The sequence below is a fragment of the Dermacentor albipictus genome, chromosome 6, assembly GCF_038994185.2.
Source record: "Dermacentor albipictus isolate Rhodes 1998 colony chromosome 6, USDA_Dalb.pri_finalv2, whole genome shotgun sequence".
NCBI lineage: Eukaryota > Metazoa > Arthropoda > Arachnida > Ixodida > Ixodidae > Dermacentor > Dermacentor albipictus.
The window spans coordinates 50,943,045-51,888,265 of NC_091826.1; the positions used below are offsets into that span (position 1 = coordinate 50,943,045).

Sequence of the window (945,221 nt, forward strand, 5' to 3'; positions counted from 1 at the left end):
TTTCTCCGGATATATCAGTTCTCCAGCATGCGCAGATGCCGTCTAACGGGATAAATAACGGTTTGGCAAAGAATAATTTTTCCCCGAAAATTGAAAAAATGCCAAGCCTATAGCCCATGAAAATATCGTTTTTCCGATGAAAAATAAAGTGCCTCGAAAGCGCCATTTCTCCACATATATCAGTTCTCCAGCATGCGCAGGTGCCGTCTAAAGGGATAACTAAACGGTTTGGCAAAGAATAATTTTCCCCCGAAAATTGAAAAAATGCCAAGCCTATAGCCCATGAAAATATCGTTTTTTCTAAGGAAAATAAAGTGCCTCGAAAGCGCCATTTCTCCGGATATATCAGTTCTCCAGCATACGCAGATGCCGTCTAACGGGATAACTAAACGGTTTGGCAAAGAATAATTTTCCCCCCGTAAATTGAAAAAATGCCAAGCCTATAGCCCATGAAAATATCGTTTTTTCGAAGGAAAATAAAGTGCCTCGAAAGCGCCATTTCTCCGGATATATCAGTTCTCGAGCATGCGCAGATGCCGTCTAACGGGATAACTAAACGGTTTGGCAAAGAATAATTTTCCCCCGAAAATTCAAAAAATGCCAAGCCTATAGCCCATGAAAATATCGTTTTTTCGAAGGAAAATAAAGTGCCTCGAAAGCGCCATTTCTCCGGATATATCAGTTCTCCAGCATGCGCAGATGCCGTCTAACGGGATAAATAACGGTTTGGCAAAGAATAATTTTTCCCCGAAAATTGAAAAAATGCCAAGCCTATAGCCCATGAAAATATCGTTTTTCCGATGAAAAATAAAGTGCCTCGAAAGCGCCATTTCTCCACATATATCAGTTCTCCAGCATGCGCAGGTGCCGTCTAAAGGGATAACTAAACGGTTTGGCAAAGAATAATTTTCCCCCGAAAATTGAAAAAATGCCAAGCCTATAGCCCATGAAAATATCGTTTTTTCGAAGGAAAATAAAGTGCCTCGAAAGCGCCATTTCTCCGGATATATCAGTTCTCCAGCATGCGCAGATGCCGTCTAACGGGATAACTAAACGGTTTGGCAAAGAATAATTTTCCCCCGAAAATTGAAAAAATGCCAAGCCTATAGCCCATGAAAATATCGTTTTTTCTAAGGAAAATAAAGTGCCTCGAAAGCGCCATTTCTCCGGATATATCAGTTCTCCAGCATACGCAGATGCCGTCTAACGGGATAACTAAACGGTTTGGCAAAGAATAATTTTCCCCCCGTAAATTGAAAAAATGCCAAGCCTATAGCCCATGAAAATATCGTTTTTTCGAAGGAAAATAAAGTGCCTCGAAAGCGCCATTTCTCCGGATATACCAGTTCTCCATCATGCGCAGATGCCGTCTAACGGGATAACTAAACGGTTTGGCAAAGAATAATTTTCCCCCGTAAATTGAAAAAATGCCAAGCCTATAGCCCATGAAAATATCGTTTTTCCGATGAAAAATAGGGTGCCTCGAAAGCGCCATTTCTCCGCATATATCAGTTCTCCAGCATGCGCAGATGCCGTCTAACGGGATAACTAAACGGTTTGGCAAAGAATAATTTTTCCCCGAAAACTGAGAAGTTCCAAGCCCATGACAATATCGTTTTTCTGGGGAAAATTAAAGTGCCTCAAAAGCCCCATTTCTCCGCATATATCAGTTCTGCAGCATGCGCAGATGCCGTCTAAAGGGATAACTAAACGGTTTGGCAAAGAATAATTTTCCCCCGTAAATTGAAAAAATGCCAAGGCTATCCCATGAAAATATCGTTTTTTCGAAAAAAAAAATAAAGTGCCTCGAAAGCCCCATTTCCCCGCATATATCAGTTCGGCAGCATGCGCAGATGCCGTCTAAAGGGATAACTAAACGGTTTGGCAAAGAATAATTTTCCCCCGTAAATTGAAAAAATGCCAAGGCTGCAGCCCATGAAAATATCGTTTTTTCGAAAAAAAATAAAGTGCCTCGAAACCGCCATTTCTCCGCATATATCAGTTCTCCAGCATGTGCAGGTGCCGTCTACAGGGATAACTAAACGGTTTGCCAAAGAATAATTTCCCCCGTAAATTGAAAAAAATGCCAAGCCTATAGCCCATGAAAATATAGTTTTTTCGAAGAAAAATAAAGTGCCTCGAAAGCGCCATTTCTCCGCATATATCAGTTCTCCAGCATGCGCAGATGCCGTCTAACGGGATAACTAAACGGTCAGGCAAAGAATAATTTTTCCCCGAAAATTGAAAAAATGCCAAGCCTATAGCCCATGAAAATATCGTTTTTCCGATGAAAAATAGGGTGCCTCGAAAGCGCCATTTCTCCGCATATATCAGTTCTCCAGCATGCGCAGATACCGTCTAACGGGATAACTAAACGGTTTGGCAAAGAATAATTTTTCCCCGAAAACAGAAAAAATGCCAAGGCTATAGCCCATGAAAATATCGTTTTTCCGATGAAAAATAGGGTGCCTCGAAAGCGCGATTTCTCCGCATATATCAGTTCTCCAGCATGCGCAGATGCCGTCTAACGGGATAACTAAACGGTTTGGCAAAGAATAATTTTTCCCCGAAAACTGAAAAAATGCGAAGCCTATAGCCCATGAAAATATTGTTTTTTCGAAGAAAAATAAAGTGCCTCGAAAGCGCCATTTCTCCGCATATATCAGTTCTCCAGCATGCGCAGATGCCGTCTAACGGGATAACTAAACGGTTTGGCAAAGAATAATTTTTCCCGAAAATTGAAAAATGCCAAGCCTATATGAAAATATCGTTTTTTTGAAGAAAAATAAAGTGCCTCGAAAGCGCCATTTCTCCGCATATATCAGTTCTCCAGCATGCGCAGATGCCGTCTAACGGGATAACTAAACGGTTTGGCAAAGAATAATTTTTCCCCGAAAATTGAAAAAACGCCAAGCCTATAGCCCATGACAAAATATCGTTTTTCCGATGAAAAAGAGGGTGCCTCGAAAGCGCCATTTCTCCGCACATATCAGTTCTCCAGCATGCGCAGATGCCGTCTAACGGGATAACTAAACGGTTTGGCAAAGAATAATTTTCCCCCGAAAATTGAAAAAATGCCAAGCCTATAGGCCATGAAAATATCGTTTTTCCGATGAAAAATAAAGTGCCTCGATAGCGCCATTTCTCCGCATATATCAGTTCTCCAGCATGCGCAGGTGCGGTCTAACGGGATAACTAAACGGTTTGGCAAAGAATAATTTTTCCCCGAAAATTGAAAAAATGCCAAGCCTATAGCCCATGAAAATATCGTTTTTCCGAAGAAAAATAAAGTGCCTCGAAAGCGCCATTTCTCCGGATATATCAGTTCTCCATCATGCGCAGATGCCGTCTAAAGGGATAACTAAACGGTTTGGCAAAGAATAATTTTCCCCCGAAAATTGAAAAAATGCCAAGCCTATAGCCCACGAAAATATCGTTTTTTCGAAGGAAAATAAAGTGCCTCGAAAGCGCCATTTCTCCGGATATATCAGTTCTCCAGCATGCGCAGATGCCGTCTAACGGGATAACTAAACGGTTTGGCAAAGAATAATTTTTCCCCGAAAATTGAAAAAATGCCAAGCCTATAGCCCATGAAAATATCGTTTTTTCGAAGGAAAATAAAGTGCCTCGAAAGCGCCATTTCTCCGGATATATCAGTTCTCCAGCATGCGCAGATGCCGTCTAACGGGATAACTAAACGGTTTGGCAAAGAATAATTTTCCCCCGTAAATTGAAAAAATGCCAAGCCTATAGCCCATGAAAATATCGTTTTTTCGAAGGAAAATAAAGTGCCTCGAAAGCGCCATTTCTCCGGATATATCAGTTCTCCAGCATGCGCAGATGCCGTCTAACGGGATAACTAAACGGTTCGGCAAAGAATAATTTTTCTCCGAAAATTGAAAAAATGCCAAGCCTATAGCCCATGAAAATATCGTTTTTTCGAAGGAAAATAAAGTGCCTCGAAAGCGACATTTCTCCGCATATATCAGTTCTCCAGCATGCGCAGATGCCGTCTAACGGGATAACTAAACGGTTTGGCAAAGAATAATTTTCCCCCGTAAATTGAAAAAATGCCAAGCCTATAGCCCATGAAAATATCGTTTCTCCGATGAAAAATAGGGTGCCTCGGAAGCGCCATTTCTCCGGATATATCAGTTCTCCAGCATGCGCAGATGCCGTCTAACGGGATAAATAACGGTTTGGCAAAGAATAATTTTCCCCCGAAAATTGAAAAAATGCGAAGCCTATAGCCCATGAAAATATCGTTTTTTCGAAGGAAAATAAAGTGCCTCGAAAGCGCCATTTCTCCGGATATATCAGTTCTCCAGCATGCGCAGATGCCGTCTAACGGGATAAATAACGGTTTGGCAAAGAATAATTTTCCCCCGAAAATTGAAAAAATGCCAAGCCTATCACCCATGAAAATATCGTTTTTTCGAAGGAAAATAAAGTGCCTCGAAAGCGCCATTTCTCCGGATATATCAGTTCTCCAGCATGCGCAGATGCCGTCTAACGGGATAACTAAACGGTTTGGCAAAGAATAATTTTCCCCCGAAAATTGAAAAAATGCCGAGCCTATAGCCCATGAAAATATCGTTTTTTCGAAGGAAAATTAAGTGCCTCGAAAGCGCCATTTCTCCGGATATATCAGTTCTCCAGCATGCGCAGATGCCGTCTAACGGGATAACTAAACGGTTTGGCAAAGAATAATTTTCCCCCGTAAATTGAAAAAATGCCAAGCCAATAGCCCATGAAAATATCGTTTTTTCGAAGGAAAATAAAGTGCCTCGAAAGCGCCATTTCTCCGGATATATCAGTTCTCCAGCATGCGCAGATGCGGTCTAACGGGATAACTAAACGGTTTGGCAAAGAATAATTTTCCCCCGAAAATTGAAAAAATGCCAAGCCTATAGCCCATGAAAATATCGTTTTTCCGAGGAAAAATAAAGTGCCTCGAAAGCGCCATTTCTCCACATATATCAGTTCTCCAGCATGCGCAGGTGCCGTCTAAAGGGATAACTAAACGGTTTGGCAAAGAATAATTTTCCCCCGAAAATTGAAAAAATGCCAAGCCTATAGCCCATGAAAATATCGTTTTTTCGAAGGAAAATAAAGTGCCTCGAAACGCCATTTCTCCGGATATATCAGTTCTCCAGCATGCGCAGATGCCGTCTAACGGGATAACTAAACGGTTTGGCAAAGAATAATTTTTCCCCGAAAATTGAAAAAATGCCAAGCCTATAGCCCATGAAAATATCGTTTTTTCGAAGGAAAATAAAGTGCCTCGAAACGCCATTTCTCCGGATATATCAGTTCTCCAGCATGCGCAGATGCCGTCTAACGGGATAACTAAACGGTTTGGCAAAGAATAATTTTCCCCCGAAAATTGAAAAAATGCCAAGCCTATAGCCCATGAAAATATCGTTTTTTCGAAGGAAAATAAAGTGCCTCGAAAGCGCCATTTCTCCGGATATATCAGTTCTCCAGCATGCGCAGATGCCGTCTAACGGGATAACTAAACGGTTTGGCAAAGAATAATTTTCCCCCGAAAATTGAAAAAATGCCAAGCCTATAGCCCATGAAAATATCGTTTTTTCGAAGGAAAATGAAGTGCCTCGAAAGCGCCATTTCTCCGGATATATCAGTTCTCCAGCATGCGCAGATGCCGTCTAACGGGATAACTAAACGGTTTGGCAAAGAATAATTTTCCCCCGAAAATTGAAAAAATGCCAAGCCTATAGCCCATGAAAATATCGTTTTTTCGAAGGAAAATAAAGTGCCTCGAAAGCGCCATTTCTCCGGATATATCAGTTCTCCAGCATGCGCAGATGCCGTCTAACGGGATAACTAAACGGTTTGGCAAAGAATAATTTTTCCCCGAAAATTGAAAAAATGCCAAGCCTATAGCCCATGAAAATATCGTTTTTTCGAAGGAAAATAAAGTGCCTCGAAAGCGCCATTTCTCCGGATATATCAGTTCTCCAGCATGCGCAGATGCCGTCTAACGGGATAACTAAACGGTTTGGCAAAGAATAATTTTCCCCCGAAAATTGAAAAAATGCCAAGCCTATAGCCCATGAAAATATCGTTTTTTCGAAGGAAAATAAAGTGCCTCGAAACGCCATTTCTCCGGATATATCAGTTCTCCAGCATGCGCAGATGCCGTCTAACGGGATAACTAAACGGTTTGGCAAAGAATAATTTTCCCCCGAAAATTGAAAAAATGCCAAGCCTATAGCCCATGAAAATATCGTTTTTTCGAAGGAAAATAAAGTGCCTCGAAACGCCATTTCTCCGGATATATCAGTTCTCCAGCATGCGCAGATGCCGTCTAACGGGATAACTAAACGGTTTGGCAAAGAATAATTTTCCCCCGTAAATTGAAAAAATGCCAAGCCTATAGCCCATGAAAATATCGTTTTTTCGAAGGAAAATAAAGTGCCTCGAAACGCCATTTCTCCGGATATATCAGTTCTCCAGCATGCGCAGATGCCGTCTAACGGGATAACTAAACGGTTTGGCAAAGAATAATTTTTCCCCGAAAATTGAAAAAATGCCAAGCCTATAGCCCATGAAAATATCGTTTTTTCGAAGGAAAATAAAGTGCCTCGAAACGCCATTTCTCCGGATATATCAGTTCTCCAGCATGCGCAGATGCCGTCTAACGGGATAACTAAACGGTTTGGCAAAGAATAATTTTCCCCCGAAAATTGAAAAAATGCCAAGCCTATAGCCCATGAAAATATCGTTTTTTCGAAGGAAAATAAAGTGCCTCGAAACGCCATTTCTCCGGATATATCAGTTCTCCAGCATGCGCAGATGCCGTCTAACGGGATAACTAAACGGTTTGGCAAAGAATAATTTTCCCCCGAAAATTGAAAAAATGCCAAGCCTATAGCCCATGAAAATATCGTTTTTTCGAAGGAAAATAAAGTGCCTCGAAACGCCATTTCTCCGGATATATCAGTTCTCCAGCATGCGCAGATGCCGTCTAACGGGATAACTAAACGGTTTGGCAAAGAATAATTTTCCCCCGAAAATTGAAAAAACGCCAAGCCTATAGCCCATGAAAATATCGTTTTTTCGAAGGAAAATAAAGTGCCTCGAAAGCGCCATTTCTCCGGATATATCAGTTCTCCAGCATGCGCAGATGCCGTCTAACGGGATAACTAAACGGTTTGGCAAAGAATAATTTTCCCCCGTAAATTGAAAAAATGCCAAGCCTATAGCCCATGAAAATATAGTTTTTCCGATGAAAAATAGGGTGCCTCGAAAGCGCCATTTCTCCGGATATATCAGTTCTCCAGCATGCGCAGATGCCGTCTAACGGGATAAATAACGGTTTGGCAAAGAATAATTTTCCCCCGAAAATTGAAAAAATGCCAAGCCTATAGCCCATGAAAATATCATTTTTTCGAAGGAAAATAAAGTGCCTCGAAAGCGCCATTTCTCCGGATATATCAGTTCTCCAGCATGCGCAGATGCGGTCTAACGGGATAACTAAACGGTTTGGCAAAGAATAATTTTCCCCCGTAAATTGAAAAAATGCCAAGCCTATAGCCCATGAAAATATTGTTTTTCCGATGAAAAATAGGGTGCCTCGAAAGCGCCATTTCTCCGGATATATCAGTTCTCCAGCATGCGCAGATGCCGTCTAACGGGATAAATAACGGTTTGGCAAGGAATAATTTTCCCCCGAAAATTGAAAAAATGCCAAGCCTATAATAGCCCATGAAAATATCGTTATTTCGAAGGAAAATAAAGTGCCTCGAAACGCCATTTCTCCGGATATATCAGTTCTCCAGCATGCGCAGATGCCGTCTAACGGGATAACTAAACGGTTTGGCAAAGAATAATTTTTCCCCGAAAATTGAAAAAATGCCAAGCCTATAGCCCATGACAAAATATCGTTTTTCCGATGAAAAAGAGGGTGCCTCGAAAGCGCCATTTCTCCGCACATATCAGTTCTCCAGCATGCGCAGATGCCGTCTAACGGGATAACTAAACGGTTTGGCAAAGAATAATTTTTCCCCGAAAATTGAAAAAATGCCAAGCCTATAGCCCATGACAAAATATCGTTTTTCCGATGAAAAAGAGGGTGCCTCGAAAGCGCCATTTCTCCGCACATATCATTTCTGCAGCATGCGCAGATGCCGTCTAACGGGATAACTAAACGGTTTGGCAAAGAATAATTTTCCCCCGAAAATTGAAAAAATGCCAAGCCTATAGCCCATGAAAATATCGTTTTTCCGAAGAAAAATAAAGTGCCTCGAAAGCGCCATTTCTCCGGATATATCAGTTCTCCATCATGCGCAGATGCCGTCTAAAGGGATAACTAAACGGTTTGGCAAAGAATAATTTTCCCCCGAAAATTGAAAAAATGCCAAGCCTATAGCCCACGAAAATATCGTTTTTTCGAAGGAAAATAAAGTGCCTCGAAAGCGCCATTTCTCCGGATATATCAGTTCTCCAGCATGCGCAGATGCCGTCTAACGGGATAACTAAACTGTTTGGCAAAGAATAATTTTTCCCCGAAAATTGAAAAAATGCCAAGCCTATAGCCCATGAAAATATCGTTTTTTCGAAGGAAAATAAAGTGCCTCGAAAGCGCCATTTCTCCGGATATATCAGTTCTCCAGCATGCGCAGATGCCGTCTAACGGGATAACTAAACGGTTTGGCAAAGAATAATTTTCCCCCGTAAATTGAAAAAATGCCAAGCCTATAGCCCATGAAAATGTCGTTTTTTCGAAGGAAAATAAAGTGCCTCGAAAGCGCCATTTCTCCGGATATATCAGTTCTCCAGCATGCGCAGATGCCGTCTAACGGGATAACTAAACGGTTCGGCAAAGAATAATTTTTCTCCGAAAATTGAAAAAATGCCAAGCCTATAGCCCATGAAAATATCGTTTTTTCGAAGGAAAATAAAGTGCCTCGAAAGCGACATTTCTCCGCATATATCAGTTCTCCAGCATGCGCAGATGCCGTCTAACGGGATAACTAAACGGTTTGGCAAAGAATAATTTTCCCCCGTAAATTGACAAAATGCCAAGCCTATAGCCCATGAAAATATCGTTTCTCCGATGAAAAATAGGGTGCCTCGGAAGCGCCATTTCTCCGGATATATCAGTTCTCCAGCATGCGCAGATGCCGTCTAACGGGATAAATAACGGTTTGGCAAAGAATAATTTTCCCCCGAAAATTGAAAAAATGCGAAGCCTATAGCCCATGAAAATATCGTTTTTTCGAAGGAAAATAAAGTGCCTCGAAAGCGCCATTTCTCCGGATATATCAGTTCTCCAGCATGCGCAGATGCCGTCTAACGGGATAAATAACGGTTTGGCAAAGAATAATTTTCCCCCGAAAATTGAAAAAATGCCAAGCCTATCACCCATGAAAATATCGTTTTTTCGAAGGAAAATAAAGTGCCTCGAAAGCGCCATTTCTCCGGATATATCAGTTCTCCAGCATGCGCAGATGCCGTCTAACGGGATAACTAAACGGTTTGGCAAAGAATAATTTTCCCCCGAAAATTGAAAAAATGCCGAGCCTATAGCCCATGAAAATATCGTTTTTTCGAAGGAAAATTAAGTGCCTCGAAAGCGCCATTTCTCCGGATATATCAGTTCTCCAGCATGCGCAGATGCCGTCTAACGGGATAACTAAACGGTTTGGCAAAGAATAATTTTCCCCCGTAAATTGAAAAAATGCCAAGCCTATAGCCCATGAAAATATCGTTTTTTCGAAGGAAAATAAAGTGCCTCGAAAGCGCCATTTCTCCGGATATATCAGTTCTCCAGCATGCGCAGATGCGGTCTAACGGGATAACTAAACGGTTTGGCAAAGAATAATTTTCCCCCGAAAATTGAAAAAATGCCAAGCCTATAGCCCATGAAAATATCGTTTTTCCGAGGAAAAATAAAGTGCCTCGAAAGCGCCATTTCTCCACATATATCAGTTCTCCAGCATGCGCAGGTGCCGTCTAAAGGGATAACTTAACGGTTTGGCAAAGAATAATTTTCCCCCGAAAATTGAAAAAATGCCAAGCCTATAGCCCATGAAAATATCGTTTTTTCGAAGGAAAATAAAGTGCCTCGAAACGCCATTTCTCCGGATATATCAGTTCTCCAGCATGCGCAGATGCCGTCTAACGGGATAACTAAACGGTTTGGCAAAGAATAATTTTTCCCCGAAAATTGAAAAAATGCCAAGCCTATAGCCCATGAAAATATCGTTTTTTCGAAGGAAAATAAAGTGCCTCGAAACGCCATTTCTCCGGATATATCAGTTCTCCAGCATGCGCAGATGCCGTCTAACGGGATAACTAAACGGTTTGGCAAAGAATAATTTTCCCCCGAAAATTGAAAAAATGCCAAGCCTATAGCCCATGAAAATATCGTTTTTTCGAAGGAAAATAAAGTGCCTCGAAAGCGCCATTTCTCCGGATATATCAGTTCTCCAGCATGCGCAGATGCCGTCTAACGGGATAACTAAACGGTTTGGCAAAGAATAATTTTCCCCCGAAAATTGAAAAAATGCCAAGCCTATAGCCCATGAAAATATCGTTTTTTCGAAGGAAAATAAAGTGCCTCGAAACGCCATTTCTCCGGATATATCAGTTCTCCAGCATGCGCAGATGCCGTCTAACGGGATAACGAAACGGTTTGGCAAAGAATAATTTTCCCCCGTAAATTGAAAAAATGCCAAGCCTATAGCCCATGAAAATATCGTTTTTTCGAAGGAAAATAAAGTGCCTCGAAACGCCATTTCTCCGGATATATCAGTTCTCCAGCATGCGCAGATGCCGTCTAACGGGATAACTAAACGGTTTGGCAAAGAATAATTTTTCCCCGAAAATTGAAAAAATGCCAAGCCTATAGCCCATGAAAATATCGTTTTTTCGAAGGAAAATAAAGTGCCTCGAAACGCCATTTCTCCGGATATATCAGTTCTCCAGCATGCGCAGATGCCGTCTAACGGGATAACTAAACGGTTTGGCAAAGAATAATTTTCCCCCGAAAATTGAAAAAATGCCAAGCCTATAGCCCATGAAAATATCGTTTTTTCGAAGGAAAATAAAGTGCCTCGAAACGCCATTTCTCCGGATATATCAGTTCTCCAGCATGCGCAGATGCCGTCTAACGGGATAACTAAACGGTTTGGCAAAGAATAATTTTCCCCCGAAAATTGAAAAAATGCCAAGCCTATAGCCCATGAAAATATCGTTTTTTCGAAGGAAAATAAAGTGCCTCGAAACGCCATTTCTCCGGATATATCAGTTCTCCAGCATGCGCAGATGCCGTCTAACGGGATAACTAAACGGTTTGGCAAAGAATAATTTTCCCCCGAAAATTGAAAAAACGCCAAGCCTATAGCCCATGAAAATATCGTTTTTTCGAAGGAAAATAAAGTGCCTCGAAAGCGCCATTTCTCCGGATATATCAGTTCTCCAGCATGCGCAGATGCCGTCTAACGGGATAACTAAACGGTTTGGCAAAGAATAATTTTCCCCCGTAAATTGAAAAAATGCCAAGCCTATAGCCCATGAAAATATAGTTTTTCCGATGAAAAATAGGGTGCCTCGAAAGCGCCATTTCTCCGGATATATCAGTTCTCCAGCATGCGCAGATGCCGTCTAACGGGATAAATAACGGTTTGGCAAAGAATAATTTTCCCCCGAAAATTGAAAAAATGCCAAGCCTATAGCCCATGAAAATATCATTTTTTCGAAGGAAAATAAAGTGCCTCGAAAGCGCCATTTCTCCGGATATATCAGTTCTCCAGCATGCGCAGATGCGGTCTAACGGGATAACTAAACGGTTTGGCAAAGAATAATTTTCCCCCGTAAATTGAAAAAATGCCAAGCCTATAGCCCATGAAAATATTGTTTTTCCGATGAAAAATAGGGTGCCTCGAAAGCGCCATTTCTCCGGATATATCAGTTCTCCAGCATGCGCAGATGCCGTCTAACGGGATAAATAACGGTTTGGCAAGGAATAATTTTCCCCCGAAAATTGAAAAAATGCCAAGCCTATAATAGCCCATGAAAATATCGTTATTTCGAAGGAAAATAAAGTGCCTCGAAACGCCATTTCTCCGGATATATCAGTTCTCCAGCATGCGCAGATGCCGTCTAACGGGATAACTAAACGGTTTGGCAAAGAATAATTTTCCCCCGTAAATTGAAAAAATGCCAAGCCTATAGCCCATGAAAATATCGTTTTTCCGATGAAAAATAGGGTGCCTCGAAAGCGCCATTTCTCCAGATATATCAGTTCTCCAGCATGCGCAGATGCCGTCTAACGGGATAAATAACGGTTTGGCAAAGAATAATTTTCCCCCGAAAATTGAAAAAATGCCAAGCCTACAGCCCATGAAAATATCGTTTTTTCGAAGGAAAATAAAGTGCCTCGAAAGCGCCATTTCTCCGGATATATCAGTTCTCCAGCATGCGCAGATGCCGTCTAACGGGATAAATAACAGTTTGGCAAAGAATAATTTTCCCCCGAAAATTGAAAAAATGCCAAGCCTACAGCCCATGAAAATATCGTTTTTTCGAAGGAAAATAAAGTGCCTCGAAAGCGCCATTTCTCCGGATATATCAGTTCTCCAGCATGCGCAGATGCCGTCTAACGGGATAAATAACGGTTTGGCAAAGAATAATTTTCCCCCGAAAATTGAAAAAATGCCAAGCCTATAGCCCATGAAAATATCATTTTTTCGAAGGAAAATAAAGTGCCTCGAAAGCGCCATTTCTCCGGATATATCAGTTCTCCAGCATGCGCAGATGCCGTCTAACGGGATAACTAAACGGTTTGGCAAAGAATAATTTTCCCCCGTAAATTGAAAAAATGCCAAGCCTATAGCCCATGAAAATATCGTTTTTTCGAAGAAAAATAAAGTGCCTCGAAAGCGCCATTTCTCCGCATATATCAGTTCTCCAGCATGCGCAGATGCGGTCTAACGGGATAACTAAACGGTTTGGCAAAGAATAATTTTCCCCCGAAAATTGAAAAAATGCCAAGCCTATAGCCCATGAAAATATCGTTTTTTCGAAGAAAAATAAAGTGCCTCGAAAGCGCCATTTCTCCGGATATATCAGTTCTCCAGCATGCGCAGATGCCGTCTAACCGGATAACTAAACGGTTTGGCAAAGAATAATTTTCCCCCGAAAATTGAAAAAATGCCAAGCCTATAGCCCATGAAAATATCGTTTTTTCGAAGGAAAATAAAGTGCCTCGAAAGCGCCATTTCTCCGGATATATCAGTTCTCCAGCATACGCAGATGCCGTCTAACGGGATAACTAAACGGTTTGGCAAAGAATAATTTTCCCCCGTAAATTGAAAAAATGCCAAGCCTATAGCCCATGAAAATATCGTTTTTTCGAAGGAAAATAAAGTGCCTCGAAAGCGCCATTTCTCCGGATATATCAGTTCTCCAGCATGCGCAGATGCGGTCTAACGGGATAACTAAACGGTTTGGCAAAGAATAATTTTCCCCCGAAAATTGAAAAAATGCCAAGCCTATAGCCCATGAAAATATCGTTTTTTCGAAGAAAAATAAAGTGCCTCGAAAGCGCCATTTCTCCGCATATATCAGTTCTCCAGCATGCGCAGGTGCCGTCTAAAGGGATAACTAAACGGTTTGGCAAAGAATAATTTTCCCCCGATAATTGAAAAAATGCCAAGCCTATAGCCCATGAAAATATCGTTTTTTCGAAGGAAAATAAAGTGCCTCGAAAGCGCCATTTCTCCGGATATATCAGTTCTCCAGCATGCGCAGATGCCGTCTAACGGGATAACTAAACGGTTTGGCAAAGAATAATTTTTCCCCGAAAATTGAAAAAATGCGAAGCCTATAGCCCATGAAAATATCGTTTTTTCGAAGGAAAATAAAGTGCCTCGAAAGCGCCATTTCTCCGGATATATCAGTTCTCGAGCATGCGCAGATGCCATCTAACGGGATAACTAAACGGTTTGGCAAAGAATAATTTTCCCCCGTAAATTGAAAAAAGGCCAAGCCTATATATAGCCCATGAAAATATCGTTTTTCCGATGAAAAATAGGGTGCCTCGAAAGCGCCATTTCTCCGGGTATATCAGTGCTCCAGCATGCGCAGATGCCGTCTAACGGGATAACTAAACGGTTTGGCAAAGAATAATTTTCCCCCGTAAATTGAAAAAATGCCAAGCCTATAGCCCATGAAAATATCGTTTTTCCGATGAAAAATAGGGTGCCTCGAAAGCGCCATTTCTCCGGATATATCAGTTCTCCAGCATGCGCAGATGCCGTCTAACGGGATAAATAACGGTTTGGCAAGGAATAATTTCCCCCGAAAATTGAAAAAATGCCAAGCCTATAGCCCATGAAAATATCGTTTTTTCGAAGGAGAATAAAGTGCCTCGAAAGCGCCATTTCTCCGGATATATCAGTTCTCCAGCATGCGCAGATGCCGTCTAACGGGATAAATAACGGTTTGGCAAAGAATAATTTTCCCCCGAAAATTGAAAAAATGCCAAGCCTATAGCCCATGAAAATATCGTTTTTTCGAAGGAAAATAAAGTGCCTCGAAAGCGCCATTTCTCCGGATATATCAGTTCTCCAGCATGCGCAGATGCCGTCTAACGGGATAACTAAACGGTTTGGCAAAGAATAATTTTCCCCCGAAAATTCAAAAAATGCCAAGCCTATAGCCCATGAAAATATCGTTTTTTCGAAGGAAAATAAAGTGCCTCGAAAGCGCCATTTCTCCGGATATATCAGTTCTCCAGCATGCGCAGATGCCGTCTAACGGGATAAATAACGGTTTGGCAAAGAATAATTTTTCCCCGAAAATTGAAAAAATGCCAAGCCTATAGCCCATGAAAATATCGTTTTTCCGATGAAAAATAAAGTGCCTCGAAAGCGCCATTTCTCCACATATATCAGTTCTCCAGCATGCGCAGGTGCCGTCTAAAGGGATAACTAAACGGTTTGGCAAAGAATAATTTTCCCCCGAAAATTGAAAAAATGCCAAGCCTATAGCCCATGAAAATATCGTTTTTTCGAAGGAAAATAAAGTGCCTCGAAAGCGCCATTTCTCCGGATATATCAGTTCTCCAACATGCCCAGATGCCGTCTAACGGGATAACTAAACGGTTTGGCAAAGAATAATTTTTCCCCGAAAATTGAAAAAATGCCAAGCCTATAGCCCATGAAAATATCGTTTTTTCGAAGGAAAATAAAGTGCCTCGAAAGCGCCATTTCTCCGGATATATCAGTTCTCCAGCATGCGCAGATGCCGTCTAACGGGATAACTAAACCGTTTGGCAAAGAATAATTTTCCCCCGTAAATTGAAAACATGCCAAGCCTATAGCCCATGAAAATATCGTTTTTCCGATGAAAAATAGGGTGCCTCGAAAGCGCCATTTCTCCGGATATATCAGTTCTCCAGCATGCGCAGATGCCGTCTAACGGGATAAATAACGGTTTGGCAAAGAATAATTTTCCCCCGAAAATTGAAAAAATGCCAAGCCTATAGCCCATGAAAATATCGTTTTTTCGAAGGAAAATAAAGTGCCTCGAAAGCGCCATTTCTCCGGATATATCAGTTCTCCAGCATGCGCAGATGCCGTCTAACGGGATAAATAACGGTTTGGCAAAGAATAATTTTCCCCCGAAAATTGAAAAAATGCCAAGCCTATAACCCATGAAAATATCGTTTTTTCGAAGGAAAATAAAGTGCCTCGAAAGCGCCATTTCTCCGGATATATCAGTTCTCCAGCATGCGCAGATGCCGTCTAACGGGATAACTAAACGGTTTGGCAAAGAATAATTTTCCCCCCGTAAATTGAAAAAATGCCAAGCCTATAGCCCATGAAAATATCGTTTTTTCGAAGGAAAATAAAGTGCCTCGAAAGCGCCATTTCTCCGGATATATCAGTTCTCCATCATGCGCAGATGCCGTCTAACGGGATAACTAAACGGTTTGGCAAAGAATAATTTTCCCCCGTAAATTGAAAAAATGCCTAGCCTATAGCCCATGAAAATATCGTTTTTCCGATGAAAAATAGGGTGCCTCGAAAGCGCCATTTCTCCGCATATATCAGTTCTCCAGCATGTGCAGGTGCCGTCTAAAGGGATAACTAAACTGTTTGGCAAAGAATAATTTTTCCCCGAAAACTGAAAAATTCCAAGCCCATGACAATATCGTTTTTCTGGGGAAAATTAAAGTGCCTCAAAAGCCCCATTTCTCCGCATATATCAGTTCTGCAGCATGCGCAGATGCCGTCTAAAGGGATAACTAAACGGTTTGGCAAATAATAATTTTCCCCCGTAAATTGAAAAAATGCCAAGGCTATCCCATGAAAATATCGTTTTTTCGAAAAAAAAATAAAGTGCCTCGAAAGCCCCATTTCCCCGCATATATCAGTTCGGCAGCATGCGCAGATGCCGTCTAAAGGGATAACTAAACGGTTTGGCAAAGAATAATTTTCCCCCGTAAATTGAAAAAATGCCAAGGCTATAGCCCATGAAAATATCGTTTTTTCGAAAAAAAATAAAGTGCCTCGAAATCCCCATTTCTCCGCATATATCAGTTCTCCAGCATGCGCAGATGCCGTCTAAAGGGATAACTAAACGGTTTGGCAAAGAATAATTTTCCCCCGTAAATTGAAAAAATGCCAAGGCTCTAGCCCATGAAAATATCGTTTTTTCGAAAAAAAATAAAGTGCCTCGAAACCGCCATTTCTCCGCATATATCAGTTCTCCAGCATGTGCAGGTGCCGTCTAAAGGGATAACTAAACGGTTTGCCAAAGAATAATTTCCCCCGTAAATTGAAAAAAATGCCAAGCCTATTCGCAACTCAAATCAACATTAGGGGGCGCTGCGAAGCCTGACCCGGTCTGGCTACACTGTGCAGTATGGCGGCTTTACGGAGGTCCCCGCGTACGCTTTCCTTGGTGAAAACTTTAAGTTTGTTGCACTGCGATGTTAATTCGCGCTGTTTTGTGGGGGGAGAACGGGTAGTGGACGCCGAGCACCTCATTTTAGTCGGTACCAGTGGTACGAAGAGTAATTAAGTAGAAGTGGTCGCGCGTGTGTGCAAACCTCCGGCGTGACAGCGGACCCGCACGAGATTGTGGTGAGAATCGCCGACGCATTCCGGGACCCATCGATCGTGGAGGCAAAGTGTTCGTGCACTGCTGGATTGTCGCAAAAGTGCAAGCACATCTCGGCTGTTTCTCCTGGCACCTTATCCTGGAACATTTGGTGTAGTTGTCAGTCCCTTTAATGTTTCGACGACCGGCTTTATTAATAATAAAGCCGGTCGTGAATGTTTCATCTCTACATTGCGTTTCAATGCTGTTCATATTGCAAAGATCGTAGTAAAGTGAAATGTTCATGTGCGTGCACCGTTGTAAGCAGAAGAGATCCTATTATGTGCCGAACTGCAACTTAGCTTCACCTTGTGCTGTGGCGCTTGGGGTTACCTATCGCAATACATATCCTGCTTTTTTTCTTTTTGCCGACATGACTGTTCGTTTCCTATGGCTCATACGTTATTGTTTCACAATTTGTGCTCGAGCAACTGCGTGATATCAGTGGCGACTCAGGCAGAACTCATGAAACCAACTTTTGTTGTCTTTGTTAGTGCCCTTCTTAAAGGGGCCCTGAAACTGGCATGCCGCATAATATATATACCACGACCACCACAAGCTCTGTTCGCAGGACGATCAGACAGCCGTGTGTATTTATTGGTCTCTGTAAGTGATGTAGCTCCAGGCGTCCATCTCGCGTTTAGAGAGTGCCACACATGCCTGAACCACAAGTAGCAATGTGTAAAAAAAAAAAACTTGACCAGGACCTTGCTACCTTGCCATGCACCGTGTAGCTTCCAGCACACTAGCTGAGGCGAAAGGAGAAAGCAATGCATCAGTGCAATAACTACTAATTCCGCTTACAGTTCAATGATTCGAAAAATTTTTGCAGCAGGCGGTGTCCTTTTGTAGTGAGGTAACTATGATCAGTCGGAAGTGTTTCAGTGCCCCTTTACCTGTTTGTTAAGTGCTTTAAGTGCATGTTAAACTTTTATGTCACTTACTTTCCATTTATTGATATGTTGATAGTAAGGACAGCTCTATATGCTCTCTGGAGGTCAATAATTATCATTCACTGATGTTAAGTCTGCACAAGTGTCTCCCCATGTTGTATTACCAGTGGTTTAGTTATGCTTCCCAGGACAGCCATTTGCACTGTATTCAACAAACGGGGAAGAAGCATAAATTATGGTACATATACCAGCTGGGGTCATTTGAATCAAACCATTCTTTCAGAGTACTCAACTCTGGTGGCCAAACTTTTTAAATACTCATCGTATGCAGGTTTGACACTGTTCCATGTTACTTCTCATGTTCTGTTTGGCCAGATATACCCTCATATGCTAAAAAGTGCAACAAAAATGGGCTTGAGTAAAACGTATGAGGCAAGTACAGTGAACAAAATATTGAGTGCATGTGGCTTACTTTGTGAAAAAATACAAGTAAGGAAAGGGACAACAAACAGCCATTGATGAATAACCACAACTCTATGCACACAGATCATAAGTGAACTGCAAATATCTCGGAATACCATAAGATGAAAACTTGCATCAGAATGCGTAGTGTAAATCAGCACTTCAATGAAGAATACAAGTTGCAAAAGAATGTGCATTTTTTTTAATTGCTAATTTACAAAAAGTGTGTTGAAGTTGAAGTCTGCAGGTTTGGCCAATGCAAACAAGTGCAGCATGTAGATCACATGGCAACGACCGTGTCTGAAAAGTATGAAGTGGCTGAGTGGCATAAAAAATGCTGGATTTCCAAACAGAAGACCGCACTTACTCTCAAGGCCGCCACGCTCTGATGGAGCCACGGTCACACGCACAAATGCCTCTATGCAATACAGGCTACTTGCAATATCGCCAGCCATGGCATGACTTCAGGTGAATCACCTGATGCCGAATATGCAAACGTGCCACTGGAATTCATCTTTTTGTGGCACAGCCACAGTTACTTTTAAAATTTCACACATCAACTGAGCAGTCTCTGCAATTATGTTGCTACATGTAGTTAGAGAACAGTTAAAAAGGTGACTCAAGAATGCAGTGGAAATATGCTTCAATTTCACCAATGTCAATGCAATTGTTTTTACACATAACTGGTGCCGTCCTGAAAGTGGATGAATTTTTGTGTAGCACGTCACACGAGCATTCAGAACATCTAATGATGGCAGGCCTGTGAATGTATTTACGTTGCTACTATTTATCGTGTTCACAAACTTCTGTGGAAAAGTACCCGATGTCACTTGGGCAGCCTTGCTTTCTGTAAGCCTTGTCCGTGAAGCCATTTCTAGTAGGAAATTTGCCACGTCTTTTTCTTCTCTTGAGTACTCCGCCATTAATGTCCGGAGGCCAGGTTGGCAAGCACATTCCTGTCACAAAACAAAAGCAAGAGTTGTAATGTCTGACATATCTGACGCGAAATGCAGCTTCTTTTTGTCATTCCAATAATGCACGTCAATGTATTAAATTCAATGTTGGAAGTAGGAAAGCCAGGCTTTTTGCATCAGTTAATTTGCACCCATCACACACCACAATCCTTTCACGAAGTTAATCCAGAAAACATGCTGCCGGCTAGGTAAAGACAGCTACCACATCACAAATATACAGAAAAAATAAATTGCCATATTTGCTATGTCCTTGTCCCTTATGGTGTTTGCAAGGCTTTGGTCCATGCTGTTAGGGGATGGGAAATCGTCCTGCAATGTCAGATAGAGCTCAGTTCAAGAAACCAGTGGTTAAGCAATGTGTGCACAAGTTGCAATTAATGTGCACCCATCACACACCACGTGCTACAATGCTTTTACGATGTAAATCCAGAAAGCATGCCACCGTCTAGGTAAAGACAGCTACCACAACACATACATATACAAAAAGAAATTACCATATTTCCTTTGTCACTTATTTGGTCCATGCTGTTGCGGTCAGGGGATGGGAGATCGTCCTACAATGTCAGAGTTTAATCCCAAGGAATTAGTGGTGAAGCAATGTGTGCACAAGTTGCAGGCAGCCAATTTACTATGGTGGTCGTGCTGACAGGTGCATGGGGCAACACCTTTGCTTCTAATGGGGAGGCAACAGTTTCTTTCCTTGATTCATTCTGTAATGCATTAAAAGGTGTTGACATCTATTGCATGCTGGTAGACATGGTGTATGTACCATAAGCATTTAAGTGCTGCACCATGTAGTCAAATTAACTTACTCTGGCTGACCGATACACACGTCGGCGAAGTCTTGCCAGTGAAAGCTCTTTCATATGAGCATCCTTGTTCTCATCATAACATGACGTCCTTGGCAGGTTTTCAGATGGTACTGCATTTTTTTCAGCCGCTGTCTTTGACATGCTACATCTGAAAAAATAAATGAATTGTTTATGCTTTATTGTGCCTCAATATGGGCTGCACCCAGAATTTTTTTCTTTTTACCTCAGAAACAAGGCCACAATATTTATAAAAAAACATTTGCAAGGAAATGAAGCACGGTTTGAGTGTGCAAGGCTATGCAACGTTGTACACCGAATGTAGTATCTGCAAAACGTAGTTGAAAGCTGCTCATAACGCAAAGTACACAGGTGCAAACACCACCACATGACCGGAGTAGTTTTGCCACTGACTTGGGGATGATTTAATAACACCGATAAAGCTAGCTTAGGTACTAATACTGCACATACATATGCGACACGTCAGTAGACGGCGGACGCCGTAAATTTTCCTCGAAACTAGCAAACGCGTGTAAAATTGACATGTGGCTGTCGCGTAAGTGGCAAACTTCTGCAATGAACGTGATAGGCTCGCCGTCGGTGCGAAATACCAGTGTCATATGGCCACTCTTGAGCACGTCGGAGATTCTCAAGTGCAAGTGGCAAATTCGTAACCAGTCGCGCTGGGAAGTGGCCGCGTGCAGTGCGCCTGTGCTGCAAGTTCATCCGCACCACGCATGATATTTATTCCGCTTTAGCATGCCACATACGTGGCACATTTACACTCAACACTTCCCGAACTTGCTAGTACATCATTCGTAAACATTTGAATCTCCGACGCCCGTATAAGTTGCGCGAGACGTGCTGGGCATCAAAAGCCTCCCGAGTTACAGCCGGGTGTAGCCAACGAGCGCAGAGGTGACGTTGCTCGCAGAAACCGCTGTGAAGCGTCGAACATGAGCTCTAATTACAGCCAATGTGGTTAACGAGTGCAGAAGAGACGTTCCTCGGAGAAACCGCTGTGACAGGTCTCGAACCTGTGCTCGAATTTCGCGTTGCGGCTAACATATGCAGCAAATAATGCATAGCCCAATCGCCAGTGCCCGCAATGCGAAACGTGTTTACATAAGGTGACACAGTGGCATGTATAATGGCCACGCACAATGGTCATGCATTAGGGTCGAGTTCACAAGTTCACAATAGTGTCTCACCTGGTAAGGAGAAATTATCCCGTGCAAAATGCCGTGAGCAAACAGTCACTGTAAGCGTCACAGCCTTGCCGATGCGGAGGTTAGCGATCCACCTGGTTCTGCGGCTTCAGCCTTTCCACTCGGAGGGAAGTGCGCGAACGGAAATATCGCTGTCCTTCCATCTCGCTGACACGCACCGAGGAACACAGCAGAACTGCTTGGCCGTTCGTTTTTTCTTTGCTAGCAGCTTCATTCTTCCGTCCGCGACAGCAGCCTCTACGGCACACACGGCGACTGGACCTCCGTATTTCGTTTCTCCCTACTGCCGCTAGGTGTCGCATGAATTGCTGGAGTTGCGAATAGCCCATGAAAATATAGTTTTTTCGAAGAAAAATAAAGTGCCTCGAAAGCGCCATTTCTCCGCATATATCAGTTCTCCAGCATGCGCAGATGCCGTCTAACGGGATAACTAAACGGTTTGGCAAAGAATAATTTTTCCCCAAAAATTGAAAAAATGCCAAGCCTATAGCCCATGACAAAATATCGTTTTTCCGATGAAAAATAGGGTGCCTCGAAAGCGCCATTTCTCCGCACATATCAGTTCTCCATCATGCGCAGATGCCGTCTAAAGGGATAACTAAACGGTTTGGCAAACAATAATTTTCCCCCGAAAATTGAAAAAATGCCAAGCCTATAGCCCACGAAAATATCGTTTTTTCGAAGGAAAATAAAGTGCCTCGAAAGCGCCATTTCTCCGGATATATCAGTTCTCCAGCATGCGCAGATGCCGTCTAACGGGATAACTAAACGGTTTGGCAAAGAATAATTTTTCCCCGAAAATTGAAAAAATGCCAAGCCTATAGCCCATGAAAATATCGTTTTTTCGAAGGAAAATAAAGTGCCTCGAAAGCGCCATTTCTCCGGATATATCAGTTCTCCAGCATGCGCAGATGCCGTCCAACGGGATAACTAAACGGTTTGGCAAAGAATAATTTTCCCCCGTAAATTGAAAAAATGCCAAGCCTATAGCCCATGAAAATATCGTTTTTTCGAAGGAAAATAAAGTGCCTCGAAAGCGCCATTTCTCCGGATATATCAGTTCTCCAGCATGCGCAGATGCCGTCTAACGGGATAAATAACGGTTTGGCAAAGAATAATTTTCCCCCGAAAATTGAAAAAATGCCAAGCCTATAGCCCATGAAAATATCATTTTTTCGAAGGAAAATAAAGTGCCTCGAAAGCGCCATTTCTCCGGATATATCAGTTCTCCAGCATGCGCAGATGCCGTCTAACGGGATAACTAAACGGTTTGGCAAAGAATAATTTTCCCCCGTAAATTGAAAAAATGCCAAGCCTATAGCCCATGAAAATATCGTTTTTTCGAAGAAAAATAAAGTGCCTCGAAAGCGCCATTTCTCCGCATATATCAGTTCTCCAGCATGCGCAGATGCGGTCTAACGGGATAACTAAACGGTTTGGCAAAGAATAATTTTCCCCCGAAAATTGAAAAAATGCCAAGCCTATAGCCCATGAAAATATCGTTTTTTCGAAGAAAAATAAAGTGCCTCGAAAGCGCCATTTCTCCGGATATATCAGTTCTCCAGCATGCGCAGATGCCGTCTAACCGGATAACTAAACGGTTTGGCAAAGAATAATTTTCCCCCGAAAATTGAAAAAATGCCAAGCCTATAGCCCATGAAAATATCGTTTTTTCGAAGGAAAATAAAGTGCCTCGAAAGCGCCATTTCTCCGGATATATCAGTTCTCCAGCATACGCAGATGCCGTCTAACGGGATAACTAAACGGTTTGGCAAAGAATAATTTTCCCCCGTAAATTGAAAAAATGCCAAGCCTATAGCCCATGAAAATATCGTTTTTTCGAAGGAAAATAAAGTGCCTCGAAAGCGCCATTTCTCCGGATATATCAGTTCTCCAGCATGCGCAGATGCGGTCTAACGGGATAACTAAACGGTTTGGCAAAGAATAATTTTCCCCCGAAAATTGAAAAAATGCCAAGCCTATAGCCCATGAAAATATCGTTTTTTCGAAGAAAAATAAAGTGCCTCGAAAGCGCCATTTCTCCGCATATATCAGTTCTCCAGCATGCGCAGGTGCCGTCTAAAGGGATAACTAAACGGTTTGGCAAAGAATAATTTTCCCCCGATAATTGAAAAAATGCCAAGCCTATAGCCCATGAAAATATCGTTTTTTCGAAGGAAAATAAAGTGCCTCGAAAGCGCCATTTCTCCGGATATATCAGTTCTCCAGCATGCGCAGATGCCGTCTAACGGGATAACTAAACGGTTTGGCAAAGAATAATTTTCCCCCGTAAATTGAAAAAATGCCAAGCCTATAGCCCATGAAAATATCGTTTTTCCGATGAAAAATAGGGTGCCTCGAAAGCGCCATTTCTCCGGATATATCAGTTCTCCAGCATGCGCAGATGCCGTCTAACGGGATAAATAACGGTTTGGCAAAGAATAATTTTCCCCCGAAAATTGAAAAAATGCCAAGCCTATAGCCCATGAAAATATCGTTTTTTCGAAGAAAAATAAAGTGCCTCGAAAGCGCCATTTCTCCGCATATATCAGTTGTCCAGCATGCGCAGATGCGGTCTAACGGGATAACTAAACGGTTTGGCAAAGAATAATTTTTCCCCGAAAATTGAAAAAATGCCAAGCCTATAGCCCATGAAAATATCGTTTTTTCGAAGAAAAATAAAGTGCCTCGAAAGCGCCATTTCTCCGGATATATCAGTTCTCCAGCATGCGCAGATGCCGTCTAACGGGATAACTAAACGGTTTGGCAAAGAATAATTTTCCCCCGAAAATTGAAAAAATGCCAAGCCTATAGCCCATGAAAATATCGTTTTTTCGAAGGAAAATAAAGTGCCTCGAAAGCGCCATTTCTCCGGATATATCAGTTCTCCAACATGCGCAGATGCCGTCTAACGGGATAACTAAACGGTTTGGCAAAGAATAATTTTTCCCCGAAAATTGAAAAAATGCCAAGCCTATATATAGCCCATGAAAATATCGTTTTTCCGATGAAAAATAAAGTGCCTCGAAAGCGCCATTTCTCCGCATATATCAGTTCTCCAGCATGCGCAGATGCCGTCTAACGGGATAAATAACGGTTTGGCAAAGAATAATTTTCCCCCGAAAATTGAAAAAATGCCAAGCCTATAGCCCATGAAAATATCATTTTTTCGAAGGAAAATAAAGTGCCTCGAAAGCGCCATTTCTCCGGATATATCAGTTCTCCAGCATGCGCAGATGCCGTCTAACGGGATAACTAAACGGTTTGGCAAAGAATAATTTTCCCCCGTAAATTGAAAAAATGCCAAGCCTATAGCCCATGAAAATATCGTTTTTTCGAAGAAAAATAAAGTGCCTCGAAAGCGCCATTTCTCCGCATATATCAGTTCTCCAGCATGCGCAGATGCGGTCTAACGGGATAACTAAACGGTTTGGCAAAGAATAATTTTCCCCCGAAAATTGAAAAAATGCCAAGCCTATAGCCCATGAAAATATCGTTTTTTCGAAGAAAAATAAAGTGCCTCGAAAGCGCCATTTCTCCGGATATATCAGTTCTCCAGCATGCGCAGATGCCGTCTAACGGGATAACTAAACGGTTTGGCAAAGAATAATTTTCCCCCGAAAATTGAAAAAATGCCAAGCCTATAGCCCATGAAAATATCGTTTTTTCGAAGGAAAATAAAGTGCCTCGAAAGCGCCATTTCTCCGGATATATCAGTTCTCCAGCATACGCAGATGCCGTCTAACGGGATAACTAAACGGTTTGGCAAAGAATAATTTTCCCCCGTAAATTGAAAAAATGCCAAGCCTATAGCCCATGAAAATATCGTTTTTTCGAAGGAAAATAAAGTGCCTCGAAAGCGCCATTTCTCCGGATATATCAGTTCTCCAGCATGCGCAGATGCGGTCTAACGGGATAACTAAACGGTTTGGCAAAGAATAATTTTCCCCCGAAAATTGAAAAAATGCCAAGCCTATAGCCCATGAAAATATCGTTTTTTCGAAGAAAAATAAAGTGCCTCGAAAGCGCCATTTCTCCGCATATATCAGTTCTCCAGCATGCGCAGGTGCCGTCTAAAGGGATAACTAAACGGTTTGGCAAAGAATAATTTTCCCCCGATAATTGAAAAAATGCCAAGCCTATAGCCCATGAAAATATCGTTTTTTCGAAGCAAAATAAAGTGCCTCGAAAGCGCCATTTCTCCGGATATATCAGTTCTCCAGCATGCGCAGATGCCGTCTAACGGGATAACTAAACGGTTTGGCAAAGAATAATTTTTCCCCGAAAATTGAAAAAATGCGAAGCCTATAGCCCATGAAAATATCGTTTTTTCGAAGGAAAATAAAGTGCCTCGAAAGCGCCATTTCTCCGGATATATCAGTTCTCCAGCATGCGCAGATGCCGTCTAACGGGATAACTAAACGGTTTGGCAAAGAATAATTTTCCCCCGTAAATTGAAAAAATGCCAAGCCTATAGCCCATGAAAATATCGTTTTTCCGATGAAAAATAGGGTGCCTCGAAAGCGCCATTTCTCCGGATATATCAGTTCTCCAGCATGCGCAGATGCCGTCTAACGGGATAAATAACGGTTTGGCAAAGAATAATTTTCCCCCGAAAATTGAAAAAATGCCAAGCCTATAGCCCATGAAAATATCGTTTTTTCGAAGAAAAATAAAGTGCCTCGAAAGCGCCATTTCTCCGCATATATCAGTTGTCCAGCATGCGCAGATGCGGTCTAACGGGATAACTAAACGGTTTGGCAAAGAATAATTTTTCCCCGAAAATTGAAAAAATGCCAAGCCTATAGCCCATGAAAATATCGTTTTTTCGAAGAAAAATAAAGTGCCTCGAAAGCGCCATTTCTCCGGATATATCAGTTCTCCAGCATGCGCAGATGCCGTCTAACGGGATAACTAAACGGTTTGGCAAAGAATAATTTTCCCCCGAAAATTGAACAAATGCCAAGCCTATAGCCCATGAAAATATCGTTTTTTCGAAGGAAAATAAAGTGCCTCGAAAGCGCCATTTCTCCGGATATATCAGTTCTCCAACATGCGCAGATGCCGTCTAACGGGATAACTAAACGGTTTGGCAAAGAATAATTTTTCCCCGAAAATTGAAAAAATGCCAAGCCTATATATAGCCCATGTAAATATCGTTTTTCCGATGAAAAATAAAGTGCCTCGAAAGCGCCATTTCTCCGCATATATCAGTTCTCCAGCATGCGCAGATGCGGTCTAACGGGATAACTAAACGGTTTGGCAAAGAATAATTTTTCCCCGAAAATTGAAAAAATGCCAAGCCTATAGCCCATGAAAATATCGTTTTTTCGAAGAAAAATAAAGTGCCTCGAAAGCGCCATTTCTCCGCATATATCAGTTCTCCAGCATGCGCAGATGCGGTCTAACGGGATAACTAAACGGTTTGGCAAAGAATAATTTTTCCCCGAAAATTGAAAAAATGCCAAGCCTATAGCCCATGAAAATATCGTTTTTTCGAAGAAAAATAAAGTGCCTCGAAAGCGCCATTTCTCCGGATATATCAGTTCTCCAGCATGCGCAGATGCCGTCTAACGGGATAACTAAACGGTTTGGCAAAGAATAATTTTTCCCCGAAAATTGAAAAAATGCCAAGCCTATAGCCCATGAAAATATCGTTTTTTCGAAGAAAAATAATGTGCCTCGAAAGCGCCATTTCTCCGGATATATCAGTTCTCCAGCATGCGCAGATGCCGTCTAACGGGATAACTAAACGGTTTGGCAAAGAATAATTTTCCCCCGAAAATTGAAAAAATGCCAAGCCTATAGCCCATGAAAATATCGTTTTTTCGAAGGAAAATAAAGTGCCTCGAAAGCGCCGTTTCTCCGGATATATCAGTTCTCCAGCATGCGCAGATGCCGTCTAACGGGATAACTAAACGGTTTGGCAAAGAATAATTTTTCCCCGAAAATTGAAAAAAATGCCAAGCCTATAGCCCATGAAAATATCGTTTTTCCGATGAAAAATAAAGTGCCTCGAAAGCGCCATTTCTCCGCATATATCAGTTCTCCAGCATGCGCAGATGCGGTCTAACGGGATAACTAAACGGTTTGGCAAAGAATAATTTTTCCCCGAAAATTGAAAAAATGCCAAGCCTATAGCCCATGAAAATATCGTTTTTTCGAAGAAAAATAAAGTGCCTCGAAAGCGCCATTTCTCCGCATATATCAGTTCTCCAGCATGCGCAGATGCGGTCTAACGGGATAACTAAACGGTTTGGCAAAGAATAATTTTTCCCCGAAAATTGAAAAAATGCCAAGCCTATAGCCCATGAAAATATCGTTTTTTCGAAGAAAAATAAAGTGCCTCGAAAGCGCCATTTCTCCGCATATATCAGTTCTCCAGCATGCGCAGATGCGGTCTAACGGGATAACTAAACGGTTTGGCAAAGAATAATTTTTCCCCAAAAATTGAAAAAATGCCAAGCCTATAGCCCATGAAAATATCGTTTTTTCGAAGAAAAATAAAGTGCCTCGAAAGCGCCATTTCTCCGGATATATCAGTTCTCCAGCATGCGCAGATGCCGTCTAACGGGCTAACTAAACGTTTTGGCAAAGAATAATTTTCCCCCGAATATTGAAAAAATGCCAAGCCTATAGCCCATGAAAATATCGTTTTTTCGAAGGAAAATAAAGTGCCTCGAAAGCGCCATTTCTCCGGATATATCAGTTCTCCAGCATGCGCAGATGCCGTCTAATGGGATAACTAAACGGTTTGGCAAAGAACAATTTTTCCCCGAAAATTGAAAAAATGCCAAGCCTATAGCCCATGAAAATATCGTTTTTCCGATGAAAAATAAAGTGCCTCGAAAGCGCCATTTCTCCGCATATATCAGTTCTCCAGCATGCGCAGATGCGGTCTAACGGGATAACTTAACGGTTTGGCAAAGAATAATTTTTCCCCGAAAATTGAAAAAATGCCAAGCCTATAGCCCATGAAAATATCGTTTTTTCGAAGAAAAATAAAGTGCCTCGAAAGCGCCATTTCTCCGCATATATCAGTTCTCCAGCATGCGCAGATGCGGTCTAACGGGATAACTAAACGGTTTGGCAAAGAATAATTTTTCCCCGAAAATTGAAAAAATGCCAAGCCTATAGCCCATGAAAATATCGTTTTTTCGAAGAAAAATAAAGTGCCTCGAAAGCGCCCTTTCTCCGGATATATCAGTTCTCCAGCATGCGCAGATGCCGTCTAAAGGGATAACTAAACGGTTTGGCAAAGAATAATTTTCCCCTGTAAATTGAAAAAATGCCAAGGCTATAGCCCATGAAAATATCGTTTTTTCGAAAAAAAATAAAGTGCCTCGAAAGCGCCATTTCTCCGGATATATCAGTTCTCCAGCATGCGCAGATGCCGTCTAACGGGATAACTAAACGGTTTGGCAAAGAATAATTTTCCCCCGTAAATTGAAAAAATGCCAAGCCTATAGCCCATGAAAATATCGTTTTTCCGATGAATAATAGGGTGCCTCGAAAGCGCCATTTCTCCGGATATATCAGTTCTCCAGCATGCGCAGATGCCGTCTAACGGGATAAATAACGGTTTGGCAAAGAATAATTTTCCCCCGAAAATTGAAAAAATGCCAAGCCTATAGCCCATGAAAATATCGTTTTTTCGAAGGAAAATAAAGTGCCTCGAAAGCGCCATTTCTCCGGATATATCAGTTCTCCAGCATGCGCAGATGCCGTCTAACGGGATAAATAACGGTTTGGCAAAGAATAATTTTCCCCCGAAAATTGAAAAAATGCCAAGCCTATAGCCCATGAAAATATCGTTTTTTCGAAGGAAAATAAAGTGCCTCGAAAGCGCCATTTCTCCGGATATATCAGTTCTCCAGCATGCGCAGATGCCGTCTAACGGGATAACTAAACGGTTTGGCAAAGAATAATTTTCCCCCGTAAATTGAAAAAATGCCAAGCCTATAGCCCATGAAAATATCATTTTTTCGAAGAAAAATAAAGTGCCTCGAAAGCGCCATTTCTCCGCATATATCAGTTGTCCAGCATGCGCAGATGCGGTCTAACGGGATAACTAAACGGTTTGGCAAAGAATAATTTTTCCCCGAAAATTGAAAAAATGCCAAGCCTATAGCCCATGAAAATATCGTTTTTTCGAAGAAAAATAAAGTGCCTCGAAAGCGCCATTTCTCCGGATATATCAGTTCTCCAGCATGCGCAGATGCCGTCTAACGGGATAACTAAACGGTTTGGCAAAGAATAATTTTCCCCCGAAAATTGAAAAAATGCCAAGCCTATAGCCCATGAAAATATCGTTTTTTCGAAGGAAAATAAAGTGCCTCGAAAGCGCCATTTCTCCGGATATATCAGTTCTCCAGCATGCGCAGATGCCGTCTAACGGGATAACTAAACGGTTTGGCAAAGAATAATTTTTCCCCGAAAATTGAAAAAATGCCAAGCCTATAGCCCATGAAAATATCGTTTTTCCGATGAAAAATAAAGTGCCTCGAAAGCGCCATTTATCCGCATATATCAGTTCTCAAGCATGCGCAGATGCGGTCTAACGGGATAACTAAACGGTTTGGCAAAGAATAATTTTTCCCCGAAAATTGAAAAAATGCCAAGCCTATAGCCCATGAAAATATCGTTTTTTCGAAGAAAAATAAAGTGCCTCGAAAGCGCCATTTCTCCGGATATATCAGTTCTCCAGCATGCGCAGATGCCGTCTAATGGGATAACTAAACGGTTTGGCAAAGAACAATTTTTCCCCGAAAATTGAAAAAATGCCAAGCCTATAGCCCATGAAAATATCGTTTTTCCGATGAAAAATAAAGTGCCTCGAAAGCGCCATTTCTCCGCATATATCAGTTCTCCAGCATGCGCAGATGCGGTCTAACGGGATAACTAAACGGTTTGGCAAAGAATAATTTTTCCCCGAAAATTGAAAAAATGGCAAGCCTATAGCCCATGAAAATATCGTTTTTTCGAAGAAAAATAAAGTGCCTCGAAAGCGCCATTTCTCCGCATATATCAGTTCTCCAGCATGCGCAGATGCGGTCTAACGGGATAACTAAACGGTTTGGCAAAGAATAATTTTTCCCCGAAAATTGAAAAAATGCCAAGCCTATAGCCCATGAAAATATCGTTTTTTCGAAGAAAAATAAAGTGCCTCGAAAGCGCCCTTTCTCCGGATATATCAGTTCTCCAGCATGCGCAGATGCCGTCTAAAGGGATAACTAAACGGTTTGGCAAAGAATAATTTTCCCCTCTAAATTGAAAAAATGCCAAGGCTATAGCCCATGAAAATATCGTTTTTTCGAAAAAAAATAAAGTGCCTCGAAAGCGCCATTTCTCCGGATATATCAGTTCTCCAGCATGCGCAGATGCCGTCTAACGGGATAACTAAACGGTTTGGCAAAGAATAATTTTCCCCCGTAAATTGAAAAAATGCCAAGCCTATAGCCCATGAAAATATCATTTTTTCGAAGAAAAATAAAGTGCCTCGAAAGCGCCATTTCTCCGCATATATCAGTTGTCCAGCATGCGCAGATGCGGGCTAACGGGATAACTAAACGGTTTGGCAAAGAATAATTTTTCCCCGAAAATTGAAAAAATGCCAAGCCTATAGCCCATGAAAATATCGTTTTTTCGAAGAAAAATAAAGTGCCTCGAAAGCGCCATTTCTCCGGATATATCAGTTCTCCAGCATGCGCAGATGCCGTCTAACGGGATAACTAAACGGTTTGGCAAAGAATAATTTTCCCCCGAAAATTGAAAAAATGCCAAGCCTATAGCCCATGAAAATATCGTTTTTTCGAAGGAAAATAAAGTGCCTCGAAAGCGCCATTTCTCCGGATATATCAGTTCTCCAGCATGCGCAGATGCCGTCTAACGGGATAACTAAACGGTTTGGCAAAGAATAATTTTTCCCCGAAAATTGAAAAAATGCCAAGCCTATAGCCCATGAAAATATCGTTTTTCCGATGAAAAATAAAGTGCCTCGAAAGCGCCATTTCTCCGCATATATCAGTTCTCCAGCATGCGCAGATGCGGTCTAACGGGATAACTAAACGGTTTGGCAAAGAATAATTTTTCCCCGAAAATTGAAAAAATGCCAAGCCTATAGCCCATGAAAATATCGTTTTTTCGAAGAAAAATAAAGTGCCTCGAAAGCGCCATTTCTCCGCATATATCAGTTCTCCAGCATGCGCAGATGCGGTCTAACGGGATAACTAAACGGTTTGGCAAAGAATAATTTTTCCCCGAAAATTGAAAAAATGCCAAGCCTATAGCGAATGAAAATATCGTTTTTTCGAAGAAAAATAAAGTGCCTCGAAAGCGCCATTTCTCCGCATATATCAGTTCTCCAGCATGCGCAGATGCGGTCTAACGGGATAACTAAACGGTTTGGCAAAGAATAATTTTTCCCCGAAAATTGAAAAAATGCCAAGCCTATAGCGCATGAAAATATCGTTTTTTCGAAGAAAAATAAAGTGCCTCGAAAGCGCCATTTCTCCGCATATATCAGTTCTCCAGCATGCGCAGATGCGGTCTAACGGGATAACTAAACGGTTTGGCACAGAATAATTTTTCCCCGAAAATTGAAAAAATGCCAAGCCTATGGCCCATGAAAATATCGTTTTTTCGAAGAAAAATAAAGTGCCTCGAAAGCGCCCTTTCTCCGGATATATCAGTTCTCCAGCATGCGCAGATGCCGTCTAAGGGGATAACTAAACGGTTTGGCAAAGAATAATTTTCCCCCGAAAATTGAAAAAATGCCAAGCCTATGGCCCATGAAAATATCGTTTTTTCGAAGGAAAATAAAGTGCCTCGAAAGCGCCATTTCTCCGGATATATCAGTTCTCCAGCATGCGCAGGTGCCGTCTAACGGGATAACTAAACGGTTTGGCAAAGAATAATTTTCCCCCGAAAATTGAAAAAATGCCAAGCCTATGGCCCATGAAAATATCGTTTTTTCGAAGAAAAATAAAGTGCCTCGAAAGCGCCATTTCTCCGCATATATCAGTTCTCCAGCATGCGCAGATGCGGTCTAACGGGATAACTAAACGGTTTGGCAAAGAATAATTTTTCCCCGAAAATTGAAAAAATGCCAAGCCTATAGCCCATGAAAATATCGTTTTTTTCGAAGAAAAATAAAGTGCCTCGAAAGCGCCCTTTCTCCGGATATATCAGTTCTCCAGCATGCGCAGATGCCGTCTAACGGGATAACTAAACGGTTTGGCAAAGAATAATTTTCCCCCGAAAATTGAAAAAATGCCAAGCCTATGGCCCATGAAAATATCGTTTTTTTCGAAGGAAAATAAAGTGCCTCGAAAGCGCCATTTCTCCGGATATATCAGTTCTCCAGCATGCGCAGGTGCCGTCTAACGGGATAACTAAACGGTTTGGCAAAGAATAATTTTCCCTCGTAAATTGAAAAAATGCCAAGGCTATAGCCCATGAAAATATCGTTTTTTCGAAAAAAAAATAAAGTGCCTCGAAAGCGCCATTTCTCCGGATATATCAGTTCTCCAGCATGCGCAGATGCCGTCTAACGGGATAACTAAACGGTTTGGCAAAGAATAATTTTCCCCCGTAAATTGAAAAAATGCCAAGCCTATAGCCCATGAAAATATCGTTTTTCCGATGAAAAATAGGGTGCCTCGAAAGCGCCATTTCTCCGGATATATCAGTTCTCCAGCATGCGCAGATGCCGTCTAACGGGATAAATAACGGTTTGGCAAAGAATAATTTTCCCCCGAAAATTGAAAAAACGCCAAGCCTATAGCCCATGAAAATATCGTTTTTTCGAAGGAAAATAAAGTGCCTCGAAAGCGCCATTTCTCCGGATATATCAGTTCTCCAGCATGCGCAGATGCCGTCTAACGGGATAACTAAACGGTATGGCAAAGAATAATTTTCCCCCGTAAATTGAAAAAATGCCAAGCCTATAGCCCATGAAAATATCGTTTTTCCGATGAAAAATAGGGTGCCTCGAAAGCGCCATTTCTGCGGATATATCAGTTCTCCAGCATGCGCAGATGCCGTCTAACGGGATAAATAACGGTTTGGCAAAGAATAATTTTCCCCCAAAATTGAAAAAACGCCAAGCCTATAGCCCATGAAAATATCGTTTTTTCGAAAAAAAAATAAAGTGCCTCGAAAGCGCCATTTCTCCGGATATATCAGTTCTCCAGCATGCGCAGATGCCGTCTAACGGGATAACTAAACGGTTTGGCATAGAATAATTTTCCCCCGTAAATTGAAAAAATGCCAAGCCTATAGCCCATGAAAATATCGTTTTTCCGATGAAAAATAGGGTGCCTCGAAAGCGCCATTTCTCCGGATATATCAGTTCTCCAGCATGCGCAGATGCCGTCTAACGGGATAAATAACGGTTTGGCAAAGAATAATTTTCCCCCGAAAATTGAAAAAACGCCAAGCCTATAGCCCATGAAAATATCGTTTTTTCGAAGAAAAATAAAGTGCCTCGAAGGCGCCCTTTCTCCGGATATATCAGTTCTCCAGCATGCGCAGATGCCGTCTAACGGGATAACTAAACGGTTTGGCAAAGAATAATTTTCCCCCGAAAATTGAAAAAATGCCAAGCCTATGGCCCATGAAAATATCGTTTTTTTCGAAGGAAAATAAAGTGCCTCGAAAGCGCCATTTCTCCGGATATATCAGTTCTCCAGCATGCGCAGATGCCGTCTAACGGGATAAATAACGGTTTGGCAAAGAATAATTTTCCCCCGAAAATTGAAAAAATGCCAAGCCTATAGCCCATGAAAATATCGTTTTTTCGAAGGAAAATAAAGTGCCTCGAAAGCGCCATTTCTCCGGATATATCAGTTCTCCAACATGCGCAGATACCGTCTAACGGGATAAATAACGGTTTGGCAAAGAATAATTTTCCCCCGAAAATTGAAAAAATGCCAAGCCTATAGCCCATGAAAATATCGTTTTTTCGAAGGAAAATAAAGTGCCTCGAAAGCGCCATTTCTCCGGATATATCAGTTCTCCAGCATGCGCAGATGCCGTCTAACGGGATGACTAAACGGTTTGGCAAAGAATAATTTTCCCCCGTAAATTGAAAAAATGCCAAGCCTATAGCCCATGAAAATATCGTTTTTTCGAAGAAAAATAAAGTGCCTCGAAAGCGCCATTTCTCCGCATACATCAGTTGTCCAGCATGCGCAGATGCGGTCTAACGGGATAACTAAATGGTTTGGCAAAGAATAATTTTTCCCCGAAAATTGAAAAAATGCCAAGCCTATAGCCCATGAAAATATCGTTTTTTCGAAGAAAAATAAAGTGCCTCGAAAGCGCCATTTCTCCGCATATATCAGTTCTCCAGCATGCGCAGATGCGGTCTAACGGGATAACTAAACGGTTTGGCAAAGAATAATTTTTCCCCGAAAATTGAAAAAATGCCAAGCCTATAGCCCATGAAAATATCGTTTTTTCGAAGAAAAATAAAGTGCCTCGAAAGCGCCATTTCTCCGGATTTATCAGTTCTCCAGCATGCGCAGATGCCGTCTAACGGGATAACTAAACGGTTTGGCAAAGAATAATTTTTCCCCGAAAATTGAAAAAATGCCAAGCCTATATCCCATGAAAATATCGTTTTTTCGAAGAAAAATAAAGTGCCTCGAAAGCGCCCTTTCTCCGGATATATCAGTTCTCCAGCATGCGCAGATGCCGTCTAACGGGATAACTAAACGGTTTGGCGAAGAATAATTTTCCCCCGAAAATTGAAAAAATGCCAAGCCTATGGCCCATGAAAATATCGTTTTTTTCGAAGGAAAATAAACTGCCTCGAAAGCGCCATTTCTCCGGATATATCAGTTCTCCAGCATGCGCAGATGCCGTCTAACGGGATAACTAAACGGTTTGGCAAAGAATAATTTTTCCCCGAAAATTGAAAAAATGCCAAGCCTATAGCCCATGAAAATATCGTTTTTCCGATGAAAAATAAAGTGCCTCGAAAGCGCCATTTCTCCGCATATATCAGTTCTCCAGCATGCGCAGATGCGGTCTAACGGGATAACTAAACGGTTTGGCAAAGAATAATTTTTCCCCGAAAATTGAAAAAATGCCAAGCCTATAGCCCATGAAAATATCGTTTTTTCGAAGAAAAATAAAGTGCCTCGAAAGCGCCATTTCTCTTGATATATCAGTTCTCCAGCATGCGCAGATGCCGTCTAACGGGATAACTTAACGGTTTGGCAAAGAATAATTTTCCCCCGAAAATTGAAAAAATGCCAAGCCTATAGCCCATGAAAATATCGTTTTTTCGAAGAAAAATAAAGTGCCTCGAAAGCGCCATTTCTCCGCATATATCAGTTCTCCAGCATGCGCAGATGCGGTCTAACGGGATAACTAAACGGTTTGGCAAAGAATAATTTTTCCCCGAAAATTGAAAAAATGCCAAGCCTATAGCCCATGAAAATATCGTTTTTTCGAAGAAAAATAAAGTGCCTCGAAAGCGCCATTTCTCCGCATATATCAGTTCTCCAGCATGCGCAGATGCGGTCTAACGGGATAACTAAACGGTTTGGCAAAGAATAATTTTTCCCCAAAAATTGAAAAAATGCCAAGCCTATAGCCCATGAAAATATCGTTTTTTCGAAGAAAAATAAAGTGCCTCGAAAGCGCCATTTCTCCGGATATATCAGTTCTCCAGCATGCGCAGATGCCGTCTAACGGGCTAACTAAACGTTTTGGCAAAGAATAATTTTCCCCCGAATATTGAAAAAATGCCAAGCCTATAGCCCATGAAAATATCGTTTTTTCGAAGGAAAATAAAGTGCCTCGAAAGCGCCATTTCTCCGGATATATCAGTTCTCCAGCATGCGCAGATGCCGTCTAATGGGATAACTAAACGGTTTGGCAAAGAACAATTTTTCCCCGAAAATTGAAAAAATGCCAAGCCTATAGTCCATGAAAATATCGTTTTTCCGATGAAAAATAAAGTGCCTCGAAAGCGCCATTTCTCCGCATATATCAGTTCTCCAGCATGCGCAGATGCGGTCTAACGGGATAACTAAACGGTTTGGCAAAGAATAATTTTTCCCCGAAAATTGAAAAAATGCCAAGCCTATAGCCCATGAAAATATCGTTTTTTCGAAGAAAAATAAAGTGCCTCGAAAGCGCCATTTCTCCGCATATATCAGTTCTCCAGCATGCGCAGATGCGGTCTAACGGGATAACTAAACGGTTTGGCAAAGAATAATTTTTCCCCGAAAATTGAAAAAATGCCAAGCCTATAGCCCATGAAAATATCGTTTTTTCGAAGAAAAATAAAGTGCCTCGAAAGCGCCCTTTCTCCGGATATATCAGTTCTCCAGCATGCGCAGATGCCGTCTAAAGGGATAACTAAACGGTTTGGCAAAGAATAATTTTCCCCTGTAAATTGAAAAAATGCCAAGGCTATAGCCCATGAAAATATCGTTTTTTCGAAAAAAAATAAAGTGCCTCGAAAGCGCCATTTCTCCGGATATATCAGTTCTCCAGCATGCGCAGATGCCGTCTAACGGGATAACTAAACGGTTTGGCAAAGAATAATTTTCCCCCGTAAATTGAAAAAATGCCAAGCCTATAGCCCATGAAAATATCGTTTTTCCGATGAATAATAGGGTGCCTCGAAAGCGCCATTTCTCCGGATATATCAGTTCTCCAGCATGCGCAGATGCCGTCTAACGGGATAAATAACGGTTTGGCAAAGAATAATTTTCCCCCGAAAATTGAAAAAATGCCAAGCCTATAGCCCATGAAAATATCGTTTTTTCTAAGGAAAATAAAGTGCCTCGAAAGCGCCATTTCTCCGGATATATCAGTTCTCCAGCATGCGCAGATGCCGTCTAACGGGATAAATAACGGTTTGGCAAAGAATAATTTTCCCCCGAAAATTGAAAAAATGCCAAGCCTATAGCCCATGAAAATATCGTTTTTTCGAAGGAAAATAAAGTGCCTCGAAAGCGCCATTTCTCCGGATATATCAGTTCTCCAGCATGCGCAGATGCCGTATAACGGGATAACTAAACGGTTTGGCAAAGAATAATTTTCCCCCGTAAATTGAAAAAATGCCAAGCCTATAGCCCATGAAAATATCATTTTTTCGAAGAAAAATAAAGTGCCTCGAAAGCGCCATTTCTCCGCATATATCAGTTGTCCAGCATGCGCAGATGCGGTCTAACGGGATAACTAAACGGTTTGGCAAAGAATAATTTTTCCCCGAAAATTGAAAAAATGCCAAGCCTATAGCCCATGAAAATATCGTTTTTTCGAAGAAAAATAAAGTGCCTCGAAAGCGCCATTTCTCCGGATATATCAGTTCTCCAGCATGCGCAGATGCCGTCTAACGGGATAACTAAACGGTTTGGCAAAGAATAATTTTCCCCCAAAAATTCAAAAAATGCCAAGCCTATAGCCCATGAAAATATCGTTTTTTCGAAGGAAAATAAAGTGCCTCGAAAGCGCCATTTCTCCGGATATATCAGTTCTCCAGCATGCGCAGATGCCGTCTAACGGGATAACTAAACGGTTTGGCAAAGAATAATTTTTCCCCGAAAATTGAAAAAATGCCAAGCCTATAGCCCATGAAAATATCGTTTTTCCGATGAAAAATAAGGTGCCTCGAAAGCGCCATTTATCCGCATATATCAGTTCTCAAGCATGCGCAGATGCGGTCTAACGGGATAACTAAACGGTTTGGCAAAGAATAATTTTTCCCCGAAAATTGAAAAATTGCAAGCCTATAGCCCATGAAAATATCGTTTTTTCGAAGAAAAATAAAGTGCCTCGAAAGCGCCATTTCTCCGAATGTATCAGTTCTCCAGCATGCGCAGATGCCGTCTAATGGGATAACTAAACGGTTTGGCAAAGAACAATTTTTCCCCGAAAATTGAAAAAATGCCAAGCCTATAGCCCATGAAAATATCGTTTTTCCGATGAAAAATAAAGTGCCTCGAAAGCGCCATTTCTCCGCATATATCAGTTCTCCAGCATGCGCAGATGCGGTCTAACGGGATAACTAAACGGTTTGGCATAGAATAATTTTTCCCCGAAAATTGAAAAAATGGCAAGCCTATAGCCCATGAAAATATCGTTTTTTCGAAGAAAAATAAAGTGCCTCGAAAGCGCCATTTCTCCGCATATATCAGTTCTCCAGCATGCGCAGATGCGGTCTAACGGGATAACTAAACGGTTTGGCAAAGAATAATTTTTCCCCGAAAATTGAAAAAATGCCAAGCCTATAGCCCATGAAAATATCGTTTTTTCGAAGAAAAATAAAGTGCCTCGAAAGTGCCATTTCTCCGGATATATCAGTTCTCCAGCATGCGCAGATGCGGTCTAACGCGATAACTAAACGGTTTGGCAAAGAATAATTTTTCCCCGAAAATTGAAAAAATGCCAAGCCTATAGCCCATGAAAATATCGTTTTTTCGAAGAAAAATAAAGTGCCTCGAAAGCGCCATTTCTCCGGATATATCAGTTCTCCAGCATGCGCAGATGCCGTCTAACGGGATAACTAAACGGTTTGGCAAAGAATAATTTTCCCCCGAAAATTGAAAAAATGCCAAGCCTATAGCCCATGAAAATATCGTTTTTTCGAAGGAAAATAAAGTGCCTCGAAAGCGCCATTTCTCCGGATATATCAGTTCTCCAGCATGCGCAGATGCCGTCTAACGGGATAACTAAACGGTTTGGCAAAGAATAATTTTTCCCCGAAAATTGAAAAAATGCCAAGCCTATAGCCCATGAAAATATCGTTTTTCCGATGAAAAATAAAGTGCCTCGAAAGCGCCATTTCTCCGCATATATCAGTTCTCCAGCATGCGCAGATGCGGTCTAACGGGATAACTAAACGGTTTGGCAAAGAATAATTTTTCCCCGAAAATTGAAAAAATGCCAAGCCTATAGCCCATGAAAATATCGTTTTTTCGAAGAAAAATAAAGTGCCTCGAAAGCGCCATTTCTCCGCATATATCAGTTCTCCAGCATGCGCAGATGCGGTCTAACGGGATAACTAAACGGTTTGGCAAAGAATAATTTTTCCCCGAAAATTGAAAAAATGCCAAGCCTATAGCGAATGAAAATATCGTTTTTTCGAAGAAAAACAAAGTGCCTCGAAAGCGCCATTTCTCCCCATATATCAGTTCTCCAGCATGCGCAGATGCGGTCTAACGGGATAACTAAACGGTTTGGCAAAGAATAATTTTTCCCCGAAAATTGAAAAAATGCCAAGCCTATAGCGCATGAAAATATCGTTTTTTCGAAGAAAAATAAAGTGCCTCGAAAGCGCCATTTCTCCGCATATATCAGTTCTCCAGCATGCGCAGATGCGGTCTAACGGGATAACTAAACGGTTTGGCAAAGAATAATTTTTCCCCGAAAATTGAAAAAATGCCAAGCCTATGGCCCATGAAAATATCGTTTTTTCGAAGAAAAATAAAGTGCCTCGAAAGCGCCCTTTCTCCGGATATATCAGTTCTCCAGCATGCGCAGATGCCGTCTAAGGGGATAACTAAACGGTTTGGCAAAGAATAATTTTCCCCCGAAAATTGAAAAAATGCCAAGCCTATGGCCCATGAAAATATCGTTTTTTCGAAGGAAAATAAAGTGCCTCGAAAGCGCCATTTCTCCGGATATATCAGTTCTCCAGCATGCGCAGGTGCCGTCTAACGGGATAACTAAACGGTTTGGCAAAGAATAATTTTCCCCCGAAAATTGAAAAAATGCCAAGCCTATGGCCCATGAAAATATCGTTTTTTCGAAGAAAAATAAAGTGCCTCGAAAGCGCCATTTCTCCGCATATATCAGTTCTCCAGCATGCGCAGATGCGGTCTAACGGGATAACTAAACGGTTTGGCAAAGAATAATTTTTCCCCGAAAATTGAAAAAATGCCAAGCCTATGGCCCATGAAAATATCGTTTTTTCGAAGAAAAATAAAGTGCCTCGAAAGCGCCCTTTCTCCGGATATATCAGTTCTCCAGCATGCGCAGATGCCGTCTAAGGGGATAACTAAACGGTTTGGCAAAGAATAATTTTCCCCCGAAAATTGAAAAAATGCCAAGCCTATGGCCCATGAAAATATCGTTTTTTCGAAGGAAAATAAAGTGCCTCGAAAGCGCCATTTCTCCGGATATATCAGTTCTCCAGCATGCGCAGGTGCCGTCTAACGGGATAACTAAACGGTTTGGCAAAGAATAATTTTCCCCCGAAAATTGAAAAAATGCCAAGCCTATGGCCCATGAAAATATCGTTTTTTCGAAGAAAAATAAAGTGCCTCGAAAGCGCCATTTCTCCGCATATATCAGTTCTCCAGCATGCGCAGATGCCGTCTAACGGGATAACTAAACGGTTTGGCAAAGAATAATTTTCCCCCGAAAATTGAAAAAATGCCAAGCCTATGGCCCATGAAAATATCGTTTTTTTCGAAGGAAAATAAAGTGCCTCGAAAGCGCCATTTCTCCGGATATATCAGTTCTCCAGCATGCGCAGGTGCCGTCTAACGGGATAACTAAACGGTTTGGCAAAGAATAATTTTCCCTCGTAAATTGAAAAAATGCCAAGGCTATAGCCCATGAAAATATCGTTTTTTCGAAAAAAAAATAAAGTGCCTCGAAAGCGCCATTTCTCCGGATATATCAGTTCTCCAGCATGCGCAGATGCCGTCTAACGGGATAACTAAACGGTTTGGCAAAGAATAATTTTCCCCCGTAAATTGAAAAAATGCCAAGCCTATAGCCCATGAAAATATCGTTTTTCCGATGAAAAATAGGGTGCCTCGAAAGCGCCATTTCTCCGGATATATCAGTTCTCCAGCATGCGCAGATGCCGTCTAACGGGATAAATAACGGTTTGGCAAAGAATAATTTTCCCCCGAAAATTGAAAAAACGCCAAGCCTATAGCCCATGAAAATATCGTTTTTTCGAAGGAAAATAAAGTGCCTCGAAAGCGCCATTTCTCCGGATATATCAGTTCTCCAGCATGCGCAGATGCCGTCTAACGGGATAACTAAACGGTTTGGCAAAGAATAATTTTCCCCCGTAAATTGAAAAAATGCCAAGCCTATAGCCCATGAAAATATCGTTTTTCCGATGAAAAATAGGGTGCCTCGAAAGCGCCATTTCTGCGGATATATCAGTTCTCCAGCATGCGCAGATGCCGTCTAACGGGATAAATAACGGTTTGGCAAAGAATAATTTTCCCCCGAAAATTGAAAAAACGCCAAGCCTATAGCCCATGAAAATATCGTTTTTTCGAAAAAAAAATAAAGTGCCTCGAAAGCGCCATTTCTCCGGATATATCAGTTCTCCAGCATGCGCAGATGCCGTCTAACGGGATAACTAAACGGTTTGGCAAAGAATAATTTTCCCCCGTAAATTGAAAAAATGCCAAGCCTATAGCCCATGAAAATATCGTTTTTCCGATGAAAAATAGGGTGCCTCGAAAGCGCCATTTCTCCGGATATATCAGTTCTCCAGCATGCGCAGATGCCGTCTAACGGGATAAATAACGGTTTGGCAAAGAATAATTTTCCCCCGAAAATTGAAAAAACGCCAAGCCTATAGCCCATGAAAATATCGTTTTTTCGAAGAAAAATAAAGTGCCTCGAAGGCGCCCTTTCTCCGGATATATCAGTTCTCCAGCATGCGCAGATGCCGTCTAACGGGATAACTAAACGGTTTGGCAAAGAATAATTTTCCCCCGAAAATTGAAAAAATGCCAAGCCTATGGCCCATGAAAATATCGTTTTTTTCGAAGGAAAATAAAGTGCCTCGAAAGCGCCATTTCTCCGGATATATCAGTTCTCCAGCATGCGCAGGTGCCGTCTAACGGGATAACTAAACGGTTTGGCAAAGAATAATTTTCCCCCGTAAATTGAAAAAATGCCAAGGCTATAGCCCATGAAAATATCGTTTTTTCGAAAAAAAATAAAGTGCCTCGAAAGCGCCATTTCTCCGGATATATCAGTTCTCCAGCATGCGCAGATGCCGTCTAACGGGATAACTAAACGGTTTGGCAAAGAATAATTTTCCCCCGTAAATTGAAAAAATGCCAAGCCTATAGCCCATGAAAATATCGTTTTTCCGATGAAAAATAGGGTGCCTCGAAAGCGCCATTTCTCCGGATATATCAGTTCTCCAGCATGCGCAGATGCCGTCTAACGGGATAAATAACGGTTTGGCAAAGAATAATTTTCCCCCGAAAATTGAAAAAATGCCAAGCCTATAGCCCATGAAAATATCGTTTTTTCGAAGGAAAATAAAGTGCCTCGAAAGCGCCATTTCTCCGGATATATCAGTTCTCCAACATGCGCAGATACCGTCTAACGGGATAAATAACGGTTTGGCAAAGAATAATTTTCCCCCGAAAATTGAAAAAATGCCAAGCCTATAGCCCATGAAAATATCGTTTTTTCGAAGGAAAATAAAGTGCCTCGAAAGCGCCATTTCTCCGGATATATCAGTTCTCCAGCATGCGCAGATGCCGTCTAACGGGATGACTAAACGGTTTGGCAAAGAATAATTTTCCCCCGTAAATTGACAAAATGCCAAGCCTATAGCCCATGAAAATATCGTTTTTTCGAAGAAAAATAAAGTGCCTCGAAAGCGCCATTTCTCCGCATACATCAGTTGTCCAGCATGCGCAGATGCGGTCTAACGGGATAACTAAATGGTTTGGCAAAGAATAATTTTTCCCCGAAAATTGAAAAAATGCCAAGCCTATAGCCCATGAAAATATCGTTTTTTCGAAGAAAAATAAAGTGCCTCGAAAGCGCCATTTCTCCGCATATATCAGTTCTCCAGCATGCGCAGATGCGGTCTAACGGGATAACTAAACGGTTTGGCAAAGAATAATTTTTCCCCGAAAATTGAAAAAATGCCAAGCCTATAGCCCATGAAAATATCGTTTTTTCGAAGAAAAATTAAGTGCCTCGAAAGCGCCATTTCTCCGGATATATCAGTTCTCCAGCATGCGCAGATGCCGTCTAACGGGATAACTAAACGGTTTGGCAAAGAATAATTTTTCCCCGAAAATTGAAAAAATGCCAAGCCTATAGCCCATGAAAATATCGTTTTTTCGAAGAAAAATAAAGTGCCTCGAAAGCGCCATTTCTCCGGATATATCAGTTCTCCAGCATGCGCAGATGCCGTCTAACGGGATAACTAAACGGTTTGGCAAAGAATAATTTTCCCCCGAAAATTGAAAAAATGCCAAGCCTATAGCCCATGAAAATATCGTTTTTTCGAAGGAAAATAAAGTGCCTCGAAAGCGCCATTTCTCCGGATATATCAGTTCTCCAGCATGCGCAGATGCCGTCTAACGGGATAACTAAACGGTTTGGCAAAGAATAATTTTTCCCCGAAAATTGAAAAAATGCCAAGCCTATAGCCCATGAAAATATCGTTTTTCCGATGAAAAATAAAGTGCCTCGAAAGCGCCATTTCTCCGCATATATCAGTTCTCCAGCATGCGCAGATGCGGTCTAACGGGATAACTAAACGGTTTGGCAAAGAATAATTTTTCCCCGAAAATTGAAAAAATGCCAAGCCTATAGCCCATGAAAATATCGTTTTTTCGAAGAAAAATAACGTGCCTCGAAAGCGCCATTTCTCCGCATATATCAGTTCTCCAGCATGCGCAGATGCGGTCTAACGGGATAACTAAACGGTTTGGCAAAGAATAATTTTTCCCCGAAAATTGAAAAAATGCCAAGCCTATAGCCCATGAAAATATCGTTTTTTCGAAGAAAAATAAAGTGCCTCGAAAGCGCCATTTCTCCGCATATGTCAGTTCTCCAGCATGCGCAGATGCGGTCTAACGGGATAACTAAACGGTTTGGCAAAGAATAATTTTTCCCCGAAAATTGAAAAAATGCCAAGCCTATGGCCCATGAAAATATCGTTTTTTCGAAGAAAAATAAAGTGCCTCGAAAGCGCCCTTTCTCCGGATATATCAGTTCTCCAGCATGCGCAGATGCCGTCTAACGGGATAACTAAACGGTTTGGCAAAGAATAATTTTCCCCCGAAAATTGAAAAAATGCCAAGCCTATGGCCCATGAAAATATCGTTTTTTCGAAGGAAAATAAAGTGCCTCGAAAGCGCCATTTCTCCGGATATATCAGTTCTCCAACATGCGCAGATGCCGTCTAACGGGATAAATAACGGTTTGGCAAAGAATAATTTTCCCCCGAAAATTGAAAAAATGCCAAGCCTATAGCCCATGAAAATATCGTTTTTTCGAAGGAAAATAAAGTGCCTCGAAAGCGCCATTTCTCCGGATATATCAGTTCTCCAGCATGCGCAGATGCCGTCTAACGGGATAACTAAACGGTTTGGCAAAGAATAATTTTTCCCCGAAAATTGAAAAAATGCCAAGCCTATAGCCCATGAAAATATCGTTTTTCCGATGAAAAATAAAGTGCCTCGAAAGCGCCATTTCTCCGCATATATCAGTTCTCCAGCATGCGCAGATGCGGTCTAACGGGATAACTAAACGGTTTGGCAAAGAATAATTTTTCCCCGAAAATTGAAAAAATGCCAAGCCTATAGCCCATGAAAATATCGTTTTTTCGAAGAAAAATAAAGTGCCTCGAAAGCGCCATTTCTCCGCATATATCAGTTCTCCAGCATGCGCAGATGCGGTCTAACGGGATAACTAAACGGTTTGGCAAAGAATAATTTTTCCCCGAAAATTGAAAAAATGCCAAGCCTATAGCCCATGAAAATATCGTTTTTTCGAAGAAAAATAAAGTGCCTCGAAAGCGCCATTTCTCCGCATATATCAGTTCTCCAGCATGCGCAGATGCGGTCTAACGGGATAACTAAACGGTTTGGCAAAGAATAATTTTTCCCCGAAAATTGAAAAAATGCCAAGCCTATAGCCCATGAAAATATCGTTTTTTCGAAGAAAAATAAAGTCCCTCGAAAGCGCTATTTCTCCGCATATATCAGTTCTCCAGTATGCGCATATGCGGTCTAACGGGATAACTAAACGGTTTGGCAAAGAATAATTTTTCCCCGAAAATTGAAAAAATGCCAAGCCTATGGCCCATGAAAATATCGTTTTTTCGAAGAAAAATAAAGTGCCTCGAAAGCGCCCTTTCTCCGTATATATCAGTTCTCCAGCATGCGCAGATGCCGTCTAACGGGATAACTAAACGGTTTGGCAAAGAATAATTTTCCCCCGAAAATTGAAAAAATGCCAAGCCTATGGCCCATGAAAATATCGTTTTTTCGAAGGAAAATAAAGTGCCTCGAAAGCGCCATTTCTCCGGATATATCAGTTCTCCAGCATGCGCAGGTGCCGTCTAACGGGATAACTAAACGGTTTGGCAAAGAATAATTTTCCCCCGAAAATTGAAAAAATGCCAAGCCTATGGCCCATGAAAATATAGTTTTTTCGAAGAAAAATAAAGTGCCTCGAAAGCGCCATTTCTCCGCATATATCAGTTCTCCAGCATGCGCAGATGCGGTCTAACGGGATAACTAAACGGTTTGGCAAAGAATAATTTTTCCCCGAAAATTGAAAAAATGCCAAGCCTATATCCCATGAAAATATCGTTTTTTCGAAGAAAAATAAAGTGCCTCGAAAGCGCCCTTTCTCCGGATATATCAGTTCTCCAGCATGCGCAGATGCCGTCTAACGGGATAACTAAACGGTTTGGCGAAGAATAATTTTCGCCCGAAAATTGAAAAAATGCCAAGCCTATGGCCCATGAAAATATCGTTTTTTTCGAAGGAAAATAAACTGCCTCGAAAGCGCCATTTCTCCGGATATATCAGTTCTCCAGCATGCGCAGGTGCCGTCTAACGGGATAACTAAACGGTTTGGCAAAGAATAATTTTCCCCCGTAAATTGAAAAAATTCCAAGGCTATAGCCCATGAAAATATCGTTTTTTCGAAAAAAAATAAAGTGCCTCGAAAACGCCATTTCTACGGATATATCAGTTCTCCAGCATGCGCAGATGCCGTCTAACGGGATAACTAAACGGTTTGGCAAAGAATAATTTTCCCCCGTAAATTGAAAAAATGCCAAGCCTATAGCCCATGAAAATATCGTTTTTCCGATGAAAAATAGGGTGCCTCGAAAGCGCCATTTCTCCGGATATATCAGTTCTCCAGCATGCGCAGATGCCGTCTAACGGGATAAATAACGGTTTGGCAAAGAATAATATTCCCCCGAAAATTGAAAAAATGCCAAGCCTATAGCCCATGAAACTATCGTTTTTTCGAAGGAAAATAAAGTGCCTCGAAAGCGCCATTTCTCCGGATATATCAGTTCTCCAGCATGCGCAGATGCGGTCTAACGGGATAACTAAACGGTTTGGCAAAGAATAATTTTCCCCCGAAAATTGAAAAAATGCCAAGCCTATAGCCCATGAAAATATCGTTTTTTCGAAGGAAAATAAAGTGCCTCGAAAGCGCCATTTCTCCGGATATATCAGTTCTCCAGCATGCGCAGATGCCGTCTAACGGGATAACTAAACGGTTTGGCAAAGAATAATTTTCCCCCGTAAATTGAAAAAATGCCAAGCCTATAGCCCATGAAAATATCGTTTTTTTGAAGAAAAATAAAGTGCCTCTAAAGCGCCATTTCTCCGGATATATCAGTTCTGCAGCATGCGCAGATGCCGTCTAAAGGGATAACTAAACGGTTTGCCAAAGAATAATTTTCCCCCGTAAATTGAAAAAATGCCAAGCCTATAGCCCATGAAAATATCGTTTTTTTCGCAGAAAAATAAAGTGCCTCAAAAGCGCCATTTCTCCGGATATATCAGTTCTCCAGCATGCGCAGATGTCGTCCAACGGGATAACTAAACGGTTTGGCAAAGAATAATTTTTCGCCGAACACTAAAAAAATGCCAAGGTATAGCCCATGAAAATATCGTTTTCCCGGCGAAAAATAAGGTGCCCCGAAAGCGCCATTTCTCCGCATCTATCAGTTCTCCTGCATGCGCAGATGCCGTCTAACGGGATAACTAAACGGTTTGGCAAAGAATAATTTTTTCCCGAAAACTGAAAAAATTCCAAGGCTATAGCTTATGAATATATCGTTTTCCCGGCGAAAAATAGGGTGCCTCGAAAGCGCCATTTCTCCGCATATATCAGTTCTCCAGCATGCGCAGATGCCGTCTAACGGGATAACTAAACGGTTTGGCAAAGAATTATTTTTCCCCGAAAATTGAAAAAATGCCAAGGCTATAGCCCATGAAAATATCGTTTTTCCGATGAAAAATAGGGTGCCTCGAAAGCGCCATTTCTCCGCATATATCAGTTCTCCAGCATGCGCAGATGCCGTCTAACGGGATAACTAAACGGTTTGGCAAAGAATTATTTTTACCCGAAAACAGAAAAAATGCCAAGGCTATAGCCCGTGAAAATATCGTTTTCCCGGCGAAAAACAAGGTGCCTCGAAAGGGCGATTTCTCCGCATATATCAGTTCTCCAGCATGCGCAGATGCCGTCTAACGGGATAACTAAACGGTTTGGCAAAGAATTATTTTTCCCCGAAAACTAAAAAAATGCCAAGGCTATAGCCCGTGAAAATATCGTTTTCCCGGCGAAAAACAAGGTGCCTCGAAAGGGCGATTTCTCCGAATATATCAGTTGTCCAGCATGCGCAGATGCGGTCTAACGGGATAACTAAACGGTTTGGCAAAGAATAATTTTTCCCCGAAAATTGAAAAAATGCCAAGCCTATAGCCCGTGAAAATATCGTTTTTTCGAAGAAAAATAAAGTGCCTCGAAAGGGCGATTTCTCCGCATATATCAGTTGTCCAGCATGCGCAGATGCGGTCTAACGGGATAACTAAACGGTTTGGCAAAGAATAATTTTTCCCCGAAAATTGAAAAAATGCCAAGCCTATAGCCCATGAAAATATCGTTTTTTCGAAGAAAAATAAAGTGCCTCAAAAGCGCCATTTCTCCGGATATATCAGTTCTCCAGCATGCGCAGATGCCGTCTAACGGGATAACTAAACGGTTTGGCAAAGAATAATTTTCCCCCGAAAATTGAAAAAATGCCAAGCCTATAGCCCATGAAAATATCATTTTTTCGAAGGAAAATAAAGTGCCTCGAAAGCGCCATTTCTCCGGATATATCAGTTCTCCAGCATGCGCAGATGCCGTCTAACGGGATAACCAAACGGTTTGGCAAAGAATAATTTTTCCCCGAAAATTGAAAAAATGCCAAGCCTATAGCCCATGAAAATATCGTTTTTCCGATGAAAAATAAAGTGCCTCGAAAGCGCCATTTCTCCGCATATATCAGTTCTCCAGCATGCGCAGATGCGGTCTAACGGGATAACTAAACGGTTTGGCAAAGAATAATTTTTCCCCGAAAATTGAAAAAATGCCAAGCCTATAGCCCATGAAAATATCGTTTTTTCGAAGAAAAATAAAGTGCCTGGAAAGCGCCATTTCTCCGGATATATCAGTTCTCCAGCATGCGCAGATGCCGTCTAACGGGATAACTAAACGGTTTGGCAAAGAATAATTTTCCCCCGAAAATTGAAAAAATGCCAAGCCTATAGCCCATGAAAATATCGTTTTTTCGAAGGAAAATAAAGTGCCTCGAAAGCGCCATTTCTCCGGATATATCAGTTCTCCAGCATGCGCAGATGCCGTCTAACGGGATAACTAAACGGTTTGGCAAAGAATAATTTTTCCCCGAAAATTGAAAAAATGCCAAGCCTATAGCCCATGAAAATATCGTTTTTCCGATGAAAAATAAAGTGCCTCGAAAGCGCCATTTCTCCGCATATATCAGTTCTCCAGCATGCGCAGATGCGGTCTAACGGGATAACTAAACGGTTTGGCAAAGAATAATTTTTCCCCGAAAATTGAAAAAATGCCAAGCCTATAGCCCATGAAAATATCGTTTTTTCGAAGAAAAATAAAGTGCCTCGAAAGCGCCATTTCTCTGGATATATCAGTTCTCCAGCATGCGCAGATGCCGTCTAACGGGATAACTTAACGGTTTGGCAAAGAATAATTTTCCCCCGAAAATTGAAAAAATGCCAAGCCTATAACCCATGAAAATATCGTTTTTTTCGAAGGAAAATAAAGTGCCTCGAAAGTGCCATTTCTCCGGATATATCAGTTTTCCAGCATGCGCAGATGCCGTCTAAAGGGATAACTAAACGGTTTAGCAAAGAATAATTTTCCCCTGTAAATTGAAAAAATGCCAAGGATATAGCCCATGAAAATATCGTTTTTTCGAAAAAAAATAAAGTGCCTCGAAAGCGCCATTTCTCCGCATATATCAGTTCTCCAGCATGCGCAGGTGCCGTCTAAAGGGATAACTGAACGGTTTGCCAAAGAATAATTTTCCCCGGTAAATTGAAAAAATGCCAAGCCTATAGCCCATGAAAATATAGTTTTTTCGAAGAAAAATAAAGTGCCTCAAAAGCGCCATTTCTCCGGATATATCAGTTCTCCAGCATGCCCAGATGTCGTCCAACGGGATAACTAAACGGTTTGGCAAAGAATAATTTTTCGCCGAAAACTAAAAAAATGCCAAGGTATAGCCCATGAAAATATCGTTTTCCCGGCGAAAAATAAGGTGCCCCGAAAGCGCCATTTCTCCGCATCTATCAGTTCTCCTGCATGCGCAGATGCCGTCTAACGGGATAACTAAACGGTTTGGCAAAGAATAATTTTTTCCCGAAAACTGAAAAAATTCCAAGGCTATAGCTTATGAAAATATCGTTTTCCCGGCGAAAAATAGGGTGCCTCGAAAGCGCCATTTCTCCGCATATATCAGTTCTCCAGCATGCGCAGATGCCGTCTAACGGGATAACTAAACGGTTTGGCAAAGAATTATTTTTCCCCGAAAATTGAAAAAATGCCAAGGCTATAGCCCATGAAAATATCGTTTTTCCGATGAAAAATAGGGTGCCTCGAAAGCGCCATTTCTCCGCATATATCAGTTCTCCAGCATGCGCAGATGCCGTCTAACGGGATAACTAAACGGTTTGGCAAAGAATAATTTTTACCCGAAAACAGAAAAAATGCCAAGGCTATAGCCCGTGAAAATATCGTTTTCCCGGCGAAAAACAAGGTGCCTCGAAAGGGCGATTTCTCCGCATATATCAGTTCTCCAGCATGCGCAGATGCCGTCTAACGGGATAACTAAACGGTTTGGCAAAGAATTATTTTTCCCCGAAAACTAAAAAAATGCCAAGGCTATAGCCCATGAAAATATCGTTTTCCCGGCGAAAAATAAGGCGCCTCGAAAGCGCCATTTCTTCGCATATATCAGTTCTCCAGCATGAGGAGGTGCCGTCTAACGGGATAACTAAACGGTTTGGCAAAGAATAATTTTTCCCCGAAAACTAAAAAAATGCCTTGCCAATACCTCATGAAAATATCGTTTTTTTTCGAAGAAAAATAAAGTGCCTCAAAAGCGCCATTTCTCCGGATATATCAGTTCTCCAGCATGCGCAGATGCCGTCTACAGGGATAACTAAACGGTTTGGCAAAGAATAATGTTTCCCCGAAAACTGAAAAAATGCCAAGGCTATAGCCCATGAAAATATCGTTTTCCCGGCGAAAAATAGGGTGCCTCGAAAGCGCCATTTCTCCGGATATATCAGTTCTCCAGCATCAGGAGGTGCTGTCTAACGGGATAACTAAACGGTTTGGCAAAGAATAATGTTTCCCCGAAAACTGAAAAAATGCCAAGGCTATAGCCCATGAAAATATTGTTTTCCCGGCGAAAAATAGGGTGCCTCGAAAGCGCCATTTCTTCGCATATATCAGTTCTCCAGCATGCGCAGGTGCCGTCTAACGGGATAACTAAACGGTTTGGCAAAGAATAATGTTTCCCCGAAAACTGAAAAAATGCCAATGCTATAGCCCATGAAAATATCGTTTTCCCGGCGAAAAATAGGGTGCCTCGAAAGCGCCATTTCTTGGCATATATCAGTTCTCCAGCATGCGCTGGTGCCGTCTAACGGGATAACTAAACGGTTTGGCAAAGAATAATGTTTCCCCGAAAACTGAAAAAATGCCAAGGCTATAGCCCATGAAAATATCGTTTTCCCGGCGAAAAATAGGGTGCCTCGAAAGCGCCATTTCTCCGGATATATCAGTTCTCCAGCATGAGGAGGTGCCGTCTAACGGGATAACTAAACGGTTTGGCAAAGAATACTGTTTCCCCGAAAACTGAAAAAATGCCAAGGCTATAGCCCATGAAAATATCGTTTTCCCGGCGAAAAATAGGGTGCCTCGAAAGCGCCATTTCTTCGCATATATCAGTTCTCCAGCATGCGCAGGTGCCGTCTAACGGGATAACTAAACGGTTTGGCAAAGAATAATGTTTCCCCGAAAACTGAAAAAATGCCAAGGCTATAGCCCATGAAAATATCGTTTTCCCGGCGAAAAATAGGGTGCCTCGAAAGCGCCATTTCTCTGGATATATCAGTTCTCCAGCATGAGGAGGTGCCGTCTAACGGGATAACTAAACGCCTTGGCAAATAATAATGTTTCCCCGAAAACTGAAAAAATGCCAAGGCTATAGCCCATGAAAATATCGTTTTCCCGGCGAAAAATAGGGTGCCTCGAAAGCGCCATTTCTCCGGATATATCAGTTCTCCAGCATGCGCAGGTGCCGTCTAACGGGATAACTAAACGGTTTGGCAAAGAATAATGTTTCCCCGAAAACTGAAAAAATGCCAAGGCTATAGCCCATGAAAATATCGTTTTCCCGGCGAAAAATAGGGTGCCTCGAAAGCGCCATTTCTTCGCATATATCAGTTCTCCAGCATGAGGAGGTGCCGTCTAACGGGATAACTAAACGGTTTAGCAAAGAATAATTTTTCTCCGAAAACTAAAAAAATGCCATGGCTATAGCCCATGAAAATATCGTTTTTTTTCGAAGAAAAATAAAGTGCCTCAAAAGCGCCATTTCTCCGGATATATCAGTTCTCCAGCATGCGCAGATGCCGTCTACAGGGATGACTAAACGGTTTGGCAAAGAATAATGTTTCCCCGAAAACTAAAAAAATGCCAAGGCTATAGCCCATGAAAATATCGTTTTCGCGGCGAAAAATAAGGCGCCTCAAAAGCGCCATTTCTCCGGATATATCAGTTCTCCAGCATGCGCAGATGCCGTCTACAGGGATGACTAAACGGTTTGGCAAAGAATAATGTTTCCCCGAAAACTAAAAAAATGCCATGGCTATAGCCCATGAAAATATCATTTTTTCGAAGAAAAATAAAGCGCCTCGAAAGCGCCATTTTTCCGCATATATCAGTTCTCCAGCATGCGCAGATGCCGTCTAAAGGGATAACTAAACGGTTTGGCAAAGAATAATTTTTCCCCGAAAACAGAAAAAATGCCAAGGCTATAGCCCATGAAAATATCGTTTTCCCGGCGAAAAATAAGGTGCCTCGAAAGCGCCATTTCTCCGGATGTATCAGTTCTCCAGCATGCGCAGATGCCGTCTAACGGGATAACTAAACGGTTTGGCAAAGCATAGTTTTTCCCCGAAAACTGAAAAAATGCCAAGGCTATAGCCCATGAAAATATCGTTTTCCCGCCGAAAAATAGGGTGCCTCGAAAGCGCCATTTCTCCGGATATATCAGTTCTCCAGCATGCGCAGATGCCGTCTAACGGGATAACTAAACGGTTTGGCAAAGAGTAATTTTCCCCCGAAAACCGAAAAATGCCAAGCCTATAGCCCATGAAAATATCGTTTTTTCGAAGAAAAATAAAGTGCCCCGAAAGCGCCATTTCTCCGCATATATCAGTTCTGCAGCATGAAGTGCAGTGTGAAGGTTGAATGGTGAAGGGTGAATGGGTGAAGGTTGGAGCTGCGGGGGCCACGTTGCCCAACCGAGGGTCGGCAAGTCCTTACTTAGTGATTTGACGCTTGCCGCGTTCGGTCTGTGCCTTGGGAGCTGGCACTGTCTTTTTGTTAGCAGAGCGTGGCACCTCCGCACTGGCAGGCTGCGCCGCATCGGAACCGCGATCGCCTCTTTGGAGATGGCGGTGAGGCTGACTCAGATTATGTATTCTTGACTGGTTGGCCCGAGTGAAGTTTACGGCGCAACCAGCCGTTGTTCGGCATTGGCTTGTGGGACGTGCAGTTGGCGTACTTAATTGGATGGTCTCCACCTCAGGACTGACACTGTGCCTTGAAAACGTGTCCCGATGTTGGGCTGGCAGCGCCCCAGGTCTCACAGTGGCGAGTTTCAGGTGTCGGACGTATGTCGGCTCCATGGCCCTGCTGTAGCAATACCGTGTACACGTGCTCTCTACCTGGTAAATGTCGCAGTAGTATCCGTTCCATAGTATCGGACGTAGTGCGGGACCCGTAGTCCAGCAAAAGTAACCAAGGATGTATTCGCCCGCTCCATCATTTGCGACTGGAGGATCGTGTGACTGGGCGCGACGAGGGGGTCGAGCAGCTCCGTAGTGGTGGTGTCCTGATGCGGCGCGGTTATGATTCCATCGCAAGAGTTATCGGGGGCGGGGATATACGCACACAGAGAAATCCTGCAGTCCTATGCGAAGGTGAACGATTTTCTAGATGGAGAGCGCAATACGTTACCTGAATTTGCTAACCCGCCCCCCCCCCCCCGATACTTTGGTGCTAAGGGAGGCTTAAGGTGAGTTGGTCCGTCTCGATCGGGGGCAGTCCGGCGGGCTGGCCTACAGCCCTAGGTGCAGGCTGGACAGGGGTCTGTGGGAATCCTTGGCGGCCGTGACAGGGCAACATCTAGTGGCGTCGTGTGGCGTGGGATCGGGGGTGTGCGAAGGCTGGTCGAGGAGAAATGAGCTTTATCGAGAAGAGCTGATTCCTATGGCCGCCGTTCATATTGTGCGGTAACCCAGGAGCAGTCTTCCGGATGAGATGGATAAGCAGAGGACGCTACCATGTCATCACGTGCCAGCGCCGTTTTCATGTTGGGAGGGCGTGGTGCAGCTAGTGAGCCGTCAACGCTCACTACTGCTGTCGTACCTAAAGGGGAGAGCAAAGCACGATCAAAAATATAACAATCACCGTTCCGTCCAGTCCCTGAAGGTGGCCGAACAGCGAAGCTGTGTTACACCTAGTGTTACACCATGCAAGTGAAACTTCGCAAGCGGTCTATATTGTAAATCCTTTGTTTCATCATTCTTTCACCTCATTTTCGCTTTTGCGTGCTTCATGAGGTGCGCATGCTTTAGGAGTGCTATTTTAAGGCGCGGGAGGCAGGCTCTACGAAGACGAGCCCATTCACGAACCAACTCTCACTCACGCTTGCGGTAGGCAACTTCTTCAGGAGTAGGAACTACTCGGGGTCTTAGCATAGTTATAACTCGAATGGAATGTGCGGAACCACTAATTCAAAGCTCCGTATATTGGGAAAGAGGCCCAACACTGGGGATGCGGGCATTGCAATCGTTTTGGCAGTTGGTTGGATTCAGTTGACGTCTTCGTGTTTCTTTATGAGGTTACACGCATTTTCGGCTGCGATGGCGAGAAGAACATCAGTGACTGTACGCCCGCAGTCAGAGTTTGGTCGGAGGCGCGGTTAGCATCATCTGCTCGGCATTGCCGCTTGCGATTCTTCTAAATGAAATTGCTTCAAAATTAAATTTGTCCATTACGTAAGACAATGAATGGTTCATACTCACTTAAGCAATGGCTAATTATCATGAGCCTATTTTATGTCCACTGCAGGACGAAGGCCTCCCCTTGCGATCACCAATAACCTGTCCTGCACTAACCGATTCCAATTAGCGCCTGCGAATTTCCTCATTTCATAGCTTCAACTAGTCTTCTGCCGTCCTCGACTGCGCTTCTCTTATCCCGACACTCAGGCCCAAACAATGAAACGTTCCTTTCCTTCGAGCGCTTCCTAACCTTACGTGAGGCCTCCTTACAGCGAAGGACCGATGGAGGAAGCAAGCATACTCTGAAAGCTCCCTTCACCCGTCCTCACGTAAGGAGCGGTTGCCGCCATGCCTGGGTTCGAGATTATCTCTTAAAAGCTTTAGGCGAACACCAGAACACCACTATTCAATAAAAAAGGTTGTATCGTCACACAATCTTTAAGTTGATGAGCTAATATAGAGAAGCGTGGACGCTATTTTCTAGTTTTGTTTATTAAACCTGAAGAAGTAGCGTATTACGGTGCAAAACTTGATGTGATCCAGCAACGCTGGTACGCCGGCGTCGTGCAACGCCTAGCAACGCTTCCATGCCGCACGCGTGACTGAAACGAACGTGCCTGGCCAAACGTACCGTGCTCGCGCTTCTCCGAAGGTGGGCGACAGCACGCACGCGCAAGCAAACGTCACGTGGTTAAGCAGTGAGGCGAAGCGCTCGTTCAGGGCCAGGAGCGGCGTAAGGACGCATGAAGGTAGCTTGGTCCAAACAATAAAACGTTCCTTTTAGGTGTGTGCGAATATTGAAATTTTCGATTACGAATCGAATACGAATAAGGCGAAGAACTCTCTTCGAATATCGAATCGAATATCGAATACATGTGTAGTATTAAAAAATTGCAAGAGAGGTAACAATAGCTTTATTACCCTTTTAAAAATTAGATTGCATTCTACAAGGTTGCTTCAAATTAAAGAGGTACTCAATTATAGATAATGGACTCAGGTAATGCCCTCAGTCAGGTAAAACGCTTGTTACAGATTGTAGTGAAGGAAAATTAACTGCTCAATATGGCCAGAAAGTAAACGCTCTCTATGCACTGTCACATTTCTACCGGTAGAAAAGACTCACTAGGAACTGAAGTGGCAGGGATCGCCAAGTACTTCCGGGCGAGTGCACTTAAAAGCGGGTACCTGAAGCGGCCAATGGACTGCCACCACTCACAAGGATTCATGCCCCTTTCCAGAAGAGGCTTTTGCGCGTAGTCTGTAACTTCCCCCTCAGGGGCAGATGCCAAATGTGTCTTCTCTTTGTTCATCACTAGATCGTCAAAAGCATTCCATACACTCGATGCCACCAGTGGACACGAAGTCGACGATGGCATGGCGGTGTCCCCACGGTGTTCCACGACGGCTTCCTGGAGCTCCCTTGTCACAAGGTTTTTCAGCCAGATAATCTGAACAGATGCCTGATGAACTGTGGCCATAAAGCGCGGATCAAGAAACATGCCTAGGCTGGCCACTTCATCAAATTTCCACTCCGCACAAAGAGCCTTGATACATTTTGAATCAATGTTAGCAAACCCTGAGTTGCCTTTGCAACCTTCAAGGCAATGGGGCATTCCAAAATAATTGGAATTATAAAGCTTGGTGAAAAAGAAACCGAAACTGATCATGTCTCAAATGCCTGAAGCAGATAGACTGAAACAGAGCATACAGATAATGAGCGGATCATGCGAAATTCTCAGTTAATAAACATGTTCTTAGGAGAATGCGGAGCAAGCATACAATTGGTTAATTGCTCAATTATTCGCAGTCTATCCGAATATTCGCCGTTTCCACCGTTATTCGGCCGTCCTCGGATATTCGTGAATTTCCGAACATGCATTTCTCGAATGGAATACGCTTCGAATATGGAAAATATTCGATTCGTATTCGAAATTCCGAATATTCGCACACCCCTAGTTCCTTTCCTTCGAGCGCTTCCTAACCTTACGTGAGGCCTCCTTACAGCGAAGGACCGATGGAGGAAGCAAGCATACTCTGAAAGCTCCCTTCACCCGTCCTCACCTAAGGAGCGGTTGCCGCGTGCCTGGGTTCGAGATTATCTCTTCAAATCTTTCCGCGAACACCATTAATCTATTAAAAAATGTTGTATCGTCGCACAATCTTTAAATTGAATAGCTAATATAGAGAAGCGTGGACGCTTTCTTCTAGTTTCGTTTGCTAAAGTTAAAAAAAAGTTGCGCATTACAGTGCAAAACTTGATGTGCTCCAGCAACGCTGGCACGCCGGCGTCTTGCAACGCCTAGCAACGCCTAGCAATGCTTGCATGCCGCACGCGTGACTGAAACGAACATGCCTGGCAAGACGTACCGTGCTCGCGCTTCTCCGCAGGTGGGCGACAGTGCGCATGCGCAAGCGAATGCCATGTGGTTAAGCAGTGAGGTGAAGCGCTCGTTCAGGGCCAGGAGCGGCGTAAGGACGCATGAAGGTAGCTTTGGAGCTACCTTATGCTGAGGAAGCACCAAGGAAGCCTTCACCGAGGGCCCCTCAGTAAGGAAGCTTTCAGAGTGACATAAGGTAGCCTCACCCCAATGAAGGCTTCCTTAGTGAGGTAAGGTAGGTTTCATTGTTTGGCTTCTTATGCTGAGGAAGTACCAAGGAAGCACCAAGGAAGCCTTCACCGAGGGCGCCTCAGTAAGGAACCTTTCAGAGTGACATAAGGTAGCCTCACTGCAATGAAGGCTTCCTTACTGAGGTAAGGAAGATTTCATTGTCTGGCCCTCATTCTGTAACTACAATGGTCCACCAGTTATCTAACCTATGCATTACTTGACCGGCCCAGCTCCGTTTTTTTATGCGAAGCATATTACCAGGGCTCAACCCAGCTCCTCAGGCGCGGCGGTGTCGCCTTGAATACCACGTGACACCGTGACGTCACGACAGAGGAGAAGTGGCTTTGGCTGAACTCTTGCAAGATGGGCTGGGTGGGAATCGAACCAGGGTCTCCGGAGTGTGAGACGGAGACGCTACCACTGAGCCACGAGTACGATGCTTCAAAGCGGTACAAAAGCGCCTCTAGTGAACGCGGTGTTGCCTTAGAAACGCTCAGGCGTGCGTCGCTTGCTCAGGCGCACATTTCGTTGCCGCGCCGAACGCTGCGTTGCTCGACGCTCACCGCGTCCAATGCGGGACGTCCAAGGCGAAGCAGAGTAACGCATGAGTTGTTTCTTCGTCTAGCCGAACCAAATATAGCCAAGCAACAGCAGTTCACCAAGCTAAACAGTGGTTCAACAACAAAAATAAAGGCTAGTATGCTTCGCATCCTGGGCTTAACCTTACCTAAGCCACAGCCATTTTTTTTCTCTTCGTGTCAATTAGAATATCGGCTATTCCGGTTTGATCTCTGATCCACATCACTCTCTTTCTGTCTCTTAACTTTATGCCTAACTTTCTTCGTTCCATCGCTATTCGTGCGGTCCTTAACATGTTCTCGACCTCCTTTGTCAGTCTCCAAGTTTCTGCCCCTTATGTTAGAACCTGTAGAATGCACTGATTGTACACTTTTCTTTTCAACGATAATATTAAGCTTCCAGTGACGATCTGATAATGTCTGCCGTATGTGCTCCACCATCATCATCATCATCATCATGAGCCTGGCTACGCCCACTGCAGGGCAAAGGCCTCTCCCATACTTCAACTACCTCGGTCATGTGTAAATTGTGGCCATGTTCTACCTGCGAACTTCTTAATCTCATCCGTCCTTCTAATTTTCTACCGCCCCCTGCTGCTCGTCCCTTCTCTTGGAATGCAGTCCGTAACCCTTAATTACCATCGGTGATCTTCTTTCCTCATTACATGTCCTACCTATTCCCATTTCTTTTGCTTGATTTCAACTAAGATGTCTTTAACTCGCGTTTGTTCTTTCACCATATTTACTGTCTTCTTATCCCTTAACGTTACACCCACTATTCTTCTTTCCATAGCTCGTTGCGTCGCCCTCCATTTAAGTAGAACCCTTCTCGTGAGCCTCCAGGTTTCTGCCCCGTAGGTGAGTGCTGGTAAGACACAGCCATTTTACACTTCTCTCTTGAGGGATGGTGGCAACCTGCTGTTCATGATCTGAGAATGCCTGCCAAACGCACCCCAGCCCATTCTTATTCTTCTGATAATATCAGTCTTATGATTGGGATCCGCGGTCACTACCTGCCCTAAGTAAATGTATTCTCTTAGCACTTCCACTGCATAGCTACCTATCGTAAACTGCTGTTCTCCGAGAATGTTAAACATTACTTCCGATTTTCGCTGATTAATTTTTAAACCCGCCCTTCTGCTTTGACAGTCCAGGTCAGCGAGCATGCATCGCAATTCGTGCCCTGAGTTACTAAGCAAGGCAATATCATCAGCAAATCGAAAGTTACTAAGGTATTGTCCATTAACTCTTATCCCCAATTCTTCCCAATCCAGGTCTCTGAATACCTCCCGTGAACACGCTGTGAATAGCATTGGAGAGATCGTATCTCCCTGCCTGATGTCATTCTTTATTGGGATTTTGTTGCTTTCTTTATGGAGGACTACGGTGGCTGTGGAGCCATGTAGCATTTAGCATTTCCACGGCACAAGGCCCGAACAGTTACGAGGCACAGACCGCTCGAACATAGACCTTTATTTAGGGGCGTGTGATAGCTTTTATCCACTGATGTGGGAAGGGAAGTGGGAGCGGAAAGAAGGAACAGAAGTACACTGCGCATGCGCAGAACTAGCATGACGAAGACACAACACTGCCCTCTCCTCAAAAATGGAACCGTTGCACTGGCTTGCGCTGGCTTGTTGACCGGCGCAGGACTTGCTGCGGAGCTTCGGCCGCACTCAAGGTAGTTGGGAGAGGAGGGGTGCGAGGTCGAATGCTGTCATCCGCAATTGGGGCTGCATCTGGAGAATTAACCGGGGCGGCCGCTTCCAAGGAAGTGGTTGCATTGGTGGCCGTGCTGGGACCTGGCGTCCGGTTGGACCCTGGACCACGAGCAGTCGTATCCGGAAACCTTGGTGATGAATCCGAGCGGCGACGCACCTGATCGGAGTGGCGCTTGACAATGGCAGTGGGAGTCTCTACGATTACCATTCGTGCTCCGGTCGCCGAATTGACACGACGAGGAATCCACTTCTCTCACTGTCCGTAATTGCGGACGTATACGCTGCTGTCTGGCGGCAGTGTCCAGTCGTGGCTCCCCTCAGTTGGACCTGCAACAGTCAAAGGGAAGCAGCTGTCTAGACGCGATCTTATTTGATACCCGACGAGCATCTCTGAAGGCGATTTCCCAGTCTTCAGAGGTGTTCGTCTATAATTGAACAGTATAGCTGTACCACTTTCTCGTCGAGATCGCCTCCCTTCATTTTCTTAACAACCTCCTTTATAGTTCGCACTGCCCTTTCACCAGCTCCGTTTGATGTGTATGAAAAGGTGCCGTGCACCGATGCGCGATATTTTTTGCTGTAAAAGTGGCAAATTCCTTACTCGTGAACTGTGTGTCGTTGTCCGATGCTGTTGTACGTGGCACACCAAAATGGGCAAATATGCTCCTCAGAGCCCTTATTGTGCTTTCCACATTTGCATGCTTCATAGGAATCGCTTCGATCCATTTGGAGTGTGCGTCCACTACAACTAGGACCATCTTCCCGGTTACGGGCCCTGCGAAGTCGATATGAATCCGCGACCACCGTTCTTCCGTCTTCGGCCAGTTTAGGAGAGGTGCGGCCGGTGGCATGGGTAAATTTTCTATGAAATTCCCGCAGTTGGCCGCACGCTGCTCTATGTCGCGGTCAAGTCCTGGCCACCAAAATAGGGAGCGTGCCACAGCTTTCATAGCCGATGATCCTTGGTGGGTTTCGTGAAGAAGTTGTAGAAAACGCTCTCTGGCGTCACTTGATATGACGACGCGATTTCCCCAGTACACGAGGTCGTGTGCCAAGGACAATTCTAGCCTACGCTCATAATACGGTGCTAAATCGGGCTTTATGTTTGTCTTGCTTTTTGGCCAACCGGGTAACACGTGTTCTTGAATCTTACGCAATGTCGAGTCGATGGCCGTTAAGTCCTTCAGTTCGCGCGTTGAGACCACCCCTTCATCTAAGCTTTTGAGTGCGAGTACGTACTCCGGGGGCTCACCTTCAACTACGTCTCCGGTGGTCTGCTGTGGTAGTCTGCTGAGGGCATCCGAGTTCAGTAGTTGTTTCCCAGGAACATACTGAAGCTTGTATTTATAGCCTCCGAGGTACAGCGCCCAGCGTTGAATTCGCGCAGCCGCCATAGTCGGTGTCTGGCGGTCGGTGTCTAACGAGTGATTGATGATCCGTAACCAACGTAAATTCACGACCTAGAAGATAGTCCCGGAATTTTGTTACACCGAAAACCAAAGCCAACGCTTCGCGTTCTAACTGGGAGTAGTTCCGCTCCGCTTGAGTCAGTGCTCTTCAGTGAAAACCTATCGGTCTATTTACGTTGTTGATAGAGTGAAACAGAACTGCTCCGACACCCAGTGAAGACGCATCGCTCTCTAGCTTGAGAGCCTTTGCAGGGTTGAAATGTAGAAGAATTGGCGCATTTTTCAGACTTTCTTTCGCTGCATCGTAGGCGGCCTTTTGCGGTACGTTCAATAGCCACCGTGCGTTCTTTTCCAATAGTTCAAACAGCGGTGCCAGGTACGTTGACATGTCTGGCAAAAATTTTGTCGTAGAAAGTCAACATTCCGATATATTCCCGTAGTTCGGTCACGTTCCGTGGATAAGGTGTGCGCATGATAGCTTCCACGTTTTTTTCTATTGGATGAAAGCCCTGGCCATCAATGCGATGTCCGAGGTATATAGCTGCCGGTGGCCGAAATATACATTTGTCATGGCGTAACTTAACCCCATGATTCCGAAAACGCTCTAAGACGGCTTTCAGTCACTCGACATTATCACGTTATTCTCGGAGAGGATTACATTATCAAGATAGGCTTGAACTCCGGGTAAGCCACTGATAATCGTGTAGATTTTTCTCTGGAAGGTCGACGGTGCAGACGATATTCCGAATGGAAGCCGGTTAGAGCAAAATAAGCCTTTGTGCATATTGATTACATAAAGTTTTCGTGCGGCTTCGTCTAGAGGCACCTGACTGTAAGCGTCGCGCAAGTCGAGGGTGCTGAAACATTCACCGCCACTTAAAGCTGCGAAGATATCCTCGATTACAGGAATAGGATACTGTTCGATTGCGCAAACCGGGTTCAATGTAACTTTAAAATCGCCACAAATCCGCACCGAGCCACCTTTCTTTAACACCGGTACTATGGGCGTTGCCCAATCCGAATGGCTGACTGGCGATAAGATGCCAAGGGAAACGAATCGGTCCAGCTCAAAAGCTACCTTGTCGCGTAAAGCAGAAGGAAGAGATCTTGCCTTACAAAACTTTGGAATTGCTCAATCTTTGAGGTGCAGGCTTGCTGGAGGACCCTTCATTAGACCGAGTTCCGTGGTAAAGATGTCCTGGCAGTCTGTGAAAATGGCCTTAACCTTGAAGGTGTCCATTTCGCTCGTTTCTGTGGCTCGGCAGGCCGGTGTCACATGTAGCACCGGTGCACCAACGTTGTCCAGCAGCGTCAGCAGGCCCCTTCCGCAAAGGCTTGGCCCTTCGCAGTCGAGCACTGCGAGGGGACAGTCCACGAGCATGTCTTTGAAGCTCACACGTAATGTCAGGTCGCCCAGCACCGGTAACCGCCCTGCGTAGCAAGACAACTTCACACGTGGCGGCTTCAGGGCAGGCCAATGGTTTCGATGCTTCATGTACAGTTCCCGAGAAATTACACATACTGGCGACCCGGTGTCGACGTCCATGGCTACTTGAACGCCGCACCATGTAATTGAGCGGCGGATTGGCGGCTCGATAAAATTTTTACGTTCCGAAACCAATTTCCAAAGGTGGACTTCGTCACTGCTCTCATCCATTGGCGTTGTTTCCGTTATAGCCAGTGTATTTGCGTGCATCGCTCTGGTAGCTAACCTTCCGCGGTTAGGGTGACATTGACATTTCTTAGCAAGGTGTCCCCGCCGCCCACAGCGATAGCAACGTGCATTTGCCCATCCGCAACTGACATTATCGTGTTTTGAGCTGCCGCACCTTCCGCATTCTAGATGTTTTTCAGCGTTTCTGTTTTCCCCGGAGGGCGTGTTTCGAGCCGCCTGCAATTTCAATAAAGCCTTTGGCTCGGATGAGATTTTCATAGCATCATTCTCGGCAGTTTCAGCTGAAATTGCGAGCGCTTCAGCGTCCGCTATTGTGAGGTCGGCCTTTGCCAGTAATTGCTTCTGTAGGGCCTTTGACCGCACACCGCATACAATACGATCCCTGAGCATCCGCTCCAGGGGGTTGCCAAAATTGAAGTTATTGGCTATGCGGCGTATTTCCACCAGAAAGTGCGTGACAGATTCTTCTTCCATCTGGCAGCTGTTAAAAAACTTGAAACTTTCCGTTATTTCATGTCGCTTCGGAGCATAGTACTCGTTTAGCACCTCGACAACTTGCTCAAAGCTCAACGCGTTTGGGGTTCGCGGTGCGACCTTGCACGGTTTGCGTGCTCAATGCTCCCACGAGAAGCGCTCTCTTTTTGGCTGAATCGGTGATTCCGTTAGCTTCAAAGTAGGCATCTGCCCTAATGAGATACGGCTTCCACTTATCTGTATCTTCGTTGAATGCAGGGAGCATATGATGAGCCATGCTTGTCGTCGGCGAGGCTGCCTTCGCGGTTGCCGATTCCGGGTCTTCTTTCACCGAATGGGGGTATCCTGGCTCGTCGCCACTGTAGCATTTCCACGGCACGCGGCCTTAACAGTTACGAGGCACAGACCGCTCGAACATAGAAGACGTTTATTTAGGGGCGTGTGATAGCTTTTATCCACTGAAGTGGGAAGGGAAGTGGGATTGGAAAGAAGGAACAGAAGTATACTGCGCATGCGCAGAACTAGCATGACGAAGACACAACAAGACACTATAGATATCTTTCAGTATTTTTAGATACGGTTCATCTACACCCTGATTCCGTAATGCCTGCACGACTGCTGAGATTTCGACTGTAATGCTTTCTCATAATCAATGAAAGCTATATATAAGGGTTGGTTATATTCCGCACATTTCTCTATCATATGATTGATAATGTGAATATGGTCGATTGTTGAGAAGCCTCTATGAAATCCTGCATGGTCCTTCGGTTTACAGAAGTCTAAGGGGTTCCTGATTCTATTTTTTGATTACCTTAGCAAATACTTTGTAGGCAACGGAAAGTAAGCTGTTCGGTCTATAATTTTTTAAGTCCTTGGCGTCCCCTTTCTTATGAATTAAGATTATGTTGGCGTTCTTCCAAGATTCCGGTACGTTCGAGGTCATGAGGCATAGCGTGTACAGGGTGGCCAGTTTTTCAAGAACAGTTTGCCCACCATACATCAACAAATCGGCTGTTACCTGATCCTCCCCGGCTGCCTTCCCAGTTTGCATATCTCCCAAGGCTTTCTTTGCTTCTTCAGGCGTTTCATCTGGAATGTCAAATTCCTCTTGACTATTCTATCCATTATCGTCGTGGGTGCCACTGGTGCTGTATAAATCTCTATACAACCCCTCAGCCACTTGAACTATCTCATCCATATTAGTAATGACACTGCCGGCTTTGTCTCTTAACGCATTCATCTGATTCTCTCCTTTTCCTAGTTTCTTCTTCACTGTTTTTAGGCTTCCTCCGTTCCTCAGAGCACGCTAAATCATATCCATATTATTTTTCCTTATGTCAGCTATCTTACGCTTGTTGATTAGCTTGGAAAGTTCTGCCAGTTCTGTTCTAGCTGTAGGGTTAGAGAGTTTCCCACATTGGCGTTTATTAATCATATCTTTCGTCTCCTGTGATAGCTTACTGGTATACTGTCTGGCGAAGTTACCACCGACTGCCGTTGTACACTCCTTAGTGGTGTCCATAAGGTTGTAGTTCGTTGCTTGAAAACTAAGGTCTTCCTGGGCTTAAGCCGAATACCTGTTTTGTAGCTTGATCCGGAATTCCTCTATTTTGCCTCTTACCGCTAACTCATTGATCGGCTTCTTATGTACCAATTTCATCCGTTCCTCCTCAAGTCTCAGCTAACTCGATATCTTACCACCCTATGGCCACTGCAGCGCACCTTGCCGAGCATGAACACATCTTGTATGATGCCAGGGTTAGCGCAGAGTATGAGGTCTATTTCATTTCTAGTCGCGCCATTCGGGCTCCTGCACGTCCACTTTCGGTTATCCTGCTTGCGGTAGAAGGTGTTCGTTATCCGCAAATTATTCCGTTCTGCAAACTCAACTAATAACTCTCCACTGCTATTCCTATAACCTATGCCATATTCCCCCACTGACTTGCCTCCAGCCTGCTTATTGCCCAACCTGGCATTGAAGTCTCCAATCAGTATAGTGTACTTCGTTTTGACTTTACTCATCGCCGATTCCACGTCTTCATAGAAGCTTTCGACTTCCTGGTCACCATGACAGGATGTAGGCGCGAAGACTTATATGACATTCAATTTGTACCTCTTATTAAGTTTCACAACAAGACCTGCCACCTTCTCGTGAATGCTATAGAATTCCTCTATGTTACCAGCCATATCCTTATTAATCATGAACCTGACTCCTAGTTCTCGTCTCTCCGGTAAGCCCCGGTAGCACAGGAAGTGCCCGCTTTTTGTCACTGTATATGCTTTATTGGTCCTTCTAACCTCACTGAGCCCTATTACACCACATTTATTGCCCGTTAGTTTCTCCAATAGCACTGCTAGACTCGCTTTACTAGATAACGTTCTAGCGTTAAACTTTGCCAGGTTCAGATTCCAATGGTGGCCTGTCCTGATCCAGAGATCTTTCGGTGCATATATCTTAGTTTGTCCTATGCCAAGTTTCTTTCTCACTGATTTCAGGCTGTGACCATTTTTCACGGTTTCCTCAGTCTTTCCCGCGTTATAATTTCGAATATTCCTTATTTTGCCCTTGTTGATCAGTTTTCACAGTTCCCCGCATTCGATCTGTTCACTTGAGCTTACACTTTCCTTCTTTGTCGTTTCTTTATTAGGTGCTTTGTTAGTTTGGGAGAGCTTACCTACTGTTCGCTTGGTGTCATGCCTCCCACTTCAATTGCTGCCTCTGAAGCCAGCCTTACGGTTTAATTCATCACCACTATGACATCTTCATCTCTCTGCTTTAAGGCTGCATATTTGTTTGCGAGTACGAGACTGAATTGGTCTACTTTTACTCTTACTGCGTCTAGGTTGGCTTGTTTCCTCCTGACCAATTTCACTCTTTCTCCCTTCAAATTGAGGTGAATCCTAGACCTCACTGACCTGTGATTACTGCACTTTACTCTACCTTGTACTTCTTCATTCTGCACTATGCTGGGATTGACTGAAAGTATGAAATCTATTTGAATTATCTTTTTAACCTGTGGGGCTTTTCCAGGTCAACTTTCTGTTGCTACGCTTCCTGAAGAAGGCGTTCATTATTCGCAGCTTATTCCTTTGCGCGCATTCTACCAGCATCTCTCCTCTAGTGTTCCTAGAATTGACGCCGTACTTACCAATTGCTTGCCCACCAGCCTGCTTTTTCCCCACTTGCATTGAAGTCACCCATGACTATAGTATACTCATACACTATACTCATATCCCCGTAAACGCGACCTCCCCATTTCTACCACAGAAGTGAAATTCTGCCCTGGATTCACGAGCGGCAACTGAACCAGCTGTGGAAGAAGTCGACGACGACGGTGACGAACGTGGGAGCAGTGGTACGAGCGCGTTCGTGCGCTAGCGCTGAGGTGCGCCAGCGAGGCAGCTGTGGAAGACCACGACGATGATAGAGTCATTGCTGCTGCTGCTGCTGCTGCTGCTGCTGATGATGATGATGATAGCTTTAGCGAAGTCCGACAACGACGTCACATGGTCCGCATACACAGCTTCGCCGTGAACTGGACGGGGGTCTGTAATTTCTTCGCTTGGAGATTAGCGCATGGTGTCGGTGATGTGAAGCTTTGAGTCGATCAGTGAGCCCGACGAAACGCGGCCGTCTGCGGGGTTCCCACCGCGCCTACGCTTAGCGTGTAGGCCGAGAACCTATGGCGCCGGCTATGCGCCTTTAGGGCTGGGCCCGCCGTGTTGCCTGGGATGTTGGATGGTCCGTACGTTGGCCAAGAATGTCCTTACAGGGTATGTAGTGGTTTCAATCGATCCAACGAAACTTGCCGAGTCGTGACAGGCAGTTAGCCGAGACGTGCGATGAATTGGACACCCTGAAATGTGTCAAAAGCGGGAGCCAATATAAAGCACGTCTGCTTGCTTCGGACCTCTAGTGGGGACCCGTCTGAGTCGTTCTACTAAAATACCACAGTAACAATACCAAACAATCACACTCGCAAGAATACGCTGTCCATCAGCTATGGCGGCTTCGCTGTACAACAAGCCGCTTTTCTTCAAACGAAGATTTCTTAGCTTTTGCTCTCAATTTGCATGCTTATCTAAGCTACCCGGTCAAGCTGACTACTGGGGCGCCGCCGCCCGGAAGGAAGGGAAAGCACACTGTGCAGAATACCTTGCAGGCAGGTTTGTACCTTGGGAATCAGCCGCCGTATGGATATGCCCTTTACATGCAACGCTAATATTGCTAGGAGCTCGTTTGCTATCCTAGCCGGAGAAAAAAAAAAACATACCGGCATGCGCAGGCCTCAGGAGACCACCTTAGATTATGATAGTGTGGGCGGCGCAGGATCTCCAGGGCCCCGAAAGGGCAGCGCGAGATCAAAGCTAGAACTAAAGGGCCGACCGCCCTGGTTATAGCTTTCATCTTCCCATGGGTTGCGGGCCCGTGGGGTCCAGAGCACACCGGAGTGTGTTCCCACACAAGATCGAGCGGCTGTACGTGACGGCGGACAACCGGTGTTATTCACTCCAGGCACGTGGGGGCCATGTTAGAAAAAACTGGCACAGCGAAAACATGTGTGATTTCTTCGCAACATTACCAATACTCGCGCAGAGGGCATCGTGAAGGAGCTATGTTTGCTGTTCGCCTTTTCCCTTTGCTATAGGGGTTTTCATGCGTCATTCAAAAGTCGTTCACTTCTTTAAGCAAGAAAAGTGTACGGCAATGCAATCTTTAAGAATATTTCAATTTATTGCCGCTGCCTTGATTTCCGCCGCACACATCATTTACCCTTTACCCATGTGAACAAACAGCATCTTCGTTTGTCATTTGCGTAAAATAATTGGTGAACTGATTGACTGACTGACGGTTAGGTCAACTGGTTGACTAATTGATTCACGGTGTTTAAGGTCCCAAAGAAACTCTGGGGATATGAGAAAAGCCGGAGTGGACGGCTCTGGAATAATTTTGAGCCCTTGGGGTTCTTTAAAGCGCACCTAGTCCTACGTACACGAGTGTTATTGCAATTTTCCCCCATCCCCCCGCTAACTGCAGCCACCGCGATTGGGAATCGCACCAGCGACCTTGATATCAAGAACCAAAACCTCATATCTACTCAGCTAGTGTGGTGGTTTCCCTCGATATAAGAAATCACACGCAAAGCAATGATGATTTTCGAATTTAGTTGTGCACCATCTGACCTCCTGGCTCTTTCGATATTTATGTCTTTTAGGAGTAAGACACTCTGTTTCTAGCCCTTCCATGATATGACACGTTTCCATGTTCACTAACCAAGAGAAATGAGCACGTGAGCTCTCTAATAAATTGTCATAAGTTCGTAGGGTTCTCAATTGTTAGCACAAGAATGAAAAGGAAACATTGATGGAAAGCCAGCGCTGTACCAAATAAAAACTTGGGAAGAGCATACCAAACATGGTATGCTTTTCCCAGTATCACCAGTGTTCTAACAAACCATTTAATGCAAAGCGAGAATGTTGCTCCGTCACAAAGCTTGCCATACGCGTTGACACGTTGTCACAAGAAACGTTGCATTACTATTAACAAAGCGAAACTTGTCATTGTTATCTGAGAATATTGAGCAGATCCCCTGCAGATGCTGGCACAGGCCTTGTGTGCTGGGCATTCACCCTCCATATTGCGCAGCAAGGTTTGGCACTCCAAAGCCCAGGAATTCCGAGTTAAATATAATGCACTACGGCGAAGTGGGCAGCGACGTTATTGCCGTCTGTACCGGCGCATTGCGTGGGTTGAAAGAGAGATGCTATATATAGCGCCTGGTGCCAGAAACTCAAATGCCCCGAGGTGCCTCGTGCGAAAAGTTACGCAACATCCTTTCATTCGAATCGTGAGTTCCACGTGATCTGGGTAGCTCATGGAGCCAGAGCACTACCATCGTTCCATTTCTCACCACAGCCTTTGACGCAATAATTCTGGGAATCTACTGCTAGCTCTGGCTAGCTATAAAGCAGCGTTTCTCATTGCATAATTTCTATGAAGATGAACTAAAGAGGCAGGGTTAAGCATCTACGCTCGGCCGGACCACTTGAAACTGAGCCAGGCCCGCTGAATATATTGCACGAATTCGCTATCGATTCTGAGAAAGCTTATACGCGAAAGAAAACTTCAAGGAACTTGCAGAGCTGCAAATCGCAAGGCATCTCATTAAAAGCGTCGGCGGCAGCACTCCCGTCAAATCACTTCTCATGTTTCGGCGCAATTATTCTTTGTCAAAGATACTTCGGGTTTCACGAATCGTTGTTTCAGGATCTTCTCAGAACAAAAAGAATGAAAGGGGAAAGAAAACTATCTACAGACAGGGTGAAGGGCGGGTAAGTGGAGAACGATCTTGATCTTACCCTTCTTCATCCCAAAGCACGTTTGTGAGAATGTGAGAGCCACCATCCCTTGCTTTAGAGCGTTTCCACGCCTCTGGGATGCAACCTGCTCGCCAGCATTTGTTGATGCTGGCGTGCATGCTCCAGCTCTACCACCAGATTATCAATGACCCAACTAGTGGCAACCGGGCCATCCTCGGTCTAGATTTGGGAAAGGCATTTGACAATGTAGCACATGCAGCAATCCTGAGCCGCATAAACAAGCTCAACTTGGGTGAGCGAAGCTACAACTACGTCAGAGACTTCCTGTCGCGCCGCACAGTCACCCTCGCGGTCGGCAGCATGACATCCGACGAACATACACTAGGAAGCACCGGCACTCCTCAAGGATCGGTCATATCCCCGCTCCTTTTCAACCTCGTGATGCTGGGTCTCCCGGCCTACCTCGACGAGATCGATGGCCTCCATCACGCCTTGTACGCAGATGACATCACCCTGTGGGTCAACAAGGGCAGTGATGGTCAGATAGAATGCACCTTACAAGCAGCGGTCTCTGCAGTCGAAACCTACCTCCAAGACACAGGTCTCCGACAATCCCCACTGAAATCGGAGCTGCTCGTCTACCGCTCGCGCCGCCGGCCCAAGCCTACAGCCGAATTGCGCCAATGTGACGACATAATCCTCTATACGCAAGACGGCTCCTGCATTCCCCGAGTCCCGAAGATACGCATCCTAGGCATGCATATAACAGCCAACGGGTCAAACATAGAAGCTATTCGCAAAATCGAAGGCAAGGTTACAGCGGCTACCCGCCTGATCAAACGCATTACAAACAAGCACACGGGCATGAAGGAGGACAGTGTCATGCGCCTCATACACTCTTTCGCAATCAGTCACATCACTTATGTGGCTGCCTTCCACAACTGGAATGTCACTGAAAAGGAGAAAATCAACACCCTTATACGCAAGACTTACAAGATCGCCCTTGGCCTACCGGAGTCCACAAGCACTGCTCGTCTGCTACAGCTGGGGGTATACAACACGCTTGAGGAAATTGTGGATGCGCAAAGAACCTCTCAACTCGAACGCATGTCTCAGACAGCCACGGGCCGCTACATCCTGCAGAAACTCGGCTTCAACTACCACGTCCAACACGGTCAGAAACAGGCCATTCCACCTGACCTCAGCGACACGCTGATTGTCGCCCCTATACCTCGAAACATGCACCCCGAATTTAATCGGGGCCGACGTCAGGCCCGTGCCAAGGCACTGCTGCGCTCCTTGGGTGGAAAGAGGACTACGCGCTTTGTAGACGCCGCAGAATACACACGAGAACACCGGTTCACGGCGGTAGTCGTAGACGTTAGCTCCCGGCTTACGCACGCGTGTAGTGTCGCAACAGAATACCCCGAAACAGCAGAAGAGGTAGCAATTGCGCTTGCGCTTACCGACCCCCTCTGCGAGGTAGTTTTTAGCGACTCACAATCCGCAGTTCGCAACTACGCGCGGGGGCGCATTTCCTCCGAAGCTCTCCAGATTCTAAGGAAAGCTGGTCGACAGCACTTACATAACACCGCCATCATATGGTTTCCAGCGCACGTCGCCACCCCCACCGATGAGGGCCTCATTAACTTGAACGAGGTAGCACACCGCTCTGCGCGAGAACTGACCCGCCGCGCAGAATCGAAGACCGCCTCTTCGAGTTCAGAACTGCTGGCTCAAAACACGCGAGAACGCCTGGTCAGGTACAATGACATCACCAAGCACTACCAGCTAGGCAGGCGGTTGCTGCCCCCACCTCACCCCATGCTGAAACGTCGCCAGGCAGTCATCTGGCGACAATTGCAAACACAAACCTTCCCCAGTCCGGTTCGATTGCAGCACATTTTCCCCGCGCAATACCCGACTGCTCTTTGCAAATTATGTCAGGCAACTAGAGCGACGCTGTCACACATGTTGTGGGAGTGTCGGGTTACATCAGCTACAATGGCAGTAGCTCCGGAGGCTCTTGCGTCGAAGTGGGCCGCCGCTCTGCGCAGCTCCAACCTCAAGACACAAGAGTGGGCTGTCCAGCAAGCCCGAGAGGCGGCGACGAGGCAAGGCCTCGAAATCCCCTCATGGGAGACCTGAGCCCGGGTCGTCAAATTTGCCGGATTCAGAATAAAGTTGTTTCCATCCATCCATCCCTTGCTTTCACTTTCCAGTGGCCTGTATCCGACGGTTATTGCGCTATTGTGAGATAGATCTGTGGGGTATAACTTCGAAAATTACTCTCAGTAAGGACTATTATACATGGAAAAATGGTGTAACGTTTGCTTAGGATGCGGTGACAGAATATTTGATAAAGTATTTTTTTTTGTAAACGAATGCAGCATACGGGCGAAAGAAGACGTCCACTGCTTCAGTGCATGCAGGGACAAAGCTTCTCGAACATAATCTGAACTACTTTGCTTCTTCCATCCACTTCACCTTCATTAATCGTCTAACGGAGCTTAATGATAAAATTGGGAGGACAGTGTGCCTGTACATGAACTTCAAGATTCTCGAAGTGACATGTTCTTCGTCTATTTCTTTGAGTTTCCAGTGCTGCTAACGCTGCTCTGACTGCCTTGCACGCCTTGTCGGGATGCGGCTGAGCCCACACGGTAACAGTGCGGGCAAACAGCCGAGCGTGAGAGGCATGCTTTGTGTGGGGAGAGCGTAGCCGCAACACCCTGTGGAGCTCTCCGGGAGTCGCCAGAATCTCCCCGCAAAAGCATCGCGGAAGTAGCATCGCTTGCAGTTGGGCTCACGCGCAACAGTCTGGAGATGGAGTAGAGAGAGGCGGCAGGTAATGCATAGAACCGGATACCCTGCCCATTCAGTCACCGAACCCGCCGTGGTTGCTCAGTGGCTATGGTGTTGGGCTGCTGAGCACGAGGTCGCGGGATCGAATCCCGGCCACGGCGGCCGCATTTCGATGGAGGCGAAATGCGAAAACACCCGTGTACTTAGATTTAGGTGCACGTTAAAGAACCCCAGGTGGTCGAAATTTCCGGAGTCCTCCACTACGGCGTGCCTCATAATCAGAAAGTGGTTTTGGCACGTAAAACCCCATAATTTAATTTTTAATTCAGTCACCGACGCAGCAGCGAATCGAGTGAACAACTTTCCAGTTCTTTTTTTTCTCTTGCGGCAGCTTGCCTACATAGCGGGGGGGGGGGGGGGGCGAGGAGAGGCATGCGTCGCTTTAGGCCTCTTCAGTAAAGGAAACGTTACTATACTGCATGTGGCAACAGATGAGGAACACAGGTGGACTGAGTCTATAAAATGCAGTTCAAGGTGCGGCATCTGAAAAATGAACATCGGGCAAGCTTGTCCAGCGTACAACTGACGCAGGGCGTGCAGAGGCATAGCCGCAGAAAGCACTGCGGCATCAAGACGACACGACCAAAGCGGCCGCCCAATAAAACGACAATTCTATACTCGACGCCGTATCGTAGTGATTACGTTGTTTCTCTAGGTCACGGGTTCGAGCCCGACCGCGGGGGCCGCATTTAGACGGAGGCAAAATGTATATAAAAAAGATCGTGTATTTAGATACGGGTGCGCGTTACAGAACTCGGGTACGAATTAATCCGGAGTCCCCCACTAGGGCACGTAAAGCACCATGTGTAAATCGAAGTTTAACCTTTCTGCCAGGATGCGATGTCCATTGTAAGGCAATGACGGTGCTCCACCACTTGCAGGCTATGGGAACAATGGCCCACAACACGGTTTCGAGCAAACACGTCTCGCTCTGTGTTCTGTGTACCACGTGGAAAAAGAACCACAAGTGGTGCACGCAAGGGGCACCTCACCTCACCGCTCTCGCATTGCACCAAACGCTCAATGACTCAAACATTCACCGTCAACATCACCGCTCCCACCACCAATTACCGCCACTTACCGTCAAATAACGCATGCAGTAGAGCAAGCTTTGTTTACAAGGATTCCCGCAAGTCTTCGGATCTGCATAATATATTCATTTTCTGTTTCACTGGTCTTCTTTAACGTAATTACGAGTTGCGACCAGCAGGGACGATTGCGCCGGACAAGCGACGACGAGGGAACGCGACACGATGGAGTCCAAAGAGGAAGAAGTTCTTGTGGTGGTGCCCGGCGACACGGCGTGCGAGTTGAGCGCGCGACAAGGTTGGATCGGCGGAAAATGAGGCACAATGGTTTCGGTCAGAACAAGCCTCGCGCCAACTCGGTCCTGCGGCTGGCCACGGGCGCCTACCACTCCGATCGGGCGCCCGTCCTTGCTGCTTCAGTTCGGGCCTAGGTTGGTTTGAGCGAACGGATACGTGGTCCACTTGTCCGCAGCCTGTGGGTTGCAGTGCCAGTTACCGGTGCTGCGGGCGAGCGTGGGCGACTACCTCGTCTTCCCAGGCGCCTTTCCCAGGGACGTCAGACTGGACAAACTCACGTGTTCGGGCTGCTACCTAGTCCGGTGGGTAACCTACCTGGTCCGCGGTGCCACCGGGTCAAACTCCTGGCGGGGCTGTGCAGGTTATGGCGGCCAAATCCACGTGACGACCGGCCATAGGGCACCAAACTAGCAGCGCTGAGCTGCTGTTTTCGCGGTGACGGTGATACAGTGCCACGATCCGATTCGTTTTTTCTTGTTTTTTTGTGTGTGTTCTATAATGCGAAAGACCAAGCTGTTACTTCTAACTTATCAGAAGTTTCGGTACTCGGCTTTCTGTATACGTCATCTGGTAAAGAGGGAGCCTGTCAAGTCAAGCTTGACTGCTTTATGCTCTATTTTCTTACACTATGTGCATTTTGTGTGTAGAATGTTGTCTTTGTGATGTGAAGTTATATTAATGCTGGCGATTCAATGAATTGCCCATAAATTATTTAAAGACAAACAACTCACAGTGAACAGGAGACAAAATTAGTTGAAGAAGAGGCATTTATTAGCGCTTTTTACAGGAAAATGTTTTGTACTGAAAAAAAAACGCAGCAAACATATATAAGAGGAAAGTGTATGTCCATTGAGGGATTGTTGACTTCTCACCTACACCAAGATTGTGCTTCTCATAAAAATAGAGATATTCTTATTGTGCGCTTGGTTCATACCTTCAATAAATACCTCAGCAGCACGCAAACGTACGCTGTCTTCACTGTCTAAGGTATTGCTGACACCATTAAATATATTTTGATGCGCACAGCCATTTCTACGTAGTGTGTCACTAAATAGAAGATTATAAAGTGAATAACCTGAAAGGACTATTTCTGAGGCTTAAGGCATGTTTAGGTTGATGAGATTCAAGGGAGGTAAGAAAGGATACAATGTGCAGGGGAAAAAAAGAAAGGCAATTACCGTTCTTGCTGTTATTGAGTACGTCATGAAAATCTACTTGGTGAAATTTCGATGCAGGGAGTTTATTATTGAAAGTTAAACACGGACGAAAGAACAGCGGTGCCCGCCACGAGATATAGCATTGTTTTACGAAGGAATTGATGCTATTGCGTTTAGGCGTATTTGTATTCATTTTGAGAATTTAACTAGGTATGTAATTGTAGGCGAATTCACTATATCATGTGACTGTGCGGTAATGAGCATCGAAGCCACATAAGTCCAGTTCTAAAGAAGGCTACAGATTAGCTGATGCAAGGAAGAAGGAAAATTGTCATTCCCACTGCTTTCTTGGAAATAATAACAAAATTTCAAAGATTTCATATGGCACGATGGTGAAAAGTAAGTTACTATATCATCCTGTAAACTGACTACATATACAAGAAAACAGTGGCGTAACCTACTAAGAAACTCCGTGATAAATATTGGATATACTGTGCACAAGCGAAAAATATTCAATGACTGATAACATATAAGGCACCCCGAAGTATTCGTACTTCCAATGTTTCCTGCAGCACCGTTCACCATACACAACCTCTGAACAGAAATGTTATGGTTGCGCAGTAAGTAAATTTGTGGTATAGTCTGCAAATGAACATTCAGCCTATAATGTGACAGCCCTGCAGAACAGCTATGGTCTAAGCGCTTTGTATATAGTTTTATTTCCGATTTTGAAATGAGAATTTCCTCATTGCTCACCCCTTAATAACAAGCGTATTCAGTTCTCAATCACTGCTTCCTTCTATTCAGAAACATATTTTATTGTCTGGCAGCACTAAGAAGCTACATTATAGAAATTAATTTAAAATATCTAGGGCTCGAGTCATAAACAAATGAATACTGCATATGTATCCTCCTAAATACACTAGTAACGAGATGTGCTTTTACGAGCGGCATCGGGGATACTGTTGCTTGAACTTTCAACCATTGGTGCCAAAAGAACACAGAGGTGAAGTTTGTGAACCGTAATCAACAATATTCACACATTTGCTTGGCCACGACTCCTCTGACTCGTGCAGATAACAATAAGTCTGAGAACATTTCACCACTTACTTTTCTTTAGAAAAGCATGCACCAAACCTTGTTTCCTACTCTCAAGTTTGCTGGCATTCTCCTAGCATAACCATGTACCAACTAGCCCAACAAGCCACTCTCATGAGCTTGTTTCTTACCATATAAGGTGTAATATTCATGCATGGTAGGTGCTTGCTGAAGGAAGAGCGACACACTCAGAAGAATATCGAGTCATTCACCACTTCATGCAGTTAACATTTCAGCGCCAAATCTCAGGACGTACTTTAGACGATTCCTTTATCGCGTATATCTCTCCTCGACATCCTGAGTAGCACTAGAGCAATCCTATCCCTGGGACTACGAGTTCATATCTTGCTCACACCCTAGTAATTCCGAATACTGTCACGACACACCTTCAGAGCCAGCCTCGACGATGCGCAAGCATTGTGAGGCATTTTCGAGACGAATCCGCCCCTTCCTTTCTAGCAGCATGACACATCTCAGCTGTCTTCACCGTCGCCAAGCTGATGTGATAGACTATGCCTCCGCTTTGTCAGACCCAATTAACTTTCGTATCTTAGGTAGAGTCACCACTGCTCTAACAAAGACAAGCTGACTAGAGCGCGATAGTTGAACGCCTCATTCGGTGTTGTAGTCAGTGCCACCGCGTGTAAAAACCTGCGCACTAGCTCTCCACGCACGGCAGACTTGCTCACTGTGGCATCGGGTGTGACATCACCGTCAAGGCGAATGAGCTCCTACGAGAGTAACGGAGTACTCCTTGATTCACTGAAACGCCGACATGGCTTGATGACTCGTTACTGCTTATCACAGTAGACCGGATTGAAGTTTAGCCACGCCAACACTTCTATATATCATCATCGTTTACACTCGTAGTTATTCCCACATGAGAAATACTCAGCAACATCATTAATTTAGTCGTCATTCAGGATATTAAAACAAAATAGTTCAACACGTGCTCAGAGGCGTGAACACGCAAAAGCCACGAGGGCGTGTGACGAAGTACATTTTCTTGCTCCAAAGAACTGGGCAGAATTTCTATAGACTAACTACTCGTGAAATGTCATAATGTACGTGCTCCTGATTTCTGTATCACCGACTTCATAAAGAAAAACTACAGAAACGAGAGAGCGTGTTTCTGTCCGTGCTTCAGTGCTGTTTCTGAGGAAGGCCCCCTAAAGGCCACCAAAAAGCCATCGCAAAGTATCTTTAAATGTGTATGTCAACATGCAGCCACTTTCCTGACCACTTTAGCACATCCAGCGTATGAATTCTCTCCCTAGTTATCAGTTTCTCGGCGTCATCTCTATACATAGGGCAACAAAACCCGAAGTCTAGGCAAGCTGACTTCTGTATCGGGCCAGCGGAAGATGTGTGATGTTCGACACAAGTGTTTTGAAGGTCAACCGAGCATCTAGAATAAGGATGCACGCTGTTGGTCGTTAGCATTTCAAAATGAATCGAAAAGTGCCATATTGACAGCCTATAAGCTAAAAGAAATGCAATTTGAAAGCGCTCTATCCCTGACTGTGGCACAGTTGGAGAAAGAAACAGCCGTCTGGTCATGAAGAATAAATATTGATTTTACTGTAAAATTTAAATTTTATCAAGGAGGAATTTTCTTTTGACGAGCCTTAACTGCAAATCTTGTCGACATTTGCTGCAGCGATGCGTACAGCAATAAAACACCTGATGGTCAAGCGAAGCAGCGATGTTCCGTTGTCGCTGTAATGCAGGAACTTGCAAAGCAAGCAGAATGAGTGAGCACAACCTGAGTAATTATTCTTACGGCAACACGCAAACGTTGAGGTAGAAAGAAGAGCGCCAGAGATTGGTGCACTTCTCATGTAAACAAATATGTGGAGGGAAATGTGCGCGGAAATGGGGACCCAGTAGACCCACAAAAGCTGAAGTAAAGGGAAAGTTCGTACCCACGTTAATAACAACGGTAGCTGGCGCCATTCCAGCTTGCACGGCGGACATCAAATGCCGCCTGGGTCCTCATACGTAGCCCAACCAGCGTTTTAGTTTACATGAGTCTGCTGCACTTGTTTTAAGTTAAATGACACTGCATTGGATTCTTAGCAGCACGAATAATATTCACACACCGTTAACAGGTCAGCCAGAGCGCGCAGTTAACTATGCGTTAGAGGACGAAGGACATGTTCACATTGTTGCACTTTCACAAAAACACTACATTACGTAAGACACACAGCTCGAGACGAACACGAAGGACAGAAAACGCTGAAATAAATAAAAAATATTCGTCTCCTTCGATGAGGTTTGGCTCTGGGGAGTCATCTAATGATGAGCCGAGAAGAATGCGTGCACATGTTGTTTAAAAGGGGAGATGTTTCTTAATGGTATTACTGTTGGGAGCGAAGGTTATTTATGCTGCTCCGAGAGCTGAGGCTCAAGTTGTGCACTTATTCGACGTCTCACAACAAAACACTTTGCTCTACAAGGTAAGTTCCACTTATACAGTGCTGAAAACTGTATCGCTGACATTACTGTAAGCCGCAAATAGCAAGGCGTGTGTAACAGAACATACCGGCACATTTTCACAGCGGTCGCAGAAGAGATGTAAGCAAAGCTGGCCGTCGAAGAGCTTCTTTCCTCAATGACGAATCCAAAGAATGACATGTCTTCTCGTTCACCGAAAAATCCCATCACCGAGCCGTCCACGAGCACCATGAACAAAGTTTCTCAGTCAGGGAGGCACGCGTATTTAACACTTTCACATCAGCATAAGGCGATTACCGCATTCATTTTGCTATGTACAATTTGCGGGAAAATATCGAGAACAGGATGGCGAAATACGCTCTGTTGCTGTGGCTGAAAACAGCTACGAACAGGCATACAGATATCTCGTGGCAATCTCCTACGAGTGGTTCCGCGGTTTCATCCGTTATTTCAGCGCGGTCCAACGGCACCGGGATCTGCCCGGATGTGATCGGTTGGTGTCAAGAGATGGATGCCATTGTGAAGCGGCGCGACCACGACGACTCTGTGGCTGGAGCGCGCTCCTCAGGAGTCGATGTACAGGGACCAATAGACGCAGTTCAGCAGGACGAACGATGTCGGGAACACGATGCGACTTATCTTGTCGACAAGCATTGCCCTCTGCCGGCACTCTCCGGCGATTGTTTCGGGCGGCTTCGGAACTTTGGTTCCGTTGGGCAGAGCGTTGTTCTCCTGCAAATGAGAATGCATTCAGTTGTATCGTTTGTAGACCGTAGTGGTGCGTAGTGTTATTCTTCGCTTCGTAACTCTTGCATCATTAACGCTGAATTGAATTGTTCTGAGGCCACACCAAATGTAGCAATGTCCCACGCGCTCGTTATATCATACTACCATTGGCTGGCTGACTAAAGGTATTATTGCTTGACAGGGCTTCACGTTTCAATTGTACACGAAAGAGAAAAAGTACGAGGAATGAACCAAGACGGCCTTGAGATAAATTCCCATCACCTCGAATTACTTAAAGGGAAACTGAAACGATTTTGACGATTTTGTACAAACGTACAGAGTCATTAGAATAATCATTAATTTAGAATAATCATTAGCGTAATCATTAATTGACGCATATAAGTGCTCCGCGTAAAGCGTTTAGTTTATTACAAGGTTTTAGAAATGTACATCGCTGCCCATCGTAGCACACTGCTCGGCGGAATTTTCAGCCGCCCTTACCCCTATGGCGTAAATCACCCAATTGACATCAGAAAGGCCAACTATCTGATTGGCTTTCCAGGGTGCGTCATCGATAACTTTTCGACCTTTATGGTGAACAAATGATGTTCGTAATAGTTAGAATGTTAGTTAATTTGTTTCTATGAAGAGAAAGTAACAGAAAGACAATGCACAAGAACAATTTCTCACTGCACTCAAGCACTTCCGGCACACAGCAAGCGTCACCTGCTTGTGTTAAAACACGCTCCATTTCGACGAGAGCTCCATGGTCAGAGTCGGTCTCAGACTTTTCGGGAGCCCTATTATTCGACATTGCTGCATTGTGGACTGCAAAGTAGCGACTGAAAATATGTCAAGCTGCGACATCATGTCCCTCTGCAAGGCAGCAGACGAGCGGAGTGGCTGCAGCGCATCTGACTATAGCTATCCGATCGGTGCAAGAATTTGCGCGTTGACGGCCGTCAATTTACACCAGAAGATTACTAACACCATAGCGTTTCGCGAGTCTGGTATTAGGGCAAACGCAAGCGCAAGGGAACAGGGCCTGGCCGTTTGACCGGGTCGTTCACGGGATGAACAGAAGCGTAAATATGAATGGTCTGCACAGTGCAGCCACCTGGTGGCACAGAGTTCAACCACACACAGTAACAGCAACGAAATGTATTCTTCGCTGCTGCTGGTGTAAATTTTTCGCAAGAGTGTAGTCGTTAACACGTTGTTTTTGTATATGTTTAAGGTGTTTTAAACTTGGTTTGAGCGAATAGCTCTTTGTTTGACTGGTTAAGTTCTGCGCCAACGGTTGGCTGGACCGCGTAGACCGACGTCTCCGCTAAAGTTCCTTTATCAGCTTGAGTTTATGTCTCCACCGTTCTGTCGAAATTCCCAGCTCGCCTGTGGTTACCGGAATACCAGACTCGCTCGGCGCTGCGACATAATGCTCGCAGCGCACGCTGCTTCGATAGCTCTCGGTTGGGGTCGACTGCCAAGCAGCTGCCGGAGAGGTTGGAGATGCTTCGCGCGCTCGCTCCTTGAGAACCGGAAGTAGACGACACGACGTGCCATCATGACGCAGAACCAGTGAAGGCGGAGCTTAGCCCAGATCACTCGGCGAACGAGTTGAGGAGAAAATGCGTGACTATGGAGGAGGGTAACTTGTAATTGTCCGTAGCTCTCTTAATACGACACGTTGCACACAAACTGTGGTGCGAATGATTAACTTTAGCTGTATCTTAAGCGCCTACAAAATTTGTCCGAACCATTTCAGGGCCCCTTTAAAAGTTGCTGAAATATTATTAGAATTTTGTTGCATGATGTGAGCTTCCAGTAATACTACTCGCGTTCTTGCAAACGTGCGCTGAAAGCCACGGAAAATCGAAGAAAAAAAATCGCAAAGCACGCCAAAAAAACATCCCGCTCCGTAGTTTCAGGAAATTTACGCAGTGATGTACCAAGAATAAAATGGTGAAAATCAGCAGCAAAAAAGTAAAAGTGGACGTGATACGTGGCAAGAAGTCTAATGCGTAGAATAATGCGAGAAAAAGACAACAATGTAAGCGTGTCATTATAATAACATCGCGTAGCGGAATTAAGCAAGGCAATAACAAAATCATCATTGTATGGGTGTCACATCGTGACACTCAAACATGATCGAGTCTAATCGAGATGGACTGTAATTCAAAGTGTTTGTGTGACACCTGCATAAGAACTAAAGCCATGAAAGAACCGTAGCCTTTAAAGATACGAGAAAATAAAAGCAAGCGTACACGTTCTCTCCAAGGGCTACTGCCTTGGCCCTCGTATAAGATGTTGCACAGTAGTATATATATATATATATATATATATATATATATATATATATATATATATATATATATATATATATATATATAAACGAGAAGAGAGGGGGTTAACCGAGGGTCCCGATATTTATTAGTCATATAATGAGAAGCCAACAAACACTGACACCAAGTACAACATAGGGGAAATTGCATGTGCTTAATAAATGAAATAAAGTAATGATAAATCAATGGAAATTAAAGTGGATGAAAAAACAACTTGCCGCAGGTGGGAAACGAACCCACAGCCTTCACATGTCGCGTGCGATGCTCTACCAACTGAGCTACCGCGGCGGCGTTTCCCCGTCCACTTTCTTGGGTATTTATGTGTACTAGTAGAACCCTGGTAGTGTTAGCCAGCGCCCCCACTCACAGACCTTGGCGGCGGACGTGGAACGTCTTTTTTGCCGCAGGCGTCACGAGAACGTGATCTTTTAGGGTGAAGGCAACTGGTCAATAAACCCACATATGCTACCTGAAGACGTCAATGTTGCCGGATTCGAGACCCTCGTTAAATTATAAACGAGAAGAAAGGGGGTTAACCGAGGGACCCGATATTTATTAGTCATATAATGAGAAGCCAACAAACACTGACACCAAGTACAACATAGGGGAAATTGCATGTGCTTAATAAATGAAATAAAGTAATAATAACTCAATGGAAATTAAAGTATATAATATATAATATATGTATATATATATATATATATATATATATATATATATATATATGTATATATACAGTTTCTTCATACACCAAAGCTAACAATACAAGACTGAGATTTAAAGAGATAAAACCATGCGAACAAAGCCATCGACAGTGGCCGATCAAGGAATCTGTTGCTGGAGCCACGTGCTGGCTAAGAAATTTGCCGTTGTCACGGCGACAACTGAAACGCAGTTTAGCAAAGTCATTTGCTTGCCCAACGAAGACACCCCCGCTGAAACGTTTGCGCCGACTCTAGTCGTCGGGCATTTTGCTCTCTTACATCTATTGCTCGTGACACTCACCGACATTCGCGGGGAGATGACGACGTTCCGGATGCTCCTGCGACGCGCCCCTTCGTCACCCTCCGTCTCGCCCATCAGGATGTTGACGAGCGCGTACTCCATGAGCGAGGCGAACACGAACACTGTACAGGACGACATGAAGATGTCGATGGCCTTGATGTAGGACACCGGCGGAAGGGACTTCTGCGACTGGGCGTGCTGCGTGGACAGCGTGAGCAGGCTGGTGACACACAGGGTGACCCTGGCCGGCACAGCCTCGGGCTTGATCCAGAAGGAGATCCACGACATGATGACAATGAGGCAGGTCGGAATGTACGTGTGGAACATGTAGTAACCCAGCCGCCGCTTGAGCGTGAACACTAACTGGATGCAGGTGAAGTTGCCTGTGCGAAGCGGAGAGGAGGGCCGTAAGAGGAGGTCGATGCAATGCAAGCATTGTATTTTGATGTGAACGTGGCAACCCTCTAACACGTACCGCCGGACGAGTAATGAAAGGATCAGTAAGTGGACAATGCAAAGTATGTTTTCTTTACTTTGTTCTAGTATTTCACATCAACTAATCAACACTAGTGATCATTCCTTCACGCTTTAAAGAGCAGCTCTGGCGTTTTTTTTTAACCATATTAGGCTATGGTCAGTTTCGAATGGCCATGACAGTCCTGGCACCGGTAGGGTGGTTCAGCTTGCTTAGAAACTAATCAATAATTTCAAATGACCAATAAAGGAGATACCAAAAGCAAAACGGGTAGCTGCTTCGTGTGACGTCACAATGAGTCGATAACGTCAGATCCTACACTACCCTAATATAAACATGCAGAACGCGAGCTAAACACGCAGTACACATGGTGCTAACACCATAGAAGCGAAGCTGATGATGTCTGCTGACAACACAGGGAGCTTTTGCGGATTTTCCGAACTAGACAGCGGCGATTTCAGCGACCATTTCAGCGACAGCGGCGGTGTAGTCTCTGACGTCACACACACTGGGTGGCCAGTAAAAAGCCATGAGTCGGGAAGGCAACCAATGTTTAAAATTCATTTTCACGAAAACTAAATGACTTACAGCCTTAGTGTTTGGCACAGATAACCAGGATGAAAAAGAGAACATATGTTAAAAATTTTGTTAAGATCAGTGGACATAGAGATATCGTCGGAGTTGCCCTTTAACTGGCAGTTCAACAATATTGTTGAGCATACAAAAAATGTCTGAACACACTATAAAAAACCAAATAATAAATTTACCTTAATTTATGTACCTTCTCAACAGTGATAGTAACAAAAATTTTGACCGTGAGCAGCAGCAGAGATTTCGGTGACAAAACTCGAAGACCACATCGCTATTATTTTAGCGGATGTGGTGGTCCTAATATCGCGAATGTGATTATTTTTTTATTTTGTTCAAAAAAGCTGTTAGCTGTTAGTTTTTTCTCTATTGAAGTGCACCTCAAGAAAACACATTTACCTTGTCAAAGCAAGTATCAAACGTAAGTTTTGGACCATACATTTGCGTCTAACCAGCTTGTCAACAATATTTTCGACCCGCTGTATCTCACTAAGCTTTCAGAGAAACCCTTTCATATTTCATTTGATATGTAATATGAACAATATCAAGAAATAAAACAATAAATCGGTCAAGGTCAGGTGCTTCCTGTCGTTCCAGTTAAAGGGTTAACATCAGTCATTCGCGAATGATACGAATTATTATTTTTTTGGGCGTCAGTTACCCCATTCTAACAGTGATCCTTCGGAAGGTTATATTCACTGCTTCATCTATCGTACACTTCAACTTCAGATATCGTAGAGAACTTGCGTTAAAAAACCATGCAGTCCTGCGATAAACGCTTTGATATATGCAGGTTTATTCATCTTGTAGAAAAATATGTTTTTTTTTAAGAACCAGTAGAACCTGATTTGTTCTCAACGTGTGTGCAAAATTGCTGGATCTCTTTACTCTTTAAGCCCGAGATGTTTGGAAGGCATAAAGCAAAAACATAACCTCTAACTGTAAGCATTGACAACAAAAACAACTGAATAAATAATCGGTTTCGTTTTACCATCCAAGGATAAATCGATGCATTAGCCCAAATTAAAAAGAAAGATGCAGCATGAGCGGCCGCCTCTGGACAACCCGCCAAAACCTCAGCGGATTAGCGACGTTTAAAAAAAGAATAAGAGCATACCGGTCGAGTACAGCTGCGTGCAGTCGCCCATTGTTGTCGAGACCAAGTTATGCTGTGGCAGCTCGATGGATTCGTCCACAACGAGGGGCACTTCGTCCTCCCATGCAAACACCAGGTCGTCGGTCGTGTACGAGACTGCGAAGTGTTGGTCAGCGAGCAAAAAGAATAAGCCTCGCAGTTTGAATCAGGCCGCGACATGAATGACTCCACTGCACTTAGCACCTTCTTCTGCTTTCTATTCCGCACATAAAGTGCGCTACTCATAGGACAGCGGCCGCGACATAAATCGTTACCGCTCTATATACATTTACCGCTCACAATACCGGCTGTCGCTGATGACGTGTACGCAGGGGTTTCGATGCGAAGCTCAACGCAAGTGTATCTCAACGGAAGTGTAATGGAAGGCCGTATGTCAATATACTATAATGACTGGACAATAAAAAAAAACAAGATTTAACTATCGTTTTGTCCTACCGGCACTTATGTATTTTTGTTCGTCGTCCTTTTATCGGCTCTAAATGCGTGATTAATTTTTCGCGAGCACGTTTTTTAAACACTCATGGGGTATTGTCGTTCTTAGTATGACCAATGGATCAAATGCTCTTGACAGATAAAACAACTTGCAGAGGCTGATTCTTTTCGACAGGATGAAGCTCGCTGAAGTAAGCGCTCCTATGTCAAACCTATTTGCTCTATATACTTCTAGACTACTGGTAGCCTTTTGAAGAAAACTGTCAACTGGAGTGGGAGACATAACTGAGCAAGGAAATAAAGCACCTTTGACACAGTGATCTTAAAACATACTTTCCGATGCGAAGAGCCCCATAGGACCATACGACATCGAAGATGATACAAAAATGTAGCAGATAAATGTACACAACCTGAGCTCATTAAAGCGCATAATTGTGGCAAGAATAATCTATTATTAAACTGCAAATCAACATAGGAGAAAAGTAGGTAAAAATCTGGGAAGTAAATACGCGTATAGCGGTATTAGTATGATGGCACATGAGTTTTACGTCAAGTTGCAAAAGATCAGGTACAGGTACCATGCAGTAACACAATCATGGGTGCTGTGTTCGTTAAAGCTGTAGATGTGTTCGTCTCGACCCTTATTTAACTCTGGCGACGTTGTGAAAGTAGATCAATAATGTACGGCTGAATTTCCAGCATGTGAATTGCATCGATAAACTCGGATCAGTATATATTCGATGGCCACGGCATGGACAATCACAGGTACTGCACCCCCATAACAATTATCTACAGTGTAGGGACTAATGGCTTAACACGCACGCTTAACACAGGCCGCTGATAAAAGATATCCTAATGTTACGCTCGTATTTTAAAACGTTTCTCTACTCAATAGTTGACCTCGACTCAGAAATGTAGATGGCATCATCACCTCGCAATTGAAGTGATCCCTGCACTTCATTGACATCCCATTGCGATTACTGGGCAACTTTAAACACTCCTTAGGCGCTCCAATAGTGCAGTGTAGCTAACAAGAACTATACTTCTGGTCAACCTCCTTATATTAACTAGCATTAATTTCCTGCCACTCTCCCTCCCCGTTAGAAAATGCTCTGACCCAGTGCTATCAGCGTCGGTACGTAAGCACTGGAGTGAAGGCGTATTTGTTTATTACATTAAATGGATGCAAGGAGATGTTGCCACCTCGTAATGGCGCCGGTTACTAATCTGCTTTGACGTGCAAAAGAAATAGAAACGCCCCGAGAAGGCGAAAGCCCTAGCGATGCAGAAAGCACTCAAGAACGCGAATAGTCGCGCCAATAGTTCACCCGTCGTAAAAGTAGAGCCACAATTTCACAATCCCAGTTCGCAAGCCGCAACGCAAGCCCAAAGCAGTGCCTGTGAAAGAAGGTAAAAAAAGAAGGTGAAGAAAAGGAAATACACAGACTGCCGCCGCACGCTATACACACAAATATAAGAACTCACAATAAACGCTGAACCTACAAGAACACATCGATGTGTATAATTACGGACTCAGCGGAGCCTCAGATGTATAGCAAACATAAATCCACATGTCTGAATAAGTGTCCATAAATGTCATAAGAAGTCCAACGCCTGCCAAATTATTTTCGACCTCTTTCGTTTCTTAGAAAAACGACAGAGGTCTTCTAAGACTTTCAAAGTCCCAAGACTTCTAAGATTCCTTCTAAGACTGTCGTTTCTTAGAGAAACTCTGCAAACGCATGCGTTGCCAGCCTGATGTTTCTGTTGGCACCGCACCCGAAAGTTCTTTTGTTTGTCTACAACAGCAGTCTCTCATCAGGGATCTGCAATTTTCTTGATAGCATTTCACGGCAGCCTGAACGTTCGCCTACAGTTTAACATCGGGCGCTTCACAGGAAGAAATTGTGTTACTCAACCAACGTCTTCTAGTGTAGGAACCACCACTTTCGAGGCACGCTATCTTTTCGAATCGAGAGGCGCCGCTCCATTTTACTTCTTGATAGGGCTAGTGTGTATGCTTCCCATACTGCAACTCTACTGTAAATGAAATCAGAGTGTATTTTCGAGCCAATCGTTGTATGTGATCGCCAGGGTTTAGCCTCGCTTCACGAGTAGGCGCAATTTCGGATTCCGCATTTCCAGGTTGGGTTCGCGAGCGAATGCAGCATATGCATTTGACAGCCACTTGTACGAAGACCTTCCTGCCGAAAAAAAAATTCATCTACTTCTATTACTTGTCCAATTATCGAATGGCAACTACATTCCAGTATACTGGGTATGATCTGTCGGCGTTTACCTGTAATCCACCAATGCTCCCTTGCCAAATCCTCATTCATTTTGCGTGGGCTTACTTGGAGGCCAAACCTCTGCAACCGTCGTCCTTCTGCAACTAGGACTAATTGAGAAAGCCCAGCTAATGGAGCTCTGAAACCAGAGATATTTCCAGTGCTTCAGAGGAGAAATAAACACCTTTGATGAATAGACAAAAGTCCTCTCCTAGAATTCTTTTCTGAACAAGAGTGCTACGTTCAGCTGGCTTGTTGAACATCAACTTACTAGACAAAAGAGCACAGGCAACAGCACCACGGTAAGACGATGCCACGGGCGCTTTTGTTTTCTTTCTTCATCTATTAGGTGTGCTTTCTTTTTTTGCTGGAGCCTTGGAAATATCTCGCATGGGAAAGGGCTAAGACGGCCACCTACCGGTCTCCCACCATAAGCTCAAGGCGTACCTGTTTCAAACCAATGGTACAGCAAATTCGCAAAGCGCGAGCACACGCACCTAGTATGCCACGACAAGCTAGCCTAAGGAAACCTATGAAAGACATCGGGTATGCGGCGCTAGCGTGCTCCGAAATGTGCCACAGTGGAAATCTTTAACAATGCTCACATGTCGTGTAACACTGCCGCTGACCATTGTATAGCTGAACAGCTCGGCATTTCTTGACACTTAGTCGGTTGAGTAAAACATATCGCGCTATGCTGTCAAACGTATACTTACTGCTCTCAATCTTCATCGTACATATCTGGGTGTCGTGAGGGTAGGTCTCGAACTTCATTGCGCATGACAGCAACAGGGTCAACCTGCGCAAGGCAAAGAGGTCTTTGTTCATAATGAAAAGGGCACGCGGGGTGTTTCGCAATTCAAAAGAAAAAAGAATAAATAGGATCGGCCGAAGTGAAATTGAGTTCACTTGTAGAATGCTGTGATGTTAGCGCGATATTTTATGAAGTGATCGTGCCGTCGTGGAGGAACACATGAAAGACGACATCTTAGCGTCATAAGAGGGTGATGAACATCAGGAATAAACGCAGCGAAAACTCGGGGATCGGAAAGCACAACACTTTTTTGTTCCCAAGTGACGTTTGCCATTGGCCGAGCCGTTAACATCAGGATTGGCTCGAATTCGCTCTTCTAGCGTAAGGATTATTTTGTAAGTGTGTTTCCGGGAATACGGGCGCAGGCATGTTTTCTTCAACTGAGGGATATCTATGTGTATTACGATTCGCTAAACGCCTTTATGAGCAATAGGAAAAAGAGAGTCGAGGATGGGGGGGGGGGGTGAGGGAAGGATGTTTTGTACTACAAAAGCCACGCGTAGTGCCCATGCACCAAATTTCATGATGATGAAAAGAAAAAAAAAACTATAAACGAGACCAAACAAGTCACAAGAAGATACTAATGCAACTAATTCTCATATCACGTAGCTTAGGGTATAGCGAGACAAAAACAAATGTGGAGAAAAAAAAATGCATTGGAAACGAAGGATACAGTTACGATGAGTTACGCAAGCAGTTTAGCTCAGTAAGCAGTTCTGGACTGACATGTCAAGTAAATGTGGCGGAGCTTCTGGTGGTGTCTTACATATGTATTACTACGCTTTAAGATGTAATATCGGGAAAATAACCAAAAGGGAAGTCAGGGCTAGAACTCTTTGACATATAATTAAGGGTCTAGAGTAGAAGAAGCCTGATGCAACAAGGCTAAGTGCTGGAGAGTTGGTACATTTTCAACTAAGCCAAAACCATCCAAAGAAACACATACAGAAGAACGAAATGTTTCAAGAAAGAGGACCTGGAGCGCATGTGTTGCGAAGATCTTAAAAGAAGTGCTCACTCTTCTGACGCAAATGTATCATTAGGAAAGCACATGTTTTGTTCCGCGACGAAGTGAGACAAATCAATAGTTAGTCCAGTAGGAGCTCATTTGCGTCTTTCTTGAGTTCTTTTGAGTTTTAACTGAAGTGTATTTTACCGCAACGATGCACGCCAACATTGTACATGACTGAAAAGAGTAGCGGGAAAAAAGCTGAATTACAGTAGGCAGCAAACGTGATGATAGACTACGGATATGTATTGGGACATGGAAAGACTACTAGGCTAATTTTGTTGTGCGGATGGAAAAAAATGAGAGTGATAGCTGTGTGTTCCTTTTTTATTTTTAGATGTACTGCCTGTACCCAACACGCCTTCGTGACTTGACTCCGAATCTCCGGTTTAGGAGAGTTTGCACAAACATGCAGCTCGAACATAACAGGCGCAAAGCATCAGACCTTCCTAAATGTTTGGGTAATGTTGAGCTCCACGCTGCTGGCCTAGGTTAATATTGACTCAGTCACAGTGATAGGTGACCGCGTTCGCAATAATTTTTCGGAAACGTTTCAAACGTGCGCGTATCGGGGTTGTGGAGCTTGACTGGCAGTGGAAATTGCGGTACGGTGTGGATCAGTGGGGAAAGGCCTTGCGTAAACAATTCAAGTTCTTAGCAACCGTTATGTGGTTTGCCGACGCAGTGTGCTCGTTGTATTAGCAGGCACAAAATAATGGCAGACAATGAAACGCAGATGAAGAGGAAATTTTATTAAACTTTTGTAGCTCTAAACAAGCATGTCATACACAAGAAACTTCTTTGTGCGCCACTGGGAATACTCTTGCTTACGGCGTTCATTCGATGTGCAGCAGTGCGAGCGTCGCCCCCAAAGTAGGCGAAGAAAAAGGCGTGCTCACGTGCACGTAGCACGAGAACAGAACGCGCTAGCACTCTTGACCTGAGCGGCCGCGGGGTCGGTCGTTCTTGAGTTTCTCCTGCACCGTGGCTGGTTGCCGGAATAAACCGTGGCTACGGTGACTTCGTCTTCGCGCTGCCTCCCACAAATTGGTGACACAGAATGACACAGCCCAGCCATGCCAGCATCAGCGCATCGACTCTCCCAAGCCAAGTAGTGGCGTGGCTTCGGGTGGTTCCGGCAGACGTCCTGTGATTCTAGGCTGCCCGGCAAAACCGCATCGACATGCCGGACATCTGGTTCATCCAGCTGGACAGTCAGTTCCTTCTCAACAAGGTTCCAGGCTCCGGCAGCGTTCCAGGCTCCGGCTGTCAACCCCCGGCCCCGACTTTTACGAGCCCTTGTGGGAAGCCGTCCTTGCTCACTATAATCGCGCACAACATTCTGTGGCAATGAAAGGAAAGCGCGGCTGCTGCACATGTGTTACGGCGCCAGGTAGTCCGGCAACGTTGACGGTGCTTTTAGTTGCTCGAACAGACGCTCAATCGATGCAACTTCCACGTGCAACGGTTTCGCGCTTGCGCAGACGCGGAAGGGCAAAGCCGCAAAATAATCAAACTTTTCGACTAGAAGGTGTGTTCTATCTTATCTAACCGTTTCTAATAAGGTGTTTATGTTTTTTCTTCCCCATCTTGAACTAACGCGGAGGAAAACATGGGACTCTTTTCAGAAGCGCTCTCACTTGTGCACGCTTTGCATCAGTAGCTTTCCCTTCACTGCCACAAAATGTTGTCCGCAAGTATAGGTCACTTCGAGCACTGAAGGTATAGGTCACTTCGAGCACTGAAGTCTCCTCCAGCTGGCGCTCAGTCACAACCACTCTCGCCACGTGAACCATTGCGCCATTCCGCGTCTTATCATCCCCCATCGCCTGCGTCCATCCGTCCCGATTCAGCCCCCGCCGGCCCCGGCAACCGACCTCTACTCGGTTCGTTAGCCTCCTCCTCAGCTTAAAGGCAGTTGCGCGACGGCACTTCCCGAGCAATTCACTGGGCCAAACGTAAGAACCTTTGGCTATTCTACGGCCCACCACTTTCCTTCCTTGGACGCTTTGCAAGCTGTCCGCTTTCCGTTCGGAGCCACCTCACTCATGGCCGATACACAGGCTCTCCCACCGGCTCCACTATACGCAAATTTCACTCTCGCAGGCACAGCGACGCCACAAGCACAAGCTTAAAATTAAATTATGGATTTTGCCTGCCAAAACCACTTTCTGATTATGAGGCACGCCGTAGGGGAGGACTCCGGAAATATCGACCACCTGGGGTTCTTTAACGAGCGCTTAAATCTAAGTACACGAGTGTTTTCTCATTTCGCCCCCGTCGAAACGCGGCCGTCATGGGCGGGATTCGATCCCGCGACCTCGTGCTCAGCAGCCCAACACCATAGCCACTGAGCAACTACGGCGGGTGAGCACAACCTTCGCGATGGCTTCAGCGACCACCGTATCCTTGATGCTATCGGGATTCGAGATTTCGCCTCAAGTGGCAGCAGGCGAGCATTTCGATGGTCTGTGCTCACACCTTGCGCGGATACATGGCCTACCGAAGTTTCGCAGGAGCAGCTCTGCCATATGGTTTCTTTAGCTCGAGAGTCACTTCTAAGTGAACAGTGTGGGCGACCAACACTTTCGCTATCTCCACTCAAGTTCCGATCTGCCAGACGGTCTACTTTTGAAGCTCCGACTTCTACAAGCCCGGGCACCTACGGGAACATGCGGTGAGTCACGATTTCACACTACGGTGTCATCGTGGCTGCGCCTCGCTCACAACCTACGCTGCCAGTGCTGCCTAGTACATCTCTCTCGGAGTGCGTGAACCCGACACTACAAACGACGAGACAGTGTGCACACTTTACTTGGATATTACCATTGTGCCTTATTTCAATCGCGCTTTGAACTATGGGGGGGGGGGGGGGGGCAAGTAGCGGCGCGACTACCACCTCCAAAGCAGGCGAAGATAATGGGCTCACGTGCGGGTAACGCGAGAACACAACACACTAGCGCGCTCAACTTGGGCGGCCACCGTGACGGTTGCTCCTGTGATCCTGCTGGACCATAGCTGGCCGCGCTAAAGAAACCGTGGCTGCGGCGACTACCCCTTCGCGCCGCCTCCCACAGATGAATGTGTCTCCATTTGCGTAATCTACAGAAAAGCAACACTACGAATAGACGCTTAATGAACAAATAAATTATATTCTGGGGCTTTTACGTGCGAAGACTACTGGCTGATTATGAGGCATGCAGCAGTGCGTGCGAGTCAAGAATAAGTTTTACCACCGGGAGTACTTAACAGGCCGCCATATCTAAGTATACACAAAGGTTTTTTTTTGGCATTTAGCTCCCATCAATATGCGATCTCCCCGGCCAGGATTGAACCAGTGACCTCACATTCAGACGTGTTATGAATAATTCTGCGCAAGTTTAACCAAAATGCACTACCGATGCTTATTTCATAGGTGTATATGCTATAAAAATCACCAAAAGGTATTTTAAACGACGAAAAGAGAAGAGGAAAGTCCCTTGGATGTCAGTGTATACTTTGATAATTCAAACAGTTTAAGTCATTTTTGATCACATGTTACGAAATTTCTTTTAGCGCCGTGAGGTCCCGGCCTGGGCGGTCCCATGCATTCTGATGACGGCGGAATGCAAGAAACGCTCCCGTACCATGCAATAGGTGCACATTAAAGAACCCCAGTTGGTTAGGAATTACCCGGAGTCTCCCACTACCGCGTGCCTCATAAACATAACGCGGTTCTGGCACGTAAAACCCCCAAATTCATTTATTTTCTTGCCTTCCTGAAAAGAAGATCTGTAATGTGTTGTTGCGAGTGAAACTTTGAACGTTACAGCGGCCACCTGAATATTCATATAACACACGTTCACCGGTTAAAAAAACAATGTCCATGCGCGGTTGAACTGGCCCGTTTCATCACTGTCCGCTCGCATGTCAACGTGGCAAAGACGTTAGTACCTGCGGATCACGAAGAGAATATGGAAGGGTTGATAATATTATATGGGGTTTTACGTGCGAAAACCACTTTCTGATTATGAGGCACGCCGTAGTGGGGGACTCCGGAAATTTTGACCACCTGGGGTTCTTTAACATGGAAGAGTTGCGGCTGCGTCTATTTGTACATATGCATTTATCTTTCATTTCGTGTTGGCTGTGATAATATGCCCGGCTTCTCGTGCCCTCCATGTGGTGAAGGCTCGAAGCACCGTTCGCATAACACTCAGTGAATGCTGGTTTGAAGAGTGTGCAAAACAAAAGAACAAAAGAAAATTACAAAAAAATGAGACCTCTTGTATATTTTCAGCTATTGTGCTCGGGCGTGTAAGCATTTGCGTGGCGAACCGGCGGCACTGCGAATTCTCGGTGCGAAAACAGAGCAATTACTGCTCCCCTGACAGGTCTCTATGGGCATTCCTCGACAACTAAATCCCCGCTGCAATGGCGCTGAGCAATATCGTGCTCGCACAACATACACCTGCCTTTCGCTTCCTCCGTCGCGACAGTAGTATGCTTGTCGGAGCGTCCCCGCACGCTTTTCAGCCGGGCGAATTCCTCAGCATTGCGAGAACGTATAAAACCAACGCACTCGCTTTCTGGAATGCCAGTCTCGCAACAATGTCCTCACTATGGTGCGCCAGAAGCAAGCCGCAGAATGCCGTCCACCATAGGTTTTCCCCGTGGAAGCAGCTATCGTGGTCGGCTAAGCCAACTAATGTTTCGCGGCTAATGTAGTGCTCACGCAGGACGAGACTTTCTAACAATGCCCCCCACCTCTCAGCGCCGCAAGAGTGCTGCCATACTGGGCCCCCATCTTTTCTACTTTTGTACAAAACTGTCTCTGCGGCAGAAAGTATTGGCGCGACTCCACGGAGCCGAAGGAGACACTAAAGCAAAAAAAAAAAAATTCTTTGTAATGTCGGCTAACAAAACCCGTCGAGTTGGTTGGTCTAGCCGAGACGATGATGGAGCAACCAAAAATCACAAAAGACAGACCGCTTGCTTCAGTCGACCTGTGAAGTGACCACAGAAGGAAAAAAAAAACTCCATCCTTTGAAGATGATAGGCCAAAGAGTGCCAAGGCAGTAGAGCACTCAATGGAATAATGGCTCATGTGACGTGGCTGTAGAGAGGTCTAAAACGGAGAGCTGTAAATTGCTTAAAATATGCAAGAAATAAAGATATGAAAATTGCTGAAGTGGGATATACTATGACTATAGTATGTGCAACCAGGTTGTGATAGCGTTACATGTATAAAAATGGACAAGTGGTTGTTGATGACGTGCAGCACAACAGCCTCAGCGGGTCCCTTGAGTACAAGGGCCCGGAGACATGCGCTATAAGAAAGGCTGACACCGCAACTATTGCCTGTCAAAAGAGGCTGTGTCACGAATTGTTGGACAGAAAACGTGAAGCCTATCAACATCCTTTAGAAAGGCTAACATATATTCCATGTCGAATAGCGGCTTTCTGCCTTGAAACTGTGCCAAGTGAAGTGGTATACGCTGCATATATGTTAAAGGCAAATGTATTTTCCTCTCGACTTGTGTTTCGCGACATTCCAGGAATACATGCTGAACACCGAGTGTCTGCTCACATTTACTACACAGTAGATGTTCGCCGCCAGTCAACAAAAAACTATGCGTAGCATAAGCGTCCTCTATTTTGAGACGACAATATTGGACATCAGTTCATCTCGACTTGGTCATTGATAGCCAGCATCCTAAAAATGGCTTAACTACGTGAAGTTTATTAAGGATTTCAGCGTCCCACTTATGCTGCCAGTAGGTGCTCAGTTATTTCCCGTAAGTATGGCTATAGGTCTTAGACCGGAACAGCTACGGATATGTTGGAAGCTTTCGTGTATAAGGAGGTAGCAATTCGATCTACCAGGACGTTACTCTCAATACCTCTGTGTCCAGGCACCCAGCATACCGTTACATGTTGGCCAGGGCAATAAATAGTACAGAGGAAAGAGAAAAGTTCGCCAATTAGTGGATTTGCAGCATGAAATCAATGTTTTCAGAACGCTTAAGGGGTCTGTGTATATAACCGCCTTACGCAATTGTCACAACTTGATGTGTTTAGCAGGCAACCACAGTGCATACGCCTCTGCTCTAAAGATGCTTGTGTGTGGGTGAAGAACATTGGACTCCGAAAAGGATGGGCCGACGGCTGCCTCCGACACGCCAGCATGCGATTTAGACGCATCTGTGTAATATTCTGGACACGAGTATTTAAATCGCAATTCTAGAAAATGCACATGAATGTGATCCTCTGGAGCGTTCGTCGTTACCTCCACAAATGACCTATCGCAGTCAATGATGTCCCATAACCACGGCGGAAACGGCTTAGCAGAAGCCATTAGACGATTTTCATGAGTAAGAACATCCATATCCTCGCTCAGCTTTCTCACACGGAGCGATAATGGTTCTCTCGCCGTAGGTTTGTTACGAGAGAGCATTGCAGAGGTCGTATCGTTAATGGTGGTATAACAAGGATGGTTTTTGTTAGCACGTAGTTTCAGAAAATAATTAAAAGTATAAAATGACCTCTGTAGATCAAGGGATCAATCATTTTGTTCAACATAGAAGCCTTCAATCAGATTTGTCCTAAAGGCACCGGTGGCGAGGCGTATACCAAGATGATGCACAGGGCCCAGCATCTTGAGAGCACTGGGTGTAGCAGTGATACACTATGCCACCGTAGTCTAACCGCGATCGTACAAGGCTCCTGCTGAGGTTCATGAAGCAAGTCCTATCACGTCCCCATGTTATGTGTGACAGTATTTTCACGATGATCATTGTTTTCATGTATTTAGCTTCAAGGTTCTTGATATGAGGCATGGAGGTTAGTATTGAGTCGAGTATAATGCCTCAAAATTTATGTCCAGTGTTGAGTGGTATGTGTTGTCCGTGCAGCATATCAGGATCTTGTACAAGGTCTCTCTTTCTAGAAGAAAGTACACAGAAGCTTTTGAGGGGGTTTAGCTTAAAGTCATTTTCATTTGCCCATTCGTAGACATTGTTCAGTCCGAGTTGGACATGGCACTCGCAGACTTCAAGGTTACAAGACTTAAATCCTAACTGCACGTCATCCACATATATTGAATAAAACATTGAAAATGGAATGGCTCAGTGAAGGCAGTTCATTTTCACAATGAAGAGGGTGCAACTAAGCACGCCCCCTTGTGGCGCGCCAACCTCCTGAGTGAAGCGCCTGGATAGGGCATTGCCCACTCTAACGCGGAACGTGCGGTTAGAAAAGCAGTTTTCTATCAAGTTTAAGGTGTTGCCACGTACGCCCATCGCAGATATGTCTTGGAGGATTCCGAATCGCCATGTTGTGTTATAGGCTTTCTCCAAGTCGAGAAATACAGAGAGAAAGAATTGTTTGATCATGTAAGCATCTCTAATGCTTGCCTTGATGCAAACAAAGTGGTCTATTGTTGACCTACTTTCCTTGAAACCACACTCAAGGGGGTCAAGCAGATGGTTGCCTTCCAGGAAATAGGTTAGGCGCCACTTTACCATTTTTTCATATAACTTGCACATAGAGCTTGTTAGTGCTATTGACCTATAACTGCTGGCCAATGCGGGGTCTTTGCCTTTTTTATGAATTGGGATGACAATCGCTTCTTTCCATGAGGACAAAATATGCCCAGATACCCACATGGTATTGTAAAGAGACAGAAGTGTGTTCGATGTTTCTGGGTGCATATTCTTGATCATTATGCGATCACCACCTGGTGCTGAGGTGCAGCAAGAGAAGCCATGAGTTCAGCGAGACTAAACGGATGGTTGTAACGTTCATCTGTTGCGCACTTTCGTTCAGGCCACTCTCCCTCTATGTGTTCTTTCAACTTTAGGAAATTTGGCGCATAGTGTGATGCACTAAAACTACTTTGAAAACGCTAGCCCAGGAAGTCTGCCTGATCCTTCATTGTGTCCACTTGAGCGTTTGCTAAAGGAATCGGTTGTGTTTCCCTGCCTTCTAACTTGTTCACCCTGTTTCACACCTTATCCTCATTCTTAAAAGAATTGAAACTACACATGTACCTTTCCTGAATTGCTCGCTTAGCGAGTCGACTTGTTTTCCTGCCCTGTGATTCTACCCACTTGAAATTAATGACGCTCTCCGCAGTTGGAGATTTATGTAGCAGGCCCCAAGCTTTATTTTGTTTTTCCGTGCCTCTTTACATTCGTCGTTCCACCAAGGTTCACGACGCTTATTAGCAAGTCAGTTAGATTGGTTTATGGATTTTTCGGTGGTGTCAATAATCAAATCTCTTAAATATACCACAGCATCATCCATGCTTAAGGAAACCAAACCATCCGACTGTAGATACCTAATGTTTTGAAACAGTGCCCAGTTCGACGAGTCGGTTTTTCATTGGGGAAATGTGGAGGGCAATCAACTCGTTTTGTTAAATTTAAGAGAATAGGGAAGTGTCCACTTACGTAAAGATTTTTTAAAGACCTTCCAATCACGGTACGGCATTACAGATGGAGATGTTATGGTTAAGTCTATTGAATAATATGACATGTGTGGCGCTATGGAAGGTGGGTTTCTTTTTATTCAGCGAAACCGCACCGGAGCATAAAAGGAAGTCTCCTACAGTGCGCCCTCTCGCAATGCAGCGCGAGTTGCCCCACTGCGTATTATGGGTGTTTGCATCACCGGTTAAAATGAATGCCTCAGGGAGCTGATTGACAAGTATATCAATTTCCCTAAGTTGCAAACGATGTTCAGGTAGTACGTAGAGTGAACAGATCGTAACCAGCCTATCCAATAGAATTACCCGACCTGCTACTGCCTCTAAATTAGTTTGAAGGGGATGGTGTTGGCAAAGAACTGGCCTCTGAGCTATAATGGCCACGCAGCCAGACGCAGCATATCCATCATCGCGATGTTCGCGGAATAGTGTGTAGTGTGTTAGGAAATTTGCATTTAATGTTTTCATGTGTTTTTCCTGAATGCAGAGCAACCTAGGGTTAAATTCGTGTCTTTATTTCATCGATGTCATCTAAGTTGTTTAGAGTGCCACCGGCATTCCAATGAATAATTTGTACCGCTATTTTGTTGGAATGCGAAGTGTTCTTTGTTCAGATGTGCAGACCCCGCTATGGCGTTTTTGTTTGTTTGAGAGCGATCGAGTGAGCCACGCCGGTTTTTCGGCACCAAAGGTGCCGGTGTGGTGTCCATTGCCTTCTGGGAGGCACTGGATGCCGGCGCTTGTAGGCTGCTAGTTCGTTTGTCAGACATCGCCTTGTGAGGCATGGTCTTGAGGCCCGACGTACCTGGGCTAGCCGCTCTCTGTGTCTTGGTAGGTGGGACAGATTTCACTGCTGCCACCAGGGGAGCGAGAGGCGCCGCAGCCAACGGCTCGCTGTGCGCGGGCCGGGCAGGGGGCGCAAGCCGGTACGGCGCTGCCCCCTGACAAGTCGCATCGGCATACGCCGTGGTATGGAATGATGAGCGCCTTTTAGGTGCTTCCTTGAAAGAGATGTTCTCATGTACTTTTAGGGTGATAATTTCCTTTTCTTTTTTTCCAATTGGGACAAGATTGGGAGTATGCTGGATGTTCACCATCACAGTTTACAGAGCGAGGTGTCACTTCACACTTGTCTGAGGCGTGACCTTGGATTTCACATTTCACACACGTGAGTCTACCACGGCAGCTCTGCGGACCGTGGCGAAATCTTTGACATTGGGAGCATTCTCTGAGATTAGGGATGTATGGTCTGACAGCTATCTTTGTAACTACCAGTTTTTATGGTTTGTGGCAGATCGCAAGTGGCAAAGGTCAGGATCAGGTGCTTTGTAGGAATTTCTTCATTTTCTCGTCTGATAATGATGCGCTGTGCGTTGGTTACATTTTTCTCTTTCCAGCCCTCCACTAGTTCAGTCTCGGAGAAATCGATCAGATCTGCATCAGACAATATTCCGCGTGCTGCATCCATAGACCGATGAGGTGCAACGGTAACAGGAATATATCCAAATGCCACACGTTTGTTTAGTTTATTCTGCTGTTCTTTATCACGGATTTCAAGCAGGGGGTCCCCGCTCGCCATTTTGGCGGACCTATAACGTGGGCCAAGGGCATCAGTCAAGCCTTTTGTAACAAGAAATGGGGATACGGTTCTAGCTGGCTTTTCAGTGTTTTCGCTGCGTACAATTTCAAATTGGGCGAAAATTTCTTTCGCTTAGAATTTCATCGGTGCGTCCCATCTTTTCAAGGTTACGATCAAGTAAACGTGGAAATGCAGGTGTTCCCATTATAGTTCGAGCCATTTCGGCAGCAATGGCGGCCACCAACCTTGGAACCCAACTATGGGATGCTCTAGCACTTAAAGTGTAAGGCTGCAGACGTCAGCCGTGCATTGCTGCTATAACCTAATATAACATACCCAAGAGTGGGCGCATACGCAAGGTTAACCAAAGCCGGCTACACAAATGTAGCAGTAACAGAAGAGAAAAAAAAAGGCAGGACAGCTGAGAAAGCATACAGGAAAGAAAAAGTTCGGGGATGGGGGGGCGGGGGAGGAAAAGTCGACCAGCCGATTTCCCCTGAGTGTGTCAGCCCAGAGGCGCCGCCTACGTGAAGCGGAGGCCAAAGAGGTGTGTTGCCTCCATTGGGGGCCCTCAAAGGCCCGAGCACTCGGCATCGGCTCAACCCCCAGGATCCACTTTTCCCCAGACACGGTTAAGCCGCGCACGGTTAGACGCGGGAGAGTCTAAACCTCGTGTGCTCGGATACGTGGTGTCGCAACACACCAAACGCGTGTTCACCCAGACGCCCCTGCGGGGCTGTCCTTTCGATTGCTCATTTCTGCAAGGGACTCAACGAAACAGTCGCGGAAAGTATACCATATATACATTCGCAGAACGAATGGCTTTGTGTGGTTCCCCTTTTGTGTGTTTTCTTCTTCATTCGCCTGAGAACGACGTAGAAAGTTTGTACTCCCTGTGTAAAACGTTCGCGCGGCCACGCAAGCCCAAGAAAAGCTTTATAATCGATGACTAGCACAAATACATTGATGACTGTCTAATCGATAGCATAATACGGCTCCACTCAGCACCATCGTTGCTGCGTTATCGTGGTGGAGTGTTTTCCATCATCGTGGTAATGACATAGGTCTTTATGCACTCACTTGACCATGTACAGGATGCGCCTGTCCGCGTAGAGCCATATGTAGTGGTTGGGGATGGTCATCTCTTGAAAAGTGACACCCTTGGCGTTCTTGAAGAACGTGTCGGGCCTCCACATTCGCTGCAACCAGCTGACGGGGAGCAGGCGGTACTTGGCCGTCATGTTCCGTGGCAGCCGCAGCCGGTGGTCGCGCCATGTCTGTGACATGAAGATGTCCGCCACGTACGTCTGCGTGGTAATCAGGATAGGAGAAAGGATCATTTAACGTGGAGCAACACAGAATCGAACCACAGAAGCCGCCACGGTGTCCAAGCTCCACATCGTTACGTCAGCGTGACGTACGCGACTTACACTCGAAAAAAGATTACAGATTTCCTTTTGTTTCCTTTTGTCGCCCCGCCACAACGATACACACAGTAAAGCGTCATGTATAGATAACGCAAAATTTTCGTTCAGCGATTTGTTATTCGGTGTACTTGTTTCCTTTTATTCTTTTGCTGATGAGGATACAAGAAAGATTTGCATTGTTACTCTGTTCCTTTTATTGATTAATGAATCATCTTCGGTACCACAAAAAATTAAGAAGTTGCAATTTAGCCCGAAGGGTGAGACATTGATAGCAATATTATACAACTACACGTAGCGTTATATGCCGTATAAATTGCAGGTAATATCTGCCTAATAAATCAATTAAGAGCCATGGTGTTACGCATGTACAGGTAGACATGAATACAGCTTACGCGAAGACCACGAACACTCCTTGTCCCAACGCTGGCACCAGGAGGAGCACCGCCAGCAGGGAGTGAACGCTTCGGGCTGCCCCTTGCTTCAACGCTTCCCTAAGACTAATGCTCTCGCGGGGGAATGTCAGCACTTAACAAACAAGCCGGGCAGTGCCGAGCCCTCCGTCTCTTCTACCGCCAGCCTCCGCTCGCGCTGGAAGACCGCACTGCTCAGCTCGAACCTGACAGCACAACTCCAGGCCGTCGAGCGAGCCGAGGAAGCCGCTTCGAGAGAAGGTCTCGGAACCACGTCCGCACAACCCCCGTGGCGGGTGGTCAGAGCCACTAAAAAGACGCAAGACTCAAATCTTATTGATTTGAAAATAAAGCTTGCGCTCTCTCTCTATCGCGGGGGCACGCCAAACCGTGCCATGCACTGCAAAGAACTGCCCCCTTCTTCCCTCTTTACTCCACTATAGTGTGCAATTTATGACGTTACCGTGCGCTGATCTCCCCCCCCCCCCTCCTTCGCCACCCTTTCCTTGTGCGCGCAACATTGAGCGAGCGGGAAGACGCAGCACATCAACGCGTCATCCTTCTCTGCTCGCCCCCTCGCGCGTTCCCTAATACCTACAGCATCCGGGGCACCGATCGCGTAGGGTCTTATCGCAATTTTTTCGCAGGGGAAAAAGAATTATACGAAATCAGTGGTGACGCCGACGACGATGAAGATGGCGGGTCTGGACCTGTCATTGCTATCGTAATAAAAATAGGTGACAGGCATGGATGTTATGCAGTGCTGCAGGTTATGAGATGTCTGATGGAGGACGACAAGCTAATCTAATTCGTCCGTTGTGCCCGCTCCGATTGAGCTGTGCACCATGCAGGGATTCCTGAGCTACATCGGGCACACCCGCGAAAGCAGTTTGGCAATAAAGTGTATGCTGGTTCGATTTTCCAAACTTAGCACCTATTTGCTTTCTCTTTGTCTTTGTAACGAAGCAGATGTATTGCGTTGATAGGTCTAACAAAGGGATCAACATCGCCATGTCAGCACGGCTTTTCAATGTTGCGTCTTATCTCCTTCAGTTAGGAATCGTGCTTACCTGCTGACAAATGTCTCAACGTTACGTTATTCCAAAGCGCTGCCGGCTTCCTCGAAGTAAAGTCAAGGCAGTAAGATGACGCTTTGCGCATTCTCTATTCAGGACTCATAAAGCACAGAGTAAATAAGTTTTGATTTGGTGCACATTTCTTCATGTCCAGTTCTCTTTTATTAAGGTGAGCTAAGTGACTCGGTAAAGGCGTCTAAATGTTTTAATTATTGTTTGGAAGCGCTACGCGAGACGAGAAACCATTCTTTTGCAATCGCTTTGTTGACCACTTTCTCGCCCGTCAGAGACATTGTACTGAGCGTAGCATTTTGCAACAATTATTTATCTCGCATTGGGCGCACCACTAAAACCTACTGTTATAAGTGTGGCAGCTTACAGACCATAGAGCACAAGTATATACACTTGAGTGCCCCACTCACTGTAACGAGATATATCATATTTTGTACCAAATGGACATGATTTACCATAGTCCGCTAACATTACCTAGTATCTTAGGTTCATCTTAGCGCCCCTATTCTGGATTTCTTTGATTCCTTTCCCCATCCCTATGAAGAGTAGCATGTCAGCATGTCAATGTTCTCGTTGAAAATATTGGATACGTAGTCCTCTAAAAGGTGCAAAAAGAAAGGATGCTTCTTGTTTTCAAGAAAGGCACCAGCCTGAAGCCAGCGTTTTCACTTAGGCTTTTTGCGCTTAGGAGTCGCACTTGGGAGGAGAGTGCGCGGCATAAGCGTTTCGAAGCAAAGTAGTTGCAGGCCTAACGAACGTCTTGTCAATATGTTGGCTCCAGGTTGATGTCTCTCTTGTTCTTTCACTGTCCGCCACACCGTGTCGATCGTCCTGTGCGCCCTTAGCAACAAGTGACTCACCATTGATCCTTCGTCGATGGAATCCAAGCTGAGCACCGTCACGTGGAAGCTGACTACAGTAGGCTTTCCTGCGCATGGGAGAAACAGAGTCATGCCGAGAGTGGCAATGTGGAAAACGCAAAAGGTGCGTAAAAATTGACGTTGACATAATTGGTCAAAACCGTGTCGGGAAATCGTGTACTTGTCAAGCAGTCTCGGCAGAGCAAATAAAGAAGAGACAATCACTTCTGCCATGCAAATGTGGGATTGTGAAGTATCTTTCTTTTTTTCGTCGAAAACCTGCGATAAACTTAGTAATATTGTCATCGCTTGGAAAATCTCCCACTTTTTTTAGTAAAGCTGTGAGACAGGCGGACTTGTGACCATGACAAAAATTCGATTTCGCATTCCCCAAACACTGAAATGGAGGAAAACCGCGAGAGCATTTGAGAAGAGAATAAAAAGAGTTGTCCATCGTTTCATCAGCTCTGAGCGTGGAAACATTGTTCTTTATAACTTCGTAGTAACTTCTACTTTTTTGTTGTTTGTAATCTATTGCAGAAGCACGTGGTTCACCGCCATCACCGTGAAAACCATCAGCACTAATCACCTTTGTGCCAAAGGAAAAATTGTGCTCGCATTACGGGACACAACGCTGTTGTGCATGTGAGATGTTGTACTGTGGCAACCAAATTTGCGTCTTACAGAGATAAATGTAATTACCGTGTTGGAATTTCGCATTCCCACAGTAAAGTTCAAGCAAGCACCAAAGATGAAAATCGATCAAAGTGGATAGAAGCGAACGAACAAGCAGAGATACACAAGGGAGGGGACTAAATTCCAAGCTGGCAAGGAATTGTTTTTTGTAAATTTCTTGGATATGACTATTATTCCTTTTTTTGATTAAGATTCGATTGTACACCAAGCAAAAGGAGAATAAAATGGAACATAAGCATTCGCGAAGCAATCTCATGGTTGAGAATACCTCTCAACGAAAGCTTGTTTTTATTAATGCAGCAGCAGTCGTAGTTTCGAGCTATTGTGCGGGCTATTTCCCTAGTCGCAAGATAGTGAGAAACACTTTTACGAAGACAGAATTATTGCACCCCAATACTCTGCAATAACGTGTTCGCGGTTTCGGTGGGCCGTACATATCTATATACAACGAGCAACTAAATACAGTGCCACGCAAGCGTATGAAATGCTATGAATTCAATATCATGCAAACGGCGACATCAAATCACAGCTATTCACGATTGGAGTTGCTGAAGTGGCGAAGGAGGCGCCCAACTTTCATTCTCGTCTGGCTGCTTGAGCTACCTCTGCCACGCCCACTATAGGCGCGGTAAGAAATCGCGGCAGAGGCACCAAATGCCCCATGAACCAACACCACCCAGATAGCACAAGGATCACTCCGATCCATGACTCCGATCCGATCCGATTCACTCCGATCCATGACATCATGCTAGTGGCCTGAAATTTTCATTGCCAAGGCTGGCCTAACGAAAGCGCTGACGTCAAAATCACTGTTGCTTCTTCGGGAGCATCCCCATTAGATTCCATGGAAGTCGGGCCACTAGCATGACGTCATGGATCGGAGTGAACAGGGCTTGGGCTATCTAGGTGGTGTTGCATAAACAAACAGCAGCGTGAAGCCGCCGATCCTAGAAGCGGTTGTTAAGAACAGAGTTCTAAGATGCATTCGCCGATTCTTAGGAACAAGTGCGACACTAAACCGACACACTAAAACATTTTTTTATCAAATTACGAAGTGAACAAATGTTTTATGTTGCTGGTTGATCTGTATAAATTCTTTTGTGATGCTTTTTAATAAGGTTTCACTGTTTACCATTGTTTCCTGTGCATATCTAAAGGTGGAAGAGCGTTTCTATCGCCATAGGGCCTTCCTATACACAACATTAGCGCTACGTGGGACAATTCCAGAGGCAATTGAATTTGCGTTACATAACAGCAACACCGCGATCCTCCCACATACGCTTAGGCTCCGCCAATACTGAAAGCCTAAGATTTGAACTTCTTATCCTTTTACTACGATGAGCAAAACGAGAACAAGGTGAAAGCTCCTGCTTTCACCTTGTTTTCGTTTTGCTCATCGCCTTGAATTTCCATCTCCCGCGTTCCCCGTGCTTTCCCTTATCTTTTTGCTAGTTACGCAGTTGTCAGAGGGAATCGCGTTTTTCTTATGGAAGTTGGAGTACCGTGTGAATATTGCTAAATGGAGTAAATATAACAGCACTAAGCCTCACCGTCTTCCTTTGGAGGATCAAGGCTGTCGTACTCGGTTGGATTCTCGGGCAGAATTGATTCGAAGTCTAAAGGTTCTTGCCTGCAATGAAACAAGCCACGGTTATGGCAGGTGGATAATACCGTCAGTGAAAAAAAGAAAGATACTGCAGCTAGCAGACGAAGCGCTCCTCTATTTCTTTAGGCCGTCTTTTAAATATGACAATACCATGTCAGTTCGCCACATAATACACGATTCAAAAATATTGGCCCATTGTAAATGTGAAACTAAAAACATTTCCGCGCTTTCGAAACATAAAACAATCTTGTACAACGATTCGTGATAAGGAAGCTTTTGCACGTTTCAATACTTTTTTTTTATTGGAAAGCGCTTTGAGACGCATTGCTCTATGCTTAAAGAATTGACCGCGAAAGGGAAACCAGACAAAACGTTAACAGGAGGACCGATACATGAAGTCACCTGTTCCCACCCCAAATGTCTCCTGCCGTACGCGCGTTGTTCTGTCGCGATTCTACTCTTCAGACGGAATCAAAATGACACCGTGTAGAACAGCCTTCACTATTATCTATGACATCCGAGGTAGTTCGCCGTGCGGCTAATTATGCGATGCACAAAGGAACGCGAAGTACATAAGCACGTAATCACGGTTTCACCGGTAGTCGGTTGACAAGGTACACCACAAGGGGTTTGAACTCACCCCTTTGCAGCTTCGGATATATCAAGTCATCAGCAATGGGTGAGCATAGGAAGGCTAAACGTGAGACCAACGTTTGGAGAAGGGGCACTGACCAACATATTTCCCTTTGTCCATAGGTACCATCGAGACTGACCCTTCCCTCGATTCTCGCTTCCCCGGCAATAAGATCGCAAAGGTAGTATTCTTTTGCTAAGGCTAGAGCCGGAAATATTGCGGGGGTAAAGCTAAGAAGGTCGAGACATGAGTAGACAAATTGTTCTGCACTCATTAAAACGACAGAATTGAATTTAACCTTCACACAACGGCTAGGATGGCTGCAAGGGAGGCTTTCTCCAGAGCATCCAAGTAGATGAAGGAATTCAAGGGTTCCTGGTGTAAGTGTCCATCTCTACTAGATCTTTCTTTATTGCTTCTTGCATTTAATTTTGGTAAACTTTTTTTAGCCCACTGAAACGAGGTAAATAGGTAATCCTACGTCACCTTAGCCCCATCGTCACTGTTTGTAATTTCAGTTGTTATGGTTGGATGAAATATAATAGTCTATTATTTCTTACGGCACTCAACAATCATAACGGCGAGGCGGATATGGTTTACTATGGTCTAGTTTCTAGCCAAACTAATAACCGAACAATTGGCTGTAAGGTAAAGCTAATCCAAGTTTGTCTAATCCAATTCTAGCTGCAATCAGCCATGCACCATTGATCAAAATATTTCAGGTCATTCCCCGCTTCGCCTGTCTGTCAAGTGACGTCACAAAAGCCGTGATAACGCACTATCTGATGTATGTGCACACTGATTATGCGTGATTAGACCAAACAAAACAAATTTGTGGTTAGACACCGTTTTCCCCATTATCCCTCTGCTGTTGGTCAAACATTTTTGGGTTGCGCCTTCTCCTGTCTTTCACGCGACGTCACTAAACCGCGAAAACTGACTGAGTGAAAGCGCCGAGTACGCGTTAAAAACACATTAATATGCCGAAGACAGTCGAATTTTTTTTCTGAGTAGCCGGAGCCTGCCCCGTTCCGAAAAGAATAGAAGGTAGCTGCCCGCTGATCGCTCTGGAACTGGCTACTCGGAGATGCCGGGTAGTATGGCTTTATTTGCTTATAATGAAAATGCTTGCGTGGCAGTATAACCTTATCGGGGCCTTTCGGTACCTATACAATATCGCAATACCAATTCTTTTTCGCTGAGGATCCGTTCTGTCGGCGTTTTTTAGCCTTGCATTGCACGCCGCCATGATTTTCAACATAACCGCAAGCTAAGGGGAAGGAGAGCAATCGCAGACGCCGGCACCACACTAGTCCACCGGTTATCTACTTTCACTCTGCTGGCTCGGCCCCAACGAAGCCCTCTCTACTTCAGCATGCTTCTCAACTCTAGCCAGGCAATTAGATAAAAAGGGTCAATGTAGGCGATGCTACTTGCCTTAAAAGAAAACAAGTTACCTCCAATAAATGAAGAGCGTTTTTCAGACAACACTGCGGTTTAGTGCCCGATGCATGCGTCGGCGGCTGCGTAAATGTGACGTTAGGAGTCTGTTATGAAAACCGATTGGAATAGCTTCACGTTAAAGGCCAATGTGTCCCACTCTATTGTCACATTAGATTTTGTTTTCATGTTTTGCAACAATCTGTTCTCTTTGCAACAACCCTCACAGACTCTGATGTGCCTTAATTCAGCGAAGACTTTGTAATTATTAGTTGTCACTAATCATTCAATGATAAGTGAGATATTTATGACGCAGCAGGCCAATTCGAATGTAGTGCGCTAGACCCGGGGTCTTAAAAGCTAACAGATCCGTGGTAAAGGGCCAGCTATAGCGACAATGACAAGAACCAAACAATAACGGCGGTAGCAACATAATTTATTCACTGATCTTCGGCAAACGCTGAAAGCAGTATGCAGCGAGGCTCGATGCATGAAGCCTGAAGCGTGAAGTATGCATTTAATTCCTAACAAAGAGGCATAGAAAAAAACAACGAGAGCGAAACCCACCTGGTTAGTTCCATGCTGAGGCAGAGCATACAGTGGAGCAGGGTGGCACGCAAGCATCTCATAGCGATGCTAACCGCTGACCGGTTCCATTGGCCCCACAACTGCGGCGCTCTGGACACACAAGGTGTGAAGCATAATGATAAGAATCTTTTAACTCGTGCGATAAAAACAATTTGCACTCTAAAGAGTGCTCTGTCTAAACCCACACCATTAAACTCATTACGGACGCCAGGATGTAAGCTATAGATCAAATGTTCTTGCATTACGAAGCCTTAATGGCGAAAATTCGTTTACAGTGCAATAATTCGTGAACAAAACAAGATCATTTGCTCTCATTTTTAATCAGAATGGATAGCAGCAAAGCCTGTTTTATTATCGCCTTAGCCCTGCCAAATAATGCTGCAATAAAGAAAATATACATTGGGGCTTTTTACTTTCGAAAACTCCGATCCAATTATGAGGTATGTCGTGTAGTGGCGCACTCAGGAATAATTTCGAACACGTTGGGTTTTTTTAAAGTGCAAATAAATTTTCTGCGCCAGACGAGGCCGGGGCTGAACCCACGACCTCGAGGTCAGCATAGCAACGGAATAGCCACTAAGCGGCTGGTACGGTGCACTTTCGACAAATGTGTCAAAGTTAAAACATTTTATTCCAACATGCTTCCCACTACCACGAAAGAAGCAAAGATGGAGGGAAGAACAGTTTTTTTGCATTTCATAGTGAGTCCTCTTAATTACATAGTAATTTAAATTTGGACATGCAGTACAGTCAAATATGTCGCATTTCCTTAAAATAAAAATATGTAAATCACCGGCAGCCCAAACCACACGTAAAAGGTCAATTGTGCGCGGAAGGCGTTACGAGGATCGAAAAAGAAAAGCAACGACCCCTTCACCGTTACTTATGGCATGCGGCACGTCAAACAACTCGTAAAACATAGCATCGTGTCTTTATTAAAGTGGTCATGTGAAGCAGCTCTCAGACGTCTGTAGTGAACTAGAGTCACATTGGGTAAGCAGTGGGTTCAAGAGTCCCCCTGCTCAGTTTGCATTCTTATTTGCTAGCCGCTACTGGACACAACTGGCTAAAAAATATTAGTACCCACAAATGTGGACCTCATGGCTGAAAGACTAAATAATATTATCTGGCTTGATAACACATACAAATTTTAACGAAACAAAAAAGCGAGAAAGGATGAGGTTACAAAGGCAGAACTCGTGTGCCTATTTTTCAAGGAGGCGATGGTGTTAGTGTAGCAGTGACGCAATTACTAGTAAGTTCTAGCTTGTCCGTAAAAGTATGACACTTTTGCGGAACGCCAGGTTACCGGTTACCAGAGACCACACAAAGCTAATCCTGCCAGTGGCTCACTATATTCTACTTAACTGATAGTGTAAAGGTAGTATAGGTTTATAACACGCATGCCTTTACGACACCGCTGAATATATTAAAAGGAGGCACAGCCGCCCATATGGCGTCACGACATGTCCGTGGAAAAGAAAAAGACCACGATTTAAAGCCGTAGAAAATAGGGACGTTACCGTGCCATCGTTTTATTATTTTCCTTCGCTGAGAACATTCGCGCAACACGAAAACATTTCAAACGCATTGTAGCTTCACAGAGTGTGATAAGATGTCCCTACCAGAGGCGCCACTACTGTCCACGGCTCCGTAAACCGGTATTCCGCTAAGAGTAATGAGCTTACGGACAAGCTTAAAACTCTTCGCTATCGTGTATCTGGCTACATTGGACTCTCACCGTTGATTAGATTACCACCGATGACATTTGCTGGTATACTATAAAAGCACATTGTCTACTATATGAGCTTAAATTGAAATGCAAGCTAGTCGAAAACGACTACCATGCCATGTTGCGTTTGCATGATCGCCTGTGTTTGCAACATTGGTCAAGTGCAGGCTACGATTTGAATACGTTTAAGGCTACGCTACGCCTAGAACCACGGAGGGATTACCTGCTGCAGTTCATTGCAGTAAAGCGTAGCAGGTGGCCCGATGTGTAGTTTCCTGTTCTTGTTTGAACTTGTGCTGACCGTACATGGTTAAAAACATGAAAGGAAACACCTCTTAGATCGCGTCTATATATTGTCTCTTACCAATTCATTGTATTTAAAGAATAAGAAACTGAAATTCAAACTGAAAGCCTGTTTTGTCGTAATTTCGAACGCAAAGCCATTGCTATGGCAGAAACTTCTGTTGTATAAAGTGACACAAATTTCTGTAGTGGCTTCCTGCCTGCCGGTCGTCTCAACAAGGCCAATTCCACATGTCGCAGCAGAGTTCTTGCCCTCGTAAACATAATATATTGGTGCTACGGCAAGAGCAGTCCCTTCGCGTCAACAAAAAAATTTCGTTCCTTCTGCGAGAGGACAAGCATTCCACACAAATAAACTCAACAAGGACTCACATCTTGTTCGTGAAGTTTAATGGTTTATAAAACGCATGCCTTTACGACACCGCTGAATATATTAAAAGGAGGCAAAGCCACCCATATGGCGTCACGACATATCCGTGGAAAAGGAAAAGACCACGATTTAAAGCCGTACAAAAGGGCGTGCTGTTGGCAGTTTAAAGGGGAATTGGACTTTTAAATTGCCACGGAAAGTCGCAAAAGGCAAAAAAAAAAGAGTCTCGCGAAATGGCAGTGAAATATTGGTACACGGAAACTGGTGAAATGAGAACGCTGTACACGTAAGGTCGGCTGTTATCAAGTGCCGCATAGTTACCGCTTAAAATCCTAGTCCTCGTATTACATATGGGGTTGCGCTTTATTTTGTGCGTATTGTTAAGTAAGAAAATGTGATCGCCAATGAGCAGCGCCGTGTTCGCGGCATGGAGTGGATGATGATAATGATGAAAAACGTTCATTTGCTCTATTTTGCAGTGATTTTTGCGGCTTCAGATGGAGTCTTGCAGCTTCTCTCCAGGGTCGGTTCCCCTAGTCCAGGGCTCCGCTGAGGGTAGCTACCCTGCGTGCACGCCTTACTAGTCCTTGTTGGACTTTCAAGATGTTGCTGGATAGCATCCTCTCCCACTGTTCCACACTCGGGTTTTTTATTATGGCATGGAGTGGAGCGGCAAAGCCGTGGCATCTCTCACTGCATGGCGGCGCAGATGAGCGCTTTTGTACACGCGCGCCAATTTAGGAGCGAGTACTCCGAGATCTGTGGTCCCTCTGCGAGAAACTAAATGCCATTGGTGTAACTGTGCCATAGATAGGGGGGAACAGTACTAATAGGTTTGTTGGATAAAGAAAACCTGCATAACACAAACGAAAAAAAAAGTGTGGCAGGTGCCGTTTGTGGTGCGCCGAGCGGCACCCACTTGGTGCAAGGTTCAAGGGTGCACTGCCCCGGGGTGACACCTTCCCTTGCAACCCTCGCAATTGAGGAGAAGAGTGCAGGGTGCACTGCTGTATACCTCGGGCAATCGAGAGCCTAGGTGCAGAGCGTAAGGTGCACTACTATAGGGCGTGGCTAAAAAAAATAAAGGAAGAAAAAGAAAAGCTTTGGCTTGTATATATGACCAAAGAAGTTCGACACGAAACCAGGTAATCACGTAGTTAATATTACAGAAATACTTCAGCAAAAAAATATACACATAAAACCGCCAAACATCGGGCTTGATAAACCAAATACTTCTTTCTTATAGCTAGACCCGCACTTCTCGCGTGTTTTCCATAAATAATGGCATATATAATCGTTATCGCGCTGAGGTATCACTGCTGCCAATGCGTTTCAGCGTACGACTATATTTCCTCACAGCATATCGAAAAAAATTCTGATAGCAATTTTCTACATTTCTACTGCGTTTTCCGCGTTACCACTGTATGATTGGATACTTACCGCTAAGCTTTTCATTGCACTGAAGAAAAGGAAGAACAAAGCATTCGGTACCATAACAATTTATTGTTTAACATGGAAAAGACGCTCAAAAAAAAACAGTCGGGAGCACGTTCACCTGTATTCATAAATAAGCTTTCACGATTTATCAGAGCGTATACGAACAGATATCGGCCAATCACAATGTCGAAATAATTTAGGGGAGGCCGCCAGCCAATGGCTGCCGAACAAGTAATTTTCTGCATTTAACACTTGTATTGCTGCTATCGAAAATAGGAAAGAAAAATTTATTGGATTGGTTCAATGGGTAAACAGCGTGACACAGCCGTGCTCTGCATATTGCGAGTCATCAGTTTAGGGGCGGCGACATGATTTTCCTATATATGCGCATCAGACAACAAACAACTCTGCTCTGTACTGATCTTTTTTAAAACTTGAAGCGTGTGCTATATGTGGAAGAACAATGAGGCGTCTTAGTTCTAGACTAATTGAATACAGAAAATTTTATAGTGCACAATCGAAAGACACCAGGCTGAAATCGTTAGCGTGACAAGAACGGGCAGGAGAAAAAAGAAAAAGAAAAAAAGAAATAAATGGAAATGGACGAACAGGCCTAAACAAGCACCAGAAACTGGTACAGCAACATAGCGGCGCGCTCCTTCCTCTTTTCATCACAGACAGGCAAGCACGCCCCCACACACCCATGCAAATAAAGACACACATATGAGCACATACAAACGCACACACAACGCACACATATAGAGACACGAAAATTAAAAAAAAACTATCCATTGAAACAGCGTAAGGCAAGCTACAGTAGAGAAGGGTTTCTTCACAAATACTGCAAAGCCATACACGTGTACAAGACGAGTAATCGATTCTGAAATGTACAATACAAAAAGGTCTACGTGCATGGTGCAGGACGCAAACAATCCATGGGCGTGCTGTTGCCAAAAAGAACTAGTGTATGCATGGCGTGTGAGTCAGGATCTCCGTAGAAATTTTCCAGTACGGAAAGGACGTTTGTGGAGCGGCCGTATTTGTTGAACAACTGTATTTCGTGCTACGCGTTAGCGTAAAGCTTTACAACTTTTTGTTGCAAGCGCAATAACGTAGGCATCCCTCCAAAGTCGTTTGTTAAGCGCTAGCGAGGGCGCCTGATCGAGTCGCTTCGACTACATTACTTGTGCCATTGCGGTGACGCGAATGGGAGTTCCGTCGTTAAGGATCTCACGTGTCTTACTTTTTTTTTTTCGCAGCATTGTTAATCTCGTGCTTGGATTGGGCGAAGCCGGTTATCCACGCCACTGTTACTGCCGTACTCGAAACGTGCACATTGGAATGTTTATACGCTTGAGGTCATCGCGCGGCTCCTGGTGGTGGCGTGGTCGAGCTTGGCCTCCCGCAAGATCGGGTATTTCTCTGTGCGACAATACTTGACAAACGAACAGAGAGAGGGAGAAAAAGGAAAGGTGCGGAGTTGGAACAGATGAGCGCCCAGTTTGCTACGCTATGCAGGGGAACGGGATTAAAGGAGAAAAACACCTTCTACCCTGGCCGTGGCATTGCGAACACGTGGTACTGACACTGTCCACAAAAGTCAGCTTCACAAGCTGCCCACGTTGCGATTAAAGCCTGCGGTGCAGAGGACCCATAGTTCAAGCATTTTGGACCTGGAAAACGGTGTACCAATCGAGCCTGTTTACATAGTCAAAATAAGAAAGTATATATATATATATATATATATATATATATTGCTACGGCATGAGCCGGGCGAGGAGAAGAAGAAGAAGACGTTAGCGTGTGCATGCGTGTGCAGCCTCGGGACGCCATCTTTACTTCGCCATCAATCTCGGTCCTTAAATAAAGCCTGTTTAACTTTAACCGTAACAGTTTTGTGGTGGAGGTGCGGGGTACTTCGACCAAGACGACGGAGCTGCTGCAGCAAGTACCACGCCGGAGCCGACGCCTCGCTCGACTGCCCCCAACACCACTTGAGATCCCGATGTCCCACAGCGGTGACCAACAACCTTCTCTGGCAGCTCCAGTGCGAACAACCGGCGCCTGGATGCATCAGATGGAGCCCCGCCCTTTCTCAGGAAAATTCGGCGAGGACGTGGAGGAATGGCTCACCCACTACAAGCGTGTGAGCAAGTACAACGGCTGGAATTCCACGGCTCAGCTCGACAATGTGGTTCTGTTCCTCACAGACACTGCGCTAGTGTGGTTCGAGAACCATGAAGATATCTGCACAACGTGGGACAGCTTCGTGACTCACCTTACCGAATGCTTCGGCGATTCCACCACGAAGAGGAAGCGGGCGGAGCAGACATTGCTGCAGCGCGCTCAAGTCCCAGGTGAGACCTGTACCACGTACATTGAAGCAATCCTGAAGCTTTGCAGAACGGTCAATCCTCGAATGTCCGAAGAGGACAAGGTTGGACACCTTCTCAAAGGCATAGCCGAGGATGTGTACAATTATTTAATCGGCAAGGAGAGTCTCGCCTCGGTCGCCGACCTCATCAAGCATTGCCGCACATTTGAGGCCTTGAAGCTGCGCCGTATCACGCCTAAGTTCGGCAGGTTAGCAAATGTCGCAACGGTGGCAAGCGTTGAAGACAATGACTACAGTTTTCAATTTGACCTTGCGGCAACGATAAGGCAAATTGTTCGCGAAGAACTTGAAAGACACAACAAAGGGGCGGATGTCGAACAGCTTGGGTGGGCTCCCAACCAACCTCAAGAACATGCATCTGCTGTGTCCGCATTGTCTGCCATGCCAGGCGTTGCAGAGTGTCGAGTCGATCAGCTGCGACAGCACCGGCGTACCTTTCCCGACGACGTGACGCACGATCAACGAACTCGTCGAGCTACCACCACGAATCGGAATTCGGAAGATCGCATTTATTATTCGCAGCGTCCCAGGGTTGACCCCGAGGCTTACAACGTCGGTCGCGCATCGCCTGTGTGTTACAGCTGTGGCGCCTCAGGGCACATTGCTCGTTTTTGTCGCCGGCGCCGACAGACAAGATATGGCCCACCACCAACTTGGCCTAATTTTGAACGTGACAGTTATGACGACCGTTGGCCGACAGACCCTGATGGTGCAAACACCACAGGCGCGCCACCCCGGAATACCTTCCGCCAATATAGTAGAAGGAGTGGCTCGCCAGCTTCGGACCGCAGCCTGACGCCCCCAACCAGTCGCCCACGCCGTTCACCGTCACCACGGCGACGTGCTGCGTCACCTCCGCCGTCGGGAAACTAGCCGGCGCGACCGATGGAGGTAAGGTCGCCGGACCGTCTGCGTCTCTGCGAAATACTCCTCTGCCTATTGTGATGGTGAAGAACAAAGTGCGTGTGTTAATTGATAGTATACCTGCAACAGCATTAGTGGATACTGGTGCTACCGTTTCCGTCATGAGTGTGACTTTCAAGGAGAGGCTGGGTCGGAAAGTTATGTTCCCGTGGAATGGTGATGTGACGTTTCGTGGTGTCAGTGGAGAGTGCCTAGTGCCCCTTGGTATCTGTGTTGCAAGTGTTTTGTTCGGAGGAGAAGACCTTAAAACAGAATTCCTCGTATTACCGCGGTGCACTCATGACGTAATTCTCGGGATTGACTTTCTTCAGGATTGTGGTGCATCTGTTAACTGTGGCACAGGCGAAATTACTTTGAATAGCGCACTTCTCGCCACCCTTGCCGACACATCCTTACCAGTGAAAAACTATTGTGTTGTTTCGAAGAATTTGCTGGTACCGCCTTGGTCGCTGTCACGTGTCCCTGTCAACTTCACTGCTGCCGACCTTTCATCGTTTGACGCGCAAGTCCAGCCACTTACGTCGAGCTGCGCAAAGAAAGATGTACTCGTGCCACGCTCTGTCGTGAGAGTAGTGAATGGCGTCTCAAATTTGTGGGCTTTCAATTGTTCTTGCGTCCCTGCCGTTCTCCCGCGTGATATGAAGCTTGCTGAATTTGACAAGATTACTTATAGCTCCATTACAGTTCTAAGCGAGGAGGAGCAGTCTCATACTAGCGATCCCCAACGAAACATTTCTGAAGAGCAGATCCTACGAATGATCAACAAGGCACTGCCCTCACATGAGCGCCGCGCTCTCGCACAAGTATTGTGGGCACATCTTTCTGTGTTCGATTTCACACAAGGCGACAAGCAGGCTTCACTCCCGCGTTCTCGTGCTCGCCACAGAATTGACACCGGATCTGCGCACCCCATTCGGCAAAAGCCTTACCGCGTTTCTTCAACCGAGAGGACAGTTATTGCTGAACAGGTGAAAGACATGCTGCGGAATAACGTCGTTCAAGAGTCTTCTAGTCCGTGGGCAGCACCAGTGATCTTAGTAAAGAAGAAGGATGGATCGTGGCGGTTTTGCGTCGATTACAGGAAACTGAATGCGGTCACCAAAAAGGATGTGTATCCACTTCCTAGAATTGATGATGTCATCGATTGTTTACATTCCGCTGCCTACTTTTCATCACTGGATTTGCGATCAGGGTATTGGCAGATACCCATGCACCCAGACGATAAGGAGAAAACGGCCTTCGTGACACCAGACGGTCTTTATGAATTTAACGTTATGCCGTTCGGCCTTTGTAACGCGCCAGCAACATTCGAACGATTCATGGATACTATCCTCCGAGGACTTAAATGGGAAATTTGTTTGTGCTACCTCGACGATGTGGTGATTTTTGGCAGCACATTGAGTGAGCATAACAGCCGTCTCAGTCTTGTTCTGGATTGTGTCAAACAAGCCGGCTTGATCCTAAATTCCAAGAAATGTCGTTTCGGGGAAACCGAGACGTTAGTACTTGGGCATCTGGTCGACAAAAACGGTGTGAGGCCAGATCCACGGAAGATTGAGGCAGTCAGCTCCTTCGAAGCACCGAAGTCAGTGCGGGAGTTGAGAAGTTTCTTGGGCCTGTGCTCGTATTTTCGTCGCTTCGTCCCAAGATTCGCCGACGTGGTGTACCCCCTAACATGTCTTCTCCAAAAAGCCGTCCCTTTCAACTGGACATCGGCTTGCGACGACGCGTTCCGCCAGCTAAAATTTCTGCTAACGTCAGGGCCCATATTGCGTCACTTCGATGCATCCGCACCTACGGAAGTGCACGCTGATGCCAGTGGCATCGGCATCGGTGCCGTACTTGTGCAACGTCATCAAGGAGCTGAACACGTTGTGGCTTATGCTAGTCGCTCTTTGACTAAGGCGGAACGCAATTACACTGTGACTGAACAAGAATGCTTGGCAGCTGTTTTCGCTGTCCACAAATTTCGACCCTATATCTATGGACGCCCGTTCACTGTCATTACTGACCACCACGCGTTGTGCTGGTTGGTGAATCTCCGTGACCCGAGTGGACGACTGGCACGTTGGGCTCTTCGACTGCAGGAGTACGACTTCGTTATTTCCTACAAGTCCGGGCGTCGCCACGCAGATGCGGACTGTCTCTCCCGCCTTCCTCTGACGACGACGGAGTGTGACGAAGACAATTTTGATGACTGTTTTGCTCCCATTTCTTCTACATTCCCAGATTCGATGACTTTCAAAGCAGAGCAGGAAAATGATATTAGTTTGGAACCTCTATTTGTAGCCGCATCGCGTCCTGGAGCCACCGGTCGATTTTGTGTCCGTGACGGCCTGCTTTACAAGACCAATTATGCTGTTAAAGGAGCACGCTTCCTTCTGGTGGCGCCGCAAAGTCTGCGAACGGACATACTGAGAGCCATGCACAACGATGTAACCTCTGGTCATCTAGGATTCGTAAGAACTTTGAACCGGACACAGGAGCGTTTTTACTGGCCCAAAATGCGGGCCACAGTCAAGCACTACGTCGCCAGTTGCGAACAATGTCAACGCTACAAGCGCCCTACGACCGCTCCGCCAGGTCTTCTCCAACCTCTGCCGCCACCTTGCCTGCCATTTGAACAAGTGGGTATCGATCTTCTGGGCCCATTTCCCCGATCATCTAACGACAACCGATGGGTGATCGTATGTGTCGACCATCTGACCCGTTACGCGGAAACGGCGGCCGTACCATCTTCAACAGCTGCGTCCGTTGCGACGTTTTTGCTTCGATTCATTATTCTTCGACATGGTCCCCCCCGTGTCATCATTAGCGATCGCGGTCGTCAGTTCGTTGCGGACGCCGTAGAAGAACTGCTTCGTCTCTGCAGTTCGCAGTTCCGTCATTCAACGCCTTATCACCCTCAGACAAATGGGCTCGTGGAACGTACGAACAGAACTCTAACTAACATGCTGGCCATGTACGTATCTTCCGATCACAAGGACTGGGATGACGTACTCCCTTTCATCACCTATGCTTATAATACTGCAAAGCATGAGACGACCGATTACAGTCCTTTTTATCTCCTTTACGCACGTTCACCGCTAAGCTGCATTGACACTATACTACCGTTTGACTTTCACAGCGAGTACTCTGTTGCCAAGACGCTTTGTCTTGCCGAAGAAGCCAGGCGTATCGCTCGTCTTCGCACTGTGGCATCGCAAGACCGATCGAAAGAGCGCTATGACAGCCGACATCAGTTTGTCTCGTACGCCAAAGGAGACTTTGTGTGGTTGTGGACTCCGCAACGTAAACGTGGCTTATGCGAAAAGTTTTTACCCCAGTACACGGGCCCATTCGTCATTGTAGATCGCTTGAGTGACTTGACGTACGTGGTGGCACGCTTGACGTCGGCTGGTCGTCGGTCTAGCCGGACCCAGTTAGTACATGTTGCCCGTCTTAAGCGGTTTCACCCTACGCTTTCCGAGTGATTTGGACTTGCCCAGCGGGCTTCGTCTGGCAACCGGGGATTGCTACGGCATGAGCCGGGCGAGGAGAAGAAGAAGAAGACGTTAGCGTGTGCATGCGTGTGCAGCCTCGGGACGCCATCTTTACTTCGCCATCAATCTCGTAACAATATATATATATATATATATATATATCGCGTTCGACGGTATAACGACGACAATAGCAATAAACGTACTCGACTGTCTCTTTACAGTTGCAAGCGTCATCCATGGTAGGCTGCACCATTCCGATAAGGGAGGAGCAGGCCTTCGTAAAAGCCACCGCTATGCAGAGGCAGGGCAGTAAGCCTGCACCACAGCGGGAAAGCCGCAATGGCCTTTGCGGCTTCAAGTGGGCCTCGAGAATGAGGCGACAGTTCGAGAAGGATCGGTGCGCTCGAAGAAATTTGCGCCTTGGTATTAGCAAGCAAACTAATGCCCTTCGCAGCGCTTGTTCTCGACAAGGGCATGAGAACTGTCTGGGTTGTATCAAACATGTCAATATCTTGCTTTGAAACTTTCTCAATGCGATGCCCGTAAGCGCGGTTTTGTGCGCAGTGTGCTAAAAGCGCTCTTAGACATACTAAGAAGGTTGCTGACTAACACATGCCTTCGTCCTCTCTCTTATGGTCGTCCACTAACCTTCTAATTGGTTTGTTTCGTTATACTGGCGAGTACGTTCCACTTCACTCCCGCGTACGCGCTTAAAGCAGCGCGCGTTATATCAAACCGTGTCATGGTTAATGCTTTATAAAAATGCCGCCCGCTGCATCTAGAACCGTTCGCGTTTACGAAGTCATTAATATTGATTGCGGAGAGGAGGCAGAAAGACGCTCGCAGTGGATCGCGCTTGTGCTTTAAATATACATATGACACGTTACGAGACTGGTTATGCTATAATCGATACTGCTGCACGTACCATACTCCTGCGCTGCTCATACTAGATTTGATGTATAGCTGGATATTGTTCATGTCCTTAATCAAGTAAAAAAAAATCATTTGGGGAGGCAAACAAAACTTGATCCAAGTGTAAGAATAAAAAATAAAGTCGCCTTTTCACCCGGTATGCAAATAATTTATAGAGATCGCAAAGTATTTGGCTCTTACACGAAGTATGTTTAGGAGTTTTGCATGCGGTGAACATTCCCTTACTAAAAAAATGGCTGTGGCTTAGCTAAGGTTAAGCCCAGGATGCGAAGCATACTAGCCTTTATTTTAACGCGACAGCGTTAAGGAGCTCGTGTCGCAGAAAGGCCGGTGTCGTCGGCGTCGGCTCAGGCGTGCGGCGCTTGCTCAGGCGCACATTTCGTTGTCGCGCCGAACGCTGCGTTGCTCGACGCTCACTGCGTCCGATGTGGGGCGCGTAGTCGCTGCGCCGTAGCAAAGCCACCTAGAAACAGTCTCTGTAGCATGCCGCAACCTTCGCTTCTCATTCCAACCAGCAGCTCTCTCTCCAGGAGGCATCTCACCTCGTGAGTGTCTAGCAGAGGCAAGCGCAGCTGCTTATATACCGCCGCGAGCGACGGCGCGAGTCGAGCCCCGTTTCTCATCTGTCGTGACGTCAGGGTGTCACGTGGTGAGCCTTGAAGGCGACGACGCGAACGACGGCGCGAGTTGGAGCCCCGTTTCTCCTCTGTCGTGACGTCACGGTGTCACGTGGTATTGAAGGCGACACCGCCGCGCCTGAGGAGCTGGGTTGAGCTCTAGTAAAATGCTTCGCATAAAAACAAGTGGGGTGTCTCGCGCACAATCGCACACGTGAACGCGTTTCGCTCGATGACCACGAGCACTAGCAATCAGAGCGCTGGCGTTATGACGAACGCCGACAGAGTGGAGGGAGGGTGCTGCTGCTGTCTTTGTCATCCCAATTGTTCTGCGCCTCCTGCACCGAGCACACCACGTGACCTCCAACACCGGGCGTGGTGGAAGAACAGTGTGCATTGTGTCGATACAGGGCTTTGGGCTTGCAACCTCACATGCTCGCCCTTCGCCCTGGCACCCGCAGTGGCGCTGCTTCGCGATCACGTGACCGCAAATCCTGCCAGTCTCTGCGACTGCCACGACGAGAAGCCACGGAGCGCATGAGAGCCCTCGACGCTGAAGGAGAGCAATCCGAGCGAACAAGCCGAACGCAAGGCACTCTCTCTTTCAACGAACCGAAGGAAACGTTTCTCGCGAGAACTGTCTAGAGCACTCCAAAACGACCAGCCGAAGATGCCATAAAAATACACGTATGTGAACGTACCAGGGTGCAACATAGTTTACACAAGCCTAGCTTTTACTGCTAGGAGGTTCGCGCTTTGTAGACATTTTTTTAGTGCCTGAGAAATTTACAATGTCAAGAACGCCGGCCGTTCTCGCATCAGGGATATTGACAGAGTGTAGGTTGGCTTTCTTGATTGCGACGAGACCATACCGCATGGCTTCGTCTATTTCGCACCGTTTTATGTTGAAAAACAGACCATGACTGCTGCTACATGCCGAGTGGACTAAAGAAGGTTCACAGGAGAAAACATGTTGAGTCCTTGGACTTGGCCGTCATCTGCACAGACAGCCAGCGGAGCCCTGCGGCAGTTTCGTAAAGACGGCTGGGCAATGTGACTTCCTTTGAATGTACGGAGAATGCTGTTGCGGGCGTGCGCATAACGTTTGATTCCGTTACATGCACTTCTTGTTTTTCTTTTCTGCCATCTTTCTCCTTTATGATCGCATACTGGGTACAACCCAAATAACATTCCCGCCTTTCCTTTACATTCTTTCACTTCCCAGTTGAAAATGACAACAGAGGTTGTGTTCAGTACTACAGAAATTTCTGTTGTACAACAGGATTTTTCTGTAGTAACTACAGATTCCTGATGGAGCGACAGACTTTTCTGATGTACAACAGACATTTGTTGTTGCTACTACAGAAGTACAGTCTGTCGTATGTCTGTTGTTACAACAGAAAGCTGAAGCTCTACAACAGATTTTTGTCGTACTACAGAAATTTCTGTTGTACAACAGGATTTTTCTGTAGTAACTACAGATTCCTGATGGAGCGACAAACTTTTCTGATGTACAACAGACATTTGTTGTTGCTACTACAGAAGTACAGTCTGTCGTATGTCTGTTGTTACAACAGAAAGCTGAAGCTCTACAACAGATTTTTGTAGTACTACAGAAAAAAATTGTCATCACTACAGGCACCCTGTTGTCCCAACAGAAATGTTCCTGAAGTAACCCGAAAAACTTCTGTAGTGCTACAGAGAGCTGTTGAAATACTACAGAAACCTATTGTGGCAACAGGCCCCCAATTGTCACAACAGAAATGTTCCTGAAGTAATGCGACCAACTTCTGTTGTACTACAGAAAAATGTTGTACGACAGAAGCCTATCATTGCAACAGGCCCCCAGTTTTCATAACAGAAGTGTTCCTGAAGTAATGGACAAACTTCTGTTGTACTACAGAGAACTGTTCCACAACGGAAACCTATCGCCCCAACATGTACCCAATGATGACAACAGAAGTGCACTGAAATTGTGTGATGCGACAAGCTTATGTAGTGCCCGGTTGAAAAGGACAAAAGGAATTCCTGTCGCAACTACAGAAATTCTGTTGTACGACAGAAGTTGTTGACATTTCTTAATTGGGAGACATTTATGACATTACGACAGAAATTCTGATTTCGCAACAGAAGCATTCTGTCGCGACAACAAGAGTTCTGAAGTCGGAACAACAGCTTTATATCCTGACAGCGACTCCGACGTTACGACACCAATTCTGACGTCGCAGCAGAAACATTCGTTCGCGACGGCCAAGAGTTCCGAAGTCGCAACAGAAGCGCTTTCCGTCGCGGTCTTTTAAAATTGTATGTTTTCGCATCGGTGGTGTACACTGTACTTTTCACTTGCGCGGTATTCAATCGCGCTTCTCTGAAGCCGGCAATGCTGATGGCACCGACACCGGTAATAAAGTCGACGTGGCGAATAGTTATAATTGTGCCGTGACGACGCAGCACCAGCAACGCCCTACCGGCCTCCTCAAAATCGACCGCTGATCAAAATCATACCATCTGCGGGAATGGCTGCGTATCCGTTTCTTTTCGTAAGATGTGGCACACAGGCCTGTGGACTTACAAGTGCTGTTACACTGACACATTAGTTAATTTCCCAGGAATATTTCACAAGCTTATGCGAAGCGGAAAAGAAGATTTGGGTTGTTCCACAAAGTTGCGTGAAAAGCTGTCTCGCTCGGGTCTCATTAATCTGGTACAGTGCTGCCGTGAGAAGCCAGTATGCTGTCAGAAAGAACTCTCATCCACGAATGTTCATGTAGCTATTTTGCATTGAACACACGAATTATATGCGCGCTCAAAAGTGTAAAGAACGAGAGACAACTGTCGAAACTAGCAGTAATAACCCTAAAAGGCAACGTTGTCTATTTCTGAATTGCTTATTTAATAAGGATATCGTACATCAAAATCGATGTTCTAGCACTGCAAGATGTACCTGTCGATGGTACGAACACTCTTGCTCTTCTAGAGATGCGGCACTTGACGCGGTGGAGTGATAGCGGATCTTGGCTCTCAACATGCAAATGTAAACATCAGCGCATCGGCACGTCGTACTGTTCACATGGCCAAAACGTACACTCGAAAAGCATGTCAGGGGTGTTGCAGTGGTAAGATGCCGGGCTCGGAATCGTGAGGTCGCATGTTCGTTCCTAGGCGACGACGTTTTTTTTCAATTTTTTTAACTTTTATGTTTTTCTTTTTTGTACTAACAAATTTACATAACCTTACGGACGTCTCTGTCAATTTTTTATTAAATATTGATCAAGAACTACACAACTTTCTACTACAGGACGTCACACTACCGACAACAGAACTACAGACATCAGAACTACAGACAACAGAACTACAGGCAACAGAACTACAGACAACAGAACTACAGGCAACAGAACTACAGGCAACAGAACTACAGGCAACAGAACTACAGAAACAACGTCCCAAAATACGACAGACTCTTAAAATTTCCTGTTGTGTTTTTCAACTGGGTTTCCTTGGAAAATTGTTGACATGCAGGTTAAAGTATCAACATTCCCCGCAGATTTAAAAAAAAAAGTTAGTGGGGTTCTACGTTCGAAAATCACCACCCCTTCCGGTCCGTGAAGATGGTCGAACAGCGAAGCTGTGTTAGATACACCGAGTATCGGGCGCGCACTTGGGATCGGCCTCCCGGCCGTGCCGTTTAAACTCGGTATCTCTGGTGCGCAGCTTGGGGTCGGCTCTATGAAGACGAGCCGGTTCACGAGCCAACTTTCCATGACGCCCGCGGTAGGCAGCTTCTTCCCCAAGAGTACGAACTACACGTGGCCTTCCCAAGTTGTAGCTGGGTCGGAATGGGCGGGACCACTAATCCTGAGCTTCGTATAGTAGGCGCAAGGCTAACCACATTATATGCGGGTGCTGCAATCGTTTAGACGATTGGTTGCATTGGTTTGACGATTGACGTGGCTGCCAGCACTTCTTGCGCCAGCCGGAAGTGTCGGCACCAACGCGCTCCTAGTATCGCCTTTCAATCGCTGGGCACTGTTCGTTGGCCGCCAACCGCCAGCATGCCATTTGTTTCTTTCGCGGTGGAATCAATCATCGTGAAATTGCATGCCGTTCTAGCTCAGTCGCCCAACATGCACCGTGTGACGACTGTATAAGATTCGCGTAGGGAGAAAGGCGTCGCCCAACTCCTTTCCGCCTGTTGAAGTCTTCTTTCTCTTTCCCGCTGAGTCAAGTGGCCCCTTTTAGCGAAGTCCGACAACTACGGCTCAGGGTCAGCATAAGAAGCTTCGCTGTAAAACACACACACACACACACACACACACACACACACACACACACACACACACACACACACACACACACACACACACACACACACACACACACACACGCACACACACACACACACAAACACACACACAAACACACACACACAAACACACACACACACACACATGCAGGCGCACAGACACGCACACGCGCACACACGCAGACACATTCTGCTTATGAGGCACGCCGTAGTGCGGAGATGCCGAATTAATTTTGACCGCCAGATGTTCTGCAATGTACACCTAAATGTAAGTAAACGAGGGCTTTTGCATTTAGTCCCAATCGAAATACGGCCGCCATGACTGGGATCGAACCGGCCACATCGAGTTCAGCAGCGAAACGTCGTAGTCACGAGGCTACCGCGCCCGCAGATAAACACAAGTGCTTGCACTTTGCAAGAGCCAAAGAAAATAAATATTTCCTACACGTTAGGCCACTCGGAAACTTACTACATGGACGCCATAAAGTACGGTAAAGGCAGCCGCATGAACACAAGGTTTGGTGCAACAGCCGATAAAAAAAACAGAGAATCTCATTGTTCGCTGAGAACCAGCAGATTGGAATATATGCCAGACCTGAGCGGTGATTTCTCTGCTCGAAGGTGACGATAATAGACATATATAGGTGCTGGCAAAATGTGCAGCTGTAGTTTCAGCCACACACACCCGAACGCAACTGAGCGGGGCGCCATCCGTTGATCTTGTGTGTAACTGAATTAACTTTTCTTGCTCGTTCAGCTGCGAAGTTTTTTTTTTCTTCTCCTTTGACTTTCGTAAGGACGGCTACCATCTCGCTAGAATGTCGGAGGTTCTTTCTTGCAGATAGTTTGTTCGTGCGATTGCTGTGATCATCGATATACATTCGGGGCACCGGTGAACCTAGCACGCGAAAAAGCGATCATTTGGCACAGGCGCAGGCACTCGTCATAGTCACCAGATGCTTCATTATTCGTCTCTAAAGATGAACGCCCCCACATAAGGATGTCGTCGGACCGAGAGACGGAGTCCTATCGTGAAATGTTCGAAACCTATATGTCAAACAACGTCAACAGGCGCAAAATACTTTTTATTTCTTTTATTTTTTGCTCAAACAGAAAACTTTTCGGGGAACCAAGCAAGCGTATTGAACTTCAGGAGTCCCCCCAACATGGTTACAGGAATAGCGATAAATAAAATCACCCATGAAACCACTCGACTCTTTCAATGCGCTGTAAAACGCCGCCGATCAATTTCTAAGCATAGTACCTTCGAGGCACCCTTAAAGTTTTCCTGTTGAGTCTGCGGACGTACGCAAAACGAATTACGGGCTCTCTATGCCATGTACGATATATAGTTATGTTTTCTGTTACGTCGAACGTCCCACTCGGAAAATACAAGTTATCCGCTGAGGGTTTCAGCGATACAAACTGGAAACTGGAGGCAAAACGGGGAAAGACATTTGTCGGTAAGGGCAGTCTCCCATTGGCTGGTCGTTTTCGCTAGTAATGTATGTGACACCACGATTAGTTGGTAAGTGTTTTCAGGAAGAGTTCTATATATATCGTAATGCTGTTTTGGCAATATTGAACTTGGCCTTCAGTAAGTAATAGGACGATTCATTTCTCTTACTATGAGCCTTAAGCATTTCAGTGGCGTATAGTAATTTGGTATTGCCAGAACTTTTCGTCGTGGTAGTTAAGAGTAATAGGTGACCACATCCGCGTCTTGCACGCGTAACGTTATCGTTAGGAAAGGGTTCAACTAAAGCAAGATAACTGGCGCAGACATGGAGTTCATTTCGGTTTTTTTTTACATTTGGTGCCAGGACTCGTGTCTGTGACTGCGGTGGGACTGCAGCTGAGACTGAGGCTAGAACTGCTAGTCCATGCATTGACATAGTCACCAGGCAGGCGTTATCTGGGGGTACGCTAGGTAGGAGCATCTTCCATTAACTTGTGCTCCGTTCAGACATTTCCCTTCAGCACGATAGCACAAGGTTGCTCGCAAGGCTGGAATGTCCACAGAGCCACAGAGCTTCGCGAGGAACACCCTGTCAGCGCTGCCCTAGGAGCAGCCAATGGTACCGTACTTGCACGATTTTAAAGCGCAGGTTTTTTACAGCGAAGCTCTTAAGTGCTACTTTCCCCACTGCACGTCTGCGTGTACAAAAAAATTCCCGAAGATAGTGCAATGCCGGGCCGACCCACGGCGGAGGTGCAGTTCACCTTTAAAGGGCCCACATACACAGCTTCGCTGGTCATCCTCCTTCACAGAATGGAAGGGCACTTAACTTTCGAATAAAAATTGCGTTCAAATTCACGTACACTTTACAATCATAACTATTTCCACTGAAAATAAAAAAAGAGTACAGATACTCACTAAAAAAGACCTCACTGCAAGGTAGCTAGCCACACTGCCATCGAACAGACGTTGTTGTTTTACGCCTTGATTTGCGCTCGCCATTTTCCACGTTGCTGTACGCCCGTTGCAGCGCTTATGCTCAACAGCCTTATGTGGATGTAGAGCACTGGCAGAATGAAAAAAAAGAAGACGTTGTCGTTACGACGCACTCTTCAAACGTAAGGCAATCCTTCTGGCAGAAGAAGAAGCTAAGCAGGCAGGGTTAAAAATTAAAATAAATTATGGAGTTTTACGTGCCAAAACCACTTTCTGATTATGACGCACGCCGAAGTGGAGGGCTACGGAAATTTCAAACACCTCGTTTTTTTTTTAACATGCACCTAAATCTAAGCACACGGGTGTTTTCGACCCCATCGCAATGCGGCCGCCGTGGCCAGGATTCGATCCCGCGACCTCGTGCTCAGTAGCTCAATACCCTAGCTACTGAGCAACCACGGCGGGCACCAGGCAGGGTCGCGTGTGTTAGGCGTTCCCGAGACATGAGTCTGCAATTGGCAGCAACAAAGGAATTTGTAATCTATTATATAGAACTGAAACTGACTTTCTGTGATCGGCAGACCGCGAAAAGGAGGTGTGTTGTCGCACTTCTACAGTGACTAGCCGTTATGATTTAGCCATGTGCATGCCTGTGTGCTTTTGTGTTACGTAAGACTGTTTCAACACTTTACACGACGACTCAATTTTCGTTACTCGATGTGCACGGTAGAATCGGCACCAAGTTACTTTTTGTTGGATATTTGAGGGGTAAAATATCTGCGCGTTACAATCGAGGGCGTGGTAGAAACGTGCAGATAAGGTGTGCCCAATTACCCACGAGATTTTCACTTCGGTGATAACTTTAGGGCTCGCAAGTTCACGACGAAGAAGTTCTGCCACGACATCTGCGCTGTAGGTCTCGCCATCGTAGTGACTAGGACATTGAATCTGGGTGTGTAACAACACAGTAAAAATGACGATTTCCAGGATTGCAAGTCTGGAATGAGGAGATTTGTGACAAGTACCCCTCAAAAGGAACGATGATGGAATATGCCTGCGTTATGCCTACAGATACACGGTGGAATTCACTACACGTAGACATTGATGACTGCAAAGGACTTTCCACAGCGCTTGATTCAAATTTTACCGTTGATGTGGCCGCTAAAGGAACCGAAGATCATGATATCAAAACTCTACATTGCTCTAGCGGAATATTACGCATAGAGACTCCAAGGTTGATTATGAAGACCAATCACCATCCCCTAAATTATCTGCACTCAACAACGTGCAACCAGCTCTAAAGTCAGAAGAGGCCGCTCTTATCTGCATAGACAAACGGACTTGGTATGAGCCAGATATCGACCTACTCGAGATCGATATAGAAAAACCCAATAAGTTCAGGCTGGAGATTTGTTACGCAAAAGCTGGATTGGAAATGTGGATGAAAGATATGCCGTGCACTACAGCAGTTGTCTCTAGGAGTCCCTCAATGTGCGTTAATACTTACAAAACGGCGGCGAACGTAACTGAATTCAAAAGCAACAGCACTCCTACGGAGATCATGGCGGCTCCGTCAGATGAGGTGACTTCAGCGCCCGCAATCAGAAAGGACCTGATTGCAAGTGCTACGGACACACTGTGATCAGATTAGCGTAATTTGAGGGAGCGCGCGAAACAAGAGTTATTTCTATGTTCATGGACCCACGACTGCGTTGAATGCTGTGAAGATATTTACGGTGGTTCTCTGACGGTCATCGAGGAACTAGTTATTCCTGCGAATTCACCGAATAGTCCATGTAACGGAGAAAGAAAAGGGAATCGAAAAAGAAGAAAAACAAATGGGACGCCTCTGGAAGAAGCCGACAAGATAAAAATGACTTACGTTTTTCCAGCCACTAGCGAAGAAGCTCCAGAAAGTATCCAAGCTCATGCGCGCGAGAACGAGAGTAACAATGCCCCAACGAATATTCGAGATCAATCGTTTCGGATAGCTAGGCGCGAAAGCTGTGCGTTAGGCGTCGAGAATGTTTTCCCGAAGAAACGAAGAAAATCCTGACCGAATCGACAACAGAACATGGATGCCCAAGAGAAAGAACGCTTGAATTGAATTGACACGAGAGGACCCTTATTAGGTGAAAAAGAAAACAACACCCAAAAGAAGACAAGACCTCGGAAGAAATTCTTAGCTCTGTGATAGCGGGCCGAGAATGATGGTACACCGGTAGACCACCTCCCTTAAAGAGGTCATATAATTTCATCAGAAAGATCGGAAACACAGCTGAAAGAGAAAGCAACATCCTGCAACATCTCGGCAACATACGGACAGCTTCGAGATGGACAGTGTTGACTGCACTAGGACTATCTTCAACGTTCATGGAGGAGGCCCAGTAGAAGCGCACAAAGAAGTCGACGATTGCATGTGCGTCACTGATTCACGAACCTGGAGCGGTAGGCCGGCAGGGTTTGAAGGTACAGGGTCGTCATGAACCGACATGCCTGTGGCTTGTAAACGAGACAACAACCTCGCCCACCTACTTCTACATGGATGTCCTTGTATAACAGCAGAGAAACGGTAGTGCATACAGTAAGAGAGAAACCCGTCTGACTCCTGCAATTCAACAGCAGAGATGAAGCGTCACGAGGAGAGGCTCCGCAACAAACGATCGCTGATTGACCGCAACGTGGCCGACTCAGTAACTTGATGGCAACGTTATATTTTCTAGGCACTATAGCAATGTTGAGGTTGCCGTCGGCCAGTCTGATCTACTTACATCGCTTGTTTAGCAGCTCCCGCCAGGTACGTCAATACATATTAGAATTTTTTCTATTGGTGGCAACTCGAGGTTTTGGTGAATCGTCGCACTGCGTGTAGTGATACCAAAATTTTAGGCACCTGAAGCCACGGAAGTATTACTGACCGGTGACCCGGCTCTCTACGCTGCAAAATAATTTACACATATACACAAAATAAGTGTGTAAATAAGTCTATAAACAGCACATTTACACCCTTTCTGAATGCAAGGGTGTGAATTGTCTACAAATTTATACCCCTATTAACTTTTAAGAGTGTAAGTTATATTACAGTGTAACCTGGCCTTGAGACACCAGAAAGCTGCTCGTTACTACTCTGGCCAGTAGTAGTCGAACTGTCCCTGGCTGTTTGACTGTTCCCTAATATACGGTTCGCTGAGCTTGGCTGACTACTGCCACCCGTTCCAAGACGAACTGGTCATCAGAGATAACATAAAGCTTCTCTTCGTTGTAGTCGGCAGCAACCACAAGTTTGTTTTCTACAGCGTCGTTTTCAATTATAACGAGGATCTCGAGTTGGCGGAGCTCAGGTTCCTTGCATTTTCGAAAATCGACGTGCCTGTTTACTTCGCACGCTTCAGAATCGGGTTGCTGCGGCAGTTCTGTCTGGAGCGTAAGATCTTGAGAGACGCTAGCCCTGATTGTTGCACTCACTTTCTGAAGACGCTTGGTCGAAGTCATCGTATTCGCGGAAGGGTGATTACTGGCTTTCACCGCGCCAAAAATACAACAAACGAAGGCCCTAGCTTCCGAACAAGTCTTTGCTCGCCAAAGGCTGAACAATCATTCTACTTCGTCCTCAATATGCATCGCGCTCCCCTCAAACTCGGGCCTCGTTTATCAATTTTCAACAGTGTTGGTATAATAAATTATGGGGTTTTGCGTGCCAAAACCACCTTCTGATTATGAGGCACGCCGTAGAGGAGGACTCCGGAAATTGCGACCACCTGGGGTTCTTTAACGTGCACCTAAATCTAAGTACACGGGTGTGTTCGCATTTCGCCCCCATCGAGATGCGGCCGCCGTGGCCAGGATTCGATCCCGCGACCTCGTGCTCAGCAGCCCAACACTATAGCCACTGAGCAACCACGGCGGGTGTTGTTATAATATAAATGTATAATACCAAATGTAAATATAGATTACTGCAATGCAGTGCCAAACTCTATTGTAATGGGATATGATAATACACTGATAAAAATGGACGGTATCATTATTACTTATTATGCCATTATTTGCCACCTTGGTATAAGTGCACTCGGTAACAGTATAGTTAGCAACATTACTGAATAAGCAGTCGCTAGTAAGGATCAGCTAGCAATTTGAAACGCAGTTAGCACAAACGGATGCTAAGTTTCTAGCCTCTAACGCATATATCGAACCAGCTCTGATGTATTTCTTAGCTAATACTTACTAGTAACAGTTATTAACTGTACTATTACAAAGTGCAGCTATATCTAGATAAGATAATGGAGTGAATATATGTAGGAGCAACAATGACCTTTTTTAAGAGTGTATAATAAAATGCACGATGTATGCCACATGCTATAGGTGTTATAAGGCATACATATTCCTCCTGTGAAGCCTGTATATAGATAATGCATCTTTTTACGCACACATGCGAAATATACGTAACATGTTCAACGCAGAAGGGACGGTTCGTACCATCTCTGATAGTCTCCGCCTTTTTTTTTTGCACAGCATACCATGAATATATAATAGTGCACAGAAGGGTCTGATATTACGGTTTCCGGTGAAAAATTCATCACCCATGCTACTAAGCTATTAGTTGCTGTATGCTATTATTTTTTATAACGTCGAACAGGGTGTGCGCTGTTGTAGCCAAAGCGACTGAGATAGACTCAATTTTCTTTATTGACTGTGGCATGAAGCTCCAGTAACCACTTCATTCGTTTCACGGTGCTGACTGATGCCTACATTTCCAAGTTTGTGCGTCATTAAACGTGTGTGCGTTTTTTTCAATCTCCTTCTTTGATCTCTGGGGATATATGAAACCTGCAGCACCACGCCAACCGTTTTACTCGGCTGACATCTACAGTTAAAATTTTTCTCACCAGCGCACACAAACTTTCACAAACTCGTTGACGTATACAATTTCCTCGGGACACGTTCTTGGAATACGCGTTTTCTTTTAATTTTTTTTGCGTGGTGAGTGGGGTGTGTTGTGTGAATAACGTAACGCGGCATTGCGTATTCAAGAGACTATTCCACAGGCTAGAGGAGTGGCATAATGCAGTACAAACTTTCTGCTTAGGAGTCAAAGTTATGCTCGAAGGAGTCAAAATTCGAAATGTCATATCTTTTTGTTCACTACTGTAGTTTTGTCAGTAAGAGTTATGTTGAAACCCGAGGCTTAAGGTCAGTATCAAAGAGGGCTTCAACAAATGCCACTGTAGCTTAAGCTATGCCACGAAGCGGTTTCCGCCTTTTTTTTTCTTTTTTTTTAATATCAGCTAAATTTAGCTAGAAAGAACATGGAAATTCTCGCGACACACAAGAGGTGCTGCTGTGCTTCTATTGATTCACCGCTAAAGCTAGGACCGATAAAGTCGCGGCTCATTTAGTAATTTTCGTATCCAGAATTCTTAGTGCTTTGGCGTTTGTGTAAATATATATTTATCGGGTACTCGTAGGTCCTGCAACGTATTCGTAACCCAGATGAATTGGGCGCTGATGGCGTGACATGTGTAAAATAAATTAAATAAAGAAAGTAAAATAAATTAAAGCGCACTAGTACACTAGCGCATTGCCGAGTCTAGTGTGGGCTGCGGGCATTTACTATGACCCGCCGTTCAGCGACTAAGGAGCTCTGCGGCTAAACACGAGGTCGCCGGTTCGAATACCGGCCACGGCAGCCAAATTCGATGACGAGGAATGCGAGAACGCCATAGTGTACATAGACTAAGGTGCACGTTAAGGAACTGCCAGTAATGAAAATCAATCCGGAGCATTCTTCCACTACAACGTCTCTCATGTAGCCTGGGTTTTGGTTAGGGACATCAAAACTAGCGGTTTGATTCGGGCTTATGATGGGCAATCGACCGTTTTGACCATAACTGTAATAATGTCAGCAGGCACTTTCATGAAAACACTTCCTGCCTTCTCTCACGCTTAGGTGTCGTTGCTTTTAACGACTGTGCGGTGCAATGTGTGCAAATCGAAAATGAATATGCCTGCATAGGAAATATCTGCTGAATATATCCCTTTGTCCGATGTACGTGGGTAAATGCTTAGCAGGCACGCCTTAATGCAGCGGTGACCTTCCTCCCGATTCTATGCTATTCATGCACTGTTCACGGTGAGCTGATCTCATTGATAATGTGGCCGGAGCGTCGAACCATGTACCGACGATGCGCGGAAAGTACGAAAAGCAAAGTGCATCAAGAAAGGCATCGCTACGAAATGGCAGAGGTCGGTCTTGGTTCCTATCTTTGATGACGCCTTCTCGGGCATCGCGTCCAGTCGGGCACACAATCTTTATAATGGCTCTGACTTTTAACAAGGTCCCCGAGAACCGCTGTGCGACCCGAATAACGCATTTTTTCGGGGCTCACAATGCGTGAGGCCTGCGCTTCGTCAGAATGCGTCGCTGAAGTAAGACTCGCTAATCTGGACACGTCCGTACCAACCAGTTCCCTTGCTCGGGCTTTATCCAAGTTTGCAGGGGAGAGAAGTCGGCAGCAGCCGCAGTGTCCAGTCCGCTTTAGAGATAAAACCGCGGACATCCAATTTTCGCGCGTGTCTGCGAAGCGTCGACAACGGTAACTAAACGGAGAAATGGCGTTGCCAATACGACGGCCACAAAGAACGTGATGACCGGCAGAGATTTCTGGTGGCGCCTCATTATGCTGCAAATGGCGCCCAATTTAGCTGGACGCAGGCAGTGACTACGGAACGAGTTCGTTTAATCGAATTAGACTTTCTTTCGAGTTAGATTGACTTTATATACTGCGTATGTTTTCTTGCGAAAAGCAATGAAAATGGTATATAACTTGGAACTGGCTCTATAAGCCGCATGCCCTCAAGGCCGGCGCTCGCAAATTCTAAGTGGCGTTATCAAAAAAACAAAAAAAAGGCTGGAGAAACGACATATTATTAAACGCGTTTGCTTACGCAGAACGCGCAAGCTCGCAATTTAAAACGTAAATGGCCTCGGCAGGACATGCGTTTGTTTCGATTTAAGGGACCCCCGACAGAGAGCGTCACGTTTACACAGACGACGCGCGAAATGGCTGAAAGACAAACTCTAGGAAAGCACCGAGATTACATTATAAGTTACTAGGCGCGCATGCACGTCATCCTTTTCCATTTTGCGGCTTTGGTCCGGTTCTGTTCAAATCCCACATTCGCGGCCGATTTGCGCAGTGAAAGAAGCTACCTACGTAATGAGAGCGATGGGTCGCGCGATTGGCATGATAATCACGGTGGCACGAGCGACGCTTATTGGTGAGATCGCGAGAATACGCCTCGGTCGGAGAGGGCGCGCAATGCCCGCGCCAGTGCAATATGAAATTAAGCTTCACGCCACGGTTCGCAGTTTAACAATATGCGTCAGAGAGAATTCCCACGCCACATTGGATCATTTGGAATGTGCAAAAGGTAACAAGCTGCTGTCGTATGTAAGCTCTCTCCTTCCCTACTGCCATGTTACACTTTGCTGCAATAATTGAAGGAGAGAAAAAAAAAACGAGTGTGCGCAAGATTGGATTTGGCACGTCAGCAGGGCGTATTCGTTAAGTTTATGGCAGGCTGTAAACGTCCCAGCGGTGGCAAAGAATAAGTTTGTACTGAAGGAATGAGGCGCAAATTCCTTTCCGTTGCCGGCGTAGCCATGAAGATCCTGAATTATGAATGAATCTTGTTAGTGCTGCTGTTACTGCTGCCGTTAGGAAAAGGTTGTCTTGGTTTTCAAGATTAGCAAGTCTAAACTTGCGCTTCAGGATGGGCACTGGCTGTCTCCCTGTAAGTACTTTTCTCTATTCTTTTTCTCAATCGTGTTGTGTAGCCGTGACTTAAATAGGTAGATAGGACAAAATAAATACGTTAACTGCACTAATCTACCATAACACCTCAAAGAACCACTTTTTTTTATTACTATACGTATGGTTTGAGCCCACAAGCATGGTGGTTTCCCTTGCAGTTTTCTCGCCAGCGGCGGCACACAAGCGACCCAACTGTGATTCGCAGAACAACACGTTAATACCTAATGAGTGGCAGTTGGTGGAGTGTCATCGTTTCTGCCCAAGCAATTTCTCCGCACGTAGATAATATCACCCGATTTAACGTCTGAGAAGGTATATAAGTGCGGAGTACGTACATTTTGTAGACTAATTCCACAGGAAGCAAATATTCACTTAAGCTTTGGCGTATACCATGACCATTTATGAGTGTTGGTGCAGCTAAGCTTATCGCTGACAACCTTTGTACTACTCCGTCTTTCTTGCACTTACTACAGTTCCATCTACATTTGTAAAAACCGTTATGAAAATAATCATCCTACAGGGTACAGATGATCAACCCGCATTCACCTCACTGTTGATAAAGTTTAACCTTCAAGCGAGAACATCGCTAAAAGCGCTAAAATTGGTTTGGATAAGTCGAAATTTCGAGAGTACAGCATAAATTGTTATTTCATTGCATGCCTACAGGGTTAACTGTGACTTCTGCTATTCGAATGAGTTTAAAGCCCTGAAGTATTATCACTACAAAACGCCTGAACTGATCGAAATGAAATTTGTTGCGTTTAAGCAAAAAAAAGCGTAGTTTTACCGAATACATCAACATAATTTGATTTAATATCCCTTGCGGTGGATCCCTTGCGGTGGAATATCCGGTGGCATATCCGGTGGAATTTAATATCCCTTGCGGTGGAATATCCCGGTGGATCCCTTGCGAAAATTCGCCGACGCTAACTCGAAATTCGAACGCAGGTCTATAGGTGTTTTCATTTCGGGATATATTGCCTGTCACGGACAATCTGTCTCATGCGGCACGTTGCAAACAGAGCGAAGTGCGGCGCTACTGCCTCGTAGATTGCGAGAGGCAGCGTGTGGGTGACGCGTGGGCTCCAGTAACAGCAGTCGCCTCCGATAAACATCCTAGAACGACGCGCGCTACTACTGCGGCGCCATCTCGTAGCCATCGTCGCCTCAATACGCTTTTCTTCCCACGCTTTCGCCATACCATCTTCCTCCGCTTTCCTCCTCGCGTCTTTCATCTACCGCTGCGTCCCGCGTTCGCTCTTTCCGAGACCTACGCCGATGCTCACCACAGGCACGGGCGCCTAAGAGCTGCGCTCTAAACATTGTCGTACATAGGCGAAAAAGAAATGGAACCCTATGATTGCTAATTCATGACTCAGCACAAGTGAAGGATCGCGCATATCTGAAAACTGTATCTGCTAAAGCGTCTAAAGCGGATCACTTTGATATAGAAGTTACCAGATTCATTGAACATGCAAGTGCTTACGGCGGTTTCGGACAGGCTCCACTTAAGATTAGTGGTGTATTACAGAGTTGCGTAACCTATATAAAGTGTGCTCACTTGAGGAGGACTAATTGAACTGCGATATCGTTTTTAATTTCTCAGGGACGTAGTTGCAACTCGCTACTTGATTTTCTTGAGATTTTGCTATTTGGTGACTTTTTGATGAGCAAATAATGATATAAATAAATTCTCTACTCTGTACAGTTGGTAATTTTCACTTTCACTCTACACCATACGAACGTTCACATTACTTTGCCTGTACAGCCTTTGGAGCAGTCAAATATGCGACAGGCACGCTGAAACAAAATTTGAGGACGACTATTAGTGTAATTACTATTAGCACACACGCGTCAGCGAACTCATCGCTAATTTCCTTCTTTCCTTCCCTCCTCTCTCTCCCTGTCACCTTTGTTTTCCTCTTTCCCATTCCCTCGGGGTAGGGTGGCCAACCGGACGTTAATCTGGTCAACCTCCCTGCCTTCTGCTTTTCTCTTTCCTGGTAACGATAAAATTCAAACAGCGCTAGACGGCAGGACCAGAAAGAGGAGGAGACAAACACGGCGCAGAACTTGCAGCTCTTTCTGGTCCTGTCGTCTAGCGCTGTTTGAATTTTATTGTTATCATGGAACACCAACTCGCCCAATCCGCTGCCCTCATACAGTTCATTTCTCTTTCCTTCCTTCCTTCACGCTGAAACACCGCGAAGCACTCCGTTGTTCTTTCCGCAATCAGCTGCTTACGTTCGCAGTGTGTGCGCCACTCAAGGATCAGCGCTGCACTCGATTTATGAAGAGTACGCTTGCATTTGCTTGCGTGAATTTCTGATTGCGTGTTCTTTGGAGCCACCTTCAATTTCAGCAGTCCCTTGTTTTTTCTATTGGATATTTCACTCGCACGTAATAAACAAAAAGAAGTTGAGCGATAGCTCAATGCTTCGCGCGCTCAACTCCCAACTCCCAAATGCACATTGGTTCACAAGCGTGGGTTCAAATCTCAGTGGACGCGCTTCCGTTTCACTTCGTTTCCGTTCTATGAAGACACACACCCACAGTGGGGGATTGGCGGAAATTCGGTTGGCATTGGGAAATTTCAATCACAACTAACAAGTCGATTCAAAGATGCATCGAAACTAATCGAGACAAGTTTATTCAACTTTGAATTGACTTGCTCAGCGCAATAGACAACACGGACAACCGAGAAGCGACCTAGGACAGCGCTGACTCTCAAGTGAATATATTGAACACGATGTAAACGCGAACGAGAATACGCATGCGCTACAAAAATTGTCAGCGTGTGTTTCTCTGTGGTCCGTGTTGTTTCTTGCGATGAACAAGTCGATTCAGAAGAATTGCTACTAAAATATGTCAATTTTTTTTTAATTTAAAGGAAGAAATCAGTGAAAAATAACAGATCAAGAACTTAGGTTCTCTGAAAGAACTAAAAATTTCTGTTCTTGAGGATAATTTTTTTTTCTGCACGCTGCGGAAAGGGCCAAGCTGTGGAGGACGGGGTGGCCTGTTGACGACGAAATTATCGTTATGTATCGCTGATGACGACGTCAGTATAACGTATTTGGACGCACGGATGAAACAGACGGACGGGCAAGGCAAACACAATTTCGGCCACTTAACTGCTGTCGCACTAAAACAATTAGACTAAACATTAAGAGCGGGGACAAGTCACTTCATGAAGCCGTCATTATAGCATTTCGAGCACATGTCCATACTTGAAGCTACAGGCTTATTGGCGTATTGCAGATTGGCACTCCGAGAAGAATCTACCTTCACACGCGTGTCAACCATTTAAAGAAATGCGGCTTGAATTGGCCAAGAAAATCCTATATTACGTTCTCTGATAATGCAAACTGAAAGAACAGTCACACATTAAATCGTACCTTGTGTCATTAAAAGCACTGAAATGCGCGTTAAGCATGCTGCGGCTTGCCTAATGTACAGCGGTGTACTATCAGATTAGAACTGGAAAAAAATTACGGCAGCATTCTGGAAAGCGATAAGGGGGCAGAGTATTCAAATTACCGATCGCGAACAAACTTATACCGTGAAACGAAGATAACATAAAAAAAATCGAGGTATATCCACCCTATTTTTTTCTAGAGACACCTTTCCCTTCAGCTTCGCTCCCCCCCCCCCTTTTTTTTGTACTCCTGCTCGACTTCCTACGAAATAGTGTTGGTCACACGAATCACTGTTGTTCTGTAAGTTTGATGCCCTCTCGCAATTATAGCAACAGGTCAATGGTGGGTTTTGGCTTTGGTCACTTACGTAATCCGGCAGCGCTGGACCAAGTCTGTGCGCGACAGATTACAAAAGAATAGCCGATAAACCTTGAAAACTATTGCAGATATTCTTTAAACTGTTAATGCCTCGTTTTCGTTCAAGGGCTATGGAGACTCGCAACCTAACCAACGACAATGGAACATTCAATATTAAAGCTTCCGCTCGCTCTACCCTCTCAATGCAAATACGAGTGCTCGTATCGCGACCTTAAGTGCATCACAGCTGCTCGGATGAAATAGAGCGTATTCCGCAAACGCCTCTGCTCGTTTGCCGTAAGGATGTCGCAGGCGTTAATGCTGATCTCTATAACGGCCCCCATTCAGTTCAATGTATGTCGCTAGCTCGCAGTCGGCCAGTGAGTGAGCAACTGCCAGAATTTTCTCAAATGACGCCTGAACGTACAGGGTTCCTCCCCGACTTCGTTGATTAAGCTCCGCAACCATACTGCGGAAGAACAGGAGCCGAGCTGTGGTAATTAGGCAAATATGGATCTGTGTTCGCCTGTTAGGTAGAGTCACGAATATATATATATATATATATATATATATATATATATATATATATATATATATATATATATATAGTCTCCGCATCATGCGTGCCGTGCTCGTGGCCGCCAGTCGTAATGTAAAATTTCGACAGCGTGGAAGCGTAGTGTGAGCAGCGTATCGATAGCGTCACTAAATGGATGCTTCTTTTAATAACGCCTATTAGCACTAACTGAGGTTAGGACGCTCTACCCAAGTGTTGTACACGACGAAACTATTTTGGGTCGTAGCAGTATTAGAAACACTGTTAATGAGAGAGAGAGAAGGAGGAAGAAATTGAGCGAGGCCAACAAAACGCACGTTTTGTTGGCTAATCTACGCAGGGAGAAGAGTAAGAGACCGACAGACCGACTGGAGACCACTGAGGGCGCGTTCACACGGAGTCGCACGCAGTGACTGTACGGCAGGTCACTGAGGTCGATGGATTTCAGCAAGTGAAGCAATGCACGTTGTCGGTTTCTGAGCTTGAGGACAAGGTTGTCGAGGTCCAAGGAATTTTTTTTTTCACGGAGAATCCTCTTGAGCCGTTTTTGGCACAACGAGCGTTTCTTCAATAAGTTTTGGCTATAGAACGCGCTGTCTCCCTAGCTACAGAGGTTGGCTTGAATTCTCCGACTGCTCGTTCTACAGGATGAATGCTGTTTCAATAACGGATCCTCAACCTCGAGAATCTCGTGCATGACGTCCAACGCAACGTTGCGAAGGAAATGAACTTTGTGGTGCTCTCAGCGGCGAAGGAGCAACATCCATCTTTGGTCCAATGTAGAGACGCTCAATTTATTGAGGCGGACTTGCACGAGCTTTCTCACGAGACGCATAGCTTATAGCGTAGGAACGAAGCACCAGTTTGGCTTGCAGCCAGAGGGAGCTGTATTCGGGTCGCTGTCAAGCTGGTTCCCGCTTCATCTAATTATACGTGGCGCACCATCCATCATCTCGGTCGCTTGCGGTTAATGAATCGCTAAGAGAGCGCTGCCTTGAACTGTGTCGAAGACGCCCTCTATAGGTCAGCCTTGCATATTACGCTTGCCACTATGTATACATATTTCGGGCGCTGTATGCACGACATTGGGCATCTAAAGAAGTTTTCAAAATCACGCGCACTCACGAAAATAATTAAAACTGTAACACATTAAACACGCTTAATGCGTCTTGAGAGCGTTGAGATTACACCGGTCCTCTGAGGTATATTAACGTAAGCCAAATGTCTTTGATGATGATTGACGTCTCTCAACGGAGCAAGCGCAATCGCTGCCCAAAAAGCGCCTCAGCTTATGTTGACGGTTTTCGCATGATTTTGGGACAGTTTCCGGTCAAAAGTATGAATATGCTAATAGTTATACGACAGTCCTGTGAAGGGCACTAAAGAAGAAGGGGGTATATGGCTGAGGTAATTATATATTATTCATAAATGTGTGACATAGGATGACAGCTGGATTGCTTATATGAAAACTTATGACAGGTGGTGATACCCGCCATGGTGGCTTAGCGGCTGTGATGTCGCGCTGCAAATTACGAGGTCGCGGGATGAATTCTGGCCGCGGCAATCGCATTTACATGGGGGCGAAGTACAAAAAACGCACACAACTCGTGCATTGGGGGCTTGCAGAAGACCCGTGGTGTTCAAAATGAACCCAGAGTCCCGACTATAGCGTGCGTCATGATCACAGCGTGCTTGCGGCAGGTAAAACCTCACAATTTGTTGCAATTCTGGTGGTGATGATCACATCAGCCTTGGTTTAGTGTGCTTGTGGGAGAATTCACAAAACAGACGTCTGCATGCTTGTTGACATCGGCAGCGTCTTCATGTATGGTGGGTTCTTCTCAGATACTCTTTTTTGAAAGTATTCGTTTGTAACTAGGAAGACTTCTGCGGTGGCTCGCTATTTTCCAAGCACAGTGCAAGCGAATTTAGTGGTTTTAATTGCCGCACGGGAAGTATCTGTCAGAATCGAAGCGCAGAGTGCGTATTCGGAGGCATGACTGTACTCACCAAAGTCTTAGATTGATAACCCATTCTGCCTGCTGCATGTCGTTCTTTTTCATTAGGTTTCAGAAGGAGCAGAAAAATTTGGGAAAGCTGTATTTTCAGTAAACAGAAGTAAATGGCACCTGCTGGGGATTTTGAAAACTTATGAAGCACGCTGGTGACACCATGCACAGCAGACAATTGACTTCTTTCACATTGCAACTGAGGCGGAGACTGCGTGACGTATTTCCACGTGCAGCCGTGTATGAGCTTACATATATGTGACAAGCTAGCTCAATTCAACAGACTGCATTAGTGTGATGCGTCTGATTTTTTGTACACACAGTTTATTTTTAAATAAATTTCTTGGATTCGGGCGCTGGCACGTCTGTGTGCGATTGCTGTGTTGCATAGGGCAAGCATGCAGAATTGTTGTATATAGGAGCAGAAGACATCATCAGGCTATAAAACCTTTAGTTTTTCTTCCATTCTGCATGAAAATAGGAAAATGAGTTCATTAATTCAGTCGGTAATATTCGCGGGCGCCTAAATTCTGCTTTTCCGCCAGAACGTAGTGGTACGTTTAATATGTTGCGATAGAAGGAACCAGTTCCTGCGAGCAGTTCGCCTTGAGTCATTTTTTTACAGTATTCCAGAAACTGAAGAAGGAACTAGCTAATTACAGCTTCAATAATTGAGCGTGCCAATAAAGGGAAACTGTTCGTCAAGAAAGGACAATATGTTCCAACAAAGGTCTGTCTTCAGGTTAAACAGAAAGGAAAACCTTCATCCGCCCTCCGAAAAAAAAAAATTTCTTCTCTTCGTGACCTCTCGTTTTTTCTGACAGTTAAAAACGCGTGAAGGTTCTTTAGCCATCCTCTCTTTATCAAGCTGTGAATAAAACCACATTCTCAGCCGCTACAATTGCTAGAAGAGTTCAGACCGGTAAACTTGTGGACGTCATCGAGTCCTTTCACATAATTCACACAGTAACAGATCGTGTTGCGTGGAACGGCTCCCTTGGCATTCAAATAGAGCATATATGCGAGAGCTTGCAGCCAAAGTCGATCACTTCAATGCACTTGCTGCTCGGGAGAAGATGATGCCGACGCCTTGTTGCCTCGACCCTGTCTGAGTTCCTCGCTATTTTCAAAGCATCACATGGAGAACAGAATCACTGCGGTCACAAATGAAATGAAAGACGCTAACTCAACCTACTTTAGGCAACCATTTTCGGCACCCCGCAAATCAGAATCCATAGCTAGTCCGGGCAGCGAATTCGGTGCCTTATTCAAACTTATACCTCTTACAGTATGTCGGCGTGCTGTTCGGATAAGTCTGGTTCGGTATGAATATATGCCGTGTGGAACTACTACTTTCCACGGATCAGCAAACTATATTAGTGCGCCTTCGGTTTGTGCTGCGCAGTTTCATGGAGTCAGCTGTACGACCTTAAGCTGCTCACGTTCGCAAACTGCTTCCTTCAGAGTCGAAGCCTTAGGAAGGGTGTCGAATGAGAGTGAAGCGTTCCCCACAGCTAGATGAATAGATGCGCATAATATTCGCGGCAATAGATGGAACGCATCTCAAAAGACTGCGCGCATGTATGGGGATTCTCCACCAGCGGGCCTGAACATAACCGGTACGTCGGGGCATATTTTGAGTTGTCCTCGTAACATGAGCAGCCTACAATAAGAACATGCCGTGCCATAGAATCAGCTAGATGGCTTAGAGATGCAGGCAAAGGCAAGAATACGAGAGTCTTGCTGAGAACATTTTCGAATGGGAGCATTAACCAGTACTGGTAACTTCTACTGCAGAAAGGCGCCAGATCAGGGCCCGGAATAATCAACACTTTCGCGAAAACTCGCTAAATAGTGATTACGATCTTAATCATGATGACTTGCTGTGTTTTTCTTCTTTATACTGTATTTGCTCTTAGCTTTCCTTTTATTAACAGAAATGGGAAAACAACTATGATTTTCCATAACGGCATCCTACCCTAAAACTGTGCTGTGCCATGAAATACGTCCTTCCTTTAATGCACCTATACACGGCTCAGTAATAAGCTCTTCACTATGTCTTCAGTAATAGCTTCCGACGGAGGGGCGCATAGCAATTTGATGTGCGCTGCCTGGCTAATCTTCAATCTTTATGCTTGAAACACCGTGGAAATTTCCGTTCACATTTACTCCACATTTTCCACATTGTTTCCCTCCCGTTTTCGCGCTGTTTTAAGCTGAAAATGGGAATCCGTAATTAGCTATTAGAATTAGCTATTCCTTCGTAAGTTAGCTACAATATATCCAGCATTGCGATTGATTGGCGTTTCTTCTTACGAACAATTTTGTCTTAAGTGCTTATCGCGGATAGGGACCCGGAGGCTTACGTGTAACCCTTAGCATATACAATGACGGGGAAGCATTGAACCTAGACGAGGTCTCTTGAATAATTTTACCGTAGGTATTTGCGTCGCTAAAGAACGTCGCTAAGGTAGAAAAGAGGCAAAGTTGTCGTCAAAGTGGGAAAACACAATAAATTTAGCCACTTTCTCAGTAAGGGACCAACACTGGCAGAAATAGTGGGAACGAATGAATGAATCAGCCAGTCAGTTCAATTTTATTCATAAGTAAATTACTACATAAATAAATAAATTATGGGGTTTTACGTGCCAAAACCACTTTCTGATTATGAGGCACGCAGTAGTGGAGGACTCCGGAAATTTCGACCACCTGGGGTTCTTTAACGTGCACCTAAATCTGAGTACACGGGTGTTTTGGCATTTCACCCCCATCGAAATGCGGCCGCCGTGGCCGGGATTCGTGCTACAGAAATAGTTGTGTACAAGTTAAATGAGCTTACCGAGAAAAATAATGTATCAGAAACGAACGACAACTTTTATAATGCGTCTGGGGCTGAAATCGATGTGCAGACTCACATAAACTCCCATTTTCATTCATGAAAGTCATCCTACAAGATGATATAAAATGTAAAAAAAAAAATAAAGAAGGAAGGAACGAAACAAGAAACTTGCCACCAGTGAGATCCACGTGTCCGCAAAAAATAGTGTCATCTTGCTCCATGAGCCCGCTATCAGTAGCGACTCCGTCAGAATCACTTTCAAAATGTGTCAGTCCTGACCCGGGGTTTAAATCCTGTGAGCCACTAAATCATGGTTTTCGGTTTCTCCGGCGATCGACTTCATCGCGTGAAAGCAGCGATGCTTTTTTCTTTTTTTTCAGCGTCTTTCTGCAGAAACTCATCAGTTCACTCGGCACTTCAGATTTTTTTAGACTTGGCTCATGCTGCACGATTGATTTGTAAAGCAGTCTATTTCGCCAATTTTTTGGTCTAAGCAATAGACCTGACCTAGAGACCTTCATAACATGTTGGACAGCTCTGGGTGTTTCTATTTTCAGGAGGGGTTCGTTGCCTTAGTTCCTGCCACTTTCATCAGCACCCTCTCCTCCATTGTGCACGTCGTACACAACGGTGTTGAAATGGCGCTGTAAAGGATGTTTCATTTTGAGACTGCTACGAAATAAAAAAAAACTTCTGAGCAGATACCACAATTCCAATCCTTGAGCTAGATCTTCTCAAGATGCGTACAAGAAATCGAAAATCACTAATCTATAAATTCATAGGATTTCTCTTCCTTTATGTTTTAGCTAATTACGACATGTATTCTGTGGTGTAGAGGATATAATCGGGGATAATGTGCCTCAGAAAGGCTGCCCAACGTTTCGGTAAGAACACCTATCTTCGTAAAGAAAGGCTTGCCGATTGCTATCGCCAGCAAACGACCTTACACAACCCGAGTATGCTCACCGATGAACTAGTGCCAGTAGGCTCGCCTCCTGTTCAGCGTGATAGCGGAAGCGAATGCGGCCCGTGTGCGTGAGCTTTTCAGAGTCAATCTTGAAGTTTCCGTGCTTTCCCACGCCGTGATTTTCTCCCACACCAACGTGGCAGTGCTTTAGGGTTGGCGTCGAACGCACAGAAACTCCGTTCACAAAGCACTCTGCGACGAAGAACTGTATGCTTTTTTCTAAAACTTGTACAGCGCAACATACAAAGGAAGAAACAAGCCGAGCCGGCCAGATAAAGGGACAGAGCGCTGACTTCCCACTGTCGACTTTGTATGTTGCGCTCTACCAGTTTTAGAATGCAATACCAACTCGCCCAATCGTCAACCCTAGTATATGCTTTATTGCATTCAAGCTAATGAGGTTCTGTCTCGTTGGAGAGCGACGAAGGTAACACCAAGCCGATGATTGGAGTCGTCTACGCCCTGCGTTCTGTTTAGACCGGTGTCGTACTTCTAGCGCACACCTTTCATCCCTACTTTTCCCTCAACAGGCATCACACATCGCCGTCGTCCTGGTGTCTTCGCTCCATTGAAGTCTACACTGGCCATCCACGTGATATGATGTTCGCATTTTTGGCATACCTCGTGAGCCGTGCAGCGGATAAAACGAACATCGCGTGAACATACGCGTTGCATACAGCGGAAAAATAAACAAAGCTGGATGCATTGTATCTATTTGTGTAGCACTTTGTTAACCACGTCGCCAGAGCCTCGCTTTACATGTAGTTCAAAAGGTGCGTTGGATTTGAATAAGTTTTCTTCCCAAACACAGGGTACCACAGCTGGGACACCGTGTATGCTGTACACTAGTAGTCCAGAAAAGAGACTGAATAAAAATGTTCATCTTACCTGCCAAATAATTTCTTTCTATCACTCTATGCAGTTTTACACCTTTATGGGTGTATAAAGGGCGTTTCGTTGTTTCATGGCTAACACCCCCATGTTTAAGTGGCAAGGTCAAATTGTTGCTGGGAACTAATGATGGAATCTTGTTTTCCGACTTTTCCTTGCAAGTAAAATTGATGAGAGCTGTTACAGGCGACATAAAAGTACATTAAGTGAAGTTTCATATCTATCTATCCCAGTGAAATTTTCTTGTCGGATATTTATCTGCGCCCAAGGCTGTCAGAATGATTACAGTTTTCAACTACGTCTTTTGTCATCGTACGTTTAGTTAGAGCTCCGTTGTCCTCTATAAAATTTTGTAAGGCCCTAACGGTAGGCGTGTTACCCGTGTCATAAGCAAGCAGCCTTAAGGGTGTAAGCATTATTACAGTGTATCAGTTATCATTATGGTGACGTATGGTCCCACAAAATATAGGGCTCGATTTCAAAAAGTGATGCTATATAATTTGGACAAAACGACAGAAAAGCGAATTCCACTCGAGGTGGACTGTGCCTGTAGACAAGTACCGGAATATTCGTATTCACTTAGAAATTAATTGATTTACAGCAAACAGAGAATTTAAAAGCATGCAAGAATTCACAAGAAAATAAAGAAAAATACAATTGACTATTAAGAGAGCTGGGCATATATTGCTTGTTCAAGTCCCTCAGTGAGTTTCCCTGACTATGTATTTAAGATCCTGCTCAACTACGTAAAATACACTTCTCTATTCCGAACCTTAAATGCAGTATGTTTATGTATCTTCTTACGCATATTTTGGCATTGTTCGCCCGTAGTGACTACCAATCTCGAAAGCGCAGAGGCCCTACATATTCGTCTCCCATGTGACCAGGATGAGTGCAATACCGTGGTCATTATTACAAAAACCATGTTCTATCTCAGTACATTTGGAAGATGGTGTAGACATTACCAAGCAAACGCGTTGGAGCTCCGCAACGACCCTTTAAACGCTATAGCGGGAACTCGCCAGAAGCTGCCAGATAATTCGAGCCTTTCCATACTGCACCTGCTTGCAACAGCCCAAAGCGCACCCGCCTTGACGCTCGATACAGAGGTAGGACACGTGAGTCCCCTGCACACACGCCACATTGCAGAGCAAGGGGACCGACACAGTTACTTCATCTGCTGAACCCGAAGATACGCCATGGGGATCACCCCTTTTTTGCCTACCATGCACGCCGATCGATGGAAGCATTGAAAGAAGCCATAAGCAAAATAACACAGCAGCGCTGGCACAGGCTACTGTAGAGCACGCAGCCACCTTGCTCATGCGGCTTGGGGAAATACGCCTTCGCCGTAAATGCAAATCCCTGAGCTATTCTAGAAGAGCTCCTTCATATTTTGCGCAAACTACCGTGACGTCTGCGAAGGTTCAACTCTCAGAAACTGCACGTTCGATACGGATGAAGATATGTTTTAGGGTGCAGTAAGCATTTCAGTAAGGCACCAGTCAGAGAGCTTCGCGCAATGCTACATTCCACGCAGTCGAGGTAGCGAGATCTAATCCCAGCCACGGCGGCCCCATTTCGATGGGGGCAAAATGCGAAAACACCCATGTGCTTACATTTAGATGCCCGTTAAGGCACCCCAGATGGTGGAAATTTCCGGAGTCCTCCACTACAGCGCGCCTCATAATCAGAAAGTGGTTTTGGCACGTAAAAACCCATATATCATTTTTTTTTACATTCTACAGAAGGCTTACATTCTACATTCTACAGCGATGCTACGGTTAATACAATGTTCAATAATATTTCTGAATAAGAATAAGAACTGTGGCATACGTGGCAACGAACCAGCGGAGGCAGCTGTCTGATCTGCCCATCTGCTCATGAGGGCATCAGCTGCATTGTCACTCCTCTTTCGCGAGCCGACGCAGCGAAACAACTTTCTGCAGTTGCGCGTGACCTAACATTAGCTCAGTGGAATTCATCCGAATTCACAAGTGCACGCCTTCATAGCCTGGACCATAATTTACAGCTCCGTATTCCACCCCACCTTCCACGACGTAACTACACCCTTCAAGTCCGTCTATGGCTTGGAGTATCATTTTCAAATGCGTACGCCTTTCTCATCGGAACGGCCAGCAGCCCACTTTGTGACTTCAGTGGGTGCAATGAAACAGCCTCGCACCTTCTTTGTGGGTGCCCTCGTTCCAACCCGCAAAGAGCAGTCCTTTCAGTCACCCTAGACAAACTGGATAAGCGCCCAACAACGCAAAACAACATGCTTGGAAACTGCCCTACGCGAGCATCAGCGTGATCCGCTATGAATGCGTTGCTGCGGTACTTAAAAGACACGGGACTTTGTGACTAATTGTGACAGTACACTGTGTGGCGTAGGATTGACACTGCGTAGCACTAGGAACGCCTTTGCAGACTGCATGGCAGTGCCCACAGATTCAGTTCTGTATCGTGTGTATGTGTGTGTGTGTGTGCGTGTGTGTATGATTTTTTTAAATTCTTTTTCTCTCGCACCTATCGCGTCCCTTTGCACATGAACCCGGTACATGGTAGCCAACCGAAGATAATCTCTGCTTAACCTCCCCGTCTTTCTTTTGCTTTTCTTTCTCTGTCACTCTCTCAATAAGATTTCTGAGATTGTTACAACTGCAATTTGCGTACGTTCAAGTTTACAATGCAAGGCGCGTACCCACAGAAAGCGCTGAAAAGTAATGCTCTATTCTGTCGGTGGATAATAATTGAGTTGCTTATCTATCGGGACTAAAAACAAAAGAACACGCACTACCCTGATTCTAGCGACATCTTCAGCATTTCTTACAAGGGAATGTGACTTGCAATTTTACCTGCTACAGATCCCAAAACTGCAGTACGTGCAATAAGGTAATTCATTTAAAATGTAAATAATGAAAGTTTATTAATTTGTCGAATATACATTTCACTTTTGCGTGCAAAACTAAACTGTCAGTCTCTTAGAGTAATCAAGCTAAAGAAGATAGAATTTTTGCTACATGTCACTGGTGTTTTTTTTAGATCTGTTAACTATAAAAAATAACGCCTTGATTCAGCCATATTGCACTGACGAAATTCAAGTTGGCTGACCGGAGCTGTTTGCAGCACTGTAGTTTATGCGTTTCTTTTTATGACACGCGGGAACAAGGTAAGCCGTGGCTAAATTTTTTGTCTCGGAGTTTGAGCAATAGCCAAGTGCAATGACCAGTCCTTCCGACACTTATTGACATGTGACACGCGGTGGCGCACGGTGGGTTTATGAATTTGCGCGCCAGCTAAAAAGAAAAAAAGAAAACATCCACGCGTTGTAATAAAGGACTGCACCGACGCGTCAATACATGGCGCTCTAGTGATTTCATAATTACATTTACTGGCGAGGAGGACTCCAGAACCATTTCAAAGTACGCGAATGACGTACTTGTCCATGCATGTCAAGTAATATGGCTAATCTAACTTTGAACACAAACGCACGTTTGTCGCATCCCTGGACCATATTAACAAAATGTTCTTACGCAAAAAATTGTTCATAAGAACAGATACAAGTGCCAAGCACCATGTCGAAGATGATATTACCGAAGGCAGCCGGCTAATATTAAGGAGCACTTACGATGCAATAGCTTTGTGAAATCGGGCACTTATTATTTCTTTCACAGGCATTAATAAAAGTACCTTCTTACGTTGTGTTCTGCAGTCAATGACAATTTAATTACGAAGCATTCCACAGTGTTCACATCAAGTAATGATCCGTGGAAGTGCCCGCACAAATATACCGAAGCAAGATCCGTTTTACTCAGTTGGATCTATGTTAAAAAAAAATGTTACCCTAGAACAGTTCGTAAGAGCCGATGTAAGCCGATCGTGATAGGGAACACATTATTACTATGCAGAGGCGGCAGAACAATGAAAAACAGTACTTACGAAGCAAAAGCTTTGCGAATCCGGCTCCTAGGTGCGTGTTCCCAAAAAGAAAGCTTTGCGTTAGAATTGTTCGCAACAGAAAATGTGAGCCTATCCTGATGCTGGACTTATTGAAAAGAGATATTTTGAAAATAATACCTCGACAATATGATTAGCGAAGCCGGTACATCATTGGCAAAGAGCACTTAAGAAAAAAAGTACTTCGTGAACTCTGCTCCTTAGTCCCCACTCTGAAAAAGCGCTTACGCTCGAATTCTTCGTAAATGAAAATTTCAGCAAATCCTGATGCTGGAAAGATTATTAGCAAAGGCCGCTGCCAAATGGTGAATAACACTTACGGGAGAAAACCTTTGTGAATGTCGACCACGGTCAGCGTTACTCCTCTACCGGCATTGCTTTGTGCGATTTATAAAGCATTCATGTGAACGGTCAATGACCCAGTTCGTCCTCCGGTAGAAATCAATCCATCACGGCAATTTATGCGCCATTGTTTCGGCGCAGACATCGCTTGTGCGTATGCAAGTGTGCACGAAAAACTTACGCATTCTCATTTCATTGGAACCCCAAAACGGCGCTATCTTCTAGCTTGCGCTCGGCTGTGAAAAAAAGCAACAACGGCTAAACGCAAACAAGAGGAGCAACAGATGTGATTGCTCAAGAAATGCTACGTGTTAGCAACGCCAAAGTCCAGCCGAACAAGACGTGACAACGTCCCGCGGAAGGTCAGTTTCGCTACACGTCCTTCTCGCGTTATTAACCCTTTACTGCACAATTTTTTGTTTCCTCAAAATATTATTCATGGCGTTGTAGGGAAGCATAATAGTACCTGTACTCCCATAGAAACTTACTTTAGCGAATGTCTGCGGTTTCAATTTGCAGAAAAAGGGTATGTTGCATATTTGCAACAATGTGCAAATAAAGAAGAAGTTGAAAGTAAAAGATAGATTTAGTGCGATTCATACTCAGATGCTTATTTGCACAAGACAATCATTGGTACACCTATGATTTAGTGTGGAACAAAAAGAAGCACTTGTACATGTTTGTGCAGCACAGGTGGTTCCCACACTTCGTGCAGTACGTCATGCAGATTCCCGTCCAGCCAGGAAACAATGCAGTGTTTTCGGGTTATTGACAAAATGTAGAGCATCGAAGCACAGACGTAAAGCTGTGCCCGTGACGACGTGACACGGCAACGTGCGGAGGCACAGCGTACTTTTGAAAAGAAAAAAGGAAATTTGATCAGAGAACATCTTGTCCACATATTGAATCGAAACGTACTTACACTCGTGGCTGTCGTGACTAATTGAATAGTCACTGCCTTCACTGCCAGGAGGAATTTCTAGGCCATACCAGCGTTTCGAAGCCATTTCATTATTCCGAAGAAAATAAACCATGTACACGTTGTTGCATTTGTGCAACATAGCAACCTTCTGTCGCCAGCAACAAACTATTCCGAAATTACAATGTTTTTTTTGAACCTACAGAGTCAGAAGGATGTGGAGCATAGCGTAACAATTTTTTTGCGCTTTGTCTTCTGGAGAAATACATTTACAATTTGTAAAACTTACCTATATCACTGCTCCTGGGCGCGCGCAGCCTCCGCCACATTTGTTTTGGTAGAAGATGCAAAGAATTAGCACAGATTGCAGCACAAGGTGCCGCGTTTTACAGACCAATGTTGCGGATATGCAACAACATGTACAGGAAGCTCGAAACTGACTTTGCTTCGGTTTTTAACGCCGTTAATCAGAATGTTGCGTAAATGCAACAAGGTGCAGTAAAGGGTTAACGTGACATCGTTAAGGACCCCGCGTCACGAAAAATCCAATGTAGGCGTCGGACGTCACCTGGCGAATGAATGAATGAATAAAGCCTTTATTTTAAGGAAGGGGACGGCTCGAGGCCGCTGATGGGGATTAGGAGGGGAAGGAATGTGGGTACCCAGAGTGTTGGCTGAAACACTTCATCGCAGTCTGGGATCTTCCGCTTTATGGAGGCTCAGGTGCATGTTCAGTTCCGCCGCTCTCGCATGGGCTGATCGACCCCTTCTACGCTACTCGAAACAGGCCACTTTGTCTGCCATATGTCGCAATGGCTTTCTGTGTTTCAGGGTTAGTTTGTATTGCAATTCATAATGTTCTAATGTCTCCGTGTAGTAGATCCTGAATGTTGGATCTCCCTTGTGAAAAAGCTGCACAGCTCCAAATGAGGTGTTGCAAGTCTGCTCTGCATGACTCCTGGCAATGACCACCTGGTGAAAAATCACTCCGAACCACAACCACGCAGGCCCTCCGCGTGGCGCAGATGCGTTACTAGAGTAATTGTGAACTCCTCAAAGTACGTCGGAAAAATCGCAGAGTACGGCCTAAACACAACCTACAGACACGATAGCATTTGAGTTTAATTTGAATATACGATACGGAATTCTGTTATACGCAGAAATTCAAACACAAACCCCTTCTGCGAGTGCCACAATCCGCTCGGTTTTTCGCAACATCATCATCGAGCTCGCCTGCGCGTAACCGCAAGAAAACTGCGGTTGTCGGGACGCGTGAAAACAGTCCGGGATCTTTGAAATCCATCGCGTTGCACTCTTAAAGCTGAAGCTTAAGCGTCCCGCAAATGTTTTGTTATTTTCTTTTCTAGAATCTTTTCCGAGATAGTGCCTACGTAATGAACAGCAAGATAAATACGTAGTATGAAAAGAGGACTCAAGGATCCCTTGCTCATCAAGAGTGTGCATAGTTGAGAGATAGAAAGCGCAATTTCGCTCCAATCCGTATAATGATGTTCTAATGAAGTTATGTATTCTCGTTATTGATCTTTGCTAATACTGTTTCACTGATCTGCAACACCACTGCCTGTCCCTATGTGTTTTGTACATAGCACAGGAGGTCCCATCGGCAGTTTAAACTCGGGGACCTCCTTCTGTGCTAAGATTTACCATATGCTTTCCTGTATTCAAATATTTTTCAATAAAACCTTCAAACCTTCAAACATATTTTGTTTTTCACGAGGTGGCAAATCCGGCGTTGTCGGCGGGAACAAACGATGGTCTTCAAGGGCTATGAACTCTTGAGCTTCGGTGGGAGTCGAACGCCCGACCTTTCTGGTTAATTAAGGCTACGAAGCCTCGAACCTTGATGGGAGTCGAACTCGTGGAACTTGATGTTAATTAAACCAACATTAAATAAGGCATAGCTAATTAAGATACAGTTAATTAAGGCAGTCGAACCGATGACCTGTTGGAGGAGTCGGACCCGCGATTTTTGGCGGGAGTCAAGTCCTCGAACTTTGCTGGAAGACGAACCAACGACCTTTGGCGTTAATTAAGGCGAAGTTAATTAAGACACAGTGAATTAGGGTAGTGTTAATTGAGTCACTTCAACCAACCACCTTTTTTTTATGGGACTCGAACCGTCGACTTTCGGTGGGCGTCGCACCCACGACCTTGCGTTCTGGCAAAAGGTCTAAGCACAGCGCGGTGGTGGCATTGCTATCGCAATCATCCACGTAGGGATAACTATATGCCCCTTGAATTATAACAAGTGGAAAATATGAGAAATTGAGCATGAGATAGGGCCTCCTATCCCAAAATCGCAGGCTAAAGAAACAATATACAACAATGATAATGAAATACGAAACACTTCCAGAAGTCTAGTATAACATCGCTATATACTTTCAAATGTATATACCTTTAGATATAGACATTCATATATAAAGCCCAGATTTTGCAACTTGCATATTTTTTTTCTCTCCTCCTGCTCATTATTTTCCGGTCCGTCGCGTCAAGCGACCGATACTAGCGATAAGGCCGGTGGAGCATCGTGCGATAAACTGTGCAACTAAAAGCAAAAAGAATGTCTTATTTTTTTTTCAATATCCTAAGAAAATACGACTCAATGTTAGGAATTTAGGATGAGTGGCGAAAAACAAATAAAGCAACTTTGCACACGAGTAAGTCACTGACGCATTATACGTTTGCTCTTTTTTTTTGCCCCCTGTCCAAACCTTTCGATTGAATGAAAACACGCGAGTGCTTAGGAAGGCATTGCCTCTTTCGAAACAAGGCAAGTTTACGACACATTGTCGAGCTGGCGACAAACAAACCTGTATCTTGCCGGGTGTTCCTGCTCTGCTTCTCCGGATCAAAAAAGGTTGCCACGGCAACCGATTTATTTGGAGGCCCTGTAGGTGCCTATTGAACAAGTGAGAATACGTTTATACTAAATGTGACGTAATACTGGCCGAACTGCACTTGACGGCATTTAATTAAATATGCGCGGGAGGCATCGGTGCCACTCTAGCGTAGAGGCACAGTTATCTACAAGGTGGTTTCAGATAAGTACGGCTGGTCGACCTTTTTGGTTTGTTCAATAGTTTTATACGTCCTTACCGAATGACCGATATTAACCAAGTCGAAATTCATTTGGCCATGAACGATTTCATCGAATTGCAAGTAGTCAAAGTGAGAGAACGTGGAGAAGAGAGCTTGCATACGCTGTCGTTGCAGTCAAATTTGATAGTGCAGGTGATAGGTGATATCTTGGTGATGTTTCTAATGGTTAGAAATATTAGTATCTACTTAGGAAAGGAAAAGTATTGTTGGCTACTTAATACTTATTTTTCCGATTAACATCGATTACAAAACAACATTCTGCCAACTTCGCGAAACAGGCATCTTCTAACGGAAGCTATGGTTAGAGATGTGACATTTTCCTTCTACATTCAAAATAAGGGTTCCAATCACGTCGTTGTAAATTGGAATTGCCTTTGTTATGACTGTAATAAGCAACGAGCGTTCAAACTTGAATACATAAGGTGAAAGCCCAACACCTTGCAAGCTTATAAAAACAAATTTTCTTACAACATCATTCGGGCGCTGTAAATATTCATGATCGTCACAAACATGCTGCATAATGAAGCAGGGGCGGATGATAGCTAACGTCAAATACGGCGTTCTTGAAAGACATATCGCGACGATGTGGAGGGACGATGGCGCGCTTCCCACGCGCCAATACAGTTCGTTGTAATGTTTGGATAAGTTTTACGTAGTGAATAGCTCAAGCGGCAACTAACAACCTTGCAACGCCAAAATAAACTTGTATATAAGCAGCGCGCGCGATCAAAAGCATCCGGACGCAATGGCAAGGTTTATCGCGTGGCCCTGCCTGTCGAGAGCAGAATTCACGAATTCTTTCGTTCCTAAGTGCTCTTTACTATTGGCTGGTAGCGTTCCAGAGTGATACACCCACTATCTCGATTGGTTGGAATTTTCCCTTACGGACAGGTCTAGCATGAGAACATATAAATGCGTAAGCATTTCTATGCCTATCCAACGAGAAAGTTGTCCGTCACGTAAGTCAACGAGTGGCTCATACCCGCTTAAGCGACGACTCATATGGCCGTAAGGAAGCGAAAAATGCAATTGCGCAATCCGGGCGGGTCATGCGCCCGGCCGGTCTGCTGTGTCTTGAAAGCCATCCGCGACGTGTACAGAGCCCGCCAGGCGCAAGAGGAACAGACGATCGCGGTTCGATTTCGCGCGCCATATGTGGAACAAAGCGGGTAGGCAGCGCGAGAGGGAGCGGGGGCAGGGGGGGGGCAGCTTCGACTCCGCCAACAAGTGCGTAAGTTGCACAGCCGCGCGCACCGTATCTTGAAAGGGATCTGCAAACGGCTCATACCTTTGTGCTCGCTGTGTTCTCGCCGCTCTCGCGTTGAATCGAAAGAGCGCACGAAGGTGACTTCGCTCGCTATTGATGCCGCGCTTGCTCACGCCAGCGTTCTGACAGAGACTGTACGCGCTCGTTGAGTGTGACGTGTGCATGTTCGCTCGTGCACGCGTGACACTATGCTGGATAATTGAATTAGTGAGCGAATGTTTCCAAATTTGTACACCACCGGTAAAACTGCCATGCTTACTTCGTATAGCTGTGTACTAATTTGCTAGCGCAACCGATGCTTCACCTTTCGGGTGAAACTGCGACTTTCTTTTTCTTTATTGGCTCATTTTCACAAATCAGAAACTAAATAACGTATGCAAGAGTGTTTGCTAATAAAGACAAAATAATATACACCTCAGAGAAATTATACCTAAAGCCCATATGACATCGAGACTGAAATAGTCATTAAAAGAATGTTAAGGTTACCAGTAGTTCCACGCTTGCCAGCTATATCGGAGGACAACAGTGCGCTTCAGTTACGTCTATGAAACTACTAATGTGCTCTCAGAAATACATATGAGCTGGGCATCCACCTGATACCTGATATCCTGGGAGCTTGAAAGGAATTCGTCCGCCATTGTGTGCTGTAATGCGTTCCAGGAATAAACCCCTAGGCGCACATGTTTCCACCGTTCCATAGCCAGCCAGCTCTTTCAAACGCTCGGCTCGTGCGCCTCGGTCCACTTCGCCGTATTCTTTCCTTGTGGCAGCTCGCACCCTAAAAGCCCAGCGTTAGAGTGCGCTATAGGAAGGCGATCCTTCTCCAGCGGTCCACCACTGCATATAAAGCACCACAGCACGACGAGATCCCGAAAGCATGTTTTGAATGGAAGCAAGCTGAACCTTCGCATCGTCGTCCATTGAGTATCTTCAAGACCTCCGGAAGAGCCCTTCGTGTGCAATAAAACATGACCAAAGATTTATTCTGTGTTTTGCAAATGGCGTACACAGAACTCGTGAGGTCGTGAACACTATACGTTCGCATCGAAGGTCATTTCACCTTATATATTTATTGTTGGGAACGACCATGCTGCTCAAGTCTGTAAGCTGGAACAGGAGTCCCTTCCGGTGGAATTCCGACCACCAGCCACGAAAACGGGGCAAGGAGTCAAAGAAAAGCATTAAATGTACGATGGTTAGTACCGCACCCGGTTGCTCCAGTGCAGTAGTACGATCCTCTGACCATTATAGGCCACGAACGCACGCTTTAAAAGGCGCAATAAAACGGAGAAGGAGAGAGAGAGAGAGAGAGAGAGAGAGGGGGGGGGTGCAAGGAGGTCAACCCGATGGGCATCCGGCTGCTACCCTCCACGGGGAGAGGGGATCAGGGATTAAAAGAAGCAATGAAACACCCTTACGAATTTCCGTTGTGAAAGCCAGCGCAATAACACGCTTGGTGATTTAGCAGCAGCACTTAGCAACAATTTACTTAGGAAACGTGAGCACGCGCACTTTCCAGCTGACGATTAATATAGAAGTTGGCTAACGCGCCATCGCCAGAATTCGCAGCGCTTAATTATCTGATCGTAATGCGGCGCTGTGGCGAATTGCCACAACACAGAGTGCGTCTTGTGATTCAAAACCGTTTTAATGCTGAATAAAAGTTCCAATTGCTCTGCAAGGTCCATCATGTTGACTGAGGGACGTATGCGTCACTGAATTCTGCGGCCCAATTTTTAGTCGCAATGCGCCGTTTCGACTTCTTCACTCATCATGAGAACATCTCTGTGCCGCCTGTGGTCTATTGCTTCCGAATTGGAATGGCCGACCGCCCTACTTGCGATGCCTGCGCCTGCGAGGGGACGATCGAGCACCTTCTTTGGGACTGTCCCCGTTACAATGTGCCAAGAAAAGTGCTCGCCACCTCGCTCGGAAAACTGGACGGTCGCCCCTTCACAAATGAAAAAAGCTTTTAAGGGATTGCGAATTGTGCGACCGTCCTTGAATGTTGCAGCGCTTAGCAGCACATTACTGTGTGAATTTTTCTAAATACCTTTCGATCCTTTGTAATTTTATTCCCTTTACCCCCTTCCCCAGCACAAAGTACCCAGCCGGTACTTACACTGGCTAACCTCCCTGTCTTTCCTCTCGTTTCATCTATCTCTCCCTCTCAAACCAATTCCCATGTGCTTGTGATCGTAATCTTCTTTACACACACGAACTACACTTCAATGAGAACATCTTGCATAGGTAAATGAACGGAGGCATTCCGGCTAGTCCGTATTCAATTCGACACTTTAGATATTATTGCAAGACAATTTAAATCTTTTCAACTTGCAATGGTCTTCACCGAATCTTACTAAAATATGCGCAGGTGTTCTAGGGGTTGCTTAGATTTCTGGTGTGCTATTCAGGAGCTTTAAGAGTGCAGGTGGAAAGCAGGAATTAAATGCATCATTTACTGGTAATGGAGTCTTTCCTTAGATGTGATAGTATATTTTAGTAGTGGTCCTAGGGAACTGCGGCTGCGCTTCAAAAGCCGTGGAAGACAGGAGTTCCGTATACAACTATGTGCGACCCTGGCACTAGACACACACCGAAGCACACCACTTACTGTGGAGTCCCCCAGGCGCACCACGTGTCCGAGAGCACTTGCTCAGACGGTCTGGCCTCCGCTGTGACTATCCTGCAGGATTCAACTGCAATCTGCTGCATTCTGACTAGCACATGGATTCAAGATGACTCTTGTTGCAAAGACTTATTGGCTTCCTGCCCTATGCAGCGTCACGACGATTTGTATAAGTTCTTTTTAACGCTCTACATTAAAGCAGCTCACCTCAAACGAAAACAAAGGACAAAGACTAAAACCTTTTGCGGGCAAAAGCGTGCATCTAGGGGGATAATTATTATCACATTTAGAGATTTATTTTTCCGAATATACCTTTAAAACTGTCTTGAACAACCGGTGTAGCACTGAGCGAAGCAAAGGAGGAGGACTGTTGCTTGCTGCAAGCAAACCCGCAGCCTTGCAAAAAGCTCTCAATAATAGCTCCATCGGAGCGCCTCTTATCAAGCGAGGTTGAGCCTAATGCACGTCAAAACAGGTATGGGGCATTAAGAACAACAGTGAGTACGGATTTGATCCGGCACGGCAACACGCTATCTATTCCCCTTCACCCTGCTTCCTGGCCCACATTGCTCATCGTTAAGACTCCATAACTCTGTCCAACATATCTCGCATAAATGTCCAATGTCTTCGCCAGATTGCTTTCAAGGGACGAGTGTAACACGCCGCAATGACGAACAAATCAGCCACAACTCTACCTGCACTAAAACTTTTGCACGGTGGCTACGCGGTATCCAAACTAATGATAGATTTGTACTCGTTCCGATACCGCCGCGGGTTGGAGTGTTGACACAGAGACGTGACGGATAAAAAACTAAAAGGACGGAGCCCGAAAGCGCCGACTGGGCGAAATGGCTGAATCCGCATAATGGCGGAAGTACTGCCGATACTCAGACCAAAAGGCAAGCGACGGGACAAAGGTCTGGCCCAAATGTATTTCTGATTGCAACGACATCCTTGCTCTTTTCATTTATTTTAAGTTTTTTACGTTGTTTATTTCTTTGTTTTGTTGTACACCATCAGCTCAAGTTATCACTGAAGTGGCTTCTTCCTTTCGGCTCTTGTTCTACCATAGAAACCCCGTAATGCACGGCCTCGACACATAGTGCTTCATGTAGATGCATCCCAAACGCAGTAATCTGTCTTCACCAAACTTTACTTCCCTCCCAATGCTTGTCGTTTGTCTGCTGACAAAGCTCTATCTCTCTTGTTAAGAAAGGAGATCTAATGACACATTTTGCTTTTTCTTACATATGTGTTAAATGATACCTTCTGAAAGGTCAAATGATCAACGCTCACTTTTACATAGGAGCCACCAAAAGTTCTTATCGCACTTCTCGTAATGATGGTGGGTAGGTTTTCATGGCGCAAGGGCCAATGATGGCCAAATAGCCCCTACAGATGGTGTGATGTAGTCGATAGTGTGGTCAATCGAAAACAGTATTTGTGACATGGCTGTTATAATGGCCTAAAATGTTCGCGCTAAATAGCGTAAAATATGACATACCTGATTAAAACTATGACGATGACATATGAGGTGCGTTATGAGCATAAAATGTAAGCTATAAAAGACGATGTACTAAAATATGAGCGCCAATAGCACTACTGCCTGCCACCCTCAAACGCAAGGGCGTGGATGCACGCGCTATATCAAGTAGTATTGTCATAGCAGCAGCCTGTAGCGGGATGTCGAGCTGTGATCGCCTCAGCTGATGACCTGCAACGTGCTAACGTCATGTAAAAAGCTTAAAACTGATTTAATGTCAAAAATTGGGACTCTACCAATAAACACTGCTGGATCAAGAGGACGGTGATGTCTATAGGCTAAGGAAATTACTTTCTACGTTGAGGTTCTGTTTCCTGACCTTCTATCAAAACAAGGAGGGCCGCCAACTTCTCAGCAAAACTACACGTAGGAGGATCACCACCAGTCAGCAAAAAATTTAGCGCCATATGTCTGCCCAATCTTGTGTCGACAGAACAGTCCATCGGTTTAGGACATCGGAGAATGGAGAAGCGCGGGCCCATATCTGAAAAGCGATTTGCGAAAGGGGCAAGATGCGGCATGTGCTGAGACTTTCGTGAGCGCCGTGTCGTTGCCGCTTCATTCGCGTCGAAGCGACAGGCAACACGAAGGTAAAGTCGCTCAGTAGTGCGGGCGCCATCTTGAAAGCGATCGTCTTACGGGACGGACGGTTCTCTAGTTGGGTAAAGGTAAAAAAGCCAACGCATTTAAGAGCCACCGGCCGTCTCCGTAAAGCTTGTCTTGCGTTAGTGAGCTTCTTTTTCAGCCGGTGCTTGGGCGCCCGCCACTCACGATAACGATAAGCCTGACAGCGAGAGCACCTCAGCGGCGATAGCCATGCCGCGGCACATGCCATTTTCGGAAGTTCTTTTGAATGTGGGCCCACATTTCGCATTTGTTGCCAAGCTTTGTTTGCGAAACTTCTCGGATATTCCTGCTTAGAGCAATACTATTCCTGACCATGGCTGCTAGCTGCTGCAGTACTGACGAATAACTCGCTCGCGGGACAGCATTACAACATTTAGTACCATTCTAGGTGTCCAGGCTGCTAGCCCTGTTTTCTACAAAATACTGAGTACTAAAGATAAAAAATAACCAAGTATTCTCCTTGCGACAAATACTCGACATCGAGAGCCCAAGTCCTGCAATAAATCAAGCATTTGAATCTGTCTGTGCCAACTTCTATTAGGCCACGATCGCACGTACTTATTTATCGTGCTAACGCCAACTACCGCTTTGATAAGATCGCAGCAGGCCGTCGTCGTCGTCGTCGTTGTTGTCGTCGTCGTTGTCGTTGTTGTTGTTGTTGTTCTTGATGATGATGATGTTGATGATGATGATGATGATTATTAATATTATTATTCCCCTTTTATGGAATATAAACTCGCGACCTGAGATTGTCCATGAGCGGTTGGTACAGTTACAATAAATAAGAAATGAAGAAATACCAGCCAATATAGGAGTTGTCACATTGAACATGACACGTGTGCGCGACAGTTTCCCTCAAGCCGGAGAAGCAGGAATGAAATGGTCAAATTTATATAATTTGATTATTCGCTTCAAGGGCGCTTCATTTTACGTTGATTCAAAAATACGCATTGCATCTGCATTTTTTTTTTGCTTTTATGAGCTAAACAGTTATCAGATATGTATTAGGACATTCTTATTTTCTTATTATTTATACACATAACTCACAGGCTCCAGGAGGAGTATTGCGGGAGGATGGTTGTACAGGTAACAACATTCGTGGAGCACACTACATGTTACGTTAATACATAATGTTAATACATAATACAGCCTACAGAAATATGAACGAAACGAGAACCAAAGAATAAACAGAGAACGTGAAATAAAGCTGATCAGTATACGTAAAGGAACAAACTTAGCACAATTACATAAACACATAATAACTAATGAACTACGCAAATAAAATGAATGCTAGTTGTTATGACAGTGGACATTTCTCTTCGACTGACCCTGTCAATGATTGACTCTGCATTATTTTTCTTCCCTCTGATTATTGCCCATTCTTCCCTTTTCCCCCTCGCCAAGTACGAGGTAGCCAACTGGGCCCATCCTTGGTAGTGTTTGATAGGCAATCTTTCTGGTGAGGTAAGGAGCACTGCGAAGGTTACGTTTTAGATATCAGAGAGTGCACGTTGTTTGAGCCTTTATTTTTTTAATGTGTGATCACCATGAAAGGCTCGCTGCTAGAAGAATGCTAAGTTACTTGTATGAAGATGCGAAAGCGACGATACTGTTCAGAAGAGTATAGGCTTGGGGTGGTCAGTAATACATGGTTACACAGGAAGCATAGCGCGGAAAGAACGATTGACTATCCTGCATGATCTATCTAGTCTTTGTCGATCGCCCTTTCCGCGCTATGCTTCCAGGGTAACCAGATGCTATTCAAGTGGGTAACTGAAAATGTATTGGGAATGTTTGCGAGTAAAATTTCATTAGTTTGCATTTCTTAGTGTTCAGGGTCATTAGCTAATCTAAGCACCAGTTAGCGACACATTGAAGGTCGTATTGAAGAGCGATCTGACCAGCAAGGGAGATGATTTGATGGTCGATAACGCAGTCATTCGCGAACATTCGAACACTGGATGTAATGTTTGATAGCCAGTCATTAACGAAAAGCAGAAAGAGTAAGGGCCCAAGGACGCTTCCTTGCGGTACGCCTGATGTTACGTTACAGAAAGGGGAAGAGCACTGGTCAAGAACAAGGGATTGCTTTCGGAATGATAAATGTTTCTTTTCCAACAAATTGCTTATTCATCAAGGTTTAAGCATGAGATTCTAGAAATGAGGCGACAATTTGCAACGTGGTGAAATTCTTCAGACAAATTCATGAATATTGAGTCAGTCTGAGCATTGTCGTCCATAGTTTGAAAAAAGAATTGATAGTGAATTCGAATACTTTTGACTCACAAGAACGGCCTTTCCTTAATCCATGCTGGTGTTTAAAAAAGAAGTTGCTTTCTAAGTGATGAACTACATTAGTAAACATGATGTGTTCGAGTAACTTGCAGGAAACGCTAGTTAGTGAAATGGGACACTCATTACTCACATCACTTTTGTCACCTGACTTGAAGATTCGTATGATTTTGACAATTTCCTATCATTAGGTAGCTCCCCTGTTGGCAGTGATTGCTGAAACATATGACTAAGGATAGTACTGGAAAGGACTACTCTATGTTTTAGGATTTTGATGTTAATGGCATCCAATTCAGAACTAGTCGATAACTTGAGATTGTTAATCAAAGCAGCGATTGCAGCGGTTGTTACAGTGAAAGGAGCGTTATACCGGTAATCAAAGTCTGGCATCTGTGGCATATTGGAATGGTCTCCCTTTGCGAACGTGCATATGAAGTAGTCGTTAAATATAGCTGAGCAGTAATTTCGTGGTATGGGAAAACCAGCGTTATCCACAAGTGCGGGGGTGTCATTGCTGTTTGAAGGAGAGATGTTTTTGCAGAACTTAGCATTATCTTATACGAATGACTGGAGGTCATCGGAAAAGAATAAAGCTATCCATAAAGCTATCGCGTTGGCACTCTTGGCTGCCCTGAATAAACTTTTCGTTTTGTTTTTTAACCCACTGAAAGCTTTATTAAACCATGGTTTGTAGCAGTTTGTGCAAAATGAGATGGGAGGCACGTATTTATTTATTAGACCTAGTAGTTTTTCTTTAAAAAGGCACAATTTTCGTTGATTGATCGCTGAGAAAATGTTGCGATAAATCTAGATGCTGCTTTGTAAATCACGGTTAATGGTATTATATCCCTCTTTGCTTCAGATGATCACCATGATTAGTTTATATAATCAGGGATGCCAACGAAGAGTAAATTACAACGCCGAAGTCTATGTTCGGCATTTTCACAACGTATCTATTTTGTTCTGGCTGTCTACAGATATCATGGGATTTTTCAGGAGAGTCGGGTGACGGGCTACTCACAGAACTTCTAATCGATACAAGATCGCCCTCAACTGCCCTCAATGCAAGGCCTAACATAAAACGGCTTCAGCTAATCATCGACAGATGCCTGCCAACTTTTCAGTGCTCGCAGGTCCTTTAGAATTTTCTCATGACTGGTTCTGATACGTCACAACAATTTCAAAATTGTAGCTAGGTCCCTGGGACCAGGATTTATTTAAACATCTTTAGAATGAAGTAAGCGTACACGGCATACGAACAATTCCAACAAGTGCTTACAGCGTTTGATAGCAAGTGGCAGCTCGCTGGGGCACGACACCGCAGAGTGACAGCGGTTCCTCCTCTTCAGGCAAGAAGAACGATTCAGGTAACTAACCTGGACCAGAAGCAGCAGTGAACACTAAATTTTTGAAACGGTGCCATCCCAAAGCGGGCTGGCGCCTAACGATTCACGCTGTTCATTTCCTGGTTGTAGAATAGCCGGGGCCGTCGGGAAACAGGCCAGAAGTTCTTTACCTTTTTTTTTTTGGCACACAGTGAGTGGATATGTGTTAATAGAGAACGAGTGTTTGCTCCTGGTGGACTGAAAGCGAATGCTGCACGTTCGCTAGACAGTTGAAGTACGACGTCTTGGGGAACAAACGCTTGCTAAGAAAAAAAAATGTTCAGGGCCAGCGTTTACTAAACTTTTCTTTTTTTCTATGAAAAAAATTACCGACGATTACGTTACTTCCTAATGCGAAATTTGAGCGCAGCAAATAAGCTGTTTCACCTTTTCGATAGATTGAGGCAAAGAAATCGAGCAACACATGTATGCGCTATCACAGAATTTTTTTTATTTTTCACACGTATTCCTTTAACAAAGACTCCACTAACAGTTCTTGACAGTCATGAAGGAAGCTTTGTGGTCGGAGAAATAGACTGATATATGTTCGACTTGGTACACCAATGCTTGATTCTCAAAGACGAGATCTATACAAGTGCCTCGCGAGGTTGTCACAGCCGTGGGACGCGTTACGAGCGAGAGGAACGGGATGTTCTCCCGCATAAGTGTTAGAAAATTCCTGTTTGTCTTTATGTCAACATTAAAGTCCCCCACTACTAACATCGGTGTGGATCGATGGACGGTTAATGCGAGTTGCAGGAAGTGCACGACGTCTTTCGTGAGTGCGGTAGCGGACTCACGAAAGCGGTATCAGTCGGTCGCTGCTAGCGCTGGGGGGATGAAAGGGGGGCGGAGCTGGTTATGAGGCCGACGATAACGCCGACGACGACGCGAAACCCAGGAACGGATGCCAAAGAGCCATTTGTGTAGCCAGCCCTCCTCCACAGTCTCTCCTCCTCCCTTCCATCATCCTCCCTCGCCCGGAGAGCCGACAGCGCGCATGCGCGGCGGCGGAGCAGATTCGTCGGCGAGCTGGTTACGAGGCCGACGACAACGCCGACGACGACGCCGACGACGACGCGAAACCCAGGAACGGACGCCAAAGAGCCATTTGTGTAGCCAGCCCTCCTCCACAGTCTCTCCTCCTCCCTTCCATCATCCTCACTCGCCCGGAGAGCCGACAGCGCGCATGCGCGGCGGCGGAGCAGCAGATTCGTCGGCGAGCTGGTTACGAGGCCGACGACAACGCCGACAACGCCGACGACGACGACGACGACGACGCGAAACCCAGGAACGGACGCCAAAGAGCTGCGCTCTAAAACGTTTCCTCCTTGGCGGGCGCGCGGTCTTTCCCACTCGTTGTAACGATCGAAGTGATAATGGTGTAGCTTCGCCGCGGAGAAAGCGAATCGCAGACAACACTTGCGTTAGTTTTTATGAAGATGGAACCACGCACATACTTGTTCTTATTGCACTGAGCCGCTAATGATTCTGCATGCGGCGCCGATAATTGATAAGGCAGAGCATGGTTTTTCCATACTGTGTACACAACCGCGTAGATGCGTACTTGGGAAGCAAGGCGTACGCTGAAAGGCTTTCGAACGCAAAGATGCAAACTGTTATTTCCAGGAGAAGAAATTTAATGACTGGTTTAGCTAGCTAACCGGCGCACGTGAGTATAGAAGAGAGACACGTAAGTGATTTCCCACTTGTTTAGCCGCCACCGCTACCGGTTACGAGCTTTCAAACGATATTACTTGGGCCTTAACTACGCCCTTAACTACGCCCTTCTCTCACGACGCCAATAAAAGCATTTGATGCCATGGTGCACCGATAAATTGGGAGATGTATTGTCGTATTAATCAACGGTGTTCTGCAGAGCTCAGTGGATTGGAGAAGATTGTCATATATTGTCATCCGCTTTTTTTTAACTGCATATTATTTAAGCTGCATTCATGCGGTGAAAAAATTTCATATCGAACAATTACTTCTGGTGTTCCGTGTGCCATTGTTATAGTTTGTCGTTTTTGGCGGTGCTGTGGTCAATATAAAAAAAAAGATTCTGCAGCATTCCCTACAAACAATATGATGCTGAGAAGCTTCACAAGCTATGTTTTGAAAATCTACAACGCAATCCATTCTGAAAAGAAAAGAGTTTTTCACTTAATTCATTGACGCATGTACTGGCAGCTCAACGCTGCGTCGGAGTCTGCTGGCCAGTTTTAAACACATGCAATACAGGATGTTATGTTAGCAACTTTTCTGCAAATACATGAAGAAACTTTTAACTTACATCGGCTGCAATGCAATTCTTTTTTTTTTTGCTTCAGAGCAATTACACGATTCATCGACAATAAAAATGAACTGGCATAGGTTGGCGAACAAACTTCTCAGAGGCATGGGAGTAGTACGCTGCGAAGTCGGTTCGAACCACAGGTCAAAAGGAGGGCAGTAGAACAAGGGCGTTCCTTGTCATCATGTCAGCTGCCGGCAGTTATACCCACAGAAACTTCCTCGACAATGTTTCGCGCAGCTCACTGACCACAGTTAGCATTTAAAATTTTTTTCTTACACTTTTATGGGTACATGTTTGTCCAGTTGCTGACACCTTTACCCTTAAGACCATAAATAAATATACGTATTTGTGCGCAACAGCAACCTCTAACTATACCTGAGGTGACAGATGGCATAGACCGAAATGGCGCAATAATTCTGGCCGCGTGGTAGGCACTGAAAGATCTGGCATGAGGGCTTGACAACAACAAAATATAGAAGTTCATGCTATGCACCTATCGTGTCTTCTGTTGCTGGTGTCATCCCGTTCACTGGGCCACAAAGTTAAGCCCAATAATTAATTTTACCCCGTCGACGATTCCAATTTCATACTAAAAGGTGAGGGCGTTAGCCATTAGAAACATTAGGCACCCTTTATGCGCCCACAACTGCGTTAAAATGTTTAGTGTGTGGTCAATACGAGTGAAGCTCACACTAAGCCATAGCTCGCTCGGTGCCTCACATTGCAACTCCTTATTAACGTCGACAAGCTGGTGCAGCAGGGAAGGCATTGCTTCGAGGCAGAACTCGCGCCCTTAAGCAATGACTGCGCCCTACTCCCTACAATCTACAGCTGTCACCAAAAGTAGAGCTGCAGTCATATTTTTTAAGGATTATTTTTTCCAGTCCGTTTACCTATTGTCATATGCCAAGCCGCTTTCACTGGGATCGGGTATTCGGTGACGCGGCTGATTGGAACTAAATAGAATTGACCAAGTGTATCCGTATGCAAAATATGGCTCGCGAAATATATTTGCCATTACCGAACACTGCGTAGTAATTTGTAGGCCCGCCTAAGATATTCTAAGCGAATGACTGGCATGGCCCCCCTAATCGGCGACGGCGTGACAATCTAGTCGAGCCACTGCAGAAGCCAATGAGTAATGGTTTCCGCAGCCCCCCACTGTCAGTGAATGTGCCCTCTGAAAGTGCCAGTCACCGGGCACTGCGTTGCAGGGTTCCCTGCTATCGACTGCTGGCTCGAGGAGTTTATCACTCCCCCCCACCACTCTCCACCACATCGACAACTCCTCCCGAATATGCACGCAAGCCATCACGTCCGTCAAGCAGTGGTTTCTGCAGCTCGGCATCATCTACCACTCGAGTGGCCTTCAGGCAAGCCGGTCAACAGGGAGTGCGTTGCACAGTTCCCCTGCTATCAATGCCTGCATCAAGGAGTGGCTCACATACTCCCGCCCCCTCTATATTCCATCGACAAATCCACGCAAATTAGTAGGCAAGCCGTAGCGCAAGTCAAGCAGCGGTTCTCAAAGATCGGCATTTTCAAAGACTCGGGTCTCCAACAGACAGGCCGGTCACCAGTCAGTGGGTTGTACTCCTCGCTTTGATCAAGGACCTTTATCGAAAACTGAAACGGTGCCGCTGAGTAATCGCTAAGGAGTGGGTGCCAGCGCTCCTCCCTAATATAAGTGAGCCTCGGCCCATGAAGAGTCGCGAAGCAAAGCAGTGCCTTATTGTGCACGTGTAACCTCTCGGTCAGCGCCAAGGCCAACATCTTCACGCAGCAGCAAAATCGCTATATCCTGTTTTATACATAGCTGACAACGCTACGAGTGCTAAATACTGCTCGCACTGCTTGCATTTGACAAAAACACATAGTGCGACAAAATAAAAAAATAAATGTATAGGTAAGCGCCGTGTAATTTGACGCAGTATGAAGTCTGAAGTGTCGTATATAGCGCTAAAAGAGCGTAGTCAATACATGTAATGCATCGCACATCTCAAGCCATTCATCACCGAATTAGCGGAGTGACATAGTTCCGCGACTAACAACCACATTGCACCGCTTGAGCTGGCGGCCAGAACAAAGAACGCCGCAGACCGGAAGCAGAAATGGACACAAATAGCGCGTAATTTGATGTAACCTTACGTGCGCATGCAAGTCGTAGTTGTAATATGAGTCTACGTCACGCACTACAGGCCGAAAAGCTCTCCCAGCGACTTTAAATTACTCCTGCCTTGAGCCAGCTGATTATATTGTCGTGAACCAAATGGTCACAGTGGAGCGCCAGAACCAGAGGACCATCGTAGCAGGCTCTCAGAACAGACTAGTGCGTGCCGTGCTTGCGCCGCGAGCAACGCCGACCAACTTCGTTTTCAACATCTTTTGTACTGCCGACCGAGAGCGCAGACCTTTAGCGGCTGCGCGTAGCGGCGTCGGTAGGCGCTACAGGGCCCTCCGCCCAGACGGAATGGAGAAATGTACTCGTTGATGAAATGGAGACGGTGGTGCCTTGGTTACATGCAGATCCCCGAATACGCCAGCGAGTTCCGCGGGGAGCTCCCCGGCAGGCGCCTAAAGATAGGCCGGTTAGATGCGGTGTAATGAGACTACCTCTTCGCGACTATTGAATAGGATGGTGGCCGACTTCGGCGTCTTGTGGGAGACACGGTACGGCCCATCGTGGGAGGGTGTTAGAGGTGCCCTTACAGCGTCTCGTCTGGGAAAACATGGGTCGAAGACGCAAGGTCTGGATGCACAGAGATGCTGTTGTTCTAAGATAGAGGCGGGACGGGGCGCAGTTGCTGAATGCAGTCCTGTAGGCATTGAAGGTACTGCAGCGGCTGGGGCGAGGGATCGAAAGAACGAAGTCTCCGGGAAGGTGCAAGGGTGCGCCATAGACGAGTTCCGCTTGAGAACAGCATAGGTCGCGGTGAAGGACAGCGCGTAGGCGGAGGATCACCATTGGAAAGTGGTCGACCTAGTGCTCCCAATCCATGCACACAGTGAGGGCAGCCTTGAGCTGGTGGTGCAGCCGCTCAACGATGCCTTTGGCAAAGGGATGATATGCAGTGGTACGGTAGCGTAGCACCAAGAAGGCGGTTGAGGCAGGTGAATAAGGTACAGTGAAATTGCCGGCTGCGATCAGTGGTCACGATGCTGGGGCAGCCGAAGAGGGAAACACATGCTGAAACGAAGGCGTCGGCGACCATCTGCGCAGTGATGTCAGTAATGGGCACGGCTTCGGGCCGACGGGTGAAGCGGTCAATCAATGTTAGACTGTACCGGCAGTCGTGAAAGGGAAGACGTGGTGCATTCAAATGAAGATGGGCGTGGTCAAAGCGACAGCCAGGTGGCAAGAAAGGCTGCGTGGGAGTCTTCGTGTGGCGGGTCAATTTGGTGGTGTGGCACGCGAGGCACAAACGTGCCCAGTGGCGAACACCGTTGTTAATGCTCGGCCTGACGTAGCGCTGTGTAACGAGGCACTGCGTGGCTTGGATGCTGGGATGGGAGATTTCGTGATGAGATTGGAACACCGCACTACGGAGGCAGCCGGAATAAAAGGGTGAGGTGTAGCCCCTGACATGTCATACCGGAGTGAGCCAGGAAAAAACGGGTGAGGAACGAGAGCGCCGAATTTTAGCGTCCGCGCGTAGCGGCGTTGGTGGGCGCTACGATATATTGCGCCTGCAGGCTTCCTAGTTTCATCCTACCATCTAATTCTCTGCCGCCCTCGACTACACCTCCCTCCACTTGGTAACCATTTTGTAACTGTAATAGAATACCGGTTTTCTGCCCTGTTACTTGACCTGTCCAGCTCAATTTTTTTCTTCTAATCTCAACTAGGATGTCGCCTACCCTCAGAGGTTGACTAAAACTACCCTCAGAAGCTGACTAAAAAGCAAAGGCGCTATCGAAGTGAATAAATAAACATGCTAAATTTGTAGGCGGCCTAACAAATTGTAGCTTTTTTGTACCTCTCAATACCGCCCTGATGGAAGGGAACACTATACGTCAACGACAACAATAAATTTAAAAAAATAAACACCTATTGCCGGCATTCCGTTGCGGCAGTGATAGTATCCTTGTCTGCTTTCACCAGAAGAGTATTCTCCCCAGAACACACACCGACAAAGATGCCGACAAAGCTCCCTTTGATGGCAAACCAGATGCGCGTTTGGGAGAAGACGCAGAATCACAGTGATAAATAGCGCCAGCAGAACATGACGTATACAGCAGAGCGTCGGCTGCAGCCAATGGTGAATACAATTTCTAACATCGACGATGAAGACATCGGCGCCAACAGCATATTCAGCGTCTGCATACACATGTAGATGCTACCGCAATCAGCAGCTGGTGATGGGATGGTTTATAAATGTTTTTTAATGATTACTGAGAAACTGCCAAATCGTTGGCACGTACACTAAAACCTACTGAAGCACGTTCATAAATTTATTTTTTCCTAAACACATCCCATATACATCTGCGTACGAGAGTAGACATAATTGCGAAGCTACCGAACAATCCGCCGTTGCAGCCCGACCTAATTTGCCTCCACGCCTGAGCAGAAAGCAGCTTCTGCACAACTTACTTCTGGGACCGCGTTGACAAAAAAAATTACCGACGATTACGTTACTTCCTAATGCGAAATTTGAGCGCAGCAAATAAGCTGTTTCACCTTTTCGATAGATTGAGGCAAAGAAATCGAGCAACACATGTATGCGCTATCACAGAATTTTTTTTTATTTTTCACACGTATTCCTTTAACAAAGACTCCACTAACAGTTCTTGACAGTCATGAAGGAAGCTTTGTGGTCGGAGAAATAGACTGATATATGTTCGACTTGGTACACCAATGCTTGATTCTCAAAGACGAGATCTATACAAGTGCCTCGCGAGGTTGTCACAGCCGTGGGACGCGTTACGAGCGAGAGGAACGGGATGTTCTCCCGCATAAGTGTTAGAAAATTGCTGTTTGTCTTTATGTCAACATTAAAGTCCCCCACTACTAACATCGGTGTGGATCGATGGACGGTTAATGCGAGTTGCAGGAAGTGCACGACGTCTTTCGTGAGTGCGGTAGCGGACTCACGAAAGCGGTATCAGTCGGTCGCTGCTAGCGCTGGGGGGATGAAAGGGTGGCGGAGCTGGTTATGAGGCCGACGATAACGCCGACGACGACGCGAAACCCAGGAACGGATGCCAAAGAGCCATTTGTGTAGCCAGCCCTCCTCCACAGTCTCTCCTCCTCCCTTCCATCATCCTCCCTCGCCCGGAGAGCCGACAGCGCGCATGCGCGGCGGCGGAGCAGATTCGTCGGCGAGCTGGTTACGAGGCCGACGACAACGCCGACGACGACGCCGACGACGACGCGAAACCCAGGCACGGACGCCAAAGAGCCATTTGTGTAGCCAGCCCTCCTCCACAGTCTCTCCTCCTCCCTTCCATCATCCTCACTCGCCCGGAGAGCCGACAGCGCGCATGCGCGGCGGCGGAGCAGCAGATTCGTCGGCGAGCTGGTTACGAGGCCGACGACAACGCCGACAACGACGACGACGACGACGCGAAACCCAGGAACGGACGCCAAAGAGCTGCGCTCTAAAAAAGGTTCTTACGCTAAAACGTTTCGTAAGAACAGCAGCCTGCCAGTCAAGACATCGAACATGTTGTTAGCGAACCCAGGCGGCCAACAGGAGTAATTACGAACGAGAAAACTCCGTGAATTCAGCCCGAGTCCGCATTGCCCTGGCTCAGACGGAGTCGCTGCAGCATTCTCGCTTTCACTGCTGGAATGAGCTTTCCGCACACAGTCTACATTAGTGTTCCTGCTGCGGAGCAGGGACAGTATCTTATCATGCTGCATAACACAGGTCCGAGCAGAACGAATAGTAAACGTCAAGCTAAATCTGCCTAATCATATCAGTGGGCGGTGATAAACGCCGACAATTTTCCGTCAGTATTAGCTCGTGCAGTGTCGAGATGCGCCAGCGTTGTGAGAAGCCTGGTGTACTGCCAAGGCGCTGTTCCTGCCTGCGCCTCCTCGGATGTCGAGCCTGCTGCTTCGCGCCCTGTCGGCACGCTGTGTCGATAAAACACCGTGACAGAAGCTCGCGTGCAATGCCAAACCTTGCGATCGCTTCGAGTGGATACGCTACGGCTACGCCTTCGGGTAAAACTGCCAGTTTTAAGTAGGAAATGCTTTTAGGTACCAGTGTTGGCGACAATCGAATGACCTTGAGGCAAAAGTCAGCATCAAGTTGCAAGAAGAAAACGAGATCATTCGGGCCGCCAACCAAACTTTATAAAAATGCGATCTCTTGCCCCCAACCCTCTTTACAAGACCGCAATACATACGCTAGTTGCTGCCCAAACAAGGTAAAAAAAAAACATTTCTGTAGAGTTCTTCCTAATGTTTGTTAACAATACCACTGAAGCTGTAACTTCTAGTACGCTAAAGTTTTATTTCTTTTTTCTAATAGCGACGTTTAAAACGCAGATACAGAGCACCATACACTTCACTGTCATCTTTAGGCGCTGAGACTGGGTTGCCTGTGCTCTTTTGAACGCCAGTGGTCCGTTAATTCCGTGGCGTGGGTTTCACATCGCCTCCAGAGATGACGCCGCGCAACTTCAGGCGCTTTCCTACTTCTAGCTGGGCAGCGTCCATATTGACGAGTGCAAAGTATGGCGTGGTGTGGTGTGCTCCGGTGGGGTGTACCCTTGCGAACGTGCACTACACCCATTCTATGATTGTGGCTAGTATCCCCCCAAACCAATCTATTTTGCCAGTTGCCATTTCATGCCTACATATACTCTCAATTACGGGGGACCCAGGAATTTTTCTTTAAACATTTATAAGTTTCAAAGCAGCCATAGTTCTATAAACATGGTACAGCGATAAGTCTCTGCGCCCAGGCATAAACATTGGGATTTACGCCCCTCAGAACGCGAATATTTGTTGAAAATTATCCGCTTCCAAAGTCGCAATGCCGTTTGAAGCTGGAAGGACGAAGTCACGGCAAACCCAAGTGTTCTCCTTCATTCCCATGCTGGCTCAAACCTCCCTGCTTGCAGCGCCCGTTTCAAACTAGCGCCGCATTTTCTTCTAGTTATTTTTGTAAGAAACTCTATGGCACAAAACGAGGGTGCTTTGAACGTTCTAAATTATATTCCAGTAGTGCTGAGAACTTCCATGATAAAGTTCTAATTAGTATGTCAAAAAGACAAGCCGAGATGCAGAACACAAATTGAACGCTTACAACAAATGTAAAGTTATGATAGACCTAGCCTAACCACGGAATGAAATTGCTAATCAAGAAGTAAACGCGGATTGATGTTAATCCTCAACGTATATCAAAACAAAACCACTAGCAAGTGGCACCGCAAGCAGTAGCTGCTGTAAGCACAGTGATTGGCATTGTTGCCGCGGGTGTCTATATTTGAAGCACCAATCGACTCTTGAGTGTAATAATCGAGCAAAATCTCTCGTCCGGTCCTCATTGCGCGTGCCCGACGAAAAAAGAAATTGTCGTTGGTTGCCGATGCACTGAGATTCATGTGCGGGAAAACAAAGGGCACATCTGTACGTTTTATGTTTCAGCTGCACAGAGCTCTATTTGTAGGATTTCTACGCTACATTTCATATACGTGTCGCATTGATACGCACCCACTTAGGACAGTTTGGTACGAGAGACGACTCACAGTCGTAAAGCTGACACGTCACCCGAAGCATAACTTTACCATTGCACTGTATGCATGCCTCGTAGCCTATCGACGAAATGTGACGAAATTCCCTCGTATATCGAGAGATATTTCCGGCTCTCTCGCGTATGTTTCTCGACCGAGGCATAAACTGTCATTCGCACGCTTCTTTCGACACCGATGGCAGGGGTGCGAATTCCCCCTCTCTCCCTGTCTCTGCCCTTCTGTAACTTCTTGAATTCTTGCTTTGCTTACTTACACGCCCCATGTCGCACCTCAGTATTGCCGCCACGTGTATTGAGCGGCGTGTAAAATGTGAGGCATACCGGAACGAAAAGGAAAGCGAACAAGCTTCTGCTTCAGAGCTCGGGGAAAAGAAAACTAATAAGTTGGTCGTGTAGTATTCGTTGCCGGTTCTTCGGAAGATACTACTCGACAATATCGAGCGCATCATTGAAGCGTTCTTTTAGGCACCAGTAAGAAACGGTCTTCGAAAGCTTACGGTACATACCACAAAAGCTGTTTACCGACTGACTGTTGTTTGCAACCACAGCGAAATGTCGTTAACAGCGAGAATTGAACTTTCGAAATGTCGGTGCATTGACGACGGGCTAGCGAAACATAGAACCAGTGCCTGCCGCCTATCGCACCTTCTTTGTTTAGTGCACGCTTTACTGCCAGGATGCTTCTCCCCCCACCCCTCAATTCCAGTACATGCAGTGCAGCTTTATACTTTGCATTTATTTCAAGAGGGAATTCTCTTTATATTTTTCAGGATAAGGTGCGTATCATTTCCTTTTATTGTACGCGCGCATCGCTAAAGATTGAAATTGCCCTTCGGAAACATAAATTCATTACACCATACACTACGCCAGTTCACGACACATCAGAACCTAAGGGAATGCACAGTCAATCTAAGCGTCTAACGTAGATGCATTTTACTCAACTGCCCAATTTCTTAGCCTACCCAACGGAAGCTGGTTTAGCAAAGGTGTGCTAGGGCGTGGTGCTAGGTATACACCAAATGAAATTATTTCGTGACGCTTTCAATACCCAGGCGCCAAGAGGGAGGGGGGGGGGGGGGGGCGTGACTAGCGTTGTCCTTTTTCGCACGTCTCGAAGTAAATCAGGATCACTGTCAATTGCTTAGCACAAAAGCATTTCGCAAAATGAAAGGGCAACATCCTATAGGGAGCGAAAACGACGACTGTTTCTCGATGAAAAAGAAAAGAAACGAAAATGACGAATTAACAGCGCACCATCTTATCTTCTTGGGTATACTGGCTGGCTACAACTGTATTTTTCTTCTTCATAAGAGTCTGCCACTCCCGGGAATAACAGTTATTTATTTCGCTCGCCCTCAGGCTATTTCGCTCTGTTGGCTCCTAGTGCATAGCTTGTGAACAAGAGCAGACAGCATAAGCTGCGGCCAGATTCCTCTCACTGGAGGCCAAGGTACGTATAGCAGGATTTTACCCGCAAACTCCACCTAACCTAATGCAGTTTGCCGTGGGTAGAGCTTTGTGTAAACGCACAGCTCCCGCTTCGCGCTTTATTGGACATATATATGTAGCCCCGCCGCGACCAACAACTGGATCCGTGGTTGAAGGTGTTTCTCGCGCAGCTCAGCTGCACGTATGCCAACAGGGTGGGCAGGTGCCTGGCCATCTCCAGTAGGCTTAGCCGTGTCCTCTTGGCTTAGAGTGCCGTCAAAGCGGCGCAGCTATGTAGGCTTAAAAGAGAAAGGAAGGGAAGACACTGCGGCTTGCGCGAGCTGCGTTCAGGGATTTAAAAGCTAAAGAAAGTTAACTTCATAAAGCCCTGAACTGCGCCAGCACAAACTAGACGTTGGGCATGCTTTGCGCCTACCACTACTGCGGAAACTGAGAATGGTCTAAAAAAAAAAAAAACACTGTGCTTTGAACGGACGTGAAGTATGTGAAGTGCGGCGAAAGCAGGGTGACAGCAGTGGTTTAAAACGCCTTTTTTTACCCTAAAGTTACCAGCCAGCTCCCTTCGTCTGTGCAATTGTTCCTATGTGTGCAAACCAAATAAAAATAAATAAGCCAACACCCTTGGTGTAGAAGCAATGCTGTCTCTTTTTTTCCTGCAACATAATAAATGTTAGCCTGCATTCGCGTGGCCGTCGTAGGTCGTACTGAGCTCTACACACATTATCTTTCAAGGAAGTGCAATCATTTAAGTTTATAGGCAGTCGACGCTCTTTGCTTTAAACTGCGGTTATATGCTGTACATTGCAGTGGTTGACCTAAACGGTGCTAGTACGAGGCCTAAAGTAATGAAATACGTAGAGTTTAGATCACCCCAAGTAAAATTTTCGGGAGCCAACAACGCGTAACTCCGCCGCCAGCTATCATGTAACAGCATTTGAAAACATGATGCCTGGTCCTGAACTTGTCTTGGTGTTGTCCCAGCAAATTTTCATGACATCGTTGTTACCCCGGTCCATGCTACGTCGTGGCGAAACAAAAAATAACCATTACATGCACCTTCACCAACGTTACACTCTTCGTACATTCAGAGGTAAAAAGCAGTGGTCATAATCGTGCGGTTATGAAGTCCAAAGGAAGTATTTATGAAACATTAACAAAAAGAAGGCACTTTTAGCGCTCTTGTACGTGACAGCGCTCCTAGAATGCCAAGGAACAAAAAAAAAATAAACAAAAAAGAGGTGAGGTTCTAACCTCCTGCGCCATCACAACACCGAGATGAGTCAGTAAACCGCCAATAATGGCTCACCACCAGCAAGTGTTCCGTCAATCATGCAGGCTTTAGTAAACGAGGTAACCATAACCAGCGCCAAGTTGAAGGTTACCGCCGTATGGACGCTAAGAAACAGCAATAAACGCTAGTTGCCTTCGCAGCTTTCTGAGCGCCAGACGTTGGCGTAAAAATAAACGTTTTTTTCTCTCTCTTTTACAATCTTCCGTCAAGTAACGCAGTTCCCGAACTTCTGTACCAGCCTGAAAAGAAAAAACTGGAGGTACAATGTAGTCTTGTCAGCTTTGACAAGAGGTAATCCAAGTCAACGTAAACACAATGGTCTCTGGTGTCGGTTTCGAAGCTTCATATTTCACAATTCTTTTCTCTACTCACTCCAAGGTGCCTTTTCCATATTTCATCCTGGTGTCGGTCAGCTATCGAAGCTTGAAGCAGACCACATGAAAAGAAATACTGCTTTGAAGAAAGTTCATGGAAGCGTTTAACCTCTAGCCATAGCGATGTCGGAAAGGTTGACAGAATTGTCTAGTGCGAGCACGGAGCAGCCATTTATCTTCGAAGTTCTTGTGCTAAAGAGCGACAAAACTTACTCTTTTTTGTCAACCAAATGTAGAAACGTGGGATGGGCTAGTAATGTTACCACTGACGTTGCCAAGGCGATTTTCCTAAAAAAATACACAATAAGCAAGAAATGTTTAGAAGTTTTCTTGTCTTCTGTTCATTGTAGTTCTCCGGTGGCGTCAATAGGAGGCCATTTTGGTTTAAAATAATAAATAGCCGGGCGCTATGAAATTACAGTGATTATAGCGTTCTACTGTTTTTTACTGTTTCAGAAGCTACGAATATATAGGAAGATAATGCTGAACTCGGGAGAAAAAATACTGCCAGAAGCTGAGACAAACTGGCAAAGAAGATGACGGCTGAAGGATCGACTTCGGGTCGGCTACGCCTTCGTGATGACCACACAGACATTGCTTCTAGAAGGTAATCTGTAGCACCAAACTTACTCTTCAGTAGTAGAGCTAAACATAAAATAAATACACATCTGAATTACGGAAAAATCTAGCATAAACCGCGATTGTTGTTGTTGGTGTCTCATACCGAAAGCTAGAAGCGTAATTTTCGGCTCGCATTCAGCGCCGGCTGATAATCGAAGACACGTCGAAACTCTAGCGCTAGAAAATATAACACAAGCTGCTTTTACACTGAACGCAGTTGTTGAAAGTTATTGTTAATTCATGGACATGCACAAGATCTAAATACAGAAGCACGGAAACAGCAGCAACTAGCCCTTCTGTCATGAACAAGGAAAAAAAGGAAAGCAGGTAAAGGATGACGAGGAAGACGAAGCACAATCGTAGCTTATGTGCTTGTTGCTGATGGCGATCATTATTTATCATCATTATCAACCCAAGCAGACAGAAAAGGAACACTACAGACGAATATTGAGTGTAGAAGCAGAAATTATTCTGCAACTACACAGATGAGAACGCAGGTACAAACCTCGTTTAAACACTCGCAAAAGTGTCTCGTTCGCATTTGAGAATAACTGTGTTCGCATATAATTCAGTAGCAATACCGCTTCACATGCTGTTAGTTAAATGTTCAACGTTACAAGTGCTACTAGTTCCATGCTGCTAGTTCACTGCGCATTGGTCAGGAGCGTCTATAGCTAAAATTGTACGAATCCGACGTTATGCTTTAAGATTTTTAGGTCTAAGAAGATAAACCTTCTAGTCGAGCGTCCCACGCGATGAAGTTTGCTGCTGAGCTTTAGCGGTAAGAACATGACTTTCAAATTCTTTCTGCGGTTTCAGCGTACCAAAACTACTATCTGAGCATGAGTTACGCTGTTTGACGGGGGATGGAGGGCTCATTTTTTCACCCCCTGTGCGGTTTTTTATCCTGCACCCAATACATGGTATTTGAGCGTTTTTGCATTCCACCCCCCTCGGAATATGGCAGCTGCAGCCGGGATCGAACTGCCGACCTCGACCTTCAGCAGCACCACGCCATAGTCACTGGGTTGTCGTGGTGGGCACACAATAACTTTTCTACATCTTTGCTCTTTCAGTGATCACAAAAACTACGAGTGTTGTTCCGTGGTGTGTTCTCACTTATCCAGTTGCCTAGTTTTGGTTTGATCATGTGTAACTTATTCAATACTTGGGTATCCAACTACCCTAGCCAATGGTTCATCAGTCTAGAGCGTAGAAAAGATTTTAGGTCTGTCTCATGCATGGAAATATTTCTGGCTTTGAGCAAAAATTTACTGACGTAGCTTTTCCATCAGCAGCTACGTTGCCTTTTATGCCATTGTGGCCAAGCACCCAGCAAAAGGCAATCACTTGTTTACACATACATGCAAAGCACTACAAGCTGGACAGTTCATTAAAAACGAAGTTGTGTTTTCGTAGACTTGTTAGGGCTCTGACTACACTTAGTGAATCTGTGAACACAGTTCCCTTAGCAATATTTGTGAGCCTTATGTGTCGAATAGCGAAGAGTATAGCGTGTTTTTCTGCTGTAAAGATACTGTGTGTGGGTTTAGTGCCTCAGATGTCAAAAATGTCAGTCCGAGAGCTGCGTAAGCAACACCAGCAGTATGCTTCGAAGCATCTGCCTAAAATTCAGAACAGGAATACTTTTCCTGAACTTCAAGGAAATGTGAATATATATGTGCCTCAGGCGCTCGTTTAGATACTTTTATGACAGATATGTCATAATGAAAAGTCCGCTACTCCCAAGGTGGTGGAAGCCGAGTAGGAGCCGCTAGGGCAGTCTAGAGCAGGAATCCCTATTCTTTCTGACAATGCTTCCAACAGGATGGACAGGAGGCTGAATAGCTGGGTGGTTACGGAACAGCCTGATAGTGGATATGTTGCAAGTAGCAGAATGACATGGATCCTGAATATCTTATTTAACTTTCAGGGCGTAGTAGAAATTTGAGCACGTCTTTTGGAGATAGAGGCCATTCGTTGGATTCAACGAACATGCTTTGCAGAGGACTATTCCTGAAAGCACCTGTAGCAAGACGGATTCCCAAGTTGGGAATCGAATCTAGCGTCTTCAAGGCACTAGGCGTAGCACAGTTATACACTGTCCCTCCGTAGTCAAGGCACGACGGTATCAGACTTTGTACGAACTATGCCTCCAATGGATCGCTTGATATTGCGGATTTAATATGGCCCTCTCTATTCGAGTGTACACGACACGTTTTTCACATTACTAAGAAAATGAGCTTTATTTACGACGCCTGTTCTGGAGGCACTATCATTTAAAAGCGAAGCTGTGTACGTCTACTCCCCATGCTTTTGTGGAGTCCGCGGGCAAAAACTCAACCAATCATCGCGGGAGGGAGCGCGCCGTGTTCCGCTGGGTTCCCTGCGGCACCACCAGATGACGCTCGGTTCCGCGCATCCACGGTGGCGGCAACGCAGGCCGTGCGGGGACCACACAATAAAATGAAGCATAAAGCTCGCCTTCACGCGCAGTGTTCGCCGCAAGCGTTTCCGGCTGTATATTACGGCTGCATAAGCATCAGTTACCAGGAATTAAGCGGCAACTGTAGCGTACGAAGCAGGAAGTAACGTAACTACACTTTCGTAGCTAAAAGACGAACCTGCCTAGCAACTGAGTTCATTTGTGTTCTCATAGGACTATGAAATGGCCACGCAGAGTTAGGACTGCCGAAGAGCAGCGTAAACATGATGAGTGGCAAGGGGAACAGCAGCGTGCGTATGCACAATAGGGCCGTGCTCAGGCTAGGCAGTATGCAGTGGTTCCTGTCCAAAGCAAGCCACGCACACTTCGGATGCCTGGAGAGCAGCGCGACATGGCAATGCTTTCAACGTCGGCTTCAAGCAAGCGGAACAGCCGAGATGACACCACCAGTGAGAGCACTGAAGTGTACACGGTGAGTAGCGATGATAGCGATGGTGACTTCGTCGCTGTGGCGAAGCGCAAGGCAAAGACGTGGATTCCCGGCGAGTCTTCGCCAGGAAGCACATCAAGAGCGAAGGCTTCCTGTGGCCCACCGCACCACACTATACTATTTGTTCCAGTTGATTCTTCAGACAACCTGAGAAGCATGAATCAACAAGTCATCTCGGCACGACTTGACTCTCTCGTGCCGAGTGAGATAAAAAAGCATTTGAATTAACTCCTGTAAGAACATCCTGGCCATAGACGTCGAGCACGTGGCCACTTGCGTACATTTCGAACTGTTACGGCGCTTGGCGACATCAGAGTGAGATCTTAGATTCCGCAGAACAGGGGCACGGCAACGAGCGTCATATATGATGTCGACGTCTCTATACTGAAAGCTGACCTACCTGTCCTGATTAAACCAGCTACTGACGCTACGGACATACTGCAAGTTTGCCGAATAGGCGACTCCCGTTGTGTCAAGGTGATCTTCAAGGGCGACTGCCTTCCATCCCATGTGAAGGTTGGTATTCTTCGTCACGTCGTTCGAGCCTGTATTCCGAGGTCCCTTCAACGCCACAAGTGTCTGAGAATGGGCCACGTGAGTAACATGTGTAACAACGAGCCAGCTAGCCCGCGCTGCGCCGAACCCCACACAGCAGCATCTTGCAAGGCGACTACCCTGAAATGCAGGAACTGCAATGGAAATCATGATCCCTCAAAGAACTGCCCACTAATCAAGAAGGAGAAAATAATCTTCAGACAAATGGTGAAAGACGGCTCGTCACAGAAGGAAGCTATAACGACTATTAAAAGACGCCGTTCCCGTTGACGGCGCGCTTCCAAGAAAGAAAAAAGTGTTGTTTTGCCTTCAGAGCGTTTCCTCACGCCGCCAACACCACCAACACCGCCAAGCACCCTACAGCTTCATGACAAGAGGAACGTCGGGACTCAGAAGAAAGAATCTGACGCTGCTTGGCTTGCAATACCACAGACACACCTCTCCGCAGAGCGACAGCATTGGCTACCAGGGAGCGCTATTTCGACAGAAGATAATAAAGCTGCGCAAGATGTGTGGGTCATTGCTATGCTGGGTCACTCGTGAGTGTTATCCGAGCACTCCGCAATACTATGCAAACGCCATCAGCTAAATGCGCACTGCTAGTTCAGGATTCCCTTGAGCCAGTACTTGCGGGTCTACCGTAACAAGATGTCTTGCAATCCACAACCACTGAGGCATTTCCGGGACCAAGTCAAGTGCGTTTCCATGCTTCGATGGAACGCCAGAGGTCTGCAGTCACGGAGGTCAGAATTTCGGCACTTTGTTTTTGAGAACAAGTTCTTCATTATCATAATTTGTGAGCCTCATTATTCAAACACAGTTAAACTGTCGGGCTCGGAATCATTTGTTTCTTCATTGTGCATTTAACGTAGTGAAGTTGTGTGAAGGCGCAAGGATATCATGTATGTTCACCAAATAGTGCAGCCTCACTATAATAATTAATGCGTGTCTCCGTGTTAAAAAGAAGAAAGCTTAATTCACACACATGGGCTCCTACATATCCCCATCGCGTTGGCTTGATCGACACAGACTAAATGATATAGTCACAAAAACTCCAGGCACTTGGATAATCATAGGTGTCTTTAACGTTCACCATCTACAGTGGGAAAGCCTCAGAACAAATCAACGAGGCACGAGCCTCGTTGATCTCGCTGGCGAGCCTGGACTAAGAGTTCTGAACGATGGCAGCACAACGTATCTCGGAGGAGTGACTTACAGGAGCTGCTTGGACATGACACTAGTGCCGCATAGTTTAAGTTCCAAAGTTCAATGGTTTAGAGACATTGAAACTCATGGTAGTGGCCGTATTCATACGTACATGACTATCAGAGGCATTGACAGTTCTCCTTACTCTGTGCTCTCAAGACAGATAGACTGGCAAGCGTACCAAATTTGATCGCGGAAAAGTGCAGACATTCCAAGCCCCTCGAAGACATGATCGTACAAGCTCGTGCAACATCTTCAAGACACACAGATTTCGAACAAGAATTGGAGAGGCGTCGGATGATCCGCCGGCGGACCTTGAGACGATGATATTAGCGTACTAAGTCCATTATTGACCTGCGAGAAACCCGACGCATTCAGAAGAAAGTTCAGCTTGAGATGAACAAACTCCAGGACAAATGATGGAAGAGCTCCTGCGAATCGCTGAACGCTCGCAAACCATTATCCCCCATGTGGAGAACTCTTCAGGGTCTTCGCTCACCTCCACAACAATTCCGTTCCTTCACAGCGCTGGCTCTACATCGAAGTCGTTCAGAGCTTGAGGACGCGGGAAAATTCTGTTCGAACTGATGCTGCGCGACTATATCAATCACTTTCTCGCCACATCACACTTCTACGATGCAATTAATCGGATTTCACCAGCTCACGCTTGCACTCTCTCGACCTTGACTTGGGACTTTGCCTGCACTATCCTGTATCGAAACAACTTTGCTGCGTCGGATGTGGTTGAGCGTCGCATTTACAAATTCCTATTCGTTCCCGATAGGAATGCCAACAGTGCGGCGTGCAATTCGTGCGGATGCGATGAGACTCTAGAGCATCTTCTGTGTCACTACCCATCCTCTGACACTCAGCGACGTTCTTTGCAAGTGAAACTCAACCTGCCAGACAACATATCGCTCTCAGAAGAAAAGATCCTCTGGCCATGGCCTTGTGTTCTTGCCTGCAAAAGGTCACAGGAGCCCTTCTGCGTTTCTTGAAGGACACTGGATTGCATGAACGCTTGTGATAGTGGAGATTTTTTGCGACTTACAGTGAGTGCCTATTATATTTCTTTTCTCTCGTTATCCGCTCTTCCCTTTCCGCCTCCCCAAGCATAGGGTAGCCAACCGAGCACGTCTTTGGTTAACCTCTCTACCTTTCCCTCTTCGTTACTCCCTGGCTCTTAGGAAAGCTTGAAACGGGCATTCCCGTTATATATGCAGCCCTTCACATCGTACACTTAACGGACCAAGGCCCGAGAAATAGATCAGCTGCCCAGTAATAACTATTCAGCAATGCCATGGCCGCCATATTTCGCTCGAATTTGCGTTACAAAAAAGCCAGCTTTTTACTTTTTTTTAAAGTATGCCAACGAGACAGGCACCGCATTGCCGTGCCTCATTTGTTTTGGACAATTTGTTATGAAAACTAAGCCAACAACAACAGCTTTTCAACTGTGTGCGCTGTTATATATAATAGATGTATAGGTAGGTGCGCCCACTGTCCGTGGTTGGCTACTGAACAGCGTCTTAATGAAGAATGCGGTCTAATCAATAGCCTTAGCGCATATAATAGATGTCATGCTTGATTATGATCCCCATATTCAATTTCTTTCATTATGGCTTCTATAGAGCTTCAGGAGAGCACATTCCTTTAAATCAGAAATCGAGACAAAGTTTAACTGCCGCACATACGAGTATATCGAAATGCGCTAACATCCGACGTTCGTTGGCTAAACAGTATTCTTAACGAAGAGAAACAAAAAGCGGAACATCATGTAAGAAAGAATCCGCAGTATACAAGAAAACAAGAGGAACGAATAACAAAGCTACTGCATTGATTAGCCTAGATTTTACCACATACTAAAGGTGCGAAATTTTTAGAACAAGACATAAACCCTAATTTGGGTATACGAAAAAACAGTCTTACATTTTTTTTAGGATTTTCTGGAAAGAACTGGATATAAAATAAGAGTGTGCCCATTCAAACATGTGAACGAACTAAAATACTAATAAAGACGGCTTATGAATAACTGCTTCAACGCGCGTGAAACTGCGCGGGCACATACTACGATTCTCTTTCTGTGAAGGAATGCAATATCTAAACAGAGAGAAAAAATATACAGCACGTCAGTTCTGCGGAGCCCGGAAAATAAGAAGAAGGGTTTATGACAAAAACAAATGTCCGTTGAGGGTGTTGATTGCAGGTTTTATTCGCAGACCAGGAATATGTTTTTTTTTTTCAACACGAACTTTTATTTCTCAGAAAATTATAAGGGTTTCCTTTGTGGCATCGTGCTAGAGTAGGCTGGATGATTTTTTCTTTAACGAAAAATGATCCTTGCTTCTGTTATATATGAGTTTTCTTGAAGTCTAACAAAAACAAGGCCTTTCTGAAAAAGTTTTGCATAATTTGCATTATAGAGCCCCACGAACTTTTCGGCACACATGTGTAAAATAACAAAAAAAAAACATTACGGATCTGTAAGCATGGCTGCAGGGTGTGTTCCGACTATTCAGGGTCGAATGGCAAAATGCGCTTCGTTTCTAACAGTTGTTTATCATTGCCGCGCCGTTTTCAGTAACAAATTGTTCGCTGTCACATTTCGCAGGTGTTCAGTTGTTCTTACGAAATGACGTAGCCTAGGACGTGTTCCATGCCAACGAACTACGGTTGAAATTAGGTGCACACGGGTCATCCTCTCCCCCCTCCCACCCAGCCTTCTTTCAGCACTCGTAGCTTCTGTTCACTTTTATCTGCGCGCACGTGGCTATAAATCTGCCTCCCACTGCCGGACTCTTTAAAGCAGAGAATGTCTGTACAGCATAAATCCTCTTAGTGACGTCGAATGAGCATTAGTTAATTCTTTCCTTTGGTAATCCTTGTTCTCGAACTACATGTTTTCCATGAGCCGTGTGAACGTGTTATTGCGAAGCGAATTTATTGACTTTAGATTTGAGGTGCATCGGGCAGAGCTCTCAACGCAACTCCGACCAATTAACTTGGTTACTGAAAATAGTCTTGCGTATTGATGAGGATAATCAACTTTCATCGCTTTCACGGAGTACGCGTGATGTGACGCATAAGTGAGCAGTTAGGTAAAAAAAAGGAAAATAAAAAACGTAACGCAAAAGTGGGAACGCGTGCTCTTTGTCTGTGTACTATGAGGATAGTGCTTACGTGAAAAAGTATTCTTCACAGCACACGATGTACTTTTCGCAATGTCCAAAGGAGTTCACAGTTCAAGAATAGGAGTCTTTAAAAAACGCGCATGATTCCCCAGTACCTTAAGCATGATGCACGGCAATCGCCTTTGCTGGTGGACACAACCCTACCAAGTTATGGGCACATGCGACACATTCGCGCCGTGGTCGTAGTGCGAAAGTTTTTTTACAACTCGTTTTTGCGAAAGTAAGGGTCCGTGAATCGATAACAAGCTTTATTTGAGCTGGTTTCTAAATAGCGGTCGCACTTTATTTCCTGCTCTACGCTTTTTTTATTTCTTTATTTGTAATAGACAGCCGATCGGTGAAGCGAAAGATGCTGCTGATACGCGCAACCATTTCCATACACAAAATTCATCAAACAAACAACCTAATTCTCCAAGAACCTTACAATAAAGGAAATCAAATGCGTCTCCCGCTTATATTATCCATCATCTATAAACATGCATGCGAACGAGCGCATAGAGATATTAAACAAATTTTTTATCATACTTCTTGTAAATCAGTTTGCTGGAACGTAACGGCTCCTATACGCCCCTAGATAGTGGCCATCTCATATGGGCCTCTGGATCTCATATGCAGGACATTCAAACAACGCTGAACGAGTGTCTCGATATTATCGACACCCTCTCAAAAGAAAGAGGCACCGGCTCTTTCGTGCGCAGACAGCCGTACTTCCTTTCACTAGAAGACGGCTGAATAATTTCAATCTTACGCTTGAAGGGCAAGCTTTGATTTCCCGAAGGAGCACAAATTTCTCGTCGTTATTCTTCACCGCCAGTTGGCATGGGCCTCACACATCCGCGCAATTGAAAAAGTGGACCAATACTGTTATAAATGCACTTCGCCGACTAGCTGGCATAATGTGGCGTGGGAGGGGGAGAGGGGTTCACTCTCTTTACTATTACGAGTTTATACCGTGCTTGTAAAACAAAACAAAAAGATAATTTGGCACCTATTCCCCTTGGTTTATCGCAAACTTCTGAGGAATGTCTTCAACGTTTACTGGCAAGGGGGCTGTGAGTGTGTCTTGGGGTACCGTAGGCTACCTCGAGTTCTCTGGTAATTGCTGAAGCTCGTCAATCCACCATTTTCAGTCATACGAACGGTTGAAAACTGGCGACCTTTTGATCGCATCTGAACACGAAGAACAGCCATTAAACCTTGCGCTTAGTGAAAGAAATAAAAGCAGTATTCACGATGTTGTTCAAGAACATAACGCATCGTAATCGAATTATGCAAAGTCAATTTTAGTTACCCTCCTTGGATGTTAACAAGCGATAAAATTGAATTATTGGTCGACGGGGTTATATCTAAGAGAGGCGTGTTCATGGCAGCCGCACAGCAATTGGCACTATCCAAAATTTACTCATTATATTAGCAGCACAACCACGTGTATACAGACGGTTCATATGATGAAAATTCCTCGGCTTCAGCATTCGTGATTCACATTTCACGCGAGAGCAAAATTTTAAATTATCCCGTGAGACATCTTCCACCATGGTAGAGCTATGTGTCATCTTGTATGCTTTGCGTTTCACACCATCATCAAGGATTCGCAAAAACGGGTTACCTTTAGCGATTCACAAGCCGCTCTCGCATTACTACAAGGCAATAATAAAAATTCTTTGACCATTAGGCTCTTCTATGAGACACTCAAAAAACAAGCAAAAGCAAAGGTAACAAATTGCGTAATTGCATTTCAATGGATACCCGGACACTGTAATATTCCTGGTAGCACTGCGGTAGACACAGCTGCGAATCGGGTGCACAATAACGCAGAGGCAAATAATCTTCCTCTTTCGCGCAATGAAACCCGTCTGCTTTTGATACAGATATCCTGTCGTCTCAAGAAAATACCTGGTTTGATCAGCAGTCTAAGAACTCAGATATATATCTTGAGGACCCATGTATAAACCAATCAATTACTTCAAATCTGAGAAAGAAAACAGAAAGTTCGATACATTAGTGCACCGCCTACGGCTTGGCACTGCATCTACGCGACACTTTTTGTACAGGTCAAAACTTGTCTCAATTCCGCAGTGTTCTTGTGGCCATCCAGACGAACATGTGCACCATATCCACCTCAAGCGCATAAAATATGATTCACCACGAAGGGTATCGCAAGCAAACTTGCTCCTTTTAGGCAGAAGATCATCAAAAAAGGCATACTAGTTGCACGGCCAACAGCGGTCCCTTGGGAAAGAGCACTTCTTGCTTTGCAAAAGCTTTTAGAAGACACAAACATTTTGGCGAAGTATGAAATTTCACTTTATCCTAATAAGGTAAGTGAGTGATTTAAATGTTGTTCTATGTTCAAAATTGATTTATATGGTGTTCGCCTTTTTTGCGCTATGTGTAATTACTTGTGTTCTGTGTTTTGGCCATTCAATACATTTAACTTTACGTATGCACATGTGTACGGAACTCACGTAGAATACTTTCTGATACATGTACTGTTGAACTGGATTGTGTTTATACATCCGATGTTCTACTGCGTGCCATTTTCTGTGGTGTCATTCGCTCTTTTTGCGCATATTTGTTTCCTTTGCTAAGTGACAAGTAGCCGGTGCCTCCAGATAAAGGCATCAACTTCTCCTATATATCATTTAAATAGAAAAAGATGGCCTTTAACTGAGGGCTAAACTCTTCATTGAAACTACTGCGGTGACATAAATACACGAGATGAAGCACGCATACCGAGGGTTTATTTCTATTTTTTTACTACACAGACTTTTTAAAAGTCGCCCATCGCCGAAAACACGATTTCATTCCTAGGCCCAAATTACTCTAAGACTAAGGGGCAGACAAAACTTCCAGGAGAAGTCGAAATGCATAGGCAACTAATCAACAAACCTTCGCAAATTCACTTTTTAAGTGATTGCTTATCGACACTTACTGCAATTAACCAATTGTTGCTGGCGAGTTGTCAGGGAGTATCCACTTGGAAAAAATTAAACGAACGACACAAGTTTGCATTCTTTAAATGCTTAAGTTCGAGACGACAAACACTGGTGGTCTAATTTCTCTTGCGTTTCAACGCATACAACTGCGTATTGCTAAAAGAATAAGGGGAACATTGTACATTTACCGCTAGTTTGACGGCGCATAAATAAGAACTGGTGCCGTCTTTAGATTTTATATACACTGGCAGCGCCTTACAAACTCAGAGGCTACAATTAGTAAGTTGCAGTATACTTGCAATGAAATAATTAGTGAATATTTCAATTTGTGAAGTGTTCTTATTTAGTTGATTATGCATTTCGATTTCTCCTGAAAGTAATGGCCTTCTTTAGCGATCCAGTTTAATGATTAGAATTGTGCTATCCAACACAGGCCATTGTTTTTAAAAAGTTGTACAATCTAAAAACAAATACCCGAACTGTATTAGTTATACAGCAGACATGCGGCACTACATGGCTACAAGATACAGATCTACCCTACAAAAGTGCAACATGAGTTTGTTAGCAGCTGCTAATGCAATGTACCAATTTTCGCTACACGGGTCTTTCGAGCCACCGCCTATTCTGGCATGAAAAGTTCAACGCGTTAACTCATGCCAATGGTATATTGAAAGATAACATTACGTCACAAAAGGATCACAATCTGAATGAACAGCCGCACAACAGTGATTGGAAATAATAATGGAAATATGAGAGGCTCACCTTTTTAAAGGAGACAACAGGAGCAATGCAAATTTCTTGGGTAAACTTCTTCCCGAGCTTCTTATTTTATCCAGTGCTCACCGAGGTCCAAATTAGCGATTGGCACACAGTCCTCGAGCACCGTTCATCGGGCGTCCGACAGCACGTCAAATGCTTCGATAAGGTTCCGCGGTGGTGTGGTGTTGAATCTTACAGGTGAGTTTAGCCTGCCGATTGAGGGTCGGCGATTGCTCCGCCTGAGCGTCTCTCGCAGTGTCAATAGGGTACTTGTCCACAAAAATCAGGGCCTCTTCGAAACGTGAGAAGACGGCGTGAAGCTTCTTTTGTGGGCTGCAGCAGACCTTTTTTGGAAACACGAGGTTTTCCAGGTGGTCCCCTAAACGCAAGCTCAGCAGACCTCCTAGGGAACAGCGGTCACGAAAGCACGAAAGAAACGAGACCCTATATCGTAACCGCACGTGTCAATGGCGTTGTCAAAGTTGAGATGCAGCAGAACGGCCTTTCGCGGGCGCCGGAGAGGACGCCGAGGGAGAGCCACGTGAGAACGCTTCCCGACGCTCCCTTAAGCACAGCGCGCGCGCTTAAGTGAGACCGCGATCCGGGATGGGGCGAAGTCACCGACCACGCTCCCCGCATTCGAACACTTCCTGCGGGAGACTGAGCGTCGGCGCGAAGTGATGCGAGTTCGGGCAAGAAGATTCGCCACCGTGCCGCTCTCCCTCCTCGGTCGGAGCCACCAGTGCCGTCTTGGGGAGAGAGAAAAGAAGGACAGCTTCCAGCCGCCTTCACTCTCTCTCTCTCTCTCCTCCAGCGTTCCCTTCCACATGCTCCCGAAACACCCCGAATTTCCTTCCCGCTTCGTACACGATTCGGCCACCAGAGGCCGCCAGGCGCTCTGCGCGTGGAGAGAAAAAAAAAGAAAGGGAAGTGCACACACTGCTGTGCATGCAAGCTCGGAGCGGAACCGAGAGAGAAAAACGAGGTTAGAAAAAACTGAAAATTTTGATCACAGAATAGGATCTGATTGCGTACCTCACTGAAAGAAAACGGAATTATAGGGAAGATTTGAATAAAAAAGCATCGGACGCCTCGTTCACCCCGTCGACTGTTTTGGAGTTGGAACGAAGTCTAGGCTGAGTAATTACGGTTTCAGATTCGCTCATAGCCCGGCGCAGAGTTCGGATTCCATCGCTTTGGCCCCCTCTACGCAGAAAATAATAAAACGGGTGCCAGCTCCTCGGAAGATATCGCGACGTTCCGTTCTTAAGTTCGCGGCAGGCGCTATACAGTGATTGGGAAGTCTCCCCATTGTTTTAAATTTAGACTTGAGAAAGTCACCTTCTTGGATCTACACCCTCTTTCGCCTGCGGCCATGGTTAAGCGCTTCTCATATCTTGTTTTAATTACGCATCGCTCGGGCACTCCCGGGAAGCCATCATCGCCAGGGGAACTAAGTCGTATTCCTACTCACGATATTAAACGAATGACGTAGCATATATCGCGAAAGAATCGCCGAGTGATATTTTCTGCAAAGCCCGAGTTATTCTATGTCCCTTCTCCGACACACACACACACACGCACACACACACAAAAAAACGCTTAGTTTTATGCTTACACTTGCCAGCTTTCCTTCATCTTGGTTGTTGCAGTGTTGGAGGCGGGCAACCAGTTTAACGCAGAACGTACCCGCCCTGGAGAAGAATGGAAGGGAAATAGTACTGAAACCGAGGCAATGAGGTTATGCTTCACAGCCCAGCTTTTTGTAGGCAACGTTTAAACAAACAGCCGCCAGTGGACGGGGTGTTTAGCGAACGTCAGACAAGGCCTGTTGCACTTTCCACTCACGTTGCGCAAGAACCTGCCGGTATAAGGGACGTCGTAGAAAGTGCTAGGTGCAGGCTGCTCCTCACGGGTTATAGTGCAAGTCACTGTGACCGATCGCCACGCCTTTCAAGAGCGCTTCCATTGCACCTATCCGAGTGAAAGCGGCTTTCGGTTACAGAATACGAACGGGATAAAGGCTTACACTGCACCTTGAGCATTCAAACGTGGCCGATATTCCTCTACACGCTATGCACATAATGCAAGGAAATCGGTGATGAGCAGCAACTATTCAGGCCCTGCCTGCGCTTTAATGTCGAGGGGGAGAGTTGGTTTGACTGTATGGAAAAAAGCGTTCCAAGATGTGCGTAACGTGCAACGCAATCTGTGCTAAAAATGGGGCTCTCCACGCATGCGTGTGCGCAGCATATCCCCGAAGTCATAGACAATAATGCGAAAGAATATGCCGCACCCTCTGCTCGCCTGTTTACGGGACACAGATATGATGGCGACGTTATTTGTCTAAGAATGGTGGAAAGAGACGTTCCTGTGGCACAGCTGCCGACACAGCCTCTGGCAGGCTAGTCCCACCAGCAGCAAGAACCTCGAAGACACCACTCACCCAACCAGTCATCCAAACCTTGAAATACAGGCCGCTCAGAAAAAAATATTCAGGCGGACACTAAAGGGCAATATAAAAGGTTGAGCCGGAATACCACTTCTGAAATAGCTCGCAGACCAGTCGAACCATCGACAGTGACTTGGTAAGCCAGAAAGGCGCAAGCAAAACACGTCTGTCTATACGCCACGCTGACGTATCAGCGCCTACTCGCCTAGACGTCACAAATTTCCACAGAGTCTACTTGAGTTTGCGCATTCAAAAAGAACCAAAGATTGAACCTACCAGCTTTCGAGAAATTTTCCTAAGCCAAAAGATTCCGAAAACAAGAAAATACTTTTGAAATCTCTGATGTCAGACCGACGTGAAGGCGCTCAAACTTTGGCTAGCCGCGTAAAGAAGGGAAATGTGGCGTTTTGTTTTTTGAGCAATAACAAATATTTTCCTAGATATTGACAGCGGTCACAATGCTCACCGCATAACATTCAATATGGCCTGGAAGAGCCACGGAAAAGGTTGAGTTGCATATGAGTCTATGTAGTGAATAAACTATAAATATTGTAGTCATATAAATGAAGAAGATAGCTATGAAAAACGACAAGAGATGATGGCACTAGGCATCAGATCATCACAGCTATTCCTCGTCACATAAGAAAAACGAGCTATAACATGCCGCAGAATAGCAAGCACAATATAAACAGGTCCCAAAGTAACAGAAACCCAAGATATGCGAGAATTACGGAGGCTCAATTCAACTGCTGACTTATTTTATATATTGCAATTACCTACGTTCACGCTGTCTGCCCTCATTTTACGAAGAGTCCTGTGAACTGACACCCATTCTGAGAATGATGCAATGAATCTCCTGCACTTCGCAATGCGGTTTGTTAAAAGCACAATCTTTCGAGGATCACTGCTTTAATTAAAATGCGGCGAATGGCGGGCAGAATGAAAACCAGAAAGAACGATTAAGTATGCTTCATTACTCCAAAATCTATTGAAGTTAAGTATTAGCGTAAATAAGAACACAGATATATAAAATAAAGAAATCAGTAATGTTGCAGAGGACTCGAAAACCAAGATAACAAGAACAAGAAAAAAAAATCAAGAAATGAAGCAGCGAGCGACCACCGAATTTTAACGGGGGCGTTTCCGAGAAAAGCAAAACGCAACACCGAACGATACTGCAATGGCAAAAGTAAACGAACGTTCCCGTTCAAAAGACGATGGCGCAACCGAAAAGTATCGAAGGCTCGGCGCGGCAATCTTGGAAAGCCTCAGTCGATTTTAGGCGCGTCGCAGGTACCGTTCCATCGTGTTGCTGCCAGAAAAACTCGGACACTCCCGTAGGGACTTAGCATGAACGCCACGTCGGCCTTTCGGTGGATCCTGCCCCCGGCTCCCCGCAAGCAGCCCCATAGCGACCTATGTCTCACAGAAAAGCGGGTCACGGCGTCTGTGGGCGGTGACCTGCGCTGCAGTTCGCAGTATTTTGTCTAACGTTATTATTATTCTTTACATTAGCGAGGTGAGCTTACTGGTTATTCCCATGGGCTAGCTAGGTCGCAGCAACCTAGAATGTTAGTCCAGGAACGCCGTTTTCTTTTTCTTTTTAACGAACATGAAGCTCCTGGTGCTGACCTGTTTCTCGTTCTTCGGCCTTAGCTTACGACTACTTGTTTTCTCGAATAGCAACAGGCACACTGGCTATGGAAAATACGATGCGGAGAAGTTCACTCACAATATCCCGATGTCAATATACGAGTGTTTTTTTCTTTGTTTCCTGTGGAAAGGAATACAGCGATCTTACGAGATTAATTTTTTAGAGCAGATGTATCACTGCTCCAAGAAAAACACGGCATACTCCTTAAGCACCTAATTACAATTTGAGGTCAACAGCACAACTATAAACAAAAAATGGGGCCAATTACGAACCATCAGGTGCAAACTGAAGCTCTCGCCTTTTTTTCTTGTAAAATCTACTTATTAATCTCCGCCAACACGTCCCATGCAGCCATGCTGTTGTTTTGAAGCCAAGCTATCTGTTCGGCCGCATCTGCATCTGTCGTCTGGACTTTATGGATTTTAAGGCCCGTAAACAAGAAAACACAAAGCCACCACTTCAATTTCAGCAGCACTTCATTACTGGTAGCACGCATCTTCAAGTATACGGTACAAAAACTTAGTTAAATATTTCAGAGAGAGTAACTACCATTTTTGATTATTGCTTTTTATTGATGTACATTTATGCAATGCGAAATTAAAATTAGTCACCCACTAGGCATTCATTTTGGTAGCGCTCCCCAACAGTCACGCCAGCTTCAAAATATGCCCCTTGAAAATGTCAACCAGGACCGTGTAGCCACCGTGGTGACGGGCAAGCGTGCCCGTGTCGGACACCGGACGTCCCAGTTCGATTTCCGCCCACACCGAAATGCCCCAGTCTTTCTTTTCAATGTAATTAATTTACTTTGTTTACGGTAACCTCCCTGAGAAATTTGACGTCTATGTCAGCACTTTATTTTACGTGTTATTACTCTTTGTGCCGTCGTCCGTTTTTTTGGTGCCATCGTTAGACCGCGCCGCCGACTTCGGCGGGTTTTCACGTAGTGGGGCTTACAATGCTTTCGCGGTAAAATACGGTTATAAGTACTGAATATGAAGTAAAATTTGGGCTAGTTGGCACAAATTCGTTTTGATTCGTTCTCTAACCTTGAGCACGCATCAGGTCTGCTATGACATATTTATTTGCGTAATTTTAATAAAGTCTTTCGGTTGCTAGTAGCACCTTTGGGTGCTCTCTACTCTTCTATGTTCTGTTCAAGGAAGTTTAAAGCTAAGTGGGTAATTCTAAATGGGTAGCCGCAGCCGAAAGCACATCAAGCTACTCGGCTTGTCAACACTGCATGGTCACGATGAAGCGTTGTTTACCTCCCTGCACTGTCAAACGAGTAGAAGATGTACCCGAGTGCGGAACTCTTCGCGCCATTCAGGCTTACATAATAACCCGTGTCACACGGGCAATTTTAATGTCACTTTGATCACTTGAACGCAGCGAGCGTCTCTTTGGTGGCGCGCTGCTGCACGAGGAAGGAAAATGGCCTTTGGAATCGATCGCACTGGCAATGGCTGAATGAGGAGACATAACTTATTATTTTCTTTGCTATTTTAGGTATTGTTTCCATAATAACGGCGCGTTGTAGTTAAAAACAGCATTTAGAATAAAGTTGGCACGAATGGAGTAATTCCTCGCAACCGCAATAACATTATCGATCATCACGATCCAAGACAAAGGAGGTAGAATTAAAGGTGAGCGAGGAAATATGCCGGATTCTGTTACACGTGCCACTAACACGGTTTGTGAGAACTGGGAGCACGTTATGGCAGCACTTACATATCGTTCAAGGACCAACGTCTAGCTGCCACTCACTTATCAAGCGCTAATGAAATAGAGAATTGCGTTGATTTTGCATCTTCAGTAGCGCGCGTCTGCCAAAGATCCGAGCGACGCGCGGCAAGCTTAGCTGTACAACGACAAAAAACACCAACACGATCTTGGACTGTAGCGCGAAGTGTCATGTTACCGTACCAACTCGCCCAACTTTCCATCCTTTTGAAAAAAAAAGCACCAAATCAAGGAGGAAAGAAAAATGTTGGAGTGAGCATTACGTCACGCAGCCAGCCTTGGCAAGCGAAGGCTCCGTGAAGCCACAGTGGTGATCAGACACGTGACTTCATGCATTGAAAATAACGGAGCAAGAATCGAGATTCGCTGAAATGCTCGGTTCCCTGTAGCTACGCCAGTAACTTTTATTCTGCGCGCGTTTGTTCAGCTGCCCTGCCGTGGCTATGCCTGCAGAGAGGGAACATTAAAACCAACCGCTCGCTTTGACGTGCGATCACGTGTTGGCCTGGCAGGTTTGGCTTCAATAGCTATGCGGTATGCTCCCTCCTCTCTTTCCTTCCTCCACGCGCCATGTGGACGCATCTTCCCGCTCTATCAGGTTTGTTCGGCAGGTGAGCAAGAGGAGCACTCCATCTTTGCACGCACTCGATGAAACATTGAGCCGTTTGAGCGTGCCGTGAACGGTAATACCAGCCGACTCCAACTGCCAGCAACAGCGCGACTATGTGTTGCGTTTGTACCACAACGACGAACGCGTCACCAGTCCTAAACGGCAAGAAGCGGCACTGTCGAGACACCCTACGTATGAGCACACTCTTCTCGTCTTCCGACAAAGTCTCCATCGATGCACTACTACCGTCCCTTGAACTCGTAACAAATGACGTGGCCGGCACAGGCAGGTTGCACAACCGCATTGCCATTACACGTAAACAGCCTGAAAGCAAGAATAGTAAATTCGCTTTTTTCTTGCAATACATCAGGTTATACTGGGTTATAACTTTCCCACTAAAGCAAAGTGGTTCTGCTTCCAATATGTCTTATGCTACCAATTCTATTTTTAATATTTGTTCATTTATCCTTTAAAGATTACTACCAGTGCTACGCACTTCAACGCAGCGAAATGTGTTCTCCGAACACAGGCGCTGGCAAGTGCTTTCTGCAGCGAGTGTAACTAGGCGCTCCCGCGCTGCACCCTTTCAAAATGACGTGCACTCTTCCAAAATGACGCTAGATTTGCCAGTGCGACAGATATATAATCTAGTCTGTGAAGGCAGTTCATAGCGTGCTTTCGCGCATTAATGCTCCCATTAAAAGTAGCCTAGATCTTGCCGTTATTCAAATTAACCGAATAATGTTATCTTCCCTCTGTACAATTGACCAATATAGGATACATTTACGGGGTAGCCAGAATGAATAAGTAAATGCGGTGTAGTTTGCAAAAAACGTTTTCTGACGTAAGAGCCGTAAAAGTGTCGAACAGGAATTGCAGCGAAGGACGGGGAATAATAAACAGCGAGATGCACACTTGGGCGCTGAGCAAACGCCGGCGCACATCAGTGCTGCTCGGCGTGTTTTGATATGCTCCCTTCTCCGAGATTTCCTGCTCTTAATGCAATATCTTCGGCTGTCCCAGTCTTCGGTCCCAATACAGTCAAGGTGTCGCTTCTGTTACCGCCTGCTAGCAGAAATGCACGCGTTCACACTGTCATATATATGGTAGACAAAACCGGCCAGCTATCTTGCAAGTACGATTGCGAGCGCGTTTTCGCGCGCACTCATTTGCTGAATCTTTTTATGTTTCCGGTTCCATAAGTAAGGTACCAGACGCCTCCGAGATAGGCTCGCATTGTGTAGCGATCCTTTTCATTTTCCCGCTCTTTTTGCCACTCATAAACGGTTCGCACAAAACGGCGCATCCCAACAACACCCAACCATGGCGATAATGCGAAAATAATAATTCAGTCTCGGAGGACGTATCTTATTGAATAATTGGAGCCTCATCGACACGAATATGACGTCGGTGGGAGGAGCATATAATTACCGCGAAGATTATGAAACTCACCAATGCAATGCTTTCCGCAAAGGTGCTGCCTCCATCACACTTAACCCTGACGCGGTAGCCAGCGGCACGCATGACCATCATGCAGCGCCACGAAAACTCACCGACTGGAAACAACACGAGAGTGTGGTCGGGAACGCAGTGCCTGTCGACAGTATATGTAACCATTTGTCGGGCCACTTACCTGGAGTGAAGCGGCGGGTGGAGACCCGCTGTTTCGCATTGCGACGCTTCTATGCGCGCCATCCTTATTTTGGCGAGTCGCTCCGCTTGCGACCCTCTGGCAGGAATGGTCCGTGCGTTCCAAATTGCAGGCGCCTGCTAAACTGATTGCGTGGTTACCCTTTCAAGCAAGACTCAGTGTTATAGCACCGACGTCTAATCATCGGCCATTATTTTGTGTCGTCGCGATGGCCACTGGGCCCACTATGGCCGCGCAGCACGAATGCGCTGACGGAGCGTGTTCGTATCGCCTCTTCGAGAGACCACGCGGCCACCCGGCAAATGTCGCCGAAATGGAAATGCGCACCAGCCATCTATCTCTATATCATCGAGTTTCATACAATCGCTACAGACAACTATGGCGCTAGCGTCTACGAGAGCGGCAAGCAGGGCGGCTCAGCTAACACGGCAATGATGGTAGGTACTCAGATAAGCTGAAACTTCGTCATCCTGGCTTTTAACGACTTCATGGCTTCGCTAGCTCATCATTTTCAAGAAATTACTGCGAGGTGAATAATTAAACAAACATAATTAAAGTTGTCCGAAGGCAATATTGCAAAGCAAAACCGCCAGCATAGAAACTAGATATTGAAACGCCGCGAATTCACTGACAACTGGAGTCACTGCAATCAGCAGCGATTACGCGTGTCCGCAGAATCTCATTGCTTTCTGCAATAAAAGAAGTGCACACTGCGTTCAGATTTGGGCCAATGAAGGCACATAAAGTATAATAAAGGAAGCCGCAAGAACGTCGCAAACCACAAGCATGAAGAACAGAGAAATTAACGCACAAACCGTCATTTCCATGGTGGCTGAACGATCATAGTGACATAATTCCCTCTAATGAATGTTACAGGAAAATCCACGCTCTGGGTCAGCAGAGCGACAACCGGTTACATACACTGTCGACAGCTATCCCATTCGAGCCGGTGCCGATTGGAGCCGGTGCCGATTCGTAGCACTTACGGTCACGCAAGTCACTCGCTTCCGCATTGGGGCTAAGCGTAATGGCTGAAGTACATGCTTCAAATGGGAGGCGGATATCTCCAGCTAAATCAAAGGTGCACAAGACCATGAAAAAAGTGCAAAACAGTGCAGGACGCAGATGAGTGCATTTTAGTGAAGAACCAGGAAGGTTTAAACGTTACTAAATCCTGATACTCTAACTGTGATCACGTAACTTAGCAGAGGATAGTGCCACCTCTGCCGGCGCCCTAAATTATATTGGTATACTGAAAGTGCACCTGAACATGTGCTGTGTCAAACCAACATTTAAGCGTGATTGCATGCCCGAATAAGTCTATGTAAAGGCAACCCACGTTCCAAGTATACAGTTTGCCGTGTATTCCGAATGGGCTTCACTGACCCAGGTGCCTGAAACTTGCAAATGTGCATGCCGTGTGTGCCACGGTGGCGGTTTCCTCCAAGGTAGTTTGTGCAAGCTTAACGGCGTGTGCCTGGTGTGTGCGACAAATCACGCAAAACACACCTGCCGTGCAACCGTGTTCAGGTATTCGGATTCCAACGGTTGTATTGACGTCGCATCCAAAGATTGACCTTTAAATAAAAACGAGCGTGCTATATTCAAAGACATGGGAAGGGAAAATCCGACCCACAAAGAAACCACAAAAAAGAGAGAGAATGAAGAGGAAAGGCAGGGAGGTTAACCAGATATGAGTCTCCGGTTTGCTACCCTACACTGGGGATGGGGGATAGGGGTTAGAAAGATGACAGAGAGGAAAAGGCAAAAAAAAAACGAACGCGCACACATGGAGACACGCACACAAAAGTCGTTCCAGTTAAAGTCGTTCACACAGGCCGGTAGATCGCAAGAAGCGCAAAAGCGATTGCACGGCCTTCTTCTGTGACGGTAGGTCCTTTCGATGTTGCAGAATTCTTTTTTCGGACAGCGGTTGGTCGTCCAGTTGGTCAAGTTCGTGGCTAAGGCATGCCCTCTGTGGACTGTACTGCGGGCAGGTGCACAAAATATGGCCAATTGATTCTTCTTGGCCGCAGTGGTCACAGGTTGGGGTGTCGGTCATCCCTATGCGGAAGGCATAGGCTTTAGTAAAGGCAACGCCCAACCAAAGTCGATATAAAAGCGTGGCGTCTCTACGGCGAAGCTGTGATGGCGCTCGAAGACTTAATGTTGGATCAAGTGAGTACAGTCGTGGATTTCTTAAATGTGGCTCATTCCATTGCGACGCGATGCACTGCCGAGCAAGTAGGCGGAGCTTCCGTGCCGCGTCAGTTCTAGAAAGAGGAATCGGGACGTGGCGCTCCTCACTATGGGCTGAGCGGGCAGCGTGGTCCGCCCGTTCATTGCCGATAATCCCGCAGTGACTTGGAAGCCACTGAAAGGTTATTTCGTGGCCTGCATCACTTATATGGTGTAATGTCTCTGTAATTTGGAAAATTAGTTGTTCATGCGGTCCACGTCGTAAAGGTGACAGTAGAGACTGCAGTGCCGCAAGAAACCACAAAATTTGTCCAGTCACCAACATCACCACCTACAGTCTTTCGACAGTCTATACGGCTACCTTGAAAGAGACGTCTATATCCTTCGTATCACCACAGTGGTGCACACAGCCAAAGTTTAGGGCACATTGCAGACAGATGCCGACTAGCCTAACTGTTAAGAAGAATGGTCTGCACTATCGTACGCACCAATTATCGGGAGTCGCAATGTACTTCCCTTACATTGACGCGCAGTACACGTGCTGATAAGGTGCCAGTTGTAGATACACTATCGAAATCTGTACCGTACTGGACGTCAATCATGAAGTTGTAGACAACTTGCACGCTACCTCCGCTCAAAGTGCAACGCATACCTTCAGTACACTGACTGCAGTGCTAGCATCTTTTGAGTAAAGAAATACTCCACATGCTATGCAATCTTATCGTGCGCTAAAAATGGAAATGCGGCCTCGCAAACTGTTAACGCGGTAGTTTGGGGACTTCTCTGTGCCGACTACTTGTGCGAACGACTACGCAATTCAGCGTGTTTTAACGCGATAGCGTTAAGGAGCTCGTGTCGCAGAAAAGCCGGTGTCGTCGGCGTCGGGTGTCGGCGTCGGCGGCGTTGACCGTGAGCGATAAATCACGGCAGGCGCTTCATAAATAAAAAGCAACTTCCAAGATTGGCCCGGTGGGAATCGAACCCAGGTCTCCGGAGTGTGAGACGGAGACGCTACCACTCAGCCACGAGTTCGATGCTTCCAAGCGGTGCAAACGCGCCTCTAGTGAATGCGGTGTTGCCTTCGAAACGAGCCGTGGAAAGTTATACTGCGGTGTATATCGGTAATTATGAACATGTAACGTACAGAAGTCACAATTACACGAGTTGCGAAGTGCGTTTCCGCTGCATTTCTTCTGCGCTTTCCGCACACGCAGAGCCATCTTGCGGCAAACACAGAAGACCCCCTCCTCTCAATGTACGGCGCTGCCCCGACAGGAGGAGCGCCGCGCGCGCATTGGGACCGCTGCCAGGCGCGTCGCGGGACTCCCTCTCCCCTGACGACGCTTCGCCGTGCTTCCGGTTTAGATTACTATCTATCTCTCTGCCCGTGCCGATCAGATCGTTTCCCCTCCGAGACACCGAGTTCTTTGGTTCGTTTCGTTCGCTCAGGCGCACGTTTCGTCGCCGCGCCGAACGCTGCGTTGCTTGACGCTCACCGCGTGATAGGTGGGCGCTAAGTCCGATGCGGGGCGCATCGTAAGTGATTGCTGTGCCGTAGCGCATTGTCTTATACCCCTTGGCGGGTCGACGGGAACGCTGTCGCGTCCCACTCTTGAAGGCGAAGCTTAAGCGTCCTCCAATTTTTTTTATTTTAATTTGACACATCTGATGATGATGATAATAAAGCCTCAATTAATGGCACAAACCCACTATGGGGGATAGGCCACGAATCGGGTGCTGATATGATTGAAAAATAAAATAAATTGGTTAATAAATAGCATCACAAAAAAGGAAAATAAATGTATAACCCAAGATTAAAAATAAACTGTTAATACACGAGCTAAAGTAGTGATCAATAGGATAGTCAACCTTGCATTGATAGGAATACTAACAAAAACGTTTTACTGAAATACATACAGTAAAGGATATACTTAAAAAAGAGCAAGTGAAATTTTCACTAATAATATTAATAAGAATTTCTGCTTTCAATTTTTGAATTTCCTAAGTTGAAGTAGAAGTAAATCAATTGTGAAAACTACGCTGCATAAGATGTGTAGATTTTTCTAATGACAGGGCTTTTTGTCGTCGGTAAAAGAAAACTGCCTATATCTGGCTGCAGTTATGTGCGCAGTAGCTGGCACCAGAAACATCACCAGACCTGTTAAAGAAGCTCCTGGAAAGCAATCGGCTGTTTCATTAATATGAACGTCTCGGTGGCTTGGGACCCATACTAAATGAACCAAACTTGAGCGAGGTGAAGCTAATGTATAAAACATGTTCACTGCTGTCGACTTTTTTGACGCAATAAGTGCTCGGCCGACAGATAGAGAATCTGTGACAATAATAGCTTTTGTAGTATGACGAGGTAATTACCACAAGGCAAGAACTTTTGGCGGATTTCGGCCTGTGTAATTCATGTGTAATATGGTAGGCGAAGTGAAATGACCAATCGAGCGATGGTGAGTAGACTCTCACGCTGGCCTTCTCTTCACACGAAGAAGCATCAGTCGCCATTACATTTATTGGGAAGCGGGCCAAATATTCTTGTAAACGGTCATTCCAATATGTTGGGGGCACGTATATCAATTTTTGGGGGAAATGTCTGCAAATTAAATTTTGAGCGACCGTGGAGACCTATGAAGAGGAATTATTTCCCTAAGCCGAACATTTGAAAGTGCTAATTGTGCTTGCATAAATACAACCTTCGTTGCAATATTTCCTACGTGATAACTCCAGTTAACCATGACCACGTGCTCTCAAAAATGAATTTGGTTCACTAATAAATGCATATTGTGCACGTCGTAGCGAAGATTCATAAGGTCTGAAGTAGGTTTGAACCGTAAGCATGCGGAATCGCGTGTGAAGAGTAGGTAGGCGCGCTGACTGGTATAATACTGTCACGTGGTAGTGACGTTAAAGAACACAGTAGCAGTACTGTGAAAGACAAAACTAGCTTTTATTGGGCGAACCTGTGCCCACAAAACAGGCTACACGTAAAGCGCAACGATGGCGGCGAACACGCTCGGCGATCGTCGAAAATCTGATCAGCGGGTCAAGCGCGTCGGCTTTTATAGATCAGTCGTCGAATGTTCCAGATTAACTGATGGGACCCGCGTGTCTTCCACAAAGTTCTACACCATTCGTGTCACGCGATGAAATCTGATAACACAAGGTTCGGCGACAACAGACACGCGGATAGAAGCGTCGATAACTTTCCAGAAACGTCGGATACATGCAGGCGCGTCCCTCGCTCTGCGATTACGGTTGTTAAGCGGCGAAACGTGGTTGCCCGATAAAGATAAGTACACGTGTCATTACCCCCCTCTTAAAAAGCATCGACCCGATGCTTCAAACAAACGAAAGTAACGAAGAAAAGCACTCGTAGCAAAGAAAACAACAAACTAAGGAAGTTCATCAGCGTCCGTAAAATGGTTTAAGGCGCACCACGTGGACCACTTCAGATCGTGCGCGGCGCCGCTGTGAGTGCGAAATGCCGTCTGGCACGACCTCATAGTCTAGTGCGCCAATACGTCGGATGACCTTGTAGGGTCCGAAATAGCGTCGCAGCAGCTTCTCACTGAGTCCTCGCCGGCGTATCGGGGTCCATACCCAAACACGGTCGCCGGGCTGGTACTCGACGAAGCGTCGTCGGAGGTTGTAGTATCGGCTGTCGGTCCTCTGTTGGTCCTTGATCCGCAGGCGGGCGAGCTGTCGGGCTTCTTCGGCGCGCTGGAGATAGCTATCGACGTCAACATTCTCTTCGTCAATGACGTGGGGCAGCATGGCGTCGAGCGTCGTCGTCGGGTTCCTGCCGTAAACCAGCTTAAACGGCGTGATCTGTGTTGTTTCTTGCACCGCCGTGTTGTAAGCGAAGGTTACATACGGCAGGACCGCGTCCCACGTCTTGTGCTCAACGTCGACGTACATCGCTAGCATGTCGGCGAGGGTCTTATTCAGGCGCTCCGTGAGACCATTCGTTTGCGGATGGTAGGCAGTTGTCCTCCTGTGGCTTGTCTGGCTATATTGCAGAATGGCTTGGGTGAGCTCTGCTGTAAAACCGTTCCTCTGTCGGTAATGAGGACTTTTGGGGCGCCATGTCGCAGCAGGATGTTCTCGACGAAAAATTTCGCCACCTCGGCTGCGCTGCCTTTCGGTAGAGCTTTTGTTTCAGCGAAGCGGGTGAGATAGTCCGTCGCCACGACGATCCACTTATTCCCGGATGTTGACGTCGGAAACGGCCCCAACAAATCCATCCCAATCTGCTCGAATGGTCGACGAGGAGGTTCGATCGGTTGTAGTAACCCTGCTGACCTTGTCGGTGGTGTCTTGCGTCGTTGACAGTCTCGGCATGTCTTAACGTAACGGGCGACGTCGGCGGTCAGACGCGGCCAGTAATACCTTTCCTGTATTCTCGACAGCGTCCGGGAGAATCCGAGCTGCCCAGCGGTTGGATCGTCGTGTAAGGCGTGCAGTACTTCTGGACGCAGCGCCGACGGAACAACAAGAAGGTAGTTGGCGCGGACTGGTGAAAAGTTTTTCTTCACGAGTAGGTTGTTTTGAAGCGTGAACGAAGACAGTCCACGCTTAAATGCCCTAGGGACAACGTCGGTGTGCCCTTCCAAATACTCGACAAGGGCTTTTAGCTCCGGGTCCCCTCGTTGTTGATCAGCGAAGTCTTCCGCGCTTATTATTCCAAGGAAGGCGTCGTCATCCTCGTTATCTTGCGGCGGCGGGTCAATGGGGGCGCGTGAGAGGCAATCGGCATCTGAGTGTTTTCGTCCGGACTTGTATGTTACAGTAATGTCGTATTCTTGTAGTCTGAGGCTCCACCGTGCCAGCCGTCCTGAAGGGTCCTTTAAGTTAGCTAGCCAACACAACGCGTGATGGTCGCTGACCACTCTGAATAGCCTGCCATATAGGTAGGGGCGAAATTTCGCTGTAGCCCAAACGATGGCGAGGCATTCCTTTTCCGTTGTGGAATAATTACCTTCCGCTTTTGACAACGACCGGCTAGCGTAAGCTATCACGTGTTCATGTCCATCTTTTCTCTGGACTAGGACGGCACCGAGGCCTAGGCTAATGGCGTCAGTGTGAATTTCGGTATCGCCGTGCTCGTCGAAGTGCGCAAGTACGGGCGGAGTCTGCATGCGTCGTTTGAGTTCTTCAAATGCGTCGGCCTGCGGCGTTTCCCACTTGAACTCAATGTCACATTTAGTTAGCTGTGTCAGCGGCTCAGCGATGCGTGAAAAGTCCTTGACAAATCGCCTGTAGTAAGCACACATGCCAAGAAATCTACGCACTGCCTTCTTGTCGGTGGGCTGCGGGAACTTTGCGATGGCAGCTGTCTTCTGCGGGTCGGGGCGGACTCCAGACTTGCTGATGACGTGGCTAGGAACAGAAGCTCATCGTAGGCGAAGCGGCACTTTTCTGGCTTCAGAGTGAGCCCTGATGACTTGATGGCCTCGAGTACTGTTGCAAGCCGCCTAAGGTGATCGTTGAAATTTTCGGCGAAGACAACGACGTCATCCAAGTAAACGAGACAGGTCTGCCACTTCCATCCTGCTAAAACCGTGTCCATGACGCGCTGGAACGTTGCAGGTGCCGAGCACAGTCCAAATGGCATAACCTTGAACTCGTAGAGGCCGTCTGGGGTGATGAAGGCGGTCTTTTCGCGATCTCTTTCGTCGACTTCTATTTGCCAATAGCCAGACTTGAGGTCCATCGACGAGAAGTATTTAGCGTTGCAGAAGCGATCCAATGCGTCGTCTATCCGTGGGAGGGGGTATACATCCTTCTTCGTGATCTTGTTCAGTCGACGATAATCGACACAGAAACGTAGGCTTCCGTCCTTTTTCTTTACCAGGACAACAGGGGATGCCCACGGGCTTTTCGACGGCTGGATGATGTCGTCGCGCAGCATTTCGTCGACTTGTTTTCTTATAGCTTCACGTTCCCGCGTCGAAACTCGGTAAGGGCTCTGGCGTAGTGGTCGAGCGCATTCTTCGGTTATTATGCGATGCTTTGCGACTGGTGTTTGTCGAATCCTCGATGACGTCGAAAAGCAGCTTTTGTATCGTCGAAGCAGACTTCTGAGCTGTTGCTGCTTAATCACGGGGAGACTTGGACTTATGTCGAAGTCTGGCTCGAGAACTACAGTCGTCGGGGTAGATGCGACAGAATCCGAGAGGACAAAGGCATCGCTGGTTTCCACAATTTCCTCGATGTATGCGATGGTCGTGCCCTTGTTGATGTCCTTGAACTCCTTGCTGAAGTTTGTCAGCAACACTTTCGTGTTTCCTCCGTGCAGTCGAGCGATCCCTCTTGCGACGCAAATTTCACGGTCGAGCAGAAGACGTTGGTCACCTTCGATGACGCCTTCTACGTCAGCGGGTGTTTCGGTGCCGACCAAAATAACAATGCTGGAGTGAGGCGGGATGCTCACTTGATCTTCGAGCACACTCAAGGCATGGTGACTACGAGGGCTCTCCGGCGGTATCGCTTTATCTTCCTACAGCGTTATTGACTGTGACTTCAGGTCGATGATTGCGCCGTGTTGGTTCAGGAAGTCCATACCGAGAATGACGTCTCGTGAACACTGTTGGAGGATAACGAAAGTGGCAGGGTAAGTTCGGTCATGAATGGTTATTCTTGCCGTGCAGATTCCAGTCGGCGTGATGAGGTGTCCTCCTGCGGTGCGAATTTGACGGCCTTCCCATGCAGTCTTAACCTTCTTCAGCTGGGCGGCGATGTGTCCACTCATGACGGAGTAATCAGCCCCTGTGTGCACTAAGGCGGTAACCGCGTGTCCGTCGAGAAGCACGTCGAGGTCGGTGGTTCTTTGTCTGGCGTTGCAGTTGGGTCTTGGCGTCGGATCACGGCTGCGTCGTGTTAAACTGAATCTTGAACGTCGCGTCGTCAAGTCGTATTTCGTCGGTGTAGTTTTGGCTTCCTGACTTCGTCGGGACGGCGGCGTGTCGTCATTAGGTGGTCGAGATGGTTGCTTCGTCGTCTTCGTCGGCGGCGGAGGATCTTCGTCAGTTCGACGAACAGCAACCGTACCTCCATCGGTTGCTGCTTTTAGTTTTCCGGATATGGGCTGACGGACCGGCCGCGGGCTGGGCCAGTGTATGGTCGGCGCTGCGGTGACAGGTAGCGGCCTGGTGACGGCGAACGGGAAGCTCGTCGATGGCTCCACTGAGTGGCGGCGAGGTAGTCGGCGATATCGCGAGGTCGTTCGCCAATCTGTGGCCGCGGCGCGTTAACGGCGAAACCTCGCAGTCCCATCTCCCGGTATGGGCATCGGCGGTACACATGGCCGGCCTCCCCGCAGTGGTAGCAGAGCGGGCGGTGGTCAGGAGCGCGCCAAACGTCTGTCTTCCTCGGGTAGGTGCGCTGGGCGACGGGTGGTCGTGCTGGCGGCGGCGGCGGACGACGAAACTGCGGCGTGACAGGGCCCTGGCGCGGTCGCGGAGGGGGGCCTTGACGGCGTGCGACGGTGGCGTAGGTCATTGCTTGCGGCTCGGGCTGCGGCGATTCAGGGCCTACTCCAAGTTGTTGTTGGAGTTCCTCACGCACGACATCGGCAATCGAAGCCACCTGAGGCTGTGATGATGGGAACAGCTTTTGTAGCTCCTCCCGCACGACAGCTCGGATAGTCTCGCGCAGGTCGTCGGTGGCCAGTGACTGAAGTCCGGCGTAGTTTGTCGCGTTCGTGCGGCGGTCGAATTGCCGGTTTCGCATCTCGAGTGTCTTCTCGATGCTGGTTGCCTCGCGAAGGAACTCTTCTACGGTCTTCGGTGGGATTCGTACCATTGCGCCGAAAAGTTCTTCCTTCACACCACGCATGAGAAGGCGGACTTTCTTCTCCTCGGGCATATCCGGGTCGGCGTGGCGGAAGAGACGCTTCATTTCCTCCGTGAAGATGGCAACGTTCTCGTTCGGTAGTTGCACTCGGGCGTCCAGCATGGCTTCGGCCCTTTCCTTGCGCACGACGCTTGTAAAGGTGCGCATGAAGCCGGTACGGAACAGGTCCCATGTTGTCAATGTCGACTCCCTGTTCTCGAACCACGTTCTGGCGGCGTCTTCTAGGGCGAAGTATACGTGCCGCAACTTGTCGTCGGAGTCCCAGTTGTTGAAAGTCGCGATTCGCTCGTACGTCTCCAGCCAGTATTCCGGGTCCTCAGTTGCTGCTCCATGGAAAGTTGGTGGGTCCCGAGGCTGCTGTAGGATAACGGGGGACACTGGGGCAGCCATTTGGGTTGTCTTGATCACTATCTTCTTTGTCGTTTCAGGCAGAACTCCGTGCTCTGGGGGCAGTCTTTGCAGTCTGCGGCTAGCACGCTGGCCTTCGGCGATTTTAGTTTTGTCCTCGGGCTTTGGGCTTGGATCGCGACTTTGCGGGGGCGTTCGGTACATGAACGCACTAGCACCTCCACCAGATGTCACGTGGTAGTGACGTTAAAGAACACAGTAGCAGTACTGTGAAAGACAAAACTAGCTTTTATTGGGCGAACCTGTGCCCACAAAACAGGCTACACGTAAAGCGCAACGATGGCGGCGAACACGCTCGGCGATCGTCGAAAATCTGATCAGCGGGTCAAGCGCGTCGGCTTTTATAGATCAGTCGTCGAATGTTCCAGATTAACTGATGGGACCCGCGTGTCTTCCACAAAGTTCTACACCACTCGTGTCACGCGATGAAATCTGATAACACAAGGTTCGGCGACAACAGACACGCGGATAGAAGCGTCGATAACTTTCCAGAAACGTCGGATACATGCAGGCGCATCCCTCGCTCTGCGATTACGGTTGTTAAGCGGCGAAACGTGGTTGCCCAATAAAGATAAGTACACGTGTCAATACATTGTTAGCAACGAATTTAGGAAGACATAAACATAGCCGAAGACCTTCTCCTTCTAAAAGAACAAGTGGTCTTACTTCATATTTGGCAATTCCGGAGAACGAAACACAGCCAAATTCTACAACTGGTCTTACATGCATACGATAAATCATAATTAGTGCGTCACTTCGCATCCCAAAATGCCGGTTGCTGATTCTACGTAGTAAACCTACGGCTCATGTCCCCTTCCTTGGAATATTTTCTGCGTGAGAATGCCAGTTAAGTTTTCCGTCCTATGTGATACCGAAGTGCTTGAGCGATTCGACCTCTGGAATGTTTCTCTGATCATATGCTAATGATAACTGTATCGGCTTGGAAAGCGGAAAAACAAGGACTGCACTTTTGTTTACGTTTAGTGGCGGATGCAGATTGTGAAGCCACGTCTCTAGAGTACAGAGGTACGTTTGAAAAGACAGGCGCAGGGAATTGATGTCTCTTGCTGTCGCTAAAAATGCGATGTCGTCTGCATAGACATACAGATTCACATTCTGGTGTAGTGGTACTGAACTCATCAATATGTTAAATAGGACAGGAGACAGAACAGCCGCCTGGGGCGCCCCCCTCTTGTCTGATGAAACTTACTTGAACTTTCTGTTGTGCTCTTCCAGATCGTTGATACTGCCTTTATTTCTTCATCCTCTATTTCCCCATTCTTAGTGCACGGTAGGAAACCGGACATTTCCTCACTGTATGGCCCTCCCTGCATTTCGCTTCATCCCCCTCTCTTTCTCTCTGAATAATATGAATGCATTGCATACACATTTTTCTTTCTTCTTCTTCATTTCTTTGAGAACATGGGCGCATATTTCTGTTCAGGCAACCACTTCTCTCTTTTTCCTCGTTTGCTACGTGGCTCTTGTGTGCGCGTTCACGAATGGAGCGCGTGCCACCAACAAAGCATGTAATTTTTTCCCCAACACACATTTAAATTCTGTTTACTCCTCAAGGGCATTTGTTTTTATGCATTCATGTTGTATATTTTGTATGTCTAGTGCTGTTGTTATTCGTACATTTTCATTATTTTTTTCTTTGAAACCTTACATCGTTTGCGGCATACAATATTTAACTGGGGCGGTCTACATTTAGCAACAACTCACTAAACACAGGTAATAAATAAAATGGTAACTGCGTCGTCAGGCCAAAAAAAAAAGAGAAACTACTCGGTTGCATTTTTAGTTACATTCTTGCTAGCAAATCTAATCGGCGTACTTAGGCAAACTACTAAACATTACCGGAAATTTATCGTAACGAAGTAGGAAGGTTAGCGAAATGGCCAGGCGCGCCTGCAGCGTGTTCCTCGGCTAACAGGGCTGGTGCACAGTTTCTGACGCTGCTGTCATATATCACGGCGCAGGGTTACGCGCAATTTAGTGTGCGACCGTACTAGGCAACCTTAACCTGTTCATGTTCGGTCACCTGCCATGCTTGCGTAAATTGCCTTCATTCGCTCAGGAACGCTCAGTTAAGCTAATGTTTTGGTAAAGGATTTGGAAACTTCTCCGTGCATAACATTTTTTTAAACGTAACTTATTACTTGGAAGGTGAAAAAAATTGCTGAAAATTTCAGTTTCACTGGTTCAGAGGAAATAACTCGGAAGAGACGAAATTTTAGTCGATTTTGGAGATTTCCGGTCATTATTCGGCAAACCATAAGAGCGCACAGAAGTGTTCGGTTTCTGACTTTGTAATCGAGCTTCGAGGTACTTCAGGACGCAGTTGACCTTAACTTCTGAAGGTTGAACTTTGCCGTACTCAAGAAAATTCTTATGATGCCTAACTTTTTTTTGTTATTTATCATCAAGTTGCAGGAGGCCTCGGCACACAAAAACAGGGATGGATCCTTCAGGGGTGGGTGATTAGACATAGATAGAACTGGAGGAGTAGAATTCCTTACACAATACGGCAGCAAAACAGGAATCGCACGCCGCGACTTCGAGATCATGGTTGAAATAAAAATCTCAAGAAGTTAAGTTGCAGACACCAAAGCCTCCAATACGTTCCCTGGGACAACTGCAGAGCACTGACGCGCTTTACACACCACGAGCGTAAGGCATTGCTAACGTAGTACATGCTGCTCGGTATTGTGGAGCGAGCCGTCATTTTATCCGACATCGTCCGTCGTACGAGGCATGAGAACATTGTTCGAGAAACGCGGCGACGGAGTGCGAAGGATCGTGCAGTCATCGCAATGTGTTGGGGTCTGACTGTCTTGATATGTAACACACTTCGGAGGTTGTGGTCCCGTGGTATCGCACAAAGCCATTGAGCCGCACGCCACGCAGTTCGATGCAGTAGTCGAAGACCACCGAACGAGCGTATCGTCGACAGCTGGCCGGACGCCGGCTAATAAGTCGTCTCCTTCTTGAGAAGTATAGTGAAGCAAGCAAGTTTACTAATGACTCAGAAATTCGTTGTTCATTAGGCGGCCTAAAGAATCATACTCGATTTCTGTTCAGATTGTCGCAATTTTGCCCAATTTTTCAGAATAAATTTTCAATTTATAGACACTCATCCTCCCATGTTCTGCACTAGCCACTCTCGAATGTTTACCCGCTGATAACAACGGATCAATTCTGTACTTTATTCTGACCATCTCGGGGCATTCGACGTGGGTTTAGCCTGGTCTTCTGATGTCGCTTTTGTTCTCACAGGGACCATCGATCCACATCACCTTCTCTCTTCTTTTATCCCTTCGGCTGATTAGTGCACTCGGGCAAAATCCTGTGATGCGTGGGTGTCACGTGACCACCACCTGCGCCTTCTCGAATGCATGCAGCCTCCAGCGTCCCGTCCTAAGCCGCGCTGCAATCGGGGCGCTTATTGAACATGGTTCCATCCAGAGGAGGTGTACTATATATTTTTCTCACTCTCCGGGAATTGGGGGCTTCCTATATAATAACGGGGACAAGTCCATCAGATAAAAGAAAAGATAAAGGACCAAAATGCTATGCCGGTACTCCTTCAACTTCATAACGCTTCATAGGTACGCGTAGGATTAAAGAGGAACTTGTTAGTAATAAAATAACTCACCGATAGCCACCTAATGACCCAGCAATTTAAAAAAAAATACGTTAACGAAGGTTTCAAGGCTCTGTGATTTTATATTAGAAGTCACGGTGCTCAAATTGTGCTCGAGTACCACAACAACAAATCATATGACACCTGGGGCGATTCCTCCGCGATAAAAACGAGAAACAACCGCAAGAATGATAATGGTTTCATAAGTACTCACTGAGAGACCGGAAGCCGTCCTCAAATCCTACATCAGATTTGCAAGAACTTAAGACAGCAAACTTTGATAAAGTTCAACCAGAACAATTGTAATGGAAAAGTACGATCACCAAAATTCTGACTGATTACTGCATGAACATACAAAGGCAGCGTGCCCACTGTTCTCCACCTGAGAAGCTTTGTGCGACGTATAAATGAGCTGAATAGGCCAGTTTTGTATTCCAAACCCACCGAGAATGCACCTGTATGTCTGATTAACGAACGTCTTAGGCATGATTCTCTTTGTGGAACCATAAATGAAGCCACAGTGAATCGCTTTCTGGTGATGTCTACATGGAGGCTGCGTGCTCATTCACTTTCTGAATACTTCCAATCCCACCAGCATTATCTGGAAATTGCATGGCGAAGTTGTACATCCTAAGCATCCCTTACCCACGTTCTTCAGGAGAAAATCATAATGAAACCCGCAAAAATTAGCCACTCCTCCCGGCGCCGAATAATCTGCTTCATATTCGAAGCTATCAGATTCCGGAAACTCCCACACCGCTAATTGGCGTTTCAGTCTTCCATCAAGATGAAAAATAGGCACCCGCTCCGCTAAGCACCAATGTCGTTACCATTCTCGTCGTTACTCTTCAGAATTGTGTTTATATCTCTAGGGTGTGCAAATGTATATTACAGCCAACACCTTCCAAACGAGTCAGAGAATGGCTCCGCGAAATATGCCGAAAAGACTGTCCGAACATGATGTGTTTTCGGGAACGTGTTTCAGTGGAACGCTTTTGAGGTTAAGCTTTCCCGACCTATGAGTCGGCACGAGGCGGCAATTACACTTTCGCGTGAGATCTCGATTCGGCTCAGAAATGAGCCACGTGTTAGCAATTTTAACACAGATGCGCGTCAAAACGCAAATGTTTGCCATGAACTACACGGCCACTCAGTTCATCCTACAGAATTTGCCGAGTGGAACAGCCGAATTTGCTTTGGAGTGAACAGACCCTTTCTCAAACCGCGTCAATGCTTAAATGTTTCAGTGCGGATGCCATTTTCACGAGGCCTTACGAGGCCGCTTGAAACGAGCCAAAATGAATGTGCCCATTGCTTGCGCATGTGACCGTTGCTTCTATTTGCAGAGTCATTGCTGTCACTTACAGCAAGCACCCAAAAAGAAAGCCGCGTATTAAAGTTTCACTCTTTGATATTACAGGAACGGGAAGTGGTTCCATAGCTCTGAACAGGCCCGCAGGCATAGAATTGCTTCTGTACGAGAAAGGAAGTTGTGCCTTGCACGCGCAAAAGTCAAATAGAGTTATCGTAAGAAGCGCATATTGTGCGCCGACTTATGATGGACCCCGTATGGCTGAACTAAAATATACCTAGACCTCTAAGGTCGAAGCCAAATTACCTGTCGTTAGGCTGCTAGATTGCAGCTATATAGACTGTCAGTTAAGGGAAATGGCTCTAGTGCGACATATAAGTTTCTAATTTGCAATGCGTTAAGCTCGGTCGTCCATTTTCTTTTTCTTTTGCCGTTCGTCCTTAGTCTTAGCTATTCAGCGCAATCATTGTCAGACTACGTACATTGTACCCGCCCACCTCCTGAAGTTTTGGGTGGAGCGCATCGTTATCAAGTGCGCAGAGTAACATTATTATGGGAATATACTTCGTGGTCGTCGTGACATCTCGCGTATCTGCATTATCTCATTATCCGCAAAGAAAAAAATCGGACCCTAGTCTTGTGCCTATAAACGACGAGATGCTGTAAGCGCATGTAAACAATTTTCTTGTAGATCGGGATCTAATTAGTTCGTTGTGAATAGTGCTGTACTATAGCTTCCGGAACATTATTTTATCACACAGTAACGTTGTGACGACTCTCCCGTGTCATTGATATTTTCTCTGTTTTCGTGTGATTCATCTAATCTCAGTTTTATGACATTACTTTTCAACGTCAGTAATTTCGATGCTATTTCTAGTAAACTGAACTATTTCATTATAAGTAGAGACTACTTGGTTGTCATGGTTGTCTCAGGCCATGCATACGCTGACTCTGCATTATGCACGATTAGTATGGACTTTTATGTCAACCTGGTTTCTTTTACTCTAAAGGGTTATGAAGGTTTCAGATTTCAGAAATATTACGATCTCTTTCAGTGTTTCTTTTTTACATATTCACCTACAGTTTTATGATAGCTGGCCATTCAGTAGCCCATAGTGTCACAGTTAAGAACAACAAGCACAATATGGTTGCTTGAGTAACGAATTTGACATTTGGGGATAGGCGGCTCATACACAGCCTACCTTCTCAAGTTTCTAGATCATATTAAGTAAGAAATCAGTGTGGCAAGGCTTAATAAAATATTTCATTTTCCATTGTTCTTGAATCCACTGACTCTGATTCTGGAATAAAATTATAGTTCTTAAGCATTATATTTATGCTATTTTCTCTTTTGCACAGAGAGAGGTGTTGATTATATTTTTTGCAAGCCAGCGAGTCTCAAAAAGGTACTAATCGGTAGAGCCCAGGCATGTGTGCAATGCAGTGTTAAGCGAAAGCTTCCTTTGATGTTTACTGCAAGCTCTGCACGTCACTTCAGCTTCGTCCCTTACCTGTGTCTCAAAGCTCTTTGGTAAATGTAAATACATGCCCAGGTTCAATTCCTTTCTTCTTTTTTTAGCTTTGGTGGCCACGCGGCGTAACGTCAGTATGGAACTAACTATAAGCATGCATGCCCGTTTCTTAGAGATGCTGCAATAGTGACTTCTAAAGTGTGTTGTCCATGATCTATCTTTCATTCTCATCAGCTTGATCACCGGTCAATTCCACATCTTTAAGTGCAGACGACGCAGAAGCTGGCACTTCGAACACTGTACAATTCCTTCGTATGGTTGACCCTAAACAGCAAGCGATGGCTGGTGTAACGGCGGCCCCAGCCCGAAGTCGACACGAGATCCTTCTCCACCCGAGCAAGATTGGAGGAAAGGGTGGAGGAACCCCGGGGAATGAGGGCACACTTGTCCCTACGGAGAATGGATTTTCGGGCAATGAAAACAGAGCGGTGGCACAGAGGGAATGGAAAGAGGTGGAGCTAGAGGTGTCGAGAAAGACTAATGCGGTCTACTAGGTCCTTTTGGAGATCATGTCCATGTACCTGCACTCTGCGGGCAGGAATGTTCACACGTGTAGAATCGTGAATTTTGTGTATCTACTTCCTAAAACTCCATTTTGTTCGTTGCTTGTTTCAGATGCTTAACCACGCCTAGGCTGTCAGTATAGATGCGGGCTTCGTTGATGTTAGGCAAGTTTACATTGGTTCTCGTCGCATCGTTTATAGCCTGCAGCTCCAATAATAGGGTGTCTGAATTCAAACTACCTTGCATAGCTGCGAGTGGCGTCGATCTCGGGACATGTAGGGCTTGAAAAAGCTATTTCTGCTGCTTTTCAGTTAGCCGCAGCGTCTGTGCACGTCACACAGCGTCCCATAGGTACGGTCGTTTTAGTTGTTGCAATAGGTTGAACTCTTCGGCGGAGCTTTCTCGTGTTGTTATTGGTTGCTGATTTATAATTCCACGGTAGACAATTGCAAGATTTCGTGGTAATGGTACAATCACCATAAAAATAGGAGTGGAGCGCGACGAGTGTCGGCGCATGGCATCTTTTAGGAGGAAGCTTTAGCTCGGGCCCAACTCCGACGCGGCCTATTCAAATACGTGGAAAACACAAAAATGTTTTTGTGAGATAACCCCTGGACCGATTTTAATGACATTTGTAGCATTTGAAAGACAAAGTTAAATTGTAGTGGCTGTTGGAAGCGCAATTTAGATTTAGGGCTTTAATATTCTGAAAACGATTTTCAAATATTTGACCGTTTGAAAAAAATAGAAGCATGAAGTTTACAAATTTATAGCTCTGCATCGAGAACTGATATCGCGGTTCTATAAACGGCATCCATTAGATCATACGAAGCGGACAAATTCAATATGTCATTTTACGTCTTACGTGAATTTGTTACGTTGTTTAGAAGGGTACCGCAAACGTTTTCCTTCCCTATTATTAATTTTTTTATATTCAGGTGTAACGTATCAATTTTGTCCGCTTTAGTTGTACTACTAGATGCAATTCAGATAATTGTATCATCATTTTCAGTTGTTGAGTTACATAGTTGTAAACTTGGTGGTTTCGTTTCCTGAAAATTTTCGATTTTTGCCAATTTTTTAATAAAAAATTGACGACGCGAACTCAATTATTAGAAACCAACCGTCACTAGATTTTAAGTTTTTCTTTTAAATGCAACAAACCTCGTAAAGCTTGGTGCAGTGGTTGCCGAGAAAAAACGAATTCTCCTTTTACATGTATTTAGATAGGAGCACTCGAGCTAAAGCTTCCTCTTAAGCTTTCTTGCTTGCTGTCGCTGTTGAACCATATCGGAAATAGTTAAGCTGTGCGTGCTCTTGAAGCTTTGGTATAGGTGCGCGTGATATATGATGCGGGGCGGCAGGACGGAGCGCACAAAGCCACGAGCCACGGCATTGGGCAGCCCGCTTTCCGTGGCACAATCCTGAGAAGCAGGTGAAGCGTTTCTGCGAATGTTTTACTTATCTTCTTGATCCGCTCTCGCGTTAGACCTCGACAGATGAGCTTTCAGGCCAAGAACCTGGAGCTCTTGAGTCTCGGGAATCAGTGGTGAGCCAGACTTGAGATGGAAGTCGCTACCGCAAACAGATTTCCTGCCCGGTTTGTTGGCAACGCGTACGCAACGAGATTTCTGTGCCAGGTATCAATATCTGGAGTCTTGCGGTCTGCGATTTTGTGTAACGCATCAAGACCTTTCCGCAGTTGTTTGCATTGTATGCCAAAGCCTCTGTGAGTGGACCACAGTGTGACGGCGTTGGCATAAATGAGAAATTTCATAATATCTTAGTTTATATACGCCAGAAGCGCGAACGCAATAAATAATAACGGTGCCAGAACGGAGCCTTGTGATACCCCCCCATACCACAAATAAAAAAGATATATATAAAAAGCAGATAGATTAGCCAGTTGGCTACCTCGCACTGGAGAAAGAGGAAATGCAAGAAAACATGAGCAGAAAAGAAGATACGAAAATCTGCCTGCACAAACACAATGAAGGCAACTGACAACGACTACAGTTTTTCAATCAGTCCTGAGCCTACGGGAAAAAAGTGCGCACTTTCACATTAACTAAAGCTGACATCGGCTGGGGCCACGGTCCAAAAATTCTGCTTTCCGTAAAGAGAGTATACCACGCACGTGTAGCTTGACAGGCTGAGTGTTTTCCATGGTGCACTGATACGACACATGGGACACACGTAGAGACAGTGTATGGCAATCCCAGCATATCATTCTTCAACAACAGAGAAGCTGTACAAATCAGTTCTCACAGTGTCTTTTTTTTTTGGGGGGGGGGGGGGGGGGAATTGAAGCATGTTTAGGTTTTGCTAAGGCAGAGATGCAGCTACTGAACACAGCAAACGCTTCGGTATATATGGCCTTATATAACTTCTGTACTCTTCCCTTCAGGGTGCGTATATTTTTTTTAACTGCACAAATTAAAGAAATAAATTGCCTCTGGCAGATAGCACAGCTGCAACCCTCGAGCCGAACTTCTCGATGAGGCAGTCAATGCTTCGACGAGCATTCAAAACGCTTTACTGAATCATTACAATAATTACAATAATTAATCTAATTAATCTTCTTTAATTATTATTTTGGCGCAAATATGTCAATCTAGGAATTGTAGGAAGTGAGCTTGCGAAGCATATCGATTCGGTATGAATTCTGAGGATGGCACGCGATCTGAGATAGGTGCCTCAAACTTGCGGTAATATTGCACTGTAGTACCAATTATTTAAGAAAATCCTTATGCTGTTTCATGCATCGAAGCACAAAAGTATCTGGGATGCCAATGCATCTCATCGGACAAATTAGCAATGAATATCTAGTAAGTGGCCCAGTCCTGAGAATTTGTTCTATGTGGTTACGCCTTGCGAAATAACCGGCTACAATTCGTAAATAGGAATATGTGCCTTGACGTAATTAATTAGAAAGCTAAAATTGTAATTATGGTAATTATTCTAAGATACATTCTTATTTCTAATAGAAGTAATGGGCTGCATCATCGAGTAATTTAGCTGAAAGGTTAGAATTCTGCTGTCTGCAAGAGACAATTTTATAAATGTGGTTCAGCTAAAAGAAACATGCGACATATCCGGTGAATCCTGTTTGTACCCACATACAGCGAAGCTTTCCGTGAATGCATAAGGAGTGCTGAAGCACGTGTTTGTGTTCGTTCAATGTGAGGGCCAAAGTCTTGTAAACGAAACACATATGTGTTATATAACGGTTAGTCACATGTGTCCGGGGTGGTCCCTTTGGTGTTTCGGCGCTGAAGTCGGAGCACGCCTTTCGGCGCCATTTGTTTGGGGTACCCGACCTCCCCTTAAAGGCGCAGATGCGACCGCCCACGCAGTAGCCACGCGGTGCAACGCATGCGTAACGTGAGGTCATCTTCTCCGGTGCCCTCTCTCGCGTCTCATCGCGACTCCCCGCGTCACCGCTCCCTCGCCCTCTGCACCAGTGGCTAACGACCCACATGCGCAGGTCGGCTTCCCTACCATCCAACCTTTTGGCAGCGACCCCTGGGCGCTGCCATGTTTGATCCCGTGGAGACGCGTCCATTGCTTGCCTCAGCTGCCACTGATGCGTCCGTGTTTACGACGGATGTCTATGACGCCGGTGCGGCTTAGCAAACCCCTGTTTCGGGAGAGATCGTAGACGGTGATTAGGTGGACGACACGAAGCTTTGGCCACAGCTAGAGAGAACATGTAAAAACGCTTTCGGAGCTTATTAAGCTATGTCCAAACGCCACAAGCCGCGTATATGGTGCTTGTTCTAAAAACGGGGCTAAATATGTACTCCAAGCAATTCAAACTTTCCGCTCATGATTAAGGATTAGGGCGTTTTTATCTTCGTTCTTTATTTGGCAAATATTTTTAAGCAGGAGCATGTCACGTTTCTAACTCAGTAAAGTTCGTCGCTGTGGTCACTATTTGATCGGTAACTGCCTAATCTCTCGCGGGAGTGCTCATTTCCGATAGATTTGTGCTTTCTAATTACAAGCATTGAAACGTAGCCCCTTTTAGCATTTTAATACATTATAGCAAAGATGTATTATCGCAAATGACTCGCTTATTCTTGTGAACCGTGAAGAAACATTCAGCTTCCACCATTTGTGCGCTGTCGATGTAGTCGACCATTAATTGTGTGTATATAGCGCGCATATATTCAACTGTGCGCCCATTTACATATTCTTGACGCATTGGCGATATAATTGGTGTAAGTTTCCGTACCATTTCCGTGCCAATTTCCTGTCCTCGAGCAAAGCCGTACATCTCGAAGTACCTGCAACACGTACGGTCAGTTCCAGGAGAGGACTGCGAACTTGGCCAAGCAGATTCGAGTCATTCGAAGGGTCAATACCATTCAATGCTGCCGGAAAAGCATCGCTGCTAGATGGTGCCACCGTCTCGCAGCCGAGTGTGAGCTATTCGGCGAGAATGTACGAGCAGCAGGCGGCAGCCACTGTCAGCAAAAGAAGCGCCGGGGCACTCGCAAAGAGAGCCTTTTTTTTTAGGGAAACCACCTGGTTTGAGAGCGGCTCTGCAAATAGAGGCGCGTGGCTTCGCGTTCCGATAACCTACATGAACCGATTCCGAATTGCGATGCACGAACGATTCGGAGCTGCAACGCACAGCACTGCAGCCGCACGCCGAATCCCGCATACAAAAGACGTTGTAGTACTCCCCTTAGAAGCCTTGTTTAAAAATGGAAGAAACTTGAAATGCATTTTTACGATTGCTAGCATGGAACTGTGAAGCGTTTATACTCGGTTGCACCGCAATATTTGGGTAGAAGATAAACACCCTTGTTAAAACATCATATTCAGAGGGTACATCCTTTAAGAAGCACTCAGGTATATTGGTCCCTCAAGTATGAACGAAGCATTCAACTACTAATTGTAAGAACGATGGGGCAGTACAGCTTTTTTTTATTCCTTTTCATTTTGTCTTTCGTAGACTGCAATAAACGAACCGCGTTCAGATATGACATCAGCTAAGGGGACATGATAATAATACTCATGGCCAGATACTACAAACATTTAGTGTAGCGCTTTGAATCGAATGATCTGTGCTCATGCAGTTAAGATACGGAAATTCTGTACACGCTCTACGCTAAAATGCTATGGCAAGAATATCCGACAAGACATCTCTTCGTGTTCTTGTGCTTCGCCATCCACCGGAATATGGCTTAGCGTGGGTCACAGAAAAAATGCTCAATGACCACTTCGACAAGCAAGGCCAAAAATTTCGTTGCCTGATAAACTTAGTGCGACCATAATGTAATCATTCGTGCTGCCTTTCGCCCGTCATTTATCGCTAAACATTTCAATATCTCACAAGAAGCACCGAAATATTACAGAGGGGGGAACTGATGCATTGCTGCGCATCCTACAAGCTATTATTTAAAATAGACAGAAATGATAATTTAAGCCCGCAATCAAAGTCTGCAAGGCAAGCGACATTTTCTGCTCTTTGGTTAAACGGCAAGCGATGCGAAAATTTATTGACTTCGCAAGCACAAAAGCGCGAGAGGACGTCTTCCCAGGCACAGGGAAAGTTCTACGCTCAGGCGTAATAAAAGGAACGAAAGCGCAGATTTCAGAAAATTAGTTTTGGATAGATGGGCACCCACATTTATTCAAGGCACGCTCCAAAGAGACAAATGTAAGGATATGTTCCTACGACAACAAATACAAATGAAATGTTGCCGTGCCAAAGACAAGGACGTTTAGTAAATTCTCCCTCGAATAGACGCATCGCCAGCAAGTTTTATACCGAGCACAAACAGGACAAGAATTCTTCGCTGGCACCGGGGATGCGAACTCGAAAACACTAGCAAAGTCCAACCAGGGTAATGCAACGAGCAGAAACTGCTTAAGGTACCATGACCAAAATGTGAGTCTGGTTACTAGACCCGTGAGATTTGTCTGTCTTCTCTTACGTTCGCGCATATCACCGCAAGATAAGCATTGCTAACATGCGTGTAACAAACAGAATGGGGGCTCTTGCGTGCGCAGCACTTACTGAAGCCTCTGAACTTCATAAATGTAGACGCCACGTTGATGCTAAATTATGAGCGAAACCAAACTCCCAACTCCCACCCAGGAATGTGCTCTTACCAAGGAGTGTTTGTGCTTGCAACTTTCTTCGCCTCTACTGAGGCGTTGCGCATACTGAATACAACTTTTCGAGTTCCTGGCATATAGCGCTTAGCGCTAACCCCGACCTAGTTTTTGCCGGAAGAGTTTAGAGGATGCGTGACTGCGTGAATTCACCATATTTTTTTCGTCCTAGCCCTGTTTCTGGTCGAGGTGTCTCACAGCCACAATCGATAGAAAATGGTTTGCGGCTTCTTCTGTCGTAAAAGTACTCTCAGAGCGGAACGTAACGTCAGCCCTCATTGAACTGGTGTGAATGCATGGTGCATTACGTTGCTAAATTTAAAGTTCAGTGCTGTGTCTTTGTGACCAGGCAAGTTGTCATCAACGGAGGGATGCCACATGTCTTTTGAGCACTGTGAACCTAATTATTCATCTAAAGGTTGCAACAGTGTTTTCAGTAAAAGCTAGTGATAAGCTGCTTAATCGTAATGGACCCCTTCCGGAAAGCAGAGAGAGATTTAATGGATCCGCGAGAAGTTTGCCAGGTGGCGTGCCTAGCACAACACTCCAGATGGGTATGTTGAAAAATGAAATCATGTGCGCAGTTCACGATAAAGATACACTATTCACAAAACACAGTGCTCAATACTCAACTACCATGTCTCACTGAGACCAGTGCTTCTAAGAAAACATAAAAGTGGCTTTGTTGCCCGAGGTGCACAGACAGCGCTAGTTCATGGGTCACGGAGGTGTCTTGGGTCAAAGGATGCCAAACGCGGAACGTCGAGCTCCGACATTAAAACCACGCTAAACGGCCTACACACAACTTGTAGCGTGTATAGCCTGCAAGCGCAGATTAGATGGGCTATATGTTCCTGCCCACTTCGCACGTGCGGCATAATGGCGACCTTCGTACATTTGATGTCAAGTAGGAAATGCTTTGTGTTTTCCATGCTTTGACGAACTCGCTGTAGACATGCGCTGTCACGTTTGTTAAGGTGACGTGGCACGCGAAACTCACACGGAGGATGATAAGTGCGAATGGGCGTGCGCTGTTTTTCCTGTATCAGTTCAGACCCCACGCTGCGCGCGCGATGCAATATCTGGCACTAGAGCTTAATCATCACTCCCAGAGAAAGCTATCGGGAATGCCTCCATGGTGTTGTGTGCTGCGCCAGTGGCGCAGTCTGCGTGCACATTGCCTGCTGCACCACAGTAAGACGGCAGCATGAATTCGTCGCAGCTTGAGATGTGTTCTAGCGTGAAGTACTTTAACGCGCTAGCACAGAGTCTTTTGCTTGCATTTTATCCTTCTTACGGTTGTATAATAGACCAGGCAACGAACATCCAAGGAGGCCGTTAAAGCACAGAAGGACACTGGTAGAGAGGCGGAAGCAGGTCGATGACTCCAGAAAGATACGTGTCGGCAAGAAGGTGTCAGCGACTCTGGCAAGATATCGCACACAAGCGCGATTTAACTCCTGCGTTTGTAAAATTAGTAGTGATGAGACTGTTAATGTGCCCATTGTCGACATATTCTTCGGGAGCCGAATACTTATCGTTACTAATCTCGCTTGCGTTTCTTGCAAGATTCTCAGGTTCGGTCGAGGAAGGTCTTGCAAGGCAGGAAAGCTGTATCGAAGGAGAACTTCGCTAAGTGCTGCGTACTGTGTAAGCAAGGATTCACCTGAGCACCTGCTAACGTTTGTGGAATGCATGCTGAAGGTGCAAGGTAACGAGGCAAGCTTCTCCTTCAGATATCGTACACGGGGCGACCGATGTGGCTGTATGTGAAAAAACAAGCCCAGGAATGTGTGCCTTCTGCTTTTAGGCCGTGGCGCTGGATGTCTCTCCTCGAAAATGTTTTCGCAGCGCACTTTTCTGGCGACATTTTGCGCTTTCTACTACACGGGAACTTTTCGATACAGGTAATGGCATTTGGAGCCTTGCACGCAAAACACGCGTTCTGTGTCAAGAACTCCAAGTGCAAAAGAAAGAGAGGGCGAAATCTGCACGCAGGGTTGTGCACCCATTTCTCTAAACCAACTAAAAAGATATTGAATTGCATGAGGCTTAAAACTCCGCCTTGCGGTACTCCACGCGTAACCTTGCGCAGTGCAATGTCGACGTCTTTAGTTCCCATGTAAGGACTAGTTACGTATAGTCGCAAATCAAGGAGCACGTGTGGATTTTCCGAGATACCACGCGGTGAACCCGTAGCGTTCCCTGACTGCACTTTCGCACGGTCATGCTGCAAGAAAAGAAAAACAAATAATTTACTGAGAAATTGCGTTTCAAGCGAAGTTTACAAGTTATATAAAAAATAATAATGAAAGAGTTCGTTGGGGTTTGTGTGGCACCAAATATAGGCAATATTCATTCGCACATAATACTTACTCTGTTACTGAAGCTTAACCGGGAAACACAAGTGCCTTCCTGTTGGCGTTTCTCCGTCTTGCTCAACGATTTTGAGGTAGTCTAAGGCAAGTGCGGGCGTTTTGTGCAACTTTGCCAATAACGGCTGCGTCGAACGTATTCAGGGCAGCAGTCGCCCACCAGATACTTTCAGTGTGTCACATACATGGCCACACATAAATGCTACGAACGCCTGAAGCGCTTTGCCGTGCCGGGCTGCACGGTGTCGCGCATTCTGCTCGTCTTCTGGAGTGGCGCCGAAATCCCAACGTGCCGCGTACGAATAAACAGACATTTATATTGCACTATCCACTAGTGCGGAAATCGTAAATTCGTTTCAGGCTGTCATATTGCTTTCCAAGAAATGCGTGCATTTTACGAAGCGATATGTGCGTAACACAACCAGAGTAATAAAGCTGGCTGCGCGGGCATTGTCGTGCCGCCTGACTGAGTTCTTCTGCAGCACAACAGCGCGATGCAAAGGCCTGCATTAGTACAGATGCGTCCTATTGTCAATTACATTTGGTTTGAGAACCTAGAGTGGACAGAGAGGAAAATAAGGCAGCAAGCAGGCTCGCAACTGCCACCAAATGAGACACAATGCCTGCCTCTTCTCTTTAGAAAGGAGGAACTAGAAACATAGAAATGGTAGGTGTAAAAAGCGGATATCAAGGAATAAGAAAGAACAACATGACAACTCACAAATACCAAAGCCAAACAAAATAAACCTTGTCCAAATAGAGTAAAATCAGTATAAATTCTGCATTTGCCTATTACAGAGGCAGCTGATACTGCAGGAGGCTGTGAAATACACACCTGTACCAAAAAGCTCCTAAATTCGCCGACGATAATAGGGTTAGAAGCTTTACTGTATTTTACTTGATCATAGACATCTGTTTAGAAAACAAATCTTTTTAAAACGTTTTACACTTACTACATCATGTATGTAATACCGCATAAAAGCGACGATGCCTAATGTGCCTTACCACTTGTTCCAATACCTTGCATTCAGATTTGATAATTGCGACTGGGTTATTTCACACTGCGTTTACAGAAATGAGTAGCAAATACTGACCGTACGCTTGTTTCCCTTCTGTAGGAGCTGGCAACGTTGTTATTGATGTTAGTAGAAGTAACCGTAGTAGCAAGAACCAGCTACCTTTGTTTTGTGATTTCTCTTAGGAGCATCTTGAACGCAAAAGTTTTTCTGTCAGTTTGTTGCGGCCCGAACTGAACACTGAAACTGGAAAGACCATGATGAGACAATGTTCATGCATGCTGCAGAACGAGTTGTTTCTATGCGGAGAGATTCATACAAACACCTCGGTTTTCTTTCTGAACGTTGTTTCGAATGTTCCTTCAATTCAAGTAGTGTTTTGTTTTAACCCCTCCCCCCCTTTTTACGTTCCGAAATGAGATGGCACCAAACAGAATTTATGCTAATGCTTGATCAACTCTGAGTCGCGTTTATGACCATCCTAACCAAACAGTAACTCTAGCCAGTTCTAAACGTTAAGTAAAAGGTTTTGCAGAGCCTCATTGATTCTTGCTAGATGAAGCCACGTTAGTTTACCAAGGCGCACCTATACCTACCTTTCTCTCCCCTGCCCCCTCACCCCCGTCACTCCGCTCACTAACACAGAGGCTACAGAATAAGCGCACCTGCAAGCAATGGGATAGTATGCATCGCTTTTGTGCTGTACAGGATGCAGGATGCATGCTTGTCACCGCAATGTGTTGCGAACAAAATTGCAGAATCCTCTCCTCCCTGACCCCTCCTTGACTTCACGCACTCTAAACATCCAAGTCCTTCGTGAGCATCGGCGCTTGTTTTTCGGCCACTGTGAAGAGGTTTATTGAAGCGCAGGCACAAGGGGTAGACACCATTCGAATATATGCATGTTTTCCCGTTTCTTTTTGCTGAAGAAGAGAGAAGCAGGAAATGTCAACACGCCACCTAGATTAGCCGTCTCGAATACTGCGTGAAATTACTTTCTCCAGAAGACGATCTATAGTAAGTTTTACGTGACAGTACACAAGAGCATCGCCATCCAGCTGACAGTTCGCCTCTCCTCTAAACCTAACTATGTGCCTCCCAAGGCGGCGAATTTCGGTCTACCGAAATTTGACTTGGTGATTTTCCATGCAACCGCCACGGGACCAGTTACTCCCCGTCATTTGCGTGGGCCTACAAGGCGCGCAGACGTTTATCAGCGAGCTAGCCATCAGGGGCCTCTGGTGGTGAAGAGAGATCCCTAGAGAATTGAGGGGCTGGCTGTCTTACGTCGGTTTGCGCTACAAGTTCTCCGCAAACATAGTCGGACTGCCCTCGACTGATCGCGGATGAAGAACTACATAGCAAAAGCTGCGTTAGGGCAGATGACAGGTGTCACAGTGAAGCCGCGTCGAAGTAACCGCAATATGAAGTCAACCCCAAGAGATTAAAAGTGCGCAAAGACAGTCCACCGTAGAGCTGCATCTATCAACGTGTGAACATCTGCCATTGAAAAAAAAAGAAGCTATTCCTGCCATGTTCGTTTCTTGAAATTCTTAAGAGATTGCCAGTACTCCTCTTAAGAAGGAAATATTGAAAGCAACCCGAAGCTGTGTGAAACAGAGGAAGCTTGTCGTTACAGTGCAAGACTTATGCTGTACGTAATAACATTAAAGACGTGAGATCCCGCACGAACTGAAATAACATCGAGTAACGCAAGAAAATCAAACATAACGTTGACACGGCACTTGTTCGCTAAAAAAAAAGAAAAACTGACTCGGGGCAAAGCTGTCACAGTGTTTGTCGTCGGCCAGAGAAGTTTTGATCAGGGACAAATAGAATGAGATATATAGATCGCGACTTCTGGAAGCAATTTTTGATCAATGCTGACTTGGTTTTTTGGAGACTATAAGCCATATGAGAATTTTAAACAATAAGGAGGCACTATGCATGGGATGTATAACTCAAACAAAGATTTGTTACAAACAGAGCAGCAGAATAATCATTTCTGTTATTGTCCAGAAAATATATGCAAAATATGACACAGTGGCAGTTTCACTATAAAGAACCATTTTTTTTTGTGTGTGTGCTAGAAAATGTACCTCTAAGGGAATCAGAGACTCTCTTCATTCAATTCTCATTCGATAAAGTGGAGAAGTTAGAAGCCTTTTTGTTGTCGGCAGAAAAGCCCCCGCTGGAGCGTGTTTCCCGTCTGGGTTATCGGCAAAGCCAAGCCGTGAAAGACGCGCATCGGTTAGTCTAATCACGCTGTTTTATTAGGCACTTAAGTGAAACGCATAATTGCATCACTTTGTAGACAGTTTCCTCGAAAGGGAGTCGATACCAGTGCTTGAGCTGGTAGAACGAAAACGTGTGCAGTTGATAGATACACTTAGCTGGGGGATCGGGTGGACAGCTCAGAAGCTTGCTGTTACTGGTACTCGGTTTCAGTTCTCCATGGGTTAAGGAGCAACGGGTGCTGAAAATCCCTCGAGAAGGAAACGCCGATTACACAAGACTAAAAAAAATGAAAATGATACAAATGATGGAAGAGGTAATGACAAACGGTATAGCGCGGATACGAAGACATTAAATAAAGTTTGAACGTGCGCACACTGCAAGAACTTTAGGATTGTAGGTTGCACGAAATAAAAAGAAAGAAAAAGTAAACAGATACCATCTATTGTTAATGTGAGCGAAGAGCCGCGCTTCTAGAAAGCTGCTCTCTTCGTTAAAAGAATGATGCGCTTGAAAGTGTATACTTCTTGCAGTGAAGACATTTAGGCAGGATTTGTTGTTTCGTTGCGTAATTCTGTCGAGAAGAGATCCGTTAAGCTACTTCATCTGCATCCGTGTCTGAGCCCTCTCCTGCAACCGCCACACGGGAGAAGACAGCAGAAGAAGGAAAGGGCATTGCATTACGAGGGCTCCCTTACAGAATCAGAGCATTTCTGCTTGCCTAAACCTTCAGATACGCGACAGCTCTCGTGCTATCCGCTATTGCCTCAATGCGAACAAATTCGTGGGTAGTGTTACGAAGGCGTGTCTACAAACGGAGCGAAGTTGTATCTTCGCATTGTCGCGCCCCATTGCCGATTTTTCCCAACCCCTGCAACAGCCCTAGTTCTTCAATTAACTTTGACGACTCATTTATTTTTACCGATGCAAATGCCTCGTCGCGTAGGATCCAGGTTGCCCGAGAGGAGCGTCCATTTGCGTCGGCGCATTTGTATCGGCAATGTCAGTTCGACCACCAACGGCGAAAATAACGCGAAAGTGCCAAAGTTGTTCGCCTTACAGAAAAAAAAAATGAATTATTCGCAGCCACATAATGCTCTCCCCGCAATCTCTGGTTAAGGCCTCAGCCCGAAAGTGTTTCACATAGTAATGCTTGCCGCCAAGTTCCGGCCTTCGCTTCTGCCGCTCACGGGCATCTTGATTGACAAAAATGATCAAAGCATCGCGTTCGGTGGTGGCTCTCTTATTACGTCCTGCTCCAGCATGAAGTAGCGGTTTCAGTTCCACAGCGCGGCGGACGCATCAAGATGGTATAGGAATGCCGAAGTGTTCGTGTATACCATGCCGCTTTGGATGAACGTTTGGAAGTTTCAGGGGATCAGAATTAATGCGGAGCACTTCACTGTAGGGTCAAACACAACATCTGTGTTGCCTTTTGATGTTGAGCACCCTCAATTACTTAATCAGCACTCACAGTTAGCGTTTTACTTCGCAACATTTGGGTAGTTAGCCTCACAAACAAAAAGTCGCAGTTTCGAAAAGCGAAGTATCGATTGCGATAGGAAACTAGCAGGCAGCTATACGGAGTAAGGATAGTAGATTCAGCGATTCAGCACCCGTATAAACTTGTAAACAGTCGCTTAGTCACTAAATTAACAAGCACAGCGTCACGCACGAACTAGCGAACAAGAACACGTCTCACTCGATAACCGCGGAAACTTGCTATGTAAACGCTGGAGTGAGGAAGCGCGGCAGCATCAGCGAGCGAATTGACCTTAGCGCAGTCTCAAGCTTCAACGCGAACTAAGCATCGAGAACACCGCGCACGCGAAGGTTTGAGCCACCTGCGCACCTAGACTGTGTACTCATCGCAATACGCAGCAGCCACAGAAGCACAGCGCCCCTCTCCCAATCTCTCCCCTCGTCCTGGCGCCTCGCACGCAACCGAACATCGCTTTCAATATGGAGCCCACGCAGCCGCGCCATACGCAGCAGCCGCCGGAGTACAACACTCCCCTCCGTTCCCCTCCCTGTGCCTCTTCGCGACGGAAGACGGCATGCTTCTTCCTTGTTCTCCTACTTTGCAGGCGAGAGATTGAGCCACCATCGCCGGCTAACTTTTGCACACTGTCACTCCCACATACCGCCTACTGCGTGCGGCGACGATGTAAGGAATTTTGGACTTTATGTGGAAAACCGCGGTGACGGCGACGAGAGGAATGCTCTTGGATTGTGTTTATAATTGCTATTGCACTGATAACAAACAATGCACCTCCTGGCAGTGAAAGTATTCGTCACGATAACTCAGCGGCAATGGCCTAGCGCTGGTAAGCACGATGTCGCCGGTTCGATTCCGACTACGGTGGCTGCATTCCGATAGGGGCGGAATGCCAAAACACTCGCGTACCACGCATTGGCTGCACGTCCGGAGTCCGCCTCACTACGGCGTGCCCCAAAAACAGATTGTCTTTCTGGCACACGTTATACCACTGAATCGAATTTTAATTAACCGTGAAAGTAACACGTCCGTTTGTTAAGCACACTTGCGAATACAGCACGTAACACTATTTTATACCACACCGCCGCCGGACCCTCCCCTGTCGTACGAAAGGCTCATTCGAAACTCATCATAAATCAGATTAACACGGGGGTTTTAACTTGCCAAAGCAACATACGAGTATTGAGGTCACGGCGTATAGTAGATGGTTCTTGGGGTTAATTTCGACCACCTTGAGTTCTTTATCGTGCACCTGGGCACTAAGCACATGAGCATTTTTTTTTATATCACCTCGCTTCCATCTATATGCGGGTATACGGCGGCCGGGCATCGAATCCGCGACCTGGTGTTCGGCAGCAGAACTCCACAGCCATGGAGCCACCACATCAAGTTGGCTCATCCTAAAGAAGGCAGGCTGATGGCAAAAGCGGAGTGCTATTTTTTTGTGCTTACTTTACTCTTATTCTCGTTTTATTCGATCGACCGTTGAAATCTCCCGGTATCTCGCAAACGCTCAGAGTGAATGTAGCGGAAAAAAAGGGTAAAAATACGTCGAAATTGAAAGGAGAGGTACAGAAACACAATAAACGCTTTGATCACTGCCGCGGGAGGCGTAATACACAACGAACAAATACTGGCGAGAGTCCTGCACGTGGTGCAGCGAACGGTATGGTGAGAAAGAAAATGTACAACGGTAACAATGAGAAGACATCTATTACGCGCGAGTTTAGATACTTTGGCTCATTGCACCACTGTATTTACTGTATCGCAAAAAAAGCATCCTCACAGAAAAATAAATAACCTTGTCATTCAGCCTAGACTTGCCTGCGCGAAAACACAATTAACTCCATACCTTTTTTTTTCTCTTCGTGATTTTATTCCTCTCCGGCAGTATATGCCCATTGTATCAGAATAGGCGCACGGCTATAGGGGTTCTTTCTCCATTCCCCTTCGTCGCATTCTAGAGATGTTGTTGCTGCTATTGCCTCGAACCCCACTACGAGAAAACAGCAATACCACAACTTCTTCGCCTTTCCGAGTTGGAATGTGGCATCTGCCCTGTACCTCACGGGAAGGTACGACGTTTATTACGATAGCAATTATACGGACACTCCAAAGGCATTTATTCAGTCGGCGTCGCTGTGAGGTTCCGCATAAGTGCAAGGGTGATAACACTGTCTCGGCGCGTCCTACGTTGTATGTGCGAGTGATAGCGTGCTATGGGAGCCGACGATCCCAGCTCAGTCTTGCCAGCGCGAGGCACCCAACGTTGCGAGGCGTCGGGGGAAGGGGAGGCCGGTAAGGGTGGCGTTCTACTCTGGTTGCAACTGCGCATGTGGCGAGTGTACGTGATCGCGCGGGCTGCGTCGGCGGCTCGTAGCTTTGTGCGTGCTGTGTATCCTCGGCGCGCGCTTCGCGTTGAAGCGATAGACAGCACGAACGTCACTGCGCTCGCTGCTGCTGCCGCGTTTCCTCACGCCAGCGTTTTGACAAAAGAAAAATGCGTGCAGTCATCCAGTGTGATGTATTCATGTTTGCAGTGGGCGCTGGCACCATACTTATTAACTTAGTGAGTAAGCAAATATTTGCAAGTATATACTGCCGACAAAAGTGCTATCCTTAGTTCGTATGGCTGTTTGTTAATTTTCTATCCCAAACGATGCTTCACCTTTCTGACGAAACCGTCAATAGACTGCTCGAGCAGTTACGAAGTATTTCGCGGGAAGAGATTGGAATACTTCGGGTGAAAATGACATTCCTGCAGTTCACTGCAGTTCCTAGGTTAATGGGGGGTTGCTGGTTGCCAGTTGAACATTGCTAGCTTTATCTAAAATTGAGAACACTGGTAACGGGTGAGCCTCTGTGCGATAGAGGAGAAGGTGGAGACATCTGGATTTAGCGCGATGTCGAAGGTTCAAGGTGGGAAGGACATTTAGCATCATGCAGTATAGCACGGCAGTAATGAACTCGATTCGTTCGTGATTTATGCGTCTATAGAAACGAAATAGCAGACCACAAACGAAGAATAGCGGTTGTGTGCCCTGGAACTCAGTGTCTACAATAGCGGCGTTTTCGTGCTATAACTTCCTGATTATTGTAGTTAATAAGTTCCTCCTATAAGAGGAAGTTCTTCATTTCTCAGTGTGATAACACTTGCGTGTTTCAAGTACGTGTTATGCGTAGCCAAATACGCCAAAATCTCTGGGAAGGAATAGAATTCGTTCTTCCGGGCAATAGGGATCTGCCGTCGTCGTCATTGTCGTCTTCAGAATCTCACTATCATCCTCAGTCTAGTTGCGTTAACTGTAGGATGAAGGCATCTCCGACCAACGTCAAATGACCTGCCTTGTGCCAGCCGACACCCGTTTATGCCTGGCTAATTTTGTAATTTCATCATAAAAGGGCTACATTTATTTATTTCCCATTTATTTAAATATAAGTACCCAGAGAACCATCAGCAGTGTGTAAGTACACAGATACACGGTACACGGTAAGTACACAGTACACACGGTACACGGTAGTACACGGTAAGTACACAGATAAAGATTAAAATACAGTTACACCTTAACAAAGTAACGTATCAATTAATGTAAAAATATGCGAACGAGTGCAAGAACTTAACCAGATACACTATAAGATCAAGGGAGTACCAAGAATATTCAAAGCTGAAAAAACGGAAATAAAAACACAACAATGAGCGATAAAGTAATATTTAACTCAGTGGCAACAGTAGTACAGAGTAAAAAAACAATTGAGAAACGAACATTTTGTCTGAAGAAAACAAGGCAAGAAAAAAGACAGACATCGGCAACAGTACTGTAGGCAACGGCAATGGTGAAACTGGCAAATGGGAAACCTCACATTTTGGACCATACATATATATTTGTTTAAGATTATCGCAAAGCCTTGCATGATCTCGCTCTGATAGGAGGCTATCCAGAAGGTCATTCCCCAAACTAATAGCTCGTGAGTAGATAAGTTAAATCCGTCAGTATAGTTGTACATTTATGCAAAACGATAAAAGCAGCCATGGTTGTCCAGGAGATTGGCCACGATGCTTTCACAGAAACAGGAGTGTATGTTCAAGCTGAGCCTTCATAACTGAATGTGTTTTTTTTTTTGCCATCAATTACTACTCTGCCGAGTAATTAGAGAAGTTAGCGACTATCCTGACGGACCACATAACCTGTGTAATCGAAGTGTGTACCTTTACACGCATGCTGGTGCATGTACCCTATATCAGTTCGTAAGACACCTAGGTCTGTGAGTGAATGCATCCACGCTCCATATGCGTCTAGCGCCCAAATGAGGACTTCAGGGAGTTTGCGCCACCATGTCATCACTTACGCAAACACTCCCACGTGAACCTCACTTACGTCACAAATAGGCAGAGCACCAGCTACACTATTCTAGCCTATCCACGGTCGAACTGCTCAAGCTCACATCGCCACGTAATGAGCACTGTCGCAGAGACACCGCAAAGCCTTCACGTTGCTAACGAGGCCACGTCAACGGTTAGAAAACCACTGTGGAGGTAATTATGGCAGCTTCGTAAGCGTTCAGTAACACAGGCACTGGATTACGAAACCCAAAGCCATCGACCTCCACCACCGAGGCCACGCGCGTTAATTAGAATACGGTGCACTGCTGAAATTTTCGCGAAATGACATTTTCGCGCTGTTGCCATTTTAAAGAAATAACTGGAAAACATGGTGATAGGTAGCGCATCAGTTTTTCGCCCCATTCTGGCGTTGGTTAGAGCGATAAAGGCTGCTGACGCGACGCTTTTGCAGATGCAGTTCCCCATAGAAGAGAATGGACGTAACATGGTATGTACTGGAATAGAGAACGGCGCGAAACGTAATCTTTTTTTGAGAGTTTGGAAGACACAGCTGAATGCCCATCAGTCTGAAAGTTCGACGAGCCGAATCACAGAGTTAGGGCGTTGAGGTTGAGCGCTAACTACAGAGTTCAGGGAACCCTCGCCGAAGACAGCGCGGCAGGTCCGCGACAGAAAGCAGTGCTTTCGCAACACTAATACAGCAAGGACGCGAGGAAATGGAACTCTTAAAACGTGCAGAGAAGAACGCGAAACTTGGGATCCGAAGGTTAAACGGACCATCGCGTAATGATACCGCGAAGAGATGATCAATATGTACACCTGTTGTAGGCGTGCAGCATGAAAGCTATCAATACAAAATAATAAAAATAACGAAAAGAAGGGGAGGGGGGATGCTGATGGTTAAGCAAGAATAATTGTCGGCAGCTGCTGCGATACGCGGTTTCCATCTTCTAAGAGTGGATAGGAGAGAGCCAGGAAACTTCGAATGTACGATAATGACACGTTCAAAGCAGCGTGATTGCTTATAGTATTCCTTTTTCTTTATGTTGAAAGAAAAACCAGAAACTTTCTTGCCTGTCTGTAAGTTCTTTAGTGATTTCTTTACGTTGCCTTCGCATCAGTGAAACTGTGGGCAGATGTCCTTGTTTTATGATTACGTGCTGCGAAGTGATCGAATAGTGCGCCGTTTCTCATTCCGTTCTTACGTGTAACGAGGTTCTTTACCTGGCGCAACGCGCATGGAAGGCTTCACATTTCTCTCTTTTGGGGCAGGGTCGCTGCGCCAGCATTCTCGTGGTATTACACCGATGATATATGGAAAAATTACATCGGCGAAGTGTGACAAATGAGCGAGACGAAACGCAGCAATAACGATTACATAAGCATGAGAACACTCTTCACAGAGATATAGAATCCACCGGAGAGTCTGCTTTATTATTCACCCTGCGCTGACTACAGCTCGTTTACGTTGCGCGTGCCCATTAGAGGGAGACGATAATCTACGCACGCGGGGACCACAGGTCAGCGAACTCTAGATACGTTGCGAATGTGTCATCGAGAACTGCAAACATTTATTCCGTTTTCGTTTCTTGTATGTATCACCACCGAAGCGATATGTGAGCTTTAATGAATAATAACCCTATAGGCATTTGGCTTTCCGACTTTCCACAGTGGATTTCGTAAAGCGGTTCAGCTGAAGACAGCGAATCAGCTTTCACCACGGCCAGTTGATTCGCCTCCCCCCCCCCCCTTGCCCCCTTCTACTCTTCTCTACCATAGTTGGGACGCTTGGGTAGTATTATATCTCCGGGCAACGCGCTCATTAGCGTTTTTTTTTTCTTTCCGAACGTAAGTTGGCCAATGCTAACTCGTTAAGTTGACGAAAACACGTATCTGTAATTTTTAATTGTCCCCACGTTTATATAAACGCCAACAAAAGAACTGTTTCATGTTTTATGCATGCAGGGCAGACGACATCAGCTTATTGCTTCGTAAATGGCCTCGAAAAACACGTGACATGGGATCAGCAGTTAGAAACTCAACTTGGAATTTCACATTTACGAGTCGAGGGGTCGCTCCACTAAGTGAAATCCACATTTATTTAATCTCGCTTGTTCACTGAGTAAATTTACTGCTAATGCCTCTAGCGTATCCCTCGGTAGAGTGACACTCAGGCATCACTTCGGACACAAAGTTAATGCTAAGAACTGAAGGTATAAAATATTGTTCGTTTGGGCTACGATTCCTTCTGTAGGTGAAATATAGCGCACTAACAATAATAATGTTTAGATGCAAACATGAAATCGCACATAAAAGGAAAAGTTGCACGCAAGTAAGACAAACGAAGCAAATCTCTAGCTGCAGCGCTACTATTGACAGAAACGCAATCTTTATCTGCACCGAAGCGGGTATGACTTAAACAGCTGCAACTAAACCAATGCAAGGCAAGAGCTCGAAATTTTTTTTCTTGGTATAATATACAAAAATTGTAAGCAATATATGTGTGTGTTCTTTTATTTCTTGATTACCTACCTGTATATTCTTTTTAGGTTACTCACCTGTAATCTTGAGTTTATGAATCATGATGTATCATCAAGATCTGCTCACTTTCATGATGCATCATGTTCTTCGCGCTTACTGGGGAAAACTATGTGAAAACTATGTCAAAACTCTGTTTTGTTTCCTTTATCCCATTTCTTGATTTAACAGACTGCGAAGGGTCTGTGAACCCTTCAAAAATGATTTTCTACGAGATATGGGATTTATGTAATTTATTTATTTATTTGTTTAATTTATTATTTACTTTTATACCAACTAACTGCCCCGTGTGGGTCTGCGAACTGCTAAACAACGGAAATGTCTTGCTTTACCAATTCTAACTCTTCATTGAATTACAAATTTATAGTAGTTAAAAAGCCGGCAGCATATTCTGCCTGTCGACAACACTTCAACTCCACAATAAGTTGTGAGGAGACAACGTAAAGGTGAGAAGAACAAGGAACACACGCTTCGCGAAATGCGAGCAATCCAATTTTAGTGCGCTTTTTCTACTCGGAATAATATTTCACGTGCGGCAGCCAAACCGATGACATGTCGAGAAACGCGGCATTCACACAAGACAGAGCTACAAAAAAAAAAAAAGACCGCGACGAAGTGACCATTGTAGGTCGGATGAGGCAAGTCTCTGGAGCGAACGTTTTCGACAATGGAACTTGTCTTCATTAGGCCCGTCCTCATTAAGGCAAACCCCTTTGTCGAAACGTTGGCCTCAGTGGCTTCACTCGTTCGATCAATGTTCCCCACAAAACAAAAAAGTCATGACAAGAAAAAAAATCAGCAACACTTCTCTAACAAGCGATGCGTCTAATAGTTCCCTTCACTATTTCATTTCCGCTTTCCCGGCCCCTTCCATTCTAAACAAGAACGTGATATGGGTTTGTAATCCTTGCGCGTGTCTCCAGGCAAAGTTTCCTATCCGTGTTCTTGACTTCTTTTGGAGCGCATCCAAGGTCAGAAGCTTCTTGAAAACTAAAGGCATGCCCAAAAGGAAGCAGCGATATGGAAATACTTGGCGAGAAGGTTACGGCAGCATTCTCCGTAGAACAGCATGCGTGGCTTCTTTGGCAGTTAGCATGAAAATAACGGTTGCAAAGCGGAAAGGCTTCCACTGCCTGGACCGTACTCCCAAAATCCACGGAAAAGGGCCTCAGCTGCACCTCAATAGCAAACAAAAGTTTGCCAGAAGCTCAAGCTTGGAAAAACCACTGCTCGTATATTTACTTTTATCTGGGCCAAACTTTCACGTGATTCATTTTGCTATAGCTTTTTTTTGTTTTTTCAAAGCATGCAGCAGTGAGTCAAATTGTAAGCAATACCTCAAGGAAACATTTTTTTTTCTCGAGAAATTGAGCGAGAACCGTATGCAGCTAGTGGTCGGCGTGCCCGAGTGGCCGTCAAATACCGGAGGCCGACTTTCAAACACCCGTTCCGGTGAGCTCGGGATGGACTCTCAAAATATGGCGAGACCCACATAAACGTCCTTTGAAGTGAGCCTGGCATAAACCGTAAAAAAAAAGAAAAATGAAAAACAAGAGCAAACGCGCACGCGTGTGGGCTCTCTTGAGCGAAATGTATGCACACTTGAGGAGCCGAAGATTAGCTACCTGCGCATTCGCCGCGTGGTATTATTCGCGAGCTCGCACCAAGCGGCTGTCAAATAAACCTTGACGATAGCGAAATATCCGGAAAGCTGCATTTCAAGGCGCCCCATAAAAGTAGCACCCGCATTTAAAGTAGAAGCTTTCAAGTATATCGGCATAACCCTTCACCATACAACACACACACATACGCATATATATATATATATATATATATATATATATATATATATATATATATATATATATATAGACAGAGAGAGAGAGAGAGAGAGAGAGCAATATACTGTGCTCATTCAACGTACGTCGTACTCTTCTTCATTTGACTACCGGGACCAGCGTGATATCCTCAGCCATAACCATATATATAGGCACTTTGTGCTCGATTTTGGGTAACTGATATTCGGGTGGTATGTAAATGGCACAGGTAGTTGCTTTCTTATTGAAGAGACTTGCTCGCGCGGACACTGCCTCGAGAGACGTCTGAAGGGCTATACCTAGGCAAGCGACAGACCTATCGAATTGCCACCCCACCGGACGAGGCAACAGCATTGTCCGGTGGGGATTGCAAAAATTGGAAACTGCCAGAGGAAATTTGGTTGTTTAGTATTTCAATGTGCCTCCTGGACACAAAAGCACCTTCGGCTCATATTCGGATAGGATTTCAGTTACGTCGCCGAGATTGCGAATGAGCTCCCTGGAATTCCGATAGCTCACCTGTGTAGCGATAGTAGTGATAATAGAGAAGTGTTCTGTGTATGAAGGAGAAAATTTCTAATAACGCTCGGGCATTCTTGTCCGGACTTCTGATCTTTTGTTTTTCGTTTCTACCGTGGTCAGCCGAGCCGCGCTCCTCCTTCGGCACCAAATGCGCCGACGTTGCGACGATTGCCTCCTAGGAGGCGCTGCAGATGCCTGCCCTTGGAGGCAGGCTCTTTATGCTTCATGCCTAGGCTGCCGAATAGAGGTCTCTTAGCTCAACGGACCGGGGGTCGTCGAGTTCTGCGGCAGTGTGAGCGTTGTGGGTTTAACTACTACTGCCCCGGGCCAGGCGCCACAGCCGACAGCCCACTCCATGTGTGCCGGGCGGATGGCACAGAACGATTTGGCGCAGCCCCCTCACATGCCACATCAGGACAAGTGTTTGTTCGGCCAATGGAGAGTTGTTTCCATGCTTCGGATTACGAGATGGTCTGTGTGACTTTAAGGGTTATGATTTGGTTTCCCTTTCTCCAGGTTGGACATGATTCAGATACGTCAGGTTTCCAACATTGCAGTTGATGCAATGAGGGTTACCTGTGCGGTTGTCTGTTCCATGATCACTCGCACCGCACTCAGCACATGTGAGACGAACGCGGCATTACTGGGACACATGACCGAATGTTTGGCACTTGAAGCATCGACGAGGGTTTGGCACAATTGGTCTCGCCCAGAGCTTCATATATCCTGCCTCTATGGTGTCTGGTAGGTAGTTTACAGAAAATGTTAGCATTAGGTGCTTAGTGAGTATCTCCTTGTCATAACGTCTTATCTTAATCATCTCTACTATAATGACACTCGGTTCCTCCTATTGCTCGAGGAGCTCTGTCTCACTGAGTTCCTACAGATCCCGCTTTGAAACTGCGCCACGGAGTGCGTCCATTGAAAGACGACTAATAATTCTAACTAGAGTGTCTGCACAGGCCACAAGGTTTGGAGGCTTACTATGTTGCACTTTATGGCACGGCTCAAGTAAGAAGTCGCCGCTAGTCATTTTGCTTGCTTTACAGCCTAGGGCATTCGTTTAGGTGAGACACTCTGGTACAAGGAAATGTGACAACCTGCGAACAGATTTTTCAGGTTTGTCACTATGTATCACATAATAGATTTCTTTGCTCTGGACAGAAGATATGAAAGTTGCTTCATTTGGTGCCCTTTTCAGGGAGCGATCGGTAAGTGTTCGAAATTGTGTCGCCATAACTAAACGCGTGCGTTCCGTAGGGAAGGGTCCCACCCAACCACACTTGAGCCCAACAAGAGGACGCAACAGGACCGTTTGCCCTGCATGCGCCAGTTTGACATCCATGCAATAACCCAATATGTATAGCCAAGGTTAGATATCAAAAACAAGGTTAACCCTTGCCGCTCAGAAACTCGGAACTCAGACAAAGTGAAGCGAGGACAGGTAGGATGGAAAAGTGGAAGAGAAAGACAAAACATCGAAGAGGGGGAAAGGAAAAGGCGACCGCCGATTTCCTCCAGGCGGGTTGGTATAGAGGCACCGTCTATGTGAATCATAGGCCAAAAAGTGTGTTTGTCCAGCCGCGAGGCCTTAAAGCTCCAAACACCCGGCATCGGCTCCCAACCCCAGGACCCACTGTTTCCGGGACACGGCTAGGCGCGTGAGGCTCCAACCTTTATTTCCTTAGGTCCGTGATGTCGCCACACACCGAACACCTGCCGACACGGACACCCCGGCGCGGTGCCCTCAATCATGTTACCAACGAATGATCGGTGCTGAACGCAGACCGAAGGCACCAACAGGTCGTATGCAGCGGGGATGGATCGAATACAATAATCCTTGTTTCCACTTTTGCCGAGATACGTTGTCTACAAAAGCAATCGAGCAAATGGAACCCTCAGATATGTAATAAATACCGATGGTCATTTTTGTATCGAAGATTTTGCCTTTAGAGTAATACTTGAAAAGTTGGTTCATTATTCGTTGTTAATTATTTACCTAGGCTCAAACCGAAAGTACTTTGAGTTGGCCAAGAGGGCAGTGAACAATACTAAGTTAGTTTCATTCTCGTAACGGGCACGTCACGTGGCATTTTTAAGTCCTGATACAAGTTTGCTGAAACGCCTTGTTTAAAGGCGTATGGTGCATGGTTCGACAACCAGACCTTTACAAAATGTGAAATACTGCGACGACATGAATTTATTTATTTTATGAGCCACTTTCTTCTTCTTTTGTTCTGTGTATCTAGAATGCAAAAACTCCTTCTCGGGGGACTAAGTTCCCGCACACCACACACCGCAGAGTTTTCTGAAAATAAGAAATACAGAACCCATTAAACACCCGACGTCATGTAGCCTTTCAAGTCACGAAAACAAGATAAATAGCACAGGTAGCGCGATCTTAATTTTCGTCGTTAAACAGCATCGCACAAATGACACAGTCAAGTTAATAAACACGTTATTTTCCTTAACTCGTCATTGTCCGTATTTTGCCCACTCTGTATGATTAATCAATCAGCTCGAACTCACTCATCATTACGTTCTACAGTACTTAATACTTAAACTCGACAAAGCAAGCCCATTTACAAAAACCTAAAATCAGTGGGCGTAGCACTCAAATGTAGACTCTCACATATGCATTCATAATTATTGTTATTATTTTTTCCTGGCACGACGAAGATTTTACACCCCCCCCCTCCACCACCACCACAATATTCGCTGTCATTGATATATACACGCTGTTCCAGCTAACTTTAGGCAGAGTTTTAAAATATACTAAAGTCACGTAGCTAGACAGAACCAAGAATTATTTTCTTCATTCCGCCTAATTAGATACGTAGTCTTGGTTAACTAAATCATCTCAAATATTCTAATTAGATTAAAAGTGTCAATGACAAAATTTCCCAACAACATGGAAAACTCCCGATACAGCTTTCTGTTGCTCGATATGTGCTACGTCAAAGTGTTCTTCCGAGCACGAAAGAAGCCCGCGAATACACGCAAAGTGCTTCGAGCGGCCAGTCACGGGGCAATTTTGCGTGCATTTGCAACTACATGGCATTCGCATATTTCTAAACTCTGGCTAAAGTTAGCTGGGACACCCTGTTTATGTATACACGTTATACACGTTGATGCAGTCTAGTATCTCATACTCAACTCAAAACTTAATAATAAGGCTGTATTGTATTCGTGCATAGTTTTACAATATTCTCAAACGCAGCATGTCATTTCGTTTACAATTCATGGTTCTAAATTCATTTTAATATGGCGCTTTTATATGTTGCTCCCTCAAGTATCCGTCATTTCTATGCCGCATTCTCATACGTTTTGTTCAAATGATGCCTCTCTCTCACCATTTGCAGTATTATTCATGTTCTTCATAGATACAACCCCATGTGCACGAGCCTCGCAAAACGCATCATGAGGGTTACTTTGTTTTGTTTTGTTTTTCGATGTGTAAACTTTAACCGAGTTTATGTTATACAGAACTGGTAGATCAATCATGATTTTGGGAAAGTTATCATAGAATAATAATGTTTTTACCTTTTACATTATAGCACGTAATTTGCAAAGTAGACAAGTATACACTGACTACGAGCTATTGAAAACGCTTACTGAATTCTGCAGCATAATCGGTACGGGCGACGCAGAGGACACTTCCATATTTTCACAGCCTCGGTAGCTTTGGTGACCCCCGCAAGGAAGAAAGTTTTTCAGTGGGCCTAAGAAAAAAGCCTAAAATAAAGCACCAGCTGTTGCGCACAACGTCGACAGAAAATTGATAAGGGTGTGCTACATTTCCAACCTTTATCGCAACTGTGTTGCTTCACCTTCAGTATTCTCTTTTCTTTTCCTGCGATTTATGTTGTTGATGGTTTTCTGTGCACACTAAGGCCACAAGATTCAGCGTTGGGTTCAATGCGGACCTGGAGGAACTTGTACGTGGGAAGTTCGTTATTTGCGACTCTGAAAGCAAAGGTCATAGCAAAACAGTAAATAACCGCTGCAGTATTCGCACACTACCAGATATGCCCCTGGCGATAAAAACGCCATAACAGCCTTTCGAGAGACGCATGAAATATCGAACCTGAAAACTTACCGGAAGAAGGCAAGGCCAACAATATTTGCAGTCTCACGCACGACCGCGTTTCTGCGTGCATGCATTTGCGTTTGCGGGTGAAAAGAAGCAATGCCGTTCTAATGGGAAAAACATGTTTACCGCCGCGGTACTCGGAGCGGCCGAAGCGAGATGCCCCTACGGCTGACCCAGGAAGGCGAATTTCGGATGCCGATGCTTGGAATGGAAACAAATGCACTATTGATTCTCGCTTCACTTTTGGCTTCTGTTTCCAGGTTAGGCCTACGTACGAGTGCGCTGTTGTTGCGACCTCTCTCGTCTATCCGGCTTGTTTACTTTCTCCGTTGGACGCCAATTTCAGGAAGCTCTCTCCTACAGCTTGTGGTTTTGCAGTATATGTTCTAACTATCGTTTCACATAGGCTCGACTACGAAAGTGTCACATCTTTTTTTTTTCTTTTTGCAGATAGGCTACTTTTTCACTTACTCATTGAAAGTTTGTTGAAACGATAATAAGAGTTGAATACAGAACCACTGGAAAGAGGCTGGGCCGTAGGAAGAGGTGACGCTCAAACACACTTGTCCCAGACAAGTTCCACTTCCTACGGGAAGCCATTTAGTAAACACGTTCCAATTAGTGGAACCTAAGGCAAACGATATCAAGGACGTAGTCATGCATTGGGCAAGCAACACAATCGTGTACTCGCATCCCAATATTGAGGGCTTATGTGAGGCTTACAGGATTGCGTGCCTTCATCAACATAGCGTTTATCCGAATGTTTGCTAGGCTGTGCCGAATATCTTTTCAGGCTCATTTTGACGCTTCTGTGAATAACGGTGTATGTACGGTTACATTAACATGTGTCGCTGTCCAGTTCATCAGGTGCCATTACAAGTGACCTTTAAAAGGCACTACTCGTACAACAGAAGGTATAATACACCTTTTTTGTTTCTTTAGATATACAATAGCTTCCTTTCCAGTTATATCTAACATAATTTTGATCAGGCGCCGAAAATAGAAAACACAGTTATAAGGACGTGTAAGAAAAACACAATGCAGTCTTCTTGTGTCATTAAAGCAGCATCAACATTAAACAAAGCTTCGCTTCAGAAACATTCCAGCACAGCGTTCGATCTGCCCAATTTTATACACGTGTATGAAAGCAGTCGATGGCACAAAACATGCCTTCTGAAAGCAAGCTCACAATGTACTTGCAATCTTTTTTTTCTTCATTTTCTAAGACAGAGAAAAGATGTATAGAAATGGCGGGAGGTTAACCAGAGGGGATTCCGGCTGGATACCCTGCACGGGCGGAAGGAGAAGGCAGATAAAAAAGAGAAGGAGAGTGAAAGTGGGAGAGAGATAGAAAGAGAGAGGAGCGCAAAGAAACCACATACGCTATAGAGCGGTAGGTGGCGGCGTTCTTAAAGTTTATCGTGAAGGGCGAAGGAATACTGAAGGACAACCAGGGGCACACTGCCGAAAAATTCGCTGTCGACGCTTTGACTGACACGTCAAGAAATTAACCTGATGGTGCTAATAGCTTTCTACTTTAAGGTAATGCATTCACAGGACTCGTAAAAAGAACCATTCACCTTGATCTGTGGCTCGTTTTCAAAGTGTCCATGCACATCTTGGGAAGCTTTCGAATATAAGCTATCAACAACTATACGGAAGTGTTATACCTGTTACGCATAAGGTGATTGTGCCTTTGCTTCCTCTATGCGCATTTCGCACAACGAACCTTTCTAAAGCAATACACAGATATTTGACTTACTTTGCGAGAGCTTTTCACGGGGGCAAAAAAGGCAGCACGAAATTAAGACATAAACAAAAGAAAACCTACAGTACAACATGACGGGGGAAATGTACGGCAATATGTACAACGAGTCAATGTTATACTTTTGGTGTCCTGTTATATCTGTGTCTATGTGATTCTATGTCCCGTTATAACTACCCACATTGTACTGTTTCTTCGTGCCCGGTACACATTTCTTATCGCTTCAAGTGTGCTGAAGCTATGTTATTGTCATGGTGCTTGTATGTGGTGCGTATGTTCGCGCTTGTTCATTTCTTCATAATTATTTCTGCATATTTATTTGACAATTAATGTTGCGTTAAAAGCAGGCAGCGAAGCTTCCTGGCATTCCCATTGTGGTCAAATAAATTAAATGCTTGAATTCTTCTAGTACGTGTTTTTTTTTTCATGCTGATGGTCGATCTACTGACTCACATTTGCATGCAAATTGTTGCGGCGCTACTTCTACATCAAAAGATCCTTGCCGCCAAGCAGGCACTGCATTCGTGTCATCCCCCTTCTGCGTGCAATCTTCACGCTCGTTTTCAAGGTATTCCTGAGATGTGGAAATACCTTTCCAAAATGTATTCAGGTACAGCCCCTTCGGGCAGCCCTGTTAATGTTGTGCACGTCAAGAGAGTGCATGAGAAACGGTAGCATTGGTGGCAATAATGATATTTAAAACTCGTAACATGCATCTTGAAACACTTCTGATTGGATCTATGCTGCAAGTTTGAATACGTGTGAAGGGGTTCAGTAAAGCAACCTGGAAGGTTATATTGCGGCGTGTTTGCTCTCGATGGCAACATGTTATCACGTATCAGGTTCACTTGTTTCTGTGTTTTGCGCGATGTTTTACATCTGCCCCATTTTCCACGTGACTGTATAGGTGTGTTCCAAGTGACGGAACATAAAATAGTTTGAGGTTCGCACATCTTATGACCCTGTAGAATATGTTCACATCGAGCCCACGGGGCGCTTACAGGCGCTGTCGCAGCTCAAACCCTGCACTTAGGAATTTCGGTTTCCGTCTCATAAAACAGAATGCAGCTGTTTTCAATTATTTATGAAACTCTAACCCGTAATGCGACTGGCCAACGATCGTCGGGTTTTGGGCACTACATTCGATGGCCTCCACGGAGTACACGTAGTTTCGGACAAGTTATTTCCGGAAGCGTATTTTCGAGTTTTTCGGTTGTAGGCGCATATGATCATGTGACACATCGTCCTAAAAAGCGACCGTGTCCTCGGTACATGCCTATTTCTCTGACGAATCGTACCAATGTCTCAAGTGAGCAATTAGCCAAATGTCATATTTTGTTACACAATCAGCGACAGAAGTTTACGAGACGCCTAGATTTGCGAAAAAAAATTGATTCCTATTAAGTATTGTGCTGCAAGGATATAGCCTGTCGGTTTTGATATGGTAATAAGGGGGCTAGGTTGCGTTAAGCGGTCGAGAAAATACCCGCGCGTTAGACCTACATAATTTTTGTTCTTTTCGAAAGGAATTAGCTGGCTTTCTTCTGCGAATGCTTATTCCAACCAATGCTTTATGAATTTATTTAATGACACTTTGCCTACCAGGCACATTTAGTTGAGTAAGTACACGGCATAAGATAATAATAAGTTTTCTTACATAAACAATCTTCAATCAATAACAAAATAAACGCGTGCTAGGCCCTCTTCGCAGAGATGCTGCGGTAATGGCGTATGGAGCTTATTATCCAACAACTAACAACAACAAACTTAGGCTGTGGGTTTAGCATGCCAAACTGACACTGTGGGTTGTCACCAACCATCTAGAGGAGGGCTCTAGAGAGAGAACAAATGATAAATCAAAGGTAAGGAGGTGAACCAGGACTGAGCCCGGTTGGCTACCCTACACTGGGGAAAGGGAGAAGGGGACGGAAAGATTAAAAGAAGAAGAGAAAGTCTACTGGGGATATCATTCGGTCACTCAGTCCGAATCACTCAGTCCGACTCAATCCGCTAGCTCTCAAAAATTGCAGCAACGCTTTTGTGGCTTTCTGTAGCTGCGATATGCGAAGCCATAGCCCTAATATCTTGTTCAAGGGGAACGGTGTTCCATCTATCTGATTGAGAGCTGCGCAGAGGTTGTCTTTCAGGAGGGCTCTAGATTATTCTTATACCATATAGACTTCCATGCACATTAACCCTTCGTAGCCTGTAGGCTACTCAGCAAAACAACCACCGCTTTTTTTTTTTTTTTACAATTGTACATCTACATAAACTTTGTAATATTTCGTGCAGTCTTCGGAAATGAATCTGAATCTGAAACTCGGGTGACCTACAGCGCATAACATTGCGCCAGCTATTACTTCACGTGATTTACACTATCGGCGAGATTGCCATTTTCGATTTCAGAGAGCTGCGTTGTTTTCGGATAGAGGTGTGCAATTAAGGCCTTTTGTATCCTTTTGTATAAGTCGTCAACAATGGAATGATCAGTGAAAGGTACTCTTTCATCACTCAGCTTAGAGCAACCTCCGAAAGTGAGTCCGTTCTTTTCGCGGAAGTTCCACTACATTGTCGTCCCCCAACTAACGTACATCCGCGCCAAAGTTTTTTTTATTTGTGTGACGCGCTTCTTTGACTGCCCTTCCGAGAAGCCATTACAACGGCGTCCGTCGACTCACAATGACACGAGGTAGAAGTGCTCGCTCAGAAAACCCCTGCCCGCCGCCCGGACAAAGTGGACTGCACGTCACAAACTGCCTTCCCCGGACGGAATAAATTAAACCGGAAAAAAAAGAGTAAAGCCACCAGGAGAGGTTTCCCAGGCGGTGGTTGTTATCGTGGAGGTCGCGATACATGTTTTTTTTTGTTTTTTAGGACAGTCTCCGAGAGGGCGAGTTAGAGTGTTTTACATGACTCGTAAGTTTGGAAGACAGCTGCGAGGCAGCCAAGCGTCGCTCATCCCGTCTGGGCCTCTCCGACATTTATAAAGGAGCCGCCAGATTGAATGAAGAACTTTCCTGCGGCTACGAGGATACACAAAGAGTAGGGAAATGCGAGCAAAGTAAGGTTTGGGATCTTAATTAAGCCGTTTCCTAGGCACATCTCTCTTAGTGCCACGCGGCGTAACTTATAAAAAGAAATGTATGACTCACTAGAATCCTCATTTCTAGTTCGTTTTACAAGTTCACCCATCTTGAAGTGAGTGCAGAATGTGGCAGAGAGACGGAAGCTGAATGCGTTCGCAACTCACGCATGCAGCGACATCTTCGGTTGTCGCGCACATTTGCGAAGACGGGCATGCGCAGCCTACGGCTTCCTCTTGGGCTGGCAAAAATGTAACCAAAAATTTCTATGCATTTTCGCTACTTTCAGTTTGCATACACTTGGACGCAAACTTTATGAGAGTTAAGTTGATAGTTACGAAGACGTCATCCTTTCACTAAAAAGTAAGTGTGGGAGCGAAGCTACTTGAGAATGCTTTGTTTCGACACTAAATATACTACTAAAACATATAAAGGAAAACAGCATCGAAGGTGGGAAGAGTTGGAGCGCAAAATTTTTGAACTTGCCCCTGCCCCCGAAAAGCGGTAAATGAACACAAATTTCGGCGTCCTTACGGACACGAAGAACATTGGCGGCCGAGGAACGAACATCCAAATACTGAATATCCGATGGAGTGATTCAGACTAGATGTGACGTAGATTCCGGTTCTTTCTGCAGCTGTTATTTGTAGTCGACTGAGTAATCCAGGACTCCAGATGTAGCCGAGAAGACAGGTTTTGTTCCACTGCCAAGATTTATATGTTAACCGAATCACCTAGTGCCTGCTTTTCGCTTCCCAAAGGCAACCTCCCGTGTGTGTGCCCACCTATCAATCCAGGCATAAGTGTACAATCACATAACACCAGCAGAGCAACGCGCGCAAGAACACTGTTGCGTGGTAGGCTGCGACATGTCATAAATGATAAATGTGGCCGCGTAATTTAGGTTTACGTTTGCCAGGCTGCGCTCTACAAGCACGCCGGCAAAACCTAGATGCAAACTTAAGAACAATCCTATACTTAAGGATAACCTCAATAATAAAGGGCCTCGCACATGGAAAGACATCTACTTGTTAGCGTCCGGCGATATCCTTGCCCCTGCCTTCGCTTGTCCGAACGTGAAATCATTACCCTCATTTCGTTCCCAAGCACGAACTGTCGGAATCGGAAGTTTACGTACCGAGGGAGCTGAAAGAACGTTGAATTTTCAGAGGCTTGTGACCGCGATCAGTAAAACTATATACGCAGCACACGGGACGCTCCAACGCTCTCACAGCCTCAGAATTTGCATACCAGGCTGTCTGCACAGGATGCGGACACAACCCTTCTCTCAGATCACGTGGCCCACAAACTCTTGACGCCGGGGGCAGCGGCTACCCAGCTCTGCTCTACGTCCAGCCTCTTCCCGTTTTGCTTCGAAATACTTCTTCATTCCGGGCTTCTCGGACATTATGCGAGCGCTGATGTGCCCATACATTGCATTTGCCAGGCTCTATGGGAACACTATACGTGCACGGAAGTGCGCCCAAGAACGCTGCGGAAGTGCGGAATGGCTGGACGGGGACGAACAGATGGGAAACACGGTGAGCAGCATGGTGTGAAACTAATGTTCGGTTCGCGCCCTATAACCACATACGTTTGCGTTTAGGCTGTCAGGTAAGCGGACCCACGGTGCACATTCCAGTGACGAATAGTTATTTTTGGGTTAAGTGAAGAGAACGGTCGTTGTGTGTGACGTACGAAAGCAGCCCACGCGCCTGTGACAGACACCGTAATGAAAGTCAAGGAATAATTTCGACCGCTTGGGCAAACTTGCTTCTAACGCACGATACGCAGGCGCATTGGTATTCTGGCCGTATGGGGATGCTGCCGCGGAGGCAGGGAGCCGAAAGTCAGGGCCTCGCACTGAGCAACAAAACGCCATTTCAACTTAGTCACAGTGGTTGGTCGGGAAAATTAACCTGTGCTCAGAGGAGAGGTGCAGAATTCGTTCATTGCGCACTTGTCAGTAGAAAGAAGGGGCTCTGAAACATGTCTTTTCGTGGCTTTCATTTTTGGTGAACTTAACTATAAGATAATCAAGAAATTTTGACAAGCCGATCTCAGTGAAAAATTATTGAATTGTATGATGGTAGATAAAAGAAAATTAGGTGTCCTTCATGTTTGAAATTCGTCACACGTGGACCAAAGGTAAAAACGCTCATTCTTATGGAGATAAAAGTGTCGTGGAACGTTCTTAATGTGAGTGTTGGTGTTTTATTTCCCCTATGCAACAGTCGTATTGTAAAAAAAAAAGAAAACGAAGGAAACGTCGTAGCGCCGAGCTGAAAGTTAGTCTCAAGCAACTGCGCTGCTGTTTGTCATGGGCATACATCTTGGCAAACAGCGCCTTTTTTTTTTTCGTGTTCTGCCCCCATCACTGTGCAGCCACACAGCTCCGAATTAAACCATGGCTTTGCGCTCACCGCAGGACGCCATACTCCCATGAGACCTTTTGTAGGCTTCGTCAAATTTGCCTAAAGTCGCGACCAGCGTTTCCTAAATATACTGTCGCCGAGAAGCTATTCCAGATATTATAGCCGATAGGCGTCATATTCTATCATGCCCCAATCAGAAAATGAAACGTTATGACATTGGCGGGTAAGAAAACGACCGTTGGAAGTCTAGGAGTAAAATTTTAATCCTGCACCGGGTTAAGAGTATGTAAACAAGTGTTCTTCCATAATATTCAAGTCGGGTTTCTGTTGAAAATGCACCGAGACGCCCTTGAATTAAGCAAAAGTTATCAAACTTTTCGGATGCCTTTAATATAAAGTAGTTATATATGCGCATATGCGCATATCTTTGCACACTTGGTTTATTCATCCAAATTTAAGTACAAACCTCTGCCCATTCAGGGAACGCAGAATGTTCGAGTGGTACTTAAGCGGATTGCCTGAGTGGCAGCACGCTTAGGATAATGACGAACTAACCTGGGGAACTTGCACTATCGCAAACCGGCTTTCGCAATATAACAGGCCGTAGTTCAGTACCTGATCGAAGACAAACCTGGTGTAATCAATTTTCAGGATCTTCAGAATCATTTCTTTCTTACCGTTGTTTCAAATTTATTGATCCTGCGCACACGTAATGCCGACAGATTTTTCAATAGTTTAGTTCGCCGCTGGAAGTTCAGTATCACATTAAACAAGCACGCTATGCACCAAAAGCCGGCAGACAACTGCAGCCTGCTATGCAAATACTTTTTTCACTCAGCAACTACTTAATATTCTGGAATACTTAAAGTTACAAAATCAGATGTGCCATGCATAAAAAAAAAATAAAAGTCGCCCTCACGTACCTGTAGCCATCCTGGCTCCAAACAGTGTAGGCCATGCTTTGTTTGATAAAATAGAATACAGAGAGAGAATCGATATTTCCTCCGAATGAGGAAGTATTTCGGCGACGCTAAAGGAATCGGACCACAGGAAACGCAATCTCGCCAACTTCATTCACTGGCGTGCGTATATTGCTGTCGATGCTTCTTATTTTTGCGAAGGCAAATGCTATGTACTGCTTCAAATGCAGACTCTTACTTCGCTTTCAGTAGTGCACGTCTAAGATGGTTTTGCACATAGTCTAGATACTTGGTGAGGAGAAAGCACCAAACCACAAGTTCGCTGCGATAACCGGCAAGAAGGGTAGCAGAATGTACTGTATAACATAGAGGTCCACAGCCATCTAACATTAGCTGGTGTCAGGTTTCATGAAAAGGGTAAATGGTAGCCATTCTATCTTTTAAAAAGCACGGAAACCGTAGACACCGAAACAGAGAGAGAGAGAGAGAGCTTGTACAAAGCAAACGAAAGGAAGCGGAGAAAAAATCAATATCTATACAATTCGGATCTGACACCCATATTTGCTTTTTCAATTTGATTCAAAAGTACATGGAAATATCAGACTCGACAAAAGGCCGGACTGGCAAACTGTACATCATTTCTCCCTAGAGCATCGTCATACAGCGAGGAATTTCTTCCAAGAATAAATAATTGCGACCCGATTTCACACCAATGCCGATGTGTCAGTCGCGCTCGGAGATCTTTTAATCGATATTGAAACAACGCCCGGACTTAGCGGATGTGTTTTTCACCTTATGTTTACTCTACGTCAAAAGGAGACATGATGGCAATGTGACTTGTACGTTCCTTCTTTTTAGGTGTTTTGCAAGAAATTCACACAAGGCTACGCCCAAATCTCAATTTTCTTTGCGTAAAGGTGTCAGGCGTGCAAGCGACTACAACACTCCCTCTATATGAATTGTATAAATAATGCTGACTGACTTACGAGGGTCGTTCGCAGCTGGGCAGCGCTGATACACATACACAGCAAACTAAGAACCGTTACACACGCCCACATGCGTGCAGGCGCGAGGCACACAGATCACATATGTTTGCAACTGCATGTTCTTGAACGTTTAAACCTAACTCACAATCGCTAACTGGCTTAGTGAGTGTCCTTCCAGCGTATGTTTGCATGACATGCAGCGCTGTTTGTGGTGTTCTTGGTATGCTGCACCGCCCTATATATTAATTTTAATGGGATTAGAATATTTTGCCTACTTCAGGCGTTTTGAGCATGCCTGCCTGCCTGCCTGCCTGCCTGCCTGCCTGCCTGCCTGTCTGCTTGCTTATCCATCTAATTCACCTATCCATCCAATCCAGCTATCCATAAAATAAATATCTCCATCCAATACAATACAACCAGCCACCCAATTCATCTAAGCCAATCTAATCCATCCATCCTCTTACGCCAACACAGTGACCGAAGTTGCCTAGTAGCTTGGTCCATTAGGTATGGGGACAATAGTAGCGGTGACGGTGACGTCGTCGTGGTTGTTCCATAGTTGACGTTGCAGCTTCGTGATCTGACTCTGGTCATTCCGTCGTCGTCACGCTTCGTACGCCGACCTAGTGGTCCAAGCTATATGCTCGTGATGCCGTCATGCTTGTTCGAAGAGTCGTCATTGCAGCTTCATCACCCGACTCTCGTCATGCCGTCGACATACATTTGTTATCACATCGTCATTGTGATGCCATCGGGGTCAGTTCATCATCATCACTCGAGCTTCGTCCCCGGCTCTCTTCATTCCGTGGACGTCGCATCATCGTCGTCACGCATTCGTTGTCATACCATCGGCGGGCTGCCGTGCTGGTCATTCCATCGTCGTCACTTTAACTTCATCATCCAAATCTCCTCCTGCCGTCGGCGTCATGTTATCCACATCACACAGTCGTCGTCCCGCCAGTGCCTTCATGTCCTTGTTACGCTGCCGTTTTACTATCGTCATCGCTTCAGTAACGCCATCACATCGTCGTCATACCTTCGTCGGCCTAAGTCGTTACATCGAGATCAATCGTTTGTCTTGAAACCATGATCATGCTGTCGTTATTCAAACGTCTTATGTAGCTGTTGCCTTGCTATTGACTACATTACATCGTCATCAAACAGTCGCTATCACGCAAATCTTATCACACCGTCATCCACATGCCGGCTTCGTCGTGTCATCGTCGTAATATGCTCGTCGTTATCCAATTGCCTTCATGTCGGCGTCTTTGGACTGTCGTCGTTGTTCCCTAATCACCATTTAAAGAATGGTAATCTCATTGTTATCGTGCCATTTTCGTCTTACTGCATTGGTCCTTCCATCTACGTCCATTGCTTCATTGTCCTTTCATAGTCGGTAGCACGTCGGCGTCGCACAGTCGTCGTCATGCTCCCCCCCCCCCACCATACTGATCCGTTACTATGACAAGTGAGTGCAATAGCAACACAAGAAGATACTGTATTAGGCCACATATAACCAACGCGATGGAAGTCACAGAAATGAATGAATGAATGAATTATGGGGTTTTACGTGCCAAAACCACTTTTGATTATGAGGCACGCCGTAATGAAGGACTCCGGAAATTTCGACCACCTGGGGTTCTTTAACGTGCACCTAAATCTAAGTACACGGGTGTTTTCGCATTTCGCCCCCATCGAAATGCGGCCGACGTGGCCGGGATTCAATCCCGCGACCTCGTGCTCAGCAGCCTAACGCCATGGCCACTGAGCAACCACGGCGGGTGAAGTCGCAGAAAGACCACTACAGATGTTAAACAAACTTGACATCATAGATAAGGTGCGTCGCTACACTGCTCGAATGCAAATCCCATTAACATCGACAGACATCGTGAGAGGAGTTCTGCCGATTTTTTTTTTGGGGGGGGGGGATTGTAGTTTCTCTTAGTAGAATACAAAGGGGGGAAAATAACCCTAGATTACGATACTACCTGCTTCGAAGCTTGAGCTCAGCTCTATATGTGTTTTCATTTCGCTGTATATTAGCTGGTGTGCACAATATGTCTCGAGCGACACGTTACAAAAGAAGCGAAGTGCGGCGCGACTGCCTCGCTAATCTGGAGATCACGAGAGCCGGCGCCCGGGGGCGATGCGTGGGCCGGATTCACAGCAGCCGCTGCCATACCTCCCGGACGATGCGAGCTCCTACTCTGGCGCCATCTTGTAGCCTCTGTCGCCGCGTCGCGCTTTTGTTCTCAAGCTTTCGCCCTACCCTTCTCCGCTTTCCGCCTCATGGTTCCGCTGCACCCTCTTCTGCGCTTTCCTCCTCACGTTTTAGAGCGCAGCTCTTTGGCGTCCGTTCCTGGGTTTCGCGTCGTCGTCGGCCTCGTAACCAGCTCGCCGACGAATCTGCTCCGCCGCCGCGCATGCGCGCTGTCTGCTCTCCGGGCGAGGGAGGATGATGGAAGGGAGGAGGAGAGACTGTGGAGGAGGGCTGGCTACACAAATGGCTCTTTGCGTCCGTTCCTGGGTTTCGCATCGTCGTCGGCGTTGTCGTCGGCCTCGTAACCAGCTCCGCCCCCCTTTCATCCCCCCAGCGCTAGCAGCGACCGACTGATACCGCTTTCGTGAGTCCGCTACCGCACTCACGAAAGACGTCGTGCACTTCCTGCAAATCGCATTAACCGTCCATCGATCCACACCGATGTTAGTAGTGGGGGACTTTAATGTTGACATAAAGACAAACAGCAATTTCCTAACACTTATGCGGGAGAACATCCCGTTCCTCTCGCTCGTAACGCGTCCCACGGCTGTGACAACCTCGCGAGGCACTTGTATAGATCTCGTCTTTGAGAATCAAGCATTGGTGTACCAAGTCGAACATATATCAGTCTATTTCTCCGACCACAAAGCTTCCTTCATGACTGTCAAGAACTGTTAGTGGAGTCTTTGTTAAAGGAATACGTGTGAAAAATAAAAAAAAATTCTGTGATAGCGCATACATGTGTTGCTCGATTTCTTTGCCTCAATCTATCGAAAAGGTGAAACAGCTTATTTGCTGCGCTCAAATTTCGCATTAGGAAGTAACGTAATCGTCGGTAATTTTTTCATCTCCCGCTGCACTCCGCGCTCGCTCTCACCTTTCGCTGTGCTCGTTTGCTCGGTTACGGCGAGGTACGACGCCGAGGCACGCCGACACTGGCCTCACGAACGGGTGCCTGAGAGTTACGCTCTAAAAAGCTGAAGAAAAACTGTCAAGGCGAGTCAATTTTTTTTGCAGCACACTAGCTTTGGCAGTCTGCGCTAGTACGCCAAAAGAAAGTACAAAAAATGTAAACTTTAGACGCGTGCCAAACGCAACCGCAGCAATGCGGGAACGTCAATTTTGCATGAGAAGAAACAGGAACTATTCCCGCTGAACACAAGGAGCCTAAGGGGCATACACGGGCACTCTTTAGCGCACGTAAAACGCGCACGAAGAAATGCGCCGTTGTGCGCTCTTTAAGTTTTCCGTAATGTTATTGCGTGGTTTATTTCCCTACTTGTGCATTTATCCGTTTCTTTTGGCATTCTTTCTGTTTTTCGAAGTTGGTCGGCGTAAATCGCGTAAGAAAATGCGGGGGCACGCACTGTAGCGTCAGACCGTATATTCAGCTTGTCAGAAACGGAAACATTTCAGCAGCTTCTGCATTTTGAACCATCAGCCGCTGCTTTAGAGCCATAGTCGTTATGGAAGTGGCACATATATGCAAAACAAGTCGCATTCGGCTGTATTGTAAATCTTTCTCGCCCGAGTGCGGCGCAAGTGGTGGTTTGCCCGAATCGCTAGGGATGCACCTGAAGTCTTCGTTCCGACGGCTAGGAGGTGGCCACAAAAGAGATGTTATAAAACCATTAAAAGAAAACTTCAGCAATGCAAAGGTAGCTTTTATATTTCCGGGACGTACAGCTCCACGTGGCATCAGTGCTATAGGCGCCCGTGAAAGTACTCCTGGCTTCCAATATTTCTTTGAAGTTCTGCAGTACAAAGGCGAGGTTAGGCACCCACTGACCCGAGCTGGCTTTCAGGTGTAAATTGGCACAGAACATTGCGAACGCGAACAAAGGCCATTGGGGGGGGCATTTTCGCGTGATAAAAATGGAAATGGATGTGGCCCCTTTTTGAAGTTGCCTTCCCTCCGTCGCATACCCCTCGCTTCCGCTATGTTATATTCCCCGCCGTCGCTGATGCGAACCAGTTTCCTCGGAAAACATAAACAGTCACAGAAACTTCGACAGAAAAAAGACTGAAAGGTTGACTGTGTTCAAGAAGAGTACAATTCGCACGGCGCCATAACCTACCTCGCCTTGAAGACTCGCTAGCGGAAACAGTTATTCAAACTTCGGCCACTCTTGGAATGACAAGCGGGAAGTGGGTTTTGTGGCACGGGAGCAACATTTTTGGCTGGTTGGTAACGAATGACTTTAGACTTGCGCGGTGAATTGACGACGATGGACAGAAGGGAAACAAATGCAGCACTGCGGCCGTCTTAGCAAGTAAAGTGGATTTATCACTGAGTTAGCAGTAGGAGTATAAAACTGGAAAAAAAGTGTGTCATTGTGAAGTGTGCGGAGTCGATCACGTGGTAGAGGTATATATATACATATATATACGCACACACACACACACACACACACACACACACACACACAAACACACACACACACACACACTCATATATATATATATAACCTCACAGTGGACTTCTTGCCAGCGTTAGTTACACTTCATTCCTCGAAGAGGCAGGACGTTCAATCATCCCCGAATTTTTATTTCAATGGCAACGCTTATGCAAATGCCGTCTATTCGCAACCGCCGCTTGCATCAACGCAATAACACATACGCAAATACGCGCAAATCTATACAAATAGCGACACACACGCACACATGCAGATAGGCATACAAGTACATACACACGAGCATTAACTCACACGCGGACACGCATATAGCACGCAGCACACACACCCGCTACAACGCTAACGTTGAAACACGCGCAAAGAAGCGAGCTCTGCCGATTATCGTCTCGCGAATACAAGTAATACACCTCTCAGACGCCCCGTGTAACGACGTTCGCCGCGAATGAGATTACGTCTTAATGTCACTTTTCTTGCGGCTACACGGGCGACGTCAACGACATTCGCAACTGGTGGCATTCGACCATTGAATGAGTTTCCCGAGCTCATGCAAGCGCGACTTGTTTAATATCGACGACAGGGGCTCGGCAAAAAATCACAAAATCGATGAGTTAAAACGATATTTAATTAGAGGAAAAACTGTCGCAATTGCTGTTACGAACTTTTTAAATAATTGTATAACGTACAGCACGATAGTTGAAGCAGTTTGTGCAGCTATATTCATGTTCCCAGTCTCCGACTGGACGCTATAGCTCCTCTTTTCGGCCATGCTTACAAACACTCGTCCGTTTTTCTTGTTTTCTCTTTACATTTCTGCATGGGGTTTTTAAATTGGTACCTCGCTAAAGTCCATCCATCAACAACGGAAGCCCGCTATGCAGCTTCGTCAGCTAAAAATGAGAAGCGAAAAGCGCACCGGACCGCCAACCAAACGCGTGCGCTGCTGAAAGCGTGAGAGGACCACCTGACATATTTACGCAGGGCGAAGCGCAACTTGAAAGTCTACGTGTCAATTGCCGAATGCCTGCATGCGCATGGTGCCGATAAACATCGCCATCAATTGCGAATGCCATTTTGTATACCCATGTAGACAGGGAACGCAAAAATGTCATTTACTGTGAATCACATTACACGTGCCGTGTGGCATAGGTATAAGAGCGCAGAGAAAACGTAAAGCAAGAGCAATTTGACATCCTTTTAGGTAAAAGTGGCTCGCAACCTTGTGTTCCTTGCACCCTGTAGTGGAAACAATTAAGAAGGGCCGTGCTTTAACAAGTCAATGAATTGTCGTGTTGACATGGTCACGCGAACGTGAATACAAACGCAGCCTGAGCACGCCATGAGTAGAATCGAAAAAAAAACGGCGAGCCCCGAAGTGTCTCTTAATCACAATGGAAGCAGCCGGAAGATTTATTCACTTGAGGACCACACCAGGCGCCTTTCTTTAGAATAAGCCGTCATTTTAAATATTCGCTTAAGTAAATGGCATAATTCTAATCCTTGAACTGGAATGCTCGAAGAGACGAAACTTGCATGTAAAATAATTTCAATTGCGTAAAGCAGCAATTTTTTTAAAAGATGGCCAATTAGGTTTAAAACTAATAAAGTATGGCACATATTGCAATTTACAAATTATGGCCGGTGAGGTCAAGGCTTTGAACTTGGAACGAATTCGGAGGATGGCACCGATTTCCAGATATGCGCCGTCAAATGCGCGGTAGACGCGCACTCTTGTTTCGCTTACTTTCTTTTAGTCATCATGTCGTTTTATACACACACACAAAAAAAACTTGAATGCCACTTTATTTTGTCGTGCACTTTGCGAATGTATATATAAAAACTAGTGTAATACTGAGAATTACCTCCAAGTGCACATGCACTGAGCTACAGTTCGCAAATTGCAATGTCTACATTAAAATATTGAGTTAAGAAACCTTGTTAGACAAGGTGTGATGATTCATCGATCATGCATCTCGACCTCTCGTGTAAGCAATGCCTGCATCTTCAAGTGATCCAGCTCGCAAACTAGAATTGCGCTCTTTGACGCATGTGATCTTTATAGACTCTGTATATTCTAGAAAAAAAAAAAGAAAAGTTCGAAAGAAAGCACCAAATACTGATCCGGCTTTTTCTTTCCTCGTAGTTTTAACATCACTTCGGCAAGGGCGTCGAATTCAAGTATAGTGGCAAGCAAAATGCAAGTAAATATAATGAGGCCCCGAACGGAGAGACAGTGAGAGCCGCGTGTCCAGTATTGAAGGTGTCCTCATCAATTAAGGTGCTGGCTCTTACGACGGAGATGTACCGGCAGCACAATGCGATGCGCGAATGCCAAGACATGTCCACAACAAATCACAAAGGTCTGAGTTAGAGCGCGGCACGGGCCACCGCTTGCATGAACAGTCTCGGCCCGGGCCCGTGGGACAAACTCAGGGTACATGCGTTAAATATACATTGCTGCAGATCCGACGAGCTGGAATCTATATACAGCGAAGCTTTGTGTGAGCGCATAAAAAGTCGAAACACGAGTACGTGCATGCATGCACGCACACACACGCGCACGCATGCACAAGCGCAGGCGCACACGAATCAAACCGAGCCTCTTCTTAGGCGGAGTTGCTGACAACTGCTAAGTACGACGGGCGCCTTGAACGCACCATAGTTTCAGGGGGCAGCATGCGCAATTCGAATCCATTCTATCCTCAAGAAGCACTTGCTTCCTCATACCGTACGGCTGCGGATCTACGAAAGCCAGCTTCGTATTTCGTTGTTTTTTTTGCTGCATGGCTGGCGCCGCCGCTGCCGCGGAGGCGCCGAGGCGAGCGCCATCTGGTGGTGGTGCAAGGAACCGAGTGGTGTGCGCGACATGCGTGCTGCGCTGTGAGTGGTTGGCCTATTCGGCAAGGGAACAGCCAGGCCACAGGCACAGTCGCAAAACTTGGCGATGTTCTCGAAGTTTTGCTTTTAGTCCACCTGCATAGTGATCTATCCAAAGACATTACACTTGAACTGCAGGAAAAATGAAGCGTTGCAAAAACAACTTTTTCCCCCAGAGCAAGTGTACAGCTAACATGAAAAGACCGACAGAAGTAAAGGCCGCATTAAAGGCTTCTGACCGGGTGTTACATTTAGAACTCTCGAGTTACACTCCATGTTGCAAACGCCAAGAATTATATACACTTGTAAAGAGAGTGACATTTTCGTGAATGCAAAGCATTGACAGCGATGATATCGTCTAGCGTTGTTCTGGGGATCCTCTCAGGGTGTTCCAACAATACGCAGAGATGACGTGGCACGAGAAACAACTTCTGCTGCGCAAAAAGAACAGCGCGTCAGTACACAGAAGGTGTGTCACAATGCTGGCATGATTGAGAAACATCGGCAACGACGTTGCTGGCATTGCACCTCGATGGATGCACCTTGACTGTGCAGTTTGATGATACTCCTTGATCCTATTCTTCGATGGTAACTTCTGATATGTGTAAATGCAAAGCGCTACAATTAGGCAATTGCCATAAAATGTTTGAATCAAGAGTGATAAAATGCCGCAATAGAAGATGCGATAATGGTCAGACTCTATCAAGATGCCTTTTAGCAATTTCTTTTTTCTTTTTTCAAAACGAACCTTTATTTTTTGTAGAACCAAAATAATTAAAATACGTTTTGCCAAGCGAAACCTAAGCAAAAAATATGTTACAACTTTTTTCTTCTTTTATTTTGTTTGCTAAGGCCATTAGGCGCCAGGTTTGCTAACTTGTCAGTTGCACTTCATGCACAATGCCTTTGATATATAAAGTTCACCCGCGCATGTCTTCGAAGTCGCCCACCCAGGTGAACGGGCCCATGCCCGGACCGTCTCCGCGGCTTCAAGCCCTAGCCTGCCGGCCCAGCCCAAGAGGAACCAGACCTGTGCCCGGCCAGGGCTCGCCAAAAATTGCTTTACCCGGATCAGCACGGTCCTTGGCCGGGCCAGGCCCCGTTTTTCGGCGAGGCCCGGGTGCGTGCGGCGCTCTGATCTGAATACGCAGCTCACATTTGGAAGAATCGATAGCGGTTGAAGCTCTTAGTACATTTCCGTGATGCTGAGAAGATATTCGACGTGATAGCCGCATTCACTCGAATGTTCAACCAAGACACCTACCTAGAAAAATAGGGCTACGGGACTAGCAATAATCCCGCCGAGGAGTGAGTGCTAGCGTGATGTGCTGAAGGACAGCATGGAGAATGACTGTTAGCATTGAGCCGCCGCTATACTATATAGCATATTTCCGTACAATGTAGGAGGTCACTGGCATCTACAGCAGAAGTACTTTACAAGATGTCACTCCTGAGAGATGATCGTTAAAGGGCCACCTGATCGCAAGAAAAATGAGATTTAGTATTTATTGGCACTCTAGCACAACGAAACATCAAACTCCAATCCCTCACTTGCAACGCGCGCATGACTCGCACTTATTGTAGCTCCCAGTTGATTTATGCCAGTAACATCCTTTGACGGCAAGAGTGAATGACGCAGACATCGGCGAGAAGTAATGCCCGAAAAGTCATTCTCCCGTGCACTGCCCAGCGACCATGTCCTCGACTGTGCGCGTCGTGGAAGCTGCTCCCGCAGAAAGACCCACATTCCGACGCAGTGCGGCCTTCGCTGTTGAGCCAATGGTGTTGGCGCACACTTAATTATGCACGAAAGTGCCGGGAACACCACGAGATGCATTCCTCCTACTCGATAACGCACTACCGCGCAAGCGTTCACGCCTCACCGATAACAAGAAAAGCCCCGCAATCGGCAAGGCAGAGTCCATGCTGTGAACATGAGCCCAGAGCGAACCCCATTCTTCGCACGTCATCAGAATCAGATGATTGTGGGAACGTAGCCAGCCTGTGTTTATTAAGGCTTCCACCAGTAAACGAAGCGGAGATGCTCGCGCCTGTCGCGAAGAGCATGGAGAAGGAAAATCGGGAGCCGCTTCACTTCGGCGCACAGCTTATTCGGGACCGGTGCGGTGATAATTGACACGTACACGCAACGAACTGATAACGGACCAGCAGCGCGCCTGCATGCTCTTTTTGGCGTCTTCCTGCACCTAATTACATCCACGTCACTTACTTCTCCCACCACGGCTGATTCTGTGAATTTTCATCCTTTCGTTCCGCTCTGAACTTTTCTGATGGAAACTGATCGCAAGGACATACAATAATATTGTAGTGTTGTGTGTTAAATATCGTATGTGCTACGTGTATAATTTCATTTGTTGTCGAATTGACCTTATGCAGCATGCTTGGCGTGCCGCTAGATAAATTTAATCATTTTGTTAAAGAGCTACTCGCTCTTTTTCTCTCTGATTATATATATCTCTCTCTTCGTTGTGTTCTGTCTTTCTAGCGCCCGCTATCTGGCTATATATGCTACTGGGAGCCATTCTTTTCCATGATTCCTTCATCGTAGTTGCTGCCATCAAATTATGTTGGGTGCTAATGACACTACGACGAGGAAGCTCGTGAAAAGGCATCGTTAAGAATAGAAAAGCAAAGCGCAAACACACTGAAAGCATAATCACGTCATCCACGAATACACTGTGGCGGCTATGAGGTCCAGACGCCCGACCGTTCGTTAGAGAACTCTCGCATTCTGCGCGCATTTCTTTGTTAGGCACTATGAAGCACCATTTCCAATTGCAAGAAGTCTCTATCGCGCTCCAAAGGTATGAACTAGGGATTTATTGGCCATCCTTCTCGGTTGGCACGAAACCTCCCGGGCATTGAATAAGCGGTGGAGTGCAAGGAAAATAATTATCCTTGTGTAATGGTTTAAAATATGAGTTTAAAATCGGCCTCTTCTGGAGCTCAAACGTACAATACCTTTGCCAGAGACCTTCAATAGGCGAAGCCATATGTGGCCCCACCTGTTGAAAAAGCCACTACAACTTGGCCTCACAGGAAGCAATCACGTAAAAATATTGCAATAAAGAAATCAGTTCCTTAACTTCACGTGCTTTCACAAGCTGCATTCGTTGCATACCCTCGTCGGTACGCTGTCGAGGTCGTTTCATCGCCATCATTGTTACTTCTACCTTCGATTCTCGTCATAGCATCGACGTCATACCGTTATCTTCATGCCATCGTTGTCACGCTCACGTTTCATCAACGTCATCACTTCCGCATCAACGTCATCCATTGTTCGTCGTTCTGTCGTAATATGCTGACGTCATTCACTCGAGATTATGCCGCCATTGTCTCGCCATCGTCGTTATTGTGTCGTCACACTAATGTTCCTCTGCAACCGTTGCAACCATGGCATCGTCATCGTGCCACCTTGGTAGTGCCATTGTCCTCATACAGTGATCACATTGTTCTCTAAACGTCGTCGTTATACGCCTTTGCCGTTCGATCGATATGATTCCTTCGTCGTTTCTTGGTCACTTCGTCGGCGTCATACAGTCGTCCTTATGCCCCCGTGCTCGTGGGAGACCTTTGGAAGGGACTGCCGTGTCAAAGTGGGACGATATCCGAGTACCTGTCACATAGCCGAAACAACGAAAGTTTCATAATTACCACTACACGTGTTAAACAAACGTGAATTTAGAAATATGCTCTGTCACTTCAAAGCTCCATTGGTATTCGAGTTACCATTGACAGTCATCGTCAGATTAGTTCTGCGTAATTTTTTAGCTACAACGTTAAGATGGACTACAGCAGTTGTAATGACTTCATTGGAATCGGACATATGCTGGTGGGGTGTCCCGCCACTCTCCTCAACCTCGTCGAAGAATGGACGCACAGAAAAAAAAAGGATTCAACGCCCATTGTTCCAATACCAATTGAGGGCACTCTAGAGCGCCCATGAAGTCGCTGAAGAACGTGGCCTGACAGTGCCAAAGTGGGATCGGCCCGCCTTGATTTAAAGAGTCGAGCCTCCGAACCTCATTTAAATAAATGTTTTCGTACACGCACACAGCTTTATGTTGCCTCCTTCAAGGGCGATTCAACAGTAAGAGAATAGAAATCCCCTGACTTTCTAAAATGTCATCAGGTAACCAACGTGGTGCTGCCTACAAAACCAGGTTTGATGTACCCATAAGGCTCACTAACAATCTATTTGATTTACCTTTAGAAGTAGACACAAATACAGGCGCGCACATCTCCCTTCAGATAAGAGGAGTGGGGGCATGAAGCTTAGCGAATGCCCGGTAAGGAAGATTACCGGGATAACTTACTTGATACATAAAGCAGTGAAAAAAAATTAGATTTTTAATTTGGGCGTTGTTGGCGCTGCGTTACGCCAGACCGCTAGCATAGGGCAATAGTCTTTTGAACACACACCGACATCATTAGTTATTCAAACCGCATAATCCACCCACCCTGCACGCAAGTTGCGTATTCCAAGAGTTTATTGCAATACAACCGTATTTATCAACCAATATGTCAAAATAGGTGCGTTCCAGTGAGTTAAATTTCAATCACCGGTGAAAAGGCTATCCTAACGTGTTGTTTGCTGATGGTGCCGTAAATCTCCACTTTCCACTTAGTTCATTTCATAGGGCTCATCGCTGCCTCTTCTGAGTAATTATGCAAGTGGATGCGTGTGTGTGTGTTTCTTTTTTTCTGTTCTCTGAGCCTTTCATATCTTGTTATATATTAAAGGTGTGGTAGCATGCCGATCCTTTTGCTCGGCTACCGCCTGCGCCTAACATTAAAATTTACCTGACAAGCACGTATGTTTTTTTTTTTTTCACATACCGGTTGATAGATTCTTGGAACATGCAAGTTGGGTGCAGAGAGCGTAGGCTATGTGATGTGAATGACGCAAGATGGCAGGGCTTGTTAAAGGGGCTATTGCGCTTGGCTAGTGGTTTAGCTCACAAGACCCAAATTAAAGATGACATATCTTTTTTGTTTACTACTGTGAGTCACTGAAACAAAAAAGCTATAAGTCACGATAGTTGTAAAATGGCAGATGTCTCGTGAAGGCGACAAAAAACTCGCTAAATTTAACCCTTTTCTCGCAGAATTACGAAATCCTGAATTGATGTACTGAAGTAAGCCATTTTAGTGCCGAGCCATAGTTGATTGGAAGAGGCTTTAACTTCATTTGCAGGCACACTTGAAGAAGTAGTGCAATAGCTTTTGTTTTAACTTTATGCTGTTTTAGCGACCCTGTTACAGCCTGAGAAGGCTAACAGTGTTGCCAGCAAATGAGTAAACATAAATATATAAGCATGAACTTCTTGCGACTGTTACCAGAGGATGTTGCCAACTACAAATACTGACATTTTTTTTCTAAGCGTTGCCGGTGATACAAGGGAAAGGGAGAAGCGCTTTATACCAGGTTCTGTGGAAGGTATTGACCGGCCATTCGCTGGAAGGGGCTTTTGACGTTGTTATCCTTCGAAAATGTGGCGCGCGATTCAGCGCAGTTCTGGCTTGGTTTATATCGGCACTGCATTACCGTCAAACTTTGACTTTGTTTGAATATCACGTCGAGGCAAACTTAAACGTGACACAGTTTGCTCTAGGCCTTCCCAGATTGATTCATCGGATTTACCGTATCAAAGCAACACTGGAGCTAAGAGAAAATAGGGTGTGGGGGGGGAGGGGGGGTCTCAGCATTAAGTGACGATCCCGGGGCGGCTTGCAGGGACATTTGCTGACGAAAACAATAACGAATTTAAGAACGCGTTCTTGTGTGGACTAGGCATTGTCTATGGAACATTTAGGAACTGGTTCTTAAATCCTTTATTATTTTCGTTATTAAATGTTCGTGCAAGCCGCCCCCGGTTTCCTTAAGGCGCATCAAATCCAAAACCTTGCGACTGCGAGAGCCCTATTCAAAGGTGCCTTAGTTTTAGGCAGCCGATCATTCGAGCTGTACCGCATTCACCTTGGAGCAACGCTGCTCATGCTTTTCACGCAACGAAACCGCTATTTATCTTCATCCGGGACACCGGTCTTAATGGGACATAGTGGGGCACTTATGGCATTTTAGGCTGGTCGTTTCTGAGCTCTCTAGAGAGCTCTCGCGAGCGGCAGTGTCTTCAGCTGGTTGAAAGATGGTGCGCGCCCTGCCGTTTGACTGGTTCTTCTCAATTGCTCTCCTCCATCTTCGAGCGCTCTCAGGCGCTCCGAGCCTTATCGTCGGAGCAGTCGACGCGATTCGAGCGTTTCCCGCAACTTCAGTGCCGTTGGCGACGGTCCACCGTAACCTAGGCAACCTAGGCCGCTGCATACTGGCGTGTACAATATACAACACAGAAAAAAAGTTAGTGGCGCCCTGTTCAAAGCGCGGTGGCGCCACCTGTTGCTCTAACAACCCCGAGCTGCCATACGAGGCGACCGCAGGTAGACGCAGTGCTTGCGCTTTGCCATTTCTTTGAAGTTCTCACGAAGGACGGGATGGTGAATTTTAGCCAACGAATTTAGTTAGTGAACTTTAGCTTCTCGGCAAGATTGTGCTCCAAATCCGAATGGCTGTGGCAAGCGCAACGTCCGTAGGTGGAGCGGATCGTTCGGATAAGTCCGCGCTACCTTTGCATGCGGAAACATTGGCTCTGCGGCTATTCGACTTTCATTTGCACGTCTGGCAATACGTCATGAAGTAGTAAAAGCCTTGCAGTACACGATATACTTTACTTCTGCGTTGTAGTGCCTGGAAAAATCTCGCGGCCCGCACTTTGACAACACTCAGCATGCTGTAGGTTCGAGTACGCGTAGCGGATGCGCGCGGATGCCCAGATGTGTCCGCTTTTTTGTCTCAGGACGGCGGAAGAATGAATTTACATTAGTTCAACCGTGTCGGATCTACTGTGCAATGTAGGCATACTTTTTAACAAACATCGCCGCTCTTGTCATCTGGCCAGCAGTTGCGATAAGCAACACAAACCAGCTTTCAGACGTAAAGGTTTCGAATAGTTGCTGAAAGGTATTGCGAAATTACGTCGCCACTAACGCCAGTGCACGGAATTCAATGTGTTATGCATGAGTTCGACTGTCATGAGCGTCAGAACTTTGTAGCGGTGCGAACACTTTCGCTGCATTTACTTGTGAATCAGGTGCAAAGTTGTATGGCGGGAGCCGTTGTACGAAGCCCACCTCAGGCCTTTGTGTAATCGATGCCCGTAGACAGATACATACACATAGAAAGACACGCACAGATACACACATACAGAGACAAAAGGAAATGCAGTGCTGAATATGCCATAGTGGCACAGCTCTCGACGTACCTCGTGTTCGTCGCAAACGGCGCTCTGCAATCTGCTTCGTTTTCACTGGTTATTTTCGCATCCATATATGACGCAGTGATGACCCGATTATGTTCTGTACTTGAATTTTGCGGGCACAGACATATTTACACTTGAGCACCCCGTTACACCCACTCGCTACATGCACACGAACTCGTCTTGGCAGCTCAGGGTAGGTGGCGGCCGGTCGCTGGGTTCCGGGGTATGCGCCCAACCCATCCGGTTCGAGACTATCCTGTTGTGGTCTATAGACGAAAGCTCGTGCCACGGCGCATCCGCCGCTTTTCCCGGCAGCGGCGGGAGCTTTGTGCAGGCGAATCATCGGACGTTGGCAGTAGTCACGTGGTTTGGCATCTGCCATTTCCTCCTCCGAGAGCAAGACACACGTTTGGCTTGCGCGTTTGTCGTCTACCTCTGAGCTCGGGGAACGCTGGATCTGCCCGACTCTGCTTCGTGAGATGGTGGCGACCAGTCGAAGATACCATGAGGTTGTCTGTGACCGTGCGTGCTCGTCACTTGTGTATGGCGAGTTCGTGTATTATTCGTGTATTAGTAGTAATCTCAAGGCTCGGAAAAAAGAAAGAAAACAAAAAATGTAGGGTGAAGAATAACCAGTTTTCCCCGAAGGCGAAGACTTGAAATCGTGTCAGAACGGCATGGCGTGATGAGGAACGCTGGTAGCGTCGTTCTAAGCGTCGCACCAAGATGTTCCACGCGATCAGGGCTGCGGAAAGCTGCCGGTATTCGTAACGCCCGAATAAAAGAGTGTACATAGACTGACCTCGACATTTACTGTAAGATCGGCGTAGACCAGGATGTGCGAACGGCTGCTCTGCGGGAAAGCCATCCTGCGTGCCATCGGTGGAAGCCAGAATGCTGCCATGGTTTCAGCAAAGAGGATTCAAGAGAGTGCGATGGTGTATCCACTCTGCCATGTTGCTTTTGCAATCACAAGCACCCCGCGTCTTTTGAGGACAGCATGGCGGCACCAATAGCGACAGCGCGAATACGCCTTGAGCGCCCCTATAATTGCTATCGCAATGATAAAAACCCTTTGGCCCGTATTCATGATAATTTTTTAATGCTGAAATTGTTCGTAAGGAAATTTTCCAACTAATCTTGATGTGGGACCATCTAATCAGCGTACGTGGCCATCCAGTAGCAAACAGCATTTGCGAAGGAAATAGCTTTGTAGATGCGTCCCTTGGCTCGTACACCCGACAAAAAAAAAGTTGTCAGAAAGGCAGCGCCACATGTTTTTATAATTTCCAGCCAACAGATCGCACAATGCTACGCAACGTATATTGAATTTTGTTCAGATGCATCCAGCCTTACTCGTATAAAGGTTGCACCTCACTGTTAGAATCACATATTGCTATGATTAGTTGAAGCATTGTTCAAGCATGTCCATAGTTGAAGTCTGGGCAAATATGCGCTTCTGATGAACTCCTAAAGTGAAATTAGTTAAGAAACGCTAAATGCATGCAACTATATAAGCGTTTTATTTTTCGCTGTATCCTACCCAAGTTTACTTGTGTTGGGAAGCAGCTCAGAAAACATCTTGTAAACTTTACTGCAAACTGATTTAGTTACGTACAAGCAACCAATCCTTTTTGATCACTACATTTCATTACTGCATATCTAAGGGGTGCAATGCTCAGTAACATGTGCCTCTGTAGTTGTAGGAACGAAGTACTTTAGTCAATGTATAACCACTCTCCCTCGTGAACTTATGTTGCGTCACTAATGATTACAGCACACTGTACGTTGGGACTATAGCATATCTCGTTGCTGAGTGTCCATCAATAACATCAGATACCCCACGGTGACGTACACACGCATGCCAGCATTACACACGGGAAATATCATGAGATAACTTCTCATCTGCCTGAAAAAGGATTGACCTTCACGTTCAAGTTTCTTTAGGCGCAGCTGTGAAGACAGGAGGGTTGCAACATGAAAAGTAATCCATATTTTCGGCACTTTGAAGCGTACAACTACCATACGATAATCTATTGGCTCGTTGCCAATACTGACGGCCACTAAATACAGGCGGAAGGACCAAATAATGCTACTGGCCTTAAAATTCCCACAACCTGAAAATTGCAAGGTCATGTTAAGCTGTCCAACTAATACAGAAATTGCATAGATGCGCCATTTAAATAGTTTCACTTATTTGTATAACGTCAAGCGTTCTCGCGAGTTCAAAACAACAATTTTTTTGGTCTTTTTTCTTCCTGCAGCATCTGTCTTTCTGTCGCTGGTTTAAGAATAAAACCTGAACATCTAGGGCAAATTGTATGGGTGATCTTGGTGTCGCTCTCAATACAAAGCTAACGCTTTACTTTGAAACAACTAGGTTTTGTTTTCAAATTCGTATAGCATTTACATTAGCTGAGCAAAGTCTTTCAGCTACGAGCCGACTCCAGATGACTGTGGTATAATGAAGGGCAGGTACACTGACTTTTTGTGGGTGAAGCTTGTTTGTGATTCTTAGGTTGCCACTGAATATGGTCGTGGATACCTCAGCAAACTTACAGAAGTACCTTCATTCCGTCAGCGCTGTGCACTATATATAGGCGAAATGTCAGCTTGATACACCATCCTTTCTATCTGTATACAGATAGAAAGGATGGTGTAGCAAGCTAATCGTACTTGAAATGGTTGCTATAGCAACCATTTCAAGTACGATTAGCTAGTTCTGCCGGCTCTGCAAAAGGAGCCGAGCGCGCGGCCTTGACATATGTAGCAATAACCTAGTGGAGGTCAACAATTCGTGACAGTGCCGTGAGAGCGTAAGTCTTTTAACTCCTATCTCTAGAATTCTGATATGGTAATCAAGAAGGCATTATTCATATTCTCACAAAACGTATGGTTCAATTCATTTGCGGGGTCTAACATGCCGAAAAATACGATGATTAGTGGCGTCGTAGTGAAACGCTGCGGATCAACGTTGAATCGCAAGTTTTTTTTATGTTTGCAAGCAGAGTTCTCAAGAACGAAAGACTGAGAGAAAGGGTCGCTGACATACCACTGACGTACAGCTTTAAGCAAGCTCTCTGAAACGGAAGTTGCAATAGCCTATGAACATATACAACTCGCCAGTTGGCACAAGCTTTGCAGTAGAGTTTGAAATGTTTTAAATGTAAATTGTTACCCTTAATTATAAAGAGAAAGCTACACGCAGAAGCACGACGCGCGGTACACGTTCGTTTTATCTGAACACGTCACGATCAAGCGCTAAGATGGCTTGCAATGACGTCATCGTAGCCGCCATGCTGGTGCACCGGCACGGTGAAAAGCTGGGTCTGTGACGTCGTAGGAAAACTATCAATAGATACCTAGGCACAAAATACTTCTTTCTGCTTGGCTAACTTGACTGTCAACCACTGCATGACAGGGAGCTTCCGAGTGTCATAAACGCACTGCTCCCACAGCGAGGCCCCGAGCACTAGGAAGTTCCAGCGATCGTCACAGAGGGCGAAAAAATCAACCGCAGTGCGTCCCAGCAAGAAACGCGCAGGTGGGATCGCTGTCGTTTGGTCGCACACTTTGATTCCTCTGTTTTGTGCTAGGGGCGCTGAACGCGGCTAAATATTTGGTCTGTAAACGTACCTGTAATAAGTGACAAACATAGCTAACATGTCATGTTATATAAAATAATTAGGCTATTGTGTTTATTGTACTTTCGTTAATAACTTCTACGTTTTATTAGTTGAGTAAAGGTATTGAGGCCTCACTGATGTGCGAAAAGTAGCAGCCAGGTGGTGTCGATTGCTGTCCGGGCCATTTATTGATTGAAATTGCATGGCGTTAATATTTGCTAATAGGGTGGTCGTTTCTTTTCAGCAGCATCACGCCGGTTAGTTTTAAAGCAGTTTTCTTTTGATAACAATAACATCTCGGGGAGCTTTTCAATAGCTGCCACTAAGCGAACATGTTTGAAGGCGGGAACTTTTATTAGCTGCCGCGTTTAACTGGCCTAACAGCTGCACGCCTTCTATCGTCATAGAGGGTGACCCAGCTAACGTTGGCCAGAGTTTAAAAATAGGCGACTGCCACGTAGGTGGACAGAACCAGGGTAACGTTGTTTGCCGTCGCTTTGATATATTCAAATTATTTTTTTTGTTCCTCCTGATTTCATAATTAGTCCTAATTATTTATTCAGCTTCTGAAATAGTATAATCAGATGAAATGTGTCAATGAGAAAACTACAGAGCAACATGAAGAGCTCCCGACACAGCTTTCTCTTGCTCACTACATGCTACATAAAAGTGTTTTTCAGAGTGCTAAAAAAAGCCCTGCAAATGCACGTAAAACTGGCGCGTCGATGGCGGATCAAGGCACTTTGCGGGCATTCACAAACTGCCTCGTGTTTCCCAGTTGCAGTATGTACCACTGTTGTTTGAGATATTCTGTATTGTTTTTCGGTTTTATGTTCTTTATGTTACAGAAGTGTACCTATATTAAGGCGCAAAGCTGTTCTTGAGAACTTTAAGAAAATAAATACATAAATAACAACAAAAAATAAAACTAGGTTGCAACGTGTGCATTGGATACGCGCATATAATTTTTTTAATAGGTGGAATAGAAGTGCGCTCATTGGCCCTGATTTTCTGGGCGTACGCTGATTGGCCCTGCTTCGTCACCCAATAAACCGTTGTATAGTAAAGGCTGCTTTGCAGTGTCCTACTCGTGGAGACAGTACTGGAACACGCGAAAGCCGGAATGGTATAGGCGAAGAAAGGTGAGCTTTAAAAGGTAAAAATAGATCACACGAGGGCGTGACAAGGGAAATCCAGTTAGATAAGTTTTCCCTGCACAAATGCGGCGAAAACGTGCCAGCACTGAGAAGAATACCGGATGACCGTCCAACTGTCAGCTCGATTGTATGTGCACATGTAAGCTATACGCGTATATAGACGGTGTACAGAGGAAGTGACAGTTCTCACGGCTCAGGTTTTGGCGTCTGCAGGGTCTGTCAACATACATTCGCAGAACTCCCGCAGGCTTTCAGCAAGGGATGCTGAACAAAAACAACAATGACAGAGACGGCTCTGCCATCGTCTCTAACGACTGCACTTGTCCGAAAACGAGATAACGCTGTCTACATCCGTGCAAGCAAGACGGCCGCTGAGAGCCGGCCTTAGAAGTTCTACAAGCACTTCGAGAACCTGTCAATTGCGAGCCGCGCTTCGAAGGCTTGTGTGCTCGCCGACTCTTATTTCATAGGCTTGTCACTCCAATTTCTTTCCAATTTCACTCCAATTCCAAAAGCCCTACCAGCATTACTCCTGACAAACTTTCCTTCTATCAAATGAAGTAGTCACGAATATTTTGAGCCCTCATTTTGGTTGTTATTGTCGTCATCGTCGTGGTTGTTGTTGCTGCTGCGACCATGTAATCTAAGCTTCTTACAAAAGATAGGATCAACCGCGTTCCTTCTTATTGTTGTCGTTAGCGCACTGCTGTATTCTGTTCATAGCCCTTTCTGTTACGACCAACTTCTTGTGTTCATGTGAAAGAGAAAGATAACAATAGCTTGCTACTTTCGCTGTCTCGTGGTAACAATCATTCCGACAAATACCCCCAGAGTTAGCTTTTGGAGTGACGTTCCGGTTTCTTATGCATGCAACAAAAGGCTAACCTAATTGAATCTATCTTCAGTGTGGGAAGCTATCAAGGTCTACTTCACTTTTGCATGACCTGATTGTATTCCTATCTACTCAGAAAAAAAAAGAAGAAAAGCAGAAGCGGTGCGACATTGTGGAATAGCTCATTTCTGTGAGGCAAACAGTCGTTGAGGTCACCGTAATCAAAAGGTATTGCTCACAGTTACGTTTTTTTAGATGTCACGGTGTTTTGTTTTTATTTTGCGGAGGAGATTGTTTTAGTAATGTATCTTGGAGCCGATACATTATAGCTGTTTTCTGTATTTTCAGGTAATTATGTGGAGGAAGCCAAACTTACCTCAATGAGAAATCTGAACGTCAAGTTCACTAATCACTCATCCCCAATCGCCTCAGTGAGTGAAACTCATCTGTCGCTATTATTTCATGCATTCTTTTCACGCTGCCGGTTGTGCGTGTGTGCATACAAGGGTGGCTTGGTTGTGGAAAGTTGGCTTGGCTGTTAAAGTTGGCTTCCATTTTTGAAGAGGCAGCTGGATTGCAAAAAGAAATTGAAATTGTTCACTATTTTATTCATTTTGGTAAGTAATAGCTAAGCAAGAGGATATAGAGTTTGAAAACTGCGAATTTTCATTATTTTATTGTCAATTACTCATAGGCTGCTCATGAGTTATTGACAATAAAATAATGAAAACGTTATTGGGAACACACGATTGGTGAGAGATAATAGAGGAAAACTTAGGAATAATTCAGAACACGAAGCGTCTACTGGATATGAAATGCGAGAGTAAGAGGAAAAAATAATTTATGCCTAAAACACATACAGGAGTTCTACACTTCCTAAAATGAAAAAAAAAATTGACAACGGAAGAGAAGTAATCACAAAGAATAGTTCACTAATAAATTTTCAAACTATTCCCTTTGGGACACCATCTTAACGTCTAATACTGTAGTCAAGCATCAATAAAATAATGTTGTTAGCGGATTTTTTAGAGTAGCACTACTTTCGAGATATACATGTTTAAAAGTTTCCTTAAAATGTGCTACGAAACAGTTAAAGAATCAGCGCTGTTTTACAAGACAGAGTCCCAGTTAATGTTTCCCGAAAAGCACCTTTTTGGAAGTTCGGGACGATCGCAAGCGGAAGGCCAATGAATTTTGTTTCAGCCAATTTCGAGGACAAATTTCACAATAACGGAAAAGTCTCGTAATATTTGCTAAGCACGCATATTCCCAGTACTGTTCAAAAACAGTTTCGCAGTCGCAAAATGGGCCACTAAGCGATGAACATAAAGGTTAATTAGTTGGTGCGCTTAATTATACGTACATTGTGATTTGTCTGGAAAGTATAATGTCCGCCCCTTCAGATTATCTATCTGCCGAACAGACTGAATTGCGTAACATGCTCCCCGCAATTGCTTTGAAAATACCTCTGTTCGATGTGAAAATAAAGATAACTACGAGTATACCAGGAAGATAATCCGTGTTCAAGTTTAGCATGTAGTGCGTAACACTACATGACGCCTACTCCAGACGCCTATCGACTCAATGACAAACAAAGGCACTCTAGAAGCGTTCTCGTGCTGCAAGACGCTTCTCCTAAAAAAAAATGTGTACATACGGATACGTGCCTACATTTCTCAAGACCGTAAGAAAGAAACGTTTGGCGCTTGTCATTGCTTTGTTCTCGCTCACATTTTTCAGAGAGACCACATTTTATGGCCAAAGTCATTTAATATAACATTTAGCACTCTTACTTGCCGGGGTTGTAAAAAAATAAATAAAAATAGAACAAAATAAATTAAAATAAATTAAAATAAAAAATATATACCTGCCAATTTGAGAGCACCGCACCGATGCGACGCGCTGCCATCTTTAATAGAGGTAGCGTCAATGACAGCAGTAACATATGAACAAACATGGTGGCAGCGGTGGCCACGAGAGCATCGTGAAATGCCTTTATAGGGAAAGCGATTTGCGTCATATGGCTCCTCATACACTAAAGCTAGCGCGTCGGAACTAACTAATGTGCGAGGTCTAGCATCCTGAAATCGATAAGGAGGAAAGCAAGAAACAAAGGGAGAAGGTAGGCACTACCAAGGGAGAGAGACATAATGCTTTATTAGGAACGGCACTCCTGCCTAATCCTGCCTAATATTGACTAAATTCCCGCCACCATCATTCGCCGTCAGGAACCGAACTCAACGCCTCCTGCTCAGCAGAATGCCATGTCCACTGAGACCCCATGGCGTAGCTTGGCGTGTGTGATAATAGGCGGCGCTTAAGACATGGCGGCCTTGACGTGTTTCTGGTTGCGAAAGTACTTCCGGCGCATACGGTCTGCAAAAGCATGGACTTCGAGATCCGTTTTCCGTTATGCAGCAGAAACCGTCGCTGTATCGTGAATTTCGACACTACCCATGAAGCAAATGTGAAAGTGGAAGGTCAAAAACATATCACGCTCACACGAGTCTTATTTCGCTGCAAAGAGAAGCCGAAAAAAAGCTTAACCCTTTAAGGCGCCTTGTACACAATTGTGTACATTGTCCTTCTGGTGTTTTTTTCGCGTTTAGGGCACGCAATTTTCTATTAGGTTGGCTTTAGCACATTCCCAAACTTTAAACTGACAACCATGTGCATTTTGGGCACCATCTGTCGCATTTCGGTGAAGATGTTCATATCAAAACAAGAAATGGCGGCCACGGAGCCGCAAAGAGCGGTGAGTCAAGTTCTTATTTTTTTTAGAGCCACTTTTTTTTATTGTGGCAAGCGAAAAAACATTAGACGCGCTTGTGCATCATATGAAGTACCGAGGAGTGATAATTTTATCCTTTCTGAGGAGATGACCGAACGCTAACGCTCGCACGCGCATGTGTACACGATTGTGTACAAAGCGCCGTGGTCGCTGCAGATATGAAGAACGCTAAGAGTTCCTTTGATTTTCTTTCCAGGTTTTTTGGCCATTCGTCGTTATTTCTACAATGCAAACAAGTATAAGAAAACCCAAAAGACAGCTGAAAGGCTTTTGGAGCTCATTGCTCATAAATGTTTCAGACGTTGGTGAAAGTGACGAAGAAGAAGCCACGTGCGAAGCGACCGACGCCTGCGTTGCAGCTGCGTTCACCAACCTCACAGAAGAGGAAGACGCTGCTGCAGGGGAAACGCAAGCTGAAGAAGTGGACACAGAGTGTTTTTTTCCTTTTGTGAACCTGGGTATCTGCAATTCTTGGCTGGACTACCACCGTGACAATCAAACGCTGCCTGGAGCTAAACTCCTATATTTGATGAATTTTCGCTTGCTTGCAAGCTGCCGAAGCATTAATTAAATCGGTACTACCCGAGAAAAAGCGTGGAAGGCCTTCTCTTGCAGAGATCCAAGCACCACAACCAAAGATATGGCAAAAAAGCAAGAATATCGCGTCCTTGCACCGACGCGCACTACGACTCCTTTGACCATTGGTCCGAATCCCGCGACCAGAACGTGCGAATTAGGTGCAAGCTCGAGAAGTGCACATGAGGCACCCGGATATTCTGCATGAAATGCGCCGTGCAACTGTGCCTGACGAAAGAGAGCAATTGCTTCCTCGCATTCCACAAGTGAATTTTGTGACCACCGAGGCGCTGTGTACACAATTGTGTACGATGTTGCAAATAATAAAGTTTCATAATAACTTTCAAGAATTCGATGGTTTTGTGTTTCTTAGGTCCCAAAATGAATGTTTATAAATAAAAAGATTTTTTTCTATGCATAATTGCAAGTGGCGCCTGAAAGGGTTAAGAGTATTAGGAAACAAAGTGGCGCTTGGATTATCCGATGCTTCGTTGAATCTGTTCCAAGAAAACGTCAGAAACACTTGGTTTGCAGACATACTTTCGCCGCAGGCGGATAGCTTAAGCCCGCAGACAAGCGTGCTTTACGAAACATTGTCGTGTCAACGAACTATAATCCGGTCGAGCTGAAAGCACTTTTTTGTATTTTGGTAAATCAACGTAAAGAGACGTTGGCGCCTCGCCGAGGCGCCGGCTACTTCGTTGCTCCGACGTGCAACAAAATAATGCACATTCCTGGAATAACATAACCACAGGAATAGAAGAGCACTCGAAAACGAGTTATTGCGAATTATTGCAAGTAATCTAATAGTTCATGATTGAAGTCCACAAGCTAAACACAACAAGAAAACAACTTCCATGAAAAAAAAAAGAAATAAAAATTGACACTAAGAGAACATATGAAAGAAAAGGAAACCTACCCCAAACAATGAACATACAACGTCACATCTCCTTAATCTATGTTGTCACAAGTGTTGTAAATGTCGGTGCGCATGTTTGAGATAATGTCTATGAGTAAAAGAGTGGGGTTGAAGAATGATATGCACAAGACAAAGATAATGTTCAATAGTCTGGCAAGGGAACAAGAATTCGGGATTGCCAGTCAACCTCTATAGTCTGCACAGGTGTACGACGTTTATCTACGTAAATTACTCACAGGGGAACCTGATCACCAGGAGAAAACTTGGAGAAGAATAAAAAAATGTGTCGGAGTGCATACGGCAGGCATTAACAAATCCTTGCTGGGAGCTTGACGCTGTCATTGAAAAGAAAAGCCTGCACTCATTGCATTCTATGGGTGCTAGCATATGGGGCAGAAACATGGAGGTTAACAAAGGAGCTCGAGAGCAGTTTAAGGACCGCACAAAAAGTTATGGTATGCAAATTCTTAACCATAACGCCAAGAGGCAGGAACAGAGTCATGTGGATCAGACGGCAAATGGGGCGTGCTGATATTCTAGTTGACAGTGAGAGAAAAGAAATTGAGCTTGGCAGGCCGTGTAGCGCGTAGGGTAGATAACCGTTGGACCATTAGACTTACAGAATGGGTGCCAAGGGAAGGGAAGTGCCATCGATGACGGCAGAAAACAAGATGGGGTGATGCAATTAGTAAATTCGCCGGCGCATATTCAAATCAGGTATCGCAACACAGGGGGGATTGGAGATCGCAGGGAGAGGCCTTCGTCCTGCAGGGGACACAAAAATAGGGTGGTGATGATGAAGATATCAGACTCTTGAGAAGTCCTAAATCTCCAAAACTTTTCAAACTACAGAAAACAGACGCTACGCTACTTAATGTCTCACCATCTAAACTGCGTTTCTTAGTCTGCGTACCTGTGTACCTGTGTACCTTAGCAGCTAGTAAGCTGCTTGCATTGTATGCATACATGTAAGTATATGTATAGCTACATAGGTGCATCGAATTGGTACACCTGTAACGAGAGCCTATCGAGAATCACATTTGAGCCTTATGATTGTCTGCTACATCTTGTTTGATCTGAAATTGCTATTATCTGCTATATTCCTTTTTTCTTGTATTTTTTACTATGTTGCTGCGGTAAGCAATGTTTCAGCTCTGTGCTTTACCATCCGTCTGTGTCATTTTAAAGGAACCGTATGCATTGTCAAGCAGTTTTCTGGCTTTTAGTCCACGGTCCTCAACATATGTATTCTTCTGATCAAGATGCAAGAATAAAGTGGATTTTGCGTGATTTGATTTGATAATTTTCCACGATTCTCGCGCCATCAAGAAACTCTACAAGTGCACGTACTGCCCGTATTTGGGATGTTTATGTTGGCTGCGCACCCAAGAGGCCAACAGTTTCTGCAACTAGAGTGGCCTTCGAACAAGATTGTGTAATTTTCTTTACAAATTTTGGGTGGCAGGTTGAGTATTTATTGTAATTTGAGAGATGGTGTTCGACATCTGCACAGGACTGTTCACAGGAACAAATTGGGCTATTCGATTTTTCCAATTTTGTATAGAAGCGATACGCGTGTAGGCTGTGTCGAGCCGTAATCTATATCTCATTGCTTCTATAGCGTGTTTGACCTTGATAGGCATGGCGAACTTCATAAGCGGATCTATCCTGAATAATGCTAAACATTCTGGGCCACCTTTAAACCAACTGTAACTTGGAATATCAGGCGCGAATTTTGTTAACAGTGCTACGCACATACCACTTTCGAAAAATGGAAGGAGCGTTTCATCGTTTGTAAGAGTTCTGCGTGCTGAAGCATATATCGCATCACTTCGCGAAATTACACAATCGCTATGTACCCACTGCAGTACTATATCACGCTGTGCTTCTTGCAAACCTACGAAATGTGCGGCGGTGAACTTTTCCATCCCGATTCCTTACCCATCATAGTTAAAAATGTACAAGCATCTTAAAGCTTGGCTTAACCAGTCACGTGGTCAGAGTGCTGCCGAGAATTTTGCTGCCTCAGCAATGTTGGCTGACCTAACAGCGTCACTCAAGGTTACCACCCATTTCTAGTTCAAGAGTCATCAGTCAGGAATATACCTGCACCATTCTGCGTTTCACAGGTAGCAGTGGATGCTACAAAAGAACGGTGCGTCATACTTGAAAGAGACATGCAGGTATGCATCATGTAACATGGTCTCATATTTTCATGTTGCAGAATATGACGTGTTTATGAGGCGGAATGGTTAGCAGATCTGAAACTAATGGCCTCGAACGAGTGGTACAGCCTGATTCTGCGATCAGCCGTCGCAGCGACCACCTCGGACTGGTGAACAAAACACGGTACGTCGCAATATAGACGCGCCCGAAGGTGCATGAATAAGAGATTACTTGACGTAGCCTTACGGCCACAAATTGTTGCTGTCACACCGGAAGTAGTTATTTCGTAAAAAGCATTGCACATACGAAAATGATGGCACGGCGAAACGCGCGGAGAAAGACTTCTATGACAGCAATATGCACGTGTTATACAATCCGCGGCTTTCACCGCTAAGCACGGATACATCAAATGGTGTGTAAGATGCATCTGGCAACACGTGCGGGAAAACGGACACTTTCTATCTCATTTCACTGCAGGCTCGTAACGGTGTCCTCGACTGTTTCAGAAAAAAAACGGAGATATACTAAGCAACTACAACACAAAGCTATCTGAGCACATACGCATTGGCTGAGGAAACATTTCAAAGTACCGAGTACGGAACTTAGCGACATAAAAGCAACGGCTCGCTCCAGGATGGGAAATTTACGACCGATCTTCCTTCGCAATTTCTTCCTTGCTTTGTGCTTTTGAACGGAACAACAAAAGAGGGTTCACAGAGAAAAAGAAAAGAAAAGGATCCACATTCAGATTGCTTTTATATGGGTGACAAGGGAACTCAGGACACCACAACAACAACAACAACAAAATAGAAAGATGCACAAACTTTCGACTGCTGCTCTGGAATGTGCGAAACACTCGAGACGTCATTCGTGCTCCACTGTCGCCTCAAACGCCTGCGCATTTTGGTTGTCAGAACGTAAGGAAAAAGAAGAAAGCTAATGGCAACGACGGCATCGCCTCTTTCGAAAACAAGGCGAGTTTACGACGCAGCGACAATCATGCAGAGGCGGACTCTGAAGTCAGAAAAGCCGTGAGAGTACTTTGTCTTACCTTACATAGGCTCAAGAAAGCCAACTGCCCGAAGTATTCGTGCGAAGCACTGCTTATTCACTTGTACGAGTGACGTGGCACGAAGCAATGCCGCACTGCAGAAGCTACCCTGCAGTAAACAGGATTGAGCGGACGCTTGAAGCCAATGACTGAATAGAAAAGCGATGTGGTACTTGACTGTATACGAACACGATAGCGACGAGAAAATACGCCTGTATACGTTCGACTACAAATACAATGCGAGTCGTAAAAGATAACCAATATTTGTGCTGTGGTATTTTCGTATTTGATTCTGCGCAAAGACGAATATAGAATAGGAAGAAGAAAAATGCAGCAGATCCAACGAGTCGGAATGTATATACACCGGAGCTCTGTGTGAGTGCATGAAAGAGTCGAAACAGGAGTTTGTATTTATTGATTGTCCGCGCACAATCACAGAACACCTATACAAACTTAGAGAAGGGAAAGTGCACCTTCCACAGTGCAACGGAAATAAGCGTAGCCGTGGCATTGTGAACTAAAATATGCGACCACAGGTGGCGCTGTACAACAGGAAATGGAAACGGGGCTTTGCACAGTATGGCGTATGGCCGCTTTACTGGGTTTCTGGCTGCTGCGCCTCGATAGTGCTCCCGCCAGCTTGGTTGCTGTGTGGCCCACACAGCAACCAAACTGACATATATCAATATATGTAGCGCTGAGTCATATCGGGTTAAGGCACACTCTGAACTGATTTTTAAGGGCATCCCGAGCGGTTTTTCATTTATTACGCCGCCGTTACCCCGAGTTGTGCCGCTGCGCTCCGGCTGTTGCATTTCGTGTAGGACTACTGACAGAATGCGGTTTCCAGGTGGCACGACGGCCTCGACTGGAATAAACGCACACGACACCAAAGATTGAGTAAGCTTGAAAATATTTTATTGGCATTTTACAAGTACAACAAAAAGCACACGTCTACGCATCCACGCAAGCAAACACAGTTATATAGTCAAGAACATAGTCAAGAAATGGCTCATTAATAAGGGTAGCACAAACGCACAAGAAGGAAGACCTGAGCTACAAAACGTACGGTCGGCTGCTAAGTATAATAATTTCCCTGTCACCACGTGTCACTTTTATACAGCATCTTTACAGCAATACCAGGCCGGGTAGTTTGGCAGAAAGAACGCTATAGCTTACGGCCGTCAGCAGCCTCTTCTTTACGGATGTCATACGGCGCACTTTTGATCGTGATCGAGCCCGATCGGGATCGAATTTCTCGGCCGTGGTTGGCTCCTTTGCGCAAACTTTGCTACCATGTACGTCTGCACTCGTAATTATCCTAATCTCTGTATCAACGTCGTGCAAGTCCGCATACAGGTATCTGTATCTGAACCATATGCGCCAGCTTAATGCATGTGTAGTGAAATTATGATAACCACGGCGTCTTATCAAACATGCATTGGTTTTGCAAATGCGCATTACAGCTGACGGAACGGCATAGTGTAAGTGAAGCACAAGAGAACAAGGACAAAAGGAGGATACAACACTTGAAGAAGAAATGAAGAATTAGTAGGCGTACAGCAAACAAGCGATGACGGAGAACACACAATTATGCATCGGGTGTTTGGTGACATCGGTTTGCGTACTTACGCTGTTATGGAGAACAACGGCATAAAAACGTACCTTCAAGCGTACTCCGTCAACCTCCGCCGCACTCATTATGATAATCAACGCCTAAACAAAATGAGGCACTATTTTTTGCCAAGAGTAATGTAATGTAATGACTCGCAGACGAAACCAGCTTGCTTGTCGAAAATGTTTTACCGCCGTAGTATTCGAACGCCAACGGCCAGGAAACACATCGATACCTATAGGCTGTCGGCTGTCGGTGGTTAATTAAATACAAAAACCTTGACGCTATAACTAAAAAGTAGCTTCAACAATCAAATTAAAAAAAATGAACTGCCTATTTGCCTGAGGTAAGAAAAAAACATCCTTAGACACCTCGATTGTTTATTTTAATGATTCGCGTAAAGTAAAAGAATTGAGCATGTTCAGTGCCCCTAGCAGAGAAAGCACAAATTAAAGTATGCGACCAAATTACAGTAGCTCCACTTGCGCGCTTACGCTGAAACGCACCTGGATTGATTTTTTGCCCTCTGTGGCCATTTGTTGAACTTGAGAGTGTGCGGGGCCTGGCACAATGACACGGAAGATTTTATTCAGGCATTGCAAAGAGGCGTATGCAATGCCGCCGCTGCCACGGATGCGAGCGCTATCTGGTAGTGGGGTAAGGAACCCAGCGGCACACGTGACGGGCGTACTCCGCTGTGATTGGTTGACCTATTCGGCAGGAGAACATCCAGGCTGCACCACGCACGGTTACGAAACACGGCGAGGCTAGCAAAGAAAAGCTTTGCTTTCAAAAGGAGACGAGAAGGAAGCGTTCCTTGCCCGAGACCTAGCCGCGTGTAGTCGCGTTTCTCGACTGTTACAAAATTTGCTTGTCCTTCTGAAATTGATAAGATCACTCATCGCATTATCTAGACCTTCAGTAATGCCCAAATGTTTTTATTTTTTTCATTTCACACAACATAAATACTTCTGAAAAAAAGTTATTCGTGCCCTTTGGTGTCACATAGCGTGCATCATATGTTCCAAATGGTATAAACCGAATCAACAGCCGTCTTGTACGTACATATATACAGACTAAAATTATGTTACGAAGATTATGCGGCATACGGAAAACCTCCTTTTCAAGCAACGTTGTTGGTGACCTTCCATATTCTTCAAAATTTGGGACAAATGCCCTGAGCGTGCCTGGAAGCCTTCATACTACACTAAAAGGTCTACTACTGGGCATCCCACATAAAACACATATTTACGACGCCTGCAATGGGCCGCCTAACTTAAACACTCATTCCATATATGTTAAGCTAAGCTATGAATATGCTAAGCCATCGACATACCTGAGGTGTAATTGTTGCATATTACAGTGTTCTAAAACACCAGAATAAATGTCAGCAATTTCACTGGCTTACACATGAAGCCACACGTTATCTTCTCAAGAAAGACATCGAACAAAAAAAAAACAGAAAAAAAACAGAGCCCATTTGTGCGCCGTAGAACACAGGCACAACTGTTACATTAGTTCCACATTGCGTATTAGGATGTTGTGTGTTGCACATTACCATAATGCATAGCTGGCAACAGCCCTGGCTCCCTGACGCAATTTGAATTTTCTAGAAACACTTTTTATCGTGGGATGAAAAGGCCTGAAGTCGTTATAGCAGACTCTTCCTTGCATAGCACGCAGCGTACGTCCTTTGATGTCTTTCAGTAATTAATGACTTAAAGGAAGACGCGTACGTACCATATGGAACAGCCCTACTTCCTGCTCATCTACATGTACGTAGGCGCGCAGCGTTAGGAGTTGTAGCCTGTGAACTTAGGTAAATATACGAAAGCAGAAACGCCTCGGATAGTTTGTTGGACCCACTCGCTAGGTCGGCCTTTAAGGAAACCGTCACGAAAAGTTGGGGTGTGGGAAGTTTTCACCGTAAGACTGGAAAGTGCCAGGGGAAATGCTTGCACGCTTGCCGCTGACCGAGAAAAGGACAGAACAAACGCTCTAATTTGAATACGTGGCTCATGGGAGCGACCGCTTGGTTCCTTTTTTTATTTAAAAGTACAGCAGAAGGAATTTGCTTGTTCAGGGTAAGTACCTTAGGGAAATGCTGTGCGCAGGCCATCCTCTGTACGGTGGCTTTTTTGACTTCGCGGTGACCGAACGATGTGTAAATGACCGACCAAGGAAGCACTGCCTAAAAACTATAGACCCTTTCGTTGTTTACAAACGTAGGCCCTGGACGGCTTCAGGTTGCTCACTGACGTAGTCCGCTAAATCTAGCGAGCAAGGGAAGCATGGACGGCTACATCGAGTAGCAGGAGTGCGTCAAAATTTAAGCCCGCAAATGTTCAACACTTTTCCTCTGTACATAACGACAACTTTACAAGTCAAGGTTGCGGTAAGTTATACGAAAGTTTTTGTGTAATAATCTTAAGGCACAATGCGTATATCTTTTATCTCAGTACTTAAAAATATGCTTTTCGCACAGTGGAGGAACTCAAAATCACGCTCTGTGTTCCGGCGCAGCAAGGGCCGCTCTCTCGCTGCTGTTATGGCGCGAGTTAAACCGTCTATTGACACGTGGACTTATTCACCCTTTTCGGGTGAGCGCTTTTCACCGCCTAACAAATGTCGTCGCTCAGCTGGGGACGCGCTTGCATGTATCGGAAGTTTCTCGAGTCTGCCGGAGGAAGACCGCAGACTACATGCACATCTTGTGGGACTGCGTCAAATAGCCAAAAGAAGCAAAATCGAGAACGCTCCCACCGCGGCTCGAGGCAGCCGCGAAGAGCTACGACCGAGACGATCAGCTCTAAGCCGTCCAGAAGGTCCTCGAGGCGCTCGAAAGGCACGGACCCAGCGAGCCGGCAACGGCGAACTGAGAAATTTACCAAAAAGGTAGTACGGGAAGAAACCAGCTACTATTTTTATTTATAAAACTCGGACGTCCATATTTTTTAATGTTCCCCGTTGAAGTGTGCATCATTGGTGGCCAGATGTAGTCGGCAAATCTTCACATTATTCTGTAAATAGTTCAGCGTTCTATATTCGACGGACAAGGCGAGAAAAACGCCATCCCATCCGATCATAGCCAACCAAATTTAAAAGAACCGCACCCTCTGCGAGAATGAAATAGAAGGATTAAGTAGCCGTAATTAACAGCACAATTGTTTTTTTTTTCCAGAAGGATTAGAACTATTCCATTCCTGGCGCTTTCTTTTTTCTTTTTTGTGGCATAGCAGCGAGCTCAAGGAGTTCTTGGAAGAGCTGCTGCGATTAGACTGTACCGCCAGACTGTTCATCATCATCATCAACTTCTTCTTCTTCTTCATCATCATCATCATCAGCAGCAGCAGCAAGTTAGGCGACTATAAGTACTTCCTTCCACTTAAGGCGGAGTGTGTTTTACGCACGTTTCGTTACTTCTCCGTATGCAGCTTTAAAACCAACAAATCCTGGAACTTTACATCCCAGAATGACGACCTGATACTAACGCACGCCGTTGCGGGTTACGGTGCTTTCGAAATAGTTTTGACCTGCCGACAGTTCTTTACTGCTTAACCAGCGCACTGCACACGGGCGCTATTTGCATACCGGCCCCCATCGGAATACAGTTGTCATGGACGGGATTGACCTTGACTTGACCTTGACTTTGAGCTTATCAGCGCAACTCCATATCCGCTGGGTGGCCGTCGCTGGTTACATGCACCTTGCCTGCTTAGACTTCACTTCAGGCGCGAATTAGCGCAGTTTTTCTGCCTGCCTCTTTTTTTTCGTCTTGGTGGAAAGTGCGCGCCTGCGTAATAACACTTGACAACAAAATGTTGTGAACTACAGGTTCCCCTTAACGTGCTACACATGGACAAATTGACAACCTAGAGCAACATTCCAGTGCGAGCGTCTATATTTGGTAACAACTTCCAATCTCCCTCTACGTTCGAGGAAGCGCTTAGCTCGTTCAGAGATCCTAGAAGGCGCAATTCCCTCGCACTCTGTAACCGGGCGGCGACAAACTTCCTTCGCGACATTTATAGTGACACAAACGCAACGCACGCAACTCCCACCCGTCTATTGATTCGGGCTTGCGCGTTCACTGCGACGTGCGTCAGCGGTAAAAATGGCGCGGAGAGAAGGCTCTCGTTTTGCCAACGACCACCCGACTGATGCTACTTAGCGCAAAAACTCGAAAGAAAGAAAACGAAGAAAGAGGAGGAAAAACGAAGAAAGAGGAGGATGAAAGAGGAGCGCTATATTTACAACTGCTTATTCCGAAAACAGAACATCCTATACATACACATGAGCAAACCCATAAAACACGCAAAGAACGCCAGTCAGCCGAAGGCCTTGTTATCGCTTTTTTGTTTATTTATTAAGTGCTTAGCAATCTCAATTCCGAATCATAAAGCGTAACAGTTGTTTGATTGACGCAGGGTAGACCAGCGGTTTAGATATGATAGGCCTCTAACAGTCCAACCACTGGTCTATAGCCTGCGTGAGTCAACCAACTGTTACGGAATTCGGCATTGCGATTGCTAAGCGTTTAAAAGTTATTAAAAAAATAAAAAAGTGATAATGCCTTCGGCTGACCGGTGTTCTTCGCGTGTTTTATGCGTTTGTGCACGTGTATGTTTGTGTATATATAGGATGCTTTGTTTTCGGAATAAGCAGTTGTAAGTATAGCACTCGTCTTTGCTTTTGCCTCTCTTTGTTTTCTTCCTTTCGTGCTTTTGCGCTAAAAAGCATTTTGTTAAGTAAACACCAACTTGCCCAAGAAGAAGTCATCGACGACTAGAGGTCTGCGCTGCAATTCAAGCAATGAAAGGTTTCGCCACAGTGAGGTTTTCGCGGTAGCTCCGAAAACAGTGGGGTTCACCTAGCATTGAGATGAAAAAAACGGCACATTGTTTATTTTTCTCATTATGTACAAATACGATCAATACACGTCTTTTTTGCTCCCATCGTCGCGAATCCAACATTGACCCTCTGCAACCTTCTGATGAAGAAGAGATATGCAGCTTTACGGCGCAAGATAACCTGCGGACACACTTTGAACATGATAATAAATGTGGTGATCCACATGTCCGGCGTGGTATTAGGAAGAGAAGAAGACGACGAGGTCAGCTGGAAAAATGTTGGAATAAATCGTTCGGAGCGTCTGTGCTTGGGCATTCACACGGGAATCTGTGCATCACCTTAGAAAAATTCATTATTGAATCAAACCGATTTCATTGTTGACCATATTAATTTTTTTATTCCTCTTTGTTGACTCATTTTTATTGTAGACAATTTTTCTCTTGATTTAATGACAGTCTACCGAACCATCTTGAACTTTCCTCGCTTCAATTTATGCAACAAAACAATAGATTTTTAAATTCATTACCTCAACACATAAGCAAAGTCTGCCCGACTCTTGGCCAATCCCCGTGAGTGGGTATGCGCTAAACTTATCAAAGTCATCATCATCATCATCATCATCATTATCATCAATACCCGCAGTGCCCTAGTGAAATCTACACTGGCGCAGTCGAAAGCAGGAACCTGTGGAGAAGATGAACGCCGCGTTAACGAGGGATGAACCACCATCGCGGAATACAAACAAGTGACAAACAATATGTCGGGCCACTGGAGGATGTCACCACGCCTTGTGCTCTATCGAGCATTCCAAGTGCCTCCAGGTTTGCGGGTGACGACCCGGTCGCTAAAGGTACCACTCCTGCCTGCAATGAACAAGAAGTGCTTGAAACTTGCTTTAAAGGGCCCATCTAGGCTCGTGAAACACAACCAACTGTAGTGCCGCGAGGCAATGATATACCCGCTGCGAACGCTTTGCTTCACCTTCATAAATGCCAGATGAAGCAACAGCAGCAGCTGGTAGATCTTGTTGCGCTATCAAGATATGGAAGCAACAGGGAACAGCCTTTCTTGAAACCAGATATAGTTGATGGAAATTAATTTGTCCATTGTACATACCTGGCTTCATTTTTATGAGTACGCTTGCTGCTGGACGCAATGGTTTAGCAACGAAGATGGTATACAGAACATACGGGCCTTTCTGCGTCGCAACAGGCGGAAATGGTAGGATCTTGGGGTACGTTCACAGCTGAATGAATCGTGGAATGAATGGTAAGAGTGTTTCTCTCCAGCATTTAAAAGGAATCCCGCGGAACTTTGGACTAACGCCATATTCTACAGACAGGAAGCAATAAACATCAAAAAGTGTGTGTTGGAAAAGTGGCATTTAAATTGTACAGACGAGCCGCAACATCAGAATCGTCTGTTATCGCCCTCATTATCGACGGCTTGACGAGAGAACACCAGAAAACAAGTTCTAGCTATGTCGCGAAGCACAATGCACCAATTGCTTCAGTTACTGGCGTACGTTAGGACTCCATATTTTAATGTGCCATGAAAAGAGACAAGGGTCGCAACTCTTGACCAAGCGACAACTACACGCGAGGCTCGGTGCTCCATAACCAGCCATACCGTTCCTGTTCTTCTTACAGTGCTGACCGATTGTTCCTATGACCTGATCCTCGGACTAGATTTCCTTAATGCGCATTACGCTCTGATCGATTATTCTGCCGGTACCCTTTGCCTCTACTTCCTCTTCTCTCGCATACTCATGCCGAACTCTCGAACAGGTTCAGTACAATTTCCTTCGTCTGCCTGCCGTCTGAAGCATCGACTTTCGTTCATTACCTGTAATCTTTCCCAGTGCCCGATGGTGATTACGTCGGCACACCTGTTCTTGATTCACTTTCCAGACGCAATATCACTGTGCCCCACTCCGTCGTATCCGTGGCCGATAACCGGACCTGCCTCCCGTCATCAATATTGGCTTGACAAAGCAAGTTCTACCCTAAGGAATATCGGTTACTCTTCTGCATGTTATAGCAGGTGGCCACGTCACGAGTTTTTCAGTAGACGTCTGCGCCGATACTTCAGCACGTCCATAGGATGCAAGATGCCTGATTTACATTCAGTGCCATGATTGATGCGGACCCATTTGCCTGAACACGTGGGAGCTCTATGGCGCCTTTTGGTTTCCCTACCGCGACACCTTCGACCTCAACAATCGACAACTGGGGCAAAGTTCGCTTGTTAAGCGTCACATAAATACTGCTGATGCTAGTCCCATTCATCACTACATCCAGTAATGATATTATTAAAACGTTCATAAGAGCAGAACAAAGAAGTGATGTGGGAACGAAGAGCCAAGGCTTGACCCCTTCTCCTGCGAATGATGGCTTCCGGGTTAGCAGCGGAGCGCCTGTCAAAACACAGGATCCGTGCTTATTCCTGAAAAATTCCCTGCTAAAGCAATGAAGAATTTCCAATATTTTAGTGAAGAAGTTATCCACGTGTCTAAACTGACTACAGTTCTGAAAAAAACACTAAGATGTTGGCAGTTATAAAGAAAAACAATTTTTTTTGGCTTAGTGACTTATAGGGCAATCTTGATGCCCTTGTAACAAGCAGCATCCATGTGCACTTTTATATGTGTGGTCTGGTATCGATTATTGTTCACTCTGGCGACTGTTGGTTATCGTGCGTTCCATAAATAGCGGAAAAGAATAGAAAACAAGAAATGAGCGACTGCTTTATGATTTATAACAAGCAAGGGATTACGATGTCACGGCAACAGGCAAAAGGATATTGTTTTCGTAAAGCCATCTCAGAAACGGATTAGGGATTAGTCTCGTAAAAAGGCCCCTCGTAAAGATTCTCATGTCTATTGCCAGTTTTTTTTGTTTTAGTTTTTTTTTTCAATCTGATGTCGGTGCAGGTCTTCAAAAAATTTTGTGATTTGATAGATTTCCCGATAGAGTTTTCATGAGTCTTGTGGGGCTGAACTTTCTGTACCTATGATCCCAAGCGAAAAGAGTGGATGAAAAACAAAATATTGATTTTGTCGAAAAAATCAAGCAACTCATTTTTGGCGACCTATGTTTCACGGCAATTCTGCAAGGTTTTCAAAAAAGTTATGGTATATTCATGAAGATCTGATGAAATGTAATGCAACTTAGTTTTTTTTAACGTAAAAGAGACCAACTTTCCTAAAAAGTGATTGTCTTAAATATTTATTCCAGTGCATCTCTACAGTTCGGAGAAAAGTCCACCACATATTATTCACATTCAGGTTCACTTATTTCCCATAAAGACTATGCTCAGGGGGTATTACTTAATGCGCCAGGAAAGTTACGTCAAATGGACGATCTCTTTGCAATGTAAAATGTATAACATATTGTATAATTCAAAGGTATTTCAAGTCAGTGCTGCAGCCAAGTGGTATGAAAGGCCGTTTTATTTAAAAAAAGAACAATGTGTGTGTAAGAGAGGTTAGCATCATGGGTGTTGTCCGATACTCCGCCTCGCTTAGGCCAACAGTACTTAAGAATAGGACTGAACAAGCTATCAAACAAGCAAGCAAGACTGAATAATTAAATGTAAATGAATGTTCGAACGCACTTACAAAGAGTGCGTTCAAATTAGCACATCTTACGGCAGAACACACACGATTTGCACAGCAAGGAACTTCAAGTGTTATAAACATGTAATCCAAAAATTGAAATGTAGCACAGTCACTTCCGATTTACAATTAGTTCAAGCAATCCGTTTCAGTTTACAACTGTACTCTAAAAAAAGTAAGGCAAAGCAGTGGAAGTATGGGCATGAGGTCAAGCGTTGTAAAGCGGAAACCCTGTAATGTCGTGATGTCCGTACAGGTGGCAAGATGTAAGACTCTCGATTCAGAGAACTGTAAAATATCTTGCAGAATGGTAATGAGATGGCGGTGGCGACGATGAGAAGAAAGCCTCAGCAAACCGGAATCAGCTTTTAATGATAGTATGCCTCAATTATACGCCTAAAGTGGGCGAATGAACTTCGGACGCAATTTTCTACGGGTTAGGGTAGAAAATTGTCCTTGTTCGTGCGACATTCTTAAAGTAAAGCGCGAAAAAGTCCACGGACAGAGGTAGTGTATCTCATGTTAGGGCATGCGTCATGTACTTCCTCTGCCGATGTACGTTCTCGCATTTCACCTTTAGTTTGTGAGAACGTGACTGCTCAGAAATTTTCGGTAAGCTTGACGACGCTCGTCTGTTGATTCATCAATCACTGTTCAAGCAGCACCGAGGCCTGGGTATTGCTAATGGATTATTTCATCACCGCGTTCGCACTCGAGGCTTGCCTCGTTGCTCTAGAACACTGTTACTCAAGTTGATAGTTGACTCTGCCCTGGTCTGTGAACTCTTATACCGCCATGGACGTGTGAACATTGTGTAGTGTGCGTCTTGGCGATCCTGTAAGACGCTTTAGCACATTGTATGAGAGTGTCCATGCGTAGCGAACTTGGTACTAAATGACTTCGGTCTACTTGGCCTGCAGTGTAAGACTGTCGATGAGTGCCTATATGTGAGTGGTTCTGCCTCTTGACATGACCAGGGACCCCATCACGTTCTACTTAAACTTACCTGCAAAAAAAAAAGTCTTTCGCTTCCCGTTTGTAAAGCCTTTCTTTCTTCTGAGGGACGAACATATTTTTCTACCTTTTTTTATGATATTTTCTAATTGGTGCATCCTGTGTATTTTTGTTTTTCTTTTTCTTTTCTCTTTCAGTATTTGTTGTTTTCCACTATTCTCTGAAATTGCTTGGCTTTACTTCTTGTGGCTTGTCATTCATATTTTTTCTGTATTTATTTGCCTTCTTCACTTCTTCAAATAATTTTTCTATCACGTCCTTCCTAAAAACAGGGCAGGCTTTGTGCCCCTTTCGGCGGCAATTGCCCCCCGCCTGCTCCCTCCCAGTTTCCCATTCTGTATGTTGTAGGTCTGTGTTTTAACATCAAGTAATAAATAATTGTACAGACTTTAGTGCTTTTACTTAGGTTTGATCTAGTCAAGTTTCTTGATAGAAGAATCATGTAAACAAGTCCAAGCAAATACAAGGCTGCACAGAGGAGCGACAGGCGTTTCTGCACTGAAAACTGGCGTCCAGTAGACAGGAGCAAGTAAACATTACCATATCTTGACTTTCTATCACGGTCCTGATGCAACAGTAGTTCTGTGTCGACATCAGAGATATTGTGGTCCCTGAAAAATATCAGGTGAGGTAAAGATGTTTGTGTCGTAATTTAGGGTCATTTCCGCCAAATATTAAAAACAAAAGCCTAGGTAAATGACGCATTGACAATTTCACGTTATACGGACATTGCTATAATACAAAGACAGCTATTAGAATTGCTTGGTTGATTCATTGCTTTTCATCTTCTGCCTATCCTATGCAATATTTTAATGCGATTAGATTCCTTGAAAACTTCACCCAGTTTGCGGTATGTATGCATGTATGCATGCATGTATACATCCATGTATATATGTATACATGCATGTATGTATGTATGTATGCATGTATGTATGTATGTATGTATGTATGTATGTATGTATGTATGTATGTATGTATGTATGTATGTATGTATGTATGTATGTATGTATGTATGTATGTATGTATGTATGTATGTATGTATGTATGTATGTATGTGGTACCTCCATATCTAACACCTTCACGCCGCGCTTCACGGATAACAACCTTAAATGTTTATCTGGTGCTGGTTCAATCAAACTTTCGTCGCACAAGCTCTTCAAGCACTGCAACCCGACGCTTTAGCAAGGCGCCGCGAACGCGCGCGGACAGCAAGAGAACAAGTTTCATCATTCGCACCCGCCAGCACGCCCCGCATCTCGAAGGCCACGCGAGGACTTCGTGACGGCGCCGCTAGATGGCCCAGCAAACCCAGAGGGAAGCACTAGCGAGGAGCTCCTGCCGCATGGACGCCTCATACGTGGCACGTCTCTGCATTGGCACAACTTTAGAATCACGTCATCTCCACTGTCATCAAACGGTATAGTCTTTCGATTCCGAAGTCAGAGAACTCGAGAGAGACACGGTGCTACAGCACGCCCATACATTTACGCAACCCATACATAGCGAGTTTCTCGGGATTCGCAAGCACTGCGAACCATGAATACCGGAGTCCACGAGCGCAATTCGAGTCAGCGTCACCAGATGGCGTAATGCCTCCTGAGGCAAGCGCGAGAGCGCAGCCCGACGACTGTACACTCCTCATGCATGACGCGCTTCGACGGTGCTATTACGGTTTGTCGCTGCGTTGCTTCGAGGCTAGTCGCGTTAACATCGACATTCGTCATGACATTAATACTCTCCGATTTTTCCCTGCTTTTAAAAGAATACATAGTTCTGGAACAAAGAGCGTCAAGCACCACGCAAACAAGACGTAAATATTATTTCTAAGATGATCACGGAGTAGCTGAATAACATGAATCGATTTGCGCCGACAGAAAACGTTTGGAAGGTACGTGAAGTAGTGATTATGTAGTAGTTCATTAATCAGCTAAGCCCAAAGGCCACCGAGAGGGTAACTTGATATCGCGGCAGCGCACGGAAGACAATATGTAACGGCACAAAAAGGTATTTGTCAGTGCTTGACAGACATTGAACCGGAGGAACGCAATATTAGGACCGATAGGGTGTTATTGGAAACACGTGAAAACAATTTTAAGGTTAGAAAATAAGAAAATAAACGTGTGTCTGGCTTCTACGCAATTCAACGTCAGCTCAGATGAATGATCGAGATTGAATTGGAAGAAAGGCTTAGGTCTTCTCTACTCTATTCGAATGCAGGTGAGGGAAAGATATTTTGTCATTAGCAAAGCGCGGAACAAGTATTGCTGAAATTTCTTTCACTTAGTGAAAAGAAGCTGGATATGCTTTATACACATATTCTTAACGCTAGCTTATAACAGCATTTAGTAAGCCCGACAGAACCACGGTGCTACCATTAACAGAAAACGCTTCCCCGCAGAAACTAAGGCTGCGCATAAGGTTGCCATAGCAAGAAGGCAATGATAACGACCTGTCAAGGCAGCGGGCCATAAAAACGTGGCACCAAAAACGCCACGTGGGGGACAGCTGCCACATTTAATGCTTGTACTCTGGTTGAGCTTCAGAAAACTTTTGATTGTTTTTCTTTTTTTTACGCTGCTTTCTAGCGTCGGGCTCTGCACTGAACGAAACTTTGATATAATAACGTGTCCGACATAAATGATTGCCACCTCTCGCGCGCAGCCCGGTTACTTCTGCATCCCGACAAGGCCTTCGTTTCACGCGCAGGAAGTGGGGAAAATTACCCGGAATTCGGGAGACAGGGATAGTTCCCAGATAATGCCCGACGCTTTCCGCAATTATCGTCCTTCCTCTCGTACCCGGTGCCTGAGCGTGGTGCACCAGCGTGCCTGCCTCCTTTCCCTTGGTCCACGTGACGGACCCTCCCGCTGTTCGCTCTCCCAGTGATCACATGATCTACCACGTGGCAACCACTGTACTTTCCTGATGGCCGCAGCACGTAATGAGGACGCCGAGCGATGTGCTGTTCGAGATGTAATATATCCTTCTTGCTTAAAGACGGCCAAAGTAGTGCCAATATTAAAAGGCGGAGATTACTCGAGTGTGTCCAGTTCCAGACCAATATCTTTCCTTAGCATTCTTAATACCATCTTTGAAAAAAATTGTTGCCACTGGTGTACAAACATTTTTGGATAAATATAAAATATTATGATGAACGGATGCTGTTCTTATCATTGCCATTGCATGAAGCACATAGAATGAATTTAGCAAATGCAATGGAACAGGGGTATGCGAGCGTAAGCTACATCCCTCCACCTGTAGTAAAGTGTTCATGAATAGCTGTATCGCAAAACTTATATATAGCAGGGCTATATGCGCATCCATTAGCCTTCCTAAATCTAATGAAATGAAATAGAGTGAAATATATTGAACACCATGAGTACGTGAAGGGGCATGCACGATCAAAAAGACCATTCTTAAAGGCTTTACTATAAATCTGCGCCCCTCGTACGAGGCTCCAATTGCACATTATTTGCCACTCGGCTCCTGGAATAACGACTTTCCTGTGATTTATTTGTCTTTTTATATTACGAAGCCGGCAGAAGCGTTATGGCATAATAAATGGCTACAAAAAAAGGAAAAAGAAAGACAGAGGAAAAAAAAGAGAGGACGAGAAACAGAAAGGAACGGACTGAAATGCTCGTAAAGCCTTGTCTGCTTTCATGCAACTAACAAAACCCAACATCTGAAGTGATTGAGAAGAATTAAACCTCTAGCATCGTGAAAACTGCATGCATGCTTATAGCCTTCACATCGGCCTACGCACATCACCTTCGACTGACTGGTGCTGTGAATAGTCTAGACACCGTGCTTATACACATGCGTTCTGAATCGCTAAAGCAGCTTAACATTCATGCTCGTGTGGTTTCACTTACAAGCATCACTCCATTTCAGTTTAACCAGTGCAAGGTTACACCGCATTATGGTGCGTTCTTTTTCTTTCGTTTTGATTTGTATGCATGGCATTTTTGTTGTAAAAAAAAATTCTTGCTTTGTTTAACCACGTTAGCGTGCAGTTCAAATAAAATGGAGGGACTGTTTGGAAAACTTTAGGGTTGTGTAACCATAGGTGTTATCTCTCAACCTCCCAACTCCAGTCTAACTTCATATCCTGATAAACTTGAAAACATCTTGTTCACTTTAACTGAAAACCACGCAGAACCCATTGCGATTGCCATTGATTTCGATATAGACACTACGAACACAATTAATGACGAATACACAAACCTGCTACACTGATTTAATTGCGAAAATGCCATTACCAACTAAGCACGAGTAACTAGTACCTCAGCGACGTTACTAGGTCACGCTTTAAGCAATATAGCACACAACATAAGCGCATATGTTCGTGGGCAACCTCTTTCTAATGGCCAACCGATTCTTGTCGCTATACACAATTTGCCTAAACACACGCGACTTAGAGTTACAAAACCAAGTAGGATAGACTACAAGGCATTGCACAATTATGTTCTGCAATTTGAAACAAATAAAATGTACAACGATGATGTTAACACACATTTTAGCAATTTACTTTAAGTTCTTATCTCCGTAATCGAACGTGGTCGAACATATAATAAATAGCATATTTATGAAAAACACGTATATCCATGAATGACTAATTAAATACTTTTATTACTAAAAGAGGAAGATAAGTGGCTCCAGAAGTGGAAAATGTATGAATATAATGAGTATTATGAAATCAAGAGTTTGAAGAAATCTCGTCTGGTGGAGAAGAAACGGCATATTAGGGATAAAAACAGAACGTCCACCACAACGGGGTAGTCTTAAAAATTTTTTTCAACGTTTCGGCTTCCACAAGGATGATGATGATGATATGTGGTGTTTTGTGGCGCAAGGGCCAGGCTTGGCCAAAGAGCGCCATGACAAGTGGTGATGTTGACGATGTATTGTGGAAGATGTAACTTGGCTGTAAAGTGGCCTAAAACTAGTCGCTGTAGAGTGCGTAAAATCTACTTGCTATAAAATTATGGCGATGACAGATGACGAATACTATGAACATTAAAATCCATCGTAAAAGAATGATGCAGAATAGAAAATAGATGGTAAAAATGTCTGGAGCACTGTTGCCTCGCCAGAGCCCTTGTAACACAAGGGCCTAGAGGCACGTGCTACACGAAAGAACTATCACAGCGCCATCCTCTGAAAAGAGGAGACGCTACGAACATGTGGGGCTAATAACATGCAACACAACATCTTTCAGATAACTTAGGACTGCGTTAGTGTCGAAGAGCGGTTCTGGGCCGAGTAACATTACAGGATGAAGGGGAATATGCTGCCGGTATGCTAACGGAAAATGTTTCTTTCTGTCAGATTCGGCTTTCCGACACTCCAGGAGGACATGGAGGACGGTCAGCCTCTCTCCGCATCTCCCACAGGCTGGAGGCTCACTTCCGGTGAGTAGGAAATTGTGGGTGCCAAACGTGTGTCCTATTCTGAGACGACAGAATAGGACATCTGTTCGGCGCGATCTTGTAGTAGACGGCCAAAATCCTAACTGTGGTTTTATCAGGTGGAGCTTATTATCCGTTTCCGCATCCCACATGTGTTGCCAGTGATCTCGCAGCCTCCTTCGCAAGAAAGGCCTCAGATCTGTGACAGGCACTGCAGCGGTAGGGTTAACAGCTTGCAATGTGATTGACGTGGCCATCTCGTCCGCCAGAACGTTACCTTTGATTCCCCTATGGCCAGGGACCCAGCATATTATGATATTCTGGTTAGATGAGTACGCTTTGCACAAGACCGAATAATGTTCATTAAATAGGGGATTTTTATGTTTTCTGAGTGACATTAAGGCCTTCACGACGCTGAGAGAGTCTGTATAGATCGCTGCTTTTGGAAGTTTCGATTTTCTTATGTGCTTTACAGCAGAGAGTAATGCGTAGGCCTCGGCCGTAAAGATACTTGTTTCCGAATACAGTACATCGGATTCCGAAAACGATGGGCCGACGGCTGCATAAGATACCCCGGCATTTGACTTCGAAGCATCTGTGTAAAACTCTGCGCAGGAGTGCTTGTGCTGGAGCTCTAGGAAATGCATTCGGATTTCGGACTCAGGAGCGTGCTTTGTAACTTTTATAAGGGATATGTCACACTGTATCATCTGCCACTCCCAAGGAGGTAAGAGCTTGGTTAGGTGCATTAATCGATGCTCGAGGAGTGGGACATGCATTTCATCGCTAAGCTCCTTCACACGCAGCGAGAAAGGCTGTCTTATGGAGGGACGATTGCTGAAAAGTGTAGCGCACGTCATATCGGTAACGTTATGAAAACATGGATGTTCAGGATTGGAGCGTATTTTAAGGAAATATGTAAAGCTGATGTATGATCTCTGTAGGTGGAGAGACCATTCATTTGATTCTACATACAGACTTTGTATGGGACTCGTTCTGAAAGCGCCAGTGGCCAGTCGGGTTCCTAGATGGTGCACTGGGTCTAGCATCTTTAGTGCGCTCGGGGCGGCAGAGTGATAAATCACAGCACCATAGTCTAGTCGCGATCGAATGAGGCTTTTATATAGATTCATTAAACACTTTCTGTCACTACCCCACGTAGTCTGGGATAGAAGTTTCATTATATTCATTGTTTTCAGACATTTTTCTCTAAGATGTTTAATGTGGGAGACGAAAGTGAGTCTGTAGTCAAGTATGATACCTAGGAATTTGTGCTCTTTGCTGATAGGTATTCGTTGTCCGCACAGTTCTAAGGAAGGATCCGGAACCAGGCCTCTCTTTCTTGTAAAAAGAACGCAAGAGCTTTTGTTAGGATTGATCTTAAATCCATTCTTGTCTGCCCACACTGAGACTTTGTTCAGGCCATGCTGTACCTGTCTCTCGCAGACTGCGAGGTTACAAGATTTGAAAGCTATTTGAATGTCGTCGACGTAGACAGAGTAAAAGATGGCGGGTGGTAATGAAGCACGAAGCGTGTTCATCTTCACTATAAAGAGCGTGCAGCTGAGCACGCCTCCTTGGGGTACGCCCGTTTCTTGCGTAAAAGGGCGTGAGAGTGCATTGCCGATTTTTACACGGAAGGTACGATTTGACAGATAGCTTTCTATTATATTATGCATATTACCGTGGATGCCCATTTCTGACAAGTCCGTTAAGATTCCGTAACGCCACGTCGTATCGTACGCCTTCTCCATATCGAGGAATATGGATAAGAATTGTTTGTGTACAAATGCGTCCCGGATATTTGCTTCTACACGTACAAGGTGGTCAGTTGTGGAGCGTCCTTCTCGGAAGCCGCACTGATAGGGATCAAGCATTTTGCTCTGTTCAAGGAAAAAGATGAGTCGCCGATTTATCATTTTTTCGAACACCTTACAAATGCAACTTGTGAGGGCTATCGGGCGGTAACTTGCCACTGAGGAAGGGTCCTTGCCTTGTTTCAAAACAGGGATCACAATGGCTTCCTTCCATGCAGCTGGAAGGTACCCTGCATCCCAAATGGTGTTGAAAAGTGTGAGTAGTGTAACTTGCGTGTCATTGTGTAAGTGTTTGAGCATTTCATACATGATTCTATCAGATCCTGGTGCGGAGCTGTTGCATGCGCTCAAGGCAGCTCTCAATTCGGCAACACAAAAAGGACGGTTGTAAGGCTCATTCTCTCGACCTTTTCTTGTTAATGGCTTACGTTCTTCTGTTTGTTTGTATTTGAGAAAGGATTGTGTATAGTTTGTTTGACTTGACACGCTCTCAAAATATTCCCCAAGTGAGTCTGCCTGGTCTTGCAGTGTATCACCCTGTGTGTTTACCAGGGGGAGTGAATGTGTTTCCCGCCCTCTAATCCTATTAACTCTGTTCCAGGCTTTGGCCTCATCCCTAAACGAGTTAATGCTCGATAAAAACTTGTGCCAGCTTTCTCTTCTGGCTTGTCGGCGGGTTCGCCTGCCTTGGGATTTTACTTTTTTAAAATTGATAAGATTCTCCGCAGTGGGGGAGGCGCGCAGCAACCCCCACGCCTTGTTCTGATTCTTACGAGCGATCCTACATTCGCTGTTCCACCACGGTACACGTCGTTTGCATGCCAAACCACTTACTTCGGACATGCATTTTGATGCGACATCTATTATGAAGGCTGTAAAGAACTCGACTGCAGCATCAATTCCTAACGAAAAGAGCTCAGCCCATGAGATGTTAGTGAGAGTTCGAAATTTTTCCCAGTCGGCTGTGTCTATCTTCCACCTAGGAGCTTGTGGAGGATATTCGTATTCATTAGATGTTCTTATCATTATCGGGAAGTGGTCGCTCCCGTAAGGATTGGCCGTAACTTCCCATTCGAGTTCGGGCAGTATAGACGGGGAAACTATGCTCAGATCAATTGAAGAAAAGGTATTGTTTGCAACACAGTGATAAGTGGGTTTCTTCTTATTCAGCAAGCATGCACCTGAAGAAAAAAGGAACTGCTCAACAAGACGTCCTCGCGCGTCTGTACGAGAGTCGCCCCACAGGGAGCTGTGCGCATTGAAATCGCCAAGAAGAACATAAGGTTCTGGCAATTGATCTATAAAAGATTGGAATTCGTGTTTCGTTAACTTGTAGTGTGGGGGCACGTAAAGAGAGCTAATGGTGATGAGTTTGTTTAGGAAAACAGCTCGAACCGCCAATGCCTCAAGGGGGGTTTGTAGCTGTAAACGCTGACAGGAAATACCTTTATGAATACAAATGGCAACACCGCCTGATGATACGACAGCATCATCGCGATCTTTGCGGAACTTGACATACTGTCGGAGAAAGTTTGTGTGTTGTGGGTTTAAATGTGTTTCCTGTAGACACAGCACTTTTGGATTGTGTTTTTGTATAAGCTCTTGCACGTCATCGAGCTTCCTAAAAAGACCTCTGACGTTCCATTGAATAATTTGTGTCGCCATTTTGAAGGTAAATAAGTGCTGTGTGTATGGAAACGGAGGTGATGCCTTAAGTTACAGAGCTCTTTCGAGGCCCTGTAACGGGCGTTCTACTCTTTCTGGAGCGTTCGAGGGAGCCTCGCCGCTCCTTAGGCGCTGGGTGCGCCTTGAGGATACGTGTAGTGTCCATTGCCTCTTGTGAGGCGCCGGACACGTGCTCTTGCGAGCGAGAATTTACCAGCGAGGGCCCTGCCTTGGAGGGCAAGACCCCTGCACCCACCAGCCCGGAGGTCGATGGGGCTCCGTGGGGGATTTGGCTGCGCTGGCTGTTGCCAGCGCTGGAAGGGGCCGCGGAGGTTGGGGCAGCCTCAGCTGCGCCCACCTTCGGGGTCGGTGGCCCCGTCTGGTGGGTTGACGGAGCAGCGCTGGCTGCAACCGCCGCGGGGGCAGATGGCGTGACTGCCGACTCGCTGGTTGTGGGTCGGACAGCCGCCGGTGGCCGTTGTGTCGCTGCCCCCTGACGCGTCACATCGGCAAAACTTTTCTTGGGCAGGTATGAAACCCGCCTGCGTGCCTCTTTGAAGGATATATTCTCTTTTACTTTTATCGTTACAATTTCTGTTTCCTTCTTCCATGAGGGGCACGACCGCGAGTACGCGGCGTGATCCCCGTCACAGTTTACACAGTGGAAAGCGTTCTCACAAGCTTCAGAGGTGTGTTCTTGGGCACTACATTTAGCACAAGTCTGGCGGCCTCGGCAGCTCTGCGAGCTGTGGCCGAAGCGCTGGCATTTGAAACAACGGAGTGGGTTTGGCAAGTACGGCTTGACACGGAGCTTGATATACCCGCCCTCGATTGACTCGGGCAAGATACTTGATCCAAAAGTAATTATAAGGTGCTTAGTCTGAATCTCTTTACCGTCCCGCCTCATCTTAATTCTTCTGACGTTGATCACATTTTGTTCGCTGAAGCCCTCCAGGAGCTCCGCCTCAGTCAGGTCAATCAAATCATCATCTGACACAACACCACGGGTGGTGTTCATTGTACGGTGTGGGGTTACTGTTATGGGGGTCTCCCCAAATGACACTAGTTTCTGTATATTCTCATATTGTTTCAGATCGCGGAGCTCCAAGAGGAGGTCACCGCTTCCCATTCTCGACACCTTGTAACCTGGACCAAAAACATCAGTCAAGGACTTTGAGACAAGGAATGGTGAAATATTTCGAAATGCTTTCTTTGGCTTTTCAGAGTGGATAACGTGAAACCGCGGAAAATTCTGGATTTGGTGTCCAAAAAACGTGAAGACATCTTCGGTGCGCCCTCGTTTCTGAGGGCGATCAACAAGGGAGGGGAAGGAAGTTTCCATGAAAATATGTGTACATTCGGCAACAGCGCCGACCGCCCACCACGGAGCCCAACGAGGGGACGCGGCAGAGCTTGCATGCAAGTCTGCACGACGCCAGTCGTACGCCATCACTATAACCGAATATGGTGTACCCAAGGTTGGATAGCCACACAGGGTTAACCCTTGCCGCCAAGGAGAAAGGAAGTAAATAGAAGAGAGAAGAAGACAGGAAAGATGTAAAGTAAGAGATAAAGACGAAGGTTTGAGAAGAGAGAGACAGGAAAAGGCGACTACCGATTTCCCCCGGGTGGGTCAGTCCGGGGGTGCCGTCTACGTGAAGCAGAGGCCAAAGAGGTGTGTTGCCGCCGCCGAGGGGCCGTAGAGGTCCAAACACCCGGCATTGGCTCAACCCCCAGGATCCCCTTTTCCCCGGACACGGCTAAGCCGCGCACGGCTACACGCGGGCGGATCCAACCCTCGTGTGCTCGGGTACGTGGTGTCGCAACACACCAAACGCCTGCTTACGCAGGCGCCCCTGCGGGGATTCCACAAGGAAGGCTTGCGTATGAATGCCGAAACCTTTAGGAAGTTTTTAGACAACCCCATTTTATTCAGTGTTCTGTTTTTATTCCTGTGATGCTGATTATTTACGTCATTTTAATATGCTACGAAATCAATCTCATCGAGCAAGCTAACGGAAATACAAAGAAAATTTGGGAAATTGCAAAAGAAGTTGTAGGTGAATCCAGATATCCGTGATTTCTACCAGATATCATTGGTGAAAAGATTTCAGATAACTTCAATACTTGTTTCACTAGTATAGGCGCGCGTTTAGCAGCGCAGTTTGAAGAATCCGATCCACAAATGCACCTTTCCGGTTCCACTCACAACTATTCTGTAGCTTATGATATTGAACTAGAAGATATATTAACCGTTGTTGCCAACATGTCACTGAATAAGGCAGTTGGGCCAGGTCGCATCACGACGCGCATGATAAAAATGATTTTGATATCCTCGGACCTACTTTATGCTGCATTTTCAATCACTCACTGGAAAAATCAATATATCCTTCTTGCTTAAAGACGTCCAAAGTAGTGCCAATATTTAAACATGGAGATCCCTCGAGCGCGTCTAGCTACATACCAATTTCGATCTTTAGTACAGTTCTAGACCGATTTCTTTCCTTATCATTCTTAATACTATCTTTGAAAAAAATATTGCCACTCGTGTACAGACATTTCTGGATAAATATAACATATTATGCCCACAGCAGCATGGATTCCGTACGCATCGCTCAACAAGACCTGCAGCGTTATCATTAATGCAGAAAATTAATGTGGCATTGCATCAAAAGCTTTTAGTAGCAGTGGTGTTTTTTGATCTGCAGAAAGCATTAGATACAGTCGACCACCTTATTATTTATTGAAACTGCAGCATTATGGTTTCCGTGGGAAAGTTGGAGACCTTTTTTCTTCTTACATTATTGGTCGTCAACGGAAAGTAACGATAATCGACAGATCATTGTGCATCCAACCTCAACGCATAGATGTACCTCAACATTCAGTTATCGGCTGATTATTTGTTGTGTTTACATAATTGACTTTCCCAATGCTTTGCAGGCATCTGATGTACTCATGTACGCAGATGACGCAGCAATGGTAGTTTTGGCTGATAATCCCATTCATCATGACAAACAAAACTAATTCAGAAATAAGACGCACATGAAAATGATGCCGTACTAAATAATTCAATATATATAAACAGAAAACAAAATACACAACATTCCACACACGCAGCCGAAATCTATATCATCACTTTTGTCTTAAAATTAGTTCCTGTTCACTCGAGAGGACCGCTGTATTCAGGTATCTCGGAGTGTCGTTGGACTGCCTTTACATTGGCGGGATCAAATTATTCATGTGTGCGCGAAACTGGCATCCGAATGCTTTATTTTTTTTACAAGCTCGAAATTACTTTGATGTCGATACATTGCGCAGCCTGCAGTTTGCATTTGTGCGCAATGTTTTGTCCTACTGCGTCGAACCCTGGTGACGTACAAGTCATATATCGACCACGTAATAAAACTGCAAAAAACGAACACTCACAATAATTACAAACTAAAAGCATGACCATCCCAGTAAGCCACTCTTTGATAGCTTAAAGATACTGAGATTTTATCTCTTACGCCAAATAAAGACAGTTTCAGTCTTGACCTCTATTGCACATTATAACCAGTCATTTGATATGTAAATATTTCACACCTCAGATCGCATCACCAGGAGTGTTATATCTAGAAATTTTAACTTACCAGTAGCAAAGAATGTATATTGAGAACGGCTAATACAGGTTCTCGGAGCCAAACTTTGGAATGAACTTCCGCTTCATATAAAAAAGGGTCTCACTTTCCGTCTGTCATAAGCGACATTTTGTAACAAAATATTTGATTAGATTCTCTTTTATAACATGTATACTCGGATTGTGACAAAGTAGATCTATTCGTCTCTAACATTAGCATGTCAAGAAAAGCCCATTATATGTATTATGTTGTCAATTTTGCTTACAGGTGTGTTTCTTTCTGTATTTTACGTACATTACCAAATCACACGGTAAGTGTATGATACTATCTGTTATTTGTACTAGCGTTTCTTTACTATGTCAATCTAACTTGTAAAAACATGTTTTTTCTTACTTGCACTAAGACAACTTTTACGTACTTGACCCCTTACTAGCCTCTGGCTATGGGTCAAGACAGTATTGGGGTATTTTTCTGGGACATAAAAAGAAGCAATAAATTGTAATTGAAACACTGAAACAAAGTGCAAAGCTACAACGTCTTATACCATTGATAACACGATATTAGTTGCAGTACAGTGTGATATCCCAGCCAGGCATCAATCGCACACACGTCAAAACGTAGGCCTAGGCTGCCTTCATCATCACCATCATCATCATCATCACCATCCTATTTAGGTCCACTGCAGCCCGAAGCCCGTTCCAGCGAACTACAATAGCCCCTACGTTGCGCCGTGAGAGCCCGTCTCGCAGCTACCAGTTCGATCACTTTATCCCACTCCCAAATTTTCGGTTGTCTTCAACTGCAGGCACTTCCCTTGTCCTCGCACCCATCCTGCAATTCTAACAGACCACCGGATGCCCACCCTACACATTATATAGACCACCCAGCTCATTTCCCCCCCTCTTAATGTCGACTATAAACTCCCTGTCTTTCCGTCTATTGCTGTTTCCTTCCTTAATGTCAACTGCAATGTGGGCCACCCCCGTTCGCTATCTAATCCATGCCGCTGTCATCCTGTCGCTTGACGTTACGCCTAGCATTTTCAGTTCCATCGCTCGCTGCTCCGTCCAAAGCTTTTTTTTCAAGCAGCTTTGTTAACATACAAGTATCTTCCCGCTGTTAGAAGCCCGAATTAGACTGGGCGCATACTTGAGAAGCGGGGAATTCTAAAGAATTCTCGCCTTACTCTTTTCTCGCTGTCGGCGTTCTCGCCACGATATGAGAGATGATACCCTGAGCCGACTGCGGCGCTTCTCAAGCCTAGAGGCATCAGTGACAAAGAACGTGGGATGCTGAAAGGTAAAGAGAAATTGTATGGTCTGAGCGCGGTGCGTCTTCCTCAGTTTACCCGGGTGTTACGCAACCCGGGCGACAAATTCCCTCTTTGGCATAATTTTTCCCTCGCATGCGGGGCTTTCCAACACCAGAGTGGAATTCATAGAATACGCCCGCGATAATTCAGGGTTTGTCAAAATTCCAGGAGTTCGTGTGACTTTGATCATATTTATTCTTCTTTTTTCTACATGTGGAGGTCGCAATAATCCCCAATTTTCACTCCGCTCAGCAATCTATTACTGGAAGTGTTGCGTAAGAAGTTAAGGATGACAGGCACATATAAGGCTTCAGTAGCAAAGCCTTCCAAGTCACTCGCCACTGGCTAGCCAAAAAGAAAAAAAGAGAAAAAAACGCAGCAAGGGATTAGGGGCTCTATGCTCGCGATTCTACTTGGCAGAATGTTTCCTAGAAGTATCACCAGAGGGAACTATGGCGCTAGCTGTTGTATGTCACCGCTAGCTGTGAGCATGGTGGTATGGAAATTCTGGCAGAATGTAAATCATGTTTAGTGCATGAATTTGCCTGAGCTTTGTACTTCTAGCTTGAAACGCTTTTGTGATTTTGCAAACAGATAATTCTCAAAATTTGGAGGACGCTTAGACTTCGCCTTTAAGAATGGAACGCGATAGCTTTCAAAGACCCCTTAGTGTTTTTCATACTTCCCGCCAACTGCCGCTTATGCAACCGTAACGTTTGCCGGGAAACGCTGGCTGCGTACGCTAAGCACGAAGGCGAGTTTTCTTGCGTGGGTCGATCTCCTGTTATTGTTTCGCACTTTAATATTTCAGTCCGACACGAGTTAACATAAAGGACATGCGCTGTCGGTGCTTTTTTCCATCAGATTTGTTTTTGGGCTGTTGTTCTCAAAATTCTGAGGAATAACTTTGTAAAGAACAAAAGACAAGGGATGAGATATTTGGTGGTAGAGAAGTAGTTGGGTATGCGGTGGTTCTGAATATGGACATTTTGGTTTGTAAAACTTTATTTATCCAAGAGATGTTAGGGAAGGCTTGAAGTCTTCCCACCTAGACGACGGCCAGGAGTCCTTGGACCCCAGCGGCGATTTCGGCCAGTTGGACGGTCTTCAGTTGAATCTCCGGATCGGAGCGGAGTAGTAAGGTCTCCCATTGTTCTAAATACTTTATTCTTCCCTCAGAGGGAGCCTGTGGGCATACATACAGAATGTGATTAAGATTAGCCCTGGCTTTACATAGCTTACACTGGCTAGAGTACTGACCCGGGTAGTAGAGGCTGCACGACACCGGGCTTGGAAACGAGTTGGTTTGCAGGCGACGCCAAGTGGAGGCCTGGCTCTTGTTTAAGGATGCATCAGCCGGAGGACATTTAACCCGCCCTAGTCTGTAGTGTTGTGTGATCTCTCTGTAGCACACTAAGCGGTCTCGCCCCGTGAAGCCTTCGGCTAGCCCACCAGCTCGGTATGTGAGTCCTCGAGCTAATTCGTGGGCCGCCTCATTCCCAGCGAGGGAGGCGTGCGCAGGTGCCCAGATTATTTCAATTTTCCTGCTACCTCTGCATGTCTGCAGGATTCTGTTCGCCTCGGGAGAAATTCTGCCTCTGGCAAAGTTCATCACCGCAACCTTAGAGTCGTTGACTATAATTTTGGCTGAAGTGCTTGCAATTGCAAGTGCTATGGCAGATTCTTCTCCAATTTGAGAGCAATCCGTTGGAACTGTGCCACTGGCTATCAATCTAGTTTCAGCGCTCGCTACAGCTAGGGCCATGCGGCCGTTGCCATAGTCTGCAGCATCAACGTAGAGCACGTCCTTCGAGTTTTTGAAACGCTTCTCAAGAGCCTCGGCCCGTTTCTCTCTGCGTTCCTTGTGATGGATTGGGTGCATGTTTTGAGGTAGTGGTGGGATTATTAGTCGGTTCCGCACGCTTCGCGGCAGGTCTACTTTGATGCCTTCCTGGCCCTCATAGTTTATGTCTAGCCTAGCTAGGATTTTCCTGCCCGTAGGGCTTCCCGCTAGTCTCTCATACTGCGAGATCCTCACTGCTTCAATAATCTCCTCCAGCGTGTTGTGGAGCCCTAGAGCTAAAAGCTTTTCATTTGCAGTGCGGATGGGAAGCCCCAGCGCCTGTTTTATACTTCTACGTATGATGCCATCAATCTTCTTCTTCTCGAATGACCTAAAACTGAGGAAGGGAGCAACATAAGCTATTCTACCTATAATAAAGGCCTGGACTAGCCTAACTAGATTCGCTTCTCTCATCCCGGACCGCCTGTTGGCGATCCTGCGGATCAGCCTCATGGTCTGCAGTGCGCAGCCGTCTAGTTTCCTTATTGTTTCACCATTAAAACCGTTGGCCTGAATCAAAAGTCCCAGAACTCTGATTCTGTCCACTTTTGGAATGGGGATCCCCCCAGCTGTGAGAGAGATTTGCGGTTCCTCCTTAGTGGCCCTGCCTTTCGGCTGGTATAGAAGCAGTTCCAATTTTTGCGGTGAACATTTAAGTCCCCTAGGCCCGACGTAACCTTCAACTGCCTGGATAGCCCTTTGGAGGGTTTCCTCTATTTGGGCATCGCTGCCCCTAGCTATCCACAACGTAATGTCATCAGCGTATATGCTGTGATGTAGTCCTTCAATAGCCTCCAGTCTTTCAGGGAGTTTGATCATGGCCACATTGAAAAGAAACGGCGAGAGCACAGAGCCCTGTGGGGTCCCTTTGCTGCCTAATTTAATGTCATCCGACTGGCATTCTCCAATCTGGATTTTTGCTTCTCGGTCTGACAAGAAGTCACTAATGTAATTGTAGGTTCGCACGCCTACTCCCAAGTCCTGAAGGTTCTCAAGAATGGCTTTATGTGTGACGTTATCAAAAGCCTTCGCTAGGTCAAGCCCTAGAATTGCCTTTGCGTCCCCCGTTTCCGCATCGATGATTTGGTGTTTTAGTTGCAGCATCACGTCCTGGGTGGAGAGCCTGGGCCTAAAACCCACCATCGAATGCGGATAGAGGTCATTATCCTCCATGTATTTATTGAGCCGCGTTTGAATAACGTGCTCCAAAAGCTTGCCTGCACAAGAGGTTAGAGAGATAGGTCTTAAGTTCTCTATCTGGAGTTTCTTGCCTGGTTTTGGGATCTTCACCACCTTTGCGGTTTTCCACTGATTTGGTAGTTTACCCTCTTCCCAGCACTTCTGCATAAAATTAGTTAATGCAGTTATAGAGTTATCGTCTAGATTGCGTAGCATTTTATTGCTATCGCCATCCGGGCTTGAAGCTGATTTGGTTTTGACCTTGGCAATCTGCGCCCGGACCTCCGCCTCGCTGATGGGTTCGTCTAGGCTGGAGTTGCCTACGCCTTCATAGTTAGGTAGGGGTTCCTTGCTAGTGTCCCCTATGTATCTCTCCTATATGTCCTTCATTAGATCTACCTCCGTACCTTCGTACAAGTGAAGAATTTTTTTAAGGTTCTGTCGCTGCGCTGTTTTGCAGCCCTGTGGATCCAGCAGGTAGCGGAGTATTCCATGTCCTAGCTAGGCCTATATTTCCGTCCATCCTATCGCAGGTGGACTCCCCGTTCTGCCTGGTTAGTTTGAGCGCGTAATCTTCTATATCTTTATTGAGCCTAGTGATCCGACTCCTGAGATTGCGGTTCCACCTTTGCCTCCTGAGCCGTTTTTCCATGCTGAGCTTAGCCTCCCACATATGGAGGAGGTGGCTGTCCACTATCTCCAGTGCAGAGTCCTCCGTTATCTCCTTGGTTGCGTTTTTAACGTCCTGACCCAGTTTCTTAGCCCATTCATCAATATCCCTTATCTCACTCCCTGCGGTCTCCCGTCTTATTTCGCGAAAGGCATCCCATTAAACAATTAGCTGGTTTCTGCCTTTTCTCCTGGCAGGGCCTGCGCTCACCACTGTTTCGAGAATAAAGTGATCGCTACCTAGGTTTTCCTGGGTATTAACCCAGGTTGCATCTCCCACGTTTTTGACGAATGTGAAGTCGGGTGAGGTGTCTATGCTGACACTATTCCCCGCTCTAGTGGGGGTTTGGGGGTCGGTAATTAAGGTGAGCCCCTCTTGCTGTGCATCCAGCCAGAGTTCCCTTCCCTTAACTCCTTCTTTTCTGTACCCCCAGGCAGCATGTTGGGCGTTAAAGTCTCCCACCACAACCAAAGCTAACCTGTTGGCAATACGCAGAGATTTTTGGAGAAGAGATCCAAATCGGGCCTTCCTTTGTTTTGGGCTGCTATAGATATTGAGAACAAAGAGGCTGCCTTCTTTCTTTTTTGCTGGAATGGGTTCAACAAGGACGTGGTCTATGTTGATAACCTCCGTGTCGTGCTTAACGACTGCCAAGTTTCTCCTGACCAGGGTGGTTACCCCGGATCTTCCATCATCTGTACTAAATGATATGTAGTCCGATAATTTTGCCATCCCCGCAGTTTCTTGTAAAGCGATTACGTCCGGATTGTCTTTGCCAAGAAGGAGCTGCTGTAGGACCGCCCTTTTGCGACGGTATCCGCGGCAATTCCACTGCCAAATCGTGTGTTTATTGTGACTGGCCAGGATTAAATTGTGGATTATCACCCAGTGGTATTAGGGTTGCAGCCGTCTGAGAACCACCATGTACCTTCTGCTCTGTTTCCCTCTGCCAGTTATTAGTGCTCACCAACGCGGCCCTGTGTTTCTGGCTTTCTTCCGATAGCGCCTGGATGGCTTGGATGACTGATGCGAACTTTGCCTCCCAGCTCGCCTGGAAGTCGTCCATTTTCTTGCACAGATCTGCCATTGTGGGTTCTTGTGGCGCGTTCGCGCCTGGTTTCCTTTTCAGAGGTGGGGAGCGGGTGTCATCTACCTGCATCGCCACAGTGCTTTCAACGGTTGGGTGGGTTCCAATCGTGTTAGCTGTTTTGACTGCGTTAGCTACTTTCTTCTCCCTATTTAGCATAGCGTTTTCCTTTTCGAGGTCATCTACTCTTTTAATGAGTTTCTCTACCTTGATTCTCATCTTGGCGAGTTCCTCGGACTCCGTATTTTTTGGGGAGACCTTATCTACCCAGCTCACCTCCCTTTGCTTGTTGGCTTCATTCCTCGGCCTTGACGACGATCTTGCCCTGGATCCGGAGTGGACCCCGGAGCCGGAACGATCCCTGGAGCTGGAGCAGCCCCTGGAGCTGGAACGGCCCGGGTGATCGAGGCGAGGGAAGGAGCGGGAGCGGCTCCGGAAGCCCTCCCGGCTTCTTGATCGGCTTTTTCGCCCAGACGAGGGTGTTTTCTTCGCCTCCTATTCTTGGAGCTTCCGCTCCCACCGGCGTTTCCTGACGATGTACGGAGTTCGGTAGATCTCGCGACACTTCTTGTCGCCCAGTTCATGTCCCTTTCCACAAATAGCACATTTGGGATCGCACACGTGTCCATCCGGTGGCTTCACCGTACCGCAGCCGCGGCACTTGACGTCGTCCGGGTCCGGAAACACATCAGAGCGGTGCCCAAGATGTCCGCATGCGTTGCACACCTCAAACTTCTTTTTGTAGAGGAAGCACTTGAGGAGCCCGCCTCCATAATAAATCCAAAACGGCACATTATCGTTTACGAAGAGTATCAGAACTGAGGTCGATGTCTTCCCCATTCTTCTGACCCCTCTGATTTTGGGGTTCCTTGAACAATCCAGGTTGTCCAGAATCTGTGCTTCCGTGTGTTCCACCGGGATCCCATGAATAACTCCTTTGCCACTGCCATCGGGGGCTGACTGGTAGGCGTTTACTTCGTATTTTGCCTGATCAACCTGAAGTATTTTTATCTTCAGGTACCGATGCATTATTTCTTCACCCATGGTGCCCACCAAAATGGTGTTTTGCTTGGTGTTAAGTTGAATAATGTCTTCCTAAGCCTCCTTCAAATTCACGCCCGCAGTGGCTCGAACAATCTCATATATCTTCACGTCTCCACCCAAAAATAGAGATTTCAATCCTCCGCTCGGTCGGATTATCACCTTATGCAGGCCAGTAGGTAGGCGTGGTTGCTGTGACGCCACGGGGCGCAGCGCCAATTTCCTCCCCGCCATCTTGATTGATTTGGTGCTCACGTGGCCGTGGCCGCCATCTTGTCTCTCTCTTCGATCCGAGCCGACACCTTGGCTTCCTCCTTCGCGGCCGCCATCTTGGCTGCCGCGTTGCCGGCTTGTGTTGATCGTGAACCAACCCACCTTCTCGGAAAATTCTTCAGGAGAAATATCCTCCCCCTGAACAACAACCTCCATTTTCGCCGAAAATATCCAGCCGTGCTAAGCCCCAGGGGTCGGCAGTGCGACGCACCGACGCTTGGCCGGCGGGCAGTGGTCGGAGTCGACACTAGGTCGAACGCAGCTGCCGGGACGACGCGTCAGAGTCCAAAAATAGCCGAAAATTGGGTCCACGTGCCGCAATTTCGGTGTCCAAGTGATCCTGGTGACCTCCGCTAATGATTCCAATCGAAGTTGACTTGAGCACAAGCATAAATCTGCCAGGAACATCGAAAAACCTGGGAGCGCACGCAAGACACATCCGCACGCCTCCTCGTCTTCTTCTTCCTGAATGTGGGCAGAAATTATTCCTAGCGTTGCGACGTCCGACGCTGGATGCTGACGCAGGACGCCGCCGGACTTTCTGCGACATGGGCTCATTCAGGCTATCACGTTAATAATCGCAATCGGTATGCACGCGCACAGAGACTTGCTGCCTTGCCAAGCTTTGCAAACCGATTGCTGGTCAGAAATTAGGAAGGTAAAGCATGGAAAATAACGCCGCAGTACGTCTGAACCCGCGAGCACAACGAATAAACAAATCTATGTCCTTGAAGTTAAATTCTGGGGTTACCTACCGAAACCGCAATCACATTACGAAACCTATGAGACACGCCGCAGGGGGGTCACCCAGCATTGCTTTAGTCTACCTGGGGTTCTTTAAATTGCCCACAATACATGATTAGCGAGCCCTTTCACATTTCGTCCCATATAATGCGGCCACCGTTGTCCGGGCCGAACTCGCGACCTCTTGTTCAACAGCGCAATGCCATAGGCGTTGAAGTAGAGCGGTGGGTATCCTTGTGCTAGTGATCGTTCCCGAGGTAGATGAAGCAACACTTCGCTAGTGTTACCTCGAGTAATTTTTGCAGGAAACTTCACGACATGCGATACTCAAGTTGAGGAGCCTGTTCTTTTCATCATTAATACGTAAGATTCTGACTGGTGTTTTTAAGCTGAGCACACCGATAGACCAATAAACCGCTACTAGCTCGTGATCTGCTACTATGCGCGGTGTTGCGCTAGGCACAGTGCAATAACACCACCCAAACGTGATGGACGTTTCGTCTTCAAGTGTGCGGTCAGCAAAATGTAGTTTAGAACCCCATATAAGGTGTCCCAGCTAACGTTAGTGAAGCTGATAAAATTATGAAAAAAACACATTATGGCTCTGCCATAATCTAGTGTAGATGTAAGCATGAAATGGCTGCCGGCAAAAGAGTTTCGTTTGAGATGATACTAGCCACAATCTTAAAATGGCTATAGTGCATGTTCGAAACGGCACACCACACCACACAAACCTGTTTTGAACTAAACCTCATTGCAAGGGTAGGCTCCGCTAAACAGCTAAGAAACAAACATGTGAACAAACATTAGGAAGAACTCATCAGTACTATTTTTTTGCAACTTGTTTGGCCAGTAACTAGGGCATCTAACGTGGTCTTGTACAGAGGGTTGGGGGCCAGAAACTGCATTTTCTTAAGTTCTCACTGGCTGCCCAGGTGATCTATTTCAACTTACCGGGATAACGGCTTGGGCTTTTGGCTTAAGCTCACTTGAAGGCTGCCGGCAGCGGGAGCTAAAAGCGCTTCGTCCTTAAATATAGCATGGTGCAAGATACGTCTGTAAGACCTACTGTGGTCGATCTTCAAACATCTGACAACCAAACACCGTTTCTCTTATAAAGCTATCTTGCACCGTGTATTTCTTTTTCTTCTTTTTTCCGTTTGAACAGCTTGGCAGTATAGCCGCTGGCATATATGACATTTATCCTCAATGAGTAGGCACAGTTATCTGAGAGAAAGTTAGGCAAGCAAAAGCACGATACCGGTATTCACTGTGAGAGAATGCTGGTGTCGCAGTGAAAGAGCTAAGAGCCGAAGGAATCAACAAAGTCTGCTGTCCTTATTTATTTAAATTAAAACGGATTTTAGTTATGACCTATGACAGATAGAAATGTACCGCCTTCCCAAGTGCATTTCACAAAAGGAGTAAATTATCTGCTTGAGAAATCGCCACGTCGAGGTGGCGAATAAAAAAAAAAGAAACATTATTGCCTTGTTAATTATTCATATTACGAAGCACGTTAATATAGAAAAATTGAAACCAAGCTCGATAGTAATGTAACATTTTGCAGCAGAAATCGACTAGCACTGTTCTAAATGTCATCATCATAATCATCACCATTATAATCACCATCGTCGTCGTCGTCATCATCATCCTGTTTTTATGCACACTGCAGGATGAAGGCCTTTCCCAGCAACTTCAAATAACTCTCAATATATTGGGCCTTAAATTCTGCTACCATATGCAATGGCGTTTGATCTAACACTTCAACAAAAGCGTCCACACCTGCAATTAAGAACAGCGCTAACTGGAACGCCAATGCATTTTTTTACCCAATTTTCCGGACGTAAATATCCAAAGTTGTGCTACGTTTAGGATTCTTGTTATGCCGGCATGACTTTGTGGTTAGCCCACCGACATTTTGCGAATGCACTTATGTGCCCTAATGTGAATTATAAACAAGTGGAGTGGTAAACATTTTTGCTTAGCCACCTGGACTTATAAATATTAATCAGAGTTGTCGATTATGTCGGAAATGTCAAGCATGGAAAACAACGTGATGACTTTTCATCTCTTGTGTACCTTTCATGAAACATAATTTCCGGGCAGTTCGTGCAATCTATCAGAACGAGTGTCTCTTGATTACTCCACTGAAAAAATGAGTTCTACCAGCAGGTTAATTTCTTCAGCGACGAGATGAAATAGTAATGGAAAGATTGGAGCTTAAATCAGCGAAGTTACGTCTTTCCTTGTCACAAAACGACATCGGCGGCAGTAAAATTGATAGACCACTCCTTGGGCGGTAACTTTGTGACAGCAGCAGTTCAGTATTTTTATGCTTGGATTACATATTGTGGCTGCACAATGAAAAAAATTATTTTAAAACCAATTTTATTCACTTTACAGACAGAACATATAGAGGAAATGAAAGCCAAGAGGATCAACTACATATGCTCAAGAGTAATTTCCAATGCAAACACAGTTTTGTTGGCCAACTGTTTTTTGTTGCTGAAAATTTAACATTTCAAAATTCCCACAGTTTAACAATCGCTTGTTCAAATATATTCAGCCTGTTAAAGAAAGTACTATGGATTAGTCTAACCCAGTATGCTACTGTATGCATGATGTCAAGCTAGGCATGAAATCTGATTTGCAGACTGCTTTTCAATCCGCGATCTCTCGCAATAGATAATTGCGAGCGAAAAAACTACACTTCAGCGCCTGTTTGCCGTTGGTGGCTGCTGGAATATTTTCACCTCAACCACAATTTGTCCCCCCATATCCCTGCGAACGATCTCCACTCTGATCTGCTCTGTTTGTGTAATAGGTCTACCTCACGAAAATAATTATGGCGCAGTATCAACAAAAAAACTGTAAACCTGTCTTCGAACAAGATTTGCTCCAGTCGTTTCTTCAGCTTGCCCTAAGCCCGCCGAGCCGCACTGAAGCTTGGCAGCTCGTTCCTCGGCCAAGACGGCGAGGAAGTGGGCAATAATCTTAGGGAACTGAACTCCTCGCCCCGGATCTTGTGCCAACGCAATTAACCCACGAAGAGCCCACAAGCCCTGCAGCCAAGCTGGCAGTAAGATTGGGAAAGACGCTTGCGGTTTGGCCACCGTCTTCTCGCTATTAGAGACGCCTCGTTTCCTGCAGTCCGTTAAGCTCCCTGCTTGATGCCGGAGTCAAATCTCTGAAAATTCCTTGAATTGCTTCGGAGAAGAAGATAATTAGCCACAATGATTGACATACCGCTCTCTTAACGCTGGATGTTCTGAGCCCTGTTTGGAAGCGCACGTCGCAGAAGTGACATAAATTAGTGCCGTGGGAACGGTGATATAGTGAGCTTTAGCTTCGAGCAGCCTTACAATGAAATGAAAAAAAAATACACGAATTATCCCAATTTCTCCTCAAGCGCCTGCGTGTTATCAAAATGCGTGCGGAGCGTGCTCGGAAAGTAAACTATACTTATCTAGAGATGTTACAACGTAGTCTGGAGAGCACGAAGTCTCAGTTGCTAGCCACAAGTATGTCAGTTGCTGCCTAATTAGAAGCCTACGTGATATGTAAATGCTAGTAGACTGTCCCGGTAAAGCAATGTCACTGTGAATGGTAGATGGTACAGCGTCATGTGCAGAGCATGAAGTCATTTTCAAGTAAAGGCTGAAAGTAGACGTTGGGTAAACCATGATGTCATGTATTTCTCTAACACAGAATGTTCGCAAGCGCATTCGAACGAATCGATCCTTTTGCTTCTTTATTCTTTTCCTTGTGCTCGAGAGCAAACTTTCATCTATATGAATCAGAGCACAGCAAGGTGCAACGTTTATATATCTAATCACTCCTCGAATAAGCGCAAGCTTTACCGATACTACAAAAACTCTAGCTTGCTGCCTAGCTTCATTAGTTTGCCGGACCATGTACCGCAAAATTTTCCTTTCCCAAGCAGCAGTTGCCTAAACCAAAGCATTGTCAATCAATTCATGCGCTTAGTGCCAATAAGAACAAAACGCAATCTCGCAATGAAGCTTTTAACCCTTCCCTGCCTGTGCACAAACAACCGGATAGGTGGCATTTTTTTTCCTGCGATTATTTCTTTGTGTGGGCCTCTGAACTAACCTCCATCGTCAAAGAATGAAAATATTTACTTCGTTATGTTCAAAATAAATCCACACATATGTGTGGGCTGGGCTTTTGTGAGTATGCCTTCCAGTACAATAAAAGAAATGAGTGCATGTGAATTTGCACCCCTTAAACGCCGGTATGGAAAGCTTTAAAGCAATTCCTATCCCTTTTCAGAGAGAGGTAGACGTCACACTTTGTACAGCGCTTGCGACTTCTTGACAAGCGTCCTGACAGCCTGTAACAGCTAGCATTCTTGATAGAGTCGACCATAGGAAAATGGTCAAAAGCACCTGTACGTTTGTCAACACCAGAAATTCTTGCTACCCTGATGGCTTTGTCGGCGTGCGCGTCATCAAGGCAATCTCCATCACCACTATCAGACCTGCACCGTTTTGGTGATGCCCAAAGTGCTTCACCGATTGCGAGGCGAAAATCCACTAGCTCCATTACTTCACTTCGTTGGCCATTGTTACTGCTACAGTCCCCTCGGTACTCCATCCAGGTGTTCCTAAAGGCCAAGTCCAGCATGTGCAGATTGACTTTCAGAGTCTGTTTCTTTGTCTTGATTGAGATGCGGTAACATTCTAATAGCTGGTCACAGGCATCAACCCCTCCCATGAATGAATTGTACCGGCGGGCAACTGCCGGTGAAGGAACGTCAATATATTCTTTCATTTTCTTGGACCAGCGATTCACGGTTTCTACCGGACTTGCCCCTGTGCATGTAGAATCAATAGCAAACGACTGACTATCTTTCCATTTCACAACAACAACCTTTCCATCGGCTCTTGTAGATTCTTGAAAGTCACCTTGGTTCAACGCCAAGTCAATTTTAAAATGTACATTTCTCACATGGTTTAACGTGATAGTACCAGTTCCGTCAATGCCCTTGTCGATTAGTGCATCCAAAAGTGCAATGGTGATAAATATCTATCGAAGTACACAGATAACTCCTTTGGAAGTGTTTGCATGAGCCTGAGGACAACGTTTGGACCAAGTCCAAGAGCAGTGCCTGCAAGTGGGGTTGATTTTCTTTAGTAGCTTCAAAGTCCCTCACCAATCTAGCAGAAGTAGTTAAAACAAAGTTTTTCAAGCCAAGTGGCCTTGGCTTTTCCTTTACATACTGTCGAAAAGAGCGCCTACTGGTGAACAGAATGATCCGTTCATCAATGGTGTAACTGGCAGGTGCTCTCTGTAGCTTCTAGCAGCGCTTACGTACACCATCAATGATTGGCTGCACCTTCCACAGTCGGTTCACTGATGGATTCTCCGGAGGCGTTTCGGTATCCACAAAATGTAGGCAGGATCGCAGGGTTTTGAATTCCTCACGCGGCATCATGTTGGTCACATGCTCGACTTGGAACCCCCTGCGCTAATATAATAATAATAATAATAAGCTTTATATCCTTCATAACGATGGAGGGGCCGTGGGTAAAAGCTGCTGAACAGCTTGACTAGAGCCCACGGTCCCCTCTACAAGGCAGTACAGGAGCATACATGAAACGTAGAGGAATCTAACAAAAGACAAACGCAAAATTGATTCGATTTAATCTATCACAAGGAAATCAAATATTAGAATTGTTCAAAAACATAACATATCACGTGGCGCAGTTCGCGAACTGTAGTGCGACCTAAATCAATTCCACATTTATTCAGATCATTAAGAAGTTTAGGCAAATTATACGATAGTGTACCCATAGAATAGTTAGCACGGGGAGTGACCACCTTCCAGTATTCAGACTGACGTATAGTATAGGATGCAGGCTTTATTTCTAGCTTGGCTAGGTTGCGAAAGAAATTTCGAGTTTCTTTTATGTCGCACTTAAAGGCAACAATTAGTCGATAGCTAAACAATTTCCAGACAGGCATTATATCTGCTTTAATGAACAGAGTATGTGTATGAGAATTGTAGGGGACATCAAAAAGAAGCCTAATTATCTTTTTTGTAGGACGTACACCTTTGTTAAATTAGTTACTGAGGTAGATCCCCATACTAAAAAGCAGTAAGAGAGGTAAGAGTAAAAAAGGAGAATTATACATCAGCTTTTTTACGCTGAAAGGTAATATCGACCTACATCTGGATAAAATACCAACGGCACTTGACAGTTTAGTGTAAACAGAATCTACATGAATATCCCATAGCATATTTTGCGAAAACGTGACCCCAAAAATTTTAATACTACTTACTATTTCTATTTTTCCGGTGCTATAGATAAGATCTACGTTCATATTTACCTGCTTTGGTTGCGGTCTAAACAGCACAGCCTTAGTTTTGTTGGTGTTAACCTCTAACTGATTTGCTACAGACCAGTCCAGAAGTTTTACAATGGCGGAGTTTGCTATATCGCTGATTTGCTCACAGCCTGTAGCGGAAAAAAATATGCTGGCATCGTCGGCGTACAATATATATTTGGCTTCAGCGCATGTATTTACCAAATCATGTATATAGATATTAAAAAGAAAAGGTCCAAGAATGCTGCCTTGAGGCACTCCTCTTGCAATCGGTTTTTGGTCGGAACAGTGCTCACCTATTTGAGCATACTGCCGCCAATAGCCAAGGTAAGATTTTATAAGACTCCAGCAATGGCTACGCACTCCATACAATTCATGTTTTTTGAGTAAAATGGAATGAAAAATGCAGCCAAATGCTTTCGTGAAGTCAATGTGCAGGCCCAGTACAACCGTCTTATTTGAAAACTGTGATAAAATAAACTCTTTTTGTTCTATCAAGGCTAGTTCCGTAGACCTAGGTTTTCTAAATCCAAATTGAGCTGGGGTGAAAGGTCATATTTCTGAAAAAAAATTTAAAGGTGGTTATGAATAATCTTTTCTAAACCCTTTTAAAATATTAGCAACACTGAGATAGGGCGATAATTCTTGATATCATTTCGATCACCTTTCTTGTACAATACCGTAACCTTAGCCACCTGCATTCTTTGTGGGAAAACGGCCTTTGAAAAACAAACGTTAAATATATGGGTAAGAATCGGTGTGATAAGATCCATAATATGTTTAAGAGGTCGAATTTGCATACCTTCAACGTCACAACTGGAGCTGTTTTGAAGAGACACAAAAACAGACCGAACTTGTTCTTCGCTAATGGCCTCAAGAAAGAAAGTAGATTGGTTACTAGGGGGAATGAATTCATACACTGGAAAATAATGAACACACTGCACAAAATAGTTATTAAATAAATTTGCCAGGGCGCGACCGGATATCTCGACTTCACCGATATTAAGTTTATCTGTTTTGTGGGATGAGTTACTGCGATTTAAAACAGCGTTCAACTTTTTCCACAAAAGATCAGGCTTACTAGCGCAGGCGTCAAGTTCCGCATGAAAATAGTTTTGTCCAGCTTTATTTCTTTATTTAGCTGATTTCGGTACATCTTAAACTCCTTGAGTTTTGGGGGATTTTTAGTTTTTATAAACTGATGGTACATAGTATTCTTCTCATTGATCTTTTTAATGAGCTCTGGCGTGATCCAAGGCTTGCGTATTTTCCTACCAAGTTTCAGTTGCTTAAGCGGAAAATGCCGTTTATATATTTCAGCGATGTGATCAACGAACATGTTATACGCCTTGTCAGCGCAATTAATCGCAAGAAGATATTCGAAACCAGAATTTAGCACGTCATTCCTGAAGGCATCTAGGCGAGTAGGATTTAATATTTGAACATTTATAAATTGTTTTTTACTATGATGATTGTGTCTATCTAATATTATGAAGGTAGGAAGGTGGTCACTCAAATCACAGGTCATCACACCCGCAACGTTATTTTTAATTAGGTCTAACAAAGTTTCGCTATGTTCTGTGATCCTAGTAGGCAAACTGATTTGGTTTGAGCCCCCGTTTGAAGTAATGAGCATATTCATAGTGGTTTCTGCTGCTGAATCTCCTAACAAATCAATATTAAAGTCGCCAGCAGATAGAACAAAGTAACCAGCCTCAGAAATAAACGTTGAGAACTCTTCGTAGAATGCAAAAAAGTTTTCAACATTTCCATCGGGTGGGCGATAACATACAGAGAAAACAGAATTGTTCACTTTCACCGTCAAAACCTCGTAATCATAGCAAGAAACAGAGAAACGAGAAAGCAGTTCGCGTTGTATCCCTTCCTTTAGTAGCATCATTACGCCGCCGCCACGATGATTTGGGCAATTTAAGGAGAATGACTCATAAGGTATAAACCCGAAGTGACAATGATCATTTTTACACCACGTTTCAGTGAGCATTATCGCATCAAACTGAAATGAAAAACTCGAAATAAAATGCTCGATAGAATGTGCTTTGTTACAAAGGGAACGAACATTTATGTGAAGGCATTTCAAAGCGCTTATTTGATAGCCCGAGACAACAGCATTCACTTCATGTGGCAAGAGAAAGTTGTGACGTGTGGATTCACACATAAAATAATAAAACAAGCAATATGATCAAGATTGACTGTACAGATAGATCACGTCGGAAGGTCACGCTCACTGCGCACAATGACAGAAGAATCGCCGTCCATCTTACGCAGATAAATCTTGCCATTTCGGAACCAGACATACTTGTAACCCTTTTTCTTTGCCAACTCTTTTGCTGTTAGAAACAGTTGCCGACATCGGGTTGTCATATTCTCTAGTATAAAAGTACCGCTCTCATTGTCTCTAAGTTTCCGCTTGTTTTCCATCCATTTATCCCTGGTGGCTTGTCGGGCATATCGAACGACTATTCCTGGGACCTTGCCTGCTTTCGCCGGAAGGCGATGAATAGCATCAACATCCAGTTTGCTCAGTTCTGGGACTTCTAACAAACTTGCCACGCTGTTCACTTTCATCCACAAGTCTTTGTTCGGAGTAACCTGAATTTCATGAAATTCCAAGTTTAACCGACGGTTTCTCCATTCAAGTTCATTGATTTCAGTGACCAGCTTTTCACTCTCCATCTCGCTATATCGGGCCTTTTGCTCAAGCTTCTCTACCCTTGCTTTCACATTTTTTGTGTCGCTTTCTTGTACAGAAAGACGTTTCAGCAGTTCATCATACTTGTCAGACATTACTTCAATACTTTTTTCGATGTTAGAAACCGTCTCCTTTAGAGGCACCAGCCCATCGAGCTTTTCATTCATGCTGATCATTAGGGACCGTAATCCAGCGAGCTCTTCCCGACTTATTCTATCACTCTGATTTTCTTCCTTCTGCTTAGCTGCTTTACAACTGGGGCATGTCCGTTTTTGCTTTGATGACGCGCTTCGGCTTTCAAATTGCTTTTCTGCGAGACCAGCACAGTTTCCAATATGGTAAGATTGGGTACATTCCACACAAGACATAAACGCCTCTTTCGCGTCGACAGCATCATTACAGGAAAGGCAAGTATTGTTTCCCGACATTAGGACTTCAAAAAGCAGCAACAACCAATTCAAGAAGCAAGCAACAACCAAAATACACAGATTTTGAAGTGGATATATGTGGATGTTTAGAAGGCAGACGCATCCCATGATAACATGAATACCAAAGAGCTGGCGGATCTTCTGTGGGGTCACCTTCAGTATTTTTCCGGTGGTTGAAACGGACTACATATTAATTTCCTCAGAAGCGTTTTCAAACAAAGACTCATCAAAGTACTGTGGAAAGTACTCAAGCGACGTACGCACGTTCGGCGGGACATTATTCTGATCGTCATCGCAGGGAGGGCTCAACTTCTCCTGAAAGGACTCCTCCTTCCAATCGTCCTTGCCTGGCGGCTGACTTTATGGTGCAGATGAGGAACCCAGCATGTTCGCGACTCTAACATCATCAAGGAATTCCGCACTTTGCTGATCATATTCATCAGTGCTTGCAACATTGCGCTAGGGTTACTACCAGTCTGTGGCATCATCGTCACTGATGCATTCAATATCGGAAGATTGTAACATGTTCAAAATTTATTCCCTGTCATCTTCATTTTCTGCATTAGAGATCCCCGCTGAACAAATTTTTAAATAATATTAGCAAGCGCCAACATTCCTCTTCCCCCCCCCCCCCAAAAAAAACGACGTCAAAGCGCTAGCGGCTTGCCTTCGATGGCTGCGTTCGAGAGCTACCATGCAGCTTGCGTTCCTAGTCACATCTGCCGAACCCACAGGCATGCGTTGGTGGTTCTTGCCGCGTATTCCGTGCAAGGGATGCTGGCAGCAAAGTGAGAAAAATTTCGTTACAAAAGTTAATCAGGCTTTCTTCACTTTGAAATCCCAGTTCAGACAGCAACTTCTAGCACACATCACGGTGTTGTTGTCACTGATAGGTTTATGACGCTTCGTATTGTAAAGCAATCTTGTTCTGCTTGAAAAAGCAGCCGCCATCCACCTTACAAAGCCTTTACGAAATATATTCTATTGAAAATGACCCTTTCTTAGTGTATTTGCAATAGTACTCTTCTCATTAAATCACGGAGAGAAAAGGCGCCATGGCTTCGTTTCTTCAGATTCCCTTAATTTTGGCTGCTTCTACTGGTATTTCCAAGTACAAGAAATGGATATGGCTTTGCTTGCGTGTTTTTCAAACGAACATGTCAGACGCGTTTTTAATGGGCTACGAGCCCTTCAGTCACCGTAACTTTACCTTCGTGTAATACAAGGCTTTGCAGTACGGTAGCCGCCTTATCGCATTAGTGCCGATAATGATGCTCTGCTCGGGGATTCACGTTCTCCTTTGATATCACATATATGAGGAACATGGGTTCCATATTTTAGTCAAATTTCTAATGTGCTTTGCTTCAACATCCCTTTCGGCAGGTTATATGGTAGACGTCATTGAAAAAGCGCTCGTGTACGAAAAACAAGAACTTCTCTTATGTGCTAATGAACCGGCATGATTAATGATGTAAATGAGGGGGGACCTCTGTCAGGACATTTACAAGCACCTTTCAATGAAGGCAAACGCCTTGCGGGCGTTTGCTAATTAACAGCGCTGCCTTTTCTATTGGGATAGGATTAACGCTGTCTACACAAGCCTTGAATACGCAAAATTTCGACGACACGCAAACTTTCCCATTCGCACTTATTGCTCTCGTTTTGCAGATTCTGACATTTCTTTATCACGGTTACACTTATATTTTTCTTTTCGCTCTCTAATTTTCTGCATTCGGAACAACGAAGGATATATATCTTCTCTCTCTTCCCCTACTCCCTTCCCCCAGCGTGGGGTAGCCAACAAGGCTCTTGACTGGTTAACATCCCTACCTTCCTTATACGCTCTCTTTCTCTTGACTATAACAGTTGTAGTGGCATTCCTGAAAAAAAAACGAACTTGTGCTCGTGCTCACTTAGCGCGTAGAAGATATTGACCGGCTTTGGTACTACGTTTGTTTGCAGGAACGAATAGGAAATATTGGTCGAACGTCAATGACTTATAAGGAACAAATTGTTTTGCAAAAGTGGTCCAAGTTTATCTTATGGCACCTCGAGGAATGAAAAAGGTTGTATTGCAGAGCGGCTAGCATGGTACCAGGCATAAATTATTTGGCGTGCATTGGCTGTCTTTTACGAAGCAGTCAATCACACAGGTTGTCTTCTTTGCACTGCTGTTCTGGGCGTATATTTATAGTGCCGCTGTCGTCGATTTCAGTCGGAAAGAGAAACATTATCTATCACATTTCGACGCCTGCACGATCAGCCACTGTCTGTGCAGGCACTACCAGAAGATCATCCCCCATCGCTCGTCGGCGCACAAAGCTGTGAAGGCACTCTTGTCTTTCTTTGGGGCGACTGGCCTATGTGAACGCCTTTGACTCACTCAGGCCCTACACGTGCGTGCGCGAGCTCACCGCGTCTTTCCTTCCTCCTCCTCCTCCCTTCCTCTGTCTATCGATTCTTGCTAGTCCTTTTTTCCCGTGTCCCAGAGTACGGTAGACAACCAGACGCATTTCTGATTAACATCGCTGCCTTCTCTCTTTCTATCCTCCTCCTCCTACTAGGCAGAAAAATCTAACTTTCAAGGAGCCGAACAAAAGTGTGAATTCTGACAGGACATAAAAAGCAGTGACAGCTGGGCGAGTTGGCACGGGCTCATCTATTTTTTCTTTAACATACTGCGAGGTAAGACAGGACAAAAGAAAAGAAGCAATACAGACGAGCGCATTAAGTTCTCATTTCCTTCCTTTCTTGTGTCCTGTCCTACCTGGCAGTTTCTCAAAAAAAGAAAAAGAGCTGACAGGGCATTACGCCGTAACGCAAGTATAGGTCGATTATGCAGGAGCAATTGCTTAAACAGCACTAAATTATGGCGTCGCCAGGTTCCAGCTCACGTCGGGAATGTTGACGGTGCTTATGTTTCCAGGTGTCGTGGTCCATTACTGATTGTAAGCACTAGGAAGCACAAGGAACATGCGTTTACGTGTTCCTACACACGCGCAGGCGCATAACCCGCACACACTCATCAGCTGGAATGTATACTTAAGTGTACAGGGAGTGGACGTGCATGTCTACTGCCTTAACACAGTCCATTTCATTAAAAGCCAGTAAAGTTGCTTCTCTCTCTCTCTCTCTCTACTAACTCTGCGTGTCCTCACTGAGAAAAACAAATGTCGCTCAGATTCATGAGTGCGTGAAATTAGTGGCAACTTGAAGTACTCAAAGTACTCGGTGCTAAACTACACCTGTATGCAACAGCGTTCTGCAAGTGTACGTGGAGATGCCGCATCGCTGCTTATATAATGCTTGAAAAAAACCTTGAATTTGCTTGCAAGTGTCCTCGCACGGTCCCTGAACATTTTTTTTTCGAAATATAAGGAGCTCTTGTCACAAATAAAGACGACTATATAAAAGCTACTTTCTCTCATTTTTTTTTGTCCTTGAAGTTCTAGTCTAGTCCTTGTAGCAATGCGTTCATCACTCACCAATATCGCATGTGTAGAACGGAGTGTCCGAGTAGGAAAAGTCGGTGGTTGACGCGTGGCGTCTCGCACAGACTTGTTCTTTTTTTTTTTGCTAAATGGAGCGACTAGCGGTGACTTCCGGCCTGTTGATCTGTGATTTTCGCATTCGGGGTGTGAAAAACTCTAATAATTCGCTGAAAGCTCACTTTCTTTGAAAAGCGCTTCAGCTGCCCTTTCATGCTAGTAACGTGCACTACAGTAGCCCAAGAATGTGAATACATGCGAATAGCAAGGCATCGAACTCTCGAAATGGAAGGAACACAAACAAAGGAGCTACGTACGTACCTTGTCACCTGACGGCATTGTCAGAAGGTTAAAAAACAAGGTAGAACTCGTATCTCATTTCAACTGCATAGAGAGAAACTCATAATTTGGCCACCTTCGTGCACACCTAGGGATTTGTAAGCATTTTGCTTGTATATATATATATATAATGTCTGTGTGTGTGTATGTGTTCTTTCCTCTACAGTGCACATAGCCATATATTGGCAGGAATTCTCCCCTCTTTTTTATATGCAGGAGGCTAACCGTCAAACGCGCCCACGTGAAAGACTGTGGCGTCTCCAGTGATTATTTTTAAGAGCGGCCGCTTCACTCAACCGGCGCCCGCCACGATTTGCGCCACTCGAAAACGTGCCCTTGAACGGAAGCTACAGCTCGAGAGCGCCTGTCTATTAATACATGTGGGTAGGGGGGGGAGGATTCGCCGTGTTCGACATTCACCGCACAAATTTTGATGAGGTTGAACGCATTTATCAGAAGAAGCGAAGATCTTGTAAAGCGCATTTCTATAAGGGCCACCACGTTAATATTTAGGAATCGTTGAAAAGATTCAAAAATCGGAAAAATCTCAAGTATCAAATTTACGACCTCGGACCTCATCAATAATAGAAAACGATATCCTGCTTCAGGAAACTGTACCTAATAATACATTTCAAGCAGTCAATGTTCATGTACCATACACAACTCTTCCGTTTACCACTAGCATGTGAACAGGATTTTTTAAAATCTTCTACTACATACTGTAACAATTAACCGTTTGCAGTAAATTCATACTAGATTTGTTCGACTTATATACTCTAACGCATGCGTTTTGTAGAACTTCGATGTCTTTTTCTTTCTGCAACGTTACAGGGATGTAAGCCTCCTGCTGCAATTTTTCTAATACATCCGAATTTGCTTCAATTTCTGTAAACAATAAAAATTCTGCGTCCTGCGGTTGTCAGAATTTGCCTTTCCCTATCAAACGTAAGCAATTTCATTCAAATTTGTCTAACGGTTGCTTAACGAAAGAATTTACGCTTGTTACATGCATTTGAATTGATAAAACTGAATGGGCCCTAAGCTAACACTTAATAAGTTCATTCGAAAGGAGACAATATGCCAGAGAATAAGGCGGCTGAGCTGATATGGCTGTTCCAGCGATGTCTCACGCCCTAGAAAGTCATGCACCTTGTCGCTCACAACTCCCACATTTGTACATATGTAAACAGTGTGGACCTGTTCGTCATCGTTGCCTTTATTTTAGGTCATCCCCTAGGTACATCTTGTTTCTTATCGTGGAGCAGCTTGCGCCCTTTTGAAGGCGGCGCCTTTTACATCGCGCGACGCATCGGCTCGATCATTTACATTGTTTGGCCGATTTATTCAATAATATAAGAACAAAACAAATGTTGACGATTCCGGCCGCTGGCTTTTCAACCGCCTTTGATTGTCCAATAGACAGACAGAAATGACATGAATAAATGAGAATGCGGTGGCGTGAAATAGAGGTAGGACACTGGGTTGGCGATTCTGACGCGATGAAAGGCCGAGTTCACAAGACTTCTCGTATCCAAGCGCCACATTCAATTCGCCATCAACGCGATTGTCGCATTGTTGCGACAATGACTGTTATTACGTGTACTGAGCGGCAGAACAATGGCCAGTGATAAAAAGAACGGCTCTTGCTAAAAGAAATCATCATGCACTCGTCGTGGTTCCTGTGATTGCACAACGGCTTTTCTCGGTGTAATTGAGTGCGAGACATGAGTGCCTGTAAGAAAAGCTGTTTTCTATACAAGTGTTCAGCGTTGGGCCCCGAAACGTTACAGTTTCGAATTCATGCATCGTTATTTTATCAATAATTTCGGTGAGTGATCCTGTGCAGGACTTCAACGTATGAACAATCTTAAGCAGTCTGGTTAACATAAAGACAGCATATTCGACTCACGCAGCTATGAGGCGTATAAACTAATACTTTTCTTACAGTATGGAACGCATATACACCCGGCCACAAAATTTTACGCAACGTGAAATCTGAAAAACAGCTGAATATCTGCGCGGCCTCACAACGCAGCCTATAGTATAGTCACATTTACAACCTCTTCTAGTAATGTAAACAACACTGCGATGTTCGGTTTTACTGACTACTGTCGTAGGCTGCGCTCAAATTTAACGTTTCACGAGATCCCGTGGTGTGTAAACATTTGTGGCCGAGTATACGTTAACCATAACACTCACTTATACCGCTGTACATGCAAAACGAGTTAAGTACTCGTGAGTAAACTACCAAGTACGAAGCGAGCCAAGGTGCTCTTAACATTGACTACAGAACGTGTTCAAAATAAATGCAGGGCAAACTCTCTATACCTCGAGTGAATTTTTCGAAATGAAGGCACTTGATTGAAGGCTGCGAGGGGAAAAGGAAGTCAAAAAGGTTTGATTCTCGCTCAACTTTATGGCTACTTGTGATTGTCAGGTGTTTGCGTTGCCCCTTTACATTTCACTAGATGATCTACACAAAATTGACCTGTCATTTGCCATAAATTTGTTTCATTACGGTAGTTTCTTTCTTCTCGTCTTTTTTTCGATAAGAGTGCCTTTTTGCGCAACAATAGTTCATTGCTTGTAATAAAGTAATGACTCAACGTACAACACATGCCGCGTTTCTTCTTTATTTTTAATGACGTAGCACCGATTGCTCTTTCTATGCCAATTGGGCCGAAGCGCATCAACTTCCACAACCACAACCAATTAAATTACCTGCTTTATTGCACCCAACTACAGCAAAAAAGATTCATACTTTCGAAACCAACGGTGATCCGTTCAATATTAAAAGAAACATTGCGCCTTTCCTAAGAGTTCAACGGCACCATGCCTTGTAACACTTGCGTGCCATCTGTGAGTTTTTACGCCAGAGCGACCACCACTGTAGACGTGTAATGTGCGGCAATAGACAATTAACTTTAACGACGCGATACTCTCGAACGCAGCCCCAAGTCTCAGAGCACCCCGCGTGGCTCTTGATGCACTTCCCTGGCCTTTATCCACGTGTTGCAGCTGATTAACTCGAGCGTTCGGTGGCGCTGCAGGTACATTTGCAGTCGGGAGAGAAAATCTGCAGGATAACACAAAGGGCAGTGCCTCGTTATTTTAGGGCCCAGGCGGCTGGCTGCCTGAGAAGGAAAACATACCGGACCAAATATTCGCAACACTGGAACACATGTGCTGGCTGCAGCAGAAGTCGGAAATCGACTGAGCACGTCGTAATTGCATACCAGCATATTCACTCAGCCAGACCCGCAAGAAACTTACTTTCCCGAAGCGCCTGGATTCGAACCAGGATAAAGCATTAGCTGGTTAGCAGTCCAGATAAACAAGCGACGTTCCGAGTATTAATGTAAACGAAGCAGAGAAGAGATTGACAGACCCGGAATCGTTACAGACATAGGTGACTCCAGAGTGTAGAGATACAACTTTCCATGAGGAAAAAAAAAAGATCAAGGAAAGCCAGGCAAAATGCTTGGCGGCGATAAGTGACGTAAAACCTGGTTAGATCAAACAGGCTAGAAAACGTTTTCTCCGCAGTCCCATTTCTAATGCAATGTCCATATAAATAATTATCATCTACACCGGCTAGATGATGTATAAGACATTCCCTCCCCCCTTCCCCCTTCCCCTTATAATGTACCATTTGTAAGAAATAAACGGCTGCGCATTACAGCTACATTTTCACCAATAGTGGTGGACTCCTATAATCAGAAAAATGTTCTAATCATCAAGTGGAAGCGCAATTGGCAGGCACTTCCTTTATGAAAATTTATTTAGCTGTAGACACTAGTCGTAATGTGCTATATACCACTTCTGCAGATTAGTTTATAGACGCTTTATAGAATTCCGGCGTTACACGTCTTGTAGACTATCGTAGTCTGCATGCCTCTAAACAAATCTTATATGTTGGTAGATAAATGGTCTGCTGACTGTCTGAAATCTATTTTTGTAAAGGCCAAACAAGCATCATTGGCAGCTTGTATATTTGATTCTTCATCTAGCAGCCATCCTCCTCGTCCGCCTTTTATATATGGCGTGCTCTGGCGCGTACGTCTGGTGCTGCGAGGTACGATGTCAGGAGAAGAAGAATAAAAAGATGGCCGGAGTCAAAATAAAACGATGGCAGTTGCTATCGAATCCATGGCTCCATCGGTTCGAATGGTTCTCAGGCCTTCCGCTCACCGCGTCAAACATTGTTGTAGTAGACCCAACCTTAGTCCCTATACCTTGTAAAAAAAAAAGCCCGAGTGATTTATACAGCCACTAAGAACGAGTGGTGCTAATACTTGGAAGAAAGCCTGAACAAAGAGGCCATCAAGAGAAGAGAGAAGGCAGGGCTGTTAAAGTCAGAAAGGCATCTGGTTCGCTAGCCTACCCTTGGGGAGAGGAACGACGGAGTAAAAAAAATGAGAGACAAGAGGTGAATGGAAAGCTAGATAACAAGGAAACTGCCAAAGAAACTACGGACCGCTATACAAGTAATTTGGAGTAAAATAATCTGCCTTATGGTAGAATTGTGACTGTAAGGATTAGAGATGCGAAACCGATACATAATATTCTGTTTGATATAAGGAGGAAAAACATTGAGCAGGACTGGTCGCGCAGTGCGTGAACGAGATAATTGGCAATCTGTTGAAGAAAGAGAATTGGCGATACAGGGAGCAAAATGTAATGTGTAGTACAAGTTAAGGCGGTGAAATAACTCCCGTATTGAGAAATGCACCTTAACTTGAAGCTCATGCTTGACTTGATATAAATGACGCCTGGTCTGAACGCACCCAAGACGCTCAATGCGTTTATCTTAGTGCCTGGCACTGCCTGCACGGCAGGCGTCATTTAAAACAAGTCAAGCATGGGCTTCAAGTTAAGATGCCTTTCTGAATACGGGGCTAAGTTTAAGAAACTTCTAAGCACATAGGATGGCTTTGTTTGACGCAGTTCAGCTGTAATTGGAGATCTCCGGGGGTGGGGGCAAGGGAGGGGGGTCTCATTGTTCTGAGCTGCGCTTAGCTTGCAATGATGGCAATAATTTTGTGCGTTCTACCTGTTCTACCTGTGCGTTCTATCTTATTACCCCGTGTTCTCAAACGCATTTCTCTCTAGTCTACGATACAATTACAAGGAGAAGTGAAAAAGGTTACTTTCTTGAGGGAGCGTGTCGTGCACTTGAACATCACATTTTGGCGATTCCCGCAATGCGGAATTCACTGACAAGCGTGCCTACATGCAACCAAAATACTAGGCGTCCATGTTTCTTCAGTCATCCTCTGCCGGTGATGCGATTACAGCGTCCAAAGCAGCTTAGAATTTGTACAGCTTAGTAAATAACACATCCTGCATCGTGGCACGCTGATTTAAATTATGTTCTCCTTATCAGAGCGCGCTTTTCGGCACCAGAAGCAGTCCTCGAGTGTGCTTGAAGCTTACGTGACAGCTCCTTAAAGCTGCAATATAATCGTGGACTTTGAAACAGCGCTAGTAGGTAGATCGCGAGCAGCGAAAAGGCTATTGGCGTTCCTGTTATGAAGTGTTAGCTATTATAGTGCTTTATCCTGCGCTGTCAAAGGCGGCAGTGATTGTGTGTGTGCGTGCGTGCTCTGTTTCTCTCTCTGTATTTTGTTGTTATCTTTCCTCGTCCATCCTTCTCTCCTGCCCACGACGCCCTCTCCCACGGCCGCCACGGGGCCAAAGGGCGGGGAGCGAAGAAGAGTGCTCTCCTTCCAGAGCGCCCCACTAGGGCACACAAACCCTCTCACGCGCTAGCACGCGAGTCTCGAATAACTATGGTAGCTCACAGTTCGGCAACTGAACACACCCCGTAATTCGCGCGAGCCCGCACCCTGTTTCCGAAAACCAGCGCGCACGACGAAAACGGGTGAAACCTCTAAACTAACCTATTCGCTTTAAGCGTTTTGCTTTAAAGGGACACAGTGCTCCGTAGCCTGAAAATTTCCGTGATGCTTCCCGGAACAATTTTGAAGCGAAGTCAAATTTATGTAGAGGGAGTCACAACGATGTGCACTGAATGAGCTAGAATCAGTACGGCTACTGTATTTCAATTGTAGAAAAAACAAAAATTTCCATCACGGAATAGTTAATTCTAATAAAACGTATATTTGCAGCCTTCATACGCCCAACAACTAACACATGACAGGGTTTACAAGGCAAAAGAACTAAAGCGACCCATTTTAGATGAAAATGTCTTTCATATTTTGAGCATGTGCTCGTACAAATAGAAGATACGTTGATTGCATTGAAAGCTGCCACTTTAAGGTCACTAACAGACCGTTGTTCAAGTATATTTCTAAGAGATAATGAATGTTTGCCCAGCACGCTAAATTTTTAGCAGTGCAGTTGCGCGTCGTTCGGCAATAAATATTGGGTGGTCTGGCAACGCGTGGGCTACGTCCTCGTTGGTGCTCTGCCGTCACACTACACATGCCTTAGACACAGGATTATAAAGAATAATGTAGGCAACAAAAGGACTAGACTGCTAAAACAATGTTCCGTAAATTTGCGCTAACCTCAGATTTACGAGGTACGTGCCAAACGTTCGTGCACTGAGTCAAAAAAAGTGGGAGAGGATGTAGTGGGGCCGCACACCCGCATGCCAAAATAATTGCTGTTTCTGTTTTCTTCTAATTCACAATTTGTCGCGAGTACGTATTTTGTTTGTACAGGGTATGTATCACTTTTCAAATGTGCCGTTTGTTATCACGTTGAATTGTCGTTGCATGATGTACCTCGCCCGTTATGTAACACCCCTGATAAAGAGGCCCTTAAGGAAATAAACTGACCTGACCTGACAGCTGTACGAGACGCCATGATTTTATGCACGCACTTTTCTGGGAAACCAATTTTTATATTGTCGAAACGGACACTGACGAACAGACGAAAGATAGGATCAATATCAAAGTTGTTGACAAATTGCGCAAGAAGGGGAAAAAAATCATAAAGAGAGAGAGAGAGGAAATGCAGGGAGGTTAACCAGAGGCAAGTTTCCGTTTGCTACCCTGCACGGGGGGGGGTGGAGAGAGGGGTTGTAAAGACGACATAGAGCGAGGAGAAGAAAACGGAACAAGAATGCAGAAAGAAAGAAAAGGATGAAGGAAGAAAAGAAAACGGGTCACAGAAAAGGCGTTCCAATCACAGGCTTTCCCACCGGCCGGTCAATCTCAAGAAGTGCAGTAGCGCTTGCACGGCCTTCTTATGCGATGTTAAGTCGCTTCGATGTTTCGTTACTTAAGTGATATTGCGCGACACTAAAAAACGACACGGACGTGAGAGAAGACGACACACAAAGCGCAATGTGGTGTCATGTGGTGGTCATGTGGTGGTCTTGTGGTGGCAATGTGGTGGCATAGTGGTGGGCATGTGGTGTGCCGTCTTCTCTCACGTCCGTGTCGTTTTTTAGTGTCGCGCAATATCATTTAAGTAAGGGAATACCAACTTGCCCGGAATGCTGCTCTCGATGTTTCGATATTCCTTCTTTCGACAGAGGCTGGTCGTCCAACTGGTACAGCACGACGGAAAGCGATTGTCGCTGCACGCTGTACACCGGACACTTGCAAAGAATGCGAAGAATCGTTTCCTCGTCGCCGCAGTCACTACATGCTGCGGTGTCGGCCATTCCTATTCGGAACACGCAGGCATTGGTATTCGCGGCGCCCAACCATAACCTATACAAAAGGGTCGCGTCTCTTCGGCAAATTCTTGGTGGAAGTCGGAGGCTTAAGGCTGGTTCCAGAGTGTACAAACGAACGAAAAAACAAGACAAGAGACAAGACAAGGCAAGGCAAGAAACAAGACAAGGACAAGTGGAGAGGCTCACACCACAACGACTGGACTATCAACTGAGGTTTATTAGAATCGGTGTAGTCCCAGCAAGGCCAGCAGAGCATGTATGTATGTTCAAGTATATATGTTCAAGTATGTATGTATGTTCAAGTATGCACAAACTGGCCCAGATGTCAAACCTTTTGTACAAATGAGCCTGCATAAAATGTGGTTCATTGCATTCAAATGTAATGCACTGGCGTGCAAGTAGGCGGAGCATCCGTGCAGCATCCGTCCATGACAGCGGAATCGATGGGCGGTTGTCTTCTGCATGAGCTGAACGAGCAGCTTGGTCGGCACGTTCATTGTCGATGATATCACAGTGACTTGGCAGTCTCTGAAAAATTATTTCGTGTCCTTTCTCAGTCAAGTGGTGAATGGCCTCTGTGATTTCAAATGGCAACTGCTCATGCGGACCGCGCAGTAAGGCTGACAATAGACACTGTAGTGCTGCTTCGAGTCACAGAAAATCGACCATTTGTGTGTTCGTTCGTCATTAATGAAGTGCAGTGTGACTCGAAGCGCTGCAAGTTCTGCTGCAGTCGACATTGTCAAGTGAGATGTTTTCAACTTGATAGTGGTGGCTTTTGCTGGAATGACGACAGCTGCGGTAGAGCTCCTCGGAAGTACGGAGCAGTCGGTGTATATGGGGGTGTAATGCCGATACGTTTCATGTAATAATAGCAAGGTAAGCTGTTTAAGAGCCGGCGATGGCATAACTGCTTCTTTCCGAACGCCAGGTATTGACAGGTTGATCTTTGGTTGAATGAGGCACCAAGGAGGAGTCGAAGGTCTCACGGAAGTTATGAAGCAAGATGGTATAACCGCACGATATGCGAATACTGTCCGGCAGAACGAGGCACGCGGTCTCGCCGCAAGTAGACAACCTAGGGGGGCGGCAAGGAATGCGGGCAAGGTGCCTTACGTGCGCTCTTAGTGCTGAAATAAATAAATGTAGCACTCATCCTGTGGAACGGATGCTCTCAAGGGAAGAACTGTGTCCATGTTGGTCCAGTGTTGTCCTAAAGGCAGTGAAGACCCCAAAGACGATGCGAGTTCAGGACACCCCTTCACCTTAGGCAAACATCAATCGGGCGCGTTCTGTAGTGCCCAGTGACCGCCAAATTACTGTTAGGTGGATATCAAAAGCATTTGGTTTGGAAAAGTCGTTCGTTCGAAGGTTTTTCGCCAAAATTTTAGAAATGAAAAAAAAAAACGTTTGCGCCGAGGCTATGCCAAAACGCCTGACTACAGAACAAAGTTGCGACAAAAGGCATCTTGCAGTGATAGGCAAACTTCACACGACAGTGACAAATTCACCGGTGTCGAAAATGGGTGTACCAATGCGCCATCGACGGTAAGTGAATAGGCAAGGGCTGAAAAAAGAGAAAAGGTGAGCTAAGGCAAAGAACGGCTTGGAAGAACAACGAAAAAAAAAGTAATTTTGATCGTATTTTTTTTACTACCATCCAATTGCGCTCCAAGAATTTGCACTTGAATTTCAAACTGGCAGCGCAGATTTATACGTAGAGTATCTTAAAGGTTGTTTGCGTCGCGCGCGATAAAGCCTATCGAAATATGAGCGTTGTATTCTGCACCACGACAATGTCTCTAGTCACTCTGTATTGATAGCGCGTGAGTTTTTGGTACGCAATTCCTTCACTGTACGGAAACATCCTTCCTGTTCACTAAATTCTTACTCGAACGACATTTCGTTTTCCCCTGAATCGCAAATGAATTCAACAGGGTGGTATTTTTGGGAGGCGAGGATAATTCAAAAGGAAACGACATCGTCGCTGAAGCGCTTAACGAAAGAGGACTTCTATGGGTGCTTGCAGCAGTAGAAGCACCACTTATACACTGGAACCACTGTAGTGTGTCTAATGGGGAGAATTTCGAAGGTGACCACATCGATGGAGCTGAAAACTTGCGAAACAAATTTCTTTTTGACGTACTGCACCGGCTTTTGGGACGGACATTGTGTATACAGGAAACTTCAGTCCGGGACCTACGGTTTACAAATAGACCTGACTTTTCTCATCAAGCGCTTGTTAAAGCATTCCCGTGGGGTTCTGCCTGTCTGCAGCATTGCACGAGCAAGAAACATACTTCTTCCCATGATTTTGTGCGTAGAGGAGGCGTGTCATCACACAATGCGCCTTTGATAACAGTTGCCGTCGTGTGTATGCACCCAAATAGAGCAGGACAAAGTGTGCGCGACCCGCATTCGCAGGCCTTATTTCTACGCACCGGAATTCCCGGACATGTAAGCGTAACGATCTCGGATAGTTACGCGTGGCCCCTTCGCACAAGCCTATCGCACTCCGCAATCTTTACTGAATCAGCGCCCTTGAGTTAGCTAGCTTCCAGGCCCGAAAGCCGTGCTAGACAGCAGCACAGACCCAATCAGCACTTCGATCTCAGGCAGTGTTCTCGCAAACAGAAATAATCAGTAAAATAAGATCATCTCAATCACATACAGAACATTACTAGACAATATAAGAAATTTTTTTTTTCCTTGCCATGCGAGAATGTCAGAGTGCGAGCGGAAAGCTGCAGTCTTGATTGCATTGATCAACGTTACGAGTTTGTGGCGCCATCGGTGACTGCGCTGAATGCATTGCGAATAGCCGGCGGAAGAAGCAGGGAAGCCTGGAAACCAGGACAATAGCCGGGGTTGGTTTTCACACTGTCTATGAAAACATTAAGAGAGGAATATTCCCACCTCGCACACTATAGCTGTTTACGAAGCAACGGCTGGGAGACTTGCGCTGTGAATCCGGCTCCGGCGTAAATGGATGCCCCCCGAGTTTCGTCTCACGCGCATTGGCGGTGATCTTTCTCGTACTTCGGCTGTCGTCTTCCTCGGCTCTTTTCCCGGTGTCTAGACAACCTAGCTTTATTTCTGACCATTTGCATCGCTAGCAACGTGGCATAAAAACAGAAAGTATTCGACAATGCAATGAATAATATTAATAACAATAAAGAATCGGTAGCCGTCATCGTTTCCGCCATGGCTCTGACAGCATCTACTGCGACAGCTGCAGGCTGGCACAACATGCACCCCTATCTTCTTCTGTCACATCATTTGTTAATCATTTGGGTGTTTTGTTGTTTTACTCCTTCTTATGTTTTCTTTTCTCTTGTGCGTAAATACTTGAACTCTCCATGTGAACTAAATTGGCTAAAGTGAAGCAGCAAGCCCTGTATTTAGTGTAGGCGTGCGCAAGTGTTAATTTTTGAGACCGCATCAAATACGAATGAAATAGTGCCAGACGGGAGTAAAATGAAATACACCTTTAGAATACTTATCGAGAATGAACAGCTGATTTCACTATTATTTTAGAGCAACGTTTACATACTAACAACAATAACGTTAGCAAATTTTCGTCGTCACATCGCACGCTACGAAGCTATGCTCATTAAAAGAGCAAGTAGAGCATTCCAAACAATTATATAGTTCGTCCGCATACCCAGGACTCTTGGGAGAATACGAACGATCGTGGTTTAGCCGGTAAGGTGTAGCTCTCTCTGAGTGAGGTAGCCTGCTCTACTGCGCAACTTCTAGCGTTTTTATGCCTACGTTATAGCCATGTCAATTAGGTTTACCGTACATTTACTCAAATTTTGTGTTTTACAGAGCACAAGTGACGACTAGGAACTATACAAACTACTCAGAACATATTGTCACTGACGAATAGTGACTAGTAGATTCGAAGGCAAAATCGAATAGGACAGTATTTGATTTGATATCCGATAGTTTCGAATATTCGCACGCTTCCAGTATTATGATGATGATGATAATGATATAATGACGATGACGACGGGCTGAACCCAGAGTTGGTGTAGTTAAAACTGGTACAACCAACGACACTGTGTGTTTCGCGGTAGCGTGGTGAGGGTCTTCGCGGTCGGGTGGTAGCTTGAGGAAGATGGGGGGTGACGTTGAGGGTAAGGTTGAGCATACAAAATCGTGCATTGCGTAAAAGTGGCATCGGCACTCTTGTCATGGGATTGATGCGCAGTCTCCGAGCCAAGAAGACGCGTCTTGTCTTGGAAGCCACGTACTGGCTATGCTGCAACGTACAGGCGCCCAAATCTTTAACTGGCGTGCGGGAGCGACGACTTTTCCGTGCGTCAGCGCCGTTTGACGGGGCGAGGCTGGAAACAGTCCGAGGCTAAGCGCATGCGGACAAAGCGGGCTCAGCTGGGCCCATCGTCTGCTAGGCTGTTTCCAGCCTCGCCCCGTCATACGGCGCTGACGCCCGGAAAAGTCGCCGCTCCCGCACGCCAGTTAAAGATTTGGGCACCTGTACGTTGCTGGGTGCGAGCAGTAACATATGAGTTGTCACAACGCTAAACAGCAAAAAGACTTATGCGGTGGGATGGAGGTAGGTGAACAGTTAAAAACGAAGTTGAGATCGAAATAAATTCGCACGTATAATGCGTTTCCTTGCAGAGGGTTGATTTAATATCCGCGTTCACAACCGCCTGCGTTGCACTTTTTCTCAAGTAGGTCCGAACTGAGGGGTGGGCCTCCTTGTTCAGCATTAACCACCTGGCGATGGCTAGGGTGACAGCGAGAAATAGAGAGAGAAAGGAAGAGAAGGAAGGAAACGCCACGAGGTAAGCAAATATGGCGGTCTGTTTTTTACACTCGGCGCAGAGTCTAATGAGCGAGCTCATCACCACCACTCCGTTGTAACGCTGTGGTGGCCACTGGAGCGGCAGCGCGTACAATCTGACACCGAGGACGACACCAGAAATAGCTGAAATCAGGCGTGCCAACGCCTAGTCACCTAACAGCGCATTGGTTATACTATGCGGAGCCGGGAGCCGGGAGACGCTCATAGTAAATAAAAAAAAATATGGCAGATTCTACCTTTGGTAGGAATCGATGATATGCGAAGCAGTGCGCGGGGAGCCTACCAAGTTAAGGAAACGACCATCAGAGCACCAATACGTAGGCTGCGGTTTCATGACTTACATAACACGCATTTCATGACCTATCATTCACGTCCGTCATACACTCTTGTCATACTATACCGATTTCGGTACATACCAAGTTAACGAAACGACGATGAGAGCACCAAGACAAAGACGGCTACATAGACACTCTGAAAGGGGCAAATGTTCGCCAAAAAATGCTCCGCATTTAATACGCGGATGCATGGCACCCGACACATCGCCTATCATATCACTCCTACTCTTTTTTGGTAACCGAAGCCTTATTTTCCTTTTGCCGCGCTTTGCTTGAGGTGCCTGCTGATCACTGGTTACTGTCCGCAAAGTAGAGCCAAGCCTATTATACGCACGCAACCAACACACCGCCAGTCTAACTGACTGCTCGCGTTGTGTGCGGCCAGTCAGAGGCAAGACGAGAAGAAGTCAACAACCCAAACGGTAACAAAAGCCGATGGAAAAAGAGGCCCATACTTACCTCGGTGAGTTGACTTGTCAAAACATCACTTGCTCGTGAACAGTATGATTAAAGCCTGAGACTTCTGTAGAGTCGGTTCACGTAGAGTTAAAAAGCCGCCTTCGACTAGCGAAAGTGGCAGAGGAGATTTCATTGCTAGAAACTTGAGGGATTTCAGGAGTCTACGACAGTTTTTAACGTGGATTTGTAATTTCTAGATTAGCAAGTTGTGCTATGCCAGAGTGTGTATATATATATATACATATATATATATATATATATATATATATATATATATATATATATATATATATATATATATATATGCGTGTGTGTGTGTTTGGGTACAGTAATTGAATTTAAATTATGTTTGAGGTTTTGTGTACTATAACTACGCTCTAGTTATGAAACAAGTCGTCGTCGGGGGCTCCGGCTTAGTTTTGACCACCTGGAGTTCATTACGTTGACTCCTATTGAAATGCAGCCGCCGCAATAGGAATCGAACCCACTACATCGAGCTCAGCAGCGCAGCGCGATAGCTACCGGACTGAATTCTTCTCTTGTAGGGAAACATTTTGCTTCCAGGATGGAACTACCTCTGGTTCGCATGCAGAGACTATGGGCGTGCCGCAGGATTCCTTCAGTTCTTTCTGAAGTTTCTTTAAAATAAATTTGTCAGCTTTTTTCTCAGTTCAAGATATAAAATTATATCTCTCTGCCGATGACGTCGTCTATTTCTGCTAATCACGGGACAACAATACCACAGATGTATCTAAGTGTGCAGTGTTACTTGTATACTCGCGAGTACTTCTTAACGGACTGTTAACATTAAGTATGCCCGCTTCCTGTTTTCCATTGTCTAATCGAGTTCTTTCTTTGCTTCACTATCGGCATGAGCTCGTTCTTGAAATCATGCAATTGAAGGACTCGGGAATTACTTGTGACGCTAATTTGAACTCGCAGTAACAGATCGAGGCAAATTCTTGCAAAGAAGAACGTGCAATATGGTTGTTACGCCACCTTAGTAATAGAAAGTAATGTATGCGTAGCGATATATGCTTGGAGTCTTGCGAACTTCGTGTTCGTACTACGCTCGAATTCCGCCTTGTTATTTTTTTTTTCTGAACGTGCAGCTTACAAGCGAATCCTTTTATTTGTACTGGAAAGAGAGGCCCTACGGCTGCGACTGAGCCTGCCGGTCCGCGTGTATAACAATGTGCTTTATCTGTAGGCTCAAGTTAATCCGCTAGGTTCCACATTTAAGCAGCTTACTGAGCAGAACGTCTTTTGCAAGCTGTAATGTTCAGCTTTTTCCCGTTCGCAAACCGATTTCACCGCTTCTCCATATTCGTCTTTTTTTTTTCTTTTCACATCGTGTGCGGCGCTTTGTCGACGCCCCAGGTCAGTAATCGTCCCCCAGTCGCTGATCTCCACAGATCAAGCTAGCATGCCGCATTGATGCGATGTACATTCTTGACGAGTTAAACCCAGTTTGAAACTCGTATCTGGCCTCTGTCAGGAAACATCAAAATGCTCGACACGTGCGGCTGATTGCCAATGACATGAAATCTACGCGCAGAGATTTTAATCTTGAATAAAATATGCGCACTCACAAATCGCCTCTGTCGGTTGGTTAAAGAAGTTTATTAATTTCAGAATGCATATTCGTTGATCCACTTCTAGAAGAAAATACAGCTGAATTTGTAATAGCGTCAGAGTCCGCTCCAGTGTGGCCCCGCTCTGCTGTAGTTACTTGCGAAACACTATAGAGATGCGCATTGCACCCAGCCCGCTCTTGGCGCCTGCGGATTCATAGGAACGCACGTACCAATGGCTGTGGGGCATGTCCATATACATATGTTTCATATACATATATATCATATACAAGGTGCTCCTTTTTTGTGTGGAATTTGCTACATGTCCAATTTTGCAGTTCCTGTTCCTAGCCATTTTTTTTTTCTTAATAACTTGTACCTGGCCTCCTAACTTGTTTATTTCTGTCTTCAGCCCTTTATAACCTGTGTTGTATATTTATAAGTTTTCTTTGATGAATCCCCCCCTATGTAATGCCCGCATTGGGCCTTTATGGTATTGAAATTAATAAATAAATATCTATGCAACATATACAGATCCATAGGATGCACACGTCGCAAAATGATCAACCGTTCCCTGCAAAACACTTACATGATTCGTAACAACCATTGTCTACCACACCAAGCATGGTTCGCACTACGTACACACGGGAGGAAAAGTATACGGACCCGGGATTGTACGCTAAAGCCGATTTTTTCCTCTGCCTCTGAACGCAAATTGAAATTGAGGACCACAGACCAAATCTGGAATTGCGAATTTCGCAGCGTGCCCGACAATTTCAGTTCATGCTTGTTAACAACTAAGAAATTTTCCGGCGACCCTGTGGTCCGTATACTTTTTTGCTCGTGGGTGAACATGTCAGCTGAAGATGAGTATGCTTAACCTTCCTTTTCTTTTCATGTGAAAACGTCAAATAACCCATTGAGCGAAAAAATTAAAAAAAAAAGACAGGCGGTGTCTGAAGCTGCGAAACGGCACCTAAATTCCCATTGGCTACGAAGCCTAGACCTGAGAAGGGAACGGAAGAAACTGATACATAAGAAGCCGATCAATGAGTTAGCGGTAAGAGGGAAAATAGAGCAATTCCAGATCAAGCTACAGAACAGGTATTCGGCTTTAACTCAGGAAGAGGACCTTAGTGTTGAAGCAATGAACGACAATCTTGTGGATATCATTAAGGAGTGTGCAATGGAAGTCGGTGGTTACGCCGGTAGGCAGGATACCAGTAAACTATCGCAGGAGACGAAAGACCTGATCAAGAAACGCCAATGTATGAAAGCCTCTAACCCTACAGCTAGAATAGAACAGGCAGAACTTTCGAAGTTAATCAACAAGCGTAAGACAGCTGACCTAAGGAAGTATAATATGGATAGAATTGAACATGCTCTCAGGAACGGAGGAAGCCTAAAAACAGTAAAGAAGAAACTAGGAATTGGCAAGAATCAGATGTATGAGTTAAGAGACAAAGCCGGCAATATCATTACTAATATGGATGAGATAGTACTAGTGGCTGAGGAGTTCTATAGAGATTTGTACAGTACCAGTGCCACCCACGACGATAATGGAAGAGAAAGTAGTCTAGAGGAATTCGAAATCCCACAGGTAACGCCGGAAGAAGTAAAGAAAGCCTTGGGAGATATGCAAAGGGGGAAGGCAGCTGGGGAGGATCAGGTAACAGCAGATTTGTTGAAGGATGGTGGGCAGATTGTTCTAGAGAAACTGGCCACCCTGTATACGCAATACCTCATAACGTCGAGCGTACCGGAATCTTGGAAAAACGCTAACATAATCCTAATCCATAAGAAAGGGGACGCCAAAGACTTGAAAAATTATAGACCAATCAGCTTACTGTCCGTCGCCTACAAACTATTTACTAAGGTAATCGCAAACAGAATCAGCAACACCTTAGACTTCTCTCAACCAAAGGACCAGGCAGGATTCCGTAAAGGCTACTCAACAATAGATCATATTCACACTATCAATCAGGTGATAGAAAAATGTGCGGAATATACCCAACCCTTATGTATAGCTTTCATTGATTACGAGAAAGCATTTGATTCTGTCGAAACCTCAGCAGTCATGGAAGCATTACGGAATCAGGGTGTGAACGAGCCATATGTAAAAATACTGAAAAATATCTATAGCGGCTCCACAGCCACCGTAGTCCTCCATAAAGAAAGCAACAAAATCCCAATAAAGAAAGGCGTCAGGCAGGGAGATACGATCTCTCCAATGCTATTCACAGCGTGTTTACAGGAGGTATTCAGAGACCTGGATTGGGAAGAAATGGGGATAAAAGTTAATGGAGAATACCTTAGTAACTTGCGATTCGCTGATGATATTGCCTTGCTTAGTAACTCAGGGGACCAACTGCAATGCATGCTCACTGACCTGGAGAGGCAAAGTAGAAGAGTGGGTCTAAAAATTAATCTGCAGAAAACTAAAGCAATGTTTAACAGTTTCGGAAGAGAACAGCAGTTTACAATAGGCAGCGAGGCACTGGAAGTCGTAAGGGAATACATCTACTTAGGGCAGGTAGTGACTGCGGATCCGGATCATGAGACAGAAATAATCAGAAGAATAAGAATGGGCTGGGGTGCGTTTGGCAGGCATTCTCAGATCATGAACAGCAGGTTGCCATTATCGCTCAAGAGAAAAGTGTATAATAGCTGTGTCTTACCAGTACTCACATACGGGGCAGAAACCTGGAGGCTTACGAAAAGGGTTCTACTCAAATTGAGGACGACGCAACGAGCTATGGAACGAAGAATGATAGGTGTAACGTTAAGGGATAAGAAAAGAGCAGATGGGGTGAGGGAACAAACGCGAGTTAATGACATCTTAGTTGAAATCAAGAAAAGGAAATGGGCATGGGCAGGACATGTAATGAGGAGGGAAGATAACCGGTGGTCATTAAGGGTTACGGACTGGATTCCAAGGGAAGGGAAGCGTAGCAGGGGACGGCAGAAAGTTAGGTGGGCGGATGAAATTAAGAAGTTTGCAGGGACGGCATGGCCACAATTAGTACATGACAGGGGTTGTTGGAGAAATATGGGAGAGGCCTTTGCCCTGCAGTGGGCGTAACCAGGCTGATGATGATGATGATGACGAGGCCACGTCACGCTCTTGACTCCGGCTGCCGGTTGCTGGCTCTAGCGCGACGTAGCAGAGCGGGCGAAATGGAACGCCGTTTGCCCACGATAGCGCGCCAGGTGTCGCGTGAGGGGAGAGGGCGTCACCGCGACGCCACGTCACAGGCGCTCCTCGACGGAGCCAATACAGCGATGCGACGCCGCGGGGCGTCGCGTCGATGCCCCTTTGGTGGTTGCCGCTGCTTCCTCGGTCTCGCATGGCGCAGAACATCAGTTGCATGTGGTGCCCTTGATTTTTCGGCAATTCCGTCCAAATTATTGCGCTCTACAGCCAACATGCTAAAGTAGAAACTGTGCGCACGAAACAATAGGACACAACCCGTGCGAATTTAACCGCAAACATACTTGACAACAAACTCCGCAGCAAAACTCGAAAACATCACTCGTACTGCGAAACCCGAAGAACCGCCCAGCACGTTCAATTCGACATTAATGGTTTCGCATTCTAAGCACATAAGAAGTGCTTAGATGGCCTCGGATTTCTTTCCTTGTTGTTGTTGTTCTGGTTATTTCTTGCAGTTCAAGTTTGACTCAGATTGACTTGTCTCATGCGTGCTTCGAAACAACGCCAAACATTTGCCTTGAAGTGTTCTCAAAGACCTCCTTTAAGATCACTTGATTCGATAGATTTTTCTTATTTCCAGTGACACGCCCTACAGTTGAGAAAACGTCGGATTTCGCATCTCTTCTACTCTACTGAACTACTCTTTTGCTCTACGTCAGCCTGTCTGCACACCGATCATTCTCGTAGTGCGTCAAGGAATTAACTTGGCCATCAGAAAGCTCGATCCTGAGCAATTATAACAATTGCAGACGCTTTTCCAGTATGAGCTCATTTAACCTTTACTAACCGGCCGCCTCAGCATCGTATGTTTTCGGTGCTTCTGCCGAACAGCTTGAGGAAAAACGTTTTTCTTTTTCTTTTTTTAGGTACTTCTAAATGAGCTCGCTGATTTTCTCGCATCGCAGCCCTTCAACGGCCCAGTGTTAAGTGTTATTCGCGATGTTACTAGTAATAGGAGATCGAAATAAAGAAACGACTTGAATTTTCAGGAGCACTGAATCGCCATTCCTCGTTTTCATCCCGATGATTTCCGGCACCGATATTTTTTCGTTGAACAAGGGCGCATGTGTTTCACGACAATGCGAGGTGATGTTATCAAGTTGAGCTCCGCGTACCAACGTTTATTGTCATAGATTGGGTCTCTTTGCGATTAACCTAATTTCTCTTAATAACAAACCAGAAACACGTGATTTTTTATTATTATTTCTTGCCACCACTGGCACTCCCTGTGCAGAATGTCCCTCGCATTTCAGACTAGTAATATAGATTAAACTTTATTAACACAAAACCGACTGTAAGTTGGTTCTAACCAGTTGGGTACCAGATGCAGTGCAACAATACAGCACCTCTCCGAATGTTTATGTACCCGAAAGGCTACACTGCCACGAGTACCAATCACGGAATCACGTTATGCAGGAAACTAACATAATCATGCTTCCGGGAATGTGGAGACCAGATCCGAGGCAGTTTTACAGGTTTCCGGCACATGCGTGACAACAATCGGGACTGCGCCAGGTGTGCTGGCGTATTAATTTACAAAAGGCGACACTGCTAAGCACCTCGCGCAGGGTCCGGTCCAGTTATGATGATGATGACAGAAGTTTATTGGCGCAAGGGCATCTAAGGCCAAAGAGCGCCAGGACATGTGTTTTGGTATAGTGAAAATTTGAGTTTAGGACGATGACTTAAAATAAAGGCTGCATATTGGCCTACGCGAAAGATAGATCTATAAATACTAGTGCATCAATTATAAACTTAGTAATAAGATAAATATAACGCCTTAAATACATTGGCTACAGGCACACGTGTTAAATTATTGTGGATTGTCTGAGTCCCTTCCTGTACAATTCTTGCTTACGCAAGAAGTGCGAGAGCTCAGACATACTTTGTGCATGAGATTGTACCTCACCTGTGAGGCACAATCTGGTGGTTAAGATGGTGGTTAGGTTGGGTCAAGTTCTCGCTAGCAGCTGACAGAGAGAGCAAGTGCATTCTCGCATACCGTGCGTGCCATTAATCTTACGTTTGTATAAGCATCGTAGTGCACTGAGCTACAAGGTAAGGGAAGCACAGTCGAGCACAGTAGAAAACTACGGGGGGGGGGGGGGGGGCACGCGCAAGAGGGAGGTAACTACAAATAGCTGGGAGGCGTTTGTCCTGCAGCGGCCATCAAAGTACGCTGGTGAAGATAATGTAGATGATGATGATGATTTACTGGATTTACGTCGTTCACGCTAAGTTCGCGTGACCATGGGTGCTATGCAGGATGCGCCGAGTTTCTCGTTCACCCGAGTTTTGCCCGAGTTTGCTCGACGGCAGTCAGTGAACGGAGATAGCGTGGAACGGGCCGAAGGTGCAGGCAAAAAAATATGTAGACAAGAAGTCGCGTATGACAACATGAGCGCACCCTGCGCGGCACGCTGCTTCCACGTTTCAAGCGCAGAAGGCTGCACAACGAAACGCGCCAGCGCCGCGTATTGTTATCAACGGATTATCGCAACTTAGCGATACCGTGACTGCCCCGCTGTCTGTCAGCACACTTGCCGTGAGCCGTTTGCCACGCCTTTCCCGGGCGCGTCAAGGGCGTGCCTCATCTTTCGGGCGCTATCTATCTATCCCCCATCGAATGCGAACGGGGTACATGCGGCGCATTCTTGCACCTACACTTTCACTCAAACGAATACGTTAAAATACGACAAATAAAATAACGCACATTTTTATTTCTTTAGGTATCTGTTTTTCGTTTTCAACGCTAGAAATTTGTGATGACAAACGGAGATCAAGCAAATTATTAAATTTTGCACTTCTTGCCGTGAGTGGCGAGAGGGAGGCGAAAGCTTAGAAGCGGTACATTGAAGCAGGTCGCACGCACGAGGGCGTTCATACGGTGATAAGTCGCCTAGGGGCGCTGCAGTGCTATTCTCAATAAAGTCGGTCATGATCCATGGAGGGTCATGGCTACTCTTTCTCTATTAGGGGAATAGAAACGCAGCGCCGCGGTACGGCTGTTCATCGCAGGCGCTTCACTAGGCTATTAAGGCCCCCGCTTTACCAACTAAAAACGACACAACAGCTGTCGCTGGAAAATGGCGGTATGTTATTTCAGAGTGCGTAGTGACGCAGTTCAGTGAAAATGTACCAGTTTATCTTTGTGCGCGAAGCCTCTGCGATACATTGCGAAACGTGCGTGCTTCCCCAGCGACAGAATTCATCGCTTGTCATCGCTTGCCCAGTGAAGGCGCCTCTGAGCGCATGTACGCAGTATATGAGTGTGTTGTGCAGTCGAAGGTGCTTGCGGATTACCTCTGCTGGAGCCAGCAGCGATCGCAGATGGATATCGTAACGACACCGCAGCACTCGCATTTTGGCAGGTGAGGGCTCTTGCGTGCAGTTATGAAATCAGATTTCGAACGGAGAGAGGTGTTGGAACTGTTGAGTACGCAGTGCGTTTGATGAAGAAATGCCATTGCACTGGGCCTAGAAGAGCGAGCGATTCTCGGACGCTGATCGTGTTTACGACGTTGTGGCTCCGTTTCATCACCGATGACAGAGCAGCCATCTGAAGCGACTGCTGCAATAAGCACTCCTCAGCATCGTCGTCCCCCCCGACGCCTCGACGCCTTGCAACCACCTACAGTGACGTGCCGATAATTATTTACTGTGCGCTACGCGCCGCAATGCAGGCAATGAAACCATGTTGTGCGGCCATCTCAGCCCGAGAAGATGTATGCCAGCGACAGTCAACGCTTTGTTTTTGATAGTGGTGCTCAGTACATCACCGATGACAGTGCGTTGTGCGTGTTTTATGTCGGCGGTCAAGATTGTTGATGCCTCTCAGCTCGACACCGCGTCGCTGTTGCCGGAAGATAAGTTGGGCGTGGCCCAACTGTAGTGGGTGCGCGCGCAATAGTTACATGCCTCGCGCGGGGCGTGACCTCTGGTTTTGATTGACAGGCGAACTCGTGCTAAACTCGTACATCGCGAAACCCCCTCCGAGTTCAACTCGGGAACATGGCGGCGGCAGCAGCAGCCTGTTTCATTGCATCCAGCGGCAGCAAGCGTCAGTATAACCGTCCGGACCCGTTCACCTGCATGACCGACGGGGAGTTTCAGCGTCATTTTCGCCTGTCGAAGACATCAGTGTGCTGGCTGTGTGACGAGCTAGGCGAAGACTCTCGTCTGCGGAGACAGCATGGCGGGCTTCATTCGCTCACCGTCCTAGAGCAAGTCATCTGTGCCCTCCGTTTCTACGGGTCTGGGAGTTTTCAGGGAAGCGTCGGCGCCGAGCGTTACATCGGTCGCTATCAAACTACTGTTAGCAACTGTGTCAGAGATGTGTCTGACGCGCTTATCGATGCGGCAGTGCGTAAGCGGTGGCTAGCTTTCCAGAATACTGCGGCGGAGCGGGCATATATAAAAGAATGCTTCCCACTTCGTGGGAACATTACGAACGTAGTCGGGTGTGTCGATGGAAAGTACGTAGGAATTAAGGCGCCTTCAATGTCAGCGTTACTGTGATTAACAGACTTTTTCGCTGGTTGATCACTTTTTGTCGATTGTTCTACTTATCTGTCAGGGTCCCTTCCAAATGGATCACTTTCTTGGGAAAGGGGTTAAGTATAAATAGATAAATGGATATCACTAATTGTGTGAAGTAACCTATGAATCCTAATCTCACAAAAAACTTGGGGTTCTTCATTGGTGAAGTTACTAAGTATGCACAATGCTGAATTTTGGTAATGCGTAATCTATCAGCCGCACTATGAAACAGCGAGGCATTGCACAATTTGTTGCAGCGCGAGATGTGGATGTTGCGCCAAGCCGGTTGTGCCTATGCATTTGTGGCGAAATGAAAATGCATTGAGAATCTTAGTGTGTGGGCTTGCATGAAGAAAATACTTCAGATTGTTTGCTCTGTTCACTGTCGATGCATGTGCCAGAGGTTCAGTGCATCTTCTTTTTTTTTGGGGGGGGGCGTCATTCTGGATGGATAAATTGTATATTTTCGTCTCATAATGGGGCTCTAATTCTTAAGCATTAGAACAATGCACATCCGATACTCTGCAGAACTCTCTGTACGTGAAGATGTCATGAACCACCAAGGCATTATTACATATCGGGAGAAATGTGGTGCAGATGCCAATGAAAAGTGAGTCTTCAACCTACCATGATAAAAATAAAACTTGCAGAGCAAATAGACCATTTGTACAGCTTTAGAGCAATGATTACACAAAACGTGATATGCCCAAACGAGTAAACACTCGCCGCATTGCCAAAGTAGGCTGAGCGACATGCAGCATATATTGGCATCGAACATGTCTCGCAACTGTTATTTTTATTGTAAGCCCTCGCTGTCACACCTTTCCCTCCAGCACTCCCTTTACTGAAACGTGGCACTGTCTTTCCATTGGTGTCATGATGATAATGGTAACGGCAGCAGCAAGGCTGGTTAATGCTTGCCTCTGATTCCTGTGAGTTTAGTGGTGAAGAATATGGCACGTTCATACATACAGCTGTGCTGCAAAATTTAACATTTGTGATTTTTCGGAGAGCTAATTTTTGTTGGGAAATTTCAAAGATGTGCACCATTGTGGCCTAATAACTAGAGCATTGGTGAGGTTGAAGACGGTGTATTGGTATAGAAGCTTGAAGTTTATTTGCACAACAATTCGACGGGACACAAAGAGAAATACACACAGCAGAATGCTTTGCTGTGTGTGTTACACTTCTTTGTGTGCCGTTGAATTGTTGTGCGATCCAACTTAAAATAGAGCATTGGGCTTCTTTGGTGCAGGACCGAGGAAGTGTGAGCTATTCGACAACATGCCAGTGCCTTGCCACACACTTATGGAAGTCGGAAGGTTTGCAAACAAAGCTTTGCTTTCAAATCCACCTGCTCATGTAATACAAGCGCTGATTGAAAGAACCATCACGCAAAAATAATGGTGAAATCAATGGCCTGTGAAAAGTGTAATTTGTATATAGACACTGTTGACATAATAGGTGCCATACCGGTGCCATAATAGGTGCCATACCGGCCTCAAAATTTTACTGGACAGAGCAGTTTGTTTCCTATGTGAAGCTCAACCTCCCATTACATGCTGTGCAAATAACTAAGCTCAGTTTGTTTCGACGTGATACACAACATTCAGTGTAATCTGTTTTTGATTCTTAAGAAGTGCCAAACACCACCTCTTTTTCAAGGACATCATGGGAATATTTGGCGAAACCTTTTTCAGCCCCTCATAATGGAAGTGTGGCCAGCCAGCTTTGCTTGGATGCCTTTATAGATTTCTGCTCCTGATCATTGTGTGCTATCAAATTGCAGAAGTCTATGCAACTGGTGCAAGGCATTACGTGTTTCTATAGTCGGATACAACTTTAGGAGGTTGCGGAATCTGCACTTTAAGGCAGGTGAACACAAGCCTGCACCAATGGGCACGCACTCGAGACTGATATCGTGCCGCCAGACAGACTAATACCTGCTGGTTCGAGAGGAACTATTTCTTTAGACATGTAGGCAATCGGCTGCTGCGCTTTGGTCATCTGGATGGGGCCTCTCCTGTCTTCTGAAGTTTTATCCGACTGTAAAGGATGCTGCTTTTCATACAACACAAAAGGACAAAGTGTACAATTATTTGGCCTATGAAATGGATACATCAGAAGTGTGCTATGCAAGGGCTTAAGATGTGTGAAATATGGTACATGCAATTATAAGACAATGTTAAAGAATATGTGGTATCGAACATGCATGTAATGGCACATTTGAATCGGGGAGTGTTGCAGTCATATGCACAGTCTATAGGTGATAGCATTATTAAGCTCCTGCTGTTTCCTTTCTTCATTGTGAATTACACACACCGTTCATCTTGTGGCTAATGAACACGCACTGTATTCTTGCACATAGAAAGAACAAACAGCATGATGATGTGTATGCTGCATTAGTGTATTTTTTATTTACATGGTCCAAGAGTGGCACAGGTTGTCTTACGTTTTTGCCTATTTTGAAGGGACACAAAGTGCATGTTACAAGTCTCCTAATATGCACAGCACAATGTTTACTGCAATAATTTTATTCATGTTCTTGAATAATAAACAAAATATTAAACTGAAAGCTCCTTTATAAGGTGCCTTCTGTGGGCTCGACAGGAGAGCAGTGAGGGCACCGATACTACTGTTGCGGAGGAGCCCTCTGGACCTTTGCCACACTCTCAAGAGCACGTGCCTGGCGCTCGCCTACTGCCACCAGGCGGTTGAGTGGCTCCAGCAGCAGAATGTTTTGCTGCAAAAAAGTGTATTGGAATGAATCAGCCACGTACAAACCATTATTTACAAAGAAAAATGCTCGTTGCACTATTAGTACTAAGTGCCCTTAAATGTGGAAGCCTCTAGTGTAGTATGCATAGTAAAACAATGCGTTGGGACAACGTTGCTTTATTTTTCAAAACTGGTGTTTTCTTTTTCAGAGCCAATTGTCATGTTGATTAGTGTGCCAGCAGATGAGGTGGCCCCGCACCTTCACGAGTCTACTGTCAGCACCACAAACCTATTTTTGTTCGCTGTAAAACAAATGCCTCGCCCTACAATCCCGTCTTATACGAGCTAATTGCATCCTATGCCTACAAACATCATATTCTTGTCCCATTACGCAATTTTCTACCATCCTTGGCTGTAGTTCTCTCTCCTTGACATTCATTCTGTAATGCTTATGTAATCACCTGATATGAATTGGCAACAAGTGATCGAATACGTGCATGGCCTGCCTGCCGATTCCTTTCTTTTTTAATCTCAACTAGCATATGAGTTGCCACGGTTTACTACGCCACTGTCTTCCTGCCTTAATGCTATCTGCAACAATTTTTGTTACTTCGCTTTCTACACAGTCCTTCACATCTCAAGTTTCTTTGTTAACCTCCAGGTTTATGTCCCATATTGCATAACCGGTGGAATGCAATGATTCTAGACTTTTTTCAAGGATATCGGTAACGTGGCGATCACGATTCGGTAATGCCTTCCATGTGCTGTTCAACCCATGAAATTTTTGTATAAGTTTCCTGCTTTATATCAGTACTTGCTATTGATATTTCACTTGGATAAAGATACTCTTCCATAAATTTGGCTAGCTTAATGTCACTCATGAATTTCTGTTGCCTCACCAAGTTAGTGAAGGTTACCTTCATCTATACCATATTTTCGCGGGCCCACTTGCACGTAAAAGCACGAACACTCATTGGTTCTCACTGCCTTCTTTAAACTGCTGGACATTCAGTTCGTTACTACGAAAGTGACTTAATCCGTGCACTCTTATTATGCTAAATATGAAACAGTAGAAATATACTTATCTGCAGTTTGTCGATGTCTCCTTCACTGTGTTGGTAGCGTGATCCATCGTCGGTACCACCTCCTTGTCGCATCGTAGCTATATAGGATGTCTGCCTTTTGCCCACACTATGTAATGTTCGTGACGCTCGCAGTCACGCAGAGTGGAGGAACTCAGCGCACTCACAGAAGCAGCACCGGACAAGTTGTTTCTCCAGCACTTCGCCGTGAACAGTAGGTGCGCGTTGCGATCTGTAAAATCGCCGAAGCTATTGGCAGTCTTACCGTGTGCACGGGAAGATTGCCCACGGAGGAACAGAACTATCCAAGAAATAGTGGCCTTCGTCGAGCCTGATCACTACGTCGCGCACTGCAAGCTCGTTGTACGGGTTTGTTTACACTGGGCCTCTCTGATGCTTAGCCGCCATGCTTGCCCGGTGAATGGATGTGGATGGATGGATGGATGGATGTTATGAGCGTCCCCTTTGGAACGGGGCGGTGGGTTGCGCCACCAAGCTCTTGCTACTATGCTGCCTAATATCCTACCTAGGTTAACCAATGAAAAAAGAAAAGAAAAAAAAACACTATGAACTACCACGTCCAAATTTGCTGATCCCCTATTGCGAACTGTGTTTTTGTACGTCTCCGTCTTTTGTCGTTTCCCTAATTTTCTTCCACCAATCCTCCAATCGCCTCTTACTAATGTCTATTGCGGACCTGTTTGCTTTACCACTGCTCCCGCTGAACCCAAGGGCTTCAAGGAGGCCAGTGGTGCCTAAATCGACCGCTGGGTAGACGTCTTCACATTCTAATAAAATATGCTCCGTCGTTTCCCTAGCTGACGCCACTACAGCGCTCCCTCGTGGTATAATGCGAAGCGTACTAAATTACAAATTAGTCTAAGACGCATTCAGTGCACATCTCGTAAGCTTCAAAATGCTTCTAAACCACGTTAAAGTAACTAATAATATTGTACTAAATGCATTTGTTTTACAACTTGCGTCTGCATGTAATGCACTCGGTGGAACGACAAACAAGTGAAAGAAGGCACGACCATGCGCCGACGGTATGATCACGTGAGCCCCTGTTTGTCGACCGCCCAGAAGGCAACGCCCAAGGAATGATAGCCAGCCAGAGTGAATCTAGATAAACCAATGAAACTGGAGGCTTGTCGAAAGATAAACTGTGTTTCGGTACCATTCGTGCTTTCATCTTGGGGTGTCGCCAGAGCTCGTGAAGATCCCGAGTTTCGCCAAACTCGGCGCATCCTGCATAGCACCCCATGTCTCAGATACATGCTCTGACCCTAAAGAAGCGTTCCCCCAACACCCATTCACCAATATGCCTGGGATCCACCCACCTCTTTATTTTTTCATATTTCTCCCCCTTTATATCGCGCTCGATTGATATGTTTCGCTTTCTTTTATCCCCAGACTACAGCAAAATTGGCTACGACCTCTAACAGCAAAGTCATTTTCAACAATTCGAAATGATATTACAGTTTCGCACTTTTTTCTACGCCAACTTCCTTGCGTTCACAGATAAGGAATCCAATATATACGCATACATTTATGCAGATCTCGAAATTTTTCTCCCAGTACAACTTCCCATATACGAACGAATTCTCAAAGCGTTCCCTAATATTCACTTTTGTGTGGTGCGCGATTTGCATATCGGCTGGCGCAATTTTTAATCAGCGGCGTTAATTCCATGGTCATTTCCAACGCTACCGCATCAAAGGCTATCTCAGCGGTTTCAGTTTCCAAGCTCCCGCCTGCGGTTTGGAAATGCGCTGCGAGGAATTCCTTGGGGGAATTCCCCTTAAAGTGCGGCAGTGGATTGGAACGCAAGCGACACCACACGGCGACAACGACGAGCTCTATTCGAGCGCTGCATGCGCCTTGCCAAATTCAAATCTTGATACGATCATCGTCGTCGTCGTCATCGTCGTCATCATCATCATCATCATCACCCCCACCACCCCCACCACCTTTTTCTGTGTCCGCCGCACGACGAAAGGTGAGCTCGAAATACCCCTGACCTGCGGCAACCGACTGCAACTTGTGCCTGCGAAATTCCTGATTTCGCCGCTAGTTTTCTGCCGTCCTCGACTGCGCCTCCCTTGTCTTGGCACCCATCGTGTATCTCTAATAGTTCACCGGTTATCTGTCCTATGCATTACGTGGCCTACCGAGCTCCTTTTATCTTTTCTCTTAGTGTCAATTAGAATATCTGCTATCCCTGTTTGCTCTCCCATCCGCACCGTTTTCTTCCGGTCTCTTAACGTTACGCCTAACATTATTCATTCCATCGCTCTTTGCGCGTTCCTAAACTTGTTCTAGAGTTTCTTTGTGAACTTCCACCTTTCTGCCCCGTATGTACGCGCCGGCAGAATGCAGTATTTGTACATCTTTCTTTTCAGTGACAGTAAAAGCTCCCAATCAGGACCTGGGATGCCTGCAGTAAGCATTGAAACCCAGTTTTATTCTTCTGTAAATTTTTTTCTCATGATCAGGGTCTACTGTGAGTAATAGACCTAGGTAAACTTACGTCTTCGCAGACTCTAAAGGCTGATTGGCGACCCTGAATTCCTATTCTCTTGTCAGGCTATTCATTATCTTTGGCTTCTGCATTTTAATCTTCAATCCCACTCTTATACTCTCTCTGTTAAGGTGCTCAGACATTCGTTGTAACTCGTCCCCAGTGTTGCTGAACAGGGCAATGTCATCTGCAAACCAAAGGTTGCTGAGATATTCGCTGTTCATCCTCACTCATAAGCCTTCTCAGTTTAACAGCTTGAATACTTCTTCCATGTACGCGGTGAATAGGATTGGAGAGATGGTATGTACTTGCCTGACCCCTTTCTCGGTAGGTATATTTCTACTTTTCTTGTGAAGAATCAAGGTAGCTGTGAAATCTTTGTAAATATTTTCCAAGATACTCACGTATGGGGAACGTAAAAGAGGTTCCAGAAAGTACGGTCGCGATAGAACCCCTTTTACGTTCACCGTGCACCACCTGGCCCAGCAAACCACATTGCTAAATATTCAGGTATGCCTCCTGTACTTCCTAAATACCTAATGCTTCTATGTGGGCTTGTATTTGTCCCGAATCAAATGCCTTTCCATAAACTCTGAATGCTATATACAGAGGTTGATTGTACTCCGCAGATTTATCGATTACCTAACTGATGACATGGATGTGATCCATTGCAGAGTATCCCTTCCTGAAGTCTGCCTGTGCTCTTGGTTCGCCGAAGTCAAGTGTTGAGCTTATTCTATTGGAAATTATCTTGGTGAATATTGTATACAATACTAGAAGTAAGCTAATGCGCCTATAATTTCCCAATTCTCTAACGCCTCCCTTTTTGTGCATTAGTATAATTTTGGCATTCTCCCAGTTCTCTGGAACCCTCGAAGTCGTGAGAGATTTCGTATAAAGGGCCGCAAGCTTTTCATGCACGATATTTCTACTATGTTAGATTAAATTCACTGTTATTCCATCTTCTGCTGCCAATTTTTCCCGGTTCATGCCTTGAAAGACCTTTCTAATGTCATGGCTAGCGATAGAAGGGACGTCGGTATTTTGTTCATTACTACTTCTAATGGATGTAGTGTGGCTTGGCTGCTCTAGGTAATCTACGGGTCAGTAAAGAACTCTTGTGCAGCTTGTAGTATTTAATCGAAATTGCTAATATTATCCTGCTTATCTTTCAGTACACACATCTTGGCTTGCCCTATGCCAAATCTCCTTCTGATTGTTTTACTCTTGCTCTCTTCATATTGAGAGAAATCCTAAACCTCACTAACCTATGATCACTGAACTTGGTACTTCCTAATATTTCTATATCCTGCACTATGCTGTGATCGGCAGAAAGTATTCAATCTATTTCATTCCTTGTTTCTACCTTAAGGCTTTTCCACGTCCACTTTCTGTTGCTACGCTTCCTGAAAAAGGCATTCAATATTCGGAGCTTATTCCTTTCCGCGTATTCTACCAGCCTCTCTCCTCTAGTATTCTTGGAATTGATGCCGTAGTTGCCAACTGCTTAATCACCAGCGTGCCTTTTGCCCCCTTTTAAGCATTAAAGTAGCCCATGTCTAGACTACACTGAGTTAGCACTTTTCTCGTCGCTATTTCGACATCTGCATAAAAGTCTTCTATTTCTTCATTGTTGTGAGTGGAGGTGGGAGCTTAGGCTTGTACTACTTTTATTCTATACCTCCTATTAATCGTCATTACCACTACTGCCGCCCTCTCATTAGTGCTGTACATTTCGTCGTTACCCGCTTTGTCCTTATGGAATAGGGATCTACCCCGTATTGCTTCTTATCTGGGAGACTTCTATAGCAGAGGAGGTGGCCGTTATTCAGCACGTATAAACCTCACCAGTTCTAACCTCACTAAGGCCAATAACATCCCACAGAACGCTCGATAATTAAGGGGAAATGAGACATCCACCCAATCGTAGCATGTGGTACAAAGAAAACCCATATGGGTTCCTCGAAATGAAAGCCTCGCAGTTGAAGGAAACTTCGTCTTGGTCCGGGACTCGAACACGGGACCACCGTCTTTCCAGCGCAGCCGCTCTCCCATCTGAGCGAGCCAGGCGGCTCGCAGATAGCAGGAAGCAGTCGAATTTGTCAACAACTCAAAGCAAGGGCAAGCGTTTGACGTAATAGTTCCTCTGAAGTACGTAAGGTGGAGAGAAGTAAATAATTAAGCGAAAATGAGACATCCACCCAATCGTAGCAATTGGTACAAAGCAAGCACATACGGGTTCCTCAAAAGAATAGCCTCGCTGTAAAAGAAAAATTACTTCTCTCCACCTTTCGGGTTTCTGCAGAACTCTTACGTCATAATTCCAGAGAGTTCCTCAAAGAGTTCTGCTGAGCTGGCTAACTTAGCAGGAGTCACGGTATACGGCACTCACGGTAAGCGATGCTCACGGTATTTCGACTCAGTGCCGAGGCTATCTTTCTGGGGTTTCGAAACCGAATTTAACGTTGTCTCGGCACGCGTCAGTTCTGTGCACCACTGTTCAAATTTAGAGTTTTTCAGTGTGGACAAGTTGATCCCGACGAGTCGTAAGTATACGCAACAGCTGATAACAGGTGAACAACGTAGCACCAAAACTAAGTTGTCAACTTTACTGCCGCTATAGACACCCTTACACGGAAGGCCTTGTTTCTTGATGTAAGCCAGTATACAGCGGTGTCGAACGTGCGACAAGCATGAACTGCATAGAAATAATTCACGCAAGCGAGATTGCGGAGGTAGTTTCGCTAAGCAGTGCTGTGCATCACTCCACATTTACTGAAGGAGAAACTGTATGGGCCGTACTGCACAGAAATCCTTGGATCGAGGGATAAGCTAAGTGCCATAAAATTTCCGCGCGTGTTTCTCTTATCATGGAGAGCGAAGAGCGCATAGAACGACTCGAAACGTGCACTACGACACCCGACAGGAACAGCCCACTTATGAGCGAGTATCTATAGTAAGTTGCGATGACATCTTTATCTTTTTTTTAATAGAAGGTACTCATTGTCTCGCTCCGATTCGAAGACTTCGAGCGTCCACCACTTGTTGAACGTGAATGTAAGCTCGCTCTTTAAAATTATTTCTCCTCACTGCCAAATAAGGGCTGACCCAGAGGTCCTTAGAGTTCCATTTGCTGACAAAGGCCTGCACTCACAATCTTATTGTAGCCTCTAGAATACGATCCGTTTCTGCTGCTTGATATGCTCAAAAACAGCAGTGCTGGATATTTGAATAAAAAAAAAAAATAAACAGCTAAGATCATACGCATGAACGTAGCGCAAATTGAGGAATGTCTTAGTATGAACGGAAAATATATTTACGATGCACAGATACTTATAAGAAATGAGAAGCAAGAAAAAAAATTGAATGAATGAAAAACATAACACCAGTGCAACTAACGAGAACGCAAGATATCTGCTCGACCTACGTCGCGAGCTAAATATAGCCATGCGCACTCACTGCGATAAATTTATGCTAATGCCACTTGATAATCCCCTGACCGTCGCAAACGCGCCGGCTTGCAGTCATTTCAACGTCGAGAAAGCAATGGAGCTCACTCGTGGTATTTAGGCCACGGATTAATAAAAGGAAAGTGACTATAACGAGAGTGCTTATCGCGATTTCCTAATAAGCATACTAACTCTGGCGTTCTTTCTTCTCTGAATAAGGAAGAAAGCATGGGAGTCGTTACGTTGCCTGAATATTGCAGAGTCACTTTACAGCATCAAAATCTGGTTGCGCTTTTTTAAATAGGTACAGTAACGAGAAGCCACCCAGGCCGGGCGACAGTCACATCGTAGAATAACTTTACCAACGGGTTCGCCTTAATTTTTGATCATTTGCAATTTGCACGACAAAGGAATGTAATTATTTGACATATAACCTAATTACCATAATAACAAATTCTCCAGGAATCTCTTTCGCAAGCTATCCACAAATTAACTTTGGTACATTGTGTAAAAAAAAAAAACATCACTATACGCTGTGCGTTATGTTTCTTGCGCTGAAATTATAAATTTTGGTGTATCGCTATCAGTGGACCAAGGATAATACGATAGACATTACAGAGTTAAGTCGGCCAGAAAATGGGCATCCGGTAAGATAATCCCAGGCAAGACACTCCTTCTGGAGAAGGCGCAATGTCACTTTGACTGCAACGACATGAGAACAATGGGCCGACGACAAGTTTATGATGATTATGATGACAGTTGTCTCCTATCCAAATACATATACTATTATTGCATTATTCTTCCACCTCCTCCTCCTCTTCATCATCTTCATCCTCCTCCTCTTCTTCATCATCTTCCTTTTCATCTTCATCTTCCTCTTCCTCTTCATCTTGTTGTTGTTGTTGTTCTTCTTCTTCTTTGTCTTCTTGTTGTTGTTGTTGTTCTTCGTCTTGTTGATGGAGCATCCCCTTTAGGGAAATGTCATGGAAGCACATTCCACTAATCCCACTCTCAGAACCGTTCAACTGTATCTGTGTAAATCTTTTTACACGCTAACCTATCTTATACCATGTAAACAGAACGCACCCTTCCTGCGCAGCAACTATAGAATATTAAGTTGAAAACGGCCCACGAGATTACCCCAGCAAAAGTAAGTAACTCTAACTTTGTTGTTGATTAGACTGCAGCGAACAAAGTTTTCAAACTAAATCGTTGGCATATTAACGAGCTGTAGAATCTGTGAGCATTTTCGGTAGGGCCTGCTAAATAACCCAGAAAACGGGAGAGAGATTCGAGGCTGCCGCGGCAGGGTTATAATATGGCTAAGCCTATTTTATCGTGAAAACGGCTGCGCTTTCAGGTTCGAAGAATGCTTCGCGTGAATCCGTTTATCGTCGAGTCGTTTCTCAAGAACAAAAGGACTTGCTCGACAACGCTAACTACGCGTGGCAAGCACATCTGTACACACAGGTACACGAGGTGCGCGCTCAAAGTGCGCAGCTAAGTTTCTAAGCCGAGGATAAAGCGTCTAGTTCGTGCCTTCTTCGAAAAGTGCCCGCTTAACGGCTATAAGTGTGAGCCCACTTCAGATACATCTGAGCTTAGGAACGAGCCAGTGAGCTTATTTTGGCAAGTACGTGAGCGCTACTCGAAAGTTTGCGTAGCCTTAGAATTTCTCAACACCTGTAGGTTGTCTTCAATAGGGAGAAAGAACACTTAGATTAAGCAATATAGTTTTTCTTGCTGGAAGCTTTAGATTTGTGAAACGTGCCATATCTGTCCTTCTGCACTTATCATCTGTGGATTATCGTTGGTATTATGCGCTGAGCTACAACAATTCTTTACATACCTTCATTTAGCATCGTCGATATAACAGCTACTGTGTTTCAGTCGCAAGTGTCTACTGTTGCATCATATGCGTATATGCAGCGGACGCTTGGAGAAATTGGCGGCCCGTTTTCTTCGTTTCAGATTAAAGAGACCTCGGATTCCGTATTCCATTTAGAATTATTTCATAACGTGTGGGTGACTTTTTCTGTTCACATTGCCACATTCTATGCTTTTTTTGCTTTACATTAGTCTTTGTAATATGTCATCGTGTTCGTTCTTTCCTTTATTTTTTCCCTAAAGTTCTATGCTTGTGCGCCCCCCCCCCTGCCCCTCCTCTCCCATCTGTCTCACATACTAGTTGCTTTTGAAATGCAGGCAGGCATCGTGCTCCTTCTGGTGGCAGTTGCCCGTCTCTTTCTACCTCGACTTTGCTGTTCGTCAATTGTATATACGTTCCTGTACCAAATCTATCAACAATAACTGCACAACTTTAAGCCTGTTTCAGTAGCACACTTGGATTCGGTGGGCAGCCGCTTGCGATAGGCGCCGGAGGTAGGACGATGTCGGTCTTTCCTGACCCCTAGAGTTTATCAAATTCGTGGGCTTTGGCATACAAAGTCTAAACTCATAAATTGCTTTGAAATCCCAAGTTCAAAGAAGACGCCTGTTTTCAATATACAAACCCCAAATTTACGGGCGTGTCGACCTTCTTTCCCCTCTCTGGAATGACACTCTGGGTAGAACAAAAATGTGGACAGAATAACACATTAGAAAAGATACATTGATCCAATACTGAGATGACTGTGCATGCAGATGACTGTGCAAGAAGTGTATGCATGGTATTCCAACAAGTAAAATATCAACAAGCAAACAGACTAGCTTTTCCCAACCTGAGATCCTTCACTGCACTTCCAAACGTGACACACGCGCGCGTTTGCGTTCAGCTTTCATTAGAATGCGGCTGCTGCGGCTGGGAACCGAACCTTCAACCATGGTGCTCAACAGCAGAACACCAGTTCTACAAGTACCGATTATTGCTCAGTTACAATATGAGTTTCAAGTATTACAACACATCATTTACGTCATGTTGCAACCTAAGGAGCGCTTCATAAAACGCGGTCAGTTTCCGGAGAAAGACATCCTGGCTAGTACCTTTATGTAAGACAAACCATGGCTCTAACAGCACAGAACACAATTAAGCAGACTTTTGAATGGAATAATTTCTTTTGGTATAACTGTCCTCGAGATGAGGCAAGGTGATTTCAAATTTTACTTTCAAATCAATTTCGGGTAGTTTTGTTAAAACATTATCATGTACACGTACTGATTTCTTCTTTATTTGTTTAATGTGATGTGTCTTTCTTTCTTTTGTACTTTACTATATGTATGTTCTTTACATGCTCACTTTTTTGCATTCCACAAGCGATGGTTTGTTTTCGCATTCTCGCTAGTATCCAAATTTTCGTGATTGTGCATCGTATAATGTTCTAATATTCATAACAACCGCTGTCGCGCTGCCGGTGATTGTCTGTAAGAGTTCAGGGATTCCGTACAGATAGTCAACTGACAGAGTATTTTGTCCGGGCTTCCAGAATTTCTTTTATATTAAGTTCAGAAATTTAAAAAAATTGAATTGAATTGAATCAGCCAATGTGGCGGATCGACTGGCAAACAAAGAATATGGGCTGGTAGAACTACGGGGTGTTTTGAAATGTAGAAATTAGCAGGAATAAGGTGAGGTCAGCTGGCGCTAGACGTTGGTAATTGCAGATCGCCGGTAGAGATATTCGTCCTGCAGCGAATATTAGGTAGCCCAATAATGATGATGACGACGACAATGATGACGACGAACAACTAATCCCCTCGCGTAGTGCGGCTAACTGGATGCGCGCCTGGTTAAGCTACCTCTGCCTTTTATTATTTATGTGTTCTCTCGGCAGTACTGTGGAAGTTAATAAAGCAAACGTTTCACATCGGGGTCCGACAGCAGCGTAGTTAACTTTTCTCCCCGCACAGCGAAGAATTACACGCTCCGAATAACGAGCAGGTGACGCAGCAAAAAATAAATTAGAAGCATAGCCAGGCTAACCACCATAGTTCTTACTCCTCTATATATGCCTCAAGCATTTGCATAATAGACCGGTCCCAGAGGTGCGTTATGTCTAGCGTGTACGTCCCTTTGCGTAGGCGTGTGGATGTGTCAGTGGCTTTAGTAGGCACACGTATAAGAGCCCCGTCTAGAGAACATTAGCTAAAGCGACGCACCTTGACTACCACAGCTTGCTTTAGATACAGTTGGCGCTGAAGTCGAGTTGACTGCGGCCTTGCATGTCCTTGCGCTCGGTTTCACACACGGAGGTTTGGCCATTGAGTTGAGACTAAAGCTCCCGAGCTTTGCAGAATGTGGCTAGGCGTTCACGGGTGCAGGCTCGCCGTTTACTGTGGCTTAGCGCAGGAGCACCTGCGTGAATTAATGAGAACCTTGCTTACGAGGCAACCTCTATCGTTTTCGGTATTCGCGTCGCAAAATGACCACTCGTTTCTCCGTTATCCGCACTAAAGAAAAAACACTTGCAACATTACCTGAACAGAGTTGCTTCGCAGAGGTTATTTGTTTGACACTAAACTAACCGGATTCATCCATGACTTATAATCACCACTAGACGTCGGTAGTCAAGTTGAAACAGTCTTCCTTGACTAGTCGAAGGCTTTCGACCATGTTCCTTACCACAGGATTCTTTCATAAACTTACAGAACTAAATGCTGAAATGAATTATATCTATCTTGAGGCGCAATAGAAGAACACACAGCACCCAAGAAAAGACAACGGCACTTGCGCGCTATGTGTTGTTCTTTTGCGCCTTAAAATAGTTATTCCGAATTGATGCCAACTTGCCCAACAAAAAAGTTCTGTTAAGCCATATTAACCTCAATATTGTTCTGCAGATTAAAAATGTTCTTTCTTTCTTTCATTATTAGAGTTTCTCTTTAAGCCTCTACCTGTCCCCCGTCCCCCCCATGTCCCGTGAAGCAATCCAATGGTATCTTAATAAACTGCCTACGATATCACTGTCCACCAAAGATGCCCTCTTAGAGCATTAGAACGCTTTCGTTTTTCTGAGATTATTTACTAGTGACGTGCCCAGCACTTCGATTACCACAAGCGTCCAATTGCGCCTCATTTGTTTCAACACCAGTCCGCCTCTCGCTTCACCACGTGTGCCGCAGTCAGTACGAGACGTCTATCAGCATATGGTAAAGCGCCTGCAAGCCTAAAGCGAACAGCATGCGCAGCTGGGCGTTTAAGCTCGCCTCTAGTAATAGTGCCACCGAACGTGCACTTAGGACTACACGATGCTTCAAATGAGTCACATGTGAAGTTACATATGTCCCATGTGTCACATGTGAAGTCACATGGGTCGCATTCCCGAGTGACTCATGTGAAGTCACATGAGTCACATGGGACTGCGAAGCATTCCCATGTGACTGCACGTAATCGTCCTGATAACTCCTTTTTCTACTGGTCTGTGAATTTATGTCTTGCCCTCTCCCCATCGGTAGTGTTGAATTCGAAATCAGTGTTTCCTGGAGATCCACTCACTCTGAATTTTGATCCACATAGGCTCAATGAAGTAATACGAACATATTTCTAATTTATGTTGTACATGTCAGGTGAAACATCTGTGGAACGAATGCTCTTCGAGCATCCGCCCTTCCTTTGTGCGAGCTCTGTGCCAAAGTTACTGCTTATGACTCTTATTACCGTTCCACATCAGCGTCACTAAGGAGAACAGCTCAACCTCGTTCTCCTCCATCGTTTAACGGCAACATGTTTTCAAGAAACTTACCTTATAGAACTTATGCGAAACGAAATTAAGAGTGTTGTAATGAAAAACGTCTTTTGCAGGCAATACTGGATCGCAGGCGATGAATAGTTATTACTTTTGCCGCCATGTTGCAAAGTTTCAAAACTGTCTCGAGAAGTAACAACAGACAGTTCTACTCCCATATATCTAGGCTACATTCAAGATACGTTTTTTCAATGTAGTCACAATCAAGTACCAATCCTGGCGTGAAATTAAGAGCCAATGTACTGCCCGCCTTTCTGTTCTTATGGCGTTTTGAAAAAAAAGAAATACGAGCTGTTGTGTACGCAGGCAACGATATTACGAAGAGGACGGCTAACTATGGGAAAAGCATATTTTTTTATTTATTACCAGAAAGCTGAGCAGAAGTCACTAACTAAATGAAAACATTGGCAATAACACGATGGCCCGCAAGCGAGCTGAAAGAAGATGTATGAAAGAAGCTTTACGAGAAACGACACACGCGAAAGAAAAGGCCCAAAATTTCAAGCAACCCAAGAAGAATTAACAAGGAGCGGCCACAAAAGTGATCAAGAGAACGATGAGAATTCCAACTAGAGAAGTAAAAAAAAATAAAACAGTAGGAATGAAACACGAAATGCATCGCCCAATGAGTGAGTAGAGAGTATTGATTACGTTCTAGAGAACAAGGCAGAAGCTCATGCGACTCCCGAGGCACTCTGAGAATGCAGCATTCTGGAGAGGGAACAAAAAAATAGAAGGAGGGGGGGAGCCACGCGTTGCGGGCGGTTAAGATGTGGACATTCCCAGACCAACTTGGATGCCGACAAAAAAAAAAGAGACGGCTCTTGCCTCTTGCAATAATCTTTTGCGTCTCTTGTTGCAAGAGGCATCGACGAATCCCTCCTCTCGAAAAAAAAATAATCATAACAAAGACTTGCGGCATCGAAAGGGCTACGCTATTCATCGGGCTTCGCACTGATGGATGAGAAAACGGTTCGCAATTATCCATTGTTGCCTGACATGTCCCGGAATTTGCTGATTGTGTTGAAAATGCCGAAGTATTGTAGCCCTACGCGACGAAAATGAAGAGAGCTGTGCCTCTTCAACCCTCCGAAGTATTTCTTCCGGGTCTAGCCTCCTATGTTCGGGACGCTGTCGCTATGTCTTCCTGGATTTTTCTTTTCGATGTGCAGAAAGGCAGACGTAATGTGCATGGGATAACTGAGATTTGTTCCAGGAAATATTATGATTGGTCCTGGTGCGCTCCTTTCAACAATGCATTAGTTCCTATAGCGTATGACATAAAGATGAGAGATGCCCATTACTCCTTACAAATGAACAGTTCCATCTTCAAGGCTGAATGTACTAGCAAGAAACACAACTTACGTGCAGTATGGGCGAAATATTAAATTAGACGAAGAAGGAAAGAGAATAAATCAGTGATGAAAAAATTAGGAAAATAAGTGAGTGAGTGAGGAAAGGAAGGAAGGAAGGAAGGAAGGAAGGAAGGAAGGAAGGAAGGAAGGAAGGAAAGAAAGAAGACACGAAGGAAACAGCGACAAAGTTGCAGGTGTTAAACTGAATGACGCATTTTATATCTTAAACTTGTGTGGTCGCCTTTACACATTTCAAGGTCAAGAGGTAATTGTCACAGCGGCTTTCTGCTAAACTTCCACGTACCTGCTGACTGCATAGTGCAGGCGTTTGTACAGACACACTAAAGAATAATTGAGATGGCAGTCACATCGTGACCCCTCAGCCCAATTGCTCAGACACACACGCACACGAACACACGCACACACACGCACACCACACGCGCGCGCGCGCGCGCGCGCGCGCACACACACGCACACGCACACACACACACACACACACACACACACACACACACACACTAGATGGAGAGCGTCAACTCGAGGCAGAGAGAACGTCTCCGTAATTATCCAGACGGCACAAGGCGGTGACAACACGCTAGCAGGTGGGAGATCGAATGACTTATAGCTAAGAACCTCTACACTTACTTCATGGAAACTATCACAAAGCTCGGATGTTGAGGTAATTGTCGCAGCAACTTGCTTCATAACTTACGTATGCTAGTGGAGTGAGGTAAAACGTTAGGTTATAGAAAAATTTGGATTTTTTCGGGGGATTTGCATGATTGAGTCTTCAGGGAAAAAGAAAATAATCAGGGACAACTTCAGGGCCTTATCCCCGAAGGTATGGGGAGAATTCTAATGCGACTGTCTAAAGAAAGCCTCCGCATATACTAGCGGACCTATAGCTGTCTAACAGACGTGCTTGCCAGGCTACAGAAAACTTCATTTATCGGCGCAGTGGTGCGCGACTTGTTTTGGCCTTGTCTTCCTAACATTATTTAGCGGTGCTTGGCACAGCGTCGTGGACACCTCACTCTCTCTCTCTCTTTGTCTATTTCTACTCGACAAACAAAATCATCATTAGCACATATTTATTCCCACTGGTGGAAAGTTTTTCCAGGGACCTCCAGTTTTACGCCAGCCAAGTTCCCACTATGCCTGCAAATCACTATAGCTATCGCCGCGGAATACTTTGTCTTCCTCTGCCCATTACTCTTATTCCTTACGGCTCAGGAATTTCATGTATTACGTGACGTGCATCCGCTCCATTTCTTTCTCTTCTTCGCAACTGCACTAGCATCCAAACACGCTTCTTCTCAAAATGATAGTGTCGTCGCTGATCTGGCGCCACTTTGACGAAAGTTGTGCAATCCGCGTGTTGTAATCGTGTATGACATCGCGTAATACTCTCGCGCTAATGGACTTCTCTGGTATCTTTTGTGACAGCTACCCGCATTGCCATGCAGAAAATAGCACTGTGCGGAAAGTACGTCATATTTGGGTCGAGGACACGTGGGCTGCCAGAAGAACTATAGATCAGGAAAGCACAGAGCGGAGTCTCATAGGCAAGCTGCGAAGCGAGCCTTCTTGTTTTCATTCCCGCTTTCCTTTCTCTTCCTAAATGAAGGCAGCCCCCGAGATCCGGAAACTAGCGTGCCTCGTGGCCGTAAGTACTCTTTATCTTTCTTCTTTTTTTTCTGTGCAGGGCTATAACATGATAGGGCAGAATGGCGTAAATGCTGATTACATTGATGAATAAACGGACTTCATTGTCTAGCGCATCAATATCTCCTTATAGTCTATGTCCGCGATCAGAACGCGTTCAGTTGTCATATCCACGTCCGAATTCTTGCTCAAAAGAGTACAAAATTTTTACACGTACGTATATTGTAAAAGAATTTTTGTACAATGATATTACAAGGATATTAGTTCGGATGCACGCGGAACTTCGTGGAAGTTCATGGTTTGAGAATATTCTTGCCATAAGCTTTCGTGACCATTCACACCGCTTTGATCTATACTACCTATACTAGTGGCGAACGATGAAAAAAAAAACACCCCTGAAGTTCGTTTTAAATAGGCGATGTCTAAAATATGGCGGCCATGACGTGTTTCCGGCTCTACAGCCATTCCTTCGAGATCTGTTTGTGTTACTCGGAGGGAACCATCGCTGGAGCGTGAATTTAGATGCATGCCCTATTAACGAGTTGGCATGAAAATCCAGAATGAAAGGTCAACACGCCAACCAACCTCGCGATCTTGCCACTTCCTTTCCATGTTTTGGCCAAGAAGAGCGGTTTTTAGGACAAGGACTGTTAGGAGACGGTGACTTTCAACCGCATAGACAGAGGTGCCGTTTTCTGCATGTACGACATAAAAACGGGTTACTTACCTGAGGAACATGCCAGTCCGTAATGAGAAGTGACCTAAGAAGAGATGAGAGAGCATTTGGGTGTACGGAACAGCGCTTGCGGATTACTGGATAAGCGAACGCATACACCTGAGTGTCTGTACTGCTAGTGACACCTACTGGCGCATAGCTCAACCAGACCATAACAGAGACATTACTGCAATAACCAAGGCAATTCCACTTCACCGCTTGTGTAAATTTACGGCAGTGGTGTAACCGTGAACGCGCTGCCTTTTTAAAAGTTTTTTTTTGTTTGCATTTCCTCAAGAACACTGACGGAACTCCAAAACCTGTCTATAAAGCATTGTGCTTAGGCGAAGCATGACAAGGTGTCGCTTCTAACATTCGGTAACACCATCTTACGCAAACGCCATTGCGTGTACGAAAATACCGGACACGCTAGGCTTCATGTCCCCCGAGTTGTCTTCGGGTCTGAGAAGGTGGTAGGAAGCCTAGGATAATAAAGTAACACATTGGCTAGTATTTTTGCAGTGAAATGAACGTTGCAAGAGAGCACTAGTCAGGCCGAACGTCAGGAATTTGTTTCTTACGCAGTATATTACGCCGCAAAATCAACAAGTGACGAATGCGTAGAGGTGCAGCGGTGGCGTAGAGGTAGAACACCCGCCTTGCGTGCAAGAGGTCCATGGTTCGAATTCCGGTGCCTCGCAATTTTCCACCGGATTAAAAAAAATCCGCATGTTGATCAAATTGCATAAACAGGCCTGGAGTGCGGCCTGGTCCCGGTGACGAGAATCGGTAACGCACTCCCACACCGGAGCAGGATTGGCCATCCTGGTGTAGTACTTGGCCGCAACCTCCTATATGAACAAAACTAAATGGGCAGGGCATGTAATGAGGAGGGAAGATAACCGATGGTCATTAAGGGTTACGGACTGGATTCCAAGGGAAGGGAAGCGCAGCAGGGGGCGGCAGAAAGTTAGGTGGGCGGATGAGATTAAGCAGTTTGCAGGAACGACATGGCCACAATCAGTACATGACCGGGGTTGTTGGAGAAGTATGGGAGAGGCCTAACCAGAGGCGTAACCAGGATGATGATGATGAATGCGTAGTGGTGCTAGCAGCGGACGCTCCACTCCCCACGACCGGGAACTATCAACGTGACTGCACATAATGCACGTAGTACTGGCGTGTCCATAGCGCTACGCGTGCCAAGTTCTGCTCTTTCTATATCGCGCTGTGTCCAAGAGGGGAGCGCCTCCCGACGATCAGCTACGCTCGAACGCCTTCTACTAACGCCGCTACAAATGAATTATTGAAATCTTGTTTTTTCTTCTGAATCAGTCTGAGCATGCATTCTAGGGAAATAGCTGCAGGGAAGCGGCTTGAGGAAATTTAGGGCCTACGAACAGACATCATAAAGGCAGTGCCTGGCCACAATCCCTAGCTAGCTACCTCAGTTTACGTTGTCCAAACAACATTGCAACCATCAAGGACTGCAAGGAGAAATGTAGCCATTTGGGGTACGAAAGATCTTCAAGAAAAGCGCAAACGATTAAAAAGTGAAAGAAATATGTTTCTGTCAATGATTTTACGAGATACATGAAAATAATGTTATTGAATAGTTTCGATCAAACGTAGCATAAAGGAAGCTGGAGGCAAAGCGTTACCATGCTAGGAAGCATCATACTTATTTAACGTAGTAGGTCATATGGACGCCTCTGCTAACCATCTTTCACGTAAAACTATATTTTTTAAATGTGAGACACATCAAAACACACTGAGATGCCACACAAATATATCAAGACTGACTGAAATAGATCGAGACCGATTGAAATACATTGATGGTTTTAGCACAATACTGTACGAACGAGATTCTCCCGAATGCTTTTTGTGCCCGCATGTGCCCGAATGTTTCTGTGCCCGCAACAAGAAAACAGTCCAGCTTGCCGTTGCCGAGGCATTTGTGAGGAAAGTGCATGCGGTAGGCGTTAATATTGACAGGTGAATTGTTTATATGTCTCCGGTGACCGCTTTTCACCGTCTAACAAAGGTAAAACGCTATTGCTCAGCGCTGGACGCACTTGCATGTATCCGAACTTTTTGGAACGTTATCGATTGGTCTCACCACTGTCCGCTGTCACCAGAGGGTTGCGCAACCTACAGCGTTGTATAACAGTTGTATAAAGATGTTCTTGCGTTTTAGCGATCGGCACTAACAGTCAACAAGCGTTGTATAATCATGTTACACAAGCTCCTGCCTTTGCCCCTATCTTCGTAATCCCACGCCCCTACCACAATTCTCTGATGCTTCGAGCCTGTGAGGTGACTTGAATAAATCGATAAATCCAGATTGTGTGCAGTAACAAGAGCTGTGCAGTACTTTCTCTACACCCGCCGTGGTTGCTCAGTGGCTATGGTGTTAGGCTGCTGAGCACGAGGTCGCGGGATCGAATCCCGGCCACAGCGGCCGCATTTCGATGGGGGCGAAATGCGAAAACACCCGTGTACTTATATTTCGGTGCACGTTAAAGAACCCCAGGTGGTCGAAATTTCCGGAGTCCTCCACTACGGCGTGCTTCATAATCAGAAAGTGGTTTTAGCCCGTAAAATTCGATAATTTTTTTTACTTTCTTTAAAGCACGCGGGCACCATCAATTACGCTGCAACGTACGAAGAGTCGTTTATAAAAAAACCCACGTGCTCGACCCGCAGATCACATTTTCCACGATCGCGGACTGGGTTCGCCACTATCGTTGTCCTTTGAATGTCACTTGCTTTTAGGGGCGCGAGTTGGCCCAGTAAATAGTTGGTATTGTCATTCACAGTTTTGCTGCCGTTATTGTAGTGTCACTACAATCTGACAATGACAGCTTCGTCGTTTATGTAACAGTGCGAAAGCAGACACGCCGACTCGTGTATGTCTCGCACGAGAGCGTCGCGGATATTTTCGGGGAAACTCGATAAGCGACAGTCTTCTTGAAAAAAGCGCTAAAGACGACGACGACGAAGTCGAAGGAACACATACGACAGGACTGGCGCTACGAATGTGTTCCTCCGACTTCGTCTTCGTCTTTAGCTCTTCTTTTTATGAAAACTGTCAAGATGAACCAACTCGCCCGAATCAGGGTATCGTTGCGATAAGCGAGTTGTCGAGTGCTCGGAGGAGAAAGCTTCAAACTTTGCCTTTGCCGGCCCGGCGATGAGATTGCGTCGGACAGCTGCTTCGAGCGCGAAATGGTGGAAAGCGCACCCAACACTGGTCCGTCTGGGTTAAGTTAGCAGCAAAATAGGCACGGTACGAAGACTCAGTTATTGTCCTCCGAAATGTCAGGCGGAGAACGTCGGACAGTGCTCGCCAAAGGTATGCGGGGAAAGAAAACAGAAAAATATCAGCCTTCATGGAAGCTTCGAATTTTGAGATGTCCAAAACTGTCCATCCTGCTGAACGCCCGTAATTTCAACTTGTCATGCCCTTTGTGTTTCTGAAAAATGTCACGTGATGCTCCCCCGTAGCACTCGAAGTTGTTTTATGTTCGCGGAACAAACGAAAGCCATCATTAAATCTGGCACTTGCGGGGCGCGAGGTTATGAAAGAGAGGCCGTGGGGTGCAAACTCCAAAGCTTTGTACATTGCCATTTATTGATTTAGTTTGTACTCAGAACTACATATTGCAACACGTTTTACCTTATAACAGACAACCGATGCCAGGAAATAACCATGGGGAAATTAAGGGAAATCGGGGGAAATCGGAGATAATCATTTCCTTTTTTTTATAATTCGCGCGCCAGAACTTTCATGTTTCCGAGGTTTCGCAGTATTTCGAATTTTTCTGCCAAAATTACTAATAACGCTATGTAAGAGAGTCCAAACACACTTTTCTGTGTGTTTAACGTTTGGCATAGCATGGCAAGACAAAAGTGCTCTGTGGGAAACCATGTTATACAAAGCAGTGTGCGGAGAGCCTACCATGTTAACGAAACGACCATGACAGGACCAAAACGAAGGCGGCTATATCGTGACCTACATGACACGCATGATATGACATTCATGTCATGACCTATCATTTATGTTCGCAATACCCGCTTCTCATACAATGAAAACTTTTGTAGACGCCAAGTTAACGAAATGACCATGATAGCACCAAGACGTAGGCGGCTAGATAGATACACATATAGATACTCTCAAAGTGGCGCATGTTCGCTATAAATGCTTTTCATTTAATGAGCTCGGTAGTGACATGTGGACAGATTTTCCTGTACCACGTGAAAAAAATTTAGTTGAAATAAAAAAAAATTAACGGCAACCACTCTGACTTTCCTGTAAGCACTCGCTCTTCTATGGTTACTCACAGAGATGAAGTGACGGTCATTTACTATAGCTTTAGCTCCACCTAAGAGTATTAGTCAGTCACATCAAACTGTATGTTGAAAGAAAGCATGCCGTGAAGTCCAGAATGCTTTGAATTATGCGATTTCATTGGGCTGCGGTGGTCTGGGTTCAATTTAAACGCAGCTGTCGCTCGTAGCAACGCATCTCATGCTGGAAAATAAATATCGATAGGGTTTCCGGCGTAGTTCTCTGCTAAACGCAACGTTAACGAAAGGATGCAACAATTTTCCCACTGACATTTATGCTTGTCTCGTTAGATGAGTGACTAAGCTCACCAACCGTAAATTACCGCCGCACTGCGACAGCTTAACATTTCGAAAGCGAAGGTTACAGCTGCAATGGGTAGTACCTGCCCCTTGTTCGTGCTTTTCCCTACACAGACGGCTAACATGTCGTCCTCGGCAACAGCATGGCGTAATGTTGAAGGTGGCTGGTGTCGTTACTTTAATGAGCGACATCCTTGTGCTGCTCCTTCCATGGATGCGGGCTCCGGTACGCAAAGTGCTCCGGACTGTTTTAAAACGCGCTCGGAAGACCGCTCTCTCATTCTAATTTTTCCTAAATATTGTATGCACGCCGGTTTTAAAGTGCCAGTTTCAAAGTCGGCAACATGGGTTTTTCAAACGATCTCTGGGAAATATAGCGCTGTACAAGTATAGTGAATTTAAAAAAGAGGACAATTTTTCGTTTCACGGGGGTTTGGGAGGGCAAGACCCTCACAGCTGCGCAGAGTGGCGTGCCCAACGTTCGCGTTTCTTTCTGAAAACTTGAGTAGGGTTCTCTGTTCCTTAGGTCAATTACATCAATCACAGTTAAATTTCGTGCAAGCCTCCTAAATATCACCGCTCGGCTAACGCGTAATAATAGCGAACAAGCTGTTGCATAGCTTCCGTACTAGAACCCTAAGGACCTGAAAATCTTGAAAACCTTAAGGACTTAGCAACTTAAGATTTATGACCATATTAGGAGAGCTTAGGAGTAACTACAAGGTGAGAGAAAAGGAATCGGAGGAGGAGGACATCGTTCGTTGCAGGCGTATCCGTAGCCTGGCAAGAATTGCAGGAAATTCTTTCACCCAAGTACCGCCTTTAGGTTGAGATTAAGGAAAAGAATGTAAAAAAAAAGACATTTTTGGGGCTTTGCGCATCCAGACTACGATATGACGACGAGGCACGCCCTGGTGTCCGACTTTGGGTTGATTTCGACAACGTGGGGTTCTTTATCGTGCACCTAAATCTACGCAAAGAATTTTTTTTTATTTTATCCCCGCCGAAATGCAGCCGCCGCGGTGGCGGGAAATCGAACCCTCGACCTCACGCTCGGCAGTGGAACCCAACATCTGTTAAGACAGGTGAGAGTTTAGGGCAGAAGAAGCCTGCGAGCACGCCTGAAAGTTCAGAGACACTGGACAGAGAGGCAAACAGAGGGAAAGGCAGGATAGGCTAACCAGGGCTGCTATTTTGTAGCGATGCTTTATGCCTTATTCTATGCTATTCTTATCATCCACCACTTAGAACGACAGAAAGCTGAGCTAGTTGGTAAGGATTCATAATGCAAAATAGAAGTGAGGCGTGCAGACAGGACACAAGAGTAGAGAAGTGGACAACACGAACGCCGACTATCAACTGAAGGGAGCACAGAGGAGAAAAATGAAAGAAGACACAAAACTCATCTGCGCATGCTCAGGAATGGTAACACCACGTGTCAATCGGGTACACGTGCTGGTCTACGTGAGAGATAACTGTTAAGGCACTTAATCTCTTCCTTATGTAAAGTAATCGAAGGCTGACTCACGCACGCACTTCCACCATTATAGATATGCCATGCCTCTACCATAAGACGCGTACCTTCATTCTTATGCCTGTACAGTATCGCGCATTCATCTAACTCTGGCTTGCAGTTACAATCTCGGCAATGTAGCGAAAGATTAGAAGGCGATCCACCGGTTAACGACCTTTTATGCTCCATTAGCTTCTGATTGATACACCGTCCCGTTTGCCCTACGTAGAACTGGCCACAGCTAAGGGGAATTTGATAAACCACACCCATACGACATTCAGTAAAACTGTTGTTCTTATTGTGCTTCACTGGACAAATATCTGTTCGTTTTTTGCCTTTAACCCGCTCCTTTTTATTCTGTACGGCAGCGCATATCTTACCTAGCTTATTGGGAGCAGTGAAAGCAACGTTAACATCATATCTACTAGCAACTTTTTTAAGCCTGTGCGACACTGAATGAATATACGGAATAGCCACTACTCTTTTTTTGCGATTACTGCTCTCTGTAATTACGTCCTTCAGGACACAAGAGTTAGAATTAGATCTTCGAAGCCGTTGCTAAACTTTCAATCCAAGCATTCTAAATTAGTAAAAAACGGAATCGCCATGTCGTGCCTTAAGTCTTCCCTCACAAGATCTTGCTTGCACAAAATGAGCGCCAGTTTTAATGCACAGGTCCGGCGCCTATTAGAAGCAGGTTATCCTAGTGGAGCGGTGGCCACTGTAGCTGAGCGCCTAAAGAAGTCGGTTTCGAGAGGGACGGACGTAATTACAGAGAGCAGTAATCGCAAAAAAAGAGTAGTGGCTATTCCGTATATTCATTCAGTGTCGCACAGGCTTAAAAAAGTTGCTAGTAGATATGATGTTAACGTTGCTTTCACTGCTCCCAATAAGCTAGTTAAGATATGCGCTGCCGTACAGAATAAAAAGGAGCGGGTTAAAGGCAAAAAACGAACAGATATTTGTCCAGTGAAGCACAATAAGAACAACAGTTTTACTGAATGTCGTATGGGTGTGGTTTATCAAATTCCCCTTAGCTGTGGCCAGTTCTACGTAGGGCAAACGGGACGGTGTATCAATCAGAGGCTAATGGAGCATAAAAGGTCGTTAACCGGTGGATCGCCTTCTAATCTTTCGCTACATTGCCGAGATTGTAACTGCAAGCCAGAGTTAGATGAATGCGCGATACTGTACAGGCATAAGAATGAAGATACGCGTCTTATGGTAGAGGCATGGCATATCTATAATGGTGGAAGTGCGTGCGTGAGTCAGCCTTCGATTACTTTACATAAGGAAGAGATTAAGTTCCTTAACAGTTATCTCTCACGTAGACCAGCACGTGTACCCGATTGACACGTGGTGTTACCATTCCTGAGCATGCGCAGATGAGTTTTGTGTCTTCTTTCATTTTTCGCCTCTGTGCTCCCTTCAGTTGATAGTCGGCGTTCGTGTTGTCCACTTCTCTACTCTTGTTTCCTGTCTGCACGCCTCACTTCTATTTTGCATTATCATCCACCACACACGGCCGCCTGATCCCGTTGATAATGTGGGCAGACCGTCGCTCTGACCACTGGCCAAGCGCGAAAAGCCTGAAAAAGCATAGAATCGGAATAGGCATCGCTACAATATACCGGCCCAGGTCGCAAAATTTGGTTTGCTACCCTGGTCCGGGGGAAAGAAAAAGAAGGAAGGAAAAAATATAGCAGATGAGAGAGAGAGAGAGAAAGCAACACCAGTGGGAAGTGCAGAACAGATGCGCGAAAAAAACTCCAAAAAAAACCAAAGCTGAAAAAAAAAACTCAAAAAAAATACTCAAGCTGAAGAGGGTAGTCATTCGTACAGCCAGTTGGTCGAAGGAGGCGCATCGACTTCTACATGTGCTGACAATCAGCGTGACCACTTTCTTTGGTATTTTCAATGCACCAAGTGATAAGAGGCTTTCTAATCATTCCTCTACTCAAAAGATGCTAGCACGTGCATTTCGCTTTCAGCTGACGTGGAGCAGCGGTTGTAATGGGTTTATAACATGCATTTATCAATCTTAACCCATTAGGGACCGGTTTCTTTTTTTTCTTGCTATCTTGAAATAAATCTAATATATTAACTTACCTTTATACTAATAATTCACATGTAAAAAATTATTACTCTTGCCTAATTAGTTTTTGAAATATAGCCCGTGACCATATGGTCACGCTGGGCCCTTACGCTGCAGCAAAATGCGCGAAGTGAAAAACATTTATTTCAAGCCATGAAACGCCACAAAAAACATACATAGCGAATAGTCGAGCACTTATTTAGTGTGATATGGTTAAAATGATGGAATACACATGCCGACGTCATACTTTGTGCGTTTTGGGTGCACCGCGTTGTTGCAATTATCTCATGCACACCTCCACCTCTTGCCATTAGGTATTGGCGCAACAAAGTGGGCCACTTCGTCATACCCTGTACCAGTCAGGACATCACCAGTCTTTGGGATTATGCATTGACCAGGCCCTCTAGGCTTATTGCCCCATCGCATCAGGTAGCTTTGTGCAATTAGCCTGCGGAACTCCACGTGCGTGAGGGTGAGCCCTGTGCTACGAATTAACGTCCAAGTGTTGCTGATAAATTATGCCTTAAGGGCAAGCCTTCATCGCAATAAAAAAAAAAAAAAAAAAAAAAAAAGTGTTGCTGATAGATACATCACAAAGTCAAGTGAAAATCGGCCACCACCACTTTTTGCCACGGATTGCAAACCTGTAGGCACCTACATTTGCATCCATCTGGTCCGTACCTCCCATAAATCTTGTACTGAGCAACAGTGTTTGGACGGGCCTCCTTGATTCGATTCTTTTGAATAGGAGAGTACCTGTCTGCATATGACATTGACTCTACGCCTTGAATGGTGCTTACGATCGTTACTACAGAATTGTCCATCCAGCAAACAACAATTAACCCATTGTTGCTCAGCACGGGTTCTTCGTGCTTGCCAGGTTGGCGCTTGACGAGTTCTGGTCCAGCGATAGGGCACTCTTTGGGAACACGGTTCTGCTTCACTGTGCCCGTGCCTTCGTAGCCCTGTGCCTTGAGATGCCTGAGTTGCTGCATGCTTGTGAATAAATTATCAAAATAGAAAAAAAAAGGAAGGTTGTGCGTCTCTGCTGCGAGCTCACCCCGCATTTGAAGAAGTGGCGCCACTGCTTTTCCGAAGTTCTTTTCATATTTTTAGATGTTGCGAGATCCCCTGCTTGCCTTGATACCCTTTGAGGTTTACAAGGTATCCGTTCTTGGCATTTAGCCGCCCTACTATATGCCCGAAGCGGATAGGCTTTCCGCGTATGAACTGTTTCCAGTCATGACGACCATAATACTCAATCATACTTTCGTCATAGCTCAGGTGACGCACAGGTTGAAAGTGCTCCAGAAATATTGTTTTAAATAGTGCCATCAATGGGCGCACCTTTGCCAAATTGTCACTTAGGGTTAGGCTTGCATTTCGCTCCGTGCAGGAATCACATTATCTGTATGAAGCGATTTCTTCGCATAGCATTCTAGGTCATCGTGTTGCACATATCCGTGCCGCTGTCCCGATAGCACATTTTCTCTGGCAAGCGGTTATAGCCTGAAAAAACAAGTACTCCAAGAAAACTTATCTTAATTCTTCTTCGGTAACCTTTGGATCAGGCATATTCAATATAACGTTTCTTGTTTGTTCGACTAACAGCTCCACGACGGCTTCGTCAAAAAAGAGTTCGAACAACTCAACAGCTGAAAAGTCCCTTTAAGAAGCAAAGTTTGGGTCGGGAAATATGCCAAGGCTTTTCTGGAGATCACCCTTCGTCCACTTAGAAGCAGTGGATAATTTCGCAGGAATGGCCGCATGAGCTGCAGCAGAAGACACCTCTGATGTTCCGTCACTTTGCCCACCGGGGTCATTCTGGTCAGACTCGCATCCACCAATGCTGTGTCCGTCGGAGAAAACAGCTTCAGCGCCGGCTCATAGCTGCGGCCCGCTTAGATTGTCAATGAGCCTGTCTTAGTCTTCATCGGCCGAGTGTTCATCCAAACAGGTGCTACCCTATATCGAGCTGCCAGATCTGGCAGCTCGATATAAATCACTGACACATCGTCATCTTCCTCTTCGAGTATCTTCGCTATTTCTTCCAACGTCTACCTATTCAGACAATAAAATAACAAATAACCACTGTGGGAACGCGCCAGGAGCCGTGCAAGAGATGAGAATGCAGTTTGAAAAAAAAAACAAAAAGTTCGGTATCCTAAAGGCCTAGCGTGACCATATGGCAACGCACAATATAACGTACTCGTTCATGGACAAATCAAACATAATTCTTTCCCAAATGATCATCGGAGGTCACATATTCAAAGAGCAATATGGAGGTAACGATATCCAACAATTGCTTAAGCAAGTAGTGAAGAAAAAAAACACTTAACCTTTGGAGCGATGCATCGCGACGCTACTCGCATAGCAATACTTATTCCCGCCTCTGCGAGGGGCTCCCACAAAACGACTGACAGCTGCTGACACTTGGTATCCATAAAGGGGACTCTAATCTGTCAATCGGCATGTCAAAGGCGATTTTGGTGCCGGTTTGTTAACCTTAATCATTTGAAATCCACTGTGCAGACTAACGTGACCATATGGCCACGCTGGTCCTTAATGGGTTAAAGATTTCCCCATTTCCAACCGGGACGTTATCAGGAGGTGCAGGACCCGCCGCAGCATAGCGGTAGTATGCAGTGTTTCCCCGAAAATTTGTGCGGACGATACTGCCAGCCATTCCTTGCAACAGTCAAGCCTGCCGGCTCCCGTCCCTGACGCGCCCTCAACTTCAACCTAACTTTATATGCAAACAGCCACCTTCTGAGCGACGCTTAACTGTGACATGCCACAGGAGCGGTAGCAATTTCAACTTGAATCTAATGCGTTAAGCTCATTCGTTTTGCTTTGACGCTTGCGTGCGTACAAAGGTTATATTCGCTTTTCCATTAGTTTTCTTTCTTCTTTTAGCCGTGCTCGCTTCCAGTGATGCACGCAAATAGCACGCGAGCACAGCGTGGTGGCAAGTTCCAGCCATAATTATTAGGTGCTCTATCTTCCTATGCATTCTTTCTCTCTTACCCACACGGTGACGTCGTGGCTACGGCATTCTGTGGCTGAGTGCTAAGTCGTGGGTTCGGTTACCAGCAGCGCAGGTGGCATTTCGAAGGGGGTCGAAATGCGACAACGCTCGCGTACTTAGATTCGGGTGCATGCAAAGAAACCTTAGGTGGTGAAAGTTAACCGGGAACCCTCTATACCGTAAACGTACCTAAATCACCCAATCCTTGTTTTCCTTTTTTTTTTGCGCTGCGTGCAACAAAAATGCCGCGACTCGTCTCCCGTCAAAAAAAAATACGAATACTTAGCGAAAGCGTTGTCAGCAAACAGTGACATGCATAGGCTCAGAAAGTACATTGCACGGAGAGAGACGCTGTACTTACCCCACCACTGAAGATGCGTCATGCTTTCGGGCCTCGGTGCTTTCTGAAGGCGCGCAAATAACGTTGCTCCGAGAACCACCGCGAAACACGCCGAACGTTGCCGATGAAACCGGGAGTCGCTGATGGTGCTCGAGTACTCTTGCAGACCTGCCGGCGCGGAGCCGAGATCGGTAAAGCCATTAGGGCTGCCGACGAGAGTGCTGGCGTGCGAAGGACGCGCAATAAAATCTGCATGCGCAGTATGCCTATTTGAACAGTAGAGTGCGCGCGCGATACGCAAACCAAATAAACGAAAGTTCGAGATATAACGCTTCGGAAAGCCTCCTGAAAGAAACAACGAATGTTAGCAAAAGCTCGATAATCACGCTGCAAATGGAGCCCGAAGTACTGCGCGCTCATAAGAGAAACGAAATCGCGGACAGCATGTTAACTTAGCCAGCTTAATTGGACCCAAACGTGTTGTCTTGGATTAAGGAGTTTCTTTCTAATCGGACTCAATATGTCACAACCAATAACTATTCACCTGCTCTGTCAACAGTTGCATCCAGAGTGCCACAATGGGCCGGGGCTTTTACTCTTCTTGATTTAGATTATTCATCTCCCCGACTGTGTAACGTCATCATCAATTATTCTGTTCGCGGACGAATATGTAATACACAGAAATATCCCTAGCCCTGATGACTGAGATAAACTTCAAGGAGAACTTTACAATGTATCACTCTGGTCTAATAAATGGCTCATGAAACTTAACGCTAGCAAGTATAAATCGACGCACATATCACGGACGTCCAGCAATGGCAATCAGTGCAGATATGTACTGAATGACACTTTATTGGCGTGCGTTGATGCTCAGAAATAACTTGGTCTTCACATAGCTAATGATCTCTCATGGAATATGCATACTAATTATTGTACGGCTAATGATAATGGAGTATTCAGATATCTTCGTCGTAACTATTCTATCGTTCCTACTTCGGTAAAAGTGGCACTCTACCAAACCCTAGTTCACGAAAAATTAGAATATGCATCTGCCATTTGGGATAACAATCAAGCATCACTAACCGTAAACCTTGAAGTGGTTCAAATTCAAGCAGGTTGCTTTGTCTTATTTGACCATTCCCGTAATACCGGTGTAACATCTAGGAAAAAATATTTTATTTACACCGCAAATGTGCTCGCCTTTGTTTATTCTACAAGGTTCCTCACTCTAACCACGCGCTCAAGAATCAACTCATCACCCCACCCCACGTTTCATCCCATTCTGACCAGAGATATAAAGTTACCGTCCCAACCTGCTGAACGAGAATGTATCATGATTCGTTTTTTACTCCGCACAAGAGTCGACTGGAACCACCTTCCTGCTTCCCTCATTCAGATCGCTGATACATATTCGTTCAAAGCAGCAGTCTACCATGCTATCGCTTAACGTTTTCTTTGACATCGTTGTCTGTATATTACTTTGCTTTGTTATGTACAACTCCTTTCTGTAGTGCCTTAGGGCCTTGAAGATATGCATAATAAATAAATAAATAAATAAATAAATAAATAAATAAATAAATAAATAAATAAATAAATAAGCGCTATTAGTTGATGGTCAGTAATGCACTCTCCCTTCATGAACAATTTCGGCGCTCTTTTACAGCCATTCGCGTGCTCCGGAGCCGCACGGGAGTCACAGGAGCCGTGACAGCGGTGTTGGGTACCACTGTTCGCGACACTTCAATGAGCCACATTTCTCGACGTTGTCACCTCGCGCTATTTGCACTGTTCCCGTAAAAGTGCGCGTAGACGCCTAGCCATCGACGTCATGCGACCGCGTCGCAAAGCCTCTAGTGGGCCTTGAGGTGCCGACCAAAGAAGGCCTTCGCTTCAAAGCGAAGCTTTCCAGACGAGCCCTACCGGACTTTGCTGACCATTGCTGCTGTTTCTCCTTTGCCGAACAGATCACGCCTAAGACAGCGCTCATGTAACCAACTGACTTGCATGTAGCACGATTTGTGCTACCGTCACAAAAGCGCCGGTGGCTGGGTCTGTCCTCCATGGAATGACGCAGCAAAACAACTACCTAAATATCGTCTGTGCCACACATATCCGTCTGCGAGCACATATTTTCTTTAACAGAACAGAACCTTATGTACCTTCTTTCAAGCTGTTTTACGCGTCTGCTTGAGCGGGCTCTTCCCGAGTAAGGTGGACACGGTCCATTATATTGCGCAATCTTAAAGCGAGTGTATGCCGGAGATTAAAGGTACCTACGTCTGCAGTACAGTGCTAGTCCGTGTCCCCACGCAAATCTTTCCAAAATTCATCAAAGAACCTTTCCCTTTCCCTTCTTTTTCCCGGAGATGGCTTGATTAAAGGTGAGCCACTCCTGGAGACAGTGTAATCCACAATTCTGTAGATCACGTCGGTCTCATGGATCCTGTGGGTCGTGCGGTGGAGGGCTTCCGCAAAAGTCGAACAGTTCTACAACAATCTTTAACCGCTTCACCAAAACTTCGATTCACGTAGGTACAAAAAATATGCGTTAGAGCTGCATTTCTTTTTAAATGGTATGCTACAGCGTTATTAAAAGAGGAATGGCCCATCGGCAAAATTAGGGTAGTGGAGTTGAGGAGTCGGGAGATGACGACAGGGCCAGCCACCGAGAAATGCTTCCCCGCACGGTTACATCATTACATCATGCGGGTAGAGTCCGATTACGCAGCAAAGGCGAGTAGCCCTCGCAGGTTACTGTCGGCCTCCGCTGAGGGACCGATTCACTCCTCGAAGCTGGCCACTTGGGCCGCTTGGTTGGCTTCATGGTTGGCTTCACTGCTTCACTTTTAGACACGCTTGATAGCAAGGATAGGTTAGCTCAAACAAAAGAACGAGCTACGAAGACAGAGACAGTGCATAGCCACGATAGGCCGGCGCAAATGAACACACACAAAGAAAAGGGTATGTTTGTGATTTTATTTCTGTACAATTATATTGTTGCAAGATGTTGTCCTTTCATCACTGTGTCCACGTGCATGTCACATATCGTGCTCGCGTACCTCGTGCGGTAAAGTTGTTGTGTCTCGCGCGTCTCCTCTCTGTGGCCGAGTTCAGTCAGAATGCATGACTACGCAGCTAGCGGAGTGACAGCATTCTCGAGCACAGTGTTGTCGTCTGCTGTAGCGTCGAGACCACGCGAAACAGTGCTGCACTATTTCATCATCGCTTGTCACAACACGCATTATTGGAGAGATTGCAATTTACGAGACGGTGAGGAGGATTTGACTAAGAAACTTTTAAGATTACGAGCGATTCTTTCCTCGGCAGGCCGTTATTTATCGCGTGAACGATATTCCGACTCCAGACGATTCGGACGCGCTATCTGATATTAGAAACCAGCAACTGGATCTCGTCTCCACAGTTTCGAATGCTACTCGCCAAAGTCAGAACATGTGGTCAACGTTTATCGTAGATTACATCTCGAGAGAGAAATGTTGCTAAAGAGGGTAAACTTTCGCTGCCCTGCCCGGACATCGCAGCTGCTACCTGCACAATGTTAAGCAGCCAATTTGTCTAAGAGAGTATTCTGTACCCGAAAGTCTTTGCTGATAACCGATTTTGAAGCAGCCCTACCTCTGCAACAGTACACTTCTCATTAGAAATAGGGTGGGTACACCAGTACCACCCCTTCCTGGCGCAAATTCTAAGCTACAACGATAAACAAAACCTATCGAGATTACGAAGGATGTTGCAGCATTCTACGTCGAGCATATCATGGCTCTTTCCGCTGTGGTGGTCTCGAAGAGTAAATTAAGGTCCTATACTTGTGCAACGAGTTTCCATCAGAATGAGACAAAGATGCTATCAGCAGGGTTCGTTCCCCACCAGCCTTCTTGCTTTAGACAATTTCTCCAGAGGGCAAAAACCTTCGCAGAAAAGAAAAGATAAGAAGGGTAACTGCATCTATAAAGTAGAAGCCCTATCCTAATTAGGTGCTGCCGTGCAGCATCGGCGACGCCTCCGAATCATAAATCAAGCTATCATTCCCCACTTGAGATGCAGTCGAATGGCCGGGTTGCTCTAGTCAGCAGCCACTTTGCGCATTAATTCAAACCACCCAGAAAACAATTACCAGTTTGCAACACGATCTGCCGAAACATTTTGCAATAAGAGTTCTTTCTTCTTTACGAGGAAAAGCTGTGCTCCCGGCTTACGCCGGCAGCTTGTTTGTAAGACTTCCATTTCCTAGCGGTTCGTGCTTTACTGTGTAATACTGTCACTTGGATGTTCGAGAATAAATAGAACGTTCCTAACTTTACAAACAAGACATTGACTGCTTCGGGAAGACGGGCGTCGACTGCCACTTTATTCTACCCAAAACTGGACCTTCGTCTTCGTTTTCCCCGCAGCCCGCTAATTCTTCTTCTGCACGTAACTCATATTCAGCATCGATAAATATGCTTATAGGATGATATAGAGTACGGCAGAAAAAAAAGGAAGAGTGGTTAACCAAGTTATAGTTTCCGGTTTGCTACCAAGCGCTGAGGTGGGGCACACGCCGGTGAGAAAGATGGCAGAAGGAGAGAAATGTATATTTCACAAAAAGTACAAGAAAGGCTTTCCCATTTAAGGCAATCGCAGAAACCGGTTTATCGCAAGAAGCGAAAGAGCGCGACAAGGTTTCTGAGAAATAAATTGTGTCGTTTCGCTTTGGACCATCAAAGTAGGAGACAAATGCGTTAGGACAGCGTCGCTCAGTCTAGCAAAGCATGAGATATATTTTTTTAGGTAAGCAGCCATACTTGTACGCAGAACGATTCCTTATGAACCTTTTGGTTATTGGTGTTTTTTTGACATGTTATAAAACCTGTGCGATCTTTTAATAAATTTTCCAGTCAATGACGATATTTCGGTAGCGTTTGTTTCTTGACTACGTCATTCCATCGAGAACAGAGCCCGTCGCCAGCACATCTAAAGCGGTAGTACAGATGTGACTACATTTAGACCAATTCATTACGTGCGTGTTGTCCTACGTGTGTCAGCTACTTGCAAGAGAACAGCTGCAGCAGGCAGAAAGAAAATTCTCTATGCTGCGCGTCTCCATGCTTGCATATAGTTTCCATCGCTGTATCCGCGCTTTGAAGTTTCGGCAACACTAAGTATTTCTCCTTAGACGAGCCGACAATTTTCGTTAGTCGCGGAAAACTCGGTATCATCATTAAACCGCATGAGTGAACTGCCACGAGAAAAAAAAAAACACATGCCAACATTCTGATTCCCCTCTTTGCGCAAGCGCGGTTATTAATCGAACTGGGTACTTTCTTGGGGAACGTTATGGTTAAGTGCGGAATGCGATGGATCGATCGAGAACCTGCGCCTGACCTCTTCTGCGCAGCTAGACGAGTGATACCCTCCCCGCTGCCTTAGTCCGCAACCTGTCAGTTATTACACGAGCCTCGTTTGTGTGGCTCTCAAAACCTAGCCCGCTTACGGCAGCTGAAAAAAAAATAAAGAGAATATAAGAGCGTGGCACTTCGTAAACACGCATATACACGATGTTTTGTATGCCTTAGAGGTTAAAATTGCATGGAGAATGGAAGACCTGGGAGCATAAATCAAATTACCGAACAATCTACTATGCTGCGCATAGTCAAGCGAGTGGACCCGAAAAACAAAAATTAAGTGAGCACGTTGTTTTACGCAGTTTAGCTCCGCCGTTACGCCGGCGAGTGTGCACATGATGGCGTTGTTTATCTCGTCGATGGTCGCGCATAACGCACTCTTTATTCGTAAGGTACTGCGTTCGCCTCGTTTCAGGGCACTCGAATAAACCTTTGGAGAACGACCAGAACCGTGCCCCATTACTCGCGCGTGCGAACTATCAGACGCAACACGGTCGTGATATACAAGGTGCTTACCAGATGCAAAAAGCCGAAAAGCTTTTGAATCACTTAGCCTGGAAACACCTTTACTACATGTATTAAAAGAACAATCAGTGCAGTTCGCGTGTTTTGGGCAAGGAAGCGAAGTGCTCAACCTAATGGCTCATTTAGCGTTCCGAAAGGCAATAAATGTAAGGTTTTGCTTTTATGCTTCGTTCATTGATGTTGCTTCTTTGATGCTTTCTCGTTACGCGCCAGAACATGAGGCTATGGCAAGGCTGCTAAATGGATGCATCATGTGCAAGCCCAACCTCCCCTCTCCGTTCCCCGTACACCTCAGTATTCTTTATTCATTTATTTATTTATTTATTTATTTATTTGCGCCATCTCTTTGTTCCTACATTGCATGCTTTAAGGCGGTACAAATCTCGCCATTTGTCTTTGGTGGGGAAATCCGTTGAAAACAAATGTCCTCGGCATGTCCTTACAAGTACAGGTCCATTAACGGAAAACATGCACTTCACCAGAACGTGCTGCACACTAAGCTTGATCTTCGTTCGAGTATTCCGGATTAACCGGCTTCGAAGCGATAATTTATCAAATACGGGCTCTTCAACGTTCAACACATTTCATCAAAACCGCGATGATTGCTACGTAACGTCTGCTTCAACAAGCGGTACGTGCACTTTGGGAGACGCAAGTTTCAAGAGAAATTAGAGCCTCTAAGCACATGATTAACAAAAAAAAAACTTCTTAAATGATTTCCTTGGTATCGCTGTTGTTGTATAAAGGGCGTCCCAGCTAACGTTAACCAGGGTCTTCACTGGAAAAAAAATCTGATTACACGGTGCAAGACACGATTTTAAGACCTATGGCCGAAATAAAGAAATCTTTGAATCTTGATACGGTGTTGGGTCGTCAGACGTCTGACGACAAAACACCGTAGGTCTTAAAATCGTATCCTGCACCGTGCTTTTTTCATATTTTTGTGTGCGCGTGTGTCTGTTGGTATTGGACAGCTTGGCTAAAATTAGCTGGGGCACACTGTATATCTCTATCTGAAACTTTAAGACAATCCCACATAAATTAAGACTCCCAAGATATTCCTGGGGCGCCTCTGTATCGAAATATGAATGATCAAATCTGATACTCCAGCTAATTATCTGCATGTATGTGTCGAGCATGTATCTCGACACATCAAGCCCCCATTATGATGTAGCTTACTGAGCGTGGTATATCGTTTTCAAGCTGTCCGAAGCTGATAACAGCTATACTCTTGCTATCAGCTGGCGAGGACAAGCAACGACTGACTTTTTTTTGTTCCCTCACGTTAACATTCCCTCATGGCTTCCACGCCTATGAACGCGATATCAGATGACTTGGTGTCCTGTTCGATGAGGAATTTCTCGGATCAGATCTAATCCGCTTGGATAAAACAAAAAGGAGTTGTCTTTAAATACGATAGCATTGAGGTTTTAATACATGAACGTATACCGTAATCGTAATAACAAGGAAAGTAAATTATGTAACTGCTGACTTTCTCGAAAGTTATGTCCGCTAAAGCGCATAAAGCACCCGCGCCAGCAGATTTTTCAGTAGATCGCGTTCCTAATAAAATTACTGGCATAGTTTTAACTTTGACTACCTTGTATATATATATATATATATATATATATATATATATATATATATATATATATATATATATATATATATATATATATATATATATATATATATATATATATATATATACTCACATGCTTTATGCGCACAGCGCGAGCATTCCGGTGGTATAGACATTGTGGGATATCTTGAATGCTTACCGACCTACGGTGGCCGCCATAGAAGAACCGAGTCCACACAACGGTTGCTATCCACGAATCACCCGCGATACGCACTTCTTTGTGTGAAAAATGAACACACCGTAAATTTTGCTTATAGAGAACGAGCATTTGCTGATGCTTGAGGCTTCGTATATAGTACAACCTTGCGTGCACGCGGGCTAGTTTGGTGACAGCCTGATGAGTCTTTCTCGTGGGAATGTCTGCCCAGTGGATTCCCACAAAGCAACGGGTCCATTTGAGAGGTGCCAATGTACGTGCAGAGTAAAACAAAGTGACGGTGTTAGAGGCGCCTTTGCACGACACCCTCACGGTGGCATACGATAGTAATTACTTAATGTAGGAGGGTAACGCTACATAGTGCAGCTGCTCAAACTCGCAATAATCTCCCGCGAATTGGGCCCTCAGGGTCGCCGCCTAATGGGATACACATGTCCTGTCACTAGCTAAGGGCGTGAGCATTTATCGCGTGCAGCGCGATGTTCCTGATGGCCACTCATCCGGTCCAGCTGCGTGACATGTGCCTGCACTCGCCTCCGAAATCGCACTCGTTATAAGTGCAGGCACGCCACGCAGCTTACTCTCGGAACACAGTGCTGTGCTTGGTTTTTTTTTTTATTTAGCAGGCATGCACTGACGTCATCGAGGTCACCATAGTATTGTACGGCTGCACGCAGGCAGCTCGGTGAGAAGCTACAGGTTATCTCGACCCAGCAGCGCGCTTGCAGCTTTCTGAATATGCCAATAACATGACGTGCGTGACGTCACGTGTATACTCGCTGCCAGTGCCTCCTAAATAGCAGGCCTGTGCACTCCGATTTGTGACGTCATGCTACTTGCACCGAAATTTCCATTGCCAAGCCCAGCGTGACGAATACGATGACGCCAAAACCACCGCGGCTCGATCGGGAGCGTCCCCATTAGATACTATGGCAGTCGGGCAAGGTAGCATGACGTCACGGATCGAAGTGCACCGGCCTTGTGTTATCTAGGAGGCGTTGTCTCTGCACGTATCCGCAGTCTCACACACTGACACCTTCTGATCTTGTTACCCTATTGCGAAACCCAGCATCCAGTGCGCTGCCGGATGATGGGCCCAATGTCGCGCGATGGATGCTGGGGCGCTGGGTAGGCGCGGCATACTGGGAGACGCTGGGTACTGGTGCTAAAAGCAGTTCCAGCGTGAAATAGAGCTGTGCCTGACCACCACATATATTTTTCTGAATATAGGAAGCAATAGAGAGCATTTTCATGCAACAAAAAATGAGAATGAAATTGTTACCACCAGGATTCGAACGTCTGAGTTACAGGCCCCGAGCTCGGTACTTTACCACTACGCAAAGCCAGCCCATACGAAGGCGTAAATAATTTGTCATATCAAGAAGCAAGCGCAGCTTTAGTTTCGCAGACGGGTCTCCCACAAACATGGCAGATACGTTATCTCCCCGCAACTAGAAGTTACGCCTGAACCATTTGTTGTCCGTATTCAGTAACATGCTTCGAAGCGCCACAATGCTGTTTTTTTGTGTGTGTGTGTGTGATTGGTATCTTAACATCGATCAAGTTTTACATAAACCGGCGACCCGGGACGCTGTATGGGATGTTGCTGCCGAATTCAACAGCCGTTTCTTGTTCTTCGCGGAAGGGATATGCAACATTTTCTCTTAGTTCAACCATCAGTTTCAATCGACAAGTCTGCCTAGTCACATGTCTTCGTCAGAGAAACGTAGGCTATAGTGCTGGCAGCCTCCGGTGACAGCACATATACGTATGTTTACAACGTGTCAGAGCGGCTTTCATCGCTTCTTGTGGTGACACTGTAGACACAAAAAATGGTTTAGTTAAGAACACCGATGCGAAAGCTGAAATATAGAAAGGTTTATCTTCGTTAGACTTGTTGATTCCTGAGCCCAGACGGGCCGATAGCGTGTAGACGGACTCGGCGGGTACGCGAGGCCTGAGCTTCGGTGCAAGAGAACGATCTTGGCGCGGGTACAGAGCGATTGCTAAAATGTATGCATTTGAGTTTCAGAGGTTCTTAGCTATTAATTTTAATATACTAGGAAAAGCGGAAGCGCATGAACTGCCTCAGCTTTGTTGTCGATGCGATAATATCGATCGGCGGCGGGCTTCCCGAGAGTCCGCTCAAATATACGCGTCGGAACAACTTCTGGGTTTCGTATCGACTGCGACCACAGCGACAACTCGCAGTCATCGGTTGCGTACAAGCTATTAAAAAAAAGCGAGGCGTCATCTACGTTTGCACGATTTCATTCAAGGATACAGCTATGCACCCAGTCAAAAAGGAAACGCAAAAAAAAAACGAGAATGGGCTTCAGTGTCAAATATGCAAGCATAAACAGCAATGCAAGTTGCGTGATCACGCGCATTTATTGTAAGCTGCGACACGAAATAAAATTTCACGACCCCAAGATATAGCGTTATTTAGCACAAGATGCTACTATCTATGGCGATAAAATTGTGTAAAACATTTAAACATTTCATATTCAACAGGGCCTATACTCCGTGCGTACCTGAACCAGTACGGCACAAACGCAACCAGCGCCGTTTCCAGTGCGAGCCAGCGAACTGCAGTGAGAACCAGCGTGGGTAGCCGCATTTCCACAGTGGTGAAATACAGAAAAGCCCGTGTACTCAAGCTTTGATGCTTGTTAGAGAACATCAGCGGTCGAAATATTTCCAACAGCCTACCACAACTGCGTGCCTCATAATCCGATTCGATGAGCAAAACGAGAACAAGGTGAAAGCAGGAGCCAACATTTCGAGTCTTCTCTTCTTCAAGCAACATGCCACAGTTTTATCATAATCGAAGTATGGTTCTGGCCTGTAGAGTTCCATGATTGAAGTAAAGTTTAACACTTCTGTCACGACGTGATGTGCCATGTGAGGCAATGACAATACTAACCTTTCCGCCGGTTATGAACAATGGAGCACAACAACGCATCAAGCAAGCACGTCTCGCAGTGTGTTCTGTGAACTACCCAGAGAAGCAGCAGTGGTGCATTCACGTTAACATTTGCCATCAACTGACCACTGTCGTATTGCGCTAAACAGAGAAGAAATTAAACATTACCCGCAAACACCGCCGCTAATTATCGTAAACAAAGTAAACAGCACAAAAACCTCCCCTCACGTCAATTCCCCCAATATGTGGGTTCCGCATATGTTTTTTTTTTCCTTTCTTTCTCACGTCCGTACGCGGGAAAGCAATTAGAACATTGCAACATCCCATGCTGTGGGAATTAACTAGCCAAACATAAGGCTAGCACGTTTTGCAACCGCACAATGGGATGTCTGATTTATCGCTCTCGGTGATATTTTTTTTCTCAAGGTTTTACTTCGTACTGATTACGTCTCTGTTGTATAAACGATTAACTGACATGGTATGCTAATGAAGTGAAGACGACGACATGGAGCTCTATTAGACATTGAGAATTACCAACATGATTACGAAAGCCTAAGTGATGCTGCGTACTGATAGCTAATTGGAGGTTATAGTTCAGTCAAGTCGTTCGACCTTTAAACATAGGCTAGATTGAAGACATATAGTGCGATTGCGTCAATCGGATACTTGACACAAGCAGCCCCTCAGTTACACTTACAAAATCAGCGCAAAGGGCAGCGCGTGAGGAGAAGGCGACCGCCCCTTCCCTATTATGCTTCGCAAAGCTCGGACATTAAATGGCGGTGAAACTGCCGCTCTTGCGGCAAGACTCAGTGATGACATGGCTATCAAGTAAAGGGCATCAGAAAAACAGGGATCCCGTGGGGATTTAGCGGCACACGCAAGCTGCCACCTCGCTGCCATCTGTGGATCAATGAATCACACGATAAATCCCTTTTGGACCTAATCGTACTCGACACATTGTGCATATACTACATATACGACGCGTGCTTTACAAGTTCTAAGCAGCCGGGGAAGCTTTCGAATTTAAAAAGAAAAAAAAAGAGAAGGAGAGAGCGAAGCGGGGAGGTCATCATGCGCGTGTTCAGCGGAAAACCACATCGCTGCGAGAGGAAAGAGCGAGAGGAGTCAAATAAGAACGAGCGGCTTTTTTACTGAAGCAGCAACAGAAAAACTAACGTCATTCACGTCATCTTCTGCAGATCCCAGCACTTCGAAAATGGGCGCCTGGTGCGATCACGGTGATGGTGGGTCAAGCATTTAAAACACACTTAGCACTAAAATCTCCGAAGAAGGAGATTTTAGGAAACACGTGTCTCACCCGCTTCGGTGACGTAGTGGCTCTGGCGTTGCGCTGCTAAGCACTATGGCGCGGGGTCGAATCCCAGCCGCAGTGGCCGAATTTCAACTTGTGCGAAATTCAAAGAAAAATAAATTAAAAGAACGGCCGTTTACCAGGCATTGAGGGCACTTCAGACAACCACAAGGAGTCGAAATTATACCGGAGTCCCCCTATAAGGCGTGTCTCATATTCATATCATAGTTCTGCCACTTAGAACCTCAGAATTCGTTTACCTAACTTTATTTACATGTGTCTCGAGAAAAAACCGAAAGAAGCTAATATCTTCTGCAGGAAACCATCCTTCGAATTACCGCGTATATAACCCCTGCGTTTGGCATGGGGAGTCTGCGTGTTTCATTTGGCGCATCAGAAGTTAAGCAGCCACCGTTTTAGGGGTAATTAAGCGTTAGCGAAGTGGTTAGTCATAAGCAGTCGCCGTTTTACCGGTAATTAAGCGTAAACGCAGTCGCAAGGCCGACTCCGCCATCCTCAAGGTTGCTTAAACGTGCGGCGCGCAGTTGAAAAATTCAAGACGCGCTTGAACACGTTCACCGTGGTATCTCTAACATAAAAAGCTTGAACTGGCTGCTTAACTTAAATGACCCGTCCCCAGGCTTTATCTGAGATTTCAATTGTACGCTGAAAGTTCTAACGCGACATCTTGGAATTGTTCCACCGCAATTATTTTCTAATCGTTTCAATATTACAGGTTATAGGAGAAATTGAAATGTTGCGTGCCCCATGCGGCCAGGTGGCGACCTTCACTGCCAACACAGAGACACACTCTCTCTCTCTCTCTCTCTCTCTCTCTCTCTCTCTCTCTCTAGGCCTCTCCTAGCGACCACAAATTGCATTTATTCCCGACTTAATGCCATATATTGAAGTCGGCGAACCACCTGACTTTCCCGTCACGGGCCCCCCTCCCTTACTTTCTGTTCCCTTCCATCTCTTCCTCCTTTTTTCCTGTACGGCGCACTTCCAGGGCGCTACTTGGGCGTTCTCAGTTTGGATATTTATCACATTTACGTGCCATCAATGGTGACGTCACAGGCAGTGCGTCTGACGTAGGAGGCGTTTACCCTCGTAACATTGACTGTCGGGCCAATGAGCGAAGTTCCTTCGAAGGGAAGTGCGCGCGGTCAGCCTTTGACTCTTTAATTGGTTAAACTGTATTCAGTGCGTTCAGCGGTTTGATAACTTGCATACACGATCGTCAGCGCGGGATGTACACGACAATCTTGTGTGTTTTGGATGCCCAAACCTCGTGAGAGGACTTTCAAACGAAGCCGAACACGTGCATAGGGAGCTGCGAGAAAATTTGTTGAGACGAATTTTTCAACGGCCAACAATGGTCGGCCTCGGAACAGTTGAATGTAGTCGGAGAAGAAGTGCCCCAATTCGTGTAAACAAACGCGCGGCTATGGTTATTGTCCGAATTAAAGTAGTCGCTTTTAATAAGGGCAGTCCGCCCTTCCATTTTTATGGCTACGTAGCTCTCTTCTATTTTGTTTTTTCTCTTTTATCAGCCTTCAATAAACTTGTAACTGTGGCCTCCACAAATGTGCGAAGCTTGGACGCTTGCCCATCCTGCCCATGCAGTGTCTGCCGCTGGCTCTTTGCGTTATTCTCAAGCTTATTAATTACAGACTAACTATAACTACAAGCTACACGGTTATAATTAGAAACCATGAAAGAGACCGACTTCGCTCGGCACGGCAGGCTCGTTTCCGAAAGCTGAGTACCATTTGGAAGGCCGCACAAGAGGAACTGAGCACCAGAATTATGGGAGAAACTCTTCGAAAAGGAATTCGAAGAACGCAGATATTAAATAAAAAGTTGCGCGCTTATGATTCGATTTCGCACTTGCTAATGAGCCTGCTTAATTAGAACAAGCCCGGCGGCAAATATACCGCGTCATTTCGTTGTTGCGAAAGCACTTTCCTATGTTTGGTGGAACCGTATTTAGAGTGGGGCGTGTTTAAGTAAGTATTAAATTGAGCTGCAGCCGATGTCTGTTAGTTTTCTTTTCGTAAGGGATGTTTGGAAAGAGACTCCAGCTTCCTGACTTTTAAGTTTGCGCTTCTATAAATATAGGCGTCCATGGGCAAACAAAATCGCAGTTCCGCCCGAAAGCCGAAGCAGCGATTGCGATAGAAATTTGTACGTAGCTGTACGAAGTAAGGATAGTAGTTTTATCGGCTGCATGAACTTACAAACGTTCGCTTGCTAACTTAATGACGGAAGCTTGACTCAACGAGGACGGAGACAGAAACAGACACACAGAGGACAGCGCTGTCTTTGCGCGTCTGCTTCCTTCTACGTCCTTGTTCAGTCGCGCTTGCCCATTCTATCACGGATTGAAACCAACTAGCTCGTCAGCGTGTTTTAACCAGCACGGTGTCACCCTCGCACAGGTAAACATGAACACGTCTCCCTCGATGAAAGCGGAAACTTTCTGTGAAAAGGATGGAGTCGGGAATGGCGGCGTCAGCCGCGAGCCAATCGACCTCCATGCATTTGTCGCATCAACGCGAACGAAACGTCGAATGCACGGTGTATGCGAAGCTCCCTGGCACACACTATGCGCACTCTGCAAACATCGCAGATCGCTTTGAAGATGAGGCATTTAGCCCACGTCACAGATTGCTTTCAAGACTCACGAGCGCCGGCTACGCGTCCCTACGGCGCCCCGGCCGCGACTCGCATGGCCACGCGTGGATTCGCGAGGGCGCAATAGACAGTTTCAGTTACACGTACGTAGAGGCTTTGCGTACGTAGAGCTTCTACGTGTCAGCAGTGCGCATGCGTAGAACGTAGCGGGCGCGCGCGCGTCTCACGGACGTACGTGAGATTCAGTTCTTTGCGTGCGTTTCTTGCGCACGTAGACAGCTTCGCGCGGGAGTTCCGCAAGATCACGAACAAGCGATAGCGGCCTGCGCGCGCGCAGACGGCTCGCATCAAAACACGGCGACAGGATTGAATTGGCTACGGCCGTGTTCAAATTTCCCGATAGATGGGGCTACGGGGTCCCTCTTGGCGTGCGTCGCGTACGTGTAGCTAAAAGCGTTTCAGATGGCGTGCACGTAAGGTACGTAGGCTTCTCACGTTTGCGTACGTGAAGCCTCTACGTACGTGTAACTAAAACTGTCTAATGTCTCCATTCCGCACGAAGCGGTGTGCGAGGAGGACATCGCGACGCCCCGGCAGCCGCCGGAGAAGAACGCATCTCCTCCCTCGCCTGACCCCCCCTGCGCCGCGTGCGACAGGAGAGGGCACGCATCTGGGCCGCGTTTCTCGTTCACTCGCGCGAGATTGAACCGCGTTCACCAGCTCACCCTCACGCGCTTTCCCTCATAGGGAACCTCACGGCGACGGCGACGGCAGAAATGCGCCTGCAGTGTCCATACAATTGCTATCGCAATAAAAAAATCTCTCTAGATTTCACAGCACACGTGCGTTTGCCTTGGACACGTCGTCGGGTTTCATCGATGCACCGGGAGACGATGCAATTACCGGATAACGAATAGAAATGTCTCGCCAGACCATCTGTTGAAGTCTCGATGCTAATGCTACTTGAAATTGAAGAACAAGGTTGAAGTAATAAAAGAAATACGTCGCAAGCTTAAGGGAATAGTGGTACGCAATTTTCGGCTTAACTTTTTTCTTTTGTTTACGTTCACGCCCTGCACTTCGAATTCCCAGAAAAGAGAATGGGAAGCCTGACAGCACCCAGAATAATTTGCTGTGCTAGCTTCTCCGCGAACCAATTTCGTGGGAGCTGAACGATCACGATGTGTTGACCCTCGCTCCATCTCGTTCAGTTGATTGCTATGCTGCTACTTATAGGGTGGCAGGTGACCATCCTATATATATATATATATATATATAGCCCTGGCAGTGTAAGCCAGCGTCACCACTCACAAACGTTGGCGGAGGATGCGGATTATCCTTTACGCCTCAGGCGTCAGGAATCCGAGATCTATTTGGGTGGCTGCACCTGGTCAATAAACCCATATATGCTGCCTGAAGGCATCAGTGTGGCCGGATTCGAGACCTTCGTAATGTAATAAAAGAGAAGAGAGGGAATACCAAGAGGCCCGATCCACTTGCATTTTCACTGTCTCATTTCCCTAATTCAATTAGTAAGTACAAGTAATATTCCCTATGTTGTCCTTGGTGCCTTTGTTGATTTATTCTGATATGGGTAATAAAATTTGGGCTCGTCGGTCCCCTCTGTCCTCGTTCATTACATTACGAAGGTCTGGAATACAGCCACATTGATGCCCTCAGGTAGAGTGTGTCGGTTTATTGACCAGTTGCCATCAGTCAAACGGAACACGTATACTCGTGACGACTGCGGCGGAAAGAATGTTCCGCATCCACCGCCATGGCTTGTGAATAGTGATGCTTGCTAGCACTGTCAGGGTTAGTCCTAGTAGTAAAAGATAAATACCCCAGAAAGTGCATGGGAAAACGGTGCCGCGGTAGCTCAATTGGTAAATGCATCGCATGCGTAAGGCGAAGACGTGGGTTCGTATCCCACCTATGGCCTTTTTGAACCACTTTCATTTGCATCGATTTATCATTTCAATAATTGAATTACTAACTGCCAAGTTATTTCCCCTGCGTTGTTTGTTGGCTTCTGATAATATGGTACATATACCTGTCTACCTTTCAAACGTAAAGAACTTGAGTGGTGCTACAAGGTAAACAGAACAAGTATTTAATTTGAACAGTTTCGATTGGTGGACCGACCTTCATCCGGGTTTACAAAAAAATGACAATTCGGCCCTGATAGTGAAGACACACGACCGGGTGCCCGGTCGTTCTCAAATACATCAGACCGAGAGGGACAGTTGTGACAGTGATTGACTTTCGGCGCTTTGGCAGATTTACAGCTGCCTTTGGCAACTATGCAGGACAAAAGGAAGGTGGAGTCCCATGTATGTAGAGCAAGGAGGTCAGTGAGAAGAAAAAAAAAGAAAAGAAAGAAAAGAAAAGAAAGGAAAGCACACAGGAGGAGGGAGACGTAAGTCGGGGAGTGAAGGGGACGGGAAGTAGCGGCAGCTAGGTTCACAAGAGAAAAGGGGCCCAGAAGGAAGACAGAAAGCGGCAACTTGTGGAAATAAACACAGTGTCACAGTACACATATACAAGGCACGGCCCGTTCCGGTAACTCTGTGGTCCAGCTACGGTGCGAAAAAGATATGTAGTTCCATAAAGAATTTATGCGTAGGATTCGCAAAGCAAGTGCGCCCCTGGGCTTAGGTTTGGGTAGCCGAGTTGAATAAGTTCCTTGTGGTCCAGTTTTTGAACGTTTAACTGAAAACTTGCATCAAGTCCGCTCGTGCGGATTCCAAGAAGGGGCAATATGCCACTCAGAATGACCACTTGAGTGGCAGGGTGGAGGAAACTGAATTTATTGGTTTTCCGTTCGCCCCCTTGAGGCGCATGCAGAGGGACGAGCAAGCAGTAGCCAGCGTCTCAATTTTAAAGTACAGAAAATGTATTCGTGCTCCCCATGCACTTTCACGGCATATCCCGGAGGCACGTCAGCCGCCCCGGACTCTCATTAATTCCTTTAGCGTACGTTCCAAATTTATGGGTGAAAAAAGATTCTCTCTGCTCGCGTGCACGGGTGTGTTGGAAACCATATTGCAAGAGCACAACGCTCACGCGTTCAAAGGAGCGATCTTGCATCCGAACGTGCCTGGAGAAGGGTAAATACGGGAGACTTTTCACATGCGCGTGGTGATCGTTGAACCGCAGGCGGAAAGGGGTCTCTGTTTGTCCGATATATTCCTGCTTACACACCTCGCATCGAATTTTGTACACGACGTTATTGGAATCACAGTCAAGATTTGCGTTAATTTTATATACGAAGGACGAGTTCGACACCTCAGCCATGTCTGTTGTTGTCATGTGACGGCATAACTTGCAACAAGGTTTCCTACACGGTCGACAGCCCTTGGGCGTGTTTGGCTTCTGTGTCCTTGCCCTGACTAACAAATACCTTAAATTTTTGTTTCTTCTATACACAACGCGAGGCGGCTGGTTGAAGATAGTAGCGAGTCGGATGCTCTGTTTCATGATATTGAAATGGCGGTTGAGAATGGCATTGACCCGCGGAGCACCGGTAGTGTATGTGAGGACCAAGTACGGATCTGATTGTGTGTTAGTATTGCTTACCCTTTCTCCCATTATATGTGCTTGATCTAAGCAGCGGGCGCGTTCAATGACATCGTCTACTATTTTTGGGGGATAGTTTTGGCGTATGAGAGCAGATTTCGGTTCCTCCGTGTGTCGCTCAAATTGCGCAGATGTGGAACAGACTCTTCTGTATCTGTGGACCTGAGAGTAGGGAATGCTTGTTTTGAAGTTATGAGGGTGGCTACTACAGAAATGCAAATATTGCTGGCGATCTGTCGGTTTTTTGTACAGGGACGTGGAAATGCGACCGCCACTCAGTGACAGAGTGACGTCGAGGAACTGAATACTATCTTGGGAGAAGTTGTGCGTTGATGATGATGTGTGGTGTTTTAAAGAGAAGTTGTGCGTAAAGCAGATTGACGGGTGCAGAGAATTGAAATTGGAAATGAAGTCCAAGAGGCTTTGTTCATTTTCGGCCCACACAAAGAAAATGTCATCCAGGAATCCTTTATAAAATATTGATTTTGCGGCCGAGTTTGCGGGGAAGGGTATATCTAAAGATGCCATAAAGATATATGCATAATTTGGCGCCATCTTCGTTCCCATGGCTGTTGCGCTTATTTGCAGATAATGCTTGTCCTCGAACTCAAAGTGATTATACTTTAGTACCAGATTTAGAAGGGTCTCAACTGTATCTTTATCTAATTGCCTAGGTTAGCTGGAGCCAGCGTAAGCTGAAACTGCGGAACCTATGCCCTCGGCGTGAGGTATGTTGGTGTACAAAGATGCGACATACATAGTGATCAAGTAGCCCCCCGCCGGTACCGTCAGGTTTGGTACCTCCCGAAGGATGTGATTTGTGTCTTTAATGTACGAGGAGAATGAAGATGAGAAGTCCTTAATGAGACTGTCAATAAAGCTGGATATTTTCTCAGTCACTGTTCAATTACTGGAAACGATAGACTGACTGGGATTGTTTATTTTGTGAATTTTGGGAAGTAGGTAGAAACGGCCGGGGCCAGAGTTTCTTGGTATCAATGCTTTGAACGTCTTATTGGTTATCTGCCTTGCCTTGCGCAGAGTGGTTAGGGAGTCCTTAATTTCACTTTCAAATTTATAGGTAGGATTGCTTGGGAGTTCTGTGTAAAAGTTAGAGTTGCCTAGTTTACGTAAACCTTCGGGTATGTAACCACTCCGGTCAAGTACCGCCACTGCACCACCCTTGTCCGCTGGCTTAATGACAATTATTTGATCATCACGTAGGGTTCGTGCCGCCTGCTTTTCCTCTTTTGAGAGGTTACTGCGAATGGGACCATGCCTCTCGTACTCTATTATAATGTCTTTTTGAACCGCACAAATATACATGTCCAAGTACTCGTCGCGTGCCTCGCCAGGGGTCCATGATTTTTCGGAGATTTCAGATAGCTAGTCAAGACACCCCTCTGTAGTTTTTCGATCATAAAAGTACCCCGTAGCCCCAAATTTCTGGCGCAATCATCCAAATCTTGAAGCAATTGAAACTCGTTCAGCCTTCCTGACTTCATATATATATATATATATATATTGTAGCGGGTAATATGCATGTGGCACTGTAGTTGTAGTGGGTAATATGCATGTGGCACTGTGCGGACTGCCACCGCTGCGGCGCGAGACACGAGTGCGGGTTGTTGATGCGAAGCGCTAGGACTCGTGATCTAGAGCTACTTGCGATCCCTCGAACGAGCTACATAAACCCCATTTCATTTGGTGGAGGTGCGGGGTAACCTCGAAAACTGGAACTCCGAAGCCGGACGCTACCGACTGCTGCGACCATGCCTGACGAAACCACCCAGGAAGATGCACCACAGCCTCCGACGGTCATTGTTTCCGGTGCATTGCGCCAGCGTGATCCTGCCATCTTTAGCGGCACCGATGATCATGACGTGGAGGATTGGTTGTCATCTTACGAAAGGGTGAGCCAGCATAACAAGTGGGACGACGTCACAAAGTTGCACAATGAGCTGTTTTACTTAACCGGCGTCGCGAACCTCTGGTTCCGAAACCACGAACACGATTTCACAACGTGGAGCAGATTCAAGACAAGTTTCACAGAAGTGTTCGGGCGCCCCGCTGTGCGCAAGCTTCGCGCAGAACAACGCTTACGGGGGCGCGCGCAACATCACGGTGAAACGTTCACAAGTTACATCGAAGATGTCATTGACCTGTGTAAGCGCGTGAATCCGTCAATGGCGGAACAGGAGAAGATAAAACACATTATGAAAGGCATTGATGAGGACGCATTTCAAATGTTGCTAGCGAAGGATCCGCGTACCGTGGCCGAAGTTATCAACTTGTGCCAAAGTTTTGACGAGCTACGGAAACAACGCATCTTAGCTCGGCGCCCACCGCCTACGGAAGATTCGTTAGCAGCATTGGTTATTGGCGACAACCACACAATTTTGCTGACTCAAATAAAAGAATTTGTGCGCGAGGAGGTCGCGCGACAGCTCTCGATTTTGCCGAGCACGGAGAAGCCTTCTCAATATTTGGCTCCAGCGATCCGACAGGTAATTCAAGAACAAGTGACCGAAGCTCTTCCACCTCCGTGTCAGCCGGCTCCCGTGGCCGCGCCTCTGACGTATGCTGAAGCCGCTGCACGGGCGCCTCGTCTGCCGGGATTCTCTCCTCCGCCTTCAGCGCCTCTCCAGCCGGTGTTCTCTCATCCGCCCTCGCCTCGCCAGCAGGTCGCTCCCTTTTTCAGCGCACAGCAGCAAGGCACAAATCCTTGGCGTACTCCTGACAACCGCCCAATATGCTATGCCTGCGGTACACCGGGACATGTAGCGCGCTTCTGCCGCCGGCGCTTGCCGGCCTTCGTGGGCACCGCGCGACCACCCAGCTCCGGCTTCCGACCATACCGTATGCCTCAGCGACCACCACCGGAAGTCTACGCTGCTGATGACATACCAGCACCGCAGTCACAGCTCTACAATACTCGTCGCTCACCTTCCCCTCGTCGGCGCTCACTCTCACCCATGCGTCGTAGGCCCAGTGCCAGTACTACTGAGGCGGAAAACTGATTTCCGCAGTTCCTGAGGCACGAACTGCGTCATCGTCGGAACATCAAAGTCCTCGTTTTTCCCCCGCTAACGTTATTGAAGTGTCTGTTGATGGCATCCAATGTCTTGCCCTCGTCGATACAGGTGCTGCTGTATCTGTGATTAGTGAGAAACTTTGCCGTGAATTACGGAAAGTGACCATGATGCCTTCGGTATTATTGCTTAGAACAGCCAGTGCACAGCAAGTTCAGCCAGTCGCTATGTGCACTGCCAGGGTGTTGATTCGAGACATTTTGTATCCGATTGATTTCTTTGTGCTAACTTGTTGCTCCCACGATGTGATTCTCGGTTGGGATTTTCTGTCGCGCCATCACGCCGTCATTGACTGTGCACGTGCTGAGGTTCAGTTCTCCGTTCTGTGCGATATGCCATCTCACGGCTTTCAAGTTCATGATGTAACCAGGATCTGTGTAGCTTCAGATACTGACCTCCCCCCTCACAGCGCGGTATTTGTCCCTCTTTCATGCGCATCGCTTGCCGAAGCGACGGTCATGTTTTCACCCGCTGCCGTCTTCATTCGCCGCCAGCCTATATTGTTGCCTTTCGCTCTCCTCACGGTTCACCATGGGGCTGCAGAAATACTGATTTCTAACCCAAATTCGTACACTTTGGCTTTGCACTGTGGCGAGACTATTGGTACCATCCAGACTGTGGACGCTGACGTTATTGTGCATTTCCCTGTTCCCGACGACGTGGATACTGCCAACGTAACAGCACTGGCACCCCATGTGCCATCTAACCCAGTACCACCGGATGTTTTTTGTCGCTCTATTGCCGATGACCTCGAGCCGACACAACGTGAGCGGCTTATTACTCTTTTAAATGATTTTCACGCCTCTTTTGACTGCAACCAAGCATCATTAGGCCGCACAAGTACCGTCTCTCACCACATTGATACGGGGCACCACGCACCATTACGCCAGCGTCCGTACCGCGTGTCACCCACCGAGCGTCGTGTCATCGCCGAGCAAGTTGATGATGTGTGGTGTTTTGTGGCGCAAGGGCCAAGTTTGGCCAAAGAGCGCCATCACACGTGGTAATTTTGATGATGTATTATGGAAGATGTGACTTGGCTGTAAAGTGGCCTAAAAATATTCGCTGTAAACTGCGTAAAATCGACGTACTATAAAATTATGGCGATGACTAATGACGAATACTATGAACATTAAAATCCATCGTACAAGAATGATGCAAAATATAAAATGTATAAGATGGTACAATTACTTGGAGCACTGCTGCCTCGCCAGAGCCCTTGAAAACAAGGGTCTAGAGGCATGTGCTATACCAAGGAGCTATCACAGCGGCGTCCTCTGAAGAGAGGACCCGCTATGAACATGTAGGGCTAAAAACATGCAAGACAACATCTTTCGGAAAATTTAGGACTGCGTTGGTGTCAAATAAAGGTTCTTGGCCGAGTAACATAACAGGATGAAGTGGGATGCGCTGCCGGTAGGCTAAGGGAAAATGTTTCTTTCGTTCATATTCGGCTTCCCGACACTCCAGGAGGACGTGGAGGACGGTCAGCCTCTCCCCGCATCTACCGCAGGTTGGAGGATCATTTTCAGTGAGTAAATAGTTATGCGTGCCAAATGTGTGTCCTATTCTCAGACGACAGAATAGGACATCTGTTCAGCGTGATTTTGTTACAGAGGGCCAGAATCCTAACTGTGGCTTTATCACGTGGAGCTTATTATTTGTTTCCGCGTCCCATAGACGTTGCCAGTGGTTGCGTAGTTTCCTCCGTAAGAAGGGCTTCAGATCTGTGACAGGAACTGCAGCGGTGGGATTAGCAGAATGCCATGCAACTGACGTGGCCATCTGGTCTGCCAGAACATTACCTTCGATGGCCCTATGACCTGGCACCCAGCATATAATCACATACTGGTTAGATGCATATGCTTCACATAAGACGGAATAGAGTTCAATCATAACAGGATTTTTGTGCTTGCAGAACGATATCAAAGCCTTCACAACACTTAGGGAGTCCGTATATATAACTGATTTTTTGAGTTTTGATTTCCTTATATGCTTCACGGTCGACAATATTGCGTAGGCCTCAGCCGTGAAGATACTAGTTTCCGGATGCAGTACGTCGGATTCCGAGAAAGATGGCCCGACGGCTGCATAGGACACCCCGTCATGTGACTTCGATGCGTCTGTGTAGAACTCCGTGCAGGAGTGTTTGTGCTGGAGTTCCCGAAGATGCATTTGGATTTCAATATCTGAAGCGTGCTTTGTAACTTGAACGAAAGATGTGTCGCATTGTATCAGCTGCCACTCCCAAGGAGGTAGCAGCTTGGCTGGATGCATTAGGGGGAGCTCTAGGAGTGGGACATGCATTTGATCACTAAGCTCCCTCACACGCAGCGAGAAAGGCTGTCTTACGGAGGGACGATTGCGAAAGAGTGTAGCATATGTCATGTCATTAATGGTATTAAAACAGGGATGTTGTGGATTTGAGTGGACTTTCAGAAAGTATGTTTGGCTAATGTATGTTCTCTGCAGATGAAGTGACCACTCATTTGATTCTACATATAAACTTTGTATGGGACTCGTTCTGAAAGCGCCTGTGGCCAGTCGGATTCCTAGATGGTGGACCGGATCTAGCATCTTTAGCGCGCTCGGGGCTGCAGAATGATAGATCACGGCACCATAGTCTAATCGTGATCGAATGAGGCTCTTATAGATATTCATTAGACACTTCCTGTCACTACCCCACGTAGTCTGGGATAGAAGTTTCATTAGATTCATTGTTTTCAGACATTTTTGTTTAAGATATTTAATGTGGGGGACGAAAGTGAGTCTGTAGTCAAGCATGACACCCAGAAATTTGTGTTCTTTGTTTACAGGTATCTGCTGTCCACGCAGTTCTATGCAAGGATCTGGGATAAGTCCTCTCTTTCTTGTAAAAAGAACACAAGAGCTTTTGTTAGGATTGATCCTAAATCCATTCCTGTCTGCCCACGTTGACAATTTGTTCAGGCCATGCTGTACCTGTCTCTCGCAGACTGCGAGGTTACAAGATTTGAAAGCTATTTGAATGTCGTCTACGTAGACAGAGTAAAAGATGGCGGGTGGTAGTGAAGCACGAAGCGTGTTCATCTTCACGATAAAGAGGGTGCAGCTGAGCACGCCTCCTTGGGGTACACCCGTTTCTTGCGTAAAAGGACGTGAGAGTGTATTGCCGACTTTTACCCGGAAGATACGATTTGACAGATAGCTTTTGATTATATTAAACATATTACCGTGGATGCCCATTTCTGACAGGTCTCTTAGGATTCCGTAACGCCACGTTGTGTCATACGCCTTTTCCATATCGAGAAATATCGATAGGAAGAACTGTTTATGTACAAATGCGTCCCGGATATTCCCTTCAACACGCACGAGATGATCGGTTGTGGAGCGCCCTTCTCGGAAGCCGCACTGATAAGGATCAAGCATTTTGCTCTGTTCAAGGAAATGAATGAGTCGCCGATTTATCATTTTTTCGAACACCTTACAAATGCAGCTTGTGAGGGCTATCGGGCGGTAACTTGCCACCGAGGAAGGATCTTTGCCTTGTTTCAAAACAGGGACTACAATGGCTTCTTTCCACGCGGTTGGAAGGTACCCTGCATCCCAGATGGTGTTGAAAAGTGTAAGTAGTGTAAGTTGCGTGTCATTATGTAAGTTTTTGAGCATTTCATATAAGATTCTATCAGATCCTGGTGCGGAACTCTTGCATGCGCTCAAGGCCGCTTTCAACTCGGCAGCACTAAATTGGCAATTATAGGGTTCATTCTGTCGACATTTATTGATGAGTGGCTTGCATTCTTCTATTTCTTTATATTTCAGGAATGATTGCGAATAATGGTTGGAGCTTGATACACTCTCAAAGTGCTCCCCAAGTGAGTCTGCTTGTTCAAGCAGGGTATCGCCTTGTGGGTTTACCAGGGGGAGTGAATAAGTTTGTCGTCCTCTTATCCTGTTAACCCTGTTCCAGACTTTCGATTCCTCTGTATAAGAGTTGATGCCCGATAAAAACTTTTGCCAGCTTTCTCTTCTGGCCTGCCGGCGGGTTCGCCTGCCTTGTGATTTTACTTTTTTAAAGTTAATAAGATTCTCCGCAGTGGGGGAGGCGCGTAGCAACCCCCACGCTTTGTTCTGATTTTTACGTGCGATCCTACAATCGTCGTTCCACCACGGGACACGCCGTTTGCAGGACAGACCATTTACTTGTGATATACATTTAGATGCGGCATCTATTATGAAGGCTGTAAAATATTCGACAGCAGCGTCAATTTCTAGCGAGGACATGTCATCCCACGAAATACAAGATAGAGTTCGAAATTTTTCCCAGTCGGCAGTGTCAATTTTCCACCTAGGAGCCTGTGGTGGATATTCCTTTTCTTCGGGTGTTCTAAGCAGTATTGGGAAGTGGTCGCTTCCGTAAGGATTGTTGTTAACTTGCCATTCGAGTTCAGACAGTAGTGACGGGGAGACTGGGCTAAGATCTATTGAAGAAAATGTTCTGTTTGCAAGAGAATAGTATGTCGCTTCCTTCTTATTCAGTAGACAAGCGCCAGAAGAGAAAAGGAACTGTTCAACAAGACGTCCTCGCGCATCTATACGACGGTCGCCCCAAAGGTCGTTGTGTGCATTGAAGTCGCCAAGAACCAGATAAGGTTCTGGCAATTCATCTATAAAGGACTGAAATTCATGTTTAGTTAATTTGTAATGTGGGGGTATATAAAGCGAGCAAATAGTGATGAGTTTGTTTAGCAGAACAGCTCGCACCGCCACTGCCTCAAGGGGCGTACATAGCTGTAAAGATTGACATGGTATACTTTTATGAGTGAGAATCGCCACACCACCCGATGATGCAACGGCATCATCGCGATCTTTGCGAAACGTAACATACGTACGGAGAAAGTTTGTGTGTTTGGATTTTAAGTGTGTTTCCTGTAAACACAGCACTTTTGGATTGTGTTTATGGATAAGTTCTTGAACATCATCAAGATTCCTAAGTAGACCTCTGACGTTCCATTGAATTATTTGTGTATCCATATTGGGAGTTAATAGGTGCTGTGTATACAGAAACAGAAGTGGTGATTATGGAAATTACAGTGATTAAATTACAGAGCCCTTTCGAGGTCCTGTAACGGGAGTTTTGCTCTTTCTGGAGCGTTCGAGGGAGCCTCGCCGCTCCTTAGGCGCTTGGCGCGCCGTGGGGATAGTTGTAGTGTCCATTGCCTCTTGTGAGGCGCCGGACACGTGCTCTTGCGAGCGAGAGGTTATCAGGGAGAGTCCCGCCTTGGAGGGCAAGACTGCTGCGCCCACCAGCCCGGAGGTCGTTGGGGCTCCCTGGGGGATTTGGCTGCGCCGGCCGTTGCCAGCGCTGGAAGGGACCTGGGAGGTTGAGGCAGCCTCGGCTGCGCCCACCTTCGGGATCGATGGTCCCTTCTCCACGGTTGACGGAGCAGCGCTAGCTGCAACCGCCGTAGGGGCAGACGGCGTAACTGCCGACTCACTGCATGTGGGTCGGACAGCGGCCGGAGGCCGTTGTGACGCTGCCCCCTGACGCGCCACTTCGGCAAAGCTTTTCGTGGGCAGGTATGAAACCCGCCTGCGTGCCTCTTTGAAAGTGATATTTTCCTTGACTTTGATTGTAACAATTTCCTTTTCCTTCTTCCAGGATGGGCACGACCGCGAGTACGCGGCGTGCTCCCCATCGCAGTTTACACAGCGGAGAGCGTTCTCACAGGTTTCGGTGGTGTGTTCTTTGGCACTGCATTTAGCACAAGTTTGGCGGCCTCGGCAGCTCTGCGAGCTGTGGCCGAAGCGCTGGCATTTGAAACATCGGAGCGGATTAGGCACGTAAGGCCTGACACGGAGCTTTATGTACCCGGCCTCGATCGAGTCGGGCAGGACACTTGAATTGAAAGTGAGAATTAGGTGTTTGGTTGACATTTCTTTACCATCGCGCCTCATCTTTATTCTTTTCACATTAACCACATTTTGCTCATTGAAGCCCTCTAGGAGCTCTGCCTCCGTCAGCTGAAGCAGGTCATCATCTCAGACAACGCCGCGTGAAGTGTTCATAGTGCGGTGCGGAGTCACTGTCACTTGGACGTCCCCAAATGACACGAGACTGGATAACTTCTCAAATTGTTTCAGATTCTGGAGCTCCAAGAGGAGATCTCCACTTGCCATCCTTGTTGCCTTGTAACCTTGACCAAGAGCCTCAGTTAAGGACTTTGAAACTAGAAATGGGGAGATTGTGCGTACTTGTGTGTCTGACTTTTCCGAGTGAATAACATGAAATCGTGGGAAGTTGGGTCTTTCACGACCAAAGAACTTGAAAACATCTTCGGTGCGCCCTCTTTTCTGAGGGCGATCAAGGAGGGGTGGGAAGGAATTTGCCATAGGAGAACTTAGTTTTCGGCAATAACGCCAGCCACCCACCATGGAGTCCTACAAGGGGACGCTACAGGGACTGTAAGAACAGGTCCTGTAAACGCCAGCCGTACGTCATCACTATAACCAAATATGAAATAACCTAGATTGGCTAATCACACAAGGTTAACCCTTGCTGCCTGGAAAATTTAGAAGTAAGCGGAAGGAAGGAGAAGACAGGAAAGATGAAAAGTGAGAGAAAGACGAAGGCTCGAGGGAGAGAGAGACAGGAAAAGGCAACTACCGATTTCCCCCGGGTGGGTCAGTCCGGAGGTGCCGTCTATTGGAAGACGTGCTTGTGTTATAAATGGAAGACGTGCTTGTGTTATTTAGACGACGTGGTAGTTTTCTCCCCTGATTTCACCACTCACCTCTCTCGTCTACGCGAAGTTCTTACTTGCCTTACCACCGCCGGCCTTCAACTTAACTTGAAAAAGTGCCGCCTCGGAGCCCGCCAGCTGACCATACTTGGCCATGTCGTGTCCAAAGACGGCGTCCTTCCCGACCCTGACAAACTTCGTGCTGTCGCAGAATTTCCGCGGCCGACTACAGTGAAAGAGCTCCGCAGTTTCGTCCGTCTTTGCTCTTATTTTCGCCGCTTTGTGCGCAATTTTGCCTGCATCGTCGCTCCCCTGACGAAGCTCCTGGCTGTCTCTGGTGACCTTCGCGACTGGACTCCGGCGTGTGACCAAGCCTTCACCACTTTGCGTCGTCGGCTTACCTCACCGCCTGTTCTACGCCACTACGACCCGAGTGCACCGACTGAAGTTCATACCGACGCCAGCGGCGTTGGTCTTGGGGCCGTCCTTGCACAACGGAAGCCTGGCTATCCAGAATATGTGGTTGCATATGCGAGTCGTGCTCTCACGAAGGCAGAATCCAATTATTCTGTCACGGAAAAAGAATGTTTAGCTATAGTTTGGGCCTTAAACAAATTTCGTCCTTACTTGTATGGCCGTCCGTTCGACGTTGTGACAGACCACCACGCGCTCTGCTGGCTTGCGTCACTGAAAGACCCGTCGGGGCGTCTTGGACGTTGGGCTCTTCGGATCCAAGAATTTGACATTCGCGTCATTTATCGATCCGGGCGCTAACATTCTGATGCAGATGCGCTCTCCCGTGCGCCCATGCGATCCGACGAAAGGCCACCTTCATCCATAGAGTGCCCGGTTGCTACGCTTGCTGTTACTGACATGCCGTCTGAACAGAGAAAAGATCCGTGGATTGTGTCTCTCATTGACATTCTTAGCAGTTCTTCGACGTCTACATGCCCTCGAGCCATTCGTCGCCAAGCCACCCACTTCGTGCTACGGGACGCCATCTTGTACCGCCGACACTATCAGCCCGACGGTCGCAAATGGCTACTAGTCATCCCTCGCCATTTGCGTTCCGACGTATGCACGTATTTCCATGCAGACCCACAACAAGCTCATGCTGGCGTCCTGAAAACCTACGAGCGGCTCCGCCAGCGGTACTACTGGCGCGGCATGTATTCTTATGTCCGCAAATACATTCGGTCATGTGCAGCCTGTCAGCGACGCAAGACATCTTCTCATACGACAGGCCCTCTGCAATCTTTACCGTGTCCTGCACGTCCTTTTGATCGGGTTGGCATCGACCTTTATGGGCCTCTTCCATGCAGTGCTACCAGAAATCGTTGGATAATTGTCGCAGTAGACCACCTGACAAGATATGCTGAAACTGCTACACTTGCTTCGGCTACTGCTCGCGACGTCGCCGCATTCATCTTACGGCATTTCGTCTTACGGCACGGCGCACCGCGAGAACTGCTCAGTGACCGAGGCCGTGTCTTCTTGTCCGAAGTTATTAATGAGCTACTCGCCGCGTGCCGCACTATTCACCGCACCACTACGGCGTATCACCCACAAACTAACGGTCTAACGGAACGATTCAACCGCACCCTTGGGGACATGCTCACCATGTATGTTGCGTCGGATCATTCCAATTGGGACGATGTCCTCCCTTTTGTGACGTACGCATACAATACCGCCGTTCAGGCTACCACAGGCTTCCCACCATTTTTCCTTCTTTATGGGCGTGAACCATCCACTACCCTCGACACCGTACTACCATATCACCCGGATGCCTCTGAATTCACCCCTCTTTCCGAAGTTGCTCGCCATGCTGAAGAGTGCCGCCAACTGGCTCGCTCGTTCACGTCGGATACCCAAGGAATCCGCAAAGATCGCCACGACAACGATCAGCCCACACGGTCCTTCGCCGTGGACTCTCACGTCTGGCTTCGGCTGCCCTTCCAAGCTCCAGGCCTTAGCCCAAAGCTTGCCCCGAAATATCAAGGTCCGTACCGGATCGTCGCGTGTACTTCGCCTGTGAGTTATGTGGTCGAACCGGTGACGCCATCTTCGGACAAACGCCGCCGTGGCCGCGAGACTGTTCACGTCAGCCGCCTGAAGCCGTACCACGACCCCATTATCCTATCATCGCCTTAGGTCGCCAGGATGGCTCCTCTTCGCCCCGGGGGAAGTTGTAGCGGGTAATATGCATGTGGCACTGTAGTTGTAGTGGGTAATATGCATGTGGCACTGTGCGGACTGCCACCGCTGCGGCGCGAGACACGAGCGCGGGTTCTTGATGCGAAGTGCTCGGACTCGTGATCTAGAGCTACCTGCGATCCCTCGAACGAGCTACATAAACCCTATTTCATTATATATATATATATATATATATATATATATATATATATATATATATATATATATATATATATATATATATATATATATATATATATATATATATATATATATATAATGGTGAGAAAGCACACCTGAGTATTCATGCTTTCCATGAGATTTAAAAGTGAAATCGTAATAGGAGTTTCTATGAATGGTAACTTTGTTTCTCGATTTCTTCAGTATTTTTTTCCACGAAGCAGCTGCTCCATCTGTCCTACGTCATAACATTTCTATCCGTTGATGATTGCATTTGCAAATGCAAGGGTTCCACTAATGTAGCTCCGAATGTAGAACACGCGCACATTTCACTTGGGAATGTCAAGCAAGCGCTGCGGCTGACAGATGTCGCTGACACGTGACTTGCCGAATGTGAACATTTGCTGCCGCAAGTGCAAAATGCGCACACGTTGAATTAGGAGAACGTACATGGCCGTTTCATCAACCCTGGCACCATCAACTCGTTCATTCACACCAGTTCGGTGCGAAGCCGTAGGATAATGAGATGAGATACGCACAGTGGTATTGAAACAAAGAAAAAAATAGGAGAGAAAGCACAGACGCCACGTTTACTTGCAAGGTGGAGGAGCAGTCTCACGAGTGAGCGAAATGAAATGGCTGGGCGACTTGGTTATCATGAATAGGCAACACAAGAACCTAGTATATATGTGTATATATATATAGTATGTGTGTGTGTGTGCGTGTGTGTGATGTTGAAGGGAGGACAACAACTGTGGGAAAGTGGGAGTGGGTGATAAGCTTGTAAGGTACGTCACAGAACCCTCGGAATGACAGAGTTATGCGTGCCTACATGCTTGACGCGCAGAAGGGTACGCATGCCACGTATAACTTAAGAGGCAGCTTTAGCTCGGATGCTCCTATCTAAATACATGAAAAAGGAGAAATAGATGTAAAAGGAGAAAGGAGAAACCACTGCACCAAATTGACGAGGTTTGTTGCATTTAAAAGAAAAACTGAATATGTATGGACTGTTGATTCCGAATTTTTTAGGTAGGCCGTACATTTTTTACGCAAAATTGGCAAAAATTGAAACTTTTCGGAAAACGAAACTATCAAGTTTACAACTAGCTAACTCAGCAAGGAAAATTGATATCACAATTGTGTCAATCGTATCTGATAGTGCATCTAAAGCGGACAAGATTTATATGCTACACATGAATGTGAAAAAAAGACAGTATTGTGGAAATACTGATTTTGCAGAACCCTTGTACCCAACGTAACAAATACACGTAAGATATAAATTGACATATCGAATTTGCCCGCTTTGAATGATCTCATGGTTGCCGTTTACAGAACCGCGATATCTGCTCTTGATGCTTAGCTATTAATTTATTAACTACGTACGTCTATGCTTTCTTGAACTTGCGAAAACTTTAAAATTTTTGTAGTGAAATTCGGGCTCTAGACTGAAATTCCGCTTCCAACAGTCACTAGAATTTTACTTTCTCTCTCAAATGTATCCAATTTCATTAAAATCGGTCCTGGGGTTATATCAGAAAAGCGTTTTTCGTTTTACATGTATTTGAATAGGCCACGTCGGAGTTGGGCCCGAGCTAAAGATTCCGCTTAATGCGTAGTCGGGCATACCTGGATCCTGAGCGACAGCTAAGACTTTTCTTAAGGGGTGCTTTGAGTGGCCGGATGTTTGTGCGCTGCTGTTGTTTCTTTGGACTGCAACGCTACTCGCAAGTGCGATTGGGTTTCTTCACCGAAATGCAAATCATTACTGGACTCATCGATATGACCGAAACATCGCCGTAACGAATAGTTTAACAGTCAATGATAGCTCATTTTGCCTTAAGTCCACCTGTAGATTGTACTTGAAAGCTACTATGCACCAGTTCTGTCTGAAAGACGGGACCCGTTCATGCTAGCTTTCAAGTGTAGGTAAATAAATGAGTGCAATGCTTTATAAATGTTTCCTAACAAGATGGAGCAACTGCGGGAACAGGGAGGGCATCTACAAAGTGGCTCTTCATTGTCTCATAATCGGACATAGCAGGTTCACCACCGGTGTATCCCTGATAAATGTGACCTCCGAGAAAAGAATTCAACGCTCTTGGTGCGTGTTCATGTGCATCATTCACGAATTGTGTCTAAAAAACTAAAATTCAAGCACTTCTTGTTATAAGTAACAAGAAATTATTGTCGACACTGCAGGGAATTGATTTGTACCAGTTTGCAAACTTTCGAACATTGAGCAACAAGAATTGCCACATAACTCGACGATTTTGTCCTTTTCTGTTGTCGCTGAACAGCATATTCCGGCAGATCTGACAGCTCTAGGCACTCTGTTTTTCTTATTTCTGTTATCGTCTCTATATTCTCTGCAATTTCTGCGATCTCAGTCAGTAGATGCTCAATCTCTCGCGTCCTCTTTGTCGTTTAAAGTTATCAAAGTAATGCAGCAAAGCAAAAAGAGCCCCTCTGCTGGGATTCTGCCACTTCTTCAGTCAAAACACCTGGAAGAGAACGTTGGCTGGCGCACAGCGCATTTTGGGAAATACGCGATGTGGGCTGTTCGTTCTAAGTTAAGAAAGTTCTTAAATACGGGAGGCATGCGACCCCATGATTTATAGACTAGCCGAGACCGGGAAAACAAAGCAACCGTCTCCACTCCCCCACATTTCTTCTCCTAGGCGAGCTAAAGTAGAGGGTATTATGCATCAGCCACAATCTCTTCACAAGCTAATACACCCGCACTATTCAGGGCACGAATCTGATGCAAGGTGAAGATAAAAGGAAACTCGAAAAGTTGCATCGATACATTGATGTCTTGATTCATGTCTTTCATACTTTCATTTTTTTCTATTTATTTACTTCCTTTATTTCTGTCGCATAGCTGCGGGCGCCGAGAGAATTCTGGAGTGTAAATTCTACAGTAAATTTGTATTTTTTTTCAGGGCGTGCATTGAGCGGCATGTTTGTCAGGTTCAGCCGTTAAGGCCGTGATGCATTTGCCTCCTTTTAAAGCAGGGACATCTAAACGTGCCGTGGCTTAAATATTGGCAGAAAGCTGAAGCCTTCCCCTTTGTGTTGCCATTTCACGGTTGCGTCTTTATGGGGGAACGCATGAACACATTATAAATGACGTCGGTGCAGCTTTAATTCGGCGAATATAAATCCACGCCATATTCCACGTCGTTCATGAACGTGACTTCATCGTGAGCTGTGTCCGTGTCTTCATTAATCACCAGTCTCCCGGTACAAGTGTGCGAAGGTTGAACCAGTGAGTTCACTTTGACTCTAGCAACCGATCTCTGGAGTGCGTTGATTCATTTAAATATTTAGGTGTTACTTTAGACAGTCACTCGCACTGGAGAGAACAAATTAGCGTTGTGTGTAGAAAACTCGCTTTCAGCTGTTACAAACTGACCCGTGCCCGGCCATATTTTCCTCGTGCTTTGCTTTCTCTGTGTCAGACCAACATGAGCTATGGTGGTGAAATATGGGGCCTAACATATAAAACTTAACACCTATAGTGCAGTTGCATAAACGCGCCCTAACAATAATAACATTTTCCTCTGTTCATCACCCAAGTAGCGTTCTGTTTACTGACCTTCGTATTCTTTCTTTCACGGCGTTAAGAAATTATAAGGTCACTTGTTTAGTTCACAATATACTCAACACCAACTTTCCCTTACCCAACACCATATTTACCTTCCCACGTGCAAACACCAGGCAGGCAACTAACTTTAACTTAAACCTTCCTTATTGCAGCAATCTGTACGGTGACCGATAATTAGAGTTCTTTGGCGCTATGACTTGGAACACTGTGCCTGTGGAAATCAGAGTAACCAGAAATTTTGACCTTGTATGTAAACGCTTTTTTTTGTCTAGCCAAACGTAATAGCTCTTCCTTAAAAAAGAAAAGCACTTGTTCATGTAAAAAATGTTCTTACTCATTGAGCAGATATGTATTTGATTGACCTGTATATGTACTTTTGTGTATTGGACCAGGTACTAGCCACATATACTGTTGGTCCAACTATTTTGTACGCATTACTTGACTTGTTTAAATAAGGCTCACTTTTTGATTGATTGATTGATTGATTGATTGATTGATTGATTGATTGATTGATTGATTGATTGATTGATTGATTGATTGATTGATTGACTGACTGAGCGGAAGTAGCATCTTTCTGCTGAATCTGGTTGAGCTTGGTATCACTGTCGTGCCTAAGTTCTTCAGCTGTTGGCAACGTCGGAAGGTAGAACTGACAATGTTGTTCACCCGATGGTGTGTCAGTGCTGTAAATACACACGTTTTCAAACCCAAAAGGGACATAATGCGTGAACCTTCTTTTTCACTGAATACTAATAATAATAGAATTTATTGATAGGAAAGACAGAGAGGTCGACCTGAGCTAGTGCGCTCTAGTGTGCTACTCTGCACTGGGGAAGAGGGAAGGGGAGTGAAAGTATTGGGATGGATGATGATGATAAGAGAAGTGGTGAGTGCTTATGTATACATGAGACAGTTGCCTCGCTACAGCCGCTCGTCGAGCTTGGTGTCCTGCAGGAACTTCAACAATAGTTTTGTTGCACGCATCGAAATTGCAGTGTCAGGCCATGGGCCGAGGATAGCTTCCTCCGAGAGTAGTTGTCTGCCAACGCTGGCTAGGAAACTGCCCAACGTCCTTCGCTCCAGCATATATGCTGGGCAGTCGCACAGTACGTGTTGCAGTGTTTCGGGCATCTGGCAGTGTACACAATCAGGGCTGTTCGATTGGCCGATGAGGTGTGCGTAGCGACGGGTGAAAGCAACGCCGAGCCGAATCCTGTGTAGCAATGATGTTTTGCTCCGTGTAAGCTTCGGGGGCAAACAGAATTTACCGTCTGGGTCGATCATACGTAGACGTCTGTGGATGTTATCAGGGTGGGCTCTGTAAGCCTTCGTAAGGTCCTGCATGAGTGCCTTGATCATGGAGTTGGTGTCAGGTCGCGAGTAGGCAATCCGTACTTCATCAGAGGAAGAGGAGGCCGATCTTGCTTCACTGTCAGCGAGTTCATTACCAAAAACACCACAATGGCTAGGCACCCATTGAAAGGTGATCACGTGGCCACTTAACTCGGCACTGTGATAAAGTTCGACGATTTCCAGCACGAGCAGATAGTATGGTCCTTTGTTTAAAAAGTATTTTAGCGCCTGTAGCGCTGATTTGGCATCGCACAATATTGTCCATTTATGGGGTGTCTGCGTTCTCATAAAACGGACAGCCTCCCGTATTCCCGCAAGTTCCGCAGCCGTAGATGTCGATTTGTGGTCTAATCGAAATCGTTGAGTAATTCCAAGTTGTGGGATGACAAATGCGGCCGCTGTGGCAGATGGCGTGGCCGAACCATCGGTATATACTTGTACAGTCCCACTATATAAAGTAAATATATGGGACAGGGTGAGCTGCTTCAAGCCAATGGAGGCAACGTGAGATTTCTTCCTAATTCCGGGTATCTGAAGCCTCACTAGTGGTATTGGCAATGTCCATGGAGGTGTCGCGGGGATGTCGGGTGCCTGGAATCTGGCAGGTACAATGCTTGCGTGACATGCAATAGCTTTAGAAAAAGCACAGTCAAGGTTGATGCTTGGAAGCGTTGACAGTGGATGGTGTGAGTGTCTGGTTAGCACGCGAAGATAGGTTCGCACAGGTTCACAAGACCTGTATATGTCGATAGGACAAGCCCGTGCTTCCGCTATTGTGCCCTTAGTTGACGTGCAGCGTGGCAAGCCAAGACATATCCGTAGTGCTTGAGCCTGAAGGCTCTCCAGCGTGCGTATACAAGATGACCCCATGTTAGATAACACAGGCATGCTGTAGCGTATGTAGCCCACAAAAAGTGCCTGGTACACTTGGAGCAAACTTCGCTCAGAGGGGCCCCATCTCAGTCCTGATATTACACGAAGAACGTGTATGAAGTTGGTCAGTTTAGCCCTAAGCGCAGTAACATGTTTGGTCCAAGAAAGATTGCGGTCTATTATCACGCCAAGAAATCTGTGGTGGGTGACTAAAGGGAGCGCCGTTCCGTCGACAACGATTGGATAATTTGACATCGATTTGCGCGTAAATGCCATGACTGCACACTTAGTTGCTGAGAGTTGCAGGCCTCTACGGCGCAAGTACTTCGCCGTTATGGTAACCGTACGTTGAAGCCTTGCACGCACTTGTGGACGTGTGACCCCAGATGTCAAAATACAGATATCATCCGCGTACGTACTGATACGTGCTGTTTCAGGTAGCTCGTCTGCAAGGCCCACAAGTATCATATTGAACAATATTGGGCTAAGGACACCACCCTGCGGAACACCCCTGCGAACTTCATGTCTATCAGTCTCGCCATCCGAAGTGGACATGAAAATGGTGCGGCCACTGAGGTAACTCTGCAGCCATGCATACATCCGGCCACCAACACCAATATCCTCAAGCGCCTGAAGAATCGAATGGTGGAAGACGTTGTCGTAGGCACTTTTGATGTCCAGAAATATTGCGCATACCAGACGACGGCGTCTCTTTTCCTGTTGAACAGAAGATACTAGGTCGATCACACCGTCAATGGATGATCGGCCTCTTCTGAATCCATTGATGAAATCAGGAAGTCCACCACTTTTCTCGAGTAGCCATTCCAGTCTGCTCAGTACCATCCGTTCCATCACTTTACCGACACAGCTTGCCAAGGCTATTGGCCGATAATGTGAGAGATCATGCGGGTATTTCCCAGGTTTTAGCAAAGCCACAAGACGACTGCACTTCCAGTGATTAGGCACAGTTGCTGTGTCCCACGTAGAGTTGTAGAGCGCCAGGAGAATTTCTCGAGCTTCTACTCCAAGATGACGAATCGCGGAGTATGTAATTCCGTCTGGTCCTGGACAAGTTGATCGGCGGGAAGAAGATATCGCAGCGTCGAGCTCGTGCATAGTAAAAGGCGCGTCCAGACGGTGATCACTAGATGACGGGAAAGTCAGTCGTGAATGGGTTGGTATATCGTTCGAGGAGCTCACGAGCAATTTGCAAAAGTCATCGGCGACCTCAACTTCACGCCGGCCTTGCCGTAAGGCCACAGCGCTGAACGGGTGAAGCTGTTGTGGAGGCGAGCGAAGGCTTCGTACAATTTTCCAAATTCTAGAGAGAGGTTTTCTCGGATCCAGAGAGCCACAGAATGATCTCCAGCGTTGCTTGTCAAGCTTGTCAAGGTGGCGCAGGACGTGACGCTGAGCCCGGCGTGATGCAGTGACGTCTAATGGTGATTTGGTCCTTCTGTATTTCCGTTCTGCTCGACGCCGTATCGCGCGAAGTCGCTCGTACTGGTCATCAATAGGTGATCTAGATGAAGGTGCACTGAGGTGTTTTGTTGTGTCACGTAAAGTTGCCACGATGACATCTTCAATATTGGATGGTGCTTGGATGGCTTGACATGCGGTGGTCACAGATTCTCGAAATGTTCGCCAATCGATAGAACGCACAGTGTGCGGAGCTGGTGGATGTAACCATTTCAACTGAACATATGTTGGTAGATGGTCACTTCCATGGGTGTCGAGATCAGTACACCATCGTGTAGCAGACAGCAGGCTTCTTGAAACAAACGCAGTGTCAAGACAACTGCTGTAGTAAGAGCCTCGAAGGTATGTTGGCGAGCCATCATTGATCACCATCAAGCCTTGACTAAGCATGAAGTCAGCCAAGTCTCTACCGCGGGCGTTCGTCGAAGCAGAGCCCCACATGGGATGGTGGGCATTAAAGTCACCGATGACTATGTGGGGACCCGGACAAGCTTTCAGTATGGACAGCAAATATGAACAGTCTATGCTCGATGTTGGGGGTATATACCCGCCAATTACTGAGAGTGTGCGCCGCTTGTACTTCAGCGTTATGCAAACGTACTCGTTGGAGGCGTGTGCAGGAATCTTTACGAAGGCACGTTAAATTCCGACGAACGAAAATGAGCACTTTGCTTGAATTGTGATCATTCCTTGACCACAGTGGCACATATCCAGATACGCGTAGTAAAGATGTCATGTTTGGTTCACATATAACAGCCACGGGAAACTGGTATTTGAACATCCATTGCCGAAAGTCTGCGAGGCGGCCTCGTAGGCCTGAATACGTATGTTCAGGCTAGGATAGGGGAAACACTTCGTTAGCATTGAGGACTTCGTAGCAGGTAATGGTCAGCCAAAAAAGAAATTTAGAAAACTATTTTTTCACGTATCAATGTCATCATTGTCATGGTATCAGGCATACTTCCTCCGTGAAGTAGAAGAAACGAAGTTTAGTTGGCTTGAATACTCATGACGCGCTTCCCTATAGTTGGACTACTCTGTACGCATAAAAATGTAAAAGAAAAATGGCTCTGTGTCATTGGACGCAGTTATGAGTGGCCTTATGAAAACGTATTCGCTTTAATCATTTGTATTATCATGGGCGTTTTCTTTCACATGTGCGTCATTCCAGTTTGCGTGCATCTTTTAAGCTACTGTGGCGCAGAGCTTAGGGGTACCAGACTACTCATCTCGTGTGGTACAGTCGGCCTTTCGCTACGGTTTGTCTTCTGATCTCCGACCATATGGTGGCTCCGTATGTCGGTTCATGATTCAGTATGCGTGTAACGCAACTTGTCCTCGCCTTTTGTTTTTGCATAATCAGGGCAGTCTAAGACTGTCTACGACTGTATGAGGAACTTGTACTGCAAATGTGAAAGGAGCAGACGTCGCCATTAGAAGGTACCGGAAGTTATCTCTTGTAGTTTAGATTCATGAAGAATGTGTGATTGTGTGGGTGTGAGATGAGGGCAAAGGGATGGCGTGTAGGGGAGAGACATTATCGAGCATGCTTGGTGAGGGTGAGGACAGAAAGAAGTGAGCTGGCAATCTACAAGCACGTGACAAGCTTTGCTATTCCGAGCCGATAACTCAAATCCGTGCAGTTCAAGACAGTAAATAATACCTTGCGGCCTTCTAAACAACATCTACAGTCTTGCAGAGATCGCTGTATAACTTGCACTGACAATGGCTGGCAGTCGAGATGGGTAGGCGAACTGATCCTCACTAGGCTGACTCCCGACTGACAACAAGCACACAGTGTGTCTTGTATACAGCCAGCAGTTTTTGGGACTCACTACCTCGAGCCTACAGACACAGGCATGAGTCCCGTATGACATGAACGACCTGTGATTCGTTTAGTGCAATCAAACAATTCTGGAACTACATCTCTGCGCACAAGTATCTTAGAAAAAAATTCGATCGGACTGTAGCTACTGCAACCCATAATCAAACCTACTAATATTTCGTGTTTAGAGGCACAATGCGAACAGCCAATGATCGAAAGCGTCGGCCATATTATCCATGTAGACGCGTTCCCATTCTTCGGCGCCTACAAAGAGAAAAATTTCGGTCTGATATCCAAAGAATGTACTTTCATAGCCAATCATAATATCACAGCCAAACTACTAACTTGGCTGCCGCTGCGTGTTCCCTCTTTTTTTTTGTTTCAGCACGAAGTGGACTCCCGTTTTCCCTGACATTTTTGCTGGCCTGAGACCTTCGAATTTGTTTGTCTGTTTGTTTGCAGTACTTACATTATTATGGGCTTAGGTGCATTTATGGCATCGTTTTGTTTGATGGGTCTGGCGAAAACAAAAAGTTGGATGTCTGCCTGGCAAAGAGATCAAAGGTGGGAGGTAAACATGAGCCATCCCCAACTCGCTCGCTTGTGATTAGTGCCCTATAGTACGGCTGCGTGGGGCGGCAGCAGAGAAACTCTCCACCAGGCGTGGCGCTAATGTTGTTCCGGCAAGTTCATTAGCTCCTTATAGCCTTAGCCAGAGCGCAGGGGGCACATCCTTAGTCCTGATCGTAAGTTGTTGGGAGATCAGTGCAGCAATCTTTGTCGTTTAGGGACACTCAACGTATAAGGTGATAATGTTTGCCATTGAATCGTGAACGATGACCGACCAGACTGTGCCTTTCTGCTTCTTTTCGCGCATGGTATTGTCTCTTTCAACTATTCTCGTTCGCCTTAGCAATTCCAAGTTTCATCGGAGAGAGTAAGTGGTGTCCATATCGCCGAGATATTACAACGGTGGCGCCTCTTTGGAGGTAGTTAGAACAGTGAAATTTGTGAGTGGGTTACGAAAATTTAAAGAAGAAGTAAGGGCTTTAATACCAAATAGAATTCTGATGATATTTTGTTTCTCAATATATACGAAGAATGAACACCGACAGGAAAGTTGTAAAAAAGGTGTTAATTTTCTTCAGTAATTTGTAACTGTTCACTCCTATTTGTAACTGTTCAGTGGAGAGCTTGTACGCTAGAAACTCGGCACATTCTTGGGTTAGCGTATAAGTGAGACTTCAAGCAAAAAGTGAAACATATGCATTGGGGTTTTTCAATAGCAGACAATTTACAATATTACAAGTAACCCTGCATATTCGATAACGATAAATTCAAAACAGGCAAACATTTAACACTTAGATTCGTAGGAGAATGGTCAAATTCATATTCTAATTTAGGTGTGTTAGCACATCCTTAATTCCGGTTCTTTACACATAACTCCTACCCATGCTTCGGCTAACTAGCCAACATCGCAACTGAAGTTTGTGCTCGCTCTCACGAAGTTCGATCAAATCCATTTAGAATAGGATCGATCGGTTATGATCATTTTAAAACGTTTTGCTAGGTTTGAAATCAAGAAACTGCACAGCGTATTGTAAGCCACGTCCAAGGAGGTTACATATTTAGTCTTTTTATATAACCTCCCCGGGTGCGCCATATAGGGTGGCTCAGAATTAATTTTGACCCCATGGGGTTCTTTAATATGCACCGAAACCACAACACACATGCGTTGTTGCATTGCCCCTCGTGGGAATGTGGCTGTCGCGTACGTGAACTTAGCCCTCGAGTTTGGGCTCAGCAGCAGCCCAACGCCATAGTGGCTCAGGCACCGCGTCCGGTGTTTGTGGTCAATGGACGATAATAAATGATTAGAATCATGCTGAGCGGATCGTTCAACTGGTGGGCATAATTTTTTTTAACTCACACGAGATTTACAGGGACGCCGTTCTCGAAGACTAACTAACATTCACTATTCTTTATTTGATTTCACTACTCTCAACAGCATTCCCACCAGCCTCTATTGCAACCAGCATGGAATTTATTTTTCTTTCAGAGGGCTGAAAATATAGCAGTTCGACGAAACTTTTACAATCATAAAGCAATCGAGATTTCTCGTAATGGATTAGATGTAACAGGTGACATTCTTGGTGAGATGTGTGTTTGCGAAAGTCATGTAATGTCTGGAAGAGATGACCGCTGGACTATTAGATTGGCGGAACTGCTATTAAGAGGAAGAAGGACACAGTATCGCATTTAGTAGAGACCGACGGTAGAGTATGAAAGGATATTATGTGTTGCGATGAGATTAGGATTTACAAATATTAGGTTGTAGTGAGCTGACGGGAAACAAGACTAATTGAAAATCGCCGGCGCCGTACTTCGCCTTGCAGCTAACTCAAATTACGGTGATGTCGATGATGATGGTTGTAGTAGTGACGATGACAGCAATGATGATGATGATGATGATGATGATGCTAATCATGACTTGGTAATTGCGCTCGCATAGCATATCCCTTTTGAGCACCCCGTTAAGACACGCGCGCAAGCACCACCTCCCGTCAGCCATACACACAAACACCACAGAAAAACGAAACGTAAAGGGCACAACAATGCCAAAGGTCTACTGGCAAGCAAGACGGCGCATTTTTAACCATACGCAAGACACAAAGATCTTCTCTGCTGGAGTACGTGGTTTTACCTCTGCTCACGGCATTTGTTGTGCTACGAGAGTGCGCGTTCCGCAATAATGCACACGAGTCAACTTCATCAGCTGCACATATAAATATATTTTTTCTTGTTCATGGAGGAACAACACTGCAAAACATAATAAATTCAGCGATGCAAAGTACATGCAAATTTTCTCAGAGTTGGAAGCCGGCCTTAAGTTATAATGGAAGATGCATGCACTATCTAAACAAATCTATCATCGGTCAAAGAAATGCAGTTCCACTTACTGGATCCTTCGGCAACCTTTCTGATGAGGTTCCTGGGAAGCCCCACATAACAACATTGTATTTTTGCATTTCCCTTTGCTATTGCTTCTGAATCAACGTCCGGCAAGGGAGTTCCTGCGCGTTGCAATTAGCCAATTCAGAGGCCCTTTCAACTGCAATAATTTCTTAGTTTAAAGGCTTTGACGAGGCCCCCAAGGACTGCTTTTTAGCTCTCACACAATCCTCCCATTCAAAGTACAACTTCACTGTATAATAAGGTTGGTGCAAAGTGGTCCTTTTCGTCGACGTATGTTTCTCTGAGGAGCTGCTTTATTTGTCCACATCTTCAAGACAAAATAACCAACTTCCTTCCTAATGCTAGTGGCTGGCACTACGCATTCGAAGAGGCTGAAGACGCTATTCGGGAGCGCCACATATTATAGCATTGCTTTTCCTCGGCTTTTCTTAAAGAATGACCGATTCACATGAGGGTCCGTGCATTTTGCAATGATTAGATACTGCGCATTACATTGGATAAAATGTCATTTCCATAGATAGATTGTGGGGTTTTACGTGCCAAAACCACTTTCTGATTATGAGGCACGCCGTAGTGGAGGACTCCGGAAATTTCGACCACCTGGGGTTCTTTAACGTGCACCTAAATCTAAGTACACGGGTGTTTTCGCATTTCGCCCCCATCGAAATGCAGCCGCCGCGGCCGGGATTCGATCCCTCGACCTCGTGCTCAGCAGCCTAACACCATAGCCACTGAGCAACCACGGCGGGTGTCATTTCCATTGACACCCGTTGACGTACCAACAAAAGACAAAACATACGGGAAGTGATTTAAATGAAGCACCATCCGATACGTATCTGATCTCTAGGCTGGAGATTCTGAGTTTGACTGGCGGCACGTCGATATATCAGAATATCGGCACACAATAGAAGACATGCCTTATTGAGCAGAATGCACATGCGGAAGCCGTCAAAGTTTGCCGGTATTATCCAAAGCGATAAGGCTTGGCGCTTTAATTTGACATCGAAGAATATTTTAGCACACTGTGCTCGCATCTGCCGTAATTATTAAAATAGACTTTAACACGCGAACACGAGGCGAAGTGTCGCAATCATGCATCATTCCAGCGACTTTCTTTATGGCGGGGCAAATCCGGAAAGGACCAAACTATCAACAATTTTTCCTCCTTCTGTGAAAAAAACACTCACTGCGAAATTCGCTTGAAGGTTCGACACATCGCCATTTCAAAATGCACGTATAGGCCCAAAATAACACTGTGCCAAGGAGTAGGCACCGAAAACAAGGCCACATTGTTCCAACATGGTTCATAACGCATTCGGTTACATGTGCGTGTACATTGGCATAATGGGTCTGGATATGCGTCACTTCATGTCCATTGCATTGATTACCATTTGTCTGATTGACGCACGACATTCGTTGATTTACGAAGTCTCTTGTTCCGGTTCCTCTTGCCTCACCGGGAGCTATTGTCTAAATTTAGGCAAACTCTCTTGTGCGCTTTAGAAAACAGCCACGACTTCTCGTTTTAATGGCTACCGAACCAATGCGGCCCCATAGGCAGTGGCAGCGCTGACCACTGTTTGAGCTGCGAACGTTGTGTGTCACACGGTCGTGTGACTCTTCGTCGCATCCTTATTGGATTCGCAGTTGAGTTTTCCAGCATTGTGGATTATTACTGCAGAAACACGCACCAATGGTCAAGAACGCAATAGAGTGTACACTTAGCGCATAAATGAACACGTGGTACGAGAATCGACATTTTACATTGCTTCTCATTCATTTAGGTTCGAACTTTCTCTTTGGACAGAATCCGCAACATCCGAAGCAACGACTCAGGTGTGTTTCATCGTTACTTCGATATGACTGTGGTATTACTAGGACGAGAACGAGAAGTAGAGAAGGGAGAGTAGAATGGACTGTAGTGTTGTACAAGTGTTCACAACTAGATCATTGACATAGTGCTATAGGCCTAATGTTGTATTATGCGGAACATCAATTTTCTTCGTTGCTGTACTTGCCCGAAGCATACTGTGATAGAACTTCCTGACATCTGCATTGCCACAATTGTAAGGTAGGCACGACCCGTGAAGCTGCGTCTGGAAGCGCTTTTTTTTTCTGCCACCTGGACGACCAACGCAGTCTCGTCGCTCAGGCAAAGGAGGCAGCCCAAGCCAGAGGGTTTTTGGAATAAGGAATCCTCCCACCTAGGGTGAACCTGTTCTGACTCGGTTTACCGTTTCGGAAAATAAAAGTTTAGTTCTCTCTCTCTCCTATTTAAAATAAAGTGCCGTCATGTTGAATAGCAATAGAAACGTCTCTAGTACCAACGTCGATATGCACATCAGCTAGAACAAATTGTATGGATTCTATAAAGGTATAATCCTCATGTTTATTATAGTACACCGTAAACTTAAATTTCCGATAACCGTTCCATCATGGTAGTTCCAATCGAAGTGAGAAAAGTGGTAGGTGGTCTGTTGCTTTTGGACGCGTCTGTACAAGCTGAACTTCTACGTCCCAACTAATCTCAAGCTAAAATAAAGGAACTAAGCATGTGCCTAGTGCATATCTAATAGAGCACTGAGCAATGAGAAACAACGGTTTTAAGAACGAGAGTTTCGGAGCCATACGCCACCTAGAAGACTAACCGGAACGCTTGCTTTTGCACTTGTTTTATTTTTATTTTTCATTCTCCGTGCCCCCAACCACTTCCCTTCCTCTTTCTTTTTGATTCCAAAACTGAACCTTACTTTGGGCATTCCTGAAATTCTGGTTCAAAGTAAACACTGCAACATGACAGTGCAGCAAGGCGACGACATCTGCGACGCTATACCGTAAAGCTATTCCAAACTTCTCTATTCAAATTCTGCAGTCAGCTCTTCACGATTGGTCAAAAACTGTTTTTGGACCACCCTCACTTCGCCTTTCTGTCGCTCGACGTCATGAAAACCGCGATAGATCCTCATCTGATATGACGTTTACACACTGATTATGCATAACTGGACCGAGCAATTGAAAAGAATTTATTTTTCATTCGACGCCGTTTTGCCATTGGACCTCGGCTATTGGTCAAAAGCTTTAGGGTTGCACCCACTTGCCTCTCACGCGACGCCATAAAAATGCGGAAACTCACCGCGTCACAGTGACGTGCACGCGTTAAAGATGCACTAATAGGTTGAACGAAACCGGTTTTTTTTCTGAATAGCCACAGGCTGCCGCGTTCTGAAGGAATAAAAGATGACTGCCACAGATTACTCAGGCACTGGCTACTCGCATCTGCCGGAGGGCATGGATTTATTTGCGTACAATAAAACTTTCTGTCTGGCCGTGTAACGTTTTCGAGCATCTTCGGCACGTTTACGACCTCGTTCGGCCAACTCTTCTTTACTGAGCATTCGTTTTAGCGCAATTCTTGACCTTCGGTTGCATGCCACCGCGATGTTCGACCAGTCGCCTCAAGCCAAGTAAGGGAAAGCGGACCAGTTGCAGACGCAGGCACCACCCTCTTCATCGGGTTATCGATTTTCAGTCCACTGGCTCGGCCCCGTCGGATCCCTCTCCACTTGAGCGTGCTCCTCGCCTCTTGTGAGCCAATTAGATAAGACAAGCCGCTCATTGTGGGCAATGTTATTCATTTTTAAAGCAAAGAAAAGTTAGCTCCTATAAATGAGGAAAGCGTCTGATTGGTGTCTTCAGACAACCCTGCGGGTCACCGCCCGATGCTTGCGTCAGCGGTTACGCAAATTTGACGTCAGGAGATTTGAATAAGATCATATTGAAATAGTTTTACGTTATAGGGCCCCTGAAGCAGAACTCATATAGAACTCACGAAGTGTGCCACAGAGGGGCCTGACATTGTAATTCAGATTTGACTAACTGCGTCACAATGGTAATGAACCTACGCCAAGGCAAGAACCTGACCAAGCTGATAAAAAAAGAGCACACTGCAAAGCCAGGAGACCTGAAGACCAGAGAAGCTTCAGGCCAGTATATTGCAGAGGAATTAAATGCTCTAGTGTGAAAATGAACCATCCTGAAGCTACAAAAGTGAGACATGAACATTGTCGCTATTGTAGTGGCATCAGAAAACGAAATTATGAGGTCGGTGAAGAAAAGGGGGAGGTTAATTGGTGCAAGCCCACAAATACTCTCCTAAAATTGTGAAGTTGCTCACTTCGTGTGTGCATTCGAGCATGACGCCGTGGCAACAAGCAGACAGTCCCTTCAAAGGGTGACCATAAATGACTGCGGATTCACCAAATATAGCACGATAGAGCGAGATAATTCCTCGAAAGGAAATCGGTCTGCCTTGTTCGAAGACAGAATTTACTCATTTTATTTTGATGAATAGTTGAGTAAAAGGCGGTAATGTTGAAACACCCAGCAGAATATATACGCACTCACTCGCTGAAAACGTGAACTTCATTGTTTGGTAAAGGTGACATACGCGCACCGTGAAAGGTAGTTATTTGTTATATTATTGAGATCGTGTACTATATATATATATATATAACTGCTTCTAAATTAAACTGCGCCTACTCACTCTCTCCCTTCACATTTTTCTTTTTCCTTTACAGGTCCCCACGTGTAGGGTTGCCAACTGGGTGCGTCCATGGCTACCATCCCTCCCTTTCGTTGTTTTGTCGCTTTCCCGTCATATCAAAACTTCTAAGCCTGAAAAAGGTATTAGCAGAATGCTCATCAACTTGTCAATTATATTATTGAAAACAGCGAAGACAAAAGAGCCGCACATGGCTGGAGGGCTTCAAACAACACGGTGACAACAACATTACCTAAATCCTCATGTTTTAAGCGCAACCTGTCAGTACGGTCTGGTTAGGCGCTTAGAACATGCCCAGTAATTGGATGCTGTCAGCCTGACTCAGTGCCTCTGCTTTCACTCGCACAAGCGTGGGATGTTCGAGAAGTCGCCCACGACATCCCTGTTTCCCTTGTTGCTTCGCAGTCACGCCAGCGTCCAGTGGTTGTGCAGTTGATGCACCGACACGATTCGCCACTGCGGAACAAAGAAGCCTCGGCCGACCACCCATCTTTAGACGTAGCCTGTTCATCACACGCACGTCTCAAGAGCTGAGAAACTAGAAGGTAAAATGAAGTATCGTCGCAGAGTTGCTGCTTTGGAGGAGCCGCATGGTTTTCCTTTCTGAACGTTGCTCTGCTTTTGTTGATCTGTTGTTCGCCTCGCAAGGGACGTCCTGCAGGCCCGTGTCACGTTCAGTAATGATCTTGCTCCATACATGGCGCAACGTTAGAACAAACCCGTCCTAGAAAGAAGCCTGTCGGAGCATCTGCAGATGAGCTCGGAGGAGCACTCACTTTTGATAAGACGACATCCCGGGCTCCCCATCGCCCACGTTCGTTTGCGCGAGAGATGGCAGCTTCCGATACCTCACTGTTTCAGAAGCAGCTTTCTCATAAATGAGAAGGCAACATCTCTTTTTGCTACTTTTGAAGAGGACGTGGCCTAGGAAAAAAAAAGAAAATGGAACAGTCAATAACCACTCGTAGGCTTGTAGCCGACACTTTGATCGCTATTTCGTTAAATCATACACGTACGCGTTATTATACCTGAGATTATTGTTTGTTAAGAAGTGAAAGCGACGAAATTATTCGTGAAGGAATTGTTCATTTTCTTTATTACCACTGCTCTATAATGTTCCATTAAACTCTATATCTAGCAATGTTCTTCACATGCAAGCCAGTCTGCGTGCCGAACCACCGAACAATGATTTAGGCTGCCAAGTTGTAAACGCGAACATAGATTTACAAAGGGCGCACTTGTCACAGCTACGTGAAAAAAAAAGAAAAAAAACATGACGATTTTAAAGTTATAAACGTCTTTGTTTTGTTTTTCTATCGTTTGAATACAGCGCTTTTCTGTGTGTGTAACGTGCTTCTGAGCGGTATGCCACGTCTCTGATTACTCTGTATAGGTTGAAACTCTTACAGTAACGTGTTACATGTATTGCAAGGCGTGTCGGTAAACGACTGATGAATTGCTTAGAAACGACATTTGCTGGAGAAGTGCGCACATCTAGGAGGACCATTTTGGCCCTGTTCACAAGCCACTAACAAAGAAGCACCGCGAATATCACCGATTTATTTATTTATTTATTTATTTATTTATTTATTTGTGTATTGCCTTGTTTATTTATTTATTTATTTATTTACTTACTGATTTATTGATTTATTTACTGATTGATTGATTGATTGATTGATTGACCGATTGATTGATTGAATAGTTTACTATGTTGTGTCATAGGCTAAAACTCAAGTGCATGCCCACACTTTGGCAAATCATTTTCGTGGACGTATCCTAGATGAGAGGGAAGTACTTTGTTCCGAAATTGTCCCGAAATCCCCCGGAATTGGCCTACAACGCCCTTAGAAGTTGGCGAGGCGAGGTATTTCGCAGGAACCTACACCTGAGTCTTTTTTTCGCCGTTCAGGTCATAGTGTGGAGTAGTCCAAGATGAGGTAGCTCAAGAATGCTGCCTTCTCAAAGCATTAGGAGTGTCAAGCCAGCTCGAGCGGACAGAGCTGCGTATCTGCAAAAGAGGTGTCGTTGAAGTACCATTTCGAATACGCTGTCAAGGGATATGCTGATATGCTGATACCGATGCTCACCGACATGTGCTCGCAGTGATATGATAATTGAGTTCAGATCAAAAAACGATTTGTTGAAAATTGTATCGAAGAAGATCAAGGACACATTCGCCGGGACTCATCTTTATTATTGGTGATTGTTCCACTAAACGTATCGATCATACTGGTCCTCCAGTCATGGACAGCTTCCTCTACTGCTTTTTGCAGCCATTACCCGATGGAACCAACAAATGATACCATCATAGTTAGCTTTTTTCGTAATTGTAGAGCTGAATAGCGAGACACATTTGTTATGAGAAAAAAAGCTTAGAGGTCGGCCCGAATGAGAATTATGACCCGCATTGCTGATGAAAAATTGGAGTAAAAGAAAAAGAAGCATTTATTATGATGACGAGAATGGTGGTAAATAAAGTTGAACGGTGGAGACTCTTGGAAGTTTCAAATTCACATCACTCACTGGCAAAAAAAATTAACAAGGGATCTTAGAACGTCACGCCAAAAACAAGGGTCTGGTCAAGACCCAAAGACAATTTTTTGAAGAAAGGTTTGATCGATATACTTGCACAAATCTTACGTCAATTATTGGTTCATGCATAACATATCGCGTGAAGATTCCCAAGGCATGTTTTACAGTGCTAAGCAAAACGCACTCCTCGCAGTCCGGATTGTATGCGTAGTCGATAAAGTGTGGGTAACGCCGACTAAACGCCACACCTAGACCTAGACTGCGCAGCAAGCTTCCATTATTATGATTTTTACTAGCTTTCTTCACACGTCTGGATCGAGTCCGAGAAGGTGGCAACAACTGTAGAGCTTAACTTACCGAATCGGGAGAGGGAGCTACGTTGTGAAGCACTTTGGGATAATTCCGACCATCTATTTTTCTTAATATGCACCTAAAATATGGTGCTGGAGTGTTGGCATTCCGCCCCCAGCGGCCGTGGTGGTCGGGAATGGAATCCGCAACCTCGTGCTTAGCAGCGCAATGCCGCATCCACTAAGCTACCGCAGCTGGTCAACCTTGTAGCCGTTTGCATGTCAAACAAGAGCCAAGGTGCTTGCTTTTCTGGGTTTTTCTCATTGGTTTTGGAGCAATACTGGCGGACAACTTCATGTGCCAAGGAACGAAAAGCTGCGGGGGTAAAGCACGCGCCAATAAATGCTCTCTTCAAAAATGCCCCACCCTCTCTGCCGCGTTAGTTTTGACTGCAGAAGATAAAATTGAAACATCTTGTTTATGAGAGCTGTGAGCCAAACTACAACGCTCTCCAACGATGTTTTCTCTTTCGCTTTTTTCTTCCACGTTTGAACAAAAACGAAACCTTCAAACACGGAGGAAATGCAAATTCGTCATTGGTTCCAAGTGGCTTAAAGCGCTGTCGAATGCTTCCGGAATGCTGGGCGAAGTAACACAAGTGCAGGATCCCCGCTCCCGCAGATTCATTGCCACCACATGTTGGCCGCAGATGTACAAGGAAGCAACGCTTTCGCGAATGAACTGCTTATAATCCCTTGTAAAGCGTGCTTCCCGCAATGGCCGTGAGCCTTAGAAGAAGCGAAGCCATTTTTTTAACGATTATCTGCAAGTTTTGTTCAAAAATTATTGAAGACAATGCGCATCATAACACACCAGATATATCGCAAGGATATTTAGCATTGTTTGTCTGCGACGCGCCGGTAGGTTCATAGTGTAGCGACGCTTCGTGTTAGCATGGTGCAGTCATAAATAACGTGTCTGTGTTTGCAAAACACTATTGCCTGCAAAACTATCACTGAAAGCTTTTCCATCAGTCAGGCAAGCAAGACGGTAATAGAAAGAGAGGGTACTACCTCAACCAACGAGAATTTCGACAGACGGTAGGCCTCAAAACGCGTTTCAAGGAATAACTAAAAAGTGGGTTTGTTTTCTCGTTTCGCAACAGGGTTCGAGGGCATTGCAGGCTTAGCGTTTGCGTAGGCTACAGGTGAGTAAAAAGATCGACGTTTGTGTTCCAGATAGCCGGACATAATCCTAAGCTGCTTTTACTTGGTTCGACAGATGCAATTACCGCCTGTCACTAAAGGAATTGTGTTATAGAGCTGGAAACGTTAGCCATTGAAAGCGTTTCACCTGTTCTCTATTCCTATAAAAAATAGAGTGTGCACCACCACAAGGTTAAAGCAGGTTTGATTGGACCCAGCCATCGCTGTGAAAAAATTCAAGTGCTTTCTCCGTTGGGGTGCAATAAGCCCGTTGGTGTAGTGGCGTGCGCACGTAACCACTCAGGCTTTCTTGCCTACAAAGAAATATCGAGACAAGTCTGCAACGCAAAATAAGCAAAGCACAGTGTCTTTGGCTAAAATGAAATGTTGCCACTGAAAAAAAAAGAAACAAAGAAAGAAAAAAGGGCCGTCTCTATTCCACTTTTTGAAAGTGGATGTACAGCGAAGCTGTTGCCAGCGTTGGACAAGCACAACCGATGTTAGACATGTACCATCATCCCAACTGACGTTAGACGACGTTAGACGACGTTTCACTAGCACCGTCACTGCAGGTGACATACGTCACATAGGCACGCACGCACGTGGGCCGCAGTGCAGCTTACATCCTCATTCTTCGGGACACTCCGCCAAGCGCAAGTGCCTTATTGAAGTAACCCAACTTTCAAAGTAAATTGCGTCAGAAACGTCGTGAAGTACGACTAACACACAAGCTACAGACAACGTACCTTCAGACTATACTTCCAATATACGAGGAAACATATTTTGTCACGCGGAAACTCAATAACAAAGCCATTTTGCAGCTGCCGTTTCAGTTCTGTCTGAGTGGTCGCGACCGCTATGTGACGGTACTGTTATAGGATGAGCACAGGCCCCGAAAAATCCCGACTAACTAGAGAGCAAGGCCCAAAGAATGAAACGTTCCTTTCCTTCGAGCGCTTCCTAACCTTACGTGAGGCCTCCTTACAGCGAAGGACCGATGGAGGAAGCAAGCGTACTCTGAAACATAGAGTTTCCTACAAAAATTACTAGAGGGAACTCTGGCGCTGCAGTCGTTGTCCTACCATGGGAATGATGGGAAGTACATGGATTTGTCTGATCTTCGTGCTTGTGGATTCAGACGTTCTTGTGTCTTTGTATATTACGCTGTATGAATCTTATTGTATATTTCGGCGCAATCTATATTCTTCGAAGTGCAGAAGACGCTGGGAACGCGTAGAATTGCTATTAATTGCAACGATTGGGCTTGTCCAGGTGGCCAAATCGAAACGCTCCATGCGTCTCGAGGCACTGACATGCCCGCAATAAATTCATAGGTGCGTTTCATTCGCTTGTCGATACATGCGTCCGTGGCTTAATGGCTTTAATATCAGGCATCTGTGCTAGAGTCACTGTGTTCGAATCCTGCCATCGGCCAATTCTAATGATGTTTATTTAATTACTTATTGGCCAATATACTGTTCAAAATGACGAGTTTACAAAGCCGTTTGAAGCCAAAAGGACGAGGTTTAGGCAAATCCATGTACTTCCCATAATTCCCATGCTGGGACAACCGCTCCCATTGCAGCTCCCGTAGACACTAGCGCCACAGTTCCCTCTAGTAATTCTTGTAGGAAACTCTATGCTCTGAAAGCTCCCTACACCCGTCCTCACGTAAGGAGTTGTCGCCGCATGCCTGGCTTCGAGATTATCTCTTAAAGGCTTTACGCGAACGCCATTATTCAATAAAAAAATGTTGTATCGTCGCACAATCTTTAAATTGAATAGCTAATGCAGAGAAGCGTGGACACTTTCTTCTAGGTTTGTTTACTAAACTTAAAAAAAGTAGCGCATCACAGCACAAAACTTGACGTGCTCCATCAACACTGGCACGCCGGCGTCGTGCAACGCCTAACAACGCTTTCATGTCGCACGCGTTACTGAAACGAACATGCCTGGCAAGACGTACCGTGCTCGCGCTTCTCCGCAGGTGGGCGACAGCGCGCATGCGCAAGCAAAGGTCACGTGGTTAAGCAGTGCGGTGAAGCGCACGTTCTAGGCCAGGGGTGGGGTAAGGACGCATGAAGGTAGCTTTGGAGCTACCTTATGCTGAGGAAGCACTAAGGAAGCCTTCACCGATGGCACCTCAGTAAGGAAGCTTTCAGAGTGACATAAGGTAGCCTCACCGCAATGAAGGCTCCCTTACTGAGATAAGGAAGATTTCATTGTTTGGCCCTAAGAGCTTCGCCGTAAAACAGACTTGCAAGAAAACTTAATACCGGGTGTCTGAGGTCCCCTCTAAACACTTTCGACGCTCGGTGAAACTGCCGCGTCCTATAGCGGAAGTCATGATATTGTTCGGAACCAACAATCGTTCTGGAAATATTTTCTTGTTCCTTCACTCGCGCCTTTCAGATAAGTGACTCTTGAGCCTTCCAGTGAAAACTGATTCACGTATTGTTCATATTATTTAGTATATCTTCCGTAAACAGAATTTCAAAACACTGTCAGTGCCATGAGCAACACTGCGCAGCGTAAGTTCAATTTCTGAAATTAACAACAACCTGCTTTCTAGTTTCGATAGTAGCCCACGTCGCTTTGCATTACGAAACGTCAACGCTAACCTTGTGATCCAGCGCCACAGATAAAACAGCAAGTTTACCCCGAACTCAGGTTCATTAACTCAAACAAGGCTTCACATAGTTCTCGTTGTGAACGCTGAGCTGCGCATGAAAAAGTTATGTAAAAAATATTCCAGTGAGCGTTTTTTAAAGCGTCTCGGTGAATATAGCGCTATGAAAATCTGACTTCTGAGACCTTTCCCACTCGCAAAACAAAGAAGAAAGTGTTTTCGCAATTCAGCAAGGCGTCAACCGGTACGCCATAGCCACTCATTTATCAGGTGTGACTAATTTTAGTACCCGCGGTTTATGATTACTGCTACAAATCTTCTTTAGATCATTTTTGTAAAAATATATTTTGCTCTAGATTACTCTCTCCTCAGTGCGGCCAATATGTGATTATTAGACAAATATAGCAATTCTCCCCATTAAAAGTTCGTAGAGAGCTCGTACATACGTTCATCGCAACATTCCAAACATATGGAATTGGTTGAACTTCTTTATTTTTACGCACTTAATTCACACGCACGCACGCACACACACACACGTGCGTAGACACACACGGAATAAAAAAAACATTTTTGTAATTTTGCTATACTCTCATATGTTTTTAAAAAGAAAAGCGGATATCTCTGCTCTCAAAAAAGGATGCCCCTTGAAAGTTTAATCTTTGATAAGCTGTTTAAAATTTTCAGTTGGGAGTCGCATTACTTTTGGGAAGGAGAGAAAAAAAGAGATAAAGACGGGAAGATTAGCCAGTATAGGTACCGGCTGGCTACGCTGCGCTGGAGAAAAGGGTAAAGAGAATAAAAGTTGATAGAAGAAATGAACGACAAATAAAGGGAAAAATTGCAGACAATCTGGCGATGCCACGTGTACCCACTTTCAAAGTCGGTCACACAAATACAAAATGAAGCAAGACGACGGATCCCAGTCGATTCTGTTGAACTCGAGTGACATTTGGGAATGTGCCATTATTTCCTCCTTATATAGTTATATCGCCCCTATTCTGACAAGCTTTACCGCTACAATAAAATAAAAAAATAGTTCACACTTAAAAAATACGTTAACCATTTCAAGAGTTTACTTGCATACCAATACGTTTATATAGGGAAGCTTACTGAACGCTATAGTCACTCAGCGGAAACCTTTTAAAATGCCAAGAAGAATATTTATCGAGGAATGCAAAATTATAAAAAACATGCACGCGCCAACAAAGCCGTAGTTTTTGTATCGAACAAGAACTGAAGAATGAAAAACGAACTGTGTAGGAATGAAAAAATAAAACATTTATCAAAGACAAAATACACGAAGACCACTACAAATTCAAATAAACTAAATACCATCTAGAATGCAGCAGCTTTCTGAATTCGAGAACGGTGTGTCGGTAGCACTCTAGAGTGACAAAAGTCGTTATAGAATTTGCCTAAATTATACGACGTACGTCTCTTCTTTTTCGGATGACAACAGCACCAACCTAAAAGGAGCACAGATGAGCCCTCCACGATTACACGAATGGTTCTGTCTCCTCCTAACGTCTAGCTGGAGCAGTGGCAATTCCCGCAAAATGCACCATCATTTAATACAAGACGTCTCACATTACGTCGCCGATGGCTGCAAAACTCGCAGCTATCCGTGCTGCTCTGGAGTTTATTGGTCCCAAATAATCACACTCATGGTCCATCTTTTGTGACTCGAAGGCAGCTTTCCGGTGTCAGCTGTCCCCTTTCAACCACGGACCTAACGTGCTGACATCCGATTTAGTCGCAGGCATCCGGCCACGTTATCATTGCGCAATCGACAAGGGGCATAACATCATCTACCACTAGATACCGGGTCATTCTGGAGTTTCTGGCAATGACATTGCTGATAAGGCTGCCCGATTGGCCCACGATGGTGTCCATATTATATCAATACCACTACAGAGAACAAATGCTGCCACAAAGATTCGCGTCTTCGCACGCGAGCGCACACAGACTTAGCGGACCATGAGTGAATTTTTGCCAGCGCACCTCTCCACAGGCTGGATCCACGTCTGCAACTCCGTCTTCCACTAGAAATGCCACGAGCGGAAGCGACACTTCTGTACCACCTCTGTGACTTGGCGTGGCATTCACGGACGCCTATTTATTTCGCAGTGGAATGGCCGACAGTCCTGCTTGCGACAACTGTGGCTACGATAACGGTTCGTGTTACATTGTGGCGACAGAAGCGCTCGCGGGTGCGCTCGAAAAACTGGACCACCCCGACCCTCGACAGCAGGAAGAGTTCTAGGACACTGGTCCCGACGGGTTTCAGCCCTCGAGGCTTTAAATGCTAGGCTCAAGTTTTCAAAAAGATGCGAATAGTGCGACCGACTTTAGAACTTGTAGCGCGCAGCATCGCGTTATTGTGTGAATGTTTACCACTTTACATTTTTTTCCTATCAGACATTTTAATCCATTTACCCCTTTCCCAAGCACAGGGTAGCCAGCCGGTACATACACTGGCTAAGCTCCACGTCTTTCTCTTCCTCTTTTTTCTCCTTCTTACAAGAACGGCACAGTGCTATCCTCATTTGTAGTCCAGGCCTGAATGTATTGTGTAAAGGCGGGAGTCAACGCCGCTATCATTCAGCAAAAGCAGACAGAAAGCCACATCGGTAATGCACTGCACTCGAAGCGCATAGCAACGCCGGCGGCCACCGCTTTTAAATTTAGCTCTACGAGGTTGCTGCCCTGAGCAGGCCCACGAGCGCGCTTTCACGTGTGCGGAGTCAAAATTTAGGACCACTAATGCAATGACTAGTTCGCGTCCGATATTGCGCTGTGCGAGTACTTCGTCGGTCAAGCTTTATTGCTGCCTCTTTTACTGCTGGCAGCGGGTGCCGTGAAAGCGCGCGTATAGTCCGAACCGGAATGTGAGTCTCAACGCACAGGCGCGCGCGAGCGGGGGCGCACGCAAATTAAACCGAGCCTCTTTGCTAAGAGGAGTTGCTGACTACCAGCGACTGCGAGGGGCGCTTTGACCACATCATGGTTCCAGAGGCAGCGTGACGTAAGCAGCGAAATTCGACTCCATTCTAGCGGCAAGAGGCGTTTGTTTGCTCGTTACTCTGCAGTCGCCGATGCGCGAAGGCGAGCTTTCTGGTTCTCTTTTCTACGTCCGCTGCATGGTGGGCCCGCCACTGTCGCGGTGATGATAACGATGATTTGTTGGAATCCCGTTTGAAACGAGGCGATGACAAATAGTCGACTAGCCTGCTTGAGTTAGTTGGGTAAGCTATAAACGCCTTTCATCCTAGCATAACTTTTTTTTTCTCTTCTTCAAAATTTCTCTATATACCCTGTATTGGTACATGTGCCTGTAACGGGCTCGGCCGTATCAACCTCTCCCCTGCATTTATTTTTCGCCAATACTCTAAACGTCTACTGCTCATCTCCACTGCTGACCTGTTGATGCTTCCGTGCACGTTAAGTCCAAGCGCTTCTGGAAGGTGTGCGTTACCTACGGTTTCACTGGGTGAATCCCTTCGCATTCAATTAGGATGTGCCGAATGTTTCCCGGCAAACGCGCGGAGACCGCAGCCTTCTAATGGTCATGCAAGGAAGCCAGTGGCGGTGGCGCACGTCTCCTGCGCTGTGATTGGTTGGCCTATTCGGCGAGAGGACGGCCACGCACCTCCCACGGCGTGGAGAAAAGAAGCAAAAAAGGAGAGGCCCCGATGTCACGTTTTTGAAGCCGGAAGTGTAGACATGTTGGTGTGCCATCTCCCTTTGAGCCTCTAATCAATTCGTTGGAGCACATGGTCGCGAGCTCTAAACTTGCATTGCTACGAGATGCCGGAAAGGTGTGCTGCTGACGCGCGTCAGAACAAAGCCTACGAAACTTCTGTAACGGTTTCAGTGAAGCAGACGCGCTCCTGTGTTTTTCAGTGGCACATTGAAGCAGACGAAGCCCCGCGCCGGGATTACTTCAGTGCCTTCTGTAGCACGCTGACACTTATACTCATACAGCCAAAACACTACTTTCAAGCTTACATGGCCCACTACAAACTAAGCTGGTCTCGTGAACGGGATTTCCTGCGATAGAGACACGGATCGAAAAATATTCTCACTTATCAGATGCCGAGGGAGCTTCAAGAGTGCCGTTGCTATGGCAACGTTGATGCTTGGCATGTCAGTCCCAGCGCTGCGTTGCGAAAAACAACACGTGACTTCCGTCGCAATCTCTTCAACCGATCCTGGCTAGCCGCGTGTCCCCTACGCTTTCTTTCCTCCATGTCCCACCGTCACAAAACCCGGCGAGGCTCGCAAAGAAAATGTATCGCTTAAAAAAAAAGAAACGTTAAATTTGATCGTCGCCCGAAACCCGCCGTAGTTGCATAGTTCCTATGGCATTGGGATGCTAGGCACGAGGTTGCGCGATCGAATTCCGGCCACGGCGGCCGCATTTCGATGGCGGCGAAATGCGAAAACACCCGTGTACTTAGATTTACGCGCACTTTAAAGAACCCCAAGAGGTCGAAATTTCTGGAATCCCGCACTACGGCGTGCCTCAAAATCAGAAAGTGGGTTTGGCATGTAAAACCCCATACTTTAATTTTTTAATCTTCTCCGAGAGGCCGACATATGTTTCGAAAAAGTTAATTTCGACAAAAAACGTTACGAACACTTTTATTCACAATGACGGCACAATTACATCGGGACGATAACACAGGCAAAGTAGGAAGCATTATATACATTGCACGTCTTCAATTAAATGTTCGAGTCCACATGGGTTCACTGACATGTAGCAAAGAAAGGCCGATAAACAGCAAATCTTGCAGGATAGACTGCCGTTTGATCCGATGCTGCAAGCATATAAATGTAAGACTCGCTAATTTCAGCATCAACAGTTGCACAACGTTTGTCTATAAACTCTCTTGAACCGAGCCATCCAGACTGCAAATATATGTTATTTTTAAAGCCACGATACCTTATTTGTAAGTATGCACCGAAGCTCATTGCGAAGATTTCAAAACACGATAGCACAGCCTACTTGAAGCCAAATAATTACCTCAATATACATGAGCATTCCTTCCAAGTTCCATTTTATGTTATTGCAGTTTTTACATGTTTCTAAAAATCCTCGCGTTTTTTTGCATTTTATGTGGACACTAAAGGAAAATGTCGACCTACATTCAAAGATAAGGTTCCTGTAAAAACGAATTTGGTAATTCGTGGCAAATCCATATACTCGGATAACTATAAAATGAAGAAAATGAAAAAATCAGAGTGGCGCCTCCTGTTGCGGAATGTGGCACCTCTTCTGTGACGTCAGTACTGGCTGATTCACAATGAGCGCCACTGAAAAAGGTCACGTGGAGATTGCGTCAGCTCATCCGTTTCGGAGCGGGCGTTTCAAATTAAGCAACAGGCAGTGGGACCTTCTGCGGCAATTTTCTCCGCATCAAAGGGACACATTGGCACACAGAAAACGATGATATAACTTCCAGAGGGATAATGTATAGATCTAGCTTGACTTAATATTTCCCCTTACTGATCCTTTAAATCCTCTAAGGAGACCTTCCTGCTTAACAAGTGGCTTTCAGAAAATCGGGAAAACTTGGTTGTCGACTAGTAGTTCTAGAGCGATAACAGCTATATGGCCGCTTGAGGCGCATCTGCGCAACGAAGCCCTCATGCTGTCCCGCAATCGACAGCGCATGCGCAGACCACACCTAAAGGGTTAGAAGGCATCCACAGACGCGACACGCGTTCGCCTGCGAAAAAGAGAAAGCCAAGTGGACGCATCGTCACACTCCACGCGATTGGCTCCGCCTGCGTCAGGGCAGCGTTCTGGCTTCCGCTGCTGGCATGAGCCTTCAGCGTAAATACATTGAAATTCCTCTTTTTCCACATGTGTACCATGCCGTGCTGCACTCACTGGCCTAAGCATACCACACATTTAACGTTAAGCTAAATGGATGATGCCCTTTCTTCGGTCACTGTCAAACGTCGACGGTATTCGTTCGGTCTCATCTCGTGCACCACAGAGGAGACACGCCAGCAACGCCAGCGTTATGACACGCCTTCCGCGTAACGTTAAAGTTGGCTCTCGCTTTCATTGCTTCGACTTCTGGCGAAATTGCGAATTGCATCGAGCAAACTTTAATAAAGGTCCTGCGGGACGCACGTCAGCGCGCAGGAGGCATCTCCGAAACGGCGAATGATTTTTTTTTTTTTTTTACTGTTCTCCAACAACTTTCCGCGGGTTGTACAAAACAATGTCTTTCTCAACTAATATAGGCGTCGGTGAACTCGAATGGCACTTCTGAGTCTCTACGACGAGCGTGCATCATGGCTCGGGCCACGAAAACTGGCGTGAGCGGGACAGGTTTCCCTCCAACACTGTCGTCATATAGGACGGGTCCGGAAAAACATCCGCCAAAATTGCACCCGGTGAAAGTGGATGTACAGCGAAGATGGGGCGCGCGTTAGACAGGTACCACCACATACCACCAACCCAACTGACGTTAGACGACGTTACACGAGCACCACCACAACAAGCTACGTACGTCGCGCGCGCACGCACATGTGAGGAAGTGCAGCATGTATCATCATCATTCTTCGAGGCCGTCCGCCAAGCCCAAGTGCCTTATTGAACTAAATGAATGTTTAAAAGTAAATTTATTTATTTTCAATACTGCCACTCTCCTTAGGAACCATAGCAGCTGTACATACAAAAATGAAATACGTGGTAATAAACGTGCACGTACAAATTGCGTGTCAATATGCCAAACAAGGAACGCAATGGAACACGGTAAGAATACATAAAATATACAAATATATATATTATATGTCTAGCAATACAGAGAATACATCATGAAAAGGACAGCAAACAGGAAAAAATAACAGTAACACCTTCACAATAATCAGCACGGCTTAGAAGAATTGCAAGGAATATTCTGTGAATAAGACTGAGTTACGGATTGCTTGATATGGATTCTAACCGTGATGTCAACTGGGATAATGAGTCTGCAGAAATGACTTAAGGATCGAGGGGATTCCATTCCCTTATCACCAGGGTGAAATAAGAGTACATGAATGGGTCATTGTGGCATGAATGTTCTGTTAAAGCGTGTACATGTTTATATCTCGATTATCGTGACTGCGAAAAACATGCTTTTTGTTGGGTCTATCTTATAATAGTTGTGAATCAAGTTAAATAAAATTTTGAGCAGTGCTTGTTTCGCTCTTGATGACAGCGTCGGTAAACCCGATATAGCCGCAAGGTTAGTGGGTGAATCTCTGCGCTTGTACTTGTGAATAAAGCGCAGCGCTTTTCGCTGTACTTTTTCCAGTTTCGTTATATTAGTTACTGAGTGGGGTAACCTAACTGTGTTAGCGTACTCCGAAACAGGTCTAACGAAAGTATACACGAGAAGCTTATTCGATGTGGGTGCGAGGCGGAGACGTTAAAAATGCCGATGCCAAAAAAAAATCCAGAAGTGCCAAAGGACAATTCCGTTAGAAAATGCTTAAACTACGACTTACATTCAAGCTGCAGACATGAGAGCTTCGGATTGTTATACTAACACACCAGAAAACATAAATCTGTTATGGGAAAACAAAAACGCGAAGCCCTTTTCCAGCGGCCCTATGAGGTCTGTTTGAGGGGCCGCGTCCACTAGGAAGTGGTACCATTAGCACGGCATAGAGCCTCATTCTTTTAGGCCCTCCCCCTAGCCCAAGTGCGTTATTGAGCCTATTAAATTTCTCAAGGTAAAATGTGTCGGAAAATTTGTAAAGTGCGACTTGCGCACAACCTACAGACATGATAGCATCAGATTGTAATTCTAATGTACGAGAAAACATTCTGTTATGTGGAAACTCAAACACAAGCCCCTCTTCCAGCTACCGTTTTCTGGTAGAGCACCGCACGAAAAAATCCCGACCAACTAGAGGCCAACAGCTTCGCTGTAAAACAAGAAACTCTCAAAAAACTCGAAATTTTAGCGCCTCTAGAATGATAAAATATTACACTTTTCAGAGGTGAAAATCTAGTAAAATTCTCGTGTTACATGTTGGATTTGGCGGTAATATTGGCAGAACCCAAGTAGGATTTTAAATAAGGATTCTTCTTTAATACATATATCATGAAGGGCAAATTTGATCCCTCAAAACATCCGACGAAGCGTCGTGTTATACGCGAGTCTTGACGGTACTAAGGACGGCTCGATCGAAAGACACGTGACTGCCACAGCAGTAAATCCGAACGAGCCATTAAGCGTGTAGAGCGACCGAGACTGAGAGAGCGCGCGCGAGCTGGGGGAAATCCCGTATTGAATTAGGCATTTAGTGCCGTTTTCTCAACGTTCGGTGCGCAGATACTGCTCTGCATTTCGTCCTGTCCAACTGGTTGCTGCGACTGCCCTCTTCCATCGAAGTCATAAAGGGGCGCACTTTTGAAAAGTGCTCTTAGCTGGGTAAATTTTACGCTAAATTACGCAACCTGGCACTTAGAGAGCGCATAAATTTTACCCCGTTGAAACTCTGCACGCATTTATTCTTTGTGCCTGTCATCTCGCGTACGAGGCACTTTCAAAAGTTGTGCGTTCATTTATAATATATCGTGTTTTCTAGAAGATCTTGGCAGTTTTAAGTGGTGCCGGCTACTTCTCTTCACAGATAATTACGTACAATCTGAGAGCACAGCAATGAAAAATTTCACAACCATTACACTCTGTTAAGGTGAATGACCAGGGGGACTGAATGCAACTAGAAAGAAAATAAAATAAACAACAAAATAGTTTAACACAACTATGTACGCAGTCATGCTTTTTTCCATATTCGTTTATCTCGTGACCACAGTAATTATGCCTTTATGGTAGCTATGGTAGACGGCCACGGGCTCTGTGACGACGCTGGAGAGAGTCTCAGCGAACGTTAGGCCTACGCACAACGAATGGCGTGTCGTGGAGACATTAGTCATTGTGTAACATTGAAGACCGAACGTTTCCAAAGAGAAACGCCAACAACCACTTTCCCTCAGGACGACACGCGTCAACGTTAAAGTCACCCGCAATGACGATGGGATTGGGGTCTACCGGAAGGATCCACCCAAATGTGTCGACCATAACCTCTTCAAGGTCCCTCTTTGACATCCCGGTACGAACGTATGCGGTGGCGACAAGAATTCCGTCCCCAGTGTGTACAACGCACGTGTTGGCATCCATTCTACGACAATGCTCTCGCCCGTAACCGGTAAGGCACAAGGCTCATCGGCCAGGGTGTCGTCGTTTGCGTAGATCGCAACGCATCAAACCGTCATCTATCGTCCTTCAGCAGTTTTGGTACATACGGCCTCAAACGCAGCTGGGACACGTAAGCCGATACGATTTTGCCTTACACTTACGGTATTTTTGCTCTATGGATGCCGCCATCGATTTTGCCTATGCACATCACGAAACGCTGGAAGCTAGCCTGAGACAGCTTCACTGCAAAAAAAAAAGAACATAGCGGAGACCACACTAGAACTAAGTCATGTCACGTAAATTAGTAACATTCGACACAGGCGTTGAAGACGCATAATATATATATATATATATATATATATATATATATATATATATATATATATATATACATATATATATATATATATATATATATATATATATATATATATATATATATATATATATATATATATATATATGTGTGTGTGTGTTTCGGTAGGCGCAGTCGCTCCGGTTGCGCGAGTTATTTGAGGGCATCATGAAAACTTCAAGAACAGCAATAGCAACTATATTTCAGGAATCTTAAAATCAAGTCAAATGATTAGACTATAGAGTGCTTGCAAAACGTGTCACAAAAAAACACTGGCACGCAATGTCAGGCCATTCAAATACATTAAAGACAGGCCACAAAAGATAAGCAGCAGTAAGGAACAAAATGAGACAGTCAGGTCAACTATTGCACACACAGTGAACTCACACAAACTGCACCCAATAACTATTTGCCGAGGATATAGCTGACTTCCAGAAATTTTCCGTAGGGCAACTAACGATCACGTTTACAGTGTATTTTTAGTACCATCAAACCTCGCATTCAACGTCGTCTTTCAGAGCTTTTATAAAGTTCGTTTGTCATGCGACAACTCGAGCTGTCCATGGCATCTCGCGCTATTAGGATTGGATTTGTGCAAGCCAACGCTTTCTACAGATGGTTAATACTACTGGAACTCTCATTACTGGCCAGGTAGTGTTCCGCCTAATAATAATAATAATATTAAAAATATTGCACCCCCAACATAATAAGAGCAATAAAATATTGTGCACAGTCATTTCACAGCATTCGGTGAGCTAATGTATTGAATCAGTCGGCTTCCTCTCTAGAGCGAACATTGTTTAACTGCGCTAACAAACGGACCACAGAGACAGCGTGGGACAAGGACGGGCGCAGACTTGGAACTAATGTTTATTCCACAAAGACGACATATAAGTACCCCCCCCCTGACATACACCACTGCGCATGCGCAAAAAACAAGAATATATATATATATATATATATATATATATATATATATATATATATATATATATATTAAGGGAAGATAGGAAACCTTGTATACGCAATACGCGACCTACCTGCGCTCGTCAATAAACCTCATTTCACTGTTGTGCCAATAAATTGAGGTGTCACTGACGCAGTCTTGTCCCTTCTTTCTAATATGGTACGCCTCGAGTAGCTTTCTGGCTCGGCTATCTCGGCAGTGGCATAAAATCTTTACTTTCTTCATGATCGGCTTGCACGTGAACGCCAAGCAGCGGACAGGCAAGTGCCCGTTCGTTTTATTTCTAATTGACAATTCATGCTCACGCAAGCGCACATTCACCCACCTTCCTGTTTGGCCTATGTAAACTTTGCCGCATGACGGAGGTAAAGATTACAGTCCCTGCAGGTAAAGAGGTAACACCCCGGCTGTAGCGCGTTCGGGTTAAGCGGGTTGCTCATTGAATAAATAATAAAGAAGAAAAGTACCCGCATGTGGACAATAGGAACAATAATTAGGTAAGTTGATTATCGATAACAAGATATTGGATACATAAGTCAATGGTAAGGCGAATTATAGATAAACATAAAAAATAGCGAAAAGTTTGTGAACAAGGAAAAAAATTGAAAGTAACTTTAGCACCCGCCAAAGAGGGTGCGCTCAAGAGACATTCATTAATTGACATTCTCATTCGAATGCGTTGTTACTTATCACTCGTTTTCTCCCACCAAAACTCATGGGAGCGGATGCCTTAACTGACACTACCCTAATTACCTGTGTCCTAATTAACTTCGCCATCATTACCTTCACCCTAATTAGGTTCGCCATAACTAACACGAAACCTCGTGGGTTAAACTCCCACCAATTCGAGGGTTCGACTCGCACCGAAGGTGATGGGTCCGAGTGCCTAAATTAACGCTGCCTTAATTAACCTTGCCGCTTTGTGGGAGTGATGAGAGACATCGGAGCCAGCTGTGGGAGACGACGTAGAACGTGCGAGCAGCGGCAAGAACACGTCTGGGCGCGAGACGAGCTCACGTGACTTCCGGTACCGCACGCCGCGTATTCCTGGCCATAGGGCGGTATGAGCCACTTCATTTCGCCTTAACCACAAATACTGACAAGAATAATCGACCCGACATGAGGTAGTACTAAGGTTCTACGTTCATTACCTTGGAGCAGAGTGCGTTATTTGTTGGCATATGGTTAATCTGCAATCGTTAGGTTAGCTTTGCAGAGAACATCTTAGGACGTATAGAGTACGCAGAGCCGAACAGCACACGCGGACTCTTTGGATTTGCTGTTTCAAGTTGAGCATCAAAAGGCAACACTAACAAGTTTAGATTTAATTTTTCGGGGCAGATAATGTTGCTTATGACAAATGAGATCTAGTAGCTTCTTTTTAAAGCAAGGCATTGTTGCCGGAGTCAACGCAGTATTTGTCGTGTATCTGGTACATGGCCCCTGGAATGATTTTATGACATGTTCGCGATAAAAAGCATCGCTGAAGTCACAAATACGCTTCCCTGTTTACTGTACCTTCAACATCGACGTGTTGCAGCTAAACACATTATTATTAGTAGTAATATTATTATAGTTACTATTAAGATTAAAATTATTATTCCGATGTTGTTGAAGCCGCTGTATGCATTCTTCATGGGGTAAGGAAGTGCGTTACAAAATATAAAGCACGTCGTTATTGCAAGATTATAGAACCCCAAAATGTAAGTGAGCGCGGTGCCATTCATCCAGAATTGGTTTTCATGCCCGAGTTTACGACTTAGAGGAAAAATTTGCCTTGGTTGAAGGCGGCTAAACCGAATTTGCCGGGCGACGAGCTTGGTGTTGCTTGCTTTGGAAAAGGACGCGGACGCTGATCGTCGCTGTCAGCAACTACCGCATCTACGACTGCACCGCAAGACAACACACACACGCCACTCGGCATGGCAGTAGCAGCGAGCGAACTGACGCTCACGCTGCGTCTCGTTTCAACGGGAACTAAGGGTCAAAAGCACAGCGCATACGAAGCTACCGGCACTTGGCGCACATTGCAGACATCGCAAATCGCATTAAACAAATGAGCGCCAACGCGGCGTACGCAGCAGCCGCCGGTAGTAGCAGGCTAAGTCGCAGTATGACCTCAGCTGAGCTTGAAAGTCAGATTTACGGAACCAGGCGTTTTCTGTGTTTCTACCTGGAGTAGTCGAGCTAGCGCTCTAATAGTAGCGGCATACTATAATACAAATCTTGGACGCATAATTGAGAACCTATATCTTCAAAGTTGCTCTTTCATCCAGGGCAACCGGGAATAAAAATTATAATTTACTGTTGCCGTGTTACCCACAGATGCATAAATTATCCTTTTACGATCACAAGGAAGTGATCGTGCGTAATGTGCTGCACGATGACATGTCAAGGGCAATGCGCCAGTACGCAAGGAGGGTAAGACCCCCATCAGCAAAAAGGAGAAACCGTAAAGTGGAGGACAAAACAAAAAAAAAGGCTTAGGAAGCTCTCAAGGCTGGAGTGAACTAGTGTTCCGCAACAACAGGCGTAGCGGCGTCTGTATTCATTCCCGTTTCTGCTCTTCAGCCGCACCGTCCTTATATCCGCACCGCTTGTTTTCCATCCTGCATTTTAACCTTGAACAGTTAGGCAATTTCTATAAGCACCGGGCGGATGTCGTAAGGTGCCAGGAGCGCCACAGCGACTTGTTTGCAAACAGCGCCGCAAGCGGCAGAAGTCGTATCAACAGAATGTGAAGCAGACGACGGGACGAAGGCGTTCGCCCTGATTCCAATAATTTCGCACTGCGGGTTTTAAGGCCGCACCTAGTGGAAAATGAGTTTTCGTGCTTCTGTATTTGAGAAAGGTAGCCACTTGTGCGAGGCAGGCCTCTTTCATGGCACCAGGTAACACATGAAGTAGCAATTTTGTGCAAATTGCGATGCAAATGCACCCTGCAAACAGAGCTCACAGCGGTAAGCTAAGCCATCAAACACCAGCATTTGTATTCCAAATGTAATGTTGCTGTGCACGGCAACATTTTCAGTTCTTAGTACATGCAATGAGGTGAAGTAAAAAAAAACATTTCACCGACGATGTATAAAAAATGTATAAAACACATACTAACTGGGTATGTATAGCCATGGTATGTATCCACTGGGTATGTGCCCCACGATACAACGGGTACCCGCCACTCTTACGTAGACCTTTTTTTCATTCAACTTAGGTCACTGCAAGTATCACATCACACCTACACGGCGACATTCACGAAAAGCGTTCTTTCCTTTTTTTTTTCGCCGATAGGCGTTGACGTTACCTCTTTCTTTGCCGGCTCTCAAAAAGCCCGTCCTTGCCCAATCTGACCTTCAACCTCACGTTGGTGCTCTTTAAGGGCTTTGACTGGACGATATTGAGATAAGAAGCTTTCGCAGATACCGAACCGGTTCAAGCAGATAGCGCTGATTTTCTTCTTAATTATAGAAAGACAAAGGAATTTTTGGAAGTCTACTAGAGTTGCCAGAGTCACTGCGGCGGTTATAGCTGATAACATATACGCGTGTGCGTCTATTATTAGACTTCAATAGCAGTGCTCAGGCACTCTACGACTTCGCATATGCGGCTGCATCAAGTTGCTCACGCCGCAGGCATAGCATGAATATGTTCGAATTGTACGCATGCCTTAGTCATCCGACGCCAAGTGCAGTCGAGCCCCTCCGAAACGAACGTCTCTTTAACGGAATGACCTGCCTAACGAATGAACAACTCTGTCCCTGTTCTTGTGTGAGCTGTGTGCAGCGCAACCTGTAGACTGAAGCTACGTGTACAACGAATGATGCGTTGGCCCCAAGAACTACGTTATAAAGCCGTTCGACCTCATTATACTTCTTTGACATGACTGACATGTATACGTCAAGTCCCACATAGCACAAGCTAGAGCAATTGTGTACGCTTTAGATTTCAATCGGCCACTAGAAATAATTCATTTCTTGCGTCACGAGCGAGAGCGTGTCACTTTGTCCCATTCTCGCCCCATGGCAGCGAAAGCTTTGGGACGCTGTGTTAAACTGCACGCCGCCTCGTGGTCGGCTCTCATTCCCCAGTAACTCCCTAGCAATAGAACACAAGGAACCCTCTGCGAGACATTTTACTACCTTTTCGATCGGCTCAGGTTCTAGCGTTTCTTTCTGGACTAAGAAATTCATTGACGATTACTATACTCCCTAAAGCGAAATCTATACGCGTTTTCATTTCGCGATCTATTAGCTGGCGCGGACAAACTGTTTCGTTTGGCACATCGCAGACAGAGCGAAGTGTGGCGTGACTACCTTGCTAAACGAGAGATCGCGAGAGGCAGCGCAAAGTTGAGGCATGCACGACCAGCAGCCGCCGCAGACTGACCTCCACTCACGCAGCGCTTTGTTTCCATATGCTCTTTATACGCTGCGCTATCATCTGTTTTTGCTTGTCGCTTTGTAATTGGCGGGAGTCGCTGCTCTGCTTACGGGACAGCTAGAGGGTCACCATCAAAATAAAAGAACATCAATAAGAAGCATGTGCACTATGGCCCAAATACCCCTGCGGAATTTTACCTTATCCGTAAAAGCATTACCGATCATGCATGTAAGGTAGTCCAAAAAATTGCTTTTGGTGCTTTGCGAGCAAAAACCACGACACAAAATAGCTCTCTTATACACAAGTCTACCCGAAGCAGCCACATATCTGCACCTTGGTATGAAACAGTGAAACATAGATCCACGAGATCCTTCAAATCGCTAATGTGTGAAAGCCAATGTGTGATAGCTTCTTTTTAAGGCAAAGTATTCTTGTCGGAGTCAACCCAGTTTTTGTCTTTTTGTCGTGTATCTGGTATATGGCCTCTGGAATGATTTGCTGACATGTTCACGATAAAGTGCATCGCTGAAGTTACAAATATACTTCGCTGTTTACTCTACCTTCAGTATTAACGTATTGCAGTTAAACGCATTATTTTTATTATTATTATTATTATTATTATTATTATTATTATTATTATTATTATTATTATTATTATTTAGACTATTATAATTATTATTGCAGTGCGGTTGAAGCCGCTACATGCGTTCTTCGTGGGGCAAGCAAGGGTGTTAGAAAACATAAAGCACGTCGTTATTGCAAGATTACAGAATGCCAATTGTATGTGAGCGTTGTGCCATTCATCCACGACTGGGTTTCATGCTCGAGCTAACAACTTCCAGGAAAAAAATTTCCGTGGTTGAAGGCGTTTAAACCGAATTTGTCGAGCGATCAGAAGGGTTTTGCTTGCTTTGGAAAAGGACAAAGACGCTGCCCGTCGCCGTCAGCAACTACCGCATCTACGACTGCACCACAAGACAACACAGACAAGCTTCTAGGCGGGGCAACAGCAGCGAGCGAAATGGCCTTCGCGCTGCATCTAGCTTCATCACGAACTAGAGGTCGAAAGCACAGCGCATACGAAGCTACCGGCACTCGGCGCACTTTGTAGACATCGCCGATCGCGTTGAAGACATGGGCGCTCACGCGGCATACGCAGCAGCTGCCGATATTGGCAGGTTAATTCCCAGTTTGACCTCAGCTGAGCCTTGAAGGTCAGATTTACGGAACCAGGCGTTTTCTGGGTTTCTACCTCGAGTAGTCGAGCTCTCGCTCTAATAGAAGCGGCATAGTGTGGCAAATTTTGGACGTGAAATTGAGGACCTAAGTATTCAAAGTTGCTTTGTTATCCAGGGCAACCGGGACTAAAAATTCTGCTTTACTGTTGCCGTATTACCCACAGATGCATAAAGAATCATTGTAGGATCCGAAGGAAGTAATCGCGCGTGACGTGCTGCACGATGACACGTCAGTGACAATGCATCAGTATGCAGGGAAGGTCAGACCCCCATTAGCAAAAAGAAGAAACCTTAAAGCGGAGGACAACAATAAAAAAAAGGCTTAGGAAGCTGTCAAACATGTCCCTAGAGACGGGCAGCGCAACCCGGACGAAAGAGAGAATGAAGTACTCGATACAAGCGCAGAGTACACTTGCTTCTATCTTTCGTCGGGGTTGCGCTAGCCAACCCTTGGAACATGCTCAATCACCAACTCGCTCAGCTTGCCGTGCCAGCTCAGCTTCTTGCTCAGCTTGCTAGTGTGAACTCGTGTTTCCCAACAGGCGTAGGAGCATTTGTATTCATTCACATTTCTGCTCTTCAACCACTCCGCCCTTATATCCGCACCGTTTGTTTTCATGGTACATTTTAACCTTGAGCAGTGATTCAATCTCTATAGGCACCGGGCGGCCGTCGTAAGGTTCCAGCAGCGCCTGAGCGACGTGCTCGTGAATAGCGCCGCAAGTGGCAGAAGTCGGAGCACCAGAATGTGAAGCAGACGACGGGACGAAGGCGATCGCAGTGCTTCCAGTAATTTCGCATTGCGGGTTTTAAGGCCTGGCGTACCGGAAAACGAGGTTTCATGCTTCAGATTTAGAGAAAGGTCGCCACTTGTGCGAGGTAGGCCACCATCTTGGCACCAGGTAATATATAAAGACGCAATTTAGTGCAAATGTGAGCCCTGTGCAAACAGAGCTCACAGCGGTAAGCTAAGCCGTCAAGCACCAGCATTTGTATTCTAAATGTTATTTTGCTGTGCGCGGTAACAGTTTCGCGTGTTAATGGACGTAGAAAGGGGAAGGTGAAAAAGACATTTCACCGACGATGTATGAAAAATGTACAAAATATGTTCTAGTGGGTGTGTATCCCTGGGACCGCTGGGTGTGTGCCACAGAGTATATGCCCCAGGGGTCAACGGGTATTTGCCTCTCCTACATAGACCTTCTTTTTTATTCAGATTATGTCACTGCAAGTATCACATCACAACTACACGGCGACATTCACCTAATATTTTTTTCTTTCTTCTTTCTTCTGCGAATGCGCGTTGGTCTTGACGATAACTATTTCTTTTCCGGTTCTCAAAAAGCGTGTTCTCGCCAAATGTGACCTTCAACATCACGTTGGTGTCCTTTAATGGGTTTGACTGGGCGATATTTTCCTAAGAGGCTTTCGCTTACACCAAAGCGGTTCAAGAACACTGCTCTGAATTTATCAATGCTCATTAAACAATTAAGTATTTGCTGCAAGACTACTAAGATTACCAGAATCACTGCGGTGGTTATTACCGATAACAAGGGGGCGTGCGCGTGTACTATTTGGCTCCAATAGCGGTGAGTCGGATGGTCCTCCATGCGTGAAATGACCGCGTCGACTTCTTGACGCTGCAGGCATGTTTCTGTCAGTCGAGCACCGCTACAACAAACGTCTCTTGAACGTAGTGACCTACATAACGAATTAATAACGATGTCCCTGTTCTCGTGTGTGCTGTGCGACCCTTACAATGAAGTGACCTGAACTACGAAGGATTCCGGAGTCCCCAAACATTACGTTATAAATCCGTTCGACTTCATTATACTTCTTTGACATGACTGGCACGTATAGGTCTACGAAGGATTCCGGAGTCCCCAAACATTACGTTATAAATCCGTTCGACTTCATTATACTTCTTTGACATGACTGGCATGTATAGGTCAAGTCCCACATATTACAAGCTAGAGCACCTGTGTGCGCACTATATAGCCTCCTATCGGCCACTAGAATTAATTACTTACTTTCTTACGTCACGGACGAGAGCGTGTCCGTTTGTGCCATTCCCTCTTCGTAGCAGCGAAAGCTTTGGGACGTTGTGTTACTGCACCCCACGTATTGGGTCGGCTGTCATTTCCCAGTCATTCCCCCGTAGTAGATCGCTACGAACCCGCTGCGAGACTCTCTACAGCCTTTGGAATCGGCTCAGGTTGCAGAGTTTCTTTCGGGAGTAACAAATTCACCGACGATTACTGCACTCACTAGAGCGAAATGTGCACGCGTTTTCATTTCGCGATCTATTGGCTGGCGCGTACAATCTGTCTCGTGCGGCACAATGCAAACAGAGCGAAGTGTGGCGCGACTACCTCATTAATGACCGACTACCGTACTGGTCCACATTCTGATTGACCAGTCAAAGAGATACTTATCAGATTACTGAACATTAACGCACGTAGCATCGTGAATAAGACAATTCAACTGGAATCAATTCTTTTGTCGCACTCGCCACACGTTGCAGTTATAACGGAAACCTGGCTTCATAGCGAAATCAGTGACAAGGACGTAATCCCGGCAGCCTACAAAATAATTCGTGGAGACAGGACTACTAGGCATGGTGGGGTAGCTGTTATTGTAAAGTCGTCCGTGGAGGCCATTCTATTATCAGAGTCAAGCAACACCGAAAGTCTGTTCGTAAAACTGAATATTTATGGTCATGTTTTCATTTTATGTGCGGTGTGCAGACCACCTGACTCTTCCTCCAATTATTTATTTACGATAAGTGAACAGAGGGCACAGCTCAATAGAAAAAAGTTTTTAGTGGTTGGGGATTTTAACTTGCCGGGCATTGACTGGGATCGTATTATGTCAAGTGCCGGTTCTGTTACCGACGCAAATGTGCTTTTTGATATGATGCTCGACCACAACCTTGTACAAGTAGTTCGTGAACCTACCAGATTTGGTAATGGTCCTGGTTCGCTCCTTGACCTTGTCTTTGTTGAACGCTCCTTTTCCGAATATTCTGTGTCCATCGAACCTGGGCTGGCTGATCATGCTCTTATTGTTGTATCATTCCCCTTGAATGTTACCCGCGCGCATGGCACGCATGCGCTTACAATTGTGAAACATTTTGCGCAGGCTGATGATGTGCGGATAACAGATTATCTGGACTCTTGTCTTTCTGAATTTTGCCAGAATGACGTTCTGCAGCTTTAGGAAAAGTTTAAAGCAATGCGTTTATTCTGCATTGATCAATTTATACCTAACAAACTAAAAAAGCCTGCTAAACATACACCATGGATAAATAGACGCACAATTCAATTAAAACGTAAAGCCAAACGCCTAAGAAAGAAAGGCCCAGCTGCTGACAATTTAACCAGTGTTCGTGTCGCCCTTTCAGAGGCCATTGCAGAAGCAAAAAATTTTTATTTCAGCAACACTTTACCAAATTTTATTAAGGACGATCCCCAGAAGTTCTGGAACTTTATTAAGGAACGGAATAAATCCATAACGAACATTATCTACGATAACATTCCTATAACTGATCCCAATAACTGAACCTTTTAGATGACCACTTCCACAGTGTCATTTCACCACCAACTGAACCCTCTTTCCAAACTTCACCATCCTGCTCTTCTGACGTTAACATTTCTCATGAAGGTGTACTTAACATGCTCCTCCGGTTAAAAGTAAAATCATCTGTTGGTCCAGACGGCATTCCCAACACCTTCCTTCGGCGTTATGCGGAACATTTAAGTAAATTCCTTGTGGTAATCTTTCAGGCCTCTCTACATTCCGCGGTACTTCCGCTCGATTGGAAAGTAGCACGTGTTGTCCCTATATTAAAAAAAGGTGACCCAAGCTCAGTCCTAAATTACCATCCGATTTCCATATTATCCTCTTCTTGTAAATTAATTGAACACATTGTTTCTGACTACATTAATGATTTCGTAAACAAGCGTAACATTTTGTCTCCTTTACAACATGGCTTCAGGAAGGGGCTCTCGACAGTCACCCAATTAAGCACAGTCATTCACCCGTTTGCTTCTGTCCTTGACAAGGCTGGCCAAGTGGATGTGATATTTTTGGATTTTCAAAAAGCATTTGATGTAGTTCCTCACGACAAATTAATTTGTAAATTAGAATTCCTTGGTCTTCCTAACTTTATCCTGTCCTGGGTTTCAGCTTACTTGACGCGTCGCAAACAGTACGCAGTGATTGATGGGCAGCAGTCCGATTCTCTTTCGGTAACCTCTGGCGTGCCTCAAGGCAGCGTCCTTGGCCCGCTACTATTTCTTATATATTGTAACGACATAGTTGATGTAATAGAGGCCCCTGTCAATATTCGTCTGTTTGCAGACGATTGTATCATTTTTAACGATATTAGCAGTTTCATGAGTAGTATTATAATACTGTTCATGATCAACTATATCTTCATTTAGCCTTAAACAACATTCTTGAGTGGAGCAACAAGTGGGGAATGAAACTTAACTCAGATAAATCTGTGCTTCTACGCATAACAAACAAAAAACTACCCCTAAAATTTTCTTATTCTATTGGCCAAGATCCCTTGGCCGAAGGGAGCGAGTACAAGTATCTTGGAATTACAATTACTAACAACCTAAATTGGAATAGCCATATTGCTGCTACCGCCTCCACTGCTTTCAGAAAGCTATGTCTACTTCGCCATAAGCTTAAACATGCATCCCATGAAGTAAAATTCTTAGCCTATACCACATTTATTAGACCCAAATTGGAATACTCGTGCGTTATTTGGGACCCGTTCACCAAAATCAACATTTGCGCCCTTGAAAGGACACAGAGAAGAGCCATACGTTTTACTTTTTCCAAATACGGCCGAGAAGAGTCTGTTGCTGAATTAATGTGGACAAATAGCTTTCACACCGTTCAAACGAGGAGATAAATAATCCACCTGCAGTTCCTCTACTCCTTGATAAACCGTAAATTTTCTTTAGATCCTAGTCCATTCATAACACTTTCCGCATCCAGGAAAACCCGTCATTCCCACCCCCTCGCTCTCTCCCCTTACTTTGCCATTCTTTTTCATCAAATTCAAATTCATTCAAATTTTCATTCTTTCCTCGAACCATAAAAGAATGGAACCTCATCCTTTTTCATCATCTGAACTCACCTGAATCAATTCAAACTCATATTATTAGCATTTCCTAACATTGCTGTTTCGTGTTATATTGTTTCATTTCTTGAATTTCATATTTTTGCAATTCTGCCTTATATGCATGTACTTTTATTTGTTACCATGCCCCTCCTGCGTGGGCCACACGGCCTGCAGTATGCTGTAAATAAATAAATAAAATAAATAAAATCGGGAGATCGCTAAAGGCAGCGCCTGGGTGACGCATGCACGTGATTCGCAGCAGCCGCCGCAGACAGACCTCCACTCATGCAGAGCTTTGTTTCCATATATCGTATCGGCGGGCACGCTCTCCACATGCCATCGCTGATCAGACGACGGGCCACTACTCTGACGCCATCTCGTAGCGGTCATCGCCTCAGAGCACCGATTGCGCGGCCCTACGCTTTTCTTCTCACGCCGCTTTTGCCATACCCTCCTACATCGCCTTCCTCGTGATGGTTTCGCTGCAACCTCATCCTCCGCTTACGTCCTCACCCTCTATTCGCTGTCGCCGTCTTTCACGCCCCGCTGCACTTCCCGTTCGTTCCTTCATCCTTCGCTGTGCTCGTTCGCTTGGTTACGCTGACGCTCAACTTAGGAACGGACGCCCAAGAGTTCGGCACTAAGGTTACGGGCAAAGATAGGAGACGCACGTCTCCTTCTCTTGGTTTTTTAGCTGCTTCGCCGATCATACTAATTCCCGTTCTCTGTTCACTGTAATTCGCACGTCTCCCCTTTTTGGTTCTTTAGCTGCTTCGCCGATCATACTAATTCCCGTTCTCTGTTCATTGTAATCGCTTTTGCCTTTGCGATGCTTCGTGATTCTTAATACTTTGGAATCAAGCCAAATCTTCAGTCATGGTTCCTTTTACACAGCTTAGCGCGACCAGAGCCGCCGGTGGCTTCAAGTGTGAACATGCCGGTGCTTTTGCATTCGCCGTCAATGCACAGCAAACAGTCGTGTGCCGGACGCAACGACAGCTGGAAAGGGCGAGGAAGGAAAATGTGCCCTTAAATGAAGACTGGTGCACTGTTAAGACGACAAAATAGCGAGTGCAAATCTGAGTCTTCGCCTTCGTAGCCCAATCTTCGCAGCCGTTAGAGCTGCAGATGCGAAGTCAGGCAAAATAATGGGACACGTAGCTCTTCGAATGACCTGTTCCTTTGTTAATCTTAGTAGTGCCAGACAATACAAAACTGCGTTGGAAATATGCAGTCCTCTGCGATTGAAACGCAATACGCGGAGCTCATAGCTGCGGCGGTATTTTTTTTTGTTCTTTGGGAGGAGGGGGGGCACATGTATGCATCACAAAGGTTCTCCCTTTCACTGTGTACCCCGATGCATCAGCCCGGTGTCGCCAGCGTTTACAGTCTGCGCAAAAAAGTGTCGGCGACCATCGGATTCGAAAATCGCGTGTCTCAATTGCTGAGCTCTGTATTTACGGTTACCTGCCGAACGGCGATATCCACGCTTTGCTAAGTTCCTTCTGCCGAGGCGGCGATGAAAAACGATTGAAGCCAATTGCCTAAGCAGCTACAGTCACGTTTCAGTAACTGTTCGTGCACCCAGGAGCGCGACGAGTTTGATGAGATTTGGTTTCACTTGGTATTTTATTTCGGCAACGCAAAACAGAAAGAACGACGGAAGATTTTAAGAGGAAGCGTTAGCTCGGGTTCTTCGATCGAAATACATGTAAAAGGAGAATTCGTTTAGTTCGGCAAACACTCCGCAACGAACGCCAAGGTTTGTTGCATTTTAAAAGAAAACCTCTAAATATAGTAACGCCCGGTTTCGAATTTTCCATTTATGTAGTAAATTTTTTATAAAAAAGTGGCAAGAAATCGCAAATTTTCAGAAAACAAAACTATCAAGTTTACACCTCTCTAACTATACAATAAAAATGATATAACAATGCAGTGAATTGAATCTAACAGCACATCTAAAGCGGACAAAATTTGTATGTTACGCATGTTTTGCAAAAAAATCTTTCCTCAAATCTAAAAACCTTTGTACAAAACGTAAGGTATTCGCGTAAAGCATATGGCATAAAGAATTCGTCCGCTTTGAATGATCTAATGAATGCCGTTCACAGAACCGCGATGTCTGGTCCCGATACAGAGTTATAATTTGCAAACTAGGTGCTTCTGCATTTCCAACCTCAATATTTTTGAAGTTCCATGTCATAAAATTAAAGCTCTAAATCGAACTTCCGCTACACACAGTCACTAGAATTGAACTTTCTCTCTCAAATAGAACGAATGTCATGAAAATCACTCCAGTTAGTATCTCTGTAGAGGGTTTCTGCATTTCACATGTATTTGAATAGGCCGAATCGGAGTTGGGCCCGAGCAAAACTTTCCACTTGAATCAACGTAGCTGGTGGCTGTGTCTCACGAGCCCCGTCCGACCATCACACGCTTTTACATTCATGGCGCCACCGCACGATGGCACCGCCGGTCCAAACTCATCTCGCTCCCAATGCCTATAGCGCATTCAAAGTATGCACGATATTAGGTGCAGGGTAGCAAACCAGAATCTCCATCCAGTTAACCTTCCTGACTTTTCATCCCGTTTATTTCCCCCCCTCTCTCTCTAGCAATTAAGCACCATGAAACCATTAAAATTGTATAATTCGTATTTTTTTAAAGTGGTAATGTTTTCTGTTCCTTTAGAGAGCCCGACAATGATTCAAGAAGTGCTGACCGCGTACCCGAGCGTTCTTAAAGCTCTCGCCTAAAGCAACTTATCCATCAGCTAAATAGTTCGCACGAGAACGTACAAAGCAAATATTTGGACACTTCCGCAACCGGTAGTAAAGTTCCTTTTGGAGGAAAGGTCGACAGTCCAAATGTGCCAGTCGTGTCGCGATTTTCCGCGTCTAATTGTAACTGTCAGGTCTCATACGGCCTGGTACACTCGTAATTTTTGTATCTTTTTGTGTGTGGGTAAAATGCCAGCTGAAAGTCTCAGCATGTTATTAGAAACAGAAACAATCCCTTAACGCAAGCAAATGTCCGACATAAAGCGACTGCTTACAGCGCACTACATCATGTCTTATGCATCACGTAAGCTCTTATCTAGGCCCGTAAGACAGCCTTGCCATCTGGTGAGATTCGAAGAAACTCGAGAGGAATGGAGACGCGCTCACGCCGCCCGTTGGTGCACATCTCCTATTCTACCAACGTGTTGAAATCAAATGTACATAATATAATTTATGCTGCGACCATTCTCACTGCCGGATACATACCTGAAATGATCACGCAACGGTTCAAAATTGTCATATTATTATTAGTAACATTATTATTATTATTATTGTTATTATTATTATTATTATTATTATTATTATTATTATTATTATTATTATTATTATTATTATTATTATTATTATTATTATTATTATTATTATTATTGCGTTGTTATTGAAGCCGCTGTATGCGTTCTTCATGGGGCAAGCAAGGGTGTTAGAAAATATAACGCATGTCGTTATTGCCAGACAATAGAACGCTAATCGTATGTGAGCACGCTGCCATTCATCAACAATTGGTTTTCATGCCCGAGCTAACGACTTCCAGGAAAAAAATTGCCGTATTTTAAGGCGTGTAAACCCAATTTGTCGAGCGACGAGAAGGGTTTTGCTTGCTTTGGAAAAGCACAAGGACGCTGATCGTCGCCGTCAGCAACTACGGCATCTACGACTGCACCACAAGACAACACACACATGCTACTGGGTGTGGCAGCAGTAGCGAGCGTTGTGACTTTCGTGCGGCGTCTCGCTTCATCGCGAACTAAGGGTCGAAAGTACAGCGCATACGAAGGTGCCGGCAGTCGGCGCACTTTGTAGACATCGCCGATCGCGTTGAAGACATGGGCGCTCACGCGGCATACGCAGCAGCTGCCGATATTGGCAGGTTAATTCCCAGTTTGACCTCAGCTGAGCCTTGAAGGTCAGATTTACGGAACCAGGCGTTTTCTGGGTTTTTACTTGCAGTAGTTGAGCTATCGCTATTATTGTACTGGCATCGTATGGCAAATTTTTGAACGTGAAATTGACGACCATATATCTTCAAAGTTGCTTTTGTCCAGGGCAACCGGGAAAAAATTCTACTTTACTGTTTTTGCGTTACCCACTGATGCATAAATTATCCTTGTTAGATCACAAGGAAGTGATGGTGCGTAACGCAGTGCACAATGACATGTCAATGACAACGCGCTATTATACAAAGACGCTCAGACCCCCACTTGCAAAAAGAAGAAACCGAAAAGCGGGGACAAAACTAAAAAAAAAAGGAACTTCGGAAGCTGTCAAACGTGTTCGTAGGGGTGGGCAGCGCAACCCGGACGAAAGACAAAACGAAGTACACGATAGGAGCACAGACGGCACTTCCTTCGGTCTTTCGTCCGGTTTGCGCTACCCACCATAGGAGCACGTTCATTCACCAACTCGCCCAGCTTGCCGTGTTAAAGCAGTCAAAGCTGGCGTGAAGTCGTGCTTCGCAACAACAGAGGTAGGACCATCCGTATTCAATCCCGTTTCTGCTCTTCAACCACACCAACCTTATATCCGCACCGTTTGATTTCATGGTACATTTTAACCTTGAACAGTAACTCAATCGCTATAGGCACCGGGCGGCCGTCGTATGACGTGCTTTGGAACAGCGCGGCAAGTGGCAGCAGTCGGAGCACCGGAATGTGAAGCAGACGACGGGAGGAAGACGCTCGCACTACTTCCAGTAATTTCGCACTGCGGGTTTTCAGGCCTGCAATACCGGAAAACGAGTTCTCGTGCTTCAGTTTTTGCGAAACGTCGCCAGTTGTGCGAGACGGGCAACATTCATGGCACCCGCTAATATATAAAGTAGCAATTTATTGCAAATTGCGATGCAAATGTACCCCTCGAACAGAGCTCACAGCGGTAAGCTGAGCCATCGAGCACCAGCTTTTGTATTCCAAATGTTATTTTGATGTGCACGGTGACAGATTCGCATAATAATACATGTAGACAGGTGAAGAGAAAAAAAAAAGCATTTTACCAACAATGTATGAAAAATGTAAAAATGCATACTACTAGGTATGTATCCATGGGACCAATGGGTGTGTGCCACCGAGTATGCGCCCCACGAGTCAACGGGTATCTGCAACTCTTATACAGACTTTTCTGTCTTATTTAACTTAGGTCACTGCAGGTATAACATCAAACCGACACGGCGACTTTCACGTAAAGCGTTTTTTTTTCGATTTTTTACAAATAGGCATGGGAATTTACGTTACCTCTTTCTTTCCCGGCTCTGAAACAACGCCTTCATGCCAAATGTTACCTCCAACATCACGTTGCTCTTAAGGGCTTCGACTGAGCGATATTGACCTAAGAGGCTTTCGCTGTTGCCGATGCTCTTCAAGAACGCTCCTGTGATGTTCTCGCTAATCATAAAACGTCGAAGTATTTCTTAGAAGACTACTAAGATTGCCAGAGTCACTGCTGTGGTTACGACCGATTACATGTGCGTGTGTGCATCAATAATTCGGCTCCAACACCACTGACGAAATCACCCACCTTCATGACATATGTGGTATGAAATTCCTGACGCCGCAGGCATAGCACACGGTGTTCGAATTGTACGCATGATTCTGTCATGCCGACGCAAACTACAGTGGAGTACCGCTACAACGAACTCTCTTGAACAGAATGACCTGTATAACGAATGAACTCTTTCCTCATTCTAGTGTGAGCTGTGTGTTGCGCGATCTTTACAATGGAGTAACCTGTACAACGAAGGATTCCGGAGACTCCAAGCACTAGGTTATAAAGCCGTTAGACTTCATTATACTTGTTTGACATGACTGGCGCGCATACGTCCAGTCCCACATAGTACAAGCTAGATGACTTGTGTGCGTTGTAGCTTCCTATTGGCCACTGTAAGTATTTACTTCCTTTCTTGTGTCACGAGCGGGAGCGTGTCAGTTTTTCCCATTCTCGCCTCGCGGCAGCGAACGCTTTCGGACGCTGTTAAAGCTGCACCCTTCCTTCAGCGTCGGCTGTCATTCACCAGTCATTCCCTCGTAGCAGAACGCTACGAACGCGGGGCGAGACATTGTATCGCCTTTGCGTTCGGACCTGCTTTCGGTTTCTTTCTGGAGTAAGAAATTCACCGACGACTGCTATACTCCCTAAAGAGAAATCTACGGGAGTTTTCATTTCGCGTTCTACTGGCTGCCGCGAACATTCTGTCTCGTGTGGCACATTGCAAAAAAGAGCGAATTGTGGCATGACTACCTCGCTAATCAGGAGATCGCGAGAGGCAGCGCCTGGGCCACGCGTGCACACGATTCCCAGCAGCCGCCGCAGACAGACCTCCGCTCATGCAGTGCTTTGTTCCCACATATAGTATCGCTAAACGCGCTCTCCACATGCCTTCCCTCAACAGACGACGGCGCGCAAATCTGGCGCCATCTCGTAGCGGTCGTCGCCGCAGTGTCCGTATTGCGTGGCACTACGCTTTTCTTCTCATGCCGCTTTCGCCATACCCTCTTGCATCGCTTTCCGCCTCATGGGTTTCCTGTAACCTCCTCCTCCGCTTTCCTCCTCGCCGCTTTCGCCATACTCACCTCCGTCGCTTTCCACCTCATGGGTTCGCTGTACCCTCCTCCTCCGCTTTCCTCCTCGCCGCTTTCGCCATGCCCACCTCCATCGCTTTCCACCTCATGGGTTTGCTGTACCCTCCTCCTCCGCTTTCCTCCTCGACCTCTATTCGCTATCGCCATCTTCCATGCCCCGTTGCACCTCGCGTTCCCCCTTTCATCCTTCGCTGTGCTCGTTCGCTCGGTTACGCTTACACTCAACATAGGAACGGATGCCTAAGAGCTGCGCGCTAAAGTTATGGACAAGTTATGAAAAATGATATAACGATGCTGTGAATTGCATCTAAGAGTACATTTAAAGCGAAAAAAATTGGTATCTTACACATGAACCTAAACATATTTAGTAATTTGGAAATACAGCTTTTGCAGAACCGTTGTACAGAACGTAACAAATTCACGTAAAATATATGGCATATAGAATTTGTCCGCTTTTAATGATCTAATCGATGCCATTTACAGAACCGCGATATGTCCTCTTGATACAGAATTATTATTTTGTAAACTTATTGCTTCTATTTTTGTTAACTTCAATTTAGTAAAGCAATGAAGGGGGCTAGTTGGTGAACGTTCATGGTTCACGTCCTGTCCACGTCCTGTCCTTCCTTAATATCGTCTGTGTAAAACTGAGCGCAATATAACCATGATTGTTGGCTTCAACATTTCTGAAAATTATTGTAACAAAATTAAAGTTCTAAATCGAAATTCCGCTACCAACAGTGACTAGAATACAACTTTCGCTCTAAAATAAAACAAATTTCATTAAACTCGCTACAGTGATTATCTCAGAAGAGTGTCTCCACATTTTGCATGTATTTGAATATAGGCCGCATCGGAGTTGCAATTGGCCCAAGCTAGACCTTGCTCTTGAATCAACGCAGCAGGTGGCTGCGACTCATGAGCCCAGTCTGACCATCACATGCCGTTACATTTGCGGCGCCACCGTATAAAGGTGCCACCGGTCTTAACTCATGCCGTCCCCTGTGCCTATAGCGTGTTCTAAGTATACTCGCTACTAGGTGCATGGTAGCAAGCCAGGATCTCATCCGGTTAACCTCCCTGACTTTCCCGTCCCGTATATCTCTCTCTCTCTCAATATTTATCTCTCGCTCGCTATTATGTACCACGTAACCAATAAAATTGTCTCATTCATATTTTTTAAAACTGGTTATCTTTTCTGTTTCTTTAGAGAGCACGACAAAGATTAAAAAAGTGCTGACCGCGTACCCGAGCATTCTTAAAGCTCTGGCCTAAAGCAACGTTATCCATGGGCTCAATAGTGCGCACGAGAAGGTACAAAGCAAACATTTTGGCACAGTTCTGCCACCGGTAGTAAGTACCCCTTTTGGAGGAAAAATCTACAGCCCGCAAGTGCTAGTTGTGTCGAGATCGCCCTGGTCTATTTGTAATTGCCGGGTTCAGTACAGCGTGGTGCACTCTTTACTTTTGTGTGTGTTTGTGTGTCTGTAAAATGACAGCTGAAAGTCTCTGCATGTTATTAGAAACGAAACCAACCCCTTAACGCAAAAAAAAGATGTCCGACGTAAACCGACTGTTCACAGCGCCGTGAAAGCTCGCAAAGCTCTTATGTAGGACCGTAAGACTACCTCGCTATCTGGCGACATTCGAATAAACTCGAGAGGAACGGAGACGTGCTCACGGCGCTCGTTTGTGCACATCTCCTATTCTACCAGCGTGTTATTCCCGAATGTTTATAAGATAATTTATGTTGCTACCATTGTCATTGCCGGATAGATATCTGAAATAATCATGTCACGGTTCCAAAATCTACGAAAGATTTGGTGATTGTGGGCTATAAATGATGAGGAATAAGTAAAACGTGGCGAGAACCCAGTGCGCTAGAACTTTAACGGGTTTTGTTTCATGAAAGTTGCAAGAGCTTTGTTGTAGCAGTATCGGCATGCGTCATGCAATAAAGTATTTAGGTTGAACGTCATAGTGTATAAAAAGGCATAACGAGTTTTACAGTTCATGGTTTTATCGAGAAATGGTGAAATGTGGCGTGGGAATTTCATATTGAGCTGCTATACCTCAGATATTTGTACTTTCCCATTGTACATTTTCTAGGAATAATGTTTGGAACATACATATACACGCAGGAAAAAAGCGTTCACTTAGTAAAGTAATATATAATAATAAATTCTATAGGTGATATTGAACTAATATTTCTTGTGGGATGAAAAGGGAACATCCCAATTCCAGCATGGCTAAAATTTAGGCTCGTCTCACTCCATGATTCAACGTCGCAGGTCGAGCATGATCGCAAACATGAATCCGTCGTAAACCAAAATGTAGTAAACGAAAATGGCATCTAAAAGATACATTCCAGCGTGACGCCGTTAACTGCTCACGGTATCTGGCGCTGAATACATATTTACGACAGAATTGCCGAGAACCCTGCCTGGAGCGCTTAGCATTGCAAATGCTAGCCCACGCATATATTATTCGAACCGCCAGTTGTAAGGTTTGTGCGATTGAACGCAGTGTCTTGTCGCATATTCGCTTATTAGAGCAGGCGTGTTGGAATTGGTGTTAAAAGGCCGTTAGGTAAAGTCAATGATTGAAACGTAGTCACGAACATTATTCTCGCGCAAGAGTGAATGCATATTTGAAGCAATAAAACATCACCTCTACAGGCGTCGTCGTCAGTCGGCCTAAGCTAACTGAATTCCCGTCTAAAATGTCCCACGTGACACTTTGCACGGCAACACAGAATGCTGCCACAAGATTTCCGGCTGGCAGTGCAGCTTCCCGGTCCACTGGTTTGATTTGTGTGCCGAATAGTTCAACACAGGACCATAAAGAGCCTGCTAATGCATGTAGCCGTCTGTAGTACCTCAGGAAATGTGCCGGTGAACGGCTTTGTTATCTGCGGTGTTAGGCACTGAAATAACCAACTGCACCTAAATGTCATATCTGAACATATTATACACATTCCACATATTCATTCCTTCATTAAAGCGCACAGCTTTCTATCGTCCTTTCTCCCAGTTTTCGTAACCCGAGTATTACGGCCTAAGCAGCACCCCTCGATTTTATCCTACCAAGGTCATTTATCACTTTGGGACGCGAGCGATCTCGCGCCTCAACAGTACTGCATGTATTGTGGAGTTGTGGCCAATTGCCCAAGAACACTCGCCCGAAGTTGCTGTTTGTATTGTCCTCTGTACGCATTGAATCATGTATTCTTGCCATTGTCCTTCAGCATTAATATTATATTGTAGTAAGCTACACTTTGTGTCACTAAACTCCAGAGAAAACAAGTAGCCCTTCGAAATGGCACAAACTTTACATGTTAGTACCACTGGTCAGCGCAATATCATGCCAGTCCGCGAAATGTACACGAGGATGAGTTGCCGCCTAGGTAAATCCTTCCTCGAAGGCTCAGCTTACCTAGAGGTACCTATCAAATTCTGCACTTGTGATGCCTGCGGTGTTATTCGAAGAGCATCAGAAAATGACATGACACATAATGCAGAAGTGTTTAATATTAATACTAAAAGATAAAAATATCATCTTCGTGGGATTACTGCTTCAGCGGCTTGTGAGTGGCTTAGAAATTTGCGAGTGATTATGGGCCCCACAAAATCCGTCTAGTTCATGCTCACATGCCGTTACCTTTCGTGTCAAACGTTCGGGAAAATTCTTACACAGGCTGTATTATACGGATATATCGTATTATATGCAGAAAACACCTAGAGGGACTTCTTGCATGGTTATTTGTCATCAGAATAGTGTTGCTGTTATAGGTGTTGGGGATAAAATGACAAAATGCTGCATCAAAAGACGAGAGAGAGAAGACGTAATTAAAACTTGTCAACGTATTCCTTTCCACAATGCGAATAAAAAAAGCAGTTAGAAAGCTGCACTGCTCTTAGCTTGTAGCAAATAGCCTCTGCAGTGTTCTCTTTGATTTCCTCACCCATTGCGGGTCAACTGTCATGACTGCGTCACGATCAGGGATGTTCAAATGTATACATATAGATAGCACCAAGATTGGTGGCTCACTTGACAAAAGTGAAAGACGCTGACAGATAATTCGACGAAGCGACTTAACAGACTTGAAGAGCCATACACTGAACTCACAAGTTTCAAAAACTGTTATTGAGCCACAACGACCCCAACACGATAAAAAGGAAACACGGCGAAATCTGTGTCACAGATGTATCCACGATGGAGGTTTCGGCGCAAAATGATAGAAAAGCTTAAAAAAGAGCCTTTCAGCTTGATTTTTTGCGATAGCTTAGTGGCCATGGCGTTGCGCTTCTGAGCTTGACATGATCGGTCCCGATATCGGCGGCCACATTTAAAAGGGAACTAAATGCAAAAAATGATTCTCTATACTCAGATTTGACTGCACGTTAAAGACCCCCTGGAGGTCTAAACTAACCTGGAGTGGCACACTACAGCGTACATCATATTAACATTTTTATTTCATTTGGCACGTAAACATCCATTATAATTTTTTTAAATGAATCTATTACTTGGAAAGTAGCGCAAATAGTTTTCAAAGCAATAATTATCAGTTTAAGTGCTTCCTTTTAGCGTCCTCTAAACATCTGTGGGGCTCAACTCGAGAGAAGGTTAAACGTGGGGACGGGCATATTACGTATCACGACAATGTCTAGAGGAATAAACAAGGCAATTGAACAAAGCTCCAGTAAGGTGCCCACCGAGCAGTTAAGGCATACTACATATTAGGCGTTAGGGGAAGATTTGCATATAGTGGTAAATGTCACCACTCGTTAAAAGGAAGTTGATTTATGGTGTTTTATGGCGAAAGCGCCAATCATGGCCAAAGGGCACTAAGCAATGTTGTAATGCATTCAACGATCCAATAATGGCAAATGGCATCGTGGTTGGCAATAACAATGTAACGCGGCTGTATAAATATATATGTATTGAAATAGTCGTAATGAGTTTCGGATGTCCTAAGAACCTAAATTTTAAGCTCTGATGGCAGGCGAGACAAAAATATATAACGCCTATAGCACTATTCATTTATTTATTTTTATTTATTCAGCATTGATTCAGACACAGTAAAGGTCTTGGATGGCAAGGCTAAAGGCAGTACATTGTCTGCCTGACTAAGGCCCTGTCACCCATACATTGCTCAACAGTGTGGTAGCATATAACATACAGATAGTATACACACATATTAATAGCGTGGATTAGACGTACATAGCATACATTGCAAACATACGTGCATTGAATACAACAATACCTCCCCGCAGGGGCGTCTGCGTAAGCAGGCGTTTGGTGTGTTGCGCCACCACGTACCCGAGCACACGAGGGTTGGACCCTCCCGCGTGTAGCCGTGCGCGGCTTAGCCGTGTCTGGGGAAAGGGGGATCCTGGGGGTTGAGCCGATGCTGGGTGTTTGGACCTTTAAGGCCCCCCGGCGGAGGCAACACACCCCTTTGGCCTCTGCTTCACATAGACGGCACCTCCAGACTGACCCACCTGGAGGACATCGGCAGTCGCCTTTTCCTGTCTCTCCCTCCTCAAATCTTCGTCTTTATCTCTCACTTTTTGACCTTCCCTGTCTCCTTCTCTCTTCTTTTTACTTCCTTTCTCCTGGCGGCAAGGGTTAACCCTGTGTGGCTATCCAACCTTGGGTACACCATATTCGGTTATAGTGACGGCGTACGACTGGCGTCGTGCAGACTTGTATGCAAGCTCTGCCGCGTCCCCTCGTTGGGCTCCGTGGTGGGCGGTCGACGCTGTTACCGAACATATACAATTTTTCATGGAAACTTCTTTCCCTTCCCTTGCTGATCGCCCTCAGAAACGAGGGCGCACCGAAGCTGTCTTCAAGTTTTTTGGACGTCAAATCCAGAATTTTCCCCGCTTTCACGTTATTCATGCTGAAAAGCCAAACAAAGTAGCCCGAAGCATTTCACCATTCCTTGTTTCAAAATCCCTGACTGATGCTTTTGGTCCAGGTTACAAGGTGTCGAGGATGGCAAGCGGCGACCTCCTCTTGGAGCTCCGCGATCTAAAACAATACGAGAAACTACCGCAACTAGTGTCATTTGGCGAGACCCCCATAGCAGTAACCCCACACCGTACAATGAACACCACCCGTGGTGTTGTGTCAGATGATGATTTACTTGAGCTGACTGAAGCGGAACTCCTGGAGGGCTTCAGCGAACAAAATGTGATCAACGTCAGAAGAATAAAGATGAGGCGGCATGGTAAAGAGATTCAGACGAGGCACCTAATAATTACTTTTGGATCAAGTATCTTGCCCGAGTCAATCGAGGCCGGGTACATCAAGCTCCGTGTTAGGCCTTACGTGCCCAATCCACTCCGATGTTTCAAATGTCAGCGCTTCGGCCACAGCTCGCAGAGCTGCCGCGGCCGCCAAACTTGTGCTAAATGCAGTGCCACAGAACACACCACTGAAACTTGTGAGAACGCTCTCCACTGTGTAAACTGTGATGGGGAGCACGCCGCGTACTCGCGGTCGTGCCCATCCTGGAAGAAGGAAAAAGAAATTGTAACCATAAAAGTAAAAGATAATATATCGTTCAAAGAGGCACGAAGGCGCGTAGCATACCTGCCAAGGAAAAGCTTTGCCGAAGTGGCGCGTCAGGGGGCAGCGTCACAACGGCCTCCGGTGGCTGTCCGACCCACAAGCAGTGAGTCGGCAGTCACGCCATCTGCCCCCGCGGCGGTTCCAGCTAGCGCTGCTCCGTCTACCCAGCAGACGGGGCCACCGACCCCGAAGGTGAGCGCAGCCGAGGCTGCCCCACTCTCCCCGGCCCCTTCCAGCGCTGGCAACAGCCGCCGCAGCCAAATTCCTCAGGGAGCCCCATCGACCTCCACGCTGGTGGGCGCTGGGGTCTTGCCCTCCAAGGCGGGACTCTCTCTGAAAACTCCTCGCTCGCAAGAGCACGTGTCCGGCGCCTCACAAGATGCAATGGACACAACACCTATCCTCAAGGCGCACCTAGCGCCTAAGGAGCGGCGAGGCTCCCTCGAACGCTCCAGGAAGGGCAAAACTCCCGTTACAGGGCCTCGAAAGGGCTCTGTAATTTAATCATTGTAATTTCCATAGTCACTACTTCTCTTTCTGTACACACAGCACCTACTGACCTCCATTATGGATACACAAATAATTCAATGGAACGTCAGAGGTCTTCTCAGAAACCTTGATGATGTGCAGGAACTTATACAAAAACACAATCCAAAAGTGCTGTGTTTACAGGAAACACATTTAAAAAACAAACACACAAACTTTCTTCGACAGTATCTAACTTTTCGCAAAGATCGCGATGATGCCGTCGCATCATCGGGCGGTGTTGCCATAGTCAATCATAGAAGTATAGCTTGCCAACCTTTACAGCTACAAACGCCCCTTGAAGCAGTGGCGGTTCGAGCTGTCCTACTAAACAAACTCATCACTATTTGCTCGCTTTACATACCCCCGCATTACCAACTAAACAAACATGAATTTCAGTCCTTGATAGATCAATTGCCAGAGCCCTATGTTGTTCTTGGCGATCTCAATGTGCACAGCAGCCTGTGGGGAGACTCTCGTATCGATGCGCGAGGCCGTCTCGTTGAACAGTTCCTTTTTTTGTCCGGTGCGTGCCTACTAAATAAGAAAGAACCCACATATTACTCTCTTGCAAACAGAACCTTTTCGTCAATAGATCTTAGTATAGTTTCCGCGTCTATACTACTCGAACTCGAATGGGAAGTTACCAACAATCTTTACGGAAGCGACCACTTCCCTGTTCCCCTTTCTCTCGTTTATATATATATATACATATACATATACATATATATATACATATACATATACACATACATATACACACACACATACACATATACATATATATATATATATATACACACACATATATATAAACACATATATATACACATATATATACAAGCACAAAATGAAACACACTTAAAATAATTGTACATAAGACACACAAAAAACCAATTAGCACAATGTCAATCAGAAAGGGAAAGCAAATATTTTTTCATGGCACTTTTAAAGCAGTTTAATGATCTGAAGTTTTGCGCGATAGTGATCGTGTTAGGATGTGCATTTATGAAGGATGGGACTAAGTATGCTAATTGTTTTTTACCGTACTTCGTCCTGCAAAATGGAACTCTAATATGGTCATGCCTGAAATTGTATTGGGTGTAACTTGAGAGGTGGTTTTGATAAAAAATGAGTGAATTTTTCTCGAGTTCACCTCGTATGTATATAGCGAGCTTAAGTTCGTACAGTTGATTAATTCTTAAAAGTGCATGCTTTATGAAGAAAGGTGCCGTGTGATCGCGGGGTCCAAGGTTCTCAACACAGCGAACTGCTCGTTTTTGGAGACATATCAATCGATCCAAGTTTGATTGGAATGTAGTCCCCCATACCAACAGGCAATAGCTAAGATGAGACTGAATTAAAGCATAATACAGGCGGAGTTTCAACCAAGTAGGAACAAGGTATCTAATTTTAAACAATATGCCTATTGACCTACAAATGCTAGAATGAATGTTCGTTACATGAGGTTCGTTACATAATGATCTTCGTTAGATTGCCTCCGCGAAGCCCTTAGATGCAAAGCCCTGCAGGCACGTGATCCCAGTCATTAGAACGGTGAATCTGAATCTTTCTTTGTCCCGCGTGGTGCCATCTTATGGGTTCCAACTCTAGAAGGACAGTCTTTCAATATTCAACGGATTCTAAGCAGTCAAGCGATTATTATTTCACGTCAGCGTTACTTTGCCATAACAAATACAATGGTGGCGTTCACAGTCCCGTCTTGAGCGATCATGTGGAAATTCTAAATGCTCAATAAACATTCCGAGATGAACGAAAATAGTGACAACATATAGTGCGGGTACACATTGTACAAAACTCTTCAATGAGAAAACCGTGCTGTTTGAGTTAAGGGTGAGAGGCACGATGGTGTGCTTCACGTAATGACAAAATAAGAGATCCACAACATTCGAGCGATCCTTAATTCCGATATGTAAAGAGACCCGGTAAGTCCATCAACGGGTGGTGACATACTGCGACCACCTCGGCGTGGAAACTAATTTGTACGTTCTGAAGTTTAATTATTCGAGTTTAGCTTCACAATGCTGCACACACGTGTGGTGGCACAACGACGATGCAGCTTCGTTACGCGCGCCCTCTGCTTTTCGTGCAGGGGCTTACCTTGGCAATTTGGCCCTCGCCCTTCGATGGCCGTACATTGAACCGCGACGTCTAGCACCGTCCCGAGGCTTGGCCCCGCGGCGAGTTTCTTGGGCCCTTCTGCGATGCCACAACAGTCGAAACCAGAACGAAGAAATGAAGCAAGCCAATCGAGTTTCTGCCACAGAAAACCTGAAGCAGAGGTAATCCTGCACCCACCACCGTCTTATCTCTAAGCAAGAGCTACAATATAGTCACAGATATTCGCTTGATGCCTTTCTAAAAGGAACACTAATTTCTCACCATCCTTGAATGTCTGTGGTAGCACGACAACGATGAAGCTTCATCATGTATGGCATTTGCTTTTAGTTCAGGTAAATAGCCAACAATCCTATTTCACTGATCCGATGCGCTACGCTGCCATTTCTGTTCTACAGCGCCCACGCATGTTCTTTGGCATTGCAAATGAATGTACGCACATGGTGCAAAACCTTCTCATTCATACCTGTGATATAGAAGTGAAGCCATGCCCGTAAACCAGTTCCGTTACGAGGCAAACGACGTAGGAAGTTTTAGCAGTCCTCGATTGAATTCGCACTGCATATAGGCATCTCTATTTTTTGAAATAAGGAGAATTAGCAATAAGGTGCCCCAAAATGAGAAATTGATCGAGATGATAAAAAAAACTCGTTGGACACAGTCGAACATGTCTGTTATTTTATTCTTTCAATAACATCAAGAGAAGAATCCACGCACGCACTTCCGGTACCAAATGCAGTGGACGAAGTTATTCTATAAGCAGGAACAGATGAAATAGAAGGCCCACCGTTATAACCTCGTCCATGTTGGGCTACTTGGTGCCGATCGTGAAACATGGGGCCGGTCTGAGCACCTGATTATAGAATACTGCAGCTACAAATTAAGCATCGATATCCAACCTAGGAATGTCGAACTTGCGCTTCGGTTTTGCGAATTCTAACCACGCAAAGAGAGGTAAATTTTTATAATGTTCTCACATCTAAAAGTCATACAGTAGGTACTTTCTAATGCAAAAGGAAGACACTTAAAGGACTGACTATCGAGTACAGGAAGATTACTCTCCAAATGCTCACTTTTCTCACAGGTGCCTAACAATTTGGAACAGCACAAGGCAAGGTCGGTAAACTGCAACGTAAAAATGTAATGAGCTGCGCTTTTTCTTTATCGAGGGCAACCGCAATAAATATTCTAATTTACTGTTTTCTTAGTATCGACGGATGCGTACGTTATCTTCGTAAGGTCATTACAAAACGATCATGGGTAAAGTGCTGCATGATGAGACGTCAATATCCATGCGCAAGTATGCAAGAAGGCCCCTACCCCCATTGGCGAATAGGGGAAATGGAAAAGCGGAGGAAAAAAATTTTAAAAAGTTAAAAATTAGGAAGCTGTGAAAGGTGGTGTTAATTCGTGTTTCGCAACAACATGCGTAGGGGCATCTGCATTCATTCACGTTTCTGGTCTTCAAACGCGCCGCCCTTTTATCCACATCGTTTGTTTTCAATGGTGCATTTTAATCTTGAACAGTTATTCATTTTCTATAAGCACCGGGCGGCCGTCGTAATGTGCCAGCAGCGCCTCACCGGCGTACTTGCGAACAGCGCCGCAGGTGGCAGAAGTCAGAGCAACGGAATGTGAAGCAGACGACAGGACGAAGGCGCTCGCAGCGCTTCCAGCAGTTTAGCACTACGGTTTTTAAAGCCTGACGTACCGTAAAACGAGTTTTCGTTTGTATTCTCTTGAGAAAAGCCTCCACTTCTGCGAGGCAGACTACATTCATGTCACTACGGAAAATATAAAGTAGCAATTTATTGCAAATTACGATACAAATGCACCCCGTTGAGCTCGCACCGGGAAGCTAAGCCGTCAAGCACCAGCATTTGTATACCGAATGTTATTTTACTGTCACTGTAACAGTTTCGCGAGTTAGTACATGTAAACAGGAGAAGAAAAAAAAAACATTTCACCGACGATATATGAGAAATGTATAAAAAACATACTACTGGGTATGTATTCATGGGACCGCTGGGTGTATGCCAGTGGGTATGTGTCCCAGGGGTAAACGGATATCTACCGCTTCTATTTAAACCTTTTTCGACTTCAACTTAGGTCACTTCAGGTATCACATCACACCTACACGGCGACATTCACGTAATGGGTTTTTTCTCTATTCCTTTTTTTTTGCAAATGGGCACTGACGTTGACGTTAACTTCTTTTTTTCTAGGCTCTCAAAAAGCGTGTTCTTGACAAAGGCGACATTCAACATCACGTTGCGGCTCCTTAAGGGCTCCGTCTGGGCGATATTGAGCTAACAGACTTTCGCTCCTAGCGAAGAGGTTAGAGGACACTGCTGTGCATTCCTCGATAATCATAAATGACGAAGTATTCGCCTGAAGACTACTAAGATTGCCAGAGTCACCGCAATGCTTAGGACCGATAATATGTACGCGTGTACGTCTACAATTCGGCTCCAATGGCAGTTACCGCTCGGCTTTTCGTGATCATAAGTGATTGCATCGAATTCCGGACCGTAGAGGCATACCAACACGATGATCAAATTGTAGGCATGTTTCTCATGCCGACGCCAACTACAGTCGAGCAGCTCCACAACGAACGTCTCTTTATTAGAATCACCTGTATAACGAATGAATAACTCTTTCTTTATTCTTGTGTGGGCTGTGTGTTGCGCGATCTTTAGAATCCAGTGACGTGTACAAAGACTCTGTAACTCAGCAATGAGAAATGATATGCCAATGCTATAAATTGCATATATAGTAGTACATCTGAAGCGAGCAAAATCGGTATCTTGCGCATGAACCTTAAAAAAGCCTTTGCAGAACCCTTTCTCAAAGCGGAGCGAATTCACGTAAAATGTGTGGTATATAAAATTCGTCCACTTTGAGTGATCTAATAAATGTAGTTCACAGAACGGCGATATCTGCTCTTAATACAGAGTTAGTAATGTGTAAACTTAGTGCTTCTATTTCTTTAACTTCAGCATTCTTGAACATTATTGCAACACAATTAAAGCTCTAAATCGAAATTGCGCTTACAACGTTCACTAGAATTTAGCTTTCTCTCTCCAATGCAGCAAATGTCATTAAAATCTACCCAGTGGTTGTCTCAGAAGAGCGTTTATGCATTTTACATGTATTTGAATAGGCCGCATTGGAGTTGCGCCCGAGCTAAACCTTCCTCTAGAATCATCGTAGCTGACGATTGCGTCTCCTCAGCCTAGTCCGACCATCACATGCCGTTACATCCGTGGCGCCACTGCATGAAGGCGCCACCGGTCCAAACTCATCCCAGCCCCTGTGCCTATAGCATATTCTAAGTATGCTCGCAATTTGGTGCAGCGCAGACAACCAGAAGCTCATCCGGTTAACATCCATGAATCTCCCGTCCCGTTTATCTTTCCCTCTCGTTCTATCTCGTAATTAAGTACCACGTAATTATTAAGATTGTTTTATGCATATTTTTTTCAAACTGGTTATCTTTTTTTGTTTCTTTAGAGAGCATGACAATGAATAAGGCAGTGCCGAACGCGTACCTGAGCATTCTTGAACCTCTGGCCTAAAGCAACGTTATCCATGAGCTCAGTATTGCGCTCGATAAGGTACAAAGCAAATATTTTTGACACTGTTCGCCACCAGTAAAAAATTTCGCTTTGAAGGAAATGTCGACAGTCCGCATGCGCGAGTCATGTGGAGATCTTCCGCGCCTATTTCTAACTGTCAGGTCCCATACTGCCTGGTGCACTCATTATATTTGTGTATGGGTGAAATTCCGGCTGAAACTCACAGCGTGTCATTAGAAACGGGAACAGTCCCTTAACCCTAGAAAATGTCCGACATAAAACTTTACAGCGCACAGAAAGCTTGCAAAGCTCTTATGTAGGCCCGTAACACCATCTAGCCATCTGTTGGTGATATTCGTATAAACTCGAGAGGAATGTAGATGCACTCACGGCACTCGTTTCTGCCCACCTACAATTCTACCACCGTGTTAAAATCGAATGAACATAATGTAATTACTGTTGCTACCATTGTCACTGCCGGATACATATCTGAAAAAGATCGTGCCACGGTTCAAAATTGTATGAAATATTTGGTGCTCGTTAGCCATAAATAATCCTAAGAAGTAATTGGCCAGAAGCCAGCGTGCTAAAACCTCAACGGGTTTTATTTCATACAGTTGCAAAAGCTTTGTTGTAGCAGTATTCTCGTGCTTTGAAGTTGCCCTTGCATATATAATGCACATAGTTTACAATAAGGAAAAATAACTTTTTAAATTCATGTTCTTTTCGAGAACTGATTAATGGCAGCGTGGTAGCTTAATATCTTGCAGCTATATAGCAGATATTTGTACATTGCACATTTTTTGAGGAGTAATGTTTGAAGCATATACACGGTGGGAAAGAGCATTAGCCAACTAAATAATATTATCATAATAAATTCTACAGAAAATATTAAACGAATATTATTTGCGCGATGAAAGAGAACATTGATGATTCAACGTCACAGGTCCAGAGAGACTGCAAACTTGAGTACGCTGTATACCAAAATGTACTTACTGAAAATGGCCTTTAAATTGATATTCCAGCGTGACGCCGTTAACTGTTCGTGGTATCTAGCGCCGAAGTAATATTTACGAAAGAATTGTCGAGCACCCTGCCTGGACCATTTCACAATGGAAATGCTACCGCCGGCATATAGTATTTCAACCACCAGTTGTAATCCTTTGTGTGATTGAAGCCAGTGTGCCGACGCATATTCACTTATTAGAGCAAGCCTGTTGTAACTGGCATTAAAAGGCCGATAGATCAAGTGAATGATTGCTACGTGGTCTAGAAACAGCGAATGCAAACATGTAGCAATAAAAATTCACCTCTACAGGTTTCGACGTCAGTCGGGATACGCTACCTCAAATCGCGTGTTCAAGTGTCCCACGTGACACTTATACGGCAACAGAGACTAATGCCACGTGATTGCTTGCTGGTCCACTGGTTTGATGTGCAGGCCGAATAGCTCAACACAGGACGGTACACCAATTACGAGCCTGCTAGTACATACAGCCTGCCATCTGCGCTACCTCTGGAAATGTGCTGGTTTACGGCTTTGTTCTCTGTGGTGTTACGCATTGAATCAGCAAACTGCACCTAAATATCATCTCCGCAACAATTACACACATTTCACATTTTCATTCCTTCAATAAAGCACGTAGCTTTCTATGGCGCTTTCGATCCATTTACTTTATCTGAGTATTACGGCCTCAACAGCACGCCTGATTTTATCCCGCCAACGTCAGTTATCGCTTTGAGACGCGAGCGATCTCGCGCCTTATTATAACGGCGTGTATCGCCGAATTGCTGCCACTTTCTGAAGAACAGTGGGGCGCAGTTGCTATTTGTGTTGTCATGTGTACACATTGACTCGTGTATTCTTGGAATTGAGTTTCAGCATTGATATTAATGTTGTAGTAAGCTGAACATTGTGCCAGTAAAGTAAAGAAAAAACAACTAGGCTTTCGAAATAGTATAAAATATAAATCTTTCCGGCTCGCAATATCATGCCAATCCGCCAAATGTACATGACAATGCGGTGCCGCTTACGGAAACTCTTTCCCGAAGGCTCGGCTTAGTTACAGTAGGCGATCAAAATCTGCGTCTGATATGCTTCGGTGTTTCCCGAAGTGCATCTCAATATGACATGACACTTTAGGAAGAAGATCATTACTTTTAGTATTCAAGGAAAACAAATATGAACTTCGACTTGAGCGCAACCTTTCATGAGCCACCCATTACCACCCATTACACCCATTACATGAGCCTATTTGTAATTTTCAGGTTCCAAACAGCCTGGTACACTCGGTATTTGTGTGTGTGCGTGTGTATGTGTATGTGTGCGTGCCGCAAACCTGCTATTAAAACCTGAAACAACCCCTTACCGCAGGAAAATATGCGACATCTACCGACTGTTTACAGCGCAATGAAAGCTCGCATAGCTCTTATCTAGGCCCGTAAGACCGCCTCGCCATCTGGCGACGTTCACATTAACTCGAGAGAAATCGATAGCGAATTTAGGTGACCTAATTTATGTTGCTACCATTCTCACTACCCTGTCTGATACATATCTGAAATGATCACGGCACGGTTCAAAAATATATGAATGATTTGGTGCTCGTAGGCCACAATTATTATAGCGGCCAAGAAACAGTCGTAAAATAAATATATAGGTATTAAAATAGTCACAAGAAGTCTAGGATGTGCTAAGAACCTAAAATATATGCTTTGATGGAATGAGATACTAAAATACATAAATGCCAATAACACTATTGCCTCAGCGAAGCCCTTAAATGCAAAGGCCTGTAGGCACGTGCTCCCACTAGTTAAAACGGTCAATCTGAATCTTTCGTTGTCCAACGTTGTGCCGCCCTATGGGTTTCAACCATTCAAGGAGAGCCTTTCAATATTTGAGGAGGTCTAGGCAGTCAAGCGATTATTATTTCTGGTCTTCGTTACCTTGCCAGAACGAATACACTAGCGCTGTTCACAGTCCAGTCTCGTGTAGTCGTGCGGAAATTTCCCATAAAATGCCCGGATGTAGTTCGGTACACATTCTACAGAACTCCTCAATGGGAAAACGTTACTATTTGAGTTCAGCAGTGGAAAGCACGATGGTGTGCGTCACGTAATGAGAAAATAACAGCTCGGCAAGAGTCGGTAGACCCATCAACTGGCGGTGACGTGCTGCGACCACCTCGGCGTGGAAACTACAATTTCCGTGCCGAAGTTTGATGAAGTTTAGTTTCACAAAGCTGCACACAAGCTTGGTGGCACAACGACGATACAGGTACCTTACGTGCGGAATCTGCTTTTCGCGCGGGGTCTTACCTTGGTAATTAACACTCGTATTTCAATGCCACTTATTTGTACCGCTATGTCCAGTGGTGTCCGGAAGAGTTGCCCTGCCTCCCCGCCCACCACCGCGGATTTCTTGGACGCTCATTCGCTGCCACCAACAGTCTACACCAGAACAAAGAAATCTAACAAGCCAGTGGAGCTTGTGCCCGCGAAAACTTTAAGGAGAGCAGATCATGCATCTACCACCGTCGTATCTTCAAACAAGAGCTATAATATTGGCACAGATATCATCTTGATACCTCTATAAAAGTAACACTGAATTCTCGCCTCTCTAAAGTGGGTTTGGTACCACAACGACGAAGCTGCTTCAATATGCTGGCAGCTGGTTTTGGTCCAGGTAAATTACCAACACTGCTTGTTCACTAAACCTACGCGCTACGCTGCTCTTCTTGTTCTACAGCGCCCACGGATCTTCCTTGCCATTGCAAACGAGCGTACGCGCATGATACAAAACCTTCTCATTCTTAGCTGTGATATAGAAGCGAATCCTGACCCATAAAGAGTTCCGTTACGAGGTAAACGACCTGAGAAGTTTCGGCAGCCCCCGATCAAATGTGCACTGGTTAGGCATCTATGTTTCTCGAAATTAATAAGACAATTCACACAATAAGATGCCAAAAAACGAGAAATTTCTTGAAATGATAAAAAACGATTGGTTGGACAAAGTTGAAGACGTTTGTTTCTATTTTAATCCTGCGATAACATCAAAAGAATAATCCTCGCACGCACTTTCCGAACGAGATGCAACGAATAAAGTCAGTCTAAAAGCAGGAATAGATGACGTAGACGATAAGGCCAGCACTTACATCCTCGTCCATTTCGGGCTACCTGATGCCGATCGATAAAAATAGGGCCAGTCTGAACACCTGATTATAGACACTGCAGTTCCAAATTAAGCATCGATATCCAACCTGGAAACGTCGAACTTGCGCTTCGGTTTCGCGAATTCCAGCAACCAAAGAGAGGTAAGTAATATAAAGTTCTCACATTAAAAAGGTATTTATTAGGTACTTTCGAATGCTAAAAAAACAAAGGGGTACGATATTTAACTTATAAACGATTTATCTCCAAATGCTGGCTTTGCCTGCAGACAGCTAATATAACTTGCAATAACACAACACAGGGTAGTTATACTCCTTCATAAGAAGCTAATAAGTAGCGTTTTTTATTTATCGAGCGCAAGCCATATAAAAGTTCTTACTGTTACCGTGTTATCCTCGGATGCATTCAATGTCTTCATAAGATCGCCAGGAAGGGATCATCGGTAACGTGCTGCACAATTACCTGTCATTGATAATGCGCCGTATGCGAGGAGGGTCAGACCCCCACTAGAAAAAAGAACAAGCCGAAAAGCGGAAGGCAAAACTAAAGAATAAACTTAGGAAGCTGTCAGAGTTTGTGTGAACTCATGTTTCGCAACAACGGGCGTAGAAGCATTTCTATTCATTCGCGTTTCTGTTCTTCAACCACACCGCACTTATATCGGCACCCATTGTTTTCATCCTGCATTTCAACCTTGAACAGTTATGCGATTTCTATAGGCACCGGACGACCGTCATATGACGTGCTTGCGTACAGCGCCGCAAGTGGCTGAAGTCAGAACACCGGAATGTGAAGCAGACGACGGGACGAAGGCGATCGCAGTGCTTCCAGTGATTTTGCACTGCGGGTTTTAAGGCCTCACGTACCGGACAGGCCGCCATTGGAATATGAACCTGGCAACGTTTAACGCTAGAACGTTATCTAGTGAGGCGAGTCTAGCAGTGCTATTGGAGGAATTAGAGGGCAGTAAATGGGATATAATAGGGCTCAGCGAAGTTAGGAGGCCAAAAGAAGCATATACAGTACTAAAAAGCGGGCACGTCCTGTGCTACCGGGGCTTAGCAGAGAGAAGGGAACTAGGCGTCGGATTCCTGATTAATAAGAATATAGCTGGTAACATACAGGAATTCTATAGCATTAACGAGAGGGTGGCAGGTCTTGTTGTGGAACCTAATAAGAGGTACAAAATGAAGATTGTACAGGTCTACGCCCCTACATCCAGTCATGATGACCAGGAAGTCGAAAGCTTCTATGAAGACGTGGAATCGGCGATGGGTAGAGTGAAAACTAAATACACTATACTAATGGGTGACTTTAATGCCAAGGTAGGCAAAAAGCAGGCTGGAGAGAAGGCAGTGGGGGAATATGGCATAGGCACTAGGAATATCAGGGGGGAGTTATTGGTAGAGTTTGCGGAACAGAATAATATGAGGATAATGAATACCTTCTTCCGCAAACGGGATAGCCGAAAGTGGACGTGGAGGGGCCCGAACGGTGAGACTAGAAATGAAATAGACTTCATGCTCTGCGCTAACCCTGGCATCATAAAAGATGTGGACGTGCTCGGCAAGGTGCGCTGCAGTGACCACAGGATGGTAAGAACTCGAATTAGCCTAGACCTGAGAAGGGAACGGAAGAAACTGGTACATAAGAAGCCTATCAATGAGTTAGCGGTAAGAGGGAAAATAGAGCAATTCCAGATCAAGCTACAGAACAGGTATTCGGCTTTAACTCAGGAAGAGGACCTTAGTGTTGAAGCAATGAACGACAATCTTGTGGACATCATTAAGGAGTGTGCAATGGAAGTCGGTGGTAACTCCGTTAGGCAGGATACCAGTAAACTATCGCAGGAGACGAAAGATCTGATCAAGAAACGCCAATGTATGAAAGCCTCTAACCCTACAGCTAGAATAGAACTGGCAGAACTTTCGAAGTTAATCAACAAGCGTAAGATAGCTGACATAAGGAAGTATAATATGGATAGAATTGAACAGGCTCTCAGGAACGGAGGAAGCCTAAAAACAGTGAAGAAGAAACTAGGAATTGGCAAGAATCAGATGTATGCGTTAAGAGACAAGGCCGGCAATATCACTACTAATATGGATGAGATAGTACAAGTGGCTGAGGAGTTCTATAGAGATTTGTACAGTACCAGTGCCACCCACGTCGATAATGGAAGAGAAAGTAGTCCAGAGGAATTCGAAATCCCACAGGTAACGCCGGAAGAAGTAAAGAAAGCCTTGGGAGATATGCAAAGGGGGAAGGCAGCTGGGGAAGATCAGGTAACAGCAGATTTGTTGAAGGATGGTGGGCAGATTGTTCTAGAGAAACTGGCCACCCTGTATACGCAATGCCTCATAACGTCGAGCCTACCGGAATCTTGGAAAAACGCTAACATAATCCTAATAATCCATAAGAAAAGGGACGCCAAAGACTTGAAAAATTATAGACCAATCAGCTTACTGTCCGTTGCCTACAAAATATTTACTAAGGTAATCGCAAATAGAATCAGGAACACCTTAGACTTCTGTCAAGCAAAGGACCAGGCAGGATTCCGTAAAGGCTACTCAACAATAGATCATATTCACACTATCAATCAGGTGATAGAGAAATGTGCGGAATATAACCAACCCTTATATATAGCTTTCATTGATTACGAGAAAGCATTTGATTCTGTCGAAACCTCAGCAGTCATGGAGGCATTACGGAATGAGGGTGTAGATGAGCCATATGTAAAAATACTGAAAAATATCTATAGCGGCTTCACAGCCACCATAGTCCTCCATAAAGAAAGCAACAAAATCCCAATAAAGAAAGGGGTCAGGCAGGGAGATACGATCTCTCCAATGCTATTCACAGCGTGTTTACAGGAGGTATTCAGAGACCTGGATTGGGAAAAAATGGGGATAAAAGTTAATGGAGAATACCTTAGTAACTTGCGATTCGCTGATGATATTGCCTTGCTTAGTAACTCAGGGGACCAACTGCAATGCATGCTCACTGACCTGGAGAGGCAAAGTAGAAGAGTGGGTCTAAAAATTAATCTGCAGAAAACTAAAGTAATGTTTAACAGTCTCGGAAGAGAACAGCAGTTTACAATAGGCAGCGAGGCACTGGAAGTTGTAAGGGAATACATCTACTTAGGGCAGGTAGTGACGGCGGATCCGGATCATGAGACAGAAATAATCAGAAGAATACGAATGGGCTGGGGTGCGTTTTGCAGGCATTCTCAGATCATGAACAGCAGGTTGCCATTATCCCTCAAGAGAAAAGTGTATAATAGCTGTGTCTTACCAGTACTCACCTACGGGGCAGAAACCTGGAGGCTTACGAAAAGGGTTCTACTCAAATTGAGGACGACGCAACGAGCTATGGAAAGAAGAATGATAGGTGTAACGTTAAGGGATAAGAAAAGAGCAGATTGGGTGAGGGAACAAACGCTAGTTAATGACATCTTAGTTGAAATCAAGAAAAAGAAATGGGCATGGGCAGGACATGTAATGAGGAGGGAAGATAACCGATGGTCATTAAGGGTTACGGACTGGATTCCAAGGGAAGGGAAGCGTAGCAGGGGACGGCAGAAAGTTAGGTGGGCGGATGAGATTAAGAAGTTTGCAGGGACGGCATGGCCACAATTAGTACATGACCGGGGTTGTTGGAGAAATATGGGAGAGGCCTTTGCCCTGCAGTGGGCGTAACCAGGCTGATGATGTTGATGTTGATGATGTACCGCAAAGCGAGTTTTCGTGCTTCTGTTTTTGAGAAAGGTCTCCAGTTGTGCGAGGCAGGCCACATTCATGGCGCCAGGGAATAAATAAAGTAGCGATTTAGCGCAAATTTTGATGCAAATGCATCCCGCAAGTGAAGATCCAGCGGTAAGCTAAGCAGTCAACCACCACCATTCGTATTCCAAATGTTATTTTGATGTGCACGGTAACATTTTCCAGTGCTAATACATGTAGACAAGGGAAAGTAACAAAAAAAAAACATTTCACTGACGATGTAAGAAAAATGTATAAAATACATTGATGATGATGATGTATGGAGTTTTGTGGCGCAAGGGCCAGGTATGGCCAAAGAGCGCCACGTCTGTGCTAATGAGTTTGCGGTGTAATTATGATTATTATGAAGCTCGTGTGAGGTGGCTGTAAAGAGGCCTTAAAATATACGCTCTAAAGTGCGTAAAATTTGTATGATAAAATTATGGCGATGACGTATGACTTGTACTATGAACATTTAGATGCATTTAAAAAGAATGATACGATAGGTAAAATATATCTGATTGTAAAAAATCCTAGAGCACTACTGCCTCCTTAGAGCCCTTGAAACAAGGGCCTGGAGGCATGTGCTATGCAAAACAATTATCGCAGTGGCATCCTCTCGAGAGAGGAGGCGCTACGAATTCATGGGACTAATAACATGTAAGGCCAAATCTCTCAGGAAACCTAGCACTGTGTCTCTATTAAAAAGCGGTTCTGGACCAAGAAGCATTGCAGGATGACGAGGAATGTGCTGTCGATATGCTAATGTCTTTTTCTCTCAGATTCGGCTTCCCGACACTCCCGGAGGACGTGGAGTACTGTCAGCCTCTCCCCGCATCTACCAGAGGTTGGAGGCTCACTTCCGGCGAGTAGAAAATTACGGGTGCCAAACATGTGTCCTATTCTGAGACGACAGAATAGGACATCTGTTCGGCGCGATTTTGTAGTAGAGGGCCAAAATCCTAACTGTGGTTTTATCAGGTGGAGCTTATTATCCGTTTCCGCATCCCACATGTGTTGCCAGTGATCTCGCAGCCTCCTTCGCAAGAAAGGCCTCAGATCTGTGACAGGCACCGCAGCGGTAGGGTTAACAGCTTGCAATGTGATTGACGTGGCCATCTCTTCCGCCAGAACGTCACCTTCGATTCCCCTATGGCCAGGGACCCAGCATATTATGATATTCTGGTTAGATGAGAACACTTTGCACAACACCGAATATAGTTCATTAAATATGGGATTTTTATGTTTGCCGAGTGACATTAAGGCCTTCACGACGCTGAAAGAGTCTGTATAGATCGCTGCTTTTTGAAGTTTCGATTTTCTTATGTGCTTTACAGCAGAGAGTAATGGGTAGGCCTCGGCCGTAAAGATACTTGTTTCCGGATGCAGTACATCGGATTCCGAAAACGATGGGCCGACGGCTGCATAGGATACCCCGGCATTTGACTTCGAAGCGTCTGTGTAGAATTCTGCGCAGGAGTGCTTGTGCTGGAGTTCTAGGAAATGCATTCGGATTTCGGCCTCAGGAGCGTGCTTTGTAACTTTTATAAAGGATATGTCACATTGTATCACCTGCCACTCCCAAGGAGGTAGGAGCTTGGTTAGGTGCATTAAAGGCACGTTCACACCGAAGGCGGAGCGGACAAGCGGACAAGCGGATCCAGCCAAGCGGCCGCGGATTTTCCGCTTAGCGGAAAATACGCGGCCGCTGGGCCGGATCGCGCCCGGACCGATCTTTTTCCGCGCGGACAAGTTGGCCGCTCTGGCCGCAGCCAATCAGAGCCCGGCACTGAGGAAGCGCTGGTGAACGAATGTAAACGAATGTGTTTCTCTTGGCTTTTCGCTTCTGTTATTCAAAAAGCGTCAAAACGGCAAGTTGGGCCAGTTGGTTGGGATTCATAGTAAGGTTTGTTACAGCGCAACACAAGACAAGGACAAAAGATGGTATAAAACGACGACACGGCGCCGTGTCGTCGCTTTATACCTTCTTTTGTCCTTGTATTGTGTTGCGCTGTAACAAATCTTGAAAATCGACTAGACAAGTGGCGAGTAAAATGCCAACGATCTCGTCTTCTTCGTCTGAGCTCATCATTTTGCAGAAGTAGATAGCGGACGGGAGCGCGCCGACCCACGAAGAAAAAAATATCGAAAGTGCGCGCACAAACCCAAAGTGCCGCGAGATGGCGGCACGTCCCTAAAATTGCTAAAGAAATTGCGAGATGCCCCGCCTTCCCGGCGGCGCGGATAGCCAGACAACGCGGCCGGTCTGAACAGGCGTGGGCGCTCGCCGCCTCGCCGCTTTGAAAATCCGCTTGTCCACTTAGACGCTCCGCTTTCGGTGTGAATGTGCCTTAAGCGATGCTCGAGGAGTGGGACATGTATTTTATCGCTAAGCTGCTTCACACGCAGCGAGAAAGGCTGTCTTATGGAGGGACGATTGCTGAAAAGTGTAGCGCACGTCATATCGGTAACGGTATCAAAACATGGATGTTCAGGATTAGAGCGTATTTTAAGGAAATATGTAAAGCTGATGTCTGATCTCTGTAGGTGGAGAGACCATTCATTTGATTCTACATATAGACTTTGTATGGGACTCGTTCTAAAAGCGCCAGTGGCCAGTCGAATTCCTAGATGGTGGACTGGGTCTAGCATCTTTAGCGCACTCGGGGCGGCTGAGTTATATACCACGGCACCGTAATCCAATCGAGACCGAGTTGGGCTCTTGTATAGGTTCATTAAACACTTCCTATCACTACCCCATGCAGTCTGGGATAGAAGTTTCATTAAGTTCATTGTTTTCAGACACTTTTCTTTAAGATGTTTAATGTGTGGGGCGAAAGTAAGTTTATTGTCGAGTATACCACCTAGAAATTTGTGCTCTTTGTTTACAGGTATCTGATGTCCACACATTTCCAAGCAAGGATCCGGAACCAGGCCTCTATTCCTTGTAAGCAGCACACAAGAACTCTTTTGAGGTTTGATTTTAAAACCATTTTTCTCTGCCCACCCTGACACCTTGTTCAAACCATGCTGTACCTGTCTCTCGCATACTGCGAGGTTACAGGATTTGAAGCCTTTTTGAATGTCGTCCACATAAACGGAATACAAAATGGCCGGGGGTAAGGAAGCACGAAGCGTTGTCATCTTAACAATAAAAAGTGTGCAACTGAGCACGCCTCCCTGGGGTACACCAGTTTCTTGTGTAAAAGGACGTGACAGCACATTGCCGACTTTCACCCGGAAGGTACGATTGGACAAGTAGCTTTTTATTACGTTGAGCATATTACCATGAATGCCCATTTCCGATAAGTCTCGCAAGATCCCGTATCGCCACGTTGTATCACACGCCTTTTCCATATCGAGAAATATCGAGAGGAAGAACTGCTTAAGTATAAATGCGTCCCGGATATTTCCTTCAATACGTACAAGACGGTCGGTTGTGGAGCGCCCTTCTCGGAAGCCACATTGATAGGGATCAAGCATTTTGTTCTGTTCGAGGAAATGGATCAGTCGCCGATTTATCATTTTTTTCAAATACTTTACACATGCAATTTGTGAGGGCTATCGGGCGGTAGCTTGCCACTGATAAAGGACCTTTGCCTTGTTTTAGAACAGGGACCACAATGGCTTCTTTCCATGTGGTCGGAAGGTACCCTGCGTCCCAGATAGTGTTGAAAAGTGTAAGTAGTGTCACTTGCGTGTCATTGTGTGTGTTTTTCAGCATTTCGTACATGATTCTATCAGATCCGGGTGCGGAGCTCTTGCATGCACTCAAGGCAACTCTCAATTCGGCAATACTGAAATGACGGTTGTAAGGCTCATTCTCTCGACTTTTTCTTGTTAATGGCTTACGTTCTTCTATTTGTTTATATATAAGAAAAGATTGCGAATAATTGTTTGAACTTGACACGCTCTGAAACTGCTCCGCAAGTGAGTCTGCCTGATCTTGCAGTGTATCGCCCTGTGTACTAACCAGAGGGAGTGAATATGTTTGTCGCCCTCTAATTCTATTTACCCTGTTCCAGACTTTGGCCTCGTCTGTAAACGAGTTAATGCTCGATAAATACTTCTGCCAGCTTTCTCTTCTGGCCAGTCGGTGGGTTCTCCTGCCTTGGGATTTTACTTGCTTAAAGTTGACTAGATTCTCTGCAGTGGGAGAAGCGCGTAGCAACCCCAACGCTTTGTTTTGTTTCTTACGATCGATCCTGCAGTCTTCGTTCCACCACGGGACCCGTCGTTTACATGCCAAGCCATTTACTTCTGATATGCATTTAGATGCAATATCTCTAATGAAGGCTGCGAGATACTGCACATCAGCATCAATTCCTAAACAAGACATGTCATTCCATGAGATATTAGTTAAGTTTCGGAACTTCTCCCAGACAGCTGTATCGATCTTCCACCTAGGAGCCTGTGGTAGACATTCTTTTTCTTTATGTGTTTTTAGCAGTATGGGGAAGTGGTCGCTTCCGTAAGGATTCTTGGTGACTTCCCATTCGAGTTCAGACAGTATACAAGGGGAAACTAGGCTGAGGTCAATTGAAGAAAATGTTCTGTTTGCGAGAGAATAATATATGGGTGTCTTCTTATTCAGCAGACACGCACCGGACGAAAAAAAGGAACTGTTCATCGAGGCGACCTCGCGCATCGAAACGAGAGTCTTCCCACAGGCTGCTGTGCTCATTGAGATCGCCAAGAAAAACATAGGGTTCTGGCAATTTATCTATCAAGGACTGAAATTCATGTTTGTTTAGTTGGTAATGCGGGGGTAGGTAAAACGAGCAAATGGTGATGAGTTTGTTTAGTAGGACAGCTCGAACCGCCACTGTTTCAAGGGGCGTTTGTAGCTGTAAAGGTTGGCACGCTATACTTCTATGGGTGACTATGGCAACACCGCCCGATGATGCGACGGCATCATCGCGATCTTTGGGAAATTTAGATACCGTCGAAGAAAGTTTGTGTGTTTGTTTTTTTTGTGTTTCCTGTAAACACAGCACTTTTGGATTGTGTTTTTGTATAAGTTCCTGCACATCATCAAGGTTCCTGAGAAGACCTCTGACGTTCCATTGAATTATTTGTGTATCCATATTGGGAGTTAATAGGTGCTGTGTGTACAGAAACAGAAGTAGTGATTATGGAAATTACAGTGATTAAATTACAGAGCCCTTTCGAGGCCCTGTAACGGGAGTTTTGCTCTTTCTGGAGTGTTCGAGGGAGCCTCGCCGCTCCTTAGGCCCTTGGCGCGCCGTGGGGATAGGTGTTGTGTCCACTGCCTCTTGTGAGGCGCCGGACACGTGCTCTTGCGAGCGAGAAGTTATCAGGGAGAGTCCCGCCTTGGAGGGCAAGACCGCTGCGCCCACCAGCCCGGAGCTCGATGGGGCTCCCTGGGGGATTTGGCTGCGCCGGCCGTTGCCAGCGCTGGAAGGGACCTGGGAGGTTGAGGCAGCCTCGGCTGCGCCCACCTTCGGGATCGATGGTCCCTTCTCCACGGTTGACGGAGCAGCGCTAGCTGCAACCACCGCAGGGGCAGACGGCGTAACTGCCGACTCACTGCGTGTGGGTCGGATAGCCGCCGGAGGCCGTTGTGACGCTGCCCCCTGACGCCCCACTTCGGCAAAGCTTTTCTTGGGCAGGTATGAAACCCGCCTACCTGCCTCTTTGAAAGTGATATTTTCCTTGATTTTAATTGTAACAATTTCCTTTTCTTTCTTCCAGGATGGGCACGACCACGAGAACGCGGCGTGCTCCCCATCGCAGTTTACACAGCGGAGAGCGTTCTCACAGGTTTCAGTGGTGTGTTCTTTGGCACTGCATTTAGCACAAGTTTGGCGGCCTCGGCAGCTCTGCGAGCAGTGGCCGAAGTGCTGGCATTTGAAACATCGGAGTTGATTAGGCACGTAAGGCCTGACACGGAGCTTTATGTACCCGGCCTCGATTGATTCGGGCAGAACACTTGAATTGAAGGTGAGAATTAGGTGTTCGGGTGCAATTTCCTTACCATCGCGCCTCATCTTTATTCTTTTCACATTAACAACATTTTGCTCATTGAAGCCCTCTAGGAGCCCTGCCCCTGTCAGCTGAAGCAGGTCATCATCTGAGACGACGCCGCGTGAAGTGTTCATAGTTCGGTGCGGAGTCACTGTCACTTGAACGTCCCCAAATGACACGAGACTGGATAACTTTTCAAATTGTTTCAGATCTTGGAGCTCCAAGAGGAGATCTCCACTTGCCATCCTTGTCGCCTTGTAACCTGGACCAAGGGCGTCAGTTAAAGACTTTGGTACTAGAAATGGGGAGATTGCACGCACTTGTGTGTCTCACTTTTCCGAGTGAATCACATGAAATCGTGGGAAGTTGGGTCTTTCGCGACCAAAGAACTTGAATACATCTTCGGTGCGCCCTTTTTTGCGAGGGCGATCAAGGAGGGGAGGGAAGGAACTAGCCATAGAATAATGTAATTTTCGGCAATAACGCCAACCACCCACCATGGAGCCCTACAAGGGGGCGTTACATGGACTGTAAAAACAGCTCGTGCGAACGCCAGCTGTACGTTATCACTATAACCAAATATGAAATAACCTAGGTTGGTTATTCACACAAGGTTAACCCTTGCTGCCTGGAAAAATTGGAAGTAAACGGAAGCTAGGAGAAGACAGGAAAGGTGGAAAGTGAGAGAAAGACGAAAGCTGGAGGAAGAGAGAGATGGGAAAAGGCAACTACCGATTTCCCCCGGGTGGTTCAGTCCGGGGGTGCCGTCTACGTGAAGCAGAGGCCAAAGAGGCGTGTTGCCTCCGCCGGGGGGCCTTAACGGTCCGAGCACCCGGCAGCGGCTCAACCTCCAGGTTCCCCCTTTCCCCAGACACGGCTAAGCCGCGCCCGGCTACACGCGGGAGGGTCCAACCCTCATGTGCTCGGGTCCATGGTGTCGCAACGCACCAAACGCCTGCTGACGCAGACGCCCCTGCGGGGTATAAAATACATTCTACCGGGTGTATCCATAGGGCAGCTGGGTGTGTGCCACCGAGTGTGTGCCCCAGGGGTCAATGGCTATTTGCCGCTCTTATAGAGACCTTTCTTTTTATTCAACTTAGGTCACTGCAAGTATCACGTCACACCTACACGGTCACATACACGTAGCGCATTTTTTCTTTCTTTTTTTGCGAATCTGCGTTGGCGCTATGTCTTTCTTTTTCGGCTTTCAAAAAGCGCGTTTTGAGAAATATGTCCGTCAACTTCCCGTTGGTGCTCCTTAACGGCTTTGGCAGAGCGATATTGAGCTAAGAGGCTTTCGCTGATATCGAAGCGGCTCAAGAACTCTGCTTTGATTTTCTCGCTAATCATAAAAGGACGAAGTATTTGTTAGAACACTGCTAAGATTGCCAGAGCTACTGCGGTAGTTATCACCGATAACATATATGCGTTCGCGTCTATTATTCGGCTCCAATAGCACTGGTGGGTTGTCGCCGCTTGTGAACACAAGTGACTGCATCAAATTCCTGACGCTTCAGGCATAATAACAACACGATGCTCAAATTGTACGCATGTTGCTATCATGCCGACGCCAACTACCGTTGATCACCTCTACAAAGAACGTCTCTTGAACAGAATGACCAGTGTAACGAATGAATAACTATGTCCCTGTTCATGTCTGAGCTGTGTGCTGCGCGACTTTTCCAATGAAGCAACCTGTACGACGAGGGATTCAGGAAGCCCGAAGCACTAGGTTATAAAGCCTTTCGACTTCGTTATGCCTTTTTGCAATGACTGGCACGTATACTTCATGTGCCACATAGCCCAACCTAGAGCACGTTTGTGCGCTCTAGCTCACTATCGGCCACTAGATTTACTTCTTTTCTTGCACCACGAGCGAGAGCGTGCCAGCGTGTCCCATTCTGGCCTAGTGGCAGCGAAAGCTTTGGGACCCTGTGTTAAACTATACCCCGCCTTCGGGGTCGGCTCTCGTTCCCCATTCAATCCCTCGTAGTAGAACGCTACGAACCCGCTGCCAGACATTGTACCGCCTTTGGTATCGGCTCAGGGTGTACAGTTTCTTTCTGCAGTAAGAAATTCACCAACCATTACTATACTCCATAATTGACTGGCACGGACAGTCTGTCTTGTGTGGCACATTGCAAACAGAGCGAAGTGTGGCGTGACTACCTCGCTAATTGGGGAGATCTCGAGAGGCAGCGCCCGGGTGGCGCATGCACGCGACTCACAACAGCCGCCGCAAACAGACCTCCGCTCATGCAGTGCTTTGTTTCCAATATAACTTATTGGCGGACACGCTCTCCGCATGATATAGCTGAACAGACGACGGATTGCTACTCTGGCAGAATCTCTTCCCGTTTTAGGCCCGTCTTAAGCGGCACTACGCTATTCTTCTCACGCCGCTTTGGCCATGCACTGCTCCGTCACTTTCCGGCTCATGGTTTCGCTGCAACCTCTTCCTCCGCTTTCCTCCTCGCGCTCTATTCGCTATGGCCGTCTTTCATGCCCCGCTGCGCTTCGCGTTCGCTCTTTCATCCTTCGCTGTGCTCGTTCGCTCGTTGACGCTGACGCTCAGCATAGGAACGGAGGCCTAAAAGCTGCGCACTGATGTTATGGACAAAGATAGGAGACGTACGTCTCCCTCTTTTTCTGTCAGCTGCTTCGCCGATCGCACAAATTTCCATTCTCTGTTCATCGTAATCGCTTTTGTCTTTGCACTGCTGCGTCATTCTTAATGCCTTGAAATCTAGCCAAATCTTCAGTCATGGTTCATTGCCCGCAGCTTAGCGCGAACAGAGCCGTCCGTGGTGGGAAGTGCGAACATGCCGGTGCGTCTGCGTTGGCCATCGACGCACAGCAATGAGTGATGTTCCGGATGCAAGCAGAGATGGAAAGCGCGAGGTAGGAAAATATGCCCTAAAATGAAGACTGCTGCACAGATAAGGCGGTAAAATGGCGACCACAGATTTGAGCGTTCACAACTTCAGGCGAAGACAGAAACATCTCATGTGGCACGAAGCTCTTGTGTATGAATAGCTCCTTTATTAATGCTAGAAGAGCGAGATCGTAGGACAGCAGCGTCGGAAATATGCAGTGCTTCGCGATTGAAACACTATGCACGGACCGCACCGGCTGCCACCGTCTCTTTCTGTTTTGCGGCACAGGTGAGCACTAGCTGAACGCCATGGGATAAAAAGCAGTCACAATGCGCCACAAGGGTTCTCGCTTTCACTGCGTACCACGATGCATCGGCTCGGAGTCCCCAGCGCTTACAGTCTGCGCGAAAAGTGCCGGCAACCATGCGATTCTAACATCGCGTTTCAATTGCTTAGCAGTGTACCTATGGTTGCCTGCAGGCCGCGCGTATACAGTTTTTCCGGTATTCAATCTTGTGATGCGGCGATGAAAAACGATATAAGTGAATGGCCTAGATGGCTACAGCCACGTTTCAGTAACTATTCGCGTACGCAGAAGCGCAACATATTTGATAACATTCGGTTTCACTTGGTATTTTTATTTGGGAACGCAAAACAGAAAGAAGGACGGAATATATTAAACGGAAGCTTTAGCTCGGGTGCTCCGATCGAAATACATATAAAAGGATAATATGTTTTTCTTGGCAACCACTCGGAAACCAACGACACGGTTTGTTGCATTTAAAAAGAACAACTTATAATCTAGTGACTCTTGGCTGCGAAAATTTCATTTATGTCGTCAATATTTTATAACAAGGTGGCAAAATCACAAATCTTCAGAAGACGAAACCATCATGTTTACAACTCTAACTCAGCAATTAAAAATTATATAACAATGGTATGAATTCCATCTAATAGTAAATCTAAAGCGAAAACAATTGATATCTTACACATCAACCTCAAAATGTTTTTTTTTTTAATTTGGAGATACAGATAAAGCGACCTTATCCATGAGCTCGATAGTGCGCACGAGAAGGCACAAAGCAAATATTTTGGCACTGTTCCGTTCCCGGTAGTAAATACCCCTTTCGACGAAACGTCGACAGCCCGCATCTGCCAGTCATATTGAGATTGCCAGCGCCTATTTGTAATTGGCAGGTTCTATACAGACTGGCACACTCATTAATTTTGTGCGTGTGTAAAATGGCAGCTGAAAGTCTCAGCATGTTATTAGAAACGCAACCAACCCCTTAATGGAAGAAAATGTCCGACATAAACCGACTGTTTACAGCACCTTGAAAGCCTGCAAAGCCCTTACTTATCTGTGCCAGTGAGACCACCTCGCCATCTGGTGACATTTGAGTAAACTCTAGAGGAGCGGTTACGCACTCAGGGTGCGCGTTTAAGCACATCTCCTGTTCTACCCTCATGTTATTATCGAATGCATATAACACAATTTACGCTATTACCATTGTCATGACCGGATACGAATCTGAAATGATCATGGCACGGTTCAAAATTATATGAAATATTTTGTACTCGTTGGCCATAAATGATGATGACTCAGTAAAAGTGCCCAGAACCCAGCGTGCCAAAACTTCAACGGGTTTATTTCACGACAATTGCAAGAGCTTTTTTTATTCAGTATTTATTTATTTATTTATTTATTTACAGCATACTGCAGGCCGTGTGGCCCAAGCAGGAGGGGCATGGTAACAAATAAAAGTACATGTATAAAAGGCAGAATTGCAAAAATATGAAACTCAAGAAATGAAACAATATAACACGAAACAGCAATGTTAGTTAGGAAATATTAATAATATGAGTTTGGATTGATTCAGGTGAGTTGAGATGATGGAAAGGGATGAGGTTCCATTCTTCTATGGTTCGAGGAAAGAATGAAAATTTAAAGAGGTTTGTCCTTGCAACGTAAGGGGAGAGAGCGAGGGGGTGAGAATGACGGGTTTGCCTGGATGCGGAAAGTGTTATGTATGGACTAGGATCTAAAGAAAATTTACGGTTTATCAAGGAGTGGAGGAACTGCAGGCGTATTATTTTTCTCCTCGTTTGAAGGGTGTGAAAGCCATTTGTCCGCAGTAATTCAGAAACAGACTCTTCTTGGCCGTATTTGGAAAAAATAAAACGTATCGCTCTTCTCTGTATCCTTTCAAGGGCGTAAATGTTGGTTTTGGTAAACGGGTCCCAAATAACGCACGAGTATTCCAATTTGGGTCGAATAAATGTGGTATAGGCTAAGGATTTTACTTCATGGGATGCATGTTTAAGCTTATGGCGAAGTAAACATAGCTTTCTGAAAGCAGCGGAGGCGGTAGCAGCAATATGGCTATTCCAATTTAGGTTGTTAGTAATTGTAATTCCAAGGTACTTGTACTCGCTCACTTCGGCCAAGGGATCTTGGCCAATAGAATAAGAAAATTTTAGGGGAAGTTTTTTGTTTGTTATACGTAGAAGCACAGATTTATCTGAGTTAAGTTTCATTCCCCACTTGTTGCTCCACTCAAGAATGTTGTTTAAGGCTAAATGAAGAGATAGTTGATCATGAACTGTATTAATATCGTTAAAAATGATACAGTCGTCTGCGAACAGACGAATATTGACAGGTGCCTCTATCACATCAACTATGTCGTTACAATAAAATTACAATTCCAAATTACAAATTACAATTCCAAATTACAAATTACAATTACAATTCCCTTGCATCATTCAATAAATTATTTAAGGTGAACGTCATAGTGTATTAAGGCATGATACGTTTTACAGTTACTGTTCTTTTCGAGAAATGTTTAAATGTAGCGTGACAGTTTAATAGTTTGCTGCTATACCGCAACTTTTTGTACTTTCACTTTGCACATTTTCAAGGGATAATGTTTCGAACATACATATACGCACAGTAAAACAGCGGTTGCCTAGTAAAACAATCTATCATAATAAATATTTCAGTTAATATTAAACCAATATTGCTTGTGGTATGAAAAGGAAACATCCCAAATACAACCACTGTCATCATGGCTAAATGTTAAGGTCGTCACAGCTCATGAATAATTGCAAACTTGAAGCTTCGTACACCAAAATCTTGTAAAGGAAAATGGCCTCCAAAAGAGATATTCTAGCATGACGCCGTTAACTGCTCGCGGTTTCTTGGGTCGAAGCCACATTTACGAAAAAATTGTGGATCACCAGCCTGGACCATTCAACAATGGAAATGCTATTGCACCCATATAGTATTTGAACCACCAGTTGTAATCGTTTGTGTGATTGAAGCCAGTCGCGTGGTAGCATATTCGTTTACTAGAACGCGCGTGTGGAAATTGGCGTTAAAAGGCGGATAGGTCAAGTGAATGATTGAAACGTAGTCATGAATGTTATTGTGGCGCAATAGTCAATGCATTTTTCCAGCAAGAAAAACTTTACCTCTGCAGTTTAGGACGTCAGTCGGCCTAAGCTACGTAAAATCGCGTTTAAAATGTCCCACATGACAATTTGAACGGCGACAGAGCACGGTACCACGTGATTGCCTGCTGTCCGCGCAGCTTGCTGGTCCACTGGATTGACGTGTAGGCCGAATAGGTCAACACAGGACTGTACACACACACCGAGTCTGCTAGTGCATAATATCCGTCTGTGCTACGCAAGAAATCTGCCGGTGAACGGCTTTTTTCTAAGCGGTGTTACGCAATGAAACAACAAAATGCACTTGAATTTCCTCTCCTTAATGATTAAAAACCTTCTACATTATCATTTGTTTATTAAAGTGCATTTCTTTCTACAGCCCTTCCTCTTCTTTTTCGTAACCGGAGTATCATGGCCTCAACAGCCCGCCTGGTTTTCTCCGGCCCACGTCGGTTATCGCTTCAGAACGCGAGGGATCTCGCGCCTTGATAGAACTGCGTGTATCGCTGAGTTGCTGCCACGTACCCAAGAACACTCGGGCGCAGTTGCTGTTTGTATTCTCCTGTGTGCGCGTTGAATCATGCATTCTTGCCACTAATGCCCAGAAAAAACAACCATGCCTTCGAAATAGTACAAAATTTATATCTTTGTGCCGCTGCAGAGCGCAATACAATGCCCATCCATCAAATGTAAGTAGGGGTGTGTTGCCGCTTAGTGAAATCCTTCCCCAAAGCCTCGGCTTACACAGAGGCGATCAAAATCTGCGTCTCTGGTGCCTGCGGCTTCATCCGAAGTGCATCTCAACATGACATGACACTTAATTCAGAAGATGCGTACTTTCGTATTCAAGAAGAAAATATCGTCTTCACGCGGGTACTATTTCAGCAGCTTGTGAAAGCCTAGAAGTATGAGAGTGATTGTGGGCCACACAAAATCCTTACAGTTCCTGTTCAGATGCCGTCGCCTTCCCTATCGAATGTTTGGGCAATTGCTTGCACCTTCTACTTCGGATTCTGTACTTGGGGGAAAAGGGAGAAGTAAAATTTCGGGGAATTAGTCTGTCATATGAAGCCAACAAACACTGACAGCAAGGACAACTTAGGGCAACTTACTTGTGCGTAACAAATTAAGCAAAGACGCAAAAAATTAACGGAAGTGAACATAGAGCGTTTTTTTTTCAGTTATTAAGCACAAGTAATTTTCCCCACGCTGTCCTTGCTGACAGTGTTTGTTGGCTTCTTATGATATGACTAATAAAAATCGGGCCCCTCGGTTAACCCCCTTTCGTCCAATTTTTTACATAACGAGGGTCTCGAATCCGGCAACATCGATTCCGTTAGGTGGCATGTGTGGGTTTATTGACAGCTTGCTTTTACCCAAAAATGTCACCTTCTCGTGACGCCTGCGGCAAAAAGAATGCTGCACATCCGCCGCCAACGTTTGTGAGTGGGGGCGCTGGCTAACACTCATAGGGTTCTACTATGAAACATAAATATTCAGGCAATGGGATGGGGAAATGGAGCCGCGGTAGCTCAAATGGCTGACGAGCGCAAGCAAAATGCGAAGGTTGTGGGATCGTTCCCCACCTGCAGCAAGTGGTTTTTACATCCACTTTCATTTCTATTAATTTCTCATTGCTTTATTTCATTTATTAGGCACGATTAACTTTCTCTATGTTGTCTTTGGTGCCAGTGTTTGTTGTCTTCTAATGATATGACTAATAATCTAGCCCGTTAGTTAACCCAATTTCCTCTTGTTGAATACATAACGAGGGTCTCGAATATGGCAACATCGATGCACTCAGGTAGCATGTGGGGGTGTTTTGGCAGGTTGCCTTCACATAAAAAGATCACGTTCTCATGACGCTTGTGGCAGAAAGGATGTTCCACATCCACCGCCAAGGACTGCGACTGGCGACGCTGGCTAACACTACCAGGGTTCTACTATGAAACATAAATGCTCAAGAAAGTGGATAGGGAAATGGCGAAGTGGTAGATCAATTGGTTGAGCATCACAAGGGAAATGCGAACGTTGTGGGACCGTTCCCCACATGTGGCAAGTGGTTTTTACATCCACTTTCGTTTCCATAGATTTATCGTTTATTTATTTCCGTTATTAAGCACAAGTAATTTCCCCTATGTTTTCCTTGGTGTCAGAGTTTGTTGGCTTCTTAGGATATGACTAATAAATATCAGGCCCCTCAGGTAACCCCCTTTCTTCTCGTTCAGGGAATTAGTTTAGAGTTTTATAAGGTGCCCTTATATAAGGCCGAGTGTATTTCAACTGGTCGAATTATACGACGAGCTCGGATTATGTGCAGAAAACATCTATAGACACTTCTTGCATGGTAGTTTGTCACAAGAATGGTATTATTCAATAATGTGATAAGGTGTTGCGATAAGATGCTAAAAATGGTGCATCAAAATCCAAGTCTTTGGATAGAAGAGCTAATTCAATTTGTCATCGTTATACTATGGCGGATTGTTTTCCACATCGCGAGTACAATAAAAAAAAAGCAGTTAGAAAGCTGCACTACTCTTATCTTGTGGCAAAACAGTCTCTGTTATTTTTGTTCTGATTTCCATACCTGTTGTATGTCAACTAGCATGACCGGTATCAGGAGTGTTCAAACGTATACATGTAGATAAGCTTCAACATCGGGAGCTCACAGGTCGAAACGAAAAGACGGTCATAGACAACCCGACGGAGCGACAAATAACCCATCTGCCTTGTACACTACATATGCAAGTGTCGATACTCGCAGTGGGATGACAACTGAAACTGATGCACAAAGGCCGGTGACGTCCAAGAAGTAACCATACAGAGAAGATGCAAGAAAGCAAGGATTGCAGTGAGGAGGAGTACTAGGTGAAAAATTCCATGCGGACGGCATGAAGAGCGTCGTAGTAGTTGTGCTCAAGCGCACCGGCTCAATGAAGCCTAAAGAAGGCGACACGGAAGGACAATGATCAAAACTTTCTGAAGGTATGACGCCCTTGCCTCTGAAGTATGTTCCGAAGACTAGAAAGTAGCGCAGCTAGGCACAAACTTAAAGAATATGTACCAATTATTTCAGAGTGCGGAATACTCAAGTGGGAGCATGACCAAGACAGCGCTTGCTACAGGGGTCTAGCCTTGAAAGACGCGTCTCCTGTGAAGAGACACTAAAAAGTAGAAATATTTGAGTTGTGTTAACTTATTACCCATCTACAACACTATAAAACCCACGGTTAGCATGAGAAGAGGTTTGGTAAGCCTTAAGAAAGGCACAATGTTGAAAGTCGGGGGTAGGTGAAGCTTTCAACTTCGTGCTCCAACTCACAATGACTTCACGGCTTTCGATGGTGTCTGCTCAGCAGGTCTGGTTAACTTCGTCATCGCAGATGATGGACAACGTTCAGTTCCAAGAGAGTCACACACTGACCTCGAAAGTTTCAATAACTTCTATGGAGCCTTAACAACCACAACACGAAAAAAATAAAGAAAACACGTCAAAATCTGTGTCGCTGATGTACCTACGATGGGAGCTGCGGCGCAAAATTGTAGAAGTAAGGAAAGAATATTTGTGCTCAATTCATTTTTGCGATAGCTAATGGCTATGGCGTTGGCTTCTCAGCTTGATGTCATTCGTTCCATCCCGGTTTCGGCGGGCTCGTTTCAGTGGGATCTAAACGCACAAATGCTCCTGTATACTCAGATTTAATTGCATGTTTAACAGCCCCTGGATGTCTAAATTAATCCCGAATCTCACATGCCGGTGTATCTCATAATAACATGGTGGTTTTACCTGGCATGCAAACACTACCTGCCCTCGCTACGATGTCCAACGCCTCTCTCTGCGGGCAACTTTACACAGACTAGACTCGAGACCGTTCACCGAGTCAAAGATACTCGGACCGTGACCACAACCGTCACTGGCTCGAAAAGCGATTCGTGCACTAGTGCGGTACTTGAAGTGCACGGGCTTAAGAGACCGCTTATAGTGTCATTGTGTAAGGTGTCCCTCCCACACGTACTCAGTGCTGACTCTCTCCCTTTCTTGCCCTTTCTATTCCCCTTTCCCCCACCCCCAGTGTAGGGTAGCAAACCGGATGCTGTTCTGGTTGACCTCCCTGCCTTCCCTCCCCTTGCTTTCTCTTCTCTCTCTCAAACACCTAGTAGCGAAAATAGTAAAGAAAATGTTTCGAAGAGGTAATGAAAATTGTTTTGAAAACATTAATTGTCAGACCAAGTTGAAACGGTGTCTCTTTTTAGCGTCCTTTAAATGTATGTGGGCCTCAACGCGAGACGGGGTAAATGTGGCGGCGGACTTATTACGTAGCATGACACCGCCTAGAGGAATGAACAAGCCTATTAAGCGAAGCACCGGTGGTGCCTCTGTCCCATCAAGTCATCTTAAACCCACTGAGCAGTTAAGGCCTACTAAGTATTAGGTGTTAGGGGTAGCTTTGCAAGTAGTGGTAAACGTCACCACTCGCTAATATGAAGATGATTTGTGGTGTTTTAGGGCGCAAGGGCCAATTATGTCCAAAGAGCTTCAACCAATGTTGTAATCCAGTAAATGATGAGATCAATGACAATTGGCATCGTCGTTGGCTATAACAATGTAACGTGGCTGTATAGGGACCAAACAAAGTAGTAAAATAAATGTATTCACATTAAAATGGTCGCAATTAGTTTCGGATGAGCTAAGAAAATAAAGTATATGTTCTGATGGAATGAGACACTAAAATACAAAAATTCCAACCGCACTATGGCCTCAGCGAGGCATTTAAATGAAAAGTCCTGTAGGCACGTTCTCCCACTCGTTAAAACGGTGAATTTGAATTTTTCGTTCTCTATCGTGGTGCCGTCCTATGGGTTTCGACCATTCAAGGAGAGACTTGCCATATTCGAGGAATTCCAGGCAGCCAAGTGATTATTAATGCAGTTTATCGTTACCTTGCCAAAAACAAATTCACTGGTGGAGTTCACAGTCCCGCCCTCTGCCCTCACGTGTAAATTATATATTCTCCACTTAAGATACCGAGATGAAAGGAAGTAATGACAACATATATGGGTCGCTGTCTTCAAAGATTTCTCGATGCGGTACTTTTTCACCTAAGGACGATGCTTCTGTCGCGCCGATATAGTGTCGTGCCGAAGAATCCCATCGATTTGCCTGATTCAGAGACCTATCGTCGCATGTTCAAGCTAAGGCTCGCTACGACATACAACATCTGCTCGTCACATTCGCCACCGGTGTTTTCGTGTGGCTGTGGACACCGGTTCAGAAAAGGGGACTTTACCGAAAGGTTCTCTCCAAGTATTCGGACCCGTTCATCATTTTCCAATGCTTGAGTGACGGGACCTATGTGATAGCTCAAAGGGACACTAAAGTGAAAAATGATTTCTTCTGCATCAGTAAATTAGCGTTCTACAACTACAAAAACACCACTCTTACATCGATAAGACGTTTGATAAGCCACAAATAGCGCAAAAACGAATTACGTGTGGCGACGCCTACTTAAGTTTCCGCACCGGGGGGCTGTGACGTCTTGCATTTTGATGGCATCTTCTAGGCCCTACTAATTATGTATAGTGGTGCAGAATGACCACAATGTGTTCTAAAGGAACCAAACATTGCACATGGCAAGTTTCGGAAACCTCTATTCAGCCAATGCGGCCCAAATGCGGAAACATACTTTGGAATCTCTGACGTCACGCTGTCGTACGAGCGCTGGGGTTTCGGCGCAAAATTCAAATACTGATACTTGTACCTTGGTTTTCTCATCTAATAATCATATCATTTTTTTAATGACTGCCTGCAGGTTTCTCAAACAATGCTCCATTAGTCTAAACTGATTTATTGTTTCACTTTAGTGTCCCTTTAAGTGATGGCTGATAACCCCCGTTCACGCAAGACACAAGTTGTTTACGTCGCACGATTGAAACGGTACCATCAACACACACTCTGACTCGCTCTGTATGCGTCCTTTACCCCGTAGGAAAATGTAACGCCGCACTGGAGGAGAGGGAGAAGAGAAAAAAGAAGCGGCTCCACGGTTCTGGCTGACCAGATGATTCGTACCCTCCCATGCCTTCTCTACTCTTTTCACTGAAAACAAATCCACTATACATCCGTAACAATATATATAAATGACATTTGTTCAGGAATTGGTTTTAGTATACGGTCGTTTGTGATCGCCTTGTGCTATATAGGGAAATTAGAAAAGAAGATGACGTTTCCCTGTTGCAAAGTAACTTATCATGTGTTCTTAAATGTTATCAAGATGGAGAATGAACACAAATACTAAAGAATGCGTTCATGTTACTTTTACACATAGAAGAATAGAGGCTAACATCTGAGATTATTATTAGCAATAGTACAGACAAGCGAAAATTACAGTATAAATACTTATGTATGACATTCTCAGCCGATGGTTCATGGAACGCTCACGTTGATCCAGTGGTTGCCAATGGCGCCAGGACCATGAACATAATACAGCGACATCTGAGACACGCGCTGCCTTGCTTGTAGTCAGCTGCTTACCTAAAATACGTTCGACCAATGTTCGAATATGCTTTTGCCGTGTGGGACCATTGGCAAAAAACAGTAAGCGACAAACTCCATAAAATCCAGAACAGAGCATGCAGGTTTGGCTTACGCCGGTACTGGCGAACTGATAGCTGTACCATTATAGAAAATTAAATAGGATGAGAAATTCCTTGCTCTCGTGGAAAAAAATTGCGACTGAAACTCTTTTATCAAATATGTCATGATAAAACCGGCGTTCGAAAGAAAATAAACTTACACAGGCCTCATTATGTCTGTGCACGCACTCGTCATCGGTTCAAGATTTCAGAATGTCGCGGTGGAACTATTATGGAATTAGTTAATTTTTTGTTCGTTCCGTTAGCGAATAGAATCGCCTACCAAGTCAACAAGTGTGCTACTTCTATGAAGATCAACGTGCTTTTTTTGGCATTTAAACTCCCCTAATGTATCGCCTTCGGGCTAAGCGGGGTGATGATTGAATAAAGAATAAAGAACAAAAATACCTTCATGTGAACAATATATATAACAATTAGGAGAGTTGATTATCTATACCAAGAAATTGGATACATAAGTCATTAGAAACGCTACATATTGAAGAACAAAGAATGTTCAAAACCTTGTGAATGAGGAAAAAGAAATTGAAAGAAACTTTAGCAGACGCCAGAGAAAGCAAAGGCGAAAGCCTGCACGCTCAAGAGACAATAAATAAATTACTTGACATTCTCATTCCAATGCGTTGTTACTTCTTATTACTTGTTTTCTCCCACCAAAAGTCATCGGTTCGGGTGCCTTAATTGACGCTACCTCATATAACTGTACCTTAATTAACTTCACCCTAATTAACACCAACGATCGTGGATTCGACCCCCACCAAAGGTCGCGGGTGGCACTCCCATCGAAGGTCATAGGGGGTTCGAGTGCCCTAATCAACTCTATCCTATTTAACCTTGCCCTTTCTTTTTTGGGGGGTCATGATGAGTGGCATCGGAGCCAGCTGTGGGAGATGACAAGGACAAACGCGCGAGCTGCGGCACGAGTGCGTGTAGTCGCGCGAAGAGCTCACGTGACTTCCGGTACCGCACGCCACGTTTTCCAGACAACAGGGGCTATGAGCCACTTGATTTTGCCGTAATAACCAATATTTGACAAGAATAATCGACCCGACATGCGGTTGTGCTAAGGATCTAAATTCATTAACTTGAAGCAGACTGTGTTATTTGTTAGCTTAGCGCTAATCTGAAGTCCTTAAGTAATCTTTGCAGCGGACATCTTAGGACATCTAGATTATGCAAATCCCCATAGCACAAGGGAACTCGATGGATTTGATGTTTGAAGTTGAGCACCAAAAGGCAACACTAACAAATTTAGATTTAATAAATCGGGGCAGATGTTGTTACTTAGCACAAATGACGTCTAATAGCTTCTTTTTAAGGCCAATCATTATTGTCGGAGTCAACCCAGTTTTTGTCGTATGTGGCATACGGCCTCTTGAATGATTTTCTCACATGTCCACGATAAAGTGCATCGCTGAAGTCACAAATATACTTCGCTGTTTACTGTACCTCTGGTATTAACGTGTTGCAGCTAAACACAATAATGTTATTAGTAGTTGTACTAATAATAATAAAATTAAGATTATTATTATTATTGCGTTGTTGTTGAAGCGGCTGTATGCGTTCTTCATTGGGCAAGCAAGGGTGTTAGAAAATATAGAGCATATCGTTATTGCGAGATAATAGAATGCTATTTGTATGTGAGTGCGGTGCCATTCATCCACAATTTGTTTTCATGCCTGGTCTAACGACTTCCAGGAAGAAAATTGCCGTGGTTGAAGGCGTTTGAACCGAATTTGTCGAGCGATCAGGAGGGTTTTGCTTGCTTTGGAAAAGGACAACGACGCTGCTCGTTGCCGTCAGCAAATACGACATCTACAACTGCACCATAAGAAAACACACACAAGCTACTAGGCGTTGCAGCAGCAGCGAGCGAAACGGCCTTCGCGCTGCGCCTCACTTCATCACGAACTAAATGTCGAAAGCACTGCGCATTCGAAGCTACCGGCACTCGGCGCACTTTGTAGACATCGCAGATCGCAATAAAGATATGGGTGCCCACGCGGCGTACGCAGCCGCCGCCGGTAGTGGCAGCCTAAGTCCCAGTTTGACCTCAGCTGAGCTTGAAGTTCAGATTTACGGAACTAGGCGTTTTCTGTGTTTCTACTTCGAGTAGTCGAGCTAGCGGTTTGTTAGCGGCGGCGGACTATAAGGCGAATCTTGGGCGTATAATTGAGAAAATAAATATTCAGAGTTGCTCTTATATCCACGGCAACCAGGAATAAAAATTATATTTTCCTGTTGCCGTGTTACCCACAGATGGATGAATTATTCTTGTAAGCTCATGAGTGAGTGATCGTGCGTAACGTGCTGCATGAGGATACGTCAATGACAATGCGCCGGTATGCAAGGAGGGCCAGACCCCATTAGGAAAAAGAAGAAACCGTAAAGCGGAGGACAAAACTAAAAAAGAAAGGCTTCGGAAGCTGTCAAACACGTTCCTTGGGGCGGGCAGCGCAATCAGGACGAAAGACAGAAGGAAGTACACAATACGAGCGCAGAGTGCGCTTCTTTCTTTCGTCTGGTTTGCGTAACCCACCCAACATGTTCATTCACCAGCTCGCCCAGTTTGCCGTGCTAAAGCTGTCATTGGTTGTGCGAAATCGAATTGACCTAAGAGGCTCTTGCTGAAAGCGAAGTGATTCAAGAGAGCTGCTCTGATTTTCACGCTCTTCATATAGCCACGAACTATTTGTTAGAAGAGTACTAAGATTGCCAGAGATGCTGCGGGGGTTATCACCGATAACATGTGCGCATGTGCGGCTAGCATTCGGCTCCAATGGCAGCGGTGTGCGTGATGCCCCCTGAAGTGACTGCGTCTAAGCATAAATAGGACACATAAACACCCAAGAAAGCGGATGGGAAAGCAACGCCGCGGTAGCTCGATTGGTAGAGTATCGCACGCGAAATGCGAAGGTTGTGGGTTCGGTTCCTACTTGCGGCAAGTTATTTTTTATGCGAAGCATATTACGAGAGCTCAACCCAGCTCCTCAGGCGCGGCGGTGTCGCCATGAAATCACGTGACACCGTGACGTCACGACAGAGGAGAAGTGGCTTTGGCTCAACTCTTGCAAGACGGGCTGGGTGGGAATCGAACCAGGGTCTCCGGAGTGTGGGACGGAGACGCTACCACTGAGCCACGAGTACGATGCTTCAAAGCGGTACAAAAGCGCCTCTAGTGAATGCGGTGTTGCCTTAGAAACGAGCTGTTTCTAAGGCGTGCGTCTCTTGCTCAGGCGCACATTTCGTTGCCGCGCCGAACGCTGCTTTGCTCGACGCTCACCGCGTCCAATGGGGGGCGCGTAGTCGCTGCCCTGTAGCCCATTGTCTTACACCTCTTGGCGGGTCGACGGGAACGCTGTCGCGTTCCACTCTTGAAGGCGAAGAAGTAATGCATGAGTTGTTTCTTCGTCTAGCCGAACCAAATATAGCCAAGCAACAGCAGTTCACCAGGCTAAACAGTGGTTCAACAACTAAAATAAAGGCTAGTATGCTTCGCATCCTGGGCTTAACCTTACCTAAGCCACAGCCATTTTTCATCCACTTTAATTTCCAATAATTTATCGTTTCTTTATTTCATTTATTAAACACAAGTAATTTCTCCAATGTTGTCTTGGTGTCAGTGTTTGTTGGCTGCTCATGATATGCGTCAAAGCATAGCAACACGATGCTCAAATTGTACGCATGTTTCTCTCATGCCAACGGCAACTACAGCTGAACACCTCTACAACGAACGTTTCTTGAACAAAATGACCTTGTTGAATGAACTTGTTTCGTGCCAAGAAAGGACTTAGTTTAGGAGAAAATTGCATCTGAACGCTCAGAATACCTTCTGGAAATTCAAACCTCCCGCCTCGCAACGGGGAGAGTGGTGACGTTGCATACGTCATCACCACCCTTTGCTGCCTTCTCCGATACAGAATGACCTGTATCACGAATGAATAACTCTGTCTCTGTTCTTCTGTGAGCTGCGTGACCTTTACAATGAAGCGACGCGTACAACATAGGATTGCGGAGGCCCCAAGCACTACGTTATAAAGCCGTTCGACTTCGTTATACTTCTTTGTCCTGACTGGCACGTATACGTCAAGTCCCACGCAGCACAAGCTAGAGCATTTGTGTACGCTCTAACTTCCTATCGGCCACTAGAAATAATTACTTCCTTTTTTTGCCTCACGAGCGAGAGCGTGTCAGTTTGCCCAATTCTCGCCACGTGTCAGCGAAAGCTTTGGGCCGCTGTGTTAAACGGCACCCCGCCTTGGGGTTGGCTCTCATTCCCCAAGAATTCCCTAGTAGTAGAACTCTGCGAACCCTCTGCAAGACATGGCACGACCTTTGGTATCGGGTCAGGTTCTACCGTTTCTTTCTGGAGTAAGAAATTCATCGACGATTACTATACTCACTTAAGCGAAATGTATACGCGTTTTCATTTCGCGATCTATTGGCTGGCGTGGGTTGTTTTTCTCGTGTGGCACATTGGAGACAGAGCGATGTGTGGCGTGGTTACCTCGCTAAACGAGAGATCGCGAGAGGCAGCGCTTAGTTGAGGCATGCACGCCCAGCAGCCGCCGCAGACAGACCTCAGCTCGCGCAGCGCTTTGTTTCCATATATCGTATCCGTAGCCACGCTCTCCGTATGCCATCGCTGAACAGACGATGGGGCGCTACTCAGGCCCCATCTCGTTGCGATCGTCGCCACAGAGCCCGTCTTGCTCGGCATTGCGCTTTTCTGCTCACGCCGCTTTTGCCACACCCTTGCAAGCTTGAATCCGTTGTATACCCAAATGTAGTAAACGGTTATGGGATCCAAAAGAAATATTCTAGCGTGGTGCTGGTGACTGGTCGTGGTATCTAGTGCCGAAGTTATATTTACGGGGGAATTGGCGAGCAACCTGCCTGCCCCTTTTAACATTGGAAAATGCTAGCCCACGCATAAGATATCGAAACCGCCAGTTGTAATCATTCGCGTGATTGAACCCAGTGCATTTTGGCGTATTCGCTTATTAGAGAGCACGTGTCAAAATTGGCGCTAAAAGGCCTAGAAGGTAGAGGGGATGATTGAAACATATTCACAAATATAATTCTTACGCAACAGTGAATGCGTCCTTGAACCAATAAAACACCACCTCAAGATGTTTCAGCATCAGTCGGGCTAAGCTAACTAAAATAGTGTTTAAAATGTCTCCTTTTACACTTTCAATGGTTTTACACTTTCAATAAGGCCACGCGAATGATCGCCCGCCACGCGGCTTCCTGGTTCACTGGTTTCACGTGTATTATATGCGTGCACGGCAGCAGCAGGTGCATAAATCGAAGCTTTCTTGTCTAGCCCTCCCGTATTTTGGCGGAAGTGCTTTGCCGAATTGCACAATACAGGACTAACGAGTCTGCTATTATATATAGCGATCTGGGTTGCCCCTATAAATGCACCAGTGAAAGGATTCGTTCTCCATGGTGTTACCCAGTGAAACAACAGACGGCACCTAAATATCGTCTCCACAACAGTTGTACACCTTCCATGTCATCTTTCGCTTAATAAAGCGCATAGCTTTCTAAGGCCCCTTCTCCCAATCACGTGATCTGAATGTACGGCATATACAGCACACCTGTTTTTCTCCTGCCAACGTCAGTCGTCGTTTTCCAACACGAGCGATCTTGCACTTCATGAGAACTGCATGTATCACCGAGTGGTCGCTTGTCCAAGAACGCTTGGGCGCAGGTGACATATGTATTGTCCTGTGTACGTATTGAATCATGCATTCTAGCCGTTGACCTTTAGCATTATTTCTATTATTGTAGTAAGCTAAACAGTCTGCCACATAAGTCCAGAAAAACAACCATGCCTTTGAAACAGTACAATATTATATATTTGTGCCCAAGCTGAGCGCCACAACATGCCAGTCCGCCAAATGTATCTGAGGCTGAGTTGCCCCCTACGGAAACCCTTCTCCGATGGCACGGCTTATCTCGAGGAGCTTATCAAAATCTGCGTCTCTGATTTGTGCGGCGTTATTCGAAAAGCACCTGAAAATGACATGACAGTTAAAGGGACACTGTCAGGAGTGAAAAGCGCAAACGAAGAAAGACGAAAAAGTAATACCATCATCGAAGGCACGCAAGAAGAGATGGGGAAAAAAAGGAAGAAGGAGTGAAACGAGTGCGTGGAGCGGTCATCTTGGAGCAGGGGCGCGTGCGGAGAACGTCGGGGTGGCCGGGGTGCCGCGTTCCAGGAGAGGATGGCCGGAGATCGCCACTCTGGGTTCTGACCCAGTACCTAGGCGATGCAGCGACGTCCCTTCAGAGTATCAACCTCGGCGAGCAGATGATCGACGTCTCCGAAACTACCGCTCGCCCGGACCTACCTGCCAAGACACGTCAGCGTTCACGTGGCTGAAGGTAGACGCGCGAAGTCTGCCTGCAGCCACTGACCGTCCCGTCTAGGGAACTAAGCTGGGCCGGCGGGCACCAGGAGCGCCAGCCGGCACGAGTGCCACTCTGCTGGAGCGCGACAGCTCCTCAGCGACTGTGCCTTCGTCACGTTGGCCGGGGCATCGGTGATGCCTGACACCAGTGACGATTGAAGACGACCGGATTGTAACGACGGAACACAGACTCGGGGATGCCGATATCCGCCCCTAACAGAACCAGTAGTGTAAGCGCCCGTACGATAGCATATAAACGATCGCCGTAAAGACGTTGGTTAACGCGCTAGTGCGAGTGTAAAACATGGCAAGGCAAGACGCAGTCCGTGTTCAATGAGTGTTGAATGTTACCGTGTGCTACTGTTGCTAAAATTTCATATCGAATTAATGTTGTGTGTGCTGCACGTTGCGTTCATGTGTTCATTCTACCTGTTGAAGCAAGCGTACCAGGTGTTAACGTATGCGTGACATACACTAAAGGCAAATATTAAGTAGATGTGTACTGCTTATATACCATTCCAGAAACATCGCAACGCTTGTTTCATTTCGAAGAAAAGACTTTAGGAGAAAATTGCATCTGAAGGTTTCGGATACGTTTTACGAAATTCAAATCTCTCGCCACTCAACCGAGAGAGTGGCAGCGTTGCCTGCGTCATCACCACCCTTTTCTGCCTCCGGTGAGTAAAACCACTCCCGAAAGACGGCGGCAACGAGGCAGCGTTGGATTGGGCGCTTCAGCTACTTTTTGTTGAAGTGGGGCAGGCCATTAGGGAATCTGACATAACCTGGAAACTAGATTCTCTGCTGTACCTGTTGTAGTTTGGGCGAGTTTCGGGAATCAAAGAAAGCAGCCCAGCACTAGGGTATAACGGAACTGCTGAAACGTGAAACCGTGGACCACGCGGAGGCGAACTAAACAAAACCTTTCCACCGCCCGCGTCGTCAAGGGCAATGTCAATCAGGGGTGCTATGCAGGATGCCCCGAGTTTCTCGTTCACCCGAGTTTTGCCCGGGTTTGCTCGACGGCAGTCAGTGAACGGAGATAGCGCGCAACGGGCCGAAGGTGCAGGCAAAAAATATGTAGACAGAAAGTCGCGTATGACAACATGAGCGCACCCTGCGCGGCACGCTGCTTCCACGTTTCAAGCGCAGAAGGCTGCACAACGAAACGCGCCAGCGCCGCGTATTGTTATCAACGGATTAACGCAACTTAGCGATACCGTGACTGCCCCGCTGTCTGTCAGCACACTTGCCGTGAGCCGTTTGCCACGCCTTTCCCGGGCGCGTCAAGGGCGTGCCTCATCTTTCGGGCGCTATCTATCTATCCTCCATCGAATGCGAACGGGGTACATGCGGCGCATTCTTGCACCTACACTTTCACTCAAACGAATACGTTAAAATGCGACAAATAAAATAACGCACATTTTTATTTCTTTAGGTATCTGTTTTTCGTTTTCAATGCTAGAAATTTGTGATGATAAACGGAGATCGAGCAAATTATTAAATTTTGCACATCTTGCCGTGAGTGGCGACAGGGAGGCGAAAGCTTAGAAGCGGTACATTGAAACGGGTCGCACGCACGAGGGCGTTCATACGGTGATAAGTCGCCTAGGGGCGCTGCAGTGCTATTCTCAATAAAGTCGGTCATGATCCATGGAGGGTCATGGCCACTCTTTCTCTATTAGGGGAATAGAAACGCAGCGCCGCGGTACGGCTGTTCATCGCAGGCGCTTCACTAGGCTATTAAGGCCCCCGCTTTACCAACTAAAAACGACACAACAGCTGTCGCTGTAAAATGGCGGTATGTTATTTTAGAGTGCGTAGTGTCGCAGTTCAGTGAAAATGTACCAGTTTATCTTTGTGCGCGAAGCCTTTGCGATACATTGCGAAACGTGCGTGCTTCCCCAGCGACAGAATTCATCGCTTGTCATCGCTTGCCCAGTGAAGGCGCCTCTGAGCGCACGTACGCAGTATATGAGTGTGTTGTGCAGTCGAAGGTGCTTGCGGATTACCTCTGCTGGAGCCAGCAGCGATCGCAGATGGATATCGTAACGACACCGCAGCACTCGCATTTTGGCAGGTGAGGACTCTTGTGTGCAGTTATGAAATCAGATTTCGAAAGGAGAGATGTGTTGGAACTGTTGAGTGCGCAGTGCTTGTGATGAAGAAATGTCATTGCACTGGGCCTAGAAGAGCGAGCGATTCTCGGACGCTGATCGTGTTTACGACGTTGTGGCTCCGTTTCATCACCGATGACAGAGCAGCTATCTGAAACGACTGCTGCAATAAGCCCTCCTCAGCATCGTCGTCCCCCTCGACGCCTTGCAAGCACCTACAGTGACGTGCCGATAATTATTTACTGTGCGCTACGCGCCGCAATGCAGGCAATGAAACCGTGTTGTGCGGCCATCTCAGCCCGAGAAGATGTGTGCCAGCGACAGTCAACGCTTTGTTTTCGATAGTGGTGCTCAGTACATCACCGATGACAGTGCGTTGTGCGTGTTTTATGTCGGCGGTCAAGATTGTTGATGCCTCTCAGCTCGACACCGCGTCGCTGTTGCCCGCAGATAAGTTGGGCGTGGCCCAACTGTAGTGGGTGCGCGCGCAATAGTTACATGCCTCGCGCGGGGCGTGACCTCTGGTTTTGATTGACAGGCGAACTCGTGCTAAACTCGTACATCGCGAAACCCCCTCCGAGTTCAACTCGGGAACACGGCGGCGGCAGCAGCAGCGGCAGCGGCATTGCATCCAGCGCCAGCAAGCGTCAGTATGACCGTCCGGACCCGTTCACCTGCATGACCGGCGGGGAGTTTCAGCGTCATTTTCGCCTGTCGAAGACATCAGTGTGCTGGCTGTGTGACGAGCGAGGCGAAGACTCTCGTCTGCGGTGACAGCGTGGCGGGCTTCATTCGCTCACCGTCTTAGAGCAAGTCATCTGTGCCCTCCGTTTCTACGGGACTGGGAGTTTTCAGGGAAGCGTCGGCGCCGAGCGTTACATCGGACGCCATCAAACTACTGTTAGCCACTGTGTCAGAGATGTGTCTGACGCGCTTATCGATGCGGCAGTGCGTAAGCGGTGGCTAGCTTTCCAGAATACTGCGGCGGAGCGGGCATATATAAAAGAATGCTTCCCACTTCGTGGGAACATTACGAACGTAGTCGGGTGTGTCGATGGAAAGTACGTAGGAATTAAGGCGCCTTCAATGTCAGCGTTACTGTGATTAACAGACTTTTTCGCTGGTTGATCACTTTTTGTCGATTGTTCTATTTATCTGTCAGGGTGCCTTCCAAATGGCTCACTTTCTTGGGAAAGGGGTTAAGTATAAATAGATAAATGGATATCACTAATTGTGTGAAGTAACCTATGAATCCTAATCTCATAAAGAACTTGGGGTTCTTCATTGGTGAAGTTACTAAGTATGCACAATGCTGAATTTTGGTCATGCGTAATCTATCGGCCGCACTATGAAACAGCGAGGCATTGCACAATTTGTTGCAGCGCGAGATGTGGATGTTGCGCCAAGCCGGTTGTGCCTATGCATTTGTGGCGAAATGAAAATGCATTGAGAATCTTAGTGTGTTGGCTTGCATGAAGAAAATACTTCAGATTGTTTGCTCTGTTCACTGTCGATGCATGTGCAAGAGGTTCAGTGCATCTTCTTTTTTTTGGGGGGGGGGGGGGGGGGCGGCGTTATTTTGGATGGATAAATTGTATATTTTCGTCTCATAATGGGGCTCTAATTCTTAAGCATTAGAACAATGCACATCCGATACTCTGCAGAACTCTCTGTACGTGAAGATGTCGTGAACCACCAAGGCATTATTACATATCGGGAGAAATGTGGTGCAGATGCCAATGAAAAGTGGGTCTTTAACCTACCATGATAAAAATAAAACTTGCAGAGCAAATAGATCATTTGTACAGCTTTAGAGCAATAACTACACAAAACGTGATATGCCCAAACGAGTAAACACTTGCCGCATTGCCAAAGTAGGCTGAGCGACATGCAGCATATGTTGGCATTGAACATGTCTCGTAACTGTTATTTTTATTGTAAGCCCTCGCTGTCACACCTTTCCCTCCAGCACTCCCTTTACTGAAACGTGGCACTGTCTTTCCATTGGTGTCATGATGATAATGGTAACGGCGGCAGCAAGGCTCGTTAATGCTTGCCTCGTTGATTCCTGTGAGTTTAGTGGTAAAGAATATGGCACGTTCATACATACAGCTGTGCTGCAAAATTTAACATTTGTGATTTTTTGGAGAACTAATTTGTGTTGGGAAATTTCAAAGATGTGCACCATTGTGGCCTAATAACTAGAGCATTGGTGAGGTTGAAGACGGTGTATTGGTATAGAAGCTTGAAGTTTAATTGCACAACAATTCGACGGGGCACAAAGAGAAATACACACAGCAGAATGCTTTGCTGTGTGTGTTACACTCCTTTGTGTGCCGTTGAATTGTTGTGCGATCCAACTTAAAATAGAGCATTGGGCTTCTTTGGTGCAGGACCGAGGAAGTGTGAGCTATTCGACAACATGCCAGTGCCTTGCCACACACTTATGGAAGTTGGAAGGTTTGCAAACAAAGCTTTGCTTTCAAATCCACCTGCTCATGTAATACAAGCGCTGATTGAAAGAACCATCACACAAAAATAATGGTGAAATCAATGGCCTGTGAAAAGTGTAATTTGTATATAGATACTGTTGACATAATAGGTGCCATACCGGTGCCATAATAGGTGCCATACCGGCCTCAAAATTGTACTGGACAGAGCAGTTTGTTTCCTATGTGAAGCTCGACCTCCCATTACATGCTGTGCAAATAACCAAGCTCAGTTTGTTTTGACGTGCTACACAACATTCAGTGTAATCTGTTTTTGATTCTAAAGAAGTGCCAAACACCACCTCTTTTTCAAGGACGTCATGGGAATATTTGGCGAGACCTTTTTCAGCCCCTCATAATGGAAGTGTGGCCAGCCAGCTTTGCTTGGATGCCTTTATAGATTTCTGCTCCTGATCATTGTGTGCTATCAAATTGCAGAAGCCTATGCAACTGGTGCAAGGCATTACGTGTTTCTATAGTCGGATACAACTTTAGGAGGCTGCGGAATCTGCACTTTAAGGCAGGTGAACACAAGCCTGCACCAATGGGCACGCACTCGAGACTGATATCGTGCCGCCAGACAGACTAATATTGCTCGTTGGAGAGGGACTATTTCTTTAGACGTGTAGGCAATCGGCTGCTGCGCTTTGGTCATCTGGGTGGGGCCTCTCCTGTCTTCTGAAGTTTTATCCGACTGTAAAGGATGCTGCTTTTCATACAACACAAAAGGACAAAGTGTACAATTATTTGGCCTATGAAATGGATACATCAGAAGTGTGCTATGCAAGGGCTTAAGATGTGTGAAATATGGTACATGCAATTATAAGACAATGTTAAAGAATATGTGGTATCGAACATGCATGTAATTTGTAAATGCATGGCACATTTGAATTGGGGAGTGTTGCAGTCATATGCACAGTCTATAGGTGATAGCATTATTAAGCTCCTGCTGTTTCCTTTCTTCATTGTGAATTACACACACCGTTCATCTTGTGGCTAATGAACACGCACTGTATTCTTGCACATAGAAAGAACAAACAGCATGATGACGTGTATGCTGCATTAGTGTATTTTTTATTTACATGGTCCAAGAGCGGCACAGGTTGTCTTACGTTTTTGCCTATTTTGAAGGGACACAAAGTGCATGTTATAAGTCTCCTAATATGCACAGCACAATGTTTACTGCAATAATTTTATTCATGTTCCTGAATAATAATCAAAATATTAAACTGAAAGCTCCTTTATAAGGTGCCTTCTGTGGGCTCGACAGGAGAGCAGTGAGGGCACCGATACTACTGTTGCGGAGCAGCCCTCTGGACCTTTGCCACACTCTCAAGAGCACGTGCCTGGCGCTCGCCTACTGCCACCAGGCGGTTGAGTGGCTCCAGCAGCAGAATGTTTTGCTGCAAAAAAGTGTATTGGAATGAATCAGCCACGTACAAACCATTATTTACAAAGAAAAATGCTCGTTGCACTATTAGTACCAAGTGCCCTTAAATGTGGAAGCCTCTAGTGTAGTATGCATAGTAAAACAATGCGTTGGGACAACATTGCTTTATTTTTCAAAAGTGGGGTTTTCTTTTTCAGAGCCAATTGTCATGTTGATTAGTGTGCCAGCAGCTGAGGTGGCCCTGCACCTTCACGAGTCTCTACTGTCAGCACCACAAACCTATTTTTGTTCGCTGCAAAACAAATGCCTCACCCTACAATCCCGTCTTATACGAGCTGATTGCATCCTATGCCTACAAACATCATATTCTTGTCCCATTACGCAATTTTCTACCATCCTTGGCTGTAGTTCTCTCTCCTTGACATTCATTCTGTAATGCTTATGTAATCACCTGATATGAATTGGCAACAAGTGATCGAATACGTGCATGGCCTGCCTGCCGATTCCTTTCTTTTTTAATCTCAACTAGCATATCAGTTGCCACGGTTTACTACGCCACTGTCTTCCTGCCTTAATGCTATCTGCAACAATTTTTGTTACTTCGCTTTCTACACAGTCCTTGACATCTCAAGTTTCTTTGTTAACCTCCAGGTTTATGTCCCATATTGCATAACCGGTGGAATGCAATGATTCTAGACTTTTTTCAAGGATATCGGTAACGTGGCGATCACGATTCGGTAATGCCTTCCATGTGCTGTTCAACCCATGAAATTTTTGTATAAGTTTCCTGCTTTATATCAGTACTTGCTATTGATATTTCACTTGGATAAAGATACTCTTCCATAAATTTGGCTAGCTTAATGTCACTCATGAATTTCTGTTGCCTCACCAAGTTAGTGAAGGTTACCTTCATCTATACCATATTTTCGCGGGCCCACTTGCACGTAAAAGCACGAACACTCATTGGTTCTCACTGCCTTCTTTAAACTGCTGGACATTCAGTTCGTTACTACGAAAGTGACTTAATCCGTGCACTCTTATTATGCTAAATATGAAACAGTAGAAATATACTTATCTGCAGTTTGTCGAAGTCTCCTTCACTGTGTTGGTAGCGAGATCCATCGTCGGTACCACCTCGTCGCTTCGTAGCTATATAGGATGTCTACCTTTTGCCCACACAATGTAATGTTCGTGACGCTCGCAGTCACGCAGAGTGGAGGAACTCGGCGCACTCGCAGAAGCAGCACCGGACAAGTTGTTTCTTCAGCACTTCGCCGTGAACAGTAGGTGCGCGTTGCGATCTGTAAAATCGCCGAAGCTATTGGCAGTCTTACCGGGTGCACGGGAAGATTGCCCACGGAGGAACAGAACTATCCAAGAAATAGTGGCCTTCGTCGAGCCTGATCACTACGTCGCGCACTGCAAGCTCGTTGTACGGGTTTGTTTACACTGGGCCTCCCTGATTCTTAGCCGCCATGCTTGCCCGGTGAATGGATGTGATGACGCCACTACAGCGCTCCCTCGTGGTATAATGCGAAGGGTACTAAATTACAAATTAGTCTAAGACGCATTCAGTGCACATCTCGTAAGCTTCAAAATGCTTCTAAACCACGTTAAAGTAACTAATAATATTGTACTAAATGCATTTGTTTTACAACTTGCTTCTGCATGTAATGCACTCGGTGGAACGACAAACAAGTGAAAGAAGGCACGACCATGCACCGACGGTATGATCACGTGAGCCCCAGTTTGTCGACCGCCCAGAAGGCAACGCCGAAGAAATGATAGCCAGCCAGAGTGGATCTAGATAAACCAATGAAACTGGAGGCTTGTCGAAAGATAAACTGTGTCTCGGTACCATTCGTGCTTTCATTTTGGGGTGTCGCCAGAGCTCGTGAAGATCCCGAGTTTCGCCAAACTCGGCGCATCCTGCATAGCGCCCCACTTCTACTTTCTAAAGACGAGATGCAACTGGGTACGCAGCATTTCATATCGTCATATAATATAATACAAGGATATTTCTTTTACAACTAATGTTTGGGTGCTCGTGCAGAATTCATCTGAGGAGTGCTTCCGTGATAGGGGCAGTGCTTAGACGTCCTGGGGGAGTCTCGAAAGATGTACTGCATTTACCTCAAGTGTTCCATTATTATGGTCCTGTTCGCGATAATATTGACGCCTTAGAGACTCTGAAGCACTAATCTATCAATTTAGTTTGACTTAAGAGGAAGCTTTAGCTCGGGTGCTCCTATCTAAATACATGTAAAAGGAGAATTCGTTTTTCTCGGCAACCACTGCACCAAATTTGACGAGGTTTGTTGAATTTAAAAGAAAAACTTAAAATCTAGTGACTGTTGGTTTCGAATTTTTGAGTTAGGTCGTCAATGTTTTATTAAAAATTGGCGAAAATCGCAGATTTTCAAAAAACGAAACTATGAAGTTTACAGCTCTGTAACTCAACCAGTAAAAATTATAATACAATTCTGTGAATGGCATCTAATAATACATCTAAGGCGGACAAAATTCATATGTTACACATGAATATAAAAAAATTTAATCATAGGGAAATGCAACTTTTGCAAAACCGTTGTAACCAACCTAACAAATTCACGTAAGATGTAAAATGACATATTGAATTTGTCCGCTTTGAATGATCTAATGGATGCCGTTTACAGAACCGCGATATCTGTTCTTCATGCAGAACTATGAATTTGTCAACTTCGTGCTTCTATTTTTTTCAAACGGTCAAATATTTGAAAATCGTTTTAAGAAAATTCAGGCCCTAAATCGAAATTCCGCTTCCAACAGTCACTAGAATTTAAGTTTTTCTTTCAAATGCAACAAATTTCTTTGAAATCGGTCCAGGGGTTTTCTCAGAAAAACGTTTTTGCGTTTTTACATGTATTTGAATGGGCCGCATCGGAGTTGGGCCCGAGCTAAAGCTTCCTCTTAATATTTGCCTTTAGAGTCTCTTTCAGGCAGAAGATGCTTACAGTTTATTATTCAAAGAGAAAAATCATCTTTGCGGGATTACGGGCAGAAAACATTTAGAGAGACTTCTTGCATGGTTGTTTTTCATCAGAATAGGATATTTAGATCATGTGATAAGGGAATTGCGACAAGATTATAGGAATGATGCATCAACAGACAAGTCCTTAAAGAGAAGACGCAATTAAATTGTAAACGTTACATTAGGGCGTTTTCCTTTCCACATCGTTAATACCATAAAAAAAGGAAGTTAGAAAGCTGCATTGCTCACAGCTTGTACGAAAATTGTAGGAAAACAGCGTCTGCTGTTTTGTTTTTGATTTCGTACCTATTGCGTGCCAACTATCATGACTGAGTTGGGATTAGGAATGTTCAAACGTATACACGTAGATCACCATCAAGATTGGGAGCTCACTTCACGAAAGTGAAAGATTGTGATAGACAGTCTGATGGAGCGACGAATAACACATCAGTCCTTTACACTGCATACGCGAACGACGGTGCTCAGTGTGCGATGCCAAATGAAACTGATGCAACTAGGCTGGTGTCTTGCACGAAGCAAGCATTCAGAGAAGATGCAAGAGAGAAAGCACTGCAACGAGGATGACGTCTCGGCGAACATGCCCACACGGACAGCAGGAAAAGCAGTGTAGTAGCTCAGCGCAAGTTCCTCGGCTCAACAACGCATAAAGAAAGCGACGCGGAAGGACGATGATCAAAAGTGTGTGAAGTTACGATGGCCTTGCACCTGAAATTAAAATTTCCCTAGACTGGAAGCTAGATCACCTAGGCACCAAACTAAAATATCCCTACAAATTATTTGAGAATGCAGAATATTCAAGCGGGAGAATGAGGAATACAGCGCTGGATACAGGAGCCTAGCCTTACAAAAGACGTCTTCTCTAAGAGACACAAAAAAGATTTTGTATGTTGCGTTAACTCATTAACCATCTACAACAGTATAAAAACCACTACTGCCGTCAGAAGAGGTTTGGTATGCCTGAAAAAAAGGCGCAAGGTTCAAAGTTGGGGCTAACGTGCAGCTTTCAACTTCGCACTCCAACTCAATGTGACACGCCGGTTTTTGACGGTGTCTGATCAGCAGGTCTAGCTAACTTCTTTATCGTTGGTGACGGAGTGCATTCAGTTCTAAGAGAGCGATACACTGAACTCGCAATTGCGAAGAACCATTACTGAGGCCCAACGACCAAACTACAAAAAAAAGAAAACACTTCGAAATTTGCGTCAGTTATGTACCTACGATGAGGGTTTTGCTGCAAATTCTTTAAAACAAAACTTTCAGCTTTATTGTCGCGGTATCTTAGTGGCTATGGCATTGCGCTTCTAAGGTTGACATCATGGGTTCCATCCTAGTCTCGTCGGCCACATTTCAGCGGGGCCTAAATGAAAACATACTCGTACATGCTCAGATTTATTTTCACCTGATACAGCCCCGTAAGGTCCAAATTAATGGGGAATCGCACACTACGGCGTAGCTTAGAATAAAACTTTTTAATGGGCATGTAAGCATCCAATACAGATTTTTTTAAATGAATGTATTACTTGGAAAGCAAGGAAAATAGTTTTGAAACGTATAATTAGTAGTCTAAGATGAAATAGTGTTTCTGTTTATTGTCACTTAAACGTCTCTGAGTCTCAGTACGAAATAAACTCAAAGGTGGGGGAGGCCACATTACATATTTATACATTTTCGAGAAGAATTTAAGGCCTGACGTACCGCAAAACGAGTTTTTCTGCTTCTGCTTTTAAGACAGGTCACCACTTGTACGAGGCAGGCCACTTCTAGAGCAACAGGTGACATACCAAGCAGCAGTCTAGTGCAAATTTTGAAGCAAATGCGCCCTGCATGTGATGGTCTATTGCGCTGTGGCATGACGCACTGGAAATGCTTCGATCCATTTCGAGTGTGAGTATATGGCCACTAGGATTATGGTGTTATTCACTGGACCAGCATAAACCAAATGTACACTTGACCAATTCTCGTGCGTTAGTGGCCAGCGTGCTGGTATATGCCCGTAGTATAATTCCTACTGATTTTCCTCGATAGCCCCGTCGATGCAGGGCCACCACACGACCGTGCGGGCTGATGCCTTCATTGCAGATATTCCCTGGCGCTTCTCATGCAGGAGTTGCAGCATGTCACTACGAGCAGCCTCAGGAATCGCGACTCTGACCACAGTAAATGAGACCTTCCTAAACGGTTAACTCACTCTTTCGCGCGAATTATGGTTCCAACCGTGGATCGGGTGCCTTGTGCTCCTTTGGCCAATCATGAATTACGTAGGACTTCAGATTTCTAAGTACCTGATCTTTCTCGGTGAAGTGTCTTATTGCTTGTGAAGAAAGGGACGTGTCATCCAGGTGCTGCTGCGAGTGCACGTACTCGTGTAGCTCCTCCGATGTGTCCTCGGTGGTTTCTAGAGTAAGCAACTGAGTGTGTCTGCATACAGGTTGTTCGAGCCAGGTGCACTTTATCTTGTACTGGTATGTTCCCAGCCACAAGGACCAACGCTGAATTCTTGCGGCAGCCATGATGGGCGCGGGACGATCTTCGCGGAAGAGACACACCAGCGGCTTGCCATCTGTGATCAGGGTGAATGTTCTTCCGGTAGGTAGTCCCGAAACTTTGATACTTCGAACACTAGAGTCAAAATGCCGGCTGAAATCCTCAGCATCTTATTAGAAACAGAAACAACCTCTTAAGTTAGGAAAATGTGCGACATACACCGACCGTTTATAGCACCGTGAAAGCTTGCAAAGCCCTTATCAAGGCCAGTAAGACCGCCTCGCCGTCTGGTGACATTCGAATAAACTCGAGAACAATGGTTACGCACTCAGGGCGCTCATTTAAGCACATCTCCTATTCTGACACCATGTTATCACCGAATGGATATAACATAATTTAGGTTGCTACCATTTTCATTGCCGGATACATATCTGAAGTTATAATGGCACGGTTCAAATGAGTACGAAAGTTATGGTGTTCGTTGCCTATAAATGATGATGACTAAGTAAAATGTGGTGAGAACGCCGCGCACTAAGTCTTTAACGGGTTTTATTTCATGACAGCAGCAAGAGCTTTGTTGTAGCGGTTTTCGCTTGTGACATGCATTAAAGTATTTTGGGTGAACGTCATAGTGTGTAAGGAGGCATAACAAGTTTAAAGTTCCTGTCTTTATCGAGAAATGCTTAAATATGGCGTGAGAGTTTAACATTGTGCTGCTATGCCTCAGATATTTGTACTTTCGCTTTGTACATTTTCGAGGAATAATGTTTGAAACACATATATACGCGCAAAGAAAGAGCGTTAGCCTAGTAAAGTATTATATAGTAATAAATTCTGTCGGGGATATTAAACCAATATTTCTTGTGCGATGAAAAGAGAACATCGCACTTACAACCACTATCTACATGGCTAAAATTTAAGATCATCTCAGTCTAAGATTCAACGTCACAGGTCCAGAAAAATTGCAAACTTGAATCTGTTGTAAACCAAAATGCAGTAAACGAGAATAGAATCTAAAAGAAATATTCTAGCATGACGCCGTTAACTGCTCGTGGTGTCTCGTTAACTCGTTAATGTCTCGTTAACTCGTTAACTGAAGTCATTTATACGAAATGTGTGAAAAAAGAAGTGTCGAGCACCCTGCCTGCACCATTTAACAATGAAAATGCTACTCCACGCATATAGTATTTGAACGGCCAGTTGTAATAGTTTGTGCGATTGAAGCCAGTGTATCGTCGCATATTCGCTTATTAAAGCGCGCGTGTGTTGAATGGCATTAAAAGACCGATAGATCAAGCCAATGATTGAAAAGTAGCCACGAATCTTATTCTGGCGCAACTGTGAATGCGTCTTTTCAGCAATAAAACATCACCTCTACAGGCTTCGCCGTCAGTCGGGCTAAGCTAACTGAAATGTCGTCTAAAATGTCCCACGTGACAACTTACACGGCAACAGAGAATGGTGCCACGCGATTGTTTGCTAGCCGCGCAGCTTCCTGGTGCACTGGTTTGAAGTGTAGGCGGAATAGCTCAATACAGGTCTGCACACAAATAAGAAGCCTGCTTGTACACATAGCCGTCTCTGCTACCTCTGCAAATGGCCCGGTGAACTGCTTTGTTCACTTCGGTGTTGCGCGTAGAAACAACAAACTGCACCGAAATATCATCTCCGCAACCATTATACACACTCCACATTTTTATTCCTTCATTAAAGCGCATAGCGTTCTATCGTTCTTTCTCCCAGTTTCGTAATCCGAGTATTACGGCCTAATCAGCACGCCTCGATTTTTTTCTTCCCAACGGCATTTATCGCTTTGAGACGCGAGTGATCTCGCGCCTTATAAGAACTGCGTGTATTGTAGAGTTGACGCGACTTGCCTGAGAACACTCGGGCGCAGTTGATGTTTGCAGTGTCCTCTGTACGCGTTGACTCATGTATTCACTGCATTGATGTTCAGTATTAATATTATTATTGTAGTAAGCTAAACAGTGTGCTACAAATTCATAAAAAACAACCATGCCTTCGAAATTGCACGAAATTGAAAGGTTAGTGCCACTGCTAATCGAAATATGAAGCCAGTCAGCGAAATGTACACGAACATGAGTTGCCGCTTAGGGACGGCTCAGCTTATCTAGAGGTGCCGACCAAAACCTGCGTCTGTGATGCCTGTGACGTTATTAGAAGAACATCTCCAAATCACATGAAAATAAATGCAGAAGATGCTTACTTTTATTACTCAAAGGGAAAAGTATAATTTTCGTGGGATTACTGCTTCAGCGGCTTGTGAGAGGTTTAGGAGTTTTAGAGTGATCATGGCCCACACAAAATCCTTGTAGTTCGTGCTCGGATGACATTGCCTTTCTTGTCAAACGTTTGGACAAATTCCTGCGCCACCTACCTCGGGTTCTGCACTTGAGGAAAAAGGGAGGATTTTGAAATTTTTGGTAGTTAGTCTAGATTTTCACCGAGCGCCCTTCAATAATGCCCACTGTACTTCAACAGGCCGTGTTATACGGAGATGTCGTATTATGTGCAGAAGACATCTAGAGGGGACTTCTTCCATGGTTGTTTGCCATAGGAATAGAATTGCTTGTAAATATGCTTGTATATAATATATATGATTTACCTGCACGGTAAAGAGCCCCTCGAGGTCTAAATTAACCCGGAGTCGCGCACTACAGCGCACATCATAATAAAATTATTATATTTGGCATCTAAACGTTCTTTATAATTTTTTTAATGGATCTAATACTTGGAAAGTAGCGAAAGTAGTTTTCGATGCAATAATTTTCAGTCTAAGTGTTTCTTTTTAGCGTCCTCTAAACATCTGTGGAGCTCAACGCGAGACAAGGTTAAACGTGGGGGTGGGCATATTGCGTATCACGACACTGTCTAGAGGAATAAACAAGGCAATTAAACAAAGCTCCAGTGAGGTGCCTCTGTCCCACCAAGTCATCTCAGGCCCACTGAGCAGTTAAGGCATACTACATATTAGGCGTTAGGGGAAGATTTGCATATAGTGGTAAATGGCACCACTCGCTAAAAGGAAGTTGATTTGTGGTGTTTTATGGCGAAAGGGCCAATCATGGCCAAAGGGCACTGAGCAATGTTGCAATGCATTCAACGATCCAAAAATGGCAAATGGCATCGTGGTTGGCAATAACAATGTAACGCGGCTGTATAAATACATATGCATTAAAATATTCGCAATAAGTTTAGGATGTCCTAAGAAGCTAAAGTTTAAGCTCTGATGGAAGGAGAGACAAAAATATATAAAGCGCCTATTGCACTACTGCCTCCGCAACGCCCTTAGATGGAAAGCCCTGCAGGCACGTGCTCGCAGTCGTTAAAACGGTGAATCTGAATCTTTCTTTGTCCCGCGTGGTGCCGTCTTATGGGTTCCAACTCTACAAAGACAGCCTTTCAATATTTGACGAATTCTAAGCAGTCAAGCGATTATTATTCCACGTCAGCGTTACCTTGCCATAACGAATACAATGGTGGCATTCCCATTCCCGTCTTGCGCCATCATGCGGAAATTCTAAATGCTCAAATTAACATGCCGAGATGAATGAAAATAATGACAACATATAGTGCGGGTGCACATTCTACAGAACTCTTCAACGAGAAAACCGCGCTGTTTGAGTTCAAGCGCGAGAGGCACGATGGTGTGCTTCACGTAATGACAAAATACGAGATCCGCAAGAGTCGAGCGAACCTTAATTCTGATGTTTAAAGAGACCCGTTAAGTCCATCAACGGGTGGTGACATACTACGACCATCTTGGCGTGGAAACTAAGGTTTACGTTCTGAAGTTTAATTATTGGAGTTTAGGTTCACAATGCTGAACACACGTGTGGTGGCACAACGACGATGCAGCTTCGTTATGCGCGCAATCTGCTTTTCGTGCAGGGGCTAAATTGCTAACCTTAGCAATTTAGCACTCGCCCTTCCATGGCCGGTTTTTGAACCGCGACGTCTAGCGCCGTTCCCAAGGCTTGCCTCCGCCGCGAGTTTCTCGGGCCCTCCTGCGATGCCACAACATTCGACACCACAACGAAGAAATCAAACAAGCCAACAGAGTTTCTGCCATTGAAAAGCTGAAGCAGAGGTATTCCAGCACACATTACCGTCGTATCTTCAAGCAAGAACTACAATATTGGCACAGATATCCCCTTGATGCCTTCCTAAAAGGAATACTAATTTCTCACCACCCTTAAATGTGTTTGTTAGCACGACGACGAAGAAGCTAAATTATGCACGACATTGCTTTTAGTTCATGTAAATAACGAACACTCCTAGTTCCCTAATCCGACGCGCTACGCTGCTATGTCTGTTCTACAGCGCCCACGCATCTTCTTTGGCATTGCAAATAAATGTACCCACATGGTGCAAAGCCTTCTCATTCATACCTGTAATATAGAAGTGAACCCATGCCCGTAAACGAGTTCCCTTACGATGCAAACGACTTGGAAAATTTTAGCAGTCCTTGATCGAATTCGCACTGCATACGCATCTTTAGCTTTCGAAATTAAGACTATTCGCAATAAGGTGTCCCAAAACTAGAAATGGCTCGAGATGGTAAAAAAAATGGTTGGACAAAGTCGAAATGTCTGTTATTTGGTTCTTCCGATAACATCAATAGAAGAAGGCACGCACGCAGTTCCTGAGCGAAATACAGCGGATAAACCCAGCCTTTAAGCAGGAACAGATGAAGTAGAAGTTAGGGCCCGCCGTTAAAACCTCGTCCATTTTGGGCTACTTGGTGCCGATCGTGAAACATGCGGCTGGCCTGAACACCTGATTATAGAACTATGCAGTTACAAATTAAGCATCGATATCCATCCTAGGAATGTCGAACTTGCGCTTCGGCTTCGCGAATTCGAACTACGCAAACAGAGGTAAACGTTTGTAATGTTCTCACATCTAAGAGTCATATAGTGGATACTTTCAAATGCAAAAGGAAGACACCTAAAGGACTGACTATCGAGTACTGGACGATTACTCTCCAAATGCTCACTTTTCCCACAGATGCCTAACATAATTTGAAAAAACACAAGGGAAGGTAGGTAAACTGCAACGTAAAGAAGTAATGAGCTGCGCTTTTTTTTAATCGAGGGCAACCGCAATAAATATTCTAATTTACTGTTTTCTTGGTATCGACGGATGCTTAAGTTATCTTCGTAAGATGACTACAAAACGATCATGGGTAAAATGCTGCATGATGAGACGTCAATGTCCATGCGAGAGTATGCAAGAAGGCCTCCGACCCCCATTGGCGAAAAGGGGAAATTGAAAAGCGCAGGACAGAACTAAAAAAAAAGATAAAAAATTCGGATGCTGTGAAAGTTGGTGTTAATTCGTGTTTCGCAACAACAGGCGTAGGGGCGTCTGTATTCATTCAAGTTTCTGGTCTTTAAACACGCCGCCCTTTTATCCAGATCGTTTGTTTCCAATGGTGCATTTTAACCTTGAACAGTTATTCATTTTCTATAAGCACCGGGCGGCCGTCGTAATGTGCCAGCAGCGCCTCATCGGCGTACTTGTAAACAGCGCCGCAGGTGGCAGAACCGGAAGGTGAAGCAGACGACAGCACGAAGGCGCTCGGAGTGCTTCCAGTAATTTAGCACTAGGGGGTTTTAAAGCCTGGCGTTCCAGAAAACGAGTTTTCGTTTGTATTCTTTTGAGAAAAGCCTCCACGTGTGCGAGGGAGACCAGATTAATGGCACTAGGTAAAATATGAAGTAGCAATTTAGTGCCAATTGCGATACAAATGCACCCCGAGGAGCTCGCAGCGGCAAGCTACGCCGTCAAGCACGAGCATTTATAGTCCGAATGTTATTTTGCTGTGCACGGTAACAGTTTTGCGAGTTAGTACATGTAGACAGAAGAATATTAAAAAAAACATTTCACCGACGATATATGAGAAATTTATAAAACATACTATTGGGTATGTATCCATAGGACTGCTGGGTGTATGCCACTGGGTATGTGTCCTAGGGTTCAACGGATATCTGCCGCCTTTATATGAACCTTTTTTGACTTCAACTTAGGTCACTGCAAGTATCATATCACACCTACACGGCGACATTCAGGTAATGCGTTTTTTCATTCTTTTTTTTGCAAATGGGCATTGGCGTTGCCGTTACCTTCTTTTTTAGCCTCTCAAGAAGCGCGTTCTTTTCAAATGTGACTTTCAACATCACGTGGTTGCTCTTTCAGGGCTTCGTCTAAGCGATATTGAGCTAAGAGACTTTCGCTGTTAGGGAAACCGTTCAAGGACTCTGCTCTCGTTTTCTCGCTCATCAGAAAGCGACGAAATACTCGCCTAAAGACTACTAAGGTTGCCAGAGTAATTGCTACGGGTATGACCGATAACATGCGCGTTTGTACATCTACATTCAGCTCCAATAGCAGTCCAAATAGAACGTCACTTGGGTATAAGTGATTGCATCGAGTTCCTGACGCTGCCGGCATATCAACACGATGATCAAATTGTAGGCATATTTCTCTCATGCCAGCGCCAACTACAGTCGAGCAGCTCTACAACGAACATCTCTTGAACAAAATCACCTGTATAACGAATGCATAACTCTTTCCTTATTCTTGTGTGAGCTGTGTGTTGCGCGATCTTTACTATGGAGTGACCTGTACGACGAAGGATTCCGGAAACTCCAAGCACTACGTTATAAAGCCGTTCGACACCATTATACCTGTTTGACATGACTGGCACGTATACGTCAAGCCCCACATAGTACAACTTACAGCACTTGCGTGCGCTTTAGCTTCCTGCTGGACTATAGAAATAATTGCTTCCTTTCTTGCGACACGATCGAGAGCATGTCAGTTTGTACCATTCTCGCCGCGTCGCAACGAACGCTTTGGGACGCTGTGTTAAACTACACCTCGCCTACGGGGTCGGCTCTCATTCTCCAGTCATTCCCTCGTAGCAGAACGCTATGAACCCTCTGAGAGACGTTGTACCGCATTTGGGATGGGCTAAAGTTGTACCGTTTCTTTCTGGAATAAGAAATCACCGGCGAATAATATAGTCCCTAAAGCGAAATCTGCAACCGTTTTCATTTCGCGATTTATTGGCTGGGAGCGGACAATTTGACTCGTGTAGAACAGAAAGGCTTAAAATCTAGTGACTGTTGGCTTGTAATGGTTAATATATACAGTAATTTGTTTTATAAAAAGCGGTAAAAGTCGCAAATTTTCAGAAAACGAAACTCTCCATTTCACAGTTCTGTAACTCAGCAATGAGGAATTATATACCTATGCAGTGAATTTTCGCTATTAGTACATCTATAGCGAGCAAAATTGGTATCTTGCACATGAACCTCAAATAGAGCTTTTGCAGAACCCCTTTAAAAACCGAATGAATTCACGTAAAATATGTGGCATATAAAATTCGTCCGCTTTGAGTGATCTAATGAATGTAGTTTACAGAACCGCGATATCTGCTCTTGATACAGAGTTAGTAATTTGTAAGCTTACTGCTTCTATTTGTTTAAGAGCTCAAGAGACATTCAATAAATTACTTGACATTCTCACTTCAATGCACAGTCACTTCTTATTACTTGTATTCTCCCACCAAAACTCATCTGTTCGAGTGCCTTATTTGACGCTACCCTATTTAACTGTACCGTAATTAACTTCACCCTAATTAACACCAACGTTTGTGGGTTCGACTCCCACCAAAGGCCGAGGGTTCCACTCCCATCGAAGGTCATAGGGGGTTCGAGTGGCTTAATTAACTCTATCCTAATTGACCTTGCCCTTTCTTCTTTGGGGGTTCATGGTGAGCGGCATCGGAGCCAGCTGTGGGAGATGACGACGCCAAACGCGCCAAAAGCGGCACGATTGCCTCCGTGCGTGAGAAGAGCTCACGTGACTTTCGGTACCGCACGCCACATTTTCCAGACCATCGGGGCTATGAGCCACTTGATTTTGCCTTATTAAGCAATATTTGACAAGAATAATCGACCCGACATGAGGTTGTACAAAGGATCTAAATTCATTAACTTGAAGCAGACTGCGTTACTTGTTAGCTTAGCGTTAATCTGCAGTCCTTAAGTAATCTTTGCAGCGGACATCTTAGGACATCTAGATTACGCAGAGCCCGCACAAGGGAACCGCACAAGGGAACTCGATGGATTTGATGTTTGAAGTTGAGCAGCAAAAGGCAACACTAACAAATTTAGATTTAATAAATCGGGGCAGATGTTGTTACTTAGCACAAATGACGTCTAATAGCTTCTTTTTAAGGCAAAGCATTATTGTCGGAGTCAACCCAGTTTTTGTCGTATGTGGCATACGGCCTCTTGAATGATTTTCTCACATGTCCACGATAAAGTGCATCGCTGAAGTCACAATTATACTTCGCTGTTTATTGTACCTCTGGTATTAACGTGTTGCAGCTAAACACAATAATGTTATTAGTAGTTGTACTAATAATAATAAAATTAAGATTATTATTATTATTATTGCGTTGTTGTTGAAGCGGCTGTATGCATTCTTCATTGGGCAAGCAAGGGTGTTAGAAAATATAGAGCATATCGGTATTGCGAGATAATAGAATGCTAATTGTATGTGAGTGCGGTGCCATTCATCCACAATTTGTTTTCATGCCTGGTCTAACGACTTCCAGGAAGAAAATTGCCGTGGTTGAAGGCGTTTGAACCGAATTTCTCGAGCGATCAGGAGTGTTGTGCTTGCTTTGGAAAAGGACAACGACGCTGCTCGTTGCCGTCAGCAAGTACGACATCTACAACTGCACCATAAGACAACACACACAAGCTACTAGGCGTTGCAGCAGCAGCGAGCGAAATGGCCTTCGCGCTGCGTCTCACTTCATCACGAACTAAATGTCGAAAGCACTGCGCATTCGAAGCTACCGGCACTCGGCGCACTTTGTAGACATCGCAGATCGCAATAAAGATATGGGTGCCCACGCGGCGTACGCAGCCGCCACCGGTAGTGGCAGCCTAAGTCCCAGTTTGACCTCAGCTGAGCTTGAAGTTCAGATTTACGGAACTAGGCGTTTTCTGTGTTTCTACTTCGAGTAGTCGAGCTAGCGGTTTGTTAGCAGCGGCGTACTATAAGGCGAATCTTGGGCGTATAATTGAGAACCTAAATATTCAGAGTTGCTCTTATATCCACGGCAACCGGGAATAAAAATTATATTTTCCTGTTGCCCTGTTACCCACAGATGGATGAATTATTCTTGTAAGCTCATGAGTGAGTGATCGTGCGTAACGTGCTGCATGAGGATACGTCAATGACAATGCGCCGGTATGCAAGGAGGGCCAGACCCCATTAGGAAAAAGAAGAAACCGTAAAGCGGAGGACAAAACTAAAAAAGAAAGGCTTCGGAAGCTGTCAAACACGTTCCTTGGGGCGGGCAGCGCAATCAGGACGAAAGACAGAAGGAAGTACACAATACGAGCGCAGAGGGCGCTTCTTTCTTTCGTCTGGTTTGCGTAACCCACCCAACATGTTCAGTCACCAATTCGCCCAGGTTGCCGTGCTAAAGCTGTCAATGGTTGTGCGAAATCGCTTTGACCTAAGAGGCTCTTGCTGAAAGCGAAGTGGTTCAAGAGCGCTGCTCTGATTTTCTCGCTCTTCATATAGCCATGAAGTATTTGTTAGAAGAGTACTAAGATTGCCAGAGATGCTGCGGGGGTTATCACCGATAACATGTGCGCATGTGCGTCTACATTCGGCTCCAATGGCAGCGGTGCACCCTGGTCCTCCTTAAGTGACTGCGTCGAAGCATAAATAGGACACATAAACACCCAAGAAAGCGGATGGGAAAGCAACGCCGCGGTAGCTCAATTGGTAGAGCATCGCACGCGAAATGCGAAGGTTGTGGGTTCGGTTCCTACTTGCGGCAAGTTATTTTTTCATCCACTTTAATTTCCATTACTTATCTTTCCATTACTTATCCATTACTTACTATTGGGGAATGAAAGCCGACCCCAAGGCGGGGTGCAGTTTAACACAGCGTCCCAAAGCTTTCGCTGACACGTGGCGAGAATTGGGCAAACTGACACGCTCTCGCTCGTGACGCAAAAAAAGGAAGTAATTATTTCTAGTGGCCGATAGGAAGTTAGAGCGTACACAAATGCTCTAGCTTGTGCTGCGTGGTTATTGAAGTATACGTGCCAGTCAGGACAAAGAAGTATAATGAAGTCGAACGGCTTTATAACGTAGTGCTTTTTTCGTGTGGCACATTGGAGACAGAGCGATGTGTGGCGTGGTTACCTCGCTAAACTAGAGATCGCGAGAGGCAGCGCTTAGTTGAGGCATGCACGCCCAGTAGCCGCCGCAGATTGACCTTAGCTCGCGCAGTGCTTTGTTTCCATATATCGTATCCGTAGCCACGCTCTCGGTATGCCATCGCTGAACAGACGATGGAGCGCTACTCAGGCCCCATCTCGTTGCGATCGTCGCCACAGAGCCCGTCTTGCTCGGCATTGCGCTTTTCTGCTCACGCCGCTTTTGCCACACCCTTGCAAGCTTGAATCCGTTGTACACCCAAATGTAGTAAACGGTTATGGGATCCAAAAGAAATATTCTAGCGTGGTGCTGGTGACTGGTCGTGGTATCTAGTGCCGAAGTTATATTTACGGGGGAATTGGCGAGCAACCTGCCTGCCCCTTTTAACATTGGAAAATGCTAGCCCACGCATAAGATATTGAAACCGCCAGTTGTAATCATTCGCGTGATTGAGCCCAGTGTATTGTCGCGTATTTGCTTATTAGAGAGCGCGTGTTGAAATTGGCGCTAAAAGGCCCAGAAAGTAGAGGGAATGATCGAAACATATTCACAAATATAATTCTTACGCAATAGTGAATGCTTCCTTGAACCAATAAAACATCACCTCAAGAGGTTTCAGCATCAGTCGGGCTAAGCTAACTAAAGTAGTGTTTAAAATGTCTCTTATTACACTTTCAATGGTGATAGAGCAGGGGGCCACGCAAATAATCGCCCGCCGCGCAGCTTCCTGGTTCGCTGGTTTCACGTGTATTATATGCGTGCACGGCAGCAGCAGGTGCATGAATCGAAGCTTTCTTGTCTAACCCTCCCGTATTTTGGCTGAAGTGCTTTGCCGAATAGCTCAACACAGGACTAACGAGTCTGCTATTAAATATAGCGATCTGTGTTACCCCTATAAATGCACCGGTGAAAGGATTCGTTCTCTATGGTGTTACCCAGTGAAACAACAGACGGCACCTAAATATCGTCTCCACAACAGTTGTACACCTTCCATGTCATCTTTCGCTTATTAAAGCGCATAGCTTTCTAAGGCCCTTTCTCCCAATTACGTGATCTGAATGTACGGCATATACAGCACACCTGCTTTTCTCCTGCCAACGTCAGTCGTCGTTTTCCAACGCGAGCGATCTTGCGCTTCATGAGAACTGCATGTATCGCCGAGTGGTCGCTTGTCCAAGAACGCTTGGTCGCAGGTGACATATGTATTGTCCTGTGTACGTATTGAATCATGTATTCCTGCCGTCGACCTATAGCATTATTCCTATTATTGTAGTAAGCTAAACAGTCTGCCACATAAGTCCAGAAAAACAACCATGCCTTTCAAACAGTACAAAATTATATATTTGTGCCCCAGCTGAGCGCCACAACATGCCAGTCCGCCAAATGTATCTGAGGCTGAGTTTCCCCCTACGGAAACCCTTCGCCGATGGCACGGCTTATCTCGAGGAGCTTATCAAAATCTGCGTCTCTGATTTGTGCGGCGTTATTCGAAAAGCACCTGAAAATGACAGGACAGTTAAAGGGACAGTGTCAGGAGTGAAAAGCGCAAACGAAGAAAGACGAAAAAGTAATACCATGATCGAAGGCACGCAAGAAGAGATGGGGAAAAAAAGGAAGAAGGAGTGAAACGAGTGCGTGGAGCGGTCATCTTGGAGAAGGGGCGCGTGCGGAGAACGTCGGGGTGGCCGGGGTGCCGCGTTCCAGGAGAGGATGGCCGGAGATCGCCACTCTGGGTTCTGACCCAGTGCCTAGGCGATGCAGCGACGTCCCTTCCGAGTATCAACCTCGGCGAGCAGATGATCGACGCCTCCGAAACTACCGCTCGCCCGGACCTACCTGCCACGACACGGCAGCGTTCACGCGGCTGAAGGTAGACACGCCAAGTCTGCCTGCAGCCAGTGACCGTCCCGTCTAGGGAACTAAGCTGGGGCGGCGGGCACCAGGAGCGCCAGCCGGCACGAGTGCCACTCTGCTGGAGCGCGACAGCTCCTCAGCGACTGTGCCTTCATCACGTCGGCCGAGGCATCGGTGATGCCTGACACCAGTGACGATTGAAGACGACCGGATTGTAACGATGGACCACAGACTCGGGGATGCCGATATCCGCCCCTAACAGAACCAGTACTGTAAGCGCCCGTACAATAGCATATAAACGATCGCCGTAAAGACGTTGGTTAACGCGCTAGTGCGAGTGTAAAACATGGCAAGGCAGGACGCAGTCCGTGTTCAATGAGTGTTGAATGTTACCGTGTGCTACTGTTGCTCAAAATCCAAATCGAATTAATGTTGTGTGTGCTGCACGTTGCGTTCATGTGTTCATTCTACCTGTTGAAGCAAGCGTACCAGGTGTTAACGTATGCGTGACATACACTAAAGGCAAATATTAAGTAGATGTGTACTGCTTAAATACCATTCCAGAAACATCGCAACGCTTGTTTCATTTCGAAGAAAAGACTTTAGGAGAAAATTGAATCTGAAGGTTTCGGATACGTTTTAAAAAATTCAAATCTCCCGCCACTCAACCGAGAGAGTGGCAGCGTTGCCTGCGTCATCACCACCCTTTGCTGCGTCCGGTGAGTAAAACCACTCCCGAAAGACGGCGGCAACGAGGCAGCGTTGGATTGGGCGCTTCAGCTACTTTTTGTTGAAGTGGCGCAGGCCATTAGGGAATCCGACATAACCTGGAAACTAGATACTCTGCTGTACCTGTTGTAGTTTGGGCGAGTTTCGGGAATCAAAGAAAGCAGCCCAGCACTAGGGCAAAACGAAACTGCTGAAACGTGAAACCATGGACCACGCGGAGGCGAACTAAACAAAACCTTTCCACCTCCCGTGTCATCAAGGGCAATTTCAATCAGTTCTACTTTCTAAAGACGAGATGTAACTGGGTACGCAGCATTTCATATCGTCATATAATATAATACAAGGATATTTCTTTTACAACTAATGTTTGTGTGCTCGTGCAGAATTCATCTGAGGAGTGCTTTCGTGATAGGGGCAGTGCTTAGGCGTCCTGGGGGAGTCTCGAAGGATGTCCTGCATTTACCTCAAGTTCTCCATTATTATGGTCCTGTTCGCGATAATATTGACGCCTTAGAGACTCTGAAGCACTAATCTATCACTTTAGTTTGACTTAATATTTGCCTTTAGAGTCTCTTTCAGGCAGAAGATGCTTACAGTTTATTATTCAAAGAGAAAAATCATCTTTGCGGGATTACGGGCAGATAACATTTAGAGAGACTTTTTTTTTTTTAATGCGAGGATAAATGCCTCAGGGCATACATGGGTATGGGATGGGGGTGAACAAGGATGATTAAATGAATGAAAATAGATTTGCTGACCTAATGAAGTCCAAGAGGGATCGATAATGCGGTCCCTGCGTCCAAGCAGTGTAATGGCTCAGATTATGCGGCGAGAGTCCCGCTGCTGCGAGGTGCCGGAGCCTCGTCGGTTTCAGAGCAGGGCAAACCCACAGCAGGTGGTGGATGTCGGCTTCAACGTTTGGCGACTTGCAGAGTGGGCACTCAGGACGAGGATATAGCGGGCGAAAGTGCGGCCACTTCCTAGTCACGGCAGGAGTGAGGGCAACCCCGACCCGGATCCTCCGAAGCGCAACCTCCTCTGCACGGGTAAGACCGCGGGGAAGGTTTACCGCACACGGAGGTATGAGAGCACGTGTGCGGCGCCGGAGGTGCTCCTTTCTTGTTAAAAGGAGGGTGGCATCATCTAGGGGAAAGAGTTGAGGCGGTGACGATGGAGAGGTCGTTAGACGGGTCGCAGAATCCGCACGGCTTTGGAAGCTTAGAAGGTCGCGTGGGATCCACTCGACAGATATTGACTGCGGGATGCGTGCCGCCAGAAGATGGATCTGTTGGCATATGTCAGGGCTGCGACTGACGCGTCGCAGAAGCCGCGTCGCCTGGAGAGCATCAGTGCGGATGACGATGCGGGCCGTGGGGACCAAGGGAAAGGCGGCCACAGAGCACAACGCTTCTCGGACAGCAAGGAGCTCAGCACAAAAGGAGGAAGGAGGTTCCTGGACTTGAAACCGGGTCGTCTTATTAAGGGCAGGTGCGCATGGGCAATAAATTGCAGTGGTTGTTTCACAGCACGTAATGCCTGCATCAACGTAAAGGACGATGGAGCCAAGCGGCAGGTGGGCATCTTGATCTACAATTCGGTCACGAAGCGTTGCAGCCGCGTGAGTTGATGTCGGGCGATGTATATCAGTTGGCTTGTTGTCACTCAGCTGTACAAAACTCCAGGGAGGAAGAACTGGCGATGGTGGTGGTAGAAGCGAGTTCGAGAAAGCGTAAGCCCTAAGCGCACTCGTTGCGTGTGAAAGGCTGGCCTTAAGCCTGCGAGCATCACGCCGCTGCTGCACCAGCTCATCTAGCGTGTTGAGCTGCGCATTTTCTTGGAGAGCCACTATCGGGGTGATGCGGGGAAGGCAAGTGATGACCCTCATTGCCTCGCGATTAACAGCCTCAAGGCGATCCCATTGTGCCCTCGTCAAATGCTGGAATTGGGCTTGATAAATAAGGCGTGGTTGCACTACCGCCTTTACCAATTGTCGCGCAACATATGAGCTGGCGCCGCCCATTTTAGGAGCAATGCGCCTAATCAGACCCAACGTTTGAATTGCCTGCTTTTTAGCGCTGGAGAGCCAAGCAGTTCCGGTTCCCGACTCGTGTACCGTCAGACCCAGAATTTTTATAGTTGAACATTGTTGAAGAGGGGTTCCGGATAGATGAAGACGAATGGGTGTTGCAGAGAGTTTACGCCGGCCCCAGCGACTGGCGACTGACATGTAAGCAGATTTGCTGACGGAAAGCCTAAGGCCGACCGAAGAAGCGTAAGTCGCCGTGATATCTAAAGCTGATTGAAGGGCAGCGGCTTGAGTCAGCAGGTTGTGATGAGTGCTCCATACCGTGATGTCATCCGCGTACAACAAGAACTTTATGTCGGGTACATCGTGTAAGCGCCATGCAAGCGGGATGAAAGCAATATTGAATAATGTGGGTGATAATACAGATCCCTGGGGTACGCCACGAAGAGGGACAAATGAGCCGACGGCGTCACCACTGAGGCGAATTGCAAAATGTCGGTCTTCAAGGAAAGATTTGACAAAATTCCGTAGTCTGGGGGGAAAATGCAGCATGTCAATTGAAGCCAAGATGGCAGCATGACTGATGTTATCATACGCCTTTTCGACGTCCATAGCGAGGACAGTACGGACACTGTGGCTACGAGTTGACGATAACACTGAGGATGCCAAGACAGCCAGCCCATCTTCAGTACCTATGGATGGACGGAAGCCAATTTGAGCAGGGTGGTAGAAACCGTGGTGATCTAGCCACCACGACATTCGTGTGGCAAGCATTTTCTCAGCATGCTTGCACAATGTTGACGTTAGGGAAATGGGTCGGAAGTTGCCAAGGTCAGTCGGCGGCTTGCTTGGTTTCGGAATCGGGATCACAATAGCTGACTTCCAGCCTGGAGGGACAACGCCATCTAGCCATACCTTGTTAATGGTGTCGAGGAGTTGAGGCAGCACAGCGGAGCTCAGGTTCTTGTAGGCCTCATAAGTAATAGAGTCTGGACCTGGTGCTGTCTAGCGGCTGGTACCATCTATCGCTGCAAGCAACTCAGGCATGGTGAAAGAGCGTGCAATCCCCTCGGAGTCTGCCGTAGATGGTAACCTGTTGATATGTGTCGGAATGCCTGCCAAGGAAGCACCATTGGCTGTTTGAGGCAACACGTCGTACTGCTGGAAGAACCTCCGGGCTGCTTCTCTGGCGAAATCATCCGGCGACAAGCCAGCAGCGAAGCAGGCTGTGGCTTCCGCGTCTGGACGGCTACCACCGTGTTCCATGGCGCGGAAGGTTCGCCAGAGAGAAGCATTCGATGTCTTGGATGAAAACCGTTCACACCACGTATGCCAGTGCCTCCGTGAGAGGTCGCGTTCATATCTGCGGGCTTTAGCAGTAAGGAAATTCAGTCTTGTACGTGCTTGTGCAGAAGTGGGGTCTCGGGATGCTGGCAGTTCAGCTTGTCTGCGAGCAGCCCACAAGTTGAGCAGGCCGATATCCGGTGCCGGTCGATTGACGTCTACCCAGCTGATGGTTGTGGCTTCATTGAGCGCGCTTTGTATGCGGTCAACAAGTAGTGATGACGAGTGCACTGAGGTGTCTTGGAGAACGGCGCGAAATTTGTCCCAATTGACCACAGAACACTTGCGGCGCAATCGGCGGGCCTGCGACGGATGAAGGCCGATGATGATAGGGTGGTGGTCACTACCCCAGCAGTCGGGCTCCAGGTGCCAAGTAGGAGTGCCGGGACCCGACCACCACGTAAGATCCGGTGCGTATGTTGTACGTCGAGCTTGAGGCACAGCTCGCGTTGTTGAATCGGGATGGTTCAGTAGTACAAACAACGCATCCGCGAAGGCGTCCCGCACACGCCTACCTCGAGGGCTAGAAGTAGGGTACCCCCAATCTGGGTGAGGGGCGTTGAAATCACCACCAACTAAAATAGGACACGCTGGGTATTGGCGACGGACATTCACTAACCAGCCCAGAGAGACTTCTTGCATGGTTGTTTTTCATCAGAATGGGATATTTAGATCATGTGATAAGGGAGTTGCGACAATATTATAGGAATGATGCATCAACAGACAAGTCCTTAAAGAGAAGATGCAATTAAATTGTAAACGTTACATTAGGGCGTTTTCCTTTCCACATCGTTAATACCATAAAAAAAGGAAGTTATAAAGCTGCATTGCTCACAGCTTGTACGAAAATTGTAGGAAAACAGCGTCTGCTGTTTTGTTTTTGATTTCCTACCTGTTGCGTGTAAACTATCATGACTGAGTTGGGATCAGGAATGTTCAAACGTATACAAGTAGATCACCATCAAGATTGGGAGCTCACTTCACGAAAGTGAAAGATTGTGATAGACAGTCTGATGGAGCGACGAATAACACATCAGCCCTTTACACTGCATACGCGAACGACGGTGCTCAGTGTGCGATGCCAAATGAAACTGATGCAACTAGGCTGGTGTCTTCCACGAAGCAAGCATTCAGAGAAGATGCAAGAGAGAAAGCACTGCAACGAGGATGAAGTCTCGGCGAACACGCCCACACGGACGGCAGGAAAAGCAGTGTTGCGGTACAGCGCAAGTTTCTCGGCTCAATGACGCATAAAGAAAGCGACGCGGAAGGACGATGATCAAAAGTTTGTGAAGGTACGATGGCCTTGCGCCTGAAATTAAACTTTCCTTAGACTGGAAGCTAGATCACCTAGGCACCAAACTAAAATATCTCTACAAATTATATGAGAATGCAGAATATTCAAGCGGGAGAATGAGGAATACAGCGCTGGATACAGGAGCCTAGCCTTGCAAAAGACGTCTTCTCTAAGAGACACAAAAAAGAATTTCTAAGTTGCGTTAACTCATTAAGCGTCTACAACACTATAAAAACCACTACTGCCATCAGAAGAGGTTTGGTATGCCTGAAAAAAAGGCGCAAGGTCCAAAGTTGGGGCTAACGTGCAGCTTTCAACTTCACGCTCCAACTCAATGTGACACGCCGGTTTTTGACGGTGTCTGATCAGCAGGTCTAGCTAACTTCTTTATCGTTGATGATGGAGTGCATTCAGTTCCAAGAGAGCGATACACTGAACTCGCCATTTCGCAGAGCCATTACTGAGGCCCAACGTCCCCAATACAAAGAAAAAAGAAAACACTTCGAAATCTGCATTAGGTATGTACCTACGATAGGGGTTTTGCTGCAAATTCTTTAAAACAAAAGTTTCAGCTTTGCTGTCGCGGTATCTTAGTGGCTATGGCATTGCGTTGTGTTGTGTGTTGTGTTGGGTTTAATGGCGCATAAGCAGCTTAGGCTATCATGCGCCAAACGCAAGGTCAGATTTCTTTTTAAAAAGTTGGGTCACCTCAGCGACGATCCTTGTCTAGGCAAGGACTCCGAGGATCCCAATAAACTAAAGACCTCAGTCTTCTTCTCAAGTATAAGAAGGTGGGTGATGTGTATAACAAGATGAAGTTAGGGATAGGCTCATTTATAGTTTTTCAATGATACCTGCTTCTCTTAAGAAGCTAATAACATGTGTGGCATCCACAAGTGCATCTTCGCCTAAAATCAATGCTGGGTGAAAGGGTATGTATTGATTATAAAACGAAGTAATGTATTTTTTCCTTAGTGTTTCGAGTTTTACACATTTTAATAAGATGTGGTTTACAGTAAGTTCATTTCCGCATTTTTCAGAGCAAGGCTTGTCTTGTTTTGTCAGGAGGAAGTTGTGTGTAAGGTGCGTGTGCCCTATGCGAAGGCGACATAAAATTACTTCGATGAAGCGTTCTTGGTGTGAGCATGTCTTCCATTCTTTTATTACAGGTTTTACTAGGTGTAGTTTATTGGTTACTTCACTATTCCATGTAGTCTGCCATTTATTCCCCAGATTATGGTTTACTAATTTCATACAGTCTTTGTAGGGAATTCTTGTTTGGATGATTTTTTTATGTCGAGCTTTCGCTGCACATTCATCTGCTTTTTCATTGCCACCGATTCCGACGTGACTGGGCACCCAGCAAAATTTTATGTTGTGTCCTTCTCTAGTGGTTTTTCTTATGTTATGTAGGATGTCGCCGATTAATGGTGTAGGTGCATTTCTAGGGTGAAGTGCTGTTGGTACGCTTAGTGAATCTGTGTAAATTATGCTGTTCTCAATGTTCTCATTTACTGTTTTTTCTACAGCTAGAGGGATTGCGTAGCACTCTGCAGTAAAAATGGATGCACACTGAGGTAGGCATACCGTTTTTTCCCAGATGTTTTGTATCGCAGCACTACCAACGTATCCTGCCGATTTGGAGGCGTCAGTATAAAATGCTGTGTATTCCACGTATTTTTCGTTTAGTGCTAAAAATTATTGTATTATGTGTTCATGTGGTGTTTGCTTTTTTTGAAGATGTGTTAATGTGAAGTCACACACTGAAGGCTGGTAATACCAAGGTGGGAGTGGATCGGGTTTTCGGGCTATCTGAGGCAATGTGTCCCTTATATCTAGTTCTTGGCATCTCTCCTCGAAGCGGAGACGAAGTGGTCTTATTGCTTGGGGTTTGTTTGTAAATAGTATTCGTGATGGGCACCTTGTAACTATTGGGTAGCAGATGTGTTTCGGCAGTGAACGAATTTTTAGGATGTATGAGCATGTAAGCATGGTTCTTCTGTCGGAAAGGGGTGGTTCATTTGTTTCAACATATAGACTGTGTATAGGAGATGTCCTGTATGCACCAGTTGAAAGACGTAAACCTGAATTATGTACTGGGTCAAGGCGGTTCAAATACGACTTCCTTGCTGACCCATACACTATGGACCCATAGTCTAAGCAGGAGCGTATAATAGAACGGTAAATGTGGAGGAAGCATACCCTATAAGAACCCCAGTGTTTGCGTGAAAAGACCTTAAGTATGTTCAGAGATCGAGATGCTTTCTTTTCCAGCGCGTTGATGTGCGGAAGGAAGGTGAGTTGTTTGTCAAAAATTATGCCTAGAAATTTGTGCTCGTTTTGGACAGGTAATGTGGCTTCGTTCAGGTGTAGGGTGGGGTCTGTCTGTACTCCTCGTTTGAGTGAAAAGAGGATGACCACTGTTTTCTGTGGAGAAAAACGGAAACCATTTCTGTCTGCCCATGTTGCTAGTTTATTTATTGTAAGCTGTACCTGTCTTTCGCATGTTGATATGTTCGATGATGTGCACGCTATCTGAAGATCGTCGACGTATACTGAATACATAATTGACTTTGGGATTATTTTGCTAATGGAATTCATTTTTATAATAAAAACTGTTGTGCTTAAAATACACCCCTGAGGTATTCCATTTTCCTGAACGAAATTTTTCGACAGGGTTGAGCCTAGGCGCACATGGAACGAACGGTTAGACAAAAAATCTTTTATGCAGTTCAACATCCTGCCGTGGATGCCAAGGTCGGCCAGATCTTTAAGAATCCCGAACCTCCAGGTTGTGTCATATGCCTTCTCTTTTTAACCACTATTGCCATGAAAAGAGGTTTTCTAAGCCTCAAAAAAAAAAAAAGTCGCAATTAACGTCCAAAGTCTGGGGTAACGTGCCGCTTTCAACTTCGCGCTCCAACTCACAATGACGTAACAATTTTTGACGGTCTCCGCTCAGTAGGTCTAGCTAACTTTTTTTATCACTGATGATGGAGTGCATTCAGTTCCGAGAAAGCGATACATTGAATTCGTAATTTTCAAGAACTATTAGTGTGGCCTAGCGACCTCACTACGTAAAAAAAAGAAAGAAAACTCTTCGAAATCTGTTTCACTTATGTAGCTACAATGGAGGTTTTGCCGCAATATTATTCAAAAAAGAAATTTCAGCTTTGCTGACGCAATACCTTAGTGGCTATGGCGTTGCGGTTCTGAGCTTGTGGTCGTGGGTTCCATCCCGAAGTGGGCGGCCACATTTCAGTGGGACCTAAATGCTAAAATACTCGTATATGTTCAGATTTATTTGCACGTCAAACAGCCCATTGATGTCGTAATCAATCCGGAGTCGCACACTACGGCGTACCTCATTATATGATTGTGTTTTCAATTGGCATGTAAACATTCAAGATTGAGTTTTAAGGAATCTATTACTGGGAAAGTAACCAACATAGTTCTCACAGCATTAATTAGTAGTGTAAAATGAAATACCGGTTCCCTTTAGCGTCGTCTAAAGATCTGTGGGACTCAAGACAAAAGAAGGTTAAACATGTATCAGACATATTAGATATATCTACACTGTCAAGAAGAATAAACAATGCAATTATACAAAGCGTTGGTAACGTGCCTCTATCCCACCAACTCAGTTAACACCGTCTGAGCATTTAAGGCCTACTAGACATTAGGAGTTACGGGAAGATTAGCAAATAATGATAAACATCACAACTCATTAAAACGCTCAATCTAGGTTTTTCTTTGTCCCGCGAGGTGCCTTCCGACACGTTTCAATCCTTCCAGAAGAACCTTTCGATCTTCGACGAACTCTATAGGCAGTCAAGCAAGTATTATCTCGCGTCATTGTTACCTTGCCAGAGCGAATACACTGGCGGCGTTCACAGTCCCGTCTTGTGTAGCCCCTCGGAAATTCTAAATTCTCAAAACAAAACACCAGGATGAACAGAAATAATGGCAGCATATAGCGCGTTTCACATTCTACGCAACCCTTAAATGAGAAAACGTCATCACGTGAGTTCGAGAGTGGGAAGCACGATGGTGCGCGTCACGCAATGGGAAAACAAGAGCTCGGCACGATTCGATGAACCCGTCAACGGGCGGTGACATACTGGGACCATCTCGGCCTGCAAACTACAATTTCCGTGCCGAAGTTTTACTAGTGGAGTTAAGCTTCACAGTGCTGCACACACGCTTGGTGGCTCAACGACGATACAGGTTCCCTACGCGCGGGATCTGCTTTTCGTGCAGGAGCATAACTTGGTGATTCCGCACTCGTCCTTCGACGGCTGTTCTTTGAACACAAGGCCTGCCCCCCCCCCCCCCCCCTTATCTGCCCGCGAATTTCCTACGCCCTCCTATGCTGCCACAACAGTCGATACCACAACGACGAAATCGCACATGCCAGCCGAGTTTCTGCACGGGAAAGCCTGAAGAAAAGCAAACGCTGCACCCACTACCTTCACATCCTGAAGCATATCGGCGCAGATATCACCTTGATGCTTCTATAAAAAAGAACACTAAAATCTCAACTCTCATCAATGTGTTTGGTAGCATAACAACGATGTATCTCTATCACGGGGTGCATCTGGTTTTAGTTCAGGTAAATAACACGCACAGTAATTGTTCGCTAAAACTGCGCGCTACGCTGCACTTTTTGTACTACAGCGTCCACGCATCTTCTTTGAATGTACCCACAAGGTGCAAAACGTTCTTATTTTACCTGTTATACAGAAGTGAACCCAGGCCCCTAAACGTGTTCCGTTACGAGGCAAACGACGTGGGAAGTTTCAGCAGCACTCGATCTAATTCAGACTGGATAGGCATCAGTGTTTTTTGGAATTATAACAATACGCCACAGGTTGTCTCAAAACAAGAAATTGATCCAAATGAGAAAGAAATGTATTGGACGGAGTCGAAAATGTCTGTTTTTTTTTATTCATGGAATAACATCAAGAGAAGAATCCACACCCGCAGTTCCGAACGAAATGCAGTTGATAAAGTCATTCTAATTGCAGGAATGGATGACGTAGAAGATAAGGCCCGCCGTTATAACCCCATCCATTTTGGGCTATCTGATGGCAATCGTGAAACACGGGGCCAGTCTGAACACCTGATAATAGAACACTGCAGTTCGAATTAGCCATTGATATCCAATCTGGGAATTTCAAACTTGCGCTTCGGTTTCGCGAATTCCCGGCAAGCAAACACAGGTAAATTATTATAAAATACTCACATTTCAAAGGTATTAATTATGAACTTTATGATCCAAGAAATACCTAAAAGGCTACGATTTCTGAGTACAGGACGATTTCTCTCCAAATGGTCGCATTGCCCGCTGACAGCTAATATAACTTGGAAGAGCACAAGGTCGTGCCGTTAAGCACCAGCACAAAAAATTACTGAGTTGCGTTTTATTTTTATGCGAAGCATATTACTAGAGCTCAACCCAGCTCCTCAGGCGCGGCGGTGTCGCCTTCAATACCACGTGACACCGTGACGTCACGACAGAGGAGAAACGGGGCTCCGATTCGCGCCGTCGCTCGCGGCGTCGCGGCGGTATATAAGCAGCTGCGCTTGCCTCTGCTAGACACTCACGAGGTGAGATGCCTCCTGGAGACAGAGCTGCTCGTTGGAATGAGAAGCGAAGGTTGCGGCGTGCTACAGAGACTCTTTCTAGGTGGCTTTGCTACGGCGCAGCGACTACGCGCCCCGCATCGGACGCGGTGAGCGTCGAGCAACGCAGCGTTCGGCGCGACAACGAAATGTGCGCGTGAGCAAGCGCCGCACGCCTGAGCCGACACCGACGACACCGGCTTTTCTGCGACACGAGCTCCTTAACGCTGTCACGTAAAAATAAAGGCTAGTATTCTTCGCATCCTTGGCTTAACCTTAGCTAAGCCACAGCCATTTTTTATTGAAGCTACAGATATAAAAATTTTTACTGTTGCCATGTTATCCACAGATGCTCAAATTATCTTCGTATGGACACCACGAATTGACCAATGGTAACGTGCTGCGCGAAGACATGTCAATGACAATGCGCCGTATGCAAGGAGGGTCAGACCCCTACTAGCAAAGAGGTGAAACCGCAAAACAAAGGACAAAACTAAAAAAAAAAAAACTTAGGAATTTGTCAAAGCTGGCGTGAACTCGTGTTTCGCGACAACAGGCGTAGGAGCATTTGTATTCATTCACGTTTTTGCTCTTCAAACACACCGCCCTTACAACCGCACCGTTTGTTTTCATGCTACATCTTTGCCTTCAAAAGTTATTCCGTTTCTATAAGCACCGGGTAGCTGTCATAACCTTTCTTTTTTATTCAACTGCAAGTATCACATCACACCTACGCGGCCACATTCACGTAATGCGTTTTTTATTCTTTTTTTTTGCGAATGAGTGCTGGCGTTGACGATACCTCTTCCTTTTCCGGCTCCCAAAAAGTGCGTTCTTGCCAAATTTCACCTTCAACATCGTGTTAGTGCTGTTTAAGGGCTTTGTCTAGGCAATATTGGCCTAAGAGGCCATCGCTGATACTGAAGCAATTTAAGAAAGCTACTCTGATTTTCTCCATAATGAAAAAAAAAACCATGAAGCATTTGTTAGAAGACTACGAAGACCGCCGGAGTCCCAGCGTTGGTTACGACCGATAACAGGTACGCTTGCCCGTGTAGAATTCGGCTCCAATAGCAATATGGCGGAGAGATACGAGTCATTCGCATAAGTCAATCGCTGATGCCAAAGGCATAGTAACACGATGTTCAAATTGTACGCATGTTTCTGTCATGCCGACGCGAAGTACAGTCGACCACCTCTACAACGAACGTCTCCTAAAATGAATGACCTCTATAACGAATGAATAACTACGGTCCTGTTCTTGTGTGAGCTGTGTGCTGGGCGACCTATACAATGAATCGACTTGTACAACGAAGGATTCCGGAGGCCCCCAGCACTAGGTTATAATGGTGTACGACTTCATTATGCTTTTTTCACATGACTGGCACGTATACATCCAGTTCCACATAGTACAAGCCAGAGCACTTCTGTGCGCTCTAGCTTCCTATCGGCTACTAGAATTATTTTCTATATTTCTTGCCTCACGAGCGAGAATGTGTCAGTTTGTTCCATTCTCTACTAGTGGCAGCGAACACTTTAGGACGCTGTGTTAAACTGCACCCCACCTTCGGGGTCGGCTCATTTGCCAGTCATTCCCTCATATTAGAACGCCACGAACCCTCTGCCAGACATTGTACAACCTTTGGGACCGGCTCAGGTGTTACCGTTTCTTTCTAGAGTAACCAATTCACCGATAGACAGACAGACAAGAAACTTTAATTGGTCCTAAGGGACTACGTTTTCGTAGTCGCGTGCCGTACCCGCGCCGGGGGCGGAAGACCGTGATCTTCAGCCCTGTCGCAGGCCCTTTTTTCACCGATGATTAATATACGCGTTTTCATTTCGCGATCTATTTGCTGGCGCTGGCAATCTGTCTCGTGTGGCACATTGCAAAAAGAGCGACGTGTGGCGCGACTACCTCGCTGATCGGGAGATCACGAGAGGCAGCGCTTAGTTGAAGCATGCACGCGATTCCCAGCAGCCCCCGTAGACAGATCTCCGCTCATGCAGCGCTTTGTTTCCATATATCGTATCGGCGGACACGCTCTCCGCATGCCATCGTTGCACAGACGACGGCGCGCTACTCTGGCGCCATCTTTTAGCGGTCACCGCCACAGAGCGCTTATTGCGTGGCACAACGAGTTTCTTCTCACGCCGCTTTCGCCACACCCTCCTCCTCCGCTTTCCTCCTCTCGCTCTCATGGCTATCGCAGTCTTTCATGCCTAGCTGCACTGCGTGTTCGCTCTTTCATCGTTCGCTGTGCTCGCTCGCTCGTTTACGCTGACGCTCAACATAGGAACTGCCGAAGTGCTGCGCACTAAAGTTATGGACAATGATAGGAGCCGTACGTCTCCTTGTTTTGTATATTTAGCTGCGTCTTCAATCGCAAAAATTCCCGTTCTCTGTTCATAGTAATTGTTTTTGTCTTTGCAATGCTTCGTCATTCTTAATTTCTTACAAACTAGCCAAATCTTCAATCATGATTCATTTAACACAGCTTAGCGCGACCAGAGCCATCGGTGGCGTCAACTGTGAACATGGCGGTGCGTTTGCGTTCGCCGTCGATGCACAGCAAACAGTCAGGTGCCGGACGCCACTAGAGCTGGAAAGCGCGAGGAAGGAAAATATGGCCTGAAATGAAAACTGATGCACTGAAAGGACGGCAAAATAGCGAGTACACATCTGAGCGTTCGGCTTCGTTGCCCAAGCTTCGGAGCCGTGAGAGTTCCAGATGAGAAGACAGCCAATTCCAATTGGACACGAAGCTCTTTCAATCAACGGTTCCTTTGTTAACATTAGAAGAGCTAGACCGTAGCAAAATAGCATCGAGAATTCGCCGTCCTCTGCGAATGAAACACGATACGTGGAGTGCAACACTGCCACCGTCTCTTTATTTATTGCGACACATGTGAGCACTAGTTGATCGCCGTGGAAATACATGCAGTCAGAATGCATCACAAAGATTCTCGCTTTCACTGTGTACCACGATGCATCAGCCCGCAGTAACCAGCACATTGTCTGCGCGAAAAGCACCGGCGACCATCTGATTCGAATATCGCGTTTCAAGTGCAGAGTACTCTACATACCGTTTCCTGCCGAACGCGCATACACAGTTTTTCAGCAGTTCCATCGGGTGAAGTGGCGATGAAGAGTGATTCAAGTAAATGGCCTGAAGAGCTAGTCAGTTTCAGTACCTGCTCATGCATGCAGAAACGCGACATGTTTGACCAGATTTTGTTTCACTTGGTATTTTATTGCGGCAATGCAAAACAGAAGGAACGACGGAACATATTAAGAGGTAGCTTTAGGTCGGGTGCTCCAATCTAAATACATGTAAAAGGAGAATTCGTTTTTGACGGCAACTACTCGTCAACAAACGACAAGGTTTGTTACATATAAAAAGAAAACTTAAAATCTAGTGACACGTGGCTTCGAATTTTTTCATCTATGTAATCAATTTTTTATAAAATGTGGCAAGAAATCGCAAATTTTCAGAAAACGAAAATATCAACTTTACACTACTGTAAATATGCAATAAAAATTATATAACAATGCTGTGAACTGAATGTAACAGTACATCTAAAGCGGACAAAATTTGTATGTTACACATGAACCTGAAAAAAATTTAGTAATGTCGAAATACAGCATTTGGAGAACCCTTGTACAAAACGTAACGAATACACGTGAAATATATGGCATATAGTATTTGTCCGATTTGAACGGTCTAATGAATGCCGTTTACAGAACCCCGATATCGACTGTTGATAGGCGTATTAATTTGTAAAGCTGGTGCTTCTATATTTCTAACTTCAGTACGTTTGAAAATTCTTGTAAATAATTAAAGCTCTAAATCGAAATTCTGCTACAAACAATCACTAGAATTAAACTTTCTCTCTAAAATACAAAAAAATGTCATGAACATTTCTCCAGTGGTCATCTCAGAAGAGCGTTTCCGCGTTCGTCATGTTTTCGAATAGGCTGCGTCGGAGTTAGGCCCGCGCGAAACCTTCCACTTGAATAGTCATAGCGGGTGGCTGCATCTCCTGAGCCCAGTCCGACCATCACATGCCGTTACATTCACTGCGCCACCGCATAAAGGCGCCACTGGTCCAAACGCATCCCGCCAGCGGTCTCTATAGCGCATTCTAAGTATGCTCGCACTCAGGCGCAGGGTACGCAACCAGAACCGCATCCAGTTGACCTCGCTAACTTGCCCAGCCCGTATGTGTGTGTATATATATATATATATATATATATATTGTTACAAGCACGGGGAAAAGGGGTTTATTTAGGCGTGCGAGAAAAGGAACGGCAGGCTACGAAGAACAGGAATGGCCGCTGCACAGTCTTCGTTCTCCTCTTCCCCTCTCTTCTTGATCCCCGCGTCCCTTTGACGCGCTTGGACGCAACATACCTCCCCTCGCAGACAAAGCCCCCTGGGCGAGTCAACTAGCTTGCCGTGGCGTGCATGATTTCAACCGTGCGACATGCGCGACTTGTGTCCTAGCAGAACGTCTACCAGTGTTCGTGAGGCGCGCGAGAGTATAGTTCACTTCGCTGACTTTGTCGATGACAACATACGGTCCATCGTAGTTTGCCAGCAGCTTTTGACACAAACCGCGCTTCCTTGTGGGTGTCCAAAGCCAAACGAGATCACCAGGGTTATATGTAACTGGCCGATGTCGTGCGTCGTAGCGGGCTTTGGAGTTTTCTTGTGATGCCAAAGTCCGAAGACGCGCAAGTCTCCGAGCCTCTTCAGCGAGGCACAGCGTATCGGCGACCGTAGGATTGTCGTGGTGGTAAAAAGGGAGGGCAGTGTCGTGCGTATACCGGGGTGGCCGAGCATATAGAAGGAAGAAGGGGCTGTAGCCGGTTGTCTCGTGCTTGGCTGTGTTGTATGCGTAAGTAATAAACGGTAGAACTTCATCCCAATTCTTGTGATCGGACGCAACATACATGGAAAGCATATTTGTGATAGTTCGATTAGTGCGCTCAGTGAGGCCGTTCGTTTGCGGATGATATGGCGTCGAGTGCCTGAGGTGCGAGTTACACAAACACACAAGCTCTTCCACTATATCTGCCGTGAATTGACGTCCCCGGTCGCTTATAATAACACCAGGCGGTCCATGTCGCAGAACAATAGCGTGAAGTAAGAAGAGCGATACTTCGGTGGCGGTGGCTGATGGTATAGCCGCCGTCTCGCAATAGCGCGTGAAATAGTCGGCGCAGACAATTATCCAGCGGTTCCCCTTAGATGACTTTGGAAAAGGTCCTAACAGATCAATTCCAACTTGCCGAAAGGGTGAGTTGGGAGGCGGCACAGGTTGAAGGAGACCAGATGGGGCAGTGGTTGGGCGTTTCCGACGTTGGCACTGTATGCAGCTGGCGACATACAACTCAACCGAATGTCGCATCCGGGGCCAGTAAAAGCGTTCTTGAATGCGATAAAGGGTGCGCACAGTGCCTAAGTGACCGGAGGTAGGGTCATCGTGCATAGCCTGAAGGATTGCTGGCCGGAGACACTCCGGCACCACTAGAAGGAAGCGTGCACCTGTGCTTGAGTAGTTCCGTTTGTACAGGAGCCCGTCACGTACACAGTAGCTGCTTGTTGCACTTGAATGGGCAGAAGTGAAGAGTGGCTCCAATTTGGTGTCTGTCCGCTGTTCTGCTTTGAACGCAGCGATTTCTGGAAAAGCGGATGTCACAGAAGCGACGAGATGATCAAAATCGTCTGCGTCGCAGTCCGTCGTAGTAAGCGGCATACGGGAAAGGCAGTCTGCGTCAGCATGTTTTCGGCCACTCTTGTAGGCAACAGTGAAGTTATATTCCTGCAACCTCAAAGCCCAGCGCGCAAGGCGACCACAAGGGTCGCGAAGGTTCACGAGCCAGCACAGGGAATGGTGGTCTGTGACGACTTGGAATGGGCGTCCGTACAAGTACGACCGAAATCGCTGAACCGCAAAGATTACAGCGAGGCATTCTTGCTCTGTCACCGTGTAATTCCGTTCAGGTTTGCTTAATGAGCGGCTTGCATGAGCAATCACGTGCTGACGGTCATCATAGCGTTGGACCAATACGGCACCCAGACCAACGCCACTAGCATCTGTGTGGATTTCTGTCGGCGCAGTAGGATTGAAGTGGCGAAGGATAGGTCGAGAGGTTAACAGGAACTTCAGCTGACGAAATGCAGAATCGCACTCGGGTGTCCACTCAAATCGTGCGTCTTTATGTAGCAGATTTGTCAGAGGATAAGCGACGTCAGCAAAACCAGGAATAAATCGGCGAAAGTAAGAATAAAGACCCAGAAAACTACGAAGTTGCTTCACTGACTGCGGTGCACTGAATGCTTCGACAGCTGCCGTCTTGAGGGGATCAGGCCGGATACCGTCTTTGTCAACAAGATGACCCAGCACAAGGGTTTGACGGTCACCAAATTTACATTTCTTGGAGTTCAGAACCAGGCCGGCGTTTTTGATGCAGTCGAGGACAATATTCAGGCGCGTATTGTGCTCATTGAATGTGCGCCCGAATATAACAACGTCGTCAAGATAGCACATACAGATGTTCCATTTTAACCCACGCAGAATGGTGTCCATGAACCTTTCAAAGGTTGCTGGAGCGTTGCACAACCCAAATGGCATCACATTGAATTCGAATAATCCATCCGGGGTTATGAAGGCTGTTTTCTCTCTGTCTGTCGGGTGTATCGGGATTTGCCAATACCCTGAGCGCAGGTCCACTGAAGAAAAATAAGAGGCCGAATGAAGGCAATCAATTGCATCATCAATCCGGGGCAGCGGGTAGACATCCTTCTTAGTCACGGCGTTTAATCTTCGATAATCGACGCAAAATCTCCAGTTACCGTCTTTCTTTCTGACGAGTATGACCGGAGCTGCCCAAGGAATCGAGGACTCTTGTATTATCCCATTTTTCATCATGTCACTCACTTGTTCCCCGATTATCTTGCGCTCGTTAGGCGACACGCGATAGGGCTTTTGCCTGATCGGGCGCGCAGATCCCGTATCTATGGTATGGCGCGTTCGTGACTCGGGAATCGAGAACGCTTTGTCCGGCTGCGCAAAGTCAAACACTGACAGATGCTTAGAAAGCGTATCCACCAAGGTATGGCGCTCCCTTGTGCTGAGCGACTTGTTTATCATAGACAGAAGCTTTTTGTCTGAGACTTGGCGAAGGTCAGCAGGTTCACACGGCGAGTCTGTTAGTACGGCTACGGATGAAGACGTGTATTCTGTAAAGTAGGCGAGATTCAATCCGTCTGGAAGCAGGACGGGTTCTGCCGAGCAGTTGGCCGTCCACAAGCCTGCACGCCCGTTCCCGATGGATACCACACAATGAGGGACAAAAACGTTCTTCTTCACACAATTTAGATGCATTGGCTCTACGGAGGCATCGAAACTGTCTCGAACTTCACCGCGACATACAACCGGCACGCACACCCAGCTGGACGCAGGCACAACAGTATCTGCACACACACAAAGTTCACCTTGACTGCAAGTCTCCTCTAAGAGCCCGGACGAAACATGACCATCGACGCAAACTTCCCCCGTGCGACAATCAACGGTCGCACCACACTGCCGCAAAAAGTCGATGCCCAAAATCACTTCGTGCGTCGATCGGGGAATAACTACAAACTCCGTCGCGAAAACTCCACCAGCCAGGGACACTTCAGCAGTGCACACACAAACAGGGCGCAACGACTCGCCGCTCACTCCACAAAACGTTGCAGCCTGGTCCCACGGAAATACAACTTTGCGCCCCAACCGACCTTTAAAAGCGAGACTCATTACGGATACAGTTGCCCCGGTATCCACTAAAGCCATTGTAGCAACACCATCAACTAGTACATGCACTTTGTTCTTAATCATAGCAACTGCAGGGGGCATTTCTGTCGATAGCACGTGTCGAGCGACCTCACCCCCATCGGCCGCGCTAGCTAGTTTTCCGGTTGTGAAGGTGAGGCTGAGCGGCGCACTGGCGATGGAGATTGACGTAAACGCGGTGCACGAGAAGTTGGCGGTGGCGTCAAACTCCTGTCAGATGCCGGCGAGCGGCTCCGGAAGCTTCTCTGCCAGTAGTCGTTGCCAGGAGGGACGCCAGCTGACCAAGGGGTGGTGCATGACTGTTGAGTTGTCCTCGTAGGAGGTGTGGTCCTTGTTGAAGGCCCCGATCGACGATTCCACGTTGTTGGGCGACGATTGCAAAATCTCGCTATGTGGCCCACGACACCGCATTGGAAACACACCGGCAGATGCCGGAAATTTCGATGTTCCTGCACGTAGTCACGCATGTTGCTGTCGACTGCATAGCCAGCAGGTGGGTCCCATTCATCGTGGCTAGGCATCTGCCGCCCGGACGCGTGCGTGCGGCGAGGGCGTTGGTCGTAGTCATGATCTTGATAGCTTAGGGTCCCTCTCGTTTGTGGGGTAGACCTATACTCGACGGTCGCTGAGTGAACCGTGGGTTGCCATGCGGTCGAAACGGCCGTGTTTCGCATCTCGTGTGGTAAGTACGCACCAGCGATGCCGGGTGTGCAACGGTACATCTCTTCCCGATGGAGCAACTCTTCACGAACAATCTGCCGTATTGTTGATGGAAGGTCAACACACGAACTCGGGTCTACACTTGCCACCGTTGTGATATTAGCCAGGCGACCAAACTTCGGTATTATCCGTCGCATCTTCAGCGTCTCAAAGGTCCTGCAGTGGCGAATGACGTCAGACACGGAATCCAAGCTTTCTTTGCCGATCAAAAAATTGTAGACGTCTTCGGCTATCCCTTTCAACAAATGTCCAACTTTGTCCTCTTCAGACATTTGAGAGTTCACTATTTTGCACAGTTTCAGCACTTCTTCGATATACGTCGTACAGGTCTCGCCGGGAATCTGAGCTCTTTGCGAAAGCGTCTGTTCGGCGCGTTTCTTTTTTGCGCTGGAGTCTCCAAAACACGCTCTGAGCTCCTCTACGAAAAGCTCCCATGAAGTGAGCGTATCTTCGTGATTCTCATACCAGACGAGTGCTGTGTCGGTAAGAGAAAACACAACATTTGACAACTGTGCGGTCGAGTTCCAACCGTTAGATCGGCTCACCCTTCGGTAGTTTGTGAGCCACTCGTCGACATCTTCTCCGGCTTTTCCTCCGAAAGTGAGTGGCACCCGGTAGTATTGCCACGGAACGCCAGGTGCTGGCCTTGAAGCCGCGCCAGAACCTTCGGGAACCTGGCAGGCGTATTCAGTCATGTCAGGCGATGGTGGCGGAAGTCCGGCAAGTCGACGGCTTCGGCGAAGTTGTAGCAGCGTAGGCTCCGTGGTTACGAGGTGTACCCAGCACCTCCACCAATTTGTTACAAGCACGGGGAAAAGGGGTTTATTTAGGCGTGCGAGAACAGGAACGGCAGGCTACGAAGAACAGGAATGGCCGCTGCAGTCTTCGTTCTCCTCTTCCCCTCTCTTCTTGATCCCCGCGTCCCTTTGACGCGCTTGGACGCAACAATATATATATATATATATATATATATATATATATATATATATATATATATATATATATATATATAAAGAGAGAGAGAGAGAGAGAGAGGGAGATCACTTTCTCGCAGTTATGTCCCACGTCACGAATAAGATTATATCATTCATATTTTTTTCTTAACTGGTTATCTTTTCTGTTTCCACTGAGACCAAGCCAATGGCGAAAGAAGTGCTGACCGCTTACCCGAGCATTCTTAAAACTCTCACCACAAGCCACGTGATCCATGAGCTCAATATTGCGCACAAGAAGGTACAAAGCGAATATTTTGGGCACAGTACTGCAGCAGGTAATAAATTTCGCTATGGAGGAAAGGTCGACAGCCCGCATGTGCTAGTCGGTTCGAGCTTTTCCGCGCTATTTGTAACTTTCAGGTTCCTAACAGCCTGGTACACTCAATCGGTTTGTATATGTTTGTGTGTGGGTCAAATGCCAGCTTAAAGTCTCAGCATGTCTTTAGAAACGGAAGCAGCCCCTTAATCCTAGAATATGTCCTACAAAAGCCGATTGTTAACAGTGCACTAAAAGATAGCAAAGCTCTTATCTAGGCCCGTAAGACCACCTCGCCATCTGGTGACGTTTGCATACATTTGAGAGGAACGAAAACATGCTCATAGCGCTCGTTTATGCCCACCTCGAATTCTACCACCGTGTTAGTACCGCATGTATGTAGTATAATTTATGTTGCTACCATTGTGACTGCCGGAATGATCATGCCACGGTTCAAAATTGTATGAAATATTTGGTGCTCGTTAGCCACAAATGATGCCGACTAAGAAAATTTTTTGCAGAACCCAGCGTGCTAACACTTCGACGGGTTTTATTTCATAACTGTTGCCAAAGCTTTGTTGTAGCAGTATTTACTTGCGTCATGCATTATAGTATATAAGGGCAACTTTATAGTTTACGATAAGGAAAAAATGTTTTAAAGTTCATGTTCTTTTTGAGAAATGATTAACGGCTGCGTGAGAGTTTATATGTTGCAGCGATTTGGCAAATATTTGTACTTTGCACATTTCTCGAGGAATAATGTCTGAAACACATATGTGGAGGGAAGGAGCATTAGCCTAGTAGTTAATATTATCCTAATAAAATGTAAATGTAATAATAAACCAATATTTTTTTGTGCGATGAAAAGAGATTATCCACGATTCCACGTCACAGGTCCAGAGTGAATGCAAACTTGAATCGGTTGTAAACCAAAATGTAGTAAACGAAAATGCCATGAAAAAGAGATATCCTAGCGTGACGCTGTTAACTGCTCGGTGTATGTATTGCCGAAGCCATATTTACGAAAGAATTGTCGAGCACTCTGCCTGGATGGTTTAACATTGGAAATGCTGGCCCACGCATTTAATATTTGAACCACCAGTTGTAATCGTTTATATGAATGAACCCATTGCGTTGTCACGTTATTAGCTTACTAGAACATGCGTGTTGATATCACCGTTAAAAGGCCTATAGGTCAAGTGAATGATTGAAACGTAGTCACGATACTTACTCTGGTGCCACAGCGAATGCAAATTTGCAGCAATAAAACATCCCTTCAACAGGTTTCGGCGTCAGTCGTGCTAAGGTATCTGAAGTCGCGTATAAAATGTCCCACGTGACAATTTCATTGGCAACAAAGAATGGTGCCACGCGATTGCTTGCTCGCCGCGCAGCTTCCTGGTCCACTGGTTTGATGCGTAGGCCGCATACCTCAACACAGGATTCTACGCACATAACAAACATGCTAGTGCGTATAGCCGTCTGTGCTACCTCTGTAAATGGGCCGGTGAACGGCTTTGTTCTCTGCGGGGTTACGCATCGAAACAACCAATTGTATCTAAATATCATCTCCGCAATAATTATGCACATTCCACAATTTCATTCCTTCTTTAAAGCGCATAGCTATCTATCCTCCTTTTTCCCAGTTTGTTAATCCGAGTATTACAGCCTACACAGCACGCCTGATTCTCTCTTACATACGTGAGTTATCGCTTTGAGACGTTAGCGATCTCGCGCCTTACTAAAACTCTGTGTACTGTCGAGTTGTTCCCACTTGCCCAAGAACACTGGGGCTCAGTTCCAGTTTGCATTGTCCTTCATACCCGGTGAATCTTCGATTCTCGCTATTGGTGTTCAGCATTCATATTATTACTGTAGTAAGCTAAACAGTGTGCCACTAACGTCAACAAAACATACCTCTGCCTATGATACAGTAGAAAATTATTTCTTCGTGCCGCTGTTCAGCGCAATATCTTGCAGATCCGCCAAATGTACATCTGAAGGCTCGGCTCATTTGCCGGAGCCAATGAAAATCTGCGCCGGTGATGCTTCGGCGCTATCTGAAGTGCATCACAATATGGGGTGACACTGAAACAGAAGATGATTACTTTATTGTTCAAAGAGAAAACATCATCTTCGCGGGATTTCTGCTTCAGTGGCTTGCGAGAGGCTTAGAAGTTTGAGAGTGATTACGGGCCACACAAGATCCTTCTAGTTCTTGTTCAGATGCCATTGCTTCTTTTTTCAAGCGTTTGGGCAAATTCCTCCACCTTCTACCTGAGGTTCTCAACTTGTGGGAAAACGGATGATTTTGAAATTTTAGGGAATTAGTCTAGATTTTCATATATAGGAGCGTTTAAATAATGCGGAGTGTATTTCAACAGGCCATGTTATACGGAGATGTATTATGTGCAGAAAACATCTAGAGGGACTTCTCTCATGAATGTTTGTAATAAGAATAGGATTACTATTACGTGATAAGGTGTTGGGATAAGATGGCAAGAATGGTGCACCAAAGGCAAGTCTTTAGAGAGAACATGTACGTCAAACCTGACAACGTTATATATTGGCGAATTTCTTTCCATATTGCGAATACAAAAAAGGCAGTTAGAACGCTGCATCGCTCTTAGCTTGTAGCGAAATACCTTCTGCAGTGTTCTTTTGGATTTCCTTACCCATTGACTGGGAACAATCATGACGGAGTCGTGATCAGGAATGTTCAGAGGTATACATATATATATAAGCACCAAGATTTGGACCTCACTTGACAAATTGAAAAGAAGCTTACAGACAATTCGACGGACTAATCAGTCTTGCACACAAACGACGGTGCTCACTGTGCGATGCCAAATGAAATGGACAAATCTAGGCTGCAGCCTTCTGAGAAGGAAGCCTGAAGAGAAGATGCAATATGGCAGTTCAGCTCAAGGTCTTCGGCTCAGCGACGCATAAAGAAGGCGATGCGGGAGGAAAATGATCAAAATTTTCCGAAGATACGACGCCCTTCCCCCTGAAATTAAATTATCCCAAGAATGGAAGCTACATCAGCTACGCAGCAACTACAAGATCTCGACGAATCATTTGAATAGGCGAAACATTCAAGCGGGAGAATGAGGAAGACGGCGCTGGCTACAGGTGTCTAGCCTTCCAAGAGGCGTCTCCGCTGAAGAGACACGAAAAGTAGAATTATTTGAGTGGTGTTAATTTATTACCTATGTACAACATTATGAAATGCATGGTTAGCACGAGAAGAGGTTTGGTAAGCCTGCAAAAAGGCGCAACGTCTAAAGTTGGGGATAAAGAGTGAAGCATTTAACTTTAAGTTCCAACTCACACTGACGTTAGGGTTCTTGGCTGTGTCTGCTCAGCAGGCCTGGCTCTTTCACGATGGCGATGGCCCACGTTCAGTTCCTCAAAAGCCATACACTAAACTCGCAAGTTTCAAAAACGATTATTGAGCCGCGACGACCCCAACTATATGAAAAAGGAAACACGTCGAAATTTGTGTGACTGATGCATCCACCACGGAGGTTTCGGCGATAAATGATAGAAAAGCTTAGAAAAGCTTAAAAAAGAAGCTTTCGGCTTGATTTTTGTGACAGCTTAGTGGCCATGGCGTTGCGCTTCTGAGCTTGACATCATCGGTCCCGTTCTCGGCGGCCACATTTAAAAGGGAGCTAAATGTCAAAATGATTCTGTATACTCAGGTTTACCTGCAATTTAAAGAACCCCTGGAGGTCTAAACTAACCTGGAGTTGCACACTACAGCGCACATCATAATAAAATTGTGATCTTAGTTGTAATGTAAACATCCAGTATAATTTTTTTAAATGAACCTATTACATGGAAAGTAGGGAAAATAGTTTTCAGAGCATTAATTATCAGTCTAAGATGAAACAGTGTTTCTTTTTAGGTTCCTCTAAACATCTGTGGGGCTCAACGCGAGAGGTTAAACGTGGGGGCGGGTATATTGCGTGTCATGACACCGTCTAGAGGAATAAACAAGCAATTAAACAAAGTGCCAGTAAGGTGCCTCTGTGCCACCAAGTCATCTCATGGCCACTGAGCAGTTTAGGCATACTACATATTAGGCGTTAGGGGAAGATTTGCAGACAGCGGTAAACGTCTCTACTCGCTAAAATGAAGATGATTTGTGGTGCTTTATGGCGCAAGGGCAAATCATGGCCAAAGAGCGCTAAGCAATGTTGTAATACAGTTGATGATGCAATTATTAACAAATGGCATCGTGGTTGGATATAACAATGTAACGCGGCTGTATAAATATATGTATTAAAATAGTCGCAATGAGATTCGGATGTCCTAAGCACCTAAATTTTAAGCTCTGAAGGAAGGAGAGACAAAAATACATAAACGCCTATTGCACTATTGCCTCCGCGACGCCCTCAGATGCAAAGGCCTGCAGGCACGTGCTCCAAGTCGTTAAAACGGTGACTCTGCATATTTATTTGTCCCGCGTGGTGCCGTCTTATGTGTTTCAACTCTACAAGGACAGCCTTTCAATATTCAACGTATTCTAAGCAGTCAAGCGATTATTATTTCAGGTCAGCGTTACCTTGCCATAACGAACGCAATGGTGGCGTTCACAGTCCCGTCTTGTGCCATCATGCGGAAATTCTAAATGCTCAAATAAACATGCCGAGATGAACGAAAATAATGACAACATATAGTGCGGGTACACATTCTAGAGAAGTCTTCAATGAGAAAACATCGCTGTTTGAGTTAAGGGTGAGAGGCATGATGGTGTGCTTCAGGTTATGACAAAATAAGAGATTCACAAGAGTCGAGCGAACCTTAATTCTGATATCTAAAGAGACCCGGTAAGTCCATCAGCGGGTGGTGTCATACTAAGACCATCTCGGCGTGGAAAATAAAGTGTACGTTCTGAAGTATAATTATTGGAGTTTAGCTACACCATGCTGCACACACGTGTGGTGGCACAACGACGATGCTGGTTAGTTACGCGCGCAATCTGCTTTTCGTGCAGGCAACCTTGGCAACTTAGCTCTCGCCCTTCGATGGCCGTTCTTTGAGCCGTGACGTCTAGCGCCTTTCCCGAAGCTTGCCCCCGCTGCGAGTTTCTCGGGCCTTCCTGCGATGCCACAACAGTCGAAACCAGAACGAAGAAATCAAACAAGCAAATCGAGTTTCTGCCACAGAAAACCTGAAGCAGAGATAAATCCTGCACCCACCACGGTCGTATCTTGAAGCAAGAGCTACAATATTGTCAGAGATATCCCCTTGATGCCTTTCTAAGAGGAACACTAATTTCTCACCACCCCTGAATGCGTTTGGTAGAACGACGATGATGAAGCTTCATCATGCATGGCATTGGCTTTCATTTCAGGTAAATAACCAACACTCCTAGTTCACTAATCCGACGCGCTACGCTATTTCTGTTCTACAGCGCCCATGCGTCTTCTTTGGCATTGCAAATGAGTGCACGCACATGGTGCAAAACCTTCTTATTCATACCTGTGATATAGCAGTGAACCCATGCGCGTAAACGAGTTCCGTTACGAGGCAAACGAGGTGGGACGTTTAGCAGTCCTCGATTGAATTCGCACTGCATAGGAATCTACATTTTGAAGTAAGGACGATTAGCAATAGGTGTCCCAAAACGAGAAATTGATCGAGATGATAAAAAAACTCGTTGGACAAAGTCGAAGATGTCTGTTACTTTAATCTTCCGATAGTATCAAGAGAAGAATCCATGCACGCACTCCCGGAACCGAATGCAGTGGATGAAGTTATTCTGTAAGCAGGAACAGATGAAGTAGAAGCTAAGGCCCGCCGTTATAACCTCGTCCATTTTGGGCTACTTGGTGCCGATCGTGAAACATGGGGCCGGTCTGAACACCTGATTATAGAACACTGCAGTAACAAATTAAGCATCGATATCCAACCTAGGAATGTCCAACTTGCACGTCGGTTTCGCGAATTCCAACCACGCAGGCAGATGTAAATTTTTATAATTTTCTCACATCGAAAAATTAACGCAGTAGGTACTTTCTAATGCAAAAGGAAGACACTTGGAGGACTGACTATCGAGTACTTGACGATTACTCTCCAAATGCTCACTTTTCCCACAGATGCCTAGCATAATTTGGAACAGCACAAGGCAAGGTCGGTAAACTGCAACGTAAAAAAGTAATGAGCTGCGCTTTTTCTTTATCGAGGGCAACCGCAATAAATATTCTAATTTACTGTTTTCTTAGTATCGACGGATGCTTAAGTTATCTTCGTAAGGTCACTACAAAACGATCGTGGGTAAAGTGCTGCATGATGAGACGTGAATGTCAATGCGCAAGTATGCAAGAAAGAAGGCCCCCGACCCCCATTGGCGAAAAGGGCAAATGAAAAAGCGCAGGACAGAACTAAATTTAAAAAAAAAAATAAAAATTAGGAAGCTGTGAAAATTGGTGTTAATTCGTGTTTCGCAACAACAGGCGTAGAGGCGTCTGTATTCATTCACGTTTCTGGTCTTCAAACACGCCGCCCTTTTATCCACATCGTTTGTTTTCAATGGTGCATTTTAACCTTGAACAGTTATTCATTTTCTATAAGCACCGGGCGGCCGTCGTAATGTGCCAGCAGCGCCTCACCGGCGCACTTGTGAACAGCGCCGCAGGTGGCAGAAGTCAGAGCACCGGAATGTGAAGCAGACGACAGGACGAAGGCGCTCGCAGTTCTTCCAGTAATATAGCACAAGGGGGTTTTAAAGCCTGACGTACCGGAAAACGAGTTTTCGTTTGTATTCTCTTGAGAAAAGCCTCCACTTCTGCGAGGCAGACTACATTCATGGCACTACGGAAAATATAAAGTAGCAATTTATTGCAAATTACGATACAAATGCACCCCGTTGAGCTCGCACCGGGAAGCTAAGCCGTCAAGCACCAGCATTTGTATACCGAATGTTATTTTACTGTCACTGTAACAGTTTCGCGAGTTAGTACATGTAAACAGGAGAAGAAAAAAAAACATTTCACCGACGATATATGAGAAATGTATAAAAAACATACTACTGGGTATGTATTCATGGGACCGCTGGGTGTATGCCAGTGGGTATGTGTCCCAGGGGTAAACGAATATCTGCCGCTTTTATATAAACCTTTTTCGACTTCAACTTAGGTCACTTCAGGTATCACATCACACCTACACGGCGACATTCACGTAATGCGTTTTTTCTCTATTCTTTCTTTCTTCCTTTTTTTTGCAAATGGGCACTGATGTTGACGTTACCTTCTTTTTTTCTAGGCTCTCAAAAAGCGTGTTCGTGACAAAGGCGACATTCAACATCACGTTGGGGCTCCTTAAGGGCTCCGTCTGGGCGATATTGAGCTAAAAGACTTTCGCTCCTAGCGAAGCGGTTAGAGGACACTGCTCTGCATTCCTCGATAATCATAAAGGACGAAGTATTCGCCTGAAGACTACTAAGATTGCCAGAGTCACTGCAATGCTTAGGACCGATAACATGTACGCGTGTACGTCTACAATTCGGCTCCAATGGCAGCTGTAGCTCGGCTTTTCGTGATCATAGGTGATTGCATCGAATTCCGGACCCTAGAGGCATACCTACACGATGATCAAATTGTAGGCATGTTTCTCATGCCGACGCCAACTACAGTCGAGCAGCTCCACAACGAACGCCTCTTTAATAGAATCACCTGTATAACGAATGAATAACTCTTTCCTTATTGTTGTGTGGGCTGTGTGTTGCGCGATCTTTACAATGGAGTGACCTGTACAAAGAAGGATTCCGGAGACTGCAAGCACTACGTTACAAAGCCGCTCAACACCATTATACTTGTTTGACATTACAGGCACGCATACGTCAAGCCTCACATAGTACAAGTCTCAGCACTTGTGTGCGCTTTAGCTTCCTACCGGACTATAGAATTATTTGCTTCCTTTCTTGCGACAAGATTGAGAGCGCGTGTCAGTTTGTTCCATTCTCGCCTTGTGGCGGCGAACGCTTTGGGACGCTCTGTTAAACTGCGCCCCACCTACGGTGTCGGCTCTCATTCCCCAGTCATTCCTTAGTAGTAGAATGCTACGAACCCGCTGCGAGACGTTGTATCGCCTTCGTGATCGGCTCAGCTTATACCGTTTCTTTCTGGAGTAAGAAATTCACCGACGATTACTATAGCCCCTAAAGCGGAATCCATGTGCCTTTTCATTTCGCGATCTATTGGCTGCCGCGGACAATTTGTCTCGTGTGACACAGAAAGGCTTAAAATCTAGTGACTGTTTGTTTGCAATGTTTGATCTATATAGTAATTTTCTTAGAAAGATGTGGTAAAAATCGCAAATTTTCAGAAACCAAGCTAACAAGTTCACAACTCTGTAACTCAGCAATGAAAAATGATATGGCAATGCTCTGGATTGCATCTATAGTAGTACATCTAAAGCGAGAAAAATTGGCAGCTTGCACATGAACCTCAAAAACAGCCTTTGCAGAACCCTTTCACAAAACGGAACGAATTCACGTAAAATGTGTGGCATATAAAATTCCTCCGCTTTGAGTGATCTAATGAATGTAGTTCAGAGAACGGCGATATCTGCTCTTAATACAGAGTTAGTAATGTGTAAACTTAGTGCTTCTATTTTTTTAACTTCAGTATTTTGAAAATAATTCCTACACAATTAAAGCTCTAAATCGAAATTGCGCTTAGCGTTCACTAGAATTTAGCTTTGTCTCTCCAATGCAACTAATTTCATTAAAATCTACCCAGTGGGTGTCTCAGAAGAGCGTTTATGCATTTTACATGTACTTGAATAGGCCCCATCGGAGTTGCGCCCGAGCTAAAACTACCTCTAGAATAATCGTAGCTGACGATTGCGTCTCCTCAGCCTAGTCCATCACATGCCGTTACATCCGTGGCGCCACCGCATGAAGGCGCCACCGGTCCAAACTCATCCCAGCCCCTGCGCCTATAGCGTATTCTAAGTATGCTCGCAATTAGGTGCAGCGCAGACAACCAGAAGCTCATCCGGTTAACATCCATGAATCTCCCGTCCCGTTTATCTCTCTCTCTCTCTGCCTCGTAATTAAGTACCACGTAGTTATCAGGATTGTGTTATGCATATTTTTTTAGAACGGGTTATCTTTTTTGTTTCTTTAGAGAGCATGACAATGAATAAGGAAGTGCCGAACACGTACCTGAGCATTCTTGAACCTCTGGCCTAAAGCAACGTTATCCATGAGCTCAGTATTCTGCACGATAAGGTACAGAGCAAATATTTTTGACACTGTTCGTCACCAGTAAAAAATTTCGCTTTGAAGGAAATGTCGACAGTCCGCATGCGCGAGTCATGTGGAGATCTTCCGCGCCTATTTCTAACTGTCAGGTCCCATACTGCCTGGTACACTCATTATTTTTGTGTGTGGGTGAAATTCCAGCTGAAACTCACAGCGTGTCATTAGAAACGGGAACAGTCCCTTAACCCTAGAAAATGTCCGACATGAAACTGTTTACAGCGCACAGAAAGCTTGCAAAGCTCTTATGTAGGCCCGTAACACCATCTAACCATCTGGTGGTGATATTCGTATAAACTCGAGAGGAATGTAGATGCACTCACGGCGCTCGTTTCTGCCCACCTACAATTCTACCGCCGTGTTAAAATCGAATGAATATAATGTAATTTATCTTGCTACCATTGTCACTGCCGGATACATATCTGCAAAAATCATGCCATGGTTCAAAATTGTATGAACGATTTGGTGTTCGTTAGCCATAAATAACAATAAGAAATAATTAGCGAGAACCCAGCGTGCTAAAACCTAAACGGGTTTGATTTCATACAGTTGCAAAAGCTTTGTTGTAGCAGTATTCCCGTGCTTTGAAGTTGCCCTTACATAATATAATGCACATAGTTTACAATTAGGAAAAACAAACTTTTTAAATTCATGTTCTTTTCGAGGACTGATTAATGGCTGCGTGGTAGCTTAATATCTTGCAGCTATATAGCAGATATTTGTACATTGCACATTTTTTCGAGGAATAATGTTTGAAGCATATACGCGGTGGGAAAGAGCATTATCCAAGTAAATAATATTATCATAGTAAATTCTACGGAAAATAATAAACGAATATTATTTGCGCGATGAAAGAGAACATTGATGATTCAACGTCACAGGTCCAGAGAGACTGCAAACTTGAGTACGCTGTATACCAAAATGTACCTACTGAAAATGGCCTTTAAATTGATATTCCAGCGTGACGCCGTTAACTGTTCGTGGTATCTAGCGCCGAAGTAATATTTACGAAAGAATTGTCGAGCACCCTGCCTGGACCATTTCACAATGGAAATGCCACCCCCTGCATATAGTATTTCAACCACCATTTGTAATCCCTTGTGTGATTGAAGCCAGTGTACCGACGCATATACGCTTATTAGAGCAAGCGTGTTGAAATTCCCGTTAAAATGCGGACATGCCAAGTGAATCATTGCTACGTGGTCTAGAAACAGCGAATGCAAATATGCAGCAATAAAAATTCACCTCTACAGGTTTCGATGTCAGTCGGGCTAAGCTAACTCCAATCGCGTGTTAAAGTGTCCCACGTGACAGTTATACGGCAACAGAAACTAATGCCACGTGATTGCTTGCTGGTCCACTAGTTTGATGTGCAGGCCGAATAGCTCAACACAGGACGGTACACCAATTACGAGCCTCCTATTTCATATAGCCATCTGTGCTACTTCTGGAAATGTGCTGGTGGACGGCTTTGTCTTCTGCGGTGTTACGCATTGAATCAATAAACTGCATCTAAATATCATCTCCGCAACAATTACACACATTCCACATTCTCATTCCTTCATTAAAGCGCGTAGCTTTCTATGGCGCTTTCCATCCATTTTTTTTATCTGAGTATTACGGCCTCGACAGCACGCCTGATTTTATCCTGCGAACGTCAGTTATCGCTTTGAGACGCGAGCGATCTCGCGCCTTATTATAACTGCGTGTATCGCAGAATTGCTGCCACTTTGCGGAGAACAGCCGGACACAGTTGCCATTTGTGTTGTCATATGTACGCATTGACTCGTGTATTCTTGGAATTGAGTTTCAGCATTTATATTAATATTGTAGTAAGCCAAACACTGTGCTAGTAAAGTCCAGAAAAAACAACTAGGCCTTTGAAATAGCACAAAATATATATCTTTCTGGTGCTGCTCAGCGCAATATCATGCCAATCCGCCAAATGTACATGAGGATGAGGTGCCGCTTACAGAAACGTTTCCTCGGAGGCTTGGCTTATTTACAGGAGCCGATCTAAATCTTCGTCTGTGATGCTTCAGCGTTATCCGAAGTCCATCTCAATGTAACATGACACTTAATGCAGAAGATGCTTAATTTTATTATTCAAAGCGACAAGTATATTCTTCGTGGGGTTTTACTGCTTGAGCGGTTTTTGAGAGGCTTAGAAGATTGAAAGTGATTATGGGGGGGCCACACAAGCTCCTTCTAGTTCGTGTTCAGATGTCATTGGCTTTATGGTCAATTGCTTGGACAAATTCTTGCACCTTCCACCTGGATTTCAGCACTTGTGGGAAAAGGCAGGATTTCGAAATTTTAAGGAATTACTCTACAACTCCACAGCGTGCCCTTAAATAATGCTCAGTGTACTTGAACAGGAAGTATTATTCAAAGACGTCGTATTATGTGCAGAAACGTGTAGAGTGAGGAGATTTCTTGCGTGGCTATTTGACATTAGAATAGGATTACTATTATGTGATAAGGTATTGGAATAAAATGACAAGAAAGGCGCATCAGAAGACGAGTCTTTCTAGAGAAAAGGTAATTCAATTTAGTCAAGGTTATATGTTGGTGTATTTCTTTCCACATTGGGAATACAAAAAAAGCAGTTAGAAAGCGGTATTGCTCTTGGCTTGTTGCAAGACAGCGTCTGCTGTTTTGTTTTGGATTCCCTTACCTGTTGCGTGTAAACAAACATGACTGAGTCGGTATCAATATCGTTGGAACGTACACATGTGGATAAGTAACAAGATCGGGAGCTCACTTCACGAAAGTGAAAGACTGTGATAGGCAATCCGATGGAGCGAAGTATAACTCATCAGTCCTGTGCACTGCACACGTGAAAGACGGTGCTCAATGTGCAATGCCAAATGAAGCTGATGCAACTAGACTGGTGTTTTCCAAGAAGCAAGCATACAGAGATGATGCAAGAAAGGATGCACTGGAATTAGGATGACGTCTCGGCAAACACATCCTCGCGGACGGCAAGAAAAGCAGTGTAGTAGTTCAGCTCAAGTTTCTCGGCTGAACGACGCAAAAACAAAGCGACGCGGTAGGAAAATGACCAATCTCTCCGAACGTACCAGGCCCTTGCGCATGAAATTAAGATTTCCCTAGACTAGAACCTAGATCAGCTAAACATAAAATAAAATTTCTCTACAAATTATTTGAGAATGCAGAACATTCAAGCGGGAGAATGAGAAATACGGCGCTGGATACAGGAGCCTAGCCTTGCAAAGGCGTCCCCTTGAAGAGACATTAAAAAGAATTTTTTCAGTTCCGTTAACTCATTACCCATCTAAACACTATAAAAACCCCTACTACTCTCAGAAGCGGTTTGGTAAGCCTGAAAACAAGGCCCATCATCCAAACTCGGGGGTAACGTTTTGCTTTCAACTTCGACTCCAGCTCACAGTGACGTCACTGTTTTTGACCGTGTCTGATCAGCAGGTCTAGCTAACTTCTTGATCGCTAATGACGGAGTGCGTTCAGTTGGAAGTGAGCGATGCACTGAACTCCTAAGTTTCAAAAGTATTACTGAGGCCCAATGAACATAAAACGAAAAAAAGCAAACCATTCGAAATCTGTATCACCTATGTACCTACGGTGAGCATTTAGCCGCAAAATTCTTTAAAAAAATTGTTCAGCTTTATTGGCGTGGCATCTGAGTGGCTATGGCGCGGCGCTTCTGATCTTCACATCATCGGTTCCATCCCTGTCTCGGCGGCCACATTTCACTAGGGACTAAATGCGAAAATACACGTATACGCTCAGATTTATTTTCACGTTATACAGCCCCTGGAGGTGTAAATTATTCGGGTCTCACACTACGGCGTACCTAATTATAAAACTCCTTTTCCTGGGCATGCATACATCCAGTACGCATTTTTAAATGAATCTATTACATAATTATTAGTCGAAGATGAAATAGTGTTTCTTTTTAGCGTCATATAAACGTCTGTGAGTCTAAACGCGAAACAACCCTAAACGTGGGGGCGGCCATATTACATATCTTTGCACTTTCGAGAAGAATTTAAGGCCTGACGTACCGCAAAACGAGTTTTTGTGCTTCTGTTGTTAAGAAAAGTCGCCACTTTTACTAGGCAGGCCACTTTCATGGCAACAGGTAACATATCGAGTAGCAGTGTTGTGCAAATGGTGATGCAAATGCACCCCGCAAACTGAGCTCACAGCGGTAAGCTAAGCCGTCGAGCACCAGCATTTGTACACGAAATGTTATTTAGCTGTGCACGGCAACATTTTTGTGTGTTAATACATGCAGGCAGGGAAAGATTAAAAAAAAACATTTCATCGACAATGTTTGAATAATGCATAAAATAAATACTACTGCGCATGTATCCATGGGACCGCTGGGAGTGTGCCACCGAGTATGTGGACCAGCGGTCAACGCATACCTGCCGCTCTATTATAAACCTTGTTTTTTTATTCAACAAAGGCCCCTGCAAGTATCACATCAGTCCTACACGGCGTCATTCACGTATTGCCTTTTTCATTCCTTTTTACGCGAATGGGCGTTGGCGTTGACGATACCTTTTTTTATTTTCGGCTCTCAAAAAGCGCGTTCTTGCAAAATGTGACCTTCAACCTCACGTTGGTGCTCTTTAAGGACTTCCGACTGGGCGATATTGATATAAGAGGCTTTCGCTGATACCGAAGCGGTTGAAGAACACTGCTCTGATTTTCTTCACAAATATAAAACGACGAAGTATTTGTTAGAAGACTAGTAACATTGCCAGAGTCACTGCGGTAATTATGACGGATAACACTTTCACGTACAGGTTATTATTCGGCTCCAATAGCGCTGCTGAAAAATCCTCCCTGCGCGCGTAAGTAGCGGCATCAAATTCCTGACGCCGGAAGCATAGCATCACGATGTTCAAATTGCACGCGTGTTTGTATCATGCCGACCGCAATTATAGCCGAGCACATCTACAACGAACTTCTCTTGAACAGAATGACGTGCATAACGAATGAATAACTCTGTCCCTTTTCTGGTGTGAGCTGCGTGCTGCGGGATCTTTACAATGAAGCGTCAGGTAAAAAGAAGGATGTGGAGGCCCCAAAAACTATGTTATAAAGCCGTTGGGCTTCATACATCTTTGTCGTGACTGTCCCATATACGTCAAGTCCCACATAGCACAAGCTAGAGCCTTTGTGTGCACTCTAGATCGCTATCGGCCACTAGAATAATTTACTTCCTTCCTTGCATCACGAGCGAGAGCGAATCAGTTTGTATCATTCTCGCATCGTCGTAACAAACGCTTTGGGATGCTCTGTTAGAGTGCACCCCGCCTTCAAGTTCTGCCCTAATTCCCCAGTCATTCCTTCAAAGCAGAACGCGACGAAACCGTTGCGAGACATTGTACCGCCTTTGGGAAAGCATCAGGTTGTACCGCTTCTTCATGGAATAACAAACTCTCCGATGATTATGATACTGCCTACTGCGAAAGCTATGCGGGTTTTCATATCGCGATTTCGTGGCTGGCGCGGACAATCTCTCTCGTGCGGCACATTGCAAACGGAGCGAAGGGCGGCGTGATACCTCGAAAATGGAGAGATTGCGAGAGGCAACGCGTAGGTGCCGCATGCGCGCGATTCACAGCAGCCGCTGCAGACAGACCCCCGATCATGCAGCGCTTTGTTTCCATAGATCGTATTGGTAAGCACGCTCTCCGCATGCGATCGCTGAACAGACGACGGCGCGCTACTCTCACGTCGTCTCCTAGCGTTCATCGCCGCAGAGCCCGTCTTGCGCGGCACTACGCTTTTCTTCTCTTGCTTTCGCCATACCCTCCTCCACCACTCTGCGGCACATGGTTTCGCTGCACCCTCCTCCTTCGCTTTTCTCCTCGCCCTCTATTAACCAACGCCGTCTTTCATGCTCCGCGGCACTTTGCCTACGCTCTCTCATCCTTTGCTGTGCTCGTTCGCTCGGTTACGCTAACGTTCAGCGCAGGAAGGGGCGCCAAAGAGCTGTGCACTAAAGCTACGGACAAAGAAAGACGTACGCCTCCTTCTTTTTGTTTATTTAGCTGCTTCGCCGATACCACAAGTTCCCGTTCACTGCTCGTTATAATTGTTTTGGTATTTGCAATATGACATAGAAACTAGCCAAATTTTCAATAATGGTTCATTTCACATCACGTAGCGCGACGAGTGCCATGGGTAGCGGCAAGTGCGAACATGCCGGTGCTTTTGCGGTCGCCGTCGATGCACAGCATGCAATCATGTGCCAGACGCAAGTAGAGATGGAAAGCGCGAGGATGGAAAATATGGCCTAAAAGAAAGACTGATGGATGGATTAGACGGCAAAATGGCGAGTACAAATCCTAGTGTTCGACTGCGTAGCCAAAGCTTCGGATCCCTCACAGCTGAGGAAGACAGGCAATTACAATTTGACATAAAGCTCTCGCGTATGAACGGCTGCTTTTTTATTGATAGAAGTACTACACCATATCGAAGCAGTGTCGGAAATGTGCAGTGCTTTGCGATTGAAACGCTATACACAAAGCGCACGGGTGTCACTGTCTGCTTTTTTTTTATGCCACAGGTGAGCACTAGCTGATCGCCGTGGGAACAACTGTAGTCACAATGGGTCATTAAGCTTCTCGCTTTCACTGCCTACCACGATGCATCACCTCGGTGTCCCCAGAACTTACAGTGGGTGCAAAAAGTGCCGGCGACCATGCGCTTCGACTATCGCGTTTCAACTGCTGAGCATTGTACGTGTGGTCGGCTGCAGAGCGCGCGTTTCAAGTCTTTCCGCCCTTCTACTTGGTGAGGCGGCAAATAAAAATGATTAAAGGGAATGGCCTAAGTCGCTGCAGTCATCATCATCATCACCATCATCACCATCATCAGCCTGGTTGCGCCGACTGCAGGGCAAAGGCCTCTCCCATGCTTCTCCAACAACCCCGGTCATGTACTAATTGTGGCCATGCCGTGCCTGCAAACTTCTTAATCTCATCCGCCCACCTAACTTTCTGCCGCCCCCAGCTACGCTTCCCTTCCCTTGGGATCCAGTCCGTAACCCTTAATGACCATCGGTTATCTTCCCTCCTCATTACATGTCCTGGCCATGCCCATTTCTTTTTCTTGATTTCAACTAACATGTCATTAACTCGCGTTTGTTCCCTCACCCAATCTGCTCTTTTCTTATCCCTTAACGTTACACCTATCATTCTTTTTTCCATAGCTCGTTGTGTCGTCCTCAATTTGAGTAGAACCCTTTTCGTAAGCCTCCAGGTTTCTGCCCCGTAGGTGAGTACTGGTAAGACACAGCTATTATATACTTTTCTGTTGAGGGATAATGGCAACCTGCTGTTCATGATTTGGGAATGCCTGCCAAACGCACCCCAGCCCATTCTTATTCTTCTGATAATTTCCGTCTCATGATCCGGATCCGCCGTCACTACCTGCCCTAAGTAGATGTATTCCCTTACGACTTCCAGTGTCTCGCTGCCTATTGTAAATTTCCGTTCTCTCCCGAGACTGTTAAGCATTACTTTAGTTTTCTGCAGATTAATTTTTAGACCCACTCTTCTGCTTTGCCTCTCCAAGTCAGTGAGCATGCATTGCAGCCATGTCGAGTTTCAGTAACTGTTTCTGAGCCCAGAACCGGGCTGGGCAAATAACTTTGCATTTGTATAGTGATACGACACAATATATTCGGGCAACAATTGTTTGAGATGCAGATACAAGATACTACCGGCAAGTATTGTATCCGATACGATAATTTCGATTTGTATCTTAAGATACTTGGATACTTTGGCTACTTTCTTGTTACGTACGTGCCGACGCACGTGCACAAAAATGTTTTCTTCAAAATTTGTTAACTCCGACCAACCTCATGTTACATCGCTAATACAACAAAAATAGTAGTTAGGAAGCTACACTGCTCTTACCTTGTTCGAAAATTGTAGGAAAACAGCGCCTGAGGTTTTGTTTTTGTTTTCCTACCTGTTGGGTGCCAACTATCATGACTGAGTTGGGATACATGTAGATAACCATCAAGATTGGGAGCTCACTTCACGAAAGTGAAAGATTGTGACAGACAGTCCGATGGAGCGACCAATACCTCATCAGTCCTGTGCACTGCATACGCGAATGACGGTGTTCACTGTGCAATGCCGAATGGAACTGATGCAACTAGGCTGGTGTCTTCCAAGAAGCAAGCATTCAGAGATGATGCAAGAAAGGAGGCACTGAGGGGAAGATGGCGTCTCGGTGAACACGTACAAGCAGACTGCAGGAAGAGCAGTGTTGTAGTTCAGCGCAAGTTCCTCGGCTGAACGACGCATAAGTATAGCGACGCGGAAGGACAATACCCAAAACTTTCCGAAGGTACAATGCCCTTGCACCTGAAATTAAAAGTTCCCTAGACTGGAAGCTAGATAAACTAGGCAGAAACTAAAATATCTCTACAAATTATTTGAGAATGCAGAATATTCAAGAGGGAGAATGAGGAATACGGCGCTGGATACAGGAGCATAGCTTTGCAAAAGACGTCTCCTCTAAGAGACACTGAAATCAGACAGTCTAAAGAATTTTTTTTAAGTTGCATTATCTCATTAACCATCTAGAATACTATAAAAACCACTACTGCCATCAGAAGAAGTTTGGTATGCCTGAAAAAGAAGGCGCAATGTCCAAATTTGGGGCTAACGTGCCGCTTTCAGCTTCGCGCTCCAACTCACAGTGACGTACCGGGTTTCGACAGTCTCCGCTCAACAGGCGTAGCTAACTTCTTTATCGCCGATGATGTAGTGCATTCAGTTCCAAGAGAGTAATACACAGATCTCGCAATTTTCAAGAACAATTACAGAGGCCCAACGACCCCAATACGAAAAAAAAGGAAACACTTCAAAATCTGCGTCATTCCTGTACCTACGATGCGCGTTTTGCTGCAAAATTCTTTAAAACAAAACTGTCAGCTTTATTGTCGTGGTATCTTAGTGGCTATGGCATTTCGCTTCTGAGCTTGAGGTCATGGGTTCCAACCCTGTCTCGGCGGCCACATTTCAGCGGGGCCTAAATGCAAAAATACTCGTATATGCTCAGATTTAATTTCACGTTATACAGCCCCCGGAGACCTAAATTATTCCGGAGTCACACACTACGGGGTAGCTCAAAATAAAGCTTTTTAATGGTCATGTAAACATCCAGTGCAGATTTTTAAAATGAATCCATTACTTGGAAAGCAACGAAAATACATTTGAAACGTATGGTTATTAGTCTAAGATGAAAAAGTGTTTCTGTTTAGTGTCCTTTAAACGTCTGTGAGTCTCAACGCGAAACAAACCTAAAGGTTGGGGCGGTCATATTACATATCTCTACACTTTCGAGAAGAATTTAAGGCCTCACCTACCACAAAACGAGTTTTTCTATTTTTTCTTTTGAGAAAAGTCTCCACTTGTACGAGGAAGGAAACCCTCATGGCAACAGGTAACATATCAAGTAGTAGTGTAGCGCAAACTGTGATGCAAATGCACCCCGCAAACAGAGCTCACAGAGGTAAGCTAAGCCGTCGAGCACCAGCATTTGTATTCCAAACTTTATTTTGCTGGGCAAGGTAACATTTTCGCGTGTACATATATGTAGTCAGGGGAATATAAAAAAATCATTTCACCGACGATGTATGAAAAATGTATAAAACACACACTACTGGGTATGTATCCATGGGTCCATTGGGTATGTGCCCCAAGGGTCAACGGGTATCTGCCGCTCTTACACAGACCTTTCTGTTATGCGAAGCATATTACTAGAGCTCCACCCAGCTCCTCAGGCGCGGCGGTGTCGCCTTCAATACCACGTGACACCATGACGTCACGACAGAGGAGAAACAGGGCTCCAACTCGCGCCGTCGCTCGCGGCGTCGCCTTCAAGGCTGAGCACGTGACACTGTGACGTCACGACAGAGGAGAAACGGGGCTCCAACTCGCGCCGTCGCTCGCGGCGTCGCGGCGGTATATAAGCAGATGCGCTTGCCTCTGCTAGACACTCACGAGGTGAGATGCCTCCTGGAGACAGAGCTGCCCGTTGGAGTGAGAAGCGAAGGTTGCGGCGTGCTACAGAGCCTGTTTCTAGGTGGCTTTGCTACAGCGCAGCGACTACGCGCCCCGCATCGGACGCGGTGAGCGTCGAGCAACGCAGCGTTCGGCGCGACAACGAAATGTGCGCCTGAGCAAGCGCCGCACGCCTGAGCCTACGCCGACGACACCGGCTTTTCTGCGACACGAGCTCCTTAACGCTGTCGCGTTAAAATAAAGGCTAGTATGCTTCGCATACTGGGCTTAACCTTAGCTAAGCCACAGCCATTTTTTCTTCAACTTAGGTCACTGCAAGTATCACATCACACCTACATGGCGACATTGACGTAATGCATTTTATTTTTCTTGTTTCTTTTGCGAATGGGCCTTGGCATTGACGATACCGCTTATTTTTCGGCTCTGAAAAAGCGCGTTGCTGCCAAATCTGACCTTCAACGTAACGTTGGTGCTCTTTAACGGCTTTGACTGGGCGATATTGATCTAAGAAGCTTTCGCTGTTACCGAAGCGGTTCATTAACCCTGCTCTGATTTTCCCGCTAACCTTAAAACAACGAAAAATGTGTTAGACGAGTACTAAGATTACCAGAGTCACTGCTGTGGTTATGAATGATAACGTGTACGCGTGCGCTTGCGTCATTCGGACACAATAGAACATATTAAGAACAGCCCTGTGACATAAATACCTGCATTGAACTCCTGACGCAGCAGGCATAGCAACACGACGCTCAAATTGTACGCATGTTTCTGTAATGCCGACACCAACTACAGTCGAGCACCTCTACAACGAACGTCTCTTGAACAGAATGATCTGTATAACGTGTATATAACTATGTCCCTGTTCTTGTGTGAGCTGTGTGCTGCGCCAAGGTTGACGACTGGCCGTGTTGGTATAGTACTTTAGAAGTTGGATTGCGCAACATTTTGACGAGACACACAGAAGAGAAACACACACCACAGAGTGCTGCGCCACCTATGCAATGAAACGACCTGTACAACGAAGGATTCTAGAGGCCCCGAGAACTAGGTTATAGAACGATTCGACTTCGTTAAACTTCATTGACATGACTGGCGCTTATACGTCACGTCCCGCATAACAAAAGCTAGAGCACTTGTGTGTGCTCTAGCTTCCTGTCGGCCACTAGAATTAATTACTTCTTTTCTTGCGTCAGGAGCTACAATGTGTCAGCTTGTCCCATTCTTGCCTCGTGGCAGCGAACACGTTAGGACGCTCTCTTAAACTGCACCCCGCCGTCGAGGTCGGCTTTCATTCCCCAGTCATTCCCTCGTAGTAGAACGCTATGAACTCTCTGCGATACATTTTACCGAATTTGGGATTGGCTCAGGTTGTGCCATTTCCTTCTGGAGTAAGAAATTCACCGTCTATTACTATACTCACAAAAGCAAAATGTACACGCGTTTTCATTTCGCAATCAATTGGTGGTGCATACAACCTGTCTCGTGCGGCACAATGCAAACAGAGCGAAGTGGGGCGCCACTACCTCACTAATCGGGAGTGGGCGAAAGGCAGCGCTTGTTTGACACATGAGCGCGATTCCCAGCAGCCGCCGCTCATGCAGCGCTTTGTTTCCATATATCGAATCGGTAGACACACTCTCCGCATGCCGTCGCTGAAGAGACGACGGCGCGCTACGCTGGCGCCATCTCGTAGCGGTCGTCGCTGCAGAGCCCATCTTGCGCGGCACTACGCTTTTCTTCTCACGCCGCTTTTGCCATACCCTCCTACATCGCCTTCCTCCTGATGGTTTCGCTGCACCCTCGTCCTTCGCTTACGTCCTCACCCTCTATCCGCTATGGCCGTCTTTCACGCCCCGCTGCTCTTCACGTTCGCTCGTTCATATATACATATAAAAGGAGAATTCGTTTTTCTCCGCAACCACATGGCGACGAACGGAAAGGTTTGTTGCAGGTAAAAAGAAAAACTTTAAATCTAGTGACTCCTGGCTTCAAATTTTAGAGCGCAGCTCTTTGGCGTCCGTTCCTGGGTTTCGCGTCGTCGTCGTCGTCGGCGTTGTCGTCGTCGTCGGCGTTGTCGTCGTCGTCGGCGTCGGCCTCGTAACCAGCTCGCCGACGAATCTGCTGCTCCGCCGCCGCGCATGCGCGCTGTCGGCTCTCCGGGCGAGGGAGGATGATGGAAGGGAGGAGGAGAGACTGTGGAGGAGGGCTGGCTACACAAATGGCTCTTTGGCGTCCGTTCCTGGGTTTCGCGTCGTCGTCGGCGTTATCGTCGGCCTCGTAACCAGCTCCGCCCCCCTTTCATCCCCCCAGCGCTAGCAGCGACCGACTGATACCGCTTTCGTGAGTCCGCTACCGCACTCACGAAAGACGTCGTGCACTTCCTGCAACTCGCATTAACCGTCCAACGATCCACACCGATGTTAGTAGTGGGGGACTTTAATGTTGACATAAAGACAAACAGCAATTTCCTAACACTTATGCGGGAGAACATCCCGTTCCTCTCGCTCGTAACGCGTCCCACGGCTGTGACAACCTCGCGAGGCACTTGTATAGATCTCGTCTTTGAGAATCAAGCATTGGTGTACCAAGTCGAACATATATCAGTCTATTTCTCCGACCACAAAGCTTCCTTCATGACTGTCAAGAACTGTTAGTGGAGTCTTTGTTAAAGGAATACGTGTGAAAAAAAAAATTCTGTGATAGCGCATACATGTGTTGCTCGATTTCTTTGCCTCAATCTATCGAAAAGGTGAAACAGCTTATTTGCTGCGCTCAAATTTCGCATTAGGAAGTAACGTAATCGTCGGTAATTTTTTCATTTACGTCCCCAATTCTTTAAGTGTGTGGCAAGAAATGGCAAATTTTCAGAAAACGATACTATCAAGTTTACGCATCTGTAACTATGCAATGAAAAATGATATAACAAGGCTTTGAATTGAATCTAATAATACATCTAAAGCGGATAAAACTTGTATGTTCCACATGAACCTGAAAAAAAGTTTAGTAATTTGAATATACAGCATTGCAGAACCCTTGTACAAAACGTAACAAATTCACGAAAAATACATGGCATATAGAATTCGTCTGCTTTGAATGATCTAATCGATGCCGTTTACACAACCGCGATATGTCTTCTTGATACCGAGGTCGTATTTTGTAAACTTTGGTGCTTCAATATTTCTAACGTCAGTATGTTTGAAAATTGTTGTAATGAAATTAAAACTCTAAATCGAAATTCTGCCACAATCACTCGAATAAAAATTTCTCTCTGAAATACAACAAATTTCATGAAAATAGCACCAGTGGTTATCTCAGGAGGGCGTTTCCGCTTTTTACATGTATTTTAATAGGCTGCATCGGAGTTCGGCCCGAGCTTAAGATTCCTTTAGAATCATCGTAGCTGGTGCATGCGTCTTCTGAGCCCAGCCTGACCGTCGCGCGCCGTTACATTCGTGGCACATGGAGAGTTGAAACTCCTCCCGCCGCTAGTGTCTACAGCGCATTCGAAATATGCTCACTATTAGGTGCAGGACATCAAGCCGAAATCTCATCCTGTTAACCTCCCTTACTTTCCCATACCATTTATCTGTCTCTCTATCTCTATCTCGCTAATAAGTACCATATAACAAACACAATTGTGTCATTCAAATTTTTTTCAACTGCTTATGTTTTCTGTTTCCTTAAAGAGCACAAAAATGATTCATGAAGTGTTGACCACGTACCCGAGCATTCTTGGAGCTCTGGCCTAAAGCAACGTTACCCATGAGCTTAATAGTGCGCACGAGAAGGTACAAAGCAAATATTTTGGCACTGTTCCGCCACCGGTAATAAAGTTCCCTTCGGAGGAAAAGTCGACAGCCCGCATGTGCTAGTCGTGTCGAGATTTTTCCAGCCTAATTGTAACTGTCAGGTTCCATACAGCCTGGTATTATTTTTGTGTGTGTTTGTGTGTGGGTAAAATGCCAGCTGAAAGTCTCATCATGTTATTAGAAACAGAAACAACCCCTTAACGCAGGAAAATGTCTGACATAAACCGACTGTTTACAGCGCACTGAAAGCTCGGAAAGCTCTTATCTAGGCCCGTAAAACCGCCTCGCCATCTGGTGACGTTCGAATGAACTCGAGAGGAACGTAGATGCGCTCAGGGCGCTCATTTCTGCCCACCGCCAATTCTACCACCGCGTGGAAAACGAATGTATATAACATCGTTTGTGTTCCTACCTTTGTCATTGCCGGAGACATATTCAGAAATGATGATGCCACAGTTCAAAATTTCATTTCATTTCATTTATTGACGCCTTAAAGGCCCGGAGGCATTACCTTAGGCGGGGGCAAACAAAGTATGAGGAACTCTTCATCACGCTAAAGAGGGAACAGAGGAAGAAATCATAGACGAAGAATAGAAAAGGAAACAACGCTCAGGAGGGAACCGAGCAAGCAGTACTATCATCAATATCACTGTAAAAAAACCATAATATACAACAAAATACATACTACATAAATACTATTAAAAACATATTATGCGTGAGAACGAATCACTATCAATAATTAATTAAAAGGGGTCAATAAGCAAATGCATTTGAGACGAACCATTCTAGATGTAGTAGATTGTTAGTTTCTCACGGAAAGTCGTGTGGTCGGCGGAAGAGGCAATACAGTCGGGGAGAGTGTTCCATAGCGCTATTGCATTTGGAAAAAGAGAATCCTTCAACATATCAGTTAGCTATTGTATGAAAGATTTCATGCTCGTTAGCCATAAATAATGCTGACTAAGAAATAATCAGCCAGAATTCACCATTCTAAAACTTCAACGGGTTTTATTTCATAACAGTTGCGAAAGCTTTGTTGAAGCAGTATTCCCTTGCGTCAAGCATTATAGTATATAGGGCAACTTCATAGTGTTTCATTAGGCAAAATAACTTTTAACGTTCATGTTCTTTTCGAGAAATGGTTAACTGCTGCGTGAAAGTTTGATATTTTGGAGCTATATAGCAGATATTTGTACTTAGCACATTTCTCAGAGAATAATGTTTGAAACATATACGCAGAGGGAAAGAGCATTAGCCTAGTAAACAATACTATCATAAAAATTTTACACGTAATAAAAACCAATATTTTTTGTGGGATGAAAATAAAACATGCATGATTCAACCTCACAGGTCCAGATTAACTGCAAACTTGAATCCGTTATACACCACGATGTAGTAAACGATAATGGCATCCAAAAGAGATATTCTATCATGACGCCGTTAGCTGCTCGCCGTATTTAGTGTCGAAGCTATATTTACGATACAATTCTCGAGCACCCTAATTAATTAATTAATTATGGGGTTTTACGTGCCAAAACCACTTTCTGATTATGAGGCACGCCGTAGTGGAGGACTCCGGAAATTTCGACCACCTGGGGTTCTTTAACGTGCACCTAAATCTAAGTACACGGGTGTTTTCGCATTTCGCCCCCGTCGAAATGCGGCCGCCGTGGCCCGGATTCGATCCCGCGGCCTCGTGCTCAGCAGCCTAACACCATAGCCACTGAGCAACCACGGCGGGTGTCGAGCACCCTGCCTGGACTGCTTAACATTGGAAATTCTAGCCTACGCAATAGTATTTGAAGCGCCGTTTTAATCGTTTGTACGACTGAAGCCAGTCTGTTGACGCATATTCGCTTATTAGAGCACGCGTGTTGAAATTGGCGCCAAAAAGGCCGATAGGCAGAGTGAATGATTGAAACATAGTCACGAATCTTATTCTGGCGCAACAGTGAATGCATATTTTAAGCAATAAAACATCACTTCTGCAGGTGTCGACGTCAGTCGGGCTAAGCTAACTGAAATCACATCTAAAATGTCCCACGTGACACTTTGCATGGCAGGAGAGAATGGTGCCACGCGATTAGTTGCCCGCCGCACTGCTTCCTGGTCCACTGGTTTGATGTGTAGGCCGTATAGCTAAACACAGGACTGTACACACATAACAAGCCTGCTAGAACCTATAGCCATCTGTGCTACCTTTGGAAATGCGCCGGTGAACTGCTTTGTTCTCTGCGGTGTTACGCGTTGAAACAACAAACTGCACCTAAATATCATCTCCGCAACAATTATACACATTCCACATTTTTATTCCTTCATTAAAGCGCTTAGCATTCTATCGTCCTTTCTCCCAGTTTCGTCCAAAGAAAAACAACCTTGCCTATGAAACAGTAAAAAATTTAAATCTTTGTGCCGTTGTTCAGCGGAAATTCCAACATTCGAGAAATGTATGTACATGCGGATGAGACGACGCTTAGGGAAACCCTCCCCCAATGGCTCAGCTTATCCAGAGGAGCCGATATAAATCTGCGTCTGTGATGCCTTTGGCATTATCCCAGGAGCATCTCAAGATGACATGACACCTACACTCTAAGAAAGAAGAGAGTAAAAAGTGAGTCACGGCAACTTGACTCTCTTTTTTCTTCCGAAGACCCACTTTTGCGCGAGTAGAGTCAGAAAGAAGAGTCAACATTCCCGCATGGGTCGTTTGACTCTCAATAGCACGCTAAGAGTCATGGAAGATCGCCGTTCCTCTGATATTCGAGATGAGTCTGGCGAGAGAAAGATTTTAATGCAGGAGAAGAAATACCAGATAAACTCTTCTGTTTTAGGCAGGCCCTCGGGTTCCTGTCCTGGTTGTAATGCCGTGTATCATTCTTTCATCCTTGTCATGTTCTGCAATTACTTCGAACTCTATATATTGATTTTCCTTGACCATGTTTGTTGATACCTCACACGCTTAAGCGATAGCTGGATTCCCATGATAAGGAAAACTTGGATTTGTCACACTGGATTCTGACCATAATTAAATCTAAAAAAAAGTATTGGCTACTAAAGAGAGCACAGCAAAGAGATAAGTTCAGTAGGTGCAGTCAACAGTGTCGATTGTAAATGTAATTCCGCGACTTAAACTAAATTTTGAAGATTTAAGTTCCAAAATGAATATCTTGTTATGAGGCGCACGGTAATGGAAAGCTGCAGATTTATTTTTAGCAGCTCGGGTTATTTAACGTGTACGGAATGCACGGTTACGCGCGTTTTCGCATTCTGCCCCCGTTGGAATGTAACTGCCGCGGTTGTGGTTGGACCCGTCGCGTCGAGCTCAGCAGCGCAACACCAAAGCCACTGGGCTACCGCAGTGCGTTGCGTTCCGCGGCCACAAACAAATATTAGCGTACGCAACACTGCTTTGGAACCCCCTAGAAATATAAAAACAAAAATAGAGCAGTTTCGCCCCAATGCTGCATGAACCACTGCACGAACTATTGCTCGAACCAAGGTTCGTTGTTTCATCGGCTGAATAAACTGCAGTAAACATTCGCTTACTCCTTAAATTAGGAAGCACTGGCTCACGCGCGTACGTGCAAACAACAGATCTCACTCAATGACGGCGTACACTCGCTGTCACAGCGTTGGCGTGACGAAGGGCGCGAACAGAGCGGACCGAACGCTTCTGCTGCCTCTTCCGTCAAAGCGTCTCCGCAAAATTGCGTTATCTGAGCGACCCCCCCCCCCTCCCCCCAGCTTTGCGTCCATCGGAAATTATCACCAAAACAGAGCGAGGGTGGCGCAAGACCGGGCTAGAGAAACGGCTAGAGGAGGAGAAGCGCGCTAAACTAGCGCATCCCTCTACCGGCTTGCGCGCGTTTTATCACGTGACCTCCTATTGATACTAGGGCGCCCATCGAGCCCGGCTCAGCCTCAAAAACTTCCTTTAACGCGCACAGCCAACGGCGCGGGATAGGATCTTATCGCACTTGACTTTATACGAAAGCTCACGGTAACACCGACAGATATATTTCGACGGTTGTGTCCATATAATTGCTATCGCAAAATTCGCAATAAATAGAAATGTTCACTAAGGACCAACCACGCTGCTTCTCCATGCCGTGAGAGAGCGGTGAACGATAGTTCTAGAAAATGTGTTCCTAAATCTCCGCCAAATGACTACGCTCGCATTTGGTGACAACGGCACACAGTCGCAAGAACTTGTGGAGGAAATACCGGAGTTCCGGCAGCTTCAGGTGCACTAGATCATTCAGTAACATGGGCGGCTTTGTAGTTCTACCTCACATCAGAGCAAACTGCACTCGACAGAAATAAAGGGCAGCCGCACCGTTATAGCTAAGCAAATTAAGGACAATTACGCCGCGTCTTCACACTTCGAGCTTGCTCCGACAGCCCCCCGATAGATATTTCAAACGTAACCACGCCCGGACGGGCAAATTTTGCTTCTGCCAAGTGAACGTAGCGGGCATTTCAACACGCGTGTTAAATTCATGGCTGTTTCATTCGTGAACATTACTTAAGTGACGTAAAATTATCAGTGAGCAAAACAGTTTATTTCAACGCGAGGAAACAAAACCGAAACTAGCGCAACTGTTTTACTCAGTTGTGCAGATACAAAATGATCCAAAGCCGAAGCCGTCAATAGCATGACGCCATTTTAAAGTTGCGCTGTATCACGCGCGAGTGCGTTGTCGTTGAGTGGTTCTGAAATCGCTGCGTTAGGGGCGACTGCAACCAAGCGTTGCGGCAAGTTACGGTGGGAGCTTCTGTCCGTGCTGTGTGATTGCGACGAGGGGACCGCCGCCAGCAGCAGCGTATCGCCGATTTCGTCTTTCGGTTTGCACTGCATCTTTCATTGTGATATGGGAGATCGCAACGGACAGAGACGACCAGATGCATACGAACCACTACCAGCGGGGACCTGTGACCTGTGCCATATTTCTCTTAACGTCTCAGGTAAGCATATCAGCTTTTGTTCCGAGTTTACAAACGGCGCGGACTCGGCCCTTCCGGTATGGCTACATTTTGCGCCACGTTTCTCTTGGCAGTTCACAGACGTTTCTTGGGCATGCGTGCGCGTATGTATGCGAAAATACAACTGGCAGACGGAAGCCTCAGGAGAGCATCTGAAATTATTGCAAAGCTGTACTGCCAGGAGGAAAACCGTTCTTAACGACTCCGGTGACGAGTGGCCTGTCGCATCGAAAAATCCGTATAATATCAAGTACTGCGTAACTTGAAGTGTAGATACAATACTAGCACCAGTGTGACTTTCGCTGGCGAAGACAGGTAGTCGAAAAGACAGCTTGTGTATTCTGAAGATTTACTAGCGCTTTAGGTATATTACCGCGAATAATAAAAGCGCTACAACGCTGTATGGCAGTGTCAGGTGATGTGGCAGCACAGATATCTTAAGAGCGGTAAAGCGGCTGTATGCACAAGCGAACAGACACAGCGCTTTAAAAGCGCTGAAACAGAAAAAAATTTATGTGCATTTGGCTGTAAGTAGAAAACACAAAACACGTTAGCTGACAATCTAAGCCGATGTATAATGTTATTATTTTTTATGTAATCTTTATTTTCATGGTGGTAAATATTTAAAAGCATGAATTTGCTGCAACCTTTATATAGTAAATCCTACAAGGCGTACAAAACCTGGCTGTATTATGCACAGAAGTTGTGGTATTCCTACTGGATTTTTTTATTTTGAGTCCGGTGTTTTATGAAAAAGAGGGTCTTTTTATTTGTAGTCCTATGTTAGTGCAGATATTTGGCAAGCAGAAATGAATTGATTGCAAAGTGGTACCTCCTGGTGATCTGCATATAAACCCAAGTTTATCCTGTCTTGGCTATTGTAATGTGCATATAACAATTTTAAGTATATACTGCTATAGTTGGCTTAGTCACTGTCGCGTATTTTGTAAAAGTAGAAGGCTATGATTATTTTACTGTTTTCATGCAGAAATACCTTTCTTTCTTGTACCAAGAAACGCTCACAGCATTGAATGAAATGAAGTGTGGTGTATTATTCTACTAATTTAATAAAGGAAATTTCGTCTGCACTGCATCAGAGATTAGTTTACTTTCTTTTACTAAACAATGCGTTATCTCCTCTGCTACTGCTGTTCTGTGTATTTTTGTAATTTTGAAATGTACTTTATTTTAGGTATTCAAGAAATGCCAACATCCAGAAGACGCCATCTTATCCAGCACGTTATGGGTGAGACAGATCGTAGCAGGCACTTTCGCATATCTCATTAGCATAAGATGCTATTTGTTGTAATTTTTGTGTCCACTTTCCTGGCCTTTATTCATTTCAGCATTATTGTGCAAAGGGTAATACTTTTACATCGAGATAGAGTAATCGTCCAAAGGAGAAACATGGCTGGAGGTGACGGCACACATAAGCCTCCTTTGTTCGTATCTCTATGTTGCGCAGTTACTCTGTCATTGTCTACCAACAAGCCCAAGTTCTTCATCAGCTATATTTACTAATTCTCCGTTATTACAATTTCATTGATACAACATTGAAAGTACAGAGGTGCACAGGAAGACAGAGACTTGAAATGATGAAGAGGCGTAGAACAAGGAGCATCGCTGGAGCCAATGTTTCGACAAAGAGAAGGAGATATGTTTTCTTGTCAAAACATTAGCTCCAGTAAAATTTCTTGTTCTATCACTATTTATGATTAAAAGATAGCATTATTGCTCTTGCTGAAGTATTATGCATTATGGAATAAAAATTAGCAGGGTTAAATGTCAGGAATGTGAAATTTCTTGTGTATTTTAATGCTACAGCGAAAGCCAGAAAAACAAGATGTAGAGAACCACATTGTTATTTGTCACTACCCAGTTTGGCCAGCTTCATCAGAGCGTGCACTTTGTTGCATTATCGACCACTGGAATTCATTAATTGAATTGCTTCGTGATTACTTATATTTAGAGATGCTGAACTTGTTTTAATGCAGCTTAACATAGTGCGTGTAAAAAATATACGATGACATTTTAAGAGGCTTGCAGTTGACTAGCAGATCATTTGATGGTATGAGCTCGGGTTTCCACTGAGCTTCCCTGCACAAATCGGATGCACATTCTTTTTTTTTCATTGCTTGGATTTTCATAAGCATAAGTACCATTTCTTCTTTGTCGATGTTCTAGTTGTGTTGTAGGACCTAACTGTTTACATTTATTTGTGTTGTTATCCATGTTACACAGACAGCTGAATTTTTCTTGTAAATTGTGACATGTTAGGACTAAGAGCATTTGTGCAAATTTGCTGCAGGTACACTCTGGTGGCTCCCGCCCTTGCATCCTACCACCACTGTGTCCTAACTACGTCCACTAGAGAGTTCGAAGCCTTTGGCGGCTCCTGCCACTGCGTCCTGCCACCACCGTGTCCTGACTACGTCCACTAGGGAGTTGGCAGCGTTCGTGATGATGCCAAGCAGGCTGGAAGCCGACAGAAAGATTAAGGTAAATACATGTGATTAAGTGGCAACTTTTTGAGTGAAGTGGCTTGTAGCCAGTCAGCAATGAAAGAGTTAACTTCAAAGCAGTTTAGACTCCCTGCTATCTGTGCAGGGATGCTCAAGTCCACGCAGTTTGCCTTAGCCGCCAAAAGGCTATGTGGATTACACGAAATGCGCTGCAAATTTTGAAACCAGTAGGAGACCACTTGTACAATTTTTTTTCTTGCTTAACAAAAAACTGCTCTGATAAAGCTTTAGCAATCTAAAAACAATACAGTGTACACTCATACATGGTAGTGGGCATAAATTTACTAGGACTGCCTCAATAGTAAGTATGCCGATAAACACACCAAAACTGACTTTTTTTGCTAGTTCATCCTCATCTCTGTGCACTGCTGCATAATTTATGTTCCTGAAACCAGCTTTTGCATGCAGCACAACTCCTAAATATGTGGATTACATAAATTTGCAGCTTTTGCTGTAAGCCAGATTCATGAAAATAAAGTTAATAGGCCATTTTGTCCATTTTTAATGACCCATAATAAACTGAGCAGTGGCTAATAAGCAGTTCAGTTTTTGGTGTAAGGCCTCTCTTTATTGTCCTGAAAAATTTGGCCCCCTTAATGAAGGAACCAATTTTTCTGCAATGCCTTTTATGATGCATAGATTGGTGCATTACACAAAATCTCACTTAGTGCTTGCGCCAGTAAAAAAACTTTTTAAGTTAAGTATTTCTTCAAATTAACATTTGCGCTATATTGAAGGGCCTCCAGTTTGTCAAAAAAAAATTTCAAGTGGTCGTGTGCCAGGTTGGTACAGCTCGCATGGAATAGCCTACTTACACAAATAGGGAGGGCCATGCCCTCCGTGGTTGCTCAGTGGCTGTGTTGGGCTGCTGAGCACGAGGTCGTGTGATCGAACCCCGGCCACGGCGGCCGCATTTCGATAGGGTTGAAATGCGAAAACACCCGTGTACTTAGATTTAGGTGCACATTAAAGAACCCCAGGCGGTCGAACTTTCCGGAGTCCTCCATTACGGCGTGCCTCATGATCAGAAAGTGGTTTTAGCAAGTAAAACCCCGTAATTTTAAGTTTTTTTAGGGAGGGCAAAGTAAACTTGACTTTATGTTAAGATACTATTATTGATCTACAAAAGACAAAATGAAACATTCCATCCTATAAGCAGCTCTTCACACTCATTTACACTTTTGCACATTTTTATACCTGAAGTCTGGTGGCTTGTGTCTGTTTTCATTATCTGCTATGTGCCGATGGTAAACTTCAGGTTTGCCCTATGGTGAAGAATATTGTGGTGCTTATAGATATCGATCTATGTATTTCAGGTTGCCTCGAAATTTTACCAAAGCCGTACCACACACTCGGGCAAGGCCTTTTTGCAAATGGCGTATAACCAGGCTCAACGCATGAGTGTCGAGTGAGTCTGGAGATCAAGGCAACCTGCTGTGCAACCAGCATACAACCTTTGGTGGCCCCTCTACATGTTCCACCTATTTCACAGCTGCACCTCCGCCGCAACTTATCCAAACAGCATCACCAACTGTGGTCACTGATCGAACCATGGATGAATGTTGGGGTGGAGTGATTTGAAGAGACATTCTATTTGTCTCTTCAAATTCTTAGCAAATACTTGTGTTATTATAATTAATATGTGTCTTTAGTGCCGAGTTTTTAATGGTTCCTTTCTATTAGAATTCTTACCATCGATTCCTGGTATTATAATGTATGTCTTTATGCCCAGTTTTTCGTAGTTGTTTCGTACTTGTGTATGTAATTGATAGGTTCATACTTGTTATACAGAAGGCTAAAATGCAAACTTACAGCATTTTTTTCTTTCTTTTGATAATCTACAGCACTGCAAAGGGTTCAAGAAATGTAACCTAACGTGGGCTCTTGTGCAGGAAAAATTTAAGAGCAATATAGAGTACTTATTTCAAACACCCATTATTCTTGGAAAAGTCAAGAATATAGGAGCACAAAAAAGAAAATATTAAACTAGAGAAACATGAGTTCCCCTCATAAGTCTGCTAATAATGCGACTTCCTTTCACTGCAAAGATACCAGTAATGTACTCGCATACAAGGTTTCAAACAAGAAAGCTATGATGCCCTTGGCATTTCTCAGTGCCTATTTGCCACACTGACGAATGTCAAAGGCATCGTAGGTTCCATGCACACATTGGTTGTGCTACACTTTTGAGTATTGCATTTCTCAAACACAAAGGTTTACAGCAGTGCTTTAAATAGCAAGTGCATTTCCTAATTTATTAGTACCAGAGTAACAGTACAGATCATGTAAAAATTATTTTACAGACTATATGTCCATGGATGCACGCTTCTGATGACATAGCAGTGACGTGTTCATGGGATGAATGTCTTTATTTCAGATTTAAATATTGGCTTCCAGGTCTGGGTTAGTCTCCTACACTGAGTAGTCTAGGTCAGAGCCCATTTACTAGAGAAAGTGAATTAAACTAGGAATTATAAACATGAAAAGATCTTGTTTAGGACACCAATAAGACAATCAGCAAGGTTCTTTGGTTATTCATTTCCAAATTTGTGAGGATATATTTTATGACTGGTTTCAATATTGTGAAAACAAATATTTGTTTATTGTCACACTAGAGTTGGCTGCCCCCATTTGTATACAACCCCTTTACAGGCTAAAAATTCAGTGTGTTACCCTATTTACTCGCATAATGATCGCACTTTTTTGTAAAAAAAAATTGACTCAAATTCAGGGGTGCGATTATTACGCTGGTTAAATTTCCCGCAAAAAGAAAAAAATATATTATCTGGCATTTACTACGGGATGACAACAGGTCAACAAATAGGCGGCTGCTGCTGTATGTAGTGCAGGACACGAAAAAAAATGGTGGCCGGCAGAGCAAGCCGAACGCGCTGATTGCATTTTTCTTCTCGTGAGTACATTACAGTGCATTCAAACAGTTTCTTCCATATTAGTAATGAATAACATCGGCGAGTTTGCGGCAATAGCATAGCCATGCCCACTTTGAGGGGACAGAGATGGGCGCGCTTAGCTCTGCCAGTGACATAGGAACACATGGTGGGCATGCTGCGGAAACTGCGGCATTTGTCTTCACCACTATCCTAATGCGGCACGTTTCCGCTAAGGGTGGGCGAATATCTTAGCTGCGTTACAAACGTCGGCGAATGAATAGGGTACACTTCTAACGTATCAGTGTAAACGTGGCTGCTATCATTGCCGCTCGCGATTTGTTGCGTGCCCACAAGTGCAGATGAGAAGAATCGAAAGACGCCTTTTTTGTTGTTTTTGTTGACCACAACCATTATAAAGCCTACACATAATAAAGGAAAGTTTGGTTGTAGCTTTTTTTTGTCGTAGAAGTGCAGAAAGTGATGAAAGGAATGAAATGGGGCATCTGCTTAAGAAAGTTTTTTGCATGCAGTCTGCTTGGTTTGTCTTGAAGAGTCGTTCGCATAGCAGTCAACAGATGGTAAGCGTGATCATTATTAGCTAGATTTGGCACATGACACATCGCTGCGGCAAGTTCGGGGTGAAATCGTTACATGGGAAATTTAAAAAATCGAATTTTGACGACAAAATTTAGGAGTGCGATCATTACGCGAGTGCAATCATTATGCGAGTAAATACGGTAGTAGGCTGTTTTTGGTTTTGTGCACTCTATGTTAAGGGATGCAAATGGTGACATACAACAGAATGCAAAAATGACTAATGAATTCAAGCAGGGCATGGGGCTTTTTAGGCAGATGCGTGTGCTATTTATAAAGCTCCCCATGGTATGCCTGAAGGCATTTTCTAACACTTTGGTAGAATACACTGACACCCCCTTATTAACTCTTCGAAACAACTCTTTTATATATTTGTACTAGAGATTTGAATATACTGTCATTCATAAAGTGTTTTATTAGATTTGAATTGTCATTTATTTTTGTGTAGCTGCTGTTTTTCAGTTATGTCCTACACAGTGGCAAAATATTTTTGTGGGCACTTTCCTGTGTATAAAATTTTCAGTAATAGCTTCATGCTGTATCTTATTTAGCTACTCGTATACTGCAAAGTGGTGATACCTATCCAAATGGCTTGTACAATTACTGGAACTATGCAAAAATATATTAGGCCACATTAGATAATTTTACAGATTGCAATTTCAATTAGATATCAGCATTCTGCATATCTTGAAGAGTACGTATGCCAAATTTCGAAGTATAGGACAACTATAAGTGCATAAGGTTGTTCTCATGCTATTGTGAGAAAATGTTTTTGAAGTATATTCAATAGTTTTTTTTCACAATAGCATGAGAAGTATGCAAGATTAGTAGGCAGGCCTCTCTGCCTGCCTACTAATTTTGCATACTTCTAGTAACTTTACATGCTCTTTGAATAGATATCGGCACTTTGCAGTCTACAAAGAGCTGAGGTAGCTACAGCACACTGCTTTTTGTGAAAATTTACACAAGAAAGTGCCCGCAAAGATCAGTGTATTTTCCCATTGTGTAGGACATAACTCAAGAAGAATCTAAAGAAATACTGACATATATGACATCTGCATGAAGAACTCTACAATTTGCTCTCTTTTCAAGCCTCTAGCACGAATAATAAGACTGTTTCGAGTAATATTCAATCAGCAAAACATGCCCCTTGCTATAGTGACCTACAACCTAGAAACGCAAATTGAACGCAACTCTTTTTGTTGAAGCGACTCTGGGCTGTCTTCCCAAGGGCTTCTGTTAAACACTGAAATTTCCTGCATTTACCAGAAGTGCAATACTCAAATGTTTGTGTATGTGCAATTGGTATTGGCAAACTAACAGAAAAAAAGACAGTTCTGTGAAATGAAGAATTGACTATAACTTTGTTCGACATTTACATTTTGACTCCATATCTTTGTTTTGTGCTTTGTACTGAGTGTTTCAGCAGTGACTGCCGCTAAAAATTGAACATAACTGCTTCATGACAATGCGACAATTTTCGCTAACAGAAATTTATAGCACTAGCAGGCATTATAATTACCGTACTCAATAACGTCTAGTTTGTAAGAACTCAGACTAGCCCCAGTTCCGAGATACACAACCCAAAAAGACATGATCAGAAAGGTTTATCTTCCACACAGAATTGTCCCATAAAGCTTACAAAATGTTTTGTGGCTAAGTAATATCTGCAACAGCAAAGCATGTTCCACCAAGTATGGCGATAAATATTTCAGAGCTGTCAGTCTGAGGACTCCTACAAACTAACAATACCTTCAGCACTGACTAGCCTCAATAATAGGAGGTCAGCCATTTTGCTGAAATTAATAAAACTTCAATTATTGTGATCTTGTTTACGAAAACATTTGCAATTGTAATTCAGTTCTAGTATCTGTCACTTTTGTAAATATTTTCCAATTAGTTTTTCAGACTACAATTTTTGGTAATAGAGGTATTCATTGCAGAAAGATCTAGTACATGGCACTTAATAATAAAGGTACTGGTCATCGTAGACTTTCTGTTGCACAGCTGTTTCTTGAAATCTGAAAGGATGTACCCGCCTCCTTATGTTAGCTAGAAACGGAAATCTGTCAGTATGTTTTGTTTAAAATACAGCTGATCAACCCGATAGTTAGGCTGCTTGCCAAATATAAATTATAACGATAATAGTGAAGGACCATAATAACAGAGTGATGCTGACTCATAACTATGCCCAGCTACATCCACGCAGCTGTGCCATACAATGTGCATGTGTTCAGAAGAGCCAAATGCCCCAGAGAGAAAGCAACAGTAACTCATTGTTTGTCATCTTGTTCAAGCAGATTATGCGCTAGCTGTAATTTATGCTCAGTAAATACATAAATCAGTCATGTCAGGTGTCTTACTTTAGGTTGCAAGTTCGAAGTTCTTGTAATCTTGCTTGTTTTTATTTTGTTTTCTTTGTGAGAATGAGTCACTTGGTTGCCTTCGCACATATTCTCAAAACTGTTTCATCACTGGGAATCAGGAAATTTAATTTGCATATGAAATTCCCAGTTACTAATTTGGTAGGCTTTGAGCTTAATTCTCTTATCTTTTATATGTTCATCTACCAAGTAGTCTTATCGTTCATTGAAACATATCCATGTAATGCAGAGAGGGCACCCAAATTATAAATATCTCTTCTTGCTTTCTACCCTGCTCTGGTGTTTTCAAAACCTAGCATTGGTGCAATGGCCTGTCTGCAGAAAAGTAGTAAAGTGGCTAAATTTAAAGGTCAACAACATAATTAAGATACAAAGCAACAAAGTTCGCAATTGTCCCCCATAACGAGAGTTCTGCTTAGAATTAAAAAAAAATTGACATCCTGCTGTGGTGTGAGAATTGCTTTGGGTTCCAAGGGGACTACGTAGCACCTGTACTGGTGTATACAAAGCAAAAAAAAAGATCACTCCAGATGGGAGCGGCAGTGGGAAGTCAAGCACAGATGCTTTATTTCACGCACCATTAATGTGGTTTATCATCTGCTCCTGTTGTATGGGAATGCATACATTGGGAAGACAATCCTTTGCGCCATTGTTACCTTAGCGGGACACCAGAGAAAGGTAGAAATCGAGAACAGGTATTCACACTTGGTTGCCCACAGTGTGTTATTTGGATGTGTTTCACTCTACAAAAGGTAGAGTGGTAGGTAATCATAATGATAAAGACAAAAGAATTAAAAGAGGTATGTGTCTGTCATCCGTCCGTGACCTCCAATGTTTATAGAAACACTTCTTTGTGTATATGTGCCATGCCGTAGGGAGGCTTTACGTAACTCAGTCATGCTTGCTAAGCTAAAGATTGGAATAAGGAAAATCACAAGAACATTGTATGAGTGATTTATAAATGTGGCACCTAAAGTAACTTATTCATGTATGTCCTGAGGATAGATTACAGCCAGTGCATAATGTGCTCTTACAGGATGACTTGTGATGAGTAAAAGAAGCCTTCCTCACATCTTCCTCTTTGTTTCTTTTGGATCTTTGTGCACTATGTGTATTGTTACAGCTGCGTGCATGCGGCTGGGTATAGTTTGTTTATGTGTTCTGCTTCCCCTCTTGTACTCGTCATTCATGCGCTATCTTTGCCGTAACAAAATACAGCTGCCTGTGCTACTTATTTTGTGAACGTGTTTGGATTATGGAAAGTTTTGTATTAGCGGTTATTTCTACCTGTGAAATTGTCTGTGTCAGCTATTTTACTTAGTCTTGCAAAAGTATGCTTCTCAACATAAATAAATGATCAGTGTAAGTGTTGCTGTATTTATTTTTGTAATTTTGTCAGTTATGAGGTTTTTATACACTGTTGCATGTTGTATGACACAATAAAATTGATGCACAACTTCTTAATGTGGTGTTTTTCAGATCAATTTTCATCACGCTAACATGCACAAATTGTGTGGGAAGAAGTGCCAACAAGAGTACCATAAGGTAAGACAGCTGTTTTTACTATTAGACTGGATTATCAATTGCCAACCACTTGTTTTCAGCAAGCATAGCATAATGCATAGATAATGTAATCTAAGTTGGAATATTGTTTTTATTGCACTTCATTATATGGGTCTCCTTTGTACATAAGTGCAGCCTCTCTTATTTGTTATGTGTAGCTTACTTGCTTATAATGTTAAGTCGTAAGTTAAGTCTTTTAGAACAGGGAAATAGGTTGAACTTATGAATATTTTGACATATTATAAGAGACTTGTGCGGTGGTGAATTAACCTTCTACATGAGTTACATAATATTTTGGGATCTCATTATGGTTCTGAGTGGCATTGCAGTGTCATGCATATGCAGCTGCAGGCTACATATTGGATATTTATTTAAGACTGTTTTGCTTAGTTGGCTATTGATTCCAGTTTAATGGTAAAGAGAACTGTCTTGCTTTCATAGTGATTGTGTGCTGACTTATACATTTGAATTTTCCAGAAGACAGTAACAAAGATTGATGAAATATTAACTTTTTCTTGCTAACCTGCCATGTGCTTTTTGTCAAGTTTACTGTGGATTCTTTGTTATCCTATGTTGTCTTTTCATAGTAGTCTTCTTGAGAACTAGCCGTAGTCGTGTGTACTTACAGCAAGAGTTGTTGACACATTTTGAAAAGCGGCTCGACACTGCCATCCAAGAATGAAACGACTTGCAAGAGGCCGCATTTGCCGCTAGCATTTGCAAGAGGCCGGCACCACGCACTAAGGGTAACTTGACACACACGGTGGAGTCATCGGGCTCGTCTAGAATAGTTACCTGAATCATTCTTGCAGTGTTCACGAGACACTTTATCTTGAGTCGTTCGACTCATTTAGAATTGTTAACGGACCCCCTCAGCACTAGTCTTGTAACCCTTTTGAGAGGGTATAGGCGACTATTACAACAGAGTATGCATGACTATTGTGTGAAGAGTCACGCGAACACCTTGTATTGAGCACAGATAGTCTCGGGACTCTCTGCCAAAAGAGAGTTCGGGTGTTTCCCACAAAGTGAGTCGTATACGTGACGAGTCCAGACTCTTCGAAAAGAGTAAGGGATACTCTTTTTTTTCTTAGTGTGTAGTGCGAACTTTTAATATTCAAAGAGAAAAGTATCATCTTCGTGCGATTGCTGCTTAAGTGACTTATGAGAGGCTCAGAATTTTGAGAGTGATTATGGCATACACAATCTTTCTAAATCCTGCTCAGATGTCATTACCTTTCGTGTCAAACGTTTGGGCAAATTCTAGCACCTTCTACGTGGGCTTCTCCACTTGTTTGAAAAGAGAGGATTTTGCAATTTTGGGGAATAATTCTAGATTTTCATAGGGTGCCCTAACTAATGTCGGGTGTATATCAACCGGCATTATTATACGAAGATGTCGTATTATGGGCAAAAAAACATCTAGAGGTACTTCTTGCATGGTTGTTTTTCACAAGATTAGTTTTACTATTATGTGATAAGGGGTTCGGGTAATCTAACAAGAATGGTACATCAAAAGACAAGCCTTTAGGGAGAAGAGGTAATTCAAACGTGTCAACGTAGCGCATCCCTTTCTCCTAGAAAAAGCCGTTAGAAAGCTGCTCTGCGCTCAGCTTGTAGCAACATAGCGTCTGCAGTGTTCTTTTTGATTTCCTTACCCATTGCGTGTCAATTATCATGACTGAGTCGCGATCAGGAATGTTCAAAGGCATACATAGAGATAAGCACCAATATTGGCAGCTCCCTTGACAAAAGCGAAAGACGCTGATAGACAATTCGACGGAGCTACTCATTAGTCTTGTACAGAAATAACGATCCTCATTGTGTGATGCGGAGTGAAACGGACGATACTAGGTTGGTGTCTTCGAAGAAGCATCCACGAAGAAAACATGCAAGAAAGGAAGGATTGGATTGAGGAAGACTTTTCGGCGAAGAAGTCCACATGGGCAGCTGGAAAAACAGTGTGGTAGTTCAGCTCAAGTGCCTCGGCTCAGCGACGCATAAAGAAGCGAAGCGGAAGCACAATGATCAAAACTCTTCGAAGATACGGCGCCCTTCCGCCAGGATGTGAAAGATCCCAAGACTAGAAGCTGCATCAGCTGCGCAGAAACTGCAAGTTCTCTACGAATAATTTGAATAGGCGAAATATTCTAGCGGGAGAATGAGGAAGACAGCGCTGACTAGAGGTGTCTAGGCTTACAAAAGGTATAGCCTTGCAAGGTGTTTGGCCTTGAAAAAAGTGTAAACGGTGCCTAGCCTTGCAAGTGGAAGACACAAAAAGTAGAATTATTTGAGTTGTTTCAACTTATTACTAATCTACAACACTATAAAAACCATGGTTAGCACGAGAAGAGGTTTGGTAAGACTCGAAAAAAGGTGCAAGGTCCTAAGTCGGGGGTGAGATGCAGCTTTCAACTTCGCGCTCCAACTCGCACTGACGTTACGGTTCTTTACTGTGTCTGCTCAGCAGGCCTGGCTAACTTCTTTATCTCTGATCATGGCGCATGCTCAGTTCCTCGAGACACATACACTGAACCCACAAGTTTCAAGAACTATTATTGAGTCGCAACGACCTCAATACAAAAAAAGGAAACATGACGAAATCCGTGTCACTGATGTATTCACGATGGAGATTTCGGCGCAAAATGATAAAACGGTGTAATAAGGAACCTTCCAGCTTGATTTTTGCACTAGCTCAGTGGCAATGGCGTTGCGCTTCTGAGCTTGACATCATCGGTCCCTATCTCGGTGGCCACATTTAAAAGGGACTTAAATGGAAAAATGCTTGTGTATACTCAGATTCTACTGAACGTTAAAGAGCCCCTGTAGGCCCAGATTAACCCGGAGCCGCACACTGCAGCGTATCTCATAATAAAATTGTGATCCTAATTGGCATGTAAACATCCAGTATAGATTTCTGAAATGAATCTATTACTTGGAAAGTAACGAAAGTAGTTTTTAATGCTATAATTATCAGTCTAACATAAAACAGTGTTTCTTATTAGCGTCCTTTAAACATCTGTAGAAGCACGAACGACGAATATATAGCTTCATTATGCGCGGCATCTGCTTTTAGTTCAAGTAAGTAACCAACACTCCTTCTTTGATAAACCTAACCGCTACGGTTCTCTTTCTGTTTTACTGCGTTCACGCATCTTCATGGGCACTGCAAATCAATTTACCCACATTCCTTCTCATTCACACCTGTGACATAGAGGTGAATCTAGGCCCGTAAACACGTCCCTTTGGACAGCCCGATGCTGGAGCTGCAGGTCGTCGCTCTTGACGTCTTCTTCCCAATATTCTTGCGTGTTGAAAGGCGAGTGGTGTAATACCGAACATTGCCACAGCATGTGGTTCAATGTGGACCGTTCCTCGCCGTAGTCGTGGCAGCGAGGATCTAACCCGGAGTGTTGTGGCTCAGCCTGGATCGCGAAGGAAATAGCCCGTCTGCCGCATTCTCAGCACCAAGGCCTGGGGTCTGCCTACCTTCAGGGCAGGAACCGGAAACTGCCTGCGTCCCAGCTGGTAGAGAGTAGTAATGTCGAGGAAAGTAAGCCGCGGGTCCATGGTTCGGTTGATACCCTGCGAATCTGGGCCCTTCAGACCGGCGTAGTTGAGGAGACCTCGTGATATGCCGTGGGCCAGCTCACTGAGAGGTAAGGTTTTGTAAAATTCTCACATTCAAAAGTCATCCTAATCATCCAAATGTCAACCTAATGCAAAAAGTCATAGTCCTCAAGTCATAGTCATCCAAAAGTCAACCTAACGCAAAAAACCTAAAGGGACCGACTTGGAGTACTAGACAATTGTACTCGAAATGTTCACTTTGCCCACATATACCTAACATAATATGTAACAGCACAAGGCAAGGTCCGTAAACTGCAACATAAAAAAGTAATGAATTGCGTTTTATTTTATCGAGGGCAACCGCAATAAATATTCTACTTTACTGTTGCCTTGTCATCGAAAGATGCGTAAATTATCTGCGTAGGATCACTACGAAGCGATCATGGCTAAAGTGCTGCATGAGGAGGCGTCGATGACCATGCGCAAGTATGGAAGGAGGCTCCGACGCCCGTTGGCATAAAGAAGAAATCGAAAAGTGGAGGAGAAAACTAAAAAAAGAAAGATCAATACTTAGGAAGCTGTGAAAGCTGGTGCAAACACGTGTTTCGCAACAACAGGCGTAGGGCCGTCCGTATTCATTCACATTTCTGCTCTTCAAAGGCGCCGCCCTTATATCCGCACCGCTTGTTTTCCATGGTGCATTTTAACCTGGAACAGTTATTCATTTTCTATAAGCACCGAGCGGCCGTCGTAAGGTACGAGCACCGCCTAGGCGACATGCTTGCGAACAGCGCCGCAAGTGGCAGAAGTCAGAGCACCGGAATGTGGAGCAGACGACAGGATGAAGGCGCTCGCAGTGCTTCCAGTAATTGAGCACTAGGGGGTTTTAAAGCTTGACGTACCAGAAAACGAGCTTTTGTTTTTCTTCTTTTGAGAAAGGCCTCCACTTGTGCAAGGCAGCCCACATTCATGGCAGTAGGCGAAATGTAAAGTAGAAATTTAGTGCAAATTGTGGTACAACTGCACCCCGCAGAGCTCGCTGCGGCAAGCTAAGCCGTCAAGCACCAGCATTTCTATTCGATATGTTATTTTGTTGTGCACGGTAACAGTCTCGCGAGTTAGTACATGTAGACACAACAAGATAAAGAAAACATTTCACCGACGATATATAAGAAATGTATAAAACATACTATTGGCTATGTATTCATAAGACAGCTTGCTGTATGCCACTGGGTCCAAGGGATCAACGGATATATGCCGCTTTTATATAAACCTTTTCTGACATCAACTTAGGTCACTGCAAGTATCACATCCCACCTACACGGCGACGTTCACGCAATGTGTCTTTTCTTTATTCATTTTTTTTTTGCAAATGGGCATTGGCGCTGCCATTACCTGCTTTTTTCGCCTCTCAAGAAGCGTGTTATTTTCAAATGTGACTTTCAACGTCACGTTGGCGATCGTTAAGGGCCCCGTCTGGGCGATATTGAGCTAAGAGACTTTCGCTGCTAGAGAAGAGGTTCAAGGACACTACTGTCGTTTTCTCGCTCATCATAAGCCGACGAAGTGTTCGCCTAAAGACTACTAAGGTTTCTAGAGTAACTGCTACCGGTATGACCGATAACTTGTGCGCTTGTACGTGTCTATTCGGCTCCAATGGCGGTCGGCGCCGCGTATGTCTTGGGCATAAGCGATTGTATCGAATTAATGACTCTGCCCGCATATCAACACGATGATAAATTTGTAGGCATGTTTCTCATGCCGACGCGAACTACAGTCGAGCAGCTATACAACGAACATTTCTTGAACAGAATCACCTGTATAACGAATGAATAACTATTTTCTTATTCTTGTGTGAGCTGTGTGTTGCGCGATCTTTAAAATGGAGTGACCTGCACAATGAAGGATTCCGGAGACTCCAAGCACTAGGTTATAAAGCCGTTCGACACCATAACACTTGTTTGACATGACTGGCACGTATATGTCAAGCCCCACATAGTACAAGTTACAGCACTTGTGTGCGCTTTAGTTTCCTACCGGACTGAAGAATTAATTTCTTCCTTTCTTGCGACACAATCGAGAGCATGTCAGTTTGTTCCGTTCTCGCCTCGTGGCAGCGAACACTTTGGGACGCTGTGTTAAACTACACCCCACCTAAGGGGTCGGCTCTCATTCTCCAGTCATTCCCTCGTAGCAGAACACTACGAACCCTCTGCGAGACGTTGTACCGCCTTTGCGATGTGCTAAGGTTGTGCCGTTTCTTTCTGGAATAAGAAATCGCCGACGATTAGTATAGTCCCTAAAGCAAAATCTACACCCGCCTTCATTTCGCGATTTACTGGGTAGCGCGGACAATCTGTCTCGTGTGGCACAGAAAGGCTTATAATCTAGAGACTGTTGGTTTGTTATGTTTCATATATACAGTAATTTGTTTTATAAGAAGTGGTAAAAGTCTCAAGTTCACAGCTCTGCAACTCGGCAATGAGAAATGATATACCAATGCTGTGAATTGTCACTAGTAGTACTTCTAAAGCGAGCAAAATTGGTATCTTGCACATGAACCTCAAATACAGCTTTTGCAGAACCCTTTTACAAAACGGAACGAATTCACGTAAAATATGTTGCATATAAAATTCGTCCGCTTTGAGTGATATAATGAATCTAGTTTTCAGAACCGCGATATTTGCTCTTGATACAGAGTTAATAATGTGTAAGCTTAGTGCTTCTATTTCTTTAACTTCAGCATTTCTGAAAATCATTGCAGCACAATTAAAGCTCTAAATCGAAATTCCGCTGACGACGGTCACTAGAATTTAGCTTTCTCTCTCCAATGCAACAAATGTCATTAAAATCGCCTCAGTGGTTATCGCAGAAGAGCATTTCTCCATTTTACATGTATTTAAATAGGCCGCATCGGAGTTCGGCCGAGCTAAAGCTACCTCTAGAATCATCGTAGCTGATGATTGCGTCTCCTCAGCCCAGTCCGACCACCACATGCCGTTACATTCGTGGCGCCACCGCATGAAGGCGCCACCAGTCCTAACTCATCCCAGCCCCGGTGCCTATAGCGTATTCAAAGTATGGTCGCAATTAGGTGCAGCGCAGGAAACGAGAAGCTCATCCCGTTAACATCCATGACTCTCCCGTCCCGCTTATCTTTCTCTCTCTCTCTGTCTCGTAATTAGGTACCACGTAACTAATGAAATTGTTTTACTCATATATTTTTAAAGTGGTTGTTTTTTGGTTTCTTTAGACAGCACGCCAGTGATTAAGGAAGTGCTGAACGCGTACCTGAGCATTCTTGAACCTCTGGCCTAAAGCAACGTTATCCATGAGCTCAATATTGCGCGCGAGAACCTACAATGCATATATTTTTTTGCATTGTTCCGCCACCGGTAGTAAATTTCGCCTTGAAGCAAAGGTCGACAGTCCGCACGTGCGAGTCATGTGGAGATCTTCGGCGCCTATTTATAACTGTCAGGTTCCATGCAGCCCGTTACACTCATTATTCTTGTGTGTGGCTAAAATTCCAGCTGAAAGTCTCAGCATGTCCTTAGAAAGGGAAACAGTCCCTTAATCCTAGAAAATCCCCGACATAAAACTGTTTACAGCACACTGACAGCCTGCAAAACTCTTATGTAGGTCCGTAACACCGCCTCGCCATCTGGTGCCATTCGAATGAACTCGAGAGGAACGGAGATGCGCTCGTGCCACTCGTTTCTGCCCACCTACAATTCAACCACCCTGTGAAAATCGAGTGAATATAATGCAATTTATGTTGCTACCATTGTTACTGCCGGATACATATCTGAAAAGATCATGCCACTGATCAAAACTGTATGAAATATTTGGTGCTCATTAGCCATTAATAATGCTAAGAAATAATTGGCGAGAACCCAGTGTGCTAAAACTTAAAGGTTTTTTTTTTACATACAGTTGCAAAAGCTTTGTTGCAGGAGTATTCCCGTGCGCCGTGCATAATAGTATGTAAGGGCAACTTCATAGTATACAATAAGGAAAAAAACTTTTTAAATTCATGTTCTTTTCGAGAAATGATTAACGGCTACGTGATAGTTGAATATTTTGTACCTATATAGCAGATATTTGTACTTTGCACAATTTTTAGAAACGATAACGTTTGAAACATATACGCGGTGGGAAAGAGCATCAGCCAAGTAAACAAAATTATCATAATAAATTCTACCAAAAATATTAAACCAATATTACTTGTGCGATGAAAGGGAACATTGATTATTCAACGTCACAGGTCCAGAGTGATCGCAAACTTGAGTATGTTGAACACCAAAATGTACCAAATGAAAATGGCATTTAAAGAGATATTCTAACGTGACGCCGTTAATTGCTCGCAGTATTTTGATCCGAAGACATATTTACGAAAGAATTGTCGAGCACGCTGGCAATATTGGCCTAAGAGGCCTTCGCTGATGCCGAAGTAGTTTAAGAAAGCTCCTCTGATTTTCTACATAATGAAAAAACAACGAAGCATTTGTTAGAAGACTACGAAGATCGCCGGAGTCCCAGCGGTGGTTACGACCGATAACAGGTACGCTTGCCCGTGTAGTATTCGGCTCCAACAGCAATACGGCGGAGAGATACGAGTCATTCGCATAAGTCAATCCCTGATGCCAGAGGCATAGTAACACGATGTTCAAATTGTACGCATGTTTCTGTCATGTCGACGCCAACTACAGTCGACCACCTCTACAACGAACGTCTCCTAAAATGAATGACCTGTATAACGAATGAATAACTCTGTTCCTGTTCTTGTGTGAGCTGTGCGCTGGGTGACCTTTACAATGAATCGACCTGTACAACGAAGGATTCTGGAGGCCCCAAGCACTAGGTTACAAAGATGTACGACTTCATTATGCTTTTTTCACATGACTGGCACGTATACGTCCAGTTCCCCATAGTACAAGCCAGAGCACTTCAGTGCGCTCTAGCTGCCTATCGGCCGCTAGAATTAATTTCTTACTTTCTTGCCTCACGAGCGAGAATGCGTCAGTTTGTTCCAATCTCGACTAGTGACAAGGAACACTTTAGGACGCTGTGTTAAACTGCACCCCACCTTCGGGGTCGGCTCATTTCCCAGTCATTCCCTCATATTAGAATGCTACGAACCCTCTGCGAGACACTGTACAACCTTTGGGACCGGCCCAGGCGTTACCGTTTTTTTCTAGAGTAACAAATTCACCGATAGACAGACAGACAAGAAATTTTAATTGGACCTAAGGGACTACGTTGTCGTAGTCACGTGCCGTACCGGCGCCGGGGCCGGGAGACCATGATCTTCAGCCCTGTCGCAGGCCCTTTTTTTCATCGATGATTACTATACGCACAATCTATTCGCTGGCGCCGGCAATCTACCTCGTGTGGCACATTGCAAAAAGAGCGACGTGTGGCGCGACTACCTCGCTAATCGGGAGATCGCGAGAGCCAGCGCTTAGTTGAAGCACGCACGCGATTCCCAGCAGCCGCCGCAGACAGATCTCCGCTCATGCAGCGCTTTGTTTCCATATATCGTGTCGGTGGACATGCTCTCCGCATGCCATCGCTGCACAGACGACGGCGCACTACACTGGCGCCATCTTTTAGCGGTCACCGCCGCAGAGCGCTTATTGCGCGGCACAACGCGTTTCTTCTCACGCCGCTTTCGCCATAGCCACCTCCATAGCTTTCTGACTCATGGTTTGTTTGCACCGTCCTCCTCCGCTTTCCTCCTCTCGCTCTCGTGGCTATCGCAGTCTTTCATGCCTCGCTGCACTGCGTGTTCCCTGTTTCATCGTTCGCTGTGCTCGTTCGCTCGGTTACGCTGAGGCTCAACATAGGAACTGCCTAAGAGCTGCGCTCTAAAGTTATGGACAATGATAGGAGATGTACGTCTCCTTATTTTGTTTGTTTAGCTGCTTCGCCGATCGCACAAATTCCCGTTCTCTGTTCATTGAAATTGTTTTTGTCTTTGCAATGCTTCGTCATTCTTAATGTCTTAGAAACTAGCCAAATCTTCAATCACGGTTCATTTCAGACAGCTTAGCGCGACTAGAGCCATCGGTGGCGTCGTGTGTGAACATAGCGGTGCTTTTGCATTCGGTGTTGATGCACAGCAAACAGTCATGTGGCGGACGCCGCTAGACCTGGAAAGTGCGAGGAAGGAAAATTTGGCCTCAAATGAAAACTCATGCACTGATAAGACGGAAAAATAGCGAGTGCAAATCTGAGCGTTCATCTTCGTAGTCCAAGCTTCGGAGCCGTGAGAGTTCCAGATGGGAAGAAAGCCAATTCCAATAGGACACGAAGCACTTCCAATCAGTGGTTCCTTCGTTAACGTTAAAAGAGCTAGGCCGTAGCAAAACAGCATCGAGAATTTGCCGTCCTCTGCTAATGAAACACGACACGTGGAGTGCACCACTGCCACCGTCTCTTTATTTTTTGCAACACATGTGAGTACTAGTTGATCGCCGTGGAAATAAATGCAGTCAGAATGCATCACAAAGGTTCTCGCTTTCACTATGTACCACGATGCATCAGCCCGGAGTAACCAGCACTTAGTGTGCGCGAAAAGCGCGGGTGGCCATCTGGTTGCTGAACGCGCATACACAGTTTTTCAGCAGTTCCATCTGATGAGGTGGCGATGAAGAGCGATTCAAGTAAATGGCCTGAAGAGCTAGTCCGTTTCAGTAACTGCTCATGCATGCGGAAACGCGACATGTTAGACCGGATTTTGTTTCACTTGGTATTTTATTGCGGCAATGCGAAACAGAAGGAACGACGGAACATATTAAGAGGAAGCTTTAGGTCGGGTGCTCCAATCTAAATACTTGTAAAAGGAGAATTCGTTTTTGACGACAACTACTCGTCAACAAACGACAAGGTTTGTTACATATAAAAAGAAAACTTAAAATCTAGTGACACGTGGCTTCGAATTTTTTCATCTATGCAATCAATTTTTCATAAAAATGTGGCAAGAAATCGCAAATTTTCAGAAAACGAAAATATCAAGTTTTCAATTCTGTAAATGTGCAATAAAAATTACATAACAATGCTGTGAACTGAATGTAACATTTCATCTAAAGTGGACAAAATTTGTATGTTACACATGAACCCGAAAAAAATTAGCAATATGGAAATACAGCTTTTGCAGAACCCTTGTACAAAACATAATGAATCCACGTAAAATATACGGTATATTGTATTTGTCCGATTTGAATGGTCTAATGAATGCCGTTTACAGAACCGCGATATCGTCTGTTGATAGACGTATTATTTTTGTTAAGCTGGTGCTTCTATATTTCTAATTTCAGTACGTTTGAAAATTCTTACCCGCCGTGGTTGCTCAGTGGCTATGGTGTTGGGCTGCTGAGCACGAGGTCGCGGGATCGAATCCCGGCCACGGGGGCCGCATTTCGATGGGGGCGAAATGCGAAAACACCCGTGTGCTTAGATTTAGGTGCACGTTAAAGAACCCCAGGTGGTCAAAATTTCCGGAGTCCTCCACTACGGCGTGCCTCATAATCAGAAAGTGGTTTTGGCACGTAAAACCCCAAATATTATTGAAAATTCTTGTAATTAATTAAAGCTCTAAATCGAAATTCTGCTACAAACAGTCACTAGAATTAAACTTTCTCTCTAAAATACAAAAAATGTCATGAACATTTCTCCAGTGGTCATCTCAGAAGAGCGTTTCCGCGTTCGTCATGTTTTCGAATAGGCTGCGTCGGAGTTGGGCCCGCGCGAAACCTTCCACTTGAATCATCGTAGCGGGTGGCTGCATCTCCTGAGCCCAGTCCGACCATCACATGCCGTGACATTCATTGCGCCACCGCATAAAGGCGCCACTGGTCCAAACGCATCCCGCCAGCGGTCTCTATAGCTTATTCTAAGTATCCTCGCACTCAGGCGCAGGGTAGGCAACCAGAAACGCATCCAGTTGACCTCGCCAACTTGCCCAGCCCGTTTATATATATATATATATATATATATATATATATATATATATATATATATATATATATATATATAGAGAGAGAGAGAGAGAGAGAGAGAGAGAGAGAGAGATGCCTGTCTCGCAGTTATGTCCCATGTCACGAATAAGATTATATCATTCATATTTTCTCTTAACTGGTTATCTTGTCTGTTTCCACTGTGACCGAGCCAATGGCTAAAGAAGTGCTGACCGCTTACCCGAGCATTCTTAAAGCTCTGACCACAAGCCACGTGAACCATGAGCTCAATATTGCGCACGAGAAGGTACAAAGGAAATATATTTGGCACTGGTCTGCCACAGGTAATAAATTTCGCTTTGGAGGAAAGGTCGACAGCCCGCATGTGCTAGTCGGGTGGAGCTTTTCCGCGCTATTTGTGACTTTCAGGTTCCTTACAGCCTGGTACACTCAATATGTTTGCATGTGTTTGTGTGTGGGTCAAATGCCAGCTTAAAGTCTCAGCATGTCTTTAGAAACGGAAGCAGCCCCTTAATCCTAGAATATGTCCTACAAAAGCCGATTGTTGACAGTGCACTAAAAGCTAGCAAAGCTTTTATCTAGGCCCGTAAGACCGCCTCGCCATCTGGTGACGTTTGAATACATTCGAGAGGAACGGTTACATGCTCATAGCGCTCGTTTCTGCCCACCTCGAATTCTACCACCGTGTTATTACCCAATGTATACAATATAAATTATGCTGCTACCATTGTCACTGCCGGAATGATCATGCCACGGCTCAAAATTGTATAAAAGAATTGGTGCTCGTTAACCATAAATGATGCTGACTAAGAAAATATTGGCCAGAACCCAGCGTGCTAACACTTCGACGGGTTTTATTTCATAACAGTTGCCAAAGCTTTCTTGTAGGAATATTTCCTTGCGTCATGCATTATAGTATATAAGGGCAACCTTATAGTTTACGATAAGGAAAAAAAAATTTTTAATGTTCATGTTGTTTTCGAGAAGTGAATAACGGCTGCGTGAGAGTTTATATGTTGCAGCTATTTGGCAAAGATTTGTACTTTGCACAATTTTCCAGGAATAATGTCTGAAACACATATGTGGAGGGAAGGAGCATTAGCCTAGTAGTTAAAATTATCCTAATAAATTGTAAATGCAATAATAAACCAATATTTTTGGTGCGATGAAAAGAGATTATCCACGATTCAATGTCACAGGTCCAGAGTGATTGCAAACTTGAATCGGTTGTAAACCAAAATGTAGTAAACGAAAATGGCATCTAAAGGAGATATCCTTTGCGTGACGCTGTTAACTGCTCGGTGTATTTATTGCCGAAGCCATATTTAAGAAAGAATTGTCGAGCACCCCGCCTGGATGGTTTAACATTGGAAATGCTGGCCCACGCGTATAATAATTGAACCGCCAGTTATAAGCATTTTTATGAATGAACCCATTGTGTTGTCGCATATTGGCTTACTAGAGCACGCGTGTTGATATTGCCGTTAAAGGGTCGATAGGCCAAGTGAATGATTGAAACGTAGTCACGAATCTTACACTGGCGCAACAGTGAATGCAAATTTGCAGCAATAAAACATCACTTCTACAGATTTCGGCGTCAGTCGGCCTAAGCTAATTGAAGTCGCGCATAAAATGTCCCACGTGACAATTTCCACGGCAACAAAGAATGGTGCCATGCGAATGTCTCCTCGCCGCGCAGCTTCCGGGTCCACTGGTGTGACGTGTAGGCCGCATACCTCAACACAGGACTCTACACACATAACAAGCCTGCTAGAGCAAATAGCCATCTGTGCTACCTCTGTAAATGTTCCGGTGAACGGCTTTGTTCTCTGCGGGGTTACGCATCGAAACAACCAATTGCATCTAAATATCATCTCCGCAACAATTATGCACATTCCACAATTTCATTCCTTCATTAAAGCGCATAGCTATCTATCGTTCTTTCTCCTAGTTTCGTAATCCGAGTACTGCGGCCTAACGCTAGTTATCGCTAGTATCTCTAGTTATCGCCTAACGCTAGTAACGCTAGTTATCGCTTTAAGATGTTAGCGATGTCGTGCCTTAATAAAGCTATGTGAACCATCGAGTTGTTATCACTTGTCCAAGAACAATCGGGCGCAGTTGCTGTTTGCAGTGTCCTTTATGCGCGTTGAATCAATTCTCGCTATTGATTTTCACCATTCATATTATAGTTGTAGTAAGCTAAACAATATGCCACTAACGTCCACAAAAACAACCCTTCCTTTGAAACAGTAGAAAATTATTTCTTTGTGTCTCTGTTCAGCACAATATAATGAGAATCTTCTGAATGTACATCTGAAGGGTCGGCTTATTTACAGGAGCCGAGCCAAATCTGCGCCGGTGATGCTTCGGTGTTATCCGAAGTGCATGACAATATGGCGCAACACTGAGGCTGAAGGTAATTACTTTTAATGTTCAAAGAGAAAATATCAACTTGGCGCGATTACTGCTTCAGCGGCGTGGGAGAGGCTTAGAAGTTTGAGAGTGATTATGGGCCACACAAAATCCTTCAAGTTCGTGTTCAGATGCCATTACTTTTTTTGTCCAACGTTTGGGCAAATTCTTCCACCTTCTACCTGAGGTACTCCCCCTTGTGGCAAAAGGGAGGATTTTGATATTTTAGGGAATTAGTCTACATTTCATATAGGGGAGCCTTTAAATAATTCGGAGTGTACTTAAGCAGGCCGGGTTATACGGAGATGTCGTATTATGTGCAGAAAACATCTAGAGGGACTTCTCTCATGGATGTTTGTCATAACATTAGGACTACTATTACGTGATAAGGTGTTGAACTAAGATGACAATAATGGTGCATCAAAAGACAAGTCTTTAGAAAGAACGCGTACTTCAAGCTTGTCAACGTTGTATCTTGGTGTATTCGTTTCCACATTGCGAATAACAAAAAAGCAGTTAGAAATCTGCAGTGCTCTTAGCTAGCCGGTAAACAGCGTCTGCGATGTTCTTTAGGATTTCCTTACACTTTGAGTGTCAAAAATTATGACTGAGTCACGATCAGGGATGTTCAGAGGTATACATATAGATAAGCATCGAGATTGGGACCTCACTTGACAAAATGAAAAAAAGCTGACAGACAACTCGACGGAGCCACTAATCCGTCTTGCACGCAAATGACGGTGTGCTATCTCTACGAATGATTTGAATAGGCAAAATATTCAAGTGGGAGAATGAGGAAGACGGCGCTACAGGTGTCTAGCCTTGCAAAAGGCGTCTCCACTGAAGAGACACCAAAAACTAGAATTAATTGAGCGGTGTTAACTTATTAACCATGTATAACACTATGAAAGCCACGGTTAGCCCTACAAGAGGTTTGGTAAGTCTGGAAAAAAGCGCAACGTAGAAAGTCGCAGGTAAGGTGAAGCTTTCAACTTCACTCTCCAACTCACATTGACGTCACGGTTCTTGACTGTGTCGGCTCAGCAGGCCTGGCTAACTTCTTCATCTCTGATGATGGCGCATGTTTCATTTCCTCGAGAGCCGTACCACTGAACTCGCAAGTTTCAAAAACTATTATTGAGCCGCAACGACCCCAACACGAAAAAAAGGAAACACGTCGAAATCTGTGTCGCTGATGTATCCACGACGGACGTTTCGGCACAAAATGATAAAGAGGTTTAATGAAAAAACCGTGCAGCTTCGGTCCCGGTCTCGGCGGCCACATTTTAAAGTACCTAAATGCAAAAATGCTTGCATATACTCAGATTTACCTGCACGTTAAAGAGCCCATCGAGGTCTAAATTAACTCGAAGTCGCGCACTACAGCGTACATCATAATAATATGGTTTTTTTATTTGGCATGTAAACATTCATTATAATTTTTTTAAATGAATCAATTACTTAGAAAGTAGCGAAAATAGTTTTCAAAGCAATAATTATCAGTCCTAATGTTTCTTTTTAGCGTCCTCTAAACATCTGTGGGGCTCAACGCGAGAGAAGGTTAAACGTGGGGAGGGGCATATTACGTATCACGACACTGTCTAGAGGAATAAACAAGGCAAGTAAACAAAGCTCCAGCAAGGTGCCTCTGTTTTACCAAGTCATCTCATGCCCACTGAGCAGTTAAGGAATACTACATATTAGGCGTTAGGGAAAGATTGGCATATAGTGGTAAATGTCACCACTCGCTAAGAGGAAGTTGGTTTGTGGTGTTTTATGGCCAAAGCGCCAATCATGGCCAAAGGGCACTAGGCAATGTTGTAATGCATTGAACGATCCAATAATGGCAAATGGCATCGTGGTTGGTAATAACAATGTAACGCGGCTGTATAAATATATATGTATTAAAATGGTCGCAATGAGTTTCGGACGTCCTAAGAACCTAAATTTAAAGCTCTGATGGCAGGAGAGACAAAAATATATAACGCGTATAGCACTATTGCCTCCGCGAAGCCCTTAGATGGAAAGCCCTGCAGGCACGTGCTCGCAGTCGTTAAAACGGTCAATCTGAATCTTTCTTTGTCCCGCGTGGTGCCGTCTTATGGGTTCCAACTCTACAAGGACAGCCTTTCAATATTGGACGAATTCTAAGCAATCAAGCGATTATTATTCCACGTCAGCGTTACCTTGCCATAACGAATGCAATGGTGGCGTTCACAATCCCGTCTTGTGCCATCATGCGGAAATTGTAAATGCTCAAATGAACATGCCGAGATGAACGAAAATAATGACACCATATAGTGCGGGTACACATTCTACAGAACTCTTCAATGAGAAAACCGCGCTGTTTGAGTTCATGGGTGACAGGCACGATGATGTGCTTCACGTAATGAAAAAATAAGAGATCCGCAAGAGTCCAGCGAACCCTAATTCTGATATTTAAAGAGACCCGGTAAGTTCATCAACGGGTGGTGACATACTACGACCATCTCGGCACGGAAACTAAAGTTTACGTTCTGAAGTTTAATTACTGGAGTTTAGGTTCACAATGCTGAACACACGTGTGGTGGCACAAGAACGATGCAGCTTCGTTACGCGCGCAATCTGCTTTTCGTGCAGGGGCTTACCTTGGCAATTCAGCACTCGCTCTTCGATGGCCGTACTTTAAACCGCGACGTCAAGCGCCGTTCCCAAGGCTTGCCTCCGCCGCGAGTTTCTTGGGCCCTCCTGCGAGGCCACAACAGTCGACACCACAACGAAGAAATCAAACAAGCCAACAGAGTTTCTGCCATTGAAAAGCTGAAGCAGAGGTAATCCAGCACACATTACCGTCGTATCTTCAAGCAAGAACTACAATATTGGCACACATATCCCCTTGATGCCTTTCTAAAAGGAATACTAATTTCTCACCACCCTTAAATGTGTTTGGTAGCATGACGACGATGAAGCTAAGTTATGCGCGAGATCTGCTTTCAGTACATGTAAATAACGAACACTCCTAGTTCTCTAATCCGCACATGGTGCAATGTACGCACATGATGCAAAGCCTTCTCATTCATACCTGTGATATAGAAGTGAACCCATGCCCGTAAACGAGTTCCGTGACGATGCAAACGACGTGGAAAGTTTTAGCAGTCCTCGATCGAATTCGCATTGCATGCGCATCTCTATTTCTCGAAATTAAGACTATTCGCAATAAGGTGTCGCAAAACTAGAAATGGCTCGAGATGGTAAAAAAATTGGATGGACAAATTCGAAGATGTCTGTTATTTGGTTCTTCAGATAACATCGATAGAAGAAGGCACGCCCGCACTTCCCGAACGAAATACAGCGAATAAAGTCAGACTATTTGCAGGAACAGATGAAGTAGAAGGTAAGGCCCAGCGTTCTAACCTCGTTCATTTTGGGCTACATGATGACGATTGTGAAACATGGGGCCGGTCTCAACACATGATTATAGAACACTGCAGTTACAAATTAAGCATTGATATCCAACCTAGGAATGTCGAACTTGCGATTATGTTTCGCGAATTCGAACGACGCAAACAGAGCTAAATTTTTGTAATATTCTCACATCTAAGAGTCATACAGTAGATACTTCCAAATGCAAAAGGAAGACACCTAAAGGACTGACTATCGAGTACTGGACGATTACTCTCCAAATGCTCACTTTTCCCACAGATGCCTAACATAATTTGGAACAGTACAAGGAGAGGTAGGTAAACTGCAACGTAAAAAAGTAATGAGCTGCGCTTCTTTTTTTATCGAGGGCAACCGCAATAAATATTCGAATTTACTGTTTTCTTGGTATCGATGGATGCTTAAGTTATCTTCGTAAGATCACTACGAAACGATCATGGGTAAAGTGCTGCATGATGAGACGTGAATGTCCATGCCCAAGTATGCAAGAAAGAAGGCCCCCGACCCCCATTGGCGAGAAGGGCAAATGGAAAAGCGGAGGACAGATTAAAAAAAAGATAAAAATTAGGAAGCTGTGAAAGTTGGTGTTAATTCGTGTTTCGCAACAACAGGCGTAGGGGCGTCTGTATTCATCCACGTTTCTGGTCTTCCAACACGCCGCCTTTTTATCCACATCGCTTGTTTTCAATGGTGCATTTTAACTTTGAAAAGTTATTAATTTTTATAAGCACCGGGCAGCCGTCGTAATATGCCAGCAGCGCCTCACCGGCGTACTTATGAACAGCGCCTCAGGTGGCAGATGTCAGGGCACCGGAATGTGAAGCAGACGACAGCACGTAGGCACTCGCAGTGCTTCCAGTAATTTAGCACTCGGGGGTTTTAAAGCCTGACGTACCGGAAAACGAGTATTTGTTTGTATTCTTTTGAGAAAAGCCTCCACTCGTGCGAGGCAGACCACATTCATGGCACTATGTAAAATGCAAAGTAGCAATTCACTGCAAATTGCGATACAATTGCACCCCGCAGAGCTCGCAGCGGCAAGCTATGCCGTCAAGCACCAGCATTTATATTCCGAATGTTATTTTGCTGTGCACGGTAACAGTTTCGCGAGTTAGTACATGTAGACAGAAGAATATAAAAAAACATTTCACCGACGATATATGAGACATTTATAAAACATACTATTGGGTATGTATCCATGGGACCACTGGGTGTATGCCACTGGGTATGTGTCCTAGGTTTCAACGGATATCTGCCGCTTTCATGTGAACCTTTTTTGACTTCAACTTAGGTCACTGCAAGTATCATATCACACCTACACGGCGACAATTACGTAATGCGTTTTTTTTTTGCAAATAGGCATTGGCGTTGCCGTTACCTTCTTTTTTAGCCTCTCAAAAAGCGCGTTCTCTTCAAATGTGACTTTCAACATCACGTGGTTGCTCTTTCAGGGCTTCGTCTAAGCGATATTGAGCTAAGAGACTTTCGCTGTTAGCGAAGCCGCTCAAGGACACTGCTCTCATTTTCTCGCTCACCATGAACCGATGAAGTAATCGCCTAAAGACTACTAAGGTTGCCAGAGTAATTGCTACGGGTATGACCGATAACATGCGCGCTTGTACGTCTACATTCAGCTCCAATAGCAGTGCAAATAGAACGACTCTTGGGTATAAGTGATTGCATCGAATTCCTGACACTGCCGGCATATCAACACGATGAACAAATTGTAGGCATATTTCTCTCATGCCAGCGCCAACTACAGTCGAGGAGCTCTACAGCGAACATCTCTTGAACAAAATCACCTGTATAACGAATGAATAACTCTTTCCTTATTCTTGTGTGAGCTGCGTGTTGCGCGATTTGTACAATGGAGTGACCTGTACAACGAAGGATTCCGGAAACTCCAAGCACTACGTTATAAAGCCGTTCGACACCATTATACTTGTTTGACATGACTGGCACGTACACGTCAAGCCCCACATAGCACAAGTTACAGCACTGGCGTGGTGCGCTTTAGTTTCCTACCGGGCTATAGAATTAATTGCTTCCTTTCTTGCGACATGATCGAGAGCATGTCAGTTTGTTCCATTCTCGCCTCGTGGCAGCGAACGCTTTGGGACGCCGTGTTAAACTACACCCCGCCTGCGGGGTCGGCTCTCATTCTCCAGTCATTCCCTCGTAGCAGAACGCTACGAACCCTCCGCGAGACGTTGTACCACCTTTGGGATGGGCTAAGGTTGTGCCGTTTCTTTCTGGAATATGAAATCACCGATGATTAGTATAGTCCCTAAAGCGAAATCTACACACGTTTTCATTTCGCGATTTATTGGCTGGCGTGGACAATCTGTCTCATGTGGCACAGAAAGGCTTAAAATCTAGTGACTGTTGGTTTGTAATGTTAGATTTATACAGTAATTTGTTTATAAGAAGCAGCAATGAATGAATGAATGAATGTGTATTGTTTAGTGGCGCAAGGGCCAGGTATGGCCAAAGAGCGCCATGACTGATAATGTTGTGTTAAGCGCCGATTTGTGAGTTGCGATGGTGAGATGTGACATGGCTGTAAAGTGGCCTAAAATCAATCCGTATCATAAAAGCGTAAAATGATATATAATATAAAATTATGATAGTGATACATATAGTTGTCTATGGATCTAGTACGCGTGATCAGTGATCGTGGAGCTAAAATGCAAAAATGTGGAAATACCACCTAAGCCTCCGGGAGGCCTTTGAGCCCAAAGGCTGGGAGGCAGGTGCTTTCTTTTAGTGCAGTTATCGCAGCAGAAACCTCAGTTAAGAGGCCGTGCTACGGATTTCCTGGTGATATGACATGAAAACTGTGTACATCTTTTAAAAATGCGAGCAAGTATTGATATTTAAAGAGCGGTTCCATACCTATGATCATAAGAGGATGAAGGGGAATTTGTTGACGATGTGGTAATGGAAAATGCTTTTTCCTATTAGCGTCTAATTCAGTGCATTGCAGCAGGATGTGAAGAACAGTAAGTGGCTCACCACATTTATCACACATGGGTGGATCGCCACCGGACAAGAGGTATGCGTGTGTGCTGTATGTGTGTCCTATCCTGAGTCTGCAAAGTGTTACTTCTGTGTGGCGGTTCTTTGACACCGGCGGCCAGTTGCCAAGATACGGCTTGATAACATGTAGTTTATTTTCTGTTTGTTTGTCCCACAAGCACTGCCAGAAAGCCCTTGACTTTTTTCTTATTGAGGGCTTGAGGTCCATTACAGGGACAGTTGTGGAAGTGTTGGAAGCGTTCGCGTTGACGGATGTGGCTAGCTCGTCAGCCAACACGTTTCCCTCTATCTCTCGGTGCCCCGGCACCCAGCATACGACGATATGCTGTTTGGACTAATAGGGTGTGCATAATGCTGAGTAAAGAGATAGAATTACGGGGTTTTTATATTTCCTGACAGTTTTCAAAGCATTTACAACACTCAAAGAGTCTGTGTATATAACTGCCTTTGGGATTTTAGATTCATTTATGTGTTTAACGGCAGCCAATATCGCGTAGGCCTCTGCTGTGAAAATACTTGTGTTAAGGTGCAGAACACCGGCATCTGAAAAAGATGGACCGACCGCTGCGTAAGATACGCCAAAATTACACTTCGATGCGTCTGTAAAGAATTCAGGAGAGGAGTATTTGTGCTGTAATTCGAGGAAGTACATTCGTATATGCGTGACAGGCGCGTGCTTTGTTACAGCTACGAAAGATGTATCACAGTCTATTGGTTGCCACTGCCACGGCGGGGGCCGTATAGCGGGGGACATAAGGTGGTATTCAAGCAGTGGAACCCTTGTTTCTTCAGCCATGTCTCTAACACGCATGGAGAAAGGCTGTGCCACTCTGGGCCGGTTGCGGAAAAGTTGGCAACTGGACAAATCGTTTACGGTGTAATACGCGGGATGCTGACTGTTTCCGTTCACTCTAAGAAAATACATGAAAGACGAATATGTTCTCTGCAGATGCAGTGACCACTCATCCGATTCAACGTACAGGCTTTCCACTGGGCTTGTTCTAAAGGCGCCTGACAGGCGAATTCCTAAGTGGTGAACAGGGTCAAGCATCTTTAGAGCAGTTGGAGTAGCCGACTGGTAAACTATGGCTCCATAGTCTAGTCGTGCGCGTATGAGGCTTTTGTACAAGTTCAAGAGGCATTTTCTATCACTGCCCCAGGTTGTGCGTGAGAGCACCTTTAAGATATTCATTGTTTTCAAGCACTTGCCTTTAAGATATTTTATGTGCTGTACAAAGGTTAGTTTCGCGTCTAAAATTATGCCTAAGAATTTATGTTCCCTGTTTACGGGCAGACGCTCACCATGCAACACAATTTCAGGATCAGGGTGCAGGCCTCTTTTTCTAGAGAAAATGACACAGGTGCTTTTTTGTGGGTTCAGTCTGAAACCGTTCTCATCAGCCCATTTTGAGACCCTGTTAAGACCAAGCTGGACCTGTCGCTCACAGATTGCAAGAGAACTTGATTGGAATCCTATCTGCACATCGTCAACATACGTTGAATAGAAGATGTTACGTGGTATGTGTAGACGAAGAGAATTCATTTTTACTATAAAGAGCGTGCAGCTGAGCACACCGCCCTGCGGCACTCCTGTTTCCTGTATAAATTTCCGTGACAAGACATTGCCCACTCGAACACGGAATGTGCGATTAGACAGATAGCTTTCAATAACACTAAACATATTGCCATGTATACCTAACTGTGAGAGGTCTCTCAATATCCCAAACCGCCACGCAGTATCATAAGCTTTCTCCATATCTAAGAATACTGATAAAAAAAACTGCTTATGAACAAAAGCTTCACGGATACGTGCCTCGATACGTATGAGATGGTCACTGGTGGATCGACCCTCGCGAAAACCGCACTGGTATGGGTCGAGGAATTTATTAGATTCGAGGATATGCAGTAGGCGACAGTTAATCATTTTTTCGAATACTTTGCAGAGGCAACTTGTTAGTGCTATGGGTCTGTAGCTTGATACAGAGGAAGGATCCTTTCCTTGCTTTAGAATTGGGATTACAATAGCCTCCTTCCAAGCAGAGGGGATCTCGCCGGAAAGCCATATAATGTTGTAAAGGTAAAGGAGGGTTTTGTGTGTTTCGGGGGGTAGTTGTTTCAACATCTGATATATTATGCGGTCTGAACCTGGGGCGGATGTATTACAACAGTTTAGTGCTGCCTGCAGTTCTGCTATACAGAATGGATCGTTGTACGCCGCACTTTTAGCAGACTTTCTTTCTAATTTTTCCTGTTATATTTGTGTTTTGTACTTTAGGAAGGTTTCGGAGTAGTGTGAAGAGCTCGATATGTATTCAAAATGTGCACCGAGAGAGTTGGCTTTGTCTTCAAGGCTTTCTCCGTGGCTATTTACTAGAGGTAAGGAATGCGTTTGCTGCCCATTAACTTTCTTCACTTTATTCCAGACTTTCTTCTCATCTGTATACGAGTTCATGCTAGATATAAATTTTGCCCAGCTCTCTCGTCTTGCTTGCCGGCGCGTTCTCCTTGCCTGGGATTTGACATGCTTAAAGTTTTCCAAGTTTTCTGCTGTTGGCGAATCGCGAAGCAGCGCCCACGCTTTGTTCTGCTTCCTCCGTGCTTGCCTACATGCATCGTTCCACCAGGGAACACGCCGCTTGGAACCCATGCCGCTCGCTTAAGTAATACGTTTGCAGGCGGCATCCAGTATAAAAGCTGTAAAATATGCAACAGCATCATCTATAGTTATACCAGACATCTCAGTCCAAGTCATGTGTGTAAGAGATCTGTACCGTTCCCAATCGGCTGTGTCAATCTTCCACCGAGGGACCTGCGGGGCAAGTTGATCTTGTTTCGGCGTAGTTAGGGTTATTGGGAAGTGGTCACTCCCATATGGGTTGTTAACCACATTCCATTTAAAATATGGTAAAAGCGTCGGCGATAAAATGCTAAGATCTTTGGCAGAGTATGACTTGTTGGCTAGGTTAAAATATGTGGGCTCCTTTGTATTCAAGAGACATGCTCCAGAAGAGAAAAGCATCTGTTCAATGACGCGACCTCGCGCATCCCAGCGTGGATCGCCCCACAAACTGCTGTGTGCATTAAAATCACCGAGAATCATATAGGGTTCTGGGAGCTCATCTATTAATGATTCTAAGTCGCGTCTGTGAAGCTGATAATGTGGTGGTATGTACAAAGAGCAGATGGTAATGAGTTTATTTAAAAGTACGGCTCGAACGGCCACGGCCTCCAGGGCCGTTTGGAGCTTTAAATGCTGACACGCTACACTTCTGTCAGCAATAATGGCTACACCGCCAGATGATGCGACAGCATCCTCGCGGTCTTTGCGAAATGTAACATACTTTCGGAGAAAGTGTGTGTGTATAGATTTTAAGTGTGTTTCCTGCAAACACAGCACTTTTGGATTGTGTGTATGGATGAGTTCTTGCACATCATCAAGATTCCTAAGAAGACCTCTGACATTCCATTGAATGATTTGTGTATCCATATTTTAAATTTAATCGGTGCTGTGTTTACGGAAACGGAAGGGTTGTCTTAGATTACAGAGCCCTTTCGAGGCCCTGTAACCGGGGTTTTGCTCTTTTTGAAGCGTTCGAGGGAACCTCGCCGCTCCTTAGGCGCTTGGGGCGCCTTGGGGGTAGGTGTAGTGTCCATTGCCTCTTGTGAGGCGCCGGACACGTGCTCTTGCGAGCGAGAAGTTACCAGGGAAGGTCCCGCCTTGGAGGGCAAGACCCCTGCGCCCACCAGCCCGGAGGTCGATGGGGTTCCCTGTGGGATTTGGCTGCGCCGGCCGTTGCCAGCGCTAGAAGGGGCGGGGGAGGGTGGGGCAGCCTCGGCTGCGCCCACCTTCGGGGTCGGTGGCCCCGTCTGCTGGGTAGACGGAGCAGCGGTAGCTGCAACCGCCGCGGGGGCAGATGGCGTAACTGCCGACCCACAGCTTGTGGGTCGGGCAGCCGCCGGAGGCCGTTGTGACGCTGCCCCCTGACGCGCCACTTCGGCAAAGCTGGCCTTAGGAAGGTATGCAACCCGCCTGCGTGCCTCTTTGAATGATATGTTTTTTTTTACTTTGATTGTTACTATTTCTTTTTCTTTTTTCCAAGACGGGCATGACCGCGAGTATGCGGCATGCTCGCCATCACAATTGACACAGTGGAAAGCATTCTCACAAGCTTCAGAGGAGTGTTCGTGCGCACTGCATTTCGCACAAGTTTGGCGGCCTCGGCAGCTCTGCGAACTGTGGCCAAAACGCTGGCACTTGAAACATCGGAGGGGATTTGGCATGTATGGTCTTACACGGAGCTTGATGTACCCGGCCTCGATTGACTCGGGCAAGACACTTGAATTGAAGGTGAGTATTAAGTGTTTGGTCGCTAGTTCTTTACCATCTCGCCTTATCTTAATTCTTTTGACATTTGTAACATTCTGTTCGCTGAAGCCCTCCAAGAGCTCAGCCTCAGTGAGCTCCAGCAAATCATCGTCCGAGACAACGCCGCGGGAGGTATTCATCGTGCGGTGCGGGGTTACTACTACTTGGGTCTCCCCAAATGATACTAGCTGTGGCAGCTTCTCAAATTGCTTCTGGTCGCGGAGCTCCAAGAGGAGGTCACCGCTAGCCATCCTCGACACCTTATATCCTGGGCCAAAAACTACGGTAAGGGACTTAGATACTAGGAACGGGGAGATTGTTCGTACTTGTTTAGCTGGTTTTTCTGCGTGGATTACATGAAAGCGATGAAAATTGTGGACTTGACGTCCGAAAAACTGAAAGACCTCTTCGGTGCGCCCTCGTTTCTGAGGGCGATCAGGGAGTTTAGGGAAAGCGTTTTCCATAGGTATAGTTGGGTTTTCGGCCGCGATGCCGACCACCCACCATGGAGCCCAACAGGGGGACGTGATAGGAGCTCCTGCTATAGAAACCCTGCCAACGCCAGCCGTACATCGCTGCTATAACCAAATACAGCATAACCAAGGCTGGCTAGCTACACAAGGTTAACCCTTGCCGCCGAGAAACTAGGAAGTGAGGAGAAGTGATGAGAAGACAGGAAAGATGAAAAAGACGAGAGAGAAAGACGAAGATTGGAGAGGAGGACAGGAAAAGGCGACTGCCGATTTCCCCCGGGTGGGTCAGTCCGGGGGTGCCGTCTACGTGAAGCCGAGGCCAAAGGGGTGTGTTGCCGCCGCCGAGGGGCCGTAAAGGTCCAAACACCCGGCATTGGCTCAACCCCCAGGATCCCCTTTTCCCCGGACACGGCTAAGCCACGCACGGCTACACGCGGGAGGGTCCAACCCCCATGTGCTCGGGTACGTGGTGTCGCAACACACCAAACGCCTGCTGACGCAGACGCCCCTGCGGGGATAAGAAGCAGCAAAAGTCGCAAATTTTCACAAAACGAAACTCTAAAGTTCACAACTCTAACTCAGCAATGAGAAATGATATATCAATGCTGTGAATGGTCACTAGTAGTACATCTAAAGCGAGCAAAATTGGCGTCTTGCGCATGAACCTCAAATATAGCTTTTGCAGAACCCTTTTACAAAATGGAACGAATTCACGTAAAATATGTGGCATATAAAATTTGTCCGCTCTGAGGGATCTAATGAATGTAGTTCACAGAACCGCGATATCTGCTCTTGATACAGAGTTAATAATGTGTAAGCTTAGTGCTTCGATTTTTTTTAAATTAGGCATTTTTTAAAATAATTGCAACACAATTAAAGCTTTAAATCGAAATTCCGCTGAGAACGGTCCCTAGAATTTATCTTTCTCTCTCCAGTGCAACAAATTTCATTCAAATCGACGTAGTGGTTATCTCAGAAGAGCGTTTCTGCAATTTGCATGTATTTGAATAGCCCGCATCAGAGTTGCGCCCTAGTTAAAGCTACCTCTAGAATCGTCGTAGTTGACGATTGCGTCTCCTCAGCCCAGTCCGACCACCACATGCCATTACATTCGTGGCGCCGCCGCATAAAGGCGCCACCGGTCCAAACTCATCCCGCCCCGGTGCCTATAGCGTATTCTATGCATGCTCGCAATTACCTGCAGCCCAGCAAACCAGAAGCTCATCCAGTTAACATCCATGAATGTCCCCTCCCGTTTATCTCTCTCTCGTAATTAAGTACAACGTAACTAATAAAATTGTTTCATTCATATATTTTTAAACTGGTTGTCTTTTTGTTTCCTTAGAGAGCACACCAATGATTGAGGAAGTGCTGAATGCCTACCTGAGCATTCTGGAACCTCTGGACTAAAGCAACGTTATCCATGAGCTCAATAATGCGCACGAGAACGTACAATGCAAATATATTTCGGACTGTGCCGCACAGTTCCGCTACCAGTAATAAATTTCGCTCGGAAGCAAAGGTCGACAGCTTGCATGTGCGAGTCATGTGGAGATCTTCTACGCCTATTTGTAACTGTAAGGTTCTGTACAGCCTGGTACACTCATTACTTTTGTGTGTGGGTGAAATTCCAGCTGAAAGTCTCAGCATGTCATTAGAAACGAAAACAGTCCCTTAACCCTATAAATTGTCCGACAATACTGCGCTACTTCTGGACATGTGCCGGTTGATGGCTTTCTTCTCTGCAGTGTTACGCATTGAATCAACAAACTGCACCTAAATATCATCTCCACAACAATTACACACATTCCACATTTTCATTCCTTCATTAAAGCACGTAGCTTTCTATGGCGCTTTCCATCCTTTTCCTTGATCTGAGTATTACGGCCTCGATAGCATGCCTTGTTTTCTCCTGCCAACGTCAGTTATCGCTTTGAGACGTGAGCGATCTCGCGCCTTATTAGAACTGCGTGTATCGCCGAATAGCTGCCCCTTTCCGAAGAAAAGTCGGACGCATTTGCTATTTGCGTTATCATGTGTACGCATTGACTCGTGTATTCTTGGCAATCATCTTCAGCATTTATATTATTATTGTAGTAAGCTAAAGAGTGTGCCACTTACGTCCAGCGAAATAACCCTGCTTTCGAAACAGTACAAAATTTAAATCTTTGTGGCGCTGCTCAGCGCAATATCATGCCAATCCGCCAAATGTACATGAGGACGAAGTGCCGCTTACGGATACCCTTCCCCGAAGGCTCGGCTTATTGACGGGAGCCGATCTAAATCTGCGTCCGTGATGCTTCAGCGTTATCCGAAGTCGACCTCAATATGACATGGCACTTAAGGCAGAAGATGATTACGTTTAGAATTCGAAGATGAAAGTGTCATCTTCGTGGGATTACTGCTTCAGCGGCTTGTGAGAGGCTTAGAAGTTTGAGAGTGATTATGGGCCACATGAAATCCTTCTAGTTCGTGTTCAGATGCAATTACCTCTCTTTTCAAACGTGTGCGCAAATTATTGCACCTTCTACCTCGGGTTCCGCACTTGGGCCAAAAGGGAGGACTCTAAAGTTTCAGGGATTTAGTCTATAGTTTCATCGGAAGCCCTTACATAATGCCGAGTGTATTTGAAGAGGCCGTGTTACGGGAGATGTCGTTTTATGTGCAGAAAACTTCTAGAGGCAGGGGACTTCTTCCTAGGTTGTTTATCATTAGAATAGGATTATTATTATGTGATAAAGTGTTGGGATATTATGACACGAATGGCGCTTCAAAAGGCATGTCTTTAGAGATAAGAGGTAATTCAAGCTTGTCAACGTTGTATCTTGGCGTATTTCTTTCCACATTGGGAATTGGCGTATTTCATTCCACAATGAGCGTGTAGGCAAACAGCATCTGCTGGTTTGTTTTTGATTTCCTCATGTGTTGCGCGTAAACTATGATGACTGAGTTGGGATCAGGAATGTTCAAACGTACACATGTAGATAAGTATCAAGATCGGGAGCTCACTTCATGGAAGTGAAAGACGATGATAGACAATCTGATGGAGCGACCCTTAACTCATCACTGCTGCACACAGTACACGCGAATGACGGTGCAAACTGGGTGATGCCAAATGAAACTGATGCAACTAGGCTGGCGTCTTCCAGGAAGTAAGCATTCGGAGAACATTCAAGAGAGGAGCACTGCAATGAGGATGACGTGTCTTCGAACACGTCCACATGGAAGGCATGAAAAACAGTGTAGTAGTTCTGCGCAAGTTAATCGGCTCAACGACCCATAAAGGCAGCGGTGCTGAAGAACAATGACCAAAATTTTTCAAAGGTACGATGCCGTTGCACCTGAAATTAAAATTTCCCTAGACTAGAAGCTAGATCAACTAGACAGAAACTAAAATATCTCTACGAATTATTTGGGCATGCAGAACATTCAAGCAGGAGAATGAGAAATATGGCGCTGGATACAGGAGCCTAGCCTTGCAAAAGTCGTCCCCTCTGAAGAGACACTAAAAATAATTTTTTTAGTGGCGTTAACTCATTACCCATCTACAGCACTGTAATAACTATTCCCATGAAAAGAGGCTTGGTGAGCCTGAAAAAAAGGCGCAACGTCCAAAGTCGGGGGTAACGTGTACCTTTCAACTTCGCACTCCAGCTCACAGTGACGTAACCGTTTTTGAGGGTGTCTGATCAGCAGGTCTAGCTAACTTCTTTATCGCTGATAACGAAGTGCGTTCAGCTCCAAGAGAGCGATACACTGAACTCGTGCTTTTCAAGAACTGTTACTGAACCCCAATGACCATAAATTTACAGAAAATAAGAAAACACTTCGAAATCTGTATCACTTATGTACCTACGATGAGGGTTTTGCCGCAAAATTCTTTAAAAAAGAGCTGTCAGCTTGATTGTCGTGGTAGCTTAGTAGGTATGGCGTCGCGCTTCTGAGCCTGACCCTTTCGCGGCGCGATTAAGCGGTGCCGCAGTGGAGTGGGTACTATCACTTCCCGCATGTGCCTTCTTAGAAGACGTACGATGGTGCCGACGTCGACGCCGGACTACTTCGACTCCCTCCCTGTGGGCCGAATTGTCTCTGGTCATTTGCTTAAGAACCGCGCGCTCCTTCTTGATGTGGGGACAGTCTTTCGTTGAGGCCTCGTGAGGTTCGCTACAGTTGGCGCCCTTCAGAGATGGGATTGGACAAGCCGCTGTGACAGTGATGTCACCTACCACGCAAGAGTGATGGACAAGTGTATATCATTTATTTATTTCAATGCCGCAGTGTGTTTTGCATTGTTATTGTGGAAATATTTCACTGTTCCTTCAAATATTGCATAACTGCAATGTTTTATGGCCACTAGATAAATGTAATTTATATGGCGCTTGATGCGTAACACCATGCAGCCATATTGTACTTAAGGGGGTGAGGTTACCTCAAGCCGCGTCTGTGCGGCTTTTTTCCCTCATCCACCTCCATTTACCACTCTTCTGCACATGTGTGTGTGTAAATGGAAATCAATAAATCAAATCAAATCAAGTTGCTTTTTGACCTGCTTCAAGACTTGCACGAAGCCACGCAGAAAATGGCGAAGGGCGGCTTATCAACAGAGCAACGTCATCTGTGTAGACAGCTATGCTCACGGGGAAGTCACTGGCCCGATGCATACGACTTGGAAGTGCGGTGAGTACGGTGTTATACAAAAGCGGCGATACTACTCTGCCCTGTGGGACACCGCACTTCAGATTTCGGTATTCACTAGTTACTCCTCCGACACGCACTTTCATCCGGCGCTCCGATAGGAAAATATGAACAGCGTGGAGCAGACAACCCGAAATTCCCGCGCTTACAAGATCAAAATAATTGCCCTATGCGGAACTGAATCGATATCAACCTCGTGCCTCCATAAATTGCACACTAACTTCTCACCCCTCTTTAGTGGGTTTAGTAGCATAATGACGATGCAGCTTCATTATGCGGGGCATCTGCTTTTATTTCAGGCAAATAAGCAACCCTCCTAGTTCGTTAAACATACGCGCTACGCTGCTCTTCTTGTTCTACAGTGCCGGTGCTACTTCTTTGCCATTGCAAATGAATATGCGGACAACGAGCTAAGCCTTCTGATTCATACCTGTGATATACAAGTGAACCCAAGCCCGTAAACGTGTTTCGTTACGAGGCAAACCACGGGCGGCCGTCAAGGCGCCGCGAACGGCAGAAGTCGGAGCACCGGAATGTGAAGCAGACGACGGGACGAAGGCGATCGCATTACTTCCAGCTATATCGCACGGCGGGTTATAAGCCCTGACGTACCGCAAAACAAGTTTTCGTGCTTCTGTTCTTTGGAAAGATCGCCACTTGTGTGAGGCAGGCCAAATTCATTGCACGGGGTAATACATAAAATAGCAGTTTAGTGCAAATTGCGCTGCAAATGAACCCCGCAAACAGAGCTCACAGCGGTAAGCTAAGCCATCGAGCACAAGCATTTGCTATGCAAATGTTATTTTGCTATGCACGGTAACAGTCTCGCGAGTTAACACATGTAGAGAAGGCAAGATAAAAAAACGTTTCACCGACGATGTTTGAAAAATGTACAAAATACATACTACTGGGTATGTATCCATGTGACCGCTGGGTGTGTACCACTGGGTATGTGCCCCAAGGAGTCAGCGGCTATCTGCCGCTCTTATATTGACCTTTATTGACTTCAACTTAGGTCGCTGCAAGTATCACATCACGCCTACACGGCGACGTTCACGTAACGCGTTTTTTCTTTATTCTTTTTTTTCGCAAATGGGCATTGGCACTGACGTTACCTCAAAAAGCGAGTTCTTGTCAAATGTGACTTTCAACCTCACGTTGGTACACTTTAAGTGCTCCGCCAGGGCGACATTTAGCTAAGAGACTTTCGCTGCTAGCGGAGCGGTTCAAGGGCGCTGCTTTCCTTTTGTCGCTCGTCATAAAGCTACGAAGTATTCGCCTGTAGTCTACTAAGTTTCCCAGAGTCACTGCAACGGTTATGACCAATAACATGTACGCTTGTACGTCCATCATTTGGCTCCAATAGCAGTCTGAAGAGGACCTTTATGGAATGTTAGTGATTGCATTGAATTCCTATCTCAGCAAGCATAGCAACCCGTTGATGAAATTGTAGGCATATTTCTCTCACGCCGAGGCCAACTACAGTGGAGCAACTCTACAACGAACGTCTCTTGAACACAATGACCTGTATAACGAATGAATACCTCTTTCCTCATTCTAGTGTGAGCTGTGTGTTGCGCGATCTTTACAATGGAGTAACCTGTACAACGAAGGACTCCGGAGACTCCAAGCACTAGGTTATAAAGCCGTTAGACTTCATTATACTTGTTTGAAATGACTGGCACGTATATGTCAGGCCCCACATAGTAAAAGTTACAGCACTTGTGTGGTCCACTTTAGCTTCCTACCGGACTGCAGAATTAATTACTTCCTTTCTTGCGACACGATCAAGAGCGTGTCAGTTTGTTGCATTCTCGCCTCGTGGCAGCGAACGCTTGAGGACGCTGCGTTAAACTGCACCCTCCTACGGGGTCGGCTCTCATTCCCCAGTCATTCCCTCGCCGCAAAACGCGAAGAACCCCTTGCGAGAAATTGTACCCCGTTTGGTATGGGCTCAGGTTGTACCGTTTCTTTCTTGAATAAGAAATTCACAGACGATTACTATAGTCCCTAAAGCGAAATCTACACGCGTTTTCATTTCGCGATTTATTGGCTGGCGCGGATAGTCTTGTCTCGTGTGGCACGGAAAAGCTTAAGTTCTAGTGACGGTTGGTATGAATTTTTTTTATTTATATAGTAATTTTTTTTAAATAAAGAAGCGGTAAAATCCCAAAATTTCCAGAAAACAAAACTATCAAGTTCACAACTCTGTAACCCAGCAATGAGAAATGATATAGCAGTGCTGTGAATTGCATATAATAGCACATCTAAAGCGAGCAAAATTCGTATGTTGCACATGAACCTCAAAATACTTAGTAATTTCGAAATACAGCTTTTCCAGAACACTTCTACAAAACCGAACGAATTCATGTAAAATATATAGCATATATAAGTTGTTCACTTTGAATGATCTAATGAATATAGTTACAGAACCGCGATATCTGGTGTTGATACAGAGTTATTAATTTGTAAACTTAGTGCTTCTATATTTTTTTAACTTCAGCATTTTAGAAAATCGTTGTAACAAAAGTAAAGCTCTAAATCAATATTCCGCCAGAAACTGTCACTAGAATTTAACTTTCTCTCTCAAATGCAACAAATTTCATTAAAATCACCCCTGTGGTTATCTCATAAGAGAGTTTCTGCATTTTACATGTATTTGAATAGGCCGCATCAGAGTTGGGCCCGAGCTAAAGCTTCCTCTGGAATCAACGTTGCTGGCGACTGCGTCTCCTGAGCCCGGTCCGACCATCGCATGCGATTACAATCCTGGCGCCACCGCATGAAGGCGCCACCGGAATAAGCTCATTCCACTCCCGATGCCTATAGCGTATTCTAAGTATGTTCGCAATCAGGTGCAGGGTAGCAAACGAGAATCCCATCCGGTTAACCTCCCTGACTTTCCAATCCCGTTTTTTCCTCTCTCTGTCTCTTTCTCTCTCTGTCTCTCACTCTGTCACTCTCTCTATCTCTCTCTTGCAATTCAGTACCATCTAACCAAAGAAATTGTCTCATTCATATTTTTTAGGCTTGTTATCTGTCTGGTTTTTTTTTTTAGAGAGCGCGACGATGATTAAAGAAGCGCTGACCGCGTACCCGAATATTCTTGAAGCTATTGCATATAGCAATGTTATCCATGAGCTCAATAGACACACGAGAAGGTACAAAGCAAATATTTTGGCCCTGTTCCGCCACCGGCATTAAATACCCCTATTAAATAGTCCGTATGTGGCAGTTGTGTCCAGATTGCCCGCGACTATTTGTAATCGTCAGGATCCATATAGCCCCGAACACTGATTATTTTTGTGTGTGTTTGAGTGTGTGTGTAGATATGCCTGCTCAAAGTCTCGGCATGTCACTAGAAAGAAAACAGCCCCTTAACACAAGGAAATGTCCGACATAGGCCAACTGTTTAAGGCGCAGTGAAAGCTCGCAGAGCTCTTATCTATGTCCGTGAGACCGCCTCGCCATCTGGTGACATTCCAATAAACTCGAGAGGAATGGTTACGCACTCAGGGCACTCGTTTAAGCACATCCCCTGTTCTACCACCATGTTAAATTCGAATGCATGTAATATATATTATGTTGCTACCATTGTCACTGGCGGATACAGATCTGAAACGATCATGCTATGGTTCAAAATTGTATGAAAGATTTAGTGCTCGGTGGCCATAAATGATGATCGCTAAGTAAAAAGTGTCGAAAACCCAGCGCGCTAGAACTTCAAGGGTATTATTTCACGAAAACTGAAAGAGCTTTGTTGTAGCAGTAATCCCTTTCTTCATGCAATAAAGCATTTGAGGTGAAGCTCATAGTCTATAATAAGGCATAACAAGTTTTAAGTTCATCGTTCTTTCGTGAAATGCTTAAATGTGGCGTGGGAGGTAAATATTTTGCTGCTATACCGAAGATATTTGTACTTTTCACATTTCCGAAGAATTAGGGTTGAAACAGATATACGAGCACACAAAGATCGTTGTCGTAGTAAAGTAACATTGTCATATTAAATTATACAGGTAATTTTAAAGCAATACATTTAGTGGGATGAAAACAGAACATCACAATTACAGCCACCATGTGTGTACCTAAATTTTAAGGTCGTTTCGTGCAATGGTGCAACGTCACAGGTCGGGACTGATACCGATCTTGAGTTCGTTTTACAACAAAATGCAGTAAATGAAAATGCCATCGAAAAGTGATATTCTAGCGTGGCGCCGTTGACTGCTCGTGGTATCCCGCATCGAAGCTATGTTTACGAAGCCCATGCATACAGTACATGAACCGCCAGTTGTAATACTTCCTTGATTGAAGCCAGTGTGTTGTCGCATATTCGCTTATTAGAGAACGCGTGTTGAAATCGGCGCTAGAAGGGACGATAGGTAGAATGAATGATTGATTAATAGTTGCAAATGTTATTTTTACGCAACAGTGAAAGCGTCTTGGAAACAAAAAAAAAACATCAGCTCAACAGCTTTGGGCATCAGTCGGGCTAAGATAAGTAAAATAGTGTTTAAAATTTCTCCCATTACAATTTCAATGGGGATAGTTAGATAGATAGTTAGATTAGGCTCAGTGAAGTTAGAAGGCCAAAAGAAGCAAATACAGACTAAAAAGCGGGGACATCCTGTGCTACCGGGGCTTAGCGAAGAGAAGAGAACTAGGTGTCGGATTCCTTAATAATAAGAATATATAAGGTAACATACGTGAATTCTATAGCATTAACGAGAGGGTTGCCGGTTTTGATGATGATGTGTGGTGTCTTGTGGCGCAAGGGCCAGGTTTGGCCAAAGAGCGCCATGACAAGGGGTAATGTTGACGATGTATTATGGAAGATGTGACTTGGTTGTAATGTGGCCTAAGAATAGTCGCTGTAAAGTGCGTAAAATCTACTTGCTATAAGATTATGACGATGACAAATGACGAATACTATGAACATTAAAATCCATCGTAAAAGAATGACGAGGAATAGAAAATATATGAGATGGTAAAAATACCTGGAGCACTGTTGCCTCACCGGAGCCCTTGAAACACAAGGGCCTAGAGGCACGTGCCGTACGAAAAAACTATCACAGCGCCATCCTCTGAAGAGAGGAGACGCTACGAACATGTGGGGCTAACAACATGCAACACATCTTTCAGATAACATAGGACTGCATTGGTGTCAAAGAGCGGTTCTGGGCCGGGTAACATTACTGGATGACGGGGAATGTGCTGCTGTTATGTTAAGGGAAAATGTTTCTTTCTTTCAGATTCGGCTTTCCGGCACTCCAGGAGGACGTGGAGGACGGTAAGCCTCTCCTCGCATCTACCGCAGGTTGGAGGGTCATTTCCGGCGGGTGGAAAATTATGGGTGCCGAATGTGTGTCCTATTCTCAGACGACAGATTAGGACATCTGTTCGGCGTGATTTTGTTACGGATGGCCAGAATCCTAGCTGTGGCTTTATCACGTGGAGCTTATTATTTGTTTCCACGTCCCATAGGCGTTGCCAGTGGTTCCGTAGTTGCCTCCGTAAGAAGAGCTTCAGATCTGTGACAGGAACTGCCGCGGTGGGATTAGCAGAATGCGATGCAACTGACGTGGCCATCTGGTCCACCTGAACATTACCTTCGATGCCCCTGTGACCTGGCACCCAGCATATGATGACATGCTGGTTACCTGTATACGCTTTAGACAGAACGGCATAGAGTTCATTAATTACCGGATTTTTGTGGTTAGAGAATGACATCAAGGCCTTCACAACACTAAGCGAGTCCGTATATATGACTGATTTCTGGAGTTTTGATTTCATGATATGCATCACAGCCGACAATAGTGCGTAGGCCTCAGCCTTAAAGATACTAGTTTCCGGATGCAGTACATCGGTTTCCGAGAAGGATGGACCGACGGCTACGTAGGACACACCATCGTGTGACTTCGGTGCGTCTGTGTAGAACTCCGTGCAGGAGTGTTTGTGCTGGAAATCCCGGAAATGCATTTGGATTTCAATCTGTTTAGCATGTTTTGTAACTTCCATGAAATATATATCGTATTGTATCAGCTGCCACTCCCAAGGAGGTAGCAGCTTGGCTGGATGCATTAGGCGAAGCTCAAGGATTGGAACATGCATTTCATGACCACGCTCCCTCAGACGCAAAGGCTGTCTTACGGAGGGACGATTATGAAAGAGTGTAGCACATGTCATCTCGTTAACGGTATTATAACACGGATGTTCAGGATTAGAGAGGACTTTCAGAAAATATGTTTGGCTGATGTATGTTCTCTGGAGATGAGCGCTCCCCGCAGGCGCCCCTGCGAGGAGCGTTCTAATAGTAGCGGCATACAATAATGCAAATCTTGGACGTAATATTGAGAACCTGTATCTTCAAAGTTGCTCGTATATGCACGGCAACCAGGAATGAAAATTATAATTTACTGCTGCCGTGTTACCCACGGATGAATGAAATATCCTTGCAAGCTCATAACGAAGTAATCGTGCGTAACGTGCTGCACGAGGACACGTCAATGACAATGCGCCCGTATGCAATGAGGGCCAGACCCCATTAGCAAAAAGAAGAAACCGTAAAGCGGAGGAGAAAACTAAAGAAAAGAGGCTTAGTAAGCTGTCAAACAAATTCCTAGGGGTGGGCAGCGCAACCAGGACGAAAGACAGAAGGAAGTACACAATACGAGCGCAGAGTGCACTTCCTTTTTTCTTTCGTCCGGTTTGCGTAACCCACCCAACATATTCAATCCCCAAGTCGCCCAGCTTGTCATGCTAAAGCTGTCAATGGTTGTGCGTAATCGCATTGACCTAAGAGGCTCTTGCTGAAAGCGAAGCGCTTCACGAACACTGCTCTGATTTTGTCGCTCTTCATAAACCCAAGAAATATTTGCTAGAAGACTACTCAGATTCCCCGAGCAACTGCGGTGGTTGTGACCGATAATATGTACGCATGTGCGCCTTACGTACGGCTCCAATAGCGCTAGGGTTAGGTGAATTCCTTTGCTGTAAGCATAGAGAAAGAAAAAAGTTAAGTCTGGACACTCCCATACACCCCAGCTAAAGCGAAACGTCCAAATACGAGGCCTTTGTTCAAATCCGCGCCACGCCACGCCTACGCGGCAACAACGCCTTCCACCACAAAAAAATGACAAGGAGCTGAAAATTACTAGGATGCGCAGTACTTCCCAACAGGGCCGCCGCAATAAGTACATGCAGTAGTCGTTGGTGGCTTTTCCCCATCGTTACTTTTCTGTATAAACAATCCGCACGGACGTATACACCAGCGTCCATCCGTGCGCCGTAGATACGCACCTCGATGCAGTACAAAACGCAATAAGCTATGCTCGCTGCTTATGTTACATGCCATTGTTTGCAAGCAATATCATTAACATATTCAGGAGTCCTTACTCTATAAAGGAAACGAGCAAGCAAAGCTTGCCTACCTCGTGCCTAACCTCTTGCTTTTCTTAATTTAGATAGCGCCCGTCCGCGGAACGCCGTTTTCGGTCTGAATCGGCGGGTCGTCTTTCATGTTCTTTCCAGCGTTCGTCAGCCTCTAGAACGGGCCAACGAAAAAACCGTCAACCGTCACGCGATCATTTAAACGCAGGTTAGGAATTCAATTTTCTCGAAACTGGAATTTTCCTGAAATGTGCAATTCATGATATTGACCATAAGCGTAGTCCAGCAGATCGTTTTTAGACCGCCAACACGAACTATTTAAATGGAACGCCGATACCGTGGTTTTCGCAAACATCGCTGGGCAAGAACGGTTTACCCTCGCAAACCGAGACGCAGCGTCTCCATGGCGTCTGACAAGCTGAGAGTCGGTGCAGTGCACAGCCGTGAACCGGTGCCAGTGAAGGCCGATCCACACGACGGACCAAGTCCGCGGGCAGATCGGTCACGTGATGCGACGTCACGGCCCGCCGCGGTCCGGTCCGGCGCAGAGCACATCCACACGGCGGACCGCCATAGCAGACGGCAGTGCGGACCAACCAGCTACAGTCTCGGCCAGAGTGTTATCATTGTTATCATTCCGGCTCGAGTCCCACAAAGCCGGGAACTGCTCAACGAGGCACACAAGATGAAAAAAACCTCCTCGTCACTCCAAGAGGACACGGTGTTTAAAAAATATGTCTGCTGCACGCACGTGTAGGCGGAACGGTGGACATGAAACGACTGGCTTGACTGCCTTTTGCTGAGCCGAAAACTATATTGGATTTGGCTGAAGACACTCTGTTGCTGGACAACATTATTTGGCTAAGCCGAAATCGCTGCGGTTTGCATGCGGTCCGCCGCCAATACGGAAGCGGGAAAAGCCTCTGCGATTTGTTGGACCGCGAGGGCCGCGGTCTTGCGTGGGCCAACGGCGGTACGCACGAATTGGTGACGTCCTATCACGTGATGCGCGGACCGCGGTCCAAAAGAGCAATTTGGTCCGTCGTGTGGATCGGCCTTTAATGGCAGCTTCGCATTGTTATGATTTTCCCGGAACGCAACCAACTAAGATTATTCCGTTCTCGACTGGGGTAGCAAGAAAGTACATAGTACAGCCCTCTCACTACGCGTCTCTTGAGGGGGCATGCTTTTCGCATTGTTCGCGTCTAGCCGCCTGCTATACAGCCGCAAACTGGTTTTTTAGCAAACCGCATCACCCTCACAAGTCAGTTAATGCAGGCTTCGCTTGAAAACGTGACTCACCTGTCTCACGCATTAAAACACCGCCGCAGCCGACGCTCACGAAACCTTCCCGGTGGCACGCCACTGGTAGACGAATCCGATGATTTTTTTTTTCAATGGACGAATGGTGATTGGTGTTGATGGCAGTACAAATGAAAAACAGAAAGCACGGTAGGTGTCTTGGATAAATTCTGTTTTTATGCATAAGAAACACGCCAAATTTGGGCTTGTAATTATTATTTTGTAAAACAATTGAGCAGAATTCATTACAGCATTTTCTTTTTTTGCGCCTGCGTCCTCTGGCGTTTGGTGAGAGCACTAGTTCGTTACGTAGCCGTGACGTAGTTCCTGAGGCCAGATTTCTCGGAGTGTCCGCTCTTAGTCTTTTCCATTCTTTGTGGCACAAGTGACTACGCCAAAGTATAGCAGCACGATGCTACGAAGGTCTCTTGAACAGAATGACCTGCATAACGAACGAATGACTCGGTCCATGTTGTATGAGCAGTGTGCTGCGCGACCTTGAAAATGAATCTATCTGTACAACGATGGATTCCGGAGGCCCCGAAAACTACGTTATAGACCCGTTCGACTTCATTATACTTCTTTGACATGACTTGAACGTATACGTCCAGTCCCACATAGCACAAGCAGGAAGAATTGTCTACGCTCTAGCTTCCCATCGGCCACTAGAAATAATTACTTCCTTTCTTCCGTCACGAGCGAGAGCGTGTCAGTTTGTCCCATTCTCGCCACGTGGCAGCGAAAGACGCTGTGTTAAACTGCACCACGCCATGGGGTCGGCTCTCATTCCCCAGTAATTCCCTAGTAGTAGAACTCTACGAAACCTCTGCGAGACATTGTACCACCTCTGGGGTCGGCTCAGGTTCTACCGTTTCCTTCTTGAGTAAGAAATTCGTCGACCATTACTATACTCCCTAAAGCGAATTATATACGCGTTTTCATTTCGCGATCTCTTAATTGGCTAGCGCGGACAATCTGTTTCGTGTGGCACACTGCCGACAGAGCGAAGTGTGGCGTGACTTCCTCGCTAAACGAGAGACTGCGAGAGGCAGCGCTTATTTGAGGCATGCACGCCCAGCAAACACCGCAGACAGACTTCCGCTCACGCAGCGCTTTGTTTCCATATATCGTATCGGTGGACACACTCTCCGCATGCCATCGCTGAACCTACGACGGGGCGCTACTCAGGGCCCATCTCGTAGCGATCGTCGCCGCAGAGCCCGTCTTGTGATGCACTGCGCTTTTCTTCTCACGCCGCTTTTGCCATACCCTCCTTCATCGCTTTCCGCCCCATAGTTTCGCTGCACCATCCTCCTCCTGTTTCTGCCTCGCCCTCCACTCGCTGTCACCGTCTTTCGTGCCCCGTTGCACTTCGCGTTCGCTCGTTCATCCTTCACTGTGCTCATCTGGTTGGTTACGCTGACACTGAACGCAGGAACGGACGCCTCAAAGCTGCGCACTGAAGTCATTGACAAAGAAAGGAGACGTACGTCTCCCTCTTTTTGGTTCTTGAGCTGCTTAGCTGTTACCACAAATTCGCTTTCTCTGTTCGTGGTAATTGGTTTTGTATTTGCAAGTTGTCTTAGAAACTAGCCGAATCTTCACTCATGCTTCATTTCATACAGCTTAGCGCGACCAGAGCCATCGGTGGCGGCTGGTCTGAACGTGCCGGTGCCTTTGCGGTCGCCATCGATGCACAAGAAGCAGTCATGCCTGGACGCAACTACAGCTGGAAAGCGCGAAGAAGGAAAATATCCCCTTAAAGAAAGAGTGATGCACTGGTAAGACGGGAAAATGACGAGTAAAATCTGAATGTTCGCCTTCGTAGCCCAAGCTTCGGAGCCCTTACAGCTGTGGAGGCGAACACAGGCAATTCCCATGGAACACAAACCTCTTGCGTATGAACGGCTCCTATTTTAATGTTACAAGTGCTAGATCGTGTTAAAGTAGTGTCAGAAATGTGCACTACTTTGCGATTGAAACGCAATACCCGGAGCGCATGGCTGCCACTGCCTCTATTTTTTTTTTTGCACCACAGGTGAGCACTGTCTAATCGCCGTGGGACCAAGTGTAGTCAGAATGCATCATGAAGCTTCTCCCTTTCACTCCGTACCATGATGCATCACATGGGTGTCCCCAGCGCTTACAGTCCGCACAAAAATAGCCCGCGTCCATGCGCTTCGACTATCGCGTTTCAATTGCTGAGCACTCTATGCATGGTTGCCTAGGGAGCGCGCGTATCCAGTCTTTCCGCCGTTCCACCTGGTGAGGTGGTGATGGAAAAGGATTGAAGGGAATGGCCCAAGTAGCAGCAGTGATGTTTCAGTAATTGTTCGTGCACCTGGAGGACGGCGCTTCGCAAATCTACTTTGCAATTGTATCATGATACGACACTAGATACTCGGGCAAGAAGTACTTGAGATACAGACACATGACACTACCGTTTCAATTTATATCTTAAGATACAATGGCCACTTACCTATTACAGATGTATGCCATGTTGCAGCAAGCGCACATGCACAAAATGTTTCCTTCGAAATTTGTTAACTCCGACCAACCTTATCTGACATGAATGAAATGCGTTTTATTATATCAACATATTTGTGTTTCTGCCTAAACGTATAATGTTTTTATTCTGAAACAATTCATTGGGATCCTTTTAGCACCTTAACATGGAAGCTCTTCATACGCTGCGCTATCATCGGTTTTTGCTCTTCGCTTTGTAATTGACGGGAGTCGCTGCTCTGCTTGCGGGACAGCTAGAGGGTCAGCATCAAAATAAAAACACCAATAGGAAGCATATGCACTATGGCCCAAATGCACCTGCTGAGTTTCACCTTGTCCGTAAAAGTATTACCGTGCACGCACGTAACGTAGTCCAAAAAATTGCTTATGCTCCTTTGCGAGTAAACACCACGAGAATAATAGCCAGCTTAAACACAAGTCCCCCCGAAGCAGCGCCGTATCTGCACCTTTGTTTACGACAGTGAAACTTACATCCATGAGATCCTTCCAATCGCTAATGTGCAAAAGCCACCAGACGCCAGGCCACTGCATTCTTTCATTTTACATTCTTGCATTCTTGCATCTTACAAAGCACCACGAAAGGTGAGCTTCGATTACGTCACGGTAGCGGCATCAGAATTTACACGAAAGGCGCACATGCAATGGCGTCGGCGGTTACGACGAAATATTATGGCAACGAGGCAACTTAAAAAAAAACATTAAGAAAAAAAAGAGGCCGACTGCACGCCGACACCCGCGCGCTTGATTTTGTCGATATGGCGTGAGCACGACCGCGTGAATCTGCTACGCCAATAGCGACGCGCAGACCACATTGTCTGCCCTCGCTGAAGAGCTCTGGCGCAAGGATAAAAGAATGTTGCTGCTCTTAGTCATATTGAAGTGGCTTAGTGGCAGTCGTGTCAGCTTGAGAAGCAGAGTTCACCCATCCGTTACAGTTTCACACGGTGGTGTTGCGATAGCCGGTATCCTGTATCTTAAGATACACGATACCTTCATTCATGTACCAGAAATACAGATACGTTTTGCATTCATATCATGACCCAGATATAAGCTACCCAAATGGTATCTATGATTGTATCTAAGATAGGTATATCTTCGATACTATCCAGCACTGACCCAGAAACGCGACATGTTCCATCAGATTGTGCTTCACCTGTTATTTATTTCTGCGACGCAAAGCAGAAAGAACGACGGAACACATGTTAAATCGACGTAGTTGAACCAGGCCTGCCGTCACATGCCATTACATTCATGGTGCCGACGTATGAAGGCGCCACCGGTCCGAACTCATCCCGCGCCTGGTGCCTATAACTTGTCCTAAGTGGGCTCACAGTGAAGCACGGTATAACCAATCAAAATGTTTCATTCTTGTTTTTTAAGCAGGTTGTCTTTTCTGTGTCTTTAAGGAGCACAACAGTGGTCAAACAAGTGCTGACCGCGCAGCCCAGTAATTTCCAGCCCGCATGTGCCAGTAGTGTCGAGATTGCCCGCGCCTTTTTGTAATATTTAGATTCCATCAAGTGCGAGCGTGCGCGCGTCCGTGCGTGTATGTGCGTGTGTGCGTGTGTCCTCAGGGAAAACCTCAGCATGCTATTAGAAAAGCAAGCAACCCATTAAGGCAATAAAATGTGTGACATACACCTACCCTTTACCGCAAAGTTCAAGCTCGCAAAACTCTTACCTCAACTCTCTCAAGTGTGTTTGGTAGCACGACGACGATGAAGGTTTATTATTCGGGGCATCTTCTTTAGGTTCAGGTAAACAACCAACGCTCCTACTTCACTAATCCTACACGTTTTGGTGCTCTTTCCCTTCTACAGCACCCGTGCATCTTCTTTGTCATTGCAAATTAATCTACGCACATGGTGCAAAACCTTCTCATTCATACCTGTGATATGGAAGTGAACCCATGCCCGTAAACGAGTTCCGTTACGAGGCAAACGACGTGGGAAGTTTTAGTAGCCCTCGATGAATTTCGCACTGGGAAGGCAGCTCTGTTTTTTTTAATTAAGAAAATTCGCAGTAAGGTTTTCTCAATCGAAAAATTGTTCGAAATCATAAAAAAAAATGGATTGGACGAAGTCGAAGGTGACTGTTTCTTTATTCCTAGGATAGCATAGAGAGAAGAATGTAGGCAGGAACTTTCCGAACGAAATGCAGCGGATAAAGTCAGTCTAAAAGCAGGAATAGATGGCGTAGAAGATAAAGCCCGCCGTGCTATCCTCGTGCATTTTGGGGTACCTGTTGCCGATCGTGAATCATGGGGCCAGTGTGAACACTCCTGTTCCATATTAAGCATCGATATCTAACCTAGTAATGTCTAACGCATGCTTCCCTTTCGCGAATTTCTGCCAAGAAAGCACAAGTGAATTATTATAAAATTCTGAGTTTTAAAAGACATTTATTATGTACTTTCTAATGCAAATAAAAAAAACACTAATAGGACCGACTTCCGAGTACTAGACGATTAGTCTCTAACTACTCGCTTTGTCCGCAGGCACTTAATATACTTTGGAACAGCACACTCCAAGGTCGTTAAACTGGATCATAAGAGGCTAATAAGGGGCTTTTTTTTCTTATCGAGGGCAACTGCAATAACTATTCTACTTTACTGTTGCTTTAATATCGACAAATGCATAAATTATCTTCATAAGATCACCAGGAAGCGATCATGGGTAACGTGCTGCACGATGAAGTGTCAATGACAATGAGCAGTACGCAATGAGGCTCAGACCTCCGTTGGCAAAAAGAAGAAATAGAAAAGTGGAGGAGAAAACTGAAAAAAAAAGAAAAAGAAAAGAAACTTGGGTAGCGGTCTAAACTGGTGTGAACTCGTGTGTCGCAACAACAAGCGTAGGAGCATCTGCATTCCTTCACGCTTCAGCTCTTCAATCACACTGGCCTTATATCGGCACCGTTTTCTTTCATCCTGCGTTATAAGCTTTTACCGTCAATCAATTTCTATAGGCACCGCGTTGCGGTCGTATTACGTGCTGGCGAACAGCGCCACAAGTGGCAGAAGTCAGAGCGCCGGAATGTGAAGCAGACGACGGGACGAAGGCGCTCGCAGTGCTTCCAGTGATTTCGCACGGCGGCTTTTAAGGCCTGACGTGTCGGAAGACGAGTTTTCGTGCTTCTGTTTATGAGGCAGGTCGCCAGTTGTGCGAGGCAGGCTCCTTTCATGGCACCAGGTAATATATAAAGTAAAAATTTAGTGCGATTTGCGATGCAAATGCGTCACGCCGACCTAGTTCACCGCGTCAACTAAGACGTGGAGCACCAGCATTTAAATTTTGCTGTGACGGCCCCATTGTCGCGTATTTATTCATGTATGTAGGGGAAGAGAAAAATAAAACAATTCACCGACTGTGTATGAAAAGTGTATTAAATACGTGCCAATAGATACGAATGTGCGGCGCCGGTGGTTGTGCGCCACCGGGTATGTGCCCCATGGTCCGACGGGCCTCTGCCGCTCTTGCATAAACCTTTTTTTTTGCATCAGCTTAGGACACTGCAAGTATCATATCACACCCACACGGTGACATTGACGTACAGCATCTTTTCTTTCTTTTTTTTGTTTTGCAAATTCGCGTTCGCGTCGATGTTGTCGTATTTTGTCGATTCTCAAAAAGCGAGTTCTTGCTAATTATGACCTTCAACATCACATTGATGAACGTTAAGGGCTAGGACTGGGCGATATTGAGCTAAGAATATTTTGCTGGTCCTGACGAATTTCAAGATAACTGCTGTGATTTTCTCGACGAACATAAAACGGCGAACCATTCGCGAAAAGATTCCTAATATTGCCAGAGTGATTGCGGTGGTTATGAGCGATAGCAAGTAGGGTCGCGCATGCAATATTCGGCTCCAATGGCAGTGCAAGGCCTTCCGTGTACGCTAACATACGTGGTCAAACTCATTATGCCGCAGGCATAGCGAGACGATATTGAAACCATACGGATGTTTCTGACATGTCGATGCCAACTGCAGTTGAGCACCACTGCAAGGAACTTCTCTTTAACGGGATTACCTGTAAAACGAAGAAATAACCCAGTCCCTGTTATTGTGTCAGCTACGCGTAGCATGACCTTTACAATGAAGTGAACTGTATAACGAAAGATCCCGGTGGCCCCACGCATTCCCCTACAAAGGCGCTCGACTTCAGGATACTTCTTTGAGATGACGGGCACGTATACGTCACGTCTCACATAGCACAAGCTAGGGTACTTGCGTGCGCTCTAGCTTCCTATCGTGCACTAGAATTATATACTTCCTTCCTTGCATCATGATCTGAAGCGTGTCAGTTTGTTGCATTCTCGCCTCGTGCCAGCCAACGATTTGGGACTTTGTGTTAAACTGCACCCGCCTTCGGGGTCGATTCTCATTCGCCAGACATTCCTTCTTAGCAGAGCGCTTTTAACCCGCGGCGAGACATTGTACCACCTTCGGCTTTGGCCCAGCCTGTACTGTTTCTTTCCGCAGTAAGAAATTCATCTACGATTACTATACTCCCTTATGCAAAATCTATGCCAGTGCTCGTTTCGTGATGTATTGGCTGGCTGGGGACACAATCTGTCTCGAGCGGCAAATTGCAGACTGAGTGACATGTAGCGCGACTACCTCGCTAATTGGGAGATCTCGAGAGGCTGCGCGTGAGTGACGGGTGCGCGCGCTTCACAGCCTCCAAACATCGTCCCCTCATGCAGCGCTTTCTTTACATAGATCGTATCGGTGGACGAGCCCTCCGCATGCCATCAGTGAACGGACCATGGCGCGCTAACTCTAGCGCCATCTCGTAGCGGTCGTGGCCGAAGAGCCGGTCTTCGGCAGCACTACGCTTTTGTTTTCACGCTTTCGCCATGCCCTCAGCGTTATGGTTTCACGGCACCTGTCACATCCACTTTCCTCCTCGCGCTCTATTCGTCGTCGCCTTCTTTCACGCATCGCTGCACTTCGCGTTCTCACTTTCATCCTTCGCAGCACTCGCTCGCTCGGTTATGCTGACCCTCAACGCAGGAACGGGCGCCTAAGAGACACGCACTGAAGGTATGGACAAGGAAAAGGGATCCGCGTCTCCCTTTGTTGCTTCTTGAGCTGCTTCTCTGATTGCCAAGTTTCCGTTCCGTGTTCTTTGTGATTGTGTTTGTTTTGTATTTATTCGCCATTCTTAATGTCTTAATGGTAGCCGAATCTTCAGCCGTGATTTACTTCACACTGCTTACCACAACGAGAGCCGTCGGTGGCGTCAAGTGTGAACATGCCAGTGCGTTTGCATACGCCATCGGCGCGCAGCAAACACATGTACCGGACGCATCTAGAGTTTTGAAGCGCGAACAAAGGAAAATACACCATAAGAGGGACACTAATCCGCCGATAAGACGACAGAATGGCGAGTACAAATCTCAGTGTTCGCCTTCGTAGCCCAAGCTTCGGAGGCGTTACAGCTGTGCAGCCGAAGACAGGCAATTCCCATGGGACATGAAGCTGTTCCGTTTCAATGGCTGTTTCTTTTTAATCTTAAAACTGCGAACCCGTTGTACGTATGGTTGCCTGCAGACCGTGCGTATCTAGCTTTTCCGCCGTTGCATATGGTGGTTACACCATATGCAACACCCTGAGCAGCTACAGTCAATTATCATTAACAGTTCATGCAGCCCGAAACTCAACATATTTGATCAGATTTGGTTTTACTTGGTCTTTAAATTCCGCAACACAAAACGAAAGAACGATGGAAAACTTTAAATCAACATAGCTGAGCCCGGACTGGCCGTCATATGCCGTTACACTCGTGGGGCCACCGCATGAAGGCGCCACAGGCCCAAACACATCCCGCGCAAGGTGCCTATGGTCTATTTTATATGTGCCCACAATTAAGTACGGTTTCACAAGAAAAACTGTCTCATTCTAATTTTTAAGCACGTTATCTTTTCTGTTTCTTTAGAGAGCACGACAATGATTAAACAAGGGCTGACCTTGCAGCCTAGCAATTGTGTCAGAATTCTTCCCTAAAGCAACGTTATCCGCAACCAAAATAGTGCCCATTATAAGGCAGAAACCAAATATTTTTGGCACTGTTCCCCCACCGGTAGGTAATTTCCCTATTGAGGAAAAATTGACAGCCTGCATGTGCCATTCGCGTCGCGATAGCCCACGCCTATTTGTAATTTGCAGGTTGCATGCAGGCTGGTACACTCGTTATTTTGTTTATGTGCTTTAAAAGACCAGTTAAAAGCCTCAGTATCTTATTAGAACCGCAAAGAGCCTCTTGACGCAAGAAAATGGGCGACATACAGCGACCGTTTACACCGCATTGAAAGCTTGCAAAGCCCTTATCGAGGCCGGTAAGACAGCTCGCCATCTGGTGACATGCGAATAAACTCGAGAGTAATGAATACGCGCTCACGGCAATCGTTTGTGCACATCTCATTTGCTACCACCCAGGTATTACCGAATGTATATAACATAATAGATGTTGCTACCATTGTCACTGCCGGATGCATAGCTAAAATGATCATGGCGAGTTCAAAAATTTATTAAAGATTTGGCGGTCGTTAGTCATAAATGTTAATGACCATAAAAAAAAGTGGAGAGAACCCAGGGAAGCGAAAAATAATATTCATCGACTCAAGAGCGGCCATCCAAGCGTTCGAGAGAGGAGTCTTTTCCGACCAGGCGTTACGCGTCCTCCGTGGCGCTGATCCGAGCACCCTCAAGCACCACACCATCATCTGGTTTCCCGCGCACCTGCCCCGGATTCTGGGCGCCCCGCCCAACCACAACGAGACAGCTCACGACGCTGCGCGCGCGCTTACCGACCACGCTGTCACCCCCGGGCAACCGTGTCTCGACGAGTTGGAGGCGAACAGGGACGCCCCAGTAGCGTACAACCAAATTACCAAACACTTTCATTTGGGACGACGTCTCTTTCCGCCCCCGCACCCCGAACTATACAGGCCGCAGGCGCTAACGCTACGCTTGTTACAGACACATACCTATCCCAATCCCGGAACGTTACACATCATTTACCCTGACGTCTAGCTCGATGATGCGTGCCCCTCGTGCGAGGTCATGGCGACACTCGAACACGTGCTCTGGGAGTGCAGAAACGCTCCGCCTGACTCTGCCTCCGACAAATGGGAGGAGACCATACGAAGCCCGCTCCTATAAGACCAGCAATGGGCCGCCCAGCAGGCTCGCGCCGCGGCCGCCAGGTACTCCCATTTGGTGCCTGCGTGGGAGACGCCCGTATCGCGCTGACGTGCGCCCTGGAAGACCTTTATTAAAGTTTGTCCAATACAACGCAGTGTGCTAAACGTTAGATGGGTTTATTTCAAGACAGTTGGAAAAGCTTCGTTTTACCAGTGTTCCCTCGAGTCATGCATTAAAGTATTCAAGGGAAACTTTATAGTGTGTAATAGGGCATAAAAACTTTAAACATGCGTGTTTTTTTTTCGAGAAATGGGTAAATGCGGCGTGAGAGGCTGATGTTTTGCAGCGATGCCGCAGATATCTGTAGCACATCTTCGAGGAATATTGTTTGAAACACATATACGCGCAGAGAAAGCACGATATGCTAGAAAAGTAATATTATAACAAATTCTAGAGCTAATATTAAACCGATATTTTTCGTGAGATGAAAAGAGAACATCACTATTACACTCAACATCTGCATGCCTAAATTTTAAGGTCGTCTCGGGAAATGACTACCCTTGCAATACGAAGTTAGAGTTCGCGTATGATTACAAACTTGAACTTGTTGTACACCAAAATATTATTAATGAAAATGACATCCAAAAAAATATTCTACCATGGCGCCATTAAGTCTTTGTGGTATCTGGTGCCGAAGCCATATTTACGAAATAATTGTCGAGCAGCCTCCCTAGACCGTTTCACATTGGAATATGGTAGCCCACGCCTAAAGTATTTGAACCGCGAGTTCCAAAGGTTTGTTGGATTGAAGCCACTGTGTTTTTGCATATTCAGTTATTAGAGCAAGCGTCTCTAAATTAGCGTTAAACCATCGATAGGGGGAGTAAATGATCATAAAATAGTCACTAATCTTATTCTTGCGCAACAATGATTTCTGCGTCAGTCGGGCTAAGCTAACTAAAATCGCGCTTAAAATGTCCCACGTGACAATTTCAACGGCGATAGAGCGTCGAGCCACGCGATGGACTGCTCGCCGTGCAGCTTCCTGGTCCACTGGTTCGACGTGTAAGTCGACTAGCTCAACACAGACCTGTAAACACATCACGAGCCTGCTAGTACGTATAGCCGTCTGTGCTACCTCTGGAAATGTACCGGTGAAGGGCTTTGTTCTCTGCGATGTTACGAACTGAAACAACAAACTACACTTAAATATCATCTCCGCAACAATTATACACATTCCACATTTTCATTCCTTCAGTAAAGCGAAACCTTTCTATGGCCCTGTCTACCCGAATTCGTGATCTGAGTGTTAGGACTAAACAGCTCGACTCGGTATTCTCTTCCCAACGTCAGTAATCGCTTTGAGACGCGAACGATCTCGCGCCTTAATAGAGCAGCATGTATCGACGAGTTGTTGCCACTTCCCCATGAACACTCGGCCGCAGTTGCTGTTTCTATTGTCCTTGCGTCCGCGTTCGATCATGTATTCTTGCCATTGATGTTCAACATAAATATTATTAGGGTAGTAAGCTAAACAGTGTGCCACTAAAGTACACGAAGAAGAACTAGGCCTTTGAAATAGTACAAAATTTAAATATTAGCACCGCTGTTCAGCGTAATATCATTCCTGTCCACGAAGTGTACAAGAGGATGAGTTACCACTTAAGGAAACCCTTCCCCGATGGATGAGCTTATCTAGAGGAGCCGATAAAATATGTGTCTGTGATGCCTGCGGCATTATTCGAAGATCATCTCAAGATGTCATGACACATAATGCAGAAGATGGTTACTTTTAATACTCAAACAGAAAGTATCACCTTCGTGGAATTGCTGCTTCAGCGCCTTGTGAGAAGCTCATAAATTTGGGAGTGGTTATGGGCCACACAGAATCCTAGTTCGCGTTCAGATACCAATGCCTTTCTTGTCAAATGTCTGGGCAAATTCTTGCACCTTCTACCTGGGGTCCTGCACTTGTGGGAAAAGGGAGGATGTTGAAATTTTAGGGAATTAGTCTAGATATTCACAGGGTGCCCTTAAATAACGCCTTGTGTATTTCAACAGGCCGTGTTATACGGAGATGTCGTTTTATGAGCACAAAACATCTAGAGGGACTTCTTGCATGGGTGATGGTCATACGAATAGGATTACCAATATGTGATATGGTGTTGGGATAAGATGACAAGAGTGGTGAATCAAAAGATTAGCATTTAGAGAGAGGAGGTAATCCAAACTTGTCAACGTTATATCTCGGCATATTCCTTTCCACATTGCGAACGCAAAAATAAAGGCAGTTAGAAAGCTGGACTGTCCTTAGCTTGTGGCAAAGCAGCGTCTGATCTTTTGTTTTTGATTTCCTTACCTGTTGCATATGAACTATTATGACTGATTCAGGATCAAGGATGTTCATACTTATACATCTAGATAAGCATCAAAATCGGAAGCAAAAAGGCAGTGATATATAATCCGATGCAGCGTCGAACAAGCCATCAGTCGTGTACAACACATACGCAAATGACGGTGCTCACTGTGCGATGCTAAATGAAACTGATGCAACTAGGCTGGTGTCCTCCAAGAAGCGAGCATTCAGAGAAGATGGAAGAAAAGAAGCAATGCAGTGAGGAAGACTTCTCGGCGAAGAAGCCCACGCGGGCAGCAGTAAAAGCAGTTTGATATTTCAGCTCATGTGCCTCGGCTCAGCGACGCGAAAGTACGATGATCAAAACTTTCCGAAGATACGACAGCCTTCCGCCTAACGTTAAATGTTATGTAGAGTACAGTCTAGCACTCATCTAGGCAGAAACTAAAATATCTCTACAAATTATTTTACAATAAAGAATATTAAAGCGGGAGAACGAGGAAAACGGCGTCGGCTACAGGTGTCTAGCCTTGCGAAAGGCGTCTCCTCTCGAAGAAACTAAACAGAAGGATTTTTGAAGTTGCGTAAACTCCTTACCCACCTAAAACACTTTAAAATTCACTATTGCCATTAGAAGAGGTTTGGCAAGTCTGAAAATACGGCGCAACGTCCAAAGTCGGTGGTAACGTGCAGTTTTCAACTTCGCGCTCCAACTCACAGTGACGTAACCGTTTTTGACGGCGTCTTCTCAGGAGGCCTAGCTAACTTCTTTAAACACCCCTCTCGAGGCCCCATAGCCGATTTTCGCTATAGGCTGGTAGTCTTTACGTGTCCTCTAGGGAGCGTTCTGCCGCAAATTTTTTTTATGTGAGCTCATTAATAGCCCTGATAGAAATATTTCAGTGCCGTGAACCCACGGTTTACCAAGTCGTGCTCCACTGCATAGCGAGACTACCTCTCCACTCGCACCGTCTAGCTTACGCAAGCGAAATTCCTTCCTTGAGTTCTCACGTGCCGGACATAGAGGATCACGTGACACATACGTCACTGGCCCTGCCATCACTTTTTTTCCTACTCGCTTTTTTTCGGCGATGCGCACTTCCCCTGGCAGCGTTGCGCGCGAGCTGTAATCTTTACGCGCAGCGCACAATTCTGCGCGCTGTGCAGAAGGACACATCACTAGCAATATAATTCAGTTCCACACGAATACTGAGGCAGAACAAGCGGATCGCAGAGCATGATCACGCGCTGGAAGACGGTACAAAATGGCATAGTTTCGACACCTGCGCACGAGACCGCACGACCGTGGAAACACAAGCAGACGAAGCGGAAGTACATCTCTTTTGCTTGGTCACCTGTCACGTGTCACCACGATGAACGTCACACTTCGGACTCGAGTACGTAGGCGAAGCGACGCGAGTGCATCACCCTACGGCCTGGAGCGCGGTGGTTGCGAGGAGAAGGAAAAACAGTGTTTGGTTCGAAATGTGAGGACATTCCGCGGCGCCTAGCGATGTGATACTTTGCAGAGACGATCGTTATCACGCATTGAATGCTCTGCCCTTGTCAGCTCAAAATAGCCAGACCTGGTGAAGCACCCTTTAACGCTGGTGGTGGACTGCATTCAATTCTAAAACAGGGATAAACAGAACTCGTACGTTTCAAGAACTATTACAGAGGCCCAACGACCCCAATAAGAAACAAATACATATAGAACACCTAGAAATCTTTGTCATTATGTACCTAACTGGAGGTTCCGGTGCGAAATTGTAAAAAAAGAATAGAAACTATGTGCTCAATCGATTTTCGTGGCAGCTTAGTAGCTATTACCTTGCGCTTCTCAGTTTGAGGTAACGGGTTCCATCCCGGTCTCGGCGGCCACATTTCAGTGGGACCCAAATGCAAACATAGTCGCATATGCTCAGATTTATTTGCACTGTAAACAGCTCCTGGAGGTATTTATTTATTTATTTATGTATTTGTGTATTTATTTATTTATTTATTTATTATGACCCTCATGGCTTACGAGAAGCATTATAGAGGTGAGGGGCTTTAGTAAACTAAGGAGAAGTGAAAAACATAGTTATATCGCAAACAAAATACAGGAACTACAGGTAAATGAGCACAAAAGTAACACAGGAAAAAGAAACCTTTAAATATCAAGTAACAAGAATAGAAAAACGAAAAGGCACAAGAAAACCAATGAAAGAAACGAGAGCAATAGGTTACAACGCGGCAGTGACGGAGTTTTGAAGTAGGTTTATAATTCGTTTGTTAGTGCTCTTTGAAAACAGTCTGTGTCTGTGATGGCGACTAGTGACGCAAGCAGGCGGTTCCACTCGAGACATGTTTTCGTCAAGAATGAGTATGAGTAGGTGACTGCGCGGCGCAGGTACGTGAACTTTAAAGCGATGATCGATGAATGTACCGGGACTTGAGCTCGTGGTTATGATAGTAGATCTTGTGAAAGAAAGAGAGACGAGATAGTTTTCTTCGGGAAGAGAGAAGAAGAATAGCAAGAGCAAGTTTCATGTTAGTAACGCTGGCAGTACGGTGACAATTAAAAGGAAGAAACGGACAGTTCGATTTTGCTCACTTTCAAGTGTGTTTATTATAATAGCATGCCCAAGGTCCCATATCTAGCATGCATACTCGAGTTTAGGTCTGACATAAGTGACGTAGAGTTGCTGTTTTAGTTTCGGTGTAGCTAAAGAAAAGTTACCTCTGAGATATCCAAGCATGCGGTTAGCTTTCGATGTAATGTATTCAATGTGTCTTTTCCATAAAAGATTGCTAGTTATATGCATAGCGATATATTTGTAAAACACTACTGGGCAAACGGGGGTATTATTAGGTACGTAGGCCAGGCAAGCTGACTGGTTACTGGAAATTCTCGTTGTTTTGCTTTAAAAGTGTTTAGTTCTATCAGCCAAAGCGTGCACCATCTAGTAGTTTTATAGTGTTATTGAGACCATGTTAAGTGTTTAAGTATCACTCTTGCTTTTTATCTTCCGGTATATAACACAGTGGTCAGCAAATAGACAAAAGGAACTTTCGATTTGGTTAAGAAGATCATTGATATATAGTATATTGATATAAATTGATATATATTAATTCGGAGTCACACACTGTGGCGTTTCTCATAATAAAATTGCGCTTTCAATTGGCATGCAAACATCCAGCATTATTTTCAATGAATATAATACAGGGAAAGTAACGAAATTTCTTTTGACAACATTAGTTACTAGTCTAGGATGAAATAGTGGTTATCTTTAGTCACCTTTAAACATCTGTGGGACTCAACACGAAAGAAGGTTAAACGTGGAGGTGGGCATATTACATATATCTACGCTGTTAAGAAGTATGAAATATGCAATAACAGGAAGCGCCGGTAAGACGCTTCTACCCCACCAAGTCAGCTTACACCCTCGGAGCGAGGGACGATGACGAAGTGCCTTCTTCATAGAACGCTTCTATCTGTGTTCTCTGGTTTCCGACGAATTCTTCGGAATTTCCTGGTGCCTCGGCTCCCGGTTTTGTGGCCATGGACGCGGAGCCTTCCAGAGGCCCTCCTGGCCAGAGGTCATCAAGGCCGTCCCTCACGAGGAAGAGAGGAAGCGTGCTCAGTGACACCGAGGACACTGAGTTATACTCGATGTCGGATGAAGACTCATCGGATGATAGCTTCATCACTGTCCGCGGAAAGAGGGCCAAAAGGAGGACTGTCAACGCGAACCCATCAACGCAAGCGAGCACGGCGACTCTGAAGTCAAGGCCTGAACGCTGGCCTCACGCCATCGTGTTCGTACCCGAAGAGCCCTCAAACAACCTCCGACTGCTAAACAGGCAAGAACTATCTGTTTTCTTGGAAGGGGTCATGCCGAATGAAATTAAGGACATTCGGATAAATACACGCAAAAATGTCCTCGCAATCGATGTTACCAACGGGAGTGCGCTCGAAAAACTGAAGCAAATCTCGGTGCTAGGGCGCATCAAAGTGCGTTCATGTATCCCGATGGATGACGCATCCACAGCAGGTGTCATTTATGACATCGATGTCGCCATTCCCAACGCGGACTTGCCTATCCTCGTCAAACCAGCCAGTGAGGGTGTTGCCATCACGCGTGTGAGCCGCCTTGGAACATCGCGCTGCGTCAAACTGATCTTGAAAGAAGATTGCTTACCAACACACGTCAAAGTCGGTCACTTCCGACACCCTGTTCGGCCCTTCGTACAAAGGCCTCTTCAATGCCATCAGTGCTTTAGGCTAGGACATGTCAAGGGTGTCTGCCCAAACTCGATACTGTGTCCCCGTTGTGCTGAACCTCACGCGGAGGAGACGTGCCGGGCTACAGTCCTAAAGTGCGGCAACTGTAATGGTTCCCATGCTGCCTCGTCTAAGGACTGCCCTCGCATCAAGAAAGAGGTCGCTGTTCTCAAGCAAATGGTTCGGGACAATTCGACACACAGGGAGGCTGCTGCAACGATCCGGCGTCGGCGTCGGCGTCACTGAACCTCCTCAAAAACGGCAGAGCCGCGAAAGGAGAGGGCCGCTTCCATTGTAGCACCTACATTTTCCAATCAGGCCAAAAAGGGGCTGAAAGGCACAAGGAAGTCACCTGAAAGGAATTTGTTTCAAGAAGAATGGCCTGCGCTTCCGAGCCAGCAATCCACCACAGAACTACAGATTGTCAAGCCCGCTCGGGAGCCTACTCCTGCCGCTGATGCCACGCCCAAAGCAGATCAAGTCCTTTCAATGCTGCGTCCCCTCATAGATGCCATTCGAGTGATTCTGTCGAACCTTGGAACTACGTCTGCTCAAAATGCACTGAAAGTACTGGACGCCTTAAGCCCAGTGCTTGAGTCCCTCGAATAGAGACATGGCCAGCCATCGCCCATCGTTTCGAGAGGAAGTCAAGGCAGCGTCAATCACACAGTGGAACGCAAGAGGACTAAAATCACGCCTTTCGGACTTTCGTCAGTATATATATACTAATTTGTTCCCAATCATTGTCATATGTGAGCCTAATGTGTCAAAACCAGTCAGAATATCGGGATACGAAGCTGTTATATCCGAAACAACTAATGCATGCAGCAAAGTCATCGTTTTTATTCGTCGAGAACTGACCTATGTTCGCCAGCCGATTCCGCCTCAAGATAAAAATCAATATGTTTGCCTCACCATTAAAAAGGGCAAACTCATGTTTACACTTGTAGGCGTTTATATATCGCCTTCAAGTATCTTTGATCCCAAACGATTAACGAACATCTTGTCTGTGTGCCCTGCCCCATATATCATCATCGGAGATTTTAATGCACACCATATAGCATGGGGAAGCGCAAAAACAAATGCAAGAGGGCAAAGACTTGCAAACTTCGCCTGTAACCACGGCCTTTCACTTCTGAATGACGGCAGCCCAACGTTTATACGAGGCGTGAATTATGGCAGCTGTCTTGACCTAGCTTTCGTCTCCAGCACTTTCACAAGATATGTTAAATGGTTTTCGGATATCGAGACACACGGGAGTGATCATATTCCTACATACCTCGTCATCAAAGGAATGTCCAGTACCACCCCACGGAACAGCATTCGATTAATTTATTGGACCACTTTTACTTCCACCATGGAGGATGCTTGTCGAGAGGGCTTGTCCTCTGGATTAGAGGAAGCAATCAAGTCTGCAATGCTACACGCCACGCGCACGGTCACGGTTTCGTCGAAGCACACGGAATTGGATATAGAGTTGGAGCGACTTCGTTCGTGCGCTCCGTCGTCGTGCGGAGCGGCGTTACCGGCGTACAAAGTCCATCGACGACCTTAGGACAGCCAGACGACTACAAAAGAAACTTCAACGTCGCATGGATAGATTGGCATCTCGACGTTGGGCAAGATTTTGCCAGTCACTAGACCCCCGAAAGCCACTTTCCCACATCTGGAGAACCATACGTGCTCTACGTTCCTTCCCTGAACAACGCTTCCCATTCAAGGCGCTGGCGCTCTTCCAGGGGCGGCCAGAGGCTGATGTTGCAGAAGACTTTTGTGCAAGGATCGCTGGCCAAGCAACCGGTCCAGGCTTTCCAGCCCCCAGTCGCATCCCTGTTTCACGTGACGGCCGCATGGATCTTCCATTCATAATGGAGGAACTAGAAGCGGCTCTTGCTCTATGCAGGCGTTCTTCATCCGCGGGACCAGATGGAATATCCTACCGCGCCTTGAACAACCTGAGTCATGGCGCACGGAGAGAACTGTTACATCTCTACAACTTGTCTTGGCAGGATGGCATGGTTCCCGAAGAATGGAAGATAAGCCGCTTGGTCTCTCTCCTGAAGGAAGGCAAGTCCCCACTTGAAATCACCTCATACCGCCCAATAGCGCTGGCTAGCTGTGTGGGAAAGATAATGGAAAAGATGATCCTGGCCCGCTTGGAGTGGTACCTGGAGCACTACAACATGTTACCGAATTGCATGGCTGGTTTTCGTCGAGATCGCTCTTCCATAGACAGTGTTGTTGATCTCGCTACGTACGTCCAGCTTCAAAAGTCAGCAAAAGATTATCTGCAGCTCTGTTCTTGGATGTCAAGGGGGCATACGATAACGTATCTCACGAGGCTATCCTCGATGCTCTTGAGATGGTTGGCCAATGTGGTCGAGTTCTCCAATGGATCTCTCATTACCTTTCAATGAGATCGTTCTTTGTCTGTACCGGTTATGGTAAAACCGCACTACACTACACGTACCGAGGTGTACCTCAAGGCGGTGTACTAAGCCCTACCCTATTCAACCTCACACTCATTGGTCTCATTGATCATCTGCCAGCAGCGATCAAGATATCAATGTACGCCGATGACATATGTATATGGACCTCAGGTGTGACACGTCCTCAGATACGTGCAAGACTTCAAAAAGCTGCTACCCTAACAGCTCTATACCTCCGCAACCAAGGTCTTGAAATCTCGTCAGACAAATGTGCACTGATGGCGTTCACTCGCAAACCAATGACACCCTACGCCATATCAATAAATGGCCAGATAATTTCTTATGAGAAGACTCACAAATTTCTTGGCATAATCATTGATAGAGATCTCTCATGGAGCCCGCTCGTTACCTACTTGAAAAAGCGTCTGACAGCAATCTCCCAACTTTTCAAGTTTCTGGGAGGAAAGACTTGGGGAATGTCAGTGCATGCATTGTTGGAATTGTACAGTGCTCTTTTTCTGGGCTTCTTGAGATACAGTTTGCCCGTACTGACCAATACCTGCCAGACTAATCTTCGTGCTCCACAGGCTATTCAAGCTCGGGCTCTCAGGGTTTGTCTTGGTTTGCCAAAATGCACATCGACAGCAGCGACTATTGCGATTGCTCAGGACCAACCTATACAAACACACATTGCGGTAGAAGTGTTGAGAGTGCACATTAGGCACGTTGCCCGTGCCTGTTCCCACCATCTGGCAACACTACCATCATAGAGGCCGCAGGCAGCTTTTTGTACTACGATTTCGGAGTATTACACGTGCCTCCCATCAGGCTACACCCCCGCAACTAAGCCATCGATTCCTCCATGGTCTTTGGCTCGACCCGCAGTGCACCTCACCGTACCAGGAATCAGGAAAAAATCTGAGCTGTCATCACCAGCTCTTAAACAACTAACTTTGCTTCCTTTGCACGAGAGGTACGCCGAACACGTACATATTTATACTGATGGATCGGCAACTCTCCAGTGTTCCTCTGGAGCCGTGGTCTTCCCAGCGAAAGCCACCACCATCAGTTTCAAGACATGTCACCCAATGACACCGAGGGCCGGGGAACCTAAAACCCTTCGCGCTGCACTTCGTCTCGTCAACCAAGAACAACCTCGAAGGTGGTCAATATTCAGTGACTCCAAGGCTGCACTGCAATCTTTGCTATCGGCCCTGCGGCGCTGACCACACGAACAACTGAAGAGGAGCAGATACCGTTATCAAGGACAGATGCCGCTCGAAAACTTCGAATGATCAGCCGTCACATCACGTTATCCTTGTGGAACGCTGGAAGTTTTCACAACTACCGACTCCACCATCTTGACTCCTCCCTACGCCTTTGTATTCCAGCTGGGCTCTGTCGTCGCGAAGCTACCCTGCTTTGTCGTCTCTTGCTAGGGGTGGCTTTCACCAAGTCTTTCGCTTACCGAATTGGATGGGCCGACGACGCCTCGTGTGAGGACTGTGGAAACGAGGAGACTTTTCAACACCTTCTTTGTGACTGTCCTCGATATACTTTACAGAGACAATCACTTGCAACCGCGATAGCGCGCTTTGACCAAACACCTCTCACAGAGGAACTCATTTTCAGATACCGCCATCATAAGCCATCGCAGCAGAGGGCGACGAGGGCACTGTTGCGGTTCTTGAGGGCGACAGAACTGGACAGGTGACTGTAGCCTGAACAGATGTTGATAGTGCTACAAGTGTCAGTGTGCTGTGCGATGACAGTGTTCGGCGACAGTGACCGATTGTGATTGTGTGTCTATGCTCCTTCCTTTCCTTATCTTTACTTTGTTTCCACTTTACCTCCCCCTCCCCTCTGTCCCCAGCGTAGGGTAGCCAACCGGATTTTTTTCTCTGGTTAACCTCCCTGCCTTTCCCCTCTCTCTCTCTCTCTCTCTCTCTCTCTCGGAGCGTTTAAAGCCTATTAGACATTACGCGTTAAAGGAAAATCAGCAAGTAGTGGTAAACAACCCCACTCGTTATAACGCTGAAACTAGGTATTTCTTTACCGCACCAGGTGACGTTGTACACGTTTCACTCCTTCAAGGAGAGCCTTTCGATCTTCCACGAATTCTCTAAGCAGTCAAGCGAGTATTATCTCGGGTCATCGCTACCTTTCCAGAACGAATACACTGGCGCCGCTTACGGTCCTATCTTGTGTAGTCACGCCAAAATTCTAAATTCTCAAATCAAAATGCCGAGATGAATGCAAGTAACGGCAGCATACAGTTCTGCACACATTCTACAAAACTCTTCAATGAGAAAACGTCGCTGTGAGAGTTCAAGGGCGAGAAGCGGGAGGGTATGTGTCACGCACTGCGAAAACAGGAGCTCGGCAAGAGTCGATAAGCCTATCAACGGGTGATGACGTACTGCGGCCATCTCGGCGTGGAAACAGCAATTTCCGTACCGAAGTTTAATGTAGTTTAGCTTCACGGTGCTGCACCCACGCTTAATGGCAAAACGCCGATGCGGCTTCCTTACGCACTGAATCTGGTTTTCATGCAGGGTCTTACCTAGGTGATTCCGCAGTCGTCCTTCGATGGCCGTTTTTTGGACCGCCACGTCCAGCGCCGTTCCCGAGGCTTGGCCCCGCCATGAGATTCTTGGGCCCTGCTATGCTGCCACAACAGTCGACACCACAAAGAAGAAATCAAACAAGCCTCCCCCGTTTTTGCCCTAGAACGCCGGAAGCAGAGCAAATCCTGCACCCACTTCCGTCGTAACTTGAAGCAAGAGCTACAGTTATTATTATTATTATTATTATTATTATTATTATTATTATTATTATTATTATTATTATTATTATTATTATTATTATTATTATTATTATTATTATTATTATTATATGTTTTCAACACATATACACAAATACCAGGAAAGGGAAGGCGAGGAGCAGGCTGGCAACTGCCGCTGGAAGGAGCACAACGCGTGACTACTCTTCAGAAGGGAGGTGGCAGCAACACAGAAATGGAAGATAGGAAGGAGGCAGGAAAGAGGAAAGGAAGAGCAACAAGACAACACAGTTCATCACACACGGTAGGGCCGGTCACTGAAGGTCACGCTACTACAGAATCTTGAATAAAATAGTTTCGACGCTACAAACGTGAACCCAAGTTACTGAACTCTACAAATCATAGAGTACGATGGACCTGATCACGTTTAGACGCAAAACCACTGGGTTACAAACATTCGTCGATTGTCGTACACCGCAGGCCAAGGAGATGGTAATTTCTCACTGGCGACATGCGCTGCGCACTGAAAGCCGGACACTCAAGTATAAGGTGCAGCAGTGCCTCTATGCAGCCACAAGACGTACACGATGGACTTGCCACACGTCCTTCTGTGTATAAACGTTCATGCACGTTCCCGCAGACAACCCTCAGCTTGAGCATTTGTGCTCTAGCGCGACGAGGCAAGCCTCGATCGCGAACACGGGGCGGAAACGTTCCATTTGCGACGCGCTGGTCTGGATGCTTCTTGAGTATGTGGCGATGAATCAGCAGACGGGCGTCATCAAGCCTGCACAAAGTTTCTGGGCAGTTACAGTCATAAGAACGCAAGTTGAAGCGAGCCGATCAGCCTCTTCACCACCGGCGATACCTACGTGTGAAGGCATCCATTGAGCAACGAGAGATACCCCACGTGATGAAATTTTATCTCGTAGAGTCAGTAATACTGGGCACAAGTGCACAATCAATCTCGCTGCATTGTAACCGGCTAGAGGCAGCACGGGAGTCCGTGAAGATGGCAATCTTCGATGTACTTAACTCATCTTGCACGTATTTTAGTACAACGTTAATCGTTGCTAGCTCCGCAGTTGTTGACGAAGTTGGATGAGGTACTTGAAAGATGGGCCGTACTTGAGTCGAAGGGAAGTAAAATGCTGCAGAGGTGCTTTGACTGTCGCTGTGTACAGATGCATCTGTGAATGCTTGAAGACAATATGGAAACCTTTTGAGTGAGACTGAGCCAATTGGAATATTTCTGAAACAGGCATATCATACTTTTTACGCATGCCAGGGAGTGTGAAGTAAATGGGGAATACATGTTTCGTGATATGTTTTGGAGGCGGTGGCGTAACTGAAGCAGCATGTTAAGAAATGTCAGTGATATTCATAAATAATGCCGCCATTTTTCCCATGGGAGAAAACGCGCGGCGAATGAGACGACCAAGGAGCGATTGGACATTCGATGCGCGGTGCAGACGCTCAATGTTATACAGAGCTCTCCAGTCTGCTTGCAGCCTCAGGGGTAACTGATGTGCTTCAGTAAGTAATGCAATAGATTGCGCCTCAAGAGGTAATCCAAGCATTAGTCGAAGGGCTAGGCGATCTTCTTTTTCCAGTTGGCCCATCAAACTAGGTGGTATGCTCAGGACTGGTAATGCGTACATCATGCCTGAGAGTACAGATGACAGGCTCACCTGGATAGCTGTTGTTTGGTCGCAGCCAGCACCTCGAGCAGTCAAGACGGCCACATACTTTAGAAGGGAGTGCAATTTGCGTCGTACAGATTCAAGGGCAGGATGCCAAGAGATGCGATCATCCACAATTAACCCCCAACAATGGCGTTGTCGCAACCAATTGATAGGCGTTTCGTCAAGATACAGTCGGCTCATTGTTCGACGAGCGCGTTGTTTAGGGTGATATGCTATTGCAGCCGGCTTAGCAGGTGATATCAGCAGGCCAACTTTACCCAAGTACTCCGAAGCAGCTTTTTGAGCTCTTTCAAGACTTGCACGAAGCCAGGGACAAAGGTGCGAACGGCCGCTTATCCACAGAGAAACGTCATCTGCGCAGACAGCTATGCTCATGGGGAACTCACTGGCCTGAGGAAAATGACTTGGAAGAGCGGTGAGTACGGTGTTAAACCAAAGCGGCGATAATAGGCTGCGCTGTGGGACACCGCACTTCACGTTTCGGTATTCACTAGTTACTCCTCCGACACGCATTTTCATCCGGCGCTCCGATAGGAAATTATGAACAAGGCGGAGCAGACAACCCGAAATTGCCGCGGTTGCAAGATCGAAAATAATCGCCTTATGCGGAACTGAATCGGTATCAACCTCGTGCCTCCATAAAATGCACACTAAGTTGTCACCTCTCTTAATTGGGTTTACTAGCATAATGACGATGCAGCTTCCTTATGCGGGGCATCTGCTTTTATTTCAGGCAAATAACGAACACTCCTAGTTCATTAAACATACGCGCTACGCTGCTCTTCTTGTTCTACAGTGCCCGTGGATCTCCTTTGCCACTGCAAATGAATGTGCGGACAACGTGCTAAGCCTTCTGATTCATACCTGGGATATATGAGTGAACCCAAGCCCGTAAACGTGTTTCGTTACGAGGCAAACCATGGGCGGCCGTCAAGGCGCCGCGAACGGCAGAAGTCGGACACCGGAATGTGAAGCAGACGACGGGACGAAGGCGATCGCACTACTTCCAGCTATATCGCACGGCGGGTTATAAGCCCTGACGTACCGCAAAACAAGATTTCCTGCGTCTGTTTTTTAGAAAGATCCTCACTGGTGAGAGGCCGGCCGCATTCATGGCACGAGGTAATATATAAAGTAGCACTTTAGGGCAAATTGCGCTGCAAATGCACCCCGCAAACAGAGCTCAGAGCGGTAAGCTAAGTCGTCGAGCACCAGCATTTGCTTTGCAAATGTTATTTTGCTGTGCACGGTAACAGTCTCGCGAGTTAATACATGTAGAGAAGGCAAGATAAAAAAAAAAAAAACGTTTCACCGACGATGTTTCAAAAATGTACAAAATACATACTACTGGGTATGTATCCATGAGACCACTGGGTGTGTACCACTGGGTATGTGCCCCAAGGAGTCAGCGGGTATCTGCCGCCCTTATTGGCCTCGAGCTCCACCACTGGAAAAGCTGGCGCCACCGTCGGCGTGACGTGCTAGGAGGGATCACGTGGACATAGCGGCCGCGTCGGCTGCTTCAGGCGCGCCGAAGCGAGCTGAAAACGAGTTTAAATTCCCTCGTACGCTGCGGTCCTCATTTAGTGGCGAAATTTTCCCGCTTCGAGTGTCTCCTTCACAACGCTTGAAAGCACTACTATAGGTAGTGGCTGCCTTTGAAGGCGCGCAACATGGTAGGCTACTGCTCGGTGCAGCAGTGCCGTACGTACGCAGCGGAGCCCGGTGTCAGCCTTATTCACACGTAGCCGCAGGTCAAGAAGCTGCGTTAAGCTTGGCTCGCGAAACATAAAACCGTCAAACAGTCATCGGCTACAACTCGGGTATGCAGCAAGGACAGACGCGAGGAAGATTTCTGCTACGGCGCCCGGTCTGCGATGTTCGGAAAACGCGCCCTTAGACGCTCGCCCGAGTCCGCTGCCCGACTAATGTCATAACGGTTTGGTCTATGAACTTCTCGATGCTATAGATACTGGCAAATTCAGTGGAGTGGAAAGGGAGCGGTAAGAAACACATTTAAAAGAAAGCATGGCATATGGTTTGTTTGTGTTATGAATTAATGCTCTGGACTACAAAAAAGGAGCAGCGGGAAATTGCACGCTGAGAACACCGATAAACATACAGTGCGACGCAACTCGAGAAATAATATCGAAAGGTTAAAGAATTTAGAAGAAAAAAAAGATTGAATCGTCGCGACGGCACATCACAGTCCCCGTAAGCGTCGAAGTCTCTATAATGAAATTATTTTTGAACAGCTCTGATAGCGCCCACGCAACAATGGTTGCGTGTATACAGTCAAATGCTCATATTCTGCGGCCTAAAGCTCATGGCACGGTGCGAAAACGCGTGCGCGGAGAAAGCGAAACAGTGCGCGGACAAGCATGCAGACGTGCAGTCAGTGGCTGCGAATCTGCGCATCACTGCATTAAGGCTTCGTTCTATTACGCTCTATTTAGTTATACAAACACTATAAGAACATATTTCACATAGTTTGATCTCAGCGTTTACCTACCTTTCACGCAAGAAGCCCGTTCGGGAGACTCCATCGCGGCGACCGCGCGCAGTGGCGTTCACTGTACGTATTCGGTAAAGAGATAGCGTCTGTAAACGATTGTGTGCTTTCAGTTTGCCCAAGATTATTATTTAGACAGTAAGAAACTTCTCTCGTTTCGAAAGTACTTACATAAATGTCCGGGAGAGCTCGCGCGTGGTGTTTTCAGTGAGTGCTGGCAGCAAAACCTATGAGGAGCGCGCCGCGTGATCCCTCATACTACGCCAGCGAAGCGCTTCCGATAGATGGCGACTCCGTAACTCCTCGCCGCCAATATTGACCTTTATTGACTTCAACTTAGGTCACGGCAAGTACCACATCACGCCTACACGGCGACGTTCACGTAGTGCGTTTTTTCTTTATTCTTTTTTTTATGCAAATGGGCATTGGCGCTGACGTTACCTCAAAAAGCGCGTTCTTGTCGAATGTGACTTTCAACATCACGTTGGTACTTTTTAAGGGCTCCGTCTGGGCGACATTAAGCTAAGAGACTTTCGCTGCTAGCGAAGTGGTTCAAGGGCACAGCTTTCTTTTTGTCGCTCGTCATAAAGCTACGAAGTATTTGCCTGAAGACTACTAAGTTTGCTAGAGTCACTGCAATGGTTATGACCAGTAACGTGTACGCTTGTGCGTTTATTATTCGGCTCCAATAGCAGCTACTGCGTCACTCCAATTCGAGTTTAGTGATTACATCTAATTCCTCGCTCTGCAAGCATAGCAACCCGTTGATGAAATTGTAGCCATATTTCTCTCATGCCTGATGCCAACTACAGTGGAGCAACTCTAACGAACGTCTCTTGAACACAATGACCTGCATAACGAATGAATAACTCTTTCCTCATTCTAGTGTGAGCTGTGTGTTGCGCGATCTTTACAATGGAGTAACCTGTACAACGAAGGATTCCGGAGACTCCAAGCACTAGGTTATAAAGCCTTTAGACTTCATTATACTTGTTTGACATCACTGGCACGTATACGTCAAGCCCCACAGAGTAGAAGTTACGGCACTTCCGTGGTGCTTTTTAGCTTCCTACCGGACTGCAGAATTAATTACTTCCTTTCTTGCGACACGATCGAGAGCGTGTCAGTTTGTTCCATTCTCGCCTCGTGGCAGCGAACGCTTGAGGACGCTGCGTTAAACTGCACCGTCCTACGGGGTCGGCTCTCATTCCCCAGTCATTCCCTCGCCGCAGAACGCGAGAACCCCTTGCGAGAAACTGTACCCCCTTTGGTATGGGCTCAGGTTGTACCGTTTCTTTTTGGAATAAGAAATTCACAGACGATTACTATAGTGCCTATAGCGAAATCTACACGCGTTTTCATTTCGCGATTTATTGGCTGGCGCGGACAGTCTTGTCTCGTGTGGCACGGAAAAGGTGAAGTTCTAGTGATGGTTGGTTTGAGTTTTTTATTTATATAGTATTTTTTTTAATAAAGAAGCGGCAAAATCCCGAATTTCCAGAAAACAAAACTATCAAGTTCACAACTCTGTACCCAGCAATGAGAAAAGATATAGCAATGCTGTGAATTGCATATAATAGCACATCTAAAGCGAGCCAAATTGGTATATTGCACACGAACCTCAAAATACTTAGTGATTTGGAAATACAGCTTTTCCAGAACAGTTGTACAAAACGGTACGAATTCACGTAAAATATATAGCATATACAAGTTGTTCGCTTTGAATGATCTAATGAATAAAGTTACAGAACCGCGATATCTGCTGTTTATAAAGAGTTATTATGTTGTAAACTTAGTGCTTCTATATTTCTTTAACTTCAGCATTTGTGAAAATCGTTGTAACAAAAGCAAAGCTCTAAATCAAAATTCAGCTAGAAACAGTCACTAGATTTTAACTTTCTCTCTCGAATGCAACAAATTTCATTAAAATCAGCCCAGTGGTTATATCTTAAGAGTTTCTGCATTTTACATGTATTTGAATAGGCCGCATCAGAGTTGGGCCCGAGCTAAAACTTCCCCTGGAATCAACGTTGCTGGCGACTGCGTATTCTGAGCCCATTCCAACCATCGCATGCGATTACATTCCTGGCGCCACCGCATGAAGGCGCTACCGCAATAAGCTCATCCCACTCCCTATGCCTATAGCGTACTCTAAGTATGTTCGCAATAAGGTGCCGGGTAGCAAACGAGAATCTCATCTGGTTACCTCCCTGAATTTCCAACCTCGTTTTTTCCTCTCTCTGTCTCTTTCTCTCTCTGTCTCTCACTCTGTCACTCTCTCTATCTCTCTATTGCAATTCAGTACCATCTAACCAACGAAATTGTCTCATTCATATTTTTTAAGCTTATCTTTCTGGTTTTCTTTAGAGAGCACGACGATGATTAAAGAAGCGTTGACCGCGTACCCGAGTATTCCTAAAACTATTGCATAAACAACGTTATCCATGAGCTCAATAGGCAGACGAGAAGGTACAAAACAATTATTTTGGCATTGTTCCGCCACCGGTATTAAACACCGGCTTTTCTGCGACACGAGCTCCTTAACGCTATCGCGTTAACACCTTTGGCGGAAAAAATCGAAAACCCGCATGTGCTAGTAGTGTCCAGATTGCCCGCGCCTATTTGGAATCGTCAGGTTCCATATAGCCCCGAACACCTATTATTTTTGTGTGTGTTTGAGTGTGTGTGTAGATATGCCAGCTCAAAGTCTCAGCATGCTACTAGAAAGAAAACAGCCCCATAACGCAAAATATGTCCGACATATACCGACTGTTCACGGCGCAGTGAAAGCTCGCAAAGCTCTCATCTAGGCCCGTAAGTCCGCCTCCCCATCTGGTGACGTTCGAATAAACTCGAGAGGAATGTTTACGCCCTCAGGGCACTCGTTTAAGCACATCCCTTCTTCTACCACTATGTTAACTTCGAATGCATGTAATATATTGCCGCCAGCATTGCGAGAAGACAAAGACGACCGACATATCCCAACTGCGTAGCCGCCACACCGCGAGCGTCAAGCAAAGCACCGCAAGGCAACGCTCGGCCGGTGCTGACAGGCCGGCGGCTCGTGCGCGAGAATCGGACGATTGGCACGCGACAGCAGGCGAGAAAGAGGAGGACGCTGTCGAAGGAGCGAAGCTCGAGGGACGTTTTTTGTTGTTGTTGAGTGCTCAGTCGGTTTTTGTTGACGGGCACAGGTTCGCCCAACATAAATCAGCTTTCGCAGAAACGGCTGTTGTAACTGTTGGTTACATATCTGGTGGAGGTGCGGGGTATGATTCTAAGCCCCACACACGCAAGGGAAGGTAGCCCGGATCCCCGAAGTTTGGAACCAACCGATTTAACGCCTGTCCACCAACGCACGAGTCGCCGCATACGAGGTGACGCCCCCGAGTTTGGTCCTCTCGCCGATTCACCAAGGGCAGCGGCGGCAGCCAGCCGAGGTACTAGTGCGATGGCTACTCAAATAACCCCTTCTCACGTCGTCGTTGACTCACCCCGGACGCCAGAATCCTTCCACGGAGACACATTTGAGGATGCCGAGGACTGACTCGAGAACTTCGAGCGTGTCGCCAGGTGTAACGGTTGGGACGAGTCAAAGAAACTGCGGTATGTGTACTTCGCGCTGGAGGAATCTGCACGCACGTGGTTTCAGAACCACGAAGCGTCGCTATCATCGTGGAACGACTTCCGACGAGAGCTGCTAGCTACATACCCGAGCACGGACTGCCGAGAGAGGGCAGAAGCCGCTCTTCAGGCGAGGAACCAGCGGAACAACGAAAGTGTGACCATGTACATTGAAGACATGACCCACCTCTTCCGCCGAGCCGACCCAAACATGGCTGAGGACAAGAAATTGCGGCACCTAATGCGCGGTGTGAAACAGGAACTCTTTGCCGGCCTGGTTCGTAATCCGCCCCGCTCTGTAGCCGAATTTCGATCAGAGGCGACGACGATGGAGAAGACGCTGCAGCAGCGCGCGCGGCAGTACAACAGAGATGTATGCGTTGCATCATTTGACGTTGGGTCAGGAGCCCTCCCCAACAACATGGACATCATACGCGAAATGGTGAGGTCCGTCGTACGAGAAGAGCTGCAGAAACTGCAGCTGGCCCAAAGCCCTCCTACGGTGTCCTCACTTGCTGATGTTATACGTGAAGAAGTCCGGCAAGTAATTTGTGAGCCAGAGCCTCAGCCCCACGCACAGCCAGAGCGTCAGCCGCGGATGTCGTACGCCCAAGCTTTACGTCAGGACCGAGGACGCGCCGACTTTGGACGAACGGCCACAATACCCCAGGTACTTCCTCGCAATGTGCAGCCCATGCCAGAAAGAAGCCCACGTAAAAGCGATGTGTGGCGCACTGCAGACCGGCGTCCCCTCTGCTATCACTGTGGAGAGGCTGGTCACCTATACCGGGAATGCCAGTATCGCCGAGTAGGACTGCGTGGCTTTTCTGTGAATGCACCTTGCCCCCGAAACGGTGAGCGCCCTTATGAGATTGAGGCATTTTTATCGACGCGCCAAACTGTTCGGAACACCCAGCAACATGAACCTCGATCAGCAGCGCCTATGCGTTATAGGTCGCCCAGTCCGCGTCCCGCTTCCATTTCACCAAGGCGACGCTCCCAAAGTCCGCGACGGGAAAACTAGAGCCAGCGACCTGTGGAGGCAAGGCCGCTGACACCCGGAACACCGAAGGCCCTCCATCGCCAGTCCGACAAGACGACGGCAGTGACGAAACGACGGACAAGTGCAGTGATGACACCGTTACTTCCGAGTTGCCCGTCATCATCGACGACTTCGAAGTGACTGCATTGATAGACACTGGTGCGGACTATTCAGTTATTAGCAGTGTACTCGCCAGAAAATTGAAAAAGGTATTGACCCATTGGACCGGATCTCCAATACGTACAGCGGGGGGACACTTAGTCGACCCCGTAGGAATGTGCACCGCAAGAATCGGAATTAGAGGCTTTACATACGTCAGCAGCTTTATTGTTCTCCCTGAGTGTTCCCGTGATCTGATACTGGGCATGGACTTCTTGCGAACGAATGGCGCAATTATCGACTTGCAAGAATCACGCGTGTTGTTTTTCACAGAAAATGCTGTTACCATTTCTGATACAGAAGAGCCACATATTTCCTCTCTACGTATTGTGGATGAAGACGTGACGGTGCCGGCACGGTGCAGTATGACTGTCGTTGTAAGGAGCGACATATTTCGTGACTATGAGGGACTTGCAGACGGAAATATCGGTCTTCTACTGGAAAAGCAAATATGCGTGGCAAGAGGCCTTGTTCACCTGCGTAACGGATATGTGGACGTCCTTTTGACTAACTTTGGCAATGAGGCACAACAAGTGGCGAAGGGAACAGCCATAGCGTCTCTTCATGACTATGCACAATTTGCAGATGTGTCAACCCTCGATTTAGCATCACCAGCTTCTGCAACCTTAGACAGTGTCCTTACCTCTATCGACATTGACCGAGAGCTGTCATCACTACAAAGAGATGAGATTGTGAACTAGGTCACAGAGTTTGCGGAATGCTTTTCGACTTCATCGAAAGTCCGTCGTACTCCCGTCGCAAAACACCGTATTGTGGTCGAAGAACCTGCAAGACCAGTTCGCCAACACCCGTACCGAGTAGCTCCAAAGGAAAGAGAAGCGATAAGACGACAAGTACAGGAAATGCTCAAGGACGATGTAATACAACCATCCAATAGTCCATGGGCATCTCCGGTAGTCCTAGTCAAAAAGAAGGATAACACCCTACGATTTTGTGTTGACTACAGGAAACTCAACCTCGTCACGAAGCGGGATGTTTATCCACTCCCCCGCATCGACGACACCTTGGACAAACTACGCAATGCTTACTTCTTCTCTTCTCTGGATCTCAAAAGCGGATACTGGCAGATAGAAGTGGACGAGCGAGATCGCGAAAAAACGGCATTTGTGACACCGGATGGTTTATACGAGTTTAACGTGCTTCCATTTGGTCTGTGTTCTGCGCCAGCCACATTCCAACGGATGATGGACACTGTTCTCTCCGGACTGAAATGGCAGTCGTGCCTCGTCTACCTTGATGATGTGGTGGTCTTCTTCACTGCATTCGAGCAGCACGTGCAGCGACTGAGAGCAGTTCTGGATGCTATTCGCACGGCGGGATTGACCATAAAACCTGAAAAATGACACTTCGGCTTTCGCGAGCTCCGCTTCCTCGGACACATTGTCAGTGCTGAAGGCGTCCGTCCCGATCCTGAGAAGATCACTGCAGTAGAAATGTTTCCGAAGCCAAGAGACAAAAAAGCTATTAGACGTTTCCTGGGACTGTGTGCCTACTACAGGCGTTTCGTAGAAAATTTTTCTAAAATTGCCGAACCACTCACGCGACTGACAAAAGAAGATGTCCCTTTTTCGTGGGAGAAAGAACAAGAAGACGCCTTCTCTGAACTACGACAGCGTTTGCAGAGTCCTTCTATACTTGCCCATTTTGATGAAAATGCCGAAACGGACATCCACACCGACGCGAGTAACGTTGGTCTCGGTGCCATACTTATTCAGTGGCAGAATGGAGAAGAAAAAGTTATTGCGTACGCAAGCCGTACCTTATCGAAAGCCGAGACAAGTTACTCAGCTACAGAAAAGGAATGCCTGGCGGTTATATGGGCCATCAGTAAGTTCCGGCCTTACTTATATGGCAGACCGTTTCGAGCCATAAGCGACCATCACTCATTGTGCTGGCTGGCCAACCTCAAGGACCCTTCTGGAAGACTCGCTAGATGGAGTTTGCGTCTCCAGGAGTATGACATCACGGTCGTTTACAAGTCCGGTCGCAAGCACAATGATGCTGACTGCTTATCACGCGCACCAATCGAAGCTACGTCACCTGAATACGAGCAAGATTTCCCATTTCTTGGGGCTGTGAACACGACGGACATGGCTCATCATCAGCGTACTGATCCGGAATTACTCCTGCTCATCGAGTACCTGGAGGGTCGACAAGTGAAAGTGCCTCGAGTTTTCGTTCGCGGATTGTGTTCGTATGTCCTCCGGAACAACGTCCTCTACCAACGAAACATCGAGCACAGTGGTGAGACGTTTCTACTTCTCGTACCATCATCGCTGCGAGCTGAAATCTTAGAAGCTTGCCATGATGACCCTGCAGCTGGCCACTTAGGCGTTAGTAGGACTCTGGCGAGAATCCGCCAGAAATATTGCTGGCCGAAGTTGATGAATTCAGTGCAGCACTATGTCAAATCGTGCCGAGATTGTCAAAGACGCAAAGCACCGCCACTCAAACCAGCAGGTTTTCTGCAACCGATACAGCCACCGACAGCGCCATTTGAACAAATAGGAGTGGGTTTACTTGGACCATTTCCAGTTTCAACCTCAGGAAAGCGGTGGATTGTGGTAGCAACCGATTATTTGACCCGGTATGCTGAGACCTGTTCTCTTACAAAAGGAACCGCCGTTGAAGTGGCTCAGTTTTTTGTCACACACATAGTATTACGACATGGCGCACCTAAGGTACTCATAACAGACAAAGGAACAGCTTTTGTGGCCCGTTTGATGCAGTCTGTTATGAAACTAACACATACTGCTCATAGAAAAACCACAGCGTACCATCCACAAACAAACGGCCTGACTGAACGGCTCAATAGAACGCTCGCTGACATGATCTCAATGTACGTGGACGTCGAGCATCGGACATGGGACAGTATTCTACCATATGCCACCTTTGCGTATAATACTGCAGTACAAGAAACGACACATTTCACGCCATTTGAACTTGTTTACGGTCGGACAGTAACAACGACACTGGACGCGATGTTACCTGTAGACAACAGCACCGAAGACGACCCTAACGTTAGCGAGTACATAGAAAGGGCAGAAGAAGCACGGCAGTTGGCGAGGCACCGTATCATACAACAGCAACACGTGGACGCAAACCGGTACAACCTAGGGCGAAGAGAGGTACAGTACAACCCCGGAGACAAAGTGTGGGTATGGACGCCTATACGTACACCCGGTCTTTCGGAGAAGTTACTGCGCCGTTACTTTGGCCCCTACAAAGTACTTCGCTGGTTAAGTCCCTTAAACTACGAGGTAACTCCTGAAGGCCAAGTCTGCTCCACATGACGCAGGACTCGCCCAGAGGTCGTCCACGTAGTACGAATGAAGCCATACTACGAAAGACATTGACAGAGGTCGTACACGTAGTACGACTGAAGCCATACAACGAAAGACATTGATTAACAGAAGTTGCACATACGATCAAGCCTAGCACCGGCCATCCTCTGACCACTTTCCTTCCAAAGCAGTTGGCCTCTCTCGGCCTTTTCTACGCATCGGGACGATGCTTCTTCGGAGGGGGCTAATGCCGCCACCATTGCGAGAAGACAAAGACGACCGACATATCCCAACTGCGTAGCCGCCACACCACGAGCGTCAAGCAAAGCACCGCAAGGCAACGCTCGGCCGGTGCTGACAGGCCGGCGGCTCGTGCGCGAGAATCGGACGATTGGCACGCGACAGCAGGCGAGAAAGAGGAGGACGACGTTCGAAGGAGCGAAGCTCGAGGGACGTTTTTTGTTGTTGTTGAGTGTTCAGTCGGTTTTTGTTGACGGGCACAGGTTCGCCCAACATAAATCAGCTTTCGCAGAAACGGCTGTTGTAACTGTTGGTTACAATATATTATATTGCTACCAATATCCCTGGCGGATACAGATCTGAAATGATCACGCCACGGTTCAAAATTCTATGAAAGATTTGGTGCTCTTTGGCCATAATTGATGATGGCTAAGTAAAAAGTGGCGAGAAACCCGCACGCTAAAACTTCAACGGGTATTATTTCACGAAAACTGCAAGAGCTTTGTTGTAGCAGTAATCCCTTTCTTCGTACAATAAAACATTTAGAGTGAATGCCATAGTGTGTAAGGAGGCATAACAAGGTTTATAGTTCACGTCTTTACCGAGAAATGCCTAAATGTGGTGTGGGAGTTTAATATTTTCCTGCTATACCGAAGATATTTGTACTTTTCACATTTTCGAGGAATAAGGTTTGAAACAGATATACGAGCACAGAAAGAGCGTTGTCGTAGTAAAGTAACATTCTCATATTAAATTATACAGGTAATATTAAAGCAATATTTTTCGTGGAATGAAAACAGTACATAACAATTACAACCACCATGTGTGTACCTAAATTTTAAGGTCGTTTCATGCAATGATGCAACGTCACAGGTCGGGACTGATAGCGATACTGAGATCGTTTTACACCAAAATATAGCAAACGAAAATGTCATCGAACAGGGATATTCTATCATGGCACCGTTAGCTGCTCGCGGTATCTAGCGTCGACGCCATGTTTACGAAGCCCATGCATACAGTACTGGAACCGCCAGTTGTAATCCTTCCCGTGGTAGAAGCCAGTGTTTTGTCGCATATTCGCTTATTAGAGAACGCGTGTTTAAATTGGCACTAGGACCGTCGATAGGGAGAGTGAATGATCGATTAATAGTTGCAAATGTTATTCTTACGCAACAGTGAAAGCGTCTCGGAACCAATAAAACATCACCTCAACAGGTTTCGGCATCAGTCGGGCTAAGATAACTAAAATAGCATTTAAAATGTCGTCTATTACAATTTCAATGGGGATAGAGCATAGTGGCATGCGACTGACTCCTCGCCGCCCAGCCTCCCAGTCCACTTTTTTGACATGTATTATATGCGTGCACGGCAGCTGCAGGGGCATAAACTGAAGGTTCCTCGTCGGACCCTCTCGTATATTACAGACAGTGCCTTGCTGCATATCTCAACACAGGAATAACGAGTCTGCTAGTACATATAGCGATCTCTCTTACCTCTAGAAATGCACCGGTGAAAGACTTTGTTCTCTACAGTGTTACGCAGTGAAGTGACAGACGGCACCTAAATATCGGCTACGCGACAGTTGTACACATTCCATGTTATCTTTACCTTATCAAAACCCATAGCTTTCTAAGACCCTTTGTCCCAATTCCGTTGTCTGAGTGTGCGGCTCCAACTGTACGCCTGATTTTCTCCGGCCAACGTCAGTCATCGCTTTCAGACGTGAGCGATCTCGCGCTTCATGAGAACTGCATGTACCGCCGAGCTTCGCTTCTCTAAAAACACTTGCGCGCAGCTGCTATTTGTATTGTCGTACGTACGGGTTGAATCATGTATTCTAGCCATCCATCTTCTGCAATGATACTAATATTGAGTTAGCTAAACGGTGTGCCCCTTAAGTCCACAAAAACAACCATGCCTTGGAAACAGCACAATATTATATTTTTGTGCTGCAGCTCAGCGCCACAACCTGCCACTCCGCCAAATGTATCTGAGGATGAGTTGCCAGGATGAGAGGAGCCGACCAAAATTTCCCTCTCCGATTCCTGTGCATTAATCGAACAGCACCTAAATATGATATCACACCTAAAGGGACACTAGAGTCAATATTAAGTCGATGTGGAGTCTTTAAATGCTATTCCAGATATCTCACAACGCTTGTTTTGTGCCAAGAAAGGACTTATTTTAGGAGAAAAATTGCATTTGAAGGTTTCGAGTACCTTTTAAGAAATCCAATCTAACGCCACTCAAACGGGAAAGTGGTGACGTTGCATACGTCATCTCCACCCTTTGCTGTCGTTGATGACTAAAACGGCGCCCAACAGATGGCGGCAACGAGGCAGCGGTAGATTGGCCGCTTCAGCTGCGTTTTGGTCGAGTGGGGTTGACCGTTCGGGCAGCCGACATAACATGAAAGTTGAATTTTCTGCTGTACTTGGCATCCGAGTTTGGGAATCAAAGAAAACAGCGCCGCACCATGCTATAATGAAACTGCTTAAACGCGACACCATGGTCGGTGCGGAGGCGACCGAAAACAAAACCTTTCCACCGCCCGCATAAAGAAACTGGTGCAAAAAGAAACTGGTGCGGAAGAACAAGGATCCAAACTTTCCGAAGGTACAACACCCTTGCGCTTGAATTTAGAAGTTCTTAGACTAGAAGCTAAATCAGCTGGGCAGAAACTAAAATATATCTACAAATTATTTCAAAATGCAGAATATTCAAACGAGAGAATGAGGAATACAGAGCTGGATAAAGGAGCCTAGCCTTGCCAAAGGCGTCCCCTTTGAAGAAACACTAAAAGAAACTCATTACCCATCTACAACACTATATGAACCAATATTACCATAAGAACAGGTTTAGGAAGCATGAAAATAAAGGCGCAACATCCAAAGTATGAGGTAACGTGACACTTTCAACATCGCATGCACTCCAACTCAGTGACGTAACGGTTTTTGACGATGTCTGCTCAGCAGGCCTTGCAGACTTCTTTATCGCTGAGAAAGGAGTGCGTTAAGTTACAATAGAGTGTGCCACTGAACTCGTAAGTATCAAGAAATGTTACTGAGGCCCAAAGACCATAATACGAAAAAAAAAGAAAACCTCGAAATCTGTGTCACTTATATGTAGCTACGATGACGATTTTGCCGCAAAATGTATTTAAAAAACTTTCAGCTTCATTGTCGTGGTAGTTTAGTCACTATGGCGTTGCGCTTCTGAGCTTGAGGTCATGGATTCCATACCGGTCTCGGCCGCCATATTTCAGTGGGGCCTAAATGGAAATATACTCGCATATGCTGCGATTTATTTGGACTTTATACAGCCCTTGGATGTCTAAATTAATCCAGAGTTCCACACTACGGCGTGCCTCGTTTTAATATTGTGTTTTCAATTGGCATGTAAACATCCAGCTCTCATTCTTTTTTAATCTATTACAGGGAAAGTAACGAAAATAGTTTGGCAGCATTATTTATTAGTCTAAGTTTAAGTAGTGGTTTTCTCTTAAGTTTCCCTTAAATATCTGTGGGGCTCAATACGGGCTCAATACGCATTTAGCACGCATAACATTTTATTTACTGAAATTGATCCTCCAACTTGTGGTAGATGTGGGGAGAGGCTGACCGTCCTCTACGTCCTCCTGGAGTGTCGGGCAGCCGAATCTGAGGGAAACATTTTCCCCTAGCATACCGGCAGCACATCCCCCTTCATCATGTAATGTTACTCGGCCCACAACCACTCTTTGACACCAACGCCGTCCTAGGTTTTCTGAAAGATGTGTTGCATGTTATTAGCCCCACACGTTCGTAGCATCTCCTCTCTTCAGAGGATGCCGCTGTGATAGCTGCTTCGTGTAGCAAATGCCTCCAGGTCCTTGCGTTTCTAGGGCTCGAAGAAGGCAGTAGTAAACAAGCATTTCTTATAACCTGGTATATTTTACATATCATATCATTCTTTTGAAATGCATCACAATGTTCATAGTACAAGTCAGACGTCATCGCCATAATCTTATTATACAGATTTTACGCACTTTAGAGTGACTATTTTTAAGGTCCCTTTACAGCCACGTCACACCAACTTCATAGAAATCATAATTTCCATGCAAATGCATTACCACATACATCGTGCACTTTGGTTGTACTTGCTCCTTGCGCCATTAAACATGAAATATTCATACCAGCTATTTCGCACGGTGAGTTTTAAGGCATGATGTACCGGAAAACGAGTTTTCGGGCTTCTGTTTTTGAGAAAGGTCGCCACTTGTACCAGGCAGACCACTTTCAAGGCACCAGGGAATATATGAGTGCAAATATATATTTAGTGCAAATTGCGATGCAAATACACGTCGCAAACAGAGAGAGAGAGAGAAAACAAGAATAGGAAAAGTGGGGAGGTCAACCAGAACAACATCCGGTTTGCTACCCTACACTGGGGGTGGGGGAAAGGGCAATAGAAAGAGGAAGAAAGGGAGAGAGAAAGAACTGAGTACCTGTGGGAGGGACACCACACACAAGGACACTATAAACGGTCTCTTAAGCCGGTGCACTTCAAGTACTGCACTAGTGCACGAATCGCTTTTCGAGCCAGTGACGGGTGTGGCCACGGTCCGAGTGTCTTTGACTCGGTGAACGGTGTCGAGTGCACTCGGCGTAAGGTTGCCCGCAGAGAGAGGCGTTGGACATCGTAGCGAGGGCAGGTACACAATAGGTGCTCGATGGTATCCTCGCACCCACAGGAGTCACACATCTGGCTCTCGGCCATTCCCATACGGTAGGAGTATGCGTTCATGAACGCCACTCCCAGCCACAAGCGACACAACAAGGTTGTTTCACCGCGGGAAAGACTAGATGGCAGTTGTAGCCGTAGCGTGGGGTCCAGTTTACGTAATCTGCTATTGAAGGAACTTGAAATCCAGAGATCATGTGACTTCTTGCGTGCAAGTAGGCGAAGTTCTCTGGCAGCGTCCGACCTCACCAAAGGTGTTCGATGCGTCTTGGTATCTCCGTGGGCACACCGGGCAGCCTTGTCAGCTAGGTTGTTGCCGACGATGCCACAGTGAGCAGGAATCCATTGAAATATAATGTGGAGTCCTCTTTCCAAAGCATGGTGGTGCATTTCCATGATGTGAGACACCTGCTCGTAAGTTCTGCGACGTAATGCAGACTTGATGCTGTGAAGGGCTGCCTTAGAGTCACAAAATACAACCCATTTCTCTATTGGCTCTTCGGTGATATGCATCACAGCGGCATGCAGAGCTGCAAGTTCTGCCGATGTAGATGTAGTCGTGTGCGAAGATTTGAATTTAACTGTAACGTTCTTGGCTGGAACGACGAATGCGGCAGCTGAGCTGGTAGGTGAGGTCGAACCATCGGTATATATATGAATGTGGTCATGATGCATCTGGTGCAGTAATAGGAGCGTAAGTTGCTTCAGAGACGGCGCTGGATGGTTTGACTTTCTTGTACTCCCAGGAATAGCAAAATTCACTTGAGGCTGTCTCAGGCACCACAGGGGAGAGGAACGCTTCGCCGCCAGTGTAAAAGATGCCGGTATGCACTCTTGATGAGCGCTAACCGGTCGTGAAAAGGTCGCTTGAGTTCTCTCGGCTGGTAGGGAGGCCAAATGATGGTCTGGGATTCTTGACAGATGACGAATGTGCGCTCTGAGAGAGTCGAGAACTACATGTATCTGGATTATATGGTCTCCAGCGATGGCGATTGTTGCTGCTTTTGAGGTGCACCGAGGCAGCCCTAAACAGATGCTTAGGGCTTGACCTTGTATGCTCTCCAAGCCGCGAAAGTTCATTTTGCATGCATTTGACAAAACTGGTAGGCTGTAACGCAGGAGTCCGAGCAACAAAACCCTGTACAGCTGCAACATAGAATGGACTGGTGTACCCCCGTTTTTCCCGCAGAGAAATTTGAAGACCTGAGCAATGGCGACTAACTTCTTCTTCAGATAGACGCAGTGAGGGCTCCATGAGAGGTTGCACTCAATGGTGACGCCCAGAAAACGATGCGTCTTAACATAGGATACAGCTTGACCATTGATGGAAACAGGGTGCAATGACATTTGTTTGCGTGTAAAACCAAGTAATGCGCGCTGTTCAGTAGACACACTGAGGCCTTGTTCTCGGAGATAAGAAGCCGTCGTGGTTGCCGCCCGCTGAAGCCTGGCTCTTAGTTGAGGGCGAGTCACCACAGAAGCCCAGATGCAAATGTCATCGGTGTACACTGAGACATGAACTGTCTGCGGTAGATAACCCGCTAGTCCTAGTAGGGCGAAGTTGAAGAAAATAGGGCTCAACACTCCGCCCTGCGGCACACCACGGCAGATGTAATGGTCTGAAGTTGGGCCGTCTTCGGTATGTAAGAAAAAACGCCTCTCAGTCAAATAGTCCCGAATTCATTTATATATCCGGCCACCAACTCCAACAGCCTCAAGTGAGTTCCGTATGGCCTCATGTGTGACGTTGTCGTATGCTCCTTTTAAATCTAGAAAAAGTGCCGCAGATAGGCGCTTAAGGCTTTTTTGATTTTGGACCCATGTCACGATGTCAATGACGTTGTCGACGGACGTGCGGCCTCGACAAAAGCCTGTCATGGCGTCCGGATAGATGTTGAATCATTTACGTACCATTCAAAGCGAGCAACAATCATTCTTTCCATCACTTTGCCGACGCAGCTCGAAAGCGCAATCGAACGATATGATGAGGTCTCAAGCGGAGACTTTCCAGGTTTCAGAATGGGGATCAAGTGGCTCGATTTCCGTTGGTTAGGAACGGCGCCGTTCTGCCAAGGCTCATTGTAGTAGTTGAGCACCTCATCACGTGCGTAATGTCCAAGGTGGCATAGGGCAGCATACGTGACGCCATCAGGTCCTGGTTACGAAGAACGCCTGCAGGCCGCCAACGCAGCATCGAGTTCTTCGAGTGAAAATAGCACGTTCATTTCTGGTACAGGGTCCTCAGTGATATCATTCAATGCTGCATCAGTAAGGATGGCCATGGATCCAGCTACCCGTGCACAGAACTCTTCAGCCACTTGATGTTCCGAGCGGAGTTGGTAGAGGGTCAGCGCAGTGAAAGCCTTCCTTTGATGCGGAGATGAGCAAAGACCCATAACCGTTCTCCATATGTGCGAGAGCGATTTTCGGGGATCAAGCGATTGACAGAAAGTTTTCCATCGCTTATCTTCTAATTTATCAATGCAACGCTGGACTTTCTTTTGTATGCATCGCGAAGCCCTCAGATCCAAGACGGATTTCGTGCGCCGATACCTCCTCTCCGCCTGTCAGCGTGCAGCACGCAGCCTCTCTAGTTCCATGTCCAAGTCTGTTCGCCTTGCTGACCTTGTGAGCGAGCAGATGGATGTTTTCAATGCCTCTGCGATTGCTTCTTCGATAGTGTGTGAAAGGCCTTCCCGACTTGTGTCAGCCATATCCTTCTTAAACTTTGACCATTCAACTGTACGCAAGACAGAAGAGGAGCGTTGCTCAACTCCTCTAATCTTTATGTATGTTGGAATATGGTCGCTTCCATGTGTTTCTATGTCCGTAAACCATCGGACGCTCGAGGCAAAGCGCCGTGACATGAAAGTTAAGTCCAAGCAGATACTATAGGTCGTGCCTCGCAGAAATGCAGGGCTGCCGTCATTCACACAGCACAAATCATGGTCGGCAGCAAAGGAGGCAAGACTTCTGCCTGTGGAGCCAATTTTAGTCCTTTCCCATAGCTGGTGATGCGCGCTGAAATCACCTGTGATAACCCAGGGATCATTAGTAATATTTTATGAAGCCGTTCGCCGTCAAAGTGACCTGATGGGGATACGTAGGCGCCAATTAGTGTAAAGGACACATTCTTCTTTTGGACATTTAGGCAGACATATTGGTTGTCGTCATGAGGCTCTACCGCGTAAGCAACATATGTTAGGTCCGTGCGGATGTAGATGATCACTTTCGTGCTCGCACCGCATGTGGACGAGACAAAAGATTTATAACCGGACAATCTGAATGGAGTTGATGTATTTGATTCGCAAATGACCAGTATGGCGAAGTGATTTGTAAAAATGAATTGGCGAAAGTCTGATATACGGATGCTTAGAACCCTGGCATTCCACTGAAAGATCGACGCACTTTTAAGTTCACTGCGGAAGGGTACTATTGGTCGAGCCATGATGCTCGAACGATGCTAGCAAGCACTGGATTTAGTGTATCCAGTATTCGCAGAGCGCTTAGAGCTGCTGGTGTTTGCAGCTTGTTCAGTATAATTCGCATTGTATTAATTAGCAATTGCAGCATATCAGCCACCTGCCTGTCTTGGTCGCACAAATCGCCGACAGTAGGCGTCGGGGGTTGTACAGCGAAAGTTTGCTGTGATTCTGTTGGTGAATGTTGTCGTTTCGGTAGAGCCGGCCAAGATTCGGCAGATGTGGCCTTCTTAGTGAACTTGCTCTTCGCGGTCCTTTCCGCATTGTCTGGCATGGGCGGTGGGGGAGGAGGTGGCGTTGTAGAAAGTGACATGCGCCTTCCTTGAGGAGTCTTCCTTGAGGAGCGTCGGCGACGTGAATGTCGCTTCCTGATTTCATCGGAGGCTTCACGATGAGATGAGTGATCTCTCGCCATCTCTTTCAACATCGCCATTTCCTTCTCAATATGTGGGCATTTCCTCTATGAAATTTCATGTGATCCTCCGCAGTGTGAACGCTTCATTACAGTCGCGCCACATTTATCTGCAGCGTGGGGCTCTACGCAGTGGGGGCATGCTGCCTGACTTTTGCAGACGCTGCTCACGTGTCCCAGTTTCATGCATTTGCGGCACTGAAGAGGTTTCGCAATGAAAGGCCGCACTGTATGCCGGAAGTGTCCCACCTTAACATGCGAGGGTATATATTTACCCTTGAATGCAATGTTCACGCAGAGTGAACTGCCTAGCCGCTTAACATCAATGATGACCTCATCATTGGCTGGCTTGATAAGAATTGGCGAATCGTTATTAACGATAGCGACGTCTATGTCGCAGATAACGCCGGTGACTATGTCAGATCCCACAGGGATGTAAGAGCGCACCTGAATGCCATTGAGGTCAGTTACGCTGCGTAGAGTGGTCAAAGCAGCCGCGTGCTGGACATCAACCACCAGTAGATTTTTTTGGGCGTTCACTCGAATGTCCGATATTTCATTTGCCACCACGGCTTCATGTGACATCGACACAGATTGCCTGCTAAGTAGCTTCATGTAGACAGTGGGAAGCAAGGGCACAAATATGATGGTATTGGCGTCCAGCCTCTGCGTCTGTCTCACTGTTTGCGTGCTTGACGATGAGGATGACCTGGTGTTCCTTCTCTTCGCTCTGTGGCTCTACACAAGCTGGAAGTCGTCATCGGAAGTGTCCTCACTGCTGGGAGAGTAGACATGGGTGTCCTCGCTGTCGCTGTCGCTCTGCTGACCGATCCGCTTCATGGAGGCGGCCGCCGCTGACGCCGCCGTCGCCGGCTGACGTGCGGAGTCGTCCACTTCCATCACGACTGAGCAGGGAGCGAGGACAAGCGCATGAACTTAGGTTTTCACAGAAATAAACCGGAGCTAGAAAGAACAGCGCTGTATCGAAAAACACTGCGTCGTCGTCCATCCGCAAACAGAGCTCACAGCGGTAAGCTAAGCTGTCGAACGCCAGCATTTGTATTCCAAATGTTATTTTGCTGCACACGGTAACATTTTCGCGTGTACATATGTGTAGTCAAGGCAATACAAAAAAAACAGTTCAACGACGATGTTTGAAAAATGTATAAAACACACATTACTGGGTATGTGTCCTTGGCACTATTGGGTATATGCCCCAGGCGTCAACGGGTACCTGCCGCTTGTAAAGAGACCGTTTTTTATTCATCTTAGGTCACTGCAAGTATCACATCACGCCTGCACGGCGGCATTGACGTAATGCGGTTTTTTCTCGCTTCTTTCTTTTGCGAATGGGCGGTGGCGTGGACGAAACCGCTTTCTTGTTCGGCTCTCAAAAAGTGCGTTCTTGCCAAATGTGATCTTCAACGTCACGTTAGTGCTAATTAAGGGGCTTGACTGGGCGGTATTGATCTAAAAAGCCTTCGCACTTAACGAAGTGATTCGTAAACCCCGCTCTCATTTTCTCGCTAATCATAAAACGACGAATTATTTGTTGTACGACTACTAAGATTGCCAGAGTCCCTGCTGTGGTTATGACCGTTAACGTGCACGAGTGCGCGTGTGTTAGTCGGCTCCAATAGCAGTGGAAGGTTGTGAATTTGCGTGACATAAATAACTGCATCGAATTACGGACGCAGCCGGCATAGCAACATGATGTCATAATTGCACGCATGTGTCTGCAATGCCGAGGCCAACTACAGTAGAGAAGCTCTATAACGAACGTCTCTTGAACAAAATAGTCTGTATAACGAATGAATAACTCCGTCCCCGCTCCTGTGTGAGCTGTGAGCTGCGGGATCTTTACAATGAAGCGACCTGTACAACGAAGGATTTCAGGGGCCAAACATGCTACGTTATAAAGCCGTTAGACTTCATTATATTTCTTTGACATGACAGGCAACTATACATCAAGTCCCACATAGTACAAGTTGGGCACTAGTATGCACGCTAGCTTTCTATCGGCCACTAGAATTCATTACTGCCTTTTTGCGTGAGTGCTTTGGGACGATGTGTTAAACTGCACCCCACCTTGGTGTCGGCTCTCATTCCCCAGTCATTTCCTAGTACAAGAACTCTACAAACCCTCTGCGAGACATAATACCAAATTTGGGATCAGCTCAGCTTGTACGGTTTCTTTCTGGAGTAAGAAATTCACCGACTGTTACTATACTCCCTAAAGAGAAATGTACACGCATTTTCATTTCACGATCTCTTGGTGGCGCGTGCAACCTGTCGCTTGGGGCACAGTGCAAACACAGCGAAGTGTGGCGCCACTACCTCACTAATCGGGAGTCGGCGAAAGGCAGCGCTTGTTGGACGCATGCACGCGATTCCCAGCAGCCGCCGCAGACAGACCTCCGCTCATGCAGTGCTTTCTTTCCATATATTGTATCGGTGGACACGCTCTCCGCATGCCGTCACTGAAGAGACGACAGCGCGATACGCTGGCGCCATCTCGTAGCAGTGGTCGCCGCAGAGCCCGTCTAGGGGGGCACTACGTTTCTCTTCTCAGGCCGCTTTCGCCATACCCACCTCCAGCGTTTTGCGCCTCGTGGTTTCGCTGCACCCTCGTCCTCCGGTTTGCTCCTCGCTCTCTTTTCGCTTTCGCCGTCTTTCATGCCCCGCTACACTTCGCGTTCGCTCTTTCATACATACATATAAAAGGAGAATAGGTTTTTGCCGGAAACCACAGGGCAACAAACCAGAAGGCTTGCTGCAGTTAAAAAGAAAAGACAACTTAAAATCTGGTGACTTCTGGCTTCGAATATTTCATTTATGTTCTCAATTATTATAAGTATGTGGCAAGAAATCGCAAATTTTCAGAAAAGGGAACTATCAAGTTTACACATCTGTAGCTGTGCAATCAAAAATGATTGAAGGATGCTTTGAATTGAATCTATTAGTACATCTAAAGTGGACAAAAGTTCTATGTTATACATCAACCTAAACAAATTTAGCAATTTGAATATACCCCTTTGCAGAACCCTTGTACAAAGCGTAACGAATTCACGTAAAATATATGGAATATAGAATTTGTCCGCTTTGAATGATCTAATGGATGGCGTTTACAGGACCGCGATATCTCTTCTTGCTACAGTGTTATTAATTTGTAAACTTGGTGCTTCTATATTTTTAACCTCAGTATATTTGGAAATTGTTGTAATGAAATCAAAACTATAAATCGAAATTCCGCCACAAACATACACTATAACTTTACTTTCTCTCTCAAACAGAACAAATTTCATGAAAATCGCCCAACTGGATAACTCAGAAGAGTGTTTCTGCATTTTATATGTATTTGAATTGGCCGAATCGGAGTTGGGCCCGACCTAACCCCTCGTCTTGAATCAACGTGGCTGATGGCTGCGTCTCCTGGACCCAGTCCGACCATCACATGGCGTTACATTCGTGGCGCCACCGCATGTTGGCGCCACCAGTCCGTACTCATCCCGCCACCGATGCCTATAGCGTATTCTAAGCATGCTCCAATTAGGTGCAAGAGAGCAAACCAGAATCTCCATCCAGTTAACTTCCCTGACATTCCCATCCCGTTTATCTTTCTCTCTCTCTCTCGCAATTAAGCACCATGTAACCAATAAAATTGTATCATTGAAAATTTTTTAACTGCTTATGTTTTCGGTTTCTTAGAGAACACGGACATGATTCAAGAAGTGCTGACCGCGTACCTGAGCATTCTTAACGCTCTTGCCTGAAGCAACGTTACCCATGAGCTCAATAGTGCGCACGAGAAGGTACAAAGCAAATATTTTGGCACTGTTCCGCCACCGGTAATAAAGTTCCCTTTGAAGGAAAGGTCGACAGCCTGCATGTGCTAGTCGTGTCGAGATTTTCCTCACCTAATTGTAACTGTCACGTTCCATACAGCCTGGTGCACTCATTATTTTTTTGTGTGTTTTTGCGAGGGTAAAATGCTAGCGTAAAGTATCAGCATGTTATTGGAAACAGAAACAACCCCTTAACGCTAGAAAACGTCCGACGTAAACCGACTGTTTACAGCTCAGTGAAAGCTCGCAAAGCTCTTATCTAGACCCGTAAGACCGCCTCGCCATCTGGTGACATTCGAATAAACTCGCGAGGAACGGAGACCCGCTCACGGCACTCTTTTGGGCATATCTCCTATTCTACCACCTTGTCAAAATGGAATGTATATAACATAAATTATGTCTCTACCATTGTCGCTGCCGCATACATATCATAAATAATTATGCCTTGGTTCAAAACTGTATGACACATTTGGAGTCGTTAGCCATAAATAATGCTGACTAGGAAATAATTGGCCAGAATGCAGCATGCTGAAACTTCCACGGATTTTATTTCCCAACAGTTGCAAAAGATTTTTTGTAGCAGTATTCCCTTGTGTCATGCATTAAAGTATATAAAGTCAACTTCATAGTGCATAATAAGGCAAAATAATTTTTCATGTTCTTTTCGAGAAATGGTGAACTGCTGCGTGAAAGTTTGATATCTTGCAGCAATATAGCAGGTATTTTTACTTTGCACATTTCTCGAGGAATAATGTTTGAAACATATACGCGGAGGGAAAGAGCATTAGACTAGTAAATAATACTATCATAATAAATCATACAGGTAATAATGAACCAATATTTTTTTGTGCGATGAAAAGAAAACATCCATGATTGAACGCCACAGGTCCGGAGTGAGTGCAAACTTGAATCCGTTGTACAACAAAATGTAGTAAACGAAAATGGCACCCAAAAAAGATATTCTAGCGTGATGCCGTTAGCTGCTCGCGGTAACTAGCGCCGAAGCCATATTTACCATAGAATTGTCGAGCGCACTGCCTGGACGGTTTAACTTTGGAAATCCTAGTCCACGCATATATTATTTCAACCACGAGTTGTAATCGTTTGTGTGATTGAACCCAGTGTGTTGACGCGTATTCTCTTATTGGAGCTCGCGTGTTGAAATTGGGGTTAAAAGCCCGATAGGTCAAGGGAATTATTGAAACGTAGTCGCGAATCTTATTCTGGCGCAACAGTGAATGCATATTTCCAGCAATAAAACATCACCTCTACAGGTTTCGACGTCAGTCAGGCTAAGCGAACTGAAACTACGTCTAAAATGTCCCACGTGACACTTTGAAAGGCAACAGGAAATAATGCCACGCGATTGCTTGCTCGCCGAACAGCTTCCTGGTCCACTGGTTCGATGTCCAGGCCGAATAGCTCAACACAGTATATTTTTTTCTTTATTTCCAGCTTGGCTACAAGCCACAGGAGCGTTTGTGATCACAGATCCCACTCGTTTTATATGGGTTAAAGTACCAAGTATTGACACCACAGATTCATCGCAGCCATTCGTTTTGCAAACGTCACGTACCTTCACGACCATTTCGACAAGATATTCATGCACAGATCGGCTTGTAGCATCGTAATGTCTATATGCCAACAGACTACGCCATATTGCGTGTAGCCCAAGTAAAAAAATAACATCCGCCTTTTCAAAATCGCGTACTGGTGGTAAAAAATGAATGCCAAGTGGATTGAGTGGTAGGTCTAGCTTTAAAGTTCTCTGTAATATATCCCAAAAGAATATGGCATTATTACAATCAATGAAGACATGTTCGATCGTTTCAGCTTTGTTGCACAGAAAGCATCTGCTTCCACATGGCACATAAATCCCTCTTTCCTCTAACCACGTGTGAAGCTTGAAGAAAAATGGTTTAACATTTGCCGGCATCCACAAATTTTTCACCATTTTAAGTACGTCTCGCCCAGGCCCTACTATAAACATTAGCCGATACAATGGAACAGGGAACACACTCACACAAATAGCTCGAAACGGGACTGCATACACATAACGAGCCTTCTAGTACATATAGCCATCTGTGCTACCTCTGGAAATGCGCCGGTGAACGGCTTCGTTCTCTGCGGTGTTACTAGTTGAAACAACAAACTGCACCTAAATATCATCTCCACAACCATTATACACATTCCACACATACCCTTATTAAAGCGCATATATTTCTATCGTCCTTCCACCCAGTTTCGAAATCCGAGTGCTAGGCCCAAGCAGCGCATCTGATTTTCACCTACCAATGTCAGTTATCGCTTTGAGGCGCAAGCGACCTCTCGCCTTATTAGAACTCCGTGTATCGCCGAGTTGCTGCGACTTACACGAGAACGCTAGGGTGCAGTTGCTGTTTGTATTGTCCAGCGTACGTGTTGAAACATGAATTCTCGCTATTAATGTTCAGCATTATTTTTATTATTGTAGTAAGGTAAACAGCGTGCCACTTTTGTCCAGAACAACAACCCTACCTTTGAAACAGTACAAAATAATTCTTTGTGCCATTACTCAGCGCAATATCATGCCAGTTCACGAAATGTAGATCAGGATGAGTTGCTGCTTACGGAAACACTTCACTGATGCCTTAGCTTATTTGGAGTTGCCCATTAAAACCTGTGTCTGTGAGTCCTGCGGCGTTATTCGAAGAGCATCGAAAAATGACATGACACTAAATTTAGAAGATGCTCACTTTTAATACTCAAAGAAAAAAGTATCATCTTCGTGCGACTACTGCTTCAGCGGCTTGTGAGAGGCTTACAAGTTTGAGAGAGATTCGGGCCACACAAAATCCCTCTAGTTTGTGTTCAAATGCTCGTGTTCAAACGTTTGTGCAAATGCTTGCTCCTTCTGCCTGGGGTTCTGCACTTTTGGAAAATGAGAGGATTCCGAAATTTTAGGGAATTAATGATGATGATATGTAGTGTTTAATGGCGCAAGGGCCAAGTGTGACCAAAGAGCGCCAAGACAATGGTGATGAACACTGAATGGACTAATGGCTGATGTTACGTGGCTGTAGAGAGGCCTAAAACAGAGAGCAATAAGTTGCATAAAATACACAAGGAATAAAAATGTGAAAATGACTAAAGTAGGGTATGTTATAAGTATAGGATGTACAACAACAGTGCAATAGCGTTAGATGAATAAAAATGAACAGGTGATTGTTGTTGACGAATAGCACAATAGCCTCAGCGGGTCCCTTGAGTACAAGGGCCTGGAGGCATCTGCTATACATAGGTTCACATCGCAACTATGGCCTCTCGCAAGAGGCCGTGTTACGAATTTCTTGGAGAGAAAACGTAGAGCGTGTCAACGTCGTTTAGAAAGGCTAAGGTAGACTGCATGTGAAATAGCGGTTCTCTGCCTAGAAACAGTGCCAGGTGAAGTGGTATATACTGACTGTATGCTAAAGGGAAGTGTTTTTTCCTCTCGACTTGTGTTTTGCGGCATTCTAGGAAGACATGTTGAACACTGAGTGTCTCCCGACATCTACTACACATTGGACGTTCACCGTCACTCAACAAAAAGCTATGTGTACCGTAAGTGTGCCCTATTCTGAGACGACAGAATAGGACATCACTTCGTCTGGACTTGGTCAGTGATGGCCAGTATCCTAAATGTGGCTTAACTATGTGGAGTTTATTAAGGGTTTCAGCGTCCCATTTATGCTGCCAGTAGTTTCTGAGTTTTTTTCGTAAGTATGGCTTTAGGTCTGAGACCGGAACGGCTACGGACATGTTGCAAGCTTTTGTGTCTAAGGAGGTAGCAATTCGGTCTGCCAGGACGTTACCTTCAATACCTCTGTGTCCAGGCACCCAGCATATCGTTACATGTTGGCCAGATGCATAAATAGTACAGAGGAGAGAAAAAAGATCTGCAATTACTGGATTTGTGTGGTTGGAGCATGACATCAATGTTTTCACAACGCTTAATGAGTCTGTGTATATGACCGCCTTATGTAGTTTTAACTGTTTGATGTGTTTCGCAGCCGACCACAGTGCATACGCCTCTGCTTTAAAGATGCTTGTTTGAGGGTGCAGAACATCGGACTCGGAAAAGGATGGCCCGACGGCTGCATATGACACGCCAGCATGTGATTTAGACGCATCTGTGTAATACTCTGGACACGAGTATTTAAATTGTAATTCCAGAAAATGCATATGAATGTGCGCCTCTGGAGCATGCTTCGTTACCTCCACAAATGACGTGTCACAGTCAATAATTCGCCACAACCACGGTGGAAACGGCTTCGCAGAAGCCATTAGACTATTTTCATGAATAGGAACATCCATCTCCTAGCTCAGCTTTGTCACACGGATCGAGAATGGCTCTCTGGCTGTAGGTTTGTTACGAAAGAGTGTTGCAGAGGTCATATTGTTTATGGTGGCATTACAAGGATGGTTTTTGTTAGCATGTACTTTCAGAAAATAATTAAGTGTAGAATATGACCGCTGCAGCTCGAGCGACCATTCATTCGATTCGACATAGAGGCTTTGAATCGGACTCGTCCTAAAGGCGCCGGTGGCGAGGCGGATACCAAGATGATGCACAGGGTCCAGCATCTTAAGAGCACTGGGTGTAGCTGAGTGATACACAACGGCACCGTAGTCTAACCGCGATCGTACAAGGCTCCTGTAGAGGTTCATGAGGCATTTCATGTCGCTTCCCCATGTTGTATGTGACAGTATTTTCAGGATGTTCATTGTTTTAAGGCATTTAGCTTTCAAATACTTGATATGATGAATGAAGGTTAGTTTTGAGTCGAGTATTATGCCTAAAAATTTATGTTCAGTGTTGAGTGGTATGTGTTGTCCATGCAGCATAATATCAGGATCTTGTATCAAACCTCTCTTTCTAGAAAAAAGTACACAGGAGCTTTTGAGGGGGTTTAGCTTGAAGCCATTTTCATTTGCCCATTGTGAGACCTTGTTCAGTCCGAGTTGGACTTGGCGCTCGCAGACAGCAAGATTACAAGACTTAAATCCTAATTGCACATCGTCTACATATATTGAATAAAACATTGAGGATGGAATGACTTTGTGGAGGGAATTCATTTTCACAATGAAGAGGGTGCAGCTAAGCACGCCTCCTTGTGGCACATCAGTCTCTTGAGTGAATAGCCTGGACAGGGCATTGCCCACTCTAACACGGAACGTCCGGTTAGTCAAATAGTTTTCTATCATATTTAGCATGTTGCCGCGTATGCCCATCGCAGAGAGGTCTCGGAGGATTCCAAATCGCCATGTTGTGTCATAGGCTTTCTCCAAGTCCAGAAATACAGAGAGAAAAAATTGTTTGTGTATATAAGCCTCTCTAATATTTGCCTCAATGCGAACTAGGGGGTCTATTGTTGACCTACCCTCCCTGAAACCACATTGAACGGGATCAAGTAGACGGTTGCTTTCCAGGAAATAGATTAGACGCCGATTTACCATCTTTTCATATAACTTACACATGCAGCTTGTTAGCGCTATTGGCCTATAACTACTGGCTAATGCAGGGTCTTTGCGTTGCTTATGAATTGGGATGACAATTGCTTCTTTCCATGAGGATGGAATATGCCCAGATACCCACATGGTGTTGTAAAGGGACAGAAGTGTGTTCAATGTTTCTGGATGCATATTCTTGATCATTGCATACATTATGGGATCACTACCTGGTGCTGAGTTGCTGCAGGAAATGAGAGCAGCCTTCAGTTCAGCGAGATTAAAGGGACAGTTGTAAGGTTCATCTGGTGCGCATTTTCGTTCAAGGCGCTCTCGCTCTATGCGTTCCTTGAACTTTAGGAAAGTTGGTGAATAGTGTGATGCACTAGAAATATTTTCAAAATGCGTACCCAGGAAGTCTGCCGGATCTTTCATGGTGTTGCCTTGAGCGTTTACTAAAGGAAGCGGTTGTGCTTCCCTGCCCTCTAACCTGTTCACCCTGTTCCATACCTTACCCTCATCTTTGTAAGAGCTGATACTGCATATGTATCTTTCCCAGCTTTCTCGCTTAGCACCTCGTCGTGTTCTTCTGCCTGTGATTTCGCCTTCTTGAAATTAATGAGGTTCTCCGTAGTTGGAGAGTCACGAAGCAGGCTCCAAGCTTTATTTTGTTTTTTCCGTGCCTCTTTGCATGCGTCATTCCACCAGGGCAAACGACGCTTATTGGCAAGTCCGTTAGTTTTTTTTATGCATTTTTCAGCGGCGTCAATAATAAAAACTGTTAAATATGCCACAGCATCATCCACGTTTAAAGAAGTAAAATCATCGTACTATAAATATGTGATCTCTTGAAACATTTCCCAATCCGACGAGTCGATTTTCCATCGGGGAATCTGTGGAGCGGGATCAGCTCGTTTTGTTAAAGTTAAGAGAATAGGGAAGTGGTCACTTCCGTGAGGGTTTTTTACGACCTTCCAGTCAAGGTACGTCATTATAGATGGAGAGGCTATGGTTAGGTCTATTGATGAATATGACTTATGTGTGGTGCTATAAAAGGTGGGTTCTTTTTTGCTCAGAAGAACTGCACTGGTACATAAAAGAAAGTCTTCTATAGTACGCCCTCTTGCATCACAGCGCGAGTCACCCCATAGCGTATTATGGGCGTTCACATCACCTGTTAAAATGAATGGTTCCGGAAGCTGATTGACTAGTGTTTCAAGATCCCTTAGTTGCAAGCGATGTTCGGGTGGTATTTAGGGGGAACAGACCGTAACCAACCTGTCGAAAAGAATCACCCTAACCGCTACTGCCTCAAAATTAGTTTGAAGGTGGAGGTGTTGGCAAGCAACTGACCTCTGGGCTATAATAGGCACGCCACCAGACGTGGCATGGCCATCATCGCGATCTTTCCGGAATAATGTGTGTTGTGTTAAGAAATTTGTATTTGATGTTTTCAAGTGTGTTTCCTGAACGCAGAACAGCCTAGTATTAAATTCGTGTATTATTTCTTTGATATCATCTAAGATGTTTAGAATGCCACGGGCATTCCAATCAATAATTTGTACAGCCATTTTATTAGGATGAGAAATGTTCCGTGTTCAGGTGTGTAGTGGCGTACTTTAGGTAACAGGACCGTCGTCTGGCCCTGTTATGGGTTTTTTGTTTGTTTTGGCGAGCTCGAGAGAGCTATGCCGGTGTTTCGGCACCAAACGTGCCGGTGTTGTGCCCATTGCCTCCTGGGAAGCACTGGACGCCCGCGCCTGCGGGCTTCTAGTTTGTTTGTCAGACCTCGCCTGGTGAGGCGTGGTCTTGAGGCCCGACGTACCCGGGGTAGCCGGCCTCTGTGTCTTGGTAGGTGGCGCAGGTTTAACTGCTTCCACCTCGGGGGCGGGGGATACCACAGCCAACGACTCGCTGTGCGCGGGCCGGGCAGGGTGCGCAGGCCGGTGCGGCGCTGCCCCCTGACGCGTGGCATCGGCATACGTTTTGGTGTGGAATGGGGAGCACCTTTTTCGTGCTTCCTTGAAGGATATGTTTTCGTGTACTTTTAAGGTGATTATTTCCTTTTCTTTCTTCCAGTTGGGACAAGATCGGGAGTATGCTGGGTGTGCACCTTCACAGTTTACACAGTGAGGTGTTGCTTCACATTTATCTGAGGCGTGGCCTTGGGCTCTACATTTCGCACAAGTAAGTTTACCACGGCAGCTCTGCGATCCGTGGCCAAATCTTTGACATTGGAAGCATCTTCTTGGATTAGGGATGTATGGTCTGACAGCTATCTTCGTGTATCCAGTTTCTATTGTTTGTGGCAGATCGCAAGTGGCAAATGTGAGGATCAGGTGCTTTGTAGGAATTTCCTTATTTTCTCTTCGGATAATGATTCTTTGAACGTTAATTACATTTTGCTCTTTCCAGCCTTCTAACAGCTCTGTTTCGGACAAGTCGATGAGATCTGCATCAGATACTACACCGCGTGCTGTGTTCATAGACCGATGGGGTGAAACGGTAACAGGTATATCTCCAAATGCTACAAGTCTGTTTAGTTTGCTGTGCTGTTCTTTATCATGGATTTCAAGGAGGAGATCCCCGCTCGACATTTTGGTGACCTTATAGCCTGGGCCAAGTGCATCAGTCAAGCCTTTAGCAACAAGGAAAGGTGATACGGTTCTAGCTGGCTTTTCTGTTTTTTCGCTGTGAACGACTTGGAATCGGGGGAAAATTTCTTTTGGTTTGAAGAGGCTTAGAATTTCATCGGTGCGTCCCCTCTTTTGAGGGTGACGATCAAGCAGACGTGGAAAAGCAGGTGTTCCCATAATATTTCGGACATTTTCGGCGGCAATGGCGGCCACCCACCATGGAGCCCAACAGGGGGACGCTGTAGCACTTAACGTGTAAGGCTGCAGACGCCAGCCATGCATTGCTGCTATAACCCAATATACCATACCCAAGGGAGGGCACATACACAAGGTTAACCCTAGCCGCCTAGAAAATTAGGAAGTGACGGAAGAGACGAGATGATAGGACAGTAAAAGAAAGAAGACAGGAAAGAAAAAGATTGAAGAGGGGGACAGGAAAAGGCGACTGCCGATTTCCCCCGGGTGGGTCAGTCCGGGGGTGCCGTCTGCGTGAAGCCGAGGCCAAAGGGGTGTGTTGTCGCCGCCGAGGGGCCATAAAGCTCCAAACACCCGGCATTGGCTCAACCCCCAGGATCCCCTTTTCCCCGCACACGGCTAAGCCGCACACGGCTACACGCGGGAGGGTCCAACCCTCGTGTGATCGGGTCCGTGGTGTCGCAACACACCAAACGCCTGCTGACGCAGACGCCCCTGCGGGGAATTTTAGGGAATTAGCTTAGAGTTTCATAGGGTTCCCTTAAATAGCACGGAGTTTATTTCAACAGGCCGTGTTATACAGAGATGTCGTACTACGGGCAGGAAACTGCGAGAGGGACTTTAAAAAAAATAAATTTTTAGGTTTAACGTGCCAAAACCACTTTCTGATTGTTAGGCACGCCGTATTGGAGGACTCAGGAAATTTCGACCACCTGAGGTTCTTTAACGTACAGCTAAATCTAAGTACACGGGCGTTTTTGCATATCGCCCCCATAGAAATGTGGCCGCCAAGGCCGGGACTCGATCCCGCTCAGCAGCCCAACACCATAGCCACTGAGCAACCACGGCGGGTATCTAGAGGGATTTCTTGCATGGTTTTTGTCATAAAAATAGGATTAGTAGAATGTGGCAGGGTGTTGGGACAAGATAAGAATGGTGCATCACAATACATGTCTTAAGAGAGATGAGTTAATTGAAACTTGTCAACGTTATATTTTGGCGTATTCCTTTCCACATTGCGAATACAAGAAAAAGCTGTTAGAAAGCTGCACTGTTCTTAGCTTCTAGCAAAATAGCGTCTGCAGTGTTCCTTTTGGTTTCGATAAACATTGCATGTCAACTATCATGACTTAGTGGCGGACAGGGACGTTCAAAGGTATACATATAGTAAGCACAAAGATTATGAGCTCACTTGACAAAAGTGAAAGACGCTGATAGACAATCCCTCGGGGCGGCGAAAAACTCATCAGCCTAGTGCCTTACATACTAAAATGATGTTGCTCATTGTGAGATGCCAAATGAAACGGGCGAAACCAGGTTGCTGTCTTCGAAGAAGCAACCACGAAGGGAATATGCAAGGAAGGAAGGATTCCAATGAGGACGACTTTTGGGCGAAGAAGTCCACGCGGACGGCAGGAAAGGCAGTGTGGTAGTTCACCTCAAGTGCCTCGGCTCAGCGACGCATAGAGAAGGCGACGCGGAAGCACAATGATCAAAACTTACCGAAGATACGACGCCCTTCCGCCTGAAATTAAATGATCCCACGATTAGCAGCAACATCAACTAGGCAGAAACTATGATATCTCCACAAATTATTTGACAGTGCAGAATACTGAAGCGGGAGAATGAGAAAGTCGGCGCTTGGTACAGGTGCCTAGCCTTGAAAAGGCGTGTACTCTAAAGAGACAATAAAAAGTAGAACTATTTCAGTTGTGTTATGTCATTGTCCATATAAAGCACCATAAAAACCACTGACGTCACGGTTTCTGACGGTGTCTGCTCATCACGCCCAGCTAAATTCTTTATCTCTGATGATGGAGCACTCCCACTTCCTAGAGAAGCATACAATGAACTCACAAGTTTCAAGAACTTTTATTGAGCCCCAACGACCCGAATACGAAAAAAAGAAAACACGTCGAAATCTGCGTCAATGTATCTACGATGGAGGTATCGGTGCAAAATTTGGAAAAAAAAACATAATACACTTTCAACTTGATTTCTACGATAGCTTAGTGGTTATGGCGTTGCGCTTCAGAGCTTGACATCAAGGGTTGCATCCCGGTTTCGGAGGCTACAAAGGGTCCTAAAAGCAAGAATGCTTGTGTATACTCAGATTTACTGCGTATTATAGGGCCCCTGGAGGTCTAAATTGACCCGGAACACACACTAGGACGTACAGTCAGCAGCAAAAGTTTACGGGATGCGGTTTACCCTTCAAATGTAAATTCCTGCACTGTAAAGGTATGGAGCTTCGTATTTAATGAATCACTGTGTGGGTGGCAAAGGCTACTACATGTTGGAACAGTTAATTCGAGGCTGTGTGACCACGCTTCGCGAGGATTCAGCTTCTTGGCAGATACTGCGTCCCGTAAACGTTTGGGGATGACTGTACTTCATAACAAAATTGTGGTTTTAATTGGCGTGTAAGCATCCAGTATAGATTTTTAAAGTGAATCGATTATTTGAAATGTAAGGAAAATAGTTTTGAAAGCAACAATTATTAGTCAGATGAAATGGTGTTTCTTTTTGGCATCCTTTAAACGTCTGTGAGGCTCAACACGAGACAAGGTTAAACGTGGAGGCGAGCCTATTACATATCTCGACACTGTCAAGAAGAATAAACAATGCAACTACACGAAGCGCCGGCAAGGTGCCTCTACCCGGTAAGTAAGCTTACACCGACTGAGCATTTAAGGCCTACTAGACATTACGCGTTAAGGCAAAATTAGCAAATAGTGCTAAACGACATCGCTCGTTACAACGCTGAATCTCGGTCTTTCTTTGTCCCCCGAGGTGCCGTCCTACACGTTTCAACCCTTCAAGGAGAGCCTTTCGGTCATGGACAAATTCTATATGGCACTCAAGCGAGTATTACTTCAGGTCATCTTTACCTTGCCATAACGAATACGCTGTGGCGTTCACAGTGCCGTCATGTGTAGTCACACGAAAATTCTAAATTCTCACATGAAAATGCCGAGGTGAACTGAAGTAATGGCAACACATAGTGCGGTACACATTCTGCAGAATTCTTCAGTGAGAAAACATCGCTATTTGAATTCAAGAGTGGGAAGCAGGAATGTGTGCGCCACGTTATGCGAAATTGAGAGCTCGGCAAGAGTCAATAAGCCCATCAACGCACCTTAACATATTGCGGCCATCTCGGCGTCGAAACTACAATCTCCCTGCCGAAGTATAACTAACGGAGCTTAGCTCCACAAAGATGTACACACATTTGGTGGCACGACGTGGGAGGAGCTGCTCAGGACGCCGGATGAAAAACTACAAGAAGCCCTCGTTGCCTGGGCCGAAAGGGTCGCTCCTCGTGAGGGGCGATCTAGGACTCGGTCCTGACAGATCACAACTGAGCCGAATCTCAATAAAGTTGTTGCCACCACCACGACGACGATGCAGCTACCTTACGCGCAGAGTCTGCTTTTCGTGCAGGGGCTCATCTTGGTAATTTCGCACTCGCCCTTCAATGGCACTTCTTTGTACCGTACACTCTAAAAAATTTTACACCTTTATGAGTGCATAAAGGGTGTTCGATTGTCCCATGGCAAACACCCTGACGTTTAAGGGTTAAGATGAAATTGTGGGTGGGAACCAATGATGGTATCTTGTTTGCCGACTTTTCCTTGGAAGTAAAATGGATGACAGCTGTGACAGGCGACATAAAAGTGCATTAAACTAAGTTTCAAATATACCGCTATCAAATTCTCCTCACGAGTTTCTCGGTGCGCCCAAGGCTGTAAGAATGCTTACATAGTTTTCAATTGCGTCATTTCTCGTCGCACGTCTAGCTAGAGTTTATTTGACGTCCTCTATAAATTTTAAACGCCATAGTGGTAGGGGTGCTACTCATGGGACAGACAGACAGACAGACAGACAGACAGACAACGAACTTTATTTGATCCTGAGGAGCTTCAGCGGAGGCCCCTATCGGGGACCCGCGGAAGCCGCTGGTTCCGCCCTTTCTCGGGCCCTCTGGATTGCCTCTAGTTGTGTCTGGAGCGATGGGCTCTGGAGTGCCTCGTCCCAGTCGGCTTCGCTGGAGAGAGGGCCGTTAGGTAACGCGGGGCATTGCCAGAGCATGTGCGCTAAGGAACAATAGATCTCATTGCAGTCCGGACAGCTTGAATCGACGTCTCTGTAGATACGGCTGAGAAAGCCCAGCGAAGGGAATGAGCCCGTCTGGAGCATTCTAAGTAAAACTGTCTGAGACCTGTCCAACTTCGGGTGAGGAAGAGGATAGGCCCTTCTGCTAAGCCGATAGTGAGATGTTATCTCGTGAAAAGTAAGGAGCGGATCGTTCTGCTGGATTTCATCCTGTCCCCATAAGGCCTCCATGCCGCCGCGGCGTGCTAGATCTCGCGCACGGTCATGGGCAAGCTCGTTGAGGTTAGGTATGTTCTGATGAACGTCCGCACCCATATGGGCGGGAAACCAAGAGATGAAGTGAGTGCCAGGGTTTGTTCTCTTTTCCAGAATGGAGGCAGCCTCGTGGGCTAGGTTACCCGATTCGAAAGCTTTGATGGCCGCTCGTGAGTCGGTGAAAACGTTGGTGCGCGACGGGTCGGTCATGGTCAGGGCTATGGCGACCTGTTCCGCGACTCCACTTGAAGCAAACCTAACCGACGCCGAGGAGCGTAATTCCCCTTTGCCGTCAATGATTGCCAAAGCGAACGTGCTAGAGTTGCCGCACTGAGCCGCGTCGACAAAGACAGTCGAATCCTGATTCTCACTGGCCTTCTGTAAAATCGCCCGTGCTCGGGCTTTTCGTCTCCTTACATTGTATTGCGGGTGCATATTCCGAGGGAATGGGCTGACCACAAAGGTTGGCCGTGCCTCCCTGGATAAGGTGATTTTCCGTTCATTGAGTATTCTTGGAGCCATGCCGGCCTCGTCTAGGATGCGTCTCCCTGCCCTGGTTGACGAGAGCCTGACTACCTGAGCGGTGACCTGCGCTTCGATCACTTCATCAATGTCGTTGTGCATACCGAGTTTGTTTAACCTGTCCGAGGAAGTGCTTACAGGTAACCCCAGTACCTTTTTTATGCTCTTGCGCATGAGAATGTTCAGCTTATTCTTTTCGGTTTTGGTCCAGTTAAGGGCTGAGGCTACATAGGTGATGTGGCTCATTAGGAAAGTGTGATGGATCCTGAGGAGGTTGTCTTCACTTAGTCCATTCTTTCGTCCGGATACTCTAGCAACTAGTCTCAGCATGCTCTCGGTTTTCGCCGTGATGCGCGTGAGCGTTCTGGCGTTACATCCACGCGCGTCAATCAGTAATCCTAGGATTCGGATATATTCGACTTGAGGAATGGGCTGCCCGTTTCTCGCAAAGAGGGATATGGGAAGTTGGTTTAGGGGGGTGAGCCCTCGAACACCTTGCCTGGCTGGCCTGTAAAGTAACAGTTCAGATTTGTTTGGTGATAATTGGAGGCCTGTGTCTTCCAGGTAGGACTCCATTGCGTCTAGGGCTGATTGTAGCGAGTGCTCTACCTCTGCAAGTGATCCTCTGGGGCACCAAATCGTGATGTCGTCTGCGTATAGCGAGTGGCTTATATTAGGAAGGGATTTGAGCCTTTCTGACAAGCCCTTCATGACTATGTTGAACAGTAAGGGGGAGATGACTGCTCCTTGGGGAGTGCCTCTGGCCCCTAGCGCGAACTCATCTGACTTGAGTTGTGCAATCCTGATGGTGGCTGTTCTGTTCATGAGGAATGATCTAACAAAAGCCTGAAACCTTGCTCCCAGACCTAGGCTGGCCGTGGCCTGCAGGACAAATCGATGAGATACAGTGTCAAAGGCCTTGGTCAGGTCAAGGGCTAAGATGCCCCTAACATCCCTAGTGCTGTTATCGAAAATTTGCTTCTTAAGGAGTAGCATTACATCCTGTGTGGAAAGGCCGGGCCTGAAGCCGACCATGTTGTGCGGGAACAGTTCGTTGCGTTCTATGTAATCCGATATCCTGTGCAGGATCGCATGCTCCGCTACCTTGCCTACGCAAGAGGTTAGCGATATCGGCCTTAGGTTGTCAAGGTTTAGGGGCTTATCCGGTTTCGGGATAAGCACAACCGAGGCCGCTTTCCACTCGTCCGGGACGCACCCATTCTCCCAAGTTTTGTTGACCTCTTTCGTTAGCAGCTCAATTGATCTATCATCCAGGTTCCTTAGCAGTCTGTTTGAGATGCCGTCCGGACCTGAGGCCGACCTGCTATTTAAGTTGTGAAGTACTGCTCTGATTTCGGACTCCGTGAAAGGGTCATCGAGCTCCTTTACCGTGTCACATTCGATGTTGGGATATTCCTCTGAGTGTGCTGCGCCTAGCGGGAGATATCTATTGGCTACCTCGTCTAAGAGCGTTTGTTCGGTTCCTCCTTCTTGTTTGTACCTGTGAATGAGGCGGCACAATGTCTGTCTTTGATTGCTTTTGGTTTGCGTGTCATCTAGCATGTGCTTGAGGAGATTCCATTTTCCGCCTGTGCGCATGCGCCCATCGACTGCTGAACAGATTTCATCCCATTGTAGCCTAGCTAACTCGGTGCAGTACTGTTCAATCTCCCTGTTAAGTGCGGCAACCCTCTTTCACAACCTCCGGTTAAGCCTTTGTGTTTTCCATCGCCTCAAAATAGAGGCTTTAGCTTCCAAGAGATGTGCGAGGTGCGGGTCCATCCTGGAAACCTCGAGCTCGGTTTGAATAGTTTTTGTAGCCTTTTCAACGTCTGCTCTGAGTATCTCGACGAGTTCGCTGAAGCTGGCGTATTCGCCAGTGTCCTCCTTTCTGAGCTGACGGAAAGCATCCCAGTCCGTAACTTTAAATTCCCTGGCCTGTGGGGCTCTGACCTGAAGGGTAACAGTAATGATGAAGTGATCGCTGCCCAGGTTTTCTTGCTTGTTATCCCATGTTGTTTGCTCTACATTTCTGATAAGGGCAAGATCGGGGGTTGTGTCTCTAGCCACCGACGTGCCCAGTCTCGTGGGGAAACGGGGATCGGTGATGACTGTTAGCGCTAGGTCATCGATGGCCTGCGCTAGATTTGTGCCCTTAGCTGTCTGCCTGATGTACCCCCATGCGTTGTGTGGGGCGTTGAAATCTCCCGCGATTACTAACGGTGCCTCTCTAGCGAGCGAAGCTGCCTTCATAAACAGGGAGTGGAAAGACTGTCTCTGATCGGATGGTGGGCCGTAAACATTGAGGATGAACACGCTTTGTTTAAGCCAGCTGTTGGGGATAACCTCAACCAGAAGCGCCTCCATTCTGCCGCGACCTGGCTGAATATCATGTTCAACGTGTGCGAGCTTTTTGCTCACTAGCGTAGTTATACCTCTCTTGGACTCCCCCCTTGCCGCCACCGATTTGTAGCCTGCGAGGCTGGGTGTAACACACAGTGTCTCCTGTAGCAAAATTACTTGTGGCCTTTTGGCCTCAGCTGTAATGTACTGTTGCAGCGAAGTCTTGCGCCTTTGAAAGCTAGCACAATTCCACTGCCAAATTACTAGATCCTTTTGAGTGCCCGCCATTTTGCTAGTTTAGATTTTGATGACCCTTCGGGGCTATCCCAGTGCCGTCATTAGCTGCAGCTTGCCTACGAACCTTTGAATTGGCCTTTATAGCCATCTTGTTTTCAACTGCTACTACTTTATTCTCTATAGCTCCTACTTTACTTTCAAGTGCTCCCATGCGCTGCGCGAGCTGGTTAATGCTTGCCTGATTTTCTTTGGAAATCCTAAGTAACTCTTAGAGCATTTTGTTCTGCGAGCTCTCCGCACCGGCCATCTCCGACTCGCTCATCTCCGAGTCGTCCTCAAGTGGAGGGGGCCTTACGTTTGGCATGGGACAAGCAAACACCCTTAAGGGTGTAAAACCTTTTACTGTGTAACGTCCAGTGGTACCGCAACGTACACCCCCACCCCGCCCGGAGACATTCTTGGACCCTCCTATGCAGCCACAACAGCCGACAAAAACAAAAGAAATCACACAAGCCAGCCGAGTTTCTGCCCCGGGAAACCTTGAGGAGAGCGAATCCTGTGCCCACCACCGTCGTACCTTGAACCAAGAGCTACAATATTGGCACAGATATCACATTGGTGCCTCTATAAAAGGAACACTAAATTCCCAACTCTCTTGAGTGTGTTTATTAGCGCGACTACGATGGTGGCTCCATTAGAGGCGACATCTGGTTTTGGTTCAAGTAAATAACCAACACTCCCTGTTCGCTAAACCTACGCGCTACGCTGCTATTTTTGTTCTACAGCGCCCACCCATCTTTGCCGTTGCGAATGAATGTACACACATGGTGCAAAACCTTTTCATTCATACCTGTGATATAGAAGTGAACGCAGGTCCTTAACTCCTTCAGGGTCAATGACGTAAATGTACGGCGCCACGAACAAGTCCAAACTGGTCAATGCCCTATATTTACGGTGCCATCTCTAGGCTTAAAAAGCGCGCCAATGTCCTAAGTTTTTCTTTTTCTATCATGTGCTGCCACTATGTGGGAATACGGGGAATTATTTTCGCGCGCCTCCTTCACTCGGTTTACGTTGCATGGTTTGTTTTAGAGCTGTTTGCGCCGGCACGTCTAAATACTACCGCTCACGCATTGGCGCACGCGCTGGTTGGCGGTGGTTTGGGTTTTGTTCAGCGGGCGGTTTCGGCTGCTTGCGCCTGAAAAACTGATGGCTATCTCGTAACTAATCGCTCAAAGCGCGACCGCTTGTTTCTCGCTCGTTTAGTGCTCACAGAGGTGGGCATAGGAAGGATGTCACGGTGCATGCGCTTCCGTAACTTCTTTTTTTCTCTCGGACACTCGCGAAAACTAGTTGCCTCTGGTTATCGATAAGATGAAGATGAGCGGAAGATTGTCAAAAATTTTGCTTTATTGATTGGCACACAACCGCAAACTTTTCTTGAGTGCACGCACCTACGCAGTTCGATTACGCTATGGATGTAAATATTAGTGTAAGAGCAGGAACATTTCAGACTTGCGAAATATTCTCGTGTGCGCATCTTCAAAGCCTTGAACTGTGTCTATAACAGCGCATCAAATCTTAACTCTCATAAGTTTCTTTCCTTTTTTATTTTCGTTATTCATGGATGAGGAGTACATATATACCAACGCGAAATATATTTGCCTCACTTTATGGTCACTCTAGAAAAATTACGGTAAATTTCTTTTCGAAATAGGTCCCTCAGAAGAATTGGAATCTGCAATAAAAAATCGACGTTACGAGGCAAAAAACGTGGGAACTTTTAGCAGCCCTCGATCAAATTCGCACTGGATTGGCATCTCTTTCTTTTATATTAAGACCATTCGTAATGGGATGTCACAAAAGGAAAGATTGCTCGAAATAAGAAAAAAAAATTGCGTGGACAAAGTCGGAGACGTCTGTTTTTTTATTCCTCCCATAACATTAAGAGAAGAATCCACGCACGCACTTCCCGAGCGAAATTAAGTGGATAAAGTCAGTCTCAAAACACGAATAAATGGCGTGGAAGATAAGGCCCGCCGTTATATCTCCTCGTCCATTTAGGGCTACCTGATGCCGATCGTGAAACATGGGGCAGTCGGAACACCTGATTATAGACGCGGCAGTTCGAAATTAGGCATCGATATCCAACCTGGGAATGTCGAAATTGCTCTCCGGTATCACGAATCCCAGCCTTATATACGCACCGCTTATTGTCGTGGTACATTTTAGCCTTGAACAGTTATTCAATCTCTATATGCGCCGGGCGGCCGTCGTAAGGCGCCAGCACCGCCTCAGAGACGTGCCTGCGCACAGCGCCGCAAGTGGCAGAAGTCGGAGACCGAAATGTGAAGCAGACGACGGGACGAAGGCGTTCGCGCTGCTTCCAGTAATTTCGCACTGTGGGTTTTAAGGCCTCACGTAGCGGAAAGCGAGTTTTCGTGCTTCTTTTTTTGAGAAAGGTCGTCACTTGTGCGAGGGAGGCCACATTCCTGGCACCAGGTAATATATAAAGTAGCAATTTAGTGCAAATTGCGATGCAAATCAACCCCGCAAACAGAGCTCACAGCGGCAAGCTGAGCCGTCCAGCATTTGTATTCCAAATGTTATTTTGCAGTGCACGGTAAGGTTTCCCCCTATTATACTCATGTAAATAGGGGAAGATAAAAGAAAACATTTCACCGACAATGCATGAATAATGTATGAAATACATACTACTGGGTATGCATCCATGGGACCGACCGCTGGGTACGTGCCCCGGGCGTCAACGGGTATCTGCCGCTCTTATATAGACGTATTTTTTTATTCAACTCAGGTCACTGCAAGTATCACATCCCACCTTCATGGCGACATTGACGCAATGCCTTTTTTTTGCGAATAGGTGTTGGCATTGACGTCGCCTTTTTTTTCCGCTCTCAAAAATCGCGTTCTTACGAAATGCGACCTTCAACATCAAGTTGGTTCTCTTTAAGGGCTTTGATTGGGCGATATTGAGATAAGAGGCTTTCGCTGATAACAAAGTGCTTTATAGCGCCCTGCTCTGACTTTTCGTTTTTCATGACAGGATGAAGTATTTGTTGGAAGACTACTAAGATTCCCAGAGTCACTGCGATAGTTATGACCGATAAGATGTACGCCTGTGCGTGTAATGTTCGGCTCCAACAGCAATGGTGCAAGTGATGTTTCTGTTTCTTCGCGCCGCAGGCATAGCAACATGATCACAAAATTGTACGCTTGTTTGTGTCATGCCGATGCCAACTATAGTCGACCACCTCTACAACGAACGTCTCTTGAACAAAATGTCTTGTATAACGAATGCATAACTCTGCCCTGTTCTTGTGTGACCTGTGTGCTGCGCAACCTGTAACACGAAGGATTGCGGACCCCCCAAGCACTACGTTGTAGAGCCGTCCGACTTCAATATACTTCTTAGACATGACTGCTTTTTATAGGTCACATCGCACATAGCACAAGCCAGAGCACTTGTGCGCGCTCTACCTTCCTATCGGCTACTAGAATTAATTACTTCCTTTCTTGCGACACGAACGAGAGCGTGTTAGTTTGTCCCATTCTCGCTTCTTGGCAGCGAACGCTTGGGGACGCTGTGGTAAATTGCGCTCCTCCTTCGGCGTCGACTCTCATTCCCCAGTCATTCCCTCGTAGCAGAACGCTAGGAAATCAGAACGAGACATTGTACCGCCTTCAGGTTCGGCCGAGGTTCGGCTGTTTCTTTCTGGAGTAACCGATTCACCGACGATTACTATACGCCGTAATTACAAATGTATTCGAGATTTCATTTCGCGATATATTAACTTCCGCAGACAATCGGCTTCTGCCCCACATTGGCATTGCAAATCCCAATGTGCGGCACATTGACATTTGCACATTGGGCACATTGACACATTGGGCACATGTGACGCGACTACCTCGCTAATCGAGAGATCGCGAGAGGCTGCGTGTGGGTGACGCGTGCGCGCGATTCACAGTAGCCCCCGCAGACAGACGTCCCCTCATGCAGCGCTTTGTTTCAATATATCGTATCGGTAAACACGCTCCCGCATGCTATCGGTGAACAGACGACAGCGCGCTACTTTGGCGCCATCTCGTAGCGGCCGTCGCCGCAGAGCGCTTATTGCGCGGCACTACGCTTTTCTTCTCACGGCGCTTTCGCCACATCCTTCTCTATCAGTTTGCACGTCATGATTTTGCGGACCCCTCCTCCTTCGCTTTTCTCCTCGCGCTCCATTTGCTATCCCCATCTTTCATGCCCCGCTGCACTTCGCATTCGCTCTTTCATCCTACGCTGTGCTCGTTCGCTCGGTTACTCTGACGCTCAACAAGGGAACGGGCGTCTAAGAGCTGCGCACTAACGTTATGGACAAAGAGAGGAGGCCTACGTCTCCCCCTTTATGTTTCTTGAGGTGCTTCGCCGATCGTACAAGTTCCCGTTCTCAGTTCGTCGTAATTTCTCTTGTCTTTGCGATGTTTCCACATTCCTAAAGTCTTGGAAACTAGACAAATCTTCAGGCATACTTCATTTCATACAGCTAAGCGCGACCAGAGCCTTCGGTGGCGACAAGTCGAAACATGCCGGTGCACAGCAAACAGAAATGCGCTGGACGCATGTAGAGCTGGAAATCGCGAGGAAGGAAAGTTTGCCATAAAAGGAACACTGATCCACTGATAAGACGACAAAATGGCGAGTAGAAATCTGAGTGTTCGCCTTCGTAGCCCATGACTTCTGAGCCGTTAGAGCCGCGGAAGTGAAAACAGGCATGGGACACGAAGCTCTTCCGAAGGAACAGTTCCTTTGTTAATGTTAGAAGTATCAGACAATACAAAAACAGGGTTGAAAATATGCTGTGCTTTGCGATTGAAGCGCAATACACGGAGCGTAAGGCTGCCGCCGTCTCTTTCTTTTTTTTCGACAACACATTAAATCAAACGTAGCTGAGCCCGGACCGGCCGTTACATGCCGTTACATTCGTGGCCCCGCCACATGAAGGCCCCACCGGTCCCAACTCATTCCGCGCCCTGTGCCTATAGCGTATTGTATGTGTGCTCTCAATAAGGTACTGTGTAACCAATAAAATTCTCTCATTCTTGTTTTTAAGCAGGGCATCTTTTCTGTTTCTCAGTGGAGCAGCACAATGATTAAACAAGTGATATAACAACCCAGGGGAAATTACATGTGCTTAATAAATGAAATAAAGAAACGATAAATTAATGGAAATGAACATTTATCGTTTCTTTATTTCACTTATGAAGCACAACTAATTTCCCCTACGTTGCCCTTGGTATCAGTGTTTGTTGGCTTCTTGTGATATAACTAATAAAAATCGGGCCCCTCGATCAACCCCCTTTCAGCTAGTTTATTACATTATGAGGGTCTCGAATCCGGCAGCATTGATGCCTTGAGGTAGCATTTGTGGGTTTATTGACAGGTTGCCTGCACCAAAAAATATCTCGTTCTCGTGAGGCCTGCGGCAGAAAGGATGTTCCACATCCGCTGCCAAGGACTGTGAGTGGTGACGCTGCCTAACACTCTCAGGGCTCTTCTAGGCAACATAAATACCCAAGAAAGTGGATGGGGAAACGGCTCCGTGGTAGTTCAAATGGTTGACCATTACACGTGAAATGCGAATGTTGTGGGATCGTTTCCCACCTGTGGCAAATAGTTTTTTCATCCGCTTTCATTTTCATTAATTTATCCTTTCATTATTTCATTCATTAAGCACAAGTAATTTCTCCTGTGCTGTCCTTGGTTTCAGTGTTTGTTGACTTCTTATGATATGACTAATAAAAATTGGGCCCCTCGGTTACCTCTTTCTTCTCGTTTAGGGAATTAGTTTAGAGATTCATAAGGGGCCCTTAAATAATACCGAGTGTATTTCAACAGGCCAAATTATACGAAGAGGTCGTATTATGCGCAGAAAACATCTACAGGCGCTTCTTGCATGTTTTTTTTTTCATAAGAATAGGATTATTAGATCATGTGATAAGGGGTTAGGATAGGATGATAAGAATGATGCATCAAAATACAAGTCTTTAGAGACAAGTAATTCAACTTGTCAACGTTATATTATAGTATATTCCTTTCCACGTCGCGAATGCAATAAAAAAAAGCACTTACAAAACTTCACTGCTGTTAGCTTGTAGCAAAACAGCCTCTGCTATAATGCTTTTGATTTCCTTACCTATTGTGTGTCAGCTATCATGACAGAGCCGGTACCAGGGATGTTCAAACATATACATGTAGATAAGCATGAAGACAGGGAGCGCACATGACGAAAGTGAAAGACGGTGACAGACAATCCGTTGGAGCGACGAACAAATCAGCAGTGTTGTACACTATATACGTAAATCACGCTGCTCGTCGTGCGAAGCCGCCAAATAAAATTGATTCAACTAGGCTTGTGTCTTCGAAGAAGCAAGGATGCAGAGAAGAAGCAAGATAGCAAGCATTGCAGTGAGGAAGACTGCTCGGCGAAGAAGTCCACGCGGACGGCCGGAAAAGCAGGTGGTAGTCCAGCCCAAGGGCCTCGGCTCAACGGCGCATCAAGAAGGCGGTGGGGACACAATGAGAAAATCTTTCCGAAGGTACGATGCCCTTCCGCCTGAAATTAAATGTTTCCAAGACTAGAGGCTAGCGCTAAGCTAAGAAGCTAAAATAACTGTACGAATTATTTCAGAATGCTGAATATTCAAGTGGGAGAGAGAGGAAGACGGCGCTGGCTACTGGAGTCTAGCCTTGCAAAAGGAGTGTCCTCTGACAAGACACTAAACAAGGCCAACAGTGGGGGAATTTTGGCAGCCCACGATGAAACTCGCGCGAAGTAGGCATCTCTGTTCCCTGAAATTGCAGTAATTCTCAATAATACGCGACAAAACGAGAAATTGTTCGAAAGAATGACAAAAGAAAAGTTGGACAAAATGAAGGATGACTGTTCTTTTTTTCCTGCATTACCATCAAGCGTAGAAGCCTCGCACGCGTGGGCCGAACGAAATGCAGTTGTGTAAAGCGAGTCTAACAGCAAGAAGAGATGACTTAGAAGACAGGAAACGCCATACGATATTCGTGTACCTCCTATACAAAACACTTTCTACATTAAATTTTAAGAACTGGTAGTCCGGAATGTACTACTGGCCATGCGGTCGAGGATGTATAGCATCTTCTGGTAGAATGTCCGTGACATGACCCACACAGACAACGCTTAGCACGTGATTTAGTGGCACTACATCGCAGGCACTTCAGGCTCAGGAACATGTTAAGTCCTTGGCCAGGATGCGCATTGCAATTTGAGCGTTACTGGTCCTTGAAAGATTTCCAGAAGCGAACAATATTCTCGGAAACTATTGAGTAGGGTGTTTACATGTGATAAGCGTATTTTTGTACCCGTTATTAGCCAATCCGTTGCCTCGTTTTATGTACCTTTATATGGTTCTGATCCGTGCTTTCTTATATGCCCTAATTTTAGTCCGGACTTTGTGTTTACCTTATTACACATATGTGACAGGACTTTGTGTATTTAGAATTTGGAGTTGACTTTCACTTATAGTGCAGGATTAGTGTACTTATGGGACTGAAATTTGTGGTATTATGATTTCATTATATTTACTACGTTTTATTATTTCTTTAAATTCTTGTGTGAAAAAGAGTAGGCGGCGCCAATTAAAGGCGACATCTCCTAAATACCACATAGTAATAATAAAACTCCCGTTTCTTGAGCCACCTGATGCCGATAACGCCTGATAATGGATCACTGTAGTTTCAAATTAATAATCGATATCCAACCTTGGAATTTAGGACGTGCGCTTCGGCTTGACAAATTCCAGCCAGTCAAACACAGGCCAATTATTGTAAGTGTCTCACATTTCAAAGTCAGAGAGAAGGTATTTTCTGATGCAAAAACAAAGACTAAAAGGGACCAACTTCCGAGTATCAGATGATTACTATCCTAATTATCGCTTTGCGAGCAGACACCTAATAGAACTTCGAAAAGCACAAGGCAAGATCGTTAAACTGCGTCAAAAGAAGCTAATTGTTGACAACAGGACTTACACCTTCGACCACTCCAGCTGAAAAGCTGTACCATGTGCACCACATTCATCTCATAACTGTTAGGAAGCACGAAAATTAACTCGATTCCATTATTGTACAAAAACATAGTAAGTGTGCTACCAAAACGCGATTCACTTTGTAATCTTATTAGTAGCAGAGCATCTAAAATTGTTGCTCTCACCGAAACATGGTTAAACGTACCCGTTAATGACTCAGAGGTTTTATCAATCTTATCTTTCCTGGCTGACACATTTTGTCATGTCCGCCAAGTAAAGCGGACAGGGGCATTTTGACGGCAATCTACCATAATATTCGCTGCTCCCCACTTGTCGTTTCCAGTTCCCTTGGAATCTTGTTTGTTTTATGGGATGGCTCATACCTCCAGTTCCATTTGGCTTATGATATTGTCCTCTGATTCCGAAGCCTCATCTAACGCTGAACCCCACCAAACACAATTCTTAGTCTAAATCTTATCGCAATGCGTTCGTCATACTCCTTGGGGACTTTAAGCTTCCCGCTTTGACGCGGCCTGACCTAGAAGTTGCAGCATCGGAAAAAAACTTAGAAAAGGGGTTTTGTCAGCACGTGCCTCCCACTTGAACTAACATAGTCTGTTCAGATCTCAACCATGCAATACAATCGCTCTCCGAGAATTGCCGACATTGCTGTAACCTCACACTCTGATAACGTGTCGTCTATTACATATCGCCCCGGACTGAGTGATCATATATTAATCCATGGTACATTTCACGGCCAGATGGTATGCCTAAAGAAAGAAAACGAAAATATTATTCTTTATGATATAGCAGATTTTGAAAGAATGAACGCGTCCCCAAGGCCCTTATTTTCTTAATCTATAATAATCACCTGCCAACTAACAGTTCTTCTGGTACTAGAATTTCGCTGACAACCGTGTTTCGTATCGCCCTCTTAGCCCTAATGATAACGCTATCTTACAACCGGACTGGCACACAGTAGAAATTTGGTCCCAATGTTGGCTAATGTCGCTAAATATGTTAAAAAACGCGTTTCTTTGCACCGACAGCTCTCCTCCCCAGGACATACACATCTCATCTCCGTATTTGAGAGACCTCTGGCATTGTCACATAAATTTTTAGGCGTCAATGGACCCCATTATCTCCTTTGGTCATCTCTTGATACAGTCATTACTAATGAAACTAACGACCTCACGAATTACATAAGACCTAACTTGCGTCCGGGCCTTTCATCCGTAAAGCTACGGACCTATGAAACATTCGTACTCCCTAAACTTGAACATGCGTCTGCAGTCTGGGGCCCTGGTCACATTATTTAAACTGTCGAATTCATTCAGAATCACCCAGTCAGTTTTATATATTCAGATTATTCATTTTATTCCAGTGTCCTACGTCTTGAAACCAACGCTAACCTTCCTATCCTTGATGTGCTCGGAAGGGTATCATGTCTGTGTCCCTTTAACAAGCTTTTCCACTCCCCTCTTGCAGGCTTCGTCATCACAGCTTCTCATGAATTGTCGCAACGGCAAGCCCTTCAAAATCCGTGTATACTCTACCTGCGTGCGCTCCTGCGCACAAAAAAATCCTTCTTTGTAAGAACACCAACGGACTGGAAATATCTACCCGCCGACGCTTCGCACCACACCAGTACTGATCACTTCATGAAATACATCAAAAAAGCAATCCGCTGTTCGTAGAGCCCACTAACAAAGAAAAAAAAATCAAAATAAGTGCTCTGAGGGCCGCCATAGTGAAGAGTTCCATATATCTTTTCGTTCTATCTGTGGTTCCTTAACGTCCATTTAAAGGCCATCACTTTACACTTCGCTCCCATCGCAAAGCTCCCATCCCACCGCGACAAGATCTGGCTCCGCCATCCTTGTGCGTGGAATCTGAAAGCGTTCCTAATGCCCCAGTCACACGGGCAACCTAAAATGCACTTTCAGCAAGTGCACTTCAATGCCCTTGAGTGTAATTTTCGCGGCGCGCTGCTACACGAGAAAGAAGAGTGTTCTTTCATATTGGTGGCCATGGCACTAAGGAGTAAGAAGGCAAAGCGTACATTTGTTAACTTAAAAAGGCGAGCACCAAAACAGTTTGTTGTTCTTAGTAACAGCATTTACAAACGTGTTGCGGTTGCCGGCGCTCGTGTGTCTTGAAAGCGGTCTGCGCCGTGGCTATAGTGCGCGCCCACGGGGGCCTCATCTCCAAAGCGGTCTGCGATGTTTGCAGAGTGCGCGTAGTGCCGGTAGCTTCGTATGCGCTGTGCTTTCAACGTTTCGTACGCCTTGAAGCGACAGACTACTAAGATTCCCAGAGTCACTGCGATAGTTATGACCGATAACATGTGCGCCTGTGCGTGTAATGTTCGGCTCCAGCAGCAACGGTGTGATTGATTTGATTGATGATACGCACGGAGGTCAATTGGCTCGCGGCTGCTGCCGCGATTCCTAACTCCAGCGTCTTCACAGACAGTTTCCGCTGTCATCGAGCGATGGGTGTTCATGTTTACCTCTGCGCGCGTGACACCGTGCTGGTTAATTTAGTTAAAACACGTTGACGGGCTAGCCGGTTTGAATCCATGATAGAATGTGTAAGCGCGACCGAACAAGGACGTAGAAAGAAGCACACGCACAAAGACAACGCTGTCTCCGTGTGTCTGTTTCTTTCTACGTCCTCGTTGAGTCGCGCTCAGACATTCTATCATTGTTAATTTAGTTAGTAAGCAAATGTTTACAATTATACGGCTTATAAAACTGCTATTCTTACTTCGTACATCAATTTAGTCATTTGCTATCACAATCAGCGCTTCCCCTTTCCGGCGGAACTAAGAATTTTCTTTTTTTTTTTCCCCTGGGAGATCAAGAGTTTGGTGTTCACTTCTTTTTATTATTATCCGGCTTGAACAGCGTTTAAGTTATTGGAGAATAAAGATAGCTAAACAGCCCAATGCTTTCATTACGCTCGCAAGTTAAATAACTGCAATACGAAAGGCAGTATTCGGTTCCTTTTGACGTCATCCTATTTTCGCACGAACAAATAATCGCCAACAGGCTCGGCGGATAACTTATTGCCCTTGCAATCACTTACATAATTTACTGTCGGCAAAGAGGCCCGAGTTCATTACCAAATCGAAATTTGCGATAACTTCCTACAACGAGAGTCATTTTCTGGAAGCGGCCGCTTTCGGCAGAGAGAAAAAAATAATAATAAGTTTGCGTTAATGCCCTCGTTAGGCAGTCGGTAGACAACGACGGGAGCACTGCTAATTCTTTGCCAAATACGAATATGACAACACGGTAATGACTGCATGTGCAGGACTATCTCAGTCGGCTTCATCAGCGGCGTCAGAATCCCCTTCGATTGTGAAAACAAAGACACAAAAACTCAAACAAAAAAACATACTGAAAATTTTTGAACAGAGGTGCGGGAAAGTGCAAATCGCATTTCACGATGATTTGGCGTAACAGAGCGCAATGTTGGATGGAAGACTGTAATTGCAAAGTCGGCTTGATTAAAAAAGGAACGCCGCATTTGACCGAGCGCAAATGATGTTTGATCAAGCAGAATCGCGAGCGACTTCATTTGATTGCGACTGCAAATGTTAAACGGGGTCTTTAGCAGTTTTAGGATTCGACTGGTTAAACGAAGGAAAGAAAACATAAGCGAACGAAACCACCATTGAAATACGTAATCGGTGGAATGATTATTCGCTCCATAAAAGTACTGACAAACAATGTTTCGTTTAATCTGGAAGTCTACAACCTACATGATTAACGTGTTTTACTAGTTTTTCGCAAGTACGCTACGAAATTGTATAGTTCCAACGATTCAGGTTTAAAACAAGTCTATTCAATTTTCATTTTATTTTGTACTATGACAAATGATTACGATTGGGAAAGAGGTTATTTATACTTTGTGCAAGAAATAACAGAAGTAATCATATGTACTGATGTGATTCGTGTGGATTCTCTAAAAAAACTCCACCACGTAAACGGGAGAAAACTCACAATTCGCCTTCACTTGAAGGCTGTCCTCTTTTGCATGAAATCCCCATTACCAGTCCCGTCTGTAGGAGTTTCTATGCTGGAGAAGACCATGTGCAGAAGGTGTACATCATTCCCATCAAGGACAATCAAAATCAAGTCTTAATATGCCTAACAAACAATTCTGGGAAGTATACACAGTAGGCATTTTCTTTACCTTGCATGCACAAAAACGGAGGATGTATTCAGAACACCTATATGGTTCTTCAGCCCTCTAACCACACATTCAATATTCCAACAAGATTTCAGTACGAGACATTAAGAAACATTGACATCATCCGAACAAATTTAAGATAGTTACGGACACGCAGCAAACGACCCTTCTAATGCGATAACATCATAGGCCGACTTCACCCGTTTTGTAGGTGCCCCGTTCCTCTGACGAAAAATGTGTTACCGATCCCGAAGACCACGCAGTCTAATTCGGCGACTCAAAGCGCTACCTATTGTTAAGGACTCACGCGACAAACTAGCACACGGCACACACGCTGAGCGTTCCAAAGAACGACTAACGCCGCGCATTCAGAAATGCATCTTAACTTGAAGCCCGTACGCGGCTTGACATAAATGACGCCTGACGTGAGCACGCCCAAGACGCTCATTGCGTCTCCTTTGGTGCGTTCATGACAGGCGTCATTTCAAGTCAAGACAAGCGTGGGCTTCAAGTTAAGATGCGTTTCTGAATGTGGGAAATTAGGCACGGAAATTGGACGCGCGCGATCGTTGCCCACTGGTGAACATTGGGCTGCTGTGCTGGAAGACGCAGTCTCGATGCCACCATCGATCACACATTCCGTTATTGAATTATAGGCAGGCTTCATCCACTCTGCAGGTATGTAATCAGAAGTGTCCAGGTGCGTTGAGTGTGCGCGAAATTACAAGTTTGTGGGAAGCAGGAGGGACAGGAATGTCACGTTGATAAACGAGAGTGTGCAAAGTCGCCAGTGACGCACGTGGGCGACTGTCGAGTCCTCACAATCATCACATCCTAAGTACGCTGTCGCATACTTACAGCGCTGCTACGTTCTGGCCTAATTTGCGTTCTTTTGTTTGAATAGGGCTCCCGAGGGCCCTCATGGTTAAATAATGCGTACACATTCCTGCGACAACTTTACCAAACGGAATATGTTGTAAAAATGTTCCACCTAATAGATCTTATGTGGAACGAGATCAGGAATGTGGCCCTTACCCTTGCAACCATTTTTTTTACGCATCGACACAATTTGCCGAGTATGCTACTAGCCACACGGAGCTTCGCTCATGTCTAAACATTCCACCTGGCTCTCACATTTCAGCAGCGTTGTTGGAGGAGGTGCTTATGTTAGTACGCATGAGTGACCTAGCTTACCTTCCCTTAATCTCCTAATCCTTACACCATGTCCCCTTGCCATTTATTCCATATGACCGATACCAAAGGATTATATGCAAAGTGAGAAACAAACATGTTAGGCATACAAGTAGACATATGTCTCGCGGAGCTCAGGGGAAGCAAACGTGTTGGCGCGCGTGTGTGTGAGCGATATCGTGCGTACGCGTTCCACGCTTGTTTGTCTTAGATCGTGCTGCGCAACGTAAGCGTTAAAGCCGATTTTCGCAGCCGAGTCTCAATGGAGTTGCGCGTCGAAAGCACCAATATGCAGGAAAGCACGGCTTGTGGAACATCGATAGCAGCCGCAGTGCGGACATATGTGCAAAGAGCCCTTGATAAATGGCAAACACGGCTAAAATGGATGTAATGAAGGCGATAAATACTACGTCGCCTGCAGCACATTTTTTTCCACGTTCAAGGTGATTTTCAACTATCAATTTGCAACAGTATAAGTTAAAAAGAAAGTATTTCGCTAGTTTTATAAGCACAACAATTGCGCATGTGAGCGGATGTTTGTTGCCTTGCTGTGTTTAAAAAGAACTGTGATACCTCGCAAACTTGGAAGTGTAAATTGTAGTAAGTAACGTACCTTGAACACCTGAAGCCCGCAGCACGAACGTTAGGCAAATACATGTTGTTATACCTGTCGTTCCCGTGGTACAGCTTGAACGCTAGCAGCGCCACCATTTTCTTTATGTAATTTTTTGTTGAAAACTGGGCATTTGGCCGCAACGGCTGATTCGGCGGATGATTCCAAGCACAGGAGTTGCGGCGCTCGCTCCGTCTCATCACGCCGACTGACAGCTGGGTGAGATGAAACACAACCGAGCGTAACGAGCTTCAGTGCAGCAATAGATCTGCAAGCAACCTCGGTAGTTGATGTGAGCCCGTTACTGAAGATTGCGACCCTATAAGGCCTGACTTCGTCGGGAAATCAATTGTAAGCGTTTTACTCTCCACTATTGATTTCTCAGATTATCTTCCCCATTTAGACACTCCGCACTACAATCGCACTGTTTCAGTCCGCTACTCTATAGCTGTTCTTTGTCCTTCTCACTGGAGTGACTGTTTGAAACCAGTTTTTTTTTATATTGTAGAAATTCCTTGGCGACCGACCATCAAGGGTTAACAGTTCCAACCCATGAACGGCCGATTAACTGTTCCTTTGGCAAATTCATTATGCTTCAAGGTTATGTTCACGCTAGGCCACATAAATACCAAGGCATCATTTAGGAAAGGAACATTGTCCCAATCGCGTATTCCTTAATTCTGCAATTCCCATCTTTGTCGCAGAAAAAAAAATGAGTTCTAAAGCTTATATCAGCGGTGCGAATACCCATGGACGACTTATCGAAAGTGAATAAAGCAGCTTGTTGAGACCGGCGTTTCACAGAAAGGTTTAAATGCAACTTGCATATAGTTCGGGGCTCCCAAATATTGTGAGCACCACTTCCAAGCGACAAACTAAGCCACAGGATTATTATAATTACGTTCGCCTTCACTCACGGTATCTGCTCATCCGCGAATCATTTATCCTTCCCCACGTGTTCAATTTGCAGACCAGTACTCAGCGTGGTATTTGATGTTCTGTCGGTTCTTTCCTGTCAGATGCGTTTTCACATCACCTGCGTTCTGCGTTTCTTCTGTCATTCTTTTTTTATTAGCGGCGGTACGCTTGAGGCTAAACATGTTGCTCAACGATGCTTTAATATGTCGAACTGGGTAATACGTTTCGACACCATTCACTGCCACGCGCTGGGTAATCTGTTCCCTCTACAAATGCGAGGAATCCAACAAAGCCCGCCTTCCCCAAAATCCCTATCCTACTCCCCACCCCCTCCCAACATTTTCCTCCAAACTACACGTGCTACAGGGAAGACACGCCTTAAGACAGCCTAGCGCACCCATTACACTGATTGCTCAAGCAGTCAGGTGCGTCGCAGTGTCAAGCAGTTTCAAGGAACTGTCTTCGTTTTCTGAAAAGCGAAATGCTTCTCCTCTCGAGTCCCTACATGATGCATGCAGTGCTGCAGAGATGACGCTTGCTGCATGTGCGTTCTAAGTTTCTAATCCATGACGGCACGTTTTCAACAACAGCACTTTATATATAGTCCCAGCGTCTATTCTGCCAGTGATGAATACATGCCGATAAGTACGCATGACTGTTCGTCATTCACGTTTATATTGTCTTTTTGTTTTCAGCTATTAGCATTCAAGTAATGTGCGTTTCATGCAAGACTACAGCTTTCTTTTTACTCCAATTTTTTTCTTTGCCTGCCATCACTAAACATTGCTTCTGACTTGCGATTCCTTACCTTCGAGGTCTCGTTTCTTAATTTACATTGTCATCGTACTTGCATGAAAGCTCACCGCTTCTTCTTGTCTCCCTTTCAGGATAGCCCGGAGCCATCGCCAAGTGTTAGACGATTTTCAATTTTTTTTTGTATTCTTTGCACGATACTCATTCAGATGACTTTGCTGGTTTTTGATATTCCGGTTTCTCGAAGAATCAAGAACATCTAAAAGTGTATCCACGACATTAACTTTGATCGCAAGAAAAGACTTCACATTTGTGAAAGCAGCTCATTCCTTGCGGCATATGCACATGTTCGCGTTTCCCTAACCCATTTTGAATGCGTGTTCGCGAGCCTTTGCCACCGACGACATTGTGCTCTTCCGCATGAATATGTGAATTTCGCAAACTGCTCGCGAACGTTTCTCAGTCAACCTGTCCTTCAGTGATTATGCAGCGCACGTGTGTGTGTGTGTGAACTTTACGAGTGCTGTCGGTACATCTGTTTCTGTTTCTTCGTTTGAAACTTTCACATTGATGGCTCGGGACACATCTATCAATTAGGGAAAGTATGACCACCGCCGTCTACTTGCACGCGCACTTTTTTAATCCGGTACACTGGAAGCAATTTTACGAGCGATGAGATATAGGTCTTGCGTCTCTGAATGCTTAGTTGTCGAGTATGAAATGTTCCAAAGCACTGCACAGTACATAGGAGAAAGGAAGCTTAATGGGACGCACACGGGCGTGAAAGGCGTGCTTGCCACTAACAAGCGTTTCTGTGGCTTCTCGCTCGTCGTCGTTTCGCTCAAAGCACCAACCTTTCCGTAAGATGGTTGCTCCTCGAAATGAATCTCTCTCTCTTCTTTCACCATAAACTTATAGAACACGTTTTCTTTTTCCAGCGCATTGGGCTGAGAACGGCTGGACTCCAAATACCGAGAGGCTCACAAATCTTCGCCAGCTGCGGGATACGAGCGAAAAACTGGAAGAAGAGGAGAACTAGGGCGTGAACGCGAGTCGTGCAGGTGCAGGACGTTCGCTGTGCCTGAGCTACGTCACACGTTTGTAATAACGTCGACTCATTTTGTGCTTGTACCAAACAAACTCGCATGAATCCACTCGAGCGTTCAGTGGGACATTCGCTGACATCAAGCCAGCTTGCATAACTTACCGCGTGCGAGCCGTACGCCTGTGCATTTCTTTACGTTTGTTTTTGTCCGTATAATTTTAAACCTTCTCGTCATTCCTTATGGACCAGAATTGGCAGCGCTTGCGGAAGGCCGCCATATCTTTGCGGGGGCTGCGGCGAACTATGCGGAAAGGGCGATCGCGATGACTTTAGGCCTGCTTTTAATTATTATATTGCGTGATTGCCGCCAGCGTTCGCTTGTCACGGATACAGCCGTGATGAGCACGGAGGTCCTGGCGCCACAGCGCGCAACCTCAGTAAGCCTGCAGTCTCTACGCAGGCCGTGCAGATAGCTATAGCGACGGAGGTTCAGATTAGCGCGCTTACTATATACGTGTCTTACAAAGTAAAATTTCTTGGTTCATATTTCAAATAAACTTGGTAGCCCTCATCAATATGCTCTTATTAAGACTCCCTTTCTTTTTTCCTTCATGAAAGTTCATTCAAAAACTGCCGTCAACGAAGGCGTCGTCACACCAGGATGCTTTACTCTATGGAAACAGAACTTGGCTCGAGCGTGGCATATGTGTGTGTACACTTGGCAAAGAGGCTTGCATAGAAGCATGTACGTTAAAAAAATGGCTGTGGCTTAGGTAAGGTTAAGCCCAGGATGCGAAGCATACTAGCCTTTATTTTAGTTGTTGAACCACTGTTTAGCCTGGTGAACTGCTGTTGCTTGGCTATATTTGGTTCGGCTAGACGAAGAAACAACTCATGCATTACTTCTTCGCCTTCAAGAGTGGAACGCGACAGCGTTCCCGTCGACCCGCCAAGGGGTGTAAGACAATGGGCTACAGGGCAGCGACTACGCGCCCCGCATTGGACGCGGTGAGCGTCGAGCAAAGCAGCGTTCGGCGCGGCAACGAAATGTGCGCCTGAGCAAGAGACGCACGCCTTAGAAACAGCGCGTTTCTAAGGCAACACCGCATTCACTAGAGGCGCTTTTGTACCGCTTTGAAGCGTTGTACTCGTGGCTCAGTGGTAGCGTCTCCGTCCCACACTCCGGAGACCCTGGTTCGATTCCCACCCAGCCCGTCTTGCAAGAGTTGAGCCAAAGCCACTTCTCCTCTGTCGTGACGTCACGGTGTCACGTGATTTCATGGTCACCGCCGCGCCTGAGGAGCTGGGTTGAGCCCTCGTAATATGCTTCGCATAAAAGTATTGTTGGCTCTCTCGTAATCAAGAGTAGATGAAAGCATGAAATGGCAACCGGCAAAGCGGATTTGTTGAAGATGATGCCAGCCACAATCTTAAAATGGGTGTAATGCGTGTTCGCAACGGCACACCACACCACACCGCACCACGCCATACTGTGCACTGCTGCACATGGACGCTGCCCAGCTAGAAGAAGAAAACCGGCTGAAGGGGGCACGACAGGCAGTGATAGACACCAGGGTGACAGAGCGCATTGCCCAGGCAGAAGTAAAGCGCCTGAAGGAGGTAGCGTGGCGCCATCTCTCGAGGCGACGCAAGACCCGCGCCACGGAACTCACGGACCGCTGGTGTTAAAAAGACGGCAGTGAAGTACACGGTGCCCTGTATTTGCCTTTTAAACTTTGCTTTTGGAAATGACAAATAAAAGTACAGCGTACTAGACGTTACACCTTGGCTGATATTGTTAACGAACATGAGAAAGAACTCGGAAGCAATATTTTTTGTAACTTGTTTGGGGATTAAGTATAGCGTATGTAAGGCGGTCCCCTACCAGTAGTAGAGGCCAGAGACCGAATTTTCTGAAGTTTTGACTAGTTGCCCGAATGAGCTTGTTTCGTCCACACAACTGGCCCGGATGACGGCTATGACTTTTGTCTCAGGGTTACTTGAAGGTCGCCGAGAACGGCAGCTAAAAGCATTTCATGCTTAACAATGTTCTTCGTGGACTTTCCCACGATATTCTAGGGTGGTGATGACACGAACCCAGGCTTCTGTACAAACGGTGCCTGGTGGGACAACGTGTGGCCGGGGCGTTTCACCAACACAGTGGTGTGCCTCAAACCCGAACCAAGTTCATCGTTTCTTTTTTTTTTCTTCTTCTTTCTCTTCATTTTCCGCGCAGTCAGAAACTTTCTATTTGGTATGTAACTTGCCTTTTTCTAACTCCTGTTCTCTCTGCTATCCTCTCTCATTCTTTTCTCCTATACACTTTTCTCTTCTGTTCGACCACTTTTAGGTTTCAGCCAGTGTCCCCAGCAGAAATTCTCATTTTTTTTTCCTCCTTATAAGGACCACAGAAAGAGAAAGACGAACTTCCGGGTAAGAGAAGACAGATGAGCGTCAGAGACGGGACGAAATGAAGTCCCATTAGATACTCCTCGTTAAGTTTTCCTGATTAAGATGCAGGTCTCTCGAGGTTCCAACAGGCAGTCTTCGCCTCAGCAAGAATGTTTCCTTTTTGTTGTGCTTTGGAGCTTCTACGTTGGGGTTAAAGCCACCGGAATGTTTCATTGCGGTGAAACACCTTGTGCACTAAGGATAATGAGCAACTGTTTCAAATAAATGGTTGTTTCTTTCAATAATTTTTCAGTCCCATCGCCTGCTTTCTTTAAAACAAATAAATTTACAATTATGATAAAAAAATTACCGAATATTTACTAGCCTTTTTTCATTCTCTCCAGCAATATGACTGACACTAAAAACACTGTCCAATAACACGTCTTTACTCAGTAAGATCGCTTTTTTATCCTCTAAACATTTTTTCCTCATTTTGTACAAACCGCCCAATTCTCGGTCCTTCTCCACAGTGGGTAACTGACACTTGTTCAGAAAAAATACTGATGACTGTGTACCAATACTTGCCGCAGAGGGCAAAGCAGACGGCTAAGCGGACGGTGGCCATCCCCTAAGTCTCGTTGCAATTCCCCCCGAAGACGTCAAAGTAGACAACCTCGCTTATAATACTGCATCGAAGTCAAAAACGACGCCGGCTGCATTCCTGTCCAGACAAGCTGTCGGCTGAGCGGAACGTTTGGAAAGCCGACATGAAGGTCGTCTGCACACAAGAAAAGGTTCAAACGCTTTCTTGCGCCCTAATGTAAGCATAATCGTGTTTTCCATAGGATCGCAGCTGCGAAGGCTTAAAATACAGAAATAATGTGTGCTTTTCCCAACTTGCTCTTGGGGCCGCGGGCTGGCGTGACGCCACAGAAGTGTCTTCCATACGTATTCCAGACGGTTCGGGACGCATTCCATTACGTGGCCTCGAAGCTGTCTCCGCCGTCTGCTTAGCTGTCTGTGTAAACTGTCTGCCATGCTGGCCAGAATTGGAACACACTCAATATATGTTAAAGGCGAGAACAACAACAACAAGTACTGCAGCGCCTACTACTTGATGTGGCACATTAAATATAATGCTTCATTTAAGCACGGTCAAGTAGTTTTAAACAATGCGCGTTTTCTTCACGATCGCAGAACAAGAAAGTTGTCCTCTACACGTCAGGAAGTGCCAGAAAGAAGGAGGCATCGCCATCGACTTTCCCGAATAGGTCAGTGCATCAGACATCTTGGCCTTCCTAGCTGATTAGGATAACACCACTCTTGACGAAATGGTCTCCAAGGGTTGCGTCAGAGCTGGCCTGCTGGAGGCCGAGTTCAAAGACTGTGTCCACGGACCAAGTATGCCCACGAAGCAATGACAAGTAGTGATAAGCAAATCAGCCTGATCATGGAACATATATTGTGTACAACGTGTTACAACTACCACTTCACGGGCACATGCGGCATCCTAGCGCACACCAAAGCCGCCCGAAGGCTTCTTCGCAAAAGTATAAAAAAGAGAGATGGGGGAGAAGGAAGGGGAGGGTGATTCTGATGGTTCGACTTCAATTACTCATCAAATACTGAACATTTTTTATAGGTGAATCAAATTAGAGTTTTCATTCATTGTTGGTACTTCAGCAGTCTAAAATGGTTTATTATCGTTCTTCTATTCCCCTTAAACCTCCGGCTGTGCATGTAGGGTTCAGGCTACCTTTATGCTGAGGAAGGCCGCATAAAAAGCATGACCAGCATGTTGTTCTGAGCTGTTTAGTTCTAAATAAGTTTACTTCTGTCATTTTCTTCCAGGCTCGAGCGGTTCAGTGTGCTTCAACAGGCCTAGTGTGCTCTGTTCTTGTTTTTGAAGTGTGGGACGATTATGTATAACGGCAACATTCTGGCAGCACAAAGAAGATAATAGGCAAATAAATAGCTTTTGACTTCTTGTGTGCCTTACGAAATACTTAGAGGCAGACAAAATTTTACGGGCAGGGCTACTGCCATCCCTAGACACCGAAAGCAGCAAACTTCATCACCAGACGACCACAGCAAACTTTACCTTGACACATTTAAACCTTTTCGCATTCATGTCGTCCTCGGTTTTACGATAGCTATGCACCGTGCTGATCGTAATGCACGGCTCCACGCCAACGATAATGTGCACTGCGCATTAGAATGGCCTAAAAAATGAGGGGCACGAAGCATTTTTTTTTAAGACACAGCAGGCCATCATATAACTACACTACAGAACACCGAATCCATCATACGGCAAGCTTTAAGGTCATGCAACAACGCGCAAAATGTTCGCAAAGCCCGGCGACGCATATACACATTACAATTCTTATCGCAGTCTTGATTTCCGCTTGCACACGCCTTCCTTGTTTTCGTTGGCCAGGCATTCGTTACGATTCAGCTCGGCGCGTTGTTTACGATGCTCCGCAAACACACACGGCTTTGCGGTGAGACCTTGCCGTCCCCACCACGTAGCACTTGCCCAGCGTACTGTTCGTTGATGTGCAAGGTACTTCGGCATATAAGACGCCCGTTTCTCTCAAGTAGGTCGCACGGTTTATGCGCAGTACGGTGAAATGTGCGGCGGCAGCTGAAAAAGAAATATTCTCTAGCGCGGGAAACTGGGGGGCAGAAAATCTCAGGTTATTTGCATGTTGTGGCCAGCTGCGACCGTTTGCGAGCCCTACTGACCCATCTCCTCAACCTGTGCCTAAACAATGCAAAAACATATCGAGAGAGAGAGAAAGAAGCGAACTTCAATTTAAAAGATAGTTCAGCGAGTGGCCTAAGTATAGGAGTAAGGGTCGGTTGCTAATGATCATAAAATAAATAAAGAATACCAAAAAATACATCTTTAAAACTCACTATCATAACCTGCCGATCAAGCCGACCTCGTTCACGGACTCCCTTGTATATTCTCTATTGAAGTGCGTGTAAAAGGAAAAAAAAATTTCCTAGCACTGAAGTGTCCCTTTCGTTTACTTAAGACGCAGAAAGCTTCCCAGGCGTAAAAAACAAAGAGAAATGATGCGCATTCCTGAGTACTGCGCGAGATGGAAAATTTATGCTCACCTTAAGAACCCTGTGCTCGCTTTCACTGAATGCCATCTTGTATCATGCTATGCAGTGTCACCTCCTATGTCTTAGTTATTCCCGTGTTTCACGCGGCTTTCAATGTTGCTGTGAATAGAAACGATGGATCGCTACCCTTTTTTCTGCAATATGTCATACTCTGGCACAAGAATATGGAGAAAGTACATCGAAGCCAGAGTTGACGGCTTGACACGTTGTGGAGATGGTGAGAATACATCTTTGACATTACTTTCACACCCAAGAAATCAAGAAGCGCCAGAAATATAATACTGTTCTACCTTCGGTTCCATTGGCCAACTCAAGTAAAGGTGAATGTTAGGATTTGTCCTTTTATGTGGTATGCACATTCGAAAACTGCATATTAAAAGTGCTCTTTCAGAAAACTTGCCACGCCGAACGCAAGTCAATGAGTTACTTCGTTGCCAAGAAACTCACCACTTTGCATTCAGCAACCATTTGGCACTTTGCAAGCGTTTTAACATGCAGGAAACACCAATTCTCGAGTATTTACAAGCGTTTGGTAACAAACATTCCGCAACCTTCAGTTTTTCCTTTTTCATGTTTTGATGTTTCTAGTAATGTTGAAGAGCCCTGCATTGGGACGTATCTTTGGTACCAGCCTTCAGAAGGCTGCTTACTCGTCTTTTATGCCTTTGATTTTGTAACCCCCCTTACACAATGCACCCATAGGGCCTGTAAGGTATTTTAAATATATAAAAAACCTAAATTGCCTGCAGCGAAAGTTGCGTTGACGCAGCGTAGCAAAAAAAAAGAGAAAAGAAACAAATATTCAACGCGCTTGTGGGAATTTATATGAGGCGAAGTTTTCGAGAAGTTGTTGATTGGATGCAATAAAATTGAATTCGAAACGTACACATGTACCCATATTTATCGCGTACAACGTGCAATCTCGTGCAGTATTTATGTTTATGCACCGGGCACATATCACAAGTTTGATACCATGCATTATTCATGTTATTTGACTGCATGATTTGCAAGATATGCCAAAATAAAGTGTCAGGTCTAGAGGGCAATAATGAGTCACGTCTTAAGCAGCTATAAAATAAGTGGTCGGGATACCTAACCCATATACAATGTCTTCCGCGTACTGTATCGTGCATCACGACCCAGGTGTCGTTGCCTATCTATGCGCCAGTATTTTATGTAGAACTCTGAGCATGAACGAATGCCGACTAGCCCAGTATTCTAACAGCCTGTCCGGTACAAATGGCGTCGTTAACCACACGTTCTTCCTCGAAACCACAATGTTTCGAACCACTCGAAACAAAGCAACTTTCAAGTTTTAACTCTTAAGCATAGCCGTCGCAGCAGGAAGGTCGTTATCTACAGATGTCCAGGAGGGCGTATTCGCGAGAACATAGATCTTCGAAAAACCGGCGCCAGCCGGCTTCTTTTAATTCGCGGCGTTTGTTGTGAAAGGCGCCCTTACGGCAAGTGCGTCTCCCCTAATGAGACGGCGTTTGCTTCGCGGCCTTCATATAACGAATCGTCGCAGGAAGCCTGAGAGCGTTGCTTTCAATGAGAAGCCACTGCTTGCAAGCAAGAAAACTAGAACGCATTTCAGACGCATAGACGCATTCATGTTTGCGTCTATGCGATTCCTTTTTGTTGGCAAGCGTATGGGCACGAAAAATATCTTTAAAAAAGATAATACGACTAAAGGTCCAAAATAGCAAAAAAAAGAAAGAAACAGGAAGCAGTAGATTGGCGTCAGGTCCACGTGAACATGTCCTTATTAGAGCAAAGGAAAACAAAATTATCCGTACCATGGGAGCCATGCTCTAACAAAGCAAGTTCAACATGTACGTCTTGCAGCAGTCGGCACTGGAGGCTAATTAGCATTAACAGCATTACCATTTCCAGTAAATTCACCTTATTCTGAGTAATCATCTTTCACGAAATAACCGGCTTCTATTTATAGGCCTTTGTCTGCCCTGCCAAAAAAGTTGCCAAGAAGGCGGCCTTCATTATTATTGTGAAATCTGCTCTCTGTAGCTATGTCACAGACACACGTAAAAAAAAGGTTGCAAGAAAGTATTTTACCATAAAGGACTATTTCTCATTCTTGACTCGTTACCATGGTATTGAGTATGGGGCTGAATGAACAGCGCTTGCTGCCATCACTTTGCACTGGCCAAATGACTCGGGGGCAGCGTAAGAGTCGCTAACTTGTGCCTGGCGTTTCCAGTCCGCTCTCAAATAAGATATCTCTATTTTACATTGAAGAACTTACATCGCTCTTTCTATGACTGCTGACTCTACAAGACCCCTCCCTTTATGCGACGCCTTCGGATTCCGAAAATCACCTAATTAATTATTTATTCCTATTGTTGTGCATTCACATAACAATGCCGTCGAAACAACGTAACACAGACTGTATAAAATTATCGTGGACATTGATATAGCACCGAAGTGTGATATTTTCTAGAGCAGTAAAATGTACGTCATTGGAAGCCGCTTTTCTATTACTCTGCAATGGCCGTGCGTTAGGTGCACGTGAACAGAAAGCTGCGCGTAAAACTTAGCGCAGAACCGATTCACATGTTCCCATACACTGACTTAATATAGAAAGCAAGATGCTTTGATTTTTGATTGACAGTGGAAGAGCGGCAAAAAAAGGGAAGGTACAGAAACAACTGATGATGAGAATAATGTAAGCGAATAGCCCCAACAAACGAAAGAAAGAAAGAAAGAAGGAAAGAAAGAAAGAAAGAAAGAAAGAAAGAAAGAAAGAAAGAAAGAAAGAAAGAAAGAAAGAAAGAAAGAAAGAAAGAAAGAAAGAAAGAAAGAAAGAAAGAAAGAAAGAAAGAAAGAACAAAATCTCGCGTGTGACAATCGTCCTCGCACCTCGCACGAAAGCTCTCGCCCTGTTCCTCGGCGCCTTTGTACGGCATGTCCGTCCACTGACCATCAACCGACGAACGCCGAACGCCGCAAACCACGAGAACGGATGAAATAGCCAAAAGAAAGCTGTTCGTTTTTAAAAAATCGGCGGCAAGCGGGAGGTGAGCCAATATAGAGCAACACGGCTGCTGTAGCGTCCGTAACGAGCGATCGGCTTTTTTTTTTTCCTGACATATCTAAAACCTGTGAAATCGGAATAAACCAGTGTTCGCGATACGCCCGAAGGCCACCCTAACTTCAATACTTATCGTCCGCAGGACCACGTCCGGCCGCTCGCGGTCCTATCTCGCTCTACGAGGTGTACAACATTTGGCGGTCGATACAGCTTACGGATTATCTCTTCCTCTTGTTAAACATTGCGGAACTCTACAAGCGCTTCCCAAGAGTAAACATTCGGCTGCTTTCGAGCGCACCCCTGCGAGACACCCTGAGTAAAAGAAGAAAAGAAGTTGCGCACTAATGCACGCACGCACGCACATAAAACCACACAGCGTTCTTCTTATCTTCAAACATGCAGGCTCTAGCACCTCAGAAACATTCGGTCTCCCTTCTAAGCGTTCCGCCAATCCCCATTCGCCACTGGAAGCACGTGCGAAGTCTTCACTGTATGTGAAGCCTACGCAGAGCGCGAAATGAATAGATGAAATGCACAAAGCTTTGTTGCCAGCTTTGTTGCGGGTAAGTACTAATGAAGGGCAAGTTAATTGGATTTTTCTGCACTCACTTAATTGACTCGCCTTTCGTAAGTGGATTATTATGCAGGGCAGCGCTGTAAACCACACGCTGTTGTGACGTTGGGGAGTGTTCAACTATACCATCGGAATGCGCAGATCGCGGCGCGTTATCTCTGGAAAGTTTCTTCTAAGCTGTGGCTAACTCATACATACATCGGAGGCAGTAAGATGGGAGGGGGGGGTGGGGGGGCGCAGCAATTTTAGCTGTGCTTACACAATGCCAGCACGCTGTTTGCTCACGTTCGATCGGCTGCGCTTCCATTCTACGCGAGCCGCTACAGTCCTCTGTGGTCGCTCATCTTCTAAAATGACTAACGATGCAATAATGAAAAAACTAAAGAATACCAGCTAAATTTTATGCTTCTGCTTGTGAATACACACATACAGTCTCCAACGAAAGGAAAATTACAATATCGACTCTACGTTCTGGGGACCACATGGGTCTCTTGTTCACAATGCCTAAAAAAAGAAGGTAGTATCCTGATGCTTTCTTCTTATCCGCATCATCTTGTTTCGTAGTCGTAATGATATAAGTAATCATAACACAAGATCCTCGTCGTGCTTGCTTTTAACGGCCGGGGGTGCACTTTTCTTCGGCTGACAATGCATGTTCATTTTCATAAGATCAGTCGTTACAAGCATTACTTTAATGAATTAGAAGAGCTCGTTCTTTGGTGGTTGAGGTAGTCTTTCCAGTGTTCCTAACTGCACCAGGAAAAAGTGCCGTCATGTACCATTCTATCCCGGTGACGGGTATTTAAAGATATCAAAACTTCTAATCGTTTTTCTTTTTTCCCTCTGAATACCATCCGGGAACAGAACGCTAAAACCTATAAAATATATACAGAAGATAGGATTGTTGTTCATTCGCATATGAATGATATTCTAAAAGTGTTGCCTACTTGCTCCCGTATTCAGAATCTATACCACGAGGTTGGCATCAACGATGACGTCAATGAGGACGTCAATAGGGACGTCTTTCAGTGTATACAGAGTATCTACCTGTTCGAGGCTCAATCGCTGCAGGCAAAGTTCAGTATCGTTCCCTCAAAGACGCGCAACTTATTTGGCATGTTAAGTACAAGGGCAAATCAAAAAATGTTTGTCCATATTTTTTTTTTCCAATATACGGCTGTAAATGCGAAGTCAACATACCCATTCCCAGCGGTGGACCTTTCATGTACTGGCCCGGTGTTATTTGCCGGTGGCTCCACGACGCGGTGTTGCTGTCAGGTGTTGAAGATGGCGGTTGTGCTTCACACGTCCACGGCGTGCGAGCCACGAAGTCTGATTCGTTTTCTGTGGAGCAAGGGACGAACGCCCATCTAAATCCACAGGGAAATGCAGTCCACGTATGGGAAAAGGTGTCTCGCTTTGAGAGGTGTTAGGCGGTGGTGTTGTGAGTTCGCAAAAGGCCGTGAAGATTTGCACGACAATGAGCGGTCGAGCAGGTCGCTTGCGTCGGCGACTGACGACAACATTTCCGGCGTCGATGAGACGAACGTCTGAACCGGTGGGGGGCTATGCGGGAAAATAGTGTAAGGTACGCAGAATATTACTTGTATTTGTAATTAACTGTATGCACCTTATTTTAGCTAATAAAGAATGAGGGCGAAGACTTTCTGACTCATTGTCGCATAAAGAAGAATCCCAAATATAAATTATCTCGGCGACTTCGTAATGCATGCTTAAATCATTTAACCCACCATGGCGGCGCATTGGCTTTCGCGTTGCGTTGCTAAGCCCGAGAATGCAGGATGAAATCCGGGAAGTAGCGGTAGCATTGAGATAAGGGTGAAATGCATAAAAAAAATTTGCGCGTTCGGTTCTTTGGGTGTACGTTAAAGAACGCCAGGTGGTCAAAATTATGCCACAGTCCGCTACTACGGAGTGCCTCATAATCATAGGGTGGTTTTGGCACGTAAGACTGCAGAACTTAATTTTTCTTAATAGCTACCCACCTGGAAAGCAAGCACAGAATTCTGTAAGAGGAGAAATGCTGAAAGCATTTACGCACGATCAAAGCTGCTGTGAAATACCATAGGTTGAGTGGCGTGCACCATCACTTGGAAGGCCGCATTTAAGCGAACGTGTTCGCGTGGCTAATTTGTTACTGCCTTGCACCATTCGCGAAGCTGGCACATTTGTGTCCGAGGTATAGTTTTTCTTCATATACTGCGCCAGCAACTTGTGCATTTCAGTCGGGTTGATGCCATGACTTGTTTATAATTATGGTTACAAGATGCACACAAACTGACGATTAGGAGCGAAAGTAATTTTTATTTTAGACAAAACGTCGTGCACGTTTTTCTTTCCCTATCAGAATCTTGCTCCGTTTGTGTGTAATTACAAGGCGGAGCAGGGAACTGTTCTTAAACTGGATCGCTCTCGTGTCTGTGAAATTGGCCGTCCAATATTACCCTTTAGGATGAGTTGCTATTTCAGTGGCGTTTACGTTTGTGGCTCACCCGGTTAAGACACAATTTCAACGCCATTATGGCTCATGTTTGACGTATGGTACAAGGATTCAAGCTTTATTGTATCAATGCGCAGGCCTGGTTTTAATCGTTTCGTTGTATGGCGACTACGTTAATTGGCATGAGCATCCTCCTGCATGAAAAAAAAATATAGTTAATTCTTATAATGTACGGGAAATGGTAGGCCCAAAGCCGCGCCTTGCGATGCTTGTTTTGTGAGCGATGAGTTAAGGGACATTTTGTGAGACAGAAAAACAAAGGTGTCAGGGATCACCATCATCGGCAGATCGGCAGCGGAAGGCGAAGAAGAGGTGTCGGCGCGTGGGGAGAAGTCTACCGATGAGAAACCACCGCGACAAAGCGAAGAGACGAACAAAAAAAACTGGCTGTGGCTTAGCTAAGGTTAAGCCCAGGATGCGAAGCACACTAGCCTTTATTTTAACGCGACAGCGTTAAGGAGCTCGTGTCGCAGAAAAGCCGGTGTCGTCGGCGTCGGCTCAGGCGTGCGGCGTTTGCTCAGGCGCACATTTCGTTGTCGCGCCGAACGCTGCGTTGCTCGACGCTCACCGCATCCGATGCGGGGCGCGTAGTCGCTGCGCCGTAGCAAAGCCACCTAGAAACAGTCTCTGTAGCACGCCGCAACCTTCGCTTCTCATTCCAACGAGCAGCTCTGTCTCCAGCAGGCAATTCACCTCGTGAGTGTCTAGCAGAGGCAAGCGCAGCTGCTTATATACCGCCGCGACGCCGCGAGCGACGGCGCGAGTTGGAGCCCCGTTTCTCCTCTGTCGTGACGTCACGGTGTCACCTGGTCAGCCTTGAAAGCGACGCCGTGAGCGACGGCGCGAGTTGGAGCCCCGTTTCTCCTCTGTCGTCACGTCACGGTGTCACGTGGTATTGAAGGCGACACCGCCGCGCCTGAGGCGCTGGGTTGAACTCTAGTAATATGCTTCGCATAAAATATGTGTGAGACCTTCCGCTACGGGGTGCAGAGCATTTGGCAGTCGATGCAGCTTATGGATCATTTTTCCTATGGTTAGACGCAGCGGGACGCTTCTCAAGGGTAACCATTCGGCAGCTTTCGCGCGCATTCCTGCAAGATACTCAGCGCAAAAATAGAAATCACGTAGTTACTGGAGGGACGTGGTCAAGGTTGTCGAGGTTTGTTCCTGTTGGGCTGCAAACTCCTACAAGAACCTGGACTGGACCGACGTAGGGCTGGCCTCGTTGTAGTGGCCGATTCAATAGTTCCAGTGTTCAGAATTCGTAGATGTAGCAAAGTCGAAAATGCAGCGATACAAACTGCAATCAACGATTTCCAAGACTTCGTGTATACTTGACCTGATTTTCGTTTGTACCTGACGTAGCGCTTTCTTCTTTTTTTTTCTTTGCGGCGATGTTTGTTATCGCCCTCCTATTGTCCGTCGGTGAATCCAGTGTCTGCCGTCTGGAGTCCCAAAGGCTTCGTTTACGAGAAGTACAGAAAGTACTAAGAAAAACAGCGCAGTTTCCCAAGTGGATTCAAACCCTGGTCTCTCAAAGTTACAGTCGGAGGTCTTATTTCTCAGCCACTGCACCTTCTTTTTCGTCTCTCTCTATCTCTCTGTGTGTATGGTGCATAAAAAAACGACCAAAGCTCTTACAAGCTATGCAGTTCTAGTGCACACTCGGTTAATACTAAGACAGGCAGACCTGCATCTACCATAGCAATACATTCAGGCGGCGGTTGCGCGTGCTCAACACCTATATGTCAGTTTCTTGAAGATGGAACGATTTACTTGATCACGGGGTTTCCGCTTCGCTGTTGCGCATCCTAATTTTACGAAAGCTGCGTAGACTAATTAGTACAAACTTATCATAGGGGGGAGGGTGACCAACATGTCCGCCGAATACATCTGACCGCGAACGTTAACTAGCTTTTCTTTGGTGGACCCTCGACAAATGAAAAGCCCGCCACGTAATACAACATTTATTTCTTACTCAAACCTCTACCACACCTCCACATTCTAATGCGCTAGGCTGTTGTGCAATATGTATTTTGTCCTTCACTTAAAATTGCCACCTGAAACCATGCACTAGGCACTAAATCCACGAGGTGCGTTACATGTCGCACAGCCATAAATATGAAGGAATGTTTTTTGTTTTTTCGTCAGAGCCCTCTTTAGCACTAACAAAGACGCTTGAAAAGTTAGTTACCTGCTGAATCGATCCGAACAAAAAACTTGCATTGGGATTTTCAAAGCAGTAGGAATTAATTCAGGACGCTAACATATGTTGTATAATTAAAGGTTGTAGCGCTTACACGACCGGTCCTCAACCGTCTAAAGCGAGAATCTGCATTCTTTTGACCAGCCCAGAATGATCAAAGCGTAGCTGGCATAACGCGCAATGCGCTGCTCAACAAAAGGAAAAAACAACCATCTAAAGTTCTCATATTGGACACGGAACTAATTAGTTCGCATATGATTTGCGCCCCTACCGCACCCTTCCTAAGCAGTGATGGGAAAAAGGGAAAGGTAATGGCTCTCTTGGCCTCCCCAGGGAACATGCCTATATGTGGAAGCCACGTCCATGTGGAATAAACTAAATAAAGCAAGCAGTAACTCGCGAAAAGCAGGGTAGAATAATCTGCCGGCTGTATTAAACTAATATAAACAACGTGCCTCCTTTTCGCCGTAGAAGTAGGGGAATCTAATGCGAACATCGTATAATGCGTGGAAAAAAGAAAAAAAACGTGGGTTCACTAATTAGTTTCAAAGCTGCTAATTAAACCTTAACCACTGAACTTCCACCGCACGTTGTAAATAACATACCCCCCATTCCCACCAAATCTCAAACTCGTTGTCATGCGCAGTTCTTTTAGCACTCTGGGAAATATTGCGTATAACGGTCACATGATGACCTGTACCGCTTGGGTATGTAATGCTTTGCAAACGCTGTAATGAGCCTACACTTACTACTTCAAAGAAACATAAACAAAGTCTCACGCGCTGTTCACCGTGGACGCGTCTGGGAGAACGCATGAAAATTCGAAGACAATGAGTATTCAATAATTCTATTGAAAGCACATAATTTACCTACACCTTGGTGCACATCACCCATAGAATAGCGATTACAAGACTAACATGGGCTATTCGGTTGCTGGCTTGATGGAACATGGTTATAACACAGGACAGTCACACATACAGGACACAGTACAGTCGCCGAACTTCATCTGAGCTTTACTGCCTAAATATTACACTTTGCAGCAGTTGCCGCACCAACACATTAGAAAACAATATTGCCACAGCGCATATTGTCAGCGCCAAAGCAGATCATCATGTTTCACTTCACCACTGAAAGTCTTGATCTGCGCAAGATTAAAGACATTTCTAGCCACGCTATAACACTTTCTACGCACTTCATTACGGCGGACTTCATTGCTTATTGTGCAAATGAATGTCTTCTTTTCTCAATAAATTAAGCAACGCTCAATTAAATTATGGGGTTTTACGTGCCAAAACCATTTTCTGGTTATGAGGCACGCCGTAGTGGGGGACTGCGGAAATTCGGACCACGTTGGGTTCTTTAACGCGCACCTAAATCTAAGTACAAGGGAGTTTTCACCCCCATGGCAATGCGGCCGCCGTGGCCAGGATTCGATCCCGCGACCTCATGCTTAGCAGCTCAACACCATAGCCACTAATCAAGCACGGCGGGTAATGAGCGACGATGTGCTAATGCAAACTTCTGCTTCTTTTTTTATACAACATGGCTCAAACAATTCCCTCTCTTCTTGAGCCTTCAAACATCCAAGTATACAAGTGTCTCTGTGCACTGGAGTACACGGGCACCTTTTGCAATGGTCAGCCACCCCCCACTACGAAAACCTGCACGCTTGCTCGATGCTCCCTCAAGCGGTCATTACCACAGTGACCAGTCTGGCCGACGTAACATTTGCCACAAGAGAGCGGAATGCGGTGCACCAGCTCCTTTTGGCAGCTTACGAGGGGCGTAACATGCTTTTTTGAGCCCTTTTGCGAGGTGTGTGACCGGTTCTTTCACGGCACCTACGCATCAGTTTTTCAGGGGCCGAGAAGACTATGGGAACGCCGCAATATCCAGCCACTTTCTTCAAGCGGTGGGAGAGGTTGCGCAAATAAGGCACCTTTGCAAATCGCAAACGCTGGCGGAACCATGGTACGTTCAATAAGACGTGAGGCGAGAGGACTCGTAAAATGATTTGTTCACCAGCCCACGATTCCGAGACTATGCACAGCGTGCTATGCTTTCGTTCTGTGTGTTTGAGTTTGTTCAGTTGGCAGTCTACTGTGTACGGAACGCTGTTGAAATAAGGAGTCACATAACAGAAGGCGTCATTTTGCTGGCGGCATATTTTTGCTATAAATAAGCCACGCTCTTGTCGGTGACTCGCTCATGGGTAATCTGCAACCACTGGAGTTACGTGTAGCACCGGTGCTAGTAAGAAACCTTGCCGGAAGCATTCAGCTGCATGCTGCAAGAGGTCAATTCGCGCGTTATCTTGCACTTACTGAAAACGCATCAGGACTGAATACTGAATAAAGTATAAGCCCCATATAAGCGATCTTGCGCGCGACAGCTACAAGCACTGCGATGTAGATGGCTGTCGCGTTCGCTCGCCGCCTACAAGTCGTATTCCGTGCGAGCGACGATTTTGAGCAACGCTTCCCCGGTGTGGCCGGTATGAGGGCTGCAAATACGCGTCGAAAATAGTGTGATGCGTGCTTTAGTAATTTATGTTGATGTATTTTAATGTAAAAGGAGCATAAAATATTTTCGAAGGCCCTCCAGTACTATAGGTCTCCCCCTTCCACTCTGGTTCTCTTTTGATACCCCTTAAACCTTCCCCCTGCGCAGGGTAGCCAACCGGAACTACCCCTGGTTAACCTCCCTGCCTTTCTCTGCATTATTTTCTCTCTCTCTCTCTCTCTCTCTCTCTCTCTCTCTAGCACATATAAAGATTCGATCGTTTGCTCGTTCAGCGCCAAAATCGGTAGTGTTTCAGAGATGTACATGTAGTTCCGGCTTCCTGCTATTGGCTAGTCGCTTCTAGCACTTCCGGGCGACGAGCGACGAATTTTAGATTTCCAGAACCGTGAGATCTGTTCAAACGACGGCCCGTTTTGTCGCTCGTCGCCTTCACGCACGAAATCGCTTTCATGGGGTTTAGCCCTAACACTGTTTGCTCATGTATTGAAATGTTGCGATTACATATCTGATTTTATGTCTCCTGTCGCGGTTTTCGAGCACGGTGCGAATCTGAAAAAGGTGCTTTTGTCTACGAACTCGTTGAATTGTCAAGCAGCGAGTTGTGCATCGGCATCGAATATAACGGATGCTGTGTTGAATTACAATTGCAGGAGCGCTTTGCATAAGTTCATTGTTTTGGACATGCCTGTGCATTTGCTAATGCGAGTTGGCGTTCCAGAGTTGTGTCAAAGTGAACAGCTGAATCACCCTCCCTCTGGGGGATACGAGCATAATGTGCGCATCTTGCTACTGTATGGCAGATAAAAATGTGTTTATCGTTTTAATACTTCTAGTGGTGAAATAAAGTATCAAAATAAAAGGTTGCTTTAATTCCGTGTTGCCAGTCGTCTGTCGTACACAAAAGAGTTGGTCTAATAAACTAGTAACTGCGGTCTAACTGCAACTTTTACATGCCTTCAAGAATGTAAAATGCTAGATTTCAAACTGCAGCAGTAGTCGAGTCCGTCAAAAATGAACTCCACTGCGCACATCATAATTGAAAATAAATTCATGCCTTTTAGTAAGCTTAGATGCAAGCCACAGTGAACTTTCTTGTTATTATTGAAATATGGGTAAGCTTGCCATAACAAGCCTTGTTGCCGTTTCTTATAGGCACATCCAGTCATAGCCATTGAACTGGAGGATCATATTTTCATCCCTACTGAGCATCATGTTTCAGCTGTGATCCTCAAATTGTGGCTTGAGCACTGGCACAGCCAGAGATCGTGCGGGAGGCACACTGGGCACGTGCTTAGGATGTGTCACAAGTGGTGTCGGCAACACACCAGACTTATGACAGACCTCTGATATGTGATAATGACCAATACTCTTTTTATTAGCAGCTGTATTTTACCAATGGTGCCGAACGAGTATGAACTGTCGGTTATTTCTTTTTTGTTTGAATCTTAAAATTGAAGTTACTTTAGCAGTTGACTGTTGCAGTCATTTAGATGTTTCGCATGCATTTCAGTAGGGAGACGAAGAGCTAAGACTTTCTTTTAATGCTGTGACCTTACTTCTTGGCTCGCTTGATGTTGTTTTACACCATGTCCTCATGTTGACTTTCTGCACACAATATTTTTCAGGCACCCGCTTTATGTAACGCAAGAAGGCAGCTGCAAGGACACAAGTATGTCAAAGAGCCAGCCTAGTGCGACTTCACGTACTACAGACGCACGTCAAAGTATGACAAAGAGCCAGCCTAGTGCGACTTCACGTACTACAGCGCACGCCAAAGAATCAAAATGCATTGTCATGCAATTTGGACAAGAAAACTAGAATGTGGGTATATTAGATCTACCATTTGACTAAATGTCAACAAAATCAAAATACAGTATTTCCCACCCAGCTGCAAATTCTCACGTGTTCTAGGCAGTCATCTTAACATGGTGTAATTATGTAACGTCTCTGATAAGAAAGTCACAATAAATTATGCTCTCTGGAGACAAACACATTGGGGCAAGTGTCATTCAAAAATTTGATATGTGTTTAGAAAAAGCTGATTAGTTGCGAGAAGTGATTGCTTTTTGCCTTGCCTCTCAACAGATATATCCATGTAATAAAAAAATAGTGGTACAGTGAAATTGCATATTTGCTTAGTAACATGATACATGCAATGAGCACGGTGCCTGTGTTCACTATAAAAAGCAACACCGCATGCTCGGTAAGATGCTTAGATACATTTAAGATTTAACAGTTTGAATAGCTTAGATTTAACAGCACGTGAATGCAAGGATGCAAATACAAGCCACTGTGATTCTGTATTTTAAATGCCGACATGAAGAAGGCAGAATTTCAAGTCTTCCTTTTTTATCTATTTCTGACACCTAATCTTAGAATTATGGCTTCTTTTTAGGTTCCAGGATCGGGAAGTATTGGGGGAAGAGAATCCCATGTTTAAGAAGTTATTGTTTACGTGCGTGCTCACGAAACCAGTCCATTAGAATCGTTTGTGCCTTCTGAAGCGAAAAAAAAGGAGCAACTAAGGCGTTAACTATGTACACCGTGGCGCACACCTTACGTCTTAGAAGCCGGAGAGTCACTTGGCTTGGAAAATTATTTTTAAAATGTAAAATTGTTGTTTCTCCTCTACTTTCCAACCAAGTATGCTAGTGGAGGTAGAGATCCGTCCAATGCAAAGAGATGAGAGCATCTGAGTAATTTCCTTGTTCATCAGTTGGTCGATGTGAACGTACAGTGTTAAGCAAAAGCCCCTTAATTTCATGGCTTCTGTAGACATATTTCTTCTGGACTTAAGATAGAGTGCACAATGAGGCGATGTATTAATCTTCCTAGACCCATATTTTCTTGTTTTGAGACGAAGATTCTGTAAGTGCGATAATTTTTCTTACTTTAGCGCATCTTAACCAGTTCAGTAGAAAAAAGGTTTGGTTTCAGGTAGTTGGTTCATTGTGCAGGTATATGCATAGTCGCATGCAAAATCCACGTGCATGGAAGGAATCTGTAAAACAGGATGGTGCCATTCTCAGTTTATGTTTTGCTTTGTTGGTCTTTTTCGTGCACTTCCCGGCCTCTACTCACACTTATGTCGCCATTGATGCATCATCTTCATCACATGTGATTTTGGTTCACATCTGATGCCATGCTATACTTTAGTTAGATAGCATATTCAGCGAGTCACAATAATTGATCATGGAATTATGCAAGCTCCTTCTCAGAAGTATAGCATTCATACCATAATGGGAATGAAAAGCTACCATATATGACAAGAAATTTCATTCGCAAGATTTTAATGCCAATGCTCCTGGCAGTTTTATACTCATTTGCTACACACTAGATAATATTGTAAATATAATTTCATTTATTAGTGAGAAAGTGTAACGGATTAATCCCAACAGCACCAGAAACTACTTTTTTGAGGAGGCCAATCGAATAGGAAATATAATATGCTCTGTACCGGTTTGCGACCGGGCAGGATATTGCTGCAGAACCACCACAAGAGACAATAAGAAAGAATGGGGTGCAGCCCATACATGAATAACTTTATGTGAAATATAAGAAAAGCTAGCTAGACCTGCGGCCTGACATGAGAATATACAACACATTTCTAAATGCACTTTGTTCTCAGTCAGGAACATCCCTACACTGTACAGGACGTTATCAAGTGAGCTGCTGTCTTAGCATATGGCACACAAAAAAAAGTTTCTTGCACAATTTATCTACATTACCAGCATCATGCTTAGAAGCTCCTGTAGTAACCTCTGCCATATAAGTGCATGCATTTTGTGCCAGAAATGCGTTTCCTGGCCAGTAATGTGACACATATTTCTCTTCGATCACAGTGTCAATACCGCATGAGTTTTCACACGTTTGTTATACGTTTAACTTTCCATTGTATACTTTATTTTTGAAAAAGAGGAACCCATTGAAATTAAAGGATATTCGTACGCTATAACACTGATGGAATTTTGTGGAATATACTTGTTTTATTACAAGATGTGTTCTAAAGTTCATGGGCATCATTGTAATTTCATTTTATATGTTTGTCAGTATGTTTCTCAAATTATTATTCAGTTTTTCTTGTGTCTGATCAATAAAGATTTTGACCTTTTAAGAGAGAAATTGTTTCACTTGAGTAACTCGGCGACTACGGATTACATCCCATTCACCAAGCATAAGTGCAGGAGCTGCTTATGAAGGAATCAAATATTCCCCACATGTAAGTATTGCGAATCCCTTCAAACGTTAACGTGGATTTACATCACGCTTTCAAGCTATTGGGAAGAGTACTAGCACTGTTCTGAAGGAGTACAAGCACTCTGTTTGGGGGAGAAGAAACACTCGGCTTGGAGGATTAGAAGTACTCGGTTTGGAGGAGTAAAAGCACTCGGTCTAGGGGAGTACTATTAGCCCTTTGGGGAGAGTATTCGCACTTCGCGGAAAAGTACTAGCACTCCCTGTGGGGAACGTATTAGCACTTTGCGGAAGAGTACTCGCACTCCCTTGTGGTTGTGTAACAAAACTCTGTCAGGAGGAGTTGACCTACTCTCTCTCAAAGAGGGTCGATCTACTCTCGAAACGAGAGTGAAATATGGGACAGGCTAATACTCCGCCAAAGAGAGTGCTCGGAACTCTCTTTGTTCTTAGAGTGCATGGTTATAACGGTTAAATTTCTTAAGAGAGGCATTGTATTGAGTTGTATTAGATCCCACCTCAAACGGTCCGGCGAGCACTAACAAGCTCTGAGCGTGAACAGCCAAGTAATTAGCCTGGTGTTGACAGCACAAAACGTGAACGGTACACGAGACCAGAAGACGACAGCAGAAGCGCTTGTGGTGTCATCTTCTCGTCCCGTGTCCCGTCTACGTCTTGCGCTATTAACGTCAGCATGAAAAACCAACAAGCCCAAGCTGCTATTCTAGCAGGTTATGAGGCTCCAGCAAGTTGATTTCTCTAATGAAGCCATCGCTCCTGTTCTTGAATGTCTTATTGATGAAGTAAAGTCAGGTGCACGGAGCAGGGGAGCTGAGAAAGAATGACTAACTAAGCCTATGGTGGTGCGTCATTTGCACAACCTCTCCCACCGCTTGAAGACATTGGCTGGAATGTGCGGCGTTCCCATAGTCTTCTCCGCCCCTGAGAAACTGGCGCGTATGTGCCACGCAATGAACTGATCACGCACTTCGCAAAAGTGCGCAAAAAAGCATGTTGCGCTCCTTGAGAGCTGCCAAAAGGAGGTGGCATACCACACTCTGCTCTTTGGTGGCAAATGTTACGTCGGCCAGACTGGTCCTTGTGTTAATGACCGCTTGAGGGAGCGTCGAGCAAATGTGCAGGCTTTCGTAGCGGGGGGTCACTTGGCTTACCATTACGATAGGTGCTTTCGTACTCCAGTATATGAATACACTTGTATACTCTGAAGTTTCAAGGCTCAAAAAGAGAGGGAATTCTTTGAAGCATTTTGTAGAAAAAAAGAAGTAGAATTCCGCATTACCACCGCGTCACTTAATTTATCGAGAAAAGAGATACATTTGCACAATAAGTATCGAACTCCGCGGATGTGAACAGCGTAGAATGTGCTTGAAATGTGTCTCTAATCTTGCGCAAATCAGGGCTCTCAGCAGTGAAGTGAAGCATGATGATCTGCTTTTGTGCTGACAAAGTGCGCTGTGGCAGTATTGTTTCTAATGTTTGTGCGCATCAACTCCTGCTCGGGTAATTTTTACGCAGTAAAGCTCAGTTGAAGTTCGGCGACTGTCCTGTCCGCATTCTTTCTGTGTCCTGTCCTCAAAACGTGCCGTTATAACCATGTTCCATCACCCATAGAAAGGCACCCGCTTCCTTTGAATATGAAATTGCTGCCATTTTCGGTGGTCGGATGTCTGCGGGGCAATTTTGAAGGCGTTTTACATAGTGTCTCTAAACAAGCAGGAAAAGAGGGTTCAGCAGTTTTTGCTTACCACTTGTTGACCCACATATTTCAATGTTTCCCACATCTTTCCAGAATATTAACGTTGCGAATCATTCTTTTTTTTCAACAGGACATGTATATAATGTTTTCCAACGCTTCCATTGTCGCATTAGCAGCTTCGCTGGTAAAGAAACGTCACACATCTATCTAGGTGCGGCAGACGGTAACCAAGATTATAGCTAACAACGTGCCCGGCGAAACTGCGACATCGCCAGCGACATCTGCGTTGTGGGCGAACACGTCGCGCATAATAGAAAACCCGGGGACCTGTGCGTGCTTATTTTAGGTCGTTCAGCACTCGCTAGGTGACGCCACAATGCTATAAAGAGGCCAAGGCCTACTTGGGTGCCAGTCGCGCGCTGTCGCCTAGAGTCCCGGCAACGCGTCAGTACGCCGAGAAAAATGGCGCCGAAGGCGCGGGTCGCCATATTTCCTGCGATTTTAGTAACGGCTGCTAGAAATCAAGATATCAGAAGTAAGCCAAGCTTTGAATACCTTAGCACACACTAAATGCCGTTGCCTAAATGCAACAAAGCATCCACAATCTAATACGTTAGATATGCGGCATGTTTGCGCACATCTGGGGAATTTTTTTAAAGGATTGGGGGTGAAAACAATACAGGCCCTAGTGGTCAAACTTATGATCGAGCCATCTGCCACCATTGAAGCATTTGCTATACAGCCCAGCTGTCTATGTGTGTCGTCAAACAACCTCAATCAATAAGTTCATCAATCAAATTCCACTTAACGTAGCAATCAGTTTTCAAGAATTCGTGTGAAGGCGTGTTAGTCAACACCTTGAAAATTTAGCCGAACAAAAAAAAACTGCAGCCTATTTTATTTTTCAGTCTGGCCTGGAAATCAAGCAAGTAAGTCTTCCCTATATTGCTTTACCTATCTTCACTGATTGAGAGACGTTCATAATATAATATAATTTATTAACAGGGAAGACTGAGAGGTCGACCTGAGCTAGTGCTATCTAGTCTGCTACTCTGCACTGGGGAAGAGGGAAGGACAGTGAAAGTACTGGGATGGATGATGACGATAAGAGAAGCGGTGGTAAAGAACACAAAGCACAAAGCAAACCTCGCTATACAAAGAAAACCTTATGTACCGCTGGAATCAAGTTAACGTCAAACTATCAGGGTGCCTGGTATAATATTGCAAACTATGCTAACAGTTTAGTTAACACATTGCACAACGCAAGAAGAAAGGGTGCGCTTTCATGCAGCCAGATATTCGTGCCTGGATGGGCGCGTGCAAAGTGTGCCAGGGTTTTCTATTGGACATGACGTCCGAACGTGAAGAAATTCATCGTGCTAAATATGTAGCAGTCATGTGCGCAGTAGCGGCCCTACTTTCATGCTCATAGTAAGAACACAAAGCGTAGGAGTTCGCTGGCTTACGTGGTCGGTCCATGCTAATTCGTCCCCTCGTTAACAGGGACATGCTTTGACGCACTTCGCATCCCATTAGCTTTCATGTATATACCCTCATTCAGTGGGGAACTTCGGTGCAGAGGCTAGTGACTGTGAGCGAGATGGCGTGCTGTTCTTTGAGTGAGTGCTAGTCGCAAAAGAGCACGCGCTCACTTAATTACACCACGAAAAGCAGTGACAGCAACACGCCAAGCTTACTCTGTCTCAAAGCATTTGGGTTACTTCACATTCAGCAGACATGGAGGAATTTTGCGAATGCGCTCTGTTGCCGGCTTCGGGCAAAAACTTTCAACAGAAAGAGTGGCTTGCTTTGGATCTGTCCGTTGAAGATCAGAAGAACGAGTACTCAACTATACTTAATTTGGCGAGTTGATTATACAGTTGGCAGACCCGGTCACAGTGGTGGTGGTGAGATCACGTGAGCACCGTCTGCCACGGGCATCAAATATTGTCCATCCAGAACAGTGCCTGACGATGCCGTAATTAAGCTTGCGATAAGAGCATGACAGCTTCCCCAGTTCGTGGTCACTGATTCTGCCCTGTCACGTGTGTAGGTCGCCTGAAAGGTGTATTTATTTGGGCAGGCTCCCGGTGCCACGTGGTGCAGCATTATTTACGTTGGGAACGCAAGCTGTTTGCATTCTGAGGAAGCCACAGCCTGCTTGTATTTTGCTGGGACCCTAGCGGTTGGCGTAACGGCAAAAAATAAGCCTCTTTTTCCCCGCAATCTAAATTTTCGATCGCTGACCACACGCTTCAGGTTCTCCGTTTGTGTGTTCATAACGGTAAGCTTCTTCGAGTCTCTCGATGAATTAGACGCCCACCGATATCCATAGCCCTCTTCTCTGAAGCCTAAGCTTGCGCAGGATGCAGGTGTAATAACTTTAAAACTTGCCATGTCAGGCTGCAACTTTAAATGTTGCCTGCATACAGGGACGGCGCGGTGTCTGCGTTTGAGATATTTGTCGGTGACAATAAACTGTGGAAACAAATACTGCTCCTATAGAATGGCACGTACTCTAAAATCATTGCCTTTCCAAATTCATTAACTGCTAAACGCTTAGGCACACCTTATTTTACTGCCATTTCACGTAATCATGGCTAAAACGAGTGCATTTATTCTTGGCTATCAAGTGCATTTGCTCGCTCCTAGCAATAGGAACGCCCCAAAACCGAATTACAATGAACTACTGAGTGCGCCGACAAAGATAGCAACATAACAAATAGTAGTACTGAGAAAGGGTGATACAAGTCATTTGCTGCGTTTGAGACTGCTTTCTGCTAGTGAATATATGAACTAATACAACTGGCCTCACTCACTCTCTTGCCGAAACGCAAATACCAATGCAATTTTATGCAATTCTCGAACAACAGATGTCAAGAGGACTTGTGTTTGTGCGAATTTAGATAATATGAGTAGTAGGCACGGGAGAGCGGCGGCAATTCGTTCGTCGCTCACAAACCCGTTTCGATTCTACATGCAGTTCGTCACTTTGCCGGGCACATCTCCCCTGTCAGAAGCTTCAGCGGTTTCACCGGTGACGCAGTTTGCGTCATTGTCTTTCGACTATGATGAGATGTGCTATCTACCTTACCTGGATAACAGCGTCCTTCCCATTACTGAATGGTCAGCGGCACCGTCACCGACAGTCCCGCCAGAAGATTACAAGGGCATCAAGGATCCGGTTCCCGCCTTCAGTGGGCACGGGATAGCGGTTTTAATCTAATCCAACTTGTACACTACCCTACGTGTTCTACACCGACTTCTGCACACACGTTGGACCTTATTCTTACCACTGCGCCCAACTTGGTTTCTGCCCTACCGTTCCTGCTAGGAATAAGCGAAAGTTCAATGATACACTTCAGCCTCAAGGCGCATGTTAGCTGTGAGAAAGGCTCGAAAATTATACTAGATTACAACAGAGCCAATCTTTCTTCAATAACTTCCGAGTTTGAGTCTTTCATTGGAAACTATCTCGTGCAGTTCTCACAAGAAACTCTAGATGAAAACAAGTTTCTCTATAAAAACAAACTTCTGTTTTCAATTGATTGCTACGTGCCCAAAAGAAGGATGCCTTCTAATCCCCGTTCACCTTGGTTTATTAATTACCTAAAGTGCCTGCGCAACACACAAAAAACGGGTGTTTCGCCGCGCCAAATTTAAAAATCAACCTGATTACTGGTCCCATTATCGCCACAATGTCGATTAATTTTGCTCGGCATTACCTAAGGCCTAACAAACTTTTCTCAGCAATACTCGTTTCTGGTTTTTAACCCACGGAACTTTCGGTCCGTTGTCAGTGGTATTAAAAAATATTCCTTGCAGTTAATTCAGTCCGACGTGGCTGTTTTGCCTAATGAGTGCTGCGATATCTTGAATGACACATTCTCCTCATTTTTTTTTTCAGCAGTCGCTTGCAACTGCTGTGCCACTTCTATCCCACGCAGGTTTTCCGCCTATGGGTTACATCACTTTTGACTGGGTGGGCGTTGGCAAACATATCCGCTATCAAAAATTTCTTCGGCTTGTGTTTCTGACTCTATGAACTAAAAAATGCGAACATGCACTGAATTGTTTTGATCTTATATTTGGTCTAAGATTTTTTACCAGTCTTTGTAGCTTTCTGCTCTGCCCAAAGACTGGAAGGTGGGAAAGGTTGTTCCGGTTCATAGATCAGGTGACATCCATTCCGCTAATAATTAGTGACCAATTTCTTTAACATGGGTCCCAATTAAAATGTTGGAGCCTATAAATTATTCCCGTGCTATTAATTTTCTCGAGACGAACTCTTTGTTTAACAACGCACAGCATGGCTTTGGAAAATTATTTTGCTGTGAAACGTAGCGTCTTTCTTTTACGAACTATTTGTTTAATAATGCGAATCATAAAATTGACAGTGACTGCGTATTTCTGGACTTCTCGCGAGCTTTCGATTCTGTTTCTCATGATTTACGGATCTTTAAGCTTTCCCTTCTTAATGTAGACCCCGAGGTATTTGCATGGCTAAACGATTTCCTCTCTAACCGGACGCAATATTTAACCACTGACCAATTTACGTACAGACCGTGTTCCGTAGCATCCGGTTTACCACAAGGATCGGTACACGGTCCCTTGCTTTTTATCATCTACAATAATGACCTTCCTGACTGTATCGCTAATACAACCACTAGGCTGTTCCCGGATGATTGTGTCAGCTATCGCAAAATAACTAACCTTAGCGATTCCGATAAGCTATATGACGACCTGGATAACGTATCCAACTGGTGCAACAAATGGCTAATGGAGCTTAACACAACTAAATAGAAAAGTGTGCGCGTCTCCTCTAGCTCTACCTCTTGAGATATGTTCCCATATTCTGATAATCGTACAGCCCTGTGCCTCGTTAACTCCTATAAGTATATTGGCCTGCATATTACTAGGAACTTTTCATGGAATATGCATGTTGAATATGTCACTGGCAGCGCTAACCGAACGTTAGGCTATTTGAGACGAAACTTTGCATCAGCACCCGCCTCACTAAAGCTTAATCTATGACAAAACACTCGTCCGTCAAAAAGTAGAGTATGCTTGTGCCATGTGGAACCTTGCCCGCGCCAGTCTTGCCAATTCTTTTGAAAGCATTCAGAACCGCGCCGTCTGTTTTATTACCTCAAATCATTCACGTCATTCCAGCATCACGCCCATGAAAATAACAATAGATGTACCTGACCTCTCGTTACGTTGCAAGTACCTTCGTCTCTGGCTTTTTCACAGAATATATTACGTTAACACTTCTCTTAAAGAAAATCTTTTCACCACGGCAAATGACAATTTCTCTCGCATCGACCATCAACACAAAATAAAGTGCCATCTTGTCGAGCTAATTAGTACCACACTTCCTTTGTGCGAAAAACCGCTAATGAATGGAACTGCCTTCGAGCCTCCACAGTCTCAATTTATGACACCACTATAACTTCCAGATCGCCGTTGAAAGTGCCTTATAGTTTGATTTCCTATTCTTATCCTGTACTGCAAATACCTTATATTTTCACCACTCGTTTTTGTTGCAGCTACTAGGCCTTGAAAGTATGTTTAGTAAATAAATAAATAAATAGGCCAAAGTTTGCAACGAAGACTTTTTTTGTTGTCGCATCATACCAGCGCTTGCGTAAGGTACGTTTGAAGCAGTTTGTTATTGAATACAACGGAATCTGCAGAATGCAAGTAAATAATGTCTGCTGTGCGTGTGACGACATTTTCTCACATTCGATATGGGCGCCTTACACACATTCAGCCTTCGGCACTACGTACGTGAAGCACATACGTGAAGCATGTACGTGAAGCCAGAGTTCCAATAACAAAGAAAGCGTAAGGTTTTTAAACGCCCTTCATTTGGAACAAGAGACCCTCGGGGACGCGATGACGAGAAACTATTCGGCTTTAAGCTAACTCAATTTGCGGGCTCCCTCAGCCGATGGCCTCGGAAAGCGAAGCCAGCGGAAACTTTCAGGAGAGCGACCAACTTTGATCTACGACGGCCGTGCACGGAAGGCAGTAAATTAAGTTAGCGCCACGCAGTCTACGCACCGTAAATAGATTACTCACCGGGGCAAGGTGGACGCCAATAAACGAAGGGTGTGCCCAGACGCTCGCAAGAGAACGCCGACCGCAAGCCATGCACCGAAAGCAATCACGCTGCGGTTAGAAAGTTCTGTGGCAGCCAATGTCCCAATACACACACGCCTCGGGATTATCGTGCTGTTCGAAGAAACGTTCTGACGTAGGGTGGGGGAGGGGTGCAGCTAAAAGACAAGTCTAGCAACTACCGTGCGAAGTAAATTAACGGACAATTAATGAAGCTGGATAAAACCCAAGGGAAGTTAGTTGCATTTACTTGAGATGTCGGTGAGGCTTCCACGTGCGTCAAGTTATCGTTTCGTTCAAGACTCATTTCCCTTTAGCGTATCATTTTTACATTTCCAATTAAGCATATGAATCTCTACTACGCGTGCTTTATCAAGCTTCATCGTCTGCTACTTTGTATGACTCTGGCTAGCAAGAATTCGAGCTAAGCGGGTCCACTTAGCCTTATCGCTCAGCCTACCCAATAATGTACTCGTCAAGTGTTAAGTTGCATGCAGAAGATATAGCTACCATCCACTAGCTACCATTTGTAGATTGAAATATATGACGTAAAGTAAATAACTAGAAAGGTATTTAGTGTAATTATGTTTACATTTTGATTAAGCATCTCGGTTTCTCGTAGAAGTAATGGCATCGTCAACGAGTAATTTAGATCAGCGGTTAGAATTGTGCTGTCTGCCGCAGTCACTTTTTAAAATTTGTGTGCAGCTATAGAAAACCGTATCTGCCACAAGCTAATCGCACGACTCACTATAACAGGAAGCAAAATGGCAAAAAAGGACAAAAAGCAACAAAAATTATTCAAGGAATAGTCACACCTAGACGGCTAAAAATATGTGTAACAATGCAATCGAAGGCATACGCACATGAACGTATAACAGTCATCTAACCAGCAATCTTTAGAATGCATTCGAGTATGCGTACCTTGTCTCTGCGTGTTGCTGCAAAGTTCCAGCGCGTTTGAATGAGATGGTATTAATTCGAAATTCAAAATATGAAGGAAAATTAAACGAGATAACCCATCCCTCGCTACGGTTTTGTGTGGTCTGTTTATGAAATATAGAGCCCCGGTCCACCCTATATTTTTTTGTTTCATGATTGAGGTTGTTTTACAATGACACATCAGTATAAATGCGCCAGGCCGAAAAAGCTGCTGCTAACTCCACAACCTAGAACTGCAAGCATTTGTTAACGAGCCTCTTCACCCCATGCCTCAACACTCAGAAACCTTAATTATTAACCAGACACCAGAACTGTTAATTGTCGCAGGTGGGACCATGATGTATGGCTGAGAGGGCGTGCGCGAGCACTGCTGCAGGCTCGCTTACAACGCTTGCACGGAAACCGGAGTCTTGCAGTTAGGCCAAACTGCGCAAATTCCTTAAACGCCATCCTATTACCTCGTGGGGAGGCCGAATTCTCTTTAGAAGAGTCTTGTACGTGCTGCGGTCCAGTGAAGATTCGAAGATTCCGCAAATGGGAAGGCAAGTGAAGTCGCGATAGGACCGTCGCTCTAACTGTTTGCGATTGTGCAGTCGCTCTGTTCACCTGGACACGGCGTAAGAAGATGTTCACGGGTGAATGCCCGCCTGGTTACGGTTGTAGGAAATTACTATACTTACTCGCCAGCTATAAAGCCAGTCATATTCTTTCCAGCGTAACCAATGCACAGTGGGGTATTTGAGGAAAACAAGAAAGAATAGCATAGCCGAAACAACCGCATATGGATGCAAATTGGGTTCGAATGAGGTTATGTTAGGGCGTATGCAGTGGTGATTGTGAAAAAGCTGGTTTGAAAAGGGATTGCTGTCTCCGAGTAAGATTTGCAAAGGTTGCACTGCCCTCATACAGGAAGAACATTGGTCTCCGTTCGAGCTTCTATTCATGTTTCTGCGTATTATGCAATTTCCATACAAGTCTCTCCAACGAAAACTAAGCACTTCGTACAATGGCGCAGTACCGACATTTTTATTGTCTGCAAGTGGAAGCTTAGCGATATAGAAATGAATATATACCTGCGTCACTTGTCTTCTGTTTCCGTGAGACTATAAAAAGGTGTTCACCAGAGCATTGAAGAATGAAGAAATCATGCGTAACAAAGTCATCGCTTTCTGCCTGCGCTGCCTTATATTTGCAGAATAAGTTCATACATGGCATGGAAAATCACTCAAACAATTTATTTCTATATCTCAACTAAAGATTGGGACACGGCAGTCATTCACTGAGCAAAGCGCACGTCGTAAGTAGGTCTTCTCAGTGTATTCAAGATCCAGTTGTCTGGGAAAGCACGGAAACGCAGGTTGTAATGTGCTAATACGACATCGACAACATTAATGTCAAAGACAACTGCGCCATTTTACCACACCTTTCCGGGTGGATGACGTTCTTCAAGCAGACCTTTTGTTCTAACCCTTAAATAAGTCATTCACTTCCTCTCTCCTCTTTTTCTATAAGACACCGCCAGAGTCTGCGCTTTTATTACACAATAAACTTCTGGGTCGATGTACACGGAGAAACTAATGACTGTATACAGCAACGAAAGATTGTCAGACGTAAACTTACTCAATTGAGAATCAAGTAACCCATTGAAGTTAGGCCTACAAGCCACTCAGAAAACCAGAGATCGCCTGCGCACGGGGTGAAGTGTATGTTATGCCACTCATGAGACCGAAGTTTCTCTCAAAGTTTTGAAGCAAGAAAAAATCCTAGTCTCACACACATTGCCGGGTATTTGCGCTAAACTTTGAGGCCCTGATCTCAGTCCATTTTTCACTGTACTAAAGTTTTCCGGGTCCCCAGCACCAAGCTTCGCAAAATGCCTTCTGCTCTTGCTTGGGACACGCACCCACTGCGACTGCAAATACGAGTGTATACGCTCCAACACCGGGGCTGAACACCGAGTTGAGTTCCAGCATTCCGGGGATTACGATTTGTCATTTATCACCGGGGCTGAAGTCGTTTGTTTGCTAAGGACTCGGGCACAAGTGCACCAAACCTGCCAGCGGATGCAAGCTCATGCGAGGAACGTAAAAAAAATGTTTTTGTTTCCTTCTCGCGGGGCCGGCTGCTTCGCGACAGACGATGAATCACTGCGGCGACCACTCATTCGTATCTGAGGATGCCGCAGAAACAACAAAGGAAGCGGAACAATCGGAGCGCACGCAATACGCTGTAGGTGAAGAACGCATTGCGTACGGTCCATTACTGCAAGTTATGATAATCACTCTTGACGCCTAAGCAAACTTATGAGTGCGGCAACTGAGGTTGGAACTTTTACCAAAGCAAACGCATGGCTATCACACATAGCTATCACACTGTAGAGGGGAGATTGAGTGGCGGTCTCTACTGAGCGCAGGCACAAGATAAACTATTTAAAGCGTTCTGGTACTCAGCTCGTGCTCGCCGAACTAATCTCGCCCCCTTCCCCCCCCCCCCCCCCGCCCCAATGGCCACTAAACTACGTTGATCGGTGTTGGTTGGGAAAGGATCAGTGTACCAATGTGTACGTAAACGCTGATGCACCGAGCTTGTCAAGGAAATTTCCGAAACCTTTTCGCAAGGCTAAGCGAATGATAATGTACAGAACACTCCTTGTTCAGTTATAGGAAGAAAAAAGACAAAGATACGTTAAGTTGGATTAGTAAATTCCGTTTTGAAAAACATCAACGATGTCATTCTTACCACACGAGGAAGCACGCCAAGTCGGGAAAGAGACAAACACAAAAAGCGAGTAAGCAACGCCGCCTTGAAAACTCCGCATCAGCGCGCCATAACCTTGTGTATCCTGACGCCTTCTCGTGCCTAGGTAACCGTTCGCCCGTAAATGCGGATGACACTGTACTCCATGAGAGCAAGGACTGAACTTGCAAAGTTCCGAGAAGTATTATTGCGTTCAATAAGGCGTCAAAAGGCAGCTAGTTGTTAGACCATGGTTCGGTTAACGGCGCTGCAACTTTTTACAACAGGTACAATCCCAAAAAGGGGGGGGGGGGGGGGGTGGCGGACACAGATGAACATGTGCGCAATCCGGTTGTTCATGTGGTGATCATGTGCGCACATGTTCACGCGTGTCCCCATGTCTTATTTTCCACCATCGTGAACCTTCAGTTAACTTCACCGCGTTTCCAGAACAGAAATACCAGAGTAAACTTTGAAATCCGTGTTGTCTCCCAGCCGTACCGGTGCTGGAGCTTCGACACACACACACACACACACAAAAAGAAAGTATGGCCTTTAGTTTCTTTTCTAGTCATCAACATTTTTGCGATACATTACTGAAAACCCAGTTTTGAATGAATACTTCATCATCGTAAACTGTTTCAGCCTTTCCCTTTGGTGACCCTAAAGATCCTGAGCCGGATGCACAAAGAGGACGCTCAAATCGGGGGAGACGCTCTGTGTCTATGCTGGCAACACCCTGCGAGCAAGCATTATCTATTATTAGCAATTAACTAATGAATAAGGCGATATCTCTGAATCTTACCGCGAGTTAAGTTCTACATAGCACGTATTTAAATTTATCTTTGACGGTCTGAACGCTTATCTTTCTTCATAACGGGGCGGCCATCGCGGTGACAGTGCGATGGCCGGCGCTGTCATACAAGTACGGCGACGAGACGCAGCCTATTCTCCACGTGCATGCGGGGTGTCCTTCACCCCCGCCTCTAATCTAAAGACACGTAAAACCGCAAACCACTTTCGTTGTCTAAAGTTGCCTACAGTTTAGAGTTTTTTTTTTTTATTCTCGCGTCGATGCCATCTGGAGGCGCCGTTACGAAACGTGGGGCCGTTTTGCTGCGATCTGCTTACCTATGGACGACAGGCATCCCGCTATGCCCTCAAGGGTGAATATGATATACACGTGGTGTCATTTTCTTATTTTTTTCTCTCCCAGCAGAGATTCCTAAATCGTGAATACTGCAGAAGCAGGCATCTGCGGAAGGTATTTTATTACTTTCACACCCCCCGCGAAGACGGCCGCTTACAGCAAGCCCTTCGGGTAACGGCGCGAGTTGCGAGGGTGTCCCCCATAGAGGTCGGCAGCTGCGGTAACCCGATCTACCGCCAGATAAGATCGACGTCTCTGCTCTGGCAGTCGCGCCCGTCTTTGTTCAAAGCCTAGTGCGGCGACTTACGCACAAGGAGGGCGTCCTTTGAGTTCGTCAAGAGAAGCCTTCTGGCGCTAACAGCTGATCTCAGCGCCGTTTCACGGTGCGGACACTGAGAAGTTAACTGTTGTCGTTATTCCGGTCTGTCCAGAAGGCCCCATAGATGATAAGTTCCGCCAAGCAAACACTCTTCTGGCGTGAGTCGTGCGCGTCTCTTTTCCATTATTTTTTACCGCACACACACACACGCTACATCTCGAAGCCCTCCCCAAGCCCCGTCAGAGCACACAGATATATTAAGTGGCCCCCGCGACTGAAGTTCAAGGATGGTTGATCAGCAGAGCTGCACGTAGGGTTATGCCAGCCTAGATCTACGAGTTCTGATATGAGGAATCTGAATGTCGTAATCAGGTTGCCGTGCTAATGAGAAACTACATTTGATAAGCCCTACCCCCAACTGTGGCTATTACGGTGAGCTTTTAGCTATCTGTGTGGAGAACCACGCACCTGAAGTTATTGTGTTATAGAAATTACCAAGGTGCTCTACTTAATTGAAGCAGAGATATAAGGGCATGCCACATGCCAATCTTATCCATGGCAAGACACTCCAGGTTAGCATGGATGATTTCAACGTCTAATACTGTTGCTTCCATAAGAGTTTTTGAGTCTTTCGGACACAAACAGGGCACAGCCTTTAATAGACCTCAAGCTTTCTCGATCCCTTCGTTGACGCTTCAATCGCGAAATTTCGAAGTTGAAACGAACACGCTTATTGTAGGTTAAATTCGGCGGGTAACAGTGTGGTTAAGCTCCACATTACAACACGAATGTTGAAGCACATTCAGCCCTGTCTTTCTTATCTGTCGAATCAATCTCCAGTCAACTACGTTGAACGCCATTCGGCCACGTTGTTTAAGTAAGGTTTCTCTTCTCAGAGGTAGATGGCGCTGCAAACAGTATCGCGTATGCTGACGTCGGTCCCGCGGGCCTGCTGATTCCCGAACAACGACGGCCCGATTTTCTTCACTGAGGCAGCTTAACAGACCACGGCAGCGCTGCACTCGAAGACCAAGCACAGCCGACACATGCATGGCAAGATGCCTCCGGCGTGGTCCCTACTGCAACTTGTGTTTGTAGCCAGATTTGTGGGCATTATTGCGCCTGCGCCGCCCACGCCCTGTCCACAAGGATGCCTCTGCGTTGGAACCACCATTCGCTGCATGTTCCTCAATTTCGACCGCGTTCCACGGGTTCCAGAGAACACGACGGTCCTGTGAGTTTCCCTATACACTGTCGCTTGAAAGAAAGCATCGAGCGACGTAAGTTTCTTTATCGCATCACGGAGAGAGCCGTGATAGCTTAGTCAAACATGACTCCGTTTTTTTTTTTCGAACGCATTCTGCGGCAAAGTGCACTTTGACGGAGTCGCACTGTAGAAACAACCTGATAGCACGAGAGCACTTATTTCGACTATGCTAGGCCCAATCGCACCCGTCTTGTTTTCTGCGCTTTTCTTTCCGACCAAATATTCGCTTTGGGTGCCTTCAATCCCTGCATAAACAAATAATTTGCGAGCGTTCTTCTCTTAAAACCTCGAGAAGAAATTAGGTCACTTGCGATTCTTGAACGTCTAATTGGACCTACTTACATAGGCAGCCATCTATTAGGCAACCTGAAAATGTGATGGTCACCTATAAAAACCTAGCCGGCTAAACTAACCTAACCTAACTAAACCTAACCACTGCGCCCAGTACCGGAAGTTAACTAGCCGCTAAATCGCAAACGCAACAATAACTAAGTCGGGAAATAAAAAGGAATAAACTTGATTTGTATTTGCCAGGGCAGAAGTAATCTTTGTGTTTCTATAAGGTCAATTTGAGCTAACCTTTAACCGGCTACTAAATTTCTTCAAGTGTAACCTCCCATCGCTCATTGCGATCTCTATTTTATAGACTCACTATACATACGTTAAGGTTTGTGAGCTACAGTAAGTTTGGTTTGTTCACTATCTCCATCTTTTTCTCCCCATACCCCTTCCCCGTGCAGTGCTGTTGAGGTGTCCTCCCGTGAGAGACAGTTACGGCACTGCACTTATCTCTTCCATTTCTCTTTAAAAATCACTTCACACACACAAATGTCGGCGGACCTTTCCTCGCATCCCTAGGACCTTCCACTGCCTAGGACAAAACGAGCTTTCCCTGAGATATAACCAACGACCATGACCGCAGAGGCGCTCAGCTGAAAGCGAGCAAACTGAGCTGGGCACTTAGTTTACTTTCGGCGCGCGCTGATACAGCCGCTAGTCTGTCAGGAGAACATTGCGTCACAGATAAGATCGGTACGAGGGAGACCATCGAGTTACGTGCGCTGATCCGAGTGCTCTGAATCACTCGGGACGAGATCTCTGGCGAAACTGCGATGCATGCGCCGACCGATAAGAAGCTATAACTGCAAAGACGGAGCGGTACACTTTCGTCTACACTGAAATTACTGCCTGCAGGGAATAGCTTTGCATCACACTGAAATTATTTCCAGATAGGCTTATGCGACCATGAGAGGCGTTCTCGATACCGCTTTGTTATTTCGAACTTAATCAGCATGTTCCACACCCCGATATTCCAAATGAAAGCACCTAAATATCTTAGTGCAAGAAGATTTGTGCCACAATTTCTACATAGCCTGCAGTATATCGCAACCTCGTGATTGGCTTAACTCTCTATTTTCTTGCACGAATAAATTACGGCTTTCCGGAAGAGCATTTAGAAGGATCGCGTTTATGCGGCGATAACATCACACTTGTCCAAGGCCTTGTGTACAGCTTTCCAGGATCAAGGCAGCGAATCCTTGGCATCGAAACTGCCAGACCACGAAGCGCGGCGCGCATTATCGTTCACTTATAAACAGGCAAAAGAAGGACCTCGGATAAATAATCTAAGGCCTTGGAAGTAATATGTCGACTGATGGCAACGAGAAGCTTCACAGTTCAGCAGCGACCACCCTTACGTAATCTGGTCGCCTTCGAGAGCTGTCGCAGTGGAAATAATCGCCCCGAGCGTCCAGTGTACGATGGCAGCTGCCAAAGTTTCAAGGGCCGTTTGTCTCTCATGAGTGAGTCACCAACGCCAGCACAAAACAGGGCACAGCCAGGGCTTTCATTGCAAGTTCAAAGTTGGTTACATAGCCCACGGCTTTCTATTCCCAGCGCTCAAGTTTTCTGGGAGGTTTCTTCGTAAAGAGAAATTGTTGGTTAAGTGGATAGTTGTGGTTTTGATTTCAGATTTGTTTCGGCTAGACACGTAGCAGGATTTATATATAGAAATATACATATATTATTTACGTACGCTGTCATACAGAGAGTGAGAGAGAAAGAGAGAAGCAGACGAGAGGTAAGGCAGGGAGGCTAACCAGACGCTTGTCAGGTACATATTTTGCAAGGACTGACAGACAGGAAAGTCGGTTCATTATCATAAAAAGAACAGCGCTTCAAAACGGGACACTGGGTAATTTGTGTGTGGTTCCTCCCTAGTGTCCCGTCTTGAAGCGCTGTTCTTTCTCTAAGGTACATGTCAGTGTTTAGAGATCTTGTCAGAGGGTTAAGAGTTTTTCGAGCCGTCTCCTTGCGGCTATTTCCTGATCCTCCTCAATTGGTAAATGGGAAATCAGTGTTTGTTGACAGATTTATTGATTGTTTGATAAACTAGAGCCAAAGATGCGGCGCATATTTTTCAATGAACACAAACCACAAGTAGAACAGTGCACATTAAATTGACGAAAGGACGATCGAGTATGATAGGGACAGTATACCGTTCAGCAAGAGAGAGAGACAGAAGGGAAGAAGCAAAGGCAGGGAGCTTAACCAGACTGAGTCCAGTTTGGTACCTTACACGTGGGGAGGGGAATGGGAAGTAAAGGAGCAAGTTTCTGTGTTAAGTATGCTATCTTAGGGACAGAAATCCACGGCCTATATAAGGTATGTGGCAGCGACAATGTACCCCCGTAAAGTGCTCACTCGCATTGGTTATAGTTGATACTCAGAAAATAATTTTGCTGCTCATTGTCCTTTATCTCTTTTTTTCATAACTGTACGTGACTTGGACAATCAAGCGACCTGCGCTTCAACAACATACGACGCATACCGGCGAACGCATTTCAAGACCTTCACCAACTAGACGCACTGTAAGTATACCGGCAGCACACCTCATCTCTGAAAGTATCAATGGTACCTATAGCAACGGCGAACAAACGGCCTGATGGCTACTAAAGGTGCCCCCACGTTGAATTCCAGCGCTCTCACAAAAGTTATGTGCACAATTCCAAGAAACGCACAAGAAGTGTAAATGTGATGGTAATAAACATGAATGAGCAACATTGGGACACGAAACCCAGAAATATAGCAACGTGGTATTACAGTGGGAGCGCCACCAACGGAGCTGTTTTTCCTGACAGGAAGAGGAGCAACGTCGCTACTGAAATGTCGGCTGGAATGGCAAATCAATGTTCTATTAGACAGCCTTCTGATATTAAACAACGTTTTATATAGTGAAGAACCGCGGAAGACGTTTTATTGTTTTCTTTTTTGCGTCTTGCTGTGAGTGCGTGTTCATTCGAAGCTATGAAAATCTACTACCGGACTTTTTCATGTGCAGGCTGCTGGACAACAACCAGTTGCAGATTATTGAGAACCAGGCCTTCGAAGGACTCAGGAGTCTGAGACATTTGTGAGTATCGATCATGATTTCATAGCCTTAGCAAGTTAGTGGGATGACTAAATATATATATATATATATATATATATATATATATATATATATATATATACACACCAACACAGCGCTATGCCACCGACTTGTAATTCGTGGCATAACGGCATACGTCCTTGAATAAGTGCGCCGAACGTCACACCCAATTGAACGACATAATAAATGCAATCTCGCAAACAAGAGGACTTACGCTGCATTTTATATGACAACATACGCCGCCAGTAATACAGTGCTCAATAGATAAGGAGTTGCGTCGACTCTTCTGAAGCGTAAGGCGGCAGTGTATGCACTGGGAGCCGCTGTAGACGCAGCAGCTAAAGTGGACAACGTTCCCAATACTTTAACATTCCCGATTCTTTTTTCATAGATTATCCCATTGTCCGCACAGGGTCCTGACATTTTGTCTAACACCAGCTCATTTTGTTCGTGCCTACATGACAAAGAGCACTCCGTTTCCTTGACTGGCCTCTTTCCCTTTTATTTCTCTCCTGGAAGTGTTTTTGCAAGGCTGGAACCCTTTGGCACAGCATTCCTGTGAGTGTCCACAAGAAACACAAAGAACATCACAAAGTCCTAGTTTTGGGAGTCATTTACCAAATCTTTAGAGTGACCTGCAATGCTCTCCACCTGAATGACTTACAAGGTGCAGCCGGGAGCGTTTTGCATCCCTTCTGGCTGTGCATTTTCGTAACCATCATTTGCTGAAAGCATACTGCTAAAATGTGAAACAAAAGAAGAACAATTCAGTTTAAGGTTGGAATTTGAATTTAACGGAAACTTTCCCGCAGTACAAGATGCGTCGCCCAGATATTTACCGTTATATCGACTTGCGATAACACCAGTGCTAAATATTCAATGAATAGTCCTTCACGTACAGCCTTCCAGCATCGCTCAATAGTTTTGCCGATAAGTATGTAGATGTCCCACTGTTGTCAAGAAATGTGCGGCGAGATTACGCGAATTATGAAGTATTTGTATGTTAATCTTAGAGAACCCTCGCGCTTTGTAAAATGATTGTGTTTGTTGTAAATTCATTCTCCATAAAAACCTGTAAAAGTAGTTAGGTTTGTAACAACTGTTTGTACACCACTGCTGCGGTATGAAAAGGCACACTCTCCCGCCAAGCCGCGGATTTCAGTAGCATTTTGTGTCTATGCTTGTGTGCATGTTTTTTTTTTCAGATGTCATAAATTTAATTCAGATTTCAATTTTTCGTAAGCTGTTAGTGATCCACAAGTGCAGATTCCAAATATAACTTGCACATCTCAGCTCCTCTATGAGGCTTTGCACTGTAAAAATGTTTATACCCCTAAGGGTGTTTTCTAACGGCACTGGTGACACCCTTACAGCAAGGTTCTGCAAAAATTGATAGAGGACGACAAAGGAGCAATAACTAGATGTGCGATGACAAAAGACACAGTTGAAAACTATGGAACCACTATGACAGCCTTGGGCGCACAGATTCGACAGAAGAGTTTCATATCTTTCCCTGTGAAATTCTCTTCCCGGATATTTCTGTGCGTCCAGTCGGTCAGATTGATTTCATAGTTTCAACTACGTCTTTTGTCTTAGGAAGTCTAGTTAAAGCTCCGTTTTCGGCATCTATAAATCTTTGTGAGGCCCTAACGGTAAGGGTGTTACCAGTGCCACATGAAAACACCCTTAAGGATGTAAACATTGTTATAGTGTACAGTAAACTTGACCGAAAACAACTTAAAGTCGGGGTAAACGTTTCACGACAGGCTTCTCTCCCCCAGCTTGCTTTAGAATTACTGCATAGGCTCTGTATTGGGAACCTATACAGTAACTAGAGGTAATTACACTGAAAGTTGCTATATTGTGGTTACCTACACAGTAACCTAAAGTTACTGTGCAGGCTTCCCAAAGGTAACCTATACCGTAACTTTAGCTTGCTTAAGCTCTTCGTGCCCCCTGCGCGTGCTAAAAAGCAACTAAAGAGTTGCTCCGTTTGGCCTCCGGGATAATCGACCAGCTCCTCATTTACAATCTCGAATTCCTTAAGCAGATGCGCAGAACATCGTTGGAGGGCGGCACTAGTACAGCTCTGCTAACCTGAGGGCAACTTTCCGTGGCAGCACAAGGTTACAGGCACGCGCTCACACGTGCGGAGCTTCGGCGCTTGTATTACTACGCCAAGCAGTGCCGACGTTTTGCTGGCGGTTGACAGGACCATGAAAACCAGGCATGGGCACCAGAAAGCCAAAAACATGAATTGCGAGAAAGGGGTAACCACTTTCATTAAGCAAGCTTTCTTTTTAATTTGTGATCGAATAAAACTTCAAGAAAAGAAAGTAAAAAAATTGTAATTTGTATGGTTTGTTTTACGCTACGTAACTTCCATTTGCTTAATTCGCGTGCTACATCCAGATACGCCGAAAAAAAAAATTTGCTTCGGCTCCGTAGGTTGGGCTCCGCTGCCACAGAAAGTTATCGCCGGGTGTAGCTAAAACAAATAAACATTCTTATCTGTGGACCTTAAGCATGCTAGAGAGGTTGCATACGCGCCAAGGCAGTTATATTATTACTGCGATAGCAGTTATTTGTGTTTTGTAGGTGAATGTTTGATGTTTTCTTGGGAGCTGCCGTGTGGGTCCGTACATATTTAGGTATGTGTAAGCTAAGTGTTTGTGCATTCCGTATATGCCGCATATAAGTGGCATGCCATTTAACCACCAGGTAGTTCAAATACGATCTCAAGTTCTGGACCAAATTAGTCATTGCAGTTTTGAGAATGGTGGCCCAGAGGCAAGAGTATTAAAACACATCGTTCACAGCGCATGGACTGTATTGCCGAAGATCTTCCTAGGGTATTAAACGACAAAAGTTGAAAACAATATATCAGTGTCCAAACTTGAAAGTGATGTAATTTTACTACTGCGGCTCTTTACGGGCAAAGCAGTGGGGCCTATGCGATTTGATTACAGGCCCTACACGGCGTGTTAAATCTTTTACGGGTGCCAGAAATTTGGCGCAACCGCGCATTTCGCGTCCGTGTTAGTCGGACCCGCGTGTAGACAGAACACCGTCGGAAAAGTCCACGCGCAATGCTATTGCGACCTTTGCTATTCCAGTCAGTGCTTTGTCCTTCGGGCGAAACCAATCCTTCTTGACACGAACACTCTCTAACGCTGTATTCGTATGGTTACATCTCCGAAAGCTGTGACGCTTATTTGCCACTCAAACTTGGTAGACTGCGACTTTTATGCGAAGCATATTACTAGAGCTCAACCCAGCTCCTCAGGCGCGGTGATGTCGCCTTCAATACCACGTGACACCGTGACGTCACGACAGAGGAGAAACGGGGCTCAAACTCGCGGCGTCGCCTTCAAGGCTGACCACGTGACACCGTGAAGTCACGACAGAGGAGAAACGGGGCTCCAACTCGCGCCGTCGCTCGCGGCGTCGCGGCGGTATATAAGCAGCTGCGCTTGCCTCTGCTAGACACTCACGAGGTGAGATGCCTCCTGGAGACAGAGCTGCTCGTTGGAATGAGAAGCGAAGGTTGCGGCGTGCTACAGAGACTGTTTCTAGGTGGCTTTGCTACGGCGCAGCGACTACGCGCCCCACATCGGACGCGTTGAGCGTCGAGCAACACAGCGTTCGGCGCGACAACGAAATGTGCGCCTGAGCAAGCGCCGCACGCCTGAGCCGACGCCGACGACACCGGCTTTTCTGCGATAGGAGCTCCTTAACGCTGTGGCGTTAAAATAAAGGCTAGTATGCTTCGCATCCTGGGCTTAACCTTAGCTAAGCCACAGCCATTTTTTCGGTTCTGTATTCAGCCGAAGAGATGAGAGTGCTGCAATAGATTTAGAATGCGAGGACCGTACTAATGATTGCATTTTTTATTCCTAATTCATATGCGGAAGGCGGTACGCATTGCTACCTGTTTCGTTACGCACTGTAATGTGCCGATAAGGACATGCGATCAATTGAACTTCTTAAGTTTAATCACACTGCAATGCTCGTAGGGAACCTGCACATGCCTTTTGTGTGCGTCGCCCTTCTTCCTTTTATTCTAGCGCGTCAACTTCATTTTGCCTTTATTTCCTTTTATCGAATGCATGCAATTCATTTCCTTTCTTTTACTTGTCCCATGAAATAATGAAAGAAACAAATTGCGAAGTACGGTGGCATACGCTCGATAATGTCATTTCACATAAGGAAGGTCGAGTGCGCCAGTCCATATGTTTGCTTTCGCATTTGCGCGCAATATCGATGTGTTTTTCGAAGTTCTCGGTAACATGTAATGTCGTATTCGTATGTTTAACTATAATTAAGGCAGACGTGCCGCGTGAAGCGCCCTCGTATCCTATAACTTTTGCTGCCTGGGCGCAAATATTATTGAAGAACTGTCGTTACTTGTGCATGACCTACAACAGCGAGAGCTCTGGCTTATCTGGGTCACGATCTGAGTCACTACAAGCGCTCGTTTGGAGTCTGATAAATACCTATTGTAGTGCGGGCGTGGCATGTGAAGTCGCGTGCAATATAAACTGCAACACGGTGTGCAAAAGAACAAGGCGGCCCCAACACTATACGGTGGAGCCGATATTCAAAAAAGGAATGGTTCCGTAAATACCAGAAGCAGGAACGGTGTCCTCTAATTGTTCGTTTTTCAAGGCTGGCGTGCAGTCTTGGGGCCCCTTCGACTTTGTACACCGTGTTACAGCTCGTATTGCACGCTCCACTCTATGTTTTCAATTACTAACACCACCACGCGCATGTGGAGGCTTCCTGTAAGCTCTACGCTATAAAATTTACACCGTTATTCACTTTGAAAGGTGTAAATAATTTTACAGTGTGGGCCTCAAATAGATGATGGAAAAAGGCGGTCCAGCGAGCTTTAGGGTGCCATGCGGCCGCCTAACACGCTAGGGCTTCTACAAACTTATATACAAGTGATGTTACATAAACCGCAGTTTCAAGGCGTACCGTAATTTCCACTCGCGCAGGAAGCAGCTAGGCACAGTAAATGTTCAGAGTGTAACGTTACTAGTTTCAAGAGGCAAAAATAAGCGATAGGGGTGCGTGCGTGTGTGTGTGTGTGTGCGTATGTGTGTGCGTGTGTCTTAACCTGGAAAAGTCGCGGCACTTCGTTTCTCCGCCCCCATAGCTCCTGCCATCTCGATCTGACGACAAAAAGCTTTGAAGGCCCCCGGCTCGTGAGGTTGTGCACCGCTTTCCGGTCTCGGAAGCCATTTGAACCAACAGGATTGCGATATTTTTTTTTATTGTTCAGTGCGCCCAATGGGAATCACAGAGGCCTCGTGTAGCTCTTAACGGTGTTTGTGGAGGGCGCCACGAACGTATCGCCACATGCTGAAGACAAACCGGAACGCGAGCGCGGGGCATCGACCGGCCGCCGTTCGGTGCGGTGGCGACCCCTTGCAACGATTCCACGGCCGCTATAGCGCCGAGTACGCCCAGTGCGATGCAGATGGCGCTACTGCTATAAGGCGTCTTCAGACAACAGATAACTTGAAAGCGCCTGAAGGCGAGGAGAAGGAGGAGGAGACAAAGGAGAGGAAAGACAGGGTTAGCCAATGTAAGTACCGGCTGGCTACCCTGTGCTGGGGAAAGGGGTAAAGGGAAGGCGACCTCGCTGGTATGCATCCACGGTAGAAAAACAGCGCTAAAAACGCAGACAGAAGGAAGAACACAGACACAATATCAAGAATGGTTCATTGCCTGCCGCTCAACTTACTGCACATTACCTGTCGTTCTAATAAAATATGAGATGTAGCTTCTAAAAAGTGCGTCATAGGAGAGGGCTCCGGTTTAATTATGACCACTAAGGGTTCTGCAGCGGGCGCCGAAATCCAAGTAGAGGAACGGTTATCTTCTTGTTTATTTATTTTTTCTCTCTTTTTGTCTTTACCAAATTGGGGCTGCCAGGCCTGGAATGGAACCCGCGGCCTGATGCTGTTCTGAATAGTTTTGTAAAAGGACAACGTTTTAACGTTGATAACGTGACAAGGGGAGAAAACGAACTAATTTATTCCGATTTCCTAACGCAAAACTTCATACACTTCACTGGTCACAAGTTCCAGGGATGTGGCGTCAGATTCGGTGGAGTGGAAGGAAGTGGCATTGACACTTGTAATTAGAGTACGGCAACGTTATTTTTTTACTATATTTTTAGGTGTGTGGTATTGTTTTTTATTTATCTAGCTTGTTTGAATTTGCTTATTATTCTTTTTTTTTCGTGCGGTTGGCTCTCGTTCTCATTAGCGTTTCTCTTGGGTCAGGGCACACGGCTGAAACTTACTGCTCTTGATTTACAAATGTATTTCTCACATCATTATACTTTCAGATTTCTGTCCAAGAACAATATCAAACACCTGGAAGATGACGCATTTTCAGGACTGCACCAGCTGGAACAATTGTAAGTGGCCCAGACTTTGTGCTGCTACATCAGTGCTCGTAGCCTAAAATTCTCTAAACGACGAGGGAATACGGAAAACGGCCCTGTGTAGCGGCAACGCAGATCATCGCGTAAACACACACACACACGCACACGCACGCACGCACACACGCACACACACACGCACGCACGCACGCACGCACACACACACGAACACACACACACACACACGCACGCACACACACACACACACACACAAGTGCGTGCATGCGCATGCGCGACAGAAGGCAGTATACAACCGCACTACGCTCCCGTTAAGGTGAAGGCCCGAAGAGGGCGCGAAAATGCGTTCGTATTAGAAATATGTATAAAAATTGTTAACCAAAGTGATCCACGAAAATGAAAATTTACCACTTGAGTCCACCTAAATACCGACGACAAAAACAAAACATGCAAAAGTAATAAGGGGCGTTAAAACCAAGAGGCAAACGTTAACATAGACTTGCATGAGGCAAAGTGTGGCGTATTGCACTCTTAGCTACAAACTGTTCTGTAATTCTTACAAGCCAGCGCTCTGCAAACTTGCACGATGTCGCAACGGTTGACATTTCACCTATGGTTTAGTCGAAAATTCTTCAGTCACGTCACGAAACGTCCGTGTAAGAGAAGAACGAGAAAAGAATGCACCAATCTATTCGGGCACATCGTTCTTTTTTTTTTGTCATTCATCTGCCCAGCCCTTAATTATCAGCATAAGAGGCAGCTCGAGAATCTTCTCGATTGTTGTTTCTCCAGCGCGTGTCAGCCCTGCAAGTTGCCTCCTCTTCGATTAATGCTGGTGTAGCTGTTTATGCCCACGGAAAGACAATTTTCATATCGTATCTAGTAAATAAAGGTCTCTTTCACTAAGTCTGCCAGTCTGAGCCTGTCTGTTAGCAAAGTAACCAGCGTCAATGGCGGCCGCATACGCTCGGCTTAACCGAACTGGCAGTTCGTGTACAGAGGAACTTTCTCTTGTTCTTTTATTGCATTTGGTCTACACGAAACCAATCAACGATTCACATACTGCTGCTCATACACGAAAATCCCACTTAACCGGGTTCGTCTTAGCGGGAGCCTATACTGTGTGTAATAAAGCTTGGCAAGTTCACTGTTTCTGTGGGTTCTGTCACGCAGCCCACAAAGGCGTTCCTAGTGTTATGCAGTGTCAGCGCACAATCCTGCGTCACACAGTGAAGTCACACTCTGTCAGAAAGTCCAGTGTCATTTAAATACCGCAGCAGCGCCTTCATAGCCGATCCCACTGATGTTCGCGTAGGCCAGCTTCCAAGGATCTTGCATGTGTGTGTAGTTTGATTTTCCTGTAATTTTTTTTATTTTTTTATCTTTCTCTCTCTCACCTATCGCATCCCCTTGCCCCTCCCCAAGTACAGGGTAGCCAACCGGAGATAATCTCTGGTTAACCTCCCTGTCTTTCCCTTGCCTTTCTTTCTCTCTCTCTTGGTAAGTTCACAATCAGGGTAGCTTTATCATGCTAAGTTCAATACTTAACACGTCTTTCTTTTGCATATGTATAACAAATCCGGCAGCATAATTTCTCTGTTCAGCAGACGGCGAGCGCAGAGTACGCCAACCGGGAACTACATACGCTCACGACTGCCATCCGCGAATAGAGACTTTTAGCTTGTACGCTATTCCGGTAAACGGGAGCGGTTTCGGCGGATTACCGGATGGTCGGGGTGTAAACGTGAGCGGTGAAGCCGCCTGGTGTTGTAGAGCTCAACCAGACAAACGCATAGCTAAAACTGCCGTAACTCACCATATCCTGCTTCGCCACTCGTGCAAATTTTTGGCAGCGGCGTAATTGTGAACACGATTCCACCACTGTCGAAAATTTACCCCAGCAGCTAAGCAGAATACAGTAATTAGCTCTGCGTTATTTGCGCCACCAGCTGGCGCCACCGATCGGGCCGCTCACCTTGACGCCCCCGCTAAACCGGAAAACCGCCCGCGCTTGCCCGAATACCGGACACGCTAAAAGTCCCTAATAATGACTCTTGCGCAGGTCTTTGCACGAGAACGAGCTCGGGGAGATCGCGGAGGCGCCGTTTCGGATTCTGCTGTCTTTGGAGAGGCTGTGAGCAGCTTGCCACCGCGTTTGCGCGTTCACGCGACGGAGATAAGGCCCACAGCATCCGCGCGTAGTGCGAGCTGTGCGTGCGATTCTCAAAGTCGGCTCGCTCTTTCTTTGCAGGCACCTCAACGACAACCGCATACACACGGTGCAGAAGGGAGCCTTGCAGAACCTCAGGCAACTCAGGCGCCTGTGAGAACGACGTGTGACTTTGCGTGGCCTTATTCTTTGGCATGCTTTTATGGCACGGCTAAAACGAAAGCGGACGTGTTTACACATTGGATGGATAGCTGGACTATTTGGAAGCACTTAATGTTTGAATCCAATCATAGTTTCCATTCAAGCATTAATCAAGTTCGGCAGGACATGTGTTCAGTTAACAACAAGGTGTAATGGTACAGGTCAGACAACCGGTGGTCGAATAAAGTGACAGAATAGCTGCCAACCAAAGGGAAGCATAGACGAGGGCGGCAGAGAGTGGTGTGATACAACTAGGAAAATTTGCAGGCAGAAAATAGTGTCCGCGGGCGCAAAAGAAAATCAATCGGACACATCAGTGGGAGAATCCTTCGTCCCGCAGTGGAAATAAATATGTCGATGACGATCAATTCTTTAATATAAAACGCTCGAACAGGACTATAGGACGAAAGTTGCGAATGCGGGACGGAGCTGTTTATGAACTATAAGATTTCTTATGTGGAAGGGGGCTTTATATAAACATAAGACCCACAGAAGCAAAAAAGACAGAATCGCGTGATGGACAGTATAGCGACACTCGCGCTATCAAAAACATTGAGTTCACAACTCCGTTAGACATTTCGTGGTTCTTTATTTGTTTTTTACGCTAACGTGTAAACCTAGGTGTCTTTTAAGGTTTATGCGTGGCGACAAAGTCCTTAGTGGGGCATCCATGCTCATACGAGGTATAGTATGACATGCTTAAGGTGAGAGTGAAACAATGTGTGTGTGTATTAGGCTACGCACTACTTTAGCATGACGCCGTAGAGGTTAGTAAATGTGGCAAGATGGAAACCTGAGCTATACTAGGACGGTTTAACATTCATTCTATCCGTATACACGGGTACGGGGACCTAATTTGTTTAAATGTGGTGTTTGGCGATTTTTTTTTTTGCAACATCAGTGGCGCGGACAAACTCGATAATTCGTAGAGATGTCTTTGTTGAGCCTTATGATTTACTTGCCCGAGAAACTGCACTGTGCCCATCCGCAGGCGCCTGGATGGAAACCCGCTATTGTGCGATTGCGGCCTCGTCTGGTTCACTCAAATGCTTCGCGAGAAGCAGACCATTACGCAGGCCAGTGGACAGTGCTCCCAGCCAGATTCCCTTCGTGGCAGGCCACTGACGTCACTGGACAGCGGCGACTTTGCTTGCGGTGAGCGTAGCCATAGTCACATTTGTCTCTGATTATCTAATTAGACCCGGAGAACCGTGCTAAGCATGTCGCCAGGGTAGAGCCTCTACTCTTTTCATTAAGCCTTGTCTATGATACTAAGTAATTTGCGCTGGACTCAACGACAGCAGCGATTGCGGTTACCTTATTCTCCATACACGTTTGGATAAAATGAGTGCACCACTACCAATACGGTGTTACGCGTGGCCAAGCGAATCTTCATTGGCCGCTTGACCACCATAGTCCACACGGTTGTCAATGCGCAGTTTCATTGGTCTTCTGGAGCTTCTCAGAAAAACAATTAAACTTCTTAGAGCCCTGAACTTGCAGCCTACACTTTAGAGAGAACAGCTTAGCACTAAGCTAAGGAGACATCTTTGATCCGTAATGACCTGGTAGCGTGCCACGAAGGGGTACATATCATTAACATTTTACTTCGAGAAGATACAGAGAAAGATAGAGAGAGAGAGAGAAAGAGTCAACTTTTATTTTTCGAGCAAGCAAAGTGTTCTTCGCGCTTAGTGGGCAGTCTCCTAATTCCAGGAAAGCTTAGGAGGAGACACAGAAACTGCCTTTTTCTTTTTCTAAAGCTACGGTTGTGCAACAAAATCAGCCGTCATAGCCTTTTGTCTGCTGCATCAAAAACGACTGCCTCTTTCAAGCATCTTTTTCTTCATGATGAATGCCGGCGCTTTGTATTTCCGTCTACTTTCGCCAACTTTGAAAACTCTAAACGACCTTGAATTTTATTCCTACTCTCAGAGAGGCCGCGGATTGTACAAGAGCCGCAGCCCCAAGAAGTGGAGCTCGGCGAATCCATCAACATGACGTGCAAGGCATTGGGCCAACCCCGACCGAACATCTACTGGACCCAGAACGGGTACAGTGGGACGCACCACGTGGTGCTAGTGCATGCCAAATTTCGCAATCTGCGATCGTTCTTTGTGAACTCGTGAAGGATCGGGGATGTATGGGTTCGAAATGCGAGCCCCCTAACAAACTTTTTTTCAGACATGTATGCTGACATACGCTGGGAACAAGCTAATGGCTTGACAGTCGCTATTATTCGTCTTGCCAGGGCATACACTGCGACGGTGCGCTCAAGCCACCGCTTCGTTTCTTTTTTTTTTCTTTTTTTTGTTTGTCGCTAACTTCGACAGTTCCATAAGATGTAGCCCTTAGGGCTGTTTCTATCCCCTCAGTAGAAACTTATACGCGGTGTGCGGCTGTCTGATTAAAAAAAAAACTGCTTCTTGGCCTATATTTGTTATTTGATGAAATACATATGTATTAGCGTGCTTGGCTCATTCTTACTCAGGAACAAACTACTGATGACAAGGCTAATCTTATGTAGCTTTTTTTCGTCATACAGAACAGTGCTTTTTATTTTTGTAGTTCTTTTAAGGTGACACGAGCTGAATGGGTCTAGGAGGTTGCTTTATTTTGTTGACTGTTCGAAACTGGACAAAAGATCTCATTTCGATTCTCCGTTTGTTCACGTGCCTTCAAACTTTGGAAATAATTGAATAATATTACTGAGATGGCCGTAGTCTGTTGTGGGCCCAAGATGCAATTATCTGACTTGTTTCTTTTTTCCTTTTTTTTTAAACTATAGATGAAACCTTAAGCTGGGAGAATGAGTAGATATAAATAATATAAACCTATTAAATTCAGCATATGTACTATCTGGCCATGCATGAATGTTTGAAAAACCGCCACAGACAGACAGACAATGAACTTTATTTAATCCTGAGGAGCTACTGTCTGGACCTCCTAACGGGAGGCCATTGTAGCCGCTGGCCGCGCCCACGTAAAGGACAGAACGCCGTGACGCTCCGCTCTTTCCTGGGCCCTCTGGATAGCCTGGGCTTGCTTTCGGAGTACCGTGCTTCTGATGGCCTCCTCCCATTCGGCTTCGCTGGAGAGGAAGTCGTTAGGCAACGCGGGACATCGCCAGAGCATGTGAGCCCTTGAGCAAAAGGTTTCAGTGCAGTCGGGACAACTAGGGTCAACATCCGAGTACATCCAGGTATCCCCGCGACGGGAAAGATCCCGTCTGCAGCGGTCTCCATTTTCCATGCAGTAACATTTGTGTATGGTTTAGATTACTCATATAGCTGCCCATTGCTGTAAATAATTTCAAGGCACTGTTTATTGCTAGTCAGTGTAGCGATACTTAATAACCAGCCTAGTCACGTACGTGTCATCGACTTTGACTGTCAGCGGCGGTCGTACACCTCTGCATAGGCAGATCACCTAATTCTAGTTGTCACAGTGTCATTTTTTATTATATTGGAAATGACGTGTCCTGGCTAGCAACCCGCTCAATCACTCTAGGAATTACACGCTATGACTTCCAACAAGAGCTAAGCCATTGGCTTCTGCTTCCATTCTAGCTTGGACGTGTACTCCGGAGGCAGGAGTGGATTCGATATTCTTGAAGACGGCACGCTGGTCATCCGCTCGGCACAGGAAGGCCACGAAGGCGCCTACCAGTGCAGAGCGGAAAACGCGGCTGGAGCAGTGACCTCGAGAAAGGCGCAGCTGCACGTCGTAGGAAATTTTGAAAACTACGTGGATAGACAAGGTAAATGAGGGGTATAGAGGATTTCTATTTCTTTTTTTTTTTACATTAGCGAACGTAGCCTGTAGTAAATATTTGCGCTAAAGTACATATTCTGCATTAAAAGAAATGCTTGCAAAATAACAGTCCCCACTTCACTCAGATACATAAAGTGAAGATCATTGCCGTACTGTTAAGCAAAAAAAAAAGAACGTTTTCTTGGAACAGCGAAGCAACACACCACCTTGCTTCTTGAAGTCATAAACATAGCTGGAAAGTCAGATAACAGCGCACAAGCTAAAACCATCAAAACGTGCGTGACTCAAGCAAAACGATGTCATGTGGCCACCTAACAACTAATTTATCTGATTATGCAAAAGAGGGAACATTTCTGCCTAAGGAAACGTGAAATAAACAGAGTTTACCAATGCGAGCTAAAAAAGCAGCGGCGTACGTGCCTGCGGGCTTCTGATTCCACAGCATTGTGCTTCTTTGCGGAACAGTAAAAAGCCAGCACAACGAGCCAATCAGTAACGTTACCTCTATTACGGCGAGCAGCCTTAAAATCCAGAACCTTGATACATTTCGAGACTCAGTGGGGAACTTGTAGAGGAGCTCGGGGTACTCCTGCAAGGCAGGTCTGCCGTATCATTCGAAAGAATCCTGCTTCCAAAGTAACGCTAAGTCCCAAATAACGCAAAGACGCCGCACAGCAATCTGGAGGAGTGTACAGTGTGCGCACATTTGGAAACGTGACAACGGTAACGATGACGGTAAGGCGACGACTAATGTACGATCACGAACATGAACATGGAGGCCCCGACCGCATGACGACGCCGTCAACGGATCAGCGACGGCGAGACATCGCTGTGCCACGAAGACAAACGTGAAGCAGCATCTCGCGCCACCGTCACAACCGTCGTAGTTGTGCCATTATCATCAAAGCCACCGTCGACGTCGTGCTTACGTCATCGCACTACAGTTTTCGTCGTTAAATGTGACGCAGTTAACTGAATGGCGAAGTAAACGAATTAAAGACAGCTTTTCTTTAACGTGACCACGTTGTAGCTGAAGTGCGACAAACAGACGCATGAATACACAGGCTCGACCCATTTTCATAGCTTATAACTGCAGTAAAGCTGCAAAAAGAAAAAAAAACAGAAACAACATTGCCAAGTCGAAATTCAGATGTTGAGACAGCGTGGTAATGTAGGCCTGAAAGGCCCAATTTCATCCATGCAAAAAAAGAACAAGTTGTGATAGCATTCACAAGAAAAAAAGAAGGTGGAGCTAGACATAAATATGAAGACATGATATGATCAGTACGTGTGGAGCGCGAGATGCTTCTGGAGTGAACGCATCGACTAGGCAGACAAAATTTGGCTCCACAGACCTCTCTTGTTCCTCGATTGCTGAACTCAAACAACAAATATATTTACGGTTCGTTACAAAGTCTGGCAGGGAAAAAGTATTTTTTGCGTAAAGTCATACGAGAGTACACACACTTCTCCTTCGGATTTGAAAAAAAAAAGATTGATTACGAAGCAAATGGAACAACAAAGGATGTCATCTATTTCCCCGCCCATGTCGCACAGATTACGACAAGCCGCGGATAGTGGGCACGCCCTCGGACGTTGCAGTCATGGCCGGCCGCAGCGTGACATTGCGCTGTCCTGCCACGGGCAGGCCCACGCCCCTGGTGACCTGGAAGCGGGACGGCGTGCCCCTGCTGCAACACGCCCGCTACCACGTCTCGCTCTCGGCCGGCATGCTACTCATCTCAGCCACTGACCCCAGCGACGCCGGCACGTACCACTGCAAGGCTACCTCGCCACTCGGCGAGGACAGCGCCACCATTAGGCTGGACGTGCAGCGTGAGTGGCAAAGTGGTCCTTCACTGCCCGATGCTTGTTGAAGCGTTCGTCACCAAGTACTCAATTTCACGTGCCCATTCGGTTCTATTCTACTGAAAGAACAAAACCGAAGGACATAAATACAAGTCGACAGTACACTAACTCTAAACATTATTACCACTCGAACCCTGTTTTTCATGTCCTTCAGATGACTATAGGTCATCAATGCATGCACAAGCCACGGTGTCACTCAGGAGTTCGGAAAAGTTTTCAATACTTCGACAAGCAGTTGCAGCGCAGTTCATTATGATAGGCAGTTCATTATGATAGGTGTTTCATTAAGATAGGTGCTTCACAGCCTGGGCTGTGAAGAACGCTCACATTTCTTTGCAGGGAGCACGAGTAGAACCAGCGTTATTCACACAGTACTCAATTTCATGCGCATTCTGTTCTATTCTCCTGAAAGATCAAAACAGGAGGACACAAATGCAAATCGACAGCACACTAATACTAAACATTATTACCCCTCGAACCCAGTTTTTCATGTTCTTCAGATGACTATAGGTCATCAATGCATGCACAAGCCAGGGTGTCACTCAGGAGTTCGAAAAAGCTTTCAGTACTTCGACAAGCAATTGCAGCGCAGTTCATTATGATAGGCATTTCATTATGATAGGTGTTTATAATAGGCTGGGCTGTGAAGAACGCTCACAATTCTTTGCAGGGAGCACTACTAGAACCAGCGTCATTCACACAGTACTCAATTTCATGCGCATTCAGTTCTATTCTCTTGAAATCACAAAACCGAAGGACATAAATGCAAGTCGACAGCACACTAACACTAAACATGAATATCACTCGAACCCAGTTTTTCATGTTCTTCAGGTGACTATAGGTGATCAGTGCATGCGCAAGCCACGGTGTCGCGCATTAATTCCGAAAAGCATTCAGTACTTCGACAAGCAGTTTCAGCCCCTTTCACGTGTTGACGCAGTTCATTATGGTAGCTGTTTGTAAAAGCTTGGGCAGTAAAGAACACTCAGATTTCTTTGCAGGGAGCACGAGTAAAATTTGGCAAATATGTCGCTGTGCAGTTTTCCGTACACATGAAGTGTGTTTTGTTTTCTATTACGTATCGAGAATATTCAACGGTGCTATGCCCACGTCAAGAAAAAAATTGACAAGTTTACAGCGAAACGCTCTCTTCGCAGAGGTTCCATACTTCTTGGAAAAGCCGCGCGAGCAAGATGTCCTGGAAGGAGAGAACGTGGAGTTCATCTGCAGCGGCGCGGGTTCCCCAGCCCCGGAACTCTCGTGGTACAAGGATGGTATGGCCTCGACGTGGTGATATACTTCATGCCGCATCAATTTTTTTCTCTCAATGTTGGTCATCTGATCAAGACAGAGTATCTCTGCGCCTCTCTCTGTGTGCATTCTAGTGTAAAACTACGATATAGTGCCAGTCGCTATCAATTGTAGTGGTAATAAACATACTACATAGCTTCGTCAGCAGTCCTGCTCATACGAAGATCGAACCCAAGCAACGGAGACCAACCACGGCACACTCACTTGCTAAAGAGAGAGTGGGGCAGTTAGAGAGAGAGTGGAGAAGAGATAGTGGAGATTAGCGTTTATGTATGCAGTGGCATGGGACGTGCGCCGCACACCTGTTTGAGGTTGAAACCTCGCGTGAGTAGCATAAGGTATACCGGGAGACGCAACGAACACACACGCGTATACCTTATTGTTTCGCGCAGGCATTGCTGTTTCGAATTATACTTGCTTTGTCAAACACGTAAAGCATCTACCATGGTTCAATCGCCATCTGTATAAGGCAAAGCAGCATAATGAGAAGGATATTTCAGCGAGTATTCTCGCATGGCTTGAATACTCTTTATTGCCGTAACAATTACACGAACTTTCTCCAAGCAATTCTCGCCAGTGGCGTCGCCGTGGGGCTCCCCATATATTTAGGTGTATAGATGTTATATGATTGTCCATACCAGGTATGCGGGTTATATTGCTACACTACTCAATCACACAAGTCACCCATACGAGGTCTTACGCTTCTTGCTAAATTAGTCCCCAGAATTTTGAGAATGGAAGCAGACAAAATGGGCAGGAAAAGTAACATTCACAGCCCATGCACTTTATCTTTAATCTTGTCAGACGATTAAATATTAAAATTGCAAAACGATATTGGTGCTCAAACCTCAGGGTGATGTAATTTTACTGGCGTGTCTCTTTACGGGCAATGTAGTGGTGCCTGTGTGACGTCATTACAGGCCTACACGGCGGGTTACGCGTTTTTAGGTGTACCAGAAATTATGGCGCACCCGTGTATGTCGCGTCCGCGTTACTCCTCCCCGCATTTAATCAGAACACCGTTCGAGAAGCGAAACGCAATACCTTGCTATCGCAGTCAGTGCACCGCCCTTCGGGCGAAACTGTCATATTTAATTATTATTATTGCGAGAGCACAATGATGAGAAACCGCGTTAAAGCTGCCCCGGCTCCAGGCCCGGCTGTCATTTGCTGTTTAAAAAGTTTTATTAGGTTGTCAATTACCCGTTCCTATACTGGAGTATATTTCTTAGCAGCGTAGTCCTTTGTGAATTATTAGAATTTCCACCTGAATGCTAGCTCACCACGAAATTATGCAGGTACAATGCGTATCTCGGAATCTATGTGAAGCGAAACTTTCGTGAAGCTATTTACCAAGTGCTATAAACATGCTCATTTCATTCCTGCGTTTTTGGCGTAAAGGAAACTGGCGTGCGCGCTTGTGCTGTCGCGTACCCGTGCTGCGCGATGCGACACCACGCGGCGATCATCTCAAAAGCCATAGTTCGCACTAAGACGACAGAAGTCTACGTGCGATTGTGGCCTAGTGGCTAGAGCGTGGGGCTGAAGGGCCGTATGGGACCCAGACTCAACCCTCTCAACCCCCCTCCCCTCCACATGGGCACGGAATTCAATATCTTTCTTTAAGCGTAAACTATACGCTTAAGCTTACGACCTAACCTAACGTAACCAAAATATCTTAGAAGCACATATTAACACGATAGACTGGGCACTGTATTATCAATAACAGCCTTGCATATGCAAAAGTAGCTACCTATTTATCAAGATGGGTGTTTCCTTCCGGATATGGCCAAGGCGTATACGTAAGGCCAATGTATGATGTATACGATGCGTTTTCGATCTCTCAGGTCAAAGGATAACGCCAGATGGGGAAAGCGTGAAAGTGTTGCACAGCGGCAAGGTGCTCCGGCTTCAGAGTGTGGCCAGGCAGGCCCAAGGAGTGTATACATGCCACGCCGAGAACGCCGTTGGATACTCCGAAGCTCACGCGGATCTCTCCGTCCACTCAAAAAGTGAGTGCGTAACAGGGAAAGTGGTTTCCGAAATGCCAAGCATTGCTTCAACTTGCACGGAAATACACTGTAGAATGAGTTACACCCAGAAATGCCATCTGTGTATAACTCGCTCTCTTACACCTTCTCAAGTGCAAGGCTCGAGTTATAGACCGATTTGCACACTTAAGGACCCTTCACCGTGCAAATTGGTTTACAGTGTTTCGCAAATACAGGAAGAGCAGGATGCAATGCTTGTTCGCTTAGCAACGCGAATGGCTGCACAGAATGTGCAAGATGTTCATACTTGGCGTTGCATCCGCCATTTGCTTTACAGTGTACGCAATCTCCACCGACGTGAAATATTGGTACCGATGTGGTTCAGGGCTTACTATCGCCCATAAGGTAAAGCTATTCGAAGGCTGGGGGGAATAAATGAACCAATAGTTCAGACTAAGATTACTTGTATCTATTTCTTTCTGATTTCGCTACATATATGTTGTGTCAATGCTTATTGCAAGTCGTCTCTTGCTTTGTTAAACTTTCGTTTGTGATTGCACGTACTTAACGGAATTGCTGAAATCCCCGAAGAGAGCATTTCAGCAATCATAAGCAAATCTTGGTTACGGTATGAAAACAATGTCAATGTGATATACTTTGCACACCCCTTTCTTGTGCGTGAGTCCATTGCGGCGCGTATTTTCGTTGGAGTGTAACGGTTTTAGCACACGTTTCGTCAAGTCAAAATGCAAGCAAAGAAAAAAAGAGGTCTACACCTGTGAACTTTTGGAACCACTAGTTTGAAGCGTAATGCATGCTTTGCCATATTACGTAGGGCAAGTCTTAAGTTCGTCATCACTGATAAAATGCATTATTCGATTTCAAGCGCCAGAGAACGAGGACACGAGACGTAGGCTACACAACACGGCGCTGATCGCAGGTTGGCGCGCCTTCTTCTGCCGCCTTCGCCTCGCGTCTCCATCCCTTAGCGCTTGTACCGAATCATGGCAAACAAACGCGCAATACCACCGCAGCGCAAATGTATGGCTTACTCCTACAGGCGTCCATCGATTCATACTGAGTGATATCACTCAAGCGAAAAATACCAAAATGCTACCTCATATCCACACATTGCTCATCTACTGAAATTTAATTAAGAGCCCCTTTGTATGTGAATGTAGGTGGACTTGCCACAGCATTATACTCAACAACACATCTGCCAAGTTTTTTTTTTTAAGTCAAGTCAAGTTTATTTACAACATATACAAAGTACAGTGTTGAAAGCCACCCTGGCAAGAAAGCTATAAACATACAGCTTGACGACGCCAGGGGGCCACCACCAGGCAACATCAGCATCGCACACATCCGCAGTGCAAACAATAAGCTTTCGTAAGTAGCTTCAGTAATACAGTAAGTTTCCTTCAGTAGGTTTCCTTCCTATATTATTTTTCTTACACTCTGCCTCACTCGCACACAGCGTCCCCGCATTTCGTAAGCACGCCGGTCAACACCGAGGCCGACCCGGGCTCCAGCGTCGAGGTGCTCTGCATGGCGGAGGGTCATCCGGCGCCGACCCTGTCGTGGCGCAAGGACGGCGTCCCGTTGCCTCTGGGCGGGCGATTCAGCGCGGGACCGGATGGTCTTCGCGTGGTACGATTGGAACCGCGGGATGAAGGCCGCTACGAGTGCGTCGCCGAGAACGAGATGGGACGAGCTGCGGCGCCCTTCTACATACTCGTCCGGGGTACGTGCATGCTTACTAAGGGAGTCAGGCCCGTAAGGACACAAGGACACCATAACATAAACTTGCGGCCACGATCCTTGGAACGCACAACCGAAGGAGCACACCTCATGTTGGTCGAGTTGGTGAAACGTAACTGTTAGAAGAGGGACGCAAATCAACACGCGTATACAGATGAAGTAGACAGGAAAGACAGTTTTCGTTCATCTGCGTGTGTTACTATACGCCCCTCCTCTAGCAGCAATGAACTAATGGGGATTGTGAGCAGAAGCGAGGACCTAACAGCGCGTGCAATCAGGGTCCCTTCGTGAGTAAATGACCTAGATAAAAGGCCACCTGTGTGCCCTGGTATATACCGTTTCTTATTTTTGAAGAAGATGCTAGCAGGAACATCGTACACTGCCTTAGCAAAATTGCGTGAAATTTTGGGAGCGATATTTAGGAGTCTTAGCTGCGACAGCTCTCCACAGCTTTAGCTTAAGCCAATTGCCTTAATAGCGCAAGAAACGCGAATAAAGAACAAACGAAATGACAAGCGCTCTCCTTGTATTTTCTTCTGTCCTGTGGTCGTCTTTCTTGCGTTTTCACTTTCATTTTCGTTTATTTACACGCTCAACGCCTGAAGGAATTGCAAATTTCAGTTCTTGTCAGTTTTAACTTGCACGCGTAGCCTTCATGAGTCACACGGTCAAAGTTGCCATGATAGCTCGTGATGAACACACTACAGCCCTAGCCTCTGCAACCTCCTATGATTATGGCGACACATTGTGAATACTATCAATAACTGCTTAAAGTTGCTGGTAACTATGGTCTACAGAGGATTGAGTGCATGTTGAAGAACTTCCGGTGAAACCAGAGTGTCACAAATATTGTGTGGACGCAGAACGCCGACCAAATTTTAGGTAGCGTCGCTAGGCCTCGTTGATATTTTCTTTCTTTCGATACCTACTTTCCAGGTTTAATAGGACTGATGGACGTAATAAACGAGTTTTCCGCCAAGACCACAGCCACAAGAAAGGAGACAATAGAAGCGGTCGTGTTGTTTCCTTTCTTGTGTGCGTTGTCTTGGCTCAAAACTCGTTTATTGTGTTGGATAACCAGCTAGCCCAGCTGTTTGCTCTTCTAGAGAAATGATGGAGAAGGAGGAATAATGTACGAACTAGTTATTTTCGTACAAGCTGTATTGAGTGCATGCTTAACAGCTAGTCCTTGAGATTTCTCTGCCATTTCGTGCACATTCTTGCTATTGCGCTAAAAACAGTAACCTTAACTTTTTTCCCATGGCAATGCCTCTCGCATTTATGTAACGATTATTTTAGGTCTTTCTCCTTCATTTTTATCAGCCGTATAATATGTAAGTTGGCCACAGAAAGTATTCAGTACCCGGTCCTTAAGCTAAGAAAAAGAACAAAAACAAAAATAATTGCGTTATGAGGATAAAAGAGCAGGCACATGCATGAATAGTTCCGGGGAAAATAGAGAAGGATATGAATGCACATATGCCACTTAGTGTTATAAGACACTCGATCAAGTCTCTGTCCTGTCAAGCTCCTGGCTTATACAACTAAAGCCAGTGGAGTCGCCCTATAGTGAACGCAATTTCTTTATAAGCAAACTGCACAGGGCTCTCTCCATCCACGGGAAGATCGTTGCCGGCGACGAATTCACCGTCAACCTGTACTTCACGACATCTTGCAGATTTCGCCGAGGAAGACACCGGCACGCACCCCGGAGACCGGTACGTGCTTTCGGCACTGCACGAGGCCGAGCAGTCGGTCGACAGGGCCGTCAACAGCACTCTCGAAGACCTGCTCAACAACAAGAGAAGCACCGTCGGAGGGCGCCACAGGCACGCCCACTTGCTGCGGATATTCCGGTACCCGGATTCGGAGGCCCAGCGCTCGGCCAGGGCCGCCGAAGTCTTCGAGAGGGCGCTCAACATCATCCAGGAGCAGGTGGCCGCCGGCATGCGTTTCAACATTTCCGGTGAGGAGGCAAACGACTGCTAATTGGCGGGATAGGCAGTGTCGCACGCTGCCTTTTACACGCAAAAGCGGACACATTAGGGACAACTAAATACAAGCGTTAAATCACGTTCCACTGTCAAAGCGTCCTTTCAGTAACCTAATTTTCCAACTTTCACCGTAAGCAGTTGTATGCGAGAGTAGAAAAAGAAGTTCGAGGTTCTGTGTTTTAAATTTCCTGCCGAAACGCACGTACCACACGTCGCTGCGATGTCATCGGTTACCGCAGTGTCATTGTTTTTGGTTTTGAGCCATTTTGTTTCAGCAAGTATTTTCTAAACTTGCAAGTTCAGTTTTCGACTGTTTTAAAATGCAATTCAGTTTCATATTTGCTCTCCTCCACCACACCCCTCCCCCCAAGAAAAAAAATATTTACTATTCCTGAGCAAACGTGGCCAAAAATCTATGACGTCATGGCGAGAGGGTGCACGAACTTTTAGGTGGCAATGCCGCCTCTTCTTAGGTCTTCGCTTTTTTTCTGGCTTACCGAAACCCCTTCTCACGTAACGCACACAACAGCGGGCTTTTACCGTGAAAACACATAAAGTGACAGACACAATCTGAACTTCGCACTGAATTTTATTAGTGGTGCAGGGTGAACTTTAGGTTCTGATGTAATATGGCCTAATTCTGGTTGGGCTACTGCAGAATGGCGCAAAAACGAAAACACAGAACGAGTGAGCCGTAGTCGGGTGACACTAAGACGTGAGGAACGCAGTCAACATCTGAATACAGAGAGAGAAAAGTGGAATATGCCTTTTTGGTAGTTAAAAAAGGAAGGGAGCTTGGGGGAAGAGCCGATAGTCCGGGATCCCTAGGATGACTCAAGCGACGCCTCGGACCCTTTGAATCAAAGCCTTGGGAATACTTCCACTAAAACGTGACAATACATCGCCTTGACTACGTAATACGGGCTTCATATTGATGCGACCGTCTAATGCATGTTTTGTAACCCGTTTCTTAGTGTTCCTGCGTGCAGTTATGTTGTACCTTTTGCTATTTTGCATCCCCACATTCCTCATAGAAACCCGTGCTGGGGTGGTTGCAGTATCATTAAGCAAAAAACAGCTGACGTGTTCGCCTGTTCCTACGGTTCAGATACCTCGGTTAACAGCCTGCTGTCTCCCGGATACCTGGACCTCCTGGCTGAAATGTCGGGCTGCCTGCAACACCGACAGGTGCCGGACTGCTCCGACACTTGCTTTCACAGCCGTTTCCGGACCTACGACGGCACCTGCAACAACCTGCGTCATCCCATGTGGGGGGCCTCGCTCACACCTTTCGAGAGGCTCCTTCCGGCCGAGTATGAGAACGGCTTCAACACACCCGTTGGTGAGCTGGTCAATTCGCAGAGAATAGTTCAAGGACCTCATCATGAGGTGCCTTTATGAAATGTGGAACTTCGCTGCACTAAGCAGTGGTTACCTTGGTACCGGAATATCTCTGTAAGGTCAAGGCTATTTGTAACATCATGGCTTCTTGTACCTTTAACAATCCTTTCAGCCCCAAGTTGGATGTCTCAGAAATTAAGATGACGTTTAGGGTGCATTTGACAGCTTGCAAAGATTCAAAGGGACAACAGTGCATAATGGCGTTCAAGTGAAGTTCAATCCTGAGTACTGCTTGTGTAAACATGCGTTGGTTAGTATAAATCGCCGGGGTTGCAAGGTGATGTGAAGGCATGCACGGCAATGAAGCCGCTTAGCGAAATCGTTGACTTGGGGCTTCGGGGCTGTATAGTTTCCCCTTTTTATTTTTTGTATGAGAATTCAAAGACAAGATGGAGTGGCTGCTTTAGCCGGTAGAATGCCTAACACACATACACGCAAACACACAAAAAGAAAGGACTGTAACTTGGCACAAGAAGTTGCACAGCGGGCCTTGATATCGTCTGCGTACAGCAATGCTGGAGATCGTATACAACTGACAGTTGAGGACTTGAATCGGCTTGAACAGCCTAGCAAGGGACGAATAGTGTGTGATTCGTAGGCAGCTTCTTTGTGTCTTTTTAGAGCACTTTCATATAGGTCAACTAGTAACAAAGGAGCCGAAACATGGATGGAACTTAAGTCTGCCAAAAAATAAAAATTAGTAAAAACGCATTTGGCCGGCAATACGAGACATAACCACCAGTTTACCGACGTACTGGACAGAAAGAGTATCCACTCAATGTTGTTATTACACTGTTATATTTTTTAATTTGTTATATAGTGCCGGTTTTGTAAAAGTCTGCAAAGAACGTGCAGCCGTAGCAACTTATGAAAACTATTCCATAAAAATAGAGTTGCAGGCGTTTGATGATCAAGAATGCGACCGCCATTCGTTTCTCCCTCTCTTTCGCGGCTCTCCGCTGGCCTCTTCTTCTCGCACTGTTCTCCTCTAAATGGATCTAAGTATCACGTGGACACTACGTCATTACCAACGCCAGGTTCGCGTATTCTTTATTTTCTTGTTTAAAAACACCATCCGCATGCGATTACCATGACTCCGCGTTCTCTTTTTAGGGTGCCTGCCGGCATTCAGTGCCGTGGCGGGCCCTTCCCCGCACTCGTGCGAAGCAGTGCCGCGATGGACTCTGCGTTGTGAATGATACGCGATCGCTGCCCGTTTTGTTTACAATACGCTGTTAGAGGCCCGACAACTGACTACACAAGTAAAGAAGAGAAAGTGAAAGCAAACGGACGAAACAGGTCCCGTTGCCCACCGGCGTTTTGCCAAGACCTTCAATACGATACCGTACCGCCGTGTTTTGCAGAGACGTGCCATTGCCGTTGGTAGGGTGTACAGGTACGGACACACTAGCGGCAAAACGCGCGCGGCGCGCCGCCGGCGGCGTGCCGCGTGCCGCGAAACCTGCCGCGGAACCGGTTTGGTCTGCCGCGCAGAGGATGGGTCCAGGACCCATTTTCGGCGGCTTGCCGCGTGCCGCGAACCAATGAGAGACGTCCGGGCTTTCTCCTAAGCGCCACCTCTTGGCTACTGCCGAAGTTACTTCCAGCGGCGGCGGCGGAACCAGGATCGACGACCGAGCGCTCCGAGCCAGCCGCGACTGCTTTATGTGCATCCACGTGCTCATGTGCATCCACGGTGAAAAATGAATTTGAACCGGCAGAATATGATGGAGCAATTTCTAGAGACTGTTCGCTTGTTCCCCTTTCTATATGATAAAACCCATCCGGATTACAAAGACAAGGACGCCATAATGAACCGGTGGGTGATCATCGGCAAAACATTCGATCTGACTGGTGAGTTGTTTTCATTCTTTATCTGAGCTTCCGCTGAATGTTCACGTCGGCAGGAATGTGCGGGGGTGAGCACACTTGTTTAGAGTGCTCTAGCGGTGTGCTGCGGAGCAAAACATTCGCTTGCCCCTCGACGTCTCGGTAGCGCCAGCAGGGGTGCACCCAAAACCTTCGTCTGCGTGCCTTTTGCGCGCGCCGCCGTCGCAACAGCAGAGAACACACAATGACCAAAGCGCTCATCGTCGTCAGAACATCGTCGTCTGCATCTGCCATTGCAGGAATCAACGCGATCAGCGCGGTAGATGACGAGGGACGAGGAGCTGGCCTGCTCCGAGCAAGGAAAAAGCGCGCGACAACGGCGATGTCGCGCCTATGCTCGCGCAGTTCGAGACAAGGCGAGATCAGCGCTGTCACGTGACTCGGCGGCGGCCGCCGCGCACACAACCGATGTGGCCTCTCTGCCGCGCGGCGTTCTTGCCGCCGGCGGCGTGCCGCGCGCGTTTTGACGCTAGTGTGTCCGTACCTTACATCACCGGCACCTACGAGAACAGCGAAAGCTGAAGCATCGCGCGTCGGTGCGGGAAAGCCCTTCCATATTGCGTTTCTTTCTTTTTCTTTTGTTTCCTTATTTCTCTTACTTTTGTAAATGTGTACGTGAAAGACGACCGTTGTGGCACTACGAATCACAAACCGAAGCAAGCCACACGTGGGCGCACAAGTAAGCAACACAGCAGAACAGACGTGCGCCTACATCAACTGCGTGGAGGCGTCCTAGCAGACGAACCGGAAGTCGGAGGTTCGTTTTGCAGGCATAAGTTAGGTTCCTTTAACGCGTGCTGGATAAACGTCATTCGATATATCTGTAACGTAATTTTTTTCCTGGAGCAGTGAACTTAATTGTGCTGATCGTGATGACGGTGATGATGATAATGAGGAAGGCTGTTATACAAAAGCAAGACATACACGTTTCTTTTCTCGCGCACTCAACTGGTTACAGTCACTGTCGTCATGAGCCTATTTCTGTCCACTGTTAGACAAATTTCTTTTCCACTAATCTTTAATAGTCAATCAACTACATTACATGCCTGCGAATTTCCCGATCTCATCATACCCTCTAACATCCAGCCGCTCTGGAGTGTATTTCCTTTCTTTATTGTACCAAATTTTGCTATTCGGATAGATTACTGGTTAGCCTATCTGAACTCGCGTTTTGCTAATTGATTCAAGTCGCCATCTCCCGCTCATTAAACATTACAGCCGTAATATTCTATTGCATCACTCCTTGCCTCGTAATCAGGTTGGATAGGTGCTCCTGAATGCTTCTTATTCTTGTGTTATCGGCCGCATGCGTTAGCCAGCCCTGCCAAAACACTGTATACAATTACACTCGAAGAGTGCCGGCAAGTTGCCGTTCGCGAGTTCACAATGCGTGCCATATACGTGCCCTATGCGTTTCAACCTGTCATTATCCATCTGTAGATTGTCCACCCAAGATTTCAGAATCACCCCCCACTCCACCCCCACACACCCTTCCCGTCCAATATTACAGTGGGGGTCCCCCGTTTCTATGCTCGAGCTCAAAAGGCATTCGCTACGATGCCGCTGATTTTCGTCATTAATAGAAGGCGGGGTTTGTTGTGACGTCGGCATACGGTGAGCACTTTAAGCTGCATTAGGGCCAACACTTGTAATCACCGCTTTAACGCGCATTGGTTACAGAAGGCATCCTTTTTGTTATGTAGGCCGTGACTCTCGTTTCTTCCTTCGTTTTCTATTTGGCATCCATCGCCGTCTTCTCATTCAATTTTCCTTTTCTGTTCTTCTGGTTCTTATTAGCAGTCAAGTTACCGACCGAGGAACAATATTGAAGAATGCGTTGGGCATGTGTCATCTTATCTTTACCGCAGGATGGACCGCTGAAAAACCGGTAAATGGCCACCGCCTCCCACTGGCTCGAGCCGTGTCGACCGGCCTGGTATCCACAGAAGTAGTGGAAGGAGACTCGGAGCACTCTCACATGTTGATGCAGTGGGGACAGTTTCTCGACCACGACATGGACTTCTCCATGCCGGCCATCAGCCACGAGAGATTCATCGACACCGTCGACTGCGCCGACTCCTGCGACAACGTCATGCCTTGTTTTCCCATAGAGGCGGGTATCTTACCATCTTTCTCTTTTGTCCAAAGGATTACTGACGTGTTAGCTCCCTCCACATTCATATCGCGGTATACATATCCATCTAATGCCACAATTTTGCTACCTGCCGGAATTCCACGTAACAATATTTTCGGTTCATTTTTTCCCCTTTTACACCGACCAGTTTATGGGTAGGGTGCCGTGCATTATTGTTCTGCACGTTCAAAAAGCGTGGGCCGACCCTGGAGATAGTGCAATAAGGGGCCGACCTCACATTGCACATGAGCCCTTGAAGCACACTTCAAGCACTCTGCCACCTTGCAAAAACCTTCGGCCCAAACAGGACCCGTATGAATTATTAACCTAATTAGAACAGATACTACACTTTGCCCCGCATCGGCCATGTCTACGTTCGCACCGCCCTCTCTTTGTCGGCGTTCCAAGCGCTTGCGTATCTACTTTTCTTTCCTTCCGCTCGCCCGTGATGGTGAAACATCACACGAAACGTCACACGTCTCTAGTTTCATCTGGCTCCTTGGGGTGGCGGTCCAGTCGTCCAGGCGAACGTATATAAATATCACGGTGAATGAGTTCACACCTTTGTTCAAAATTCTGTGTCACCTCTGTGTCGTTGCTATAAACAGGTACGCGGGCCATCCACCTTCACAGAACGGAATGGCTTATGCTTTGGCGCTAAGTTAAGCTTCGGGACTTCAGAACCCCCGAAAAGATACTGCAGAGCCTCAGAGCGTACTAAATAATTTAATATTATAGATTTTCTACAACCACTTTTAGAGCGCAGCTCTTTGGCGTCCGTTCCTGGGTTTCGCGTCGTCGTCGGCGTTGTCGTCGGCCTCGTAACCAGCTCCGCCCCCCTTTCATCTCCCCAGCGCTAGCAGCGACCGACTGATACCGCTGGATGCCGCTGACGCCGCTAGAGAGTCAAGATAACGTGACTGCATAGAACACCGTCGCCGCCATGCAGAAAGAGGAGGAAAGGGTCCCCCCCCCCTGTTCTTGTGTGGCGGATAGGGTGCTCTTCAGTTGCCGACGCGCCGGTTATTTCACGTAGGCCCCGGCACGTCGACGAATACGTGACCACCTTCCCACGGCTAGACCTGGTTCTTAGCGCTGCGGAAGCGAGGGTATCATATTGTTTGTGTCGGCATCGGCGGCGTTGTCCCTGAAACCAACTCCGCAGCTGGGGTTGACTCACTATCGGCGTCAGCGGCATCATTCAGTCGCTGCTATCTCTTCCCTCCTCCCTTTATCGTGTTGTCCGCTTGCTGCGCGCGCTTCTGCCCCCATCGTTTGCCGCTGGGTGTACACGCCGCCCCCCTCCCCCTCTTCCTGCGAGTCTCCGGTTGTCAAAGCGCCGGCTCGAACTTAATTCCTTTCTTCGCTCCTCCTCCAATGCAACCCCTGTGCGGTGGCAATCAGAGAGCCAGATCGGTGGCGGCGGATCTGTATATGTGCACCGCCCGAGCCGAAATTGCCGCTGCCGTTCGCCATTGCGAAATTATCTGCCAGTTCTTTCCGAGCCATGAGCGAGATGACCGATGGAAGTCCTCCGTCTGCTGCTGCTGCTGCTAAACGAGCTGCCAGAGCAGAGGCCCAGCGCCGTCGCCGTCAGAATCCAGAGGTGCGTGCCGCCGAAGCAGAAGCTTACCGTCGCCGCCGTCGAGATGATCCAGGAGTACGCGTCGCCGAAGCAGAGGCTAAGCGCCGCCGCCGAGAAGACCCTGCCGTTCGCGCCGCCGAAGCGGAGGCTCATCGCCGCCGTCGAGAGCAACCAGCAGTAATGGTACGTTCACACTGAGGAATCCGGCGTCTACAGCGAATGGAATTCTCCTGCCGCCGAAAATCGTGTAGTTCACACTGCTTGCGGACCGCGCCGCCGGAAAGACATACAGCGCCATCTGCCCCATAAAATGCTAACCTCCAATCAAGCGCGGGATGTCCCGGATGTTCGCGCGGCTCGAAATTGCGCAGCAGTTGTCTCCACTCGCGTCGAGTTCGTGTGTTTATGTTGCGCGTCTCCACCATTGCTTGGAAAGACAATGATGAACCCCGAGCAAGAAGAGGGAGTACTGCTCGGCCTGTTGGCAAGCACCTTTCTGGCGATGCATGACGCGCAGAAGCATTCGCCAATGAGACGGCGGCAGCGGCGTTGGTGGGTTCGCCCACCAATCTCGCGACCGATGTTGTGCCACAAGTCGTCCTTCTGCACGTTGTCTTTGTGCTTCAAGTGGCGCTTATCGTAGAGGACTGGGTGGTTGCGCACCAGTTCGATCAGCATTTCGGATGTTGATGTCGCGGCGGACTTTGATGACTGCGACGACTGCGACATGACGCGAGACTCGGCCGCCATCTTTGGAAGTTCTGTTTCGCGCTCCCCGATTGGTCAGCGCCGCGCGGCGGCGAGGCAATCCGGCGGCAGCTGCCGCAAAAATCGGTACGGGAGCGATCGGCGCGGAATGGGCTATTCCGGCGGATCTCGCCGCCGCCGAACTGGGTTCCGCCGAACTGGGCGCCGCTCCAGACGCCGAATGTCTCAGTGTGAACGGGGCATAAGCGAGGCTGAAGCAGAAGCTCATCGCCGTCGCAGAGAAGACTCTACCGTTCGCGCGGCCGAGGCCGAGGCCAAACGCAAACAAAGGCTCGCAAACAGTCAGGGTGCAACAAATGTTTGCTGCGCTCAAATTTCGCATTAGGAAGTAACGTAATCGTCGGTAATTTTTTCTTTTGCTTTCCAGGAGGGGGCTCTGTCGTGATATCATGGCACGCGTAATGCGGTCATGTGAGAGAAGGACATTGCGACGTTTTGACACTCGTTCTGGCTTGCTCTATCTCCTCCTATGCTGCTACCTGTTGTAGGGCTCAATGTATCAGCATAGCAGATGAGCGAGCGAAACCGGAGGGAGTCTAAGAAAATCGCGATGTCCTGTTTTCACGTCACCGCCTTTTGCGTCACGATGTCATGGCGCAGTGACCTCCTGGGAAACGAAACCAAATGTTGATGTAGAAAAACTAATAATAAAAGCTCTTAAGGCGCTCCAGGTTGGTCCGTATTTCTTCCAAGGTTTAAAGGCCTTGCAGGCCATTAAATTAATGCGGAAAGAAAATTAGTCGTAAATTTATGTCGGCAATGTTTGTTTAATGTGAACGACACTTCAGTTGTCGTTTATGAATGCATTAGAATTCGGAGGTGTCCTTCTTCGCATCCGGAACGTTAATGAATTTCGCGAGGCCAATTTGATTAAAGTCAAACGGGAACCTGCGAATTTCTTCATAACTTTGGTTTTCGCAGAGCTTTCTGTTGTGCATATTTAATGCATAAAGATAATAAAATATGTTAATAATAATATTAAATGTATTACGTCTTGTTCAGAAATCTCTCACGGGAATAAGATGGCGCCCACCTTATTAGCAGGTCTACTAAGTTTGCATTGTTACTGAAGAGACGTCATCCGAATGCGTTCCATATCTTGGGTTCGAAGCTGTCTCTTAGAAGTCAAAGCACAGCCTGCTAGAAGGCAGCTTGCGCCATAGACTCAATTGGAACAGATTGAACAGATTGGAACAGATTGGAACAATTGGAACAGATATCACTTCAAGAACTTCCGTTCATTCGCCTCGTAACTGCGACACATTCTTTACACAGGTACCGGAGGACGACCGGCGTGTCCGGGGCCACCGATGCATCGAGTTCGTCCGATCGAGCACGGCTTGCGGTTCGGGGCGCACTTCGGTGTTCTACGGAGCGCTGGCACCGCGAGAGCAGACCAACCAGCTGACAGCGTTCATCGACGCCTCCAACGTGTACGGCAGCCGAGCGAAGCAGGCCATTCACCTGCGCAACTTGACCAGCGACCGCGGCCTCCTGAGGGTGGGGCCCCGCATGCCTTCGGGAAAGTATCTGCTGCCTTTCAACGATGGACAGCCCAATGACTGCAAGAGAAACTCCGAGGTAGGCTTTGTCGGTATGGTACGGTATGAATAACTTTATTTAGGTCCTGAGGGATCAGTCTGGGACTGATGCGGGCCGCTCCCACGTTGGTACAGAGAGGCCGAGCCCCTCTGCCGTCACACGGGCCCTCTGGACAGCCCTGAGTTGGTCCGCCAGCACTTCACTGTGCAGCATCCGCTGTCACCACTGTTCACCTCGAGAACCATCACCGGCCAACGCCAAGCAGCGCCAAAGCATGTGTTCTAAATCGAGCAAACCCCCACACTTACCACAATAGAGTGAAACCGCGCAGTCCGAATTAATTTTGCTCGTGATGACCGGGTTAGGCTACGTACGTGTCTGCAGAAGCCTTAAGGTAATCGCCTGTGGCCTATTTAATTTAGAATGTGGCAGGGGAAATGCCCTGTGCCCTAGGTAATAGTGCTTGGTGATTTCGTTGTAGGTTAACAGCTGGTCCCTGTACTCAGGAGCGGGAGATCCAGCCGCTTCAGGGAGTACACGGCACACTAATCCTCGTGCCTCCCTGTGCGCCACCTCGTCACTCCAATACATAATTTTAAACATTAGTTTAACAGCTAGCCATGTACGATGACTGCGGTCTCGAGGAACCCCTCGAACGCGTTCTGTTTTGCTGTCCGTGGTACAGTGTACAGTGACAGTCGCTCGCGACCGCGAAAGCTAGAAAATGACGCGCTGTCAGCAAAGTGTCACATTACAACCCTTCCACTTCACCATTATGACGTTGCCTCAGCTGCATACGTGGCAGTGGCAGGGACAGTGATAGAATGTTAATGAAAAAAAAATTCGCACTAGCCTTCAGTGAGTAGTTAGAAGGTACGTACTACAGAATTGCGCCCATTCATGGGCGTGGTTGCAATTAATATGAGGTGCAGCAGCGTGTAGAAGTAGTCTGTAGGATTAGCAAACCTAGGTTGCATTCATACGCTCAGAGTTATAGGGTATATTGCAATACAGAATTCAGCGCGCGCCTCTGCGTTCCTTCCCGTCGGTTTTACTTGCTTGCCTGATTAGACCAATGACATACAAGAGGCTTTAGACAACCTGACGGAATCGAGTCCAAACACTAACTTGCTATTCAATTAAAGTTCTTTGTGAGAACACATCTTGGACGCACATATACGACATACAGGGGCTTAAAACGAGTTGTTTCGTAAACCTGCGCACACCCATGTTAAAGACTATAAATTCGAAAATAATTTCACTGACCCACCAAAATACCGAAATCACTAATGACTCCCTAACATGCTCATTGGTAGAATATCAGCAGAATTTGTTCACCGGACAGCATGGTTCATAATATTTCCTTCCAGTCCTTTTCACAAGCGCTCTTAGTCCACCGCAGGCAATGCACGGTGTGACCGTATGACAAGCCGCTGTGGCTTCCGGTGTGGCATCAAAGTGCTGTCTTCGCTTACTGCGAATTTTGTGCTAAAGAAATCAAAGCTCGCTGTGCCACACTACATACGGCATGCTCGCGTGCAGATAAACGACGTGGACTGCTTCCTGTCGGGCGACGTTCGCGCCAACGAACAGCTCGGCCTGCTCGCCATGCACACGCTCTGGTTCCGCGAGCACAACCGGCTCGCCGAATCGCTTAGCGAGATCAACCCGCACTGGGACGGCGAGCGACTGTACCAGGAAGCGCGCAAGATTGTCGGTGCCCAGATGCAGCACGTCACCTACGAACACTGGCTACCTAAGATACTCGGCCCAGTGGGGATGGCCGCCATGGGCCCTTACCGGTGAGCGGCTGCAATCATGCACATACCGGATAGTTGAGCTTTAATCTTGGGAAATTTCGCCAACGTTGTGGTATGTATGTATGTACGTACGTACGTACGTACGTATGTACGTACGTACGTATGTATGTATGTATGTATGTATGTATGTATGTATGTATGTATGTATGTATGTATGTATGTATGTATGTATGTATGTATGTATGTATGTATGTATGTATGTATGTATGTATGTATGTATGTATGTATGTATGTATGTATGTATGTATGTATGTATGTATGTATGTATGTATGTATGTATGTATGTATGTATGTATGTATGTATGTATGTATGTATGTATGTATGTATGTATGTATGTATGTATGTATGTATGTATGTATGTATGTATGTATGTATGTATGTATGTATGTATGTATGTATGTATGTATGTATGTATGTATGTACGTACGTACGTACGTACGTACGTACGTACGTACGTACGTACGTACGTATGTATGTATGTATGTATGTATGTATGTATGTATGTATGTATCTAACCTCTTTCACGATGCTCTTCGATGAAATAAGTGTTCTTTAAAATTTAACCTGAGCTGGGTGGAATCAAACCTGCGTCACACGGGCACTTCAGGCACAGCAGCCCGACGCTGTGGCCCTGCGCCAAAGATGTACGCATGCAGAGAGGGAACGGTTCTCATAATTTTATTAAATAAGTTTTCACTTAATAAGTTTACGGCGTATAATGCAATATACAAATTGTAGCTGGTGAGCTTGCAATGCATATTCATTTGAAACGAATTCTGAGGATTGCACCAATTTTGATATGTGAGCTGTAAAACTTGCGGTATAAATACGCAGCTCTAGTTCAACATACTTTCGTTAGCGAACGAATTTTTTTGCCGTTGTAATACATAAATGACTGGAACGCCAGCTTATATTCCCGCATGCTTTCGGAATGAATATCTCAACACTGGTGTCATCCGTGAGAAAGCATTCCATGTGAACAAGTCTCGCGCATTCGCCGGCTACAATTCGTTAATGGCCTTGTGTGCCACAATGCAATTAGTTATAAACTTAATTAGTGAAAATTTGTTATTTAGTCGATAAAGCATTTTGATTTTTCGTGTGAGTAATGTCCACCTCTTCGAGTAATCCAGCTCAAAGGCTAGAACTGCGCTATCTGCCACAGGTGACATTAACAAAAATAATGTATCTTCTAAAGAAAAGAAAAAATGCAAATTAGAATATAGTGCAGTCTAGGAGTCCATGATAGCGAGGTTACGATACGTAGAGAAATTAAGACAGTGTCGCACAATACAACTATCTAACTTTTCAAAAATTTTAGTAAATAGCACGCAACATCACTGCAGAATTAACCGCAATACAACCAGTAAGCTGAAGCTTTACAATCAGAGTACAAAAAGAAAGATAAAGATAGCTAAATTACTGATGAGAAAGCATTTAGTCAGGATTCACACGAAGAAATGGAGTACCGCGTGTTCGAATATGCTTGCATAATCAAACAGGAAGGCGTCAGCCGGTAACGTGGGACTCCTAGCTATAGACATCGTTTGAGGAAAAGATGAATACACAAACCTATTAGTACTGTCGGAATACAAAAACCTTTCGCATATTTACTTTCCCAACACTTTTCTTAGTTTTCCAAATAAGAGCGAAGTTTGGTGTTTATTGTCATTTGAAAAAGGTCTCTGAAGCTTACTTTTAAACACATCGTGTTGCATTGACCTACGAACGCAGAGCTCCGCAGAAGCCCGTACCCAAACTTCGACCTACGACACGATTCGACCTATGACACGGCCTATGAACTCGTTCGAAAAGTGGCCATCGGCGGGTGGAACCAAGCCAAGCCGAAAAAGTATACGTGATTCGCGGGCCTTCTGCGGGAGGCAGACTTCACACGTTTCTGGCAGTGGTTCCCCTCGTACCACTCCTATTTCCCCTACGCTTTCCGCCATGCCTGGCTGTAGCCTAGGTAGGTGGTAGCAACGTAAATAAGTGAGCGCACTACAAGGCAACTGTAACATTTCTGTTGCAGCACTTTTTACCGGAAGTTCTTAGAGATTTTGGAAGAAAATGCATCTTCGACAGGAGGAAACAGAAGAAAACCCTGCTTCCGTGCTCTAAGGAACAGAACTCGATCAACCAAAGAGTAGACTTTTCACTTCCGGCAGTTATGCCTACGTACGTGTCCCAGGTCTAAGCAATTACAAAACTGGAACTCGATAGCCCGATGACATCTCGTCTGTTCGAGCAGTAAATTCATGTCGAAAGAAGTAGAGGAACGGCAACTAAAATGGTTTTGTTTTAAGTATTAGACGTTCCACCCTCCGTGCTCAAGCCTTGTTTACCCAACTGCAGCTAGTGTTTGAACATGGCTACCGCACGGGGCCCGAAACGTCTGACGTCGATGAACAACGTCTTTTCGGACAGCATCCTTCTATTTCTTTTAAATACGGAACAGCGCCACACCCTCATTTACGAGCCAATTCACCGCAGGGGCTACAAACCGGACGTGAACCCTTCGGTGGTGAACGTGTTCGCCACGGCGGCCATGCGCTTCGGTCACTTTCTGATCAACCCTGTGCTGCTTCGGCTGGACCACGACTGGAGGCCCGTACGCGAAGGCCCCGTACCCCTCAGAAGGGCCTTCTTCGCCCCGCACCTGATGCTCAGGGAAGGTGGAATCGACCCGCTCATGAGGGGCCTGCTGATTGCACCCGCGAAGCTCAGGAAGGCAGACCAGCTGCTCAACTCCGAGCTCACCGATCACCTATTCGAGGTGAGCAGACATATCGTGTCCTACCTAGGACAATTACCGTACAGATTCGTGTAAGGGCCGCATCCCACATTTGACAGCCCAAAATTTAGAGAAAGAATTTTTCATTGGAGAAGCAATCGAATTCGGCGCCCAAATGCAGCGTGCGCGTCGGCGAATTTTCCCGCGCTGTGCACTTCCGCGTGCCTCTACTAGATGGCGAAAGCTGCGTGTTGACGCCTGATGCAATGGTAAGTTCAGGGATCAGGGGTGTGCCTACAGTGTACTAGTCTACTAGTGTGCCTACAGTGTACAGTGTACTACAGTGCACTATTCTAGTACACTGTAGCAGTGGCGTAGCCAGAAATTTCGTTCGTGGGGGGCTCACTTTGCCGCTCGGCCTCCTCCTTACAGAATTAGTCGAGGGATATATATATATATATATATATATATATATATATATATATATCATTCAACAACCTCGTTTACATTTTCGTACATATGCAACGACCAGGGGAAAATCTCAATGACGCTTTCCTTTGTTAGAATGTATTGCGCAGGAGCAGCTGTCACCGCTCGTGTATTGCGAGCAATTGCTCCGAAATTATAGTCGCAACAGAGCGCACATGTAAAAAAGCAGAGTTCTGCAAAATATACGAGGGCGAGTCAAATGAAAGTGAGCCAATGCGAATAAATGATAAACGGGGTACTTTATTTAAAAGTAGTCACCATGAGTATTTAGACACTTGTCCTACTAACGAGTCGCGTAATTCCCGTCTCATAAAACTTCTTGGGTTGCTGCCTCAAAAATCTGTAAATGACTACACGTCATCTTCCGACGCGAATCTGGTTCCCTTGAGCAGTTTTTTTCAAATTTTACCAAATGTGGAAGACGCAAGGAAACAGGTCTGGGCTGCATGAGGAATGTTGCAACGTTTCCCACTTGAACTTTGCCAGTTTCGTATTAACCACATCAGCGACGTAGGAACGGACAATGTTGTGAAGCAATATGTCCCCAATGCTCAATTTTCCACGTCGTTTGTTCTTGATTGCGACACGCAGCCGATCCGACCTTTCACAATATCTGAAACGATTTAGAGTCTCTCCAGGTTTAGAAAATTTGATCAATAATGGCCCCTAACGATCTAAAAAGAAGTCAACACTTTTCCGGCAGAAATGACGGCCTTTGTTTTCCTTGGGAGTGGTGAATTCAAATGCTTCCACTGTAAGCTTTGCCGTAGTGTTTCAGGCTAGTAGTAGCGGCACCATGAGTCATCCTCGGTCACAATTGCAGACAAAATGTCGTCACCCTCATCTGGGGTTCTTTGACGTGCACTTAAATCTAAGTATGCGGGTGTTTTCGCATTTCGCCTCCATCGAAACGGAGCCGCCGTGACCGGGATTCGATCCCACGACCTCGTGCTCAGCAGCCCAACACCATAGCCACTGAGCAACCACGGCCTTTTCAATTGTGTTGGAGATGATTGCACGGTGGCTTTGGCCCGGCCATGGATGGTCTTTGTAACTTTCATGTCCTTCTTTGATCAGTTTGCTACAATGCTTCACAGTGGCCAATGAAACGCAATGTTCAACGCATACGGCAGCCATATGGCGAATGATTTCTTTTTAGGAAACATCTTCATTTGTCAAAAACCTCTCGACACCAAGCTGTTCAACTTTTGGAGTGTCCAATATGTCACGTAACCCTGTTCAACCCAGTGTATGAGAACATTAAAGAACATTTAACCTCACCTCTGCATGTCACTTGTAAATAAGATGCGTATGTGCTACGCGCATGCCTCGAAAATAATGAACCGAACCATTATTGCGCGGTGCGGGTTGTCTCACTTTCATTTGACTCGCCTTCGTACATTAGAAATGTGAAGATACAATGGAATATACATATGTGAAGATACAGCGTGATACAGGGCAAAAATTGGTAATGGAAACAAAGTTCACTGCGCATATACAGAAAACCTCGCAACAAAATGTTTAAATATACGTACAAGTCTCCAATAAATCTAGGTACCTAAGAAAAAGTCACTATATATAATGCGTCAAACAAGGCAAATAAGCAGGTTGCGCAACCACAGATTCACAGATCACAGCACCCCCCCCCCCTCTCCCTCCACTCCCAAAATGTATCGCGTGCGACAGAAGGCGGCGCGCTTCCTCCCCACTTTTCTCCCTTGCGCACACAAGCGAACGCGTTGCAATCCGTCGAGTCACCGCAATGCTGGCGGCGAGCGACTATGCATTGTTTTTTTTTTTCTCGTCTGCTAGCCAAAAGCGTCCAAAACTCTGCCAGGTGAAAAGGCAGTCGGCCAGAGAAAAACGAACGCGCATCCAAGTGCGCCGCGCGGTTGTCGATGCAGCACTAGAAAAACGCATGCGCTCTGGCTGGATTGGCAGCCCGTGGGTTGCGAGAACAAAAGAAAAAGATGAGAAAGAGGCTTAATGTATCCTCGCGAATAAAAGTCTAGGTAGAAAAATAAATAAGAATTTAGTTACAATGGTGGCTTTAGTGTCTTGACATGGATGCTTTGGCGCAGGTGAAAAAAAAATCATACTCTTTTCTGTGACCTGATGGCACAAATGAACCACCACAACGCTTTGTCTCATCGGACCTCGCTGCGTGCTTTGTCAACTTGTCTGATAGTACGTTGATTTGGCTTGTCTCGTTGTATGGCCCGATGTACGACTTTAGAAAGGTCGATGCACCTTTGGCGTCAAATATTTACAACAGCATTAAACCCACAAAATTCCGGAATCGAAAATCTAAAACACGACTTTGGAAATGTCAATGCACCTTTCGCATCAAAATGTTATGAGAACTTTACACCCACAAAGTTTCAGAATTGAAATCCAAGCGCTCGGTAGATTCCGCGGCCTCCACGAGATGCCGAGACGAGCCCGCTCGCCATCAAAACACCCTTGAAATTTTGTGCTCAGTCGGGCTCCTTGCGTTACGGTATGTGACTCCCGATGCATGGGCGTTTCCGCGAAATCCAGCCCGATTTCGCTATGTTCGCGCTAAAATGTCTTTTCGAGCATGAATTCAGGACATTCTAGACAAAATCGAGCATGGTTTCCGGCGCCGGGAGTTGTTTTGGTCGGCGGCGCATGACTGCACGAAAAAATTTCGGGGGGGGCTCAAGCCCCATAAGCCCCCCCCCCCCCCCCCCCTGGCTACGCCCCTGCACTGTAGGTGTGCCGGCAGTCGCCGCCTGCGCCGACGTCATTTCGACGAAAATGTTCGGTCCCGTGCAAGTGCCGCACGTCGTTAAAATTGTGAAAAAAAAAGTGCTGCCCTTACGCGAGTCTATACGGTATCTCTGTGCCACTACCTTTCAATCATAACTGGGCGTGTATTTTTTTTATTACCCTACTGCATGACTTACCTGTATGTGGTGGCTCTAGCATTCTGTATACGTTCGCATAAGTACTATGCGGGGCTTTTCACACGCTTTATTGGAGACCGCAACGGCTCAGCATTCGTTTCGAAGTGTGTCTACGCTACGAATCACGGCACAATATCTACTTTACTATAATGGATAGGCTATAAAGATGTTTTGACTGTTTTCTCGGCCCTTGACGTGACTGCAGCTCTTGTCTTCAGGCCACCCAGGACTCACTTGACTTCAGGAAAAGCACGGGTCTTTATGCAATGAGTAAATTTGCTCGCTATGTGCTTTGCTTATACTCTCAGCCGTGAACGTTGTCGACATTTGGGCCTTTCTCTCTCGCTAGGAGCGGTTACAAAGGGGAAGGGAAAAAAAGGTTGGCCCCCCGATGGTCGTTTGGTTTTGGGAGTGGGCAAATATCCGTCCCTTTCGAATAACGAATAAAACAGTGCCCTATTCTATTCGGTCTTCGAATTGAATAGTCGCTATTGGAAAATGCGAATATTTTTCAAATACTTTTCGAATAATTCAAAATGTCAACTGCGCCCAATTAAACATGAAATTGGAGAAAATGTACGGTAAAATATCACGCCTGCTGGCACAGGACAGGAAGCTACTCGTTTGCTCCGAATTCTCCATTTGTGCTTTGAATAAACAACGCTTAATGACGAACCATGCAATGACAGAAACTTGCTAACATTGAGAATACTAGGATGTGAGCATACTTTTATACTTCTATAGGTGTGACAACGGCTGTTCATTATTCCAAAACTATTCTAAAAACTATTTGTCATTCGATTCGAGTCTAGTACTATCCATTTGTATTCGATTCTGCCTCAAAAAAAACATCACTATTCCACATACCCCGTACTCGCTTTTCACTGTGTGCAATTTTTCAGCCAAGAGGTGCCGTTCGATGAACGCGCTGGCCGAACGCGTGTCCGTTCCCCCTTGTACAAATGTACCGGCGTGGGCGCAATGCTTCCGGAACTGTAACGCCGCAGTTTCGTAAAATTAGGCCATTGCAGTCGGGAACGGATGTATTTCTACGGCGCCTGGTAAGCCTCCGGGTTTCGGTTTATGCTGCTCAACAGCACATGACTCGTGTGCTCGCTATCGCTGTTGTCATTTTGCTATTCGACCGAAACTGCAATTAATTAAAGACTATATGTGCATATTTATCCACTTGTACTTGTGAATGTGCAGAAAAGCTGTCACTGCTCCTTAGAATACCCATTTCACTGGAGCGTTATGACCGATTCCTTTTGTAAGATGGATCAACCAACTTTTTTTTCTCTGTTCCTTTGGAACCCTATCCGTTTTCACTGAACGTATAAGTTACAAAGCCACAGAGCGACACCTTTAGTGCCTGAACCCCGCGGAAAAAGCTGCCCGTGTATCTACACATCCTTGCAGACCAAGGACAGTTCTCATCACGTAAATGAAAACTTTTTTAAACAGCACTCTGTGTCAACTCAGTTGGTGTGCAACGAGAATTTTCCCTTATTTTATCAGGTATAGGCTTCAACGCGATGCGCCACATTTGACACAGCAACTTTTCGATCTCGCAGCCCGCCCTAGTGGTGGCCCAGGACTTGGCCTCCTTCAACATTCAACGGGGTCGAGACCACGGAATGCCGGGATACAACAAGTGGCGTCAGTTCTGCAACCTCTCACGGGCCGAGAGCTTCGACGATCTACGTCACGAGATACCCAGCGCCCAGCTCAGGCGCAAATTGGAGCGCCTCTACAAGACACCCGGTGATTCCCTCTTGTATCCTGAATAACGATCGCTCGCCACGTGCCGCTGATGAAGTAATTTTGAGTTCTTAAGCACATCGCTACAAATTAAAGTGCAGCTCGGAAAATGTGAGAAGAAACACCAATTTGGAATCCATGCTGTCACAAACCATTCACTTTACCTTCATCCCTAATTATTACTAAGTGGTCCCTACATTGTACAGCAACATGGCCCTCATATCTTTAAAATAAAATATAAGCGTTCTGAACGCTTTCTTTACATTTTCATCCTAGTTCACCTTGTATAAATATAATGCCTGCACATTTAAGCTTCAGCAGAGAAAAGAGCACAGTAAACGTGGAGGTCCGTACTACAAAGGCTGTTATGAAAGAGAAAAGCAGTGGCCTTTGATCGAGCGTATCTCTTCGTTAACCAGAGTTCTTTCGCGTCACCGTGTCAAGAGAGGTGGTCCATTGACAGCAATAAGTCTATATGTTACCATTCTTTTAGTAGTATACGTATAGTATATTTTTGTTACGTATGTTGTCATCATATCTGAATTGTCGGCACCAGTGCCTAGGTTATTAGGTCTTAAAAAACACATTGTTTTGTCAAAGGTTTTGGTGCATTTTGCGGTGTTCATGTCTCACTCTAATGTTTGGAGCAGTACCAGGGCATTTGGTGATGAAACGGTCAATCAGTGTTAATTTGTTGCGTGGTTATTACTGTCCGAATGGCTTGTGTCAACTCCTCGTCTACTTATCTCCACAGATCAGCTTGGTTTCTTTCATGCATTAGACAGTCGTATCCACGTCTCACACCTACAGCTCAAATAAATAATGTTTAATTGTTGTAATGAACAAAAACCGACATTTCCAAACGCTACACATTTGCGATTGTTTTACTGCCGATTCTGCATTCGTCATGACTTCTTAGCTTAGCCGTCTGGAATAAACTTTAAATACGTAAAACTGCGTTGCCGAAAGTTTTGCATAGCTAGCGTGCATATATGGCGAAATGTACCAACATTTATTGTCAAGGTGTAGATCGAGAGCAAGGACAGGAAAGGCAGGGAGGTCAACCACACGTGCACCCAGTTTGCTACCCTACATGAGGGGTGGGGGAAAGGGGAATAGAAAGAGGAAAAAGGGAGAGACTAAGCACTGAGTGCGTGAGTGCGAAGTTGTCTCGCGTATTCAACGGTTCACTTGCTCGTCATCCATCAAAAACACCCTGTGCCGGTCAACAGCGAAATTTCCGAGACATAAAAGTCACTTCAAGAAATAACAACTTCTGATCGAAATTATATGTGGGATTTATCCTAGTTTAGCTGTTGTGCTTTTTCTTACATTTTGCTTCAACAATAAAGTTGTCAGAAGTACGAGAACAGTTCATAATATTTCCGAGGCGCATCAGTAGAGAAGCCGTGCTTTCCCTTGCGGCCGCCTCTTGACCATATGCACGAACGTTCCTCTCATTACAACTGGCTGTGACTCGACGCCGGTATTCCGCGAAGCAAAATGGGGGGGGTGATGTCCTTTCCCTCACTCTCGTTTCACCACACAATTCTCAGCTTCATTATAAATCTTCGTTCCCTCGCGCAAAAACAACTCCGCAGGACGCTGTTTCAAATTGGGCTCTAACTGGATTTAATTAATGTATATTATGGGGTTGCCCGCGTCAAAACCGCGATCTGATTATGAGGCACGCAGTAGTCGGGTGCTCGGGAAATTTGGAGCCCTAACTACCGCTAGCTTTGAAGTTGTCAAAACATTTTAGCGCAGATCTTGGAACTACAACTTTTATTGCATGGAGAGATAGCAGCCTTTGGCCTACCGGTGCCTACGTGGGCGGAGGCACCAACATAGCCCGGGGGCTTGTGCCCTCGGACCCTAGTTTCTCTGGACTAAAATAAAGTTCTTGCCATGCCATGCCAGATAGCAGAAAGTATTTCTGGGGTATAGGAATGCTGGAACGGCCTTTCTAAAGTTTTGTTTCCGCAGCTGAAAAGTGAAGCAAGCTGCTATTAGGAACACTCAGGTGATCAGGTGCAGAAGTGTACCGCATACGCTAATGCAGTCTTGGCGTGGGGCATGCAAAAAAAAAAAACTAAAGTTCAGATGAAATAAAAAATAATTCTTATCCACGCGAAAGTAAGCGCAATGCTACAAATGAGAGCCACACACGCTCATCAAAAATACAACTATCTTGAACAGCGGGGATTGAATTAATCATTAAATTATAGGGTTTTACGCCTCTCAAACCATTTTCTGATTATGAGGCACGCCGTAGTGGATGAGTCCGGAAAGTTCGACCACCTGGGGTTCTTCAACGTGCACCTAAATGTAAGTACATGGATGTTTGGGTACTGAATTCGGGAGCAACGGCTTTCCGGATGGATTGTTTCAGCATCTTAACTAATCCAGGAGGCTACCAGATTGCTGCACGACGCTGAATTAATCGTTAACTTGAAAACCAGTAACGTAAAATGGGGGAAGCTGGTTCTTCATTAATCCGCAAGGAGTTCCTCATACTAGGTGATATCTGCAGAACTGGTTTCACAGAAACATTTAGATTCAGCGCGTAGACCATTGCACAACTCCAAATGTTTCTTTAGATTAATGGCGACTTCCGGCCGGGCGCTATTTTAGGTTTAGCTGTATTTAAAGCTCCATATTACCGTGTGACATGGCGGACTTTTAATTATCAGCTGCCTATTTGGCCCAAAGTGGAAATTTAGAACGCCTTGCGCTCTATATAAGTGTGTACTTTTACTCCATCAAGCCCATTTTTCAGCCGAAAATAGGCAGTTTTAGAAATAGCTTACGCAAGCCATTTATCTTACACAAGCGGCTCTACTGTACTCCATATACATTCTTTTGAACGCCCGGTGGACGGAGTTCTCCAAGCACTTCTAAAACTCCCTAATATCATACGTTCACGAGGTCCTTGCGTCAATATAGGTTATCCCTCTGCCTGCCGTCAAGAAAAAGCTCTTTTTCTCTTGGTGACATCCTGGTTTATTTCTCTTCGCTCTCAGACAACATCGACGTCTGGGTGGGCGCTATCGGTGAAGAGCCTTTGCCTGGGTCGAAAGTGGGACCGACGCTGACCTGCCTGTTGAGCCAGCAGTTTTCACGATTGCGGGACGCTGACAGGTGAGCATTGACGTCACGGGCAAAACCCGTAAATCAGCCACCAGAATATAACAACAACCGTTATGCGAATGTTTCAGCACAAACGAACGCACATTCTTCAAGTTTGTCAAAGAATCGCAGGATTATAATAGGTTCGTAACATGGCAGTTACCACCACGTTACCGCACAAACCAGAGATTATTGCAATATTGGTACAGCATTCCATGTGTACTGCTGTAGTCATATATTGGAGTCTCTAAACCAGCGAATTATAAAAAGAAAACTTTCGCCATAAATATGTGCTCCAGTAAAACAGGTAACTTCGTCGCCCTTGGACGGCACAATTCGGTATCACGGTTCCCAAACGTCTCTTCTGGCGTGCATTGCCGGTTGTATTGCAGCATGGTTCGGCTGCGACAAAGATGAATGAAGAAAAGCCACCAAATCAACAAACTACGCACGCGTCTTGTCAGAAGAAACGTGACAAAAAGTTGAGAAGGCTTTGCGACCAAGCAGGGACAGACAAGACAGGCGAGAGCCCCACAATGCAAAATTTTTGCATTTGTCAATTTCCGTCTGTTTGTTGAAGCATAGTGAGCGCAGTTCATGACACTATACCAAAACAATTAAGTCGAATTTAAACGCATATAAAACATATTTTTTAAAAAGAATGGATGCATGAAGAGAAGCGATACACACCAAAGCACTAGCCTAACCTTGGATGAACATGAGGGCAATATCAGAAGAAGAAAGAAGCGGCTGGTGTCCTACTTCAGGAAATGCAGTTATCCGAAATTCCGAGAAACTAATCTTGCACAGACATCATAACAAACTAATAGGATAGATACTACAGACAAAAAATAGGTTTGCCGTTTGTATTTGCCCTACTGTAACATGACATCAGTTGCGATATCGTGCAAGGGATCACTGTATCTTGTCCTTGGTCCTTCGATTTCCTTCTTTCTAAAGTTTCGCTTATTTAGCTTTCGTGTCATGTATTATACATCACTGTTCTTTCTGGAACAAATAATTAGAAGTTAGCGCTCCTCACGTTTTTTCTTTTCCTTTGCCTGTATTCTCGCACCCCTTATATATATCAATGTTGTCATGTGTCGTTCATTGCACTTTTTATCACTGAGCACATTACGGAACTGTCACAGCTGTCGATTTATTCCCCTTGCACATGAACGACTTCCATTTTTGCACGAGACTTCGTAAACGTTGTCGCTAATTTGAATAACAGGAAGGCGTGCTAAAGAGATTGCACATGAGACGCGAAGAGTGCTGCGCATCCTCGAATCTGCACGAGCCTTGTCTGGTATGTATAATGCGACACGTTTTATAAACACCAGACCAGCTTGAAATGCGAGATTACGTTCAATGATCGGGCTCGCCGTTTTCCTTTTCACGGCAGTGCTGCTTTTCTTTTTCATTCATTTTTCATTTTTTCATTTTCATTTCATTTCGTTTTCATTTTTCATTTACATTCATTTCATTCTTCACCCATGGATGAGCCTTGTGCCTATAGGATCCGTCTGTTTACTGCAATAAAGAGCTAGATCTATACGTTCACTACTTCCGGTACTTCTACGTCTTCGCCGCCCATGTACATCGTGATGACATTATATTACGAAAAGGCCCAAGTGCGTACTCTGTCAATCGTAAAGTGTGCATCGTACTTCTGTACGGCGGCCACGCGGACAGCGCGGTACCCGTCACTCGTCGCAAGTACAGGCCAACGCCGCAACAAGGTGGCGCGTGTTCACGTGCTCCTTGGGCTCGCAATTAGGAGATCTTCAACCCAGCAGTTACCGCTAGGTGGAGCTGGCGCAGCCCGCAGGCGCCAAGATACTTCACCCAGCCAGAGCCGTATAAAGAACATCGACCTTCCAGACATGGTGCACGGTTTTCAAAGCTGACGGAAGCGTAAAGTTGTGAGTGGTCTGTGTATGTACAAGAGGCGTTTAAAGTATTGGTGGAAATAAAGCAGGGAAGAGATGGGGCCGGGTTCGCTCAGGCATGGGCAACATTGCGAGGTAATGTATAGCAAAACGCTAGACTGCAATAGATACAATAAAGCCCGATACGCTCACGCAGACTAGGTGAACATTTCTGAGCACCCTGTTTCAAAAAGGATGCCATTCGAAATTATTATAACCATCACTCGGCTACTCGACCACTTTGGCAGGTGTTATTCACATTGCGTGTAGTGATAAAAAAACAGAACTGATTTATTGGCAATGTGGGGAGGCGAAGAAGAATAAACAAGGTTTTGCTTGTATTCTGTTCATGCCTGTCTTGGTTTGTTCATATATATAAACACGCACACGCACGCACGCACGCTCACACACACACACGCACACAAACACACACGCTCACACACACGCACGCTCACACACAAAAACACGCACGCTCACACACACACACACACAAGCCAAAGACAAAGAACTAATTTACTCTTAATGACGGCACACGAAGAAACAAAACATTGCGCTTGTATTCTGTTTGACTTTGGAATGTTAGAGTGATAACTTTCAGCGGACTTCACCCGCTCTCATTTTGTGCAGACTGTGGTACCTGAACGAAGGCACCTTCACTGCCGAACAGCGAGAGGAACTCAAGCGCTCATCGCTGGCCCGCGTGCTCTGCGAGAACGGGGACAACATCACGCACGTCACACGCGACGTGTTCACGCTGCCGGACAGACAGGCCGGCGGCATCGTCCACTGTCGGGAGATACCGGCGCTGAACCTCGAACACTGGAGGGAGCGAACTCCAGGTCAGTTGATGACCGTGTTACTTCCTCAAGGAAGGCGAAAAAGGATGTTTGCCTTCGCCATTTTAGTGTAGCGTTTTCGTAATCATCATGCATGTTCAGTTATAGTACCTATTAAGAAGATTATTCAGAGCACGATAACTTCTAAGCAGGAAAAGAACATTTGTGGTAAGACATATATAGCACGGAAATGAAATGAATAATTATGCCTAGGTTTTTCAGGTTCCAAATGAGAAAAGTAGCCAAAATGGTTCGAAAATGGCCAGGAAAAAAGTTGCCACACTATGGAAAAATTTTGCCTCTGCTTTTATTGTGTTAGTGTAAAGACATTATTATCACGACCAACGCTTAAAGCTGCTTTTAGTGAATATAGCAACATATAAAGAACATTATGGAGCGTGTATAAACGACTAAAGCTAACGGCGCTTTGATTAGCGTGTTATGTGACCAGAATATTAGGCACACACTAGAAAAATTGTCACAAGATCAGAATCGCAGCTGCAGTTCAAGTGTAAGTCTTTGAGTTCATTTCGGCAATAATTTCTGGAGAGATATCGAAGCTGGAGCTGGTCAAGTACCTCAGTCACAGACCGAACTTCATCCTTACAACCGAGACTAGGAGATCATCGGACATTGTGTTTCTCAGGTCAGTTTTGATCAAGGTTGTCACGGAGAAAACTCGCTCGGCTTCTGCGTTTGATATGGCAAGACAAGTTGCTTCGCTGCTTCCTCTGCAGGATGCGCCATGAAACACGAAGACGGAACACGCTGTGACGTCACTAGCGCGAAATCCTTTGCATGAAATGAAAGCGCCCGCGTCGAACTGACGATGACGGCGGACCAGCTGGAAAATATTTGAAGTGCCCTGGTCGTGCGGTGGCCTAAATAGTCATTAATGTTGCTGCATAATAGGAGCTACACATATTTCTGTTCAATTTTTACAATAGCCAAGCTATTTCAAAAGTAGCCATAAAAGTAGCCAAGGCACAATTTTTTTTTCCCGCCGACATCAAAAAGTAGCCAGTTTGACGCAATTTAGCCAAATCTGGCAACCCTGAAATGTATCCTAATGAAAAAGAAAGGTTCGCTGCCATCATAGTTGTTGGTCAAATATCGCGCTATATGTAAGCCTGTTAGCTGGAGCTTTCATCGGGTGCGTATTAGGGTTTATATAGAGGTATACCGTAGGTGCTCGTATAAAGGCCGCACTTTTTCCCGCAATTTTGATGAATTACGGCCCTAGCGGATCAGAGTAAGTCCAAAGCTACTTGCAGCACAACTCCAATGCCACTACGCCACCCCACCAGGTAACATGAATTACAAGGCGGTGCACAATGAAAGTGCGGAAACGCTAATCGGTCTCTGATTAGGTAATCAAAAACAAAAGAGTGTTTCAAAGGAAGAAGGAGGCTTGAAGTGATTAACAGCGATAGAACAAGGAGTGCCGCAGAAGTCTTTCTTTTTTAACGTTCCTACAAGGCGCCTTCATTCGTCTTCTCATCGAAGACAAATCCCCAGCCTCTGATGAAGTAAAATGCACATAATATATTTTGTAATGATTTTTTCAATGATAATCGATTCCCTATCGTCCTCACAGGACAGTGAGCGTTAGGTTTGGAAATACGTTTACGTTTGAAGAAGTTGCCCAGCTTAGTTCAATTGACAATGTCGTTTCTCTCAAATGACTAAACATTCGACTGCAGCGCCCACATAATGTCACTGAGTGCGGGTTTCATTCGATACAAACTACGTTACAACTTACAATGCGACAAAAAGAAATTATAGGCTTTAACTTGACAAAACAACGATCTAAATATTTATGAGGCACGCTGTATTGAGATACTCCTGAAATTTGGACCGCTTGGGGTTCTTTAACGTGCACCTAAATATAAGTACACAGGTGTTCTCGCATTTTGACCTCATCGAAACAATGCGACAAGAGTACCTTGCCTTTTTTCTGTATTTCTAACAGACGTAATGCCAAGGCTATGGCCACCGCTTCGCAAAGCTTTCGCAAAAACAGGCGGGGATGATCCTTTAAGTGCAAAGGCTGAGGAAACATGTGGTCTATAAAAGGAACCACTTTGTTGTTGGCTGACCACGTGTCAACCTTGTCTTGTTTGTCTGTCTGTAAAGGTCATCACCTGAACTCTTGAGCAAACTTGCCACCCCGTCCCCGTGGCCAAGTAAACAGCAGTAAGCTGTTTGCTGTAAACATATCTTCAAACGTCATAGCTAAAATTGTGTCATAGCCGTTGTACTTACTTATATATCGTTCGCAAATTTCTATGCGCCACGGGCAGGCAGGCCACTCCGTAAGTGCTGGCAAATCTTTACCGAACATTGTTTTTTTTTTCATATATTAGAGCCTCGTTGTTATTTATTAGATTGCTGTTTATACATTGTCGGCTTCTTTATTTTCTGTGCTAACTGGATGTCTTAGACCTCGAAACCCCGGGAGAAATATTGGCGAACTTCATAGCGTCGTGAATAAAATTTTATTATAATAACTTTTCAATGAACAAGTTTTGGTTTTCGCTTCCCAGTATGTGCATGCATGGTGACGTCATGACAAAGAAGGAGGTCACGTGGGAACAAGATATCTTGGCACTCCCTTCAGCTCGCTCGGTAGCCCGCTATATGGAGCTGTTCACTGCGCGGTTCCGTGCGGCATCATGACAAACCACCTAGCGAGTTTGAGTTGGTGCCGCGACGTCGTGATGACCTGCTGCCACGTGACCACCTGTGTCATGACGTCACTACACATACACATTCTGGTAAACGAAAGCAAAACTCATTCGTACAAAGCTGTTGGAGTAAAAAAAAGTATTTTTATTTTTATTTATTTTTATTTTTATTTACAATACTGCCAGTCTCATATCGAGACCATAGCAGGTGGGCATATGATTATACATACATTTCATGGTTTATATACCGAATGGTGTCACTAAATATTAAGACACTCTGAGGCTTGCCCGTGCGTTTTCAAGGGTTGCCAGTCTCTGAACCTCCATTTACTGCGAGGGAAAAATACGTAAATCAAAAATTGTCACGCCACTATTTGCTTAGAGAAAAGGCGACTCACGAGTGTGACGTAGAATTTGGAGGAGGAAACAGTTTTCGAATGACGTAGAATTCAGAGGAGGAAAGACTTTTCGAATCGCTCATATTTACGAGCGCTTCCCCGTGACGTGTCAATTTCCTAGACTTTTAACCAGGCATAACAATAATAAAAAGAAGGCAATTCGCGCGTAGCATCTACGCATGTCACATAAACATATCAGATCCTGCGTAACACGAACATCATCAGATATATGTGGCAGACAAAGTATGAGGCGTAGCGTACACATAAACCTTATAATATCAATCAAGAGGCAACCTACACCTATTCTATACTCTGCATCGCACACTTTCTCACTCTAAAAAAAAAAAAGTTGCACTAGAGCTAAAATCACCACTCTTCATCACTGGCAGGCCAAGGATGACGCTCAACATTAGCTGCGGCGCTCCACAGATCAAGGACCAATTAAGCTTCTCACTTCCTTCAAATAACCTTTTTTCCGCAAGTTCCTGGACACCTTTACGGCCGGCCAGAGCCTGATGAGGCGCCGTGTCCATCCGTATTAGATTTCCCACGGCATTCAGCAAGAGTACATGGTCGAGAGTGGCGGTTTCGTCATTTTAAAGGTGCATCTTTGAGAACGCGCTGTGCGGCATGACATAACAAACATTGAGTGGGTATATTGTTTGAAGCCTTGCCAAGTTATCTCTCTTGAAATGTGCTACCATGTTATGGCGGAACACGACTAGGACACGTTCAGCCGGTCACTGGAACGCTAAAAACAAGGTGACGCGCATATGCGCAGAGGAACCTGTGCACGTAGTCCTGGTTAATAGGGTGGTAAATAAAACTGCAAAATATTTTTTTTCTCTCTTCTTGGCCCAGATGTAGTGACCCCACACAAGGGTGCAAAGAGTGTTAGTACGGAGTATTCCTTTGTGTGTGCGTGTGCGTGCGTGCGTGTGCGTGTGTGTACCCATACCCTTGTGTGTACAACATACCCTTCCCGACGGCCTTACACCGCTCCCATATAGGGCCTCATACAGCGGAGCATAATGGAGATGAAACAGACGCCTCTAATTGCGCGCAAGGAACCATTTCCGCGAGCTTCAGCGAAGCTCCAGTCGCACTTCGCGTAGAAAAAAGAGATAAAGAATTAATACGAACATGACAAGATCAAGGGAACGAGGAGGCAGGTTTAGCTTACTTTTCTGGCATTTTGTTTTCAAACGGCCTGATGAGGGATTCATGTGCAGGGGGTCTTGTAAAAAAACTGCTGCTTCAATTGCTCATAGGAAGCGCCGGTAAACGCCTCGCTGGCGCTGAACCGGGAACTGAGCCGTGCCGCAGGGGAAGCGGCGTCTTGTGTCCAAACAACTGCCTGTTGCACCTTCGTTCTTCTTCATATATACGAAAGACTTTGCGCGTAAATTGCGCTCGTGAAATACTTACGCGGAGCAGTCTTTTAAACGCTGCAATCAGCGAGCCGACGAGAAAGAAAAGGACTACCGAGTCTTTAGAAGGCTTCGCGTGTACCTGCATTGGGGAGTCCGGGATGGTTGTGTGTGCTTCCGCGTTGCAAGTTGCACTTTCTTCGCATGCAACTCGCAAATTCCATCGCGGGAAGGTTTCCGTCCGTGGGATAGTAGACGGAAATGCTCGGTATACGCCGTCGCCTCTGTGCGACACCCGCGCGGTTGCCTATTTTCTCAGGAGAGAACTCCCAGGAGTAACATTTTGTATGTTCTAGAAAGTGTTTATGACACGTGGTGTATCTAGCCTTCCGCAAGATCGGCATACGAGGACGGCTAAGGCTGTTCTCAGCTGGTGCTTGTTCCTCTACATGAAAGATCCCCGTGGATGTTCTTTTTTTTCTCTCTCTCTCTTTGTGCAAAGCCTAAGAGAAGTGATAGAGTGTCCTTAATAAAAAAGAAGAAAAAAATATAAATTTTATTAGCTCTCCAAAACTTGTAATTAGGCGCCGATTCCCCAGAGAAAGAGAGAGTGATTGTGAAGAATAAAAGACACTACTTTCTGCAGCCCTTTCGGAAGGAAGGCTCAGCGCCTCAAATTTCCAAAAGCCTTTACAGATAGACAAGTATGCAGGAGTAAGGAGGTCGTAAATCTTCGATATAACGAGGTTGAAGGGTGGGCCCAAAATACTTTGTTAGAATTGTTGTCCGCCTTCATCGCCAGCGTTGCCCACCACTTCGTGCGGGTAGGCATAGTTAGTACAGTTATCACCAAGTAAGCCGACGCAGATACAACATTGGACCGCGAACGAAATAAAAGGCGTATATGTCAGTTTACTCTCCCTGCATTAGCACATCGTTCAGCTTATCGACTTTTACTATGTTTTTTTTTTTCTTTTATAGCGTGCCGGCAGAAAAATGAAATCCCCCGATTTCCGACAACGTTCGTCGCTGTACACAAGCGGACGTTTATAGACAACGAAAACCTTTTCTTTTTTTTTTTACACTGGCGTCCAGCCACAAACGCCGTAATACGAGCAGCATGCACCGCAAACAGTTCACGTCTTATTTGGGTGCAATAGCATATTGCCCAGCAAACGCTAGGCAGGTTGCACGCACAGAAGGCGGGATTGGGCGGCGGTACAGTATCGGGAGTGCTAGCTGCATCACTGCACATAACTGCACACAGACGGTCGCGCCGCGGAACGGCCAGTGAGAGAAATGTTTCAAGGATTATCCGCATAATGTATCCGCATAGTTCCGTGCGCGTTGGCTCGTTCCTGATGCATTGACAACTTGTACCTGCGCCATCGAGAAATTTCAATACAAGAGGATGCGTTGCGTGCATCGGTGCACCAATCGAGTGGCGAAGGATGGTATAGGTCTTCATTCCTTTACGACGGACACGTTTCTTAAGGGAAGTGGAGGGATGAAGCTTCGGATCGGCAAGCCTGTGTCACCGCCAATGAAGGGTTGTGGCGCGCACTTCGTCGTCGAAGTCATCTTCTGGAGTGGCGTCAGTAAGCGAAATGCTAATGGCTGAAACTGATGACAAACACATAAACCGTAAACTTTTACGACGTTGTGACTGTAGCTTATGTGAACCGGACGTCCAACGCGGCATGATAAGACGCAAGCTAACGAGTTCGCACCTATGCCCTACGACGTTTTAGGGCAGTCAGAACGCTACCGCAACAGTTGATTACTTGTAGAGTTGTTAGAAGGCTGTGTACGCTATTCGAGTACCGGCTGAAAACAAACCGTGCGTTTTTTAAGACACGGTCGATTGTAGTCACGTGCAGACGTTGTGTACGTCCGTGGAATTGCGTTCCGAAGTATTTTTTTCCAATTTTACACTTTAAGAAGCGCTGTAGTTTTATATGGCGGGATCTAAACGTTCTAATCTATCGTTCTTGAAGAACTGCATCCAACTCTGTTTTAGCAAAAGAAACAATCAATGTGTTTTTTTTTTCCATCCCACTTCCAGCGGCCAGATTTCGACGGTGGCCTAATGCAGTAAGGCCCGTGTACCCTGCAACAAACACGCGCGCCCTGCCAGAGACGCACGGTTGTCATTTATATTTACGCGGTGCGTGAATCATGATGATGATGATGATATGTGGTTTTTAATGGCGCAAGGGCCAGGTATGGCCAAAGAGCGCCATGACAAATTGTAATTTAAAGAGATTATTCTGTATGGCGTGGACAGTGAATGTATTATGGTAGGTGTGACATGGCTGTATAAGGGCCTATAAAAGCTTTCGCTGTAAATGACGTAAATATATCGCTAGTAAAATAATGACACTGATTAGTTATGGACGTGGACGATGCAGTTGTGGCTTGAATCATCATATTCAAGGCCGTCAATTACTCACGCGGTGCACAACGCATGCGGATAGCGCGGCTGAAAATTCCTCCCTCAAACGTGCGACGTCCGCACTAATAGTCCTCGAATAGTAACAGCTTGAGCGCTGCATGCCTTGGCGGACGCCGTAACGAATTGGATAGCCGGCGTTAAGAACTTCCTTGCCTTCTGAAGCCAAGAGTTCACGAAAACTCGTCTGGTCTGGATTGCTCATAGTCATTGTGAACAAGGACCCCGTACGAGAGCCGAAACGTCTTGGTTTTCTTTCTTTTAATGTTTGTGGTCGGCGTCCGTCTTAACCTTGATTTTCCTTGCCTTACATTAGGGATGGGGTCCTTTCCTGTGCAGGTTTGATGGCGATCCATCAAGTCTGCCGAAAACAGCTGCTTTGTAAAATTACCACCGTTTGCCGGTAGTAGAAACTGCTGAGTAGAACTTAGCACACGCCCTAAATAACGATTCTGACGCCGATATGCGAAAAAAAATTACACTTTGTGAATAGTTCTGGCTCGAAGTTCTCGAAATGGAGCACTCAAAATTTAGTCTTTTTTTGATGCGAAGCATTCTTCTACTAGTGCAGCTACTTTCTTTTTCTTAAACAAAAAATTGTGGGGTTTTACGTGCCAAAACCACCTTCCGATTATGAGGCACGCTGTAGTGGAGGACTCCGGAAATTGCGACCACCTGGGTAATTTAACGGGCACCTAAATCTAAGTACCACGGGTGTTTTCACATTTCGCCCCCGTCGAAATGCGGCCGCCGCGGCCGGGATTCGAACCCATGACCTCGTGCTCAGCAGCCCAACACCATAGCCACTGAGCAACCACGGCGGGCACTTTCTTTTTCTTCTCTTACAAGCGGGTGGGCGAGGTATCTCGCTGTTTTGATGCGCCGAGCCCTGTGATTGTGCAGCCCCTGTCACCCCCATTTCGAGGGCACTGTCCCGGGGGTAGTGCTGCCAACCTAGCCGTTTGTTGTGGGCCCATCCCGGTCATAGTAGTGTGGTCGAAAATTAAGTACCACGGTTGCCACAGGGTATCACTGGGCTTTAGTTTGCTTTCAATCTTACATCTTGCCATTGGAAACGTTTTGTTTTACTTATTATATAGGTAAACCCTACGGCGCGTAATTTCCACCCGACCGAACGCTACACAACGGCTACATTATTCAAGCGACGCGTTCTCTGCAACATATGAATGCTTCGCGCTTACCAAGACGTCGATACAGTTGAGCCTGGCACTTCATTTTCCACAATCAAACACTCTCGAATTTATTTATTTATTTATTTAAAAATACCTCGCATACTCCTAGAAGCATTGTGTAAGGGGGGAGAGTCCACTCATTTATAGTATACAATTATTAGAATACATAAGTACATATATATACAAAAAATACAGTGTGAGAAATGCTCTAACGTACAGTAATGTGGTGTTAAAATTGTACAATTTGTGTAATTGTACAAATTGTACGTACAATGTCAAAACACTTCTCACTTCGTTAAGTTTCACATGTCCGTAAGGCATTCTCCACTACTAAAATTTGCTGCGCTGGTATTAGTGCTTTTACATGCTAAGCTATGCTCATATTGTCGATTTTTCTTACTCGTAACCAAAATTGAGCCTTTGTCACCAAAAAAAAAGTCGCCTTGGACAGAACAAGGTGCGCTATTATAAATTATTACTTCGCTGCATACTCATAACAATCGTTTAAAAATAAATTTACGTTTGCCTCGTCTTATCTTTTCAGACCAAAAGTGTCCTGAAGTTCGCAGCAAGCTGAGGACGAGAAAAACTCGAACCGCTGCTCAAGTTGGTTCCGGAAGCCGACAGGAGAGCACGCAGGTTCACACGCCATGACGGCCGAAAACACACATTGTTGTCGACATCTCGTTTAACTCGTTTCTGCAAGAATAGTTTCTACAAACGCAGTATTTTGTGTAACGAATCTGCAATAATTTTAACCGCTTTTTACAACCCGTTCAACTGGCAGCTTAAAAAAGTACCCGCGATCACATAGGACGCGTCACATGCTTAGTGGGGGATCTTTTTATTCATCCAGTTGGGCCTAACCAGCTCAGATATCTGAGACGTATTTCTTTTCGCGTTTCGAACGCTTGATCGTCTCTTCGATGAGCATTAAGACTTGGAGCTTGAAATCCGGCCTTTGCAGGAAGGCGAACTATTCCTGTAACTCTCTGTGCAGCATTCTTTCGCGTGGGTGACACCCTCATCATAACAACCCCAACGGGGCACAGCTGAACGATGGCTTTCTCTAAAACCGAAAAAGGGAGAGAAGAAATGAACGATGGCTCTCGAAAAATTCGCGTGTCGGAGGGTCTACCTCTAGCGACTCAGAATTGTAGTCATCACATAACAATATTTACTCCTTCGTATAGTTAACCTTCAGAAAGAACAAACTATAGTGTTGAAAATATCGCGTCCTTGCACCAAGCACACTAAGAACATGCGCTAGATATTTCATCGACTGTTTTGCGTAGCTGTTTCTGTGCTGTGCATTGTTTCTGGGCTGATGTTGCTCGTGTATATAAAAGAAAGATGCCTTTTGTTTTCTTGTTACTATAGAACACATCCGTTGCGAAACGCTTTTTTGTTAGCGTTACGAACTTGAATATTGCGTGCAACATTGACACTGCCATCTTGGAACAGGCGTCCAATCGTTTCCAACTTCTCTGTCTGCACGACCTGTTATACTGTTTGCATTGTGTGTGTGTTGTTGTTGTTGCTGTTGTTGTTGTTGTTGTTCGCACTGATCTTTACTGTCATTGCATTTTTAAAAAAATTTGTAACAGTTCAATAAATTCGCTATTCAAACATAGCAAGGCTGTCCGCGTCTCTTCTTACAGCTTTATAGACCGTCCGAAAATCAATGTGCATTGTCTCATCCAGTGTCAAGCTTTATCTGTGATTTGAAAACTAGCGTAGATTTGCAAGAAGCGCATCTAAAAAAAAAAGTCTAATTCCCCAGACCATTCCACTGTGCACAGGTTTACTGAAGAGCAGAGTTCGATGCTGCCTCACGAATTTAAGCAACCAAGTGAACGAGTATATCGGCGCCAATTTTATTTATTTATTTATTTATTTATTTATTTATTTATTTACCTCACAGGCTCCCGAAGGAGTATTGCGTGAGGGGAGGATACAGGGAATTACCAAAAAAAGGAGTAAAAAGAAATTATACACTGTTAGCGAGTAAACAAGAAAGAACAAATATCTAACAATATAAATAACGGGATAAATGAAAGAAACGACTGTGTGAAGTAACAAAAAAAGTACCAAGAAATTATACAAATGGTAGGAGGTGAAGGTGGAAGAACAAGTCTGTAATAGTGTTAAAGCAATTCAAAACAAACATTCAAACAAAACAAAAAGAAAAACCTATACAACTTCGCTACAAGTATTTGCTTAGGTGCGCAGTATGGTTTAGTTGTGACGAATTATGGAAATAATATGCATAAGCGTGCTTTGAAGGATACTGGGTCAAGAATGTCAACTATGTCATTTGGTAGGTTATTCCAATGTTGAATGGCACGTGGTAACGCGGAAGAATTGAAAGCATTTGTTCGGCCAAAGATACGCTGGAAACTGAGATGATTATGTAAACGCCGAGATGGACGAGTGAGCGGCAGAGTGGACGGGTGCGTGCTATGGATTATCTTGTGAAATAAACAAAGCAATGCTATGGTTCTTCGTGATTCAAAAGATGAGAGAGATAAAGATGACTTAATGCTAGTCACGCTAGAGTCGCGGTGATAATCTCTGACAATGAAGCGGGCGGCGCGGTTTTGGATCGATTCGAGAGATGCGATTAGGTAAGCTTGGCGAGGTGACCAGATAGGGGCTGCGAATTCCAGTTGTGACCTTACAAAAGTCTGATAAGCGATTTGTCTGGTGAGGACAGGAGCATCACGAAGGTTGCGTTTAAGATAGCCGAGCGTACGTGAAGCTTTAGCAGTTATTTTTTCGATGTGCGCAGACCATGACAGGTTAGGTGTAAGGAGAATGCCGAGGTACTTGTATGAGTTGGTGCGTGTGACGGGGTTGTTATCAAGTGAGTAATCGAAAGCGGAAAATGTCTTTTTGCGGGTGAATGTTATTAGTTTGCATTTATCAGTGTTTAGAGTCATTTGCCAAGAAGAGCACCAGTTAGTAATACGGTCAAGATCTCGTTGGAGAGCGACGTGATCGGAAGTTGAGCAGATTTCACGATAGATCACACAATCGTCTGCGAACAAGCGAATGGATGACGTTATTTCGGATGGCAGGTCTTTAATATAGATCAGAAAAAGTAATGGTCCGAGTACGCTTCCTTGTGGGACACCAGATGTTACATCGCTGATACTGGAAGTAAAGTTATCGACGACGGTGAATTGCTTACGGAATGACAAGAAATTTCTTATCCAAGATACTGTTAGGGAATCGATATTTAAGCATGAGAGTTCAGCTATGAGACGGCAATGAGCAACACGATCGAAAGCCTTAGCGAAGTCTATGAAGATGGAATCTGTTTGTATGCCCTTATCCATGTTTAGGAAAATATCTGTAGTCAATTCGAATAGTTGCGTTTCACATGATAGTCCTTTTCTAAATCCATGCTGATGTTTAAAGAAGAACTTGTTAGTTTCCAAGTGATTTGCTACATTTGAAAAGATTATGTGTTCTAGTAACTTACCGGGAACGCTTGTTAGTGGTATTGGGCGGTAATTGTTAACAGCGCTTTTATCGCCAGATTTAAAGAAAGGTATAACTTTAGCGACCTTCCAGTCATACGGAACTTCCCCTGTTGAGAGGGACTGTTGAAACAAGCAGGAAAGGACTGTGCTAGAGGAAACTACAGTATATTTTAAGATTTTTGAGTTTATACCGTCCATGCCGGAAGAAGTTGACATCTTGAGGTTGTTGATCAGCTCAGCAACACCAGTGGTTGTTATGTTGATGGGGGCCATGTATGTACAATCGAGTTCGATGGGTGTTGGTATATTTGAATGGTCTTCCTCTGTAAATACGGACGTGAAGTAATTGTTAAAGATAGGTGCTGAAAGCTCTCGTGCAATCGGCAAGCCATAGCTATCAAGTAGCTGTGAAATGTCGGAATCTTTAACGGGAGAGATCGTTTTCCAAAATTTTTTGGGGTTGTTTTGAAGTAGTGATTGCAGATCGCAAGAGAAATACTTTTGCTTGGCTTGACGCAGGGCATTACAGTAGGCTGCATCACAAGACTTGTGTTTGCTCCAAGACGCAGGTGTGTCAACACGTTTGGCCATCCTGTAAAGACGCTTCTTTTTATTCTTTAGAGTAAGAAGAGCTTTAGTGAACCATGGTTTCGATGAGTTAACGCGAAATGAAACCTTTGGTATATGCGCATGTGCTAATTCCATTAACTTTTCTTTGTACAGGCACCAATTCTCGTTCACTGTCCGCTCAGAAAAAGTTGCTAAGAATGAGGACGTGAAGCTTTCCATACCATTGTTTATAGCGCTGACGTTTGCTCTTTTGTAATCAAATACTTGTTTAGTTTTCAGGTGACGTGAGCGTGAAGGTGTATGAACTGTGAATTGTAACAACCGGTGGTCACTGAACCCATCCGTAAAAGTGATAGCGTTAACCCTCTCGGGCGCGGATGATATGTAACCCCTATGTAAACCTGTAATATGACCTTCGTAGATGACCTTATGTAAACAAGGTATTACAAGATTTTATGTAAACAAACCAGGTCTGCGCGCATACGGCCCCGTTTATAAAACCACTGTGAGAAAATGCGCACGACCGCTATCCGGCCCGCTTGCACGAGGCAAATATGCATAGTCTATACAAGCGATGGGTGTAATGTAGCTGCTAAAAGGTAGTACCGAAAACAAACCCTGCAGTTGTAAGGATCACAGCGGCTTGATGCGCGCATGTTAATGCGGGAGATCCATCGCGCCATCGCTGTTAGGAAAGTTCCCTGTGTCTATCGCCCACGCGTGGGCACACCTTCGCAAAAATACGCCAATTTCCATCAGTTTGCCTTAAAAGAACTGACAAACTATTTTTAAGGACCTAGGTCTTTATGGTGCGACGCAAAGGTCACCCTCGGTAGTGTGTACATCTGCAGCGGTTACTCTCAAAAGCGCGTGGATATATGTAAGCATATTTTTTTCGATCCTAGCAGCCTCTGAAACAAAAAGGAAATAAGAGTCCCTCCTCCAGCAACGCTGAGAAGTGAGAGCGAGGCCGATAGCCCGCCTCACAAATTTCGAAAGCTGCCCATCGTTCTGCTTTCATAGGAGTTAGTGTAACTGCCGTTAACCACCTGTGTTTGGACCTTTTCAGCCACTTTTGAAAAGAAAAAGCTGGCGCAATATCTTCGCGTTATTGTACAGGCGTTTCTTATACTTGTACCGCACTTTTCGCCAAGTACGCGCCTGTACGTCATGGCTATAGTTGGCCTCCATCGTCGTCGTTCTGTCGATAGACGAGCCAAGCCTGACTTCGCCAAGCGCTGCCTTCGCCGAAAACGAAGCCGAAGGCAGTGCCACTTTTCTGCTCACTGCAAACTAAGACTTACCTGCACATTGTAAGTCAGGAATAACTTATAATAGTAGGAACCATACCTAATTTCCACACTAATAAAAAGACCAGGAACCGCGTACACTAGTAGATGGTCACGTGGTGGACCTCTGATGCAGCTTGCATGTTGTTGCCGCGTGGAGCGCCATAGGTCACCTATCGCGAATTTTAGTGATCAATTGAAAACATAAATCCACGTTTAATGAAATGAGAAACAAAACACGGCCCGTTTTAGCCACTACGGCAGGGAATCATTCCATCAGCGGGGTTATCTCGATTCATGTTCTGAGTGGTCGTCTGTCCTTTAAGCTCATCTTCTTTTACTCTGGAGCAGTTGCATGCCACACACGACAGCGCATCACGCCATTTGTTCGACGCGCACTTGCGACAGTAATGCGCGTGCTTCTACCCGCTGTACGTACACGGCGCACCAACGTGGCACGCGGTCCATTAATGCACCCACCCTACATGAGAGCAGTGTACGCAAGTTGGCTGCTATTCAGCACCACGTAATCATTACCCAAAACTGCTGTTCGTATATGATTAGCAGTTAGTGTCTTATTCAATGCGTATTGCGAAGCAAAGAAGTTCACGCCAATGACCGGGGATCGCGTCCCGCACTGCATGGCGGCGAGTGCTGTTGTATGCGCGTGAAACTCCGAGCACGTGTATGCGGTGAAAATTCTTTTTTTTTTTCGCTCCAGCTGGCTCTGGTCTTCAAGAGACGAGATGCTTTGATACTGGAAAGGCGCAGGCGTGGCTATACGGCAACGCGCTGAACTGCGCACCACGCGTGTAAATGACATCGTTTCGCAATCTAGAACTCAACTTGGTTGGCTGAAAAAAAATACCATTGATTTGGTAATGACCACCGATAGCTGTTGGACGGGAAACCGCGAACGCGCGTAGCTATCGCTGCACAAATAATTGAACATTTTGGAAGATACGATTCGCAGGGACATCGGCTTGATAAACAAAATAATACTTTCTCACGACTATGGCGTCCCACCTTTGTGCCTCCCACCAACGCCGGCGTATGATCGTTATCGCGCGCACCTGTCACTGTTTTAAGCATGGTTCCAGTGAACGACTGTACATCTTCACTGCAGATCGGAAAATTTTCATAAAAATGTTCCGCAGCGTTTTCTGCTTTAAAATTAAATGGGGTTTTACGTGCCAAAACCGCGTTCTGTTTATGAAGCACGCCGTAGTGGGGGACTCCAGAAACTTTGACCATTTAGGGTTTTTTAACGTGCACGTAAATCTAAGTACACGGGTGTTTTCGCGTTTCGCTCCAATCGAAATGCGGCCGCCGTGGCCGGGATTCAATCTCACGAACTCCCCCCATGCTTAGCAGCCCAACACCGTAGTCACTAAAAACCATGGTGAGTTCGTTTTCTGTTTCACCACTGCATGATTGCAGGTCATGATTGCACAAAAAATGGTAACATAAAAATTAGTTGTCCGTCCCTTTAAAGCAATTGACTGCTGTCATCAGTGATTTACTAGGGAGGAGTGTCCTGGCAGCTTAGAGTTGTGCCATGAAGCCTTTCTCTCCAAAGTTAACAAGGTTTACCTGCAAGGACAAATTAACAGCTAAGATACGGTCACACTAACACTTATATTTATTGAACAGTGCCTTCATAAAGAAATAGACATAGAGAAAGAAGTCTACAGACTCATCAAATATTTTTATTTTACTCTATTTATCCATTCTTTCAGCAGGAAAAGGTCGCCAAACATATTAGATGTTCTGCGCTTTTTTTTCCATTCACGGAAACATCTGACTCTCACGCAACTCCAACGGAATCGTGAAACGCGCAGGAGACAGGAACCCTCCTCCCGTGGACAAAGGGTTCGAAAATTATTTGCCGCTTGCTTCGCGCTGGCTCCCGCACAAACAACCGGTGGCTGGGACAGAGGAAGCACTTCAGAAAAAGACCCGACGCTATAACCTGTTCCGACAACAAACAAAGTGCAAAGCTATATAGTTGAATCGGCCAGTATTGACTCGCTCATCCAATCTTTCTCCAAAAACTTATCGGAAGTCAGGGGATGCCACCAGCCAGCTACGACCTGTTATCGCTGCAGTATATATGCTCCTTGAAAGACGATGCGACGCTACGCCTTCAAATCAATGCTCCTCGGATCCAGGAGAGGGCAATTCGTGACTCTGGAGTTGTCAGCAATGATTGGCGCCATTCCTGGTGCCGGTACGAATAGAGCTTTCATTTCAAAGATGGAAACACGGTCCTCCAGTTCCAGTTTGGTCTCCCTCCCTTATATTTTATTTTATTTATTTAGCATTGTTTCAGACACAGCGCAGCTCTTCGATGGCAAGGATGAAGCCCTACCTGCCTGACGTAGGGCCCTGTCACCCGCACAACTCTCAACAGCGAATAGAGAACAATAGAGACATACGTGCATTAAGTATTTCCATCATTATACATCGTCTGAACAAGAACAATACAGTATAATTCCAGCACAATAAATTATGTAAGAAATGCGGATCGGATTGAATAAGCGATAAATGAATCTCGCTTAACGAGAAATCATTGTAGTAAGGCATACCAAAACCACAGAATTTCTCGGCGTATAATAATCTCAATCCGATATTACGAATTCGCAGAATCAGGGAGCCTATACATAAACCGTGCAAGTTTGCTCCTTGATAAGAGCGGATAAGAGTCAACAGGGGACTTCGATCTCGAAGTGGCGGAGGGAAGGGGGGGGGGAGGCGAGGAGGTTCATCCGGGCCAGAGGGTGACAGTAGTATTGCACAAGAAAGCACCTTCTTGGGACTTCTTTTTTGTGACAGCGCATATATAGAAGTGTAGGTATAGGCCATTGTAGGTATAGGTCCATTGCTATAGAAACGCACTCTCGTCCCTTATCTGAAGAAAGCGTTTCCTCTTGATCTGCAGAAACTTTACGTTCCTGTCCTCATCGTTCCAGGTTGCTCGGTTTGGGCCACGACCCAGAGTTTCGGAGGCAGCGCAGAATCACTTCCTGCGATCTCTTCAGGCGGAGTAGAGCGGTAAAGGGAGCAGGGCGGTAATTAGGGCGCGTGCTCTGGGTGTCTAGAACAGTTAGGGCGCGATCAATATCGCCATCGCTGTCGTGCTAGGGCAGTGCCGCTTTTTATCTTAACTGTAGAGTAACGAAGTCGCGGACACGTTCATTTCCTGCGATTCACATGTGTACCGGCTCCAATTTCCCCAAGTAATGTACTTTCTGTCCTTGGCAGGTTTTTGAACGAATTTTATTCGTACACGGGGTTGGCTAGTGTTAGTGTATACTGCGTTTCTATTCTGTGTCGTCGACCCGCCATGGTTGCTCAGTGGCTATGGTGTTGGGCTGCTGAGCACGAGGTCGCGGGATTGAATCCCGGCCACGGCGGCCGCATTTCGATGGGGGCGAAATGCGAAAAAAATGTGTACTTAGATTTAGGTGCACGTTAAAGAACCCCAGGTGGTCGAAATTTCCGGAGTCCTCTACTTCGGCGTGCCTTATAATCAGAAAGTGGTTTTGGCACGTAAAGCCTCAATTTTTTTTATGTGTCGTCGTGATTTGTGCCTTCGTGTCTGTATGCTTTCTTCTGTCTTTTCGTGTCTGTTTTCGCGTGCGTCCTTTTGTCTTTAACGGCAACAGTGTCTCGCGGCAAGTACTGACTGGGTCAAAAAGCATGTTCGTTGATACCTGATTGACATCTGAGATTGCGTAAAGTTCTGCGACGGTTTGATATTCGTCTGCGACACACATGTCATTTAGCCAGTGAACGCAGCTTACGACGACTGCGCAGGGTAATCGCTTAACGTCGATATAACATAGGAGGCAGGAAGGTACTTTTCAACAACCATTCCGCGTCACACGACTTTATATTTATTCAGCATATATTCTATCTTTAGAGTGCACCCCGATGCGTTGGTTTTGGTAAACGTCTGTTTCGGTCTATCTTCTGCTCGCCATCACCTATACTTACAGGACCGATGGGCATATTACGTATATCTGCCTAATCTTCACCCGAGGGGTTGAAATCTGGGCCAGTTGGTACATACTTGAACAAAAAAAAACAGTCAAAAACACAAAGGACAAAGGAGATGTTCACACCACAACGACTTGACTATCAACTGAGGTTTATTAGAATCGGTGTAGTCCCAGCAAGGCCAGCAGAGCATGCGCAACTGCATCATCGCTAATCACATAGAATGAAAAGACGAGAAACGCTTCTATCGTGACCGACACCGATTCTAATAAACCTCAGTTTCTAGTCTAGTCGTTGTGGTGTAAACCTCTCCTTTGTCCTTTGTGATTTTGACTGGCTTTTTTGTTTAATCTTCACCCCTTCTTATACATTTCCAATTTTTTCTGCATTCGATAACATATCCACCCTAATTAAAAATCAATCATTATTCGTCCTTATGAGCTTCGGACGACCTTCAGGCTGTCCATATTCTCATCCTTCTAAACTTAGTTTCGTAGCATGCAACTATATTTTCCTAGAAGCATGAAAGCAGCAAATTTCGATGACCATGCATAAGTAAGGTTAGTTGTCGCATGTATAGCAGGTGTCCCCGCTATAGCTTTAGCGAGAGCTTAAAAATATGGGAATTCCACGTATCTGGACAGAACCGAGGTAATGTTGTTTGCCGTCGCTTGGAGATACTGAAATTATATTTTTCATTCCACCTAACTGAATAATTAGCTTAATTAATTAATTAATTTCTCAAGTATATTAATTAGATGAGAAGTGTCAATGACAAAACTGTAGAGCAACATGAAAAAACTCCCGATACAGCTTTCTGTTCCTCAATACGGGCTTCATAAAAGTTTTTCCGAGCGTAAAGTAAGCCTGCAAATGCACGCGAAAAAAAAACTTTTATTTAGCAAGTATTGAGGAACAGAAAGCTGTATCGGGAGCTTTTGGTGCCGCTCTACAATTTTCTCATTGACACTACTTATCTAATTATAATATTTGATAAGTTGACTAATTAATTATTCATTATTATGGATTAATTAGACGGAATGGAAAGTACAATTTTCTCCGAGCGACGTCAAACAGCATTACCTTGGTTCAGTCCAGCTACGTGGCACTCGCACACATATAAGCTTTGGCTAAAGTTAGCTGGGACACCCTGTATAGAACTCAATATAACGCGATATGTACGACCGGACAAAGCCGTGTGAAGCCGGAAGCCCCGAGTTCGTGGGAATCCGCGCACTGCATACGCATCATCATTCCCATGGTGGCTGAAGCGTCAAACTTCCAGCTCTCAACGACAAAAGCAGCAGAGTTCTCCTTGCATATAGTAATTTTTATAGTAAACTACAAGCCATTTGGCTATTCGTCGTGTGACAACTCTGCAAAGCACAAACACGCGGCCGGACATGGATCTAGTACTTTTTTTTTCTCTCGTATTGCCACTGTTAGCGCACTTGTTTTTTGCGTCGACAAAACACGGGGAGCAGCAGATTACCGGAACGCCACGACCCCGCGGAACACACGTACAAAGACCGCCGCGCCGCTAAAAGCGCATACGGCTACACGGGATCGCGGTAAGATCAAAAGCCGATCAGGCGCTGCGGAATGCCCGGGCGCTGTCAAGCGTCGCGTCTTCTCGAGGAATGTGGGCCACCGATACGCGCGCGGGCTGCGTGCCCCTGCGCCTTGCTGATCAGACCACGAGCTCGCTCCGACAGCAGCAGTTCGCTTGGCCCGACCATGCACCGTAAAGGCGCAGATGCACTCCGCGGTGTTACCGGCGTTCCAGGAAGCGGCCGGGCGAACTCGGATACGAACGCCACGCCGACGACGCTCTAGGATCGCCGAAAAAATTTGGCCCCCCGTATATAGTTCAGTGCGTTGAAACATGGCCAGGACGGCGCATAGACCATTTACCTGAAGCGTTTAGGTGCCGCCATGTTGGGCTGTTAACGCTGCTCTTTTCCGTCTTCAACGACGAAGTGTGCGTTACTACAGTCGATTCGCAAGCATGAAAACAGTTGTGTAAATGCGTTCAGGGTTTCATGACCATGTTACGGCACTGCGCGTCGGATAAAACGCAGACGTTGTTTGCGTAACAGCCCAAGATGGCGGCGCCCGTGAATCCTATACGTATAAGATCTTCTATACAGCTGTTGCTTCGGCGCATGCGCACGAATGTGCGGCGAGCGAGCGCGCTCTCTCGTTTTATCGAAGGCACAAACCCAAACGCACTCTCTTCAGCGCACTCGAACCTATATACTCTACCCCAACTGTGGGCCAGCACGCTGCTGCTGGCCAGTGAAGCTATATAGCGCGTGGTATGCACTCAGGTCTAGCGGATGCGGCGTCAGGTGAGACACGTTCCTGTTCCCGCACCCGCCGAGTCAGAGCGCACCACACGCCACCGGTCTCACGCTCGCGTCGCCGTAAACGCTGCGCTGAACGTCCACTTTCCGCCAGCGTGCACTGAGTAACTGCAGCGCCACGCGCGACCGCGTTACGCCAGACTACATCCGCGCCCCATTATAGAAGCAGGGGATGACACCGAACGCTCGTTCCCTGGACACTGCACGGGGCCGCCCTGCGGTAAACAATACGGCTTACACGCGGGAAGGCTTACAGCTCCTTGACGTGAAGCTCTTCTCAGTGTACACACTAAGCTGACCCGGCTTCCCCAAGAATGATTTTTCCCGACGCCGCCCCCGGATGCGGGAGCCGCCGGGGACCTTCTCTGTAGGCGTCGCCGCCGCTGTGAGGCGGCTATCAGAAGTTCAGAGTTGGCAGACCAGCTCTGGGCCGTCCGGCAAGCCGAAGATGCCACTCGAGTCCAAGGAATTCGAGCCGTCACCTGAGGCCACCACAGCAAGAACTGCCGGACTATTCTTTAACAAAATTTCTTCGTCTTCTTCTTTCTCTACTGGCACGTACACGTTAGCGCACAGTGTCCGGAAGTGAAACTCCTATGGCACTTACGCTCTTAGCCGACATGGTGGATCAATGGTTATGTGGCGTCGGACGGCTGAGCAGGAGGTCGAGGAGTCGATTCCCGCGGCCACCACTGCGGCATTGTGACAGCATGAAAGAGCGTTCGTGTACCGAGTACTTTCGGTGCACTCTTAAAGGCCTCCTCACATAGTAAAAAAAAAAAAATCTGAAGCTCTGCTCTCATAGTACATTTCGCAGTTTGAGCATGTTGAACCACACAATTTAACAATTTTATATGCTCTGAAAGGACGTAGCCATCACCACGGAGAGCGCGATACCTCCGGGCTTCTAACCTAACCTAACGTAATATTTTTTCTGCAAAGATGGTGCTGCTGGTTCAACGGAAAAAGGCCAAAAAAGAAAAAAGCTGAAAGTAATGTGTCGTTATTCAGGGTAAAAAAAGACGCATTCATCAGGTCCATGTTAATGACTCTGCTAAGCTGCTTCGCTAGAATGTACACCCATTGACCCAGTATTCCCAGTCGTACAACCCATGTTACGTAAGCAGTGCTGAATATTGCACTTAAACGACACCGAACAATATACTCGGCAACTGCTGTCACCTTGCGCCCCTGCAAGTGGGCAAACACATCCTAAGTTGCCGTTCGGGCCATCGGTGTCACGGTAAAATCTCTGCTCCATCAGATGCATCATTCAGGGGCTGCTCCTTTAAAGATGTCGCAGCAGTTTTCGTTTAAATTCGATTTACGAAAGAAAAGCCATGGCTATTTGGGGTGGACCCTACCTGCCCCGCGGTGCATGTTTCTTTTCTTTTTTCTTGGGGGGGGGGGGTTCTGCCTGCCCATTGCTGCCGTCGAATTTGAGGCGTCCACGCTGCACCCGAAAGTGACCCATGCGAACAACGACAGAATTACATCGCCATGACAAAGCCGGGCCTGAATCGCCGGAATTATATATAGAGCGACGAATCCGCCAAAGGTCCGTTTTGTGATGCGATGGTTACGCTCATACTAGGGACAGCTGTGTCGGTATCAGTTGCATACGTTCGAAAGTATCGCTGCATTAAATACGTCACTGCCAGATGAATTGTGCGACTCCCAATCATTACCATATTTTTTCAAGGAATAATAAAAAAAGAAGACACAGGAGAAATAAAAGCCCTTACCGTGGGAGGAGACTTGATAAGCAGGAAAAGTAAAATCGAAGGATAGGTGGTGGCGCTGCCTTGATGTTTCTGCACTGGTTCGTTGTGACGTCACGGGTTTTGAAATCATCTCGTGCCTGTAAATTATATTTGTTATCGGCTAAGACATACTGAATTGTATTCTTAAGGAGCGGAAGACAACTTGAAAAAGCTTCCGTAAGTTTTTACTGCACCACAATGACGCACAATAAAGATGCTTTGTATTCGAAGACGTCCCGTTGACGTACCAGCGCTGAAGTTCCAGCGCATAATTTAAAAAAAAGTCTGGGTTTAGTTTTTTTTTATTAAAACGCGATCTCATTAAAAACGAAAATATGGTTTTTAAGAGACACTCGTTCAGTTTAAACAAGATGACGTATGCATTTTAATGACGTAAGTGCCAGTTATGGCCAAAGAGCACCAAGACAGTGTTTCAAAACGTGTCAATTGTAATAATAACGTGCTATTTCCATTGCAATGTATTACATGGGTGTAGTTGGTCCTAAAGCCAGTCGCTGTATAAGTGCGACAAGTACACAAGAAATTAAAGCGTGGAAATGATAGTACACTCTTCAGCGAAATTACACCCTTTGGGTCGTATCTCTCCACACAACAATAATCTTCATCTGCCTTGTCCGCATTTCCTTCCTTTCACGCTACGAGCCCGGTACTTCCAAGTCATGAACGGCATGCGCGTTATCAGCCTGACAGAGCATTCTGGACGGGAAAGTAGCGAGCGCAGCATTTACAAGAAAGGAAACGCAAGCAAGACAGATGGCGATTACTGTTATGCGGCAAGATACGACCCAAAGAGTGTAATTTTGCTTAAGAGTGTTGTTAAATGCGCTGTGAACATAAATGATAACTTGCATATTGTAATGAGCAAATGAAAACGCTGCGACAGGGATAGGTTGCGACTAGCACTATTGTCTCGCCATGGTCCTTGAACACGAGGTCGATAGTGGAGGCCCGTGTTTTGCTAAAGCTATAGTATCGGAGCAAGAACCTCCACTGGTACAGACTGCGCTACGAATCTCACCTGGGCGAATAACCCTCCCGTCCCATTTCCTGCAGAGCACATCATGATGTAAGCGAAAATACACTGGCTATTCACTCCGTTCTTTTTTTTTTTAATGTGTAAGCAAAATTTCTATGCCTATCCGTTGAGGAATACAAATCGAATTTCAATTTAATGTAATTTAGTATTCGTCGCTGCTGGGGTCAATTCGCCCGCAGCAGCGAGCTAATTGACCTTCGGGCTGCCTCTCGCTTCGACGCAAACTAAGCGGTGAGAACACAGACCACACGAAGCTATCAGCACTCGGCGGCCTGTGAACCCATCGCAGATCGCTTTCAAGATGAATGGCGTGCGCCGCCCTGCCACACGCTACCGCAGCCGCAGTACAGCTCATCGCGGTTGATAACGGTTCGCATCGATTGGTGGCAGCGTCATCGACCAGGTCTACGTACGATGTCTACCAAGCGTGACACTGCTCAAGTACATCACGTACTACATACAGCACGCACTGGTCGGTGCTCATCTTCCACGAAGCAGCGGCATCATGCAAACGCACCATGATATATAACATGAGTGAACACTGATGATGATGATGATGATGATGATGATGATGATGATGATGATGATGCGGAAGCCTCAACTATATACATATACTGGCCTCTTCGTAGCCGTCTCACACTGGTCTCGGTTAACATTCCGGTGTTGCAACCGCAGTTCTCCGTTTTACTAATCTTTCGCGGCGTTGCTCGCAGTTACACCAAACACAGCAGCATACGACGACGAAACATCAGATAATTGGCAGCAAATGTTTACACACAGCACTTAAATTCCTCCCACAGGAGATTCCGCACCTAATCTTTTAATAAAGATATTTCGCTCCCTGTTTGCCATGTGCTAACATCGGTTAATTTTCTTTTTTAAAACTCATTCGTTGCTCAACAGCGGTTCACAGCTTAGCAATAGAGCAGGATGAAGCAAAGTGTGATGGTCGCATACTAGTTAAAAATTCTTCTTCGGTTTCTTTTTTGCTTCTCTGCATTCCAGTAATAGCTTCACGTTTAAGATACTCTGACTGCTCGCTCGCATACTAATCTAGTTATTGCATCATCTCCCTTTTTCTTGCATTTCTGCTACTTTGTGCTTATCGTCTTCAAATAAAAATTTCCATTAGCTACCTCCTGCCGCCCAACTGTTGGCCTATCCCACTTAGTGGGTGCGAGCCCTGACATAGGTTCATCATCATCATCATCATCATCATCATCATCATCATCATCATGCATGGATCGCAGTCATAATCTCATCGCATTTCCCGCAAGTAGGGGGTTCACCCCCATCAAGTGGTAATAATCGGTATCATAGGTGTACCCTATTCCTAATCGTTGAGTCAAAACAGGCGTGATTTCTGAGTGTCTCTTTTCTCCGGCTTGAAGCCGCATATAATGACACGGACACTTTTAACTGTTTTAACGTTAGGCTATACCACTAAGGAATCCCCATGCGATTAAACACAGTATGTTCCTTGAAATTGGTTAAAAGCAACGTGCATGTTTACACTGAAAATGTGGTTTCTGTAGGAAGGCTCGCTGTAGCTGGGAATCTATTTTGTTCTAATTTATCTGTTTTGTTCACCCACTACAAGAAAGCTTCAGTGCAAATGACGTGATTAAGACGTCTTGACCTTAGGGCGCCTCTGTAGTGTTTTTTCGGAGCCTTGTATTCGAGTATTGTTACGCAACAGAATACTTCCGTACCCTCAGTTTTGTTACGTCACAAGAAATAAACGTTGCGAGGAAACCCGATCAAGGTCTTTTAATAAAATGCGAAGTTGCCATGGCGTTTGGCAGCCGTACTGTTTACACAACAAGTCACTAGCAGTACCGACTTGCGAATAGCAGACGTTGTAAACAGGGAAGATGAGACATTGCGACGGTATTTTGCGGGAGGCGGCACAACTTAACTATGCACGTTTTCTCTCGGCATGAAGAGATCTTCACTCAGTGTCTTTCGGGAATGAAAGAAGAGTGCATTAGCGTGGCTGTATCCCCGAGTAGCCCAAAGGCCGTGAACCAACTGCGAAGTCATTACAGCATGAAACAGTACAACTTACAGACCTTAAAAAAACGAAGAGCGTGCTGACCGACGTACATTGGTTGTAATCCACATTATCAGCCAAGCGGACAAATAGACCTATCTTTAGCCTTCGTCCCGACAAAGCACGTTTGCAGAAGTTCAAGACGAGATAGGCTTACTAACCATAACTATATGCCTAAAATTGCGATTTATAGAATAGTGGTGGTTAACGTCCCGGAACAATCACATGAGCGGCGAGAGCCGCAACACCTGGGGAGCGCGGGTTACTTTTGACCACCTAGAGGGGCTTGGCTAGCTGACGAACTAAGTCTGAAAAAAGAAGCGTTTTTCCTCATTCAGCCCACCTTGCCTTCCTGCTCACGTCATATGTCACAACGATATAAAAGTTTTTTTTTTTTTTTTTAATGAGCCCTGCCTATCTTGTCCTTTATACGCTCTGTTTAGGCTGTGCGGTTTCAACTTGGACTGAAGGTGAACATGCTTCCCCTGGCGTAGATGTCGTTGAAGTTACAGAGCTTCGGCGCAAACAAATAAAAAAAAACAAGGCAAAACAAAAGAACAATATGTCTAACAAGGTATGTCAGCGTTCAGAAGACCAACACAGCTTGTCAGACCCGCCAGGGCCAACAAGAGTTTTCACACGCCCGAGCTATAAGTAACGCCACGTGCCAGCTGCAGCCGCGAAACCAGAGCAAACAGCACGCCCTCTGCATAAGGAGATGGGTTGAGTCGCAAAAGGATACCGAACAAGCAGGCACACAACGAAAGCAAAACAAAAAAATGAAACAACCACGAAGAATGCGTGCAGAGCTCTGGGTCAAAGTTGCGTAAGAGTCGTACCCCGTTTACTTTTTTTTTTTACCTCGTTCGTGACGAATCTCGTTATGCCAAGCAATAAAGGATCCTAGAGAGGGGTATGAGGAGAGCGTGGGGCTAGGGGGAGGGGGTGGGTGCGCGGAGGGTGTTGCGGAATCACAACAATGCGCTCACAGCCATGACATTTCCACGGTCATGACTGCGGGGGCCGCGGCTTCACTTCAGCGCCGGGGCGGGCGTAGAAACCAGGAACCGACGTGTCCCGAGGCGGCGACGCGGATCCCCGAAAGAAGCCCCGCGCGCAGAGCCGAGACGCCGACACGCCGACTGAGACGGTAGCGGGAAGGTCAAGGTGACGGCCGCCTTCGTGGAGAAGCGACTTAATTCAGCGTGCTTGTACGCATACGACATACGCGGCCGAGAAGCGAGGTACGGCTGCAGGGCCGACTAACGCGGCGTTACGCACACCGTCCAATGCCGAAACTTTGATTCGTCGTTCCGTTTGCTATAGTTAAGAATCTGGGTTACAGGGGTCGGCTTAGGAAGCTCGAGATATTGCCTGGGGGAAAAGAAAATTAAAAAGAAATGCTTGTGAGTCAAGGATAAAAGTAATCTTTTTCAAAGCAGGAACGAATCACAGCGTCAGACAAAGACAAGTAAAAGAAGAGTACGGAGGGCACAGGTGCTGCATAGTAACTGACGATTAGACGTGGCAACACGGGAAAAGCTTCTCATTCTTTCGAATTACTGCACGTTATGAACATTGTTATGAGCATTATGAACAAGCATGGCAGGGGGCGGCAGGAAGTTAGGGGGGCGGATGAGATTAAGAACTTTGCAGGGACAACATGGCCACAATTAGCACACGGCCGGGGTAGTTGGACAACTATGGGAGAGGCCTTTGCCCGGCAGTGGGTGTAGCCAGGTTGATTATGATGATGATGAGGAACATTGTCAGTCTGCTTGTATACTGCCCGCTGTAACGGTCATTTGAAGCAAAGAAGCTGTGCCATCAGCTCCTTGCCGTGAGGTTAGACACGCGAAAATCGGTTCGTGGTTATGAAATGGTTGAGCAAATTGCGGCGCGAACAAGGCGTATTTCTATATATAAAGAAGACAGCGAGTTACTTATATTATCTTCATAAGGCGAGTGACTCATTCGAAATTTAGCACGAACGTCTCTTTATCACGCCGATCACTGTTATCACTGGGACGAGACCGAACGCTGGCCAATCAGAAAACTATTTTGTTCTGTATACATGGACTGCTGTGGAGAGACTGAGGTGAAGAGTACCTCGGATACTTCATTTCACAAAGGAGTAACGCAGAAAAATAAAGCAAGAAGCAGCAGAAAATAGAAACAAAGAAACATGAACAATTATGTTAAGATAAATAAATAAGTAAATAAATAAATAAATAGGAATTGCATAAAACCAAGAAAAATAAAATCACACCGGAGACTTGACTGACGTGTGACCATATCGCAACCAGCATAATATAAACAGTTTGAAGTCCTTATACATTAGTGTAAAGCTCCTTCACGCAGTATATGGGTCGTAAGTCCAAGCACACGCCTCAGTACCAGTTCCGTGCGCAGTAAAGAGCATAATCGCGTCACTTCACATGTATCTGAACAGCATGATTTATCATAAATGATTTTCAAGACTCCGTGTAGCACTTAAACGTATTTTAAAGGTATATTTGCAACTTGAGGGTCATTGTCCAATTAATGCACTGTGAAAAGGTGCTTGTCCAAACTTCCCGTTTCTTCTTCTTTTCTTGTGTGTGTTTTTACTAACGTTCTCTCCGCAACCTGTTTCGAACACTCAAGAAGGACGTGTCAAACGCTCTCAATTTCATGGTCACCTCTTGCGAAGCTGAAGTTTCAGGAATACGGGTCTTGATACGATCGCAGGGTCGAAGGGCAACGTCAAGTCAAGCGAAGGATTGCAGACAACCCTGATGGCATGCACTGATCAAATACGGCGAGAAGCGGTGAATTCCGGGTTCGCGGTGAAACGGAAATCCACCCGGAGCTACCCGGACGCTCAAAAACCACTGACGCAATTTTTTTTTCTGTCCCAACACCCTTCGTATAACGGCGCCCTGCACGAAGACACCTCCAGCGATGGAGCAGCCGTCCGTGAACAAGATCGGGTCGCGGTGACGCCTTCTCAGCACGTGCTACGCCCTGTCGTCTCGTGCCGCGTGGCAGCGACTGGGACGAGCGAGCATCGAGATCGGCCGGCGCTCAAATATACACCTGCCTCAGTTACAAGCGTGCGTTAAGAGTAAACAACGTCGCTCGGCATATATAACGTGTGTCCCAGCTGATGTTAGCTATGCTGTTCAACGAAAAAAATGAAGATTTAGAAAGCATGGTCCAAGTTACAATTGAATGACCTATCGGCGTTCGGTGGTCACACGTTTGACGAAGGAACAGCGCAGGTCCTTAAAATCGTATCTTGCACAGTTTATTTTGAAACCACATTTTTTCTTGAACAGCTTGGATAACTTTAGCTGGGAAACCCTGTGTACATGTACGGACCACTTCATCTTGTTCTCATAGGCAACGAAAACATTGAGTTTTGCCGCGGTGTTTAAACGTTACAGAAATGAGAGAGGAAAAAAAAACCCTGAAGTAAAAAATGTTTACAAGGAAATGGAGACGAAACAGTGAGAAGAAAACCGAACTATCAGCCTAGAGCCAACATTTCGACAAGGATCTGACGAACGCCGAGGTTTCTCTTGTTCAACAACTGCTGATGAATTAAAATGAAGATATACTTATAATCCTCAAAATTGCAATTCCCGTTCCCATCTTTCGTATACTCGTGTAAGATAGGTTCGATAACACCCTCGCGAGGACACGCATGCATCGCCCAATGACAGCAGGATCAACCCACCCACGTCTCCTTGATAGTCCAACCTGTCATTTTTCGAATTGGATAGCAAGTTAGCATTGGTTTATGGCTACAAATAACAGGGAGCATGAAGCGAAGACGCAGGCGTCGACACCAAACAAGCCCTGGTAGCTCCTGCCGTAGCTCAGTTGGTAAGAGCATCGCACGCGTAATGCGAATACGTGGGTTCGTATCCCGCCGGCGGCCAGTTGCTATGTTTTCGCGTCTATTTTCATTTTCAGTGATTTACAACTTCTGCGTCTGAATTAAACAATTACTTCTATGCTTTCCTTGTTGCAATTGTCTGTTCGCGTTATGCTGTTTTGACTGGACAAGACAAGACAAACAGACAGACAGGAAGAGGAGGACATTTCAACATTTATTGAAAAAAAAAAAAGAACGGACAAGCAGGTGTCTTTCTGCTTGTGCGCTGAGGCGCCCGTAGTCCAGGGCTCCTGCGGCTCTGGCTCACTCCCGGTCCCGCCACACCACTTGCTGGTTACGAGGTTCCGAACAAGTAAGCATGCATGAATTCCCACTGCTCGGGTGTGGGGGGTTTGGTATTCGCGGGGCTGCCGACACGCCCATGTGGTGTGATATATGTAGGCGTAGTCGCTAGAAAGGGGATATTTGTGTGAGTATAGTATATATGGTGCGTTGCGTGTACTCTGCTTAAATGCGGGGTATGTGTTGGTTTATAATTGTCGCTATGCTAAGGCGTCTTCGCGTGAGAGAGGTTGGAATATAATCCAGCTCATGGACAAGAATTATGCTACCTGCCACAGGTGATTTCTTTTTCTTCCATAAAACTTAAAAATGACCACCGGGCCCGTATAATTCAAGCGTCTGTAAATAAATAAGTGCATAACTGATTAATACGCGCATCCCAGCTTACTTCTCGATTAAACACCATTCCCAGAAACTTCTGATCTCTTACCTACTGCAATTTGGGGCCGTTCATAATAATGATTCGCTCACTCACTGTCTGTCTATGGCGTCATATAATTTATTACTTGCAATAATCATTACTATCGCAATAAAATATTCGGTTTTTCGAACGGTTACTGCTGGATTCGAGAACCAAATCTTATCGGACAATATTTTATATACTTCTGTAAATCCCCCACTTTTTGTGTTTTATGTTTTTCTCAATCTTGAGAAGGCGCGGCCCGTACACGGGGCGGGCCATTTCGGTTCGAGCTTTCCGGCCATGCGGAATCCTCCCACGGGATCTCTGTGTAACACAAGAGTGAACGCATTTGGTTTCATAATGAATTTGTTCGTTTCTATTACCTCTTCCTGTGTGGACTACCGAGGTGCGCATTTTGTATTTTCCTTTTTGTCCACGCCGAAGTAGTGCCCGCTGTACGCTGGCGGTGCTGCTCGTCGTGCACCACAACCTTTAGCTTGGATGCAGCACCGTCAACTATGAGACGCTTTTTTCTAGCAGCTAGACGCGTAAAAATATGGCTTCTCATATTATTTTGATTCGCTCCAATGTGGGTGCGCCCTTCTTTCCGAATTTTTTTCTAACTTTTTTTTTATTTCGAATTTTAATGTGAGTTCTGGTTGCGCCTCTTACACGAACTCGTGTATATGTGGTATTCGATTCGTTAATTGATATTTTCAAATATCCGTGCGCCCAAAAATATTCGTTTATGTTTAACATATTGCTCCTCCTACTCTGAATCGGCAATGAGTTATAACATAGGTATGGCCATCTCTCTTGAAACAGCAGTATTGGACGGTTTTGACCACGTGACATACGACGGTTCGTGCATATGGTTAGTCTTTGTTGTACTTTCGGTTTAAAGTCATGCGGTGACTGACAAATGTAAAAAAGATACTGAGATTCAAACACTACATTTTCGCAGATGCATACATTTAATTTCACAAAAGTTCAATGCGTACTCGGTGCTATTGAGGAGGTTCATTAAGGTCACAGGAAAGTAACATTTCTGGATTACTCTGATCAAGTCAACAATTCCAGAGGATTACGTTGTGTACGCGTGCCCACGGCTGCTGGTTAGGTACGAAAAGCAGAACGCCTTGGGACGCCGTTGTGTGGTTGGTTTTGATCTCGCTACTTTGGTGAGAAAGACGGCTAGTTATGTTGCATGTGGGTGCACAAATGGCTTCGCAGTGGCAAACGGAGCACGAGCTTCTTTCGATGCCCGCCTGAGAAGAGCTATCTGGCGAGGAAAGCAGCATGGGTAAGCTACGGTGGAGACGCCATGACAAGACACAACTACATATAACACTATATACCTCGCTGTTCGCAGAGCCGGTTCTCTTCACGCCGCGAGGTATTTCGGCCATGGAAGCTTCGCGACACGCTTCACTGTAGTCGCATTTTGCCGGAAATATGGAAAGCTTAAGATGGACGGGGACGAACAGAGCTTGAGAAAGCATAGTGCGGTCACTCGGTTTGTCGAATTTGCGGTGCTCACCTTACCAGACGATAAGAACCAGCTCGTCAAATTAAGCGTCCATATTGGCACATTAGCTCTCCGCGCAGGACTATACCAACAATCTAAAATGTAAGAGGCACTTGGTGAGCTTATGCCAATACTCAATACGTAGACGCCCCGAAAGCTACACATGCTACAAAAGCTACTCTGTGTCAGCTGCCCCGACTTCAGCGGCCCCACTTTTTTTTTTTAGCCATGCTCGAGGCACTACTTCTGTTGTCGATGACGATGTTGAAATCTCGGCAACAAGCTGTCGTTTTCATCTATGCATAATAAATACTATGAAGTAATGTAGAAAGTGCGCCCCATATGACAATCAGCGCCTAGCACAACACATATAAAGTGATCGAAACACACGATCCAAGGGAAGTTGGTTTCAATTTGGTTTCTTAGACGGGCAGCGCGCAGCGACCACTTTGCGACGGAGTTGTCCTGGTTTCCTCCTTTCTGCCGACAGTGTACAGATATTCAAATGTATTTTCATTTCCCGTCTTAATATCCATGCATGCGTTAAAGAGTTCACAAATATGTGTGTTCAATTGCCAGCAGAGGCTTATTCGTAACCGGTGACACCCACGGTCATCGAGCAAGGCCTACCGTTTTCATCGGTGGCAGTCAGTGCATGCATCCAGTCGAAAGAACGGCGCGCCGTATGATACTTTCTCGTAGTTACCATGCGCAAGAAAGGACCGTCGTAATAAGACAAACAAATCTGTGAAACTTTGTTTTGTTGTGGATAGGCCATATTAGCGGGCAATTAACTTTCCTAATCGGAGCGTCATGATCAGCCCGCCGACTTTGTCGACAGCCGCCGATCGCTCGAGCCGGCAGGCCCAGCTCCCGGTTGTCGAAGCAGCAGCCGACGGCGCTTGCGATTAAAACGCCGCTAGTCACAAAGCATTTATTTCCGTGAGCCTCTTTAGCGTATGGAGAATTGTGTCGGGGTTAAGTGAACGCGGACTCGGTTGTCTCTATATTCTGTGGGCAGCAAAGAGCGAACCAGGCAAGCCGCCTTTCACGGTGGTTGCTACGCGCAGCCAGCCCGCAAAACCAAACTCGGCGACACGCTGGCAGTGCGTTTCGATGACGTGCACACCGGTCTTTGTTGAAGGAGTGCATGTCGCTCGCAGCAGTACCATGCTGCCGTCGGCAGTCTCCAAATTCGTCATATTCTTGACATAATCTTCTTCCTTCAGTGCCCAGCTTTCGATGAGTCTGGCGAGCAGTGGAAGTTTTAAAAAGCACATATGCTGCCACACAATCAATTTGAAGGGTACGCTTCGAGAAATCGGAAGTGCATGTCACGTACGAAAACGGGAGCGGAGTGACGGCGTCTTCCCTTATTTCTTCCGCAGTGAAGAACACACGCGGCAGCCACGGCAGAGACCATGGACACACGCCGGGAAACGAAATTCACTTTTTAAACACATACTCTCGTACGCAGAGTGGTGCTGCTTCGTTTGTTGTTCGACAGGTGAAGCTCACTATTTTGCAAATCGCCAACAATCGTTCACGACATAAATGTCGAAGTCAGAATCATGTATGATGCCAAGTTGGTAGGGCAAGCAACCCTTGCAGGTGGCTGGTCTTTTTTTGTTTTTTGTTTGAGGCATCTAAAGTGCAAGTTACATCCAAGTTGGGCTTGTGTAACGGGAGTTAGCACTGTCTAGTTGAGGTACTAGTAAATCAACAAGTTAAAGCTCCGCCGAAGTACCCGCGCAGCCAAAGCGCAAGTCTCAGCGAAGCGTCAATCTGTGGCCAAGTGTGACTGGAGTAACTGGCCTAGCTATCAAAATGTAACGACTGCTAGACTTGTTTTGCAGGCGGGTTGACAAAACCCTCCTCGACGCACCCTCGGTCAGGTCTACCAGCGTTTATATGAACTCGACGATCAAATTTAAGCTGCACATGTCGACTCGACCCGAGTTCATGGCGTTAGTATACCGGTACACCTGCATGTTGTTGAAGGAGACGTTAAGGTAGGTTTGTCCGAATAGGTAAGGCTGCTATGCCGATGAAGGACACAGCGCAGGAACGGAGCTTACACCAGCACACCTTGCGCTGTCGTTCACAACAAAGACAGACATAGCCAAAAAAAGACAGCTCAAAATAAAACCAGGACAAGAAAGATGACACCGGATGAGCGTTGTCCTGTGTTATCATCCCTCCTAACCCATTGTTCACTTTTACAAGGTTATGTGTAGCAATTTGAAAAATTATTTGCTTCTTTCGGGGCAAAAAAAAAGGTGCAGCTCTGCAGTCATCCATAAGGGTTGTAACCCGGATACGGAGCCGGCAAGCAGAAACTCCCGCGGCCCGTCTCAACGCAGTCGCCGAAACGCCAGGGCCGTGCAGGTGACGTCAGGGTTAAAGCACGCGGGAAAACACTCATGCATGGGACCCACCGATTTCGTTTCTTGCGGCCCCAATTCGCACACTCCAAGCTTGGGGCTTTCCGAAAGCCGCGTGGCGCGCCTGACCCACTCCCGTGGCCCCAAGTATGCAAAAAAAAAGAAAGAGTGGTGAAACGTTGAGAACGTACACGCAATACCTATTCCCGGCAACGTGCAGTGCCAGCACGACGGCGATCGTCTCAGACCCAGACAGGATTCCGCACTTTCGTCACACCCTCCAATGCCCGCGACGGGGTTCCGAGCGTACAATGACCCCCTTTTTGTTGAGGTGTAGCGAAAGCGATGGAAAACCCGCCCGCGAAAGAACGCTCACGCGAAACCGGCGGGGAGTCGCTCTGATCGTTTTGTCGAGTTTTCTGTTGTAGCAGCAGATGGGGGCTTGCGTCTTCTTCCAGGTGGTTGGATGCAATGAGAACAGTTGACGCGTTTTTCGGCCATTTATTGTGGGTGAGACTTAACTTTCGTGCTCGGGGATTATTGGGACGTGATCGGAAAGGTAAGGGAAATGTAAATTAAGTTGTGGTGGAGAATAACAAAGTGGTGTCTGAGAATTCTTGAGTGGCGTGAAGATAGGGAACGCACAGTACGAAAATTCTAGCGTTGATGACAAAAAAAAAGAAGGCATTAACCGTGAAAATGCCAACGTAGTGATATGCACAATTCGATAACTCAAAATTGTGATTTAAACGCAGAACACTTAACGAACAGCACGTACTGGCGTTTGTGATACACTGGAGCGAGTTTTTTTAGTTTTGTTTACTTCAGCAGAGTAGTAACTGCTTACAAAATAGTTACGGTTTAGCCTAAATAGCAGTTCATTGTTGTTGTCGCCCACTGCGGTCGCTTAGCGGTTATGGTGTTGCGCTGCTAAGCACGATGTTGCGGGACCAAATCCCGGCCACCACGGCCACGTTTCCATGGGGGCGAAATCCAAAAACACCCGTGCCCCGTGCATTGAGGCCACGTTAAAGATCCCCTGGAGGCCAAAATGAATTTAGAGTCCACACTACGGCGTGCCTCATAATCATAGCGGTGCTTTGGCAGGTAAAACCCGAGAATTCAAGTCAGATGTTTTCTTGGTTGCACGCGTGTGTTTGTAGAAATTTGCTCTCTACAGCAAGAAATAAAGGTGAACAACTTATCGTAGATTTCCTGGATGTGAAATTATGTTTCTTTGGGCTTTACAGGGTTAGCATGCGATGGTTTGTTAGAACGTACCACGTATGTAGGGACCGCGAGGAATGCCGTACACGCAGAATAAAAAAAAAACAATAGCGAGCTTTGTGACATCAGCTGCCATCTCGATTCAATATTAATGGTTAACAAGTACATCCATACGGATCCGCAATGGACGGTTTGCAAAATAGCGAGCGTCGCCTGTCGTACAACAAATGAAGCTTCAGCGCTCTGGGTGCGAGACTACATGGTTAGAAAGTGTTTCGTTTGTAGGCTTGCGTTCTCGCGACATCTGCATTAAGTGTGATGTTTCATGCAGCAGCTGCTGTAAAAATAAATGATTGAAGACGACGTCTTTCAGTGCCCGTTTTTGGACGCTGCATGGACTTCCGACTTGACCAAGTGTAATATCCAAACTGAGTGTGTGTGGCATTATCCATACTCAAAAACGTCGATCATTCGTCAGGCCCATCGAGCAGCCCAACACCATAGCCACTAAGCAACCGATGCAAATATGTAATAGTTTAGCTTCATTCTTTGGGGGGAGGACATGGTAGAATAAGGTTGCACGTTTGGCTTGTTGTTGCGTCATATTGACTGCCATTGGCATAGCGCAAAAAAGATGGGGCGAAGAGGCATAGAAAAATATGACACATGCAGCACTAACATTCAACAATTGATTTATTTCCAAGATGAGCAGTACATATATCGTCCACTGCGTGCATCATTGGACACGTGACCCCAAAAATGTCAGCAAACGCAGCAAGCACAAAACACGCATGACAACAGCAGGCTCGTGGTAATCTAATATGACATGCGCAAAAATTGTAATTGTTGTGTTAATAATACTATGGCAGGTTTGCTGACACATGCGTCAGCGTACATGGTTATGTATTCGCAAGTTCCGTCACATGTGTAAAACAGATTTAAGACAAAGTATGCATAGGTTGCTTACATGTTGAGAATAACTGACATCTGCGAGAACCAGTGAAAACATTCTCAAGAGACTGCTCACACAACCACTGTTACGATAAATCACATAAGGACAAGAAAAAGCTCCACATGCAATCGAGTATCGCTTCATTGGAGAACACACGTGCGTCGACTTGAAGCATTCGCTATCAATCTGAAGCAGGTTCATGCATAAATTATCACCAGCACTAATATTCTGTTTGCATTTGCGGTTGAATGCATTGCACTGTTGGATAATTTTATGAATTAAAAGAATAAATCAGGCCTGAAATTTAAATTCTGCTTTCTGCAGTTACTAGAATTTTTGCCAAATGCAACACTTTCATTGGAATCAGTTCAACAGTTTTTTGATGAAGGCATGTCTGTGTTTTGCATGCATCTGCATAGGCAGCTTCAGATATCATCTCGAGGTCAAAAAAAAACTTACATTCTGGGGTATTACGTGTGATTATGAGGCATGCTTGTGGTAGGGTACATCAGAATAATTTTGATCACTTGGTGTTATTTAACATGCACCAAATGCGTGGTACATGAGCGGCTTTTGGATTTCGTCCATGTCGAAATGTGGCCACTGCAGCTGGGATTTGATCTCGTGACATTGTGTCTATAAAAGCGCAACGCCATATAAACTAAGTCACTACAGGTGATCCGAGCTAAAGCTTCGTTAAACCTAGCCGAACAAATTGCTCAGTTCATTTTCTCATAATCCTTAATTGGCAGGTCTCGGAAGTTGCTCAGGTAACTGCACACTTTAAATACCTGCTCTGCTATATTGATCATGCAGATGGGAAATGGCCTATCCAATATGTGGGAAGCTTTCATGCGGGATATTGCTCTCTCAACATGCACTCTTGCAGCGGCATTGTGACGTTTTTTCCACATCTTGCGCAGGCATTTGCGGTTCACGGCATTCTCGGAATGGAGGTCAGTACACTGTCACACCAGCCGGTAAGTAGGGTAAAGTGAAGCCTTCGATGACCATAATGGCATCCCCTACTTCCAAAGAATCTAGAAGCACACAACTTCCAATGACTGTCTTGTCGGATACGGATCCGCCCCAGAAACGAGACACAAATGCTATATAGCCATCAGGGGTACAGCCAACAAGTACTTTGTATGTGTTGTACTGCTTATATAATGAAAAGGTCTGGCGCTGTTTACCTATCGACGATGGACGCTGAATCCTGACTTCTCTCGCATCCAAAATCAGCCTGGTGTTCTCAAACAAGTGGACGGATCTCGGAACATATGGCCTAATTTCATCTCGCGTTGTAATCGAGGTGATGGCCGCAAGCCGCGGTAAAGGAAGGTAATCCAAGTAGCAAACGTCCGGGACACTTGGCTTTCTCACATAATGAAGTTACGTGCTATTTCTTTTCCGGGCATACCAATCCTGAGGCGCACAAGAACCATGAAAAATTCAATCGCAAGGTCACTTTCTTTAGGCCGACCACGTGCTTCGCTGTCATTTTTCTTTGTCGAGCCCCAGTATGACATGCTAGTTTCACGTGGCTCCAGATACTCAAACAATGACTTAAAAACCACATAGCTGGGGAGACCTATGTAGTGCATACATGCTTTTGGTGACACTTCAATTACGCTCAGTGTAAGCGTTCTCAAGAGAAGTGTTCTTCCTCTGTAATGTTGCAACTGTTTGGTGAAAAATTATAAGCCGTTTCTCCACGTCTTGAGCAACTGATCTCCAATGTTGGCTTTCAAGTTGTTCCAAATCTGTAATAGGGGTGAAAACAAATTTGATCATATTTCATGAACAGCAAGTGCTAAATATATTGACGAATGAAGCAAGTTTTCATCTTTGCTACACAAGCTTGGCCAGTGCAAGTTGCACCAAGCAATGTTTCCATTCAGCATTGACTAGCACTGCTATAAAAAAATTTTGGATGTATGCTCCACAAGCAAGATGTCTGTAAAATGACAAGAGAAAGTTTCAACTGTTCTGAATAAGCTGATTTTCTCACGTGCTCTTAAAGGGACTCTAAAGGAAAATGTTAGGTTGAGCTACATCAACAGATTATTTGTCTATGGTCTATCATCATTTATTGTGTGACAGTATTGCGCAGAAAGCTGTCACGGAAGGTCCCACTGCTGCTCTTCAATTCGAACCGTCAACAGCACGAAGGAGAAAATGAAGTAAATTCCACATGACCTCATTCTGTGCGGCTATCTGTATGTCAGCCAATGCAGACATCACACGAGAGGCAACATACTTCGCAAGGAGTGCTGCCACTCCGATTTCTGTCATTTTCTCACTTATGAAACCTCTATTCTAGATATGAATGATAAATTTCAATCTAGATTGCGGTAATTTTTTTCTGTAGTCTTCTTATAAGGAAAGCGCTATGGTAAGTGAGCATTTCAATCAATCATGTGGAAAAATCTGAACATGTTCTGAAGTCCTGACTGTGCAGCAGTTTCCAAAAAGCCCAAATAAATTTTACTGTTGCCTTGCCACTAAGTCCAAGTATATGCTGATGTTCCATTTTTAGGAGGACAAGACCATGAAGTGGCAGCTAATATAAGTATAATGGCCCTCCAACTTCACATGCCAACAATATCTACTATTTCATGAAACATCTACAAATGGTGTTTCTTGAGATGAAGCAGCAGGTGAGTCGGAAGGTGAAGCAAGTTCCTCTGCAAATATAACAAAGTTGCATCTCTAGAAGGGACCATATTCTTGTTGGCCAGTCTTACAACTAAATTAAGTTTATGTAACTTCCCTACATGATGCCAGGAGCAAACAAAAAGTCCTTATGATGAATGCCTTGAGGAAGTCTATGCTCCCGGTGACATACAGCATGGCGCAACATTCATTTTCATACCAGTTGACATTCTACGCAAGCTGCTGATGTAAGCACAAGACCGCCGCAGTGTAATTCTCTTTACAAATATTCGCTTGGTAATGTAATGCGGAAAGAACTGTGTATTAAGAGTGGAACATTTATAGACACAGGAAAGGAAGGGCAATGTCAGCGCCTACAACCCATTGTTCAAGATAGTTTCTGCGCCAAATAATCTATGCCATTATCGAAGGAAAATGTTTGAACAATAATATCCTAAATACCAGGAAGACTACAAATTATATGCATTACTCGTTAGCCATAACTACCACATATTGCACAACTTTTCTACAGTTACAAACAAAAGTAGTGGCAATTCTGCTGTCATTACTACATATTCAATACCTTAGGAATGGTAATTCATTCGTTAAACCATCCATTGCAAACTTATGAAAGAGCAGTGATTCTACATGATGGCCTTGGGAATGTGAGCATGCGCGTGTTGTAATTTGGTGGCGAGAAACTTGTCACAAGTGCACAAAAATGCATGGTAATATTCACCAATTGACAGAACCTCCAGCTGTGGTGCCTCCTCGATGTTTGCAGATGTGACAGTCCCCTCTGCAAGCACAATACACTTCAGTTAGAATAAACAGGTGGCTCATGATTGATGAGCCTCAGCTTCATATATTAGGAACCAAAAAAAGAAGCGACACTTTGTCTGTATGACTGCACATGACAGAACTAATTTTCATTTCTGTTCAATTTGCCTGCACCACCTAGACCAGTTAAGAGGTGCTGCAGCCTGCCATTTGTTTTAGCGGTGCACCAATGGCACCCTCTAAGGCACGCCATTCATTTCAAAAGGTGCAGGACTGGTTCATAATTTTCTTTCACCATACCTACTGACCTCCAACTTGGTGCAGACGTGCAGGTGTGATGCAGCAGCGCAGTCATTGAAACCCTTCTTATGGCTGTCTGATGCGTCTATGGAACACAGAGTGTGTTCACCCCTCACAGGCTTATCATACCTGTGGTTCGAGACCTCAAAGGAAGATGACCGATGCATTCTAGGCAGACAAAACAAAGTGCCTGCACAGCGTCTGCACCAAGGCATTCGTTTCAAGCAACACGTCATGCTCGCACCACTGAAATTGAGCTGCAAAATTTCTGAACTCCTCATGCCCCTACCGTGAACTTGTTCACAATGGTGCAGGCAAATCAAACAGATATTTTATTAGTTAAAAGTAACACGAGTAGTCTGCTACTAAGAGCGAGTGCCTGCACAATTTTTTAAAAATGGAATCTTGTTAACATACTGCTAGACGTCATTGCAAATCAGGTTTGTACTTGGGGCACTGCCTGGGAATGTCTTACGGCAAAGATTTTTGCAACCGGTTCGTTTTTAGAGGAGCATGTTGCCATGCTGCCAAGGGGGATGCCTCACTGGCAACGTAGATGTGTTTTCCTACTGCCTTTACTACGGTCCGCAAGTGCTTTTCTCTGCCTTCTCCCAAACCAGAGCCAAGGGACCGTGCTACGTTTACGTGACGTGTCCCACTTCCTTTTTCTTTCTGTACCTCTCTTTGCCGCATTGCGTACTCCCAGTGGACTGAACATTCTGCATTGGATGATTGACCTAGGTCACGTGCCATAATCAATGATGATGTAGCCAGTGTGCCTTATTAGGCATCTGTGCATGTCATCTTAACTCTATCACTGTCGTTGCCTCGAGAAGCAGTGCACGTGGGTTTCCACTTGAAATTTCAAATGTTTTCACTCTGTGCAGTTGTTTGGTACTTTGCTCACACGATTGCCACCACGGGATCTATGTGGGATGCTTGTCTGTTTGCAATGGCCAAAAACTGATTAAAGGCACTTTAGTGATTTAGTTAACAAAAATTTCCTCTCCTTTTTATGTTTCTAGCCCTACAACATTTTTTGTGGTGCTTGAGCAATGATTTTTGCTGGCATGGCGCAACTATTACTGCTGGCAACATATTTCACTGAACTGATTACTGGAGGGTAGATGTAACTATTTACATTCCCACAATCCAGTGTATTAAGCCACTAAAGACACAAGAGAGTATTACGGTGCTTGCGTCTGATGTAGCACATCAGCACAGGATCACTGCCAATCGTCGAACAAAAAAGAAAATGTTAATCTACCACCTGACCAGCAGTACTTCTTTCCTGTTCAAGAGATTACATTCTCTGCTAAAACATTATATTGAAATTATACCATTGTGTAGACTCGGATAAAAAGGAATAGCAGAGCAGGTTTGTAAAAATTTGTTGGAACAAGTAATGATGACAAGCACTTACCATTCTCATTTGAGCTGGAGGGAGTTCTTTGAGGGCGCTGCAACTGCAGAATCAGTCTAGAAGCTGTGTTTACTAGACGATGTGCAGCAGGTAGCACCTGTCATAAATATTAAAAAAGGCAGTAAAGATGTCGCACGAAATATATATGCGATGCGATTCCGCAAGCATTCACGCCAGGTACTACGTAAGTGTCATGCATTCTTTGCTAAAAAGATAATTGCGTTACTTCTGTGATCGCCATCACTAGAGTTGATATTCACTGCACTCTAAACGCCGCAGAAGCATGGCCTTTTGCTTTGCATACACTGCAGTAATATGGGGCTCCTGGTATCTCAGGCACATTGCACACCATATAACCCCACTCAGCGAACACAGCAGGTCCATACTGTAAAATGCTGGCAGAAAGTTCACAGGGGCGCGCAAACTGCCCGATACCAGTGAACTGACGTACAGCTATGAGAAAAAGAAGCAAAACGGCTAACAAAACATAAACGCATCCCTTTTCGTGGGAAGAAAGCGCTGCTTCGAGCAACAAACGACAACGAAGACAAGAAAGGAAATGCCCATCGGTTACATACCGTGCGCGAGAACGAGAGAAGGTTGTCCGGCTCTCTACAGCGGCGCACTTATCAAGCATTACGCACAGCGCCTGAAGGCGATATTATTTTTTACGCATCGCAGTCGCTTCAGTCTACTAGCGCTGGAGTATATTCGGTCACTTACATACTGTGTCCTGTCTGCTCATCCAACGGCTCTGCTTCCAACGGCTGCATCCAACGGCGTATCCAACGGCGTATCCAACGGCTGTGCTTCCACACTGCCGGTGTGCCAAGGGACCGTGTGTAGGTGAACACGCTGGGCACATAGTCAGGGTGCTTACTGAAGTTCGACGGGCTGCCTGTGGTGAGATGAAGTTAGTTATCTTGTCAAAATACCTCGTGTAAACATAACGCTCAACCTACCTGCGATAAAATGACCACCGCAGATTCTGGAGTACACGCTCGGTTGCCACGGCGAGCCGTCGGGGATTACTCGCCCTACGGCTCGTATCCATGCGCCTCTCCTCGCCGGATACCTCTCCTCGGACGGAAAGCGAAATAAACTGGTGCTCCCTTTGCCCCTGAAGTAATTTGAGCACCCATACGCTACACAACTAGCCGGCATTCTAGAGGTTTAGATTACGGGACGCAGGCGGCTTGCGTACGCAAGAACTACGGGCCACAGTACTGTGCATGCGCAGACACCTACGTCTGGATCTACGCATGCGCAGTATGGTCGCCCCTAGTTCTTCCGTACGTAAGCCGCTTGCGTCCCCAAAGCTAAAACTCTCTATTATCACAAAAAGAGTGCGATCACAGTCGCGCCTCCCCTGTGTGGTTTGTTCATCTGATGTTCGTCTGCTTTTCGGATCTAAAAATACAGGGGGCGCTCGTGACATCCACGTAAGAGGCGATTGGAGGAATAAAAGTAGGGAAACGAGAAAAAACGGAGATGTACAAAAGCACAGTTCGCAGTCGGGGATCAGAAAATTTTGGTGTGGTAGCTCGTAGTGTCTTTCCTTTTTTTATTTTTTAACCTAGGTAGGACATTAGGCAGTGTAATAGCAAGAGCTTGGTGTGCAACCCACCGCCCCCTTCCTAAGGCGATGCTCATAACATCCATCCATCCATCCATTCACGCATGCGCAGCAGTATCTTGCAAGTCGTCCATTACTGCGGAGATGCAGTGACGAAGGGTGCCATGAGGCGAATACCAACTGAGTAGACAAAACTTGAGGCCTTCTGTCTGCTCCTTCGCCCCTCCCCCCGTATCTACGTCACGCAAAAGAGGCCAACATAGAAGTCCCGTGCAGTGTGCTACGAAACTACGAACGGCGCACCTGTGTTGAAAATGAAGAGCAGAAGACCGATTGGGCGACGACGGCGATAACAATTCGATTGGTTTCCGGAACCATACTACTCCTTGCAGAGCTTCGGGGTTAGAGAAGTCCTGGCATGCTGCGACATGCTTCCGCGCACACTTTTTTTCTGTGCTGCTATTGCGCTTGTGTGTCCAGCAAGCCTTCGTTGCCGCGGAAAGTGGATTACGTTCATGCCAGGATATGCCTAATAAGTGCTGCGTGCCCGACTGCCGGAGCAGTTCCACATCGGGGCCGAAAAATAATGTGTTCATGTTTCTGCAATATGAATGACAGAATATTGGATGCGAATGCTAGGGCAAAAAAGAGAAAAGCTGAAGCTTTGCGAAATAAGGCAGCTGTTTCTTTGTAGATAGTTGCATGAATGTTTTGTATCTCTATTGCTAAACTCATTTGAGGTGTTATAAATATGTGGACTGCGGTATTGTATGTAATAATGCCTCGAAAGCGAAATTATTTGTTTAAAGCCTTATCTAGACTGGAATAAATACATGTGTTGCGAATGTGAAGAATGACATACCAGTGAAGTTGTCATGCGATACGTGTTATGGTGCAGTGCTAACATTTCGTTGAAGAACTTTTGTCGTCGCTTGAACGGCAAACTCTTTGACGCCGACGATAAATGAAGGTGAAGAAACTACTCTGAAGAAGAGGTCAGCACTGTGACTTCAATATAAGCCATGCTTCCTGCCACCATGTGCCTGAAATTCGTTCTCACTCCTAAGGTTGAACCATTTCATTTTTTTAAGTACGGGCTTTTTAATAAGGCATCGCGTAAATCGTTTTGCATAAATAACATAATCTTGGAACAGCCTCTGTGCTCTGCGGACCGTCTATTCAACTATGCCTAAAAAAAGTAACTGCGCTCCGGTTAACGTTGCACGTAAGTGCGCGATCCCTTCATTCAACCCATATCCCCGAGCACGCCGCGTCTTCCTCTCCGTGACGTCACTCGCCGAGCGCTCAGGCGTCTAGGTGGCGTTGGCTCAGGCCTTCTCTTGTGTAAAATAGAGAGAGAGTGAGGGAGAGAAACGAAGCGCATCAGAATCGAACCCATGAATTCATGTCTACCTTATCAACGAGTTCGAGCGAGTTTCATCGAAGCCACTCAAATTCGGTCGAGGCTCCAGTGAACACGTAGGATTCGATTTTGTCAATTTTGACCACAGCAAGTTCGGAAGAACATTCATCGGTTACGAGACGCGCTAGTGGCAGCGAGCTGAAAGCAAGGTCTAAGAACTTCGCGAAACCATGTTTTGACACCATGTTTTCTTCACGAACAGTTTTTTGCGGGAGCAAAAGTTTCTCCAAATTTGCCCGCTTTTCAATATACACCCATACGTCAAACTTCTCACGCACTTTGGGACGATACTGTTTCTTGCAGATCCGCAACGAACATGCTTCAGGACAGCATTCATTTGGGCTAGATGGTGCATACTTGAATTGGGAAGGAACAGCGCCAACTAAGACGATCACGAGAGGGAGAACGGCACAGGATGGCGATTGTCCTGTGTCGTTCTCCCTCTCGTGATCATCTTAGTTGGCGCTGTTCTTTCCTAACTCAACGCAATAAACAGTACCGCTGATGTTTGATTTCGGCCTCGCCATGTAGAAGATTTTTTCGGGGCATTTTTTAGTCATACCCTCCTTGTGACATGCTATTCACGAAAAACGTGCTTGTTCATAATTACGTAGCTTATTTCCACCTCACGGCGGGCGGCTGTGGGATTATTAGATAAATAGGCAGCCGCTTAAGAGCAGTGATTACTTGTGTTCAAGCCATGTACACGCAGAGTCTTGAGTCGCGTTTTCTGGGTGCGAATTACGATTACGCTTGCATATTAAAAGTTACAGAGATTCAACGCGCATTTTGGAAACAATGCGAACAGACCCGCCGTTTTAGCTCGAAGTTCGATTCTGAGCGCGTAGGCTGTATTTCGAGAATGGGTGAAATGCAGAAACGACTGCGTAATGAGATGAATCCCGAGTGCCCAGCAGCGGCATGCCTCGTAAATCAACTCGTGGATTTTGCTGCGCAAAATAGCACAATTCAATTTTAATTCATGCTTCGCTCGGAATCGGCAGTCTCGTGCTAGACTGCCTCGATCTACCCCGCTGCGACGAGCTCTCGCCCGCGTTTCCCCAATTTGCTCACACGTGCTATGGTGGCTAGCCACCATACATGTGCGACGGGGGGCTAGGGGGGTGATCACAATGGGTGAAGGGGTCAAGCAAAGGGGCCTTGCACCCACCCGGGTCCATATACATGGCAGGAGCGTGACGGAGGAAAGGCGAAGCGTGAAACTCTTTTGGAGCTTTCCGTCGCGTCGCATGTCCACAATGCCCTCTGGAGCTCCCTCGGCGTCGCCAGGATACCCTTTCGGCAGCGGTAATTATCCGTTAACACCCTGCAAAAATATGGCAGAAGCTGCAACCTGGAGCGAATGGATGCGGGGAATAAGTAGAATCGGGGCACTTCCCATATATGTGGGGAGCGGGTGAGAGGGGGAATACGACGCGAGAAGGCTAGGATATGCCACTGGGGGAGGACACGACAGTGGTTGCGGACAGAATGGATAACTTCAAGGTAGGATAGGCTACGTTTCTGCTATTTCTGAAAAATAGGCGTCACGCATATTTGACAAGCGGACAACTGACGCACGGTCGTCATCATCGACCTATCTTATGGCCTTTGCAGGACGAAGCCCTATCCTTGCGCCAACCGATTCCAACTAGCAATGAATGGGGAATGTAATTGACAGCAACACTCGGCCGCCTATTTCATAACGACGTTGTGTCCAGTTCGCGCTTCACGTACATCTTACGCCGAAGCTTTTCAAACTGAAATAATGGGGTTAAACACAAAGTCTCACGTGAAGTCCACCGGGGACGCATCTCGGAGAACGCATGACAATTCGAAGAGAACGAGATTCGAATAATTATTTTCAAAGCACATAATTTACCTACACTCTCGGTGCACATCACCCATTGAATAGCGATTAAAAGACTAACATAGCCTATTTGGTCGCTGGCTTGGTGGAACATGATTATAACACAGGACAATCACATACACAGGACACAGTAGAGTCGCCGAACTTCATCTGAGCTTTACTGCGTAAATATTACACAAGCAGCAGTTGCTGCGCCGAAACATGAGAAAACAATAATGCTACAGCGCATTTTGTCAGCGCAAAAGCAGATCATCATGTTTCACTTCACCACTGAAAGTCTTGATCTGCGCAAGGTTAAAGACATTTCTAAGCACGCTATAAGACTTTCTACGCACTTCATATCGGCGGACTTCATTACTTATTGTGCAAATGAATGTATTCTTTTCTCAAGCAATTAAGCAACACTTAATTAAATTATGGAGTTTTACGTGCCAAAACCACTTTATGATTATGAGGCACGTCGTAGTGGAGGACTCCTGAAATTTCGACCACCTGGGGTTCTTTAACATGCACCTAAATCTAAGTACACGGGTGTTTTCGCATTTCGCCCCCATCAAAATGCGGCCGCGTGGCCGGGATTCGATGCCGCGACCTCATGCTCAGCAGCCCAACACCATAGCCACTGAGCAACCACGGCGGGTAATTGATTACTTAGTCACAGTATTAACACTAAGTTAACACTAAACACTAAACACAAGTTAACACTAAAATTTGCACGTGGCCGACAGAAGCGCCCTCCTTACCGGCACGAGAGCACCTGCAGTGGAGTACATCAACGCTGCGTCGAAGGGTTGCGCCAGCGAGGCATCGGGCTAAGAGTTTCAACAAGCTCCATTACCGAGTTTAAATGAAGAGTGCATTTCTCGGTTTCATACAGTTCATGGGTTGCTTTGAGACCGGCTTTAGAAGTGGCTATAGCTCGTCGGGCGCCGTTTGCGGAATCTGAATAGCGTATTCTTTTTTTTTTTTTGCAAAATGTCAGCCTTGTCCCGTCACGGCTCGAAGGAATCCACAGCACGTCCTCCGATCAGTGCTGCCAACCCAGCAGAAGCGATAAAGAAAGCGACTTTTCTCCATCTCGCCAAATCAGTACCCTGCACTGAACACTGTGGAGGGATTCGGAGGAAGGGGAGAAGATGCTGTTTTCTGCCAGCCGTGAGGTTACACGGCTCAGCACCAGGGGGAGGGGGGAGAGAGGGAGAGAAAAAGCAGCTAACCAGAATAAAATAACTAGGAGAGAGGGAGATGAAGAGAGAGAGAGAATCCTCAGCTGTTCGCTTATGATTGCCCTTCGGGTGACGCTGTCCGAAAGGAACCACGGGCAAGTGCTTCTCTTTTCGCTACGGTGACGAAGCATGAGTAATGCCCAACGCTACAGGGCTTGGCGGGAAGGCGGGCGTACAGTGAGGAGTGCTCGTTACTTGACAGCTACTCGGGGTGCGCCAGCGCGAGAAATCGTTAATACGATGGCGAGGAAGACGGACACGGCGACTGAAGAACTAATCCAGCAAGGCATCCCTATGTCAGCTGGGACAAGTCTCTGCAGCTCGCAAAAAAAGAAAAATATATTCAGAGGGGTGGAGGGGGGTATTTCCCGACTTGTCGCTTCTTCGATTGCCGCACTAGACAGGTTCAACGACATGCCGAGAAAAGTGGACCCGCTACAGCACCACATTGAACACAAGACAGCACAAGCGTTTTATGTTCCTGTAGACCGAAAGGTAGTGTTTCTTTTTTTTTGGGGGGGGGGGGAGGGGGTCATATTGAACGCGGCTGTACATACACCGCAATACTGCTTTATTGCACGGCCCCTCAACCAGTTCAGAAAGTGCAGGTGCGTGAAATAGCTTCTCGTTGTAACGATCTCACTTGCCATGGAGAAAGAAAAAAAAGAGAAAGCATTCCACCAATGTATTCCACAATTTATAGCATCATACTACACTTGCCAGATTTTTTGCGCTATTTAATTTGTCAGCTGTCCCTCCGTTATGTTGGCGAGGCGAGTGCAAGGCTTTAAAATATGGTGTACGTCGGCTGCCAAGATATTCGTCGACTTGGCACTAAATATCATCATCCACCGCTGGATACTGACGAAGCAGTGCTGGTTAAAGGGACACTAAAGGCAAATGTTAAGTCAAACTAAATGGATAGACTAGTACTCCAGAATGTTTAAGACGTCAATATTATGGTGAACGGAGCCTCAGTAATCGAGAGATTGAGGTAAATGCAGGACATGATTAGAGACTCCTCCGGGACGCTCAAGTACTTGCCCGATGACGAAGGCGCTCCTGATTTAAATGCTGTCACTATAGTACTCAAATACTCGTTAGAAAAAAAAACATCATTGTATTGCAATGTGAGACGAAAGGAAATGCTACTTGTCCAGTTCTATTACGCATTTAGGAGAAAAAACTCGTTGACAACGACGCGGGTGGTCGAAAGGTTTCGTTTTCGGTCGACTCTGCGTCGGCCGCGCTTGTATGTTCCAGTAGTTTCGTTATCGCAAAGTGCTGCGCTAGTTTTGCTGGCAGGCGAAACTCTCACAAACTGCAAGCAGCAGAGAATTCCAGGTCCACGTGATATCGTGGGACGTTCGAATGGTTCACGACACTTGACCAAAAACAGCTGCAGCGGCGAATCCACTGGTTTCTGCACGGCCGCGCGTTTCCGTTTTGCGCGGGCACCGTTTCGCTCACCGACGGCAGTAAATGGTGGGGTGATGACGTATACAACATCACCACTCCCCGGTCTGGTGGCGGGAGATTTGAATTGCGATAAACGCATTCGGACTCTTCGGATGCAATTTCCTCGCAAACTAAGACTTTGTGCCAAACAAGTGTTGCGAACTTTCTGAAATGGCATTTAAACAGTCCACGTTGACTTAGTAATTATACCTTTAGTGTCCCTTTAAGCCCAGCTGCGTCATACGGCCTAGGGAAAATTCGCTGCCAGCCGACCTGGTGGCGGCCGCGAATGCAGGTTGTCGCGGCAAGGTTGCCTCCAGCGTATACGTTCAGACCAGTAAGCCGCCTCGGTGATTTGGCCCGAGATCACGCGCTAGTCTGGTAGCCGGAGGCCGAGATTGGGTCCGCGGGCGACACGCCGCCAACTTCCCCGAACGCTTTCGCCAAACTGAATCCGCGCGACGCAGCCTAATTAGGCAGCGTTGCAGAGTCAAAGGTCGCATGCATATGTCACGCAGTTAGTGGAGCCGCGCGACGCGGGCATGGAGCTGCGGGGCGGGCCAAAGGTAACCGCCCCGTGGTGTCGACCATTGCGGTATTTCGGACATGCAGTGTATCAGTAAAGCACAGAACAGGGCAAAATTAAGGAACTTTTTTTTTTTGCGGCTGGCGTTATAAAAAAGCAATTAAATTGTTTTCTTCCCCACTAAAGTTGCCGTTTTTCGACTGCCCGCACAATTATTCGGACGTTCTTGCGAGAAATTCAGAAAGTTCGTTGGTGATTAGTTTCTTAATCGAGTTTTACCATCAATATGCTAATTTAATATTCAGAGGGGAAAGATCCGACACAAAGTAACCCACCCTGTGGCGTAGGTGATTATGTAGCACGCCAGCCTAGAAGTCTGGCGGATCTTAGAAGCGCTGCCCTACTGCCCTCCATCAACTGATATTTCCCAGCAAGTAAGCTACGTCATTTGCGGGGATCATTGCGGGATAGGTGGGGTCTTTGTCTAGACTTCCTCCTATGATTGCGAAATTATCATACTGAGTGTTAAATTTGATAATTATCTCGGAAACGAAGCGTTCTTGAAGAATCAAACAAAACGTAGTTATTTTCAAAATGATCACTCAAGTTTTTATGTTTACATAAACACTTGAGTGATCATTTGCCAGAAACATTTGTGAAAACTTGCCAGAAAACATTTCTTCCTGCATGCGAATCTTCGCCGACTATTGCATCATATATCGTCCAGTAACCTGTGCCGATGACCACTTAACGCTGTAAAACGACCCTTACCACATTAACAAATGGTGTAAACAATGGCTTATGTCGCTGTATACAGAAAAATGCAAAATAATCGCCTTCACACGCAAGCAAAACATTTCCAACTACCACTACACCATTAACAATTACCAACTGTCGCAGGCATCATCTTATAAGTACCTTCGTATTCATTTCACACCCAACCTCTCCTGGTCTCACCATATTACCACCATAAGCGCATAAGCTTCAAAATCTTTAGGATATTTACGTCGAAATTTACATAACTGTCCCACTCACGTTCGTCATCTATCAGACCTTCGTTCGCCCACAGCTTGAATACGCCGCATCTATCTGGTCCCCCTACCAAAATTATTTAATTAACATGCTTGAAGCAGTTCAGAATAGGGCTGCCCGTTTCATTTCACGCAATTATGACAACCATAACAGCATAACGCAAATTAAGCTCAATCTTTCACTTGAACCCCTTAGTGCTCGTCGCGACATTGCCCCTTTTATGCCTTTTTTCACAAATACGCATGCAGCAACAGACCATTCCCATTTCACCTTGATGCTCCTTCCATCACATCACATCGGTTGCATAATCACTTAAGTTTCACGCGATTATATGGGTCAACTCACACCTTCAACGCATCTGCTCTTCCACGCGCCATACGTTTGTGGAAGGATCTTCCAGACAACATTGCATCCGAACCAGACCACAATATTCCGTCAACTCCTGCACTCTTTCTTTTCGCAACAAAAACTTGCCACTAGTATTTCCAGTTTTATATTACTTCCGGTGCCATGTTCTGTATACTACCCATGTATTTATTTATTTGTTATCTTGACAGCTTTAAGACCAAAGACATCCGTCACTTTTTGTACCACTGCCCCCGTTTTTTTTTTTTTCCGTATCCCACTTTGTGCCCGACTGCATTCCTTATATTGATAAATGTTTTTACTGCGCACGCCATTAGTTCCTGCGTTTTTATCATGCCCTACCATTGTGCGTATTTTAAACCCTGCCAACTGTTCATGCGCCTAGATTCCGCATATTTGTTAGTCTATCTTTGGTTGTAGTTTCTTTTCTTGTTACTGTTGTCATTGTAATCGGTATACTTTATAGTTCTTGTATCCAGTTTTGACATATGTATAATGCCAGCCAATATTTTTTTCTCTCTTCGTGTTATCCTTTTCCCGCCCAACCTTGTACTTGCCGCCATACCACATTATTATCGATTCCTCTCCTTTATGTTAAACTGCAAATTTGAGCCGTACGTTGTACACCGACAATTTACTTTGTACTTTCTTTATTACCTCCCTTACTCAATGCCCTGTAAAGGGGCCTGTAAGGTATGTTCAATAAATAAATAAATCGTTAAATAAAGAAAAACACATTTTTATTGGCTGACTGTCTGCCAAACCAAATAAACTACATATACAAGCAACTCCTTGCGTAGGTGACATTTGTTTTATCAAATTACCGATACTCTTGACTTTAAAGGATCAGTATAATGTGGAGATAATGCCTTTGCGATAAACAAACATTACAAAAACTTTTAATCGCCGATTTAATTTAAGCAGGTAAAGAAAGATAGGGCGCCTATATTAGGCCATGTTTTACTGTCCTGTCGGCATACTTGTTTTTCACAAAGTGCTCCATCTTAAAGAATACATTTAAAGCACGAGATCACACTGAATGTGCTCTAAAGGCTTCTGAAGTCTGCATGTAGCGTGCCCAAGTTCTTTCATGCTGTTCTAAGCCACTGAAGTGGTTTTCAAACGCAACTTAGGTACCAGAGCTACGTTGTTCGTAGTACATCGTATACGGACTGCGATTAAAGGGGAAAGGTGGAGCGGGGTTCATATTTAGTCTTTGCGTTGAGTTAATGAACCAGCAATATCCCTTACGGCTTTCACAAAGCTTGCCCACTGTAAAAGCTCCGCACGATATAGTCTGCAGTCACTTTCATAAACTTGCTCCGAAGGACCATGTCACTGATCCAAAGTGCATTTTCAGCTGCTCTAAAGTGACATGCGCCAGTAGTATCACTGCATAGGCTTGCGCAGGAAATGGCTTCGTCTTGTAGTGGACACACCTAAGCTGAATATAATTTAGTGAAGATGTAGGCTTAATGAAGTGGTGTCGTGCACCTGAGAAAGAATATATGCTCAAAAAAATAAAATGCAGAGTGTATCTATATATGTTATAAAAATAAAAGTGCACTGACAACAGTTTGCTGTTCATCAGGCACACGTCATCGCAACCTTCTGGGTTCAACAACAAAACCGACCTAATACAGACAACACAAGTCCAGCATCCCTGAAAAGCAGGAGGTGTTTTGAATAAGAACAAACTAATGTGTCAATTAAATTTTCTTGCGGATATATTTATGCAGTGTTAGATATGGAGCTGGTTCCTGAGGCTACTTCGAGTTCCCCAAACCGCTTCGAGTGGCAGCACAGCTAATTGAGGAATGCAGGAGCAGGAAAGCGCATTCCAGAGAAGCGGCCGAGGCAACAAGTTTACGTGCCAACAAGTTCGCGCGTCACCGGGAGCAGGTGGGCATCCGACAATGAAGCAGGTGCACGAGCGCCCCCCCCCGCTCCTTCTCCAGCCTACAAGTGGATTGCCAGTCTGCGTGGCAAGACCGCAGAGAGCCCCGACAGGTGTGCCACGCGACACGGGCGCCTACCATTGGCTGCAAGTGGCGTCATCGGAGTGGACTCTCCCATTGGTCAAACATGACGTGACTTGCAGTGCTCGAAGGGCTTATAAGAAGCCTTCCAGAGAGACCTGAGGATTCTGGGACATGCCCTGATTCCCTGATTCACCTCTCTCGAACTTCTTGCCGCGGGCCGCAGCGTCCGAGTTGCTGCCGGCCCGTAATGTCTGTACGACTGTTAATTGACGCTCACCTCCCTGTATAGAATGTAAGAATAAATCCCTCTCAAGTTTGGGGTTTTTCATCCGCGAAGTCCGTCCCTCCAACCCCTACATCTGGTTGGCAGCGGTAGGATCGCCTCCGAATACATCAGCTGGTGGCAGCGCTACGAATCAACCTTCGTCGAGAGAGATCGTGAGGAACCGGGAAGAGCGAAGAAGAGAGAGCCTTCGTCGAAAGAGGTCCGAAGAGACTGGGAGTATCGAAGAAGGAGCGAGCCTTCGACCCAGGGAGTCCGGAAGGAACCGGGAACAGCGGACAAATGAACCGGATGGCAGGGTGCTGCAACCGTAAGTGAGCGCGTGGTTTTTTTCCTTATGATTCGCCAGACTCAAAGGTTGTGTGTTCAATTTTGATAGTTCTGGGAATCGGGAGTTTGTTGCATTGTGTGTTTGCACAAATTAATTAAGGAAAACAGTTTTAACCACCTGTCGGGGCAGCTGCCATGGATCTTAGAAGGTTGACGAGGTTAGACTTGTTGTTGGTGTGCGACGATTTGGGAGTTGAGGCGGACGAACGGATGGAAACGCCAGCTATCATAAAGGCGATTAATGATAGTGGCAACGATGAGAAAAGCATTGAGCTTGCTTGGGAAGTGATACAGGAGCCACGGGAGCGAGAGCGTCGTGTACGTTTGCGAGCGCGTCGTGAACTTAGGAGTGAGCTTAAGCGTGAAGAACGCGAGAATGAACGGAAGCAGGAGCTTCAAGAACTTACTCTTAGGTGTCAGCGTCACGAACGTGAGAAGGCACGCGAACGTGAGAATCAACGTAAGCTTGAGCGAGAGAAAAAGTATGAGAGAGAGAAGGCAGCACTGATCAAAGAGATACAGTATTGTGATCAGTTATTGGCACAGAGACAACGGCTGTCTGTGAATTCTGTAGATAGTACAGAGCGAAAGAATGAGCAAGTGTCTCGCAGATTTTCGCCAGAAGCCGACGAAAAGAGTAGTGCCTGTGAGATTGGCTGCCGATTGATAAGTGAAGGGAGAAAGCTAGCTGCTAACGATGCCTTAGTGGCAACAGAGGCCGTTAAAGGCCGTAGTGAGAGCGACGAGGTGCTGTGCCAACAGATGACTGTAGAGACAGCTAGGCCAGCTGCGAACAAATTGGCACAGTTACCGCGTGTGTGCGTCGCTGGTAATGTTAGCGAGGTTGCTAGCAAAGAAAAGGGTACTTCTGACCCGACAGAAGCGAGCACCGATGTAGAGCCAGAGCTGCGTGCAGAAGTGAAGTGCGAGCTGAGCGATGCAGTTGAGAGTGGTTCTCGGGATGGCGAGCTCCGTAGTTCACGAGAGAACAACTGCATTGTCCAGGGATCGGTGCGGCTCTCCGCCAGTCTAGATGGCCTAGATAGGGATGATTCAGTTGTTAATCATTCGGACTGTGCGCGTGAGACAGCGAGCGATACCGACGGGCTGTGTGCCGATGCACAGCGTGAGCTGGGCAATGTAGTAGAGGGCAGTTCGCAAGAGTGCGAGTTGTCTTACTCGAGTAAAGCCTGCTGCATTGTGCCAGAGTTGGTTGAGCTGTCCGCCAGTCGAGGCAAAGTGAGAGTAGATTTAAATGTAAATCACTCAGACTGTGCGGGTAAGAGGCCGATCCGGGCCGACGAAATGTGTACCGGCCAGCACGAGGCACGAGGCGACATGAAAGCGAGTGCGAAGAAAAAGCGCCGTAAAAAGAAGCGCAGTAAAGACCGTAAGTCGGTAATTAATGTAGCGCCGCCAAAGATGGCGAGAAACCCAAAAGGGCAGGGCGCGAGGAAGAAGGTGCGGTCGTCTAGGACGATGTTGACGCATCCAAAAAGTTCCAGCCACCGGTCAAAGGGGGACCGCGAAGAATGTTCTGTACGGACGCGGACAAAGGGCACGAGGCAGCTAAGCTCCTCGTCGTTCCGTAGTTCTTCTCATAGCTCAGCGTGCAGTTCGAAGAAACGCAAGGTGGCAGGACGAGACCAGGTGGGGAGTAGCGACGCGGTCAATCGAGCTTGTGTTGAAAGCGGGGCGCGGGGACGCAAATTGGCAGGAGACCGTAACGTCTTGGGGGAGCTGATAGTGAATCAGCCCTTTTGTTGTCTCTCGGCAGCCAGAGTAGCTTTCAGACCACGTCCACCCCGGGTTAGACTCAAAGTATGAGTCAGACGTAAGCGTTTGCAAATGGAGGCCAAGAGCCCTTCCGTAGAAGTAAAACGTGTTAGTTTTTTTAATTTTTTGAGCATCGGAAAATTTCGCGATTTGAGACTAGGATTTCTTTCAATGTGTAAGGTTTGAGCTTTGTTTGTGTTTTCGTTTGAGAAGCTCCGTGATTTGAAAGATGAGGTTTATGTAAACATGTAGTCTCGCGAGATGCTCATTAATAAGTAGATAGGTTTTTTTTTTTTGCGTGTGTGAGTAACCTGAGGGTCAAGGTTACTGTTGAGAGGCCTATCGTAACGCGCGTGTGTTTTATTTAACCTTCTTTCTTTTTAAGCGTTTTTGAATTTTCCAAGGTTAAGCGCGTAGATTTTCAGTGAGTGCATGAGTTGCACTGAGAAGCGTTCTTAGTTCCATTAGCGCGTGTCCTGTGTGGACGGAAGGAAGCAGACTTTATGACTGGGTTGCCAGTGTGTGGAGGGCAGCCGTATTCTGACTTCTTTAGTGAACGTGCGTGGAAAGAGTTAGTAGAAGACGCATCATTTTAAGAGTTCTGCGGAGTGTGTAAGTCCCGCAAGTTTAATTGTCCGTTTATGTCACGTGTCCTGTAGGACTTTCAGGACAGAAACGTGAGTAAGCGTGAATGAAAAGTTTGCCTACAACGCAAGTACGCGATTTGTTTAGTGACCACAAGGCTAGGGCGCTTGTGATTAGGTACTTGTGAGGTTGACCAGATTGTTCAGTGGCACCATTACGTGCGATAAGTACGCCACTGCGATAGATTGGAAACATGCTGTTCGTGTGGTTAGGCCACTTAAGTTATGTTCGGCTGTTTTCATTTGTTGTTTGCATCGTCGACGACCCTTTTGTTTTGCAACAACAATAGTACTCTGGTCTTGTCGGCAAACGAGGAGAAATGGATAGCTGTTTGGAAGGGTGGTTGGAACTGTTGTCAAAATTGGGGAACTAAAAGATCAGGGTTGATTTTGACTCAGTAATAGTCTGGCGAGTCAGGGGTGAAGAGCCTGCGCTTACGCGTGGTGCAGCGCTGTGCTGTTTTGTTTGTTTGACGTTTGTTCTCCAGGGCCTAGGATCCCGAAGTTCGTCAAACGAGGCTCGACCCCAGTACCCTGCAGCTTCTTTCAGCGTTCCTCCTGGCCAGCGAATTGAGTTCACCGGCCATTCAGAACAACCGGGGCGAGGACGAGCTGTTAGATATGGAGCTGGTTCCTGAGGCTACTTCGAGTTCCCCAAACCGCTTCGAGTGGCAGCACAGCTAATTGAGGAATGCAGGAGCAGGAAAGCGCATTCCAGAGAAGCGGCCGAGGCAACAAGTTTACGTGCCAACAAGTTCGCGCGTCACCGGGAGCAGGTGGGCATCCGACAATGAAGCAGGTGCACGAGCGCCCCCCCCCCGCTCCTTCTCCAGCCTACAAGTGGATTGCCAGTCTGCGTGGCAAGACCGCAGAGAGCCCCGACAGGTGTGCCACGCGACACGGGCGCCTACCATTGGCTGCAAGTGGCGTCATCGGAGTGGACTCTCCCATTGGTCAAACATGACGTGACTTGCAGTGCTCGAAGGGCTTATAAGAAGCCTTCCAGAGAGACCTGAGGATTCTGGGACATGCCCTGATTCCCTGATTCACCTCTCTCGAACTTCTTGCCGCGGGCCGCAGCGTCCGAGTTGCTGCCGGCCCGTAATGTCTGTACGACTGTTAATTGACGCTCACCTCCCTGTATAGAATGTAAGAGTAAATCCTCCCTAGTTTTTGGGTTTCCATCCCGACGTCCCGTCCTTCAACCCCTACAGCAGTGATAACGTCTGTCATGATGACTTAAAGTGGTTCTCCACGTTTGTCACCGACCAGTGATGCATCTGGTTAGCCGCAGAAAGTCAGGCTCACTAACGAAAACTGAAGGCTTGCCTGCCGACTCGCCTAGCATTATATTCCAGGCGAACGCGGTGATGTATGAAATGATACAATAAAATCCTACGACATGCATGTAACAGTGCAAAGTTTTCTCAAGCAAGTGATTGTCATTCCTTGCCGTTGCGGGCACTTTGCAGAATGACATATGGACAATTTTCGCAGAACAGTTTGCTCAATAGGAACGAGATGGCGCTTCCGGCGTGGCTCCACACGTTGCCTCAAGGAAATGCGAAACCATCCCTTTAAGATCTAGTTTACTTTATTTACTTTTACTTTCCTGTTTATGTTAGTGCCACGTCAACAGATTAATCGCGATTAACTCATTAATCGAAAAATTGGACAGTTGCAATCGTTCCGCACAGGGCACTACTGGTAATAAAATCCCCTTCAGCTCCTGTTGAATGGGTGGCGCAGTACTACAGTTGACCTGCCGAGGGAGGGCAAGCCCCTAATGAAAGAATGGATGGGAACCCCCCCCCCCCCACCGACCCTGACTTTACCGCAACTCACAAGCAAACTCTTCGCGACCACTGCATCGCCAACGTATCAATAATAAAAGAATCGGCGCCCACTTGAATCAAAGCGCCGAAGCATGAGTGATGGCGACTGCACCGACATCACACGAACGTTAGAAGCTGAACGTTTCCTGACGCTTCAGAGTAAGCGAGGGACGAGAGGGAATACAAGTTTGCTACCAGCTAATAATACGAAGTGCAGAACATCTACGATGCAAGCCTAGCGCATAGCAAGAACTACTGTGTCGCAAAACACACCCGCGAGCTATTGGGCAGAAAATAAACACTCATATAGTAGCTGCTGGAGGATCTTTTCGAAGTCAGAAACATGAAAAGCTGCTGTTTCAAAGACTTAGTCAAATTAAAAACGAAAAGAGAAAAGCACACTAATCCCGATTTAATTATTGAGTAGATAGTTCGGACAGCTTGGAATACCTTTATAGCGCCGGTTTAAATAGAGGCACCGTATTCGCTGCTTGTGCCGTTTGGACAAACCGCAATGAGCTCCGAAAGCGCTTACATGTAGCGAAAGCGCAACATGAGGCTAAAGCCTCATGTCGACTAACCAGTCATCGTCTACGATTACAGCAGAAACAGAGCTTTGCTTAGCCACACCGGCGTCATACACAGCCATTGTAAAGATCGAGGCAACGGAGGCCGCTGAGGCAAGCAATGGACGCGTGACCACGTGATCACAACGGGATCGTGGGGAAAAGGGTCTATAGGACATTGAAAGGCATGCGCTAACGAATTAACTGCTCTCCAAAAATTAATAATAATAAAAAAACCTCGAATGTGGACAAAGCGTTCACAGTAACCGAAGGGCTGCAAATAAATTTCGGAACCTCAGTGCTTGCGAAGTGAAGAGTATTTTCATGGCATTATTATAGCGGCTTTCAAGCTCAAGAAGAAACGAAATCGCCATACTTTCGCGGCCCAAGTGCCGAAACACTCACTGGTGTCGGTCCGGTGCGAGATACACCATTTCTTCCTTTGAGGCGGAAAAAAACTCCGCGCGAGAGTCATTTGAATGGGCAAGCGCAGCCCCACAAATGGACGGTTTGCAAAATAGTGAGCGCCACCTGGCGCACAACAGGCAAAGCTGCAGTGCTCTGCGTGCGAGAGTATGTGGTTAGAGAGCGAGTTTCGTTTCTCGGCTGCTGCCTGGCCTCTGCCGCGGCAACCGCGTGTGTTCATGACGTCAAAAATAATTGAAGACGCCTTCACTCCGTTCCAGTTTTCGTGCATGTCATAGACCTCCGACTTCTCGAAGCGTACCACACAAACTGATCGCGTGTGGAAACATCTGCTTTGTATAACTGCCACTATTCTCCAGGCTCATCGAGGCTCGGCACTGAATGACAATTACGTTAAAGATATCGTATATTTGGGGCTGCTGATGCCAGCACGGGACTGACGCGTGCGAAATACACTCCTTCAATAAAGAGCAGAGTGCGCGTCGTTGAAACACGCTGCCGATGTGTCGCCGAGTGTCCACACTTGGTTTCGCAGACTGGCCGCGCGCAGCGACCACCGTGCAAGGCGGCTAGCCTTATTTGCTCTTTGCTGCCGACAGAGTATAGAGAACCAACTCTGCGTTCATTTAACCGCGACATAATCGTCCAGACGCTAAAATACTCATGAAAATAAACACTTTATGGCCCGCTCCGTTTTCATTACAAGCGCCGTCGGCTGCTGCTTCGACAACCGGGAGCTAGGCCTGCCGGCTCGAGCGTTCGGCGGCTGCCGGCAAAGTCAGCGCGCCGAGTGGGATGTTCCGCTTAGGAGAGTTTATCCTACTAATATGGCCCATCTGGAACAAAGCAATGCTTCACGGAGCTGTTTGACTTGTTACGACGGTCCTTTTTTCGCGCACGGCAAATACGGGAATGTCTCAAACGACGCGCCGTTCTCTCGACGCACTAATTGCCATCGATGAAGACGGTAGGCCTCGCTCGCTGGCCGTGGGTGTCGCCGGTTACGAAGAAGCTTCTGCTAGGAAGTGAACGCATAGTTTTTTGCTAGCTCTTTACCTCATGCATCAGTATTAAAAGGCTAAATAGGAAATACATTTGCCTATCTGTACACCGTCGGCAGAAAAGAGCAAACCAGCCGAACTCCGTCGCGGTGGTCGCTCCGCGCTGCCCGTCGGTCACACCAACTGCCCTCGAATGGTGTGTTTCGATCACTTCAGTGGCGTAGTACTAGGCGCTGATTGTCATATGAGGCGCACTTTCGACGTCACTTTATAATATTTAGTATAATAACATGTCAGCGACAACTGAGTGACACCACAGCGCGTTCGCAAGCGCTGTCCGTCCCCGTCCATCTTGAACTTTCCCTATTCCGGCAAAATGCGGCTGCGTTTAAGGGTGTCTCGAAGCTTGTAGGCCGAAATAACTTCGCAGCTCTGGCATATGATAATTCAGTAGCATATAATAGCGCGATGAGAACCGGCTCTGCGAGGAGCGAGCAAGTTGTGTGCTGTGATGGCATCTCCGGCCGTCGCTTATCCATGCTGCTTTCCTCGCCAGATAGCTCTTCTCGGACGGAAACCGAAGTAAACTCGTGCTCCGTTTGCTAGTAAAACACTTTGTGCACAATACGCAACACAACGAGCCGTCCTTTTCACGAAAATACCGCGATCAAAACCACCACAAACCGTCGTCTCAAGGCGCGCTATAGCTGCGTTGGTTGTTCGTCTGCTTCTCGTACCTAACCATGTAGAGGGCGCTCGTGACAGCCGTGTTCGCGCATGCGCAACAGTATTTTTGCAAACCGTCAATTCTCCCCACACGAAGTTCAACTCGGACTCCGAAGCCAGTCACGTCGACCCCATTTCACCACCTCTCTGCAACGCGTAAAAAAAAGTGATACCACCCAGCGGTTATCATTTTTGTTTTAAATTCTCATCGGCCCGCTTCTTTCATCGAAGCAAGAAACGAGTCAATCACGCCTCTTTGTCCCGGATGTTGGCACCTTTCGCGACGTTCTCACGTTACGCGATTATGCATTCCGACTGCGGATCGCTGAAAAGCCGGAGTGCATCGGTCACCGCACGACGAGAAAGCGTGCCCTGGTCATGACAGCGCACGAGCCGACGAGCGACCCCAACGAGCGACAGTTGGGCGAAAAGGCCAAGTTGAAGGTAACAGCCCAGACCCGAGGAGAAGAAGACAGTTCGAGGGAGAGAGAGAGATTCAAAAAATAAAGTGGAAGAAGCAACACCGGCGGGCGGCCGTCGCACTGCGGAGGTTGTCGTCCTCCATACGGGCGCCCAGAAGTGGGTCAGGAACAAGCGCGCTTCCTCCCGGCTCCAAGAAAGAACCACAGCGCAACGACAAACCTGAGCAACCAGGACTCGCGCGCCTTATCCAGCGCGGTTAGTACGGTGCAGCGTTTGCGAGGCTAGCGTGAGTTACGCGGTCTCGGAATAGGCTGGGCTGTTGATATTAGTCCCACGTTTCGGCTGCACCGCAGGTGGTTCCTTATACCGAAGCGTTCCGTGCGAGTCAACCAGGCTTCTGAGACAGCTGCAAAGTGACGATATTAAAAGAATTAGGATATCGGAACAATTCAAAACGCAGCGCAGGCGCGAGCGTTCCGGCGCAACCACACGCCATCCGAAACGTCCTCTTTTGCTCTTCGGTCCCAAGGAGCGGGCGCGCTGCACCGAAACGAGGAGGGTTGCGCCGGCAGGAAAACCCAGACCCTCGCCACACCTCCTCGTAACACGTACCCTTCCCCCCGAAAATCAGCGCTCAACCTCCTCTCAGCCAAATTGGGCACGGAGGCCCCCACGGAGACGTCACTGGTGACGTCAGCCGTGACGTTCCCCCTCCCAGAGGACCTGCGGCCGCCTCGCGGGAGAAGAGAAGCCGGCGTGAGCCACGCGCCACGGCTGAGATAGAACGAGAGCAGCATACCTGTTGGTGGAGGAAGCAACGGTAAAGCGGGGAGGGTCCAGCCAAAAACAGCCAAGAAATACAAGAAAGGAGCGTCAGCGGCGCGGGGAGCAGGTCACGAATTCTTACGGGGGGCTGCTGCGGGTTGCTCGCTGCCGGCAACGCAACGGTGCTCGTCGCCGGCCTTCTCGGCCCCGTGCTTCTCCACAAACCGGTGGACGTCGTCCGTGTGTGCTACAGACGCCGTCATGGCTGCGGTCACCGCGCCGTCTTGGATAACACTCGCCGCCGCCGTGTTTGTCATCGCAACCGCCCGGCTGTCCGCATCGGCAAACCAAGGTGAGACATCTTTCGTGTTGCGCGACGTTGACTTGAGCGAAGCGACGACCGTACTCCTTGGCGGGCGGGCGCATCCGACCACCTGTCGCATGCGGGCACAAGATAGCCTCTGCTAAATCGTTACTCGATTCACGGATTCACGCGATCTGCCGTGCCGAAACGCATGTCTGTGCAACGGAACGGATGTAATTCAGCGAGAGGAGATGCTCGCGCAGAGCGTGCGAACTTCAAGAGGCTCAAGGTTTGTGTTTGCCGGCCGGTAACGAGGGACGGTTCACCTCTGGCACCGGTCGGCAGGTGCGTCGGGACCGGATTTCCCTTACTTATGCGGATGTTGCGGTAGTAACGCACTATACCGAAGATCTATCTGCCTTTGGACGCTGCGACGCTGAATTTCGTTGTTCTCCAATGATGACACCTGCATCTATGGGAGCGTTAATGTAACCGCGTCTTCGATGTAAACTGCATCGCGAGTGTTTAGAAAGTAATCACGGCGCACGTTCGTAAAGGGGAAAGCATCCATGCGGGCGCGCTGTACTGTCGTGGTAACGAAAATATGCACAACAGGAGTACCGGAACGATATTCCAGGTAGGGTGATAAAATGTATGATAATTTCATGAAATGCATAGGATTTCGCTTAACTAAACGAAAAATAGCGGATCGCGCATCGAAGCTCTGATCAAGAGGGCTAATTTCCATGTCCCCAAACTAAAGATGTTTATTTCGTTCACATTCCAACTTTGCTTTTTCGGCTGTATTTGCCTGTTGCTGTTACTGCATTGCAAGCAGTGGTGAAATGTAGGTGCCGTCTTCTTTCTCGTTGGAGAAGTTTCTTGAAAGGCCGTAGCGAAAGCACAGGTGGGGTGGGGGGAGTGATGATAATGTAAAAGTGGGGGAATGGTAAGCGCACCTTTCTGGGAGGCGGGAAAGGTCGAGTGGTCGAGAGCCAGTTGAAATAAGAAAAAAAAAGGGGGAGGGAACGTTTACACTCATTCCGCCATTCCAAGAGGGAAGAGATCAAAGGACAGTGGCACACCTGCACGCGCGGCTCTTTCAGTGATCGTTCTATTTTTTTTTGTATAGTTCCTTCTCTTCTACAATGAGCGATCGAAGCACGAACTCCACACTTCAAGAATGCGCCCAGCTCATTTTCACGAAAAATGCCGGGACCGGCAGGATTTCGCCTCCTGACAGCCTGTCGTACGTCTCCCCCCCTTCCCCCCCTAAAAAAAAGAGGACATCAGAAATGTATGCAGCAGGCTGTGTTGCATCCCCGCAGGTGTGAGCGCGCTTGCATGAAACCGGCAACGACTCTTAGCTCTCTCTTGAGTGGGCAATGACTTTGCGGGAGCAGAGCCAACAGTTTTTACTTTGGCACACCTACTTCGTGCATATTTCATCGATCGGGGCAATTTTACAACATCGGGAATCATCCACGCGTTTTGTCACGTTCAGCTCCACTTTCCGTGCCTTCATAAGCAGCATTTACGTAGTCGGTGTGTCGGGTTGGAAACGAGTCGCCGAGTTCGTGTAAACGCTAGCGTATGGAGCGGAGCGAAAGCCGAGACAAGTTCATTCATCCCGGCTTGGCAAGGGGTGGGTGGATTCGCACAACAAACACCCGTGGCAATGTGCATGCAGACGCGGTCGCGTCGGGAACGGCCAGCTCGGTTTCCTACTCGATTCGGTCGCGTCGAGTTCACGTAAACAGGAAAGCTGCCACGGTACGTGGTTTACCAATAGCATAATGAGGCAAATGAAGCCAGTGGTTATGGTTTTCACAGAAAGAACATCGTATGCGGAAAAATTCAGTTCCTTGAAGAACCAGTACGAATTTGTTTAGCAGTGCGGAAGAGAAAGTTAATCGGTAAGCTGACATGGTGTCTGAAGAATACTGATGCATGTAAAATATATTTTAGTAGTATGCCTAAAGCCTCGAAGAAAATGAAGCTCAGGCGAATTAGACCGACAAGGTTTGCTGTGCCGCTGAGGAACTCAACGTTATCTTGTTATTATGCTATATGACTAATTATACCGAAGGTTAACTAGTTCTATTTTATATATATATATTTTTTTTAATCTGCACGCAAGCGCCTATGATCACAGCGTACTTTTTCAATTCTCGTGTGCATTTCTTGGCGCTGACAGAAAAAATCAACCAACAGCTACCACCACATTTGTAATGCAGTCAATCTAATACCAAGGAATAGTGTCAGTTGATCGAAGTGGACAGTGACCATTACACTTCCTTTAAAGGTTGGCATAACTTAGCTCAAATATTCAGTGCACTTCCTGTACCTTTATCTTCGCTGAATAATTTGATTATATACTGCACTGGCAAGACACAATAAGATGTCGTAATGAGAATCGCGAGAGTCAGTGTCACTAATCGAGTGTCAGAAGTTTTCAGCGCAGCGCAGCTGGTTTTGTAGTCTAACCTGGTTACAACAAGCAGTTTACGCGCCAAGAATAATTCGTATATCGGGAAATTTTATGTACCAAAACTCGCCTGTAACGAACCCCATAACGAAGCATTCCTTATAACGGATCTGGCGTATGCAGTGGACCTATGATGCCTGGAAGGAATCCATTTATTGAAAACAAATCTGCGTATACTAGGCAATATTTTTTGTTGTTTCCCAGTGTTCCTCGGCAAGCGTTTTTCAATGTGCGACATTGTGAATACGTGCTCAAGGCCACTTCTATACCGCAAAACTGCGTCATGAAGCGTCGGGTGAGGCGACTAACCTGGCAGCGGACGCTTTGAGTTCAACATATCCACTGTCCAGTTCCTTATGAAGCGTAGAACGATAGAAAGCTGAGCTAGTTGGCAAGGATTCTTAATACAAGGAGGGGTAAGGCGTGCAGACGCGGACACAAGAGAAGTGGACAATACGAACGCGTTCGTGTTGTCCGCGTCTGCACGTCCTACTTCGTGTTGTCCACTTCCTTTGTGTCCGTGTTTGCACGCCTTACTCCTTCTTGAATTGTGAATTTTTTATGAAGCAGTTCTTTTACATGAACATCGGTTATTAAGTTTAACGTGATCAATGTAGAGGATGATGCGCTTTATCCGGATTCATTATATTCGGAGGCATAGAATGGGTAGAATAGGCGCTGTCGTGAAACGAGTGATACAGCCTTGCCACTCTGCGCTGGCAGTTCCTATAATGTAGGTGGGGGTCGGGGAGTAAAGAAAAAGTGGCGAGAAGGCAAGGAAATGCTACTGCTAGACACGACAGCGGTTAAGGGGAAACTGGGTAAACTTAAGTTCCAGGTAGGGTACGTTTGTGCAGTTTCTGAAAAATAAACAGCATGCAATTATGTCAAGCCGACAACTTATGCAGGACGTGCAGAAGCCGAGCCGCATTAATTAAATTGAACCGCAGGGTTTGGGTGACACTACGGAAGCAGTCGCACGTCAAATCAACACTTCTGTGCCCACGTGTTTGCTCTGTGGCCATGTCATTGCTCAAGGTCACCGATGTCATCTTGACCACGGCTGCCGCATTTCGACGAGGGCGAAATAAAAAAAAACACACTCATACGCTTAGATTTAGGGACACGTTAAGAAAACACTATGGGGTGAACATTATTCCGGACACCACCACTACGGCGTGCCTCCTAATCCGACTGTGGTTTTGGCACGTACCCCCCCCCCCCCCCATAATTCTATGAAAGTTTAATACTTTTGCCACAATGCCATGTGACGCAATGTCAATCCTCAACGCTCTCATTTAGAGGTTATGAAATATGGCGCACAACACTGTCTCAAGCAAGCACCTCTCCCTCTGTGTTCTGCGTGCTAGAAAACAAACACCAGTGGTGCACGCAAGGTAACGTTTAACATCAACTCGCCATTCTCGTGTTTGACTGAACGTTGAGCAAGTGAACTTTCACCGTCAACATCACTGCTATTCATCGTCAATCAAAGCAAACAGCAACAGAAAGTTTCGCTTACACCGATTCCTACAGTGCGTGCGATCAGCATTTTTTTTGCTCATTTTTGGACCAAGCGCGTTCCAACGGTAGAGTGACACTGCAAGTCACGTTTTTCAACCAAAAAATAAAAGCAGATTTCGAGCTGCGACCACTCCGTGGAGATGTCCGAGTTGTTCCGCGAAAAACCGGTGGAGTGGACCGGAACTACGCGTGACGTATTTCCTGCACTCGTACGGTCTGGTTCAATTACTGCTTACCACGCTTGGTGGCGCTACGATTGTAGTGGTTTTCGGCGTTTGGCGGATGCCTTGGAGGACTCGTCGAGGCGCACGACATTTGCTTTTGCTGCACTTGCGACACGGTAGCGACAGTACGACAGGTAGCGACAATTGCTGCACGGTAGCGACAGCTCCCACTCGGACAACTCAATTTCTTATACATGCGACGAATCGGACCCAGACAGCGACGCTGGAGCTGCTGCTTGCGAGAGTGCGTGCGAGAGGATGTTTCGTCTGCGCTTGCAGCGAACAGCGGAAGCGGATGACCACACGCAGGGTATCCTGGGTAACTCCACATCCGGTAGAACACTTCCGCTCTGACGCTTTCAGGCACTATGCTCCGGCGGCGTGGTTTACGTTCCAGTCGCGGATTAGGAGGCATTGTTCTGCGTAGACAAGACTGCTCGGAATTTGTCAATAGGATTCACCAGAGCCGCGCTTGAATCTCGTCTAGGAAGCGAGTAATAAAGTTGTGTAGAAACCTCCCCGATTTGGCGGCTTCTATGACCTGGAGGACCAACACGTTTCGCCAAACTCAACCATCACCGAGAAGTCAGATTATCTAAGCAGGCACCACGTGTACGGAGGACGCGGAGGGGGGGGGGGGGTGAGTAGGAATGTGATTGAGATGGGGCAGAGGCGCTATTTGTGCAGACCTTTTAGGGAGCACCTCTTTAGTGTCTGTACATGTGTGTGAGGGGGGTGGGGTTGCAGGGGAAGCTGGTAGACGGGGTAGGAGACAACGGCGTCACCTGGCGTCTGGTCGAAAAAAAAAAGCGTGACTATTCTTGTTAGTCTTCGACGAAAAGTAAAGGAAGGGGAAGCCGCGCCCGTGACGGCTGACACCTGAACAACGGCGTGAAGCGACATTCCAGAAATTTTGCAGGCTCCCCATTTTTTGTACACCGGCCAGTGCGGAGGCGTTTTCGACGTGGATAAAGCGCTGGCTTTCGCTTCCCCCACCCTCCCGGATGCACACACTACCATAGATAAGCAGGTGCAGATCTGGGCGCCACTCATGCGTCTCCACTCGCGAAACAGGTCAGCAGACAGGAGAGGGAGAAACTTCCATTTTGTGTAAGGTGGCTCGCTTGCAGAAGTTGTTTTTTGCCGAGAAATAATAGTTCCTTTATCTACAAACAACGCGAGGTGACGCCGGTGTCGACGGTGGCGCGCACATGTGGGTCTGGCTTAAGAAATAATTCAAATGAAGAAAAAAAAACTACAAGGTTGCTGCCACACTTGCTCGTGTCGAAAGCTTACACCTGCATTTCGAAAGTTTGACGGGTAAAATTACTGCAGTACAGCTAGAAGACATGTCCTGGGAGTAAGACGGTCCAGGAAAGCCTAGTTAGGGGTGCAGAGTTGATAAGTGGTCAACATGAATAATGTGAACGATGGCTCGTGCAGTTGGTCTATAGCTATATTGTGCGTGACAGGGGCCCCCACGCTTACACGTAATTTAGTTTTCAACGTTATGCCGTGTGATAAGCCACAGGCGAATAGAAAAAAAAAAGAAAGACAGTAAAGCCCGATAACTCAGGAGAGGCAGCTTTGAAATGGTACCATTGAGCGTGTTTAGTTTTCCCTAGTTGTTGTCCAAGAATACTGAACTTTGTTACCAAACACGCACTGTTCTCGGCGCTGTTCATTTCATGAGAAAACGAATTGGGCCTTGAATTGATTTGAGTTAAAAAGAGAGACCCATTGAATTGTTTCTTGGTCTAATGCAATCTGCAGAAGCGTTTTCACGCGCCGAACGCTGTTTTTTTTTTTTTTGACCGATTGAACCATGTTGATCCGTAAGGTGTACTGTTCGGTATGCAGTCGCGCATGTCATCGAACTTCTCAAGTTATCAGACAAATGATATTGTAACGCGATAGCGTTCTTACCCTATACTTCGCCCACTTAGGCCACGGTATCTTTCGTTCGTTCTAACCTCCGCGAATTGCCGCGGCCGCACTCAACAGGTGCAGGCCTGACTTGTAAAAGCGAGAACGCGCGATCCTTAATCCTTGGAATGAAAAAAAAATTACATCAGGGATAGATGCCTATGCAATCGCGCCGCAGTTCATTCGAAGTCAATATGTTGAACACCCATTCTACAGTGCCAGTGGAAGAAAACTGCCTGCGGTTGGGAGGCCCGCGTTTGGTGAAGCTTTCTATGTGGCTTCCTAAGGCGCACACACGCTGGGATCTCTGACGAGGCGGTAGTGCGGGAAGCCTATGGTCGGTAAATAAACGTCTCTTAAGTAATATCGTATGTCGCTACATTGCATGAATGCTAATAGCATTAGTGTCGACCGCCATGGTGAGATGGGTTCTGTCGGAAGTTGTTTATGGGGGATTGTTTAATTAGCGTTCGAGGTTTTCCATATGCGATGCCTGCCAACTCTCCCAAATTTTACGTAACCCGTATGAATTCAGGCTGGTCTTATGATTTCACGAATGTAGCGTCAAGTTTTACGAGAATAAATTTTGCTCCCGAACATGTTTCTGTCATCAGTCCACGACTCCATAAAGCACATAAAAGGTCCATGGTGTTGCCCTGTAAAGTTGGAAATATCCAGCTGGTGAAAAGACGCAAGAGGGTACTGGTTCAAAGAAATGTTATTAGAGACAAGTTCCGGAAGCTGGTGAAATCGGCACCACAAAAGCCGGTGGAGTGTTATCTGTTATCTAAAGACAACCTGTTGCATATCGAATCATTTAAGTGTGTATGTAACCCTGAATAGGTGGAGCACAGGACAAGTTTCTTTCTTTCTTTTTTTTTACATATCCGTGCTATACCCCCTCCTCCTACTTCTCCCCTAATCAGCGGTCGTGTCAACTGAATCGCACGTATTTTAAAGTTCGCAGTTTGGTAGGTACGGTATTCGTAAATTAAAGAATCCAGATTTTTGCTCTACGTGTTATTTTCCAGCAGCTTATCCCAGTGATGCGTAAAATGGGTAAATATTTTGTGACTTTCACTACAGCCCGCGCCAAGCATTTCACAGTCCTTCCCCTCCACACCATCTTAACTTTGGGCATATGAATGAATGCATCGACTTATGAGGGCGGATATCGTTTCCCTCTCGCCTAGACCTAATTACAGAATTGGTTCGGGGGAGTTTATCTTTTTAAAGGGATTCAGGCGTTTGTTTCAGTTTATTGTTGGCAAGAAAGTCAGTTTACTATTGCTCCTAAGACGACTTCTAAGCCCGAGTATTGGAACGAGTCACGGTGCTTGACGCCACCACGAATAGACAGAAAAAAAGGCAAAATTTAGCACTTTGCATCCGCTAACTTAAGAAAAACATACACGCTCAACGTTTTCTTTTGCGCAAGCTTGAGACATGTCGAGATTCGAGGAAGTCTGCTAATAAGTCGCCGTCATGCTTAGATATCACCTGTATCGTATACTCAACTTGCCACGACCCGCATTCTTGAACGCCAACTAAATACAGGCGATATTCAAGCGACGCAATATGCAGACTACGTTGCGCTATCGCAACACGGCGTGAGGCAACCATATCGACTCACAAATTTTCACAAATGTACAAAAGTACTCACAAATTTTCGTTGTCCGCATAGATACAATCATGCGCCCGTAAAGAAATCGCAAACGTACCACACGAGCAATGTTCTAACCATGGTGTAACAAATACAAATTCAGTGTGCTGTCATCACCAGTAGAAATCCATGCCACCAGCGTGAAATGCCGTGGTGCCATCTGGCGAGCAGAAATTGAGAACATGTTCGAGGCTCTGGGTGGCTTCTCAGGCCTAACACCTGCAAAACAAACTGATCTCAATAGTAACGGCAACATAACGCCATTACTGCGTGAGCTGAGACGAAGTGATGGTAGATTTTACTAGTATTTGTCTTTTGCTGTCACGGCACGGAGCAAGTTGCAAGAGCGAGCTCGGGTCTAACAAGACAGCCATGGTTGCTTCCATGCTGTTGCGCAATCAGGCTGTCCGCGGCGGAAGTCGCCGCGCGGACTTCCGGTAGAGAAGCGAAATTTCCTCGCCTGCCAACAACCGGTGATGCGAAAAGCGACGTCAAAACCTGTCGTCGCCGTCGCTCGAAAATCGCGCGCATGCGGTTTCGCCTTCATCTACAGAAGCGCTTTGCATGAACGAGACAGCAGCGTCGCGTATGTTTTAGAGCGCAGCTCTTTGGCGTCCGTTCCTGGGTTTCGCGTCGTCGTCGGCGTTGTCGTCGGCCTCGTAACCAGCTCCGCCCCCCTTTCATCCCCCCAGCGCTAGCAGCGACCGACTGATACCGCTGGATGCCGCTGACGCCGCTAGAGAGTCAAGACAACGTGACTGCATAGAACACCGTCGCCGCCATGCAGAAAGAGAAGGAAAGGGTCCCCCCCCCCTGTTCTTGTGTGGCGGATAGGGTGCTCTTCAGTTGCCGACGCGCCGGTTATTTCACGTAGGCCCCGGCACGTCGACGAATACGTGACCACCTTCCCACGGCTAGACCTGGTTCTTAGCGCTGCGGAAGCGAGGGTATCATATTGTTTGTGTCGGCATCGGCGGCGTTGTCCCTGAAACCAACTCCGCAGCTGGGGTTGACTCACTATCGGCGTCAGCGGCATCAGTCAGTCGCTGCTATCTCTTCCCTCCTCCCTTTATCGTGTTGTCCGCTTGCTGCGCGCGCTTCTGCCCCCATCGTTTGCCGCTGGGTGTACACGCCGCCCCCCTCCCCCCTCTTCCTGCGAGTCTCCGGTTGTCAAAGCGCCGGCTCGAACTTAATTCCTTTCTTCGCTCCTCCTCCAATGCAACCCCTGTGCGGTGGCAATCAGAGAGCCAGATCGGTGGCGGCGGATCTGTATATGTGCACCGCCGGAGCCGAAATTGCCGCTGCCGTTCGCCACTGCGAAATTATCTGCCAGTTCTTTCTGAGCCATGAGCGAGACGACCGATGGAAGTCCTCCGTCTGCTGCTGGTGCTGCTGCTGCTAAACGAGCTGCCAGAGCACAGGCCCAGCGCCGTCGCCGTCAGAATCCAGAGGTGCGTGCCGCCGAAGCAGAAGCTTACCGTCGCCGCCGTCGAGATGATCCAGGAGTACGCGTCGCCGAAGCAGAGGCTAAGCGCCGCCGCCGAGAAGACCCTGCCGTTCGCGCCGCCGAAGCGGAGGCTCATCGCCGCTGAAGCAGAAGGCTGAAGCAGAAGCTCATCGCCGTCGCAGAGAAGACTCTGCTGCGCTCAAATTTCGCATTAGGAAGTAACGTAATCGTCGGTAATTTTTTTTTCTTTTGCGCACCGCGGTGTCACCATGCGACAGAGTTTACGCGTGGCTCATCCTCTTTTATCCGAAACAAGTCGGAACTTGTTGCCGGCAAAAGCGTTTCACCAGAGTGTGGACCAGGACATGCTGGCAGCCGCCTCACTTTTCCTCTATCCTGCGTCGCGATGTGCCTCTAGCGCTAGGCAGTGGTTAAAAAAAATTAAACCTCATTAGCCCATACTCTCTGATCAAATAATTAATTTGCGCTTATATTCGTTTTCGCGTGTTTCCGTTTGCGCTCCCATAGATCGCGTGAGTGGATTTGCAACTGCTAAATTGCAAGTATCGGAAGTGCCACGGCGAAAGGGACGAACAATTCATCAATTAATCGGATTTAATAATTTAGTACCTTACCACCCTGCCCGCCCACTCCCCCCCAGAAAGAAGCAATAAAACTGGTGATTATGTACGAAAATTTTCCGCAACGGACAACGGCGCTGTTTTTGAATAGTTATTTGTCAGTTACGCTGTGGGGAGTGGTCGTATATCGAGATTACTTGGTGGTATCGATGGTTTGGTAGCGCAGACAAAGAATATTGTTTACGGTCTCTAGGTAAAGAGTTGATTCGCTTATTAGCGGTCACTCTAGCCGCAGTGTAGAAACGTTCGCATGACAACAGATTTTTTCTTTCCCGGGCTCAGTATTTTAGCATTTAATTTTTTTTTCATTTTGAATTAGAGGCGTTAGTACTATCACATGTGGCTTGAATCGCAGATACCATGGATGCGTGGGTTCTGCGATTAGGGGCCCTCAGACACCATTTAAGTCGGAGCACTGAAGCTCGGCCGGTCTTTGTGTTGTTGAGCGATCGAGGCGCCGACATTTACCTCATTTTGCTCTTAACCACCTCCAATGAATCGCGATTAAAATCTTTAATCATGATTAAAGCACTAACGGATTATTTGGAACTTTAATTGCTTTGTCGCCCGGCTTGATACGCCATCCTTTTTTAGTGATCAGCCTAGAAATCAGCCACTCCATAGCGATTTCGTTACTGTCTCGTGCAAGCATTATTTAAAGGGCTTGACAGCCGTAGCGCAGCTAATTCTGTGCAAGCAAGGTTCGCCAACGTATGCTGAAATGTGCCTATCGAGTTTGGAGTATCAAACGTTGATTATAGAACTTTCGATATCAAATTTTCAGTAACGAACTTTCAATATAGAACTACAAGAATAAAACATTTGCAATTGAACTTTTAATATCTCTCTTCCTATATCGGGCTTTCAATATCAAACTCTGAGTATCGTACATTGGATATTCAACTTTCAACATCGAACTTTGAATATCAAACTCAATATCAAACAACTATCAAAGGAAAATTTGGCCTTCATCAGGATTTAGTAATCAAGCCTCTAACTGCGAAATTACGAAAACAGAGTTTCCAAACAATATTTCGTCAGTGAGCTAATTTACTGTTCTTTTTTTCTTTTGACTTCGCTTTGCCACTGAAACTCAAAACACTCACCTGAGCGAGAGAGAGAGAAAGGGAGGAAAGACAGGGAGACTAGCCAGTGCAAGCACCGCCTGGCTGCGCTGTCCTGGGGAAAGGGGTAAAGGGAATAGAAGGCGAAAGAAAAAAAAAGAATTTCAGAAACATTCACACAATTCACACACGCTACAACATTCATTCAAGGATGGTCTGACGTTTCTTATGCAACACAAGGGAGGCAACGGTTAGGCTATCGCACAGCACATGTCAACACACTCGTGTCGCACCAGAGCCGCTACGCAGCAGAAAAGTCGGCGCACTGTCACTGTTGCAAAGGATGGCCCTGGTATTTTCTCCCGCTGACACTTTGACACTGGTTATATAGGTAAGCGAAAAAACATTACGCCGTGCATTGCAACATGACTCCAAATTTTCAACGTCCTCATTAGTCTAATGCAGCATTTCGTTGGCTCACTTTGCTTACCCTTGATGCACGCACAAGTAATTTAGAGTCGTGTTTCAGTGCACATGAATCAATTTATTCATGCTGTGTTCGCGAGTATCGTTAAAGGAGACAGTTTCCTAACGCAGTGCAATTTCGTAACAACAAACCACCCGTAACTGAAACCTTGTAAGCCATATTTTTTATGCCTGTACGTAGGCAACAATGTTATCGTAAATGCTAGCTTAAACTGTCTACAATCGAAAACATTGCACATAATTAGTTGTGTCCGCAATAGGACGACAACGATATAATGACCTTTCTTCAACCTATTTTGAGAAGTCAAATGGCCGACCTTTTTATTCAGGAAAGAGCCAGAGATAGCGGTTATTCTGTACAATCGTTAATAAATGAAACGCCAGAATGATAACACCTATTTTTTTTTTTCAGAGGGTACTTAGGGGAATATGTTTAGGCGAGGCGCAATGTGACTCCACAGATGTTTTAGTTGTTACGAACATTAACATCTGTATTTTGTAAAGGAAATGATCGCTGAACCCGGTAAAGCATGCGGCGACCTTCAAGTTCTTCGAAGTTCAAGCCGGGTTAAACCGAAAACATTGGGTACATTACCCCTCCCGTCCCCACCGCCTTGTCTAAGGGCTACGTAATAGGCAACTTTTTAAAAGATGCACAAAGATTTCCTGACAAAAAAGAAAAGAAAAAATTTGTCATATCCGGAGCGTTTGATTACGCACACAAGTTGTAGGTTCCTTTGTAGACTACTAATACGTGCACTCGACCAAGCAGCCGCACATACAGACACGTGACCTCTATGCGCCCGCGTGCAGGTAGCAACCGGATATATAATAAGGCGGCAGATAGGCGTAAAAAAATAAAAGGAAACGAGGCAAGGAAGACCAAAGACATACTTCAGTTCTAGTTAATTATACGCTCATGTTCATGCTAAAAATAGTACTCTAAGCTTTTAAGTTACAGGATCTAATCGAAATCTTTGATTTCCCGCCAAGCTCGCTCGATGTTATTCTTGAAGTAATCTCCCAATGCTCATTAAGATTTAAGCATGACAGTGCATGAGCTCCGAGATCGGACGCCGTGCACGCGTCGCTCAATCTCGGAGGCCATATAGACTGAGTAGAAGGCTACAGGGCTATGTTCAGCCAACAAGCCTTTCGTGTTACTCTGCCCATACCAACAGGGCCTATTTCGCCCTAGTTGTATTTTATTTGTATTTTTTAACCAAAATTTGACGTCAAGAGCACCTTTTGATGGGGAAGCCAAAAGATTTTCAAATAGCACGTCTGAACCAGCTAACACAAGAGCGCGCATAGGTTGATGATGCACATGCGCTAACTACTGAGGCACCGTCTCCAATCATAAATGTTATGATTGGAGGCACCGTCTCCAATCATAAATGTTTTCTCTACATAAAAGCTAGCGCTTTTATGTAGAGAAAACATTCAGCAACGAAGACATCAAGGAAAAAAAAAAAAGCGGATTGCGGAACAGAATGAACCATGTCGATGAACACGAGGTTAAATCGGGTGGGGCTCAAGACTCCACCTTGTGGTACGCTACGGTATGTGTTGTGTTCTGATGACACACCATCCCCTGTTTGCCCAAAAAATGACCTCTGTATTTCAAACACAAAGCCACATTGGCCGACATCGCCCAAGGCGTTCATGGTGGCTCAATGGGTTACGTTGTCATAAGCGCCCTTAACGTTCAGGAACATCGCCGCTGAAAGCCTCCTGAGGTATTTTGTTCTCATGCTGAACGGACGAGACAAGGTCTATGACATTGTCCTTAGAAGAACGTCCGCATCGGAAGCCTGCCATAGCGTCAGGCTATATCTCGTAATGTTCGAGATACCTCTCTTGACGTGTCATCAACATGCTCTCCATCACCTTTCCTAGACAACTGGTCAGAGGAATGGGACAATAAGGCGCCACGTCTAAGAGTGATTTGCTTGGTAGAGCACATTGCGTTGAATGCTTTTGGCTGTGTTACTTTAGCCGGCCGACGGGGCAGCCATTTTGCCAGTGGGGACGGTCGGCGCGGATCAATGGAGTGTAACTCCCGCTCTAGGTGCCGTCTATGCGTCGTTTGTCTGGGTCATTCGAGGAGTAGATGGCGAACATCCTCATCGTCGTTGCCAGCGGAGAAAGCGTGGATGAAGCCTATTTTATGCGATATAGAAAATGCTTTGTGCATGTTGCCCCAAGCCGCAGTCGTCTCGGTACTCTTCGAACTTTCTACATCCAGCTGGTACTTCAGTTGAATCAAAAAGCTTCGATTCCAGGTTCACATACACACACACGCACGATTCCTTTTGCAGTACTTTTATTGTGCATAGCGTATTAATTAGCCATGATACTATGTAAGTCTACTGCATTGTTTCGTGCTTTGAGTGTGCCTATCCAGAAACTAGGCATCTTTCCTTATAAATGCACGCGTGCCTATTTAAACGATGCGCGCGATCGTACGCTTGACTTAGCCTAACAAGCACTGTGATACGGCGCAGATGAACGTAACGATACGGATTCGACCGCGTCCGGCTTACGGTTCACACGCGATCCACACAGCCGTTTTCCTCGTGCCTTACGCAACGTCGCCGCATGCGATACAAATCAATGCATGCCGCACGCATTCCTTCCGGGCAACGGAGCGACGCATTCCAAGACCCCGGCGTGGAAAGGGGTCACTGCACACCACGAATGTTTGCCTACGGCGGTGCTCAGTACCCTTCTTTTAACCAAATACAAGTGCGGCAGCTAACCTCATAGCGTGCACAAAGACGACAGCAACGGAACCGAAATAAACTCGCGCCGCGGAACCATAGAGCGTCTCCCGAAAGGAAACAGCACCCACAAACTGCGTCACGCCCTCAACGTCAAGTCATTCGCGCGAGCACGTGGTTTCGGCGTCGAGCGAGCGCGCGCGCCATTGACCCTGATACCGAGACACGCCGGCGCGTCCCCCTCGCCCCCCTTCGCTCATCCCCCTCCCCGCGAACGTTGATGCAACGCACTCGTTACACCTGCTACGTGTAGGCAAACGATGACATCGCCTCCGGCGACGGGCGTCCCGCGGGGTGTGTGAGAACATTTGGGTTTGCACGACGCCGCGCCGAGAGCAAACAATGGCGCGACGAACGCGTCGGGCACTTGAAACAGTGTCATCGAGCAGCAACAACGGGCTCGCGATGTCTGTTCACGGTACAGGGACCATTGAGTCCGCAGGGCGTGGAAGGAGGGGGGACGGTGGGAGGCGCCGAGACACCATTACGCCGCGGTCGGTTCGAACGTTACGCGCGGTCTACTAACACCGAGGCGGCGTCGGCGGTGTGTTACAGAGTCGGTGATGTCACGTTTGATACGCGCTACGCCGGTCGTTGTATACGGGGAAGCGGCGATGCAAACGCGGTTTGCCGCCGTAAATATCCACCACAAAGAGGACCTGTCACGGTGTAATAAAAAGACGCTAGCGCATCCGTGTAGCGTGCGGGTGCCCGCAATGGTCGTTCGGGAGACGGCATGCTTACGCGGGCGTGGTTTCATGCGGACCAGCGAAGCCACAAGCGACGGCGAACACGTCGAATTCATATGTGCCATAAGAAGTAATAGGGCCGCAAAATCAAATACTAAATCACTCGAAACTGATAAAGCGTCCTTCAAAACTATATTTTCGTTAGTTTAGCGGAAATAGGCGGACTATTACGAAAATATAGTGAAAGGCCAAGTTTGATTTTTCGAAATTCGTAGCGAAACTACAGCGTCGGTACGTCAGTGTGGGATCATGACTTTCAAATTAATATATTTTTTTTATATTTGGGCCTTCATGGCTCAGTGAATTTCCTCGAAACTTGTCTAGCTTCTTTTTAGAGAGCAATACAGTGTAGCTGTACCAACCGGGCCCCTATTTCTTACTTCTAAAAACACAACTGTAGGCCCGGGTGGGCACCCTAGGAATACATAGCGTCACGGTGAGTCGGTACACGCAGTTCTAGATCGCACCACCCCAGACTTTGGGTTTTGCGTCTTTTCTAGCGTGCCATGTTACAAGTGTGCTTCACGGCACTAGCGGGTTTTTATTGTGTTGTATCCACATCACGAACCCTTTCTTCAGAATTTGTGCTTTGACGAAATGGTCCAAATGCAGCTCAAATAATTGTTCTTCTTTTGATTGTCTTCGTTGGGGTCGAGAGTACGGTAGATTAACTGTGACTGTTTGCATACATCATCTCGGTGCGTGGACTTTAGACTTCATACCCGTGAAGGAAGCCTACTACACAACATTCGATGAACAGCGCGATGAACAGGGCGGCCGCCGCAATGTCACCTTGAGTCAAAGTTACTAGGACTGGTGTGGACCTGATCATCTGTTTTCAGGGCCATTCAATATCTGTGTTCGCCCGGCTTTTCAACCCTGCATATAATGGTTTTGGTAAATATTTTCAAAATTGGAAGCTTCTACTGCCTCTACACTCCGCTTGCTTTGGTAAAGCAAACGATAAGATATCCTCGGGAGAAAAGGTTTGAAAACCTCATATATATATATATATATATATATATATATATATATATATATATATATATATATATATATATATATATATATATATATATATATATATATATATATATATATATGGAGCCTGAACACACACACACAAGGTGCAGCCGTTCAATGTGACAATCTGTCAGCGTCAGCGCATCGAATTGGCCAAGAGATATAAACAAAATTAAAGCAAACCTTAAAGAAACCGTCACAGGGCCACATCGTAAATTTTAGTTGCATATTGTCACCTACGGTGCCTGCCGTGGCGACTTGGCGCCTATGGTCTTGCGTTGCTAAGCACAAGGCCGCGGCGTCCGCATTTGGATGGGGGCGAAATGCAACATCACCTGTGTCTCGTGCAGTGGGAGCATGTTAAAGATCCCCAGATGGTAAAAAATTAATCCGAAGTACTCCACTAAGGCCTGCCTCGTAATCAGATCGTACGTTTGGCACGTAAAACCCCAGAATTTAATAAATTGTTATCTACAGCAAGAAGTTTTTTAATTACTCCATTATCAGAGGACATAGGAGAATTGCACAGACGTGTGTTCACATTATTACACCATTTACAGAGATTGTGCGCGCCTGCTTGCATGCAACTGCTGAACCTTGTGTGTAGAAAACCTGGTTGGGAAACAAGGCCAGTAGCCTCCGCTGTTTGCATCTGTGCGGGAGCAGCAGTCTTTTTGGATTTAACATTGTTTTCCAAGGCCTATATTGCCCTTTATTTATTGTAGTGCGTCAAGTAACAGTTGAAGAAAACGCTACTCATATTCCATTCAGAGCACGAGGTCGCGAGATCGAATCCCGGCCATGGCGGCCGCATTTCGATGGGGGCGAAATGCAAAAACACCCGTGTACTTAGATTTACGTGCACATTAAAGAACCCTAGGTGGTCGCAATGTCCGGAGTCCTCCACTATGACGTGTCTAATAATCAGAAAGTGGTTTTGGCATGTAAAACCCAACAATATAAAATTCTATTCAGAAGAACGGTTGAATGGCGGATTCCTCGGTGTTGAGTAGGGTTCGGCTATACTTCAGCGAAGGCCGTTTCATCGAAAGTGCTGCGTCCATGTGCCATCTTTTCGAAGGTGGTTTATCTACCTGGAACGGTTATGCTAGAATCCCATGCGCTAACTGAAGTTGGAGACAGTTTGTCGCTGTCACGTCTAAAGATAGGTTGGGCATGACGTCACCAATGCAGCGTTTCCTTGTGCTAGTACCCAAACAAGGCAGCCATGATGACATCCGCGCATCATATCAGCTCTCCGTACATTGTTTTGATTTTTTTCACAGAGACTGCTTGTTCCTAGATTATTACTGTTATGAAATTGTAACTCAGTGCAAGACGCGCTTGTTACGCTGTCACTATTCTTTTGTTTACGCGGCGTGTTGGGCGGGCCGGTACGCCTAAGTTGGCGGCCACGATGACGTCAGTGAAAACCATCTATAGGTCCTACAGAGACTGTCACTGCAGCGTAAAAACCTGGAACAGCGCGTGGCAGTAGACGCAGCGAAGAAGCGCAAGTATACATCGTCCCCGAGTTACAAATATAATTTGGGCGAACTAGAGGCGTTTCTGCCTGGAGCCGATGTTTTCGGTAATGAAACCTGCCTTGGACAGTGACCAAGGCTTAGTAATAAAGCCGCTTGAAGCCAGAAAGAAATCGTATGTGCAAATCCAAGTACCCGGCCATCGTTCCCATGCTAACCGAACTGCCATATTCATTTTTTTCCAGCAACCGTATACACTAGCACCAGAGAGGGAGAGAGAGAGCGAAATGATGCATAGAAAGGTAGGAAGGTTGACCAGAGGTAGTAACAGTTGGTTACCCCGCAATGGGGAAAGGGTTAAGGGGAACAAACAGAGAAAGAGAGTGGAAAGTGGAGATACAGAGAGAGAGAGAGAGAGACAAGCACAAACAAACCGCGTACACTATGGAGTGGTAGGGGGCGGCGTTCCTAAAGTCTTTCGTGAAGCCCCGTAGACCAGAGTTCCCTCTTGCGAGTCCGGCCCACAACGCGCGCTGTTTGAGCGCACCGTCACGTTCCCCCTCACTGCGCTTCAGCGACAAAGGAAAGGCTGCGTTTCGCTTTCCGCTGCCGGCATGAGTGGTGTGCGCCAGCGCCGCTCATCAGTGCGCAGCCTGTTAGGATGCGAGCGTCTGAGCGGACCGGAGTGCAAACGCTGACCTAAAATTAAGCTTGTCGGCTACGCCGACAAGCCAACGCTCGCCGAAACCGACCTTGCATCGGCTGCCACCAATAGATGACGAGGCTGGATCGACTGACTGGTCATTTGATGTGCGCCTGTTGACGCAAGCGGGGCTGTGTGTCTTCTTCATAAGTCAACGTCATGAACGATAAGGGGGATATTGCTACGGGCCATCGCAGCAAGCACGTGAGCGTGAGGCGTGCACCCTGAAAGGGCCAAGGTTGATCAGCCAGCTGACTGTGACCGTTGGAAGGAGCCTGAATAATACCCCTGTTACACGGGCACTTGCAACGGCCGTTAACGCAAACGGCAGTTGAACGCCGTAACGGCAGTGGGAACGGAACGGTGGGGGCAGCGCTCACACGGCACTTTCCATGCTCAGTCGGTTCACTTCCGTTTCGACGATTGGTCACGTGACTCTTGAACTTTTTACCTCGCCAACTCTAAAAAAAATTTGTTTCTCCAATTATTTTCTGCGCTACATGCTGTACAATGTGTTTCTTTAACTATTTGCAAAAGTTGTTTGCAAAACTAGCGAAGAAGCTCAATTAGCCGATCCAATCCGATTCATGGCGTTGCAAAATGGCTGCGTTTGTTGTGGTTTTAACGTGGTGAAGCGTCCCATTTCACGTTTCATCGCTTGTACTAACCGCAGCCTCACTGTGCATATCCTTTTTTCTTTCGTACCGCGAGTGACCGTCTGCGCGATTCAGCAGGTGCAGTGTTGAACGTGGTACGACTTTGCGACGCGCACCCCAGAACAGCCGCGGAATGGCGGTTAGCCGGCCACCTTATGATTGCGACCGTGATTGTCCACCCGATTTGCTTCTCCTGGTTGCGCACTACGAGCAAAGCGCTTTTGCGCCGGCGCGCTCACCTGCAGCGCGGACACGTTGCTGCTGGGGGCTGCCATCTTGTCTACTGCACGACGAAACGGACCGAAGCGGCGGCGCAACGGAGACCAGCGAGCTCCGTTGATTTCAATCGCCGTTGGATTTCCAACGGCGCTCGCGCTGCCGTGTAACTCCGCCTAACGGCTGTTAAGGCCAACTGCCGTTTTCCTTAACGGCCGTTAAAGTGCCCGTGTAACAGGGGTATAAGTTTGTTAGCATAGATTTCCATTTACTGTTCGCGCGGTCTATTATAATTAGGTTCTTTGAATAAACAGCTCTTTTTTTCAACTCGATTTCTACTGCTTCTTCATAGTGATGACTATGTCGGACCTCGCAGTCCTCATTAAGTGAACGGGAAATGGGCATTTAGAAGGAAAATGCCACAACTGGAACAGACGTCGAACGCCGTTGGATTTAATGAATGCCCGTCATCAAAATATGCCAGAACACTACATGTGCTATGTTAAAGCTGCCGTTAATTATACTTTGCGTATAGTTCTAATAACGAACCGCAAATGACCACTTTCTCGAACATAATGTAATTATGTTTCTAATGACAAATATGAACATAGTATAGATTCCATGAAATGGCTTTCATATCGGGTCTTTCGATGGAACGGCGTTCGCTTAAATGAACAGAACCAGTTGAATTGACCATTTGCAAAAATGTGGAAGTCGGCTGGTCTCTGCCAAGGCAGTTTCCCAACCAGAGGTTCTTGTTCGCGAACTGCAGTTTCCTTCTAAATGTGGTCCCCCACAGGAACAAGCGCCCGAACAGACGCTTTCCGAAGAATTCCTCCGGATATATATTGTCATAGTTCCACCACACCTAGCCATTTTGTGAATTGCTATCATTCAAAAGCCTTTACTACCGCCGAACCTTCGCATAGTATAGACGCTTTTGGTGGTGATATTAATAACAAAGGTGCTGAATGGAAGCAATACAGCGTTGAACTAGTCGGAGGTCGGTAGTACGTTCGTTGGAAAACATATTTCTCGCGCATGCGCAGAACGTTTTCGCGAACGGTAAATTGAACCTCAAATATCGGCAGCGTCGCATTTGCCGGTGAGCAGAGTGCCGAGTAACATAGCCTCAATGAACCGGGGAAAGAGAGAGGAACAACTCAGACGAGGCCTCCGATAGGAGAAAGAACGCAGGCAAGTCAAGCAGACGATGATCGTCGGCACGTGCTTGCCGAGAAACCGATGGCAGTGTTTTTCAGCACGTGCGTTTGCTGTAATACCTCGTTACGTCTCGAGGACCCCGGACGACGTCTTTGTTCGCCACGACGCGAACACGAGCGATCGAGGCTTACGAACAAGCGAAATAAGAGGGGAGGTTCTCCTTTGTACTCGCTGATCCATTGAGCTAAGTAGTGGGTGGTCACTGGCCGAACCGGTCTGAGGCAATGCGCGGCCGCGCGCACAAGGCCGGATCATTGAATTAGCCGCAGACAATAGCGGTTCGCGGAGAACCGGCGCGTCCCCCTTCACCGCCTTGCAAGCCACGTCTGTAGCCTTTCTCTCAAGTTTCGTGCAGTGGTCAGCGCAGTGTAGGCAACCAGTCTAAGCTAAAGAACATACACTCGAGCACCACGCTCAAGAGCCGCGGCACTGCACCTTCTATTTTTTTAGAAAATTCTGAGCACTGATGCTCAAGCCTCAGGTGGGGTTCATTTCTAATTTGACAGAGATCGATGATTTCCATACGTAGCGGTTTGCTAGACTTCAGACCCGCTAGGCCATTGCGGAGCTCGTAATAGACGCAGGATTCGGGTAGCTGCTGCATCTCGCTAGTGGACCTCAGCCTTGAAACACCAGGGATGATTGCGTGATAACTGTGTAATGTCTGGTTTGATCACGGCAGAAGAAGCATTGAAAACTGGCCTTTCCATGATGTGCTTGGATGCGCGTTGTTAGGCTGTTGTGAGGAAGCAAGCTGCCATACGCTTGTCACGCTGTGCAGGCAATCAATCTTCTGTGGGTGCGTTGTAGTGAATCAGAAAGCATGCCGTAGTGAAGTGAGCGAAGAGATGGCGAAAAGAAAATCACCACCGATTACGATACTCCCTAATGCGAAATTTGAGCGCAGCTTTATGCGTATTTTCTTTTCGCGATATATTGGCTTGCGCGGACAATCTGCCTCTGTGCGGCACGTTGCAAACGGAGCGAAGTGCACCGCGACTGTCTCGCTAATCGGGCTGTCGCGAGAGACAGTGCGTGGGAAACCAGCCCAGATGCACTATAACAGCTCACCTCTGCAACCAGGCAGCATCGGGCTCAGCAGACTACTGTGCAGAGAGCAGGACAAGCCGCAGCTCGCCGTAAGCGCCGGATGGACAGTTTAGATCGTGCGCGTGAGAACGACGCGACGATACTTCGCCGCGAGCCCCTGTGTTGCGTGGTGCCCAATATGGAGCTCCTACGTAGCCGCTCCTACAGCTTACGCTGTGACTGTGCTGCATGTGCCACGCAGGCTTGTGACTTTTTTTTTAGGACTACAGTGTTAGGACTACAGATTTTTCATAAGAAGGCTCTGAGCGTAGCGAACGTGGAGTTTTTGCATACGCGTTCCGAGGCGACTCGGACGTGCTCTGCCGCTGTTATAACGTGGCTCTAAAAAGATTAATTCGGTAATTAGAGCTTATTTTATTAGAACCTTGAGCGCGGTTGTTTTAATGGCAAACTTTCAGTCTGTCACATTTTAGTGCATCCCCACATTGTTTTCGTCTGTATATCATGAAATTACGACTAATTCAACATATTCACGTTCAATTTGAACGCTTGGTCCAAGCAATATCGAAACACAGCGCGCTCCCCTGCTACGTCAAATGGAAACGCCCCGTGACGAAGTGTGCCACGAAGTTTGAACGATGGCATGTTGCGACAAATAGTGACACGGTACGTTGCGGCAGGCGCTTGCCAGGCAAAACGTCCCTATCAAACTTCGTCGCGTTTTTCAGTCATGGGGCATTTTCTCCTCATGTAAAAGTGGCCTAGTGAAACAAAATTCTACTCAGTGAGGGTACTTTGATTATATCAAGGTCGAAAGAAGCGAGCACAGGTAGAAGGAAGGGCGCAGGATGAACGCTGGATATCTTTTCTTTTGTTCGATCCAATGGACATGCCCGAACTGGAGTTGCAACTAAATTTTAATTGAATAGACGCTTAGTTGAAAGCCCAGCGTAATCTAAGTTCTAACCTAACCGAACCCAAAATGATGACTTGGAGGGAGAAAGCCTCATTTCGACGTCATGTTTACAGATACGAGATATCGCCGTGTCACCATCTATGACTCGGAAAAGAATCTGGTGCATACCGAGCTTTCAGCGGTGGTGAGCACTCGACTCACGTGGCTGCATCCAATCAATTGCACAAATTGCTGCCCCTGTCTGTGCGATGAGATGTGAAATAGCCATACAATAAGCGAATATGGGCATTCGCTCGTGCTAGACAACCATTTTGTTTTTTTGTAATGCGGTGAGAAGTTCAATTGATCATGTGGTAGCGAAATGGCGCGAAACAAATCTTGATTGTTTTGGCAATAACATAAAGTTACATTTATGATATGCCGTTTGGCAAAGCGTGCAGTAAAAGAAAAGTGTGGTTCGATTCATGCGCGAATATATTTGGCTGTAACACGTTAATGAACGAAAATGTCTTGCGATTCTTTTTTTTTTCAGCAGATGTTGCCTGCGGCTATCCAGGATGCCCTGCTCACGCCACTGTCACCTTCTCGCGTGACGATATGGCCCCTGGTACAGTGGCCACGTACGCCTGCGACCCCGGGTGCGAGCTCCTAGGACCCGGTCGGAAAGTCTGCACCGGCAATGGAACCTGGGCTCCCGACGGACTGCCTTTCTGCGGTGAGTGAATGCGCTTGTGCATTTCACTAACGGTACATTTAGCGATAAGAACAGGTGTTATCCTATGCAAATCATTAAAAAAAACATGGTTAAGTTAAATTTATCCGTGAATTCATCATAAAAATGAACTGAATATGGAAGCGGTGGGAGCGAGCCCGCGCATTTCAACGATCCCTCCGTACTTCGAAAAAAAATTTAATGCAAGAGCAGCTCCCTCTTACAGCCGACAACGTCCCCATCTCAAGAATGAGTTTGTTCTTTTTGTTGATACCACACAGTTAACGTTGATGGTGGTTGTGGCCACCGAGATCACATGCGCAGGCGCCATGACTCTCGGAGTCAACATGTCGCGCTAAACCCTTCGAAATAAGTCACCAGTCGTCAAACACGCGCTATCGCGTGTTTCTGCGAACCGTTCTGCGAACTGGCCAGGAATGGGCACATATCCAGTTGCACATACCCAGCTGCACATACCCAGTTGCACATACCCAGTTGCACATACCCAGCTACACATACCCAGCTACACATACCCAGCTACACATACCCAGCTACACATACCCAGCTACACATACCCAGCTACACATACCCAGCTACACATACCCAGTGCCATAGTCGACTGCACGGATAGGTATCCATCGGAGTCAAGTTGCTTGATTGGCCCAAACAGCAGCTAATGGAAAGTTGTCTATTGGGCCCCATACCAAGTGGCCCAAGCAGTCTACGTACACAGTTGTAGCCGGCCAGGAAGCGATGGCGGAAGCGTCGAAGCCGGGTGGAGTGGCAAAGAAAGCTTCGCGTAAAAATAAATTCAGCAAGTTTACTCCGCATCTTGCGGCGTCTAGCCCGGCATTCACCGAGGCGAAACGAGTTTCATGCCCACGAAGATCGCAAGGTGGCTCTGTAAGTGGGAGTGGCGGAGTGCCGTTGGCTGCCGTTCTCGAGATACCCATTGCCAAGGACGAGCAGCTGTCACTCAACGCACCGGCCAGGTCGGCGCACCACGGACGCACGGTCCTTCCGAGTCGAAGGCCTTCGTTCGACCCGGCTGCGGGCAGCCGTCCGAAGTTGACGAATTAAACGTCAAGCTTCTCGGCGCAGGAGAATTGCGGAAGTGTTCGAGATACGTCCGGAGCCTTTAGAATATAAGTAAACAAAACAAAAATGCTCGAACTAAACGTATAAAAAATGTTGCCTTTTGACGACTAACGTGGGCGGGATGACCTTGCGTGCATACCTGTACTGCTACAGTGACCTCATTCTGGTTTTGAATAGTCTCGACGGGAGAATTGGCTAACGGGCTCACGTTCATAGCGATTGTGACCTTACGGATGGATAGGGCGGTTCCGCTAGTCGAGGCACGTGAAGAATATTTACGTTTTCCACCGAGTGTTCCTTGATCCACTAACAGCGTTTGGAGAAAACTACAGCATCAGGAGGCTTATCTGCTTGCGCGCACATTCGCAATCGCCTTAATCGAGTGATTGTTTTCCAGAAATTTGCATATCAGTGCGGAGCTCCCGGTGTAGTATTCTCAATGCCAAAGTACTTTCCCTTACTTCAAACTTTTACCTGCTGCACCTAAGAAGCAGCGACGTTCGACTCTCGGCTCCTGAAAACGGCATTGTCATCCTCCTGTATTCGTACGCAACTAAGCAGTTCCATATGCCGAATGGATGCTGCCGAAATTTACGACGTCACGGACAACTGCATGTGGCGGAAACTGCGTGATGACATCGGTTCTTGTCACTATTGCTCGCGCATTCTCCGCTAACCTCGGGACTCCCTTTTCCTGTGTTGCAAAAGTAATTTACTAATTCAACTTAACCAATTCATTTTTAGTGTGTATCGTGCCGCCTTAAGTTGCTCACGGCATCCAACGCATGTAACCAGACACACTTCTGTGTTTTAGAACAGCCAGTTACCACACGGTCCACCATGACAAGAACATAGTAAGAGAAACAAAACGGCATTGTTGTATAAAATAAGATTAGAAAAGAGAGAGAGAGTGTGTGTTTGAGAGAGACAAGCGTGAAGAAACTGCATTTTGCAACCAGGCGAGGCCGCCGGATAGTCGAATACGATCTACACCCGACGACAGTTGGGTGAATTGAAACGACTTCTCGCGTCGATTTTTGTCGTCTGCTCCGCTCACGGAAAAGTAAGAACTTGCCGTGAAAGTCGCAGTTCAGCCGACTATCGTTGAGAAGTTTGGCGGAAACACACACAACTGACAAACAAATGAGCAAACAAACAAGCGAATCAGGACAGATGAAATCTGCTTCGCTGATACCTCGACTTTCACCGCAAACCGTATCATTTGCTGCGTAGCTCCCCGCACTTTACGGCGAGTCGCGAAAAGTACATTTCCTTCTCATTGTCCTCTCGACCGAACTCCTCGCCCAAAATAATACGTTCTTGAACTTGGAGCTCGCGGACGCCCCAGATTATATATATATATATATATATATATATATATATATATATATATATATATATATATATATATATATACATATATATATAGCGGCATTCAGACTGCCCGTAATGGACGCTGACCGAGTAGCAATGTACTCATATGGACGCTGTGCCTTGCAAGGTCTTGCGTCAGCGCGCCTTGAAGCAAGCCTGGCGGCTGCTTCCGCCTCCGCCAAGCAGTCACGACCGCAACGGCACGCCCTACGTCGGTGACAGCCAGACGACGTTCAAAAAGAAAAAGGAAAAAAGAGTAATGCCGATGTAGTACGTCCACCGAAACGAGGTACTGCAATGGACGGACGTCGGCCGGTGAAGTCAAACATAGAGAGATGCAGACAGAAGCGTTGTAACAAAAATAAGCAATACAAGGGAGGAGAGGTAGTCCGACGACTCTCTTCTGACCGGCGCTGATGGTACGAAGGTCGCCCAATTTTCGTTTTGTTTCTTTTCGATTTGCGCATGTCGCGATGCCGCCACTTTTCTTTTATTGTCTGGCGGCCGCCATATGGAAACGGCTTTCGTCCGGGGTGCATCCGAGCGTTTCGGCAGCGGGACAGGGACCGCTCGGCGCGCGGTCTGTCGTGTGGTCGAGCGAAACATCTTGTTTTTCCCCTTGACTGAACCGCACGACGCCGGGGCGGCAGACGACGCTCGTCTGGTCGAGCTCAGGCAAACAAAGATGTTAAGCGCCGAGCACAGACGCACGCATCTGACGTCGAGGGGGAAGGGGGAGGGCAAAAAACACTAAAAAGGCATGAAGGCAGCGTGACATGGGGCACGCCGAGAAAAGAATGACTGTAAGAGGGCACGTGAATTAGGCGTTCCTTTTCTGCGTGCATGCGAGAACAACTCGTAGAGTGTGCTTCTTCGAAGGATCGTGCGCCTTGCGACAGGGCACCCGCCGTGGTTGCTCAGTGGCTATGGTGTTGGGCTGCTGAGCACGAGGTCGCGGGATCGAATCCCGGCCACGGCGGCCGCATTTCGATGGGGGCGAAATGCGAAAACACCCGTGTGCTTAGATTTAGGTGCACGTTAAAGAACCCCAGGTGGTCAAAATTTCCGGAGTCCTCCACTACGGCGTGCCTCATAATCAGAAAGTGGTTTTGGCACGTAAAACCCCAAATATTATTATTATTGCGACAGGGCAACAATATCCTCTACGAATTGTTGCGCTTACAGTTCAGTCAATAGGGGGGTTTCCCGTATTGGTGGCGGCTTGTATCTTGCCCATGCCCGTATTTACGAGCCACTTGGACGTCACGCTCCGTTGGAGCGGTCCGTTGTGAATACCGGATCAACTTGGGACTTGCAGCATCTCGAACCGCGCAGACCCTCCGCATGGCGCATGGGCGTTATTGGGCTAATTGGATTTCTCGAAATGAAATGCGTCAGAAAATTCGTATCTTACGACGTGCATCGAACCTACAGACGTGATATCGTGGAATTCTAATTTGAATACACGAGAAAACGTGATTCTGTTACGTGGAAACTCGAACACAAACCCCCTTTTTCCAGCTACTGCTTGAGGTTCGGCGTGGCGCTGCCCCAACTGCGGGATCGGCCCACGGAAGAGGCCGCGTTTCTATCAAAAAGCTCGCCTCCGTGAATAGCGTTCTCCGCCAGCGTTTTTCGGTAAACAATACGGTTACATAGGTGCAGTTGCCGGGAGAGGAGGAGGGAGGAAAGAGAAAAGCAGAAGGCAGGGAGGTTAACAAGAATAACGTCCGGTTGGCTACCCTACACCGGGGGAATGGGAAAGGGAAAACAAAGATCACAGGGAGAGAGAGAGGAGGGAAGGAAAGAAGGAAATTGTGGCGAGTTCTCTGACGCGTGTGGTCTTACAGAAATCGCGTTTATAGTCACAGATGGTCGCACAAACCCGTCGTCCTTAAGGAACACAAAAGCGCCTTCACCGCTTTATGGGCCGACGGGCGATGGGGGCGATGTTCAAGCAGCACCTGCACAGAAAGCGGCAGATTGTCCAGTTTTTGGAAAGCTTTGGCAAGTTCTTGTCCTTCTGAGGCATATCTTGGACAGTGGCACAGCAGGTGGTCAATGTTTTCTTCGGTGCCACAGGCCTCGCAGGCTGCGCTGTCAGTCACTCCAATTAATGTAGAGTATGCCTTTGTGAAGGCTATTCCTAACCAAAGGCGGCAGAGAAGCGCAGCTTCACGTCGAGGAAGTCGGAGTGGAGGTCGGAGTTGCAGGGAGGGGTTTAGTCGATGCAGTCGCGTAAGTCGTAAGTTTGGAAGCGTAAGAATCAGTCAGAGATCTTGAATGCCACCGGGTTGCACTCTTAAAAGCGAAGCTTAAGCGTGCTGCAATATTTTTTTTGTAAGTAAAATTTCATCATGATTGCGATGACGTCATACCACAGGAACTGCACAAATTCTTCAAGCTTTGCGTTGCCGTTCCAGCTTGAAAAGCTGCGCGCTCATCAAACTAGGCCGTCTACGATGGCACATTAATGACGTAGTATTATTTTATACTTTGTCGCGTGGTCATCCTTTCCATTGCTAGAACTACTGGACAAGCCTGTGTTTCTTGTCTCCTTCGGTTGTCGTGATCCAGGATATTGCATGTGGGTGACTTGAGAATCACTCTTTGTTTATTCCGTCGTGGGAATTGCCGGGTTCAATCAAGTGGGTTTTGGCATTCGTTTAAAAGCTCACCACCATCACAAGCCATCGCAGCAGAGGGCGACGAGGGCACTGTTGCGGTTATTTAAGGGCGACAGAATTGGACAAGCGGCTGTAGCCTGAACAGATGTTGATAGTGCTGCAAGTGTCACTGTGCTGTGCGATGACCGTAATCGGTGACAGTGACCGATTGTGATCGTGTGTCTATGCTCCTTTCTTTCCTTATCTCTACTTTGTTACCACATCACCTCCCCCTCCCTTCTGTCCCCAGCGTAGAGTAGCAAACCGGATCTTTTTCTCTGGTTAACCTCCCTGCCTTTCCCCTTCTCTCTCTCTCTCTCTCTCTTTCTCTCTCTCTCTCACTGCCATCGAAACCACTTATATAACGAACACGCTTGCGCGCCGAGTGTGGCACGATGTCTCAGATATCGTGTAGTTCGACATAACGAAACTCGCCTTTAACGAACTCGAACTTTCGTGATGCACTGATTTTTTTCATCTCCACTGGAAGGAAGACTCACGTAAATAATAGAATTCCTTTAAAACAAACTACACGTAGTATGAGTTGTAATTTCTTACAGTGCTTCGAAAACTGTTTCTCAGCTTCACATAGAACGGCATGCTTGATGAGCTAGATTGCGTGGACATGTTCCAATCCAGTTCCCTTGGTTTAGGCAGAGCACCGGCGCAGCTGCATTTACAAACAACGTACAAACAATGTCCACTTCGTTATGAGGGAGTTATTTTCACACGAGTTTCGTTCAGTAAGTTGCGCATGTTCGACACAGTGAATAGTTCGCTTTATGCGGGTTCGAATGTAGCCCGGTCCAGGTCACGCCTTCAATCTCACCATTGGGAGAGAACTTGTATATTGCAAGTCCAGATGCAAACACTTGACGTTTCATGAAACACAACTTTGCAAGGACCTAAGGCTAACAGCTACATATATAACAACTGTTATTATGTTCTTTTCGAAGTGAGATATCCGCATATTAAAATCAATTTTAGAGCGTCCCTTTCCATCGCAGGTTGATCGTTCCCGCGATATCTTAGGCGCCGAAACACGATAAGAAACTTTCCTGAAAACGGTGCCCTCCAAATAAACGCAAAGTAGGCTTTGCGTAGGGAGCGGTTTTGCCTCGACCAACAACCGTGCCCCAAAGAGACGATACAAGAGTCGCGGCTCGTCTATTTTATCCCATTGGTGTCTCGCCATTCCTTGCGTTTTCTGAAAAAAAAAAAACCTTCGCACACAAAGCCGTGTAGCTTTGAAGCGCCATGAGCCCGTCATGGCAAACCGAAAACCACCAAGTTGTAAACTTGCTGCCATTCCTTTTTTTTCGCACTAAAGGAGCGAAAAAAAAAGTTTTGTGCTTCGCAGTTGTTGCCCCTTTTATCTTCGGCCAGAGCAGCTGCAATACATCGTTGCGTGTTGGTCGGTAAACCGAAAATGTGCCTGCGGGACGACAAGAGTTGCGAGCGGGCGGATGGAGGTGTGTGTGTGTGGGAGGGGGGGGGAGGAGGGAGGGCGACATTCGGAATCGCTTCGTAGGGTTGCGCCACACCAAGGCTTTCTCTTAATTTATCAAGTTGTTTTTTCTCGCACAACCGCGCGCTTGACTCTTCGGCTTTCTATTTGGCTCTTGGCACGCAGTGCAGAATAGAGCATCCGGAGTACAAATGGTTACGAAGCAGGAGCGCAGTGGCGTCACAGAAAACACCAAAAACGACGCAGCAACGCTGTTTGATCGTCTGTCTCGGTTTCGTCTGCCTGTAGCAATGCTAGACTTCTGCTTCGTTTCCTTTATTTATGTTTATTTATTTTTAATGTCTTTTTTTGAGGAGCGATAACTTAGGCCTATACACAGACACCCTCCGATTTGTTTTTCCTTTGCTTCGACTCCTTAACACCGAGTTCCAGGCCTATAGCTTCCCGAGATTTCAGATATACGGAAAAAAAAAAGAAGCTTACTTTTTTGGTGAACCGTTCAGAGGCGAGCAAGAACGCTCCCCCCGCCTCCCCCAGGAAACGATTTACCAACCTCTACAATGACAAGCGCCCGGCGTGGAAGCCACACGAAAAAAATAAAAATAAATAAAATAAGCGGAGTAAAGATGGAGAAGGGAACGCGCACCTGCGTTGCCGAAGCAAAATGCGAGCGAGAGGTTTCAAAATGAGCGGGACGAAGATAGCCCGGAGGAAGCGAGCAACCGGCGTTCCGGGTCACATACATCGAGACGGCGGCAGAAGCCGGCCCCGCTTATATGAGAGCTGTTTTGTTTGGGTGTTTGTTTTACTGGTCTCGTTTACTCTGCTTGCCCCCCTCTCCCTCTGCCCTTCCCTCACCCCCCCCCCCCTCATCACTACCCATCCTTCGGACGCCGCGTTTCTTCTCCCCGCACGAAATACCTGTTCCGGCGGGGAATTCTCGCCCAGACACGGCCTGACGCAATGGGGAGGTACACGCGTATACCGTATAAACCCGCGCTTCCTATACTTTGTCCTGGATGCGCGTTTTATGCCTTGTTAATCGCCGCTGTTCGGTCCGCATTCGCTAACCCGACAGAACGGTGACTTCTTAGCCGCGTTTTGGTGCACTGTACATTGTTTCGAATTCCTTTCGTTATATTTTTTTTTCTCTTGAAGAATTGCGGGCATTGTATAGTACGTCATGCGAAACGACGGCCGCTTCAGAACACAAAAACAAGGTTCTTAAGCGTGTTTTGCCACATTTGACGATGTTCCTCGTTCTTTCAATTTTTATTTTCTTGTTCAATTGCAGGCCATTGTTATCGTGCTCCAGAGCGCAAGGACAGGGTTTCTATAACTTGGAAAAGCTTGACCGCACGCCAATAGCGCGGCATTGTAGTCATTGATGCACGTTCAGCTGCATAGTATTTTGGAAGATGAAGGTATGCAGACTACCCGCATTAAAATGCTGGACGCGAAACTATTTCTGAGTATCGCGCGCCGGGGTATTTGGAGCTGCTTGTTCGGCAGCTCGAATTCGCAGGCGATTCCGGCAGCCTCAAAGGCGTGTCGCGCGCATTTATATGCATACATATATTCACACGCTGGGAAGGAGTATTTGTGCTGCACGCTATGTTTGTGATTTATCAAATACAGATCGTGCTTGCGAGAAAATCAATGCGGAAACGTAGCACGAAAGCACGCGTTTGCAACGACGTTTTTAAATACCACGGTATTGTGGTGGCGGCCCGAGCTGGTACGATTCTGTGAAACCAGACGCAGCAACGAGAGTTTCGTACCCTAACGGCGTTCTGGCTGCGTCGACGCTGTGAGTGCTTGGCGTTCCTCCAGAAATATGCGCCCGAGCAAACGTAGGAAGAAAATGATAAAGTATTGGAAGTTCTGCAACGGTCACGCTCTTTAAGAACTGCGTATTGTACACCCGCACTCAATGTAGCACGCAACAATGCTCTCGCGAAATGCCTTTAGGCTGAGAACGCGGGAAATTTCGTTACATAGAAGCAATGAATTTTATTTTTTTAGGAATGAGGAAAAAATTCAAGTGCCCAGTTATTTGTCGTGCCTTTCGAGAACGTTCGCCGACAGGAACGTCGTGCTGGACTCGGTGATAACGCTGGGTAATCATCAATAAACGAAGTCGAGGGGTTACTGGTAACGCCGGTCACATCTAAGACATTTCACATCGAGCCTGTACAGTTTATTTTGAGCTGAACGTAAGCTTACAATGGCGGATACGCGCTGCACCCGGTCGCTACCATTTGTGAACAATTTCAAGCAGCACGCTCAGCCATTTGGTTTTCTCTTTCGCCCCACGGTAACAGTATTATTTGTTAGTTTTGTCGTTTGTAATTTGACAGTGTGTCGAGAACAATGTACACGTGCCATTGACCCTCCTGCAGTAGGACGCAAGGCGTCTTCTATGTGACAGGAGGGCAGAGATCTACTGCAGACTGCCTTCCAGCGAGAAAAAGGCGCCGTGTTTACGTCGATAGAGGAAGTTTTCACGCCAGCAAACAAGCGAAAAGTAAAAAAGAAAGAAAAACAAGAGAAATCAAAGCGAAAGAATATTGACGTACACACGTCTTATCTTTTTAAAAGTCAACTGCAGCGAGATCTCATGAGATATTAGTTTCTGTTTCTTAAAAACGATTAGTAAATGACACAGAAGCAACTGCGGCAAGGACATGAGGCGAGCACTCATAAATGTTTTGAAGGAGTAGTCGGTAGCAGACGACTAAAAAGGAAGCTTTAGCTCGGGTGCTCCTATCTAAATACATGTAAAAGGAGAATTCGTTTTTCTCGGCAACCGCTGCACCGAATTTGACGAGGTTTGTTGCATTTAAAAGAAAAACTTAAAATCTAGTGATTGCTGGTTTCAAATTTTTGATTTAGGTTGTGAATTTTTAATAAAAATTGGTGTAAATCAAAAATTTTCGAAAAGCGATACTATGAGGTTTACAACTCTGCAACTCATCAACGAAAAACGATAATACAATTCTGTGACATGCATATAATAGTACATCTAACGCGGACAAAATTAATATGTTACACATGAATCTCAAAACATGTAATAACATGGAAATACAGCTTTCGCAGAACCTTTGTAAACAACGTAACAAATTCACGTAAGATGTATCATGACATATCGAATTTGTCCGCTTTGAATGATCTAATGGATTCTGTTTACAGAATCGCGATATCTGTTCTTGATGCAGAGATATGAACTTGTAAACTTCGTGCTTCTATTTTCAAAGGTCGAATATTTCAAAAATTTTTAACAAAATTGAGGCCGTAAATCGAAATTCCGATCCCAACAGTCACTAGAATTTAACTTTCTCTCTCAAATCCAACAAATTTCATTAAAATCGGTCCAGGGGTTATCTCAGAAAAACGTTTTTGCGTTTTACATGTATCTGAATAGGCCGCGTCGGAGTTGGGCCCGAGCTAAAGCTTCCTATTAAAGCGTTGTGAATTAAAGGAAGAAGCAGCAATACAAATTACAAAAAAATGCTCCTTAGCAGGCGACACGCACACCTAGCGGCTTGCTGCGCGGCTACACTATGACGTCATTGGCAGAATCGCACGCGGCTTGCTATTATCTGTCCCAATTTTGCTTTTTGTTTTCCTTTAAGATGTATGAGAACGTCCTCAAAGGGCACAATCACGCAGCCTAGAATTCATTGTGCGTCCCACGCAACTTGAGCCAAACTTGAAAACTAAACAAGTGCACGTAGCTGTACAGAACCAAGGTAATGTTGTTTGCCTTCGCTTGGAGCGAATCGAACATTTTCTTTTGTATTTCGTCTAATTACATTATTGGGTATTGATCAATACTCAACTGCTCAATAATTATCTTCAGAACAAAAGCGTCAAATGAGAAAATTGTACACCATCGAAAATTTGCAGATCCAGCTTACTGTTGCTCCATAAGCTCCACATAAAATTTTTTTTCAAGCCTCAAAGAAAGCCCGCAAAATACGAACATGCGCTGCATGACTACTCACGTGCACACAGACAATATTTGAGCAGCTGAATAATTAATACCAACTAATTATATAATTGTTCGAAACAAAAGATAGCCTTACTTGTTCCAAGCGATGGCAAACAACATTACCTTTGTTCTTTCTAACTGCGCGGCACTTTCGTATCTTAAATATAGGCACAAGTTACGTACGCGGGACACCTAATGTATGCTTACGTGGACATCTACATCTGCTTTGGCACGAGTTATGTGGACACCTAATATAGCATTTGGAGTAATGAAAGCGATTTTCTTCGTTCTGTCATCACCGCAGATGACGCGGAATGTCGGTTTGGTCGCGAAGGTATGCACAGATGTCAATTGGCCCACGAAGCTCCTTTTATGAAATATGTATGATAATGCATGGCCGCACATGCTATGAATAGTGAGTGATGCAGTGCGAAGGGGGACAAGAAAAACCAACTCATAGAAAGCCAAGTAGCCCAAACCATCACCCTTTCCAGTTATGAAGAGCCCCGAGTTTTTGACTGAACTGTATAGTCCCCAATGCTCCCTTTGAGCCTTTAATGAAGCAAGCTTTAGGGGTGCCTCCTGCTTAATACACAGGGTAGAGGGCTTACCGCGCGCGAACACTTCACGTAGTAACTTTTACACGACGCTCCCCCACTGGTCGGCTCCCTAGCAACTCTAGGAGTTTGTAGAAACTCACCCGTTCTGTTTGGGAAGCGAAACTTGGCCAGGTTGCTGCTGCTGGCCGTGTCGGTGAGTCGAACGCGCAACCATTTTTGCAGTGTCTGCGCAATGCAGCGCGAGTTGCGGAAAGTTCTGGAAAGCTGGTGACCACGTGACCACAGGACCAGAGTAACAGAAGAGACGACGTGGGAAAACGGCTGGTGAAGGCGGCAACGACTAGTGTATTAACTTTGAAAACACCACTTCTGAATGCGGGGGACCGAGCCAGGCAAGTGGCTGCAATCGCTGCCAAAGTTCTAACGTCGAAAAAAAAGCCGCCTGTTGGCAAGGTGAAGAAGTAACCATTGTAGGAGGTTCGTATAGCGGTCCTTGAAAAGCCTGGAAAGTGAAACTGCAATTACCAATGCCTTCAAAGCACTCAGGTTTCAAGGAGCGCTTGACAATAACTGAATTTTACTTTCGCCAAAGCTTGGGAGACTATTTGTGTGCGTGATCACAAAGACTGTGTGAGCCAAGAGCCAAGCCAGCATATTCCGGAATGGGTTCGATATACGCTTTATAGGCTAGAAAAATGTTGTATTCAGTGGTGCTAATTGCGTTTGGAATTGACGGCCAAGACTCGTTAGTAATGGCGGCTGTACCTTGTTCAGTCAATAGTGTTACGTACTAGCTCTATCGCTACGAATTGCAATTGTACGAAGGTAGTAAATGCTGTGAGAACTAGGTAGTAACTGAAATGACCGCCTTTTTGTAAGAGTTGGCCGTAGTGGGGTACTGGATTATTTTGACAACCGTTTTTAACGACCATCTGAATACAAGTACTCTGGAGCTTTTCGCATTTCTCCCTCATCGAAATGCAGCCGGGAATCGAGCCCGGGACCTCGTGCTCGGCAGAGAAACGACAATGCCACCACGGTGGGTTTAGCTGAAAAATATCCCTCACGCGTCGAACAAACGACGCTTAAGAGGAAGCTTTAGCTCGGTCCCAACTCCGACGCGGCCTATACCATTGCATGTAAAACGCAAGAAGTTTTTTCTGAGATAACGCCTGGACCAATTTCAATGGAATTTGTTGCATTTGAGAGAGAAAGTTTAATTTTAGTGACTGTTGGAAGCGGAATTTTTATTTATGTGTTGAGTTTTGTGAAAAACATTTTCAAATATTCGACAGTTTGAAAAAAATACAAGCACGAAGTTTATAAATTCATAGCTCTGCATCAAGAACAGATATCGCGGTTCCGTAAACGGCATCCATTAGATCATTCAAAGTGGACAAATTCTATACGTCATTTTACACCTTACGTGAATTTGTTACGTTGTTTACAAGAGTTCTGCAAAAGCTATATTTCCATATTATAAATTTTTTAATATTCATGTGTTACATATCAATTTCGTTCGCTTTAGATGTACTATTATATGCAATTCAAGGAATTGTATTATCACTTTTCGTTGTTGAGTTACAGAGTTGGAAACTTGATAGTTTTGTATCTCTGAAAATTTTTCGATTTTTGCCAATTTTTTATAAAAAAAATTTACGACCTCACTCAACAATTCTAAACCAAGAGTCACTAGATTTTAAGCTTTTCTTTTAAATCCAACAAACGTCGTCAAATTTGGTGCAGTGGTTGCCGAGAAAAACGATTTCTCTTTTAGCATGTATTTAGATAGGAGCACCCGAGCTAAAGCTTCCTCTTAACAAGGGGAGAAGTTGACGGGACGATCGCTGGGAGTGTGAAGTACGCAGCCATTCGACGGACACAGTTGTCACGCGCACTGCACTTCAAAACTTACAAAAAACAGCACCACGGCGCTTCCAACGCTTTGATGTTGAAAACAGCGTCACAATACGTCGCTGCCAGCACTGTTGCCGCCGCGTATACGTCCCTGGTATTCTGGTAATGAGTAAACTGCGGTGCAGTTAGTCTAATACCCCTGTCAAGCGGGCAAGTTATGTGCACTTATGGAGAGTGCACTCGGTTTTAAGTGCACTTTCCCAAATCTAAACGTCGCAAGCTGAGTGTACTCGCAGAAGTGTGCACTCCGATCGGAGTGCGTTCACGAAACGCACTTTGCTGGTCGAGTACGTAGCCTCGGCGCCAGCGGTTTCAATGGTACAAAATGTAATGCATAGAAAAAGGGCACAGACGTTAATGCTAGCTGCTGAACAGCTGTTAACAACATAATCAGAGCATAACTCGCTCATATTCTGTTCCAGCAGGATCAAATGCCGCCTGGTCGCACGCCGCCATCTTGTTCTGGATTGGCTAGGCATTCGTCCTGGCCGGCCTTGACTTGCAACACTTATGATAAAAATGCTTTCGTTTTTTTGTTTAGTAAATATAGATTACGATTGTTTTTTATTTATAATAAAACTAAAACAATCGCTTTTTAGATGCTTTTTTTTCACCCTAATCCCCATCTTCAAAAAACATGGTTTTAGCCTGTCGCCATTTTCTTTAGTGCGAGGGGACTATTTTGTCGTTTAGCACCACGTCGCCTAAAGTGTCACTTAACTTGCCCGCTTGACAGAGGTATAAGCTGAGTAATAAGAATCCTCTCGTTTCTTGTTTTCGTTTCCTTAGATGGCCCTCGTGCTTGTTGAAGGAAAGTTTGCATTCACTAAGTGCGCATATCAACACGACAGCGTTAAGGGCCCCTCTCGTCACAAAAGAAGTCGGCGCAAAGGTGTCGGTGTCTTGCGTCGGACGTCGTTTCACGAAGAAATCATTCCAAATGACAACCACGTCGGCCCTCCGCAGGGGTGCAGAGGCGTTACTGAATTAATCGAAATCCTCGAAGTAAAATCCGTAGAAAAATCGTACAGTACGACCTGAAAACAAACTAGAAACGTGATGGCGTCGGACTATAATTTGAATATACCAGAAAACATAATTCAGTTATGCAGAAACACAAACGCCACTCTAGGCTGCGCCCCAGAGTGGTGCAGCCCGCTTGGTTCCTTGCAACATCATCCAGATGGCGCAAAAAAGAAAGCTGCCTTTGCCGGGACAAGCATTCGCGGATTTTTGAATGCTATCGCGTTCCACTCTTAAAGGCGAAGCTTAAGCACGCTCCGAATTTTTTGAAGCATTTATCTGTTTTCATTCGGATGCACACTTCCTCGCCGTAACCTACAAGTTAACTTTGTGCCTCAAAACTTTGCTATACGCGTCAGCCAGAAGGTCGACAATGTCGTTTCTGTCAACATTCGTCAAAAAAAAAAAAAAAAAACAAAGCTACTACGTGCTTAGGCTGTGTCCCACTGACCGCGTTTGGGCAAACTGCTTCCGAAGCCAGATTCCCGGACTTATTTTTCAAGCGCGTCTCTGAACCTCCACTCAGGTCTGCTTTAATCGTCGCAAGGTACACATTGAAACGAGTTCCGAATGTTTTAACTTCTATGACAAAGTGAAACAGCCGGGCCGTTAGAGAACGACGACCTCGATGTTTCTTTCCGGTTCGCGTAACGGCGAGAGAAAGAAAAAAATTAAAAATAACAAGAGCGACATCCACACCGCGCAAGTCGTGTCTGCGTCGCAGTCCGATTCCACTATCTGGTCCGGCCTTGACACTGCGGCAATCTCGACGTTCCATCTACAGGTGGGCAGCGTCGGGGGACTCCCGTCCCGAGGTATACGCGGAATTCTCACGCGAGGCACGTCGCAAGGTTGTGGCTTCTTTCCCCGCTATTAAGATAGCTCTTCCTGAGTCGGTCTGCTTGCCGTCTTCGCTTTACTTCGGCTTCCTCTTCAGGTTGTAGGGCTACACACACGGTGGGCGTCGGCACAGCGGGCTGCACGAAAGCTCGCGCAAAGCTTATTACGCACGCCATACCTGGAGTGCATAGCATTTCAGTCTGCATGCTTTTAAGCGTCGGTCCTTCTGTTCATGAGTAGAAAAGAGATATGGTAATGGAGCACAGCCTCATTATTGTGCGCGCCAAGTAATACATGTGGTTCGTGTTGCCATTTAGGTTTTTGTGTTCGTTATTCTCACATTTGCATCGCGCATTTGCATTGCTATTGCTTAGGCGCGCCGAATCACGGTTGTCTCGTTATGCGTAGCTGCGTTTTGACAATAGACCTCGTTTGAAGCAATGTAAACATCGTTAGACTGCACCAGTCATAGAAACGAGTTTTATTACGGCACTGTAAGTGCGTAGCGATGTTTGTGCAGTACAGTGGTACAGTGTCAACTCTAACGACCGCCACGATTTTGCAAGAGTGTTCGTTCTTCCGGCACGTTATAACACAACGGAACCCCCGAAATTCATTTACCTGTAATATACACATTGCCATCCGCGCAGGTTCGCTCATACATGGATGCTATCTAGAGTCTAACACAAAAGTAAAAAAAAATAGATTATGGGGTTTTACGTGCCAAAACCACGACCTGATTATGGAGAGCGCCGTAGTGGGGGACTCCGAAAGTTTGGACCACCTGGGGTTCTTTAAAGGGGTGGAGACATCAAAATTTTCGTTCATGCGTTTGTTGATTCAAACGTTGCGTCATGCTTCAGGAAGCACGATACACACAGCGGGATTCATATATATCCGATAAATAATTTAATAATAGCATTATTATACCGAGCGATTTCGGTTTCGGTTTCTGGGCTCTGGGGGATGCTATGACGTCACAGAGGAGGAAACGCAACTTGGCTTGGTCACGTGGGCCACAAAAAATGGTGACGTCAAACTATGCTGCGTCGTCTGCTCGCGCATACGCGTGCTCTGCCAGCAGAGGTCAACTGGCGATTCGAAGTGCATGTCGCGATTATTATAATTATTGCGAAGAGCGACAACAACGGTAAGAAAATATTGCGGCTTGTGAGAGTCGGTGATTCATTCCGAAGCGCCGTAAGCTTTAGCTTCGAAGTGAACCGGAAAAGGCCTAGCCACGATATCGGCGGCGCCGAACGATCAGAGGCGGTGAAGCTGCCGTCGGTGCACAGAGTGACCGCTCCTCGGACGCTGATTGGCCGCTTCGCCGTACGGCTGCCGCACAAATGGGTCCCGGGCACGTGCTCTCTACGGCTAGGAAATCTCGCCGGAGCAAAACCGCCGTCGCACGGGGGCCCGCGAACGGCAAACGGCGTGCGGCGAGTTTCCGTGCCGGTAACGTGGACGGGCCTTCACATTGAGAAAGGCCAAGCGAAGGAGAGACCGCTTCGAGCTGCCGAACTATGCGACTATGCGAGGAGAGAAGCGGACAACACGAACGCCGCATATCCTGGTCCCTTTCGGAGTCGGTCGGCTACTGTTTCACAATCAAACGTGCAAAGGCCCGTCGGCACGGCAACTCGCCGCACGCAATTTGCCATTCGCGGGCCGCCGTGCGGCGTTCGTGTTGTCCACTTCTCTCCTCCTGTGTCCGTGTCTGCACGCCTTACCCCTTCTTTGCGTTAAGAAAGGATTTCTATATGCCTGGAGCTCGGTCATAGTGGATGCTATGCTCGGTCGCTCGGCTCAGCAGGCTCCGTAATCGGCATTTCATCGCTACTCATCATACGTCACGTTTTTGTGCTGGTGTGCTATGACGTCAATATTTTCGTTCCTCCTCTGTGACGTAGTAGCTGGCGCGCTAGCGATGGGTCTCGACTGCGAGAAGGAGTCTTTAATGACTTTTTTGAGCTGAATTAAAATTATTTTGAAATGTTTGCAGCATCTGATACCTCGTTGTGGGTGTCCTTGCATACGGAAGCAACCTACAACATGCTTTTTTATAGCCTCAAAATTTGGTGTCCCAACCCCTTTAACCTGAAACTAAATTTAAGTACACCGATGTTTGAACATTTAGCCCCCATCGGAATGCGACCACCGTGGCTGGGATTCGATTCCGCGACCTGGTGCTTAGCAGCCCACCGCTATAGCCACTAAGTAGCCGCGGCAGGTTAAAACATACAAATGACCAGGTTGCGCTAAGTTATAAACAATGCAAACAGCTGCTATCAGGGCACGGGATGCGCACCGAACATTGCGGCATTCGAAGAACGCATGCGGGACGCGATAGTATAAGCCGCAGCCGATCTCAGAGGCCATGCTACGTTTCTTATACTAAAGAACAGATTGGCGCTGCGCTGCTGTTGCATGCGTGGATATACGCGTAGATTTGTTGACTTCGGATTGGCAACGTTTTCGGAGAGCAAAGACACCTTGATGGCGCGCCTGGCTACCAGCGTTCCGTGTGTCGCAATGGTTGATCCTCTTCAAAAAGATTACGTAAACTAGTGTTTCTCTCCATAACATAACATAACATATTGGATCATAAAGAACTATGTTTGGATGCGCAATTGTGCAAAATGCGGAAAGTACCGGCATACCTCTAAAGATGGCGGACAGACGACGAAGCCTACACTCGCTGTGCGACAGTGTGTCGTATGATCTTGCTGTTGCTCCCGCGCTTGCAAACTGTAGATGAGTAAAGTTTATTAAACGATGTATTACGGCTGAATTCGAACTTCTAGAGAAGGTGATCTTATTTTGAGTAACCTTTCCCGTGCAGCAGCGACCATGTTTGAGGCGAAGGCACCTCCGAGACAAAGCCTCGCACAGCCCCATCCCGACATTGGCAAGACGTCCGTTAAGAAAGTCCTCTTGACGGTGGCGCCAGATTTCCCTCTAGGTAATACTGCAAGAAACTCTGTGGCTGAGTCCTGTCTAATAAATGTAGAAAACTCCAGCTTGTGGTATTTTATCTTGCAGTTGAGTGCGGGAGCTGGCCGATATTGAATGGGATCTTGAGATGAAACTTAAGGTTCATTTAGATTATTTACAGTAATAAAACAAAGTAATTAACAGTCATAAAGTCATAGACGGCCGGCAGCAAATCGGACGCTGCGGCCCCCTGGCAAGAACGAAAAAAAAATGAATTAATGAAGGAATGCATGCACCTGCTTCCCGTCTCCCGTTTTTAACATCTTCGGTCTTCGGGATCATGTCATTTTCGGTCAATCGTCGAGCCCGCTCAGGTGTCGTCATTTTCCTCAAATGGTAGGCGCCCGTGCAAGTGCCGTCCCATTCGGCAGTTGGGGTTCCTCCAAGGGCTCCACTGTCGGACGGGTGCAATGTCAGCGGCGTTGCCTCCTGGTCTGCAAGCGCTCGGCGGGAGGAGGCGGGTTGTTCTTCGAACGACCTTTCAGGGCTGCAAAACAGCTTTTCTCGGGACCAAGATCAACTACCTGGAACCGCGCCAGGCTCCCGTTGCACTTTCGGGAAGAGTCAAGCAGGAGAGGAGACAATAGCTCGGCGTGCCGTGCATGAGATGGGGGTCGCCAACTCGTCTGACAGGTCCGGGAACGTGTTAGACACGCTTCTGCGTACCTTGATTAGGAAGCGACGGCGATTGGATGTGGTAGGGGAACTCGAGTGATGCCAGAAAAAGGTCGGTATATAACAGCGGGAAATATACAAATGCATACTCAGTTTAGCGAGTCTGCTAATAAGTAAAAGACGCATGCTGTGATACTCAATTCAGGAGTTTTAGCTTGGCCCTAAACGACCACTGGCCATTAAAACTAGCGAATGAGCCTAAGGAGGCTATTCGCTTTCATAAGTGAATTCTATACTTCCCGTAGAGACTTACCAGGTAGACTCATATTTCTTTCCTGCGCATCTTCACGTTTGAAGAAACGTTTAATCCGATGCAAACCCGAGTTTTCAAGAAGGGAAAAAGCTCCCTAGATGTATGATTACATTGTCCACGTTTTTTTTTGTACTTTTCTTGGCGAACATTCGATCCCGCCCGCAGGAATGCCGCAAACACGCGATCACGATGGGTGCCCAATTATACGCACCGTTAGACGAGCGTTATACTGCCGCCCTTGCGCGAATATATATATTACCGTAACATACACTCGTGCAAATAAGGGCCACACTGCTTTATCGCAATTTTGAAGAGGTGCGGCCCATACACGGGGCGAAGTGTTTTTGAGTTCGAGTTTCCCAGCCGTGCGTGATCCCCTTGATCTCTTCGTACGAAGAAAGCGAAGTGAACGCTATTGTTTCCGTAGCGACCTCTTGTTCTTACGATCTCCTCTTTTTGCATGGACCACCAGGTGCCCTACTTTTTTTTTGTCGGCGCCAATGCTGTGGCTTACTGCACGTCAACCACGCTTCTCACCGTATGCACCACAACTTTTACCCTGTATGCAACACAGTACGCTGTCAGACTTTCTTCTACAGTAGCTTCGCACAAAGATACGGCTGGCCGGACCATAGCCCTAATTGGGGTACGCGCTTCCCCTTTTTTCCCCAAATGTTCTGACTTTAACGAGAAACTTTCTTCGCCTGCTTTCCCCAGTTTTGTCGTGACTGCCTGTTCGGTCGGTTGCTATCCCGGTGGATGTTCGCCGACATATATGCAAACACTATATGAAAGTATACGCAAAGCGGTTTACGTAATCCCGATATAGCAGAATCACTGAATCTCGCTCGATACCGTGTACTTCTCTGCACACACACCTGCCATCCCCACTTTTCCCTTGACAAGCATCACACATCGCTTTCTTCCGTGTGGTATCACTACTAATACGTTTTCCCCTGCGCATCCGCTTCATCTGGAGTTTCATTTTTTACAGCGAAGCTGTTAACGGCTAGTTGCGCCAGGATCGTGTCCATCTGTAGCCACAAAACTATCATCATCAGGGATTGACTCCAGCGTCGTCGTCTTCTTTCCCAGCTGGCTCGCTGGCGCCCCTCCGCGCGAACGCGCTTGTGCCACTGCTCCCGCGTTCACCGCCCTAATTATTTAATTAATTAAGATGCATAAAGACGTAAACCATTTTACAGCAAATTGCAGCGAAGCTGTTAGGGGCTTGTTCCCCCAGGATCGTGGCTGTGTGCGGACAAAAAACTCCCCATACGTGGGATGATCCTGAAGATTGTGCAATACTGGGTCGACCAGCGGCGGAGTTGAAGCAGGCGTTAAGCACTCCCCATACGTGGGCCGATACCGAAAATAGTGCAATGCCGGGCCGACCTACGACGGAGGTGTAGTTCGCCATTAAGGGGCCCACATACACAGCTTCGCTGTCCATCCTTCTTCACGGAGTGGAAGGGCACCGAGTTCCTTTTTTTTTCTCCATACCTTGCGAGCGATACGGTGCATAGGCGTGCAAATTGCTCGACAATAAAGTTGTTACTTTTGCGGTGAATAAATATAAATATTCCACAGTGAAATCGCACGTTGCACAGTATGAAACAACCTTGAACACATCGCTGTTAGTTGTAAAGCATTTAATTAACCCTCTCACTAAAGCTTCGCTTCGCAATATATTTATTGTCGAAGACATGCGGCCGAAGGCAACTGCACTTACGGGGTCGAATTCATAAAGCATTTCTTTCATATCGCTAATCGTCGCCGGGAATGTTGGTAAAAGCTTAGTTACGAGTGACGCTGTTTCTTGTCCTGGTATTCCTTCATTTCGTTTCGCCTCATATCATGCCAGAACACCAAATCCTAAACATGCTTTTCTCGCCGTATCTGCCTGACGACGCAGTGTGAACGGGTCAGTAGAGACTTAGCAAAATACTACCATGGCTCCGAAGGTGCTGCGATTTCTATTTATCGGATGGCGCTATTGCATTGAACGGTGGTCGTATGCAGTAGATGCGGCTCGCTCGAGGACATGAGTGTGTGGCGGCGTCATGACCATCTTTCGAGCGTTCGCGTCAAATGCCTGAAAGGTTGTGCATTTCCACACAGTTCGAGATCTTTCTGGAGAACGCCTTCAACAATTTCTAGGAACACAAGGTATCCGCGAACCAAGGCTTGTAGGGGCATGCGAATATTGGAAACTTACGAATACAGAATCAAATGCTGCCGTATTCGAATGGAATAGACACTTTCTAAATGCGATAATTTTGTGCGAATGTTTAAAATCGCCGACTGCGTGCATGCATGAAGCTGTAGCAAAATGTTCGACAAATTTATTCCCGACCGCTATAAAACATAAGCAGTTACGTAGCGGAGCATGCTACACTGCTCAGGGAGTAATATTTCTTCCGCGTAAACCTCCATCATGTGGACTCACAATCGAGTCCCGAATATGTGAAATGCCACATTTACTCGTGTAAGACGCCCCCCCCCCCCCCCCCCGCCCTTGTTTTCTTCGTGAATTTGTAACGGGTGCAGATGCTACACGAGGCATGATTATGGCTACTCACTGAAGCCTGGCACTGTTATAAGACTGCTATGCAAATATATGTAACCAATGGCGGCCGACTGCGAACACATTTGTAGTCGCCGACAGATTTTGCGGATACGGACTACAGCGCCACCATGTAGCGGCTTGCGGGAATTAACCGGCGCAACTTTCTTTTCATCTGCAAATGTTCGTACTCCAAAGTGGGTACGCAGGCCTTACACGAGTAAATACGGTAACTACTTATTCGCTCCTAATGCTCCATTTGTGCTCTTCAAAAAAAAAAAAAAAAACAGAAAAACGGCATTCTATTTACGTAGCACAACCTAATTGCGGAAACTTGCTAACTTGAGAATATAGTAGTATCTAAGGTTGTTTTACATTTAAGGTAAACACAGCCTGCTCAATATTGAAATCTATTTGAAAATCGTTTGGTATTTGATTCAATTCGCGTCCAGAACGAATCAGCTTGTATTCGATATAGCCACTTCAGTCACTATTCACACGCCCCGAAAAGTTTGCTAAACGCCGCTGGGTGCTCATTGCGCCATCACGTCGCTCCTTGGCGGTTCGGTGATTGCGGCGATAAGTTCCGATTTCCTTTTCTCTGCTCGTCACTAATAAGAATGTAGCTATTAAATTAACAGACACAGGCGTAGGGCAAAATAACTTGTAAAAGTTTCTTCAGAACCTAGAGTTCCAAATATTGGGAAGTTTATTCAGTCAAAAGCATCGCTAGTAGCCCCGAGCCACAAAGAAGGTTTCGCGAAAGCTCAAGCGGGCGCCATAGTGGGCGAGCTGCATCTGGATAAAAAGTCCACCAGTTTTCAGCTCATTCCGATTGATTGATTGCGCGCTTAACTTACCCTATGTTATACTTTACGTTCATACCACAGTTGTAAGCGTGCCTACGGGTGAATAAATTTCGTTGTCGGCTTGCGTGGCAAGAAAAACGACGGTTCACCAAAAGGGAAGCCCACCGAATTTCAGCAATGTTCCCCGCATTACAAACACGGTTCTGGAAATCGGTTTAACGGGACATCCCCTACATTGAACCAAGTTGAAAACATGTCTTTTTTTTATGCGAAGCATATTACTAGAGCTCAACCCAGCTCCTCAGGCGCGGCGGTGTCGCCTTCAATACCACGTGACACCGTGACGTCACGACAGAGGAGAAACGGGGCCCCAACTCGCGCCGTCGCTCGCGGCGTCGCGGCGGTATATAAGCAGCTGCGCTTGCCTCTGCTAGACACTCACGAGGTGAGATGCCTCCTGGAGACAGAGCTGCTCGTTGGAATGAGAAGCGAAGGCTGCGGCGTGCTACAGAGACTGTTTCTAGGTGGCTTTGCTACGGCGCAGCGACTACGCGCCCCGCATCGGACGCGGTGAGCGTCGAGCAACGCAGCGTTCGGCGCGACAACGAAATGTGCGCCTGAGCAAGCGCCGCACGCCTGAGCCGACGCCGACGACACCGGCTTTTCTGCGACACGAGCTCCTTAACGCTGTCGCGTTAAAATAAAGGCTAGTATGCTTCGCATCCTGGGCTTAACCTTAGCTAAGCCACAGCCATTTTTTCTTAGACAGTGTTGACTCATAGGACACGCGACTGGAAGTATCTTGATGCTGCACTTTCGCTATTGCCGCAGGGAACTACATATACGTGGTTCGGATGCGGTTCGGATGCGGTTCAGTTGAATCGGCGAAACGCCTATACGAAATAACGTATCCGAAACGATCAGTTGAGATAGCCAAGCAGACAATGCAGGGTGACATGACCACGGTCATAAGCAAGCCGTGGTCATAATCACGCATACAACATACAGAACAGCCTGTCCAAAATTCAACATCAATGGCTCTACCCCGGTAAGCAAGCAAAAATGCAATGACTCATATTCCGGTAAGGTTCATGGCTACTGATTTTGCGTGAATTACCTAAGATGACACTACCCCTGTTGTCTTTGTCGGTGATTTCAATGTGGATGTGTCGTTACCGTAAAGGGAGTGGTGTACGCGTTACGTGTTGCGGACATTCCTTGCGATGCCACACCAATCCGGCCCAATTGACCACCCAGCGCCATACGTGCATTGATTTGACATCAAAGAATGTGATCGCAGCTGCGAGTGAAATAATGACCACCAATCAAGACAATGACTTCGTACCTTAGTTCAAAATACCTTAGTTCAGCTCCGTGACACATAATTTTGATTGACTCACAATGACACACAAAACAGCTTCGCTGGTCAACGACCTTCGCAGAGGGGAATGGCTCATGATTCTTTTGCTGTTTAATCACTATGGACAAAGCTTTGAAGCCGGATAGCTCCAACTAAGTAACTAAGAGACCGAACAGAATCGCGTGACATGTTTGTTTATTTCACTAACCAATGTACTAAGCACTGCAAGCATTTAAAGCTACATAGCCATAAGTGCACGAGCCTACGCGGCTGAAACGCATCGTTGACCCTCAAACCACGCATCTGGAAAGCCACCCTGGGGCGAGAAAACAAAACGCCAATGCACCAAGCCGCGAATTTCTCGCGCGACGCCCCTTCGGGCCGCTCGGCGATGACCTGTACGCGGCCCGTATACAACTCGGGCCGGGCGGGATGGCTGCAGTAAGAAAACAAGAAACGCGATGCCAATTATGGGGGAGGCCCGCAGCGACCTCGTTGTAATGTTTCTAGCCCCTGGCGGCGCTTCGATCGTTTTCCCTGGTGCGTTCGCCAGGGGAGGAATTCTGCTCAGTCTTCACTCTAGACGAAAGAAGGTGAGGCTGGCGGTCGAAGCCACTGTCGTTTAGAGGAGAAAGATAGAGACAGCAATAGAAAAAAACATTAAAGCGAGTCGAGGTCGTGGTTACCCCCAAGGCAACTTAAATTACGCTGTCGTAACCGCATACGACCCCGCGGTGTCGATCGTTAAGAGCACTGATCAAAAGAAGAGCACGAGGGAGACAGTGTCTATGTAGCGCCGTTGCAGATTCTACGAGTTGGCTGTTGTGTGGGACAGGAATAGTAATACATTAAAATATTACGATTCTGCTACAATTTATCCATGAGGAGGGCCTCCATGCGTTCGTCTAAGTAAACAAGCACGCCGCGTGGAAAACTTAAGGAAATATAAATAAATAAAAAGAACCACTTACTAGCAATATACTTTGCGATTACTTGAAGGGCAGAGATAAACGACGAATTCTTCTGAAGGAGATGGAAACTTCTTACGTTGGGAATGAGCATAGTGGGACAGGAAGTGCCCATAGTGAAACATTTTGTACGTAACTCAATTCCGTTTCTTTCTTCACTTCGAGCTATACTTAAGGTAGATATGGAGCAGGAAAGTCTTCCATAGGGGGAATAGTTTCGTAGTGTAGACGTACAGATACTGTAAAACCGCAATATCACGTTGATGCGAGCAACGGTACTTGTGGCGACACCTATTCACGATGTGGTCAACTATGGCAGAACAGAAACGTTCTTATCTAAGACGATTTTGTCGTAGAAAGAAAAATATTTATCAAGAAAAGGACCTTATGTGGGGTATGACGCGCTTACGTGGATAGGCATATTACAGTTGGTCAATTCCGTTGTCATGGAAAGAAATGTAAAGCACGCGCGTGGCACCCCTCTCGCAGGTCATGTTCTGCGCACTTTATTGAGACACAGTGCCACACAATGCCGGGACCAGCTTACTCTTCCTGTCTATGGATTCCGCTATGCTTCATGAATCGGAGAGCATTCTATCACGCTGCCGCCAATAGGAATATTTTTTTTACTTAACTACTTTATATCTTCCTTCTTCATAGAGCATTGCGTTAATTTGGTTGTGCGCATCGTTCCATGCAGTAAAAGTGAAGCGATTCGTGCGATTACTTCAGTAGGTAGTTATGTGCATCCATATGTTAGAGTTACTGCGCTACCAAAAGTAGGGAGCCATATACAGTAATTATGATGTTTGTCTACGAACAGCACTGTCTGCGGGGGCACAGCCAGCAATTTTTTGGAGCGAAAGCGACACACACTTGACCATCGATGGATAGAGTGAAGGAGGAAGGAGGGGGCGGGGCCTGGGTGGGCCAGATACTGAAAGAAATTGGGGTGGGGGACACATTTCCGGTGTGCCAACCTCTGGCTACGTCAGCGTTGTCTTCCATGTTTACTAAGGGTTCCGGTTTCTGCGCCGATACTTACGAATTAGGTAAATTTTCTCTGCTTGTCCCGCATGAGACTTCATACCCTTTAATGGGGCAATAATGTTAAATATATCAATGCGGAAGCAACGTCCTGCCATATCCAGTCCTTTTCTACTGGCCGTTTTGAGACTCATGGTGTGGCGCGTAGTTCGACTTCAACGCGATGTCATTGGACAGTTTTAGCTTGCATATAAACCGATGAACTTTTACAGGATACGGGATGCCTAAAGACAAACTGCGCAACAACGCCGGTAGTGACATCTTGTGAGGCTTTGTCAAACCCCAAAACGTGAAAGTAATAAAAATATTGAAGTCTTCCTTAAAATAATTACGTAGCTGCCGATACTGTATACCAGCAGATCAGTAGATTATACGGGGTTACTCCAATAAGAGTTTTATGTCATCTCTGGTTAAACTCTGCGCCATCATCCCGGCCACTCTTTTGGTGCCTCTAGGCTGCTCACGTTTATAGAACGCTTTAGCGTGCCCGGTATACCGGTATGCGCAATAGCGTTCGCGTAATACCGGGCTCACCGAAGGCTTGTAGTGACGTCTTGTGGCGCTTCATCGAACCACAATGCCTTACAGGCACGCTTTTCTGTTCCCTGAATGCTCTTGGCAGCAAAAAAAAAAAAAAAAGGAATTCAGAAGCCAATGTGTTGCTCGTGTACACCACTACCGAAAAGTTACACCAGCAGTGAAGCAGAATACGCTTATTTACTGCAATACAGCTCTGCGTTTGTCTGGTGGGGATCTGCGCCCCTAGGCGGCGACACCAAGCCGACCGCCTACGAAATCTAGACCTCAAGTTCAGCACACAGACGTCGGGAATTAGAAACGTTATTGAAAAGACGTGCAACTACGTGGTGCCAATTCAACTGCAAATCACAGCCATAGTCAAATAGTATAAACACCTAGGCCTATGCATAAACGAAGGAAAGACTTACTGATGCGCCCACCACGATAATCTGAATATAGAGCGGAAGTGGAGTGCAGCAATGATGAAACAGAACACTCTGGGGCACAATTTATATGAGGGTGCATTGAATCTGGAAATGAGTAATGGTACCAGCGCTAACATTCGCAAATTTCATTCTGTGCTTAAAATTGTGTATCATGTCGGGGTTGCAAGTTAACCAAAGATTGGTAGGCTGGTTGGCTCTAGGAGCCCACTGCAAAGCGATAAATGAGGTGGTGCAGCGTGACATGGTTTGGGCCTCTATTGAAGTCAAGAGAAGTGTAGACAAAAGTTAAGTTTTAAGAAATACTCAGGAACATGGACCAAATTAAATGGTTGACTAGAGTGCACAAGTATATGTACGTGAAAAACGTAGACAAAAAGTGCAGAACGAGGTCAAGAACGTTGGCAACGATGTACAGGGTAAATAGACAACCAGGACTCGTCAGAACGAAAGTGAGAGATATATAGAACATCTTGATTAGAAGCAGAGACAGCGAATTGAATGCAAAGAATGGAAACATAAAAGACCATGGAGATTTATTGTGAATGGGAAGAAAGAATTAGAAGGTAAAATCTGTTAAAAAAGGAAATATGTATAACTTACGGGATTAAACCAAGCAGCCTAGGCGTCTATTTGGCGCCACTCAAATTCGTAGGCGATGCTAATAAATTGCCATCATCATCATCTCACGTTTACGCCTCTGCTTACCCGGTCCTCCATAAACGGTCAGAAGTTTGCGGGCCAATCAACGCTCTACATTGTGAAACAGTACATTGGAGGGCGCTTAAGATGCAATCCGCATTCTTGCCACTCCGTCAAACACCGTGTACAGCGCTGCCCGCGATGTCAAAACAAGCGAGGGGAGCCGGTCAAGCAGCCTCTATAGGAACGGCCGCAACGATGGTCCCTTATCGCGTTCCACGCCTTGAGCAAAACTACTAATAGGCGGTCTGATGGCACGTAAACGACGACGTCGCTTTCGCGATCGGACAGGTCCACACTCAGGCACGTGCTCGTACTCACTAGATGTGCGGAGAAATCGGTCATTACGACCAGGTGGCTTCCGCGCTTACGCCGGCTTTCCACTACTTCCGCGTCTTGGCACAGAAATGACGGATGGTCTCGAATTCGACGGACGCTTAACTTCAGCTTTCGCAATTGCGATTCTCGTGCGCTTCCGCTATACACCACACCACAACCACGCTGCTTTTGACGTCGACGAACGTGCTTTTGCGGGCAGTACGTTTGTGCATGTGAATCGGCAACCACGTCGAGGTTGTTTCGGCCGGGACAGCAGCTCTATCACCGTACAGCTTGAAGTGGGACAGCACAGCTAACCGACAGCCGCGGTAACGTCGAAAAAGATGGAAAATGTGGGCGATGTTTGAGAATTTAAACCCAATATCCAGCTATGATGTTCACATTGCTCGCTCCACCGTTCAAGGGCCGTGCCCGATTTCCGGGTCGTGCGCCCGACGCTACGGCGCTGAGAACGACTCCGTCCGCGAACTTTTTAAACGCTGAACTCATTTCTCACGATGAGGTCGCTGTGGCTTCGCCGAAAAGAATACAAATAACACAAGCGCATGCGTGTGTGCGTGTGTGTGCGTGTGCGAGAGAGGGAGAGGATCCCATCTGCTGTGGAAATCGGTGTTTGACGCTGTGGAAATCGCTGTGGAAATCGGTGTTGAAGCATGTTTGACGTAGACACATGCATTATTGCCAAACGTTGTGTAATGTTACAGAAGAGTAGATACTATGTTGCATTGTGCCGATGTCACTTTTGCATTACGTTGCTGCTATGTTGGCGTCTTGCTAATGTGATGTTGGTACCATACATTGGCTATGTTGAAGCGATCCACGAGAATGAAAGAAATAGAATGACATACACGAGAATGATAGAATTGTAGATGCTATGTTGGGATTGTGCCAACGCCATTTTTGCGTTAGGTAGTTTTTTGACGTGACGCTTGTGGGATGTTGGTGTCATGCGTATAGCAACATTGGCTACGTTGAAGCAATACACGAAAATGAAATAAGTTGGCATTCCTTGAGCGTTACCCGCTGCAGCAACTCAATGGCTACGGTGTTACGTTGCTGAACGCGCCATCGCGTGTTCGTTGGCGACCGCAGTGGTCACATTCCGATAGAGGCGGAATACACATAAATACCTTGCATTTAGTGAGGTTTAAAGAAGGTGATCAGAATTTATCCGGAGTCTTCCATTTTCACGCCGCTCATAACCCAAAGTGCCGTTCTCGTTGAGGAGAAAAAAAAATGGAGGGAAAGACAGGAAATTTGCCATTATAAAGCCACACTGAACCAGCGTCGAATAACGCGAAACCTAAGGTTATAGACAACACGCCCACTTTTCAGCGCTCTCACTCCTGGCGGCTGCTGGTCACACGCCTTAGCAGACTGCGCTTCGTACTGAACTACCGAGAGCACTTTGAATTGCGCAAGTTGGACGGTCAAGTTGGTGCAGGACAAAGCCGGTCCGCACCACGTAGCCCTGCCGGACTGGAGCATATGACCGCAAACGCGCCCTCACGCACTGTCGAGCACATGGCAAGCGCTGTGCGTACGTACTACAGTTGCCTGTAGCTGCGGTCTTATAGGTAGCGAACATACTGTGGCAGCCGCGGGTTGGCGCGACGAGTCCGCTGACTGAGTGTACTGCGGCGCGCTGAGGACAGCCGCGTTTTGCTATTACGCGTGGCGCGTCGTAGGCGCCTAAATCGGTGGTCACGTGAACATCTAAAATCAAATTTGGGCTGCGCGCCACGGTGACGTTGAGTAGGCGGAGCGTTGTGGGCACACCCCGCTCCGCCGTAGGATTCGCAGTGAGAGTCATTGGAGCAGTGGAAGAACCGTGTAGGGATCGTTCGCGTGCCAGTAACTCCGCTTCTGCTGAACGCACTGAAGTACTTCTTTTGCTCGAAAGTGTTTCTGAAACAGTCTACTTTAACTATAAATACGTTTCCCGACTTCGATGAAAAGTGGCTCAGGGTCCCTTTAAGTATCGGAGCAGCGCATTCAAGGGCCTGAAGGGCAGAAACCGGGCAGGATTTGTCCTAGGACGTTTTCCTCAATCAAGAGGCGACCTTCGAGTTTGTCAAGTGCGGTCGCGAGCACTTGCCACATTGTAACGGGGACAATTAGGAGGAGGTGCCTGATCGTCTCGGACTTTTAAATTCCGCAATTTAATGATAAAAAATGCTGGGCAGCATGTTACACTCGTGCAACACGAAGGCGAAATCCTGCTGCACACGTGGTAGTGCATTAAGTTCTCCGTTCGGAGGGGTCAGGCTTCTTGCAAGACATAACGAACCGCAGTGTGAAGCAAACGTATGCCGCCGTAGGTGGATCTCCTCAACGATACATGCGAGCACCTAACGTAGTACCTACAGGTTCTTTTGTTCTTTCTTTCGTTCTCTCTTTTCGTCTTTGTTTCATTCGTTCGTTTTTCCTTTCTTTCGTTCCTTCGTTCTTTTTGCTTTCATTTCTTCATTCATATTCAGCCATTCCCTCTTTGCTTGCGTAAGGGTACGTGTATGAGCGATTCCCGATGCTGATATTTTTCGTCTCACTGGACTTGACACTGCTTATTTCGGGTATGATCAATTCCAATGAGCCACTTAAGAATTTCCCTTTAATACACCATGGCCCAGTGATTTATCTCACTACACTTAATGACTTCAAAATATTTTTAATGTTCGGACGACTCATCATGTGCTGTGGTCATTTCTTTTAACTTTGTTTACTTCGGTTTCAGCACGCCAACACTCATGACTCTTGCCTGTAGAACAATAAACGCGCTGTCTTTGAACGTTTTGGTTCATTCTGAAGCGGCACCTTTCTCGGCAATAGAAATTCGCTTGGGCATTCATCAAAGTAACTTCTTCATCTTCGGTACAGCGTATGACATAAGTCTCTTCTGCCACCGCGTGTCGTTGTGTGGTTGGGCGTGCGAAGAGTTTTCTCTTTAGTGCGGTCTTTCTGCTAGTGAGCCTTTTCAAAACCACGGCGACGGACTTGACTAATACATTTTCCCATGCTTCTCGCGCAGTGCTGAACGTTGCCGCCGGTAAGGCCCCCCTGCAATCTTCAACGGTGGCCGGCGGAGTGCCCCAGAAGGCGGTTGACGGCAGTACCAGTGCCTTCTTCACACCGGACACCTGCTCGCTTACCGAACCAGAGCGGTCACCCTGGTAAGAGACCAGTTTGCGCAGAGGGCTTGACATTTTTTCGGGTGCACTCATAAGCGGGATCCCTCTCCTTTGCATCAGCTGTGGGATCTGCCAGGTTACTTGCTTTATGAATTTTTTTCTTCGTGCAACGTGATAGAGTTCGTTAGAAGGGCATTGATACGATTTCTTTGTTTTTTAGCTTTAGTGGACAGGCTACCGACTGTATTCAGGCTACATGGTTCTTCTGTCCCTCAAATGTGCTATAATTATTTAATTACGATATCCCTTAATGTCACCAGTTCGAAACTGGTGACATTAACAGGTAACATAAAGCGAAAGATAGCATTGTGCATCAGAAGACCAGAGAAACAGAAGCAAAGAGAGAGAAAGAAGGTTTAACAAAGGTATTTCTTGCGGCACGTGCGAACCATCTATTCTTTTTCATAACAAAAGAAAAATAATAAAATAACTCAATGCATGCAATTATGCCAACAATGCAACTAAAGGGCACCAAGAGGGCCAAGATTGTTTATGAGAGATTTATTCTTACTTATCTAACACATCTGCGTAATTTACGTACAAGAATTTTTTTCCCCAAGCATTTTGCTTATAGAATTGGGCATGAGGCGCGATTATCCTTCCTCGCATGCAATGGCCGGTACGTACACCACCCGCTAGCACTGAGCATGCATGTAAATACTCGATAGCCAAGTGAATGAGGCAAGGCTCGCCGCATTATCTGCTGCACAGCATTGACGTCTATCATTGCTGAAATAAGCAGGGCACATACTGCTCCGTCACTTCATATTCGCGTATTGTGTAACTGTCTTCCATGTACTGCGTCAGGCACATGTCGAGACTGGACTAATAAGCAGCGGGAGTTGGGTGCAAATACGTTTCTTGGCTTGTGCACTAGTGTGCAGCAAGGAACTGCGAGAAGGTCCTCGTGAACTCACCTAACGTTTTCGCGGTGATAGAGAAAGCTGTGCATGGTGTACTTTCGCCGGCCCCTTCCGCATTTTTTATACTTCTCACTGCTAAATGCTAATTGCAGCGAAACTTTTGGTCTGCGTAAGAAGCCTAGTGCGAAATAATAAATAAGTAGGATGGCGTTCATGCCAAAGCTGTACTTTTTGAACACTATAGTCGGATACAACTTTAGAAAAAAGGGGGCGTTTACTCCTCCGAGGCGAATGCACACGAGCATCCACCAATGGGCGCGCACTCTGGACCGACGTCATGCGCTGGATGGCCGGTGACTTCGCCGCTTCGGTCATCTGGGCGGGGCCTCCCCTTTTTTCTAAAGTTGTATCCGACTATAGTGGAGGCGCACCGAAAGACTTGCCAAAATAGGCGCTTTCGATCAGTGTAAAAAGAAAGCAAGAAATGAAAAAGAAAACGGCGCCATTACTGCTTGTCGAAAGTGACGCATGACCCAGAACGCGTGGTTTCTCGGCATGGCCTCCAACGAGATTTGGCGGGCCGGCGCGCTGAAAACCTCGGAGGCGACATGTGGAAAATAAACAATCAGCCCTTGGCTTGCTTACCTTACCCTTACGTTCGCTTACCCTTTCCTTTACCATTGCTGGATGGTTACATTGCGTTTGAACGAGAGAGAGAGGAAAGGCAGGGAGTTGGCTACCCTACGCCGTAGGAAGGAAAAGAGGGGCGTCTGAAACCGACAAAGGAGCTGCGAGAGATTTCGTTGGGGAAGGCTTCGGGATAATTTTGAATAACTTGAGTTCTTTAACGCGTACCTAAATGTGTAACACACGAGCGTTTTTTTTTTGTTCCTTTTCGTCCTTATTTAAATGCGCTAACCGATGTCAGGGAGTCGAACCCAGGACTTCCTGCTCAGCAGCAGAATGCCATAGCCACACTGAGCCACCGCAGCGCGGGGTGGGGGGGGGGGGGTTGATATGCGAGGGTCCCTGCAGCTTTAAGATAGTTTCGATAGTACAGACTGCTCATTTATAACCAACGTAGCTAAAGTGAAGAGTCGTCGCTGTTGATGTTGAGGCATCGCACATTTCGCCTTTCCATTAAAAACTAGGTGGTACGTGAACCTCCTCGAGCCGTACGTGGTGCAACTGGTGCGCATCGACTGGGGCCGCTCCTCACTCGCGGATCCCGACGGCGCGGGTGGTGCCAACACCGTCGTGGTGCGGGTGGGCAACAACCGGCCCGACCTGGGTGCCAACCCCGTGTGCAACCGGTTCACGGGCTCGCTCGAGGAGGGCCGGCCGCTGTTCCTGCCGTGCGCGGCTCCCATGCCCGGCGCGTTCGTCAGCATACACCTCGAAGGTGAGTCTCGTTGACTAAGTGAGCTTCCAGCAGCTTGAGTTTCGTGACCGATGAACCCGGTGTTGACGAAGGTGAAGGAGGGAAATTCGACTTTGAAAACGAGTAAACGGAGCGAGTTGGTACGTTACGTATTCGTGCTGAAATTTCAGCGCGAAGAATCAACGAGGACGAAATATAGGGCACGTAATTACCGCGAGCCCCTTTGCCGTGTGGTCTCTCCCGTCCGCCCTTGCTTGTAGGTCGCGCTGAAATTCATACAGGGAACACAGCTCTGGCTAGCCTGGTGGTTCATACGTGCTGCTGTTGAAAGAAAATAAAAGGTACCGATTGATACTGGAAATGTCGCCGAGGACGAGTCGTCCCACTTGTCCTAGTTGTTATGCCCTGTTTTTAGTTTAAAACCTTATGAACAAGTCCAAGTCAGCTCCTTATTAAGAGGAGCGATGACACCTATAAGTGCCGGAATCAATTCGTTGTTAGTCACAAGTATCTGCACGGCCTTTACTTTTTTAATGAGAATTCTTTTTTTTTCAACAAAACCAAAAAGGAGGCAAGAAAGAAAAAAATTCCAGACTAAGACATTCACCGGCTTTTCCTATATTTTTTTCGCACAGTCTTCAGTGTACTAATTAGAACCATCACCATCAGCAACCTATGTTACGTTCACTGCAGAACGAAGACCTCTCTCTCTGATTTACAACTATACCTGTGTTGCCCTATGCTTTCTTATTATTCGTTAAAAAATTAATTATGGGGTTTACGTGCCAAAACCAGCATCTCATATTGAGGCACGCCGTAGCGGGGGACTACGAAAATTTGGACTACCCGTGGTTCTTTAACATGCACTTAAATTTAAGTACACGGGTGTTTTCACATTTCGATCGCATCGAAATGCGGCCGCCGTGTCCGGAATTCGATCTCGCGACCTCGTGCTCAGCAGCCCAACACTATAAACCTTCATTGTCGCACGTGCACAGCCGATTGTTCACAAGATCGCTAAAGTTATTCCAGTTTCTTCAAGGTTTTCGAGCTCCACGGAGCGTTCGACGTAGAACGATCAGTTATACAAACTCCCGCCAATCCGCAAGGCTTGCCCGACTGTTCTCGCGCCTGCAAACTGCTCGCCCACTCGACAGGTCTGGGCCCGCTGTCGCTGTGCGAGGTGTTCGTGTACACGGACCAGGCGCTGCCGGTCGAGCGGTGTCCGTCTTTCCGCGACCAGCCGCTCGGCTCGGCGGCCACGTACCACGGCAAGTGCTACACCTTCTACAACAACCAGCCGGCGCCGTTCGAAGCCGCACGGCGGTTCTGCGAGCAGCGCGGAGGCTCGCTCGTGGATGAGACGAGTCCCGCGCTGCAAGGCTTCCTCAGCTGGGAGCTCTACCGGAGACACAGGCACGACACCGAGTCGGGCCAGTACTGGATGGGCGCCAACAGGTGAGTGACCGGGGCTCACCCTTGCCAAATACGAACAAGGAGAGAGGTGTCTCGTGGACTACTTGAAGTACCACAATCGGCTACAACATAAGAATGCAGTGGACTAACTACATAGCCTTCCAACTCAAATACATATTTGTTTAGATGTGCCAGCCAATTACGTTATACCGTTTCCGTGACCCGATAAGGGAGGTAGATGTCCCATGTAGGCGTCTCGGAAAGTATCGAGAGCGGTGGCAGCGAGGACAGGTTCAGTGCGGCTTTGTGGATGGAGCTGGCACGTCGTGCCTGTGTGGCCTCCAGGCGGAGCGTGATTTTCTTCCAGCAGCTCCATCCGCGCACACGACTTGTTAGTCACTGCAGTTCCAAGTCGTTTGTGAGGAGACCCTTCTGGAAATGAGAGTCGTTTTTTGTGTTTTGGAAGGGACCAACAGCAGTAGAACAAAGAATGTCGCAAACATAAGCAAGCCATGGCTCCAGCGTGTGGCGTCTTCAGCCTTTGGCGATGTTTACTAAAAATAATATCAATTAATCAATCAATCTCTTGATCGATCTCTGTTGGTCACTCTAAGAGAGCAAGATATCATCTTCAGACGTCATAACTGCCCCGGCTTTCGTTCAGTTGAGCACTTCGTCACGGCCTTCCAGTTGACCTCTGCCTTGTTTGCATCCTGTTCTCTTGTGTTACACACGCAGAGACCCACATGACCCGACCAGCTGGCGCTGGCTGAACGGCCGTGAGGTGACCGTCTCCTTCTGGAATTCTCCCAGCAACTCCATCCTGCAGAACAACTGCTCTCGCTTCGATGGCAACCGTGGATGGCTGTGGTCTGACACCAACTGCGACGTGCCGCTGAACTTTATCTGCCAACACAGTAAGCTGACACCTTTATCAAGTTTTTCACACCTTTATCACGCGAGATGGCGGGAGAGTGAAATTAAGCGAAAGCCTGGAGCCTCGTTTTATGAATATACTACGAGAGTTACTTACCAAGCGAATTCTGTGAATTATATATAATAGTACATCTAAAGCGGACAAAATTTATATGTCACACATGAATCTAAAAAAAATTGTAATATGGCAATACAGCTTTTGCAGAACGCTTGTAAACAATGCAACACATTTATGTAAGATAAATGACATATCGAATTTGTCCGCTTTCAATGGCCTAATGGATGCCGTTTACTGGACCGCGATATCTGTTCTTGATGCAGAGCTATGAACTTGTAAACTCCGTGCTTCTATTTTTTTTTCTTCAAACTATCGAATTTTGAGAATTCTTGTAACGAAATTCGGGACCTAGATCCCGAACTTTCTCTACCAACAGTCGCTATAATTTCGCTTTCTCTCTCAAATGCAACAACATTCATTAAAAACGGTCCAGGGGTTATCTCAGAAGAACGTTTCTGCGTTTTACATGTATTTGAATAGGCGGCGTTGGAGTTGGCCCCGAACCAAATCTTTATATTAAGGAACGAAGGCTACGAAATTAAGAGCCAGTGTGTCGACTACAGTGGGGGTATTCTGTAGGAGACCAGCTAATGTACTGTCGATTTCGGCCGCTGCTGATTGGCTGGGGCCGCTCGTCTCCTCCTCCTTGCTCGTACAGCTGCATCCAATCAGCAGTGGCCGAACTGCACAGTCCACTAGGTGGACATACGCCCCCAGTATGACGATTACGGCGCGCTCCTGATAGAACTCGCGTCTGCGCTTACGTACATCACCGGCCGACCCGGACACCTCGGTTTACACCGTATTTGGAGCCGGTTTTCACTATTTTCGGTGCCAGCCTATCGTGCAAGACAGCAGTAAGCAGCCGCAAGGGGCGGTGGAGGGAGAGGCGAAGAAAGCTTCTCTTTAAAATGTCCAGGAGCGGAAACAACTTCCAGTGAAGGGTCAGACCACAGCTGCTTGAATGTAGTATGGTAGAGCGGGGAAAAGAGTCCGTACTACGCACTGAAACGGATAATGCTTGAATTGTTTAGTGTGGCTTACTTCGCTGACCTGGTATATACTTTCACTGCCAGTATATTAAGACGGTATGAGGTAACAGGAATGTTGCACAAGTAATACAAGAAGAAAATTCAAGTTGAAATCATAGTATGTTATGAAACAGGACACTGCAAACAGCCTAGAAAGTAGGAGAAAAGGAGTTTATGAAGTTTCCGCTAAATTATTGGCCTCACATATGTGATAAACTACACTCAAGTGCGTGCCTTCTTGCAAAGGAGGTGATATTTTTCTGTGTCTCGGTTGCGTGTAACCCGCGGGCAAACTTTCTTTTTCAGGACCGACCACGTGCGGAAAGCCGCAGCGTCCCCCAAACTCAACCGTGCTAGCCCGGAACTTCGAAGTAGGCTCCGTGATCGAGTACCGCTGTGCGCCTGGACACCTCCTCGTTGGTCCTAACATCAGGACATGCTTGGGCAACGGATTCTACAGCGAGTTTGCGCCGAAATGCAGATGTGAGTTCAACAGACACGTGTCCCTACACCCAGTTATGCAAAGGGCTGCGCAGGGGATTATATCCAGGTGGCGTTGACACGCTTAAGAGATGCTGCCAAAAAAATTGGTTGTATAGCTATAGCGCTCAAAATTTTCGGAGGGCAATATCTACCACGAACAACGATTGACAGGCGATCTCGATAACTAGCGTTTGTTATCTCGTTACAGGCAGCAATACAGTAATCTTCGACCACCTTAGGGGTTGAAGTGAAGGACAGAATTGTGCGGCGGGCGAGGTGGTTATTCACACTTGTTGTACGCCTAATTTAGAGCTTAAGATTGTAGTCTGGATGCTAACACAGACGAGTATAACTGGCCAAAGAGCCCTGAGCATCCTGAGTGCATAGTAACTGCTTTCCCTTGCGTGGTATCTTCTTATATTTTATTATGGTTCGTTGTACGCATCAGAACGCGAGTACGCAACAAAGGAAGAGCGCGTGTATAAAAATTGGTTCCCAGCCTAAACGGGGTACGGTAAGGCAGCTAGAAGTGCCATAAACAAAAACATCCCGATGTACCTCAGCTACCCACTGTGGAGGCTGACGTTACGGAAGCTTCGTGAGAAAAAGGGAGTGTATATACGAAAGCGCCGCTGCATTGCGTGCATCGTGGTCATCACTAGCCAGTTCTTCAGCGAATTATCGAATGACTGATTGAGGAAGTGATTGAAGAAGAGGTGACGTACGAGTGACTGATGATGTCGGTTGTCGATGCACGCAGATCTCGAATGCGGACCGCCGGCGCCCATCCCGAATGGTTCTCTGAATCTCGTCAACGGCACCCGGCACTATATGAGCACCGTCGAGTACCGCTGCCGCGAGGGTTTCGTCCTGATTGGCCGAAGCCTGCTGGTGTGCGACGTCGACCAGCGATGGAACGGACCGCCGCCCAGATGCGAACGTACGTTTGAAGCGTATATGGCAATGTCCTGTTTGGGCGCACGTCGCTGTGTAACAAAACAGAAAAGCTGGCTGGAAAAGCGACACGCTGTTTAATTACGAGAAAGCATCGATTGCTGCAAGTTCCTAGATAAGCTTTACTTAAAGAAGCAAGAGCACAGCTAGGGACTTTAGGTAATAAGAATGCAATACTACACGTTTTCAACTGTATGTGTCAGAGAATTCGTGTTACACTAAGTAAATTACTTTTACGATTTTTTGTTGATCTCTCGAGGGCATGCGCCATCAAGCACAGCGCTTGCGACATTAGTGTCTCCGCTGTTCTTTTCTTCTACTCCCTTCGTGCCTGCTCGTCGAATCAAACTGCGATATGCACTAGATGCCAGATTCGCGCAAAATAGTGTGACTTAAAGCAGTGAGATCATGTCTGAATCCGAGTCTGCACTCCAGACATGTATTCGTTTTCACACGACTCCTTTTATCCGCCTACACAGCAATACCGGTGTTGTAGCGAAATGTAGCGAGAAAGGCGCTACATTTCATGAGCTTTTAGCCATCTTAACAGTAATTTTGCCTTTCCGGAGTCATAGCGACATTTTTAGAGAACTAAGCGGTCAGCAAAATGCTCTAATGCAAAATTATTTGACACACACGCTAAATGCAATACCTCCCCCCTTTATATCCCAAGGAGGATAAATGCACCTCCATTTGCCGCTACTCCTAAAGACATGCCAAATAGCTTATTAGTGTGCATTTGGGTTGCAACGAAAAAGCTGCATTCCTAGGCAAAGCATAATCGTGATAAACTATGTTTCTTGAGAAAATGGAAGTTTTTCTCACATTTACATCGTTGGCTCATTGCCGCAGGAGATAAAGCTGCAATTCAATAAATATGTGAATACGCCGTATATGGACATTGAAAAGAAAAAGAAAGGAAACAAAGTTCCCAGCATATCGTCCTCATCACCACTTAGCCATATTTCGCTAAACATTGCATATTTAGGGCCACGACATCATGAATTGCACATGCACATAGTCAAAAAGCCATTTCACTGCAGATTCGCACTCGTCATGGTGGTCCAATTACAAGAAAAAGCATAGCAATGCAACACGAACTGCAAGAAAGCAAAAAAAAAACGATTCAATAAACCAGATGAACGAAAGGTCTCGGTTAGTCGGTGATCTGATGCGCTCCAAACTACGCTGAAACTATGGCCCGTAGTGGTTTTGTTTTGACGCTACAATGCTGACCTTGACAAATAGGCCCAATAACAGTTTCCACGTTGGCCACCAGCATGCAGCATTCCACAACATCGTACGCTCTGCAGAATCGCGTGTTTTGGTTTTGAAAATTGTTTGGTCAACAGAGCTATGTAGTTTGGCGAGTTGCTTGAGCATTCAGAGCGTGTAAACGCGCTTTACCGATGTGTAAAAAAAAAGGTGTGTCACGGTAATTAGTTTGTCCACATCTGTTACGCGCGTTCACGAGCTCGCAAAACTGTCTCCCTGTCCGAGGGACTCGTGGAAAGAGTTGACGAAAACTTTGTTTATACTTTATGCTCCCTGCGCATAAAAATGCCCAAGCCAATCAGCTGATTGGCTGACGCTACCTCTGGGAAATGCTACGGAATTTCGCTCTGCTGCGATAAAAAAATATACTCGCTAAAGTCGGATACAACCTAATTCTGCAGTGATGCCCCGCCCACGCCCTCATACCCGTTACTATTCCTCCGCGAGGCTGCAAATAGTTCGTACCTCAAACTTTACCTGTAACCTAAATAAGGCGGTAACCACAAGAGTAAGATCATAAGCGCGTAATTTTATACGTTTTCACCCATCTATTACAGCGGAATGGCGAAAGCCTAACTCTTTATTGACCTGAAATAAAGCGGTTGCTTCGCTGCAGCTATTTACTGTCAAGGTTCACTTAAGTTGGCAGTGAAGGTTCACGAGTAAAACGGGCTCAGTAATGAAATTAACTGTGCCAAGGACTTTTGAAGAGTGAAAGGCTCTTCAGCACACGCTCCGGAGCTATCAAGCACGAAGCCATCTTGAAAAGGTCGCACGGCGATGACTCTGCTTCTGTGATTGGTTAACGGAGTAACACAACACTGCGCGGTCCGTGTGCCTTGATTGCGAGCTCTTTTTTTTTTAAGTTGTATCCTACTGTAACGCTTGTGCAGCGGTCATGTGCCGACCTCCGCCAGCCGTTGCACATGCCCTGGTTCGCCTCTCGGCCCCCTCGACCATCTTTGGCACGGTGGCCGAATATGACTGCGAGCCGGGCTACCAGCTCAGCGGCAACCCACACCTGCTCTGCGGACCCACCGGCTTCTGGCAGGGAGACGTGCCCGTCTGCCTCCGTGAGTCACTTCACCGCAGCTCCTCGTAAACTTTACTCTCTAGCAGTCGGCAAATGGTGTAGTTTTACATGCTCAGCCATCTCGATTTGCGTTATTACAATAACGTGCATAGTGAAGTGCTGGTTTTACATGTTCCGCACTGCAGACGGCTTTTCACCGGCGACAAAAGTGTATGCGAGCTTATTAGCTACAGAGAGGTCTTACAGCAGCAACTGCAATTCAGTTGCAGACGGTAGCAGGTACTAAGAGAAAAGCCGTCAAACAAACAAAAGACTAACTTTTGATGACTCTTGGCGCGGCGAACTCGTGCACGACGTCAGAAGAAACGTTTAGTTTCAGGAACATCTAGAAAAATAAACGTTGAAAACAAAGCGTTTAAAATGCCAGGAGAAGAGCTTAAGCTTGTCCGTATACGCATCACTTATCACGCAATGATGGAGAAGCAAGCGCATGTGAACAGAATATCTTGAGCGGATAGTTGCTCATTTTAATTAAATTGAAAATTAAGCTCTGGGGTTTTATGTGCATAACCAACGATTTCATTATCAGGCACGCTGTAGTGGGGTGGAGTGGGGGGAGGGAGGAGGGGCTAGGGTCTAATTGTGAGCACCTGGGATTCTTTTAACGGGCACCGAATGCACAGTACACGGGCGTTTCTCTATTTCACCCCCCGTGGAAGTGCGGCCACCGTGGCCGGGACTCGATCCCACGTCCCGCGGGTTTAGCGCAACGCCAATAGCCACTATGCCGGAGCGTCGGTACTAATTCCGCAATTAGTAAACAAGTGTGCACATGAGCAGCCGCGCTGGTAACGCCATCCTGTTACTCAGAATGTAACCGCAGAGAACACAAAGCCGTTATTGCAGCGACCAACCATATCTGCTCTGTTGAGTGAAAACCGCCGTGATCGTCAACATTCGGTTCATGTCTTAAATAAACTTTAAATACTACTTTAGGTCGCACTTCAGACCGTTCCGTGGCGAGGCGGTGGTAGGCACCATTGACCTTTAGCGTGACCTCGCTGCGTGACGTCACACCACGTGACCTAGAGTGACGTCACACCAGCTGTGTAAAAACGGGGCCCCATCTCACGCCGTCGCGAGGCGAGGCGGTAGCCACCAACGGCGGCCTAACTCCGGCTCCTCTCACCAGGGGCGGGAGGGGATATCATGACCCCATGTATTGCTTCGCAATCACCAGGCTTAACCAAGCGAAGCCACGGCCGTTTTTTTTTTCCAGCCTAATACCCATATAACAAAACGCAGACACGTTTCTAACGCGTTTATGTTGTACAAGGCTTCACAGGATGTCATGTGGAAGCGTTAATAGTGCCTCACGCTTCTCCAGTAACTTGGTCTTCCATGAACGGTGATGCGTCTACAAACAAGCTAAAACCTTTTTGTTTTTTTCTTGAGCGTGTGTGTGCGACTGGAGCGTAGGATTGACCACGGGAACGACATCCCAACCACCCGATATGCCACGCGCGGAACAAGAACATCTTCCGTCTCTCGTTTCTTCTCCTTTACCGCACCGCGCAGCTTTTGTGCACAACGGGCCTCCCCCAAGGCGACAGGTGTGGGGCCGCTCTACGGTCTGGCGCTGTCGTCTGAAAAGAGGCGGCGGCGGCGGCCGGAGACGCTCTGATAAGCTCGTCGCTTCTGGGCGCCGCTATTAAATGCCACTCTGTGGCCCAGTGAAGGCGCCAACGAAGCAGACCACGGGCCTCGAGCCGAAGACAAGCGGCTTGCGAGAACAACACCGGCCGCTTCCGTCATTCCTTCCTGCTTGCTTTCCAGCTTCCCGCGACGCTTCCTTCCGGCCAAAGGAGATGGCTAGCATTCTCGCCGTCCCCTCAGCCCTCGTCCATCGAGCCGGTGTGGGGCGTTGTTAGGAAGAAAGACGAGACCTGATTTGAATCTCGCGTGAGAGGGACGTCGAGATACAAAACACACACATTGCACCGCGTCAGAGATACACGAAGTCTCCCCGCACCCCTGTTCTGGGTTGTGTGGCCGGGCTTACAAAGAAGTTAGGCGAGTTGCTATAGCGTCTTCCGAGGAACAATGCGCGCAAGGGGAGGCGCGCGCTTCCCTTACGATAGAGCGAAGGCAATCGCCGGTGCTTGAAGTGTTGGGGAAGTTTCTTTTTTTTTCCCCTAGTCTTCTTCCTGCCCGCTGAAAAACTTGCATGCGGCCACGATGACAGCAAACTTGCGAAGTTCGCGCTCTGTTTACACAGGGGCGCGCCGGAGTTGAGTGCGAAGAGTTGTACGAGAAATTGCAGCGCGCCTCCGAGTGACAGCGCTAGTCAAACACGAAGACAGCGCCTAGGTAACTGGGACGAGCATCCTACCGAAAACGAGTGCCATTGTTTTGAGAACGCATACAAGATGTGGAAGTTTAAAAGTGAGAAGAGCACGTGCACTCGCATGAAAACGGGGAGACGTATTCACACAGACGGTCTGTGACAGCAACACTTTTTTCCCTCCATGATAAAATATGAACGAAACAGAAATCTACAAAGCGCCTTTCGCGTTTGCCAGAATCAATAGTTGGCCTGATTTAACTCGAGAGTAGGGAAGTGGGCATAAGACGGTGTAATTGAAATTTTATGCGTTACTGTAGACTGTGGGTGCACCATATGCTAATTACCTTCCGACAAGCTGCAGTTTTCTTTTCTTTGGCCCCCGTAAGAGATGGACAATGAAAGCGCCATGCATGCTTAATGAGATCGTGGAGGAGTGCAAAGTGGCACGATTGCCATTGTTGATGTCGTGAGTATGCATGTTGCCGCACACATCCTAGGTGAACACGTAATTAGACAAATGCGCGTTGTTGCGTGCATGCTTTCTTCCTTCTCACAGGTGTGACCTTTGGAGCGACAGAAGAACCATCTTATGATGCCGCTGGCTCTTGAAATCGCTTTCCATCAGTTTAAAGCCCTCAAAATTGGTGCGCTTGTTCGTCTCAATATTGAAGTCGGCTCCGTCCTGTATTCAATAGTGGCGGTGGTGCTTATTCATTGTTATGAGTTCGGCCAAATTCGTGCACCTTTCATCTCTGCCGAAACGTTTATAACAAAAGAAACGTCCACTCCTTCGGTTATGTTACGGAAACCAGGAAAACAAACTTACAACAAATGCTTCCTTTCAATTGGGAAACCCGCATGGAACCTCTAACGAAAACATTCACGCAGAAACTCCACTGGGAGTTGTCTAAGTATGCGTAAGCATTGTGTCACTTGCTCATCTCCACGCATCCCGGTGTCAATGTTTTGAAACTTTATCCAACCAGTATAAACGACAGCGCAGCGGCGACACGAACTGCTACGGACGGCTGCGCAAGGTGAATTGATGTCGCAAGCAAACTACTGCAGGTGGCGGCGCCAGGTGCGCTGAGGACGTTCCGGTCATTATAAACCATTATCGCTCTACAGCGCCTTATCCAACTGTGTCGAACCGTTATCGACCGTACTCCGACTGCTTATGGCGCGACCGGCCGCGCGGGACTTATCTTGAAAGCGATCTGCGAACGAGGCAGAGTGCGCCGAGTGCTGATAGCGTCGTGTGCGCTGTGTTCTCGTCGCTTAGTTCGCGGTGAAGCGAGATTCAGCACGAAGGTCAACTGAATTCGATCTCTTCAGCGGGCTCCATCTTGATAACGATCACCTTACGTGACGGACGGACGGACGGACGGACGGACGGACGGACGATTTTCCTCGTTGGGCAGGCATAGAAATGCTTACGCATTTAACTGGCAATAAATCCCGCAATAACAAAATCGGTAGTAAATGGGAAAAATTGTGCTGTCTAGAGAACTTTTGTTGTTCGGGTAGAGGGACAGCACTTAAATTAGGAAAGCTTACCGTCAAAATTAAGTAACCCTACATTGCAAGCCTTGCTCGAGGCCACCCAGAACCGCATCGCCAACAGCATAACATTGCGCGCCTCATCCGTCGGTCAGCGATGATGGCACCACCATAAAGAAGCATCTTCAATCACATTCGTGGATGCAGATTTCGCGTGACTCGGCACCAGACGCGTCGGCATCTACGAGAAAGAGCGTTCCTGCTGTGGTAAGCGTTCCGTCTTGGCGCGGTGCCCCAGGAACCCTATCACCCGTCGGCGGGGAACACTGTCTCCCGTAGATGTCGACGCGTCTGATATCGAGTCACACAAAATCTCGCCAAAGTGATCATACCCGAAAGGTTTATTGATCGAGAATGCGAACGTCATTCGGCAAGTCTCCATTTGGCAACGCTAAATGCTGACGCGTTGCCTGCTGAATGGTACCGAAACCAGCGGGCTTGAATCAGGGGCCGTATTTTCGGACGGTCCCAGATCTCAGTCATTCATGTGGCAGGCCATGCGGCAGCCACCATCTAAAGCGCCAAAAAGGAGTCCACGTTGGTGGGACGTGGAATGTGTTTTTGCGGCAGTTTTCTTTTTTTTTGTGCACACCACAGATCGACTTCAACGCATACAAAGCCACCTACTACGCGTACGCATGCCACACTATTACTGTTGTCACATGTCAGTAAAGATCAGTGGCGATGCGGCCATGTCATGTGAAACGGGCAATTGATAAGCAAGATGTCGGCCACGACGTGTTTCCAGCGTCTGCAATTGCTTCCAGCGCCTTGCTACTCTTGTAAACAATACTGGTGGTAGCTATGCAGGCCTGCTGTGGCAAAATTTTACGCCATTCAAGTGGACAGAAAGTCAATTTCACCAATTTTCTGGACTCTGCTAGTGTTACAGAGGTAAATAACATTAGAACTAATGTTACGCAAAATGTTCTTTAATGCGGCATGAGGTAATGGTGACGCTTCGTTGTCGAGAGGTACAAAGTACATTGAATCCTACGGGTATTTGCGGGGATATGAAAATATTTCCTCGTAGTGAGAATTTCGCCATCTCGCACTTTCGTGATCGCGGAGTTTGACTTACTCTTCATTCTAGCGCAAAGTTTGAATTATTTGTTGTTAAGGCGTAAATCCCTGTCGGAAGCCTGACGCTTCGTCACGACAGGGCTATGACAAGTAGATTTATTGCGACGATTTATATACGGGGCTGCGCTTAATGTGTCGTTCACTCAACGGCGCAGGGCCAACGACGCCAAGACCTGTTGTGACGACCACGACAACGACCACAACGACTACCGAGGAGCCGCCACCGTCACCCTCCATCAACGGCCACAGTGCAGGTGGCAGCGAGGGCCCCATGATCGTGCCGACAAGGTAGGGAGTCATCGGCCAAGCGTTTCTTTTTTGTCTCCGCGTGAAAGTTACTTTATTGATCAGCCTTTACTTCGGCTGCTACACTACACTGTACTGATGGAGTGAGAAAAAAGAGGGAGGAGGGAAGAGGGAGAAGAGAGGTCACGGTGGCAGAATAAACGCACATGGAGTGGAACACCCGGTAGAAGTAGGTAGTATTGTGAGCACTAATACGGCAATGCGCCGAGACGCGTTCAGACAACGCGCCGATACGAGTTGCGGATCACTTCATGATACGACTTCTCAAAGTATTGTTTCACAGATCACATGTGCTCATGGACACAAGCGATGCGGACAGCTAGGATCAGCTGCATTTTTCAAAGCGTTTGCGAACAGCTGATTGCTGCCAAATGCAGATTTCCTCTTTTGCTCTCTTTCGCTTAACGAGTTGCTTATATGTGTGCTACGGAAACAACCCGTTCAAATGTGAATCACACATAGGATGACATTGCGCAGAGGCGTATCGACCTTGCGCACAGGGGCTCATGTCACGGACGCCGTTAAGCGGTCACTCTCAAGTCTTGCAGCTGAACTGCTACAGAACTTTAAACGCACAGTATCGTCAAACGGGAAAACCCCTGGCTGCGCGTTTATTCTCGCCGATGACACAAGGGAGTGTAACAAAAACGCAAAAATTTGCCCCAATCATCGTGCGAATAATGCAAGAACCTAGCCGCAGGACGCACGATTAAAAAGCCTCCGTTTTTTTTTTTCGATTCGATTTCACAGGTTCCATCCGGACTTCATGCCCGACCGTCCCGATCAGCGGCCTACGTTCGTGACCACCACAGTGGCCTCACCTCGGCCCACGGCAGCGGCCACGGTCCGGGCAACGCAGCGTCCGCGACCTCAGCCCACGACGCCCTCGCAACCACCGCGCAGGCCGGCATTCCGGCCAGCCGACCACGACGTGGCCGGGTCGTCGGGACACCGGACGGTGCTGGCGCCACCGGACCTCCACAGTGCCTTCGGCGAGGACTCGGCCGCGCGTGCGGGAGCTAAGCTCAACATGGGTAAGGCCGCTTGCGTAATCGGTGCGTTCAAGCACTTACGAAGCATTTTTGTGGTGCTGAAAAAAAAGTATAGATATATAAGCGTTTTGTTACATATGTGAGGGTGTCTCAGCCGAACGTTCTACCTGTATTATAAGTTGAGGGCCGCGCGACTACTCAGCAAAGTATTAAGTAAAGCGTATCTACATAAAGGCACTAATGTGGAATTCCAATGGCGGAGTCGGAGCAGCCGACGGACTCCGCGAGCGAGCACTCGACTTTGGCGTAGAGCAACGCCTCCAAATCCGCGAGTGGAACACATCCTGCGCCGCCGGAGCAAGGCGGAAGCGGAACTTCTATCGCCGAGTTACCCAGGATCCCTTGCGTGTTCTCAGTTCCTTCCGCTCTTTGCTCCCAGCACCGCCGCACCGGTCACTTGTCTGTTCAGCGCCGTTCATCTGTTTTTTTTTTTTAAGTGCGGAAGGGATATCTCGCCAAGCATGCAGCGGCTTTTGCTTCCTCCCGAGTCGTGACCGGTGGCGCCTCCCAGCAGACAAACGTGGTAAAGGAAATCCGTCATGCGAAGTTCCGGTCCACTCCGCCGATTTTGGCGGAGCATCTTTTTCTGCTCCACGGAGCGACTCCCGCTCTGAATCCACTCCGACTCTCTCATTCGAACACCTTACTCCCGCCCTCGCTCTGTCATTGGAGCAAACTTGCTCCGAAACGAGCAGAAAAACTTCCTCCCACTCCGCCATTGGAATTCAACATAGGAGTTCTGAGGGTTCGTCGAGCAACTTCTCATAGACGGAATTGCGAGCATTGTCACTGAAGGGAACAGAGTGTTTCTTGACGAATGAGCGGAGCGGTACTCGACTATTGGTCGAAGATGATTCGAGGGGAAGAGTAAAGCCAAGGCACGCTTATCTATACAGAAATTAGCGCAAACTCTCCGAGTTTGAGCAGGCTTACTCATTCTATTGGCGAGCCATACGCTCGTTCTGTATCGCTTCCTATATATCTAAGTTCCTGCCATTTTTATTAGCTCACCTTCTTGGCCATCTAAAGTGTTTTTTAATTACCAATGTGAAATGCTGCAATTATTTTTTCGATGTCTTTCTTTTAAAGCTGCAGTTTATATCTACGTTTCTTAGATAGTGGGTAACAGTAACAGATGAATATGAGTAAAAACACAAAGTTATAAGCACCTGCGGAAGAAAACGACACTAGCAGCTGTATCACAATTTTTGGTTAAATGAGAAATGCTATAAAATGAATAATCATTTTCACAGATCGATCAAAACAAGTACTGCGAAAGCAAGCACTGTTTGTAAGATGCTGTATCCGCAAGTAAAAAGAAAAAGATTGTGGAATGATTATCCAAAAAAGATCATTTTCAATAATATAGACAATTGCACATGCAGCTTCAGTCTTCCTTTTGACAAGGGATATGGCTGCGTTCGGTAGTACCAAACCAAAATTTTGGTATTTGGTTTTGGTTGGTACCAAAATTTACCTCGTTCGTATACCCGTGGCACTGTTACATCTGAGATACGAGCTTCGAAAGCTTGAACGATGCGAAGAACGCAGGGTGGCTGCAGTGATGTCACAGACTGGCACGTTAGCACCGTAATAACAGGTTCAACTTCCCGCCCAAGCAAAGATTGCCTCTGATTAACCGAAACTGATCTCACAGGCTATGGTTTTGCGGACTGCATGCGCCAGAATTGTTTGCTGAGCTGGAAAAAAACGACATCGCCGCCACACTTTAGAAATCGCCTACCGCGATTCTAGCTCGATGTCCGCCATCTTGGTTAGGTCAAGAGAGGTCTGTGGGGAAGTGCACTTGCCGGATTTACATATCCGTTATAAATGGAGGATAAAATTTGAAGTAACTATTGTTAAGGGCAAATAAAAGAAAACTACCTGAATGCTCCGGGGAGGCTCTGTCCTCGTAAAGATGCTTGCGTACTGACTGAAAAACTAGGTGCAGTGCTCGATAAATGTATGCGGTCTGTGGCTTTGCATAGTAAGGACAGCTCTCGCCAATTTGTATGCGCTGTAAGTGAAATGGATGCAAATAAGGGAACCCTAGGTCAAGCGTGGCGTCTGGTGCGTTAGCTCTCAGCGCTCCGTTTCGTGCTTTGACAGTTTCTGGAGCATTGCCTTCGCGAAAGAAATTGAGTGACTGGAGTACACACGGGCGCGGTTACGATGTTTCGCTTCCTACGTGCATAATCTGGATACTTATATGTATAACATAGTGTATCGTTTACATGTGCGCACCCAACTATACATGTATGTGTAAGCGTTTCTATCCCTGAACCACGCAACGTCTCACGTGCTCATTAAAAAGTCTTGAGCGGCGCTGTAGCATTCTGACTGCTAGAAAACGAATTTACGTTACACGTTGGAATCGTTGAGCCTCGCGTTACGCGGAGCAGACAGAAAAAGGCCGCACTCAGGTGTAACTGCACTCGCAAAACGAAATTGTCCGCTGCCGTGTAGCAGAAAGTCGAACATACCTGGAACACGTAAGAGGAAGCAACAACTGTCGAATTCGAGTGGTGTCGCAGGGCAAAAACCACGCATCGTTGAAACATTGCATCCCAACAGCCAGCAGTGCCATAACACACAGCCTAGAGTGAGGCGAAAGCTGTCCACGGTAGCGTAAGCTGCGGTTTTGCGACGGCGAATTCACCGCTTACCCTTTGGGGGGTGGTGTCAAGCGTCTGAACCGTGTCCCCGGCGTGCTTGAAGGATGGTGCGCATGCGTTCTTTTTTCATGCGCACGATCATGAATAGCGTGGGCCTGCCTTGGCACATCGTGGCAAGGCACGCATTGACACAAGAACGCTGTCGTTATCTTTCAAAAAATGTCACGACTGTTACGGCGGAAGGTTCACCGGAGGCTGTCAGCATGTTCTAGTTGGCCACTGACACAGTCGTAGCCCCCCTTTTTTTCCACCACTGATTCCCGCATGCGAGAATATTAACTGACCGTTGCCTGCGACGTTTCGTTGTGCCTGTAGTTCAGAAGGCGAAGAGCGCGAAATGTGACCAAATCAGCGAAAACGGCATGTTCGGCCGAAGGGGATATTCTAGACAAAGCGTAATTCGGCCACGTTGTTGAATCATATAATGGCAGCATTTGGAGCCAATCGGAGAGGCCATGGTAGAGCTTTGAGCCAATTAGAGCCAACAATACGGTTAATTTTGATGTGATGGCGCAATTCGCCTATGTCCGTAATTGTAGGCACTCTGGATTCTGTTTTCTCCATTCCTTCCTCCATCGTGTAACATGTGGTTTTTTCTGTAGTCTAGGATAGCCACTAGTTGACGATTACAAAGAGCATAGTCGAAACAAACGGGCTGTGTTTTTTTTACTTGATAGGCGTACTCTCTTTCCTGGAAAAAAAAGATCAAGAACAAAAATACACTAAAATAAATAAAGAAACTTAAGAATAAATAAAGAAAATACACTAATGAAAACACAGGTATCGACAAAATTGAACGCACACCCTCTCTGTGGACAGCTTGCTGTGTCGTGCTCTAACAAAGCTACTTCAAGACATACGTTGCATAGAAGAAAATGAACATTTTTTTTCTGAACAATTTTAAAGGGACTCTACTGGCAAATATAGTCAGTTAGGCCTGGTTCGCAGATTGCACTTTCCTGGTCGTAAATATAGATAAGTCCTAGCGCGAGCACAATTTCAGTATGTGAGAAAGGACACAAAAACCACACTGATTGACGATGCACTGGAATTTTGGCGTCAACACTCCCCGGTGTGGCAAGTATTGGCAGCATCTCCTCAAATTTAGTGAAATTGTGTTTTTTTTTTAATATTAGCAGCCTTATTGGGAACTTCTGCGTCCAAAAGGAAGGAGTAAAATATACATCTGTGACAGCACAACGTCTTAACGGTCGTGGTTCCAGTTGCAATAATCGTTCCTGCGCCGAGAAGGTGTACAGTACCGCGCTATATTAAAACAAACATCGACCTATTTCAAACTTCTGACTGGCGCTTCATATGACACTCTTCCTTTTCTGGAACTGTTGGACAAGTGTGATTGCTATGTCTGCATGATTACCGCTCTGGTGTGCGTTTTGAGTGTTGGTCATACTGCACATAATCGTGGAGTTTTCGAAAGGATATCAACAAGCGCTGATCTAATCAGTTCTTTCTTTGCATGCTGTTTGTCGTATTAAATTATTCTGTTGTATTTTGTTTCAGGGGGCTTCATAGCGTTGGGTGTCTTTGGAGGATTTGTCGTCCTCGCTGCAGTAATCACCATCGTCGTCATCGTCATACGACGGTAAGTTGAATGGCCAGCACTAGAATTTTGCACTTTCATTACCCGTTTCCACTCGCCAGGAACCTGGCTCACGGCACGCTTCACTGCACAGTAGCTCTGCAAAAGTCGAGCTTCCCTACATACTGCCGTGGAATCAGGGCAGATGCATGGTGTTTTTCATGAACTCAGGAGGTTGTGCACAAGGTGCCAAAATATAAATGGCATATGTCCAGGTTTAAGACGTAATTAGATAGCTGTTGAGGCTGTACAAGGCCGCGTGAAATGTCAGAACCTAATACTATTTGAATAATACGCTTTTCTTTCGGTTACAAACGTAAGCTCTGTGTAAAAGATCAATCCACCCACCGGTCCCACGTAGCATGTTGCTCGGACCAGTGTATACTTTCGTAGAAAACGTAAGCATCAATACGGCTCATTAAAGGGAAGAACACACTCATGTATAGGTATAAATTAGTTCGTTGTGAGTTACTTCCTCAGCCAATGTACGTTTTAGCAGGGTTATCGAAATAGGTCCACGCAAAGTCATAAACGACAACTCGAAAGAACGAAAACGAATTGGCGTTTTGGGAGACGTACAGGCGCCTTGCTGTCAGTGAAGGAGAAAGTCGTTAGGTCGATAATTGCGTGAACGAGATAAGCATCATGTGAACGAGAGAATCACTCGTAGTGTCGGTCAGTGGCCGATTTCCACGTCTCCGAATTGGTGTCCGGAGTAACAGCTATGAATTAATATTCTACCAGTATGTTGAATGGCGGCGACGTTCCCCTGGCGCTAATGATACTAGCTGGCTGCAAGCGAGGAGGAGATCTGCCCTAGGCGTGATCTATAAGGATGAGCCAGTGTCAGCAGTGAAACGCTCTCGTTCATTTGGATGCACAAAGCTATCCGGACTTTTACGCTTGGAGACAGAAAGAGAGCCTGCGCTCCATGTCGACTTCTCTTGCGGATTCGGATCCGAGTGCGCGGTGAGGAGAGACGGGTCTCAATGGCTGCGTGAGCCTCGATACCGTGACGTGTACCAGGCGTGAGTGAGTCAAAGGAAACGGGGAGCCGTGGAACTTCATGTCCTCTCCAGCTATGAATGCCGGAGTGTGTATGGTCCGCTGGGCTTCTATGGCACGCGCTCGGCAACTTGGATGCTACGCGACCCGATTACGCTAGAGTGCAGCCGGAAACCTAGAAGTGAATCAAAGTCCTCTTTTTTATATTTTGCCGATTGAAGAAAGGTCTCGTCACACTGACGTAAGCGCACTTGCACAAACCACGCAGACACGCAATAAAAAAGGAAGAAGAAGAAAATGTTGTACTGCGGTCATAACATTTCTTATTTTGACGACGAAATTGCAGTGAAAAGTTTTTCTGAGACGTTTTATGGAAAATTCAGAAAGTAAATCCTTTCGCGGCATTCAAAATTTAATTAACGGGATTTAACGTCTACGAGGAACACCGCGTGTATTACAGACGCCATAGCGGAAATATAAGAACTAAATTTTGACCCCTTGTCGGGCGTTGGCGTGCTCTGAGATCTCCGTGCATGAGTGTTTTCGCCATGAGCATTCATATGCACCCGACCACGAGGACGCAAATCAAAAACAGCTACCGCGTGCTTAGCGGCAGTAAAGTAACTGTGTCCCCGCGGCGACTATATGTAAAAAGTCGTTTCCAGCAATCTCTAATGAAAACTAATGCAACTAGTTCATATGGAAAATATAGCAAAACGATGTGCTCTTGCATGATGTTTGCATTTTAGTGCTTAATTGCAAGTTTGCAACACATGGTGCGGCAAACCGAAACTAGAAATTTTCGGAGAATGCTGCTTGTTGGCGCTGCAGCATAAAGTTTGCCGCAGCTCAATCACTTTCACGCGACGCATTGGTGGAAGCCATCAAACACTCGTACTGCTGCTGCCGCTGAAAACTTAAGTGATGTAGATAACGTGACCTAGACGTAAGGTACTTTGGTTATACTATGATTATTTATTACGTCTTTTACTAGCTGACTGCACAGGATGTTAGTACATCAAGGAACAGCAAATTTCTATCTCTTCCAAGCAACAGCTTTAGTGGCTGGGAAACGCTACCACTGGTTAAACGCATTTGTTTGTAAACAAAGACTTTAACTGATCAAAATCGCGAACGGTCTGAGGCCAAGGCAGATTTTTCAGCACTCCGTGGGGCCGTGGTGTCAGTTTATCGTCACCATGACCATGCCTCGAGAGTTTTAACGGTGGTAACGTTGTAAAGTCACTGGAACCGAATACGTGACCACAGTGTTACTTTTTCGCATATGTGTGCATGTGCTGGGGAAAACGCCGATGACCTGATGCACGATGTCTGTCCTGAAAATGGCATTGCTGGGAACATTGCATGCCCTGTTGCAACCTCTTGCATGGGTGGCAGGCTACACGAAACATTAACACAGGGCACTGCACATCCTTGTTGACTGTCTTGGGCATGGTTGCCTGTCTTTTTTGTAATGACGCAGTAATGACACTGACACGTGCTAAGCACAGTACTGCTTTTGAAGTGTTTTTTATGTTGATTAACACAATGCAAAACTATTTATCTCATGTTGATGATGACAAAATTGGAAGCTGCCGAATTTGATTTTCGAAGTGCTGTAGCAAACAGCAGAGATTCACTGTACATCAAAGAATTAAAAGAAAAGCTGCTGCTGAATGTTTTCTACATTCTCATAAGATTGGTGCAGATACTATACATTTGCATACTGTCATGCATCATAGTGTAAAGAACACATCACCAGAAAGCAGATGTAGAGTTAAGATTGATTATATGCCGACATGGCCAGTGTATGACTTAGGTGATTTTGCCACAAAGCCAAACAATGTCGATTCTTTTATTTTTTGTGCACTTTTGCTCCAAAGCGGCGATACATTTCTATATCCGCCATCGTTATCAGCTTTGTTCGAAAGCTCGAAAGAGACCACGAGATCTCAAATAATGTCGTATTAGCTCTGTAGAGCTGTTACTGAATCAATAGCACACCATTTAACTGCATATTTCAGCCTTTGACATAAGGTATTTTTAAAGCCGCAGCAGAGGAAGCGCTTGAGCGTTTGGAGGGGTAGAAGTGGATGGAGTTCCGGGAAAAATTGTTTCGTAAAAATTATTGACAAGTACATACTGTTTGCTGCTGTTACACGTTGCATTTAGAGAACACTGCTCCAAGAAACCAGCTTATATGCATCGTACTGTTTGTGCTTCTGTGGAAGCTTGTGCTGAAGGGCTCTTAGGACATCCGATTCTGATGCATGAATATGACAGAACATCAAAAGGGAAGAAAAGTGTTCACTCGTCGTTTCATCAAAAACTGTTTGCTGTTTTACCTGATCAGGATTCATTGGGACTGTTGTGGCTCAAGTCGTTTGCTAGATAGCACGCCAGTTTTTCAGTAGGTTCCAGGGAGTTATATGCAGCGTTTGGATAGGCCGATCGGTGTGATGCGGGCTGTCTAGGCAGCTCTGGCGTTTATTCCGAGCCGCAAACTTCTGTCGCATTATATTCAAAAACTTGTTCGACAGCATAAGACGTTTGAAGGATGGTATACATACTAAACTTATTCAGCTTATCGAGAAAAGAGTAAGGGCGCTCCTTCACTGAGCGCCAAGAATCTGCTCATGACTGTTTCAACAGCATCATGTTGCTAGTCAAAATTCTTCGCATGACAACGCCGAGACTACAAATCTAAAATGCATATTGTAGGTAGCCAATGCTATCACCGAGCTTTGACGCCATGCCTATAAAGCCTTCGATAAAAATGTGGAACGAATGCTGAACATTGGTTGCGAGGATGCGCCACGTCCATGTTGAGTTTGTATTTCAAATTTTCTGGCTCTAACTACTGCTTCGGTCAGATACGCAGTCGTCTCCTTGCACTTTCGGGGGGTAGGTGGTTGAAAAACGTTGAAGCGAAATGAAGAGAGGAGTTCTGTCTTGTATTTTTTTTCTTATCTCGAGCAAATACAATATATTTGCGTACCTGTGTCGGTGATCACTGAGCCTGTTCACCCACAAGATTGCACATTGAAATTCAGTTCACAATTGAACTACAATATAGGACTGCCCACAATATACCCACGAACGCGATTTCGTTTGCTGTTAGTGGCAGCACCTTCGGTGAATTTTTGAAATAAATTTTTGATAACGTATATTCACACGCTATCAACGTGTCCATTGTCATTGCGTTCATCCATAGGAAAAAAAGGGAACTGTACACGGACTGATGAATAGCTCGAATGCGGGTTCTTTTTTCGCTTAGCTGGGTCGCACGAATTACTAGGTTTTCGGACAATGGCGGATAGTAGACGTTCATTACTACCGATTGGCAAAGGCGTCCACTGGCACGTTCTCGGGTGTCCACGTACGGCGCTCGCGTTGTTTGGCTTCGTCCAGAGAGGCATTACTACCAGCACCGCGTACCCGAGGTTTATTAACCCTCACTGACCCTTCGTGGTTTGCCTGTGTGCCCTCCTCCTCCTCCTTCCCGTCCTCTCCACTTTCGCACGCTAACAGGTCTCGGTAGATCGGTGTTTACCCCCCCGCCCCCTGTTCTCACAACCAACGCGACCGACGCAACCAACCAACTCGGGGCCGATCTTGCCGCCTTCACACCACAGTGCGAGGCGAGGAGACTGCGACGGCGTCGACCGCTGTCGCGGCTCCAAGATGCCGCCGGGTGGCGGGGGTTCGAGCGGCTGCTCGTCGCTGGAGCACTCTCCCGTGGGCGCCTACGCCGAGCACGGTCTGCAGAGGCACTACAAGCGCGCGTGGGAGAACCTCCGCTACGACGCCGGCGCCGCGGGCCACAAGGCGCCGCGCATCGAGACGCTAGACCACCCGCACGTGACGTCACGCACCCTCGAGGGCTACCGAGAGGCCAACGAGATCACCGTGAACGACGTGGCCGCGCTGTACGGCCGGCCGCACCGGAGGTGATTGTGGCCGCCGATGACCGATGGACTAGGGACGTTCACTATCGGCAGAGACGTTCTGTGTGGTGGACGGGCTTCGCGAATGGCGGCCACGGGCCTAGAAATTTGCGCAGTCGTGTTGCAAGCACTCTTTTGTAAGCGCATCCCGTGTGCGTGTCCCAGATGTGCGGGTCTTGTGCTGCTCGGGGCGTTGGCGGTAGTTTGGAAAAAAGAAATGGATCATGACAGTTTCTCAAACAACCACCGAGCACCATGATAATGGCGGAGAAGCACATTGCGCGTAGAAGGAACAAGCTTGTGGTACTTGTCGCTGAATGAATGTTGAGCGTGTTGAATGTCTTTCGCAGAAGGTTCTTTTGTCGCTCACAACGGAACTACTTCGGCTCACATGCGACTGGACAGTGGAAAAGTTGAGTGATAGCTTACGTCTTTAGCTAAAGCCTGTTTGATGCCCTGAAATTTTTATTGATCTAGTTAGATTTCAGCATAATTCTGAGCTCAGCGATTCGAAAATTTTGATTTTGTGTATGTGACTCGACTCCATTACATTGCTGCACGGTCAGCTCTCGTCATGCAATTTGCTTGAACACAGTGTTAAAGTTGTCGTCGATTTGGTAACAAAGGCAAGTAAGAACCCGGTATATGTAAGCTGGGTTTATGAAGTTCACGTTTCATCTAACGTGTGCACTGAGTCAATTACAAAGCCACTTCTGACCGGAAACGAGACATAAAAGTAGTACTGTAAGACTTATTTAAAAAAAAACTGTGCCTGTCGCATGAGGATGAGCCTGTTTATTTTGGTAGCCTAGATCCTAAAACGATTTGTTTTCTTTCTCTATTGAATCATCGTTTCAAATCAATGTGCCCATTGTGAAATGCAATTTTCACAAATGTTTATAGCTATAGCAAACTATCTTCGCATTGTTTTGTGTTATTAAGCTGCTCATATAGAGTGCTTGGTGGCAGTTCGCCGGTTTCAAGCGCAAGGTGACCTTCTGACTACGTACATTACATTGTAGGTTGTCGCAGAGGGGTTTCCTTTTTGTATAATGCATTACAGTTCCACTGTACACACCCTCTGAGAAGCAGTATATAGTGGCTGTTAACAAATCCCTATGTTCTGAGGTTTCCTCTTCTTCTTCTTCTTCTTCTTCTTCTTCTTTTGCGTCGAAACAGGCAGTTCAACAGGCACGTCATCTCATGTAGACGGATCGTTTATGTACGAAGGGGAATGTCGCGCTGTTCGGCTTTCACGTTACATATTGGCGACTTGCTGTTTAGTTTACAGTAACATAGTAACTATATTAACGGCAATCTGGTATTGTTTTCTGACACATCAAGTACTGTCTAGAACGTGCTCTAATCAAAGAATGTGTGGGATGTTGTTCTCTCCTACCTCTTTCTTTCTTTGGACTTAGGCACTGAAAGTGCCGGAAATGTGTAATATTTCAAGACGTGCTTGATATTGGTGTTGTGTACGAAAGTGGATGCGTGCATGTGTGTGTGTGCGTATTTAATTTCTCAATGCCGTATTTGTCCTCATGCCTTAAAAGTGCTTATTATATCCTTGTTGTTCGGGTATGCGTGTTACACTGACGACTTGTCAGTGTAACACCAATTAGTTGCGAGAGGATACTGTCATTGACTTTTTTTTTAACATGATAGCATATGTAAAGCAAGATTTCAAGTAGCCAGAAAGACACGTGACAGCCAATGATCCATGTTTCATTATGCTAGAAATGGTAAAGGAACTTAAATGACCCGAAATCATCAACGGTCAAGATGTCTCTCCCAGCCCGCTGGGAGAACAGTTCCAGAAATGGGTTACAAAAGAGCGGCTGTTTCCGCCGTCACTATTGTTGGAGTCATTAGTTGATGAACATGTTAGGAGAGGCATGATCCTATGTGCAGGAAACATTCTCCAACTTATACTTCTTTCCAATAATTAATGCAACGGAAGCAGTGACTGGACCAGACATATGGTCGCCTAACTAGAGGCATCTTCAGCCTGCCAGATGTAGGCATTGACAAAAGCTCATCATCTTTGCATACGCCAAAGGCAACTCGTAGAAAGCGTTAAGAATCTAAAAAGGACACAACGAAAAAAAAAACTTTCACCATGCTTATTTTTCTTCTAGTATTTGTCGCGTCAGCACATCGCTATATTTATGCCTACTTAACGAGGCTGTGTCTTCTTCGTATTATTTATTCGCGCATGTATTTATTCTGTCATACACCATTCTCACGTATTCTTCGATCATCGAGGTCTTGCCATTATTCCAGACGCTGAGTAAGCCTGTCTGTAAGATGTGTCCTTGCTTACGAGCAATGATCTCGGAACCATGCCGCCTTATTATTCTGCCGTCTAGAATAGTTGTAAACAAAGAATGCGGAAAAGCGCCCCTTTTTAGATTGCCTTTTGTTAGTTTTTATGAATGCAAACATTTAGATTCGGCCTATCGTTTATATGGCATGACAGCATCAGAAAAATCAAGGTTTCCACAAACCTCGAAAGCTGTACCAGCATTTAAAATCCTCCTATTTCCTAGCTTTGCTCAAATAAAAAATGATGAGCGGATGTTCGTGCTACCATATTGTTCGCTTAATATATCCTGGGGCGATGCGATAGTTTTTTTCAATAGAAATAATGAGTTTCCTTTCTTGAGGGGCATTCTTCAGAAACATATCAAGTTCTTGTGATTGACTCACACTGCAGCTACACAACTATCTTGGGGCTGCTTTCCTTTCAAGCTTTTACTTCACTGGTATTTTAGTTTCCTGTTGCAGCGACTGCAGCTTCAATCATACGCATACTGACCAAGCCTTAAGTGTATATGACAAAAATGTTTCGAGCGTGTACATAGTAAACGAGTGCTCAATATGCCCCTTTCTTATCTAGACTGGAGCAAAAGCAGGGCACTGTTGGAAGCAGCTGCTAACATTGCAAATAACCACTGTGAAGGATTCTGTCCTTCTGCTTGACTAATGTAAAGTTGGCAACTCTACAATTGCGAAAGCATAGCTTTCTTTCGGGTTAAGCCATCCGATAGGGATCAGTGCACTTTCTCCGATTTCTTTCTTTCTTTTTTTTTGCAAACAAACCCTCTTATTCATTGAGCGTTTATTCCTTATGAGAAATGTCATAAATTCTGTCTGTACAGTTGTATTTCAGCGCTGGCGTTACAATTGTGTATTTTATTTCGTTTATTTATGTTTTGTAATAAAGCTGAGTTCCTACACGAGTGCTACAAGTTGTTTGTTATTTGCCCTCGAGGTATGCATTTAAAGCTAACTAATGCCGTAGCTACGTGACATTCATTTTCTTATCTGACTGGCTAAAGCGCGAACATGACTTGCAATAAAGGCAAGCAATGCCTACGTCGTACTTTTGATAAGAAATATATATGGGCAAGGCAGAAGCACGTGTTTGAATCGCTATTATTACGCATGAAGATGTGTCCCCAGAGGAAGCCAACATTAGATAATTGTTTCGTCACTGAATACAAGTCCATGTTGTGAGTTTTGCGTTTTCCTAGCTGTCGAAAATTCGCTCGCCGCAGTATTTGCATATGGTAAATTTACTTGAAAAAAATTAGCTATTCACTCGTGGTTGTTTGTATTTGATTATGGACCCACTAGATAATGCCTGAAGTTAAACAGAAGACATTTTTTTGTTCTTTTTTGCATAGATCGCATTACCTTGCACGTCACTGCGAGTAAGAACCCGTGTAATCAGTGCTTTTGACGCAGGTCACCAATGCCGACAGAGCATGTGCGACAAGCCTTGACTCTCTTGCAGTGACATTTTGTTCGATGATATTCTTTTTTTTAAATTGAGAAATCCTGAACGCGTTTCATAATTTGCGCATTCATCCATCATTCTCGTACTTGGTTCTAGATGGCGCGAGATGGCTTCTGTTAGACATTATCCAGCGCCACTCATGCTTGCCAGATCAATATTGTAAAAACAAAAATGAAAAAGCCGCGCCCTCTATAGACAGTGCTGCCGCCTTACTGCTCTGCGAGAACCGAAGGAAAAGAGCGCGCAAATTCAAAGTACACTTTCTTTCATAGAACGTGCGTATACTCTGAAAATAACTATAACATAATGTAATGATTTGTTGAATGACACTGCGTGACGTTCAGGAAAACCTGCCGTGGTCCTACATTCCGCGGGCTGCAACTTCTGGCCTTCATATCTTCGCATCTTGTCAAGTGAAAACGCACTTCTAAATTCTGCAACCAAAAGACGAAAGCAATCTTAGGGGTCCCGTGGATGACACGCTTGTCCAAGTTTAACGACTATAAGAAAACAGCAGATCAGCTATCGCATGCAGTGTGCAATGACGTTTTTAGGCATTCCAAGGACAAGTGAAATGACCAACTTGCGCGCAACGTCCGTAATACGGAGAACGAAGAAAATGACATCATGGGCAATATGACAATGGACGATGACACGGTGACGTTACAAGGTGGCCCTTTTTTTTTAGGAAAGCAGAATCACAGCCGCTGGTGTTTAGTGCATGCAGCCACGCAGAATGCTTAGCGCAAGACGAGTAAGTATGAAGAAGCCGAGTTCGCAATTCTCATGCTCGTTCATGTTGAAGATTTTTGTACAAGGTATTCTGTTTATTCAAGTTTCATCTATTGTCTTTTCGACTTGTGATTCAGCAGGGGTTTGAGTGTTGATGTCATTCATGAAATTATTTTCAGCCTACGGACTCGACGTTTCTGTAGTAGAGTATTAATTTTGCGTATCGAATGATCACTGAAAAATGTTATTGCCAATGTGAAATACATTTATGGAGTACGACTATACTACACATTCATGCACATAATTTGGACATGATTGTTCCGAATTTCTTCGTGCTTTTTCGAATTTATCAAGCTAATCACCTTCACGCAGACACCCAGCGGCTTGTCCTGCAGGGTTCCATTCGGATTACTATGAAATTTGTGCTATTGACTTGGTTATATTTTGACAAATCTGTATACAATACTTCAAGACGACGTATACTTTTGAGTCCCCGCCGATCACGGTTACTTTTCGTTTCATTCCCCACCCCCTTAACTTGCGTAGTTATCGACCTGAATTGCGTGAATGAAGCCACGCTTCCGAATTTTGGTAACGCTAAACCTTTGGCCATTGTGTTGCCATTCACGATGAGTAAATTCGTACGCAAGCTTTAGCCTTACCAGAGGCACAGTGAGTCAATGCTTTCGCTACGTATCACAAGGGAAGAATGTTTCCATTTGCTAATGGCCAGGTCACTTTGAGTTACATTTCCGCATTTTAAACATTGAAGCGATGCCTTGTGAAATAATACGCGGAAAGTTAGTACAGCCTAAAGACAGGCTGTGGCGAAATGCAGCAACGGTGGTAATTATTTACAGATGCACCAAAGCACGTAGTTGTATTTGGTCGTGTAAAGCCCGAACTGCGTTTTATCAAGCTTAAAAATATTATTTTTTTACCTAGCGCTATGGATCACCTCCCTTTTTCTCATTCTTCATGAGCACCCCGAAAAAGTGACTGAATGATATGCGAGTTTCACATATCATTACTTCAAGACAAAGAAACTTCAAGAGCGGGAAGTGACCGTATAAATGCACGGACGCCATCTTTTATGCTTTGCAGGCGCAATGGTAGCAGGAAAAGAAGAAACAAACACCACTGTGAGTTGGAAAGCGAGCTGACCACTGTGAACGACCACTCTTCGTTTCAGGCAACGGTTACTTGCGGTGAATGTTTGTGCACGATTGCACGGTTCCCCAGTGCCTCAGTGCGGGATTTTACCCCGCAACCATCGACAGCCGGGTCCTGACTATATCCGAAAACGCTGAGGTGAACCTGCACCTTAGACCTGTTGCTAAGGAGCCCCAGAATTTCTGCATTGGACGCTATATGCTACAAAGGAAAGAAGAACATCTTGGCTACAAAGTGAAATTTGGCCAACAGGGAGGAGGAAGAAACGACAGGGAGGTTAACTACACTTTGTCTAGTTTGCTACTAAACACGTGGAGAGGGAGTGTGAAAGAGGGAGAAATAGAGAAATTTAAGTTCATACGGGCCATGCGTACTGGACTAGGCGCACTGTGTTCGCAGTCGGGTACTCAAGTGTGTCGCCCTAAGTACTGCAGAAGTGCTGGTGTGCTTTTCTTGAATGATGAGGGATAAGGATAAGCTGGTAGACCGTACTAACAAACTGTCAAAACCATGTGCACGCCTTGCTGACATGGCGAAGAAGTTCGCTATGCACATAAACGAGGAGCGTCACAACTCACAGTTTACCAGAACGTTTTTGTTACCTTTGACACCAAGCAGGGACTGAAGAAGCTATCTCCGACGTGGTATTTGTGTGCTTTAGCACCCACCTTTACAATGCCACCTCAATCAGTTCGGAGTGACCCCGCGATACGTGGTGCTTTCCATTGTGCATTCCTATTTAACACTCGTAGCATCATTAACACAGCCTTGTTTCCATTATTTCTATAGCATGCCCGGTTTTATCACGTGAAAGTGTGTGAAATTCTGCCTAGTTCTTGCCAGCTACTGCCGGGCCCTCCTTTTTTAGTGCACGCGCAATTTTTTTTTCTTGTAATAATGCAAAGTTTGTTTTCACTTTCAGGAGCGAGCGGCATTACCACGTGCAAGCTGAGAAGTCCCGCCTCTAGAACAAAATCGGGTAACATTTCAGTGCCGCTATCGCAACATCCCTAAAGGCTAAGCGAAGCTTTGTACATAAACCATTGAACATGAATGTGACATTTCATTGTATATAGTATGCCATATAGTAGTACTGCGCTTCACAAACCACTAAACGACTGAACTATTTGGCGATGTTGAGATGAATAAAGTGCAATACTGAAACAACTCACGCTCTTGCCATAACTACGTGCTCTTTGAGTCGACTATGGTGATGAGAAGGAGAAAATATTCTGCCATATGCACGTCAATCGTATATAAGCATGTTCCTCAGTGGTGTCCCCACAGATGCTTGGCGACTTGAATAAAACAAGCGAGCACTAACGGTGAGTAGCGACAATGAGTTTGCATAGATCTGACAATACAATGTGCCACTGAGAGATATTGCAGACTCGCGTGTTGGGATATATAGCTGCACACATACATGTCTCGCTAATGACTCAACGTACCGAAATTATTCGCATGCTCTTCAATTTCTTTCCTTGTCTTTATATTGAACAGCGCTGAAATAATCACTCATGAGTACATCTATCCGAGCTCGGACTATCGGTACATGGCCGCATATTTGAGACATGAATGGTTCGACGATAATTCGTCTGGTCAGGAGGAGGCATAACGAAAAAAAAAGAAAAAAAAGAGAAACGCCGAACCAGAGAGATAGAGAGAGAGAGAAAACAAGGGTAGGAAAGGTAGGGAGGTCAACCAGAACAGCATCCGGTTTGCTACCCTACACTGGGGGTGGGGGAAAGGGGAATAGAAAGAAGAAAGGGAGGGAGCAAGCGCAGAGTACATGTGGGAGGGACACCGTACGCAAGGACGCTATAAACGGTCTCTTAAGCCCGTGCACTTCAAGTACACGACACCACCAGTACACCAGAATGAAACGGCAAAAGAAAAGACCTATGGAGTATTCGGTTTCCGTACGGAAGCCGAAACCTCTTGAAGTTGTTTTAGAACCATTTAATTTTTGGTAGTCGTTTCTCTGTTCCCCTTTTTCATTATGCCTGAGACGGAATTGCCGCGATTTTCACCATGGTATTAATAACAAAACGAACGGTCGATCCAAGTTGCAAAGTTAACATCTAAGTTAAAACAAAGTAAAGAAGAAATTCATCCTCGCGCATCAGTAGCAGAAAATAGCGCGAAAAATTAGAAGGGGTACACACATAATATATTTGGAGCATTGTGGGCTGAAATTCCATGCTGCAATTTTCCGATTATGTATTCTGCTTTGCCCAATTACTAACGATGCGCAGTGTACCCGAATTCCGGGGTGTTATCAAAGCGCGTTAATGAAATTTTGGAATTATCGATCCTTTTCTTAAAAGAAACAGGAATAAAAAATAAGTGAATGGTGTAACTGTTTGCTTGAAAATGCGTCCAGCACGCTGCTCTAAACGACAATGGCTACCAATGAAACGACCTATTCAAGAGTAGTAAACATAACATACACACGAATACAGTGGCAAGTAACAGTAGAACGTCTGGTTGAAGTCCGTGTGTCGGAGTGAGCGTAAGAGCACCATCCTTGTGCACAAAGCACTAGCAGCCCTTTTGCAGCCGTCAAGTACGTGGTGCAGCCCGTTATTGAAAAGCCGCTGTCAAGGCTGTGTTGTACTATGTGCCGCTAATTCTGTCCTGTGAAAAAGGCTTCCTGTGGGAAAACAGGCGCAAGGCGGTGTGCGCATGTGGTCGGCACCAGCCTTGACCACCTGGGCCCTTGTACGCACGATGGAAAAAAATGCATTAGTGAGTTTTACGTGCCAAAACCACGATATGATTATGAGGCACGCCATAGAGGGCGACTCCGGAAATTTTTACCAGCCGAGGTTCTTTGCAGGGCACCGAAATCTAAGTATTCGGGTGCTTTCGCATTTCGCCCACATGGAAATACGCAGCCGCCGTGGCTGGGATACGATCCCGCGACCTCGTGTTTTCGCATGATGCTCATTAGCGAGAGTGCGCAGAATATCGGCAGATTGATTCACGTATAGTATTGCGCAAGAGTGCTGACAACCTTTGCAGCTTATAGCAGGCACTAGAGAGAGGCTGCAAACTTGGCCGCAGTGGATACCCGATGCGGAAGCCCCGGTATATAGAATGTAGATGTCTTGGAATACTGCCCCTTCCTCATTGCGCGGCCACCGCGATTCAGAGTCCAACTTGTGAGGCCGCAAGAGGCAGCTGAATTACGTGTAACAGTTTGAAAAACAATGAAAAGAAAGAAATATCCGTCAACGTCTACAACGTAGAGGGATATTACGTCTACAAAATACGCAGCCTTGTAATCAGATGTGACTCAACTTCATCGAATTCAAATTCTTTCAGGATGTTTTCTTTCATATGATAAAAAACAAGTTCGTTCGTTTTTATACTAGCCCTTCGTAATCAAACCAAAATGACAGGCGATGCTGAACAATGTAGCAGTGAGATCACAGCATAATGCGAGTGTGCTGGACGACCAAGCCGTGTTTTAAGATCAGTAGTGCTTACCGGGTGGCGTGAAGTCTAAAGCTGCAAGAATTCCCCACGATTGTAACGAGGCTCAATGCGGCACACACAAATGGTTACCCCATGTGCAGCTGCATGCTACTATCGCTTATTTCTTTCCTGCAGCGGCTTTGCGTACTTCGCTATTAACAGTGCGCTCATTCTTTTCCTTAGTATAGGTTAGCTGCAGCAATACGAAAAAGCAAAAAAATAAATGAACAAGAAATAATCGACCAACTTAGCAACAAAATCCCGTACTCGTCGAAAAATAAGGAAAAAAACAAACTCATTTCTGTCCCACCGTTGTTCATTGTTATCGTTGCGTCCGCGATTCCTGCGCAGCAGGGTCGCTCATCCAGTGCTCTGTTATCAAGCCGGCATTCGTTGCTTGCAATGGCCATTAGGGACAACGTACGGACACGGGACGCTCCGCGGCGTGCTCGGGATGCCAGACTGTTGCCAGCCGGCGAAAAGACAAACAAACAAACAAACAAAATAAATCAAATGCAAGGCCGGTAATGGCTCTCCGGTCAATCGACTGCTGATCCCTGGCCGGCGGCCCTGCCCGCCGGCATTTAGCGGCAGTGGCAAACCGGTGCACGCGGGACGCTTGTTTGCAGTCTCGCGGAAACGGCAAGCGGATTACGGAGGCCGGTTTGGGGCATTCCGGTCACGCGAAGGGCGACAAATAGTACTAATGGGTTGAGGCAGACGCGTGACAAAGGTCGGAGACTGATCGAAAGTGGGGTGCGTTGGCCTATTGTTGGGAACCGCGCAATCGTATCTTTTTTTAAGTTCGCGCGGGAAGAGTGGTCAGCGAAAAGCCGTTGTTATACTTGAAAAGTTTGAACACCGAAACGCGCCTGCCACGAACTTTAAAACAGGTCTGTCTCAACCAACGAGCCCGTATCGACAAGGAGAAAAAAAAAGTTCTCACTTGCTTTTCCAACCTTACAGGCACACACATGCACCGGATAGAACAATGAAGCTTTTTTTTTTATGGACACGATAGGAGATGTTGCCCAAATACGGCGCAAGCTGCACATTGTCTCGAGGGTAGCGTCGGCGATCGCTCAGGATGTAGGCGGCATTTGGAAGTGAGCGTCAACATGCTCAGAATAAGTGTTCTTACCTAGCGTAGCATTCCACTGTGCCTAGAGGCTGTCGAACCCGTGAAAGGTGGACCTCCGCTGGTTTAAACGTTTAACGTTTAAACGTTTAAACGTTTAAACTTGTGGCACATGCGCAACTGACAACCAGCTTGTTCACTATTGTTATTTTTACGACCACTATTGAACTGTCCGATAAGAGAAGTGACACCGAAATAAGCTAGCGACATATTTCGCATTTCGAATGCGATATGTGTCATGCTTGAGGCTTGATGCTTGAGATACAATGACATAAGCACTGAACAGAATCATTTTGTGGAGACAGGATTGCAATTAGGTCGTCAATTAGTTTTTTAAGAAGTCAGTTAAAAGGCCACTCACCTTGTGTATTTCGATGTGGCCAGAGTATCTGCTTGCAGACAGGCGGTGCTGAGTGGGTTAAATTTGTAGGGCCTTTGTGCGATTTGCAAGGACACAAACCTTTAAATCAAAGAAAGGCAACAGGCTGACGTGTTTTTTAGCTTTCTTTATACGGGTTTCTTGTTTTTTTTTGCGTATGATTTGCAAATATATACATCATATCGTAGCCCGTGCTTACGCAATCTTCTACGAACAATGTCACAATTCGAGAACAGGGTTATTCACAATTATACACAAAATCTCGATCACGCACATTCATCGCTCATTGGTCTTATTTCGCGACAAGAGCACACACTGGCAACTACACTGGTCAAGGTCATTTAGAATGGCTGATGTGAGATTTCGATAGGTGACACACGTGAAAAGGGCGCCGGTGCAACTTTTTGGCTTGGGAAAAATGCAGTTGCCACCCCATTTATCCGACCTCCAGGTTGGTGAGTTCAGCTGAGTATATCAAAGGGGTGTTGGACGCAACAAGAGAAAAAAAAACAAAATAAAATGTGAATGCAAAACAGAAGAAGCAGGTAACTTAGCTTTTTGCTAGTGCCGAAGGGGAAAAAACAAATTTAGGAGCTAAGTGGCCTCAAACATGGCTCTGTGCCTGCAAGCGCATAGTCGCTTGCACGCAAGAACATCTCGCGATAATGTTTCACACGTCCATCATTGGTCTGGCTCGTAAGGAATACGAGACACCAAGGAGGACTTAAGAAAACAACGAAACATCTTGGTTTCGACGCAGCTACCTTAGTACGGGTCACAATTTTTAATGTTAGCGAGCTGAAAACGCTATGCTTCATTATGAAAATGCGAAAAGCGACGCTTCGCCGGCTTCGCGTGGGAACTGCCATTGTTCAGCAGTATGGTCAACTTCAAACGGACGCTCATAAAGGTTTGTCAAGTGCTCGTTCTCCTGTTTGGATTCAAACTGATGCTTTCTTCAGCAAGCCAAACTAGCAGGCAGTATCAAAGAATTCCTGTCAACACTTTCAAACTCGACAAAAACAAGCCACCGGTCAGTATCTTAACTGGAACAACTCGCATTCTTTTGCGGCCTGCTTTTTTTCAGTGCATCACAAAGCAGGTAAAGTGCGGCATTCAAGGGTCCATGCATTTTACGGCATACCTTCTTACTCCCTTTCTTTTAGTAATGTTTACAAATTTTGCCTCCTTCTGCAACTGAAAGAATATTGTACCCAGTCTTATGAAAACTAAATTCTATTGACGAAATTGTGAAGCTGTCGAAAGATGGGACAACGCATGATTGCAACAAAATGCAAGCAAAAAGGAGTTGCCAAGCTACCTGCGCCACGCCGTATAAGCGCAGTATGTTATACAGGGTGATCATTTTTAAGTTCTGCTGAAATTTTAAAAATCACCTCTGCTAGATAGCCTAACTCTTGTTCTTCAGCTTCATTATTCGAAGAGGCGACAATACTTGCACGAGAAATCAAAACACATATTGGAATAATTAACGAAAATTCAATATTTAACTTGTGAATGAATTACTTTACGACCCATATTGCAAATTACAAATTGTAGCTGGTGAGCTAGCAAGACGTATCCACTCGAAATTAATTTACAGGGTGACACCACTTTCAAGATATTTTCTATCCAGTTACTTTTGTGCTTCGATTCATGAAAGAGCGTCGTATGGAAAAAGTAACAACAACAGCCCTGGACTGAGGGTACCACCCACTTGCTCCTAATAGAGCCCTTCACTTCAATAAAGTTTCTATATATATAAGTGGAGCAACAGTGCATTTCTTAGGGCATAATTTGATGGCGCATATCTCAACACCGTGGTCATTCTGGAAATTCATTACACGTGGATACGACTTGCAAACTCAACGGCTACGATAATTAAGTTGCAATATGTGCGGTAAAGCAATGTATTCGAAATATAAGTAGCGAGTTTTTGCTAATTAGCATAATATGCGTTTTCTCAAGTAACTAACACCCGCCTCTCAGAATAATCAAGCTCAAGGGCTAGAACTCTGTTTTCTGCAAAAGGCTATCTTAAAAAGTTTCATAAAACTTAAAAATGATCACCCCGTATACAAAAGGAGTACCTGCTTCAAGCAGATTACTCAGACGAGTTCCTCAAGGAGTCGAAATTGTCGTTACTAGTGGAAACGCTAATGATGTCATGGATCTGGAGTCAATGTTGGCAGCCTCTGCTGTTGTCAACCTCTGCTGTCTATAGGTAAGTCGTTAGTAAGGTATCAATGCGTTCAACACAGAGTGTGCTTAGGGCAAACTTGCATGCGTACTATCACCCTTCTACGCCATTCCCGCCTCTCACCCCCCTTGTTTTCTTTTTACTTGTCAATGGCATCATTAGAACGTCTGACGTTCACAGGTTGATATCTATGCCCTAAAGTTTAGGTACGTGCAGCACTGCATAAAAGCAAAACAGCTTCTCATACCCCATCAAAAACGATTGGCCAATAGATGGCGCAGTGAGCGTGTGTCATGGCGTGTTTTCGTTTTTGAACCTTATCCAATGAAAATTATTGAAGGTGCGTAAGGCGTTCAACCAAGTATAGCACTCCCGACGAAATACAGAGCAAGACAATGAAACGTTGTGTTGAAGAGTCAACCACGTGTGAAGTATTTTGGGCCGCACACAGACGGTGCGACGTCGCCAAATTTTGGAAATCGCACCAGCGGGATGGAACACAGTTCTGACACAATGCCTGAGGTAGGCGCACCAATTTTTAGATCTGCAATAGCTTTGTCGCTCTCACTCATGCCTCAAAATACGTTGTGCGCGTTTGGTAGCGGAGACACGCATTTTATGATAAGCGTGTGGGCCGGTACGTTTAAAACCGCTTGGTTATCATCAACATCATCATCAGCGATATCCAATTGTCCCTGTCGTGTTCCACTTCACTGCACCATGCACCCGCGGATTTCCTAATCTCGTCAAACCACATAACTAGACATTTTAGCTTCTCGCAATCTTGTTACCGTTTGACGTTTACCGGGCTATCGGAGCCGCGGACACGGCAATGCTGCTAACCCCTTGTGACACTTTGTCCTACTAAGTCTGTGTCATGAAAATTTTTTTGTCACATGAGTGTTGCTGAAGCAAAACCATAAACAAACGACTGCATGTTAACTGTTGTGTCGCTACCAACACTTTACTCCAGCAGTTAAGTAGAATATGATGGGTCGTAGCTACTTTGCGCGCATGACCTCCGTGATCTGGCGTCACGCGCTGCCTAATCTGGGAGGCCATGTTGTGTACATTATGGGTGAATTACGCGCCAGAAGGTGTAGCTACCAGCGTTGTTCCTACCGTAGACCTCTCAGGTGACACGGTAAATCGCGAACGGTAAGACGCTTGCGGACAAGCTAAAACTGTCTAATATTCTAGACTGTGTTTCCGCTCCCTTGCTAGTGAAACCATGAACACTGGTGGCAACAATGTTTAACATATGTCGCAAACACTTTGAAACACTTTTGATTCGACCTTTACTGTATGTTTAACCATAACACGTGCAAGGTGTTTCAAAACTACAACGAGTTTAAAGCTAAACGTCGGAGTGTTTGATCTCGGTCTGTGTGAGAATGTTTTACGAGCCACATATATTTCAAGTGACTGAATCTGTGCTTTCCAAGTATGCCTAACATGAAGTCCTTATGTCGGACTTTCCTGTACATAATGTTCGCATGAAGTTCGCAGCAAGTTGATTGAACTTGCTGAAGCCTCCAGAAATTCCTAATTTGTTCTGCAGTTGCATGCTTCTCGCGCTGCCGAAGATGCTAGAAATGTGGTTGAAGCTAAATTTTCAATGGACAGTTAGTCAGCGCCAGAAGGGGCCAGCAGACTACCGGTTATAATAGATATACCGATTACACGGTTCTCTACACGTGCGGCGTTAAATAGTCTCTCTGACGACGAGCGCGCCTTGGTGTAGAAAATGTGTCCCTAATGTATTCCCTATGATTCCCGCTTAATCCGCTGTGCGGCGTCCACGCAGTAGTCTGAGAGGAACAACGCTAGGAGCAGGAGGCATCAAGTACAGCGAAAAAGTTGCGTTGTCGATGTACGTTCATAACGCGATATCATAAAGTGAGGACTTGGGTGAGTGCGGTCATTGGGTAATGCACACAAAACGCATTTAAGCCGCTATTACGGTACGCATGGAACACAGCGAAGTAAGTGGTTTAACAATAATGCGCTACGAGAACGCAATAATATTTAGCATGCCTCATCTAATCAACAACTCAAGCTTACAAACCCACGTGATCCTTTATATAGGGATTATTTTACCGTATTAACAATTACTATTTCAATCGCCCGTAGCATATTGCAGGATGCCGGATTACTGACTTACCATGAGTCCTTTTCACGGTAGCAGCCATTGTGCGGCTATTGCACAAGCGTTACTTAGTGTACCATTTAACACTCCTGTCAAACGTTCCTGTAAATAATATATGGGAA

The 945,221-nt window shown here is 45.8% G+C and overlaps 4 protein-coding genes, 2 long non-coding RNA genes and 1 pseudogene across 24 annotated transcripts; 3 read left to right on the forward strand and 4 right to left on the reverse strand.

The window, feature by feature from the left end:
- Positions 1-19,790: 19,790 nt before the first annotated feature.
- Positions 19,791-21,623, reverse strand: LOC139046872 (uncharacterized). The gene is made up of 3 exons (XR_011506956.1): positions 21,489-21,623; positions 20,281-20,428; positions 19,791-20,178 (listed from the first exon to the last, which is right to left on the reverse strand). It is a non-coding gene; the product is annotated as an uncharacterized lncRNA (long non-coding RNA).
- A 54,850-nt stretch (positions 21,624-76,473) lies between these two features.
- On the reverse strand, positions 76,474-425,206 carry LOC135911384 (glycine receptor subunit alpha-2-like). 11 transcript variants are annotated; one of them, XM_065443638.2, is made up of 12 exons: positions 197,685-197,749; positions 191,211-191,286; positions 189,596-190,490; positions 127,322-127,469; positions 108,428-108,538; positions 105,731-105,810; positions 103,485-103,552; positions 100,780-101,006; positions 88,547-88,629; positions 85,072-85,206; positions 82,892-83,274; positions 76,474-79,550 (listed from the first exon to the last, which is right to left on the reverse strand). In XM_065443638.2, the coding sequence occupies exons 5-12, from the start codon at positions 108,487-108,489 to the stop codon at positions 79,383-79,385; spliced, it is 1,206 nt and encodes a 401-aa protein (XP_065299710.1). In that variant the 5' UTR covers positions 108,490-108,538; positions 127,322-127,469; positions 189,596-190,490; positions 191,211-191,286; positions 197,685-197,749; the 3' UTR covers positions 76,474-79,382. The 11 variants fall into 11 exon arrangements, with proteins under 11 accessions (XP_065299710.1, XP_065299709.1, XP_070396666.1 ...); XM_065443637.2 differs by lacking the exon at positions 127,322-127,469; XM_070540565.1 differs by lacking the exons at positions 127,322-127,469; positions 189,596-190,490; positions 191,211-191,286; positions 197,685-197,749 and adding exons at positions 377,383-377,529; positions 425,185-425,206.
- A 1,124-nt stretch (positions 425,207-426,330) lies between these two features.
- LOC135911386 (uncharacterized) lies at positions 426,331-923,695 on the reverse strand. 5 transcript variants are annotated; one of them, XR_011515167.1, is made up of 8 exons: positions 923,300-923,695; positions 862,270-862,342; positions 834,883-835,038; positions 811,708-811,823; positions 810,570-810,654; positions 604,268-604,367; positions 558,786-558,839; positions 498,554-498,580 (listed from the first exon to the last, which is right to left on the reverse strand). XR_011515167.1 is itself a non-coding variant. In XM_070540568.1 (7 exons), exons 1-6 carry the CDS (start codon positions 923,364-923,366, stop codon positions 604,277-604,279), a joined length of 588 nt encoding a protein of 195 aa, XP_070396669.1. In that variant the 5' UTR covers positions 923,367-923,695; the 3' UTR covers positions 426,331-426,416; positions 604,268-604,276. The 5 variants fall into 5 exon arrangements, 3 of the variants coding, with proteins under 3 accessions (XP_070396669.1, XP_070396670.1, XP_070396671.1); XM_070540568.1 differs by lacking the exons at positions 498,554-498,580; positions 558,786-558,839 and adding an exon at positions 426,331-426,416; XM_070540569.1 differs by lacking the exons at positions 498,554-498,580; positions 558,786-558,839 and adding an exon at positions 516,578-516,708.
- On the forward strand, positions 577,380-582,253 carry LOC135911380 (uncharacterized). The gene is made up of 4 exons (XR_010567297.2): positions 577,380-577,701; positions 578,912-578,965; positions 580,028-580,218; positions 581,558-582,253. It is a non-coding gene; the product is annotated as an uncharacterized lncRNA (long non-coding RNA).
- Positions 740,003-799,880, forward strand: Pxn (Peroxidasin). Of its 2 annotated transcripts, XM_065443625.1 has the most exons (23): positions 740,003-740,247; positions 743,079-743,150; positions 743,621-743,692; positions 750,072-750,143; positions 752,188-752,259; positions 752,377-752,448; positions 753,488-753,651; positions 754,432-754,549; positions 756,066-756,256; positions 757,828-758,106; positions 759,297-759,413; positions 761,298-761,462; positions 762,919-763,185; positions 764,881-765,168; positions 766,305-766,538; positions 770,356-770,600; positions 774,250-774,555; positions 776,059-776,318; positions 778,831-779,113; positions 784,065-784,254; positions 787,275-787,392; positions 789,939-790,150; positions 798,792-799,880. In XM_065443625.1, exons 1-23 carry the CDS (start codon positions 740,060-740,062, stop codon positions 798,899-798,901), a joined length of 4,095 nt encoding a protein of 1,364 aa, XP_065299697.1. In that variant the 5' UTR covers positions 740,003-740,059; the 3' UTR covers positions 798,902-799,880. The 2 variants fall into 2 exon arrangements, with proteins under 2 accessions (XP_065299697.1, XP_065299698.1); XM_065443626.1 differs by lacking the exon at positions 752,188-752,259.
- LOC139061415 (uncharacterized) lies at positions 826,274-827,083 on the reverse strand (annotated as a pseudogene).
- LOC135911383 (uncharacterized) lies at positions 850,927-936,798 on the forward strand. Of its 4 annotated transcripts, none has more exons than XM_065443629.1 (13): positions 850,927-851,298; positions 874,050-874,232; positions 904,876-905,017; positions 907,050-907,300; positions 908,437-908,737; positions 909,434-909,612; positions 911,027-911,203; positions 911,964-912,143; positions 914,326-914,505; positions 919,611-919,743; positions 920,512-920,795; positions 925,013-925,094; positions 936,676-936,798. In XM_065443629.1, the coding sequence occupies exons 1-13, from the start codon at positions 851,208-851,210 to the stop codon at positions 936,719-936,721; spliced, it is 2,229 nt and encodes a 742-aa protein (XP_065299701.1). In that variant the 5' UTR covers positions 850,927-851,207; the 3' UTR covers positions 936,722-936,798. The 4 variants fall into 4 exon arrangements, with proteins under 4 accessions (XP_065299701.1, XP_065299699.1, XP_065299700.1 ...); XM_065443627.1 differs by lacking the exon at positions 936,676-936,798 and adding an exon at positions 929,732-933,341; XM_065443628.1 differs by lacking the exon at positions 936,676-936,798 and adding an exon at positions 929,732-933,341 and having other exon boundaries at positions 874,053-874,232.
- The last annotated feature ends 8,423 nt before the right edge of the window (positions 936,799-945,221 follow it).

Bases quoted from the DNA above. Each gene is read 5' to 3' on its own strand.
- LOC135911384 (XM_070540565.1), bottom strand. The intron at 103,553-105,730 runs GTGAGGCTTAGT...TCCCATGCGCAG, and splicing joins TGATCCTCCAAAGGAAGACG to GAAAGCCTACTGTAGTCAGC. The intron at 83,275-85,071 runs GTATGCTCTTAT...CGCTTCGCACAG, and splicing joins CACGCAGCTGTACTCGACCG to GCAACTTCACCTGCATCCAG.
- Pxn (XM_065443625.1), top strand. From the start codon at position 740,060: ATGCATGGCAAGATGCCTCCGGCGTGGTCCCTACTGCAACTTGTGTTT. The intron at 740,248-743,078 runs GTGAGTTTCCCT...TGGACAATCAAG, and splicing joins CCAGAGAACACGACGGTCCT to CGACCTGCGCTTCAACAACA. The intron at 790,151-798,791 runs GTCAGTTGATGA...TTATCTTTTCAG, and splicing joins CTGGAGGGAGCGAACTCCAG to ACCAAAAGTGTCCTGAAGTT.
- LOC135911383 (XM_065443627.1), top strand. From the start codon at position 851,208: ATGGCTGCGGTCACCGCGCCGTCTTGGATAACACTCGCCGCCGCCGTG. The intron at 905,018-907,049 runs GTAAGAGACCAG...ATTAAAAACTAG, and splicing joins GAACCAGAGCGGTCACCCTG to GTGGTACGTGAACCTCCTCG. The intron at 909,613-911,026 runs GTAAGCTGACAC...TTTCTTTTTCAG, and splicing joins GAACTTTATCTGCCAACACA to GACCGACCACGTGCGGAAAG.
- LOC135911386 (XM_070540568.1), bottom strand. From the start codon at position 923,366: ATGCGTGGTTTTTGCCCTGCGACACCACTCGAATTCGACAGTTGTTGC. The intron at 862,343-923,299 runs GTATGTTCGACT...CCCTTTCCCCAG, and splicing joins CTTCCTCTTACGTGTTCCAG to GACAGCGCAGCCAGGCGGTG. The intron at 810,655-811,707 runs GTAAGGGCTTTT...ACAATGCCGCAG, and splicing joins TTATCAAGTCTCCTCCCACG to TGGTGGCCGCGGGAATCGAC.